We start from the raw sequence: 1,118,355 nt of genomic DNA, 5'->3' as shown, positions 1-1,118,355 counted from the left end.
GAATGATTAATTCCTCCTTGTTTTAAGATCCAATGGGTTTGGATCGGTGTTCACCAGGAAATCGGTGGAGGAGTCTCTCAAGGCTACCCAGGGAGGAAAAGGTTTTGGGGGGGAAGACAAAGTTTCCCAAATAACTCATAAATCATTTGGGTGGTGGCAGCAAAAGCAAATCTAAGCTGGTAGTTAAGCTTAGAGGTTTTCATGCAGGTCCCCACATCTGTACCCTAAAGTTCAGAGTGGGGAAGGAACCTTGACATGGTGGCAGAGCGGTGGGATCATTTTAAACCAAAAGCCAGTACGATTTTTTTTTTCTCTTTTCTAGCTGCTTGGAAAGCAGCTTGAAGGCAGAGGTGTTAAGTTTTTTTAACAAGGGTCTCTGTTAAGAGAAGGTTTCAAGCTGTGAGCAAGCAGCCAGCAAAAGGAATTTACAAGCTGACTTGCTTTTTTTTTTTTTTTCTACCTCTCGGGTATAGCTAGTTAGAAAGTCTCTGTTAACTAAGCAGCCCTGCGCTGAGTGCATCCCAGTTTCAGTGAACTGCAGAGGGGTGTGGCCCAGCACAAGAAAGCAGGAAAATGACTACCTGTGAAGCAGCTAACAAACTAAAACTGGCTAGACTGGAAGCAACAGAGAAAGAAAATGACACATAAGAGACAGATGGAACTAAAACAATTAGAAATCAATGCAGAAAAAGCCAGGGAAGAAACTGCCCACAAGAGAGCTATGGAGCAGAAAGAAAAAGAGATGGAAGAGCGGGAAAGAGAGAGGAAGCATGAACTGGAATTGGTAAGGGGTAGGCAGGATATACCAGCCAACCCTAGCAACCCCTCTCCAGGTACCGCTTCCCATCCCAGAAAATTCCCCACCTACAAGGCAGGCGATGATACCAAGGCCTTCTTAGAAAATTTCGAAAGGGCCTGCCTTGGGTACAGCATCTCTACAGAACAGTACATGGTAGAGCTGAGGCCGCAGCTCAGTGGACCCTTAGCAGAGGTGGTGGCTGAAATGCCTAAGGAACACATAAACAGTTATGAACTTTTTAAAAACAAGGCCAGAATCAGAATGGGCCTAACACCCGAGCATGCCCGTCGGCGGTTCAGAGCCCTAAGGTGGAAACCAGACGTGTCATTTACCCGACATGCCTACCACATTGGGAAAAATTGGGATGCCTGGATATCAGGAGCAAGTGTTAAATCTACAGAAGAGTTGCCCTTCCTAATGCAAATGGAGCAGTTTTTAGAGGGTGTTCCTGAGGAAATAGAAAGGTGCATCCTAGATGGGAAACCCAAAACTGTAACCGAGGCGGGGGAGATTGGAGTCAAAAGGGTGGAGGTGGCAGAAAAGAAAAAAACTAGTAGCAGTTGGAGCGAATATCAGAAGGGGCAACCCGAAACAAAACCCTATCACCGGGGACAACCCAAGGCCCCCCCTACATTCCAAGGGAAACCCCAGATGCCTTCTCACCCCACCACACCAGTCTCCACCAACCAACCTCCCCCTGGTGATACTTTAGCAGGGCGATGTTTTAAATGTAATGAACTGGGACATACAAAGGCCTGCTGCCCCAAACCCCCAACCAATTACAGTTCATTACACCACAATCACACCAAAGATCCCCAGGCCCAGATGCCTCTCAAATACCCTCGGAGAGAAGGAAAACCTTGAGAGTGGGCGAAAAAAAGGTTATCACGTGGAGGGACACTGGGGCACAAGTGTTGACTATCCACCAATCCCTAGTGGACCCCAAACTCATCAACCCAGAGGCTCCAGTGACAATTCAACCCTTCATGTCACATTCTTTAACCTTGCCTACAGCCAAGTTGCCTGTCCTGTACAAGGGCTGGTCAGGAATGTGGACTTTTGCAGTCTGACAATTATCCCATCCCCATGCTACTGGAGGAAGATTTGGCCAACCATGTGAAGCTAGCCAAGAGGGTGGGAATGGTCACCTGCAGCCAGGCTAAGCAAGCTTGCACCCCCATCCCTGTTCCTGAGCCGTCCACCAGGGCCCCGTCTGTGTTACCAGAGACCCAGACAAAGGTGGTGGAACCGGATCCCCTGCCAACAACTGCAACAGCCATAGTGGATCAAATCCCAGAGACCCAGCCAAAGCAAGTCCCAAAACCGGAACTGGCAAAGCAACCAGCACCAGAACCATTGCCAGCACTGAGTCCAGCGCTTGCAACCCCATCTACAATTCCAACGCCAGAGGGCACCAGCGAGCCTGACCTGGCAAAAACAGCAGATAACCCTACCCAAGAGGCTCAGCAAGAGCCTGAAATACCACCTAGTGCACCAGCGGAGAGTGGTTCACAGTCAACGGAAATAACCCCAGCACCTGCATCACTTCCAGAGGGACCACGCCCAAGTCCACAGTCCAAGGAGGAACTGATGTCTCCAGCATCAAGGAAACAGTTCCAGGCCGAGCAGGAAGCAGATGACAGCCTTCAAAAAGCTTGGGTGGCGGCACGGAGCACACCTCTGCCTCTCAGCTCTTCTAACCGATCCTGGTTTGTTGTAGAACAAGGACTTTTATACAAGGAGACTCTTTCTGGTGGACACCAGGAAGACTGGCATCCTCAAAGACAGTTGGTAGTTCCAACTAAGTACCGGGTAAAGCTCTTAAGCTTAGCCCATGATCATCCCAATGGCCATTCTGGGGTGAACAGAACCAAAGACCGGTTAAGGAAGTCCTTCCACTGGGAGGGAATGGGCAAGGACGTTGCTAATTATGTCCGGTCTTGTGAGGTGTGCCAACGAGTGGGAAAGCCCCAAGACCAGGTCAAAGCCCCTCTCCAGCCACTCCCCATAATTGAGGTTCCCTTTCAGCAAGTAGCTGTGGATATTCTGGGTCCTTTTCAAAAAAAGGCACCCAGAGAAAAACAATACATACTAGCTTTCATTAATTTTGCCACCCGATGGCCGGAAGCAGTACCCTTAAGCAACACCAGGGCTAAAAGTGTGTGCCAGGCATTAGCAGACATTTTTGCCAGGGTAGGTTGGCCTCCGACATCCTTACTGATTCGGGAACTAATTTCCTGGCAGGGACCATAAAAAACCTGTGGGAAGCTCATGGGGTGAATCACTTGGTTGCCACCCCTTACCACCATTAAACCAATGGCCTGGTGGAGAGGTTTAATGGAACTTTGGGGGCCATGATACGTAAATTCATAAATGAACACTCCAGTGATTGGGACCTAGTGTTGCAGCAGTTGCTTTTTGCCTACAGGGCTGTACCACATCCCAGTTTAGGGTTTTCACCATTTGAACTTGTGTATGGCCGCGAGGTTAAGGGGCCATTACAGTTGGTAAAGCAGCAATGGGAGGGGATTATGCCTTCTCCAGGAACTAACATTCTAGACTTTGTAAGCAACCTACAAAGCACCCTCCGACACTCTGTAGCCCTTGCTAAAGAAAACCTAAAGGATGCTCAGAAAGAGCAAAAGGCCTGGTATGATAAACATTCCAGAAAATGGTCCTTCAAAGTAGGAGACCAAGTCATGGTCTTAAAGGCGCTCCAGGCCCATAAAATGGAAGTGTTGTGGGAAGAACCATTCATGGTCTAGGAGCACCTAGGAGCTGTTAACTATCTCATAGCATTCCCCCACCTCCAACATAAAGCCTAAGGTATACCATGTTAATTCTCTTAAGCCCTTTTATTCCAAAGAATTAAAGGTTTCCCAGTTTACAGCCCAGGAAACAGATGATGCGAAGTGGCCTGAAGGCGTCTGCTACAAAAAAAAAGTGATGGTGGCGTGAAAGAGGTAAACCTCTCCGCAACCCTTGGACGTCTGCAGCAATAGCAGATCAAGGAGCTGTGCGCTAGCTTTGCGCCAATGTTCTCAGCCACCCCAGGATGGACCAAACGGGCATACCACTCCATTAACACAGGTAATGCTCACCCAATTAAAACCCCACCCTACCAGGAGTCACCTCATGCCCAAACTGCTATAAAATGGAAGATCCAGAACATGCTACAGATGGGTATAATCTGCCCGTCTAAAAGTGCATGGGCCTCTCCAGTGGTTCTAGTTCCCAAACCAAATGGGGAAATATGCTTTTGCGTGGACTACCGTAAGCTAAATGCTGTAACTTGTCCCGACAACTATCCAATGCCACGCACAGATGAGAAATTGGGACATGCCCAATTCATCTCTACCTTAGACTTAACCAAGGGGTACTGGCAAGTACCACTAGATGAACCCGCCAAGGAAAGGTCAGCCTTTGTCACCCAGGCAGGGGTGTATAAATTTAATGTGCTCCCTTTCGGGCTGCGAAATGCACCTGCCACCTTCCAAAGACTTGTAAATGGTCTCCTAGCAGAATTGGAAAAATCTGCAGTTGCCTACCTCAACGATGTGGCCATTTTTTCTGATTCATGGGCAAAACACCAGGGGCACCTGAAAAAAGTCTTCGAGTGCATCAGGCAGGCAGAACTAACTGTTAAGGCTAAAAAGTGTCAAATAGGCCTAAACAAAGTAACTTACCTTGAACACCAGGTGGGGCAAGAAACTATCAACCCCCTACAGGCCAAAGTGGATGCTATCCAAAAGTGGCCTGTCCCAAAGTCAAAAAAACCAGGTCCAATCCTTCTTAGGCTTGGCCAAATATTATAGGCGATTTGTACCACACTACAGCCAAATCGCCGCCCCACTAACAGACCTAACCAAAAAGAAACAGCCAAATGCAGTTCAGTGGACTGATGAGTGTCAAAAGGCCTTTAACCAGCTTAAGGCGACACTCATGTCTAACCCTGTGCTAAGGGCCCCAAACTTTAACAAACCGTTCCTAGTAACCACAGATGCATCCGAACGTGGTGTGGGAGCAGTTTTAATGCAGGAAGGACTGGATCAAAAACTCTATCCTGTCGTGTTTCTCAGCAAAAAACTGTCTGAAAGGAAAAGCCACTGGTTAATCAGCGAAAGGGAGAGCTACGCCATTGTGTACGCGCTGAAAAAGCTACGCGTATACATTTGGGGACGGCATTTCCAACTACAAACCGACCATGCTGCGCTAAAGTGGCTTCATACCGCCAAGGGAAATAACAAAAAACTTCTTCGGTAAAGTTTAGCTCTCCAAAATTTTGATTTTAAAATAGAACACATTTCAAGAGCTTCTAATAAAGTAGCTAATGCACTCTTCCGCAAAAGTTTCCCAAAATCAAGTGGTTAAAAATTGTTCTTGAAATGTAAAACATATTGTTAGTTTTTATATAATCAGTAGCATGTCTAAAGGTGCATGTGTCTTATTAACTCTGTTTTCTCCTAGAGCTCCAGGAAAAAATCACACCCAGTGTGGAACCGGCTGTCCAACACTATCTGTGATTTGGGGGGCGTGTCATAACTATAAAGGGAAGGGTAACAGCCCTCCTGTGTACAATACTATAAAATCCCTCCTGGCCAGAAACACCAAAATCCTTTTACCTGTAAAGGGTTAAGAAGTTCAGGTAACCTGGATGACACCTGACCCAAAAAACCAATAAGGGGACAAGATACTTTCAAATCTTGGTGCGGGGAAGGCTTTTGTTTGTGCTCTTTGTTTTGGGGGTTGTTCGCTCTTGGGACTCAGAGGGACCAGACATCAATCCATGCTCTCCAAATCTTCTGAACAAGTCTCTCATATTTCAAACTTGTAAGTAACAGCCAAGCAAGGCGTGTTAGGTCTATCTTTGTTTTCTTAACTTGTAAATGTACCTTTTGCTAGAGGGTTTACCTCTATTTGCTGTAACTTTGAACCTAAGGCTAGAGGGGGTTCCTCTGGGGTCTTTGAATTTGATTACCCTGTAAAGTTATTTTCTATCCTGATTTTACAGAGATGATTTTTACCTTTCTTTCTTTAATTTAAAAGCCTTCTTTTTGAGAACCTGATTAATTTTTCCTTGTTTTAATATCCAAGGGAATTGGATCTGGACTCACCAGGAATTGGTGGGGGGAAAGAGAAGGGGGGGGAATGATTAATTCCTCCTTGTTTTAAGATCCAAGGGGTTTGGATTGGTGTTCACCAGGAAATCGGTGGAGTCGTCTCTCAAGGCTACCCAGGGAGGAAAAGGGGGAAGACAAAGTTTCCCAAATAACTCACAAATCATTTGGGTGGTGGCAGAAAAGCAAATCTAAACTGGTAGTTAAGCTTAGAGGTTTTCATGCAGGTCCCCACATCTGTACCCTAAAGTTCAGAGTTGGGAAGGAACCTTGACAGTGGGATAAGGCAAGAGCAGGGGCGGCTCTAGGCACCAGCAAAGCAAGCACGTGCTTGGGGCAGCCCATTTGCAGGGGCGGCAGGGATCCAGCATGGCAATTGAGAACCAACAGGGTCCCCTGGGAGCTGTAGTTCATTGGTTAGCTCCCTGCCTATAGAGCCAGCCCTAGAGCAGGGAAAGAACTACATTTCCCAGCATTCCCTTGGCCACTACCAATAGGAAAGAGGGGGAGGGAGTGAGGAAGCTGAGACCTCATGCTGCAGACTGCTGTGAATGGAGAGCTGCACTGTGAGTAGGGATTCCATATTTTAACATTAAAAAAATAGGACACTCCATGGGGAGGGAAGGTAGCCCCACCCTGTCCCCATCCACTCCCTCCGACTGCCCCCCACAGAAACCCCAACCCATCCAACCCCCCTGCTCCCTGTCCCCTGATCATCCCTTCCTGGGACCCCTGCCCCAACTGCCCCCCAAGACCCCACCCCCTATCTAAGCCCCACTGGTCCTTGTACCCAACTTCCTCCTTCCTGAGACCCCCCCCAAACTTCCCCTCTAGGACCCCACCCCCTACCTGTCCCCTGACAAAGCCCTGGGTCTCCCATGCCCATCCAAGTGCTGCCTGTCCCCTAACTGCCTCCCCCAAACCCCTGACCCATCTAACCCCCCTTTTCCCTGCTCCTGACTGCCCCCCCAAACCTCCACCCCATCCAACCCCCCCTGCTCCCTGTCCCTTTACTGCCCCCGCCCCGGAACCCCCTATCCCTTCTCCAACCTCCCAACCCCCTTACCGTGCCACTCAGACCAGGGTGCCTGGCTTCGTGCAGCGCCAGACACGCTGCTGCGTACATGCTGCCGTGCTCCCCTGCGGAGCCACAGGCTCCCCCGCTGCAGCAGAAGGATGGTGCAGGTGGGGGGTGAGCCCAGGGCTGGGGCGGCAGGAGGTGTGTGTGTGTGTGGCAATGGTGGGGGGGTAGGGGGAACCCAGAGCTGGGGCAGCAGGGTGTGTGCGTGGGAGAGCCCAGGGCTGGGGTGGCAGAGGGATGCGGGTGGGGAAGGTGAGAGCCCAGGGCTGGGGCTGCAGGGGGGTGCGGGTCACGGGGTGAGAGCCCAGGGCTAGGGTGGCAGGGGGGTGCGGCGAGGAGCCCAGGGCTGGGACGGGGGGCAGCCAAAATTTTTTTTGCTTGGGGCAGCAAAAAACCTAGAGCCGACCCTGACCCTGATCCAGTTAACTGAGGAAACCTCCCAGATCTTTCTCTGCTCCCTCCTGAGAGGCTCAATCTGGTCCTATGCTTTCCATAGTAAAGTCTTGTGGTGAACATGTTATGGGTTTCAGACTTCAATATATTTTGCTGGGTGTGTGCAGCGATGCAGGGGCAGAAGTCAGGTTGGTGACTGATTCTTAATGATGAATTTCCAGATTTTCACATATTTAGTTGTTCTTAAAATGGCAGCATTCTTTATACATGTGTCGTTGTTTAAGGGAGATCTACAAACAACTCCACCTCACTGATGGCATTTTTTTTGGCCTGGTGCCATTTACGGCTTTAGCATCCAACCAATCTACACTGCTTTCAGTTGCAAAGGTGGGGAACAGCCCCAAAAAGGAGGAGCAGAGTAAAAACTAAAGAAAGAAAGAAATCAGTGCAGGGAGTTTAAAATGCTTCCTCTCTTCAGCAACCAGACAGTCTTCCTTGCTCACATTTTCACAATCCAGCCTTAAACAACATACACTGAGGGCAACAGTCTGAAGAGCTGTGCATAAGTTTGGGACCATAATGAGAGTCCTCTTCCCATGATTTCTGAGCCACTATAGCTGCAGGGGAAAGCCCTCCAGCAGGCTACATCTCCAGCTGGGCAACTAGCCCTTCCCTTACTCTGTGCTCCCTACACTAGCTATCCAAATAACCTGTAATTCCAGTGGTTTTCTGCCGCTTCATTTGGGATTGTTTTTCACTCCCTTTTCTGAGACATAATGAAAAAGACTTTAAACTACTGGTGGTGGTGGGTGGGAGGAATGTCCCAGCAGCCAAGCACCCCAGAGGGCCAAGGAGAAGATCTCTGGGAGTGAAACAGTTCCAACTTTGTGTGTGGGCTTATCGTTTGCCTGGCATGCCAGCAGCTCCCTTCTGCCCTTTTCGTGCATCTCCCTCCACCTCTTTTCCTGGCTCCCCTCCTGCTCAGGGAAGGGAGCTGGCATGGTTGCTTTCCCCTCACTCTGCAGGCGGAGCATATTTCTGACCCAGACGGGGCTACAAGAGGATTTGGGAGCAGGTGGAGCAGTAGCCAGGCATCCCCAAGAGTCTGGTCCCCAACCAGATGGGGGTCTTCACGATCAGGTTCCCCATCAGGGGATCGGAGACGGATGGGACTGGAGCTGAGTCCGAGAGAGCGAGAGGACTGTGAGAGAGAGCAAGAGCCCGAGGAAAAGCTGCAGGAAAAGCAACAGCAGCAAGGACTGGCGATGGTGGAGCAGAGAGGCATAGGGGGCTCCCCAGGGGTGAGTGGGGATAGTCCCCGGGCTGCCAGTTCTGCAGGCAGCATTTCCACACAAAGCACCTGCCCACCACTGAGGGATGGATGCCCCATTAACCAGGGCTGCCATCCTGTGGCTTCAGCATTAGTGTCTGGGATGATTTGGGGCAAGATCTCGACCTCCCCGCAACCCACTTCACTGCTGCCAGAATCCCTCCTGCCCACCCCTGCTAGAGGCCCCTCCCTGCCCAACCTGGGTGGGGGTGGGAGGAGAGGGTACTGAGAACTTGAGCTGTGGTATGGAGGTGGATCAGCTGTCAAGGGCACTGAGGGGGAGGTGGCAGGAGCTCACCCTTCAAGGAGGGGGTTTGGCACTGGAGGTTACTAGAAAGGACAAGACTCCATTCTGGGGGTCAGGAGGTGAATCCATCCCTCAGTGGTGGGCAGGTGCTGTGTGGAAATACTGCTGGTTCCAGGTGCTCTTAATTCTCCCTGATTCCTCGGGGCATTTGAATCGGTGATCATGCAGGGGGTTAGATTAGATGCTCTAAAGGTCTCTTCTGGCCATCAAGTCTACTAGTTTTAGAAGAACTGAGTGTAGCATTGGGAGCAGCCTCTTATGTTTTACTGTCTAGCCGGCTTGCTTCCTAGAATAAACACGCATTGAGTGGGGTGATCCACAGAGAGTAGCTCAAACCTTCAAAGTGTCTGGCCAGCAGCAGGACATTCGCACTTCAGGGGAGGGGTGTGTGTGGCAGTGACATCACAAAGGCCTTTTGCAGGACCTCAGCCTATTGGTCAAAGGTGGTGGGGAGGTGGTGACCTCACAGAAAGATGCTGACATCAGCTAGGCAGGATAGGGGCACAGGGCCAGGGAAACCTCAGAGACCCCTGTGGCTTTGCTTCAGCAAGTCTCCTTCTCGAGGTCTCTCTTTGAGGACTGAGAGAGTATTAGGGTTCACGTACGTGAGTTCGAGGAGGAGCCTCTTTTGAGCTTTCTCCTTTCCTTTTACTGATTTTACTAGAAAACAGACGTCCCTGTTTAGAAGGTAAGAGTCTCCGAGAGGTTTGGAACCTGTTCAGTCTGATCCACCTGGTGCCAGCTGAATTCTAGTCGTGGAAAACACTAGTTTAAGGTGGCAGAATTTTATTCCCCATCTGGGATTTTGTCCCATACAATCACTGGGGACATTAGGGTTTGTCCTTTTCGTTTTACCTTTTCCTCCATCCCTCCTTCCTTTCTCTTCATCTCTTCCTTCTTTTGTCCTTTCTCCTGTTCCCCTCCCACCACCAGGAGGGGTGAGGCGGGCTGGCTCCAACTGGCTGTAGGATGTGCTGCTGCAGGGGCTGTAGGTTAGGAGTGTTCCTCTTGGGGAGGCAGAGCAGAGAATGAGCTTGGCTGGAGTCAAGTTCTTCTTGTCCTGGTTAAGTGGTGACTGGGCTTTTAAGGGGACCATGCTCCAGGTTCATGCCTTCCTGTCATCCTGGAGCAGCTGGGGAAGCAAGTCCTCATGGAGGGCCCTGCCCATATCCCTGTTCTCCAGGCTCCCTGGGGGGCAGAGGAAATTAAGGGTCTAGCTCTAGCTTCTATCCTCTAGCATCTCCTGCAGAGCGGATGAGGGGAAAAAGAGAGTCCTGGCCCACGGGGCACTGGGAGCTGGCAGGAAAATGTTGATGGAGTCCCCTCTCCCTCTCACTTCCATTAGAACTGAGCAGAATTCCCCAGGATGGGTCACCACGTGGCACAGTTGGCTCTGTTGATCAGTGACCCAGCCAAGGACATCAGCCGGCAGGGCAGGGAGGGGGTTTACCGGCTCTACCAGCTGCTGCTGCACCAGAGGGGTAAGGAACCCAGTTGGGAAATGGCACCCGATAGAAGAGTGAGACTGGGACCCCAGCCAATTTCTCTCAGACTGACCCCGGCTGGAGGATGAGTCTCTGTCTGTCTCTTTCTCTGTTCTACACCTCTCCCCTGCAATTCTGTTGGGCCAGGCACGCAGCAAGGACTCTGCCCACTGTGCAGCCACCAATTGGATTGGAAGGACACAAGCACTGCAACCAGAATGACAAATGTGTGTGTGTGTCTCTCTTTCCCAGGGCTGAGCATCCATGAGGCCGAAGATCTGTGGTGCTGGGACTGGCACCAGGACAGCAGGCTCCTGGGCTACAGGAACACAGCCAGGGTCGGGGAGGTAAGGACACTCTGCCAGGGCATGAGACAGCTCAGGGAGTGGGGGTGGCTGGGTCCCCTACAGTGGCTGCCTCCAGGGGCCACTAGATGGAGATGCCGTTCTAGCCCCAGGAGTTGGAGCCTGGCTCTGGGCAATCTGCTAATGCCTCACATCCTGTTGGTTTTAAATCTTCGGAAAGTTCTTCTTGGAAGGGCAGAGAAGACTCTTCCTCCGAATGGCAGTGCTGGCCATCCACAAGCCCCTGCTGGGTGTCCAGCGGCGGCTCTAGGCACCAGCAAAGCAAGCACGTGCTTGGGACAGCCCATTTGCAGGGGCGGCAGGGATCCAGCATGACAATTGAGAACCAACAGGGTCCCCTGGGAGCTGTAGTTCATTGGTTAGCTCCCTGCCTATAGAGCCAGCCCTAGAGCAGGGAAAGAACTACATTTCCCAGCATTCCCTTGGCCACTACCAACAGGAAAGAGGGGGAGGGAGTGAGGAAGCTGAGACCTCGTGCTGTAGCCTGCTGTGAATGGAGAGCTGTGCTGTGAGTAGGGATTCCATATTTTAACATTAAAAAAATAGGACACTCCATGGGGAGGGAAGGTAGCCCCACCCTGTCCCCATCCACTCCCTCCGACTGCCCCCCACAGAAACCCCAACCCATCCAATCCCCCTGCTCCCTGTCCCCTGATCATCCCCTCCTGGGACCCCTGCCCCAACTGCCCCCCAGGACCCCACCCCCTATCTAAGCCCCACTGGTCCTTGTACCCAACTTCCCCCTTCCTCAGACCCCCCCCAACTTCCCCTCTAGGACCCCACCCCCTACCTGTCCCCTGACAAAGCCCTGGGTCTCCCATGCCTATCCAACTGCTGCCTGTCCCCTAACTGCCCCTCCAAACCCCTGATCCATCTAACCCCCCCTTTTCCCTGCCCCTGACTGCCCCCCCCCCAGTTAAAATCTATTCTGTAGTTGGGGTAAATATGAAGATACTATGCTGAATGAATAGTTTTGTATGTGAAAATTTGAGAAAGCTGTTGATATAAGCAAGATTACATCCCCAGGTAAAGATAATATATGTAACATAATGCTTCTCCCTCAAACTACTTTCAGAGAGGTATTTATCTTGAAATTATTTAACACTATATGGGAGAAAGGGTAGAAATATGCAGCAGTAATTCCAATACAAAAAAAACAGGCAAACTATTCCCAAAACTAGGTACCTATAACCCAATTGCCCTTGGTAAAATTATGGAGAGACTGGTGAATGAAAGATTGGTTCCTATTTGGAAAATAATGGCATTAAAGATAAGGTACAGAGTGGTTTTAAGAAAGGAAGAAGCACTATTGATTGCATTGCTAAATTAGAAACTGAAATACAAAAACTTATGAGGCACAAGGGTTTCATGATAGCTGTCTTTCTAGATATTGAAAAGGTATATAACATGCTGTGGAGGAAGGTCATATTGCACAAAGTAAGTGCACTAGAGATGGGAAGAATGTAGGGTAGATGAGAATTTTTGAGTAAAAGGATCATTCAGATCAAAGTTGGGAAAGTTATGTCATATATACAATATTAAAAATGGTACACTACAGGATAGCGTTCATAGAATTGTAGGACTGGAAGGAACCTTGAGAGATAATCTAATCCAGTCCCCTGCAATGATGGCAGGACTAAGTATCTAGAGCAGGGGTTCTCAAACTTCATTGCACCCCAACCCCTTTCTGACAACAAAAATTACTACATGACCCCATTAGGGAAGACCAAAGCTTGAGCCTGCCTGAGCCACACTACCCCAGGTGGTGGGGCCAAAGCCCAAGTCCCACCGTCTCAGGCAGGGGGGCCAAAGCCCAAGCTCCACCACCCTCGGTGGGGGGAGGGGGTCAAAGCTGAAGCTCCAGGGCTTCAGCCCCAGGCATGGGGCCTGTAACCTGAGCCCTGCCACCCAGGGCTGAAGCTTTGGCTTTGGCCCTAGGCAGTGGGGCTCAGGCTTCGGCTTTGGCCCTGGCCCTGGGCCCCAGCAAGACTAAGCTAGCCCTGGCAACCCTGTTCAAATGAGGTCATGACCCACTTTGGGGTCCAAACCCACAGGTTGAGAACCACTGACCTAGACCATCCCTGGCAGGTGTTTGCCTAACCCAAGGATAGGCAACCCATGGCACATGTGCCGAAGGTGGCACGCGAGCTAATTTTCGGTGGCACTCACACTGCCTGGGTCCTGGCCACCGGTCCGGGGGGCTCTGCATTTTAATTTAATTTTAAATTAAGCTTCTTAAACGTTTTAAAAACCTAATGTGCTTTACATACAACAATAGTTTAGTTCTATATTGTAGACCTATAGAAAGAGACCTTCTAAAAACATTAAAATGCATTACTGGCACACAAAACCTTAAATTAGAGTGAATAAATGAAGACTCAGCACTCCACTTCTGAAAGGTTGCCGACCCCTGTCTAACCTACTCTTAAAATTCCCCAATGATGGAGATTCCACAACATCCCTAGGCAATTTATTCCAGTGCTTAACCACTCTGACAGTTAGGAAGTTTTTCTTAATGTCCAACCTAAACCACCTTTGCTGCAATTTAAGTCCATTGCTTCTTGTCCTATCTTCAGAGGTTAAGGAGAATAAATTTTCTCCCTCCTCCTTGTAACTACCTTTTATGTACTTAAACTGTTATCATGTCCCTTCTCAGTCTTCTCTTCTCCAGACTAAACAAACCCAATTTTTTTACAATCTTCCCTGATAGGTCCTGTTTTCTAGACCTTTAATAATTTTTGTTGCTCTGAGCCCCAGGCGCCTCCCATGGGGCTGAAGCCCTGAGCCCTGGCACCTCCCATGGATTTGAAAATATTTACCGGAGCTCTGCTCTGGTGGTCTCCAGCTGAATTTAAGCCCAGATGACTGTTACTTATCACCTTATTATCTTCTAGGTGTTTGCAAATTGATTGCTTAATTATTTGCTCCATTATCTTTCTGGGTACTGAAGTTCAGCCCAACCTTATTTAATATGATAAATGATCTCCCAAAACAAGTGCTGCAGTAGGTATCACTCAATTTGCAGATAATTGTGCGCTGTGGATTAGGAACAGAAATACTGAGGTAGCAGAAAAGAGAATCAACAAAGCATTATGACAGACCTCTGAGGAAATGCATGGGGTTTCAAGGTCTCCCATTGCTAACACCAAAGGATTGATATTTACAAAAAGGAAAGTTACAAAAGAACGTAAACTGTATCTGTATGGAGAACAAATAGATATAATTAAAAGTTCAAATTTTAAGGGGTAATAATTGATACTAAATTATTTTGAAAAGATCATATTAACTAGGTTAAAGATAAATGTACAGGAAGGATTAACCTGCTTAAAAGTCTTGCTGGGACTGGGACTAATTGGGGTGGGAGGAAGGGATAAGAAAACACTGCTGATGCTATATAGAGTCTTAATCAGACCAGTTTTTTGACTATGGCTTTCTGTCAGCATCAAAATCAGAACTTAACAAATTAGATTTAATTCAAGCCCAGGCACTACGAATTGTGTGCTATAAATTTATTACAACATTATATGAGCGCTACAGATAGCTTCTAGTGAAATACCTGTTACAGTATGAATGAAACCACCAGACCTAACTTTCTGGGCCAAAGTTAATGGAATCTGCAATGATGAAAGTACCAAACATTTGAGGATTGTTGGGAATTCAGTAGGTAGAACTCCATATGCCGTTTGAGTTTGTTTCTCCTGCATCCACACTAAGGAAAACTGAATGAAGTCAAAACTTTTAGTCATTGGAGAATTATTTGGACTTGTGACTTGCCATCCATGTGGATTTAGATTTATTTGATAAACTTAAGGGTAAAAAAGAGACAGTAAATATTTAAAATGAAGTGTATCAGTATATAGATAAAAAGTACAGTAGGTTTCCTCAAATATATATACAGAGGGGGTCCAAAAAAGAAAAAAACAAGTAGAGTAGGGGCAGCATATATTCAACAAGGACAAGTGCAGAGTCCTGCACTTAGGATGGAAGAATCCCATTCACTGTTACAGACTAAGGACTGAATGGCTAGGAAGCGGTTCTGCAGAAAAGGACCTAGGGGTTACAGTGGACGAGAAGCTGGATATGAGTCAACAATGTGCCCTTGTTGCCAAGAAGGCTAACGGCATTTTGGGCTGTATAAGTAGGGGCATTGCCAGCAGATCGAGGGACATGATCATTCCCCTCTATTCGACATTGGTGAGGCCTCATCTGGAGTACCGTGTCCAGTTTTGGGCCCCACACTATAAGAAGGATGTGGAAAAATTGGAAAGAGTCCAGCAGAGGGCAACAAAAATGATTAGGGGGCTGGAGCACATGACTTATGAGGAGAGGCTGAGGGAACTGGGATTGTTTAGTCTGCAGAAGAGAAGACTGAGGGGGGATTTGATAGCTGCTTTCAACTACCTGAAAGGGGGTTCCAAAGAGGATGGATATAGACTGTTCTCAGTGGTACCTGATGACAGAACAAGGAGTAATGGTCTCAAGTTGCAGTGGGGGAGGTTTAGGTTGGATATTAGGAAAAACTTTTTCACTAGGAGGGTGGTGAAAACTTTTTCACTAGGTTACCTAGGGAGGTGGTGGAATCTCCTTCCTTAGAGGTCTTTAAGGTCAGGCTTGACAAAGCCCTGGCTGGGATGATTTAGTTGGAAATTGGTCCTGCTTTGAGCAGGGGGTTGGACTAGATGACCTCCTGGGGTCCCTTCCAACCCTGATATTCTATGATTCTATGGTTGTATACCAAAACTTGGAATTAGCTAATCTAAAAGAGTATCTGATAATGTATATGTCTGACAGCTGAGGTAGTAGCAATAATGCTAATACTAAATTGGATCTGGGATGTATGCCCAGCAGCAGCAGTCATTTTTTCTGATTCAATCTCAGGCCTTATGGTGATCTTAAAAATAAGAGGTGTTTTGGTATGTAGAAGTGACTTAATCAATGAAATTATATTTCTATTAACAGAGTTAGTTCAGATGGGGATACATGGAGCATTACCTTGGATCCCATCACATGTTGGGGAAAATAGGGAACAAAATGGTGGACAAAGCAGCTAAAAATGCTGTAAGAAATGGAAGGATTGACACAGAAATACCATTGAGTAAACAGGAATTAATTTAAAAGGAATAGCAAAAGATTTGGATTAATGGAAAAAGAGGAAGGTTTTTTTTGTTTTGTTTTTGACTTGTGCCCTAGAGTTGAGGACTATGACATACTTCAGAGCTTGGATAGAATTAATGAAGTGTTTTTGTTTAGAGTACTAACTGGCCACTGTGGCTTAAACAAATTTTTTTTCAAATAATTAGACACACAGATGGACTATGTGAACTAGGTGGAAGAAACATTTACTCACCTTTTATAGGTATGTAAGAGTTCTGATTTTTAAAAAAGGGAGAAAAGCTTTTTTTTGAGGAATTCAAATGTATGAAGGTAAAAAAGTTACTCCATTTTCCCAATGTTTTTACAATGTATTATTACCAAAAAGGCACTATTACATTACCTAAAAGACACATGACAGACCAAGACAATATAAACCACTAAGTACTGAAGATTTGTAGTTGGTGGTGGCTATAGAATATTCAGTCAAGTCTGCTTTGCTATAAAAAAGAGGAAAAAGAGAGAAAAGAAATGGATGGGGCTGCAGGGAGGAGAGGAAGCTTGCAGTTGTCATCTTAGCATATGCGCAACATGCCTCAGGTGGCACATGACCAGGATTCATCACCGAATTTGGTCCGCTGGTTGGATAACTCTCTGGAGACGAGGAAGCCCCTGGGATCCTCTCCTGAGTAGAGAAGTATGGTTTCAAGCGGAGTGCTCCAGGGGTTGGTCCTGGGGCTGGTTTTGTTCAACATATTTATTAATGATCTGGATGATGGGATGAATTGCACCCTCAGCAAGTTTACTATGACACTAAACTGGGGGAGATGTACTTAGGAAGGAAGAATCTCATGCACCACTACAGGCTGGGGACCGACTGGCTAAGCAGCAGTTTTACAGAAAAGGACCTGGGGATTACAGTAGACGAGAAGCTGGATATGAGTCAGCAGTTGCCAAGAAGGCCAACGGCATATTGGGCTGTATTAGTAGGAGCACTGCCAGCAGATCGAGGGACATGATTATTTGGCACTGGTGAGGCCACACCTGGAGTATTGTGTCCGGTTTTGGTCCCCCCCACTACAGAAGAGATGTGGACAAATTGGAGAGAGTCCAGCGGAGAGCAACGAAAATGATTAGGGGCTGGGGCACAAGACTTACGAGGAGAGGCCAAGGGAATTGGGGTTATTTAGTCTGCAGAAGAGAAGAGTGAGGGGGGATTTGATAGCAGCCTTCAACTACCTGAAGGGGGGTTCCAAAGAGGATGGAGCTTGGCTGTTCTTAGTGGTGGCAGATGACAGAACAAGAAGCAGTGGTCTCAAGTTGCAGTGGGGAGGTCTAGGTTGGATATTAGGAAACACTATTTCACTAGAAGGGTGGTGAAGCACTGGAATGGGTTACCTAGGGAGGTGGTGGAATCTCTGTTCTTAGAGGTTTTTAAGTCCCGGCTTGACAAAGCCCTGGCTGGGATGATTTAGTTGGGATTGGTTCTGCTTTGAGCAGGGGATTGGACTAGATGACCACCTGAGGTCTCTTCCAACCCTAATATTCTATGATTCTATGGTAAGAGGCCAGAGGAGACATGAAACAGCCCCTGGAGTGGAGCAGTCTCTGGTGGGAAGCTCTGACAAAGGAGCAGGATCTGGTCTTCCAGGAAGCGTTCTTTTAAGGAGCAAGGCAGGGAAAATGAAGCAGAAGAGGGGTAAAAAAAAATCAAGCCTGGCAAGGGCAGAAGTTGGCTTAAGTTGGTACTTCATGTTTGGGATTTTGTTGTGGGATTCTAGGGAGAATCCTATGAGTCCAGCTCCTGAGAGAAAGGTGATCTTAGAGGGGCTATGGAAAGGCCCTGCTGACAGGCTCATGTAGCCAGAAGCCCAGGGATGTAGCAGAGGTGGGTCTGATGTAGACAAATATTGTCTCCTAGCTACAGAGACCCTGGACTGGAACCCAGAGAAGTGAGCACGAAGCTTCTCTGATATAAGGGGATAAGGACAGAGCCTAGAGCTGACCTTCTGTGATGATATTTGGATTTTTATTTATTGAACTCTGTTACACCCAAAAGGGATGGACTTAAATTGTGACCTGGATGGAGGGCTGAGTCACAGGAAGAGATGGGTAACCAGAGTGCTGTTGGTAGGGCATGCCAGTTGTGGAGGGAGGTAGTACACCACACCTGGTCACAAAGAGGTGCTCCATCAGTGAGGCTATTCTTCCACATAGCCAATTTTTCCAATATGCTGAACAATGGAACCAGGACATGCACCAGGCTAAGAACTAACATGCAATTACATGTCAAAGTAGTTAACAGCTTGAACTTAATTCTTGCTTCCATGCAGAATATATTGTATCCTGTTCTTCTCAGTGCTCCACTTTAGGATTTTGTTACTTTATTAAATGTACAATATACGTTTTTATAAATAGAAAGAAATGCACTGTAGAAAGTGACCATAGACTAAGATTGACATGACTGAATAATATTGATAATCTGCAATGTGACTATTTATAATTCTCTCATGTTACCAAAAACAATGCATCACCTTGCTCTTTTATAACAACTTTTTATGTATTTGAAGACTGTTATCGTGTAGTCTCTTCTCCTCTCCAAGCGAAACAAATGCGGGGATGGGATCTGCCTGCTTTATATGTGGGTCTGAGAAAGTCAAATCTCCAGGGGTGGAGATTTCCTCTGTTGAGGAATCCTAAAAGTAGGCAAGGGTGAACTGTGTCCTGGCCTTCTCCCTATTGGCCAAGGGTTTCCCACAACTGGGCTTACCTCAGCCGAGGGAATTCCCTCTCAGCTGCGTAAGGAGCTGCCTCCAATCCTGCCCTAAAGGCAAGAGCATCAGTCAACCATTTTAGAGTGACCCAGCAGAAGTAAGGGGAGAGGCCCTTTTCCTGAAGAAAAGCTGCCACGTAGGCAGGACAATACTCCACGGGTGACCCCAGGCTTATGAACCTTCTCCTGGTCTTTGTCCTATTGCACACAATGGTTTCTTTTCTTAAGGACGGAAAGACTTTCAGCTAATGAAAATCTTTGGGCTCAGACGACGTGATCGGATGGGCCCCTTGGGTAGTGGGGAAGGGGGATGCCAGTGTCAGCGGGGACGTGTCGTTGTCCCTCCAGTCCGCACAGAGGGAAGGCCGGGGGGCCGTCGCCTCAGCGAGGCGGGGAAGTTCAGTCGCTCTGCTCTGGGGGCTGCAGATCCGGGACGCTGAGGTGACTGTCCCCGCTTCCCGCCAGTAGAGGGAGGGACGAGAAAGAAGCCGGAGGGAGGAGTCTCCGCCTCCCCCGTGACCACCCGGCTCCTCCTAGCCCAGTGCCGCTGAGTAACCTGGTTTCCCGGCTCGGAGTCGGCCCTCCTCCCTTCCCTGAGAGTCGGTGCAGCCGGGGCTCGGGCTAGCTCCCCAGAGCCGCTGCTGAAGTAGGAACCGCCTGCCCTGCAGAGAGGCGCCGCCGCCGCCTCCTCACACGGAGACATGTATCCAGGAGCAGCTGCTGCCGCCGCCTCCTCCTCTCCCTCCCCTGGACCCGGTGAGTCCCCAGCCACCCGCTACTCCCCGGCTCGAGCTGGGTTTGAACGCGTGGGACCGTTGGTGCGTGAGCCACTCTGGCAGCGCGAGACGCAGCGCGCGTCCCCCGCGAGCCGGGGCTGTGGGGACTGTCTGGGGGAGAGCGCGCGAGGTGCCAACCGCCCAGCACTGGGGGAAGGGGGGGCGCGAAGCCCTCGCGAGCCCCAGAGCGCGCGTCGGCTCCCCACCCCCGGCCGGGCCTTATGGAGTCTCTCGGAATGGCCGCGCGGCCCGGCTGTGTGCTGTAGAAGCGGGCGGGGAAGGAGGGGTCAGGCCGCCGCCGTCCCCTCCTCCTCAGGGAGGGATCGAGCGAGCGTGCGTATCCTGAGGCCTCTTTGTGGGCAGGGGTCCCTTCCTCTCGTTGCCGCGGTGGGGGCTGTCCCCGGAGGTAGGGAAGGCTTCGGGTGTAGGCCGTGCGGGAAGCCTGCGGGTGCGGGGAGGGGCTGCCTGGCTGCAAAGCAGCCGCAGGAACTCGGGGGGCCTGCTCGCCTCTTTCACCCTAGAGCTTCGCACGCAGACACTGGGGTGACAAGACAGTGCCCCGTTGCTGACCCTGCTCAGGACCTCTTACACCAGCCAGAGGGGCCACTGGACTTGCTGGGGGCACAGGGCATGGCAACAGCGGGGCCGTTGTAACCACCGTGGTCGTCATTGCATGGACTAGGAAGTCCTGTTGCTGCCCCCACAATGTACTGGTGTCACCACTCAAGACCCTGCTAATTCCAATACACCCTGCTGCCAGTACTATATGTGCTGGGGTCACTGCCCAGGAGCTTGCCATGGCTGTCCTGTGTCCCATCAGGATCATTGTTGCAGGAGTTGATGTCCCTGCTCCAGAGTGGGAATTCAACTCACTACTTGGAGCTGCACTGCTGCCAATATTAGACATGCTGTGGTCACCACTGAGGGCATAACCGTTAGACATGCTGGCATTGCTATTCAGGTTTTGAAGCTCTGATCGGGTTTATAACATTAGCATGAAGCCCTGCCACTGCTGCTATGGCAGTTGGGTTTGCTGTGCTGGAGTGGTGAAAGTGAGGAGGAATTCACCACTTTTGGTGGGTGTGGTCTACTGTATCATGTGGTGATGAATAATCTTTCAGTGGTGCTGGAACCCATCAAGGAGAAGTGAATGGGGACTAGAGAAGAAATTTATCCAAAACAAGTTCATGTCCCCAAACAAGTTTGTAACCAGCAAGTGAAAGTGTGAGTTTGTGTGCCCGGGTCATAAAAACAAAGAAGAGTAAATATTGATCAGAGCAGGGACTGGAGCCCAGGTGTTCTCCTTCCCAAATGTGTGCCCTAACCACTAGGCTATAGGGTCAGTCTCACTCTTTCTCTGGGCCAGTGAATATTCAGTTACTAATACAAAATGGAACAGCTTCAGCAGGAGAGATTGAAACAGACCCATCCCAGAATAGCTAATAACTTGGTGGTTGGGGTACTCCCTTGGGAAGGGGGAGACCTGAGTTGATGTCCCTGCTCCAGAGTGGGAATTCAAACCTGGGTCTCCCACATCCCAGATGAATACCCGAAGCACTAGGCTACTGAGTATAAGGGAGGCACCTTCACTTCAGTTTTGTGACTAGCTCATAAGCTCCCTTATGAATCTAGTCTAACAAAGCAAAATGTTCTATTGTGACACTTCTGAAACTTTTTTCCTTTTTTTGGACAAACAGTATGGCAAAACTGATACAAATTCACTAAATGTTTTGGTCAACTCAGATCTGCATTTGTGGTAGGGAGGTGGGGGGAAGTTTAACAAAATAAATTGCACCTAGCTCTAAATTTCATCTTCTAGCAGAGAAGGAGGGTGAAGATCTAGGGGGCAGGGCTTTCTCAATCAGTGAGATGAAAAGAAGCTCTCTTTTAGCAAGGGAGTGGGAGCTGTGCTTTTCTTTCTTTTAACCCTTGGAGCTCAGGCCTGCTGTTAGACATACTGGGGAAACTGATTATGCTGCGTGTAGCATCATCATCGAACTCAAGATTCTGCTTTTGCTGTGCACGTGTGTTTGTGCCCTGCTACTACAGACACCAGTGCTATTATTTGCACGCTCCCACTTATGCACACTGGGGCCTCTGCTTGCATCCCACTACTGCTGCCAGGTTCATCTCATTCACCCTCAATAGACATTCAAAGGTCATGGCTCAGAATCTGCCATTGCTGCCAGGACTACTCTATCCACTTCCTATTTGACACACCTCCATCACAGTTCTCTATGCTATCTTGCTATTTTTTTAAATGAATGCATGCTGGGGTTACATTCACCCCATTGAGCTAGTAGTTAGTGTATGGTTTGAGTGCTCACTACACATACAGCTGGATCAGAGTTAAGAGGTGTCCATAGAATTGCCCCTATGTATGTCTGTCACCACTTAAATACTGTGCACTTAAACCTCACTGCTGTCAGAGTTATCAGACATTGCTGCTGCAATATATGCACACAAGTAGCTACCTCTTTATTCAGATTCCATCACCAAACTTGTCTCCATAGTCCACTCAGATCTTGCAATTAGGATCTCTAGTCCCTTTTGCCAATTCAGTCATTCATTTGTCATAGGGTTTGCTGTTAAATCTCCAGTCCCCAGCATTTAAAAAAAAAAATTTGGATCCTGTGTCTTGCTACTTCTTTTATTGGTACTAAATGTGGCAACTTAATTCTAACAGGCTGGTATATGGGGGGGGAGGGGGATTGTGCTTAAAAGGGAGTTTTGGTAGAGAGACAAAATTTGTTTGTACCAATCCTAGCTTTCATCTAAATGTTCTTTGAAAAGGGATTAGAGAAGGGTATCTTGATGAGGGGCTTCTCTTTCTGTCCTCATTCCCAAAGTGTTTGTCTTGGATTCACAACTTGGCTGTGACACTTCATTTGAGGGCATAAAGCCTAGTGCTTTACTACTTAGTTTTCTTGCAAAAACGTTACTCAAAAATGAAAGTTTCTAGAACACAATAGGAAAATCCTGTCTTTAAAAAAAAAAAAGTTGATTGCATGATCTTTAAATTCTGCATTCTAGAAGGTCAGGGCAAGCCAAGAGAATATAGTACTGTTCGTTAAACTAATGAATCTTTATATTTTGAGTAATTTGTAATAAAAGATGTAGCAAATTTAATCTCTAAACTTTTAAATTATAATGTTTAGGGTGCCCTGATACCTCCTAGAATACTTCAAAGAAAATTCTGTTCAGAAACAATTTCTGTAAAGCTTACATTTTATATATAAATTGTTTTGTCTCTTTCATTTTAAGACACTTGCTCTTTTTTAAACCTGATGTTTCTGAAATCTGCTCCAAACAGGATTATTGCTTCACATTTAGAATAAGAAAGAACAGATATATTTGAAAATGCATTCTGAGAGTTTGAGAAACAAGTTTTTCTAAGTTCTCTTTAATGTGTCATTGGTTCTCTAAGTCTATCAACAGAAACAAAGTTATGGCCTTTTATTTGGTAAATAACATCTATAGCAATGCTTGGGAGGGTTGTGTCACTTTAAGATTCTGTTTTCCTCTGTCAACATTGAAATTAACTTTGAGATCTTTCTTGGATGGTTTCTACTCATGTAAATTGCTTTTAAAACTGCTCCCCTGTTAGTGTGATTGGTCAGAAGCTATTCTTGTACTCTAATTCAGAGGGTTTTATTTTAAAAGTTGGCAAACGTAATCTTGACAAGTTTGAAATAATTTTATTGAGAAATTGAGTGAAAATAGCATGCATTGATTTTTTTTTTCTTTTTAGTTTTAGTGTAACAGGACTCTTCCCCACCCCCCAATATGCTTAAAAATCAGGAACTCGTTTCTGTTTTGGTGGAGTTGCCTAGTAGCTTGTTCTTGTTGGGAGACTCCATGTAAATTACAACACCTAATGGCTGACCTGTGCACTAATGGATTCTGTGGCCTCAAACTAATTTTGGGGGGGATTGTATGTAGAAATGTACAAATGTTTTACCTGGTTTTTGGCATTTCAGGCAATTAGGATGTCTGTTTTGCCGTTGTGACAATTTTTATACTTGGGGTTTATTGTATTGATGATTTACTATGGGAGGATGCTAGTTATCTGTTCTGAAAGACCATTAGGGACACTTGCCTGAGTTGGCACTGGACCATGCTATAAGGATCAGTATTGTACTTTAAACTAAGTGGCTTCAACTGTCTTGTCCTTTTATATCAACTGCAAGGCTTTCCTTGGTTTAATTCTACAAAACAAACAAAAACCCAAAACCTATGTTGAGAACTTTAGTATTGCAGGGATAAGTGCACAGATGACAAAATGTGCATTAAACTTAACTCTACTTTGTCAGTTTGTGTGAATACATTATGATTGTTGTTTCTCCAACTTAAATTTCTTCCTACAGTCTTAGTTACATGCATAGCACATTGTAACTGTTTATACTCTAAGCTCACTGCCATCATGGTTAGTACACCTTTGATTTAGATATCTCAAACTTCTGAGGTGTATATTTTGATAATTGTCAGCACTAATAGTATGGCTTATCAACCAGCTGTACATCCTGAAGGGATGAGGTAATTACGGCAGTGAAAATTAAGGTGGCCTATATATGCAAAAACACTGTATTCTTGTAAACTTCAAATGTAGTATGTTACTACTCCATTTTTCATGTAAATGGCATGTAGCTTTTGGCATACAGTTAGTATACACTTAGTATACAGTCAGATTATTGTAATGTATACATAAAGGAAGGAAGAGTTAAGGTTGAACTTTCCTGACTTGTGTATGCTTAATTGTGCAACCTTAATGTTCTTTTAGAACAGCTTTTATGTGGAATTACATAGGACTTTTTGAGCAAGAGGATAGAAAAAAGGGAAAGCAAGAGAAACTTAACTATTCAGGATTTTGAAGCTCTGCTGGCTTGCAAAAATTTGACAATGTGTATAAATTCCATTATACAGAACTAGTTAGTTGAACATCACAGGCAGCTTTGTCCCACTCCACTTAGGAGGACTGCAGAAGGGAACCCTTGCCTCCACAGGTTCTGCTGGTGCATATGAGCACGGCTCCCTCCCAGGCCCTTTAAGTATATACTAGCTCTTCCTAATCCTGTTTCTCCTTACACGTTCTACAGGGACTGAGTTCATATGTGCGTTCAGTACATTTAAATTAGTCATGCACACATGCAGCCCTCCTTATCTGTGCACTTCCTATGCTTGGTGAAAAATTTGTTCAGATGACCTGAACATGTACAGTAAATGATTTTTCAAAAGTTCATGACTAGTCCCCTCCACCCCCCCCCCCAAAAAAAAATTCTAGAGCACTCAAAAATAACTAACAAAGAAAGCTCTCTACATTCCAACTTTCAGCCTCTATCCAGTAGACTGCAGAACCTGAGCACATTCTCCTTTTTTAGTAATAGAAAGCATTTTTTCTTCTCCATTGAAAAATAGCTGAAGATTTTCTGCTTAAATTTTTAAATTAATTTTCTTGGGCTAGAGGCCATACCTAGAAAATGTCAGCTTGAAAAGTGAAAAGTTTTAGAATGTTATAAACCCCTCGGAACAAAAAGGGTTGGAGTTAGAAACCTTCTTGCAGCTTTTACTCTGGATTCATCACAGGAATATTGTAGTTGCTATACTGGTCTCTCTAGTCTGGTATCCTGATTTCAGTAGGGGCCACTAACTGGTGCTTCAAAGGAAGATGTACATTTCCCATAAGTTTCTCTAACCAGGGGCATGTAATGGGTGGCTTATATCCTGAAGCAAGAAGGATAACATTGCCTGTGTTTTTAATCTACCTAGTGTAATTTTGAATGTTCATATAAATGGCTATTATTTTAAACCCGGTAGTCTGTTTCTCTCAATGTCTTATGTTAGTGAGCATCACAGGTTATTCTTTCTGTAAAACACTCTTTTCATTTGATTTTAACATCTGTTGTATTTTTCCTCTTTGATAGCTGTGCAGTCAGTAAAATTATCAGACTGAGCTTCTCTATACCATTCATTATTTTATATACATCTATCTTGTCTCTTAGTTGTCATCTCTCAATATTTCTAATAGTTATCTAGGGATTAGTCATTTTGGACATAACTGAAATACTAGAAATCAATACTAAACCTAACAAGCATGACCTATCCAGTGGCCTTTCTTCACCATAGCCCAAAGAGAATAATTAACCAGAACATCAACAAAACAAAAAACATCTATCAGCCCCAGATATCAGCCTTCTCCCTTCTCCCCATATCCGTGGCAGTGAGAAAAACGCATGCTTTCTAACAGGCTATCTTTCCAGTATTACCTCAGAGGGAAGTAGTTTCATGCCTCTAATTTTTCTATTTTTGCTATATCCCTTTTGAAATGGAGTGATCAAATCTGAGCACAGTAATCAAGGTGAAAGTAAACAATTGATTTAGACAATGTCATTATAATATCAGTAGTGCTGTCCTCCTAATACGGTCCAACATCTTTGCTTTTTTCACTGCTGCTGCATTTTGAGCAGCTGTTTTCATTGAGCTGTCCACAGTGCTGCCTAGGTCTCTTTCCTGAGTCAATATAATTAGTTTAGAATCCATCATTATTTGCATACTTCAGGTTATTCTTTCTAATGTGCATTAGCTTGCACTTGGGTACATCAAATTTAATCTGTCATAGCACTGCTCAGTTATTTTTGAAGTTCCTCACAGTCTTCTGTAGACTTGACTAAACCAGGGCTTGAAATATTTAAAATGACTCTTCCTAGCTAGAGGCAGATATGAAAAATGGACGGGGCTCCTACTAGTGAGGTCCACGGTTAGCAAGTTCCAGGGGAAGAACTCCCATCCCTAGATGATGGGCATGAGAAAGATGGTGGAGTACTTTACTTCTCACAGGTAAAATGAGTATACAAAATGCAGAATAGTACATAATTAGGTCTCAGGTGTTTCACTTTGTTGACAGTAATACTGGCAACAACTTGGTTGCCTTAGTTAAACTTAATCTCTTTATCTTTTGGGGGTAAGTTTAATACATTAGCTCTTCACCTGTGTAGCCTAGTTCAGACCCTCATTATTAAATAGCCTAAAAATTCCATACAGGAGTGAAGCATATGCTCTTCAGGTTCTTACACATGATAACTTATGTACTTATGATAAGGACGTAGCGTATTTTTTTTTTTTTTTTGGTTAACCTCTAACTTTGACCGTTGAAGGCCCTGTGATTTTTTTTTAAGGTACATAATTTGCCATAGAATCCACCCCTTGCTCCAGAATCTAAGCTTTGATTTAAAACAAAACATAGGCTGATCTACACTGAAAAGTTACATCTGGATAGCTGTCTCTCTTAAGGGTGTGAAAAATCCACACCCTAAGCAGAGGTGATGCAGGGTCGTGCGTCCCTACTCCTCGAGATTTCTACGAGCACTGAGCTGCCCTTGCAGGGCTCAGAGTGAACTGACCCTATAGCCCCACAAAGAGCCCATGGCTGCAGTGGCCGGGTGGTGCATGAAACGCTACGGGGACCAGATGCACTCAGTGCTGCTCCCCCTCCAGCTCCCAGCCCTTCACCATAGCTCAGAGGACCGCTTCCGGCCTTGCTGTGCTCTGTCCTTCTCATGTTGCACCCTCCTGTCCCTCCCCAGCATGTTTCCGGCTCGCTTGGCCCTTCTTCCTAGTGCCCAGGCAGGGAGCGCAGGAGGTGGGACGGAGCACTTCTCCTGCCAGGTGAGGGTGGCCGCTCTAGGTTGCTGCCCATGGCAGCTGCCTGTGAGAGCCTGGCTGGGGAGGTGGTGGTGGTGTGGCGGGGAGAGCATGGTAGCCTTGTGCTGGGCACAGGAGTGTGTTTGTGGGGTGGGTGGGTCACAGGAAAAGGCACTGGGAGCAGGTTCCCTGTGCTCAGCCCAAGTTAGAGGCATTGTCTGCATGCCTCCCCCCAGGGAGGTGTCTGCAAGGGCGTGGGAGAAACTTTGTTGCTGTGCATTTCCTGCCGCAGGCATGTGTTCCCCACTCCTGTGGCCCCAGGATCCAGTGGAATCAGCTGCCTTGGCTGAGGGAGGTGGAGCTGAAAGGCGATGCTTGAGCTGGTCCTGTGCCCCCTGAACCTTTAAATTGTGCCCCTTCCCCTCCCCACCCCCCCAACTCTCAACAGTTCTGTGTTACCTCTGCCCCTGAGAGATGAATTCTTCCATCTACCTAGCTCCGTGGTTCTCAAACTTTTGTACTGGTGACCCCTTTCACATAGCAAGCCTCTGTGTGCAACCCCCCCTTATAAATTAAATACACTTTTTTAATATATTTAACACCATTATAAATGCTGGAGGCAAAGCAAGGTTTGGGATGGAGGCTGACAGCTTGCGACCCCCCATGTAATAACCTCGTGACCCCCTGAGGGGTCCCAACCCCAGTTTGAGAACCCCTGATCTAGCTTCTGCCTCTCAGGGAGAAGATGGATTATCCACAGTAAGGGGAGAATCCCTTCTGTCACAGTAGTAAGTGATTACACTGAGGCCATGTCTACACTACAAAATGATGTGGACCTAACTTATGTCGGCATACAGCCAATGCAGTTATTAAATTGCTTGTGCGTGCACATACATGGCTCTTTGTGTTTGTCGGTGCACGTCCTCACCAGGAGTGCTTGTATTGTCAGTGTGGGGCATTGTGGGATGGCTCCTGGAAGTCAGTAACAGTCAACGTAAGCAATGCAGTGCCTACGCTGTCACTGCGTCAACCTAATTACATCAACCATGACTCTGAACCACTCAGGGAGGTGGTGTTACTAAATCAGCGTAGAGAGGCACTTACATTGGTGGGATCCAAATTTAAGTTAAGACACTTCCACAGCTATGTTAACGCAAGGCAGTTTACATCAATCTAACCCTGAAGTGTAGACCAGGCCTGAAGATCTACAGCAGTGCAGCTGCAGCGGTGGTACTGATACATTGTAAGCGTAGACATAGCCATCTTTCTAGTCCTTAAGCTCACCCTTTCAAATATCCAAGTGTTAATCTTGTGGTGGTTTTCTGAGACCAGGTTTACACTTAAAATTTAGGTCAACCCAATTGTGCTGCTCAGAATTGTGGAAAAATTCACATCCCTGAGTGTCATAGTAAGCCAACCTAACCCCTGGTTGGCTTATGGGTTGGCTTATTGACTTGCTTTTGAGACAGAAGTGTGTGATAGTTGCATACAGAGAATAAAACAGATGATAACCCTAACCCTAGCACTAGCTACCACGTCTTGGGGAGGAGGATTAACTACAGTGATGGGAGGGGTTGTCCTGTCGCTGTAGTTAGTGTCTACACTGAAGCACTACAGCAGTACAGCTGCAGTGTTTCTAGTGAAAACATAGCCTGAGTCTGAGGCTATGTCTACATTAGCACTTTTGTCAGTATAACTTATGTTGCTCAGGGGTGTGAAAAAACACACCTGACTGACATAAGTTACACTGACAGAAGCACCAGTGTGGACAGTGATATGTTGGCAGAAGATGCTCCGGCTGTGATAGCTAATGCCGCTCGTTAGAGGCGATGTAATTATATCGATGGGAAAGCTCTCTCCTGTCAGCATAGAGCACCTATACAGGAGGTTTTACAACGGGGCAGATGCACGGATAAAGCTGTGCCTCTGTAACATCTCTAGCCATGTAGACATGGCCTTAAACATCCTGAAACAATAGCTTTGAAAGATCTTAACTACCCCTGTTTATTTCAGTGGGATTGTGACTTGTGAAACCTCATGATGATATGAATGTTAGCATAGGTGTTTTGCTACTGATGTTTTCTGCAGAAGCATTTGCTAATGTGCATATGTTCGGTTAGGCTTGCTGCTGTAAAAAAGGTGTATGGAGTATCTAGGAGCAGAGTAAAATACATTGACTATAATTATTAAATGAATAATCCAATCAGTACAGTATTCCCTTTTTTATTAAAGTCAAAACACAGTTTTATGAATTTACCTGAAGCTGCTGCAGAAATTCCAGTGTCTTGTGTTGAAATGTGTGATAGAAAATAGGGGCTCTCCCACAAAATTTAGGTGCAGACCGTACTGTAGATTATTCAGGGCCTTGAATATAGACACTTCAGGAAGTTATAAAAAAGGCTAGTTCAAGCACTTTTTTTTCTTTTTTTTATTCTCTGTATGCAACTAACACTAATTACACACTTCTTTCTCACAGGCAAGGCTGCCTTACTGATGTATCGCTATAAACTGTACTGGGGAAAATACTTCAACTGCCACACCCCCCTCCCTCCTCCCTCCCCCCCCCCCCCCCCAAGTTAGATGCAGTATTTCAAGGCCAAAACTAAGTGATCTTAAAAGCAAATTCAGTCTAAACACTACAGTATCTAATCATATTGAAATTCCCCATATATCTGTTTATTTAGAGTAAAATGTTCAAAAGTGCCTAAGTGACTTAAGAGTCTGAACACTATGAAGAGTCAATAGGACTTTGGCACTCAAACATTTTAAGTTCCATTTTCATAACTGACACTAGGATCCTAAGTCTCACTGACTTTTTGTATCACTTGGGAGCATTGGACATTTTTATGTATAATCTTCGCTAATAAATTTGTTAGTCTCTAAGGTGCCACAAGTACTCCTGTTCCTTTTACAGAAGCTGTCTGTTTTGCTTAACATAAGCTTCCTTTTAACAGTGTTTCTGTTGTGCAGATACCTAAATTTATAAATGTATCTAAATATCAGGAAACAAAATGTATAATTATGTGTTTAATGTAAACATGTGAAATGTAATAATAGAGTGTAATAACAATATTGTCAGGAGACAAATCTTTCAGCTTCATGAACAGAATGCTGATATATGAATAGTCTTCTTAGCATATGCGCAATATGCCTCAGGTGGCACGTGACCTGGATTCGTCACCAAATTTTGTCTGCTGGTTGGTATATTAGCAATTAAGCTACAATAGTTTTAACAGGTTTGTTTAGTGAATTAGAGGGTCTAATACTTAGAGAAAACTAAAACAGAAAATAAATTCTGTTTATAGGCCAAATTTTTCCTTCACCTATATACAGTATGTGCAACTCCTGTTAACTTTAATAGGAATTACACACATGTATCTGAGGGCAGAATTTGGTCCTGTAATTAAAACCTTATTCATTTTTCTTTGTATTACTGCCTTGATAAATGCTGTTGGGTAACATAATGCTACTTGATAAATATGACTAATAATTTCAGGATAAAACTTTTAAAACTATCATTTTGTTCCAATCTGTTAAGGAAAAAGCAAGCTCTCCTACAGACATGTTCTGAAAACTTTGGGCTTGTCTACGTTGAAAGCTATACTAGTATCGTTAAACTGTGGGAGTTATACCAGAATAATTCCTGTGTACACTTTTTTTATACTGAAATAAGTGTGTCCACATAAGGAGTAATACCAGTATAACTATAATACTTTAAATTCTATCCTACCTTATACTGGTAACACTTCCAGTCTAGACAAGCCCTATAGTACAGAGAAGATAGAAGTGTAATTAGCTTGTAGATGTTGACCAATACTTATTACTTGTGATTGAACGTTGATTTAGTGATAAACTAAGGACTTTTTTGGTGCCAAAAATACAGTATTGTAAATAGAAACATGGTTGGTGTCTGGCTTCAATAACTTTTATCTGCTTGGTATAACAGGAAGTTCTTTGACTAAATTTATGTCAGACATATAATCTCTGCAAACCTAGTGGTGAAATAATTAACAGGAGCCTTCTCCGTATGCTTCTAAAACAAATACAAGGTCATATGCTTTTGTGTGTGTAGTAGGTTCGTGCCGGGGCTCTACCCTCTGGGACGGAGGGGCGCCACACCGACTCACTACAGCACAGACAGTCAAAGCTTAGGCCCCTTTGCACAGGGGCCGAGCGACCCACAGTTCAGGGAGCTCAGGCCCTCAGGCAGGGCTGAGCAAACGCTCAGCTCGCTCAGGCCCTTTGGTGTAGGGGCTGAGCAACAATCAACAGTTTAAAGTAGGCCCAGCCTTGGATCAGGGCAGGGCACAAACAGTCACAGCTCAGGCCCTCTGGTGCAGGGGTTGAGCAACAGTCACAGCTCAGGCCCTCTGGTGCAGGGGCTGAGCAACAATACACTGTGGGGGAGGCCCAGGTTCCTACCTGAGTGTTGGGTGAGGGGGAAGCCTGCCACCCGTGAGCGGGGGTGGCAGAGGGGGACACAGGCCCACCCACTCCACTGTGTCCCAGCCCGGGGCCCTAGCAGCGGTTACTGCCGCTGCTGGTCAGTGGGGTGACCTGACCGAAACACACTGACATCGGCTCACATGTCTCTGCAGCCTGACCGGGGTCGGCTACCCCCGGGCTACTTCCGTGTTCCCCCTTGGGGCCTACCTCGTTGGCGACACCGGGTTCGGGCCAGTCCAACAGCATCGGTTCCTCTGGTGCGGGGCTTGGGGGCAGGTCCAGCAGCTCTCCACCAGGGTAGCTGGCACGGGGCAGGCTGGGCCAGTCCTCCTCGGGGTAGCTGGCACGGGGCAGGCTGGGCCAGTCCTCCTCGGGGTAGCTGGCACGGGGCAGGCTGGGCCAGTCCTCCTCGGGGTAGCTGGCACGGGGCAGGCTGGGCCAGTCCTCCTCGGGGTAGCTGGCATGGGGCAGGCTGGGCCAGTCCTCCTCGGGGTAGCGGGCCCGGGGCAGGCTGGGCTAGTCCTCCTCGGGGTACCTGGCGAGAGGTAGGCTCGACCAGCACGGTGGGGTGGGGTAGCAGGCGGCTCGCGGCCTGCGGCTGTCTCCCAAGCGGGAGCTCGACCCGGGACGTCTGCTCTCTCTGCCGGCCTGGGCTGCACTGAGCTCTGCAGGCGGGCTTTTATACTTCCGGGTCGGGGCCGTGACCTCGGAGGGGCGGGCGCCGGACCGGTGGCTCCGCCCATGTTGGGGTTAGGGGAAGTTCGGCCCTATGCGGCATGGAGGGGCGCCACACCGCCTCACTACAGTGTGCTAGATATGCTATAAAAGGAATAAAACAATGTTTTAGTTTGTAGATCATTTGTCCTGTCCTCCAAATTGTGATGGGTGGAATGGGTTTGGAAAGAAGAATGAAAGTAAAATTATGCTATAGGTACATCCATGCAGTGAGGGTGGATTAGTACAAGTACCTGTCTGATATATTTACAAATTTCAGTGTCACGTAGCTGAAACTACACGTGCATGGTATCTTCCAATGTTGTTTTTAACAGAAATAGTTAGTAGTTCCTGCTGTTGCCAGGTAGAGCCATGTTTAAAATTGATATACTTGAGAAGATGGCTATGAGACCTGTGTAAATTCCTACAGTTATATTGGTGTAGGACACTGTTTTGGCTGCCTGATGTGGACAGGGCCACAGTGTTAAGCTTGTCTCTAAGCCATGTACTTAGACTAGAGCAAGAGTCACAAACTAGAATGCCACATGTGGTCCAGTTGTTATAAACCGTTTTATAAGGATGTGGTGCTTAGTATTGTGAGGTGAGAGCAAGAAGTGCCATTATAGCTGGTAATGTCACAGATAGGATATTAGTAAGGATATATCTATACTTAACCTGGGTGATTAAGATATAGGTCTGAGCACTTGGGTTCGTCTAGCCTGAGTACAAGTGTTCCTGCGGCAAAGCCCTTCCCCATTTATTTGCCTTCACTGTGTCTACCCTCATCAGTGTGTGCCTGTGTGCGTGCTTCTTTGTGCTGAAATGCTCTGGGATTTTTTCCCCAGTCAGTTATGTCAATTGCTGGAGAGCTTGTCTGCCCCTTAGGGGGCGGGAGGGAGAGGGAATTGTGGAAAGGACATTGGAGCACTATGAGCACTTGAGTGATCTTGCCTGCATCCTCACCGCAAATGGGTTGCAGCCTGAGCTAAGGCACAGTTTGAGCTTTAACCTGTGCCTCTAGCCATGCAAGCAAGCATGGGTTCAAATAGAAAACAAATATAAACTTGAAGGAATCTGATTAAGCTAAACTGAAATAAGAGTTCACATAGGGTTCCATGGTTTAACTAAATCAGTTTAAAAAACAATTTAAGTTAAACTGATGCAACTTTATCATGTAGATAAATGAGGCCTTAAGAATGGCCATGCTGGATCAATATTCTCTTTCTAACAGTGACCAGCAGCAGAAGACTCAGGGGAAGGTGTGCACAGGAAACTGTGCTGTAGGTGGATATGGGATAACTTGTCCTTATATCCCTTCAAAAACTTGTTTTGGTGTTAGCAGTTACTATTATAACTCTCTGGGTATTCTTGTTGCCCATATAAATGTTCAGTCTCTGTATGAATCTTGCTAAATTCTTGGCCTCACTAGTATCCTCTGGTATTGAATTCCACGGTCTCATTATGTGTTGTGTGAAAATAATTTTTTTTATCAGTTCTGAATTTGCTGCTTTTAAGTTCTGGTGAATGTTCCCTTGATCTTCTATCATGAGACAGGATATAAAAGCTAATGTATACCACTTATTGTTTTGTATACATTTAAACTCTTGGAGGTTGATGAAACACGAGATTCCAGACAGCTCAGAGGAAGACAGTTGAGCTGTTGGAACAGTCCATCAGTGGTTTGGGAGAATTGTGTAACATTATTCTGATCTCTTCTGATTATAGTGGCTTCGAAGCAACCTCTCTGCTGGCTTTGTTCTCATAGTTTACCATGGTTGATGGGTGGTGGTGACTGAGTGAGAGGCAGAATGGCTAAGATGGTTTGCCTTCAACTTAGACTTAACATGGTCAAAACTGGGCTCTTTTTCCTTCACAAGCTTCTCCCTCACCATCGATGGCACCACCATCTTCTGAAGTGTTAATATGCACAACCTGGGTGTCCCATTTGATTCTGCCCTCTTTCTAGACACTCACATCTAGGCCATATTCAAGTCTTGCCACTTCCTCTGTCATAACACTTCTAAGAGCATAACTTTTTATCTTGGACAACACAATTAAAAGCTAATCCAGACCCTGATCTCCCATTTTGGTTACTGCAACTTCTTCTCTAGCATTGTAAACAACCACTTTGCTTCCCTAGTTTCCATTCAGAACGCTGCAGCAATCATCTTGTAGGCTATTGCTCTCACCACTTCACCCTACTGGAAATCCCTCCACTGACCACATTGAATACAAGCTCCTTGTCCAGTCTTTTTTTTTTTTTTTAAAGGAAATTCATAACCTCTCCACCCTATCCCCAACCCATCTATTCTCTTAACTTATTGCATCAGCCGCCCCTCTCATTCTGCCAGTGGTGCCAGGGCTTGTCACTTCTTTGCTTGCTTCTCCTACAAGCAATGTATGGTTTCTTCCATGCTGCTATTCACCTGTGGGTTGCCTTCCCCATACTAGTCCCTAAAGCCACTACCCTGTCCTTCCCTTTTCCCTATTGTTTCTTATCGCCATCATTGTTTCCTGTCGTAAATTAAATTGCAGAAGATACTGTCCAATTTAGTCTGTGCGTTGTCCAGTCTAAAGGGGACCCAGTCCTGATTGGGGCCTTCAGTTGCTACATGAATATAAAAAAAAAGTAATAGTAAAACTGGTGATGGAATCTCCTCAATGTCTGCATACTGAACTTTTCAAGTGCTGTATCCTGGTGCTATACAGGAAGTGACTTGCACGCCCGGGCTGCAGTGTATTCAGTATGTTGATGAAACCAAGCTCCACATTTGGGTTACAACAGACCTGGATGGTAAAGAGGAACAAGTATTCCAGCGTTTTATGAAATTGGAGTGTGGATGATGGTGAGCTGGCAGAGGCTAAATCCAGATAAGACTGAAGTGATGTCGGGAACACCAACTGGAGGAGCTTGAAAGTGTAGCAAATGGACAACCAATTTAATTCTCAATTACTGAGGGACAATCTCCACTCATTGATATACTTAGCTTTCCACAACTAAATCGCTGTACGACTTTTCATGAGTGGTGTACCAGAGTATTTGGATTTTAATATCTAAACTGTATTGTTAAATCTATTCACCTAAATTTGGGTTATTGCTGATTAAGTACTCTATGTATCATATGACTTTTAAAAACAAACTTTGTATTTGTGGATAATCTAAGCACTATGCCCAGATGTACAGACACTCTTTTCTCAACCTATGTATTTTATAATTTTTTTAACATTAGCTTTAATAAATTTTTTAAATCTGTACCTGTAGTTGAGGGAGCACATCCACCATTTCTGACTCAGATTTACAATCTTGGAGTTTTCTTAGACGTGTGGCTACTTTTTAGAAGATCAGATAGCAGCTGTGACCATATCTGGCCATGTTCTTCTGTGTCTGGCTCGATGAGTGACCAATGTAAATCTTTCATGTATTCATTTTGAGATTAGGTTTCTGTAATATGTTGTATGAGGGACTACATACTGGGACAATTCAGAAAATCAGACTAATGCAGCTGCTTTCTTGCTGAGTAGTATGTCCTGTAAGGAGTTCACACTACCAGTGCTCAGAGTTGCACTGACTTCCATTAAATTTAAGGGTGGACTTCAAGGTGTTGGTCTTAGCCCATAAAGCCCTAAATGATTTGGGACCTGACCACTTGAGTCCTCTTGCTATATTGTCACAATTGAGATTAGTGGAGATGCATGAACTGGAGCTCACTTGATACCAAATAGTATTATTGTAGTGCCTAGCGCTCTGGCTAGGTCCCAGAGAAATTCAGGAGGTAGAGAACAAGAAAATAAATAGTACTGAAAATAGGGGGAAAATTATCATAGAATAATTATCACAATAAAAACAACAAGGAGTCTGGTGGCACCTTAAAGACTAACAGATTTATTTGGGCATAAGCTTTCGTGAGTAAAAACCTCACTTCTTCGGATGCAAGTGAGGTTTTTACTCACGAAAGCTTATGCCCAAATAAATCTGTTAGTCTTTAAGGTGCCACCAGACTCCTTGTTGTTTTTGTAGATACAGACTAACACGGCTACCCCCTGATACTTATCACAATAAAGAATACAGTTGTATCCTGTACTGAAAATATTCTATTATAGAAGTTTCTTTTTTTACTGCCGCTATACAGTGATGTAGAAAACCACATTATCTCTTGAAAACAGCGTTACGCATGAGTGGGTTTCCTGTAAACTAAAGACATGCCCACAACTGCTTTCACTATCTAAATAGATTAAATACAACATATTAAAATTGTAGAGCTTTATTTGAAGTTAGGAAATTCAGAGTTAAAAACTGATTATATTTTAACTATAATTCACCTTGCCCTGGCACAAGGCTTTTTCAATTAGGAAGGCAGGTATTACTTTTGATACATCTCATATAAAGGGATCCTTTTATGGATTTAATCACCACCTAAAGTAATTTTAAGTGTTTGACATTATGTGAGTGAGGAAGACCTAGAAATTCAGCATTCTTTTGGACCCTATTCTTCTATAATGTAGAAAAGGTAATTACAGGGAAAGAATGGAAACTAAGCTTAAAAACTCTGAGAAGCCTGCTCTCCTGGTCTTATTCCACAGGAAGATGCAATGCAGAATCTGTTTGTTTCCTATCAAAATAGGGATAATTTGTTATTTGGGGCAGGGACCCTATCACTGTGTTTGTACAGTGCTTAGCACAGTGGGGTTCTGATCTTGGTTGGCGTTTCTAGGTTAGGAAAGATGTCCTAGTGGATAGGGCACTACACAGGGACTCTCCTATGGAACCTTGATCAAGTCACTTACTCTATTCCAGTGGTTCTCAACCTTTCCAGACAAGTGTACCCCTTTCAGGGGTCTGATTTCTTTTACATACTCCCACGTTACACCTCACTTTAAAAACTACTTGCTTACAAAATCAGACATAAAAATGCAAAAGTGTCACAGCATGCTATTACTGAAAAATAGCTTACTTTCTCATTTTACCATATAATTACAAAATAAATCAATTGGAATATAAATATTGTACTTACATTTCAGTGTATAGTATATAGAACAGTATAAACAATTCATTGTATGAAATTTAGTTTGTACTGACTTTGTTGCCTGTTCTAAAACTAGACAAATATCTAGATAAGTTGATATTCCGTCTGGAAGACCTCTGTGTACCCCCAGGGGTACATGTACCCCTGGTTGAGAACCACTGCTCTATCCTGTCTCAGTTCATCACCCATATGATGAGAATAGACTTTTACTTCAGAGGAGTGTTGAGGGTAAAAACTGTTAATGACTGTAAGGGCTCAGATACTATAGTGATGAGGCCCATACAAGTACTAACTAATGATAAACTCAGAATAGAAATTCAGAGTTGTTGTCAGTGACCCTTGTCACATACAGAGGGCATAGGAAAAACAGAGCTCAACTTGAGTCTTAGACCATTGCCAGGAATGCCTTTCCCTTCTGTACTGAGCTCAAGGTTGGGGGTGTCCTCTTCCTTGCCCCAAGGCTTCCTTAGGAGCGATGATGACATAGACTGTAGTTCTCCCCAGAACCCCTTGCTATTCATCGTGTTCCTGAAGGGGAAGTTGCCATTCTTGTAAACAGCAATGTGTGAATTTCTCATTAGTGATTCACAAGATTAAGAAAAGTTACACCTATATAATCCTTATTATAAACAGTAGTGTTTCAGTGCATAGAACTACACTCTCTAGGTCGGGTTGGCAACCTTTCAGAAGTGGGGTGCCAAGTCTTCATTTATTCACTGTAATTTAAGGTTTTGCGTGCCAGTAATGCATTTTAACATTTTTAGAAGGTCTCTCTCTATAAGTCTGTATTCTATAACTAACCTATTATTGTATGTAAAGTAAATAATAGTGCAGCGATGTGAGCGGGGCTGGCGGCTGGTATCCCAGGCCGTCAGCGGGCTGAGTGGAGCCGGTGGCCAGGACCCCAGCTGGCATGGGGCCGGTTGCTGGAACCTCAGACCGGCTGCGGGCTGAGTGGCGCCAGTGGCCAAGAACCCGGCTTCCAGGGGGCCAGTGCCCGGATCCAGGGCCCGGCAGCTGGTATCCCAGGCCGGCAGCGGGCTGAGCGGGGCCGGCGGCCAGGACCCCAGCTGGCAAGGGGCCGGTGGCCAGAACCCCAGACTGGCAGCGGGCTGAACAGGGCTGGTGGAAAGAACCCCAAACCATCAGTGGGCTAAGCGGCTCAGCCCGCTGCCGGTCTTGGGTTCCGGCCACCGGTCCCTGCCAGCCGGGGTCCTGGCCGCCGGTCCCGCTCAGCTCGCTGACAGCTGAGGGTTCCGTTCATCCAGGCAGGCAGCAGGCTGAGCGGGGCTGGCGGCTGGGACTATGGCTGGCAGCAGAATGCCACTAAAATCGGCCTTTGGCATTTGTGCTGCAGGTTGCCGACCCCTGTTCTAGGTTTTCACATTGTGCTCATTGCCATAGTTGTTGAGCATTTAGTCCTCAGTGCTAAGAATAGAAGCTTTAAAAACTCAAATGCAGAGGTGAAGATTTTTTGGTGGGAATATTTTTATCTTGTTGACATAATGCCAGCATTTCAGTAAACAAAACATAGCCATTAGAGGCCCTGTCCCTCCCACTGATGGGGGGAGGGGAGGTCTTGAGGAGGCAGAAATTGGGATTTTATTTTAGCAAAACTAATATACTTGATTCTTCCATTTTATAGAATGGTGGAGTGGAGTAGCAGATTCTGAACAGAGAAGGAAACAATTGGTCCTTATAGATATAGAAAATTCTGCTTTCATCTTGATGTTTTGTTTTGTTTTTGTTCCCTCAAAATCAAATCTGTCACAGGTGGCTAATTTGCTCGTTGTTTTAGGCGTAGTTTCGGGTGTTTGGGCACTCCTGCACTCAATGTTGCAAGGCTTATGTCTCTTTTTCAGGAGTGACTTAGGCTCCAAAGTCTGCTAAGCATTGCCACATTGAGTGCAACAACACTTAAACCTTTTAAATAACTGTGTCTTAACCCCCCAAAAAGGATTATTTTTAAGGTATAGAAAAAAGTGAATGAACTATCATGGCCAGAGATAACAAACAGGCTAAAGAACATTTTCTTCCCCTTCTCAAACAAAGTAGCAGATGAATAAAGAGTGTATGGGGGATCTAATAAGCACCAACCTTCTTGTTCTGGTGAGGTTTGGAAACATTGATTCAATTTAATCTAACAGTTTAGTAATTTCATAATTAAGGTGGCATTGAGAATTGAATTTAAAACAAGATTATTTTTTTAATTTCACACTTCCATGATTGAATTAATCTCTCTATTTTAACACAATAACCCCTTCTTTAGCCAACAAACTTTTGAAAGTAGGGAAATAAGTTCTTTCCCCTACCGCCTCTTCCTGCACTGCAGAGCCATTCCTTAGCCAATTTACCCCACTTCAGCAGCACTGGCAGGAAGGCAGGGAGATAAGCATGTAAGTGACAAGCCTACCCAGGGTGAATGGACCAGTGTGCTGGGAGTAGTGTGTTCAGGTGGGGGTGTTGAGGCAGAGATCAAACTTTTGGGAGGAAAGGGCATGGGGAAGCACTAGTATTTTGCTGCCTTTTCCCCTTGCCATAGCTCTGAAGTCTGTTCTACACCTAAAACATAGGTCAATCTAGCTACAGGCCCATGAAAATTTTCATGCTTTGTGTAATGTAGTTAAGTTGACCTAACCACCATTGTACGCGCAGCTAGGCTGCCAGAAGATTTCTTTTTTTGATCTAGCTACTGCCTCTCAAAGGGGTTTATTTACAGTGACAGAAGGGTTTTTTCCATTGCTATTGTCAGGGCCAGCTCCAGGCACCAGCTTGGCAAGCTGGTGCTTGGGGCGGCCACTCCGGAGACGGGCGGCAGGTCCAGCTATTCGGCGGCAATTCGGCGGACGGTCCCTCACTCCCGCTAGGAGCGAAGGACCTTCCGCCGAATTGCCAATGCAGATCACAATTGCGGCCTTTTTTTGGCTGCTTGGGGCGGCCAAAACCCTGGAGCCGGCCCTGGCAATTGTAGAGTGTTTATGCCACAACAGCTTAGCTGCAATGCTGTAGATGTGTAACTGTAGCCCTTGTAGTGTAGACATATCTTCTAACAAGCCACAAAAGGTTTGTAGGCTGGGAAAGGCAAAGGATTGCTAATTTGTCTTCTACTACTTTCTCCTGAAACACGGACCTCTGTCTCCTTGACTCTCTGCCTGGCCTCCTCTTCTCCTTACAGCCTGTCATACTTCCTTGCTCCCTACTATGATCCCAGCCCAGTCCTCTTCATCAGTTCCCCTCTGGCCATCCTTATGTCCTCCAGCCACTGCTGCCTGGCCACAATCCATCATGATCTCTATTGCCAATCAAATCCTGCTTTCCATCCCCTGCCTACAAAGCTAATATGCTAATATTTTAAAAGGGCAAGTAAATGACCGGATAACTATAGGCTAGTCAGCCTGCAATCAATCGATCCTGGATAAAATAATGGAACAGCTGATATGGGACTAATTCAATAAAGAATTGAAGGATGGTAATTAATGCCAATCAACATGGGTTTATGAAAATAGCTTTTGTCTAATTTTATCTTTTTTGGTGAGACTACAAGTTTGGTTGATAAAGGTAATAGTGTTGATGGTCTATATTTACAGCTCTGAAAGGTATTTTATTGGGTACTGCATTACATTTTGATTAAGAAACCAGAATGATACAAATGGTACACATTACATGGATTAAAAACTGACAGGTCTAAAAATATTATTGTAAATAGGAGCCATGAAAATGACACCACATAAACTGACAGTGGTAAATAATTAAGAGAACAGGTCACTAATACAGAGCAATCTAGATCACTTGATAAGCTGAGCGCAAGCAAACTATGCATTTTCATACAGCTACATATAAATAAGTTAATCTAGGAATAAAGAATGTAGGCTATACATACAAGGTGTTGGACTCTATTCTGGTGACAAGACTGATTCCCCACTCTGGCACTTTGAGTGCAGAAGGTGGGAGCCCACAAGGATTCTAAAAATTAATACTGGCCACTCCAGGCTTGTATTAAACTCCCAAGGTTACAGCTTTTTTCTGACCTGGGGTGGGTAGATGCTGCCACCACCAAAGTGCAAAAAATCCCTTTTGGAACCCAGGAAGGTGCACTTGGGAATTCCTTCCTGTAGGGTACCCTCAAGCCCTTTCACGTCCCCTTCGGGGAACAGCTGAGAAAGAAAACAAAGGAAACCAGCCGTTGCCACCAGCTAATTAAACAACATATGCACAAACCTCATAGGGACACACAAATCCAATCCTGTTCTTAAAATTTACCTTTTTTTTTTTTTTTTTTTTAAATTAAGAACAAAAAGAGAGAGAATACATCTGAAACTTAGGCTTTTTGCTAGGTTTAAAAAAAAACAATTGCAAGGATTAAGCATCAAGATAGCTTCTTGAGGTCCAGTTTAAAGGTTACAAGCAAAACAAAAGCACCTCGGGTTAGCACGCAGGAATCCACAAGCCATAAAGAAATAAGAGATAAACCTAATCATGTCTTTCTAGACATTTCCTGATCGTCTTACATATCTGGGGTATAAAATGAGTAGTTTCTAGGTATGATCTGATGATGATCATACCTGATCCAAGCATTTACAGCATAGTTCCGGCCCTGTCTTTGCTCCGTCCCCTCTCTCCGGAGAACAACACAGACAGACAAAGGGAAAGTTTTTCCCCCCCCCATTTTAAAAAGTTCTAGCCTTCCCATTGGCTCTTTTGGTCAGGTGCCCACTCCCTTCCTTTTACTTACGGACATTTTAAACCCTTTACAGGTAAAGCAAGTAGAGAACAGCTACTAACCGATTTTGTAACTAACTGGCTGGCTGGGTGTCCATAAAAGGGAGCTTCCCCACCCCTTCATTTATCACATCTGGAAAGCAGATTTTGTAGTCATATTGGATAATCAGTTGAACGCTGTATCCAAAAGGGCTAATGCAGTACTTGGCGTTTATAAGCAGAGGAATCTTGAATAGGAGTAGAGAAGTTATTTTACCTCTGTATTTCACGCTGGCATGATTGCTGCTGGAATACTGTGTCCAGTTCTGATGTCCACTATTCAAGAATGATATTGATAAATTGGAGATGGTTCAGAGAAAAGCCACAAGAATGATTAAAGGATTAGAAAACCTGCCATATAGTATAGAATCGATTGAGTTCAATCTATTTAGTTTAACATAGAGAAGGTTAAGGAGTGACTTGATCTTAACTACACGAGATGCAAATATTTGATAATTGGCTCTTAAGTCTTGCAGAGAAAGGTATTAACGTGGTCGAATGGCTGGAAGTTGAAGATAGACAAATTCAAACAAAATGAGGCATATTTTTTTAACCGTGCAAGTAATTAACCATTGGTACAATTTACCAATGTATGGATTCTCCATCAGTTGCAATTTTTAGATCAAGATTGGAAATTATTTTAAGAGACATGCTGTGATAATTTTGGGGGGGGAGGTCCATCTTGCCCAGTATCCTCTCTTCTGACAGTAGCCAATGCCAGATGCTTCAGTTGGCATGAACAGAGGATACTGGGAAAGTAACTGAAATACAATCCATGAGGAAAGTATTTTCCAAATGGACAATCTACCCTAAATGTTCAATTACGGAGGGACAATTTACACTCATTCCTATATTTGCTTTCTACAACCATCTCTCTGTATAACTTTTCATGAGTGATGTACCTGAGTATTCAGATTCTAATATCTAAACTGTATTGTTAAATTATTCAAGTTAATTTGAGTTATTGCTGATTATGCACTATATATATATTATGACTTTTTAAAACAAACTTTGTATTGTGGATAATCTAAGCACTACACCCAGATGTACAGACACTCTCTTTTCTTAACCTGTGTATTATATACTTTTTTTTAACGTTAGCGTTAATAAAAAATTTAAATGGAGTGATCCATCCTCTGTCGTCCAGTCCCAGCATCTGGAAGTCGGAGGCTTAGGGACACCCAGAGCATGGGTTTGCATCCCTGACTATTTTGGCGAATAATCACTTATAGACCTATCCTCCATGAACTTATCTGATTCTTTTTTTTTTTTTTAAACGATTTATACTTTTGGCCTTCACAGCAGCCCCTGGCAATGAGTTCCACAGGTTGACTGTATTGTGTGAAAAAGTACTTCTTTGTTTGTTTTAAACCTGCTGCCTATTAATTTCATTGGGTGACCCATGGTTCCTGTGTTATGTGAAGGGGTAAATATCACTTCCTTATTCACTTTCTCCCCATATTTCATGATTTTATAGGCCTCCTCTGTTGTATGTACTGGAGCTACAGGAGGGAACAGTTCCCCCAATTAAAATAATCTATTAGTTATTGAAACAACAATTTACAGTTTATTATATGAAAGACTTCTCAGAGGTCCAAAATGGCCAACTAACACAGATTTAAAAAACAGCAGAATGTTCTTTTTCCTGTGCAATGCATTCTGGACTCAAGAGGAAGACTGAAAATTACCCAGAATGTTCTGGGTGTCAGAATGTACCTTGAACTGAACAACAGCTGCCTTCTCCACATTCCTCCAAACTCCATTTTGTTAGGAAGGAGGACGTGCTAATGAAATGTTAGAGAAATTTTTACAAAGTGATAGAAGAGAGCTTAGTTTATCTAACTTCAGTTTATAAAATTGGGTATATACTACCAAACAAAGCCATTGCAATGGGTGAAATACTGGAATCCTGCAAAGTAATGAATTTCTCATATGGAGATGGAAAAATTAATATAGTTCAAAAGCGAGGTAAACTTAAAAGAGTTTATTATCCTCTCTCAATTCTATCCCATGGACGGATGCAAGCATAGGTAAATGTGGAGAGTTGATTGATCTCTCTGGCACCATTAAGGAGAAATTCTAAAATTTAAAATGTAAAAGTTCACTTCAGAAAGAGAAATTCACACGAAAAACAGTGGCAAAGCTGTCTCTTAACTACTTTGAAAACAGGAATATAATAAGTCGTCTTAGATAGTCAAATACTACTTCTATAAAAAGTCAGTCAAATATTTTCCACCAGAAAATGGCATTTAACAAAACTTTTTTCTTTATTAGAAATAGTCTTCATGGGCCTGGGTATTTTAAAACTGTTTTCTAAGAAGTACAGCCTGGTGTTTTGTAGCATTGGTCTTCTGTTAAGGACTGTTAGAGAAAGATAGGAAAAAGACCTGCAACATTTTATCAAAGATAAGGAGAACTCTGCTAAGCAGCAGCTACTAAGACTCGCAGTGTTGTGTAAGACAGACATCAATTTGAACCTGTCTTAATGTATACATCTTTATCTTCTGTTCACGTATGCATGTTCTGTGGGATTGTGGAGTTACCCAGACACTATTTATTTGTATTGTATTAACATTCAAAGGCCCCAATCAAAATTGGTGCTCCTTTAGGCTAGGCACTATACGAAGTAAGTGATGCTCCCTGTCCCAAAAGAGTTTACCATTGGGCTTGAAACAAGATTCAGCAAACAAACCAATAGGAGAGAAGTGCTCGGTAGAAGGAAAAAAGGCACATTAAAAATAATTGTTTTATATAGACTCGCTATGTTCATAACTTGATGGTCTGAATCAGTTAACATTTAAATGATCTCTGTATAAATGTCGGTAATTCCCACTGGCTCCTTGTCTATTGTATGATTTCCTGTAGGCATCACGAAATGAAATGAAGAAAGTTTTGAAGGAGGAAGGTATGGTAGCTTTATAGGAAAGGTGTTCCATGCATGAAGGGCAAGGTGGAAGAATACATAGAGGCTCTTCTGGGAGATGTGAACAAGTGGTGGTTGTGGCTTGCATCACTGATGCAGTGAAGGGGTGAAATTTAAGACGCAAGAGCAGATAACTAGAGAAGACAAATTGTAAGATGCCTTAAAGGTGAGGTTAAGAAGCTTGAACTTGATGTGGTGGAAAATGAGAAGCCAATGGAGAGATTAAACAGATGAGAAAAATGAGCAGGAGGATGACTTTCTATCAGCCCTGTTTTTTTAATTGTCTTGGAGGTGTTGATCTCAAAAATCACTGTCAGATGTCTGGTGGTGTTACTGAGTTGGCCAATGAATCTTTAAAAAGGTCCATCATGGAACCTTTCCTTGTAGTTAATGAAACATTTTGAGAACCAGTCTGTGAGGGGGTGAGGTACTGAGAGGAGAGATGGACATGCAGTCTTACAGACCCTTATGAAGCATTCCAGAGAATGAGAGCTAGAGAACTGCTATGCTAGACTCCTCTGTTTTCTGACAAATAGTTCAGTTTTAATTGGAATGCATTTTCCATATATTACTTCAAGTGATCACTGGTTTCTCACCTGGAGATCATGGGTATGTTGTCCGCATCTGTCACTCAAGCAGGTAGTGACCAATCAAGGGTGTTTGCTCAGGTTTCATCACACCATGGAGCACAATTAATAGGTAAGAGAACTGTTTTTGTTGTGTGGCTCACCACTGCAAAGAAATGGTTGTTTAGCAGTGACCCAACCCAACACAGCAAATGAATTGATAAGGTTCAGACAGGATTGGCAGTTAGGAAGGAGAGTGGGTATGGATGAGGAGAAAACTGATCAATCTGAATAATAAAAGAGGTAGAACAGCTCTCTCCATTCTTCCATTCTTAGGTCTAGACCAGAGGTTCCCAAAGTGGGCGATACCGCCCCCTGGGGGGCGCTGGAACGATCCAGGGGGGCACTAGTAGCCTCGGGTGCAATTGGGGGGCGTTGAATAAAAATAAGGGGGCGGTGGAAGCATAAAGAAAGAATATAAGAAAATTTTGAAAAACCGTTCGTACATGTTTCATCTGTTGTGTAACATAGAGTTAAAGTTGTAGTGATTACTTTATTTTCCAAATAAATTCACAAATTATAACCGATCAGGTGTCAAGTCCGCCAACAGCTCTTAACAAGCAAGTGTTGGCAGGCGAGCGTGTCGCGCATTGTCGGGAAGTCCAGCATGCATCGGCAGGAATATGTGCGTGTAATGACTTGTTTACAATACGATACTATAAATAGGCGACATGTATGAAATCTAATTTAGATTGTTTCTTAATTGTGTAAAAAGCAGTTAACAATAGTGCAATAAGTATTTAAAATTTTTTATTCATATTCAATACCTTCGATCTTTACGGATTACGGATCACATACAAAGCAAATTGTATTATTGTTGTTTCAATAAAACAGCAATTTACACGTGAGTATTTTTATACATTTTCTTACATATCTACCGTACGTTTCTGTGTCTCTAGTGCTTACTAATAATAAAATCGTAGCAGGCTTGTGGCGGTACAGTACTATTTGAAGTGTACAGTCAATATATTTGTCATTTTTTATTACAATAGTAACGAAAACGGGAATGAAATCGTAAAAAAACTGTTAACTGTTAACATTTATTTATATATATCGAATCATCTGTGTTAATTGGTAAATAAGGCGTGTGTTAATAAGGAACAATTATTTAAATAAGGGCAAACTAAATTAAAACTATTAACTGATTTTTAATTGCATATTGATTATTTTAATTAATTATTTCTTGATAAATTTAGTTTGATATTTGACAGTTTAATATCGAATACATATATCTAATGCTGAGCAAAGAACAAAACCCAGTTTATTAGTTTCATTAGTATTTTAGTTTAGTTGTCTTTTGCCATCTTACGCAAAAACCACTGTATACCTGATGTCGTGGGCGATATTCTAATAACACATCTTTCTTTACTATATTGTAGGACGTAGGTAGAAATATAGATACATAAAAGAACACAAATTTGTCACTGCATCTTTCTGTTTGTTCGCTTAAAGAAGGTAGATTTCCAGGGGGGGCGCTGAGTAATTTTTTTTTTCTGAAAAGGGGGGCGCTGAGTAATTTTTTTTCTGAAAAGGGGGCGGTAGGCCAAATAAGTTTGGGAACCTCTGGTCTAGACAAAATAGACCTAAGACTGCACAGAAAGAACTCCCTTAAGCACTTGCCATCCGAAAGCTTATCTTATGCAGTCCTGTCCAGATAGTATGCTCAGGGTGTGACTGGAATGGGCCAATTGACTGCTTTGCACAGTTTATTCATAGATTCATAGATTCTAGGACTGGAAGGGACCTCGAGAGGTCATCAAGTCCAGTCCCCTGACCTCATGGCAGGACCAAATACTGTCTAGACCATCCCTGATAGACATTTATCTAGCCTACTCTTAAATATCTCCAGAGATGGAGATTCCACAACCTCCTTAGGCAATTTATTCCAGTGTTTAGGAAAAAGTTCCTAACTGTCAGGGTGGTTAATGTCCAACCTAAACCTCCCTTGCTGCAGTTTAAGCCCATGGCTTCTTGTTCTATCCTTAGAGACGAGGGTGAACAAGTTTTCTCCCTCCTCCTTATGACACCCTTTTAGATACCTGAAAACTGCTATCATGTCCCCTCTGTCTTCTCTTTTCCAAACTAAATAAACCCAATTCTTTCAGCCTTCCTTCATAGGTCATGTTCTCAAGACCTTTAATCATTCTTGTTGCTCTTCTCTGGACCCTCTCCAATTTCTCCACATCTTTCTTGAAATGCGGTGCCCAGAACTGGACACAATACTCCAGTTGAGGCCTAACCAGCGCAGAGTAGAGTGGAAGAATGACTTCTCGTGTCTTGCTCACAACACACCTGTTAATACATCCCAGAATCACGTTTGCTTTTTTTGCAACAGCATCACACTGTTGACTCATATTTAGCTTGTGGTCCTCTATAACCCCTAGATCCCTTTCTGCCGTACTCCTTCCTAGACAGTCTCTTCCCATTCTGTATTTGTGAAACTGATTTTTCCTTCCTAAGTGGAGCACTTTGCATTTGTCTTTGTTAAACTTCACCCTGTTTACCTCAGACCATTTCTCCAATTTATCCAGATCATTTTGAATTATGACCCTGTCCTCCAAAGCAGTTGCAATCCCTCCCCGTTTGGTATCATCTGCAAACTTAATAAGCGTACTTTCTATGCCAATATCTAAGTCGTTAATGAAGATATTGAACAGAGCTGGTCCCCAAACAGACCCCTGCGGAACCCCACTCGTTATGCTTTTCCAGCAGGATTGGGAACCATTAATAACAACTCTCTGAGTACGGTTATCCAGCTAGTTATGCACCCACCTTATTGTAGCCCCATCTAAATTGTATTTGCCTAGTTTATCGATAAGAATATCATGCGAGACCGTATCAAATGCCTTACTAAAGTCTAGGTATACCACATCCACCGCTTCTCCCTTATCCACAAGACTCGTTATCCTATCAAAGAAAGCTATCCGATTGGTTTGACATGATTTGTTCTTTACAAATCCATGCTGGCTATTCCCTACCACTTTCCAAGTGTATGCAGATGATTTCCTTACTTACTTGCTCCATTATCTTCCCTGGCACAGAAGTTAAACTAACTGGTCTGTAGTTTCCTGGGTTGTTTTTATTTCCCTTTTTTTATAGATAGGCACTAGATTTGCCCTTTTCCAGTCTTCTGGAATTTCTCCCGTCTCCCACGATTTCCCAAAGATAATAGCTAGAGGCTCAGATACCTCCTCTATTATTCTAGGATGCATTTCATCAGGCACTGGTGACTTGCAGGCATCTAATTTTTCTAAGTGATTTTTAACTTTTTTTTTTTTTATCTGCTAAACCTACCCCCTTCCCATTAGCATTCAGTATGTTAGGCATTCCTTCAGACTTCTCGGTGAAGACCGAAACAAAGAAGTCATTAAGCATCTCTGCCATTTCCAAGTTTCCTGTTACTGTTTCTCCCTCTTCACTGAGCAGTGGGCCTACCCTGTCTTTGGTCTTCCTCTTGCTTCTAATGTAGTGATAAAAAGTCTTCTTGTTTCCCTTTATTCCTGTAACTAGTTTGAGCTCATTTTGTGCCTTTGCCTTTCTAATCTTGCCCCTGCATTCCTGTGTTGTTTGCCTATATTCATCCTTTGTAATCTGTCCTAGTGAGACTCCTTTTTATTTTTTAGATCATGCAAGATCTCATGGTTAAGCCAAGGTGGTCTTTTGCCACATTTTCTATCTTTCCTAACCAGCGGAATAGCTTGTTTTTGGGCCTTTAATAGTGTCCCTTTGAAAAACTGCCAACTCTCCTCAGTTGTTTTTCCCCTCAGTCTTGATTCCCATGGGACCTTACCTATCAGCTCTCTCAGCTTACCAAAATCCGCCTTCCTGAAATCCATTGTCTCTATTTTGCTGTTCTCCCTTCTACCCTTCCTTAGAATTGCAAACTCTATGATTTCATGATCACTTTCACCCAAGCTGCCTTCTACTTTCAAATTCTCAACGAGTTCCTCCCTATTTGTTAAAATCAGGTCTAGAACAGCTTCCCCCCAGTAGCTTTTTCAACCTTCTGAAATAAAAAGTTGTCTGCAGTGCAGTCCAAGAATTTGTTGGATAGTCTGTGCCCCGCTGTGTTATTTTCCCAACATATATTTGGATAGTTGAAGTCCCCCATCACCACCAAATCTTGGGCTTTGGATGATTTTGTTAGTTGTTTAAAAAAAGCCTCTTCCACCTGGTTAGGAAGGCCTGTAGTAGACTCCTAGCATGACATCTCCCTTGTTTTTTACCCCTTTTAGCCTAATCCAGAGACTCTCAACACTTCCGTCTCCTATGTCCATCTCCACCTCAGTCCAAGTGTATACATTTTTAATATATAAGGCAACACCTCCTCCCTTTTCCCCAGTCTATCCTTCCTGAGCAAGCTGTACCCATCCACACCAACATTCCAATCATGTGTATTATCCCACCAAGTTTCAGTGATGCCAATGATGTCATAGTTGTATTTATTTATTAGCACTTCCAGTTCTTCCTGCTTATTACCCATTTTTCTCACATTTGTATATAGGCATCTAAGATACTGGTTTGATCTTGCCTCCCAGTTTTGCCCTGACCCTCCTTTCTCTCTGCTTCTTGTTTCCGACCCATCTCCCAGGTCTCCATGTTCCTCACTTACCTGTGGGCTTTGCTCACCTGTCCCCGTCGAACCTAGTTTAAAGCCCTCCTCACTAGATTAGCCAGTCTGTGTCCAAATAGGGTCTTTCCCCTCCTTGAAAGGTGAACGCCATCTCTGCCTAGCAGTCTTTCCTCGAATAGCATCCCATGGTCGAGGAAGCCAAAGGCCTCCTGGCGACACGATCTTCGCAGCCAGGCATTCACCTCCATGATGCATCTGTCTCTGCCCAGGCCCCTACCTTTGACAGGAAGAATCGAAGAGAATACCACCTGCGCTACAAACTCCTTCACCCGTACTCCCAGAGCCCTGTAGTCACTCTTGATCTGCTCAGTGTCACACCTCACAGTATCATTTGTGCCCCCATGGATGAGTAGCATGGGGTAGTAGTCAGAGGGCTGGATAATCCTCGACAATGCCTCCGTAACATTTCGGATACGGGCCCCCGGCAGGCAGCATACCTCCCGAGATGAAATGTCAGGGCGACAGATGGGCGCCTCCGTCCCCCTCAGCAGAGAGTCTTCAACCACCACTACCCTACGTTTCTTATTCGCAGTGGTGGCAGCAGATCTCCCAGCCTTAGAGGTACGAGGCTTCTCCTCCTTTACTGTAGGGGGTGATTCCTTCTCTCCTGTATCAAAAGAAGAGCATAACGGTTACTTATTACCGCGGTGGGAGGGTTCGGAGCAGGGGTGGAGCACTGCCTGCTGCCAGAAGTAACCAGCTGCCAGTGTCCACCCTGAGCCATCTCCTCTTCCACCAGTGGTGTATCAGCAGTCCTGTGTACTGGGACAGTTACCTGAGCTGTCTCCACATGGACACTGTCCAGGAATTGCTCGTGGATTCGGATGCTCCTCAACCTAGCCACCACCTCCTGTAGCTCTCCCACCTGCTGCCTGAGAGATTCCACCAGCAGGCACCTTTCACATTGGATGTTCCCCCCAGCCTGGATATCAGTAAGTGGAAATTGCAAGTTACAGTCTCTGCAAAACCACACCAGGATCTGGGTAGAAGCATCCATGTTCAGGCGCTTTGTCTTGCTACAGGCGCAGGTGGAAGAGACAGAAGCACTGCTGGCACAGGTGTTGCGGGTCTTCCTAACTATCATAAGCCTTCCTTTGTCAAACTCCCTCTCAAACTCCTATCTGCAGCCCCCTGTCCGCTGAAAGGGTTGTTTAAGCAAGAAGTTTTGAATGTAGTTGGTTTATAGGTTTTAAGGGGAATAAAGGGAAAACCGATAGAACCGGCAAGGGACCCTCGCCCCCTTCCCGCTCACCTTCTAAACTCCCTTGCGAAACTCCCTGTTAGCAGCCCCTGGTCGCAAAAGCTCCCTGCGCTAAAGCTCCCTGGTCACTTGTGCGCTTCTTTATAAAGCCTTGGCCTGTATGAATGCCTCACCCACTGATTAAGGCTCAGCCAATTACCAGAGGCTTCTAGCTTTCAGACCTTCCTTTGAAGCTCACAGCTTCCAACTGCCAGCCACAGCACACGGTCCTTCAACCAACCAAACAAACAAACAGACTGACAAACAGAAGCTCAGCACATAGCAAGTAACCCCCAAACACAAACAAACACACACTACAGACAGTCACTTACCCCAAGAGTGCTGTATTGCTCCTCCTTCACCCGGAGAACTCCCTTGCGAAACTCCCTGTTAGCAGCCCCTGTTCGCAAAAGCCAGCCCTCTAAGTTTTGCTCTCTTCTCACTTTAATCCAGAAGGAGGTGATTGCTGTAGTGGAGTGGACAGGGAATTTTGCTAGACGGGAAGGCAGCTGAGGAGGAAGGAAAACTAAAGAGAGGGAGAGAAAAGAGAGAACCTCACTGGCTGAAGGTGCTAAAATAAGATTTTTGTTGGTTATCATCCTGCCTTGATTAGCAAATGAGAGGATGTACCATAAGTCTGATCTGGCAGCAAGTTGGGAGCAAGAAAACATCTATGTTTCAAATATTATAGAAAGGTTAGACAGATAAAGATGCACTTACTGGAATGAAATTGGGCCCCTCTTTGTTACTTTACCTACATCATCATCTTCTAGTCTAGACATGTCCTTAGTTTGGTTTCTCCAAGTTGTCCTATAGCAACACAGGCAACTTGTTTAGTTCACATTTATTATCTCAAATAAGCAAAAATTAAACAGCAGAACTAAATATGAAAAGAACACTGCTAGAGAAATTTTGCAGCAGCTTAAAAGACTTCTTTGTTGAAATGACACTAAAGGTAGCTGAAACACCCAAGATATTGCTGCATGTATATGGAGACATCCGCCCTGCTCATCCATACAAGATGCCTCTGCTCTATTGGCTGAGAAAATTAATACAGTCCAGATATCAAGATCTTTCACTGCATAAAGAAACTTTATTTTGAAGGTTCCTAAAATTGGTTCGTCCCTTGATCGAAAATTTGGACATTAAAATATTAAATAAGGTCACTAAGTAACCCAACCTACTCACCCAGATCTTGTTAACCAAACTCTAAAATTTCCTTTACAAGCTAAGAAAACATCATCTGACTATTAAATACAAGTTTGAGCATGTCTATACTTGGAAATTTACCGGCATAATTATCTTGGTAAAACTGTGACAGTTGAAGGCAACTGCATCTCTTTTCCCCCTCAGGGGAAAGGCACCCTCAGCGACAAGGGCACCCATTCTTAAGTTTCTGGCTCCCTAGCCATCACCTCTCTTATGTGGAGACATGCATCTCTCTCCTTCCTGACTGGTATTCCCAGATGGCACAGTTCCCTGTCTACACTGTGAATTCCCCAGCAAAGTCAGACTGCCTAAACAGGCTGGCTCTGCTGCTTTGCTTTCTCTTTAAAGGCTATCAAGAGGGTAAATGCCACAGCTATAAGTTACGACACAGCTCTTTCTAAGCCAGCACATGTATCATTACTTGTCTTGCGGGATATGTGTGCATTTGGTGCAAGCAGCTCATGGTACTCGGAGACTGAGTTCGGGCTCTTGAGACCAGAGTGAACTGGAGGAAGTAAGGGAGACAGGGAGGTACATAACCGATACTTTCCAGGACATAGAGCGGTCCTATCCTCAGTCTGACAGCCTCTGTGCTGTTGAGGAGGATGGAAGCCTTGAGGAAGGAGAACATCAAGCTGCAGTGGAGGAAAACAGTCCCATAGTTGGACCCTCCTTCCAGATGATGTCATGGTATCCTCTCAAACTGAGGATACCTATCCAGGGGAGGGGACCCCTCTTACTAAGAAGAGACAGGTAATAGTAATGTGAGAGTCAATTATTAGAAATGTAGATGGGTTTGTGATGACCAGGAGAACCACATGGTGAATTGCCTACCGGGTGTGAAGGTTGCAGACCTCTCATGACATCTAGACAGACTTGGGTGCAGTGCTAGGGAGGAGCCAGTAGTCATTGTAAACATAGGTACCAGTGATGTAGGGAAAGGTAGGAGAGACATCCAGGAGGCCAAATCTATGCCGCTAGGTAAGAGATTAAAGCCTCCATGGTAACATTCTGTGAAATGCTCCCAGTTCCACACACAAGGCCAGTTACGCAGGTGGAACTTCAGGGTCTCAATGTGTGGATGAGGTGATGGTGTCGGGAGGAGGGATTTAGTTTTATTAGGAAGTGGGGAACATTTTGCGAAAGGAGGACCCTATTACATGAAAGGATGGGCTCCACCTAAACCAAAACAGGACCAAGGCATGTGCAATTAAAAAGGTCACAGAGGAGTTTTTAAACTAAGCTGGGGGAAAGCCAACAGATTCGGAGGAGCACACGGTTTGGACAGGCACGTCTCTTAGGGAGGATTTATTAACAAGGATACTGTATCAACTTCTATCCTCTCTTTTTTTTCTAGGATATAAAGTACAGGTAGGAACTGAAGAGAAAAAGGCAAACAAAAAACAGTCCCATTCAGTTACATCACATGAAGGCAGACAGATATTGACAAATTTGAAAATGCCTGTATACAAACGCAAGAAGTCTAAATACTAAGATGGGTGAACTTGAGTGCCTGGTATTGAGATAATAGGCATCACAGAAACCTGATAATCAGTGGGACATAGTAATACTACAGTACAAAATATATAGGAATGACAGAGTAGATAGCACTCGTGGGGGAGTGGCTCTATATGTGAAAGAAAGAAGAGACAAATATAGTTAAAACCTTAAATGAATCAAACAGTACCATGGAATCTGTATGAATAGAAATTTCATGCTTAAATAAGAATATAGCAGTAGGAATATACTGCTGACTATATGACTAGGATGGTGATGGTGATTGTGAAATGCTCAGGGAGATTAGAGAGGCTACAAAAAACAGAAAACTCAGTAATAATGGGGATTTCAACTATGCTCATATTGACTGGAAACATGTCACCTCAGGATGGGATGGAGAGAAAAAATTTCCATACAACATTACTGACTGCTTCTTGGAGCAACTAGTCCTGGAACTCAGAAGAGGAGATAACATTGCTGTACAGCCAAAATGCTTCTGAAATAAATGTAGTCAAACGTTACTAATTCTGGGTCACTGAGAACGAAAATGATGCTTAAAATTGTTGATTGGCTCTAGTTTTCAAGATATGCTATTGGGTCAGTATATACAACCCTTGACTTGGGAATGGCGGAGGATAAGTGAGTTATAAAGGGAAGGGATCTCAATTTAAACCAGATATAGGGCCGGCTCCAGGCACTAGCCTGGCAAGCAGGTGCTTGGGGCGGCCGCTCCAGAGAGGGGTGGCATGTCCTGGTATTCGGCGGCAATTCAGCGGACGGTCCCTCACTCCCGCTGCGAGCAAAGGACCTCCCACCGAATTGCCGCCGCAGATCGCGATCGCGGCTTTTTTTTTTTTTTTTGGCTGCTTGGGGCGGCCAAAACACTGGAGCCGGGCCTGACCAGAAATGACTAAAATACATCTTTGACTGGATCTATGACTGGGTTTGGACAGTACTTGCTTTTTAGGCAAAACAATGAATGATGCAATCTGAAGCTGGTATTGCGTCATACATGATATGAATTGCATCATATTATTCCTAGAAGTCATGGATGAAGCAATCATAACGAAGCTTACATCACTCTGCTGAACAAATTGCCCTATATCCGCTCTAGAAATCATACAGTGTCGTGCTCTCTTATTTGTCAGTGTTTGATTTTGCAAAGGGACACATTTCTGTTTAGCCAAAATGAGCAGAGATGCCTTGTACTTGTGTGAACAGTGCAGATAACTTCTGCTGTGTTTGTGGTGAAGTGACTTTTGCATCACAAAAGCGCAGTATAACCACTATGGTTAAGAAAACCTATCACCTTTATTTTGGCTGCAAAATTGGAGATCAGGACAAGAGGTGGGCCCCACACATATACTGCAACACTTGTGCAACAAATCTTCGCCAGTGGTTGAACAGGAAAAGGAAATCTATGCCTTTTGCAGTGCCAATGATTTGGAGAGAGCCAAGAGATCATACCAGCAATTGTTACTTCTGCATGGTGCCTCCAGTTGGGAAAGGTGTGTCAAAGAAGAAAAAGTGGACTGTGCATTATCCAAACATTCCATCAGCTATACGCCCAGTACCCCACGGAGAAGGACTGCTGGTTCCTGATGCACCAGAATCATTCTGACTTGAGTCAGACGAGGAAGAGGATGAAACTTCTGGTCCTGAACCATCAATGTCACCGGACCCACATTTTCTCCCATCCTCCTCCTCTGAACCACACCTTGTAACACAAGGTGAACTGAATGACCTTGTCAGGGATTTGGAACTCCCCAAGAGTAAGGCAGAGCTGTTGGGCTCCAGACTACAACAGTGGAATCTCCTGGCAGGCGATGTTAGGGTTTCCATGTTCCGTGACCATCAGAAGGATCTTGTCCCATTCTTCATGGAAGGTGATCTTGTAGCCTGCAACAACATCGATGGTGTGATGGCAGCCCTCAACATCGTTCACGATCCAGATGAGTGGAGACTGTTCATTGATTCATCGAAGACGAGTCTTAAAGCTGTTTTACTGCATAATGGCAATGTTTTGCCATCAATTCCAGTTGGTCATGCAGTCCATATGAAGGAAACCTATGACAACATGAAACAACTTTTGAGGTGCATAAACTATGACCAACATCAGTGGCAGGTTTGTGGCGATTTGAAGGTTGTTGCTCTCTTGCTTGGTCTGCAGACTGGATACACAAAGTACTGCTGTTTTCTCTGCGAATGGGATAGTCGTGCAAGAGATTCCCGCTACATCAAGAAAGATTGGCCATTCCGACAATCATTGGAGCCTGGGAGGAAAAATGTTCAGCATCCACCACCCTTTGAATCAAGGAAGATTTTGTTACCACCCTTACACATCAAGCTGGGTCTGATGAAGAACTTTGTCAAGGCCATTGACAAAACACAAGCAGCTTTCAAGTACCTCCGTGGAAAATTTCCAAGGTTAAGTGAAGCTAAGATAAAGGAAGGTGTCTTTGTTGGTCCTCAGATTCATGAACTTCTTCGAGATGATGCATTTGACCATGCACTGCGTGGCAAGGAAAAGATGGCATGGAAAGCCTTCCAGTTAGTGGCAATAAATTTTCTTGGAAACAACAAGGTAGACAACAACAGGTTGTTGGTGGAAAACCTCCTCAAGGCATACAAAAACCTTGGTTGCAACATGTCACTAAAGATTTTTTTCCCACCGAACTGCAGAGCAGTGAGCGACGAGCACGGCGAGCGATTTCACCAGGACATTGCAACAATGGAGAAACGCTATCAGGGCAAATGGAGCCCATCAATGCTTGCAGACTATTGCTGGACAGTGACAAGAGATGCTCCATTTAATGAATACAAGAGACAAGCCAAGAAGCGCCGAGTAGACACTGAATAGGACTAAACTATGTACATAATAGTTTTTTGCCTTTTGTTTCATAATAAATTTGATTTATATAACCCTTTTGCTGATTTTTAAAGTGTTACATAAACAGGACAGGTGAAATATTATCATGTAAAGCAACCATAAACACATGAAAAGACCTAGGTTTACAATTTATGATTAAAACTCTACTGTCTACACAATATACAGACATAAAATGTAAAAACTTAAATATCTTAGAAACAGTAGCCAATCAGTTGTTTTAATAGTCATATTTGAATTGAGCACATCAAAATACATAATAAATAGCACATTTTATCTCTGAAGCAGATGACTTCTCAAAAATTGTAGACCAGTGTAATTATTTATTATTGATTTAGTCTTAAATGGCACACAGGATGTGATCCAAGAGGTGAAATAGCTGAACTGCTCGGTAGTAGTGATCATAATGTAATTAAATTTAACATCCTTATTGGGGGTGTGGGGAATGACAAGGACACCCACTGCAGGAGCATTTAACTTAAAAAAGGTTACAGTGAAGAGTGATAAATAGTGGGATCCCTCAAGGATTTGTACTGGGACCAGTGCTGTTCAACATATTCATGAATAATCTGGAAAAAGGGTAAACATTGAGGTGGCAAAGTTTGCAGACAGTACACAATTACCCAAGATAGTCCAAAGCTGCCTGTGAAGTTACAAAGGAATCTTAGAAAACTGAGTGGCTGGGCATCAAAAATGGCACATGAAATTTAGTGTTGATAAAGGCAGAGTAATGCACATTGGAAAACTTAATCCCAACTACTGTATATATACAAAATGATGGGGTCTAAATTAGCTGTTACCACTCAAGAAAGAGGGGTTAGAGTCATGGATGGCTTTCTGAAAACATCTGCTCGATGTGCAGCAGCAGTCAAAAAAGCTAACAATGTTAGGAATCATTAGGAAGGGGCTAGATAATAAGACAGAAAATATAATACCACTATATATGTCCACACCCTGAATACTGTGTGCAGTTCTGGTCATTCCATCTAAAAAAGATGTTAGAATTGGAAAAGGTACAGAGAAGGGCAACAAAATGATTAGGGAGAGGGAACAGCTTCCATATGAGGAGAGATTAAAAAGACTGCAAATATTCAGCTTGGAAAAGAGATGACTAAGACGGGTGTGATAGAGGTCTATAAAATCATGAATGGTGTGGAGAAACTGAATAAGGACGTGTTTTTTGCCTGTTCACATAACACAAGAACCAGGGGTCACCTAATGAAATTAATAGGCAACAGGTTTAAAACAAACAGAATGCAGAGAGTCAGTCTGTGGAACACGTTGCCAGGGTATGTTGTGAAGGCCAAAAGTGTAAGTGGGTTCAAAAACTAATTCGATAAGTTCACAGAGGATAGGTCAATCAATGGCTGGTCAGTCAAGATGGTCAGGGATGCCACTCTAACTCTGGGTGTCCCTTAACCTCTGACTGCCAGAAGCTGGGACTGGATGACAAGGGATGGATCACTTGATAATTGACCTGTTATGTTCATTCTCTCTGGAGCACTAGATACTGGGGTAGAGGGATCGTTGGCCCAGTATGGCCATTCTTATGCTTTTATTTATTCTTAAAGTAAAAGCATTACAGAGAAAACATATTAAAAACAATAAAAGAATCTACACACATGTTTAATAAGATTTCCAGATATCGCTCCCTGACTCCAATAAGGGCTCTGGCCAGTGAAAAGTCCTTCAGACCCCACCTAGGGTTTTTTCTGTTGTCACAAATTCATAATAGCTGTTAGCTCAGAACAAGTATGCCCATGAATCTGAGAGTTCCTTCTTTTTCTCGTTCAAGTCTTGGGGCTTGTCTGCACATAAACTGTTACGGCAGCACAGCTGCATCGCTACAGTGAAGACACTATCTATACTGACAGGTGGGTTTCTCCCATCAGTGTAGGTACTCCACCTCTCCAAGAGGTGGCAGCTAGGTCAACAGGAGGATTCTCCCATCAACCTAGCACTGTCTACACCTGGGGTTAGGCTGGTTTAACTGCATTGCTCAGGAGTGTGGATTTTTCACATTCCTGAGCAACATAGTTATACTGACCTAATTTCCTAGTGTAGATCAGGCCTTTGATCTTTTCTCATCTAACAGATACTAGCAGATAATGGGTTTTTCCCGCAGGGCATAGCTTCAAAAAATGGGTCCAGAAATGGGTAATTTGCATTCCCTTTCTCCCAAGTATTTCCTAGGAAACCTACTCAACTGAGAATTTGATCTTGCTTTCAGAGAGTTCTTTGAAGCTGGTAACAGTTGCCAGGGTTTACATTAGTCCTGCCTCCCCCTTAAAGAAGTTGCATACGATTCCACAATAATACATCAGCATTTACATTTTTAATATATTGAACTAAAATACTTATAATTAACTGAATACTGTTTAACTTAATTCAGTAAGATTTGCCCCAGGTGTTAGAGGAAATTGTCATATCTGTCACAATAACTATTCAGATAAATTTCATTGTGTAGACAAACCCTTAGGCATAACTAGTTTGGAACCTTTCTAATTGAACTAAGGTCATGACTAAATAGAAATGGGAGTAATTTATTGCCAAAAACCACAGTTAATGCAGAGGTATGGTTGACCAGCAGTGCCCTGAATATCGAAGGCACCAGTATTTAAACATCTGGAAATCAGAAAATAAGGAATAAAATAAGGTAAAATAACTCTGTACTTTCTGGGTTTAAAGACACAAATTTAAGGTATGAGATTGTCTCGAAAATGAGTATTCCACACCAGGGACTAAGGTAAACTTCGGAGTGGGGAGAAGGAGAACACCTAATAAGATAATGGATGAGTTCACACCTCTGAAAGCTGTTGTGTCAGGATGTATTAATCTCCATATACATGTGGATTTTAGAGCATTTTGAAAATTTAAAAGAAGCTCGTGTTGTGGGGCACTGTATACTGGGAACCTCTTGGCCAAATGAGTCCACTGTGTTCCACTAACTCTACTCCTGACTCTAATGTTGCGCAACAATATTCTGATGGAGTGGTATTGCCACCACAGTTAAGGTTGCACCAGGATTTCCATTTTAATTGGGGTGGGAAAAGATCTACATAAAGTCTATTTTTTGGGTTAGAGTAGAATTCCTAAATGTTGATTGTAATTTGTGTGCTGTTCAATTTTTCTATGGCAGTTTTTTGTGGAATAATGTAATTTGAAGTTTCCTATGACTTTTTAAATGGGCCATGTAGCTAACACTTTTCTAGTGTCTGTCACTTCCCTTTTTCACAGAAACTACAGCACTTTGACATTGATAGGTGTGAATTTTTTGGTTTCCATAGACTAGATGAACTATTGTAGAAAGGTCAAATTTGTTTTCTATGTTTTTTCATAAGAAATATAATAAATAACTCTTTTTACTGGGGACAGTATACTGGCACCTTATTAATCAAAGTTGGCTTACTTTAGTACTTAAATTAGGGCTCTCTTATGGCTGGGTTTCCTGTCAACTCCAGACTGGATTATTGTAGTGTATTTTGCACAGGATGGCTTGGTTTTAAATTCTTCATTTAAAGCGGTAGTCTAAAAAATGTCTTTAAATCAACAGTTTTCAATCTTTTTTTTCCCCAAAAGAAAAGTCAATTCCCATCTGTTGGTGGTAAAGCTAAACCATTTGTATCTATTTTCATGTAATAAATATAGGTTAGCTGCTTCCCAGGCTAAAACTGCTGTTTGATAAACGTTCCTTATCTCCTTCAATCAATGACCTTTCTTATTTTTTCTTCAGTCTTCATTTTTATGCTACAGTAAAAAGGGAAGCTATTTCTAATTCATTAAACAATAACTTATAAAAATGTAGAGTGACGGATTCTGTTCTCTGTGCCTGGGTAACCTTAATTATGCCCCCTCATATATATTCATTATGAAACTTTGATTACACAACCACATATCTTTTTCACAGGAATCTCTGCTTCATTTCTTCTTATCCTCATCACTGTATATATGGCCTCAAAAGCTGCACCTAAATACATTTAAAAAAAAAAATCCTCTTGGGTTTTTGTATTGTGCTCATCACCGCAGTATCTGGTGTCTCAAACATTAATTTAATTTATCTTCATAACACTCCTGTGAAGTAGGAAAGTACTGTTATTCCCCTCTTACAATTGAGGAGCTGCGAGACAGATTAAGGCCAAAATTTGCTAATGTTGGGTCCTCAGTGACGGAGACACTTGTGGCCTAATTGTTTTTCAGAGGTGCTGAGTAACCTCAATTTACACTAACTCCAGTAGGAGTTGTGTTCTGTGCATCTGAAAATTAGGTCTTTTGAGCCTCAAATCCGACACCCAGAAAATGAGGAGCACACAGTGGCTACCTCCTGAAAATTTTGCTTTAAGGCCCAGATTTTTAAAGGTATTTAGGCATTGCTGCGCTCAGCACTCTGCCTGATTTAGTTGCCTAAATCTCCTTTTAAAGGTTTAGATTTAAGTGACTTGTCCAATGTCACATTAGAAGCCAGGAAATGCCAGAATTATTTTTATATATATGGAGATATACCTATCTCCTAGAACTGGAAGGGACCCCAAAAGGTCATCGAGTCCAGCCCCTGCCTTCACTAGCAGGACCAAGTACTGATTTTTCCCCAGATCCCTAAGTGGCCCCCTCAAGGATTGAACTCAACCCTGCGTTTAGCAGGCCAATGCTCAAACGACTGAGCTATCCCCCTTTGCAACCTGCAAGTGCATGGCTACACTTGCAGATGTAGAGCGCTGTGAGTTAAACCCGCCTTTGGAGAGCACACTAGGGAAAGCGATGCAGTCTGTCCACACTGACAGCTGCTTGCGCACTAGCATGGCCACATTTGCGGCACTTGCAGCGGCATTGGGAACAGTGCATTAACGGCAGCTATCCCAGCATGCAAGTGATGGCAATGTGCTTTTCAAATGGGGGTGGAGTGTGACAGGGAGTGTGTTATGTGTAGGTGGGGGGAGAGAGAGTGGGTTTTTGGGGGGCTGAAAGCATGTCAGCATGCTGTCTTGTAAGTTCAGACAGCAGCAGACACCTCCCCCCCCGCCTCTCTCTCTCACACACAGCATTCCACACTAATCTGTCTCGGAGCACACTTATCTGGCTGTGAGCAGATAAGCAACCGGCTGTCAGAAATGGAGCTTTCAAACGGCATATCCGCATTCCTACAGCGAGTTCAAAACAATTAGAAGAGTGGCCACTTGACTTAAGGGGATTATGGGAAGTTGCCGGAAACTGATCAGAGCACAGTAACGCAACACCTCGTCCACACTGGCACCGTGGCGCTCCAGCGGGGGTGCAGCAAATGTTATTCCACTCGCCAAGGTGGCGTACCAGCAGCGCTGTAGCCATGGAGTCAGAGCACTCTACGTGCCTTGCCAGTGTGGACGAGTAGTGAGCTAGTGCACCTGGGGCTCCTTTATTGCGCTGTAACTCATAGCCAAGCCCTTAGCATACTAATTTTGTGAGGAGCATTGTGGCTAAGTAATGAGCTTTAGGTCCTCCATATTAGACAACTGGATCCTAGTTCCAGCTCTTAAAGAAGTTGTTGTTCAGCTTCCCAGGTGCTGCGTTAACTCACCTATAAAAGGACAGAATGGTAACCTACTTCCTGTGGCCTTGCTCAATAAAAAGGGTTGTGAAGTATACAGAGTAGTTAACATCAGTTAGGGAACAGGTGAGTCAAGGTCTGCTGGCTTCCAGCCCAGGACATAGGTTTTCATCTGTTAAATCAATATTTTTAAAAAAAAAGCAAGGAGTGAAGACTAGGTTCAAAAATGCATTTATAAAATGGTATAGAAGCTTGCGTGTGTTACTCTTCTCACTGCATATACCTAATGTGGATAATTTTTGTGATGATATTTTACTTTGTGCTTTTTTTTTTTTTCTCTTTCAGTACTTGCACCTCCTCCACCATTGCCACCACCAATACAGGGATATGCCTTTAAACCTCCTCCTCGACCAGATTTTGGTACTTCTGGAAGAACAATCAAACTACAGGCCAACTTCTTTGAAATGGACATTCCTAAAATTGATATCTACCATTATGAATTGGATATAAAGCCAGAGAAATGCCCTAGAAGAGTTAACCGGTAATATCATTATGCTTTGCATTCCCCCAGTTTTATTTGTTTTTCCTCCATTTACACTTTTAAAAAAGAGGAACTTTTAGAAGCTAGGGTCCTGTACAAGCTTTCACATAGGGCACTTGGGGACATGGATATCTTTGTTGTTCATCAGATGTGTTAATATCTTCCCATTTGAATACATCCGCTTTGTGATATCCATCAGCAAGCATTATTTCTGTTAATTTGGTTTCTCCAAGTCTTCCTATACCAACCTAGAAATCCCACCTGACTTTTTTGGTGGTTGTAGCTTATTTTGAGTGAAGTTTTCAGCTTTTGATCCAAAATTACTGGTGGCATAGGCAGGCACAACTCCATTAGCTTGAGTGGAGTTACGCCAGTTTACACAAACTGTGAATTTGATCATTGTTGTTTACTGCTTAGTTCATAACTAAGTGGAGTCAGCTAGCAAGCCCCTTAAAAGGGGAGGTGATATTACCAACAACTTGTTTTCCTGTCTTCACCTACTGACAGGGGGAAGTAAACCCATTTGTCTGTGCTGGTATAAGAGGACTTTGGAGAAACTAAATTATAACAGGTAAGAAATTACCCTCCTTCGTCATCTTCTGTATTAATGGAAGATATGCAAATGAATACCGATAGCAAGGCCAAAAAGGTATGGATCAATTTTGCAAATTACTGATGGCCAGGGAAGCAAGAGAAATAGTATTTTTCAGTTCCCCTATTACAAGTAATGTAGTGCAGGCTCTTTATTGTGAAAGTATAACTTACAAATGTAGACTTTTTTTTTTTAACCTAACTGTATTTAACATGCATGGAACACAAATAGTTGTTCTATACTTCATCTTCCTGCTCTGTTGGATTATTTTGAAATGTAATATTTTAAAAACATTTTAAAAATTGGATTTAACTTAAAAACAAACATAATGGGCTAAGATCATCAATGTAGTAATTCCATTGGGCCAATTTCTCTTCTTCCACCAGTGCAACTCTATTAATTTCAATAGAGTTGCATCAATATAAGAGAGTACTTGAAAAAAATCTAAGTGGAGGTTTGTTTAAAAATTATGAAGAGTCTTGTTAACTGATGTAATGGTGACCACTTCAGTGCAGATCAGGGCAAATCATGTTCACAATAGGTAGTTGCTTACCAGTATAAAGTTGAATACATATAATTGTTTGCCCAGATTGGCCTTAACTCGTCTGTAGCCATTATGATATGGTGATGAAGGCCATTGTAAGAACCTGGATAAAGAGACGCCATTTACTGGAAATGATCCTATTTGTGGTTTTCATAATTCCATGCTATATCTGTTTTCCCAATGCAGTGTGGGAAGAGAAAAATTGATTTACAAACCTAGTGCAGTCTGAATTTTTTACTTCAAACTCAAACAGAAAACTTAATTTGCTTACAGTTAATATTGCTCAATCCCAAATCCCATGAACACCATTGCGAAAGATGATTGGAAGATGAAGTTGGAGAAATTCATAAGGCATAAAATTGTAATAGTGAGTGTTATTAACCATCAGAACAATTTACCAAGTAATGTAGTGGATTCTCTATTGAAGTATTTAAATCTAAGAGGATCTGTTTGGAGGAGATGAGAGGAATCAAAGTGGTTATCTTTCTAAAACAATATGTTATAGCTCACTTAGAAGTTACAGGCTTGAAGCTGAAATTATTGAGTGCGGTTTTATTGTCTATGTTATGGAGGTCCGACTTGATGATAAAAATGGTCCCTTCTTGCCTTAAAAAAAAAAATCTGAATTTATGAAATGTCACCAATTAAGGCAATATTCATTCTTCACACTACTTTAAACACGCTCAGACTTCTGTCTTACGGTTTTGTACTGGCACATACCACTCTAGTATGTACCTCCCATGTTAACTAGATTTTCAAGATGAAGTGCCTCATGGATTTCAGATTAAATGCATTTATAGCCGCAGTGATGTCCTTCAGGAGATTTAAACTCAGATGTTGGCATCTGAGAATAGAACAATTCCAATAGACTACAAATTCCACTACAAACTCATTTGCATATCTAACATATAACCAGCTACAATACACATTCCAAATTCCTCTGCATCATATTCTAATACACAACCTATAATTCCAATCACACTTTAATTTGTAGTCTTAATAGTTATATGTACTGGTAAACGCTGTTGTTGTTACACGAAAAAGTACGAGCTCACCTATTCCTGAGGGCATTCTGTGCCAAAAAAATTAAAAATTCTGCGCACAATATTTTAAAATTCTGCAAATTTTATTTGTCAAATAAATGTGGAGGCTCCAGCATGGTATTGGGGAGCACAGGCCACTGACTACACAGAGGTGGGAGATCACTGTGCAGCTTCCCCCGGAACACAGACTCCAGTGGGGATGCTACACCCAACCCTGACACAGTGCAAGGTCCAAGCTTGCCCCAGAAACACCCCAGAGCCATGCTCCTCTGTGCCAAGTGCACCAGGTGTGGGCAGGCAGGTTAAGCAAGGCAGGATCCAAATGTAGAGGAGCTTAGTGTGGGGGGATCCAGGTGTGGATTGAGAAGGTTCTGTGTGGGGCAATCTGGGTGTAGGTGGCTCAGTGGGGGATTCGGGTGTGGGGGGGAATCTGGATCCATAGGGGCTGGGGGGGGGGTCTGGGTGCAGTGGTAATGGGACTCTGCAGGGGAGTCCAGGTGAAAGTGGTTGGGGCTCAGCGGGGGGGGGGGGGGGTCTGAGTGTGGCGGGGAGGCTCAGTGGGAGGGTCTGGGTATGAGGGGGTCTGGATGCACGGGGGTTGGGCAGATGGGAGAGCAGCTCCCTGTACAGTGATCCCTCCCCCTGCAGCTGAGGAGCGATCAGTGCAGGGGTGGGGGAGAGTTCACAGAGCTTCCTACAGCTGGGGGAGAAATCTGGGGGTGGGTCTGATACAGCCCCGGATGCCATGCAGGGGAAGAGGAAGTCCCGTCCTCCCCAGCCCAGCCGGGACTAGCAGCTAAGCCCTGCACAGGGTAGGAGCCACCAGCTGGGTCTTCCTCTGCCCCACAGTGATTTACCTCTCTGCCGGCTGCCCTGGGCACCCAAAACATACTGCCTAGGAGGGTTGCATGACCGCTCTTGTGACTTCTCTTTGCTTCCCCATCAGGAAGTTATTTTTTCTGCGGGGAAGCAAATAAATCTGCGGGGGAAATAAATTCAGCCCATGCACAGTGGCGCAGAATTCCCCCAGGAGTAGAGGTGAGAGTCAAGATTGTTATTTGAGTGTGATGCAGAGGAATTTGGTGTATGCATTGTGCACAGCCCCAAATCATTGGATCATCTATCCCTCTCCTAAATTCCTCCTTTCCCTGTGCTGTCCTGCTGCCTAGCCCATCAGTCCTGTTCTGCAGATGAGAGCCATGGAGAAGAGCAGCTTATATTACGTACGTGTTCTATTTGCATAGAATAAACTGTAGGTAAAACACTGGGGCTATAAACTTTCCAATGAGAAACCAGGATCAAATTTAGTAGTCCCAAAAAACAGAAACCGTTTGTTCTATGAAATTTTCTTTGCATAAAATCTCCTCAGATGATTAAATAAATCTGATCTTTCGTGCTTAGCTGTTGATAACCCTTCATGTAATAGCCAGTATTTTTGTTTCCTTTTGATTACATAAACATATTGGGGTTCTTTTGGTACTCTGTTCAAATTATGTGATAACTTAATTTTCTTTATATTTTCAGAGAAATAGTTGAGCATATGGTCCAGCACTTTAAAACACAGATCTTTGGGGATCGTAAACCAGTATTTGATGGAAGAAAAAACCTATATACAGCTATGCCACTTCCTATTGGGAGGGATAAAGTAAGTTTTAAAAATAAGTTTCTAGCCAGAGGTTGTAATATAATGGCATCTCACATTGTGACTTCAAGCCTTTCAGGTACCAAGTGATTTTATACTTAGAGTAAATCTCTAGACAAAGACCAGTCTTATTAGGGCATTCTGACACAAATTCCAGATAAAATAACTGACACTGTGTCTGTGGTCTGAGTTCATATTATAATACTTGTCCATTTAGAATGCAAGCTCTTCAGGGTAGGGACAATCTTATTATTAATTACTGGTATTATGGTAGTGCTCAGAGGCTCCAACTAATATTAGGGCTTCACTGTGCTAGACACTGTACAAATTCTCAGTGAGAGACCCTGAAGAGGTTGCTTACAGTTTAAATAGACAAGATAGACAAAGGGTGAGAAGGGAAACAGAGGTTTGGAGAGATGAAGTGAGTTGCTCAAGGTCAGACAGCAGATCAGTGGCAGAATTAGGAATAGAACTTGGGGCTTCCTGAGCACCAGTCCAGTGTTCTATACGCTAAACCGTACTGTCTCTAGCTGTCTCTTACAATGTGTTTTGTACAGTACCTAGCTCAACCAGACCTCTAGTCATTACCATAAAATAGGCATTTGTATAATGGTATCAAATAAGTATGCTACAGAAAAGATTGTATTGTGCCCCTATCTTATCGAATAGTTATTACTTAACCATAAACTAATATCTAAGAAAACTCTGAGGATTTAAGATTCTCAGAGACCAATAGACTCTTACATTTTGTAAGTGAAGAATTTGGTATCTGTTTACTTCTTAGAAGATATCTTCTGTGTTCCTACAGAATTTAACTCAAGCAAGAATCTCTAAAGTATTTTCAGCAAATGTAGTTCTAATTTCTAAAGCTGTCTTCAGGGGTTTGGCAAGTCCTATTGAAGCCTATACTGCAAAAGTTAATTTGCAACAGCAGTATTGCCCAACTTGTATATTTTCTAGTGTCCATTCTATGACAAATAGAAATATTTTAAACTATGCATTTAACCAGAAAAACAAATAGAAAATACCACACACATGTCTGGTGGATAAGCTAATGCTGGTGTTGAATCTCTGAGTTCTTTACTTTTTGTTTTACTGTAACCTCAGTATTGAATTAACCTAGATATTTTGCATTGAGCTTAGGTTTTTTTTTTTAGTTTTTTAGTTTTTTTTAAAATGGTCTTAATTACATTTTATATCTCGAGTAAGCTCTTCAGGGCAGGGACTGTCATCATACATGTTTGTGAAAGGGAGCCCTACTCTTGATGCTTTAAATTCTAAAATCCGTCTGTATTAAATGATATGTGGAGGGAATTAAGTGTGGCAACAATTTCTCAGCAGGAAACATATTTATCTTTCATCTAGACTTGCCATTCCTATGGGTTTCCTTCTGTTCAACTGTATAGGAGTTGAGGTCAGACCTGGCATTCTGGGTAGAGATGATATTCCTCTCAAAATGGGGAAAGTCTCAATTGCAGCTGCCAGGGGAAGACGCAACTGGCAGATCCTCAGAATTCTTGCTCTACCTTTCCCCAGAGCACACATTTGCAACAACTGACCTCAAATTCCTGCACTCGAAAACTTTGGTTTTAGTTAAAAACTAAGCATGAAAAATGCCTCAAAAGCTGTGAGAATGAAAATGGGGAGGTATAGCGGAAATAGTTTTGGAACTTTAATTCCAGTGTTTGCTTCAAAGTGAATACTGTAATTAGAATTTGGAAGAAGTATCCAGGTGTGAGGGGTGTACCTGGCCCTTTGTGGCACCCTATTGGAGGCCCAGCAATCCTACTATATCCACCTCTTCCCCCCAGGAAGGAGCAGCAAAGGTGGGTCCTCCAGGCCTACCAAGAAAGGCTGCAAAGAAGCATAAAATCAGAGCCCAGTAGGCTGAGATAAAAGGAGCTGCAGGACCTGAGGTGATCAGTTCCTGGCTGGGACCAGAAGGGTGAGGAAGGGTGTGCTGCTCTGGCCACAGGAGCTTGACTGGCTGCCTTTACTGGAGAGAGAGGACCTGAAATCTCTACCTCCAGTCACTACCTTAGAGTTAGAGACTAGATGGGAAGAGGCCCAAGGAAGACAGCAGCAACTAATTGATGGGATTAAAAGAAGCAGTACTGTACATGGCTGCTGTTTACAGGGTCCCTGGGTTGAAAACTGGAATAGTGGGTGGGCCTGGGTTCCCTCACCAGCCACTGGGGAAGTGACCTAAGCCCTGAGAAGGGTACAAAGCTTGTTTAGAAACCCGAGTGAGGGGTGGGATATAAAGAGCCACGAGACGGGGCTGAAGACCCTGGTGAGGACCAACAGTTCATTGAACTCTTGGCTACACCGGAAGGGGTTCATTCATTTTGACTCTGTGAGTTGGCTGGAGCGAAGAGGCACTGAAGAACTGCCTAACGAGGTTGACAACCTACAGGGGGCACCAGGAGCAGGAAAAGTTCTGTAGTATCACACCCAGCCTCTAAGAGGCACTTACAAGAGGTGAGTGTCCCCCGTTACACTAGGGTTCTACCCAACAGCTAACTTATTTAAAAGTTTTGTTAGATAACATAGAGGGAGTTATTGCTGTAAATCAAACAGCTGGAGTTAGTTAACCTCAGCAACTGATAGTTAAGGCTACAATTTTCTCATGGACATTTTTAGTAAAAGTCACAGACAGGTCACTGGCAATTAACAAAAATTCACGGAAGCCATGACCTGTCTGTGACTTTTACTAAAACTATCCATGACAAAATGGGGAGGGAGGAGAGTCAAGCACCCTGCCCTGCTGTGGCTGGGAGCTGTGGCTCCTGCCCCATGGCTGGGAGGTACCCCTGCCTGTGGCGGCTGGGGAGCTGCGGGGGATCCCTCGCTGACTGGGGAGCTCTGGGAGATTTCCCCCCCAGGCAGCGGAGCTGTGGGGGTTCCTCTGCTGCTTGCAGTGGCTAGTGAGCTACAGGGGAATTCCCCTCTCCCCCTTGCCCCGCCCCTGGTGTCTGGGGAATTTATGGGTATCCCCCACCACCCCTGGGGACTGGGGAGATCTGGGGGTCCCCAGCACTTGCGGACTGGGGAGTTCCGGCAGATTCCCTCGACGACAGCAGCAATTAAGGATTCCCTCCTCGGCTGGGGAGCTGCCAGGGGATTGTTGTCCCGTCGTTGTCCCTCACCCCTCCATCCCCCCCATGGCGGCTAGGGAGCTGCCGGGGGATTCCCCCCGCTGGCAGCTGCAGGGGGATTTCCCTGCCCCCACCAGCCCCCCCTCCACCGCCTCGCAGTCATTAGCAGATACAATTATAACACCTGTGAGTCTATGCAAAAGTTCACTGAGCTTCTGCCTTCAGACCCTCGTGTGGAGCTGCCGGGGGATTCTTTCTGATAGTTTACAAAGGGCTAATGGCAGAATGTTTTAATCTCCTGCAGAGTGTGTGTGTTCTGAGCAAAGTTGTTTTATGTATATAATTGGCTCACAATTAGACAAAAACCTTAAATTAACTCTCCTCTTCTTCCCAACAAAGACCAAGGTGTGGACCAAGACAGAGTTTAGGGACTTTTTTCTTTAATGTTTCTCCTATCTTATGTAAAACTTTGTCTATAATAGAAAAATTGCACGGGGGTAAATAAATTGATTTGATTATTCTGGAAGAAACCTCTAATATAAACACACATAAGCCAGTTTAAATCATGCTTAAACAGATTTAGTTTGAGAAGTTAGCACATTAAGCTAAATTGATCCAAGTTCAGTTGAAACCTGTTGGTGTATATATTAAGTGTTTGCTTCAGGATAATTAAAGTGTGTGTGTGTGTGTGTTCCATACATCAGTACACATGCACGCCAGGCTCCCGAGTCAGGAAATTCTTCAAAGAAGTGTCCGTTGGCCCGCACCAGCTCTCCTTGGGCTCCTGACCAAGAGTATAAGAGGTAGTGTGAGTCAACGTCTCTCTAGTTCCTTCTTACAGCCACGTGACCTGAGTCAGAATCGTGTCCTGCTTTACTCTGTTCTTCTTCGAGTGCTTGTTCATGTCAATTCCAATCAGGTATGTGCACAACAGCCGGAAGATTTTTCCCTTAGCAGTATCCGTAGGGTGGCCCTGGGTGCCCCCTGGAGTCGGACCTTCATGGCGCCCAATACAGGGCCCTGCCCTGACCCCACCTCGGTTCCTTCTTACAGCCTGTGATGGCTAGCTGGAACTCCCTACCGCTCTTGCCTCAACAAGCGCATGCTTTGCAGTATCTCTCTTCATGTACATAGTTGCATTTAGCAATAGAGTAGTTTATAGTTAGTGTAGATAGATAGTTTTCTTATAAGTTTCCTTTGGAGGGGTCTTTACCCCTGACGTCTTTATTCAGCACCGGGTATGCCTCGGTTACCGGGCTTTAAACCGTGCTCGGACTGTGGCAGGTTTATGCCAAGAAGTGACCTGCCTTCGCCGTGCCTTAAGTGGCTTGGAGAGGGGCATCTCAGAGACTGCTGTAAAATCTGTAAGGGTTTTCGCCCCAGGACCCTTAAGGACAGAGAGCAGTGCCTCTGAGTCTTCCTTATGGAAGCAGCACTTGGGGCCCAGTCGGAGCCCACCGCGCCGGACCCGGCCTCAAGCACCGCATCCTTGGTACACAGCACGCTGGCACCATTGACGTGTGAACCGGAGCCAAGGAAGGACTCAGAGACCCTCGGCACTGCCCCGGCTCAGCCCACAGGCAGGCATTGGTGAGGCACCGCTCTCACTCTCTGGTGCCCCGTAAAAAGAAAAAGGTGAACAGAGGGCACTCCCCAGCTAGGTCTAAGGACCATTTAACCAGCAAGCCCCCATTGGGCACTCCATTGGCTGGGATCCCGTTGACTCCTGCCCCAGGAGGGGTCCAATCAAGTCCGGATCCGCGCCACTCACCAGGCTGCCGCCGCGAGGACATACAGCTCCCCTCGACACCGGAGGTGTTCAAGGTGGCAGTGGACCTGTTGGTACTCATGGCGCCACCCTTACCCACACTGATCCCAAGCCTGGTACATTCTGTAGGTAAGCCAGCGATGATGTCTGCCATGAGGCCATCCCCATTGCATTGGCCTGCAGCACCGGGGGTCTCTGCAGGAGAGCTGCTCCAGTCCCCAAGTTGGCACCATTCCCCGGCACCATACTCTGCTCCTCCCTGGTTATCACAATCAGCAACCTCGGAGTCGGAAGTGGAGTCCTCACGCTCTAGTAGGAGGAGAAGATCCCGCTCCCGCTGTGATCAATATCCCTACCCGGCTCCCTGGCAGGGCCAGTGGCAGGCTCCTCAGTGGCCCTTCTGGACACCCTGGGCCTATCATCAAAGCCAGGGTTCCAAATCTGCATCAGTGGCCTCAGTCTCAGGTTCACCGACAGCAGCGCCGGCTGTGGCGCTGACCTCGGCAGTGTTCCCGGCCGCCATCCTATCGCCAGTTGCGGTCCCGGCACTGTTGCTCCTTGCCCCGCGGGACTCCTGTGGGGCTGAGAGCAGTGAACAGACCCCAGTACTGGCCACCTTCTCATCCTCTTCATCATCAGATGAATCAGTGGTGGGTACCTCGACTACTCTGGCCTTAGAGGACAGTAGGGTCCTTCAGCAGTTGCTGAGACGGGTGGCCCAGAACCTGAATATCAAAATGGAGGAGGTGGTGGAGGAAGCCGACCAAATGGTCGATATTCTCTCCCCTCCTGGGCCATCCCATATCGTGCTGCTGCAGATCAAAACAATTAGCGATGCCACCAAGACTCTGCAGTAAACCCCGTCCTTGCTGCCGCCAACCGCCAAAAGATACAAGTGGAGGTACTTTGTTCCCTCGCGTGGGTATGAACACTTGTATGAACACCCCCAGCCAGACTCCCTGGTAGTTGATGCTGCTAATCAGAGTGAGCGACAGAGCTTCCAGGGGCCCTCTCCCAAGAACCATGAGGCCAAGAAATTGGACTTTTGGGGGAGGAAAATATACTCAACTGGGGGGTTGCAGCTCTGTATTGCTAACCATCATGTGGTGGTGAGCAGATACAATTATAACATCTGTGAGGCTATGCAAAAGTTCACTGAGCTTCTGCCTTCGGACTCCACCAGGGCTACCTACCTTGCCAAATGGAAGAGATTTTCAATCTGGATGGCGCAACATCATTCATCCCTGACACTCAGTGCTATACCGCTTATATTGGACTACCTCCTCCATCTCAAACTGCAGGGGCTCTCCAATAAGGGTCATCAATAAGGGTTAACCTGGCGGCCATTTCAGCCTTCCATCCAGGTGCAGAGGGACAATCTGTCTTAGCCACCCTATGGTCAGTCATTTTCTGAAAAGTCTCGACAGGCTATGTCCACAACCTTTTGTTACATCTGATTCAGACAAGACCCTCTGTGAAGAAAATAACTTGAGTACGCTGGATTTAAAACCCTACATATTTTAGGGACGAGTGTGCTTGGATCTTTTTCAAATGGGTCTGGATTCAGTAGTAAAAATTTTGGGCCAAATCTGGTGTAAATCAGTAACTCATTGCACCTGTGTTTACTTATATCAGGTCTGAGTTTGGCTTCTATTCGTCTATCACATCCTCTTTTACAAGGCTTTACCTTTAATAGTAGTCTTTTAAAATAGCTGTTTTTTTACATGTTAGGATTTTTGGGTTCATATTTTTTAATAATATATAGAGTGACTCAAATACGTGACCTAAAGAAATAAAGACTGTAAGGTAGCTACCTAAATTAGGCTGTATCACAGAATAGGCTTTGTGGTTACTGGAATACAAACACTTGAATCACGTATCCTTTTTATTTCAAGGAATCAAAGTTACTGCAATACAAGTAGTCAAGTTTGTAAAAAGATTAAGAACCAATCACAGATGAGGGGCTTTGTAAATTGAAACCTGATAAAAAGAAATGGACATAACAAGTCTTCTGTTGAAAGAATAGTATAAAAAATAATCATGGTCAGATAAGTTATGATTATCACTTTCATTGTTTCTGGTATCCAATAAGTCAAGGTTATAATAAAAGGGTGAAAAAAGTATGGAAATATACAGTTAGAGTCAGCTAGTCAACACTAGGAGTATGCTACACTGCAAATTAAACACCCATAGCTGCCCAGTGTCAGCTGACTCGAGCTTGTGGGACTCAGGCTACAGGGCTGTTTAAGTGTGGTGTAAATGTTTGGGCTTGGACTGGAACCCATGTTCTGAGATCCTTACCACTTGTGGGCTCCAAAAGCCTGGGGTCTAGCCCAGGTCCAAACACATACACAGCAATTAAACAGCCCTGTAGTTGAGCCCTGTGAGTCCGAGTCAGCTGATGTGGGCCAGCTGCAGGTGTTTAATTTGCAGTGTAGACATACCCTAACTCTCTTCCTCTATATGATCTTTTAGCCTTTGTACTTTGCATGTAAGGAGGAGACATTTTGATGGAAGTTTTTTTTTTGGGGGGGGGGAGAACCCTCATAAGAAACTCTCAGCCTATGGCTGTTGGAAACCTAAATCTTTATGTGCATATTTCATCAGTAGAGAATTACCAGTCTGGGCTTGATTCAAACTGGTGACCTAGAGATGAAAGGCTCCATTTCCTATTGTCCACTTCTGAGTAATACAGTTCATTCCACAAGCCAAATTATCTCATGTATAATGCTATTCTGGGAGGAGTGCAGAGGCAGAAGATAGTAGTATAGTTTAAAATTGCCTATGATACATTCCCAACTGATAATGGCTAGGGCGCTGTCCAGTAAGAATTACTGACATTTCTGCTTTATTTTTACTTACAGTTTTTTGACTGAAACAAGCTAATCGTCACAGCTAATATACGCAACTAACTGGTTCTATCACTGTTAACCTTACCCCTCCAATTGCCTGTTAAATCCACTCGATGCCTTTTGTTTACGTTGAAATTGTAAGCTCCTTAAGGCAGAGACCATCTTCTAATGTTTTTTGTTTAGCATCCAGCACAGTGAGAGCTCTGAACTTGATTGGGACTTCTGGGAGCTACTAAAATGGAAACAAAAGCATAATTTCAAGAAGCTGTAATTGTAGTTACAAAGGTTAAGAACCTCTCTTTCATCAGATATGTCTTTGCAATGTATAATAAAAAGTAGAAAAATAAAGAACAATCCTGACTCTTAAATTTAGTTAGGAAAAAAGTGTGTGTGTGTGTGTGTGTGTGTGTGCGCGCACATCCTCACATTCCTTTTTTAAACTTGACCTGAGTGTGGCAGTCTAAACAAGAAGAACAGGAGTACTTGTGGCACCTTAGAGACTAACAAATTTATTAGAGCATAAGTTTTCGGATGCATCCGAAGAAGTGGGCTGTAGTCCACGAAAGCTTATGCTCTAATAAATTTGTTAGTCTCTAAGGTGCCACAAGTACTCCTGTTCTTTTTGCGGATACAGACTAACACGGCTGCTACTCTGAAGTCTAAACAAGAAGTCCCAAATTAATCATATGTGAAAGAAATATCCTTGTCCCCTCTTTCTACATACATATTAATAGCCCTACCACTTAAGTTGGCTTTATTCTTTGCTAATTTACAAATCTTATTAAGAATAATGTTCTGGAAGACAGTTTCTGAATTCTTTTTCACGTCATTTAAAATGGATTACCAGTAACAATATAAGCAGTACGTTGGAAGGGAAAGTTTGAACGGAGAGTTATGAATCCTGAGCCGATGATGACAACAGACCAGGCTCAATTCTGCTTATACAATATCTGACTCCTACAAGTATTACATCAATATGTGTCTTTATATCTGCAATCAGACCATCATGTTCCCAGTGGGACTGTCCATTTGATATAAGAGCACTGCCAAAATGTAATATTGCCTTAAAGGGGTGGGAGGTGGAAAGCACATTCATGGAAATAATAATTGTAGTAAGAATATGTAAACTAATAGATAGTGTTTCTCCACACTTCCCCTCTTACATCTTTTTCTTTTTGTGCTCTCTTCAAAGTGTTAGATTGCTACGCAAAGCAACTCTATGCCCCTTTCATCTCCCCTGCTTTTCGTGTCTTTAAATGGAAAGAATCATCTTGTTTTGTTTTCCTATTGTTGCAGGTGGAGTTGGAGGTCACACTTCCAGGAGAAGGGAAGGACAGAATATTTAAGGTGGCTATAAAATGGATGTCCTGTGTGAGTCTGCAGGCTTTACATGATGCTCTTTCTGGTCGGCTGCCAAGTGTTCCTTTTGAAACTATCCAGGCACTGGATGTAGTGATGAGGCATTTGCCTTCCATGAGGTGAGGGAAACACCTTGAGGGTCTTTTATAAAATTATCTTATTATTTGAATGGTTTAAACGGTTATTCTAATTTTAATGTGTATTTTAAAGAACAGCCATGACAGCAGCAACTCTCTGTTTCTGTTGCAGCAGGTCTCTTCATGTGCAGGGAGCTAACCGTGAAAGTAGCAGTACTGTTGCTTTTGGACTGGCCTTGTGAACTTCTAGTACCCAGTACCTAAGACTACAAGCCTCCTTCCCCTAATTCTGTACAGACTCTTTCCCCTTCTGCACATATCAGGACTGAGGAAATACTCACCCTGCTTTCCTTGCATTTTTACGTGGTGCTTTGGCTTGTGCAAAATTTAAAACTTCCCCGCCCAGCAAGCTTTGAACCCATAGCATTTGCAGTCATAGCAGTGCTATAAAGCCTTTTACCACACCACTGTCTGAATGTTCTTGCCCTATTGCAGGTCCTTGACCTGGAGAAGGCAGGAAAGGGATTGTGGAATGAGGAGAGGTCCAGGTCTGCCAGCACAGTGGCATTGCTGATTTTTTGAGTCTCCCTACATGTGTATGTTGTTGGGTTTTTTATTCATTTATTTATTTTGTATTCCCATAGCACCTAGCAGCCCATTCTATTCATGGACCAGCATCCCATTCTGCTAGGTGCTATACAAACAGAGAAAAAAAAAAAAGAGGGTCCCTTCCCTAAAGAGCTTACAGTCTAAGTATCAGATGAGATGATGGATGCAGACTGATGAGGGAGTACGGTGAAATGATATGGGTCCGTATGATAGGCAATGGTATGAGTGCACCAGCAGCCCAACTGTTGTCAACTGTGGTTTTTTTTATGGGTATCATGGCAAAGGAAATTTTTAAGGAGAATAGGGAAATAGCTTTGTGGATATTGATGAGGTGCTCCACCCCAGCTTGAGGAGCAGTATAAAAGGAAGCACAAAGGTGCTTATTTGAAAATATAACAAGTGTGTGGTAGGAGCTGGCAGGGATGGGGTGGAGTTACTTGGGCAAGTGGATGGGTTAGAGGATGGGAGCAGATGAGAAACTTTTTTTCTTCTTCAAGTAGTGTCCCTGTGGGTGCTGCACTTGAGGTAAGTTTGTGCCTTTGATCGGAGATTTTTGGTAGTTGTGCCTATTTGGCTTGCGCATGTGCCTCGCACATCCACATGCCCCATGCCAAGGCTATATGGGGCTGCATGGGTGAACCACCCTCAGTTACCTTATAGCATTTATTGTTGTTGAAACTGTTGTTCCCTTGGGGTTTTTTTTCTTTTAAAAAAATCATAAAATAAAAAGATTTTTATTCATATCTCTAGTTAGTTTATAGTTTCCCCTTTTAGGAATTATTTTTTCATTATTTTACTTAGGAATGCCAAGCTCCCCGGGATTCAAGAGGTGCCTCTCCTACCATGAGGCTATTCTGATCAATGATAGACATTCCCAGTGCATCCACTGTTTGGGTGTTACTCATATCCCCTGTAAGTGCAAGGTCTGCACTTCCTTCAAGGGTAGATTTGGGGGATGGGAGGGGGAATAGGAATATCAAGTTTAAACTCCTAATGATTATGACCAGCTTTCAATACCCCCTGTACATAGACCTCCCAGTACCACTAGTGCCCTGTCTACATCAAGATCTCAGTCACCAGAGACTACTAGAGATGTAGATGGTACTGCGGCACCAAGTACATCTATGGTACCAAAATCCTCATTGACATCTGCTGCTAAGCAGAAGAAGGTAAGGAGTACATCTTCAAATCTCGGTCACCAATGCACAAGAAGGCTATAGAGATCTCAGGTCCTAAGGAAGTTCCATGTGGGCTCTAAGGGATGCTGGTACCACAAAGGCATAGAGGAATTTGTCTAAGACAGGCTTGGTAGCAAGTTTGGGTACTCATACCCAGAATGGCAGAGATGCTGTTGAGAAGAGTTCTAAGCCTGCTGCAGAACAACACCTGATACCGGTAACATGCAGGTCAACAGTACCAAAATTGCTCAGCGACCTACAGTACTGATGAAATCTGAGCTGACTTGCTTCCATGCCAAGCGCTTGGTACTAACTGCATGGGGACCAAAGCCATCCTCTGCAGGTTCTCACTTGCTACCATCTTTGATACCATTGGTACCACAAGAATTTAGGTACCCTAAGGACATGATAATTTCTTTGGAACTGGAGTCTCCTCTATTAACGAGTGCTGGAGGATTATCAGCATCAAGACTCTGTCACTGACCCCTCTATCACCTTGAGTACGATATCCGCCCTCGTCTACTCTACAAGCTAAACAGCTGTCCCCTCTCTTGGAGTATGGGGAAGAGGACTCCTCAGATTCTCAAATTTCGGTGCAGGATTCCCCTGTCTATTCTAAGAAACACTGCTCTCCCTCCTACACTGATGTATATACAGGAGGATACTCTTCAGATGACACCTATGTGGCAGGATCATAGGTGCATGCCTCCACGTATGCCAGAGGAGGAGAAGCCAGGGTGGATAAAGAGATGATGCCTCTCACTAATATTTCCTCCTCTTCATGTGTCATGCCTCCCACCACTTTATGTGGCAGATAACTTCAATCAGTTTCAGAAACTGATGAAGTGAACTGCTGAAATGCTTCAGATTTCCTTAGAGGAGGTTTAGGAGTCCACCATAAACTCCTAGTTATTTTGCAAACCTCAATATCTATGAGAATTGCCATTTCAGTCAATGAAGCTCTTATGGAGCCCACTAAGACTGGCAGATCTCTACCTGCAAGAGAGAGGATAAAAAGTATTATGTCCCCATCAGGGAATTGGAGTTCTTATTTTCTCTTCCAGCTTTGAATTCTCTGGTAGTGAAAACCATTAATGAACGAAGCAGACAACATAGCTTAAAGTCCATTCTGTACAGTAAGGACAACCGGCAGTTCAATCTTTTTGGTTGCAAATCCCACATTTCAACCACATTTCAGCTCAGAAGAGCAAACGATCAGGTGTTTGTGGCTAAATATGAATATTTAAATTACCACAAATTTAGTTTTATTGAGCACCTGCCAGAGGAACATCATGACCAGTTTAAGGCTATTATTCAAGAGGGTCGGCTCCTGGCAAAGACATCACTACTTTGACACTGCAGATACTGCAGCACAGTCTATATGCACTGCAGTAATCATGAGGAGAGTGTCTTGATTGCAACTGTCAGGTTTCCCAAGAGAGATTGAGTATCATCAAAAGCCTCCCCTTTGATGGCTACAAGCTCTTTGCCAACTTGACAAATACATTGCTCCATACTTTAAAGGATGCAAAAGACATGCTGTGCTCCCTCAGAATTTTTACTCCTGTAAATAAGACGAGAGGCAGCACAAAAAGTATGCCCAGCCCCATATTTAACTTATCATAGATAGACCATCTAAACCTATGGCCAAGAGACCAAGATACTCAAGAAAGAAACCTCCTTCACCTACATCTTCTGAGCCATCCATGTCCTCCAAGCGATAGTTTTTTGATGATTTGGTTGAAGAGTCTCAACCATGCAGTTGACAAGGTTGTGCAGCTGCAACATCTTACTCCCCTGCCTCCTTTTGGAAGTTGCCTCTTCTGTTTTCAGGCTGCATGGGAGAATGACCTCAGACAAATGGGTTTTGGAAGTCTCAAAATCTGGTTACATCAATTATTCTCATAAGAGGTGGCTGCGTTTAGGAGCAGTAGAACCAGTTCCTGTCCAGCACAAGAGAAGTGAATTCTGTTTAAATTATTTCCTGATTCCCAAAAAGAATGGAAGGTGGAGACCAATTTTACATCTCAGATCTCTAAACAGATAAGTAAAACAGCAGAAATTCAGGATGTTGACCCTTGCAGCATTAATTCCCTCATTAAAATTCTAAAGAAACAGAATTAGAAGACTGATTTGTGACTCGACCTACAAGAGGCATATGTTTATGTGGCTATTCACCCTTCACACAACAGGTTTCTTAGTTTTTTAATCAAGAATGTGCATGACCAATGCAGGGTGCTCTCTTTCAGCCCCAAGGGTATTCTCAAAGATTCTGGCAATAGTTGCTGCCCACCTACATCATTTGAGTATAATCGTTTTCCCATACCTGGGTGATTGATTGATCAGGGTCAGATTTTATCAGGAAGTGTTGGTGTCAGCAAAGATGACATCAATTTCACAAGCCCGGGCCTTCAAATCAACTTTGAAAAGTCTGTTTTGACTCCATTCCAGCGTTTGGACTTCATAGGAGCTTCCCTGGATGCAGTGACAGTCAGAGCATACTTCCCTTCCAGCAGATTTCTTGTACTAGCAAATCTCATCTCAAAGAATCAGGGCAGTCCTCAAGTAACAGTAAGAGAATGTCTTCAACTGCTGAGTCCTTGGTTATTGACTCAGGGTGGAGGTTCAACACTCTACTCCAACCTACAGATTCTGAGACTCCAAATATAGTTTTTCAGTGGTTCTTGGGAATAGAGATATCTTATTAGTCAGAGGTGCAACATGTTTTATTAAATAGTAGAAAAGAATCTAACAAGAAATACTTGCCTCCAGAAATGGAAATATTATCATCTTTGATGTAACAGTCATGAGATTTTGTTGACCCACTGTTCTCTTCCTAGGATATTGGATTAACTGTTCAAACTGAACGCATCAGGTCTGTGAATTCCATTAGGGCTCTCTTAGTGGCAATAACAGCTTTTCATACACCGCAGGGCAGGGGTTCATCTTTACTTACCTAACTACACCAAGATTCCTAAGAGGTTTGTCAAATATCTCCCCACCAATCAGAGATCCTGCTTCTAGGTGGGACCTGTACCTAGTCCTTAATTGCCTTATGAAACATCCTTTTGAGCCTCTAGCTACGTGTTTTTTATTGGATTTATCAATGAAGACAGCCTTTTTGGTAGCTATCATTTCTGCTCGAAGGGTCAGAGAATTGGGGGCTTTAATGGCAAAACTCCCACTTTTATAGTATTCACCAGAGAGAAAGTGTTGCTATAGGCCCGTCCAAAAAATTTATCTAAGATGCGCTCAGAATGTCATATTAATCAAACCATTCATCTCCTGGTTTTTTTCCTGAGAACCACAATGGACTAGTCAAGAAGCCATATTCGAAACCCTAGATGTCAGGAGGGTATTAGCCTTTTACCTAGATAGAACCAAACCATTTAGAAAATCTCCCAGACCATTGGTATCTCTTGCGGACAGAAATAAGGGTTCAGTAATTTTGAAACCGAGTTTATCTAAGTGGATCTCCAGTTGTATTAAGATCTGATGTTCAACCCCCTTTGAGTGATCGCACATTCCACACAAGCACTATATACATCTGTAGCCTTACTTAAGGATGTGCTGGCTGCAGATGTCTGTAGAGTGGCACCTTGGTCCTCTGTTCATACTTCTTGTAATCATTATGCCTTGGTGCCGGCAGCAAGATAAGATGCTGCTGTAGGCAATGCAGTTCTCTCTTCTGTATTGGGCTGTGCTCTGAACCTCCTGATTCCTTGGGGGTATTGCTGGGGAATCCCCTGAAGTGGAGCACCCACAAGGGAACTACTTAAAGAAGGAAAAATTACTCCCCTTGTGCAGTAACTGGAGTGCTTCAAGATGTGTGTCTCTGTGGGTGCTCCACTACCCACCCTCCTTCCTCTCTGCTTTGGAGTCTCCCTTGGGGGATCTTGCAGTGGTTCTTCTCTGCAGCCCCATAAAGCCTCGATGCAGGACACATGGATGTGTAGGGCACTTGCGCAGTCTGAATGGGCACCATTACCAAAAATCTCTGATCGAAGGTGCAGGTGCACCTGAAGTGGAGCACCCACAAAGAGACACATCTCAAAGAACCCCAGTTACTGCACAAGATGAATAACTTCTCCATCTGTGACAGGTAGAAGGAGGAGAATTGTGGGAAGTGGAGAGGAGGGGGAAGGTTGTGTTCTCCTGAGGAAAAAATGGGCAAGATCTTGTGTAGCGGGAGAAGTGGAGGCAAAAGGAGGGGACAATTTTGAAGAGTGAGTCAAAGGTAGCTGAGGTTGTGGGTGTGGGATTCATTTAAGTTGGAGTAGTAGAGTTGTTGAGCTAGGAAGATGGCAGAACAGAAGGAGGAGAGAATGAATTTGTATCAGAGGAAGGCAGCCTGGTCACGGGACTTCCATAAGAGGCACTTATTGCAAAGATAGGAGCAGAGGAAGCAGATGTTCGAGGTGAGCCAGAGCTGGAGGTTGGCAGGGCAAACCTTGTGATGGTATGGAGGAGCAAACCAATTAAGAGTGGAGGAGAGTGAAGCATGGAGAGAATTGACAAGAAAGAAAGAAAAAAAAGGAAGAGAAGGCAGGAGGGAAAAGTCTGAGAGCAGATGAGAAGTTCAATGCTGATGGACTGGAAATTACAGAAAGGCTGAGGGCCTGGGGGAAGGGATGGACCGATGGGCAAGGCTGATCAGATGATGGTTGGAGAGAGGGAACTCAACAGCAGAGATTAGAGAAATAGCAGTTCTTGGTGAAGACCAAGTCCAGTGAATGGCTCTTTCGGTGAGTGGAGAGCTGAACCAGACCTGTCGCTGGCAGACCCTAGATGCTTGCTCATGCCGAGATGCCTAGGCCTCACTGAACACTAACAGAAGCAATGCTGGAAACCAGTCTGGCTCACCTCTGCATTAGTATTGCTAAAATAGATATTAGAGCTATAAAGAGGTGTTTAGATTTTATGAAATGCTTGTAGGATGCTGCATGTATTAATCCTATTATAACATCTGCACCTCATGTACTGTTTGCTCTGTAACCACATAAAAGTGTTTGCTCTAGAATGTAGACCCTCCCCCAGTCAGGAGGGAAGCATTGCCAAGTATGAAATACTAGTTTACCCCAAGAGGTGTCCTCTCCTTTCCAATAAAAGAAGGCCGATAGACACCAGACAAGCCATTGTGGAACATCAGTGGACAGACAACTTTGTTGATTGCTCCCTCCATACCCAAGTAGAGGAGATGTGCAGAAAGACTCGTCCCATCAGCTTGAGCTCTGGCAGAAGGGAATAAAAATCCCCAGCAAGAAGAAATTGTTATCCCTATGCTGCATGGACTTCAAGGAGGGGGCAAGACTTCTAAGCATAAGTAAGGGATCCCCAGCTGTGTAGCTTGGGTTAGCCCTAAAGGACCTATAGAACTTGCACATTACAACAGCTATTACTTTTTGAAACCTAAGACTGTAACTCATTTGTGTGCACGTTTACCTGCTTTACCTTGTAAATAACTCCTCATTTCTTTTCTTAGTTAATAAATCTTTAGATAATTTATTATAGGATTGGTTACAAGCGTTGTCTTTGGTGAGAGATCTCAGGTACAATTGACCTGGGGTAAATGACTGGTCCTTTCGGAGTAACCTGAATATTATTGTGATTTTTTTTTTTTTTTTTGGTCTAAGGTACCATCTGTCACAAAGGCAAGTTTGCTTCGGTGGCAAGATAGATCAGAGTACCCCAGGGGACTGTCCGTGACTCCATGTTAAGGCGGTTAAAGTTTGGGGTTTGTGCTGTGGTTTGTAACAGTCTGGTCTGTGGTTGGTACTCGTGTTCATGAGTCACTTCAGACAGCATGACAAGTGAAATGAACGGCTCTTTTGGTGAGTGGAGAATTGAAGAGGTGAAGGCAAGGAAACTAGAGCTAAGGGGTTGGATGGTTCATCAGCCTTGAAAATGAAGTCACTGAGGATGAGTGTGGGATAGTGTGAGGAGAGGAAGAGAGAGAAAGAGTTAAAAGATTAAATCATAGAAGATGACTACTTATGGATGACTATCAGCAGACCGTTTATTTTAGTCAACTTCAGTGGGCCTTTTTCAAATTTTAATTAATCACCTAGGATTTATTTAAATAATATATTTATTTGTGTTGACATTATTTAATGAATAAAATGACAGCTCTAAAGCCAGATTCTGATCTCAGTTACACTGGTGTAAATTCAGACTAAGCTATTTGATTTTCAGAAAGGGAATTGCAAACAGAGAATCAGGAATGAGCTACTGTCTTTAATTTATGTGACAGAAGGAATTCTTTAGGTGCTCAAATACTGAACCCTTCAATACAGGCCTGCAGAAGGGAACTCGAAGGACTTAAATAATCCTGTCAGTGGAAATCGGAATCTTGTACCCAAATTCTATGTGACTTTTTTTTAAAACACCAAAGACTAATTTTTCTGAGCAATGACATTTACTTGAGTTAGTAAAAATATTGGAGTCGAAAATACAGATGCTAATTGGGACACTGATACGTGTGAATATTTTATGGCTGTTACTCAAAACTAGAATAGAAATCAAAACTGGGAAGTAGAGAGTAACATTTATTAGAATGGCTGAACTTTTCAGTTTTAAAGAGCTAAGTAGTCAAATGCAGATTTATTTTTTATCCTATTAATTTCAATATATCTATAATGAATAACAAAATATACATAAACTTCTCATAATATATTAACCACTTGCTGCCTAATCTTAGCTATAGTTGAAACATTTAATTATATATAATATGAATGGTTACAATATAAATCAATTACTTGTATTACACAATTTACAAACACATTTTGCATATAAAAATCCAGCTAGTTAAGGAAAAATTATTATGATAATATAAGCAAAATCCAGAGGAGGGGGGATAGAGACGGAAGGGGAAGGAAGTGAGCTTGATAGAAGGAGGTGGTGGGGTGTGCGTTTAATAGTATCATTCAGAGACTCCCAGAAAAGCATCCCATATCACTGAGAATTTTTCAAGGGTATTTCTGTAATGGAAAACAATTCTTTCCACGGTGGCCAAGCTTGCAATATCTATGCTCCGGTCTTCAATTGTTGGTCGCTTTTTGAATTTCCAATTAGTGCTCTGCTTAGCCAAAATTTTTCAGATTTATTGAGCTTCCTATTAACATCCATTAGGTTTAAAATTACATGTTTAGCTTGTAACACAATTTTATTTGATAAGAAAAAATTAACTGCAGTTCAGTTCTGCCCCCAAACCTACAAGTATAGGAGCCTTCCCACAGCATACGGGTTAAATTAGTACCTGCTGAATCACAGTGCCAGCATTTGTCTGACTTAGTGGCACCTGTTCTGAATAGTCGGAGAGGGGTCCAGTGCATCCTCCATATGATTTTCTGCCTGATTAATCTTAAATTGAGGTCCAAGAAGCAGTTGAGAGCACTGTCTCAAATTTGTTTCCATTGGTTAGCAGAAAATAATTGGCCTAGTTCCTCTTCACATTTCTTTTTTAGGGAATTTATGTTTAGTTCAGATTTGCTGGTCAAGTGTGAATATAGTGTTGCCATAGGTCTTGGTAATCTGGGTATTATTTGGAGAAATGCAAGTAGTTCAGATGGGTCAGCAGAAACGAAGGAATTGTGGCCAAACCGATGGGAGATGGCATGTTTACGTTGGATATATTGCAACTGCTTCTTAATCTCTAGATTGAACCTTTCTTTTAATTTTGTAAAAGGGAGGAAAGTATTGTTTTCAATAAATTGACTGATGGTCAAAATCCTTTTCCTAATCCAGTCTGGCCAAAAGATGGGGTTGCCTGCTATACGGAGTTTTGAGTTATCCCAGATAGAGGCCTTGGTATGCAGAATGGGGTGGTTTTTAAATTTAGTAGACCTATTATGCCAAATATTTCTGGCTGCCACAATAGTAGGTAATTGTTCTGCAGGGAATTGGTAGTAATCCAAGCGCAGTGGAAAGGGGTAAAAGGTAGAGCCCTGCGTGGATACAAAATTTGTATCCGCATCCAATCCAAGATCCGCAAACATAGTCCACGGATATCCGCATCCACAGATGTGGATATCCACCGATTTGCGGGACTCTAGATATAAAATTTGTATCCACATTCGTCCATGATCTGCAAACATGATCTGCAGATATGAAGTCGATATCTGCAGATTTTCAGGGCTTTAGTAAAGGCAACCAATTCTGCTTCCACCTGTAGCCCATCCGGGATTCTAAAGCACGAGTGAATGAGCCACTGTGCTGCTTGGCTAAGAATTATTGCATGATAAAGTTTAAAGTTGGGAGATCTAAAACTACTTGTTTCAATAGGGAGCTGTAATCTTTGTAAGGAGATTCTGGGTTTTTTACCAGAATGCCACAAGAAGGACCCGAACATGTTGTCAATTTTAGTAAAATAAAAGTGGAGATGGCTAGGGAGGGAATTCAGAATAAAAAAGATTCTGGGAAGGGCATTCATTTTAATTGTTTATTTTTCCCCAAAGGGAGAGAGGTAGTGCTTGCCATTTATTTAAATCATTTGCTAACTGCATGATTAATGGGTTTGAGTTAACCTTGACTGTTTTTAATTTCCTTCAGGAACAGGATGCCAAGATATTGGAGGTTTGTCTGTTGCCATCTAAATGTGCCTATAGGAGAGCCACTTCTAACTAAATCCCAGGATATTTTTATTGCTTTTGATTTATCCTAAATTATTTTATAACCAGAGGATTTACCAAAGTTATCTATTGTTTGTAGGATATTTGGAATAGATTGATCCAGATTTTTAATAAATAGGAGGATGACATCTGTGTATACAAAGATTTTTGTCTCCCCAGTCTCTGATTTGATCCCTTGAATACCCTGGTGTTCCCTAATTAGTACTGCAAGTTGTTCTAATGCTAGATTGAACAGGAGGGGGAGGGGGGGGCATCCCTGTCTAATTCCTTGAAACAGATCAAAGGAGGGGTATATTGTGCTGTTAGTTAGGATATGAGAGTTGGGATTGGAATATAACAGCTTCATCCATGAAATAAAGGATTTCTCCACTCAAATTTATCCACAGTACCAAACAAATATTGCTAATTCACTCTGTCAGACTTTCTCTGCATTGAATGAAATGATTCCATGGGAATTTCTAGAATGTTGATGGAATGCCATAACATTAATCAACTGATGTGTTATCTGAACCATGCCTTTTAAAAAAAAAAAAAAAAAAATCCCACCTGATTAGGATGAACCACATCACTGATTACTTTTTCAAGCCTCATAACCAATATTTTTGAAAGTATTTTTATATGAGTATTGATTACAGAGATGGGTCTGTAGCTGTTAGATTTTTGCATATCCTTACCCAGTTCAAGTAGTACAGTAATTAGCGCTTCCCTCATAGTAGGAGGCAAGATACCTATCTTTGTAAATGCATAATAGCTATGGGGACATAATTTCTTTGAAACTTTGATAGAATTCTCAGTAGGCCATCGGGGTTGGGGATCTTCTTCTACTGTCATAAAATGAAGCATCTTGCCTTCCTTTTTAATTTTGAAAATATTAGAGAAGGAAATGAAGTTGTCCTTTGGCTAGGGCTCTTGACCTATTGATTTTAGCCCTCTTTTCTACAATGTCTTGGTATAATCCAGGAAAATCATCAGGCTGTGTTGTTTCTGTGTTAGATTTTTAAATTCAGAGGCTTTTCTAAGAATGAGTTCCTTAATATTGTATTTTTAAAATCTTAAAGTTATGACCAGAGGGTTTGCTGTAAGGGAGTAATGGACTCTCTCAATATCTAAGTTCTGTTCAGGGGGCAGAGGTAAAAGTGCTGTCAGCATGGTGGATAAAATTCAACAGTCCTGGCTTTTTCCAGCCCGTATCTGGGAGACCCACATCTCTCACATTATCAGAGGGGTAGCTGTGTTATCTGGATCTGTAAAAAGCAACAGAGTCTCCTGTGACAACACAGACAACCCGCCAACCGTAAGCATATTCTCACCAGCAACCACACACCGTACCATAACAACTCTAACTCAGGAACCAATCCATTCAACAAGCCTCGATGCCAACTCTGCCCACATATCTACACCAGCAACACCATCACAGGACCTAACCAGATCAGCTACATCGTCACCGGTTCATTCACCTGCACGTCCACCAATGTTATATGTGCCATCATGTGCCATCAATGGCCCTCTGCTATGTACATTGGCCAAACTGGACAGTCACTACGTAAAAGGATAAATGGACACAAGTCAGATATCAGGAATGGCAATATACAAAAACCTGTAGGAGAACACTTCAACCTCCCTGCCATCTTACAGCAAAAAAACTTCAGGACCAGACTCCCAAGAGAAACTGCTGAGCTTCAGTTCATTTGCAAATTTGACACCATTAGATCAGGATTAAACAAAGACTGTGAATGGCTAGCCAACTACAGAAGCAGTTTCTCCTCCCTTGGTGTTCACACCTCAACTGCTAGCAGAGGACCTCACCCTCCCTGATTGAACTAACCTCGTTATCTCCAGACTGATTCTTGCCTGCATATTTATACCTGCCTCTGGAAATTTCCATTACATGTGTCTGACGAAGTGGGTATTCACCCACGAAAGCTTATGCTCCAATACGTCTGTTAGTCTTAAAGGTGCCACAGGACTCTCTGTTGTATCTCTCACATTGTTTCTCCTTTATCTTCTCTCGAGATCATTAACCTTCTCCTGAAGTGCTTTAATAGTTCTTTCCAGTTGGTCTGCAGTTATATTCATAGTAATCAATGTGTCTTCTAGTGAGGCGATTCTGTTCTCAGCTTCCTCTAGTTTAGGTGCCAAGCCTTGTAAATAGCTTGAAATATACTACTCATATTTTTTATCTCAATTATTTTCAGATATTTTTCTCAAGAATGTCTGTTGACTTGCGATGTGTGTTACCCAGTCCGTAATTTTGTCTAGTCTGAGGGGCAGCCTGTCCCTGGTCAGGCCGAAAGAGGGTTGTCTGACAATTTCTGCTTTTCAGGATTTTGTGGAGAGTCTGAAGATGGAGCAGCATCCACAAGGGTATTAAATTGAAAGACAAGAGTTGTAAAATAATATCTGATAAAAATTAGATGGGGACGGAGGGGAGTGGTTAAATTGCTGATTGTTTGGATTTTAGGAGGGAGGGAAAGGAGCTGTAAAGCTATGGAGCTATCATCCCCCTAATGGCTCCTGACAGTCAATCAGATATAGATTTAAAAACCTCCTGAAGATCCTATTTTGATATTGAAATATAACAGCATGAACATACGCAGACAGGAATTTGACGCTGTCCATCTTTTAATGCTAAGAACGCGTGTTCCTCTCCCTCTGCCCTGTCAAAGAAGTGGAAGATGAATGTAATTGTGAACGCTATAATGTACAGATAAATATTAGCAAGGCAAAGGTGTACAGTGATTAAGACAATGTTATTTTACCTGGCATGCATTTTTTTCAAAATAGGATTCGGAATCAGGAATTCCCAAGATATAACCTACGTTCTGGCACTGACTATCCTTATGACTTTGGCCAAGTCATTTAAAATCTCTGCCTCAATTGCCCCAACTGTAAATATGGAAATAATATCTCTGAGAAGTTGAGAATTAATTAAATCTCTGTAAATCATGTGATAATCTGAGTCCAGACACCCTGAATGGAGGACGGGGGTTTGAACCCCAGAGAATAAGCAGTTGTATCAACTGATTGTATACAGTGTTATTGTGCTATCAAAACATGTTGAGTAAGGTCTTTTATGAAAGCTTGAATGTTCTAAACTTAATAATTATGTGATTTCTATACAAGCTATGGTTATGATATTATGTAGTTGTGTGTGTATAGAGAACTGTGCTCATAAACTTCAGCTTCACTTTACAGCATAGGCGCCGACTCCATGGGTGCTTCGGGGCAGCCAAGCTCCCCTCCCCACCTCACCTCCACCTCCGCCCCGAGCGTATTGCGTCCCCACTCCTCCGCCTACCTCCCAGCGCTTGCTGCCGCAAAACAGCTGTTTTGCAGCGTAACAAGATCTGGGAGGGAGGGGGGAGGAGCGGGGATGCGGCGCACTCAGGGGAAGAGGCGGGGCAGGGGCAGGGATTTGGGGAAGGAGTCGGAATAGGGGTGGAGTTGGGGTGAGGACTTTGGGGAAGAGGGTGGCATCAGGGCGGGGCCGGGGGCAGAGGGACAACAGGACAGTGAACAATCAGACAGGTAGAGGCACCTCCCAAGCCAAGTGTTTACACAAAACCAGACTTGGGTTGTACAATGGATAGCTACCTAAGAAAAGAAAAAGATGGGCTGTTAAAGGTAATGGAAGCACATTGGGGAAATTCCCAGTTGTCTCACTTTAAATATCTATGGTGATTGAAGGGGGAAAAGTGAAAGGCATCCAGAAATTGAGCAACAGCCTCTGGGCAGAAACCTGCCAAGGAAATGGTGAATCCCCGCTATAGTTAGGGATAGGCAGGAAAACTGTTCGAAGGCAATAGGTAACTTGTATTAGAAAAGGGATTTTATCTAATATGGAAGAGTAAAGCCTGAGGTTGCATCTTTCTTTATTTAGTGTGTAACATGTATATATTAGCTCTCCCTTACTATTTCATCTTTGTGTCTGGTTTTTCTGTTAAATAAACCTTTTGATTATTTTCACATGAAGCAGGTGTCTGTTGTGCAACCTTTGGGGAGTGTGTGTGTGCCAAAGTGAACTGATAATTGGGTGGGGACAGGTTTTACTCCTGAAGAGGTGATGAACCAGAGGGGAACAATCCAAGTGTCTGGTATTTAAGAACTTGGGGAGGATGGATTTGGGGAGACTTAAGACTGGAAGGGATGTTGGTACCACCCTGCAAGGAGTAAGTAGGCTGGTGAGAACCAGGGTGAGACATTGTGCTTGTGAGTTTGATACTGGTGTCAAGGATCTTAGCCATAACAGCACAGCCTGAAGGCGTTCCACCAGTCAAGGCAAGCAGTGATAGACTCCCTTACTGGTCTGTGTGATCCCCAAAATGTCACAGATACTTTATATGTTAAAAGTGCAAGTATCATTGCCAAATCCTGACATTAAGGGAAAAAACTCACTTTTGTTATTGTCACGACACACAAAATCCCCTCCCTTGAATAATTACATTCATACCCCTTTTCATAGGATAATGGAGAAGATTAACCTGATTTTTGTTAGACTCTGATTTTGTGTTGCACTTAGACACCTTAAAAATATCTCAGATGGACCTCACTCAGACAAAGCTTCCATTGATTTCATTGGAAGCTTTTCTAGAGCAAGGACTTCAACATTTAACCCATTACAACATATGCTGGTGATATTCTTGTTTTTCATATACAGATATTGAAAATAATAACATAAGTAAGTTTGAAATAGATTAATAGTAACTAATATACTTTTCTGTTTATTTGAAAACTGGCTTTAAATTAAAAATACATATTTATTTTAGAAAGGAAACAAACTGATAAATCCATCGTTTCTCTTTTGTGGTGGCCATGCGTTTATACTATAAAAATAATAATTATTTAGAAAATGTTAACTGGGGTTAATTGTTATACTGCAAGATTTAAATACAAATTGTTTAGGTTTTTCCCCTTACTGAATTGTGGCTGCACTGGCATACTGAACTATGTTTAAGTTCTTTTGCTTGTGTTTTCAGGCAGGTCAACAGTTATCAGTATAACATATAAAATGTGAAGAATAGCAAATCTCTTTAAATGATTCATTGAAAGTTAAAAGATACATAGACTTGGTCACCTGACAGTGTAAATAGTTTGTGTATAATATGTGTGTGTGTGTGTGTGTGTATACAAAGTATATTTGTGTGTGTGTGTGTATATGTGTATACATATGTATACGTGTGTGTATATATACACACACACACACTTATAAACGAAGCATTGAAAGGAATGTAAATGATTTTTGTATTTGTTGCAGCTTTATTACTATAGGTTTTTTTCCCATTTTTATTTTAATTATAAGATCTGATTCAGTAGTTAATGGGTTTATTTTCTTGTTTGCAGGTATACTCCTGTTGGCCGGTCTTTTTTTACTGCATCTGAAGGCTGCTCAAACCCTCTGGGTGGTGGTAGAGAAGTTTGGTTTGGGTTCCATCAATCAGTCAGACCTTCACTCTGGAAAATGATGCTTAATATTGATGGTATGTACTGTGCTACTTCTCCATTTGTGTTCTGTTCCGTTCATTTGAAATTATTCAAGTTAATCCCATTTGTTGGACTTCTCAAGAACTTCTTCAGAGCTATAAAGTCTCCAGTAATGTAATTAATTGCACAGGTGTGTTTCTCTTTGTCTGCAGTGTCTGCAACAGCATTTTATAAGGCACAGCCAGTAATTGAGTTTGTATGTGAAGTTTTGGATTTCAAGAGTATTGAAGAGCAACAGAAACCTCTCACAGATTCCCAAAGGGTAAAGTTTACCAAAGAAATAAAAGGTATGAATTACATAACTGGAGCAAAACTTCTTAATTCTTTGTGATGTGAACTTCCAAGTGCCAAGGTAAGTTTGGATGCCAGGAGGAGATTGATTTCGGATAGAAATTGACAATGACCTAGAATACTAAATATATGCTTTTGAACAGAGATTGGATAACAAAAGTGTCTTATTCTAAGCAGAAACATCTTATAACTCGGGCCTTGTCTACATTACACAGTTTTGTTGGCAAAAGGCAGCTTTTGTCAACAAAACAATGGAGGTTTACACACTACAATGCTCCTCCCGCTGACTAAACTCTCCTGCTTTGCTGACCAAATAAAACCACCTCAACGGGAGGCGTAGAGCTTTTTGCGGCACAGTTAGATCAACGAAGTGTCAGTGTGGACACTGCGTTCGTTACGTTGCCGTAACTGGTCTCCAGGAGGTATCCCACAGTGCCCACTGTAACTGCTCTTCTCACTGTTTTGAACTCCACTGCCCTGCATTCAGCTACATAGGCATTCACCTCTCCCCTTTCAAAGCCCCAGAAAGTTTTTTTGAAATTCCTTAGTGTGGAGAGCTACTGCCCAGCTGAGCATGCTGGCTCCTGGCAGCAAAAGCACTCCTGCCTGGACTACAGGAGAGGGGGTAGATCTTTGGTCTGTGGGGAGAGGAGGGTGTGGGAGAATTCGGAGGGAATCACAGAATCAAAACATTAACATGGAATCCTGCTCTTCCTGGCACAAGGAATACTGCGGCAGGCAGGCAAGGCGGGATGCTGCTGGGAGAGGGTGGGGAAGAGTTCTCCCATCGGCTTAATTACTCCAGCCCCTACGAGCGGCGGTAGCTATATCAGCAGGAGAAGCAGACAGCACTGTCCACACCAACGCTTAAATTAGCATAAGTTATGTCCCTCGGGGGGGGTGTAGCTAATTCACACCCCTGAGCAACATAACTTATTTCAACTTAAGCTATAGTGTAGCCATAGCCTAAAATATGTAACAAGACTTTAAGAATTGCAGCAGTCGGGTCTGTACTTCAGTCCTCAACCATCCTGTTTTTCCTCCTGCTGTAGGAGTGTGCATCCAGATTTATTTTTAATATAATTTTAGTGAAGTCAATGAGAGCTTGTCTACAGACAGAGTTGCATGAATTTAGCTAAAATGTGTGGTTTTAAACTGATTTACTTAAACCAGTGCAAAAGGCTTTATGGGCACTCTTCTTTTGGTTTAAACCAGGCTTATTTGGTTTAGCAAAAGTTAATTAGGAACAGATTAAAGCTACATTGAAATGAGTATCAACACAGGGGTTTACACCAGTTCAACTAAACTGATTGGACTAAACCAGTTTAATGCAATGCAAGTTTGTGTGTAAACAGCGCCTCATTGCCTTCAAGCTGGTTTGGCTGGTATAAACAAACCTTTAGGTTCGTCTAAACTAGTAAAAATGGTCTAGTTTAGATAAGGGTTACACAGCCTGTTTTAGCTGATCCCCAGCTGAACCTCATAGTTTTTACTAGTATGGACAAATCCTTTGTGTGTGTTCGGTTTCATTGGAAGTTTATTCCAGAGATGAATTTGGCCCTATGTTCTTAACCCATTTCTAAAAGTATTAAATCAGTTGTTAGGAACACTTGCTCCTATTGGTATTCACAGTCCTCTAAAATTCCCCCAGTTTCTCCCACCTGACTTCCACCCAATCATTTGATCATGTGTTATTTCAAAATTACCCCAGGGAATGTGAGTTGCAACACAAAAGGAACACCGTTCGAAGATCACACATGCTCTTTAGGGCATGTCCACACTACAAAGTTAAGTCGACTTAATGTAAGTCGACATCTAGCCGCCGCAGTCATTAAGTCGGTTGGGCGTGTCCACACCACGCTCATTGTGTTAGTGGAGTACATCTCCATTGTTATCACTGCCTGCTGTGTGCTCCATAATATCTGTGAGGCAAGGGAGAGAAGTTTCCACAGGGGTGCAGCGTGGAAGTAGATAGGTTGGCAGTTAGTTTTGAGCAGCCAGATACCAGGGCAATAAGAAGAGCCCACCAAGGAGCTCTGTGTCTCCGGGAGACTTCAGTAATGAGCTACATTAACGTGCACCGCTTATCTGCATTGTGCCTCCCCGTACCATCCCCTCCATTGCATCAGTTTCCTTGTATCCTCCTGCCCATCAAACCCCCATGATTGGAATAAAGAGCATTTCATTATCAAAACATTGACTTTTATTATACAAACATAAAGAACAGGAAAATAATTTAACCTCTGGCAAATGGTGTGATAAAATTGGGAGAAACTAGGTCATCTTGTCTGTGAAAGCACAGAAGTCTTGCCCATCAGAGGTCTTCAAATGGCTGCCTTTTGTTCTTAGTACCCTCTCCAGTGTTCATAGAATATCAGGGTTGGAAGCAGGACCAATCCTCAAACAGATTTTTGCCCCAAATCCCTAAATGGCCCCCTCAAGGATTGAACTCACAACCAGTATTGAGTGGAAGGGACACTGAACTCCTCCTCCTATCCCCCGCCTCCTAGAGTACTTGGAGGAGGAGGAGGATTGGGAACAGGGTGATGCTTGCAGGCAGTTCTGCAGGGGCTGCAAAGGGAATCTAGCTTCAAGTTGGTTTTTTTTTTTGGTTTTTTGTTTGTTTGGTTGAGCTTCAAAAAACAGATACTTCAACGTGTCTGGTCCATCACAGTCTGCCGTGTCTCATCCTGTGTGGCATGCTCTCCTGCTCTCCATGTCCAGTTTTTCAGACAATGAGATCCTCCAGGCTCTTAACTCCGTGTCAGCTATCCCAGAGGCATTCATTATTTCATTGAACAGGTCATCATGTGTTCTCTTTTTCTGCCTTCTAATCTGCAAAAGCCTCTCCACCAGTGTGGAGGATGTGCTGGAGGCCAAGCTTTCCACTGGAAGGCATGCCAAAGCACAAGTCAACCATTGTGAGTGCATACCCTGGGTCTAGTGCAAGGTTGCTATTTAAAAAACACTCCCCTTATTGCATTCAAATGTTTGGGCTATTATGTTTCTTACCTCTAAATTTCCTGGCTTTCTAATGCTTCTTCTTTAATTCTAGACAAACACAGGTTTGTTCTGGTTTTTTGGTTTTGGATAACCTTCAGGATTCTTACCAAGCAGAACTTTTATGAATCTTTAACCAGTGTTATTTAGTAGTCACTAAGTATTTTAGTAACTGGTTAAGTTGGTTAATAATAGGGTGACCAGATGTCCCATTTTTAAAGGGACAGTCCCATTTTGGGGGACTTTTTCTTATAAGTGCCTATTACCTCCCACCTCCTGTCCCAGTTTTTCACAGTTGCTATCTGGAATCCCTAGTTAATAAATTGATATATATGTGGAAAAATGTTGATTACTTGAGTGAAATTATATGTAATATAGATTGAGGCACATATTAAATAATTTTTGTATGAGAACTAACACTTTTCCAACATCTCCATGAACACTGACAAGCCATTAAAATCCTTGAGGTAGCTGACATTTTACAGCTCCTTTCCTTAGAGAATCTGGTCTTCATGGTGTTTCATTAACAGTTGAACTGAAAATATATTTTGCTCCGTTACAGTCATTTTATTTCTATGTGTGAGAAATTAGAGAAAATGAATGGATGCTAATTCTAGAATTGCAGCACAACAGTCAACCCATTTATAGCAACTGGTTTTGTACATTTTGTTAGCCAAGACACACCCCCAATCTCTACTAGTAAATGCTAGTATCCGTAAGTGGGGGAAACCTGTAAAAAGAAGAGAGGAAATTTAAAAGGACAACTGGCTGCATTACCCACTTTTTTTTTTTTAATTTAAGTTTTGAGAAGGATTTTAACTTTTGTGTTTATTGAGCATGCATAGTACAGTACTTGAATAGTCCAAAAAATAAAGAATTCCTAATTACTTATAAATAACAAGACTGTAATAGCAGAACAAAAGTAATCAAAGATTTAAATGATTGTAAATGGTTTTGAAGAAGTGAAGTAGTAATACATGTTTTCATATTGTTAGGTCTAAAGGTGGAGATAACACACTGTGGGCAAATGAAGAGAAAATACCGAGTGTGCAATGTCACCAGACGGCCAGCAAGTCACCAAACGTAAAATATGTTTGTTTTTTCTTTTGCTCATATAGTATTTTAAATTTGTGGATATCCAGTCCAGGTCTTCTCATGGAAAGCTATCAACCTGCCTTACTGATGTATACCAGCATAGGAAGCTGTCACAGTATAACGATACTTTCAGTTGTCACATGTCTCAAGCACTGAAGAATAAACTATACTAAAAATAGACATCAAACTAATCTCTCCCTTTTCTATTTTTTAATTATATTTTTACTAATAAGATTAACTTTTATGGTATCTCAGTTACCCTCTTCAATCTGGTTCCACCAGCTGTTCACACCTGAATTTTTTCTTTCCCCCCTTTTTGGATTTCCCCACTTGTGCAGGACTAGAAAACCCATTGATGACATTGACCTTTTTAATAATTGGCTAGTAAGAAAGTGATACTCTTTTATGTAGGCTGAACGTTACCTCTGCAACATGTGGGTCCGATTCTCTTTTCATTTACACTGGTATAATTACAGATGATTTACATACGTAAAAGTGAGAATTACACTCTATTGTCTGTAACAGCCAAAAATTTTGCAAGCTGCTATTCTAAACTTTGGTGTTTCTCATGGCACTGATATTTATCAATTTGCTCCTCTTTTATTTTTGGAATTCTTTATTTAAAAGTCTTGTGAGTAACTTCAAAATATGCATATATGTTGCAGCTATGTGGTATTAAAAGAAATGCAAAGAATAAGGCTGCAATTTTTTTTACTATAAAACACCTGAACAATATCAACAGCTACTGGTAGTTAACTCTTCTGCGGTTGAGCTTCTTCCTATTTTTTCAGTGGTAATAAAACGTGATAAAGTAATATATATACACTTTTTTTTTTCATTTTAAAGCAACATGGTCTTAAAGCTTTGTCAGGATTCCACTAATTTATATTAATATCTTAAATTAGTGAAGTAGAATTAAGGTGCATTTGGTACGTTTATATCTCAACACTAAAATGCCTATAATATTTTACTTCTGACAGACCCTCACTTAAACTGTTCTTAGGAGATGTAGTTCAATTTCTTGGTGTTGGGCAGGTTACATGTGAAACGTTTCACAGATGTGAGAGACTTATACCACTGTTGTCTTCTACGTATTTTGTTTAACAGTATATAGGTTTATGAAGAGCTGTTGATTCTGACTGACTTGCCATTAACGCCTCCAGTACTATATCTTATTGTAGATCCGTTATGTCCCATGGCATGGGAATGGAGATATACACCATTACAGTGATTGTCAGTCAGGGCATTCAGATGGGCATTTTCTGGATGTTTGCATTAGATCTTAAGGGATCCAGGCAATAAAAGCAATGCGCTCTGTTTTTGTTCCAAGAAAAGGGGGATGAAGATTGTAGGTGTAGTCCGCTCCCTAAGATATGCTGCTTTTTATTATAGGTCAGCGGTTCTCAAACTGTGGGTCGGGACCCCATTTTAATAGGGTCGCTGGGGCTGGCTTAGATGTGCTGGGGATCAGGGCGACTCAAGTTACAGGCCCCCTGGCTGGGACTGAAGTCCTTGGACTTTGGCTTTGACCCCTTCCCCACCCATGGCGGTGGGGCGCTTGCTTTGGCCTTGGTCCCCCCAAACCTGGGGCAATGGGACTTGAACGGGCTCAGGCTTCAGTCCCCCCTCCTGGGGTCGTGTAGTAATTTTTGTTGTCAGAAGGGAGTCGCAGTGCAATGAAATTTGAGAACCTCTGTTATAGGTGTTTAACTCTCTGTAGACCTCTCTCCTGAAAAGTGAAAATGTAGGAAGGCTCGCTCCACTCCATTACAGAGAATAAAGTATTGTTCTTTCTTTCTCTCTCGCGCGCGCGATACACACATGCTTTCATGGGGTCTTTCATTGTGCTAAAATACATTAAGAGTAAGTTTAGGAAAGTATTGTTAGTAAAATGGTTGGTTTTCACATTTGGTTTCCTATAGATTCCCACTTCAGCAGGAGAGTGGACAAACAGTTGAATGCACTGTAGCTCAATATTTTAAGGACAGGCACAAGTTGGTTCTACGCTATCCTCATCTTCCATGTTTACAAGTTGGACAGGAGCAGAAACATACATACCTTCCTCTTGAGGCAAGTAAATTCATCAAAATACTGTATTCTTGGAAAGAAAAAGAAAAAACCCACAAGCTAAAAGTGTTTAGGTTTTCTCTTACAGCTATCTTACTGCTTAGGGAATCATTGCATGAATAAATATAGAAAAGTATAACATATTTTCTGAATTTTTAACTTAATTTGTGTGGGGTTACCTTAGGTGTGCAACATAGTGGCAGGACAGAGGTGTATAAAGAAGCTGACTGACAATCAAACTTCCACTATGATACGGGCAACTGCCAGATCAGCACCTGACCGTCAAGAAGAGATTAGCAAATTGGTGAGTGCTGTGTTTATCTGTGGAGGGAACAGAGGTATAGCATGGAACAAAGCTTTTCTCCTTGAAGTTAATGAGAACTACTATCTAATGCTTATTACAGGTAATAAAAACAGTTTGTAATAAACTATAAAATACTTTCTCATGTCGTCAGTTAATAAGACACTTAAATATTTATAACATCCTCAATTTTCGAGTCATCTAATTTTAGGTGCCCTGTTTCAGATACCCGGGACCAAATTTTAAGTAGTACTGAGCACCATACCTACAAGTGGAGTTATAATGGGAGCTGTGAATTCTTGGCATCACCAAAATTCAGGTCCCAGGTGACCAAGCTGGGCACTAAAATTAGAAAATACTTTTGAAAATTTGGGTCACTTGTGTAAAAAGGACTTTGTTTTGCCACTAGAAATATTAATTTCTTTTCTCTTTTTAGATGCGAAGTGCAAGTTTTAATACTGATCCTTATGTTCGTGAATTTGGAATAATGGTCAAAGATGAAATGACTGATGTGACTGGAAGAGTCCTACAACCTCCCTCAATCCTGTATGGAGGCAGAGTATGTAAACCAAGATGCTGCAGTATCTGGGATGATTGCTTTGTAGTAGTTGACAACTTCTTTAATATGATTGCTTCAATTCAGCCCTGGTGTAACTCCATTGGGAGCCCCCATAATACTTAGCACTTATATAATTTTTGTCATTGTCAAGTCACTTTACATACATGAACTAATTTAATCCTTTATAACACTCCTGTGAGGTATATGTGGAAATATTATCCCCATGGTACAGATGTGGAAACTGAGGCAGGAAAGTTAAGGCCCAACTTTTTTTAGAAGTGGCCTCTAATTTTGGAAAAAGCAACAGAGGGTCCTGTGGCACCTTTGAGACTAACGGAAGTATTGGGAGCATAAGTTCTTCGTGGGTAAGAACCTCACTTCTTCAGATGCAAGTAATGGAAATCTCCAGAGGCAGGTATAAATCAGTGTGGAGATAACGAGGTTAGTTCAATCAGGGAGGATGAGGTGCTCTGCTAGCAGTTGAGGTGTGAACACCAAGGGAGGAGAAACTGCTTCTGTAGTTGGATAGCCATTCACAGTCTTTGTTTAATCCTGATCTGATGGTGTCAAATTTGCAAATGAACTGGAGCTCAGCAGTTTCTCTTTGGAGTCTGGTCCTGAAGTTTTTTTGCTGTAAGATGGCTACCTTTACATCTGCTATTGTGTGGCCAGGGAGGTTGAAGTGTTCTCCTACAGGTTTTTGTATATTGCCATTCCTGATATCTGACTTGTGTCCATTTATCCTCTTGCGTAGTGACTGTCCAGTTTGGCCAATGTACATAGCAGAGGGGCATTGCTGGCATATGATGGCATATATAACATTGGTGGACGTGCAGGTGAATGAGCCGGTGATGTTGTAGCTGATCTGGTTAGGTCCTGTGATGGTGTTGCTGGTGTAGATATGTGGGCAGAGTTGGCATTGAGGTTTGTTGCATGGGTTGGTTCCTGAGTTAGAGTTGTTATGGTGCGGTGCGTGGTTGCTGGTGAGAATATGCTTAAGGTTGGCAGGTTGTTTGTGGGCGAGGACTGGCCTGCCTCCCAAGGTCTGTGAAAGTGAGGGAACATTGTCCAGGATGGGTTGTAGATCACTGATGATGCGTTGGAGAGGTTTAAGCTGAGGACTGTAGGTGATGGCCAGTGGAGTTCTGTTGGTTTCTCTTCTGGGCCTGTCTTGTAGCAGGAGGCTTCTGGGTACACGTCTGGCTCTGTTGATTTGTTTCTTTATTTCCTTGTGTGGGTATCGTAGTTTTGAGAATGCTTGGTGAAAATCTTGTAGGTGTTGGTCTCTGTCTGAGGGGTTGGAGCAGATGCGATTGTACCTCAGTGCTTGGCTGTAGACGATGGATCGTGTGGTGTGACCGGGGTGGAAGCTGGAGGCATGAAGGTAGGCGTAGCGGTCGGTGGGTTTTCGGTATAGGGTGGTGTTAATGTGGCCATCGCTTATTTGTACGGTGGTAATTTTGGGTTCTTCTGTTCTTGGGTACCTAACTTAGGACACCTAAGGCCTCATTTTCAGATATGCTAAACACCCAAAGCTCTATTTGACTTGAGGAAAACTATCTGGAGTTGTGAATGTTCAACAGCTCTGAAATTTATTATATTGTACTAGCACCAAAAAGGCACCAATCAGTAATCTGTGGCCCTTGATCTCGTTCTTCCAGCCCTGCCCCCTACTACTTCAGCCCCAGCTAGCTGGAGGGGCCCGTGGTGGGGAGAAAGGGGTTGGAGAGCGAGCCCACCCCACACTCACCCAGCAGCAGCAGCTCCTGTCCCCCCATTCCAGGCATTGCAACCTGGCACACTGGATCACAGCACCACTTTGATTTGGCCCAGCAACCCCTCCATCACAATAAAATTTGAGTGAGGTGCACCATGTTGCAACATCACTTGGTTTGGGCATCCTGGGCAAACTTCCCCTTTTGCCTAACTCCTCCCCCATCCCCCAAATGCCGGACAGCCCTGATGGCGGAATTCTTTGAGGGTATGTTTAAGGCAAGGGGTGATATGGGGGGCAGTGACAGGTGACCAAGCTAGATCCTTCCCTCAACCCACTGGTGGGCAGGACCCACAATTTGGGAAAGGCTGATCTAGAGGGTGGTCTGTGATGTCACAAGGGGTAATGAAGGTACTCGGATACCATGCTGGTGGGTGTAGTATAAGAACCTAAATAAAACAGAGTAAAAGCTAGAGTTTGGAGCTTTGAGGGGGTCTGGAGTGGATGTATAGGTTGCTCCTTTGCTCACACTATTCCTGCTACTGCCTCTACATCTACCCTTGTTATTGAAATGTTTGCCCTACAATTTCAGTGGGGGTCATAATTTGAGGACATATCTTGATCTTCCAATTTATCATGGATTTTCATGAAACCTTGCAGTACAATTTTAAATTAAAACAAAACATCATGAAGAATGCATTTTCAGTCAAAGGTAGGAGGGAAAGCTTCACACTTCTAGATATCCATACCAATTAAGATAATTCCCATCCTGAGATTGAGTTCTGTCTTCATCTTCTGTTGCCTATATAACTAGTGATCTTGTAGCGAATTCCTCACAGTAGCGTCTACTAGATAGGGACAAAAAGACTTTTTTCTATATGACAGAGTTCAGAAACCAGGATCCTGTTCTCGGATCTTCCACATATTTTCTCTGTGACCATGTGTGAATCCCTGGACCTTTATGTGCCTTAATTTACTGATCTATAAAATATGGGTAATGATGCTTACCTATCTTACTGGACTGTTGTGAGGCTAAATTAATTCCTGCAAACTGTATTGAACTTCTGGAAAGTAGCTATAGAACCGCAAGCTTTTATGTATGTATTTATTAATTAATGCCATTCATGACTCTTCCCATTTACTACCCATATACATTCTGCTGATTTTTATTGTAACAAATATAGGGATTTGTATTTTTTTTAAAAGCATTGTAACAAGGTTGGGACTCACCCCCGTGGCGCCTCCTACTGGTTACTCCGGAAATTAGCTCAGTCCAGTGGAGCGTCCCCTCTCGGTGGTATCCCGCCCGTTTTCTTGCCCTCGGTTGGCTTCTGAGGCCACGTCGCTCACCAACTCGCGGCGTCCTCTTCAGGACCACTGCCCTCTGGCAGTACCCTTTAGTCCTTCCACACCCCCTTCCGGGGGGGGGTCAGTCAGCAGTCTCTATGTCCAGCCACCGTAGTCAACCACACACCCCAAAGTCTAATCCCTCCTGTCAGGGATCTGGCATGGTCTGTAATGGCCGCTCCCTACGACCAATGGGTGTACTGCAAGGGGGAAGGGGGAGACCCAGGCCCACCCTCTACTCTGGGTCCTGGCCCAGGGACCCTCTGGCGGTAGCCTCGCTGTCCTCCTTCTCTCCCCTCCATCTGCCCGCTTCCCTGGGCCGCTTCCCCTACGGCCCCTTGCACCCGCTAGGCCCTTCCCTTCAGGGCCTGCAGCCTGGCAGGCCTCAGGCTAGAGCTCCTCTTTGTTCCCCGAGCCTGGCCAGCACTGCGCTGTCCACAGTGCTAGTTTCCCTGTTTTGGAGACTGACCTTCCCCTCTCAAAGGCCTGGGACAGACTGACTCTCCTCTCCCTGAGCAGCCTTCTTATAGGACTGAGCCTGGCCCTGATTGGCTGTCTCCAACCCGGGCCCTGATTGGCTCCCAGTAAGCCCTTCCCCCATTGGCTGTGCATCTGCGCAGGCCCACTGTCCTGCCGCAGCCCATAATCTCAGGGAGTGGGGCAGCCGCCCCACTACAAGCATTCAAAAATTGAATAAACTGTATTGTCTCTTCCTAAATTTCACAAATTATCAGATTCATGTACTTGAACATATGTTGTTGTAATGATAGGAAGGATAGTGATCTGCGTAACAACTGAATTAATATTTATGTATTTAATCTACTGACACAGACTTGAGACTATAGAATAGACTAGTACTTAGTGAAGCAGCGGCTTGGGGATTTTTTTGGAAGTATTACCCATTTACCACTTCCTTCTCTTTCTAGAATAAAGCAATTGCTACACCAGTTCAAGGGGTTTGGGATATGAGGAATAAACAGTTTCACACTGGAATTGAGATTAAGGTCTGGGCAATTGCCTGCTTCGCTCCCCAGCGACAGTGCACTGAAGTTCATCTTAAGTAAGTATGGTTTTCTTTCCTAGAAAGATATTTGGTTACTTACTGATTTTGAAAGAAGTGGATTGTGTGGCACTATTGTACATTGTGCTTTTTTTTCAGTAATATTCTAAATGCTGTATTTAAAAAAAAAAATCTTTTCCCTTTGTTATGTCTCTGCTTTAGAAGCTGTAAACTATTGATTGTGTTTTCCCTGTCACAAACATTGAATTCAGTGTTTTGAGAGGTGTACAAGCCAGTACGTGTCTCATTTGTTTTTCTATGTGCTAGTATCATAAAATCCTCAATGTCAAAAGCAATGTGCACCGCACTGGATATGGCAAGGTGCCTGCCATCGATAGGGGTTTCCAAGAAATGGAGATGAGAAAGAAGGCACTTGAAGCAAAGAAAAATGTCTACTGCTGAACACTTTTCATCATTGAAACGTCGAATGTACATGTGTTTCTGTATTATATCTCTATAAGCTGTTTTAACCTGAAAAGTCTACATCTGCATTGGACCTATTTAAAGGGACATTGTCAACTTAAAAATCAAAATTATTCATAAAGCTTTCTACCCACTGTTGTTACAACACCCAAAATTACTGTAGTTGAAAGATTAGGGGAAATTTTTTTTCCAGTTAGTTTACTGAAAAGTTCACTGCAAAGAAGAGCTTGAGTGTCACATCTTGCAAAACAAACTCAGGCACGAGGATTTCCCAAAATATGTCAGAGTGGTTCTGGATCGGTGGTATGTGAGGCTACTACACCTGACGGAGACTGCTGCCAAAATAAAGACTAGGAACAATATAATCCACAAACTATTGGGAACCAGTTGGGGAACAAATACTCGCACCTTGTAGACAGCCACTTCTCCCCTTGTCTTCTCAGCAGCTGAATATTGCATGTCAGCATGGTAGTGTACATATGAAACTTGTCAGTGTGCAATTGAACACTGAGAATTGTCACAGGAGTGCTGAAGTCAACAGCAACAGTCTGGCTCTCTGCCCGCATGCCTATCTTACCACTATCCCCCCAAAGAGAAGCTGCAATAATAGGTGACTGTGACCACACAATAATGAATCCAGACTTGCCCATCTACAAAGATCTCCAATGCATTCCAAGACGCCGCCGTAAGTCCAGGAACCCCTTAAGCTGCTGAAGCTATCAAAACCTCAGGACTGTCATCAAAAGACAAGCGGCGAAGGCTGTGGGTAAACATAAGGGTCAAGAATCAAAACCTGAAAGTGGATCCTACAGACCAACCACCTGGTTTCACTATCCCATGTAAGATGGATCACAGTAAACTGTACCAGAAGCTCATATGGGTGTGGCAGTTATCTCCTACACACTTGGAAAATGGAGGACAGTCCGTATCTGAATGTGAAGAAGCCATACAAACCATGAAACATACAGTGAACTGCAGCCCTCTGAAGATCCTTCTCTGTGAGGTCAGCCTTGATTCGTTCTGCGTCACTGGAAGCTGTACAGTAGATGACAGACTTGAACATTAACCTTTAATGTTACTATTTTAAGTTACCAAATGAAAAACATTAGTTAGTTTGTGCATTTGAGTGCGTTGTATATAGTCCGTTTCCCTTTTTGTATATATGTGTCTTGCACAGCAACAAGGAAGAAAAACTGTTACAAATAACACCTAAGATTACTAGCCCAAAAAATTATTTAAAAAAAAAATTCTCTTTGGTTTTGCTTACTTTGTATTTTTGACAGAACTCTGAAACGGACTGTACACACTTTCTTAGCTGATGGGCAGGTGTAGCCCTCTCATGTGCTGCTCTGTTGGAGGAACTTGCTGGAATGCTCTTTGGCAGGTCCTGTAAGAAGGTGGTTACCAGCAGCGCAGCAGCAGAGCTGCTGCTGTTTTTAACTTTTGAGTCAGGAAGACTTCTCCTTTTGTTTGGGGCCCTCCTCTGAGCTGGGGAGCAGCTATTATCAGAGGTGATCATAAAAAAAAAATTGACTCCCCAACCCCCTGCACAGGGCTGGGGGAGGAGGGGCAGAAGGAAGGGGTTCTTCGCTCCCAGATTTCCTCTGTTGGTTTTCTCTGAAATTCAGATGTTGGCAGTGCGGGGAGAGGGGATAGCATTCCCTCAGTGCTACTGTTTCTGTTGAGGAGGGAGGCTGGCTGGTAGAAGTGTAGCTAGTTTTTTGGGTGTAACAAGCGTTAGGCTGGAGTCTTCAGGGTCTTGAATTTGACTAGTTCCAACTAAATCTGGTTGACAAGTTTCATCAAAGAGTTTCCCTTATCTTAAAGGGAAACTTGTCAACCAGATTAAGTTGGAATTTAGCATTAGTTCTGGAGACTCACTTTTTGGAGGATGATAGTATTAATAAAAATAAGTTGGCATTTATCTATTCTACTACATATGATAACTGAAGTCCACACAAAGCCACTGTGGAGTCAAAGGGTATCTTAATTCCACTTTACAGATGGGGAAATTGAAGCAGAGGGGTTATAACTTGCTAGAAGCCAAAAGTAGGGAGTCAGTTTCAGAACTAGGATTAGATCCAGGCTTTCAGACCTGTGCTTAGACCACTGCACCAGGACTCTTGGATTTAGGTCAGAAAATTAAAAATTGGGGTTCTATAAGTAAACCAACACTGAAATTGACTTTGTTTACCTGTGTAGAATTACTTAATTTAGCTCAGTCCAATAGGAAATGCCCTCCAGACACTGTTGTCACAAAGAAATTAAAAAGAAATAATTTCTGCCATTATGGTGTGATTTATATACATGTACCCCGATACCTGCTGTGTTGTTGTAGTGAATTAGAGTGCTAGTGCATATTGAAGCTTCCAACATTGGGGAGCATTGAAAGAGTTTCTCTCCCTGTTCCTTCTCCCCTTTGTCCCTCCATTAACAGCTAAATGATATTTGGTTCATTTGAAAAAATGTACACATACTGGGTCAGATTCTGTTCTTATGCCAATGCAACCTCATCAAAGTCAACAGCATTATACCAGTATAACTGAGAACAGAATGTTTCTTTCTTTCTTCATAGTAATCTAATGTATCTGCATTCTTTAGGTCCTTCACAGAACAACTGAGGAAGATCTCAAGAGATGCAGGAATGCCAATCCAGGGGCAGCCATGTTTCTGTAAATATGCCCAGGGTGCAGATAGTGTGGAACCTATGTTCAGACATCTAAAGAACACCTATGCTGGGCTACAGCTTGTGGTAGTCATTCTGCCAGGGAAGACTCCAGTTTATGGTAAGTGCATAGTGATCACGTACATGGGAGGTGGAGGGTGTTTGAGTCACCACTATGTATGTTGTATGAAGAATTACATCACCAAAAATTTCTTTCAAAGCAATTAGATAAAATTCCACAAAGAAATAGCAGGGGCCTTACATTTTCTTTCCTTCCTTCAAAGGTGCTGACCCCTTCTCCACTTCTTAATTCTCAACCATCTCTTTTTATTTATTTTTATTTCCCTCTTCTCCTCCTATCCTTTTTCTCCCAGGCTACCAGTGAGGCATACAATATAAGCTAGAAACTTGAGCTCATGGCCACCTCTGAAGGTCAAGTTTTCTCTACTTTTTAAATTTAGTTAAAGATACAAACATTGTAATCTCTGGGTCCACCCGCAATCAGCGGAAAGTCACAAGTAACAAAGAAAATTGACAAAAATCAACTCAAAAATTGCATGCACCTCCATCAAAAAAACTCCACCTACTCCAGCCACCAACCTCTGGCAAAAAGCTGAATGAAAGCATGAGCTTTCTGATAAATTCAGGCTTTGTCATATTGACAAGTGGATTCCAGAGCTGACGCTACCCTTTTTTCCAAGCCCTTCACTCCAGCGCATTAAAATCTAGAGACTTGATGATGATGTCGTCCCAGGTGATATGACTGTTGAGATCGTGCATGGGGAAAGAGGGAGTTCTTAAGATCAACAAGACACAAACCAGTAGAACTTTGTAGGTCAAAACTTAGCACTTTGAATTGCACTCAGAAGCAAAATGGTAACCAGTGCAGGCTACAAACACAGGTATACAAGTATAATATACTTCAAATAAGCAGGTGCATTCTCAGATTTACCTAATCCGCCTACCCATGTGATGTTTCCATCACTTTCAGTGGATCTACCTCTTCTTCTTTTTAGCAAAACTCTACCCTAGCCATCTCTTTTCCTCTTTTCCTCACTTCACTCCTTCTTTTAGGGCAGTCTCATCCACTATTACATGGCTTCAAGTACGGGCTGGTCCACACTAACCCCCCACTTCGAATTATCTTAGTTCGAATTTACCGCAGGTCCACACATGGCAGGCAGGCTCCCCCGTCGACTCCGCGTACTCCTCTCGCGGAGCAGGAGTACCGGCGTCGACGGCGAGCACTTCTGGGATCGATCCCAGAAGATCGATTGCTTACCGCCGGACCCTGAGGTAAGTATTAGACGTACCCTACTTTGTCTATTCTGATGACTCACAAATCTACCAAGCCATTTGTTTCCCTGCATCCAGTCCAACATCTTAGTCACTTAAGTGTAACGTGGCAAAAACTAAGCTCCTTATCTTCCCTTTGTTCGAAGACTGATGAGAAATTAACCCAGGGTGGATTAACATAGAGAATAGGAGAGTGATGCAAAAAGAAATATGGGCTAATAAGCAGGGCCGGCTCTGGCTTTTTGGCTGCCCCAAGCAAAAAAAAAACAAAAAAAACCTGTGGCGAGGCCGGAGCGCGGGTGCTGGGGGCGGGGGGAACGGGCGGGAGAGAGAGAAAAGGGGGCGGCCAGGGCTACAGCGGGGGCGCTGCCATGCGGCCCCTCCCGCTGCGCCGCCGCCTGCCGCGAGGGCTCTGCTCCAGTCGGCGGGGAAGGAAAGAAGAGGACTGCCCTGCAGGGCGCTCTGGTTCTCCGCGCCACCGCCCCCTACAGGGCGGCCGAAGTGGAACAAAAAAAAAGCGGCCGTGCCACCCGAGGATTGGGCAGAATGCTTGAGGCGGCCACTCCGGAGGGTGGCGGCACGTCCAGCTATTTGGCGGTAATTCGGCAGACGGTCCCTCACTCCCGCTCGGAGCGAAGGACCTCCCACCGAATTGCCGCCGCAGATCACGATCGCGGCTTTTTTTTTTTTTTTTTTTTTTTTTTTTTGGGCTGCTTGGGGCGGCCAAAACCCTGGAGCTGGCCTTGGTGCCTGTAGCCGGCCCTGCTAATAAGGAGGAATGGGCAAAACCATCACATTTTTCTTTTTCTTTTTCTTTTTTTTTGGCTTGAGCCTTCCAGAGGAAGCTGCCTATTCCAAATGTGTGTGTCATTGTTTTGGGATAAGAATTTAAACTTGGAATGAAAAAATGTGAGCCTCTTTGTTGGCTGATTGAAGAGGACTCCACTTATCCTCTCCTAGCCCCTGCAGTATAGGAAGTGCTGTTCTATCAATATCCATCCCTTTCCCCAATCACTAGCCTCACTCCTGATCCTCTCTCCCCATCCTCTCATTTCTCACTTCCTGTCCCATCCAATCTTCTTCTGCACCCATGTTCTCCCTACATCCTGCCGCATAGTCTCTTATTCCCCCTCCCCTCTGTCTCATACCTGCATCCCACCACCCAACATTTCCCTGCATGCACAACCCTGATTTTCCTCTCCTGTATTCATCTGCCCAGTATAGTCCCCCTTTCTGTCCCCTGATAGCATAGCCCGAATCCCATCTTCCCTGAGGGCAGCTTGGCTTCACTGCCATTGTGATCAATGGCACTGGTGGCCATCTATGCTAAAGGCAGACTAAGCTTCCTCCCACACAGGCTGTAAGGAAATAGTAAGCGTCTTGATTGATGGCAGTTTCTTGGCCTCATTCCCATTGTTCTCAATGGCAGACATTAGCCATTTTGATAGAGGACAATTCTTTGTGAGCTTCTCTAGGGAAGATTTTATCTATCAGTCTCCACTGAATGATACATTTCAGTTATGCAAAATAATGGCAAAAAACCCAGGCAACAAAGAAAACTGACAAAAGTCAACTCAAAAATTGTATGCAGCACCCCCAAAAAACTCCATCTACTCCAGCCACCAACCTCTGGCAAAAACCTAAAAATGATCCTAAAAATTTCTCTTAAACCAGGGGTCTCAAACTCAGTTTACCTTAGGGCCAGTGCCAGTCCTCAAATCCTCTCAGTGGGCCAATAATGTCACTGAAGATGGTGTTCACACCACCTCCCAGTCCCACTACCCTTTTCCCTCCCTCCCTTGGCCTCATGCCACCTCAGCTGACTCTGCCCGGTGACTAGTGACGCTGCCTCCATGGCCGTCTCTGCCTGGCAACTAATGATGCTGCCCCCATGGCTGACTCCTCCCAGCAACTAATGATGGTATGTCTGTCCCTCTCTCCCAGCCAGTGGGAGCTGCGGGGGGCGGTGCCTGCCACGGACAGCCGGCAACATGGCTGCATGGGTCTCTTCTCCGTGGCTCCGCCAGCAACAGCGGGGATAGGGAACTGCTTGCAGGGAGCGAAGCTGCCCGAGGTGAATGACACGGTGCTGAGTGCAACCTCTGGGAGGGTCCCCGGAGCAGCAGGATGGAGCAACGTTGGGGGGAGGGGCATGTGAATCTCGCCTGCCCTCTCCGCTCCCACCTCCCTTCGGCTGGCAGCCATGAGGGCTGGATGAAAGAACTTTCTTAAAAGTTTCCACGTGCCACAGCGTGGAGGTTCTTGGGCCACAGATGGTCCGCGGGGCAAGACGTTGAGACCCCTGTCTTAAATGATCTTTTGTGCTTGATTTGCTCAAGATTCACCTGTACCAGTTTCTGTGTAAATGCACAACTTTGTTTTAAAGATATGTTGATAATAAAATATCAGAAACTGGATTTCAGCCAGAGCCTAATTTCAAACTCTTCATAGTAAATTATTACACAGAGTCAAACAAAAAGACTGCATAAAAAATTCAAAGGTCTAATAAATGAATGCTCTGAAATTTCACTGGAAAATTGAGTTACCTACATGTGGAACAAAATAGGAATTTATACCCTTAAGTCCACTTCAGAACACAGGCTTAGCCAAGGAGTTGCAACCAGTGCCTCCATAAACTGTTTTAAAATGTATGTAACAGTATTTTTTTTAAAAGGCAGTCGAAATGATAAATCTGCAATTATCATTGTATATTTAGATTCCAATAAAACTCGTATCTTTTCAGTAGAAGGATGGTAGTATAAACCCAGTAACAGTGAGGAGAAAATAAAAGTTTAAACAAATGAACCAATAACATTCTATTAGAAAGTGATTATAGCTAAATGAATGCCATTTTTCTTTATTATTTAAGAATATCTGAATAGTTTTTATTTTCCCTTGTGTCTTGGCAGCGGAAGTAAAGCGTGTTGGTGACACTGTGCTGGGGATGGCTACACAGTGTGTTCAGATGAAAAATGTGCAAAGAACAACACCACAAACTCTGTCCAATCTTTGTTTAAAGATCAACGTCAAATTAGGAGGAGTAAATAACATTTTACTGCCACAAGGAAGGTAAGTTGATTTTGAAGGTTTTTTTTGTTTTATTTCCATACGCTAAGGGAGACATGAATCAGGTTAAAATAGTTTAGACTTTTTTTTAACCTGTTGCTAATATCACCTTAAAACTATTAAAAATGAATTTACTTTTTGTTATTTATGATGCTTCCCTCTGGTTTTATAATCCGTTTCTAGTCAATTTCACTTTCAGATGTTAATGTAATAGCACTCTGCTGCAATATTTGGATACTGCAAAGAAATACTTTTAAAAAAATTTCCATTGGAATCTGTCGGTTTATAAAAAAGAAATATTGCTGCTTTATTTAAAAATTTGAGCTTGCAATACCATTTCAGAGTTTTCACTTGAAATAAACCTTAACAGATCTGTTTACTTATGTATTTAATGACAAATAGAAGTCATCTTGAAAATTAATATTCCCCTATTGACCATGATTATAAAGCCAGAAGGGTTGGAAGGCAAAGGATCTGGATTCTATTTTCTGCTCCCCTACTGACTCTACATGTGATTACATGCATGATTTCACTTAGTCATAGCAGAAGCCATTACCCATACTCCAGTTAGAAGGTTCAGAGGGAAGTCCATTAAGTGTAGATAGGAGTCTTCCATTGTGAGTTAAGTGTTCTTTGATGGGCCATTTAACTTGAATAGTTCCTTCACAGTGTGCTGGCTAAGTGCCATGTGGATGTTACCACAGAAGCAAACATTTGAAATACAGATACACAGTTAATATTCATTACTTCAGATACAAAAATGATACATGCATACAGATAGCATGATCATATTCAGCAAATCATAACCTTTCCATAGACCCCTTACTTGACATACTTTGTACAAGATTTGTTGTAATTATATAACCGTGGTAGCAACAATGATCTACATGGTCATATTTTAAACAGATAACATCACAGAAGGGTCTCCCCATCTCTACTCAGAGAATTTTGACCTGGATCACATCATGTATTCACATGTTATGGTCAGGTGGGTGTTCCACCATGAGCTAACCTGACTGCACATTCCATGAGGTCACAACCTTTAGCAGCTGCATTCCTGGCGCAGATCCCTATTCAGGACATTTGCAGAGCAGCAACTTGGTCATCAGTGCACATGTTTGCTTCCCATTACACCATAATGCACCAAACCAGGGATGATGCCAAATTTGGTCAAGTTGTTTTGTAGTTGGTGTCTCCATGAACTCCACTCCCACCACCTATGCAACTCCTTGGGAGTCACCTACAGTGGAATGCACATGTGCAATCACTCAAAGGGAAAACGGTTACTGACCTTCCTTAACTGTTGTTCTTTGAGATGTGTTGCACATGTCCATTCCACGACCCACTCTCCTACCTCTGTGTCGGCATTGGCCGGAAAGATGGAACTGAGGGGGCGTGGGGTCAGCTGGATGCTTTATACCAGCATTATGAGCAGTCGAGCCACCCCGACAGGTACCGCTGAGGGAAAAGTTTCTGGTGACTCTGCTTGGGGCACGGACACACCTACAGTGGAATGGTCATGCGCAACACATCTTGAAGAACAACAGTTATGGAAAGTTAGCAACCATTCTTTTCCCCCTCTGGGACAGTGTTTTACAATTTACAGACAAGTTGCCAAAGGAGGTGAGACAAGAGTTTCTCACAGAATTGGATGAGGGAAGGTTGGTAGCCAGGGCCTTGGTTCAGGCTGCAGTGGATGCTGCCAGAGTCACGGCATTGTCCATTACAATACATAGATGTTCATGGTTCCAGTCATCAGGGTTTCCTCAAGAGGTCCAACACATCATTCAAGATCTTCCTTTTGAGGGACCAACATATTTTTTCACAGCAGACCAATGACAAGCGTCATAGCCTAAAGACACTAGTTGTTGAGTGTTTACTCTCCTCTCCCAAAGACGAAGCTGTTCTGTCCACTGCAGTACCACTGTTATCCTTCTTTTTACGACTTGACACCAGGACCAATCTAGAAGGGAAGGGAAGAGCTAGAACAGAGTAGGCCAGTTACTCACTGATGGTTGAGGTATTTGTGGGAGAGGAATCCACATTGAAATTTCTTCTTGGCTGCTACTCCAGCCCCGGAGTTGGGAATGGGCTGTAATCTCAGTCGTCCACCTACATCGGGATTTGCAGAAAATGTGGAAATGGCAGTAGCGCTAATGACTTTTTTGTTTCAGTTTTCATCCAAAAGGTTAGTAGCAATTGGACATCTAACATAGTGAATGCCAGTGAAAATGAGGTAGGATCAGAGACTAAAATAGGAAAAGAACAAGTTAAAAATTACTTAGACAAGTTAGATGTCTTCAAGTGACCAGGGCCTGATGGAATACATCCTACAGACCAGCCAGCTTAACTTCTGTACCCGAAAAGATAATGAAGCAAATAATTAAGCCATCAATTTGCAAACAGCTAGAAGATAATAAGATCATAAGTAATGGTCAGCATGGATTTGTCTAGAACAAATATTGTCAAACCAACCTAACAGCTTTCTTTGACAGGGTAACAAGTCTTGTGGATAGGGGGGAGTTTTATATGTGGTATATCTTAACTTTAGTAAGGCTAGATGGAGTTACCATAAGGTGGGTGCATAACTGGTTAGAAAACTATTCCCAGAGAGTAGTTCTCAGTGGTTCACAATCAAGCTGGAAGGGCATATCGAGTGGGGTCCCGCAGGGATCAGATCTGGTTCTGTTCAGTATCTTCGTCAATGATTTAGATAATGGCATAGAGAGTACATTTATAAAGTGTGCAGACAATACCAAGCTGGGAGGGGTTTCAAGTTCTTTGGAGGATAGGATTAAAATTCAAAATGATCTTGACAAACTGGAAAAATGATCTGAAGAAAATAGGATGAAATTTAATAAGGACAAATGCAATGTACTCCGCTTAGGAAGGAACAGTTGGTTGCACACATATAAATGGGAAATGACTGTGACTGTCTAGGAAGGAGTACTGGAGAAAGGGATCTGGTGGTCATAATGGATCACAAGCTAAATATGAGTCAACAGTGTAACACTGTCGCAAAAAAAGCAAACATCGTTCTGGGATGTATTAGCAGGAGTGTTGCTAGCAAGACACGAGAAGTAATTCTTCCACATTACTCCATGCTGATTAGGCCTCAACTAGAGAATTGTGTGCAGTTCTGGGCGCCACATTTCAGGAAAGATGTGAACAAATTGGAGAAAGTCCAGAGAAGAGCAAGAAAAACGATTAAAGGTCCAGAAAACATGATGTACGAGGGAAGATTGAAAAAAATTGTGTTTGTTTAGTCTGGAGAAGAGAAGACTGAGGGGGGCATGATTACAGTTTTCATAAGAATGGCCATACTGGGTCAGACCAAAGATCTTCTAGCCCAATGGCTAATGCCAGGTACCCCAGAGGGAATGAACAGAACAGGTAATCATCAAGTGACCTATCCCCTGTCTCCCATTCCCAGCTTCTGGCAAAAAGAGGCTTGGGACACCATCCATGTCCATCTTGGCTAATAGCCATTGATGGACCTATCCTCCTTCACGTACATAAAAGGTGGTTACAAGGAGCAAGGAGAAAAAATATTTTCCTTAACCTCTGAGGATAGGACAAGAAGCAATGGGGTTAAATTGCAGCAAGGGTGGTTTAAGTTGGACATTAGGAAAAACTTCCTTACTGTCAGGGTAGATAAGCACTGGAATAAATTGCCTAGGGATGTGGTGGAATCTCCATCATTGGAGATTTTTAAGAGGAGGTTAGACAAATACCTGTCAGGGATGTCTAGATAATACTTAGTTCTGCCATGAGTGCAGGGGACTGGAGTAGATGGGCTCTCAACGTCCCTTCCAGTCCTATGATTAAATGACTAGCAGAAAACTGTTTACTGGGTACACTTATCTATTGAAATAAAAGGGATTCTCCTGGTCTCCGCAAAAGCTTTTTCTTCAGTCTAATCTCCAGTACAACATGTGCTGGGCTATTTGTTATACCTGAAGCAGCCATTAGTTCCATCAGCATGCACTTAGCCCCTATGTCTGCTTTCCACCTTTCAATTGGTAATTGCCTACTTTTCTCCAATCCTATGTGTGTCATGTTTTTGAAGGGTTTGTACTGGTTATATCCCAAAGTAGAGAATCCTATTCCCTCTTGGGACTTAAACCTTAGTAAAGTTAATGGGTCCACCCTTTGAAACAATGGCTACATGTTGGTTCATGTTCAGTGAAGGTAGCTTTTTGGTGGCAATTACCTCTTCAAGGAGAGTAGGAGAATTGAGAGCTATGGTATCTGACCTATCATATACAGTCTTCTACAAGGAGAAGGTATAATTACCCCCTCAGCCAAAGTTTCCACCAAAGTGGTTTCTTTCTTCCACATCTATCAAGTGATTTACTTACCAACGTTCTTCCCTGAGGCTATGTCTACACTACCGCGGTAAGTCTACCTACGCTACACAACTCCAGCTACATGAATAAAGTATCTGGAGTTGATGTACCTTAGGTTGAGTTACCGCAATGTGCACACCGCGGGTGGTCGACAGGAGAAACTCTCCCTTTTGACTTACCTTGCTCTTCTCGTCTGAGGTAGAGTACAAGGGTTAACTGGAGAGAGATCTGCTGTCGATTTGGCGGGTATTCACTAGGCCTGCTAAATCGACTGCCAGCGGATCGATCTCAGAGCATCGATCCCAGCTGTAGTGTAGACCTGCCCTAAGCCTCATACTCGTAAAGATGAGGAGAGGTTCCACATACTGGACGCTAGAATGGGTGGGACTAAACCATTTAGGTCTTCCTTCCAACTGTTCGTGGCAGTTGCAGACAGGATGAAAGGTCCACTAGTCTTATCCCAAGGAATCTCGTTATGGATTTCCTCCTGTATATATTTGTGCTACAGTGGCCAATGTAAACTCCACCGATCAGCACATTCAACAGGACCACATGCAGCCTCTGCAGCCTTTCTGGGTTGGGTGCCTATACTGAACATTTGTAGCGCTGCAGCTGGTCTTGAGTACATACTTCTGCTTTTCACTATGCCATCTCCTGAAGTCTAGAGATGATGCCAGATTTGGACATATGGTCCTCGAACCATATTTACCTGCCTCCAGTCCCACCCCTGGATTGAACTGCCTGTGAATCACCAGAAGTGGAAAGAACATATGCACTCATTCGAAGAAAAAACAGTTATTAACCTGTTCTGTAACAGTAGTTCTTTGAGATGTGTGGCACATATCCAGTCCAAAACCCACCCTCCTTCCCCTCTATATCAAAGTCTCTCTGATCAGAAGGAACTTCAGGTTACTGGGGCAGTTACACCCTTTTATGCCATCACGCAGCAGCACAAGGTGGCAGAGAGTGCATGTGACCAGGGCCGGCTCCAGGGTTTTGGCCGCCCCAAGCAGCCAAACAAAAACAAAACAAAAAAGCCGCGATTGGGATCGCGATCTGCAGCATCAATTCGGCGGGAGGTCCTTTGCTCCAAGCAGGAGTGAGGGACCGTCCGCCGAATTGCCACCGAACAGCTGGACGTGCCGCCCCAAGCACCTGCTTGGTAAGCTGGTGCCTGGAGCCGGCCCTGCATGTAACACCCCAAAGGGTACAGCTGATGGAAAAATCTCTGACACTAGTGTAGTGAGCACATGCACACCTGAAGTGCAATGGACATGTGCAAAGTACAACAGTGGATTAGTAACCGTTTTCTCCTCAAAAGTTTGGCTTTACCACTGGCAACATTTTAACTTCACTAAGTGACATGCTCTTTCCTCCCATGCAAACCCACCAACTTGAAACACTGACATCTAGAGAGATGAAGTTCCTACTTTTCATTCCAATAAACTGTTTTCTCATGAAAATAGAACTAAGCAGACAGACAAAAAAACCATTCACACCAAAATATGTCTGGTGTTGGATATTGACATTCTAAACAGGTGGATTTTTTTTTTATGTTGATCATATAATTGTTTTAATTGATTGTCATTTACTGATATTTCTGCCAGGAAAAGAAAAAATTATTCTGAATTATTAGTTTTAAAATGACATTGTCCAAGCATTTCTTCTGAAAGATGGACATGGAGTGTTCTTCGCTTTTGAAATACTGAGAAACTTAATTTTGAAAATTAGCTACGCAGTAACTCACCCCTCTGCTTCCCCCCCCCCCCCAATGAAAAATAAAAACTCCCTTTAAAATAGTGTCTTGTTGGGAGGGGGGAGTTGAAATTTACAATTTCTAGCCTGGTGTCTCAGTGAACTTCCTGGGTCGCTTCTTAGAATGTCAGCTTCCAAACTGACCAGATTTAGCCAAAAACTCACAACACAATTGATGGAGAGGTACTTCAATATAATTTACTTTGAAGCATCCCTGAGAAATATCTAAAGCTCTGGGACTTTGTCTTCTTTTTATAAAACAGACAGAAAATTCAGATTTAAAAAAAAAATTAAAAATTGGTATACTTAAAGTATGCATTGTGGAATTGAGCATGTTTTTTCAGATGCTATACATTGTAAGAAATACAATTTACAACTGTGTTAGTTTCCCCATTAAAGTAGATTGCAAGCTCTTTGTGCCTTCCTCGGTATGTGTGTGTTCCTCACCTAGCGCAATGGGACTCTGATCAGGATCTTTGGTGCTGCTGCAATACAAATACTTAACAATTAGGTGTGAAAGGAGATAGTACTTGTCTATGTCACAGGTGTACTGAGGATTAATTAGTTAATATTGGGAAAGTATTTATAAATGCTAGATATCACTTTCACTTTCTTTTCATTAGGCCTCCGGTATTTCAGCAGCCTGTCATATTCCTGGGTGCAGATGTAACTCATCCACCAGCTGGAGATGGAAAAAAGCCTTCCATTGCTGCAGTAAGTAAACAGTGGTAATCTTTCAGGGGGGGGTTTCTTTTGCTGTTTAAATTTAGTTGAGTTTCAGTTTGTTTTTACAGAGATTGTGAAGGATACTGTTATCCTACACTATGGTATTAAATAGTATTTTACTACATAGTCTAATGAAATTTCTTTTGGAGAGTTGATTTTAGTAATAATTACTCAGATATTTGTGAGGTAAAGCTATTTTATACAATAACTCAAACATTGCACAAAAATGGAGCTTTTCCAGGGTCTGAATGTAATGTCATAAAACATGGGTAGTAACCCCCCATATGTACATAATATAATACATACATTATAAATACACATATTATAATAATATTAAGACACTCTACACAATGTATTTTGGAGACATTGTTGTACTTTTTGTGGTTCATTAGGAGGCTGTGGTGAATTGTCTTATAATGAACACAAACTATGCAGTAATCCCCCAGAAATGCACTGGTAGTCCCGTGCTGAATAAAGTCTATAGAATGTTGGTGTAGTGAGCTCTCGATGATCATTCCAATGCGTTCAGACAAGCTGCTGCATTAAGTGCTATCTGAACCTTGCAAGTGGTTTTCAAAGATAGTTAATACACTGGATTAATCCAGTTTATAAGTGACAAAGATGTGGATAACAGTGAAGTCTGTATCCAAGAGGAATGATTGTTTTTGGCCAGCTAAGTGCAGATGGGGTGGTAGCATTCCTCGCCACAAAGACCACCAGGGACTCTAGGAGCAGGTGGGGATCCAGGGCATCCCTATGTTGTGAACCAGTTGTGAAAACATATTTTTCTAGTTAAAGTCCATGTTAAGATTGTGCTTTAAAAATTCCTTCAGTTTTTCAAAACACAAGTTCATAGATTTGTTTCACAAATAAAATATTAAATCTTCAGTTTTAGCATTATATATAATCATAGGTGGCCCAAAGCTCAATACTGAACACTTTTCCCGTGCACGCAATCATTTTGATTGCATTTTCTCTTGTCTTTATGCTCTGTATAGATTGTAGCATTTTTAGTGAGGTAATGAATCGTTAGTCTTTGTTTTTAACTGTGTTCTTTTTAAAAATAACCTTAAAGAAGATCCCTTGTAGTGGCTTGGTATTAAGCATGGGTCGTATGTTTGTGTGTTTGTTTTTTAAACAGGTTGTAGGTAGCATGGATGCTCACCCTAATCGATACTGTGCCACTGTGCGTGTCCAGCAGCATCGTCAAGAAATCATCCAAGACTTGGCTGCCATGGTCAGGGAGCTGCTTATTCAGTTCTACAAATCAACCAGATTTAAACCAACTCGCATTATTTTCTACAGAGATGGTGTTTCTGAGGGGCAATTTCAACAGGTTAGATTCTTCACACTTTGAGATGTTGCATGACTTTTGATTATACAGTGTGCTAAATTGAAATTATGAAAAGAAGTAACCCTGGTTTCCTCTCTGTAAAGGTCTCAGGCATTGGCCAAGCAGTGTAGGGAAAGTATCATCACAGCTTTCAGGATCTTACTACTTCTCCTTTTACAGAACGATTTTACATTCTTTCACAACAAAAGAAAAATTTTAAATGTCATTCAGTTTTTAAAATTGTGAATGTGTTTGATGTCTGAGACCAAATCAAGGGTTTAACATTGAAGTTTGATTGCGTAGTCTAATAACAGTGATTTTTTAAAAAAAATGTAAGTAAGTTTTCTGATTTTCTCCCATTTTTCTAAATCCTACCTTGATATATTACCTCTTTCCACTTGCCCCCCACAAAATTGGCAAACACCTTTTTGTATTTATTTTTCTTTCTCAGAAGCCTCATGTTTTAATGAAGCATTTTAGTATATTTTTTCAGATATACACAGTTTTTCTGCTTTAATTTTTTTAAAAATATTTACTGAGTATTCTTAAAATAATTTCACACTTTATTGCATTAAAAATTCATAAAATTTGGTAAGCTCCATGCTTCTTGTTCTCAGACTTTACCCCATTCTTTCCCCAGTCTTTGTGGTTATGCCAAGTCCGCTTTCTAATATTCAGCTTTCTGTGAACTTCCATGTCTTTCTCCACAAGCCCTAAATAGCTAATAAGTAGCAGTATAATTATTTTTATAATCTGCTGGATGTTATTAACTTTGTATGCACCTTATTTGTCACATTTTTCTGTCGGTTGTGTTTCTTTCTGACTTAGGTTCTCCACCATGAATTGCTGGCTATCAGAGAAGCATGCATTAAACTAGAAAAGGACTACCAGCCTGGAATTACATTTATTGTTGTGCAGAAAAGGCATCACACCAGGCTCTTCTGTACAGACAAAAATGAACGGGTATGTTCTAAATATTTGTCATTCAAGGGTTAGCATATTGCCTGAATACCACACAAAACTGTATTAAAACTGCCTTCTATTTGAGTATTGGTAATTTTGAAAATATCTATGGATTAATGAGTAAATTATACTTGTGTTTGAAGAAATTTGCTTTTGTCTAACAGTTGGTCTGCTTTGGGATACATATTAGGGGTGAGGAGAGCAGCCGAGTCATTTTTGCCAGTGTATTCCTGACACAAAAAAATTAGACTGCAAGGAGTTTTTTCTTAGATTGGAACACAGTCGAAAGGACTGTCAAATACATTTCATAGACATCTTTTTGTGGCATACTGAAAAATCATTATTGTAACTGTATATATAAATACATTTCAATATTATGGAATTAAAGATGGAAAAGAGGTGTGTTAGCTGTCAGTTCCTTTCCCAATCAGTGCAGAATTGTTCCCTTCAGTTCATTTTTTCTGGTGCTTTTTCCAGCTCAGTTTCAAATGTCCCATTCAATAGATCTTTCCTTAGGAGACTGTCATACAATCCAGTAGATCATTGTCAAGGTTCCCTAATACTCAACCCAGTTTTGTTTAATTTCATTATTCCTAGTTGTTCGGCTCCTCAAAATTCCTAGATTACGTATGTACCTTACCGCTTGTAAAACTTTGGATCATTGTAAAGGGGGAGGTCTGTATTAAGGTCATAATCCTACTCAAGTGAGCAACCATTACACAAATAGTCCTAATTCATTTCAGTGAGATTACCAGTATTAATCAGAATTGTTCCTATCAGAAAGGGTTTTTAAGATCTGGTCCTAATTTACTATTTTGGGCTCAATTCAGCACTCCTTGCTGAGGAAAAACTCCCATTTGATATTGGTGGGAATTGTTTCTGCATAAGGAGCATTGAAAAGGGCTCTTATGTACTAACAGCAGCCTTTTAAAGACAATCTGTTCTGAGCCACCAACATGGAACATAGGTTTTAAGTGTTCAAGAACTTCTCATTACCTTATTCCATTTTCCTCCATTGAGATCCAATGGTGGTTTTATTCTTCAAACATGAATTTTTACAGTGAATAGGCCAGTCCCCTTAGTTACATTTTTCTTTTTCAACTCTTTCTTGAGGCTGTTTTACCAGCATGGAGGGAAGACGAAATAGCTACTTTGTGCTCCAAGCTATCCTTTCTGGACTTGGCAGTAGCATAGCACTATTGGTAATGGCTCGCTATATCTATATATGTAATGAGAACTGTTTTTCTTTAAGCTACAAAGCCAAATCAAGGAAACATAGTTGCATAGGTGGTGGGATTGGAGTTCATGGAGACACCAACTACAAAACAACTTGACCAAATTTGGCATCATCCCTGGTTTGGTGCATTATGGCGTAATGGGAAGCAAACATGTGCACTGATGACCAAGTTGCTGCTCTGCAAATGTCCTGAATAGGGATCTGCGCTAGGAATGCAGCTGCTAAAGGTTGTGACCTCGTGGAATGTGCAGTCAGGTTAGCTCATGGTGGAACACCCACCTGACCATAACATGTGAATACATGATGTGATCCAGGTCAAAATTCTCTGAGTAGAGATGGGGAGACCCTTCTGTGATGTTATCTGTTTAAAATATGACCATGTAGATCACTGTTGCTACCACGGTTATATAATTACAACAAATCTTGTACAAAGTATGTCAAGTAAGGTGTCTATGGAAAGGTTATGATTTGCTGAATATGATGGCAATATCGATTTCGGCGCTACTCCGCTCGTCGGGGAGTAGTACAGAAATCGATTTTAAGAGCCCTTTATTTCGAAATAAATGGCTTCGTTGTGTGGACGGGTGCAGGGTTAATTCAATTTAATGCTGCTAAATTCAGATTAAACTCAGGCCTTACTGTATAAACACCTAGAAAGAGACAGTCCCTCCTCATAGACCTTACAGTCAAAATAATGAAGACGGACAAAGGATGGGAGGAGAAACAGTCACAGGTGAAGTAAGTTGTCCACAATCTCACAGCATGTCAGTGGCAGATCAGGGAATAGAACTCAGGTCTCCCACATTCCAATTCCGTGCCCTATCCATCATACTGCAGTTGCTGGGAACATACTGAGTTGTATATTTTGTTTCTTTGCTTGTGTTGGTCTTTTACTGTCTGTTTCTAGTAGGGCTGTCAAGCAATTAAAAAAATAATCGCGATTAATCGCACTGTTAATAATAGAAAAACATTTATTTAAATATTTTTGGTTGTTTTCTACATTTTCAAATATATTGAGTTCAGTTAAAACGCAGAATACAAAGTGTACAGTTCTCATTTTATATTTATTTTTCATTACAACCTAATACAAGTACTGTACTGCAATCTCTTTATCATGAAAGTTGAACTTACAAATGTAGAATTATGTAAAAAAAATAACTGAATTCAAAAATAAAAGAATGTAAAACTTTAAAACCTACAAGTAACTCAGTCCTACTTCAGCCAATCGCTCAAACAAGTTTAGTTACAATTTGCAGGAGATAATGCTGCCCGCTTTTTGCTTACAATGTCACCTAAAAGTGAGAACAGGCGTTCGCATGGCACTGTTGTAGCGTGCATCGCAAGATATTTACATGCCAGATGCGCTAAAGATTCATATGTCCCTTCATGCTTTAACCACCATTCCAGAAAACATGTGTCCATGGTGATGACAGGTTCTGCTCGATAACGATCCAAAGCAGAGTGGACCGATGCATGTTCATTTTCATCATCTGAGTCAGATGCCACCAGCAGAAGGATGATTTTCTTTTTTGGTGGTTCGGGTTCTGTAGTTTCCGCATCGGAGTGTTGCTCTTTTAAGACATCTAAAAGCATTCTCTGCACCTCGTCCTTCTCAGATTTTGGAAGGCACTTCAGATTCTTAAACCTTGGGTCGAGTGCTTTTTCTATCCTTAGAAATCTCACATTGGTATCTTCTTTGCATTTTGTCAAATCTGCTGTGAAAGTGTTCTTAACACGAACATGTGCTGGGTTGTCATCCGAGACTGCTAAAACATGAAATACATGGCAGAATGTGGGTAAAACAGAACAGGAGACATACAGTTCTCTCCCAAAGAGTTCAGTCACAAATTTAATTAACACATTTTTTTTAACGAGCATCATCAGCATGGAAGTGTGTCCTCTGGAATGGTGGCTGAAGCATGAAGGGGCATACGAATGTTTAGCATATCTGGCACGTAAATACCTTGCAACGCTGGCTACAAAAGTGCCATGTGAATGCCTGTTCTCACTTTCAGGTGACGTAAATAAGAAGCAGTCAGCAGTATCTCCCATAAATGTAAGCAAACTTGTTTGTCTGAGCAATTGGCTGAACAAGAAGTAGGACTGAGTGGAGAAGTAGGCTCTAAAGTTTTACATTGTTTAGTTTTTGAATGCAGTTATGTAACAAAAAAAAACACTTCGACAATAAAAAGATTGCACTACAGTACTTGTATGAGGTGAATTAAAAAATAGTATTTCTTTTATCATTCTACAGTGCAAATATTTGTAATCAAAAATAATAATATAAAGTGAGCACTGTACACTTTGTATTCTGTGTTGTGATAGAAATTAATATATTTGAAAATGTAGAAAAACATCCACAAATATTTAATACATTTCAATTGGTATTCTATTGTTTAACAGTGCGATTAATCACGATTAATTTTAAGTTAATCACGTGAGTTAACCGCAATTAATCAACAGCCCTAGTTTCTAGTTGTGCTGGCATTGGCTATGGTTCTTTTCCCTCTCCTGAGCAACCTGTTATTAATGTGCATGTTTTGGCATGCAAATAGCAGTGATGTTAGAGAGATGGTAGTGGCTCTCACTCAGGCTTCAGAGGAAAACCTTCATTTCAGTTTTTATTAAAAAAAAAAAAAATGGTGTGAGGTCTTTGAAAAAAATTAAACTGCAGCGGTAAGTGTCCATTAATCATGTGTCTACACATCTTTTTAAAGTTTATGTCTACACCAGAGCACTTATAGCGGTGCAGCTGTACTGACGCAGCTGCACCGCTGTAAAATCTCTAGTGTAGCCCCTCTTTGCCGACGGGCAATTCCTCGCCCATCGACATAATTAATCCATTTCTAACGAGCGGCAGTAGCTACATCAACAGGAGAAGCTCTGCTGCCGACAGACCGCTGTCCACACTGGCCTATGTTGGTGTAATTTATATTGCTCAGGGGGGTGTTATGTTTTTTCCCCACACCCATGAGCGACATAAGTTATACCGACATAAGTGGTAATATAGGCGTAGCCAAAGTCCCTACGCTCAAAATATCTTTGCAGCTTACCTTCAAGCTTTGTGTTAGCTTAAAACCTAAATATGGCTATTTTCATCACCTCTTAGTGTTTTTCTTTAAATGGCTTGGAGGCCGAAATAGAGCTTCTAGAGCAAAGTAGTTGTCTGCATGTAATAAAGAAGCCATCTTAGCAGGTAAAGTTCTGTGTCCACTAAACTTCCCTTCCTAGTCCACTGTCATCAGAGAAATGACACCTCTTTTAAGTCTATACATGGCGACATGGAATTTCATTTACACGAACTCAAACCATCACAGCTTTCATGTTAATAATATCTCATATCTTGAAAATATTTTATAAATCTTAACTAACCCTGTCTGCACCCCTGTTAGATACGTATAGAAGTACATGTGTATGTAAGAACTTGTGTGGTCCTTTTTAGAGATGAAGAAATTAGAACAAAATTTCCCCCAGGTCACAGAGGGAGTCAGTATTAGAAATGAGGAGTTCCTGGCTCCTAATCCCATGCTCAGGCCACTGAATCAGTCCTCTCTATGGCTTAATATCAGCCTCTTTTGATGCATTATTGGAACTATATTGCTTTGAAGTCTGTAGTGGGTTCAGATTAATGACTCCCAACATTAATATATATGTGTACTTCTTTACAGATGGCATGTTCCCAGTTGGGAAATTGACAAAAAATTAAGGGTTGTTTGCATATGAATCTGAATATTACACCTTGAGTTTAGGGAAGGGGCCTGCCTCCCAATCTTCCTCTCTTCTTCAGGTGCCATCAAGAGAGGCAACAGTGGAATAATCCCTCTTGGAATGTTAAATGATAACAGGAGGTGATCAGCCAATGGCAGGAAATTTTCTCTAAATTTTACCAATTAGTATTGAAGTTTGACGGCTAGAAGAAAAGAATGAGTAATTCATGTTTTTTACTGGTACATCTGAATTGTGGCAGCCCCACATCAGGATTTCTGGTTGAATAAATTGTCACTTTTTCTAGTCCCTGGTGTTTTGGATTTTGTTTTGTTTTTAAAAAAAGACTTGTATTTTGGGATTCTTGTTTATATCATAGTTTTGATGTTTGTTGCCTTGAATATACTTTTTACTGTCCAATGGAAGGAAAATATTAAGTAAACTGTCATATACCTTATGGTATTTTATGATTTATTTTGTTCACATAGGTTGGAAAAAGTGGAAACATTCCAGCAGGTACTACAGTGGACACAAAAATTACCCATCCATCAGAGTTTGACTTTTACCTTTGTAGTCATGCTGGTATTCAGGTATGCTTTTATTGTATTAATCATGTCCTCTCCCTCTTGTCTATGCTATCTACAATACCGTTTCATTCCTCTGAAGAATGTTAATAAATTAGCACAAAAAATCCCCCAAAACAAACCACACCCACCCCTAAATTCAATGGGGCTAATAAGGCATATATTATATTTCAAAGGTCATGCACTTATTGTGCTCCATCTGTTTTATCATCTGTTTAGATTGTTAATTTTGGGGGGCAGGTACCTTGTTCTCTTATTTGTCTGAAAAGTGTCTCACTTTTACACCTGAACAAATAAATATTTTAAGGGGGAAAAATTTCTCTTGCTTTGAATTCACTTACAAGATGTAGCAGATGGAGTGATTTTTTTTTTTTTATCAGAGCCACAATTCTGTAGATCCTCTTACTTACACACAAATGCTCACAAACTTAGGGGCATGTCTACATTACAAAATTAAGTTTACTCAAGTCAACATCCAGCCACCACAATAATTAAAGTGGTGTTTCATGTCCACACTATACTCTGTCGGTAGTGCACATCCTCACCAGGAGCACCTCCACCAACTTAACTGTGTGAGGCTTGTGGGGCACTGACAGCTGGAACCCTGTTGCGCGGGGTGCAACACCTCTCGCAGAGGTGGAGTTAAGTCGATGTAGTGGGCGATTTACATAGCCAAAATTAATATCTGCCCAAGAATGACTTGTATCATTAGCCTGTTGCCTTTCAAGGTCTCTCCTTTTCTCCTTGCTTGAATAAATAGGCTTATCATGCAATTTACGTGGGATAAAAACAGCCTCGCTTGTCATACAAGAGTCTTAAAAAATCCTGGGCAACTGGAGGTAAGGGGTTGCCAGATTTGTATCTATATTATCTAGCATTCCAAATGCGTCCTATTGTAAGGTGGTTCCCATCCAGTAGTTCTGTATACACACCGGCCTGGTTTGAAATTGAAAAAAGCTTAGCTATGCCATTTGGTTCCCTTTTTTCTTTGATATACCTTAAGAGGCTACCCACACCCTTAAGAAAAATCCAGTCTTTGCATATGCATGGAGCATCCTGCAACGCGTTAAAATGATTACAGCATCCAATTTTATTAATTGTCTTCTCGTGCCACAATGAGAGAACCTGTGCGTCAGGATCAAGGCCAATTCCAGGCTTAAGACAATTTGGGTAGAAAAAGGATTAACAAAAATTAATGATATAATACAGAATGATAGACTGGCTTCCTTTGATTATGTGTGCAACAAATATCAGCTACCATTGTCTCACAGTTCCTTCTTTCAGCAGCTATGCTCAAGGTTTCATGCAAGGATAGGCGACAATTGGTCTTTTTCAACTCTCACCTCTAGAACAACATACTAGAAATATGGAAACAAAAGTCACTTTGTAGGAATTATTTATAGGTGGCTTAATGCTTTGCATTACCCTCTCTATGTCAGTCTCAAAGAAAAATGGGAAAAAGAATTTAGCCTTACTATCACAAGAGAAATCTGGAAGGATATCTGGCTTAATGTGAAAGATCCTTTAAGTTCTTTATCCTTGTGATTTTTCCAATACAAGATATTAAACAGGTACTACTGAACGTTAGTTTAAGGGTAGAGTGGCAACACACAGTGAATGTTGGAGATGCAAACAGCCACATGCCAAACTTTCACACATTCTCTACACCTGTCAAAAAATGCATGTTTTCAGTGTGTGACAGAACAGAGTTCCCACTTGCATATTACCATTATCAGGTGGGAATGCATATGCAAATACATCAGATTTATATTCCATTAAAGTGAATAACACCTAAATGAAACATGTCAGGAGGGATAGTATAGTCCCCTAAGTGTCCTTAATTTATATTTTGAACCTGACCCCCAGAACTTGGACTGTGGGGCATAATCATCACAAATGTGCTTGAGAACCTCTGTCCATCCAGCAGGAGGATGTTGGGTAAGAGAATCAAGTTTGATTGATAGCATGCGGTTTAGTAGAGGTAACATACTTAAAATATAGTGTTTTCATTTGTTTTTCCTACTAGATGTGGAAACTGAGACCTTTTGAAAAGCCTTTTTAATGACTTCTGTGATCTGCCCTTAGGGAACAAGCAGACCTTCTCATTACCATGTCCTCTGGGATGACAATCGTTTCTCTTCAGATGAACTGCAAATTCTTACCTATCAGCTGTGTCATACATATGTACGCTGTACTCGTTCCGTCTCAATCCCCGCACCAGCATACTATGCACACCTGGTTGCCTTCAGAGCCAGGTATCATCTGGTGGATAAAGAACATGATAGGTAAGTTACGGTGTTATGAGGTGCTACAAAATTTAACAGGAAGGAGGTATGCAGCTTTTTTAATCTGGGTTCTGTGGCAGTCTCTCAAAGCAGTTCGTGGGTAAATTTGGTTTCCACTGAATAATAGCATCTGAAGAAGAAGAAGAATGTTTATAATATAACTTTGTGAGATAGAAGGAAGATGATTCTTTGTTCTGTTCTTTTTTTATATATATATATAGTATACCTATATGTATTTTCAAAAATTAAAATATGTTTTAAGGATTGTTAACTTCTGGACTGAAGGAATCTTGTACACCTTTGGTGGTGGATTCTCTTTGACCCTTTGGTGGTGAATTCTCTGGAAGGATGCAGAGGTGGTCCTTCCATTGGTCCTCTTATTCAGTGGCTATGAACAGCAGCACCTTACCTCCATCAGGGAAAGCAAAACTGTACTCCCCTTTTCAAGATCCCAGTCAAATTTGCTCCTTAAATGATCCAATTGTGGTGCTTAGCGGATGAGGCAATGTTCAAAAGAATTACATTATTTTATTTTCAAATAAAGCATTTTAGGAGAGGTAGATTAAATAGGACTTCTCTTTTCTTTTCCCTGTCTTAGTGCTGAAGGAAGCCACACTTCTGGTCAAAGTAATGGCAGAGATCATCAAGCACTTGCTAAAGCAGTTCAAGTTCATCAGGACACGTTACGTACCATGTACTTTGCTTGACATGTTTTAATGTTTAGCGATTCAGTAGAGTTGGATTCACGTGAGACCAGCTGCACTTAGACCAACAGTTGCCCAAGCTACAATGACAGCCAGCAATGAGTGATGCATCTTTATTTTATTAGTTTTTTCCATTTGCAAGAAAGCCTTCCGTCCGGAATTTCAGACTTGATTATGAACTGCAGACCCGTACAAAACCCCACAGTTTTTGGAAATGTGGTTTGCCAAAATCTCTAAGCTGCTTGTCAGAAAACAGACCCATATTTTGTAGTTAAATCAAAAGCTGTGATCTCAGGGCTAAAAACAAAACAAAACTTTTTCATGTAGTTTGCTATTCAATTTATTTGTGTGTTAATAATTTGGAAATACCTTATTCACGTCAAATTTGATGGGCTCAGATGCTGTGAGCTTGCTTTTAAAACAAAGAAAGAAAAGAAAAAGCACTACTTGGTATTTATGAAGCCTTGATCATTCTGGATGCATTTACAAAAGTTTTATTTTCAAAGTGCAAAAAGATAATAATTCTGGTCCTCCACTGTCTTACAGGACCATTCTGTATGTCTAAGAACAAATGTATTTTCTGAAATTTGTTCTTGAATGTCTTTTATTGTGCTGCATTTAAAGATGTTTTTCATAGACTTATGAAATAATTTCAGAAAAAAATGAACTTGTATCTGAACCTTTAATAGGTCCAGTGAGATTGGCAAAAAAAAAAAAAATATGCCATTTAATTTTTTTTTAACTTTTTTTTTTTTAAATCATACTGACGGCTAATCACAGAATTTGTCCTACAGGACTGTGACACTTACTTTCCAAAGTTTCTAAAGAATACGGGTCTGTGGTGATAAATACAGTACAATCCTTCACTGTTATGTTTGAATTTTTGTAAATTTTATATGTTTCACAGTATTAATGTGATAGACTAGATGCTATTATTTATTTTATTTACTAAGGCGTGCTAATCATATTTCTGTTAACATATCAAGAAAGCTTTGGATTTTAGACATTAAAACCTTATCATGGAGACATTATTATTCAAATGCAGGAATATGCAATTGACTTTGATCTGACAGATCAGAGATACATACAGTGTATATTGTATAGCTTGTAATTTCTGGAAAGACTTTTTCAGCATGCACACAACATGGCAGGTTTCACCTGTGCATTCAGAGAGACACACCGTGAGACCAACATTCTCCATCCATTCAAGCACAAAACAATTCTTCTTTATTTATTTGTTGATTATTGGTGAAGCAGCAGTTCAAATTGAGGAGAATGGTTCACTCTTTATAGTTTAGCTAGCCAAATTTAATAGAATCTATGCAGTAAAAATAACTCTTAGGAAACTGTTGAAGTTTACTTGTGGAAGAAAGTGAAACTCTTTGTTATACATAAGGTCAATAGTATGAGTGAGATTTTTGCCATTCTCTTAGAGAAGTATTAATTAAAACTGATAATTATTAGACATATATGCTTCTGTTAGTTTGCACACTGGGTTCATATACATCATAATACATGTATAAACCATTGCACTAATTGTGACACCATAAACCATTTTAGAAGAGGATGGGGAAAAACCCCCGAAAGTTATTTATGCTGACTTGATTTTGTTTAATGTTCTCGTATGCTAAATCAAGTACATATTAAGCATGTAAATTTTTTTTTTAAGTTGCATTCTCTTGCTCTGTTTCATTCAGCTCTCTCTTTCCCTTCCCCTAGCAAACACATTTACCTCTAGCATCAAGGTGGGCAAACAGCCTCATCCAGAATTAGTGTCAGTGCCATATTTTGTATAGACTAGAACTGTTTGCTGTTGAGTAAGCCAGAAAATGCCCAACTTTGCTGCCTAAAAGGTTTAGGTGCATAATTTTGTGTACAAGTTCAGGTCTGCACCTTGTAGCACAGCATGCTGTTGCTCGTGTTGTTTGGCTGAAGCAACAAAGTAAATTCTGTTAATGGATGAGTCAGTCATATGTAGATCGTGCTAGTTTATTATTCCTGTCTTGCTGTTGAAATCAGTGGGCCAGAATCTGTTCTCAGTTATAGTTGTGTAAATACTGTTATTCATGATTACACTGGTAACTGAAAATAGTATTCAGCCCTTTGCAATTACTAAGCAGGTTATAAAAGCCTCCACTAAAACAAATTTAGCTGATTTGCAGTAGCTTTTCTATGATGAGTGTGTTGCACTTTTCTCTGTAGTATTTTGAGCAGTGTAGAAATTCATTGCAAGCTTTAATTTTGGCACATTATCAGACAATTGTATGAGTTGTTCTTTAAGAAGTTAAAATAATTCGTCAGCCATTTTTAAAATTCCATTGGTGGTTCTTGCTATTCCTTATGATTAGGTGCTCAGGATGATATTCATCATCTTATTCTCCTCTTTCCCTGCTGCACAACCTGGAGTAAATTACTTTATATGGGCAACCAGATACAGCAAGGATCCACCTCAATCCCACATCCTGAATTCAAGGGTAGATCAAAGGGCTATGGTGCCTCCTCTTGTGGCTTCTGTTCTAGTCTATGGGCTAGAATACCAGGTGCTTCTCCAATGTGGGAGTTCCAGTCTACTGGCTCTGTGCACAGATCCAGAAGCCCCCACTCCAAAGACCCCTAACATGCAGCCCAGATACCCAAAAGACCTGGGTGCAGAGGATTGCAGTGGGGGCTCTGCAGACACTCCACCAAAGTGTCTCTTGTCTCAGTGTCCTATTAGCATGAATGGGAATTCTGTGCAGTTCCCTCAAATGTAATGAAGGATGCAAACCCCTGAGGAATGATTGTCAGTATGATGGGACTGGGGAGTTTACAGTTTGTAGATACATATATTAGCTAGAGTACTCTAATTTTAAAAATGGCTTTGATTTTTTCCTAATGAAATATACAGTGAATTAGTCATCATATAATTTAATTGATTTAAATATTTTAGGAAAAGTTTTTTAATGGGCAATGCACTTTGAAAAGTAGGCACTCTGTGTGCATAATAACTGCTTTTTATAAAGATTAATATAAACAACATGCATAGACCAAAACAGCTCCAGTCAAATAAACAATACACCTTTATCCTTTTCAGTTTACTCCAGCCTGCAAGGACATCAATATCTCTGGTAAACATGTATAAATTTACCCATAAAATATTCTCTCTAAGAACTAAGGAAAAGTGTTTACAAATTATTGTGTATACAAAGTTTAGGATTGTGACACATGCCCACAGATGCTATTGAATTCATACGTAAGGCTGATAGTTTTAACCATTATGTCACTAGTTCAAATTCAACTCAGGTCAGCAGTAACCAAAAGTACTTACTATCTGCAGTTCGTTGGCCTGTGCAAAAAGATGTCTAACTCCAGTTGCTAGAGAACCATGAAGCAGACTCTCTTCTGTTACAGTGGTTCTGCTCTGAGCTACATTTGCACCAATTGCGGCAATGGTATTTTGTATGTTGGTCTAACAATTGGTACAAATTGGTCATCTTGTTAGCAAAACCAGGTCAGGATTGAACAATGTGGAACAATTGTGCATTCACAATGTACTGTTTTGTGGAAAAACGGGATCCAAGCTCTACAGCTGTCAATCTCAGATCCTTTATTAGCATTATATTTATATAAAATGATTTGTATGAAAAAGGCTGATAACAAGTGATGGACACGTTAGAAATAGGTACGTGAAGCCTTACATTGTGGGGGAGCTGTGTGTGTGTGTGTTGGAAGATGAAGGGATAAACAATTATGAGTTAAGTGTCAGCTATCACTTTGAATTTCCTGCCTTATTTGTACTAAATATTAACACTACTGAAACAGAGAGAGACTACAGAAGCTAATAGAAATGCTGCTATTCAAAGGTGCAAAACAAAACCAGCAAAGATAACATATTCAATGGAAGCCTTCTTTTAAAAAAAAGCTAGATACAAAACTACTATTGTGGTGCCTTTTTAGGTACTTCTGGTGTTTGGGCTGGTGGAAGGTTACACCGACCCACTGGGATTGCTCAGTCACAAAGCCTTCTGGAGCACCTGGGGAACCTGTTGAGTCTCCCTTTAAGAGGTTGTGCTCTGCTAGCAGTTGTTGTTAGGGGATGGGGTTACTGTTACACATTGAGTTAACTGTTTGAGGTAGCCCTATGCAGTCCTTGCACCTTCCCTTCCCCTCCTACTTTGCCTAACCTATGTATAGGTGCATATTTGTCAGTTTGTATTAGTATGCGTAGTTTTGACTTGATTCAGACTAAAATACTTTAATGCCAGTAATTAAATATTTTATTGATTATTGCATAGATCATTGGAATAGTTGGTAATCTATTTTCCAAAACCTTTTCATATTGACTTGCATATTTCTAGACCTGTCACGAGAAAAACCTTCAGGTGGCTTTTGTCAATTGCCCACGTCACAAGGAGGTGTTGTGTGATAATCTGCTCGAGCCTACTTGCAAATTTTACAAGTAATTATGATGAAAGAAATTCCCATTGTATAAATGTGGTGGGGAGGTTTCTTGACCCCATTCACCTCCTTCTTCTCTCAAACGTATCTTTCACAATTATTTAACCCAAAATTTGTCTAACATATGTTTAGTTTTTACATTTGATTAACCTATTGCAGTAAATCTTGTGGCCCTTATATAGATTTAAAGGAGTAGTCCGAGCCAAACAAGGCTTGATTAAAAAATGATTCATTTATTAGTAAATCACTTTTTATTATTAAGATGAAGGGTACAATTTTCAAAAAGGTTTCAATCACTTTTTAAAATGGCACTGAAGCCCATATTTTTAAAGGTATTTAGGCATTGTGACGCTGAGCACAGCAACATCTAAATATCTTTAAACATCTGGGCCCTAGTCAGTTAGGCTGCAAAGTGCCTACATCATTTTTGAAAATGTAACTTAAGCTCTGACAGCACTCAGGCTTTTTTGAAAATTTTATCCAAATTTTGTCTGGTTTGTATGTGCACTCAGGATCAAATTGTAATCACAAGTGCATTGCACTTTGCTGGATAACTCAAATTTTCTTTTGCACTTATGGATTGCAGCAGTAAATTCCTCAAGTTAAATAGTGATGTGCACCACACATTATTGGAGACCCGATTCTTCTTGCAGTAGGCCACTAGCAAACATCTTGTTGACTACAATGAGACTGAGAACAGGAAAAGGTCCTTCATTAGAATCTACCTTTTTTTTCTTGAAAATTTCAGTTAGATGCTGTAGGTTACAGTGCATGTTTAATAGATTGCCTTCTTTCTGATTAAAAATGCTGACGTTTTAAGACTAGAATTGGCCAGTCCTGCAGCTTTTACTCATGCAAACTCACACTAAAGTCCATCAGTTGTGCACAAATTATAAATGCAGGATTGGGACCTTTACTGGGGGATGTAGATGGAAATGTTGGTCTATTTGATGTAATCCAGAGAACACTTCTGGTGGCATAAACAAGCCATAAGACTTTTTTATAATGTAAGAGATTTCTTACACATGAGAAAAGTCATGTAAATAAGTTCTCTCTCCAGGTTTTCACACTCAACGCCAGTTGTAATCAGATTATAAATAGTCTTTTTCATTGTTTTTTCTATTTTGAAAATTTCTCCAAAAGTAACATCTCTTGGTTGTTAGCCCTATTGTGACTTTCTCAGTTTCTAACACAGGACAGTATATTTTTGATTTTTATATTCTATTTAGTAACTTGCTTCTAAATGCATACCTACAATCTTTTCTAAGGAAAATTTCAATTTAAACAGAAAATAATTGCACTGATTTTTTGAAAACTTCCCGTTTACTGTAACAGACTTTTTTGCATCTGCTGTAGCTGGTTGAAAATACTGTAAATAGTATTATGAATAGCATTCATTGTTGTACTTGCATTTTTAGAGATACTGCCCACTTTACAGTATTAAGATATGAGCTGTATATGTTTTTTTAATTTTATTACACCTTCTCATTTTGCATGTGATACATCATAAAAGGGTACAGTTTCTCATTTTCTTTCTGTCATATGGAAAGAGCCAGGTTTTTTGTCTTTATTTACATAACAATTCTTCCCTAACCATCTCCCTTCTACCCATATTTTTCCCCACCACACTGCACAAAATATAAAAACATTTTGAAGTTACCAAAATTCAGATTGTTTGTAAAGCATTTAAATGCCTATCTTTAATATCACTGGTAGGTAATTAATAGCGCTAATATCTGTGCTAATAACCATAGCTCTGTAATGCATTTTTTTCCCTAGCTCCTTCCAGCACTTGATTCTGACATCAGATTCTAAAGAACTAGTCTGTGAGGCAGAGTTACTAGAATCATAGAAATTAGAGATGGAAAAGCATAATGTAGCATCTAGGCTATTCCTCTGCTGGTGAAGAATTGTTCCCTATAGTATTTTTTAGAGCTGTGACTTAAGAACCAGGGCTACCAAGTTGCCTTCTTGGTCACCCACATTAGAAAGCCACCAGTCTAGTGATTTGCATTAATTGATGTTTTGCTTCTTTAATTCTTAGAGGCTGGAGAGACCAAAACTACAGCACTGCTACTGTTGTTTTATACACCGTACGTTGTTAAATCTCTCCTCTCCGCTCTAAGGCTTAATGGCTGTAGTATATAGCACCTTGAAAAATCTCAAAGTGAGTCATTTTTAATCCAAAAGTTTGTGTTTAATGGTGTAAAGTGTAATCCATGATATAACATTTTAAGTTCTTCAGCTGTTTTTCCCCCATGTTTCTTTGTCTGGAGCAGGGGTCGGCAACCTTTCAGAAGTGGTGTGCCGAATCTTCATTTATTCACTCTGATTTAAGGTTTCGCATGCCAGTAATACATTTTTAACGTTTTTAGAAGGTCTCTTTCTATCAGTCTATAATATATAACCAAACTATTGTTGTATGTAAAGTAAATAAGGTTTTTCAAATGTTTAAGAAGCTTCATTTAAAATTAAATTAAAATGCAGAGCCCCCCAGACCGGTGGCCAGGACCCAGGCAGTGTGAGTGCCACTGAAAATCCGCTCGTGCGCCACCTTCAGCACGCGTGCCATAGGTTGCCTACCCCTGCTCTGGAGTGTTAAAAGTAAATGTAATGGCTTGGCCAAATCACTACAGAAGGTGATTTCCTATCATTCTTTAGTTTGCAACCAGGTGCAGTTAAAAGCTACCTCCTATATTCTTCCACAGATTAATATTTGCTTCTGAAATGCAACTATCGTTTGTTGTGAACAGCCAAAATATTCCCAAATGAGCTGAATTGTTTGCTTCTGGCTTGAGAACTTATGTGCCATACTGTGATTCTCAATATCTGCTTGCCACTTATTATTTTTATGTTGGGATGGTGTTAATGGAATGCTGTCTGTCAAAGTTTTGGAAATAGTGAGGCAACTGATTTCACAAGTCTGGCATGTTCATTTTCATTCATGTTTACTTTTGTTAATAGGGATACCACCTTAAAATAGTCAGCTCTTGTAGTAGTTGTGTTTTCACGCTGCTGTTTCCAAGCAAAAATTGTTTTCATGCGTTAGCTCTATACTTTGCTGAAAAATATATCATGTTTTAATTGAAGGTGACATTGAAGGTGCTTGAAACATATTTTGAAGCTGAGACAAAAATTATGTATTAGAATATTTTTTTAAAATACCTTTTAGGTAATTTTGAGATTGTAACCATGAAGATACTATATTCCAAGTGATAAGGATATAAATTTTAAACACAGAAAATGTCTTGAATATGTTTGTATTGTGAATATGTTCTCTCAATAACGTGCAAGGCCTTGGCCACACCTCAGATCTTAAAATAAGTGCACATACACAAAAGGTGCTTTGAATGATCTGAAACTGAACTGTAGAAAACTGTGTTAATACATCATATTTTGTTTACAATGAATCCAGACAAGCTTCCTTATTTTGTATTTAACCACTTTGTTGTCAGAAATTTTATCAACTTATGCACAGTACATTAGCTCAGTATTATAGCAATTTTCTAAATTTAATGTTCTTTAAAAATAATTTGGCTCTTTAAGCTACAGAAGTTGGCAAGTGAGAAGTAATCAATATATTTTTTGCTGTTTCTTCTCACAGAAATGCTTGGGCATGGCACCCATGGACACTAGTGTAAGTTGTGTGTATGATAGGGAGAACTAGACTCATTGGTGTTCCTATAATTAACAAATTTGCTAAAAATTAAAAATAGTCTAGTATATTGACTGACTGCTCATAGATTCACATCCCAAAAAGCAAGCTTACCAAGTAGCAGCTATTCATGGGCAGAATCCTTGAGACTGCTGAGTTTTTACTCTGCCCTTACTCAGGCAAAATGCCAAGTGAGTGTGGAGCATAGGATTTGGCCCCATGTACAATAGCTACTTTTCAGAATACATTTCAGTACATCTGGTGTTATGGATTCTTGTGCAATCTTTATGCCAGACTGGTTCTAGAAGTGCCACTGAGTATTCCAGTGTGTGGATTTATTAAGCGTAACACACCATGAGCCCATCTTATTAACACAATAATAGCATTATTTGTTACCTTTTGGATAATTGGCGGTCGTTCCCAAACCCAGGCCCAAATCATCACCTGGGAATCTGAAAAGAGGGAGCCTTTTACAGACGGATGTGTATGAGAGAGAAAATACAACCTCTACTGCATTATCTGCCCCATTCTCCAAGGACGATAGGTTTAGGGACTGGCTGTAGAGACTGTCTCCAGAGCACTGTTTATCCTGCATTTATTCAAATGAGAGTTAATGTTGCTCCCTTTAGGTTTCCTTTGTGGCTTCTATTAACCAGATACAGGTGCCACCCCAAAAGCAACACAGCTCTTGGGGTAGGTGAGCAATAAATCAGTCTGGAAGCAAAAATCAAACATTCAAACTGCTCCTGCTGACACAGATCCCTGAGTTATCAACCCTATGAATTTCATAAGGCACATCCCACAGGAGGGGAGGCTTGGCAGGCAACTCCACAAGAATGTCAGAATTTTATCCATCTGGCTTCCTCACAGACTGCCAAAGACTAATTCTGATTGGCTTGGGATGGCTGCTATTGCGAAGTCATTGGCATGGGCACTGGCTCAAGTATAGGGATTTGGGGAGAACTGGACTTGGAAGTTTTGTAAAGATACAAGAATCCTACCTGCCCCCCAAAAATGGATCCATAACACAAGACGCAGACTTTTGTTAATATCTGTTCCCAGGATACATCTTAATATCTTCAAAGGAGGGATTACTTTTCAATTGGACCGCTTATTGTATTTATAGATGGACCTTAAAATGAATGGCTACATTTTATTTTATTTTTAAAAACTTATTTAAATGTTTTTTGTTTTGCCTAATTAAATTAGACGTATTAAAGTGGCATTCTTTGTACGCTTACTTTATAAAAGAAAGTATATTTATTTAAAAACACTTTATTTTCCTTACCACAGTTTTCCCCATTCCTTGCATCCACTCTTTGTTGTGCTAGGCTCCAACTTGTTCCTTTCCTTTAAAACCCTGCTGAAACACTTAGGGCCAAGTCATCAGTGTAAGTTGAACACGTGATCAACATGACGATCAGGACATCACATTTGTTTTTGTTTTTTTTTATATATACTTACCTAACATTTTATGTTTTCTGGGAGCTTTGAAGCCTTAACTACTTTAAACATCCCAAAAGCCCAGCCAGGTACACAGAGAAGGATTTGAGGCACAGAGCAAGATTAGGAATTTAGGAGTTCTTGGTTCCCAGGCCCATATCCATTCCATTAGGCTATGCTGCCAGTCAAAAATTGTATGTAATGTTTTCTTGGAATTTGTTTTTCTTCAATTTTGGGAGTTTGACAGAGGAGAAGTTGGTAGGCACAGAGTGAACCAAGTTAAAGTTGAAATATTATACAGTACTTTGGCCTGGCACCCCCACTGTCCCTAAATCTTGCAGCTGTGTGTAAAATTGCCCGTTAATGCTTGTCATGTCTGAATATCATTGGTTTGGGGCTTTTTTTTTTTTTTTTTTTTTTTAAGGCTGCCATGTCTTTGTCCTCCATTCATTGTGGTTTAATAATTTGTGAGTAGGTCTAACTTCAGAGGGCCTGTTCCTACACTTCTTGTGCACCCAAAACTCCCATTTACTTAGTGGGAATTTTGGGGTGTGCAAAAACAGCAGGATGAAGCCCATAGTGCGAGAACATACCATGTAATAAAGATAATTTTAAAACGTGTGTCCAGCTCCCAGGGCCAACTCCAGGCACCAGCGCTGCAAGCAGGTGCTTGGGGCGGCCAACGGAGAGGGGCGGCCCGTCCGGCAATTTGGCAGCGGGTCCCTCAGTCCCTCTCGGAGGGAAGGACCTGCCGCCAAATTGCCACTGAAGAATGATCGCGGCTTTTTTTTTTTTTTTCTCTCCCATCGCTTGGGGCGGCAAACATGCTGGAGCAAGCTCTGCCAGCTCCCATTGAAGTTGATGACAATATTCACATTTACTTCAGGGTCAAGCCCTTAATATTTCGGGGGGGGGGGGGGGGTTAAGCACACACTGGCCCTATTTCTGTGACCTCCATATTTACATTCAAGCAATCATTAGACTATTTAGGACTACTCATGTACATTGAAAGATTGGGCTTTTTTTTTGCCCTTCTGGTACGTAGGGGGTAATTTTATTTTGTTTTTATTTGCAATAAAGTAAAATAACATGTCGCTAACCACTTGACTAACTTAAGTCTTTTGGTAGATCCAACTAACATATATTGTCTTGTCAGGAATGTTTAACCCTAGGAATGTCTCTGTTAAAATCAGATTCAGTTAAATTAGCCCAACTTCTGCATTTCTTTTTATGTGACAGAACTTGGACAACTTCAAATAGTTTGTGTATGTTTGAGCATTTTTGTTTTTTTAGATATTGATTTCATGTTCAAACTAGTTGTTGTAGGGAAGATAGTGTACACTTATGTAGGCAGGAAAATATTTATCTCATTTTAAAAAGGATCTGTAATAAATATTTTTCCTTTACTAAATCAGGGCCTTTATTGTAAAAATGTAAACTAGTTATAATAGAGCACTATAGCTGGCAACTTTCTCCCGTGTTGTGTCCTGAAAAATATTACCAGTCATATTGGACAAATTGCTATCTTATTCTGATGCAAATATACTATTTTTGGGTGGGTGGGGGGGAGGTTGTTAAAAGATTTAGGGACAAATTTTCTGCTGGGGCAAATAGACACAGCTCTATTGACTTCAATGGAGTTTCATCAGTTGTTGACACCAGCAGAATGTTTGGCCTTTAGAATTTACAGTAAGTAGAGTTCACAAACTGAGACCAGTTGCAAATTTCTGTGCAACAAAGTGGTTAACTGATCATGGGGGAGGTGGGATGGGAAAGAGAATGTATTGTTTAAATCCAGATATTTCCTACCTTTGGTACACTTCAGATTTAACTGACACCTACTGAGGGTTTTAACCCTTAATTTTAAACAGTTTTTTTCTTATTTTTGTAAAATAACTGAAAAAGAACCAAAAATTGTTAACTCAAAAGTTTGATTGTACATGCTCCCTTTTTATTTCTTGATTATAAAAAATGACATTTTGAATCAAAATGTTTTTATGACCATTTAAAGTTTACTATTTTTTTAAGAAGTTGAGCAGTTAAGGGCCTCGTTTCAAGCGGTACTAAATGTATATTAACAAGTTTATACCGGTGTATTGCATCTGTGTGAAGAAGTCTTGTGCTTGCAATATATATAAACCATCTGGTGCTGTTTTGTTAAAATTGGCACTTCTTGTAAAAACGTATTTATACACATTAGATGCATTGTATAAGTTCCATTTACTACATTGATGTAAACTTCACTCTACACATTCATATATAAATTGAGGCTTCATGTAGATATTGTTTAGTTTAAATACATTGTATGTATCTTGAATACTTAATTAAATGCTTGCATGATGCTATGTGGTGATGCCACTTTAAGCCTTAACAAGTTGTTAAAGTTGTTGATTGTCAGAGTATGCAAAAACATTAATTTAACAGGATAGTTTGTTCTGTAAAGTTGAGATGGTAAAGAAGAGAAAAGGTTTCTCACCTAAGAAATAAAGGGAAGCTTGTAGTGATTGATATATACCGTGACTGACCTTTCTAGGCACTGGCTGTCACTGTTGCTCTACGGAAACTGGGCTATTGTGCATTTCTATAGCAGTATACAGAAAGCCAGCATCCTAAAATCTTGGCTTTTTTGTTTCTAAGATTTGTATGACCATAGTCTTTTTTCCTAATTTGAAATTTATTTATGTTGGAAAGAGGATTATTATTCAATATTTAAATTTATGTTTATAAACCTGCTCTCAAGTTCTGTGCTTTCTTCAGAGTGTGCCATCATTTTTCACTTCTTATGACTGACATTTAATCCTTACAACATTTTTAATTAGAGGCAAAAAAAGTGTTGGGGACCCAGCTTTCTTTACAATTTGGATCTACCTCATTTAAACAGTTGGGTGCTATTTACTCAAATTGTCGATGAGATTGGCAAAAGTGACCAAACATTAAGTGATGACGGACCTCTTAAGAGGCAGTACTCTGCAAACCAAATCTTTGTGGTTTATTGTTTAGAAACAACAAATATTTGAGTTTTATTCTTTGTGCCTTTTTGTGTTGAGTCCAATGCATAACAATCAAACATCAGACTCCTAACTAAAAATAGAAAATTAAATAATTTTAACAGCAAATTTAAAAAAAAAAAGTGGAAAAGAGTTTTTAGAAAGTGAAAATATATTTTTCAGTGTATCAAATCATAAAATGTACAGTGTCACAGCAGAATTCTTGTAATGTGAACAGAAATAAAAATCCAATAACTTGATGTTTTTCAAAATATATACATCCCAAACTCTTCTATGCATCCATCTCCATCTATATATGTATGTACATACTGTGCACAAGATTGTGTGTGTGTATGTATGTGTGTGTATGTGTGTAAATGTATGTATATGATAGGTATGGGAGCAAAATGTCAAAGTGAATTTTCCGCACATTTTTGTATCTAACAGTTTACAATTATGTACACATTTTTTCTACTACTTAAACCTTTTTTACTTAAGAAAAATCCTTTTTGGAGAAATTTTAAGTTAATATATACTATCATTTTTGAAGTTTGAAGAATTAAACTTTAATACCAATAACCAATACAGAGTGGGAATCTTTACTGTAAATTGTATTTAGTTTTAATATTGGGGGGAAAAAAAGTTCTATGTGCAAGTTGTAAAAGTACCAACATTCCTTAGTGACAGGACTTTAAGACTTTATAACTGTTTCCTAAGGCGTTTTGCTGCAGAGAGACTCAAACAACGGGAAAATGCCTCTGTTAAATGTTTTTTATAAAATTGCTCCGTCAGGTCTATACTTAAGCTATATTTTATAAAGCATAATCATCCTTTAATATGCTGCATATAAATTATCAGCATTGTTGCACTTTCTCAGTAATAATGTATGCCCTGTAATTGGCTCATGATAAAGACTTCAGTTTTTTAACAAAACAGTAGTACTTTGGGCAGAAGGTAAGATTTATATAGGTACCTCAAGGAGGAAAAAAAAAAAAAAAAGCCTGAATATGCTGCATTTTGTTCCTTTAACTTTTTTTCATGTAGTATTTTGTTTGCTTTTATTATTTGTTTTGTATATTTTTACTTGTTTTGCTTTTTGGGACCCCAATAGAGTTTAGAAAGTTGGTCTGTATTCATTTTGTAGGATGTAGTATCCTTTCTTGTTTCTAATGCAGTAGTTGATGTAAGGTTTGCCCTGCATTCTACAATAGAGGGTGTGGGGAAATAGACTTTACATAGTAGATTTCAGGGAAAAGATACTACGTTTCTAAAACAGACAATACATGTTCTTAATCCTTTTTTTATTTTAAATTTTTTTTTTTTTTTTTTTTTGCTCATGCCGCTTTCTTGACTCTTTTCTCAAACATGAATGAGAAGATGGGCAGCTTGTTAAGAGGGGGAAAACCCTGCCCTTTTGGTCTCTAAATTCAGGCCAATGAATAAACAGTATTACCTAATTAATAAGGATGGGCCAAATTGTACTCTGTCACACAAATGCAAATCTCAGAGGGAATTGCACCCATGTGACTCAAAGCAAAATGTAGCCTGACTTGAATTTGTAGGCTGAGTCTGATTATTCAGATTAATGAGTTTTCTAGTTCTTTTTCCAAGTAAATTAAAATATAAAATGTGCACAGATGAGAATTATCTTTGTTGAGAAAAGAAACTTGAAGGAAGCTTCTAACGCTGTGAAATTGAGCATTTATTGTCATGTTTTAAGCTTAGGTGGGTCCTTTCTCAAGTTTGTTTTGTAGCTTGCTAGGTAAAATAGTTTGCACTACTTTTGCAATAAACTCATGAAAAACTAACCGTTATTTTCTGTTTTTGTTTCTTACTGTGTAGATATAAACTAATACTAAAGACTTAGCATAGTGTTTTTCACCTCCATAACAAGCTCAAAATGCTGTAAATCTTGACAAAATATGATGTGAATGATATTTTATAAAGGTATTTTGTATGGTGTCAATTTTGTTTTGCCTCATAGTATGTCAGCAAAAAAAAACCACAAATAAAATTCCTCATCTTTACAATTGTCTGTTCAGAGTCTTATTTAATACAAACACATCTGTTGCACTTTATTAGGCATAATAGGAGGTTCAGGATTTGAGTTTCAGGTTATGAGAGAGAAATAAGACTGGGACTTTTCAGCTTGGAAAAGAGATGAGTAAGGGTGGATATGATAGAGGTCTATAAAATCATGACTGGTGTGGAGAAAGTAAATATGAAAGTGTTATTTACTCCTCATAGCACAAGAACTAGGAGTCACCCAATGAAATTAATAGGCAGCAGGTTTAAAACAAACAAAAGGAAGTATTTCTTCACACAATGCACAGTCAATCTATGGAACTCTTTGCCAGATGATGATATGGCAGTCAAGACTATAACAGTTCAAAAAAGAACTAGATAAATTCATGGAGGATAGGTCCATCAATGACTATTAGCCAGAATGGGCAGGGATGGTGTCCCTAGCCTCTGTTTGCCAGAAGCTGGGAATGGGCGATGGGATGGATCACTTGATGATCACCTGTTTGGTTCATTCCCTCTGAAGCACCTGTCATTGGCCACTGTCAGATGACAGGATACTGGGCTAGCCGGACCGTTGGTCTGACCCAGTATGGCTGTTCTTATGTTCTTATAATTGCCTTCTTACAAAAATATACTTTGTCATTAAATTCAATCAAGGAATCAAAGTGCTTTACAAATACCAATTAATTAAATCATGTTACCTTGTGGGATAGGTTCTATATTATTCTCATTGTCAGAGTTCAGAATAGAACCCAGAATAATTGACTGCCCAGTCCTGTGCTTTTACCATTAGGCCACCTTCTCTCCCTAAAACAATTGATACTCTAACAGTCCAACAAGACACTGAGATAATGAGTTGATTGGCCTCTTATGATGTATCAATTACTATGTTCCTAAACCACAAACCAAGTTTAAATGTGGTGTAATTTGAGGGAGGGGAGAGAGAGAGAATGTGTGCTATGCAATAAAAAAAAAAATCTGTATCTTTCAGCTTCTTAGTTCTATTGCTATTTCACTTGGGGTTCCTGTGCATTTTCCCCCAGCACTGTACCATGGGGTACTGATTTGCACTCTATCTCCAACGTTCAAGATGATAAGTATGCTTTAATTTTTATTTTAGTTTCTTATGAGTTTTTATTTAAATACATTTTTATAAGAAGGAGGAGGCTTACTGGGGTTGCAGTGACCAAGGGTAGCACTCGAGACCCTCTGCTCTGTATGGACTCTTACATTGTGTGTAACTTTGCAAATACAGCATCCTCCAAGTAAAACTGAAGCAAATAATAAAAGATGCAGTGGTAGGTGTTTACCACAGAATGTTGTAGATGGAGTACCATGAAGAACATCTTTAAAGTATAGATGAACCATTATGATCATCTAGTCTGTATAGCACAGACCATAGAACTTCCTCAAAATAATTCCAAAAGCAGATCTTTTAAAAAAACATCGTCTTGATTTTTAAAATTGCCAGTGATGGAGAACCTAACATCCCCTTTGGTAAATTGTTCCAATGATTAATTACCCCCCCCCCCTTTAAAAATGTAAACCATATTTCTAGCCTGAATCTGTCTAGCTCCAACTTCCAGCCATTTAATTGTTATACCTTTCTCTGCTAGACTGAAGAGCCCATTTTCAAATATTTGTTCCCCATGTAGGTACTTACAAACTGTGATCAAGTCATTCCTTAACCTTCTCTTGATTAAGCCAAATAGATCTCCTTATAGATCTCCTAAATAGAGCTCCTTGTAGTGTTGTCCCTCCTGCATTCCATGCTGTACTCACAAGTTAGTAGTTACATGCAAACCAGTAATTCAAAATCCAGTAAAATCTTACTGACCAGAAAGTACAGGTTCAACATAGGATGGCCTCTCTGAACTATGTTTTAATTATTAAATACTTCTTGTTGCATGACTGCCACTGGTACTGTTCGTGCACCTTGTCTATCAGGCAACTGGTGTCCAAGCAGGACACAGGAATTTCTATAGACTACTCCACCTCCTGCGCTTGATGCAGACAGACTTTGTCATGTCAAAGAAGCAACTGGTGCTTCAAGCTGAGATGTCAGCTTTAGTGCATTATAGACTTGTCTTCACGTACAGCATCATAGAAAAGAAGCTGGGGAGGAGAACCAGTCCTAACAAAACTATGCTGGCTGCAGCCCACTCTCCAGTCTACTGTTGTGGACCCTGTACCCATAATCACCAGGTGCCCTCTCCAGGCAATCTTGCAGGAGCAGTTCTGAGCTGTAGGCTATTTCTGTACAGCCATGAGAGCGCTCTCCCATTGATTTCATTACACCAGCTCCTGCAAGCAGCAGTAGCTATGTTGGTAGGAGAACCTCTACTACCGACATAGCGCTGTCCACATCTGCGCTTAGGTCAGTGTAACGTACGTTGCTTGGAGGGGGGGGTTATTCACACCCCTGAGCGACATAACTTTTACCAACATGAGCTGTAGTGTGTACATAGCCCTAATTTCTCCATATCTCCTCCTAGCGGGAGGAAGAAGAAAGCAGTTTTGAGGACTATGTCCAGATGGAAGTAGTCTCCTTAAACTACTGCTCTCAGGGGCAGGAGCCCAGTGCTGATTTGCTAGCTATTCCTTTTCTCCTCCTGGCTCCTGTTCCCACCACAGCCAGGCCTTTAGCTCTTCTTCCCTGACTTTTGGTACTTCTAGTTAGACACATTCAATGGGAGATGTGCTTTGGACATATAAAGCATGATATAATGCTAAATACTCTGAAAAATCAAGTCCTAGACATCTAAAATTGGGAACTCAAAATTTTTTCCTTCATTTACCTTCATCTCTCTGTGCCTCAGTTCCTAATCTGTAAAATAAGGATAATCCCATATCTCATAGGGGTATATTATAATGATAAACGCCATAGAAAAGCCCATGAGATGAATAATGGTCCGAGTTTCAATAGTGTGCAGTAAATAAGGCATAAAAAAAATATAAAATCAAATACTGACTGCTTATTAAATGAGCACTGACCATCTTGTGCACTAAATGAGGCAGGGGTCCTGTTGGAAAAAAGAACTTAAAAGCCAGTGTCAGCTCTAGGTACAGTATGAGAAGTCAGCTGTTCAGGGTAACACCCTCCAAAGGAATGCCAAAATCAGATGCCTGTGCTATAATATTGTGCAATCATTAACTGTTTGTTCCTTCCTCAACACTCCTGACTGTTGGCTTGCCTCCTATCTCTCTTGAGCCCACTGAGCAGGATCTCTTCACCTGCTTCTCCTGCCGCATGATATTTTGCTTTAACCGGGCAGATGGGGACCCTGCCTGAACTTTAGTAAAATCTCAGGACTGGGATTTAACTCACAATTAATGGACACCTAGTTACTTGATTCCAGTGACGGAGAGAATTAGGCCCCCAAGTACCCAGCTCTGAGCATGTAGGGTCACAACAGGAAAGAGGCATACAAAGGAAACTTGGGGAAGTGGGTAGGAGGGTAATCCAGGGAAGGGAGGGAGCAAAATGGAGTAAGAAGAAAAGGAGAGAGACTTTTTTAAAAAGTGAAGAAAAAGGAGGGTGACATGGCGAGAGACCTCCTTTGAAGGATAAAGGAAAGCGAAGTGCAGGCCCGGACATTCTGTGAAGAAGGGAAAGAAATGGGGGGAAACAGCTGGATGAGAAAACTAGAAATACAGAGGCAAAGGAAAAGAAAACTAGAAGGAAATATTTGCAAGGTTAGCTTAATGGGGTGGACAGAGAGGCTTGAAAGGAGTGTACTTTCAACTTAAGAGCCCATGGATTCAGTTGAACACACTATACCAGTCCTGTTGAGTCTAAGACATCTATGCAGCATGTCTGTCCCTCCTCTCTTTCTTCCCGTCTACAGATAGTTCACTCAGGAGCCAAGCTGCCACTGTGTCATCCTCTATAACTGGGTGCTTGTTGCCTCTTGGAGGAGGTCAGAAATCTCTGAAAGGGAGCTAGTGCTGCAAAGAGTGCCATTAACTTTGGCATGGATAGCCACCTGAAAAGCCACACTATTTTTATTAGCTGTGGCTGCTTCCTGGCTTTATCACACCTGAGTCCCATTGTGCTCACACAGCAAATATGTGGCATGTAGTCATACTCTCACTTCCAATGTGTCAGAGGCAAGCAGGTTGTAGACATTTGCGAAGATGTTTTGGGGGGGAGGGGCGGGGGGCAGAAAAAATAGACACTAGCTCTTGTTGTTTTAGTCCTAGGGCTTATTGGCTACTATTCATTATCAGGGTTAGAGAATGAAATTAACTTTAGGCCTATAAGAAATATTCTGCCTGTGTTCATTTAATGGTTGAATGTTCCTAAGTCATTCTGGAGTCAGATTAAGAAAATTTCTGGTAACTGTCATGTTTTATTGTTTGAACACTATAATAGACCCTGAATCTGAAGCTTGATTTAATGCAAAGAGTAAAGCTGACTTGTTCATGCACTGAGTGATGTTGGTTTAAATCTTTTAATAGGAATGAAAATGAAGGTTACTTATTTTTAACTGAGGTTCTTCAGGATGGACTCTGCATGTTCACATTCTGGGGATATGCATTGACTGGTGCTGCTGAACGGTGCAGCCTTCTACTAGTAGTGCCTATTAAAACACTCACATGCCCTTTCCCACCCCCTCCTCAACATTTGAGTATGAGGGTGGGTCTATAAATGGGGGTATAGCAACAGTTGCTGCTCCAGTTTCTTCCAGCACTAATGCAGTGCCAGGAGGCGTTAGGGCTCTGCAGAAAAGGGGAAGGAAGGCAGGGAGTGTGACTATAGAGAGTCCATCTCAAATTACTTTGATTACAAGTAGATAACCTTTGTTTCTTCTTCCAGCATCAGTTTAGCCATCAACATGTATTGAAAAAAATAGATGGCAGGTAAGGAGTCCTAATTAAACAAGGACTGCAGAACCAATCTGGGCATCCGATTTAGCTGTGATAGCTAATGCATTAGTGCTTAGTAAACATATATATTTAGCTCCATGTGGCTGCTTTAAACAGGCTATAGAAGCACATCATGCTAGTGTAACTCTTCTGCCCATCTAAGTTGGCAGCAACAAGGGCCGGGTTCTGTATCTAGGGGTTCTGTTTCAATAACGCAATGCAAAACTGACTCAAGCCTCCACCCAGTGACCTGGGACAATTACATACCATTCCCTGGGCGCCTCTAAGAGGCAATACTTCCCCTCTCGCAAGCACAGAGTCTGAGTGTAGCAGAAAATGTTTAATAACGTGAGGTAAACGACATCAGCATTAAATTGGGAAAAAAAACACCACAAACAGGATTCCTAACACAAACCATGAGCAAAAGACCCACCCCAGCAAATTGGACCGTGTCCTTTCCCTTTGGTTCTTGAATCCAGCAACCCAAAGATCACCCAGAGTCCCCAAAGTCCAACACCCCCAAACTCTCTTGGGTCCAGCAACCCCCAAAAGTCCAACAACCCCCAAAGTCAGTGCAGCCCCAGACTAAAAGGAGGGCACGCAGGGTGTTAAGGGGCACCTTACGTGATCCGAGGCCGGCCGGCTGTCTCTCCGTGGGGTTCCACCACAGCCTTCGCCATGAGCCAGTCCACTTCCTGCCGTCCCACAAACTGCTCTGCTCTATGGGACGCTCCGCTTCGCTCACCGACCTGTGAGCCGCTCCAGCCGTCCCTGCAAATGGCTCCGCTCCACTCACCGACCTGCAAGCCACTCCAGCCATCCCCGCAAACAGTTCCACTTGCTGTTCCTTGGGCCACCCCGACCGTCCCCGCAAGGCTCCGCACCGCTTGCTGCTCCTCCTCCAGCTGTCGCCACAAACTGTACCGTCAGCCGCTTAGCAATATAGCTTCAGGCTCCCCCACTAGTTAACACAGCACTCAGTAACTTTAGCTCTTTTGTGATTTCAGCTCATAGTAAGGGAGCCCCAGAGCTGATGCACCATTGGCCCAAAGTGAAGTCAGCTCAGCAACCTATAACTAGACTTCTAATAGGCTCAAAGTTAACTCTGATATTCAACAGTGGAGAGAAGGTGGTGCAATTGGTGTTTCAGGCCCTCAAAGGGAAAAGGGGGGGGGGGCATTGTATCAACCACAAATATCTATCTCCATCCTCTCTCAATTGACTGGCTTGTGGAACCCATGTCCCTTGTCTAGCGAGTGCTACTTAGGTGATGGTGAGATCCTCTGTCATAAAACAGTTTCATTGTCCTTGATTCACATAATCAGGGTAACAACACTTTATTCCTCCTGCCCCAATAACAGAGAAACTGGGCATCCCACCCCATCCAAAGTAACCACTATCAGTTGCTGTTGTCTCATGCCAGGCGGGTGGGTGTGCCTATGCAAACAAGATCAGCCCCTGGAGTTCTTTTCCACACTCACCATAATTCACCACCAGATGTCAGGGTAGAGCTCATCCTGACGCTGCTTACACTGGTGGAGTGTAAAGGGGGATTGTGAGGCATTTTTATAATGTTCTACTTTATATAGTCTGACCCATCAAGATAATATTTGTGTGGAAATAGGCTTTCCGTTACAATTATCTGCATATGGAACACACAGATTGCATGAAGATCTAAAATCTTTGGTTCTATTTAAAAAGCAAGATAATACTCTTTTAGCATACAGACTATGTAATTTTGACTCTGCCTTATTTGAATGTGGTCTGAGAAAAAACACCGATTGCGTAATGGATTGGGTGACATGGAAATCAGAAATTACTTTTGGTATAACTTTTGAGAGGACAAAGAATTACTTCATCTTACTTAAAAATTATAAAAGGATGGTTAGCCATTAAGACATGATGTTTACTAACCCTCCTGGCTGACACTGCTATAATAAACACAGTTTTAACTAACAGATGAAATAGGGAACAACATGATAAAGGCTTGGAGAATGGAGACCTAAGCTGTGATAACATTAAGTTTTAATTCCATGTGGGAATAGGCTGTCTCACAGGGGGATAAAGATTTAGTAAATCTTTCAGAAATCGCTTAACAATATCATCTGAGACTATAGATTTACTATCTATCAGTATATGAAAATTCACAATTGCAGCTAAACATACCTTGAGTGAATGTGACATACTGGGGCACAATCCAGACTAGTGGGGGGGAGCTGTAACCCTTGCCCTGTAACCGAGGGTGCCTTACAATACCTTGTTGTAGTAGCTCTCCACTAGGACGATCACAAACAGCCTTCCACCATGCACGCCACAATCTGAATGTCTGTGTGTAATCGTAACCTGCCAGCTACACCATGGCTCTCACCAGCCTTGGTTATTCTGCAGGGTGACCCCCTATGTAGCGAGGGATTTTTGCCTTGAATGTTCTGAATAGAGGCTTGCAGAAAAATCTCAGAAGGGGTTTCAAATTTGTAAGATTATATTTATTTTAATTAGGCATAAAAGAATGGTGATAGTATCAGGACACTTCAGTGGGCATAAAACAGTAATTAGTTTTAAAATTGAGGCTTAAATGAGTAAAAATTAATAATAGTTTAAATTTAGAAAATCCAATATGGTGGATCAAAATGGCAGCTATAGGGAGGATCACCTAGACCGGGGTAGGCAACGTATGGCATGTGTGCCGAAGGCGGCACGCAAGCTGATTTTCAGTGGCACTCATGCTACCCGGGTCCTGGTCACCGGTCCGGGCGGCTCTGCATTTTAATTTAATTTTCAATAAAGCTTCTTAACCATTTTAAAAACCTTATTTACTTTACATACAACAATAGTTTAGTATCAGAGGGGTAGCCATGTTAGTCTGGATCTGTCAAAAGCAACAGAGAGTCCTGTGGCACCTTTAAGACTAACAGATGTATTGGAGCATCAGATTTCGTGGGTGAATGCCCACTTCGTCGGATGCATGTAATGGAAATTTCCAGGGTCAGGTATAAATATGCTGGCAAGAATCAGTCTGGAGATAACGAGGTTAGTTCAATCAGGGAGGGTGAGGTCCTCTGCTAGCAGTTGAAGTGTGAACACCAAGGGAGGAGAAACTGCTTCGGTAGTTGGCTAGCCATTCACAGTCTTTGTTTAATCCTGATCTGATGGTGTCAAATTTGCAATTGAACTGAAGCTCAGCAGTTTCTCTTTGGAGTCTGGTCTTGAAGTTTTTTTGCTGTAAGATGGAGGGAGGGATAGCTCAGTGGTTTGAGCATTGGCTTGCTAAACCTAGGGTTGTGAGTTCAATCCTTGAGGGGGCTATTTAGGGATCTAGGGCAAAAATCTGTCTGGGGATTGGTCCTGCTTTGAGCAGGGGGTTACACTAGATGACCTCCTGAGGTCCCTTCCAACCCTGATATTCTATGGCTACCTGAACTCCTAGTGGTTCAAGACCTTCAAGAAGAACAGAAGCTGTAAGACTCCTACCTGGGAAGAAGAGGGTTCCTAGGCAGCTTTGGGTGGAGTCTTGTGAGGTTTTGGGTGGGGGTTGCTGTGGGGTTCCGAAGAGCCGCTGCCTACAAGAGGCAGCAAGACTTAGCAAGCAAGACTAGCTAGGTTTGGGGTGGAGTCTTGTGAGGCTTTGGGAGGGGGTTGCTTTGGGGTTTCCAGAAAGACACTGCCTGCAAGAAGCCTCAAGGAGCAGCAGCAAGAGAACCCTGAGGTTGCCCTGGAGATGGTTGCTGTAGCAACCAAGCCAATGACCTCAGCTGCCCGCCAGAACCAGCTTCGGCGTCGTGTACCGTCTGAGAGGAACAGCACTGAGACAGGGCAGAAGGACCTTGAGGGTTCACGACATACTGAAGAAAAATAGTGTGTGTAATTCTCCATCTATTATTAAGGAATGTATGGGTGTGTCTGTCAATAAAGCTGGATGCCTACGTTTGAATGAGATCTCCCCTACCCATCCTGTGACAAGCCTGATCAGCCCTCACAGGATGTTAATGTAAATATGTCAATCGTTAATATTAGGTGTTAAATGATCAATGATAAGTGTTAGTATTACATGTTAAATATTGCTGTTAGTATTACGTGAATGATTACATCGTTAAGCCTGTGTCTTTATTTGATGTGCCATTTTATTTTAAACTGTAACTCCATTATATCTTATCATACTTGACTTGTTTTCTTCTTGCTTTTCTGTAACTACTTAACTCCTTTAATAAACGATGATTTCTGTTTTCGAAGAAATGCTGCTTGTGTGTGTCAATCCTTGAGTGGAGGGTGGTATCTGTGTCCTTTCAGGGGTCAGCAAGACTAGCTTGCTCTGGGGAGCCCTCTGCAGGTCAGAGACAAGCTCCCTGGGAAAACCCTAGCAATTCCTTTAGGGCGGGCTACACCCTTGTTTATCCTTTGTCAGACAAATTTGTAGGTAATTTAATTGCATCTAAAGTCTTAGGGTAACACCAACACACCCCTAGTTCTGGATCTTCCCCCAGAAATGTATGTCCTGTACTCCCTAGCCGTCTCCTGGACATTACAAATATATTAAATCTGTTATTCCCTTAAGAGAGTAATATGCCAGATTATTCTCAAGACACTTCAGTTTAAACATATTGGATTACATAAAACAGTAAATCAAGTTTATTAAATGCAAAGAGAGAGATTTTAAGTGAATATAAATTATGAGGCATAAAAGTCAGAAAAAGTTACCAGAAAAATAAAGAAAAACGTGCCATTGTATTATTTAGGCTGGTCTACAATACAAACTTCGTTTGATGGAAGCTGCCTTATGTCTACACTACCGGGTCCCTTCCAAACTTGCCTGTAACATTGACTTAATTACTGCACCTCTGTGAGAGGCGTAGCGCTGAATTCAAAGGTGATGAGTCAACAGAGAGGCAGTGTAGACGCAGCATTGTGTACATCGACTGAATTGGCCTCCGGGAAGTGTCCCACAATGCTCCGCTGCAACTGCTCTGGAGATGGTTTTCAACTCCTGCTGCACAGCAGCTAGGTATGCAGGAAACAGCCCCTCCCCTCTTAAAGTCCTGGGAACTTTTGATTCTTCTTTGAGTGATTGCTCCTGTGTATTCCACAGTAGGTGTGAGTGCTCGCCACGTGCACCGGTGCCGGAAGTTTTTCCCTTAGCAGTACCCGTACTGGGAGCACGGCTGCAACCCCTGGAGTGGCGCCTGTATATCACGCTATAAGGGGAGCTACGGGCTCCCCCCACCCTCAGTTCCTTCTTGCCACCAGTGAAGGTAGTCGGAACTTTTGTGCTCCAGCTCCGCTGCAGCCCTTCTTCTCGACCTTAGTGGTACCATTGAACATTGTTTTTCAGTTGTTAGAGCGGGCTCGGGGCATGCCCCAGGCTTCAAGTTGTGCGACTCCTGTCACCGCTCTATGCCCAGGAGCGACCCTCACGCTGACTGTCTTCACTGCCTGGGTGAGACTCACATAAGCGACCGTTGCAAGATCTGTAGGTCGTTCAAGCCAAGAAGCAAGGAGGAGAGAGACTTCAGACTTCGAGCTCTCCTGATGGAGTCGGCACTGACTCCGACGTCGGTACGTAGCGAGGCACCTTGAACCAGTCGGCGCCATTCTCCCTCCAAAATGCAAGGGAAGGGCTCGGCCTCGCAACGACGCCACGATAAGGACAAGGGGGAGGCTGGTCCCGCGCTGGGCAGCCCTCGATCCCCCCCGGGCTCTAAGGCTCTGACTCATGTGGAGCGGAGCAGCCCAGTACCATCGACCCAGACATCCCCACCGGTACGGATACCGTCGACGCCGGAGGCAGTGCAGGCTGCGAAGGACATCATGTCCCTGCCCGTCCCGAGCTTGCAACCAGGTATGGGCCCTAGGTCACAGGGCAAGCCCCCTTTGGGTGCCCACCAGACCTCTCCGAGCAGCCACAGTTCCCGCTCTGAAGACCGACCCCTGCACCGCTTGGCGCGCAGCAGGCACTCTTTGGACAGCTCCCAGCCACCCTCAATCCCGGCCAGGCTAGCAGGGCTGCCGTCGGGACGGGAGCCTCAGAGTCTCTCCACTCCCCCAGCCAGTGAGCGGAGGCACCGAGGGAGGCACCATGAATGCTCACCTGCTAGACGTGGGTACTGGAGCCGCTCTCGACAGGACAGGCGTCGCCGCTCCTGTTCCAGCTCTCGCTCGTCGAGGCGCCACACTGGAGACTCCCCTCGGGGTACCTCTGCGTCATGGCACCGGGCTTTGTGTCGCCGCCACACGTACCGAAGCAGTTCGTCGCGTGGGTACCATTCGTCGTCATCGAGATCCCGGTCCTGAGGGAGACGACGCCACAGACGCCGCTCCTACCATTCCCGCGGCACCGAGCGTTCTTCGGCAACCTTGGCTTCAGCACGCTTCCACCCACCCTCGGCACGTGCCGTCCCGCTGGAGCACATGTTGCCATCCCGTGCTCAGCCGAACCAATGGCAAGGGACTCCGTGGCAAGGACAGTGGTGGGTACCATGGCCATCGGTGCCAGCCCAAGCGGAGGCCTGTTTGGTCGCCGGAGCATCCCGGGCTCCATCGGCCTCCTCCAGCTGCCCAAGAGACAAGTCGGTGGGCCACGAGTAAGCAGACCGCGCCGGGACTCTGACCTCGGTATCGACGCCCCAGCACCGACCGAGGTGCCAGGCTCCATACGGGCCATCTCCCAGTACCGGATGACACCATAGCGGCGCCTCCGCCTTCAGTCACGCAGGAGGACTTCAAGGTGCACCAGAACCTGCTAAATTGGGTGGCTTCCAGCTTACAGCTGCAGGCCGAGGAGATAGAGGGTCCGTCCGATTCCCTCTTTAATGTCCTGTCCCCCTCGACACGGGGTCGCGTGGCCCTACCTCTGCACCAGGGTATTGCCAACATTTCAAACTCCCTGTGGCAAACCCCCGCCTCTTTGGCCCCAATCTCGAAAAAGGCCGAGAGAAAATACTTTGTGCCGGCGAAGGACCATGCATACCTGTATTCTCACCCGGCACCCAACTCGCTCATCGTGGAATCGGTGAACCACAGAGAGCATCAGGGCCAGCCCATGCCCACCCCAAAAAATAAAGACACCAGGAGACTGAACTTCTTTGACAGAAAATTTTATTCGTCGGCTAGCTTCCAGCTTCAAGTAGCCAACCACCAGGCCTTACTGAGCAGGTACGACTTCAACCTGTGGGAGTCCCTGCCTAAATTTGAGCCCCTCCTCTCGGACCAGGACAGGAAGGACTTCAAGGCCCTGGTGGAAGAGGGGTCGGCGACGGCAAAAGCAGCCCTGCAAGCGGCGTCCGATGCGGCGGACACGGCAGCCCGCTCGATGGCTTCCGCAATCACTCTGAGCAGGGCGTCGTGGCTCTTGTTGTCCGGACTGTCGACAGAGGCATGGGATGAAGGATTCCCACACCATCTTGCAGACCTTGGGCATCTATGTTCCCCCGGCTAAGGACAAGGCCAAATCTGTTCTGGCAGCTCAACCTGCGAGGAGCAGATATGAGCCCCCATACAAAAGGCCCAGAGATCAGAACCGTCGGTCTCAGAGGCAGTCCCGCTCTGCCCCTCAGCCCGGTCCCTCTAAGGGCAAGAGGCAAGGGAAGAGGCGGTTTTGACTATCTGCAGGGGGGCACCGGGCCTATTGCCAGGGAGACCCCCCCGATTAATAAAGTTTGTGTTCTGCAACCAATTGTCTGCCTTCCTCAGGGCGTGGTCCTGCATTACTTCAGACCAGTGGGTCCTCAGTACCATCTCCAAGGGCTACGTGTTGCAGTTCACCTCACCCCCGCCAAATCACCCGCCATCCACGATGGCTCCGGGGGACCCGGAACATGTCCGCAACCTACGTCAGGAGGTGGACTGGTTGCTCCACCTAGGGCAAAGGGTTCTACTTCCGATACTTCCTGAACCCAAAGGCAAAAGGGGGTCTCAGGCCTGTTCTGGACCTGCGCGACCTGAACAGGTTTCTAACCCGTTCCAAGTTCTGCATGGTGTCCCTGACCTCTATTATTCCCTCCCTGGACCCAGGGGACTGGTACACAGCCGTGGATCTCCAGGATGCGTACTTCCATGTCCATATTTTCAAGGGGCACAGATGTTTCCTCCGATTCATGGTGGGGGTGCACCACTACCAATTCGCGGTCCTCCCCTTAGGCCTATCCACGGCTCCCAGGGTTTTCACGAAATGTATGTCTGTGGTGGCGGCCTACCTCAGGCGGGAGGGCGTACAAATCTTCCCTTACCTCGACGACTGGCTCCTCAAGGGGAATCCCGCTTAGAAGTAGAGTCCCACGTAGAGCTACTCCTCTCGACATGCTCAGATCTAGGCCTGGTCGTGAACGAGACCAAATCGACATTAGTGCCCGTTCAATGCATAAAGTTAATTGGGGCCCTGCTGGACTCCTCCAGGGCCACAGCCTCTCTCCCCCTGGACAGGTTCGAGACCCTAAGGGACCTCATCGCCTCCGTCACAGCCTTCCCGGTGACCACGGCAAGGGCATTTCTTTGGATTCTGGGACACATGGCGGCGTGCACTTACGTGGTCCGCCATGCCAGGTTCCCTATGAAGCCCCTCCAATTATGGCTGGCCTCTCAGTTCTCCCAAGCTTGGGACGGTCTAGACAAGGTTCTCATGGTCCCATCCCCGATACTCGCTTCCCTCCTATGGTGGTCCTGCCCAAGCAATATGTTGCAAGGGGTTCCCTTCAGGGATGCCAACCCGTCTATAGACCTGATGTCTGATGCTTTGGACCTGGGCTGGGGAGCCCACACTGGGGACCTACAAACCCAGGGAACGTGGTTGGCCCCCGACTTGCCCATTCACATAAACATCAAGGAGCTCAGGGCTGTTCGATTGGCGTTTCTCATGAACCTCCGTGGCAAGGTAGTCAGAGTCCTCACGGACAACTCCGCCGCCATGTATTATATCAACAGGCAAGGTGGGACTCGCTCCCTAGCCCTCTGCCAAGAAGCCCTGAACCTATGGGAGTTCTGTAAAGCCTACGATATCTCCCTGAGGGCGGCTCACCTCCCGGGCGTCCTCAATACGCACGCGGACCGCCTCGGCAGGATCTTCTTCCCCCAGTACGAGTGGTCGCTCCACTCGGCGGTCGCTCACCGGCTCTTCCAAGAGTGGGGAGCTCCCCAGATCGACCTGTTTGCAACCCGTCAGAACCGGTGTTGCCTCCGGTTCTGCTCTAGGAGAGGGGTAGGGGAAGGCGTGATCTCTGACGTGTTCCTCCTGAGATGGTCAGGCCAGCTCCTCTATGCCTTTCCCCCGTTCCTCCTCATTGCCAAGGTCCTTCAAAAGGTGAAAGCGGACAAGGCGAGAGTCATTCTCATAGACCCAGCGTGGGCCCGCCAGCACTGGTACGGGCCCCTCCTACGCCTCTTAGCGCCCCCCCCCCCCCGAGGGTGCTGCCGCTCTGCCCGGACCTCCTCTCCCAATACAGGAGGGGTGTGCCTCCTCCATCCCAATCTGGCCGCGCTTCACCTTATAGCGTGGCTGCTCCATGGCTGAATGAGGAGAATCGGTGTTCGGAGCAGGTAAGGCGAGTCCTCCTGGAGAGCAGGAAGCTGTCCACGCGAAGTGGTCCAGGTTCGCCAGGTGGGCGAGTGTCCCTTTTTGCCACACCTCTCCAGTTTATCCTGGACTACCTCTTATCCCTTAGGGCCCAGGGACTGGCACCTGCCTCAGTCAGGGTACACCTGGCGGCCATATCAGCCTTTCACCCGCCGGTGCAAGGCCACTCGGTCTTCTCCCACTCGATGACCTCCCGTTTCCTGAAGGGACTTGACTGTTCATTCCCGTATGCTAGGCCTCCCCCCCGTGCCGCAATGGGACCTCAACCTGGTCTTGTCCCGGCTCACGGGACCCCCCTTTGAACCCCTGGCCACGTGTTCCTGGTCGCACCTCTCGTGGAAGGTGGCCTTCCTAGTGGCGATCACATCAACCCGATGTGTCTCTGAGCTCAGGGCCTTAACCTCAGAACCCCCTTATACGGTTTTCCATAGGGATAAAGTCCAGCTCCGCCCATACCCGTTGTTCCTCCCGAAGGTGGTCTCCGCCTTTCATGTGGAGCAGAGCATCTTCCTCCCCATGCTCTGTCCTAAGCCCCACTCCCCTAATGAGGAACGCCGCCTCCACACGCTCCATGTGCGTAGGGCTTTTTATCTGGATCGGACTAAGCCATTCCGGAAGTCCTCTCAACTCTTTATTGCCTCAGCCGAGCGGGCTAAGGGGCAACCCATCTCCACCCAGCGGCTTTCCCGCTGGATCACCTCGTGCATATGCACGTGTTATGATTTGGCAGGGATTCCCCCGCCACCGATTGTAAGGGCACACTCAATGAGGGCTCAGGCCTCATCAGCTGCCTATGTCGCCCATATCCCCATCCAGGACATTTTTAAGGTGGCCACGTGGGCCTCAGTTCACACATTTACTTCGCATTACACGAGCATCTCCCAGTCTAGGGATGATGCCGGGTTCGGCAGGGCGGTACTTCGTCCCGAACCACCGTGAACTCCTACCCACCTCCAACAGATATTGCTTGGAATCACCTACTGTGGAATACACAGGAGCAATCACTCGAAGAAGAAAGGACAGTTACCTGTTCCGTAACTGACGTTCTTAGAGATGTGTTGCTTCTGTCTATTCCACACTCCGCCCTCCTTCCCCTCTGTCGGAGTTGTCCGGCAAGAAGGAACCGAGGGAGGGGAGCCTGTAGCTCCCCTTATAGTGCGATATACAGGCGCCACTCCAGGGGTTGCAACGGTGCTCCCCCAGTACGGGTACTGCTAAGGGAAAAACTTCCGGCACCGGTGCATGTGGCGAGCACGCACATCTACTGTGGAATAGACAGGAGCAACACATCTCGAAGAATGCCAGTTACGGAACAGGTAACTGTCCTATTCCCATTTCCTGTTCGATCAGCATGGAGAGTTTGCCAGCCCAGCTGATCATGGTGACTCAATGACCCAAACACGCTCTAGTCTGGAATACACAGGAGGTGGTGGATCTTCTTGGTCTGTGGGAAGAAGAGACTGCGCCAGCACAGCTCTGATCCAGCCAAAGAAATGTAAACATCTATGAAAAGATCATTAGGGCATGGGAGGAAAAGGGCTACTCCAGGGACGCAGCAATGCCATATGAAAAGCAAAGAACTTCGGCAGGCATACCAGAAGCCAAGGGAGGCAAACACTCACGCTGATTCTGCACCACAGACATGCTGCTTCTACAATGAACTGCATGCGATTCTCATTGGTAACCCAACCACTAACACCAAACACAGCATGGATACCTCACAGGAGTCTGAGTCCCGGGCCATCTCAGGCAACAATGAGGACATTGACCTCAGCATCTGCATGCCTAAGGTGACTGCTACCAGCAGCGTTACGAGAAGGGTGTGGTGGGCTTCCAGTGTTCTCTCATGGCTGCAACCCCTGCCCTCCCCCTGCGAGCCGCTTCAGCCAAAGACCACAATTTGGGAGGCTTAATGCTGGTACCTGGACTCAAAGCAATGTCCATTTTGCTAGGGGAGGGGGTATGGTCCACCTGACCACCTGTGCACCTGATGCAGGTTTCTTACAAGTTGCTGCACAGGGCCTGTTGCCCATGCTGCTAGGCCATACTCACCATGGCTGGAACAGCAAACCGATTAGTTGAATAGCTAGGGATTCTGATTATGTTCTGGCTTGCACTTGAGTGTAATAAGGGGCATGTTTTATTAAATAGCAATCTTGCACTAGACCCAGGGTATGCACTCACAATGGTTGACTTGTGCTTTGGCATGCCTTCCAGTGGAAAGCTTGGCCTCCAGCACATCCTCCACATCGGTGGAGAGGCTTTTGCAGATTAGAAGGCAGAAAAAGAGAACACATGATGGCATGTTCAATGAGATAATGAATGCCTCTGTGACAGCTGATACAGAGCTCAGAGCCTGGAGGATTTCATAGGTTGAAAAACTGGACATGGAGATCAGGAGAGCATCCAAGGAGCATGAGTGTGCCATGCAGGAGGAGATGCTGCAGATTATGAAGGACCAGACACTTTGAGGTGTCTGGTTGCGCTTCAAGAAAAACAGCTTGAGCTTAGACTCCCTCTGCAGCCCTTGCACAATGGCCTGCAAACATCAAACTGTTCACAATCCCCCTTCCCCAAACGCTCCAGGAGGTGGGGGTGCATTATCTGTTCCACTCAACACTGGGGGAGGGTGGGAAGAAAAAAAGGCAGGCATTCAAAATCTTTTGATGGGCAAGTTTTCTGTGGTTTCACAAACAAGCTGACCTGCTTTCTCCCCTCCCAGTTTTATCACACCATTTGCCCAAAGTTAAATTATTTCCTGTTCTTTCAGTTGCTTTATGTTTGTGCAATAAAAGTCAATGTTTCAAGAATGAAATACTCTTTATTTATTCCAAGCATGCAGATTGGGGGTGGGGAGGGAGGGAAGGAGCGGCACAGAGAAACTGATGCAATGGAGGGGATGGTATCGGAGGCACAGCGCAGCTAAGCAACACACATTACTGTGGCTCATTACTGAAATGGGTTTTTAAAGACTCCCAGAGATGCAGAACTCCTCACTGGGCTCTTTTTATTGCGCTGGTATCTGTCTGTTCAAAACTAACTGCCAACCTATTCATCTCCACAAATCACCCCTACAGAAACTTCTCTCCCTTTGCCTCACAGATATTATGGAGCACACAGCAGGCAGCGATAACAAAGGGATGTTGCTTTCACTGAGGGATAACCTAATAAGCAAACTGCGCCAGCGACCCTTTAAACATCCAATGGCACATTCCACCACCATTCTGCACTTGCTCAGCCTATTGTTGAACCGATCCTTACTGCTGTCCAGGTGGCTGGTGTATAGCTTCACAAGCCATGGAAGCAAGGAGTAGGCTAGGTCTCACAAGATCACTATTGGCATTTCAACATTATCAATGGTTATTTTGTGACCGGGAAAGAAAGTCCCCGATTGCAACTTTCTGAACAGACCTGTGTTCCTAAAGATGCGTGTGTCATGCACCTTTCCTGACTGTCCCACGTTGATGTCCGTGAAACGCCCCATGTAATCCACCAGCACTTGCAACATCATTGAAAAGTATCCCTCAACGTTTATGTACTTTTTGGCAAGGTGGCCTGGTGCCAAGATAGGGATATGCATGCCATCTATCGCCCCACTGCAGTTAGGGAACCCCATTGTGGCAAAATCATCTACTATATCCTGCACATTGCCCAGAGTCACTACCCTTCTTAGCAGGAATTAATGGCCCTGCACACTTAGCTCACAAATGCTCCCATGGTGGCTTTACCAACTCTGAATTGATTCCCCAAAACAGTAGCAGTCTGGTATTGAAAGTTTCCACAGCACGATCACCACTTGCTTCTCCACTGTCAAAGCATGTCTCATTTTAGTATTGCTGCACTTCAGGGCTGGGGGAAGCTCTGCACAAAGTTTCTGAAAAGTGGCCTTCCACATGTGAAAGTTCCACACCCACTGCTTGTCATCCCATATGATACAGTTCCCGCCAGTCAGTGCGGTTTCCCAGGACCAGAAATGGTGCTACACCGTGTTCAGCTGCTGCACAACTGCCAGGAGCAATTGTTTCATTCTATGGCTTGCAGCAAGGCTGCTTGAATGACATTGCAATGATCCACGGGCAGCCTGTCTTGGCTCTGGAAATACTACAGGATAAGGTATGAGGGGTTTGTAATATTCACAAGCAGCTAGCATTTGAGGGGGGTCCATGTTTCTTGGGCTATGGCATATATACCACTAAGCCAGGCTTTCAAAAAAAGGTGTGAAAAAACATGGGTTTGCCTTTGATATCTGGGAAGGGATGGAGGTCAAAGCTATCTTCCCATTCCCCCTGTGACAATGTTTGGGTCCTATGAGGCATTGCAAGCCCCTCCCCAAAACCCTTAGGGTTAGTTGCCTTGTGGGATAGCTACCCATGGTGCACTGCTGTGTGCATCATGCAAGCACTGCTAGTGAGGATGCACTCTACTGACACAGTGAGTGGGGTGTGGACAGTGGGGACCAACTTAATTACTGGATGTCAACTTAACTATGAAGTGTAGATATGCCCTTAGTGTAATTGTACCATTGATCTGTTACAAAATATATTTTCTTTATCCTAAGACCTAGCGTTAATTACTTTTTGGAGATGGGTAAAGAAAGTTTTCACACCTGCTATAATTAAAATGTAGCAATACATTTCCACTAAAAGGAGAAAAATCACAGATTAAAGTATCACTGTGGGAAGTAGAAAGGGGCACCGGGGGAAGAATGTTGGGGACCCAAATATCTGAACTGAAAACCTGACAGTAAACAGAAAGGTGCTGAATTAAGCAGCATCCATCCACCCATTCTTCTACATGCCCTTTTGGGGTGGTTGTTTTTAAAAAAAAAAAAAAAAAAAAACAGGAAGGAACCACATCTTTGCTTGCACTTTTTCCTTTATTCCTCCAAACTGATGCTAGGCAGGCCTCTAACATTTGGCAAGCATACAAGTGCTGGCTCCTCCTCCATCTCTCCCCTGTTACCCTTTCATCTCTGCAGGTGGGGCTGTCACCAATCAGGATCCTCCATTTGTTGGGGGGGGGGGGAGGGGGTCGGGGTCATGAGTGGCCTAACCACCTAAACTCTTTTTCTGAATGGAGATCTAAATCAACCTGATCTATTACTTGTGCAGTAGCTTGGGTAAACTGAAAAGAGACATCACTTCAAAGATGCTCTCAGAGCAGTTGAGAGAGACTGGACGGCTACTTGCATACATTACAGCTAATGTTCACACACAGATACCGTGACTAACACAGACTCAATTTCCCCTGAACATACTATATTCAGCCCCCAGTGCAAGTTGGGATTAGGGATCTTTCACACTTGCATTTCTAGTGGGTGGCAGATCACCACTCATCCCTTATTTGCTAGCTAGGAGGATCCCCATTTATAAATATATAGTGGGAATGTTTGGCCCAACAACATGTTAACCCTGTACAAAGCAGAAGTTAAGCCTTTATTAAAAAAAAGAACATTAATGCAGAGACCCTTGACAGTTTCCACATTTAAAAAAATATTTATTGTAAAAAAAGAGGTACTTTTAAAAAATACACAGGACATTTTCCATTTTTATAGTAGTAAAAATATGCCAGGTCTCCCACTCAAATGGTAAAAACTGTTCATTTTCTTGCCATAGAGCAATCTATATTTAATAAACTTCAAACAGGTGTTGGTAGGTAGAGTACTACAGACAGTAAACTACAAAAGTAGAATCCTCCCTGGGTGGGTGGGTAGGAAATCTAGATATACATATTTACATCATTAGCTAACACTTCTACTTCTTAACACCAATAAAGCTGCAGAGCGACACTAGGGTTTGCAAAAGGTCTATCCCTGTATCCAGATTCCTTGCAGACTTGGTTATTTAGACTGTACTACAACAGTAGTCATATTACAGTTCCTGTGGGGTTGGTCCACAGGTATCGCTCGAACAGCATGCTAGAAAACAGGTGGAGATTCCCTCTCGGGCTTGGTTCATTGGCTGCCAGAGAGTAAGGACTGTGGATAAAGTATGTGCCACACCCCTACTGGTTAAGCAGAAGTATTAGCTACAAGAGGAGTCCCATCTAGCCAGAGGGAGCCAGGGCCTTTGGAATTGATGCTGCGGGTTGCCTACAAGGCTGTTGCTATTTGGATAATGATTGTCTGAAGAAGTCATTTTAAAATAATTTGAGCTGATTCTGTCTCAAGATCTGTATGTACAGTTCCCCTGGCTTTCCACATCCAAGGGCAGGATTCCTTCCCTCAAGCAGGCTAATATCCAATTGTTTCAAATTTAAAGTAAACAAGACAGTAACTCTCAAACTGATAGGTAAATCCAGCTGCTGGATTCCCAACACTTCCCCTCCCCCCCCCCAAACTCAACAGTGTGGGTTAGCTTGGAAAAAATCAGGGAGCCAATCAATACTTTATACTGCAGGAAGAGACTAGCTATAAAGTTAACTGTTTGACACCCTTAAGATTCAGCATCTTCCTCCTCACTCTCTTCCTCTTGGTCATCATCATCATCATCATCTTCCTCCATCTCTCCATCCCTCTTCTCTCTTTCAAGCATTTTCAGGTATTTGCTAGCTAGGATCTTCTTTGGTAAAATATCTGAAAGGCACAATTCCTTCTTTTATAATCAATTTCAACAGTTACAAAAAAAGATTTAGAATAATTTATTACTGTACCATTAAGATCATAGCAACTAATAGCCTCACAGTCTATGGGATGCAATTTTTTTAGGCTAGGGAATAGTCAGGTTATTCTAATCTAACTGGTATCCTTGGAATAGGAATGTAGCCAATGTGATATTAGAGAGATATTGTCAGATTAAGGTATTAGTGAGCCATATGAGGGAATTTGTTTAAGTGATTCTTATGCTGATTTAATCATTTCTTAAGTCTTACTCACTTATTCTGCTTTGCTTTTCACTTGAACTGATCAAGTATATCTACTCTTACTTACATTCCTTACAAACTACTTCCCTATACTCAATGTAGGCTGCCTGTTCAGGGTAATGATACAGTGATGAGCCCTAGAATAGTAAGGAAATATTGCTAAAAGGTGCCACAAGTGGGGCTGATGCGCTAGTGAAAAAAACAACTTATGAACAAGAAGGTCTCACTTCTTAGACCAAAGAATTTATTTGAAGAGGACAAGCATTATTCTAAATGCCCAATCAATGTAAAGGATTTAAGACAACAGCGATTGTGACATAAACCAATGTCTGAAAGGACACTTGTGAATTTAAAGTTCACGGATATAGAGTTCTGGTGACGTTTCATAAAATCGTTCTTCTCCTTCGCCAAACACTATGAAGATTTAGGGAGTGTTGTCCAGGGCCGGCTCTACCACTTTTCTGCCCCAAGCTAAAAGCCGCCCAGACTGTGCCACCCCACACACGTGCTTCCTCCGCTGGTGCCTGGAGCCGGCCCTGGTGTTGTTTATTGATTAAAGCAAAAGATGGGAGTCTCATACCTCCTTGGTTTTATTCCTAGCTCTTAAACCGACTTTAAAGTCACTTTAATCACGCTGAACCTGAGCTTTCCCATTTATAAAGTAGGGACACTCTCCACCACTCAGGGATACTGTTAAACAGTGTTAAGAAAAAAGTAGCTTGAAGTTATTGGAATGACAAGTATGACAGTTACAATAATTTTGTCCCATGACGGTGTATTTTTGCATCAATGAAAAAAGCAGCCCATTCATTCATGCAGAATGCCTGTCAATTATTTGGACCATGAGTAAGTTAAATGCAAAGGAGGTTAACAGCCAAAAAGAATTTAATAGCTTTGCAATGACAACTGCTGCTACAGTAAGAGCTGCATCTTATTTTCCAGTTGCCCATATTGATTTGCCACAACTGCTATACCTACCAGCAAGGAACTGAAACGTTTCAGATTCCTCTGCTGTATGGGATAGGTCACTGTAGGTTAGGGCTCTCTTCTCTTTCCCACGGCCATGTTTATAGGAGTAAGTGGCTAAATACTGGACAAAGAGCTCCTATAAAAATCAACACAAAGAAATGTCAAATTATTAATTCCTGTGGGTGAAGCTGACTGCAATGCTTCTTCAAGCCCTTATTTAGGGCCCAATCCTGCCATTAACTGCATTCAACCACTGCCCTGCGCCTACACAGAGTCCCACTATTTTCAATCTGGCTCTGTGTGAGCAGAAGAGGTGTACATCTGTGAGTAGCCAACTGCAAAACTGGGGTCTTAGACCAACACTTAATTTGTGCCACTCAATCAAATTCGTCATCACTGCAGCAGGCTTTACTGGGATCAGAAAACAGCAAGAAATTATTTCTGCAGGTATGTGACTAAATATTGCAAAAAAGCTTGCCACTTTCCACTACTTATAATGATAAAAACACTCCTCCCCCATTAAAAGAAACAGAGACACAGCCAGGTTGATTTATACTAAATGTAAGTCCATCACTCATGGAGAGGCCACATCCACTGAATGAAAGCCTTATCTCTACCCACAGAGCTTTATCTTAGGGCATGTCTACCCTATAAACTTAAGTCAACCCATGTTAGGTCAACTTGAACCACCGCAGTAATTACTACAGTGATTCATATTCACACTGCCCTACTGTCAGTGGTGTGCATCCTCACCAGGAGCACTTCCACCGACTTAAGAGGGGCAGTGCAGGAGGCTGAGAGCCAGGGATCTCAGCTCCGCATGTAGCTCCCTGCCAGTTGCCCTCCCCCCTTCAACTCCCCACCTGAACGGGGCAGCCAACCAGACTCTGGGGATAGAGCTTCCTGCTGTGCACAGCTGTGTTCCTAGCAGGAGCCCAGGAAGCCTGGTGCTGCTGCCCACCTGGGAAGCCCGCTTTCTTGTAAATTTCATGGCTCCAGTAGAGCCATGAAATTGACAAGAATGACAGCCAGTAGATGTAAGTAACAGTGTCTACACTACAGGGACATTGTCACCCTAACTACACAGGCATAAGGCCTATGCCTCTCGCAGAGATGGAGTTATGTCAGTGTAGTAGGGCACTTCCTTTGGCGAGAGTGAGGCTGTACTGTATAGACCAGAGGTTCTCAAACTTTTGTACTGGTGACCCCTTTCACACAGCAAACCTCTAACTGGGACCCTCCCCCCCCCTATAAATTAAAACACTTTTTAAAATATATTTAACACTATTATAAATGCTGGAGGTGAAGCAGGGTTTGGGGTGGAGCCTGACACCTCACCCCCCCCCAACGTAATAGCCTTACAACCCCCAAGAGGTCATGACCCACAATTTGAGAACCCCTGGTATAGACTGAAATAATTAGATAGACATAAATTGCCTTACGTTAACCTAATGCTGTAGTGTAGACGAGGCCTTAGTGGGAGTGCAAAGTTTAATGCTGTATTCCATGGCTATAGCCAGGAACTTATATGGTTAACTGGATCATGTGCTGGTCTTACTAGAGCTTTTCAATGATCTAACAATTTCGAGAACTGAAACAATGTCAAAATTCAGACATTAATAGGTGATGCTGGATCCTTGCCGTTCAGTAGCTAAGCAGATAATCCCATTTGTGCAGCTTCTACACATGCTGCTTTCGCTGGCTGTATTCACAGGAGGTGCATAGAGATTTTCAACTAAATCTCCTGTGCCTAGTCAGTTTTTATTTTGCTCAAGGGGGTTGGAAAAGCATCACATGCAGCATCCAAAAGTGCATGTGATCCCCTCTGGGGATGCTTGTGGAAGTCCAGATCAAGACAAAATCTGAGGGTCTCGTGAAGGAGCTGGTGACCTAATCTCAGCACATTAATGATTCCTCACTAACTGGGGGCACAGATAGGCCTCAAGCCTGTATCTACCAGATACTCCATGTTCAATAGAAGCAGGAGAGGGGATGGCAAAGGGCCCTACAGGGGGATTTCTGCCACATGCCAGGCTATAACATACAAAAGTCTAGAGCCGGGACAATTCACCTTTCTCCTCCACTTCTTTGGAGAACTGGTATAAACTATTTCATTTACACCCTGTTGCCCCACCTCCCTTAAGCACCCTCCAGGGGCTGGCAAGCAGACAAGGGCAGATGCTTCCAAAGACTTGTCTACAGCAGGGTCTGCGCCCCTTGCGCGTGCCTCGTGCCCCGGGGGCAGGCGCGGGCAGTGGGGGTGGGGAGGGACCCAGAACAAAGAGCACGAATCTCGCCTGGACTCGGGCTCAGGCCCTGGGCTTCCGGGCAACAGCCCCGGCCCTAGCCTCACTGTAGGGGGAGCCGCTCGGCCCCGGGCCCGCCTGGGCTGCTCCCTGCCAAGCGCCGAGGCGGGGACGGCGGGAGATCCGAGCCTGGTACCGTGGCCTTCGCGGTGAGGAACAGCGCGTCCTGGTTGATGCTGGAGACCTCCGGCGAGCTCTTCATGATCACCCGGATCCGGGAGAGGGGCAGCGACACCAGGCGGTTCTCCCCGCCTCCTCCACAGCCACCGCTCAGCCTCGCTGCCGCCATTTTCCTACCCAGCCAGCCACCGCCGCCACCTCTCGAAGCCCGGGCATAAAACCGTCATTTAAAAGCGCCAGGCCGGGGAGCAGAGCCCTTTGGGGGTTGTAGTTTTCTGCCGCAAGGCTGCTCGTGCACTCCGGGAGTGGGGCAGGCGGAGAACTACAACTCCCATGATGCACCTCTCCTCAGCTGGCTTCACTTCTCCCAGCGGACTGGCGACAGAGGGAGGGCTACGACTCCCGTGATGCATCTGCGCAGCACTATTGCCCGGCGCCGCGGAGAGGCCCCGCCCTGCTCTTCGCTGAGGCGCGGGGCGGCCGGTTACCCAGAGCCGCCGCTTGTCCTGGAGCTCGCGACGCACCGTTGTGTCGCCTCAACGTCGTGCTCCATCGGCCCGGGCGGCCAGGCCACTGCTCACCTCTCCCGTAGCCGCAGAGCGAGCCCGAACCCAATCTCTGCTTAGGCGGGACTCGCCCTGGGCAAGTGGGTGAGCAGGTCGCCCAGAGCAGAGGTGATTTGAGTGACAGACTCAGACCACGGCTGCTGCATACGCTGAATAAACCTGTTGACTCTACGGCAGTAATATGCAGACACGGTGTTTTGAATGCGCGCTAGTGGTAGTTCTAATGACAGAACTGCTTAGAGCAGGACCTTCCTGCTTTCAGAGTGAATTTACAACAGGACGGATTGTGAGGAAGAAAACTCAAGACCTCAGTCTTTCATTATTATAGCGCCCATGTGCATATAATGTTTGTCTAATCTGTCTACCTACCTAGATAATCAGGTGAAATCCTGGTCCCATGCAAATCAGTGTGTGCTAAATGAGAGCCACAATTTAGTATTTGAGCACTTGTACGTGTGCACGTTGTTATAGAGGGTCCTGTGGCACCTTTGAGACTAACAGAAGTATTGGGAGCATAAGCTTTCGTGGGTAAGAACCTCAAAGAAGTGAGGTTCTTACCCACGAAAGCTTATGCTCCCAATACTTCTGTTAGTCTCAAAGGTGCCACAGGACCCTCTGTTGCTTTTTACAGATTCAGACTAACACGGCTACCCCTCTGATACTTGACACGTTGTTATAGACTCACTTGAATTACAGCTCAGAATCACACATTAGCTAAACTAGTGTAACATAGTAATGATGAATACTTTGCATTTCTAAGGCACCTTCATTCTGAAGTTCTCAAAGTATTCTACAAACAGTAGGCTTTAGCACCCATGTGATGTAGGGAAGACATTGGAAGTGAGCCCTTAACTAATCTATCACTGCTCATATCTAGAGTGAAACATGGCATCTTTCAACAGTATATAGTAATGTTAAAATTATATAATACACAGGTTAAGGAAAAAGAACAGGAGTACTTGTGGCACCTTAGAGACTAACAAATTTATTAGAGCAGGGGTCGGCAACGTTTGGCACGCGGCTCGCCAGGGCAAGCACCTTGGCAGGCCGGGCCAGTTTTATTTACCTGCTGACGCGGCAGGTTCGGCCAACCACGGCCCCCACTGGCCGCAGTTCACCGTCCCGGTTCAATGGGGGCAGCGAGAAACCGCAGCCAGCACATTGCTCACCCGAGCCACTTCCTGCCGCCCCCATTGGCCTGGGACGGCGAACCACGGCCAGTGGGGGCCGCGATCGGCCGAACCTGCTGCGTCAGCAGGTAAAGAATACTGGTCCGGCCCGCCAGGGTGCTTACCCTGGCGAGCCGCGTGCCAAACGTTGCCGACCCCTGTATTGGAGCATAAGCTTTCGTGGGCTACAGCCCACTTCTTCGGATGCATATAGAATGGAACATATATTGAGGAGATATATATACACACATACAGAGAGCATGAACAGGTGGGAATTGTCTTACCAACTCTGAGAAGCCAATTAAGTAAGTGAAAAAAAAATTTTGAAGTGATAATCAGGATAGCCCAGTACAGACAGTTTGATAAGAAGTGTGAGAATACTTACAAGGGGAGATAGATTCAATATTTGTAATGGCTCAGCCATTCCCAGTCCTTATTCAATCCTGAGCTGATTGTATCTAGTTTGCATATCAATTCCAGCTCAGCAGTCTCTCGTTGGAGTCTGTTTTTGAAGTTTTTCTGTTGTAAGATAGCCACCTGCAGGTCTGTCATTGAATGACCAGACAGGTTAAAGTGTTCTCCTACTGGTTTTTGAGTATTATGATTCCTGATGTCAGATTTGTGTCCATTAATTCTTTTGCGTAGAGACTATCCGGTTTGGCCAATGTACATGGCAGTGGGGCATTGCTGGCACATGATGGCATATATCACATTGGTAGATGTGCAGGTGAACGAGCCCCTGATGGTATGGCTGATGTGATTAGGTCCTATGATGATGTCACTTGAATAGATATGTGGACAGAGTTGGCATCGGGCTTTGTTACAAGGATAGGTTCCTGGGTCAGTGGTTTTGTTCAGTGATGTGTGGTTGCTGGTGAGTATTTGCTTTAGGTTGGGGGATTGTCTGTAAGCGAGGACAGGTCTGTCTCCCAAGATCTGTGAGAGTGAGGGATCATCTTTCAGGATAGGTTGTAGATCTTTGATGATGCGCTGGAGAGGTTTTAGCTGGGGGCTGAAGGTGACAGCTAGTGGTGTTCTGTTATTTTCTTTGTTGGGCCTGTCTTGTAGGAGATGACTTCTAGATACTCGTCTGGCTCTGTCAATCTGTTTTTTTACTTCAGCAGGTGGGTATTGTAATTTTAAGAATGCTTGATAGAGATCTTGTAGGTGCTTGTCTCTGTCTGAGGGATTGGAGCAAATGTGGTTATATCTTAGAGCTTGGCTGTAGACAATGGATCGTGTTGTGTGTCCTGGATGGAAGCTGGAGGCATGTAGGTAAGTGTAGCGGTCAGTAGGTTTCCGGTATAGGGTGGTATTTATGGGACCATCGCTTATTAGCACAGTAGTGTCCAGGAAATGGACCGCTTGTGTGGATTGATCTAGGCTGAGGTTGATGGTGGGATGGAAATGATTGAAATCCTGGTGGAATTCCTCAAGGGCTTCTTTTCCATGGGTCCAGATGATGAAAATGTCATCAATGTAGCGCAAGTAGAGTAGGGGCGTTAGGGGACGAGAGCTAAGGAAGCGTTGTTCTAAGTCAGCCATAAAAATGTTGGCATACTGTGGGGCCATGCAGGTACCCATAGCAGTGCCGCTGACTTGAAGGTATATATTGTCCCCAAATGTGAAATAGTTGTGGGTGAGGACAAAGGCACAAAGTTCAGCCACCAGGTTAGCTGTGACATTATCGGGGATACTGTTCCTGATAGCTTGTAGTCCATCTTTGTGTGGAATATTGGTGTAGAGGGCTTCTACGTCCATAGTGGCCAGGATGGTGTTTTCTGGAAGATGTAGTTTCCTCAGGAAGTCAGTGGTGTCTCGAAGATAGCTGGGAGTGCTGGTAGCGAAGGGTCTGAGGAGAGAGTCCACATAACCAGACAAGCCTGATGTTAGGGTGCTAATGCCTGAGATGATGGGGCGTCCAGGATTTCCAGGTTTATGGATCTTGGGTAGCAAATAGAATACCCCTGGTCGGGGTTCTAGGCATGTGTCTGTACAGATTTGTTCCTGTGCTTTGTCAGGGAGTTTTTTTAGCAGATGGTGTAGTTTCTTTAGGTAATCCTCAGTGGGATCAGAGGATAATGGCCTGTAGAATGTGGTGTTAGAGAGCTGTCTAGCCATATTCTACAGGCCATTATCCCCTGACAGCTCCATTCAGCGGGACACAGTTGATGAATCTAGGACTGGAATGGAAGACAGACATATCCAATTAAAAATGCAGGGAATTAAATAGTAGAATGTAATTAGCTGAGTTAGAAGTTTACTGGTAAACTAGGGATAAACTCAGCCAAAAGTGTCATTGGGGTATTGAACCCAAATAATTATCTAATCTGAAAGAAGGCATCTGTAGCACTACGCTATAGCCTAACGCCATGCTGGTGCACTGGTTAAGATCTGCCTCACTAGCATCATCTCCAGTAGCATTATATTTGGAGGTCTCCTGTTCAATTAGTGACCATGTGCAAACTAAAGCTCATGGGTTACAAATTTTGTTTAGATTGTAACTTTTTTAGGACAAGGATTTGTTTCTTTACTTGGTATAAAATATTATATTTGGTGTAAAACATCATTCCTCATGGTCCTATATGTTAGTATCTAACCCTGTGTCTCACTATTCTTTGATCTTACCTTGTAATGACCTCTTGCGGTAGTAGTTAGTATTACTATCTCAGTGAAATAATTTATACTGTCAATAAACTTAACTTAGTATGTGAATCACTGGGCCTTCTGGGTAAAATCAGAACTATTCAACTGTCATTAACCCTCCTGCTCAATGGATGGTGTATTAGGCTGGATTTGATTAATACTTCTGTCATGTGGCAGAGGTATTAATTTTTAGCAGCTCTGACCCATGTCTGGTGAGTGGTGACTGAAGCCAAGAAATACGGGTTAGTCTATTAGCAACATTCATGTGTCACACCTTTATTATATGTGATAAGAAGAAAATTTAATCTTTGTGAAAATAGGCAAATGAAACCACCAGAAATCCCCCTGGGTAGAAGTTTGACAGAGAACTGGAGGAAGTGGTTGCAGAACTTTCAGTATTTTCTGGAAGCAATTTGTATGACAGAGAACTCAGGTGAAATCCTGCGCTGGGGATCTACAATGTATTCCAGAAGGAGACTGATGGTGACTGCAAACTGCAGCTAGACAAAATTTCAATAATACATTTTCTGCTCATTAAACGAGCTGTCAGTTGAAACAACTGTTATGTTACAGACCTATATCTTAAAGCTAAATCTTGTGCATTTAAACAGCTACTAGATGGACTAATTAGAGGTTGAATTATTTGTGGTGTAACTGATAACTAGAACAAGTAAGGTTCTTACCAGAAAGTGACTTGACGTTATAAAGAACCATGGATATTTTCAGGGCTAGTGAACACTGTGCTTCCTAAATTGCTGGTTAACAAGCAGTGAAAGAACTGAAGAGCATCTAATTACAGATCTAGGCAAAGCGTAAACAAAGCAGAGACTAAATTTATTTGCAAGGGAATGCAAAGGTGTCATAAAAGCAATAAAACAGCACAAGAGGTACAGTGCCATGGAAGTAATAAAACAGCTATTTTGTAATTGCATTCTCTAAGCACAAACAAGATGCACAAAAGCAAAATCCATTCATGAATGTTCAGTTGAAGAACTACACAAGTTCATGATGAGAAACAGGGTTCTTGTTTCACAGAGTAGATTATAAGGAGCCAAAGTGGCACAGCCCCACTTGTTTATAAAAACAGATACTTTTCAGTAGAGTTTGGAGTAGTGGAACAGGAAGTCCTATGTCTGCTTGAGTTGAATAGCAGTCTACAAATGCAGATAATCAAAAAGGTGTATTCCTTATCTAATGAACAGGAGAGAAAAGCTATTCATTAAGAATTTGATGAGTAGTTAATGAATTGGGATACATAAAGAATGTAAGACATTACTGTGACACACTGTATCCCCATAACACTCTGTATTCCATATTCAGCACTTTTATTTGATTATGTTGTATTTTGTGCAAAGTATGCCTTGAGGTATCATTTGAAAGCTCATAATCTGCTGAACATCGTTATACTGTTATAATGTGTGTACCAACACTGTGTACGGAGTTATAAGATTTACTGTATGATTGTTACTGAAATGTATTGTAATTCTGGGTACACCCACTAGCCAATTTCTCAGAGACAAAGGCACACTGGCTCACCAGCAAAGTGTTGGAGCCATTAGCTGTTTAATCGGACATTCAATGGAAGCGGGGAAGGTATAAACAAAAGAATTTACAATTCATTTGAAGGACTGACTGCAGAGCACATATGCCATGGACCTGCCTAACCCCATGACCAATGTTCCCTCTAATTTTTTACATGCATGTGTGGAATTAATTTTGTTATATGCACCAATATGGAGGTGATGTGTGGTGGGGCTGAGAGGTTCGGAGTGTCGGAGGGGGCTCCAGGCTGGGGCAGAGGGTTGAGGTGCAGGCCCTCCCACTTGAATTCAAGTGGTTTGCATGTGAGATGCTGAGTCGGCATACCTTGGTTTTGTAGAGTGGGATATTTTTCAAAAGCAGTCAGCATTGGCTTAACTCTGCTCCAACTGAAGTTATCCCATTGACTCCAGTGAAGGAGAGGTAAGCAAACACCAAGTGCTTCTAGAAATCCCATCAAGAAATTTTAATCCTTATTTCCTCAAATATAGGTTTATTAACACAAATGGGAGTAGTTTTAATTTTAAAAGAACTTTGCCATATCTCCCACATTGAAGCTGATTATTAAAAATAAATAAATAACCTACACAACAACACTGGTGTTTGCCTTTTAGGTCTTTAAAGATATCTTTATAGAAGTTTATAATATTTGCTGTTATTTTAAACTAGCTAATCCTACTAAATTTTTCTTCTTGCCGGCAGAGGGCATCGAAGATGATCAGGGGGCTGGGGCACATGATTTATGAGGAGAAGCTGAGGGAACTGGGCTTGTTTAGTCTGCAGAAGAGAAGAGTGAGGGGGGATTTGATAACAGCCTTCAACTACCTGAAGGGGGGTTCCAGAGAGGATTGAGCTCAGCTGTTCTCAGTGGTGGCAGATGACAGAATAAGGAGCAATGGTCTCAAGTTGCAGTGGGGGAGGTCTAAGTTGGATATTAGGAAACAATATTTCACTAGGAGGGTGGGGAAGCACTGGAATGGGTTACCTAGGGAGGTGGTGGAATCTCCATCCTTAGAGGTTTTTAAGTCCTGGCTTGTCAAAGCCCTGGCTGGGATGATTTAGTTGGTGTTGGTCCTGTTTTGAGCAGGGAGTTGGACTAGATGACCTGAGGTCTCTTCCAACCCTAATCTATGATTCTATGATTCTTTTTGAAAACACAGCTGTTTGCTATTACCTGCTCTTCCTAATGAGGCTACATTTTTTCAAAGGTTCTCTGTTAACAGCTTGCTTGATTGGGCATTGGTATTTTTCATGTCAGGATGTGCTCAGGGACAGAGCATTGCTGGCGTAAAACCAGCAGAAGGAGCTAAATTACTTTTCAGGGTAGTTTAAACCTGGCAATAGGTTTTTACTATAGCTGGTAACAAATTTTCACACTTCAAAATTTGGAAAGCCTTTTTTCCTTGAAATTTTGACAAGAATAAAATTGTACAGAAATTCTCCGTTTCTTCCCCCACCCCATATTTTTTACTGGCTGATGTTTATATCAGACTTGCGTGCATTTGGTCCGTGATGATATACGGAATTTTGCTTGATTATTTAATAGAAATCTTTAAGACAGAGTGCATTCCCAACCAAATTTAAGGTAGCACAGATTTTTGTGCTCATACTATTTGATGATATTGTTTGTTATAGTTGAAAACTTTGCATCAGAAGCAATCATTTAAATTACACATACTCTCTGTGCTGGTAAAAAATGGCAATAGTAGTTACAATTAAACTGCAGCTAGTATTACAAAACCATATAAATCTTGCTGTGTACACTCTTTTGCACTCCCAGTTCTTTTCTAGTAGATAACAGAGATGATTGCCTTTGTAATTAGTGATCTTAAATAGGTTCTAATCTTTTAACCATTAGTAATCCCAGCACCCTTTCCCAGGAGTATGATAGTCTTAAGAGCCAAGTTTTACCCTGACTTACCTCCTGTGAAACTAGTTCAAGTAAATGTATTGCAGCCTGGAGCTGCTGTGGCAGGGAGAGGCGCCTCTTCCTGCCACAGCAGCGCCAGGGCTGGGGCCATGGGAGAGGTGCCTGTTCCTCCTGCGGCAGTTCCGGGGCCCGACCACCCCCTCCCAGGGCCGGCTCCAGGCACCAACTTGGGGCAGCACCTGCGGCAATTCAGGGGCGGCAAGTCCCTCACTCCTAGGAGCAAAGGACCTGCTGCTGAACTGCCGCCGCCGATCATGGCTTTTTTTTCCCCCCACAATCTCTCTGCTCATAACATCAATAAATACCTGAAGCACTGAACTAAGAGAAGTGGTCCCAGACTGAAAGGAAATCCAGCCTGTGAAATAACTGTGAATTGCCTTCAGCAGCTGGTGAGGTAAGAAAACTGTGTGCTTCAAATCTTACTTAGCTTGGTAAAGTTTAGGAATTAGATTGTGTATTTATCTTTTATTTCTTTTGTAACCAATTTTGATCTTTATGCCTTACCACTTGTAAATCACTTCAACTCTATTTATTTCTAGTTAATAAACTTGTTTTACTGTTTTATTTAAACCAGTGTGTTTGATTGAAGTGTTTGGGAAATCTGTACTCATGTCAACAGGGCTGATGAATATTCATTACTCTTTGTTGGTTTGACAAACTAATTTATGATCTTCTCTAGACCAGTGGGCTACTGAATGGTACAAGACACACATTTCTGGGTGGCAAGGCTGGGACTGAGTGGTAGGCAGATGTTGTTCTGTTCCTATTCATGGATGATTGGGTGTAGCATTCATGTACTCAGGTGGGAGTGACTTTACATGATGGTGGCTGTGAGTAATCAACACCTGCAGAGGTCTGTTGTTCACTACCAAAGCAGTGTAAGAGGCACCCTGGGCTGGAGAGTTAAGGGGACACAGCAGTTCAACAGTCCAGCTTGCATCCTGGGGCATATCACAATTACATTTAAAAGTAGAAGCAGAACTTGACAGGCTGGTAAAATTAGGTGTTACTGAACAAAAAATGACTGATTTAATAGTGTGGTCACCTTATTAAAACCAAATAAGTTAAGGGTGTGTATAGCTCCAAAAGCTTTAAATAAGTCTATAAAATACAAGCAATACCTCATTAGAACAGCAGATGAGGTCAGGATTTAAAAATGCAAGTGTTCTTGGATGGAAGCCAAGGGTTTTGGCAGAAGGTGAAAAACTCTGCACTTTCAAACAGGCTGAATTGATGTAAATTAAAGCAATTTTAAATCACAGCTTTTAATCATGATTTAAATCCGTAAGCAGGAAGCCTTGATTTAAACTGTGTTGCTGCTAACCAAATGCCAGTTCTGCCCAAGGTTGTAGGCATTAGCTAAGAACTGACAAACTCAAAACTGGAAACCAAGGCAGCTCACGTGTTAGTTAGTTTTGTTGAAAATAGGTATTAGTCTTATGAGAGTGTATTTAGTGTTTAGACTCTATGACATGCTTGTATGTTGCTGCATTAATGTCATTTGTAATGTCTGTATTCCATGCTATAAGTAGGGCCCTACCAAATTCACGATCCATTATGGTCAATTTCACCGCCGTAGGATTTGAAAATTGGTAAGGTTAACATTTTCAGATGTTTAAATCTGAAATTTCACTGTGTTATAACTGTGGGGGTCCCAACCCAAAAGAGGATTGTGGGGTGGGAGGACCACGTGAACCCGTTGTAGGGGGGTTATGGAATTGCCCCCATCACTTCTGTGCTGCCTTCAGAGCTGGACTCTGAAGACAACAACCACAGGGCTTCCTGCAGCCGCAGGAGGTTCCTGGAGGTGGAGGTGGGTCTGATCTCCCCCGTGTGCTGGGAGTGCCCCAGCCAGGGGCTCCTAGCTGCTAGTCCTGGCCGGCTTGGGAGGGACAAGACTTGCTCTTCCTCTGCACGGCTGCTCTTGGGTACCTCTCCCAGCTTCAGAAAGCTCTGCGCCCCCCACCACCCACTCACTTCTTGCCCCCATCACTCCGCAGCTGCAGGGGGAGGGGGTCACTATACAGGGTGTGCCCCCCCTTCCAGATGCAATTATTAGCTTGTTTCAATAAAATAAATAAATGTCTTGTGAACTTGAGAGGATTGATTGACACTTTACAGCAGCAAATAAGTAGATACCGGCAACTGAGACAGTTTTGTAGGGTAGTGATTTCAATTGGTAGCCTCAAACTTGTGAACCACAGCCTTCAGTTAACAAAAACAAGTGAAAAAAAGTTCTGGTTCAAATGTCATTAATTGAATGTCAGCATGGAGCATCCAGCAACCGGGTCTTTCTTCATTCCCTGTCTCTGTACTGAAAACACCTGTCCATGTTTAGACACTGCTCTCTCTGCATCCATGGAGTTCAGTGGAATTGTCAGACAGCGCTGAGCTAGCCTTGCAAGATGGGGGATTCTGCCTTCCACTGAGTTCCAAAACTGTAGCACAGGCAAACTACAATCTGCTTCTTTTGCAATATTTTGGTAAGCAGGCATCTCCAGCCTACAATTCTTATCAAAGCCAGGAATTGCATTAAGTGAGGTTAAATCCATCGTCAACAGGTGCATTTGTGCAGTCGAAAATACGCACTGCTTTTAGGAACACTGCTGCAGGTTGTTGCAACTTTTGAGCTGTTTTTGCTACATCGCTTGACTCTTCCCCATAGCAGTAGTATTGTCTGAGCTTCTTTGCCATGCAAGAAAATATCTGCTGAGCATTGTCAGAGTGATTTTTGTTTGACTGTACTTCAGCCCAGAACAGTACATCTATTACTTTGTTGTACGCTTGGTGGATTGTGACATGTTGAGCTTCAAACCAAGTGATTAAGTCCTTGAGTCCTGTGGCATTCTTGGCAACGAACTGAACTTCCTCATTCAGCTGAGCATCGTTTAGAAGGGTTGACAATTCTGTTAAAACCTGCGTTTTCGGTGTCAGTGTCAGCTCTTCTGAGAGTAGTACTTCAGGTGAGCTGCATGGTATTGTACAGCCCAAAACCAGGAATTCCCATGAGTACTGGCTCTGGGGGAAATGCAATTTTTTGTTCCCCAATTTCAGTCATTTTAGTAGTGTTTGGGTGATCAAGTTTTTCCAACGGTATATTAGCACTTGCAAACTCATCCACAAGTTCCATTCTAGTGGAATGACGGGTCTCAGAGCTCCCTGTCATCTTCTTAAAAAGAGAAGAAATTGTTTTTCGCTTTTTTAACTTTTTGTTTACCAAAGGTGCACTAACGGCAGCCCTCTTTCTGCTTTGATGGGTTTCCGAGTCTAAGTGGCGCTGAACCATTGCCCGACGTGTGTGATCGAATGAAACATTGCAGCTTGTACAAAATACTTTGTCACCATCGGCATGTAGAATTTGGCTTCCAAATTCTTTCACACGATCCGCTGCTGTAATAATTTTTGAGGTTTTAAATTTACTTTGGACACTCATTTTACAGTAATTGCACGTGTCTTCTGGTAGGTGGTCAATTGAGATCACTACACTACAAAATCTCCCCAATGTCCTTATCTACCAAATGCCCTGAGTGCGATTTGCTGCTGTAAAGTGGCAATCAAAAAATTCTGTCGAGTGCCTCACCTTTCTTTTTATTTTTAATTTAAATAAGCTAATAATTGCACCTGGAGGGGGAGGGCAGTTCCCTGCACAATGTCCCCTCCACAGGCAGCTGCAAAGGGAGGGGGACAGGAAGCAAGTGTGGAAGAAGGGGTGCGGAGCTATCTGCAGCTGGGAGAGAGATCCAAGAGTAGCCCTGCAGGGAAAGAGCAATTCTTGTCCTGCCCCAGCCCTGCCGGGACTAGGAGCTAGGAGCCCCCTGCTGGGGCACTCCCAGCAGCACAGGGAAGATCGGACACAACCCTTCTCCTAGGAACAAGGGGACATCAGATTATTTCATGATCCGTGTTGTGTTTTTCATGGCCTGAAATTGATAGGGCCCTAGCTATAAAGAAATATGTAAGTTTTGCTTGTTAACTTTGAAACTGTTTGCTCTGAACTTGTGAACCCAGGCACAGGAATTGTTCCCCGGCCGTTGCCCATTAAGGAGGCCTCTGAAGATTAAACAGGCTATTAAGGAGCATCACAATAGAAAGGATTGGTGAATGGCCCTATGTAACAAGGAGGCATGGCCTCCCTCACAAGTGGACATGGAGGAAACACCACAAACCACCTGGTGGGCAGAGCCAGGAGGACCACGCTCCGCACGACAGAAGCAGAGGGGCAGGACAGGAAGAAGTAGTATAAAAGGCCGGCCCAGCACCTCAGTTGGGGAGGAGCTGCCAAGGGAGACAGACGAGTCTTCCCTGCTGCTGGAGCGGGACACCGAGGAGCCTGTGTGAGCTTCTAGAGAGCCCTGCCATTCCCAACACTGAGGAACTGCTACCATTACCCTTGGAGGTATATCCCGGGGAGACTGAGGATGACCCCTGGATGCAGGTACACCCGAGGGGGAAAGTAGGAAGCAGCTCAGGGAAAACAGGCAACGGTCTGGTTGAGAGCTGGTTTGATACAAGGTCAACGTGTTGTGGGTGGATCCCCGCTAACCCAGTGGCTGACTACTGTTAGGGCCCTAGACTGGGACGTGGTGGAGTTGGGCCAGCCCGCATCCCCCTTGCTTCCCCACCCCTGGGGCAGCAGTGCTCCCCCTTCTTAGGCCACTCACCCCTGCCTGAACCCCATAGACTGTGTTTATTGCTCACCCCTGCTGGAGCCCCATAGATTGTGCTTGGTGCTCACCTTTGCTGGAGCCCTATAGGCTGTGTTTGGTGATCACCCCTACCTGAGCCCTATAGACTGGTCTTAGTGCTCACCCCTGCCGGAGCCCCTAGATTGGGCTGGTGCTACAGCTCTGCCTGACTGTAGGCCAAAGCCTTGACTGCTTGCTGCCCGCCCTGCTTAAAGCTTGGGTGAGTAAACTACTACCGCTCTGCCTGATTGCAGGCCAGAGCCCTGAGTGTTTGCTGCCCTGGCCTGCTTGAAGGCCGGGGCCCACTGAGAACCGCCAATTTCCCTCCCTTTTTTTCTTTGCTTGGAGCATACTCTAGCAGACCAAACTGCGAGGAGGCGTTGCCTCTCTCACAGGTGGATGTGGAGAGACAGCCATGCCAGCCTACACGCTGAATCACACCTTGGAAATGCTATGTGCAAGGGAGATTGTCTCATGGATTGGAAGGCCAAAGATTAAACAGGGCTACAAAAGAATTTTTCATCTCTTTGCTGTTTTAACAATATCGTCCGCGAATCTGAAATGGTTTAACTGCTCTCCATTGATGTTGATTCCACCCTTCCAATTCATCTACCTCATTACCATTTCAAGGCAGGCTGTGAAGAGTTTTGGTGAATATTGTGTCAATCGCCGAAAATACTATCAAACTACAGAAAATGCTGCAACAACACAACACAAAAAGCAGCCAAGTCAGACTGAAAATTAACCACTCCAAAATGAAATTTATGCGGTCTGATACCTTGCCAAAAGCCCAAATAACAATCGAGGGAGAACAAATAGAAGAAGTTGAGCAATATGTCTGTTTGGGCCAAGAAATTAACATGCACCATGATCAGGAAGGTGAACTCTCACAAAGAAAGAAAGCAGGTTGGTGCGCATTCAGTTCTATCAAGGATAGCCTCTAAGGAAAAATCAACAAGGCAACACGCGCCAGCCTCTTCAACTCAACAGTACTGCCAGCAATGTCGTATGGCAGCAAAACATGGGCACTGATGAAGACAGAGGAGCAGAAACTGTCTGTCACAGAGAGGGCAATGGAAAGAAAAATTCTGGGAATTTCAATCCGTGACCGAGTCCTCAATGAAGTGATCAGACAGCAGAGTGGAGTGCAGGACGTCGTTGAGAGTAGACATAGTAAAATACGATGGGCTGGGCATATAGCGAGGCTCACTGAGAATCAATGGACTGCAGCTGTTGCTGAGTGGTACCCAGGGGAACTGAAATAACCACTTGGCCAACCACCAAAGAGACAGGAAGATTTTATTGTTAAAAGACAGACACACATGGAGAAGGAAGGCCAGAATATGAGAAGAATGGAAGACATGTTGTGATCGGCGCAATCTATACGAGGGCTGAAAGACCGATTGATCAAGGTGATTCAAGGTGCCGTTTGAACTCTCACAGGGCCAGAGACACTAAACTAAAGCAGAGATTCCTCAACATCAACCTGGGTCTGCCCTGAAATACATTTTGAATGGACAGATTACCACATCTCTGTCACCTTTAGGAACCATAGATGATAAAACATTTGTGTGTATATGTTTGCTTGCTTTAACCTGTTAATAATTCTCATTTATTTTTTCTAGTTAATAAACCTTTAGGCCTTGTCTACACTACAAAGTTAAGTTGACTTAAATTATGTCGACGATCATATGCTGCTGTAATTACATCAGTTGTGCACATCCACAGAACACTCCTTGTGTCAGTGGAGCACGTCCACAGTTGGTGCTCTTGCAACGAGAGAGAGAGCATTCCATCAAGGGTAGCTAGTCCACTGTACAACTTGCCACCCTCTGATGCTGCAAGATCTGGGAACGGATCTCAGTGCACAAGGGGGGCATGTTCACCATTTCATGATGCAGTTCTTTCTGTCCCATCATTCCATGGGCTTCTGACTTCGTTTCATGCCATTTTTTAATAGCCCCTGTAAACTGTTCACCTCACCATCTCTGCCTGGAAGCATGGATCCTGCACTGCTGACCATTCTGGTGATGAGCATTATGAACACAACACAGCTCGTCCGGCAGTATTTAATGAGCTGGGAAACAGAAAGTGAATCTGTGGGGCTTGTCCTGCTGTGTGCAATGGAAAGAAACAATTCAAGATTGCTGCTGGCATTCATGGAGCAGCTGCATATGGTAGACTGTTGATACTGGGCTCGGGAAACAAGCACTGCATGGTGGGATGGGATTGCAGCATGATGCATGTATGGGATGATGAGCAGTGACTGCAGAACTTTTGGAACTGTGTGTGGAACTTGCCCCTGTCCTGTGGTGCAAAGACACCAGAATGAGAGCTGCCGTCACAGTGGAAAAGCGAGTGGCAATCGCTGTGTGGAAGCTGGCAAATCCAGACTGCTCCTGGTCATTCACAAATCAGTTTGGAGTTGGAAAGTCCATCATGGGGGTTGCAGTGATGCAAGTGTGCACAGCCATTAATTGCCTCCTGTTACAAAGGACTGTGACTCTGGGTAATGTACAGGAAATAATTGATGACTTCCTGAAATGGGATTCCCTAACTGCAGCAGAGTGATAGATGGAACACATATTCCAATATTGGCACTAGAGCATCTTGTGACAGAGTACGTCAACTGAAAGGGCTACTTCTCCATGATCTTGGGGATCATGATCATGAATCACTGGGGCCGTTTCACTGACATCAGCGGTGGGTGGTCAGGGAAAGTTCATGATGCATGCATCATTAGGAACACTGGATCGTATAGAAAGCTACATGCTGGGACTTTCTTTCCAGACCAGAAGATTCCAATGGGGGATGTGCAAATACCCATAGTGATCCTGGAAGACCCTGCCTACCCCTTGCTCCCTGTAGCGGGGCAGTAACCCCGCTCCTGCCCTGAAGGGTTTAAATCAGCTCTGAGAGTGGACTGTGTCAGGGAACCAGTAAGAATAGGCTGATTGGGGGAAGTAGCCACAGGTGGGGCCACGCCCTAATCAGGCCTCAGCTGGCTCTATAAAAGGGCTGCTAGGCAGGAGCTACGTCAGTCTCTCTTTAGCTTGCGAGAGGGACGGGCCTGGATGCCTGAGAGCAATAGGGTGCCTGAGTGGAGCAGGGCTGGGGAAAGGCTAGAGGGGCTGGGGAGCTCCAGCTGGGCAACTCCCCAGGCTGCAGATCTTGAGAAGGGCCTCGAGAAGGCACTGGGGCTGCAGAGGTGCAGTCCAGGGGTTAGGCAAGGGCAGTAGGTCCAAACCCATCTTGCCTACGATGAGTGGCATTTACACTGCAGTCTGCCCCAGGGAACGGGGGCTAGTAGATGACTGGCAGTGGCCATAGACTGAGGCGAGGTGAGGGTAGAGGGTTGGGGGTTCCCTGGGGAGGGGAGACCCAGACATCTGTGGGGGTACTGCTTGGGCAGAACCCTCCGGCGAAAGGGCACCGGGGTCCGGGAGGGACATGGGGCTAGTGAAAGGCGAGCCACTGGCCTGCAGAGGGTGCTCCAGAACTGGAAACAGAGCTAATTCCCAGGGTAACCATCAGGAAGCGCCACCGGTGAGTAGTTGCCTCGCTACACTCCCATGGCTCAAGAAGCCTTACACCGGGAACCTAGACAGCAGCAAGGAGCGCTTCAACAACAGGCTCAGCAGGTGCTGAATGACCGTTGAATGTGCCTTTGGCAGATTAAAAGGTCACTGGCGCTACCTTTTTGGCAGGTTAGACCTCAATGAGGAAAATATTCTGATGATCATAGCAGCCTGCTGTGCTCTGCATAACATTTGTGAAACAAAGGGGGAAAAGTTTCCCTGGGGTAGAGCACTGAGGTGGTTCATCTGGCTGCTGATTTTGAACAGCCAGATACTAGGGCAATTAGAGGGACTCAGCAGGGAGCTATTAGAATCAGGGAGACTCTGAAGGAGCATTTTGACAACGAGCACCAGTGATGTGTCTCTATGTGATGCATTAAATGACCCTGTAATGCTTGCTTCCTTCCTGAGCTTTAATTATAGCGAGCAAATGTTCCTACCTGTAGCCACTCTGTTTGAATTTTAGCAGCAATGACACAAATAAAGACTCATTTTGTTTCAATGGGTAGACTTTAATTAAAGGATAAAACACATTTTTTTGCAAACTGGGGACATGGCAATGATGAGCAGTCTCTCAGTTCAGGCTCTCACAGTTGTGTGTAACTTCAGCTTTAATCATGAAGCCAGTTTCTAGGGGTGGATTACAAGGAGTTATGTGACGGAACAGGAACATGTGAGGCATGAGTTGGGAGGGAGCATGGAACAGCGTTCTGTATTGCCTGCAGGGGGAGTCGTGCATGCATGTGCTCAGACTGCAGTGCTATGAGGGACTTGAGCATCTCTGTCTGTCCCTTCAGTAGCTTTATCATCTCACCATCTATCATCCATTCTAGCCCATATTTCCTTTCCAGGCTATCCATCCTGAGCTTTTCATTAATTGTCTCTCTTCACGGTCTGGTTTTGCTATGTTCTGCATCTGTTCACTGCAGCTCTTCTCTAAACATATCCTCCTTACCACAGGTGCCAACTTTCTTTTTTTTCTGGGTGGGTGCCCCACCCCCACTCCACCTCTTCCCACCCCCACTCTGCCCCAAGGCCCCACTATTTTTTTTCCATGGTGCTCCAGCCCCGGAGCACCCATGGAGTTGGCACCTGTGCTCTTTACGCCTCCTGGTTTGCCTCCTTATTTGAAGTAGGTACTCCGCCAGTATGTAGGAGTTGGTCCTCAAAGGTACATCTACAGAAGCAAAAAAACACTGAAGAGAGACAGTATTGAGAGTGCCCTCAAAGCCATGAATCAGAAAAGTCACATACCCTTCTTTCTCACTGTTCCTTTGCTAGCACACAGCTAGGTGAGAATCCCAAATGTAGTGAGTTTGGTGGCGGGGGAGGGAGGGCTTGGAAGGCGGAATGATCAATAAGGGAGAAAGGATCTGGGTGGTTTGTGAAGAGGGTCACTACATGCCCCTAGGGAGAGTATTCTGAATATTGGCACTCTTTTCCACAGGCTGTGGTAATCGAACCCGATATCTCACTCCTGCGGGTAACCCAGGATGCAAAAGTGCATCTCCTACATGCTTGTGGTTTCAGACTGGGTCCGTATGCTGCTTGCCTGTGTGCCATTTTGGTCCCTGCAGAAATAATTGCCAATTGGCACAGCAAAGTTTCCTACAGAGTGGGGGAGAAACAAGGCAGCTCTGCCTAGGAACCTTCGGCAGAGGATTGCAGAGTACCTACACGAAAGTTTCCTAGAGATCTCTATAGAGCAGAGGTTCTCAAACTGGGGGTCGGGACCCCTCAGGGGGTCACGAGGTTATTACATGGGGGATTGCGAGCTGTCAGCCTCCACCCTAAACCCCGCTTTGTCTCCAGCATTTATAATGTTGTTAAATATATTAAAAAGTGTTTTTAATTTATAGGGGGGGGTCACACTCAGAAGCTTGCTATGTGAAAGGGGTCACCAATACAAAAGTTTGAGAAACACTGTTATAGAGAATTCCTGGAACATCCTGGTGTACATTAACAAACTTTTCTGCTGGGCCCCCATTGCAGAGCTGTAGTTAATTTCTATCCCTTACCCTTCATCTACCACATAACAAAGTAAACGAGACCTCAATCTCCTATTACTGTGCAGTATCAAAGCAAAATGCATGCTTCGCAGAGCTTGCCTCTCCTGCAGGGACTGGAGTGCTGGGACTGGCTAGACCCCTTCCAGAGTCAAAAGTAGGCCCTGGCTTGCCACACCACTGGATGACCCTGTTACATATCCTCCTCCAACTCCGCCACTTTGTCCTTGGGGTTGACGCCACTGGCCGCTGCCTCCAGTTCCCCCAAAGTATCCATGTGTCTCTTGGTGGTGGGGTTGCCACCGAGGCTGGCATGCTGCTCCTCGTAGAAGTGGCATCTCTTTGGTGCTGCACCAGAGTGATGGTTGCCCTTCCTTGTCTTCTGGTACACCTGCCTCAGCTCCTTGATTTTAGCAATGTACTGCTGGCGGCATGTCCCTTTCATGTCCCTTCTCCTGTATGCCACAAGCAAGCTGCTCATAGATATCAAACTTCTTATGGCTTGAGCACAGCCTTCTCGCCCCACAGACCCAGAAGATCCAACAGCTCTGGTACACTCCATGCAGGAGCATGTCTGTTGCGGAAAGTCGGCATGGTCAGCTGGGAAGATGCTTTCTGAACAGTCCACACTGAGGAGACAGGAAGAGAAATTTCAAAAATTCCCAGGCCTTTAAATGGGGGAGGGGCACATTCCTGTGTATGTGCAAGGCAGCGGAGTTCAAACTGCTGACCAGGCCCGTTATGATGGGCATTGTGGGACACCTCCTGGAGGCTAATTACGGTAACATGAGCAAGCACAATGTCTACACTGACACTGCGTTGCTCTAACTACGTTTCAGAAAGCTCTATGCCACTCATTGAGGTAGTTTTATTTTGTTGGTGTAGCAGGGGAGTTAAATCAGCAGGAGGAGCATTGTTGTGTGTACACTTTTATCAACAAAACTGTGTAATGTAGACAAGGCCTTAGATAGAGACACAAGGTGGGTGAGGTAATATCTTTTACTGAATCAATTTTGGTTGGAGAGAGGGACAAACTTTCAAGCCACAAAAAGCTCTTCTTGAGGTCTGGGAAAGGTACTTCCAGCCTCACCGCAAAATGCAAGGTGGAACAGATTGTTTAGTAGAAGTAGTTAGCACGTATTGTAAGAGACCATTTGAGGTAGAGTGGCCTGTTAACATCTCTTTAGTCATAGGACAAAAAAGAGAGTTAATGGGTTACAGATTGTTGTTATAAACCATAAATCCAGTGTCTCTGTTCAGTCCATGATTTTTAGGGCACGTCTACTCTTAAAACGCTGCATTGGTGCATCTTATCTCATTGGCATAGTTAATCCATCTCCATGAGAGGTGATAGCCATGTTGATGGGAGAAGCTCTTCTGCCAACATAGCACTGTCTATAGCAGGCGTTAGGTCGGTATAACTACGTTGTTCATGGGTGTGGACTTTTCATATGAGTCTGTAGTGTAGACCTGGCCTTAGTGTCTAGCAGAGTAATGAATTTAAGCTCGCAGGCTCATCTTTTCAAAGTGTTGTGCATGTTTCCTTTGAGGATGAGGACTGATAGGTCAGTGTTCAACACTTTTCCCAAAGCGATCACTCTGTATCTGACCTATCAGTTCTCATCCTCAAAAGAAACCTGCACAAGACTTTCAAAAAATGAGCCGGGGAGCTTAGATTCATAACTCTGCGAGACACTAAAAATCATAGACTGAACAGAGACACTGGATTTATGGTTTATTACAACAATCTGTAACCCACTAACCCCCTCTTTTTGTCCTGTGACTGTAGAATTGTTAACGGCCCCGGGCCACTCTACCTTGAATGATCCATTACAATATATGCTAACTTCTTATGCTACACAATCTGTCCCACCTTGCTTTTTGTTGTGACCTTTCCCAGGCCTGAAGAAGAGTTCTGTATGGCTCAAAAGCTTGTCTCTCTCACCAACAAAAGTTTGTGCAGTCAAAGATATTACCTCACTGCGACGGTATCCCCAGGGTAGAACCTGGGACTGGGGTACTGCTGTGTCCCTTAACTCTCCAGCCTCGACCGTCTCTTACAATGCCTTGCTAGTGACAAGCAGCCAGCCCCTCCAGGTACTGATATCACTCAGCACAACAGCATGTGGAGCCCCACACTCAGCTAGATTGCATCAATGCTCCCAAAGCCACTCACAAATCACACAAAGAAAGGCACCAGCCAATTCCCCCCAGCTCCCAGCCTTGGACCCCAGAGCTATACCATAGTACCCTGGTCAAAAACCTGATCAGTGTAAGTTTATTATCCAGTCTGCCTCTCCCTCAATGAGAAGAGGATATGCAACAGCTTTTGTAAACTGAGCTGAGGTTTCCTAAGCACTTCAGCATACCTGAAAAAAGGGGCAAACAGTGAGGTGGCAAAATTTACAGATGATACAAAACTACTCAAGATAGTTAAGTCCCAGGCAGACTGCAAAGAGCTACAAAAGGATCTCTCAAAACTAGGTGACTGAGCAACAAAATGGCAGATGAAATTCAATGTTGATAAATGCAAAGTAATACACATTGGAAAACATAATCCCAACTATACATATACAATGATGGGGTCTAAATTAGCTGTTACTACTCAAGAAAGAGATCTTGGAGTCATTGTGAATAGTTCTCTGAAAACATCCACTCAATGTGCAGCGGCAGTCAAAAAAGAGAACAGAATGTTGGGAATCATTAAGAAAGCGATCTATAGTAAGACAGAAAATATCATATTGCCTCTATATAAATCCATGGTACACCAACATCTTGAATACTTTGTGAAGATGTGGTCGCCCCACTCAAAAAAAGATATATTGGAATGTTCTCACTTTCAGGTAGAATTGTAAATAATAAGCAGGCAGCATTATGTCCTGTAAATGTAAATGTAAATGTAAACAAACTTATTTGTTTTTGCGATTGGCTGAACAAGAAACAGGACTGAGTGGATTTGTAGGCTCTAAAATTTTACATTGTTTTGTTTTTGAGTGCAGTTATGTAACAAAAAATATTCTACATTTTTAAGTTGCAAATTAGAGCTCTAGGAAAATCCATGGGTCCTTTGAACAGGAACACAGTGATCGGATGGGTAGCTCAGACAATGGGGATACGAGGATTAACAGGAAGTGATCTCTCTGCGTTAATAAAAAAGTGCACAATTTCAGATGAATTTGCTGGAGTTCCTTATGACATCCAGGGAGGAGGAGAAGATATACTGATATATAATAGGAAGAGAAATGTATAAGTTTTTTTTTCCCCTGGAAAAGATCCAGTGGTATGGTTTCATCAGGAGAAACGACCAAAAGAAAGACCTGAACCATACATAGCTAGAAAGAAATTGTACAAACATGCGGGATCATCCCATTGGGATATCAATTGATGTATGATTCCTCACAGTTTAAAAGAGCATTAATGCTGGGCTTTGATCCAATGATCAGAATGGTGATGGTCTCTGATGATCGTGCGCAAACTCCTTTGCACATCATAGGCTAGGTCCACACTACCCGCCTGATTTGGCGGGTAGAGATCGATCTTCTGGAATCAATTTATCGTGTCTCATCTGGACGCGATAAATCGATCCCAGAAGCACTCTCCCGTTGACTGCGGAACTCCTGCTCGCTGAGAGGAGGAAGCGCTGTCAACGGGGGAGCTTGCCTGCACCACGTGGACCCGCAGTAAGTAAACTTAGTTCGATCTAGGAAATGTCGACTTCAGCTACGCTATTCTCGTAGTTGAAAGTTGCGTTTCCTAGATCGATCCCCCGCCCCAGGGTGGACCAAGCCATAGAAGATAAAGTGAAGAGACTATATGAAATACAAAGGGAGACAATGCTACCTCCAGTATCAGAGCTCATTCACCTGCATGTCCACCAATGTTATATATGCCATCATGTGCCAGCAATGCCCCTCTGCTATGTACATTGGCCAAACTGGACAATCACTACGCAAGAGGATAAATGGACACAAGTCAGATATCAGGAATGGCAATATACAAAAACCTGTAGGAGAACACTTCAACCTCCCTGGCCACACAATAGCAGATGTAAAGGTAGCCATCTTACAGCAAAAAAACTTCAGGACCAGACTCCAAAGAGAAACTGCTGAGCTCCAGTTCATTTGCAAATTTGACACCATCAGATCAGGATTAAACAAAGACTGTGAATGGCTATCCAACAACGGAAGCAGTTTCTCCTCCCTTGGTGTTCACACCTCAACTGCTAGCAGAGCATCTCACCCTCCCTGATTGAACTAACCTCATTATCTCCATACTGATTTATACCTGCCTCTGGAAATTTCCATTACTTGCATCTGAAGAAGTGAGGTTCTTACCCACGAAAGCTTCTGCTCCCAATGCTACCTCCAAAGTCATTCCAGAAAGGAAAACCTGAGAAAGTATCAGTAATAACCTTCTCCAATAATTGTCCTAGAGGGCAAGGACATCAGCAGAACCAGCAAAATAAAGGATTGAAGCAAGAAGAAAATAGATATACATTTGTTCCTTATGAACAAAAAAGAGGCGATCGAGGAAGAAACTGGCTCTGGAAAGAATTGCTATAGTATGAACCTAAAGAACAAATTGATGGGCTTCCCACAGACGAAATGCTTTGAAGGTTAGCAATTCATAAAAGAAGTATGCCCATGACTACATTCCACTCTCCAACTCATACACAGGGAGGCTGAGCGCCCCCTATCTCCCCAATATTGGCAAAAGAAGCTCATGCTAATTTAGTGGCACATTTACAAACAGATGACTGGGGGAGACCCACTGTGTATGTGGAGTTTAATAGGGGAGTGTTCGGACAAGATACATTAATAGACACAGGTGCCACATTTTCTTTAGTTAGCACAAATAATAAGAATTTATTTGGACCTCCTGTAATAGTCAGTAAGCTGCAGGGATTTAATGAAGCAAGAAGTAGAATACAATTTAGTACTCCAGTTCATTTTCAATTAGGGAGAAAACAAGGTAAAGAACAGTTTGGTTTGATGAATTTAGATGGTGATGGAATAATTGGTATTGATGTATTAGGTAAGCTTGAGGTGACAGTGGATTTGGTAAATAAGGTATTATGAAAAATACCTTTTAATGAGGCCAGAACAGTAGATCAACCAGTTGTTATTGAGGCAGGATATAAATTATCTGCTCTTAAAGCAGTGGAAGAAATAAAATGGCCTGATTGGCCAACAGATGTTCTGGAAATAGCACAAATGTATAAAGAAGTCTGGACAACCACTAAGGCTGAATGTGGAAAAATAGAAGCAGAAGTTTTGATCACTGCACCAGATCCCCCACTAGGAGCAACCCTCTCTGAAGGCTCTGAATCAGAGTTTGACAGGAGGTTATTACTAATCCTTTGCAGGTCCCCTCTGCACCCGTCTGTCAGAGTTTTCCCAGGAAGAACGCCACCCACACTGCTGTTTGAATGTAAATGTTCCTTTAATTATTACGGGAGAATGTAAACAGAGGAAGGGAAGGGAGGGGAATAACAATAGAGCCTTAACCTAACATACACACACACAGGCAAGCACACGAGGTGGTAATTGGAAACCTTCTACGTTAACTTCTCCACAGATGACGCTGTCCGACGATTGATTCCTAGCTGAGCTGGATCAGATGCTCCGTCCGAGAAGGACTGCTGATGATGGGGTTCAGGTGAATGTCCCTAACACTAGTTTCCCACCCTAACCTCTTTGCGCCATCGTGGCTGCAAGTAAGAACCTTGCTCCAAGTGTCTGCGAGTGTGCTCCCCAACAAAACAACAAACCCCGACAACAACGCACTCACTGGTAGCAGCAGCTGTCACCGGCTGACAGCTAGTCCCTGCTGTTAGGGAGAGAGAGTTCCTGACTGCTAGTGTATTTAAAGTCACAGCACAGCAGGCAGCAACCTTCTCACTCTTCTGAGAAAGAGCCCCCTCTCTAACCAACCGGCTTTCCTATATAGTGCTTTAGTTTGTAGGGGACAGTAGTTAGTTTTAGGCAAGAAGCTTTAGGTAAGTTATAATTAATGATAGTTTATAGTTAAAAATCCCAAATGGTGGACGCACTATTGCACTAACTTTCTATTAGGAATTTCCAAGATGGGGGACATGGACTAAATTGACCAATAGCACATCAGAAACAAAGGTCGAACAAAGTTCAGGAGAATGACTTAAAACACCTGCAGGGAGGGGTGTGACACGCTGTACCTCAGGGGAACACCCTACACCCCCCATGTTCATCTTTATAAAATGATTGTGTGGTATCCAATGCAAAGTTTGTCATGTTGGGTGTCTTCAGAAGGCTCATAATGCACTGAGCATGGTTGTTATAGTGATGTTATAGTAATTGTTACAGTATAGTTATAGTAAGGTTGTTATAGTAAGGTTATAGGTTATAATTTCATGTATATAGTTATGAGGCTGAAAATGTATCCTCGTGGCTTAAAGCAAGCCCATGCAAAAACTCTCCAAGAACAGAGGGGCAGTTCACGCCTTCTCAAGGCATGGATGACAAACCCAGCCCAGTCTCACAGGAACAATGGACACTGGCTTTCGCAGCAACAAAATAATCTGTTAGACCCTCGAGGGAGTCACCCCCTTCCTTTGGACAGTTTGGGACTGCGATGAGGTAATGCTCACCTGACTCCGAAGGGGGGGGGGCAAAGCCATGAGGGAAGAAAGGACATGATAAAAGGGAGAGACATTTTGCCATGCTCTCTCTCTTCCACCTACATTTACAGACACCACCACCACCAAGCGACTGAAACGCTGATCAAAGGGGAGAGCCTGATTGAAAAGCCAGCCTGTGGTGAGAAGCATCTAAGTTTGTAAGGACACTGAAAGTGTTAAGATCAGCTTAGAATACGTTTTGCTTTTATTTAATTTGACCAAATCTGACTTGTGATGCTTTGACTTATAATCACTTAAATCTATCTTAATAGTTAATAAATCTGTTTGTTTATTCTGCTTGAAGCAGTGCATTTGGTCTGCAGTGTGTCAGAGACTCTCCTTGGGAGAACAAGCCTGGTACATATCAATTTCTTTGTTAAATTGATGAACTTATATAAGCTTGCAGCATCCAGTGGGCATAACTGGATACTGCAAGATGGAGGTTCCTAGGGTTGTTTCTGGGACCGGAGATATTGGCTAGTTTCATTCACTTGCAAGTAGCTGGGAGCAGCTTACATGCCAGAGGCTGTGCGTGAACAGCCCAGGAGTGGGGGTTCAGTACAGCAGGGTAAGGCTGGCTCCCAGAGTCAAGGATTGGAGAGGCCTAGCAGATCACTGGTCCAGACAACACCAGAGGGGAATGTCAATTGCAGCACCCTGGATAGGGATACTGACAGCTGGAGGGTGAGGGGAAGTGAGAAACAATTAATCTCTTCCAATTAGCATTTAAAAGGTAATGATAGCATTAGAATGCATTAGTTTGTAGGGGACAGTGGTTAGTTTTAGGCTAGATGCTTTAGGTAAATTATAATTAATGATAGCTTAGTTAAAAATCCAAAATGGTGGACGTACTAACTTTCTATTAGGAATTTCCAAGATGGAGGACACAGACTAAACTGACCATTAGTACATCAGAAACAAAGGTCGAACAAAGTTCAGGAGAATGACTTAAAACACCTGCAGGGAGGGGGCAGAAGGAGGAGCAGCTATGATGTAAGGGCAAAGCTGACTGGCTGAATGAGTTGCCACCCAATCAGGGAACTCTCAGCTTGAAAGGTCAACCAATCAGAGGAGGTCAGAAACCAAATATAAAGAGACAGCTGATAAGCTAGTGTGTGTGTGGTAGGAGAAAGAGAGCGGAGAAGATCAAGAGAAGAACACTGAGGAGATTAGAGATTGGAGAAGACCAAGCAGCAGTCAAGGAAGATCACAGACAGCAACAAGGACCCAGATAATACAGAGGGAATTGGTGAAGGAGTGTAAGTTTGACTTTTGACTATTTTAAAAAGCCTGCTTGGGTGTGTCTGTCAATAAAGCTAGATGCCTGCTTCTGAATGGCCTGCCCCACCCCATCCTGTGAGTGGCTGGCCACTGTTCACAGGATGGTAATTGTTAATTGTTTAATGCAAAAAGAAGAACAGGAGTACTTGTGGCACCTTAGAGACTAACAAATTTATTAGAGCATAAGCTTTCGTGGACTACAGCCCACTTCTTCGGATGCAATTGTTTAATGTTTCTTTAATGCTATGTTGTGGCACTGTTTTATGCATATGCATCCAATACTTGTATGTTACACTGTAATAAATCCAATGTTATTGTATTAAAGGCCTTATGCATATGTATGAAAAGTTCAGTGTGTACCAACTCGCAACATTCTATTTGTCTCATAGTCTGTTTAGTCTCTGAGTCAATTGAATGTATGATTTTTAAAAGTAATCTAATTATGCCTTATTTATAACTGTTTTTCCTTTTCCTCTCTTGCTTTACTGAATATTATACATTGTAATTTTTCCCCTTTTCTACTAAATATACTGTAACTACCTAACTTTCTTTTAATAAATAAGGTATTACTGTGTGTGCTTGTGTGTCTATTCATGATTGGAGGGTTGTATCCATGTTCTTTCAAGGGTTAGCAGGATTAGCCTGCTCTGGGGAGTCCTCTGCGGGTCAAAGACAAACCCTCTGGTGATACTCTGGCAATTCCTTTAGGGCAGATCACCACTTTTCTTCCCCATTTGGATAAGTGGGCCGGTACTGGGATACCTTAAGTCCAAATTTTGGGGTAACACTGGTTGCCGGCCCTGTGCCTGTGGTCCCGGCTGCAAGCCTGCTCCTGGGACCCCAGCTGCTGTCCCAGCTGGTGCCCTGTGCCACAGGTCCCGGCTGCTGCCCTGCGCCACAGGTCCCAGCTTCCAGCCCTGTTCTACGAGTCCCGGCTTCCGCCCCCGCCCCCGTGGTCCAGGCTTCCAGTCCCGCCTCCAGGGTCCCAGCTTCTGGCCCTGCCTCCGCCCCCGAGATCCCAGCTTCCGCCCCCCCGCCCAGGGCTCTGCTGCCACCCTGTGCCCAGCTGCTGGCCCCACACCCGGGATCCTGGCTGCCAGCCCCGCACCCGGGGGTTAATAAAATGTTCCCAGACTATTTAAAACTCAGAGCAATGGAGCTGACGCAATGTAATACATAGAGTACTTGTAAAAACATACAGACACACAAGTGAATTTCTTCCAGACAGAGAATATAGAGGCAGTTTGCTGGATTGCATGTTGCCAAGTTTTGTACATGTGCCAAGCTGGTGCTATTAAGAAGTGTGTTCTGCAAAGTAGATTGTATACAGAACCTTTATACATCAGCATCTTTATTAACATGCGTCTTGGTGACCTTGGCCCTGATCCTGCAAGGTGCTTAGCACCTCCTGCTAGATATTTAGTGTCCTTGGTTCCCATTGAAACCAACGGTCTGACAATGTTCTGCAGGATCAGTCCTATTATCAGCAGTATGATTCATAAGAGTTGTAGTAAACTATATAAAATAAGAGGTTTTCAAGTAAATGCAAATGTGAAATTTGTTTAATAGGCAACTGAATGGCTGTATAACGTTTTCTTTAGGTTATCAAAACTTATTGTAGTTTATAGACCTCTCATGAGCTCATTTTAGCAGAGCATGGGGAACTTGATTACTTTTGTGATCTAAAATACAGTAATATTTTAACCTGTGAATGCAGTTTATGCATTATGGGTAAACACCCCGCCCACACACACACACACATTCTGAATGTATAAGAAATGGATTGAGTTGTGGATCCCAACTAGAACTGGGAAGGGCCGGGTGGTGGCAGCATTACTTCTCATAGACTGCAATTCCAGCCAATGAGATGGATTATTGTATCTTATGTAACCCCTCTGCCAGTCAGAGTTGGCAGCAACAAGGGCCGGGTTCAGTATCTAGGGTTCCTTTTCAATAATACAACGCAAAACTGGCTCAAGCCCACACCCAGTGACCTGGGACAATCACACACCACCCCCTGGGCACCTCTAAGAGATAATACTTCCCCTCTTGCAAGCACAGAGTCTGAGTGGAGCAGAAAACTTTTAATAAAAGGAGAGAAGTAACTTGCGGCATTAATACTGGGGAAACACCGCAAACATGGTTCATAAACATAAACCAGGAGCAAAAGACATGTATCAATGTGCTATGTTGGATAGTTTAAAACAAAGTAAATCAGAGGTAACCTGCTGTTTGTGTGTTGATTACACTTACTTGCTTTTTATTATTTTTTTATTATCCCTAAAGACTAAATCCCTACTATCCCTAAATATTTTTGTAAATCTAGCATTTCTGAATATTAAATACTTTTGTCACAAATCAACTTTAAATTTTCAAGGATATATAAAATATTTTGAATTTGTCCATAATTCCAGCTGCTACCCAGGCCCGAGGGTCTGCTTCTGGCCCTACTGGTCAAGTAATCAAGACCGCCGGCCAGGAAAATAACCCACTTCCTTCCCTGATGAACCAAGGGACGCACCCTACCCATGTACTTATTCACTACACCAATACAGACTTGGATTCTAAATACATTCTATGGATGGAGTACCCGAGCCCACTTATCCACTGACGTTTTAAAAACTCTCGCACCCCAATCTGGGCCTATGCTGGTTATGTACTATGCATGTATCTTGTGAACCTTGTAACCTTTCATAACTTAAGCCTGACCCCAGATGTACAGTACCTTCCTTCTTAACTTGTGTAAATTTGATTTTAAACATTAACTTTAATAAAAAAATTTATATATGTAAGCAGAGTTTGGATGAGCTCTCCCTTGACATCTAGTGGTGGGCTGTGGAAAAAGACTTCAGAAGCTGATCTCGTTTGCATGGACACACCCACCCTGCCTACATGCTCAGCATGATGCGATTGCTTGCCCAAATGATCACTTGTAGCTGTTCATTTTCTACTGCATTCTCCTCATTCTCCTTTTTGATGTAATCTTCACCTAAAAGCATCACTACAGTATAGCACTCTTCTCAGTTTCACAGATTTTTTTTCGGTGCTGGCTACCATCCCGATCTTACAGAGGTAATTCTTTTACCTTTTCTTTAATTAAAATTCTTCTTTCAAGAACCTGATTGTTTTTTCATTGTTTTAAGATCCAAGGGTTTGGGTCTGTGTTCATCTGTACCAATTTGTGAGGATATTATTCTCAAGCCTCCCCAGGAAAGGGGATGTAGGGGCTTGGGGGGATATTTGGGGAAGATAGGGCCCCAAGTGGCCCTCCCTAAATGTTTGTTTAAAATCACTTGGTGGTGGCAGCGTGACTTAATCCAAAGAATAGAGGAGTTTTTAACCTAAGCTGCTAGAAAAAAGCTTAGGGGGTCTTCATGCGGGTTCCCACATCTGTACCCTAAAGTTCAGAGTGGGGAGGGAACCCTGACATGGGTGCAGGGCAGCTGATGTTGGGTGCAGGGCAGCAGACGGGATCCAAGCTACAGGGTGGCAGCTGAGCCCCACATAAGACGTGAGGGTGCTGCAGCACTCCCCGCCTGCACCGCTTGTTCCCCGCCTATGTTGTGAGCTCCTTAACGGTTAAACATTTAACCAATACAATTTTAATAATTTAAATGGTTACTTTTTTTAAACACTATTCACATCCCTAGTACTGAGTGTGTGACATGAAAACTGATCCGTGCCCCCTTACAGTAGGTAGCAACAGAGGGTCCTGTGGCACCTTTAAGACTAACAGAAGTATTGGGAGCATATATATATATGCTTGCATCTGAAGAAGTGAGGTTCTTACCCACGAAAGCTTATGCTCCCAATACTTCTGTTAGTCTTAAAGGTGCCACAGGACCATCTGTTGCTTTTTACAGATTCAGACTAACACGGCTACCCCTCTGATACTTACAGTAGGTGACAGCCTTAGAATGTTAATCCTACTACTTTAGTTCAAAAGGTCGTTTTTCTCACCTTTGCCCTCACAAACTGAAGCACAGTATCAGAGAAATCCAAAGACTGGCCAATGGCATTTTCAAGTGATAAAATAGCAAGTGATGTCAGTCTCTCCTAGGCCATTGTCAATCAAAAATATGTTTTAATGAGCCTGAGCTTCGAAAAGCTGCGTTCACCACTTGTGACTGTGACTGGCAGCATGATCAGAATCCTCAAAGCTATCCACAGGTTAGGAAAAGTGTCCTTCAGCCCTGCATCATGAATTGGAGAACTTGAAGTGGATAGTGCTTCCATGTTGCAAAATGTGACCGCTGTTGTCCAACTTGACAGAAGTCTTTATCATTGATGTCCAAATATCCCCCATGTGTCAGCGTCCAGTGAAGGTCCGTACAATTGTTCAAGAGTGTTTTCCTGTCTGCCAGCAGCTTACTAAGGTCATACAAAACTCCCCAGGTCTTTTCATAGTGATTCATTTGTCCAAACCTTTCTTTAATGGACACTCGAGCAGTGAATTTTCCCTCTTGAATTTTTCTTCCAAGTTTCCCATCACCTCATCTCTGCCCTTGTAACCAAACTGTCTCTTTTTCTAATGAATACAAATTTCACTGAAGACAAATTCAACTCCTAAGTTTTCTGCCATTTCTTTGGCAGCAGTGATGGCATCTTCAAATCCATTGTCTCTGTAGGCCACAATGAAATCAAGGCAGCTTTTCATCAAAGTAGTAGTGGTTGCAATGTCCATCAACTGAGTGATGGCATCTTCAAATCCATTGTCTCTGTAGGCCACAATGAAATCAAGGCAGCTTCTCATCAAAGTAGTAGTGGTTGCAATGTCCATCAACTGAGTTTGTAATGCCTTGCTTACAATGTTTACTTCGAACAGAATATCATGCCAAACCATAATTAAGACCAGAAATTTGAAGTCAGTGATATGGTTTGCCAGGCTTTGCACCCTAGTGTCAAATTTCGGCCTTGGCTTTACTTGACTGCACCAGTTCCATCAGTGATTCATAAACCTCAGTCACTTGGTATGTCACTGGTCTTATACTATTAATATGGCTCTCCCAGTGAGCGTCACTTAGTAGCTTCATGGTCATATTTGTGATATTGTCCATGAGGATCTTCCACCTGATAGCTGATGCTGAAAACAGGATGTATATCCTTTGCAGTACTCCGAAGAGAGATACTGAATCTAAAGAAGATGACGCTGCATCTGACACAACCAGGTTGAAGGAATGGCAGTTACAAGGCACAAAGAGATCTCTTGGATTCAGTGCACGGATTCTTGCCTGGATACCACTGTTTTTTCCCTTCATGTTCACGCCTTTGTCATAGCCTTGGCCATGGCAGTCCTGAAGCTTTATTTTATTCTCATTCAAAACGTTCATAAACAGTTCTGTTAGGCCTTTTCCAGTAGAGTTGTCCACAGACCGAAACAGATAAAGTGTTCCTTTACTTGGATACAGCCATCCTCATTGTCAACAAATCTTACTGTAAATTACATCTTTTCACTGTGACGAATGTCAGGAATGCAGTCCATTATTATGGCATAGTACTTTGCTTTGTCGAGCTGCATCAATATGTTATCAAGCACCTTCCTTGCCATAAGGTAAATCAATTTGTTTTCAATTGTTTTGCTGTAGTAATGGTCCATAGTTTCTTTACGAACTACTCGATGTACGTGCTCATGCATGACATTGTAGTATTTCCCAGGGAGCTCTACCAAACTGAGGAAATTACCATTGTGTTCAGTGAACAACTTATCCGAAAGGCCCTGGAAAGCCAAATTATTGAGATCAGACACTTGAGCACGTTCCTCCAATGCTGGGTTTCTACATTAATAATACGCTAGTTTTCTGCGTCTATGCATTTATTCAGCTTGAGCCTGGACTTGATCTCCATCAATTTGGAGTAGGCCATAAAATGGCCGGATAACTTTTTATGTTACTTCAGAGAATCAGCTAAGTTATACCAGTAATCGTACCCTGAAAGCACAAGTAACAATTTGGCATTCTTGTCAAATATTTTGCAAGAAAAAATGCCCCCATTTGAGGCTCTCAAGTTCACTTACCAAGTGACTTTTTATATCAAGACTTCCATGCTTAGCTCGGCTCAGGTCCGCTCCTCAACACCAGGAAGCGATTAACCATTTGGCTGCCTCTGTTCATGGCTCTCGAGTTCAACTAGCAAGTGACTTTTTATACCAAATCTTCCTGACTTACCTCAGCTCCTTTTGAAGCTGTTCCACTGTGGATAAATAATTAAAAAGAATGATTGGACCCTAGGTCTCCCACCTGTCAGGTGGGTGCCCTAGGCACCAGGCTACAGAGTCATTCCCACACTTTCTCTCTCTGGCCCAATGACTTCCACTGTTGATAAATATTTAAATAGTTATGTACTGCATCATCCGCACTGCTTCCTGAAACTGCTGGGTTTTCTTTGGTCATCTCCCATTCAGCCTAAGCTTGCATACGTTGGCCTGTACCTCTGACACCTACTGGAATTACAGTATAAAGTGATATCTCTTTTCATTAACAGCCTTCCCTTAGTCACACCAGCTATTTTACTGTAAGTATATGTCCCTTAAATACAATTTTCTCATGTGGGGAACAAGGGGTACAGTCAGAGAGAAAGGAAATGTGGTTGAATGGAAAGTGGGCACAGCTAAGAAAGGAGCAAGGGGGTCAGAGTGTAAACAGTAGTTAGGTGTGGGATTTTCAAAAGCTCCATGGGGAGTGCATAATGGAGGCTAAGTCTCCTCAACCCTCGTGCCATCAGGGGAGGGCAGTGGTGGATTTGGGGCCCATGGAAAAATCTCCCCCCCCACCTCAGCCCCGCAGTGGCACCGTCACAGAGCTTTTCCAGTCTCAGGGCCGCTGGTGGTGGGAGGGGGACGAAGGAGCGAGCTGAGCAGGGGACAGGACCTCAGGGGGAAGAGGCAAAGTGAAGAAGGAATGAGGGCAGGGGAAGGGGTGGAATGAGGCTGGGGCTGTATAGGGGAAGGGGCTGTGGGCAAAATGGGGGAGGGATTCTGGGATCAGAGCTCCAGCCAGGGCCGAGAGCTCAGCCCTGCCTCTGTGGCCCCAACCCAGCTCTCAGCCTCCCTCCCCCTGGCTGGGGCCATGGGGGGCTGAGAGCAGGGAGCATGGGTGTGGTCTCGGGCCGGCTGGAAGAGCTGGGGCCAGAGACTAGTTTTCCCCAAGGGGAAGCTTCATCCGTGGCCCATGGTAACTCCCTTGTAAGCTCTTTGAAGCAGGGATTGTCTTTGTTCTGTGTCTGTACAACACCCCGCACAGTGGGTTCCTGGTCTGTTTGCTGGGGCTCAGGACACAAAGTACAACCCGTCAGTCTCAGCTGCTCTCTCCAGCCAAACCACCAGGTAACCCAGCAGCCTCTCTCTCAGCCCCTCAGTGACCCCGCCCACCTCTCTCAGCCCCTCAGTGACCCCGCCCACCTCTCTCAGCCCCTTGGATGGCTCGCACACCGCCCACCCTCCCCGCGCCTTGCCAGTAGCCTCGTTCTCAGGAGCAACGGCACGGGGAAGCCAACGAAAGACTCGGGGCCGGCAGGCGCATGCGCCGTGTTGCCGCTCTCCTAGGCAGGTCGAGGCTCTGGGCTGCCGTTGGCGTCAGTTCCGCTCCTCCCCCATTTCTGTGAGCCGGGCTGGAGGAGGAGGCGGAGTCGGTTCCTGGTGGGGCTGTGAGTGTCCCCGACCCGCGTCGCGTTACCCACCCCTCCCTCCCAGGAAGCAGCCGCCCTCTCCCTTCCCGTCCCGGGCGGGGGGATTTGAATTGGTGCCGGGTCCTGCGGCGGAGGCTGCGCTGTGAGTGTAGACGGGACTGTTAGAGGGGTGTGTGCGCCTGGGAGGTCTTCTGCTGGGGGCCAAGCGGCAGCTGCCCTCCGTTCATATCTGGTCCTGTCCCCCACAACCGGGACCTTGCCCTTTTCCTGCTGCCCCCTTCCTCAGTGCCCTGTCCCCGGGGATCCCCTGGCCCTTTCCCTTTTCCTGCTGCCCCCTTCCTCAGTGCCCTGTCCCCGGGGATCCCCCGGCCCTTGCCCTTTTCCTGCTGCCCCCTTCCTCAGTGCCCTGTCCCCGGGGATCCCCCGGCCCTTGCCCTTTTCCTGCTGCCCCCTTCCTCAGTGCCCTGTCCCCGGGGATCCCCCGGCCCTTGCCCTTTTCCTGCTGCCCCCTTCCTCAGTGTCCTGTCCCCTGGGGTCCCCCCCGGCCCTTGCCCTTTTCCTGCTGCCCCCTTCCTCAGTGCCCTGTCCCCGGGGATCCCCCGGCCCTTGCCCTTTTCCTGCTGCCCCCTTCCTCAGTGCCCTGTCCCCGGGGATCCCCCGGCCCTTGCCCTTTTCCTGCTGCCCCCTTCCTCAGTGCCCTGTCCCCTGGGGTCCCCCCTTGCCCTTTTCCTGCTGCCCCCTTCCTCAGTGCCCTGTCCCCTGGGGTCCCCCCTTGCCCTTTTCCTGCTGCCCCCTTCCTCAGTGCCCTGTCCCCTGGGGTCCCCCCTTGCCCTTTTCCTGCTGCCCCCTTCCTCAGTGCCCTGTCCCCTGGGGTCCCCCCTTTTCCTGCTGCCCCCTTCCTCAGTGCCCTGTCCCCCGGGGTCCCCCCTCTAACCGGGCCCTTGCCCTTTTCCTGCTGCCCCCTTCCTCAGTGCCCTGTCCCCCGGGGTCCCCCCTCTAACCGGGCCCTTGCCCTTTTCCTGCTGCCCCCTTCCTCAGTGCCCGTCCCCTGGGGTCCCCCCCCGGCCCTTGCCCTTTTCCTGCTGCCCCCTTCCTCAGTGCCCTGTCCCCTGGGGTCCCCCCCGGCCCTTGCCCTTTTCCTGCTGCCCCCTTCCTCAGTGCCCTGTCCCTGGGGATCCCCCGGCCCTTGCCCTTTTCCTGCTGCCCCCTTCCTCAGTGCCCTGTCCCCTGGGGATCCCCCGGCCCTTGCCCTTTTCCTGCTGCCCCCTTCCTCAGTGCCCTGTCCCCTGGGGTCCCCCGGCCCTTGCCCTTTTCCTGCTGCCCCCTTCCTCAGTGCCCTGTCCCCGGGGATCCCCCGGCCCTTGCCCTTTTCCTGCTGCCCCCTTCCTCAGTGCTCTGTCCCCTGGGGTGCCCCCTTGCCCTTTTCCTGCTGCCCCCTTCCTCAGTGCCCTGTCCCCGGGGATCCCCCGGCCCTTGCCCTTTTCCTGCTGCCCCCTTCCTCAGTGCCCTGTCCCCCGGGGTCCCCCCTCTAACCGGGCCCTTGCCCTTTTCCTGCTGCCCCCTTCCTCAGTGCCCTGTCCCCCGGGGTCCCCCCTCTAACCGGGCCCTTGCCCTTTTCCTGCTGCCCCCTTCCTCAGTGCCCTGTCCCCCGGGGTCCCCCCTCTAACCGGGCCCTTGCCCTTTTCCTGCTGCCCCCTTCCTCAGTGCCCTGTCCCCTGGGGTCCCCCCCCGGCCCTTGCCCTTTTCCTGCTGCCCCCTTCCTCAGTGCCCTGTCCCCTGGGGTCCCCCCCCGGCCCTTGACCTTTTCCTGCTGCCCCCTTCCTCAGTGCCCTGTCCCTGGGGATCCCCCGGCCCTTGCCCTTTTCCTGCTGCCCCCTTCCTCAGTGCCCTGTCCCCCGGGGATCCCCCAGCCCTTGCCCTTTTCCTGCTGCCCCCTTCCTCAGTGCCCTGTCCCCTGGGGTCCCCCCCGGCCCTTGCCCTCTTCCTGCTGCCCCCTTCCTCAGTGCCCTGTCCCCTGGGGTCCCCCCCGGCCCTTGCCCTTTTCCTGTTGTCCCCTTCCTCAGTGCCCTGTCCCCTGGGGTCCCCCCCGGCCCTTTCCCTTTTCCTGCTGCCCCCTTCCTCAGTGCCCTGTCCTCGGGGATCCCCCGGCCCTTTCCCTTTTCCTGCTGCCCCCTTCCTCAGTGCCCTGTCCCCTGGGGTCCCCCCTCTAACTGGGCCCTTGCCCTCTTCCTGCTGCCCCCTTCCTCAGTGCCCTGTCCCCTGGGGTGCCCCCTGGCCCTTGCCCTTTTCCTGCTGCCCCCTTCCTCAGTGCCCTGTCCCCTGGGGTCCCCCCTCTAACCGGGCCCTTGCCCTTTTCCTGCTGCCCCCTTCCTCAGTGCCCTGTCCCCCGGGGTCCCCCCTCTAACCAGGCCCTTGCCCTTTTCCTGCTGCCCCCTTCCTCAGTGCCCTGTCCCCTGGGGTCCCTCCGGCCTTTGCCCTTTTCCTGCTGCCCCCTTCCTCAGCACCCTGTCCCCTGGGATCCCCCCTCTAACCGGGCCCTTGCCCTTTTCCTGCTTCCCTCTTCATCTGCGCCCTGTCCTCTGGGGTCCCCTGCCTTTTCCTGGTGTGCCCCCCTACCGGGGTCCCTGCCTTTTTCCTGCTGGCCCCCTTTCTTGGCACCCTGCTACCTGCCAACTGGGGCCCCTGCCCTTTTCCTTGTGCCTCCTTGGTGCCCAGTCCCCTGGGTCCCCCCCAAATGCATCATTTGCCCTTTTCCTGCTACCCCCCTTCCTTGGTGTGCTGTCCACTGCTCCCTCATGCCCTTTTCCTGATGCTCTCACTTCCTCGGTGCCCTGTCCCCTTCTTCCCACCAGCTGTGCTCCCTACCCTTTCCCTGGTGCTCCCCCACCCTTAGTGCCCCGTTCCTTGGAGTCCCTCCTAACCAGAACCCCTGTCCTTTCTTGGGTGCCCCTTCTCTCAACTTAAGCAGCCTGCCCTTTCCCTGGTGCCCTCCCCTTTCATGCACTGTACCCCTCTTCCCATTGCCCCTCCTTGTCCTGCCCTCAGTTACTTCCTGTGGGGTTTTCATTGTCCCCCCCACTACCCTCACCATAGTTTCCCTGCCCCCTGGACAGCAGTGGTTCTGGTCCCCTGGGGTTTGTCTGACAGCTGTAGTCCCTCCTGAATCTGAGCCACTGTGGAAAAAGTGAAATTAGCCGGTCTATTTTGTTGCCCAAGCTGGGGGCAAATGTAGGCAGTAAAGAGCATAAAGGGTGAAAACTAAACTACAGATGTAAACATTTCCCAGACTGAATAACTCAAGGAACCCCCCCCCGCCCAGCCTGACAGTTGCTTTAAACTTAGTTTGAGTACTGGTTTGTAGAATAAACAAACAAACCTTCCTTTCCTACACCATTTCCACTCTTGAGCTGCATATTATCTGTTATTAGCTTGCCCTGGCCCTTCTTCTAAAAACTCTCAGGTGGATGACAACTTCTGCATGATTTGAACTGCCTTCACTTATAACTCAACAAGAACAACACTGTCAATGTTAGACAGTCAGGCGAGAGAGAAGTTGAAATGTTTAAGTAAAAAGGAAAAAGTAATAAGCTGTCTTGCCCATGTAATAAAATGTATAAACTATCATAAAGGTCAAATGGCTCCTGCGTCTAAATCACTGCTGTTCTGCACCTTGTGGGACCATTTATCACTGTGCAAAGTAGGTGTAAAATGCTGTCATTCTTATTTGGAAATGTTTTACACCCACTTTGCACAGTGGTAAATGGTTCTACAAGGTGCACCACAGAGAAGGAATGGCAAATCTAAGGTAAGCTGTAGGGCATCAGTGTAGACACTATCTACTCTGACAGGAGACCAATGGCTGTCTGCACCGGGCGTTAGGTCTATATAGCTACATCTCTTGGGTGTGTATTTTTCACACTCCCTCACAAATGTAGCTATACCAGTGTAAATTCCTAGCATAGACCAGGCTTAGTTGTCAAACGAGGAATACTATACCAGGGTCTTTGGTATGGTCTACACTAGGAAATTAGTTTGGTATAACTATGTCACTCAGGGGTATGAAAAACCCACACCCCTGAACGATGAGGTTAAACCAACCTAACCACCAGTGTAGATGGTGCTAGATCCATGGGAAAATTTTCTCGTCAACCTAATTGCTGCCTCTCGGGAAGGTGGATTATCTACACGGATGGTAGAAGCCCTCCTGTCAGCGTAGGTAGTGTCTTCACTGAAGTGCTACAGTGGCACAGGTATAGTGTTTTAAGTGCAGACAAGCCCTTAAAACTCTGCTCTGTATGTGGATATACTGTGATAAGGAACATTATTAGTGCTGTCCGGTGGCAGTTAATATAAGCTGACCTCACATAATGATTTTAATGCATATTTAACAGGGAGCCAGTATAACTTTCTCAGAACAGAATAATTTGCTTGAGTACATAAACTTAACATCAGAAAGTAGTTTTTCAAACTACCTAGCACACATTTGGGCGTTGTATAAAGTAGTAATACAAATATCTTTTTTTCCTCCAGTGTGTATTGTGGTTGCAACCTCAGGTCCTACCTGGATTTGGAATAAGAATTGCCATACTAGGTCAGACTAGTCCATCTAGCCCAGTATCTTGTCTCTAACAGTCAACAGTACCGGAATTTCATGGAGAGTGTACAGAACAAGGCAAATTTGGTGAGGTCCATCCCTATCTTTCCCTCCTGGCTTCTGGCAGTTAGAGGTTTAGGGTTGCTCTGAGCATCTGGTTGTATTCCTGACTACCTTGGCTAATAGCCATTGATAGACCTATCCTCCATGAACTTACCTAATTCCTTTGTGAACCCAGTTAAACTTTTGACATCACAATGTCCCATGGCAATGAGTTCCACAGGTTAATTGTGCATAGTATGAAAAAGTTCTTCCTCTCGTTTAAATTAAATCTGCTACCTATTAATTTAATAGGGTGGCCTCTGGTTTTTGTATGATAGGAAAAGGTAAATGACACTTCTCTGTTCACTTTTTCAACACCATTCATGAGTTTATAGGCCTCTAGATCAGGGGAGGCAATCTATGGCACGTGAGCTGATTTTCAGTCGCACTCACACTGCCCGGGTCCTGGCCACCGGTCCAGGGGGCTCTGCCTTTTAATTTTAAATGAAACTTCTTAAACATTTTAAAAACCTTATTTACTTTACATAAAACAATAGTTTAGTTATATATTATAGACTTATAGAAAGAGACCTTCTAAAAACGTTAAAATATATTACTGGCAGGCGAAACCTTAAATTAGTGAATAAATGAAGACCCAGCACACCATTTGTGAAAGGCTGCCAACCCCTCCTCTAGATCATATATATAATCATTGAAAATAATTGCTGTGGGCTCTACTTCAGGCTCCTACATCATTTGTGAGCACGAGTCCCCCCCCCTCCACTTGCCCCCTCTCCAAGTTTTTAGGGCATGAACTTGTGAGGTGCTTTAGATCATCATCTCCTTTTGTGGGTGCTTAGTTTGTCAAGAGATGCTGAGCACCTTTCAGGATCAAGAATTGAGTTTAGTGGTGACCAAGTTAACTCCCCTTCCCCCCTGAGAAACAAAGAAACAAACCCAGAGTGTTGCAGAAGTAACTAGATTAAAGTTAGAGGGCAGTAATTTTCCACTTTTTCCACCCAAATGAATTTTTACGATAACATAACTGTAGTCTCTAAAGGTACAGCTCTCTAAACAATGTTATTGTTTGTAAGATGTGTTGACTGGAAACTTTGCAATCTATATAAGTTTCAGGATTGCAACTCACTCTGAAGCCTACAGTGTCTCTGAATCAACGTGAAGCGATGGAAATGGCTACAAATATGGTTAAGAGCTCTTTTTGTTTAGAATATCACCAGGTTCAATCATCATTGGGGTTCGTGGTCTGTTACTGTCCAATTTTTAAGTTCAGTCATTTTGAGAACTTGTGCACTGTACAGCTGCATTGAGGCATGCATATATTCCAAGCCAAGTGTCATAGACAATTGTGATATCAGAGCTAACTAAAAAACAGTGAGGAGTCCTTGAGGCACCTTAGAGACTAACAAATTTATTTGGGCATAAGCTTTTGTGGGCTAAAACCCACTTCATCAGATTCGTGGAGTGGAAAATACAGTAGGCAGGTATAAATACACAGCACATGAAAAGATGGGAGTTGCCTTACCAAGTGGGGGTCAGTACTAACGAGCCAATTCAATTAAGGTGGAAGTGGGCTATTTTCAACAGTTGACAAGAAGGGGTGAATACCAAGGGAGGAAAAATCACTTTTGTAGTGCTAATGAGGCCAGTGTAATCAAGGTGGCCCATTTCAAACAGTTGACAAGAAGGTGTGAGTATCAGCAGGGAGAAATTAATTTTTGTAGTCACCCATTCACTCCCAGTCTTTATTCAGGCCTAATTTGATGGTGTCCAATTTGCAAATTAATTCCAGTTCTGCAGGTTCTTGTTGGAGTCTGTTTTTGAAGGTTTTTGTTGTTGAAGAATTCCCACTTTTAAGTCTGTTATTGAGTATCCAGGGAGATTGAAGTGTTCTTCTACTGGTTTTTTAATGTTACAGTTCTTGACGTCTGATTTGTGTCCATTTATTCTTTTGTGTAGAGACTGTCCCATTTGGCCAACGTCCATGGCAGAGGGTCATTGTGGTACATGATGGCATATATCACATTGGTAGATGTGCAGGTGAATGAGCCCCTGATGGTGTGGCTGATGTGATTAGATTGTATGATGTCCCTTGAATAGATATGCAGACAGAGTTGGCAACAGGGTTGGTTACAGGGATTGGTTCCCGGGTTAGTGTTTTTGTTGTGTGGTGTTTAGTTGCTGGTGAGTATTTGCTTCAGGTTGTGAGGCTGTCTGTAAGCGAGAACTGGCCTGTCTCCCAAGGTCTGTGAGAGTGAGGGCTCATCCTTCAGGATAGGTTGTAGATTCTTGATGATGCGCTGGAGAGGTTTTAGTTGGGGGCTGTAGGTGATGGCTAGTGGCGTTCTGTTACTTTCTTTGTTGGGCCTGTCCTGTAGTAAGTGACTTCTGGGTACCCTTCTGGCTCTGTCAATCTGTTTCTTCAGCTAACTCAGTCACTCATCACCTTACTCTACAGCAGTGTTTCCCAAATTTGGGATGCCACTTGTGTAAGGAAAGCCCCTGTCGGGCCGGGCCGGTTTGTTTACCTGCCGGATCTGCAGCTCCGGCCGATCGTGGCTCCCATTGGGAGCTGCTGGAAGCGGCGGCCAGCACATTTCTCGGCCCACGCCACTTCCAGCAGCTCCCATTGGCCTGGAACAGGGAGCTGCAATCGGCCGGACCTGTGGACATGGCAGGTAAACAAACCGGCCCAGCCCGACAGGGGCTTTCCCTACACAAGCGGCGTCCCAAGTTTGGGAAACACTGCTCTACAGCAAACTTGCATGCAATAGCCTCATTGGTTGTCTGAGGGAGACTGCACATATGGTGGATTACTTGGCCTAACTGCTACCCTTGTGTGACAGCATGGGCTTTCAGTAGTTGAATAAAATATCAAAGCTAAAACATAATGTTTGAGTTCTAGAATAGTCTTTGTGATGTACGTGGGTTCTCCTCCACACTGTTACAGTAGTGCACATCTTTTTAATTGTTCTATACATACATGATCACTGCTTCTCTTTTTGCTTGACTTTGGCACTTGTAAGCTTTTTAGGCCAGGCCTGTGTCTTTGTATGTGTTTCAATGGTACTTAGCCCAATGGGGCTCTAATCCTGGTGAGGGCAAGTAATATGAATATTAAATATAAAATCAGTATTTCTCTTTAATTATTGCAATGTTTCAACATGTCTTAAGGATACTGTTACATAAATTTAATATTAACAATGTTACGTAGGATTTGCTTTGTATATAAATTTATGGGGCATTTTAGCCCTCATAACTTCAAAAGGGAAGGTCTTATTTAAACTTTATGAATTCTTGAATGGTTATCTTCCTACTCAGAAGTTGATGAAAACCAATCTTGCCTCTTAATTTCTACATTGCTTTGCTTTCTTTGTGAGCTCTTAAGTCTTGTTTTTTATGTTAATTTTTTTAAAACAGTGCAATGGCTGCACCAGCACGTTACTAAGATTACCCCTTTTGTGTGTTCAGTTTATCTTTGGCAATAGACAGCATAAGATTGCTGCAGAATTAGTAGAAAGAGGAAAGAAAAGCAGAGTATGGTCCCTGCTATAGTGGTAGTTTAATTTGTAGTGATGTGGTGGTAAAACAGCAGTGTCTGGAATCACTTTGAGAGAGTTTGTAACGTACATTTGGGATCTGGAAGTGTTCAGCATTAAAGTTCCTATTGGAGTCAGCCAGCGCTCAGATAACAGAAAATGTGTGTGGCATAAAATAGGGACAGACAGAAATAAAATCATGTCAGATAGCGAGTATTATTAGGGTTAGAGTTTCCATTATTAAACTATTTTGCAGGTTTTAGTATCTTTACCATTTCAAATTATGTTGGAATGAAACTTGTAAAGGAGGTACTCCGTCAGGATACCAACTTTTTTTTATTGCCCTAGGTTAATTTATCTTGCTTTTACCTATGTTGAAATGTCTAATAAACTTTGATTATATCTTGTTGTATAATAAACAGTAAGATTCCCTCTTTGGAAAGAAGGTTGACGCTACTGGATATGATTCTTTTTTAACCCCCAGGAGCCATTTGTAACACATGACAGATCCTTTACCTTTTTTTCCTTTACCTTTGTCCCTTTCTCTACAGTTCTTTCGTTTATTTCCTCAGAAATATAAAACTGGAATGGGGGAAATGCAAAACATGTTTAGGTAGTGCCATTCTTTTGCAGCAGAGACAGCATTTTAGGAAAGTCTGCTTTTTGAAATATTTCTGCATGTATTTTTGTCATTCTTGAAGTTGAGTTAAAAATTTGTTTAATATTGTCCATAGCTGATCTCTACTCCTATCTTCTTGCCAGTCTTTGCTCCGTCAAACAACTAGCATGGTAGCTTATGGAATGGAAAACAGTTTTGAATAATGCATGTAATTGTTGCCAGTGGTAGAACTTGCATAGATAATGCTTACTAATTTAGGCCCAGAGCCTGCAATCATTAATGCAAATGCCTTGTTTTATGTGAGTAATCTCTGTGTAGTCAATGGAACTACTCATATGCTTAATGTCAAGCATGTGCATAAGTGTTTGCAAGATTAGGCTCTAATTAAACATACCAGTAACCCATTAAGGGGTAACAAACCAGGCAAGGGAGGTATAAGAGGGACAAGGATAGCAACAAAGTTAATAAGTTACGCTTTAGCCACATCTTATTTATGGATTTTTATTTCTGAATGGGGGTTTTAGCTCTGCTTTGTGTGACAGAGGGTTTTAGGGTTGAGCCCTCAAGGTGCAGACTCGGTAGGGGAGGGATCTTTTTTTTTTTTTTTAAAGTGCCATACGCTCCTCTGATGCTGTGAAAATAATTAATATTTTTTCTTTTTATTAGACTATAATTGATGCAAAATGAGTGTTCCTGACTACATGCAGTGTGCTGAGGACCATCAAACTCTCCTGGTTGTGGTCCAGCCAGTTGGGATTGTCCCTGAAGAAAGCTTCTTTAGGATCTACAAACGAATTTCAACCGTGAGTCAGATTAATGTCCGTGACTCCCAGCGTGTGCTATATATCCGCTATAGACATCACTACCCTCCAGAAAACAATGAATGGGGAGATTTTCAGACTCATCGGAAAGTTGTGGGGCTCATAATCATAACAGACTGTTCCTCTGCAAAGGATTGGCCCCAAACTTTTGAAAAATTTCACCTTCAGAAGGAAATATATGGTCCTACACTCTATGATTCCCGATTGTTTGTCTTTGGGCTTCAAGGAGAGGTTGCAGAGCAGCCTCGCACAGATGTGGCATTTTATCCTAGTTACGATGAGTGTGAAACTGTGGAGAAGAGAATAGAAGATTTTATTGAATCTCTCTTCATTGTACTGGAATCCAAACGTCTTGACAGGGCCACTGATAAATCTGGTGACAAGATCCCACTTCTGTGTGTCCCTTTTGAAAAAAAGGACTTTGTAGGGCTGGACACTGATAGTAGGTAAGTAGCTTATTTACAACCTAGCAGGGCTTGAAAAATTTACCTGATGCTAGCTCAAGGACTAAGCCTATTAGCCCTGGTAAAGAAATGCCTGTGGCACCAACACCACTTCTACCTCAAGGCCATATCTTCTGTAATGTAAGGGAACTTACTTTATTTACTCGTAGACTATATTTAATTTTATTAATTAATAAATATATTATTTATATCTAATTTTATTAACTTTCTATTAATATTTTTAAATTTAATTTGTAGGGCTTGTCAAATAGCTTATTAAAATATTTTAATAGGTTTGACAGATTCTACCTCTACTTACATTTTTGCTGAATGGAAATTTGACTAGCTATAGAACTGGATGAATATTACAAATTAATTAAATTGATCAATAAACTGTAGTAAAATTAATTGTACATATTTTGCTGTGTAGTATCTGACTAACCCTACTTACAACATCCCTTTCTTTTGTCCTAGATCTTCCTGTCCTTACTGTCTTCCCTCCTTCTTTTTCATTCCTATAATAGAACCATGGTCTATCTTTGTGCATTGTCTTCAGTGTTCGTTTCCTCTCTTTCCCTCCTCTTATCTCTTTTCCTTTCTTACTTTGTGTTCTGTTTCCTATTCTCATATTTTCTTACTATTCCTTTATTTCTTCTTCCACCCCTGCTCAGAAACCTTTCTCTATACTGTACATTTCTAACATCCCAGCAATATTTCCCAGCCATCTTTATCCATGCCTTCCAGACATAGGGTTTGGAAGTTTTACTAGACACCTATTAGCTAGAGCAGGGGTCGGCAACCGCTGGGTGCGGTTCGCTGTCCCAGGCCAATAGGGGCGGCGGGAAGTGGCGCGGGTGAGGGATGTGCTGGCTGCGGCTTCCCGCCGCCCCTATTGGCCTGGGACGGTGAACCGCGGCCAATGGGGACCACGATTGGCTGAACCTGTCGCATCAGCAGGTAAATAAACTGGCCCAGCCCGCCAGGGTGCTTACCTTGGCGAGCCACGTGCCAGAGGTTGCTGACCCCTGAGCTAGAGAAATAAACCAGCTAGCCAGAGACAGGTGTGAAAGATCTTGGGTGTTTCACTGCTCAGGGGCAAAACCCAAATGAGATGCTAACTTCCAGCTGCTGGGGAAGGGGAGAGTGCTGAAACTCTTAACAAGTTACTTTAGCTGTTCAGGGGTTCCCTCGGTTAAATCAACATTGTGCTATTAGGGGTCTGATTAAATTTGTAGCCCACCACTAAATCTACTCTGGTGTACATGCTACAGGTTGCTACCAAGGGGGTGTGTGTGTCTGCTGCTTAGTTACTTTGCATCTCCCTCAGCTTTCTGGCTGGTCCTAGAAGGGTTTGATACTGAATGTGATTTGTCATGGTCAATATAGTCATGTAACTCCATTCTTCATACTGTGTACAGGTAGTAAAATTCTGTAAGGTAGACAAACCCATATAGACCGTGCATTACTCTGCTGAAGACTGTTGGTCTAGGGCAACAGAATTCCTATTTTTGAATAAAATAAAGAAACTTTTTTAGGAGTATTGTCTAAAAGCTTTCAACAGTATTTGTGTCGTTACATAGCTTTAGAATAAAGTGACATTAGCTGAGCCCCTTTATGCTGTGTATAATGTAATGGAATATTTGTTTCCAAAAGTTAAAGGTGTTACGCCAAAATGGTTATTTACTAGAGGTGATTATAGTGCAGTCCCAGGGCCAAATGTGACCCATGAAATTCTAAAATGGTAGGGAACACAAACAGCAATCAGTGCAAATTTTTTTTGTCACAGAAAGGTGTAGATCCAAGCAGATATGCATTGTTGCATTTAAAAGCGAAATAGTTGTTGTTCTTGCCAAGTTGCCAATGGGGCCTTCCACCCCAACCCTGGTATAGTATATGCTTTGGACACATTGGCTTACAGTTTTAGTAGTATTTTAGGTGCTCCTACTGCCATGCTGAACCTGATGTAATATATTAACTCCGCACTTAAAGTCGTCCCGGTTAACATTGTTTCATTATTAGGTTTCTGATATATTAGAGAACATACTCATTTAAAGTTGCACAGTTTTCCATTATAAGGTTGTTTGGTTAGCTCTGCCTGGTGTTCCAGGCAGGGTCTGGGTCTGGGCGTGGGGGGCTTACCCCACTCCACCCGCCTGGCATTCTAGCCGGGAAGCGGGCAAGCCCCCAACCCGGCTCCCAGGCAGGAGCGCTGGGCGGGTGGAATGGGGCAAGACCCCACGCCACATTCCCGCTCCCCAGCTAGAACACTGGGCGCAGTGGGGCAAGCTCCCCCCAACCCTACTCCCTGGCAGGAGTGCTGGGTGGGCGGAGCGGGGCAAGCTGCCGTGTCCCAACCCCACTATGCCCCTACCTCAACCAAGCTTCACAATCATCATTGGTGAGTACAGTATTAAATTGTTTAAAATTATTTAAAACTTACATTGTATATGTATATAATGTCTCTTGTGTGGCGAAAAAAATTCCCTGGAATCTACCCCTCCCCCCCATTTACATTAATTCTTATGGGGAAATTGGATACGCTTGACATTGTTTTGCTTAAAGTAGCATTTTTCAGGAAAATAACTACAATGTTAAGTGAGGAGTTACTGTACATCTATAGCTTTTAAATTGGTTCAAGCATTGGGTATCTTTTAACCACAGTGTTTCTGCACTTAGCATCACCCTGTCGTTAAGAAGAAAGTAAGTATTCCAATCTCTATCATAAATCTTCAATTTAAAAATTACACCAGAAAGACTTGATAAACCATAATTTCCAATTTTTTTTGTTCAGTGTTATTTTGCGCTGGCATTTTTGATTCTGTTGTAAAACATCTGGATTATATTTAAATTGCCCATGAAAGGTGTTTAAAATTTTCTGTTCAGATTAGCATTTTGGGTAATATTTTAGCAAAATAAGAAGATATATTGAATAGTTGGAATCTGAGGTCACTTTCTTATGCCCCTTCCGATTGGAACCTTCCACCCCCCGCCTCGTAAATTCTTGTTTATATTTAAGTAAGATAAAGGCATTTGGTGCCTTTTTATTCTTTCACTCTTTGTGAAAGTGAAAGACTAACAGTCCTGTCTTGATCCAGAAATGATGTAATAAGTATACCCTTTGTGGGCTTCTTTGCAGAGGTCTTCCAAAGCACTTTGAACCTACCCTGCTATAGTGCAGCTCTTGTAGGCTACTTTACAAAAACTCAGGACTATCACCTATGTTTGAACTGGAGTGAGACCATAACATTAATTTACACTTTTGAGTCAGAGTATTTGAAAATAGATCTTCAAAGGTGAAATGCTAGTCCAGTTTCTTCTCACTATTTAGCTGACAATAAAACGTGTCTATAATGTAGCATGTTCGGTTGTATAGTGCCTATAATTCACTGGTCAAATGGAAATCATTGTTTAAAGCCATACATTGCAACTTTATCATTTTTTAAAAACGTATAGGGAAAGATTTTTTTCTTTGCTTGAGGGTATGCACACATTATGGTGGAGATGATGAGTTTAAATGATGAAAGAAAAGTCTAACTTTATTGGGAAGGTGGAACAAACCATAAGACGCTCTTCAGTACTTCCAGCTGCTACAAACTGATGTGGGAGGCAAAGATGGCCCCTTTACAGTGGTTGGGGTTTTTCTTCCCCAAGTTAGAACTCCTTTTCTCCACTCTCATCTCTTTTTATGGAGACAATGAGGCATTCTTGCTTCATATAGTTTATAGCTGCTGCTAAAGCTTGAATATTGCCCTGCCTTTTTGGCAAATAACTGCATTAGAATACCACCACATATTGCACAGAGGGATTTGATCTCAGTGCACCTCTGATCATTTGGTCACAGATTGTTGTTTAATCTGTGGGAAGTATATCTTTTCCCTGCAACTCTTAAACTTGCAATTACAGTTGATAATCCATTACAGAGGCTAACTCATCTGAAAGCTAGAGATATACCCCATACCAAATGAGCCGGGTAAGTATGTCAACATAGAAAATATCTCAACTGAAATTAGTGAGGTACACATCACCAGGATGAAACATGCCAGGGTAATTTTTGGTCATACCATAATGCCTAAGTACGTTCAGCTGAAAACATTTTAAACCTCTCAATTCAATTAATATCCTTTCAGGCTAGTGTACTTCCCGACAAACACTGTGCATTGAGCTTGGACCACACTAACCTGGTGACTAGGATTAGATGGCTAGGATCAGTGCAGTCATGTTTCACCCAGCTAATAAGGGTCACATTATTATCAAGAAGTAATATTTGCTTTTGAGGTGGATGATTGTAACCAAACTGGCTGCCTAAATGCAGTGCTTCTAAACTAGGGTATGAGTCATTTTCATGCTTTGTAGTCCAGAGACACTAGATGCTGTTGAGAGGAAGGTGGAGTTGAGATCTGTCTCTTCTGGCAGCTTATTTGTGTACCTGGTAGATGATACTGTTTCCCAGGCTCTATACTGAGAGTGGTGATATCAAGGGAACATTACAAATAGGCTTGGCAGAATTTGATTTTTTTTTTTTTTAATAATTTCAATGGATAAAATTTGATAAAAATAAGACTAAAAATTATCAATTTAAAATTTTCATAGTTGGGAAGTTGTGGGGGAGTCAAATTATTTGACAGACATTGAGATTCAAAAAATTAGCTTTATAGCTGTTAAAACACAGATTGTTAACATCATGTCAAAATATACAAAGTAAATATCCTTAAGTCATACTCTGATATTTCTCAAGCAGTCTTTTTCTTAGTTTTCCTATTTATAAAGTTAGATGATGATCGATGGAAATATTTTTTTCATCGGTTTGTGTGTATGGTAAAATCAATGTTTAGTGACATTTACTGATTAAAATCTAATCCTTCTAAGTCTAATTACAGTATTTGTGTTGGAGAATTAGCTTAAATGAGAAGTAGGAAGCGGTGGAAAGAAAGACGATCTTGTTGATTACAAGGCGTAGGACTGGGAATCAGACCTTGGTTCAGTTCCTGGCACAGCCTGCCAGCATGTGATCCTGAGCAAATCAGTTAATCCCACTGTACTTCGGTTTCCTCATCTGTAGAATGGGCATAATATTTCCTTAGGTCATAGGGCTGTTGAGGCTTAATTCATTAATGTTTGTAAGGTACTTTAAAGTTTTCATATGAAAAGCACTATAGAAACAATGTATTTTATGTATTATGTTCCTGACTGGTCAATGAAGAGAAGCAGAAATCAAAGCAGGTACATGATCTTAAAGTGGACTGGAATAGCCAAGAGGAGGGGATGAGTAGGAGCATTAAGGCATTGGTCCTGTCAAGACTTGACATGAGTGGGGACTACTCACAATGCATAAAGATAAGCACGTGTAGGACTCAGCAGGGATGGAGCCTAAGGTTAAGATCAACAGAGTCCTGTGGCACCTTTATAGACTAACAGATGTATGGGGGAACATAAGCTTTCGTGGGTGAATACCCACTTCGTCAGACGGTTAAGATGTAGACAGGAAATAGCATTCCCTATGGTTTCAGGCCTGAAACCATATCTCCAAAATGCCTGGACTTCAGGGTCCAAGAATCTGGTAGTGGCAAAAGATGTAGCTACTCTGAACAGGAAAGAGTCAGGTTTCAGAGTAGCAGCCGTGTTAGTCTGTATCCGCAAAAAGAAGAACAGGAGGACTTGTGGCACCTTAGAGACTAACAAATTTAGGAAAGAGTCAGTTGTTAAAAACTTCTGGGATCTGATGCATTTATGATAGAACCACCTGTTGACTAGCCGGAAATTCCCACTGGACAAAGCAGGTGGGATTGTGAATCCTTATGAAGAAACAAAAGGCTTTTCAACCTTAGGATATCAGGGAAGGTGCATACTCAGAGCTACTATGGTGGTGCCTCAGCATGCTACGTTATAGACAAGTTTCATGTTCTCTATCTGGTGTGTTACTGATTGTGTGTAGTACTCTGACTGTTTTCAAGTTTTCATATGAGACCATTTCTGTTGAAGTCACTCCCTCCTTGACCATTTCAGACAGCGCTATTTGATAACTTTTTCTAGGTTTTCCCTGTCTTTAAAAAAAGAATAGCTAGTATTTCTAGTCTATTGGGCCCAGATTATTTTAATGTTTAAGTTATTCACATCAACTCAGATGTTAGTATGGGCACAATTACATTGTTGATTTGGAACTGATAAGACATCTACTTAACATTGTTCTTGGGTGATGAGAGAGCAAGATCCTATATAGATGTATTGCTTTTCTAATGTTAACATCTAGTAGGTGGGATTTGTTCATTGCTCTTTGTCAAACTGTGTGAAATCTGAGTACGCGTATATGTGGCTATTTAATTTTTTTCTGTTCTTGTATATTTCTAATTTTTGTTTTGTTCCTTTCTTTCTTTTTTTTTTTTCCCTCTCATACTGCCCTGTGAGTTTGTTGTTGGGTCTGAAAAGGTAGGCTGTGATAGATTATATTTAAAATGAGTTAGTTTTCATGTGCTGCCTTTCCATTCTGTCCTCATTACATAGTTGAGTGTTGCTTGTATATGTTTGTTTTCCCGTACAACTAAGAATTACCGCTGGACCGTTATTATCATGGGTTCACTTCTTTTAGCATATGGCAATTCTATTTGGTGGCAATGCTGGAATTTTTTTTTTGTAGAACACAAACAATTTGCTGAGATGGCTGCTGACCTCTGGAAGCTGCTTTATTTTGTAAACTCAAAGCCATGAAGCTGCTGCCTGTGTTTGTTTTCAAAATTCAAATGTTTTGTCAGTGATGGAAATTAAATGCTGTAGCTGGATTTTTAAAGGCTCAATAATGTTATGAACAGTGATATTTGTTGTTATGCATGCTAACCAGAATTGGGAATTGATTGAATTTGGTGGGATTTTTTTTGCAGCATTTTGCATGAAAACTTTGCCAATTCATTTTGCATGGTTTTTGAACCTTCAGTTTTGTTTTCTGACACTTTGAAGAATCCGAAACTCCTCCAAACTTTTTGCTAAATGGTTTGTGATGAAATTTACTTCTAGTTTGAAATTTAATGATTTAACACTTTTGCCCATTCTGAATTTTGCACATAATTATGAGGGTTACCATATTTTAAAAAAAAAAAGAGGACACTCCATGGGGCACTGGCCCCGCTTCTTCCCCAAAGTCCCCGCCCTAACTCCGCCCCCTCCCCTGAGCACCCCGCATTCCCTCTCCTCCCTCCCAGCCACGCGAAAAGGGTTGCCTGAGCGCTACTGTCTTCATGGTTTGCTGGGCAGCCTCCAGACCCTGCGCCCCCGGCCGGCACTTCCCCAGCGCAGCTGGAGCCTGGGAGGGGAAGCACCCAGCCGGGGGCGCAGGGTCTGGAGGCTGCCCGGCAAACCGTGAAGCCGGTAGCGCTCGGGCTTCGGGCAGCCCCCATGCCTCCGGACCCTGCGCCCCCGGCCGGGCACTTCCCCTCCCGGGCTCCGGCTGCTGTGCTCCTCCCCTGACTCTTTGGCTCTGTTTAAGAGCCGAGCTGCCTGAGCGCTACCGGCTTCGGGCAGCCCCCATGCCTCCAGACCCTGAGACCCCGGAGCCCGGGAGGGGAAGTGCCCGGCCGGCAGCTCAGGGTCCGGAGGCATGGGGGCTGCTCGAAGCCGGTAGTGCTCGGGCAGCTCGGCTCTTAAACAGAGCCGAAGAGTCAGGGGAGGAGCACAGCAGCCGTGGGAGGGGAAGTGCCCGGCCGGCGGTATTTTTCCCGGACATGTTCGGCTTTTTGGCAATTTCCCCCAGACGGTGGTTTGATTACCAAAAAGCCGGACATGTCTGGGAAAAACTGGACGTATGGTAACCCTATAATTATGGCAGTCACCTTGGGCAATTTTAGCTGGAGACAGTAAAATAGGGGAGGAACAGTGCAATGCATATAAAGTCAAATGCATGGCTGCAATATATATGTACATGAGATCAGGTGAGGATGGAAGTGGCCAGGACTCTGCCTTCTGCTTCTATTCCCAGAAGTGGTACAGAGGTATGTATTGTGTCCTGCGCATGCCAGCTGATGAGGTGCTTGATGTTAAACCAGAAATGTGGACACCCAGAACAGGTAAGCAAGTTTGATGAAGGCATTATGGTGGCTGTTAGTGGTAATTGTTTTAGTGTGGTAGCAGACAAGCAGTCTGTTTTCCACCAGCACTCCACAGTGCTCCCAAAACAATATTGATTCTTACTTCTTAAGAGGATTTTGTTCCTTAAAAACATAGGAGCTACTGCATAAAGATGGAACTATATTTGAAAGCACATTATAAGCCAGCCTCACAGTAGTCAACCACATGTAACTCTAGTGAGTGGGGAACCTTCAAAGATTCAGGTTTTGAATGGTTATGTGAAGCTATGAGGTATCCCATAAAACCATGTAGTCCTGTAAGTGACAACACCCTTTATAGTTTGGGATAGGATTAGTGGGCTGCTACCACTTGCCAGTATTTTTGGGAGATGGGGTGCTTTTTCATCTGGTGTCTTCAGCAGTCACTGTCCATCAAAAATCTTGGATTGCCTTATGGGGAAAAGGAAGAGCAAGCAAGTACAATGGCTCTCTGCTCATGCCACTCCCTCTGAGAGTGTAGAAAATGATTTCTAACCCCTGTCACTGTGTGGGAATTGGCTTAGACCACAGGGAACCAGAACCCTGGTGACTCATGATCAACCAACCAATGCATCCCTCCCTCCCCCCCGCCCCAAAAAGTATAACCTCCTTATTATATTGTAAAATTTTGTACCAATTTCTTCATCTTGGGCCTCATAGCATCAGTAGCTGGGACAAATAATTTATTTAATGACTGTACATTGGAGGAAATCACCAAAAAAATGATTTTTAATTTTTTTGCAATAAATATAGTAGTATGCATTTGATTACAGACCAGCATTTTTTCAGTCTAGTTTTGAATTAATGTTTTTATTGACCCTTTTTGTAGCCGGGTGACTTTAAAAAATAAATCCAGACCAAACCCCCAAACATCTGGTGAATTAAGTTTTATCATCTGTGTGTTGAGGGTGGATCTTGTTTACATGAATGTTCACCTTTTGACTTGGCAGAGACATTTGTATAATATTAAAGCACAAGTTGGAAAAACTGCACGTTATTGTAACCACGATAAAAATTGTTCACTTGAATAACTTGAAGTGGGCTGTAGTCCACGAAAGCTTATGCTCTAATAAATTTGTTAGTCTCTAAGGTGCCACAAGTACTCCTGTTCTTTTTGAATAACTTAGTTCTTCATAAACAACAATGAATTACAGATAATTTTAAAATAGGTGTTTTTATTGGGGATGTCTGTTACTATATATGAACAGCATTTATTGATACCTAGGCTTTGCTGTAGGAAATTGATGTATTTACATGTTGAATATATAAAACCAAATGTCCGCAATATAAATAATTTCCTAACGCAGCTGAGTATATCTTGGGGAGGGAGTGTGAACCAGTTGATAGGGCACTAGACTGGGACTCTGCAGACCTGGTTCTACTCCTACTGCTACCAATGACTGGCTGGGTGACTTTGGGCAACTAACTTCACCTCTCTGCTTCAGTTTCTCAGTCTGTAAATTGGGGGTGGTGATACTTGCCTCCTTTTGTAAAGAACTTCAAGATATATTCATGAAAAGTGATTTTAAGAGCTAAATATCAAGCTGGAAAATATTAGTTATTGTGACCATCTTCTGATCTTTCTGATAGGGTTATAGTACATTTATTTAAAATACTTTTTCATGGTTTTTGGGCAGCATTTATTATTTTAAAGGCAGAACTAATATTGCCATGCACTGAGTGAATCACTTGCTCTTTAATTTCATGTATAATCTTTGAAAGCAAAGAAACAAATGAGCAAAAAAATAATAATATCCAGTGAAGCTAAATTTTATTATTTTTTGCATCAGACTTATAAAACAAGTGAAAATGTGTCTGCTTAAAGTAGTCCAGACAGCAGTAACCAGAATTGACTTACTTTGCTTTTCCGTTTTTCATAAAAACGTATGTCTATGGAACTGTACTATAATGCAACTATCTATTGCAATTAACTGCATTTTTGATTTCTACGTGGTGTCTTTCTAAATTCACACCTTTATTTTTAAACCATTCCTGCTAAAGCATTGATTGCTAGCATTTTGCTTTAAATTGAGAATTTGCATCTTTTGTGAAATGTACCTTTAATATAATTCTCGGTTAAAAGATATTTTGTCTATTCTTCAAATTCACCAAAAGCTTGGATTCTTGGCTGTAACACCAACATTTGAAAAGAAACTATTGTCATATTATTGGTCATGACAACTTGATATATTGGTTAATATGGGAGAGAAGTACTAGGATGAAAATGAATTAAAAAGAAAACTTTCTAATTAAGAGAAACTACAGATCATAATTTGAAAGAAAAAGTAATGCCAAGTGTCCTTAATTCTAAGGACTGTGTTATTGAGGTAGAAATAGGTTGGAGGGTTATTTCCTCTAATGGAAATATAGCTTTTGTAGAAAGGCATGATAGTTTCCCATTTCACTGTTCAATTTATATAGATATTACAAACAAATCTAAAATAGCAATGATTAGATAATCTTACATTTTTAGTCCAAAAATATGGGTACTAGCAAAATTCTTCTAATCTCTCCTCTCCTCTGCTCTGCTCTCAATCCCGATTATAATTTGTTTATATCACAGCAGACAATACTAAATATTAGAATGAGACATATTTCCACAGAATCCAAAAAATTCGGAACCTGTGCTGAAATCTGGTTAAAACTTGACATAGTCTTGCACCTCATAGATGCAGCCTTAGCTTTCACTCAGAATTTTCTTGCTGTTTCCTTTTGTTTCAGCCATCTTTATAAAGTATAACTTTAATGGAAATCTAAAAAGGGTAATGCAAGTGCTGTGGTTTCCTTGACAGCTGTGGGACAAAGTGAGAAAAGTCCTTGGATTCAGACCCACTACTTGTCCCTCTCATCACCCCAATCATGGATCCGATGTGATTGTATCTGAGGGGCATTTCAGATTGATGATTGGAGAGGTCATTTCCAGTATTTTTGGATGGGCAGTAGCAACAGAAGGCATATTTTCTTGTCTCACTGTGTAATGGCCTCTGCTGCTGCTTCTGCAACAGTGATATTAGTTTTGGTTGGTTACCTGTCTGGTTCTCCCATAGACATCTCTGCCACTTTCTTCCATATTACCCTTCTAAGATACCTACTAAAAATGGCAAAATTCTGATGGTTAGGTTAAGGGGCTGTCCTTTATGTGCAATGTATATTTTTAAAAAAGTATATCAATGTACATATTTTGATCCCCTCTCTCCCAACATTCATGTTTTCCTTAGGGCAAAAAAGAAAAAAAAATGTTAGTTCCACTTGTTTATCATTGCCCTAACCACTTAGCTTGCATAGTTTGTCCTACTCCTCCTTCCCATTTGTCACTTGTCACTTTAGATTGCATGCTCATTGGGGCAAGAAGACTGTTTGTATAATGCCTAGGGAAGTGGCACCCTGTACTTGATTAGGGGTTTCTGGGCGCTACTGCACTAGAAAAAATAACTACATTTTAATGTGTTCACTGTTTCAGCTGCTGCACCCAACTACTGTTACAAGGTTTGAGACCTCTATCTACAGAAAGGGTCAGCATTAGAAAAATGTAATGTAAATACATTTTACTTTAATAAAAAAATAGGTCAGTGTATGGGTTTAGATGTTAAGTTCTGTTTTTTAAAACGTTATCATGAATTGAATTTAGTCATAACAAATGCAATTGCTGCTGTTAGAGGCATAAATCTCTGCTAGTCTCATGTTTCCACACAATTTTACTGAGTTTTCCCATTTTTTCGTAAGAAGGTGTACCAGTTCATACAAAGTGCTCTGTAATTTTCCTGAGGTCCCTATTGCACTCTTTCAAATTCTTTAGGGCAGTGGTTCTCAAACTTTGTTTTCACGGACCACTTGAAAATTCCGGCGGGTCTCGGCGGACCACCTAATGATCTTTCCAAATGTTTGTACCGTCAGGTAACTATTGCAAAGTGCTATATAAATTTTTTAAAAATAATTAATGTTTTCTACAAATAAAAGCACACAACTCATATTTTAATATCAGTAGTCTTACCTTTCTAATGTGATGGATGTGCCCCCTCCCCCGTGTCGTGGCAGCCCCTGAACTGGGGCTGGGGTGGGAGGGGAGTCTCCCTGGCAGCCGCAGCCCTGGAGCTGGGAAAAGTTGCCTCTTTCTCTGTGCGTCACAGCCCTGCATGCCCCTAATTCCCTGCAACCCCTCTTCTCACCCCATTGCCACCTCCTACCTATCCCCTGTTCCCACCAAGGCCACCATCTCACCTTACATGTGCATTTTCTCACTGGCCGTGGTTCGCCACTCCAGGCCAATGGGGGCTGCGAGAAGTGGTGCGGACCGAGGGATGTGCTGGCCGCCCTTCCCGCAGCCTCCATTGGCCTGGAGCGGCGAACCACGGCCAGTGAGAGCCACTATCAGCTGAACCTGCGGACGCGGCAGGTAAACAAACCGGCCCAGACCTCTAGGGGCTTTCCCTGAACAAGCGGCGGCCCGACTTTGAGAAGCACTGCCTTAGAGGGAACTATCCACAGAGGACCTGAATGGAGCTCGCGGACCACTGGTAGTCCGTGGAACAGAGTTTGAGAATCTCTGCTTTAGGGTTAGTCCATATATCTACTGTAAATCTTAGCAAACTTAGTTTTCATTTCAGAATCCAATTTTTGTTCCTATTTAATATTTAGATGGTAAGGTTGGATTATTTATTTGAAAGGAAATCAATTTTTATAGTCTCAATTAACTGACCAAGTTGATGGTTATATCATTTAGTTGTTAAATAAAAGAATGGTCTTCAGGGAAGAGAAGGCCAGACCTACAAGTTTGATCGTTTTGGGGAAACATTTATATGGATCATCAAAGATTTCATAGTGCTGTATAAACATTAATCATTTCAACATGCCTATATGGTAGGTAAATGGTATTATCCATATTTAATAGTTGGAGATACTGAGGCAGAGAGGCTGAGTGACTTGCTCAAATTCTCACAGCACATCAGTGGCAGATCTGGGATTATTACTCAGGAGTTCCATTTTTGTACTCAATCTGTGCTGCCTCTCAGTGATCCAGAAAATAGTGAATCTAACTAGAGAATAAGCAACCCTGGATTTACTACTTATTGGTAGGAAGGGACTGAGAATATGATAGGATAGCCTAATTTTGGCAATTAATTGATCTTTGACTATTAGCGGTAAATATGCCCAATGGCCTGTGATGGGATGTTAGTTGGGGTGGGATCTGAGTTACTACAGAGAATTCTATCCTGGGTGTCTGGCTGGTGAGTCTTGCACACATGCACAGGGTTTAGCTGATTGCCATATTTGGGGTCAGGAAGGAATTTTCCTCCAGGGCAGATTGGCAGAGGCCCTTGGGGTTTTTCGCCTTCCTCTGCAGTGTGGGGCAAGGGTCATTTGCTGGAGGATTCTCTGCACCTTGAAGTCTTTAAACCACGATTTGAGGACTTCAGTAGCTCAGACATAGGTTAGGGGTTTGATATAGGAGTGGGTGGGTGAGATTCTGTGGCCCGCATTGTGCGGGAGGTCAGACTAGACTATCATAATGGTCCCTTCTGACCTTAAAGTCTATGATTCTATGAATAGTGGTTATAAGCTGCTTGAATTAAAAATAATAAAGAATAACAGATTTAGATTTTAAGAAAACGTATGCATATTAAGAGAGATAACGGAGGAGGCGGCAATATGGAATGGGAGAATATATTAAATCCACCAGTGTGGAAGAAAATTGGAGCACTATGAAGGATATGACAAAGATTAACGGGTCTGAAAAATGGAAGGAATCAGGAACAGCTGAGTTTTCAAGAAAGGCTGTTCACAGATCAGAAAGTGTAAAATCTCTGCTGGCACTGAAAATGGAGAAGTAGGAGGCATCCAAAAATAGCTGCTCAGCAGGATAGATAAAAATCAATGATTTAAAAACAATTTTTTTTATTTAAATCAAATTTTGTTGATAAAATACTTTTTGAGGAAAAACCCATCTAAAGATACATTATAGGTCAAAGATATTGCATCATGGAATAGGGATTATTAATTCTATAGTATGAGACAATATATTCATGTAATGTTTAAGAAAAGTTTTGTAAAGGAGTTCCAATAGTTCATTGATTAGGGACCCAATCGTATGGGGTTTCAGGTGCTTCTGTATAGATTATGTAGGTTAATCTTTCTATCTACCCAATGGGACTCAGTGCTCAGTCTAGAAGATACCATCAAAGATGCTTAGTTTTGCAGTTCTCAAACTGTGGATTTGTCTCTCCAGAGGTAACATGCTTGTTAACAGCAAAAATGTTTTAAAATAAATAAATATATAGAGGTGAGAAATAACAGACCTCAACTCTATTGTCCCTCTGCAAATTTGTGTACACAGAGTTAATCCTTTACCTCTCTCTAAAAGTGCAAAGTTTCAAAACATTCAATGAATAGAAGATTGTTGGGGGCGGAATAGATCTGGACAAGGAGAAGAAGTCTGGAGATAAATGTGAGAAGGGAGGGACACACAGTAGAAACAAAAGTGAAACTGTTTGAGTAGCATAGAAGTCTTGAGGTCTGTCTTAGGCTTGGTCTACACTACCCCCCTAATTCGAACTAAGGTACGCAACTTCAGCTACGTGAATAACGTAGCTGAAGTCGAAGTACCTTAGTTCGAACTTACCTTGGTCCACACTCGGCAGGCAGGCTCCCCCGTCGACTCCGCGGTACTCCTCTCGCCGAGCTGGAGTACCGCAGTCGACGGCGAGCACTTCCGGGTTCGACTTATCGCGTCCAGACTAGACGCGATAAGTCGAACCCAGAAGTTCGATTTCCAGCCGTCGAACTAGCGGGTAAGTGTAGCCAAGGCCTTAGTGTAGCCTTTGTTGATTTGAGATCTACCATACCATTCTCTCACTAGAAGAGAGAACCTATAATGGCAGCAGGCCATAAGATACCCAGTTTGGGAATAAGAACCATTCAAGAAATATGTTTGCTGATGATGATTTAAAGAAAGTGACACCGGTGAACTGGTGGAAGTCACTTAAGCACTTGGATTCAGAGACTGTTGAAGAGAGAATCTCACTTTTAACATCAGTAGCATCTTCTGCCGATGTAGAAAGAATATTTCCTTCCTTTGGACTAATTCATTCCAAATTGAGAAATCGTTTGGGACCTGAAAAAGCAGGAAAGCTTGTTTTTCTTTTCCAGATTATGAACAAACAGGAAAATGAAGGTGAAGACAACTGAGTTAGCTGCAGTAGCCAATATTTTAAGTTTCTTATGTTGACCTGGCTGACATAGTCGATTTAATTTTTGTTTTTTAAAAATATTTCTTTTAACTATTTTAGTTAAAAACAATTTTAACAAAAACAAACCTGATTTTAAAAAACGTGAATGTTTAATACATTCAAAAATTAATATGCTTGTTTTGTTAAAATATTATGTTTGCTGTTGAAGAAAAAAATCCAGAATACATAATGTTGTTGTTTTAGTTAAATAAAACAATTTAAATGTCTTTCTGGTGATGTTCTCCTCCTAATACAGCATGCAAGAAAATCCTCCAAATATTAATGCTTAACCTGTTGAATTGGAGATAGTTCACCTCTTAATGACTTTATAAATATCTGCTTCAATTACCCTTTGGTAAATGAAATAACCAAACAATAATTCATTTTCTGATATAGCTGTAAAACTAATCTGAAAAGTTTTCAAAATAAATCACTGTTTAAAAATGTATAGTTTGTACCTTCTAAAAATGAAACCTACATCTATCTCTGAGTTGTGAAGAATATGTATTAAGATTATAACAACCAACAAGAATGCACTTTTATGTAGAAATCTATGATTAAATCGAGTCTTCCTGACTAAATCAAATCCACCCTTCTGCTTAGTAAGACATGGTCATGGAAGAAGAGGAAAGACTTAAATAACTTGGAGAAATTTAACCTTGGAGAGAAGATACTAGAAACCCTGAGAAATGTATCTGAATAATATACTCCTATTGGAAGAATCTCTAATGTTACAGCAATAGGATTTGTGTGTACTTACAAAATTAATGTAGATGAGTGACAGTTTTATTCAATCTTTCAAATGAAAAAAAGCTTAATGTCTGGTGGTGCAAATATTTTCAGTCTATAGAATACTTAGGTGTGTGCTTGAAGGCAGAGCAGAATGTGTGAAGATTTGCTGAGGGGCTCGGAGGGTATGTCTACACTGCAACTAGACACCTGTGGCTGGCCCATGCCAACTGACTTGGGCTTGTAGGTCTTGGGCTTTAGGGTGTTTGAAGTGTAGGTTTCCGGGCTTGGGCTGGAGCCCAAGTTCTGGGAAACCTCGCACTTCATAGGGTCCAGCCCAAGCCTGCAAGTCTACACTGCAGTAAAACAGTTCCACAGTCCAAGCCTGAGTCTGCTGACACAGGCCAGCCACAGGTTTTTATTGCAGTGTGGACATACCTTGAGAGGAGAAGTCTCTTCGGAGAAAGTGAATGATTTGTCTCTCGTCTTGAAGCATGAGGAGTCCAGAGGGGGAAGTATATATTTGTTACTTTGCATCTGTTCCATTCACCTACTTCTTTCTGAGAAATTCTGGTTAAGGAAGGCTAGCATCAATACTACATCAAGAATCCATTATCCAGATTAGTTACTTTTCTAATAATTAACTCTATTGAAGCATCTATTTAGTTTAATATTTTCCACAAGCTGCCTTGTTCCTTGTAGTTTCCTTACTTGGGTGGTTGGGGAGAGAGATGGGGACTGAATGCCTTGTGGTGTTCTATAGCTATTTTTCTAGCTGATCTTTTACTTAGTGGTATAGGTGGGCTTTGAAGAGAATCCCATTCAGCTCTTGGCTGAAATTATGGTGGCAATGTTGGTCCCCAAGGCTGAAAGTGAGAGTAAAAGTGGGAAGATGCTTAGGTTTCCAACAGATCCATAGATAATCCAGCCCCTTGCAGGAAAAAAATAAGTTGTGTGCTATTTTAACAGGCTGTTAGTTCTACAGAGCAAATATTTAATCAATAGAACATGAAAAGAATGATCTGCCTATTTCTATTAACATTTTTCTCTATATATTTCATAATTTACAAGTAAAATTATTCTCTCTGAAAGGAAGGCTTTCAGTTTAATCTATGTACAGCAGTGCTGTATATTCAGAATATATGTTGTCTGTATATCTCATCAATATTTCTTGAGGGTGGTTGGTCTTTATTTTTCATTTTGCCAAATACACTGGTTATAGTTGATGTTGGGCTGTTTGCTCAGTGATAAAGGATGGATTGCCATTGTGATGGGTTCGGTCATAGAGATCCCCTTGGGACTGTCACCTGATGTGCTGAGACTACCTCTGAGCCCGTTTTCTCTGCCAGTTTGGGCTTCCAGAACCCTGCCTTTTTGAGCCAGACACGCCAGTCTGCTCCAACACAGACCCAGCATCTGAACCATGCCCCCCAAAGCTGCAGACTTAACTGAAAAGAGCTTAGCAAGTGCTCCTGTATCTAGCACCCAGCTCCCAATGGGATCCAAACTCCAAATAAATCCGTTTTACTCTGTATTTAGCTTCTACAGGGTAAACTCATAAATTATCCACCCTCTATAACACTGATAGAGCGGTATGCATAGCTGTTTGCTCCCCCAGGTATTAATTACTTACTCTGGGTTAATTAATAAAATCACTTTTGCTTATTAAGTATAAAAAGTAGGATATAAGTGGTTCCAAGTAATAACAGACAGAACAAAGTAAGTTACCAAACAAAATAAAACAGAACACGCAAGTCTAAGCCTAATACAGTAATAAACTGAATACAGGAAAATCTCACCCTCAAGATGTCCCAATAAGCTTCTTTCACAGACTAGACTCCTTCCTAGTCTGGGCCCAATCCTTTTCAGACTAACGTTGTGGTTTATGTGGGTCCAGCAGTCACTCACACCCTCTTAGTTATAGTCCTTTGTCCCAGTTTTTTTCAAGCATCTCTTTGGGGTGGAGAGGCCGTCTCTTGAGCCAGCTGAAGACAAAGTGGAGAGGCTTCAAGGGCCTTTTATATTCTCTCTCGTATGGGCAGAAACCCCTTTGTTTTTCTGTGCAAAGTCACTGCAACAAGATGGAGTTTGTAGCCACCTGGGCAAGTCACATGTCCATGAATGATTCAGCTTTTTGCAGGCTGACGCCATTGTTTACATGTTAGTTTGAACATTCCAAGAAAGCTCAGATGTGGATTGGCATCTCCCAAAGTCCATTGTCAGTTAAGTGTTTCTTGATTGGGCACTTACTGAGAATAGTCCTTTCTCAAGAAACTGACCAAATGCTTCACTGAGGCTACTTAAAATCAAATACATTGAGATACAAGTACATAGCCAATATTTGTAACGTCAAATACAAAAATGATAGACTTACAGACAGCATAAAACAGCGAATTATAACCTTTCTATAGACGCCTTACTTGACCTCCTTTGTACAAGATTTGGTGCAACTATAGGACGTTGGTTGCAACAATGATCTACATGGTCACAGTTCATGTCAGTAACGTCACAGCCATGTTTAATGTCTCAGTGATGCTTGTTTTTAATCTTCCCTCTCTATTTACGTAACTCGATGCTTTCTCAGCTCATAGGATGGAGGTATTGTGGGAGTAACTATACACTATCTTTTATATTTCAGACATTATAAGAAACGTTGTCAAGGTCGGATGCGGAAACATGTTGGTGATCTGTGTCTACAAGCTGGGATGTTACAAGATTCCTTGGTACATTATCATATGGCTGTGGAACTTCTGCGGTCTGTAAATGACTTTTTGTGGCTTGGAGGTAGGCTTAATTGATGCTGATAAAACACAAATGATTTAAGATTCTGGTACAAAGCAAATGATGGTAGCTTTTTGTAGCCTTTCTGCTGCAATATAAAAAGGCAGCAATTAAATGCACTTAAAAAGACACTTAAAAAAAGCCAATAAAATGTGACTTGAAAATCAAGCCAAAATAATTAGTATGTGACTAAGAATGCAAGGAAAATACTGTTTGTTATAGAAAGTGAAAATTTAGCATATTTGTAATATAAAATATGTGCTTCTGTAGCATAACTTCATTATGCATGACTTATTTAATAGCTGTTTTTAAAAAGGTTATTTTAGTCCTTAGGTGAATAGGTGTGGGGGAAAAATGTTTCAAATGCTACCTGTATGAGGCATAGTAAAGATTGGATGAAAAAATGTATGCCTCTGTGGCTGCCAAACCCACATATATTTAACTTACATTGACATACCTTCACTCCTTTCACCTCATGCAAAACAGTTTTGGCCCCTAGGCTTCATCTCTTTGCAGGCCTCTTTTTTTTCTTGTGCTGCTGTTGCTTTTCTCCTAGGTGCACAAGTGGTCATTGGACGCTTAGCTGCTGATTCTCGTTCCTCCATAGAATCACAGAAGTGTAGGGACCTCAATCCATCATCTAGACCAGTCCCCTGCTCTCAAGGCAGGACTACGTAATAACAAGACCATTCTTGACAGATGTTTGTGTAACCTGTTCTTAAAAATCTCCAATTACGGAGATTCCACAACCTCCCTAAGCAATTTGTTCCAGTGTTTAACTACCCTAATGGTTAGGAAGATTTTCCTAATATCCAATCTCAACCTCCATTGCTGCAATTTAAGCCCATTGCTTCTTGTCCTGTCCTCAAAAGTTAACGAGAACAATTTTTCACCCTCCACCTCATTGTAACAACCTTTTATGTACTTGAAAACTCTTATCATGTACCCCCTCAGTCTTCTCTTCTCCAGACTAAACAAACCCAATTTTTTTCAATCTTCCCTTATAGGTCATGCTTTCTAGACCTTTACATCATTCATGTAGGGAAATCACTAGCAGCTCTTGTTGCTCTGCTATTTGCTTCTCCTTCCGCTCCTCTTAAGATATGTATACACTTTGAGCTGGAGGTGTAAATTCTGGTGCAAGGAGCCATACACATGCTAGATCTGATCAAGCTGTTGTGCTAAAAATAGTGTAGCTGCAATGGTGCAAGTGGCAAAAGTGGCTAGCCACTTCGAGTATGTAGCCATCCAAGATGCTAGGTATGTACTTGGGGTGGCTGTCTGCTCACACTGCCATACCTACAATCTATTTTTAGTGCACTAGCTTGATTGGAGATAGCATGCGGTATGTATCCTTAAGCTGGAATTTGCACCTCCAGCTGAGCGTAGACATACCCCCACAGGCACATCTTTGAGTTATTTTACTTCATAGGTCTTTTGCAAGAAGGGAGCCATCAGCTTCAGCCACTCTACTTCCTGTCTTTTTTCTTCCACTCTTGAGAAAGGAACAACGGTGCTTAGAACGTTCTGTTCTAGCGTGGGAAGGAGCCAGACAAAATTTTTATTCATGAAGGGTGCAGTGGTATATATGTAGCCATACACATGTTACGCGTGATGTGTACCATGGACAGTGGCAAGGAGGAGCAGGGCTGGCCGCCCCACTGCCCAGACAAGTGTGGCCCCTCCTTTATGACAGAGATTGCTGAAAGCATCATGATGGAGAGCTCCATGGGGCCAAAATCGAGAGAGTTGCATTGTTGCCCCTGTGCACTGAAGTTCAGCACTACCGTGGTCCCGCCATCGTGATGGAGGAGCTGCAGAGCCAAACCTGGCTGGACACACTGAGCAGTGGGGTTGACAGTACTGGTCCTCCTTGCCGCTGCTGTGGGGCCGGCTTCTGTACCAGGGCTCCCCCCTGGGGGCCTGCCTGGCCTTGCTCCATTTCCAGCAGCCCATGTTCCTTCTCAGGGATGGGGAATGAGATTGCAGCTGGGTGGGAAATGCTTGAAGGGGACCGAGTGTGGTGTGAACTCAGTAGGTGAGCGGGGATGGCTTTGCGGGGGTTGACCCCCATGGAAAAAATTTCTGTGGGGGCCCCTGGCAGAGTGAGGTTTTTGAGGCTCTATTTATAGGATTATAAATTATAATACTTCATATCATGTGATGAATTGATTCTCTGTTAATTAAATATATTTCTTTATCTTTAATCTCCAGCTGCTCTTGAAGGTTTATGCTCAGCATCAGTTATCTATCACTACCCTGGTGGCACAGGAGGTAAAGCTGGGGCTCGTAGGGCACAAGGTAGTTCTCTTCCCGCTGAGGCAGGCAACAGACACAGACCAGGTAAGCCTTAAACAGGGCTTCTGTTCTGACTTCCCCCCCAGAGGTTTAGTAATGGGAACCCTTAATCTATAGTCTTCCCTCCCCTCCCCCATGTGTAATAAGAATTTCACACAAAGGTAAAAATGGTATTAAACTGAACTACATTTCTTTTTTGTGAGAAGATTTATTTTTTATGATAAAAATCCTATGGTTTTGTAGTGATATTAAGAAATGTGCTTACCCAGAGATAGAATTTGTTCAAAATTTCTCTGGTTGTGTGTTAAGATTTGGTGAAAATCATTCAGCAGAGAAAAACACAGGCAATTTTCAGAAAATATATAAATGGTGTGAGAGGGATATATGAATTGATAAGGATAAGAAGGGTATGTTCAATATCCAAGGCTTTTGGTGTTCTTTATTCAAGGACTTGTTTGGAAAACCGTATCACTTTGTTTAAAACTTTGCATATATACTCTGCCAATAATGCATGTTTCAAAGTAGCAGCCGAGTTAGTCTGTATCCGCAAAAAGAACAGGAGTACTTGTGGCACCTTAGAGACTAAGGGTAGGTCTACACTACCCGGTAGTTCGGCAGCAAGCAAATCGAACTTCTGGGTTCGACTTATCGCGTCTTGTCTGGACGAGATAAGTCGAACCTAGAAGTGCTCGCCGTACCTTAGTTCGAATTGAGGGGTTAGTGTAGACCTGCCCTAACAAATTTAGGTGCCACAAGTACTCCTGTTCTTTTTGCCAATAATGCATGTTACTTGTATGAATTATAATATTCTAATATTGAATTGTAATTCATATCAATTTTAAACAAAGACCATTTAATAGGTCTTTTATTAAAATAATGTTGGTTGTAAAATTAAACACCAGTCAGGAAACTGACAACTTGCCATTGAAAGGCTTTAGTATGCTTTTTGTAAATACTTTAATTGTATAGCTTTTATGAAATAGGTTACCTTCCTTGGAGAGAGTGCCTACTTGCTATTTAGAGTTAAACAAGGGAATGGGGATTTTTTTTTTAACAGCTGACCATAAATTTTTTTTTAAATTGTGATCAGAACTAATTCCATCTTGTAAAAATAGCTTTACTTAATATACATATCAAAACTGGCAAACATTTATTTTGCATTTTCAAAGGATGAATTACAAATTATATGTATTGACATTTCAACTTTATAGTAAAAGAGCATGTTTCAAAAGATTACACCAGGTATTCATGTAATTTAAGTAAATAAGGTTTTGTTATGGGACCTCAGTGGTTCTCAAACTTTTGTACTAGTGACCCTTTTCACGCAGCAAGCCTCTGTGTGTGACCCCCCCCTTTATAAAGTAAAAACACTTTTTTAACATTTAACACCATTATAAATGCTGGAGGCAAAGCGAGGTTTGTGTGGGAGGCTGACAGCTTGCGACCCCCCCCCGTGTAATAACCTCCCGACCCCCAGTTTGAGAACCCCTGTGTTAAAATGAATCTTACAAGTTGGACAAGATGATATCTCACTCATCAAGCACACAGTTGTAGCTCTCTTCGCTTCTCAGCAAAGATTTAATAGTAGATGTTGCAGTCAGGTCTCGTTATTAAAACTTATTTTTACAAAAGTATATTATCATAATTAAGTGATAGTTGTCAGAATAACTGAACAAAATACATTTTGTGATTTATTACTACTTTCTTTTTGTTTTGTAATTTAATAATTTGCAGCGTCTTCCAGTCACTTCTGCAATTTGTATATTTAATACATTGTTAAATATAAACTTCTTAAATTTCTTGTTAAAAGCTTTTCCATAAGCCACTCTCTGCATCAAGTAAAAAATATTATTCATAGAGACAACTAGTATTTTAATTGTCTGTTCTCTTCACTCCATACCTTTCAGGAACACACATCTTAATCTAGAGCTGTTATTTTACAGTCCACATTATAGCTCCAGTTATTACAACTGTTATTTTGGGGTCTAAATAGTTAGTTTCTAATCTTTGTTGGAACAGCAACTATATCCTGATACCAAACCATCTCTCCAAAAATATATATAAAGGTCTGATTACAACACAAACTTTATACCCATTTTTGTATCTTTCTCCTGTAAGGTTTTCTGATTGTTTTTTCCTCTTTAGTACATACTGTTTGTGCAACTCCCCTCTGTCTGAAGTATCTTACTTTTTCAGTTGCATTTCTGTTTGATTTCTTACATTTTTAAAAGTGACAAGTAAAATAGCATTAGGTATAGAAAATTAATTCCAGTTTTCCTGTAGCTTTTAAATCTCTAGCTTACCTCTCTGGTCTAGAGGCTTAGAATCAGTTTAAGGAAGTACAAGCTATCGGATAAAGAACACAAATAATTTGGGGCTATTGAGCCCTCATTTCACATTTCAATTACCTTCTCCAAGGATAAGAGCAACAAGATGCTGTATCTATTAAAAAAAAAAATCACTTCTCTCAAATTCAAACTCCTTTTACCATATATTTAACATAAATGGTTTGAGTTGTTGGGTAGGCCTTACACAAAACATCCCATATTAGAATCTCATGGAATACCTCTAAATCTGAGAGGTAGGGAGCATTTCTTTCTGCTACCCAACCTTGACTGAAGTCTACCACCAACATGCATTCACAGTTTCTGAAGAGCCATGCTCTGTGATGGTAGAGTCATTAACAAAATCTCAAAAAAAAGGGATGATCTTTTTAAAGCAAGTCAGAAGACATTAAAAAAGTATAAGTCTTAATGGTAGTAATTGTGTGTTAAATACTCTACAAGCACTTGTAAATAAACTGTTATGGAAGCTTGCTAACCAAAAAAAAAAAGTGTGTGTGCGCGCGCACGGACGGACGGACTGAAAATTAAGATCTACTAGGATTTGACTTTAAAATATCAATAAAAATCGAAGAAAAATATTACTTGCTTTTGGTTTGGTCTTAGAACTGATCATAACTGTTTTTTTTTTCAGAATATATTTTTTTAAAAAAGGACATTTAATATAGGTACAGGATATGGTAAATATGTTGTATGACTTCAAGTTAATCAACCATTGTTATAACAGCAATGTCTGTGCTGGATTTTAATAATTTTCCTGTAATTTTGCTCATGACTGATGATAGTTGTAAAATATATATTGCAATAGCTTACTTTATGTTGGCTATATTTTTAAGGCTGAAAAAAATATTTTTTTTCCCTCCTCCTAGGGGCCCAAGAAGTTCTCATTGACCCAGGTACTTTGTCTTTTTGCTTGTTTTCTGACAGTAAGCTTTGTTTGTTTTTGGTTTTATTAGTTGTTTTGCATCTGTGCGGATGATTACAGCTAAATGTTCAAAATTGGTTCAGACTTTGTGCCTCAGTTTTTGGTATCAGTTTGATAAAGCGTGGGCCTGATTTGACTCTTAGTTTTGTGGGTGTTCAGCACTTCTTAAAATCAGGCCCAAGATGTATCAAGTCACTTATCCAAAACTTGATAGGCATTTTTAAAAATTTGAACCTGTGACTTTGTCATGATCATATGGATTTTGGAGAACACGGTCTAAATAACATCAGAATGGCTAGAAAGCTGGCTTAACTGTCTCTTTCCATTTACTTACAAGAACAACTTGATTTCCTCCCCCCCTCCCCCCCCCAGTTACATTTTTAGTAATGCTGTGAGGTAGTGGTCTTAATGCCTTTTTCTAGAGCAGTAATGTTGACTTCACTCTGTTCTAAATACAGTGTCTTCCCAGCATTCTTAGGCCTTGTCTACACTACGAGAGTAGTTCGATTTTACTTGCATCGAATTTTTGTAATCGATATTGCAAAGTCGAACGTGTGTGTCCACACTAAGGACAGTAATTCGACTTTGTGCGTCCACACTAACGGTGAAAGCGTCGACATTCGAAGCAGTGCACTGTGGTCAGCTATCCCACAGTTCCCGCAGTCCCCTCTGCCCATTGGAATTCTGGGTGTAGCCGGCAATGCCTTCTGGGTAACAAAATGTGTCGAGGGTGCTTTTGGGTAACTGTCGTCATCCGTCCATCACTCCCGCCCTCCCTCCCTGAAAGCGCCGGCGGGAAATCATTTCGCGCACTTTTCCAGTCATTGACAGCGCGGACGCCACAGCACTGCGAGCATGGAGCACGCTGCGACCATCGCTGCAGTTGTGGCCGCTCTCAACGCCTCGCAGCTTATCATACAGGTTTCCCTGAGGCAGATGCAGAAAAGTCAGGCGAGGAGGCTACGGCACCGCGGTGATGTCCTGAAGTCTGAGAGTAGCACGGACCTGTCAGAAAGCAGGGGACCCAGCGCCGAGGACATCGCGGTGGCAATGGGTCATGTTGATGCCGTGGAACGGCGATTCTGGGCACGGGAAACAAGCACTGAGTGGTGGGACCGCATAGTGCTGCAGGTCTGGGATGAATCCCAGTTGCTGCGAAACTTTCGCATGCGGAAGGGAACTTTCCTTGAACTTTGTGAGTTGCTGTCCCCTGCCCTGAAGCGCAGTGACACCCGGTTGCGAGCTTCACTGAGTGTACAGAAGCGAGTGGCCATAGCCCTCTGGAAGCTTGCAACGCCAGACAGCTACCGGTCAGTCGCGAACCAGTTTGGGGTGGGCAAATCTACCGTGGGGGTTGTTGTGATGCAAGTAGCCAAGGCAGTCGTTGATGTACTGCTGCCAAAGGTAGTGACCCTGGGAAACGTGGAGGCGATCATAGATGGCTTCGCAGCGATGGCATTTCCAAACTGCGGTGGGGCCATAGATGGAACTCACATCCCTATCCTGGCACCGGACCACCAGGCCACCCAGTGCATTAACCGAAAGGGCTACTTTTCCATGGTGCTGCAAGCACTGGTGGACCACAGGGGACGTTTTACCAACATCTACGTGGGATGGCCGGGCAAGGTTCATGACGCTCGTGTTTTCAGGAACTCTGGTCTGTTTAGACGGCTGCAACAAGGTATTTACTTCCCGGACCACAAAATAACTGTTGGGGATGTGTAGATGCCTATAGTCATCCTCGGGGACCCAGCCTACCCGCTAATGCCCTGGCTCATGAAGCCCTATACTGGCGCCCTGGACACTGAAAAAGAACTCTTCAACTACCGGCTGAGCAAGTGCAGAATGGTGGTGGAGTGTGCTTTTGGCCGTCTCAAGGGGAGATGGAGAAGCTTACTGACTCGCTGTGATCTCAGCGAAACCAATATCCCCATTGTTATAGCAGCTTGCTGTGTGCTCCACAATCTATGTGAGAGCAAGGGGGAGACCTTTATGGCGGGGTGGGAGGTTGAGGAAAATAGCCTGGCTGCTGATTACTCACAGCCAGACAGCCGGGCGATTAGAAGAGACCAGCGGGAAGCGCTGTGCATCCGGGAGGCTTTGAAAGCAAAGTTCCTGAGTGAGCAGGGTAACCTGTGACTTTAAAGTTTGTGTACTGAGAAGCTAAACCTGCCCCCGTTTCTTTACCCAGTTAATGTTGACTATCCTATCCAGTTACATACCCCCTTCACCCCCCTTCCAACACACGTTTCGAAATAAAAATAGTTCAACTTTGTTAAAGCACACCGTTTTCTTTAATACTGTTTTCGCAGGAATTTTTTAAAACTGGGACGCAGACTGTGGTGCGGAGCGGGTGTAGTGTAGTGACGCGAATGCAGCTTCTAAACTCAAGGATTGACAGGCTCCGCTGCGGTGGGATGGTTGTTTCAACGGAGCCTGTCACCCCTCCTGATTGGGACTGTGTGTATGGGGGGGTCTATGTGACTTTGTGGCAGGGGGAGGACGGTTACAGATCCCCTGCTGTGTGGCTCTGTGATCCTGCCTAAGGACCGCCGCTTAAGATCTGTAACTGCCCTCCCCCGCCACAAAGTCACAGAGCAACCCACCCCCCACCACATAACATGAAAACAACCTCCCAGACTAACCAGGGTAACTAGTCACTGCATCACTGCACTGTGTATGTGCCCTGCTGCTGTGCCTGCCCCCGACTATGTACCCTGCCAAAGGTGACTGTCCTGTCCAATTACCAACCCCCTTTCCCATCCTCCTCCAAAAGAACATGATTGAAACAGTAGTTTACAGAAACGTATTTTTTATTATCAACTACACATGGCATTGGGAGGTGAAACTTGGACGGGGGCTTGTGTCAGGCGGGAAGGAAAGAACTTTTCAAATTTTGGGAAATGAGAGCCTTCTGCTACTAGAGCTCTCTGCAGGGGTGGAGTGAGACTTAGCAGGGACTCTGCCGCCTCTCCTTCTTTGCACTTTGGGTGAGGTGGGTATGGGACTTGGTGGCAGGGGAGGGCGGTAAGAGATGGACTGCAGCGGGGCTCTGTCCTCCTGCCTCCGTTCCTGCAGAACATCCACAAGGCGCCGGAGCGTGTCCGTTTGCTCCCTCAGTAGTCCAAGCAGCGTTTGAGTCGCCTGCTGGTCTTCCTGCCGCCACCTCTCCTCCCGATCCATGTTGGCTTGGTGCATTCGGGTCAAGTTCTCCCGCCACTGGGTCTGCTGTGCTGCCTGGGCTTGGGAACAGGCCATAAGCTCAGAGAACATGTCCTCCCGTGTCCTCCTCTTCCTACGCCTAATCCGCGCTAGCCTCTGGGAGTGTGATTCCAGGCTAGGTTGTGAGACAGTCGCAGGTGGGGCTGTGGAAATGGGAAAAAGGGAGTGAATTCCTCAGAAAGAAAAATGTAGTTGTGAACAAAGAACATAGTCTTTCTCTGTGAACAAGACCATGCACAGCACCTATCACATGCACACTCAGCACAAGGTCGAATTTTTGGCCTTCGCATTCAGTGCCTGGGGTCTTGCACAGCACATTTGAGAAGCGGGGCAGCACAACGGAATTTCTGTTGCAGGCAGACATGGTAAGCCGTACACTTGTGGCAGTTTAAAACTTTTAGATTACCACTGCCCTCATTTCACATTTAAAGCTATGTCAGTTCCTGCAGCCAGCAATCCGGCAAGCGGGAACTCTGCCCCTGTCCCACCCCCTCGCGGCTGTCCCCGGGAACGATCCCTTTCGGCTGCCCCTCTCCCGCCTCCACCGCGTGGCTACAAACCAGCGGTTACAGTTCTGTCAAGGAACGGGAAAGCAGTCCCAACACTAACATTCCCCTACCTAATTAAAAGCAGGTCACCATGGGCGACATCACCCTGATGAGGATCTCTGAGAGCGACAGACAGAGAATGTTCCGGGAAAGCCTCCAAAGACCAGGGCCGTATGCCGCCCTGCTATGCAGAGCAATGATTCCCGAGTACGTGATAGTCTCGTGGCGCGGCAACGTCTCGTACTTCGGAGGACCCAATAAGGCCGCTCTCCCCAGGAACCTCATGCAACGGCTTTCAAGTTACCTCCAGGAGAGCTTCATCGAGATATCCCAGGAGGATTACTGCTCTATCCCCGGACATATAGACCGCATTTTACTGTAGCTGCAGTAGCAGGGAATAAACAGTAGAGCGGCTTGTGCAGGACAATCACTGAAAACCGGACATTGCTAGATTTTTTTTCAAAACTTGCACTGCCCATGACTAAACCGTTAAGCGCATAGGGCACACTAATCATAAACAACCCATTCTTTTAATTGTTAATATTCCTGTTTTGTTAAAAATAAATGTTTAGATGTTTACAACACTTACTGGCTGATCCTTCACCAGATTCTGTGTCAGGGGTAACGGCTGGGGACGCTTCGTAGGGGATCTCTGTAAGGGTGATGAAGAGATCCTGGCTGTCGGGGAAATCAGCGTTGTGAGCGCTGCCGACTGCCTCGCCCTCCTCATCTCCTTCCTCATCTTCCCCGTCCCCTAACATGTCCGAGGAACCGGCCGTGGACACTATCCCATCCTCAGAGTCCACGGTCACTGGTGGGGTAGTGGTGGCGGCCGCAGCGAGGATGGAATGCAGTGCCTCGTAGAAACGGGATGTCTGGGGATGGGATCCGGAGCGTCCGTTTGCCTCTTTGGTCTTCTGGTAGCCTTGTCTCAGCTCCTTGATTTTCACGCAGCACTGCGTTGCATCCCGGCTGTATCCTCTCTCTGCCATGTCTTTAGAGATCTTCTCGTAGATCTTTGCATTCCGTCTTTTGGATCGCAGCTCGGAAAGCACGGACTCATCGCCCCACACAGCGATGAGATCCAAGACTTCCCGATCAGTCCATGCTGGGGCCCTCTTTCTATTCAGACTGCACGGCCATCACTGCTGGAGAGCTCTGCATCGTTGCCAGTGCTGCTGTGCTCGCCACGATGTCCAGACAGGAAATGAGATTCAAACTGGCCAGACAGGAAAAGGAATTCCAATTCAAATTTTCCCGGGGCTTTTCCTGTGTGGCTGGTCAGAGCATCCGAGCTCGCACTGCTGTCCAGAGCGTCAACAGAGTGGTGCACTGTGGGATAGCTCCCGGAGCTATTAGCGTCGATTTCCATCCACACCTAGCCTAATTCGACATGGCCATGTCGAATTTGGTGCTACTCCCCTCGTCGGGGAGGAGTACAGAAGTCGAATTAAAGAGACCTCTATGTCGAACTAAATAGCATCGCAGTGTGGACGGGTGCAGGGTTAATTCGATGTAACGGCGCTAACTTCGACATAAACGCCTAGTGTAGACCAGGCCTTAGTCCTGTGGGTTTTTATTTCTGTTTCAATAATTACTTTGCTCAAACTCTGAAGCAGCATTCACTTTACCACCAAAGGCTGTTGATGACAAAAGAGGATTTACAAATTGTAGCTTGTTTATTAGACCAAAATTATGTGATTTGGGATTCATTTATTTAGTCCATTTGCAAGGTGTCTCTTGAGACATCTGAGTATCAGACAATAAAAACCAAATAGAATGCATTAAGATGTAAATACAGTATTCACCTGGACACTATCAAAGCATCTGGCACTATGACAAACCCAAAAGCTGTGATGCAAGCCACCCAACCCATTTCAGTGAGGTCTTATCCCATTTAGCAATATGAATAAAAGAACAAAAAATGAACAGGTATAAGAGTAGGTATGCGGCAAATATGGTTCAGAATAGGCCAGTTGAAGAAATGAGACTTGCAGCATACCCTAAAGGCAGTTTGTTGCATAAGCACTAATGAAAAATACTTATACCTTGGTGCTGTGTAGCACTTTGCAACAAAAGGGTTTACTTGCTTCTTTTAGATCTATTTAATTATAATTTCATAATTTTCCTTGCCTCCAGTTAATGTAACATGAAACACCTTACCAATGTATTTCAGTTTTTCATATGCAAATGAGTTTTTTCTGGGAACAATTGTTTTAAAATGAAGATATCCAAAATAAGCTGAAAAAGGTCTGTTTTATATAGAAATGACAGTAGGAATGTTCTTTTGTTTTAAAACTAGTACAGATTATAAAGGCTGTCTGTTACTTTCTTAAAAAAAAACCCCACATGATACAGTGAAACTGCCAAATGGGTCACCTTAAATTGAAATGACCATTTAAAATAGTTTGTCACTGTTTAAGGTTTTATATTTAAGTGAAGATCACACTTCTCTATTTTCATGACAGCTGTTCATGGCCCAGTTGCTTAGAATTAAATGAAAAATTGTCCATTAGTTTTCATATGCACAGTATTGTATTTGTTCCTATATGTTGTTAGCACTGCTTTGTAGATGTCAAAACATAAGAACATAAGAGAGGCTGTACCGGGTCAGACCAAAGGTCCATCTAGCCCAGTATCCTGTCTACCGACAGTGGCCAATGCCAGGTGCCCCAGAGGGAGTGAACCTAACAGGCAATGATCAAGTGATCGCTCTTCTGCCATCCATCTCCATCCTCTGACAGACAGAGGCTAGGGACACCATTCCTTACCGGTATTCATTTTTTGGTTTAGGGATTCTTCAGTAGCTTTTTTTATTAAATAAGCTTTCTCACAAAGGCAATTGATGTAAGAGTGTAAGATCCCCACTTTCTCCTCCAATTCTGCAGTTGGAGGGGAGCCTGTGCCCATGGATTAAGCTTGGAGGCACCTCTGCTTTTTTCCCTCATGGCTTGTGGAAGCCAGGTTGTTTGCAGTAACTTAAGCTGTAGTACTTCTTATGGAGGATCTTAAATGTCCAATTCAATCTCTTTTACTCTGTTTCGTGAAAGTGTAAATTTGACTGGAATGGAGGAAAGCAGTGTGTGATCTCTTTTGAGAGAAGAACATAAGAATGGCTATACTGGATTAGACCAAAGGTCTATCTAGTCCAGTATCCTGTCTTCTATTGCTAGGTGCTTCAGAGGAAATGAACAGAACAGGAAATCCATCAAGTGATCCATCCCCGTCCCCCTTTCCCAGTTTCTGGCAAACAGAGGCTAGGTACACCATCTCTGCCCATCCTGGCTAATAGCCTTTGATGGACCTGTCCTCCATGAATTATCTCGTTCTTTTTTGAACTCTTAGTCTTGGCCTTCACAACACCCTCTGGCAAAGAGTTCCATAGGTTGACTGTGCATTGTGTGAAGAAATACTTCCTTTTTTTGTTTTAAACCCACTGCCTGTTACATTTGGTGACCCCTAGTTCGTGTGTTATGAGAAGGAGTAAATAACACTTCCTTATTTACTTTCTCCACACCAGTCATAATTTTATAGATCTCTATCATATCCCTCCTTAGTCGTTTCATACGCCTAATCATTTTGCCCTTTTCTGTACTTATCACTTAAACCCTAAAAAGGCAAGTAGAATCTCATTATGTCTTCTTGAAATGAATGACTTTGCCAGATGACTTAGATAACGTGGGTGCATTGTCCGGAACATAAAATATGCTGCGATGGATCAGATCAATTCTTTAAGTCTCGTATCCGGTCACTGCTAGTGATCAATGCTTTATTTATGCTTTAGGGGAAAGCAAAAATTCACTATAATGCATCTAAATAGTTATATGTGGTGTTTAACCTTGAAGAACAAGATTTTATTATTCTTTATATACATATACATATATAAAAATAGAGACAGAGGCAAGATAAAATTAATATTAAAACTCTAGCCCTTTTAAAAATCCATCTACATAATTTTAGATTACTGGAAGAAAATGAGATTTTTCTTACAGTTCTGAGCATTTATTCCTTAATTTTGAAGTAGGACATATAATCCTATCAAGATTGTCTGCTGTGTTTCAGATTTTTTTGAAAGTGAGCTCCTGAATCTCCTTCAATTCATTAACTTGAAGAAATTTCAGAGATCCTAGAGACTGTCAGCCATTCTGTTATAAACACTATTGTATTCTGGCGATATTTTGTGGTGGTTTAGTCTTTATATTCCTACTTCTTTCCTGTTCTGATATCTCTGTTGGCTTTAAGGCTTTATTCTCTTCATAACTTCATTCATAAGCCCTTTTACTAGATGCAGCCACAGATGTTTTTTTTAATTTCAGGTAATTTGGAATCTATATTTCCCTATTTTCTTATCAAGGCAGTCTTTTATTCAGAACATTTTCTCTCGTGGGCTCATCCTTTAACAGCACAAATTAAACCATTGAATGCAAATTGTAGAATCACAGTTCTAACACAAGGAGAGATGAATCTGACTAACAGAAGACTGAGCAGAGCTTTAAAAAAAAGTGTTTTTTGTGCTCCCCATGTGGTTTCTTTTAAATTTTGTGTCAGTTCCGGCTAGCCTGACAGTGACTTGAAATCTACTCACTTTTTTCTCAGTTATTACCATAGAAGTCCAGATAAAAACTGTTTTAGCTTTAACAGCTCTATTTTTAAAATATTGATTTTCCCCAAGTATATAGAATCATAGACATGTAGGAACCTTGATAGGTCATCTACTCCAGTCCCCTGGATTGATGCAGGACTAAGTATTATCTTCTAGACCATCCCTGACAGATGTTTGTCTAACCTGTTCTTAAAAACCTCCAGTGGCAGAGATTCCACAGGTAATTTGTTCTTTGGCTTAACTACCCTACAGTTAAGTTTTTGCTACTATCTAACCTAAATCTTCCTTGGTGCAATTTAAGCTAGGGTGACCAGATCACCCAAGACAAATATCGGGACGCAGGGGGAGGGGGGGGGCGTGGCGGGGGCGGGGCCAAAAAAAAACCCCTTCCTCCGCAAGCGCTGGAGGGAGGCCCGGGAGACTCAGGGGAAGCGCGGGGCCGGGGTGAGGAACAGTCCGGCCTGGTCCCTTGCAGGCAGGACTCAGTTGGGCGGTAGGGAGAGGAGGGGGGCGGCCCGCGGGGCCAGGCGGTGGCTGTTCTCACCCCCGGCCAGCGGGACTTGGGAGCAGCCGCTGCTGCAGCTCCCACTGCCGCGGGGGCAGGAAGCGGCCATGGCGCTCCGCGGCTGCAGCTCTGGCGCCCCCGAACCCCTCGAGCCGGGGCCTGCTGCGGGGACCCAGCAGCGCGCACGCTGCTTGCGCCCAGCCCCTGGCCAGTCGCGTCTGGGCTGCTGCCCAGCTGGTGCTATCCCACGGCGGCCCTGGAGTGGGGGCAGCAGGCCCCAGCCCCCCCGTCCCGCAGGGGAACGAACGGGGCTGGGCTGCCGATGCCTCCGCCCCGGGGCCGCCGCGGGATAGCACCAGCTGGGCAGCAGCCCAGATGCGACTGGCAAGGGGCTGGGCCCAGCGTACGCGCTGCTGGGTCCCCGCAGCAGGCCCCGGCTCGGGGGGTTCGGAGGCACCGCAGCCGCGGAGCGCCATGGCCGCTTCCTCCCCCGCGGCAGTGGGAGCTGCAGCAGCGGCTGCTCCCAAGTCCCGCTGCCCGGGGGGACAACAACAGCCGCCGCCTGGCCCCGCTGGTCGCCCCCCTCCTCTCCCAACCATCCAACTGAGTCCTGCCTGCTCGGGGCCAGGCCGGACTGTTACTCACCCTGGCCCCGCACTTCCCCTGCGTCTCCCGGGCCTCCCTCCAGCGCTTGTGGAGGGAGGGGGAATGGTGAGCCCGGGGAAGAGGCGGGGATTCGGGGAGGGAGCCAATTGGGAGAGGAGGGGGCGGAGTTGGGGCGGGGGGGGGGGGTGCGAGCACTTCCGGGCTCTAGGCTCCGGGGCATTTCCTTGTTTGTCCAGTGTCCCGACCGCATGTCGGTCGGGACGCGGGACAAACAAGGAAATATCGGGACAGTCCCGATAAAATCGGGACGTCTGGTCACCCTAATTTAAGCCCATTACTTTTTGTCCTGTCCTCAGTGATTAAGGATAACCATTTATCACCTTCCTCTTTATAACAGCCTTTTACATACTTGAAGGTTGTTATCATGTCCTGCCTCAGTCTTCTTTTCCAGACTAAACAAACCCAATTTTTTCAATCTTTCCTCCTAGATCATGTTTTCTAGATCTTTAATCATTTTGTTGCTCTCCTCTGGACTTTCTTCAATTTGTCCACATTTTTCCTCAAGTGTGGTGCCCAAAACTGGACACTGTACTCCAGTTGAGACCTTATCAGTGCAGAGTAGAGTGGAAAAATTACTTCTTGTGTCTTGCTTACGACACTCCTGCTAATACATCCCAGAATGATGTTTGCTTTTTTGCAACAGTACTGTATTGTTGAATCATATTTAGTTTGTGATCCACTATAACCCTCAGATCCTTTTCTGCAGTACTCCTTCCTAAGCAGTCATTTCTCATTTTGTATTTGCTTGATTGACAGTTGATTATTCCTTCATAATTTGTAATAGTTTGCATTTGAACTTATTGAATTTCATCCTCTAAAGCGCTTGCAACCTCTCACAGCTTGGTATCATCTGCAAACTTTATAAGTATACTCTGTATACCCTTATCCAAATCATTCATGAAGGTATTGAACAGAAACAGACCAAGGACAGATCCCTGTGGGACCCCATTTGATAATGCGCTTCCAGCTTGATTGTGAGCCATTAATGACTAATCTTTGAGTACGGTTTTCCAGCCATCTGTGCACCCACCTTATAGTAGGTTCGTCTAGGCTATACTTCTCTAGTTTGTTTGAGACCGTCATATGAGACAGTATCAAAAGCTTTACTTAAATTGAGATATGACATCTACTGCTTCCCCCCCCGTCCGCAAGGCTTCTTACCCTGTCAATAAAGGATATTAGATTGGTTGACATAATTTGTTCTTGACAAATCCATGATAACTATTGTTTATTACCTTATTTTCTTGTAAGTGCTTACAGATTGTTTTACTCCATTATCTTTCTGGGTACTGAAGTAAAGATGATTGTTCTATAATTCACTAGGTTGTCCTTATCAGGGGGTAGCCGTGTTAGTCTGTATCTACAAAAACAACAAAGAGTCTGGTGGCACCTTAAAGACTAACAGATATCTGTTAGTCTTTAAGGTGCCACCAGACTCTTTGTTGTTTTTGTAGGTTGTCCTTGTAGTCTAAGAATTCTAACCAGGACAGAGAAGGATCATCTGGCAGTGTAAATATCTAACTGCTAATGTATCTATTCTTTGCTTGTTAAATTTTTAGTATGTATAGTAATTCAGATAATTACTACTATAACTAGTTGCTCTTTTTTCAGGTTTCAGTGGTAGCCGTGTTAGTCTGTATCAGAAAAAAAAAAAAAAAAAAATGGAGTCCTTGTAGCACTTTAGGCTACATCCTCACTACGGGGGGAGGGAGGGTGTCGATTTAAGATACGCAAATTCGACGTATTGGAGCCGACTTACCCCGCTGTGAGGACGGCGGCAAATCGACCTCCGCGGCTCCCCGTCGACGGTGCTTACTCCTACCTCCGCCAGTGGAGTACAAGCGTCGATTCGGGGATCGAATGTCGCGTCCCAATGAGACGCGATATTTCTATCCCTGAGAGATGGATTTCTACCCGCTGATTCAGGTGGGTAGTGTAGACGTAGCCTTAGAGACTAACAAATTTATTTGGGCATAAGCTTTCGTGGGCTAGAACCCACTTCATCGGCTGAATGAAGTAAAAGATACAGGAACAGGTATAAATACATGAAAGGATGTGGGGTGCTTTACCAAGTGTTAAGTCAGTCTAACGAGTTAAATCAATTAACAGCAGGATACCAATGGAGGAGAAATAACTTTTGAAGTGGTCAGAGAGTGGCCCATTACAGACAGTTGACAAGAAGGTGTGAGTAACAGTAGGGAGAAATTAGTATTGGGGAAATTAAGTTTAGGGTATTTTTTTTTTTTTTGCTCTTTCTTATTCTTTCACAAAGAATCCATTTTATTTCAAGATCTCTTGCCTTAAATGAGTGATACCTGATATCACCACTGTCTGATACTAAGATTCAAAAATTTAAGACCTCTACTAGCTGGAGGATTAAACCAGTTAGTCAGAGGTAGATATAAAAGGTTACCATGATGGGCCTCCACCAGTGATGTCCCTGGTGAGAAGCCTAGTCCCACCACCTCTGGTTGTTGGCAAGAAATAGGGTGCTAGGAATTTTATTAATGGTGCCCTTGGATTTTATTCATTGGAAGGGAGGAAGGAGTCTTTTCTTACACTCCAGGGCCTTGTGACTATGCTCCATGTTGTTAGTGCTGCAGAGTGTTGCTGGTGCTGCAGAATTGTTAGTACTGCTATTCTTGAAGCCTCCAGTGTTATCTGCACTGTCAGAGGGCAGCATGATGATTCAGCAGACCTCGATGTTATTCGTAAAGAAAGTCCACAGGCTCGTTTGGTGGTAAAGATGCTTGGGCAAGTTTATTGTCCGCAAAGGACTGTGCTAGTGCCCTGTCCAATTGGTCACAGGGACACTAACAGAAGTTTGCCCATGACAAGGCAAATGTAACAGGATGCTTCCCCTTGGCTGATACAAAGGTGCCCCTCCTGTGGCTTCTCCTTTTATACATTGGTACAAACAAGTTAAGTATTAACTAACAACATCAGGAGTGTATCACCTTTATACCTTGTACCTTCTAGTTAGAACAAAACATCCTCATCCATTATGCTGTCTTCACGTTCTTATGAGGGGTCAGTGTTTTCCTGTACAATCTCTAGGGAATTTGTTTACACAGTTGCTTGAGAACTGTAGGTGTTTCTGTACCATTCTCTCTGGTAAGGAACGTGCTTACTTGGTTAGCCAATACCTCGTGTATTGCCTAGGCCTAGTCTGGTTCATACTCTTAGTTATGTGTAGGGCTCCAGCAAGACTTACACCCTACTACTCCTCCATCTTTTTGAGATTTGCAAAAAATGGGAGGGGAAGAAAAAGGTTTATCTTCTCATCTCTTTCCCAGCATCTATTCTGAGGAGGATCTTCTGTTTGATTAACTTTGGTATCTGTTTTCTGGTAGCTTTCCTCAGTAGTGTTATGAAACTGACGTGGTCCAAGGCTGCCTAGCTTTTGTCTGCGGGTATCTGAAGCGTTTTAGTGAAAATAACCAGTCATCTTCATTTTATTCTGCTACTGTGTGGGAAAGCTTTTAACAGCAAGAGAAATGTTGGAATTGTCTGCCTACAGATTCAGAAAGATGAAACTGTATCACTTAGCTTTCAAATGTGAGTGAAATTTAATCTTCGCAACAGTAAGAATTCTGCTAAAATTGTGAGTTTAGGTCTTCTCTGCTCACTAGGGAAAACTTCTTTCTCTCACCTAATGAGTGGATTTTTCAAACCCTGAACATATATATCAAATAGGTCTCTTATGAAACCTATCCCTTCAATATAATTTTGCACAATATTCTGATATTTTATTGGTTGAATAAGTTGGAGTATAGGCCTGTGAATATTAATATCTTATCAAAACGAATCATACTTGGAATACTTGATGTACAATATTAACTAATTCATCAGTTCTCACATCTTTATCTAAGATTATCCACTGGTTACTAATGGGGGATGCAAAGTAATCATTAGTCCCATCATTATTTGTAATGGATGTTTTTTCTGTCACATCAGACTATTGATTTCCATCTTTGGTCAAGTATGCAGTAATATCCAGTGTGAAACATACATAGATCCAGTATTGACTCTTAATGGTGAAGGAGTTGTTACATGGAGGCCAGTAATTCATAAATGAAACACGCATGGTGTGTAGAATGTGTAGCCATAAAATAATTATTTTTACGTGGGAATGAACTACCATCATTATATTAGATCTTCAGAATTCTGAACAATTTTATTAAAAACTTAACACAATTTGTTTGATGTTCAGGATGGTTTCACATTGAGACTATATACTGGATTTTGTGTGAGGTTCTGTTCCCCATTCTAGCTTGTTAACATTTTCTTCTGGTTTTAGGCTGTTTTATGTAATAGACTTGAAAAATACTCAAATGTTTCATATTGCACCAATAAACATCATTGGAACCAAAATTTAGTCCACTGCTAAATGTTAAGAGCACTTACGCCTGGATTGCTATTGATTATTCAAAGGTTCTATTGTATGTATGATACATCATGCACATTTATATAAAGAAGCTATAATTCTGTTTTCTAAACTGACAATTGTGAAAGCATCCTGTTAAAAAGGACTTTACAGAAATTGTCGTTTCAGCTTTAAGATTTTCAAAATACACCTCTACCCTGATATAATGCGACCAGATATAACATGAATTCGGATATAATGCAGTAAAGCAGTGCTCCAGGGGGCTGGGGGGCTGTGCACTCCGGCGGATCAGAGCAAGTTTGATATAATGCGGTTTCACCTATAACGCAGTAAGATTTTTTTTTTGGCTCCCGAGGGCAGCGTTATATCGAGGTAGAGGTATAGTAAATCTGTATCGCTTCTTATCACTGACTTCTGTATAGATTGACATTTCTAATAAATGGACATTTATAAAACTCTCCAGAGCAATATGTTCCTATCTGATAAATATAGTATCGTATATACTAGTATCATGTTGCATGAAAAAAACAATGTTATAAATACGTGCTAAATGGATTTGTACAATAAAATTCGGTTGTACTTAAAGATATAACTTCTAAAATAAAAACTTTGAAAATTGCTCAATATTTCAGTTGTAATGATGAGTTTCATTATTCAGGTCCATAGTTTACTCTAAATAATAGAGCTTCTTAGCAAGGACAATGGTATTGTTTGTTAGTATTAATTGTATTGTGGGAGCCTCCAAAAGACCCAATCAGGATTTGGGCCCTATTGTGCTAGACTCTAAACCATGGGCTATATGGTCCCGTTCCTTGAAGAGCTTGCAACTTAAAAAGACAAAACACAAATGGACAAGGATAAACATACAAGCAAAGGAATTAAGGTGGTAATGGGCACATGTCTCATTGCTTAAATTTCCCCTTCTTTGACACAATCCCTTTATTTTATTTTTTTATTTTGGGAAAGATTAAGCAAAGGGGAATAACAGGAGTTAGTGATTAAACAGGCCTGGAGGGAGGCCAGAGAGTTGGAGGGCGCTGGTTGCAATATGTACTTGGTTAGGGAGTCCTCAGGATGTGAACTTGCTTCCTGTATCCTTGGTAGTATGACAGGCTCAGATTTGATGGCCTTTAGGACGTGCTGCAAGGCTTACTTGTTTTCCTATGGTTTTCTGAGGTTGGATATATGAAAGAGAGAGGTTCATTGTAAAGGATTTTGGAGTGTTTTGATAGTGATTCTGAATGGTAGAATTTATGAAACTTTTATGTAAAATTGTCCACTAAATTTTTAAAAATATAAAATGTAAAATTAAAACAAATCATACAAATGGAAAAGTTCTCAAAGTTAAATTGTATAATTTTGAATGGGCTATGGTTATTTAATTCTTGAAGTAAAACCCTTTTTTAAAAACAAAGTCTGAACAGTCTGAGGAATTTTCCTCCAGGGTAGATTGGCTGAGGCCCTGGAGGTTTTTCGCCTTCCTCCGCAGCATGGGGCAGGGATCGCTAGCAGGAGGGTTCTCTGCCAGTTGAAGTCACCAAGACACAGGATTTGGGGACTTCATCAGCAGAGTCAAGGGAAGGGTAGGGACGGTTTTGTGGCCTGCAGCATGCAGGGGGTCAGACCAGATGATCATAATGGTCCCTTCTGACCTTAAAGTCTATGAGTCTGAGTCATTGAGGTAGGTATAGGAGACCATAAATTCATATATTGAATGTTCTTTCATAACCAAATAGCTATATCTCCTTTTTGCCTTTTTTATGATTTGAATTATTTTTTTAGTTCATTTTAGTAAGGCATAATATTCTACAGTCATTTGTCACTCAGCCAGGACATGGCTTCTTTATTCATTATGTACACTTCACTGAAACCTATTTTGTATTCTAGCTTATTAGATATGTTTAATTTTAACTAGAAGCTTCCTACTCATTCCTTACTCTGTTCCACTGTAGGTGCCCTCACTTCAAATGGTATAAATGCAGATACTAGTGCTGAAATAGGACGTGCCAAGAACTGCCTTGGCCCTGAAGACATCATAGATAAATATAAAGAGGCCATTTCTTACTACAGCAAGGTAACCTTATGTGCATTATGAGAAATTTCCATACATGCATCAATTCCAGTGTACTGTCAATGTATTTTTAGTTGGTGTTAAAGATCACCTGCCTTATAAAGTACATATAAATATTGGCATATTCGTTTCATTTGTGTAAGGGTACAATAATGTTGTAAGAAACACGAGTAACTTATAACAGTACAGCACACAGAGGGCATATAGAGTCTGCTCTCTGATAGGGGATCTGTCCATTTCAGAATTCTGGTTAAGCCTTCACACTACAAGGGACCAACCTCAAACTATGGTTTTATGTTGAGTTGTACTATGTACTGTACCACTTGTGCCTTTAGACTGTAAAGTCTGTAGATTAATTAGTATATATTTTTGAGGGGTGTATGAACATAAAGTGCTTTTATTAATGCTAGTTATTTTGGGGAAGTTCTCTGTTAATTGGTGGGCACAGTTATACTTTTGAATATTCATGCCTATTTCTATCATTGACATTTTACTGTGTAAGCTGACTAACATACTGTATGTATGCTGTAGCAATCTTTGAGAGGTGTCTTGAGTTTATTGAAGGGTTTGCAACTAATGGTACCTTTCCTGGAATCAAATATTTAGAACATAGTCTCAGGAGCGTGTGAAGGAGGAGGCGGGGGGACCTGAAGAAATAGTAAAGGCAAATATTCCTTTGGCTGATCCTTAAATGGAGACTAAAAGGAACTTTTTAAAGCCATCATCCATACTGGACCCTTTTTCCAGATTTCTGTGTCTAAACTGCATCCTCAGAGCATATGGTGTTAAGGTAGCTGTAAACTTCCGTTTAGACAAAAAAATCTTTGTATTATAAATTCCCTTTTGTATCACAGTTAATGGGTATCCTCATCTGTACAACGGATACATTTCATGGTATTTTAATATTTTGTTCAGTTCTGTCATCCCCTCCTTTAAGCTTCAAAACATTTATTTTGCATTGTTCTAAAACTGAGTTTTAAAAAATATGGGTTTTAATGTCATGTTTGCAATGAAAGAAGAATCTCCAAACGAAGAAAACTGTTATATACAGGTAGTTAAAATTACACTGAGGATGAAGCTGACTTTAGCAGTTCTTTTACGGATGAATAATTGTTCATTAGCATGCATCATAGGTTGCTAATCAAACAATGTAATCATTAGTGTTCAGAGGTAATTGTACGGATTTTGGTGAAGTGAAAAGAATGAAATGTGTGATGATTTGCATGCACAGAAACATTTTTCAAGCTTGACAAAGAGAGGCATCCTTATATATTAAGGCACTTCAGTTATTTTTGTTTCCTCTTTTCAAGTATAAAAATGCTGGTGTAATTGAGTTGGAAGCCTGTGTGAAGGCAGTGAGAGTCCTAGCAATACAGAAAAAAAGCATGGAAGCATCTGAATTTCTTCAGAATGCAGTTTATATCAATCTTCGACAGGTGAGTGTATAAACTGTTGGGTTTTTTTAAACTGAGAATGAAAAAATCATTAAGGGGTGAAAAATCCTTGAATTTAGGAACCTTGTTTTGCTATTCTGTCTTGAAACTAATGCTTTACACCTCTTTAGCACCTTACATCCCACGATCTCAAAGCATGTTAGAAACACTAACAACTCCATCTAAAATATGGAGGCTTGGTGAATGAGATTGAAGACTATTGGTGATACTCTTCAAGTGACGAATAAAGGTGTCTTAGGGATGCCCAGTTGTCAAAGGTCTTATTGGAAAGCTATGGTAGAGAAAATTGGCCACATGATCAGTTGTATCATACCTATTATTCCTCAGTTGTATCTGTTATGTGAGGTATGAACATTATATGTACAATACAGTATATTTTATTTAAAAAAATTCAAACCACTGAAAACCAGACTCAAAGCCCAGCATAAAAATATATCAGATTACACGAATAAGTCTTTCATATGGTGAGGGTCTTACGGTGAGCCTCAACTGGACATTTGTCAGCTCAGACAATGTGATCCTTGAAAGAGAAATTATTCTATGAATATGTCCTGGAACTTGTGGAATGATTTACACTTGGCACTTCCAGCCTGCAGTTATATGTAGAAATCACATCCTTAACAGATCGGTACAATGGCAATGATCACTTCATTCAACTGCCGCTTGCAGAAGGGATGTTCTTCCCTGCAGGACATCTGACTAGGTGAATCTCTCTTACTGTACTAGTGGAGGGAGTAGGTTCAGAGGTCAAAGCACTGAGTCATTTTTGCTTGTCAAATGGGCAGAGACCAATTTGTTGTCTGAATGCTCCACATTCTGAGTCCTCTCAACTACCAAACAAGTGGCTGAATGGAAAAATTTCTTTTGGAGAATGATTCCCAGATTGTATGCTTTGAAGACAAAGGATTGTCTTCCTCTGTGTTTAGAAAAAGATCTAAAAGTATGTGCTGGAGTAATGGTTTCTATTAGTGCAGAGCTCTTTAATCTAGGAAGGAAAGCATAAAAAGATCCAGTGACTGAAAGTTGAAACTAGAAATTCAGACTAAAACAAGGCAATTTTTTAAACAATGAGGATAATTAACCATTAGAACAACTTACCATGGCAAGTGGTGCAATCTCCATCACTTGAAGTCTTTTTAAATAAGGGTGGATGTCTTACTAAAAGATATGCTCTAGTTCAACAAGAAGTTGGGGCATAAATCACTAGGTGAAATTCTTTGGCTTGTGTTATGTAGGAGGTTAGACTAGATAGCAGTTTTTTTCTGGCCTTAAAATCTGTGAAAAATAGATTAAATTAAATTAATAGATACTAGTGTAATTATTACTAAAGATAGATGTGTTAAATTGGATGAGTGGGGCATTGTAGCTGTAGATTTTTGTCTCAAATGACCGTGCTAAGCTCTACTAGCTCTCTTCTGCAGGTATTTGGAGCAATACACCTTGGCTCTGGATGCATTTTCCTTAGGCTTGAATCTTCTGTCATTGTATTGTTCCCCTCACTTTTGCTTTAACACTCTTCAGATTAGAAATGGGAGGCCTCCCATTTGCCTTTATATGTTGCAGTTGGCTAGATGCATTATAATTATTTTGTCTTCCTCTGACATATCAGTTACAATGAACAAGAGACACTGACAGATGCATCTAAATATTGTTTTGAAAATTCATTTATAGCACCTATGTTCTTGTCTAGTAAATACTTAAGTATCACACATGTTATGACTGGAATCTTCCTTTGAGGTTGTGGAAAAATAACTAAGTTGATATGAAAATTGTTATAAGATACTGTCTTAGGGTACATATTAAGCATAATTGTATGATGGGGTATATTACGGGACGAAGACCTCAAAGAACACGTGCCACTGGGTACATGGAGACATAGAGGCTTGGACTTCTGGACAGAAGCTCTACCCAGACTGCTTGTTTGGAACTTTGGGGGGTTTGAATAATTTGAAGCATTGGCACTTGGCTCTTGGGGAGAGGGAGAGATGGTTTGTCGGTTAGCTCCTCTGAGAAGCGCTGCTGGACTCTCTAAACGTAAACTGCCCCAATTAGGTAGTGACAGATGTTTCTCATTGAACTCCTATACTCTTTGCCTTTAGATATTCTCAATCCTGGAGCAAGAGTTACTTAAACACTAGTTTTTTCCTTTGTATATTAGTGACTTTTTTGAGTGAAGTTGTGTTCATACCTTTAAAGTTATCAAACATACTTTTTTATGATCGTTGTCAGTGATTTAAAGTCTTGTATTATGGATTGTTTGCCCAAGCTATATGTTGTGCACCAGCTGTCAGCAGTGATACACTACAAGAACTTGTTATTGCTTGTTACTAGGATATTACAGAACTGAAATATTGTCTAACAGCCTCTGACTTTTCCAAAACAAGACATTTTTTTTCTCTATTTAACTTCAGTGTACTTTACAGTTAAACAAGAGAGAAATAGTGAGCTTAAATTGGATATCATACCGAAGTGCAGCAGCTGTGTAAACTAGAGAAAACTTGTAGGTTTTGATCAAGTTTCTTCTTTCGTAGAATTTGATGCCTATCAAGATTAAGCTTTTCAGTGTCTATTTCCTGAGTCCAGTGGGCTGTACGATTTTGTCCAGAAGCATGAGGATTAATATTTACATTGTTCTTAGAAATTTATAAAATCAAAGAAGGATTAAGCTGGGACGTTTATCCTCCTTTTTTCTTAATTTGTTACCCTATTGAAAAGGGTTTGGAAATTTACAAGATGGTAAATTTGTAAGAAATGTGTATTCTTGACATTAGAGTTCCACATGCATGAACATAATTAGGGCTTCAGCTTTTTTTGGTTTATCAATTTTATTTATTGGAGTTTATTTTTTAGCCATTTTTGAGTTTTATGTAGATATCTAAATATTGGTGGCTTTCTAGGCATTCTCTTTGTCCTGTGAGTAATTTATATAATATACATTATTCATTACAGTAGTATATATTGTAGTGAGTAATCTCTTTGTAATGTTCCTTAGTGTGCTTTAATATAATACTGTTTCAAACAGCACTACTTTAAAGCACACTAGGGAATCTTTAATGCATGCCAGCAGGGTCTAGATCAGGGATCTCAAACTCAATTTACTTTAGGGCCAGTGCCAGTCCTCAAATCCTCCCAGCATGCCAATGATGTCGCTGAAGATGGTGTTCAGAAAAGAAAATGTTTATATTGTATTTTTTATTTTGAATTTTTTAGAAATAATAATGGTCATACGAATTTATACAATTCTTCATCTGCCAGAGAGTTTTTAGTGTTTACCACACACCTGGCAATGCTTCAGTTCTGTCAGTTTGTTGATGTTTGGCCTCAGTGACTGAGCAGTTGAAACCTTCAGGATTGTAGCAAGGTGTGCATCAGATAGTTGTGTTCGGTATTTTGACTTATTTATATTCATTTCGGGGAAAAAAGTGACACTGCCTCCATGGCTGACTCTTCCCGGCAACTATTGTTGCTGACTCTTCCCAGTGTCTAGTGATGGTATCTCTGTCCCTCTCCCCCAGCCAATGGGAGCTGCGCAGAGTGGCGCCTGCAGCAGACATTGCCGGCAGCATGTCTGCATGCCTCTCTCCTCCGTGGGCTGCAGTGGGGAGGTTCTGAGGCTGCAGATGGCCCGTGGGCCAGGACTTTAAGACCCCTGGTCTAGATGGACCAATTAATGTGCAATACATTAGTGTGCTTTAGAAATGACACTCCCGTTATCTTCATTATTGCTCTGTGTAGACAAGCCTTTAGATGCAAGTAACCATTTCTGTTTTTGTGACGTTTATCGGATAAACACTGATTTTCATTTTTTGTAATGGGGTGTGTTGTTGATGTTATCAGTTTAAAACCTAAAATCAGAAGACCTAAATACAATTTAGTGCTAACAATGGCTTAGAGAAGGGTTGAGCTGTTGTTGACTAATGGTCCATATAATTCTAATTTGAATGGCTGCAACTATTGTTTTTACTACCGAGCAGTAGTAATGATAAACGTCAACCTACGGTGCAGCGCGCCCCCATAAACACACAAATCCAGAGACACGCTGTTTTAGTTTGCCAGAAAGTCCCTTTGGACAGCAGTGCTACTGAGGAACAGAATATTGAGCCAACATATAGTTAAATTCAAACCAGTTCTTCATGTGAAAACGCACTAGAACAGTATTGCTGTTGGTTTAAAGCCAATAACTTCTCTGGTTTCCTGATAAGAAGGAAAAGGATGACTATAGATGGGAATTGGCAGAAAAAGAAAAAAGGTCAATATTGTATTAATGGGCTTGGTCAGCTGAAGTTGTGTTGTAGCTGGGATCATTGTAGTTGTACTGTAGTAGTAGTAGTAGGCAGTGTGCATGGCCTGTAGTCCTAATACCATAGGCTGTGATCCTGTCACATCTCATAAACTAAGAGGGTTTGGCAGATCAATACTTACCTTACAGGTCTTACTAAATAAGTATCCCCAGAAGAATTCACCAAAAGATATAGTAGATGGTATGCCTCTGCTCCTGAGTTGGTGGTGAAATGGATGTCTTTTGGGTAATACTAAGGAACATCATCCCACTGGAGGCTTTGTCTTTCAGATGAAACTTAAAACAAACATCCTGTTACTTGTGGGCATTATTCCTGATATGCCAGTTTGATGGCTGCTGTTAACTGTATGGTTTATTCACTTCAGGGCTAAGGCGTTGTTTTACAAGGCTATCTTTTTTTGCATTTTTTTACAAAGCTAGGAGCATCAATCTTGATTTTCTAGCCAAATTCTAATTTGGGCAACTACATTCTTTCTAGCTAAAATTCCCCTTTTATTTCAACCAGATCAGGGTATTTTTCATTGTCATTAACTTCTTAGGGTTCCTTTGAAATGATAAAATGCTACATAAAAATTTCACTTATAAATAGTCTTGAATTCTAAAGTGCAACTTACAATGTCATATTTTAATATGATGATAATACCACCTAGCTCTGATGTAGTGCTTTTCATCCATATGTCCCAAAGCTTTACAAAGGAGATGAATATCATTATCTCCATTTTACAGATGGGGAAACTGAGGCACAGAGGGGCAAATGACTTGCAAAGCCAGGAATAAAACCCCCGTCTCCTGAGTCCCAGTCCAGTGATCTAAACCCTAGGTTATATAAAGTGAAGATAATATAAAAACGGGCTAGAAAATGCAGGTCTTAGTGTAACGGCTTGGTAAAAAATTCAGGACACAGGCATTAGAGCAGATATGGAAACCTGCTAACGGGGCCGGGGCCAGGACCAGAGATTATTTGCTTGTTTGCTTATATTATGCAAGATCATTGGGGTCTATAATGCTGGCTACTTCATTGTCTTTGATATTTTCTATGTATTTTTAAGTTGTTACATTTTTAACATTTTAGCATAGTAAAAAGTACTTTACTCTCTTTTTGCTTCTTTTTTACATTTCAGCTTTCTGAAGAAGAAAAAATCCAGCGTTACAGCATTCTCTCTGAATTGTATGAACGTATTGGATTTCACCGAAAGTCTGCGTTCTTCAAGCGTGTAGCAGCAATGCAGTGTGTGGCACCTAGCATATCAGAGCCCGGTTGGCGGGCCTGCTACAAACTGCTTTTGGAGACACTTCCTGGTTACAGTCTGTCTTTGGATCCGAAGGACTTCAGCAAAGGTAAGTTTCTGTGGCTCAGACTGCTGGTTTCTGCATTAGTGTAACTAAGTTGCATAGAAAACAACTCCCCCACCCACTTCAATCTGATGCCAGCAATTCTAGAAAGAAGCATCTTTGTCTTTGCTAATACTGCTTCTGTTTGTTCAATAAATATGAAATTCTGATCATATCTAGGCATGTCAATAGCCCATCAAACTATACTTAAATCTCTTAAATAAAATGTATTAGAAATGAGGAATTAGCTGAAGAAATCTTGGAGTCACTTGCAATATTATTTGCAAACTCATGGATGACAGGAGAGGTCCTGGAAGACTGGAGAAGGGCTAATGTAATCTCTAAAAAGAGGAAAAAGGAGGAACCAGGGAACTATAGACCAGTCAGCCTGTCCTCGATACCTGGGAAGCTACTAGAGCAATGTATAAAACATTCAGGATGCAGGAGGGATCACTAGCACTCGGCATGGATTTACTGAGAACAAATGCCAAACCAGCTTGAATTCGTTCTTTTAACAAGGTAACTGGTTTGGTGTATGGGTGAATGCAGTGGACATAATAATATACCAGGATTTTAGCAAGACTTTCGATAGTCTCACATGACATTCTCATAAGTAAGTTGGAGAAATGCGGGCTCGGTAGAACTACCATAAGTGGATACATAAACAACCGTAAACAAAGAATAGCTATTAATGGAATGATGTTAGATGGGAAGGAGGTCTCCAGTGGGGTTCCACAGGGGTCTGTTCTGGTTTCTGTTATTTAACACCTTTATTAATGACCTGGATGTAGAAATAGAGAGCATTCTGATCAAATTTGCAGATGAGACAAAGCTAGGGAGGGTTTCAAACACTGTGTAGGATAAAGCTAAAATTCAAAGTGATCTTGTTAAATTGGAGCACTTGACTATGTACAAGAAAATGAAATTCAAAAAAGACAAATGTAAGCTGCTACGCTTTGGGAAGAAAAACCAAATGTACCAAATACAGAATGTGGGAAAACTGGCTTGGCAAATAGCACCGCTGAGAAGGATCTGTGAGCGATGGTGGATCACAACCTCAACATGAGTCAACAATGAGATACTGTTGCAAAAAATAGCAAATGCAGTTTTGGGTTGCATTAACAGAAGCATAGCATGCAAGTCATGGGAGAAGATAGTACTGCTCTACTCGGTGCTGGTTAGGCCTCAGCCGGGGTACTGTGTCCAGTTTTGGTCACTGATGTATAGAAAGGATGTAGAGAAACTGGAAAGGGTCCAGAGGGGAGTGGCAAAGATGATCAAAGGTATGGAATGCAAGCCATATGAGCAAAGGCTCAAGAACTGGGTATGCTTAGTTTGGAAAAGAAGAGATTAAGTGGGACATGATAGCGGTCTTCAAATACTTGAAAGGCTGCCATAAAAAAGATAGAGAAAAATTGTTCTGTCTTGCCACAGAGGGCAGAACAAGAAGCAATGGGTTCAAACTACAGCATAGCAGATTTAGATTAAATCTCGGTTTATTTTACTTCTGAAATGTCCAAAAAACAAGAAGTGAAAACATTTGAAGAATGTATGATCTAAATTTAGATCAGTAACACAAAAAGCGAGGGTCATACTTGTTTTATGAGTGCTTTTAATTACTGTTGTTTCTATCCTGGAAATGAACAATTGTGACTATTTCATGTGATTATTTATTTAAAGAATCATAGAACTGGAAGGGACCTTGAGAGGTCATCTAGTCCAGTCCCCTGCACTCGTGGCAGGACTATCTAGACCATTCCTGACAGGTGTTTGGAGATTTTTAAGAGCAGGTTAGACAATGAGGGAGATTCCATAAGCTCCCTAGGCAATTTATTCCAGTGCTTAACCACCCTGACAGTTAGGAAGTTTTTCCTAATGTCCAATCTAAACCTCCCTTCTGAAATTTAAGCCCCTTGCTTCTTGTCCTATCCTCGGAGGTTAAGAAAAACAATTTTTCTTCCTCTTCCTTGTAACAACTTTTTACATACTTGAAAATTATGTCCCCTCTGTCTTCTTTTCCAGACCAAACAAACCCATTTTTTCCCCATCTTCCCTCATAAGTCATGTTTTCCAGACCTTTAATCATTTTTGTCACTCTTCTCTGGACTCTCTCCAATTTGTCCACATGCTTCTTGAAATGTGGCACCCAGAACTGGACACAACACTCCAGTTGAGGCCTTGTCAGTGCGGAATTGAGCTTAAGAATTACTTCTCGTGTCTTGCTTACAACACTCCTGCTAATACATCCCAGAAGGTAGTTTGCTTTTTTTGCAACAGCATTACACTGTTGATTCATATTTAGCTTGTGGTCCACTATGACCTCCAGATCCCTTTCTTCAGTACTCCTTCCGAGGCAATCATTTCCCATTTTGTATGTGTGCAACTGATTGTTCCTTCCTAAATGAAGTACTTTGCATTTGTCCTTATTGAATTTCATCCTATTTACTTCAGACCATTTCTCCAGTTTGTCCAGATCGTTTTGAATTTTAATCATATCCTCCCAAGCACTTGCAACCCCTCCCAGCTTGGTATAGTTGTTGGGATGGTTGTTTACCTGCAGCATCCGCAGGTTTGGTCGATTGTAGCTCCCACTGGCCGCGGTTCGCCGTTCCAGGCCAATGGGAGCTGCAGGAAGTGGCAGCCAGCACATCCTGTGAACTGCGGCCTGTGGGAGCTGCAATCGGCTAAACCCATGGACGCTGCAGGTAAACAAACCATCCCGGCCCGCAGCGGATTTCCCTGATGGGCTGCGTGCCAAAGGTTGCTGATGCCTGCTTTATGCCATAATCTAAACCATAGATGGAGATATTGAACAGAACCAGACACAGAACTGATCCCTGCGGGACCCCACTCGTTATGCCCTTCCAGCTTGACTGTGAACCACTGATAACTACTCTCTGGGAACGGTTTTCCAACCAGTTTTGCACCTACCTTATAGTAGCTCCATCTAGGTTGCGTTTCCCTAGTTTGTTTAGGAGAAGGTCATGCAAGACCGTATCAAAAGCTTTAGTAAAGTCAAGATATACCACCTCTACCGCTTCCCCCGCAATCCACAAGGCTTGTTACCCTGTCAAAGAAAGCTATCCGATTTGGTTTGACACTATTTGTTTTTGACAAATCCATGCTGACTGTTACTTACCACCTTATTATCCTCTAGGTGTTTGCAAATTGATTGCTTAATTATTTGCTCCATTATCTTTCCAGGTACATAAGTTAAGTTGACTGGTCTGTAATTCTCTAGGTTGTCCTTATTTCCCTTTTTATAGATTGACACTATATTTGCCCCTTTCCGGTCTTATGGAATCTATTCCATCTTCCATGACTTTTCAAAGATAATTGTTAATGGCTCAGATATCTCCTCAGTCCACTCCTTGAGAATGGAATGTGGATTTTTATGATTTAAGAGATTGTTCATGGTTGTAGGGTCACATTTGCACTCTGATCTTGCAATGATGCATACAAATATGCTGCTGCTGATGTGCTGGATGTGACTGCTATTACACCGATTTTCAGTTTCTTCATCTCATATACTGAGTTTATAGCTGCCATAGAAATAAAAACATTGTTTCCAAGCACTGTCATTATTACGCAGCTATAATTTTATAGTTTATCTTAAAAATATTTTTTACCTGTGTAAGTTTTACATTAGCCTGTTCATCATAGATCGTTTGGTTGTTTCAGATAAGTTGTTTTTGAAGAAGTTTTTAAAAATTATTTATTGAATGTTACTTAAGCTGTTTATAAGCTGAATGACAGGACATGATTATTAAATTTGCCTTTATTATACTTCTTGTAAACCTTTTTTGTATAACTTTTTCCCTATAAGGAAAATCCAACCTGCTGATTGGTTGGCTGTGTCTTTTGATAAATGCTTGATAATATGGGGGAATTTTCTTCCTTGTACAGTAACACATTTGTGTGGTACCTACTGTACAATGTAGCAAGAAGAGGGATTTGCTCAAGTGTTCTCTGCATATTCCCACCCATAGGGTGCAACCTTAATAGCAGTGCCCATTGATGTGCAAGTGCGCCTCCTTCTGTCCTCCCCTCCCAGTTTCTAAACATTCTCAGAGGGAGGCTTTAAAAGGGGTGTGGTAATCCAGCTGCCTCAGTTCCTTCTTATGTTCTTTATCAGCTCTTCATGGTAAGAACAGCCCGACTTGGTCAGACCAATGTCCATTTAGCACAGTATCCTATCTTCCGACAGTGGCCAATACCAGTTGATTCAGTGGGAATGAACAGAACAGGCAATCAAGTAATCCATTCCCCTGTTGTCCACTGCCAGCTTCAGGCAAGCAGAGGTTAGGAATGCTCAGAGCATGGTGTTGCATCCCTGCCCATCCTGGCCAATGGCTGTTGATGCACCTATCCTCCATTAACTTATCAAGTTCTTTTTTGAACCCTGTTATAGTTTTGGCCTTCACAACAGCCACTGTCAGAGATCCACAGACTGACTGTGCATTGGGTGAAGTCATAGAATCATAGAATATTAGGATTGGAAGAGACCTCAGGACGTCATCTAGTCGAATCCCCTGCTCAAAGTAGGACGAATACCAACGAAATCATCCCAGCCAGTACTTCCTTTTGTTTGTTTTAAAACTGCACTCCGGGAAATTTCATTGGGTGATCCTTAGTACTTTGTGTTATGTGAAGGAGTAAATAACATTTCCTCATTCACTTTCTCCGTACCAGTCAAGATTTTGTAGACCTCTATCATATCCCCTTGGCCTAGATCCTTCTGTTCAGTGCTTTTTAGCTAGTTGTGGTATAAGCTTTTAGTATAGTTAGTGACTACAGTAATTCTTAGGTAGTGTTAGTCTTTTATAATTATATATGTTATTAGTTAACAAAGTTATAGTTGGATCTGGCTCTTTAATTCTGAGATGACAGATCCAGTGATCAATAAGCCAAGATTTAGGAGGTGTGCCTCCTGTCTATAGGTCTGCCTGGTTTCTGATGAGGATGTTAGTTGCCTTAAGGCATCAAGGTGCTTCGTATGCTCTGTATTTACTCTGAGGACAAGAAAGGAGAGGTAGAACAAACTTCAGGCTCTATTTCAGGAGGCATTTAGCAGCCTCCTCCCACCCCCCCCCGATCTGACCTTTTACAGGGATCCAAGAGTGTGCACAGATTGGCTTTGGCCATGATTACCACTGGGGACAAGAAGCAAGAAAAATCTTTGCAGAAAGTACTAGCTTTGGTTCCAGGCTCTAAAAAGTCTAAGGTTGCAAGGAGGGATTTGAGACTATTAAATCCTAAAATCAGATATTCCTTGGTGGTGATGGCCACTGTAAGTGGAGCCAATCCACGGGTGAGATGTTCTTTGAATCTGTGCACTCCCAGGCCAGCAGAAGAACTGGGGAACAAAAAGGACTATTACAGGAGCCAAAACCAAGAGACATTCTGGGGACTTTTTGAATCTGATATCAAAGATGGTATCCACCCTCATCTTTTCTCAAAGATGTAATTACCTTCAATATCAAAACCCCCTTCAGGGTCATCCTCAACAGAGAAGGGTGACCTTTATACCCTGTAGCAGAGGTAAACAAACCACAGGATTGTCATTTTCTGGACCACACATGTAACCTCATATGTGGCATGAGGTCCCAGAATTGTATGCCAGTTCCTATTTTGCCTTTCCCAACTCCATTTGGAGATGGCCTATACAGTACTGTTTTTACAACTAGTAAGCTATAACCTTGGATTAGTGAGTTTTAGAGATAATATGCAGCAGATGTGCCATACAGTTTTTAAAACCCTTCCTCCTTCCAACCCCTTCTTCCTTTTCTTTTCTGGGATCTGTCTTTTATGAAACCTTGCTGAAATCAGAGGTGGTCTCCCTTATACAAGCAGGTATAAGGAAGTACCAAATGGTTACAGAAGAAAATGGTTTTACTCAAGGTACTATCTAATTCAGAAAAAGGTTGGAGATCTTCAGCCCATATTGGAGTTCAGGAAACTAATTTCATTCATAGGAAAGTTTCAGTTTCACATGTTCTGTCTCTGATGATCCCCTCCCTTTCCACATAGGACTGGTTTGCAGCTCTCAATTTAAAGGACACTTCTATTTCCACATCTCCATCAGACCATTCCACTGTAAATGAGTCTGTCGCTTATACTAGGAGACTGGGACCCAGGGACCCCTTGATGCCACAGCAAGACAGAGCTTGATTCCAGGCTCTTACTGAAGAGGGTAAGCTGGTGCCCAGAACTGCACCTATCAGCAATTGAAGCAATAGACACATCTAACTGGATGTCAGTGGCCATTGTGATGTGGCCATTGTGATGTAGCCATGACTCACAGCACATGCTTTGGGATTGCCAAGGAAAGTCCAAAACACCATGGAGGGCTTGCCCTTTGATGGAGCCCACTGCGTCTGTAAAAAGATGGATGAATCTTTACTTATTTGTAAAGTACTTATTTGGCTCCCTGGGAATATGTACGCTTGCCCCCAAAAGGAAGTATTGCAGTCAGCCTTCCAAATATAGACTGGCAATTCAACAGTTTATCACAAGTGGCCTGCAGATGACTTTCGTAAGAAGAGTACAGAAGTCTCGTTTCCTTGCACCTCCCACATCTACATCAAGAAGATATTTTTTACGGGAGTTTGAGAGCTACAACTATTTAATTATACCACAACTATCTGATCTGCACGTATCCTTTGGGGGTCATTTAGTACTCTGTTCCCACAACAGGAGTGCTGACATAATGGACAAGTGGATATTATCCAATCCAGCTAAGCAAGTGAGTTTCCTTCCTTCTTTCCTACAAAACCCTCATTCCTGTCCCTCTTCAGGGATCATTCTCTCGAGGGGATTCTCAGGCAGGAAGTGGAATCCCTCCTCCAGCGAAGAAAAAGGTTGTTACTCTATATGTGCTTCCCCCAAAAAGAAAGGTGGGTGGAGACCTATCCTCCATCTCTGCAATCTTAACCACTTTATTCGCAAGCTGAAATTTCGCATGGTCATTCTGGCATCAATAATCCCATCCCTGGAAAAATACATTTGGTTTACAGCTGTTGATATGAAGGACACTTACTTTCACTTGGTTATTCACTGCTCCCACAGATACTTTCTCAGATTCATAGTGGATACTTTCTCAGATTCATAGTGGATCCTGACCATTTCCAACACAGGATGCTCCCATTCAGCTTTGTCACTGCCCCTCTGTAATAGCAGCTCATTGCAGATGCAACAGTTTCACCATCTTCCTCATCTCAATGATTGGCTTCTCATTGCCAGGATATGTCAAGGAGCCTACGAGTTGACCTGAATAGTGCTTCAACTACATTCTTTCCTAGAAGTCAATATCCTCACTCTGATGCAAACTGTAAACTTTCTAGGGACCACCCTAGATTCAGTCACAGATAGAGCTTATCTTCCAAGGAACAGGCTTCTGATAGTGAGCTACCTGACAGATCAGGTTATGCCCAACTCCTGAACTCCAGTCAGAACTTGTCTTTTTCCCTCCTGAGGCACATGGCTTCATGCACCTACGTTGCCTTTAGGCATGGTTCAGTGTATTCACCAACCAAACACATCATGAATACCTTCCAGAGTAACGTCTTGTTGCTATAGCAAAATGAGTGCGAGGTTAAGCTGTGTCCTCCGAGGGGATCTCTAAATGGACCTCAGGTTGTATCCTGCTCTGCTACCAGTTGTTGCATCTTTCTTTCCTTCATTGGGTGAGGGCTCATTTTACAAGAGCACAAGCAACTTCAGTGGAAGTACCTTTATTTGACATTTGCCGGGCAAGTACATGAAGTTCCATCCACTTGTTTGCGAGATGGTATGCTTTAGTGCAGAACTCCTCTGCTGACAACCTTTGGGACCGTGATCCTCCAAATGACTCTGCTGTCTTCATCCATGCATCTTCCTTCTACTTGAGTACTGCTCATCATTCACCCGTAGTGGAATACTATAAGGACCAGCACTTGCAGAAGAAGAGGAAGTTACTTACCTTGTGGTAACTGGAGAGTCTTTGAGGTATGTGGTCACTATCTGTATTCCACTATCCATCCTGCTTCCCCTTTACTTTGAATCTTTATTAGATTTGTGGTAGAGAAGGAACTGGAGAGGCAGTTAGTCCACTCTGCCCTTTATGCCCTCAGTTGGAAACACAAGGAGGGCAAAGGCGTGTGCGCGGACCAGCGGACACTACTTGCAAGAATTCTCCAACTCTAGTCACATGAGCAGATGTGCACACTCACAGTGGAATACAGATAGGAACTACACATCTTGAAGAACCTCCAGTTATTACAAGATAAGTAACTTCCTCTTCCACTATATACTAAATTTATCTTTGCAATTGGAAGAGGATATGAAATGAAATTTTAAATTTTTTAAATGTTTTACATGTAGGTTCACTCTAGTACAAACAAAGAAACAAAACCATGCCCCACCATTATCTCTAGCGCTTTTTTAAGTTAAAATCTGGGGTGTTTTTTAATCTTCAGCTTTTATATAAACACCAATATATTGCTTATTTGGGATCTGTAGAAGAACCAAATGTAATTATATTTTTAAGCTACTTTAGGTTTTATTAAAAATGTAACAAGTGATTTCCTGTTTATTTTATAGGAACTCATAAAGGATGGGCTGCAGTGCAAATGCGTTTGCTTCATGAGTTAGTGTATGCTTCAAGAAGAATGGGAAACCCTGCTCTTTCTGTCCGACACTTGTCCTTCCTTCTCCAAACCATGTTGGATTTTCTCTCTGATCAAGGTAGGATTTTTTAAAGGTAAATTACTTTTTTCTGTATGGTAGTGAAGATGTGATGTGATATTTAATGCTTTGAAATGTATTTAAATAAACAAGTTCTAGAGGTGTTATCTTAAAGGGGATTGAGTGAAAACCTCGTCCCAGGTGCACAGAAGAAAGATGAGGTGCAGTGGATGTGGTGTTAATTAGGCCGTAACTTTATATGCTTAACATATCTGGGAATACTCAGCAATAAATTGTACAGTACAGGTCATCATTTCTTCCTTAATTATTTTCACCTACTTGGGATGGCTGCTGTGAGCCCTTCCCACCCTGGTCCCAGTCCATTATTGAGACCCTGCTCCCCTCTCCTTATATTAGGATTCAGGGTGGGCTAAAAAAGGGGTGTGATCATCCCACTGTACAGGTGATAGATCAGTCCCCTTTTCCTAGCTTCCTTATGTGATGCCTTCAGCTAAATCCATTTCCAACTCCTGTTAATCAGGAAACTGTATCCCTTTTTTTAACAATTACCTGTACTAGACACAGGGAGGGATCAGCAATTAGTTTTGCTTTATCCCCTCAACGCCCATTTGAGTTCCTGGATAGTTAATAGTTCCCTTCCTAATGTCAGCTAAAAATATATCTACTCTCTGGTTGAAGAGGTGTATCCCATTGTCCCTGGATAACTCTGGTACCAGGTTTTATTTTATTTTATTTTTTTTATTTTGCATGTAATCCACCAAATTCACCAATCCTCTGAATTTCAGATGTTTCACACATTTTCTGGCCTTGTCAACCCATGGAAGCCTGGCAGCAACCCAGCATTCCCTCTACTACAGCATTTCAGAGTCACTCCCAGGAAAAGGTCCTCCTAGATCTGATTTAAATCTCTCTGTGCCCTTATGTTTAAATAAACCCAATAACAAAATCTAAATAGTTTTCACTCCAGATATACAATAATAATTTCTGGTGGCTGCTTTCTGGCTGCCAGAGTATAAAAAGGGCATCAGCTGGTCCCAGAACATGCACCTTTTGCCACGCCAACTCAGATTCACCTAGTCACTGAGACCCAGCTGTGAATCTCTGGGAAACTGTCTGCTTGGATGTTTTGGCTCAGTGCCGGCAGGCTCAAACATTGACTATGACTAAGGCTACGTTTATGTCACGGAGGTCATGGAATCCATGACTTTCAGAGACCTCTGTGACATGCTCTGCTTCAGCCTCGGGGACTGAGGGACTCTGGAGCAAGCAGCCACTGGGGCCCTGGCAGGGTTCCAGCTATGGGTGACAGTCTCCTGAGGGGGCCTTCCTTATGGTTTCAGTGACAAGCGACAGCCTCGTGGGAGCGTGGAGAGGGGGACGTCTTGGGCAAGTGGCTCGGGGTGTCCCATTTTCTCTTTAAGAAATATGGTCACCCTGCAGTTCCCAGCTGCTGTGAGTGGAGGGGGGCCTCCCTGCAGCTTCCAGCTGTGGCAGGCAGAGGGGGAACCCACAGCTCCCAGCTACCACGGTGGTGGGGGAAACCATGAAGCTGCAGCAGCAAAAGTCACAGACAAGTCACTGCTTCCATGAATTTTTGTTTATTGCCTGTGACTTGTCCATGACTTTTACTAAAAATACCCATGACAAAATCTTAGCCTTAACTGTGACCTGTTATTTTGCTACCCGTAGAGCACCCCGCTGCTCAAGGTGACTTGGGGCTGCCTCACTACTGAGATCCAGCAATGAGCTTCCAAGGGGAACTGGCCACCCTACCTGTTGGCCAGATGCACAATATTTTGCTTGCACAGCCAGCCACCAACTCTTGTGACTGTTCATGTGATCCTGAAGGAAGGGATAAACATGAAGAGTTTAGCACATACCTCTGAATTATCCTCCCCAACAGGGGCTTCCTTGTATGTATTTGGATGCCACCAGCGATAAGAATAACTGTTGGGCTTGTATTCTAAGCTGTTCTGTGGATGTAACAAATGCAATCTTGAGTTCATGGGATGCCATTTCACCAGGGGAATCCAAACAATACATGCTCTTTGACATTGCCTTGAACTGAAGTTTCCTTTCATGAGGTAACTCCCTCCCCTGTGAAGAAAGTGGCACCTACACTAAGTAAGTCTGTACTACTTTGACTGGGCAAATCCCAGCCTCCCCCATGCTTTTGTAGTATTGTGACTCACCTAGATGTCCCTTAGGTCCTGCTTGTGAAGGCAGGGGGCTGGACTTGATGACCTTTCAGGGTCCCTTCCAGTTCTATGAGATATCATGTGCGCTCTCTCTCTATCTATTTTATTTATTTATTTATTTATTTTTAGGTGATTTTTGAGACTCTGAGAGTCAGGGTGTCAGATACGTTAGATCTCTCTTGCAGATCCCTCAATTCCAAAGCCCCATCTAAATCCTTTCTTGCTGAACCCTTATTAGCCTTGCTAGAGAACTAAATTCTTTCACATCCCCAATATATAGAATGTTCAAAGTGCTAGTTGCTTTGCATTAAGACAAAATTGTCAATTAAGAACTAACCTTCCAGAGATCTAGAAGCACCCGAATGGCCTCCGCACTGGCACTAACTCTCAAATTCTGGCAATCCCATATTTTGAGTAACTTGAAGTGGCTGTTATCAACATGGACCGCTGCCTGAATTGCCTCTCTCATGCCTGACTTAATTCTTGCAAGTTGTCACTGCCACTAGAATGGGAAAAATCTCTTGTTGAGTTTGTTCCCATCCCTTTCCTGATCCAGTAAGCACCCCTTGACAACATTCAGCTGGACTCTCATGCCCCCCTTCAAGAAAATACTGTTGTACTGACTAAGGAATTATCCAACCCAATGAAAAACCCCCATCTCTTAATTTTCCATCAGTATATATGGTCTGGTTTTGATTAGGGAGGCAGCTGACTGCCAAGTGTAAAATACCCATTCCAAGGCCACCGCCTGGGGTGTGAAATTGAAGATGTCCACACTTTGTAGTTCATGAAAAGTAATCTTCCTGGATGCCCTGGTCCTCCTAGCAAATGTATGCAATTCTACCAGTTTAACAGTGAATAGAGATACCTGCCTGTATCTAACTAAGGGCTACACTCACAACTCTCTAGTGGAGAAATAGTAGGTAGCCTCCCAGCCCCGCTCACTTGTTGGAAGCACTCATACTAGCTGCCACACTGAATTGCCCCACAATCACACATTCTCTCTGTCTGCTGTAGGAAGAGAGCATAGCCAGCCACCCTGCCCCTACAGGAATCACTCTGCTGATTAGTGATTGATGAGAGACTTCCTTCTGGTTGCCTGGTGTATAAATATAATTCTCCCCCACTCACCGGTGTTCATGGTGACTCAGTGCACCCACTTGGTCTGTCCTCCCTCTCTTTTCTCCCTCATATCCCAAATGCAGTAGGGCCCCTTAAAGGAGCCCCATTCCCTTTATTTTGGGACAGCCAAGTAAAGACCCACCATATTCAATTATGGTGAGCACATTTGAGGGGGAAAAACAAGGACAAGTAATCTTTTCTTCTAAAATAAAATATTTAAAAAAAAAGAAATTAAGGAATACAGGTGAAGAACAATAGTTGATTGCAAACTCTCAGTTTAACTCTTAACATATTAGAAGGATAAAATTGCACAAGCAAAAGATAACTGAAATTAACATAATAAACAAGCTGCTGTACCGTTTCTTAGCTTCTGTTTTGTATTCTACGCTTTTCATGTGTAACATTACAATTAAATATCTTAAAACATTTTCCATATGCAAATAGGATTGACTGCCTTATGCTGCAGTGTTTTCTTTCTCTGTACAAATTATGCATACACACAAACATAAAGGGATTGATTTATGAGGGAGGATTAAAAAGTAATTATATGTGTTGATGAAACCATTACTAAGGATGTTTTTAGCTGTATGCAAGTCTTAATAGAGGGAGGTGTTGTTTGAGATGACATGACTGTAACTGAGTAATAGATGCAGTTCAGAAAACATACTCCTAGACTGAATATATTGGGAACACCTGTTGACAAGCACACTCGAATAGTTTGAATAGCCTTCTAAGGCGATGGGGCAGTGATGCCATCATTAAGTTTGACACATCAATCCTTAAGCAGCTGCACATAATAGAATCACAACTCAACAAGGTTTAACTAAGAACTTATTATACTTGGTGGACGTATTGGAGATTGGATGCACTTATCTGAATTTCCTCCCTTTTTCTGTCTGTATTTCAAATTACGTTTCAGTGGAGTTTGTTTGCCGGGTTGGTCCCAGGATATTAGAGACGCAAGATGGGTGAGGAAGTATCTTTTATTGGATAAAATTTTGTTGATGAAAGAGACAAACTTTCAAGCTACCCAGAGCTGCTCTTTTTAGGCTTGTCTCTTTTTCATCAACAAAAGTTGGTCCAGTAAAAGGTTGGTCTCACCCACCTTGTCTCTGATGGAGTTGGTACATTTGTCATTAAACAGTAATTAGAACATCAGTGAATGCCAGTGTTGTCACCACGTTTGATGTCAGTTGTAGATTTAATCGGATTTAACATTGGTAGGATTTTTTGGAGGGGAAAATAGAATCAAGGCCCAAGAGGAAAACAAAAGATGACAACTACTGTTACTCTCCTCTTGCCAGGTATTTGGTTTTTTGATGGAAAAAATCTTTGATATAAAATTATTTATTACCTTAAGTAACAACACAGGGCCCCATGATGAAAGATGTTTTTTTTTTTTTAAAAAAAAACACACCTGTTTTCAAAGACAAGTTCTTGGCTCCCCATAAATTAAATTGTTTCTTTTTGTTGTTGTTGCTTCTCTGTTGGAGATGTAGGAGAACTAGGGGAATTGAACGAAATAATTACACATCAAGAATTGTTTTAAGAATGACTGACTCTCTTTGGCAGCTGTCCAGCAAAGAGAGCAGCTCCTTTGCTCCAAATGGAGTCACTCTCTTTAGTGGTTCAAAAAAGTCCTATAGAAAGGATAGCAAATAAAGACACTATTTATATACCCAACAGACAAAAATTATTTCTCTTGAACTCTTAGGTAAATCTTAATGATAAATTTATTTAAACAAAGTAAAGAAATATAGCCTAGTCCACTTATACATGCAATTAAAAAAAACAAATAACATCTGTAAATCATTTTTTCATGTCGCCTTTCATCCTTTGACAAGTAACACTGCTTTACAGCCAAAATGCTTCTGAAATAAATGTAGTCAAACTTTACTAATTCTGGGTCACTGAGAACGAAAATGATGCTTAAAATTGTTGATTGGCTCTAGTTTTCAAGATATGCTATTGGGTCAGTATATACGACCCTTGACTTGGGAATGGCAGAAGATAAGTGAGTTATAAAGGGAAGGGATCTCAATTTAAACCAGAAATGACTAAACTACATCTTTGACTGGATCTATGAATAAATCTGACTGGGTTTGGACATTGCTTTTTAGGCAAAACAATGAATGATGCAATCTGAAGCTGGTATTGCATCATACATGATATGAATTGCATCATGTTATTCCTAGAAGTCATGGATGATGCAATCATAATGAAGCTTACATCACTCTGCTGAACAAATTGCCCTATATCAGCTCTAGAAATCATAGTGTCGTGCTCTCTTATTTGTCAGTGTTTGATTTTGCAAAGGGATACATTTCTGTTTAGCCAAAGTGAGCAGAGATGCCTCGTACTTGTGTGAACAGTGCAGATAACTTCTGCTATGTTTGTGGTGAAGTGACTTTTGCATCACAAAAGTGCAGTATAACCACTATGGTTAAGAAAGCCTATCACCTTTATTTTGGCTGCAAAATTGGAGATCAGGACAAGAGATGGGCCCCACACCTATGCTGCAACACTTGTGCAACAAATCTTGGCCAGTGGTTGAACAGGAAAAGGAAATCTGCCTTTTGCAGTGCCAATGATTTGGAGAGAGCCAACAGATGATACCTGCAATTGTTACTTCTGCATGGTGCCTCCAGTTGGGAAAGGTGTGTCAAAGAAGAAAAAGTGGACTGTGCATTATCCAAACATTCCATCAGCTATACGCCCAGTACCCCACGGAGAAGGACTGCCGGTTCCTGATGCACCAGAATCATTCTGACTTGAGTCAGACGAGGAAGAGGATGAAACTTCTGGTCCTGAACCATCAATGTCACAGGACTCACATTTTCTCCCATCCTCCTCCTCTGAACCACACCTCATAACACAAGGTGAACTGAATGACCTTGTCAGGGATTTGGAACTCCCCAAGAGTAAGGCAGAGCTATTGGACTCCAGACTACAGCAGTGGAATCTCCTGGCAGGCGATGTTAGGGTTTCCATGTTCCGTGACCATCAGAAGGATCTTGTCCCATTCTTCTTCATGGAAGGTGATCTTGTAGCCTGCAACAACATAGATGGTGTGATGGCAGCCCTCAACATCGTTCACGATCCAGATGAGTGGAGACTGTTCATTGATTCATCGAAGACGAGTCTTAAAGCTGTTTTACTGCATAATGGCAATGTTTTGCCATCAATTCCAGTTGGTCATGCAGTCCATATGAAGGAAACCTATGACAACATGTAACAACTTTTGAGGTGCATAAACTATGACCAACATCAGTGGCAGCTTTGTGGCGATTTGAAGGTTGTTGCTCTCTTGCTTGGTCTGCAGACTGGATACACAAAGTACTGCTGTTTTCTCTGCGAATGGGATAGTCGTGCAAGAGATTCCCGCTACATCAAGAAAGATTGGCCACTCCGACAGTCATTGGAGCCTGGGAGGAAAAGTGTTCAGCATCCACCACTTGTTGAATCAAGGAAGATTTTGTTACCATCCTTACACATCAAGCTGGGTCTGATGAACTTTGTCAAGGCCATTGACAAAACACAAGCAGCTTTCAAGTACCTCCGTGGAAAATTTCCAAGGTTAAGTGAAGCTAAGATAAAGGAAGGTGTCTTTGTTGGTCCTCAGATTCGTGAACTTCTTCAAGATGATGCATTTGACCATGCACTGCATGGCAAGGAAAAGACGGCATGGAAAGCCTTCCAGTTAGTGGCAATAAATTTTCTCGGAAACAACAAGGCAGACAACTACAGGTTGTTGGTGGAAAACCTTCTCAAGGCATACAAAAGCCTTGGTTGCAACATGTCACTAAAGATACATTTTTTGCACTCTCATCTAGATTTTTTTTCCACCGAACTGCGGAGCAGTGAGCGACGAGGACGGCGAGCGATTTCACCAGGATGTTGCAACAATGGAGAAACGCTATCAGGGCAAATGGAGCCCATCAATGCTTGCAGACTATTGCTGGACAGTGACAAGAGATGCTCCATTTAATGAATACAAGAGACAAGCCAAGAAGCGCCGAGTAGACATTGAATAGGACTAAACTATGTACATAATAGTTTTTTGCCTTTTGTTTTATAATTTTTATATGTATATATATAACCCTTTTACTGATTTTTAAAGTGTTACATAAACAGGTCAGGTGAAATACCATGTAAAGCAACCATAAACACATGAAAAGACCTAGGTTTACAATTTATGATTAAAACTCTACCATCTACACAATATACGTAGACATAAAATGTAAAAACTTAAATATCTTAGAAACAGTAGCCAATCAGTTGTTTTAATTGTCATATTTGAATTCAGCACATCAAAATACATAATAAATAGCACATGTTATCTCTGAAGCAGACGACTTCTCAAAAATTGTAGACCAGTGTAATTGTATATGGACTGAATAGAGCAGTTAACTCCCAGCATGTCTACCAACAGTGATTTCTCTTTGGTTCATTTTGTCTTTATAGCAAATTACTTTATATCTGAAGCACCAAACACAAAGAGGGAAAACATGAACATAAAAAGGGGAGTTGGGAAGCACAAAACCCAGAAAAGTTCATAATAAAAATATTTTTGGGAACATTTTAATATTTTTTAAACAAAAGGGATTGTCTCATCTGTTTATTGCTTCAGTATTTTAGTCCCAGATTTTTAATAGAATTTAGGCATGTAACTTTTGTTGATTTAAATGGGAATTAGGTGGCTAAATACCTTTAAAATTTGGCCCCTAATGTGTTTCAGACATTAATCAATTCATCCTTACAGCATCTCTGTTTTAAAAACAGCGCACAAACTATCATTCCAGTTTTACATATGGGGAACAAAGGCACCAACAGATGGAGTGACTTGTCCAATATCCAACAGGAAGTCTGTGGCAGAGCTATGAACTGAACACAGTCCTGTGCCTTAGCCCCAAGGCCAACTTCCTTTCTAGGGATAGATGTCAAGGGGAAGCAAGTTCCACATCCTGGGACCTGCAACAGCAGATACATGATTGCCAACCTAATTTGCAGTGGTGGGATCTGCACAGGCTTGTTTAATATTTAATGTGTGGTTCTATCAGTTTAAAAAGCATCACTGCTATTCAGCATAAATTTAGCATATATTCATGATCGATTATAGCAAATGAATACTAGTGCAAAGTGATATGTTCTGCAGTAACAGTGTTTAATTTAAACAGAATTAAGAGTTCCTCTGGCATAGCAAGTTACTTCGCTTTTTAAAAATTCTTTCTGTCAAAGAACCAGAAAAATGTTTTCTGTGGTGTTGGTATATACATTTTAATAATGAAGTGGTTGGCGAGGTCTGAGAAGAATGAGATAATCAGGAATACGAATGTGTAGTGCATAGCGTTCTCCTAGGAAAACCTTTTACTGTAGAGATGGATTAAGATGCTGCTATGCATAGCTGATGCACGAAATTAAACTGCAAAATGGCAAGCTCTTGATTCTTTTCATTTATTTGAAACAAAGCTGGTGCCGTTGATTATATTAGAGTACCAGACCAAGGCACTAATATTCAGCTTCTTATAATGCTGTACATTAAAATTATACCACTTATTAGTGCTGTTATTACTTTAGGAGCTTATTATTGTTTCCTTTATGCAATAAGCCTGTTTTCAGAACTTCTAACTGGTGTTTTTTGTCACTCATAACTTTCTAAAAAATTCACTTATTAGGCTGAAATTTTCATGACCTGGTGACTGACTAAAGGTTAATTGTTTTGGAAAGTTTGAACCAAAATGATATAGCTGTTTTTGAGCATATAAGAGCAGGGGAAAGAAACACAGTCTGAGTGGCTAGCTTTGAACTTTTCAGGGAGAGGGATAGCTCAGTGGTTTGAGCATTGGCCTGTTAAACCTAGGGTTGTGAGTTCAATCCTTGAGGGGCCACTTAGGGATCTGGGGCAAAATTAGTACTTGTTCCTGCTAGTGAAGGCAGGGGGCTGGACTCGATGACCTTTCAAGGTCCCTTCCAGTTCTAAGAAATGGGATATCTCCATTTATTTATTTATTTATTTATTTATTTGAATAAGAACTTTCTGCTTGCTAGAATTCTTGAAATTTTTTTCTTACAGTAGACAAAATTGGGGATAGAAATTTGGAGGTTGGTAATGCTCACTGAAAAATGCTTTTGGGTGTTCTGATTAAATTGATTTAGATTTGGAAGAGTTAGGAGACTCTGAAAATACGACTGCACAGTACATTTTTAATAATTGCACTTTTAGAACAATTTTGCAAGGAAGGTAATCTGTGCTGCACATACTCACTTCTTATTTAGCTGTATAGTGAACGTGTACATCTCTTAGAACTTATCTAGACAAGGAATTATTCAGGAACATCTAGTAATGAAGAGCAACCATGTATGAGCACTCACATTCCAGAATAAGAGTGCCTTGTTCCTGTTTCGTTTAACACATTTTCATGGGTTAAGCAAAACAGAAATAATCAGGAACAGCTGTTCCTGAATAACTCCATGTGTAGACAAGTCCTTAATTATGGAGCCATACTATGATTCTGAGGCCCATTGGTGCCAACAGGTAAAGGCGTCACTGTTCTCTACAAGCAGCTCCTGTCTTAGATCTGACAAACTCAGCACACCTAATACACCACTCTCATGGTGTTTATCCAGGAACGGTAGCATGTGAGGTCTCTACTGAAAACTTGTAACTTAGCGCTAGTCATAATAATTGTCAGTTGTGTGATAGGTAGTATTTATGGAATAATGTAACTATATAGAAAAGTATGCCTTATGCTCTTGGACTAAGTTTGTCACCAAGGAATCATATACCTTGGTGATGGCCTATTCAAGTGGGAGTGATGTAATGCAAAGTTAAATTGTCTACCTTAGCCCCACCCCAGAAAAGTCCATGGAAAACGGTCAAAGATAACGTTAAACAATTGAAATCGTTTTGCGGTAAAAAGGAAGATTGTGAGATACATGGGGTCGCCCTGTCTGCGAATAAAGACAAAAGACTGATTCAGTATATTACACAGTGGAAAAAGACACTCTGCATCCATTCACTGAGGAGACATCTTGCTGAGTTGGGGAGTTTCATGAAAGATTGGATCCTGGTTCCTGTCAAGCCATACAGTTCTGCAACAGACTGAACTTTGGGGGGAAAACCTACTTTATTAGAAAAAGTAACTATTAGTGTAGGGCAGGGGTGGGCAAATTATGGCCTGTGGGCCGCATCCGGCCCGCCAGCCGTTTTAAACGGACCCTCGAGCTCCCGCTCCGGAGTGGGTTCTGGGGCTTGCCCTGCTGCTGTGCTCCAGTGGGGGAGCAGGGTCGGGAGCTGCTTCGTGGGGCTCCCGGAAGCAGCGGCATGTCCCCCCCTCCAGCTCCTAGGCACAGGGGCAGCAGGAGGCTCCGATCCGCATGCTGTCCCTGCAGCTCCCATTGGCCAGGAACCGCGGCCAATCGGTGCTGCAGAGGCAGCTCCTGTGACGGGGCAGCGCGCAGCAGAACTGCCTGGCTGTGCCTCCACGTAGGAGCCGGAGGGGGGACATCCTGCTGCTTCCGGGAGCTGCTTGAGGTAAGCGTCACCCGGAGCCTGCACCCCTGAGCCACCCTCCTGCCCCAGCCCTGATCACCCTCCTGCCCTCCGAACCCCTTGGTCCAGTCTGGAACACCCTCCTGCACCCCAAAACCCTCATCCTCAGCCCCAGCCCAGAGCCTGCACCCCCCCAGCTGGAGCCCTCATCCTCAGCCCCACCCCACACCCCCAGCCCGGAGCCCACACCCCAACCCCAATTTCGTGAGCATTCATGGCCCGCCATACAATTTCTATACCCCGATGTGGCCGTCAGGCCAAAAAGTTTGCCCACTCCTGGTGTAGGGCCTAGTTTATGTGGAATTGTTTTGTGTTGTAACTGTTTGTTTCCATCACTCTTATTTCTATTGGAATCTCCTAGTCTTTCTTAAAAACAATTTTTTTTTAAATAAGTGCTGTGTATTATACAGGAGGGGTGATATAAGGTAAAAGTGGTAAACTGGAGTACACTGCTCCTTTGGAAGCAGAGGATCTGGGATTTCTGTGAATAGCCAGTGTGGACATGACAGTAGAACCCTTAAAGGGAAGTCTGGGACTGGGGTGTACCTCTTCTTAAACTGCAAGACAAAGACAGGGCCTGCATAGCCTGGAGGAGCATGTTAGAATGGATGAAAATCTGGTGGTGGTAAGGAGCTAACACCCAGCTGCCACAGGCAAGACACTCCCTTTTGTCGGAGGTGACTGTGTAACATAGTGACTCTCAGTTCTGGGTACCACAAGAACCATGTCACATGCCTTATTTAGGCCTGGTCTACACTACACGGTGAAGTCAACACAGGACAGCTTATGTCCACCTAGCTGTGGACACTTCCCTTAAATTTGGCTCTCTGACATAAGTGCCTCTCTATGCTGAAACAACACCTCCCCAATGGTGTACAGTCAGTTGATAAAATTAGGTGAATGCATTGTCAGTGTAGACACTGCATTGCTCATGTTGACTGGTACCGGTCTTCAGTAGCTGCCCCACACTGCTCCATGTTGACAGTGCAACAGTGACAGAACAAGGAGTAATGGTGACAGAACAAGAAGTAATGGTCTCAAGTTGCAGTGGGGGAGGTGTAGGTTGGATTTTAGGAAAAACTTTTTCACTAGGAGGGTGGTGAAGCACTGGAATGGGTTAACTAGGGAGGTGGAGGAATCTCCTTCCTTTAGAGGTTTTTAAGGTCAGACTTGACAAAGCCCTGGCTTGGATGATTTAGTTGGGGATTGGTCCTGCTTTGAGCAGGGGGTTGGACTAGATGACCTCTTGAGGTCCCTTCCAACCCTGATATTCTGTGAATACAAGCACTTCTGATGAGGATGCGCACTGCTGACTCTGAACTGCTGACACAAGGTAACAAGTGCATGTGCGCACACAAGCGATTTAATAACTGCAGTGGCTGTATGCTGAGTGAGTTAGGTTGAGATTTTGTAGAGCAGACATGGCCTTGTTTTTTTCCTTCAGTAATAAATATGCATAGTTTTGTGAATCGTGTTTAAGCTATTTTTTTTTTTAATTTTCAGTTAAAAAAAGGTTGCTAGCTGTTCTTTAATCAATGCCCCATGGTTAATAGGATGAAAGGATGTTTAAAAGCAACAGGCTAATCTTTGTGAACTGTTTTGTTAGTAGTAAAATATTTAGGGTTTTTAAACAGGATCTTGGTCTAATGTGGTTAGGGTAATGATTGAGGATTTCTTCATACTCCTTCAAATAAATATTTTAAATTGCTCTGTCTTGGATTGTTTTTAATTTACTTAATGTTTTTGATTCCAGGGCTTCAGTCTTGTTGGAGAGACACTTTTTTCCTAGTTACATTTATTTTAACAGATAACCTTGAATTGGCTGGGCTGCATAATGAATTCATATACAACAATATTATAATTCTGCACAGTAGAAATAACTTTGTGGCTCTGACATAAAAAAGTGAAGGGGTTTATTTGTGGGGAAAAATGAGCTAGTTCGGTTTCTCTGTTAATCTCTGTAGAGATTTAAACCTAAAATACTAGGGAGTGAGGATTAAGTGCATGTTCCAGTGTGCTATTTTTGGGTTTATGGTGTTTTAAACTAAGTTGTTCAAGTAATTAATGTGTTAATGCTGTTTGGGGGAAAAATCTGTGAATGAAAACTTCAGGGACTTGGTAAAATTTCATTAATATGCACATTAAATATGGTAAAACTTGTTTTAAAAGAGCAGCACCATGTTTTTGAAAAGTGAACAAGCCATGTTTGCTTTTATAACAGAGTACATATGCATTAGTTTTTTGAAAAATTTAAATGTCAAATTATTTTTTAACATTGAAAAATCTACAGTTTTGTATGTAAGTTAATATTTAAATTTTAAAAGTTGGAGTGCTTGTTAGAGAGCAATCCAAGTATAAAGCTAGTGTGTATTGTAAGTGGAATTTTTCATAATGAGGCACGGGTGACGGATTACTTACACTGAGAGAGCAAAGGGTACTCCCTATAGAGTACAAATAATGTTCAAATTCTCAATGACTTGTCACAGTTTAGGGCAACTGCACCTGTATTTCCCTGCTTCATGGTCCAGAAAGGGTACCCACTCTAGGCACTCTGTTACTCAGTCGTCACTTCTCTTTCCTGATCAGGGATTTTCTAGGCTGCCTGATTCCCTCCCTACGTTGTGAGAACCGCAACAGTCACACTGCGTAGGCAAGCCTGCCATGATTTCTCTCCAGAGGCTATAAACTGGATAATTGTGCAGTTATATGGTACCACCCAGCTTTTCCTAAGCAAGCACATTTATTGTTAATGTGAAAGCGTTACAGATGTAGCCTTTTATTGAAATTGAATTAATAGTTCTGTGTTGGGCTCCTGTTTCTATACAGTTTTAAGACCAACAGGGTAAAGTTGCCCTTAGTGATTTTCTAAAGTTGGGAGGCTGTAGGAACACACAAAGGACAGTAACCACAAACACACTCACATGTAAGGAATCTTGTCCGTAGCATAATTTTTACTAAGCAGATGATTAAGGCTACAATCACAAATATATAAAACCTAAGATCATACTGTATTCCTACTCACGTACCCAAAGATATTATAGTCTGGTGGATGTATCAACAGTTGATCATCAATAAAGGGGTGATTCCTGCTGGGGTCTTCCCGAAAGGTTCTTCCTACCCTATCCATGCCAGGAAATCCTTTTTATCCTGTTATGACCACACTAACACCTTATGCATAGCATGAGGGTTTCAACCTTCTTTTCCTTATCTGTACTTCACAGCCAATAAATTCTGGGGTACTCTGCTATTCATAGGTTATTCTTTGTTTCCTTTATTCTTATAAGCATCTTAGTAACATTTACTTAGACATGTTACCATGGTAACCTGTGGTAAGAACAGAACTTTCCATGATGTTACAATCAGTTGCCTTGTAATCTCTCATTTTTTCTCTCATTACAACTTTCCTTACTGCCACCTATGTGTAAATCTCATGTAAAAGGTATGTAATTATGTTAAATTGTTCTTTAGTGCAAATACTGTCCAGATTCTGACATTTGTTAGAGCTACATTATAAATGCTACCTTCTTAAAAAAAAGTATAATTTAGTTAATTACAACTTTAGATTAAAATTTATTAGACTGCACATTTTCTAATTAGTTTTACAAGTCTGTTTGATCTAAATCAATGATTTTTTTAATGAGATTTAAATCACGATTTGCTGCACCCCATAGCACTTTAATCTTGCTAATCTTCTTAATACCTTAACTTGCATAACATTGGGAATGACTGATGTGCATTGCACTGTGAGTTCCAGACTCAGAATCTATCTCTAGGTGTAATTACTGCATGTATGCCCTGTAATTATAACCTGAGATAGTGGTGCCACAATCACTGTGGAGTGGCATATGTTGAGATTTTAATCGTGTACTGTAACAGGGTGGCTTGCCCTTGGGCTGGTGAGCCTCGGGGTAAGCTAGCCCTTATTACAAGATGAGCCCTATCTGAGAGGAATCTGAGGCAGCAGGAAATTGAAGAGGGGATTTGATAGAGAGAAGTAGCTGGGACTGCTGGAAGCAGGAGGCCTGGCAATAAGGGCTTGTCTTCGCTACTGGGGAGATCGATGCTGCTGCAATTGATGCAGTGGGTGTTTGATTTAGCGGGTCTTCCACTAAATCGACAGAGTGCTCTCCAGTCGACCCTGGTATTCCAGCTCCCTGAGAAGAATGATGACTGGAGAGGGTCTCCCATTGACGCAGCACAGAGAAGATACTGAGGTAAGTCGACGTAAGCCACATTGACTCCAGCTATATTAGTCATGTAGCTGGAGTAGTGTAATTTAGGTTGACTTACCCCGGTGAAGACAAGCCCCGCACTCCAAACCCCTGCTCCAGCCCAGTGAAAGTGAGTGAGTGAGAGAGGGGGGAGGGAGGGAGGATGGAATGAGTGGGGGTGGGGCCTTGGAGAAGGGGCAGGGCGAGGGTGTTCGGTTTTCTGCAATAAGAAAGGTGGCAACCCTAAGTATTTTTTAATTTTGCAGTCATACAGACGTACGTGAGTGAAACACAAAATGTGTATTTTCAGGGTACTAAAATGAAAGCACTTAATTAAAAAGGAGAAAACACTCTTGACAAAAGTTGATCAGCTTATAGTACTGAGCTGTCCTTGCCATTGTCTGCATCAGGAACCAAATGCCAGTTGCCTGATACCGTTAGCATTTGGGAGACACCTTGTCAACCACAATTTAAGTCTTTCCTTATGTGTAACTTTGGAAAACAAGATTGTTCTTTTTGTTTGTCTTGGTTTGCGTTTCAGTACCTCCATTATTCTGAAGCTAGTCATAGCGTACTTTGTTTCTACTGTTGAATAGCTTTTAGGCACAAACCACATTTGACTAAGTGCATGGATAAAGCTTTCACATAGTTTGCATTTTCTAATTGGAAAAAGGCACAAGAAAGATTTGAGACACACCGAGCTTCTTCGTATCACCATGAAGAAGTAAATATTTTTTTAAAAGACCACAAAGAATGTTGGTGACGTGCTAAGTTTTCAGTACTCTCAGAGGAAAGAAGAAAGCAGAAAAATCCTAATGAAGATATGAAGTTGTATGTGATATGTTGCCTGATGAGGATTTGGCCATTGTACTGAACAAACTGAAAATACACCCTTCAGTGGACAGGTTGACTGCCCACACTTATCTGAGTTCCCTTTCTCTTCATCAGGCTCATCCCTGTTTGCTTGATGGGACTGGCTAGGCTGCCGCGGAGTCTCAAAGAGATCCTGATTTGCATCATAGGTGGAGTCCTCTGTTGTCTCCTCGTTAGAATATCAGAGTTGGAAGGGACCTCAGGAGGTCCTCTAGTCCCAACCCCCTGCTCAAAGCAGGACCAATCCCCAACTAAATCCCCAAATCCCTAAATGGCCCCCTCAAGGATTGAACTCACAACCGTGGGTTTAGCAGGCCAATGCTCAAACTACTGAGCTATCCCTCCTTCTCCTTGCTGTTTATGGCAGCATCTCTGTCTCAGGCTCCTCTATTCCGGACAGGAGCGCATCAAGTTCATGGAGCCGAAATGGTTGTTTGGGCAATTGCACACAACAAGAGTGAGCTACTAGTTGTACTGATTTCAGGATAGGTTTATTCAATTTGCAAGGAGGGTCTTATAAACTCTTCAAGACAGAATGGTCTTTGTATAGTGCCTAGCACAGTGGGGTCTTCATACCTGATTGACATCTCCTAGGTGTTACTGCAGCAAAAAGAATATTTTGACAAGTAATTTGGGGATTGATTAGTTCTCCTCACTTTATAAATGGATTTTGGGGAAAAGCATAACAAGGTGAAGATGTATGCAAAACTCTTTTCAAGTGGTATAAATGACTAATTCTAATATTTTTTTAGGTGCTAGACTTCAAAATAATGAAAAACAATTTTGTTTTGCTGTGGACTAATAAACTTAATGAGCAGTTAACTTTCTTTGGAAAACTTAGGAGACAATTTTATGTAGAACTGTTCTCAATATATTTTGTGCAATTCTTATTATAAATTACTTGGGATATGTTAAGGAAATTAATATGTTTATGTAAAATATTATCATTGTGTGTAGTTTTACGCCATATCTGATGTTGGGTTCCTGTTTGCTCGACATCACAAAAAGTTTCTGTGGAATTGAATAGAGGATTATTTAGCTATAGAAGAATCAGGAGGGGCAAATACATGTCAAGTAAAAGTCCTGTTTTATGCACATAATAGAAAATAAATATAGAAACTGTTTCTGCAGTGAATAGAAGATTTTTTTCAGAATTCTGTGTGAAGCTTCTCAGATTACCTTTATACAGAGTTTGAAAACTAAGCAAAGTCTGACACCCTTTCCTTTTCTGCCCTTTCCTCTTTCTATTCATATTCTCAGGTACACTTACGAAAAAAGTTCATTTTCTTATGTGTTAAGTGATTGGCATATTATCTTAAGTGTTCATAGTTCAGCATCTAGGTAATTTGCATTCCTTTTTTTACCTTCCAACCTCTGAATGGATTTATGAGAAGGCAGCCTTTTTTTCTACCATTTTTCTTTTCCCCTTCCTTTTACCTCTGTTTCTCCCTCTTCTTTGAGGTCTCTCCCCCTTCTTTTTTAGAAACAAAATGATGATAATGAAGGATCCAAATTACTAATAGAACATGTGTGGAGTTAAAAAAACAAACAAAAAAACCCAGTACATTATACAACGAAATAGTGGAAAATCATATCCTTTTCCTACCACGTTCACCAATACCTGATTTCAGGCCTCTTTCTATGTGTTTAATGGAAGAGCTGTTACATAGGGAATACGGCTTTATGTACTGTTTCAGTGTTGATGGCATCTGCTGTTACATGAGAAACACAGAATCTTGCATTCAGGTAGTTAATCATGAGCCAAATAGTTGTTTATGAACACACACATTTGTTTTGAAATGGCTGTAACACAAGTGTCAAAATAACTGAACAGGTATGGTGAGCTACCTTTCAAAGTGTTTATGACACATCATTGCTATAATATGCTTTGTATGCAAAATAAGTAATCCAAATTGTATAATTTACGTTTGTTTCAATCAATATTGATTTGATACTTGATATTCAAGTTACTTGCTTTCATGCCTTTTTAATCAAACAAATAACAGAAGCAAAACTTGCCCTCATTGGCGGTTTTCAAATTAGGACCATATGTAATTTTTAAAATAAATTTGCTATAGTTTTAACACACAATACCATTGAAATCAATTACTTTTTTTCTTTGTCTATGTGGATATTGTAATTGACTGATAATCTACAGTGATAGTTGACTCTGAGCATCATTCTGTGAACAAATTAGATAAACTGTTCTTGAGGTCATTAGTCCTGCATATATAGAATTAATAGATAAGTTGTCTGTTTGTTGAATGATTGTTCTGGCTATTTTGAAAAAGGAGAAAACCTACATAGAAAACTACATGTAAATTGAAGTTTGAAAAACTATGAAATATGTACAGCAAAAACGTCTAATTTCTCTAATAAGCAATTAGTCTACTGATCATTTTAATAAGCATTACTACAGGTACAGTTTTTACTTTGTAAACTTTTGCTTAAGTAGGACTTAGTCAGAATGCAGTTGCTGTTGTGTGTTAATGTAACACATATTTTAGCATATGCAGTGAGGCCCACTGTATATGGGCTGTAAAAGAGCAAAGGAAATTAAATAAAAATGATGGCATTACAGTACAGTCATGCATCTGACATAAATACCAAAGCAAGTAAAATATAAGTTAAGGCAACTTCATTGTTAACTCAACCTGTTTTGTCTTGATGTTGCAACTCAGTTGAGATCTTATTCTCTTTTAGAAAAGAAAGATGTAACACAAAGCTTAGAAAACTATACATCAAAATGTCCTGGCACGATGGAGTTCATCACACTTCCAGAAGGTTTGAGGTTGCCCCCCGTGCCATTCACCAAGCTGCCTATTGTAAGGTAAGACTATATAAAATGGTGCATTGCAAATGTCTGTATTTAACATTTAAAACTCGTCTTGTAGTATTGAAAATTAGACTAGATAGTCATCAGATCTTATCAACTTGCATAATTTGTTGTCCAGAATGACACTGAAACGCGTTAAATTTGGATTTCTGAGATAAAAATACAGAAGCATAAACTCTGTTCCTTTAGAATGGTTGGGCCAAATGAGACTCTTTGAGTGATGCAGAATTTTCCCTTGTCTTTACATTATATCAGAATTTTCTGAAAATCAAAGTTAAAAATAATCATTGACCAAGAAAAGAGTTGCACATTTTAAGATGGGATTTTCAAAGGTTTAAGGGAGTTAGACACCTAACTCCTATTGACTTGCAGTAGGTTGCCTAACTCTGTTAATCCCCTTCAGACCTCTTAGCCCACATTATTTATATATGTGGTGCATTATTCAAAGTCCTTTCATTAAGTAATTTGCCATCTAATTTAGATATGGAGGTTCTGGAGTGGGAGAAAATGTCATAGGAGAGCAATAATGGAAAAGAAGGCAAAGGAAGATATTTGTTTTTCCAACAAGGACCTTTAGCAGGGAAGGCAAATGCCCACCAAAAAATAAAGTAGATACCACTGTGAACAATGCTCAAAGTAGACTCCAGTTCAACGTGGAGTGTCTGTGAATTTCAATATGCAGGACTTTTGGTACCAAGAAAAGAGAGTAGTAATATTAGTAGAGTGAAAATTAATGAGATACAGAATAAAAACACACAGACTTCGTAGTCTAGATAGTTGGTTTATGTAACCATTTCATTACTGTTATCATCATCTTTTGATCCTATTGTTTAACTTACTAACTGAAGATAAGATTCAACAAATAAGTTTTCTAGGACAAGGGACCATGTTTAACTGTGTTTGTAAAGCATCTAGTACAGGGGTCCCCATTCTGGTTGTGGCCTTCTAGGTCTACCATAATGTAAATATCTAAAGTTTTCCAGTGTAATGTGAAAAATAATTACTTAATTTGAATAAACTATGTTTGTCAGCATAAATTTGATAGCCTGGTATTCTAGAATGTAACTATTTCTTGTCTTCTGAAATTCTTATTTAAGATGGCTTCAGAAATCCCTGTTTATGAAACACATTTTTATGAAACCATAATCCTTTAATTAACTAAGCTTCAAGTATACCACTTTTAAGAATGTAAATTAAAGTAGGAAAAAATTTGCAAAAACCTTTCTAATACTTGAAATAAGTGACTGATTAATTTAGTTAATGAGCCCCAAGGGGAACTTACTCATTTAGGTAAACACATACAGTTATTTTGAGCAAGGGTTGTTGGTGTAAGAAAAAACACGGCAAGGCTTTTTCCTCATTAAATTGCTTCTGCAAATCTCCATTCTTGGAAGTGCATACTGTGGCTCACAAGTAATGGAAACACTGAATTATAAACCATTATGATAGACCCAAACTTAGACAGGAGATCTGAATGTTCCAAACATCAGTAAATTAACACTTTCATTTAGCTGTCCCCAGTTCTTCACTTCTTGCCTGTCAAAATGGTCTCCTCAGTTATCTTGTTTGTTCAGAAATTGTAGTTGTGGAGTAAGGAATTCAGGATAGCATTTAGGTTTTTTACTGTTGAGTAGCATTTGGTTAGCGTTCGAACAAAATTGCCAATCTTGAGGAACATCCAGTTTTTTTTAAAGTGCACCTTGCCAATAGCAAGATGTTGCTTATTGACCAACATGTACAATGCTTGAAGTGCCTGTGGTGACAGGCTCTCACTTCAGAGTTGCTTGCTTTGTGTTATATTTATTACCTGGACTAGGAGGGAATGTGAAACTTACCCACATACGGGAAACTTTAGTTACTTGACCCCTTCTTAAAGAAGCACCATTGAATTTACTTCTGAAATGTCAAATCCTAAATTGAAGGCCCAGATCTTTGCTTTTAGCTTATCCTTTAAAGACATTGTCAAAGTTGGTGAGTCTTTTTTGGTGTACTAAGAGTCCATTGTTCCTCTCCTTTCTATACTGGGGATTGAGTCAAAGCATTTAAGCCCAGGGGATATGGAAAACAATGATCTAAGCAGGGAAAGACTCCAGAAAAGAGGACAAGGTCTTTCTCCCCTCAGTAGCTACTCCTACAGAGTGGTGGTTCTTCAAGTGATTGCATATGTCCATTCTACGGTAGGGATAATGTGTGCCTTGTGTACAACAGTCAGAAATGTTTCCCTCAGTAGTACACTTTCAAGGCATTGTGACCACTTTGCTGCCTTGTGCCACTTTATGCAAGTATAAAGGGTAGAACCGCCCCCCAGTCCCTCTCAGCTCCTTCCGACTGCCAGTGTCAGTTGTTGGAGCTGCTATCCTGAGTAAGTCTTAACCTCTTTAGTGTATGTAGTGCCCATTGTGTTGATTTTCAGTCTAGTTTAGTGTATTTGTACATAGTTTAGATGATATAAGAGTAAGTTGAGATTAGTACTTTGTAGTGTGGAGTCACCGGTTCCCATTTGGGTACCAAACAGGTACTGGATCCTGAGCCATTTTCTTGGCTTCAAGTCCTGTCACTCATGTAACAAGTCTATGCCAGTAAGTGGCCCACACCCCAGCTGCCTTAAGTGTCTGTGAGAGGCGCATTTGAGTGACAAAAGTCTCATTTGTAAGGGTGTTCAAAGAAGGACAGGACAGCCAAATCCAAGTATCTGCTTATGGAGTCTGTACTTTGCCTGCCATTGGCACCTTCCTTCTCATAGCGGGTACCGAGCATGTTCTGAATCTATTAGGACTGCTCCCCTGATCCGACTGGGTCAGGAAGCAGATTCTCATCACTGGTGCTGAGGAAGAGACAACGTAAGTCTTCAAAATCTGTGGTGAAAGCACTGAGTAAAGGCCAGGACATTGAGGTGCACTTGAAGAGGCATTCCCAGGTGCAGCCCTTAAGCCAGGAGGGGTTGCTGACTCCGGAGTGCAGGAACAGGTCTGTTCAGACTGATCCGTGAAGTGCTGACGCAGCTTTCAGTACTGCAAAACCAAAAGCCTTTTCTGGTGCCATCTACAGCTGAGGTTTTTGAGGCAGCTTTAGTGTTACTGAACCTGTTGATACTGGCTTCCTCAGCTATTCAGGACTCTCTCCCAGTTCTGGGATTGGGTGTAAACACTTTTGTGGTTCTGGCTCCAGCCATAGTGCACCATTTGGAACCAGCAGCTGCTGCAGGTACTGTACCTCTCAAGAGGATTCCATCTAGAGGGAAGCCATTGATGATCTCGCTGATCTCTCCAGACTTGTAGGCGGTCTGCTGGAAACTGATGGGGGTCAGCTCCCCCTTGGTCTGAGGAAGCTGACTGTCATGGCTGGGTTGTGGGAGTCCAGAGCCAGAGTCCATGGTCACAAGACAAGAGTCAGCTGCGTCAGGATTCAAGGGGGTCAGAAGCAGCAGATAAACTGGAGATCAGAACCATGAATCAGAATCTAGAGTCAGGCCAGGTCAGGATACCAGGAGGTCAGATTCATGAGACAAATGGGAAATCAGAACTACGACTCAGATGTCAGGAATTCAAGCTGGGAAGTGGGAGCGGGAGCAGGAAGCACAAGGCATACCATCCAGAACAGGGTGGATCCCAGTTGTTCAGATAGCTTTCTGTTACTGCTTCTGGCTTAAGTAAGGCCAGCAGGCCAATCAGCTGCTCTGGTATGCTGCCAATAGGACTACAGGGGCGGAGTCTCAAATTGGGGATGGGCTTCATGGGTCCCAGGTATGCAAGCATCATCAGGGCTGGAGTGTGGCTGCTCCTATAAAACCTGCAGACACACATTCAAGACTGTGGGTCATGATACTGACTCCTCATCAGACTCCAACGTCGGCTCTTATGCCTCTTGGCACAGGTATGTTCAGTAGTCCCAACGGGATGCCTGCCAACCCTGGTACTGGTCACAGCCTCAGCATTCCATCTTATCAGTGGCCCTTTTGGATCCCTTGAGGCTTCCCTCCACAGTCTAGGGCATCTCCACTCCATTCTCACTCTATACATTAGCATCTACAACAGGTCACCATCTGCCACTCTTGGTGCTGGGACTGTGCACAGGGAATTGCATGCTCTGGTTTCTCTTGTGGAGGAGCCAGTGGAGTCTCCACCTCAGCAACCCTTAACCTCCTCTTCTTCATTGCCCGATGAGGTGGTGCTAACCGTGTCTGCTTTCCCCCCTTTTGATGATTAAAGTTTATCAGGACTTATAGAGGAGCGTGGCTGCAGCTCTGGATACCCAGCCAGAAGAAGACAGGAAAAGTCGCATAGGCTGGTGAATGTTTTAGCCTCAGTGGGATCTTCCAGGGCAGTGATCCCCAAACTTTTTATCTGGTGCCCGTCTTTACCCCGTCTGCACCCCCACCCTTGGAGCCAGGGCTGGGAGTGGGGCCACCACTCCGGAAGGGGGAGGGGAGATGCAGACAAAGGTAAGGGGACTGGCTGGGGCCACAGCTGGGGATGAGAGTGGGGCTGGGAGCGGAGCTCCAACCAGGGGCCAGTGTCAGCAGCCGGGGCACAGGGCAGGCGGCCAGGGCCCTGGGCACCCCACAGTTGAGGGACTTCTGTTCTAGGGTAGCTCTTCCTATTAATGAGGCTATCCTGGAGCCAGTCAAGGCTTTATGGCAGGCCCCGTCTTCCCTGCTTCCCACTACAAAAAGGGTGGAGACATTCAAACATTTTTATAACAATGCTCCTCTGGGCTCCATTGTAGTCTCTGCTGCTAATCAAAAAGAGAGACCGGGACACCAGGGATCTACACCAAAAGGGGAAAAAAGCAAAGCAACAACCTGTTCTGAAGGCAGCTTTATATCACAGGAAGTTTACAGTTTCGTATCCTGAAATTTAAGGACAATCTTCTTGACGAGGCAAAGCAGGAGTTTGCTGCTGTGGCAGAGGAGGGCAAGTTAGTTGGAAGAACAGTCTTGCAGGCTGGTCTAGATATGGCAGACTCTGTGGTTCGAGCTATGGCTTCCTCCATCACTGTGTATTCCTGTTGGTTGCAGTAGGCAGGTCTCCCCCCAGAGATGCAACAAAGCATTCAAGACCTCCTATTTGAAGGCCCCTCGCTCTTTTCTGAAAAGGCTGATAAGAGGCTACATATTCTGAAAGATTCAAGGTGACCCGTAATTCTCGGGATTTACATACCAGTGACCAAGAGAGAGTCATCCTGCTCACAGCACTCTGAACAGGTTCTGCCTTTTGTGCCTGGTACATAAGACCTGTCCAGGAAGAGGGATGCATGTTACAAGAGGCATTGTTATCCTCCTTCCTCGTCTGCTGCTCCCAGTTCATCTAGGCAAACTGGGTCCTCCTAAACAATCATTTTCACCTGTTGGTCAAGAGCAGTCAACTACTCCCCAAAGGTCCTAGTTTCTTCACCCCAGTATTTGCCAGCCACCGGTCTCGCTTCCTGCATCACCACAGATCAGTGGGTGCTATGCAACTATCCACCCCCCTTCTCTGTCCCTCTTCAGTGACTTCTCTCATGTCTATTCTCATGAGAACATGCTATTACAGGAGGTCCACTCTCTCTCCTTCTCATGGGGGTTATAGAGGAAGTTGCCCTGTTGCTCAGAGGGAAGGGATTTTATTCCCAGTACTTCCTAATCCTGCAAGCAAATGGGCATAGGAGGGGGGTTATAGGCCTTTTTTAGATCTAAGACAACTGAACAAGTTCCTAAAGAAAATAAAATTCTGGATGGTCACTCTGGCTTCTGTTATCCCTTACCTAGATCTTGGGGGACTGGCATACTGCTCTTGATTTAAAAGATGCTTATTTCACATGGCAATTCACCAGCACTACCAAAAATTCCTCAGGTTCATGGTGAATTGATCCCACTACCAATTCACTGTGCTGCCCTTTGACCTGTCAGGAGTTCCTCACATGTTCATGACATGCATGGCTGTGGTGGTGGTATTCCTATGAAAGTCCAGAGTCCGCATATTCCCTTACCTAGATGACTGGCTAGTAAGAGGCTGGTCCAGGTCTTAGGTACTCTGTAGCACTATACCAGGGGTGGCCAACCTGAGCCTGAGAAGGAGCCAGAATTTATCAATGTACATTGCCAAAGAGCCACAGTAATACATCAGCAGCCCCATATCAGCTCGCCCCCTCCCTGCGCCTCCTGCCGGTCGGCAGCCCTGCCAATCAGTGCCTCCCTCTTCCTCCCCGCACCTCCCAATCAGCTGTTTCGTGGTGTGCAGGAGCCTCGGGAGGTGCGGGGGGGAGGGAGAGGAGCGAGGGCACGGCAGGCTCAGGGGGAGGGGGTGGGAAGGGGTGGAGTGGGGGCAGGGTCTGTGGCAGAGCCAGGGGTTGAGCAGTGAGCACGCCCCGGTACATTGGAAAGTTGGCGCCTGTAACTCCAGCCAGAAGTCGGTGCCTATACAAGGAGCTGCATATTAACTTCTGAAGAGCCACATGTGGCTCTGGAGCCACATGTTGGCAACCCCTGCACTATCCACCGTCAATAGGGCTCCTAATCAATATGGATAAATCTACCCTGACTCCTGTGCAGAGAATAGAATTTATTGGCTGTTCTGGACTCTAGAGGCCAGGGCTGAGATTCTAAACAATGTGGGGCATTGCTCTAGATCAGTGATTCTCAAACTTTAGCAGCCTGAGTCCCCACATTTTGATTTAAAAATTTTCACGGACCACTAAACCCCCCTGCTCAGCCCTTGCCCCACCCCCCTCCCCGAGGCCATGCCCCTGCCCTGCCTACTATCTGAAGCCCTGCTCCCTGCTCACTCCACCCCCTCTCCCTGTTGCTCACTCTCCCCCACCCTCACTCACTCTTACCAGGCTGGGGCAGGAGGTTGGGGTGCAGGAGGGGATGCGGGCTCTAGGCTGGGCAGGCGGTTGGGGTGCGGGTTCCTGCCAGGTGGCGCTTAACTCAGGCAGCTCCCGAAAGCGACTGGCACATACCTCTGGCAGCGGATCGTAGGTTGGGAGGCCAGGGGGTCTCCTTGTGCGCTGCTCCTTTCCGCAGGCACCGCCCCCACAGCTCCCATTGGCTGCAGTTCCCAGCCAATGGGAGCTGCAGAGTCGGGGTGGGGGGCAGCATGTGGAGACCCTCTGCCCCCTCAGGAGCTGCAGGGATGTGCTGGCCGCTTCCAGGGGTGGCACAGAGCTGGGGCAGGTAGGAAGTCTGCCTTAGCTCTGCTGCACCACCGGACTGTTAAGATGCAGGAGGTGCTAGGAGGGAGGAAGAGGAGTTGAGTTGAAGGGTGGGATGGGGAGGAATTGATCAGCGGGATAGGTGGACCCTAGTTTGAGAAACACTGCTTTAGATATAAAATCACATCCTGTCACTACAGTTTGAATCTGCCTTTTACTTCTAGGGCACATGGCAGCATGCACTTCAGGAAGGTACAGTGCTGGCTAGCTTTGTTGTATTCACTGGCCTGTCATATGGACATTGTGGTTCAAGTACATACTCAGATCTTGTGCTACTTTAAATTTTGGCTAGAACCTTCAACTCTTTGCATTGGAATTCCCTTTGCTCTGCCACAACAGACACTCACTGTAGTCACAGATGCATCGGATGGAGGTTGGGAAGCTCACTTAGGTCCCTTTCAGACACAAGGTCTTTGGTCTACCGAAGGAATGTGTTTGCCTTCTAATTACACAAAGACTGCCAAGAAAAGTAATTACGCATTCATTGTAGTATATGGAATATTTGGGGACTCTTCAGGTTTCAGTTTATTCTTTAGGTAAATTAATTTTCTTCTGTTTTCTTGCATTTGGTTCTGATGGCAGTGGTGGTCCTCATTAGAATGGTAACACTTAACATCATCCATTGATGTCTCAGTGCAGTTATTTCTTCTTCTTCCAGGAAACTTCTAATGTAGTGGATTGTTTTTTTATATGGCAGAGATAATATGTGTATAATTTCTCCTACAGTTTTATTACAGTAACACATCAGCTTGAAGGTTCTAGGTAATTTTCTACAACAGATTTTCTTTTCTGAGATGCATGCTATACAATCTTTTTATTAGAGTATTTTTGTGTCTCTATTGTGCAGAATTTACAATGTTTTGTCTCTGTACTTAAACTATTTCCATCCCCTGGCTAATAATTACTTACTCTTTTGAGATTGTGGATAATTGTGTAACATTATAATTCAAGTCATTCATTTACTGCACTGTAAAGGATGCAAAATTACTTTAATATCCCTAAAACATAACTACTTTTCTCTTTTTCCCAACAAAAAGCAATTTGTAGGTAATTTGTGTTTTTCTGGCCTTTTGCCATTTACAATTATGTGAGACAAATTTCTTCTTCCTCAGTGTATCTGTGCTAGAGTTATTTGTCTGATGAATAACTTCATAAAATATTATGAAAATTTAATCACATGGTAATACACACTGTCTCCTTAGTATATTGTGGCATTATCAAAGAATTTTTCAGCATGATCGTTTGCACTGGGAACTGAAGTTCTTGGGGGAAAAAAAACATGTTATCTTAAAGCAAGCTGTGCATTTGTGAGGTTCCTGGATTTGTGAGGTTCTTACATTTGGGATTTTAGTTTGCCTTTCAAAAGTCTTATACAACTGAAATTTCATGAGCTGGGCACTATTATAATACTATTGCGTTTGCCGATTATTCAATCCTTCAGGTGTCTTTCCATAAGTAAGTAAACTTTTTTAAACCAATCATTTATTGTATTATTTATATCTCCCTAGGGGGTTAAAAACTTAACTATCTTATGATAGTGTCTCTCTTATTTTTGAAAGCTTTAGCTTTAGTCAGCTAGGACAGTAGTACAATATTCGCTTCTTACTCCTGAAGACCTATTTTGGATATACAGGGAATTTTATTAAATCATTGTCTCTAGTGGCTGTTTTACATAAAGCACAAATCCTGTATGTTTAAACACGAGGGTCCCGAGACTGGAGTATTGTTGCAGTTTAGGGCTGAAGTGCAGGGTCTTTAAACATATACAGTCTTGACTGTGACTTCATTGGCTCACCGTTCCTAACTTGAGTAAGGTTTATTTTCACCAGGTAAATTCACATGTGATTAACTTTAAAAAATTGCAGTTAAAAAGCTACAATAAAATCTATAAGTAGTGCCTTCACATGTCATTAATTATCATCCCTCGAAGTAAATCTGATTTAAGTAAATATTCACCAACTGTATTTTGACATTTTTCAATTATTTAATCTCTATTCTATCATTAGAGTCTGGTGTGTTCCTTCTGTAAGAACATTTTCCCCTCGCCCCCATACCTAATGTTTAATTGGTTTAATATGGTGGCCATTTCTTACCTTATTTATCGTCCTGCTTTTTTACCATATTCTGACAATTCCCAGTCCACTTTCTCTACTTCCAGAAGCAAATCTGTCTCTTAAACTAATGTAGATTCTGCTTTAGTCTCCTTCCTTGGAAACTTATTTTTATTACATTTTGTATGAAGCAGTGTTGTGTTAATTTAGAAGGAATAAAGGGGCCCAAAGAGTCATGACTCTGAAACTGTCCAACATTAAACAAGATTCAGGGTTTGGTATACAGAAACCTCAGCCTGCTTAGCACCATGGCAACCACATCAATGCAAATCCTTAAAGTGTTTTATTAAAGATACAAAAAAAAAAAGAAAAACAGTTAAGTATTAAATAAAGTTTTCTTTTTAAAATTTCAAATGCTTTAACTATATCCCTTGTTCCCTTTTCCATTAGCTGGAGAATGTGTTTAGAAGGAAAAAACCCTTGTTTGACATTCTTTTAGATAATACTAAAGATGCTAATAACTTTGGGGAAGAGAGAAGAAGTTAGTTGAGAGAGGCTGGAGCTGTTGTCATTGAAGTCTGATCCTGTTTTCTAAGACAAAATAAGACGCACACAAAAAGGGAAGAGAAGAATCACAAAGAAAGAAAATGCAGCTTCTGTTTCTGGTGTTGACTTCCACTTGCAACCTCACTTCTGGAAAAACACTGGTTCAGCACATGGCCTTATCAGCTACTTATACTTGTACCAGCATCAGGCTGTTTAAAAAGGGCATTGCTTTTAGTTGCCTGTCTGTTCACAGGCTTACAGCAGTGTTGCAAAATGTACAGTCTTGCAACCAAGCCAGACACTTATTTGCCAGAAGAAAAAAGGAGAGGGATAGGAAAGGGAAGACATAAGATGGGAAAAGAAAAGAACGCACAAAGGGAAGAGGTGGTGAGGAATGGGATGTCCATCTCTCATCCTAGGTGGTATTTGAGATTTAGCCTGAACCAGTGAAGGTGGTGGTGATATCTGGATCCATGTCTCTGGCCTGGTCTGGTAGGATGAAGATGGTCCATGTGTTCCAGAGGATGGTGAGAGATGGCAGGCATGATGATAATGCTCGCTACAGCAGTTGTTGGCAGACAGATACTGCTTCTGCCAATTTTTCCCAGAAATATTTTCTTTTTAAGAACCCCAAAAGAGTGTGTTGGGAGAAATAGTCTGTCGTCTCATTATTTTGTCCACCAATAGGCCTAGTTTCTGACACATCAATTTTGATCCACTGATTTGATTCCATGCTTTTCATGTTTGCCAAGGATGATCTTAATGCAGTCCTTAAGTTATATCAGGAGGCCTTTTTGTTTGAACTAATTCAATCTTTCTGTCTTGCTTTTTAGAGACAAGGCGGGTGAGTTAATTTTTTTTATTGGACTCTCTTCTATTGGTGAAAGACAAGCTTTCAAGTTAGTTTTTCTTCAGGTCTGGAAAAGGTATTCACTGGGTTGGTCAACCCTGGGAACTTACCTGAGCATAACTATGTCTCTTGGGGAGTGAAAAATCCACACCCCCTGAGAGACATAGCTATGCTGATCTGACCCCAGGTGTAGACAATGCTAGGTTGACAGAGGGAGTCTTCTGTTGACCTAACAACCTCTTCTCAGGGAGGTGGATTACCTACGCCAATGGGAGAACCTCGGTTTCTACGCTGAAGCACTACAGTGGTGCATGAATAGACATACCCAGAAAGTCACAACTAAATACAAGATGGAACAGATTGTTTAGCGTAAGTGGTTACACATATTCTAAGAGACCATTCAAATCCATAAATCCAGTGTCTTTCAATACCGTAATTTTTAGTGTCTAGAAAAGTTGAATTTAAGCTCCGAAGCTTGTCTTTTGAAGGTGTGGTGCAGGTTTCCTTTGAGGATGAGGACTGAGACGTCAGATAATGAACACTGTTTGTCCATTGGTGATTTTTTTATTCTTTTTTTCCTGTGAGACTTAATCTGAGAGTGTAGTGATTAGTCTGGTTTCACCCACATAGTTATTTGGGCATTTAGTGCACTGGATGACGTATACCACATGTTGTAATAGGCATGTGTATGATCCGTGGGTCTTGAAAGGCGTTGTGGGGGGTATTGATCATCTTTTCCCATCAACATTTGTTGTTATAGATTATTGTGACAGTTTATGAACTTTCACTCACCTTTTACTGTTAAGCACATAATCAGGGTAAATTTGTAGTCCCCAGTTGTCACAGCAGCAGTTCTATCCAAGTTCTAGCTGGGCCCAAAAACTCTGTGCTAACTGCAGCAAAGCTGCTCGCTGTCCAGTGCTTATTGCTGAAAATTTTAGAGTCTCCCTTCAAAGGCTTGGCTTGTGGGGCTTAGCGAATCCATCATCAATGCTTAGCTACCTAAATTTCATACATGTAAAATCACTGGGCTTACTAATCTTTGTCCGGGTCATTTTCTTAAGGAAATGTGATCCTCTACATCTTTTTTTTTGGTACCTTTTTCTCATTATATTTTTCTGATTTTACATTTGTTTGCAGTTTTCCTCTGAAATGATATTTGGTTTTCCTTCAGACCCTTGGTTTACTTTATATTTCTTTTTTCCCCCATTACAGACACCATGTTCATTATCAGAGGGGTAGCCGTGTTAGTCTGGATCTGTAAAAAGCAACAAAGAGTCCTGTGGCACCTTAAAGACTAACAGATGTATTGGAGCATAAGCTTTCGTGGGTGACGCATGCATCTGACGAAGTGGGTATTCCCCCACGAAAGCTTATGCTCCAATACATCTGTTAGTCTTTAAGGTGCCACAGGACTCTTTGTTGCTTTTTACATGTTCATTATAAAAATGTAAGGAGTAATCAGTATTTGCCAACAATTCCTTTAAAGTAAAAATAACCAGTTTAAAAATGCTGTTTAAATTTTTATTTAACAGATCTGTGAAACTCTTGAATCTCCCCATCAGTCTTCGGCCACAGAAAATGAAAAGTTTGTTGGGTCAGAACATGTCAGCCAAAAGTCCCTTCATATACTCTCCAATTATTGCACACAATCGTGGAGAAGAGCGAAGTAAGAAAATAGGTGAGCATATGATCCAAGCTTTCTTGTAACTGTTGCTTTGAAATCTTCCTGCCTTGACTCCATATACAGATCAGGAATTTAAGGAATTACTCAAAAAAGCATAATACTTTGGGATAAAGTTTTCCATGGGGAAGAAATGTTAACTGATTTCAACTTATTTTCTTATCCTTAGGTGATTTTTCAAGCAAATCAATAAGCACTCAACCCAATAATCTTGTTAGGGGAAATGAATTAAATAAAAAAGCTGTTTTAGATCTTGAATTATGTCACAAATACTCTTTTATATGTAGTGTAGTTATAGCCGTGTCGGTCCCAGGATATTAGAGAGACAAGTGGGTGAGGTAATATCTTTTATTGGACCAACTTCTGTTGGTGAGAGACAAACTTTTGAGCTTCAGGTCTCTCTTCTACATATTTGGAGTTGTACGTAGTGGTCAGAGGCCTATAGGTGGTGAGACCTCAGGGGATGTGTGACATTACCCAGGATACAATCTGGACTTATGGACATGTGTCCCCTCAGTTCTCCAACCTGGGGTGCCTTTTACACTGCTTTGCTGTGAGAGCAACCACCCCTTGTCTGCTCACACACAGCCTGCAGCATGTAAATCACTCCCAGCTATATAGTATGAGTGCTATAGCCAGCCACTCTTGAATTACACTGCAGGGCAACATCAGCAAACTCCCAATCCCAGACTTTCTCCCAGAAATGTGTGCAACTTGTACTGCCCAGCATCCTTCTGAACAATGCAAACTCACATAAAGTCTGTCATCTCATTAATAGAAAATGATATGCTCAACTCCTGTTTCCCAAATGCTTCAGTCCAAATATATTGGTTTCGCTAAAATAATGAAACAGATTTACTAACTACAGAAAGATAGATTTTGAGTGATTACAAGTAATGAGGCATAAAAGTCAGAATTGGTTACAAAGAAAAAAAAGGTAAAACCCAGCTAATACCTAATTTAACAAGCTAAGTGAATTCAAAGTAAAGGTCTCTCTCACCACAAGTTCAAACAGTTTTACTGGCTGAGTCCTTCAGTCAGGATCTTCCCCCCAGTCCAATGCTGTTTCCTTTCTTGTTCAAGTGTTGATGATGTTGGTAGAGAGAAAGGGAGAGATGATTTGAGGCATTTACTCCCTGCTTTTACAGCCATTTCTCTTGCACAAGAATCATCTCCAGCTGATGTTCGGGAGACATTCAGTCTGTGTGAACAAGAACCTTAAGCTGTTTGTTTGTCAAAATATATGCTTTTTTTGCCCACTCTCTCTCACCTGCTGAAGAGTGGCCACTTAATCAGATGATGGTCCATTTGATCTCGTTGCCTGAAGTGTTGGCTAGCCTTTTGTCTCTGGGAAGCTGGTTTATGACTGATCTCCAGAACATGTTGGTACATGTCCCAGAAATATCCCATGGTAGAGTCCCATAATTTTACATACAAGGTTGTCACACATTTTACCAGGAGAATAATGAGCAAATCATGAGTTTTAAAATGAAACTGCACAAGGCATACCTTGTACAAGATTTACCATAATCCTCTAAAAGGGGTGAACATAAATGTACAGATTGTCATAGGACAGTGTTTTGTTGCTTGCATTTGCTTAGGGAGTAGATGTAGCTGTTTTGCTTCCTTTTTTTTCATGTTGTGGAGTTTCCTTTTCAGATGGCAAAATTCGACATGTTCCATTGTTGTATATAGTGTTGTTGAAGCTCTGTTGGTCCCAGATATTAGAGAGACAAAGTGGGTGGGTAATACCTTTTATTGGACCACCTTCTGTTGGTGAGAGACAAGTTTTCGCGCTTACACAGAGTGGTTCTTCATTTTAGCTGTGTAAGCTTGAAAGCGAGACCCTCTCACCAACAGAAATTGGTCCAAAAAAAATTACCTCATCCACTTTGTGTCTCTAATATCCTGGGACCAACGTGGCTACAACACTGCATACACCTATGTTTAAAAGCATGTCTTTTTGTAAAGAATCAGTTAAGACTGAGAGCTCAGAGTACACATGCTGAATGGCTGCCGGATTTTCGGGCTCCCACCATTCCTACTACCTGTGAAGCTGCAATGGTGGATAACTTTTGCATCACAATCATAGTGTGGAGACAGCCTCTAATGACCTGAAAGAAGTCCTCCACGGAAGTTCAGAATGGATAGTCCTAATTTTTCTAGGGTAAAAAAGAAACATGATAAATTAACTAGAATGACAAACTTTTTACTTATTAATTAACTCAAAGTATGTATTAATACTTGGGGGGAGCAAACAACTGTGCATATCTCTGTGTTATAGAGGGTGAACAATTTGTGTTTATCCTGTATAAGCTTTATACGGGGTAAAACGGATTTATTTGGGTTTAGACCTCATTGGGAGTTGGGCATCTGAGTGTTAAAGACAGGAACACTTCTGTTAGCTGCTTTCAGGTAAACCTGCAGCTTTGGGGCAAGTAATTCAGACCCTGGCTCTTTGTTGGAGCAGATGGGAGAGAGTGTCTGGCGCAGCAAGACAGGGTGCTGGAGTCCTGAGCTGGCAAGGAAAACTGGGGTAGAAGTAGTCTGGGCACATCAGGTGGCAGCTCCCAAGAGGGTTTCTGTGATCCAACCTGTCACAATTAGCAATGGATTGAAAATGTTGTGATTGGCTGTATTACTTTTCTAACAGAGTCTCGGTAGTTAAAGTCCCCCATGAGTACAAAGTCTTGTGCAGGACTGTCCCTAGGGGTGTGCGGGTCCTGAGACATTAGAAACTCGGCACCTATATGCTGGGGGGTGCTCCCCCTCTGGCTCTGCCTAGGCTCTGTTCCCACTGCACCCCTTTCCCCAGGGCCCCACCCTGTCCCACCTCTTTCTGCCCCCGCCCAGTTCTGCCCCCTTGCCCAAGTGTGCTGCGCCCTTGCTCCTCCCCCTTTCCTCCCAGCGCCTCCTGATGCTGTGCAACAGCTGATACGCATCCGGTGGTATGCACTGAGAGGGAGGAGGATGCACTTATTGTCAGGGCCCACCAGCAGGGAGGCAGCACTGGGGGGAGCAGGAGGTTCTAGTAGGGGGGCGTGACATTCCCCTCTGTTGTCTGGACCAGTGATCTGCTAGGCCACTTCAATCCTTGACTCTGGGAGTCAGCCTTACCCTGCTCTGCTGTGAGAACCCCCACTCCCGGGCTGTTCACGCACAGCCTCTGGCATGTAAGCTGCTCCCAGCTACTTGCAAGCAAATGACACTAACCAATATCTCTGGTCCCAGAAACAATCCTAGGAAGCTCTGTCTTGCAGTGTCCAGTTATTCTCACTGGACGCTGCAAGCTTATATGAGTTTGTCAATTTTTACAAAGAAATTGATGATGTGTACCAGGCTGTTCTCCCAAGGGGAGTTTGACACACTGCAAACCAAATGCACTGCTTCAGGTAGAATAAACAAACAGATTTATTAACTATAAAGGTAGATTTAAGTGATTATAAGTCAAAGCATAACAAGTCAGATTTGGTCAAATGAAATAAAAGCAAAATGCATTCTAAGCTGATCTTAACACTTTCAATGTCCTTACAAACTTAAGTATCAGAGGGGTAGCCGTGTTAGTCTGAATCTGTAAAAAGCAACAGAGGGTCCTGTGGCACCTTTGAGACTAACAGAAGTATTGGGAGCATAAGCTTTCGTGGGTAAGAACCTCACTTCTTCAGATGCAAGAATGCATCTGAAGAAGTGAGGTTCTTACCCATGAAAGCTTATGCTCCCAATACTTCTGTTAGTCTCAAAGGTGCCACAGGACCCTCTGTTGCTTCTTACAAACTTAGATGCTTCTCACCACAGGCTGGCTCTTCAGCCAGGCTCTCTCCTTTGATCAGCGGTTCAGTTGCTTGGTGGTGGTGATGGTGTCTGTAGATGTAGGTGGAAGAGAGAGAGCATGGATAATTTATGTCTCTCACTTTTATCATGTCCTTTCTTTCCTCTTGGCTTTGTCCCCCCGCCCCTGAGAGTCAGGTGAGCATTACCTCATCACAGTCCTAAACTGCCCAAAGGAAGGGGGTGACTCCCTCAAGGGTCTAACAGATTCTTTGGTGCTGCGTAAGCCAGTGTCCATTGTTCCTGTGAGGCTGGGCTGGGTTTGTCTCATCCATGCACTGATGAGGTGTGAATTGGCTCTCTGTTCTTGGAGAGTTTCTGCATGGGCTTGCTTTAAGCCATGAGGATACATTTTCAGCCTCGTTACTATATACATGAAATTATAACCTCTAATCTCACTATAACATGACTTTAACAATTACCATAACCTCACTATAACAACTATGCTCAGTGCATTATGAGCCTTCTGAAGATACCCAACATGACAAATTTTACATTGGATACCACACAATCATTTTATAAAGACGAACATGGGGGTGTAGGGTGTTCCCCCGAGGTACAGCGTGTCACGGGGGCTTCTCCCTGCCCCCCGCCCACCTGCTGCTTGTCTCCCCATTCACCTCCTCACCCCGCCTTCTGCTTGCCTCCCCATTCACCTTCTCTCGCCTCCCACCTCACCTTCCTACCTTCCTCCAAAAGCATGGAGCCTGGGCCTGTTGTCCCGATTTGCCGTACCCAAGGGATGGCTCTGGTCTTGTGTTTTGCATTTTTGCTGTTGTTCTAGAAATGCTGCCTCCTCCTCTTCCTGATTTGGTGGTCTATAGTAAACTCATAACATAACATCACCCATATTTTTTGCCCCTTTTATCTTTACCAGAGACTCAACTGGTCTGCCTCTCACCTCCTTCTAGACAATGTGCATTTTTCAGTTAGATTTTCATTGATAAAAATCTTCACTTTTTGAGGAGTTTTGCCAAACTTGTTTAATATAACTGCTATTCTCATTCCTTAACAAATCCATCAGAGAACCTGTGTGAGCTCAACATTATTCTCTGAGGATAATGGAGAGTATTCTTGGAGTCAGTAGTAAAATAGTTTTTTTTTTTTTTTTTTTTTTTTTTTTGTTATATTTAAGGATCCAGTGTACTCAAGAGACATTTAAGACCGCACACATTGGTTTCTCTAGTCATTCTGTGATCCAGTCTAAGGGGATATTCAGGCTGGTTGTGACCTTTGAAAGCTCAAACCTTCTTCAGTATACGCATTGTAAAGTATACCTATTTTTCAAATTACTTCTACATTATTGGTCTTAATTCTTTTTAGTTCAGTGCATACGAGGAACAAAGCCAGGTTTTCTAATTAAGTTGGGGAGGGGATGGGTCATTGGTGGTAATTTTTCAATTGAGAAATATGCTTGAAAAGGCACCATACATACATTTAAAGAGTGTTTGGAGGATGACCGCCCCGTCCTGTCTTTTGGGTTCTGCCACTGCTTCTTGATCATGTCTTAAATATCCTGCATGATATTCAAGGTACTTCTTTCAAGCAATGACAAAAGCCAGTACTTTGAAGAAATATATTTAATTTACTTTTCTATAGGTAGAAAAAAATAATCAATTTATTCTCACTGGATAGTTCTTGTGATATTCTAAACAACTGGTAGCTTCTTGAAGTTGTTACAAGGTAATGAACCAGGATTATTTGTATTACTTTGCAGATGAGTCTTAGTGTATAATTGAATAAATCATCATTACAGCGAAGGAAGTCAAGTATTAGTGAAAACCCAAAGGGAAATGGAGCCCTTGAGAAGAGTATTAAGAAACTGCTTACAGCTCTTTAGCTCTCATAAGCTGATAAGCTTTTTTGGAATTGATTATATTTTAAATATTACATTGGATTATTATAGTCCTATTAAATAGCTTTAGTATCATGGTTGTTACGAGAACTAAAACCAGAGATTTTTGTGACCCAGTTAAAATGATTAGTGTTATAAAATACTGACTTAGCATCTACAGAAGTAAGAATGTACAATATATCCCCAGAAGGAATCAGCTAATAACATTTCATAATTTTATTTAATTAGTATAACATTAGTAGCGTCTGTTAGTAAGTGGCAGGGGCTAGATGAATCCCAAAACTTCGCCCTGCAAAGCTAGTATTTTTGAGAATATGTGGCTCCAGCTACTCCTCCTCCTTCCAACAGTGCAATATGGGCTAAATCCCTCCCCAAAGTTTTGTCATGTGGAGTGGCCTTTTAAAAAGGCTCCAGGAAGGATGATTTTGTCAGCTGGGCCTGCCAGGATCACCAAGAGGTAGGAAATGGAGGTAGCCAAGACCCCTCTGCTCCTAATCTTCCATGGAGCCAGGAATTTGGTGTCACATAGCTTCACCACCCCATCTACTTCCAGCAGCACCAGCAGGTTTCCCTTTACTGTCTCAGGAATCCTAAGGATGTCTGCAATTTTGAACCTCAGTGCACTGTTTGTGGAGCTGGACAATTGCCTCTTTCATGGGGGACGAGTGAGAAAATGGGAAAATGAATAGAGGGTTAGGTATGGGCAGGCCCTGGCAGTACCATTACAGTCCTGGACAACATGACCTTAGAGCATATACACCATAATTGTTCATTGACGTTTCTGTCCTATTGAAGCTCACACTGGCAAGGACCCACCCCTGCACTGGGCAGCAACAAAGAGAGTGCTAGAAACCCTTGTGTTGGCTAGGCATACAGCAGGAATGGGCTTTTTCTTTTTTCAGGGAAGGAGTTTATTGTTTGAGAGAGCAATAAGGACAGTTTATACTTTTCTATGTTAAAAAAAAATGATGATGCTGCATAGGGAAGTATTTGGGTATATGTTCTATATAGAGGGGAGAAATATAAAAATAATTGGAAGTGAGCCACGGATTTGTTTTTTCAGGGAAGGTTGGAAAGGAGGTGAATGTTAAGGCAGCACAGGAGTTTGTTTGATAAGGTATTTTAAAAACTTTCAAACTTTCAAAGTTGATTCAGAACCATTAAACTATACACATGTTTGACCTAATGTTTTCAAATTAAGGGATGTGGAGCACTTCACAAGTACTTTATGGCAAGTTGACTAGTCATACGATGTTGACTTTCCTCCTTTCTAGTTGCAAAATTTCATTTATACAATTAAAATATATGAAATCCTTTTCTAATATCTATGTATATAATTTATGTAGTTGCAGTCCTGAGTAGAAATGGTCTTTGCAATTGTGAATGAATGAAGATATGGTCTATGAAAGAATTGTAATGTCTACGCTATGAAAATATTTGAAAATGCTAGCTTCTATCACCTCACTTCTTTGTTAATGTTAGTTATCCTCTCTCACCCATTTCTTCTTATTTTTTTTACTTGTTTAGCCTTGTCTTAAATTAGACGGTAAGCAATTTGGGACATGGACTAGCTCTACTGATGTTTGTACAGCATCAAGCCCAGTGAAGCTATAATCTAGTTGGGATCTCTAGGTCCTGCCATAATACAAATAATAAATAGTGGTACTAAACAGAAAAATTGAAATTTCTTTGAGTTAATAATAGATTTGTACAATCATTACCTTTTCCTTTCTGGATCCCAAGTCCACAGCTGTTTCTAATATACTTTGCTAATAATAAGGCCAAATGGATGACTGATCTGCATAGGATAGCTTACAATAGGTTTCTTGTTTTCAGTAGTTACTTACAGAATTGAAGTCCATCATTTGAGTGTCTTTGCTTTGAGAGAGTCTTGGAATGATCAAGTATTGACATCTCAGCATGTTGTTGTGCCGGTAACTCACCCTTCCAGATTTCGTGAGGGTTGTAGTGTATTTGATTTATAAATAGCATAAAAATTACTGTTTGGCTGTAAGGAATTCATTTTTAGTCTATGCTCTGTGTATGAGTAACGACCTCTTGATGTAATTGGAAAGTGTCTACTTCATTTTGGGCACTAACAAAAAAAAAAATCACAAATTATGGTGTATAAATAATATTCTTCATTCAATCAGCAGTTTGTCTGATAGTTTTCATTTGCAGGTTTCATGCTTTTTAAGAGGTTATATTCTCACAGTGCATGTCCTTAATTCCTACTAGCATTAATTGGAGTTAAACATTTGCATTGAAAACCTCTCCCTTAAGTCTTCTGTAATACTACTAAGAAAATGTAATCAGACAGTAAATGGTTGTGAATGTGTAATTAAAGTACAGCCAATTTCAGCATGTGAATTAGTTTCATATTAAACAACAAGTCTTGATTTATGCAGTGAACTTACTAATATTGTCCTGGCAAGGGGGTGCTAAAAAGTATGTTAAAATATGGAGAAAGCCAGAGCATTGAAATATTTTAAAAGTTGCAACCAGAATCACTGTATTCCAACTACTACTATAGTGAGACCTTTGTGATGAGCATCTACCAATTAGTAGTAATGGTATTCCTCCACCTTTTCCCTTAATCCTCATGCTTGTTTATACTTCTAAAATTGAATGAATTTAGTTTGTAATGTTGGTATGTCTCCACTTATGTCTCTGTACTTGGTATGGTATACTTAGCTCTGAGTCTTCCTTGCCACCCTCAAGAAAGAGCTCCCAAGTTACCTGCTCTTTCCTGAAGAGAATTAAAAGGGAGTGCATGAGGTCCTCAACTAATGGTTAATCTGGTCTCCTGTTAGTGATTGATTTATCAGTGTCACTGGTCCTATTATTATTATTATTATTTTTTTTTTTTAATAAAAGAAGCTGCCAAATCATATTCAGCTCATGTACATGAAAACTTGTGTTCCTATTACTGCTACTCTTTCCTCATTCTTTCCCTATGTTGTGTTCACTCCTTACCATCCTGTTGCATTCTGGTACTTGATTCCTTGAGGTGCTGAGCACTCTGGCCCAGATCCAGAAAGGCACTTACCCATGTAAGTAGTCACCACAGAAGTCAGTGGGACTTCTCAAGAGTTTAAAGTTAAGCATGTGCTTAAGTGCTTTTCTGGATTGTTGCCAGAGTACTTAGTACCTCATAGGATTAAGCTCTTTGGGGCAAGAGCTGCCATTTATTTTGTTTGTACATTCCCCAGCTCATTAAGGTAACCAATTCACCTCTAGACTTTGCACTTCCAGTCTCCTAACACAGTGGTTCTCAACCAGGGGTAAATGTACTTCCGGGGGTACGTCAACTCATGTCGATATTTGCCTAGTTTTACAACAAGCTACATAAAAAGCACTAGCAAAGGCAATACAAAATAAAATTTCATATAGACAATGACATGTTTATGCTGCTCTATGTACTATACAGTGAAAGGTAAGTACAATATTTATATTCCAATTGATTTATTTTAGAATTATATTGTAAAAATGAGAAAATAAGCAATTTTTCAGTAATAGTGTGCTATGACACTTCTGTATTTTTGTGTCTAATTTTGTAAGCAAATAGTTTTTAAGTGAGGTGAAATGTGGGGGTGCGCAAGACAAATCAGACTCTTGAAAGGGGTACAATAGTCTGGAAAAGTGCATACTTCAGCAGGAAATTGGGTTGTGGAAGTTATCTGGAAATTTGCATTTGACTGTACGGATAGCTCTGAGTACTATCTCCGTAGCAATATGTCAGCAGCAGTTAGCACTGCTGTTATGGTAAAACAGTGGTAGTCACTTTTGGTTTTAAATGTGTCATTTATTTTTTACAGACTTCCAGTGGGTCCAAGGAGATGTATGTGAAGTTCAGCTGATGGTGTACAATCCTATGCCTTTTGAACTCAGAGTAGAAAACATGGTATGCATCTTTCCAAATTGTTCTTTTATCATTTTGTGACAATATTTTTTTTCAATTCTGCACCGTTCAATTTTCCAGTATTGTTTTTTATGTAAAGCAAACAGTTAAAACTGTATTAAACCGATAGAGAATTTCTCTGTCATATAACATCTTCTCACCTTCTGTACTAGACAACTGATACTAGAAATAAGGTGTACATTTTAAACAGTGAGTAATTAACCATTGGAACGATTTACCAAGAGTCGTGGTGGATTCTCCTTCACTGACCATTTTTAAATCAAGATTGGATTTCTTTTAAAAGATATGCTCTAGGAATTATTTTGGGGAAGTTCTTTGGCTTGTGCTTTACAGGAGGTTGAACTAGATGATCACAATGGTTTTAGAATCTATGAATTATTATGACAGTGAAATGAAATTCTTTGCCATTCAGAGTGCATGGATGCTTTACAATTACCGATGTACAATAACCTGGACTGAATAAACCAGACCCTGAACTCATAGGCTAAGCATAATCTTAGCCCAGGGAATGATTGTCAGAATTATCAGGGCACATCCTCAGCTTGCTATGCTGCTGTGTACTCTACCTCTTCTCATCTCTGTCCTGGTTTCAAACTGGCCTAAGAATTCCCCATCCACATGACCACAATGAACAAGGCTTCCTCAACTTTTGACACCCTCCCTAGCTTGATAAGAGATTAACCCCCGCCACACACATCTAAGGTACAAAGAGTGGAAGAAACGCAGGGGAAGAAGCCACAGATGGTGAAGAGGAGGAGGGACTATAGTAACTCCTCACTTAAAGTCCTAGTTATGTTGTTGAAAAATGCAACCTTAAGCAAATCCAGTTTCCCCATAAGAATTAATGTAAATAGGGGCTTTAGGTTTGAGGGAAATTTTTTCGCCAGACAAAAGACATTATTTATATAATATACACACAGTGTAAGTTTTAAATAATTGTAAACAGTTTAATACTGTACTCAACAATGATTGATTGTGAAGCTTGGTTGAGGCAGGGGCATAGCGGGGTCGGGGTGCAGGGGCTTTCCCCTCTTTGTCTGCTGGGCGTTTCAGTGGGGGAGTGGGGTCGGGATGTGGGGGCTTGCCCCATTCTGCCTGCCCGGTGCTTTAGCCGGGGAGCGGGGTCGGGGCGCAGGGGCTTGCCCTGTTTTGCCCGCTTGCCTGGTGCTCCCCGGCAGGAACACTGGACTGGGGGAACCAAACAGCATTATAAGGGAACGTTGCAGGACTTTAAAGGAGTATGTTCTCTAATAGATCAGCGACTTAATAACTGCGATGATGTTAAATGAGGAGTTACCGTATTTAAAAATTTCATCCGAGGATCTCAAGGACTCCACTTGACAAACCGATATTATCTAGATTGTGAGCAATTTGGAGTACACAATGTCCTTTTGTTGTTGTGTTCAGTGCCTAGCCCAATGATACGTGATTGAGGCCCCAGGCACTACTGCAATACATATTAATAATAATAATATTATAAACCACAGTACATATAATCGATTAACAAAGGCTAATTTTGAAATAAATTAAGGTTGGGTAAGTGTCCCATCCCCTATCAGAAACTCTTACAAGCAAGAAAATGCAAAGTTCTGGGATATTCATTTCTTTCATTTTCCAAATTACAAAAAGAAAAAAATTAGGTTGAAAAATAATGTTGACATTGAAGTAACCCTGCTTTGCCCTTTCTTGTTACATCTTTTCTGTATATTTTCATTAATTGTTTTTCTTGTTTGTTTTTACCTATCCAAAAGCCTAAAGTCAGCTTTGTAGACTTGCATAAGTTTTGTCTTTATCTTGTCTCCATGTATTTGGATTGCTCATGTGCCATTCACGCAGAAGGAGAGTTATTGTCTATGCATGATATGAAAAGTAATTGCTGTGCTTGTTCAGAAGCTAATGATTTTTATAGCTTTCGCCCACATAATACCAAAAGGCAGATTTATCCGTGGTGTTCTGATTTATTTTGTTGTTACATATTCACCTCCACCAAACTTTTTAACCTGAGAAACATCAAGTTATTAAATGCTGAGGAGCTGTGATTTTTAATATAAACTTCAACTGCTAGCTCCAGTCTCCCACAGGACTTATATTACTAGTTGTATCATTGTAAAGCTGTATTTCTTTTCTTAACTTTTTGTTTTTTTCTGATCATTACAGTCATCTAGTATTTCACTGTGTCCACTGAAGTGGCTAGTAAGATGATGATATACGCAACCATATGACATGGCATAGCATAATTATTAAAACATCTTTCCAGCCACTAGAGGTCACATTTTTTTAATATAATAAAAGTCATACTGATAGCTGGCCATGCTAGCTGCTTTAACAGGATTCTATCTACACACACAAACATAAAAGGGAAGATGAGTCCAAATTACGTTGACTCAATTTTTTTATTTAATTCTATTTCATAAAATGATTGTATATCTTTAGGAACCCTTTCAACTAAAAACCTGGTTTACAGTCTATATAATTAATGTGCAACTTGTTCATGACATGACAAAATCTTTGGATCTGATTACTTGTTAATAGAACTGTTTAATCAGGGTAAACATACTTGCACAGATAGTTGTGAACTATGAATGTACGTTTACTTGTATAGATGCTTCTAATCAGTACTTACGTACTATGCACACACTAATTGTAGTAATGTTTGCTACTGTAGATACAGTTATTAGTGTCTGTAGCCTTTTATTTTATTTAAAGTAAATTTTGTAATATGGTATTATACTACTGTGGGTTCAGCTCTGGTGGCTACAATTTCAAACTTAACAGAGTGAAAGCCACCTTCATTGCTTACTTTAGATTTAGAGTCTTTAGGAACACATAAAGGTCAAGGATAGTGACCACACATGTTCACAAGTACAAGGTCTATCTGTTTTACAAGTTTTATTAAAGTTACAATCAGTTATGATTATCCAAGCATAAAGAAATTCTGTACAGACCTATGCACAAGTTACAAATATAGTTATACTCACATCCTTAACAATAGTGTTAGGGTTAGATGGGTCTCTCTTGGATTGATCATAAATAGAGGGATGGTTTTTCCTGGAGTTTAGGGAGCTCAATTTTCCCACTCTGGGCACCTTCTTTTATAATGTAGTTCTGATTATACCTCATTAGCATTTCTGCACATAATCCACTTTGCGGTTAGGGCATGTGTTAGAAAAATGTGATTACCCAGGTATCTTGTAAGCAAAAAATTACGTTTCCTATTAATTTTTCACAATATCACTCATTGGTACATCTTTCCCCATAATCTTAGGGCATTGGGTTATTCTTTGGTCGCTTACTTGCATCAGCATTTCTTATCTCCAAGGCCTAAAATAGCTAAGCTAAAACCTTACAGGCCTCAGCCTGTAGGCCTTGCATTTCAGCCCTACTTACTTAGGATAATTATGCATTAGATAGCTTTCTAACTATGATCAATTTTATAGTTCTATAATCCTACAATTTAACTCTATTTAACATACGATTATATTTGACATATGTTAATCATAACCACAAAATAAATGAGCAACAAACTAAAATCATTGGCTACACATCATAAAAAATCATTATTTGTTGAAATCCTTTTGGGTTTCATTTTTATTGTCATCCCTGAGGAAAGCAGACATTCAAATCACAGAAGTTCATGACTTCAGTTATTTTTAATTCCGTAGTCAGTGTTCTAAAAATATATATAGTGCTTTATTGAGGGATACTGTTGTGAATTTCTGTAGTCTTATCAGTACAAAATAAATTTTGATTCAGTTGCTCAAATGTGCTCTGGTATTGTACATGCATTTTTGTGATCCAAAAGTTTGCATATTATGACAAGAATCAAATATACATTTCTTTGTCTTGCTATTTGATAAACTAAAAGTTTATGGTTTAATATAAATTTTATGCTTTTCGGTTTATTAATATATGTATTTGGGTGGTAATCTACAGTTCACCTGACTCCTTCCCATCCATCTTAGTCTGATTTGACACCTGATTCTCCTTCTCATAACAATCATTCTCTCACCTTCATCCTGGCCAACTGCTGTATTGATGTGCTGTCTAGTGCTTAGCCTCCCTCCTTGTTTGACCTTAAACTCTGAATCAACACTTCCACTTATTAAAAGGGCCACTCATTCAACCTTGTTTTCACTAAATGCTACTCATTCTCTGACGTTTCATTTGCCTTTCCCTTTTTCTCACAATCACTTTATCTCTTCAGTATTACCCACCTGTTCCCCTTCCGTTAGCCTTCAATCCCATCAGTGTGCATGATTTCTCTTCTCCTTTCCCACCCACTCCTGTGCTGTCGTCACATATTCTTTTAAATCCTTCTGTTCCTCATTTCCTAACAGCCTAGAACTTGGGATCCTGCTGGGCTTTGTCTTTCACCTGGTCTTCTTGCTCCTACATCCTTTCCCTTATCCCTGCCACCTTTAATCTGATAATACATAAATGTGCCTCCACTCCTGACCTGATTCCACCCATCCAATCTTGCATCTTTGTCTGTTTCTCTAACATATCCTCAAGGATGTGTTTGCTTTCAGCTTAATATGTCTGAAAGCCTAGAAGCTAGACAAATTCAGAATAGAAATAAGGCATGGGTTTTTAACAGGGAGGGTAATTAAACACTGGGACTACATACCTAGGAATATAGTGGAGTCTCAATCACTTAAGACTGCATATATTTGTAAAAGAGAGAGCTTCTGTTTGAGCTATGGCATATGGGCTTGATACAGAAATTAACGGGTAAGGTTCTATGGCTTGTGTTATTCAGGAGGTCCGACCTGGTGGTCATAATGGTTCTTCTCGGTTAAGAAATCTATGAATCTATGAAATTTGAACTGCTTAGAAATCCCAAGACCTCTTTGCTTCCCACCTTCTCTGTTCCTGCTGATAGCAATGCTATCTTCTGTCACTCAGCCACACAATTTGGGTTCCTCTTCTCTTTCCCCACACTTCCAGGTCATGTCTAAATCTTGTTCTGGAACACCTCTAAGATCTGGCCTTTTCCTTGTCTCCACATAGTGTAAATTTTAATTCTGTGAGAGGTTTTTAAACGTTGTGTCAGCAGGAAGGTGAATTGCAATGCTTGTCACTAGAATGCAGAGGTGGATTAGGTCAAACAAGTTTGCATTGTGAGCCAGAAGGCAGGGGAAATCATAGGCTTGATAGGAGAAGGTGCTGTCCGAACACTTATCGGATACCTAGGGCCTGTCATAGAAAGACAAGTACTTAGAAAAGATAGCATGGACAAACAAACAGAAACCGAAACAGGAACAAACTAAAAAAAGCAAACCAGCCTTCATGATATCCACTCAGATTATGTTGAGGAGTAAAACATTTTTTCATTAACCTGGGTATTGGGGCCAACTTTAGGAATGAGTGCTGTAAAAAAACACAGCACAAGATTTTCCAAGGGGAAAAACATCTCCCAACTACCACCTCCCTTCCCCCCACATCCGTGTTTTCAAGTAAATGGTATTGACACTGATTCAGACTTCTTTGTCAATATTAATCTAAAGATTTCTAAGCACTAGAGGGCAATGTCGGACAAATATTGTTGAGTTCTACTAATGGCAAGTAGCAAAATATCAGACTTGACATTTATACATGCTAGATATGTCGTATTGTGATGCTTATCTGTGTTGATTTAGATTTAAAGTTAAGCATCTTGGCTTCAGCCTTAGCTTTGGAACTCTTATGCACAGTAAGGTTTATTTTAGTTGCTCTTTCACTGAGAAATCTTTTACTCTTTTCCTATTGTCTTTGTACTTAAACACTACAAAGTTTTACCAGATAATGGCACATAATGATGGCAGTGCCTGATGTATGACGATACACTTGAAGCTGCTTATCTCTTACACTGTGACAGTCTCTTCCTAATGCTTATTTTGCTTCTCCCTTTGGAACGAATGGTAATTCTGTAGAAAGGTTCTTAGATTCAGACAGTATTTAAGAATTAAGAGTCTTAGAATGAGGCTGCACTGCCACTGCATTATAAGAGAAATATGTTGCAATGATTGCTAGTTTGATTTTTATCAACACACTGTAATTTTGGATACCATGTGACAAATTGAGATGGAGACAATGGTGGGTGACGTAATATCTTTTATTGGACTGACTTCTGTTGGTGAAAGAGAGAAGCTTTAGAGCTTGCACAGAGCTCTTTAGGTCATTTTGAGATCAGCTTTCTTTTAAAAAAAAAAAAAACCAAAAAAAAAACACCAAAAAACTAACCTCTTTCCTGTACTGCTCTATAGTTAAACAGTCTGTTATTCCTCTTACGTGAAATAATTTAGTATTCCCATTTAATTTTAGCAATTTTTCACCTATCACATTTTATTTAAGTGGTTATTAGGGCTGTCAAGCGATTAAAAAAAATTAATCATGTTGTTAAACAATAATAGAATGCCATGTATTTAAATATTTTAGGATGTTTTCTACATTTTCAAATATATTGATTTTCATTTACAACAAAGTGTACAGAGCTCACTTTATATTTTTGATGATAAAGATTTGCACTGTAAAAAAGAGTATTTTCCAATTCACCTAATACCGGTACTGTAGTGCAATCTCTTTATCATGAAAGTTGAACTTACAAATATAGAATTATGTCCAAAAAAATACTACACTCAAAAATAAAACAATGTAAAACTTTAGAGCCTACAAGTCCAATCAGTCCTACTTCTTGTTCAGCCATCGCTCAGACAAGTTTGTTTACATTTGCAGAAGATAATGCTGCCTGCTTCTTGTTTACAATGTCACCTGAAAGTGAGAACTGGCATTTGTGTGGCACTGTTGTAGCCAGCGTCGCAAGATATTTACATGCTAGATGTGCTAAAGATTCATATTTCCCTTGATGCTTCAATGACCATTCCAGAGGACATGCGTCCATGCTGCTGATGGGTTCTGCTCGATAACGATCCAAAGCGGTGCGGACCGACGCATGTTCATTTTCATCATCTGAGTCAGATGCCACCAGCAGAAGGTTGATTTTCTTTTTTGGTGGTTCAGGTTCTGTAATTTCCACATCAGAGTGTTGCTCTTCTAATACTTCTGAAAGCATGCTCCACACTTCATCCCTCTCAAATTTTGAAAGGCACTTCAGTGTCTTAAATCTTGGGTCAAGTGTTGTAGCTATCTTTAGAAATTTCACATTGGTATCTTCTTTGCATTTTGTCAAATTTGCAGTGAAAGTGTTTGTCAAGGCTGCTTCCCCACTCTGAACTTTAAGGTACAAATGTGGGGGCCTGCATGAAACTTCTAAGCTTAACTACCGGCTTAGATCTGGTCCACTGCCACCACTCCCAAAGTGCTAATTCCCTTCCCTGGATAGCCTTGAGAGACTCTTCACCAATTCCCTGGTGAATACAAATCCAAACCCCTTGGATCTTAAAACAAGGAGAAATTAACCATCCCCCCTCCTTTCTCCCACCAACTCCTGGTGGATCAAGATCCAACCCTCTTGGATCTAAAAACAAGGAAAAATCAATCCGGTATTAAGAAAAAGGCTTTTAATTAAAGAAAAGAAAGGTAAAAGAAAACCCTCTGGGAGAGATTAGCATACCAGCTACTCTCACGGACAACAGATTCCAAACACAGAGGATGTTCCCCTGGGCAAACGCTTAGTTACACCCAAAAAAAAAAAAATACCCAAAATACCCAATTTGACTATTCCTCTAATTGCACAAGACAGGTTACAAAGAAAAAAACATAAACCTATTTATTTCCTTCACTAATACTCCCTACTTAATAAGAGGCTGAATTCTGGAAAATCTTGCCCACTCCGGTCCAAAGTGAAACTCAGCAGACAAAGGGAACTTTTCTCCTTCCCTTTGAACCATCTTGTCCTCCCATTGGTTCCTCTGGTCAGGTGTCAGCTAGGCTAGGTGAACTTCTTAACCCTTTACAGGTAAAATAGGCATTAACCCTTAACTGTCTGTTTATGACAGTGTTTTTTAAAACGAACAACATGTGCTGGGTCGTCGTCAGAGACTGCTATAACATGAAATATATGGCAGAATGTGGCTAAAACAGGGTAGGGGGCATACAATTCTCCCCCCAAGGAGTTCAGTCACAAATTAAATTAACGCATTATTTTTTTAACATGCATCAGCAGCATGGAAGTATGTCCTCTGGAATGATGGCCAAAGCATGAAGAGGCATATGAAGCTTTAGCGCATCTGGCACGTAAATATCTTGCACCGTCAGCTACAACAGTGCCATGCGAGCACCTATTCTCACTTTCACGTGACATTGTAATTAAGAAATGGGCAGCATTATCTCCCGTATATGTAAACAAACTTGTTTGTATTAGTGATTGGATGAACAAGAAGTAGGACTGAGTGGACTTGTAGACGCTAAAGTTTTTACAGTGTTTTGTTTTTGAGTGCAGTTATATAACAAAAACCCCCTACATTTGTAAATTGCACTTTCATGATAGAGATTGCACTATACAATGCTTGTATGAGGTTAATTGAAAAATACTAAATCTTTTGTTTATCATTTTTACAGTGCAAATATTTGTAATAAAAACAAAGTGAGTACTGTACACTTTGTATTCTGTTGTAATTGAAATCAATATATTTGAAAATGTAGAAAAACATCCAAAAATATTTAATACATTTCAATTCATATTCTGTTTAACAGTGTGATTAATCGTGATTAATTTTTTTGAGTTAATCATGTGAGTTAACTGTGATTTATCGACAGCCCTAGTAGTTATATCTTAGGGGTCATAATGAGTTCATTTTAAACTTTGCTTTGCTTTGCTTTTTGTTGTTTTACAAAGGTGGTTAAACTGGGAGTAGGATTCAAAACCCTTTGTAAACATAGGGACTGTGAAACTTTCAGGAATATAAAATGAGATGCACACATGCAGAGTTATCCATCACAATTTGTCCTTATAGTTAGCATTTAGAGACTGTAAGGATGACCATGGTATAGATGCCTTAAAGAGGCTGAAAATAAGTTAGCTTTTTGTTTTTAGGAGAATCTTCTGCAACACACCAACTGTATTTGGTCTTTTTTGAGGATCCACCATTATATACATACAGAGCATGTATATGTGGGCGCACACACATATATTACATACACATTACTATTATTTAAATCATAGAATATTAGGGTTGGAAGAGACTTAAGGAGGTCATTTAGTCCAATCCCCTGCTCAAAGCAGGACCAACACCAACTAAATCATTCCAGCCAGGGCTTTGTCAAGTCTCGCCTTAAAAACCTCTAAGGACAGAGATTCCACCACCTCCCTAGGTAACCCATTCCAGTGCTTCACCACCCTTCTAGTGGAATAGTGTTTCCTAATATCGAAGATAAACCTCCCCCACTGCAACTTGAAACCATTGCTCCTTGTTCTGTCATCTACCACCACTGAGAACAGCCTAGTTCTATCCTCTTTGCAACCCCCCTTCAGGTAGTTGAAGGCCACTATCAAATCCCCCCTCACTCTTCTCTTCTGCAGACTAAATAACCCCAGTTCCCTCAGCCTCTCCTTGTGAGTCATGTGCCCCAGCCCCCTAATCATTTTCGTTGCCCTCCACTGGATTCCACATCCCTTCTATAGTGGGGGGACCAAAACTGGACACAGTACTCCAGATGAGGCCTCACCAGTACCAAATAGAGGGGAATAATCAAGTCCCTCGGTCTGCTGGCAATGCTGCTGCTAATGCAGCCCAATATGCCATTGGCCTTCTTGGCAACAAGGGCACACTGCTGATTCGTATCCAGCTTCTCGTCTACTGTAATCCCCAGGTCCTTTTCTGCAGAACTGCTGCTTAGCCAGTCAGTCCCCAGACTGTAGTGGTGCATGGGATTCTTCCTTCCTAAGTGCAGGACTCTGCACTTGTCCTTGTTGAACCTCATATTTATTTTGGCCCAATCCTCCAATTTTTCTAGGTCACTCTGGACCCTATTCCTACCCTCCAGTGTATCTACCTCTCCCCCCAGCTTAGTGTCATCAGTGAACTTGCTTAACTCCAGCCCCTTGCTCCTTCACCTTGTTAGCCCTCCAGTCCTCTGTTCCTTCCTCCCCACCCTAGTCTGAACTGTTGATAGTCTAGAGCAGGAGTCGGCAACCTTTCAGAAGTGGTGTGCCGAGACTTCATTTATTCACTCTAATTTAAGGTTTCGCGTGCCAGTAATGCATTTTAACGTTTTTAGAAGGTCTCTTTCTATAAGTCGATAATATAGAACTAAACTATTGTATGTATAGTAAATAAGGTTTTTAAAATATTTGATGCTTCATTTAAAATTATTTTAAAATGCAGAGCCCCCCCAGACTGGTGGCCAGGACCCTGGCAGCGTGAGCGCCACTGAAAATCAGCTCGCGTGCTGCCTTCGGCACGCGTGCCATAGGTTGCTTACCCCTGGTCTAGAGAGCTCAGAAGGCAAACTCAGATGCCAATTTGGCAGTGCATAAAGTTGTAGAACCCTAATGCCAGATGGCTAACATGGTGATCAGAACTAGAAAAATTGTCATTCTTAGAGGTAGATGCAGCCATGTATTCTACTTAAGTATGTGTGTTCCCAGTGCCCTGGACCAGGAGAATTTTGCCTAGCAGTACCAGTAGAAGGGCGACGGTCAAGCCTCCTGGCCATAGCCCCTCCCCTGGCTGTATGAAGTGGCCCTGCCTTGACCCCCGTTCTTCTGACCGTTCCTTCTTATTGACTGTGGCTGTAGTCAGAGCTCTGTGTGGTTTTCACGTCAGAATCCTTCTATTTTTAGTGATTTTTCTAGGTGAATATAGTTAATTAGTACCCTTAATATAGTGTTAGTTAGATTTAATGTTAGGTAGCTGTGGTTTAACTATTTCCCAAGGTTTAAACCTTTCTGTCTTGGGGGGGGGGGGGGGAATTGATCCACAACCATCCCCACATGTGGTGCTTGCTATGCCTAGGTGAAGTCCACATCAAGGAGTTGTTTGATTTGCAGATGGTTCACCAAACGGACTCAGGTGGCAAGGATCCTTGTCTGAAGCAGCACTTGCTTGACCAGGTCATCTGGCCTGCTTTGGCACCGAGGCCCTTATTAGATCGGAGGTCACCCTCGGGTTCTGAGAGTGCTGCCATATCACATGCGGGAACTGATGCATCTCTGAAGAGATGGAGGAGTCGTTCCCCCATCAAGTGTGCAGAGGGAAAAGGTTGTATAAGATAGACCAAGGACACTCCAGGTCGCGTTGGGTCTCATCTTCCTCTTCCAGAAGGAGCGGTGGATCAGCATGGGGTGAATGCCGGTGTGCAGGTTGGAGCAGGTCCTGTCATCTGCTCCCTGGTACTGTGCAAGGAGGTCAGAGACCTTGTACCATTGATTCCAGTTCCGTCTCTGTTGCTTCCAGTACTGACAAGGGTGATGCCAGCACCGGCTGTTTGTGCACCAGTGGAGTATCAGGTGGCAATGGACCTTTCTGTCCTGACCTTGCTCTTGATCCAGGACTTTGCAGGAGCTGCATATTTTATAGCTCCATTGGCTGGGTGGACTGCTGAATCTGCAAGTCTGTCAGCACTGTATCCCAATGTTTCCGTTTTATAATCAGTGGAAATGGTGCTGTGCTCGGCGCAACAGACCTCCCCGGCACCAGGACTGTCTTTGTCACCCCTGTGACCGGTGCCACTCACGTTACCATGGTGGCACTTGCTACCCTCCAATTCGGCACTGTCCGTTGCCTAGGTAGCACTGCTGACCTCCGGGTCGACACCACTTCCAGCACTGGAAACGATGGTGACTAAGTGACACTGGCACGGTTTCCACTGTTGGTGCCAGCTCCCTCGTCATTCTGGGTTACAGATGAGTCAGACCAGTTGCTCGCAGCCTCAGGATTGGCTCTGTATTGATATCTAAAGCTTGGGACTCTTTGTTGTCCAGGTCAGGATTTTCCTTCTCTTGCTCTCCATCTCCAAACCTGCATCAGGGGCTGTTCCTGGAGCACTATGGGTACCAGGATTGGTGCTCCTCTCACAATTGGGACAGGTCTCAGCCCAGTGCCTACTGGCCGCCAATGCCCTATCCGTACCAGTGGCCTGCATGGAATCTGTGGACTGTTCAGTTGCGGAGGCCCCATTCATTGCTTCAATTGAAGGCAAGATCACTGACCAGAACTGTGGCAGTGGTCGTCGATCCGCCACAGACCAAGGCACCGGTGAGCCTTCCCCAGCGGAGCCTCCAGTATTGTCCTGTCGAGGCCCATCAGTCCTGGAGCAGGATCTGGCTCTGGCCCAGGCCCAGTTAACTGCTTCATCTTCATCCCTGGATAATTCTGCAGAGCCTAGCTCTTCCTCACTTTTGATACAAGAGGATTTCAAGGTATACCAGAACTTTTTCCAGCATGTGGCCGCTTCCTTAGGTATTCAAGCGGAGTTCCTGTAAGAGATCCCACAAGTTAGTGGGTATCTTGCAGCTGTCTGCCCCTGGGAGAGTCACCTTTCCTATTAATGATGCGCTCTTTGAGCCTGCTAAGGTCCTCTGGAGCACACCAGCTTCGATAACCACCAGCAGCAAAGCACATGGAGAAGTGCTATTTTGTTCTGGTGCAGGGATTTGAAGGTATGTAGTCCCATCTTCCCCTAGATTCCCTGGTCGTAACTGTGGTGAACGATAGAGCCCGGCTGGGCATGTTTAAGTCCACTCCCAAGAATAAGGACTCTAAACAAATGGATCTGATGGGCAGGAAGATTTACACCTCTTCTTTGCAGATGCGGTTTGCTAACTGGCAGGCATTGCTGTCGAAGTATGACTTTGTGAGCTGGACAGCTATGTCTAAGTTTGCAGACCAGGTGTCCAAAGCCTCGAGAGAGGAATTTTAGGGATTTGTCACCGAAGGCTGCTTGGTGGCTAAGCCTTTGTTGCAGTCCATGCTGGACTTCATGGATACTTTGGCCAGAGTGATGGCCTTGGTGGTGACCATGAGAAGGGCTTCCTGGCTCCAGAATTCAGGCATTGCTCCCAATGTGCAGCAGGCCAAAGAGGATTTTCCCTTTGATGGCCAAGTGCTGTTTTTGGACAAGGTGGACGAGACTCTGCACTCCTTCAAGGATTCTAGGGCTACCCTATAGTCCTTTTGGGTGTACACACTGGCTGTGCAGAGGCGCCACTATGGTGGCCTTCGTCGTCGTCATCGTCATCATCTGTAGCACATGTTTGGTCAGCCTTTCCTTCCCCTGAGACAGCGGGACTGCACACTGCATCCCACACTCCGCTCCCTGCATCTCATGATGTGACTACTTTGTGGTTAAATGAGGAGGAAGAGTGGTGTTTGGCAACTGTTCAACAGATCCTACTCAACAGTAGAAAGCTCTATCAGAATGGCCTATGCAGCGAAATGGAAGCAGTCTTAGGTCTGGTTATTGGCCTGCAGAATGCAATTGATGCTGGCTTCCATCCAGGACATCTTGGAGTTACCTGCTGCACCTTCAGTCATTCAGACTGGCACTTAGCTCATTGAAAATGGATCTGGCAGCGATATCAGCTTTTCATCACTCCCATTCAGGGAAGATCAGTCTTCTCCAATACCATGGTAGCAAGATTCTTTAAAGGGCTTCTTCTCTCCATCTTCAGTCTGAGAACTCGTTCTTCTGTGGGACCGTAATGCGCTACTAGAGGCTTTAATGGGGTCTCTGTTCAAGCCCCTGGCATCTTGTCCTTTTCCAATTTTGTCTGAAGACTGCATTTCAGCTAGCAATAACATCTGCAAGGAGAGTCAGAGACTTGCAGGCTCTGACAGTAGAGCCTCCTTACATACATTTCTCCAAAGACAGTGACTTTATGACCACACTCCCAGTTTTTGTCTTAAGTGCTTTTTCAGTTTCATTTGAATCAGGTAGTATATTTACCTGTATCCCTTCCTAAGCCACATTCATCTCTGGAAGAACAGTGTCTCCATCCATTAGATGTCAGACAATGTCTAGCCTCGTATCTTTCATGCTGTATCTTTCATGCTTTGCCTTGCTTGTTAGTCCTATGCAGATCATATGAGGGGTGGTCAAGTGGTCTCTTCAGAGATGACCTCTAAATAGATAACATCCTGTATCATGAGTGCATATGAAATAGCTTTGGCTCAGTGGTTGCGAACTCATTCTACGAGAGCGCAAGCAATGTCAACAGCAGTTCTCTTCTCAATATTGGACATTCGCCAGGCTATGTGGTCATTTATACATACATTTACAAACCATTATGACATTATCACATCATTCAGGGCGGATGCAAGCTTTGTTAGGGTGGTCCTGCAGTCCTTGTCTAGTAGACTCAGAGTCCTGCCTCATGTGGTGGGTACTGCCTGTGAATCACCTAAGTGGAACACATGGCTGCATCTCTTCAAAGAAGGAACAGTTGTTTACTGTTCTTTGAGGTGTGAAGCACATACATATTCCATGATCCATCCTCTGTCCCCTCTGCATTGGAGTGTAGTCTCTGGGTTTTCAGTGCAAAGGAACTGAGGGAGGCCAGGGTGATGCTGCCTCATATAGCCTGGGGAAGGGGGCTATAACCACGAGGCATGAGCACTGCCCCCTGTGGATACTGGTAGGCAAAATTCTCTGTGCACCTAGGTGAAATACATGTCTGCATCACCTCTCGAAGAAGCACAGTTACAGTAAATAAGTTTTTTTCATTTACCGGATATACTTAAAACTTGAAAAGACTTCTACATAAGGGAAAACTTGAAAGAAAAGCAATGCTTATGTAAAAGGCAGTTTGTTTGTATTGCCTTTGCTGATTTTTGTAGAGTTTTTGGTTAAAAAAATTCTCTCATAATCCATCTTCTCTTTCTAGCTGAGACTGTAATGAAGTTGTAATTCTCTCTTTTATAAGATCAGTTTTTTCTCATGGGAATTGTGAAGTGTCACATTCATAATTATGGTTTCCCTGCAGGGTCATGTAGTAGAAGCAGATGGTTTCTGAAGGGGACTAACTTTGTTCTATACACACTATCCACTCCATGCATCTGATGAAGTGGGTTTCAGCCCACAAAAGCTTATGCCCAAATAAATTTGTTAGTCTCTAAGGTGCCACAAGGACTCCTCGTTGCTTTTACTATCTGTAAAGTGAGTTAAAATAGCAAAAAGTGGTTGTTCTAAAGGAAATTTGAGTTTTAATTTCCCTAAAGCATTTGGAATTGCTTAAGGAAATATTAAGGACTGCTTTATTCTCTTTGGAACAAAATGATCTATTTGTTTGGATTTTATGTACTGCATTTCTTACCCAGGGAGGACCATTTCCTGTGAATTCCCCTTCCCAAGAACTTCCAACTATATATACTATTATAATTGAACAATACTGTGAAATTAAATAAGTAAGGGTATTAATGAAAATATCACCAGTGGACATTTGGAAAAATAAAATGTTTCGAAGCTCAGTGGAAAACAAATCTTAAAACAAACATTTTTGGAAGGATTATAAAGTCCCATATTTAAGGATTGAGGTTTTTGTAACCAATATTGTGAGTAAATTTACTTAATCTGAATGATGTGCTGACAATATTCAGCTAAGTAGTAAAGAGGAGTGGATGCTCCCTCAGGCACGATCATTCTAGAACATGTCTGTGGCAAAAATATAGAAGAGTGGATGTAATAAGAATTTTTTTCAATGGCTGCCCTTGGAGCTGCTGTGGAAGGATGTTAGAAGACTGACTGGTAGGAAGGAACTGCCTTTTCCTAGCTTTGGAAGCCTTGCAGGAGGAAGATTGGAGAATCTTGACCTGTGTCAGATCACTGGGACTAATTTACACAAGATGACAACCAAGACATCTGCTAGACTGGATAAAATTGAGGGATGGGGAAGATAAATTGACTTCATTTCAAAGTGTATAGCAGTTAAAGAACAGATGACGGTGGTCCAAATTAGGTTGAACCAAGTTTTATGTTGTGCCTGAGGAGATTTTGGGCAGATAGAATAATTGGGCTGTGGAAAGTAAGGTTTGAAAAATAAGGCTCCTAAAATCAATGCCAGAACTAGAGCTGTATGGAGAGCTTTCCACCACCCAAACCCCAGAGAACACATGGAGATCTGTCAGAGCTTTGACCAGATAGCAATCAATAAGATTATCAGAGAAGTTTCCACAGAATACCTGTGGAATTGCAAAGCACCAGATGCTGAAGTGCAAAACAGAGCTGCTGTGGTTGAGTGCTGCAACATCACAAGACATGGAGCCACAGAGATCCATTTAGCAGCTGAGACACATTCTGCTATTCTGGAGTTAGCTTCTGGGGCTAAGTCTATATTGTATCTGGGAATGAGCCTGGGTCCATAGATTTGTGGTAGTGGGGCTTGTGGTAGGGTGCTAAAAACAGCTGTTTAGATATTGTGGCTCAGGCTGGAGAACATGCTCGAGCACAACCCCTACCTAGCTTGAGAACCCTAGCTCCAGCCTGAGTTGCATGTCTACACTGCTATTTTTAGTGGGCTACTGTGAGCTGCATCACCACAAGCCTGTGGACCAGGACTGGGTTATTTGCTCTCAGATGCAGTGTAGATATACCCTGGAGGAACTGAACCACCCAATACCCAAAGGAGCTTTGAAAGTGTCTGGTAAGTGGAGAGTGAGAACAGCAAGCTATGTGAAAAGTTAATCTTTTCTTAACTGAGAAAATTCGCCTGGTACTGAAGACCCAAAGGCTTAGTATCAGCTCAGTGGAGTTTATTCAGGTTTTCAGATAAGTCTGAATAATTTTTAAAATGTTTCAAAATTAGGGACTGTTACTAGACTGGGGTAGTGCATGTCACATTTCAGCTACAGTGATTTTTTACAGGAGAATTACAAAATCCTTTAAAAGCAAAACATAGAAGTAATAAATGCTGAGAGATCTTTAACTTGCTACAGCATTAGCAGATTCCATAATACCAGAAGTTGCACTGAGTAAAAATTATTAGTTTCGGTTTTATTTTACCAGACTACGCTATTTTAACAATTTGACTATATTTGCCCCTTTCAATTTAAATTACACTTTAGGTCATGACAGACTTTTCCATTATTTGTCATTATGCAGATTTTATTTTTTTTATGTGGTCCTTATGTGGTCTTCATGCATAAAAGTGATTTATATTTGGAAATTTACTACAATAGATAATCATTGCAAGCATGTTGTGACTATTATAAACAATGTATTCTAACTAGGCATAATTAACCTATGCTACTACAGTTTAATATTCATCAGAATTTCCATGGAAACTTGTTGCATATTGATTCAATCTAAGATGAAATTTTAATTGAACTTAATTATAGTATTTTTTTTGTCCTAACTCTCCCATGTGCTCCCCCACAACATAAGAACTGGGTCAGACCAAAGGTCCATCTAGCCCAGTATCCTGTCTACCAACAGTGGCTAATGCCAGGTGCCCCAGAGGGAGTGAACCTTAACAGGTAATGATCAAGTGATCTCTCTCCTGCCATCCAACTCCACCCTCTGACAGAGTCTAGGGACACCATTCCTAGGGACTCCCTGGCAAAGTTTTTAATGTTTTAAGTAGTCTGTTACATTTATGCTTATATGGATTTGATTTATATATTTTGTAGGCATTCAGCTTTTAGAATATATCTAAACATTGTTTTTCAGTTTTCATATTTTTTATATATATGTGTAACTGGCTATTTTTTTGTGTTTTATAGTTATGTTACTATCGTTAGACTATAGTTATATATTTTATATAACTAAAACAAAACAAAAACTCGGTTACTAATATAGGAAAGAGTGGCTCTCAGTTGAGATTCATTACAAATTCAGAAATAGTACAGTATACTCCCATTTACCTGAAACTCTATTATTTGAACATTCACATTAGCTGCAGAGGGCATGTATCTCATGCTGGAAGACAAGAAAGGGATTTGGATAATTCAGAGATTCAGATAAAAAAAGCAGAGACCCCTGGCCAGGACTGTGAGGCGTGAGAGGATGACAAGCCCCCTGCTGTGGGGGAGGCCTCCTGTTGCTGAATGGCTCCTTTGGCAGCGCAGGGAGTCCTCTGCAGCCCTGCCATCATGGGAATGAGTGAACAGGGCCATGGCAGTGGTGCTACAGAGGGCTCCCTGTGCTGGCAGGGATGGGTTTCAGCACCCCTGCGCCAGCGGAGAGAACCCTCTGCAGCTCCGGTCATGGGAGCAAGTGAGTGGGGCAGAGCAGAGACGCAGACCAAGACTTGGAGGAGGAGCCCTGGCAACAGGGGAGGCCATCCCACTGATGAATGGCTCCTTCCCTCTCCATTATCCGAACTCCCAGTTATGTGAAAATAATCAGTTGTATATTGTATTAATTTTTTTAATTGAATGTGAAATATATTTGACAGCAAATGAGTACACAGTTATCTACAAGTACAACTGATGTAGTTTTAACTTTGGCAGGACCGTTGCACATTTAGAAATGTTATCTTAAACTTGCCCCGTCTGAGGTCATGTCTACGCTACAAACTGTGCTCAATGGAAGTTAATTTGATGTACAGCTGCCCAAATTTGTATATTGGTCAAAGGCATGTGTGCTTGGCTGCTTTTGTTGTTGCTGCATCCACTCACCAGGAATGCTTGCGTTGCTGCAAAGTGTGGTGCACCACGAGTAGGTGTCTGTGTGCCACACATCACTGTCCAGCTCAGTGCCTTTTGGGAAACTTTTTTGCAATGTGTCATGGGACAAAAATGATTCTCACAGGGATCTCTGGGAGGTAGGGTCAAGTCCCCAGCTTGGAACTTTCTCAGAATGCCATGTATATAACATAATTTTTGTGCCTTTTTTTAAATCTCTCAAACCCATATGACACTTCTTGGTGTCTGGCATCTCTGACAAGGCTACTTTTCTGTAGTTGTGCAAGCATTGGGGGCTCATCGGGGACACTTCACCAATGTCAATGTGGGCTGGTCAGAGCAGCTTATGTATGTAAACACAATGCTCTGCATAGCCCCTTCATCCCCACCGAACTCAACAGGGGAATGAAAAGCAGATGCCAACTTCACTTCTGTTTGTTGTACCTGTACCTTTTCTCGTATGAGTAAACAATGACGAATTGTTACTTTTGTCTCGTGAACTTGGGAATGGACTGGGTGCAATCTTTAAATTTAAATATTGTAAGGAAAAATGCATGTACACACTTACCTGAGTTCACTTCCCCTTTATCAGGCTTATCTGCGTTCACCTGGTGGGACTGACTAGACTCTGGCAGAGTCTCAAATGGGTCCTGGCTTGCGGTATGGCTGGAGTCCCCTGACATGTCGTCTTGCTCCTCCTTCTCACTTTCACAGTGGGGGTCTCTGCCTCGGTCTGTGCCAAGTATGGCATGCTGTTCATTGTAAAAGTGGTAGGTCTGCAGGGCAGCACCAGATCTGTGGTGGGCCTTGTGGTTCCCTGGTGAATTTCACTTTCATACAGCACTCCTGCTGATCCCTGTCGTACCCTTTATCCTGCATCCCCTGCACAATATTCTTGTAGTTGTCCATGTTTCTATGACTGGTCTGTAGCTGTGCTTGGACAGCGTCGTCTTTGCACAGGCCCTGGAGATCCAGTACTACTTGTCTACTGCAGGTAGGAGCGCATCTAGTAGATGGAGCCAGTGTGGTTGGTTGGACAGTTGCACACAGCTAGAGTATGCTGCTAGGTGTGCTTGCCAAGGTGTGCAATTACGAAAGGGGCATTTCAAAAACATGTGAGGTAGTAGTATAAAATTCTGACCAGAGCGGTCACTGTCTCAGGGAATGGGGCATTGTGGGACAGCTGCTAGAGGACTGTTAGGATCCCCATAGGTCATGTGGTCTCTACACTCGAACTGTGTTGACCTCAGTAGGTTGACTATGACTCTACACTGTTCTGGGAGGTGGTTTTATTGTGTCACTATAATGGTGCGCTTGTGTCAGCTGGAGACAAATTTTCGTGTAAACACATGCTCACACAGGTTCATCCTAACTTTATAGTGTAGCCCAGACCCCAAGTTAGTAATGACAGTTTATCTACTGTGATATCAAGCATTCTCCAGGGGCTTTATCTGGCAGGAAGACATGAATGATTATATATTACAATTGATAACATGGGCATCCTCTAGTTAATTAAGAAACTCCTTCCTTTCAGCTTCAGTGCATCAGAGGTAGTCTCAATATTTATTTTTCTGTAAAACAAGATAATTTCTTGCAAGGTGTAAAACTTCAGTCTGGGAGTGAGAGACCCAAGGACCCCTTGATGCCAGCTGGCAGAAAGCATAGGGGGTGCATAAGGTTATATAGGGATCCCCTCAATTTGCAAACTGCATAATAGTTCACCAAAGGGTGACGTGAAGTTTCTGCCCAAAGCCAGTGCTCTACATGTTATAATCATTATGAAATATATGTATGCATAATATTTAAGGAGTTATGTATCTATATGTATGTATGTATCTATATGAAAAATTATGCTCTTAAGGTCTTGGAGTTAAGGCAGGTCACAGGAGGTGACATACCTCGAAAATGTTTTATAGGCAGATAACTGTCACCTCTCTCCCTGGGTGTCCATTTGTGTCTTGCATGCCTCATGCTACATGCCTATTCGCATATTAAGCCAGCTGCGAATTGAGAGATCGAATGCTGTATTTATCTTTAGAAAGCTCACATTGGTATCTTCTTTGCGTTTTGTGAAATCTGTGGTGAAAGTGTTCTTAAAATGAACAATATGTGCTGGGTCGTCGTCAGAGACTGCTATAATATGAAATATATGGCAGAATGTGGGTAAAACAGAGCAGGGGGCATACAATTTCCCCCCCCAGGAGTTCAGTCATGAATTTAATTAACGCATTATGTTTTTAATGAGCAACATCAGCATGGAAACATGTACTCTGGAATGGTGGCCGAAGCATGAAGGGGCATATGAATGTTTAGCATATCTGGCATGTAAATACCTTGCAGTGCTGGCTACAAAAGTGCCATGCAAATGTCTGTTCTCACTTTCTGGTGACATTGTAAATAAGAGGAGGGCAGCATTATCTCCTGTAAATGTAAATAAACTTGTTTGTCTTAGCAATTGGCTGAACAAGAAGTAGGACTGAGTGGACTTGTAGCCTCTGAAGTTTTACATTGTTTTGTTTTTGAGTGCAGTTATGTAACAAAAAAAAATCTACATTTGTAAGTTGCACTTTCAGGACAAAAAGATTGCACTACAGTACTTGTATGAGATGAATTGAAAACTACTATTTCTTCTGTTTATCATTTTTACAGTGCAAATATTTGTAATCGAAATATACACTTTGATTTCAGTTACAGCACAGAATACAAGATGTATATGAAAATGTAGAAACATTCAAAATATTTCAATTGATAGTCTCTTGTTTAACAGTGCGATTAAAACTGTGATCAATTGTGATTAATTTTTGAGTTAATCGCGTGAGTTAACTGAGATTAATCGACAGACCTAATAAATTTTACTCTAACAAAATCCTGAGCATGACACGGACAAAAAGAGTATTTTGCATACTTGCAAAAAGAGTATTTGCATTCCTGTACAAGACTTTTCCTTCTGATCAGCCTTTTGTAACCAGTGTCTTAACTGGCTGGTAATAGTCACAGAAAGTCGCAGGTCACATCTTATGCACCTGTGCTCATCCATAGATAACATGCTAATCAGTACCCTGTCCAGAGAAACAGACCCACTCATAACTGGACAGCTGCTGGAAAGGATTCATAGCCACAAGTTCTTCAAAAACGTTGAGCCCGACAATCTAGCCAGCTTTCTATCCACCTTACAGTCCATTCATCCAGCCCATACTTCTTTAACTTGGCGGCAAGAATACTGTGCTGTGGACAGCTCCCAGGCAAACTCCTGCTGTTAGCCTCTGCTGTTCGCCGCTCAGCTGGTTTGCTGCTGACTGCCCTTATATACCAGTCAGGCCCACTCAAGGCCCACCTGGAACAAAGCACTCCCAATTCACACTTTTCAAACAAACAAGCAAGCAATCAAGCACACGGTCAAACTGACCAACTGTCCCAGCAGCAGGCACTCAGATACTCACCAATACACGTTCATATCTTGAAGAGATTCTAGATGAAATACTTAGCTCATTGATTACTAAAAAGTATTACAATTATTTGCAATTTTAAAATGTCTTCAGCAATCCCAGGAATTTGTTATAGTAATTTTTAAAGATTAAAATAATGTAGTACTTTTAATATATGCTGAAGAAATTTGACTTTTTTTCCAAGGGTCTCCTGACAACTGGAGTAGAATTTGAATCTCTCCCTGCAGCTCTTTCTCTACCTGCTGAATCTGGCCTCTACCCAGTGACCCTTGTTGGTGTTCCTCAGAATACTGGGCAGATCACTATCAATGGTAAGGATTATATCTTTTACAGTTTTCATCAGGAAAATAGGCACAAGTATCTTATGGCATTGTGGACTTTTTGATGTAGTAGTTAAATTAATATTTATTTTATATTTCCACAAAGTCAGTATTTAAAAAGAACTTACAAAATAATCCTTCATCAAGAAGGTAGTTCTACATAGAATGAGACAATAACCCATGATTTTCAGAAATACATCACTTTTGTTTAGATGTGTGTGTTCATTGCTGTTACTAAATTAAAATGCTAAATCTGAGGGGAAGGGGGAAAGCTACGTAACTGAATAGTCTACTGCAAACTAAGTCAAATTGCTATTGAAAAAAATACTTTTAAAATGCTTCATGAGTATGCACAACAAGGTGAATCTTGCAGTTGACATTAATGGACGAGACAAGTTGGGTGAGGTAACAGGTTTTTATTGGACCACCTTCTGTTGATGAGAGAGACAAGCTTTTGAGCCACACAGTACTCTTCTTCTGGTCTGTGAAAGATACTCCAAGACCCTAAGGGTACATCTACACTACAGGGGGGAGTCGATTTAAGATACGCAAATTCAGCTACGTGAATAGCGTAGCTGAATTAGACGTATCACAGCCGACTTACCCCGTTGTGAGGACGGCGGCAAAATCGACTTCTGCGGCTTTTTGTCGGCGGTGCTTACTACCACATCCGCTGGTGGAGTTAGAGCGCCGATTCGGGGATCGATTGTCGCGTCCTGATGGGACGCGATAAATCGATCCCCGAGAGGTCGATTTCTACCCGCCGATTCAGGCGGGTAGTATAGACCAGACCTAAGAAGAGCTCTGTGTGTCTCGAAAGCTTGTCTTTCTCATCAACAGAAAACTGTCCAATAAAAAGTGTTACCTCACCCACCTTGTCTCTCTAATCTTCTTGAACCGACATGGCTACAACTGCACTGCATATTGTTAATGAAACACATTCATGTAAAATAACAAAAGATTTCGCAAGTTGCTTATATATGAAAGATTTAGGTAGCAATGTACAGAGTCTATTGTAATGCAGAGTTCATTTAATTAACTGAAATAGGGCTGTGTCAATAGTGATAAATGGGAATCAAATTAAAAAAGTAATACATGTCCCTAAGTTAGGTGGGATAAAGACTGACATACCAATGCTGAGTTCTAGAAAAAAGATGTTTCATGCAAAGTGAGAGATGTTTGACAAGAATGAACCAATACCAATACAGATTGTTCAGGACATTTAGAAATTCCTAGACAGAAATCTTTAGATTTTATACTGTCATGGAAGAACAACCATACTAGTAAATAACAGAATTAAAGAAAAAGTACTTACTCCGAAGAGGCTTTATCTTTTCACTTTGATTCCCTTTTCTATATACAGTATAATTTGTTATCCAAATTCACTTTATCTGAAAATCCTGGTTATCTGAATCCACAGGATGACCCTCATTAGCCTCATTAGTTAATAGCACTTCCATTTTTCCGAATGCTCAATTATCAGAAACTTTTGGATGTCTCCCAGACCACTGGGCAGTACTTTTCTCTCCCTTTTTTTTTTCTTTCTGTTTATTATTTTCTTGTTCTCATCATTTTTTCTTTGCAAGATACTTCATCACTAAAAGGAGAAAACTGAACTGTTCAAAAGTGTTTCTGCCAAACTGTGGGATAAACCACTTAGTTATTTTATTACCAGAATATAGAAAATTAATTGCGGTTATGCGACCTACAGCTGTTGTTGGTCCTCTTTTATATACAGTATTCACACCAGAATATTTAATGAGGTGGTGGTAATCCCATGTGCCAAGATAAATTAACATACTTTTTGTCTATGACTGTTTATTTTTAGGGAACATTGCCAAACCTATTCTGCAAAATTTCTTGTAGTTTTGTTTTCTTATCCTGCAACTGTCTGTCTTGGCAAAAATTATTTTCCAGTAAAGGAAAACAGTAGTGAATTGTCCTTACGTTCTCATTTATCATTCATACATTTTTCCGACACCTTTTTGTTTAACACTAGAGTTTTCTTGCAAGTTTAGGTTGTATAGATTGTATAGATTGATTCCTCACCAAATAGTATTGAGGTAACTGCTGATAAAATTAAAGAAACAAGTTTCATTTCAGCAATTGCAGATCTTCAATAAAGCATAATTAAATATCAGTTAAGGGCATAAACATGAGGGGTTATTTTTTACGCTTTTTTCATTGGGAGAGTTAAAGGATTTTTTTCTTTTACTGTTGGATACTGTTGAGAACTGATCCTGCATTTCTTGTACACCCAAAACACCTACAGGTATTAACCCTGATTGTGCACCCAAAACGTTAGTTATGTGACAATGGTGTTAAAAATGCTGGTCTGTCTACACCCTGTACTCCTAGCATTGCTAGAATATAAGGTCCCTGAATATCAGTTCATGACTATATTTTTTTAAAAATGTGTGAAAATCATGGACTCTTACTTTCATAAGACAAAAGTACAGGGGTACATGCATAACATTTGTCTATACAATGTGATACATTATACTTATATAGAGTCTTTCTTAGAAGGATTTGAAAATGCTTTTCAAAGTTTCTCTATTACCACCCGTGTAAGATATTTTAATAGGAGAGGTTGTGATTTGCAAGTGAATTTCCTTACAGAATCTGGTCACTAGCAGGGTGTACAAAAATCAATGATTAAATACATAAAAATTTAAATTAAAACATTTTTAAGTTTTAAAAGCAAACCTATTTAAAATTTAAATTTGAAATTATGATAACCTAATTTGAGGCTTAATTCTATTAAAATCTATTAAAATCATTTAAAGCAAATTAAAAATATGCTCTATATGTTTGCTGCTGAAATTTAAAAGAGAGTCAAATGACTGAACTGATAGAGGTCACTGGATAAGGACCTGGAACCAGAGTTGTTTGAAGTACTTTTGATGGCAATAGCCTCTTCTGCAGGCGTAGAGAGACTGTTCTTCATTTCAGTTTGTTCAACTAGTTCAGTTCAATGACTAGTTACTTCAAAGTTAAGAAACCAATTGAGAGTTGAGAAAGCAGGGAAGTTAGTTTTCCTCTTTCAATCTATAAATAAAACCTAGATGTGAGAAGATGAGATATACTAGTTCTAAAATCTTGAAGGACATGGTGTGACCAGAAAGAATCTGTTCAATTTACTAACTTTGAAAAAATCAGTTAGTTTTAAATGCAAAACGTGTTTTGATATACACTTTTATCTTATGTACCTAGCACATTTTCAGGTAGATTTATTTAAAAAAATTAAAATGCTGTTTTTGTGCATTTTTAATAGAATTCTAATTTTCATTCAAATAGAGCTTGACATGAGTCACATCTAAAAAAATCAATCATTTAGTAAATAAGGAATGAATCATTCACCATTTTCTAACGTTAAAAAAAAAAGGGGGGGGGGGAGGGTCATTAGTCCAGTCCCCTGCATTCATGGCAGGACTAAGTATTATCTAGACCATTCCTGACAGGTGTTTGTCTAACCTCCTCTTAAATCTCCAATGATGGAGATTCCACAACCTCCCTAGGGAATTTATTCTAGTGCTTAACCACCCGGACAATTAGGAAAATTTTCCTAAATGTATGTTAATTTAAATACTTGCGTGAATAATATATTTAGATACAGTACATTCTCCTGGTTATACTAAAACTTGGCACTTTTTTAGCTAATGGTTGTATTTAGCGGTAACGTTTTAATGATAACCAACCAATAAGAATCAACCCTTGTTTAGGAAAATAATTAAAGCACAAATACAAAACAAGATTGAAATTAGTGATTTTAAATAAAGGTTTCCTGCTGGTTGATTTCAATCATCATTAAAATTGGTCATTTACATCACTTTGATTTAAATCAATCCACCCTGGTCACTAAACTTTTGTAGTTAATCCCATCATGAAACAAATAGTTTCAGGACAAATTGGCTCTTTTCTACCTTGAAATAGGTTATCATACTTCAGTCTTTGGAGTCTTCAGTGATTGTATTCTGGATAACCTGCCAGGATTAAAGACGAATGGCTGTGCAGTAGAAGTCATTCCAGCTTTGCCAAGGCTGCAGATCAGTACCTCTCTACCAAGGTAAGAAATTGAATTAGGTACAGATTTCATTTTTGATAAACTAGAAAATGTTGTATTGGTTATAATGCTGTTTCTGGCTATACAAATTTGCTTTTTATAATGTGGGTATGTAATCACTGTATTTACAATACAATATAGTCTAATTTAGTGAAGTAAGACATATACATTAAAATCAAAGTGGCTTGAAATTGGGGTTGTGCCCTTATTTGCTCTTTGTGTAATATAAAACTGAAAAAATAAATTCTGAAAATTTTTCTTTTTTTTTTAAACCCTAGAAATATTAGGAATGTCAAGTTTGGTCTTCCTTGATTTTATTGGTTGACATAATGTGGCCTCAGAGAGTATATACTGAGAGATCTCATACTTGAATTGAAGAGGAGTAATGTTGAGTCTTTAACAAGTTTCTACTAAGTTTTCATTAGGCACTGGTATTAAATAGGTAACAATACAACATTTTGAGTTTGAACTTAAGAACATAAGAACAGCCGTACCAGGTCAGACCAAAGGTCCATCTAGCCCAGTATCCTGTCTACCGACAGTGGCCAATGCCAGGTGCCCCAGAGGGAGTGGGCCAACAGGCAATGATCAAGTGATCTCTCTCCTGCCATCCATCTCCATCCTCTGACAAACAGAGGCTAGGGACACCATTCCTTACCCATCCTGGCTAATAGCCATTAATGGACTTTAACCACCATGAATTTATCCGGTTCTCTTTTAAATGCTGTTATAGTCCTAGCCTTCACAACCTCCTCAGGTAAGGAGTTCCACAAGTTGACTGTATGCTGTGTGAAGAAGAACTTCCTTGCATTTGTTTTAAACCTGCTGCCTATTAATTTCATTTGGTGACCCCTAGTTCTTGTTTTATGGGAATAAGTAAATAACTTTTCCTTATCCACTTTCTCCACATCACTCATGATTTTCATAGAATCATAGAATCATAGAATATCAGGGTTGGAAGGGACCTCAGAAGGTCATCTAGTCCAACCCCCTGCTCAAAGCAGGCCCAATCCCCAGACAGATTTTTACCCCAGTTCCCTAAATGGCCCCCTCAAGGATTGAACTCACAACCCTGGGTTTAGCAGGCCAATGCTCAAACCACTGAGCTATCCCTCTATTATATCCCCCCTTAGTCTCCTCTTTTCCAAGCTGAAGAGTCCTAGCCTTTTTAATCTCTCCTCATATGGGACCCGTTCCAAACCCCTAATCATTTTAGTTGCCCTTTTCTGAACCTTTTCTAGTGCCAGTATATCTTTTTTGAGATGAGGAGACCACATCTGTATGCAGTATTCGAGATGTGGGCGTACCATTGATTTATATAAGGGCAATAATATATTTTCAGTCTTATTCTCTGTCCCCTTTTTAATGATCCCTAACATCCTGTTTGCTTTTTTGATCGCCTCTGCACACTGCGCGGACATCTTCAGAGAACTATCCACGATGACTCCAAGATCTTTTTCCTGCCCCTGCCCTGGTGCAAGTCACCTTCTTGTTCTCCCCAGATAAGATTGTTGCGGGTCTGTCATAACTTTAAAGGGAAGGGTAACAGCCCTCCTGTGTACCATACTATAAAATCCCTCCTGGCCAGAGACTCCAAAATCCTTTTACCTGTAAAGGGTTAAGAAGCTCAGGTAACCTGGCTGACACCTGACCCAAAGGACCAATAAGGGGACAAGATACTTTCAAATCTTGGTGGGGGAAAGGCTTTTGTTTGTGCTCTTTTTGGGGGTTGTTCGCTCTTGGGACTGAGAGGGACCAGAGATCAATCCAGGCTCTCCAAATCTTTCTGAACTAGTCTCTCATATTTCAAACTTGTAAGTAAACAGCCAGGCAAGGCATGTTAGTTTTTATCTTTGTTTTCTCAACTTGTAAATGTACCTTTTTGCTAGAATGTTTATCTCTGTTTGCTGTAACTTTGAACCTAAGGCTAGAGGGATTCCTCTGGGCTCTTTAAGTTTGATTACCCTGTAAAGTTAGTTTCCATCCTGATTTTACAGAGATGATTTTTAGCTTTTCCTTTAATTAAAAGCCTTCTTTTTAAGAACCTGATTGATTTTTCCTTGTTTTTAGATCCAAGGGGGTTGGATCTTGATCCACCAGGAGTTGGTGGGAGAAAGGTGGGGGGATGGTTAATTTCTCCTTGTTTTAAGATCCAAGGGGTTTGGATTTGTATTCACCAGGGAATTGGTGAAGAGTCTCTCAAGGCTACCCAGGGAAGGGAATTAGCACTTTGGGAGTGGTGGCAGTGGACCAGATCTAAGCTGGTAGTTAAGCTTAGAAGTTTCATGCAGGCCCCCACATCTGTACCCTAAAGTTCAGAGTGGGGAAGCAGCCTTGACAGGGTCCCAGCAGCCTACTTCCCCAGGATGATTTCAGGGCCCATCAGGACCTTCTAAAGTGGGTCACTTCAAACCTGGGCTTGAAGCTCAAAGAGACATCACCCAGCCTTCCTGTTATCCTGGCTGCAGCAGCTCTATCCAAAGTAGCCCTGCCCATCAATGAGGTGGTGATGGGACCTGTCAAGGCCCTATGGCAGATTCCTTCTTCTCTGGCCCCCACGTCAAAGAGGGCAGAGAAAAAGTATTATGTGCCAGCAAACGGGATTGACTATTTGTACTCGCACTCTCCCCGGACCCTCTGGGTGTCTGGCTAACAAAAGGGACAGGCAGAGAGAGTAGAGTGCTACCCCGAAACAGAAGGACTCTGAGAAACTGGACCTTTTCAGAAGAAAGTATTCTATAGGTAGCCTCCAGCTGCGTATCGCCAATCAGCAGGCTCTGCTAGGGACATATAATTTTAATCTATGGGACTCCCTGACAAAGTTCAGACTCCCTGATTCAAGAGGCAATGCAGGAGTTTCTGGTCCTCCTAGAAGAGGGTAAGAATATGGCTAAGACCTCTCTCCACGTGGCTTTGGATGCTGCCGACTTTGTGGCCTGGACAGTGGCCTCTATGGTCACCATGAGGTGCTGTTCCTGGCTCCAGTCCTCTGGCTTTCCCCAAGAGGTCCAACAATCAATCCAGGATCTCCCATTTGAAGGTTCCTCTTTTTTCTCGGAGCAGATGGGCATGAGACTTCACGGACTGAAGGACTCAAGGGCCACACTATGATCCCTAGACCTGTATGCGCCGTCTGCCTCTAGAAAACACTTCAGACCCCAGCAGCCTCCTTGGTTCTTGGGACCTCCAAGTCAGGAGCCCTACAAAAGAAAACACTGAGGTTATAAATGGCATAAACTATTCCTGTCTACCTCAGCCCAAGCAGGTCTTCTGAAGGTGTGCCCAAGAGCACTATACCAGTCGCCATTTCAGATCTGCCCCCCCTTTCATTTTTGGATTGTCTGTTGCTATTCAGCCTGGCTTGGGCATCTATAACATCTGGCCAATGGGTCCTGAGCATAGTGACAGTTGGATATACCCTTCAGTTTTTATCCATTCCTTCTTCCCACCTCGCATCCCTCTTCAGGGAACCTTCTCATGAGGAGCTCCTTGCCCAGAAGGAGCAATCCCTCCTTCGTATGGGAGCTTTGGAGGAAGTTGCTCAGTACTTGAGCGGGAAAGCGTTTTACTCCCGATATTTCCTAATCCCAAAGGCAAAAGGCGGGCTCTGGCCCATCCTGCACCTGTGCTGCCTCATCAGATGTCTCAAGAAACTGAGATTTAGCATGATCTCCCTGGCCTCCATCTTTCCCTCCCTGGGCCCAGGTGGCTGGTATGCTGCCCTTGACTTAGAGTGGTTCTCAACCTTTCCAGACTACTGTACCCCTTTTAGGAGTCTGATTTGTCTTGTGTAACCCCACATTTCACTTAACTTTAAAAACTACTTGCTTACAAAATCAGATCTAAAAATACAAGTGTCACAGCATACTATTACTGAAAATTTGCTTACTTTTTCATTTTTACCATATAATTCTAAAATAAATCAATTGGAATATAAATATTGTACTTACATTTTGGTGTACAGTATATAGAGCAGTATAAAGAAGTCATTTGTCGATATGAAATTTTCATTTGTACTGATTTTGCTAGTGCTTTTTACGTAGCCTGTTGTAAAATTAGGCAAATACCATCATAAGTTGATGCACCCCCCTGGAAGACCTCTGCGTACCCCCAGGGGTACAGTTACCCATGGTTGAGAAACACTGACTTAAAGGACGCATAATTTCACACCTCTATCTTTCATGGTCACAGAAGATTTCTCAGGTTTGTAGTGGGTCATTGCCACTACCAATTCACTGCTCTCCCCTTTGGTCTATCTGCAGCCCTGAGGGTTTATATGAAGTGTATGGTGGTTGTAGCAGCCTTCCTCGGGTGGTGGGGTGTTCAGGTTTACCCGTACCTCAACAACTGACCAAAGGTCAGTTGCAGGCTCAAGTGCAAGAGAGCTTCAGCACAGTCCGAACCACCTTCAGGGTGCTGATAAACAAGCAGAAGTCAATGCTTGTTTTGGTTTAGAAAATAGAATTTATTGGGGCTGTGCTCTACTTGACCCAAGACCTGGGCCTTCCTGCCGGAGGCCTGATTCCAGACCATGGCAAACCTGATTTCCAAGGTCATGGCCCACCCAGTCATGACAGCTTGAGTGTGCTTCAAGCTACTGGGTCACATGGCGGCTTTCACTTACATGATTCAATATGAGTCTCTAAGGTGCCACAAGTACTCCGGTTCTTCTTTTTGCATGATTCAATATGTAAGACTGCGCCTCAGGCCCCGTCACGTGTGGCTAGAGTCAGTTTAGTCCCCGAGCAGACATCACTTGGACTCAATACTTACCATTCCTCCCCCCATCTTCACTTCTCTGGCTGGTGGAAGGAGCCAAAGTCAGTAATGATGGGGGTGTCCTTTGTGTCCCCATAGCCATCAGTGTCTTTAGTCTCGGATATGTCCGACTTAGGGTGGGGAGCCCACCTCAACAGCCTTTGGACTCAAGACCTCTGGTCTCAAGAAGAACTCTTCCTGCACCTAAATGTCAGGGAGCTCAGGGCGGTGTGCCTGGCTTGCCAAGTGTTCCTTCCCCAAGTCTCAGGAAAGGTAGTTCAAGTCCTGACAGATAATACAGTGGCCATGTTTTATATCAACAAGCAAGGAGGGCACTGATCCTTTGCCTTGTATCAGGAGGTGGTTGCTCTATGGGACTTTTGTGCAAGACACTTCATTCATCTCGAGGCGTCTGACCTCCCAGGAGCCCGGAACATGTTGGCAGATCACCTCAGCAGGTCCTTCTCTCAGCATGAATGGTCCCTTCACCCAGAGGTCGTCAGTGTTACCTTTCAGAGGTGGGGGCCTCCCAAGGGGGACCTGTTCGTTACCAGGCAGAATAGGAAATACCATCAGTTCTGTTTGCTGCATGGGCACTGCATGGGCTCCCTCTCTGATGCCTTCCCGCTTTCGTGGGCAGATCACCTTCTGTATGCCTTTCCACCAATCCCCTTGGTTCACAAGTTCTCCTAAAAATCAAATTGGAGAAGGCAAGGTTTATTCTGATAGCACTGGTATGGCCATGCTAGCATTGGTTTGGTATGTTTCTGGATGTCTCAGTGGCAGCTCCACTCTTGCTCCCACTCTGCCCCGACTTGATTTCATAAGACGATGGCTGACTACTACACCCAAACCTTGCCTCCCTGCACCTACCTGCATGTCTGAATCCTGAAGAACAAGTCTGTTCTGAACAGGTTCAACTGGTCACGCTAGGTAGTAGAAAGCCTTCCACCAGTGCTACCTACTTGGCCAAATGGAAACCTTTAACTTGTTGGGCCGCTGAACAAGATATCTCTCCTAGAATTTCTCTTCAGTCTATCCTGGACTATTTTCTCCACCTAAAGCAGCAAGGTCTGGCACTCTCATCTATTAAGGTTCATTGGGTAGCCATCTCAGCCTCCAGTGAATGGCAGATCAGTGTTCTGTCATGAGATGGTCTGGTTTCTCAAGGTTTTGGAAAGACTCTATCCTCAGGTTCACAAACTGACCCCCCCCCCCATGTGATTTAAACCTGGTCTTGTCAAGGCTTATGGGGCCCCTCTTTGAGCCTTTAGCATCATGCTCCTTACTACTTCTCTCCTAGAAGGTTGCCTTCCAGGTGGCAATCACCTCCGCCAGAAGGGTCTCTGAGATCAGGGCCATTAAATAAGAGCCACCTTACATGGAGTTCTTCGAGGACAGGTTCCAACTGTGCCCCCATCCTGCCTTCTTGCCAAAGTTTGTGGAATTGTGACACCACAACCAGGTCATTTTTCTACCTGTCTTATTGCCAAAACCTCACAAAAGCTCTGAGGAATGACGGCTTCATACGTTGGATGTTAGGTGGGCTCTCATCTTTTATATTGAGAAGACTAATCCACAGATCCATTCAACTCTTGTAGCAGTAGTGGAAAGGATGAGAAGGCTACCTGTGTCAACCCAAAGACTTTCATCCTGGAGTTGAGGGCTCTAGGGTGGAGCTGGGGATGAGGGGTTCAGGGTGCAGGAGGGGCCTCTGGGGAAAGGGTCCCTGTCTCCCTCTGCACAGAGTTCCGGGGGAAGGGTCCCTCTCTCCTGGCCAGCAGCAGCGAGCTCCGGAGCTGGGAGAGAGGCCCGCAGCAGCCCTGCAAGCCAACTTGCTCCCCTCCCCAGTTCTTGCCCACCACCTACCTCTCTCCTGTCCAGGTCCCTGCTGTGCGGCCCTTTAGAGCTGCTGTGCAGCAACGATTGTTATAATTTGAATCAGCAAGGTGACCCAGTGCCTGACATTCCGTGACCCAGTACTTTGAAGAACACTGTTCTAGGGAGCATTCACCCTGGTATCTATCCCGAGTCTTTCTCCGTTGAAATATTTTTAAAACTTTATTTTTGTGTTCCACGCCAGTCTTAGTTGACATTCAGTAACAAAAGTACTAGATAAACCTCATTAGAAAAATTAGATAACATCCAACCTTTAAAACTCAGTTATTTAGATTGCTAGCTTGCTTTTCCCCACCCTTGTACAGTTCAGTTTTGTTATATAAGCGGCAATTTGTTTAACAAACTCCCACAGCTAGAAGTGAATGCTTTTATACCCTTTCAAAACTGTGATTATGAGCTTATTAGTTTTTGCTCCTAATAGTTCCTGAATATAGTAGCCACTGAAAATTAAGCTGGAATTGAAGAGCTGGAAAAGGAGTATAAGATGAAGCTAGCTGCAATTATTGGATATTTTTTTTTTTTGAGGGTCAATATTTTGTGAACCATCAAGGACAGGTTGACTGGATTCCCGGATTTCTGTTACGTTTTCTATTGTGGTTAGGTTCTTAAGATGTGATTAATGTTTAACATAGTATTTAATTTGCATATCTATCTTTGTTTATAGGTCTGCTCACACATTGCAGCCTTCCTCAGGGGATGAAATTTCCACCAGTGTATCTGTCCAGCTTTACAATGGAGAAACGCAGCAACTTGTCATTAAATTAGAAAATATTGGAACAGAACCTCTGGAGAAACTAGAGGTCACAGCAAAAACAGTCAACTCAAAAGGTACGTATGCTGGTGTATGATTAGAAAAATCCCTCACTTCAAGAGAAGCATGTACGAAGTGGTTGTGACAGACTGTCTTAGTGGAGTGATGTTTCAGAATTCAAGTAGCCCTCTCCCCTAATAAAGATTCAGGGGATTCATTTAGTTGGACATCAGTGTCCTCTTTGGGAATCAGATCCAGTAAACCTAAATATGTTCTTTATTTTCAAAAAGCATGTGGAAGTAGATTTGAAGTTAATGTCACTTTGACAGCTTTTATTTTAAATCAGTGAATCTTAACTTTAAAGTAGACAGAAGCAGAAACCTCATCTCTAAAATAATAATTTCTTATTATAATATATAATAGGAGCCAGTGATTGACTAGCAATAGATACTACATTGACTATGAAGAAATCAGATAAATGAGATGGTATTTTGTAGAGAAACAGAATATGCATAAGCAAGGTGGTTTATTAAAAAATCTTGTTTTAACCCTAAAATTTCCTTACTTGAAAGAATTACGAGAAGGGAAAAAATGCCCAGCTGCCATCCAGTCATAGTTTCTGCAACAGGAAAAAATGTGGAAAAGAATAATTGATAGTTTATTTTGTTCATTCCCATATTCTATCTTGTGAATTAAAAGGATAGTTGAAAATGAAGAAAGAATAGGATGCAGGCATAAATTTTCCTGTCTCCATGTATTTTTTTCTAAGATTCTGTGCTCTAACACATCTGTGAGGGCATCATTATGAAGATTATATTAACAGAATAAATATAGAATCAGATGAAAGTAAGTTAGTGTTTTCTTACTATGGAAATAACATACACAACTATAGTTTTTGTTCTTTAATTGCATAGTGAGAAAATAAAATTTGATACCTGATGATTTTTCTTTACTGAGTGTCCAAGATTGCCATTCCGCCATTGGGATTGTCTCTTCTCTGCAGCTTCAGAAAACAGGACCTGCTGATCATCTGTGAGGGGCTCTCTGCCTATACTGAGAGTCTCCAGGGAAATTGCATAGATTGCATTACAAAGCTGAAAAATAGCTCGAGTCATTACTATCATTGGTACCATAAAAATATGCACAGGCCCCAATCTGAGATTGAGATGCCACATTGTTATGCAATGTATACACACATAATAAAAAAATTAACTCTACCCAAAGAACTTACAATCTTGGTAGTGCAGGAGTTGTGATAGGCACATAATAGTAGCTTAATACTATCCCTGTGTCTTATCAATTTGTGTAACATAACAGATTAATGTCTTTGAATTTGGAAACGTGAGCTTAGAGACTAAGGCAAGAAAAATCATCAGATGTCAATTTTATTTTCTTACATGTCCAGGCTTGCCATTCCTACAGTAGAATATTTATAGCGTACTAAGCATAAGCCTTTAAACCATAAGGAAGAGCTTCTGATACTCATTATTTCCACAGTGTGTAATATTCCAAGAACTTAATGGGGTGCCACAGTGTACAGTATTCCCTGCCAGAGGAGGCATCTATTTGGGCTTGGACATCTAAATAATGGTGACAGACTTAGCCTTGTCTACACTACAGAGTTAAGTTGACTTAAGTTATGTTGACAAGTCACTTTAATAACATTGGTTGTGCATGTCCGCTCAGTGCTCCTTGTGTCAGCGGAGCACGTTCATAGTTGTTGCTCTTGCATTGACAGAGATCCATTGCATTGTGGGTAGCTATCCCACTGTGCAACTCGCCACCCTTTGTCACCAGGAGCTCTGGGAACGGATCGCGGTGCATCATGGGGACGTGTGTGCCATCCCGTGATGCAATTTTTTCCATCCCATCATTCCATTGGCTTCCTACTTTCTGTGCCATTTTTCAACTGCTCTTGTAAAGTGTGCACCTGCCATGTCTGCCTGACAGCATGGATCCTGAGTTGCTGACCAGTCTGGTGATGTGCGTTAGGAACACAATGTGACTGGTCCTGCAGTATATCATAAGTTGTGAAACAGAGTGAATCAATGATTCCTGCCCTGCTGTCTGCCATGGAAACAAATAATTCAGGATTGCTGCTGGGATCTCATGGAGCAGCTTGCCACGATGGACCGTCGGTACTGGGTTAGGGAAACAAGAACTGAGTGGTGGGATTGCATTGTGATGCATGTATGGGATTACGAGTAGTGGCTGCAAAACGTTCGTATGCGCAAATCCACCTTCATGGAACTGTGTGTGGAGCTTGTCCCAGCACTGCACCTCAAGGACATCAGAATCAGAGCAGCACTCAGTGGAAAAGCGACTGGCTATCACTGTTGGAAGCTGGCAACTCCAGACTGCTACAGTCAGTCGCAAATCAATTTGGGGTTGGAAGGTCCTTCATGGTGGTTGCAGTGATGCAAATGTGCAGGGCCATTAATTGCCTCCTGCTATGAAGGACTGATGCTCTCAGTAAGGTACAGGAAATAATTGAGGCAGTGGGATTCCCTAACTGTGGTGAGGTGATAGATGGAACGCATATCCCAATTTTAGCCCCTGACCATCTTGTAATGGAGTACATCAACCAAAAGGCCTACTTCTCCATGGTCTTGCAGGCGCTGGAGGATTACTGGTGCTGTTTTCCTGACATCAATGCAGGGTGTTCAGGGAAGGTGCATGATGCAGGCGTCTTTCGGAAGACTGGACTGTATAGAAAGCTGCATGCTGGGACTTTCTTTCCAGACCAGAAGATTCCCATCGGGGATGTGAAAATTCCCATAGTGATCCTGGGAGACCCCACCTACCCCTTGCTCCTGTGGCTCATGAAGCCTTACGCCGGGACCTAGACAGCAGCAAGGTGCGCTTCAACAGCAGACTCAGCAAGTGTCAAATGACTGTTGAATGTGCCTTTGGTTGATTAAAAGGTCGCTGGCACTGTCTTTTTGGCAGGTTAGACCTCAGTGAGGAAAATATTCCGATGGTCATAGCAGCCTGCTGTACTCTACATAATATTTCCGAAGTGAAGGGGGGGAAAGTTTTCCCAGGGGTGGACCACTGAGGCTGATGGGCTGGCTGCTGATTTTGGGCAGCCAGATACAAGGGCAATTAGAGGGACACAGTGGGAGGCTATTAGAATCAGGGAGGCTTTGAAGGAGCATTTTGACAATGATTCCCAGTAATGTGTCTTTGTGATGCATTTGGCCAGGCAATGATTTTTTTGCCACCTTGAATTACCCTTGTAGTGCTTGTTTCCTGAGCTTTAATTGTAGTGAGCAAATATACCTACCTATAGCCAATGTGTTTCAAAGGCCTGGTCTACACTACAGTATTAGGTTGACATAAGATGCCTTGTGTTGAGCTAGCTGTGGAAGTATTGTCACTTAAATTTGGCTCCCAATGACATAAGTGCCTCTCTATGCCAATTTAGTAAGAACACCTCCTCAAGTGGCATAGAGTCATGGTCAATGTAATTAGGCAGGTGCAGTGTCAGTGTAGACACTGCATTGCTTATGTCAACCGTTACTGGCTTTCAGGAGCCATCCCACAATGCCTCTCACTGACAATACAGTTGATACAAGCGCTTGTGGTGAGGACACGCACCACCAGCATAAGGAGCCAAGCTCGCGCAAACACAAGCGATTTAATAACTGCGATGGCTGTATGCTAGCATAAGTTAGGTTGAAATAATTTTGTAGTGTAAACATTGCCTCAGGATAGTTAAGTATTGGAATACATTACCAAGGGTGGTTGTCGAATCTTCATCAATGGATGTTTTTCATAACAGATTAAAGACCCGTCAGAGATGGTCTAGGTATAAATGATTGTCTGAATGTGGGCACTTGGACTAGATCTCTTGAGATCCCTTCCAGCATTGCATTTCTCTGATTTCTGTCTTGTAACAGGCAATTTTAAAATTGCAATAACATCCTCCAGTGAAATCCATAGCTTAGGGTGCATCACAGCAGCACACCCTTGTTTTCTGGTTAGGTCCTCCCTGATGTTCAGCACTGAGATTAACTTCTTTTTTAAATCTTTTAATAGAGGAAAATCCATACATAATATCAAATGTCACTTAAAAGCTTGAGAATGGCTATGCTGCTGGCGTGCTTAGACCAATGCCTATCATGCTGACCAATATTATTGTCCTGTTCCCTTGTAGTCCCATCTGTCTGTCTCCCCTTGTTCTCGTTTTATACTTAGTCCCTACCCCAAAGACCTTACAATCTATCTTTTTGTTTTGTGTTTGTACAGTGCCTAGCACCTTGGAGCTTCTACCTCTTCTCTTGGCCTGTGCCAGGGGAAGTAGAAGGTATTCAAAAGTGAGCTGAGTCTTAGGGCTGGGTCTAAGGCAGGTCCACCCTGGGTTACTGATTATATGTCGAGAGCCCTGTAATCCTGCACTGGTCCCAGTTAAATACCTGATATGTGAAAACAAAAACAAGGAGGAGTCCGGTGGCACCTTATAGACTAACAAATTTATTTGGGCATAAGCTTTTGTGGGTAAAGAAGTGGGTTTTTTGCCTACGAAAGCTTATGCCTAAATAAATCTGTTAGTCTGTAAGGTGCCACCGGACTCCTCGTTGTTTTGTGGATACAGACTAACACGGCTACCCCTCTGTTATTTGATATGTGACAGTGGGAGGAGGGTATATATTGTGCCCTGCTACTTAAGTCCATCCCATGTGGTGTTTATTCACCTGCATATCCTGTCAGCACTTCTGTGGGCACATCTACACTTAAAATGCGTCATAAACGCTGCTGTAGTGTTTAATGATGACTCTCTAACTCAGTGGGCGAGATTTCTCCTATTGTCTTAGCTACTGCCTCCCAGGGAAGTGGATTAACTATGTTGGTGGGAGAAGCACTCAGTGGCAGCTCCACTAGTGCTTCCACCCAATCTGGACTTGATTTCACAAGACCACAATCAGTTGCTTCACCTGAACTGAACCTCCCTGCACTTGACAGCATAGTTGCTGCATGACTGAACTCTGAAGAGCAGGCCTGCTCAGAACAGGCTCGGCAAGTCTTGCTAGGTAGGAGAGAGCCTTCCACCAGGAAAGCCTTCGCTAGTTAGGCCTCTGAGCGGAATCTTTCTCCATCCTGGTCTTCTCTGTATTCTATATTGGATGATCTGCTCCACCTCTTTTAAGGTTCACTTGGCAGCCATCTTTGCCATCCAGTGGAGGGCAAATCAGTATTCTCCCATGAGACGATGGTCATATTTTTCAAGAGTCTGGAAAGAGTCTACGCTCAGGTTCATGACCCAGTTCCCCCATGGGACTTAAACCTTCTCCTGTCAATGCTCACAAGGCCTCCCGTTGAGCCGTTAGCATCTTGTTCCATTCTGCTTGTGTCTTGGAAGTTCGCCTTGCTAGTGGCGATCACCTCGGCCAGAAGGGTCTCCAAGGATCAAAACCCTGACATCAGAACTCCCTTATACGGTGTTCTTCAAGGACAAGGTCCAGCTGCGCCCCCATCTGGCCTTCCTACCAAAGGTGGTGTCGCAATTCCACAACAACCAGGACATTTTTCTTCCGGTCTTTTCCGAAACCTCACAAGACTGCCAAGGAGCAGCTGCTCCATACATTACATGTTAGGCGAGCCCTAGATTTCTCTATTGAGAGGACTAAGCCCTTCCGCAAGTCTATGCAACTCTTTGTAGCAATAGTGGAAAGAATGAGAGGGCTACCAGTATCATCCCAAAGAATCTTGTCCTGAATAACTGCCTGTATCCTGCCTTGTTACGAGTAGGCGAAGGTTCTGCCTCCAGCCATTGTGACCACATATTCCATAAGAGCTCATAGCTCATCAGCAGCATTCCTTGCACAAGTACCAATCCAGGAAATCTGCAGAGCTGCAACATGGTCGTCGGTTCATACCTTACTGTCCCACTATGCTATCACCCAATAGGCCCATGGCGAAGCCAGCTTTGGAAGAGTGGTATTGCAGTCAGCACGTCCATAAAGTCCAAGCCCACCTCCAAAGGTACTGCTTGTGAGTCACCTAGCATGGAATGGACATGAGCAAGCCCCACTGTGTTCTTGCCTCCCCTACAGTATGATTTTGGGAAACTGCATCTGCTAAGAGCTGGACTAACAGTTAAGAGGAGTTTATTGGAGATTTCCCCCAGCAAACACCAGTCCTCTTGTGTCTTAATGTCTTTTTTTAAGAAAGGAAAAATCTATTGTAAGAAGACCAACCAGAATGCTCACTAGATGAGGTATTAAAAGCACATCTACTTAAGATATTTTTAGAAGCAATGAGATTTGGAGCATTATAGTAAATCTTATATCCAGATTTATTATGGATTAATGGGGTAGATTTCAAACAGGTAGATCAGCACATTTTACAGAATATTCCCCACCCCCTTCGGAAGAAAAAAGGCTTGATCTCCTCTTTCTCTTATTTACTACTTCCTTTTGATTTTTAGAAAGGAAAAATTAACTTAAGGTAGTTGTGAGTACCCTTCAGTCCAGAGACTATTGAAACAGATCAGGTTTTGTATATATGCAGGCTATGTGCTTTCTGAAGTTCCCATACCAGAAGGACTTAGACTTTCTATTGGGTGGCTTGGTAAGCAGTGTTTTGAGCATCAACCTGTTCAGTGTGCCAACTGTGGAGAACTGCAGTTAGATCCTTTGTCATACCTTTCCAAAACATTTTCTCAATGTGAGTCCAGATCAGACTGGATCCTTCAGTCCCTTTTCAATTAACAGCACTGATTAGCCCTCCCCCTTAATGTTGTCACTGCTAGCTAGTCTCTCTCAGTGGTGATTTGTGGACACAATGTCATAAAGGAGAAAAAGGTTACTTACCAAAATAAGTCCTGATTACTAAATATTTTGGCTCTGTAGATAGATAAATACCAGTCCTCGCTTCCACTTTGGAGACTTAAGGGGGGATGCACCCGGAGATAGCGTAATGGAGGGACAATTAGGGATTGGAGACTTTTTATGCCCTTGGTTCTAGAATACTGGGACAGGCAGACATGTACATGCTCCCTGAATGTCAGCTTTGAAATGGGTTGTAGCACAGTTTACCAGTGTATAGGTCTTAGCACAGCTCTTCAGAGACAATGTATATGGAGCACAGATGTTAAATTGTTAAATTAATTTTTTGCATTTTTTAGTGCAACATTGTTTGACTTAATTTATTTGCACAATATCAGAAAAATCTAGCTAGGAAGTTATTATTCGGGACGGAATGGTTGTGGCAAGAGTTTTACTATATACGCTCTTTAGTCTTTAAGGGTATTTCTACACAGCATTATTTAGTGAAGCTGCACAGCTGGATTGACAAACTTGGAGGTAGCTGAGCTCCCATTAATTTTGTAAAAATAGCTGTATAGGCAGTGCTATGAAGTTGAATCTCAGGCTTGAGCTTGGGCTTTGAAGCCCATTCCCCTTCCTAGATTTTCAGATGGAAATCATTTTTAACCAAAGATCTTGCATGAAGCTATTGATTCTCTAACCTTGTAAGGTATGTAGCATTTCTCAGACTGATTCTTAATGCTAGTTTTTAATTTTTGCATTAATTTTAAATGTAACTTGTAAATTTAAATTCTTGTTCATAGATGAGCATAATTCTGATTCTTGACAACTTTTAGAATAAACTTAAGATAAGGAAGGTAAATGCAATATAAACTGTAATTACTGAATCATGGAAGGGTTGCACCTGCCAATTTTTCCTTGTAAACCTGGATTTGCAGAGTTAAATATTGTCCATTTGAAATCGTGAGGCTTTTTTTTAAACTTAAACATAAGCTTAGAAACTGTCTCTGGAGCTGTTGTAGTTGGTTCCGCTTTTTTTGTGGTTTGTTTTTGTGTTGGATGGCTGTCTTCAGGTGGCTGAACCCATGAATCATCACAGATCCAGTAATCACCCAAAACACACACAGAAATCTGTGATCTACAGCCAGGCACTCTGATACCACAGAATATGTGCCGAGGAGAAAGTCCAGGATATACACCTTTAAAAAACTTAAAATAGCCTTCACCAAATAATGACACTCCACCAGTGAAATAGGTCACAGCTTGTAACAGGCCACCTAAATATCCTGAGAGAACTTGCTTCAATACAGAAATAAAACCCTTTAATAAACACATTGCTACTGGTCACCTACCACCCCCATACTAGAATCCATATGGATCTGACCCCTCAGTCCTCATCCTCAAAGGAAACCTGCATAACACCTTCAAAAAACAAGCCTGGGAGCCTAATTTAATAACTTTTCTAGATACTAATACTCATGGACTGAATACAGATACTGGATTTATGGGTTATTACAAAAATCTATAACCCACTTAACACCCCACCTCGTCTTTTTCCCCCCTTTCTCCCTATGACTGGAGAGGTGATAACGGGACACTTCACCTTGAATAGTTCCTTGACATATGTATTAACTACTTATGCTTAACAATCTGTTCCACCTTGTATTTATCTGTGACACTCTTGAGTACATTTCCCAGACCTGAAGAAGAGCTCTGTGTAAGCTTGAAAGCTTGTTTCTCTCGTCAACAGAAGTTGGTCCAATATTACCTCACCCACCTTGCTTGTCTAATATGAAAAGCAGTCCTACATTGTAGCCATTATCAAGTAAACACATTTAGGGGTGAAAAATTAAAACAGTCATTCTTATTATATTCTCATCCCTAGATGTAATACATTTCACATTGGAATTAGATTTCTGCAGACAAACCATCTGCTTCTAAAACACACACAAGATAATTCCTGTCAATTATATTCTATAGTAGCTATGAGATGTCAGCCTTAATAAATTGACAGTGAAATACAAGAAGATGCAAATTAATTTTCAGCTGAGAACAAGTATAAAACAGAATATTGTCAGTGTAGCTGTTCCACTCTTTCAGAACAGCTATATAATAATAAAAATAATAATAAATGAGGAGTAAGGACAGTATGTGGATTTGTACTGACAGTCTATTCAGAGCTACAATTGCTAGGTAAGTAGCCTTTCTTATTCAAGAGGTGGTCCCTATATGTATTGCAAACTCTGGTGCGCCTGCATGCAATTTTTTTGAAGCTGACCTGCATGTGCGACCTGCGTGTGCTGACCTGCGTGTGTGAGGTGTTTTGCCTCGTGTCTCAGGCGAGGTTATATTGGGTTGTGTGGATCAATGCCTCTTCAGTTCCCTCTTACCGCTGCATGTCCAGAGTCGGAATCCCTGTTCCTTCATGATCATAGTTCGACTGCAAGAGTATTTTCATCCATTTGTATATAGTTCTTCTTTGTTGTTTTTCTTCAGTTAGCTGTAAATAGTTGTTAGTATAGTGTACTTAATTAATCTTGATTGGACAAGAGACAGTGTTTCCGCACCCTCGTGGAAGAGGGCTGCCTGGTTGCCGATGGGTACATACTCCCATTGCCTCACCATGTGTGTGGTCATGCGCCGCAACTCTTGGCTACAATCCAACGGCTTCCCATGGGAGGTCAAGACCACTATACAGGACCTCCCCTTCGACAAGGAGATGCGCTTGTCCGCCAAGGCAGATGAGTCCCTTCACTCCCTGAAGGACTTGAGGGAGACACTCTGTTTCCTTGGGATCTACATCCCATCACAAACAGCAGCGACATCCCTTCCATCCCTGGCAGTATGCACGCTATTCACCCTACTATCACTGGCAACAAGAATTCTCGCAGAAGCGACACCACCCACAGTGCCCCCAGGCTGCGTCCCCTGCCACAAACATCTCCTGCATCCTGACCCACCAATATCCCAAGGCTCACTTTTGACTCACAAGTCAAGTGCTCTGAACCATCCCTGTCACCACCTCTGGTCTCCCCCTCCCCCCCCCCCCCAAAGTCATCTTTCCGGGTTGTCTTGCCCTCTTTGCCCACAATTGTGGCAAGATTGCCATGGATGGTTGGGTGCACCACAGATACTCTATTGAATTCCTTGTCTCCCACACACGGAGCCCCCCTCAGACGCTTGCCGGGGGTCCTTTCCATCACTGCCTCTTATAAGAAGTGGCCACCCTTGTAGTGATGGGCATCATGGAGCAGGTATTCAGGTCCTTCTTGGGCAGAAGATTTTACTCCCCATACTTTCTCATCCTGAAAAAGTGCAGAGGGTGCCACCCTATAGTCGTCTCTGCCTCCTCAACACTTTTTTCAGAAAATCCAAGTTCCATATGGTGATGCTGGCATCTATTATTCCCTCCCTTCGCTAGGGAGCCTGGTTTGCAGTTTCGACATGAAAGATGTATACTTTCACATCAACATTCACCTGGGCTACTGAAAATTGCTCTGCTTCTGTGTGGGCCATTCATTCATATGAGTCTGAAACTTTGGCTGTTGTCCCTAAAGAACAATAGAAAACCAGGATTGTGATATCGTCACAAATGAACTCATAAGAGGAGGAGATAACTTTGATCAAACAAAAGTACTAGGAGGGAATTTTCCCTTGTAATACCTCACTCCTTTTCTCCTTCCAATCCATGGTACTGTGCTGATGTGGGAAGTGGTAAGACAGGAGGGTGGACATATCTACAAAAGAGAGGAATGAGTTGTAGCTTATCAGGCAGAAATGAATGGGGAGGAATTATTTTATTTTTCAGTTTATTGATCACAGTTGTATCGGGGTGAATGTCCAAATTTTTAAGAACAACACAAAATTAATTACTTTGAAAGGGAGATATTTAATCGTAGAATTAATCTATTAAAGCTCCTGCCCTCCTCCACATACAAAAACTTGAGAGCCGGGCTTTACCCAGTACTCTGAAGGTCACCAGACGGTCCTTTTCTGTCTGGTGTGCTGTAAAGCAAAGACCCATAATTTTCTCTGGTCCCTGTACTGTGCAAAGCAGTATTAAATGTACGATGAACCGCCCCCTTGTGAGGAATCATTTACAGCAGTGGTCTCCAACCTTTTTTTTACGTCCAAGATCACTTTTTGAATCTAAGGGCAACCCAGGATCTACCCCACCCCTTCTCCAAGGCCCCGCTCACTCTATCCCCCCTCTCTCCATCACTCGCTCTCCCCCACCCTCACTCACTTTCACCGGGTATGGGTTTGGGAGGGAGTAGGGGCTCTGGGCTGAGCCTGGGGCAGGGTGTTGGGGTGCAGGAGAGGGGGAGGGGTGCAAGCTCCAGGAGGAAGTTTGGGTGCAGGAGTGGGCTCTGGGCTCGGGCAGAGTATTGGGGTGCAGGAGGGAGGTACAGGGTGCTGGCTCTGGGAGGGGGATCAGGGCTGGGGCAGGGGTTGGGGTGCAGGAGGGGTATGGGGTGCTAGCTCTAGGAGGGGGCTTAGGGCTGGGGGTTGAAGTGCAGGAGGGGGTTTGAGATGTTGGCTCTGGGAGGGGGCTCAGGGTGGGCTTTTGGTGCAAGAGGGGGTTGGGATGTAGCCTCCCACCAGGCAGCACTTACCTCCAACGGCTTCCGGTTGACAGCAGGCACAGCGAGGCCAAGGCAGGCTTCCTGCCTACTCTGGCCCCACACCGCTCCTGGGGGTGACACGTGTCTCCACGCGCTGCCCCTCTCTGCAAGCACCACCCCCACAGCTCTCCTGGCCAATGGGAGCTGCGGGGGATGATGCTTGCAGGCAGGAGGCCACGAGGCCTCGCTGGCCGCATCCGGGAGCGGCGTGGGACCGGGGTAGGCAGGGAGCCTGCTTTAGCGGCAGCCACGCTACACTGCCAGAGATCGCGATTGACTGGGAAATCCTCTGGGATTGACCAGTCAAGTGCAATCGACCAGTTGGTGACCACTGATTTTCAGTGTACAGTAGCTATAGTATGTGCTATTATGAATAAGTAACTTTTTCCTTGAGATGCTCCCAGTCAGACTATGACTGTTTGTTTTATGTAGTTATATGCTTTTTTGTGGTGCTCATCGCTGTAGTTTCTGAACATCTTGTAAACATTAATGTATATATGGATGGGGAACTGAGGCACTGAAAGATTAACGGTATGTCTACATGAAGACTTAGTGCACAGCAGGCTAGTGTACTATACATCACACCCTGGCTTGCCGTGCACTAAGTTTCCATGTATCAGAGGGGTAGCCGTGTTGATCTGGATCTGTAAAAAGCGACAGAGTCCTATGGCACCTTATAGACTAACAGACGTATTGGAGCATAAGCTGTCGTGGGTGAATACCCATTTTGTCAGACAAAAGCTTATACTCCAATACGTAAGTTTCCATGTGGACCCTGCTACCAAACAATAGTGCAGTTTAACGTATTGCTTGCTATTTGAAATGGCAGTGTCAAAAATGCACCATAAACTTTGTGCATTGTAGCCAGGTCCACATGGAGGTTTACTGCGTGGCTGGCTAGTGTCTATATATTTTCTACTGCTATACATTCACACCCGGGCTTGCTGCACACTGTTTCAGTATAGATAAGCCCTAAATAGTTTGGCCAAGGTCACACGAGGAGTCAGTGGCAGAATTAGGAGTTGAGCTGAGATCAGCATTGCAGTTCAGTAGAGAGAAAGTTAATCACTAGACGTCACCATCTGCATATTACTGTAGCATTTTTAATACTTAACATTTTCTTCAGCAATTATTAATGTATAAATGTTTTCTTTTTTATTATATTTAGCTAGTTATAGAATATCACTAATTGTTTTTATAACAGGTACTTAATATCATAGAATATCAGGGTAGGAAGGGACCTCAGGAGGTCATCTAGTCCAACCCCCTGCTCAAAGCAGGACCAGTCCCCAACTAAATCATCCCAGCCACGGCTTTGTCAAGCCTGACCTTAAAAACCTCTAAGGAAGGAGATTCCGCTACCTCCCTAGGTAACCCATTCCAGTGCTTCATCACCCTCCTAGTGAAAAAGTTTTTCCTAATATCCAACCTAAACCTCCCCCACTGAAACTTGAGACCATTACTCCTTGTTCTGTCATCTGCTACCACTGAGAACAGTCTAGATCCATCCTCTTTGGAACCCACTTTCAGGTAGTTGAAAGCAGCTATCAAATCCCCCCCCCATTCTTCTCTTTAGCCTTTTTCCAGTCATCTGGGACGTTTTCAAAGATAATGGCCAATGGCTCTGCAATCACATCCGCCAACTCCTTTAGCACCCTCGGATGCAGGGCATCCGGCCTCATGGTCTTGTCCTCATCCAGCTTTTCTAAATAGTCCTGAACCACTTCTTTCTCCACAGGGGGCTGGTCACCTCGTCCCCATACTGTGCTGCCCAGTGCAGTTGTCTGGGAGCTGACCTTGTTCGTGAAGATAGAGGCAAAAAAAGCATGAGGATATTAGCTTTTTCCACATCCTCTGTCACTAGGTTGCCTCCCCCATTCAGTAAGGGGCCCACACTTTCCTTGACCTTGATATCCTTTGGTGTAGTATTGAAACTTTTTATTAAGGCAAAGTTACAATAAAACGTTGCTTATTTCTTATGCAGGATCAGGTTAATATTCAAAGAACCTGGTTTGCTGGATAAGAAGCTCTCCTCCTTATAGTACACTAAAAAGGGTGGCCAAATTTCTAAATACCAATCCTCTTTTTGGTGCTTCTATTGTGTATGTACTTGGTATAACATCTTTTCTATTACAAAGACAGTCCATGTTTTACTAGCCCACAATTCCATAAGAGAAGTCACATTTTTCCGCTACAAAGGAAATAAATTCTTTCTGTTTAAAATGTACATCCTTTACTGGAGCATTAAGTGAGCAGGTTGGGGATTTCTGGGAAGCTGGTATTTTGTTATAAGATGAATCTGTTTAATTATTTCCTCCCCAAACTGTCTAATTCCTGGACACAACTGCCATATGTGTATGTTCTTTCCCCACAACCCCTCAAACAAGGTGCCTCCCCAGGAGCAAAACTGTGGTGGATCTTCACTGGAGTCAAAGGCCATCTATACAGTAATGGATAAAAATTTTCTTTGATTTACATAAATTGAAGATGTACATTGTCTTTCCCGTATGGAAACCCATTAATCCAGATCAATTTCTTTATGTCAGGACTTGTACACACTAGCGCTTACTTCGGTATAACTTAAGTCGCTCAGGGATGTGAAAAAGTAACCCCCCTGAGGGTACATCTACACTACAGGGGGGAGTCGATTTAAGATACGCAAATCCAGCTACGTGAATAGCGTAGCTGAATTCGACGTATCGCAGCCGACTTACCCCGCTGTGAGGACGGCGGCAAAATCGACTTCTGCGGCTTTCTGTCGACGGCGCTTACTCCCACCTCCGCTGGTGGAGTAAGAGCGTCGATTCGGGGATCGATTGTCGCGTCCCCGAGAGGTCGATTTCTACCCGCCGATTCAGGCGGATAGTGTAGACCTAGCCTGAGTGATGTAAGTTACACCAACCTAAGTGCTGGTGTGGACAGCGCTATGTAGGTGGGAGAAGCTCTCCTGCTGACATAGCTACCGCTACTTGGGGCGGTGGAGTAATTATGCCGACTGAAGAGCTCTCTTCCATCTGCAGAGAGCATCTGCACTACAGCAGCCATGTTTTTTAATGTGATGTCAAGGATACCAATAGGGATGAACTGAAATAAAAATCATCACTGTAGTATTTTGGCGCACTTCAGAGCTCACTTAGCATAGCACATAATTGGCATAATATGTCATATTTAGTTCCTTTGCTGTGTAGTTTGCCAACTGAATTGTACTTTGTTTATTTTAGAAATCCATTTACTTGGTATTGTTTATTGCTAATTATCCAAACTTGAACATAATTGCTAGTAAGATTGTAAAATAAATTCATATAAATTATCTCAATACCACATTTATAGTAAACATAATGAAATATATTCAGTTTTTCGTATCATTTTCTGTGTCAGTTCCTCTCTTTCATAAGCATTAAACTAACAGTGCTTAGAGCTGTGCATGGTGTTTGACAGTGCTATGCACAATCCCCCACAAATATCTTCCAGTGTAAATTAATCCTGACTTGTAGTGTCCCTAATATTCTAGGCCTGAAGTACTCTAAATTGGCGATTCTCAACCAGGGGTCCGGGACCCCCTGGGGGGCAGGCTGCGAGCAGGTTTCAGGAGGTCTACCAAAATAAACCAGAGAGCAGGGCCAGTGTTAGACTCACTGTGGTCCGGGGCAGAAACCTGAATCCTGAGCCACTGCACCCTGGGCTGAATCCAGCACTGAGCAGCTTAGCTTCGCACAGCCCTCTGCAGTGTGGGGCTCTGGGCAATTACTCTCCTTGCTACCCACTAGCCCTGGCTTTTAATCTATTGAAAAACAGTTGTTGTGGCATGGGTGAGCTGGGAATTTTTATAGTATGGTTGGGGAGGGGGCGGGGGAGAGTGCGCAGAAGGAAAAAGTTTGAGAACTCCTGCTAAATATTGGTCAGCTACAGCAAGTGGCATGAACCTCTTTCTCTTTATTTTAATTTCTAGTTATGGGGCAGAACCTCCAGTGAAAACAAACAAACAAAAAAACAACCCACCATCCAACCAAAACCCAACAAAATGCCCCCTCCCCTCACTCCCAAACTGCAGACACTTTGGAATAGTGACTGATTTAGCTTTGGGATTGGTTTTGTCATACTTTTGTGATAAGATGAAGTGATGCGTGTGTCCTAGTTCCTTGTTGGGGCGACTATGTGATTCAGTACTGTATGAAGATTACTTTAGTTCACTTTTAGGCTGCACTTCAGAGAGAGAAAAGCACATTTCGTGCTTCTTGTAATTTGATGTCAATCATCCAATTATTTTTATTGCTGTTCTTTTCAATAAGGTTTATATTTTGGTTTCCTGGGTAAACATGTTTTTCTTCCACACAGTGTCATCAGCCCTGCTCAGTCCTGTCAACATTAATTTAATTTTTCATTCTTTCATACCAAATATTTTCACACATTTAAACAGAAAATGAAAAGAAATAAACTATACATGGTATATAACATATAAGGTACTAGTTTGTTTTAAATTTAAAACTTACTGCTCTTATTGTGCATATGCTTATATATAATATATACATTTTTAATATAGAAAAGCTGTATGGTGAGTTCCTGAGTTGGAAGCTAGAAGACACTCTCTCACAGTTTCCCCTAAAACCTGGGAAGATTGCAACATTTAATGTAAACATTAAAGTGAAGCTGGACTTCTCCTGTCAAGAAAACCTTTTGCAAGACCTCAGTGATGGTAAGTTACAAATAGGCTTGGCATAATGTGATTTTTTATTTTTTATAAATTTGATAGTTTATTTTAAGCATTACTTTAGATTATCTATTTTAAATTTTCACAGTTGTGGAAAATTATAGCAGGGATCAGACATTATGGGGGTCAGACAATAATTATTTAATGATAGTAGACCTTGAGATTCAAGAAGTTACAATTTTATAACTGTTAGAACACAAACCGTCTACATTGCCTGTCAAAATATACAAAGTAAATATCATTGAATCAAGCTCTAAGTTATGAAGCAGTATTTTTCTTTTTTTGCATATATGTAAATTTAATGTATTATAGATAGACATATTTTTTTTTATTGGTATGTGTGTGTACAGTGAAATTGACCTTTCCTGTCCTATACTGATGAAAATCTAATTCTTCCAAGCCTAGTTACAAACTCCCCTTCTGCTTGGAGTAAAGTGTTTTATTTTGGCAAACATTTCTGCGTGACCTCCATATGATGATCTTTGTTTCAAAACCAGAGGGTGGAACTGATATCTGTTTTCAAATTTGCATCATGCAGCCTTTCGGGATACATCTTCAACATGATATGTGAGATTTAATATGTAGCCTCTGTGGCTACTGACAAGCGTAGCATGGCCAAAACTCTTTTCATCATGCTCAAGATTTACCCTTGCGTCATAAAATCATAGAAATGTAGGACTGGAAGGGACCTCCATAGGTTACCTCGTCCAGTCCTCTGTTTGACCTGGTCTGTGAGCAACACCAGAAGGGAAGGTCTAAATTGGAAAGGGATCTTGCCTGTCCCCGACCCACTAGGTGGGACACAGAGACTGTGGGGATTGTTCTCCGTTTCCCCCATGCTGGCCAGTGATGAGGTTAGCTGAGTGGACGGCAGGTTTGAGCCAATAGCAAAAGTGGCCAAACTGAGGGCTGCTGTGAATCTCTGAGGCAAGCAAGTCCGCCTATAAGCGCAGGACCCACCAAGGCAGAGGAGGAACTTTGTCACAGTAGTGTAAAGCTCTGAGATCTACTGACGGAAGGCTGTAAGTAAGAGCTTGGTAGTATTATTTATCAAGTCAAATTATGATGGTTTCTATTACATTTTTTGTAACTTGCCACAGGACCTATCAGGGAGTTGGTTATATCAACAGAGCACAAGGCCAAGCACTTATGATTCTATTTCACAAGGGAACTTTAGGTAATCTTTCAAAACACTAACTTTAAAATTCCCCTAATTTTTCTTTTACAAAACTTCCCAGAAAAATCTATTTTGGGATGAGAATGCAGCATACAAAACTTTTGGTACTGGCATCCAACAGAGGCAGGATAATGGATTTGGATGGATTATTATCTGAACTATATGGCACTATTATACTCACCTGTACAAGTGAAACCTTAGCACAGCATTTTTACCTTGATAATTTGGTGAAACAATAGTGCTTGTTAGGAGATTAAGGATTAATTGAAGCCCTGGAGTAAGCAGTCTCAACTCCTTCTCTTCTGTTATGAAAGAGGGTGGTGATAGACTCAATATCTCTATAGAAATTTGATCTCTTTGGATGATAGGCACTATATACATTCAGAGTATTATTATTAGCTTAACTACTGGTTTAACATGAACTAGGTAGAGCAAACTTCCAGATGCTACTATAATTTTAGTGTAGCTTTTAAAACTAATAGTGACAAGTAGTTAACATTTTTCACGAGGATGTGAGACACTGGAGTAGGAAAAGTAATGCATTATAGAGAGTTGGAAAAGTTAGTTGGCTTTTATTAGTTCAGTAGCTACAATAAATTCATTCTTTCTTCCTTCTAAATTAAGATTCATATTAATAATCCAAGGATTTCTATCTTTTAAACAAAAGTCAAGTCCTTAGCAGTGTCTTCAACTGTTTTTTCATTTACTGCTGAAGCTGCTTCTGTTCACACTGTTTGTAATAGGGAGAACACAAAAAGGAGAAATTATAGACTATGCTTATGTTGCAATAATCCATTAATAAATGTAATTTATTACAAGATGTTTTTTATTAAAACATCAGTCCACATTGCTGTTGCAATTCCTTTTTTGTGTGTGTTGGTGATGAACCTCCTGCTAGAGAAGATCTTTAGATAATGCTTTTATGGATTGTAGGATTTTTCTTCAGAGGAAGGACTGCAGTGATTACTTGTTAGACAACTCAATATTTACTAAATATATACTGGAATGAATTTTTCTAAACAGTTTTTAACAGTACCTCCGAAAACTATTGAATTGTTGCTCATTGTAGTTACCTAAATCTCTCACCATGAGCTCCAGTGTGGACATGCACAGAATAGATCAGATAATTCAGCTCCCATTTGCATGCGTTCAAAATAGATCTTTTCAAGAAATAGATCTTGTCAAACAAACCTGATTTCAATTTTTTTGATGGAATTACTGTTTTGGTTGATAAAGGTACCTGTACAGATAATTAAAAAGTAGCATTAAATAATATTATTAAAGTGTTTGTTAAATGGATTAAGAACTGGCTACTTGATAGGTCTCAAAAATAGTTGTCAATAGGGAGTCATTATTGAATAGAGGTGTTGTTAGGAGGTTTTGTAGGGCTCAATACCATGCCCAGTGCTATTGAACGTTTTCATTAGCGATCTGGCGATAAATATAAAATCACTGCTAATAACATTTGTGGATGATACAATGGTAAATAATTATGAGGACAGGGCAGTAGTGATCTAGATCACTTGGTAAACTGGGTCCATTCAAATAAAATGTTTTAATACAGCCAAATGCAGAGTTGTGCATCTAGATTCAAGGAATAGGTCAGACCTATAGAATGGAAGAATATATTCTGGAAGCAGTGACTCTGAAAAGGATTTAGGGGTCATAGTGGACAAGCAAATTAACATGAGCTCGTAGTGTGAAGCTGTAGCCAAAAAAGCTAACACGATCTGTGACTGTATAAACAGGGGAGTAGTGAGTAGCAGTAGTGAGGGATTTATTCTAGCATGGACAACATTGCAATTGAAAAATCTTGACTCTGTCATAGAAGTGGTGTCCAAAAGTTTTTGTTCCCTCCCAATGAGGACTGCCATAAAGTTCCTGGAAAGCACTTAGGAAGAAACTCCTTCAGTTCTCAGGAGATACATTTCTCTTGCTTCCTTTTTGACATGGACATCAAGGGTATGTCCACGTGGGGATAAAAGCCATGCAGCATGGCCTCCACCCTCGCAGGATCCCAGAGCTTGTGCTGCAACCTGAGCCTGAATGTCTACATAGCAGTTTTTTAGCCCCAGAGCTCTAGTCAACTGACCTGGGCCAATCAGTGTTTTTTTTTATCCCCAAGAGATATTTGTCTGAAAACTGATGCGTTCTGTCCTATAGTGCCATCTGGTGGACTCTTGCTTCATCCTGCTTATTTCCCATACTACTTGTGTTGGTACGGTATACAGGTATCAAAGAGATTCTGTAGAATGTCCTGTAGTTTTTTTTCTTGCTTCTTTAATGCAGTTGTGGTTTCTAGTCCCATCTCCAGAATTAAGTCCCTTCCCATTGTCTTCATTACTGTAGCCTAGATGTAGCGTTATATTGAGGTAGAGGTGTACCACATGTTGTGCAAATTATTTTTTGTTTGAGAGATGTCTAACTTTTTGTGTGTGCATATTGTGTATTATTCATAACACTAACATTGGGTGAAGTGATCCTGCTTAATTTTGAACATATGGGGTTTTTGAAAATGTGACCATAATTCTAATGCTATGTTTGTGTTCCTGTAAGGAGAGACCAAAGTAAGGAGCAGAGAGTGGGCAAATAAAATATACTAAATAAGATTGTAATGATCAAATAAATATATTATCCAATCTTGCTAGTCCCAAAAATCATGAGTCAGCCCCCTCCCCAAAATCATGAGATTGGCTTAAAGTAATAAGAATAGGAGTACTTGTGGCACCTTCGAGACTAACAAATTTATTAGAGCATAAGCTTTCGTGGGCTACAGCCCACTTCTTCGGCTGCATATAGAATGGAACATATATTGAGGAGATATATATACACACATACAGAGAGCATGAACACGTGGGAGTTGTCTTACCAACTCTGAGAGGCCAATTAAGTAAGAGGGGAAAAAAAACTTTTGAAATGATAATCAAGATAGCCCAGTACAGACAGGTTGATAAGTGTGAGAATACTTACAAGGGGAGATAGATTCAATGTTTGTAATGGCTGAGCCATTCCCAATCCTTATTCAATTCTAAGAATACATCTTAAACTGGCAGCAGATGGTGCAGCATGACTGGTGAATTCAATCTGCCCACTTCTTCGGATGCATATGTGTGACAGTTGTTTGTGTTTCTCCCTGATGCACAGCCACCTTTGTTGATTTTAATTCCCTGTACCTGTAAGCCATGTCGTCACTCGCCCCTCCCTCTCTCCCTCCCTCCATCAGACAATAGTTTCGCGCCTTTTTTCAGCCCAGACGCCATAGCACTGGGATCATGGAGCCCGCTCAGATCACCGCGGCAATTATGAGCACTATGAACACCATGCGCATTGTCCTGGAGTATATGCAGAGCCAGAACATGCCAAAGCAAAACCAGGCGAGGAGACGATTGCAGCGATTGCAGAGCGGCAATGAGAGTGTTGAGGAAATTGACATGGACATAGACCTCTCACAAAGTACGGGCCCCAGCAATGTGCAAATCATGGTGTTACTGGGGGAGGTTCGTGGCATGGAACGCAGATTCTGGGCCCCGGAAACAAGCACAGACTGGTGGGACCGCATCGTGTTGCAGGTGTGGGACGATTCCCAGTGGCTGCGAAACTTTCGCATGTGTAAGGGCACTTTCATGGAACTTTGTGACTTGCTTTCCCCTGCCCTGAAGCGCCAGAATACCAGGATGAGAGCAGCCCTCACAGTTGAGAAGCGAGTGGCGATAGCCCTGTGGAAGCTTGCAACTCCAGACAGCTACCGGTCAGTCGGGAATCAATTTGGAGTGGGCAAATCTACTGTGGGGGCTGCTGTGATCCAAGTAGCCAACACAATCAAAGATCTGCTGATATCAAGGGTAGTGACTCTGGGAAACGTGCAGGTCATAGTGGATGGCTTTGCTGCAATGGGATTCCCAAACTGTGGTGGGGCCATAGACGGAACCCATATCCCTATCTTGTCACCGGAGCACCAAGCCACTGAGTACATAAACCGCAAGGGGTACTTTTCAATGGTGCTGCAAGCCCTGGTGGATCACCAGGGACATTTCACTAACATCAACGTGGGATGGTCGGGAAAGGTACATGATGCTCGCGTCTTCAGGCACTCTGCTCTGTTTCAAAAGCTGGAGGAAGGGACTTTCTTCCCGGACCAGAAAATAACCATTGGGGATGTTGAAATGCCTATCGTTATCCTTGGGGACCCAGCCTACCCCTTAATGCCATGGCGCATGAAGCCGTACAGAGGCAGCCTGGACAGGAGTCAGGACCTGTTCAACTATAGGCTGAGCAAGTGCCGAATGGTGGTGGAATGTGCATTTGGACGTTTAAAAGCGCGCTGGCGCAGTTTATTGACTCGGATAGACCTCAGCGAAGCCAATATTCCAATTGTTATTGCTGCTTGCTGTGCTCCACAATATCTGTGAGAGTAAGGGGGAGACATTTATGGCGGGGTGGGAGGTTGAGGCAAATCGTCTGGCCGCTGATTACGCGCAGCCAGACACCAGGGCGGTTAGAAGAGTACAGCAGGGCACGGTGCACATCAGAGAAGCTTTGAAAACGAGTTTTGTGACTGGCCAGGCTACGGTGTGAAACTTCTGTTTGTTTCTCCTTGATGAACCCGCTCTCCCCCTGGTTCACTCTACTTCCCTGTAAGCTAACCACCCTCTCCTCCCCCCTTCGAGCACTGCTTGCAGAGGCAATAAAGTCATTGTTACTTCACATTCATGCATTCTTTATTAATTCATCACACAACTAGGGGGATAACTGCCAAGGTAGCCCGGGAGGGGTGGGGGAGGAGGGAAGCACCAGGTGGGGTGGGGGAGGAGGGAAGGACAAGGACACACTGCAGTTTAAAACTTTAACTCTTATTGAAGGCCAGCCTTCTGATGCTTGGGCAATCATCTGGGGTGGAGTGGCTGGGTGGCCGGAGGACCCCCCACTGTGTTCTTGGGCATCTGGGTGAGGAGGCTATGGAACTTGGGGAGGAGGGCTGTTGGTTACACAGGGGCTGTAGCGGTGGTCTCTGCTCCTGCTGCCTTTCCTGCAGCTCAACCATACGCTGGAGCATTTCAGTTTGATGCTCCAGCAGCCGGAGTATCAACTCTTGCCTTCTGTCAGCAAGCTGATGCCACCTATCCTCTTCAGCCCGCCACTTGCTCTCTTCAGCCCGCCACCTCTCCTCTCGTTCTTGTTTTTTTGCACTCTGACGTTGACTGCCTTCACACATTCTGCTGTGCTCTGTCAGTGTGGGAGGACATCTGGAGCTCCGAGAACAGATCATCCCGAGTCTGCCGTTTTCTCCTTCTAATCTTCACTAGCCTCTGTGAAGGAGAAACATTAGCAGCTGGTAGAGGAGAAGGGAGAGGTGGTTAAAAAAGTCACATTTTAGAGAACAATGGGTACACTCTTTCACGTTAAATTTTGCTGTTCACATTACACAGCACATGTGCTTTCATTACAAGGTCGCATTTTTCCTCGTATATTGAGAGCCTGCCAGTTTGGCGTGAGAGATCACTCACGCAGTGCCAGGCAACAGAATTCGGCTTGCAGGCAGCCATGGTAAGCCAGTCTTTTGGCTTTTTTAACCTTCATAACATGTGGGAATGGTTTCAAACAGCAGCGCCCTCATTTCCCATACCAAGGACCCGTTGGGTTGGCCATTTAAAATGGGTTTGCAATGTAAAAGGAGGGGCTGCGGTTTCCGGGTTAACATGCAGCACAAACCCAACTACCCCCCCCCCCCCCCAATTCTCTGAGATGATCACTTCACCCCTAACAGCGGGGAACATTTCTGTTCAGCCGAGCAGGAACGGGCACCTCTGAATGTCCCCTTAATAAAATCACCCCATTTCAACCAGGTGACCGTGAATGATATCACTCTCCTGAGGATAACAAAGAGAGAAAAGGAATGGATGTTGTCTGCATGCCAGCAAACACTGGGACTATACGCTGCCATGCTTTGTTATGCAAAGATTCCAGACTACTACAAAGTTCTGTTGACATATCTTTTGATTACTGTACATACATATATACTAATATACACTGGCTACTAGTAAAATATAAAGTTGAGAATGTGACTCTGAAAATGTGTACTTCTCATTCAATTTTGAGATGACTATTACAATACACAACTTAGGTTTCCATTTTGCATTTGCATTACTTTATAAATGATCATATGTTGAAATTCCCATTCTGTTCATGCATCCCACTATCAGTAATCTGTAGAAAACATCAAGCCATTATTTCATGCTCCCTATTAAAATAGACATGAAAAGGGATTCCTCAGGCATATTATTAGAAGTTATTCTACAGGAGTTAACCAGTTGATTGTCTTTTTTCGTTATAATGGCTAGGGAAGAAATCCCATCTTTTGCATCTCTCATTTAATGTAATAAGCACCAGCCTAACCTTAAATTTGGGGGACACATTTTAAACCTTCTTTTGTGCCTGTTCATGTTCTCCTTTCTTGTGGATTTCATTGAGTTCTAATGTACTAATTTAGCTAAATAGAGAATATCATCCAAAGCCCACTGAAGTCAATGGCAGGCCTTTCTATTGCTTTAGTCAGTATTGGATCAGGATCAAAATCGTGACTGCATCTTTTCTTTAAACTCTTTCTGCAATAGAGAGAGAGAGGCTATGCTTCTTTCCCTGATTTTTTCCTTCTTCTTCGAGTGATTGTTCACATCCATTACACATTAGGTGTGCGCGCACCGATGCCAGGGCGCTCCGCACTGAGGCAGACCGTGCCGCCGAAGTGGAGGGCTGTAACGCCATCTCCATGAGCAGCTGCTTGAGGCGAAAGTCTCTTTCTTTCTTAGTTCTGGGCTTAAAGGCCTTGCAGATCTTGCAGCGCTCTTTCTGGTGAGCTTCCCCCAGGCAGCGGAGACACGAGTCGTGGGGGTCGCTCAATGGCATGGGCTTACGGCACGTGGCACAAGCCTTGAAGCCTTGGGCGTGCGGCATGCCCCGCCGCCCAGGGCCGGTGCCGGGGTTGACCAAGCAACCACAGCAGGAACTTTAAGTACCTAATGAGTTGTTAACTACTAAGCTTAACACTAACTACTAAATAACTGATAACTGTTGCAGATAACACTAATGACTATGCTAAGGGACACTCTCAGACGAGAGACAGAGTTGTTCCAATGCCGCCACGGACGGTAAGAAGGAACTGAAGGGGTCGGGTCGGCAGGGATATATATACCTTAGAGCGGGGCGCCGCTCTGGCGGGAGGGAGGGGGCCCTGCCGGCCCGACGGGAGCCGCTAAGGGGAAAAGTTTCCGACGTCCGTGCACGCGGCGCGCGCACACCTAATGTGTAATGGACGTGAACAACATATCTCCAAGAACAACAGTTACAGAAGGTAAGTAACCGTTCTTTTCCATTTGATAATGTATTAGGGGTATTTTAGTTCTAGGCAATCTGGAATATTACTTAGAACTTGAAAACAAAACAAAATAAAAAATTCTGATCCTTTTCTTTTTCTAGATGGAATAAGTATTAGTGGACTTCCACTTTCCAGTCCTTTTCGACAGATTGTCAAACCACGAGTAGACAGCAAACCTATCAATCCAACTGAAAGCGGCAAAGTTGGGGACTTCAGTCATGTAAAGGTAAGGTAGCGGTACTGAAGTAGGTGAATGGCTCAGCCTTCAGTGCACTGCATTCTATTTTGTGTTGTAGTAAAGATATGGAAGAGGAGTTTTGACAGGCAGATATTTTCTTTACATAGCTGTTGTTCAGATGTATTATTTGAACTATAGTCTTAGATTTTGTGTTCTATATTTTAAAAATTCTACAATGAAACTGAATTTTGAGGCTATCTGCACAGAAGTTCTTTAAGGGACACTATCAAGTAGGGAAAACACATGAAGTTGTTTATTTCCCCCCCCCCCCCCCCCCAATTAGCCTTTTTTAATTGAGACCTGTAATACAGAGTGGATGTAAAGAGCTTGTATTAGTTGGTTCATTTTGATAAAATGTACTTGTCAGGAGAGTGCAGTTGCTTCAGAAACAGGGTCTTGTTTTACAGACAGCTATGAAGGTGTGAAGCCTGCTATTGATGATATGTAAATAATAAGATGGAATAATCAGGAGACAGCTTAGTGAACGTCAGTTTTAAAAGTAGGAAACAGTAGTGGTATGAGTCAGTGCTTAAGTGGGTAGAAGCTACACTATTTGTGCTTACTGTAAGGGGTTCTGCCCTGGAGTAAGCAACTGTAATGGGTAAAGATAGTCTATATGCTGTGGAAGCCTTAAACTACTGGACTGGTGCCTTCAGGCAGTGAAATAATAGTTGACCAGTATTCTTACTCATCAGGTTTTGCAGAAGATATTGCTTCCAATTTAAAAAAAAAATGTAATTGAGATGTCAAAAGTAGGACAATTTCTATATTGTATCCTTTATTCTTTATATTAGTTCTTCTGCATTTCAAAGTAAATTCAGGATGTCACTCCCACAAGTTTTCTGTTTTTCTGGCTCTGTGGGTGTCGTCATATGTATTTTCCATGGCGTAAAATTACACGGATAAAGTTAAATTAAAATGTGAAACCTGATAGATTTCTTACCGTCATGAGTCTCACTTAGGTATTGGTTTTAGCTTTGTAGATTTACTCAGTTTGAATGAAATAGCGTTATTTTTTAAGTTTAAATTTGCATTTGAAAAGTTAAAAATCACATTAAAGTTAATTGTTAAATGGTCTTTCTTCTCAGTCTTTTGGTGAAGATTGAATGTAATGTTAGTTCAGTGTCTGGTGCATCTTCTATCTGGGATCTACATCCTGCACTAGACCATAACATCAGAAACTAGCACAGTTAATTATTTTATATACTTGAAAATATTTTGCTGAGCAGGCCTAATAATTTATTATTACAAATCTCAGACTCTACATTTCTCTCTCAAAACCTTACTTTGTATCTGAATTTACTCTCTTCCTATGGCAGAGCTATTTACAATTCTGTTCAATCAATAATCAGATGAAGATGTTTGAAAAGATGATTCTTTTGGACTATTAATTATCACTAATGCACTTAGATTTATTTCTGCATGTTAATAGAGAAATAGTAATTACTGGAGTTAAGTAGTGTTAGTGACAATGTGAGGGATTATAAAATATTCTTACAGTCTTTCAATTTATTTTATGAGATTGCAAGTCAGATTTTGAGCAGTAAGTGATTTTCCAAATGCTCATCCCTGCAAATTACCAGCATGATTGTGCAAACATTCTGGAGTTAAACCAGTCAGATGTTCAGCAATCATGTGTAATTAACATAGAGCTGTATGGGAACCTAGAAAGTCCATGAGAAGCAAAATTTCCCACAGACAGGAAATGTTTGAAAAATTGCATTTTGGAAGTCTTGAAGCGGAAATTTCTTAACATTTCTGCTAGCTTCCCAGCTGCTTACTTTCCCTCTGAGCCAGGTAGCCCAGGGAATTGGCCAGTAGGGAAGTCCTGGCTCCTCAGAAGCCCATCAGGTGAGCAGCTGAGGACCTGAGTATTGCTGGGGGCTGTGGCACATTGGACTACAGGCTCCCCAGCAGCCTGGGAAGACGGGTATGTGGGCAGGCAGCATAGCAGAAAACCAGGCAGGTTTCCTTAAAAAGATTTGTTGAAAATGACATGTTCCCATGGAATATTTCAGTGCCAACAAATTGGCATAATATATTGAGATTTCGGACTTAACATGCATTTTAGAGATTTTTGTACAGTAGACTTTGTCCTCAACACACTCTAGTTTTTAGCATGTACAGTTGTTGGAAAAAAGATATTAAGATTAAAACAGGAAAAGGTTGTCAGTATTAAAAGTATCTAACAGGACAAAGCTCTTTGCAGTGAACCTGCAAGAGTTAATTAAAAAAGTTCAACCCAGTCAGACTTCTTATTTACAGGGGGCATTTCTGGATAAACAAATAAACTTTACAGTCTGTGTTAAGATCTGTTAACATAGGCCATTGTCGACTATGGATGAGAGAAATCCATAGCCCAGGTACTCTTCCTTCTCCTAGGTAAAGGAAATGGATAGTCTTTTATAGTACTCAGGACCCAAAATATCTAGATCTTTGTAAATTAAAATCAACCCTCTGATTAGCTCCCCAAAAACAAATGAATAGCCTTTGCAGTCTGCAGAATGTAGGTGTATTGTCAGTGGCAAGGACCACTGAGGGCAGATACTCATCTGGGTTTTGCCAACTGGCCGCAACTTGATTAATTCTATAACAATGATAATTTCTCAAGGTAATGTATTCCGGTATCAGTGTTTTTTAAAAAAATAAAAAAATAAAAGGGGTGGGTGGGGAAAGGAAGGCTCTTATTAGTTGCCTTCCCTTTTTTGGATGCTCAAACCATAGTGTCACAGACCCAGAGCTTAGCCTACTTAAAACTAAGGCCCTATCAGAGCCTGATTTATTCCCAAGACTTGTAACATAGTCCATCTGCCTTACTTGCTATTATCAACTGTCACGTGCTCCAGCTAGCCAACCCGTGGAAAAATCCATGGCTGGCAGGGCTAAGGGACAATAAGGAGTGTAAGTATATTGGGAACAAAAGAAATCCTAGCAATGGTATAGGTCCATTACTAGTCGGAGAGGGTAAAATTGTTGTTGATGCAAAAAAGGCAGAAGTGTTAGTTAAATGTTTCTGTTCTGTATTTGGAAAGAAGCAGGATGATGTGCATCTATCACATGTGGGTGATGAAGTACTTTCCAGTCCATTAGTAACCGAGGAGGATTTTCAACATCATTTACTAAGGATGAATATTTTTGAAATCAGCAGGCCCTGATAACTTGCACCCGAGAGTCCCATGGATTGAGGAGATCTCTGGCCCTCTTATTTTAATTTTTAATAATGTTTGGAATACTTGGGAAAGTCAAAAAGACTGGAAGTATATTAATATTCTACAGATATTTTAAAAGAGCAAGTAGGATCATCCAGGTAAGTATAGGTTGGTTACACAGACATCAATTGCAGACAAAATAATGTAAAAGCTGATATAGGATTCAACTAATAAATAAGAAAATGATAGGAATAGAATTAATGCTCATCAGAATGGTTTTATGGAAAATAGGTTTTGTAAAACAATCCTGACTTCATTCTGTGAGAATACAAAATTACAAGATAACTGTGTAGATGCAATATACAGTTTTTAACTTTTGTAAGGCATTTGAGTTATTTACTGTATGATATTGTAATAAAAAAATTAGCACCGTGCAATATCAATAGATCACACATAAAGTGGATTAAGAACTATCTGACAGCTCTCAAACTATTTAACAATGGGAAATAATTGAATGGGGGGGAAGGGGGAGGGCTGGTGGGATTCCTCAAGGATTGTGCTCAGCCTGATGCTTTTCAATGTTTTTCACCAGTGATCTGAAAGTAAATATAAAATCACTTTGATAAAATATGCAGATTAGACAAAGATTGGTGGAGTGGCAAATAATGATGAGAAAAGGTCAGTCAGACCAGAGCAGTGTGGATCACTTGGTAACCTGGTTGTAATGCCTGATGGCGGAGGCGGGTTAGGCAGCAGTCCAGAGCACTAATGAAGTGTGTGCAAATGGTCGGGGAGTAGGCAGGTCGATCTGTATTGCAGCCTGTCCGGGACAGCGTTCAGCATTCTTGCAGGGGTCAGTGGCCAGAACATTCAATCCAATGGGCTGGATCAGTGGGTTGGGAAAGTGACGTCAGGCAAGGCAGCAAGATGTAGGATCAGATGAGGTAGCAGGGCAGCTAGGTAAGATCAGCAAGTTTGGATTGTCTAGGCAGCAACCAGGAGACAATGGTGCGTTGCTCAGACAGCTTCCTCTTCCTATTGGGGTCTTCATATAGTCCAGATGCCCACTGAGAGTGCTGCCTGTCCATCCAATCAGAGGCCTGGAAGTGGCTACTGTACGCGTTGAGCACTAAGGCTGTTTGTCGGGGCAGTTGTTCAGTGTATTGCCATGACATAGCTGCTGAGGATGCCTCCTTAAATACCTGTCGGGCCTAGGTTCAATACAGGTTCAATTACAACACAGAGTACAACGTGCACAGTGCTTACTTTATATTATTATTTTTTATTACAAATATTTCCCCTGTAAAAAGAAATAAACAAAAGAGAGAATATTTCTCAATTCATCTCATACAAGTACTGTAGTGCAATCTCTTTATTGTGAAAGTTCTACTTACAAATGTAGATTTTTTTTTTGTAACCTCACTCAAACAAAAAAAGTAAAACTCTAGAGCCTACAAGTCCACTCACTCCTACTTCTTGTTCAGCCGATCTCTAAGACAAACACGTTTGTTTTCATTTATGGGAGATAATGCTGCCCGCTTCTTATTTACAGTGTCATCTGAAAGTGAGAAGAGGCAGGCTCTGCTTGATAATGATACAAAGTAGTGTCAACCGATGCACCTTCATTTTCATCATCTGAGTCAGATGCCACCAACAGAAGGTCGATTTTCTTTTTTGATGGTTCGGGTTCTGTAGTTTCCGCATGGGAGTTCTGCCTTTTTAAGACTTCCGACAGCATGTTCCACACCTTGTTCCCCATATATTTTGAAGGTACTTCAGATTCTCAAACCTTGGGTCGAGTGCTGTAGCTATTGTTAGAAATCTCATATTGGTACCTTCTTTGCGTTTTGTCAAATTTGCAGTGAACATGTTCTTAAATTGAACAACATATGCTGGGTTGTCATCCGAGACTGCGATAACACGAAATATATGACACAATGCAGGTAAAACCATAGAGCAGGAGACATACAATTCTCCCCCCAGAAGTTCAGTTACAAATTTAATTAACACATTTTTTTAATGAGCATCATCAGCATGGAAGCATGTCCTCTGGAATAGTGGTTGAAGCATGAATGGGGCATACAAATGTTTAGCATATCTGGCACATAAATACCTTGTAACGCCAGGTACAATAGTGCCATGTGAATGCCTGTTCTCACTTTCAGGTGACATTGTAAGTAAGAAGCGGGCAGCATTATCTTTCATAAATGTAAACAATCTTGTTTGTCTTAGCGATTGTCTGAAGAAGTAGGACTGAGTGGACTTGTAGGCTCTAAAATTTTACATTTTATTTTTGTAAAAATCGACATTTGTAAGTTGCACTTTCACGATACAAATTACATTACAGTATTTGTATGAGGTAAAAGAAACAGTATTTATCAATTAATCTTTTTTACAGTGCAAATATTTGTAATAAAAATATTAAGTGAGCACTGTATACTTTATATTCTGTTGTAATTGAAATCGATATATCTTAAAATGTAGATAGTTCTCTGAAGACATCTACACAATGTGCAGCGGCAGTCAAAAAAGCAAACAGCATGGCGATCGGGGGAGGTCCCGGATGACTGGGAAAAGGCTATTGTAGTGCCCATTTTTTTAAAAAAAAAGGGAGGAGGATCCGGGGAACTACAGGCCAGTCAGCCTCACCTCAGTCCCTGGAAAAATCATGGAGTAGGTCCTCAAGGAATCAATTATGAAACACTTAGAGGAGAGGAAAGTGATCAGGAACAGTCAGCATGGATTCACCAAGGGGAAGTCATGCCTGACTAACCTAATTGCCTTCTATGATGAGATAACTGGCTCTGTGGATGAGGGGAAAGCAGTGGATGTGTTACTCCTTGACTTTAGCAAAGCTTTTGATACGGTCTCCCACAGTATTCTTGCCGCCAATTTAAGGAAGTATGGGCTGGATGAATGGACTGTAAGGTGGATAGAAAGCTGGCTAGATCGTCGGGCTCAACGGGTAGTGATCAATGGCTCCATGTCTAGTTGGCAGCCAGTTTCAAGCGGAGTGCCCCAAGAGTCGGTCCTGGGGCCGGTTTTCTTTAATATCTTTATTAATGATCTGGAGGATGGTGTGGACTGCACTCTCAGCAAGTTTGCAGGTGACAGTAAACTGGGAGGCATGTTAGATACAGTGGAGGCTAGGGATCGGATACAGAGGGACCTAGACAAATTAGAGGATTGGGCCAAAAAAAACCTGATGAGGTTCAACAAGGACAAGTGCAGAGTCCTATGCACTGCTACAAACTAGGGACCGAATGGCTAGGTAGCAGTTCTGCAGAAAAGGACCTAGGGGTCACAGTGGACGAGAAGCTGGATGAGAGTCAACAGTGTGCCCTTGTTGCCAAGAAGGCTAACGGCATTTTGGGCTGTATAAGTAGGGGCATTGCCAGCAGATCGAGGAACGTGATCGTTCCCCTTTATTCGACATTGGTGAGGCCTCATCTGGAGTACTGTGTCCAGTTTTGGGCCCCACACTACAAGAAGGATGTGGAAAAATTGGAAAGAGTCCAGCGGAGGGCAACAAAAATGATTATGGGTCTGGAGCAAATGACTTATGAGGAGAGGCTGAGGGAACTGGGATTGTTTAGTCTCCAGAAGAGAAGAAGGAGGGGGGATTTGATAGCTGCTTTCAACTACCTGAAGGGGAGTTCCAAAGAGGATGGAGCTTGGCTCTTCAGTGGTGGCAGATGACAGAACAAAGAGCAATGGTCTCAAGTTGCAGTGGGGGAGGTCTAGGTTGGATATTAGGAAACACTATTTCACTAGGAGGGTGGTGAAGCACTGGAATGCGTTACCTAGGGAGGTGGTGGAATCTCCTTCCTTGGAGATTTTTAAGGCCCGGCTTGACAAATCCCTGGCTGGGATGATTTAGTTGGGGATTGGTCCTGCTTTGAGCAGGGGGTTGGACTAGATGACCTCCTGAGGTCCCTTCCAACCCTGATATTCTATGATTCTATGATGTTAGGAATCATTAAAAAAGGGATAGAGAATAAGACAGAGAATATCTTATTGCCCTTATATATATCCATGGTACGCCCAGGTCTTGAATACTGCGTACAGATGTGGTCGCCTCATCTCAAAAAAGATATACTGGCATTAGAAAAAGTTCAGGAAAGGGCAACTAAATTGATTAGGGGTTTGGAATGGGTCCCATATGAGGAGAGATTAAAGAGGCTAGGACTTTTCAGCTTGGAAAAGAGGAAACTAAGGGGGGGTATGATAGAGGGATATAAAATCATGAATGGTGTGGAAAAAATGAATAAGGAAAAGTTACTTACTTGTTCCCATAATATAAGAACTAGGGGCCACCAAATGAAATTAATGGGCAGCAGGTTTAAAACAAATGCAAGGAAGTTCTTCTTCACACAGCGCACAGTCAACCTGTGGAACTCCTTGCCTGAAAAGGTTGTGAAGGCTAGGACTATAACAGGGTTTAAAAGAGAACTAGATAAATTCATGGAGGTTAAGTCCATTAATGGCTATTAGCCAGGATGGGTAAGGAATGGTGTCCTTAGCCTCTGTTTGTCAGAGCAAGAAATCCTTAACTTATTGCTCTCACAATGGTCCTGTTCTGGACTCCGGAGTGGAGTAGCCGTCTTACTCCCATGGTCAGAATTGTTAATGTTTTTCTTTCCTCCTATTCCCCTTATATCTGAAGTTCTCTGGAAAATGCAGGGCAACAGACCATCATTTTGGGTTAACGATGGCCCTGTAATTGACCACCTGCAGGTACATTTATAATTTTTCCCCACACGATTCTCTCAGAATTGGGGCAAAACCAGCCATCCCAACATGATTCCCCTCTGGCTCACAGCCTGGTTTTTAGTTGGGCAACATACTTAGAGCAAACTTGCTCACAAGAAGTGCAATCCATCTTGATTAATAGTGGTAACCTTCTTCTTCGAGTGCTTGCTCATATCCATTCCATTAGGTGTGTGCGCGCCGCGTGCACGATCGTCGGAAGATTTTCTACCCTAGCAACACCGGCGGGTCGGCTGTGGAGCCCCCTAGAGTGGCGCCTTCATGGCGCTGAATATATACCCCAGCCGACCCGGCGCCCCCTCAGTTCCTTCTTACCGCCCCGACGGTCGTTGGAACTGTGGAGCGCTGCTTAGCTGTTCTCCACTCTCCCTAGCTTAGTTAGTTATTCGCAGTTATAGTTATAGTTATAGTTCTAGTGTTTATAGTTCAATAGTTAAATAGTTTTTAAAAGTTGTTCTAGTTGTTATAGTAGTTCAGGGGATTAAGGGGGTCGTCTCTCCCTTTCTCCCCCGGCCGCGGGGCCGGGCTCATGCCCAACGCTCCCGGCTTCAAGCAGTGCGCCTCCTGCGCTAAGCCTATGCCCACGAGCGACCCGCACGACTCCTGTCTGAAGTGCCTGGGAGAGTCCCCATCAAACAGATAAGTGCAAGATCTGTAAGGCCTTCAGACCAAGGACCAAGAAGGAGCGGGACTTTCGGCTCCGGCAACTCCTGATGGAGGCGGCAACTTAGTCCGGACGCTCCATCTACAAGCCAGGCCCCGGCACCTAGCGCCTCGGTGCGCAGTGCCCCGGCGCACCGGCTACGACGACCACGCGAGTGGCGTCGGACAAGCCTCCCCGGCACCGGACCTCGTCGGCACCGCAAGCACAGCAAGTGCCTCGGCGCCGGTCATTATCCCCAGGGCATAAAAAAGCCCATAAGACGGGGACCTCCGTGCCGAAGACGCCGGCTCCCCCAGTGCCGGGGGTAGAGCCGCGTCCGCCGGTGGAGCACCGGAAACAGGTGCCTCCAGCACCGTCGACTCCGGCGCCGAGGCCGTTGAGTCCGGTGCAGATAGCATCTCCACCGAGGCCGGCGGTGATACAGTGCCTCCCGTCGACTCCAGAGACCTTCGCGGCGGCGAGAGACTTAATAGCTCTCACGGAGCCGGCACCGCCCCAACCACCGGCACCGACGGCACCGTTGACTCGCCCGGTCCAGTCGAGGGGGAAACCTGCCTTGATGCGCCCTCCATCGCCAGGGCTGGAACCTCGGCACCGATCCAGGTCCCGAAGCAGGTCCCCACGACGCTCGCAGTCCCGGCGCCGAATATCACCTCGGCACCGGTCGTACTCGCGGCCAAGATCTTCTTCGCGGCACCGCTCTACGTCTCGGCACCGCTATGATCGTCGGCACCGATCAACGTCGAGACGTAGTTCTCGGCACCGCTACGGTCGACGCTCGACGTCGAGAGGCCGCTCCCAGCACCGGGCATACTCCAGGTCCTCGTCGAGGTCCAGGTCCGACTCCCGGCACCGACGAGGTCATCGGCACCGGTCGCGGTCCCGGCACCGATCGCCGGCACCGCGTAGAGATAGATCATCTCCGGACCGGCACCGTGCGGCACCGCAGCCCACGGGAATCGTCTCGACGCTCTCGGCACCGCCGTGGCCATCGAGATCGGTGTCTCGCTCCTCGGAGGACCTCTCGAGATCGGCATACCCCCCTCAGGGGCAAGCCGAGGAACAGGACTTGGGCCATTGGCAGGACACGGCAGAGGACCATTCTCATGGCCCATCTCACTGGTCGTTTTGGACCCCGTGGGCGTACCATCAGGCGCAAGGGGCTCCAATTGCTTCGACCTCTCGCTCCGGTCACTCCGTCAGAAGGGCCCCGGAGTCCACCATTTCTCGGCCTCCGCCAGGGGGCATGGAGGCTTCTGTGTCCGCACCACCTGACGCCCTGGACCCAGGCGCAGGTGATGCTCCGGCCCAGGAACAGGGAGACCAGGACCAGCCCTTGGATCCTGTTCCACCGGAGGCATCTTCCTCTTCTTCTCCGGATGAGGCAGTGGCGGGCACATCGTGCACAGGTCCACCTCCAATAGATCTTCGGGCTCACCAGGATCTTCTGCGAAGGATGGCCCGTAATATGGACCTGCAGGCGGAGGAGATAGTGGAGGTGCACGACCCGATCGTGAATATCCTCGGAGCGGATGCCCCATCGAGGGTGGCGTTACCCCTGATCCGCACGATACAGGCCAATGCTTCTACGATATGGCAGACTCCTGCCTCTATCCCACCCACAGCGAGAGGGGTGGAAAGGAAATACTTTGTCCCGTCTAAAGACTACGGGTACTTGTATACCCACCCCCAGCCGTGTTCACTGGTGGTGGCATCAGTGAACGCAAGGGAGCGCCACGGTCAGCAGGCCGCAGCGCCCAAATCAAAGGAGGCTAAGCGTCTCGATTTATTCGTCCGTAAAGTTTACTCAGCCGGAGGGCTGCAACTTAGAGCGGCTAGCCAGCAGGCGCTCTTGAGCCGCTATAGCTTTAACTCCTGGAACTCTATGGGGAAGTTCAAGGAGTTGGTTCCCCAAGAGTCCAGGGAGGAGTTTGGAGCCCTGGTAGAGGAGGGTAAGAAGGTGGCTCGGACCTCCTTACAGGCCTCCTTAGACATAGCGGACTCTGCTGCGAGAACCCTGGCCTCAGGTATCGCTATGCGGAGGATCTCCTGGCTCCAGGTCTCGGGTCTACCTCAGGAACTGCAGCAAACCCTGCAGGATCTACCCTTCGAAGGTCAAGGGTTGTTTTCAGAAAAGACGGACTCTCGCCTGCAGAGCCTCAAGGACTCCAGGACGATCATGCGTTCCTTGGGGATGCATGTTGTGGGCCCTCAGCGCAGGCCATTTAGACCGCAGCCTCAGCGCTTCTACCCCCCCCCCCCCGCCTCGTCAGAGACAGGACTCGACCCGGAGGCGAGGACGAGGTGGTAGAAGAAGGTGGACCGGCCCTCAACCTGGTCAGAACCAGGGGCCACCTAGACCACCTTCAGGCCCCAGGCAGAACTTTTGAAGGTGCGGTCGAGGACGGCGCCCCAGTCATCCCCCAGGATCCAGCCCCATCCTTTCGGGATCGCCTTTCCCATTTCCACCATGCCTGGTCCCTTATAACCTCGGACCGTTGGGACCTTCGCACGGTGGACAGGGGATATGCTATCCAGTTTTCTTCAATTCCCCCCTCCTCCCCCCCTTCCCCGTCCCTCTTCAGGGACCCTTCTCACGAGCAACTTCTTATACAGGAGGTTTCCACGCTCCTTGCTATGGGGGCCATAGAGGAGGTTCCAGTGGAGTTAAGGGGCAGGGGATTCTATTCCCGTTACTTCCTCATTCCCAAGTCCAAAGGAGGTCTGCGACCTATCTTGGACTTGCGCGGACTCAACAAATTCGTAGTAAAGTTGAAGTTCCGCATGGTCTCTCTGGGGGCCATTATTCCTTCCCTCGATCCTGGAGACTGGTTCGCCGCCCTCGACATGAAAGACGCATACTTTCACATTGCAATTTACCCGCCTCACAGACGCTTCCTGCGATTCGTGGTAAGCAAGGTGCACTACCAATTTGCAGTCCTTCCCTTCGGCCTATCCTCGGCCCCAAGGGTGTTCACGAAATGTATGGCTGTCGTGGCAGCGTACCTTCGTCGGCAAGGGATACAGGTGTTCCCGTACCTAGACGACTGGCTGGTACGCGGTCGCACCAAAGAACAAGTTCGAGATCACGTCCACATAATAGTGCACACATTCAACAAGTTGGGTATCCTACTCAACAAGGACAAATCCACTCTAGAACCTACCCAGGGAATAGAATTCATAGGCGCGGTTCTAGACTCCAGACGTGCACAAGCCATCCTGCCAGACAATCGCTTTTGCACCATCACGAGCCTCATTCAAGGACTCAAGGCCTTCCCAACTACCACGGTGAGGTCGTGCCTTACCCTGCTGGGTCACATGGCTTCCTGCACGTACGTAACCAGGCATGCCAGACTTCGGCTTCGCCCACTCCAGACCTGGGTGTCATCGATATACCGCCCACATCGGGACAGCCTGAACATGGTGGTCACGGTCCCGAACTCGGTCCTGACCTCCCTCACATGGTGGCTAGATCACAAGGTGGTTTGCGAGGGGATGCCGTTTCACGCCCCACAACCCTCTCTGCACCTGGTCACAGACGCTTCATCCCTGGGTTGGGGCGCCCATCTCAACGAACACCATACCCAGGGCCTGTGGACTGCACCCCAGATAGCCCTGCACATCAATGTTCGGGAACTGATGGCGGTGCGCCTGGCGTGCCAGGCATTTCTCAATCTCCTACGTGGCCGCTGTGTGTTAGTTCTCATCGACAACACCACTGCCATGTTTTACATCAACAAGCAAGGAGGAGCACGTTCGTCAATTCTATGCCAAGAGGCCATTCGCCTGTGGGACTTCTGCATCGCCCACTCAATCCATCTCACGGCATCGTTCCTCCCTGGAGTCCAGAACACTCTGGCGGACCGACTCAGCAGGTCCTTTCAAACACACGAGTGGTCTATCCGTCCGGACATCATACATTCCGTTTTCCAGAAGTGGGGGTTTCCCCAGATAGACCTGTTTGCATCTCGAGACAACAGGAAGTGCCACGTGTTCTGCTCCCTGCAAGGTCGAGCTCCGGGCTCCCTCTCGGATGCGTTTCTCCTTCCCTGGAAAGACCACCTGTTTTATGCCTTCCCTCCGTTTCCTCTGGTCCACAAGGTACTGCTCAAATTGTGCAGAGACCAGGCACAGGTGATTCTGATCGCCCCAGCGTGGCCGAGACAACATTGGTACACCACGCTGTTGGAGCTCTCGGTTCAGACACCGATCCCGCTTCCATTATGCCCGGATCTCATCTCTCAGGACCACGGCCGGCTGCGTCACCCCGACCTGCAATCACTCCACCTCACGGCGTGGCTGCTCCATGGTTCACCCAGGCAGAGCAGCAGTGCTCGCACTCTGTCCAACAGATTCTGCTGAGCAGTAGGAAGCCCTCAACACGGACCACATACTTGGCCAAGTGGAAGCGGTTCTCCTGTTGGTGCGAACAACGAGCCACGTCCCCGTTACAGGCGCCTATTCCTCTCATATTGGAATATCTCCTCTCCCTAAAACAGCAAGGGTTGGCGATATCTTCAATTAGAGTTCACCTGGCCGCTATATCGGCCTTTCATCCAGGGGAACTCGCGTCTTCGGTATTCTCTAACCCGATGGTCGTTAGATTCCTCAAGGGCTTAGACCGGATGTACCCACAACAACGTCAGCCCGTTCCGACGTGGGACCTCAACCTGGTTCTCTCCAAGCTCACAGGTCCTCCATTCGAGCCACTGGCCACCTGTTCACTTCTGTACCTATCCTGGAAGACAGCCTTCCTCGTAGCCATCACCTCAGCAAGGCGCGTTTCTGAACTCAGGGCGCTTACATCCCGAGCCCCCTTACACAGTTTTTCATAAGGATAAAGTGCAGCTCCGCCCACATCCTGCCTTTCTCCCTAAGGTGGTTTCTCCATTTCATATCAACCAGGATATATTTCTCCCGGTATTTCATCCTAAACCACATGCTACTCGCCAGGATCAACGTTTGCATTCTCTGGACGTACGCAGGGCCCTGGCCTTCTATATTGACCGCACAAGGCACTTTAGAAAGACTACGCAACTCTTCGTTGCAGTGGCCGACCGAATGAAAGGTTCACCGCTCTCCTCACAACGCCTATCCTCATGGATTACGTCTTGCATCCGGACTTGCTATGACCTGGCAGGTGCCTCAGCACCACACCTCACAGCTCACTCCACGAGGGCCCTAGCTTCCTCGACGGCTTTCCTGGCGCAAGTTCCGATCCAGGACATTTGTAGAGCTGCGGTTTGGTCATCAGTCCACACATTTACAGCTCACTATGCACTAGTGCAGCAGTCCAGGGACGATGCTGCTTTCGGATCAGCGGTTTTGCACACAGCAATGTCTCACTCCGACCCCACCACCTAAGTTGGGCTTGGGAGTCACCTAATGGAATGGATATGAGCAAGCACTCGAAGAAGAAAAGACGGTTACTCACCGTTGTAACTGTTGTTCTTCGAGATGTGTTGCTCATATCCATTCCAAACCCGCCCCCCGTCCCCACTGTCGGAGTAGCCGGCAAGAAGGAACTGAGGGGGCGCCGGGTCGGCTGGGGTATATATTCAGCGCCATGAAGGCGCCACTCTAGGGGGCTCCACAGCCGACCCGCCGGTGTTGCTAGGGTAGAAAATCTTCCGACGATCGTGCACGCGGCGCGCACACACCTAATGGAATGGATATGAGCAACACATCTCGAACAACAGTTACAACGGTGAGTAACCGTCTTTTCTACATGTAAGTATTACACTGCTGTGTGGAAGAGTTTTGCCAGAAAGATCACCTTTTTCTGGAAGAGGCAGAACTTCCCTGTATCTGTAACTACATCCTGTCCCTAAAGACACTCAAACTTTCAGTCTGCTTCCTACTATAGAAAGCTACTCAGTTTTCACTCACCTCCTGACAGTCCAACTCTTCAAAGATACTATTAAAACTTTCCCTCTGGTATCTTGACCTATGCCTCCCTGGGTTCTGATTTTAGTACTAGCAGCACTTACGTAGCTTCCCTTTGAGCCCTTGTCTTCATGCCCCTTCCTATACTTATAAATGAAGGCGGCCCTTTTTTACAGAGATTACTTCAGCTAGGAGGGTAGGTGAGCTTGGTGCCATTGTGGGAGATACATGTATACCATCTTTCACTGAGATAAGGTGTCCTTCAGAGTACATCATCTTTGTTTATAAGGTCCAATCAGACTTCCCTCTGAATCAAACGATTCATCTGCCCTTGTTTTACCTGAAGCCCCACAATGCTAGGAATGACCAGAGATGATATCTGGATGTTCAAAGGGTCCTAACTTTTTACTTTGATCGGACCAACGCTATTTAGTAAATCTCCTAAACTTGCCAGAAGAATGAACGGTGAAACCATCTCAGAGATTCTCAAGATGTATCTTTGGCTGCATCCTCTTCTGCTACTCGCTCTCAAACTCCTCCTCCATATGGTATTAAAGCTTACTCAATGAGAGCACAGTCTGCCTCATTTGCATCACTGTCAAACATCCTTTGGTTCAGTAGTACGGCAGATTGCGTTCCGAGTTACTTCCTTGGACCATTCTCCGAAATAAGGACTGCTTGGAAATTACCAACAGTTAGTACCCATGGGGACCAGCACTCAGAGAAGAAGGGAAGATTACTTATCCTTATAGTTAATGGAGTTCTTCAAGATGTGAGGTCCCTATGGATATTCACTACCAACCTTCCTCCTTCTCCTCTTTGGATCCTTGTGATTTATGGTAACGTAGGAACTGAAGGGATAGGTGGTCTTCATTGTTACTTTATGCCCTGGGTTTGCAGCACAAGGGGACATAGACCGAAGGACTCTCCTACTGAAGAATTTCCCATCTTGGGCATACGGAGCTTATGCACATCCACAGTGAACACCCAAACGGACCACACATCTCTAAAAGTTTCGGTTTCTATGCGGTAAGTAACCTTCCTTAGACATCTAAGAAAAAGGAATGCAGGTTGTACCTACAAAATGAGAGACGGTATTGTAGAAAGCAGTGGCTCTGAAAAGGATTTAAGGATTATAGTGGACAAGCATCTGAAAATGAGCTTCCTGTGTAAAGCTGTGGCAAAAAAGGCCAATGTGATCCTTGGATATACAAATAGTAGAGTAAGAGTATGTAGATTTTTACTTCTGTGTACGGCATTGGTGAGACCAATACTGGACCATGATGTCCAGTTCTGGAGTCCTCATTTTAAAAAGGAAGTTAAAAATTGGAGAGGGGCTCTAAAATGATTCATAGGTTGGAGAAAATGCCTGATATCGAGAGAGAGAGAGTTCAGTCAGTTTAGTTTATTTAGGGAAAAAAAAGACACATAGGGGACTTGGTTACAATGTATGAGTATTTCCATGCAAAACAAATACAGGGTGCTAAAGGGTTCTTTAATCTATTGGAGAAAGGCATAACAAGAACCAATGGGTGGAAGCTGAAGTCAGAGAAAATCTGATTATTAAAAATGTGTGCATAATTTCTAGTCAGGGCGATGAATCCTTTAACAAACTACCAAGGGAAGTGGCGAATGCTTCATCTCTCATTGTTTTCAGATCAAGACTTGATGTCTTTAATATGCTTTATCTAAACACAAATCACACTTTAGTCAAATGCAAATTATTGAGCTCAATATCAGAGTAAGTAGATGGAATTTAATGGCCTGTGATGTATGGGAAGTCAGATTAGGTAATCTAATGGTCCCTTCTGGCCTTAAACTGTATGAATCTATTAAATCTAAGAGCCTATTGTAGGGACTGAATCTACCCAATGAGAAACCCTCCTATTAGAGGATATGCCATACTGGCTTGCTGTTGCTTCAGGATACCCAAGGAGGAGTGAATTTCCCTCCAGGTATTGCCCCATAGCCCACGCTGTGTGGGAAGGCCAGCGTGCTATTTGGACCAATTTGAGGTATATTTTAAGGCTAACCATGCAGTATTCAAGCTAATAATAATGGTTTGATAACAACTAATGCAAGAAGGAAGTGGAAATTTCTAAGTTTGCAAACAATTAGGAACAACCTGTCAAAATAATAAATATATTTTGAGTACTCCATGAAAATGTTGTATGCATCTCTAATTATGGTTTAGAAATATTTGTGCCTGTCAGAAATGCTGATAATTCATAGAAATGTAGTTATTTGTTAGAGCTGTATAATGTAGATAAACAAGCCTTCAAAATAAGGTGAGTTTCTGCAAATGAAAATTAATATACAGCAGTATTTCAAAAACTGCATACTTCCATTACCAGCTTTGAAATGTACTAATTTGGACATTTCTGAATATGGGTGCTTAAAAACACAAACTGCTTCAAGCCTAAAAATTATAAATGAAAGAGAAAGTACTGGAACAGTAAATATTACCAATATTTTACATGCAATTCCCTGCAGTCTACAATAATGTTTTTCTACAAATGTCTGTTCCAATATACCAGTCACTGACTTCTTGAAGTGACTGGGTTTTTAATAATATCATAAATTTAGTATTATAGAAAAATGCTTAATGACATCATTATAAAATTTGGTGAACCCTGAAGCTGAAAAGAAAATTATAATGAAATTACTATGTTCAAACTTACTATTTCTGTTACTCACTGTTCAGTAATTATAACAACTCAAAGTTTTAGTCGTCATAAACTATTGAAAATCTTTACCTGGGGTTTAATGCAATATCCACAGAGAGAAGCTGGAACAAGACATGGCAGTGTGCCTCAAAAGGCCAGTTTGTGTGTTGAAACCTATTCTGTTTTAACTGGGGGAGGTGTGTATTGAATGTCCTATTCCATGGTCCGGAGTATCTGGTGTAGTCTAGTTTCTTACACTGGTGTACTACTCATTGTAGTATATAGAAATTTGTTAGTATCCCTTTAAATAGGTTGTGAACCCTCTAATTCAGTGGCTTTCAATCTTTCCAGACTACTGTATCCCTTTCAGGAATCTTATTTGTCTTATGTACCCCCAAGTTTAATGTCACGTAAAAACTATTTACTTGCAAAATCAGCCATAAATATACAAAAGTGTCACCGCACACTATTACTGGAAAAATGCTTACTTTCTCATTTTTACCATAAAATCATAGAATATCAGAGTTGGAAGGGACCTCAAGAGGTCATCTAGTCCAACCCCCTGCTCAAAGCAGGACCAATTCCCAGCTAAATCATCCTAGCCAGGGCTTTGTCAAGCCGGGCCTTAAAAACCTCCAAGGAAGGAGACTCCACCACCTCCCTAGGTAACGCATTCCAGTGTTTCACCACCCTCCTAGTGAAATAGTTTTTCCTGATATCCAACCTGGACCTCCCCCACTGCAACTTGAGACCATTGCTCCTTGTTCTGTCATCTGCCACCACTGAGAACAGCCGAGCTCCATCCTCTTTGGAACCCCCCTTCAGGTAGTTGAAGGCTGCTATCAAATCCCCCCTCATTCTTCTCTTCTGGAGACTAAACAATCCCAGTTCCCTCAGCCTCTCCTCATAAGTCATGTGCTCCAGACCCCTAATCATTTTTGTTGCCCTCCGCTGGACTCTTTCCAATTTTTCCACATCCTTCTTGTAGTGTGGGGCCCAAAACTGGACACAGTATTCCAGATGAGGCCTCACCAATGTCGAATAAAGGGGAACGATCACGTTCCTCGATCTGCTGGCAATGCCCCTACTTATACAGCCCAAAATGCCATTAGCCTTCTTGGCAACAAGAGCACACTGTTGACTCATATCCAGCTTCTCGTCCACTGTGACCCCTAGGTCCTTTTCTGCAGAACTGCTACCTAGCCATTCGGTCCCTAGTCTGTAGCAGTGCATGGGATTCTTCCGTCCTAAGTGCAGGACTCTGCACTTGTCCTTGTTGAACCTCATCAGGTTTTTTTCGGCCCAATCCTCTAATTTGTCTATATAATTATAAAATCAAGTGGAATATATTGTTGTTACATTTCAGTGTATAGTATATAGGGCAGTATAGACAAGTCACTGTCTGAATGAAATGTTAGTTTGTATTGGCTTTGCTAGTGCTTTTTATGTAGCTTGTTGTAAAACTATGCGAAAAACTACATGAGTTGATGTATCTGCTGGAAGACCTCTGTGTACCCTGGGGTACACATACTCCTGGTTGAGAACCACTGCTCTAGTGGCACTCACTGTCTTCTATGTTTTAGAACCCACAAAAACCCTGTCAGAGTTGCAGGGTATAAATGGGCCTTGCATATATGTAGCTGGGTCTTGCATGTTATATTGATTTAGTAAACACAATTACTTGGGCCCCAGTGTGAATGTGGTTTTCTCATGTTTTGTATATTGTGTAAAGAGCAAAAGACATAACACATGGGATTTGTAAGAGAATCCTTAAGACGCGTGACTAGAAAGGGTTAAGTGTCCTGCAGGCTGAATGACCCGAAGCCAACCTTTTAAAGTCATGTTAGAAAGGTATGTGAATGGTTATTAGGGCCATTCATGGTAGATAGGCTAGAATAGTGTTTCTCAAACTGAGGTTGCCGCTTGTGTAGGGAAAGCCCCTGGTGGTTCAGGCCGGTTTGTTTACCTGCCCCATCTGCAGGTCGGGCCAATCGTGGCTCCCTCTGGCCGCGGTTCGCCACTGCAGGCCAATGGGAGCTGCTGGAAGCAGCGGCCAGTACATCCCTTGGCCCGCGCCGCTTCCAGCAGCCCCCATTGGCCCGGAGCAGTGAACTACGGCCAGTGGGAGCCGCGATCGGCCGGCCCTGCAGACGGGGGCAGGTAAACAAACTGGCCCGGCCCGCCAGGGGCTTTCCCTACACAAGCAGCAACCCCAGTTTGAGAAACACTGGGCTAGAACTTTGCAAGGCAAACCTATATTGTTAGAAGTGATACTAATTGTGTGCATCTTAGATGCTAGCAGTGTAAACACTGTTCCTGTCTGTCACTATAATTATTAATTCAGAGATCAAAAGGGAATGTTAGCATTTAGATGAATCTTGGGTGAAATAATGTCGTTGTCTATATGTCTCCTTAAAGTTTGTGATAGACTGTGTCATAAATATAAAGGGAAGGGTAACCACCTTTCTGTATACAGTATTATAAAATCCCTCCTGGCCAGAGGCACAAAATCCTTTTACCTGTAAAGGGTTAAGAAGCTATGGTAACCTAGCTGGCACCTGACCAAAAGGACCAATAAGGGGACAAGATGCTTTCAAATCTGGGGAGGGGGAAAAGGCTTTGTTTTGTCTGTTCTGTGTGCTTGCCGGAGTCAGGTCAAGAAAGCAAGCAATTAACTCCATTAGTATTAGTAAGTACACCTCTACCCCGACATAATGCGACCCGATATAACATGAAGTCGGATATAACACGGTAAAGCAGTGCTCAGGGAGGGGCGGGGCTGCGCACTCTGGCGGATCAAAGCAAGTTCGATATAACGCGGTAAGATTTTTTGGCTCCCAAGGACAGCGTTCTATTGGGATAGAGGGGTATTAGCGAAGGAATGCGTTAGCTTCCTTTTATTTTGGCTTGTGATTTCCTTTGTCTAAGAGGGAGGTTGATACCTGGTTTTGTAATTTTAAGGTTTTGCCTAGAGGGGAGATCCTTTGTGTTTTTGAGTCTTTTGTTATTCTGTAAAGTACTTACCATCCTGATTTTACAGAGGTAACTTTTACCTTTTTTTTAATTAAAATTCTTCTTTTAAGAACCTGATTGATTTTTCATTGTTTTAAGACCCAAGGGTTTGGGTCTGTGTTCCCCTGTACCAGTTGGTGAGGATATTATTCTCAAGCCTGCCCAGGAAAAGGGGTGTAGGGACTTGGGGGGGATATTTGGGGAAGGTAGGGCTCCAAGTGGCCCTCCCTAAATGTTTGTTTAAATCACTTGGTGGTGGCAACGTTACCTAATCCAAAGTACAAGGAAGGATTTGGGCCTTGAGGAGTTTTTAACCTAGGCTGGTAGAAATAAGCTTAAGGGGTCTTCATGCGGGTCCCCACGTCTGTACCCTAAAGTTCAGAGTGGGGAGGGAACCCTGACAGACTGCTTAATGGATAAATTGCCCTGTGTTAATTTGTGTAACTAATTACTGGTGGTGCTTAGAAACAGAAGGTTACATCAAAAGCCTATTGTTTACCCAGGTCTGTATGGTCATGTGGATGCTAGAAAACTGTATAGAAGACCCTTGGGTCCCAATCCTTTTGATCTCAGATCTGCGTGAGATTTCATGCAGGGGAAGCCTAAGCCACAGGGACTGAGATCCCAGTTCTGCTTGGACCGCCCTGAAATATAAACATTGGATTATAACCTTTGGACTATTTCTAAAATAATTCTTTGCAACTACAAAGCTCACCATCTCTGCTGTGAATCTGAATCTCAAGATTGACTCATGTCTTTATGTATATTGATCTTTTAACCATACTCTATTTTCTTTTTTAATAAATTTTAGTTTAGTTAATAAGAATTGGCTGTAAGCATGTATTTGGGTAAAATCTGGAATATTCATTAACCTGGGAGGGTAATGTGTCCAATTGTTTGGGATTGGTAGAAATTTTTCTTTTTTATATGATGAAATAAGATTTTCAGTAATCTTCATCATTCTTGATTTGGGTATTTGGGTGGAGGCCTGAGGCTGAGTTACTTTAAGGGAACTGTGTTGGCTTCTGGGCAACCAGCGAAGTAATAAAGAAGCTGTTTTGTGCTGGCTTGGTAAATCTAAGTATTGGAATATCCACCAGCTTTGGGGATTGTCTGCCGCATTCTTTGCAGTTCACATTAATTGAATGACCTCAGCTGGGTCCCCTGGGTCTCCGGTCACATCTTGGCTAGAATGTTAGGAAAGTGTCATTGTTACCTCTCCATAAATGTTTCTAGATCTGATTAATTCTCAGTTTCTTTTAATAATCCATTTTGTAAAACACTTTTCCTTCCTTTGGCAGGGCTCATGTGTTAAGGTACTACAGTAATTATATTCTTTTTGAGTCCTTGATATTGACTGTTTATGCCAGACATAAGTGAGAAAGGTGACTTCTTTATGTAGCAATAATTGAAGGTTAATGTGATGTATTGTTCCTTTAAATGGTTAGGTATTCTGTGCTCACTCTGGCACAGCCTCACTTTTGTGTTAGTTTCAGTTTTGCTACCAGAACATTAAAGCTACCACTATAGCAGACAGCTATGTTTCTATCAGCGCCCCCAGTCGCTATCCTCTCCTCTGCTGGGTCCAAATATAACATGTTGGTGATACAGATCTTCTGTCCCACAAATGTCTAGTGCTCCCATTTCCTAAACAAGAAGAAAAATTAAGCAAATAGAAGGGAAAAAGTTCACCTATAGGCACAAGGTGACAGACTGCTGTTTTTGCTGCAAGGGACAGCATGAGTCAGCTAGCAAGAATGGGAAGGTAGGCAAATAAAGATAGAACCAAGAAGAAGGGTTCTGTAGTTACTGCCAGAGGTATTCAAACGGAGCAGTGAGGGGAATGCACACAGCCATCTTGACTGACCGCGTGCAAGCAGGTAGAGAGAGAAACAGTTTTATCTTGCACTGAGCGTTCACAAATAAAGCCGAAGGAGTGAGTCTGCAGCATAAGCATACGGTCGCCAGAGGGAGATTAAGCACAGATAGTGCACAGTAAATATAAATAAATTAAATACATTGCAGATGCAAGCTGCAAGACCAGGGAAATAAAAATTTCATGTGTCAGAGAAGAGATGTCTGTGAGGGTTTGACGTTCAATAAGAGAGAAGTGAAATGGCAATTTTTGGAGCACTATTGGTGAGTTGGACAAAAATCATGAATTATATGTGGTGTGCCGTGAATGTTTTGAGCAATTTGTAGCTTGCAACAATATTCCAGGCGGATGGACAGTTTCAACCTTACTGACAGTGATGCGTCAAAAGGCACATGGACTGCTGTGTGACCTATTGTCCCCACCTGTGCCTGAAACTGCCACGTATGCTGCAGTTACTGCAGCAACACAGGGATATTTTTCTCCTACCCCATCGATGATAGCAGAACAATATTGGTTCCATCAGGGAAGTAGAGAGTTGGTAGAAGAGTTCATTCCTGCCCTAAGGAAGTTGTCAGATATTAATATTGGACAAATATTAAGTGATGCTCTGTGTGACCAGTGTGTCTCTGGATTATGCAATGACCAGATCCGGAAGACATTACTTACTGTATCAGCATTTGCATTCAAGAAGGCTGTTGAAGTAGCTATTGCCATGGAAACTGCAGTGAAAGATTCTCTGGAATTTAGTGTGAGCTGAGAAATGCACCTCCTGAATCAGTGAGACAGAGGACCATTGGAATGTAAGGAATTTCCGTGAGGCCATTGTGCACAAACTACAGTTGCTGAGTCAGGGTGCTGGGAATGCCAAGTCATTTGCAAAATTTGCTAGAAAAAAGGACACATCGCTGTGACCTATCGAACAGTTCAGTCTTCAGCAACACACAATAGCTGTCCCATCAAAGAAGACACCTATGAAGATTGAACCTAAGAGAGGATGGAATTTGGGAATTTATAATGAAGACAAGATCTCTAGTGATCATGACCAAGATCTAGCACTGTATATGTTAGCAGAGGCTGGAATAAGAGATTGCATCTGGGTTACACCTTTGATCGAAGGAGTTCCTACAAGAATGGAGCTTGGTACTGGAGCTGCCATTTCATTGATTTCTGCATCTACCTATCACCAGACTTTGTCAAAGTTCATCAAAACCATGGAAGTTTCTTCCAGATGATGTATACTGAAGAAAAGTTAGTCCCAAAAGGTATACTCCAGGTAAAAAATAGATGGACAGTCAGTTGTTCTACCCTTTTATATGATTGAAGGTTTGTATCCACCATTATTTGGCAGAACTGGGCTTGATAAACTCACTCTGAATTGGACTGAGATCAAGGAGATCATGGAAACACCTCGAAATCTTTAAGAAATACTGGACGGACACTGCAAAGTTTTTGAAAACAAACTTGGACAGATGAGTAATGTGTCAGTTAATCTCACTTTTGAGTCTGATAGCCAACAAAAATATTGCAAGCCCAGAATTGTGCCTTATATTCTGAAGCCTCTGATGGTGGCTGGTTTGGACTGTTTAGTGAACATTGGAGTCTTATCCCCAGCTTTACACAGTGAATGGGGTACACCCATTGTACCAATGCCCAAGACGGATGGCTCAGTCTGAATTTGTAGACCTTTAATTCAGTTTTATATGCAGACCAGTATCCACTATCTCATATTGAAGATTTGTTTGCTATACTTAATGGAGGACAGTTTTTTCAGTACATTGGATTTGGTCAATGCATACTTACAAATGGAGATTGATCGGGCATCTTACAAGTGTCTCTCAATCAACACACAGGTTTATTTTATTATAACAGATTGCCTTTTGGTATCACATTGGCACTTGCCCTGTTCCAGAAAGCCGTGAATGAGATCCTGAAGGGACTGAACAGAGTTCAATGCTATATGGAGTACATCCTTGTTACAAGAAAGGTTTAAGAGGATCTTCTTTGGAATATGGGTGCTGTCTTGCAACGTTAGGAAGACCATTAACTTGGGGGTACATCGAGAGAGATGAATTTTTCAAACCTTCAGTTGAATACCTTGGATCTGTAATTCATACCTGGGGCATATGGAAATCACCAATGAAAGAGAAGGCAGTTTTTGAAGCGCCAGCACCAGAGAACTTGTCACAGTTACATACATTCTTAGGACTGCTTGACTACTAAGGTCATTGCCAACTTTACATGAACTCTTACAAGCAAAGAAAAAATGGAACTGGACTAAAGAACGTGAGTGTGCATTTAAGCAATGGTGGCCGGGGATTGACAAAGACATTGAGGGGACAGTGGAGTGCTGTACTACATGTCAGCAAATTCAGCAAGAACCTGCCCAGTTCATCTATACCATTGGTCATGGCCTCAGACTCCTTGGACACGTATTCACGTGGACGTTACCAGATCTTTAGAAGATTATATGATTTTGGTCATAGTCAATGTCCATTTGAAATGGCCAGACATTTTCAGAATTTCTACTACAGCTATCAAGACCATTAGACATCTTTATACCTTGTTTAGCCGATTTGATGTACCATTACAGTTGGTGAGTGATAATGAACCTTTAACTTTTTTCAGAAGAATTTCAGAAATTCTTGGCTTCACCTAATGTTCAGTGTGCATGTTTTGCCCCATACCATTATGGTACAAATGGACTCATGCACTGCTTTGTACAAACACTTAAGCATGCCTTAAATGCTAACAAGTCAATTCTTGAGTCATCAGTAGGAATTGGACTATTTCTTGCTTGTGTACAGGAAGACTCCACATACTACTAACCAGGAGTCTCCTGCAGCTCTTTTCTTTAAGTGATCTTTGTGTATCTGTTGGGCCTGCTGCATCCTGATGTTGCCAAAACCCAAGCTATGCAAATCGACCAACAATGTGAGACTCCTCATCAAGTAGGAGACTTAATATGGACTTTTAACTATGGTTGTGGAGTGAAATGGATACTTGGACAACTGGTGGAATGCATGGGACCTTTTTTGTGGTGTAGCTATCGGATGGTACTTTATGGAAATGGCATATTGGACCAGTTGCAGCCTTGACAAATACCGGAATCTGGAGATGTTGCATTAGGACTTATCTTCCTCCTATCGAACCTCCCTCTGTTACAGCTCCTAATTTCAACAGCTTGTTGGGAGATATTTTGGTACCTGATCCAGTTGATTCTGTACGAGATCCAATTGATTCCTCACCCCTGACTGTTCTTGTTGTTCAGTACACTGCTGCACTACCATTACCACATTATCCCAGACAAGTGCAAAAACTTATCAATTGTTTAGTTTATCAGGTGCTGTTCTAGGGAAGAATAATCCCTTGCAATTTAGCAGTCTGCTGAAGTCCACCCATGACTTTTATATAGTGTTTTTAGTTAGCCATTTAAATAACAATGTAGATCTATTTGGTAAGTGTTTTTAAGGAGGAATGTGATGTCCTGTCCTTTTAAATAGTTAGGCATTCTGTGCTCATTCAGGCATAGCCTCACTGTTTTGTTTTGCTGCCAGAAAAACAAAGCTACATCCATAGACCACAGCTGTGTTTCTATCAGCCCCCTGTGTGTCTGTCTATAGCCTTCTCTGCTGGGTCCAAATATAAGTCTGTTTGTTCATTTTTTGATGACGTTATATTTATTTCCCTCCAGTGTTTTCAAAATTAGGCTCAAATACATTTTTGATTTTCCCCTCCCCCCTTAAGTTTTTCATTCTAGATAAAATCCTGACAACTTTTTAACAGGTTTGTTTGGTTAATGTGCTTTTTATTTACAATATTTGGTGTAATGGTAATTAAATGAGCTAGCTCTATTATCCTTTTAAAAATGGAGACTGGCTTTTTCAGTTTTCTTCGGATCCTTTGAAAATCCCAATGATGACATTTAATATTTATATGGCATTTTTCATGGCAGATCTCAAAGGGCTACTTTACTAAAATTTATTTATGTAGGGGCCCTTCACCAACTGAAAGATTCAGGCTGCTGTGCAACAGTATAAACAAAGTACTATAAGTGCTTTTGAAAAATCTCACTCTATTTAAATAATGTAATAAAATAATCTTGTAAAATAAAAATGTAAAAAATGAGCGAGGTCCATTTTCAAAAAGATGTGTAGAGAAGATGGTGGATACAGAGCCAACATCGTTATTTCTAAAAGGAACAGCATGAAATTTGGTTTTACAAAGCACAAAAAAACAGGAATTCATACAGAAAACAAACTACTGGCTGAATGGACAGACTTGAAATCCATTGTAATTCTTCATTAGATTTTCAAACTGTACTAAAATTCAGAAATTAATTCAGCATTTCTTAGCATAACGAAACACAGGTGGTGTCTATTTATTATGGAATAACTATAGAACTGCTTTAGGAGTGATTCAAATAGTGCTATGTGTTCTTCCCATTTAGGACCAGATTCTCCCACTCTTATAGTACATTTAGTGGTATGGCGGTGTGTATAGTATACGTCCAGCTAGAACGGGTATAAATAGCAGTGTAGACAGTGAGGCACAGCTTAGTAGAGTAGAGTGCCCTACACACCTGAACTCTAAGGCCTTTGCTACACTGGCGCTGTACAGCGCTGCAACTTGCTGCGCTCAGGGGTGTGAAAACGCCCCCCCCACCCGAGCGCAGCGAGTGCAGCGCTGTAAAGCGCCAGTGTAATCAGCGCCTGCAGCGCTGCACGCTACTCCCCTCGGAGAGGTGGAGTACATACAGCGCTGCGAGAGAGAGCTCTCTCGCAGCGCTGGCGGCGCAACTACACAGTGAGGACATTAGGACTATGAAAAAAGCAACAGAGGGTCCTGTGGCACCTTTGAGACTAACAGAAGTATTGGGAGCATAAGCTTTCGTGGGTAGAACCTCACTTCTTCAGATGCAAGTAATGGAAATCTCCAGAGGCAGGTATAAATCAGTATGGAGATAACGAGGTTAGTTCAATCAGGGAGGGTGAGGTGCTCTGCTAGCAGTTGAGGTGTGAACACCAAGGGAGTACAGAAGCAGTAGTACAGAAGCAGTTTCTCCTCCCTTGGTGTTCACACCTCAACTGCTAGCAGAGCACTTCACCCTCCCTGATTGAACTAACCTCATTATCTCCATACTGATTTATACCTGCCTCTGGAGATTTCCATTACTTGCATCTGAAGAAGTGAGGTTCTTACCCACGAAAGCTTATGCTCCCAATACTTCTGTTGGTCTCAAAGGTGCTACAGGACCCTCTGTTGCTTTTTTCATAGTCCTAATGTCCTCACTCAGTGGTTACAGGTACACTAACACATGTATGCCCGTTGCAATGGACTAGCTCAGTTAATGGCGAGACTTTCCATTATCCCCCTAGGACAGCCAAAGTCACTCACTCTGAGATATCTTTTTATATATCAATACAAACAAGTTATGTACTGCCCCTCTGACGTAGTTAGTTGACACTCTCTGATGTAGCCAGTTACCACCCATCACTTCGTACATTTTTATCCATCACATTATCATCTTGACCTTATCTTTAGGAGCAGTCAGCATGTTCCTGTTATCTTTAGGGAATATATTGGTATGGAGGTGTTCTGGTACCACCCTTCTGGAATGTGTTTGTGTGAGTGCTGTGTGCCTAGCACCTCTTAGGAATGTGTGTTTTTTGCAATATCAGCCCTGTTCGTACCAGATTCTGTGAGCAGGGCCTGCCTCTAGGCCACAGCCTGATTTTGCTTTATATTAGCAAAGTTTTGACCACTACTTTAGCTCAGGGCCCCATACCAGACCTCTGATACAAGGTTTTGTGTTTCAGGTCCTCTTCCTACTACAGCTACTTACTGTAAGAATGAAATAATTGGGCCCTTAATGTGTACCTCATATCAGATAGTTGTAGAGAAGCTGGAAATGTAAAGAAAAATAGTTAAAAAAATGTGGCATTTTACAGCACTAATCTGTTCATTTCAGCAACCTGAAAAGTAAAATCCTGAAGCAGGAGTGAGGTGAAATTTCAGTGATTTAATTTTCTTTAATGCTATAGGTTTTTTCTCTTCTGTTTCAAGATCCATTTGGTGCCTAATATGATACAAAGGTGATCTTACATTTTAACCCAGCCTATGCCAGTTATTAAATTAATAGTCTGGAGTTGCTTTATTTAAGCCCTCGAGGTTCATAACTGCATCTTCAGTATTGATCAGGCTTTCAGTTTTTAATCCTGTTGAATCGGTTGTAGCATAGTTCTATGCTGCAGTAGTTCTTTAGACATGTTTGATGTTTTGCCGTCTTTGAACTTCATTCCTTTCTTGTGCCTCATTCTCTTCTCAAACAGTTAAGAACATAAGAGAGGCCGTACCAGGTCAGACCAAAGGTTCATCTAGCCCAGTATCCTGTCTACCGACAGTGGCCAATGCCAGGTGCCCCAGAGGGAGTGAACCTAACAGGCAATGATCAAGTGATCTCTCTCCTGTCATTCCATCTCCACCCTCTGACAGGCAGAGGCTAGGGACACCATTCCTTACCCATCCTGGCTAATAGCCATTAATGGACTTAACCACCATGAATTTATCCAGTTCTTTTTTAAACTCTTATAGTCCTAGCCTTTAGAACCTCCTCAGGTAAGGAGTTCCACAAGTTGACGGTGCGCTGCGTGAAGAAGAACTTGCTTTTATTTGTTTTAAACCTGCTGCCTATTAATTTCATTTGATGACCCCTAGTTTTTGTATTATGGGAATAAGTAAATAACTTTTCCTCCTCCACATCACTCATGATTTTATATACCTCTATCATATACCCCCTTAGTCTTCTCTTTTCCAAGCTAAAAAGTCCTAGCCTCTTTAATCTCTCCTCATATGGGACCCGTTCCAAACCCTTAATCATTTTAGTTGCTCTTTTCTGAACCTTTTCTAGTGACAGTATATCTTTTTTGAGATGAGACCACATCTGAATGCAGTATTCGAGATGAGGGCGTACCATCGATTTATATAAGGGCAATAATATATTCTCAGTCTTATTCTCTATCCCCTTTTTAATGATTCCTATGTTACAATTCGAGACAGCTGCTAATTGACAATTTTAGGGAAATTGGTGGGGTTTTTTGTCTTCTTTTTTTTTCTTCTAAGAATGCCTTAGCAGAATTTCTCCTTGTACTAATGGCACATTTGGTAAACAAGGTATTGAAGCAAAGCAGATCCTCCGTAAAAGCAGTAAATAAAGATGGCCTGAATTAAAAAATTATTCATGTTGTGAAGAAATAAGCAAATTAACAAAGGATTGTTTAGGGCAATATGAGCTCTCCTATGAAAGAGTCGTCAGCTAGGGAGGTGGTTGAGGTGTGATCTCTGAATGACCATGCCTGGAAGCATTACCTCTTTGAAAGAGGTAATGCTTCAACTGGTACTTCAGCAGACAAAAAAATGGGAAGTAGCTCTTGTTATACCTTTTAAAATGTGTTGTTAAGCTTCCCTTCCAGTGTTTAGCTGGGCTGGTGGTGATATCCTCACCTACTCAGGCATACTACTTCTGGCATACCAGCTAGTTACCCATCTTCTTGACTAGTGTCTGAGGCCAATTATGGCTTCCACCTGCTTGAATGTATGAGCTGGTGGGAGTGCATCTTTTGTAGTGCATCCTGGCATGGTCAGCTGTAATTTGGCCCTTGCTAGTCAAAACATGTAGCTGTCCAAAACAAAAAATAGTTATTTAGAAAGTGCTTTTGAAATATATTTCAATCTGCGTTAATTTTGCTGCTGAGACACCGAGAACAGAAAATAATTTATAGTCTCACAAAAAGAGTTCATTTGGTCACTGTCTTAGGATTCCATAGATTCTCTCAGTGTAATCAGGTGATAAGACTTAATATATGCAAATAGACAAGCAAGGATATTTTCAGATTTAGCCTCCAGAAAAGCCATATATAAGACAGTGCTTTCTCAGGATGACAGCTTTGAGTTATATGAACTTGCTCATTCTTTATCCTTTTTCTTTACTATGCATATCCTTTATTATGCAGTTCTATATTTGTGAATAAACAATTCACCAGGAGCTTGTATCATTACTTTTCCAATCATTTTCTTGGCAGAATATTCTTAATTTCTCAGTTAAAGAGACAGGTCATAGTTATGCATAAAGGTGTGCTGTGCCCGCTGGGCAATTTGTCAGAGTAGTTAAAGTGCATCTTAACAGATCAGTAGGATCTTCAGATAGCCTGTCTTTTGTTTATTTAGCCGAAAGTGGCATTCTGACTCTTACCCAAGAGTATGAAAGACAAATGAAGTTTAGTAATATATCACTGTAGGGACTTCAGAAGAGTAGGTCAAGTGCTGTGGTTCTCAGTTGAAGAAATTTGAAACCTAGAATGTGACAACTGTAATTGATGCTAAACCGTTTCTGAAAGGGCACGCTGGAATCTCCTTTTACCTAGTTTATTTCATCTCGGGAAATCATTGGATAATCATCACAGCAGGCTCCACATTTGCTGTTTATGAGGCAGAAGAGGTTTTAAATGTCATTCTTTTCTTTGCCATTTTTAGTAAAACAAGATGAATTAAAATTCTGATTTGATATATTGATTGGGAGAACTTTGGTTTTCTTTAAGATTATTTCCCACTGCTGTTGATATAAGAGGTTGTAAAAATAGTGTCTTTGTTAGAAGTTTGAGATATGCTGTAACTTAGCCATCAACATTAACTGAAACTTTAACTCAAGTACCTGTAATTGTGAATGGTGAAGGTTGAATCTTCAGCAGGAGACTGAGTTTGGCTAAACAACTCAAATTTCCAAGAAATGCAAAACTAGGTCTTCTGCTTTCAGGCTTCTGAAAGAACACAGAGAGACAGACAAAATACATATGATGTAAAAATAGTTAACTTTTACTAACCTCAAAATGCTTTGTTTCCACTTTAAGACAACTATTCATGTCAGTTTTTAATCTGAAATGTCATTCTAGATTGCATAGACAGCATTAGTACCCTGGATAGAATCCTATAAGCATAATAATTTCCGATGAAGGTGTCCACAACTGAAAAATGTTTACCAGAAAGGAAACTTAAGTATTATAATAATTTTGCACTGTATGTAGTACTTTCCAGCTGGTGAGCTCAAGCTCTTTTGAAAAGAAAATAAGAATTTTTCAGATGGAGAGACTGAGGCACAAAGGTTTTCACTTGTCTGAGATCACATAATGAGACTAGGGTTTCCAGGTGTCTGGTTTACAACTGGAATGCCTGGCTGAAAAGGGACCCTGGCGGAGGTGGTCATCCCTGCTGACTGAGCCATTAAAAGTCTGGTTGGCGTGTGGCTGGCAGGCTCCCTACCTAGCTCCGCGTGGCTCCTCGGAAGAAGCAACAAGTCCCTCGGCTCCTAGGTGGATGGCCGGCCATGGGGGCTTCGTGTACTGGCCCTGCCCCACGTGCTGGCTCCACATCTTCCATTCGCTGGGAATCGCAGCCAATGGGGGCTGTGGGGGCAGTGCCTGCGGGCGGAGGCAGAGCGCAGAGCTGCCTGGGTGCTCCTCTGCCTGTGAGAAGAGGTACATGTCACCACTTACGGGGAGCTGCCTGAGGTGAGTGTTGGCCAGAGCCTGCACCCCAGAACCCCTCCTGCACCCTAACTCCCTGCCCCAGTCTTGAGCCCCCTCCTACACTCAAACTCCCTTCCAGAGCTCGCAACTCTGACCCCCTCCTGCACCCCAGCCCTGAGCCCCCTCCTGCACCCAAACTCGCTCCTGGACCCTGCACCCCGAAAACCCTCCTGTGCTCCAACCCCCTGCCCCAGCTTGGAACTCTCTCCCACACTCCAAATCCCTCAGCCCCTGCCTGGAGCCCTCACCCTTGTACCCCAATCCCTTGCCCCAGCCTGGATCTCCCTCCAACACCCTGAACCCCCTAATTTCTGGCCACACACTGGAGTCTGCACTCCCAGCCCAGAGCTCATACCCCCTCCTACACCCTACCCCCTTGCCTCAGCCCAGAGCCCCCTCCCACATGCTGAACCTGTTGGCCCCAGCCCAGAGTCCCCTCCTGCACCCAAATCCCTCATCCCCAACCCTACCCCAGAGACCGTACATCTAGCCGACGCCCACACCCCAATCCCCTGCCTGAGCCCGGTGGAAATGAGAGAGTGAGTGAGAAAGTGGAAGAGAGCGAGCGACAGAGGGAGGGGGATGCAGTGAGCGGTGGTGGAGCCTTGGAGAAGGGGTGAGGCGGGGCCGGGGCCTCTGACCAGGAGGTGGGGCAAGGGTGTTCGGTTTTGTGCAATTAGAAAGTTGGCAACCCTAAATGAGACCAATGGGAGTGATGAGTGCAAAACAAATATGGGACTGAAAAACTTTAACCGTTTTTCACTAAGCATCTCCCAGGGGAAGGTGGTGTTTTGGGTTAACCACCATAGTTGTTTCATTTTAAATAAGCATAACATTTTTTCTGAAGAGAACAATCCATCTGGTTGAATATATCTACCCTTTAGGGTTATCTTAATTCACCTTCCCATTTTAAGTTAGATTTACTATCCCTCCCCTCTATGGGGGGACTGTGTTCAGGAATAATTTTGATATCAAATTTTGCATATGTGGTGTGATGCCAGCAGAGTAGATTCCCTCCCCCCGCTCCCCCCAAATTTGATATGGTTGGGACAAACTGTTTTTGAGGGATGAGACTATAAGTGTGTGACAGGATGAAGCTTCCAGGGAAGGGTTAAGGGCTTCCTGCCTGCCTATCACAGGACTCAGCAAGGGATTGAAGGAAGAAAGGAACTCACTTGATGAGTTTTTGTGTTTGAGCAATTGTGCTCTGAGGCAAGAGCCTGAAGCAGGCAAAAAAAGCCCCCGCAAAACAATCCCCGCCCCTGCCCCCCCCCCCCCCCCAATAAAAAGGCCTTATGAAAAGAAGGCACTCCACTGAACACACTTTCCCCCCTGGGGAGAGGATGAGAGAACAAACAAATGACATGTGTAGTCACATTTCTTAATGTATCCTTGGAAGGCCGTTAGATACTCCAATGATGAGTGCACTATAAAAACCTATATAGAATAGAGTAGGTGTGGCACTTGTTTTTTCCTGGGCTGATGAAATAGCCCATCAGTTTAAAGATGGTGGAGAACATGGGCAGGTGCCACAGCTTCAAGATAAAAATGGATCCAAATGTCGTACTGAAATAGCTGGGGTAGCAGTAGCATTTTCTATTCCAAGTACTAGCTTTAATGGTTGAGACTCCCAGGTTTGTGCAACACCCTGGTTATCCCTGTAGGATTTTTTTTTCTAAGATGGGGCTGGAGGGATGACCCTGAAGACTTTCTGGAGACATTTGAATGGGTGGCAGTTGTTCCCCAATGTCCTCGAGAAGTGTGGCCATTAAAGTAGCACCCTATATATAGGGGAGGCCCAGCTGCATGTTGTGCTATGAATGGGACATTGATAAAGGACTGTGGGGTGCAGAAAAAAGCCATCTTGGACTGGTTCAAGCTCAGTAACTAAGGATATTATTACTGATTTAGATGGCAACAATTTGCTGTAGACTCTTGTCCTTCAGCAATGGTTCAATAGCTACAGGATTTCTGCTTTCCCTGGTTAAAGCTGGAGGTGGTAGGATTGGAGCCATTTTGTGATATCCTACCAGCCTGGGCCCAAGGGGTTGGTCTGCCCACCACCAGGCAAACCAGGCAGAGAACTTCCTGGAGGCAGAATTGGACTATTGAGAGACCTTTGAAACAGACCCCCTGCTTGTGAGTGTGGCCTGCGGTGTCTGGAACTATGAGAGGGTAGCCCAGGGAAGGGTTCTACAGGGCTGCAAGGCCTGCTTATGGTCCACAGGGAGGTTGAGGTCAGAGATGGACCTCAGTATCATGTGTGGAGCTAGAGTCAAGGGACCTGCAGTGAAGGGTTCCTAGCTATGGAAGTGGGGCTCCATGCTACTGTAGGGAAGTCCCCTACTTTATTTATTCCGTGGGCAGGAAGGCCTTGGGTAATATTCTTGATTTTAGTCAAAGCCCAGAGGGATGATACAATGTTCAGTCAGCTGTACAGACAATTGGCTAGGGTGAATGGGATTCTGGTTCACCTACGCAGGAGTCTCAGTACCCTCCCTTTGAGCTTGAAGGAGGGACATCCTGGTAAGAGTTGTCTGGTTTACTCAGGAGCATGCTAAATCTTTCTACTTGTTCACAAACCGTATAGGAGAAAGGTATTGAACCTAGTCCATGATGTGCCATGGTCAAACCATTTAGTGATAGAGAAGACCGAGGGGAGGGTTCTGGCTGGGTTCTTTTGACCAGGAGTCTAGCAAGAGATAAAGGAGAGAGAGAGAACTTGGGCAGGCTGCTCAATATTCCCCAAAACAATCCTATAACAAAAATGTTGACACTTAGGGTCTATCCGCCAGTGGGATAGGATTCTTAAGCTGCTGCCCTCAGCTGAGAGTAAACTGTTAGTGAAGTGACAATGTTCCTTTCAAGTCTTACTTTCTGTAGGAATTGTGAATTATGACATCTGCTTAACAGAGAAGTGACAAAGGTTGCAGATATAACCTGTGAATCTACTGAAACCAGAGAAAGATAGGGAGGCATTGTTTGTCCACTTGGAGACACAAGAGATGGATTTAGAGCCATAGTTATCAGTCCCAGAGCTTGACTCAGAGGTGCCTCTGAGAGAGAACCTCTCCAGTGCACAAAAAGAGCAAGCCTTGGAACTGATCAAGGACTTAAGATATCTTCACTGTCATCCTGGGATGACTTACTCAGTGGAACACTGTATCCACCTTAAACTCAGGAACTCTATTCAGAAGGGCTGTTTCCAAATCCCTATGTGGATGGACAAGGTGAACAGGGAATTGGTGAGTATGCTGCAGTTAGGGGGAAGAGAGGAGTCCCAGAGCAAGTGGAGCACCCTGGTTGTGTTGGTCCCACAGCTGGATAAAAGTACCTGCATCTGTCTTGCCTTCAGGAAGGTGAATGCGTTGTCAAAGTTGGATACCTATCTTAAGGGTGAACTTGGTAAACTGTATACAAGACTTTGTATAGATATTCTATTGGCACATGTTGGGATTTGAACATACACCTCTGAGGCATGGTTTAGAAAGTATACCTAAGAATTGTATGTTTACTTTGATTTGTTGCAATATTTTTTCTGTACAGTTTTGGTATTGTTTACATAGAATGAGAAAATAAACTGTAAATTCTAGTGCTGTCAAAGATCCTAATTTTCCAGTACATTATAAGACGCACATTAAATCCAACACAGTATGGCAGGTGATTTTATCTCTTCATTCCCTATTAACTCCATAAGTACTCATAAAGTATATCTCTGATTACAGCCTTGCAACCATAGGGTTACTCTAAGCAGGCAGCCAGTAATTTAAAAATGCACATCTTTTTGCTAAAGTTAAAGGTATGCATGTGTGCTTTTCTAATAACAGAATAAGAGTTTCTAATTTGTTGGGTGGAATGCAATGTGAAGTCAAGTACATGGTGACATAACCTTTTGTGTATTGCTAATATTTTTTAGCATGAGGGCTGATTATAAACAGAGTCCAACCAAAATACTTTTATGTTCAAGGTTAGTCATTTGAAAAGCAAAGTTCCAATATCCAGCAATGCTTTCCTCAAGGGATTCTGTGAAACCTAAGTAAATACCAGAGGTTTTTCCTGGTGTTCTCACAAAAGCAGCTACAGTACAAAGTATCTTTAAAACATGGATGTCTTTGCAACAAAAGCATAATGGTTAGCCTGCTGCAGGATGTTCACTTGAACTCAGAGTCTAAGGGTATGTCTATACTTACCTCCGGGTTCGGCGGTAAGCAATCGATCTTCTGGGATCGATTGATCGCGTCTTGTCTAGATGCGATAAATCAATCCTGGAAGTGCTCGCCGTCGACACCGGTACTCCTGCTCCGCGAGAGGAGTACGCGGAGTCGACAGGGGAGCCTGCCTGCCGCGTGTGGACCCGCGGTAAGTACCTTGTAGTTCGAACTAAGATACTTCGACTTCAGCTACGTTATTCACGTAGCTGAAGTTGCATATCTTAGTTCGAACTGGGGGGTTAGTGTGGACCAGCCCTAAGCAACAAATCCCAGACCAACTTTCCATGCACTGGCAAGAGGAAATATACTACAAGTCTGACATGACTTTTCCCGTGTAACTCTTCACCATCATTCCTTTTGCTCTGGTCTTGTTTCATAGGCAATAGCGTGCTGGCTGGAGGTTAAGCAGGATGAGGGATCTAAACAACTATTCATACAGGAACCGAATAAATTAATATCTTTATATTCTCTTTAATGCAATGACCCCTCCCCCCCCCCAAAAGCTACCTGTGTTATGCTGGAAGGTGTTAATGGCAGCTATCAATCTCAGATCTGGTTAAAGTTGATGGATACATTAAGCACCCTTCATTCAGGCTAAATGGAGGAGCAATTAAATGTCCTTTTGTGTAGTGATAGCTATAACAATAGATGCCACTGCCCAAGGCATTAGCCACCGTGGCATGCCCTGAGCAGAAGCTAAGCCATGTGGGCCACAGAGTTTCCCTGGTGACTTGCATAGGCAGAGGCTGAGGTATTGCGCGGTTGCAGCTGTGTGTGTCTCTGAGAGCTAGAAAGCAACCAGGGAGCCAGTAGACAACAAGAGAAGTGGTTGTGAGTATGGCCCCAAGAAGGAGCAGAGACAGAGCTCCTTCGGGCACAGTACCTGCTGGAGAAGCAGGCTAGGAAACTCTGAGCAAGTAAACTACCTCCTGCTATTTGATCCTTACTGTGTTCAGGAAAATAGGACTTTGAGACAGCTCACAAAGGTGCCTTGCCACCCAGTAGAATCCACAGGCAGATGGTTTAGGTGCCTAGGCTATCTATACAAAGCATGGAGGGAGTTGGGTTCCAAAGAATGGGGACTATAACAATCACCATGCTGTACAGGGAGCCACCTAAGCTTACCAGTAAGAAGTGCTGAGAAGACGGGTGTGGGTCCAAACTCTGCTCTTCCAGGAGACTTAGGTGTCTTAGTCCGGGCCAGAGAGAGGAGCCTATCTCTGCTACGGATTCTCAGCAATGGCCAGTCTCCTTGAGTTAGGCACCTAATCTGTTTTTAATAATATTGCTGTCCTGACCATACTGGCCTTACTGGTGACTCTTGTCATGTGTCTCAGGGCAGATCTTCTGTCACCTGTCCAGGAAGAGGGAATCTTGCTCTCTGGCCGCAATTAACCTCCAACACCAGAGCCTTGATTTCAGCCACAATGAGATGGGTGTAGTGGAAGATCAGCATCAACCCCCATCTCCACCAAAGATGTTGTTTTCATCACCTGATGAGTCAGTGACACCAGCCCCTACACCAACAGTTGAAGGCTTAAGTCTTTTGGGATCTCCTGTCCCACATTGCAGAGACCCAATTAATCAAAACAGTCATGCAAATGAGGTGCCACAGGTTGTTTGATATTCTCAGCATGACAGCTCAAGCCAGGTTTTCCAGCCCATCAATGAGGGCACAGTGGAGCCAGCTAAGGGACTTTGGCAAACTCTGGCCATTCTTCCTACCACCTCTGAACAGGTGGGGAAAAGATACCAGCTGCACCCAAAGGGGTTTGGTTATTTTTGTGCCCGCTCAAACCCAGGATACGTGCACAGTCCATGTGAAGTTGATGGCCATGGCCATCACGATGAGACAAATCTCTTTGCTTAGCGTCCAAGATACCCAAAGGGTACTAGCCACCATTGAAGATCTGCCCTTTATGGAATGGAACTCTTTATCAAACAACCAATGAGGCTCTCCATTCCTTGAAAAATTAAAGGGATGTGTTAAGATGTGTCTTTATGGGTTTACGCTCTGGCTCCCTACTGGAAATCTGGTAATTATCAGTTCCAGAACAGAAAAAGGACACTGTTGTACTCTCAAGACTGACCACCTAACTACCTGCCTAGGAAAAGATATTGGTACCCTAGACATGTTGGACCCTCCTCTGTTGCTCACCCTGCACCATCACTGAGGCAACAGATTTGGCAGGGGTGTTGATCTGATCTAAAGCCTGTCACTACCTTCAGGAGCTGTCTTGCCCTTTTCTTATACGTTTGGTCCACTGTTACATCCCACAAATAGGTGTTAGGGTAATCATGGGCAACTGTGTCTATTTGTTTCCACACTAAACCCCTCTTTTCACATGCCCCGTCAGGGACTCTCCTTACAAGAGCCTGTTACAAAAAGAAGTGGACTTTTTGCTTCATCTAGGAGCCGTAGAAGAGGGAGTACAGAGGAAGGGGAGTCTGCTCTCAATGTTTTCTTATCCCATAGAAGAAAGGAGGGAGGGGTCTTCATCCTATCCTAGATCTGAGGAGTCTGAACAAATACGTGTCTCCTCAGATTCAGGATGGTAATGTTGCTTCCATCATTCTGTCTCTGCAGACTCAGGACTGGTTCGTTGTTCTTGAATTTCAGGATGCATTCTTCCACATCACCATCCACCCAGCCCACAGGAAGTACTGTCATTTTAATTTTCAAGGAATATATGGGCCCAAAGAGTCAAAGGTGTTAATATGACCCTGAAACTGTCCAATATTAAATAGTGTTAAACAGAGTTTGGGATTTGACATAGAGACCTCAGTCTGCTTAGTACCATGGCAAATATATCATGAAAAGTCTTTTACAACCTTTATTTTTCTATATCTTTATTAAAGTAACTTAACTTTGAAATGCAAAATATTAAATAAGGCTTCTTTTTAACAACATCCCTTGTTCCCCTTTTCTTTATGTGGAGAGTCTTCAGAAGGAAAAAAATGTTTGGTAATCTCTTAGATGATAATTATCCTTTTTGAGGGGGGAAAAAAAGTTACTTGAGATGGGCTGGAGCTGTTATTGCTGTTAAATTCTGATCCCTTTTCCTGAAAGACAAAATAAAATATATATATGTGCACAAGAGAAGAAAGAAGAAAATAGCAAATATAGAAAATGCAGCTTCTGTCTCTGGTGTTGACTCTGTTGCATCCTCGCTGCTGGAAAAACACAGGCACAGCATATGGTCTTATCAGCCACTGCAAGACCTGGCAACCTTGTACCAATGTTAGGATGTTTAGGGCATAGGTTTTAAGTGCCTTTTTCTGGGCACAACTATGATGTAAAGTAATACAGTCTTGGACGACTAAGCTGGACTCTTATCAGATGGAAGGCAAAGTAGAGAGAGAGAAGAAATAAGGTAGGGAAGCAAAAAGATACACGGGGAGAGAGAGACACAAAGTTTTACCTCCTAGGTAGTGGTTGGGATTTAGCTGGAGCCTGGTGGAGGTTGCAGTGTTATCTGGCTCATTCTCTAGACCAGTTTGGGAAGGCTGAGAAAGGTCTGGAGTCCCAGGAGAAGATGGGGGTGGCAGCCATGATGGTGAACCTCACTTCTATAGCCATTTTTTTTTGTCTTTTTCTTTAAGGACCCCAAAACGGAGTGTTGGGTAGAGTAGACCATCCTCTCATTTTGTCCACCAAGAGTCCTAATTTCTGACACACCAGTTTTAGTTCACAGATTTGCAGTTTCACACTGTTCTTGTTTGCCAAGCATGATCCTAACACAGGCCTTGAATTGTATCAGTAGGTCTTTTTGTTTGGAGTAATTTAGTTTTTGTCATACTTTGTCGTACTTTTTCCATTATCATTGATTGTTATTGATTATTGTGACATTTTATGAACTTTTGCTCACTTTTTACAATTGAGCTTGCAATTAAGGTAAATTAGGAGGCCAAATAATCACATCAGTACTTGAGGTTTGCACTGGGGCCAAATAGCTATTATTAGAAGGCACGAAGAATTTTCACAAAATGTCTACTAGTGGTTGTGGTACATCTGATAAAATCCATTTCTGCTTTTACCTGGACAACTGGCTGATCAAGACAGATCCCAGCAGATGGTGACAGGCCTGGATTGTGCTTGTTCCCTGTTTGCCCGGCTGGACCTACTAGTGAACTATGAAAAATGGGTCTTACCTAATCCCAGATAAGGTTCATAGGATCACCTCTGGGTCAGAGAGATACATGCCTGACGAAGAGTTCTTGTTACAATCACTGCTACTCAAGACAAGATCAAACCCAATTACAACAATAGACTTACCTTGGTGTGTTTGCCAAGCAGCATCATGTAAGGCTTTACTTCTTCTGAGGCCCCCAACAGCTCTGGTTCGGGTCCATCCAATCCCCTGTGAAACATCAGGTGGACAGGAAGGTCTTTGCCATACCATGTCACATCTTCACAGATTTGGCAGGGTAGCTAGCTCCCAAAAGTGCATGGAGAGGGTACTGTTCTTAACTCCCTCCCTGACAAAGACTTTAATCACCGATGTGTCAAGGATAGGCCGGGGAGATCACCTACAAAGGAGGCACTGGATTTCACAGAAGCATGCTGGAACTCAGAGACATCAGGGTAGCCTGGATAGGAGTTCTTACTTGTCATCTGAAATTCCATACTGTAGATCCTGATGGACAACATCTTTGTGATGCACTACATTAATGAACAAGGAGGCTCCTGCTCATTGCCCCTCTTCCTGAAGGCCATCAGACTAGACATGCTGCCACCATAACCATGATGGCTCTTCACTGCCTGGGAGTCAGCAATATTTGGACAAACTTCCTGAGCAGACAATCTGTGATCTATCATGAGTGGTCCCTGCAAAGATCCAAAGAGCTGATATTTCCTTACTTGAGGGGAAGAGGTGTTCCTGTGATAGATCTGTTTGCCACTAAGGACAATATCAAAATTTTTGTTCCAGAGAAGGCCTGAGCCTGGGCTATTTGCCTGGTGCCTTTCTTTTGCAATGGAATCCAGGCTTCCATTAGACCATTCCACTTATTCTTCTGAACTTCAAGAGTGATTTTCAAAATCAAAAGGGACAAAGCCAAGATCATTTTCATAGCTCCATACTGGCAGAGGCAGTTTTGGCTGGCAGGCCTGCTAAACGTGGCCATTGGTCTAGCTCACAGACTTCCCAGACCAGATCTCACAGGAGTACGGATAGATAGTCCATCCAGACTTGAAGTCCCTGCACTTGACAGCCTGGATGTGTTGGGTGTTTGAGTACCATGTTCTCTTTCGACAAATCCAGGACAACCTGATGCAGAGCAGGAAGACGTACTAGGTTCTCTGTGTCAATGACCCAACAAGGCCTGGACCTTATGCGGCTTTCAGTACTGCTGATTCTTGATTACTTGCTGCAGTTGGGACATTTTGGACTTTCATTCACTTCCATTAATGTCCACCACACAACAAACTAATCTTATCAACTGTACAGGCATGCTCCATCTCCTTTTCCCACCAACAATATCTCTGTATTTACCACGGTATTATATGAACATATCATCTTGCTTTTTTCCAAATACAGAAGAGTTTTACTGTCCTTGTATAGTGTCGGACCTATATCTTTATTAGGATTTCATTTATTCCTGGTACTTTTAAAGAATGTTTTTACTGTGCTTAATCCTACTGTCCAGAGATTTTTGCTGATACCTTTCACTTCCTTTTCCTAGCTGTTGATTTGTACTCATTGCTATCAATTTATCCATTTTTCCATTTATTCTATATGGTTTATTTTTAATCCTCTCTTAACCAACATGGCTTTTTAACTGATAGAAACCATTTCTTCTGACTGTCCTCCCCTGTAACTGCTATTCCACGTCTTGTGTGTACTGGTTATATTTAAATAGCTTCCTCATATTTAGCACTTTACATCAACAAGTGCTGTCTATGCCAGTGTTACTAAAAGAGAGACAAAAACAGTGAGATTTTAAAACACCAAAAAGATTTTTTTAGCAATTTGTTCAAATTTGTTATCTGAAATGAGATTCCTGTTTTGATGATGCACTTATCCGCTGTACACCACTGTGTGAAGGAACTTGTGTATGTAGTCTTATTGTGGAGCCATTTTCTTGCATAATGGGCTGTACATTTACTGAAATGAACAGAGCACAAGGGGAAGGAGGAGATATAAAATGGAAAACATTGTAGAGGGAGCTGAAAGTGGGTTTTTTTTTTCCAGTGCTGTTCTTTTGTATGGTGAGAAAATAATGAAGATTGATATGAGGAGAACATCAAATTTTGTTTGATAAATTGATTTCAAACTAATTTTCTGATCTTGTAAATTACAATGAAACTATTTTCTGACATTAATTTTCAATCGGACTAAGAATCTTGTGATTCAATGGCAGAAGAGAGTAGAAAAATACTGCACAATAAGTTAATCTTTTCCACTCAGGTTACATATGTTTAGAATCTTTTCATATTCCTTGAAGTTAGAGATCTGCAGCTTGATAATTAATTGAACATGAATATTAGTATGCTAGCTAATCTGAATATGCTTTAACTATCCATAGCTGTTAAATCATAGATAACACATTCTCTGCAACTGTATTTTTGAAATTGAAGTACATATAGAGAGCAGGTAGTTTTCAAGCTGGGACTCTTAAAGCATACTTATTGATTTAGTTTAAATAGGGTTGAGCAAGAGGAAAAGATTATTGACATGAAAAGCTATTAATGTATTTCTTTGTAAAGTCAATCTTCAGGGCTAGTAAACCATTCAGGTAGTTGCTTTTCATGCCAGTGGCTAGTTTTTATATATCTTTCCATTTATTAAATTTATCTATGAAGTCCTAGGCAACTGTAGCAAAATGAAAAGTAAACAGAATAAATATCCTTGAAATAAAGACTTTACCTCCCAGAGCCTAATAAACAACATATCAATAATACAAATATCCCCATTAGAAATAATAATGCTCCACAACTAGTCATCCAAAACTCCTCAAGTGACTGCAGCATGTATAGTGATTTTGACACTACTGTTCTCATTTGCTGTATCATGTCTATAAGAATGTAAAAAAACAGGAGTACTTGTGGCACCTTAGCGACTAACAAATTTGAGAATAAGCTTTCGTGGGCTATAGCCCACTTCATCAGATGCATAGAATGGAACATATAGAGAACCTTGTGGCAGACCCCGGCTTTGTTGCCTCCTATGGCTAAGCACAATGAAAGATGCCATTTTGTGACGTCCAGGAGCTATGAGCACTTGTATACCCATCCTCCACCAGATTCCTTAGTTGTGGATGCTGCTAACCAACGCGAGCGCCAGGGCTACCAAGGCCCCTCCCCAAAGAATCCGGAGGCGAAACGACTCCACCTTTTTGGTAGAAAGGTCTACTCCACTGGTGGCTTGCAGCTCCACATTTCTAATCAGCAGGCCATTGTCAGCAGGTACTGCTACAATACATGCAGGGCAATGGCAAAGTTCGCAGAGCTGCTGCCGCAGGACTCCCATGCTGAATTCTTGGCCCTGGTGGAGGAGGGCAATCTCGTTTCCCGAGCTTTGCTGTAGGCCACTCTGGATGGGGCTGATGTGGCCACTTAAGTTATGTCTACCGGGATTGCCATGGGAAGGGGTTCCTGGCTCCAGGTATCAGGTCTGCCGTACGAGGTCCAGCAGACCATTCAGGATTTTCCCTTTGAGAGTCAGACTCTATTTTCTGAAAAGACAGATAAAAGGCTACATAGCCTAAAAGACTCAAGAACCACCCTCAAATCGCTGGGCCTCCACACCCCCGTCATGCAGTGGAGGCCTTTTAGGCCGCAACTTCCTCTGTGGTTCTACCAACCGCAGAACTGGCAGGATGGCTCACGGAGGAGAAACAGGATTGGCAGGAAGAGGCCACACTTGTCCTTAGGCCAGGGCTCTGGCCTGTCCAAATCTTCATCCGGCCAGAAGCAGGCCTTTTGAAGGTGCGAACAAGGATGGTGCACCAGAACTTGGACTGGATCCAACCCGCCTTACCTTCTCATCCCGACTATCCCTTGTCTACCCTTTGTAGGCCCGTATCACATCGGACTGCTGGGTGCTCCACACGGTAGAGAGGGGATACTCCCTCCAATTCTCTGCCCTTCCACCCCCATTCCCTGTCCCTCTTCAGGGACCCTTCTCACAAGTAACTCCTCATATAAGAGGTGCACTCGCTCTTATTGCTAGGAGCAGTGGAAGAGATTCCTCAGGAGCTGAAGGGCAAAGGTTTCTATTCCTGGTATTTTCCTAATACCAAAAGCCAAAGGCAGGCTCAGGCTCATTCTAGACCTGCGAGAACTCGACAAGTTCATGAGGAACCTGAAGTTGCGCGTGGTCTCTTTGGCCTCCATCATCCCTTACTTTGATCCAGGGGACTGGTTTGCTGCCCTTGACTTGAAGGACATGTACTTTCATATAGCAATGACACCATCCCACAGAAGGTACCTCAAGTTTGTTGTGAGCAACAAACACTACCAGTTCACAGTCCTCCTGTTTGGCCTGTTAGCGACACCTTGTGTGTTAACCAAGTGCATGGCAGTCATGGCTTCATTCCTACGCAGATGCCAGGTACAGGGGTTCCAGTACCTCGACGAGCAGGCACAAGTCGACTTCATAAGAATGATGTTTGATGAACTGGGCCTTATCCTGAATGTAAGGAAATCGACTGTCCCCTGTTCAGCGGATAGAGTTCATAGGAGCGGTGTTGAACTCGACACACACCAGGGCATACCTCCCAGAAGCGAGGTTTCAGGCCTTGGGGGACATCATTTGAAGTCTCAGGCAGTTTCCCACCACCACTGCAAAGCATTGCCTGAAACTTCTAGGACACATGGCCTCTTGTACCTATGTGGTGCAACACGCCAGGCTCAGACACCGGCCTCCCCAATCGTAGCTAGCCTCGGTGTATCAGCCGGCTCTGGACGCTTTGGACAGGGTCGTGACTCTGCCTTGCCCAGTCCTTGACTCCCTCCAGTGGTGGCTCGACCTGCAGGTAGTGTGTGCAGGCGTTTCCTCCACCTGTCCTCAGCCGTCTCTCTCGCTAGTGACAGAAGCGTCAGCCTTGGGCTGGGGAGTACATCTGGGAGACCTCAGGACACAAGGCCTCTGGTCTCAGGTGGAACTCGCTTTCCACATCAATGTCGGAGAGCTGAGAGCAGTGCATCTGGCATGCCAGACTTTGAGCCCACTTGACAGGGAGGTGTGTATCAGTCATAACTAGGGTGACCAGATGTCCCGATATTTGGGGCCTTTTTTTATATGGGCTCCTATTACCCCCATCCTGATTTTTCACACTTGCTATCTGGTCACCTTAGTCATAACAGACAACACCACAGCGATGTTCTATATCAACAAACAGAGGGGTGCACGCTCCTCTCCCTGGTGCCAAGAAGCCCTCATGCTGTGGGACTTTTGTGTAGCTCATTTGATACACCTGCAAGCATCGTACCTCCCAGAAGTACAGAATGGGTTGGCGGATCGTCTCAGCAGGTCTTTTCACAGCCACGAGTGGTCCCTACGCCTGGACATCACAAACTCTGACAGCGGTGGGGCTTTCCCCAGATAGACCTGTATGTCATGCGATGCAACAGGAAGTGCCAACAGTTTTGCTCCTTCCTGAATCACAGCCTGGACTCCATTGCAGATGCGTTCCTCCTCCCATGTGGAGGCTGTCTTCTCTACGCATTCCTGCCCATCCCTCTTGTTCACAAGGTGCTCCTCAAGATACGGAGGGAAGAGGCTTCAGGGATATTGATAGCTTCAGCCTGGCCCTGCCAACGCTGGTACACATCTCTTCTGGAAATGTCCGTGGAAGCCCTAGTTACCTTGCCGCCACTCTCGGACTTAATAACTCAGGATCATTGCCATCTCCAGCACCCGAACCTCGAGTCATTGCACCTCATGGCGTGGGAGTTCCATGGCTGAACCCCACAGAGCTCTTCTGCTTGGACCTGGTTAGACAAGTCCTCCTTGGCAGTAGGAAACACTCCACCAGGGCTATCTATCTTGCCAAGAGGAAGAGATTGATGCTGCGCCAACCAGATTCAGACTCATCCCCGATGCTCACCTTTATACCACTCATACTGGACTACCTTCTCCATCTCAAGCAGCAGGGACGGTTTGTGTCATCAATAAGGGTTCACTTGGCTGCCATTTCTGCCTTCCATCCAGGCTTAGAGGACCAGTCAGTGCTTGCCAACCTATGGTCAGCCGTTTCCTGAAAGGTCTCAACAGGCTATATCTGCACGTCTGGCAACCGACCCTGACCTGAGACCTCAATCTGGTTCTTTTCAAATTGATGGGTCCGTCCTTTGAACTGCTGGCGACATGTTCCCTGCTCTACCTGTCATACAAGGTGGCATTTCTGGTAGCGATAACCTCAGCCAGGAGGGTGTCTGAGCTCAAGGCCCTAACATCAGAGCCCCCTTACACCATGTTCTATAAGGACAAGGTTCAGCTCAGGCCACATCCAGCTTTTCTCCTGAAGGTTGTCTCCCAGTTTCACATCAACCAGGACATGTTCCACCCAGTGTTCTATCCTAAGCCACACTTGAGTGGCAGAGAGCAGAGGCTTCTTTGGATATCCACAGAGTGCTAGCCTTTTACGTTGAAAGAACGAATCTATTTAGGAAGTCCAGTCAACTGTGGCTGTGGCAGACGGGATGAAAGGTCTTCCAGTCTCCTCCCAACGAATTTCCTCATTAATCACGCCCTGCGTCTGTGAATGCTATAACCTGGCAGAGGTGCCAGCCCCTCCACTCACAGCGCACTCCACTAGGGCGCAAGCTTCTTCAGCAATGTTCCTGGCGCAAGTCCCAACCCAGGAAATATGCAGAGCGGCAACATGGTCTCCATACATACTTTCACTGCGTATTATGCGATTACCCAGCAGACCAAAGAAGATGTGGCCTTCAGTAGAGCAGTGCTCCAGTCAATGGACAGCTCCGACCCCGCCTGCTGAATTTAGGCTTGGGAGTCATCTGGTTGGAATTGACATGAACAAGTACTCGAAAAAGAAAAAAGGTTATTCACCTTCTTGTAACTATTCTTTGAGATGTTGTTCATGTCCGTTCTAATACCCACTGACCTACCCCTCTGTTGGAGTAGCTGGCAGGAGGGAGCTGAGGGGGTAGAAGGTCGGTAGGGCCCCTATATCTGGGGCCAATGTAGAACTTTTAAGCTAAATTTGAAATTAATTAGACAAGTGACTCTTGAACTAGGACCTCTTAAAATATAACAGGTGATCCTTGTTTCACAATAATAAAAACTTTCCCCTCTTTATACCAAAAAAGAGGTAGAGAGAGAGAAGCAATTTCACTAGACTCCCGAAGCTGAGATCTTTTAACCTTAATTTTGAACAGCAATTTCATATATCAAAAGTTAGTATTGCCATTAGTAACAATGCCAGAGAATATCAGGTCTGGTGAACTTAGTGAAACATGTCTAGCCCTTGTCCCTGCACAACTTGATTGCAGGGGGGCCTTATCATTGGGAGGAATTTTTTTTCCCATCTAAAGTCTCACAAGAGGGCTCTTCTGCAGATCTTAGGAAAGAGAGGAAAGGCAGTCTCCTTTCCCTGCAGATGTCCTAAGGTCCACAGAAAGGAATCATGCTCCTTCAGATTTTGAGATCTGCATCAGTATGTTTGGGAAGTGCAACTTTAACTCCATATTTTTTTTTGGAGTTTTTGCCTCTTAACTCATAGACTTTAAGGTCAGAAGGGACCATTCTGATCTTCTAGTCTGACCTTTTGCACAACCCATGCCACAGAATCTCACCCTCCCATTCCTGTAACAAACCCCTGACCTATGTCTGAGCTTTTGAAGTTCTCAACTTGTGGTTTAAAATCTTCAAGGTGCAGAGAATCCTCCAGCAAGGGACCCTGCTGCAGAGGAAGGCTAAAACCCCCAGGGCCTCTGCCAATCTGCCCTGGAGGAAAATTCTTTCCTGACCCCAAATATGGCGACCAGCTAAACTCTGAGCATGTGGGCAATAATCACCAGCCAGACACCCAGGAAAGAATTCTCTGTAGTAACTCAGATCCCACCCCATCTAGTGTCCCATCACAGGCCATTGGGCATATTTACCGCTAATAGTCAAAAATAAATTAATTGCCAAAATTAGGCATACCATCCCCTCCATAAACTTATCAAGCTTAGTCTTGAAGCCAGATATGTCTTTTGCCCCCACTGCTCCCCTTGGAAGGCTGTTCCAGAACTTCACTCCTCTGATGAAATTAAACAAAGGTTTCTAACCAAGTCTAAACTTCCTGATGGCCAGTTTATATCCATTTGTTCTTGTGTCCACATTGGTACTGAGCTTAAATAATTCCTCTCCCTCCCTGGTATTTATCCCTCTAACATATTTATAGAGAGCAATCCTATCTTCCCTCAGCCTTCTTTTGGTTAGGCTAAACAGGCCAAGCTCTTTGAGTCTGCTTTCATAAGAAGGGTTTTCCATTCTTTGGATCATCCTAGTAGCCCTTTTCTGTACCTGTTCCAGTTTGAATTCATCCTTCTTAAACATGGGAGACCAGAACTGCACACAGTATTCCAGATGAGGTCTCACCAGTGCCTTGCATCATAACGGTACTAACACCTCATTATCTCTACTGGAAATACCTCGCCTGATGCATCCCAAGACTGCATTAGCTTTTTTCACAGCCATATCAGATTGGCGGCTCATAGCCATCCTGTGATCAACCAATATGCCGAGGTCGTCGTCCTCTGCTACTTCCAAATGATGCGTCTCCAGTTTATAACAAAAAATATTGTTATTAATCCCTAAATGCATGACCTGGCACTTTTCACTATTAAATTTCATCCAATTACTATTACTTCAGTTTACAAGGTCATCCAGATCTTCCTGTAGGATATCCCAGTCCCTCTCTGTATATTGTCAATACCTTCTAGCTTTGTGTCATCCGCAGACTTTATTAGCACATTCCCACTTTTTGTGCCAAGGTCAGTAATAAAAAGATTAAATAAGATTGGTCCCAAAACCGATCCCTGAGGAACTCCACTAGTAACCGCCCTCCAGCCTGACAGTTCACCTTTCAGTATGACCCATTGTAGTCTTCCCCTTTAACCAGTTCCTTATCCACCTTTCAATTTTCATATTGATCTCCATCTTTTCCAATTTAGCTAATAATTCCCTATGTGGAACCGTATCAAATGCCTTACTGAAATCGAGGTAAATTAGATCCACTGCATTTCCTTTGTCTAAAAAATCTGTTACCTTCTCAAAGAAGGAGATCAGGTTGGTTTGGCACAATCTACCTTTTGTAAAACCATGTTGTATTTTGTCCCAATTACCATTGACCTCAATGTCCTTAACTACTTTCTCCTTCAAAATTTTTTCCAAGGCCTTGCATACTGCAGATGTCAAACTAACAGGCCTGTAGTTACCTGGATTACTTTTTTCCCTTTCTTAAAAATAGGAACTATGTTAGCAATTCTCCAGTCATATGGTACAGCTCCTGAGTTTAGATTCATTAAAAATTCTTGCTGATGGACTTGCAATTTCATGTGCCAGTTCCTTTAATATTCTTGGATGTAGATTATCTGGGCCCCCTGATTTAGTCCCATTAAGCTGTTTGAGTTGGGCTTCTACCTCGGATGTAGTAATATCCACCTCCATATCCTCATTCCCATTTGTCATCCTACCATTATCCCTAAGCTCCTCATCAGCCTCATTAAAGACTGAAGCAAAGTATTTGTTAGATATTGGGCCATGCCTAAATTATCCTTAACCTCCACTCCATCCTCAGTGTTTAACGGTCCCACTTCTTCGTTCTTTTTCTTCTTATTTATATGTCTTTAAAGATAACATATTCTCAAATTGCTGATGTCTGACATCTTAAATTCACCTTAGTGAAGTGTTTTGTGTAGGATTATTTTCATCGGAGCCTCTCCATGTGGTGTTAATCTTGGTTGAACTGATCAAATGGTTCTTAACCTTTTCTTTGGTTAACCTGGTTCTTTGGTTAACCTGGTTCTTTGGTTCAATGTGAGCTGCGGAGTTGGTGCTTGGGGCAGGGGCAGCACGCAGTGACCCCCTGCCTCCTTCCCTCCCCCAGGGGCTGCAGGGATGTGCCAGGAGCAGTGCAGAGTCAGGGTAGGCAGCCTCCTGCCTTAGCCCCACTGCACCGCTTGACTTTTAGCACCAAGAATCTCCTGGTTTGGCTTAAGTAGCTTCCGGGAGATAGAGGGAGGGGGAGGAGTTGATCAGCAGGGTCTGCGGACCCCCTGGAGTACCATTATGGAAGAAGATATTCTTTGGGTGGTCTCTTCAAACCCATCAGAGATCTGTCAAGTGTTTCTCGAGTCTTCATGCATTGCTCGATCAAGTCATCAAAATGACATTTTATTTTTTTAGTTGAGTTAAAACACGCAACATTCTTTAAATGCAAACCATAATTTGTCTCATGGTTCTTGTTTCAATATAAGGATAGTAAATTCATTTTAACTGATTATGACTTTAGTGATTATTAGGGTCTCTGGATCAAATTTTGCTTTCCAGAGCTATTTTCATTGGTGCTCTTGTTTGCTCCTTGCTCGTACTGATTGGAAGGGCTTTTGAACACTACCTTGTTGGGGGCAAGTGATTGACAGTAAAGGTAGATGAAATTGGCAATTTAGAACTTCCATAGTTATAAAACGCCTAATAAATTTACCCTCCTAGGAATTGGATTGTGCTTGTCCACACCCTGGGTTTGGGAAGCTCTCCATTTCATAATCGTTCAGCAGAATATTGATTTTTGCCACTTTGAAGACGGTAGAAGTGTTGGTTAGTGAGACGTTGCTGAGGAGCTACCTGATGAATCCCAAAAACAATCTTCTGCATGCTTGAGAACTATGAAGCTTCCTGCAAATGTACTATTACAAATGAGATTGAAATGCATAGCAAAGTTTCTCTCTTGGCTTTCATAGTAGCAAGGCCAGTTTAAGAACTTCATGCTATTGTATGGTTTATTTTTATCCTCCAGGATTACTAATGTTTCTGGATTTCTGAGCAAAGAACTATTTTCCCATACAAAACTGATTTAGATTCTCATGTTCGCCTTTATGAAACTCAAAGCTTGAATGGCTGCTCAATATTGTGGAATTTGACAGATTGTACCCTATTTATTAGGATAAGTTATTAAGAAAAGTTATGAGGAATTAAGAAAGACAGATGTATTTGTTTTCTTTGTGCACCTGACACGTTTTTGCAATTACTATTTACACTGCGAAGCATGCATGCATGACACTTGACATAATTTGAATGCATGCATGGCACTTATCATTAATTTGTATAGACTACTTGTATTCTATTTTTCTAAATATATTTCCTTACTGACTTTGTTCTTCATTTTTCTTGTTAGATGTAGTTCAGGTAGCTCCGCCATTTTAGAATAAGTGTAGTCTTCTTTCTATTCTTTGCATTTTTATTTTCGTGGAATTGTCGGGTTGAACTGTAATTAGGCTGCTGCCTTTCACTGACATTTTTGGTGGTATCTGTTTTCCATACTCTCCATTTTCATTGTGCTAGGTTTTTTAACTTGATTTCTTTCCTTGAAATCTGATGCTATAGTATTGCTGTGACCTGTATACCCCTCAGTTAGCTAGACTGCAGATTACATGGCTTTTCTAACAGCCACCATGTCATACTCACTTTTACTCTGCTTTGCCCTTTATTTTACATACATAATTGACACAGCCCCTCAAATAATGTTTGTAAAGCTATCCGCCTTCTTCAAAAGGCCCCAGAAAAGCACACTTTATTCCAGAAAGCTTTCTAGCTTAAATGACTATGCACTATTCATTGCTTGTGCCTTTCATTGCTTGTTCTGTATTTTATTCTTCTCTACCCTACCCACTCTTCATTAGAATGTAAGCTCAACATAGTAGGGGCCAGTTTTTTTGTTTTTATTCTTCTACATTGTCATGTACTTTAGACTGACTATATAAATAATTATGCTTCTTTCATTCACATCGTGCTTCACACAACAGTAATTCCATTGATCAGCTCTTTTTTATTTCCACATATTTTACCCTTGTGGCTGTATGCCTTCCTGGCATACCTGCTTATGGCAAGGTATGATGTAGAATGGCTCTGCCTCTGTTTCCCTCCTTGTTTTCAGCTGATCCACCCAGCCTCCAACACTTTCCAGACTGAGGTGCGTTAGCCCTCCAGGTAGGTCATGTAAATATTCCAAGCCTTTTGAAGTACCCAAAGTCCAAAATAAATACTAAGAAACATAAATTCTTCTGCCCTTCCTGGGTTTAATCATTGGCAGACTCCTTGCCCCACAGATGGTTCTGTCCCACCTGGGCTTGAGCAAGCCTAACTTAATCATTGGTAGCCCAGCAAAGCAGTCATCATGCCAGGTCTACATTCCCTTGACGGTGAGGAAAAGCACTCTGATAGGCAACAATCTTATCCTGAGTTATGATTTATAATCTCGTCAAAAACATTTATTTGTCAGAAGTTTTGTAGGACAAGTATATATATGTAGTGTATTTGGTTGTGGAGCTTGTGTGCATGTCTGTGCAAGGGTTGGGGGTTTCTTCACCTGTAGTAGGTATCTTCAATGGAAGTAGATTTTGAGAAAGGGAAGAGATTTTCTCCTACTCTATACATTGCACACTACATTTGATGGTGTTTCATAAATAATAATGCATTTACTACAGTGTCTTCCTTCTAAGGATCTTCAAATACATAACTATAATTAATAATATGGCAGGATGATCATTAATAAAGATATTATAGAAGTGTGGACTATTGTAGAGATTTTGACTAAAAGTGGGATAATTTACAACCTAATTCTACTTCCAGATAAACAGAAAAGATGAGTGATATGTAAAGGAAGTCAATAGGATTAGGGAATTACACTTCTTTTTCATCACGGAATGCTGCCCGCACTCAGTGCAATGTTTAGCTAAATATATTTCAGTGCACAGAGAAACAGTTTCTAAAGAAATTAACCTAAAAATTGGGCATTTGAGATTTATTTCTCTTTAGTCACCCTTGCTGTAAACAGTTTATTCTTTCTATGACTAGTTGAACAGTATCATGAATTCACTTTTATAGGCAAGACTGAGACACTTCATAACATTAATTTTAGAGTGTTACAGATCATGAAAAGGGACTGCATCTTTAGTTTTGTTTTTTATATGAGAAGAGGTATGTATATTCCACAATGAGTATTGGATGCACTAAAAAGTTGCTGCTTTGTTCAGCACACTGCAAATAGAGTTGAGATCTAGTTGCTGCTGTCAGAAGTTTTGTGCTGTCTGGAAGCCGAGTTCCACTGTGTCTCACTGCCCCAGTTTCCCTCTGCTTTGAAAAAGTCACATCATAAGACTTTGCTGTTGATGTGTTGATGGTTTTGTCAAGAAAAATCACTAAGGCAAAGTTACTTGTTCACAGAAAAACTTGGAAAAGACAAGGCAAAAATGTTTTGTTTAGTGTCTGTACAATCTGAAACTATGGAAAATCCATGCTCTATTTATGAGAGCAGGTCAGTATTTTTAGGAGATGGCATGTACTTTCGTAAATGCTTGTAAAAATCTGTATTAAAATAAAAGCAGTATTCAGTGGTTGCAAGTTATTCTTTATGACTGTATTTGCTAATCAGAAAGATGTATCTAAGGCCTGGTCTACACTGGAGGGGGATCGACCTAAGATACGTCGACTTCAGCTATGCTATTCTCATAGCTGAAGTCGACGTATCTTAGGTCGACTTACCTCACGTCCTCATGGCGCGGGGTTGACTGCCGCCACTCCCCCGTTGACTCCGCTTCCGCCTCTCGCTGTGGTGGAGTACAGGAGTCAATGACAGAGTGATCGGGGATCCATTTATCGTGTCTACACTAGACGCGATAAATTGTTCCCCGAGAGATCCGGTGGGTAGTGTAGACGTACCCTAAGACTTGGGCTTATGGTAGTACCAATGATGTTACAAGCATATATGGCCCAGCCTGTATTTATCCTCACAACATCCCCATGAGTTCAGGAAGTACTATTATCACTATTTTATAGACGGGGAATCGAGACACACAATGACTTGCTCATTGTCATCATGCAGGAAGTCTGTGGCAGACCCAGGAATTAAACATGGGTCTTGCAGTTCCCAGGCTAGTGTCCTCAGATGACATGGACTCAAGTGCCAGTAACATGCAGATGACACACAGCTCTCCTTATCTTTCACCACATATAACCACACTACTTCACCAAGATGGCCCAGTGATTGGATGAGATCAGCTCATGGATGAAGAACGGTTGGTTGAAGCTGAACTTGAACAAGACAGAGATTATGTTGGTGGGCAGAAGAAAGCATTTGAAAGAGTTTGCAGCCATGATGCAGTCTGCTCTGAATGCAGGCACACACCAACAATCAGTCAGTTGCATGCATAGCTTAGGAATACTCTTGGATTCCTTGCTGACACTAAGTTCAATCATTTGTGTAATGCTTTCTGCTATCTCTGGTTGGCTAGGAGTTTCCATCCCTTCCTAGCAAATGATGACCTGGCCCCAATTATACAAGCTTTCATCACCTGTCAGATGGATTATAGCAATGTCATACAGGAATACTTGATCATGAAATCTTCAGCACTTAGATAACTTCAGCTAGTACAGAATGCAACAGTGTGTCTCCTCAGCAACGTCGGCTACCATGAGCACATCATACCTGACCTCCGCTCTCTATGCTGGCTTCTCTTAGAATACTAAATCAACTTCTAAGTCTTGATCCTTACCTTCAAGATGCTCAATGACCTGGACCCAGGATATCTATAATATTGCCTAAAGCTCTCGGATGAAGAATGTGATTGATACCTCCGCTCCTCTGGCACAATGGAACTTTCTACAATGAGAGTAAAATTTGTGCAGGAGACGGGCTTTTTTGTGGTCCAGTCTGAGACTGTGGAATGAATTCCCGCTGGAACTAAGTCTTAGTGTTACAAACCTTACCATCTTTCGCTCCAAGTGCAAGACACGTTTCTTTGATGTGCCTTCTCTAACATAAACATATAGCAATATATATATTTTAAAAATAAAACAACCCTACCAAAACAAAGCACTCCATTGCCCACACTTTTCTTCCTTGAGAGGATGAGACCCCAAACAATGTGACAGATGTTAGTCATGTCGCTTAAGGCACTACTGGAAGACAGATACCGCAGTGATGAGTGAGTTATAAGAACTTATTGAGACTAAAATAGAATAACCATTGGCACATCCTTTCACTTTAAACTGAAGACAAAAAAATGTTGGGTGAGAAGGAAGGGAAGAAACACCAGTAGTTTGAAGATCTTTCTATCTCAGGTTGTCTGCCTGTCTGAATTTTGTTCAAAACCTTCTAGGGATACCTTATTCAAAACGTTAATAGAGATGATTAAAAAAGAAATATTGTTTGTGATCATTATTTATACTGCTAAGTCAAGTAATACTGAGGAGACTCAGTAGGAGGCTACATTAATTTTTTAATGTATGAACAAAACAAGTTTTGTGATCAGCAGTTTTTGTAAACAGGATTACCCTTCAGTTTAGTAACATTCCCAGGGTTTTTAATGAAATAATGTTGGTAGCTGCAGCACAATTAAAAAAGCAAAGTGTAACATCATTGCTGTCTTTGCACAGCAGACTTTAAAACCTAAGCCCAAGGAAAGAACAAAAGATACATTATTTCAATTACTTCCTCCTCTAGATCATGATGTAATTTCAACAACAGAAACTGATTCCATCCTAAGGTACTTTATTTGGAATCTGTAATAACTATTAAAAGGGAAAAATATTCTTGAAAATATTGACTGAGAACAGATTGCAATAGTAAAAGAAAACAAGAAAATATCACAAAAACGATGAGACTTGCGATCACATTATGCCTAAAACTTATATTTTGCTCTATTTGCCTTATGAGGGAAAAATCATTGGTGCAGAGTGGACATTGGTCCATAAGTTTGTTGAAAGAAGCCCTCAAAATTCATCCCAAAATTGAACCTGGATTTTCTCACCTGAATCTTAATTTGGCTCTTACCGGTACTATATTATTATTCACGACTGAGATTTCACCACCAGGGATTTCTCTGTTTAAAGATATTTCTGGCAATAAATGAAATGAGGGAGATAATAGCTGTTTCAACTATGTCATTCTTAAATATTTTTTCAGAAAACAAATTAGAACTTTATCCTTTCCCAAAGTGTCATTTTCATCATAGCTAGGAAATCTTTCTTAAATGTACTGGGGAAGGGAACTCGGTTGAAGAACTGCATTTTCCATCTGATCTTATAGAACAATGCAATGGTGCTCTTAGACTCTGGAAATAGATGGAACCTCACCAATAAATTTCCTGTTTTCCTATTTTAAGTGGCATCTAGGACAAAGAAATACTGATTGTTGTGTGTATACTTCCCTGATACAAAATACAAAACCTTTGCTTAATAATCAATTGTTGTGGTGTGGCAGTATTATTACTCTGATCAGCAATGGACAAGGTTTGGCTTCAGACCCCAAAAATGAGAGAATTCTGAGTGTTGGTTGAAAGCATTCTGACGTGACTAAGAAAACACCATGTAGGGTGTGTGTAATGTATATTTTTGACTGCAAGATACAGAAAACTGTTATCAGGTACATTTTTCTGATAATATTAAAAATTAGCTGATGCTGGTACAGGACATGGCTATGCAACTTTCATTTTCTTTACTTGTTTGCTTACAAAAACTTATATAAAAATGAAACTAAGCATGACTAATTTAGACAGTACAATGTGCATGCTGTTTATCATGTAAATATTTCTCTCTTGTAAAATGGTTTTTGATTCTGCCCTTGCTTCATATGCTTTACATTTTAGGGAGTGCACTATGTTTCATAGCAGCCTTTTCAAGTTTTTATTGTGTTACAGGGGAGAAAGGAGGTCAGAAAATGTCACGTGGTCAGTCTCGTGTGTGTGTCACAGATGTTCATTTTCAGCTACATGGAAGAAAAAATTGGAATTCACTCTGTATATGTGACAGTGTTTCTGAGGACAAGTATTCAGATGCAGTATTGTCAAGCTATTTTTAGCCAACTGCTGTCCCTACAGTGCTGTTTAAAGATTCAATTCAGACTGCTAATAGGTATATTTATAACCATTCTGTCAACTGCCACAGCATGAATGCTGTTACAGATGATAATTCTATTCTTGGAAGCAGTACCATGGTTACCGTTACCCTGGTCGCTCAAGTAGAAGCTATACATCTGTATACGCTTGGTAAAAATTTAATACGCTAACACATTTTTACACTGTGAGAAAGATTATGGTGGACACACAAAGCAAGGTATGATACTAACAGAAATAATAAATACAGAAGATTACATTTATATCAGAATTGGCTGGTATATTTTTGTTGGTTAAGCAAATACCTTTTTTCTTTTTTTGTTTGTGCACTGTGGGCACAGGTGAAGCTTGGAGTCTGTGAGTGAGAGAGAAACTGTAATAAAATGTAATTTTTCCTGCATTTATTTCTTGAATTTAATTTAAAACCGTATAAGTTCTTAAGTGCCTTATTTTAACTGCTTCATATCAAATGGCCCATATGTATTCACTTGGGTACAGGCTAGAAGATTATAATTATTACTGCTATTATATATTTGTACATAGCACCATAGGAGTTTAAGAAGCATTACGGAGAGAATGAAGGCACTATGTCCTCCCCAAAGAGTTCATAATCTTATTGTACTGAAGAGATTCATATATCAACATAGCCAGACATGCTGGGCTAATTTAAATTATGCTAGATTTAGGAGCTTGGAGTCAGAGAAGCCTTTGTAATTTAAACCCATCAGCAATGTGAATAACTGGATCCTAATCTTTGAGGAATGGACTGTAAGATGTAAATATCATATACTGTACAATATGATCATATAAAGCTGTTGCATGAGCTTTTTTTCCCTGTAAAAAGCACCCTAAGACAATAACCCTTATCTTACTGATCAATGCTCAAGATTTTTGACAGCTTTCCTGCCGCATCTAGAAATGAATCCTAGTCCTTGAGAACAATAAACCTTTGGCATACTGTCGGGTTATATCAGTTTTACTTTCTTCCTGGTATAGATTTGGAAAAAATAGCTTCTCTGGGTGATGAATTCTAATTCAACTGCTAATTCCAATTGTACCTTGCCTTTACATTCAGTAGACAAAGTAAAAAAACTGTTTTGGCTTTTTCACATAGCTACTCTGATCACATTGAATGTGTCAGTGTTCCTCTGCAGATTATATATCAACTATGGATCACAGCCTTCTGAAAAATAAAGCTAATGTTGTAATAAAAATATTTTATTAATAAAAAGTGAGAAGATGGATATTTGAGTCTTCTGCAAAAGACTACATTTAGTATTTGATATTGATTTGTTAAGCTGTACGATTCTGAAACACAAGGGAGAATCAACAGAACAAGTGAGAACACAAGGAAAAGTTCCCAAGTAACCCAGCACCTCAGAGTGTTTTCATTATAAGTTTGTTAGCTAAAAAAAACTTAGGTAGTTTTCATTTATTCTGTGTAGTTAGTGAGAAGAAAGTGATAAAATCTCTTCTTATTTTAAGGTTTTCAGTATTTTTTTTAATCATCTACTCATAACAGTTCATAGCTTGGATGAATGCACAAAATAGGATATTGTGCTGACTCAGTGGTTAGCAATAGCATTGTGCTTTGGGTGGATCATAGATCTGTATTCTACCAAAAAATGGAGATTGAGTGTGAACAGTTGTAGATCTAGATTTTCAGAGGCTGACCTCCATTTTTACATCCAAAGTTCCACAACTGATCCCAAAATTATTTGCTCCAGAAAAGTAGAGTCCCAATTAAAGCTGGACTCAAAATTTGTCCCATGATAACCAGAATTTGTGTATATGTTTTAGCATTTGTAAGGTGCTAAATGCTATGGAGATGAGCATGATGTAAAAATCTAGATTAGATAAATCATATAATGCACAGGGGAAGGAGTATTCCATTTCTGGACTTATCTTTAGTTGGGGGAAGAAGCAGCAGCAGAGACATCATGTTAGTAATATAAATAGAGTGGAATTTCACAGCCGTGGGAAGAGAAGCAGTTAATTGGGGGGAGGAGAGGAGTGTCATATGATGCGCACCTTAAAACATATCACATCTTTGAGATATAATACCACTAGTGTTACAGTAAGTTGATTGTGTCAAAGACCACCACCCATCCTCCAAAAGCTGACAGGTATAGGTACATACAATACCAAATTGACATACTAGGTCACTGTACCTGGAATGTTTCTCACAACTGGTTGTTTTTGTTTGAGAGGAGCTTTTTCAAAGATGAGATGCAGGTGGATGACACGTTATCTTAAATTATGTTCCTGGGGCAGAAAGAAAAAGGGTATGAAATCAGGAAAGATGCTGTCAAAAGACAGACTTGAATTGATTGGAGGGAATAGGAGATTTAAGGTAAGATGGTGGAACTGTAGACAGGTGCTGAGTTGTGAAATACCTTCAAAATGAAAAAATTAAATTGGACTTTTATACAGAGAAGGAGAGAGACTGAGTGGTATAGAAGGGAGGCTGGAGAGTGGGAGATAACTAGATTGCAATCTTGTAGAGAATTGTGAAGAAAAGTTGAATTCTGCTGAGATTGTACAGAAGGAGGTGGCAAGAATTGATGTGCAGGCTTCCATCCAGTGAGTAGAAGAGAAAGTCGCATCAAAGATAAGGCTGTAAACTTGGGAAACTGGAAATATGATGGTTTTGGAGACAATGATAAATGAAGTGGTAAGTGGGGCAAGAGAGTTCAGAAGATAGTTTGATTTTTGGACTTTTTTTTGTTGGAGGTAATGACATTCCGGAGGTGATTTTGGAGAAACAGGCAGAGAAAAAAATTTAAGTCTGGTAAAACAAGATATATTTCCAATCAAAAATATAGGTTTATCAGTTTTTTTTCTATAGGTCCTCCATCTTCAAAAATAATCAAACCTCTTCCAGGACATTGCATTAAAATGTTTGTTAGGGCATAGATAATTTTCTGAAGAATAATTTTGGCGTAGTCTCTTCAAACCCTAATTATTAGATTCTACTAAATCATATTCTAGAGGCTAAATTATACCATATCTGTAATCTCAGCAAAAGAGAGTATTTAAAGATAACTCTGCTACCCAGAGAAACTAATATTAAACTGCTAGAACAATTGCATATACAAACTGGGAATCTGGACAACTACTACTTGTACAGTGTAATAAATCAAAGCATGCTTCAGGACTTTCAGTGTTCTGTTGCAATGTCCACGTTGGACATTACTGCGGGGCTAGTTAGTGCACTGTAGATTCACACCATAACTTGCTATGCAGGAATGTCTCATGTAGACAAGCCCTCAGTCTTTTTTACTATTTCCAGAATGAGAGTGATGGTTAGGTTCATGCTCACAAAAGCTTCTGCCAATTATCTCCCTACTCTGAACTTTACTATTATGGGGAAGAAAGAAGAGGTAAGGCAGAAGCAGCCTCAGTAGTTGTTGTGGAATTCTCAGATAGCCTCGATCCCTTTCAATTTACTTTTTGGCAAGGACATAATACAGAACCTATCCTGGTTTTATTGGTCGATGATCTTGTGTTGATAATGGACAAATGTCAAGTGAGAAGAGTGCCTTCAGTATCATTGGCCATAAATTATTAACACATCTTCACATCCTCATAGTGGTAGATGGAGTTATGTTTGAGTGGCTTCATTCTTTTCTAGCTCAGAAGGCTCAGAGAGTGGTTTGGGGCAGTTCTTCTCCACCATGAGTGGTTTTGGGAATTTTTCAGGAGTCTCTCCTACCAGCCTTGCTTTTATAGGAGTCTGCAAGGGGAGATTGACAGATTGGGTTCCAGTTCTATCAATACGTTGCTGATATTTGGTTTTACATCTTTTTTTCATGGAACCCAGATGGTATAGTGGTTAGGCTGCTTGGTGTCTGGCTGAGAGCTAATTGGTTGAAGTTCATCGGGGATGGAACAGGTGATCCTAGTTGAGGAAAACCACAAGAAAAGATAGAGGATTTATCTGTTTCTTTTAGGGTGTATGACTACCTCTTGTTAATAAGGTAAAACAATCTGGGGTTCAGATTGGATACTCTGCTTTTTTAGGATGTCCAGTTAATGGTGTCCAAGGGCACTTGTTTCCATAAGTTATTTAGAGTCATAAGGACTACAATGCTTTTGATCCTGTGTATTTTAATGACCACCATTCCTTTGGTGCTCCAGCCACATGATTGAGATCAGCTGGGATTCTCAAGCTGACAGTCCCTAGACTTGTGCATTGAGGGGCAGGAATTCACTTCCCACTTGGCATGTCAGTCTGATTCTTTCAAACTTCAGGATATGTTGTGAGGCCTATAATTTCCCCCTATATATAGATTTATCTTGAGGGGATGTAAAGGGTTGGGCCATCCTGAGCACCCTTTTTGGTCATATGTGGCATTGTGGGTGAGTTCCCCCCCCCCCCCAACCTTTCCTAACTCTGTATCAATTAATTTTTATGCACAGATCAGGGCAATGAAAAGCCAGACCAAACTAGTCAGAAGTGGTGTTTCCTCTTCAGTGAAGCCCCAGGAAAGGAGCAGATGTAATAAGAAATCAAAGCCCCTTACCTGAGGACCCAGGATGAGTGCTCCCAAAATAAAAGTCCAAAACAGTCTTTATGCATGGTCAGGATAACCTTCCAGAGCTGGAAGAAGTCCCTTTCTTCTGATCAATTGTTCTCCATGCCCGCTGAAGGTAGGACAAGAAGTAATTGGTTTAATCTGCAGCAAGGGAGATTCAGGTTAGATATTAAGAAAAACTTTCTTTTTATAAGGATAGTTAAGCATTGGAAAAGGCTTCCAAAGGAGGTTATGGAATCCCCATCATTGGAGGTTTTTAAGAACATGTTGGACAAACACCTGTCAGGGATGGTCTAGTTCACTTGGTCCTGGCTCAGTGCAGGGAACTGGACTTCATGACTTCTTGAGGTCCCTTCCAGCCAGACATTTCTATAGTTTGACTCCTATCTCCAATCAATTCATGATGCCAGCCTCCATCACCCACTTGTCAAATTTTCAAACAAGCACCTTCATGATTTTTCCCGTGCTGCCCCTCATGCCCCGAAGCTGCATAGGTCAGAGGAAAAGTGCAGGCTACATGCCCTGGACATCAGAAGGGCTCTGGCCTTCTACATTGACAGGATCAAGCTGTTCCATAAGTCAATGCAATTATTTGTTGCTGTGGCCAACAGAATGAAAGGTCACCTGTATCCACAAAGAATTTCTTCTTGGATCATTGCCTGCGTTCACTTTTGCTACGACCAAGCGAAGTTGCCACCCCTGGCAATTGTCATACCCGCTCTACCAGGGTGCAGGCCTCTTTGGCATCCTATCTGGCCCATGTGCCTATCCAGGGCATCTGTAGAGTGGCCACCTGGTCATCTGTCCACACTTTTATGTCCCACTATGCATTGACCCAGCAGGCCCAGGACGATGCTGGCTTCAGTAGGGCAGTACTGCAAGCCTCTAAGCTGTGAACTCTGAGCCCACCTCCCTGGATACGGCTTTTGAGTCACCTAAAATGGAATTGACCTGAGCAAACACTTGAAGAAGAAAAAACGCTTACCTACCTTTTCATAACTGTTGTTTGAGATGTGTTGCTCATGTCCATTCCATTTCCTGTCCTTCTACCCCTCTGTCAAAGTTGCCAGCAAGAAGGAACTGAGAGGGCTCAGGCCTGGTGACGCCCGATATACTGCCACATAGGAGTGCCACTCCAAGGGGTGCCACAGCTGGCCCTATGGATACCACTAAGGCAGAAATCTCCATCAACTGTGCTCGTGGGCGAGCGCGCACATACAAAATGGAATGGACATGAGGAACATATCTCAAAAAACAATTTTGAAACTCGTGGCAATCAGGGAGGTCCTGGACTATTGGAAAAAGGCAAATACAGTGCCCATCTTTAAACAAGGGAAGAAGGAGAATCAGGGGAATTACAGACTGCTCAGCCTCTCCACAATCTCCAGAAGAAAAATGGAGCAGGCATATGACATATGAGGAGAGGCTGAGGGAACTGGGGTTATTTAATCTGCAGAAGAGACGAGTGAGGGGGGATTTGATAGCAGCGTTCAACTACCTGAAGGGGGGTTCCAAAGAGGATGGAGCTAGGCTGTTCTCAGTGGTGGCAGATGACAGAACAAGAAGCAATGGTCTCAAGTTGCAGTGGGGGCGGTCTAGGTTGGATATTAGGAAACACTATTTCACTAGGAGGGTGGTGAAGCACTGGAATGGGTTGTCTAGGGAGGTGGTGGAATCTCCATCCTTAGAGGTTTTTAAGGCCTGGCTTGACAAAGCCTTGGCTGGGATGATTTAGTTGGTGTTGGTCCCACTTTGAGCAGGGGGTTGGACTAGATGACCTCCTGAGATCTCTTCCGACCCTAATATTCTATGTTTCTAAGTATCTTTTGTGATTTGTGGGTGTGGAACTGGAACTGAAGACCAGGCATAGTATCCACTTTCACCAGCTTTGCTTTTGGATGGTGTTCATTTTTTAATATTACCTTCCTATTTAGAAAGCACTTTTTAACCTCTCTTGGAAAAACAAAACAAAACATGGGCATCTGAACTATTTTTGCAAAATCCAAAGGTTATGAAAAATATTTTAAAAGCATCACCAAATCCAAAATTAAGTTTGGTTATTATGAAAAACAAAGGGTACACAATACATAAAATAAATTATGCAGAGCCTTAGTCACTTACAAAGGACTCAATTCTGAATAGTTGAGACATATATATTTTTTGCTGCGAGTTGTTTAGAGCTATATTATAATGAAGTCTACTAGGAATGATGCAAGATGATTTTGAAGGATAATTTGAAAATACATCAGAACCTACATTGGATAAAATGTAGTTTCTTGCAGTAATGAAAAGAGATGAAATAAAAAAAAATCTTTTTTTGTTTGTTTTTGTTTTTAAATCCACTGCTCAGGGATATTGCCTACTGGGTTGTAATTTGCTGTAGGATTTAGTGGCATTGTCATCTAAGAGTACTTATTCTTTCTCAATGTGTGGATGCAAGTTGATATTACGCGTCCTTAGGCACAAGGTGAGTCAGATATTTGGTTTTGTCTTTCTGTAGGAAATGTCAATAATTTAAAGATTTACGAGATACGTTAGAGAATATATTCAACAGGTACCAAAAGAGGTATGTAATGAAGATGTTCATATATTCTGAGAAGTTGGATAAAGCAAATGCATCTGGTTGTTTCCAGAATATGAAATAAATACAATTTCTAGGGAAAGTAAATAATAATCTAGTTGATATTTTGAATCTCAAATTAATGTTTTGTATATAACTTATGACCCATGAGGAGAGGTACTTGTAACTTCAGTGTTAAGGAAATGAGAAATTGTATATATTTGGTCAGTTATTTTGCATAATATTTTTAATTTTGCTTTGTTGATCATTTCAAATCTTTAGCAAAGGTAGCTGACTCGTGTTTATAATGCATTAGTATTCCCCTCTCTCTCTCTTTTAGAGTTCAGATAACATTAATTTGAGATCCCCAATCAAGTGGAGTATAGTTGTTTCCTCAAGTTACAAAAATATAGACCCTGATATTGGTTCACTTTATATACCAGTGCTGCAGTGAGAAGCAGAACCTAGTTGTTATTTTACATAATACCATGCAATTTGCCTCCGGTGACCTAACCCACTAAGCCAGGTTTGAACATTTAATATAGCACAAATAGCAATTTCAGTTTTCAGCAACCCAGGTACCAGAAAGTAAATAACTGAAAGTGTCAGCAGGCAGCTCATAGACAAATAAAAGCTCCAAACCATTGCTAGTTTTTGACAGCAGGTATAACTCCAATAGATACTGTTTTCAAGTGTCTGTACTTTGAGTCCCACCTTTTCTGCACAGCTTTAGTTTTGACTCTTGATGTAGATACAGATCTGTGGCAGATGTGGCAATCTCTTATAATTCTCCAGAAATTCCCTGAGAGATTCTCGAATATCAGAAATTACCTACAAAGAATGTTTTTCCTGGCACATTAATAGACTGAAACAGGACCACAGTGAGCTAGTGGAAATTACTTCTTCCTTGACCTTGTTCACACACTTGCACTTCCTATTAGTCTGTCATTGCACTCAAAATGTTGGTTTGCATAATACTCTGTTAGCAGTTGTGATGATAGTAGTGCAGTGATTAAATAAGAGCTTGATGAGGGAGAAAAGGTTTTTATTTTAAATGTCATAGTGGTCAGTGACTGAGAAATGGATTGAATACATTTTAATTCGTTTGTGATTAACAAGATAGTCAAGAGAAGGGGGCGGAGTGCTTCAGTGTAAAAAAAACCTAGTGGAATGCATCATTGGGCTGAGATTTTAAAACACAACCCAGAAATTCTCATAACAGCTTTTAGTCTACTCCTTTCTATGAATGCTGTAGCACAGGATGAAAAAAAAAATCCTATTTTTTCATCTATTCAAACAATTTTTCAAACTTGACCAAAACAATCTTTTTTTTTAGACTAAGTCCCAGGTAGGATATTTTCTGGGTGAAGGGAATAATTTTGCCAAAATTATAATTGTTTCAGAATAGAGGGTTTATACTTTTATAGATTCATAGATTCTAGGACTGGAAGGACCTCGAGAGGTCATCGAGTTCAGTCCCCTCCCCTCATGGCAGGACCAAATACTGTCTAGACCGTCCTGGATAGACATTTATCTAACCTACTCTTAAATATCTCCAGAGATGGAGATTCCACAACCTCCCTGAAACCCTTTTATCTACAGTAGTAAAACGTTGATAATCCAATTCTGTAATTACAGTTCACAGCATGTTTCTTTCACTGTTTTCATGCTGTGAAGGGAAAATTAATTGATGTTCATATTATATACTACCTCAGGTAGGGTTGCCAGGCATCTGGTTTTCGACTGGGCCATTAAAAGTCCGGTCAGTGGCGCAGCGGGACTAAGGCAGACTCCCTCCCTGCCCTGGCTCCACCCGGCTCCCGGAAGTGGCTTGCATGTCCCTGTGGCCTCTAGGTGCAGGAGTGGCAAGAGAGGCTCTGCGTGCTGCCCTGCCCTGAGTGCTGGCAGTGCAGCTCCCATTGGCTGGGAACAGCTGCCAATGGGAGCCGTGGGAGCAACACCTGCAGGTGAGGGCAGCATGTGGAGCCCCCTGGCCACCCCTGTGTCTAGGGGCTGCAGGGACATACCAACTGCTTCCGGGAGCCACCTGCGGTAAGCGCTGCCGGAGCCCGCACCCCAACCCCCTGCCCCAAACCTGAGCCCCTTCCCGCATCCAAACTCCCTCCCAGAGCCTGCACCCCCTCCCGGAGTCCAAACCCCTCGGTCCTAGCCCAGAGCCCCCTCTCCTGCACCACAAAACCCTGGTCCCACAGCAGAGCCCGCACCCCCAGCTGAAGCCCTCATCCCTTCCTGCACTCCAATCCCCTGCCCCCAGTCAGAAAGTTGGCAACCCTAACCTCAGAAATCCTACATGCCTTCCTTTTGGCTTTGAGTTTTCGTACATCCAACAATTGATAAAGATTTTAGTACTGGCACATTTAGGCTTTCAGTGTCTTTGGTTATCACTCACAATTGTTATTGAAGAACTGTGCTAAAACAACAAACATCATAGTGACATTATGGTCCATAATTCTTTTTTATTGTAGTGGCTAATGTAATGAGATCCTCAGCTAGTGGTTTCCCCAAAGATCTAGAATATGTGAGCTTTACCATTCTACCATTTTAAATACAGTTTCTCACTAGACTTTCCCAGATCTCTAACTTACTTTCTTACTCAAACAAACCATTTTGAAACTGTATTTTTATTTTAAAAAGTGTCCCAATTCTTCCTTTTTTTTTTTTTACACATCAAGCTCAAATAATCATTGTGTTCTTAAAATCATATGGGAATCAACGTTTCAAATTTTGTTACAACAGTGACAAATGTAAAAATCAGAATATTAATAATTTAAATAAATATGTATGTAGATGTCAATGTTAGCTTTCAATGCATACTTATGTATTTTAATGTTGATTAGAGAGATCTCAGTAATTAAGTATGAAACCAGTTTCCATTATAAAGTCACATTTCAGCTCACTTGAAAGTCTGAATTGAAAAAGTATGAATTTTTACCAGAATGCCAAGAGAATGTTTTTGTGAAGTTTTATGAAAATGTGTCACATTGTTTTGAGTTACAGGTAATTTACAATGACTTTGTATTGAAATTTTGACTTATGTTTATCTCGCTCAAGCTCAAAAACTTCTTGATATAGCATCAGACTGTCCATTTAGTTAAATTGCCTTGTAAATGTGGGTACTGGCTCTACTGGAACAGAACAGTTTACTGTTTAGTGAAGGTATTAACAGTTTTTATTGTGGATGATTTTTGGCCCAGTCATGCTCCCACTCATCTCACAATTGGAGTATTTTACTATTTATTTCAGTGGTAGTAGGATTGGGCACTACATTACTATGTGAGCATGCTGCAGTTTAACAGGAAGGGAAGTTCCTTTCAACAGTGATCTTCCTTTAGCATAAGTGGTAAGGCCTGTTGCATTGGAGCAAGAAGATAAAGTTTACAGTTCTCCCTCTGCATGTGTTCTATATTATTCTTTATTTGCATTGTGGTAGCATCTAGGTGCTACAATCAGTGTCCCACTGTGCTAGGGGATGTAAGCGTACAATAAATAGTTCCCGAGAGTCTAAATATATAAAGAGAGATAACAGATGGAAAAAACAAACAAATGGTGGAGGAGGGGATGATACACTGGGCCAGAATAAAATATGAAATAATAAACAACACGTTCAGGATACCAGCTGCCTAGTCATTGTTGAGAGTTTTGTCATTGAGACTTGTTAGCTTACCTATATTTAAGTTTGCAGTCTTGGCCTTTTGTAAGGTCAAGTTTGATTTCCTCCCCCACCCTCAAAATTTGCACTCCTTACTGCAAATGAAATACAAATACTTGTGATTTCAAATGTTCAGGCTGTGGATTACTGTTCCTGAGTCAGTATTATTGCAAGATGATTTTCATCATAATTGTGTCTGAGTGCCCTCTTCCCTTCCTACAAAGGTTAATCGCTCTGCATCTGACAGGCACATTCCTGTTCTCGGTGCAACTGACACCCAGAATGTCAAAAAGTCTGAAAATATCGTAAAATTCTTAGCTAATAATAAGGATATGTCTACACTTGGAGCTAGGGATATAAGTCTCAGTTTGAGGAGACAACCCATGTTATCTCTCATTAAGCTAGTGCACTCAAAATAGAGTGAAGTTGTTTCTATGAGTGGCTGGAGAGGCTAGCCACAATGAGTATATGCCAGCTAAGAGAATATAGGTTTCTGGACGGCACCATCTCAAGGAAGCTAGACCCTCCTGCTGCTTGCATCGCTGTGGCAACATTCTATTTTTAACGTACTAGCTTGATGAAAATTAGCGTCATAGTGTCTCAAGATGGGAATCACTCCCTCAGCTTGAAGCGTAGACATCTACTGAAAGATATCTGGCTCCCACGGAGTGGAAAGTGAGCGTACTATTCTAGATGTATCAGTTCAGATGAAGTTTTTAACAATAGAATCTTGTAATGACTATTCTTTTTTTGTTTTTGTTTTGTTCTGTTAAAAGAAAAACACATTGAAAAGGTTCTTATTGAGAGAAAATTAGCTTTTAAAGATTGGGTTTGTTTAGACTAGAGAAGAGAATACGCGGGGGAGACATAAGTTTTCAAGTACATAAAAGGTTGTTACAAAGAGGAGGGAGAAAAATTGCTAACTTCTGAGGATAGGACAAGAAGCAATGGGCTTAAACTGCAGTGAGGGAGGTTTAGGCTGGACATTAAGAAAAGCTTCCTAACTATTAGGGTAGTTAATCACTGAAACAAATTGCCTAGGCAAGTTGTAGAATCTCCTTATTGGAGATTTTTAAGATAAGGTTAGACAAACACTTGTTGGGGTGGTCTAGATAATACTTAGTCCTGCCATGAGTGCAGGGAACTGGACTTGATGACATGTCTAGGTCCCTTCCAGTCCTATGATTCTATGATTCCTCTTCTGTAATTTGAATTTGTTTCATCTAGTAAGAAAATACCCCATGCTCATTAAAGTAGTATTTAAATTTTTAGTTTAGTTGTAAACAACGCTATTCAATATTCAACCTTTATTCCTCCTTCCCCTACATAAAGTGTATGTTAGGAAATGATAGGAGATGGTTTTATAGTGATACGAATCTTACTGACCCAGAATTCATAGATGTTTATTTCTGAATTTCTGGAAATAGGCACAGATTATAATCGATTGTCCCTAATTTGACCCAGTCATAAGCAATACATTTTAAAAAAAAGTACAGATTAGAGGTAGGAAATGATTCTGCTGTTCACCTCTTCTGTATCTGCTTCAATGGAAATAAAATACACTGGAATATTAATTAATAACACAGAGGGAGATTGTGTGTGTGTGTGTAGGACCATACAGATAGATAGATATGAATAAAAGTAAAAATGTTAATCTTTCACTATCGCAAATTCCAAAGAAATCCAAATGGAGCACTAGTTTCATTGTTGTTTTGGGGAGGGAGGGAAATTGGCTTACTGATGGAGAGACAGCTCTGTAAAATAAGTAATTTAATTCCTGAAAAGAGAAGACTGAATAGTTTGTGAAATCTAAGTAAGTCATACTCCTGGTAGTGGTTGTTCAATTTGCCTCAGCAAATATTTTATTAAACTCACTTTTGATAGTGTGTGCTGGGTGATTTACTCAGATGTCAACATTCTTTCATAATCACTATCAAAGCTATAAATATTTTTGAAGGTATTATCTGTTTTTTCTATAAACTTATCTATTCTGAACAAAGTAAAGCCTGTATATTCCTATGTTGTAGCGTTATTTATGAAACTTTAGTATGTTTCCAAAATTTTTGCTGTAAATCAATGAGTTTGAAAAGTTCTGTTTTTTCCTAGTACATAGATTGGGGATGAAAATTGGGCACTAAATACCTCAATCCTCTTTACACAACAGCATATTAGATTATTATAAATGTATTAGAGGAAAGCCTTGTACCCTGTGATGGTTGTGTTTTTGGGACGTTTTGTGGAAGGGAGTAAAGACATTGCTGAATTATAAATAATTCCTTCCATCCTGCTCACTTAACAAAAAAAGATTCAGGCAGTTAACTCAGGTTAACTCTGCAGTGAAGACATCCCTGAGAGGTCTGAGCTGCCTTAATTCCACATCAGTGTAGTTGTTCACTCTTAAATCCAATTAAAGTGATTTAGATGTCAACATTAACTATTTCACTGCTCATTATTTTAATAAAAATAACAAGTTAATGTGCGTATCTTTTAGTCCCCAGTGGGCTACCCCGGTCTTATTAAATTCCCATAGCTCCAACTTCCCTGTGACATTTGTGTTTTCAATACAAAATTCTGCAGAATATTGAAAATTTTAGGGGTGATGTGAAATCATTGTTTTAATGTCAAAGTAGAATTTCTCGGGTGACATGGAAACCAGGGGCCTTACTGCAGAATTCCGTTTGATGCACAGCATACAGGGCCTTGAGTTTTGGTCTTATGGTGTCCAGAGGGCTGTGTGTGTAAATGTTTGAGCGCTGTGCATATGTGACAGTTTTTGAATGCAAACATATATTTCTGGCCCCATTTTTCCATTATCCTCTTCTCCATTGACTTCACCTTATTTGACCACCCGTGGAGTTGTGTGATGTGGTTAATGAAGGAAGAAGCAGTCTGTTAATCTTCTGAATGTATCATTTGCCTACTTAGCAAAAGGTGAGAACGTTGACACAGTTACTGGCGCAGAATGTTATGAGCCTGTCAAGAGAATCACCTTCTTAGGTTTTATTAAATCAGGTTTTTCTTAAGAACCTCCATGGTCTATCTCCAAAGATACCCATGGTTTTTCTACTAAAAAACAAAACCCCAAACTCTCTTGTTCAAGGGAAAGCTCATAGGCCATTGTCATAGCCAAGTACCTAGAGAGATCATTTTTAGGTTTTGATGTGGTTGTCAAAGGGAACTCTGTGTTTAGTGGGTATTGGTACCAAAGTGATCTGAATGCTGTCTCGTGATGCAAGACAAGGATCAAATATATGAGATTCTTTTCCAGAAGGATCTACATTTCTCTTTATGTAGATATGGAACAAGGCCACATCTTAGCTTATAGTTCCTCTGTGTGTTGTGAGTCAGCTTTCCCACTACTGCGGTATCCTTCAGCTGCTTGAGCCATAGTTCACCTTAAGGAAACTTCCAACAGAGAGCAGTCATTGATAACTATGTGCATCATTTGTGTTGCTAGATTCCTGTTCATCTTAAGGATTTTCTTTTTCCATTTCTGTCTCTTGTCTCCTTTTCATCTTACAGTTTGTGAGGCCATTGATGTACAGTAGAACCTCAGTTATGAACACTTTGGGAATGGAGGTTGTTCATACCTCTAAAATGTTTGTAACTCTGAACAAAACGTTATGATGGGTCTTTCAAAAGTTTACAACTGAACATTGACTTACATGGCTTTGAAATTTTACTATGCAGAAGAAAAATGCTGCTTTTAATGAAATGAAACAAGCACAGAAAGTTTCCTTACCTTGTAAAATCTTTTTTAAACTTTCCCTTTATTTTTTTAGTAGTTTACATTTAACACAGTACTGTACTGTATTTGCATTTTTTTTTGTCTGCCTGAGTGCGTACTTCCGGTTCCAAATGAGATATATGGTTGACCAGTCAGTTCATAATTCTGATGTAATTCTGAGGTTCTACTGTATGTCCAAATTGTAGCTGAAGGCAAAAAAAGGAAAGTGTGTGCAAAAAGCCTCCTTATTTCTCTATTTCACAAACAGCCTTGTGAAGTTAGTTGCCTTTGTATTCCAGCCCCCTTTAATTGTTGACTTGATAGAGATACAAGCTTGAATTATTCTAGCCTTGTTAGGATTGCAGCTAATCAACAGAATTTTAGCAGCATAGTAATGTTGGAAGGGCTTTGCTCTAATTATAATTTCATTTGCTGTACTATCATCCAACACGGAGAAGGTCGATGCAATGTTAATTTAGCGTGTTAGGCTCTTGAAAAGAAATTCACAAATACAATCCAATAACTCACTTACGTTCAACTATTAATAACCAGTCCTTGTGTTTAAAGGCCCAGGAAGGTAAATGAAGGTTTTCTTTGCTTCAGATTTAAATATACAATAAACCTGGTCAAAATATAGCTATTTTTCCCTTCCTGTACTGTACTATACCAAAATAATCTTTAGTTAAAAGTTTAAATAAAAATCACAAGTTAGAGTTTCTGACCAATAGCCAATATTTTGGGACAGATTCTATATCTTTGTAAATATCAAAGCATTTTAATAAACATAAACCACATATTTTTGATCTATCCAAACAGATATTTTCAGCATGCTATGGGCATTGTGTTTGATAGTGAACAAGTAATTAGGGTTGTGCAAACTGTTCACATCAAAATTTGAAGCCAGGTGAATATTGCGTGATTTCAAGCTTTGATGAGTATTCTGGCAGATTAGCACCACTACTCCAGCCTCAGACCACAGGCTATTATGCAAATTTTTTTTTAAAAAAGTTTTGAATTAGATTTGCTTTAAGGTTTCAGGTTTGCATAGACATGAAATTCATGGCAAACTCCGGAGTATGTGGAATCTCAAACACCCAACCAACTGATTGATCATAGTTTGTTGAAAAAGTAGGTAAATCTAAACTGGTGGTTTTTCTACCTCTCTATATACAATAGAAGGGAAAAACAGAACTGCTATACAAGACATTCAGGAATGATTTATTAGTTACTCACTTTGGTTGCTGAGTCTGTTGAGAACCCCATTGAAGTCACAGTGCAGGATCAAGGCTTAAGGATTGTGATCTCTGAAACGGTGCCACATGGAAGTCTTATGGTCATTAATAGGAATTTATGTATATGAGCAAGGGTGCACACACATCTTGCCTTGTGTTCTCACATAATTAACAACTGGATAACAGAAGAGAGGAAAGATGTGTACTGATATTACTGGTATATATGTTTTTGGTGTTAATCAGTGATACTATTAACTGCAAAATGATCTGGTACTGTGGGGATGGAAAATTCATTAAATTATTCAGGAAGTAGCTATGCATGTGAAAGTAAGAAATTTCTTGGTATAGTTATGTTGCCCCAGCATTACCAGAGATAGTGAATATTGAGTCTTTTTGCCTCTCTTCCCCCTCTCCACCCATTGGACCTAAAAAAGAGATACTTTCTTAATAGAAGAATTGCCTGTTCTGTGGGTTTTCTTTTAGCAGTAATGTATAGAAATTTTGTGGAGAGAATAGCTCTTTAAACCATGTTGTACAATATGTCCATATCATTTTCAAGAATGTCAATGTGTAGTGGCAGTCAAAAAAGCTAACAGTGTTAGGAACCATTAGGAAAGGGGTAGCTAATGAAACACAAAATATCGTAATGCCATTATATAATTCCATGGTATGCCCACACCTTGAATTCTGCGTGCAGTTCTGGTCTCCCCATCTCAAAAAAGGTATATTAGAATTGGAAAAGGTACAGTAAATGGCAACAAAAATTATTAGGGGGATGGAACAGCTTCCATATGAGGAGAGATTAAAAAGACGGGGAGTGTTCAGATTGGAAAAGTGACAACTAAGGGGGATATGATAGAAGTGTATGAAATCATGAATAGTGTGAAGAAAGTGAACAAGGACGTGGTATTTACCCCTTCACATAACACAAGAACCAGGAGTCACCCAATAAAATTAATAGGCAGCAGGTTTAAAACAAACAAAAGGAAGTACTACTTCATACAATGCATAGTCTACCTATGGAACTTGTTGCCAGCGGATGTTGTGAAAGCCAAAAGTATAACTGGGTTCAATATAGAATTAGATAAGCTCATTAAGATAGGACTATCAATGGCTATTAGCGAAGATGGTCAGAGATGCAACCCCATTCTCTGGGTGTGCTAAGCCTCTATGTGCCAGAAGCTGGGAGTGGTCGGCAGAGTATGGATCACTTGATAATTGCCCTGTTCTGTTAATTCCCTTTGAAGCATCTGGCATTGGCCACTGTTAGGATACTGGGCTAGACGGACCATTGATCTTGCCCCAGTGTGGCCGTTTTTATGTTCTTAGTATAGAAAAATACATTCTAAAATATATTATTCATTCATTTTCACTTATTTTGTAACTTGATCTTATAAGGCTGGGCTACAGATCAGAACTGTTTGAAGCTGACTTCTAAGATTTCTTAACTTTTTTTTACCACAGTTTTTTCTGTCATCTTTAATCACATACATTTTGCTAGTTCAAGCCAGTCTTTTAACTATTAATTATTTCACGTATTTTTAAAGAGTTTTCATTCAAAGGATCACCTTGATTCTGTACTGCTACTGTGTCGAAGAATGCCTTTATTATTAATGTGTTAGCACTGTATGAACATCAGCAGTGGAATTTCAATATATTTTCCATTACCTGTTTAAAGCAGTGCAGTATGTGGTTTAGAGTTAAGTCTCAGGACCGGATTCTCTGGTATAATATTTTTGTGTGGTGTACAAGAACATCAAACACAGTATTCATTGGTATTATTAGGAAGTGTATAGCTGAATCCTTGTACCTGTTTATCTTGGTCCCTCTGCTGCTCTGTGTGAAGTTTCACTGCAAGTGGAATGGATGCCCACTGAAATAAATTGAAATAATCTAGTATGTTCCATGTTGGTTGACACTTTCTCATTGCCCTCCAGATTACAGAAATCCTGTGTGTGAATATTCTTCGAAGGTGCCTGAAATTGAAATGGGTTGAAACAGTACTATTTAATCGTCGCTAGTATTTTGAGACAAAAGAGTGCCTGAAGTAAGGTGTCAAATATAAGTTTAAGTAAATCAAATGCATATAAATGTACAATAAATTGTTTCATAAGGATGCTTGTTGTTAAAGTATGTTTTAAATGTAATATCCAACTCACATAAATAGCCTTACATTAAGTTATTAAATACATTAAAATGATAAATGTTCATATGACTATTTAGACATTGGGTTCTAATGGGTACATAATGTTTATTTTTGTTTAAAAAAAAAACCTGCTTCAGTGAATATTTCTGAGAGAATTGCTCTAGTTTATTGGGTAAAATGGAATACAATGGATGATTTATAACATTTCACAAAAGCTTTGTTTTCACAAGAACATCAAATTAAAAAAGCCATGTTTAAACAATGGTAATGCTACACAATGCAAAGGCCAGGAAATTCAAACATATAATTTAATGGGCAAAGTCATGTTGAAGTTTCAATCTTTGAATGAATTTTAATTTCTTGAGTCCTACTTGTCTGCTAGAATCTTAATGTTAATCAAATTTTAAAATATATTAATATATGTAACCAGTGTCTTGAGAACACTTACTCAGTGTACTGCTCTAATCTCTAAGCTTTTTAAATCAACACTTAGTCAAATTAAAATTTCACTTGACAGTCCAATCCTCTGTTACAGCTTGGACTGCCGACTAACTGAATTGTTTATAAAAAAGGAAAAAATAGTCATTCCCTCTATTTTCCGGTCTAACAGAAAACATTTTGCATTTAAGTTGAGGTTAGTTTAGTATTAAAAGTTTGACATAATTATCGAGCAACTTTTAAAAGAAAGACTCTCCCTCCAAAAAAAAAAAAGGGATAAAAATGAACAGGTAAGGGAAGGTAGATAAATATTCAGCTAGATTTACAAATCTTAACTAAGAGTACAAATAAAAAAAATCACATTGATCATTCTAGAAACAGTCTTAACTCTGCTCCTTGTTTATCTGAAAAGGGTACATTTTTATATCCCAGTAATTAAAAATTTTGATTCGGGATCGATGTTTTGGTTAACTTTTAATATCCAGGAACTTTATCTAATTCAGACTGAATAGCATAATGTATTGAAAAATTACAAAGACAAAAAACTATTTTGAAATAGATTTTTCTGTAGAGGAAATAAAGTTAAGGCTCGTATTGAACTTGCTCATAGTGATTTTTGTGATAATTGGGCCTACAAATTAGGGTGACCAGATCGCAAGAGTGAAATATCAGGACACATTGGGCGGGGGGGGGGGGGGAGGAGACTATGATGACAGACAAAGGTGCACACAGCCATGAGGGGGGGCCCTAGCAAGCTGCGAGAGGGGTTGTACGGCCCTGCTGCAGCCCGCACCACAAGACACAGGGCAAGGACTCATGGCCCCAGCTCCAGCCCCCAGTAGAAGCCATGGGGCCAGGGGCACAGGGCTCCGGCTCCAGCCCCCGCCTGAAGCTGCAGGACAGGGGCGCAGGATCCTGGTTGCAAAGTCAGATCCAGTTGCAGGGCAGGGGAGTGACGGGTCCCGGTTCTAGCCGCAGTCACAGAGGGGAGGCCCCCAGTTCTGCCTTCAGCCCCAGCTTCAGCCACTGACAGCTGAAGCAAACTACATCACAAAGGTCTGGAATCAGAGAGTCTAAATTATAGACTTAATCATAATACATATTTAAACAAACAGATTTATTTGAACACTAAACAAAGAACAGGGGTAAAGGGCCGGGTTTTTTATTCAGTCAATACATCAACTTCCCAATTTGCATCTCTCTCAGATATGCCAGAAATCTAGTACTTTTTGGCTGACTTTGCCATAGCCATAACTTGCTTCTGGGCAATCACAAAGCTGTAGAAGTCCTTGCAACTCATCTGGAAATTCATTTTGACAAGGGTTTCACTTCGCACCAAGTCTATGCTGCTTCGATTCCGGACATCAGTCCATGCACCTTTCATGATTGAAAATGCACGCTCAGAGTATGCATTGCTTACGGGTATACTGAGCACGTATGACACCAGCTTTGCCATGTTCGGGAATTCAGTGCTACTGTCCTTGTTTCTCAGCAGTTGAGACCAGAGTTCCCCAACTGAATAGTTTCCAGGCTCCAACTTGGAGTTGATGTCTTTGATGATACAGTACTCATCATAGAGCTGATCAAGATCCACTGTTTTCTGAAGGTTTACAGCTGTCACGGCTGCAGACAGATCCTTGAATTCGAATACCCTATTAACTTTGATGTTCAAGCACTGGGTATTGAACAAGTAGCCAGCTGTTGAAAAATCAAACCATTTCTCCAAATATAGGATCGACACATTGTAAAAGTTCAGGAAGTCTTTCTGGAGACATGCAGCAGTGACAGGCAGCATCTCAGTTAATGCACTTTCAACTTTGGAGCCAAAGAATTTGTCATTTTCCCGTTGCTGAAGTTTAATTCTCAGAGAATTCATTATGGCATACAGTTCACATGCTGTCATACTCTCATTTTCCAAACAGAGCACAGTATCATTGAAGATTTTCAGGACATTCTGGAGGAAAAACAGATGAACCTCAACTTTGCTAGGCCCCTCACCTTGTTCACCATTTTCCCTGTCCGAGAACAGCATCCATAGAAATTTTGGGCACTTCTCACTGCCCAGAGAAACAAAGTAGCACTTCACAGCCTGCCACGTATTTACAAGCCTGTTTACAGCTGGGAAAAGACTCAACCAGCGTGTCGGAACATGGCGCAGTAAAGTGGCATACTCCATATCCACAAAGTCAAACATATCCTTCAGGGCTGCTACTCTCTTAGCAGAACTGCTGAAATGATTGAACATCTTAATCACCAGAGTCTCAATGTCAACGTGTAGGGTATTGCTACCATGTTTCACGGCATTGTGCACAATATGGGCAGGGCAGTTTGCTGGCAAGATATTTTCATTTTGTTTTTTTAAATTCTGGTACACTGATTGTCGCTTTCCATAATTCACATTTGCATTATCAGCACAGTAGGAAGACACTTTGTTTAGGTCTAGTTTGTGTGTTGCAAGTTTTTCAAGTAACGTGTTGCTTATTGCCTCTGCGGTCTCTTCGCTTTGCTCATAGAAGTCTAACAGTTTATCTTGGACCCCATGTTCAGGTGTCCAGTATCTCAGTGATAAGGGGAAAGTTTTCACATTGCCCTTGTTAGATGCGTCTGTGGCAACTGAGAAATAGGGACCATCTGGCTTGCGGAGGTCTTTTAAAAATTCGGTTGAGAGCGGTGACAGCACATTTTTGAGCAATGCCTCCGCTTTAGTCCGGCCACAGCTGATATGCTTTGCAATCGTTGAATCTGGATAGAAGATAGGTGCCAGTTTAAGTTCACAGTCACACGAGCGATAGGAGTGTTGATGGACTACTGTGTGGTAAACTTGAGTTAGCTCAACAGTGATAACCTTGTTATTGAAGGATTCATTTGGCTTGCTGAAAAAATGTGAGACCATGGTATTGCTCTTGTGAGTCTGGGTGTTTTGTCCATGATTTTTTGATTCAGCATGATGCTTAACATCAGACTCACCGCCATGGCAAATGGTAAATTCCTTCCTGCATGTTTTACAAAAGGCTTTTGAATCACACACCTAGGATTTCCGAATCCAGGTGTAAGTGGCTTCCCATTCTGTCCTGTATCTGCACTGTCTCTTTTGTTTTTTGGTAGTTGGCTCCTCTCTTGCCGTTGCCATTTCAGGTGGGGTTTTCGGCTGAAGACCGTTAGCTAGATAGCTAGCCACTGAAAAGAACTGCGCAGTCTCTGTGCTTCTTACGTGTTCTTACATGCCCACTGTAGTTTGTCCTACGGTATGCACTGTGGTTCAGAACTGTACACTACCGTAAATTTGCGTTACACCGGAAAACAACCTGAAAAACCAAAAATGCTAGTAGATAACCAATCACAATCAGGTTTAATGGGACATTCCCAATCAATTAATTTTCTATTTCACTACCAAATGTAAAATTTTACCTGAATATCGGGACAATGGCATCCCGAATGTACATCAAGCAGATGCCTGCTTCAATATACAGTATTATATTTTGTTGCACCTGTTGTGACAAAGTGGGAATGTTCTTAATGTTTTCTCTGAATACTGTGTGGGTGCCTCAGTTTCCCATGCAAGGTGCCAATGGAAGGTGTTGGGGACAAAGAGATCAGATGGCCTCCTTGTCCGGAAGAGACACAAAGGCCAGAGGAGGGAGTGTCAGTTTGGAGCTGGCTGGGGAAATGGGGAGAGGCCCAGAACTTGGGTCTGGGCTTTCCACCCCCCCACAAAGATGGACCTGACTGAGGGGTCCTGTTTTCTGTACCTACAAGCTCTGTTTTAGACCGTGTTCCTGTCGTCTAATAAACCTTCTGTTTTACTGGCTGGCTGAGAGTCACGTCTGACTGCAGAGTTGGAGTGCAGGGACCTCTGGCTGCCCCAGGACCTGCCTGGGCGGACCCGCTGCGGGAAGCGCATGGTGTGGAAGGGGATGCTGAATGCTCCGAGGTCAGACCCAGGAAGGTGTAAGCTTCTTGCCCTGGAGACAGTATGCTCAGAGAGAGGAGGCTCCCCCAGAGTCCTGATTGGCTTTGAAGGAGTGGTTCCAAAGCATCCCAGCATCCCCTTCCACACCATGCGCTTCCTGGAAGTCCGCACAGGCATTGACACTCCCTGCTCTGGCCTTTGTCTCTTTTCCAGGCATTAGGAGGCCACCTGATCTCTTTGTTCTCCAACAACTTCAGTTGGCATCTTGCAGGAGAGCGGCCCAGGCCATCGGTTGCCCGGAGGCAGGGTTTTGGCCATTCTCTGTGCAGCTGGCATCACACTGGCCCTCTAGGGCTTTACAACAATCATACCCCCTTATCCCAACATCTGGATCCTTAAGAACTGCATAGGGGAAACTGAGGCACCCACACAGTATTCAGAGAAAACATTAAGAACATTCCCACTTCGTAACACCTGTATATAACTAGTTATATACTTTAAAGGGTGTAAAATAATCAAGTATTGTGCTAAACACAATGATACTCCAAACGGTCCACCAACTTTAAGTTGCATGTTTTTCCCCTCAGATAAGGGCTCTGGGGTGGGCTGGGGTGTGGCCACCCCCCAAATCCTGCCGCCCTAGGCGACCGCCTAGTGGAAGCGCCGGCCCTGCATGTGTGGCCTCCCCTGCTCCTGCCCCTCACCATAGCCTCACTGGGGATGGGGCTGCCCCTTGCCCAGTGTGGGGCAGGAGTGGGGACTGCAGGGTGGTGGCTGTGGTGCAGGGGGGGTGTCACAAAATTCACCCAAGCCCCAGCTGCTCAGGACTAGGAAGCCCCCCTCCCCCATCTCCCCTCGGGTGGGTGGGTGGGTGCTGGGGTGGAGGGGGCTGCCATCACATGTGGCTTCCTTCCTCCCCTGCTGCAGCCTGTTGCCCCTCACTGGGGGTGGGGGGTGGGGATGCCCCTTGCCCAACGTTGAGCAGGAGTGGGGGCTGAGGGGGGGTGGGTGGATCACAGGGTCAAACACTCACCAAAGCCCCAGCAGCTGCTCAGGTGAGTGAGATCCACTCCAGATGTCCGTCTCCTGGCAAGAAGTCCCCTTGGCGTCTCCTCCAGGTGGTTGCCGGGGGAGGGGAGGGGGGCTGCCAAACACATGTGTGCCTCCTCCCCCATCCCCCCTTCCCTCTCCCCCTCCTGCTGCTCTTGTGCGATAGCCCTTAGGCAGAAGCAGCCGCAGCCAACAGCAAAGCAGAAGCAAGCAAGGGAGAGGCACTGGGCTCTTTTCTTTCAGGCAGGGAAGCTCTGGGGTGGGGGAAGGGACTTGGGGGGTGGCCTACAGGGGCCAGGGCCCGCTCCAGGCAGGGCCAAGGGAGAAACCCAGCTCCAAATATTGGTGGAGCACAGCCCCCAGCCTTGAATATTCCTGGTGCTCGGGCACCACGAGCCCATATAACCTGCCGCCCCTGCCCCCAAGCGGGGCAGATTGGCAAGAGCAAGAGAGGTAAGGGCTGGGCTCACCCCATTTCCTAAAGCCTTGCAGCCCCCAGCTGGGAGGTAGCGGGGGTGTCCCCTAGCCCACCCCGCTCCCTTCTCCGCAGCTGTTCAGAATCGGAGTCACTTCGCCCACACCCTCCCTGGGAGTCCCCCCTTTGGCCTCCAGGTTTCACACCTGCTTGGCCATTCCCCCACTGGGTAGCCATGCAAAATTTAGGGGAAACTGAGGCACACATGATTCATTGAAAACTTGAGAACATTTGTCACAACTTGAGCCTCCCTCCCCCCAACCCTGCTGGACAGTCGCCCTCGTTAGCTTATTTCTTTCCTCCCCTATTTTTTATTTTATTTTCACCCCCCCTCCCAATCACTCAATGTCCCCACCCCCCACTGGCACCTTCCTCCACAAGGGAGGAGCTGCTTCCCAGTGGGCTGGGGGGTGTAGGTACTACTATGCTTAGCCCCCTCTGAAAGAACGTGGCTCCCTGCCCCCATGCTCACCAGGCCAGCGGCCCCCTGCATCAGCAGAGCAGAACAGCGACTCTACAAAAGCCCCCACAGCACCCCACACTCTTGCTGCCTCCCGGCAGACCCCCCCCCCCGCACACATACAGCCAACTAGCCACAGCAAAAGCAGCCGGAGTAAGTTGATTGCTTACCACGAGGCTGGAGCAGCAGCATGCAGCAAGCAAACATCCAGCAGGCAGAGGCAGGTCCCGCTCTGGCTCCTAGCCTGGAGTAGGGTGACCAGACGTCCCGATTTTGTCGGGACTGTCCCGATATTTGCTCGTTTGTCCCGCGTCCCGACCAATGTTTGGTCGGGACGCGGGACAAACAAGCAATTTTTGCCCTCCGCTCTGGCTCGCGCCCCCTCCCTCGCCCCAACTCCGCCCCCTCCTTCCCCCATTGGATAGCTCCCCAAATCCTCGGCCTGGCCCCACCCCCTCAACTGCCCCATTGGATCCCTCCCCAAATCCCCGCCCCCTACCGAAGCACGCCGCATTCCTCCTCCCTCCCAGGCAAGCGCTGGAGGGAGGAGGCCCGGGGACAGCGGGATGAGTCCGGCCTGGCCCAATCGCAGGCAGGAGGGTGGGGGGTACCTGCAGGGGGGCAGCCCCGGGTCCAGCCTGGGGAACCGGCTCCCTACGCGCCCATGGGTGGGGGGGCAGCAGCTGTCCGCGTGGGGACTCTGGTTCCTCGGGGCTTCACCTCCGCCACGTGCGCTCCGGCCCCGGAGGGGTGTAGTTGGCGCTGGGTGCCAGGCAGATGCCTCTGCCTGACACGCGGCGAGGGAGAGGCGGAGTAGCAGCTGGAAGGGCCGGTCGGGCTGCACTCCCGGGCCCGCGGGGAGCTGAAGCCTGCCAGGGAAGGGGCTGCCACACGCTGGCGCGCCCGCGGCCAGCCCAGGACGGTCTCCGCGCAGGGACTTGGCGGGGGTGCTCCCCCTGTCCGTGCCCATCTCCGCGGCATCGGGCTCCGGGCAGGGGTTGTTGCATCCCGGGACCCGGGGGCCGCTGTTTACCGGCACCAGCCTAGGCGCTTTCCGCTTGTTCGTGCTTTTTTTTTTTTTTTTTCTCCCTACCGGCTTTTTTATTTTTTGGCTCCGCCCCCTTCCCCCCCCGCCCCCCCCCGCGCGTCCCGATATTTCGCCTCTCTGATCTGGTCACCCTAGCCTGGAGGGTCGCGTGGCTGGGGGTCGGGTCAAGTCGAGGCAAGGCAAGCGCGGGAACTCAGTCTCTCTGTGTCTACAAGCCACGCCCCCCCAGCATGCAGCCCCAGCCGTGCTGTGGAAAATTCCTCCCTGCTGCCTCACTCTGTATGCCTGGGGCTGCTGCTGGATTGTTTAGGTTCCTGCCGGCCGGCAGGAGGACACCAGCTGAGAGCTCAGCTGTGCAGCGCTGCCCCGGGGCCGGGGAAGAACACGTGGGTGGCGCCGGCTTGCTGCGGGCCCCGGATATCGGGACAAACTGCCGTCCCGACCAAGGTAAGGTCGGGACGCGGGACAAGTCCCCTAAAATCGGGACTGTCCCGTCAAAATCGGGACGTCTGGTCACCCTACTACAAATTTACCCTAATTGTGAGTTCAACTGTAAAAATCAACTAAGTTCTTAAGACATCACAATAACCTATGACAAATTTTCATGGGAGAAGTTATGAAAGGGAGACAGACTGAATGAGTCCCAGCAAAAAGACCTACTGATATAACTCAGGGACCATGTTAAGATTATGCCTGATAAACAAGAAAACTGGGGAAGCAGAAATCAGTGAACCAAAACTGGTGTGTAGGAATTTAGGCCTAACTGGTGGACAAAATAATGAGGATGTGCAATTCCACCCACCATTCCCTTTCTGGGTCCTTAAAAAAAGAGAATTCGGGGAGAAAAAATGGCTACTGGAGTGAGCTGCATCATCATGGCTGGGACCCCGAGCCTTTGTCATTCTGATCCTGAGAGATTTCCTGACCAGACTGGGACAGAGAGAGGGACCCAGATGACATCATAACCTCTACTGGCTCGAGCTGAATCCTAAACACCACCTGGGGTGAAACAGGATTACATTTTAGCAACAAAAGCTCAAGCCCATCTCACCTAACTTCTTTTTCCCCCCCAAAATGACACCTTTTACAATACAATATGTGTGTGTCAGACAAGGGGCTTTTTCCTTCTGAAAACACTTCAGCTGAAGGGAACAAGGGATGTTGTTAAAATGAAGCTTTATTTAAAACTTTGTATTTCAAATACTTTCACTGTTTTTCCTTTTCTTTCTTTTTAATTAAAGGTTAAAAGAATTTTTAATGTTGTTTGTCATGGGACTAAGCAGGCGGAGGTCTCTGTATACCAGGCGCCAAACATTGTTTAACGCTGTTTAATATCAAACAGTGACTGGGTTATGTTAACATCTTTGGGCCCCTATATTTCATCTAAATTATTACTCCATGACTTCTTTGAGAGTTGAATTAAATTGTGGTGAAGGCAAATGGAAGTCACAGTGTCAATGCGTGGGAGCATTACTGGAGTTCCATGGGCTTCCTGACTGTTACCTCCCATTGGTACAGGCTGCTCCAGGTTTTAAGGATGTATGTATGTTCCTCACTGTAAACTGTGAAATGCTGCATTGTGAGTTAAATGACAGACACTTAGCCTATTGCATCCCCTCTGATTCTTCAGTCCTTGACGAAGGAGGTTTCTAGGGTGTGGTTTCCTGCAACTGGTTGCTGATGCTGATAACCAACTTTACTTCCTCTATGGGGACTCTATACATCAATGAAGGATTGCTGTGGGGATGGAGCAGTCTCTGCAGATGGGTTTTAGTCTGACTACATTAAATAGCTGGTAATCCTTCTGAGATTGATAAAATGAGCTCCCTTTAGATTACTGTATGGAGATCTCTTGAATGACATCTTAAAACCGAAGTCTGTTTTGTTCTACATGGATATTAAAAAGGTAGAGATTTGCTTTGGTTTCTTTGGGGAAAAAATCACCCTCCCACACATGTTGTACATTTATTTATGACCTTGTCGTCTTCCTGGCTGGTACCCTTTATCCCAGAGGGAACTGTTTCGGTGTATTGTGAGTGAGGTGCCTTGGAATCCTTCTGAGTGAAAGGTGGTATATAAATATAAAATATTGTATTATATTTTAGTCTTCCTTCCTTCCTGACATCTATGTATTTATAAAGTTGCATTATCACTTTCTTCAAGTGTTTAGCTACTCCAGTTTACAGAAACAGTATATAAAATATTCAAATCCCTCTTTCCATATTTTCATAGATTATAAAGCTGTAATGGACCACTGTGATTATCTAGTGCAGGGATCGGCAACCTTTGGCACGCAGCTTGCCAAGGTAAGCCCCCTGGCGGGCCGGGCCGGTTTGTTTACCAGCCGTGTCCGCAGGTTCGCCCGACCGCGGCTCCCACTGGCCGGGGCTTGCCGTCCCATGCCAATGGGCACTGCGGGAAGCGGCACAGGCCGAGGGATATGCTGGCCGCCGCTTTCTGCCGCCCCCATTGGCCTGGAGCAGCGAACCGCGGCCAGTGGGAGCTGCGATCGGCCCAGTCTGCCAGGGTGCTTACCTTGGCAGGCCCCGTGCCAAAGGTTGCTGATCCCTGATCTAGTCTGATCTCCTGTATAAGACAGGCCATATGACTTCCCCAAATCAGTTCCTGAATGCACACTACTCGATTACTTCTTCAGCTGCAGGATAAATAGGTGTCTTTTTGCGTTCCCTTTATATTTACTGAAGTCATTGTTTGTCCCCAGAGTCAAGATGACCCCATGGTTTATTCCCTGATGTGTTGACTTCACACCTCATGTTGACTTTGTATGCAAACGAGGCTGCCATGGTGTTAGCTTACAAAGCTTAATTTACATACGAACCAAGCCTTTATTGAAGACCTCACATGATATTTTTTATGGATGAAGGCTATGAAAGCAGTGTGTAAGGCTGTCAGGTCTGTTAGGGGTTGCTGTTACAGAACTGTGTACTTTTTTCCAGTTAGCATTGACAGGTTCTTAGGCTCACATGTGGCCTACGTTTTTTGTTTCTAGATGTATGACTTTGCATTTGACTGTATTAAAATACACATTATATGCTAGTATTCAGCTTACCAAGCTATCCTGATTGCTCTGTATCAGTGACTTGTCCTCTTCATTATTTACCATTCCTCCAATTTTTGTGTCATCTGCAAACTTTATCGGTGGTGATTTTGTTTTCTTCTAGGTCATTGATAAAAATGTTAAACAGCATAGAGCTAAGAACCAATGCCTATCGGACCCCACTAGAAAAACACCTCATTCTAGTTTGTTAATCAAAGTACCAGGCAGCACCAAATCTAATGCTTTTCTGAAGACTAAATATATTACATCAACACTGACCAGATATGTAATCTCATAAAAAAAAAAAGACAGACCAGCTCTGTTTCCTAAACCCATGTTGATAGGCATTAATTACCCCCATTAATTTTTCAAGTCCTGCATCGGTTGTTCCATTTTTTTTGCCCATAATTGATGCCGGGTTGACAGGCCTCTAATTAACCCAATTGTGCCATATACCCTTTTTTTAAAAATATTGGCACAACATTAACTTTCTTCCAGGCCTCTGGAATTTCCACAGTGTTCCATGAATTACTGAAAATCAACAGCAAGAGTTCAGTGAGCTCCTCAACCAGCTCTTTTAAAACTCTTGGATGCAAAAGTTATCTGAACCTGCTGATTTTAAAATGTTTATCTTTAATAGCTGCTTAGTTCCTTAGTCACTGTTTGAAATAGAAAATATTTTGTCATCATCATCGTCATATGACTACATTATCTGGCTTTTTCCCAAATATGAAACAGAAATATTTATTGAACACTTCTGCCTTTTCTTCATTATTATAGACAATAGCACTATTTCTTTCTTAAATTAGAATCTTAATAGTCAGCTCTTGGCTAGACTGTCTCTTCAAAAATAGAAAGAAAAACAAGAAGCAACAGCCAACAGCAGAATATATAAAAAAAAAAAATCCAGGTTCTGCATTTAAAATAAAGAATTGTCTGAAGTGAATTAAAAGGGAAGTAGTTTTTTTCCCCCACACTAGGCTATACTGTAAATCAGAATTGTTTGAAATTTAAACCCTTTAAAAATAGAGTATATTTGCCTCTTTTGCTTCTACCCACAGTTCTATAATTCTAGTGAGAACATGAATATAAAATTTTGTTTAGTAACATAATTTTAGTAGAGCAGCTGGTACAGAGGTAAGAGGCATACATTCATAGCAGAAACAATTTAGAAGGAAAAAGGTGATGTTCTCTATTCTTTAATGAGTGCTTCAAAATGTTCTTTGTAATACTCAAAGCCCCCTCTTGTCTCCCCATAGCTCTAAGTATTCTTCTGCATTCAGTCAAAGCCAGAGAGGGCCTTAATGCCAAGAGAACTCAGTTCTGATGGATGTTAGTGTGAGAGAATCTTTGGTACCAGGTACAGTGAAACCCCATTTATCTGATCCTCCATTCTTTGGCTCTCCGTATTAACCGAACCACGAGAGCACACTGGTCCAGAAGTGGATGATCTCTTCTTTGGCCGCTAGATGGTGCTGAACCCTTGCACTTTCCCATTATCCGGATTATCCGAATTTTTGATGATCTGATCTGGCCTCAGTCCCAATTATTTGGATAAACAGGGTTCTGCTGTATTTGATTCCCTTGCAATTATCTTTCTTGCCACCAGGCACCCTTTCTGATCTGTTTTGTTCAATTTCTTACACTGTAGAATCCAAGCAGCTGCCACAAGTGCATCAAGCATCATGAGTAGCATTTGTCATATCTGTTTGTCTTTCCTGTGGGGAAAAGTTATATACAATTTCAATTTCCTATGCTATGTATATTTATTATTAAAGGCCAGATAAATATAGTGCATGTGTTTAATTTCTACCATTTATATTTCCACCCATTTGTTTTCAGAAAAGTGTGAGAACACACTTTTGCTTTTTGGGAGTGGTTGTTTTTGTGTTTTTTGTAAATAAATCCGTTGGCAAGAAGTCAATAATTAATCCAATATTGTTCTGCATATTGTTTTATTTTACTAATGTCTAAATCTGTTTGGCTCATTAAGATAGGAAAATCTGGCAGAAGTCCATGCCATAAAGACTCAGTTCAGTGAAGGTGACTTTTGGCATTTTGATATAATCTTTATTCCACTGGGTGAGGGTGGTTTCTTTATTCATTATACCTCCCATGCCTTTATATATGTAAACTAACCAATAGACAAAACTTTACTTTCTTCAAAGAGCTTATATTTTGGTCATTACTTTACTTTTTCTGCAAATCTGCCATTAGAATATTTTTGGAAGTCTGAGTATTGAATTCAGAAATCAAATTTTTAGGGTGAAGTTAGCGTTTGAAATGCAGCTAATTTACTTTCCTATGTATATTATTTGTTTGTGATAGAAAACCATGTTGCCATATTACATAAAATATGTAATATTTGTGGCAAATATAAATAAGTATGTATGATGGGTTTAAATGGTGCATAGGGCCTTTTTGTGAGTCTTCTGTGCTGTGGTGAATTAACTAGACCAAATAGAATATTAGCATACTTTTTTAAAATGGACATAGTAATAAAACATTTAAAATACTTATTGTAATAAGCATCTTAGTACAGGGCAGTCAGTTTTACTATCATGTTGCTGACTTTTTAAATATAATTTGTCAGAAATATCAAGTAAAAGGACCAAGAAATATATTTGAATTGTTTTCATTGTACTGCTATTTTTCTTCTTTTTTCGTACGGTTTTTGTGATCACACAAAAAAGTGAATGAATTCATTTCGCAACTCAGGAATCATAATGGTAATTTCAGTTTCTTGTCAGAAAGGATTTAATAATTTACATTTGTTTGCTGTGCAATAGAATTTCATGAGTTGGCTTTGACAGCCCAAAACAGGGGCAGAATCAATTGTTTTCTTTTTAAAACAGATCTAAAAAACCAAAATCATAAGGAAACGGAATCAAGTTACAAGTAGGCATAAAAGAAGGATGTGTTACACACACACACACAGCTTGATTGTCCTCCCTGCTATTGGTACAGATAGTTGTGCTGTCCTGAGCCAACAGGGTCTGTTACTCCCAAGAGGGAGTTGCTATCTTCCACTGTTTTAAGCACTGCTGTGGTAAAGGAGCTTTCAGTAGTTATCAGTGCTCCCTGGAAACCCCAATGAAAGCTGCCTGGGGAATGCACTGTATTAATGCATATCACGGCCACTCAGGCCATTGAAATCCAATTTTTGATCTCTTTTTGATGGCTGCAGGCCTAGAACCATTGTTGGTCATTGTGGCTGCTATAATGGGGTATACCATCCCCCACTGAGCCAGCAAGGGTTAATGAGCTGCTGTGGGCCCACTCATCCCTGTCCTGCTATACCTGCACTTGCTGTCAGGTAATGAAGGGGCAGTTAAAAGAGAAGGAGGACAGCTCAGTTGCTGGTTGTCCAGGGAGGAGAACAGACTTCCTATCCTTTTCTCTTTAAGAAAAAGGACTAGCCCAGGAATTCTGCAGCGACTGCAGCCTGCCAGAACCCTGCTGGAGGAAGGTAGGCCTGGCCCAGGACTACTGAGACTGTTTTGAGACTATTTTTGTTTGCTTGATTATACAGGACCATTGGCCCAGAGTGGTCTGCCTGAGAAAGGCCTACCAAGTCTGTTGAGGTAACCCCTGCTCAGGAGAGAGATGGTGAACTCTCTCAATAAACTATGTGGACTTTGAACCCTCCTTCAGCCTGCCCTGTACTTAATATGGGACCTGAACAGGACATGGTCACAGGCACCTTAAACTTCAACATTCCTCGTTTAGGTAAACTTTCTGCCCTTATTGAACCTACATCTTGGATTATGATGGCAGAAAATAAAAGCAGAGGTTACCCAAAGCTGAATCTACCCTTAAACTGTTTCATTATTATATATTCTTGCTAATCTCACAGCTTTTTCATCAAGAATTCAAGATATTTGAAAATTTGTAATCTTATGTAAGAAATGTAAACTGTCATTTTGGGGTGCTTCCTACATATTATATGGGAAACTAAAGAAGAGGTATAACCAATTGCTGTTGTCTCTTTCAACGTTAGGAAAGCCTTTGATAGGGTGGAATGGGGATTTTAAAAAATATATATTTTAGAGAAATTTGGTTTGTGGCATAAACCTAAGTCTATGCCACATTATCCAGGCTGTTCCAATCCCACAGCAATTATACAGATTGTCATTTTAGATTGCCAGCCTTTCCTGTTTTGGGGGGTTCAGTAGGATTTAAGCAACGAAGAGACTTTGTGCTGGTCCTCCACACAGAAGCAAATCTTACCTATCAGTGAATAAGGATCAGTTTTTGGATTGTTTACCCGAGATTCTATTTGATATAGTCCTCTGACATTTAGTATTGTGGCAACTAAGCACACAGTATTTAGTTACTGCATGAGAAATTATAGTGAAGGTGCAGGTACCACTACAAACAATTTAATGTAAAGTTATTTAAAACTTTTTAGTACATAATATTAGAGATTGGCAAATACTTGCATATGAATTAAATCTTCACCATATCCATTTGGAAGGGGGATAGAGTTGCTTTGGAAGGGATTCTATATTTTTGAAGATTAAAATCAGTAAATAAAATGAAGTCATGGGAGGCAAATTAGGTTCCAAATGCAATAAGGGGAGACTGTGTATTAAATTGGATTGTAATATTGCCTACTAGTAATGGAAAAGGATTTTGGAAAGATCCTTGAAAACTTCTAGCTCTGTACATAGTTGATATACAATGAAAATTCCATGAAGTGTTAAGATGCATCAAGCGTAGAATATAATATAAAAAATGAAAATACTTTCTGCACTAAAAACAAGATAGTCCATTTAGAATACTACATTAGGTTATGGTTACCTTTTCATAGTAAGCATAATCCTAGTCTAGTATTTAAAAGGTTGTGAGGACACTCATCTGGCAGAAGGGAGAACTGAGTTTAAGTCCCTGCTCCAATGATTATTTAAGTATTTATAAAAAGTGGAACAGCTTCAACATGCGAGATTAAGAACAATTTATTCCAGAACAGCCTGTAGCTTCTTGGTAGTATGCTCACCTGCAAGGGAGGAGACCTGAGCTGAAGTTCCTGTTACAGAGTGCGGATTCAAACTTGGGTCTCCCATGTCCCAGGGAAGTACCATAAACACCAGACTTAAGGGGATAAACAACATACAGTTTTCAGACTTTTCTATTTTGCTGACAATTATGAACATCTTCAGAACCAAACCAAATATTTTCCCTGATGTTTCAGTTTGCTAGCCAAACTCTTTCCATGCTCTTCTTTTCTATACTTCTTTTACCCTCTTTTCCCAGATCTTGTGGGAAAGTTCTAAAAATGTTTGTGGGATAGCTCCTTTGGATCATTAATTTTTGTATTTCCCCAAATTGCTCCTTATCATTTTCCGTCATCAATGTGATGTGTAATGCTCCCATTCTTAAAAAGAGTTTAGAGGTGGAATAGTGAATCTAACTTCTTGATTTGGAAAGTCTAAGGACAAAGCAGATGATGATGCATTTATCATGGTTCACCACCCATATTGAAGAAGCATTTGATGTTATTTCTGACAGGCTATTTGCATTTAAATTGTCAGCTGTTGTCCAAGATGATTTATGGGTTGGGATAGGAAAACAAATAAACTGAAAAGGACAGAAAATTTAGGGCTGTACTGCAGGTCAGGGATGGGGAGCCAATCTGGAGTAGATATTGGAAGATACATCACTAACAACTTGCATCCATATATTAATTAGACAGCTATGAAATACGTATGTTTTTCTTTAATATATAGATTTAACATATGGAATGAGTAATAATGAAGATCCTAAAAGATTAAATCTTTATCCATAACCACAAAAATACTGTTAGGTAATGTTAAGATAAATAAATAAATAACAATAAATAAAAAGTTTAAGTTCGTAAAACAATCTTGACTCGCAAATATTTTATGAAAAGTAACTTCTGAATTCCTTTAAAAAATCTCCACAGTCACATGATACATTAAATAGTGTTGTGGACTTTTTAATTTCTTAATTGAGTTAAAAGAAAGAGATTGAGAGAAGTTTCCTGTGACCACAGTTGCTTTTAAATAATGACAGGTCTTGAGATTCATGCATCAATGATTTGCTTATATTTCTCAGAATTAAGGCCTTTTCCCCAGGAACTTAAACACATTCAGGTCATTATCATGCAGCACTGTTAACATGTTTTATTAACATTTCACTTTGAACAAAAGAAGAGTTTGATAGTGTAAACACTTACTTGACTTTTTGAAACAATATCTGTCGCACTGAGTTCTCCTCCCAAAAGAAGTGCTTCTTTCTTATAAATACAGAATAAACTTCTATTTGATATACAATAGGTCTTGAACAAACATTTTGTTAAAGTTAAGAAGTTTGATGAAATGTAAAACTGGGATATTTCAGGTATGAATACTGAAAAACTTACTTTCTTACAAAAATCAGTAATCTTTAATGCTGAATTTTTAAAAATATCACATTGAAAATCAATCAACATCCTATTCAGATTTCATTCTATTTTGTGATCTTCCTGTTTTCCTGTATGTGGTGCTGTTAACTTACAATAGACTAAAGTTAGCTTTTTGTTATAAATAATTTTTCTATACAGTAAAATATGACACCCAACTGTGTTAATACTGAATGAAATAGTCCAGTGAAATCTTTCTGTGTGTGCATATGTTTTTAAAAAGAAAATGCTTGATTCTCCTGAGGGAATCGGGGCTTCTGTAAATATACTGCGCTCTACAGTTTTCACACATCTCATGAATGTTTTTGACTAATAAGAGTTTGATTCCACTGAGATTAAAAAAAGGGGGAGAGAGGGTGAGGATGGGATCTTTTTTAAAAGAGAAAATATTTAGGAATTCGGTATTAATGAACAGAGCCAGATTGAGCTTCATGGCAATTGGTCTCCTCCACATGGTGAAGACTTTGACATTTAAAAAACAAAAAATCCTGAATTAAACTTAATAGCTATGAAAAAATACAACACGTTTATGCAAGAAGGAGGTGATAAAAATGCTTCTAAATAATCCCAGTGCAAAATGGTTGTTCTATCAGATCTATATTTTACTAGAAAAGAAAGACTTTAACACACTCATTTATTCTTACATCAAGAGACACAACGTATCAAGTCTTCTATCTGTAAGTAGATGTATTAGTGCCGACTCCTGTGTCAATGTGGATTGAAGGAGCTATGCTAAACTCACATAATTGCAGGATCAGAGCTTGGGTTATGACAAAATAATATATCTTTTTTTCTCTTAGGCACACTGTTCTTTTTGCGTCCTCCTTTAAATTTTTAAAAATGAATTGATATGTTAATTTATGCCTGTGTCTTATGCTTGTGTCTTATGTGATCGTGGCTACTCTGATTGTGGGTGAAATGGAAAGACTTATGGAGAGAATAACTTTTACTCATGGAGTCTTTTTTTATAGTAGAAAGCATGCACCAGTGTAACTAAAATTGATCCGATTGCCATAGGCACTGACTCTGAAAGTGCACCAGGGCTCAAGCACCTGCTTGGCCTTTTCCCACCCACGCATTGCTCTGAGGCCCCGCCCATCCTTAGCCTCCTCCCCTCCCAAGGCCTTGCCCGCCGCTCGCATGGGGAAGGGGGGAGGAGTGGAGTGGAGCACTGTGCTAGTTGCAATAGTGTAAACCACTTTTATCGATACACTTTTACTCGCTGAAATCATGCTTAAACCAATTTAACATAATGGTGGATCTATGACTCGCTGCATGACCTGTAATCATCTGTAAACGTGGAGCTAATTATTCCAAGCCTTTATAAGGAGACAGAGGACATTCTCGGTAGCAAGAGATCTACTTGCCACGTCTCCAAATTATTGAACTATGAAGTCCTGGGATCTTAGACTTGTCAGATCGTGTGTGTGTGTGTGTGTTTTCTCTCTCTCTCTAAGCTGTGAGCTGCAGTGGAGCAGCAATGTTCATGAATGTCTTATTTGAAAATGTTAACCAAATTTAAAGCATGTAAAGTGTATATGGTGTACCACAGTGATGGTTGCATTGTAAATGTATGTAAGTCGTAATGATTGTACAAAGGACTTGCACTTTTGGACTAAATCTTACCCAGTGTGGAAGCAGAGAAAGAACTGACAGGAAGTTGTGAATTAATATATTCACTGGTCACTCAAGTTACTAGTGAGCAGGTATTCATACTAGTAAATACATTTAGTCTTGCTGAAATGGGGGCTTGTTCACATTCTCAACTGAAAGGCCAAGGAATAAATCAACATACAGATTCATAGATTGTGATCAGCTAGTCTGACGACCTGTGTAACACAGGCCACAGAACTTCCCCAAAAGAATTCCTAGAGCAGATCTTTTAGAAAAACATGCAGTCTTGATTTAAAAGTTGCCCTAGAGCAATCCACCACAATCCTTGGTAAATTGTTTAAATGGTTAATTACCCTCATTGTTAACAACTTGCACCTGAATTTGTCTAGCTTCAACTTCTAGCTGTTGGATCATTTCATACCTTTTTCTCCTTTTACTCCTGGATGGAGCAAATTATAGCCACAACATAAACTTGTTAACAATGAGGGGGGTGGCATTTTAAATACATATGAATGTATGATCATTTATTTACTCATCAGTTGTGTTCTTTTTAATTTCAACACCCACATGAAAACTGTCAGTGCAGTGTAATACATTTCAAGAACATTTATTGTTCTGTTTTGTTTTGTTTCGTATTTTTTTAAGTGAAAACAACCATATGAAGTTGGACTCTCATGCTTTATTTGATGGTTTTGCATCAGAACCATTATCTGTAATTGAGATATGGTGACAATAATCAACACTTTCCAGTGAATAATAAGAGAAGCATATATATCAGGGTGGATTTGATTTAAATCAAATTGATTTAAATCACTAGTTAGGAAGACTCGATTTAATCATGGATTTCTACATAAAAGTGCATTCTTGTTCATTGTTATAACCTTAATACATATTCTTCACAACTCAGAGATAGATGTAGGATTCATTTTTAGAAGGTACACACTATACATTTTTAAAGTGATTTATTTTGAAAACTTTTCAGATTAGTTTTATAGCTATATCAGAAAATGAATGATTGGTTATTTCATTTACCAAAGGCAATTGAAGCAGATATTTATGAAGTCATTGGGAGGTGAACTATCACCAATTCAACAGGTTAATCATTAATATTTGGAGGATTTTCTTGCCATGCAGAATTAGGAGGAGAACGTCACCAGACAGACATTTAAGTTGTTTTATTTAACTAAAACCACAATGTTATGTAGTCTGGATTTTTTTCTTCAACAGCAAACATATATTTTAACAAAACAAGCATATGAATTTTTGAATTTAGTTAAACATTCAAGTTTTTTAAAATCAGGTTTGTTTTTGTTAAAATTGTTTTTTAACTAAAATAGTTAAATGATTTAAAAAACAAAACAAAACCAAAATTAAATCAACCATGTCAGCCAGATCAACATGAGAAACTTAAAATATTAGCTTCTGCAGCTAACTCAGTCGTCTTCACCTTCATTTTCCTATTTGTTCATAATCTGGAAAAGAAAAACAAGCTTTCCTGCTTTTTCAGGTCCAAAACGATTTCTCAGTTTGGAATGAATTAGTCCAAAGGAAGAAAATATTCTTTCTACGCAGGCAGAAGAAGCTACTGCTGTTAAAAGTGAGATTAACATTTCACCAGTCTCTGAATCCAAGTACTTAAGTGACTTCCACCAGTTCACTGGTGTGACTTTCTTTAAAACATCAGCAAACATATATTTCTTGAATGGTTCACCCTTAGCTCTGAAGTTTATTATAGTTGGCATTATGGAGGGATGATTGCTGGATGTCCATGTCATAGCCAATTCCTCTTCTTCAGCAGTTAAGGTTTGACCCTGGTACTGAGTATTAAGAATATTTGCAAGAAAATGTGCTGGAGATAATGCTTGTCCCATTGCTTTTTTTTTTAAATGCTGCTAATTTAACTGTCATTGCATATTTCTCTTTTTAAGATCTCACTCAGTTCCTTCCAAATTTCAACAGCATCAGCAATAAAACAGCTATTTCCCTGCATTTTGTTCAAGGCTACAGAAATACGCGTCAGGGTACTCAGCATGTGTTCAACATTTCTCTTAAGCCCAATGTTGAGAACTTTGGCTGTGACAGTGCCATCTATTTTTTTTTCATAATTTTGTTCACAAACTGTCGTCAGATTAGGCCAGTTCTTGATATAGTGCTCAAAACAGTCACTACTGAGTTCCATTGCACGTCTTGTGGGAGAGTTAGCTTGGTGCAAAGTGGTTGTTACGGAGGTATTTTGTAATTTCAACATTAGCCTTTATTTCTGGAACACTGAAGTCTTTGGCTCAGAGGTGCATCAAATGAGCAGTGCAACCATATGTTATTAGCTTGGGACTCTCTTCTAAATTTCTTCTCATCTTGGATACATTTGCAGCATAGTCTGTGACCAAGCTGCATACTAGACATTTAAAATTTTTTTCAGTTTGTTATAGCTTTTACTGCTACTTCTTGTAAGTATTCTGCTGTGTGTGCATTTCCTGATATATCAATTGTTTCTGTAAGATAGATATTCCCTTCTTCTGTTGTCACACAAGCACATACAATAGGATCATTGTGGACGTTGCTCCACCCATCAAGACTCAGGTTAACAATTTCACCCTCAAGACCTTTTGCACACTGCTCAGTTTCTCTTTCATACACTTTATCCAGCAATTTGCCTGCAACATCTGCTGTGTTGGGTGGACTGTATCCCGGTCTTAATGACTGAACCATGTTAATGAAGTATGGGTTTTCAGTCATACGGAAAGGAGAGTTTGTTGCATAAACAAACTGGGCAATTTTTTCAACAATTACCTCTTTTTGTAATCTGCTGGTTCTTATCACAAACTTATCTGTGGTTGTTCCTGGATGATGATGATTTTTTTCTCTTTTTGCTACAAGTGATATACTGTGGCTATGTGACAAATATGATGTGAATTTTTAAAAATATTTAAATATTATTGTTTATAAATAATATTTGTATTTAATAACCTTAAATTTGTCTACTACTATTTTCTTCTTGATATTTGCATTCTGGCTGCATCTAAAGACCCCAATTTGTGACGAGTGCTGTAGAAACTCATAAGATGAATGCCCTGAACACCTTGGCACTCTACGTACGAAAGACAAACATATGTTAATAGACAAGATAGAAGTAAAACATGAGGTTTTACTTGCATTGTTTGTATGACCAAGTATGACTGCCTCCTACCCTGCCTTATTCCTTAGAATTTTTTGTTTTTATCACTCTTGTTATATTTTATTATTACCAATTTTTGTTTTCTTTTAAAGCTTGTTCCTTGCATTTCTATTTTAGGGATTATTTCAATTCTTACTCAGCCCCTAACCTCCTTTCTCCAACTCACCATCCCAACATGGCACTTTCTCAGTTAAATACAGTGACCATTCAGATGATGCTATGTTGTTTTGATTTTTTTCCCCTTATTTGAAGATGTCCTCCCTTTGCCCTCCTGCTTCTGCTTCTGCTGTGTTGCTTCCATTTCTCCTCCCAGAACCATAGGCACCTTATTGACCATCCTTTTGGGAGGAAACTGGTGGTCATCTGCCTGAGTCTTCAGGGGACTGAAGATGGAGGGACGGACAGTTGGAATGTATGCTTTTTGAGGCAGGGACTGTCTTTTTTTTGTTTATATCACATCTGGCATAGTGGGATCCTAGTCTATTACTAGGGCTACTAGGCACTATGCCAATACAATAGATAAGAGGAGAAGAGGCATTTCTGTATTAATATTATCTACCTACTATGGAGCTACGGTAGAGAGAGATTGAAAATCAGCCAATAACATGGAATCTTTAAATGTTCCCAAAGACCTGGGGATTCTGTAGGAAAATGAGATCCTTCTTATTCTAATTGTTAGACCAATACCCAGAATGCAGTAGTGTATAGGTGTTTGTGCATGAAATTTCTTCCTGGTTTGAATTTTTTAGCAAATGTGTAATTGAAAAGAGACAGGAAACACAAAAGTGAATTATCCAATATAGCAACAAAGATTAACTAATCAACCTTGGATTGATACGTAATTCAGGCAGTTAATATTCACTGACTTAATTTATCAGACAAAGTTGGACTGTCATGCCAAATGAAGTTTCATAATGAATGAGGATAGAACAAGTGTCCTGAATACTGCTGTTTGTGGTAAACTAATTAGACTTTGCTCACGCTAGAAAATGACTGAATTAATTAGTCTGTTTTGACTCCAGATATGTAGAAAGCAGGTGATCTTTTATCTGAAGCAGCTCTATAGTTTGGACATGCTGTTTACATTTTGGATTATATGAAAAAATGTGTATAATGGAAGTATCCATTTGAATGCCTGGTGAAAGTTCAGACTACATCCAGTACAATTGCACAGGTAAAAACAACTTTAACATTATCACTGAATATTTCACTAAGACATCCATACACCTGTATTTCCCATCACCTTTTCCCCCACACTTTAAATTGTTTACAGTGACCTGGTTTCTTTTTTACAATGAGAGGACATTTCTTCTTATAGTTAGAGAATGGGACGGGGAATGTTGACAATTGGGGTCTTTTTCCAGCCTCTGCATCTGATTCAGGACTTGTCTACGCAACACGGTTAAGTCAACTTAAGTTATGTTGACATACAGCCACTGCTGTAATTAAATCACTGTTGCATGTCCATACTATGTTCCTTGTGTTGATGGAGCGCATCCACAGTAGCAGCTCTTGCATCGACCCAGAGAGCAGTGCATGGTGGGTAGCTATTCCACTGTGCAACTGACCGCAGGGTGTTTTGGGAAGGGTTTGCAATGCCTCACTGGGGCAAGGGGGGGCAAGGGGCAGGTTTAGCATCACATGATGCAGGTTTCTCAATCCCATCATTCCATGGGAATGCTACTAGGTTTCCAGCTGCTTTTCAGCTGAGCTAGTAACCTGCGAGCCAGCCATCTGTCAGAAAGCATGGATCCAGCACTATGCTTCAATATCGTGCTGTGCATTATGAACGCAAGGTTATAAGAGGAGCTCAACAGGGGGCTAGTTGGCTGACGGACGCCTTGAAGAAGCATTTTAACAATGAGCCACAGTAATGTGTGTTGCTGTACTGTGCTGAGCCTGGCATTGTTTGCTTGCACCGTGCTATAAACCTTGTAATGATTGCTGTATGCGCCGACTATAACAACGCAGATGCACCTATTGCTATTGTCTGTGAATGTTAGCAGCAGCCACCAGGTGATGGAGATTAATAAAGATAAATTCAGTTTCCATACATAGATTTTTATTCCACACCTATGGAAACATACCTATGCAATGCTGAGTAAACATCATACATATAAGGGAAAGTATCTTTAATGGGGAAGGAAGGGTGTATGTGTCCCTATCCTTGAGTTTAATCTCCGAGGGGTGGAATGTCTTGGGTACTGCTGTGGCCCCATAAGATATGGGATGGGGAGTCGGGAATGTAGGGAGGCCCTGGAATACTGTTTCTCTTCTAATTAAGCTTTCCATGATTGAATTCAGCCAGAATTAAAATAAACCTCAAACATAGGAATTTGTTTCAGATAGAGATTATTTACATTTCTATCTAATGATTTGTTGTAGTATGTTTTAACTCGCATGCAGCACATTGCAGTATGACCCGTATAGAGAACTCCCTTGTGATTCTATCCCCTGGCTCCTCACAGTGATTTTTCTTTATATGAGGATTTATGCACCTGTGAAACGAGGAAAGGATTTGATCCTCTTTGCTTGTGATTTCTCTGCCGCTACTAGCTCTTATGAATTCTGTTATAAATACGTTCAGTAGTACTACTCCAATACAGAATTCAGGCAACAGATTCAAAAGAGCGTATCGGAGCAAACATAACTACAGGTGCTGTGGAAGGACAGATTATTGAAATTGGAGGCACTGGTCCAGTTGTTTTCTAAAATCTGATTGCTTTTGAGACACCCCTTTCCTTCCTTTGACAGAGGTGAGAGTCCAAAGGATACCATTGTGCCTCTGTGATCATTGTGGAGGTGTAGACCCAAGTCCTATTGTCCAGATAACAAAAGTTTATTCCAAATCTGAATATGTGCAATGTAATGGAAATACATTCTGTCCACATGACACTGACTCACTTTTAATAACGCTATACAAAGCTATGTAACGCTGAAATTTACTTTAACGTACCATGTTTACTAAAGTAAAGATGTCTTGAAAACTCGGTTTTGTTTTAACACAAAAATCTTCCTCAAGAGAAGTAAATCTCTTTTCTTTAATGAATAATCTACAGTAGGCATACCAAAATTGTACCAATTTCTTATCGTCCAACAGTAATTTAACCCTGCACAGTCTACATCTATATGAAAAAGTGAATGCCAGTGGTATCTGTTTTTACTTGTCCAGGGAAGACTTTAATTCTGTTTCTTTTCATTCATTCTTAAATCCATGCCCTCTTTTCCTACAGCCCGATGCTTGGCACCCTGGCTGCTCCCCCCACTCATATTCCACCACTCTGACCCCAGACCCCTCCTTATAGAAGCAGCATGTCTGTGGCTCTGCACCAGAGCGACTATCTGCCTCCCTTGCATTCTGGTATGCCTGACACAGCTCTTTGATTTGTACAAGCCCTTCTCCTCCATGTCTCAAGCGATCTGGCCATAGATGTCAAAGTTCCTGTAGCTGGAGCAGAGCTGTGACTGCACAGCCTGCTCTCCCCACAGACCCAGGAGATCCACCACCTCACCTATACTCCAGGGTGGAGCGCGTTTGCTGCATGGAGCAGGCATGCTCAGCTGGGCAGTTGCTATGTGAGCTCTCCAAACTGAGCAAACAGGAAGAGTAAGTTCAAAACTTCCCTGGGCTTCAAAAGGGGAGTGGCGTTTACCTGTGTACCTGGCTGCAGGCAGAGGAGTTTAAAACTGTGACCAGAGTGGTCGTGGTGGACCTTGTGGTACACCTCCTGGAGGCCATGTAAGTCAGTGTAAGCAACGCAGTGTCACTGACCCTGCGTCGACCTAACTACGTCCGATGTCTCTTGTGGAGGTGGAGTAATTAAGTCTGCGTAACAGGCAAGTTATGTCGGAGGGAGGGACACTGTAGTGCAGAAGCTGACATTATTAGGTCAACGTAAGCTGCATTGATCTAACTCTGTAGTATAGACCAGGCTTTGGGCTTGGGTTTGTCACTTCAATCTCTTTTTTGCCTGTTTCCACATCTGTAAAATAGGGATGATGATAGTTATCCATGAAGCTTAATTAAAGAATGCTTGTAAAGTGCTTTGAGATCCTTGGATGGAAGGTGCTGTACAAGTACATAGTAGTAATAAAACCACAATATTTACAGAGTTTCTCACAAGATAGTGTTGTACTGAAAGAGGCTAACAAGGGATCTCTGTGAGTATCCCCCAAAAGGTGAAAATTTAGAAGCAAAAAGGAAGTGCATTTTAAATATTAAGTTAAAGCAGGAGGAGGGTTTTCATAAGAGTCTATGATTTGTCATTCCTTTTGTCAACTAGCCAGATATCCTACTTCCAGCAGAAATCATAACTTGATGATTCCCAAGGGGGCAGCCTCACAGTCAATAATGATTCTGCTATCTATCTTAAAACAAAAACCATGCAGCCAGGGAAAGGGAGAGTGTTCTTAACAGATGAAGTAGGAGAAGATAAGAGGAAAGCCCCAAGCAACTGACACATGCAGAATTCTGAGCATTAATGGGAGTATAGGGTTGTACAGCAATCACTTTAAGATTTGCATGGTAGGACAAAACATACTTTTCCGTTATCTTACTCATAACACTGTATCACATTGACAACACAAAGCTATTTTCCTATTCAAATTCAAACTGGTATTTGAGGCTTTGTCTACATGGGATTTTCGTTGGTAAAACTTCTGTCGTTCAAGGGTGTGAAAAGAACACCCCATGAACGACAAAAGTTTTACCGATGAAAAGTGTTGGTGTGAACAGTGGTTTGTCGTCGGGGGAGAGTTCTCCCGCCAACAAAAAAACTTCCACCCCAACGAGTGGCTACACTGCACACCCTTTAGTGGCAGGCTGTAGCGGCACAGCTATGTCGCTGAAAGGTGCTTAATGTAGACATAGCCTTAGTATCCTGCAAACTTGTATGACAGGGCACATGACTGGCCTATCAAAATTAGGAGTCACCTTTGACAAAATTCAGGGTGACTGGTAGTCCTGTAGGTAAGAAATACTAAGTTGGCTCATGTAAAATATAAAATGTATGCATTCCACAGAGGTTGAGATACCAACCTTGTCTTTATTAAAACTTCTGACCCCCTCTCCCTTGTCCTTTCTCTCTCCCCTCCCTTGCTCTTATAAGAATTCAGAAGTTCAAATACAAATTACAGAATGAAATCCTGTCTGTCTGGACATCCTAAGTTTTTATATAGGCTTATTTGAGCACTTTCTCTTATCTCATCACCATAGGTGTAATGAGCATGGTATAGTGTGGGAGAGTTGGAGAGAGTTTAATGGATGGGTAGTGGTTGTTGAAGTTGTAGTGAAAATCTTGGAGGGAGTTTAAGCTATCTATCCAGAGGATGAAAATATCATTGATGTATCTCAGGTATATAATTGGTTTTGTGGTGCATTTGTCCAGAAACGTTTCCTTGAGGTGACCCATGAAAAGGTTGGAATACTGGGGAGCCATCCCTCTGTCCATGGCCGATCCCACGGTTTGGACAAAGTATTTGTTGTTGAATGTAAAATTGTTATGAGTGAGGATGAAATGGATGAGTTTGGCAATGTGTTTGGGGTGGTTATCTGAGGGATAGCCATTGTCTTGTAAGATTTAGTCTTGCAGCAGTGCTGCTATGTTGGTGTATACAGAAGTGACATCCATGGTGGCAAGGATGGTGGTCTGAGGGAGGTTGTTAATCTTGTGGAGTTTGTGGAGGAAGTTGGTTGTATCCTGGAGGAAGTTGGCCCTTTGTGTGCTGAGTGGTTTGAGGATGGTTTCTGAGTCCTGATATTTTTTCAGTAAGAGTGCTGTGGTCAGATCTGATGGCTCTGTCTGGGTTGCTTTGTTTGTGTATCTTGGGAAGCATGTAGAAGGTCCCTGCATGGCTTGTGGGGGATGATTCATAGAAGCATAGAATATCAGGGTTGGAAGGGACCTTAGGAGGTCATCTAGTCCAACCCCCTGCTCAAAGCAGGACCAATTCCCAACTAAATCATTCCAGCCAGGGCTTTGTCAAGCCTGACCTTAAAAACCTCTAAGGAAGGAGATTCCACCACCTCTCTATGTAACCCATTCCAGTGCTTCACCACCCTCCTAGTGAAAAAGTTTTTCCTAATATCCAACCTAAACCTCCCCCACTGCAACTTGAGACCATTACTCTTTGTTCTGTCATCTGGTACCACTGAGAACAGTCTAGCTCCATCTTCTTTGGAACCCCCTTTCAGGTAGTTGAAAGCAGCTATCTCTTATACCTCTTCTCTTCTGCAGACTAAACAATCCCAGTTCCCTCAGTCTCTCCTCATAAGTCATGTGCTCCAGCCCCCTAATCATTTTTGTTGCCCTCCGCTGGACTCTTTCCAATTTTTTCCACATCCTTTTTGTAGTGTGGGGCCCAAAACTGGACACAGTTTTCCAGATGAGGCCTCACCAATGTCGAATAGAAGGGAATGATCACGTCCCTCGATCTGCTGGCAATGCCCCTACTTATACAGCCCAAATTGGCAGCAAGGGCACACTGTTGACTCATATCCAGTTTCTCGTCCACTATAACCCCTAGGTCCTTTTCTGCGGAACTGCTTCCTAGCCATTTGGTCCCTAGTCTGTAACAGTGAATGGGATTCTTCTGTCCTAAGTGCAGGACTCTGCACTTGTCCTTGTTGAACCTCATCAGGTTTCTTTTGGCCCAATCCTCTAAGTTGTCTAGGTCCCTCTGTATCCTATCCCTACCTTCCAGTGTATCTACCACTCCTCCCAGTTTAGTGTCATCTGCAAACTTGCTGAGAGTGCAGTCCACGCCATCCTCCAGATTGTTAATGAAGATATTGAACAAAACCGGCCCCAGGACCGACCCTTGGGGCACTCCGCTTGAAACTGGCTGCCAACTAGACATGGAGCTATTGATCACTACCCGTTGAGCCCGACGGTCTAGCCAGCTTTCTATCCACCTTATAGTCTATTCATCCAGCCCATACTTCTTTAACTTGCCGGCAAGAATACTGCGTTTGTAGAATATCTCTTGGAGTTGTTTGGAAAAAGATTTGATTATATCCTTAAATTCCTGGGTAAATTGAAGTGTGTGGAGTTGTCAAAGACAGGATGCCGTACATTTGCTTTGTAATCCAGTATTGACATTTAGAATATGTATGTATGTATCACGTACTCAGTTACAATTGCAAGCAACGCTGAAATACTCTTCAATAATTTTTAAACAAAAACTACTGCCTATCCTAACTACTAGAATATCTTGCATATACAGACTCACAAGCTCTTCTTGTTCACTTTATATATGTGCCCCAAGAACAAATGTATGATTTATAAAATCTGCATGACCATTTATGGTTCTGAGCATATGTTAAACACATTTACTTTGTCAGAAACACTCGCATTTGTTTTCCTCTGATCCTGTGAGACAACTTAATTATTGTTTGGCCTGAAACGTATAGCTCGTCTATATAAATACAATGAAAACTGCATTGTGTGTGCCTGCTGTCTCTATTTCATCAGCAGTGGAGCATCTAGTATTGCTTGCCTCATGAATACTTGGCTGGATGACACCACAAGCCTTATGCTAGCCCACCTTATTCTCTTCAGGCTACTTGGCCCATCGCAGACCCAGATATGTAGCCAGATCTATAGGTTGATTTTATTTTTATATATATATATATATATATATATATATATTATAAAATCAATTATATTACTTAAAAATCCCCAGTTATCACTTTGAGGGTTCAAAACTCACACTATAGGAACTTGTCTATATTTACAAATAGTTTATTAATACATTTAGCAAAGTTACAAACACCCCAACTCAGTAAAGTAGGTAGAGATCTACAGACTGTACCTGCATATCCATATACTCACACCATCCCTTGTAGCTGAAATGGGAAGGGGGGGTGTCTCTCCCTGATGTAGCTGGGAAGGAGGCGGGGGGGAGGGAGGGTCTCTCCCTGATGTAGCTGGGGCTGGTAAGGAGGAGGGGGGGTGTCTCTCCCCCGCCGTAGCTGCGGTTGGAAAGCAGGGGGGTCTCCCCCGCCATGGTAGCCACCGGGCTTGGAAGGCTTGCTACAGCTCCACTTACAGGGAACTGTTGGCGGACCACCTGCATGGTGCTCATGGATCACTAGTGGTCCACAGACCATAGTTTGAGAACCTCTGCATTAGGGTAAATAATCAATTGCAGACTACCAGATGCAACTTGTAGGTCCTCAGAAATATGCTTGATCCTCCTGCCACTGTCATGTGTTTGTCCCAGGCCAATTTTGTTTAATATTTGCCACCATTTAATATTACTAAATTAGTAATATTTTTGTAAATGGTGATACAAGTTAGTGTAAAATACATAAGAATAATGTTCATTTTGAGTAGCTAATACTTCCTGGGATGTAATGATATATGAAATGTTTCTTATCAATTTCATAATTCTTTCTAGGGTTAATATATATTTAACACTGTTTACATTGCATGTTCTTTGCACTGAACAGATGTTAGGTTTTCTTATGGTGGAATGTATATAAATAAATATGTAGCTCAGAGCAGTCCATTCCTTATAAAATCTTCTTCTTAGAACAGAAGGACATTGATTTTTCTAAAAGCATACAATTTGGTGGAACTTACTGCTTTATAAATATGTATGTAGTACAGTTGTAGCTGTGTCAGTCCCAGGATATTAGCGAGACAATGTGGGTGAGGTAATATCTTTTATTGGACAATTATTTAAATGTTTTTATTGCCTTAGATTTTTGAAAGATTCGTCTTTGTTTCACTTGGAGTATCTTAGTTTCAACATAGAAGACCACTTGATCAGGACTTCTTCATTTAAAAAAAAAGGCAGTTCCAATATAATAATTATGATAATGGTTACAGAGAAAGATGAGTAGATGGATGGGAATATCAGGGCAAATTCTAAGTGGGTAACTCTGTGGGAATGTCCAAGTATATCTATTGAATACTTAAATTATAAAATAAGTGCTCTGGAGAAGGCAACTCCAGATTTTTATGTCTTCAAATCTTCTTTACTTTTCTCATACAAAGAAGAATTTTTGTTGAAAAGGCATTTCTCTATGCATTGTCCTGCAGATCGGAGGATCTCATATGCATTCTTAAACAGTGTGAAAACCAACCCAAATTCACGCATCAATAGTAAGGCAAGTAGTAGTATCATATAATATACAGCACAGATGTAGGCCTGTTTGAAATAGCTTTTCTCATAAGACTGCTGAGAGTGCAGTCCACACCATCTTCCAGATCATTAATAAAGATATTAAACAAAACCGGCCCCAAGACCGACCCTTGGGGTACTCCGCTTGAAACCGGCTCCCAACTAGACATGGAGCCATTGATCACTACCCGTTGAGCCCAATGATCGAGCCACCTTTCTATCCACCTTACAGTCCATCCAGCCCATACTACTTTAACTTGCTGGCAAGAATACTGTGGGAGACCATATCAAAAGCTTAGCTAAAGTCAAGGAATAACGCATCCATTGCTTTCCCCTCATCCACAGTTATCTCATCATAGAAGGCAATTAGGTTAGTCAGGCACTACTTCCCCTTGGTGAATCCATGCTGACTGTTCCTGATCACTTTCCTCTCCTCTAAGTGTTTCATAATTGATTCCTTGAGGACCTGCTCCATGATTTTTCCAGGGACTGAGGTGAGGCTGACTGGCCTGTAGTTCCCCGGATCCTCCTCCTTCCCTTTTTTAAAGATGGGCACTACATTAGCTTTTTTCCAGTCATCCGGGACCTCCCCCGATCGCCATGAGTTTTCAAAAATAATGGCCAATGGCTCTGCAATCTCATCCGCCAGAAGTTAGAAAGTTGTTGCTTGGGGATTTGTGTGTGACCAGCTAAATGGACGATTACTTGGCTAGTTTAAATTTCTGAAGTTATGACTCATTTTTTGGGAGGCAGAGTATTTATGGAATTCTGAGAGTGAGCTGACTTAGTGTGTTCTTAAATAAGCATTTGTAATGCTTTTAAATTGATGTTTTCCATTTAAATTGGAAAGCAAGTAGCATGCAAAACAGAGTAATCACTGTCATATGCAGCATATATGTAGGCCTGGTGGAAGTACATTTTGTACATAAAATGTAAAGATCTAATAATTTAAAGCTTCTAAATCTTGAAGTGCAAAAATAATCTAATTGTAATCAGTTTATCTATCATTGGTGGTCTGTGGAGTCTCAGCTGGTTACAAGCTCGTGGGTTTTTCATTCCAGTTGTAAATCTTCATTAAAAGATAACTAAAAACATTCAATTAATCTTCCATTTCTATATAAACAGTTTCTATCTAACCTTAATTTTACTTTTCTGTGTAAACAGTTGCTGTAGCTGCTGCAGAGGTGTTAATTGTAAATTGATGGTGAGATGATCTGCTCTACTACAAACAAAAGAAAACAATCTCCATACTATTGAAAATACCTACTTTAGGTAGAGATGATGTGGGTTTAGCATTCCTTCAGTTTTTAATTTGTATTGCAGTCTTACCTGAGATTGATTTGAACTTCAGAAAAGAACTTGAGGATCATGTATAATGGGAAAAATAGTGAAGTGGCAGATTGCCTCAGCAAATTGTTCGGAATTGTTGACCTTGAGTAATTTAAAATACAATTAATTGTAATGCCACGTGAGTTTTGTGTATCCCTTTTGCTTATTAAACGAGTTTGGTTATGTTGACACAGTGATACTGTGGTGGTTGGCTGGTGATGATGATGTGATTATGCTGCTGTGTATTATATGCATTTTAAGAGTAGAATTTATTTAGTTACCTTCCTCATCATTAGTCATCTTGAGCCTATCAAGGACCGATAGCTAACTCCAACTTGAAACCTTGTTGTGGGGGGAACACCAAAAAAACTGAACGATTCTACTGTCTCATAGCAGTATTTTAGGTATATTTTTCTAGCATTCCGTGCCTGGTCTTTGGAGGTCACTGACTACAGAAGATATAAAGAGTAACACATCTGGCTGTTCTCCTCTGAACAGAAAGATTTGATTACTTAGGTAAGCAGGTGTGCTCATTAGCTAGCAAGGGAAATAGAATTGTTAATTACTAGAGAATTTTGGCCTGATATAATTATCTCATGATGGGAGCAGTTGTCCTTTCTGGATCACTCGCCAGCAGAACTACAGAGGCAACCAAGTAGATATTAACTGAAGGACAGGGAGTTTCTAGGTATGCTTTAAAAGCATTCTATGATGAGGTACATGTATCATCTAAGGTAGTGACTCTTTTCTGCCTTGTGACTGTAATTATTCTGCTGGCCTAGTGACACATTGAGGAACTTCTTTTCCATCTATGTAGATACTTATATGGGCTCCATCACTGATGTATCAGAGTGTCTCAAAAACATTAGTGATGTTATCCTCACAAATTGAGGTAAGGGAATATTATTGTCCCTATTTTACACACACAGATGTAAGGCAGAGAATGAGTGACAGACTTACCCCACATCACACACGAAGTCTGTAGCAGAGCAGAACTCAGATTTCCCAGTCAAGTATCTTAACCATCAGTCTGTCCTTCCAAGAGGTCTTACTTTTTTTGTGTGTGGCAAAGCATTTGACACCCTCTAAGCTTAAAGCACCTCTGCAAACCTTTTCTTTATTTACTTGCCTGAGGCAAGTACAATATAATTCATTATTTTTTAAAATGATCTCTACATACACCTATTTATGGAATATCTGCCTCTAGCAGTGCTGAGCTTCAGGAACCTTCTGGAAGGCAGTGCCTGTTGTGGCTAACATAAGGTTCTTTTGTGATACTGAGTGCTCAAAGCCAAGTTTCTAAAAGCTCCATAAGATCCCAGGTGTCTCAGTACTTTTCTTTCTACTACTAGTTTCATTGTGTAGGGTCTTCTGTGAGGCAGGCCCCTGGATACTGGAGATGAGTCTCAGCTGGGACCTCAGTTGCATAAGTTGTCCTAATTGGCCTCTGTGCTTTCATGGCTGCCAGTGGAAAAGCTCTTACAATGACAGGTTTCAGAGTAGCAGCCGTGTTAGTCTGTATCCGCAAAAAGAACAGGAGTACTTTTGGTACCTTAGAGACTAACAAATTTATTAGAGCATGCATCCGAAGAAGTGGGCAGTAGCCCACGAAAGCTTGTGCTCTAATAAATTTGTTAGTCTCTAAGGTGCCACAAGTACTCCTTTTCTTAGAATGACAGATGCTTCAGCATCCAGAGCTATAGTTCTCCCTTGGGCTCTCTGTGGAGCTTTTTACCATGTTTGTTGTTGCTACTCATCTTTTCTTGCCTCCCAGGACAGCAAAAGTGTGGTCTCCATTACCACCCTGTCCACCTCCAAATATAATACAAATTGATCCTTTGTTAGGCAGTATTCCTTTAAACTAATCTTACTAGATTTGTTTAGTCTGCAGAAGAGAAGAATGAGGGGGGATTTGATAACTGCTTTCAGCTACCTGAAATGGGGTTCCAAAGAGGATGGATCTAGACTGTTCTCAGTGGTAGCAGATGACAGAACAAGGAGTAATGGTTTCAAGTTGCAGTGGGGGAGGTTTAGGTTGGATATTAGGAAAAACTTTTTCACTAGGAGGGTGGTGAAGCACTGGAATGCGTTACCTAGGGAGGTGGTGGAATCTCCTTCCTTAGAAGTTTTTACGGTCAGGCTTGACAAAGCCCTGGCTGGGATGATTTAGTTGAGGATTGGTTCTGCTTTGAGCAGGGGGTTGGATTAGATGACCTCCTGAGGTCCCTTCCAACCTTGATATTCTATGATTCTCTCTCTCATTCTGAGGAAGAAGAAAGGGATATGAGACTTGACAATAAGCTTCTTCTCAGTACTCATCAAGAGGAGATTTTTCTGCCTTATCCTCTTCTGAGGATGTGGTCAAGTCTCTGAAAATGGATTCTTCAACTGGATACTTCCTCAATTCAATATCCTAACATTTAAGGGAAAAAGGAAACTCACCCTCCTCATTAATGATGGGCTATTGGATCCAGCTCAGGAGCTCTGGTTAACTCTTCAGATACTATGGTGATTAGGGGTGGGGAGCACAAAACTGCATCATTTTACTTTGGGCACTTGTATCTATGGTATATCCTGGAATCTTAAGAACACAGCTGGTCTTTATGGAGGAGCCAAGCTGCTGTTTATAAAAAAAAAAAAATAATAATTTCTAATTTGGTGTTATCTGTTGAACTGAGAGATCATGTTCAGAAATCAGTGGCAAATAGACATAATCCAAACCAAATCTCCTCATGTGGTAGAATGGTCTGATGTCCATTGTGCAAATTGTTGACAACTGGCTCTTTATATACCTTTCTTCCCCACGAGAAAACATTTTCTGATAGATTTAATCTACTTTAAGAATTATATTTTTCTACTTTAGTCCCAATAGCTTTTGCACAGTTTGTAGCTTATTCTCAGCCTGCAAGAGTAGTTGGTGCATTTTGGGATTGGCTACAGAGACAATACTGGATCTCATTGTGACAAGCCCTATTTAGTTGGTTGATTTATAGGAAAAAGAGAACAGTGAAGGGAGGAAATAAATTTTAGTGTCATCGTTGCCTCAATTTGGATCTACAATTATCTCTTTGTGCTGACTGAGAGAGGCTAAGTGTAAGTTTTTGATAACAAAAATATTCAGGGAAATCATGAGTTACACTTTGCCTGTTGACAGAAGTAGTTGCATTAGAATAGTTTAAAGCACTGTTGTTCTGTGACTCTATTATGATCGTATATCTGGCTACAGGGGTTCTCAAACTGCATTGCACCATGACCCCTTCTGACAACAAAAATTACTTCACGACCCCTGGAGGAGGCATTGAAGCCCGAAGCCCACCTGAGCCCCACTGCCGTGTGTTCGGGGGGTGCCAAATCCTGAGTCCCACTGCTCTGGGCGGGAGCCCAAAGCTGAAGCTCAAGGACTTCAGCCCCAGGGGGGAGGGTCTGCAACCTGATCCCCACCATTCAGGGCTGAAGTCCTCAGTCTTTGGCTTCAGCCCTGGGCAGTGGGACTTGGGCTTCAGTCCCGGGCTCCAGCAAGTCTAAGCCAGCCCTGGCGACCCTATTCAAAGTGGGACCCACAGTTTGAGAACAGCTGGGCTACACTATAATATAAGATTGATTTCTGGGGCACAGAATCCCTGAAAACCATTGATTTAGGTATTTCATTAGCCTTTTTCAGTTTTTCACATCACACTAGATGGATGTATTTTTTCTTAGGTACAGACCGTAAAAGGCTATATGCCAGATTGATCCCAGATGTAATTCCATCTTTATCCCTGGTTAAATCAGTGGAGTCACACGAGGAGTGAATTTGAATGTAGCTCAGTATGTTTTGGTAATGCTTTGAGTCGTCTTCTGTGTGATTCCAGAGTTGCATTCTCAATCCAAGTAACAGCTCAAGGATCTGAAATGTTGAGCATTCTATTTTAGTATGTTAACTGCTATGCTGAAGGACTAAAAATATATTTACTGTGGCTAGATTGCTAGAGCAATTATAGTTCAAGTTGTCTAAGCATTTCCATTCTAACATCCTTCTTTCAGTAGTTCATATTTTTTGAAAGTTTCACTAATTGGGCTGATTGCTGCCTGAGGGTTAATATGTCTGGAAAATTCGAGCTAGAAAAGCTGAGCTGTGTTTGAATACAAGCAGACTTGGTGTAGAATCATCTCATGGTAGATAGTCGAAATTTGGCAGGGGAACAGCCTCAGTTAGTTTTAGTCAACATTAGTTTTGATTTGCCAAATGTATACCGGTATATTGTTAATGACACTGTGATTGATTTATTTTTTTAGTACTTTACTTTCATCAGTGTTCAGAAGTGCTGTGCATGAGCACAGAATGAAGCTGGGTTCTTCAGGAGCCCATTCCTTATTTAGTGTGTGCATTTTAGGTGCAAAGGAACTGTAGATTCCAGATCTCTTGCTACAATTTCTGCACATCTTGTATTATAAAAACGGCATCTACTAAAGTGCAAAGTAGAGAATACACCCTTCAGTGGCTCTCAGAAGATGTGTGAGATAGGGTATTGCAGTCCTGTCTAGGCATTTTAATGTTTTTTTCCTCTTGAAACAAAGAAACCAAAATACGTCTGAAATGCAATTTAAAAACAAATATTAAAAGGATATTAAAGATACATGGTTAAATTCTCGAGTCAGAAATAACAAGGCTGAGACTGCACATGTAAGTTTAACTTTATCTTCTAGCATATACATATTACAGTACAGTTTTTATTATGTGATCATACATTGCTCCCTAAATAATACGATGTTGTATGTTTTCTGTGATCTTTTTTGATGCATCATCCTCACCACCTGAACTGTGACATTTTCTGACTTTCGGGTCTGTGCAACCATAACATTATTTTAACATAGTTTTTATGGGTTAATATAAATAAATAGTTGTTCGCTTCCAGTTTTTATTACTTTTTTGCAAGTGGTTTTGAAATGCCTAAGATATTGTCTAATAATTTTGTAAATACAGCAGAAGTCAACTGCTGTGAAGTTTAGAAAGAACAGAGGCATTAGTGACTTTTTAAAGACTTTCCAGTTGAACCTCAGATTCCCTGCCTTTTCTTAAACTAAATTATGATGTTCGTCCAAAGGAGCGGGGAAGATCATCTCTCATTTCTCTACTGATAGGGGAGCCCTCTCAGGCCCAGGTGGCTTAAGTGTAGCAACATGTAAATCTGGGATTGACTTTGAAGATCAGCTAGCCTAAGTAGCCCTCTACTTGGTTTATGTGGAGTCCAGGTCCCCGGTTTTATCTGGCTGAGCCAAGCTCATGATACCATCTATGTGGTGCAAAGGTCCCCAAGCTTATCCAAATATAATTCCAGCGCTACTGAAGTGGCAGTCAGGCCCCTGGACCTCTCCATTTAGGCCTAATTTGCCACCAAGGTTCCCAATCCCTCCAGTTCAGCCTAATTTAGTACTAGTAATCTCAGCACTCTCAGCACACAACAGAGGTTCCTGGATCCTTCAGAATCCTACTAATCTGACCTCATCTGTATCAGATGTCAGGGCATTCATGTATTTATGTAGGCTTTGATCCACAGACAGGGTCCTTAACAGTGTACTAGGTGACACCTCTATATACTCTACATATGTGACCTCCATATGATTGATTACCCAGATACAACCCCTTTGCCACTACTTACAGCTGAGCCACTCAAGATGTAAAAGGAGATGGTAACACATGCTCATCTGGTGATTCCTTTCTCATCTCCCTTACCATTTACAGTAATATTTCTGGGTGGTGGACTGGGATGCTTACCTTTTTCTTCAGTCTTTTCAAGATTTGTGAACTCTGTAGGAGATGCAAGCTTCACATCAGTGTTGTGGAATTGAGAGCTCTTTGTCCATCTTGTACGTCAGTCTTCTTTTGTTCGAGACCAAAGACTCTCACCTGCTGGGTAACAGGGAAAAAACCTATGTCTGGGCAGATTATTTGAACAGAATTTTCATACAATAGCACAAATGTCTTAAGTCTCAGTCAAGCATTATGTTTTATCCAAGGGGGAATAAGTCCTGACTAAGTCTTTCTCACCAAGAGGAGAAGCCACTGTATCCAGTTCTGCTTCAGGGTCAAACAAGACCCCATGTTATTGGTAGATTGCCCTTTTCTTGTGTAGAGACCACTTGAAGAAGAAAGAGGCAGGTTACTTACCATTACTGTTGTTGTTTAAGAGTGTCACCTCTGCATATTCACACTTCTGTCCCAACTTCCACACTTTCACCATCTTGGGTCAAGGATTCTGGAATTAGGGACAGGACTGAAGGGCAAATGGGCCCACTCCCACTTTTATACCTTTATGATCTTCCATGATCGGGGGTGGAGGGCCCCACCAGACACTGCTCTCAAGAAGATTCTGCTGCTCAATGTCAGGAGGTACCAGTCCCACAAGGGGGAATATGTAGAGGTGGTACTCTTGCAGAACAGTAGTTACTGGTAAGTAACTTCTCTTTTTAGTGCCTCCTATGAATCTCAGTCCAGTATGAGATTCTGTGATGGCTGAGGTCTATAACAAGTGCTTCCATGGTTTCAGGGATAAGCCTTGAGGCACTTATGAAACTGGGTTTGTTGTCTTGGCATTGTGCTGCATTACTGTCATGCCAACAGACTGTACATAATTTGTTTTCAATTATTTAAACAGGCTACTACAAATACACTGCCAGAAAAATTACTTTGCTTTCTTTTCTGTGACTATTTTTTCGAGAACAGTTCAACTGGTGGAGAAATAATTCTATGGGTATAGTGTTAGTACCCTCTTTTTCTCCTCCTCACCGTTATGTTTTGGAGACACCAACTTGTGTTCAATAATTTAGGAATATATAGCTCCAATAGCTAATTAGTAAGTAAACTCTTATATTGAAATGAACTCTGTCCCATAAGAAACTGCCGTGTATTCTATTTGCATTTGTCAACCTGTATATTTGTCTATAACAGTGACCCTTGATTCACCCCATTAGTTAATGTGCGAGCAGTACAGCATGACAGCTATGCCTTTTAAACTGAATATTATTCTGCTTGCATTTCCACACTCATTATAAACAAGGTTATTTTTAGCCAGTTCAGATTAAAAATATGCCTTCTAAGCTTGGGTTGGATTCCTTGCTGAGTGGACTGATTTTTTTTTGGGGGGGGGGGGGGGGGGAAGGGAAGCACTGCATTATTCAATTCCCCAGCTGTATCTGCAGAAGCTATATTTATCTTCAGCTGCTTGTCACCGCCATTGTATTATTTTACAAAGGGATGCTGCAATTTCATTGCTCAGTGGCTTGGCGAGACATAAATATAGATGGATGAGCTAGATACATGTTTGGTGTACTCCGCACGTTTCTACTGAAATTCAAAATGCACACAGTGCACGGACTTGAGAAAGTCTAGGATAGAACTTGAACGTTGTACAGAGATATTTCTGAATTTGTTTCATAGACCATTTGGATCCACACTGTAGTTGCCTTATAATTTCACCTAATTCACAGAGGCACCAAGTCTCATAAAAGGTCAAGTTGCTTTAAATAGACTTAACTGTGAGAGCCATTTTTAGCAGTGAAAACTGAAAATTCAGTTGTGATTTGGTTTCTGCTTTTCACATGTTGAAGTTGTTTTGTTGGTTCCAAATTAAATAAATTATTACTGAGCTGGGCAATTATTATTATTATTATTATTTATTATTTATTATTAGTGATATATTGCAGGTTCCCTAAAATATGCATTCTGTAACTAACATGCAGTTAACTGTGCTGTAGAAATGAATTGCTGCTATGTTTATTTCCTCATCAGTGGGTTGTTTTTTCTTTCTTCCCATATACACTATAAAATGTATAAATGGAAATTATAAAAAAGGATTGCCTGCATATTTACAGAATGTATGCATTAGGGAACCTGCAATATATCACTGTAATAATATCTAGCTTTTTATATACTGTTTTCATTAGTAAATCTCAAAGCACTTTACAAAGGAAGTATCACCCCCATTTTATAGATACTAATGCTTAGACTAATTTGATGACAAAGTAGCATGTAGAGAAAGGAGAATCCCCTGCTACTTAAGACCCACAACTACTCTGTTACTTGCTCAAAAGTGAGCACTATGGACTATCTCTCAGTACCAATTTATCAGAAGGGAGCTTGAGGAACCTGTAGTCAGGTGGTCAGAGCCCCTTCTTAGTAGGAGACTCTTATCTAGTCAAGGGGTTCTTGCAACAAATTTTTTGGTGGCCTCAGAGTACGGCCACCAACTCTTGCTGGTGGCCGCACTGACACTTTTTCCTAAAATTATTTATTTTTCGTAAAGTTAATAAGGTAATATGCACATATATACATCCAATATTGTAATTTATTTATGTAAGGTTTTGAGGTTCTTTTGCAGACGCAATAATAAAAATAATATACAGTTATCTCTATTCTTTACTGGACCTGTGTGCAGATGTGGTCGCCCCCTGGACTGGACTTGGAAAAGGTTCAGAAAAGGGCAACAAAAATGATTAGGGGTATGGAACAGCTGCAATATGAGGAGAGATCAATAAGACTGGGACTTTTCAGCTTGGAAAAGAGACGAGTAAGGGGGGGATATGATAGAGGTCCATAAAATCATGACTGGTGTGGAGAAAGTAAATAAAGAAGTGTTATTTGCTCCTCCTCATAACACAAGAACTAGGGGCCATCAAATGAAATTAATAGGCAGAAGGTTTAAAACAAACAAAGGAAATTTTTTTTTCATACAACGCACAGTCAACCTATGGAACTCCTTGCCCAGAGGATGTTGTGAAGGCCAAGACTATAATGGTTCAAAAAAGAAGTAGATAAATTCATGGAGGATAGGTCTGTCAATGTCGTTTAGCCAGGATGGGCAGGGATGGTCTCCCTAGCCTCTGTTTGCCAGAAGCTGGGAATGGGTGACGGGATGGATCACTTGATTACCTGTTCTGTTCATTCTCTCTGGGGCACCTGCCATTGGCCCCTGTTGGAAGACAGGATACTGGGCTAGATGGACCTTTGGTCTGACCTGGTATGGCCATTTTTATGTTCTTATGACCTAACAGAATAGAAGCATAAATAAGGTGCTTTGAACGTTCTTGTCTTTTTTATGATTGTTTCTTTTGCTTGTAAAAAGTGGTGGTCTGTACAACAATTCTGAAATAAATTTAAAAATGCTTTGACATAGTAGAAGTCCAAATAATAATGAAAATCATATCTCCAAATTGTTCCAATTTTTTTATTTCAGAGAGACCAAAAAAAAAATCAATCCAAGCCAATAGTAATAACAAACATAATCCTATTATTTTGTATGTTAGAAACAGTGTGATGATAAAAGTTCTGGGGTTTAGCACATCCATTGTGTGGATCAGATTACTTGCAAAATCTAAGCAGCTGTTTGAAAGGAAAGTCTGCAGGATCTTGGGTCTCCTGTGAAATTAGAAGAGAAGCTTCGAGGTTGGCATCAGTGAGGTGGTTTCGGTACTTGTTTTTCAGGAAGTGAAGTGCACTGAATGCCCTCTCACACAGCACAGTAGTAGAAAACAGGGACAAGAAAAGCAAAGCAACTTTAGTTAGGGTCTTGTAGGTGTCTTCAAACAGGTATACATTACTGCAGAACTCCCGCATTGTAACAACAGGCTGACAGAAGTATGTTTTCATTCTTGAATCATTGCACATTTTCAGCATGAGGAACTTGAGATTCCTTGCATCCAGAGAATTAAAGGAAGCTAATCTGTCTTGCATGGCAGTTAGTTTGTTTGCAGCTAATAAAGCTGAACCAGAATTGTTGAATGGGTCAGTCACAAAGATGTACTGATGGAAAAAGTTTTCCTCACTGAAACAATTTTCAAGATCCTCCGAGAGGATACTCAGGTATTAGGTTACAGCTGAGCCAACTTTTTGCTGCACTTTCTCATCCTGACAGCTGAGAAACTGATTGCTCCTCTTGCAAATGCTGGACTATGTCAGTGATTGCCATTCTAAATGTATTAATGATTTCAATGCTATCGAATAGTGTTAGCTGAGGTTTCTGAAGCTCCAGGTTCAAGGAAGAAAGCTTTGGTAAAAACTCTTTCAAAAAGAGAAGGCAACCATGTGTTTCTGGATCTTATAGTTTTTGGGACAGTTCCGGTGAAACTTTATTCAGAACCTCAACAAGCTCTTCCCAGAGCTCAAACAGCCTCTGTACACTGTCATTAAAACTAAACCAGCAGATTGGGTTGTAATTCAGCAGCACCTTGGGTGTATCTCAGCCCATTTCACACAGAGTTGCAAATCTCCCTTTGACACTGCTGGTGTTGACAGCACTGATGCATTTTTTCCCACTATGGATTCAACCTCATTCATACTTTTCATTGAAGCTTTGCTGGCAAGTACTTCTTGGTGGGCAAAACAGTGAAACAAAAAAACATTTCTGAGGGCACCTTTCTTGGAAGCAGTTCAGCACCCCTACTCGTGCACTTTGGATAGCTGCTGCCCCAACCGCTGTCAAACCGCAGAGACTGTTAAAGCTAACACAGCACTCCTGCATTCTCACCTGAACACATTCAAAAATGAGTTTGTTTGCCAGTAGGCCTGTCTCGGAGGGCTTGTCTACACCACACAGCTTTTAGTGACAAGGCTGTGTCGATACAGCCTTGTCGCTAAAAGTCAGCGTGTGTAAACGCTCTTTGTTGGTACTTTGTCAGCACAAAATACTTCCAGCCCCGCAAGAAGCATTAGCTTTGTCGGCAGGACACTGCCACTTGTGTCAGCAAAACTTTTGCGGGGGGGAGACAAAAAGTTTTATCGACAACTTCGCAGTGCAGACATACAGGTGTTTTTTCTGAATATGTTCCAAAAAGTGAACATATACGATTATCTTGGGATTCCTCATGACATCAAGGGTGTCATCCAAGCACAGACTGTAGAAAGGGCTTGCTGCGACTTTTTCAGCTATTTCATTTTGTAGAAAATTCACCAGATCTCTTGTCATCCTCTGTAATGTGTCATTGCTAAGTGGTATCTCTCTGAAAAGCTTACTTTCTGGTTCTATAGCCAGAACAATCTTTTTCAGGAGTTCTCCATTGCTGAATAGTTTCCTTGCTTGCCCCAAATGTAGTGCAACTTTAAAAGTAGCCACTCGAATCTGAATCCGCTTTAGTCAAAAAATCTCTTGTGGTAATTCTGTTTAAGTACCCCTGCATTAGTGCTATAGTGGTAAGTGGTAGTAGTACAAGGGTAAGTATTCTCACACTTCTTATCAAACTGTCTGTACTGGGCTAGCTTGATTATCACTTCAAAAAAAAATTTTTTTCCTCTTAATTGGCCTCTCAGAGTTGGTAAGACAACTCCCAGCTGTTCATGCTCTCTGTATGTGTGTGTATATGTATCTCCTCAATATATGTTCCACTCTATATGTATCCGAAGAAGTGGGCAGTAGCCCACGAAAGCTTATGCTAAATTTGTTAGCCTCTAAGGTGCCACAAGTACTCCTGTTCTTTTTGCGGATACAGACTAACACAGCTGCTACTCTGAAACCCGTCTTTAATACTTTTGCCGTCTTCCACAAACAATCTCAGCCTACTCAAACACCGCACAGTGATCTTGTCAGCGATGAGGTTCACCAATAGCTGCTTATGGAGCTACAGTAGTGTGAAATGTAAAAACACAGTGTGAATATGTGTTGTGATTTGAAAGGAAACCACATCTGCGTAATTCAGCTCTGCCTGCACTGTAGAAATATTTAGAAGGGAATGAGTCTACATTGTAATTTATGGGGTTTACAAGGCAACTTTAAAACTTTACATCTCACCGATTGTTGGGGTGCTCTGGTCTGGTGCATAGGAGTGTTTTGACTTTTATATTTTGGGGAGCAGGGTGGTGTGGATTTAACCAGGACTGAACAGGGCCTTATGGGTGGGCGATGTGGACAACCGCCCATGGTGTCATGGTGGGGGGAGCACCAGGGACAAGAGGCAAAGAGTGGGGCAGGCCTGGGGTGCGAGGCTCCAGAAGAGAGTTGGGACAATGGAGGAGGAGGCAGCAGGGCCCATGAGTGATGGGGTGGTGGGTGAGGAGCCCGGGAGGAAGCAGGAACTAGTGGTGATGGAGGCAGTGCTTAATTTGTAATGAAAGAGGTGTCAGGGCTCAAGCTAGGTGGCTGCTGGCAGGCGCCCAGCTCTGAAGGCAGGGTGGCATTGGGGTGCTAACTGTGAGTGGAAAGTGACATTTGTATCTTTTTAAATATCACTTTCAACAGCAAGTCCTGGCAAATTGAGACCTGGATGGAGGGGTGGGGAATGAGGCACTGTAGGGGCACCACCGCCACATGGTTGGAGCTGATGGTCAGAGCCCTGGATCAGCACCTGCAGGAGTCCACGGGCAGTGCCCGCTGCCACGCAGCTGGGGGCCCGGAACCTGCCTGGGGCATAGCAAAAGCGTCTTTGAAGAGATGCTTTTCCCCCGGGGCGGCTTTGGTCTGGGGAGGAGAGGCGCAGCTGCGGCTGGACCGGGTCTCCTCTGGGCAGGTGGGTGAGGGGGGCTGGGGCTTTGGCAGGCCCGGAGCTCCTCTGGCTGAGGAGGGGGTGTGCTCCGGGCTTCAGCCAGCCCAGGGCTCCTCCAGGCAGGTGTGTGTGTGGGGTGGGGTGGGGGGGAGGGTCTCGGGGCTTCGGCCAGCCTGGGGCTCCTCTGGCCGAGGGGGTGGGGCGCTCAGGACTTCTCCAGGTGGGGGGCTTGTGGCTCAAGCTGCATGGGTGTTGGGGGTTTTGGGGCTCTGCTGGGAGGGAGGGCTCCAGGGATGGAGTCAGGAGCTAGACTCCCCTAAGGGGGGCTCCACGCACCATCCATGCACCTGCCGCTGGCCTCCTCACCCCCACGTCCTGCTGGCTTACTGCATTGCGCCACTCACCTCCCTGCCACAGACACCCCCCTCAGGGCTGCTGGCTCACCGCTCACCTCCTCACCGTCCCCCTTGCAGCCAGAGCCCCACCCCTCACCTGCCTCTTCACCCTGCTGCTGGCTCGCCAATCGCCTCCTTGCTCACCTACCAGGCCCTGCCCCTGCCCACCACTCACCTCACTGCTCGCCTCCTCACCCCCCAGCCGCCCGCTGTTCGCCTCCTCACCTTGCTCCTTCAGCGTTGTTTGTCCCACCTGTGCCTCCAGAGAGGCACCGCACGCAGGAGCGACAGGGAGGAAGGGGAAGGGTTGAAGCTTTCCCTCCAACCATTGCCCAGGAATCTGCCCTGGTGGCCACGGTGGCTGCATTTGAGAAATGGTGGTCTAAGTATACATGCCTCAGCGCATGGGGGAGGGAAAGATGATCTGTTGAGGTCCCTTACAGCTCTACATTTCTCTGATTGTGTTCATGTCTTAACCTTTCTGAGTCCATATTTTGAGAGACCATTGTCCCTGCAGTTACATGCAAAGGGAAAAAATACATCTTTGATATAAATGCTGAAGATCAAAGACTTCTAGTGATTCACTTCCCATTGCAATTAACTAGCATGCCATGTGTGTTTGTTCTTTATATACAGCTTCTTTGAAGCAGGCTGGTAATTGGATGGGATAACATTCCTTAGAATTGTAGGAAAGTACACAAGAGAAATGTATATAAGGGCCTCTGAATTAGCTATCGGATAATTTTGTTTGTCTAATATGATATTGAAGTTTTTCTAATTGTTTAGATTGAACCATAAATGCCTAATGATGATAACAACAAAATGATAACTTTGCAGTTCTATAGAGACTTTTACTGGAGGATCTCAAAGCATTTTGAAACACTGACTAATACTTGCATCACGTCTGTGAGGCAGATACAGAACGTATTATAAGAACGGCCATACTGGGTAAGACCAAAGGTCTATCTAGCCTAGTGTCCTGTCTTCCGAGAGTGGCCAATGCCAGGTGCCCTAGAGGGAATGAACAGAACAAGTAATCATCAAGTGATCCATCCCCTGTTGCCCATTTCCCAACTTCTAGCAAACAGGGGCTAGGGACCCCATCCCTGCCCTTCCTGGCTAATAGCCACTGATAGACCTATCCTCCATGAATTTATCTAGTTCTTACATTTATCTAGTTATTATCCCCATTTTACAGAGGTGGAGCTGAAGTACAAAAATGTTAAGTGACTTGTTCAGGAACATAAAGCAATTTAGTGGCAGAGCCATGAATAGACCCCTGAACTCTTGACTTCCAGATCTCTGTTGTAACCTATGTACAATGTGTAGTCCCATGGTTATATGTTGCTATTGAAAATAGCGTAGTTGAATAAACTAAAAAAGTCACTTTTTGTAACTACTGGTATAGTTTCATTAACAAAATACCCTCATGAGGTCAGAATTCCTTTAAAGTACTGTTTACGCAGGCCACACACTTCTTAAATGAACCTATCAAGGCAGCTACCCAGTTTAGCATAGAAAAATTCGTGGCTGGCCTGTGTCAGCCGACTAAGCTTATGAGGCTTAGGCTATGCAGGGATGTTTCATTGCCGTATAGACTTCAAGGCTTGGAAGTCTACTCAACAATGAAACAGCACTACGGCCTGAGCCCCATGAGCTGGAATTGGCTGGCATGAGCCAGCTGTGTTTTTTGCTGCATAGACATACCCTCTGACAGAAATGGAGGGGTGAGGAAAAACACAAGAGAACACCAAGTAATTAATACTGTGGAGAATCATTCTGTATTGTCCCTTGAGGGAGGGACTAGATAAATGAATAGATCTTTTCTACCTCTTAATCTCCTGAGCTGAGAGAAAGAGCCAAGCAGAGCAAAGGAACCTTGGTAGGGATATCAGAGACTTGGGGGAGAAAGAGAGAGCAGAGAGAACATTAAACAGGAATGGAATGGTATTCTAGTCTGTATAAAGCTATCAAAGACAGGGAGCAAAAAACAAACAAAAAAAATGTGGAAATGATGGAAGAACAGGAACTATAGTGAAAAACAGAAAGGTAAAAAGCTTGACAGTAGTGAAATATATTATCTTTTTCTGGAAAGTGTCCCATAGCTCTGTTAATGAGGAGGTGCAAGAGGTTGTGGTGGTGGTAATGGTGGATTTGGGTAAAATTGATGCTTATGCTGGGCATGAAACTTGGTTACAGGTAGGCATATTTGAAGATTACATGCTACCACAGTATGTAATTTTTAAATTTCAAGTCCTGATCCCATGACAGATTACACTCATTAGTGACATTGTTTTCCATAATCATTTTAAGAACTTGTATTTTGAAAAGAAAGTTCAAACTTTTTTTTTTTAAACTTAAATATTTCAGTGCTCCTTTCCATGCTTCCCCAGCAGAGCAAATGTGATGGCTGCCATTAGTGCCATAGTCAACATTTAGTAAAAGGTTGCCACTTACCTGACAGTTACAGTACTCTTGAGGTACCATGCTTGTTGCCTGTTTTTAGTTGAATATTGAAGTTGAATAGCGTGTATGAGTTTTCTTTACAATACGTGAGTTGCTAGTCTGATTATGGAAAAAATTCTGGCTAATAAATATGATTTGCCAAGATTAAAGCTCTAGTTATACAAATGAAAGAGCAAAATCTTGTCTGTGTTTTCATTAAGTCGTGGAGGTTCTGAGCATACACTGAGGGGAGCTTCTGCCCATCATAAAATGAATCTCATTTCTATAGATATGATATATATTATGCTTGAGTATATTTTTGGTACAGTGAATTTATTTTTTTTCTACATGGCCATATTAAGGGTAGTGGACATTGCACAGCTAGATCCTATACATGTCAATGCAATTTTAGCTCGGTGCAGGTAACCATTACTGTAAAACAGTCTAAAATATCTTGAGCATTAATGTAATTGTATGGAACACAGCGTTCTGTTTTTACATTGGTAAATTAATACAAGAAAAAAATATTTGCACAGGTATTTTGTTCCTATGCCATTTTCTCATTGTATTTTCTTTTACAAGTGACCAATGCTGATGTGCAGCCTCTTCAAGAATTCTGGGTGTGGGGGTCTTAGAATACCTTCGTTTCTGTGCCAGGATATGGGCTGGCAGTATTCTTTTCATCCTCTGGTGCTGAAAGAGCAGGTTCTTCTGTCCTCACCAGTTGGGCTGGCACTCCCCACTGCAGTCCAGGGTTGGAGTCCCACTGCTGACTCTTCTGTGTAGGGCCTGGCTCCTCTTCCTTTACTGAACTCCAGGGGTTGAGGACTCAATTTATGGTCTTCCTCCTGCCATTGCCTTTTTATTTTATGACATTACCTCCAGTTTGTCCTGATTATTTCATCCTAGTTGTTAGAGATTAACCCTGGCCTGAAGGTTTGAATCCAGATTCAAATTTTCCCCAAATGTGTAAATATTTGGCGCTAGCATTTTGATTTGGTCTGTTATAGAGCTGGAGGAAGGAGGCAGCTTTAAAGTTTAGATCCAAATTTCTCCAAAGTTATGGAGTGTTTGTGTGGAGGTCTGTGTGGGTATAAGGTGAGAAGGCTGTTTAAGTCTGTTTGCTACACAAGCTTGGGGATTCTTGTAAGTGAATGTCACTGTGAAACTGAATAAATTGTCATCAAGTATGAGGTTTAATACTATAAGTAATAGTAAAAAATTTACAACCACTACTAGAGTGAAGTAGAGGTCTGTTTAGTTCTGGCTTGATGGTGGTACTTCATAGGGTATGTCTACACTATGGGATTAATCCGAATTTACAGAATTTGAATTTTGGAAACAGATTGTATAAAGTCGAATGTATGCGGCCACACTAAGCACATTAATTCGGCGGTGTGCGTCCATGTACCGGGGCTAGCGTCGATTTCCGGAGCGTTGCACTGTGGGTAGTTATCCCATAGCTATCCCATAGTTCCCGCAGTCTCCGCCACCCTTTGGAATTCTGGGTTGAGATCCCAGTGCCTGATGGGGCAAAAAACATTGTCGCAGGTGGTTCTGGGTACAGCCTCACCCCTCCCTCCATGAAAGCAACGGCAGACAACCGTTTCGCGCCTTTTTTCCTGGGTGAACACTGCAGACTCCATACCATGGCAAGCATGGAGCCCGCTCAGCTCAAGACAGCAGTCATGATCATTGTAAACACCTCGCGCGTTCTCGTGCAGTTTATGCTGAGCCAGGACCAGAAAAACGAGGAGAGGAGGAGGCGGCGACAGCAGCGCAGCGACAAGAGTGATGAGGACATGGACATGGACACAGAATTCTCTCAAACTGCGGGCCCTGGTGCTTTGGAGATCATGTTGTTAATGGGGCAGGTTCTATCCGTGGAACGACGATTCTGGGCCCGGGAAACAAGCACAGACTGATGGGACCACATAGTGTTGCAGGTGTGGGACGATTCCCAGTGGCTGAGAAACTTTTGTATACGTAAGGGCACTTTCATGGAACTTTGTGACTTGCTTTCACCTGCCCTGAAGTGCCAGAATACCAAGATGAGAGCAGCCCCCATAGTTGAGAAGCGAGTGGCGATAGCCTTGTGGAAGCTTGCAACGCCAGACAGCTACCGGTCAGTCGGGAATCAATTTGGAGTGGGCAAATCTACTGTGGGGGCTGCTGTGATGCAAGTAGCCAAAGCAATCACTAAGCGGCTGCTACAAAAGGTAGTGACTCTTGGAAATGTGCAGGTCATAGTGGATGGCTTTGCTGCAATGGGATTCCCTAATTGTGGTGGGGCGATGGAACCCATATCCCTATCTTGGCACCGGAGCACCAGGGTACCCAGTACATAAACTGCAAGGGGTACTTTTCAGTGGTGCTGCAAGCACTTGTGAATCACAAGGGACGTTTCACCAACATCGTGGGCTGGCCGGGAAGGGTTCATGACGCTCGCGTCTTCAGGAACACTAATTTGTTTAAACGGCTGCAGCAAGGGACTTACTTTCCGGACCAGAAAATTAACCGTTGGGGATGTTGAAATGCCAATAGTTATTCTTGGGGACCCAGCCTACCCCTTAATGCCATGGCTCATGAAGCCATACACAGGCAGCCTGGACAGGAGTCAGGAGCCGTTCAACTATAGGCTGAGCAAGTGCAGAATGGTGGTAGAATGTGCATTTGGCCATTTAAAAGGTCGCTGGCGATAGTTACTGACTTGGTCAGACCTCAGCCAAACCAATATCCCTATTGTTATTGCTGCTTGCTGTGTGCTCCACAATCTCTGTGAAAGTAAGGGGGAGACCTTTATGGCGGGGTGGGAGGCTGAGGCAAATCGCCTGGCTGCTGATTACGCGCAGCCAGACACCAGGGCGATTAGAAGAGCAGACCAGGAAGCGCTGCGCATCAGAGAAGCTTTGAAAACCAGATTCATGACTGGCCAGGCTACAGTGTGAAATATCTGTTTGTTTCTCCTTCATGAAAACCGCCCCCTTTATTGACTCATTCTCTGTAAGGAGCCCACCCTCCCCCAGCTTGCTTTCAAAGGAAATAGTCACTATTGTTTAAAAAGCATTTATTCTTTATTAATTAATTGATTATAAAAAGAGGGAGAGAACCCGGGTGGGGCTTGGGAGGAGGATCGGTGGGAAGGAAAAGGCTACTAAAAAAAGGTTTAAAAAAATGACAGCCTTTTGCTTGGGCTGTCCACTGGGGTGGAGCCTCCCCCTCCCCCCCCCGTGTTCTTACACGTCTGGGTGAGGAGGCTATGGAACATGGGGAGGGGGGAGGGGGGTTATACAGGGGCTGTAGCGGCACTTTGTTATCCTGCTGCCATTCCTGAAACTCCACCAGATGCCGGAGCATGTCTGTTTGCTCACGCAGCAGCCTCAGCGTTGCATCCTGCCTCCTCTGATCTTCCTGCCGCCACCTCTCATCTCGAGCGTCCCTCCTGTCCTCACGTTGGTCCCTCCTGTCCTCACGTTCACAGGCTTCTTTCCTATACTTTGAAACCATGTCCTTCCACTCATTCAGATGAGCTCTTTCACTGCGGGTGGATTCCATGATTTCCACGAACATCTCGTCTCGTGTCTTCTTTTTCCGACACCTTATCTGAGAGAGCCTTCGGGACAGAGGAGGGAGGCTTGAAAAATTTGCAGCTGCTGGAGGGAGGGAAAAAAGGAGAGAATTTTTTAAAAAGATACATTTTGCAGAACAATGCTTATACTCTTTTTACGGTGACCAACACTATTCACATTACATAGCACATGTGATTTCTGTGCACGGTCGCATTTTGCCTCTTAATATTTAGTGCCTGTGGCTTTGCTGCTAGAGATCACAGACGCAGGTCTGGGCAAAAGAATTGGGCTTGCATGCGTCCATGGTAAGCCATTGTCTTTTGGCTTCTGCACCCTCCTTTCCCACATACCAAGCAAAGCCCGTTGAGTGCTGCGGTTTTCCTGTTAACATTCAGCAGCAGAAAACAAACTACCCCCGCCGCCAATCCAATTCTCTGGATGATCGCTTTATCCCTCCCCCCACCGTGTGGCTGGTATCAGGGAAAATCCCTGCTATCAGTCAGGCTGAGAAAAAGATCCTGGCTGTTGGGGAGAACGGAGTGCTGTGTGCTCTCCGCAAGCTCATCCTCTTCCCCCTCCTCCTCCTCTTCCCTGTCCGCAGAATCCTCAGGTGTGGCTGATGAGATTACCCCCGCCTCGGAATCCACGGTCAGAGGTGGGGTAGCGGTGGCGGGCCCCCCTTAGAACTTCATGCAGCTCGGCGTAGAAGCGGTATATCCGCGGCTCTGACCCAGAGCGACCGTTTGCCTCCTTTGTTTTCTGATAGTCTTGTCTGAGCTCCTTGACTTTCACGCGGCACTGCTCTGAGTCCCTATTGTGGCCTCTCTCCATCATGCCCTTGGAGATTTTTTCAAAAGTTTTGGCATTTCGTCTTTTCAAACGAAGTTCTGCTAGCACTGAATCCTCTCCCCATATAGTGATCAGATCCAGTACCTCCTGTATGGTCCATGCTGGTGCTCTTTTTCGATTATGGGCGTGCATGGTTACCTGTGCTGATGAGCTCTCTGTGGTCACCTGTGCTCTCCTGTGCTGGGCAAACAGGAAATAAAATTCAAATGTTCGCGGGGCTTTTCCTGTCTACCTGGCCAGTGCATCCAAGTTCAGATTGCTGTCCAGAGCGGTCACAATGGTGCACTGTGGGATAGCTCCCGGAGGTCAATAGCATCGAATTGCGGCCACACTAACCCTAATTCGAAATGACAATATCGATTTTGGCGCTACTCCGCTTGACAGGGAGGAGTATAGAAATTGATTTTAAGAGCCCTTTATTTTGAAATTAATGTCTTCCTTGTGTGGACGGGTGCAGGGTTAATTTGATTTAACGCTGCTAACTTCGAATTAAACTCACAGTGTAGACCAGGCCATAGTGTCTTTACGTGCTTATGTTCCTGCTTGTGTACTTTCTTTTTTCTCTTCCTCTTCCTCTATCAATATTACCACTAGTAGGTTTCCCCATACACTTACTTGTAGCATGCATTTGAGCTCCAAGATACTTACTTATTTAGTCCCATTTTGTTTTATAGCAGGTGTTATTTTTGGCAATGCATACATCTTGAGAGAGAGAACGCATATCAGGCAATTTCAAGATTTTGCTCATAAACTGCCAAAGTTGCCTTGTGCTACTGGGTGCCATTTTTCCTTTTGGTTACTGTTGACTGTAGAGATTTTACATATAAATAATTAAAATACCAATATTTTCTTTCTTCACGAGTATAACCTAGCGAAGTAAATGTACACATGCACACACAGAGTATTAATATTATTCGTCACTCTCTCTGCTGTTCTTTCCTGATCATTACACTCTAGTTTTGGGTTAGTCCTGCTACAAAATTAATCCATCTGCCCAACCTTCAAACCTAGAGGATCCACAGGATGCCAATCCCTTTGCAGGCCAAACCCCAGGCAGGTGTCTTTCCTCCCCAATGCCTGGCGGCAAGTACCAATGGAGCTATGTTACAAGGGACTCCTGGGCTGCAGCTGCCCCAGGAACATCCTTAAAATGTATCCCCATTGTGTAAGGCTCTCAGTGAGAGAGCTAATTCAGTCCCAGGATGGGGAAAATCTGCTTGGCACAGAAGTGGATGTTGTGCATTTCCCAGTCCTCACACAAAGTCATTCTTTGCCATTTCTTCTCACAGATATCTCAACTCTATAGAGAGCTCTGTAGGGTCCTGACAAGGGGAAAATAACACAATGGAGGTGTCTGGTGCTTCTTTCTCAGGAGGGTCTCCTTGTTGCAGGTTGTATGTAGGGACAGATCAAATGTTACTAATGGTAATGGTAATAGCAGGGCCCTGGGAATAGGGATTGCTGAATTCTCTTCCTGAGTATGCCATTAACTTGTGGTGAGTTCTTGGAAAAGTCTCTGCACTAATATCTGCCTCGGGCCAGAGGCGACAGGAGGAGCAGTGCCGCACATGATTGCTGCTTGGGCTCAAAGCCCAGGAGCTATGTTAAAGAATTAAGTTCCACTGTCTGTGGATTTAAAAGCACTTATGTATTTCAGAAGGATGTTAAAGGTTTGCTTATTCTTTGTAAAGTAATGGCTTATTAAATGCAAAGTAACCTCAGATGGGAATGTTCTGTATAAATACAAAATATATGGTCATTCAATATTGATTAGCTTTTCAATTGGAAATGTTGTGTCTCTTAATGGAAACCTTGGTTTGTTTTAATAGGTTATTTCCTTTGATTGCTCTGCTTCAAGCCAGCCTCATATTTGACAGTGCATTAGTATCTTTTATTTAGTAGAGCTTTAATTACACATTGCAGATTTTATAAGGATGGAAAAATACATTTAATTAAGACCAGAATCTGTTGGTCTTCATGTTGTTTAATATGTTTGTCTTTGCCATTTTCCATAAGCAACAGTTAAAGTGCTACTTAGTGCAGGTATACAGCATTCTTCATTACTAAGTGGGAGTCAGTGGAAATTTTATTAATTGTTTGCCTTAACAGTGTATCATTCTAAATACAGTTGAGCTGATTATTGAATATCACTAAATATCACTCTCCATGTTACATGGTTTTATACAGAACACATTTGATGGTGCTGAGCAATTAAAGATGTTCTGAATTACTAAAGAAAAGCTTCAGACTTTCAAATTTTAATTTTTCTTATCACTGACTCTAATTATATTATTAGAAGGTGTTTAGTAGCAAGTGATATTTCCTTATAAACCCAAGTTCCGTAAGTTCTCTGCTTACAGAAATATTTGAAGTTTGGTCGCAGTCAGAGACTGTTACCTTAAATTTTTCTTAATAAATGGCTAAAAATAGTTGCTCAAACTTTATAAGTACATAGAGATGAACTTTGAAACTAAACATTTTCAGGTAGACCAGTCCTTTCTGAGAATTACTGTAGACTTTTTGCTAGTTTGCTTGAAAATGTTTTTAAGCATTTAAAAACTGTATTGGGTTTAGTGGGGGCTCTATTTTGTTTAAAGTAGACCTAATTAACTAGAATACAAAAATTGTTGAACCACAAGACACATGCTTAGCTTCCCAACACAATGACACTGCCTTTTATCTCTCCTCTTTTCCACACTCCTTTATATGTTCTCTTGCATTGTCAGATGTTAAGGGTAGGGTCCTGATCTAATCCTTCTGCAGTGACACTAGCAGACTATAGGATCTATATAAAAAATAATAATATTCCGTAAATTAATGTGGATACACCTCCTTAGCTGGTGTACATTCCCTGCTTACTCCTGAATATAGCATATAAAACAAGACAGACCCTTTGTTACTGTATGTAATTACTTAATTACAAGAGATTGAAATGCTAGTAAAAAAATATGAAAAGACATGCTCTTGAACATTCTATCCATCTGTTTTCCTTGTCTAACATAATTGTGTTAAGGAGTGTTAGAAATAAGGCTAAATCAGGGTAAGCACTTTTGGTAATTCCACCTGTTATTAACTAGAAGTCTTTATTGCCAAATATTAAAAGTAATTTGATAAATTCTATGGCTTGAATGACAGTTTGTTCTTTTGATAATTATACTTTGATTTCTCTGCAACATATTATAACCTGAGATATGTAATGACAAGGATTTCCAAAAACAGGCAGAGAGAAAATAATTGTGTTAAAGAATTAAGTTCCACTGCCTGTGGAAGCTGTCTTGGTGAACAAAACTTTTCAAGAGAATTACTGTGCTGAATATGATTTTCTTTAGTGTTCTGTGGTTTATCACTAAAACATTTCTGCCCAATGTAATGAAGTCTTGATATTTAGAGTGTCCATTGATTTTTTGCAAATGGCCATCTTACCACTTGTGCAAGTGGTCAGATGGCAATTTCACATTAGGGCATTGGTTTGCTTTATTTATTTTTTGGGTTGGTTAGTTAGGAGGAAAGGCCATGGAGGGAGCACTCAATAGTGATTGAATTTCACTGATTGACTGATATTTTCAGAGTAAATTCACCCACCCAGCTGTGTGGATCCTTGGTGTAAACTGTAGGAGAACCAGACATTTATCTTATTGCAGATTTCTAACTGGTTCTGTTTGATTCCATGGAAAATGAACAGCTGCTAGGATTATTTAAGACCTGAAATCTAAATGTTCATGCTCAGAGTATGGGTCTCCTATATTTTAGATAAGCTGATATTTTTTGGTCTTCATTGAGATATGAACCACCTCTACCATCTCTGGTTTTACATGCTCATTGTTTAATTTGGGATTAATCTGGAAATCATCTAAAATCCAATGCTTGATATTAAGGGCTTTGTACAATTGCCAAGGAAAGAAATTCAATTTAATAAATACCTTCTGAACTGCAACTCTTCCAGTAAATATGTGTTTTTTGGGGACGTGACAGAATGCAAATGTGCAGGTATGCTAGAAGTATAGAAAATTTTATTCTATGGCACCCCAAGAGGATCCCCATTCTTTGTATTGTCCTCTCTCTTTAATGAATCACTTATATTCTTCTTTGAGTAGTGTCTCTATGGGTGCTTCACCGTAGGTGTGTCTGTGTCCCTGCGCTGCTGATTGGAAAACTTTGGTAGCAGTCTGTTCAGCCTGCAGATGTGCTGCTCCTTGTCTGCCATGAGGGTAGCCCAGGTGTGCAGGCAACCCTCCTCAGTTCCTTCTCAACCACCCCGGCTAGAGACAGAGCTAGAGCTGTCCATTCATGGAACATTAACTCTTAGAATTGCTAATTTTAGCTTCTTTTGAAGTCTTTTTCCTTTCTTTACTTCGTTTACATTTTATTTTGTCTATCGCCTAAAAAAAATGTAGGAAAAGAAGAAAAGAAAAGGACTTTGTCTTCCATTGACCCCCTGTGGCTTCAAAAAGTGCCTCAGTTGCTAGGAATCTATCCCAGTGACTGATGGACACTTGCAGTGCATTCGCTGCTTGGCAGAGAAACACAGTCCATAGAAGTGTGGCTTGTGTCAACAACTGAAGCTCAGGTCCAGGAAGGACAGAGAACTGAGCCTCAAACTCATAGTCATGGAGTCAGCCCTTCAGCCACTGGAGTCCTGGCGGGAGCTCTCACCGCAATCCTCCACTTCAAAGTGAGGTGAGCTCAGAGAAACGCCTGCGAGCCACTCATGTAAGGCCTCTAAGAAAAGGTCATTGAGTTGCCATAGTGAGCCCCAGTTGAGCTGGAAACTATCACTGGTTTGGTCAGTATCACCGACAGTCTCCACCGGTACCAACGCCCTCTGTACAGCCAGATTTCTGGTGCACAACGGATCTTTTGGTCACTGATGCACTGGACTCTCCTCTGCTCAGTACCAGAACCCTGGTACCGAGTTCCCCCAGAGCCTGTGTCTCACCAGTGATTGCCTGCCACATATTGCTCTTTTCAGAAAGTGAGCAAGAGGACATCTCTTCCCAACTCTCATCACACCCGCCATAGGGAGCCCAGTTTCAGTATGGACACTGGCATGCTACCCCTCTGAGTAACAGCCTCCCCAGTTCGGACAATCACAGTACCTTCCCATCACAATGTCCATACAGGGACCCCGGCAGGCCCAAAGGCAACAGGCCTCCATCACCTCTGGTGTGGCCTACCAGCAGCTGAGGAAGTACCCTCCTTTGGCTGCTGCCTCAAGGGCCTCTCAACTCCCCACACAGGCAAGGGAAGAACCAGAGCCAAAGTTGAGGACGAAGTCACTCCTCCAGTCCACCTCTCGTCATTGTCGCCATGGCAGATGACTTTAAACTATTCCAGGACTTGGCACAGAGGGTGGCAGCGCCACTCCATATACCTTTACAAGAGGTTTGTGAGTCGCACTACAAGCTAGTGGACATGCTACATTCCTCCACCTCCTCCAGTGTGGCCCTCCCTATTAATGAGGTTCTACTGGACCCCACCCAGGCGATATGGCATACCCCTGCGTCTGTTCCACCAACTTGTAACGGGAGACAAGAAATATTATGTGCCAGCAAAGGATATGGAATTCTGGTTCTCACACCCAACTGCCAATTTGATCCTTGTGGATGTAGTTCACTATAAAGGCCACCAACACCACTTTAAGTCCACTCCTTATGACTGGGACTGGAAGTGCCTGGACCTGTTTGGCAGGAAGGCCTATTTCTCGACCACCGTCCAATTCAGAGTGGTGCCAAATATAATTATTAGAACTATGTGAAGCTTAGTTCTTTGATTGAACAGCTTCCCAATTCTCACAAGGAACAATTTAAAGCCTTGGTTAACAAGGGCAAGATGATGGCAAAAACATCTCTCCAGTCTGCACTTGATGCAGCTGACATGGTGGCATGTTCTGTTTTGACTGCCATTGTGATGAGACAGGCCTCATGGCTTCATCTCTCTGACTTCCTCAAGGAGGTCTAAACGATGGTGGAGGACCTCCCCTTTGAGTGCATGAAATTACTTGATGAAAAGACTGACACATCACAACACACTAAAAAGGTTCAAGGGCTATTCGTCTATCCCTCAGGATCTATCCATTTCGGTACAAAAAAATTCACAGCCCTCAGCCCCCATTCAAGCCTCGCTCACAATATCCATCTCAATATTCAGAGAGATCGTATAAACCCCAGAGGAAGAAGCCCAGGTTCTCCAGATGAAAGACATCAGGATCTCAGCAAACTTCCTGTCAGCCCTCTACCTTGAAGAGACAGTTTTGATGGGTTGGCCGAAGTGCCCATAGAACACTCTCCTCATTTCACGCTGGAAAATCCCACCCATCCCTTCAGAAATCCTCTCTCCCTGTTCTTCAGCACCTGGGAATGGATAACCTCCAACAAATGAGTGCTTGAGATCATCCGAGATGACTACTCCATCCATTTCTCCTCCCTCATCCCTCCCAAACACCTTCCATGTCCCTCTTCAGGGCCCCTTCTCATGAGAGCCTGCTACGTCAGGAGATAAACCACGACCTCAGTGTAGGAGCCATAGAGCCAGTACCCACACATCTCATCAGCAGAGGCTTCTACTCTCGTTACTTCCTGATACAAAGAAAAAGGGGGTTGGAGATTCATACTAGACTTCAGAGCACTAAACAAGTTTATTGAAGCTCAGAAGTTCAAGATGAACATGTTATCAATGATCAATCCAGAGTTGGAAAAAGGAGACTGATTCTTGGCCCTTGACCTCCAAGATGCATATTTTCACATCGTGATTGTACTGAGCCACAGATGTTATCTCAGGTTCATGCTAGATCAAGCCCACTACCAATACAGAGTACTTCATTTTGGCCTCTCATCGGCTCCCAGAGTATTCTCCAATGTCCTCACAGTAGTGGCAGCCCACTTACAATCTCAAGGCATTATGATTTATGGACAACTGCCTTCTCAGGGCACCGGTACAGAGGCTAGAATTGATTGGAGCCGACTCCATTCAGGCAAAGGTGCTCCTCCCTCATCACAGATTTCTCAGTCTCTTCTTGCTGATAGAGACACTACAATCCAGCCCCAAATTTCAGCCAAACGTTACCTCCAGCTCCAGGGCAATATGGCCATGGGCGCATCGGTGGTTGCTCAAGCCAAACTATGGACGAGATGCCTTCAAAGCATGGTGTGGTTTGGTTTAGAGGTCGAACAGAGAGAATATAAACAAACTACTATTGATGTGCACCAGGGTCAAGCAATCCTGGGACTGATGGAAAGACTCAGTAAACATCTGTACGGGAATTCAGTTTATTCAGTCTTCCCCATTTCTATTCCTGACCACCCATGCATCCCTCATAGGATGGGGTACACATCTCAATGCTGGCACAATACAAGGCAAATGGTCTTCAGCAGAGACATACCTCCACATCAACCTGCTCAAACTCAGAGCTGTCAGAAATGCTTAGCAAAGACACACATGTAAGGGTCATGGATAGGCAATATGGCCTGGATGTATTACGTAAGCCATCAGGGAGGCTCCAGATCTCATTCCCTGTATGTAGAAGCACTAAAACTATAGAACTGTTGCATCTCCAAGAATACCTTAATATCAGCGGCCTACTTACAAGTAATACACAACACGATGGTGAACAGTCTTAGCCTCAAATTTCAACACGACCACAAATGGGAGATAGATTTGGTAGTACTCCACAACATATTCCGACAACAGGGGACACCGATAATAGACCTATTTGTTAATTACTAGAACAAGAAATGTCCTTAGTACTGCTCCAGAGCAGGGATAGGATGATACTCCATGGGAGAGGCTTTCCTCCTTCCATGGGACAAAGTCCTTCTTTAAGCCTTTCCCCTATTGCCTCTATTACCAAAGGTCCTGTTGAAAGTTGAAAGAGCAAACGTCATACTGATTGCTCCCACCTGGCCCAGACAGGCCCTAACCTATCACAGCTGGCACTATGACCACCTATGACTATTCCAATCACTCCTTACCTTCTATCACAGAACGAGAGAGACACTCTCCATCCCAACCTATGGATTCTGCAGCTCAGAGCCTGGCTCGTTCATAGTTCCAGCACAGAGAGACATCTTACTCTGAGGAGGTCCAGGAGGTTTATTGCACAGTAGGAAAGGAGCTACTTGCCAGACCTTTCTACAGGAATGGAAGAGATTCCAGATCTGGTGGGATCCCTAATACATCCACCTTACCTGTGATTCTAGACTACCTATTGACTCTCAAAAAGTTGTGACTCTCTATCAGTTTGCTGAAGGTTCATCTAGCAGCAATTAGAACCTTCCATCAGCAGGTAGGATACTCAATCTTCTTCCATCCAACTACAAAGAGGTTTCTCAAAGGCATAGTGAAACCTCTTCCTACAACCCAGACCTCCCACTCTTCAATGGGATCTCAGCCTAGTATTAAGAGTTCTGACTAGGTCACCATTTGAACCCAGGGCTACGTGTTCATAACTCATCTTTCCATGAAGATGGCATTCCTCATCGCCATCACCTCTGCAAGAAGGGTTGGGGAAATAGCGGCTTTGATGGTGCATCCCCCTTTCACTATGTTCTTCCTTGACAAAGTCACGCTTAGACCACATTCAAAGTTCACTCCCAAGGTGACTTCCACATTCTACATAAATCAGCTTATTCAGTTTCCAGCCTTTTATCCCAAACCTCATCAGGATAATAGGGAAGTTATCCTCCATACACTTGACGTGAGGAGTGCCTGAGCCTTCTGTTTGGACAGGACAAGTCTTCAGAAAATCCCTGAGTCTCTTTCTCTCCATTGCAAATTAGTCAAAAGGTACATCGATTTCAGCTCAGAGACTAAGTGGGTCCTAGGCTCTATTAAACTCAGTTACCAATTGCATAATGTAAAACCCCCATCTTCAGTACAGACGCATTCTACAAGGTCAGTCTCCTCATCTGTCACCTTCTCCAAGAGTATCCCTTTCTTAGAAATGTGCAGAGCAGCTACCTGGGCATCTGTACACACCTTTGCAGAACACTATGCCGTCCTGGGGGATTTGGCTGCAAATGCCAAATTGAGTCCCACAGTACTATCATCCATATCAGACTTGACTCCAAAGTCCCAAACTCCAGTGGTGGACACTGCTTGGGAGTCATCTACAATGGAGCACCCGTAGGGACGCCACTCAAAGAAGAAAAAGAAGTTATCTTGTGCAGTAACGATGGTTCTTCAAGATGTTTATTCCTATGGGTTCTCCATGGCTCACTCCCTCGCTACTTCGGAGTTCTAATAGTTGACTGGAGTAGAGAAGGAACTGAGGAGGGATTGCCCGCATCTGCTGGCTAGCGTCATGGCAGGTGAGGAGCAGTGCGTGCGTGGGCTGGATGGACTGTTTCCAAAGTTCTCCGATTAGCAGTACAGAGATGCAGACACATCCATAGTAGAGCACCCATAGAGAAAGACATCTTGAAGAATCATTGTTACTGCACAAGGTGAGTTAACTTCTTGTCTTACCTAATCTTCCCTGTAGTACATGTGAGGCACTTGTATTTTTAATGTGGTTGCCACAGGACAGTGATACAAATGTATGAGATTTTAAAATGTCATCCTAAAACATTTCTCTCCTCTTTCCCTTTGGTGAAAAAACACAGAATAATTCCTACCCCCAGGTAAAAAGAACAGGAGTACTTGTGGCACCTTAGAGACTACCAAATTTATTTGAGCATAAGCTTTTGTGGGCTACAGCCCACTTCATCAGATGCATAGAATGGCACATATAGAATGAAGATATATATACATACAGAGAACATGAAAAGGTGGAAGTTGCCAAACCAACTCGAAGAGGCTAATTAATTAAGATGAGCTATTATCAGCAGGAGGAAAAAAAACTTTTGTAGTGATAATCAATACGGCCCATTTCAGACAGTTGACAAAGTGTGAGAATACTTAACATGGGGAAATAGATTCAATTTGTGTAATGACCCAGCCACTCCCAGTCTCTATTCAAGCCCAAGTTAATGGTATCTAGTTTGCAAATTAATTCCAGTTCATCAGTTTCTCGTTGGAGTTTGTTTTTGAATGTTATGATTCCTGATGTTTTGTGTCCATTTATTCTTTTGCCTAGAGACTGTCCGGTTTGGCCAATGTACATGGAAGAGGGGCATTGCTGGCACATGATGGCATATATCACATTGGTAGATGTGCAAGTGAAAAAGTCCCTGATGGCGTGGCTGATGTGATTAGGTCCTATGATGGTGTCACTTGAATAGATATGTGGACAGAGCTGGCATTGGGCTTTGTTGCAAGGATAGGTTCCTGGGTTAGTGTTTTTGTTGTGTGGTGTGTGGTTGCTGATGAATATTTGCTTCAGGTTGGGGGGGCTGTCTGTAAGCGAGGACTGGTTTGTCTCCCAAGATCTGTGAGAGTAAGGGATTGTCTTTCAGGATAGGTTGTAGATCTTTGATGCGCTGGAGAGGTTTTAGTTGGGGGCTGAAGGTGACGGCTAGTGGCGTTCTGTTATTTTCTTCGTTGGGCCTGTCCTGTAGTGGTTGACTTCTGGGTACTCTTCTGGCTCTGTCAATCTGTTTTTTCATTTCAGCAGATGGGTATTGTAGTTTTAAGAATGCTTGATAGAGATCTTGTAGGTGCTTGTCTCCGTCTAAGGGATTGGAGCAAATGCGGTTGTATCTTAGAGCTTGGCTCACAATGGATCGTGTGGTGTGTCCTGGATGGAAGCTGGAGGCATGTAGGTAAGTGTAGCGGTCAGTAGGTTTCCGGTATAGGGTGGTGTTTATGTGAGCATCGCTTATTAGCACAGTAGTGTCCAGGAAATGGACCACTTGTGTGGATTGGTCCATGCTGAAGTTGATGGAAATTGTTGAAATCATGGTGGAATTCCTCAAGGGCTTCTTTTCCATGGGTCCAGAAGATGAAGATGTCAATCAATGTAGCACAAGTAGAGTAGGGGCATTAGTGGAGGAGAGCTGAGGAAGCGTTGTTATAAGTCAGCCATAAAAATGTTGCCATACTGTGGAGCCATGCGGGTACCTATAGCAGTGCCGCTGACTTGAAGGTATATATTGTCCCCAAATGTGAAATAGTTGTGGGTGAGGACAATTTCTCACTTAAATCTGAGTGTGCATGTTGCATCTTATAAAGCTCACAGGACTAAGTTCAGAACGTGTTCTGACACTAACTTCTTCTGTGACTTGAGAAAATTGCATATGTGCTGCCCTATTTCAAATTCTGATGTCCGGTACATCAATGTAAATTCTGAGTAACTTCACTGAAATTTCGTCATCTGTACACGGGGAATACTATAACTTATCTCACCACTCAGAGGGGTATTGTGAAGCTTAGTTAATGTTTGCAAAGTTCTTCATGGATTAAAAGAACTATACAAATACTGCTTACTATCATTACTTTGAAGAGCTTCAGGAATCTGAATTTATTTTAGATCAGTACATTTCAAATAATTAAAATTAAAATTGTGACCTAAGGTGCAGAATCTGGATAAGTAGCTTTTTGATCTGCCTTGAAAAAATGAATAGAAGCTATACATATATGTTACAAGGTATTTCTTCTTGATAACTCATTTCTGTGAATTCACAGAAAACTAAATTAAAAGATTCTAAGTTGATTTACACATAATCTGGTGGTAGCTGGTGTACATGTCCCATTGAAAAAGAAGCTCCTACACTATTGAACTGGTATAGCAAGAACAGTCCCATGCAAGATAATGGAGTGGTTCATATGGGACTTGAGTAATATCTAATTAAAGGAAGGTAATATAATTAATGCCAGTCAGCCTGGGTTTATGGAAAGTCTGTCACCCTACCATGATATCTTGACTGATAAAGGCAATAAGGTTGATCTAATATAATTAGACTTCTGTTAGGTGTTTGACTTAGTATTACACAACATTTTGATTAAAAAATATTGAATGCTATAAAATTAATGTGGTGTTGTAGTCATGTCTGTTCCAGTATATTAGAGAGACAAGATTGGTGGTGAGGTAATATCTTTTATTGATCAGCTTCCGTTGCTGTTCTCTCTCGCCAACAGAAGTTGGTCCAATACAAAATATTACCTCATCCGCCTGTGTCTCTAATAAAATTAACATGGCATGCATTAAATGGATTAAAGGCTGGCTAACTGATCGGTCTCAAAATGTAATTATAAATGAGGAAGCATCATTGAACAATGGGTGTGTTTCCAGTGGAGTTCTACAGGGATCAGTTCTTGTCCATATGCTATTTAACATTTTTATTAATGACTTGGAAGAAAACATCTGATAAAGTTTGCAGATGACCTACAAATTGGGGGAGTGATAAATAATGAAGAAGACAGGTCAATGATAGAGTGATCTGGATTGCTTAGTAAACTGTGTGCAAGTAAACAATATATGTTTTAATATGGCTAAATGTAAATGTATCCATGTAGGAATAAAGAATGTAGGCCATAGTTACAGGATGGGGGACTCTATCATTGGAAGCAGTGACTCTGTTAAAGACTTTGGGGTCATTGTGGATAGTCAGCTGAACATGCCCTTACCCATGTGTCTCTGTGGCCAAAAGGCTAATTGGATGAATAAACAGGGAATCTCAAGAAGGAGTAAAGAGGTTAGTTTACTTCTGTATTTGTCACTAGTGCGACTGCTGTTGGATTACTATGTCCAGTTCTGGTGTCGACAATTCAAGGAGGACTTTGATAAATTAGAGATGGTTCACAGAAGAGCCACAAGAATTATTAAAGGATTGGAAAACATGCCTTAGAGTGATAGACTGAGCCATTGAGTCTATTTAGCTTCACAAAGAGAAGGTTAAGGGGTGACTTGATTACAGTATTTAAGTACCTACATGAGGAATAAATATTTAATAGTGGGCTCTACAACTCAAGTTCATTTCCTTCCCACTTGTGTATCATCATCGGTAGTAAAGATTCTGCAGGCAAAATTATCATCTCAGTGACACCTGTGCAACCTCGTTTCTTACTGTAGGCTTGGAATGATTTAATTTATAGACACTTGGTAAGTGATTCTATTGATCTCAAGATGAATAGAATCTGCACCTCAGTTTCGTTTAGTTGTTGTTTCTGCAGGGCTAACAGTTGTAAATAGCTGACAGTGCTTATTATCCTCTTGCAGTAGGAAGACCATAGTTAACTTTGCATTGGAATTTTCTGTTTTACAGGGTCTGTCTGTCTCATATTTTAAATCTGAAACATGCTATAGGGAACTTGTACCAAATTTCAGCCACTAATTAATGTGCATGTGGAATAAACTCGTATGAGTTTGAGTGTTTCTGTGGTGTTGGTTTTAAAGGAAATTTGGGGAAACTGGAACAGTGGAAAAGTCTGATGTCTTTTCCACACAGCACTGCAGATTTAAAAGCTCCTGCTGCTTCCTGAGCAGTAACATTGTGACATCAGAAATAATCAGCCATTCGTCTCTCATGCCCTCCATTTTGTTTGCATACTTGGGAGAGCACTGATTGCTTACTTGGTAGTCATTGCAATGCCTTTGAAAACTGGTTTACCACAGACTATCATAACATTTAATGAAGGTTCACAGGAAGAATTGTAATGAGTTTTAAGGAGCTCCTGCTGTGCTCCTTGGGGTTTGTGCTGTGTAAGTTACACTGGTTCTTTTCAAAGGGTAATTGTTACTTTCCTCAAAAAGGGTTACATGACAATAAGATATAAAATTAAAGCTCCTTGTATTATATATTTTTATATACTTACAAATCTATGGCTTTCTGAATATTTACCTTTTTCAAAAAGCAGGAAATTATAGATTGGAGTCTCTACTCAGTTTTCTATTACACAATTTAAAAAAGTAATTTAAAAGTTGCAAGAAAAACAAAAACATGTTTTGTTTGAATACAGTTTAGTTAAATTATTTCCAATATGTTGATCAACATGGCACTGAGTGGTGAAACATGGATCTGCACAGAGATAACAGTAGCAATTAAATATACAGTGAAGACAACAATTGTGTAATGCTTTATTTAAATAGCATATGTATGAAAAGATTTTTTGATTAAAAACTAAGGTAATTCACACACAAAATTTAATGTTAAGGTTGTTCTCATGAATAAACAAAATAATACAAAATTAGGCAATACAAAGTCTTCAGTTACATGATTGCATATTATTTTTTACACAGGATGCCTTGTTTATTCCATGCACAGGATGGATCTGTTCTGGGGATTAATAGGGATGTATAGGGAAGGAGTCTGTTGTCTGTCTCCTGCCTCATTTGTTGCAGAAGTTGGAAGTTTTGTAGTGAATGAGGTAGTGGACTGCGGGAAGAGAAAGGCTAGGGAAGTTGAATGTCACTCACCTGGAGACCTGGATTCTATCTTTGCCTCTTCCATAGAGTTCTTATGTGAAACTGGGCAAGTTACACCAAACTTTTCAGTCAGTATCATAATGCATATGCACAAGGGGCTGAGGTAAGGGTGCATGGGCAATGTTCATGCTGGAATTTCCTAATTTGAGAGTGAGGCTGGTGATGACAACCTTCTCATGGTTTCTCCTGTTACATGCTAAGGCACAATCAGAGTCATCAAATCATCATTCAAATATTGCTCCGCAAGATCCCAGAGGAAACAACAATGGAAATAGTTACATTTTCATAGCCACTTTAAGAGAACTGTAGGCCCCGCTCTACCAATTTGCCAGTTCAACGCTGAACTTGAGAATGCGTCAAGTATCAGAGGGGTAGCCGTGTTAGTCTGAATCTGTAAAAAGCAACAGAGGGTCCTGTGGCACCTTTAAGACTAACAGAAGTATTGGCAGCATAAGCTTTCGTGGGTAAGAACCTCACTTCTTCAGATGCTACTTCTGTTAGTCTTAAAGGTGCCACAGGACCCTCTGTTGTTTTTGAGAATGCGTGACTCTCTAACTTTTTAATCCTTAACATATTTCCTAACTTTTTATGGTTTCGTTTATTGATGAGAGCAGCCTTACTTAATGTTAAATTAAGTTTTTGTTTTGTGAATTTTTACCATGAAACTGAATAGATTTTACTTGAATGCACCCAACAAGCAGTTCAGCTTTGAAGGAGCCATTTTTACACTGTTGCTATTCAGAGTTGAATTGCACTTTTAATTTTTGACTTTGAGGGCTCTTTTGGTTCATATGATGAATAAAAAGTACATTTTAAAAATTTACTCCTATTTTTCATTCTCAGTAAAGAGAGCCTTCTAAAGAGCTCAGGTTTTCCCTGTTGTAGGTATTTGAATATACTGAGGGGTTTTCATATATAAGTGCTTGCAATGTCCCTCTGATTATAGAGGACAATGAAAACCCTATCCCATCAACTTTATATGACAGAATGCCATGAATATTACAGCAATAAAATAATGCCTAGAGATCCATGCTTTTCATTGCAGAATTCCTAATTAAATGTTGAGGTTCTGTTTCAAGTTACGACTTAGTCTTAAGCAGTGTCAGCTTTCTGGACTTGATGATTCCAGCTCTGTTTGTTAATTAAGCCACCTGGAAAAGCAGAATGAAATTGTTTGTTTATAGTGGGTCTGCATTGTTTATTTTTGTACTTGCTATTGATCAACTCCTGACCTTACATACGTTTAGCTTCATTAACTTTCAATGAGAAATTATTTTAAAAGCAATAGAAGTAACTGCACAGAGTGCCCAGTGACTACTTCTGTTGATATTGTAAATTCTGGTTTAGGGCTATATTAGGAAGCAAGGTTAAGCTGCACTGTTCTGGATGAATTGTGAATGGGTTAATGTGGTACCCAGACACATACTTATTGCAGAACAGTGAATTACTAGCGAACATAAATCCTCAGTTTTCGTTCCCTCAATATGACCTGAAAATAGAACAGTGTCAGATTACTTCACAACATGAAGTTCCTTCATAACTAGGACATTTTGAATTACTTCTGGTCTCTGATTGTTCCTGAGTGGTTTCTGAGTAAGCAATAGCACCAAATATTTGCAGATCTTGTAAAATGCTTTGTGGAGCTTGAAGTGAAAGCCTCTGAAAAGTGATGGCATCTAGTTCATGTGATATTGCTTTTTTGTTCTTCTTTGTTTTGGTCGTTGAAGTTATACCATATGCCAGTGCTTCTAAACCTTTTTTGGCAACAGCTGGTTTTCCACTCTAAGACCTCTGTTGCAACAGCCAGTGTAACTTGGATTTGGATCCACAAAAGCTCCATTGTGAGTTGGAGAGCACACAGTGGAATGGGAAATGGTGTGATGGGAACCAGCAGAGGCTGCTCATTAAGAAAAAAGTGGGGAGTCTAGAGTAGCGCTCATAAAATTCTGAATTAGCACCAATAAAAGCAATATATTAGTGGTTGGGAACTGCTACCATAGATACACCCACCATTGTCTGTAATGTACGCACGACAACTTTGCTTCAAAAGCTACCATAATTTTTTTGACATGTTACAAATCAATTTTCATGTGTCTGTAATAACTTCTATTAAGACTGGTTTAGAAATTTCACCACTGATGCACATTTTCCATGACCTAATTTGATGATTGAGCAGTTATGATGCACAGAAATGAGCTGTAGTTAATAACTTATTTACCATTATTTTTCCAGACACTGGAAGCCATTTTGAATTTCAAATACTCTGGGGGACCAGGACATGCTGATGGCTATTACAGGAACCTCTCTCTGGGCCTTCATGTGGAAGTGGAGCCATCTGTCTTCTTTACGCACGTCAGTACCCTTCCTGCAACAAGGTAAGTCTTCCAGTCATCCTTGCAACCCAAGATATCCACAACAACATGTAGACAAAAGCTGCTGAATGGAATTAATAAGCTGTATGGAGAGAGGTGTGGAACTGCTGGATATTTTATAAGATACCAATTGTAACTTACCTTTTACTTAGAAAACTTGACTTTGTGGTTAAACAGTCCATGTGCATTGGAAAATTTCTGTAGTTCCTATATTTTCACCTTGCTATAGCTTGAAAATAAAACATTTTCTTTTATAATGGGTATCTTCTTCCATGTATCTTGACTGAAATTGTGAAGGTTTTAGTGTTGTCTGCTGTTTTAGACTGTGTTCTGCATGCTACTGGATACCAATGAAAAGTAAGTTTTGCTCATTCTTTCCTGAGTGGATTTTTACCTGTTTCTCATAGGTGATAAAATAAAGTTTTCTATTTATAGTGACTTTCATCCCAAGGATAGTATATAGAATATAGTCAAAGGTCAAAATTTTCAAACTTTGGGTGCCTAAAGTTAATCAACAATACTTAACGGAAAGTTCTTCTAGTAATTATATTTGCTGCTATTATAATTACCTGATAAATACTAAAACCTCAGTTCTGTATAGTCCGTTTCATTATCTTCTTTTTATTTGAGGTATTTCTTGAGCTATTTTATGAAAATTAATTCTGCACGTTAAAGTAGTTCTTCTAGTGATTGCTGCATGATGGTATAAAAGGCAGCACCGCCTCAGACCACGCTCAGTTCTTCCTTACCACCCACGATCGATAGAGTGCATTGCCTTACTTCTGCAAGTTTATTTTTAGAGGGAAATTATCTTCCTTTCTGTACATAGGTAAGTTCGTGGCCTTTGCTAGTGTTAAGATTAGTGTAGCTCTTCTTTGTTGTTTTTCTTGGAACAGAGGTTCCCTCTTATTCACAGTGCCAGAGTATGCCTCAGTCTCTGGGTTTTAAGCCTTTTGCTGGCTTGCAAGAAATCTGTGCTGGTGAGTGACTTGTATTCCATCTGCCTTAAATGCCTTGGTGAGGGTCACACTCTAGACCACTGCCAGATTTGCAAGGACTTTAAATCCCCGACAAAAAAGGACAGAGAGGTGAGACTGCGTCACCTCCTTGTGCAGGCCGCTTTGTGTCCACTTTCTGACCCTTCCCACTCAGGGCGGGCACCAAGTATTTCAACATCGGTGAGGAGCAGTCCTGCAGACATTGCTTCTGAAACGCAGCACCAATCCCCTTCTCCGGTGCTGAGAAAGAAGCACAAAAGTTCAGACCAGAACAGTAAACAGTAAGCAATCTGAAGGACAAGGTAGAGTGTCCTATGGAAAGAGAGATTCCCCAGCAGTGACCTATTTTCATCAAGGGTCTTCAGCTCCGGCACCGGTGCCTATGCTATTGATGTTGCAGTGCCAACTCTTTGGGTGCAACAAGAAAAGCACCGGGAAAATCTCTTGATATCACTGGTGCCAGAAGCCTATGCAGAAGCACAGGACCTACTCTGCCTCTTGATACTGGATTCTCTGATTGTCCAGGAGACAAGTTGGCAGGTACCAGTGGAAGTTAGGCCGTGGCTACACACAATCTCAGAGCCCAGATCCGTACTTGGTACTGTGGAGGCTAGATCTATGAAGCATGCAGTCCAGAAGTAAATCTAACATGCTGTCCCACGTTCTGGTATATCTGGAGATACGTTCCTGGATCCTGGCATCACCTGGCACATCACATTGTGGTCAAGCTATTCAAGGTCCTCCTCAGAGTCTGAGGTACACCTAGTGTACACTGAGTGACCTAGACAAATTGGAGGATTGGGCCAAAAGAAATCTGAGATTCAACAAGGACAAGTGCAGAGTCCTGCACTTAGGACAGAAGAATCCCATGCAGCGCTGCAGGCAAGGGACTGACTGGCTAAGCAGCAATTCTGCAGAAAAGGACCTGGGGATTACAGTGGATGAGAAGCTGGATATGAGTCAGCAGTGTGCCCTTGTTGCCAAGAAGGCTAACAGTATATTGGGCTGCATTAGTAGAAGCATTGCTAGCAGATCCAGGGAAGTGATTATTTCCCTTTATTCGGCATTGGTGAGGCCACATTTGGAGTATTGCGTCCAGTTTTGGGCCCCACACTACAGAAAGCATGTGGACAAATTGGAGAGAGTCCAGTGGAGGGCAACAAAAATGATGAGGGGACTGGGGCACATGACTTATGAAGAGAAGCTGAGGGAACTGGGGTTATTTAGTCTGCAGAAGAAACGGGTGAGAGGGGATTTGGTAGCGGTCTTCAGCTATCTGAAGGGGGGTTCCAAAGAGGATGGAGCTGGTCTGTTCTTGGTGGCAGATGACAGAACAAAAAGTAATGGTCTCAAGTTGCAGTGGGGAGGTCTAGGTTGGATATTAGGAAACACTATTTCACTAGGAGGGTGGTGAAGCATTGGAATGGGTTACCTAGGGAGGTGGTGAAATCTCTGTCCACTTAGAGGTTTTTAAGACCTGGCTTGACAAAGCCCTGGCTGGGATGATTTAGTTGGTGTTGGTCCTGCTTTGAGCAGGGAATTGGACTAGATGACCTCCTGAGGTCTCTTCCAACCATAATCTTCTATGATTCTACACACTTATGCCCCTTGTTCCTGATGATACTCCCCTTCACCTTAATTGTGGGCATTCTATTCTTGATACCCACTGGAGTTCCAGAGACATGAATCCATGGAGCAGAGATTGCTGAGGTTCTATGCCATACCCATGGTCTTTCTGGAACCTGTGGGACATGCCTCCCACTTCCAGATCCTCCCTGGTTCTTAAAATTTACAGATCTAGCAGATGACAGGCTAGCTCACACGAGTAGATCTAGGAGGCTATTGTCAGTACTGAGGTTGGTTCTGAGCCAAGACCCTGAAGACCAGACTCGGGGTTCGGAACCTTAACCCATCTCACTACAGGAGGATCAACCTCAGCCTCCTCTGCATTATTCCTATTCATCATCTGCAGAGACTCTTGTTTCCTGGGATTTCTCACCTGTTCAGGATGACTACAGGGCTTATCAAGAGCTTTAAAAGAGAGTATCTACTTCTCTTGCTATTCCTGTTGAAGTAGTTCAAGAGAGTTCTCACAGGCTGGTGGACGTTCTGGGTTCAGCAGGACCTTCTAGAGTGGCTCTACCTATCAATGAGGCCATCCTAGAATCTACAAAATCTTTGTGGAAAACCATGCTGTCTGCCTCTGACAGCTAAGAAAACTGAGAAAAATACCATGCCTGCTATTTTCAAGCACATCATTCACCAGGTTTCCCAGTTGTCTCTGCAGTGAATGAAAGTGTGTATCAGGGATGATTTCCTTCTACCAAAGGACAAAGACACAAAGAAATCAGGCCTTGTCAGTGGAAAGCTTTGTACCACATCTTGTCTATGGTTTTGTATCTCTAACCAATAAACCTTATTGGCCAGATACAACTTCTCCCTCTGAGCCAATACCCTGAAGATCTCCGACAAGTTGACAGAGGATGCCAGACAGGAATTCTAGACCAGATTAGATGAGGGCAAGCTGATGGCTTGGACCTCTCTACAAGCATCCTTAGATGGGGGGAGATTCAGGAAGTACAGGTAAATGTTCATGACTTCAGTCCTTGGGTCCCCCGTAAAAGATCTATCAGATGATCCAGGATCTCCCTATCTTACAGAAGATGGATGAGATGGTCCACACTGAAATAATTGGGAATTTATATGCCTTTTTCTGAAAGAAAGCAGTTCCACCTTCAGTCTCTAAAGAAGTGCCAGGTTTTCCGACAATAGCATAATCAATCTAGAAAACGAGGGAAAAAACATCTTCTGTGAGTTCTTCAAGACAGTTGGGATATCGCAACCAGTCTCTTTGACTGCCTTGTCAGGGACAGTGTACCAGATTGCAATGTACTGGTTTTTCTCTCCCCTAATTTTTCCAACACACTTTCTGTGTGGTTGGTCCCCCTAATTACTGTGGAACAGGGATACACCTTGCAGTTTATTTCCAGTCCCCCCCCTCAACTTCTCTCCTTGTCTCTCATCAAGGACCACTCTCATGAGGATGCCCTCCTCTGAGAAGTGTGCTCTCTTCTCTTCTCCATTTGGGACCTGTAGAAGGGGTTCCCCTTCTCCATTGAGGGAATAGTTTCTATTACATTACTTCTCAATTCCAAAGGAAAAAGGAAGTGTCAGACCTATCCTAGGCTTGCAAAATTTGCATAAATAAATAACAAAAAGAAAGTTTTACATTGTCATTCTGGTCTCCATCATCCCCTCCCTGGACCTCAGTGACTGATACGCTGCTGTTGACTTTAAGGATATGTATTTCCATGTATATCCATCAAAACCACAGGAGATTCCTAAGTTTTCTGGTCAACAACACTCAGTTTATGGTCCCACCCTTTGGCCTGTTTGCTGCCTCATGAGTCTTTACAAAATGAATGGTGATGCTGCCTGCATTCCTAGGGAAAGGGAGGCATGCAATTATTTCTTTAACTCGATGACTGGATTTTACAAGGTCTATCCAAGCTCCAGGTAGATGTCAGTCTATCCACGATCCAATCGCTCTTCAGTGTTCTGAGTCTATTACTCCTGGGGGGATTCTGTGCTAAAAAAAATTAAAAATTCTGCACCAAAGAATTAAAAATGCTGCAAATTTTGTCAAAATACACAATATAATCACTCCAGTTTCAATTATTTTGGTAATTTATTTCAAAATACCTGTCAGCAAGTATGTCAACAATACACACAACAACAAAAAAGATTCCTCCAGGAGTAGAGTTTAAAAAAAACCCTATGAAAACCCAGTTCCAGTTGGGGGGTTCTGGATGGGGCTGCATGATCCCACGGAGCCCAGAGACCAGCCGTGGGCACCCTTACACCCCAGGTATCTGCACACCCTTCCCCCGAGAGCCCAGCCGTGGGACATCTCCCGGCTTAGAAACCTGCACCCCCAGAGCCTTTAGTCCTCCCCAGCTTCTTTACTGTCCCACTGGGGGATGTTGTATTTTTTTTTTTTTAAATGGAGATATCCTATCTCCTATAACTGGAAGGGACCTTGAAAGGTCATAGAGTCCAGCCCCTTGCCTTCACTAGCAGGACCAATACTGATTTTTGCCCCAGATCCCTAAGTGGCCCCCTCAAGTATTGAACTCACAATCCTGGGTTTAGCAGGCCAATGCCCTTCCTTACCCTTTGCCAGAGCTGGGTCTCCGGGGCCATCTCCCATCCCCAGGAGAATGAGCATCAAACCAGGCAGCTAGAGCGTGTAGCCTCTATTTCCGCTGGACTGGGCACTCCACTCACTGCGAGCTGGGCTCTACAGGGTACTGGGGCCCCTAGAGGTGGCCAGAAGCTCTGCAGCCCCAATTCTGCAGGAGAAACAAGGAATTCTGCGCAAATTCTGTATTGTGGAGTGGGGCAGAATTCCCCCAGGAGTATAAACTATATATACAGCATTTCCAGCACTGTGTGAGTTCCTATTTTTTGTCAATATATAGCATAAACTGGTAACTCTAAATGTCCACTGAATTTTCTGTAAACTTTACAAAAGAGAAGCAGATTCCTTTCTTCTCTTTCTTTAGGTGTTATATTTATAGTCTGAAAAGGGGCTTTGATGGGAAATGCTATAAAAATTTTTCTTTAAGTTGTTCTTGGACCCATTGATGCTAAAGAATCTTTAAAGTAGGGCTGTCAAGTGATTATTCGCGCTGCTAAACAATAATAGAATACCATTTATTTAAATACTTTTGGATGTTTTCTACATTTTGAAATATATTGATTTCAATTACAACACAGAATACAAAGTGTACACTGCTCACTTTATTTATTTTTGGTTACAAATATTTGCACTGTAAAAAAACAAGAGTATTTTTTCTATTCACCACATAAGTGATAATTAGAGCTGTCAATCGCAGTTAACTCACGTGATTAAGTCAAAAAAATTAATCATGATTAATCGCACTATTAAAGAATAGAATACCAATTGAAATTTAATACATATTTTTGGATGTTTTTCTACATTTTCAAATGTATTGATTTAAATTACAACATAGAATACAAAGTGTACAATGCTCTCTATATTTTTGAATACAAATATTTGTACCGTAAAAATGATAAACAAAAGAAATAGTATTTTTCAATTTTACCTCATGCAAGTACTGTAGTGCAATCTCTTTATCATGAAAGTGCAACTGACAAATGTCGTTTTTTTGTTACATAACTGCACTCAAAAACAAAACGATGTAAAACTTTAGAGCCTACAAGTCCAATCAGTCCTACTTCTTGTTCAGCCATCGCTCAGACAGACAAGTTTCTTTACGTTTGCAGAAGATAATGCTACCCACTTCTTATTTACAGTGTCACCTGAAAGTGAGAACAGGGGTTCGCATGGCACAGTTGTAGCTGGCGTCACAAGATATTTACATGCCAGATGCGCTAAACATTCATATGTCTCTTCATGCTTCAGCCATCGTTCCAGAGGACATGCTTCCATGCTGATGATGCTCGTTTAAAAAAAAAAAAAAAGCCGTAATTGAATTTGTGACTGAACTCCTTGGAGGAGATTTCTGTCTCCCGCTGTGTTTTACCTGCATTCTGTCATATATTTCATGTTATAGCAGTCTTGGATGATGTCCCAGCACATGTTGTTCGTTTTAAGAACACTTTCACTGCAAATTTGACAAAATGCAAAGAAGATACCAATGGAAACTTCAAATCCTAGCTACAGCACTCGACCCAAGATTTAAGAATCTGAAGTGCCTTCCAAAATCTAAGAGGGATGAGGTGTGGAGCATGCTTTCAGAAGTCTTACAAGAGCAGCACACTGATGCGGAAACTATAGAACCAAAACCACCAAAAAAGAAAATCAGCCTTCTGCTGGTGACATCCGACTCAGATGATGAAAATGAGCATGCTTCGGTCCACGCTGCTTTGGATCATTATTGATCAGAACCCGTCATCAGCATGGACGCATGTCCTCTGGGGAATGGTGGTTGAAGCATGAAGGGACATATGAATCTTTAGCACATCTGGCATGTAAATATCTTGCAACGGTAGCTGTAGCAGTGACATGCAAACGCCTGTTCTCCCTTTCAGGTGACATTGTAAACAAGAAGCAGGCAGCATTATCTTCTGCAAATGTAAACAAGCTTGTTTGTCTGAGTGATGGCTGAACAAGAAGTAGGACTGATTGGACTTGGAGGCACTAACATTTTACATTGTTTTATTTTAGAATGCAAGGGTTTTTTGTACGTAATTCTACATTTGTAAGTTGCACTTTCACGATAAAAATATTGCACTACAGTACTTGTATGAGGTGACTTGAAAAATACTATTTCTTTTGTTTATCATTTTTACAGTGCAATCATCAAAAAATATTTAAATAAATGGTATTCTATTATTGTTTAACAGAGCGATTAATCGCAATTAATTTTTTTAATCGCTTGACAGCCCTGGTGATGATGCAATCTCTTTATCATAAAAGTTGAACTTACAAATGTAGAATTATGTATGAAATTTAACTGCATTCAAAAATAAAACAGTGTAAAACTTTAGAGCCTACAAATCCACTGAGTCCTACTTCTTGTTCAGCCAAACACTCAGACAAACAAGTTTGTTTACATTTGCAGAATATAATGCTGCTCTCTTCTTGTTTACGATCACAACTTAATTTACATAAGCACCTTTGGTGAGGGACCTTGTCAAAGGCTTTCTGGAAATCTAAGTACGCTATGTCCACTGGATTCCCCTTGTCCACATGTTTGTTGACCCCTTCAAAGAACTCCAATAGATTAGTAAGACATGATTTCCCTTTACAAAAACCATGCTGACTTTTGCCCAACAATTTATGTCCTTCTATGTGTCTGACAATTTTATTCTTTACTATTGTTTCAACTAATTTGCCTGGTACTGACGGTAGACTTACCGGTCTGTAATTGCCGGGATCTCCTCTAGAGCCCTTTTTAAATATTGGCGTTACATTAGCTATCTTCCAGTCGTTGGGTACAGAAGCTGATTTAAAGGACAGGTAACAAACCATAGTTAATAGTTCCGCAATTTCACATTTGAGTTCTTTCAGAACTCTTGGGTGAATGTCATCTGGTCCCGGGGACTTGTTACTGTTAAGTTTATCAATTAATTCCAAAACCTCCTCTAGTGACACTTCAATCTGTGACAATTCCTCAGATTTGCCACCTACAAAGGACGGCTCAGGTTTGGGAATCTCCCTAACATCCTCAGCCGTGAGGACTGAAGCAAAGAATTCATTTAGTTTCTCCGCAATGACTTTATCGTCTTTAAGTGCTCCTTTCGTATCTCGATCATCCCGGGGCCCCACTGGTTGTTTAGCAGGCTTCCTGCTTCTGATATACTTAAAACACATTTTGTTATTACCTTTTGAGTTTTTGGCTAGTTGTTCTTCAAATTCCTTTTTGGCTTTTCTTATTCATTTTTACAGTTAATTTGGCAGTGTTTACGCTCCTTTCTATTTACCTCACCAGGATTTGACTTCCACTTTTTAAAAGATGCCTTTTTATCTCTCACTGCTTCTTTTAAATGGGTGTTAAGCCACAGTGGCTCTTTTTTAGATCTTTTACTGTGTTTTTTAACTTGGGCCTCTATTATGGTGTCTTTGAAAAGTGTCCATGCAGCTTGCAGGGATTTCACTCTAGTCACTGTACCTTTTAATTTCTGTTTAACTAACCTCCTCATTTTTGCATAGTTCCCCTTTCTGAAATTAAATGCCACAGTGTTGGGCCTTTGGGGTGTTCTTCCTACCACAGGAATGTTAAATGTTGTTATATTATGGTCACTATTTCCAAGCGGTGCTGTTATAGTTACCTCTTGGACGAGATCTTGCGCTCCACTCAGGACTAAATTGAGAATTGCCTCTCCCCTTGTGGGTTCCGGTACCAGCTGCTCCAAGAAGCAGTCATTTAAAGTATCGAGAAATTTTGTGTCTGCATTTCGTCCTGAGGTGACATGTACCCAGTCAATATGGGGATAATTGAAATCCCCCACTATTATTGAGTTCTTTATTTTGATAGCCTCTCTAATCTCCCTTAGCATTTCATTGTCACTGTCACTTCCTGGTCAGGTGATCGATAATAGATCCTTACTGTTATATTCTTATTAGAGCATCGAATTATTATCCACAGAGATTCTATGGAACATGTGGATTTATTTAAGATTTTTTCTTCATTTGATTCTACTTTTTCTTTCACATATAGCTGTTCTGTCCTTCCGATATATTTTATACCCCGGAATGATTGTGTCCCATTGATTGATTGTCCTCGCGCCACCAGGTTTCTGTGATGCCTATTATATCAATAGCCTCCTTTAACACGAGGCACTCTAGTTCACCCATCTTATTATTTAGACTTTTAGCATTTGTGTACAAGCACTTTAAAAACTTGTCACTGTTTATTTGTCTTCCCTTTTCTGATGTGTCAGATTCTTTTTTATGTGAATGGTTTTTGTGTGATCTGGCCCAAACTTTATCCTCTTCCATCCTCTCATCCTGACTAAAACCTAGAGAATCTCTATCAATACACTCTTCTCTAAGAGAAGTCTCTGTCCGATCCACGTGCTCCTCTGCAGCAATCGGCTTTCCCCCACCTCTTAGTTTAAAAACTGCTCTGCAACCTTTTTAATGTTAAGTGCCAGCAGTCTGGATCCACTTTAGTTTAGGTGGAGCCCATCCTTCCTGTATAGGCTCCCCCTATCCCAAAAGATAAGAGGGAAGATTCTTTCATGGACCGAGAACTGGTTAAAAGACAGGGAACAAAGGGTAGGAATAAATGGAAAATTTTCGGAATGGAGAGGGGTAACTAGTGTTCCCCAAGGGTCAGTCCTAGGACCAATCCTATTCAACTTATTCATAAATGATCTGGAGAAAGGGGTAAACAGTGAGGTGGCAAAGTTTGCAGATGATACTAAACTGCTCAAGATAGTTAAGAACAAAGCAGACTGTGAAGAACTTCAAAAATATCTCACAAAACTAAGTGCTTGGGCAACAAAATGGCAAATTAAATTTAATGGGGCTAAATGTAAAGTAATGCACATTGGGGAAAAAATAACCCCACTATACATACAATATGATGGGGGCTAATTTAGCTACAATGAATCAGGAAAGAGATCTTGGAGTCATCGTGGATAGTTCTCTGAAGACGTCCACGCAATGTGCAGCAGCAGTCAAAAAAGCAAACAGGATGTTAGGAATCATTCAAAAAGCGATAGAGAATAAGATGGAGAATATCTTATTGCCCTTATATAAATCCATGGTATACCCACATCTTGAATACTGCTTACAGATGTGGTCTCCTCATCTCAAAAAAGATATACTGGCATTAGAAAAGGTTCAGAGAAGGGCAACTAAAATGATTAGGGGTTTGGAACAGGTTCCATATGAGGAGAGATTAAAGAGGCTAGGACTTTTCAGCTTGGAAAAGAGGAGACTAAGTGGGGATATGCTAGAGGTATATAAAATCATGAGAAAGTGAATAAGGAAAAGTTATTTACTTATTCCCATAATATAAGAACAAGGGGCCACCAAATGAAATTAATTGGCAGCAGGTTTAAAACAAACAAAAGGAAGTTCTTCACACAGCGCACAACCAAACTGTGGAACTCCTTGCCTGAGGAGGTTGTGAAGCTAGGATAACAACAGCGTTTAAAAGAGAACTAGATAAATTCATGGAGGTTAAGTCCATTAATGGCTATTAGCCAGGATGGGTAAGGAATGGTGTCCCTAGCTTCTGTTTGTCAGAGGGTGGAGATAGATGGCTGGAGAGAGATCACTTGATTATTACCTGTCAGGTTCACTCCCTCTGGGGCACCTGGCATTGGCCACGGTCAGTAGACAGGATACTGGGCTTGATGGACCTTTGGTCTGACCCAGTATGGCTATTCTTATGTTCTTACAATGTCACCTGAAAGTGAGAATACGTATTTGCATGGCACTATTGTAGCCCGCGTCGCAAGATACTTACATGCCAGATGCGCTAAAGATTCATATGTCCCTTTATGCTTCAACCATCATTCCAAAGGACATGCATCCATGCTGATGACAGGTTCTGCTCAATAACCATTCAAAGCAGTATGGACCGATGCATATTCACTTTCATTATCTGAATCACCAGCAGAAGGTTGATTTTCTTTTTTGGTGGTTCGGATTCTGTAGTTTCCGCATCAGAGTTTTGCTCTTTTAAGACTTCTGAAAGCATTCTCCACATGTCGTTCCTCTCAGATTTTGGAAGGCACTTCAGATTTTTAAACCTTGGGTCAAGTGCTGTAACTATCTTTAGAAATCTCACATTGGTATCTTTTGTGTTTTGTCAAATCTGCAGTGAAAGTGTTCTTAAAACGAACAACATGTGCTGGGTCATCATCCGAGACCGCTATGATATGAAATACATGGCAGTATGCGGATAAAACAGCAGGAGACGCATCTTTCCCCCCCCAAGGAGTTCAGTCAGATATTCAATTAACATGTTATTTTTTTTAATGAGTGTCATCAGCATGGAAGCATGTCCTCTGGAATGGTGGCCTTAGCATGAAGGGGCATACAGATGTTTAGCATATCTGGCACGTAAATACCTTGTAATACCAGCTACAAAAGTGCCATGTGAACCCCTGTTCTCATTTTCTGGTGACATTGTAAATAAGCAGGTAGCATTGTCTCCCATAAATGTAAACAAACTTGTTTGTCTTAGCGATTGGCTGAACAAGAAGTAGGACTAAGGGGACTTGTATACTCTAAAATTTTACATTGTTTTGTTTTTGAGTGTAGTTATGTAGGAAAAAAAATCTACATTTGTCAATTGCACTTTCATGATAAAGCGATTGCACTACGGTATTTTTATGAGGTGAATAGAAAAATACTATTTCTTTTGTTCATATTACTATTTTTATTACAAATATTTGCACTGTAAAAATGATAGTGATCACTATACACTTCGTATTCTGTGTTGTAAATTAAATCAATATATTTGAAAATGTAGAAAAATATCCAAAACTATTTAATACATTTCAATTGGTATTCTGTTGCTTAACAGTGCGATTAAAACTGCGATTAATTTTTAATGGTGATTTTTTAAATTAATCGTGCGAGATAACTGTGATTAATCAACAGCGTTACTTTAAAGATATCTTTTTCCTTGCAGTTACCTAGTTCTAGAACAGTCATTTAAAATTAACAGTTAATACAAGCTAAAAGATAATTGCCTGTAATTGTAATCTCCTATGATTAAAAATCTAATCTTTGTTTTTATCAGTCATACAACATTCCTCTATACATTTGATAATATTAACTTACTTGAGAGATGTAATAACTTCATTAATAGTTTCTAAACGTCAATAAAGATTGCAGGTTTAAAGTTTATAATTTACCTTTAGAAGTTCCTTATTTGTGACACTTTTCTGGAATACATCCCTCTTATCCTATGAGATGCAAACATGTTGAGGAGTGAAATAAACCACAGATTTAACTTTTTCTGATTAAGGTTTAATTTTGTACAGACATGTCTTATACATGTACATAGTCAAATCATGCAATTTTAGTGCTAGGCAGATTTACTGAATACTGTGTTTAAAATTGATGTTTTGCACAATGGGGATAATTTTATTCTTTTTTTCAGTTGCGCTAAGTTCATACATGGTGCTAACTGAAAAATATGGTAAATATAATCGAATTGGATGGGTATGTACTTCAGGGATTGTGTAAATGCTTGTAATCCAGTTGTGCGGGTGTTTACTTTGGGGACTCTGTAAATGCTCAGCAAAACATCTACACTGTTTTACAAAAATTCCACGGAACCTAGAAAAAGCTAGGAACCCAGCCAACTACAAGTCATCTGCTCTAAATGCTAGGTACCATAACCACTTTCCCAACTCTCATTACGGTCTAAAGTTAGTTCTTTATTTTCTGATCTCTAGGTGATTATTGTGTTTAACAATGTAGTATTGAGAAACTCACAAATTTATTATTTTTTGTATTAGGTAATGACCATTTTCCTTATCCTAAAATAAGACTTTCCTATTCCTTAATTGTCATTCTGTTGCCAGTGATTTACTGCAGATAGCAAATATTTTACCCTAAAAAAATAAAAAAGGGGGGAGGGATAGCTCAGTGGTTTGAACATTGGCCTGCTAAACCCGGGGTTGTGAGTTCAATCCTTGAGGGGGCCACTTAGGGATCTGGGGCAAAATCAGTATTTGGTCCTGCTAGTGAAGGCAGGGGGGTGGACTCAATGACCTTTTGGGGTCCCTTCCAGTTCTATGAGATAGGTATATCTCCATTAAAAACAAACAAACAAAACAACTTTTATTATAGTGCTGACTTGATTTGTAGTTAAGGCTTCCATGGAGTCCAATTATGTTCTAATGTATACTTTCTCTGCATAGTAACAGGTGCTGGATAGTTCCAATTCAGCAAAGCACTTCAGCATATGCTTTACTATATTCATTAGCTTTAGTCCATCTGTGTTCAATGTACACATCAGCGTGTAAAGTCAATGGAAGCTAAGCGTGTACTCAAGTGATTGCTGAATGGGGATGGACTTCAGCACATGCTGAAGTAACTAAGCTGATGCATAAGTGCTTTGCTGAAAAAGGGCCAAAAATAATATATAATATTTAAATCTTTCTTTGTATGCAGCTTTTTTCCTTCAGCCACTGCCGAAAGGTTCTTATTGTCCCTTTATTTTTTACATACGTGAGTTGACTGCATGTTCATAAATGCACTTTATTATTTTCATGTGCTCATCATGTCTCTGTATTTATTCTATGCTAATGGTTTTGGTGATCAACAAAGCTGTTTATCTCTTGTGCTTCGTAATATTGATTTCCCAGCACCAAGCCCCGTCTTTCATCATACTATATTACATTTTAAAGTGAAAAATAGTAGAAATTTATCATTTTCAAAACACCTGTGAATAAATGTTTCTCATTAAGTAAAACACACTTTTTCTTGATTTATTGATCTTTTTTCTGCTGAATCCAAATACTTAGATGCTGTGAATTACAAGTCAAAGTTTGCACTTACGCTTTCTCTCCTTATTTAACTTTTTAAATTAATTTGCTTTGAATTTGTATCAGATTTTGTTGCTTAAGTTTTATATGAGATGTTAAACTGCTTTTATTTAGTTTTTAAGAGACAGGCTATGCTTTTATAGCTTCAGATTTTCAGTTGGCAATTCATAACATAAAATATTATTGGTCTAGTTTCCCTTGGTTCCAAAAATATGGCATTGAAGTGTTCCTGAAGAATTTGAATGCAGCTGGGAAATGCATCTTCTTATTAAAGCTAGCAATGTGACCTATACAGTGAAACCCCATAGTATTTTTTTTAATTTACTAAGAGATGATGTTCCCCACTTACTTATCAGTTACCTTTAGTAGTTGTTGAGAGAGTTGTTGATACAAAATTGCTCAAGATTGACAAGTCCCAGGCAGATTACGAAGAGCTACAAAAGGATTTCTCAAAACTGCATGACTGATCAATAAAGTGGCAGATGAAATTCAGTGTTGATAAATGCAAAGTAATGCACATTGGAAAACATGCAAACTATACATATCGAACGATGGGATCTGAATTGGCTGTTACCACTCGACAAAGAGATTTTGGAGGCATTGTGGATAGTTCTCTGAATGTGCAGCGGCAGTCCAAAAAGCGAACAGAATGTTGAGAACCATTAAGAAAGGGATCGATAATAAGACATAAAATATAATATTTCCTCTATATAAATCCATGGTATGCCCACATCTTGAATACTGCATGCAGATGTGATCACCCCATCTCAAAAAAGATATATTGTAATTGGAAAAAGTTCAGAAAAAGGGCAAGAAAAATTATTAGGGGTATGCAATGGCTGCCATATGAGGAGAGATGAATAAGACTGGGATTTTTCATCTTGGAAAAAAGGCGACTAAGGAGGGATATGATAAAGGTCTATAAAATCATGACTGGTGTGGAGAAAGTAAATAAGGAAGTGTTATTTACTCCTCAGAACACATGAACTAGAGGTCACTAAAAGAAATTAATAGGCAGCAGGTTTAAAACAAACAAAAGGAAGTATTTTTTCACACAATGCACAATCAACCTGTGGAACTCCTTGCCAGAGGATATTGTGAAGGCCAAGACTATAACAGTGTTCAAAAAAGAACTAGATAAATTCATGGAGGATAGGTCCATCAATGGCTATTAGCCAGGATGGACAGGGATGGTGTCCCTAGCCTCTGCTTGCCAGAAGCTGGGAATGGGCGATGGGATGGATCACTTGATGATTACCTCTTCTGTTCTTTCCCTCTGGGGCACCTGGCATTGGCCACTGTCAGAAGACAGGATACTGGGCTAGATGGACCTTTGGTCTGACCCAGTATGGCCATTCTTATGCTCTTATGAGAGAACAATGATACCCAAGTGATCAATTGGAAAAATACCATACAGACTTTTTTTCCTCAGTTCCCTTGTGTTTCAAATAGACTTAAATTTGGGAAATGATCTTTCCTGTATGATGTCTTAGATACCAAGGTGATTGGTGCCTTAGGAGTACTTAAGATAGTGATGCAAGGTGGGTGAGAGATCTTTAATTGGACCAACTTCTCTCTCACCAACAGTTACCTCACCCACCTTGTCTCTCTAGTATCCTGGGACCGACAGGGCTACAACAACACTGCGTAAGAGAGTGATAACATTTCCACCAGATTTAATTTGAGGGTTCAAATAGCCAACTAAAATGTGAGCTTACTATCTACTCTTACTCTTTCATATGTATGTGCTAACACATCCTGTACGTTACATTGAAAATGCTAATTAAAATGCACCAATTTACATCTACTATTCTGCTTTCACGAGCTTGAGTCATATTTAATCTTAGAAATGTAGTGTTGGAAGGTATCTTAAGAAGGCATCTAATCCAGCCCCTCCTGCCTGGAGGCAGGACTAAGTATATCTAGACCATCCAAGACAGGTGTTTGTCTAACCCAGGGTTTCTCAAACTTTGTCATAGTGAGCCTCCTTAAGTTAAGAAAAAAATTGTGCCTCCTGTAGTTTAATAGGACAACACAAAGAACTGAAAATCCCATATTTTCCAAGAATGAGTAATAAAGTAAAAGGGTTTTGATCAGTGTAGTTATAAGAGTGTGAATGTCAAAAGTACTAATTTTATTTCATAAAGCACCTTTCATGTTATCTCGCAGTTCTGCTCATCAAGAGTACAGATTGCAGTAGCTAAAATAAAACTGGTGATAGTGACTGTAAAAGTGACACAGAGGGCTAAAATGAATGGCATCAGCCCATAAAAAAGCAAGAGACGAGTACATTAGTGTGAGAGTAACTGGACCAACTAACTGAAACAGGGAACAGTCCCTATTATGGAATTGATTGACTTACAGCAAGAGCGTCCAACACAGGAACACATAGGCAACATGCCTGAAGCCCAAAGGCCTTGGGAAACAGAGCACTCAGCAGCAGCTCTTAACTTTTGCCTGTCTCTCTCTTGTACTGGCAGGAAGGACTAGTCCCCCCTGACAGGTGCTCCATTGAATGGCACAACAGTGGTGTCTCGCAGTGCACCCAGCCCTGCTGTACCACATGCTGTTCTAACTGCATCCCTACATTGCATCCCTGATGGGATGATCACTCTGATGTGCTATCAGAGTAGCAGCCGTGTTAGTCTGTATCCGCAGAAAGAATCAGAGTACTTGTGGCACCTTAGAGACTAACCAATTTATTTGAGCATAAGCTTTTGTGGGCTACAGCCCACTTCATCAGATGCATGCAGTGGAAAATACAGTAGGAAGAGATATATATACACACACACACACACACACACAGAGATCATGAAACAATGGGTGTTACCATACACACTATATTCCCCCCCCCCCCTACACACACACAGTTCCTCACATCTTCTTGTCAATTGCTGGAAATGGGTATTTTCATTACCACTACAAACAGTTCTTTTTCTCTCCTGCTGATAATAGCTCACCTTAACTGATCACTCTCCTTATAGTGTGTATGGTAACACCCATTGTTTCATGTTCTCTGCGAGAGGTGCAGGAGGACCGCAGTGAAGACACCGTGGTGAGTAGATCTAAGTACATTGACTTCAGCTACGTTATTCACTTAAATCGTAACTTAAATCGATTCCCCTCTTCTCCCCCCCCCCCCCAAGTGTAGACCAGACCTACATTCAGTTTAAAGACAGAACTTTTCTGCTTCATAGGTACAGGGGATTAAATTTATAGATAACCAAAGTGTTTTTTATATTGTGTAATATACAAAATTGTAAAAGGTTAATACTTACCAAAAGGGGCCTTTTGTGGCCGCCGCCCAGCTGGTACCCTCCTTTCCTCCCTGCCCGGAGGGTTAGGACAAGGTGCCAATCCAGCTGTTCCTGCAGTGTGGCCTGGAGATAGGTGTAGTGGACAAAATGAAAAGTCTACAATTGTGTAAGTGAAACATCAAAGGATAATAATTGGAAATCCAGTCTACTAACTAGTTAGGCGTACCACTGTGTGGTATCTTATATTGGCTAATGATAAACTTTTACCAAATTTATACTTTTGCGTCCTATTAAAATGTTGCTGAACCAATCTGAATATGTTAAACAACCTTGATAGATACTGAGTTTGCTGGATGGTACTTCTGGTCTTTGTAAAGTGTGACAATTCAAAATTCAAATTGTTTTCTGCTCCATTGTATTTATAAAAAGAAGAACAGGAGTACTTGTGGCACCTTAGAGACTAACAAATTTATTAGAGCATAAGCTTTCGTGGACTACAGCCCACTTCTTCGGATGCATACAGAATGGAACATATATTGAGGAGATATATATACACACATACAGAGAGCATAACCAGGTGGGAGTTGTCTTACCAACTCTGAGAGGCCAATTAATTAAGAGGAAAAAAAACTTTTGAAGTGATAATCAAGCTAGCCCAGTACAGACAGTTTGATAAGAAGTGTGAGCATACTTACAAGGGGAGATAGATTCAATGTTTGTAATGGCTCAGCCATTCCCAGTCCTTATTCAAACCAAAGTTGATTGTGTCTAGTTTGCATATCAATTCCAGCTCAGCAGTCTCTCGTTGGAGTCTGTTTTTGAAGTTTTTCTGTTGTAATATAGCCACCCGCAGGTCTGTCACTGAATGACCAGACAGGTTAAAGTGTTCTCCCACTGGTTTTTGAGTATTTTGATGTCAGATTTGTGTCCATTAATTCTTTTGCATAGAGACTGTCCGGTTTGGCCAATGTACATGGCAGAGGGGCATTGCTGGCACATGATGGCATATATCACATTGGTAGATGTGCAGGTGAACGAGGCCCTGATGGTATGGCTGATGTGATTAGGTCCTATGATGATGTCACTTGAATAGATATGTGGACAGAGTTGGCATCGGGGTTTGTTACAAGGATAGGTTCCTGGGTTAGTGGTTTTGTTCAGTGATGTGTGGTTGCTGGTGAGTATTTGCTTTAGGTTGGGGGGTTGTCTGTAAGCGAGGACAGGTCTGTCTCCCAAGATCTGTGAGAGTAAAGGATCATCTTTCAGGATAGGTTGTAGATCTCTGATGATGCGCTGGAGAGGTTTTAGTTGGGGGCTGAAGGTGACAGCTAGTGGTGTTCTGTTATTTTCTTTGTTGGGCCTGTCTTGTAGGAGGTGACTTCTGGGTACTCGTCTGGCTCTGTCAATCTGTTTTTTCACTTCAGCAGGTGGGTATTGTAGTTTTAAGAATGCTTGATAGAGATCTTGTAGGTGCTTGTCTCTATCCGAGGGATTGGAGCAAATGCGGTTATATCTTAGAGCTTGGCTGTTGACAATGGATCGTGTGGTGTGTCCTGGATGGAAGCTGGAGGCATGTAGGTAAGTGTAGCGGTCAGTAGGTTTCCGGTATAGGGTGGTATTTATATGACCATCGCTTATTAGCACAGTAGTGTCCAGGAAATGGACCGCTTGTGTGGATTGATCTAGGCTGAGGTTGATGGTGGGATGGAAATTATTGAAATCATGGTGAAATTCCTCAAGGGCTTCTTTTCCATGGGTCCAGATGATGATGATGTCATCAATGTAGCACAAGTAGAGTAGGGGCGTTAGGGGACGAGAGCTAAGGAAGCGTTGTTCTAAGTCAGCCATAAAAATGTTGGCATATTGTGGGGCCACTACACACTACAGTGTGCTCTTGTTGCCAGGAAGGCTAACGGCATTTTGGGCTGTATAAGTAGGGGCATTGCCAGCAGATCGAGGAACGTGATCATTCCCCTTTATTCGACATTGGTGAGGCCTCATCTGGAATATTGTGTCCAGTTTTGGGCCCCACACTACAAGAAGGATGTGGAAAAATTGGAAAGAGTCCAGCGGAGGGCAACAAAAATGATTAGGAGTCTGGAGCACATGACTTATGAGGAGAGGCTGAGGGAACTGGGATTGTTTAGTCTCCAGAAGAGAAGAATGAGGGGGAATTTGATAGCAGCCTTCAACTACCTGAAGGGGGGTTCCAAAGAGGATGGAGCTCGGCTGTTCTCAGTGGTGGCAGATGACAGAACAAGGAGCAATGGTCTCAAGTTGCAGTGGGGGAGGTCCAGGTTGGATATCAGGAAAAACTATTTCACTAGGAGGGTGGTGAAACACTGGAATGCATTACCTAGGGAGGTGGTGGAGTCTCCTTCCTTGGAGGTTTTTAAGGCCCGGCTTGACAAAGCCCTGGCTGGGATGATTTAGCTGGGAATTGTTCCTGCTTTGAGCAGGGGGTTGGACTAGATGACCTCTTGAGGTCCCTTCCAACTCTGATATTCTATGATTCTATGCAGTTAGAATGAGAAATAACCACCTAGTGAATTCGACACTGTGAAGACTTAAAAATGTGACGAGCTAACTAGTTTTATATATAGGGCCCTACCAAATTCACGGTGCATTTTGGTCAATTTCATGGTCATAGGATTTTAAAACAGTAAATTTCATGATTTCAGCTATTTAAATCTGAAATTTCACGGTGTTGTAATTGTAGGGATCCTGACCCAAAAAGGAGTTGTGGAGTTAAGCTTGTTAAGTGAGGTATTAGTTGCCTTTCACCTTTTATTTCCTTGTAACCAATTCTGACTTATACGCCTCATTACTTGTCACTTAAAATCTTTGTCGTTAATAAATTTGATGTTTATTCTAAACCAGTTTGTTTGGATTGAAGTGTTTGGGAAACTCCATTTGGGGTAACAAGATTTATGCATATAATTTTCTATTAATGAAATGATGGACTTTGTATGAGCTTGTATTGTGCAGGAGGCTTCTGGGTAGTACAAGACAGATATTTCTGCGGGAATGTCTGGGATTGGGAGTTTGCTGATATTGCCCTGCAGTGTAATTCAATAGTGGCTGGCTATAGAACTCATACAGTATAGCTGGGAGTGATTTACATGCTGGTGGCTGTGTGTGAGTAGACCAGGAGTGGTTGTTCTCACAGCGAAACAGTGTAAACGGCACCCCACGTTGGGGAACTGAGGGGACCACAGCTGTCCATCAGTCCAGATTGACCCTTGGTAAAGTCAAAGCTCCATCCATTCCCCTTCGTCCTTAGGATTCTGAACAGTTAGATAATATTTTTTCTCTCATTAGTCATAGTAGACATAACAAGAATCTTAGGGCTGGTCTACATTTAAAAAGCTGCACCAGTGCAGCTATGCCACCACAGCATTTTAGTGAAGATGCCACTATGCCAGTGTGGGGAGAGCTGCTTCTGTCAGTGTAGTTAATCTACCTCCACGAGAGGTGGTAGCTATGGTGACGGGAGAAGCTCTCTGTCAACACAGCGCTGGCTACGTTGGAGGTTTGGTCGATATAACTACATTGCTCAGGGGTGTGGATTTTCCACATGCCTGAGCAATGTAGTTATACCTATATAAGGTTGTAGTGTAGACCTAGGGTACGTCTTCACTACCTGCCATATCGGCGGGTAGCAATCGATTTATCTGGGATCGATATATCGTGTCTCGTTAAGACGCGATATATCGATCCCCGAATGTGCTCACCGTCGACTCCGGAACTCCACCAGAGCGAGCAGCGGTAGCGCAGTCGACGGGGGAGCCGCGGCCGTCGATCCCGCGCCGTGTGGACCCCAGGTAATTCGATCCAAGATACTCAACTTCAGCTACGCAAATAGCATAGATCTCCCCCCCCCCCCCAGTGTAGACCAGCCCTTAGTGTTTTCATTACTTCCCTTCTACCTTTCTCAAACAGTTAAGGTTTTCATTTACAGATTGAAATTGCAGCCTAATGTTTCTATTATGAGGAAATTTCATATTATGTTCATGTAAATACTTCAAAGGGACAGTTTTAAAAATGAAAATAACTAAAGCTTCTAAAAACAGTGCAGTTCTGGACCCCTAATTACAAGACACAGAGACAACTTGCAGGGGGTTCAGAGAGAAGAGCAACAAAAATAGTTTGCAGCCTGCAGGGACTGATTTTTTTCAGCGAAGATCGAAAGTTAAATTTGGAAGCTCCATTTCTTAAGACTTCTAAAAACTCAACTGAACAAAATTCTAGTAAATGTACAATAATGGACAATGCTGCAGGGGATGTTCTAGATAAATGGTTCCCAGTTTGGTCTCTGAATCAGTTGTTCATGAAGTGCTTGCTAGTGGTTTGTAGAAAATTGGGTGGGTTTATAACTTTCCTCCTTGTTTCCAGCTGATTCTGCTGTCTTCCTTCATTTTCTCTGAAACAACACTGATCTTAATAGTTTGGGTCTTAAAAGGACTTTGTCAACAAAGTCGTGTATATTAAAACGGACTTAAATGAGCATGCAAAGAATTGACAAAAAATCCATTGTTTAATGGCAGCAATCTGCTAATAAAGGTGGTTCTGGATTGTACTTGGTACTTTTGAGGATACTTAGAAGTGATCCCACTAGATAGGTGACATAGACATGTGCAGATCATAAGTATAATTAAATTCTGCTCTTGTTCAACTATGCATGCTCTTTTTAAATTTCAACAAGGTTTAATCAGAGTTAGTTTTAGAGGAAAAATTAAGATACTATAATTGGAATAGATGAGGGTAAATATAATTTGAGTCCATAATATATGTAATTCAAATACTCTATCATGTGTTACTAAAGCTACAGTATTAATTTATTTTTCGTTTCCAAACAGCACCCGACAATGCCATCTACTCCTTGATGTCTTCAATTCAACTGAACATGAGCTGACTGTTAGTGCTAAAAACAACGAAGATCTAGTTCTGCATGCGGGGGAATGTCAGCGGTAAGTGCTTTTGGCATTAAAAAGATACTGCTATAGCTTTATTCTCTCAACTTTTGTGAGCTATTCATTTTTTTAAAATCGTACAGTTTCAGAGACTGTGGTCTATTTTTGTTTCGCTGAAGATACATCTTTGAGTGCTAAGAATGTCTCGCTGTAATTTATTTTGTCTGCAGTTTTCTTCCAGTAAAATTAATTGCAGAGCACAAGGTGATTGTTACTTGTGGAGCGAAAGAATGGGTTCAGCATTGTACAAATGACATGGACTGTTGGATGACTGGCTATGTTTTCCTAAAACTTCTATAATATAATGGTTCTTGATGCACTTTAAACAGAGCGTATTTTGATGTTGAAACCTCAGCTTTTATTGGTTGAAATAGATTGAATTCACTGATATATAATCTTTGCACAGAATAGACCTTTCTTCATTCAGTTCACTTCTACCATAACAACCATTCTGTGAAAAGAAGAAATAGACAAAAGAAAATGGAAACAGAGAAAAAGAAAACAGGCGCAATTACAGTAGGTTAGTTCTGTAGTCTGTTCCCTTCATTCATCTCCTTGGGCACTTATCTAGGCAGGAGCTCTTAGAGGTATTCCCATCCCCTTTCCTAACCTGTCCACTTCACAGTTGTTAGACTGTTTGTTCACATGGACAGGTACCATCCTTCTTTAATATCTGGAAAGTGCATGGAACATAGTGGACACAGTCCTAAACAATTAATAAATAGTGTTGAGACCATTACCCTATCAATCAAATCCTTCCTAAGACCCCATTTCTTCTGTGGTGCTTATAAGAAGTGAATTTATTTTATCATTGGGGGAAAATCAGTGTTGTAATGCCAAAATATTAACAAGAGGCTTCCTCAAAAAGTTTATGCCTTACATACAAATAAACATTATATTATCTGGGTAAAATCTCCAGCCCACCACACACTGTCCCTCTATCAAAATAGCCATCAATTTACATATTCCTTCCCCCCTTCCTCCTCCCAGGTTGTGGGGAGAGGTGAGTTGTTGTGGGTTGGAGGAATGAGTCTACACAGAGTACTTCAGGAATTTAGGCAGAAAAAGGTTTCCTGGGTTGATGGTAGGGGAATTTGGCTCCTTTGCTCTCTCTGAAAGGTGTTTCATTGCCATCTTCTCCATACTCTGAAACAAAAATTGAAGATGAGATGCTGATTGATAACTGACAAGTGTCGACATCAAGTGATGGTTTCTTCAGTTAAGATATCAAGTATCAAGAGGTAGCCGTGTTAGTCTGTATCTACAAAAACAACAAGGAGTCTGGTGGCACCCTAAAGACTAACAGATTTATTTGGGCATAAGCTTTCGTGGGTAAAAACCTCACTTCTTCAGATGCATAGAGGGAAAGTTACAGATGCAGGCGTTATATACTGACACTGCTCTCCATGTGTCAGTATATAATACCTGCATCTGTAACTTTCACTCTATGCATCTGAAGAAGTGAGGTTTTTACCCACGAAAGTTTATGCCCAAATAAATCTGTTAGTCTTTAAGGTGCCACCAGACTCCTTGTTGTTTCAGTTGAGATATGCATTTACTTCCTTAAGAGCTCTCAGTATTCTGCCCTTCTTAAAGGTGGTATTGACAGTCTGCCTCCAAATGACCCAGAACTTCCCTTTAAGCTTTCATCAGCCAAGAAGGCCTTATGTCCAAACAGGGTGTGGAATAGAATTTTCTGATCACATTCAGAACCACAACCACCACAGTTCTAAACCCAGATGAATTTTGGCTTTCAACTTCTCAATATCCTGCTTTACTGTCATTGATGTGGGCAATTTAGTCTTAATACAAGTAATTTTCTCTGCAAAATAACCAGAAATTTGCTCTCAGTGAGAAGGAAAACTTCATTAAACAGTTTCTCTACCATATGGAATGATGGTTCTTCTCAAGAGGCACACAACTATACCTCATGACCTTAGGAAATGTTTGTCCCAATAAGTCATCTTTGGCCCAGGATTTCTGCCATTAGCTCTTTAGCTGTCCTACACCTTGCCTCATCTCTCACAAATCATCATTAAACCAAGGTTACTTGTGAGGATGAAACCATGAAAGGGGAAACACTCCAGTACCGTTGATCATCAGAATAAGTTCCTCACTCCTCCAGGAGAATAAACTATATTTTCAAGCCATTGGAGCCAATGATTTTCCATGAGAGGAGTACTTTATCCAGCCCTCTGATTCTAACCCAAACACTAGATCCAAAGCTGAGTCTGCAGCTACCTGGGACAGTCCTAGAACCCTCATGTTGGCCACAAAATCCTGAACTGAATATGAAGATTCATGATCTTATGCCAGTGTTGAAATTACTGGGCACTGTCAGCCTTAGTGACTCCAGAGCCGCCACATTCAGGAAATTCATTGTCTCAGATTGAAGCTGCACTTTTGCCATTTGTTTATTATAGAATTCACCTCTTCCATGATCCCTGGATTAAAGAAGACAATAATATGCAGTCTTGTGTTCCTTATGTTTAATTAAAAAGATAAAAAAAGAAAAATTTTAACAATCACCAAGATGTGCGATGCCTAACCATAGTAAATGTGTGATTGTGCTGCTGTGTCCCTTGCCCTTCCGTGTCACATCCTTTCCATAGTGTTTCTGAACCTCAGCCATATTTTAAAAAAACCTGTAAGCTCTTTGGAGTAAGGAGTATATCTTTTGTGAAGAGCCAGCACAGATTTGGGTGGTATAAAATAATAAATGGGAGTAATAGAATCATAGGACTGGAAGGGACCTTGAGAGGTCATTTAGTTCAATCCCCTGCACTCATGGAAGGACTAAGTATTATCCAGACCATCCCTGACAGGTGTTTGTCTAACCTTTTCTTAGAAATCTCTGGAGATGGAGATTCCACAACCTCCCTAGGCAATTTATTCCAGTTTTTCCTAATGTCCAACCTAAACCTCCCTTGCTGCAATTTAAGGTCATTGCTTCTTGTCCTGTCCTCAGAGATTAAGAAGAAGAATTTTTTCCCCTTCTCCTTCTAACAGTCTCTTATGTACTTGAAAACTGTAATCATGTCCCCACTGTCTTCTCTTCTCCAGACTAAACAAACTAACCAATTTTTTCAATCTTTCCTCATAGACCTTTAATCCTTTGTTGCTCTTCTCTGGACTTTCTCCAATTTGTTCACATCTATCCTGAAATGTGCCCAGAACGGGTCACAATAATCCAGTTGAGGTCTAACCAGTGCAGAGTAGAGTGGAAGAATTACTTCTCATGTCTTGCTTACAAAACTCCTAATACATCCTAGACTGATGTCTTCCTCTTCTCTCTCCCCCCCCCCCTTTTTTTTTCTCCCCCCCCCTCCCCCCAACAGTGTTACTCTGACTCCTATTTGGCTTGTGATCCACTATGACCTCCAGATCCCTTTCTGCAGTACTCCTTCCTAGGCAGTCATTTCCCTTTTTGTATGTGTGCAACTGATTGTTCCTTCCTAAGTGGAGTACTTTGCATTTATCCTTGTTGAATTTCATCCTATTTACTTTGGACCATTTCTGAATGACCCTTTATTGGGTCGATAAGTTTGAATAAGTGGCTCCTTTTATTTTTATTCAGGTTTAATAACTTTAATTTAAATAGTCTGAAATGCCAATATCATAACAGATGTAAACATTTCCAAGTACTTTACTCCTCCAGTAGGGTTATTTATCAAAGAAGAACTTCACAGCTTGTTTCACATTTACATTTTCATATTATGTGCTCCTATCACAATAATGTGATTTTAGTTTCAGCATAAAATATTTGAATGTTGTAATCTGGGTTATAAATTGCATTTACTATGTATGTTTTGTATTAATTTATCTTCTGTTTCACAGTTATAATAAGTACTTTTAATGTAAGCATTACTGCATAGCTCCTACTTTGCCTCCATAGTTCTACAGTTAGTATAATTGAACATCGAGTTGCATTTAAGAAGGCCCTGAGAAGATTACCAACCCCCTTCAGTGAGAAGGCTGATTTTACTACCTAGAGGCCAATATGAAAAATGCAGAAATTAGCCTTTTTCAATCTTCCTTGCTGTTCAGGGACAGGGTGCACTGGTCTTCCCAACAGAGCCTTGCCACTGGATTCTCACTTGCCCCTTTTTTCCTATCTTCTGGACTACTCCTTGTTAATAAATGATTAGGTGTTTGACATGTTCACCTCCAGTCAGTTTTTAATTCCTTGTTCTTTCTCCATCCCCAGTATCTCCATTATTTCCTTTGTCACCCATCATTAATATTTCCCTCATTTCTCTTCTTTTTTATCCCTACCCATTCCCCTCACTCCTCAGGGCTTGTCTATATAGAGACATATTGCATGGCCAGCTAGGGTATAAATCTACAGTGTACTAGCCTGACACACTGACTGGTCATGTGGACCCGGGTATAATGCACTAAAAGTTCTGTGGTGCACTGTGACATACAACTGTTTGAAATAGGCTGTGGAAAGCATAAGCACTACTGTATCATTCCACTCAACATAGTAAAGCTTTATTTATCTGGTGTTTTAAGAAAAATGTGCGAGTTCCCTCCCTTCCCAACCACCCCTGTAATACATTAAAACAGTGATGGCAACAATTGTCTTATCCTGCAAAATAATGCAATCACGGGGGCTCTTTTTAGCAAAAAAAACTTCAGGACCAGACTCCAAAGAGAAACTGCTGAGCTCCAGTTCATTTGCAAATTTGACACCATCAGATCAGGATTAAACAAAGACTGTGAATGGCTATCCAACTACAGAAGCAGTTTCTCCTCCCTTGGTGTTCACACCTCAACTGCTAGCAGAGCACCTCACCCTCCCTGATTGAACTAACCTCGTTATCTTCACACTGATTTATACCTGCCTCTGGAGATTTCCATAACTTGCATCTGAAGAAGTGAGGTTCTTATGCACGAAAGCTTATGCTCCCAATGCTTCTGTTAGCCTCAAAGGTGCCACAGGACCCTCTGTTGCTTTTTAATAGCTGAGTTTCTTCCGGCTCTAATATATACATTGGAAGTTACTGTTTATGTCATTAGTGGCTTGTGTGAGGGAGTTGTAATTGATGCTGGTGACCTTCTGGGTAGATTGAGTGATGTGTATAGTAGCCTCAGTTAATTAAAACGTGTTTGTTGTACTAGAATAATGTGTGTGTATTTTGCTAACCTACAGTTGAATACACAGCTCATGATAATGAGAGATATGAGCTTTATTATATATGGTTTTGGGCAAATTTGTCTTAAATCACTTTTCTATGTTACCGGAGCCCCCCATTTGCAAATTTTTTTGAGAAAATCACTTGTACATTAGATTCTAACTTTAGCATTTAAAGTGCGTGACTGTATCTGCAGGAAAATTCCACACTTGGCTATAACATTAGTAGTATCATTTTGTAGTCTTTCTGCCTCCCCTAATGCTGTTTAGCTGTTGCATTAGTTTTGTTTAATGTAGGAGAAGCTGCTGCTCAACTCTACAGGAGACTATTGAGGGACTCTTTTGTAAGAGTGTTGAAATGTGATGAATGTAATCGGTAGTAACAACTTATTTGTCATAGTGTTTTGGTGGTTATTACAAAATTAAAATAGCAGAATGTATCAGACAGAGCTCTTGAAAGGAGCTGTATTATGCATGTTAACAAAAATAATGTATTGCCAGCAGCAGTGATTTTAATTTATTGAAAAACTTAGTTATGGTAATTATTGTGTTTCTTACTTGATTATCAAGCCATTAAAATTAAATTTCATGACAACCCTCGTTTACGCGTAAATCACTTCGTAATTTATGATAATAGATGTTATCTCATTACATGCCTCAAGATATCTAGTTTTGTACAGCATATCATGCATTGCCTTTGAATTTACATTCTGTGCACAGCATGTCTGGCATTGAAGAATCTCAAACAACATAATCAGTGGAAAGATATTTATCATGGTGATGATCTCAGTAGCTCAACCCTGTCATCTGTCTTTGTGGTGCACCATAACTGAGTTATGAAAGTCTTTCATGCATATGAGATAAACAAAGATTCTACAGTCAATAGCTGCAGATGTCATAATACTTGCAGACGCTAAGAATGGTTTAGTTGATTAAATGACTGGCAATAAGGAGATCCATACACTGTTGCTGACCAAGCAACATCTTCCTATGAAAGAATGTCTTTCCAAGTGTAAAGAATATGAAAATCTGAATCTACTTAAACTGTTAGAGATTTCACCTTTATATGAATTGTCTGTTCCTCTCCTAAAGAAGTTGTCATCATACAAAGAGCAACTCTTACTTTCAGAATACAAGGGGTGAAAGCTGAGATGAAGATGTTATAAATTTTATTCTGTGTTATAGGGTGGCCCCATCTGAAATGCCCTCCAGCAAGACAGGAATGCCTGCCTCAATTTCCCTCCTCCTTCAGCCCATGAAAGGAACATAGTCTCCCATTGTCTAATATAAAGCCCAGCTCTGGGCTGGGAGAGAAGATTGGGAACCAGATGAGGAGCGGACGGGAGGTGGAGTGAGTGCGGAGGCAGGTCTGACATGTGGCTGGTGCAGGGACTCAATGTGTAGAGAGATTAGGATACGTGGCTAGGTCAGGAGTGGTGACTGATACTGGATGAGGAACCTGGGGAGTGAGTCTGGAACTATCAGCCAGTGTGCCGGGGAGAACTACATATGGCTGTGAGGGAGGTGAGAGATGGATCAGACCAGGGACTGAGAGGGGCAGTTGGGATTGGGTGGGCAATGAGACTGGGACTGGAAGTTGGGGGAGATGTGGAGCAGAGAGATGACTGGGACTCTGGGGAATCAGATCGGGAGACACGGGTCAGCTGGGCAAGGAGACTGGGACTAGGATGTGAAACCCGAAGTGTGGGGACTGGGACTGTGTAGGCAGAGAAAATGGAATTAGGTCGAGGAGCCAGGGATGGGTAAGAGATAGGACAGGGATATGAACAGCTTGGAGGGGATGGGGCAGAATGGTCAGACTATGGAGGAATAAGCAAAAGTGACCACTAGAAACACTTCCCCCCAGGGCCTGGAATGGAACCCGTGATCTCTGAATCTCTCAGTTCTTCTGCTCTCAGCTAATATCTGTGAAACCGAATGGCAAAGTGTATCTCATTTCCCCCTACCTCATCCCAAGTGCTAGTCCATATTGTAACTGAGGCTTGACTGTCAAGATGTTACTTAGTTGGCACTATAATGTAGCATAGGCATATTTCCTGTATTTACTCGCTCCAGACACAGAATAAAGATACCAAGGTATCAATCGTAGCCTTTAAACAAACAAACAAACAAACAGGCTGTGTGTATCAGGGTCAGATTCTGAGAGAGAGAGAGAGGAAGTTTGATGGGGAAAGGGGATAGATCAGTCAAGGCAGAGAAGCTGAACTGGGAGAGAAGGCTTCATGTTTCAGCACACAAGCAATGCACTACAATAGATGAATACCGGGCAATTCCAAGAGACCAGACCCCAGCCCAAAGAACGCTCTGCAGAGCAGAGGAAACTGAGGCACAGGAATGCATAGATGTTTGTTTTTGTATAGAACTTTGTATTTGTATTTCTTGTCCTATTAAAGAAAGAGAGCAATAATACTGTAGAACCCCGTGCAAAGTGTCTGTATGTGTTTTGTGCTACACCTTATCATATGCCCTTTGTGTGGAGTACTGGGAGAGTGGGTGCATTTAGGCTATGGGGAGAGTCTGAGGAGTCCGTACCGGTTCCAAGGTGCTAGGCATTGGGCTGCATAATCTAAACTCTCAGGAAAGGGTGATAGAGAGAGGATTTGCACCACAAGTGTGTGCTTAGGGACCCAGGCCAGGAGGGTGTTCAACATATTCATATATGATCTGGAAAAACTGGGAGAACAGTGAGGAGGCAAAGTTGTTTACAGATTGTACAAAATTACTATAGTTAGGTCCAAAGCGGACTGCGAAGAGTTACAAAGGGGTCTCTCCAAACCGGATGACTGGGCAAGGAAAAGGCAGATGAAATTCAATGTTGATAAGTGCATTGGAATACATAATCGCAACTATACATACAAAATGATGAGGTCTAAATTAGCCGCTGTTGTTTGTGCTACAGAGTGTTGTTCAGGCTGATACGTTAATACTGCTAGTGCTGCTGTTTCTGGAGTTCCAGTGTTAGCTGCCCTTGCAGAGAGTGCAGGTTGCGATTCAGCAGATCTCGATTTTGTTCATAAAGGAAGACCGTGGTCTCGGTTCAGTGGCAAAAGTCCTGGGTCAGGTTTATTGTCGACAAAGCCTGGTCCTAGTGCCCCCTAGGAGCTACAGGTACACTAACACATGTATGCCCATGCAATCGGCATACCAGGATGCTGTCCCCTACACTAGCACAAGATGTCGCTTCTATGTCTTCTGCTTTTATATATTGATATAAGCAAGTTACATATTACATTCCGTATGCTTTTCTTCATTATCCTATACCTTGTACCTGCAAGTTCAAACAAAACATCCTCATCTCTTATCCTGTCATTCCTTCCTTATCTTGCAAGGGGGTCTGTGTCCCTGTTCCATCTCCTAGGAATGTGTTTATGCAGCTACTTGAGAACTCTGGGTGTTCCTGTACCATCCTATCAGGTCAGGAATGAGGTTACTTAGTGTTAGCTAATAACTAATGTGTTGCTATTCTGCCAACGCCTGGCCTACTCTTGTTCACAGCCTTTGGTGCATACTGTTAATTATGCCTAGGAGCTCCAGGAAGGCCTATACCAGTTACCATTCAAGAAAGAGATCTTGAGGTCATTGTGTATAGTTCTCTGAAAACATTCGCTCAGTGTGCAGCAGTAGTCAAAAAACCTAACAATGTTAGGAACCATTGGGAAAGGGATATATAATAATAAAGAAAATATAATACTGCCACTATATAAAGCCATGGTATGCCCACACTTTGAATAATGCATGCAGTTCTGGTTACCCCCATCTTAAAAAAGATATATTAGAATTGGAAAAAGTACAAAGAATGGCAACAAAAATTATAAAGACTGTGGAACAGATTCCATATGAGGAGAGATGAAAAGTCTGAGAGTGGTCTTAGAAAAGAGACTACTAATGATACAGTTATATAAAACAATGAATGGTCTGGAGAAAGTGAACAAGAAACTGTTATTTACCCATTCACATAACATATGAACCAGGGTTCATCCAATGAAATTAATAGGCAGTAGGTTTTAAGCAGTCATAAGGAAGGTCATCTTGACACAATGCACAGTCAACTTGTGGAGCTCATTGTCAGGGGGCGCTGTGAAGGCTGAAAGTATAACTGGATTCAAACAAGAATTAGATAAGTTCATGGAGGATTGGTCCATCACTGGCTATTAGCCAAGAAAGTCAAGGATGCAACACGATGCTCTGGGGTGTCCCTAAATCTCTGACTGCTAGAAGCTAGGACTGAAGAACGGGATGGATCATTCAATAAAGAGCCCTGTTCTGTTCATTCCCTCTGAAGCATCTGGCACTGGACCCTGTCAGAGGACAGGGAACTGGACTAAATGGACCATTGGTTTGACCCAGTATGGTCATTTTTATGTTCTTATGAGGCATTGACGGGACTTTGTTTTAAGCCCGGAGGCTTAAAACACCTAGGATCCAGCAACTTTTAAAAAAATCTTTCAAAACAACCTTAGAAATTCATTTTCACTATTTATTCTGAACAATAATGCCACACTGTAGTGAGAGCAAAGAAACAGATGGCCATTCACATACAATTTTCATATATATCTTACAAAGACATTTGATTTTTCATTTTTAGTTAAAGGTATAAAAGTCTAAAGTTCCCTTTCACCATAAAGGGCATAAAACAAAAGTAAGTTCTCCATCTTTGCTAGGAGCACTTGTAGTATTACTTTGCCACATCTTTGATTAGAGCTCTTATGTCATTTCTTTTCAGGGGCGTTGATCATATGTATTGCAGTGTCTGTTCCAATGTGCTTCTAGTTTCATTCAGGAAAGAAGGTAGCACAGTGACTTGAAATTGCAGAGCTGGCCGTAGCAATTTTGGGTGGGCATGTGAAACATTTTTGTCCTCCCTGTGCCCAAAATGGTAACTATATCTTGTCCTCCTCCTGTGCACATAGACAGCCTAAGATTTTTGGGAGGAGTTGAAAAGATGATCATTTGGGTACACCAAAAGTTAACTGACCCTTAAAGAACAAGAGTGTATATGGGAGAGGCTCTTTTGGGGATTATTGAGGTAAACTTCTTAAAAGTATATGGCTAGCAAGAACGTCCAAAGTTACAATTGCAAGAATAAAAAAAAAAGAAAAAGGAAAAATTATTTTAGAAGACACATAAAACTTTATGCTTCAGGGTGTAAGCAATCCTCTAATTTAGTGTTTCCAATCTTTTTGATACCAGGGATCGGCCTGCTTCCTTTCTAAACTGTGTTGGGGAGATCTCGGGGACTGACACCAATCCACAGACTGGTCGTTGAGAAATACTGCTCTAATTAATGGGTTTGAGGAAAGACTTTCACTAGGGGCAGTTTTTCTTATAGATGTCTGCTGCAGGGTTTCTTTTGCCTTCTTCAGAAGGACCTGTTGCTGGCCACTGTCAGGAGTAAGATGGTGGGCTAGGTGTTATGATAAATTCCTCTGTTCTCCTTATCCTTCCCAAACAGATTCTAAGGTCGGAAGACATCACTGTGATCATCTAATCCAACGCGTGTAACACAGTGCATAGGACTTTCCTGAACTAATTTTTGTTTGAATTAGAACATATCTTTTAGAAAACATCTGTTCTTGATGTAAAAATTGCCAGTCATGGAGAATCCACCATAATGCTTGGTAAGTTGGGTCAATGGTTGATTAGACTCATTATAAAAACGTACACCTTATTTCCTGTCTGAATTTGTCTGGCTTTAACTTCCAGCCATTGGATCTTGTTCTACCTTTGTCTGATAGACTGAAGATCCCATTATCAAATATTTGTTCCCCATGAAAATGCTTATACACTATGATTAAATTATTCTTTAACCTTCTGTTTGTTATGCTAAATAGATCGAGCTCTTTGAGTCTGTGACTATATAGCATGTTTTCTAATCCTTTAGTCATTCTTGTGGCTCTTCTCTGAACCCTCTCCAGTTTATCAACATCCTTTCTGAATAGTGGACACCAGAAATGGACAGAGTATTCCAGTAGCAATCGCACCAGTACCAAATTCAGAGGTAATATACCCTCTCTACTTCTACTCAATATTCCCCTGTTTATGCATCCAAGATTGTATTAGCCCTTTTGGCCACAGCTTCACTTTGGCAGCTTATGTTCAGTTGATTGTCCCCCATGAGCCTCAAATCTTTTTCAAAGTCACTGCGTCCTTTTAAGTAATATCTTGTCAGTATGGCCTATAATTCTTTGTTCCTAGATGTATAGGTTTACATTTGGGCTTATTAAAATGCATATTGTTTGCTTACGCCCAATTTACCAAGCAACCAAGATTGCTCTGTATCATTGACCTGTCCTTGTAATTATTTACTACTCCCCCAATCCTTGTCATTGCAAATTTTATCAGTAATGATTTTGTTTTCTTTCAGTTCATTAATAAAAACGTTAAATAGTGTAGGGCCAAGAACTGATTGGCATTAATTCTATTACCCTCTATTAATTCTTTATTAGACTCCTGCATCAGCTGTTCTATTACTTTCCCCATGATTGATGTCAGGCTGACTGGCCTCTAATTAACCAGGTCATCATATTTACCCTTTTTAAATATTGGCACAAGATTAACTTTCTTCCAGTCCTCTGGAACTTCCCCAGTGTTCCAGGATTTATTGAAAATCATCAGTAAGGATCCAGTGAATTATTTGGTCAGCTCATTTAAAACTCTCAAATGCAAGTTATCTGGAATGGCTGATTTAAAAATGTCTAACTTCAGAAGTTATTTGTTAACATCCACCCAAGGTACTGTTGGCATGGAAAAGTCTCATCATCAAATGATATGACTACATCATGGTTTACCCCAAATATAGAACAGTAATATTTTCTGAATATGTCTGCTTGTTCTTCATTATTATTGACTATTCTACTATTTCCATCCAGTAATGGACCAATACCATTATTAGGATCACTTTGTTCCTGATATAACTTAAAATAATCCTTATTATCCGTAAGTCTGCTGGCTGTAGAGTTCTCCCTTTGTCCTTTTGTTTCCCTTTTTTCTGCAGTTCCTAGGTTCTGATTTATATTCATTACTATCCCCTTTCTTCCAGTTGTTATAATATATATATATAAATTATAGCTACCTTTACATCTTGTTTAAACCAGGTTCGCCTTTTAAGTAGTGTGGCCTTCTTTCTCAGTTATGGGATTGGTTTTTTTGGCATCTAATTAATTGTTCCTAAACCATTCCCAAGCATCATTCACATTTTTCCAATAATTTTTCTCCCAAATGATATGACTCATAATTGTTTTCAGTTTTGTGAAATTGGCCCTTTTAAAGCACCAAATGTGTATATAAAACTTGTTTGGGCTTTAATCTGTTTGCACAAAAAGAATGTAATTTTCATACTTGTACCTAAGCCACTACTAATTTTTTTAGTTTTATGATCGGTTCCTGATTATCTGTCAAGACAAGGTCTAATATAGGATTTCTCTGTGTTTGATTCAAAACTTTGAGTTAGGAAATTATCTATAATATTTTGAAATTCCAAGGATATTTTAGTACTAGCTAGCAGCATGAGACTACCGGCATATGTTACTCAGATTGAAGTCCCCCATGATCACATAGCTTTTTTTCCTATATATTATAGATAGCTGCTTAAGGAGCCAGTAATCCTGTTCCCTAGTATGATTTGATGGTTTGTAACAGTCACCAACCGTACCCCATCTTGTGCTTTTCTGTTAGGACATTTGTCTGTTCTCCGTCAAAACTGGAACTCAGATATTTTTCCTTCAACCCCAGGTTAGTTTATATTGGTTTTGTAAATGATTAGAAACATATTTTTGTCTTCAATAAAATCTGAGATTCATCATCACATTTATAGTTGCCCTAAATCATAGAGTACACAATGGCTGCAGGCTGTTCAGGGCTTAAAGATCAATATAACAGAGTATTTGCATTTTGACATTATCAGAACCCATAGTTAGTGGTGATAAAGAGCTTTCTATGAAAAAGGCCTATACAGTCCCTTCTTCCCTCTCAGAACACTTGGGAAAGATGGTTTACTACTTTTTATTGAGTGCTGTCAATTATTTTGATGCTGGACAAACCTGGAGGAAAACAGGTCCTTGTCCCAAGAAGCTAACAGTCTAAATTGACAAATAAAATAAAGTACAAACAAAAACGATACACTGGGCAAAGTTCCAGTCCTTTTAGATGTTTGCTGTTTTATTTCTTTTTCTCTGTTGGACGTTAGGTGAGGGGGGGAAAAAAAAAGGAAGGAGAGAGGTAAATGAAGCAATTTTTTTCTGTAGTTGGGTCGTACCACAACTGTGTCATTCCTTGAAAAAAGCCATTGTTGAAACTAAAATGTAGACTCTTTAAATTCCCATATATATATATATATGTGCTAGAGTAAGGCATTCTGTGTTCAGAGTCATGAAATTCTGGCATTGGTAAATTATAAACATAGAGGAGGAAGTCAAGATCTCACATTACCAGCTCTCCCCTGAGGATGTTCTGCTTATTAAGAGCTTGATATTATTGAGGAAGACAAAGATTCATGATTGTTTAAAAAAATGTAGGAAAGGGGAGGATAGACAAGGATAGGTACTAAGAATCTGCTACTGTATTGCAGCTGTGGATCTTTGTTAGTAGAAATAAAAGTGTCTTACAATCTCTCCTCCTTTGCATGAATTACTCCACCTCTCTGCCAGGCTCATCCCGTCTTCCCAAAGCCAGACACTTTCCGTTCCCTTCTCCACATCCATCAACATAATTTAACTTGGTTTAGCTCCCCGCCTATCTGTAGCATTCTCCTATGTTCTCTAAGAATCCCTATCCTCCCCTCCCCCTCTCTGAACTGTGACACCCACTCCAGCCTACTCTTCTATCAATGGCAGTTTCAGCATAGTGCTCCTGACTCCCAGCCTCCCATCTAAGATAAGTATTGAGCCGCCTTCCGTAAAAGCTCCCATGCTGTTCTGTCTCCATATTCCTCTGCAGAGGTACACTGCCTCTTCTTTTGCCTTCCTCCCCACTCTCTTCTGCAATCCCAATTACTGCTTAGGTGGCAGTTAGGCAAGCTTCAAACACACAATCTCCTTTCCTAGCTATATTTTTAGTAGGTGCAAACCTGGGCTCAAGGACCCTTTTGCTCTTAATGACCAGATATTAAAAAAAATACACACTTTTTTTAGCACTGTGCCAACTGGTTCTAAAACAAAATATTTTCCTATGGAGTCTAATTTTTCATGTATGTCATCTAATTAAATCTGAGAACCTTCAATACTGTGGGATTGATTGCTCAGGGGATGAGTAACTGGATATAGAACTTTTCACTTCCAGGTTATAAGTTCAAATTGTGAAATGATTTTGGTGGCATCAGTCCAATTGCCAGTTGACAAATGTCTTTATTTAACCCCCCCCCCCCCACACACACACACACACACAACTGGGCACTGTTGTTGACACTGTCAGCAAGACATCAAAAGCTGAATAGGCGTAGGTGTCATTCCAGATCAGGATTGAATGTGGGGAAGCTTGCATTGCTGCTTACTGTGTTGTAATTGTTCTATGGATAAACAGATGACTTCAGCCTGCTATCTGTACTTAGAGATGCTCACACTATGTAGCTGGTGTGGAAGCACTGTAGCTATTTAATGGAAAGAAAGATGATTGTCTTGAGTTGATGCCATTTATGCCGGGTTTAATGCCCAGAGGGTTTATTAAGGCTGACACTTCCACAGCACACCCATTTCACTCCATTCTTAATACTGATCTCTTGTAAAAAGATCATGATGTTATATTGTAGATTTCCTGCAACTACAGACAAAACTATCCAAATCATATTATTTTACAGAGTGATTAAAAAAGTAATTTAAATAGCTTTAGTATTAATAGCTATATGACTTTCTTCCAAGGAGGACAGTCATTTAAGATCACTGCTTCAGCACTTTGAATCCATTCTTTAATATTGAAATGCATTTTCCTCTCTCTCCATTAGTTGAGCAGGATAATAGCTATTATGGTACTGTATAGTTCAGGTCTTTTGATCTGAAGGATAATAGTGAAAGATACTGTATACACACCAGTACTGTAGAAAGCCTGCTTTATTACAGAATTCCCATTGTCTTATTCTTTAGAAATATGTTTGAAATGTTGTCTTCATTCTCTTATTACTGTCTCCTGATGTCACTATAGTAACACTATGGTTCTACTCATACAGCTGAAGCCGTCTTTAGTATACTGTAACGATTTGCGTCCTAAATTCAACAAAAATAAATACAGTAGTCTGTGTGCTAACCTAATTGGAGTGAACTTTTTGTTTAAACTAGAGAAGTGTAATAGCAAATTGCAGAAAACCCACCACCACATCGTAGGGCAAAATAAATTAAGGGCCTGACTCAGCAGGAGCATGAATGGGGAAGAACAACTTCTTCATCCTTGCATGATGCAGAAGTCAGATTTATTTTGTTGTTGTTGTTACTGATCTTGATTCATTAACTTTGAATGTTTCTGAGCCATTTGCTATGAGTATCAGGGACACTCAGTTCAGTTACCTGTGGTGGCTTCTGCTCCAATCTCTCCCTAGTACCGCCTTCCTTGCCACTAGTTGTGGGACAATGTATTGGGGGGCATGGTAGGGACTCTTGCAGTGTTAAAGGGAGTTCCTAGCCCTTCCTCTCTGCATCTGCTCTGTCAATAGCCCTCTCACACAAACCACTGCTTTAATGGTGTGGAATCCCCAGCATAGGTGAATAGGCTTTGGGGCACTGTTGTCAAGTTTGATCAATAACTACTTCTTCTGACATCCCTCCACCACAATCAGAGGTTTTTCCAATGCTAGGCACATGATAGGGCCCAGTCTGTAGCCCTGGTGAGATCTTCCATAGTGCCTTCCTGGTGCTGCAGGCTGACAGATGTTCAAAGATTTGTGTTTCACCATAGTCGTGTGTCTGGGTTGTTGGAATAGACCCATTTCCGCATACAGACTTTTGACTAGCCAACTCCTGTTCAGAGGCGACTTAAAGATCTCAAGGTCGATCAATCCTTTTCCGCACTGTGGGAAGGCCTTTGGCAATGTCAATGTGCATTTTCATGTCCTTGTTGAATATTTCAAGCTGTGGGCACCACATTTCCAATTGTATAGCTGTCGGTGATATTCTTTAGCAGTTCCATTGCAGCTAGGAAGCATTTCTGCGATAGCAGGCTGCTAACTGCTGTGGTGTAGCTACATGGTGAATGGCTGGTATCTTTGACATGTCTTAATCATTCCAGTCTGCTTATGACTGCTCTCCTAATATCGGGTGGAGTGATTCCAGCAAGCACATAAAGGTTGTTTCTTTTTTGGTTTTACGCATCCTGTGATATAGCAGCATTGATAATTGAAATCACAGAACATGATACTTACCAACCAATACAGTTTTCCTATCTTTTTTCACTGGTAAATGCAATAAAAATGGAGTCTAGACTGAGTTCAGGTTTTTACAGATCTGTGGACACTGCTACAAATGAAGTACACCGCTACCCCGACATAACACATCGTGATATAACACGAATTCGGATATAATGCGCACTCCGGTGGATCAAAGCAAGTTCGATATAACGCGGTTTCACCTATAACGTGGTAAGATTTTTTGGCTCCCGAGGACAGCGTTTTATCGAGGTAGAGGTGTACATTGGAATGGTTCAGTCCTTCGGTTCTCAGGATTACTGTTACTTTAAGTCTGAGTAACTGAAGCAGCATGTGATGCTGGTCCCCATGTGAGCTCCCGTCTTGTCCGTCGAGCAGGACAAGCAGTATTTCCTCAAGCACTGAGAGAAAGCAAGAGGATGTGAAATGCAGGGAGGAATCAATCTCTCATTTCTTGAACCATAGTATTCTGATTTTAGCCTAGTGCCCTATGTGTCTTTAAGATCTCAAGGCCATTATTATTGTATATTTAAAATCAATCCCTTTCTCACAACGTGCCATAAGTTGAAGAAGGCCCTGAACTCTATAATAACTGAGCGCTAAGATTACCTTGTTAGCCTCATTAAAGCTTCCCTCATGAATTCCTAGTAAATCCTTTCTGGACATGTGTAAGAAAGCACAGCAGTTAATGAAACACTCCCAAGTGATGGACATTTTTATGAGACTCTTTCACTGACAAAATAGTTTCTGGAGGTGGAGGAAAGGTTCTAGCAGGTATTGTGAAAATGAAGTATTTAATCAATGATTGTTCGAAAAAGAAGGTGACTTGCAGTAATGAATTCTGCAGGTAAATTATGTGCTGTATAAAAAGTTTCTTTTTCTCTTTAAATGTGATACCTGTCAATTCTATTGTGCTCTAAGGACAGTAACTCCTTGCTTAATGCTGTAGTTATGTTCTTGAAAAATGCTACTGTAAGTGAAACGATGTTAAGTGAATCCAATTTCCCCATAAGAATTAATGTAAATGGGGAGGCTTAGGTTCCAGGGAAATTTTTTTCCCCAGACAAAAGACTATATATAAGGCCCGTCTTGACAAAGCCCTGGCTGGGATGATTTAGTTGGTGTTGGTCCTGCTTTGAGCAGGGGATCGGACTAGATGACCTCCTGAGGTCTCTTCCAACCCTAATATTCTATGATACACACACACACACACACACACAGTCTAACACATGTACACAATATATGTTTTAAACAAACAATTTAATACTGTACACAGCAATGATGATTGTGAAGCTTGGTTGAGGTGGTGGAGTCAGAGGGTGGAAGAGGGTGGGATATTTCCCAGGGAATGCCTTACTGCTAAATGATGAACTAGCACTCGGTTGAGCCCTCAAGGGTTAACATGTTGTTAATGTAGCCTCACACTCTACAAGGCAGCAAGAATGGAGGGAGGAGACACAGCATGGCAGAGAGAGACAGAGAGACACACACACTCTGTGTGTGTGAGAGTGTACCTGGGAGAGAGATGCGCATTTCTCCTTTAAGTATCCTGACCCCACAGCAAGTTGAGACAGCAGCTGCTGCCAGCAAGCTCTCTCTGTCCTGAGCACTGTCCTGTTCCCCCGCCCCGCTCTGGTGAGATGGGGTGCAGGAGCAGGGGGAGGGAGACACCCTGACATTAGCACATCTTCCCTCCCCCTCCCCCCGCCACCTGCACAGCAAGCAGGAGGCTCCTGGGAGCAGCACCAAGACAGAGGGCAGGAGCAGCAAAGGGCAGTTGGGGGTGGGACAGCTGAACTGCCGGGCAATTGATAGCCTGAGCTGATGGGGGGGCTGCCGGTCCACCCTGGTTCCAAGCCCCCACCAGCTAGCTCCATGGGCTGCTCTTTTTCCAATCAGTGGACAAAGCCGGCGGCTGCCGAACAATGTTATAAGGGAGCATTGCAGTACTTTAAATGACCATGTTCTCTAATTGATCAGCAACGTAACAATGAAACAACGTTAACTGGGACGACCTTAATTGAGGAGTTACTGTATTGTACTATGAAAGAAGATATTTAAGGCACCTGATCAACTATCTCTATACCATACATTATTCTTTATATTTGCATCATGTCCTCTCTTATTTTTCTGCTGTCTATACCAAACTGTCCCAATATGTATATCTTTCTCCAAAGGAAGAGTTTCCTGTGGTCTCTATCAGCTGGGATCACTGAGGACCCCTTGTTTTTCTCCTATATCTCTTTTGAGATGGAATGCGCCATTTATGAGACAATAATATTGACTTTATAATGACATCATAATATTTTCATTATTATTTTCTGTTCCACTTTTTATGCATTTTAACATTTTTGTTTGCCTTTTTGACTGTCACTTCACATGGAACAGATGTTTTCTTTGAATGTTCCATAATTACACCCAGGTCATTTTCCTGAGTGGTTACAGTTAATTTAGAACCTAACAATGTGCATCCAGTTGATCTAGCCCTGGGCTGCAAGTCAAAATATAATGGCTTGTAAAATATGTTGCTGCTGGTATAAAATGGGAGACAGAATTTGACACTTAAACTCTTTTTTTTGTTTGTTTGTTTATAAGGAAAAACATAGAGAAAAGGGATATCTGTTTAATAAAGGTACTTTTATGTACTCTTTCTAAGTGATTGTAATTACAATTTAGCAATTATCAATTGTCGTTAAAATTGAAAGCATAAATCTGGACATCACCAACACAGATGTGTATTGTACTAGTGGTATATTGTCTCAGGGCGCTTGATGTGTTTCATTTTAGGGTACTTACAGGTTCATTGCTCCTTGGAGCTCACTTTCTTCAGACTGCACAGAAAAGAGACAAGTTAAGTAATCTCAGTCCCTTGCTGATGGAATCTCTGTAATTTATTCTTCTTCTTTGTGGCATTCAAGACGTTAGATTTACTAAAATTCTCTTCATTGGGTCCTGCAGAACCATTTGCTCTTTTGGTATTACAAAGTCTGGAATTGATTATGTTGAAGAAGAGAGCCATAACCGATTGAGAGGATATATGGAAAAATTCAAAGGGCATTATTGTTAGTGCTTTTAAGTAAGTTTTAATGAAAAGTAAAGAGGAGAGACTCAGGAAAAAAGAATTTCAAAAACAAAAATAAAGTGAAGAAATCATGGCAGACTCTCTCACCCCTGGAGCTGATTTCTCTAGCTCAGGTTCCATAAACAAACAAATTAGAACTAATGAGATATGCCAGCTTTTTGTCATATTAGACTGTAAATTTTTGAAGCAGGGACTCTTTCTAAATGTACCTTTATTAAGTAGATATCCCTTTTCTGTATGTTTTTCCTTCTAAACAAAATACCTCTGATATGCTTTTGAGTTTTTCCATAATGCAAACAATAATATAATAAAGTAATAAATGGCAAGGCAATGTGAGAGAAAAGAGTGAAACCTTGGTTCCACTGAAGTAAATGTGAGTTTTGCCATTGACTTTAAATCCAAATCATCTTTCACTGAAAGATTTTTCTTAGTAAAGTCTATTTTTATGGCAAATATCAATGTTCTCTCCCCACTGTTTCTGCTACAAGGCTCTTCAAAAAAAGAAAGGCCATAAGAATATTTTTTGAAAGTTTTTGTGAAATTGCATTTTTTAAAATTCTTTTCTTACTTGAAAACAGTCAAACTACTTGTGCTTTAAAAAAGAAAAGTCATAATCTTTGTGTAAAGAAAATGTTAGCCCCAAATGTGAATTATTCAGAAAACTTGACTGCCTGAAAACAGGTGTTCAGAATGGAAACACTCATGTGACCATAAAACTAAAATAAAATGGAAACATTCATGCTATAGCTACAATAAAAGTTATAAATAACAAAATATGCTAATTTCAGATTAAATGAGTAGACTATTATACTACTATATAATATGCTGTATAATTTGTACACGACTGTTTTAATACTTCTATATAACCTTTTTTTATAAAAGGTCGAGCAAGATAGCATTTGAAAATCTACCTCCGTACATAAGCCTTAACAGGTTTACATGACTTCATTTCATCATGCCTGTGTCCATTGTTAACAATATTCAGAAGACTTGGTACATTGTTTTATGTGCAGATGGACAGGAGAGGTGCTACTGGCTCCAAAGGAATTTTCTGTTGGTCTCATTTTCACTGATTCTGACCTCTGTGAGAAGTTGTCTTCTATTTTGTCAACATTCCTATACAAATAGAAAGATTCTTTCTTTTTTTATTATATGTAACTGTCATAGAGTGCATCACTCACCATTGGTCCGGCGCCACCTCCTCGTCACTCTGAGGATTACCTTGAGGCCAACGCCACCGTTCATGGTCTGCACACTGTCACTCCTTCTCCGCAGTCCATCTGCAGTTCCTCTTGCAGTGTCAGGAACCACAGTGGTCCTCTTCGTGGCTCAACCCTCCAGCTGGGTCACTGTCTGTGTTTCCCCCTTCCAGGGGAGTTTAGCTCCTAGTCCAGCCACTTCCACAGTGGTGACTGCAGTCCGTAGTCCTGCCGCTTCCCCTTTGGCGAATGGAGGGGGACCTGGACCTGCCCACTACTCCAGGTTCCGGCCCAGGGACCCTGTGGATCGCAACCTCCTGCTGCACCTCAGATTCCTCTCCCTGCTGCTTTGTCTCTGTGGCCTACTTCCCCATGGCCCTAGCACCTTCTTCGTCCTTCCTCAGGGCCTGCAACTACCCAGTCCCAGCAGCCAGCCAGGCGGTCCTCTTGAGCCCCTGGGTCCTGCCAGAAGTAGCTCTGTCCAAGGTGTCTCTAGGTCTCTCAGACTGCTAGAAGACAGTCCTCCCTCCTTGAGCTCCAGCTTGCTCTGTCCTGAGGCTCTTTTAATACGGGCCTGCTGGGCCCTGATTGGCCACTCCTCACAGCTCCCCTCCTATTGGCTGCTTTTTTTGTGCAGCCTCTCTAGGACTCTATTAACCCCTAACCTGCTAGTGTGAGGTGGACGCCCCATCACAGTAACTTTATCAAACATGCAATCAAGCTAAAAAGCTATTTAAGCTGGCATTAAGTAATAGGGAAAAAACAACACAATTAAAAGTTAAAGCTGAAACTATGGGCTCATTCTCTTTCTTCAGCTTGCTTACTTTTAGCATAAAGAATATAATTTTATTGTGTGATTTAAATTCTCTCATTGAATATGAAGTGTTCTAGCATTCTTTATTTTTGAGTTTATATGAATAGAACTGTTAGACAAATAGGTCTTTGTCTAATTGCTGAAATTGTTCTCTCTAATTCTTCTACCTTGATTTGCCAGGTAAGGATCTTGCTTAAATTATATTCTAAAATCCAGATTACTTTTGTGTTACGCATTAATGCCCCATTACCGTTTTTAAATAGTACCTATTTTTGTTAAGCAAAAAGTTAATGTCTTATTCACGTTCCACTATTTACTCAGATGCTTTCATTAAGTGCAAGAACTTTGAATTAGAGTTTACTAAGATGAAAAACTCTTCAGGTTTGGGCCTGTATTTTTTTTATATGTTGTACAGCACTTTGCACAATAGGGCCCTGATCCATGATTTGGAGAGATTAAGCAGTGCCACCATACAGATAATAATAGTAAAGAAGTAGGAAACAAGGAAAATAGCACAAATATTAGAATGTAAAGCTTCTTTCAATTATGAGAAAATATTTGTTTATTATTATTCAGGACCAAAATCTGTTCTTTGTTACACCAGAATAATTCTGTTGTTTCTGAGGGCTTGTCTTCACTACGTAGCTAAATCAGTGCTGCTGCAATAGATGCAGTGGCATAGATTTAGCAGGTCTAGCGAAGACACGCTCAATCAATGGGCAAGCACTCTCCCGTCGATTTCTGTACTCCACCTCAATGAGAGGCTGAAGCAATGACAGTGGGAGAGCATCTCCCATCAACATAGCGTAGTGTGATCTAAGCTACATCGACTTGAGTTATGCTACTAACGTAGCTCAAATTACGTAGCTTAGATTGACTGGCAGCAGTAGTGTAGACCTGGCCTGACTTACACAAGTGGAGTATAAAATTTCATTTATGGCTTTTAGTGTGACAGTGTGCCTTTTAGATAACTAAACTCATTTCCTATAAGCTCTTTGAACCTAAATCTCCATAGGTGAAAGGCTAGTGATCTGAGATGTTGGTATTCTAGAGATGAAACAACTCCACAAACACCTTCTGATTCCAGAATTTCAGTAATTGCAAAATAACTGTTTGCGGACATACTCCCTCTGTCTGATTTGCACCTAAGGTTGTGTGAGCTTTCTGAAACTGAAAAGGATTTTGTACAGACTCTGAACTGACAGCTGAGTGAAAGAAAACTCGTTTTGGAAAAAAGCTATTGGGTCATTGCTCCCTTGAGGGAAACCTGTAATTCTTAAATTACTGCAGCAGGTACAGTTTGCCAGGTCATCTGTTTTCTTCCTGAATGACTTATTCTTTCTCCTGCATAACACTGTTTTTTTTGTTTTGTTTTCATTTAGCTACAAATTGAAATATATGTCAACACTGCAGAATAAGTGTCAGAACATTATTAATTCAATTGGTATTCACTGTAAGAGAATCATCCCCTTGGTGTTAATATGTCTATTCTTCTCAGTGTAAAATACTAATGCGTGTATATCCATAATATCTCCAGCAGAAGGCTGCATCTAATTTTCTAGAAATGGAAAAGTTTGGAACAGTCCACAAGAATTATACAATCTCAGCAAATGATATACCATCTTGGGCTTGAGCTTTGATGAAGCCAAGACATTGCTACTGGGACCCCTACTTACTGCAGGTCGTATTTCCACATTAAAGATGAGGACAACAGCAGGCCACATTGTCGAATTCCATGGGCTTAATTTGGCCCATGAATGGTACTTTGCATAGTCTGCACAAACTCAGTTTGATAAAGCACCATGTATGTGATTCCAGGGGCAAGGAATTAATCATGCTGAATTTACAAATCAAGTAATTATGTAAGAAGTTATATCCTAATCCTATATCCCATTCGAATTCTAGCACCTGGTAATAGCGGTGAGTCAAACGTGCCAACAATGTGCAGAAGAACATAGCCACCCAGTTACAAGGAATCATATGCACAACCCTGTAGCAGAAGCTGCCAATTGTTTTGACTATGAACTATGTTCTCTGTTAAACTGACTTTGATTTTAGAAAAGGAAGATGTCTGTATTTCATAACTCGGCGGTTCTCACTTGAGGGTCTGCGACCGGAACCCAGAGACCCCGAGCCCTGGCACCCCCAGTCACGGGGCTGAAACCCCAAACCCTGGCGCCCCACCACTGCTAAAATACTGAGCCCGTGTCCCTCGCCACAGGGCTGAAACCCTGAGCCCTGGCGCCGCCCTACCCCACCAATGCAGTGCCAGAGCGGGGCAGTCCCAAGGCAGCTCCACCCCCCCCTTGTCTCCTCTCCCTGCCCCCAAGGCCCACCCTCTGGGCAGGTCGGAGGTGGGAAGTCGGAGTGGGGCAGTGTGGACACCTGCTGCTTTGACACAGCATTCCCCCTTCTGCTGCTGGCGTCGGAAGTTGCAGCTGCTCCTTAGCTCATGCAGCCGATAAGAGCCGCCCAGGCAGGGCGACTCTGCTCTGTGGCCGGCAGAGCCCTTGGGGAGCAGTAACCACAGGGGAGCCCTCCTGGCACACAGCCCCTAGCTATCCCGTCCCTGCACCCTGAGCTACCCCCCACCCGCACTTAGCCCCTAGCTACCGCGTCCTGAGCTATCCCTCTGCTCTCACACAGCTCCTACCTACCCCCCGCGCCTGCACACAGCCCCTAGCTACCCCCTCCCTGTACCCTGAGCACTTCTCAAACTTTTTGAGCTGAACCCCCACCACACACAACCCAGACAGGCTGGGTGGCCTGCTGAGGCGAGTTAGGGGATGGAGGTGGCGCTGCCTTCCTGGATCCTGCTGTGCAGAGCTGGCCCAAGCACCGCTGGCCCCTGGTCCCCAAAATAGAAATCAAACTATGCCTATGCCTGACGCCCCAGCCCTGAGTCCACCCCTCCACCCCCCACCCCCTCCCCAGGTCCTGGAGTTTTTATAGCATGTTGATGGGGGCCTCAGAAAGTAAAAGGTTGACAACCCCTGTCATAACTGATCTTTAAACACAAACAAAACTACTCTGTGTGGGTTGACTAGGGTGATCAAATGCAGTCTACTGATATTACTTATAATCATTTATATAAGGCCATATGTGCATGTGACTGTTTGCAAACAATTTCTGCAGTCTGGCCTATAGCCACCAACCTCCTCATCTATATTTTTAAGTAAGATTACCACTCACTGTGTGCAACTTTTTATCTTAACCTGAGCAAAAGGCAATTTGGATCAAGATGAAGCCGTACATGCTGAGAGAGAGAGAGTTTTTGTGGACTGTATCTTTGTAGTAATGATGAGGGCAGAAACAATGTACTTGAGTTAGTGCAAAGCAGGCACATCCCTGGGCTCGTGGCAAGTTGCCAAGGCAGCTCTCAGCTGGGCGCAGTGTGAGACTACTAAGGTATACTCGCAGTCAATTGCTTATGCTTTGCATTTAGGGGCAGCACAACGAGGAGAAGGTACAGTAATACACATCTTCTCATTTTTCAGGGGAGCTATGAAATATCACACCGTGAATTCTTTAGAGTCTTGACATAGGCTCTGTCATTCCACAGGTGCGATACTGAATTCGTGCAATTTTGTCATTAGAGAAAAGTGCTCTTGGTGGCAGTGATGGTCCAGATTTGTCTTTTGTAACTGCAAGAATGAAAAAGAAAAACGAGAGGTGCATCATTTTTACAATTTTTGATTCACACGGAAGGTTGGCTTATGTATATTTTGAAAAATATTACAAGGTGGTGGTAAAAATATTGCATATTAGTAATTTATGTTCTGTGGAAATGCTGAAACGCTTGTATAATAAGAGAAGGGAGTTCATTATTAAAAACTCATAAAAAATAATCATCTTAGTTTCATAATACCATTTCTCAAAATGAAAATCCTTATTAATTTTTACCTTTTTGTTCTGGTACTATACATGTCTGAATACATTCCTGAAACACTGCCTCTCTTACCTACTTCGCTGTTCTTGTGTTTTTGAGCTAAATCCTATTTTGCAGAAAGTACGTAAAGTGTGGTGATGTGCGGTAGGTCTGATCTGTATACACTTTAAATAAAGCTTAGTTTAAGCTTTTAGCAATGGAACTACAAAGTGCTGAGGAAAGAAGGTGGTGAGATAACACAGAATAAAAACATCATGCATTTTAAAGATACTTGTATAGCAGCTTATTTTCCAGCTGCTACTTGAAATAGAAGGGCAGGGGACGAAAACGCTGTTTCTTTAAATAGACCGTCAGGTTACCACAGCATCTGGCTTCTTCTGTGGCAGATACTGCATTTCTCATTAATGGTACCTTGCAAGTGTCTGCTGTTGCCATAGTAACTATCTCTGAGCCTTACACCTAAAATTTATCCTGACAAAGGTTATTGTGGCAACTGCTACTAATTGGGATTTTGTTCATCTTGCTATTTTTTAACCCCCTTTTTAAAGTTGCACATGTTATATGGATGTATTGGCAGAATGGTTGTAGATGAGAAAACGCTTTCCAGGGTAGAACTAATTGTTTGGAAACTAAGATCTACATTTTGTTCTATGGTTGGCCAGAATAATATAAGTTGTAAATTGTATGAGCTAAAATTCCTGTGCTATCCTTTTTGTAATACTTAAGAGTTTTTTTTATATACTAAAAAGACATTGTCCCTGTCCTGAGAAGCTAAAAGGCGTGACATAATGAGAAGTGTGAGGAACAAAACAACAGGAAGGGCTGGGAAAGGAAGGACAGATGCAACATCACTAAGATTGTGGTTACTCAGTGAAGGCTAGTGCACAGCATGTTAGAGCAAAACAGTCTTTTAAAAATAAATACCTTGATGACTTCATCAACTAGTTCCTTCTAGGTGTCATGGAAAAAGTGATTTTCAGTAGGGATTGGAGGGACCATTCTTGAATAGTTCTAAGGGGTATTGAGTGCCCTCAAATCTCATTGATGATAATGAGAGCTGAGGGCATTCACCTTTCAGGATCGGGCCCTAGATAAGTGGGAATTGGTAGCTTTTTATACCAGCTCAGGAAGCACATTACATGGGTAGGGGGCAGCATGAAAGTAAAGCTTTTAAGTGAAGTGAAAAGTAGAGAGGGGCTAAATTTATCATCTTTGTCACGGTGGAAGGACTTCATGGTGAAGTGATATATCTTGACTTTAGCAAAGCTTTTGATATGGTCTCCCACAGTATTCTTGCCAGCAAGTTAAAAAAATATGGATTGGATGAATGGACTGTAAGGTGGATAGAAAACTGGCTAGATTGTTGGGCTCAACGGGTAGTAATCAATGGCTCAATGTCTAGTTGGCAACCGGTATCAAATGGAGTGCCCCAGGGGTCGGTTCTGGGGCCGGTTTTGTTCAACATCTTTATTAATGATCTGGATGATGGGATGGATTGCACCCTCAGCAAGTTCACAGATGACACTAAGCTGGGGGGAGAGGTAGATACGCTGGAGGGTAAGGATAGGATCCAGAGTGACCTAGAAAAATTGGAGGATTGGGCCAAAAGAAATCTGATGAGGTTCAACAAGGACAAGTGCAGAGTCCTGCACTTAGGAAGGAAGAATCCCATGCAGCACTACAGGCTGGGGACCACCTGGCTAAGCAGCAGTTCTGCAGAAAACGACCTGGGGACTACAGTGGACGAGAAGCTCGATGAGAGTCAGCAGTGTGCCCTTGTTGCCAAGCAGGCTAACAGCATATTGGGCTGCATTAGTAGGAGCATTGCCAGCAGATCGAGGGAAGTGATTATTCCCCTCTATTCGGCACTGGTGAGGCCACATCTGGAGTATTGCATCCAGTTTTGAGCCCCCCACTACAGAAGGGATGTGGACAAAGTGGAGTCCAGCGGAAGGCAACGAAAATGATTAGGGGGCTGGGGCACATGACTTCTGAGGAGAGGCTGAGGGAACTGTTTAGTCTGCAGAAGAGACGGGTGAGGGGGGATTTGATAGAAGCCTTGAACTACCTGAGGGGAGGTTCCAAAGAGGATGGAGCTCAGCTGTTCTCAGTGGTGGCAGATGACAGAACAAGAATGGTCTCAAGTTGCAGTGGGTCTAGGTTGGATATTAGGAAACACTATTTCACTAGGAGGGTGGTGAAGCACTGGAATGGGTTACCTAGGGAGGTGGTGAATCTCCTTCCTTAGAGGTTTTTAAGGCTCGGCTTGACAAAGCCTTGCCTGGGATGATTTAGTTTGTGTTGATCCTGCTTTGAGCAGGGGGTTGGACTGGATGACCTCCTGAGGTCTCTTCCAACTCTAGTCTTCTGTGATTCTAAGTGTAGTTATACTATCCAACATTAAATATACCTAGAAGTTTGGTAAAACGAGACTTAATCTGAAGGAAGGTAACCTCATAAACAAGAGAGCCAAAATAAGAGCAATACAAGCTATACCAATAGGGGGAACAGAGGGAAGTGACTTAAATCTTCAATCAATAGAAAGGGCATAGATAGTGCTCAACATTTATTTTACTCTAAATCAATTTATGCAGTTGTTGCGTATCTGAGTTAATGACTCAAGATTGTCAAAATAGACTTAATTGGAATTATTTAATCTAAGATTATCAATCAGAGATTAGTACAACACTATACAGAATACAGAAAGTAATAGCTACATTACCACCCTTTGTTGTCAGATTAAGAACTGGATATGTGACTCTCTTGCATCTGGAAGGGATGCGCCGTTTTCATCCCCCAACTAAATTCCCATACTAGTAGCATTATATAGGGTTTTAGACAAAGGAAACCTCATTGCCAAGAACATTCTCCCAGAAACATATTTTGTGACGTCGTTTCTCTACATGCTCAGTTTACGTAATTTATATTTGAAGGCATGATTATTTACAGCTGGGAGACTAACAATTCTTCAAGATAGTATCTCTCAGTGAGTCCTCCTTAGCCCATAATCATTCTCTCTGTTGATCCCCTAACAGGAAAATCTGTTATAATAGTCATCCCTTATTAGTTTCCTAAGTAGCCCCAGTCCCATCCAGATGCAGCAAAGGCCCTTCTGGAACCCATTGGGAGTTCCTCAGATTTGAGGGCCACTTCTCCTTAATGCTGGATAATAGGGAGATTATTATTCCACCCGACCAAACAGAAACTTTAATATTTCTGCATAACATCTCCTCATAGTCTCCTGCGGATGCTGGTGTCTTAGAGTTGTCTTCTCCAGTCACCAACAACTACAAGGCAAGAGCTTCTGAAGAGGGATGAAAAATCAAGGCAAACTTGATTTATTTGGGAGAAAGATTTATTCTTCTTTCAGTTTACAATTTAGAGCTGTTATATGCAATGTTGTTGTAGTTGAGTTGGTCCCAGAAACAAGGTGGGTGAAGTAATATCTTATATTGGACCAACTTCAGTTGGTGAGACAGAGAAGCTCTCTGTAAGCTTGAAAGCTTATCTCTCACCAACAGAAGTTAATCCAATAAAAGATATTACCTCACCCGCCTTGTTGCTCTAATTTAGAATTGTGACTCACCAGGCGCTGCTTGCCAGCTATGACTATTCAAACTGGGATGTAGTGTCTCAATTTCAGGACAAATTACCAGATGATGTGAAAGAGGAATTTAAAGCCTTTATAAATGAGAATTAGTTGCTTGCTTGCTCCTCCCTACAGGATGGCAAAAGCCATTGTGCCTTGTGCTTCATGACTGGAAGCATCACGCATACCAGCTGAAGTGCACTGCACAACAGAGACTTGCCCTTTTAAGTCCCAAAATTATTTTTAGGCAAAACAGATGAGGCTCGGCACTCTAAAATATTCCAGGTGATCCTGAAATTGTTGGGTATTTTATATCTCTGCTATTAAAAGGAAACAGTTTCAGCCTCAGGTCCAACAGAAGTATCTGTACTACCCAGTGGGATAGCCCATCAGCTCAAAAAAGTATCACAGGTATCAAAAGAAGAGACCCAAACCTCCATCTACTTCACTTCTCCTACCTCAAGATTATTTTCAGCTTCCAAGCAGTCTTTTTGATTACTTGGTGCAGTGCAGCAAACCATTCCTAGAGATCTCCCTTTGGCAGCATGTTGTCCCACTTCCTACATGCGGGTACCCACATTACATCAGACCGGTGGGGTCTGAGGACAGTGGAAGTGGGATATACTCTGCAATTCTTCAAGTGCTTGCACATGTCCACCCCACTGTAAGTATGTGTGTGCGCCTCATGCACAGTTGTTAGAGAACTTTTTCTCTGTGATATCCATCGGGGCAGCGCAAGCGCCTTCTGTCATCACATGCCACTGTATGCTGGTATAAGAGTTGAGTGTGAAGCCACCTCTGACCTCCCTCAGTTCTTGCTTACTGCATGTGACGGTTGTCAGAGCAATCTCAGACTTGTCCTATGTGCTTCCCTCGCTTCTTTATATATATATAAATATAATTGTTAGGAATTAGTTAGTGATGTTCGTTTGTTTTAGCTTGTTTTAATGATAGATTTCAGTCTTAGGTCTTTTTGGACCAGTTTTTCATCTTTCAGTACTGGGATTGGTACTGGAACAATGCCATGCCCACCAGGTTTTCAGTCCTGCTGGACTTGCGCTAAGCCTATGCCAGTCAGTGACCCCACACCTGGCCTGCTTGAAATGTTGGGGAGAATTCCCCCATAAGTTACAAATGTCACAGTTGTAAGGGATTTAAGCTCCACTCAAAGAAAGAGTGGTGAGGCTCAAATGTTCACTCGCGGAGCACCCCAAGTATATTGATGTCAGTACGGAGCCCATCAGAGATGTCTGCAGCTCCTTGGTCCCATTCTAAGAAAAGGGTTAGCGGCATTAGTCTGTGTCCCATCCAAGACAGAGGGCATAACCTTCATCAGAGAGTTGGGGACCATGGGTCATGCAATAGTCAAAGCACTGGCCTCCTTCTAAGGGGCTATAGCCCCCTCGGGTGTGGATCTCAGGCCCATATTAGTCGCTGTTATAGACACCATGAGGTGTACCACTTCCCACTTAGACCTCCCTACAGTCATCGAGATTGCTCTGGGGGCATTGGCACCAAGAGCATCATTCTCTGGTACCTGGTACTGAGCAGCCAAAAGTCACTTGGGTGACTTCCCCACCACAAGTTATGGAACAGGCACCACCTCTGTATACTGTGGCATACTCTTCCTTGTTGCCAAACAAGACTGTTGACATTCAGGCAGAGGAGATGCGTGAAAGCTCTCGTGAATTGGTTAATAGTCTGGTATCGATGGCCCCTCTTAGGTGGTTCTGCTGATTAATGAAGCCATTACAGAGACAGTTACGGGCAGTGGCAGACATCATTCTCCTTCCCCTCCACAGCAAAGTGAGCTGAAATGAGGTACTACATACCCTCTGAGGGTTCTGAAAATATTTACTCTAACCCTCCCCCAGGTTTCTTGGTGGTCGTAGCTGCTAGTGAATGGGAGATACAAAGACACCAAGTATTGACGCTGAATGGCAAAGATTTGAGGAGGCTGGACTTGTTTGGAAACAAATTTTATTTTACAGGGAATCTGCAACTCAGGATTCCAAACCAACAGGCATGCCGGAGCTTCTAGGACTTCATTCTCTGGGAGAACGTTATAAAATTTAAAGTAGGGCTGTCAAGTGATTTCAAAAATCATGATTAATCGCGTGATTAAAAAAATCACGATTAATCGCGCTGTTAAAACAATAAAAACACCATTTATTTAAATATTTTTGGATGTTTTCTACATTTTCAAATATATTGATTTCAGTTACAACACAGAATACAAAGTGTACAGTGCTCACTTTATATTTATTTTGATTACAAATATTTGCACTGTAAAAAACAAAAGAAATAGTATTTTTCAATTCACCTAATACGAGTACTATAGTGCAATCTCTTTATCATGAAAGTTGAACTTACAAATGTAGACTTATGTACAAAAAACCTGCACTCAAAGAAAAAACAATGTAAAACTTTAGAGCCTACAAGTCCAATCAGTCCTACTTCTTTTCAGCCAGTCTCTCAGACAAACAAGTTTGTTTACATTTGCAGAATATAATGCAGCCTGCTTCTTGTTTACAATGTCACCTGAAAGTGAGAACAGGCATTTGAATGGCACAATTGTAGCCAGTGTTGCAAGATATTTACATGCCAGATGCGCTAAAAGATTCATATCTCCCTTGATAATCAACCATCATTCCAGAGTACATGCATCCATGCTGATGATGGGTTCTGCTCGATAACTATCCAAAGCAGTGCAGACCGACGCACGTTCATTTTCATCATCTGAGTCAGATGCCACCAGCAGAAGGTTGATTTTTTTTTTTGGTGGTTTGGGTTCTGTAGTTGCCGCATCAGAGTGTTGCTCTTTTAAGACTTCTGAAAGCATGTTCCACACCTGGTTCCTCTCAGATTTTGGAAGGCACTTCAGATTCTTAAATCTTGGGTCAATTGCTGTAGCTATCTTTAGAAAACTTACATTGGTACCTTCTTTGCATTTTGTCAGATTTGCAGTGAAGGTGTTCTTAAAACGAACAACATGTGCTGGGTAATCATCCGAGTCTGCTATAACTTGAAATATATGGCAGAATGCGGGTAAAACAGAGCAGCAGACATACCGTTCTCCCCCAAGGAGTTCAGTCACAAATTTAATTAATGCATTACTTTTTTAATGAGCAGGACCCCACGGGGGCAAGGTCAGAGCTCTGCCATAGCATGGATGCATGTCCTCTGGAATGGTGGTTGAAGCATGAAGGGACATATGAATCTTTAGCACATCTGGCATGTAAATATCTTGTGATGCCAGCTACAACAGTGCCATGCGAATGCCTGTTCTCACTTTCAGGTAACATTCTAATTAAGAAGTGGGCAGCATTATGTCCTGTAAATGTAAACAAACTTGTTTGTCTGAGCGATTGGCTGAAAAAGAAGTAGGACTGAGTGGACTTGTAGGCTCTACAGTTTTACATTTTGTTTTTGAGTGCAGTTATGTAACAAAAGAGACTACATTTGTAAGCTGCACTTTCATGATAAAGAGATTGCACCACAGTATTTGTATGAGGTAACTTGAAAAATACTATTTTTTATCAATTTCACAGTGCAAATATTTGTAATAAAAAATAAAGTGAGCACTATAAACTTTGTATTCAGTGTTGTAACTGAAATGAATATATTTGAAAATGTAGAAGAATATCTAAAACTATTTAATACATTTTAATTGGTATTCTATTGTTTAACAGTGAAATTAATCGTGATTAATTTTTTTGAGTTAATCCCGTTAGTTAACTGCAATTAATCAACACCCCTAATTTAAAGACAAGTTACCAGAGGACTGTAGGCAGGAATTTGCCATAACAGTGAATGAGGGCAAGCTAGTTGCCAGAACTGCTCTCCAGGACAAATCAGATGGCTCACACACGATGGCTTGAACCAGGGCATCAGCTATTTCTATGAGAAGCTGTTCATGGTTGCAATCACCTGGGTTTCCACAGAAGTCCAGCAAACCACCCAGGACCTCCCTTTTGAAGGTCCCTCTTTGTTTTCGGATATGATGGACAAATGGGGTCCATAGCCTAAAAGATTCTACTGTGACATTAAAACCTCTTGGAATCTGTACTCCAGCAGCAGAGGAAACAATTCTGTCCTCATCTGCCATACAGACATCAGGGTTTTGCTCCCCAGCCTCAAGATCTGCTGAGGAGAAAGGGCAGTGGTGATAGGACCCAACATCCTCCACCCTCCTCTTCAGTATTAGTGGGCTCATCCAATCCAGCCGTCTTGTCCAGGCATTCTGATGCACTGATCGAGGGGAATGGATCAGTTCCTATAGTTCCATCTCTTTCCCACCTTTTGATTACAAATCTCTTATTCCACTTCCTAAGTGGTTGGGCCCGAGTTGCATCAGATCGGTGGGTCTTAAGCACAGTGGAATTGGGATGTGCCTTCCAGTTCATTTTTTCTACTCCTTCCCACTCCCCTTTCCTGTCCTTCCTCAGAAGAAGCAACTGGACCTTGTAGTGAAGGATGATCTCAAGGTCCAGTTGCTTCTTCTGGCAGGGGCCATTGAGGATGTCCCATTAGGACTCTGGAGGAAGGCTTCTGTTCCCACTAATTACTTATCCTCAAAGCAAGAGGAGGTATGACTAGCCTATTCAGCTTTCCTCCCGCATAAAGTAGGAAGGAACTTGTTAATTGTAACAGACAACTCTGCAACTGTGTTTTATGTAAACAGACAGGGAGGAACGTGATCGACCCAGCTATCCCACAAGGCAATTTGCCTCTGAGACTTTTTTGTGTAACAATTCAATTAATTTCCTGGCTGATTACCTTCCAGGGAAGCACAGCACATTGGCAGATCAACTGAGCAGGACCTTCTCTGAACACAATGAGTGATCTTCATGCCCAGAAATCGCCAGATTGATCTTTCAGCTCTGGGGGACTATCTAAGTGGATCTGTTTGCAATAAAGTCCAACAGAAAATGCCATTGGTTTTGTTCCCAGAGAGGTCCCAGCCCAGTCTTATTTACATATGCTTTTCTGCTACCCTGAAGGACCCACTCCTCTTTGCCTTCCCTCTGATTTCCCTGTTCATAGTTAAACAGACCATGCGCCTGTCATCCTATCACTGATGTCATACTCGCTGCTACTAACTTTATCAGTCAAGCCTCGACTGTTTCTCCCACTGGATCCAGATGTGTTTTCTCAGGACCACAGGTGCCTGCTGCATCCCAATCTGCAATCCTAGGCCCGATGGCATGAGTGTGTCATGGTTAATGCCTTTGGAGAGATCTTGTTCTAAGGATGTTCAGAAAGTGCTTCTGTAACTGTGCCTTCTGGGGTCACAACTGAGAGTGCCAAATTCAGGACAAACTGCTGCAAAATAGGGCAGACACACCCTAAGGCTGGTGGCTAGTTCTCCATAGGATAGACCAAACCAGCAATAAAGTAAATTTCTGTTTCACGATACTGGCTAACAAGAAGTCATAAAAGCAGTTCTTCAAGTGATTCCACAGTACGTGTGCGTGCTCGCCACGTGCACTGGTGCCGGAAGATTTTCCCTTAGCAATACCCGTAGTGGAGGAGCACCACTGCAACCCCTGGAGTGGCACCTCCTTATCGCGCTATAAGGGGAGCCACGGACTCCCCCCACTCTCAGTTCCTTCTTGCCACCAGTGAAGGTAGTCGGAACTTTGTGCTCCAGCTCTGCTGTAGCACTTCTAGCCTTAGTAATACAACTCTTCTTCATAGTTTGCTTCTCTAGTTAGTTGCATGGCTCGGGGCATGCCCTGTGCCCCAGGCTTCAAGTCGTGCGACTCCTGTCGCAGTTCTATGCCCAGGAGCGACCCACACTCTGTCTCTTCGCTGTCTGGGTGAGACTCACGTAAGTGAGCGTTGTAAAATCTGCAGATCATTCAAACCTCGAACGAAGCGTGAAAGAGATATCCGACTCTGGGCCCTGCTAATGGAGTCGGCATTGGCCCCGGCACCGGCACGCCGACCCAACTCGGCACCGGGCACTGCGTCGTCGGTGCGGAACTAGGCTCCATCCAGCAGTCGGCACCGCTCCCCTGCCAGGAAGCAAGGGAAGACTCAGCGGCGCTGAGAGAAGGGCGGGGTGAGGCCGGACCTGAGTTGGGCAGCCCACAATCCCCCTCGGGACCCAGACCTCGGACTCGTGCTGAGCGGAATAGTCTGGTCCTGTCTGCGCGTGCCTCTCCTGCGGTGAGAATACCGTCGACGCCGGAGGCAGCACAGGCAGCGCGTGACATCCTCGCTCTTCCGGTGCTGGGTGTGCCGCATGAGATGGGCCCCCGATCCCGAGTGAAGCCGCCGCTGGGAGCTCATCAACCCTCCCCGGTCCAGCATAGCCCCCGCTCCCGGAGCCCGTGCCAGAGTTCCACCCAGTTGGCCGATTCGGCTGAGTGTGAGTCTCGAGGATCCTCCACTACCCAGAGGGGTCGCGGGCACCGAGACAAGAGGCGTTGACGCTCCTCTTCCCACTGAAGCTATAAGAGCAGGTCTTGACGCCATTGGCTCCGACGCTCAGACTCGAGTGTTCGCTCCGACAGATGTCATGCTCGGAGCGCCCCTCGACAGTCACTGAGGCGCTGTAGCCATGGTCGCCGGGGGGAATCTAGAAGCAGTACCTCCGACGGATACAGGTCTTCGTCGTCGAGGTCTAAATCTCGAGGTCGGCACTGCCACCGCCGTGAACGCTCGTATGGCACCGTGCGTTCCTCAGCGGCTTCGGCATCCAGCCGCCCATCCCTGGGCCGAGCCGCCCCTCATGATCAAGCAGCTCCACTAGGTCCCCAAGTGGGTCAGTGGCAAGGGGCACCTTGGCAAGGGCAGTGGTGTCAGTGGGCACCGTGGTCCCAATTACCTGCACCGGCGAGACTCCGTTCGGTGGTCAGCGCATCACAGGTACACTCGACGTCCCCGCCTCGGCACCGGGAAAAGTCAACCGGCACCGAAACAGCAGCACCGCACCTGGTCTCGGTTTTGGGGGCTGAACCACCGGTACCACCCGACGCTCTGGGGGCCTAACCGGTCCCCTCACCGGCACCGGAGGAATCCATAGCGGCGCCACCACTCGCCCTACAGGAAGATTTTAAGGCTCACCAAGAGCTCGTTAGGCGGGTGGCCTTGAATCTCCAGCTCCAGGCTGAGGAGATGGAGGAGCCGTTGGACACCCTGTTCAACGTGTTGTCCTCCTTGGCACCGGGCCGTGTGGCCCTACCTCTCCACCAGAGGTTGGCCAACATATCGACGTCGCTTTGGCAAACCCCGGCTTCCTTGGCACCTATTTCTAAAAAGGCAGAGAGAAAGTATTTTGTGCTAGCAAAGGGGCACGAATACTTGTACTCTGACCTGGCACCCAACTCTCTGGTGGTGGAGTCTGTAAACCACCGAGAGAGGCATGGTCAACCCGCGCCCCAAGGATAAAGATGCCAGGAGACTGGATACCTTCGGCAGGAAGGTTTATTTATCGGCGAGCTTTCAGCTCAGGGTGGCAAATCACCAGGCCCTCCTGAACCGGTATGATTTTAACTTGGGGGGGGGGGACCCTGCCAAAGTTCGAACCTATTCTCCAGGAAAAGGACAAGAAGGAGTTCAGAGCTTTGGTCAACGAAGGAGCGGTGGTGGCGAAAGCGGCTCTTCAAGCGGCTTCGGATGCGGCAGATACAGCGGCCCGTTCAATGGCCTCTGCCGTTTCCATGCGCAGGGCGTTGTGGCTCTCGCTGTTGGAGCTGTCCGCGGAGTCCCAGTCCCTCATGCAGGACCTGCCCTTCGATGGGAAGGCCCTGTTTGCGGATCAAACAGACATCCGTCTGCATGGGATGAAAGACTCCCGCATCACCCTGCAAACTCTGGGCCTATACGTTCCGCCAGTGAAGGACAAACCTAGGCCGCAGACCTCCACTCCTCCCGCTAGGGGCAGATATGAACCCTCTCCTAAGCGACTGAGAGAGCAGACACAGGTCTCAGTGTCAGTCCCGCTCGGTCACGCGACCAGTTCGCTTCACCCCCACACACACCATGCCCTGCCCCGGGAGCACCTCAGGAATCCGGAACATGCCCCTCTCCTAAACCAAGAGATGGCGCGCCTCCTCGACCTGTGCACGGTGGAGAGGGTACCGGTAGAATTTCAGGGCAAGGGATTTTACTCCCGGTATTTCCTGATCCGAAAGGTGGGCTCTGGCCCATCCTGGGTCTGCGGAACCTCAACAGGTTTATGGTCCATTACAAGTTCCGCATGGTATCCCTGACCTCTATCATCTCCTCCTTGGACCCGGGGGATTGGTTTGCGTCCCTGGACCTCCAGGATGCGTATTTCCACATCCATATTTTCGAGGGTCACAGGCGCTTCCTCCGCTTCCTGGTAGGGCGGGACCATTACCAGTTTGCGGTCCTCTCTTTTGGCCTTTCCACGGTCCCCAGGATCTTTACCAAATGTATGGCAGTGGTGGCAGCCCACCTCCGGAGGAACGGGCTGCAAATTTTTTCTTACCTGGACGATTGGCTCCTCAAGGGCAGCTCTCGCTCCCAGGTGCAGGCCCAGATGCAATTCCTGGTGTCCCCATGCGCAGGTCTGGGTCTAGTGGTGAACGAGGCCAAGTCCAGGTTGGTACCGGTTCAGTGCATTCATTTCATAGGGGCTCTGCTAGACTCAGTAGAGGCCACAGCCTCTCTTCCCCGAGACAGATTTGAGACACTCAAAGGTCTCATAGCCTCGGTCACGACCTTCCCCGTGATGATGGCAAGGGTGTGCCTTCAAATCTTAGGTCACATGGCAGCATGCACGTCCATGGTGTGACATGCCAGACTCAGAATGAGACCCTCCAACTCTGGTTGACCTCCCAGTATTCCCAGTCCAGGGACAGCCTGGACAAGATGGTCACGATGCCACCCAATGTGGTGGCTGCTCTGCAATGGTGGTCCCTCCTGAGCAATATGCTAAACGGGATCCCCTTCTGAGAAATCCCTCCCTCACTAGACCTGGTGTCGGATGCCTCGGACCTGGGCAGGGGAGCCATATAGGGGACATTCAAACCCAAGGCAGATGGTCGACCTTGGAATTGTCTCTGCACATAAACGTCAGGGAGCTCAGGGCAGTACGCCTGGCGTGCATAGCATTCAGTTTGCACCTTCGCGGGAAGGCAGTCCGAGTCCTCGTGGACAACACGGCCGCGATGTATTACATCAACAGGCAGAGGGGCACGTGCTCTTCGGCCCTGTATCGGGAAGCCTGGACCTATGGGAGTTTTGCATAGCCCACAATATCTCCCTACGGGCCTTCCTCCTACCCGGCGCATGCAATGTGCGAGCCGATCACTGCAGCAGGATGTTTTCCCACCAATACGAGTGGTCACTCCACTGGGAAGTCGCCCAACAGCTCTTCCAAGAGTGGGGAGCTCCCCGGGTCAACCTCTTCGCTACTGCCCAGAACAGGTGCTGCCACCTGTTCTGCTCCAGGGCAGGGGCAGGAAGGGGGGCGATCTCGGACGCATTCCTCCTCTGGTGGTCAGACCAACTGTTCTATGCCTTTCTACCCATCCCACTGATAGGCAGGGTCCTGCAAAAAATAAAGGCAGACCGGTCGTGGGTTATCCTCATAGCCTTGGATTGGGCTCGCCAGCATTGGTACAGGACCCTTCTGCAACTGTTAGCAGCCCTCCCGCGGAGGCTGCTGCTCTGCCCGGATCTCCTCTTCCAGTAGAAGGGATGCCTTCTCCATCCCAACCTGGCCGTGCTTCACTTGAGAGCATGGTTGCTCCATGGTTAAATGAGGAGGAGAGAAGGTGTTCGGAGGATGTCAGATGAATTCTGCTGGAGAGCAGAAAGCTGTCTACACGACAGACCTACCTTGCCAAATGGTTTAGGTTTTCTAGGTGGGCGGGGGAGTGGGGCGCCTCCCCGTCATCCGCATCCCTCTTATTCTAGACTACCTCCTGTCCCTTAGGACCCAAGGTCTAGCTCCGGCCTCCGTAAGGGTACATTTAGCGGCCATTTCAGCCTTTCACCCTCTGGTGCAGGGTCACTTGGTTTTTTCCCATGAGATGACCTCCTGCTTTTTAAAAGGACTAGACCGTACATTTCTGTACGCCAGGGCCCCAGTCCCACAATGGGATCTGACCCTAGTGCTATCCCGCCTCACGGGTCCTCCCTTTGAGCCTTTAGCCACGTGCTCCTGGTCCCACCTGTCATAGAAAGTGGCATTCTTGGTGGCTATCGCCTCAGCCCATTGGGTCTCGGAGCTTAGGGCCTTGACCTTGGAACCCCTGTATACGGTCTTCCATAGGGATAAAGGCCAGCTTTGCCCACACCCTGCGTTTCTCCCCAAGGGGGTCTCTACCTTCCATATGGATCAGGACATTTTCCTACCGGTACTCTGTCCTAAGCCCCATTCCTCCAATGAGGAACACCGCCTATACATGCTAGACGTACGTAGGGCGCTGGCCTTTTACCTGGACTAAACCAGGCCGTTCAGGAAATCCTCGCAACTGTTCGTTGCATTGGCCGAACGTATGAGAGGGCAACCAGTCTCTACCCAGCACCTTTCCCACTGGATCACCTTGTGCATACGCATGTGTTACGACTTGGCAGTGGTTCCCCCGATACCTATCATAAAGGCGCATTCTACGAGAGCGCAATCCTCGTCTGCCGCTTATGTAGCCCACGTCCCTATCCAGGACATATGTAGGGCTGCCACGTGGTCCTCTGTCCATACCTTTTCCTCGCACTATGCTTGTGTCTCCCGAGCATGGGATGACGCCGGGGTTGGTAGGGCAGTACTCCGTCCGCTAACCTTTAAACTCGTACCCACCTCCATCAGATATAGCTTGGAGTCACCTACTGTGGAATACACAGGAGCAATCACTCGAAGAAGAAAGGACAGTTATCTGTTCCGTAATTGGCGTTCTTCGAGATGTGTTGCTCCTGTCTATTCCACACGCCGCCCTCCTTCCCCTCTGTTGGAGTTATCTGGCAAAAAGGAACTGAGGTGGGGGGAGTCCAAGGCTCCCCTTATAGCACGATATAGAGGCGCCACTCCAGGGGTTGCAGCGGTGCTCCCCCACTACGGGTACTGCTAAGGGAAAAACTTTTGGCACCGGTGCACATGGCGAGCACGCACATCTACTGTGGAATAGACAGGAGCAACACATCTCAAAGAACGCCAGTTACGGAACAGGTAACTGTCTTTTTCTTTCGGTATTCTGGTCCTTGTATTACAACCCCCCCCCCACCCTCCCACAAGCACTGAATTTAAAGATGAGTGGTTCTTTACAACCAGTCTCATCAGATAAAAGATTCTTGTGATCCCAAAGGACCAACCACACACGTAGGTCAATATATAACTCAAGTCTTACCCAAAAATCACGCTGATTCCAATCCTTTAGTATCTAAAATTGGAAGGTTTATTCATAAATAAGAAAGAAAGAAAGGTGAGAGTTAAAATTGATTAAAGGAATCAAATAATACAATAAATGCAAAGTTCTTGGTTCAGGCTTGTTGCAGTGATGGAATAAACTGCTGGTTTAAGTTAAGTCTCTGGTTGCTTCCAAATCAGTGGAAGGACCTCAGTCCATTCGCTAAAATGCTCCCATTAGTATAAAGAAGAACAGGAGGACTTGTGGCACCTTAGAGACTAACAAATTTATTAGAGCATAAGCTTTCGTGGACTACAGCCCACTTCTTCTTCATCCGAAGAAGTGGGCTGTAGTCCACGAAAGCTTATGCTCTAATAAATTTGTTAGTCTCTAAGGTGCCACAAGTCCTCCTGTTCTTCTTTTTGCGGATACAGACTAACATGGCTGCTACTCTGAAACCCATTAGTATAATCCATAGTCCAGAGGTTTGGGTAGGAAAGAGGCTGGAACAGGAAAGAGGCAAAATTGAGGCGTTTTCAGGGCCTTTTATATCTTCTGCCATGTGGAGGGAATCCCATTGTTCGTATCTTGGAAAAGTACAGTAACAAGATGGGGTTTGGAGTCACATGGACAAGTCACATTTCCATGCATTTCGCCTAGTCATTGCAGGAAATCATTACCTATGCCCCAAACAGCAGGTTTGCAGGACAGTCCATTCAATGTAGATAGGCATGTCTCATGGTCCATTGTCAGTTAAGTGTTTCTTGATGAGCCACTTAATTTGAATAGTCCCACCAAGATGTGCAGGCTAACCGCCTTGTGGGCATTACCCCAGGAGCAAACATTTGAAATACAAGTATAGAGCCAATACTTAGAACTTCAAATACAAAAATGATACATGCATACAGATAGCATAATCATAACCAGCAAATCATAACCTTTTCATAGACACCTCCCTTGACAACCTTTGTACAAGATTTGTTGCAAATATATATCAGTGGTTGCAACAATGATCTATATGGTCATATTTTAATCAGATAACGTCACAGCTTGTGAGGGATGGTCTAGATAATACTTCAGTCCCCTACACTCAAGGCAGGACTGACTAGAAGACCTCTCAATGTCCTTTCCAATCCTGCGATTCTATGAAAACCCTTATCTAGGGGCACTTATCTGGCTAAATTGAAGGACCTATCCTCCATGAATTTATCTAGTTCTTTTTTGAACCCTGTTATAGTCTTGGCCTTCACAACATTCTCTGGCAAACAGTTCCACAGGTTGAGTGTGCATTGCGTGAAGAAATACTTCCTATTGTTTGTTTTAAATCTGCTGCCTATTAATTTTCATTTGGTGACTCCTGGTTCTTGTGTTATGAGAAGGAGTAAATAACATTGCCTTATTTACTTTCTCCACACCTGTCATGATTTTATATACCTTTATCATATCCCCCCTTAGTCGTCTCTTTTCCAGGCTGAATAGTCCCAGTCTTATTCATCTCTCCTTATGCTGAAGCTGTTCCATATCCCTACTCATTTTTGTTGCCCTTTTCTGAACCTTTTCCAATTCCAATTGGCTATATACAATATAACCCCTCTTGCTAGAGTATTGGCACATTCTACTAGAGCTCAGGCAACTTGGGCATCTAGCCACACCTTTAATTGTCATTATGCCATTTCCCATCAGTCCAGGGATGGTGCCAATTTCAGACAGGTTGTCCTACAATCATTGTTAAGGTAGACTCTGACCCTACTTCCATGTTTGTCTGGCTGAGAGTCACGTTCAATGGAAGGGACGTGTCACATTCTGTCATAGTTGCAGGTCTGTATCAAATTGTGAACTCTGTTTTATATTGGCCCCCATTTTGCGTACTAACTGCCATTTTGTATTCTCTGTTGAAAAGCCAGCCTAACCTTGAGAAGGCCAGTCCATTCCAGACATGGACCTGCCAGGGAGGGGCATGGGACAACCCAGATAGGACTATACATGCGGGAGCCATCAACTTTGAATGAATGAAAAGGCACTCAGTACTCATGCAGCTAACTAAATACAATGCCTACTCACCTGAGAAATCTGACTCATGACTGAGTCAACATAACAGGATTGTGAAAACTTGGAGGTGTTCAGCTGATGATAAACTCTCTGGTGTGTTCATTCCAAGTAATAGATTAATAGATTGACAGGGAATATGTCTCCTCTACACTAAGATAAAAATTGTACACTAACAGGTAGTTTAGACCCAATTCTTTTTGTTCTTTATAAAAAGATGCATTTTATTATTTGTTTTTAAATTAAATTAAAACAGTTTCATTTGGAGTTGAATATTTCATCAGAAGAGTTTACAAACAATGTTTCAGTTCTAGTAGAGGAGAACTAGAGAATGAAACTAATTAAATACTTCCTATAAACAAAGTGAACCTGCAGATACAATGGGGTTTTTTTGCGAACTGAATGAAATGCACGAGGAAACAGAATAATAGTAAAAAGTACATTGAACAATTATTTGTTTTAATAATCTATTGCTTTTAACAACATAGCTAAGGGAATTTTCTTTAAATATGTGACCATATCCTTTGAAAAAAGGGTTAGATCAACATAAAAGTGATGAAACATTCAGTATGTGTAAAGCTAGTGAGCAGTCTGAGTCATGCAAATAACTTGGCACCATTTTCTAAAAGTCATGGAGTTCTCTCTGAGATGTGACGTACGTCTCATTTTCAATGGAATGTTATGTTCAGAAGTTGTCTTAAATATCTGACCTACATGTGTCCTTCAGAAAACTTTTCATACTTCCAGGGATAATCAGAACTGGGAAAACCCATTTTTATTTGAAACCACTAGTTGTTTAGAAGAATCAGAGATAATAAGCTTGCTCTTGTACAGCCCAGCATGTTCTATATTAGAGTTTAGGTATATTTTGGACATGTTTCTTTGTCTCCCATTGTAAAAAGTGACTTCCATTTCTACATGCTTATCAGCTTAACACTTATTATTTTAAAAGTTTGTATTTTTGCATACTAGGCTCAGAACATCAGTAAATTTGGTGTACAATTGCAAGAGTATGCAGTTTGTGGAGAAATGGAAAGACTTTGGTCAGATTGTGGGGCAAAGAGACTCATTAATGATAGTAGCATAGCTAGCCACTCAAATTCTCTTAGCTTTCAAAAGAAACCTTGAGAACAGAAAATTCATGGTGAGTTTTACTGTATCTCTACATAAATCTGTCAGGAATTAATCAGCCAGTGAGGCCTCACTAATCATCACTAGTCTCACTTATTTCTAACTTCTCATGTCAAGTGTCAAATTTAAATTTGACCAGTGGTGGAATTGAGTTTGATTCCCACTACTTTAACACAAATACAGGAAGGCAGTGCTTGGCTAGAGGTTAATCAGAAGCAGATATATACTATTTTGTGTGTTTGCTGTAAGCCTAACTCTTTGAAACATCTCCAAATAATGTTGCAACTTCCCCCCGTGTAATAAAAAATATAATATTGTTTCAGATTGCTTTAAGAAATTTTGTCCAGGGCTGTACACATTACACAAGACATATTTATGGTTTGTAGCATATGAACCAATCCCGACACTAGCTCTTGCATCTACCTGTATTGAGCCTGAGGGCTTGTATAGAAACTGCATAAAAATCAAATGGCTTTCTTCACCCTGATCATTAAATATTCTTCCCATTTTTGTAGACCAGATTTGTAGCCCTTACTGATTAGAGAACTGTGCCATGACTATTGGTTCTCTAACCTGAAGGGCCTTGAATGTTAAGACAAGAAACTTAAATGCGATTTGGTGGAAGAGAGGGAGCTAGTGGAAGGAATCAGGATCATTGGTTCTTGTGATCCTTGATGGAAAGAGGGTCCTTAAGATTTTCCCAAGCATGTGTGAAGTACCCATAAAATGAGAAGGGTGTCCTATTACATTCTAGCAATTTATTGCAAGAGTAAGATGGAATATTTAGTTAAATATTTCATTTAGTCATATGCATATATATGCTATTTTATATTCTTATGCCATATATCTTCAACCAGACAAAACCAGTTGCCTTAAAGACAGAGAGACTTCTAAAGACACTTTACCTTTTTATAAAGGTAGATGATGAACTTGTTGGATTGTGGTTACCTCTCTGTAGACTAAATTGCAAATATCTTTTAAAGAAACCATCATTAAGTATAATAACATGATTAAAAAATACTGCTAATGCTAACTTTTCTAAATGTATAATGTATATATTTAGTATTCAGTACATTAACTTTCTTCCCAGTGGTAATGAACTCAGTTATTTTATCTGCATCACTTTGCCTTGCTACAACATGCTGAATATTTGCCTTATCAATTCCATTGATGAGAAGCACTTCAGTTTAATTTTCAAATGGTAATTAGTATGCTACCTTTCCATCCAAGGTACAAAATTACTCTTAATATTGGACTGTTGTGAATTCAGTCCGTGCTTTACTTGTCAGCAGCGATAGTTACTACCTTCTTCCTTTCCCCTCCCGACTGCATCTAATTATCGGCTCAGCTAGTGTTCAGTTTGAACTTCTTTTCCACTCCATTTCACTAGACATATACCGGCTGTTTGTACCCTCCTTCACTGTAGTCTGCCATTTGTACAACATTATCAGCATGTTGTGCTCCACAGCTTAGGTATTGTGAAACCCTGATAAGAGTACATCTGTTCAGATTGTGTAATGGATTGGATAATAGAAATTAAGAAATAGAAAAGACCTGTTTAGTTCATTTTGTCCATTGCCTGTGAGCCAGTGCAAGATTGTTCCCTATGCCGTTGCTTTGTCTGGTTTATTTTTTAATGGGTTGTTTTGATATTCCTTTTTACTGTGATACAGCTGTATGTGCCCACACTTAAAACATAAGAAAAGTATACTGTGCATTGAGTAATGTATATATTAAATTAGTAGTGCAGTATGATATATATACTGAATTATTCCAGAATTTTTTTCCCCCACTGTGTTCCTTTTCAGTCTCTCCTATGTAGGCTGCAAACATCATAACATTCTAGTTTTCCTTCGGTTCAAAATTCAGCAAAAAAAAGTTTGCTCTTCTCTTAGAAGTTAAAGTTAAGGCTCTTAATTAAATGTCGTGTGACTTTAATAGGAGCTCCAGATGCTCAGCATCTTTGAAAATAAGAGCACTTCTCTTTAGGAGTCTAACTATAGAGTTAGAATTTAACTTTAGCTAGTTTGACTATGTTGGCCTGTGTCTATATGATTGCGTTTATGCTTGGTTTCTGTGACTTTTGCTGTATCACAAAGCAGGCATTGGATTCTTCAGTTTCACAATTCAGAGAGACACTGTTAGTATCTGAGCTCTAGTTAAAATGATAGTTTTACAAAATTTGGCCTCAATGCTGCAAAGATCCTGTTTAACTTTATGCACTGTGAATGATCCATTGAATTCAATAGGGATACAGTGCTTAAATGTAAGCATGTGCGTAAGCCTGCATAGTCAGGATCTTGAATTGTAGTTAGTTATAGTCAGGTCTAACAGTCTCCTGGGCTTTTAAGTAAATCCTCTATTTAATTGACTATAACCAGTGCCGTGTAACAACATCTTGGGAAAGGACTTTCACTATGTTCATAGACTGATCTCACTCTTGTTTCCACTTCCCTTGTGGTCAAAGAGTCGGGTTCTTTAGCTCTGAAGGTGCACAACAGTGTTTCCAAAGTCAATAATTCCAATGATCTTAAAGAAAATAAAACATTTGTGCAGGGAATACTACCAAAGTAAAATGAAAGTTGTTAATAAAATCATAACCAGGCTGAGAGTGTGATAAGCATAGCATGTAAGAAAGTACTTAATTACATAATATTTTTTAAGCGATATGGTCACCTTACCATAGCATGAAGTCCTGTGCCTGACATCAGTAAGCTGTTTCTCTTTAAGGGCCAACTCCTGTGAGAAGTGCCTCATTCAAGGCATTGAGAGTCTTCAATTCTCATCTCCTGAATACCAGCATTTTTCTCCAGTTCTCCAGTGGCCCAATCCTGGAAGGTGCTTAGTGGCTAATGGGACAGTTTTGATCATCCTCGGCACCTCCCGGGATTTGACTCCAGGATCAGTGTCTTAGTTAGTCCCTGTGTACCTTGACTCCTTTATGGACTATGCACATTTCTCCCTGGTGTATTGTGTGCAGATGTAAACCATATCAGCAGTACATGCTTCACTGTGTTATTGGTAATACACAACCACAATTGTATGTCTGAAGTTGGAACCTGTTTAATTTCATCATCCTTTCTGTGTGTCATGTCACTTTCCTAATCAGCATTTGGGATATATTGGAATATCATAAGTTATTTGCTCAGTTCAAAAAGTTATTTTGATCCTCTGTTAGTGGTTGGGAAATCCATTAATAAGACATTAATTCTAGCTGTTGTTAATACAGTTGTAATTTTCAAAAGGCAACCACCTTTCTGGGTGATGTCTGATCACCGAAAGCAAAGGTTAATGGAATATTAATTTGCTTCTCACTCTAGGAGGCATCTTTGTTTCACTTACTGAACTGTCAAAGATCAGAATATTTCTCTGACATTTTATAGCTAATACAGTTCATATAAGACATCCAACGAGAGCCGGCCTCGGTACTAGGAATAAAAATATTTTATGGTTTTAGGTTTGTTTTTCCCCATTCCAATTAAAACAGTTTTGTGTTGAGTTTTAAAAATGTATCTGCAATGTTTACAATCCAAATATTGCAGAAATCTGTTACTGCATGAAAATTGAATAGGAACACACTCTCTCTCTCAAACAAATATGGGAACTGCTATTTTTCAAATATTAAATTGTATCTTAAAGATCTTTGAGGCAGGACCATGTCTATTCACAATACAGATGTAATAGAGCCTGTGAGTGGGGTCTCTGAGTGCTATTGTAAAATAAATAATAAAAATGAATAAAATGAAAAAATAACAGTATAAATGATGAACATAAATTTGATGCTAAAATCACTTCTAATAATGTAAGATGGCATTAGTATTAAAATTAACACTTTAATTTAAAAAAAACATATAAATACTGATAGAACTTCTTTAAGAGATCACTCTTCCTGATTTGGAAGTTGACGACTATATTTCAGATATTTCAAAGAGATAAATAGACACTATTTGACTGATCAATGTTTATATCAATTTTTAAAATGCATTTTCAAATATTTAATCATTGTAACACTAGAAAATTAGCATCACTTTCCTCACACTGTGGCTCACTTGGAATTGGTATGCTGTAATACTGTGGGCAAATTATATTTGAAATCTTTAATTCAGTAAAAGCTGGATCTGAGGGTTAATCAGAAGGCTTGATAATTGTGAAGTACTGATTGCTCTCAATATGCGGGTGGGAATGAGGTTGAAGCTGGAGTTGGGGCTTGGACTGGGGGTGTTCTTGTCTTTGTATTTGAATGAAACTGTTACTTATATGATGTTTATTGCATTTTAAATATTTACTTCTTATTCACATATTGCCTGTGCCTGTTCCCATGTGTGGGAGATCCATCCCCAGTGTCTGTGAGTTCTGGCATTCTCAAGAAAGTAGTGCTCATTGAATCCATGAGTGGGCCCTGTCACAGCACTGAATGTTTGGAACCAAGATTAGAAAATTACCATGCAGTTGGAGTCGTCTGTTTCTTTTCAAGGTTATCTGCAGACTTAGGTACCTCTGCTCTGTTAAGTTGCTAGGAGATTCAGGGTACAGTTTCCATGCCTGCTCCTTCAACAGTGTTTGTTTTCCCTTTACACCATCTTTAGCTAGCATTCCTGATGGCTTTTTTTTGACCCTGAGGAACAGGAGTTAATGGGTGACTGGGACCAGCCTTTTCCTAAAGGTCAGGAATGTATCGGGGCATCCTTAGTATCTCTTGGTGACAACATCTCCACCTTATTTATATCACCACAATCTTCTAGAGCCGTTAGGACCCATTACAGAGTCACTGGAGTTTGAGACCATTATAGTCCAGAGATATTGCCTCTTTTATGTCTTAACATCTTTGTTGTTATGGAGGCTAAGGAAAATGTAAAATTACTTTTCTGATTAATAGAAGGTTACTGGACATAGCCCAGAATAGTCTAGCTAATATCTGCACCAATTCCTGTGGTCTTTCAGGACCTGGGGAAATTGAGATGCAGAAATGCAGTCATTTGCTCTTGGTCACACAACCAGGGCCGGCTCCAGGCACCAGCCTGGCAAGCAGGTGCTTGGGGCGGCCGCTCCGGAGAGGGGCGGCATGTCCAGCTATTCGGCGGCAATTCAGCTTTTTTTGGCTGCTTGGGGCGGCCAAAACCCTGGAGCTGGCCCTGCACACAACCCATCAGAAGCATAGAAATCTGGTCTTTTGATTCCCAGTCCAGTGCCCTATCTACTGGACCACACTGTCTAGTTTGTTTTTGTGTGTGTTCCACCTTCATGTTGTAACTGAGGTATTCTTGACAGCTGATAGACAAATTCTGATACCTGCTCATTAAAGGCGTCTGAGGAAAGAAGTCTAGTAAAAATAATTCTTGAGGAAGGTCACAATAGTAATTTCCTTTATCATCTTGTTGATCACCCTCCGGTGACTATGTAGACTATGACCAATGTAAATGTTTTGAAAGCCCCTCTTTTCTTATAATTCTTCATGAAAGTTGGAGAGTTAATGTGACCAGGGCCGGCTCCAGGGTTTTGGCTGCCCCAAGCAGCCAAACCCCCCCCCCCAAAAAAAAAGCCGTGGCCGCGATCGCAATCGCGATCTGCGGCGGCAATTCGGCGGGAGGTCCTTCACTCCAAGCCGGAGTGAGGGACCGTCCGCTGAATTGCCGCCGAATACCTGGACCTGCCGCCCCTCTCCCAAGCGGCTGCCCCAAGCACCTGCTTGAGAAGCTGGTGCCTGGAGCCGGCCCTGAATGTGACATAGTCAATGTGGTATTATGTCTAATCTGTAAGCTGTTAATGATTTTCCTTGCATAACATCTAAGCCAGAGGTCCCCAGAGTGTGGGGTGTGTCCCCTAGGGGAGCGTGAAGTACCATTCGGGGGGTGGTGCAGCTGGGGCTTGGGCCAATCCCCATGGGGGGAGCAGAGAGGGAGCACCATCCAGCTCTGCTCCTGGCCCCGGCTGCCGACCCTGCATCTAAGGCCCCAGCTGCCAGCCTTGGCCCCTGGCCGGGGCTCTGCTCCGCTCCCAGTCCTGTCCCCAGCTGTGGCCTCAGCCTCGGCCCCCTTGCCCCGTCCACATCTCCTTCCCCACAGAGCCACAGCCCCGCTCCCGGCCCCGGCTCTGGATGGGGAGGAGGGCGTGGACAGAGATAAGGAGGGGTGACCCTAAAATGTTTGGGGACCACTGATCTAAGCAATAAACTATCATGTATCTCTTATGGGGAAATATGGACTTGCAGATCACTTTGCCAGTAATGCATACATTTTTACTACGTTTAAAGTAAACTAGACTCAATTATTCTGCAAAAATTGGAAAGTATACCACTGAGGGAAGTATAGAGAGAATAATAATGTTTCAATCTCTCTTGGGGGTCTATATCAGTGTGTTTTATTAGATTATTTGGTTAAGCAGTGCTGCAAAAATTGAAAAAAGGAATATTTGATCCTACGAAATCCTTAATATTTTGGTTTTCTGAAATGATTATCTTATGGATCAGTGGTTCTCAAACTTTTTGTACTGGTGACCCCTTTCGAATACCAAGCCTCTGAGTGTGGACCCACCCCTTAGAAATTAAAAACACATTTTTTATATTTAACACAATGTTAAAAACTAAATTTAAACCCTATTGCTTAAAATGAATTTACCTTTTCTCACTGCTTTTAAATTAAGACTAAAACACATTTTTATCGAATTAAATAGAAGTGGAAAAGTTATTTTTAAGTAGAATTTTATTTTAATACTTGACAGCAATTAATGACCCAAAGCAGCCAAAAATCAGTGAGATGGATGATGCTGTTTATTTGACACACAAAGTTTTATTCTTGGTGTTGTTTTAGAAAGGGCGCATCTGATGTTGTCCATCACATCACATCAGTTTCGAGATGTTGCCTTTATTGTGAGAAGGCTGGAGAATCCACTCTTGCTTTTGTAGGTAGTGGGAAATGGCAGAAAGACTCTCAGGGCCATTTCAGGCACCAGTGGGTATTTACTTGCAACTGAGCACCAGAATGGGGTTGGAGGCAGCTGTGTGAAGTTTGCCTTCACTTCATCATCATTGATCATGTCGACAAAATGTTCCTGTGTGTGAATATCGTCAGTAGGTAACTGCTCAGCTGTCACACTGAAAGGGTTCTTCACCAGGGAATGAAGTGCTTCTGGTAGTGCTGAGAAGTAGTAGGAGAATGCTTCATGAAGGGCTCTCAAATGTTCACTAATTGCTGACTTGAGAGCACTATCAATGTTAACTTCCTCCTGTGACGTTGTGCAGTCTATGGTTTTATAAAAACATGATAAGTGAATATATTGTAACTGGGATAGTTTTAGAAAAATATGGTAAAAAGTGAATATAACGTAACTGGGATATGCTTCATGCAAAAGGTCTTTTGTAAGGTATCATTACAAAACTTATAATCTACTGAGTGTGATCATCCAATTTGTATAAATGTACCACTCTTGTATCTAAAACTAGAAATATAAAATATAACTCTGAGGGCCTATTGTAATTATGTAAAGTGTGGGCCATTAATGATGGTTTGGAATCTTGATGACTCCCATTGTCTGCAGATGGCTGTGTTTACCTGTGAGTCTTCCTGTATATGTGTGTGCTGGCAAATGAGTAATGAAGTCTTGCAGTGACATGTGATCATGTCACCTGACCTGGAATCCATCTTTAACCTGGTGCTTTTCCAGTGAGGGGGGGTGGAAACGCGGAGGGACAAAGGGTTCCCGCCTTATGCAAAAGATATATATAAAGGGGTGGAAGAGAACAAAGTTGGGAGAGGAGCCATCATGAAGAATCCCCTAGCTAGCACCTGAGCTGGAACAAGAGCTGTACCAGGGGAAAGAATTGTGCCCAGGCCTGGAAGGTGTCCAGTCTGAGAAAAACTTACTGAAGCATCTCTGAGGGTGAGATTATCTGTATTTAGCTTGATTAGACATAGATTTGCGCATTTTATTTTATTTTGCTTGGTGACTTACTTTGTTCTGTCTGTTACTACTTGGAACCACTTAAATCCTATTTTCTGTATTTAATAAAATCCCTTTTTATTTAGTAATTTACTCAGAGTATGTATTAATACCTGGGGGAGCAAACAGCTGTGCATATCTCTCTATCAGTGTTATAGAGGGCGAACAATTTGAGTTTGCCCTGCATAAGCTTTATGCAGGGTAAAAGGGATTTATTTGGGTTTAGACCCCATTGGGAGTTGAGCATCTGAGTGCTAAAGACAAGCACACTTCTGTGAGCTGTTTTCAGGTAAACTTGCAGCTTTGGGGCAAGTGATTCAGACCCTGGGTGTGTGTTGGAGCAGACGGGAGTGTCTGGCCCAGCAAGACAGGGTGCTGGAGTCCTGAGCTGGCAGGGAAAATAGGAACAGGGGTAGTCTTTGCACATCGGGTGGCAGCTCCCAAGGGGGTTTCTGTGATCCAACCTGTCACACCTCCTCCTTGCTGAATGAGGAAAGTGTCGGAAACATGCCGTATCTATCTGTGTCCAGCTTCCTGCACCACAGATCCAACTTCATCTGAAAGGCTTTGATGTTATTAGTCAGGTCTATTAATGTTAAACGTTTTCCATGAAGTGACCGATTGAGATCATTAAGGCTACCAAAGATCTCAACTAGGTATGCCAAGCAGAGAAGCCATTTCTTGTCACTGAACATTTTGTTCAGCTCTTGTTTCTGTTTTTGCAGGAAAAACTCTAACATCTCTTCTCGAAGTATAAAAACGTGCTTTAATGCGCATCCCCTAGAAAGCCATTGGACTTGAGTGTGCAAAAGCAGAACTTCATATGCACCACCCATTTCACTGCAGAACTCTTGAAAGAGACGACTATTCAGAGCATGAGCTTTAATGTAGTTCGCTGCTCGTATAACAACATCCACCACAGCATTAAGGCACATTGGCAATGTCTTTGCAGCTAGGACTTGACGATGGATTCCACGAGTGACAATCACATTAGGTGAGACACACTTTACCTGCTGAAAGCCAGACCGTGCACCCATCATTGCTGGAGCACCATCGGTAGAGATACCACAAAGATTTTTCCACTCAGTGCCATTGCTTTTGAAAAAGGCATTCACCTTATTGAAAATGGCCTGTGCTGTTGTGGTGGTTTTAAATTGTTCACAGAATAAGAACTCATCCTTAACATCCCTGGCATTAACATACCGTACAAATGCTATCAGTTGTGCACAGTGAGTAACATCAGTAGTTTCTTCAAGTTGCATGCTGAACATACTGAAAGGAGAATGTTTAATTTTGTGCACAACTTGTTTTTTGATATCTTTAGACATCTCACATATTCTGCGTTTCACAGTATCGTTAGACATGGAAAGCATATTCCGTTTTTTGGCAGTATCATTGCCAACCATAAGTGCCACAATATCTTAGCATGCTGGCAGAATAAACTCCTCACCTACTGTATGTGGCATTTTGGTATGGGCAATTCGTAGTGACACAACATAAAAGGCCTCCACAGCTGAGGATGTTTGCTGTCGGAAACTTCCATCAGCATCAACCGTGGCCGCCTTTGTTGCTTCTTCTCTGTGTTTGAAAAAATCCATGTTTTGATTTTTATGCTCAGGATGTTTAGTTTCAAGATGTTGCTGCAGTTTGCATGGTTTCATTGATTCAGCAGACAAAACTTCACAGCAAATGACGCATTGCGGTTTTTCAATACGAGGTGATGATACTGGAAAAACCAAGTTTAATGTAAGACTCGAGATACTTTCGTTTTGTAGCGGTTTTAGCAGTACAGGTGGCCACTATTTTCAGGAGAAAGTTTGCACTTGTGTGTCTGACTGTTAATTAATAAAGTACTTGTTCAGCTGCGAATCAAGCCCCTAGTGTTTTCTCAGTACCAGGGCCAGCCATAGGAAAAATGGCGCCCTGGGCAAACTTCTATTTGGTGCCCTTTCTTTGGAGGTGGAGCAGCGCTGGAGGTGGAGTGGAGTTATGGATGGAGCTGGGCTGGAGGAGCTTGGGGTTTTGAGGTTCGCACATGGTGGTGATGGTGGCTCATAACCAAGCGCCTGGCCGGGCTCACAGCGGGTGGCGGGCCTTGGAGCTGACAACCCTGTGTGTGGCAGGGCTGGGGGTTAACAACCTTGTGCCTGTCAGAGCTCCTGGCTGATAACCCTCAGCATGGCTGGGCTCCGCCTGGCAACCCCAGTACAGCGTCCTGGATGCCCCTGTTCAGGGCTCACAGCCCCTCTCCTGGTTGGGGTCGGGGATCACAACACTGTGCCTGGCCGGAGTCGGGCTCGCAGCCCTGCGCCTGGCCAGAGCTCGCAGCCCCGCGCCTGGCCAGGGTTGGGGTTGGGGCTCGCAGCCCCGTGTGGATGTCGGAGTCGGGGCTCACAGCCCTGTGCCTGGCTGGAGCTCGCAGCCCCGCTCCTGGCCAGGGATGGGGTCAGGGCTCGCGGTTGCAACCCAGCACAGGGGTTGAGACTTGTGGCTCGCAGCCCCGCTCCTGGCCAGGGTTGGGGTCGGGGCTCGCAGCCCCATAGCTCCACACAGGGGTCAGGGCTCGCAGCCCCGCACCGGGGTTGGGGCTCACAACCTGGCAGCTCCACATAGAGGTTGGGGCTTGCAGCCCCAGACAGTGGTCGGGGCTTACTGCCACGCATCGCTGTCGGGGCTCGAAGCCCGGCACAGGGGTCGCAGCTCGCAGCCCCACATGGTGGTCGGGGCTCACGACCCCCCCACATAACTGGGTCACAACCCCCAGTTTAAGAACGAGTGTTATAGATAGATCATTTCCTTAACAGAGGAGATGAAGCCAGGAGCTGTGGAAGTAGTTCAAAATTCATAAATTGTAGTAGTGGTTTTGTGCCATAGCTGTCTTGAGATACTGTCTTGGGATGTATATGTGTTCTTTAAAACATATTTCTTGTAAGTCAGATGTTTGAATGTATACATTTCAGAGTGTGGGGGAGAAGATAGTATTTTTGGAATGTGTTCATTATGAGCGTAAACTTGCTCTTCTAATCAATCACTATCACAAACGGACAAGAAGGATGTGTGTGTATATGTGTGTGATAGATAATGTATGATTCTGTAGTTTCATTTTTACCTTATTCTGCACTTTACTCCAATATAAAACAAGATGTTACCTTTTATTATATGTGAAATAATGTTTGAAAAACCTGTTGGACATAGCAGTTTGAGAAAGGAAAAGATGCATTTGTGTTGGGGTAATTGCCCCACTTATATGGGGGGTAGATACACTGGGGAACGGGTAAAAGGCAAATACCATCCGAGAATGTATCAAATGAACTATTTCCAGTACAGAAAGGGAAGTGTTAATACTATTGTGAAAGACTTCACTGGAATGATCATATCTATAATACTGTGTACTGTTTTGGTCATCCATGTTCAAGAAAGATTAATTCAAACAGAAACAGGTGCAGAGATTGGCTACTAGGATGATCAGGAGAATGGAGAACCTATCTTACAAGAGGTGACTAAAAGAGGCTGGCTTGTTTAGTCTAGCAAAACGAAGGCTGAGAGAGGTTATGGATTCTGGGTATAAATCACCTGGTAAATCTTTAGCTTAAAAAGCTCTTCTCCCTCCCTGGGAAAATATTGGCACAAGAATGAATAGGTATAAACTGGCCATGAATAAATTTAAATAGGATATTAGAAGAAGATTTCTAATCATCAGAACAGGTTCTGGAACAGCGTTTGAATAAGTGTACTGGGGGCAAACAACCTAACTATTTTTAAGATGGAGCTTGGTATTGTTATAAACTACATTAATGGCAAGGGTGCCTTGATAGTAGGGGACTGAGCTCGGTGACCTAGGAGGTCCTTTCTAGTCCTATGTTTAAACCTCTTCCTAATCAGGAATGAAAAAGTGGGTTTTCTATTAAACAAAGATTTTCACACACAGTTTCTTTTTTCATTTAAAATTTCAGATTTTTCATTGGAAAATATGAAAATCAAAATGTTTTTGTAACCAAACACATTTTAAAAAAACTAAATAAGGTTGAAAAGTCAAAATGTTCTGCCCCAAAAAATCCATTTTCTGACAAGCTGTTGCAGATCACTCACCCCAAATAATTATTGGTGGCATATTTGGCATTGAAGTAGATTCTCAGTAGATTCTCTCAAGACTTACCCATCCTGCAAAAGTGCATGAATATGTGGAAAGCCTACAGATTAGTCTTTTATGTCTTGCAGATTGCATCTGGGCTGTGGGCTGCTGGTTGTATCTGTTTTAGTTCCTGGTTTTACTAACAACAAGATGTTGTAGTAGTGTAGTGTAAAAGCAAAAAAACACTTTTGAAGTTATAAATACCAAACGATATCCATTTCAATTTCTCACTTACTTCAAGAATTGTCACAATACAATAATTAAGAGGACAGCTTTGCTGAATCCTCTAGAAACAACAAACTATCAGTATGTAGGAGAGCTCATTGTTTGAAATTCACCCTCCCCCCCCCCCCTCAAGTCTGGTTTGGTTGTTGAAAATGGAACTATTCATATTCAAATATAGGCTATAATAGTTTTTTCACTAATACGATAATGAAGTCTAAATATTCAACTAAAAATCCCGAAGGTTATTCTTACAGAACAGTGCATATTATGTCAGTACTATTACTTGTTCTGTTTTCAAATTTAAAAAGAAAAAAATGTAGAATTGTACTTTTTTACATATATTTCATTGTCATCTTTTTGATGGTTTTTCTTGCTTGGATTATTCTTAAGAATACTGTTTGCTAGATTTCCTGTCACACCAGATATCAATCTACTAAAATCAAAATTATTGTCAATCTGGAAAACATATAGATCCCACTACTAAAGAAAAAACAATTGTATAAACTAAGAGAAAATCTTAATATTATTTCTTGTATTATTTCAGAAACAACATTAAAAGAACATTAGGGTTTCCACAGAAAACGAGGGTCATAACAAACACAGTCAAGATTCCTCTGACAAGTGGAACTAGAATCTTAAATCATGTTTGCATCATGCCAGAGGTGTGAAGAGGACCCAAAACTGCCATGAGGCATAAACTGAAGATTGTTCTTTGAATAGTGTCCCTGTGGATGCTCCATTGTAGATGTGTCTGCGTCCATTCCTCCCGCACATGTGCTGCTCTTTGCTTGCCAGGAGGCTAGCCAGCCTGCATGGGCATTCCTTCCTAAGTTCCTTCTCAACCACCCTGGCTAGAGATGGAGCTAAGAGCTGTCCATTCACAGATCATTAACTCCCTTTAGTTTTGATAATTTTAGCTTCCTTTGAAGCCTTTTTCCTTTTGTTACTTTGTTTTTTGTTGGCCGTGCCAGAAAAAGAAGAAAGGGTTTGCATCCTGCCAGCCCCGGCGGCGGCGGGAGAAACGACAGGAGGGGGATCCCCCTGGACAAGGCTATGCCTGGCTCTCCAGGCTTCAAAAAGTGCCTTAGTTGCAAGGAATCTCTCCCAATGACAGACAGACATTCACAGTTCCTTTGCTGCCTTGGAGAGAAGCACAATTGGCAGCAGCAGGTCCAGGAAGGACAGAATTAAGGCTCAAACTCTTGCTCATTGAGTCATCCTTTCAGCCCCTGGAGTCCCAGTGAGAACTCTTTCTGCAGCCTTCTACTTCGAAGGCAGGTGATCCTAAGAAGACAAGCCACTCCCTCAAGACCAGTAAGAAAAGCTCTGAGTCCCCGTAGAGCAGGGGTAGGCAACCTATGGCACGCATGCCAAAGGCGGCACGTGAGCTGATTTTCAGTGGCACTCACACTGCCCGGGTCCTGGCCACTGGTCCGGGGGGCTATGCATTTTAATTTAATTTTAAGTGAAGCTTCTTAAACATTTTAAAAACCTTATTTACTTTACATACAACAATAGTTTAGTTATATATTATAGACTTATAGAAAGAGACCTTCTAAAAATGTTAAAATGTATTGCTGGCACGCAGAACCTTAAATTAGAGTGAATAAATGAAGACTCGGCACACCACTTCTGAAAGGTTGCTGACCCCTGCCGTAGAGAGTCCTGATTAAGCTGGTAATGATCTCGAGCTCCATCGGTACTGACTGCAACGAAGCTGCCTAAAGCTGGTACCCAGGGCATGTCCGTTATTGAGCCAACAGAGCAAGTCAGTCTGCCCAAAGACCTGATGGGCACAGGCAAAGAAGTCCTGGTACTGTGGGGGCATGAAAGACATGGAAGATCCACTCCAGGGAAGGCTACTTCGGCACGGACCTCTGCACTGGCACTGACCCCAGTGCACGTGGCACTAACGGACCGTACAACCAAGTCCACATCTTTGACTCCATCAGTACAAGCCTCTTGGCACCGACAACCGCCACCGGTACCAACGCCATCTGCACCACTGGATTTTCAGTGCGTGACAGATCTCTCGGTGTCTGACACACCGGACTTGCCCCTATTGAATACCGGGGCCCCAGTACTGAGTTATGTCAGAACATTGGACTCAATTACATTTCCCTGCCATTCATTGCCTGTCTCATCATCGGAGTCAGAAAGTGAGCGAGAGGACTTGGGTTCCCACCACTATTCTTACCTGTCATATGGGACCCAATTTTACCATGGGCACCAGACATATTGTCTATCTGACCCTCAACCTCCATGGTTTGGTCAGCCGGGGTACTAATCACTAGCTTCTACCCTTAATGACCATACTGGGACCCTTGGCAGGCCCAGAGGCAACAAGCCTCCAAGGCCCCTAATGTGACCCTCCTTCAGCTGTGGCTTTAAAGGCTTCAGAACTCCCTGAGCAACCGGGGGAGGAAGTTGAGGCAGAGGAGGAAGACACTCCTCACGTTCATTTCTTGTTGTCCTCACCAGATGAGGTGGTGACGCCCCGTCCGCTATCCATGGCTGTTGACTTTAAATTATTCCAGGACCTAGCTCAGAGGGTGGCAGAAGCCCTGCAAATACAGTTGCAATAAGTGGCTGAGCTTCACCACAAATTGGTGGACATTGTGTACACTTCCACCTCTGCTAGAGAGGCCATCCTGGTTAATGAGGCACTCCTAGACACTGCCAAAGTCATATGGCAGACCCCTGTGTCCATCCCGCCAACATGCAAGCAGACAGACAAAAAGTATTATATGCCAGCGAATGGCACGGAATTGCTATTTTCCCATCCGTCTCCCAATTCCACCATTGTGGATGCGGTTAATTTTAGGGGCTGCCAGCGCCAGCTTAAATCCATCCTGTATGACCAAGTCTAGAAATGTATGACATGGGAAATGTCTAGATTTGTTTGGCAGGAAGGTGTTTTCATCAGCCACCCTCCAATTCTGGGTAGCAAATTACCAGGCCTTGCTGGCAAAATACGATCACCAGAATTATAAAAAACTGGGTTCCTTTAGTGAACAGCTTCCAGACTCTCATAAAGACCAATTTAAGGGCATAATCAATGAGGGCCAGCTAGTGGCTAAAATGTCCGTCCAGTCCACATTAGATGTGGCCGACATGGCAGCATGCTCAATTTCCACGGTCATTGTTATGAGTCGCGTGTTGTGGCTGCATTTGTCTGGCTTCCCTAAAGAGGTCCAAACCACGGTGGGATGACCTCCCTTTTTGAGGTGAAGTTATTCGCAGAAAAGATAGACGCGTCTCTTCACACGTTGAAGAATTAGCGGGCAACTCTCTGATCCTTAGGGATATACATGCTGGCCTACAAGAGAAAATACAGGTCTCAGCCACTGTTTAAGCCCCGATCATCACAATACCTGTCTCACTGTGCGTCTCAAAGAATTTACAAGGAGCAGAGGAAGAAACCGAGGTTCTTCAGGTGGAAGCAGTTGGGACCCCAACTGACTTATACTAGCCTTCCACCTTGAAGCGGCAGTTTTGATAGGCTGGTCGACGCACCTGTAGAACACTCTCCTTGCCACCTTATGGTGGAAAACCTTGCCCATCCTTTCGGAGACTGCTTTTCCCCGTTCCACAGCACCTGGCAACAGATAACCTCCGACAAGTGGGTGCTGGAGATCATCCAGAATGGACATGCCAGTCATTTTTCCTCTCTTCCCCTGCCCCATCCCTCTTCAGTGACCCTTCCGATGAGAGTCTACTACCTCAAATGGTGAACCATCTTGTCAGCATAGGAGCTATAGAAAGTGTGCCCATACATCTCAGAGGCAAATGATTCTACACTCGCTACTTTCTGATACCAAAGAAAAAGGGAGGTTGGAGACCCATACTGGATCTCAGAGAGTTCAACAGATACATCAAAGCTCGGAAATTCAGGATGGTCACCCTATCAATGATCATTCCAACATTAGAGGAAGGAGCTTGGTTCTCGGCCCTTGACCTTCAAGACACATACTTCCATATTTCCATCATACCGAGTCACGGGTGTTACCTCAGATTCCCGCTGGACCAGGACCACTACCAGTACAGAGTGCTCTCTTTCAGCCTCTCATTGGCCCCTAGGGTATTCTCCAAGGTCCTCTCAGTAGTAGCACCCACTAACACACTCAAGGCATCATGATTTATCCTTACCTGGATGATTGCCTTCTCAGGGCACGGTCCTTTGCAGAGGCCTGAGTCACTCAGGCCACATGGGACCTGTTTCTGAATCTGGGCCTACAGATCAAAGAACAGAAATCAACCTTAACACTGGTCCAGAGGCTAGAATTCATAGGAGACAACCTCAACTCCATTCAGGTGAAGGCACTCTTCCCACATCACGGATTTCTCAGTTTCTCCTCATTGATAGTACATTCCAGCCCACAAATTTCAGCCAGACACTGCCTCCAGCTTCTGGGGATCATGGCTGTGAGCACATTGGTTATTGCTCATGCTAGAATTATGCATGAGAAGCCTCCAAGCATGGTTCAGTTCAGTGTACAGGCCTAACAGAGACAGCATGAACAAATTTATATACAAACTTATAATTTATATGCCCACCAGGGTCAAAGAATTCTTGGACTGATGGAAGGACCAGGTAAATGTCTGTATGGGAATCACATTTGCTCAGTCTTCTCCATCTCTGCTCCTGACCACTGATGCATCAATTGTCGCATAATATGGGGCAAGTGGTCTCCAGAAAGTGACATGCCTCCACATCAACCTGCTAGAGCTCAGAGCAGTCAGAAACATGTTTGCTCACTTCCTCCCATTGATCAAAGACAGTAACACAAAGGTCATCCAAACACGCCAAACCCATGAAAAAAACACAGAAATTGGTTTCTGTTTGGCTTTATTGGCTTGTAGGTTGCTTGTTAGCTAGGTTTTGGCTTGTTGCTTGTTATAGCTTGTTGCTTCTTTTTATTTATCGGCTCCCGGCAAGCGGCGAGCAGGTGCAAGTAGGAGAGAGAGAGTCGGGGTGCACAGAGAGCCTACCACAGTCCCAGACTGTATGCCGGGGGTGGGGGGGGGTCTAGTCACAGAGTGTTGGGGTTCTTAGGGATTGGCTTGTTTTGGCCTTGTTTAGAAATGGGATTAGCTTGATTTTTGGCTTATTGTAAAAGTTGGGGTGTTTATTTACTACGTGAAAGTTGGCAACTGTGGTCATGACAGACAAGATGGCCTGCATGTATTACATAAACTGTCAGGGAGGTGCCAAGTCTCATTCCCTGTGTGTGGAGGCACTAAAACCTATGGAACTGGTGCATCTCCCACAATTTTCTAATATCAGCTGCCTACCTACTGGGAATACAGAACATGATGGCCGACAGTCTCAGCCACAAATTTCCACACGACCACGAATGTGAGATACTCGATGATACTACACGACACATTCCAATAATGAGGGACACCAATAATACACCTGTTTGAGGAATGAGAAATGTCCACAGTACTGCTCCAGGATGGGGATCGGACAACACTCCGAGGGAGATGCTCTCCTCCTTCCTTGGGATAAGGGCCTTCTTTATGCCTTTCCCCCCATTCCCTCTATTACCGAAGGTCCTGTTGAAAATAAGAGAGAAACCAAACATCATACTGATTCCTCCCCGCTCACCCAGGCACATGTGGTACCCTTTCCTGTCACCGCTGGCAATATGTCCACCGATGACTCTCCTGATCATTGTTCCAGCACAGAGACATTTTGCTCTGAGGAGGTACAGGAGGTGCTATTAGAGTAGAAAGGAACTACTCATCGTATCTACCTTCATAAATAAGAGTTTCCAGATCTGGTGCCAGCCCAATGGTATCACCCCTACTTCAGCTACCCTACCAGTTGTTCTAGACCACCTGTTTATTAAAGAAATCAGGACTTTATTAGTTCACTGAAGGTTCATCTGGTAGTAGTTGCAACCTTCCACCAGTAAGTAAAAAGATACTCAATCTTCTCCCAACTGACCTACGAAGTGGTTTCTCAAGGGCATAGCAAACCTTTTCCCACAACCCAGGCTCCCCACTTCCGAATGGAATCTCAACCTAGTGGTAAAAGGACTAACTAGACCCCCATTTGAACCCATGCCACTTGTTTACTAACTCACCTTTCCAGGAAGACAGTGTTCCTCATTGCCATCACTTCTGCCAGAAGGATAGGGGAGATAGAAGCTTTGGCATCCCCCTTTCATGTGTTCTTCCCTGACAACGTCACACTTAGACCACATCCAAAGTTTACTTCCAAGATGACTTCTGCATTTCACATGAACCAGCTTCCAGCCTTTTATCCGAAACTTCATGGGGATAACAGTGAAACCATCCTCCATATGGTTTCACTGTTATCCTCCATAACATGCGTCTGACGAAGTGGGTATTCACCCACGAAAGCTTATGTTCCAATACGTCTGTTAGTCTTTAAGGTGCCACAGGACTCTTTGTTGCTTTTTACACATCCTCCATATGCTCGTCATGAGAAGAGTCTTGGCCTCCTATTTGGATAGGACAAGGTCTTCAAGGAAATGTCCAAGATTTTCCCCTCCGTTGCAGATAGGTCAAAAGGTACAGTGATCTCAGCTCAGAGACTCTCCAAATGGGTCTCCGTCTGTTTTAAATTCTGTTATCAATTGTATAATACAGCATCCCCGTCTTCGGAATGCACACATTCTATGAGGTCGGTCTCCTCATCCATCACCTTCTCCAAGGGTATCCCTATATAAGAAATCTGCAGAGCAGTTACCTGGACATCTGGGCATACCTTTTCAGAGCACTATGCCATCCTGGGGGATTTGGCTGCAGATGCCAAATTCAGTGCCACAATGCGATCGGCCATATTGGATTTGACTCCAAAGTCCCAGGCCAAGTGGTTGGTACTGCTTGGGAATCACCTACAATGGAGCACCCATAGGGACACTAGTTGAAGAAGTAGTTACTCACCTTGTGCAGTAACAATGGTTCTTCGAATGTGTCCCCCTATGGGTGCTCCATGACCCACCCTCCTCCTCTCTACTTCAGAGTTCTAGTAGCTTACTCCGTGCTAGAGAAGGAACTGAGGAGGGAATGCTCGTGCATGCTCGCTAGCCTCATGGGAGGCGAGGAGCAGTGCATGCGCAGGTGGGACAGACTGCTACCAAAGTTCTTCAATCAACAGTGCAGGGGCGCAGACACACCTACAATGGAGCACTTCTCAAAGAACCATAGTTACTGCACATGGTGAGTAACTTCCTCCTCCTCCTCCAGCTTAATGGAATTCTGAGCTAGCATAGAGCTGCCATAGTGGCAAGGGGGAAATGTTGGAGTTAGGGCTGGAGTGCAATATAATTTTGGCTAGTAGAGTGACTTACTGAGGGCCATTATCCTTTGGTGAAAGTTAGTGCAGCCTCAGTTGCTCTAACTTGTGTCAGGTTGGTTTGACTCCATGGCAGCTACCAGGTTCTGAGGGGCAGAAAGATAGTAAAAAGCTGTCTATGCTGCTCCTTAATCTTAAACTCACCAAGCTGGCACACCTGGGGATCCAGCCCATGTAGTGTACACATCTGGAATGTAAGAGGTGTTCGTTTTTGTTCTATCTGAACCTAATCTTTTTTGGCTTCCTTGAGATCGAGAAATGTTGAGGTTGATAGTAGAAACCTTGAGTTACAATGTGAATATCATTAAAATGCTAAAAAGAAAAGAAAAAAAAAACCTAGTGTGTACTTTCTTATGCCAGGGGCTGATAAGCCTTTCACAAAGCAGGATTGTTTGGCTGTAAGAAGCATGCTGCCTCCTTTATTTAATGTCAGAATGAAGCGTTGATGGGAAAACACTTACAAACTTCATGTGTAAAGACCAGATAATTACAAATGGCAAGGGACTCTCTAGTGAGACATCACAAGTTACACATGCCTTTGTCACCTTCAGGTAGCTTAATGCACTCTACTTATCGCTGCTCTTCTTGGTGATGAATACTTCTGCCCTTGATGAGGACAAGGTGATCATGTTAGACATTTACTCTTACATTTTGCTTGCTTTGGACACAATTCATGGTGTTGGTGATGATCTTTAAACCCTTAAATAGTCTTGAATCTAGGATTTGAGATACCCCAATCTCACCTCATAGCTTCCACAATTGAAGGCCCCTATCATTGAGCTTTGTTTGTCAGAGCCCGAGTCTAATCTTCCAAATGTGATGCAAGAGGCATTTACTTTATTTACTATTTGATTATATTTATTTTATCTTGTTTTGTTCATGATCATTTTCTGAGTTTTTCTTCTAGCTACCATGGCAGTAGGTGCTATAGAAATTAGCAAGGCAAATAAGACTGCCATGTTGTTACAATAGTACTTAGAAATCCCAGTGAGGATCAGTACCTCTTCATTTTGCTACGCCATATGCAAACACAAATTAATTGAGTGGTTCCTAGCCCAGTGATCTTAACATCGAATTAAAAAAATGCAAAAAGTGGATGTAGAAAACCATCAGAAGGAATAACTGAGGCTGAATGAGGGAAAGAGTTATAAAGACATATTTACTTAAACCATCTATATGCATTGTTAGATAATTTTGAGAATATCAGGTATAAATAAACATCAGTTCCTGCTGGACATCTAGCTATTATCAGATTAACATAGGCACTATGATAGGAGTGAATCTTATGAATCTGAAGGAGGAAAGTTTAGAGGGTTTACAGACTAGTTTGAGAAGGATATTCTATGAATAAGGTGCAGCTTGGAAAAGAAAGTTGTTTTATGACGAAATAGACAATGGGAATAGAAGCTGGCACTGTTGACAGAGATGGGGTGCTGGCGTTAACGTGTGATACAAGATTATATAGACTGAGAGTTGGCTACATTGTGAAGGGCCTTAAAAGTACTGACAAGAAACTTGTATTTGATGTGGTGGTGATGTGACCCAGTCAAAATAATAGCTCAGGAAGATGAACACTGATTTGAATGTCCCTGAGGAAAATGATATGGGTATTAGAACACAACCTGGATGTCTGGGTCTAGAAGGATGATCCAGTTAAAGATTACAGACAGATTGAGTCTGAGCAATATGAACAATGGTGGTGATGTGAACCATGGCAGAGAGAAGAGGGCATGGGAAGATATTGGAAGACAAGGAGCCCAGTTTTGACCCAGTTAAGTTTAAGATGGCAGCAAGACATCCAGGAGGAGATATGAGAATGACAAACTGAGATATGGGAAACAGGTCAGGAATAGAGAAATAGCTGAAACCTTGGTAGCAGATGAGATCACCGAGAGAGGATGTGATAGAATAAAAGAAGTGGTCCCAGGAAAGGTTCTTCTGGAACTGCCATGGCAAGTGGGAGAAAATAGGGAGGACCCAATGAATGTAACACTGAAGAAATGACCAGAGTTGTAGGATAAGAAGCTGCAGACTGCAGTGTCACGAAGGACAAGATTTCAAGGAGAAGGAATGAGACAGCATCCAATGGCTAGGGCAGTGGACTCTAATTAGGTGACATTTGTTCTGTTTCTGGTCCTCCCACTGAACTGCTCTGAGATCTTGCATAAGTCAATTTCCTTCTGTGTCCCTCTATTTCCCTTCCACTCTTTGTATGTCTTGTCTATTTAGTTGTAAGCTCTTCAGGTCAGGAACAGAGCACCTATCGTAAGGGTGACCCGATCTCAATTGGGATCCCTTGGCACTACTGTAATACAAATAATAAGTAGCAAAAAATATTGATCAGCAATGTCAAAAATTGCTGAAGAGGATGCAGATGGAGTAGATTTGTTCATGAAGGGGTTGTTGGAGACCTTGGTGAGACAGTGTAGTAGAAGGGGAGAAAACCAGACTGGTGAACGTGAGGAATGGAGCTGTAGCTTGAGTCAGCAATGGTATATGACACATTTAAAGAATTTAGAGATGAAGAGAGAAGAGGGGAATGAAAATTAATAGTGTTCTGTTTTTATAATGGGGAGAAAATAATATGCTTTTATTTAAACAGACTAACATGATGAAGTTGAGAATGTATGGCGAAAAGTAAGGGAAAGAATTGAGAGTGAGGACAAGGGAAGGCCATTGAAGGAGAGGAGGTGTTGCTAGTACAGTTGGAAGTGTTAGAGGAGGAAAATTGGTGATAGAGAAGGGAGTGAGCGATGAGAAGAGGACCAAAATTACTTTTAGAGATCATAACAATTTGATAAATAAGCAGGAGCTTCTAGAAAGTCAAGAAAAGATGGTGCTTGTCATGAGCTTGGGGATTTCTCCTGGTTAAGGTTCCTCCACTGAGTTGGTTGAATATGCATGTCAAAGCAAAATTGCTTCATACTGAACGTTGTGTTAGTATACCAGTAAGAAAAAAATATTGGAAAGTCCCAGGGAGAGAACCATGCTTATAACGTCTCCAACCCCCTTCCTCTTGACAGTTTTTTTTTTTTTCTCCCATCCATTGTGAAAACTAAAGAATAGTCCATCCTGCTGCCCGGTCTCCCAGTATCTCTGATTTCTGTTGTTTGCCTACTTAGATTGTAAATTGCTCAGTGTAAAGGCTGTGCCATTTTTTAGGTTTAGTACATTACCAATAAAAGTCTGCACATAAATAATATAAACCATCTTTCTTGTCTAACAAATAAAGGTTGGATTTGCATGCTCTGCGAGAGGAGAGTTTGAAAGTTAAAATATTTTGATTTCACCACCATCCCCCGTTTTGAGTCACACCTTTTAGGGCAAAGGGGGAGATTTGCTCCCACTTAAAGCATTGAGTGAGAAGAACGTGATGGTTTTTATTATGCTTTCAACAAATTTGCATGTTAGTCATCAGAATAAAAACTTAGTCTTGTGGGATGAGGAATCAGCGTCATGTTGGTTAGTGAAGATCAAAAGAGAGAATCGTTAAGGAATTAGTAATGACTCAGAATGCACCTGATTATTATGGAGATTTGTGTTTCTATCCTCTCCTTGCATGCTACTGAAATTAAACTGTAACAGCTAGTCAGAAGTAAAGTGCATAGAATATGACTTGACAGAAATATTCAAATTATCTGAATTATATTTTACATTTGGGTTATTTGGCCTCTGCTTAACATCATTCATAGATTTTAATTGTTTTCTGAATTTTTCAGAATGGCAATGTGGACTTTGGAAAGGGGTGTTTGTGTTCATTGTTTTTTGTAATTTCTTCTTGTTCTTTCTTACTTCTCTAGCTTCTTACCTGGATAAAACAGTTATGCCTGTAAGGAGTTTATAACCGTGAATGGGATGGCATTTAAAAATAAAAGTATTTGTATTAGGCCTATGTGTAAATGTTTCTGTCTTCCCTAACCTAACTTGAATCTTTATGCTCGCTTGAGATATTCTTTTGTGCCTCTTCCCTCTAAAAGTCCTCCTTCAGGCCCACGTATAGTTTACTCCAACACATTGTGAAGTCCCATACATCTGCTCCTTAGTTAGTGAGAGGGAGTTAATGGTAACATCAGATAGTATGGGTGTGAACGAGTGGTTTAGCCATCTGAATAAACAGGAAGTATTGAATTTTGGAGATCTTGTGTAAGAAGCAATAGGGCTTTGATACTTCTTGGGTGCAAAGGAGTAATCGGAGTGGTCAGATGACACCAACTTTTCAAGCTTTCATAACTGGGGAAAAGGAGGTGTTAGGAATGGAGAAAAGGAGGCACAGGGAGAAAAACATGCATCTGTTAATAATTGTGGGAAACAAAGTTTTGAGTTGAGATGGATTAGTCAGAGGAGGACGAATTTATTTGGAACAAGAAGTTTAGTAGTGTGTTTTAGAAAACTATGAATAGAAATTCTTTAAAACTTTAAACTGTTTAAAATATTTAATGTATTGTGTAGACCTGAAATTTGTGATTATTTTTTGAAACAAGATCTTTTAAAATATTATTTCCTGCATTTACAAAATAAGACTGGAGTTAAAAGGGTAACATCAACTGAAAAATCACAATTCTGCCTCAGTTTATTTTCTTTGTTTCAGATATAACCTAAAATGAATAAAACTGCAAGAGATTAGAGAAAAAAATATATATTAGTATTTTTGGTTTGGTTACTTTGTGCATTTGCCAGCACTTTATATGGTTATCCTTTTCACGGTTACTCTGGTACAGTCACTCATTTCCCGTTGTTTATTGAGGTGTTCTTTCAGAGCAACAAGGGAGAGGGAGACATTTTAAAATTAGGAAAATGTGATTGTAAAACTACAAACATTGGCAGGGAGAATCTGAGACAAATGTCCTATATGAACCCGAGCTGCGATAGGTAAAAAAAAATGTTCAGTTTGTTACCCAGGGTCTTCTGCACCCAAAGCTTTTGGTAACTTTACTCTGTGCAAGGCAGTGTCAGGAAATAAATCAATGGGGACACAGCGTGTCTGTCTGATAGATGGTTAGCACAAGCAGTACAACATAATAGTGCTTTCACTTAAATCTTCTTCTTTTAGTCTCAAGCACGTACAAATGCAGTAGGCTATAGAGCACCCTAAATCAATAGTTACCACAAAGGTCTAGAGTGGTCTTGAGTGGGTCAACAACAGATTTCTAGTGGTTGGCCTCCCATCTGCTGCTGGGGATCTTGAGATGTATCCACAAAAAATCCACCCAGCTTAGATCTTTTCCCCTTTTTAAGCTTGTAAATGTCGCATAGCTTGTCAGTCACCAATAACCACTGAGCAAACAGTTTGTTAAGCAAGAAGTTTCAAGCCATCATTTATACAGATGTGTTTTTGCAGAATCTGCAGTCTCATGGGCCCAGACAAACACACACCAGAAATCAAATATAGACAGACTTCCTGTCTTTCAAAACCACATACTTCAGCAGTTTAAAAGAAAGCCCAACAGGATGGCACAGGGTCATGCTCAATTCTTGTGGTTACTCCCCCTCCCATCCTGGTCTGTCTAGTTATGCTAAGGCTGCTACAAAGGCCTGGCAGCTGCTTTTGACAATAAGCATAATAATCGATGTTCCAGTTACTGGCAGTGGCCTAAGTACTTTTCTGGGCTGTTAAAATCTCCCCTTACAAGTTTACCTTTTAAAGTAAAACCTAACTTTTGTTAGATGACATTGATTTTCCCATCCAATGTAACCCTGTCTTTGTAAAATCTAGATAAAGAATTTTTAAATCAGCTGTTATATTAATGTCTGATTTTGTAACATACTTATGTAAAAATCACAAATCTAGAAGGAGGCATTCTCTCTCTCCCTCTCTGTAGTTTGAAAGTTTATTTTTTAAAAAGATTTCTTTGTAAATAAGTATTTGCTAGGGGAAAGGTTTATGGAAAAGTTGGGTCTTACATTTCATTCTGTACATGGGTAGGCTTAGGTTTAGGTTGAACTCCCGATCAGGCCCAGTATTACTTAAATTATTATATAGTTGGGAATCCTGATGTGCACAGTTGCAACACTCACAATATAGGAACTCTCTTATATTTACAAATATAGTTTATTAATATATTTAGCACAGTCACAAACACCCCAAGTTAGTAAGATAGCTAGAGATACTACAGAATGTACATCTACACACACATGTACTCTCACCATTCCTTGTAGAACAACCTGAAATGTTAGCCATCATCTTCCTTGTCACCATCACCTTCCCCATCATCACCAGTGGCCATCATTCTCGCACTTCCCAAGGACTACATCTCTCTTTCCCCCGCCCTTAGGCTGGGATGCCACTATTATATGTTATGCTGACGCTGTTATGTTCTATCCATATTCAGTAGGGGATGTTTCCCTTCTCCTTATTTGTATTTCCTCACCTCACTAATGTTGGAGTGTCTTTTCCTATTGGTTAGTATATCAGTGATCTCATCTTCTTATATATGTCAATTCATTACCATGGCCCTTTTGTGTTAGGTATCACATTTGTTATTTCTGTCCTAACTGGTTCTTTCGGTTCTTTCTAAGTTGTGGTGTACCTGTTAAGTTTAAAAGGGTATGAACTTAGGAAAGCCCCTTTGCCAACCTGCTTTGACGCATCCTCTATGTTAACATGGACGTTATGCTTTAGCTCCATTTATCTAGGTGAAAGGTCCCAGACATATGTGTGCTAACTTTGCCTTAGCTCACCATACAGAACGTGGCCTGCGGGTCCCTTGTGTTACAGCCCAAATATATCCTAATATAAACCTATTATAATAAAACAAATAATCAAACCCATAAGAAACTTAAAAGATATATATATATATAAGCAAGCAGGCTAGCCTTAAATGTATCTCATGTACCTGTTATGTACGTCAGCTTGTTGCCAGGACCCTTCTGTGGTTGAATTATTTACCTGTGATCAGAACTTCCCCTTAAACTTTATTTTCAGCTCCCCAAATACTTGTTTTTTTTTTCCATTGGGCCATTTATCTGTTCAAAGATCATAGGTCTCAAACCTTATGCTAGCTTGCTGAATCATTGAATCTATCTCCCCTTGTAAGTATTCTCACACTTCTTATCAAACTGTCTGTACTGGGCTAGCTTGATTATCACTTCAAAAGTTTTTTTTCCCCCTCTCTTACTTAATTGGCCTCTCAGAGTTGGTAAGACAACTCCCACCTGTTCATGCTCTCTGTATGTGTGTATATATATCTCCTCAATATATGTTCCACTCTATATGCATCTGAAGAAGTGGGCTGTAGCCCACAAAAGCTTATGCTCTAATAAATTTGTTAGTCTCTAAAGTGCCACAAGTACTCTTGTTCTTTTTGCGGATACAGACTAACACGGCTGCTACTCTGAAACCTTGCTGAAGCTAATGTCTTACAGGGTACAGGCCTGTAGCTTTCTTGCCTTACTGCTGAATATAACGCAAAGCAGAATATAATGCAAAGCAGTAAATATAACGAAGGCAAGCTAGTAGCAGTGAATATAATAAAATAAACTAGCCATGTAGGCTACAACGCACACTATTCTTAATCACCCTCCCCCAGGGAATTGCATATAATCCTTGACCCACTATGATACATACATTTAATGCAGTAAGGTCTCCCAAAGATATTGCAGGAAATTGCCATATCTGTGACACCATACAACCAGCAACCACGCACCACACCATAACAACTCTAACTCAGGAACCAACCCATGCAACAAACCTTGAGGCCAACTCTGCCCACATATCTACACCAGCAACACCATCACAGGACCTAACCAGATCAGCTACAACATCACCGGCTCATTCACCTGCACGTCCACCAATGTTATATATGCCATCATATGCCAGCAATGCCCCTCTGCTATGTACATTGGCCAAACTGGACAGTCACTACGCAAGAGGATAAATGGATACAAGTCAGATATCAGGAATGGCAATATACAAAAACCTGTAGGAGAACACTTCAACCTCCCAGGCCACACAATAGCAGATGTATAGCTATTTTACAGCAAAAAAACTTCAGGACCAGACTCCAAAGAAAAACTGCTGAGCTGCAGTTCATTTGCAAATTTGACACCATCAAATCAGGATTAAACGAAGACTGTGAATGGCTATCCAACTACAGAAGCAGTTTCTCTTCCCTTGGTGTTCACACCTCAACTGCTAGCAGAGCACCTCACCCTCCCTGATTGAACTAACCTCGTTATCTCCATACTGATTTATACCTGCCTCTGGAGATTTCCATTACTTGCATCTGAAGAAGTGAGGTTCTTACCCACAAAAGCTTATGCTCCCAATACTTCTGTTAGTCTTAAAGGTGCCACAGGACCCTCTGTTACTTGTGACACCATAGTTACTGTAAAGTAACAGTTCTTTCTGCAGAATCTATGTATGTCACACAGGCCACATAAATACATCTAATGTGGTGGATTCAACCTATGGGCTGAATGTTTGACACGTTTGTCTTGAGACATTGCTTTAAATTGGTACAATTAATGACACTTGCCTGAGAGAGTTTTATCATTGTCTCGAGTGCTGTTTTTTGTAATAGCGCTACATAAAATTGTGCTGTGCAAAATTCTTTACTTACCAAAATAAATAAATAAACCCCCAAGAAGGAAAACAGAATCAACAAAGTTTAGGTAATATTGTATTGAAGTATTGGAATGATTAAGTGTTGAAGATTTTTCTATAGTTAAATTCTTTGAAAATTAATGGATAGATAATTTGTTTGACTTTCCACTGTGAAGGTAGAAATAGTGAACAGCAGACTTGTAGTTGCAGGTTGCTAGGTACTTTCCCCTTTCATTGTGTTAATACATTTTCAAGCACACAATAACAATACTGATTTATACAAGTGATTGCAAAAATCCAAGTACTTGAACAAAGAAGAAAGGATAAAATGTAACTTGATGAAAATGACTTGATTAAAAAAGCTCTCTTCAACTCCAGAAGATAAAATCTGTTTGATTATATAGTAGTTTTAAACATTTTGTTCCTGGCATATCAAACCCATAGCTGAAAATTTAATTATTCTTGGGTTTGCTTTATTTTTCTTTTTGTTATTAATGGAGTTTTTAAATGTAATATATTAGAATAAATAGACAGAATGACCATTCAGGTAAATTGTGGTACAAAAATAGATGTCTTCAGCTGTTGAAAATCGAGTGCATTTTGCTTGTGTCTGCCTCCCTTCCTTCTGATGGTACCATTGTTTTGTATACCTGCATTGTGGTCATCAGCAATGAGTTTCTGTTGTCATTGATTAGTATTGAGCATTCAGTGATTGTCAGGTAATAACTCCGTCATTCCCATGAGTGTTTTATGATCCCACTTCGCTAAGTATTATTTATGAATCTGAGTTAGAGTTTTCAAGGATGAGAAAATCTGAGGTTAGTCTCCTCAGCTTCCACTTGTGTGAACTGCTGCTTCTTGTGCTTTTCTTGTTCCAAGTAGTCTCTGGTGCCTGTATATCTGATTTTTGGTAACACAGGATGTATGGAATCCATGGCAGCTCATTTCATATACCCTTTTCAATCAGATCATAGTGACATCATAGATTTACATTTAAAGATGTTACAAATAAGTTTATATTTTTTAGAACAGATTGCACTTGTTTTTGCAATCAAGTCCCTTTTGAATGTTGCCTTAACTTTATTTGCAATAGGCAGGAATTATCATTATTATGAAATTCCAGCTAAAATCTTGTTCCTTTCTCTTAGTTAGCTTGCTGAAGCAAGTCTCTGCAACTTTCTTGATTGCAGTCTGCAGTCCTTGACATTTGAAAGATTTCCATTGTGAAGAGATTTTGAATCACCTAGTATCACAAACTTCATGCAAGGCTGCTTCAAGGATATTCCCAATAGAGATGTAAATATCGGTTTAAAAAGTTAACCGGTTAAACGATTAAAATGATATCATTTAACCGGTTAACTATTAACCGATGTTGCTCCGGCGGTGGGCTGGCTCGGCTGGGGCTGCTCCTGCCAGGTCTGGGGGGCCACTCCGGCTCAGCAGGGGCCAGGGTCCTGCCAGCATGGCACGCCTGGGGTCGTGGTCGCTCCGGCCTGGTGTGGCCGGGGCCCAGCCGGACTGGCATGGCCAGCCGTGGGGGTTAGTTTAAGGTCCGGTTAACAGTAAGCCTAATGCTTACCGGTTAACCTTTTACATCCCTAATTCCCAACAGTACCCGGTATTTATAGTATATTACTTATATTTCAATTTAGAATAGCATCGTCTTTCCAAGGTAACAACATAGTGCTCGTTCCAGTGTTTTTGTTAGAAAGCCTGAAAGACATTGTCTTCATCAGAGTGCAGAAAAATCTTCACTGTTATTTGAGCTCTAGTTATACCAGCATTAACGGCCACTGTCTACGGCTTGCTGAACATTTTGCTTTCTTCTCAGGAACAGTATTACCACTCTTATCTTCTCTTTTGTTCTGATTCCTATTCACCTCTTCAGTGATGCTTGATGAGCTCTTTACCAATAAAGAAAGTAAATAGAAGCATACATCTCTTGAAAGTAGTGTTTTTGAATTTGGGTAAATGGTACACCAATACAGATTTCTTGTTTTTTTGTCCCCAGTACTAGAAGTTTTTTCTACAGAACACAGGTATCTGCTACATACCAGTAAATTATGCTAAACATTTCTCAAATATATTTAATCTTTGCACTGTTACATTTGTATTTGCATCTTCATCACTGTGTAGTACTGCTGATCTTTAGTAACAATAATTTGACTTAAAAATAATTTCTGCATCTAATTCTTGCCCAAATTTCCTCTTCCCCACACAGTTGTGCAGTGTTCTGCCTGGCTGGATATGTACCTCCACTCCAAAGGGAGGTTGTATTTCATAATACATTTTGTGAAGAATTTTAAGATCCTTTGGGATGAAATGCTGTATATAAATGTAATAATGGCATTATCAGTTTCCTTCCTTTCTGCATTGTACAGAATGGAAAGAAGAATGTATTTACCTTAATCATAACTTCTTTTGGATACCTGCTAGAAATAGGAAAGTCGATCTGTCATTTTCTAGAAATTTTTTACAGATATTTTGTTCTGCTTGAAAAATGCCTTTTTGGTAACTTGAACCATTTTGAAAGACTTTATTTTATCACATGCTGCCAACCATCAGGTGTTCAAATCATGAAACAAATCAGGCACAGAAAACCCATGTAAACCACTGTGCTGAACAACGTGTTGAAAACTACCGATATTCTTATTTCTATATCTCAGAAGATGGGGATGTGGGAGAATAATAATATGAAATGTCTATTGTGTTCTTGGCACCTGGCATATGTTGGTAGGATCTCAAACACAGGGTACGTCTATACTTACCTCCGGGTCCGGCGGTAAGCAATCGATCTTCTGGGATCGATCCCGGAAGTGCTCGCCGTCGACGCCGGTACTCCTGCTCGGCAAGAGGAGTACGCGGAGTCGACGGGGGAGCCTGCCTGCCGTGTGTGGACCCGCGGTAAGTTCGAACTAAGATAGTTCGACTTCAGCTACGTGAATAACGTAGCTGAAGTTGCGCATTTTAGTTCGAAGTGGGGGGTTAGTGTGGACCAGCCCACAGTGATTAAGAGCCTAATTCTGTTACCGTTGAAATCAATTGTAAAACTCCTACTGACTTTAGTGGGAATAAGATTGGACCCTAAAAAGGTACTTTCATTAAGGAAAGAAACACAAACATTTTGCAAGGAGTTATTTACTTAATCACCACGGTGAAGAAACACTGAAGTTTTCAGCACTAAAATTTGTATTTAATTTTACTGTCTATCGGCCAGGAAATTAACCTATTACAGGTTTGTCATAGCTTTCTTCAGAAAAACACTTAGATCCATTTTTGTGTTGATTGAGTCTGTGATAGATATACCATAAATTCACAGCCCAAAAGACATTCCAGGTGAAGCAGTTTACAGTCTTTGTGCTGTAATTATCAACTTAGTACGAAAAAGGACAGCATTCAGCAAATATCATCATTCAGAGACATTTCATATCTTTCTTAATGTGGTATCCATATGTACAGCACTGAAAACAGACCTTATCAGATAAATACAAATGAACTCTATATGGCTTGAAATATTTGGAGTCTTTTTTGTCTAAATACAAAATGTATCTTTAGTAAACAAAGTTTAATTTCAGGTAATAAATGCAGACAAAAACTATATGTTCAGGACCTGAACTACCTCTCAAACTATTCAGATATTTCAGCATGAACACAACTCAGCATAAATTAATGCCTAGCATACTTGTAGGAGTCAGCTATGAACTACTGACAATACTTTTACCTGTACCACCACCTCTGTAGAGAGCTGCAGAGTTCTTTCCTGTGTGGAGTTTGTTTCTTCTGTTTTATTGGCATCTAGTCTACAATTTTAAAATCATCTCTAGGCCTTTTGTGGGCATATAGGGGTGTGGTGATTTTTGGCCCTTTGAAGTTTGAGAAGCCAAGTGGCATATATATTAAAGAGGCACTGGGCATGGCTTTCTAGTTAAGGCTGACTTCTCTTTTGCAATTAAAACTGGGATTAAAAAGAGATGAAGTTGTAAATCCAGCTTTGCTGATCAGTGTGCTCTGGTTTAATTTTATCAGTGAATCTGCTACTAAAGGTAAAAATCAAATGAATAAAGACTGATACTACATATATTCAAATAATTAGAAATATGGCACAGTAGTATTCTCTTTGGATGTCTTGTTTAGTATTCATGTAGGACATTTTAAATAATTTTTAAAACCTGGGATATTCCAAGATATAAAACCATGATACAAGGGAGTTAATGTTGAAAGTGTATGTACCAGTAATTTAAACTCAGTAAAAAAACAAAACAACCCCTCACCCCCAACATTTCAGGGATGTTGTAATGATTCCAAAAGCAAGCATTACAAACTCAAGAAATTCATAGTTAAGGTGACACTTAAAAAAATACATCTAAACACGTTAAAGAATGGAAATGCATACTTAAGACATTCAAACAAATTTAACTCTATCTTGTAGTGATACCATAAAATCACCATATCACAAGTAAAGCGTTTTTGGTTTGTAGTTCCAGATTGGATTAAACTAATTTTTAAAGATGTTATGAGTTTTTTGTTTTCCCCTGCTCATGGAATCATATTTTTGTCTTGGAATTTTTCATGTAAGATGGAAATCATTACTTGCTTATTCTATGCCAGAGAATCTTATTCTAGCTCATGTTAAGATATTAAAGTGTATTTCTACTGTGAAAAGTGACACTGTAAAAAATGGTACCTTTATAAGGGGCAGATCTCTTCACTCTGTGTACTCAGTGTCTAAGACACTTATTTTGCTATTAAAATAAGTAAGTTTTCTCCTTTTTCACTCCTATTAATATTGCAGTGCAACGGGGTCAGCACCCACCTCTTGCAAGCGCCCCCCCCCCTCTGGTTGGGTGCGTCTGCGTTATTTCACTACTGGTGATCCTTTTTGGTGGTTTTCAGGCGTTTTTTTCAGTGACTCAGCCCTCCGGCCGAGTCGCACACTGTCTGCATGTTAAGCAGAACAGACCCCTCTGGGGTATACAGTCCATCAGGGCCTATCTCAGTACCTCTCTGGTGGTGTCTCTCTTGCCCTCCCTGGGTCTTGGTCTTTAAGTAGTCCAGCCCTGTTATGAGACTGTATCTCCAGGGCTTCCTCCCTGGAGACACTATCTTTCTGCAGCTCTCCCCAGGTTCAGTCCCTGTAGCCAGCCAGGAGCTCCCTCAATGCACCCCCGGTCCCTGCAAACACTGAGCTGTCTGTGGCCCTGCTGCTCTTCCAGGCAGCCAGGCCTTCAGTCCTTTTGTCTCCAGCTCCAAGCTGCAGTTAATTGCTGCTCTGTTCTGCAGCTCCTTTTATATGGCCCTCCTGGCCCTGATTGGCTGCTTCCCGTGCAGCCAGTCTAGCCTGCTTAGAGAACCTCTTCACTGCTCCTTTCCTGGGAAGGGTGTGGCAGAACCCTGAGGCCTCCAGAAGGGGACTTTGGCCTAGTCCACCACATCACATGCAAAGACAATAAAACATAAAGAGAAAAATAGAGACACAGCTGAATTCCAGTCCAGCTCATGCACCGTCAATAAAAATGTTAACAAAATTCCATTTATATGGCAAATTCTGCCCTTGCTTACACAGTGAAGTTGGACAGGAGTAACAGGGCTGGATTTGGCCTGCAAAATGCTCTTTATTTCTGATGATGGTGAATGAGTCAGAAAGATTGATTTTCGGATCCAAGGCTGAATTTGCTGGTTTGAAGATTAGAAAAAATAAAGTATTTCATTTCATAAACTGAGCAAATTTGATTTGGAGTCACTGACACAATAAACAGAACCACAAGATAACTTTTCAGTTTACAATTGCATTTCGAGTCTGAGGATTTCACATAAAACAGGCTATTGCTACAAGTAATGAGGACTGGTGAAGAAATTTTAAAATTAGGGAAAGGTTTAGCTCTAATTCTGATATACAGGATTTATTTTAAAAAAAATCATTGCCAGAAGAAATAAAGTGGAGACTGTGTTGGTCTTTTTAGCTAAATATTCAGGACATTTATGTCCATAGTACAACAAGTTGTGAAATCTTTTCACTTTTTGGCTGGTAAATACAAAGCTGCATCTCATAAATCGGTCACACAGCAGAGTAATAAAATTTTGTAAATAGTCTGACAAAAAGTCATGAAGTGATCAGATTTGTCATTCTCAGAAAAGGAATTGAATAATAATTAAATATTTCTCACTGGGGGTGGGGACGGGATGAAAAGGAATGAAGCATCACCTGCTATTCTAATGGTGTTTCATAATTATTACCTTCTTGACTTTTTTCTTTACTGAGAAAATATATATAAATAGCTCATTAGATTGTGTTGTTTGCTTGCTTGTTTGGTATGCAGTACTAATATAAATGTATTCCCTTCAGAAATTTGAGCAGTTCTCGTTGTTTTAAATGAGAGAAAGCAAATAAATCCCATTACATGGACCCATCCCTTAGAATCACAGTATTGTCACATTTCCCTTTCTCTTTCCTCCCCTGAATCAGGTTATAAGCCATAATGTGTCTTTAAAATGTAGTTTATTCTCTTCTGGATCTACAAAGACTAAAATTCTGTCTGGCATATTACAAACAAAAATGTTAAAATAACAGTATTACAGTTGAAAAGTGAAGCACTCAAAAACTAGAAAATGCTAGAATTAAGGTTGCCTTTTCATCCAATATCCGTTTCTCCTCTCATACTGTTTCTGGCCTCTTTACCCAGACAGTCCCAGTTGTCCCCTCACACCTTGGCTCCTTGGCTCCCCCACACCTTCCCTGGACATCACTGTTTCCCAGTCCCAGTCTCCTTGCCCAGCCTTTTCCAGTCCTCCCCTCTCCACACAGCTCACAGTCCCAGTTTCCTTTTCCCTCCCATGAGTCTTCAGTTCCAGTTCTCCCCTCCAGGCTTCTTGTCCCTAACTGCTTTCTCCCCTCCCCCGCCCCCACTAGTTCCTGCTCTTGTGTAGCCTCTGCATTTGAATCAGGCAGCTTTCTTTTCTCCATGCCGCCTGGGCCCAGCAGGAGGGAGGGGCAACGAGAGCCAGGCTCCTTGCTCTTAGTTCCCGTACCTGGCTCTGGAATGGTGTACTGCAACCCAGAGTGGAAGAGGGAATGTCCTGCATAGCCAAGGACTGGAGCATGCTCAGAATGGGTGGAATCTTCAGAGATTTTAGCTGAAGTCAGGCAAGTCTCTACTGAACATGTGTGAACTGGAATTTTTCAAAGGCTTATTATTTTTCCAAAAGTGGGTGGATTTTCACAGTGACAGCAGAAGTTACATTCCTGACGCAATGGCTACCTGCTGCTAATTTTCAAGTCCTTGCTCCAAAGCATTGAGACACTAAAACTTCTCAAAGAAAAGGCCACCAGAATTTAACCTATTTTTTCTACCCTTGTTCTTGGAAACAGGTGAACTATTTTTGCTGAAATAAAAATAATTAAATGAATAAATTCAGCCTGAAGAAGATACCCTGCATGTTAAATTTCAGCACACATGGTTAAGGTTTGACAAAATTATAAGCAAATGAAAATGGGTCATATAATAGGAAGTGTCAGGTTAATAAGAGGTGGTGTTATCGCTATCTATAATAAGGACTTGCTGAGAGGGGGAGAGAGATTATTCCCCTGTTTTCATGGGAATGTAAACCGTTATTAACAAACGTTACAATTATTAAAAGTGCCTAAGTTCCACTTTCAAAACTGACTTAGTCAGTTTGGAGCCTAAGTTCCACTGACTTTTGTTGAGATGTAATCTTGTAAGTGCTTAAGTCACCCCCTGTCCCTCCAATTGCACAGCAGCAGTATAGTGCCCATGGGTGTCAAGCATACGTGATGTACTAGGCATCTGGCACACTCCAAGGTCTTCACTAATAGCTCACTTTAATTCAGTCCGCTGGTGAATTCTTGTGCCACACCAGCTATCTGTTGTTGCTTGCATTTACAAAGGACATTAAAAATATCAGCACCTCCCTATAGTTCTTTTTTGTGGTGATTTTATATTGTTAAAGAACATTTTTTCTGAAAAGAGGCCAATTATCTTTAATTTTGAGGAAGAGCTTCTTGTCTTTCATCTGATGTTATCTGAAAGTCCAGGCAGATCTGACTCCTGTATTTTCAAAGACACAGTGACATTAGACAGTTGGTTGTGTCTGCAGTACTTGTCCTGCATACATACTCATCAAAACAAGCCCTGTTTTTTGTCTTTTAAATCACCTCTTTCAATTTTCAGTACTGCCTTCAACTACCTAATGCTAATTCTTTCCCCTGTCCATCTGGTAGTCAAGAACTGGCATATGTGAATAATTTAAAAATGATTAAACTACTATACTTTGTTGTAAAACTTAGAAATCAATGTTTCTTTTTGTGATATTTCTAAGCAATCATTTCTGATTTTTCAGAGATGACTTTGATCACATGACTTATTCCATCTGTTCTGCATTTCCATGCTGTTCAGTTCATTAAGAATGCATCAAACTCTTTTCCTTGGACCTTTCTCATTGTAGTTTGGTCAATGTGTTTATATACACAATAAAATGTGCATAAAATGTCTAAGGTATTTCTGACTAGAATCAATGAAGTAATAATGATTTAAACAGTGGTTTTTCAACATATTTCTTGCTACTTGGGAAATATATGCCAATGGTTGGAATTACCAGTATGAACAAGACTGGTAATAACTAACTGTTGTTCATCACATAATGGAAGGTATATGTTAAAATCAAATGTGATGGGTAAAACCTACCAAACACTATACAGTCTATGCAGTTTAAACAGATGAAATAGGAACAAAGGATGTGAAATAAAGGGATGCAACATAAATGGAAGAATATTTGAGTGGTTCAATATGGAAAACTGAGTAAGTTGTTGGGAGATACTTAGAAGATAAGAATGTCCATAATGGGCCAGACCAATGGTCTTTCTAGCCCAATATCTTGTCTTCTGACAGTGGCCAATGCCAGGTGCTTCAGAGGGAATGAACAGAACAGGCAATGATCGAGTGATCCATCCCCTGTCATCCACTCCCAGCTCCTGGCAATCAGAGGCTAGGGCCACCCAGAGCATGGGTTTGCATTCTTGAACATCTTGACTAATAGTCATTGATGGACCACCTCCATGAACTTACCTAATTCTTTTTAGAACCCCATTATAGTTTTGGCCTTCACAATATCCATTGGCAAGGAGTTCCACAGGTTGACTATACGCTGTGTGAAGAAGTACTTCCTTGGGTTTGTTTAAAACCTGCTGCCTATTAATTTCATCAGGTCACCTTTGGTACTTGGTACTTGTGTGAAGGGGTAAATACCACTTTCTTCTTCACTTTCTCCACACCATTCATGATTTTATAGACCTCTGTCGTATCCCCCTTAGTTGTCTCTTTTCTAAGCTGAACAGTCCCAGTCTTTTCAATCTCTCCTCATATGGAAGCTGTTCCCTACCTCTAATAATTTTTGTTACACTTCTCTGCACCTTTTCCAATTCTAATATATCTTTTTTGAGACGAGGTGACCAGAACTGCATGCAGTATTCATGGTGTGGGCATACTGTGGCTTTATAGAGTGGTGGTATGATATTTTATTTTTTTATCGATCCCTTTCCTAATGGTTCCTAACATTCTGTTAGCTTTTTTTCACTGCTTCAGGGAACTATCCACAATTACTCCAAAATCTTTGAGTGGTAACAGCTAATTGAGATCTCATCATCTTGTATGCATATTTGGGATAGTTTTCCAGTGTGCATTACTTGCACTTATTAATGTTGAATTTCATCTGCCATTTTGTCGCCTAGTCACCCAGTTTTGTGAGATCCCTTTGTATCTCTTCACAGTCAGCTTTGAATTTAAGTATCTTGAGTAATTTTGTACCATGTGTAAATTTTGCCACCTCACTATTCAGACCCTTTTCTAGATCTTAGGTGTTGAACAGCACAGGTCCCAGTATAGGTCCTCGGGGGACCCCTATATTTACCTTTCTCCATTGTGAAAATTGTGGCCACTTATTCCTACCCCTTGTTTTCCTATCCTTTAAGCAATTACTGGTCCATAAAAATACAAAAAACAAACCAAACCCTTCCTTTCTATCCCATGACGTCAAGGAAGAGAATGCAATTGTTTGATGTACGTAAGGAGGAAGGTCCAGGTCTTGCACATGGGAAGAGACGAGTGGTTAGCAAGGTGGTTATTGTTAAATTAAGCTTCAGGACGTACTACAGAAATTAAGTATGTCAGGCTCCAACAAGCAAATTATGACTATTCCCAATTGTGTGTGTGTGTGTGGGGGGGAAATTAGGAAACGACTTATTTATTGATGTAAACACACCCCTATTTCTGCTGTTAGTTTTGAATTTATAGTCCTGATCCTGCAAACACTTTACCTAAGTGATTGCCATTGAGGACACTAACATGCATAGCTTTTTTTTATAAAGGTCTGGCTATATCAGTCATGGTTTCATATCAACATAATTCTAATCAGCACATTTTCCTTTCATGAACTGAGAGCTGCTGTTTAGCCAGTGTCATGACATCTGGTAATAATATATATTCAATTCATCCTTTTGGTTTGCAATGAGAGAAAGTATACTTTTTGGTTGCACTGAAAACGTCAGTTCCCTGATTTTGGAACACACATAAACTGTCGTGCCTATGACAATTCGTTTTGGCCTTTTTCACAATGACTCTAATTCCGTCTTCTCAAAAAATTTCACTTAATTACATGCATAACACAACTTTCTGCCTTTTATTTAATTGGTCTCGCCTACATTGTTTCTGCCTAGTAGATGATGATTTAGCAATTTCCAATTTGTGTATCCCCCAAGGAAACTAAATCATGTTAAATGGGAATAAAAGCCTCTCCACTACTTTCTCCTTGATTTACTGCTTGGTGCTCTCTTTCTTTATGCATTATTCTGGAAAGATAAGAATATAAATTAGACTGAAAAGAAAACAAATGACAGAAGACCGTGAGGTGAAAGATTGGGAAATGGTGAGAGAACAGTAAGCAGTGGAAAGGGAAATCATTTGTTGATAAGTCTTTGAGAAAGAAAGCAGGCCATATATGTTTTTGTTTTTGTACGTTTTTGATTGTTACATTATTTAGAGTGGGAATTTTGTATTTTATGGTCATGTTTGAAATGGTAATAAATCAGAGCAGGAGTAGGAAGTGCCAAAATTAAGAAGTGGTAAGTATCAGATAAACAGAGTCAAAGAAACTGGATGAGACATGACTTTATTATTTATGATGCTTTTGGAACATTTTGTATTTGACATATAATACCATTTCATGGCTGAGATACTTTTCAGTTGTAGGCACCAGCCTCTGGAGTGCAAGGAAAGAATGCTTTGGTTTTAATACTGCTTATTTTTTGTAATACTCAAGAAATTACGTGAGTAATACTAAAATGTTTGCAGTTGCAGTATTCCTGTTTGCTTAGTATCTAATACATAATTCCAACTATATATCTGTAGACCTACAATATTACCTAATAAGTTAGATGATTTGGGCCAGAGTATATGAACTTTTTATAGAGTTGTTACCTCCAAGTCCTTACACATTTAATTTATTATTTTTAATGTCTCATTCTTTGCATTGTAGATGTAAAACAAACATCCAACAAATCAGGTACATCTTCGATCCTGTGGATATTTGATACCAATATGTAGCACTCACATCACACTTGTGTAGTTTCAAAGCTCTTAACAGATATTGACTGAGCAAACTTCACAATGCTTTTGTGAGAGACATAAGTGTTGTTGGCACTGATTTGGTGCCCCTCATCATTTTATATGGGTGCCTTATAGGGCTTTAAGGTAGGCACCGTTAGCCCCATTTTGCAAATAGAAATAGTAGCAGAGAGGTTGTGAATTGTTTAAACTTTAATGGCACAGAGAAAGACAGACTCACAAGACAGATTCAGTCTCTGGAGTTCTGCTCACACTACAGTCCTCTCTCTTAGAAATGTTGTATAGTCTCGTATTGCATGAGATTAAATGACACACAGATTAAAACCTTATGGTTCCTCCATGAAAGAACTGAGTTTGGCACTCACGAAGATAATTCACTTCATTTTCAATACTACTCTTACAAGCAAAAGTAGGGTACATATGGTAAAATAGCTCTAGTAGGACAAGGAAAAAATACTGGTGCAATTATTAATTTTGAGTGGGAGTGGACTCAGCAATATAATATTCCTAAATATTGATATAAATCATATTTGTAAATACATCAAGCCCTTAGAGCCCCAAGAATATTTTCTCATTACTCTGTGTGGCATCAAACATAGACCATACATATGTGCTTTCACTGCATACATGATGAGATGGGGAAAGAGATGGAAAGTCTCCCAAAATTAAGTTTCAAATGCACATTTTTCAATTTAAATACTAAAGCCTGTAACTGCAGTTCTGTAACATGTTGCACCTGCTGCACAGCTTCTGAATTTTCTCCTTTAATGATTTTCATTTATCCTGAGACAATTTTGCCCATTTTCCCAAGAGAATTTTCTGCAAGTAGAAATTCCCTTCTCCTACACCCATCAGCCTCAGAGGTGAGTAGGTGGGTGTATCTTTGTCTGGACCAACAGGGGAGAGAAAACCCTCGGCCCCTTTAGAGAATATACCTGGCCCCCTTTTAGGCGCCTTGTGGGCTAAGAGGAGGGCCGATGTGGCTTATTCTGATTTGCTAGATGAAAGGGTACAAGGGTATAAGCCCTTCCCCCCCAGTTCTGAGGTGTCATTCTGCCTTGGGAAGGAAAGCTGACTCCACTCCCACTTTGGGATTAGAGTAGGATCCATGTTTTAGGCCTTCCTCTGGTCATCATGCTATTCATAGAATATTAGGGTTGGAAGGGACCTCGGGAGGTCATCTAATCCAACCCCCTGCTCAAAGCAGGACCAATCCCCAGACAGATTTTTACCCCAGTTCCCTAAATGGCCCCCTCAAGGATTGAACTCTCAACCCTGGGTTTAGCAGGCCAATGCTCAAACCACTGAGCTATCCCTCCCTTCTCCCCCCTTTTCATCTTTCTGGGGCTGGAAAGGAATCGTTCCCTAAATGCCACTTTGGCCTGGGCAGTGAGGGTTATCTCAACTTCCTTTCAGCAGCCCAAGGACCCAGTTGGGAGGGTGAGTTGTAAAATTCATTTTGTTGAAACTTGGCAGGTACCCAGCTGTGTAGGAGTCTGGTTCCATGATAAAGAGCAATTGGAAGTGGATAAGGATAAGCATTTCCAAAAGAAACATCTCCTAGGGGTTGGGGTTCCTAATGCCTGGTACAGTGAGGAGACACTCCTTCTTTCCCACCCCATTGACTTTTGGACAAGGGGAGGTTGTTGGTGTCTCAGCAATTGTACTGGGACCAGGTTAATAGGGAAGACTGATGGTAGCTCTCCATCAGGTGGAATGGATTACAAAGGAGGGATAAATTGTGGCCTAGTTAAACCGTATTTCTGGTGTCTTGTCCTGTGCTGTGAGGGAGAATGATTTTCTCTTTTCGAAACCACCTTATTTGGGTCACAATAACTGTTGAGCTTTTGAGGCTCAGAGTATAAGCATTTCACAGTTTACTGTGACATTGCATCCGTGTGTTCACCAAAGTTCACTGCTGGAAGAAAGGGGAGATCTTCACAGCACACTCATGACATATGGGCATTGGAAGGAATATGACAAGAAAGTAATTCATACGCTTAGCTTGAATCCTAGAAAGTGTGTGAGGTGTAGGGATTTGCACATGGGAAAATAACAGAAACAAATTAGCTATTGTGTTGTTGAAAGAGGTAATTTTAAACTGTTGGACACCAAGTAATTTTGTTTTCAAAATTATTAAAACTATTTAGTTTAGAGAAACAAGAAATGCTAGGCCAGTTCTTACTAGTTATTTCTCTTACTGTGAATTCAGGGGTGTGACTTTCACTATTTTAGTTGCAGGGGTTCTTTTACATACCTTAGGGGATCTCATGATCAAAACCAAACAAAATATCACATTTATTTAACCATGACTATGTTATTACTAAGAAAGGAAAAGAAAAAAATAAACAAAACAACATAAATGACCAAACATAAATGATAAACTCGAACAGCTTAATGGGACTAAATCAGGGGGCCCAGATAATCTGCATCCAAGAATATTAAAGGAACTGGCACATGAAATTGCAAGCCCATTAGCAAGAATTTTTAATGAATCTGTAAACTCAGGGGCTGTATCGTATGACTGGAGAATTGCTAATATAGTAATCTGGGCAACTACAGGCCTGTTAGTTTGACATCTGTAGTATGCAAGGTCTTGGAAAATGTTTTGAAAGAGAAAGTAGTTAAGGACATTGAGGTCAATGGTAATTGGGACAAAATACAACATGGTTTTACAAAAGGTAAATTGTGCCAAACCAACCTGATCTCCTTCTTTGAGAAGGTAAGAGATTTTTTAGAGAAAGGAAACACAGTAGATCTAATTTACCTCGATTTCAGTAAGGCATTTGATACGGTTCCACATAGGGAATTATTAGCTAAATTGGAAAAGATGGGGATCAATATGAAAACTGAAAGGTGGATAAGGAACTGGTTAAAGGGGAGACTAGAACGGGTTGTACTGAAAGGTGAACTGTCAGGCTGCAGGGAGGTTACTAGTGGAGTTCCTCAGAGATCGGTTTTGGGACCAATCTTATTTAATCTTTTTATTACTGACCTTGGCACAAAAAGTGGGAATGTGCTAATAAAGTTTGCGGATGACACGAAGCTGGGAGGTATTGCCAATAGGGAGAAGGACTGGGATATCATACAGGAAGATCGGGATGATCTTGTAAACTGAAGTAATAGTAATAGGATGAAATTTAATAGTGAAAAGTGCAAGGTCATGCATTTAGTGATTAATAACAAGAATTATTGTTATAAGCTGGGGAGGCATCAGTTGGAAGTAACAGGAGGAGAAGGACCTCAGAGTATTGGTTGATCACAGGATGACTATGAGCCGCCAATGTGATATGGCCGTGAAAAAAGCTAATGCGGTCTTGGGATGCATCAGGTGAGGTATTTCCAGTAGAGATAAGGAGGTGGTATAATGGGATAGCCTAATTTTGGCAATTAATTGGTCTTTGACTATTAGTGGTAAATGTGCCCAATGGCTTGTGATGGGATGTTAGATGGGGTGGGATCTGAGTTACTACAGAGAATTCTTTCCTGGGTGTCTGGCTGGTTGTGTCTTGCCCACATGCTCAGGATTTAGCTGATCGCCATATTTGGGGTCGGGAAGGAATTTTCCTCCAGGGCAGAATGGCAGAGGCCCTGGGGGGTTTTCGCCTTCCTCTGCAGTGTGGGGCATGGGTCATTTACTGGAAGATTCTCTGCATCTTGAAGTCTTTAAACCATGATTTGAGGACTTCAATGGCTCAGACACAGGTTTGATACAGGAATGGTTTGGTGAGATTCTGTGGTCTGCATTGTGCAGGAAGTCAGACTAGATGATCATAATGGTCCTTTCTGACCTTAAAGTCTATGATTCTATGTCCATTGCAGTGTCTTTTGTACGCCTCCCTATGGAGAGCTTTTAACAGAGATTACACCTTTGAGAATTAACCACATCTGAGACATTTGTTGTTTGGTAAATTAAGTTCTCTGAAAACCTCCACTCAATGTGCAGCGGAGTCAAAAAAGCGAACAGAATGTTGGGAATCATTAAGAAAGGGATAGATAATAAGACAGAAAATTTCATATTGCTTCTCTATAAATCCAAGGTACTCCCACATCTTGAATACTGTGTGTAGATATGGTCGCCCCATCTCAAAAAAGATATATTGGAAGTGGAAAAGGTTCAGAAAAGGACAACAAAAATGATTGGGGTATGGAGCATCTGCCATATGAGGGGAGATTAATAAGACTGGGACTTTTCAGATTGGTAATAAGATGACCAAGGGGGGATCTGATAGAGGTGTATAAAACTGAGTGGTGTGGAGAAAGTAGATAATGAAATGTTATTTACTCCTTCTCATAACACAAGAAATATGGGGGTCACCAAATGCAATTAATAGACAGCAGGGAACAAACAAAAAGAAGTATTTTTTCACACAATGTACAGTCAACCTGTGGAACTCCTTGTCAGAGGATGTTGTGAAGGCCAAGACTATTACAAGGTTCAAAATAGAACTAGATAAGTTCATGGAGGATAGGTCCATCAATGGCTATTAGGCAGGATGGTCAGGGACGGTGTCCCTAGCCTGTTTGCCAGAAGCTGGGAATGGTTGAATTTCAAATTTAGAGGCATAATAAAGTCTGAGGCTGATGGGTCTTCAGTTTCCGTTGCTCTTTTCCTTGAGAGAACCAGTATGTGGGAAAGGGTATTGGATCACTTAAAATATTCAATGATGCAAAATTTTAAGTGGGAAGTTAAAGCAGTTCTCTGTTGGCTCCAAAAGAAATAGAAAGTCTTTCTTATGCAGCTGAGGCTGACAGGTCAAACAATTAGTAGCATCCCTTGGGAGCAGCCTTAACCTTTAATATAGGACAAGATCAGAAATGTGGATATTTGTAGGCTAATACAGCAACAGCCTCAATCAGCAATGGTTTGGTTTTGTTGGCTTTCTTGCTAAGGGCGTATTATTTGGATGGAAGACCAATGAAATACAAAGCATGTTTACCAAGTTATGTTGTTATATGGCCAGTGATCACGATTGCCAAAACCTTTGTTGTATGATAAAATCACCGATGATCTAGCTAGAAATCAATGTACGTGGTACTCAATTTGCAAATAGTCCATGTCCGGTAGGGATTTGCCATGATGATGATAACTTTTAATACCTACTAGGGGTGTCAATTAATCACAGTTAACTCACACAATTAACTAAAAAAATTTAATCTCCATTTAAAAAAATAATCACAACTACTCACACTGTTTAACAATAGAATACCAATTGAAATTTCTTAAATATTTTTGGATGTTTTTCTACATTTTCAAATATATTGATTTCAGTTACATCACAGAATACGAAGTGTACAGTGCCCACTTTATATTATTTTTATTACAGATATTTGCACTTTAAAATAATAAAAGAAATAGTATTTTTCAATTCACTTCATACAAGTACTGTCATGCAGTCTCTCTATCATGAAAGTGCAACATACAAATGTATTTTTTTTGTTACGTAACTGTACTCAAAGACAAAATAATGTAAAACTTTAGAGCATACAAGTCCACTCAGTCCTACTTCTTGTTCGGCCAATCGCTAAGAGAAACAAGTTTGTTTACATTTACAGGAGGTAATGCTGCCCGCTTCTTACTTACAGTGTCATGTGAAAGTGAGAACAGGCTTTCACATGACACTGTTGAAGCTGACGTCACAAGATATTTATGTGCAAGATGCACTAAAGATTCATATGCCTCTTCATGCTTCAGCCATCATTCCAGAGGACATGCTTCCATGCGGATGACGCTCGTTAAAAAAATAATGCCTTAATTAAATTGTAACTCAACTCCTTGGGGGAGAATTGTATGTCTGCTGCTCTGTTTTACCCTCATTCTGCCATATATTTCATGTTATAGCTCTTGGATGATGACCCAGCACATGTTCATATTAAGAACACTTTCACTACAAATTTGACTAAATATAAAGAAGATACCAATGTGAAATTTCTAAAGATAGCTACAGCATTCGACCCAAGATTTAAGAATCTGAAGTGCCTTCCAAAATTTGAGAGGGGTGAGGTGTGGAGCATACTTTCAGAAGTCTTAAAAGAGCAACACTCTGATGTGGAAACTACAGAATCCTAACCATCAAAAAAGAAAATCAACCTTCTGCAGGTGGCATCTGATTCAGATTATGAAAATGAACATGCGTCGGTCCGCACTGCTTTGGATCGTTATCGAGCAGAACCCATCATCAGCATGGACGCATGTCCTCTGGAATGGTGGTTGAAGCATCAAGGGACGTAATCTTCTGTGCATCTGGCATGTAAATATCTTGCGGCACCAGTTACAACAGTGCTATGCAAACGCCTGTTCTCACTTTCAGGTGACATTGTAGACAAGAAGCAGGCAACATTATCTTCTGCAAATGTAAACAAACCTGTTTGAGCGATTGGCTGAACAAGAAGTAGGACTGATTGGACTTGTAGGCTCTAAAGATTGACATGGTAGAAAATGCAGAAAACATCCAATAATATTTAAATAAATGGTATTCTATTATTGTTTAACAGCGCGATTAATTTTTTTAATCACTTGCCAGCCCTAATAGCTACATGTAAATATTGTTTTTTTGCATAGTTAATGTTGGTTTTAAGTATAGGAATTTTAGTTAGAGTAGTTGCATTGTTCAGGTAACTTTCAAGTATATATTTTTCTTGTTACCTAGTACTGATCTTCAGTCTTCATGGCTGACCAGAAGTCACACAGTTTCAAATATTCTCTTTCATGTGACATGACCACACAGAATATTTATTTTCTTTAGGTGATGGGACATATTTCGAACACATGCTCAATTTATTTGTTTTCACAGCAAACTAAATAATCTAGATGGGGTAGGTTAAAACTATTTTTATTAGATAAATCAATGAGACTAGCCTCAAATACTGGTGTACTGCAGATTAAGCTATCTCAGAAAAGTCCTTCTCTAGTTCTGGTGCCTATAAGTTGGTCCCTTCCATCCCTGTGTGGTAAAGGCTCAGGTGCAGAAATCATTGGATGGGGATAAGTTCCATCATCATTTCCATGAAGAACGTAAAGGGAGGTCACCTCCTCAGGCATTCCCCAAAAAGAGGAAAATTAAATCTCTTCAGAGACTGGATGAAAAAGGTATTCAAGGTATAAATGTAAGATCTCTGACACCATTAAACAGACTTTATCATTACTGACAGCCTTGGTACTCTACAACACGGCACTGGTCTGGATGGCTTCAATATTGACTCGGCTAGCACTGACTTTTACAGCACTGAAAAACTTAATAATCCTTAGACTTTCCTGAGTCCCCATGACTAGAACAGACACAGAGAATTCCATTATTAGTACCAAGCAGTTCTTTACTCAGGGACACGGGTACTGTCCTTCCTGGAACAACTTTAAAATCTGCTCTCTCTGTCTGGGAAGAATATTCTTTCTCATCCTCTTTAGTGGATAGTAGTGGGGTTCTCCATCTTACTTTCCAGCATATTTTTCTACAGGTCCATATATTAGGACCCTGCCTTATTATAGTAGCGATAGAGAACACAGAGGGACTCATCCATCCTGGTGTCCACCACCTTGGCCTAATGCACATTTTTCATATAGAGAACACTCATGGCCATATTGGGCTTTTCAATATCTGAGAAGTCTGGTGTAGTCTACAGTCTACCAGGACATAGAACAGTAACCTCGTACCTTTCCAGCACAGCAGCAACTTCACTCAGCTGAGAAAGAGCAAACTCATCACACTGATCTTTCTACATCAGCATTATCAAAGCTGTAACTCCAGCAGCAGCAGCACCTCCTGATGATTATAAAGCATTTTAAGAGCTTCTAAAAAGACTGGTTGAAATGCTGAAAATTCCAGTAGAGTTGGTGAGCAAAAAATATTACAAATTATTGGAAATCTTACACACCTTATTGCCATAGTGGCAATGCCAGTTAACGAAGGCCTTCTAGAGCTGACTCAACTGCTAAGGGAACTTCTATTGCAATCCCTGTGACATAAAATTAGACAAAATATAACCAGTCCAGGCCTTGGGATTTGAGTGTTTTTGTGTATAGCCAACACCCTTTTCTCTTGTCATTGTGGTGGTGTTTCCAAGAATGTATTAATTAACACAGTTATAAGTATACTCTGAAAGGAAAGGACCAAAGAAATTAGACTTACTGGGTAGAAAAAATATTGTTCTGCAAGTTTACAAATGAGAATCTTGACTTATCAAACTTTCTTTTCAAAAGATAACTACCAATGTTGGCATAGAGTTGCCAAATTTTTTGATAGGGTCCCACAAGCATTGAATAAGGAGCTGCAGTTGTTAATAAATGAAGGACAACTAATCCCAAGAACAGTTCTTTGAGCCACTATAGATTTATCAGACACCATGGCATGTTCAGTGGTGACTGTCATACCAATGAGATGTTTATCATGGCTTCAATCATCTGGTATTTCATGAGAGATACAAAATACTGTAGAGGACTTACTCTTTGAAGGAACCAAACCTTTTGGTTCAAAAACAGATGACAGCTTACACACCCTAAAAGATTTTTGTTAAACTTTAAGATCATTGGTTGTCTGTTCCGTGCAGCTAAAGAGAAGACAATACTAACAACCTCAAGCAAGGCAACATTCTCAGCCTTTTGCATACTCATACCAAAGGCCTACAGAATATCTATGAAAGAAGCAACATTTTCATAAGAGACGTCCACCTGCTTCTTCTGCGTCCACTTCTTCATGATTGTTTCTGACCAACAAAAAACAAATTTTGATGGTGCTGTTGAGAGCCTCTGAGAACCAATCTTTATGGATCTTTTTGCTTTGCTGACTCCTTTTGGAAACAGACTTTCTTATTTTGGGGCAACCTGGAACAAACTTTCAGCAGACCAATTGGTCCCCAGTATTATCTGAACTGGGTATTTTGTTCAGTTCTAGATTATCCCTGTCCCTTGTCCCCAGAGACCTCTCTCATGAGAGGATGCTACAACAAAAATTCGATCCATATTGCTTCTTGGAGCCATGGATTAGGTTCCTCTGCAATACATGGGAAAGGATTTTTATTCTAATTTCCATGGTCTACAGGACTGATGTATACATACCCACCAATTCCCTAAATACCAAGAATTTTAAGAAAGATGAAACTGGGCTGCGGAGATAATTGCTTCAGCTTGGGCTTGACTATTTTGGTTTCCAGACCTCTTAAAACTGTCAATTTGACCCCTAATATTTGAATCTCTAATTCTGCATCTGATTTCTCAAGATGAAGTGGGGATCCTTCCTCCAGGCTATCTGTCATCCCAGAATTTTACAGTGACTGTATGGATATGGAAAGGACTTGCTCTAGGGTCATCCAAAATATTTTGTTAGAAAAGATTCAGTGAGATCTGCTTATAATGCTAAATAGAAGAGATTTTTGGTCTGGGCTGAAGATCATATCTCACCATTTTGAGCAGACATTCATTTTATTTCAGATTACCTACTCTCCCTGCAGTCAACAGCTTTCTCAGTTCTGTGATGGTTCACCTGACAGCTATGTCTGTTTTCCATCCACATATTGAGAATTATACTGAATGTTCAGACCCTACAGTGAGTAGGTGTTCAATGGGTTTAACACAAGTGTTCCTTCCAATTAAACTGTCTGTGCTGTGAGCTAGGGATGTGATTTCCCCAGCTCACAAACACGTGTTTGCACTAACTCAGGATAGCACAAAGATAAATAGTCTAGCTATGGTAGCACAGATAGCAGCAATGGAGTCATGGATTACCTGTGCCGAGTACAAACCTGCCTGAAATGGCAGGTAGGTACTCGGCATGGATAACCCATGCTTCCAATGCTGCTACCCATGTTGCTGTGGCTACATTGCTATTTATACCAATGCTAGCTCAACGAGAGCTAGCACAAGTATGCGTTCACGAGCATGGAGATCACACTCCTGTATAGTGTAGATATATCCTTAGAGAACCTCATCCCTCGTGGTATTTGTATGTAGTATTAGTGAGTCACATGGTTCCGTCCTGTGAACCATTAGCAACAGGTTCACGTCAACATCCTTCCATGAGAACCTCATTTCTAGTGGCCATTGCATTAGTGCAGAGAATGGGAGAACATCAACCCTTAACAGCAGGCCCACCAGACACTGATTTTCATAGAGATAAAATCTCTTAGGACTCAACCTAGTTTATTCCAAAAGTTCTATCAGATTTTCATAATAATCAGACTGTTAATTTACCTATTTTCATTTAAAAATCTCATGCTCGTAGCATGTAAAAGAAATCACATCCCTTAGATGTATTAAGATCCTTTTCCTTTAATTAACATAGAGCTAAACTATTTAGAATCTCATCTAGTCTACTTATAGGTTAAAATACTGAGAGGGTAAATGGGAAGACTATTTCTTCCTAAAGAATAGCTAAATTGATATCTGATTGTATCAGACATCTGGTTGCTAAACAAGATCTTCCTGTTCAGATCAAGGCTGACACTACTAGAGCTCATGCTGCTTGGGCAACTTCTTTTAGAAATGTTCTAATTCCTGAAATACATATAGCAGCCATTTGGCGCTCAATTCATACTTTTACAGAGCATTATGCCATAGGAGAGGCTGCCAAAGCAAATGCTAGCTTTGGCAAAGTAGTTATTTAATCATTATTTTCTTGGGACTCCAATATCCCACCTCCATTGAGGTCACTGCTTGGGATTCATTGGGAGTGTAATACACATAGATAATTACCTGAAGAAGAAAAAGAGGTTACTTACCTTGCAATATCTGATGTTCTTCAAGATGTGTTGTGTATATGTATTCCACAACCTGCCTTCCTAGCATACCATATTGAACTCTATACTCATTGGATGTTTATTTAATGAAGGAGCTGATATTCATTTGGCCCCACTCCACCCTTTTATGCCCTCAGGAGGAAGGGGCACAAGGACAGGTAGGCTACAAGTGTGGACCAGTGGGCACTGCTGATCAAAACATTCCGATCTCTGGCACTGGGGGCACACTCATGCCAGGAGTGCAATACATATAGACAACATAACTGCTGTATGACAAGTAACCTTTTTGTTTTGTACAGATATCCTGCGTCATGTGACAGCACAATTCAGAAGCATAAAAAGATAAGTTAAAAAATTGGAAATTATTTGGTGCAGTTTCTGAAAATGTTCATCAAATGGCTAGCATTGCAATAAGAGAGTTTGAGGTCCTACATATAGAGAATGGGTAAGATAATTGTCTAGATTCTAGCAAAATAAATCCTGATCTGTCAATAATCCAAATACGGCTTTGGCATTGTAGAGATCAGATATTCATCTATATATGTATGCATCTTCACCTAATATAATGCTAACGCTTTTCCAAATTTCCTAATTAAGTGAATGAGCTTAGATTATTAGCTTCTCATTCCCCACACTGGAGAATGTTTGTCTGTGGAGTAGTGGTGTCCTAATACGTAAATTAAATAGCAAAATCTGTATTTCCATAAATAGCTAACACTTTTCCAGTGTGGCTTTTGTTATGAAAGCATAAGCCATTAAAATGGTCAAGTAAAAAAGGTAGAGGTTGGAGTGAATTTGTTATCCCTCCTCATTTGCTATTTAGGACTTCTGTGTCTGGGTTGAGGAACCTTTAGACACAACAATCGCAGTATCCATAATTTAATCTGCTTCAAGTTGAGCATTTAAATAGCTAACACACTCTTAATGTGGCAGCATTTTTAGAAATTACATTATATACAGTGGAACTTTCTTAGCTTGAATTTTTATTACACTGCTCTACAGCCAAAATGCTTCTGAAATAAATGTAGTCAAACTTTACTAATTCTGGGTCACTGAGAACGAAAACGATGCTTAAAATTGTTGATTGGCTCTAGTTTTCAAGATATGCTATTGGGTCAGTATATACGACTTGGGAATGGCGGAGGATGAGTGGGTTATAAAGGGAAGGGATCTCAATTTAAACCAGAAATGACTAAAATACATCTTTGTCTGGATCTATGAATAAATCTATGACTGGGTTTGGACAGTACTTGCTTTTTAGGCAAAACAATGAATGATGCAATCTGAAGCTGGTATTGCGTCATACATGATATGAATTGCATCATGTTATTCCTAGAAGTCATGGATGATGCAATCATAACGAAGCTTACATCACTCTGCTGAACAAATTGCCCTATATCAGCTCTAGAAATCATACAGTGTCATGCTCTCTTATTTGTCAGTGTTTGATTTTGCAAAGGGACACATTTCTGTTTAGCCAAAGTGAGCAGAGATGTCTCGTACTTGTGTGAACAGTGCAGATAACTTCTGCTATGTTTGTGGTGAAGTGACTTTTGCATCACAAAAGTGCAGTATAACCACTATGGTTAAGAAAGCCTATCACCTTTATTTTGGCTGGAAAATTGGAGATCAGGACAAGAGGTGGGCCCCACACATATGCTGCAACACTTGTGCAACGAATCTTCGCCAGTGGTTGAACAGGAAAAGGAAATCTATGCCTTTTGCAGTGCCAATGATTTGGAGAGATCCAACAGATCATACAAGCAATTGTTACTTCTGCATGGTGCCTCCAGTTGGGAAAGGTGTGTCAAAGAAGAAAAAGTGGACTGTGCATTATCCAAACATTCCATCAGCTTTACGCCCAGTACTCCACGGAGAAGGACTGCCGGTTCCTGATGCACCAGAATCATTCTCACTTGAGTCAGACGAGGAAGAGGATGAAAGGTCTGGTCCTGAACCATCAATGTCACAGGACCCACATTATCTCCCATCCTCCTCCTCTGAACCACACCTCATAACACAAGGTGAACTGAATGACCTTGTCAGGGATTTGGAACTCCCCAAGAGTAAGGCAGAGCTGTTGGGCTCCAGACTACAGCAGTGGAATCTCCTGGCAGGTGATGTTAGGGTTTCCATGTTCCATGACCGTCAAAAGGATCTTGTCCCATTCTTCTTCATGGAAGGTGATCTTGTAGCCTGCAACAACATCGATGGTGTGATGGCAGCCCTCAACATCGTTCACGATCCAGATGAGTGGAGACTGTTCATTGATTCATCGAAGACGAGTCTTAAAGCTGTTTTACTGCATAATGGCAATGTTTTGCCATCAATTCCAGTTGGTCATGCAGTCCATATGAAGGAAACCTATGACAACATGAAACAACTTTTGAGGTGCATAAACTATGACCAACATCAGTGGCAGCTTTGTGGCGATTTGAAGGTTGTTGCTTTCTTGCTTGGTCTGCAGACTGGATACACAAAGTACTGCTGTTTTCTCTGCGAATGGGATAGTTGTGCAAGAGATTCCCACTACATCAAGAAAGATTGGCCACTCAGACAGTCATTGGCACCTGGGAGTAAAAGTGTTCAGCATCCACCACTTGTTGAATCAAGGAAGATTTTGTTACCACCCTTACACATCAAGCTGGGTCCGATGAAGAACTTTGTCAAGGCCATGACAAAACACAAGCAGCTTTCAAGTACCTCCATGGAAAATTTCCAAGGTTAAGTGAAGCTAAGATAAAGGAAGGTGTCTTTGTTGGTCCTCAGATTCGTGAATTTCTTTGAGATGATGCATTTGACCATGCACTGCGTGGCAAGGAAAAGACAGCATGGAAAGCCTTTCAGTTAGTGGCAATACATTTTCTCGGAAACAACAAGGGAGACATCTTCAGGTTGTTGGTGGAAAACCTCCTCAAGGCATACAAAAGCCTTGGTTGCAACATGTCACTAAAGATACGTTTAGATTTTTTTCCACCGAACTGCGGAGCAGTGAGCGACGAGCACGGCGAGCGATTTCACCAGGACATTGCAACAATGGAGAAATGCTATCAGGGCAAATGGAGCCCATCAATGCTTGCAGACTATTGCTGGACAGTGACAAGAGATGCTCCATTTAATGAATACAAGAGACAAGCCAAGAAGCGCCGAGTAGACACTGAATAGGACTAAACTCTGTACATAATAGTTCTTTGCCTTTTGTTTCATAATAAATTTTATTTATATAACCCTTTTGCTGATTTGTAAAGTGTTGCATAAACAGGACAGGTGAAATATTATCATGTAAAGCAACCATAAACACATGAAAAGACCTAGGTTTACAATTTATGATTAAAACTCTATCATCTACACAATATACATAGACACAAAATGTAAAAACGTAAATATCTTAGAAACAGTAGCCAATCAATTGTTTTAATTGTCATATTTGAATTCAGCACATCAGAATACATAATAAATAGCACATTTTATCTCTGAAGCAGACTACTTCTCAAAAATTGTAGACCAGTGTTATCTGAAATTATTTGGATCAGATATGTAGATGCCATTGAATTTGAGACTTCAGCATTATGGGCTAACTTATCTTTCATGTCAATTATTTTAAATAAAATACTTAAGCTATAAGTGCAGTTTGTGAATTTAATTGACCTTTCAAAGATGAATGGAAAAATTATCTTTCCCTCTGCATAGTTCAGATGTTAATGCAGTCCTTTTTTCTTCATGAAATCGGTTGTGGGCTAGGAGGGAGATCATTCCTTTGGGCTGGCTGAGTTATTTAGTTTTACCATTGCACTTTCATATAAAATATGAAGTATGGATTTTTTTAATAATTAAAATAGAAATCAACATGATGTACATAAATTTAGAATACTAGTCTTAGTAAATATCAATGATTAAATATAAGGTTGGCCAATTTCTGGGAGCCATTTAATATATCTTTTATAATGATGTTTGAACATAAATTTGTCATTTATGTTGATTTTATAAGCTGTTGAACTTGTGTTAAATTCTATTTGTATTTGCCACATTTTATTATATAAAGAGTTTTATATAAAATGTAAAATTAATTAGAGGGTATTTGGATGTCATCTTCTCTGTAAGGCATTTTTTTAATTGCCTTTGTTTTCAGCCATTGCAAAATTTCTGTGCCAGTTAGAAGGGTAGTTTCTTCTTCGAGTGATTGTTCACGTCCATTACACATTAGGTGTACACGCGCTGCGTGTACGGAAGTCGGAAACTTTTCCCCTTAGTGGCTCCCGTCGGGTCGGCAGTCGGCAGGGCCCCCCCCCCCCCCGCCAGAGCGGCGCCCCGCTCTAGGGCGTATATATATCCCTGCAGACCCGACCCCTTCAGTTCCTTCTTACCGTCCGTGGCGGCGTTGGAACAACTCTGTCTCTCATCTGAGAGTGTCCCTTAGCATAATCATTAGTGTTATCTGCAACAGTTATCAGTTCTTTAGTTGTTAGCGTTAAGCTTAGTAGTTAACAGTTTTTTAGAAGTACTTGAAGTTCTTGTTGTAGGTGTTTGGTCAGCCCCGGCACGGGCCCTGGGCGGCGGGGCATGCCGCACGCCCAAGGCTTCAAGGGTTGTGCCACGTGCCGTAAGCCTATGCCGTTGAGCGACCCCCACGACTTGTGTCTCCATTGCCTGGGGGAAACTCACCAGAAAGAGCGCTGCAAGATCTGTAAGGCCTTTAAACCCAGGACTAAGAAAGAGAGAGACTTTCGCCTCAAGCAGCTGCTCATGGAGACGGCGTTACAGCCCTCCACTTCGACGGCACCGTCTGCCTCAGTGCGGAGCGCCCTGGCATCGGTTCAGGACCTGGCTCCGGCGGGTCACCCGAAGCCCACGGCACCGGCCCAACGGGGGCATTTATGGCACCGGTCGTCTTCGCCGGCCAAATCGAAGGGCCAACCCAAGGCCCGAGGACACTCCCCGCATAAGAGGGCAGCGCCAGCGAAGACCTCGAGTGTGCCTAAGTCCGTTACGGCCCCGGCTCAGGTCCCGGTGGCAGTGGCTCCGGCGCCGAAAGGCCCGTCGAGCCCCGGGATAGGCGCGTCGAGTGAGGAAGAAGGGCTGGAGGAGCTCTTGGAACAGCCCTCCACTCCGAACACATTTGAGGCAGCAAAAGACCTCATTGAATTGTCCGTTGAGGGCCCTCCATAAACTAAGGACGCTCCGCCGAGACTGCCATCCAGAGGCAAGCCAGCGATGGTGCGCCCATCACGGTCGCCATCTCGGCACCGTTCACGGCACCGGTCCCGGTCGAGTTCCACCTCGGTGGACTCCCGGTTGCCCTCCGCGCAGAAAGTGCCACAGCCGTCGGGCCTCAATAAGCGGTCGGCACCGACTCAGCAGCCATACTCGAGTCGGCACCGGGACGCATCGGTTACATGTTCCCCGAGACCGACCACCCGTAGTCGTTCCCGGTCCCGTGGTCACTGGTACCGATCGAGGTCCAGGTCGGCGAGACGCTACTCCAGGTCCTGGTCGCGGAGACGCTACTCTCCAAACCCGGACCGGCACCGTTCCACGGCACCGCCGTGGCCCTCAAGATCACCATCCGTGATGTCGGAGACTGACTCGGGCCGGTACGGCAGGTATGCCCACAGGACACAGGCCAGTAGAGACTACGAAGCCTCTGGTCATCCTCAATGGGGCCAGCCAGGCCAATGGCCATTCTGGACACCCTGGGCCTACCACCAGCAAGGCCCCCCATCTAGGGCCTCGAGATCTGGGCCATCAGGGTACCGGTACCGCCCGCCCTCTCATAAGGAGGCAACGATCTCTAGACCGCAGGAGTGGGAAGGAGTGGACTCGGCACTGAGCACGGTACCGTCTCAGTCCCACGCCATGGGACAGGCCGTAGAGGAACAACCAATCGATGACGGGTTGCAGGAAGGCGAGGATGGGCAAAAGGCCCCGACCTCTTCCTCCTCACCGGACGAGGCCGTGGCGGGCACAACAGTGTCTGGCCCTCCTCCGATTGATCATCGGGCGCACCAGGACCTGCTCCGCCGGGCAGCCCTCAATCTGGACTTACAGGCAGAGGAGACCGTAGAGCAGGAGGACCCCATGGTCAACATCCTGAGCCCGGAAGGCCCCTCCAGAATCGCTCTCCTGATTATATGGACAGTCCAGTCTAACTATAAGATGGTATGGCAAACACCGGCCTCCAGTGCACCAACTGCAAGGGGCGTGGAGAGGAAATACTTCGCCCCATCTAGAGGGTTTGACTTCCTCTTTTTGCGGTCAACGAATGAGAGTGTCATGGCCAGCAAGCCCCTGCGCCCAAGGCCAAGGAGGCGAAACGCTTGGACTTATTCGGGAGGAAGGTCTACTCGTCTGGGGGCCTCCAGCTGAGGATCGCTAATCAGCAGGCGATTCTAAATAGGCACATCTTTCATTCTTGGGCATCAGTCTCCAAGTTCAAAGAATCCCTACCTCCGGACGCACATCCAGAGTTCACGGCCCTAGTGGACAAAGGGATGGCGGTGACCAAAACGTCGTTGCAGGCCTCCCTTGACTCAGCTGACGCAGCAGCTAGGACAATCGCGTCAGGGGTAGTGATGAGGCGCTCGGCATGGTTACAGGCTTCAGACCTTCCGCCAGAGGTGCAAACCACCCTGCAGGACCTTCCGTTTGAAGGGTTGGGCTTGTTTTCAGACCAAAACGGACGCCAGGTTACATAGCCTCAAGGACTCTCGAGCGACCCTAAAGTGGTTAGGAATGTATACTCCGGTGACACAGCGGAAGCCCTTTAAGCCTCACCCACCACAGATGCAGTACCACCCTTGCCCTCGGCACGAACCGTACCGCCGTCGTGGCAGGGATAACAGGCGGAGACGTAACAATACGCCTAACCAAGGCCAAGGTCATGGCCAGGGCAAGCAGCAGCCAGGAAATAAACCAGGCTTTTGAAGTTACGCTCGAGGACAGCGTACCACATCCCATTCCGGATCCACCTCTAGGTTTCAAGGTCCGCCTCTCCCATTTCTACCGTGCATGGTCACGCATAACATCGGACCGCTGGGTCCTGCACACAGTGAAGGCGGGCTATACCCTCCAGTTTTCCTCGCCCCTTCCCTTCCATCCCCCTTCCCCGTCCCTCTTCAGGGACCACTCTCACTAGCAACTTCTCATGAAGGAGGTGCAGACCCTCCTCACAGTGGGAGCAGTGGAAGAGGTCCCACCAGACCTAAGGGGAAAAGGATTCTACTCCAGTTATTTCCTGATTCCCAAGGCAAAAGGGGGCCTCCGTCCCATTTTGGACCTGCGCGGACTAAACAAGTTTCTGGTCAGAACGTGTTTCCGTATGGTCTCCCTTGGAACTATTATCCCATCCCTGGATCCGGGGGATTGGTACGCTGCCCTCGATATGAAAGATGCGTATTTTCACATCGCCATCAACCCGGCCCACCGGCGGTTCCTGCGCTTCACCGTCAACCAGCGCCATTTTCAATTTACGGTCCTGCCCTTCGGCCTAGCATCGGCACCGCGAGTGTTCACGAAATGCATGTCCGTGGTAGCAGCCTTCCTTCAGAAGAGAAGGATGCGCGTGTACCCGTATTTGGACGACTGGCTCCTCGCGGGCAGGTCGGAGGCCGAGGTCCGCTCCCACGTGACGCTGGCCTTCAGATGTTTGGCAGGCTTGGCCTACTGGTCAACGTGCCCAAGTCCACGTTAACTCCCACGCAGAGACTGGACTTCATAGGTGCAGTCCTGGACTCGCTAACGGCGCGGGCAAGTCTCCCAGAGTCGCGGTTCTTGGCAATTCAAGGGGTCGTAAGCTCCGTCCAGAAATTTCCCACGACGACGGCAAGGTGCTGCATGCAGCTCCTGGGACACATGGCAACCTGCACACACGTAGTCAGACATGCCCGCCTAAGGCTCAGACCTTTGCAGTTGTGGTTTGCCCAAACGTACCGCCCCAACAGAGACCCCTTGGATCTGGTGGTGACGATCCTGGCTCGAGTGTTGAGCTCCCTCTGCTGGTGGCTCGATCAACAGCAGGTTTGCGAAGGGATCCCCTTCGCTGCCCCACAACCCACTCTGACGTTAGTAACAGATGCATCGGACCTGGGTTGGGGGGTGCACCTGGGGGAACTGCGGACCCAGGGGTTGTGGTCCAGGGAAGACAGGTTGCTTCACATCAATCTGAAGGAGCTGAGGGTGGTTCGCCTCGCCTGTCAGACCTTCCACGCCACCATAGAAGGTCACAGCGTGGCAGTTCTGACGGACAACACTACCGCCATGTTCTATATAAACAAGCAGGGTGGGTCCCGGTCCTCTCCCCTCTGTCGTGAGGCACTCCGTCTATGGGACTTCTGTATAGCCCATTCGGTCCATCTAATCGCAACGTATCTCCCAGGGATCCAAAACAGGTTAGCGGACCGCCTCAGCCGATCCTACCACATGCATGAATGGGTTTTGAGGCAGGACGTCCTGCATTCAATCTTCCGGAGGTGGGGGTTTCCCCGGGTGGACCTTTTCGCCACCAAGGACAACAAGCAATGCCCTCAGTTCTGCTCCTTCCACAACCTCAGCCCAGGGTCGTTGGCAGACGCCTTCGCGATTTCATGGGGAGGGAGCCTGAGGTATGCCTTCCCTCCATTCCCGCTCATCTACAAGGTCCTCCTCAAGACCCGCAGGGACAAGGCGACAATCATCCTCATCGCCTTGGCGTGGCCACGACAGCATTGGTTCACGACCCTGCTGGAATTGTCCATAGCTGACCCGATTACCCTTCCCCTCCATCACGACCTAGTCACACAGGACAGGGGTCGCCTGCTCCACCCGAACCTATCGTCGCTACATCTCACGGCGTGGTATCTCTCTGGCTGAACGACGCGGAACACAGGTGCTCTCACCAGGTACAGCAAATTCTCCTTGGTAGTAGGAAGCCCTCCACAAGAGCGACCTACCTGGCCAAATGGAAGAGGTTCTCCCATTGGTGCGAGCCTCAACACATACAGCCTCTGCAGGCCTCAGTTCCATCGATCCTGGACTACTTACTGCACCTCAAGCATCAAGGGCTCGCCCCCGCCTCGATTAAAGTGCATTTGGCTGCCATATCGGCGTTCCATCCGGGGGAGTTGGGAGTGTCAGTGTTCTCCAACCCCACAGTAGCCCAATTCCTCAAGGGGCTGGAGAGGGTGTTTCACTACTCGCGCCCACCGGTCCCTGCGTGGAGTCTGAACCTAGTCCTATCTAAGCTCATGGGGCCCCCCTTTGAACCCTTAGCCGCTTGCTGTCTCATGCACCTCTCGTGGAAGGTGGCGTTTCTCGTGGCCATCACATCGGCCAGGTGAGTATCTGAATTGAGGGCCCTCACTTCGGAACCCCCTTATACAGTTTTCCATAAGGATAAGGTGCAACTAAGGCCGCACCCTAAATTCCTTCCAAAAGTGGTCTCGCAGTTTCACGTGGGGCAGGACATTTGTCTATCGGTGTTCTTCCCTAAGCCCCATGCGGACCCTAGCCACCGCAGCCTGCATACCCTCGATGTTCGAAGGGCATTGGCGTTTAATCTGGAGCGGACCATGTCGTTCCGCAAAACACCTCAGCTGTTTATTGCCGTTGCGGAACGTATGCGAGGCCTGCCTGTGTCGACACAACGCTTGTCAGCATGGATTGTGTGTTGTATACGCACATGTTATGAGCTCGCTAACGTACCAGCCCCAGAGATCCGGGCTCACTCGACTAGGGCCCAAGCGTCCTCGGCGGCTTTCTTGGCGCAGGTTCCGATCCAGGAAATCTGTAAAGCGGCCACCTGGTCGTCCGCGCATACGTTCACAGCCCACTACGCGATCCACCATCAGGCCAGAGAGGACGCAGTGCTTGGCAGGGCTGTGCTACAATCAGTTGTACCTTGACTCCTACCCACCTCCAATGGTAAGCTTGTGAGTCACCTAATGTGTAATGGACGTGAACAATCACTTGAAGAAGAAAAAACGGTTACTTACATTCCGTAACTGTTGTTCTTCGAGATGTGTTGTTCACGTCCATTACACTTCCCATCCTCCTTCCCCTCTGTCGGAGTCTCCGGCAAGAAGGAACCAAAGGGGTCGGGTCTGTAGGGATATATATACCCTAGAGCGGGGCGCCGCTCTGGCGGGGGGGGCGGGGCCCTGCCGACCCGACGGGAGCCGCTAAGGGAAAAAGTTTCCGATGTCCGTGCATGCGGCGCACGTACACCTAATGTGTAATGGACGTGAACAACACATCTCGAAGAACAACAGTTACAGAAGGTAAGTAACCGTTTTTTCTATTTTCACAATTTTTATGGAAAATGACAGATATCATAGGAATGTATACTGCACACTGGGTCTTACATACTAATATTTTCATTTTACTTCAAATATTTCTTTTTTCAGTAAAAATCTGCCTGTACTGTGCTTTTGGTTCTTGTGGTAGACAGTAATATATCAATAAAGTGGCAATGCATGTATATAGGAAAGTGAAATGTCATGTGTCTTTAACAATGCTGTATCATCACTTTTGTGAGAGTTGGTTTACTGATGTTTAACTACTCTCTACAGTTTTGGAAGGTTTGTTATATTTTCCTTAAGTAACCCTGACAAGTGCCATGGCACAGCACCATGCAGATATATCCGTGTTGCACATGAGATGACTTTCATTTCCTATTCATTAATTTCATTTATATTTGACTAATTTGCATGCCTGTAATACTGCAGTACTTTATCATCTGAGCAACTGTCACAATAATGTGGACTTATTTCATGACTAAAACCAGTAGCTTCAACACATGAATGTTTCATTATTCATGAAAACTATTGTCAACTCATTCTTCTCTCCCTCACCAGCAAGGTTATCCTTAGAGAACTAAAAAGGGGAAAAAAATTGGTTTCCCATGTGCAGTGTTGGCGATGGATATTGTTTTACATAATGCAGTAGTTTTATGCAAATATCTCTTGAGTTATTAAAACCCTCTCCTCTCAAAAAGCTGAATTGCTATATTCAAGGTAAAGTAGGTTAAAATGAAATTCTAGTTCCTTTTTTCAAAGCAAGTATACGTTTTTTAAAATCCTGGGATTTGGGGGTCTTGTTGACTTCAGATTTCAGTTTTCCCCTGAACTGTGGTTACTGTTAAGACCGTGATTTCCTATATAGCATAACTAGGTTTGGAAGGATTAAATTTTTATTGTTAAATGTTGGTAAACCTCAATATCGCCATACACACACAAACCAATGAAAAAATATTTCTATCGATGAAAGTTGAAATTTAAAGATTGGCAAAGTAAGCAAAATGCTGCTTGTGAACTTAAGAGTTTGACTTAAGGATATTTACTTTGTATATTTTGAAATATAATGTTAATATTTGTTTTAACTGTTATAAAACTTTGCCTAAGAATAACCTTGCAATCCGGGCCTTTGATGCAAAAGCTTTTGACAAAAGATGAGTAACTGCTGTACACCCATTTTTTTCTCTTCTTGTTTGTACTTAGGTACTAGTACACCTTACAAAATTATAACAGATTTTGAAAACAAAGAGGGACAGCAGTGCAGTGACTCTGACAGCAGATAGAAATTATAAACTAAGTAAGGATTCTGAATCTAGAATTAGAGAAGAACCTAGATACGGTAGCATGTGTCCTAGGCTTGGTCTACACTACCCCCCTAATTCGAACTAAGGTACGCAACTTCAGCTACGTGAATAACGTAGCTGAAGTCGAAGTACCTTAGTTCGAACTTACCTTGGTCCACACTCGGCAGGCAGGCTCCCCCGTCGACTCCGCGGTACTCCTCTCGCCGAGCTGGAGTACCGCAGTCGACGGCGAGCACTTCCGGGTTCGACTTATCGCGTCCAGACTAGACGCGATAAGTCGAACCCAGAAGTTCGATTTCCAGCCGTCGAACTAGCGGGTAAGTGTAGCCAAGGCCCTAGTTTCATTGTATGCGGTGTTATAGCCGTGTCGGTCCCAGGATATTAGAGAGACAAGGTGGGTGAGGTAATAACTTTTATTGGACCAACTTCTGTTGTTGAGAGAGACAAGCTTTCGAGCTTACATAGCTCTTCTTCAAGTCTGGGAAATGTACTCCTGATGTCACATCTAAATACAAGATGGAACAAATTGGTTAGCATAACTAGTTGACACACGTTTCAAGGGACCATTGTAGGTGAAGTGACTTGTTAGCACCCCTCCAGTCAGAGCAGAGAAAGGAATGAATGGAGAGGAAAAGCAGCTGGGGGTGGGGAAGGTTGTTAGTGGGTTGTAGATTGTTGTAATAAACCATACATCCAGTGTCTCTGTTCAATCCATGTTTTTTAGTGTCTAGCAAAGTTATGATTTTAAGCTTTTGCTAGACACTAAAATCATGGACTGAATAGAGGCAATGGATGTATGGCTTATTCCAACAATCTATAATCCACTAACAACTCCCTCTCCAGCTTCTTTCCTTTCTTCCCCCGCATCCCTTCTTCCCCCTCCAACCCTGATGAGTGGGGGGTTGTTAATGGGACACTTCACCTTGAATGGTCCCTTGAAATATGCATTAACTACTTATGCTAAATAATCTGTTCCATGTTGTATTTAGCTGTGACATCCTGAGTGTGTTTCCCAGACCTGAAGAAGAGCTCTGTGTAAGCTCAAAAGTTTTTCTCTCACCAGAAGTTGGTCAAGTAAAATAAACGATCTCACCTACCTTGTCTCTCTGTTTCATTGTTTATTTCACAGTGCAAGGATCAAGTTGAAACTAAGTGCAATGCATTCCCCTCCTATGTCTCCTGCTTTTTATTTGGAGGCTATCAATTAGTGCATTTTTACAAAATCACTTCAAAACTAGAACATCTTTAAGTTCTTAAAATAATAAGCATAACACAATGCACACTTTTTATCTATAAAATTCAAAACACATTTGTTAAGGCAATGCTACACAGAAGGTGACATACAGCATTTAAAAATCGATAGGTCAAGGCATGTTGCAGTGGAAGTACAGCCTCTGTGTGTGTATCTATAGATTTTCTTCATGATGTATGGTAGATGTGGTGTTCGAGGCATTTCCTTTTTATATATTTGATTTTTAGTAGATTAAAGCCTTCCATTTCAGTAAACATTGAGAGTAAATGGTAAAGGAGTTTTAATGATACAATACCAGGAAAGTGACAGAACTTGATATGAATTTTTTTAGTAATAGGAGCACTGAAAGGTTATGTAATGTAAGAATATTTGAAAGATTCTTTCCTTTGTCATGGCTTTCTAACATTCTGATTCTTTCCACTTCCTGCACCCCCAGGTACATTCAGTATAGTACTGTACCTGTTCTATTGTTCTGCAGATTACACTATATGATGCTTTACCTCATCCTCACGGTTTATAACATTTATTCTCAGGATGCTACTATATTGTGCTACCTGTCTCCTTCAATGTGATATCATTGTCAGTGCAGTATATATCATACACCTAAGCATAGGTGCAAGGATTGGTTAAAATTGATTTAAACAGGACTGCGAGCTTTCACCATAAAAATCAAGGAGGAGGATTAGCAGTCTGGGGTCACTACTTACTCAACCAGGTAGAGAAAGGGACGATCTTCCTCTGCTTTTATTAGACATGGGAGATCAGTGCTCTTTCCCACTCGCTCTCTTTAACTATTATATACAAGTTCTACAGTCTTACAAGAGATGAATACCTGATACTGACAAGAAAGACAATGAAATAATAGGATACTCAAATAAAAAGTGGAAGACTAATGAATGGAGCTCAGGGAGGGTCTCATAAATTTGATGTGATTTGTCAGTTTAACATTACCATTTTATATTTTGTGGAAGGCGCAGCAGATGAATTCCCTGAGGGCCATCACATATTGAGCAAATGTTATCATTAACAGCAATTTATCATTGATAATCATTTCATTGCAAAGCACATGCCCACAAATAACTCAAATCTTTCCTTGTCTCTTTATCATAAATATTTTGGGTACCTTGACATTAAATTAAATGATAATACCTTAATGTTTTGTCATTTAGACTATAATTGAGTTGGTTTGCCCCCCAAAAAGTTTTTGTGTGTGTCTATTGAGCTTCTCTGAATCATGTCTGGAAGTTTAGTACAGCCGTCCTCAACAGGATTAGGCCAAATTACACTCTTTAGCATGAATATATTTCCACAACATATGCATTTTACATGTTCATGAGCTGAGTGATAGTTTTGTATATGTCTAATCTTGAAGTCATCAAAGCATTTGAAGAATGTTTTTGGCTCTCTTTACTGTCTTAATGCAGGAGGATATTTGTGTTTATTTCCTCCAAATTGATTTGATTACCTCAGCTTTTAGGCAAGTTATTTCTGCCTCCCAGTTGAAGGGGAAGGAATTTTCTTAGCAATTGAATTTGATTAAAGGTGTGATAAAGCTAAATAAAACATTGATTTACTATAGAAATTTCTCAGTTTTTAAAAAAGTTTTGATGGTCGTTTTGGCTGTGGAGTGTTACAAGTGCTGCAAAGTTGTTAATGCTGCTAGTGCTGCTATTCTTGGGGCTCCATTGTTAGCTGCACTAGTGCAGAGTAAAGCTGGCTAATTCAGCAGACCTCAGTGGTGTTCTAAAAAGAGACCACAGGCTTGGTTCAGTGATGAAGGTGCTTGGACAGGTGTATTGTTTACACCAGCGCTAGTGCCCCATAGGAGCTACAGATACACTAATACTTGTATGCCTGCAACAAGGTACCAGTTCAATCAGCATAGCAGTATGCTGTCCCCTAGACCAGTACAAAGATGCCTCTCTTATGCCTTCTACTTTTATACATTGATACAAACAAGTTAGGTATTACACTCCAGATGTTGTTAATTAACACCTTATACCTGCTAGTTCAAACAAAATATGCTCATCTATTATCCTGTTTATCCCATCCTTATTCTATGAGGGGTTGATGTGTTCCAGCACCATCTCTTCAGAATTTGTTTGCATAGCTACTTGAGAACTCTGGGTGTTCTTGTACCATCCTCTCAGGTCAGGAATGTTGACTAATAGTTGGTTGACTCATACCTAGTGTATTGTTGTTCTGCCAAGGCCAGGTCTACTCTGGTTCATAGATTTTCATTCATACTGTCCGTTATGCCTAGGGCTCCAGCAAGACCTGCAGTGGTGACACTCCTATTCAGTGGTAGCCTGCAGGATCAATAACTGTGCCATCATTGGCTCCCTGCCCCACCTATACTCTTTGACTATGGAGGAGAATCATGGAGCATTAACAATTTCTCTGTAAATTAGCCTTCATTTAGTTTCTAGCTTGATGCTGTTTTCTGGGTCCCTCTTTTCACCTCAAACTTTTATGACTGTAAGATACTCCCTGTACTTTGGGATGCCCCAAAGCTTTGTCCTACATTTACCAACGGCTAGAAATAAGACTGAATTTGCTGAAATAAATCTTGATTATAGAAAACATTTTCTATTTTGTAGGATTTTTCAATTAAAAAATTAAGCAAACATCAGAAATTCAATAAACCTCCCTCTCCAACAAAAATCTGTAAGTTGTTTACTTCAGTTACTTCCATTATTCTACATTTGCTTGTCTTAATACATCCATGAAAAATATTTCCACATTTGAAATTTGCTGAGGTACAGAACAGAAACTAATGTAGTTCCCTCCAACCTTAGGAAATATACTTGACGCTCCTGCTCTTGGGCGAGTTGTATTGCCACAGGAATTATACTAAAAGCTGGTCTCTTTCATTCTGTCTTGCCTAGGAGCAAAGTCATCAGCAGTCATTCATTTTTTGTTGTCCAAAGTAGTGTATTTTAATTCTTTACTAATTAATTTTTCCATAGCAGTCCATTTCAGAAAGGGCTTCTTATTCATGATACTTTGACAGGAAACACATTCTGTTGGATCCAGGAAAACCCATTTCACGCTACATTCAGAAAGGTGTAAATTCTTGTTTTTTATATAATCGTTGTTGATAGTTTAATATCTGTTTGTTTAGCACACACTATACCATAATATTTTAATTTGTTTTCGTGCCTCACCATATGCTTGATAAAGTAATTATTTTACTAATTATTTGTTTGTATTACTATTACCATAAGATGTTGCAAATACTGTCTAGTAGTGCCTGAGATGCACTGAGGGATGCTGAAGCTATAGACTTCATGAGTTTTGCTTATAAATGTTTTAATGTACAAAATCTACACGGCTGCGTGGAAATTGGGTTCTTTTGCAGTTATCTCATGTGCATGAGTAAATGTAGGTTTTGCATTTACAAAATTTGTAGGTTTATGTTAGGAAGTTTGTGTGTGTGTGTTAAGCTACTTTTGGCATAGTTATATTAAACAGCATGTCCACACTCTGGAGTCTTTTATTCATGTTGTAAAGTGACTTGTTGGGGAGCTGGGCTCTTCGTTTGTACATCTATATGCAGGGGCATGTCAGTGTTTAGTGGTAATTTCATCATTTTTTAAGAACCTTTTTTCTATTGGGGCCACTGACCCACAGAAAAAATCAGTTGTGGGCCACGCACAGTCCCGTGCGGGGTAGGGGGGGCGGAGGCTCAGGGCTTCCCCATGGCTCTGGAATGGGGCCAGAAGTGAGGGGTTCAAGGTGCAGGAGGGTGCTCCGGGCTGGGGCAAGCAGTTGGGGTGCGGACTCCGGCTGGGAATGCGGGCTCTGGGTTGGGATGCAGGAGGAGGCTCTGGGCTGGGGTCAAGAGGTTTGGAATGCGGGAGCAAGCTCAGGCCCTAGGACAGGGGATTGAGGTGCGGGAGGAGGTTTGGGGTGTGGGCTCTGGGAGGGAGTTTTGGTGCAGGAGAGGGCTCAGGGCTGGAGCATGGGGGTTTGGGTGTGGGTGGGGATGCAGGGAGAGAGCTAGGATGCGGGAGGGAGTTCTGACCTGGGGCAGGTGTTTGGTGTGCAGGTGGGGATGTGGGGTCTGGGAGGGAGTTAAGATGCAGGAGGGGGATCAGGGCTGGGGTAGAGGGTTGGGATGCAGGAGAGGGTGCAGGGTACAGGCTATGGGAGGAGGCTCAGGGTTTGGGTGTGGAAGGGGGTTCCGAACTGGGGCGGGGGGTGGGCTCTGGGAGGGAGTAGGGTACAGGAGGGGGTTCTGACCTAGGGCAGTGGGTTCTGGGTGCAGGCTCCGGCCGGGCGGCACTTACCTCAGGCGGTTCCCAATCGGTGGCACAGCGGGGCTAAGGAAGGCTCCCTGCCTGCCGCTCTGCACCGGTCCAAGAAGTGGCCACCATGTCCGGCCCCTAGGCAGAGGGGCTAGGGGTCTCTGCGCACTGTGTGCTGCCCGCGCCCACAGGTACCACCCCGTAGCTCCCATTGGCCATGTTTCCCGGCCAATGGGAGCTGCAGAGCCGGCGCTGGGGGCAGGGGCAGCGCATGGAGCTTCCCTGATTGCCCCTGCTCCTAGAGGCTGCAGGGACATGCTGGTTGCTTCCAGGAGCTGCACAGAGCCTATTGGACTTTTAACGGCCTGGCAACCCTAGCTTCCTCCCGCAGTGGGGCGAGCCAGCACTTGTGACTCCAGCCCCAAAGGACTTTCCATGGGCCAGATGAAGTGAAGCAGCGGGCTGTAGGTTCCCCTCCCCTGTTTTAAGTTATGAGTTTCATAAGTATAATTTTTGAAGGAAACAAAAGTTAAAATTAATTTCAGGGACACATTTTGATATTCCTACAATTTTTTTTTTCTTTTTTTTGGTTTTCTTTTACATTTACTTTGATGCTGTATGGGGTTGAGTTGCTAAAATGTAATTTATAGTGTTTTCTTACTAGCATACTCATATTTTAAGCAGGGTGGATTTATTTAAATCAAAGTGATGTAAATCACCGATTTTAATCATAATTTAAATAAGCAACAAGAAACCTTGATTTAAATAATTATTTTTAACTTCTTTTTTTGCATTTGCACATTTTAGTTATTCTCCTAAAGAAAGATTGATTCTCATGGTTGATAACCATTAAAGCATGTTGATTTGCTACTAAATATAGCCTTTACATTAAATTTGGTGCTTCCTTTTGCTAACCAGGAGGATACACTATAGCTATACATTTATTTAAGCAGTTATATAGCTTAAATTTCATTTATTCACATGCTTAATTTTTTCATTGTTAGTATGCTAGAAAATGAAGAACCCCACATTTCTTATTTACTAAAAAAAAATTTTTTTTACTGGTGATATGTTCAACTCTATTTGGATGGAAATTCAGCAAAAAGGCACAAAACAGCATTTTAAATTTTTTATTAAATAATACTACCTTAATATGTTTAATACCTACAAGAAAACATTTATCACAACATATGTTTCATTTAAAGCTAACTGATTTATTAAACAAGCAAGTATTATCTGTAGTTAGTGAATTGAACTGATTTTGTGGTTGCCATGTCTTTCAAGATTTTAGAATTAGTAGATCTCATCCTCTCTCACTTTTGATTCAGAGACTGAAAGAGGAAAACAAGCTTTCCTAGCTTTTCAACTCCCAGTTGGTTTCTTAACTTTGAATTAAGTCATTGAACTGAACTAAAATAAGTTGAAAAACTGAAATGAAGAAAGTATTATCTCTGCTGAACCAAGTTTTAGGGATGTAACCATTTGTCCAAATGTTATTGCATCCTATGTATCTTCATCGCTTTGGAAAAGTAAGTCCTGCTGGTAGGTTTTCTAGTGGCAGGTTTGTTGAGTTTTGAGGAGCCCCAGTGAAATGAACAGGTTTCAGGGATGAAGGGATCCCCAGTGTTTTCTCAATTTACCAATATGGATCTTTGATCATAACTTGCTTTCAATGTTCTGTACCATGAATCATAGTATTAATGCATCATTGTGATCCAGATTACTCTTACTGAAGCAATATATAATACCTTTTTCTTTGGTTTGGTAAAGGTCTGTGAAATGATCTGCGGGAGACATTCCCACAAAATTGTTGTATTAACAATTCTTTTCTTTTCTTTCTTTTTTTCCCCACGTCAGTATGGCTATCCAGGTTGACAAGTTTAATTTCGAGAGTTTCCCAGATTCCCCTGGTGAAAGGATACAGTTTGCAAACCCAAAGCAACTGGAAGAAGAGAGACAGCAGGCAAAAGGTCTGGAGATCAACAGCAAGTTAGATGTTTGCTGGAAAATTATATCCTTTAATAAATGCTTGATATATATATAGCAGCCTTATGACACATTTTATTTTATAATATATATCACCATTTAATAAGGTTACTGAAAGGGAAAACAATTAGAACTTAACATAATTATAGACTTCTTAATTAATTGCACTATATTTTATTTAGATTTTTCACGATGTTCAGGTCTTAATATAATGGTTGTCTTAATCTGAGTCATATGGGTATGCTGCAAATCCTGTCTATTTCCCCAATTTTGGGGGAATGCAGAAGAGCAGTGAAGGTTGGTGTTATATAAAATGATATTAGTTCTCTCCAAAAGCAAAGTCTGCAAAGTGGTAATGAAATCATGATTTAGCCTTAAAATGCCGAGAATATTTTTTAAAGTTATGCTTAGAACAATAGAAATGTAGGGCTGGAAAGGACCTTGAGAAGTCCTCAAATCCAGCCCCATGCACTCAGGCAGGACCAAGTACATCTAGACCATCCCTGATAGGTATTCATCCAACTTGCTTTTAAGATCCTCTAATGATGGGGATTGCTCCCTTGGAAGTTTTTTCCAGAACTTAATTACTGGTATAGTTCAAAATTTTTTCCTAAAATCTAACCTAAATCTCCCTACAGCAGATTAGGCCCATTACTTCTTGTCCTACCTTCAGTCGACATGGAGAACAATTATTCACTGTTCTCTTTATAACAAACCTTAACATATTTGAAGACTGATTTCAAGTACTCCCCCCCAGTCTTCTTTTCTCAAGATTAAACTTGCCCAGTTTTTCTAACCTTTCCTCATTAGTCAGGTTTTCCAAACCTTTTCTCATTTTTGTGGCTCTCCTCTGGACTATCTCCCAATTTTTCCACATCTTTCCAAAAACGTGGCGCCTAGAACTGGACACTACTCCAGCTGAGGCCTCACCAGTGCTGTATAGAGTGGAAGAATTCCCTCCCATACAACACTCTTATTAATACGCACCAGAATAGTAACCTTTTCACATCTACCTTACATTGTTAACTCTTATTCAATTTGTCTTCCACTTCAGAGCCTTTTCAGCAATATTACCACCTAACCAGTTTTTCCCATTTTGCAGTTGTGCATTTGATTTTTCCTTCCTAAGTGAAGTATTTTGCACTTGACTTTAATGCATATCTCTACCTCCCCAATCCTTTTTGGAGTGGTCTGTTTCATTATAGACTTATTTTGTGATGGTGCTTTGGCCTCTTAAGGTTCCCTAATAATATGATGATTATAATAATACATTGCACATATATAGTGCCTTTCATCCAGAGGTTTCAGATGCTTTGTCATCACTAATTATTGAAAATGCACAGAAATGTTGTGACATGGGTTTGTAATATTATATATCTCTAATGATGATGTGTAAACTGAACCACAATAAATTGAAAATGACTTGCCATAAGAAGTCAGAGACATAACCAGAAACAGATACCAAGAGTCTTTATGCAAAGTTCCATGTCTTGCTCATTAGACATTTCAAAAACAATCCTTGCTATGAAAGATTTCTGTTTAGCCAAATCTCCCATATCATATTGCTAGTAGATTCAACCTTCTGACAGTTATTAAAATATTTAAACACTTCCTGATAACATGGATGAGAGTCTTGCATGGAATCGGGTGACATGCTGTAATAATCCTAGTGCCCTCAGACTTTTTCTCCCTTTTATTGAGCAGCAATATTAATATACATAAAAAGAAGAACAGGAGTACTTGTGGCACCTTAGAGACTAACAAATTTATTAGACTAATAAATTTGTTAGTCTCTAAGGTGCCACAAGTACTCCTGTTCTTCTTTTTGCGGATACAGACTAACACGGCTGTTACTCTGAAACCTGTCATTAATATACATATTGCATTTTACACACTCCTACTCCAGGAAGGGTTGCCCTTCCTATGAGTGAAGACTTACCAGATCTAGCAAAGACTCTCTGGCAGACCCTCTCTTATATACCTTGTAAGGCTAAGAAAGTTGACTGATATCAAGTCCCTCATCAAGACTTTGGTGATTTCTTTAATCACCCAGTTCCTGATTCTATGCTGATCACAGCCACTAATAAATGGTCTCATCAATCCCAATCTAAAGCCACTCTGAAAGATAAGGAATTTAATAGCTTAGATTTATATGATTTGTAAGACTTTTTACACTTCCACATGTGAAATAAGGGTTGCTAGTTATCAGGCTCTTTTATCTAAAAACAATTTTATTATTTCTCTATCATTTCTAAGTTTGCTGATAAGTTGCCAGAGCAGTATAGGGGCCAGTTTCTATCTTTGATTTCTGAGGGTCAATTTACAGCTTGTATATGTCTTCAGGCAGACATAGATGCTGCTGACACTGCCTCACCGTTGCAGTCTTTGTGAACCATTCGTCCTGGCTGCAAGTTTCTGGCATTCCAAAGAAGCTGCAGAGTACAATAGAAGATTGATCTTTTGAGGCGTCTAAGTTGTTTTCTGCCAAAACAGTCGATGCTGTGTGCGCACTGAAAGATTCTCTCATGCAACACTTCACTCACTAGGAATTTACACTCCAGCTATGAAAACTGTTTAGCCCATAATCTTATTCCACACCCTCTTTCTATCAGAGCCCTCAGTATGCTCCTAAGAGAAGGTTAACACTCCTCCATGTCACCAGCCGTCTGGCTGTGACAGGCCCTTCTCACCAGACAACTGCATCCTCGAAGCATTTGTTTTGACTTCTCAGTCGATGGCGGCGCTTTGATTATATCTCCTTCCTTTGGATCATGCGTTTCCCTGTTTTACTATGCTTTGGAAAACATCACATTGGCCAAGTGGGTACTCAGCACAGTAAAAGAGGGATATGTTATCCAAGGCACCTCCTTCCCATTCCCCATCCCTTTTCAGGGATCCTTCTCATGAGAATTATGCTGTCTTCTAGAATGAGAAGCTACAGAAGAAAATCCTTACCAGCATAGAGGAAAAGGCTTCTATTCCCAGTACTTACTGGTCCCAAAGAAATCTGGTGGCCTCTGCCCCATTCTAGATCTACAAAAGCTGAACTATTTTATCAAGAAAATCAAGTTCAGAATGGTTATCCTCTCTTCTGTTATCCCTTCCTGGAGATTAGTATGCTGACCTCGATTTACAAGACTCATGCTTACATGTAGCAATGAATCTTTGCCTCATGATCGATCTTCAGTTTATGGTGGGCACCAACCAGTACCAGTACATGGTGCTTCTGTTCAGTTTATCAGTCCCAAGGATCTGGGCATTCAAATTTTTCCTTACCTGGACAATAGTCTAGTTCATGCACCATCAAGCGACCAGGTCCAACACATCATCCTAGTCATCAGACTTTTTCTCCCATCTAGGCCTGAAATTATATTTGGACAAGTCATCATTATAACTGATTCAGCACATAAATTTCACTAGGAGCAGACCTCAATACCAGGACAGCCATCCATAGCTTATCTTCCAAAGGAGAGGTATAAGTCTGTAGCCTTCATTTCTGAAAGCCACAAGTCCAACACAATGACAACCATGCATGCCTGCTTCAGCTCCTGGACCATGTGTATGTAACTCTGCATGCCAGATTTCACCTTCACTACCTGCAGGCTTGTTCCACTCAGTATACAGTAGAACCTCAGAGTTACAAATACCTCCAGAATGGAGGCTGTTCATAACTCTGGAATGTTCGTCATGCTGAACAAAACAATATGGTTTTTCTTTCAAAAGTTTACAACTGAACATTGACTTAATATAGCTTTGAAATTTTACCATGCAGAAGAAGAATGCGAAGTAAGGCTTGGTGGGGTGGAGACTTGGGTGCTGGCAGCTTGGTGGGAGTGTTCCAGGTGCGGAGCTATGAGGGTTGGTAGGGGGGCGGGGATCTGTGTGTGTGTGTGTTGGGGGGCTGCAGATACATAGGGGTTGGGTGGACGGAGGGGCAGCTCCCTGTACAGTGACCCCCTCCCTGTGTGACTGAGGAGTGACTAGAGAGTCCATCCTGGACCTAAGAAACCTTTCTTAACAAAACTTTTGTCAAATCTGGTAAATTACCACAAAAAGGTTTCAGTTCAAAAATTGTTGTCAAAAAATTTCCAACAAGCGCTTCTACTAGTCCTTCACACATCACCAGTGGTGAACCCCCGCCATTTGGGAAACACTACTGTAAAGCTTGCCTTTTCCCCTACGCCCCATGGCATTCCTTAGATGTAGTTCAACCCAATAAAAATGTATTTGTGCTGGACTCAGGATTTTTCTAAATCAGACTCCCTGTTTTGCACTGTTCAAGATGTCCCTCCCTCCCCCCCCCCAAAAAAAAAAGGATTGGAAGGGAGAGGCTTTCTGTTCAGTCAAAGCAAAATAGTTGTGCATCTGCATTAAATAAATCAGTTTATTACAGGGACATCCTGGACTTTTGTGTGTGGGGAGCTCATTTATTTCATCACTTCATAGCCCAAAAGAGTCTGTTGCTGTTGACATGATCTGTCAGGCTGTACCTGTTGGTCAGTCCACAATATTATGTGTCTTTTTGGAACGGATATCAGAGAACTCTGCCTTTTGGGTGTGGTGTCCATGGAGCTGAGGGGCAAGATAAGAGAACTAGCGGGGAGGCTATCTCAGAAAATGTATCTGAGGTATTACTAGATACAGCCCAGTTTCCGTGCTGGTGGGCTCTATACAGAAGGAGATTTTTTCATCTTACCTTACCTAACTCCTCTGTGGACTAAATTCAGATTAATTTCCTGAGGTATTCCATTAACCATACTTTATGTACTTGGATGTGTGTATGAGAGAGATTTGTACATTAGGGAACAATATATGAACAATTTTTCTTGAAGTAATCAAACCTACTCTACAGCTAAAGGGAAAAAAATACCTGGAGCTTCTATGCAATGTTCAGTTTCCTAGAAATGAATGTTGTATTTTTCTATGAGCATATGCAATAAAGGACAGGTAATAAAAGGAGTCATTATAGCTAGACATTACACAGGATCCATCATAATGGGCATTAATGGCACAGGTAAAGCTCTTAATTAATGTTGCCTTATGTCAAACATTTTTACATTTAAAAAATGTAGTTTTGAGTGTATTGCATATGCCATAATTAAAAAGATGAATTTAGTTCTTCATATAATTTTTTTAAACAAGCCACCATCTGGGTTGTTTAGAGATTATATTTCTTGAATAACAATATTGTAGTGATAATTGGTTAATATTTTGTGATGTTGTGACACGCCATAAAACCAAAAGGTTACATTTTGTCATTAGAGATGTGTGCAAATCACATTGGCTTCAGTAAAAAGTCAGTGAGAGTTGCAAACATCGGAGGGCAGAATTTGTCCTACAGGAGAGAAAGTATTAAATTACCTAATCCACCATGGTCCACGTGCTAGTTGACCCCCTCAAATAATTCTAGTAGACTGTTGAGGCATGATTTCCCTTTACGAGAACCATGTTTTACTCTTCCCCAACACATAGAGTTCATCTATGTATCTGCTAATTCTGTTATTTACTATACTTTCAACCAATTTGCCTGGTACTCCAGTTAGGCTTACCAGTCTGTAATTGCCAGAATCACCTCTGGAGCCTTTTTGAAATATTGGCATCACATTAGACATTTTCCAGTTATCTCGTATAGAAGCTGATTTAAATGATAGGTTACATACCACAATTAGTAGTACTGCAATTTCACTTTTGAGTTCCTTCAGAACTCCTGGGTGAATGCCATGTGGTCCTGGTGACTTCTTGTTGTTTAATTTATCAGTTTATTCCAAAAACCTCCTTTAATGACACCTCAATCTGGGACAGTTCCTCAGATTTGTCACCTAAAAAGAATGGCTCACGTTTGGGAATCTCAAACACGTCCTTAGCCATGAAGACCAATGCAAAGAATTAATTTAGTTTCTCCGCAATGGCCTTATCATCCTTGAGTGCTTCTTTAGCATCTCAATCATCTAGTGGCCCCACTGGTTGTTTAGCAGGCTTCCTGTTTCGGGTGTACTTAAAAAAAAAATTGCTTCTTGAGTCTTTGGCTAGCTGTTCTTCAAATTCACTTTTGGCACCGTACCTTTTAATTTCTGTTTAATTAACTTCCTCATTTTTGTGTAGTTCCCCTTTCTGAAATTAAATGTTATCGTGGTGGACTGCTTTGGTGTTTCCACCCCCACAGGAATATTAAATTTGATTAAGTTATGATTACAATAACTCCTCACTTAACGTTGTAGTTATGTTCCTGAAAAATGTGACTTTAAGTGAAATGATGTTAAGCAAATCCAATTTCTCCAGTAGAATTAATGTAAATTGGGGCGGGGGGGGGGGGGGGGTGCGTTCCAAGGAAATTTTTTTTTGCCAGACAAAAGGGATTATATACATTTTAAACAAGCAATTTAATACAGGTATAAGTTTTTTAAACAATTTTAAAGAAACAATTTAATACTACAGTCATCATTGCTGAGTATGAAGCAATGGGAACATCATTGCTGGGTAGGAAGCAATGGGAGGTGCCCCAGCCTTACCCCACACAGGCACAGCCCACTGGCACTGCAGACAATGAGGCAGGCAAGGAGGCTGAAGGTGCCATAGGCTAGAAGAAGCACATTGCGCAGCAGCAGCGGCAGCTTCCCCTACTGTGCAAGCACCAGGGGCGGGGGGATCAACCCTCGGCCTGCCTACTCCACCCTTTCCCCCAAACCCCCACCCTTAGCCTGCCTCTTCTCCCCCTTTACTCCGCACGCCGCATCCTCGCTCCTCTCCCCTGCTTCCTGCCTGTGGCAATCAGCTGGTTTGCGGCGTTCAGGAGGCAGGGGAGGGAGGGGGAGCCTGTGCACCAAGTCCTAGCTCCTCCCCCTGCCTCCTGAACGCCGCAAACCAGCCGATTGCCATGGGCAGGAGAAGCAGGGGAAGGCGCTGATCCGCAGGGTCCTCCGGCGGGCGGGAGGCACTGGGGGGGGGGGGGCATAGGGGAGCTGATGGGAGGCTGCCAGCTGTGGACAAAGCCGGCAGCCAAACGACGTTATAGCGGAGCGTTGCACAACTTTAAATGAGCATGTTCTGTAATGGAGCAGGGACGTAAGATCGAAACAACGTTAAGTGGGGAGTTACTGTACTATTACCAAGTGATTCATGTATATTCACCTCTTGGAGCAGATTCTGTGCTCCATTTAGAATTAAATCAAGAATTGCCTCTCCTCTTGTGGTTTCCAGGACTAGCTTCCCGAAGAAGCAGTCATTGAAGGTGTCAAGAAACTTTGTCTGCATCCCATCCTGAGATGACATATACCCAGTCAAGATGGGGATAGTTGAAATTCCCCATTATTATTGAGTGTTTCATTTTTATAGCCTCTCTAATCTCCCTGAGCATTTCACAGTCACTATCACCCATCTGGTCAGGTGGTTGGTTGTATATCCCTACTTATTATTCAAGCATGGGATTACTATCCATGGAGATTCTATGGTACAGTTTGATTCATTTAAAATTTTTACTTAATTTGACTCTGTTTTCTTTCATGTATAGTGCCACTCCTCCACTGGCATAACCTGTTCTGTCCTCCTGATATATTTTGTACCCCGGTATTCCTGTGTCCCATTGATTATCTTCATTCCACCAAGTTTCTGTGATGACTATTATATCAATATCCTCATTTAATATGAGGCATGCAAGTTCACCAATCTTAGTATTTAGACTTCTACCATTTGTATATAAACACTTCAAAAATGTCACTTTTCAGCTGTCTGCCATTATGTGATGTAATTGAATAGGTCTCTTTTTCATTCAACTGTTTCTCATCAGACCCTACCCGTATTTTATCATCTTTCAGCCTCTCCTCCTTACCTAGGATATAGAGAATCTCCATTAATAGATCCTCCCTTAAGGGATGTCTGTCTGAACCACATGCTCCTCTGCACCTGTCGACTTCCCCCCAGCCCTTAGTTTAAAAACTGCTCTACGACCTTTTTAATTTTACATGCCAGCAACCTGGTTCCATTTTGGTTTAAGTAGAGCCCATCCTTTCTATAAAGGCTCCTCTTTTCCCAAAAGGTTTCCCAGTTTCTAATAAATCTAACCCCCTCCTCTATAGGCCCCAGTGCACATTGCTTTCCAGAATATTCCAGGGTCTGAGTGAGCCTTGTTCCCTTAAGTGAGAATGTATAGAACCTCATCTTGAACGGTTCTAGTCACAGATAAGTAACCTTTATTTTTGAATAACTTTACGCCATTCTAAGTGGTTTTTATGGGACACAGAATGATTCTGGGGATTGGTAATAGGATATATTGGCACTCATACTAAATTGTTTTTTTTTTCTTTTAGAAATACCTTAGTTTTTCATTTCCACTATTACCAGTCAGTTCAGATCTGTCACAGATAAATAGTCACAATACATAAAGTGGTACTTTCTGATAATGGTCTGGTTTTCTATAAAAATATTGTCAATTTCAGACTAATTATCAGCCACAAACCTACCACCACAATAGACACATTTATTTACAACCTCAAACTACAGATATATGTTAAATTACAGTGACAGAGGCTGGTTTTTGATTTTTTTTTCCTGCATGGTTATTTACAGAAATACCAATTTAAATAGGTACATCTTGCATCAATTTTCTACAGTTCCTAGCTTCTGTTTTGTATTCATTACTAATCAACTTGCCCTTTTTTCCATTTGTTACATTTTAAATTTTTTATAACTGCTTTCACTTTTATAATATCTTTCCCCTCAGTCTAGACCCATAGCAGCGCCCAGGAGGTGAAGATTGTTCCTTGGAGATTTGTTCTCTAAGCTGTCCTGTTTTTTCTTCCAGTTTGTCTAGTCTAAGCTTTCAGGAGGCAGTTTCTTCTTTAATTTCACTGGTTTTATTGGCAGTTCTTTGTAACTCATTTTCCAAGTGAGCCATTTGGGATTTTACATCACATACATCTGTAGAGAGGCCACAAATATCTTTGGAGGTTGAATACGCTCCGTCTGTGAGGAATTCTTTCAATGCCACAATATCCTGGGCTATGTTCTGCTGTGCCCTTGTGGTCCCCCCCTTCAGCTGCTTAGGTGATTCCCACTTAGGTCTTTTGTTGCCTCTCATTGTTTCATTGGAATCCACATTCAACAGTTTGAAGTTCATCCAGAGGACTAATTTAAATGTTTATGACAGAAACTTAATTGCCAATTTTTTAGGACAGTAATTATTAGAGATGAATTAATATGTGGGGCACGAGGAGATGCAGGACTAGGCAGCCATCTTCCACATGGGTACCATGTGACACTCTGATGATGACATTTTTAAAGTTTTATTTTTTGGGTTAAGGTTTTTAAAAGTTTTGCTGATAAGTATGTCAATTACACATCCTTTCACTTCTATGGGACATTTAAAACAAGACTAGGCAAAGTAATAGAAAATGTTTTAAGTTATAATCTAGCATTGATAGGGCAATGGTTTTGACAGCCTAATATCTCTAATTTCTATGATTCATTCCACCCTTATGTGAATCTTGATCAGTTTTAGAAATAGTTTACATTTGCATGCAGATCGTTCATCTCTTGGGGTAGCTTTGTGATTTTTAGAATGCTAAATAAATATTTATGTATAATCATGTTGTACTTTGTAATAAATCTCCTTTACTGCCCCATTTTTTTCTCAAAAAAACAAGTGAGGTTTCATTGGTCCATCTGGTTGATTGAGATCAGCAAATTGAGTTCATCTTGTTTTTCAAAACCTAAACAAGTGCCTTAAGCAAGATCAAAACAGCACCATAATCAGCATTCCAAAAGTTCAAAATGCAAATGAGAAAACAGATTTATGGTAAATAGTGTTCATTAATCATTTAAAACAGTTTTTCATTAGTATAATTTCTATTTATGAAAATTCGCTAATTTATTTATGCTGAAGTAGGACTGGGATGCATTCATCCACCTGTATTTATTCATACAGAAACTGACAAGTTTGACATAAAAAACATCTTCAGCATGCCTGAGGTGAAACACTGCACAGCAGATAGAAAACAATTAAGGGATTTAAAACGGAAAACAATTTGATAAATCTATACCAAATTCTTTTTAGCATCACATTTCAAACAATACATTCAGTAGGTTGTGCTTTAGTTATATGGTGTCTTCGGAACAACGAGAATACATTGATAAGTTTGGTTAGACTCTAAGAGACAAATTTTTTCCTTAGGCAATATAATTTGTTCATTCAACTGTTTTCGAGATTTTCAACATAAAAAATTATGCAATATTCGCCTCCTGTCTCTTGAGAGAGACAAAATAAAGTTCCACTCTGAAAAGTTACTTTTTAAAAATGGCATCCTAGGGTGTAGTATTCATTGCCTCTGTGGCTCTAGATCAGTTTTTTTTGAGTGTACAAGTAAAAAGCTAATCTTTTAAATTGCCACACCTGCAGACTCAAATTGGAATCTAAAAGTAAAGCTTTGTTCATTCTAGCTGATGCATGCATTACACACAATAAAGATTTTGCATTTGGAACTTATTTTTAATTTTTCTGTTGAAGATGGGCAGGCCAGAAGAGGGTTCTGCTTACTCTCATCTTTGTGTGTGGTCTGCAATGCTAACAAGCTAAATACTAGTAGAAAAAATACTTTGGTGGAGAAAGTCAGCACATAGGAGACTGAACACATACAGGGAACAGGCGTGTTGCGTAAAATTACATCATTGTTGCATGGACACATTTTCAGAGTAATAATGAGTATCCCTTGTACAGTCATTTGAATGTGTACATGTCAAAACAGTTAACAAAGATGAATAAATATTAGTTTTTCCTCTTTCTAGATAGGGAAATATAGACATGCAGAGATTTAAATTACTTGTCGTAGGTCATACAGTGAGCCTGAGGTTGTAATCCAATCCTTCCTGCAATTTAATTTATTTAGAGATTTTACTCCTAAATAAGTAAACTTCTCACTCATCCACATGTTTAAATTAAATCTTACGTGAAGCCCTGTGACAGGGAATACTGCCCTTCTGGTCTTTAGTGCCAGTCACTTGCTGTAGGATCATCCAGGTAAGGTCAAACCCCACAAACCAGTTCTCCTAGCAGGTCTACAGAGTAGGAAATCAGAGCAGCAGGGTATCTATTACTGGAGAATTGCGAGCTCACTTAAGGTGTAGTGCAATGTAGGGCTCAGTATAAAAAGGAGGAATTGCTTTCTGGAGTTCCTCTTCTCCAGTTCTATCCAAGACTCTTCAATATGGCTTCTGACTCTTGCACTCAGCAGAAACAGCTCTTGCCAAATATCTACCGACCTCTTTTTAGCGAAATCTAAGAACCAGTACTCCATCTTCATCCACCTTGATTTGTCACCCGCCTTTGTCACAGATGACCATGCTCCTCCTCTTGAAATGGTGTCTTTCCTTTCCTTCTGTGAGACTGTTCTTTCTTGGTTCTCCTGCTACTTTTCTAATCACTGCTTCAGTGTGTCTTTTGGAGGATCCTCTTTATATCCTCTCCGATTTCCTGGGGGGATTAAACAAGGCTCTGTCATTGGTCCTCTTCTCCTACACCCTATCTGTGGGTAATCACCTCTGCAAAAACAGATTCAATTACCAATTCGATGCTAAAATTCAGTTTTAACTTTCTACTCTGGTTCTGTCTCCATCTGTCCAAACTAAAATCTTGGCCTGTGTCTCTGACATCTTCTTGTGGATGTCTAGCTGTCAGCTCAAGCTCAGCATAGCTAAAACAGACCTCTTAATCTTCTCCGCCCAAGCCTTCCCTGCTACCTTCTTTCTTGATCACTGTGGACAACACCAATATTTTACCTGTCACTCAGACCCATAACCTAAGTGTCATCTTTGACTCGGACCACTCTAGGTCTTCACATCCAGGCTACGTCTATGTCTTGCAGATGCTTTCTGCATTACGTTTCTAAGGTACAGCCTTTACTATCCATCTACACAGCTAAAACTCATGTCCAGGCTCTCATCAGCTAATGTCTTGATTACTGTATCATTCTTTATTGTGGCCAGTAAATGCAATCTTGCCCCACTTATATTCATTCAGAATACTGCTGCAAAGATAATTTTGCAAGCACCTTGATTTGACCACATCATGCCTCTTTCCATCCCTTCACTGACTCCGTGTTCTCTATTGTATCAAATGTGAACTACTTGTCTTTACTTCCAAGGCCCTTCATGACCTGTCCCCATCCTTCCTAGGATGACCAGACAGCAAATGTGAAAAATCGGGATGGGGGGTAATAGGAGCCTATATAAGAAAAAGACCCCAAAATCGGGACTGGCTCTATAAAATCAGGACATCTGGTCACCCTATCATCTCTCGTTTTATACTGAAAGATGATCTGCTGCCTCTGATCAGTCCACTTGTTAAATTTTCAGGCAAGCACTGTTGTGTGTTCTCACATTCTTCCCTCACAGCTGTGACAAGCTCCTTGTAAACATCTGCAGTACTCACTCATTATCCTTCTTCAAAACTCTCCTTAAAACTGTCCTTTGCTGTGAGGCCTACAAAAACATTGACAGCATTTAGGCTACTAGTGTGCGGTGACCACTGCCTATCTTGCTGATCATATTGACTCATTTTTCTCCTTTATTATACTATACATGTACAGAGAACTAGAGGAAAACAGTATCTTTTAGTCAATTACCAAATTAATTATCACTTAACGAATGAGCAATTCCATATATTTTAAACATTTCATAAATGGACAAGATATGAATATGATTAAAAAAGCCCATATGTTCAGGTCAAATGTTCTCTTTACACAAATAGGATATAAACACTAGGTATAAAGTCTAGTAGTCAGTGTGGGACTGTGAAAACCATGGATAGGATTACATATGCTAATACTACATAATATAAATATTTCCAGTGTGAAATGTTTAAAGGAAACCTCCCATGTTTTTCAAGTGATGGTCCTTATGTGTATTCCACATGTTAGTGCACATGCCTGCCAGATGCCCAAGTCTGGAAGTTCTTCAAAGCAGTGTCTGTTGGCCCACCCATGCACAGTAGCTCTCCTCATGTTCCTAACCAAGGGTATAAGGGGCAGTACAGGTTGACATCGGTCCATTTCCTTCTTACCATCGCATGGGCTGAGTCAGAATTGTCCTCCTTCACTTAGTTGCTTAACCTATATAGAAAACATTTGTAAATAGTTATATTCTTAGACAAGTACTTAGTGGTTAAAAAGTTTATAGTATAGTATAGATTATTTCTTTCTCCCTAGTTGTGGAACGCCTCCCCCGGCTCCACCCTTCCTGAGAGTAGAGGGCACTCTCATGAGCACAAGGACAGATCCTTGTTGAGGACTGTCCAAAAGAAATGTTCTTCCTTCCTGAGTCTGTCCAGATTGGGTGAGTTGTCATGAACTATTGTTGGAACCTAAGAAGCCAGCTCCTACGAAGACTCCTGGATCTGAAGGCAAGATATGTAAAAAAAGATCGGCTGGTTCTGTCAATCAGTTCTGTACCAAAGCTTAAGGTTAGATGCTTGCTGGTTCTGTCTACAAGTGCTGGTCTGGACCCGTCATTGAAACTACCTTGTCCATCTAAAAACCATCCAGTTGCTACAGATGCACTGGATCCATCATACTTAACTGCAGGAACTCCTTGGACACCAGGGCCAGACTTGTATAACACCGGAGGATATATTCCTGAATTATCAACAGTCTCCACTTCTTTCTGGACTTCCCCTCGTAAGTGTGTCCTTACTTCGGAGGATGGACTTACATCACTGTCCTGGAGCCATCTCACCTCCAACCATCCAGTAGGAGTGCCCTGGTACTGACAGCACAACCACTACCAATGGAGCAGTTCTTGGACTTGGATGAATCAGAGCAGATGGCTGCGCCAGTATTCCTTGAGAAGCTGTTGACCGCTGACAGACAATCAAGGGCTTTTGCTCGCCATTATGCCAGATACGAACCCCCCAGGGACCGAAGGTACTGATTTCCTGGGCCTCCTGCAACTGTTTTGATCCCTTTTTCTGGCCTTATTGGCATCTGAGGGATCTTTATAGGTGGTGTGCGGGCTCCTCTGAGGAGTTGTACTGATCCTCTCCCTCTTGCCAGCCTGTTCGGTCAATCTACGGAGAGGAAGAGGGGGAACTGGATCCACAGGTTCAAACGGGTGCCTCTTCATCATCCCTTCCTTCTGATTATATGTTTACTCCATATTCAGATAATGTTGGACAATATCACCGCTGTGGTCTACATAAACAAACAGGGAGGAGCGAGATCTCATGCCCTCTGCCAGGAAGCCATCAGACTTTGGAAGAGGGATAGCTCAGTGGTTTGAGCATTGGCCTGCTAAACCCAGGGTTGTGAGTTCAATCCTTGAGGGGGCCACTTAGGGATCTGGGGCAAAATCAGTACTTGGTCCTGCTAGTGAAGGTAGGGGGCTGGACTCGATGACCTTTCAAGGTCTCTTCCAGCTCTAGGAGATGGGATATATGCAGTGTACCTTCCTGGTGTTCATAGCTCCACGAGATACAAATTAAGCAGATGCTTCTCGGTAGACCATGAGTGGGAGATTTACAACGCAGTCCCAAGTGAGATACACAGTGGGATACTCCGCTATAGGACCTCTTTGCGCCCCAAACAAACAGAAAGCTCCTTCTATATTGCTCCAGATGAGCCATGGGTTGTGACTCCCAAGGCAATGGTCTGCTGATGTCTTAGACAAATGGCTTCAGAGGTACCTTTTCTCTCATTCCCCTACTTCCTCAGGTTGTATGGAAGATACATCGCAACAAAGCCAACATCCTTCTCCGCACTCCCCACCGGCCTAGACAGTTCTGGTTCACGGATCTTCTAAGCGTGTCTGCCCACCCACCAATCAGGATTCACCTGGTTTCAGATCTCGTAACCCAAGTCAGGGGGAAGACCAAGCATCGCAATCCGAACTCACTCCATTTCACTGCCTAGTTTTTGGATGGGCATTGAAAACAAAATGCTTGTGTTCAGTCCCCATTCAGGTGATCCTTAACCAGAGTAGAAAAGAATCTACTAGAATCTGATATCAAGTCAAACAGAGATGTTTTTCAGACTAAGCACAAATGCACCAACATTCTCCAGATACTGTAAGCATTTTGGTTGTTCTAGACTGTCTCCTATCTCTAAAGACTTCAAGTATCTCTATTAGTTTGCTATGAGTACACCTAGCAGTGATTAGTGCCCTCCTCTTTCCGGTGGAAGGATGCTCTGTCTTTACTCACTCAGCTACAGTATGATTCATTAAAGATCTGATCAGGAACTTCCCATCAGTGCTTAAACCTACCTCTCAATGAGACCTTAACATTGTCCTGTCCAAGCTCACTAGTCCACCTTTCAAACACATGGTGACTTCTACCATGGCCTACGTATCCATGAAGGTAGTGTTCTGAGTAGCTATCACCTCAGCTAGGAGGGTCAGCGTGCTTGGCGCCATCATGGAGGACCCACCTTATACATTGTTTCACAAAGAAATGGTTTCTCCTCAACTACACCCCAAGAGACTTCCCTCTCTGTGTCCGATGTTCTACCTGCAAAGAGCCAAGCCCATTAAGAAATTATTGAGACGTTCTAACACCATAGCAGAGAGGTTCCATGGACAAGCCATATTCTCAGAGAGGATTTACAACTGGGTCTCAGATGCATCTTAGAGTGCTACAAGTTAGAAAACATTCCTTCTCCTGGGCATGTCATAGCTCACTCCATGTGAAAATAAGCTGCCTCCATCGCATCCCTATCAGATGTTCCACAACAGGATATTTGCAGAGCAGCCACTTGGAATTCAATCCACACATTTTTGATGCACTATTGCCCTAGTTCATGCCCTGGTTCACGGATGCAGCAGTGAGGTCAGCAAGTATCGCAAGTATGTTTGCTACCAGCTTCCTCGCACCTCTTCCAGTCTGAACACTGCTTGCCCATCATCCGTGTGTGGAATACACATAGGGACCTCACCAGAAGTAGTAGTGGAGGTTACTTACACTAACTGAAGGTTCTTTGATATGTTTGGTGCCTGTCTGTATTCCACTACTTGCCCTCCATCCCTCTGCTTCGGATCCTGTTGGATTTATAGTAAGAAGAGGAACTAGAAAGGCATTGACCTGCAATGCCTATTATACCCTCTGTCAGGTGCAAAAGGAGATGTACATTCACATGTGTGGAATTCAAATAGCGACCATATATCTCGAAGAACATCCAGTTACAGTAAGTAACCTCCACTTTTTTTAAAAATACATATCTGCAACATAAAACCAATAAATCACATTAAAGTTCCTGGGGCTAACCCTTTCATTATAGAACAAAAGGAAATTGTTTCCCCTTCAGTGGGTGAGAAAAGCCATAGAATCTGAATGCATCTTTCAAGTACATTTCAGTGTATATTGATTTTTTTCTAATGTTAGCAGTGTTTGTTATAAATGATCAAATATGTTGTTCTTTCCATTGTGGTAGCATCCAGAGGCACCAGGCAGTAATAAAGTTCCATTTTGTAAGGTGGTGTGCAGACACATAGGATAAGAGACCCAACCCCCAAATAATTGCTAATGTAAAGAAATCATAAATTGTACTTCTTATTCCTACAGTTACTGTGCTAAAATAAATAATTGGTCCTCACTCCATGAAACTAAACGTTAAAATTTTACTTATTTTGTTTGTAAGCTCTTTGGGGCAGGGTCTTGTTATATGTTTGTATAGTGCCTAACACAGTGGATCTGGGGCCCCGAGTGCTATTGCAATACAAATACGTGATAGTAACTGAAACACAATCTCATGGTTCTATCCTCCAGACTAACACCTACTACCCCTTGTCTTTTCTAATATTTGTGCTAGCCCAATAATTAAACTGTGACTTTTATTTAATGTATTTAAGAATTAATGTGTAATTTTAAACTGAAAAAATATATGTAAAAATGGTGAGACAAGGTGGGTGAGGTAATACCTGTTATTGGACCAACTTTTATTGATGAGGAAGACAATCTTTCAAGCTTACATAAAGCTCTGCTTCAGGTCTGGGAATCATACTCAGAGTGTCACAACACACAAAGAGCCAGCTTTCTTCAGGACACAACCAACCTTCTTCGCAAACTCTGCAGTGATGTCCAGATGGCAGGGATGGGAGGGATGGTGGTGTTTGGAGTTAGTTTGTGGAGGAGGTCCTGGAGGAAGCTGGTCCTTTGTGTGCTTTGACACTCTAAGTACATTTCTCAGATCTGAAGGAGAACTCTGTGTAAGCTCAAAAGCTTGTCTCTGTCATCAACAGAAGCTGTTCCAATAAAAGATATTACCTCACCCACCTTGTCTCTCTAATATCCTGGGACTGACACTAAGATGGTGTCATCTTAGTCCACAAATCCACTCCCTGTGTGTATTTAGGAATTGTATCAGTGAGCTGCATTGACTGAGTTTTTCTGCTGGTTACTGCTGGGAGTTCTACAGAAGCAGCAGAGATATAAGACAGTGATTGGGATTTTATTCCTTCTTATATATCATCAATAAAAAGTTTACTGAGTGCCAGCAGGGCTGCACAGGTGTTACAGAGGAAGGACAACAAAGTCACACAGATGTAACTGAGGACATAATTTGACCCCTAGAAACTTAATAGTTGGTGACACTAGATTCTTTCCTTCATATGTATCTTGACTGTCCTATTCTAGCTTGACTGTAGCTCTGGCGATTATAAACATTTGTTACTTGTTAATTGCACACATTTGATGTGAAAATCATTACGAGACAATAAGCATGGCAGCTTACAATGCCACTGTTACACAGTTGTTTTTTAGTGTAGGATGGCACATTAAATGAAGACAACTTGTAACAAAATGGTAGTTGTAGCAATATTTATTTGCATTATTCTTTGTGAGTCCTGGCTGTTGATGACTTTCAGGGTTTCCAAGTGTTATCTCAAGGATAGCTGAAGCCTTGAACATCAAGACAAGGGTGATTCAAGGTAACACGCCCAAGCTGTTGGATATCCTCAGCTCCTTTGTGCTCACAAAAATGTATGCCCTCCGAATTAATATGTGTATATTGAACCCAGCAAAGGGACTGTGACACTCCCTGGCCTTGCTTCTCCTGAGTTCAAAGCTAGTAGAAAAGTGCTACCAAAGCCTAATAAGGACTTTGAACATTTTTACATTCACCCAACCCTAAGACTGCTTGTGGTTTCTGCAGTCCAAGAAAAGGCCAGGCCCACCAAGGGGAATCCAAAAAAAGAAGGACCCCAAGAAACAAGACCTCTTTGGCCAAGATGCTTGCTTGTCAGCTTCTCTCCAATTTCACATCGCAAACCTGTTTGCTAAGTACAGTCTCTGAGTTTGAGAAAGAGTGACCTTCCTATCAAAGCTTCTGTGGGAATGCAGGAAGAAACTGAGAGATACAATCAAAGAGGGGCAGTTGGTAACCAAAACAGTGCTATAAGTTGCAGTGGATGAGTCTGAAGTGGCTGCTTAATCCATGGCCACAGCTGCTACAAGGCACCAAGCCTCCTGCTTACAGGCATTTGGGATTCTAAAAGAAGTCAAGGCAACAATAGAGAATCTACCCTTCAAGGGCATGGACTTCAATAGCTGGAAGGATGAAGTGCTTCATTTCCTGAACAATTTGAGGGAGACACTCAGATTCTTGGTATTAACGTTTCAGTGCCTTACCAGTACCAGCTCCCTTAATGAGGGAGAGCACACTCTCATTTCTGTGGTTGCCAACTGCAATGCCCTCTCAGAAAGTGACCCTTGTACTCTCGAAGACACTCATCATCTTCCTTCTCCATAAAACATCAGGCTCCATGCCAGAGGCAGCAGGTTTGATGGAGGAAGAAGGGGGTGTCAAGAACACCACCACGCTGGAGCTGATCTTCAGAAATCACCTTCACTCCTTTCCATCGAGGATGGTTGGCGATTATAGCCAAAAAATGAGTGCTGAGTATTGTCACCCATGTCTACTCTATCCAATTCTTTTCGTGTCCCCCTTCCCTGTCTCTGTTCTGAGACCCTTCTCAGGAGATCCTATGACAAAAAGAAATCACCTCTATGAGTCTAGGAGCTGTGGAAGAGCTTCTGCAGGAATAAAGGAGAAGAGGCTTCTATTCCCTGTATTTCCTCATTCCAAAGAATAAAGCAGGGAGAGGGTTCATCCTAATCTGGATCTCAGGATAATGAATGGTCTCAGGTTCAGTATGATAATGCTTGCCTTCATCATTTATCCTTTCAGGCTTAAGGACTGGTTTGTCTCTCTGAGATTACAGGATGCATACTTCTGTATTGCCATTCACCCCTCCTACAGGTAGAGCCATTCAACTGCATCAAGAACCTTTACAAAATGCCTTGCTGTAGTGGTGGCATGCCTAAGGAAAATGGGCATTCACAACTGTCTGTATCTAGATAACTGGGCAATCAGAGGCAGATCATATCAGGAAAGTCTTGACAAGCCTCATCAGTGTACTCTCTCTGTTCACCCATCTGGTCCTCCTAGTGAACTATGAGAAATTGTCACTCATTCCATCACAGATGCCAGTAACCTACAGTGAGATCCTCACTGACAGATACTTGAAGAGGAAAGTATGGTTACTTACCCTACAGTAACTGTGATGTTTAAGACGGTGTTGTCGGTGTGAATCTGACAGTCTGCCCTCTGTCCCTGTTTTTCAAGTCCTCAGCTACGACAGGGTTCAAATTGCAAGGAAACTGAGAAAGGGACAATGTCACTTTGCCCTTTTTATGTCCTCACTTTGGAGTATGCACTGCCCCCAACGGATACAGCTATTCAAAAGATTGAGCTTGTGCCTATGAGACACGTGCGTGGCTACAATGAGATTCACACTGATTACATCTTGTAGAACCACAATTATTGTAGGGTAAGACAAGTAATCATTTTTTCTGTGCCCCTGCAGAAGCTGTTTTTGGACATGCAATTTATTTGATACATCTTTACTTGAACACTGTTTAATAAGCTGCGAAATGCAAGAGGATTTATATCTGCAACCTTACTTCTCCAGAGTGCTTTGAATTCAAAGGTAGCCATTGCTTTTGTTTTTGTAAACTAATTTGTGACACTGTAGTTGCTTCAACCTATATACAGTGAAAATGAAATGATGTGAACACAAGGGTTTTTTTAGTTCAATTTACTGTTCTATTAGCACTTAAAAAATATGTATTTTTCAAGCCCCTACAGCCTGATTTCCCTATACAAGGAACTTGCTGTGCAATTTCGATTTCCTGGATTATGAGCTCTCTTAAGTGAGCCCCTTTTGTAATAATGCTATAATTAAAGGAAGATGTATAATGTGGCACACCTAAACACAGCATGAACCCAGTGCTTGTAAGTAAATTCATTGATTTTATTTAATAGTGATTCGTGGTTTACATTTTGTATTCAAAGAAAATAATCCTACGTTTCCCTTTTATTTCAAAGGCAAAGGTAAGTAGAATTGTTTGATAGGAGGAACTCCCATTTCCCCCCCCCTTTTTTTTTAAACCGTTACATTACAGTTTATTTCGATTTACAACAGAGGTTTTACTTTTCTGCTTGTCCCATATTTTATACATTTGATCTGTACTCCTTCATATTTTGTCTTTCTTGAGTGTACTGGGGTATGAAGAGAAGGCATAGGAAGTTACTACTCCTTCCCCACCTAGCACTTGATTGGGAACAAGATGGTGTGAGAACCTAGTGCTTCCTTCAACACTGTAAGGAGTAGGTAGGCGATATGTCCAGAGCCATTCCACAGTGCAAAGAGGGTGTGATCAGATTGCTTTGGTGTGAGGCCAGACCTTGCCACCAGGCACACAGACTGTCAGATGTGTGGGCCTTGCATGTGATGATTAAAGGTCCAGATTACATTTTTTCCTAGCCACTTAGGTCTGACTTTCACTTTCACGCATGCTTCACCATGACAAGTTCAGAATCTGGCACTTAATGTTTCCACTCTGAAGATATAAACTACTATAATTAATTGTCCATTATCTAACATCACAGATTCATAAGTAGATATGAAGTTTTGAATCTTTAATAAATCCTTAAGGTACAGTTTTGGTTTTCAGTAATCATAAATGTTTGTGCTACAGGCTCCCTTTCTCTCTGGATCAAAGTTTTCCTTAACTCTCATTTACCCTTCTTTGAAGCGTGAAGGGGAAGCCAGTGTAGAAGGAGTTCTTAATCAACTGGTCCTAGAGCATCTACAGTTGGCTCCTCTCCAATGGGGTGAGTAATGTCAAAAAGCATTCATGATTATTTAGGATGAGTATTGATTTCTAATCTTCCGTAATATGTATTTTACAGAGACTTATTAGGTAAAATCATCAAGTAGTGTTTTGATAAGATGTACCATGTACAACATTGTTTGCATTTTCATTTATTGATTGAAAATCTATGATGCAGAAGAGGTTAGTAGGAAAGGTGGTTTTTTTCCATGAATGCTTTGCTCAGCTGGAGAAAATCTTATAATTTAGATAGCTATTATCTTTAAACTGTATTAATGTTAAATATGGTGAGAATAGTTTTATGATTCAGCTGATCAGGAATTTGTTCTTGCAAACAAAGGTCCTAATGTTTTGTACAGGATGCAACTGGTCTTTACTTTTTCCTTACATATTACAGTATGTCGTGTAAAATAAGTTCTGTGTTTATCACTGATCTGTGATAAACTTCTTTTTAAGTATATTTATTACTCTGTTCTAGAGATTTGCATTACATTAACTTTTACTGGAAGGGTGATAGTTTGGCTAGCACATTTTCTCATAATTATGTCTTACCTGTGTGAGCAGAATCAATTTCACATGTAACAGTTATGTAAATTTGACTCCTGTGTAAGAGTGGCAACAGTGTTCATTTTCAGAGCCTGTGGTGGTGATTTTTACAGCAATTTAGAACGGATTTATAGGCATATGTCCCACTGATTTTCATTGGGGTTTGTGCTTCTAACTTCCATAGGAATATGTGAAAATCTCCCCCTTACCTTATTTAATCCATTTTATTTCAAATGAAAGATCTTTTGGTTCTTCTCTCATTCTCTCTTGTTTTCCCAGTTTGGGTTTTCCTTCAACTTGCAAATTCCATAATTCCCTTTAATATAGCAAGAGTTTTGATTCATAAGAACTAAGTAGTCTTTTGCATCCCTTTTTAACCTGGTATCTCTGTAGGTCAGGATCAGATGTTTGGTGGAGGCACATGACTTGTTCTGATTCATAATACAATTCTTTTCTGCACAATAATCTTTGACTTCTCATATGGAACCTAATGGAAGGATGACAGAGTTCGTCTTCGTTGTGATATTTCCTGTCTTATAGTCAAGTGTGTTGAAATATCTCCTGGCCTACAGTGTGATATTCTTCCTTATTAAAACAAAGGATTCTAAGGGTTCTATGGCTCCAAAGGAGTATACAATATTGTGGAAAAATGGCATGAATGTTATTAAATTGCTGAGACAGTAAGATCAAAGGTAAGAAAATGCAAAGTTATGGAGCCAAGTTATGCCAGCAAAGTATATGGTCTTTCCCTAAATCATACTTTATCTTCTTGTTCATGTCTAATATTTTCCATTTCTGCATATATTGTTAACTGTAATGACTCAATTTTTATGTACAGTGTCAAAAAGTTATGTTAATGTTGGAACTGTGAATTATTTCCCTAACTTTGTTTGTGTAAAATTGTTACCAGAATGTTACATTAATAATGTACGGTATTTAATTCTCCTTTTTGCAAAAAACAAAGAAGAAGAAAGATTCCACTTTCTTTTATTTAAATTTCTGTTTAAATATACAATCATTAAATCATGCATTGAGTTGAGGTTCCACATGCTTGGGGGCCAAGTATTCCAAAGTGAAATAATTGCAATGGATGCCACTGGGAACCTTCAGAAACAGGCCCACAGCAATGGGTGCCACTTCTGACACAATTGGAAGTGATCTGCACAAGTTATGGATGAGGGCAGGTCTCCACTATGGGGAGATCGATGCTGCTGCAATCGATGCAGCAGGGATCAATTTAGCAGGTCTAGTGAGGATCCACTAAATATTCAGCAGAGCGCTCTCTGGTCAACCCCGGTGCTCCAACTCTCCAAGAAGAGTAAAGGAAGTCGACCGGAGAGCGTTCCCCATTGACAAAGCGCAGTGAAGACACCAGGGTAAATTGCCCTAAGCTACTTTGGTAACTTAGGTCAACTTACCCCGGTAATGAAGACAAGCCCTGAGAGACAGTGTTATTGGAGGATCTGGGGAAGAAGGGTGTGTGTGTGGTTGTGTATGTATATATAAAATAAGACATCCTCTTGCCATTCATAGCTTAAATTGATAGGGAAAAGCACATAATGCATGACTAGTGCTCTGTATTGACTCGTTGATAACATGGGTGCCCCTGGAATTCCTTCATGTTAAACATGAAGCTTGAAATTCAAACTGATTTTAACATCAGTGCAAAAATCTGTTGAAGTTGTGAAAAACATCATTTGTACATGCTCTGGTAACTCTTAAATGGCAGGATAGATTTTCTTCAAACTTCCTAAACAAATTAACTTCTAGCTGAGAATAATCATGAAAATCGTGTGAGAGAGGACTTTGGCTTCTTAATTGTAAGTATAATCCCCTCATACACATGTAATAACTAACCGCAGCCCTTAATGTCACTCTAAGCTTTGATTCTAAATAACCACACATGTAGATTTAATTTATTTAAAATGAACACACAAGGTTTACACCGTTCAATTCCTTTTCATATGGGACAAATGGGGGTAGCCAGATATTGAACATTGATGATCAGAATTTAATTGCTACCGAACTCAATTAGCTATAATGGAATGGTTAATCTATCCCAATTCCTGATGCAACTAATGTGAATTGTGAATGTTTTTTTAGAAGGCAGAGTAATAGTATTTGTTATTTAATGTCTTATTATGTGTCAACTGTATGGTATGGATCAGTTTATGAAGTGAAAGCAGCCAGTGATAGAATTTCTAAGGCTGAAGTACCAGTAAGGAGGTGAAAGTAACATTTAAAAGCAGGTTTAACATTTTTAATGGGCATTTCTGATAAAAGAGAAATGTGACACAAACTAATATAATAGTTTTAAGTCTATATGAAAAGGGCATTAGTATTATTTCTTATAATAGCAAGTCAGACTTTTAAAAGCTGTGTACTTCAGATCACTGCTGGACATTATTAGAATTTTGGTTTCAAATGAACTACAGTCTTCTGGAAAGTAGGAATGCAAAATGTAGACCCAATTAAGCAGTTGTTAGCATTATTTTGCTTGTGTGTTTGTTTGACAGCATTTCGTTTTGGGATAACATTTTTTTCATGAGGCTATCGATTAGTGTCAGCAGTTTGAGAAGTTTTCTTTCTCTTAAGCATTGGACTTTGAATAATCAGGAACTGGTTTTGCTTTGAATTTTGTTATTTTGATGCTGTTATGTAAGAATTGCTTACATTTTATGCTGAGGCTACTTGTATAGTATGATACCTCACTTATTTGTACAATGCTTGTGTGTATTGACTGAAGCTTTTGTGACAATGATTTATAACTAATGCTGTATGGCAGTAAATTATATTTTACTGTCACTCAGGCTCTATGCTATTTTTAGGAAAAGCTAACTGCTATAGTGAAGATTTACTGTAATTCATCTGTTTTCATTAAAATTTCCATGAGTACTTGACAATGCAGGTGACCTTTATAGCTTTATAAAAGCTGTTTTTCTAACCTCAGTATTCCTTTTAAATGACTATTTGTCATATATTAATGTATGTTATACTTGTACATTACAAAACTGTCTTGCTTTGGAAAGGTAATTTGGCAGAATACAATCAATAGTCTGTTAGATTAAATAAAATATAAAGAATCATATAATTCATTGTTAATGGTACTAAAATGTTTAGCTGGGTGGTTAGGAGTCAGGTCTGTTTTCAGTGGCAGTAAGGAGAGGGAAGAAAAGAGACCCCATTCAGTAGACTCCTTTGTAGTGGCTGTGGTGTGAAATCCTAATATTATTAAGTGATTTGGGAAGAAATGCAAAATGGAAAGAGAGAAGCTGATCAGTGTAAAAATATTTAAAATTGGAAAGCTCATAAAGAAGGAAGATATATCAAAGGTTAATGTGAGAGTTTTTAATGTGTTATTAAAAATTGATTTTAAGATTTAGACCATCTCTTTAGAATGGAGTTGTCTATTATTAAGTGTAATAAATCACGTGTAATTGAAAAAGGTAATCTTGCTTAACACTAGCAAGTTCAACACTTTCTAAAATTTATGGCATATTTTCTTTATACTACTGGGCATCAAACCAAATGTGGGAATAGTCTTTTTTTAAAGTGCATATATGTTACCATAATCAAATCAAAGGAACATAATCTTACAAATGCCTAATAAGCAAAAAGAGATTATGCTGAGGAGAATATTGATGGAAGTTTTATGGCTGGATTTCTCAGAGACCAATTGTAATTGCTTGAATTGCAACATTTTTCTTTTCTGATGTCTCTATATATTTCATGCTGTTAAATTATACAAGAGAACAAAATTCTCTGGAGACCAAACCTTTATCAGTCTGTTAGTACTGTTCTGCATTTTATAGTTAAATTATCATAGTTACAAATGTAATGAGCTAACTGTAGATGCTTAACAATTAATTCATGATACTGTTCCAATATTTTAATACAAACACCATAAGTTAAAATAATCTTTTTATGTATATCTCTGTTCCAAATAATATTTTTTATAATAAAGGCAAGTTACAGAGCTAGGACTTGCATTCTCCCTATTTTAAACTGGGAGAAAGGAACTCCAGTGTTCTAATATCAGCTCTACCTCTGACTCCTTTTGCGTGAATTGTTTAAGCCATTGATTCTCAATCATTTTATATAGAATATACAGCATTGAAGTCTCCAGCTCACAATTAAGAAAAGTGGTGCTAAATAGCTGTATTCTTGATTGCCAGTTTATAAGTACAGAATACGAAAACCTTTTACAGAGAAATCAAAATAAACCAGCTGTTCACTTGCCTCATGCAGGTTTATTATATTTAGAGAAGACTGAAAACTGAAGGCTAAATTTAAATTGCTCATAATGGGTAAATCGCATAGATATCAGAGGTGGATTTAACAGCTTCTCGAACAGCTTAATGAGTATATCAGCCATTTTAGGGCAGCTATCCTCTGGGTTGTATCCTCAGAATACCTTGGACAATATTTTGCAATATGTTGTTGCATTTTAAATGAGACAACTGCCATTGCAGGGGCCTTGAGCACTGGTGTCCCTCAGCACCTCCTATTATCTGCCTGTAACATAAAATAATCTAGTCTCATGTGGGATGTAATACTTGGGTCTCATTTTGGTTGTTGGGTTTAGTGTGCAGGTTCTAGGTGGTGGTGTTGGCCTGTGATATATAGGAGGTCAGATTAGATGATTTAAGAGGTCCCTTCTGGCATTAAACTCTGACTATTATAATCACAATGATATATTAACAACAGTGAATAAATAAAATTGCCGAACAGAAGCCATCTCTTAAATACACAAAGATCCTTCCTCTCATGGATCTGAAAAACAATTAATGAAACCATTAATTTTATTTTCTAGCTTCTAGTTAGTCCTCTAATTGTAATCTTTCAGCAATACATTTGATTAATTCTGATGGAGTACAGCTGTGTCAATTCCCAATACCCTTAATATGGCGGGAAATATTTTAAAATGCCGCTTAGTATGTAGAAAAAAAGGAAGTGTGACCCCCAAGCTCTCTTAATGCATAATGGTGTGTTTTGGAAGCCATAGTGCAGACACCATGATGGTTTCCACTAGTGGTCAGATTCCTGAGATCTGCATCTCTCCAGATACAATTTCTAACTGTCCTGCTTTGGCTGGGACCATCCTGGGATTCTAACCCTTGTCCTGTATATTTGCACTCCCAGAAAATGTCTTGAGCATCTAGTAGAGCAGATTTTTTTGTTTTGTGTTTGTTTTTTATTGTCTTGCTGTGACTAGGGGTTGCTGAAAAGAGGCAGAGAGTTGAACTGAGGCTATCTCAGCTTGCCTTTCCTCTGTCTATAGACCCCGGACACCATTTTGCTAGGTGCTAAACCAACAATCCAAATCCTGGCAGTCCCTGCCCCAGGGTGTAAATATTTTGATGAAACCAGTGGGTTTGTGTATGAGATGGAAGAGTATAAAGATCAGCAAAAAGGGAGTTGAGATCTTAAACTGGAAAGGAGCACTTTAATTCATTTGGATTGAACAGCAGAAGTTATTCATTTATTTTAGTTGAACATCCTTTTTTAAAAAGGCTAGAATCATAGAATATCAGGGTTGGAAGGGACCTCAAGAGGTCATCTAGTCCAACCCCCTCCTTAAAGCAGGACCAAGAAAAATCTTTACTTTGAAGGATGCACATAAGAAGTTAAAAATTTGGCGTCTACACTTCAAAATAAAAACACAAAGCATGAATGTTGGATTCTGTTTCTTCTTAAGTCCAAGAATTTTCTTTGATTAAGTCTATTTTAGAATTACAACAGCATGGGTGACATGGTCAGTAGAAAAGGAAATCTAGAGTGTCATTTTTGAGAGAGATTCAAGAACAAGTCATCTATACTGAAAACAATCAATGTCTGATGGAAAGGCTAAGAGGCTGCAATTGGGAAACAACCTTGATTGTGTATGAATTCTGTTGCATATCCTGAGCTTGCTACCCTGCCTCCCCCACCCCGTTGTTTGGCAACAGCAAACAAGCAAGAAGCAGTATGTTTTAGCTCCTGAGACATATCAAGAGACTAGGATAGTGTACTGAAAAAGAAACTAACTTGACAAAACTAGGACGTTTGTCACATTAAAAATGTTTCTCAGGTGTCAACAAATGCCTCTGTATGACATACTTTGGACCAGCTGATGTAATTCTTATTGAAGTTTTACTTCCTAATGTTTTTGTGATGATGAGCAAGTGATGAATTTGAATTTCAACTAATATTTGTTCCATATAATTCAATTAAATAACTCAACTTTTTAAAATAAATGTCATGTAAAATCTTAAGTAAACTAACATTAGTAAATTCTAAGCCTATTTAATAAAATATTGCTTAGAACAAGGTAGGTAATTCACATGAGATAAATGAGCGGCATTGTGGGAGAGGAAAGAAAAGTAAACAATTAAATGACTAAAGCAGAAATACTAAACATTTTGTATGAATTGTTAAGAGTTCATACTATAAAGTTGCTGAACTGAATATACTAGTTTTATAGAATAAATGTGGTGATAGGAATAACCAGGAAAATGGATTGGAGTTTAAAATATTATATCAACATATACTTTATTGAGAGGATCTGAATTGGAATCCTCCCTGTGCTTTCAGGTGTCGCTTAGTTCATTCACAAGGGTCTGCTCTTCCTGTCTGTCGTGTGGTTTGCTGGAATAGCTGCCTTCTTGTGTTTCTTGTAACTTAACATTTTTATAAGGATAGGCTCTGTTGACTTATCTTTCAACCCCCAATCTAGAGGGCCCGGGTTGCTTTTCCCTTTGACCTGTTCAACTTGGGTGGCTCTACCAGGAGTTAAAACTCCTGCTGGCATGACTCTCAAGATCATTGGAATATGCAAGCCTTCCCACCATGTCAAGGTGCAACCAGTATGGAAACAAGTATCAGGGGGTAGCCGTGCTAGTCTGTATCTACAAAAACAACAAGGAGTCTGGTGGCACCTTAAAGACTAACAGATGGAAAGTTTATAGAGCAGATGAGCAAAATAAAAGTTGGTTTTTGTGGGGTAGTTTGTGATGGATAATACTGAGTAGGTAGAGAAAAGTGATATGAATGTTTTGGCTGACATAGCAGAGGCTGTGTGGATAGAAATTAAGAAAAATAAAACTAGGTATATGATTCCTGGAAGATACTTAGCTCATGGGCAGCTTGGAAAAGTATATCAGGAAATGTATTTATAGATATGAGAGTCCAATAAGAAACTTTGATTACAGGGGATTCTAATTACTTAGCAATTAGATGGAATATACTAATAGCTATGCAAAAACTGAGAAGTGAACAATATTCATAACTGTACTGCAGGAATGCTTTGAATAGCCTATACAGACATGATATTTTGAGCCAATTTTAGGCATTGAACCAAAGTGGGGATGCACTGTTCTGGACTGAAATTGGCGAGCTTTTCCTCTCACACCCCCATTTCGAAGTGTTGTTTTTCTCTAGGGTTTTTTTGAACTAACTTGCGCTTTGGGAGTGATCTTACATCCGTTGAAGTCAAGAGAAATCTTTCCCTTAACTTCAGTAGGCTTTTCATTATGCAGTTGCTGCAGTACTACAAATGATTCCTTGTTCAGGTTGAACTGTCTCTTGCATGTATATCCTTCCAAAATTACAAATGTATGGAAACAAGGGGGTAAATAAGGGTGCAGTGGCCAGTTTTTTCTAGTTATTTGGTAGATAGAACTACTTTGACACCTTCCTGTTTAGTTTTCTGGCTGTGTTCCACTTCATAATTATTTCCAGTTCAAATTGTAATGTTCCTAATTGGGGAGATTGGGCAACCCAGCCAAATGCAGTTTGAAAGTTTTAGACTTTTATCAGTTTATATTGAGATTGTTTCCTTTCTTTTACACAGGCCAAACTTTTCTAATAGGTATCACAAATAATCCAGTTTACTCTGTCAAATGCTTTTCCGGCAGCTAATGACAGAAGAGTAAATAATGGCTCTCACTAATTTTCTAGTTCATTAATTTGGGTAGTAATCCCTGAAAACGATAACTTTTGAGTAATATTTTTAGGATCTAATTCAGTTTTTTGCAACTGAGGACAAAGCATTTTGGAGTTTTTTGGACTGGTTATTGTGACAGGGAAGATAGTGACACGGAACCAAAATTTAGCTATGACACAGCAGTCATACCACCTGTTTGAATGTGATGGGAATTGGGCCTGCCAAATTGGACATGGTCCATGATCACTACAAATTCTTTGGAAATCAGACAATTCTTGACAAAGATTCTTAGGGACAGTTGGTTCAATTTTAATCCTTAGGCATCCGCTTTCCACAGAATTCTGCTGCCTTGACAAAAATAACAGAAACATGGAACTGATTTAAAAACACGAAATCCATCTGGATCTGTCTTTTGATAACTAAATTAATGGTAGCCCAACATCGGAAGCCTGAAATACTATCAACAATAAGAAAATGGAGCATAACAGAAGCAGCCTTTGTACGAGAAATTCAGCGTACACATTCATAACATCAAATATACATATAAGAATATTTGCTAGCCATTATATGGGAACCCTGACAGCTAATTATGTATTTTTCTGTTTTCTGTTAGTGTTTTCTGTCTTTTCTTCTAGTTGTTGTTTCCTTTCCCTGTTTCTTTCTTTCTCTCTGCCTTTTTAAATTCTTTGATAAAACTGGAATGTAGCAAAATATTTTTCTGTAAGTTTTGTTTTATTATTGTCTCCTATTGAGACTGTGTGCCTTGTTTTTCTGTTTATTGAACTATCATTACAACTGTTTTTGGGGAATAGGAACATTAAAGCAGTTTAAACTTTTGATTTTATTTTACAAGGGAACGAACCAAACAAAAAAGCTTGAGCTGAGATTTTGTATTTTCACCCACATCAAATATTTACTGCTGGGTTGTAAACTCTGAATTGTTTTTATCAGCTCTCTTATATTTCAGATTGTCAGGTTGGCCATAACATATATGTGTACCTATAGAAACATCCTATGATATTACAGGAAGAGGAAGATAATTTTTGTAGCATCTTCAGATAATAAGAGGAGCAGAGTGACGCGAGTGCATGTCGGGCAGGGCTGCCCCCATTGGCCCAGTGGGGGAGGGTTGTACAGCCTGTCACACCACCAGCGGGACTCTCTGTTGGATTAGGCTATTTCGATTAAGGGGACTCAGGGCTCCTGACAGGGCACGGTAAACATTTCATCTATGCCTCTCGAGCCTCCTGGTTTGGGCAAACAATCAAAAATGGGCTTTGACCCTCTGCAGTGTAAAGTCAACAAACAGCCAGCAGCCTCTGGGGCGAACAGAGCCAATGCTCAGTCTCTACTCTCCTAACGCTGGTTAGGGTAAACAATAGCAGTTAGGGGGCTCTGACCCTCTGGGCAGGGCAAAGCAAGCGGTCAGTCTGTAGCCCCTGGGCAGGGGAAAAGCAAAGCAAACAGTCTGTGGCCCCTGAGCCACTTAGCTGAGGCAGGCAACCACAGTTAGGGGGCTCTAACTCTTTAGGCAGGGTGGAACAAACAATCCGTCTATGACCCCTGAGCAGGGCAGAGCAAACAAACAGCCTATGGCTGTAGGCCCCAGTAACCACATCTAGTGGCAAGTGTAGGTTGTGGGGGGCAGGGGAACCTGGGCCCCTCCTACTCCACTGAGTTCCAACCCAGGGCCCTATGAAGCCGGGAAATTCTCAAGCATCGGCTTCTGATACATTCCCTGGGTCACTACTGCAAGGCTCATCTTGGGCATCTTCCCGGCTGGCAGTGTTTAGCATTCCAGTCAGTCTCTGGGATCGGCTCGTTGTCAGCAGCATAGTCTGGGTCCATGGTTCCCACCGCTTGGAGAGTTGCAGGAGCTTGTAGCACATATCCTTCCTTCTTGCCAGCCAGCCCTGATTGAGCTGGGCTGCTTCCTTTTATCTGTCCCTTCCACCTGGAGCATGCGCAGCATGGGCGATGCAGCGTGGTCTCCTGGGCCCACGGTGATTGGCCAGGCACCATTGGCCCAGTACAGGATTGGTACACCCTGTCACACAGAGCAAATGTATTTTGTAATATGGCTTTGAAAAGTAGAAGTGTTATCAGCAGACATTGTATTAGACTCTTTGTAAAGTTCACATGAAGGTGAGTATTACAGCATCACGATCAAGTCCAAACTTATGAGATGTAATAAAGAAAGAAAATTATTGAAAATAATTACAGTTATACAGTGAAAGTAAGAAAGCTTTCCAAATTAGGGTGATGCGTTTTTAAAAATTTTATTTTAAGCTCTGTAAAACATTATGATGATTACTTTCTTAGTTACTCAGATCAAGTCACTGCATCATTATTTACTTTTGAAAACTCCATAATTTGGAATGATGCAGCAAAAATTAGTTCAATGAAGAAACAATGCCGTAAAATGTTGTTTTGCACAGCATCTTTCATGCATATTCAGAAGCTGCAGGTAAGGGCTGCTGTGTACCAAGAACTACCTCAGGCAGCTGACTGGCATTCCTGAGTCTAGATTTGAATTCAGTCTTACTTCTAGCTGTAATATGCAAATGTTGTGGGTTTTAGATGTGTTTAATGTACCTATTACAAATATTTAAAACCTGTTTGCCATCATGTCACAGTTGCAGGGCTGTCCCCTTCTAGGTCTCTCTGAGTTCACCCCTGAGGTGTCAAGCCATATGCTTTTACCTCTTCTGGGGTGGAATTCTGCAATTCTCCCTGTTAGACTAGTCCATTGGCTACAGCACCTTGTGTATAAAATGTGTTTACCCAGTAAGTCTGACTGGGTTTGGCACTTGCAGTTCTTCCTTTCAGGGGACCCTGACCAGTGGTGTTACAGTGACTGGACAGCTTTCAAACCAAAGTATTGTTTAATTTTAACAGTAGAAACAAAGCACTTAGAGAAAAAGGATTTTAAAACAATAGTCTACATATGTGTCTACCTTATTTAAAGCCCTGCCATTCTGTGATGATAGCCTAGGCAGACATAGCATCTTCAGATATCCTGGTGGGTGCCTGTGTTAGTCTGTTTTCCCCAAACAGTCCTAAACAACTACGCCTTCTCTTTAGAGAGAGTCCTTTTTAAAAACTGTTATAGTGCTTTTGACCTCTGGTTCCCATGTCTTCTCCGGTCCTGGCATTGTCTTGTACCAACTTTCATGTGTTTCCCGAGGTGAAGGCTGGCTTATCTCGGACCATTCTTGTCCATTCCTGCCTGTTTTTTCTTTTTATAGCCTGCTATTAAACTAAGCAACGTATTCATACAGTAAACATCCGAATAACCAGGTCAGCATACAGTATTCATAAACTATTACCGAGCAGCTCCACATCTGTCACGCTCTCATTAAAGAATAGTGTTGGAATCCTGCCAGTGGGTATTCTCTTGGACAGTTCTGGTTAAATGGGGTTTTGGGGTAGTATGGATGGGGCTTAACTGTGTTAAACTACATTTGGAAACTGTTTTGATTTATGTTTAGTGTGGATGGAGTTTTAGTTGCAGAGATCTATTCTGTACTTTACCCCTGGAAACATATCTTGGTATGTAGCTCATGACAGGTGCCACATGCAGCAGGTTGTAACAACATTTTTTGAAGGAGATTTGTGATACATAATTATTGATGTTTACAGGCCATTGAAATGCAGAGAGAGGAGAGAAGCACATGTGTTGCAGCAGTATAGGCAACATTGAATTTGAAAGTTGTCATGCCTGTAATGTGGAAAAAATAGAAACTTAATAAAACATTAAAAAAGAGACAACTTAGATTTTGCTTAAAATTACAGAGATCAGTGAACATTAAAATAATGAGAGCTGGAATTTTGTACTGACTCTGCCTAATAGAAGTTAATTTTTCCAGCTGCTCATTCTAAATATACAGTGTTTATCCTGGTGGATACATTTTCAGCTACTAATGTACATACTAATCTCACTGTAGAAACTTGAGAGTAAAGGTACACTGTAAAAAATCTTTAACTCTGTGGTAATATTTACAAAATCTCAGCTTTTAGTCACTGATAGTATTACTGCCACAGCTGCTCCATCCGTGGGCAGTCTGGATGATCATGGATAACATTACATCCCAAGAGTGAGAAAAGTGCCTGCAGATACAAAAAAATGGATTAGCTTCTTGTGAAAGCTTGGCAATAAAAAGCCATGCTCGGTAATTTTTTAGGAAAGATGTTTGTGTGTAGGGATATTTGTACTTTTGTTTTTTTGACATATGCATGTTTTTCTTCCTACAGCTATGTGAATTAGTGTCTATTTTCTAGTGCCGCTCTTAAGTGTCACCTGTGTGGCATTAACTCCTTTGACAGTACTAGTTCTTCCTCTGCTATGACAGATCTTTGCCAATTACATACTTATTCCTGAAAATGGAATGTAGTAAATGGTGCCCACAAACCTATGTTTTGTCATTCATACTGTGACGTTCCCCTCTGGTGTTATCTGGACACGTGATCTGCTAGGTCACTCCAATCTTCGACTCTAGGAGCCAGCCTTACATTGCCCTGCTGTGAGAATCCCACTCCTGGGCTGTTCACGCACAGCCTCTGGCATGTAAGCTGCTTTGATTTTGCAACCAAATGACACTAGCCAATATCTCCGGTCCCAGACACAACCCTAGGAACCTCTGTCTTGCTGTGACCAGTTATGCCCGCTGGACGCTGCAAGCTGATATGAGTTTGTCAATTTAACAGAGATTAATATGCACCAGGCTTGTTATCCCAAGGGGAGTCTCTTACACGCTTCAAACCCAACACACTGCTTCAGGTAGAATAAACAAACAAATTTATTAACTACAAAGATAGATTTGAAGTGATTATAAGTCAAAGCATAACAAGTCAGATTTGCTCAAATGAAATAAAAGCAAAAGGCATTCTAAGCTGATCTTAACACTTTCAGGGCCCTTGCAAATTTAGTTGCTTCTCACCACAGGCTGGCTGGTTACCCTTCAGCCAGGCTCTCCCCTTTGATCAGCTCTTCAGTAGCTTGGTGGTGATTTCTATAGCTGGAGGTGGAAGAGAGAGGAAGAGCATGGCAAACATTTCTCTCTTTTATCGTGTCCTTTCTTCCCTCTTGGCTCCCCGCCCCCTTTCAGAGTCAGGTGAGCATTGCCGCATCGTAGTCCCAAACTGACCAAAGGAAGGGGGGTAACTCACTTGAGAGTCCAACCGATCCTTTGTTGCTGCCTAAGCCAGTGTCTGTTGTTCCTGTGAGGCTGGGGCTGAGTTTGTCCCATACGTGCCCTGATGAGGTGTGAACTGCCCTTCTGTTCCTGGAGACTTTTGCCTGGGCTTGTTTTAAGACATGAGGACACATTTTCAACCTCATAACTATATACATGAAATTACAACCTATAACATTACTATAACAACAATACTCAGTGCATCATGAGCCTTCCGAAGACACCCAACATGACAAACTTTGCATTGGATATACCACACAATCATATTATAAGGATGAACATGGGGCCTGCAGCCTGAGCCCCGCTGTTCTTGGCTTGGGCCCTGGGTAGTGGGGCTCAGCCTTCAGCCCCAGACCATAGCAAGTCTAAGCCAGCCCTGACGACCCTATTCAAAGGGGGTCCCGACCCACAGTTTGAGAACCGCTGGTATAAGCTAAGTAAAAGAAATTTAAAAGTAAGAGAGAAAAATGTAGAGGAGATTTCAAACTGGGTGAAAACAAGGGCAGTAAGCAGCTATCCATTGCTGTAACAACCTGAACATCATTGTTAGCTAAACTGGCAATCTGACCTCTGCTGTCTTTTGAGAGTTACTTAGCAACTATAATATCTTACAGCTCGCTATGTCAATCAGTAGATTTGTGAACATCTGTTGTTAGTGACTGTATTGTCAGCAATTTTCTCATTTATTAATGAATTATGAGCTATTTCTGTTTAGCAGGTAAGTGCATTTGGAAAGAATTAAGAAAACGTTAATCATATTATGGGGCCTTTATAAATGATGATGTGTAGTGGATATAGATTGATTTAAATTTAAATTAATTTCATAAGATGACATATGCACCTTCACTTACAATGTGTGATTGTGCCTGGAATAGTTCGCAAAATGACTCAGTAATTTTGCTTGGAAACCAAGGGGTTATACTTTATTTAGAAATGTAAATTAATACTGCCAAGTGGATCTTTCCTTGGGAAAATAAAATGTATACCTTTCAAATTTGTCTTTAATGTAGTTGATTGAGGTCTGTATTGTTTCATGAGTTACTTCAGGATGTTAAAGAATTAACCTAACCTTGTGAGACATTACCATGGTTGTCATTAAAATTTGTCGCAGTTGTTCCTTTTGCTACTGCAGTGTGAACACTATTCCTTGCATTCAGTGTTTTGGGGAACTAACACTGATTTGTGGTGTTTTGTACAATTCAAGATCCACTTTGGATTAGAGAATGAATGGGAAGGCCATCTCTGGGACCCGGCATGAAGGGTCAAAATTGCAGGACACTTAGGCCCAGTACAGAGGCTTAAAACTTCAGTAACATTAATTACTTGTAAACAGTAACTATAAAGAGCTGAATGGTAACCACTGTTCATTCTTGTTTCTCAAGATTTTCCTTTTCCACTCAGAGACTGAATAAATCAGTCTAAATTATAGAATTTCAGAGATGGAAAAGGCTAGAGAAAACAGGTCTGTGTAACTGATTACTTGAGCAGTTTCTAACGCAGTGATTTCAAATCCTTGGTCCTAGTTCCATAGATAAGTGCTCTTAACCACTGGTATTCAAGGTTTTCTGAAGGAGAATTTAGGGTTTAATGAGTGGTAAACTGTTGGATTCTTCTGCCGCTTCGACAGATGAGTGTGCAGCTAATGTAGACTTGAGTTCTGGGTTTATTTGTTTTTATGGCTTTTTATATGGGAAGCGAGTCCAATCCCAGATTTGCAAATGTGGCTGTATGTTTCCCAAGTTTAGTCATTGTTGGGGAGAGGGGTTGAGGCCTTGGCCTTATGACATGCTCTCTTCTCCTGCAGAGACTTCATATGCCACTACTCAAAATTGGACACAGCCTCATGACACAGATCTCTTTATCTGGGTCTGTCCAGCGCAATGAGTTCCCAGGTTTTAATGTCTATCTTGAAGTTGGCCTTCAAGGTGTTTTTATATCTAAGGATAAGTTGACCCATAGAGGGGGTTCTAATGCTCAGTTGGCTGTGAAACACTGCTTTCAGTATACGTGAAAGCTCCATGCAGATCATATGGCCGATCCAGCAAAGTTGAGTCCTGATGAGCATGGTCTCAATGCCAGGGAGTTGGCACCTCTGATTAGGTCTTTGGTATTGGGGATCCTGTCCTGCCACTTGATGTTGCAGAGGGATCTTAGGCAACGAAGGTGGAAGTTCTCCACCTGTTTGATGGGACGTTGGTAGAATGTCCATGTCTTGCAGCTGTGGAGGAATAATGTGAGTGTAACAGCATGACCGATTTTTATCTTGGTTCTGAGCAGACTCCATGCCCCCAACAGAGCCTGTGGATGAGCCTGCCCCATGCCAAGCTGACTTTGCCAGGCACTGAATGATTTCATCATCCAACATGTCGTTGCTGGAAAGCATGCTGCACAGGTGGTAGAATTTCCTGACCGAGCTGAGGGATGTATTGTCAGTTGTGATGATAGGATCATGCTGCTTGTGATGCTGGTGGTCATAGAATATCAAGGTTTGAAGGGACCTCAGGAGGTCATCTAGTCCAACCTCTTGCTCAAAGCAGGACCTAACTAAATCATCCCAGCCAGGACTTTGTCAAGCCTGACTTTAAAAACCTCTAAGGAAGGAGATTCCACCACCTCCATAGATAGCCCATTCCAGTGTTTCACCAGCCTCCTAGTGAAAAAGTTTTTCCTAATATCCAACCTAAACCTCCCCCACTGCAACCTGAGACCATTAGTCCTTGTTCTGTCGTCTGCTACCACTGAGAACAGTCTAGATCCATCCTCTTTGGAACCTCCTTTCAGGTAGTTGAAAGCAGCTATCAAATCCCCCCTCATACTTCTCTTCTGCAGACTAAATAATCCCAGTTCCCTCACCCTCTCCTCATAAATCACGTGCTCCAGCCCCCTAATCAGTTTTGTTGCCCTCCGCTGGACTCTTTCCAATTTTTGCACATCCTTCTTGTAGAACTCTTGGGTGAATGCCATCTGGTGCCGGAGACTTGTTACTGTAAAGTTTATCAATTAATTCCAAACCTCCTCTAGTGACACTTCAATCTGTGACAATTCCTCAGATTTGTCACCTACAAAGGACGGCTCAGGTTTGGGAATCTCCTTAACATCCTCAGCTGTGAAGACTGAAGCAAAGAATTCATTTAGTTTTTCTGCAATGACTTTATCGTCTTTAAGTGCTCCTTTTGTATCTCGATCGTCCAGGGGCTCCACTGGTTGTTTAGCAGGCTTCCTGCTTCTGATGTATTTAAAAAACATTTTGTTATTACCTTTTGAGTTTTTGGCTAGCCGTTCTTCAAACTCCTCTTTGGCTTTTCTTATTACATTTTTACACGTAATTTGGCAGGGTTCATGCTCCTTCCTATTTACCTCACTAGGATTTGACTTCCACTTTTTAAAAGACGCCTTTTTAATCTCTCTCTCCTACTTTTACATGGTTGTTAAGCCACGGTGGCTCTTTTTTAGTTCTTTTACTGTGTGTCTTAATTTGGAGTATACATTTAAGTTGGGCCTCTATTATGGTGTCTTTGAAAAGTGTCCATGCAGCTTGCAGGGATTTCACTCTAGTCACTGTACCTTTTAATTTCTGTTTAACTAACCTCCTCATTTTTGCATAGTTCCCCTTTCTGAAATTAAATGCCACAGTGTTGGGTGATGTTCTTCCCACCACAGGAATGTTAAATGTTATTACATTATGGTCACTATTTCCAAGCAGTCCTGTTATAGTTACCTCTTGGACCAGATCCTGTGCTCCACTCAGGACTAAATTGAGAATTGCCTCTCCCCTTGTGGGTTCCTGTACCAGCTGCTCCAAGAAGCAGTCATTTAAAGTATCGAGAAATTTTGTGTCTGCATTTCGTCCTGAGGTGACATGTACCCAATCAATATGGGGATAATTGAAATCCTCCACTATTATTGAGTTCTTTATTTTGATAGCCTCGCTAATCTCCCTTAGCATTTCATCGTCACTATCACTGTCGTGGTCAGGTAGTCGATAATAGATCTCTACTGTTATATTCTTATTAGAGCATGGATTTACGGTCCATAGAGATTCTATGGAAAATGTGGATTCATTTCAGATTTTTACTTCATTTGATTCTACATTGTGATCTAGTGGATAGGGTTCCAAACTCTGATTCCAGCTACCGTGGCTCGTTTTACTGCTTAGATGACTGGCCCTGTGACTATTCTCTACTGAGTCATCTGGTCCAGGCCTACAATCCTGTCAAGGGCTCCAGCAGGCCACTGTCCTCCTGTAGTCATGACACTTAAAGGGGCAGGCAGTCCAGTTATAAAGCACTTTGAAATTCAGATTTAAGTGTGTGTACCTATGACTTCAGTTGGTGTCCAAGGATCACATGGAACTTTTCACCAATACTAATTTTAGTAACAATGTTTAAGATAAAGTAACCAGAAGCTCAGGACATCTTTAAAGGCATTGACAAGCCTCGTTCCAGCTGAAACATTCGTTAGACCCTTCTTCATGAGACCTGTTCAATCTCTTATATTGCTTAAACCAGAAAATGCCCCCACATCTATACAAGTATAAATTTTAAGCTAGCAGCAATGGAATGGAGCCAACTCACTAACTCCATTGTGCTTGCCTGAAAGTGTGTTAGTTAATGGTGCCAAAATGAATTTTGCCTCAATCAATATTCAGCTGTCACGTTAGTAAACTGCTTCTTCCAGCACAGAGCATCTTTAACCTACAAGGAGTGTATTAATACAGTTACACTGGTAAATACAATATAATTTAATAATAATATATCACCAAAACATTAAGGAGGAAACTTCTTTTCACCATAACTTTTGTTAGGTGCCCCTAAGCCAAACCTATAAGTGTAAGAGAATATTAGTTGTCTCAGCTGTGTAATAGATTGATCAGGTATCGTGGAGAGAGTCTAAGAAATATTTCAGATGGAACAAGGCTTGTCAACATATTTAAAGATGGCCTGAGTTTTTGGTTTAAATTATCTTTAAAAACCCTTTTAGCGAATATAGTTTTCATTAACTTGATATTGAAGTCATCTATCCAAAGAACAGGCACAGTACGGTTGTTAACACTGCTGAAATCCACTCTGTGTCCCAACAATGTGCTTAAGACGTATTCTTTAGAAAATACTTCAATGGGTTTGAAGGAAGACCTCATGCCCATTCAATCCTTAGGCTTTCTGGATTCCAGTTATAGTTAGATATCCACATCACAGAAGCTATATCTACTAAGAACTGGACTGATCACAATAACTCAATTACCAATTATCAAACAGTCAGACCTAACAAGATTTTTTACTAAGAACCTAGCCTTGGTTGGATTCTGATAGGTGAAAAGCTTTGTTTGTCGAACCAGGTATGTATGTGGTCCTCAGCAAGGTAGGACCTGAGTATCTATTTTCTGAGTCTTGCGACATTCCTAAATTGGAAATTTATAAATATATAGCCAGGAAACTCACCAAATGTACAAGTCAGTTAGTTTGTTTTGTTTCATAAAAAACAATCAATATTTCTTTCACAAAGATAGTAAAACTGTTACACAATTGTGATGTCAAAAAGACACAACACCCAGAGTCCATTATACAGTTATAATGTCTTTCATGCAACCCCCTTTTCCCAGTCTCTCTCTCTCTCTCTCTCTCTCTGGAGGGTGAACTCTTGGATATCACCCAGGAGGAGCATGTTCATTTTCTGTGTTTTACCCTTCAGTTGCTATCTTTGTGGAAGGTTGTAATGCAGACTGAACAATTCCTTGGAGACATTAGTACACATAAGCTTTGGGCAGACAATAGGCATTACTCTAGAGTGAAAAATAGAGTAGAACTATGCAGGGCAAAGAAAGAAAATGAGACAATTCAAAAATATGATTCAGTTTACCTGTGAGAGATTGTTTCAGCATTTTAGCTGCCACCGTATACTGTTTTGGTACAGGATGTTCATTCAGAAAGCTATACATAATTCAGACAAATACAAGGTCTAGATTAGTATATGTTGCAGTTTTGTGATGCACATCTGATGTGAAAGGCAGCTTGTAATTAGAGATTGGTAATTGATGAATTGGAGACTGATCTTTAAAACACACTGCAACAAACATTAATTTACACAAAAATCTTCTTCTTTGAAATGCTTGTAGAAAATAAATAGAGCAAACTAATGTGTAATCATTGAGTGAAATGACTTCACCTTTGCAGACTTCCCTGTGCTGCTGTAAGAATTTTGTTTTACAATACTGTAGTGTCTTCCGTTGAAATATGAAAGATTAGTTTAGGAATAAAATGTTTTGTTTTTTGTTTTTACCTTCAACATTTTTACCATTCTTAGTCCTCCTTTCTCTTTTTAAATATTTTATTGTACTTCATTAGCACCTTGATAGGAACGCAGTGGCATCATAAAATGGAGCAAATGGCAGCCATCCTCACCATTGCTATGGAGGAGCTCCCTAGGCCCAGCATGCAATGTTTCATGCTGATCAAAGCAATCTAGTACTTTGTCATAAACATTACAGCTAAGGATAGCATAACATCCTTCCTTTACCTGTAAGGGGTTAAAAAGCTCAAATAACCTGGTTGGCACCTGACCAAAAGGACCAATAAGGAAAGAAGATACTTTCAAATCTGGGGCAGGGGAGAGGTTTTGTTTGTGTTGTGAGAGAGACCAAGCAGGTAACCCAGCTCCTACTGAAATGATACCTCTAAGATTACAGAAATTGTAAGTAATAGCAAGGAAATGCATTAGATTATCTTTTGGTTTAGCGTGTGAATTTTCCCTATGCTAAGAGGGAAGTTTATTTCTGTTCTTGTAACTTTGAAGTTGAGCCTAGAGGGGAATCCTCTGTGTTTTACAGAGGTGCTTCTTTTACTTTTTTCTTTATAATAAAGTTCTTCTTTTAAGAACCTGATTGGTTTTTAGTGTCCTAAAAACCCAAGGGTCTGGTCTCTGCTCACTTTGTTAACCTATTGATTAGTATATTATTGTCAAGCCTCCCTAGGAAAGGGGGTGAAGAGGCTTGGGGTGATATTTTGGGGAATTAGGAACTCCAAGTGGTCCTTTTCCTGAATCTTTGTCTAAATCACTTGGTGGTAGGGTGACCAGACAGCAAGTGTGAACAATTGGGACATGGGGTGGGGGCTAATAGGCTTCTACATAAGAAAAAGGCTCAAATATCGGGGCTGTCCCTATAAAATTGGGACATCTGGTCACCCTACTTGGTGGTGGCAGCAATACCGTCGAAGAACAAGGAAAGGATTTGGGCCTTGGGGAAGTTTTTAACCTACACTGGTAGAAATAAGCTTAGGGGGCCTTTCATGCGGGTCCCCACATCTGTACCCCAGAGTTCAGAGTGGGGAGGGAACCCTGACATGCTTAGATCAAGCTGGAGCATGCTAGGGCCTTTTGTGAATGTGGGCCATGCCTCAACATTAAAGATGTGATGAAAGCTGAATTACAGAACTCTGAGGACTTAATTTGGTCCAGGAGCTGCATTTTAGCCACCTTTGTTGTGTATCTATATGATATTCCAGGATTATCTCCTCTCTGTATGTCACTCTGATGCCTACAATGTCTGTAGAGTCAGCATGAAGCAATGAAACAAGCAAGTGAAGAGTTGTTTTTTTCAGACTATCACCAGGTTCATCAGAGTTAACTCAACCAGTCATCAATCTTATTATACAGCTAATTTGCATGTGACAGTTTCATTGGTTGTATGAAGGAAATTGCACAGATGGTGGTTTACTTGGCCCAGTTACACAGTTCTTCAAAACCATTCACACAACACAAAAGGCATACATAATAAGCCCAAACAATAGCTTCTCACCATAGCACAAACCCCTCAATTCATCACCTGCACAAATCAACACAAAATCCCCCAGCACAAACCTTGAGACACAAACCAGCACAGCCATCCACACAACAACACAGTCAGCACACACAGTAACACCAAGCACACACAGCCCCTCACCACATCATATACCTCTCATTCTCCATATGCACAGATCATCAATGGTCTACCATTTGGCTTATCACCACTCTATCATCTTTCCCTTTCGATTTTGTCATACTGAAGTTTGTTCTTCTAATTGTAATCCCACTTCCATTCATTGGGAGATAAATATTTCTAAGCTGCACACATTCCTGAACTCTCAAGTTATTTTCTCTCACCAAATTGTCAAGCTAGCCTGGTGACTTCACATATATAGAGCACACTAATTTCAATACCTGGCTCTTTGGAGTATGCTTGGAAATCACTGGTTAGAGTTGTTAGGTTTCAGCACTACCAGTGTGAGGCCTGACTAATTAGCCTACCTATGAGAAGAAACTCTGAAATCAGGTATCTGAGTAGCAAAGTCCACGTAGTTTAAAACACAGTTTGATTGGGTTAGTGTTCTTGCAGAAGAGGTAATATAAAATCTAGAAAAGGGATTGTATACAAGAAAGGTCTCTCTAGACTTCTTGTATTGTATAGCAGTACAAAAGAGGCAGGAGTTCTTCGAGTGATGGTCTCCAGCTGTATTGCATTGGAGGTGCACATGAACCTGAGACTGGAAAAGTTTTCATTGGCAGTGTCCATTGGTCCGTAGCTGTGACCTCTACCTCCTTGTGCTCTGAACCAAGGTGTGAACTGACTGCCTCTTCAGCTCCTTTCTACCACGCTTAGCTTGAGATAGAACCACACCAGTGTCCTCAGCTTTGTTAGCATTCCTGCTTTGAATTAAAGTTTCTTCTATAAAGTATTTTTATATTTTTCTAGATTGTTAGCTAATTTGAGTGATTATTTAGATAGACTGTGTTAATAAGGGGCTTGACTCCCCCACCTGAAACCCCACCATTTGGGGTATTTATTATACCTAAGAACCCCAGCTTCAAGTCCTGCGTGGCCTGCCCTCAGGTCGTCTTGGTTAGTGATTGCCATTGCGCTTGTTTGTATTTCCTTGGGGATGGTGATGTCCCACATCCCCTCCAATTGCAATGTCTGTTGTTCCTTTCACATCTAAACCCAGATATCTTGAGAGTTCTGGCTCAGAAAACTCTTGATCAAATGATCAATGAGACTGTGGTCCGACTCTAGGTTGTCTGACCCTCCGTACGTTGGCTGGAGATAACAAGAACTGTCCCTCCATATATGTTACTCCTGGGCTCCAGATCATCAGAGGGCAGAGTTAAGGACCCTAGCAGGCGGAGCAGACAGGAGGAGCGCAAGTACTCTCACAAAAAGTGAGAGAAATCCCCTCCCAGGTCCTCATCCAAGAAGAGGACTTCTTCCCCTACACCCTCCATGTCTGGGGAGACTCCATGCCCCAGTATTGGTGTGTCAGGAGCTCACAGGGAACGCAGGTCTGAGTTGTCAGTACTGAGAGCCAAGAGTGCTCCAAAACTACTGATGGGTGTGACTGGCCCCAGCGCCATCAAAGAAAAGGAGAGATTGCCCCCTACACTGACAGTACTGTACTGTGTCACTGCCCAACCAAAATCAGCAGCATTGACTGTGCCAGGAGGCAGAAGCCCCTCATGCTCTCCATCCCTCATGACTGGCAATACTGTCCTCAACAGCCTGGCTGTGTATTCTGACCCGGTGTTGATGATACCTTGGAAATGGTGATCATTAGAGAGGTACCCACACCTTTGATGCACCATTCGTTGCTACCGCTGACCACCTGAGGTGTCACAAGACACCCAATACCAGCAGTCCACTTGTGAAATCTGAGGATTTGTACTCTTGTAGCACACTTGAGACTGAGAGAGCGGCTCCACAGATCATATTGAGATGTGATACTAGCCCCTGTAGAAGTTGCAGAGTCTTTAGGGCACCCTTTCACTCCTACAGGACACACTACCCACCTTGAGACCAATGGCAGGACCACTTCCTTACCCATATGATCCCTCCCACTGTCCCTGCTGGGGCTCCTGGGATCCATATCTGAGACCTCCTGAGTTCAGAGGATCAGAGAGGCAGTTCAGATGTAGGTTGTCTCATAAGGAAGAACCACATTTCATTCAGGGGCATTATGAGGAGGAAGAACAGCCTGAACGATTGGACCTACTTGCCCTTGAGGCACTTTTGGCCTCATCTTCTGATGAGGCAGTTGCATGTGCCTCACCATTGCCACCTGATGATGATAAACATTTCCAGGAGCTCCCAAGGAGAATTGTGCATGCGCTCCAGATTCCCCTGGAAGAAGTTCAGGAAAACATTCTCAAGCTGCTGGATATTCTCCAGAGTGCAGGCTCTAGCAAGGTTGCACTTCCAATCAAGGAGACCATAATAAGAACCAGCCAAGATGGTCTGACAAACCCAGCCACTTTTCTCCCCACTCTGAAAAGAACAGAGAAGAAATACTCTGTACCCTCTAAAGGGAAGAATACTTGTTTTTGCGCCTCCCTCCCCACCCATTGCAAGGTCCCTAGTGGTTCAGGCCATCACTGAGCATTATTATCTGCACCAACCTGGGTCTGGTCCCTCCCACAAGGACCAAAATTAGACCTCTTTGGAAGAAAGAGTTTCACCCTAGCTAGCCTACTATTCCACATTTCCACATTTCCACATTTCCACATTGAGAATTATCAGGCCTTGATGTCTAAATGTGATTTCATTAATTATAATAAAATTTCTGAGTCCACTAACAAATTACCCCTACAGTTTAGATTACAATGCCAGGCCATCATCAGTGAGAGTAAGCTTAATAGCAAGATTGCCTCTCCAAGTTTCAGTAGATGCAGCAGATAGAGCTTCTCACTCCATGGTGACATCTGCTGTCATGAGACAAGCTCCAGGGCTCCAAACATCTGGGTTTCCCAGTGAAGCTTATGCTATTGTGGAGGATCTTTCTTTCAAGGGCAACAGCCTATTCAGTGACAAAAAGTCACTGCATACCGTTAAGGACTCCATGCAACCCTTTGCTTCCTGGGTATATACACCCCGGCACCTCAGAGAAAATACTCCAAACCACTTCCAGACAAACAACATCCTGCTCTTCAGCAATTTACCACCAAAGATCCTGTGAGGCTCCCAGGAAATACCAGGGAGTGCACCATAGCAGGCAGAACTTCCCTCTGTCAGTCACGCCCCACCCCCATTTTCCCACCAAATAATACTTTTGACAGGACCCTCAAGAGCTGCAAACCAGCCTCCTTATCATGTAGCATCCATAATCCATTTGGTGGCCATCTGCTCTGTTTCTCCCAGGCGTGACATCATATCATGGTGAATAGAGGGACCTAGAGATTGTTACTACCAGTTATGTTATAGAATTTCTGTCCATCCATACCACAAAATCCCCTTCCCTTCCCTCTTCAGGGACCCCTTTCATGAGAGGACACTCAGACAGGAGGTAGACTCCTTGCTCCAGCTAGGAGTGACAGAGCCAGTGTCTCCTCAGCACAAGGATGCGGGGAGCGGGTGTTGTTCAAGTTATTTTCTCATTCCCCAAAAGAAGGAAGATTGGAGACCAATTCTGGATCTCAGATAACTGAATATCTTCATCTGCCGTTCAAGATTCAAAATGACCACCCTCTGCCTTTATAATCTCCTCTCTGAACAAAGGTGGCTGGTTTGCAGGTCTCAATTTGAAGGATGCCTATTTCCACATATCAGAGGGGTAGCCGTGTTAGTCTGGATCTGTAAAAAGCAACAGAGGGTCCTGTGGCACCTTTAAGACTAACAGATGTATTGGAGCATAAGCTTTCAGGGATGAGCGTCTGATGAAGTGGGCATTCACCCACGAAAGCTTATGCTTCAATACATCTGTTAGTCTTAAAGGTGCCACAGGACCCTCTGTTGCTATTTCCACATAGACATTCACCCAGCACACAGGAGGTTCCTGCATTTTACAGCGGGCCCAGACCATTATCAATGCAGACAGCTGCTTTTCAATCTCTTGATGACCCCAAGGATTTTCATGAAGGTGCTATCCAGGGTGGCAGCATATCTGAATACCCTGGGCACTCAGGTAGGTATTTCCCTATCTCAACAACCAGTTGCTCATGAGTTGATCATACTGGGAGGTTCAGGTAACAATCCTGCCAGAACCTTTCATCTGCTACTGAAACCTAGGCCAATCTGGGACTTCAGCCTTGGATCTTGAGTGCTCATGAATTCTCCATTAAAACCTTTAGCCTTCTTCTCCCTTCATTTGTCTCTGAGGGCGGCCTTTCTGACTGCTATTTCTTCTACCACAAGAGCGGGTGAGCTTGGGTCCCTCATGGCAGACCCCTCCCTATACAGTCTTCCATAAGGAGAAGGTTTATGTGACAGTACCCCCCATGTTCATCCCAAAGGTTCCCTCTGAATACCACATGAATCAGGTCATACATCTACCTGTTTTCTGCCCAAAGTATCATGCCATCAGAGAAGATAAGAAGCTCCATTGTCTGGATGTCCATCAAACCTTCGCTTTCTACCGGCTAAGGGCAAAACCCTTCCGGAAATCTGCAAGACTCTGTTTCCTTTGCTGAACAGATAAGATGGGAAGCAGTCTTCTCATAGAATCTTTACAAATAGATTTCAGGTTGCATCCTGTTTTGCTATGAGTTGACAGCGACATGTCCCCCACAAGGTGTGAGAGTCCCCTTGACTAGAGCTCAGGCTTCTCAATAGCTTATATTCAGGGTGTCACTATTCTGGAGATCTGTAGAGCAGCTGCATGTGGCTTTGTGCACACCTTAGCTAGCCACTGCGCCCTGGTTCAAGCTTCTTCAGCAGATGCATCCTTTGGCACAGCAGTCCTGCAATCTCTTGTTTGGCAAAGTTCTTCCTCCTCAATGAACAGAGCTTGTGACTCACCTTGACTGGAGTACATATAGGGACCACCACTCAAAGAAGAAATTCTGGTTATTTACCTTACAATAACTGGGGTTCTTTGACATGTGTGGTCACTATGTGTATTCCACTACCAACAGACAGACACTGCTTAAGAAAAATATTCCAGTTTCAGGCGAATGGAGCACATGTCGACTGGGACCACACATCTTGAAGAACTCCAGTTACTGTAAGGTAAGTAACCAGAATTTCTCAGTACCACATCCAGATATAAACTTTAGTTAGCTTGGTGGGCACAGATTGAGATCTCAGTACTCCTCCTTAGCACTCTAATTCCCATACTTAATAAGTCTATGATTTCTAGCACCACCAAACTGGTTCTCTCTAAGACTTTGCTTGGAAATGAGTTCTGACATTTATTAGGAAGTTTAAAGATTATTTTAATGAATGATGATCATAGATTGTTTAGTTTTTATCATTATATATTTTGGGTATTGAGTGTTTTGAATATAACATTTATTTGTAAACAGTGACTCACAGGGGAGACTCATGAATTACAGTGTTTTGGAAATCAGCAGATAAGTTAACAGATACTGTCAAAAAGCAAAAATACAGCATTAGAAAATGTCCTTTGCTTGTTTCTTTTAAAAAGTGTAAATAAGAAATGTAAAGGGATTACTTCCTCCCACAGGAAACCTTTCCTGATTGTTCCAGTCTCCATCCCTCTCCCCCCCCCCCCCCCCCCACAAACCAAGAAGATTCCCAAAATGTATCACATAGCCAGGGTCATCCTCACATAGACTATGCCTTCAGAAGCAGCCTGCAGTGGAGTAGTGCTTCTAGGTACTCAATCTAGAGGCAGTTGCCTCCTGGACCCACCTAAATGGGAATCTTGATGATGGAGGATTCAGACATTACAATTTGAGATTAATTCCTTTTTCTAGCGAATCTTCACTGGTATCAGTTGTAATATCAAAGAGACTGTTTTTAAAAACACTGTGAAGAGAGGCAACAATCTTCCTTTTTTTGTTTTGTTTATACACTAAATCATACAGTTTTGACAGAAAAATTAAATCTGGTACATTCAAAATCAGATTCTGAGCTACAGAGATGCAGGTTTTGGTGTCAGTTGCTCCTGCTGTATATTGTACTCACTAATCCTTTTAATGAAGAGCTTTTAGCATGGAACAGATTCTATTTATAGTAAAACCATTAGAGCATAAAGCTCCTCATTGCCATTCTGCTGCATGTAGCTCTAATGTTTGTCAGTGGAAAAGAGGTATTTTTAGCTGCAGCGTTCAAAAGGGAGGCTCAAAGGTCAAGAATTCTGATGGGGATATGTTCTGCTACATCAGTGCTATCACACATCTGTTGTTTACTCTCATCAGCTCTTCAGTAGTAAGAACATTTCTTTATTGTGACACTAAAGGTAAAGCATCAAAAGGATCCCAAGCATGAAACAAATGATCAGGAAAAAGATGGTATAGCCAATTGTGTTAAATGTTCTACTTCACCTTGAGTGTGTGATTTTATTTTCCCAAAGACTTCATTCAGTAATGTATTAGTCAAAAAGATTCTGCTCAAATAAGTTTATATTTTATTCTACTCTCCAAAGGAATAGCTGTCAGCTGAAATAGCAAAGATTTTTAAATATGTATTGTTCTGCTTGACATCTAAGCTATTAATTTTCTTAACAATGAATTTGCAACAGTATGGAAGAAATAACATCAATGTATAGTTCGATTAGAATTGTGGTTTATTATTATTTACAATTTGCCATGCAGAATAGCTCATAGTCACCAATCACGATCAGAGATCCATGGGCTGGACATGCTACACAAACAAAGAAAGACCATGTCATCCCCAAATTACATGCAGGCCAAACAGAGACAGTACATTCATAGTTTGTAAGGCCAGAAGAGACCACTATGATCACTTAGTGTGACTTCCTGCATAACACAGGCCATAGAACTTCCCCTAACAGGTGAGTGTTGAGGACACGAGGTGGGAGAAGGAAGGGAAGAGGAAGACGAGGGTGATAATACTAGGAATACGTGGTTGCATATATTACCTAACTGTGTAGCTTGGAGGCTTTGTAGTTTCTTCTGGTTTTGTTTTTATGTACGATCTGGGGGAAATTTATTAATAATCGCTGCACTGAAAAGGGGTGGGAATCCATAAAAAAGACTGAGGGTAGAAAAAAGGTTTTAGAAAGATGTCCTGTAAAAATGACAAGAAAATCTTGTAACATCAGCCTGGGATTTCATGCAATTTTAAGGGACATAAGGGTTGCCAGCTCACTCTGTTGTTAAGAACAGAAAGCCCTGATGTAGCACTTTATAAGTACAAAGCACTTTACATTGTTAGACAAATCATGCACGGTAAGCTCTAGATCTATAGGTACACTCCCTTTTCAATTCATAGTGATGTGAATTTAATTATAATTGCCTTTTAAGAATTCTCTCTCATACCTACCCTGCTATATATTGTTCTTTGCTCTGTTATATGGATGTCATTATCACGTAACTTGTAAAATAGGATACTTTGTGTCAGCAAATTGTTATATTCTTTTATAATAACCTAAGTCTTTTTCTATACTCAAGACAACCTTTAATACCATCTTCCTCCACTCCGTCAATAATTAATTTATGGAAGTCCATATAGTAGTGGTAGTTGTTGTTCTGCTGTTATTATTGTGGTGTTACGTTTATTACAATAGTGTCAGGTAGCAACTGTGAGTGGGGCCCCATTGTCCTAAACACTGCACAAATATAGAGTAATGGACAGTCCCTGCCACAAAGAGCTTACAATCTAAATAGACAAGACAAAGGGTAGGGGAAAGGGATATAACAAAGAAGCAGAGTGAACAGAGTGGTGGGTTGCAAAACAATATTTTGGTGTTACGAGTATTTTCTTTTTTTAATTTTTTGGGTTGGGTATAGTTAAATTGGGATTAGCTACATGGAAAGACAAAGCCAAGGAGAGGGGACTTTGAAAGGAGCAGGGAGAAGAGGGAAGAAAAGAAGGAAGGTGGGGAATAGATGGCAGGTGGAGAGAGGCTGAGCTGAAGAGACTGTGCAGGTGGGGTTGGAGTAAACAGCCAATCAGCACATGGGAGATAATTTTCAGAGCAAGAATTGTGGAAAGCAGTCTTATGACATCACCAGTGTTTACCAGTTCGCACTAATACACTTCCCAAAACTGCTTCTGTGCTGGGTCCTGCTGGCTTCGGGGTATTTTTGGCCTCTGGATCAGGCTCCTTCCAAGAATGTCTTTTTTTTTAATCCAGCTCTTACACAGTCATGGGTCTGAGAGGTATTTGCAAGGAAGGATTGTCCTAGCTGGGTCCCATCTTTCTCCCTCTTACTCACAAATACTGGAGTACTTATTCAAGCGGTTTCTGAAGTAGTCATCTGCACATAGGGTTACATAGCCCCTCCCAAAAAGACACAGTAGTAATGACATTAATAATAGTGCTTGTATAGAACTGAGGAATTCCTCCTTCATGTGCGCTCAGATCATTTTATCATGCTCTTATCATTAATATATTTTAAAGAAAGAAAAGCTTTGTAGATTTTAAAATGTTTCTTACGGATGTGGGAAAAATTGGGACAGCCTTAGGTTTCTTGGAAAAGAAATACCACCACCACCCCACCCCCCCCGATTCTTAGTCTATAGAAGGAGTCAACATAGGTGCAGAAGGTAAAAGCTTAACCAAGGTCATTCACTGCCACACAGTGACTGTGACTCAGCATCTGTAAAACAAAACGTTCTTTTGCTGTAGCTTTTGGGGGTTGGAATTAGAATCAGGGTGTTTGTGGAGGAGGGTCCCTCTCTGAGGGGAAGGAGTTGTACTATGACCCAAGCTAGTAAAATAATGTTTAAAATCAGTTGTTGCTATTCTGTGTTCGAATGCAAGTACTTTTGATAACCCAACTGCTCAAGTATTCAGATATTCCAAATATACGCTCTCTCCTCCTTTTGTTGTATTAATGGCACCGTTTGTCTTGATGCTGGTTATGTGAATTTCTGTGCAGTTTTACTGTCTCTGTAAGTTTAAAGTTAGCAAAACAGAAAGCATTTAATCCTTATTTGGGTTTGGAACTGGTTTAATTACTGTAATGATGGTATTTTTGTTTAACTTGCAACCATTTGACAACTCATTTTTGTAATCAGTTTCCATGCAGGGAGCTGTTAGTGTACTGTTGTAATTTGCCATATTGGGTGAATTTTAAGCATAATTGTAAGAAATGCTCCTCTGAAATTTTCTTTTACTGACTGTGTAATTGGTGGTGAGAAGTAAAAGACAGCTCTGCTTCCAAGAATCGTGGTTTAACTCTCAAGGTGACTGAAGCATTGATATACATTTGAAGCGTTAGTGAGATCCAGGCTCTTGTGACTGTGATCCACCTTATGTTAAATTCTTCAAAGATAAGGTAAAAGCAGGTACATAGAGCTTTTGCTTTTTGTTCAGAAATGATACATCTTAGCTCTCCATCATATATGTTCTTCCTTGAATGATAATCTCAATGGCTGCTCCACTTCAGGTATGCATGCATTTTTGATTGGTTGAAAGCAAACTAGATCATGCCACAAACATTGGTGGGGCATTGCCTAAAATTTCTAGACCATATGGCCTCATCTATGTTCATGACATCTCATGCAAAAATACATCTCCACTGTTTTCATGGCTCTGTGCAGTTTACACCCCCAACAAACATCTATTAGTTATGGCAGTCTCAATTCCAAAGAGAGTTCTACAATCACTCACATGGGGGAAGGACTCCCCTCTCTCCCCCCCTCACAATTTGAATGGGGATGCAGTTTACCTCACCTATTTTGTCAAAAATGATAGTGTCCTGTGCATCACTCATCCCATGGGGAACATATTTTAGCTTCCAGAAAAGACGACCTTTCATAAGTGTATTTTTGGTGAAGAAGAAAGCACTGGCCTGTAATTTGTTCTCTGAAGATATAGATTGCAGATTTTGTAAAATGTTACACATCCTGGCTATAGATTTTGCCCTCAAATGCACGTCTGACTTTCATTCAGAGATTCAAGGCCAAGGGAGACCATTATGATCATCTAGTGTAACATTCTGCATAAAATCGGCCAGAGAATGTCTTCGTGATTCTTTCATTCAGCCCAATAACTTGTAGCTGTAGTCAAATATATCCTTTAGAAAGAGACTCATTCTTGATTTAAAGATTGCAAGTGATGGAGAACCCACCACATCCCTTTGGTAAATTGTTCCAACGATTAATTACCCTCCCTGTTAAAAATGGATGTCTTATTTCCAGTTTGAATGTGTCTATCTTTAACTTCCATCCACCATATGCACATATCCTAGGGCAGCATTTCTCCCTGAAGCCAACTAAATTTGCAAAGCAAAGGTCGTAATTTTTTCCCAACCCTTATGTAAAGTTTGCTGGTGAATGATTTAGGGTATGAGGGTGGTCATCCTAGCACCAGTTATAGAATCAAATGAGAATTTCTTACTTCTGGGTCATATACTGAACACCAAGCAGCAAGGTAAACAACAAAGGGTAAAGATGTCATGTTTAATGTAGAAATTTTGATTTTTCCTGATCTGCTAGGTGATTATGTGAGTACAGTATGTTTTATAATGTTTAAATGTAGGCCACTATCTTCAAACTTGAGTGCCCAGATAAGTAGCCTTATTTTCAAAGGTATTCAGTAACCACAGCTTCCAGTGGTTTCAGTTAAAGCTATGGATGTCTCAGCATCTATGAAAATAAGACCATTTATTTAGGCATCTGATTCTGAACATGCTGGCCTAATGTTAACAGCCATCATTAAAAGAATGCTATAACTTTTTGTAAGTTTTATTTTAAAACATTTGACTACATAAAGATAATGATCGTGTTACACCAGGATTTCTTCCCATACTTTAATTTTTGAACTCAATGCATTCTCTTTCCTGAAAGCCCCATACCTTTCATGGAAAAATAACTATTTAAAGCTGATTTTTTTCCTATAAAGTACGTATCTCATCATTCAGACTAATAATAATACACCCATCCTCTACTCGCTTAGTTGGGAGTGGAACTTACCATCCAGTTTCAAATCAAATCAAAATTTGAATTCTATGTCAGAATTAGATAGAAATATTAAGGTATCCTTTAAATACGGTAGTCAGATCTATGACATTCACAACATAATGAAACTTGATCAAGTTCATCAGGACATTATATAATGTATATTTATACTGAACTTGAGGTTTTGTGGATCTCTTATGATGCAGGGATTTTAAGTGACCATCTGTCAGATATAATTGGCATAGGCAAAGGCTAATTTTTTTTGTTCACGTTTTCAATGGATAATACTAAAATTACTGTATTGCTCGTATTATAGCGGGAGCCTAAATGACTACTTTAGATAAGGTTGTATAAGAGATTACATTCCAAACTCCTGTTTTCAGTAGCTCAGAACTCTGAAAGCGGAAATTATTCAGGCTTATTTTTTTCTGAAAGATGACATTTTTTTTAGGTTAAGAAAAAAATCTAACTGCTTTAGTATGAGAAATGTAAAATTGTATACCTTTTAACTTATTTATCTCTACAATCAAAAATGCTGAGGGAAGTATTTTTGTCTGGTCTGTGCCCGGTTACTGGCGAGCCGCACCTTTAGCCTCTCTGCCCTTGTCCAAGGTCCGGAGACCAGAAGGGGCTGCGAAGCTTCTGCCTATCAGGGTCAGATGCATGTCGGCTGCGAGAGGGTGACCGTCGGCAGGATGTCCCCTGCAACGGGGAGCGTTGCCGAAGCGATGGAGACTGTGGTGGTCCAAATGTAGATTTACCCTGTGACCGGAACCCTGCAGGGGCCGGAGTGGGTGGCACCAGGAGGGACATAATTTCTTGCGCCACTTGCAGGGCCTCCGGTGTGGGCGGCACCCAGAGCTGACAAGGACCTGCATAGCTATCTGGGATAGCGGGCGGGGAAAGGGCTGGGCTACACTGCTCGACCTGAGCTGGGGCCCGAGGTCCTGAAGGGAGTGAGGAGGTGCCTGAGACAGGGCCTTGGTCCACCCCAGACTTGTCCTTTTCCTTGCGGGACGCTGGAGACCCTCCTTGGCCTGTCTTCCTGGGCTTCTTGGCTGGGGCCACTGAAAGGGACCAGTGCTGTGCAGACTGTATTGGCGGGACACTGTGCACCGAGGTCACGGTGCTCGGAGCCGAATCAGAGCGCTGCTCTGGCATCGGGGTAAGGGCAGACTCCATAAGGAGTGCTTTCAAGCGAACGTCACGCTCCTTCTTCATCCTGGGCCTGAAGGACTTGCAGATGCTGCACTTATCACTGTGACCTTCACCCAAGCACCGTAAACAACTGTTATGTGGCTCGCTAACGGGCATGGGCCTTTTACAGCAATCACAGGGCTTAAAGCCTGGGGACTGGGGCATGCCCCATCCCGAGGCAAAGTCCCGTTCGGGGCCTACTAAGTCTCTATTATACAGGAACATTAAGCTGCTTCTTTGTCAAAATGTAGATTTTTCCCGTACTCTCGCTCCTGCTGAAGAGTTGACACTTAATAAGGTATTCTAGGGTTACCATACGTCCGGATTTTCCCGGACATGTCCGGCTTTTTGGGCCTCAAATCCCCGTCCGGGGGGAAATTCCAAAAAGCCGAACATGTCCGGGAAAATAGGGACATGCGGGGCCGGGGGTGCAGGGCCGGAGGCCGGGGGTGCGGGGCCGGGGGTGCTGGGCCGGCGGTGCTGGGCCGGGCCGGGGGTGCTCGGCCGGGGGCTGGCCCGGGGCCGGCACCCCAGGGCCCGAACCGAGCCAGGCTGGAGACGCTGGGGCCGGGGCCGGCCGCCGGAGGGAGCCGCTCGGTTGGGGGGGAAGGAGGGTGGGTAGACTTGGCCGCGCCTCCTTCCCCCCCCCCCCCCCCGCTTACCTGCTGCCTGCTTCAGGCTTCCCGCGAATCAAATGTTCGCAGGAAGCAGGGGAGGGGGCGGAGTTGGGGCGTGGGCGGGGCCTGGGGCGGGGCCGGGGCCCTGTGGGGTGTCCTCTTTTTGGACACTCAAAATATGGTAACCCTAGGTAATGGTCTGTGTGATCTCGTTGACACCTGTCTGAGGCATTGGCTAACCTTTTGTCTCCAGGGAACTGGTTTGTGACTGCCCTCCAGAACATGCTGGGACATGCCCCAGTAATGTAATATTACACAGTAGAATCTTATAACTTTATATACAATATTGCCACACAGATTTTATCAGGATAATAATGATCAGCAAATCATGAGTTTTCAAATAACACGTCACAAGGCATACTTTGTACAAAATTTATGATAATTCTAGGAAGGGGTGAACATAGGATTACAGACTGTCACAACATGTGCTTACACATGGAAAATATAGAGGGGGAATTTTCTGTCTTGCTGACAAGATTCAGTGGTTGCAAGCTGAAGTTAGATAAATTCAACCTTGCAATACGATGCAATTTCCTAGCAGTGAGGGTAGTTAGTTACATTCTGAAACGGTTTACCAGGGGTGGTGGACTCACCATTCCTTGGAGTCTTTAAAAGCAGATTAGATATTTTTCTAAAAGACTTGTTTTAATCCAGTTTTGGTCTGGCTGGTTATTAGGGAACACCCAGTTGAAGAGGGACACTAGCAGGATCCGTACCTGGCTCTGTGTGGCTCCCAGAAGCGCCGACATATCCCTCGGCTCCTAGGCGGAGGGACGGCCACGGGGGCTCCATGTGCTGTCCCTGCCCCACCCCAAGTTTTGGCTCTGCAGTTCCCATTGCTCGGGAACCGCCCAAGGTGAACGTCGCCCAGATCCCCCTCCCTGAAACTCCTCCCGCACCCCCAACCCTTTGCCCCAGCCCTGAGCCCCCTCCCACACCCAAACTCCATCCCGGAGCCTGCACTCCCTCCCGTGCTCCAACCCCCTTCCCCGAGCTCCCTCCCAGATCCCATGCCCTTGCACCAGCGCTGAGCCTTCTCCTGTACCCAAACTCCCTCCCTGAGCCCACACCCTGAACCACCTCCTGCCCCAGCTTGTAATCCACCCCTCCCCCCGCACTCCAAACCCCTCGGCCCCAGCCTGGAGCCCCCTCCTGCACCCTAAACTCCTCATCCCTGGCCCCACCCCAGAGCCTGAACCCCTCATTTCTGTCCCCAGCCCAGAGATTGAACCCCCTCCCATACTACAAACCCCCTGTCTCAGCCTAAAGCCCCCTCCCACGCTCCGAACCCCTCAGCCCGACCCCCCCAGACCGGAGTCCCCTCCTGCATCCCAAACCTCTCAGCCATGGCTTCACTCCAGAGCCTGCACCCGCAGCCAACACCCTCAACCCCTGCCCCAGCCCTGTAAAAATGAGCGAGTGAGGGTGGGATAGAGTGAGCGACAGAGGGAGGGGGATGGAGTGAACAGGAGAGGAGCCTCGGAGAAGGGGTGGGGCAAGGGTGTTCAGTTTTGTGCAGTTAGAAAGTTGGCAACCCTACTGGTTATGGTGGTCACTCTTGGTCTTGGAATCTGTGAATCTAAGTCCCCATGTTCATCCTCTTTCTTCATGGGCCATGAAGAGTACAGGATTCCCTACGTTCCCCGCAACATGCTCATAACAATTGTAAGCCAAATGTGTGGCAGTTATTCGCTGCTAATTGAGAAATATTTTCAGAACAAGGGATGAAAACAGACCAAGGTGTTGTTGAAGTGCGTGTGGTGTGGTTTTGCAGCCTTCTGTAGCCTGCACAGTTATTACACTATTAGATTATTTATTGGGGTGGAAACATGCATTTGTCACATATAAAAGGTTCTTTTCCTAGGCGACTACTTGGAGTTAATTAAGGAGATGTAATTAGGTGAAATGCACACAGAAACCTTATTTAACCTAGACAACTACAATTGAAATCATAGGAATCAATATACATAAATAAAAGAATAAGGGAAGTATAGTACAGTGGTCTCCTGCATTGTTCATACTTACAATCATGCATTGTGCATACTTACAATTTATGGAGACCACTGGAAATGAAGATAGAAGGAAGAGAAAGTGGAGCTCGTCAGCAAGGAGGTCCTGATTCAGTTTACAATGTCTTTGATCCTTTACCCTGGTTATAATAAGGTCAGTTCCTACCCCATCCATATTTGGCCTCTGGGGGTACAAAATTAAGCATCAATGTTCAAGATTTACATCACTTATTTCTTAATAATTGCTATACTTAAATGTGGTCTAACTGCTTAGATCACTGCATAGCAACCTGATTGTCAAAGCCCCCCCAAACTCCCTTCTTGCAGGATTCTGTGGTATACTGTACTCTTTGTGGTCACTTACTTGCCATCTTAAAAGGAGAATGCAGAAATTATGATTTAAGGGTTATCTCTTCAGGCCTACACTATTTCAGCTAAGTTCCAGCTTTTAGCATAAATGCTCCATCAAGGCCTTAACTTAATATAATAGGCCCTTAGCTATATACCAAGCTTAATAATCTATTTATATCCACCTATTTGCCCACCATGCATGTTCCAAACTAATAAGCAATACACACCTGCCGATCTTACACAATGTCATTTTACCTCTAGCAAGCATAAAATCACCCATGAGACAGAGTCCTAGGGCATACAATCAGGTCGGGGTCAACATTTCTGTTACAAAATGTAATTAGCTCCTGCCTATTGATCACGCTGCTATGCACAGCAAAGACTGAGGATTTTGGAGAGAGTTACCAAATCTTGGCATGATTGGAGTTTCAATTCAAAAGAGACACTGAAAACTATAACAATGGTAGAATGTTCTCAGAAAAAAGGCTAACATCCAAACCTTTCCAGCAGTTTAACTTACGATAAAGTCATGGGACAGTGTCATTGGTACTTCATAATACTCTGTGTTTGTATGGTCTTCTAGTGGATAGGCACCTTAAATTTTTATTCACTCTCTCCCTTCCCCATCTTCCTTACCCCCATCACGCAACACCCCAAAACAAGTAAGATTGCCTTCACCTGTTCTTTCTGCAAAGTTAAAAAACTGAGAGACAGTTAAAGGAACAGCAGCACTAAATGTCATTTGTTAGTTGATAAAATATTCCCGTGTGATTTTACACTTGAAGTCCACTATATTTCATGGTTTTGCTATCAGTGAAGGAGTTTTATATCTACTGTAGTGACATCTCATAATATCACAGCTCTAAAATATGGCTTTGCCCTGGCAGACATCATCCTTATATTGAGCAATAGCCGCCACTGATGAAAATACGGCTTTTTGCTAGCAAACAGTGCAGTTTTGGCCATAAATATAAATATACATAGTGTATAAAAATTACTTTTAATTTTAAAACACTAATATGGAAATAATTTTTAAAATATGTTTGATTATGGTTATAATATTTTTAAACAATCTGTCATCCCTTTATTGATCCAGTTTACCACCTCCTTAAATAGACCGTCACATATTGACTGACCCAAAAATGGACAAACCCACCCACCACCCTGATAGCTGTTTACCATCATTCTTCTAAAAAAAAGGCTGCAGTAGTGTTCAATCCCAGGGCCTGCTTCTGTTGTTTTTATTCACCGCAATTAGTAGGAGTTTTTTGTGTGGTGCACTTTCTGGGTGAAGCCTCTTGGATGGTCATGTGGGTGAACCTCTCACAAGAAATAATACCTGTCTCTTATATAGCACTTTTCATCAGTAGATCTTAAAGCACTTTACAAAGAAAGAGATATTTTATTATCCCCATTCTATAGATGGAGAGCTGAGGCACAGGAACGCAAAGTGACTTGTCCAAGATCACTCAGCAGGCTAGTGGCAGTGCTGAGTATAGAACCCAGAACTCCTGAATCCTGGTCCAGTGCTCTATCCACTAGGACATATTGCCTCCCAAATTTCTGTCAAATATAGATTATCTGTGACTTTGTCATCACTATGGTGGTTTGTTGCCTTCTCTGCCCTTGAAATTACATGGAAGTTTTAAGACATAGCACCATACTGCCAAGCAGTGCAAGCCATGATTAATGCACAATATATCTGGGCTCCATATGCTGCACTGGTGTCCTATTTGTGATTGGGTGCAATTCAAGGTTTCTAAAAAACGTATAGAATCCTACATAGTCTTGGGAGACCAAATTTCTCCCTATGCTCCATTTCAACGATTGGAATTAACTGCAGTATATGATGACAGCACCTCATATTTGAATGTTGGGTACTAGAGGCAAAGGATTCTTAGCAGGGGATTCTTGGCACTGGATATCACTTTTTCTCTCCACCAGACTTTTTGGGGCTAAGTGTAAACTCCATCTTTTTTCTCAAGTTACTTGCTTTATGGTAGGTTGGTCTTCATAGAAGTCTCTTTAAGACTGGGTAGAGGATTGTCTTTCATTCCTACCTGCTGATATATAATTTTTATTGTATATATGCCCTCAGAGACTTCTGCAGGAGATTCATCTTTATGTATAAATAATCAGGCATAGGCACGCATTTTTCGTATTTTTCCCTTTCATTCATTTTTCCTATCAGTCTGTCTCAAGGTACATTTACAATAAGTAAGAGTAGAAAATGGACATAAGCTACCTAGTGTTACCTAAGAGAAACATAAAAACTCCTCCAAATAAACCCCAAATTACTTCTCAAAATCCACTCAGAAAATGCCTTGATAAACAGATGGGGCTTGCAGTGTGATCTGATGATTAATGTGACATAAGTAGCTTCTGTGCCTGGGGAATGATGTCTAGGGTTGAGGGTCCAAGACTGGGAACAGCTCTGTCCACATCTCCAAGACACAGAAGTCTAGGAAGTGTAAACTTAAGAGTCTCTGCTGATCTCAGCTGTTGATTAAACTCAAAGAAAGAGACCATCATAAAATGAACAAGGAACCAAGACATAAAAGGATTATGGATTAAAAATATCACCATGAATTTCACCCAGAAACAAAGAGAAATTGATGTAGTCTCTGGAGCACAGTGTCGTATTCTTCACGCTAGAAGCATCACTATATAAGTAGGTAATCATATTCTCCACTAATTCAACTTTGCAACTGATGTTTGAGGGTCATCCATACTAGAGTACACAGCAGAAGTCTAATCTGGAGGTGATAATGTCACAGATAACCGTGTCAAAGTATGTTAGAGAAAAATGATCTCTGTCATCTAGCCAAGCCTAGTTCAGGAAACAAATAACTTTCATTCTATTACTGCTGCTATCTGGACATCCAAAATAAACCAGCAATCCAGGAGCATTCTCTGCAAATGTCAGTAACAGAAAGTGGGCAGTTCTCCTTAACTGAAAGGGCAGAGATTGCCTTCACTGTTTCCTCTGGTTATTTCCCAACCAATCTTTTTCATTCAGTTTGTGCTGATGTGTCATTGCATCATCCCTTTACTCTGCTTGTTTGTTCTGTCCTTGTGAGGTGATAAATAACTATAATTGACAAGATTACAGCTCTATCGGAGTTGAGGAATATTGGACGGGCCTGTCCTTTCTGGCTCCCGAATGCAGGATTCAAGAAAGATAGAATGATAGTATGGTAAGCATGCAGGATGATTCTTTGTGACTCTGTGATGATAGTTTTTTCTCTCTGACCAATACCTGGGATTATGAGACTGTTGAAGTCTTCATTTTGGAAGGGTAGTGAGTTTGGGGTTTGGGATTTTTTTTTGTCAGAAATAGCTTATGCTATTATCTATTATATCAGGTGTTATTACTTTAAACCTGTCAGTGCCCTTTAAAGACTCGTGGATACGGGTTGATATTGTACAATTTTGTTAATGTTTTTTCGTAAGTCTGCCCTATATCCTGTCTCACTGGTATGAGAACATAATTGCCTTCATTATATTATTCACTTACCCCCAAATTATTAACTCTACTTTGCATTTATGGTTCCATTCATCTGAGAATCTCAAAGTGTTTTTTAGAATCATCAAACTAAGATTGTGAGTAAGCATTATATTCATGTAACATATGGGTAAACTGAGTAACAGAGGATAATTATCTTGCCCGAGATCACAGAGTGACTTAGTGACAGAGCCAGTAACTAATTCAAGTGTTCTGAATCCCAACACAGTCCTGTGGTCTAACCAATCAACAACTCATGTTGGACGTTAGTTCAAAATGCAGTAAAATCAATTAATGAATCAAATTATCTGTTAATGAGCTTAGACAATTTTAGTTAGGATTGGTCACAACTACCTCCTTATTTTTCAGGGTTTGCTAGTTGGTGTATTTTGGGCCAACAGCTTGGCAAAAATATAAATCATTTTGGAATCCAAATAGAAAATGAGAGACTAGCATTTTGATCTTGGCAAAGTTTTGGTTTGCTAAGCAAAATAAATGTTTTGCAGCTCTCAATTATTTCCAACATCTATTAGTCTAATATTCAAATTAAAAATTCTTGACCCTTTCAGCTTCTTATGTTGAATCATTCCCAATCTGCAGGTGCACAGTACAAGGTAACATAAGAAACATCAGAATGGCCCTACTGGGTCAGACCAAAGGTCCATCTAGCCCAGTATCCTATCTTCCAACAGTGGCCAGTGCCAGGTGCCCCAGAGGGAATGAACAGAACAGATAATCAAATGCTCCATCCCCTGTTGCTCATTCCCAGCTTCTGGCAAACAGAGGCTTGGGACACCATTCCTGCCCATCCTGGCTAATAACCATTGATGGACCTATCCTCCTTGAATTTATCTAGTTCTTTTTTGAACCCTGTTATGGTCTTGGCCTTCACAACATCCTCCAGCAAGGAGTTCCACAGGTTGAGTGTGCATTGTGTGAAGAAATACTTCCTTTTGTTTGTTTTAAACCTGCTGCCTATTAATTTCATTTGGTGACCCCTAGTTCTTGTGTTATGAGAAGTAGTAAACAACACTTCCTTATCTACTTTCTCTACACCGGTCATGATTTTATAGACCTCAATCATATCTCCCCTTAGCTGTCTCTTTTCCAAGCTGAAAAGTCCCAGCCTTATTTATCGCTCCTCATACAGAAGCAGTTCCATACCCCTAATCATTTTTGTTGCCCTTTTCTGAACCTTTTCCAATTCCAATATATATTTTTTGAGATGGGGCGACCACATCTGCGCACAGTTAACAAGGATTTTATTTTTCTCCAAAGTTGTGTTTATATATGTATGTAAAGGAAGTAGAATCATTACCAAGGGGATGAACAAATAATGACTTAATAATCAAAAATCTAATTGAGAAAGAAGCATTAATTATTTATAGGCGGTGATTTATCATAAAACTAATTTTGTTAGAGTTCCAGCTGAAATGAAGGCAGCTGTTTCTGTAATGTCCCACAGGGTTGGGAATACATAACTGGGGTCAAATTTGACATCTAAATTAGGAAAAAAATTTGGTGGGTAGTGACAGTATAGCCATTAATTGATTATAAAGTATGGTTTGGAAGGGAAGTGACAGCTAAATTTTCATTACATTTACTGCTTCTCATTTTCTCAAATATCGACGTGCCATAAAACAATTAAACAAGCATTAGTGCTGCATATTTTAGAAGGATTGAGACAGGTTTAAAGAAAAAAAAAAAAGAAAAAACTAGTCATATGTTCCCAAAATTTTCTGTTCCTTTAATATGTTGAAATTGTGACATCACTTAAAAGTAGGATTTTTCTTTTTCGAAGCATTTTATCAACACTAATCCTCACAATATTACCATATGTTAGGTAAATATCATCATCATCATTTTTAAGACGGCAAAACTGAGATGAAGAGAAGAAGAATCTCGTGACTAAAGTTCAAAGGTTAGGTCTCAGAACCTCTGGATTCTTTTTCTAGCCCTGATACAAATTTATTATGATACCTTGGAAAAGTTGCTCAGTCTCTGTGCCTTACTTTTCTTGTCTGAAAAATGGGGCTAATACTTACCTACGCCTTAGGAGTGTCATGAGGCTTCATTGATGAAAGTTTCCAAAGCACTCTGAGATCTTTAGGAAGGAATAAAGTGCAAGATGATGAAATATATAATCATTTATTACTTGCCTTGCCTACAGTCAAACAGTGAGTTAGTGACAGAGTTTAGATTTAATTGCAAGCATTCCTGTTTTGTCTCCTGCTCAACTCACTAGACCACGCTTTCTCTCAAAGACCTTAAATACATTTCAGTTTTCACACTGATGCATTCCACCACTACTACAGCCTTGCTGGTGTTTTAACCACCACGTTGTCTAACTTGCACGTAATCTTGCATTGCAGTCACAGATGGAGCTACACCAGTAGTATTGCAATGGTGTGAAATTTCAAGAAAATGCCGGAGTAAACACTGTCCAAGTGCACTAGGTGTATAATTCACTGAGATTATTTGGATGTCAAGTGATGTGAAGGGTCAATGGTGGTGTTTAAAAAAAAAAAGAAAAAGAAAAAGAAAAAAAAACAAATTAGGGAAGTTAAGCAGCTCTTCTAGAATATAAAGTCTGTATCTGCTAGTCTCAGTTAAATTCTCAAGGAGACGGACTGAAATCAAAGACCCTGATTATTAGGTAATTGGGTGGTTATTTTCTTTTGACTCCATATACTCTCTTTAAAAAGAACGAATGCTTACACTATGATCCTTGGATGATCATTGCAGTTTCAGCACTTTTTGTCATTCTAGTTAAAGTATGTGTTGTCATCTTTTGAAATGGAGACCAAGCAGCAAGGAATTGCAAATCATGTTGCTGAGGTACTTAAAGGGTACGTCCAGACTACCCGCTGTATCGGTGGGTAGCGATCCATTTATCGGGGATTGATATATCGTATCTCGTCGAGACGCGATATATCGATCCCCGAACGCGCTCCCCAGAGCAAGCGGCGGTAGCGGAGTCAACCGGGGAGCCGCGGCTGTCAATCCCACGCCATGAGGACGGGAGGTAAGTTGGAATAAGATACGTTGACTTCAGCTGTGGTATTCCCATAGCTGAAGTTGCGTATCTTACATCGACAGCCCCCCACCCCCAGTGTAGATCAGGCCAAAAAAAGTATCCACACATGTATTTGTTTACTTTTTTAAACATTATTAGTGGCCCTTTTATTTCTCTGAAAGTTATTCAAGATGTTGGTACAGGGATTTTTTTGTTTCCTAATTTCTCTTTAATCTTGGGACATGCACTATAGTTAGAGAATTGTAAACAAGAATAATTGATTTAAGGAAGTGATCAAAGAGCAGTTGTGGCCCACAGAGTTATACTGAGAAGCCTGTTTCCTAAATTTTGAATTTTTTCCCCAGCATGCAATGCACCATCTTGAGCTGAGTGACCTGAATCAAGACGGAACATTGCACACTGAAATTTCGGCTTCATGGGCCACATCTTTATTCTAGATGAAGATGGCTACTGTTGGCATGGCCCTCAGACTCGTTGCAGATGTGATCCTTGTTGAACTAAATATGTACTACTCTTTGCTCCCCTGCCTGTTTACATATCTTTGTTTTGCTAATGAAACCAGCTTAATGAAACTGGCTTCTTCATATTTCTGTTGCTAACAAACACGAGTTTTATTATAGCGTGCTACTTGGTGTCTCTGGTGAAATGTTAGAAAACTGAGTGTCATACATTTAAGTAAGCTGCATTGCCTTCCATTACATTCTTCTGTTCAGCAAAGAATCTCACTCCGGGGGTGAGGGGGGGACGACACATCTAGGACTGCTAAATGGTCACTACTATAGAATGTTCTATATACTGTTACTGCTTTTTATTTTTTTTGCCTTTAGAACTGTTAGTCATCTCTCATCTAATAAGAAAATCTTCTAGTGTTTTTTAATGCATGTATTCCCCATGGTTATCCAAGGAATGTGTCCTACCAAAAATATCTTTCTTAGAGATTTTAATCTTTTTTCTCTCATTTTTCTCTAGAGAGAAGAGTCTTTTCTGCAAAGTTATTAGGTAATTTTAGTAAAATAAAGCTTTGGTAACAAATAGCTTGCCATTAAAGAACACTAAAACTGCTCAGCTTCTGTCTGGGGTGGTGGCAGAAGTCTCATTATAATGAGAAGATGCACAGGTAGTTTTAGTTGGGATAGTGAGGTGCAGTCTGCTTTATGGTTATCAATAGAATATCTGTGAAGTCAGTAAGAGCTATCTGTTCAGAACTTGCTTGAGATGGCTTTATGTACTGAAGCCTGAAGTAAAACTGACTGATGAATGCATCTTTGCTCACTTTGATAGCAGAACCTGTGATAATGGTATCTTGTTTCAAAAGTATGTGTGTTCTTTCAAGATCTCAATGTATGTAAGGAATAAAAAAAGCCACCATTCCTAATAATGGTTCAGTTTTAGCAATGTTAGAAGCACTAATGTAGACTCGTGTAGCATGCTGACTGCTCACACGATTTTCAGTCAGTAAGCCTTCAAGTCAACTTATGTTCATCCATCTAGCTCAGCGGTGGGCAACCTATGCCCTGCGGGACGCATGCAGCCCATCAGGGTAAACTGCTGGCGGGCCACCAGACAGTTTGTTTACATTTTCACAGCTGCCTGCAGCTCCCAGTGGCCACGGTTCACCTTTCCCGGCAATACTTTTGCAAGGTAGCTGACAACCACTGAAGTTGAAGGGAAATCCGCTTGTTTGATTTTTATATTCTCATGATCCTGTATTTTCCACTCCGTGCATCTGATGAAGTGGGTTCTAGACCACGAAAGCTTATGCCCAAATAACTTTGTTAGCCTCTAAGGTGCCACAAGGACTCCTCGTTGTTATTACTGTTTTGCTTATTTTCTTTTCTGCTCCTGATTACCAGTGGGGAGACAAGGTGGGTGAGGTAATGTATCTTCTATTGGACCAACTTCTGTTGGTGAGAGAGACATGCGTTCTCTTACACAGAGCTCTTCTTCAGGTCATTGTCTCTCTCTTGTCTTCCTACCTTGTCTCTCTAATATCCTGGAACCAATAGGGCTACAACAACTGCTGCCAATGGATGCACCTTAAATCTAGAGGATTTTTTCCTCAGTATTAATTGAGTCCCTACATTATTCTGTAGGGGGGGAAGAGACTGTTGCAGTCTTTTCAGTGCAGGCACTGCAGGCTGTTACATTCTGCTGTTAAGTGTTTGTGTTGCATAATGTTTACAGACCCCCCCCAAAATGTTAACAAAATGAGCTTACATAAACACCCTCTATGCTGCAAAGACCATTAAATATGAATGGTTTCCAGTAAACTCCTGCTTCTTGGATTATGTGACGCAGGGCTTGTCTTCACTACCCGCCCAGATTGGCGGGTGGAAATCGATCTCTTGGGGATTGATTTATCGCATCTCGTCAGGACGCGATAATCGATCCCCGAATCGACGCGCGTACTCCATCAGCCCAGGTAGGAGTAAGCGCCATCGATGGGGGAGCCGTGGCGGTCGATTTGTTGCCGTCCTCACAGCAGGGTGAGTCGGATCAGATACGTTGAATTCAGCTACGCTATTCCCGTAGCTGAATTTGCGTATCTGAAATCGATCCCCCCCGTAGTGTAGACGTAGCCTTAGTTCGTCTGAAGTATCCTTCCTGCCTGTTCGTGACCTTCTTGCTAAACTTTATACTGCATTCCCTGGTGATTTTCCAATTTAAAAGTACAAAGGGGCCACAATCACTTTATTTCTGTGGTTTGTGTTATTAAAACTTTCTCTCAAAGCCCTGAGCCAAGAGAAACTGAACTGACCTGGCATCAGTGGCTTTCCTCAGACAAAAAGATCAAACAAATAGAATCACTCCCAACATTAGAAAGATTTACAAGAGTTCTAGTGTTCTACTGCAATTCATTATTAAAGATTCCCCCCTCCCTTTATTTTACTTGGGGTGGCAATAATATCAGCATTTTTATTAATGTTCCTTTAGGTGTTGTTGTGTCTTTCATTTCATTTTCCAAGTTACCTGAGGGGAAAAGATTGCTGTGCTTCTTAGTGACAGAAACTGTTGGGAAACAAGCCAGTGTTATGTCTATTTTAAGAATCTCAAAGTATGGTGAGTAAAGCTTTAGAAATGAGAAATATTGAATGGTAGAAAGGGAAGTCTTGTTGCGGGTCTTATATGGTGTTTAAAATAAAGGAAAGCAAGGTGAATTAGATGTTCCCAAGCATAATATCTACAATGCATACATAGAGAATAAAAAAGATACAAATTATGGTTGTACAGTTATAATTATATATAATCGCATCAGGAGGACATCTGATCTTATAAAGCATGGGATCAAAACTAGGATGGTTTATGTAATCTCAAGAACCCCAGGATAGTACCATCGCTAAAAAATTAAACAAAACAACAACAAAAACCTTTGCATTCCATTAAACATGGAAAGCAAGCTCTCAAAATTGTTGGGAAATTCTAAAAGTTAAGGTTGAATCTTCAATTTTATCTCTACTCTTCCGTGCATATAAAAAAGCATCTGTTCAAGTCAATATATATAATTTAATATATAATACAGTCTGGCTTAAAGAACCTTACATACAGTACTCATGCTGTGTGCTGCTGCTTCACAAAGTTATGATGACCAGCAAAGGCACTGGAACTAGCTGTATGCAGACTCAGGAAGAGGGATGCTATTTGTTTGCAAAGTTTTCTTTGCAACCCGAAGAATCAGAAACCACATGATTGCTTGAATTTTTTGAAAGCTTAAAAGCTGCAGAAACTCATAATGTATATAGGTCTCTTCACTCACAAAGTGTAGGAAAGCAAAGGGCTCTTTTAAGCCTTATCCATGATCACAGGAAGATTATTCTCAGGGAGAAGCATAGAGATTTTATTTCAGCTGCCAGGAAATAGTTAAAAATCACCAGTTTTCATTCATAGGCTAAGTTTTATGAGTTTTAAGTGGCGTACCAGTTAGTTACATATTTTTTTCTAAGCTAGAACATTTCAACTTCATGTCTGCAAAATGAGCAGTTCAGAACAAATCTATCTACTGCATTACACAGCACATCCAATCTGGATCGTCTGAAAAAGAGCTCTGTGTAAGCTCGAAAGCTTGTCTCTCTCACCAACAGAAGTTGGTCCAATAAAAGATATTGCGTCACCCACCTTGTCTGTCTAATATCCTGGGACCAATAAGGCTGCAACAACACTCCATATAAATTTATTTGAAAGAGAAAAAGTTAACTTATTGATATAGTACTGATTCCATCCTATGGGTATTGTTTGGAATGGTGAGAAAACTTGTACTCTTCTTACAACTTGCAATGGTACAGATGTAATTCTATTTACAAAAACAAATATGTATTTTATCACTTTCAGATCCCCCTCCCACTGAAATGTCTCCTTAATAATTTCACAATCTTCTATTTTTTTGTAATTTCCTTATACTTAGTCTTGGAGAAAACAAGGGTGATGTTAAAATCTGCTTAGAAAAATATAAAATTGGGAGAGAAGTTTGCACAAACCCTTCACAGTTACCAAAATTACTTTAAAATAAACATATTTACATTCCCCCGCACTGTTCATTTTCCTAAAGAATTTGTTTAACCTATAAAATTATAGACATCGCAGTTTGAATTATAGACTTGGTAAGGATATATTGACAGGTTAGCACTTTGAATATGCAAGGATTTTAATTAGTTTTGTATTTCATAACTTTAAATTAGATAGTCCAGATAAATATTATTGAGCCAGATTTTAGAATAGTATGCATTATTCAGATTAATTTAGACTTTCCACCATTTTTTACTTAATGAGCTTATATTGAGAAGGCTATTAATAGAACAGATCAATACTGTTAATTTTTCCAGGATGGAGGCAGGCATAGAAGAATAAGAAAGTTTAGCAAGGTAATTTGAAAGGCACTCATTCAACTTTAAATCTAATCAGTTAATTAAAAAAAAAAAACGAGTTAAGGTAAATTAGGTACTACATGTGGCCCAAATCCCCAGCTAATTGTTGTGGTTTTACGGTCATACTCACCTATTTTTAGAAATGTTTTTCTCTTCCCTGTTGCTGTGTGAAACACCATACGCAAACAATAGGAAACACTAAGACCTCATCCTGATAGAGGATTCACACACCTGCTTCCCGGCTGAAACTGGCAGTCCACCTTCATGACTTACTAAATTGCTGTTGGTTACCCATTGTTAGTACATCAGGCACATACAGTGGACATTAGTGGGAGACAAAATGCAGGCATTATAGATCAGAGATGCATATTTCATGACAGAAAGGTTTCTAGTGAATGGTCCCTGCACTGTATTATTATGATGACTTAGGCCCTGTTCCTGCAAACACCTAAGCATGTGAGTATCTTCATGCATGGGAGTATTCCCATTGAAGTCCACAGACTGCTATTCACATGCATAAGTTTATTCTTACACATGCTTAACTTTTTACACAGTTGGGGCCTTAACAAGGTTTGTGTGCTTTGCTCTGCACACAAGCTTGACAGCCAGAGACTCCTTAGTTCTAATTCTGGCTCCGCCATCCACTCCCTTTGAGCAAGTCACTAAATTCCTTTATATCTGTTTGTGTCTCAAAGGCCCTGATCCTGCAGATATTTATGCATATGCTTGACTAAGTAGTCCCATTGACTTGGAATTACACATGGTAGTAAAGTTAAGCACATGAATAAAAGTGTAGGACTGGGGCTTGATATGGAAATAATGATACTGACACATTTCATCAAGGTGAAATTAAAGTCTGTGTGGCATTTTGAAGATATAAAGTGTTTTGTATGTATTATTATGTTTTCAGTAAGAAGTCCTGTTTTTGAGAGAGGTCAAGAGGTTTAGAAAGATCAGTTCTTTCTCCAGTCTTGCTCAAATTTGCATGCAACATTTGAGAGAACTGGTAAGGCATTATGGACTCAAATGCCAACAGTATGCAGAACTCATACAGCTCTATGTATCTTTCACAATGTATGACAACAGCATTCTCATTAAACTGGCCCAGTACTTAGATGAGATATCCTCATGGATTAAGAACATCTGGTTGAAACTGAACCCAAGCAAATTGAAAGTTATGCTGGTGGGCATGGAAAGCACTTTGAAGAGTGCAGTCTCATTTGGCTGAAATTGTACAACCACAGCTGCTCAGTTCAATCTGCAAATTAGGATAGTGTTCCTGAATTGCTTTTTGACTTGACACTAAGCTCTAATATAGCAGCATCTCCAAGTAACTCATTCTATCATCTATGGCAGGCTAAGAGATTGCATCCTATCTAGCAGATGATGAGCTGGTCTCTGTTCTACACACTTACAGCTGCACTACAGCAATGCTACCTGAGTGTGAAGCCATCAGCCCTTGGGAAATTCCACCTAGCACAGAATGGCAGCCTGTCTCTTCAGCTACCACAAGAACATTAGATCTGTCCTCTCTTTTCTGCCCCGGTTTACCATGGAATATCAACTCAAGTTAAGTCTCTGTCCTAAGCTTCAAGGTTCTTAATGGTTCGGGCCCAGAATGCCTAAAAGATTGTCTGAAGCTGTGGGCACAATGGATCCACTACAAGGGTAAAGCTCACTTGTACAGGACACAGAACTTTCTCTGGGACTGGACCAAGAATTTGGAACAAACTCCCAAAGGAATTAAGAGCCATTAGAAAATTTACACTCTCTTGTTCCAAGTATAAATACACTTCTATGTTCTTGCTTTTGCTAATATAATCACATAGCACAGTGTACATATAATACGTTTTCAGTCAAAGAATTTATGTGAAGATGGAGTTAAGGTTAAGATACTGTATCAGTAATTGAAGGGTAAGAAATTTTGCAGAGATGTTGTAATTATCCCAAAACCAAGCATTACAAATCCAGGAAATTGAGAGTTAAGGTTATACTTAAAATAAATCCACACATATTAAAAAAAGAAACATAGTTAAGGCACCCAAACAACTGTAACTCTGCCCTATAGTGATGTAATTCCATAACCATACCATTACGATTATGGCACTTTGGTGTTTCTGGTCCCAGACTAGATTAAATTTGTAAAGACACTCAATTTTTTCATACTTTATCCCTTTGTGTCATCACTACAATCCAGATTGAGGTTGTTCTTCCCTATAATACCTTTACTAAATAAACAGCTTTCCCCTTTGGTTCTGTGAGAAAGCTCTTAGGCAAGATCACTGTTCCCCAAAGTCCTGTGTCGACTTTGGAGGTGATGGTGGTAAGTGTTTGTTAAAACTAATTCATCCAGCTTTTATGAAGCAGCTTGCCCACAGTCACTCAAAAGTCAATAGAGCAATAGAATACTGTCTTCTACCTCACAGTTCTATGGTTTACTACAAGCCTATCCTTCCTCCCATTTTATTGGAGAAAATGCTTGAGGATGCTGATAGTTGGAAAATTGGTCCGTATGACATCACCATCATTTTCCTTAACTCAGATTGTTAATTTTTGATAGTGCATTTTCTTTTTCTGCTAGCTTGGGTGATGAGTGGAGGAGCACATCGCCTGAATGAGTAGTGGGTTGTTATGGAAACTAGAAAAAATACACTGAGCAATTAATTCCTCTTTCTCAGAAACGTGCCTTTGGGTGCTGTTATCCTGATTAATGTTTTGGAGGTATGATGACGTGCATTTTTCTTCTTTTTAGCGGTCAATCGCTGCATTCAAATTCTAGTAGTTTGAAGACTAAATCTAAATCAGGACTGTGACATACCATGTTGCTTTAAACTGTTTATTTTAGTGCCCCTGAATATACCAACATCCCTTTTTGATATACGAAAAGATAAGACATATTTTTCTGTAGAATACCTGCCAGCATAATTAATGTCCACTGTTCCCATATTGAAAGGTAGATTTTGTTGCAAGTTGAGAGGTGGAAATGTATATATTTAACCTAAAACTTAGACTGGAAATAAGGGATAAATTGTAATGGTTAGAGTAACCAACCATTGGAATAATTTACCAGCGATCATGGTGGATTCGCCATCACTGACTTTTTAAATCAAGATTGGATTTTTTAAAAAATATTCTCCAGAAATTATTTTGGGGAGTTTTCTGGCTTGTGTTCTACGGGAGGTCAGACTAGATGATCCCAATGGTCCCTTCTGGCTTTGGAATCTAGGAATCTATTACATAAGGAGTTACTGGAAAACTTTTTTCCTCATATTGATATGTACAATTGATTTAGATAGGAATTTGTCTATTATAGTAGGATGGAGGAATTAATATGGTTAGTATACTCTACAGGGTATAAAGAATGCCTGAATTGATCTTAGTTTCTTTACTCCCTAAATGGCTAAAATGGGAATGCAGTACAATTGCTATGAAAAGACTGAAGTCAAAATGTTCATATCTTGGCACCTAAAATCTGGGTTCTGAATCCATATTTAGGCACCTACCATGACTCCTGTTAAAGACATGGACTTCTGTGGGACTCAGAATCTTATAGGACATCAACACTACACTTCTGAGATTCTTATGGCAACAATCTCTGACCTTTGCCACATTTTTCTTTTCTTTTTTATCCAATTTTTTGTAAAGAGAAAATGGCTATATTAACAAATTATCACCACTCTGGCTTGACTGCACCACGGTGGACAACACTTAAAGTTTTGAGATGGAGGGAAGAGGTTGTTGTCAAGGGGGATCCAGTGTGAAAACTAATCTGACTGTAAGTCTGAATTCCATTGTGTGAAGTCTTTTTCTCAGATTACAACTATTGGTTACTGAGAACTAGCCTACTTTACTTTATTTCACCAGTAGTAATTGCTTCACATTTTGTGGTGCAGTTTTCTTGTGCAGACTTCTTGTTTGTTTGTTTTACAAAGATAAGTTTATCCCTAGCAAGAAATTATACTCACACGGACAGAGCTGTCTCTAATGAATAGGATGAAAAATAGTAATAAAATTAGATTTATTTAGTCTATTAGTGTTTGATTTTCTGGGTTGGTTGGTTGTGGGAGTTTGTGTTTTGTTTTCATTTTATTTTGTAGTTGGCACATGCAGTTTCAGACAGGATGACATTTTAAAACAGAAAATACTAATGTTAGACAAATAGCCAGTATTCCAGATATGACTGTAGGGGCAGAGTTGTTTGCAAATATCTCCAAGTTCCATTCAGAACCTAAAAAATTACCAACAGAGTTGTGGAAAAACTGTGATTCCTGCTTATTAGGGAAATATTTTAATAGTGTTTTTAAGAGCGTTTTATTTTTATAAGCTGTCGAGAAAAATCTAATCATAACATAAATGAAGCCTGTTCCTGTAGTGAAACCAATTGTCACTATTAACTTTTTAAGGCTGTACCTACAATGCTCAGATAGACCCAGAGTCACCAAAATCTAAAAATAAATAGTAAGATTGTGGGTTCTTCTCAGGACAGAGAGAAGAGATTTAATTTAATTTAATTAATGGAGATATCCCATCTCCTAGAACTTCAAGGGACCTTGAAAGGTCATCGAGTCCAACCCCCTGCTTTCACTAGCAGGACCAAGTACTGATTTTGCCCCAGATCCCCAAGTGGCCCCCTCAAGGATTGAACTCAGAACCCTGGGTTTAGCAGGCTAATGCTCAAACCACTGAGCTATCCCTCCCCCCGAATCATTCAGGTACTGTCACAGAGAACATTGAAATGAATTACATGTATAAAGATGTCAAAATAACAATGAATAACAATGAATTAACCAGTAGTAGAGTAAAGAAATGAAGGAAAAACAGTCAGTTCTTTTACGACTAAAGATTTTGTACATGATTGAAATTAACATATTATGAGAAGATATCCAGTACTTTATTTTATAAATCCATGTTTTCAAATGCACCTATACATCTATATCTGCATTTTACAATATAAAAAGTAATTGTGGTGTCACGTACATTCAGATGGCTGAAGAAACATTACCTTTTGACTTTTGTGCCTTTCGATGCTCAACAATAAAATTTCATTGTTTTTTTGTTACATATTATTTAAATTCATAATAATGGACTAGAGTGACACTGTAGTTGTTTATTAGATGAATTCCTGGTTATTTTTAGTACTAGTAATTTCAAGTTCAATCAGGTTATGATGCTGAATGTCAGACACCTGGGTGAAATCCTGACCCCATTGAAGTCAATGGGAGTTTTGCCATTATTTGTAAGTTATGAAATGTTTCCAGGCTCTTTCAGAGTTATTTTTGTAATGTGTTAAATTTATGGTGTGTAACTATACAAAGTATTTAATCTATTTCCATCACAATAAAATTTGCTGATCTAAATTGAAACAAATATGGCACTTTGGCATCTGGCATTAATTTGGGATCATAGCTAATTACTGACATGTAATTAAAGGGGCTTTTAAATCATCATTTCACAAATGTTGTTTTTGTATCTTCTGCTATTTCTTTAAATCTCTGAGACCTGGTCTCCACATAAAATTTAGATCAACATAGCTGCATCACTCTGGGATGTGAAAAATTCATGCCCCGAGAACCATACTATGCCAATCACCCCTTGGTGTAGATGTGGCTAGGTTGACAGCACAATGCCTCCATCAATCTAACTATTGCCACTTGGGGAAGTGGATTACCTACAGTGATGGAAAACCCCTTCCATCAATGCAGGAAGCATCTACACTCTGGAGCTGCAGTGGCATAGCTGCAACACCATAGCTGTGTTGCTGTAGCACCTGTAGTTTAGACAAGCCTTTATAGGGCCTCATATTTTGGTTTTGGGGTCATTATTTTTTAAACTTGAATGTGACGTATTTATTAATTTGGGAGGTGATCCATTAAAGAGTGAATTTCTTGAAAAGTTTGATGCATTTTGCCATGTGTTCAGGCAGTCATGTTCCCTTGCTGTTTGGAGGTAATCATGTTACATCATGCAAAATAATACATTAAAAAAACTGTAAAGACAGATGCATTTTCAGGTCTGGCAATTGATTGTCATTTCTATTGTCAGTTTCTAGTATGTAGAAATAGAGAAAATGAATAGGAAATGTTATATTGCTGGAAACTACTATGCTCATTTTTAAATTAATATTTTACATAGTTGGCATATGTGTAACTTGAATGATAGCTTGACAATATTGACAAATAGGGCAATCGTGTTCCTTAGTTTCTGTTCAAGTGTGAAGATCAACAGCCCTTGAAGTATAGCTATGGTGTGAACACTCTACATTATTTTTAGTCTTATCGTGTGCTGAGTAATAGAAGCCTGGTTTGAGAGCCAGCTGTTTGGTTTAATTCAGCAGACTATTTATTGTAAATGAACATACGCCTCCTCCCATTATCTCACCTCTTATTGGTGAGATCATTGATCTCTGTAAAGGTAAACTTTGCTTTGCTATAAACCTGTGTTTTACGTTGTACGTTACTAATTGTGATAGTGCAAAGCCAACAAACAGATTTGGACTTCCTCAGGCAGGCTGTGAAAAAAATGATATGGGAATTTAAAAAAAAAATCCAAACTAATTAAAGAAGATTTACCTATTTTCACTGGCCTCAGATTTAAAATGTCATAATTGTCAAAAAAGGGACCATATCACAAGTTCATTTTTATAGGTATTATGAATTGTCGGTGCATACAGTAATGAAATAATTATGTTCAGTTCTTTGGCAGGTTCTATTTATGTAAACATAACTTTACAAAAGAGTATTTGTATGCCATATAGGTATATCTGGCTTGATTTTATTGTACCTTTTGAATTACTGAAGAAAATCCAAAATCCTTTTTTAATCCTTAGACTAGAAATTTCCAAAATATTTGTGAGCCATGTCTTAAATTTCTGCATTGAAGAGGTTTGCTTCTGTATTACTGGATTTATGCACTGAAATTGTGACATCCCATGAGAGGCTCTTAGCTTTCAATCATGTCCTGAAACAACATCTTCCTTAGGAAAACAAATTTATTGATATTGTTGTAAGAGCGTCTTACTTGAAGGGAGGAAAAATACTCTTTACCATTGGAAAATGGGATATGAAATGAATTGAAAGGGTTATCATTAAATACACTGTGCTTCGGAGCTGCACTACTACAAAATTAAAGGTATAGAAAAAACTCACTTTGTTTTTCAGTGTTGATTTTGATTAGGCTTATAAAAAATAGAAGTACATTATTGTCTTTTTGGCCAAGTGACAGAGCTACCTTTAAATACTCTTGTATGTACCTGAGAAAATACTCTGGGTGAAATTCTGGTTGCGTTGAATTCATAGGCAAAGCTCCCATTGACTTCAGTGTGGCCAGGATTTCACCCTCAGCTTCAGGACTGTTACTGCATGAAACATACATGGGGAGCTCCATAGCTCCATCAACAAAGTGCCCAGAATATATTAATGGTTTGGAGCTATTGTAGTAAGCCTGAGCTAGATTTTAATCATAGGCATAGCAGAGGTTCCATGTGGTCTTGGAGGGAGAGGGCTTTATTGCCAGTATTTCCTAATCCCAAAAGCGAAGTGGGGAAGGGGAGTTCAGACTAATTTTTAGACCTGTCTCATCTCAGCAAATTCTTTAAAAGGATAAAGTTTAGCTCACCCTAGCTTCTATCATCCTTCCCTGGATCCTATGGACTGGTACGCCGTCCTCGACTTAAAAGATGCCTACTTCCCTGTAGCAATCAATCAAGCTCACAGGAAGTACAGTAACTCCTCACTTAAAGTCGTCCCGGTTAATGTTGTTACGTTGCTGATCAGTTAGGGAACATGCTCGTTTAAAGTTGTGCAGTGCTCCCTTATAACGTTGTTTGGCAGCCGCCTGCTTTGTCCACTGCTTGCAGAAAGAGCAGCCCGTTGGAGCTAGCTGGTGGGGGCTCGGAACCAGGGTGGACTGGCAGCCCCCCATCAGCTCCCTGCTCCCCTAAGTTCCCTGTGTGGCAGCCACCCAGCAGGATATCAATTGCCAGGCAGTTCAGCTGTCCCTCTCCCCACTGCCGTGTGTTGCTCCTGCCCTCTGCTTGGAGCTGCTCCCAGGGCCTCCTGCTTGCTGTGCAGGGGTCGGGGAAGAGGGGAGTGATGATGTCAGGGTGACCCCTCCGCCCCCTGCTCCTGCTCTCCGTTCCTTTACCCCATCTCCGCAGAGCGGGGCGGGGAGAGGGACACGATAGGGCTCCGGACGGAGGAAGCTTGCTGGCAGCAGCTGCTGTCTCAACTTGCTGATCTACTTAAAAAGGCAGTGTACTTAGATTGGGTCTGCATACTTAAAGGGGCAATGTGCGTCTCTCTCACACACACGGTGTGTGTCTCCGTCTTTCTCTGCCATGCTGTCTCCCCTCCCTCCATTCATGCTGCCTTGTAGACGGTGTGAGGCTACATTTAACAACAACACGTTAACCCTTGGGGGCTTAGCCGAGTGCTAGCTCATCATTTAGCAGTAAGGCATTCCCTGGGAAATGTCCCACCCTCTTCCACCCTCTGACTTCGCCACCTCAACCAAGCTTCACAATCAGCATTGCTGTGTACAGTATTAAATTGTTTGTTTAAAACTTATACTCTGTGTGTGTTAGTCTTTTGTCTGTGAAAAAAATTTCCCTGGAACCTAACCCCACCTATTTACATTAATTCTTATGGGGAAATTGGATTTGCTTAACACTGTTTTGCTTAAAGTAGAATTTTCTGGAACATAACTACAACGTTAAGCGAGGAGTTGCTGTACCTCCAATTTCTGGGAAGTCTAAATCATCACCAATTTACTGTTCTACCTTTCAGCTAGTAAGCAGCTCCCAGGGTCTTTACAAAGGTCATAGCAGTAGTAGTTGTATTCCTCCGAAGATCAGGAGTGCAGATTTACCCCTGCCTAGGTGATAGGCTTGTCAAAGGCCGGTCCAAACTGCAAGTGCAGTACAGTGTTGCCCTGATCCAGTCAACGCTCTGGGGCAGAAGTTAGAGTTTATAGGGGCTGTACTGCACTTATCTCAAGCCCCGGGGCCTTTCTTCTGCACTCCAGGTTCTAATCAATCATTTGTTATAGATTTGAAGGCTGTCCTGCTCACAGCAGCACAAAACTCTATAAGGCTTCTGGGTCGCATGGGTCTTGCACCTGTGTGATTCAGTACACCAGACTGTGCTCAGAACTGTGCTGGCATTAGCCAACTTGCCAAGCCACCATCAGTTCGACTTGGTAATAAGAATGTCCTCCCGTGTCCTCACCTCCTTAGATTGGTGCACAAATCCATTTGTAGGTGTAGGCATTCCATTTGCCTTCCCACAACCAACTCTCATGCTAGTGACAGATACTTCTGCTATGGCATGGGGAACTCAGTATGGTTTTCTACAGATGCAGGGTCTATGATAATCAGAGGACTTAGCTTTGCACTTAAATGTTAGAGAACTGAAAGCTGTCAGACCGGTGTGCCAAGTACTTCTATCGCAGATCAAGAGAAGCACCCTATTAGTCTTCAGAGACAACATGGTGGCAATGTTTTAACTCAACAAGCGGGGGCAGACCGCTCTTTTCCACTGTGTCAAGAAGCACCTTTACTCTGGGAGCTCTGTATTGCCAGCTGGATACCTCTAGAAGCATCTTACCAGATGGGCATACAGAACAACCTAGGAGAACACCTGAATAAATTGTTTAAAAGTCACCATGAGTGATTTCTTCATCCAGATGAAGCTTGATACATCTTCCAGCAGTGGGGGTTTGCCCCAGTGGACTTATTTGCGACAAAATCCAACAGAAAGTGTCAGTAGTTCTGCTCCCTGCTGGGTCACAGCCCAGGTTCCATTACAAATGCCTTTTTTTTTTTTTTTTTTAATACACTGACGTGGTCAGGCAGACTTCTCTACACTTTTCCACTAATCCTGCTAAATATTGCTAAGTATAAGTCAGGGCCAGGCCAGAGTCATAGTTATAGCCCCAGCACGGAATGGTCAGCACTGGTTCCCCACACTCCCGATGTCAGTGAAAGCTCCAATTTCACTTCCACCTGACTCAGACCTAATCTCCAAGATCACGGTTGCCTACTCCACCCAAGCCTACAAATCTCTTCACTTAACTGCATGGAGCCTCCATAGCCAGACACTGGTGAGCAAGCTTGCTTGAAAGACTTTCAGTAAGTCCTGCTAAAGAGGGGTATGTCTTCTACAAGAGCTACTTACCTCGCTAAATGGAGGCATTTCTCCATCTGGTCTTGCCAGTATGTCAGTTCTTCAGTTCAACATATTCTGGACTACTTATCATACCTGAAACACCAAAGTATGGTGATTAGTTCCATCAAAGTACATCTGGCTTGTATTTCAGTGTTCCATCTTGAGGTAGATAAATCACTCTATTTTCTCCAATGATACGGCCATAAGGTTCTTAAAGGGCTTAGTCAAGTTATACCCTCAAGTGCAAGATCTTGTTCCCCCATGGGATCTAAACTTAGTATTGTCAAGACTTATTGGTCCCCCATTTGAATTATTGGCTATCTGCTTTCTGCTGCATCTATCAATAAAGATAGCATTTTTGGTGTCTATTATCTCAGCCAGAAGTGTAATGGAGCTGCAGGTCTTAGTGTCAGGACCGCCATATATGATCTTCTTTAAGCACAAGGTTTATCTGCGTCATCATCCAAACTTTGTCCCAAAGGTGGTTTCCTCTTTCCACATTAACCTAGACAATTTTTTGGTCTGTTTTCTAACCAAAGCTGCATCTGACCAGGGAGGAAGAGCATTTGCATATCTTGGATGGCAGAAGAGCCTTGACATTTTATCTGGACAGAACCAGACATTTTCATAAATCCTCCCACTTGTTCTTAGCAGTGGTTGGCAGAATAAGAGGTCAACCAGTCTCTACTCAGATAATTTCTTCCTGGATCGCATCTTGCATATGTATGTGCTATGACGTGGCTAATGTCACTCCACCTGAAGGAGTCACAGCTCATTTGACAAGGTCACAATCAGCCTCAGCAGCCTTTTTGACACAAGTTCCAATTGCAGGCATTCGTAGAGCAGCAACCTGGCCCTTGTGTTTGCTTCCCACTATGCTGTGGCTCAAGACTCCAGAGATGATGTTAGAGTTGGACGAATTGTTCTCCAATCTTTATTGAAATAGATTCCAATCCTGCCTCCTGTCCTAGAGCTTGTGAGTATCCAAGAGTGGAATGCATATGTGCAATCACTTGAAGAATAAAAAATGGCTCCAAACCTGTTCCGTAACTGTTGTTGTTCCAGATATTTTGCTCATGTTCATTCCACAACCTGCTGTCCTACCCCTCTCATCATTGTTACAGCAAGAAGGAACGGAGGGGGCTGTGGGTGGCTCTGCACTTTATATCTGCATGCAGTGGCACATGGCAGCCCGGGGAGCTCGAGCTGCCCAATGAGTACAGCTGAGGGGAAAAGTTTCTGTCAGCTGTGTGCTGGGTACACCAACACCAACAGTGGAATTGACATGTGCAACACATCTTGTACAACAATCGTTATGGAACAGATTAGTAACCATTTTTTCCCATACTTAGTTCTGAAATTTCCCCTAGGATGGTATATAAAAATATACTTGTGCCATTTTATTTTATAAATTTAAAATTATACTGCTTTGAACTTGTATCAGTACTAGTGATAGCAGAGCAGTCGTCCTTAGAGAGAGAAGAAAGGTATGAGTACTAAACTGGGTTCTAACCGTGGCTTTGGCATTCTCTTTCCATGGCTTTGAACATGTCAAACTCTGTGCATAAAATTCCCCGTCTGTTAAATGGATAGAGTACTACTTATCTTACGAGGAGTTCTAAGAACATAATTAAAAACGTTAACCAATTCCTATCCAAAGTATTTATTTCCTCAAAGTAAAATAATTATTAATGGACTATACTCATCCCAATGAGCATTCCTAAGTATAGAAAGGACTCATCCAATATTTTGTCTTAGATATGTAGTCATATAGTGAGTAGTCATTTGCTCTTAAAAGTTAAAAAAACAAACTTTCAACATTTCATTGTTGATGACAGATTTTTGTACAGGGCTAATAAAGCTAACTTGCACTGAATTATATTTATACCCTAATTCCATTTACTCAATTGTTTCATCCCACCAACTTGCCTAAAATCTAATCCTGGTAGGAGCAAGGATAGATGGATTAAAAGTTGAATGATGTTGCCATGAGGCTCCAGTGCTGGTTAAAGATATCTAGAGACACAGAACAGGAGGGTCTTGTCTACATTAATTCAGTCCTCCAGAAGCTACATGTCTGTTCCTTCACTTCAGAGATTTGCAAGCAGATAAGATGGTAGGGTATGGCTGAGAGTGCCCCTGGCTTCAAAGTAAAATCAAGGTCACTTAAAAAATACCCATGATTATAAAAATAGTACTTGTGAAATAAATTCTATCCATCTCAGTTACTAGAAAATGTGAGAGGGAAAATGGCATATGACTTGGGACTACTAGCAAAGGTGAAGATAAAAAGATGACTCTACATGTTCACGGCAAAAGTTTACATAATACTGAAAAAGAATGTTACTACTTAGTTAATTTTATTCTTCCTGCCTTGAGTCAAATGATTCAGAAAGAGATGAGGTAATACTTTCATTATAAAGCAATATGTCTCTTAGCACTTGTCCTAAAAAGCAAAATATCCAATAAAGGCTTAGAGGAGTTTTATTGCAGAGCCAGAGCTCCTAACATGCAGGCCTGTTGCAAATTGATTGTGCCACTTGGGTGCAGAATGTGATAACTTAAAAAAAAAAATACTGTTTGTTCACTGGTTTCAACATGAAATCTCTCAGGGCCAACAAGAAGAGAGAAACTCTTATTTCATCTTGTTCTTTTAATTGTACACTTGTACACTTATGGCAGGATTTTAATAAAAATTAAGAACGCTATCTCCAGATCTCTAACAAGGTTAGCAGATACTTTGTTCAAAGACCAATATGGTTTTATTCAAGAAAAGGATACAGTTCAGCAAATTTTCCAACCCAAGTGGCAGTTTTAATATGTTGGATAACAAAATCAGAAAGGAATTTGTTGATTGAGGCATCCAATAAGAGATGATGCCTTGCTTCCAGAACTCTCAACATCTTTATAAATGCTCTATTATTTGGTTTGATGTGTGAGGTTTGTAGTTATTAGACAGGAACGCCTTTAACACTAATTAAACTATTTTTAATATTTGTTAACAGCATGAAATCTTGTCTACATAAGGCTGTTAACACTTGTTAACTAACACCTTCCAAATTCTGGTCTAGACAAGGCCAAAGTTAACTATGATTGCCCATGATTTATGTTGTAAAAAGTTTAATATCCTGTAATACACCCATAAACTCTCACCCACAAATGCTCCCTCAGTGATCTACAGACTGTTGAACCAGTTATCTTGCAACTTGAAGCTGTCATTCATTGATCATATTCACTACCACAGTAGTGACTTGAGACAAATCAGTGAAGAAGCACAATCATAATTGTTTATACGGAATCAAACTTAATGAGTAATTTCAGATGTTGCTTTGACAAGTGTGTGAGACAATCAGGGAGCTCCCTTTGGAAAGTAGTAAATGGGAAATTAAAGGATGCTGAGCCTTTGGAGAGCACTGGTCAGTTGTGAAAGCTGTATTTGAAGTTGGGAATGCAAACTATCATAGGTTGTTTTAGTGGGGAACTTTGTTTTATGTTTAGTGCATATGATTAATGATACTAATCCAGTGAAGTATGTTGGACAAAATGCAAATGATGGATTTTAAAGATTGGCTAAAAGGCCACTATCTGCATAAGGTTTCTCCCACAGGCAAGCCAAGATATGGGCACCCCTGCAGTATTGAACACAAAAATGCGTGCTGGTTTTGTGGACTTAAATGTAATGCACAGTTGTAGAAATTTCTTTATAATCTACTCCAAAAATCCAAAGATTGCTCTAATTTAATAAAATAGCATAGTTACATATATTCATCTTTGATTTTTCATAAGTTATGGCAATATGAGGCTACAAGAATTGGATTTTGTCCTGATGAAATGCAGAACAAATGCTATTATGCAAATTACAGCTTTAAAAAGTTTAAAGCTGAAGGAAATAGTTAAGATTACAGAAAAATGCTTTGCTGATAAACACTCAAAAAGAACTAAATTTGTAGACAAGATATGCCACCGATAATGAACAGAAGGCACCCAGACAGTGTTAATTTTAGCACATCAGGACATAGTTGGCAGGAAGTCAACAATGGAGACGTTTCAAATCACATATCTTGTCTACAGTTTGTCTACCAATGGAAAAAAGAAAGTCCCCAAATAGATTTACAATAGGGTTTATCATAATATTGATGTTGCATAAGAAATTCACTTTTTAAAATTCTATGAGGGTGCATGTTTATTTTTTCCATTCTTTGGTCTTAAAGATTTTTCATTTTTTAAACATGTTTTAATTAAATAGCTAATGAAAAATAAAAAATAAAGAACAAAAATGAACGTGGACCATAGGTCAGATTTTAGACAGGGTTTCAGAGGGTAACATTAGCTAATTCTGATGACCTATATTGAGCTGCTGAAACACATTTTTCTGTCAAAATATGTATATCGTTTGTGTGTGTGAAGTTGAGATTTTGCTATATGGTTGGGATCCTTCAGAATAAGAAGGGTAATGATGAATATGAGGCTTACAGGGTGCTATTTAGAGGTAGGGTGTCACATTTAGGTTGTATAATTACAATACATTTATTGAAAAAAGTTTAAACTTCATCAGAATGTGTAGAGTTTTACCAGTGCTGTAACAATTGTGTTTAAAATCAGCTACATTGAGACTGCCAATCCCCTTTCATGTATGACCTAACACAGATTAGAACCTAGACTTTCAGAAGTAAAAGACTGTATTAACTTCTTATGACAGTTTCCTAGAAGATACTTTTTATCACTATAGATAACTATTTTTTTCCAATGGTGTACAGGAATTATTTAGGCGCTTAGACATTAACTTTGAATTCCTCTCTCACTCTTCACAAGAAGGAAAATAAGCAAGCCCAAGTTAGATGGGTAGGGATTTCTGCCTTCATTCAGCAAGCATTATTCCCAAATTCTAAGGCTTGTCTACACTACCAAGTTTTGTTGACAAAACTTATGTCGACAACCAAAAGTCGACAAAACAAAAATCGCCAAAGGGTGTTCACACTTGCTCCCTCTGTTGAGAGATCATGTCCACATTGGGGACACCATCATAGACAGTGTGAGTAATGCACCGTGGGTCTGTATCCCACAGTGCAGTGTTGTGTGAAGGAAGAGCTGATCGCTGGGCGAGTTCTCCCACAGCCCCCTCAGCTGCCGAGAGCAGCATCATGAGCAGCTCTGTGAGCTCTCCATGCTGAGGAATGGCAAAGCAGCACAGCACTCTGTCCTCCTCTCCCTGCAGCAGCAGTCTGCCTGGGCAGAACAGTGATTTGCTCTTCGTTCCTCAAATGGAGCAGCACACAGATACTTCCCGGAGCTTTGAAAGGGGAGGGGCGCAGGGCAGCAGAGATCAAAACACTGAGCAGAGCGATCAGGGCAGGCATTGTGGGATATTGGCGGAAGCCAGTTCTGTCAACAGAACAATCAGCAGTGTCTGCACTGCCTCTTTATCGACAATAAAGGGAGTGGAAAAGACAAAAGTCTCTCGTAGGGGTGGAAGTCTTTTGTCGCCAAAACTGGGTGGTTTTTGCGACAAAAGACCCATTGTAGTGTGTACGCTCTTGCTGTTTTGTCGCCAAAAGGCAGTTTTTGGTGACAAAACTTGGTAGTGTAGACAAGGCCTAAGTTAACTGGATGTTCTCCATGTTTTTCCCCAGCCCAATCACTTAGCAGCCATTGAATTGTTATAAAATCACTTTGTGTCAGTTGTTTATTCACTAGAACTAATTTCTATATCACAGGAATAAGTACTAAAGTATCCAAAGCTTTTGGATATGGATAAGATTTTTTACAGTCTTATATTGACCATCTATTTTAAACAGATTGAATATGGTTAAATTTCATTGAGCCTTCTTCCTTTCTTCACAAAATATATCTAAAATATCTCATGTAAAATGTGATGATTAATCAGAAGATCTTTTAAATAAACTCCACATGAGATATGCAATCAATATCTTACATCATACTGAAGAAATACTAACACGGAGTTTTAAAGTTCCGGATTCTTCTCTGGACTAAATTTTTGCTAATATAGGGAAGAGGTGTCGCTTTCCTAACCCCTGGAATTAAGTGTGTGTGTGTCTGTGTGTGTATCCAGTGAAAGTCATGTTGCTATGCTATTGCTACTAGGGATTATGTGAACATATATCATAGTTTTTTAGCTAGATAGAACCAATTTAAGTATGTTTGAGATTTCAGCTAACTCTCTTCTCACTAGTTTTATTTGTCAAAAACTTTTCCAATAGGAAGGAGATTGTGTTTTCCTGTTCAAGTATAAAGTACTGTATTTTTTGTAGAAAAATCCAGTCAATCCCACTTTCCAAAGTTGCAAGGAAGCTGATAATTTGAAAGGACTATTTTTTAGCAAAAAATGAACATGTATTTAAATTTACTAGGTTACCAGCAGCACTCAGAAGTAGTACATTTCTTGAGGACAATTTGTACTACATTTCTAGTGAGTCCTTTTAACTCTCTTCTTCCCTCTCTCTCTCAAAACACCAGTCTGGACTGATGGGTAGTATTCTGATCATCTGGAAATTACAGATATCAGAAACAATATCATGTAAAGAAATTTCGCTTTAGCTGTGCCTGCTGCCCATTAGGCAAGTTTCTTGCAGTATCAAGAGCTCGCAGTGAAGTGACCAGCTAGCAGTACCTGGACCAGCTCTAGTTCGTTTAATATTAGCTATGCAACTGGATAAAAGGAAGAAAAAAGAAAAAGGCCAAGATATGTCTTCCTTTAGTTGAACTCTGAAACTTATATTAGAAGAGAGCGGTTTTCGTTGGGAGACTTTAACTTACATGATTGGGTTCGCTCTCCATTACACTGAAATTAACCATCGTCTCCTCCCTTCTGCCTGACATCTAGATCTCCACAACATGCAAAAAACAGACAGGCATTCAATCAAATCCTTCCTGTTTTCACCTCTACGGAGCCCATGTTCAGTGCCCTGATGCAACTATTGAAAAAACAAAAATGGGAGGCAATGCTCAGTCCTTCTGACCAGTAATCTATGTGGCTGAACCTTCAGAGGATCAGCATAGAAAGAAATAACCATGAAATCTGAATTCTGGCCATGAAGTGGGAGAACAAATCATAATACTTTTCTTGTGAACTCTCACTTCGAGAAAGAGGAAGCTTCCAGCACCACAGCTGCCTTGGAGGCAGAGGAACCTGACTCTTCTAGAAGGGTCAGTATAGAAGACCTAACTGTTCTACATAAAATTATCAAATTCTTTATCTTGGTTCTCAATCTTTCTCATTTGCAAATTCAAAAACCCCAAAATTGAGGTGCGGACCCTTTTGGAAATATATTGTCTGTACATATAGTTGAATTCTGTTCAGTCAGTTTTCAGTCTGTCTTTTGTGGACCCCTTTGACATAGTCCGTGGACTCCCAGGGGTCTGCGGACTACAGATTGAGAACCACTGATCTATATCAGTTGACTTAGAAAGTTCCACAAGAGAAATTACAATTTGTGTGAGAGAAAAGCCAGTCAAAACACTTTCTCATTCACCCAGCACTTGAAGTACTGAGTTGATCAACATTTTGCTACCTTAGTGAAGAAAGAAATGTGTGAATCATTCTCCAAAGGTTGATCCTTTTGTCTCATTTCACTCTCCACCTGGACATCACTGTTGTTAGAAATGATTGCACCTCCAAAAGATGCTTAGATAAAAAAACAAAGTAATGCTTAATTGCGAAGGAAGGAATTCATTTGATGTTTCTGCTATTCAGTTCCTAGTTTCTCTTTAATACTGTTATTTAACATTTTTTTTTAGAATGGATGGGAGAACTTCACTTTCTTCTTCGAGTGCTTGCTCATATCGATTCCAATTAGGTGTGCGCGCACCGCGTGCACAATCGTCGGAGAATTTTCTACCCTAGCAACACCCGGTGGGTCGGCTGTGGAGCCCCCTGGAGTGGTGCTTCATGGCGCTGGATATATACCCCAGCCGACCCAGCGCCCCCTCGGTTCCTTCTTACCGCCCCTGACGGTCGTTGGAACTGTGGAGCGCGGCATAGCTGTTCTCCACTCTCCCTAGCTTATCCTGTTATTTTGTAGATAGTTGTAGTTATAGTTGTTGTATAGTGTTAGAAAGTTGTTCATTTACTTTTTAATAGTGTAGATAGTTAGCGGGGGTCAAGGGGGTTGTTCTCCCCCCTTTTCCCCCCGGCGCATAGCCGGGCTCATGCCCAAGGCTCCTGGATTTAAGCCGTGCACGTCCTGCGCTAAGCCTATGCCCACAAGTGATCCGCACGGCTCGTGTCTGAAGTGTCTAGGAGAGTCCCATCAGACAGATAAGTGTAAAATCTGTAAGGCCTTCAGACCGAGAACCAAAAAGGAGCGGGACTTTCGGCTTAGGCAACTCCTCATGGAGGCGGCACTTAGCCCCGACCCGCCATCGGCGCGTCCGGCCCCGACACCGAGCGCCTCGGTGCGCAGCGCCCCTGTGGCACCAACCCGTACTGCACCGCAGGCAAAGTTGGACAAGGCTTCACGGCACCGGCCTCCTTCGGCACCGCACCCGCCACAAGGGCCTCGGCGCCGATTCTTGTCTCCGGGACATAAGAAATCCCGCAAGGCGCAGGAGACTGCGGTCCTGAAGACTCCGGCTCCCCCGGTGCCAGGGGTAGAGCCGCGTCCACCTTTGGACCACCAAAAGCAGGTGCCGGCTACACCGTCGACTCCGGCTCCACGGCCTTTGAGTCCGGTGCGGACTGGATCACCACCTCAGTCGGTGGTGGAGCCTTGTCTTCCGTCGACCCCAGAGACCTTTGCGACGGCGAGAGACCTTATTGCTCTCACGGAACCGGCACCGCTCCAACCACTGGCACCGTTAGCTCCTCGCGCGGTGCAATCCAGGGGCAAGCCTGCCCTGGTGCGCCCGCCATCTCAGGGTGTGGACTCACGGCACCGCTCCAGGTCGTGAAGCAGGTCCCGACGCCGCTCGCAGTCCCGGCGCCGACTATCACCTCGGCACTGGTCGTACTCGCGGCCAAGATCCTCGTCGCGGCACCGCTCTACGTCTCGGCACCGTTACGATCATCGGTACCGATCGAACTCCAGGCGTAGTTCCCGGCACCGGTACGAGCGACGCTCGGCTTTGAGGGGCCGCTCCCGGCACCGTGTCTACTCGCGGTCGTCTTCATCCAGGTCCAGATCAGGATCTCGGCACCGACGTGGTCATCGGCACCGATCCCAATCCCGGTACCGCTCGCCGGCACCGCACAGGGACCGATCATCTCCGGACCGGCACCGAGCGGCACCGTATCATCCGGAACAGATTTCGGCGCAATCAGCACCGCCTTGGCCCTCGAGATCGGAGTCTCGCTCCTCCGATGGGGCCTCGAGATCGGCATACTCCCCTCAGGGGCAGGCTGCTGAGGCTGACTTGGGCCACTGGCAGGAGGTAGCGGAGGATCCTGCACGGGGACCTACGCACTGGTCGTTCTGGACCCCGTGGGCGTATCACCAGGCGCAGGGGGCTCCACCATCAGCCTCTCGTTCGGCACGCTCTGAGCACAGGGCTCCGGAGGCCACCATCTCTCGCCCTCCCCCAGGGGGCATGGAGGTTCCCGTGCCTGAACCACCTGAGACCCTGGACCCAGGGTCAGGCGATGCTCCGCTTCAGGGACCCTTGGAGCAGGACCCGCCGTTAGACCCCTTGCCTCCTGAGGCATCCTCCTCATCTTCCCCAGATGAGGCGGTGGCGGGCACAACAGCCACAGGTCTGCGCCCGATAGATCTTCGGGCACACCAGGACCTATTATGTAGGGTGAAACGTAATATGGACCTCCAGGCAGAGGAGATAGTGGAGGTACAGGACCCGATTGTGAACATCCTCTCCGCGGATGCCCCATCCAGGGTGGCATTGTCTTTGATTCGCACGATTCAGGCTAATGCCACTGCGATATGGCAAACTCCTGCCTCTATTCCACCCACAGCCAGAGGGGTGGAAAGAAAGTACTTCATCCCCTCCAAGGACTATGAGTGCTTATATACCCATCCCCAACCGTGCTCACTAGTGGTGTCATCGGTGAACGCAAGGGAGCGCCACGGTCAGCAGGCTGCAGCGCCCAAATCGAAGGACGCTAAGCGCTTCGATTTGTTTGGGCGTAAGGTATATTCAGCCGGAGGGCTGCAACTTAGAGCGGCTAACCAGCAGGCGCTCTTGAGCCGCTATAACTTTAATTCCTAGAACTCTATGGGGAAGTTCAAGGAGTTGGTCCCCCAAGACTCCAGGGAGGAGTTCGGGGCCTTAGTGGAGGAGGGTAAGAAGGTGGCACGGACCTCCTTACAGGCCTCCTTGGATATAGCGGACTCGGCTGCGAGGACGCTGGCCTCAGGTATCGCCATGCGGCGAGTCTCATGGCTCCAGGTCTCGGGTTTGCCTCCGGAACTGCAGCACACCCTGCAGGATTTACCTTTTGAGGGACACGGGTTGTTCTCGGACAAGACGGACTCGCGGCTGCAGAGCCTCAAGGATTCGAGGACAATCATGCGCTCCCTGGGGATGCATGTTCCAGGACCCCAGCGCAGACCCTTTAGGCCCCAGCCTCAAAGGTTCTACCCCCCCCCCCGCCTCATCAGAGACAGGACTCCGCCAGAAGGCGGGGAAGAGGTGGTAGGAGAAGGTTGACCGGCCCTCAACCCGGTCAGAACCAGGGGCCGCCTAGGCCACCTTCAGGCCCTAGGCAGAACTTTTGAAGGTGCGGTCGAGGATGGCGCCCCAGTCACCACCCAGGATCCAGCTCCCTCCTTTCGGGATTGCCTCTCCCACTTCCACCGTGCTTAGTCCCTTATAATCTTGGACCGTTGGGTCCTTCGCACGGTGGAGAGGGGATACGCTCTCCAGTTTTCTTCGTTCCCTCCCCGTCCCTCTTCAGGGACCCTTCTCACGAGCAACTTCTTACACAGGAGGTTTTTACGCTCCTATCTATGGGGGCCATAGAGGAGGTTCCACCGGAATTAAGGGTCAGGGGGTTTTATTCCTGCTACTTCCTGATCCCCAAGTCCAAAGGGGGTCTGCGACCCATCTTAGACTTACGCAGACTCAACAAATTCATAGTAAATTGAAGTTCCGCATGGTATCATTGGGGACCATTATCCCTTCCCTGGATCCTGGAGACTGGTTCGCTGCCCTCGACATGAAAGACGCATATTTTCATATAGCAATCTACCCGCCTCACAGGCGTTTCCTGCGATTTGTGTTAAACAAGGTGCACTACCAATTTGCAGTCCTTCCCTTCGGCTTGTCCTCGGCCCCAAGAGTGTTCACAAAATGTATGGCTGTCGTGGCAGCATACCTTCGTCGACAAGGGATACAGGTGTTCCCGTATTTAGACGACTGGCTGGTACGCGGCCGCACCAGGGAGCAAGTTCAAGCTCACGTCCACATAATAGTACACACATTCCACGAGTTGGGCATTCTACTCAACAAAGAGAAATCCACTCTAGAACCAACCCAGAGGATAGAATTTATTGGGGCAGTCCTAGACTCCAGATGTGCACGAGCTATTCTACCAGACAATCGCTTTCATACCATCACAAGCCTCATTCGAGGGCTCAGTGCCTTCCCGGTTTCCACAATGAGGGCGTGCCTCGCCCTGTTGGGTCACATGGCCTCTTGCACGTACCTAACCAGGCATGCCAGACTTCGGCTTCGCCCACTTCAGGCCTGGGTATTATCGGTATACCATCCTTATCGGGACAACCTGAACATGGTGGTCACAGTTCCGAGCTCGGTCTTGACCTCCCTCACCTGGTGGCTGGATCACAGTGTGGTTTGCGAGGGAATGCCGTTTCAAGCCCCACAACCCTCTCTGCACCTGGTCACAGACGCTTCATCTCTAGGTTGGGGTGCCCATCTCGGGGAACACCATACCCAGGGCCTGTGGACCGCACCCCAACTAGCCCTGCACATCAATGTTCGAGAGCTGATGGCGGTGCGCCTGGCTTGCCAGGCATTTCTCAATCTCCTACATGGCCGTTGTGTGTTAGTTTTCACCGACAACACCACGGCCATGTTTTACATCAACAAGCAAGAAGGAGCACGTTCGTCGCTTCTATGCCAAGAGGCCATTCGCCTGTGGGACTTCTGCATCGCCCACTCGATACATCTCACGGCATCGTTTCTTCCTGGAGTCCAGAACACGCTAGCGGACCACCTCAGCAGGTCCTTCCAGACGCACAAGTGGTCAATTCGCCCAGACATCATCTATTCCGTTTTCCAGAGGTGGGGATTTCCCCAGGTCGACCTGTTTGCATCTCGAGCCAACAGGAAGTGCCACGCGTTCTGCTCCCTACAAGGGCGAGCTCTGGGCTCTCTGTCGGACGTGAACCAGGATATATTTCTCCCGGTCTTCCATCCTAAGCCACACGCTACTCGCCAAGACCAGCGTTTGCATTCTTTGCACGTACGCAGGGCCCTGGCTTTCTATATTGACCGCACAAAGCCGTTTAGAAAGAGGACACAACTCTTCGTTGCAGTGGCCGACCGGATGAAAGGCTTACCTGTCTCCTCACAATGCCTGTCCTCTTGGATCACGTCCTGCATTCATGCTTGCTACGACCTGGCCGGTGTCCCGACGCCGCGCCTCACCGCTCACTCCACGAGGGCCCAGGCCTCCTCGACTGCCTTCCTGGCTCAAGTCCCAATCCAGGACATTTGTAGAGCTGCAGTTTGGTCGTCAGTCCACACATTTGCAGCTCACTATGTGCTGGTGCAGCAATCCAGAGACGATGCTGCATTCGGGTCAGCGGTTTTGCACACAGCAATGTCTCACTCCGACCCCACCACCTAGGTAAGGCTTGGGAGTCACCTAATTGGAATTGATATGAGCAAGCACTCGAAGAAGAAGAAAAGACGGTTACTCACCGTTGTAACTGTTGTTCTTCGAGATGTGTTGCTCATATCCATTCCAAACCCGCCCCCCTTCCCCACTGTCGGAGTAGCCGGCAAGAAGGAACTGAGGGGGCGCTGGGTCGGCTGGGGTATATATCCAGCGCCATGAAGGCGCCACTCCAGGGGGCTCCACAGCCGACCCACCGGGTGTTGCTAGGGTAGAAAATTCTCCGACGATCGTGCATGCGGCGCGCGCACACCTAATTGGAATGGATATGAGCAACACATCTCGAAGAACAACAGTTACAACGGTGAGTAACAGTATTTTATTTTTACCAGGGTTTTATTTTTAAAGGGTTCAAGAAATCCTAGATATTGCAAAATGGGAGATGGCTGCTTGTTTCCTATACTTCTCTGCTTCTCATTCTCATAGGACTGGTTAACACCACGCAGATAGGTTGACAAAAGGCAGCTTACGTTAACTTAATTATGTCAGTGTATACACTACAGCCTTGACTCACCGATGTAAGTGCCCTACTACACCGACATTATAACTCCACCTCCACGAAAGGTGTAGGGCTTATGTCTGTGTAGTTAGGGTGACGCAGTGTCTGGGTAGACAGTTCATTACTTACATCTGCTGTTGGCTGTCTTGTCTTTCTTGAAATAAAAAAGCTGGGCACTAGAGCCTGGTTTTCCCCAGCTCTCCACTCCCAGCTGGGCTGCTGCCCAGATGCTCCCCACTCAGGGAGCCGAGAAGCCAGGGCAGCTGTCCCCTCCCCCACACTTCCAGCTGGGAGTGGGGAGCCGAGAGCCCCGGGGCGGGGGAAGGAGGGACAGCCACATGGTGCTGAGAGCCCTGGCTCTCAGCCCCTCCATCCCACCCCACTGCCCCTCTCCAGTCGGTGGAAGTGCTCCTGGTGAGGACACACACCACCAAAGGAAGAAGAGTAGTGTGGACATATAGGTTGATTTAGGGCTGTAGTGTAGACATGCCCTTAGACTTTCTTTTCAAAAGCATGACTATGCCTATAGTGAAAAGGTCTCTATGGCTCTGCTTCTCCAGGTGACAGAGAAGCTGATTAAGATGTGAATTTCTCTTTGGGGAGCATCTAGATTCCACCATGATAGGTATTTATTGTTGAGAATAGGAGGACTTTATCTTCTTCATCTAGGAAACATAAACTTATTTCCTTTTTCCAGGTATACCATAACTCATGTTTCTCATTCACTAGGTGTGGGAAGACTCATTGTATTAGGGACATATTTAGAGATTTGATCTGGAGTCGATGATAGACAATAAACATGACTCACATGGTGTCATTTTTTACAAAGTCATTTTTAAGACTTTTGAAAGACTTGGTCTACACTTAAAAGTTATGTCAGCATAGTAGCTGCATTGGTCAGGGGTGTGAAAAAACTGTCACCCTGACCAATACAGCTATGCCAACAAACCCCCCTTTCTATATACAGTTATGTCAACTGAGGAATGAGTCTGTAAACATAGCTGATATCATTCGGGGAGATGGTATTCCTGTGCTGACAGAAAAACATTTTCTATTGGTGTAGACTGCATCTGCGCTAGGGACCTGTGCCAGCATATGTTCAGTAGTGTAGACATAGCCTTATTCAGCAACCATGAAGAACTAACTCCCAGATCCACAAAGGTACTTAGACATGTAAACCCCTTAAGTGCTAAAGTCCCAGTTTGAGGCACTGCTCCAATCCACAAAACCCCTGCTCAGCTGCCACCTAATCCTGTGGGTACCTAACTGTGCTCAGTGCCTAAGTATCTGCTCAAAAGTTCCATAGGTGCCTAACTTTCTGCCTCTGGGCATTTGCCCTGCTGCCTCACTTTAGGCACCTGGAGGCCTATCTCACGCTTAAGCCCCAGTGCGATCCACAAACCAGAAGATAGACATAGGAAAATGTGTTTCATGTGTTGTGTCCAATCTGGCAGGCATGCTCAAAGGCAGCCTACGGGATTGGGTCCCATTCAAAATCTGTCTGGAGGAGTTGGCACTACCGCCCTCTTTATAACTTTTAGCCCAGTGGTTAGAACACTCACTTGGGATGTGGGAAACCCAACCATGGGGGTAAAAGTTTTAAGGTTGGCTCCTCCTCCTCCTCTGTTTGCTGTGGAGCAAGGCAGGCATCTTAATTCATTCTCTCAAGAAATGACTTAGGTACCTAATCTGCCTGACTCCAAGAGAGGAGATCATAGTTGTGTACTGGTAGCAGAGATAGGCACCTGCCTGCAGCCTGGACTTAGGCACCAATATCTGAGAGAGGTTTAGGCCACACTTTTCTCTTTGGTGTCTCTCACTGGCTAGCTTAGATATCTGCCTGCTGGCTTTTGTGGATCCCATTTTTATAGACTCATAGATTCCAAGGGCAGAAGGGACCATTGTGATAATCTAGTGTGACCTCCAGTATAACACAGGACCTAGAACCTCCAACATTAATTTCCTAGAGTATATCTTTTAGAGAGAAAAAAACGTTCACTCTTCATTTAAAAATTGTCAGTGATGGAGAATTTACCACGATCATTGGTAAATTGTTCCAGTGGTTAGTTCCCCTCACTGTTAAAAAGTTATGCCTTATTTCTAATCTAGGTTTGTCTAGCTTCAAATTTCAGACATTGCTTTATGTTATACTTTTCTCTGCTGGATTGATGAGCACATTATTAAATATTTGTTTCCTACGTTGGTACTTATACATTATAATCAAGTCATCCCTCAATTTCTCTTTGTCAAGCTGAATAGATTGAGCTCCATGAATATGTCCTGATAAGGCGTATCTCAGGTGCCTATCTCTCCCTTTGCATTGTCTAGGGAGTCCCAGGGTATGTCTACATTGCAATTGGACACCCATGGCTGGCCCGTGCCAATTGACTCAGGCTTGCAAGCAGGGCCGGCTCCAGGCACCAGCCCACCAAGCTTGTGCTTGGGGTGGCACCTGGAGGGAGGCGGCGCGGCGTGGTGCTCCGGCTCCGGTCGCCGGGGAGAGCGGAGCCGCAGTGGGCTCGCCGCCCTCCCCCGGCGCTCCAGCCACCGGGGAGAGTGGAGCTCCGGCCGGGCTCTCCGCCCTCCTCCCAGTGCTCTGGCCGGCGGGGAGAGCGGAGCCCCGGCCAGGCTCTCCGCCCTCCTCCCAGGGCTCCGGCTGCCAGCGGAGCCGCGGTGGGCTCGCCGCCCTCCCCCAGGCGCTCCGGCCGGTCGGGGAGAGCGGCCCGCGGCCGGGCTCGGCGCCCTCCCCTGCCACGCTCCGGAGGGGTGTGGGGAGCGGCGGGAGGCTTTTTTGCCTGGGGTGGCAAAAAAGCCAGAGCCGGCCCTGCTTGCAAGGCTTAGGCTGTGGGCCAGTTTAATTGCAATGTAGACATTCAGGGTCAGTCTGCAGACTGAGTTCTGGGACACTCCCACCTTGAAGGATTCTAGAGCCCGGGCTCCAGCCCAAACCCAGAATTTAGCCTGATCCCCTTAGTCAGCTGGCATGAGCCAGCCACAGATTTTTAATTGCAATGTAGATATACCCTCTGGGTACAAGAGGGGCTAAAAATAGCAGTGTAGATGTTCCTGCTCAGGCTGGAACCCAGACTCTGAAACTGGGCAAAGGGGGTGGGTCTTTGAGCCCAGAGTCCAGCCTGAGCAGGAAAGTCTACACAATATAAGCCTGAATCAATTGACCCGGGCTCTGAGACTTGCTGCCACAGTTGTAGGGATTTTTTTTTCTTTTTTTTCAATGTAGACATACCATTGGTGTCTACTTAGGCTTTGTGGCTTGCAGTGTTGTTCCAGTGATTTTCTAGGTGCCTATAAATTAGACTTTGCAATGCTGAGGATGGTAACGCCTAAGTCCTTTTGTGGATCCCGACCTAAGTGAACGCAGGGATAATCATAAGTCAATCAAGAATAAGAACAGTGTTCAAAGTTTATGATAGCAAACATTATTTAACACCTACATTTCTGTGAGGGGCTGCAGACTACATTGGGTGTGCCTTTTATCCATTGTTTAGAGTCCCTGAAATGCATTGGATGGAATTTGTTCTGTGGTATATCTACCAATGAAGCCATACGGGCTATTTATCAAAGTGATGGCTATGTGGATTCTAATATACTGAGAGTTGAAAAAGCGATCAGAAGTGAAAGTGCCATCATATGTTCACAGTCTGGAAAATTTCTATTCTGGTGCTTGTTTAGATCAAGTCTTTATTGTTGGATGACTGATGTATTTTTAGTTTTATCTTCATTGTGGTCATGAAAGACCAACATGTAGATTTTTGTGTCTGGGCTAGTACATTTTCATGACAATTTTGCAAGGCTGCTATAGTGTACTTTATGTGAACATCCGTGCTTACCACATACTTGATATAAACTGTGGTTGTATGTACAAGCATATAAATTTGTCATGCTATATCCACTCATGCTGGTAAGTGAATTAAATTAGATGTTTTAATTTTAAATTTGAGACTATAAAGGCTTGCCTAGCCTGTTAAAGACAGAAACTTACAAATTTGCTAATGGATTGTGGAAAGCAAATGGCACTTGAATTCATTTCATTTCATTTTGACAACTGTTATTGATGTGAAGTGTAATTAAAACAACCTGTCGCTTGTAAAACTGTCAGTTATTTGTTATGTCATGTTCAGCCTTTAATTTACAAGGACAAAATAATTGACCTTGGCGTTCTTACAACACTGACTTGGAATTAGTGACTGCAATTTTATTTTATTTAAACTTCTTTTAAAAAAAAAAATAGAATGCTGGTTGGTTTCCAGTCGGTAAATAGTCTTTTAGAGATTTGTGTAACCATCAGAGCCTAATGATTGTGTAAAATGGAGTGAAAAATACTGCAAACATAAGTAAAGACAAATTTAATAGCAAATGAAGCAGAAAATGTATAGTAATTTCAGATTTGCAGTGTTCAAGCTTCTAAAGTCCCTTGCTAGAATTGTGCTACAATTGAGCCCCAAGATAAGAACTATAAAGTAGCATGATTTTCAGTAGTAGCAGTATTAGAATGTAATTGCTTCATGCAGTAAGATTTGATAACTCCTAAGGTTAAACAACTTGATTCATAGCAGCTGCAGAATAAAAGTTTAGGTCCCTTGAATAGTGCCATTGCATAATCGTTCATACTATGTACTCAGTGCGGTATTGAGAAGGACGTGCCCAAGGCACCATAGTGAGTTACCATTTCTTTTCACTAATGGGATCAAATTCTTGTTGATTTAACAAGACTTAATGCCCATTAGTTGCATATCCCCAACCAGTTTTTGGTGGGAAGATGGCATTAAATCTGAGATTGAGGTGGGAGGAAAGGGTGTGTGGAAGGGGTACAGGAGAGGTACACATCCTGCTGAAGGTAACTTTTTATATATATTTGCACCTGTTTGGAATTATGGCCCACTCTGCTTCTTTTACTCAGGTAATACTGAATTCCTCTCTGCTCCCGTGCATAATCTTGTCTTTGGTGTGATCTTTTGCTATCGTATTAGTCAAATGCAACAGCATTCTTTCTCAGTGAGTCCATCTCATTCCAATTCTGAAAGTATGGAAAAGGCTCAGATACCCATCAATGAAAAGAAAAGGCTGGAAGAGAGGTGTCTTCACATCAGCATGTTTGACAATTAATGTGAAAAAATGGTACCTAAAGATCAGTTAACTAGGATATATAACTCCTGTATTGCTTGATTCTTACAAATGCACACCTGATACCTATATAAATGAATCTGAAGAAACTGACTCCCACACCTACATGCAGATACGCACATGTATTCATGTGTACACATCTAGCATGCACTACCACATATACTTCCACATTATTTATTATTACAATTGTTGTTTAGTGCCTAGAGACCCCAACTAAGATCAGGGCTCCAGGATGCTAGGTGCTGGACATGCACATAAAAAGAGAGAGTCTGCAACAACGAGTTTATAATGTAGCTAGACAAAGGTGGGGAGAAATGTCTGATCTGTCGGCTCTTCTGCAGTTACTAGTCAACAACTTTCACTTTTTAAGAAATAAATTTCTTTTAGAGTTCCCTTCCCTTTTAAAAACTTGTTATGGCCGTGCTGACTGGAGCCATCAGGATCTCTTTTTGACCGGGTGTTCCAGTCCAAAATCAGACATCTTATCACCCTACTTCTTAGCACAGCTTACCTCCATGCCGGCTAAGCTGTGCTGGCCAGCGTGTTGGGGGTGGAAGTAGAACCAAAACTCTGCACAGTTAGTCCCCACCTCTGCCGGCCCACTTCCCTCCCACCTGCACAGGAAGGGAGATAGCCAGCAGCTGCTCTCCCTACTATGCAGAGTCTGGTGGTTTCCTGTTACACTTCTCAGTTCCCTGCATAGGTGTGAAATCAGGCTCCTCCTTGAACCCAAAGTGTTTGTATAATGCCTAGCACAGGGTGTTTGGGCACTACTGTAACGTAAGTAATGGCGGTTATACAGAGTACAATCTGTAATGATCTTGGGGTTCATTAAATAACAAACCAGTGAATGAAAAAGGAATAAAACTTCAATAAAACAAACTGGAGAGCATCTCTGGAGAACTGCTGCTCACGCAGTGTTCCCAACACCTGCCTCCAGGGCACATGTCCAAATTCCTAAATTCATCATACTGTCTCTTATGAGGGAGCGTCTCTAAATTATCAACTTCTACAAACATATCTTTACACATTGTACTAGTTAAACCAGCTAACTTTCAAAGAAAACCTGGGTGCCTATGAAATCTCTTTGCTGACGCTACCAACCTTAAAATCATTATTGCGTGTAGTTTCCGTCTCCACAGACACACGTGTTCAGTGAAAATAAAGGTGAAAAACTACTTAAAAGGCTTACCCTTCAGTTCTCTTAATTAAACAGTAAATAGTGTTCTTAATCAAGGAAAGAGGTGCTGAGATCTCCCCAAAGCTTTTCTTACTATAAAAAGATCCTTCTATTTTCATTTCACTTATCTTTAAAAATGAACCACCTATCTTATTTATTCTTCTCCAGCTGAAATTTACTGATCTAGTTTTAAGTCTGAGCTGTTCAAAATTAGCAGCTGTGCTGTGGCAGCCTTAAGGGTGCAATATTTTAATTTTGTAAAAGGGAAACCTCAAGGTCCCTACATTACTTATAGAACTACTCAGCCAGAAAAAGCTCTTAGTGTCAATACCTCTTATTTTTAATATTTAATTAATCCACATGTAAGAGCAGATTACTTTTGACAATGGGTACGGTAGATGAAACATGCTTTCATTTTTTCCAGCAAACTAACCTCATTCAGACCCGCAAGTTGAAATAATGCTCTAGGTTTGTGTGTCTTCCTTCACCTTTTAAATTAGGGATGTACAAGTAAAGTATTATACTAGTGAAGCATCCAGAGAGAATTAGCAAATTTTGTGTGTGTGTCATATTTATCTATTATTTGCTGCTTTCCAGTAACTAACCTATTAACTATCCATCACAATTCCAATCTTTGGAGGACTGACTGTTTCAGAGTTCTGGCAATGAGACTAGATGGAGCCTTTCATATTTTGTTTACCCATTCATATCCGGAGCGGTAGTGCTAGAAGTCTATCATTTGAAAAAAGAACGAGGAGTACTTGTGGCACCTTAGAGACTAACAGATTTATTTGAGCATAAGCTTTCGTGGGCTAAAACCCACTTCATCTGATGCATGCAGTGGAAAATACAGTAGGAAGATATATATACACAGAAGACATGAAAAAATGGGTGTTGCCATACTAACTATAACGAGAGTAATCAATTAAGGTGGGCTATTATCAGCAGGAGAAAAAAAACTTTTGTAGTGATAACCAGGATGGCCCATTTCCAATAGTTGACAAGAAGATGTGAGTAACAGTAGGAGGAAAAAATTACCATGGAGAAATAGGTTTTACTTTGTGTAATGACCCATCCACTCCCAGTCTTTATTTAAGCCTAATTTAATGGTGTCCAGTTTGCAAATTAATTCCAATTCTGCAGTTTCTCGTTGGAGTCTGTTTTTGAAGGGGTTTTTTGTTGTTGGAGTATTGCGACTTTGAGGTCTGTAATTGAGTGACCAGGGAGGTTGAAGTGTTCTCTGACTGGTTTTTGAATGTTATAATTCTTGACGTCTGATTTGTGTCCATTTATTCTTTTGCGTAGAGACTGTCCGGTTTGGCCAATATACATGGCAGAGGGGCATTGCTGGCACATGATGGCATATATCACATTGGTAGATGTGCAGGTGAATGAGCCTCTGATAGTGTGGCTGATGTGATTAGGTCCTATGATGGTGTCCCCTAAATAGATATGTGGACAGAGTTGGCAACGGGCTTTGTTGCAAAGATAGGTTCCTGGGTTAGTGTTTTTGTTGATGGTGAGTATTTGCTTCAGGTTGCGGGGCTGTCTGTAAGTGAGGACTGGCCTGTCTCCCAAGACCTGTGAGAGTGAGGGATCGTCCTTCAGGATCCTCGATGATGCGCTGGAGAAGTTTTAGTTGGGGGCTGAAGGTGAAGGCTAGTGGCGTTCTGTTACTTTCTTTGTTGGGCCTGTCCTGTAGTAGGTGACTTCTGGGTACTCTTCTGGCTCTGTCAATGTGTTTCTTCACTTCAGCGGGTGGGTATTGTAGTTGTAAGAAAGACATCTTGTAAGTGTTTTTTTTTCTCCTGCTGATAATAGCCCACCTTAATTGATTACTCTCGTTATAGTTAGTATGGCAACACCCATTTTTTCATGTCCTCTGTGTGTGTATATATATCTTCCTACTGTATTTTCCACTGCATGCATCCGATGAAGTAGGTTTTAGCCCACGAAAGCTTATGCTCAAATAAATTTGTTAGTCTCTAAGGTGCCACAAGTACTCCTCATTCTTTGTCCTGATAGACTAACATGGCTACCACTCTGAAACCTGTTATCATTTCATAGTTGTTTGGTGGCCAATATTAAATTAATTGGTGGTCACAATTCCTGGTCCACAGGAGCATATCTCACCACAGATGCAATACAACCGCATTTGGTGGTAATTTACATCTACATTGTCAGCTTCAACAGATGTAAATGACTGAATGGGCATTGAGAATGAACTATATTCTCTTACCCTTACAAAAGAAAGGATGAGGCACAATTCTGGAGTGACTGCTCTTTGTGCTTTACGTGTTCGGTATATAAGCAGAGAGCCAAGGTCTGTTGGCCTGTTATTTTGCCATTCTTCACAAGCATGAAATTCACACCATTTTAAAAAATAAAACTATTCCAGTTCACTCCCTTTTGAATGTTGGGCATTTAATTTTTAACTGCCTTTTTAAAATTGATGTAACATCTACCATCATATGATAGTGTGATATTTCCTGGTACCAGGGATGAAATCCTGTCCCCACTGAAGTCAGTAGAAATTTTGCTATTCACTGCAGGAGGGCCAGAATTTCACCCTAGATATCAGAAATTAACAGGCAGAATATAACTTTTATTTTATGGCAGTAAATGATGTTTCTGAAATTCAGGGAATGGAATATCTTTGGTAATCTCTGTGCTATATTGCCATTTTATATTATTAATATGTTAAGTGAATAGATACACTACACCTAGTGTATGAAAAATATAGTCTTTATTCGTATAAAGTTTACATTTCTATAAGCTCTGTTGACAGTACCATATTTCCCTTTTTTTAAAAACTCTACTGCATGAGGGGGAAAAACAAACAAACTACCACGACTTTAGGCCATTTTTCTCCAGATTACATGTGAAGTACAAATACAGAATCTGAGGCTACTCGGATGCCAACATTTTGATTGTTTTGAAAACTAGACTTTCTTTTTAAAGAAAATGTCTTTCGTTAATAAAACAAGATTTGGCAGGTGTCACCCAGAGAAGCAAATTTTGAGTCTGAGGATTAGAAAGTTTGTGTTTTGCATTTAAAGGTTTTGAGAAAGTAAATGGTGTTGACATCTAAGTCAAACATATTTTTGTATATTATAAATTTAAATAAATCAAACACAACTTCTTTCAACACCTAGGTTTTCTGAGAGGTCTTCTAGCCAAGAGTTGATTCAGCCTTACCCTGGCTCATTTTATGCGATGTGATGAAACTGTAGCTGGTTTGACTGACTTTCTCTTTTCTGAAATCCAGCAGACAGTAACAATCTATTCGGAGAAGAAGCTTTTAGAGATGTCAGTGGAGTGGAGTAGGGAGAGATTCATTCTTTTTTATTGTTTTTAAAGATTGCACTTTGATGACGTGTACTGTTTCCACTGGATCAAATTGCTTATGAATAGATACAGTGCATCAGAAAGAAAAAGAGAGAAATGTTATAACTCAGGTAGTCTCTATGTAAGGCAAGAGGCTAATTGGTATTATTCAGAAGGTCTCAGTGATAAAGCGCACTGCTCAGTTATGTTTCGTATCATTTCCTTACACTTCCTTTCTTCTATTGATTCAGGAACCATAGCCAGTGAAACAAGCAAGGAACTGTTCCCATGAAATAATTGATCAAAACCTCAGCAAACTTCCCTAGAATGAAGCATAATTGTTCAAAGGACTTTCAATAGTAATCGGCATTTTATATTTTGAATGTTTTATTTAGGGTTGTTTGTCTTGTGAGACCTTAAATATTAAAATGAAACAGATTTTCTGTGTGATGGTATGCAGGTATCATCATAATGCAAATACTTCTGTTTTTGCAATGAATGTCAAAGAAGAATTATCCTGTTTTGCACTTTGAGTCTAAATACAGCACCACTAGATCAAGAAGAACTATATGGTGTGGTATGGAATTTTTGCCAGAGAGCCTTGAAATAAAATTTAGTAGTCACTTGCCACCTATATATATATATATACACACACACACACACACACACAAATACTCCCACCACACTAATTGTGGTTTATAAAAATATAAACGGTTATAACCGAAAAGGAAATAAAATAGAACAGGCAATTGTGATATATAGTTTAGAAAGAAAGAAAGAGAAAGAAAGAAAGAAAAGAGGTAGAATGAAGTTATAAATGCTTACAAATAAATATAGTATTCATTGATAATTTGTGCACTGAATTGTAGTTAGTAGTGAAGACAATCAGACAAGGGAGAATAGACCAAATTGAAATTTTTCAGCCAGAAAATTTTAGGCAAAAATGGAGATTTGGCAACACCAAAATGTTTTATGAACTTTCAGAGGTTTCTCTGAATTGTTTGTCAAAAGAGAAACAGACTAAATTATTGGAATAAGTCTAAACCATCAATTCTGGCCTGAAACACTATGAATCTCCACATTCTCCTTAATATTGTTCCAAAAATAGAAGCCAATATTGCAACGGCATTTACAGTAATGCATTGTCAGAAACAGCAGTAAACTTTATCTGCTGCACTTGAGAAATTGCTTAAGCACTCATTAAATCTATTTGTAAGGTCAGATTTTTAGGAATTTTCCCATCTTAAACACGTGGCTGCTTTGTTATAATGGGTCACCCTTAGCAAGGGTTTGCAATTGAGAAAAGCTTTCTACAAATGAATTAATTGTGAGGAATTCCTAGCAAATTGCTTTGACAGTGTATTAGGTATCTATGTAAGTTTGATTAATAGCCATAATATTTTTTCCACATTTTCTCTCTCGAAAAGTAAAGGGCAAAATAAAAAGAGCTTGTCTCATCCACCACATGGGTTGGTGCAGTGGGAGTGGGTTCATGATGCCACCTCTTCCTCACTTTTTTTAGTCTATTACCTGAAGCTCTGTGATAAGGCATGTTTAAGGCACACTCGGCTGTGGGAATGCTCCTTGTGTCCTCCCTTTACCACACATCAGCACAAATGTCATGAATAATCTGACTCAAGTGTTTCTTTGTATTAATCTACACAAGAAAAATATATTGTGACATGACAAATCTCTGTACAGTACTTGTTAGAAGGATGGACTACGTAGTCTAAGATTATAGAATCATGGAAATGTTGGGCAGGAAGAGACCTCAACAGATCATCTAGTCTATCCTCCCTCACTGATGCTGGGTTAAGTATACTTAGACCTACATGCTTATTGGGGGCCACCAGATTATGTCATTATAGATAGTTTTACAGTTTAATTTTAATTTACTAACAGAGAGGGGGAGAGACTACCCTTCCTTTATCTGTTGTCCTTAAATGATTCTCCTGCTGTCTTTCTTTCCCAATGGCCATTTCATTATGTAATTATCAAAAATTGCATTGCAGAATGGCATCTAAAATAGTGTAAGCTTTTTAAAAGGCTATTAAAATAAACTCTCTGAAACTCTGGGGTGAACAATATAAAATCATGTACCCTGTCCTTCAGGTTGGCAGCTTGATTCATAACAAAATATACAGTTGTAAGAAGGGGGAAAGTGTACAATTTGAAAATCTATCTCACCATGTCTTTTTCTTACCCAAAATTCCGTGAATTATTATTTTTTTTAATTTAAAACCTGTCACCATCATTGTCATAAACAGATAGTTAAGGGTTAATGCCTCTCTTACCTGTAAAGGGTTAAGAAGTTCACCTAGCCTAGCTGACACCTGACCAGAGGAACCAATAGGAAGACAAGATGGTTCAAACGGAAGGAGGGAAGTTCCCTTTGTTGAGTTTTCACTTTGGACCGGAGTGGGAAAGCTCCAGAATTCAGCCTCTTATTAAGTAGTGAGTATTAGTGAAGGAAATAAATAGGCTTATGTTTATTTCTTTGTAACCTGTCTTGTGCAATTAGAGTAATAGTCAAATTGGGTATTTGGATATTTTTCGTGTAAGTTTTTGCCAGGGGAACATCCTCTGTGTTTGGAATCTGTTGTCTGTGAGAGTAGCTGGTATGCTAATCTCTCCCAGAGGGTTTTCTTTTACCTTTCTTTTCTTTAATTAAAAGCCTTTTTTTTATACCTGATTGATTTTTCTTTGTTTTTAGATCCAAGGGGGTTGGATCTGGATCCACCAGGAGTTGGTGGGAGAAAGGAGTGGGGATGGTTAATTTCTCCTTGTTTTAAGATCCAAGGGGTTTGGATCTGTGTTCACCAGGGAATTGGTGAAGAGTCTCTCAAGGCTACCCAGGGAAGGGAATTAGTGCTTGGGAGTGGTGGCAGCCAGACCAGATCTAAACTGTTAATTGAGCTTAGAGCTTCTCATGCAGGTCCCCCACATCTGTACCCTAAAGTTCAGAATGGGGAAGGAACCTTGACAATCATTCATAGCAAACATATTGGTATAGGATGTTTTTCAACTGTATGTGATTTTATGGCTATGACATACATTTATTATATTACTGTGGAACTGGAACTTTTGACCTCTGTGACTCTCACCAATTTGGAATTTTATTGGAGTTGTGTTGTGATAAATTGGGACTTAAAAAGCTTCCCCCTTTCGGGGAGATGGAGTATTGAAGTCAACGGGAGAGCGCTCTCCCATCAACTCATCGTGTCTTCACCAGACCCGATAAATCGATGCCCACTGCATCAATTGCAGCAGCACCGATCTAGCCTGTAGCGAAGACAAGCCCTAAATCAACTAAATAATGGCAAATTTGAGGGGCAGTTATTAAAAGGGGGGCGCAATCACCATCTTGACTACTTTATCTCTGTGTTGTACACCTTCCCCTACTCTTACTTTGTCTGCCTTTTTCATAACTGTTAGAAATTAGTCTGATGTAATCTTTTCAAAGAGTTAGGGTTTATGACTAAAAAAGGGATAATTTGCAGCCGCAAGGGACTTTGGTAAGATTGGCAATTATCTAATAAATGCTTGAATGGCTAATAGTATTCCAGGCAAACTACTACTGAACTTTTTAAAGATCTATATGCCGATATTCTAACAGTTATGTTTCAAAACTATAGACCTTTGGGCTGACTATCCAGTAATTAAAATGTTGTTAAAGGAGAAAACTGGAGAGATAAAGTGACAACCCATTTTTAACTGATGTTTCAAGTAGTCAGTGTTATTAAATGTGTTTCATAGTCTGGTTATTTTCCTGGAAACTACATTTCCTAGAATTATTGTCATGTTAATGCAAAATCTCAAGTTTTATACATCAGTAATTAAAGTAAATGATTTTGATTGCTGTAAATTGAGGTTGATTCTAGTAGGTTTGAGTTGGTAAGTTCAGAGATTGATCAGCAGTGCTTCTTTATAGTTATGAAAAAACAATCAGATTGTTCGTTTGGTAAAAATTACTTTGGTGTAAAATGCTGTAGATATTAAATTGGAAAAGAAGACTGTTTATCCAGCCTTTGCTATTATATCACCACCTTAAGATTGTATGGAAAAATGATTCCCTTAACACAGAAACATTTTGTTAGCATCAGAAAACTTGAATGGAAGATAGTGTCATGAACTATAGCTTTAGCCTTTAAACATACAATTGGGGAGAAAAAAAGTCTCTTTAAAATTCCACAAGAGAAGGAAAATATATAGTCATGTCTGTAAGATCTGAACCTTAATAAATTTGAAGGATTTCAGAGCACCTTGATATTACTTGGAATGAGTGCTTGAACTAGAAGGAACTTCCTAATAACAATTCAGTAAGTAAAAATCACAGATACCTTTAGGAAAAATAAAAGGAGGGAGGTACCACAGGTGGACATTCTGTAATCCAGTTGCCACATTTCATCACAATTGCTTGATACACTACCCTCACCAACGTCATAGCTGTTGGACTTTCCCACAAAACCCTCTTTATATCTGGCCCAACCATTAGATGCTTAGTTCAACTAATAAGTTAGCAGTACTCATGGCATCTGCCTGACCTCTTGTCTATATTGCCCTAAAGTCATTCCTATCTAAGAACTTTTCATGATCTGTGTGACATGAATATGGAGGTCTGACTCTGTTCACTGTTGACTCCACATCTCAAAAATCGCCACCACAAGATCCAGTCTCAGCAGAGAGAGCAAGGATTTGAAAGGACGTGGAGCTGACCTCTCTTTGTTTTTAGAGGTAGTTCTTTCTGGTCAGGATCAAGGACAATTGTCAAGGGAGCATGAGTGAAGCTTGCATTGCCACTGTTCTGTAGATTAATTGAAGACAATAATCTCAAGGTCAGTCAATGGCAGTTTGCTTTTATGACCAATAAATTCATACTTTCAAAATTTCTGAAAAACTTTTTTTTTAATGACTTGTCACTGTAAATATTAGCATATTAAAACTATCAAAGCTGAATCTTTTGACAAGTAAATAACATTGAAAATAGACTAGTGCCTATTGATCATCTGATGTTCCCTATATTTAGACATACAAGTGTAATTTCCTCTGGGCAGTTTGGTACATGGTTGCTCTTCAACCATCAGTATGAAAGAAGGTTGACATATTTCAATTTGAAGATGCCGCTTTCAAAACTGAAAATGTATCACTGTTAATATATTTTATGTCACTTGCTATATTTTTTGTTGAAAATTGTAAATGTTAGTAACGGTTTAGTAGTATTCCAGCAATGGGCTACTATTTAACATTAACATTAACTATTTCAATGTAAGTTTGGTATGCAATTACAGCATCACATTTACATTGCATTATTTAATTTTTCCAGTTTGAAAGATTTTACCAGTTGGAGAGGGATTCATTCATATAATTAAAACTGGGAATGCTGGCAGACTTGGTAATATCTCTCAAACAAATACAACTTTGAACTGTCTTTTCACGGTACTTTATTTAAAAAAATAATTTAAGTAAATCACCACATCATATCTGAGAGATTTCTTTTCTTTTCCAATGTCATTTTAAAAATGGAATTCCAAAATGTGAAATAAGAGTAAGCATCTAATAAAGACACAGAAGTGAGAAAGTACAGAACTGAAACAGTGGGATGCTGGAGTTTGTTCTGGCATACTGCTGCAAACTATAGCTAAGCATGTTGCTATGTTCCGGGACATATATATAGCTACACAGAGCTAAATTCCAGTGAATCATACTGCAGTTGTAAAGTTTAGCTCAGTGTGTTAGCCTGAGATTCAGCCTTCTTCTGAATGTCCTGCTTTTGGTCTCAGGGGGTTTAAGTGGAACCTTCAGTAGTTCTGTTTATTAGCACTGGAGGTTTAATTTATGTCTCCTCAAAAATAATTTTAAAAAGCCCTATTGATTAAATGTGGGACAAAACTTCACGGTTTGTAATTATATAATAGATAAATGTCCATGTTTATTTTTGAGATTAATGGATTCCACAGTATTCGAACATAGATTGTTCTTCAGTGTGCTGGTGCGTATTGTGGAGTGAGGAGGCCACTATTGCAGCTGAAGTCAAAGGGATTTTTCTCTAACATAAAAAGGTGTGGAGTAGACTTTTATTTCAACGAAACTCTCTATAAATGACTCCTGCATGATGTTATACTTGGATATGTGAATAAATCTGATGAAATCACTAATGTGATGTGGTTCTATGAATTGACAAGTGCCATCTACTTTTTTTTTTCTTAAGGAGGATGTATTGTTCAAGGTTGATTGTTAACTTTTCTATAAACTGAGTTTACAGACACTTACATAGACACTACTCTCATTGTAACATTTCTCTAATGGTAATTCTTCATTTCTTTGTGTAAATCTACCTCATTACTTGTCATATCATCTCAGGTTATGATCTTGTCAGATCTAATAATCTGATCAGTGTTAGACCTGGTCAGCACTTGGATTGGTGACTACCAAAGAAAGCATAGTTATTTTCCAGCGCCACTATCTGCATGAGGATAGAGAGATTATTCTGTATTGAAAGTCCTGACCACTTGGTTTTGGGGGGCTTTCAAAAGGGACTCCATATTAGAGCGTGGGGAGAAAGTCATATTAGTGCACCCTCTTAAGAGACAGAGCTCTGTCAAGAGGGCTTCAGTGAGGAGCCCACAAATGTTAAGGCCAACTTCAACACCGAGTTGGAAGAGAGCAAATTACCTTACATTCTCACTATATATCTGGCTTGTTAGACACATGTTAAAAGGAAGAAATAAATGTCTTAGCGAAACATAGAGTGAAATTATAAATGACACCTTTCTGGCAAGGTGATGATTGTCACTTTGTAATTGAAGATTGAGATATTTATGGCTTATAAATCCATTCATTGCTCTATAGATTCCAATTTGTGAATTATTTGTTATGCTACAGGCCAGGCAGATCAGATGCTGTGAATGTGACTGATTGAAGTTGTAGCTGACACTTTGTTTCATGGTCACACGAGAAGTTACTGTCCAGCAATTTCATGCTATCATTTACTGTTAGTCACCAGTTAGTTCAGTTGTCAGCTCTGATTTTCCAGGACCGTATGCAATATTACAAATCTATAAGTGGTTTTTTTGTGAATGATTTTGAAATATTTCCTTTGTATTGGCTTTATTACACAGCTATATAATTGTAACTCTTTGCAATTAGCATATGTGATATGCTCATGCATAGGCAATAGTGGCAGTGACAGGCTGGAGGGAGTTCTCCTGAGCTACTTGTTAAAATTGCATCGTAACTTTCAAGGTAGTTTGGGGTGATTTCCATGGTTCTGGTGGAGTCCACCATCTCTCTGGATCCTGAAAAGTCATCATCTCAGTGGGTGACTTTGACTCATGGGAATCATAAAAATTCTTCTGAAAAGTAACTTTTACCTTTAGAATGACTCAGATTGCACTAAGTATCAAGTATTCAAAAAAAATGTGAGGAAGATAATACTAGGTCTTCACCCCACCACATTTCAAATCACACAAGATGAACACTGTGCTGTACTGTCCAGTCCATATGTAACACCAACAGAGCCCGGTCGTTGGTGGGCAGGATCGAACCAGGGATCTCTGGAGCTTAGTGCATGAGTCTCTACTGCATGAGCTAAAAGCCTATTGGCTGTTCACTAAGGCTGTAGAGCAGACTCATTTTATCTCTCTCTTTAAGTGGTCTTGGTGCCACTAGATGGGACAGAACACCACACCCAGGAGGGGTGTAAAACACACCAATGTTTTACAGCAACAAATTATAAATATTTGCAGTGTGCGGCACATTTGCCAGTCTGTGGCTTCTTGGTTACATAAGAATATTTTTGGTATAAAAGAACCAGTAGATTAGATAGCCCCTCCTCTCTGCAAGTGCCTGCACACACACACATCACAGCTAAAGGAAAATGGGATTTTTTGAGACTTCTTTCTTCAAAACATTAGCATCACATTGCTGACTGTGGATGTTGTAATACAAGAGTCAGCATTTTGGATAAAAACAGTTGTAAATTTTGACCTAAACTCATGCTGTACATAGCTACAAATGTCATTGTATCACAAATCACTTGGACTAACTCACTAAAAATTATGCCTCAATGATTCTACACTTAAACTCAATATTTTAGTGCATGTGCTGAACCAGACTGGATTGCACTTGTGAATTTTCTCGTAAAGATTCTCAAGTCCTGTTACTGAATTTTGTCTTTACTATAGAGTTGTGAGTGTATGGTTTATTTTCATGTGAGGCATGAAGGGATTCTAACAGCTTTTTGGTACAGTATATACCTGTTTAATTCCATGATTGTGACTTTTGTGCCCTTGGTCGTTCCTAAGGCTCCACAACTGGAGATTTGGATTAAAAAATTAAGTGAATTTTGTGTTTTGGAATAATTTGCAAGCTGCAAAAGAGGAAATTCCTTGTGAATTTTATCAGGGTAAATATGCACTGTTACCAGACATAGCTGTTAGTGTCTGAGCTTGCAAGAAGCTGCTAAATTTGCCAAGAAGCATTACCAATTAAAGTAGTTAATTAACAAGAAGCTATGTTAAAATTACTTTGGGGTTGAGAGAGAGGAGAAAGAGAATTGTAATTAGAAAAAGAAATCACAGCTGCTATTTAGAAAGCTGTTAAGAAAGTTTGCAGGTCTAACTACCGGAAGGAACACTGCATTGCGGATCTGCTTCTTTCTTTCATTCATTCGTTCTTGTCTCAGTTTTCTAGGAAAGATCTACTGAAGTCTTATGTGTCACAATTTCCAAACAATATTGGTTACCCTAGTCTAATTTTTTTCTATGTCCATATTACATAGATGGTTCATCGTCATCCTGTGATTGACTAATACACCCAGGACTTTCTTCTCCTCTTTCGTTTTAAAAAAATGTTGTTACGCGTTGGAGTAAACCAGGAATGTATGTGTGGATGTGTTGTTGTGATATCTGATCAGAAATTCTGAATTAACTGTATCTGATAAAAACTGGCATAGCTATCCAGAATTATAAGTACCTGGTTTCCAAGCAGGTTCTCTAAGTCCGTAGGGGCTGCCATGTTTTAACTTGATTTCAAAATGGCAGCTTGCTTCTCATGTCACAGACTTCTGTGAAACAGCAAGGATGCCCTAAATATCCAGTTTACTTGTTGGGGGCTTCTTTCAAAATGGCATAAACTGGGTAACAGCTTCAGGTTTAAGACCAAAATGCCCAATTTAGCAGTCTGTCTCTGAACACAAACTACCAGTACATCCCTGAGTTGGTTTATGTTTATCATGCAGTTCGTTTCTCCAGGAGGGGACACCTGGCCTACAGTACCACTTTGCAATAGTGCTCTGAATTGAATCCTCTCAATTCTTTTTTTTTTTTTTTTTTTTTGTATTATTTGCTTTCAGTGTCTTTGTAATTTTCCTCCTTAAAACCCTGAAAATAAAATGTCTTTGCTTATTCTCACTGTGGCAGTCAAGGTCTGCTGGTGTGGTCTTGCTGCTGTTTTCTGTAGACTATGCTGTACTGTCAGGAGAGTTTGCCTTTGGAACTTGTGGCGCTCTGCTAGAACTTAAGCTTCATGAGTTTCAGGGTACAATGTAAGATGCATTTATTTCACTTAACTTTTGATTGATTGTGTTGCTGCTCGCTGCTGGTACTGTATTGAAGCTGTGTTTTTATTATTGTAAGCCCCTAGATGCTCTGGTGCTAGGCAATCCAGAAACATATTAAATAAATGATATTGATTTGCTCCTTTTCCCACTTGGCAAACATTTTATTTTGCTATATTTCCAATGCTATCTGAGGCGCCATTTACTGCCTTTATTTTCCTCCTTACTTATGCCTTGGCATCATACAGTGGAGGGGGGCATATCAGTGTCTAAATGGAACTACCTAGATAGGAGATGTTCACAAGAATATGTATTGGGGCCTCTTATTTGTTGGTTAACTGCCACTAAATGGCATCAGAGGGAACTTGCATTGTATTGTGATGTGTTCATCAATAATACTTTTTTGTACAATAATTTTTCTCAGAAAAACAAGTATTGGATTTTGTTTTCATCCCGGTAAATGTAACTTATCAGGTAAGTATCTTATCCTATTCTGACCCCCGAGGAATCAACTGGATGAACTTGGTAGGTCTCTCTTCAGTTTCTGTGATAGGAACCATAAGTATTTAGACATTCTCCACTTGATTTAAAGAGTTATATAATTTGGGCCCTAACTGGTTAACAGTGGCCCTTTCAGATTTTTTTTAATTTGATAAATGCAAGTATGTTTCTTTTCTCCTTCAGTAGGGGAAGGAGAAAAGAAACATATTATTTTCAGAAGAGGGACAATTCTTCCTTTATCTTAATAAAGACCCCCTACTGGCCCTTGAATTGGTTCTAGAAACTTACTTGCAGTTTTATCATGAGTTAGAAACCTGTTTGGGAATTTTCTCCCATAGTAGCACAGAGCAGAAGGCTATGCCAAAGAAAGTGAGATACTATGGCAGCTGCAGGTTTTCGGGAATACAGCAGAGGTATAAATATGGTTTCCAAGAAGTTTATAGTAGTTGCTTTGAGAACAGAATGCTTTTTTTTAAATATAGTAAGTGTGTCAATCTGTTTCGAGTGAGACTTTCTCCCCCAGTGACCCACTTTTTCCGGTGAAATAATAAAAGGCTAATATTTAGATCAAAACAGTGCTTCCTTGTTAATACATCAGTTTACTTTTATAACTTGTGAATAGTTGTGTGGTGGGTTCCCTCCTCCCCCGCCCGTACAGGTTTATTATAGTTCCAGAAGATTTATATTTTTGTCACTGAGTCTGCACTGTTTCTTTAATAAGGGACAACTTAGCTTAAATCTTGCATAAGTTAAAACACAGTTTTCTTGGGAATTTTTTTGTGGGTCTCAGGTCATGCTTATGTAGGGCCTTCGCTGGTTGACATTTTTTCACAGAAAAGTTTTTCAGCTAACATGAAATTTTTTATTTCAAACCCATGGGGAAATGCCTACTTTGCAGTTTCTTACCTTTTTTCACTTAAAAACATGGGGGAAGAGGGGGAAAAAAAAGTGAGAGAAAGTTACACTTGACATTTAAATGACTTTTTCTCATTTTTAAACTTTCTCTCTTCAAATGACGAGAGAAGGACACTCACAGTAACATTTTGAATTTTTTTTCCAATGCAGAAAAATTTCAATCTTTTCACTGAAAAAAATTTGCCAAAAAAAATCCAAAACCCAACCTTTTTTATTTTTTGTTTGCACCTTTTTGTCATCTCCTCACCAAAAAAAAAAAAAGGCCACTTTTGACAAGCTCTAGTCTTAGCTTTTTCCTCTCATGTAGGAAACCCTAGGTCTGGGAGTGCTTTGAAGCTCCTGGAGGGAAAATGGGTGCCGCACATTGCTCACCAAAAACTCTCTTTCTGCTAACAGCAATATTCTTTGAAGGAGTTTCATCTAGTCCCATTCACTTTGAAGGATGGGGGTTGATATATGCAGTTTCTAGATATGGGCTGAAGAGCTCAATAGGGTCCTAACAGTATGGAAAGTCAAGAATACTACATGGAAAACTGGCTTTTCCAATGGCAAGTCTACATGGGAAGTGAGTAAAGCTAAAGTGAACTAAGGCCACTGTGGCTTAGTAAATTCACCTTGAGCATTTAAGTATTTTAATAGGCACTTAGGGTATGTATCTGTAAAAAAATGTTTTGTACTGAGTATAATATTCAGGTCATCTGGACTGTAAAGCACCAATTGTCACAAAAATAATGTTTGCAACATTGTGTCAGTGAAAATCACTTTATACTCTTCTTGATGTAATAATATACATCTCATCCTCTTATACTAATGGTAAACAGAAGTCCTACTCACATCCATTAAATAGTTTATTTAAAAATGTAATGACAGTAACTTATGAGCGTTAACCTCTGGAGATAATGTTTGGGTAATTTATTTTATATTTATTCATATAACATAATATATGTTCATGATAATTTTCAGACAAATATAAGCAACGGTCCATGATCTAAATTAGACATAACACAGAAAGGGAGGAGAATATGGCAATAAATACAAAGTGATGGAGAGGGGACTAGACAGATGAGGGTTAACAACAGTGAAAGGCCATAACAAAGTCACACCTCTGAAGGCCCTTTTAATGCTGCTACTCCCATGTGTTACCTCAGCATCTTCACTAGATCAGCACCTGGTAACTCAATAAATCCCACTGGGTGCCCAATACTTAATTTAACAGTTTGCCTGGTTACATAATAGTCTTCTCAACCGATTGATTTCTGACCTGATTCTTTCATTTCTGATTCAACTGATTTACTTAATAGCTTTATTAACTACAATTGCCAGTAATTTGTCTTACTAATCATTTTTCTTTTAATACATTGCATCATTTTTGCTACCCATATGCTTTTAAACTGCCCATTTATATGGATTATCTGCAATAAATATGTTGTGGCTCATTTGATTCTCTGCATAATTAATTAATTGCTGCTCATTTGATTCCCTTAATAACTCATTTGCTGTCACACAATTAGCAAACTCTTTGATTCCATATTAATTATTTACTGTCTTTTGAATATCTGAATTAATTGACTGTTTAAATTTGCTGTCTTGCTAATTTGACACCAAATTAATTATGCTTTGATTAATCAACTGCTTACTCATCACTTACCTGTAAAACGTCCATGCCTACCATTCTAGCTGTATTGATAGTTACTTTGTTTAGTTATATTACAGGGAGTGGGACAGAATCAGGAAGGAGGGAAACAAGGTGGAGGTCAGCAATGGAAAACTAACAAAAAAAGGGTTTTAGAAGGGATTTGAAAAAGTGTGAGTTTACCTGGTAGGGCCAGGAAGGAGGCACAGGTGAACTAGCACTATAAATGTACTAGATCTTTGCTGAAATTGAAAGAGTTAATGAAGCATCATGGGAAGCCTTTGATTCATTTTTGCCTACTTTGTGGTTCTTTAGACTATTTTGCCCTCATTCTTTATTACCAAGGATTTTTCTGTGAAAAGAAGTTCTCTTACTCATTGTCAGCAAATCCAAATCCAAAAAAAAAAAAAAAAAACCAATATCATGTCCTGTTGTTTTAAGAGCAGAGGGGATTTTGGTCCTTTAAATTACACTTTACACAAGGATGTATGGTATCACTTAATTTATCTTAATATCTGCCATATACTAGTTTAATCCTTGGTGTTACGAGTTTTGTTCTATTCTGAATTCTTCCATGCTATACTTAGAGTAGGGTCAGTGTGTCCTATTGTTAAAAAATTACCATTGTTGCTGCTTAATACGTTAGTAAAGGTAAACTTTCTCCAGTGCTGACACTCATTGTCCTTAGTATTCTTTGATCGCCAGCTAGTTGATTTTTTCCCCCCTGGCTCTTATCTCTGTCTATTGGGCAGTCAGTTTCTTTCTTGGAGGAAGCATGGGGAGGCAGAACCCTTTCCATTTAATTACTGCCTTTGACTCCAGCTTCTTATCTTTCTAAAGATACCTCCTCCTGCCTACCTAGTCTGTGCATTATGTTCTACATTGTGTTCTGTCCTCATAGCTGCAGAAATTTTGAGAAAAATAGTGTGTGCATTATTACATATTACAAATGCATTTCTGAACAAAAATCTTTATTAGACTGTAGAAGTACTAAGCAGTTGCTTAAGTACTTTGATGAATTTAGGCCTTAGTAACGTTCTCCTGAGAGATTTGCTGTTGCAAAAATAGATCTTTCAAGCAGAAATATGGCCTTCTAAATTGAAAAGCAGGTTTTAAAAAAACTTTAACAGTTTTTTAGTAGAGTAGAATTTTGTATTTTTATTATCAAGAAAAATGTATATCAAACTACAAGGATCTTCTGTAGCTATCAAAGAAGGTGAGAGGTTTAGGTCAAAGCATGCCCCTCAAGCACTTGTCCTGGTTTACTTCTGTTTAACACCAATTTTATGCCAATGTAAATCCATAGATTTCAGTAAAGTTACACCAGCATAAAGCTGGAGTAACACAGTGATGTCGTCTTTAGTCTAATTTATTAAATAGAGAAGAATCACATACAAATGCAGGATTATCTCTTTGTTGAAGAGCCTGTCATGATTAAATCACATGATTTTTCCATTGGTTGAAGTATTAGAGGGAGGAGAGGAGAGTCAGCTAAAATACAGCAATGGCTTCCTTTCATCTGCACTGCGAGTAATGCTCACTGTAGCCACTCATTTCCATATATGCTGCTATTGGATAGAGGAGGAAATAGGATGATAAGAAAAGTATACAAGGTGTGAAAGAAATTTAGCTGTCTGTTTGCATCATCGAACATATTATTTGTATACCATTGAATCAGTGGTTGCAGTTGGCACAACTCGGGGGAGGCAGATTACCTTACTAGAAACCATTGACTTCTCATCCTTTTATATTGTACCTAAATATTAGCAATTGGTTTGTTTTTGTTATTGTTTAAAAATGGTTATATAATGCTATTGCATACTTGTCAACTTTTAAAAACTATAAATAGGGACACAGCTTTTAATCTTGAAATATATCAGACTAGGCGAGAGCATGGTGGAGTTTTTTAACAGCAGTGTGGAAAAATGACTAACTTGTAAATAGAGCGATTAGACATCTGATGCTGTTTTCCTCTATCAATTTAGAAAGGATTGGTGTTGTATGTGAAAGTAAAGTTTTTGAAGAAGTTTAGTATTAGACAACTTAATGTTCTAAATACCAAATAAGAATGTTTCTCAACAATAAAAGAATATATAGGAAGTGTTGAAATAAGATCTACCTTAGCAGCAAAGCACTACCCATGGCTCACTTTCAAAATGTAGTAATCCTCAGAAATATATGATTAGGCTTGGAAGGATTAGATTTGTATCAATAAATGTTGGTAAACATCCATTTCACTGTGTACACACAATCTAAATTTACAGATAGGCAAAGTAAGAAAAATGTTGCCTGAGGACTTATTAGAGTTTGATTTAAGGATATTTACTTTGTGTATTTTGACATGTGATGTTGACAATTTGTGTTTTAACCGTTATAAAGCTTTAACTTTTGGAATTTCAAGGTTTACTGTCATTAAACAATTATTGTATGGCTCCCTCTCTCCCCCATAGTCTGACACACCCTCCCAATAATTTCCCACAAATGTGACAATTTAAATAGATAAAAATAGAAAAAGTTTCTTAAAACGAACATCAGTATTGTCCATCAAAATTATAGAAAAATAAAAATCAAATTCTGTCAAACCTAAGTATGATATTCTTATGTGACAACAAGGAGTCTGGTGGCACCTTAAAGACTAACAGATTTATTTGGGCATAAGCTTTCGTGAGTTAAAACCTCACTGCATCCGAAGAAGTGAGGTTTTAACTCACGAAAGCTTATGCCCAAATAAATCTGTTAGTCTTTAAGGTGCCACCAGACTCCTTGTTGTTTTTGTAGATACAGACTAACACGGCTACCCCCTGATTCTTATGTGAGTACACTTAAAAAGGTTTATGTAGAGTTTAGACATCTTACAAAATTAGTTTGAAAGGCTAGAGAGTGTTTGAGTGGAATACTTGTTATATACTAATTAGAAATCAGTTGAAGAGTTTGTATCTACAGCTCTATATTCTTTAACTTTCATAAAGATCTACTGACCATCAACTTTTATAGTACCTCCATTAACATAAACCTCTACCCCGGTATAACGCGACCCGATATACCACGAATTCGGATATAACGCGGTAAAGCATCGCTCCAGGGGGGTGGGGCTGCATGCTCCGGCAGATCAAAGCAAGTTCAATATAATGCAGTAAGATTTTTTGGCTCCCGAGGACAGCGTTATATCAGGGTAGAGGTGTATTAGTACTATTATATTGAATGCCCCAAAACTTTGTAATCACAGAGTTAAAGTTGCAGTGATACCATGGAGCCTTCGAGAACATGGAGAGTGGCTAAACTTAAACCTCTAAAAACCAGGAAACGAAGAGCTAAAGTAGCACAAATTTAAACATCTGAAAACCAGGAAATACAAAACCAAGGTACATGTCATCCCACAAAGCAACCTTAACACTGTCTTCTTTGAGCGATGCCCCAACACAATAACACACAGACTAGCACTCTGCTCTCTCCAATGCTTCAGAACACCTTGGGAATAGAGCACAGGAGTACTGTAGGATAAAGGCTAGTACTTTTTCTTGCTAAGACAAAACTCTGATTTAGGTCAGGTGTAGCAAACAGGAGCTACCTATATTTGGCCTATACTGAGCCTACTTCACACAGACTTGTAAAATGTCAAAATGTAACCACCCCTTCAACCTTGTCCTCAGGATTCCTTCTGTGATATAGCCTTCATTTACCCCTCAGTAGTCCCTAGAGACCATTGTAATGTGTGCCACCAGACTGCAAGCAAACCTCAACTGACACAGCCTACAAAATTCAGTGCTGAAGTGAGGCATACTTGATTCCTCAAAGTATGCCTGCATCTCACAGCTCTGTCAACTTGCTCCAACTAAATCTCTGAATCACAACACAAACAATGGCACAGTCTCTTAGTCCTTCCTGATATCTGCTTATTATAGATTTTAGGGACAGAAGAGACCATTAGATCATCTAGGCAGACCTCCTGTATAACATAGGCCAGAGAATTTCACCCAGTTACTGCTCTATTGAGCCTAACACCTTGTGTTTGATTAAAGCATCTTTCGGAAAGGCCTCTGGCCTTGAATTGAAGACCTTAAGAGATGGAGAATTCACCACTTCCCTTGGCAGTTTATTAACCTTTGCACCACCCTTACTGACCCATTTCCAGTAGCTATTGCCAGTTCCCAGGTGGCAGAGCTAAGGTTGCATTGTAGGGGGTGAGGTGCATCTTGACTTTGTTGGGGGGTAGTTTTTTGTTTTGGGGTTTTTTTTGGTTTTCTGAGTTGTAAGTTTAACACTTCCACATTCTGAAAGGGCATGATGAGGGCTTAAATTCAGCCGGAGCTGTCTGGAGCAGAACTCTGGTAAATATTTTCAAACCACTGGGAGGAGGGGGACTGCGAGCCAGTTTCAGGGGGTTCACAGGGCCCTGTGGCTGAAGCCCGGAGCTCTGAAACCCGAGCCCTGGCATGCCTCATGGGGCTGAAGCCCTGAGGCTCCTCCCCCGAGGGGCTAAAGTCCCCAAACTCCACTGCAGCTGAAGCCAGGGGCCCCGAATGGGGGGAGTGGCCCTCCAGGAAATAATCTATGAAAATTTAAGCCCCGGCCATAATGCACAACTGGGCAAATTTAACTCTGCATTAACACACATTTTTAGCATTGAATTTCCTTGTTTGTTTAAAAAAAAAAATCTTAGCACCCTGATGTAACTCAGACTAGTTTTCCTGTTCTGCTCTGGCTCCTTCACAGTAATTACCCCAGTCACACAATGCACTGTCTGCCTGTTGGCAACTTCACTGCTCCTGCATCATCTCCTCATCTCCTGTCTGTCTTTCCACCACAACTTGGTTTTCCTCCTTCAGCCATCCTCCCCCACAGAGAGGCAGGCAACCTGTGGAACTCCTTGCCTGAGGAGGTTGTGAAGGCTAGTACTATAACAGGGTTTAAAAGAGAACTAGAAAAACTCATGGAGGTTAAGTCCATTAATGGCTATTAGCAAGGATGGTAAGGAATGGTGTCCCTAGCCTCTGTTTGTCAGAGGATGGAGATGAATGGCAGGAGAGAGATCACTTGATTATTACCTGTTAGGTTCACTCCCTCTGGGACACCTGGCATTGGTCACTGTCGGTAGACCGGATACTGGGCTGGATGGACCTTTGGTCTGACCCAATATGCCCGTTCTTAGGCATCAGCAAGGGACCTGAAGGTTGAAGAGCTGGAGAGGGGAACTGTGCAGAGACTAGCATGGACTCAGTGGCAACATTTTTTGAAAAACGGGACAGATATTGGATGGGGAGGCATGAAAGTAACGATTGTCCAGTGGTTAGGGCTGGGTACTTGGGAGACCTGGGTTCAATTACCTGCTCTGCTTCAGATTTCCTGTGTGACCTCAAGTAAGTCTTTTAGTCTGTCTGCGTCTCATTTTCCAAACTGTAAAAAGGGGCTAATAATAATACCTCACTGGGGTGTTTTGAGGATAAATATATTTGATTGTGAGACACTCAGATATTATGGTGATGAGGGCCAGATAAGTACCTACCATTTACTGAATGATAGACGTGGAGGCTTGAGGGGGGGATGAAACTGAAGCTCTCCGGCATCCCCCACTGCACATATCTGATGCCCTCCTTTCCATCCCCCTCTTCCTACACTGTTCCAACACGCCCGTGCTCCAATCTCCCCACCACGCCCCTTTTGCTCAGACTTACCATTGTTCCAACGTCTCCAACATTTCCTCCGTTATTCCCATTGCTCCAAGCTCCCACGACTTCTCCCAGCCCCGCCACCAAACATCCCTGCTGCTTTCAGTCTCCCCCCACCACAAACACTAGCTCTACCCTCCTCCTTGCTACTTCATGCCTCATAAAGTTGGAGAGACTATGGGGAAGTGGGAAAGTGATGGGGCTGGGAGGAGTTGGATATAACAGCTTGAGGCAGGAAGGGGCAAGAGAGTGGAGGTGCAGACACCTTACCCTAAACCTGGGCCTAGTTTTGGAGAAAGGGGGATCTACAGATTCATCTGCAGTATAGGGTGCTCAGAGAGGTGTGAAGTGGTCCATTCATTTTAGGGAGGTGTTCTTAGTTGAAAGAAAACACTCATAGAGATAAATGTTGCCTGTAACAATAGTTGTGAAATGTGTGAACTGCTCCATTTATCTCAGTAGGTTTTCTCATCCCCCACCCAGCTAGCATCAGTGCTTGTGAGTCTGCGCTATGCACCAAGCATGCCCATTTCTCAGCTCCTGACACTGCTTGGTGTGTGCACCAGGCATGCCTGTTCTCTGTTTCACACCTAGAGGAAAGCAGGACCCTTCCTTTCCATGGGAAGGAAGGGAGGCAAAGAGAAGGGGTTCAGTCCACCCTAGAGGGGCAGGGGCCCCACAGATGCCAGTTCACATGGGGAGACAGAGAGAGGGACTCAGACATCTCTGCCCTGAGGGGCAGGAACCCGAAGACTCAACTGTCATTCTCACATAGCTGCACTGAGTATGTGTAATTTATTATATTTCAGAAAATAGAGCCCCTTTTAAAGCAGATGGACTGCTCAGGGCAAATTTCCTAAAAGTATGAACCCCTCATGATATAGCAACACATCCACCAATCATTCTCAGCTCTCTGCCAAACACACAGCTTGAACTCTTAGTGCATGGGTATTGCTCAGGTTCAATGGATGCATGTCCCCTTGAGCTACCCTGTTGCTGTGACCCTCTTGTTTGTCTGGAAACCCTCTTGTTTCAATAGAGCCACTCCTGCTGCACATGTGCATTTCATTCTCTTTGACTCCAGATACCGATGCCCTGAGATCCTAACTTAACTCTGAATAACTGCTTCAATATAACCCCCATGAAGGGGCAATGGGTATAAATCCCAAGTGACTGAGATCAGTTTGGGAAGGATCAGAGCCATAGTTTGAGGCCCAAATGTGGACAACAAAGAATTAATTGAATTTGTTAAAAGCTGTCCTTTTTGGGGAGCTGTATCTCAGGAATGTCTTGCTGAAGTGACCCCAAATATGGATCACTAACTCTACCCTACAGCTTCATAAGGTACAGCAGATTTCAAGACAATCTGAGTAATCCTGTGGATTTTAGAACACTTAGATTAGTTGACCTTTAAACAGAAAGCAATTTTAATTTGTAGCAGAGTTGGTACTCACCTATAAAGATGGGGAATAGAGTTCTGGGTTCTATTCCTGACTCTCCAACTCGGTAAAAATGTGACTTTGGACAAGTCAAGAGCTTCACTTTTAGAATTGCTGACTACCTGCATCTCTATTTGAAGTCAATGGGATCTGCAGAAGCTGAGGACATCTGAAAATCAAGCCTTTAATTTATCTGTACCTCATTCTAGTCACCTGTGTAACATGCTCAGTTTAGGGGGTCAATTTTGTGCTGGACTTACTCATGTGAGTAATTGCATTTACATTAATTGTAGGATTACTCATGTGAGAAAGGCAAATAGCATTTGACCCAGTAATGATGATACTGAATCACAGGGATGTTGGGAAGATGGATTAAAAGTGCAAATGATTCAGGTCATTGAATGAAAAGTGTTATAGAACTGAAAGGACTACTATATGGTTTTGGGTGGATGTCTGGGTCTGTTACCCCCTTAAATACTCTGATGGGTGACCCATTTCTCTCGATAAGGGCTAAATGCAGCTGTTGCTAGAACCTGTCGGTACCAATCCTGGATAGGCTGGAGAAGGTCATTTCAGAGCTGATATCTCTCAGCAGCTGAGGGCTCTCTTCAGACTGTTTCTAGCCTCTGCCTACCTGGGGATCAAGCTGAGAATGTGAACTGAGATCTCCAGGCAGGGCAGTCTCATTGTGTTATAGATTTTTTTTAAAATGGTGCTTTCTAGCCATAAATGCATTGGAAATTGCATGTCACAACCTTATATTTTTTAACAAATACAGTGAATATAAAATAATGTCTCAAAGGTCCAGTCAGCATAAATTATTGGAAATTTAAAAGGACATACCATGAACACAATATCTTCAGTTTGTATTCTTTTGCTTCTCATTTCCCACAGCTTCCAGATCCTTCTTATGCTGCAAAGATCACACACACACCTACCTCAGTTTTAATGTATCTTTGCAATTTTTAAACATGTGGAAAAAGAACTGGAAAATGTCATGTTACAACTGCTGGTGAATCACATTTTTTCAAATATTTTTTATGTTAATCATAATATTAGGGTACACCACTGTTGTTCCTTAAAGTATCAGGTGCAGTTACATTTACTTTCATGATCCTATAGAGAAAATACTTGAAAGCAATTCTTCTCATTTAGGTAATTGTTCTCTTCCACTAGTATTTTTCAATAGAACAGTATAATTGACAAAAAAAGTCAGCTCTTGACACAAAAATTGGTGGAGTGTTAAATGAAGAAGAACGGTCACTGCTACAAAGCAATCTGGATCACTTTGTAAACTGGGCACAAGCAAACAATATGCATTTTAATATGGCTAAATATAAATGTATACATCTAGGAACAAGGAATGTAGGCCATATTTACAGGAAGAGGAACTTGATCCTGGAAAGCAGTGACTCTGAGAAAGATTTGGGAATCACTGTGAATAATCAGCTAAACATGAGCTCCGAATCTGAAGCTATGGCTAACAAAGCTAATGTGATCCTGGAAAGCATGAACAGGGGAATCTCGAGGAGTAGAGATTTGGTGATGGTGCAACTACGGCTGGAATACTGTGTCTAGTTTTGATGTTCACAATTTAAGAAGGACGTTGATAAACTGGAGAGGGTTCAGTGAGGAGCGGTGAGAATAACTGAAGGATTAGAAAACATGCCTTATAGTGTTATACTCAAGGAGCTCAATCTATGTAGTTTACCAAAGAGAAGGCTAAAGAGGACTTGATTACAGTCTTTAAATATCTACATGGGCAACAAATATTCAGTAACGGGCTCTTCAATCTAGCAGAGAAAGGTATAATGTGCTCCAATTGCTGGAAGTTGAAGCTAGACAAATTCAAACTGAAAATAAGGCATACATTTTTAACAGTGAGAGTTATTTACCGAGGTTCATGGTGAATTCTCCATCACTGACAATTTTTAAATCTAGCCAGGATGGGCAGGAATGGTGCCCCTAGCCTCTGTTTGCTAGAAACTGGGAATGAGCGACAGGGGATGGATCACTTGATGATTACCTGTTCTGTTCATTCCCTTTGGGGCACCTGGCACTGGCCACTGTTGGAAGACAGGATACTGGGCTAGATGGACTTTTGGTCTGACCCAGTAGGGCCATTCTTATGTTCTAAGAGTGGTTGTTTTTGTAAGGGAATTATTTTATTTTATTTTATTTTACTTTAGAAAATTTCTATGGCCTGTGTTATACAGGAGCTCTGACTATCTGATCACAATGGTCCTGTCTGTCCTTGGAATCTTTTAAATGCTAAATAACGTACCTGAAAGGTGTTCCTTTTGACATTGCCAGTTTAGGGAATCAAATTTTGATTTTTCAAGGCTTCCACTTTTCTCAAGAAGAAACATCCTCAGGTTTATTTTTCAGTTCCAGATGTTTGGTTTGAGAATGTTGCAATAATTTCAGAGGTTGGGTTGCGTAGGGTGGTGGTGGAATTTCCTTCCTTAGAGGTTTTTAAGGTCAGGCTTGACAAAGCCCTGACTGGGATGATTTAGTTGGGGTTTGGTCCTGCTTTGAGCAGGGGGTTGGACTAGATGACCTCCTGAGGTCCCTTCCAACCCTGATATTCTATGATCCGAGCAGCCAACATGTAAGAACATACTATGCTGTAATTTTGAACCAACCAGTGTTACACCTATATGTCATATATTTATCATCTCATTTCTTCTTTCTGAGTTGCCATTTAACCACTTGCTACTTTGTTTCACAAAATAATCCATCCCTTGGCAAGAACCGAACTCCAGCAAAGACTGAATGATGTGTACTGCAGTCATCGGAGACACGGCAATACCCTCATCTTAGCTGTATTCTCTGACAACTGGCTGGTGTTCCAGTTCAGTAACAGATTTTGCAACAGCCTGCATGCATGAATTTTTGCATCATGTATATAACAAATACTTAATGTAACTTGTACTGTTTTGAATAATGTAATTACTAACTACACTCACAGTGTTGTAAGATTAGTACTGTTACAAAAGCAGAGACTCTAGCAGTCTGCTGCACATTCTCACATCCTGCACTGTTTGACAATTTCATGATTTTCAGGTTACAAATATAATGGCTTCAATGGGACACACCTTACAGGGTTCGTGTTATGTATCCATTTGGTATCATTTTAAGTTTATTGAATAATTTTTTCTCCCAGAATTTTACATATTTTTTGCACAGCTCACTTCTCAGTTTGGGGAACCCTGAGATTGTGGTATGTCCATAATTATGCCTGACTTTAACTTTTCCTGTTCAATTTGATAGAATGCTGTAGTGCACGAGAACTCAGTAGTGGTGTACCAAAATATACAGGACAGTGCTCCTCCTGGTTGTCCAGCTGTCAACTTACATTAAACATAGTCAAAACAGAGCTCTTAATATCCTCCCTGCCAATCTTTTTCCCCTCCTTCTTTTCACAGTCACACTGGACATCACCACCATTACACGTTCCGTGGACATCATCTTCGACTCTCTACAACTCCTCACATGCAGCCTGTACCTACATTTTGCTGGTTCTTCCTGCATAATAGCTCTAAAATCTAAAACCCACACAGCTAAAACTGGAGGCCTTACTCAGCTTGGATCCAGGCCTTCATCAACTTGCATCTCAACTACTGCAGCATCCTGGCCCTACTCTTATCCATTTAAACACTGTTGCAAATATTATTTTCCAAGGTCATTGCTTTGACCATGTCGCTTCTCTTTCTACGTTCCCTCTACTGGGTCCCCCCTTTTCCATGACATCAAATAGAAATTACTTGTCTTCACTTTCAAGCCTTTCACGGCCTATCTCCACCTATTTGTCAACTTGCTTATATTATCATGATATCAGCTCCCACTTCTGCTCTGCCAGTGGTGAGAGCCTTCATTGTCCACTTCAAAAAAAATTTCAAACAAGCACTTTTGTGCTTTCTCCCATGCTCTCCTGTATACTTTGGGGAGCTCCATATAAACTGCTAAAAAGTCACCTCATGATCCTCATTCATATCCCTCTCCATGATGTCTAAGAAAAACTTGGCAACACTTAGGCAGCTGTTGTGCTGAGACTACTGTCTATCATGTTAACTGGTATGGTCTAATTATTTGCTCATCCTTCCCTTGTCAGTCCTTACCCACTTGTTTTTTCTTGTCTTATACTGGATTGTAAGTTTTTTGGGGTAGGTCTTTCTGTTATGTATTTGCATATAGAACAGTGTTTAGCACAGTGGGGCTTTGGTCCATGACTAAGACTCCTACGCATACTGCAATACAGATAATACATAATAAGAATATGTCTGATTTAAACTAAACTGTACAGTGTGATATTATCAGTTTATTGGAGTGTAGGGACCAATCCTCTACTGGTGTCCAAGGGATGGTCTTTTCTGTTTGACTTCTCTAATTTTATGACTCAAGATTATTATAATAATTGAGGTTTACTGTCTTTAATATTGAAGGTGATGGCGGTGAGTTTTTTCTCAGTTACTTAAAAAAATGGCTTTGTATCAATTGACTTCCCAGTTACTTAGTTCCCAAGTTAGCTTCCGAGATCTCATGTATCATGATGTATGGCACAACAACTCTATCCCACACAGTTGAATTTTTCTGTGATTTGTTATGGTACCTTATAAAGTGATAGGAAATAACTCAAAATTGATGCTTGTTATTACAGTACAGCTGTCGCTTTAATCTGACACATTTTGCTAGGAATTTTTGTGGTGTTCTTTATTATCTAAATCCTCCCAAGGAAGCCCTTCCATTTTGACTTCTTCCGAGGCAATTTGCTATTCAGACTCTGAACTGTCCAGTCAACATCTGATTTATAAATTATTTGACCTTAGTTACAACAGCATCCAGTAGCTTCCTTTCCTGTTTAAATTGGTATCACATTTTAGTAACATCTGCTTTGGCAATGTGTAGTGGCAAATAATTGTAGTTCCCTTGACTACTCTACTACTACTTAATGACTTATATTTATCACCTTGTAATGATGCAGAATAAGAATGGGTCTTTTCCTTATTTTGCAAAATTAATTTACTATGTAAGAAGTTGTAATTATACCATATAGATTTGCACATTTTAAATATCACCTGAGGTAGGCCAAGAGCTTCAGTTTCTGGTGAAGAATGGGTTGGGGAATGTACAATAGAAAGTTTTTGTTTTTACCCCCTGTTTAGTGAGTGCATTTGGAGTTAACGGGAGGATTATTTCAGACTATCTAAGGATAAGCAAAAAAGAGGAAATAAGGTGAAGCCAATTAATTTTTAAGGTTGATATTTTTGGAACTCTGCAGCTCCTAGGATTTTGGTGCTTTTCAAAAGGCTTTCGGCTGTAAAGCTCTTTCAAATGATAGTTTAGGGCTTACTGAAAATGAAAAACCAATCCTCTGGGGGTTTGCATGTGATTTCTGAGTGACAATCACAGATTAGAAAGGTCACTTAAATGTGGATCATGTAATGGTCATAATAATTTTGTGAATTTATATATTCAGCAGTTATACACAGAATAGATGTCATTTAATTACAGTGAGCTAATTAGCAATATATTTAGGAGGTTTTAACAATGAGAAAAGAATGTTGGAAAGGGTTGAACAGGAGAGCACAGAATGTGTCTGGTTAACTTGGGGTTTACTTTCCAGAAATTGGTAACCAACAATCCCTGCAGGGACTGACAAAAAGGATACTTTCTACCTTTGATAAGGTTCTTACAACTGGTGTAGCCTATCATTGATTCTTAACGGGACTTGAACAGCCTGTTGTAAAGGTTACAACTGTTAACTTCAGGGAAGGAATTGAACTTAAAATAGATACATATGTGAAAGTATTATATGTATAATGGTATGTGAAGCTACTGCATTTGATTAATTACATTCTTTTACTAAACCAGAGAACAGAACTGATTTACTGTTGCTGTGGAAATTTAAAGGATAAGTTCTCAGTAAAGTTTCTGTTTTACTCCTTAAATTAATGTGAGGTTAATGCCTAAGATTTTATAAGTGTTCATTCAGATCTTTAATTCTAAAGAATAACTAATGGTTTTAAAAAGAGCTCAATCTGGGGATTCTTCCTTTGTACAGTAAATTAAATCCATATTGCTCTCCATTTCTCCTCTTACTGATTTGAAGCTTTGCTCCAGAACAGAGCCAGCTTTTCTGGTTACAAAAGCTTATAGCCACAGAGAAAATGTAAAAGGAGAATATCCGCTTTCATGTAAGGAGAGAGAGAGGAAAAAAACGCCTAGCTCTTCTACTTGCAAAGAACCTTCAAATTATAATCTGTGCAAACCAATCCGTTGGTCTGAAAGCTTATCACTTGATTTTCCTAAAGATCAGTGGGTTAGTCACAGTCCGCTCACAGCACCTAGATCCAGAGTTTGGGGTCCAGAAAATGTGTGTCCATACATCCTTCTCCCCCCCCCCCCCTTTTAAAGACTCTTCACAGTTGTAGGAGGCAGTGCCATGCGAGCTTCCTTGTACAGCATTCCAAGCTCCAACCAGCTAGCTGCCTGCAATTTAACCAGCTTCTCTGCTGAGCAGTCAGTGTGACCTTTGACCAAAAGAAGGGGCAGCTCAGTAGCCGGAGGGGCAGCATGATGCAGTCGACTGAGATCAGATAATCCCAGCTGTGACCGTACATTCCTCAGTAATCCTTGACAAGCTATGGAGGCTAAACATTTCAAATCTGGTGCCCAAAATTAGGCACCAAACTCAAAATGTGTAGATTTAGGTGCTTAAATTTGTATGCCTATATTTGGGAAAGTTGGCCTTAACCTTTCTGTTTTCATATATGAAAAATGGAGGAAATAACATTTACCTGCGTTACAGAGGGGTTTTGACAATTAAGTAGTTTGTAAATTGCTAGATAAATCCCCAAATGAACCAGAATACACACAGATTCCAGAATCCAACTATATTTGACTTCTGAAAATGTTGGCAACTATCCACAGGCTCCAAGACAGGCAGCAGGGCTCCAGTTCTTCTATAGCAAAGGTTGCAGGGGTGGGGGGGAGGAGGGAGGGTTTACAGGTAGGATGTAAAGATCTTAAAACACTCATTTTCCATAAATGATTATTGGTAAAATGGTAGCATCCACAGCATGCTAGTCACTGGCCAAACATAATGAGAAAAAGCCCCTAGCCCAAAGAGTTCACCATCTAAGATGACAAGCATCAAATGATCTTGATGAAGGGCGGGAAGAAGGAAAAAATATACAACATTGTTTTTTTTTTTTAAGATAAATATCAGCTTTCCCTGACTTACCTAATCTCTTGTAGGGATCACAGTAGAAATGGGTGTCAAGGAGAAATTTCAATGGGAGAAATTGACAAGCACAGGTTCGAGCCTGCCAGTGTTGGTGTAAGGCAGAAAGTTCCTCTAATCTAGAGCAAGTGGTAACAGCCCTCTAGCGTAATCTGCCAGTTGACAGTGGCTGGACTATAGCAGCACTCCAGCACACCCTTCACCTGGGCCCAAGGGAATTGGGTCTAGAACAGGGGTCGGCAACCTTTCCGAAGTGATGTGCCGAGTCTTCATTTATTCACTCTAAGTTAAGGTTTCCCGTGCCAGTAATACATTTTAGCATTTTTAGAAGGTCTCTTTCTATAAGTCTATAATATATAACTAAACTAAGTAAATAAGGTTTTTGAAATGTTTAAGAAGCTTCATTTAAAATTAAATTAAAATGCAGAGCCCCCTGAACCGGTGGCCAGGACCCAGGCAGTGTGAGTGCCACTGAAAATCAGCTCATGTGCTGCCTTCGGCATGCGTGCCATAGGTTGCCTACCCCTGGTCTAGAAGCTGGTTACAGTGAGTGTGCCATATGGGGAATCTCCCTCACCAGCCAGAGCTCTGCTATGCCTATCCTCCACTGGCTAAAGATCCCTTATGAGCCATATGCAAGAGTGAATTTATAAAGTGTTATAGTATTATTTGTAAAATATAGCTAAAACTTCAACGTTGCAACAAAAGAAGCAAACAGAAACCATGACATTGTTTTGAAAATGTTCACTAACTAATTACAAGAAGCTAGATGGTGGTATATTGACCTGGTTTTAATAGTCATTACTATTACATTTTAAATGTTACAGAACAGTAAATTGATTGATCACATTATTTTTATACATTGATCAGTTTAACATTTCTTTAACATTTGGAAGAAACTGATCTTTTGACCTCCATACTCTTTGGAACTTGCATGTTTAGTAAATTAATATCTGCTTTTCCAAAGCAATAAACTATCTTGTTTGTACTCCAGATCGCTTGCTTTTTCTGGAGAGCCATTTTTATAATGGAATTATTACTTTTAATTTATATAGGTGCTTTGCAAACAGGTATGAAAACAGTGTCGCTTCCCTGAAGTGATTACAGATCCATGGCTTCAGGTGCTCAGACATCACAGTGATGTGCATGATCTAAGAACCAGAAGAGAATTCAGAGCCACCCTCTTGCCTGGATAGCAACATAGTAATATATTACCTTTTTTGTTAGCAGCCAGTTACTGTACTCAGCTCTGATAGCTACCTTACTTTTTGGTGCAGTGTATGACAAAAATGTCTTTCCATTAGTGCTAGATTTTAAATTGTATCATCATTGCATGCTGAGAGTTGGCACAGCTTGTAGATTTCAAGTACCTGTTGGGTTGGAAACCAAAAAGCACTTTGCTTACAATGAGATCTTAAGTATTTCAGCTGGGTTTTATCAGCACTGAAATATCTTCTCTCTGGTTTGGCGCCGGAGAGAGAGCTTTCTCTCTAACACATTAGACACACATACACTCCCTCTTTTTCTCTCTCCCTTCCCCGCTTTGAACAAAGGAGAGCTACTCCTGGTTGTGTTCTCTCATTCACTGTACTGAAGCAGTACTTCATTCCCATTGATTAAGTAGAGAATAATTCAATGGTGATCCCCTGTTAAACATTCTGTACTACAAGAGCCTGAATATGCTGCTGACATGAGGAAACTCTGATGTTTTTCTGTTGGAAATTACCCAAACTCTCTTTCCTCTCGGGGAGCTCTGATTATTCAAACAGCTTTTAGAAAAAAATAAAATGTTGAGGGAATAATTTAACAACCCTTGCAACTTGGCTGATATATCTCATGCACCCGATTTAGCAAAAATGAAATGTAAAGATTAAAATCCTACATTTTAAATACTATTTAGCTCTTGTATAATATTTCCAAGCGATTTACAGATTTTGACTAATTGAAACTCGCAATATCCCTGTGAAGTCGGTGGGTATTTCCACATTTTACAGATGGATAGAATGAGGCACGTTTGCCCAAGGCCAAAGAATGAATTACTGTGGGTACCTAGATTAGAATTTATGCACTACTGCCTCTCATTCCTGAGTTCAGGTCACACTTCCATACAGAAAATAGAGAAAAAATTGCTACGCTGATTTATCATATGATACTCCAGGTAAGTCTGAGAGACCGGTATCCCCAACTAAACCCACTACCCTCCAAAACTATATGGTAAGAGGAAGACAGGTGCAGAGGAGAGTTTAGTATAATTCTCCACTGTAGGGAGTACCGTCACCCCCAGAAAGCCATTCTTGAAATCTCATCAACATTAGACAATCATTTAATCAGCAGTACCACTAGTCTGGGTTGTACTTTCAGAAATGGGAAACAGGATAACAGCTTCTGGGGCATATGGCAACCAGCATGGTGATGGTTCTGCATGCCAGACTTCACATACAATGCCTACAGCTGTGGTTCAGCTTGGTTTACAGACTGAAGAGGGGCGATCTGGACAAACCCATCAGTGCCCACCAGGATCAAGAACTCACTGGACTGGTGGAAAAACCCAGCCAATGCATGCAAAGGGATCCCCTTTTTTCAGGCACCACCGATGCATACCTCATAGGATGGGGCATGCATTTAAATGGTCTCACAAAGCAAAGCAAATGGTCAGCTGCAGAGATATCCCTGCATATCAATCTTCTCGAGATGAGAGCAGTCAGTAATGCCTGTGCCCATTTCCTCTCACCAATAACAGGATCACACGTAATGATCCTAACGGACAATATAGCCTGCATGTATTATATCAACCATCAGGTAGGAACCAGATTGCCATCTCTGTGCACAGAGGCAATGTAACTATGGATCTGGTGCATCTCTGACAACATCACCTTGTCTGCGACTTACCTCCTGGACACGCAAAATGCAATAGCAGACAAGATCAGTCGCACATTCCCACATGACCACGAGTGGGAGATGCACCTGTCAGTACTTCACGACTTGTTCATACACTGGGGAACACCATCCACAGACCTGTTCACCGCTTACCAGAACAAGAACTGTCGAAGATACTGTTCCAGGGCGAGGATCAGACAGCTTTCTCTGGACGATGCTCTCCTCGTCCCATGGGACACAGACCTTCTTTACGCCTTCCCTCCATTTCTCCTTCTGCTGAAGGTCTTGCTAAAGATAAAGAGGGATGGAGCTCACGTAATTCTGATTGCTCCCACATGGCTGAGACAGACCTGGTACCCTTACCTGATGCAGCTTGTGATGTGCCCACTGATCTATCTCCCTTCTGGCCACTCCAAACCTCCTCACTCAGGACAAGTGGCATACCATACATCCCAACCTGGGGGTTGTCGTCCTCAAAGCATGGCTCCTATGTGGTTCCAGCACTTAAAGAACTCACGCTCAAAAGAAGTACAAGAGGTTCTTCTGCGCAGTAGAAAGTCTTCCACATGGCACACTTACCTGCAGAAATGGTCCAGATTTCAGATTTGGTGCACGTCCCATCAAAGCTCTCCAGTGTCAGCAACTCTGCAACATATTCTGGGATACACCCTGACCCTTAAAAAATAAGGTTAGCCCTGAGCTCTCTCAGGGTTCACCTAGCAGCTATTACAGCATTTCACCAACCCGTAGACAGATCCTCAGCACTATTGCACCCGACCACTAAAAGGTTCCTTAAGGGAATAACAAATCTCTTCCTTCAAGCTTGACTTCCTACTTCCTTGTGGGACCTAAGCCTAGTGATGAAAGGGCTGACTAGGCCCCCCTTCAAATCTATGGCCACCTGTTCACTAGCATACCTATAGATGAAAACAGTTTTTCAGATTGCAGTTACCTTGGCTAGAAGAATTGGGGAAATAGCAGCTCTGATGGCGCATTCCCCATGCACACTGTTCTTCCCTGTTAAGGTTACACTTACACCACATCCAAGATTGGTCCTTAAACTGACCACCTCATTTCACGTGAATCAGTCTATTCACCTTCCCATCTTCTACCCCACTCCTCACGAGACAATAGGGAGGCCATTCTGCATAACCTAGACGTTAAGAGAGCCCTTGCATTCTACCTCTATAGGAAAAAGGCCTTCAAGAAGTCCCTTCCTCTCTATGGCAGAAAGATCTATGGACTCAGTGATATCAACGAAAGACTCTCCAGGTGGGTCTCAAAATGCATCAGACAGTGTTACGAAATTCTTAACATGAGCTCTCTGAACTCAATCTGTACACATTCTATGAGGTCAATCTCTTCATCTGTCACCTTCTTTAAGAATGTCCCCATCTCAGATACCTGCAGAGTGGCGACGTGGGCGTCAGTCCACACCTTCACAGAACATTATGCAATCATTGGGGACTCTGTCTCTGGCTTTGGCTCCACAGTACTTTCATTTCTGACTAAGCAGACTCTAAAGTCCCAGCTCTACAAGGGGGTACTGCTCAGGAGTCACCTACAGTGGAGCACCCATAGGGACACTTTTCGAAGAATAAGTTACCCCCCCCCCTTGTGCAGTAATAATGGTTCTTCGAGATGTGTCCCCCTATGGGTGCTCCACTACCTGCCCTCCTCCCCTCTACTTTGGAGTTCTTGCTGTGAGTAGAGAAGGAACTGAGGACGGTTAGCCCGCGCGTGCTGGCTAACCTCATGGTACGGCATGAAGAGAGACAATGCATGTGTGGGCCCAACAGACATTGCTACCGAAGTTCTCCCATCAACAGCACAGGGACACAGACATAACTACAGTGGAGCACCCATAGGGACACTACAGTGGAGCACCCATAGGAACACACATCTCGAAGAACCATTGTTACTGCACAAGGTGAGTAACTTCTTCTTATGATGTACATGCAAAACTCCTTCCTTTGGCAGAGACTAGATGTGTGGAAGGAATATGACATGCTTTTTTCTTTTCCAAACTCTGGAATACTCTCAGAATTCCCCCAGTACTTGCTGTGTCTACTTACAGAGCAATAAAAGGCCAAGAAGCAGCTTGCAGGACATACCAATAAATATTCTTCTCTTTGCTTCTGTGGAAACAGAATGTTCTTTTAACATTAGCACTATTCATAATCCAAAATGTAGGTCCCTTAGGATTTGCTTTTTGTTGTTTGTGTATATAATTTATATTTCCATCATTGTGTATATAAAGAATTCTCCTAGAAGTTATTGGTATGGTGTGTTGCTTAGCATATAGATACCAGCTATATATTTGAGCTAAGGGGATAAATATACTAGTGTTGCATTTACTGATAATGATAGCAATTATCTATCAAAGATCAAACAGTCCAAGCAGAAAACACCTAGAAAATATAGTTTTCTACTGTATTTCTAAGATTATTTACATTGACTATGCAATAGACAGACGCTTATCCCTAAATGTGCTTGTTGGCTGTAGATTTCTGCTACATTTTAACTATTGAAGAGCCAATTTAAATTAATAAGTAGAGCAGAAGACTGCTGACTCTTAAACTCTGTTCCAAGTTGTAGTCTGGATTTGCTGTATAATCTTGTACCAAACCACTTAACTAATCTTTCTTTTAGTACCCGATCTATAAAAGTGGGCTACTACCTACCTCTCATAAGTGTTATGAGGTTTACTTCATGAATGCTTGTAAAGTGCTTTGGGATCCTCTGATTAAGGGGGACCTGATATGTACAGGTAATAGTAGTAATAATTGTCTAGGAAATCTTTTTAAAGACACAGTAAGAAAAAGTGGAACCAACATGTTAATGCATAATGAATTATATTCTTATATTCTTGAACAAATCATGAAATTGTTGAGAGAGGAGGGGTCTTTGACCATCTGTAAATCAGGATTAAATAGAACGCTAATAGATAAAAAAAAGTTCTCTTAGCTCTATATAGAATATCTTTTTGCACAAGACATTACAGTTCACCTTTTTTGGGTTAGATTATGTCTTTTGCAAAATAGTAATTGTAGTTACTTTGAGTTTCAGATAGAGAGAAAAATGACTCTGTGAGCACAATTTCCATGGCAGAATGTGCAAGCAATTTCGCAGAGATTTAAAATTGTACAATTTACTTCTCAAAGTAGTGTTACACCATTCAGCATAGGGTCTGTTCAGTCCAGTGGCATATTGCTCTTTTTTAATACCTCAAAAGCGCTAACACATGAGAAAAGTGTTATATTTTGTACTAAAATGATATAATTCCAGGGAGCCTGTGAAGGAGTGTACTACCTTTTTAAGGGCCAGCCTGGAGCTCTCAAACAGAACAGCCTGGGTGCAATTAAGGAGACTCCTTGTTCTGCCGTGTTAGTCTGTTTGAACAGGAAGAGGAAGCTGAGCAAGGGGGGAGGAGAAGACTAGAAGCTGAACAGTCTTCAAGTGGGAGTGGTCTCTCTCCAGCTCTGGAAGTTTAGCTTCACAAGACTTTATCTTTGGGAGCTCTGAACCAAAAGGTTCTGAGGCAAGCGACTGAACTGTTATTCCAAGTGCTTTTTCCCTGGGCTTTATTAAAAGGAGGCATACTTATTTTGATTAATTTGTTTTAGTTTCTCATTACCTTCGTCTGTACAAGAGGATTTATTGATGCTGAGTTGGAGGAAGGGGGGAAACAAAGATGGGTCTCATCTGCAGAGCCACACCTTGCCACAAGGAGCATCTAGGGTGTCCCACCACTTTATAGGCCTTAACAGATGGAAATTTTATTTTACAAATTATGTTTGAATTAAATGGAAGAGTATATTAATTTAATTACTACTTTTTCTTTTGACAGAGACAATAAAGTGTCCATACATAGGATCTGAGCTTGCTGACAATTATTTAAAAATTACAAATACAGATTTCAATCAAATTACCTCTTCTGCCAAGCAGCAGCTCCATATGAAAATAGGAACACTCCAAGACACTGTCTAATACTTCAGGCTCCCCTAACTCTCTTCAAAGACCAGGCAAAATGAATTGGGGCTTCTTTTAATGGGGTAGTTAGTTCTGAGTTTTACTATAAAAGAGATTAACCAAAATCATTTAACAATAAGATGTTTTATTTTCTTGTTTTAAAATGCATGAGAAAAATAAGGCCCTGAAAGGTTAAGTGAATTGTATAAGGTCACAAAGCAAGTTAATGACAGATCCAAGAACAGAACCTAGGACTATGGTTTTCACAAATCTGATTACATGCTAGACAGGGAGTACTTATCTCTGGCTATTTTATTGCATTGCATCTTTGACCTGAATCCAAACATAGTCAAGAAAAATCAATATCTTCTTTAGGCTGTTGGAGATGGCTTTGGGAGTGGAGGAGGGTAGCTTGAGTTATTTAATGAAGTTGATTGCATGAGGTAAGCAGTGTCATAGAGTTTACACCCACACACAAGAGAATCTAGTGATTTAAGGAGCTATGTATTGTCTCATTCATTGATTTTGTGTTGGATCCACAGCTTCTTGAACTTTTGTGTTGCCAGATTAGTCTATCTGAAGCATTTGCACTCTCCCATGTATTTCATACTCAACCCCCTAAACTCATTGTAGCCAGTAGGACAGTATGGAAAAGCAATAACAATTATTCTGGCAGAAAAGTGGAACCTTCTTGCCAAATTGGAGCGGACACTGGCATTGCCATGATGAAAATGCCAATAACGAATGTTATGTCAGTTTGATTACAAAGACCCAGTCCGTTTTCTAACTAGGGGTATTAAACTTGTTACTGTACATGCAGTTTCTCCATAAAATAATGGGTATGTCCCAGCCTGCTGTTCAATGTAGCAAACACTCCCTCTCAAACACTCAAATGATCCAGCTAAGGCATGAAAGGCTAAATAAGAGAATCTGTAAGGTTGTGCTTGACAGCAATAAAAGAAAACTTTACAATGTGTTTTGGCTCATGAATTTAAACACCAGTGGAATTATGAAAGCTTACAGTGTTACCAGGATGATGATTGCCAGTTGCAAATTACAGTGCTTTTTAGATCTGCTTACTGTGCACTTTGAAGTGTCTTTGCAAACAGAGATTAACTTGACAGTCTATCTTAATATTGTTAAACTACTACATGTATTATAATAAATGAATACCTAACCTTGTTTTATAAAAGAGAATCAAATTTGTTAAAGCTCATAATTTACCAAAGTTAAAGTTATAGTAAAACTGGAGCTTGGTTCTAGTGCACATACGCAGTTTCATTTCTTTATGCTCCACTGAGCCAATTAATTTTCTCCACAAACCAAAATTTGGGACAAGTTAAAATTTCAATTAGCAGAACCCCAGGGTATTCACATCTCTGCAGCCTGAGATATTTGGAGTGGGGAGGAGCAGGAAGCTCTTTGGGTTACACCACATTTAAGAATGTCTAGGCTGTCCAAAATACATCCTGAAGCTAATGATGTCTGAAATTAGGGAAATCCATGGGCTGCATCAAAGACTGGGGATAGGATACACAATGAACGGGTGCTGGTGCAAGGAGGGTACACACATTGTAGTATGCTTTAGAGGAGGGAAGGTGCCATGTGGTAGCATACGTTCCGGTGAAGCAACATCCCTACCTGTGACAGACAAGGGAAGCTGACAGTTTCCTCATCTGAACAGTTTTCTTGAAGAGGATCCCCTGTATGTATGGAAGTATGCACTAAATTCTTGTGCCTCCATCTTCTGCTCAGAGGTGGGGAGATGAGGATCTTCAGCGAAGTAGCTGGCTGTATTCAGGGCAACTGACAGGTTAGGGTATATTTATGGGCCCTTTGCACTTCCAGAGTGAGGATTACTCTGTTCTGGAGAAATCCTCAGTTCCTTGCTGAAGTTACCTTTCTGGAGTGTTTGCACAACTAGTATGATACCGTGAGGCTGTGGCATGCGTATCTTGACCATCGTATCTTCCTCTATCAAGGCACAAGTCTTTGTAATTCACCTTTAAAAACCCTAGTTCAGTGCAGTACTCCTAAACTGGGAGGAGGAGACTGAGTATAACATTCAAACACTGGTCTAGCATCTGGCATGTAGCTTCTTTTTAATACTTTAACTCCTTTGATGCTTCATTCTTAAAAATGAAAATCCTATAAAATAAATAAAATAAGAATTAGGATGCTCTAAATTAACTATATAGATATATATCTATATCTATCTATCTATCTATCTATCTATCGATAGATAGATAGATATATAAATGATTCAGTTTGATAGTTCTAATAAGCAAGAGAAGTATATGGCACAAAAGCCTTTGCTGTAAACACTTTGTCTTCTGTTGAATACCTGTTTTAAATAGAAGCATCGCCACTGTTAATTATTCAGCTTTTTGTAGTTCAACAGGATGGTAATTTCTTCTCTACCTTGAAAAAAAATAGTGGTTGGTGTTTTTACAGGGTAGAACAAGGCAATTAATTGCCTCTCTACCCTCTAGTGTTCTCTAATCAGTTTATTGTCCCTTTCTCCAGCTGGGATCCTCTTAGCACTGGTAGGCTGAGATTTTGAAGCTGGATTCATTGTTTGTATATCTCCAAAGGGCCTCCATCACCAAGTCATTAACTGAGAGCTACAAACTAGAATTGATCTGTTGTAGACTGAGCATAATTTTCACACTTGGGCTGACTTGAATGCTGTTGTCCGACAGGCTTCTGAAAATGTCAAGTGCCAGAAGGGAGGCATCAATGAAATTGAAACTATTCCTCCCCCAGGAGTAACTGAATTTTAAAGTCCTCAGGCATCGTAAATAAAAAAAGAAAAATTGGTAATGAGAAGGGGAATTAATAGGCTAGTCTTTCACATGATTTATATAGCTTTCATAAGTAGTTGCATTATTGTTTAAAAGTGATGCTCTACAACAGTTTCACATTAGGAAGATAAGATTAAAAATTTGAAGGGGCAACTCTGGAAATGAGGAGCTGAAAGAACTGAGGGGTTTTAAATAAATAAAAGCTGCTATTGGAGAAAATGTATGTCAGAATTACAATAGTGTGGCTTCCATAAAGCATTCAGGGGACTTGAATGTTTGCCTTGATATAGATGTCACATTTCAATTTATTAGACAATTCCTTTTTTCATTGTTGTCATTATGGAAAATAGTAGAATTAAATGATGCCAGGAAACCTGATACAAACCTGAAGCAAAGTTGCTTTTACACAGATTTGATATCTTAGTCAAATGCATGTGTATAAAATCATGTCATCACAACCCTTCCCCTGAAATGTATTTCACTTGGTCAGGACAAACTTCAGTCTAAAATAAGAGTGCTTATTGTATAAAGGGGGAAGATTAGCAGGCAGGGATACATGTCCTTTTTAATAAAGAATATCATTTGTAATAAAGAGGCGAATTCTCTCTATTTTCGTAAACTTGTTTATTTTGAGCTGATAATATTTTTATAGTGAAATACATTTTACAGTATTGCTCGTTTTACTGAAACTATGACTGTGTCACCCTGTCCAACAATTTGTACCAGGAGGGGTTTGAATAGCAGCAAGCATCAAAGTGCTGCGCTATAACTCCTTCACATGGATGCTGTAGACACAAACTAAAAAGTTCCTAGTTTACATTAACAGTCCTCTTCAAACAGGACTACGTTTATGCAACATAGTCTAGGACTCAAGATTTAGTATCAGCAGTTGATGCACACATTCTCAGCTTCAACTATTGGGCACAAGTTTAGAACTGGAACACAGATGTATATATTTGCTTATTTATAGCTGCTCGACATTGCAGATGGATTTGGGGGCAACAGGCAGCTGATTGCTACTTAAAAAAAAAGGGCAATTATAAAAGTTCCAAGTTCATATGTCATTGCAGTTTCTATTAAAAATGTCTGTAAAATGCAGATGTTTATTTTGGAAAGGATAGGTATTGACAGTTATCCACAACCCTGAGCCAGACACTTAGTTGGTGTTAATTGGTGCTGCTTTATTGATTTTAACAGAGCTATACCAGTTTGCACCAGCTGAGGCTCGGGCCCCCTAATGTGAAATGAACCTTGTGATAACTTAGAAGTCAAATGTGTAGAATTTTATAGGTTTTTAAATCATCATGCTTAACTGCAGATAACATGTTCATATTTTTATATTGACATACAGGAAAAGAATCCATGAAAATATGGGGTTAATGTTGCTATAGATAAAATCATAGGACTGGAAGGGACCTTGAGGGGTCATCTATTCAAGTCCCTTCACTCATGGCAGGACAAAATACTATCTAGACCATCTCTGACAGGTGTTTGTCTAACTTGCTCTTAAAAATCTCCAGTGGTGGAGATTCCACAACGTCCCTAGGCAATTTATTCCAGTGCTTAACCACCCTGACAATTAGGAAGTTTTTCCAAACTAAACCACTGTTGCTGCAATTTAAGGTCATTACATCTTGTCCTATTCTCACAGGTTAAGAAGAACAGTTTTTCTCCCTCCTCCTTGTAACAACCTTTTATATACTTGAAAATTATTATGTCTTCCCTCAGTCTTCTCTTCTCCAGACTAAACAAACCCATTTTTTTCAATCTTCCCTAATAGGTCATGTTTTCTAGACCTTTCATAATTTTTGTTGCTCTTCTCTGGACTTTCTCCAATTTGTCCACATCTTTCCTGAAACTTGGCACCCAGAACTGGACACAATACTCTAGTTGAGGCCTAATCAGCATGGAGTAGAGTGGAAGAATTACTTCTCATATCTTGCTTACAACACTCCTATGAATACATCCCAGAATGTTTGCTTTTTTTTGTGACAGTGTCTCAGTGTTGACTCCTATTTAGCTTATAATACACTGTGACCCCCCAAATCCCTTTCTACTGTACTCCTTCCTAAGCAGTCATTTCCAATTTTGTAGGTGTACAACTGATTGTTCCTTCCTAAGTGGAATACTTTGCATTTGTCCGAATTGAAATTCAACCTATTTACTGCAGACCATGTCTCCAGTTGGTCCAGATCATTTTGAATTTTAATCCTATCCTTCAAAGCACTTGTAAAGATGAGGTTGAGTTACAAATTAGTTTTTAAAAATGGGTTACCTAATATTTTCATTAGGTGGTCTTGTTGCTGTTTACTGTAGGGATTCTTTACTCACAATCCCCATCTTCTCATAGTGTTGTTGAATTACCCACCTTCCACTTTTTTCTTGGAAGCAACTGAGGAATATTCTTAGCAAAGAAATTGATTGTTACATTCTTGTGTTAGAGGATTTTAGTGTTGCATTTTTTGAAAATGTTACTGCTCCTGAAACTTTGATGCGAAACTGCCAAAGCTATGCAGTCATTTGTCTGTTTTTTGCTCAGTTTGCACCTTTTTTGACTACACAGAAATAACTACAGTATTGTTAAAAAGAAGCTCATAATCATAAAAAGGAGCGCCGCAAGAATGAAAAGGACCGTGTTTGGAAAAAGCATATACTTTGGTGTTAGAAACCAAGCTCATAGGCTGAATTATTTCTTTTCCTTTGCTTGTTTCTAGCTATTTACTTAGAATATTCAATACAAAAGAAAACACTGTGTTGACTCTACCAGATATTTTCAGAAAGAGAGGAGTATTTTTTTGTATACTCCTTTTATTTTTGCCCACTTAAAAAAAATAAGGGATAAACTCTTCTACCCGTTCTTTAGTTTAATTTATCTATGTATTTCAAATATATATTACAATGTAATGGCCACTGCTACATAGTGGTAATTACAGCTTACAGTCTATGAAGGTGTGATGAGGTGTCTGGCCTTTGTGGCTCCCAACAGGAGGCCCCACAGCCCTAATATATCCCACCCCATTAAGTAGTGAAGTGACAGAAAAGGAGCAGTGAAGATGGGTCCTCCTGGCCTGCCTAGAGAGGCCTCACAGAAGCAGCCAATCAGAGAATAACGGGCTGAAGTAAAAGGAGCTGCAGGGCCTTACTTAGGTCAGTTCGTGACTGGAATCAGAGGAGAAAAAAAAGTGTGTTCTTCTCTGGTCAAAGGAGCCGAATAAGTAGCCAGAGTTTATGGCAGGCTGAACTTACAATGAGGTTGCAGAGGCAGAAGGACCTGAGGACATTGGCCCTGAGCTAGGGAACTGGACATAAAAAAGGCCTGGTAGGAATAGGCTCAAGGAACTTGCAGCGAAAGTTTGAAGTAAGTAGTACATGGCTGCTGTGTATTGGGTCCTTGTTTGGAACCTAGAGTAGTGGGTGGGCCTGAGTTCCCCTACTGGACAGAGGTATATTGGCATAAACTCCAAGAAAGGGACAGGCCTTATTTGGGATCCTGAAGAAAAGGCCAAATTTAAGGGGCCCAGATATGAAGACCCTAGTGAGGGCAAATAGACTGCTTAGTTATTGAACTCCTTAATACCCCAGCAAGGATTCGTTTGGACTTTGTGAGTAGAGGGCCAGCCACTGATGACCCTTCAAAGTCAGCCAGCAGCCTGCAGGGAGTGCCAGGGGTGAGAAAAGTCATGCAGTAGAGCACCCAGCCACTAGGAGGCACTCAAGAGGTGAGTGCCTTTCATGATGAGACTCACCCCTGCGGCACCTCCTGCTGGCATCCCTGGGAATTTGCCCTTTTTCCAGCCTTGGAGCACCCTCTGCAGGCCGATGTCTCGCTGTCGCTGGGTCCCTGTGTCCCTGCCGGACCCCGGTGCCCTGTTATCTGGGGTGCTGCCTCCTGGCAGTAATCCCTCACTCTCAGGGTGTCCCCTCCTCGGGGACCCCAACCCCCTAATCCCACCTTGCCTCATCCGGTGACTACTGCCAGTCAGCAATGAGCCCCTGCTCCCTGGGGCAGACTGCAGAATAAGAGCCAGTCATCACAGGCAAGGGGGTAGGACCTGCTGTCTTCATCTACCACCCAGTACCTCAGGGGTGGCTCTAGGACCAGGCCCTGCAGCCTGGGGAGTTGCCAGCCTGGAGCTCCCCTGCGCCTCTGGCTTTTCCCCAGCCCTGCTTCACGCCCAGTACCCTTTCTATAGACAGCCAAGCCCTGCTCCCTCCAAGACTGGAGAGAGAGACTGTCTAGCTCCAAGCTAACAGCCCTTTTATAAGGATCTGCTGTGCTCTGTTTGGGGCATGGCCCCAGCTGTGCCTGCTTTCCTAATCATCCTGGGCTTTTCCCTACAGCCCCAGGCCTCTCCCAGGGCTGGCCTTAACCCTGTCAGGGCCAGAGCGGGTAACCACCCTGCTACAGTGCCCCATTACAGAAGGGTATAGATAGTATAGGTAATATATCAAAAATAGGAAGGAAGGGTTAACAGGCATGATGTTGTTAACCCATTGTATAGAAGGTTCTGTGTTATACTTGCACATGTGGTGGAAGATTGAACATTAAGGGCCTGATCACTGCATTCAGTAGCAAGACTCCTTTTGACTTCAGATCTACTATAGACTAAAGGGTTGATCTAAAGCCCATGGAGTGCATGTCCTAGTTTAGGGCTGTTAGTATATTTGTCACCCATGTATGTAGTTGGATGATAGACAACACTCTTTGGAATGAGTGTCTTCCTCAGGGTAGTCTGAATAAGTGAATCATATTGGATACAATTGGTTGTACTATCCTCATAAGTAGTAAGCTATCTTAAAAAGCTTACGAAAATTAAATAGCTCAAGTTTCCAGCTGTCAAACATAGATTTCACATTAGATATTCCCAAATTTAGGATATGTTTTTATACTACCAGTCATAACATTGGTTCTTTTCTGGGGAGCCTGTGCATATTCGCACTCATAATTTGAGGTGCCTGTACCAGAGTGATCAGGAACCTTCTGGAAAGCCTATTGTGGTTCACATGACTGCTGTTTCATCATACCACACATTCAGGGCCAGAGGTTATATAAGAGGGATGAGAGCCCTAGCCACGTCATTTTCTTTCTTCCAGCCAAAAGTTGCAGTGTCTAACACTGCGGTTTATTAGCTTTAAGCACACACAGATATAAGCAATAGGTTTAGAATGTCCCACATATTTACCTATATTCTGAGACATTATCGAGTAATCAACGACGGGTCCGCGCTGGCCAAATGCCTTCCTGTCAGGAGGTATTCTGAAATCTATTTAGGTGAAAGTTGTTGTAAAATGTAAAAATGTGATCATTAATCCCTATGTCAATAGCTTTAGAAACTGGTGAAAGAGAGTCCTCCTCTGATTGCATCTACACCCTTAGGATCCAAGAAGCCAGACTGAATATTTCCATTGGAAAGAAGCCAAGCAAGACTGTTCAGTAGCTTCTTGCAGCTCTCTGGACCGGGAGGGCAGGCTGGGTGGACAAAGAGGCATTAAACAAAGCTATGAAAATCAGGAAAACCTGATTTAAAAAAAACAGAATCTGTTCAGAATGAAGAAGGATGTAGATAAAATGAGATTATGTAATGTTAAGCTCCTGCCAAATGATGCTTCCTTAAAATGAACTTCATGAATTTATTCCCTGCATTGAATTAGCTTCAGCAGGACAGAGCTCTGATTGCTGACTTGGATTAGACTGGATCACCAGCTCTCTTTTATATATTGATAAAAATAAGCCCTGTAGCCTTACCTGCAAAGGAAGATTTTAAAGGGGGAAACAAAACTAAAGGTGTAGTAAGTATATTATGTTTCCTAAAAGAGTATAGCTACAATGTAGGAAAAGCTGTAAAACAAAATATCCTGTTACAGTTAAAAATAGGGGCTAATGAAATGGGCATAAACAGCTGTTCATGTTATTGTGGCACTCAGAGCCCTAACATATTGTGATTAGATAAGGGGAGTAGTGATCATACAAATAACAGTGAAATGTTCTCTCTCAGCCCATTACTCCCAAAGCATGGGTATCACCTATTCTGTAAATCGCTACACCCATCTGGGTGTTTCCCCCCAAGAGTGCTTTAGAAAGAACCTCATTATAAGCTTGGAAGATTATGTCGTGAGGTCCTACGGGCTCATAAAATAACTGACTTTTTTAACAGCACAAATTGTTAGTAGTTCATTCTTGTTTAAACTTATGTCACCCAAACATCCATTCTTTACCAGCTGATCAATGCTGTCTAATTGACTTTTATGAGATGCTTCTTAAATGCTTTGATTCCAGATCCATCAATTGTAAGGAAATTGTCACTAATATTTGGGTTTTCTGCCTCCATCCTATTTTATTCCTGATTGCAGCACTTAAATTAGCAATAGTAAATTTCTTTTCAGCTGCGCTTCTTGTACACTATCAAATGGTCTGCAGTGCCACTGAGGTACCCAGAGTTCATGAACCTGTTTATTTTCTGCCTGTCTGTTTGGAACACTGTTCAGAACACTATTCATACACCCCAGGGGACTTTGACTTATGCTCCTGTTGCTAGTGAGAGCAGTAAAGCCAAACCCATATAGGCAAACTCAGAAGACCGACCACGTAGTATTGAGACTGCATGAAGATTGACTGTTCTGTTACTCACAGAAAAGGTTGTTCCAAGTCAGAACAGGGAACTCTGGCATGCTGGTATGCGAATGCTTTCGCTGCTACTTCTCATACTGTACTGTGCTACGGATGAAAGCCCTCAGTCTCAATTCAGCACCTGTCACCAGCCTGACAATCACCTTAAAAATTAACAGGGAAGGAAAAAGAAAGGAAGCAAAGACTTCAGAGGTGCACTAGAAGAATTCCAAAGTGAGCAGGAACCACAGAACAAACAAGTGATGACCTCGGGATACAGATTAGATCTCTAAGTGAAGAGAAATGACGATCAGAACGCATTCTGTTTGGAGAGAGGAAGCACTCTGTCCCAGATGCAGTGAAAATGGAGGAAAAAGGTATGAGTATGTAACAGTAGCTGGGATGTTTGCTATTTTTCCAAGTATTGCCTCACTCACAAGGAGAAACTACAAACATTTAAAGCCAAGAGGATGATCTTTCATTTAAAAGTATCACTGTTTTCACAGAAGTCTATTAAAAATCCCATGTACCATTTGAAATGGGATGGGACAGCACTGTACTTTGAATAGGTTGTGTAAAACCTTGCTAACAAAAAACTGAAGTACTCGATCAGATCCTGAGAGCACTTATATAAAGTAACCTGTGCCACTCAATAATAATAATAATTAATAATAATAAAGCAAAAGCCACCCACCAAACGTGCTAAGAAGATGATACATTGTCAGAGAATACATTCTCCAAAATATTTTTTGTATGGATCAGCATTTCATTGATGAGTGCAAATTTGACAAATAAATAAAATTGTCTCTGCAGCAAGGATGCAAATCTCCACAAATGATCTTCCATACATAATGTGCCCCTCACTAAGTCGGAGAATGTTAAAACTGAATGTGTTAGCCAGGGGTGGCTCCAGGCACCAGTGCAGCAAGCACGTGCCTTGGGTGGCGGGTACACCGAAGGCGCAGGACCGGCTGATAACCGGCAGAAACACCGCTGAAAGCGGGCGTGCCGCCGAAGGCCGCCTGACTGCTGTGCTTGGGGCGGCAAAAAACATAGAGCCACCCCTGGTGTTTGCAATTCTGTGAAACGGACTTCTGTCAGTCAAATTAAAGATATAATTATCTTTAAAAGAACACAAAGACTGCATCATATGCATTATGAAAACACACAAGGAAAGTGAAACCCCTGTCAGGGACAGAAATGACTGTTACACTAAAATGGAGAAACTTTTATCCTTTGATTCCTACAACAAAATTCTGAAAACTCCGTATCTGTGTCCAAAATTTTATTTTCAAAGGCTAACAGATAAAGAAGCATTGGCTGTACTGAATTTCTAGCTAATGGTAACCTTAATCCATACAATCAATACTGGGAATATTCTACTTATACAGTAGAAACTTCTTAATTGGGACAATCCAGTGAAGAACCTGATTAGTCCCTTACATACATCATAAAAGTGTATTTTTTCATTCTAGTTGTAGCACTTCACTAGAGAAAAGGTGCCATACTTAATTTCAGGACTAAGGTGTCTAAGCAGCTATCTCAGCAAGAGAAGAGTCCATTGTTTACTAGTCTGAAATGACTTGAAGCTAAATAAAACACTGTACTAAGTAAAATAGTGTATTACATTGGCACTAATTGCATTTATCCTTATTTTTGGATCTAATTTTTCTTTGACAATAATTACTTATTTAATACCTGGTAAAACACAACTTAGTTACTTGGCACTAGGCAAATGCAGTACTTTTTGGCAAAAAAAATTTGCTAATTGTGTTCATTTTAATCACCAAACTTATGCTAAATTATTCTTTGGAAGATGCAGCTCAATAAACCAGCCGTCCTGATTGTGTCTTACTTAAGTGGAGTTTAACTGTGTCAGTAGTTCAGCTTTATTATATAATGAAGAATACCAGTGAAATTCTGACTGACTGACTCATTCTCTACTGAATCGTGTAATATTTGCAGATTTTATACAAAGAATACATTTAATGGCAGTACTTCAGTACTTTACTTTCAGCCTCTCATTAGATCAGTTTCACAACCCCAGTGTTAAATAAACAAACACTGGACAAGAGAACTATCTGTCTCATTGGTAAAAAAATTTTGCACTCCCTAGTGATAGGAGTAAGGTTATGCCTGCTCACAGTGCCTTATCCCCATGCCCCAGTTCATCCATTCAAGATGAGGCATAATTGAGCTCTAAGTGTGACATAAATACAAACAGTATTCAGGAAATGCAAAATTGAGTGGCAGCTTAGAAACTTTAATGCTGAATTCCTCATGGATGTGCTGTTAGTTTTTGCTGTTATTTAACATTTATATTACAATAGTGCATAGAGACTGATCAGGTCAGAGCCCCATTGTGCTAGGTGCTGTACAGTCATAGTAAATGACAGTCCCTGCCCCAAAGAGCTTTACAGTGTGAAAGATATCTCATTACAGGTAGATGAGACAAACAAGTCTGTTGGGCAGTGGGACACCGAATAACAAAATTGAAGGTTGTGCACAATTTTTAACCAAAATATTCCATGTTTAGATGTATTTACTTTTTGCTAACAGTTGCACTTTAAGTCTCAAAAGTGAGCTGGACAGTCTATAACTGAATTCCTGTTCTTCACAGAGAGAGGGCAATAAGATGCTATATGCTTGTGATGTACATTAATTTCTTGGCTCGCATAATGGAGCATGCTGTTTTCAGTGCATGTCACTCTAGGCATAGGAAATTGTGCCAGTCAGAAGTGATAACTTGCATTCTGTTCTGCCCAGGTGGAATCTTGAAGACTTGGCTCCACCAAGCCAGAATTTAGCCAGGAGATCCTCATGCATATAAAACTTGAAAGATCAGGTGATACCAAGTTATGAGGAAAGCTGTGGAGCACACTTACTTAGAAAGAGAGAGGCCTATTGATCAGACTTTGTGATGGGTTGGATCACAGAAACCCCCTTGGGAGCTGCCACCTGATGTGCAAAAGACTACCTCTGCTCCTGTTTTCCCTGCCAGCTCAGGACTCCAGCACCCTGTCTTGTTGAGCCAGACACTCCCGTCTGCCCCAACACAGACCCAGGGTCTGAATCACTTGCCCCAAAGCTGCAAGTTTACCTGAAAACAGCTCACAGAAGCGTGCTTGTCTTTAGCACTCAGATGCTCAACTCCCAATAGGGTCTAAACCCAGATAAATCCGTTTTACCCTGCATAAAGCTTATGCAGGGCAAACTCATAAATTGTTCACCCTCTATAACACTGATAGAGAGATATGCACAGTTGTTTGCTCCTCCAGGTATTAATACATACTCTGAGTAAATTACTAAATAAAAAGTGGTTTTATTAAATACAGACAGTAGGATTTAAGTGGTTCCAAGTAGTAACAGACAGAACAAAGTAAGTCACCAAGCAAAATAAAATGCGCAAATCTATGTCTAATCAAACTGAATACAGATAATCTCACCCTCAGAGATGCTTCAGTAAGTTTTTTCTCAGACTGGACACCTTCCAGGCCTGGGCACAATTCTTTCCCCGGTACAGCTCTTGTTGCAGCTGAGGTGATAGCTAGGGGATTCTTCATGATGGCTCCTCTCTCCCCTTTATATATCTTTTGCATAAGGTGAGAACCCTTTGTCCCTCTGGGTTTCCCCCCCCCCTCACTGAAAAAGCACCAGGTTAAAGATGGATTCCAGTTCAGGTGACATGATCACATGTCACTGCAAGACTTTATTACTCACTTGCCAACACACACATATGCAGGAAGATTCACAGGTAAACACAGCCATCTGCAGACAATGGGAGTCATCAAGATTCCAAACCATCATTTAATGGCCCACACTTTACATAATTACAATAGGCCCTCAGAGTTATCTTTTATATTTCTAGTTTTAGATACAAGAGTGGTACATTTATACAAATCGGATGATCACACTCAGTAGATTATAAGCTTTGTAATGATACCTTACAAGAGACCTTTTGCTTGAAGCATATCCCAGTTACGTTATAATCACTTTTTACCATATTTTTCTAAAACTATCCCAGTTACAATATTAAATGATGGTTTGGAATCTTGATGACTCCCATTGTCTGCAGATGGCTGTGTTTACCTGTGAATCTTCCTGCATATGTGTGTGTTGGCAAGTGAGTAATAAAGTCTTGCAGTGACATGTGATCATGTCACCTTATTATCATGTTTTTATAAAACCATATAGACTGCACAACGTCACATACTTAATTCATTCTTTATTCCTAATTGCGTAATAGTTCTCATCTATTGATATGTGTGGTGTTGTGCCTTGTCCTTGTAGCTCTTTTTACTTACATTCTTAATATTTTAATCTTTTCATTGTCATGCCTCTGGCACATTCTGGAGCTGCATCATTTAGCATGGTCCGTTTTTTTCCCTGTCCCCCCAATGACATGACAGAAATAGAAATATGTACATGGTGTAATATATGTCCTCAGGCTTTGCAGATGGCATTTGGATGGACATATGCTGTGTGTCTTAAGCTGTTCAACATCATGCTTTAGAAAACACTTAGCTCCTCCCTCAAAATTATGCATTTCTGGCAGTTTTCAAGGTCTTGTGAAAGACCTTATTTTTATCATCAGCAGCAGGAGTGTGAACTTCACAGTAAATTTCTTTGGAATCTAACTTGCAGCATCCGCTGCGATAAAAAAGATGTTCCATCCCATGTCTCTAGACTGTATGGACTTCAGTCTAGTCAATTATTTTTCTTTACACACACAAAATAATTTTCTCTTAGCAGCAGAAAATCACAGATATATTTTGTATTGTTTGATTAATTAGAGGTGGGACTGTAAATTGGACCTCTTGGGTTCTGTTTTTTGCTTTGTCACTGATTTGAAGTATGATCTTGAGCAAATCATTTAGATTAAACTACACTGGGGTTATTGTAGCGAAGGGTATTGCTCACTGTGAGTAAGAGTAGCAGAATCTCATCCTTAACCTTTTAGTATCTCAGTTTACCCAACCACAAAACACACACAATAGTATCTCTCTGGGTCCCTTGAGATCTTTAGATGAAAAGCACCATATAACTGCAAAGTATTACTATTACATGAAACAGAATATATATCATTGTCAGTTACAAGTAACTACTGAAGCTGTTCAAAATAATTGCAGAGTACATTCACTGTAAAATGTAATACTTGTCGCATACAGACATATGCTCTTGAAGAGATGCTTGGTAACTTCCTTAAGTTGGCTACAGAAAATTGTAAGCTGCCATTTAAAGAAATATTTGACAAATTTTGGTGTATTTCTCTGTTATAGTCTTCGTATGTGGTTACATATATTTAATGGGGAAAAAAGCAACTTCAGAGTTTTATTTATTTTCTTTCATTACCCAACTTACTTCCAACTCAGCACCACTGGAAGATGACAATTTTAGTCTCTAAAGGTCATTCAGACCAAGGTCATTCAGAAAGCATGTTTTGGACTTCATTGGGGGTGGTTTGGCCCATTCTACTACTTTTACTTTCCAATCACATCGTTGATGCGAGAAATTGGGAATCCAGATTTTTTTTTTCCTCTGTGCATCCTCTGCACTTCTAACCCCAAAGTTAAAATAGTTTTATGGATCCTTTGGCTTCCATAGCACAGATTCCAGAGAAACAACACCTAGAAGTGAAACAAGTTTACCCATTCTATGGATATATTTTTAAAACCAGTCTGAGTGTTATTTCTCCAATTCTAGAGACCAGTGTACATTATAGGTAATGCAATTTCCAGCCAGCAGGTGGAGACAGGAAATACAGGAGACGTGATATCCCCTATAAAGGAATATTAAGGAGATCCACCTGAACACACTGGTTCTTCAATCTCTTTGACTTTGTTAGCCAGCAGTTTTGAAATCAATTTTAAACACCCCTGTGCTGCACACGTCAAAGACTAATATTTTCAGACCTGCTAAAATATTCTAGTTGGGTGACTGGAGCTGGATAGAGTGCAAACAGCCTTAAAAAAGAGTACAGCATTATGTCAGCAGCATTCAGTTGGAAGAGCGGCAGTAGAACACTGTCAGCTGAGGAGGAGATAAAAGGGCAACAGAGTGATGAAAACAAAAGAAAAAACGATTTAAGAAGGGGAAAAATGACTGTCTTCTGGGTCAAAAAGAGCAATTTCTTCCAAACCCTATTTCATTCACAATAGCAGAGATTGGATAGAGAATTCTAGGTAGTGTTTCAGGAGAGGGGTGTAGGTGCACTTGGTAAGGTTAGTTGATCTTTAGAAGAGACAGCAGCAAGCTAGGGAGGGAAACAGGAGATGGTTTGTGAAGATTCTGTACCATCAGAGGCACTACAAGCTGCTGGAGTCGTAGCTAACATGGGGAGGGCTCTAGAATTCAGTAGATAAGTGAGTATTAAAGATGGGTGAAATTTTTTGGACAAATAAGTTCATTCTCTGACAAATGATGTTTCAGTTGACCTGAAACTAGTCACGAATTTGACAAAATTCTAGAATTTGCAAAACAGTTTTGGACAAATTTTTTTGTACACTTAGATGCTGAAGAGGAGCAGGCGGGAAGAGGGGGTGGTGGCGGCAGCAAGCCTTTAGCCCAATAGCTAATTGAATGATTATTCACTGTCACTGTGAAAGTCAGTGAAGTGTCACTATGAATGACAATGAATAGTCATTGGACTAGGGAAGAGGGTGAGAATGACTCTATAGTCTGATTGTTACAGTGCTTGGGTGTGGAAGACTCATGTTCAAGTCCCTGCTCCAATGATTAATTAAATATTTATGAAAATCTGAAACAGGAGAGATTGAGAAACACCTGCTCAGTGTGCCTAGGGTGATCTTTTGCAGTGTAGGTAACTCAGTTCAAATCCTCTCTCTACATCAGGCAGAGGGGGGAATTGATCCTGGGTCTCCCAAAAGTGCCCTAACCACTGGGCTAAAGATTATAAAATAGGCTGCCTCCTCCACTGCTCGACCCAAAATGGATTTTTTGATTCGCTGAAATTTTTCACAGTTTTTGGCTTCAATTTGAGCGGAACCAGTTATTGGTGTTCCTATTATTTGGAACTTCCAGCATACCAAGGTATCAGTTATTTTCCCAGCTGCAGTGTGCAGTAGTAGTAGTTACTATCAGAGGAGCATGCAATATGCGAATTAGTGGGGATGGAGAACCCACTGTTCAATTATTTTCACCCAAAGGTGTGAATTTGAAGAGGGTGAATGTGAGTAGCTGTTGGTACTTAGCGGCAACAACATGAGTAGCTGCTGTTGTGTAGCCAAGCACTGATGATACAACGTTATATGTAGAAAGGCCGGGGCAAGTGTTTGTGTGTGATGGGGGAGAAGTCGGCTGAGCAATGAAGCGAACATACTGAGTAAATGTAATCAGTGTTCACATCTCTACTTGGACTTCACCTAGGCATCTGAAAATGTTCTGGCTGCTTCTTGCTTAGATAATAGCAATCCCTGAACCTGATCTATTTCTCTCTCATTCCCCTACTCTTGTCACAGTATTGGTGTTCAGCGCAGTTGTATTAAGACACATATTTTCACCATTTCTAGAAGCAGAGTGAGGAATGATATTATCCCAGATTGTACATTTTTATTTCACATGCAGGGAGAAATTCAAATTTCTTTTGCCTACAAAGTATGTCAAATGATTTTCCCTCCCCAAATGGGAAGGCAACAGTCCAATTACGTTCAAATGTATCCATCTACAACATCAGGGAGTGAGATGTGAACATAGAAATAATTCAGTTAAACTATTCTGATTAGTACCAGATGGATTTTCATAAAATATGTCCTGAGCATTAAATGTGAACAAAAATGCATAAAATAAGTGTCCTTTTTTTTTTTAAAGTATGTTTGCTTTCAACCCTGTTGGAGTGAGGTGGAGAGGCCCCAGGACATCTTCATCAAGTTCTAGAGGAAGCTATTTTACATAAAGAGGTGTAATGCATATCTGAGAGAACTGACCCCTAAACCTTTATATCAAATTTATGCAGCCAAATCTCTTCAAAAATATCCAGAAATGTTTGGATTATGAGTTATGAGGGAAAATATACAGAAGATTCCACGAATACGTTGAGCAACAACAAGTGTTTTCTTTTGTTGAATACAAGTGTTAGAAATTTCCCATCAGCAGTATGATTTTGAAATGTCATCAAGACACATGTTTATGCAGAATTGTGAGTGCTTAACTCATGCACACAGCTACTACAGGTTTCAGAGTGGTAGCCGTGTTAGTCTGTATCAGCAAAAACAACGAGGAGTACTTGTGGCACCTTAGAGATTAACAAATTTATTTGGGCATAAGCCTTTGTGGGCTAAAACCCACTTCATCAGATGCATGGAGTGGAAAATACAGTAGGGAGGTATAAATACACAGCATATGAAAAGATGGGAGTTGCCTTACCAAGTGGGGTGTCAGTGCTAACGAGCTAATTCAATTAAGGTGGAAGTGGGCTATTCTCAACAGTTGACAAGAAGGGGTGGAAATTTATATTTATTTATTTTATCAATCACTTTTGTAGTGCTAATGAGGCCAATGTAATCAAGGTGGCCCATTTCAAACTGTTGACACGAAGGTGTGAGTATCAGCAGGGGGAAATTAGTTTTTGTAGTGACCCACCCACTCCCAGTCTTTATTCAGGCCTAATTTGATGGTGTCCAGTTTGCAACATCAGGGAGTGAGACTTTTTTGTCATGGGTTTTGCAGCTGTAACGATAATTTGGTGTCTTTGGAATTGGGTTTTAAATCTAAACCCAGTCTCTGGAGCCTCAGCATTGAATCTTAGCAGGATTGACTCAGGCCTTCAGCCTTTTGAAGATGAGAAATGTAATTCCAATGAAGTTCATTCTTTCTCTCTCATTCATCCATGCTCTTTATAATGAGCTCTTAAAAACAGAAAATCTGTGTGATTTCAGTGGCCAGTGATGCTTTTGTAAGAACTGGTTTTGCTCTTGGTGCCCTTGAAAATTTTTCCTCCTCTATTTGCACTAAACTTCTACCCGGTGATGTCTGGCTGCATTTCAGTGATGGTGTCTGTATACAATTTGAGAAATACATTGAGATATTTTTGTGTGAAAGGAGTTCTGTGAAGTAAGTAAAAATTATTAGAATAAAGGAGAGCACATCTAAACTGTACTTACTGTGTGCCCATAATTCTGTCATGGGTTTAGAGATTAATCTATCTCAGGTCATAAGTATTTCACCTCCAGGACATGTCTGAGCTACTTATGAGGAATCCAGTCTCATCTGGATTACAGTAGCACCTGGGATTTCAACCACACACCAGTCTCTTGAATTGGAACTTGGAAAATAATATGCTCGTGTTGGAGGAAAAACATTTACATGAGCTGACAACTTAGTGATTTATTTAACAAACTGTTTCCAAAATTAACAATTCTTTTTTAATTTTAATATTTAGGGTAACTGAGGTGTCTGTTACAGTATGAAATGAGCTGCATAAACTAATACAGTTGGGGAAATTCGTAAAAGTACAAGTATTTCTGCTAGGAAGACCAGACAAAAAAATACATCAACTAAAGTAAGAGGGAAATTGTCTTGATAATATGATTGCGGGAGAAAAAACTCATGTTTAATCTCTTCAAGTTGCATTTAAATTGGTATCTATTTATAGGTTCTGGTATTATAACTCTAGAGCATTTCCCCTGGGGTGATATGTGACACTTTGACTTCCTGCAAGAAAGTCACAGTGTCTCTCTTACCGCAAAGCACACTGACGTTTTCTGTATTTGTTATGACTGTATTTCCCCATGTAGAAGCCACACAGTATTTTAACTCATGTAGAGGCACCATATATTACAGGCCTAATGCTTTAATCCAGTTTTGTAAGACATCTCTCATTTTGATTTCTTTTCTAGATGAGATTAATAAGTCTCAGCTTGAACCTACAGCAGAAGTGAATAAATCCATTAGTTGCTATAGGTAATCAGTTGAAGTCAGTTAGTTTAATGTGATAATGCCATCAAGTTTACATTCACTTTTACCTGCAATATCCCTTTTGGATCTGTGTGAGTCTCATCTAGGAAAGAGAGCAAATATATTTTTTTGTCTTTTATATAAGAATTTTACATTATTGCATATTTAGTGAGGATGAAAGCTGCAGGTCCAACATCTCTGAAGATTGAAGTCCTCTACTGATGACACAGTATACCATGGGTTATGGCAGTAGAAACTTCTCCAACACTGGCCTCCCACTATATCTCAAATCCAACTTAAGGAGGATCAGTTCTAGGAGTGAGAGAATAGTTTATTCTGCATACCTATTCTGCCTTTGACCGCTGCTCAGTATTATTGTATAGTTACCATTTTTGTTACTTGCATTGAGAATCACCGCACCGCACCTTTATGCGGGCGGGTATTTGGCTGGCTGGCCGAATGAAGGGAACAGTGCTTTATGGCTGGGGGTGGAGAGATGAAAATTGCTGCAAAAGCGGGGGTCAGTGTGGTTGCTGACTCGTCCCCTGGGAATGTAGGGTTTAAAAGGGGCAGCTTTGTGCCTGAAGCCTCCCTTTTACATGGAGCAGGCTGAGGCAGCACCCACCCTCCTTCCCCTTTAGGTGGTAAAATACCAGGTTTGGTCTAGACCGACTGTGGGCATTACGCTAGCCGCCCCTTTTTTAGGGAGGCTGGGAAGGAATTTTACCCATACCACCAGATTGGCTTAGGTGCAGTTGGGGGGGTTTTCACCTTCCCCACAGCGGGTTCAGGAAGGGCTCTGTTCATGCATAGCATGAAGGGTGGTAGGCTATATGTCACAATTCATTATTTAAGTGTAGGGCGGATGTCCAGTGCAGGTACTCCATAGGAAAGGTACACAGTGACCAGATACATGTATTGGAAAGGACTTAAAAAGAGGTGTTCGTTAAAGGAATAAACGGGGCGGGGGTGGGGTGGTTGGGGACTCCTATGATTCGTACAGCAGGGAGCCCAACCGCCACATTCTTATCGCCCACCTTACCCCTCCTACGAGGGGGTGGATAGTAAGGTCCCGGCAATGGTTTTGCTGAAGGGACCTGGATGGAAAAAGAGGGGGAGCTGGTAAACGCGCCCCCCCCCCGGGTAATTACGGAATAAACATGGGGTTACCTGCACTGTACACTTTTATCTGCCGGGTAGTCCCAGACATCTAATAATAAAGTTGTGGCCCGATTAAACCCATGTCAAATGTCTCCTGTCCTTTTTTCGGTATGGCCAGACAATTCTTCACTTGTTTTCATTGCACATCTTCAAAGTTTTAGTTACTCTGTAGATTGTCAAAGATCCTGCATGATCTCAGAAGCACTCGCTGTTGCACTTGTTCTTTGTCGACATGCTCAAATGAGCAGAACTTAACATTTTGTTCAAGGTGCAGCCCCATCAATGTCTCAGCACAAAATGCAGCCCAGGCAGGACTCCAAAAATATTAAGATTAAGGTTGTTCGAGTGTCTCATTATAGGTCACTTTGACTGCTGTAATGTCCTCCTCCCTGGTCTCCCAGACACACATTTGCCCCTTTCTTCTTTGATTGCTTGTCTGTTTCTTCCACATCTGGGGTGTATACGTTCCATATGCTGGAAATCAGAATGCTTTAGCTAGTAGTGTCCATTGGTTGCACCCGCTACCTTCATTGCCTCAAGCCCCTCCTCCCTTGAGGGGCAGAGCGACCAACTAACTCTCAGTTCCTTTCACCCTTCTCGGCTGTGAGACGGAGTCAGTTGGCAGGGTCCTATCTTGTCCACTTACATATTAGTTTATCTGTAAATAGTTGAGTTAATGGTAGGTATTAGGTAATTAGAGGATTGGGCCAAAAAAAACTGATGAGGTTCAACAAGGACAAGTGCAGAGTCCTGCACTTAGGACGGAAGAATCCCATGCACTGCTACAGACTAGGGACCGAATGGCTAGGTAGCAGTTCTGCAGAAAAGGACCTAGGGGTCACAGTGGACGAGAAGCTGGATATGAGTCAACAGTGTGCTCTTGTTGCCAAGAAGGCTAACGGCATTTTGGGCTGTATAAGTAGGGGCATTGCCAGCAGATCGAGGAACGTGATCGTTCCCCTTTATTCGACATTGGTGAGGCCTCATCTGGAATACTGTGTCCAGTTTTGGGCCCCACACTACAAGAAGGATGTGGAAAAATTGGAAAGAGACCAGCGGAGGGCAACAAAAATGATTAGGGGTCTGGAGCACATGACTTATGAGGAGAGGCTGAGGGAACTGGGATTGTTTAGTCTCCAGAAGAGAAGAATGAGGGGGGATTTGATAGCAGCCTTCAACTTCCTGAAGTGGGGTTCCAAAGAGGATGGAGCTCGGCTGTTCTCAGTGGTGGCAGATGACAGAACAAGGAGCAATGGTCTCAAGTTGCAGTGGGGGAGGTCTAGGTTGGATATTAAGAAACACTATTTCACTAGGAGGGTGGTGAAGCACTGGAATGCGTTACCTAGGGAGGTGGTGGAGTCTCCTTCCTTGGAGGTTTTTAAGGCCCGACTTGACAAAGCCCTGGCTGGGATGATTTAGTTGGGAATTGGTCCTGCTTTGAGCCGGGGGGTTGACTAGATGACCTCCTGAGGTCCCTTCCAACCCTGATATTCTATGATTCTAGGTAGGATATACTGTGTTGATTTGATAGACTTTTAGCTTAATAATGTTTTTTTGTTTTGTTTTGTTTTGTTTTTTCCCAGTAGGGAAACTTCCTCATGGCCATTCAAAAGTCTTCAGGTTTTACATTTGTTTGTCACGTGAGGCTGCTAGGCCCGTTAATGACACTCACTCTAATTGTCTTTACTGCCTGGATGAAGGACATATTTAGGGAAATATGTAAGGAATATAAGATCCTTGCCAAAAGGGCTGCTCGATCCAGAGGAAAGAGACTAAAACCTTTTCTGCTAGAGAAATCAACAAGGCCTGCTTTAGACCCCTGAAGGGGGGCAGGATCCTCCCAGTCTGGGACAGCTGTCAATTAAAAGTGCCACTACTGTAGCCTCAAGAATCCCTGTTACCTCAGTCTCTTCTTCTCAGGCAGATGGCAGTAAACAGTTCCCAGAAGGAACATAGGGATTGGTCCCCTGCTAAAACAGTTCTAAAAAGAAAGGAGGAGAGGTACTTCCTTTTTTGCTCTTCAGAGATCTGCTCCTAAAATTACCTTAGATCCCTCCAGCTCTCACAAAGAGAAAGCACCGAAGTTCTCCGGGGGCAGTGGTCTCCTTGGTTCTGCATCCTTCAGTTTTGGGGCCCACTCACTCAGGACTGTATGATCAGGAGATGAGCTTGCAGATGCCTCCTGCATCGGCAGCTTTGGTGCCAGTGTTTCAGAAGCCGTTGCCTTTGGTGCCAGCTATATTTAGGTCTCAGGTCTCTGAACCAGGTTTCTCTTCAGCATAACAGCAAGAAGTGCTGATGTACAGAGCATCATTGCTCTGACTCTGATTGCCCTCCCTGAGTCTCTGTTGCTGTCCACTGCAGGACCATTGGGATATTGCTTAGGACTCCTGTAGAATCAGCCACTTCACAGGGTGATGAAGCAGTGCTGTCTTCATCTTCCGATAGTGCAGATACCTCACCTTCATAATTCCCCAAAGCTGTGATCCATATATATGTTAGGGTGGCAGAGTAGGGTTAAAGGCAAACTAAAGCTGGTTAAGCCAGTTTCCCCTACCAGGTATCCAATCCTCTGGCTACACTTTTTTATCCCTGTGGCCAAAGCTCTTGGCCTTATTGGTCCCATGGCCCTATCCACTCTCCACCCTTCAGCATTTTGTTCCAGAGACAATCACCTTCACCTCCAGACCTGTCTGTACTTCAGCATCAGCAACTACACCAGCAGGTCAGGGCCCCTGCTTCCTCCCTGCCCCTGTCTCTCACTGAGGATGTTCCACAGCATCAGGCTGTTGATATTATCCCAACACGTATATTCCTTTCATTGTCAAATGAAGCTGTTGTGCCACCTCAGACTTCACCTCCTGATGATTACAAAGTGAGTTATTCTGGCAAATTTCAGAGATAATGGAAATCTCGATTCAGACTGTCCAAGACACGGGACATTAATTGTTGGACATTTTACAAACATTCCTACCTGACAGACTCCCTGTGCCTATAAATGAGGGCATTTTTGAACTGATGCAGTTACTATGGTGGACACCAGCATCACTACAACTTCTAAAAAGGTATTAGATCCCTCTCTTGGGTTTGAATGTTTCTACTCCCATTCTGTTCCAGGGTCTCTGGTCATTACTCTTCTCAAGAAAAGCCAAGCAACAACCCTTTGTAAGTACCCATAAGGACAAAGAACCAAAGAGGTTTGATCTTCTGTCCAGGAAAAATTATTTGCCTGCAAACTTACAATTTCATGTAGCAAATTACCAAGCTCCTCTTTCTCATTTTGATTATTCCAGTTAGAATAAGGCTGAGAAGTTTCTGAAAAACAATCTCCTACTTCTGTAACAGCTAATACAAAACCATTTCCATTGTCCAAGTAGTCAGTTTGATACTTACTTTGAGAGCTGCCAACCAACCTTAGAGTATCTTTACCATTTCCTAACACAGTTTTAGGGATCATATGCATTATTTCCAGAAAACTAGAAGGATATCGCCATCGACTGAGGGGTGCTGGAAAGAATTCAAAACGGTTATTCTTTCCAATTCAGGGATGTCCCTACAAATCCACACTGGCCTTCCCCTTCCATCTTCAGGGACCCCACCCACAAGAATCTATTTAGGATTAAATCACTTCTGGCTATAGGGACTGCAGAAGAGGTCCCCTTTCAATACTGGGGGAAGGGGTTCTATTTCCAATAAATCAGGAGGCTAGTGTCCAATATTAGACCTGAGAAATGTAAATTGTTCTGTACATCAGTTAAGTTTTAGATGGTAACTCTCTCTTCCATATTCCCCTCTCAATTGGTTTGCAGCTCTTGATCAACAAGACGCATATTAACATGCATCGAGCACAGGGGTTGGCAACCTTTGGCACGCGGCTCACCAGGGTAAGCACCCCGGCGGGCCGGGCTGGTTTGTTTACCTGCCGCATCTGCAGGTTCGTCTGATCGCGGTTCCCACTGGCCGCGGTTTGCCGCTCCAGGCCAATGGGGGCTGCAGGAAGCGGCGCGGGCTGAGGGATGTGCAGGCCGCCACTTCCCACCGCCCCCATTGGCCTGGAGCAGCAAACTGCGGCCAATGGGAGCCACGAACGGCCGAACCTGTGGACGCGGCAGGTAAACAAACCGGCCCGGCCTGCCGGGGTGCTTACCCTGGCGAGCCGCGTGCCAAAGGTTGCCAATCCCTGATCTAGCACATCGGAAATTACCTGTGTTTTGTAACATGCAACATGCATTATCGATACAGGTTGCTGCCTTTCAGCTTGTGAACGGCCCCACGGACGTTACAAAGTGTCTGGCGGTAATTGCAGTGCATTTAAAGTGAAGGAGCATCTTAGTTTACTGGTTAGTTCAGGGTTCCACCCCCCTCACCCAACAAGTATCAGACAGTGTTCAGTACATCATACGCTTGTTCACTAGCTTGGGACTCTGAATAAACAAGGACAAGTCTCACTTAACTCCAACTCAAAGAATAGAATATATTGGAGCCCTCACAGATTCCACAGTGTTGAAGGCATTTCTGCCTCATGCCAAGTTCAGCAACATGTCGGAACTGATCAGTCAGCTACAGATCAATCCTCCGACAACCATGAGAACATTTGCCTCGTTAGCCATATGGCCTCATGCACTCTAACTCCATTTGCAAGGATGCATCTATGTTTCCTTGAGGGATGGCTAAAAAACCTTTACCAGCCCAGTGTTCACAGTATGGACATGATACTGCAAATCCCTCAGTTAGTCTTGGATTCCCTCTGTTGGTGGAAGGATCAGTAGCAAGCTTACAAGGGTATTCTTTTCTCGCCATCTCTTCCTCTGAAGTAGATTGTCAGAGATGCCCCAGTGTTGGGGTGGGGAGCTTAACTTGGAGATCTCATGATTCAAGGACAATCGTCTCATCACAAAACCCAGCTTCATATCAGAGTTCTGATGCTCAGGGCGATATAGCTTGCATGCAGCTCCTTTCTCTCTGACATTGCAGGTCAACACGTTAAAATTCAGGCAGGGCTGCTATATATGATTTTCCAAAGACAAGGTTATTCTCAGACCACACCTTAAATTCCTTCATAAGGTACTGTCTGATTTTCATTTAAATCAGTCTGTGCATTCTGTTTTTCCGGAAACCATACTCAACCAAGGGTGAAGCTGTACTGCACATGTTAGATATCCTATAGTCCTTATCCTTTTATTTGGATAGGACAAAATCATTTAGTCATCCCCATGGCTGTTTTTCTCTTGCTGAAAGATTGAAGGGTCAGGCAATTTCAACTCAGAGAATTTATAGATGGGTGTCAGGTTGTATAAAGTTATGTTATGAAATGGCCAATTTACAGCTCTGTGGAAACATTAGGGTGCATTCAACCAGGGCACAGGCAGCCTCCGCAGTCCTGTTTAGGGGTGTTCCTATAGTTGATATTTATAGGGCTGTTACCGGGAATAATGTACGTACCTTCATGGGCAGATGCTGAATTTAGCAGGACTGTATTAAAATCCCTATTTCATTAGACTTATCATAGAATCATAGAAATGTAGGGTTGGAAGGGACCTCGAGAAGTCATCAAGTGCAGCCACCTGCACTGTGGCAGAACCAAGTAAACCTAAATCATCCCTGACAGGTATTTGTCCAACTTGTTTTTAAAAGCTTCCAATGATGGGGACTCCCCGACCTCCCTTGGAAGCCTTCCAAAGCTTAACTACCCTTACAGTTAGAAAGATTTTCTTAATATCTAACCTAAATCACCCTTGCTGCAGATTAAGCCCATTACTTCTTGTCCTACCTTGCGTGGACGTGGAAAACATTTGATCACAGTTCTTTTTATAGCAGCCCTTAACACAGGGTCTCAAACTCCCGGCCCGCGGGCCATCTGTGGCCTGCGAGCCTCCCCCGTGTAGCCCGCAGGGCTCCAGCAGTTTTGGGGCCGGGTCTCTCCCTTGCACCACCTGCCACCCCCGGGCGCTCCCCACCCCCAGGGGTCCTGGCAGCGCAGTGGAGCTGAGTGGCGTCCGCCTGCTCGCTCCAGGGGCTGCCATCCCCTCCCTGCAGCCTCTGTGCACTGCCCCCGCCCCACCTTGGAGCCCCAGGTAAGCACTGCACCCCCTGACCCCCTCCCAGAGCCTCCACCCCCTCCCCCTTCCCACACACCCCCTCCTGCCCCCAAACTCCCTCCCACAGCCTGCACCCCTTCCCACACGCCCCCACACTCCCTCCCAGAGCCTGCACTCCCTCCCCCTTCCCACACACCCCCTCCCACCCCCAAACTCCTTCCCAGAGCCTGCACCCTGTCCCCACACCCCCTCCTACCCCCAAACTCCCTCCCACAGCCAGCACCCCCTTCCCACATACCCCCACAATCCCTCCCAGAGCCTGCATCACCCGCCCCACACACCCCCAGCCCCCAAACTCCCTCCCAGAGCCTGCACCCCATCCCCCAAACTCCACCCCAGAGCCTGCACCCCAGACCCCCTCCCCCACCCAAACTCCCTCCCAGAGCCCAACCTCTCACCCCTTCTGCACCCAAACTACCTCCCAGAGCCTGCACCCCAATCCCCTACCCCAGATCTCCTCCCCCACCCAAACTCCCTCCCAGAGCCTTAGGCAGATGGGGGGCGGAGTATTGGGGGGGTGGAGTTTTGGGGGGCGGGTTCTGGGCGGCATGAGTGACATTGGCCCACTGGGAGGATTTGAGGACTGGCACTGGCCCTAAGGTAAATTGAGTTTGAGACCCCTGCCTTAACATATTGGAAGACTGTTATCGTTCTCCCCTGCATAGTCTTCTTTTCTTAAGACTAAACGTCCAGTTTTTTTAACCTATTTTTGAAACTTTTTATCATTTTAGTTGTTCTCCTCTGGATTCTTTCCAATTTGTTGACATCTTTCCTAAATTGTGGTACTCAGAATGGGACTAGTAATCCAATTGAGGCCTCACTACTGCCAAGTAGAGCAGAACAATTGTCTTACATACAACACTTCTGTTAATACATCCCAGAATCATATTAGCCCTTTTTGCAGTTACATCACATTGTTGACTCGTATTCGGTTTGTGGTCTACTATAATCCCCAGCTCCTTTTCAGCCGTGTGACCACCCAGCCAGTTATTCTGCATGTTGTAGTTGTACATTTGATTTTTCCTTCCTAAGTGAAGTACTTTGCACTTGTCTTTATTGAATTCCATCTTGTTGAATTCAGACCAATTCTCCAATTTGTCAGGATCATTTTGAATTTAAACCTGTCCTCCAAAGTGCTTGCAGCCCCTACTCACTTGGTGTCATCTGCACATTTTATTAGCATATTCTCCACTCCATTATTCAAGTCATTAATTAAAATATTGACCCCTGAGGGGACCCACTACACATGCCCTCCCAATTTGACAGGAAATCATTGATAACTACTCTTTTCAACCAGTTGTGCACTCATCTTATAGTAATTTCATATAGCCCATATTTCTCTAATTTGCTTATGAGAATGTCATGTGGAACTGTGACAAAAGCTTTACTAAAATCAAGGTATTTTGCATCTACTTCTTGCCCTTCCTCTCCCCCCCCCTCCTCCAATCCACTAGATCAGTAACCCTATTAAAGCAGGAAATTAAGTTGGTTTGGCATGGTTTGTTCTTGACAAATCCACCTAACCCTATTATCCTCCATGTTCTTGCAAATTGATTGATTAATAATTTGCACTAATATCTTTCCAGGTATTAAAGTTAGGCTGACTGCTCTATAATTCCCTCGGGCTTTCTAGACTTGCAGTACCCCTCTGTCTTTATGGTATACTGCTTGAGAGTCAGCAGATATGGAGCACACACACAGTCGAAGAAGAAAGGAAGTTACTTATCTGTTCAGTAACTGGAGTTCTTCAAGAGGTGTTGTCTGTGTTCCATGACCCACTCTCCTTTCCCCGTTACTGCTGAGTCTCTAATAGTTGGACTGTGTAGTGTTGAAGGAACTGAGGGTCAGTTGGTCACTCTATCCCCTTTTTAATTCCCTAAAGGGGAATTGCTTGAGGCTATGCAAAGAGCAGGTCCAACCAGTGCACGCTGCTGGCTAATGCATTCCGATCTCCAGTGCTTGGAGCGTTTGTGCACCAGATGTGGAATGCATGGAGACAACACATCTCAAAGAATTCCAGTTACTGAGCAGGTAATTAACTTCCTTTTCCAGTAACAAACAAAATACAGCCACTAAATTGTTCTTCCTCATCCACTGACTTGAACGCATCACTCCCTTTCTAGTATGTCCTCTGGGCCCCAATCCATTGTCACCTCATATTTCTCAGTTAGTTGTGTCTACCTTCAGAGTTCTACTTAGCTCTGCCCTCCCTTCTTTATCCTCCTTTGTCAAGCTTTGCATCACCTTTACTCTGACTGCTCTGCTAACATCATCGGCTTCTTGCACAACTGCACTCTTTCCTTCTTCTACATAGCCTATTGGGCATGGTTGCATCTTCTTTTCACTCATCCTGTCCACATGTAAGTCCCTCTTAAAGACTGAATTGACTCATATATGGTTGTTCCCCTTTCCCAAAACAATCTATCTTTTAGATTATCTCCATGGAGTTTCTCCACCTTGTGGGTGCCACCATAGGCAAATATTAAATAATAATTTTATTTTCCATATCTGCTAATTCCAGCAGCTGGACAGAGTCCACAGTTTCACACTTCAAACTGTTTCCAGTTAAGCACTAACCTAGTTTATAGAATATTAAGCCCCCAAAGTGTGTAACACAGGTGTCTCCTCATTGAAAGTAATAGCCCCAATTTCTGCTTAAGTTGGTATCCTGAAGACAGAAAGGTCAGTTTCTGAGAAGTGACAGCGACCGGGAGCAGGAAAGATCCTTTCTTCATAAAGACACATTGTTTTAATCTAAAAACTTTCAAGCCTCATCATCTTCATTCATCTTCATGTATTATTCAGCTGGAATAGATGCACTTTGGGCTTGCCATATCTCTTTTTTTCCCCCTTCTGCATCAAAGGCTCTAGTCAAATGAGAAATGTTTATAAATAGAATGAGAGTGATATAGTGGCCAGAGTGGGACTTTGCAATATTCCTGAGACTTTGTTCAGTTGTTGCTTTGGATTTTGGCTCAGGAAAAGTAATCTTAACAAGAACCTTCAAACTCTTTCCCACCTCTGTCTGTCTCAGTAAATAAGTTATTGCTTCAGAGTTCTCATGTGCTCAACTGTCTTGCTTTTCAGGGACTTAATGGAATGTATCCTTCATTTTCATTCAGTAGACACATTGCTTTTCCAGCTTATATAGGTTACACAAGTAAACAAAATCCGTGTGACTGCTCAAAACAGAGATTGTTGAAGAGGCAGTGCTATACAAGGGTCGCCTAGTAATAGGTTTTTTTTTTGCAAAAAATAGAAAGAAAAAGAAATGCACCTTCTATCCGCTATTATTCATCAGATCACCCTAGTATCGGGTAAAGAATTTGATCATTATTTGGAATGGAAAGACTGGTTTTATTTTTTAGGAAACTAACAAGCATGGTAAATTGTAACAGTAGGATATCAGATTAGGAAGCACTGACTTCTATGAGGAGATAGAGGAAACAGTAGCTAAATACATCTGGAATATTAGCAATTCTGAACTCTGCTAATTATAAAGCTGTGCTAAACATTTAGGTCTTTAAGTGGGATTTAAACATGGACACAGCCTGAGAATTCCTTGTGTACAGAAGCATAGCATATTGTTCCATGAACTGGAACAATGGAGGGGGCCAAAGTATCTATCATGCACTAGAATGAGAACCATCTATGTAGAACTTCAAGGGAATACAGCTTAGTAAAAAAAAAAAAAAAAAATACTCAAAACCTATAAAAGTCCCTGCCAAAGAGCTTACATTCGAAAGATGTTTGTGCACATGATAAATTAGGATGTGATATATAACTGAGCTGGAGAGTTGTTATATGAAACCTAGATGCTCAGGCCGGCGTGATGAATGCCACATTCATGTTAGAATTCAGGTTCTGCTCTAATGGTTTACCTGTAATTTTGCTAAGATAGCAGTTATTTTCCCTTTATTCCTTCCTTCCATCAGTACTTGATGGAGACCTCAAAAGAACACGTATGTGCTGCAAGCATATGTGTTGGTGATTTGTTAGACGGCACTTTTGCCTCTATAAAGGAAGAGCCAATGCCCCAGCACAGTGCTAGGGTGCTTGTGGAGTGTGTTATCTGACTACTTGTTATTGGAAAACTCTGACTTATTTTGAGAGCGGCTCAATGTTGTGCCCTTTCCAGCTACAACTTGAGCAACTACTTTCTGTCTATTTAAATGTACTCTGCAGTTTCAGTTGGCTGTCTTCACTTCCTGACCTTAAACATTACATGGTGTGGGTATGCTCTGTTGATAGTTATTGTCTTTTGTCTAAGGTTGGGGGAAGTGATATCTATTTACATATATTAGTTTATTGTATATGTACGTAGGTATGTAAATGTGCCTAATTTGAAAATTTTGCCCATAATGCCTTTTGTAAATCTGAACAAATGTAGACTCTAAAAAGATAGCATGTTACCACAAAGAAAGTGCAAGTGTCCAAGCAGCTAACCTTTGGTTATTCAGTTCATTTGATTTTGCTTTCAATCCATTATCCCAAGTCTTTCTCACTAAGGCTACATCTACACTACAGGGGGGAGTCGATTTAAGATACGCAAATTCAGCTACGTGAATAGCGTAGCTGAATTCGACGTATCGCAGCCGACTTACCCCGCTGTGAGGACGGCGGCAAAATTGACCTCTGCGGCTTCCCATCGACGGCGCTTACTCCCACCTCCGCTGGTGGAGTAAGAGCGTCGATTCGGGGATCGATTGTCGCGTCCCAACGGGACGCGATAAATGGATCCCCGGGAGGTCGATTTCTACCCGCCGATTCAGGCGGGTAGTGTAGACCCAGCCTTAATGTTGTTACACACTGTGTAAGTGCTAGCTAGCTACCTTTTAAGAAAGTCTTCCTCATCATCAGTTTATGACCTGGGTTATGGCAGTCACCCACTAATCCTATGCATATTTTTTTTTTAGTATTTTCATCTTAGTATCCTGTTCCTAGGTTCACTGGAAGGCATGTTCTGTGTCAGGTAAACTTTCTTTGACTAATTATTAAACACATTTATGTACAACTTCACTGACACAAGAACTGTCTATATGAAAAATCATCACTCTTAGCTGCATCATGTTAGATCAAAAATCTCTAGCTTGATCAAGAGGAAGTAAAATTTGAAAGTTAAGTTTCACAGACTGTTCTATAGCCCTTTTATAGCAGTGCATTTCTGCTCAGCCTCTCTTTCTAGAGAATGCTGCTGTCTGTTTCTCTTCATATGCTCACCCATGTGGGTGACCACACCTTGTTGGCCTCCTCATAGGTTATATATGCAGTTTCCTTGACAACCAGCCATTTCCCTTCTCCTGCACTGAGAGAACTATTCTTACTGCAGTAGCTAACAAACTGAAATGTCCCTTCCCAAGGCATTCTGTATATTGTGTAATCATTTTAGTTGTCTGTGCAGCTAGTTTTGCTAGACTATGAGCAGGGTGTAGCACTTTGTGATAGAACTTTGCAATACAAGGAGAGTGCATAAGCCTGAGCTGACTTGTTCCACAAAAGATAAGGATTACAATTTCAAATTTAACCTCTGGACAATCTGCAACCAATGAGCAGAGAATGGTGAAGGTGTAATACTTTCAAACATTCTTTTGTCCCTATGCAGCAGTATTCTTCTCTCTGTATGTGTATATATATCTCCTCAATATATGTTCCATTCTATGCATCCGAAGAAGTGGGCTGTAGCCCACGAAAGCTTATGCTCAAACAAATTTGTTAGTCTCTAAGGTGCCACAAGTACTGCTGTTCTTAAAGCCAAGCCGAAAGAGTAACAGGGCAACTCAGCTAATGGAGCATTCCAGTTATCAAGTTTTGAAGTGATAAAAGCATAAATAAAATGGTCTTAATTTTGCATATTGAGATCAACCGTATTTTTAGCGATTTTTAGAGGACTTGAACCCCAGAACCTGAACAGCCTTACAAATGTAAACTGTAAAGAAAAGGTTGATATAAAAAGCAAACATCTCAATTAACCTCTGAAGGTTAGTCAGTTTCATGACCACCAGGATAATACAATGTACTCTCTTTGTAAATTGCCTTTAAGATGGAAAAGGAACTATATGGACCAGATTCTGAGATGTTTTGAGAAGACCCAATTCCTGTTGAAGTCATTGGGCAGAGTTTAATATTTTTGGGGGTTCTGGGTAGGCAGATTTTAAGCTTTCGCCAACCTAATTTTAAAATGGGAGGTGTGGGGTTGAAGAGAAGTGTGTTCCACTGCTTTTCCCTAACCATCATCTAGGTTGGGGTTCATGGCCTTAGTAGTGGAATTGCTGCATTCCCATACTTTAAAAAGTTTAGTTTTCTTTTATGTTAAGTTTTACTCTGAATGTCCTTACTTTCTAATTTGTTGTTATTATCATAGGTGCTGGCACTAGGGATGTGGGGGGTACTGCTGCACCCCCTGGCTTGAAGTGGTTTACATCATATACAGGGTTTACAGTTTAACTGAGTGGCTCTCAGCATCGCAACTATAAAAATGGTTCCAGCACCCCGATTGTTGTTACAGTGCTTTTAATGGTGTTTCACCCTTAAGTTACCGAAATGTGCTCTCAGATTTGACTTTGTCTTAATTTTTTAATTTAATTTTAATATTTTGTCTGCAAATTTGTAACATTGCAGTGCAGCAGTAGCTGCACCATAGTTCAGGTTGTGTTACAAAGTTCAGTTTTAACAAGCGTTTTAAACCTTTATTTTGTAAACATCTTATTGAAATGGCAAAAACGAAAACAAAATATAAACTGAGAGCACCATTTGAATTTCTCATGGTGATTTGATGAAAAATGAATTGATCCAGATAGAGTAATGAGTCTTAAAATTCCCCCTGTTGGCAGTTTTTCACTTTTTTGCAACAAATCTGAAACATTCTCAGACCTGTCCCTAGTCCACATTGTTGTTCCTCCAGCACCCAATTCCTAGAATATCAGTTACCCTTTGGTAGTGTTTATCTACAGAGTGTTCGGAAAATATGTGCACCAAGCTAAACCCATGGAATTGTAATTTGATTGAAAAATCTGGCTGAGCACAAACGCCACCACTCACTTGCAGGGGCAAAAAGCCAGAGAGAGAGAGAGAGAGAGTCCTTCATCAGAAACACAGGAGACCTATGGCAAAGATCCGTGAGCTAGGAAAGAGGAGACCACCAGCGTTCAAATCTCACCTCTTCAAAATGCTGTTTAAATTTCCTTATAATTTGTCTACCCTTGTTGCTGACTAACACAATGAACACCGACCTAGAAGACAATTAGAGGAAATTGGCTGAACACTCTCCAACCTATCTCCCCACTCCTTTTTAAATAAGTTAGCAGAGAGAGTTTATGTAAAGTCACTGCCTGCCCAGAACCCAGATCTCTAACATGGCAAACACCCATCTTATCCACTTGTCACTTTCAAGTGACTAAACAGTGCTCTCTGTAGTATTAAGGCAAAATAACTTCCGAGTTGTGTGGAATGTATGAGAGTCTCTGCTGCTCTGTTGGTATAACTGATATAAAAGAACGTGAGGTCACTGTTAAGGTTTTGCATTAGAGCAAGTTTGGTGGAGTTGAGGTATGTTCTATTTTTGGGATGGGCTGCAGATGGAAGTGAAAGCTGGGAAGTGCTGGAAAGTGTTGTTGACATCATTGCAGGCAATGTGAACGTGGAAAGGAATGCTGAAGTCTTTCCCTTTAACGACTTATTTCCATTCCTTTAAGGTTTTGGGTAGGTGTGTGCGATTGGGGGATGTTGCCACAATGTTAATCGTTTGCTGATATTTTGTAGATGCAGAGCATTGAGTTGCTGTCACAGCTGAATGTCAGCTGGTGGTCATTTTGGTTTTGATTTTGTATCCTTCATGCAGTCCTTTTAAAGTGGGTCCAGTTGGGTTTTCACTTTGTTTTGTGTGTAAGACTGACTGCTACATTATATTCCATTATTTGACCTTAGAAATAAACAGTGTTAGAGTGCAAGGGTATTTCTACATTGCAGTTGGGAGGTATAATTGCAACACATGTAGACAGAGCCATGCTAGCTTTGATGGAGCTAGTTCACTAGAAATAGAAGTGAAGCCATGGCAACAAGATGGCAGCACAGGCTAGTCAGCCAAGTAGATACCCAGATTCCTGGGCAGCTTTGTACTTGGGTGGCTAGCCCATGCCGCCCCCTGTGCTGCTGCGGCTTCACTGCTATTTTTAGCGAGCTCGGTCAAAGCTAGCTCAAGTATGCCTCCTCATGCTGTAGTCATACCTCCCAGTTGGCGAGTAGACATACCCCAAAAGGAAAATCACGGTGTGCACTCTTTGATCCTATGAACAAAATAGAAAAATAAAAAATTATGCCCCACAATAAAAGCCTTGATCCTGTAAGGTCCTGAATATTCTGGCCCCAACCCAGCAAAGCAATTAAGTCCGGCTTTAACTATACACATGTGAGTAGTCCCACTGAAGCCAATGGGCCTATTTATGTCTTTAAGTGTTGTGTTGGATTGGGGCCAGACTTCTCTGGACCTTGCAGGATTGAGCTCAAGCTCCTCGGACATACTTATCCACATGAATATATGCCCAATCACTTAGCATCTACATAGGAATTTTCTTTTTCAAAGTACTTTGCAAATATTAACTAGTAAAGTCTCATTACCCCACCCTTCTTATTTTAAAGATGGGGAAAGGAAGGCAAAGAGAGATGGTTGCTTATTTAGAGTTGCACAGCGAGTGAGAACTGGGATTGAACCTAAGGAGTTACTGGCTCACTGTGTCCCATGCTTCAGACCATACCTCACTCCTTTCTGAACATTTAATAAATACCCACCCTTATGCACTTCCTTTTTAAAGCCACACTTCCACTAATTTATGCACCCTACCCTATGTGTTATTGTTGGAGAGCCTATAAAAGAGAGAGTTCAGTGTTTTCAGACTTCTGAAGAAAGAGATTTTTTTTCCTGTAACATTTTGATATGTTGTATAATGTCTCTTGCTTGGTTGTAGATTCACAATAAACCATATTTAGTTTGAGGTTGATTGAACACCTCAGATTTATTTCAGCAACTAATCAGTCTCAGTAGCCCTTTGATGCTTATTCACTACAAAGCATTAGAGATTATCTTCTTAAAATGGGGAGCTGAACACAGAAATCCCGTAACTAGGTTTGTCACTTTTGTAGTAGTTATGCCACTTTGGAAATGCAGGGACCATCGCTGTTTCTGATGTTTTTACAGGCTAGAAGCATATCCTCATGCACTTACCCAATAAGTAAGTGGCCTTGAGAACAATCAAAGGGATTTGATGTGTGCAAAAGCTCTTAAATTGATTCTGTTTTATTTCATATATAACTCTTCCGATTATTCTTCATTAGGTAAGAACTATCTTTGTGATCCAAATTCAGTCTCGCAGGCCTGTTTTTTATTTCATTTTCTTTTAAAACAATGAATTTAAAATTAGAAATGTAGAGTGAGCAGATAAGAAATTAAGCTTTTGGAAAATTCTTTTTAGCACCAGTTTATTACATAAGTTTTATTACATCATACAGGATAATATTTTTTTGCATCTGGTTTAGGGTATCAGTACCACATTTTGAACTCTTTGGAGATTTTTGACATTTTACCAGTGACAAAAAAATGACTTTGTCATTTTTCCAACTCACTGCCACGCCTCAGAAACCATTCTGCTTCAAAAGCCAACTCCAGAAATCAACACTATTATTGCATAACCATCTAAATTAGTGATACAATAACAGCTCAACCTCACATAAGCACAGAAAGCTCTAACTGTTTATGTATGATGCTGTGAGACATACAAGAATATAGACATATTGAGTTCTTGTCTATCTTGATGTTGAAGGCACATAGACTTCTTGTCCTTGGGTGACTCTAGATATCCATGTTGACAATCACTCTAATAAATTGGCTCTTATTTTCATGGGTTTAGTAGTAGCCTTGTTTTTGGAACATGTACTATTCTCTGGGTATATTGTTTTTGTGGTGGGATTATGGCTGCTATATATTGCTTAGTAGGAAGTGTTTTGGATGTTTTGGATGTGCTAGTGTTTGGTGATTTAAATTAAGTAAATGCACCTAGAGGTCTTTTTAAATTAGCACATCTTTATAGATACAAATATAAAGAACATCAGCTAGCAGGTCTATAGATTTGTTGTTTCTATTCCCCCCCTTGTTAGTACTGGTATAGGAGACACAAAGCACAAATAAAGCTATTATATTTTTGGATTCATAACCTACTATAATTACTTTTTATTTTATGGTGAAATAAAGCAGTTTTTCAAAACTACCATCCCTTGAATCCAAGGTGATTGATTCTAAACACATAGCTGGGCACTGGAGAATTCTGTGTGCTGTGTACAAACATATTGCAGCAGGTAAGAAGATATAGATAGTTTTTGCTTCTAATATTCCTTGTTTTTCAGACAGCTGGAGGAGAACACTGTACTGCTCAAGGGCAGCTCTATGTATCTAGTCTGTGTAAAGATTTGTATGCAGAATAATCTGATTCCATATTTGGATGCTATGTCATTGCAACTAGGGAACTGTATAACTTTACTGAGCAATGATTCATTCCTTTTATCTGATATTTGGAAGAGGGTTGTTTGTTCTTTTAGTGTGTAAATTTACAGCTTTTACTAGGAAGGGGAGACAGCTTGTTCAGTCAGGAAGTTCCTCTTGAAAGATTTTTGGTAACTGGTGGAATCAAACCCACAGGCTGATCATGTGTGCTGCCAAAAACCAAACAACCTCAACTTATTGCATTGTTGGATGAGTGATATAGCAGCCTATAGCAGTTACTGGTGGAATTAAAATTTTCTGGTTACTAAATTTGTTATTTTGAAGCTATGAACTGGATACATCAAGTAATTCGTTGGAATGTTTGCTTTGGTATTGTTTCTTATTTTATCTACTTTCTTCTTCAATCACAAAAAAACCGAGTCGCTGTTTTTCTGAGAGCTTTACTAAAGAATATATTCATTTATTAGTGGTATTGTGTTAATTTTGAAGGTGTATTAAACAGACTATATCCTTTTTTATTTTCAAAGCACTTTACAAACGCTAGTTAATCCCCACATATCCCACCAAGGGAGGTATGGGGTCTGGTTTGTTTTTGTTTTTTTCCTTTTTTATGTCCAGCAGTCCAACGATGGTCCTATGTGCAGGTTGAGTCCTTACTCCACCCTCAGCAGAGTACACAGACCCTGAGTTTCCTTTCATTGGTAACTCAGAAACAGTAACACCATGGTTCCTTTTGAAACCGACAGGTACTTCCAGCCCTTTTATATACTGGATGGATAGATAGATACACCTGCTAGCATGACCTAGCAGTAATTACTCTGGCTTCTGTAAAGCAGGTTTAGGGTGACACAGCAAAAGAGCTCTGCATTTCTATACAGAATCTTAAAATCTGCTACCCTGTCGTATATATTTCCTTCCAGAGCCAGGCACAGAGGTGCGCTTAATTTGTTTCTTCCATCTTGAAAGAAATATTTCTTGTATATAAAATGGGGGGAAATCTTTGGAATCAGAAAAATCTCTGACAATGGAAGAAACTTTTGACTTGTGATTACTGCATCATGCTGACGAGTGGTATAAATATCTAGATAGGTACTGCCTCTGCAGGAATTGTGCCTCCTACTTCATTCTACAGAATTCTTGGTTCCTTTTCTGCATAGGTCTTAATGTTCTTTGAAAAAACGTTGGTGCTTTTTACCTGCTGTGTATATCTCACACAATGTCACACAAACAAAAGTAGGAGAAAGAAATCTTTTTTTTTTATTTACCTGTTAATTTCTTTTGTTATTTTGAATATCTGACAATGTATCTGTCACAGCCTTTGTAGAGCTCACCCTGCTGGATACTCACCAGGCTGCTGTGTTTAGGCTTCATGTGCCGGGCCTGTGAGCGTTAAACTTGCTGAATGTTGCATAGACTCCAGGTCTGTCTCTTTCCTTGGCCTCTGGCACACTTCCTTCCCTTCATGGAAATGAGACCTCACAGCCCAGCTGCTTCAGGCCCCCAGGGCCAGTGCTGGCCGCCCCCTGCCCCTAACTCTCTAGTAGCTTAAGCACACCCTTTCCGTGAATTCAACCACATGGATACTTTTGCTTTACAGTTTGCTTCTTTAGGGGCATGTGATAGCAGAAACAAACAAACTCGGGCTTTGAAAAGGATTCCTAAACTCTACTTCAGCTAGCACAAGAAATATACAGATCTAGAAAAAAACAATTAAACACCTGTACACCATTCCCTGTGCCTCAATTTCCTCAACACTACTGAATGGACTTTGGGCATAGGTCAGAGTCCTTTAGAATTGTTGGACACTCAAAACAGGAAAAAAGAATTAAACAGTTAAGCAAGCTAAATATTTTTATCTCTATTTTACAACTGGGGAAAGTGAGACAGAGATAAAGTGATGCTTCTCTCTAAAACCACTTATATTTTATAATATTTGATATAAAAACTTAAGCTGTAGAAATGTCTTAACAGATCTAGAGAGTCTTGTGGCTTTTTTATTGTATTCAATCATCACCCCCTTTTCCATTCTGTTTTCTTATCACTTCTGTGACAGTTGCTGTTATCGCTGTTTTTGCAAGTCATTCTTTCAGGAGGTAGCATATGCTGCATGTGATTTAGAGTAGCACCTAACATTGGGTGTTATGGAGTGATGTGACTGGAACAACCACACACATTTAACACATCCTCTCTGATCTCTACTTAGGTTATGGAAATCCAAGAATATCCCTCAGGACAAATCTCCATATTGCTGCAATGCTACCAGACCAGATTTACAGTATCTTCTTCTGTTTTCAAAGTTATTTAGGTTGATAAGATCTGGAATCAAAGGGATGGTAAATCTTACATTTGGATAGTCCTCATGATTAAGGAGGGTTGTCCAGTTCACCTCTTCATTTAGAAATGAAACAGAGCATATTGTAGCTATTTCATTCCTTCTCTGACAAATGTCCATGGTGCAAAAAACAATAGAATGAGACAGTTTCTAAATCAGGCTTGTCTTCTGTCCGTGAGGCAGCACACTCAGTAAATTATCTGGACATATGTTTGGCCAGTAAGTTTCACAGGCAGCTCATAGCTAAACTTTTACTCTAAAAACTCATTCTCCACTACGGTCCCACACCTGTGAGCTTTGTTGTCACAGTGGAAATTTGCCCCTCCCCTGCCATGATATAACTGAAATCTGGTATGCTGCCAATTTTAACTACAGTACAACCTCAGAGTTATGAACATCAGCGTTAGGAACCGACCAGTCAACCACACACCTTTTGGAACCGGAAATACACAATCAGGTAGCAACAGAGACACACACACACCCTAAAAAAAAGGGAAAATACAGTATAGTACAGTGTTAAACATAAACTACTAACAAATAAAGGGAGAGCAGCATTTTTTTCTGCATAGTAAAGTTTCAAAGCTGTATTAAGTCGATGTTCAGTGGTAAACTTTTGAAAGGACAACCATAACGTTTTGTTCAGAATTACAAACATTTCAGAGTTATGAATAACCTCCCTTTGCAAAATGTTCGTAACTCAGAGGTTCTATTTCATCTCATTTACCTCTCAAGTTACATGTAGATGTTGAACCATGGTTTTGACTCACTACATTTATAAGCATGATAGTTAATAAGCTAGTTTTATTTTTTGTAATTAAATGGTTGCAAATTGTTAGATGGGATTGTTGGGTCTATGTGGGGAAGATGGGATGAATGGATCTTTTTGGCTTGAACAGCTTGCACATAGTTTCTCTAGTAACTTCGAGCAATAGCCAATGTCAGGTTGTGGTCCGTCGGTCACAGATTATGCTGCACATATTAAAATGCAATTTATGATTCTTCTTTGAGATAGGTCCCTGTCAGTGCTCCATTCCAGGTGATGGTGCATCCCTGTGCATTTGCTCTGAGAGTTTTGCAGCAGTGCCTGCCTCGCGTGGCGTTGGCGCTTCATGTAGCACGCGTGCAACCCAGACTCCTCAGTTCCTTTTCAACCGTCCCTGGCCTGAGACGGAGCTCAGCAGTCCCATTGAAAACCTTCATTTCTACTAGATTAATGAGAGAGGATCATTTACATACATTAAGTTTCAGTTATTAGAGTTATGTTCCCTACCAGAAAAAAAAGTTTATTTCTTCATCCCTTAGTACAATTAGTATTAGGTTAGAAAAATGCCTGGTTCACCGGGATTTAAAAGATGCACAACATGCAGAGAGGCGATGCCTGTGTCAGATGGACACGCTCAATGTGTTTGTTGCCTAGGAGAAGCTCACATTCCTCATAAATGTGCCCATTGTAACAAACTGAAAGCTAAGGTACCCAGAGATAGAGGCCTGAGACTGAAACTCATCTTGATGGAGAAGTCATTAAGACCAGCTTCCATCCCAGGGCAGGAACCCCCTTCCCTGCATAGGTCACTGGTCTCTTCACCGCCAAAGACCAAAAAAATCCTCAAAAAAGCAAGCCATCCTCTTCGCCTCATAGAGAGCAGACCAACACAAAACAGTCGCAGACCAAATCACTCTCATCGGTGCTGGCCACACCATGGCTCAGCACCTATGACGCAGATTATGCAGCACATATTAAAATGCAATTTATGATTGCCTTCATGTCTAATAGAAAACCACAGCCTGTGAAGACTAGAGGTCCCAACACAAAAGTGCTATATCTTGATCTGAGCACTCATGTGGATGTTGCATACTGGGACCTCTGAGCTGCACCTTCAAACTAGAGAGAAGAGCAGTTTCAAGATGGCTCCATTTCAAGCAGATTCTAGGTAGCCCTTGAGTTCCTGACAAGTTTCCAACGCAGCCGTGGTTCGACTAAGTTTGGGTGCCCTTGATGCACGCATCAGAGGATACCGCTTGTTTTCCATGGTTTTTTGTAGCAAATTTTCTGGATTTATCTTTTTGCTTGAGACACAAATGCTAAAATCCATTTGTTGTCAATTGCCTAAAAGCAAGTAAAAATTATTTTAGGAGGAAAGAAATCAAGCAAGGAAGCATAGCTAGTCATTATTTAAATGACTGTGTTTCATGGCAATTTTCTCTTGAAATAACCTTCTGGTTTCTGAAATTGTGGAACATTATTTATTTCAATAGGCAAAAATCTTTCTCGCTCAAACCTCCTCATACTACATGCATTATTATAGCAGTGATGAAAAGCCAACCCCAGATAACTGACTAATAATATCAATAGGGACTACATGTCAGTGAGGTGACAACCACTATAATGCTTCAGAAAATGCAGATCATTATCCAAGCAACTTAGCAACATCTTTGGGGTTTGAACTGAAGAACATAGTAGTAGTCTTTCGCTGCATAGATCAAGGGTCATGCAGCATGTCCTAGTAGTAGCACTTGGCGTGAGACAGTGTAAGGAAGTGGAAAGGGCGCAAGACTTTGAAAAAATACACACAGATTCTCTCCTCAATACTGCATGAATGCGTGTGTTGGCTCTGGTTCTTCCTTGAGAAATGAGACTATAGTTAAGGCACTGTTGTAGGGTCTGCCCCAAGCCAAAACCATGGCATGCACTACCTTGTGAGGGTGCCATGTTGTTCCAGAGGATAAGCTCAGAAGTCATGTTGTTGAACATTCAGTATTTATTTCTTGTCATCTGCCTCAAAGAAACATACTTAAGAAGAATTTTTTAAGTAAAAAGAAATTGCCTTTAATCATTTCAGAATGTCCAATTTTGTGCAGTAGTGTTTCTTTTAAATGTATGGTCTGCTGCGTTCCAGGCAAATGCCCTCGCTCAGTTATCTATTTGCTACAAACCTGCAGTAAATGGAATCATTCCTAATAATTTTCCCCTTAGGGTATCTTCACAGGTCTTCTCATACGGTAATATTAAAAGTTTCTTTAAAACCTGGATTTAATTTGAGACCCATTCAGACCACAGACGTTTTGTAGAAATGCTACTATACTTTGGCTCCAGGTCTTGTCAAATTGCTAGTGGTGTCAGAATTCATTGCCATCTGAGCGCTGTTCGGAGGCTTATGCAAAATGTGTTTGTTCTGGTCCTACAAGATAGGTGTCATTATCATAAAGCCATCCCCACAACTGGCCCTTTATCAGTCTCTGTCAGTCGCTATCTCCTAAGTTTTAATAGTGTATTAATTGCTGTGGTATTTAACACTGAGTCAGATTTTCAGAAGAACTCCGCTCCTCTATAGACAAAAATGTTAGAGGACTTTTGATTCTAATAGTCTTCTACTCTCAGCTGAAGATGATTTATTCCAGTAGATTTGTTTGCTTTGCACATCTCTCAGATGTTTTGTTTTAGAGGTGAATTTTCTCTATTTGAGTTTGGCTTGTCAGTTTACAAGAAGTTGTCATTTTATTATTGGTAAAACCTTTCCTTCTTTAAGCTCAATATCCATGTGATATGTAAAAAGGGCACCACAAAGCCCTGACCAGCACTTTCTGTAGAACAATAAAAGGCTCCAGGCTAGGGCTTGATGTTTGAAATATACCTAATCTGACTTATGGCTGTAGAACTTGCACTTATAGTACCTGCATTAGTCGGAAACTGTCCTTTGGGGTATGTCTATACAGCAGTTAAACACCCGAGGCTGGTCTGGGTCAGCTGACTTGGGTTCACAGGGCTCGGGCTGCAAGGCTGTAAATGTTTGAACTGAGGCTGGAGCTGGGGCTCAGGGACCCTCCCTTCTCATGGGGTCCCAGAACTCAGGCTCCAGCTCGAGCCCGAACATCTAAACCACAGTTGTACAGCCCTGCCATCCAAGCACCACAAGCCCAAGTCAGCTGACCCAGGCTAGCCAAGGGAGCTTAGTTGCTGTGTGGACATATGTTTGGAGTTCAGTGGGGCATGACTGGGTAAAAGATGACAGATTTAAATACATTGTGTCTCCAGCATTTGGCAGAAGCTGTATTGCTGTTTATAACTAATTTTTTTGAAACCACCTTTATTTAAGTAGCATAAGCATTATGGGGAATGAAGAGCTATAGGCCGCTAGCATTAGGCTAGCAGTTATTTATTACGATGCTTAGACTGTCCATGCCTAACAGCCCATATTCAGGTCATGGCCTCCTCATAAGAGGCGCTGTATAGAGACATAGTAAGGGACAGTCTTTCTCCTGAAGAGTTTACACACTAAGTAGACATGGCAGACAAAAGTTTGGAAAAAGTATTATCCGCATTTGGAGATGAGGGCCTAGGGCACAGAGAAATTATGTCCCTGATCCTGCGATTCTCTGTTCACATGCACTCTTCCCGGGGAGGGATAGCTCAGTGGTTTGAGCATTGGCCTGCTAAACACAGGGTTGTGAGCTCAATCCTTGAGGGGGCGACTTAGGGATGTGGGGCAAAAATCAGTACTTGGTCCTGCTAGTGAAGGCAGGGGGCTGAACTCAATGATCTTTCCGAGTCCCTTCCAGTTCTATGAGATAGGTACATCTCCATATATTATATTACTCTGCTTCTTTTTTGCACAGTGCTTTACAGGATTAGACATAAGCAACTTGCCTAAATTCTCACAAGAAATTTGTGGCCAAGATGGAAATTGAACCTTCATCTTCTGTCCAGTGCAGTGCCTTAACCGTAAGACCTTCCTCTCAATTAGAAATCGTTTTTTGTTTACAATTTATTATGACCATGAAAATATGTGCAAAATGATCTCCCATTTAAGTTCCATCCTTTTTTAAGTTGCCTGAACACAATCTGAAATCAGGAGGAAATATAGTTCAGTGGTTAAGGGAGCGGGCTGGAAAATGGCACTCCCTAAGTTATGTTCCTGGTGCTTTCATTGTCTCTCTTATTATGAGCAAATCATTTAACATCAGTGCCCTCTGTAAAATAAATACACTAGTACTGAACCACTTCATAAGGGATGTTTCATAGAGTTTAAGGCCAGATGGGACCATCAGACATTTGGTCTGACCATCCAGATACATCTATATGAAGCCAAAAGACTTCAGTTAGACCAAAATATTTCAGTCCTCAAACACACAGGTAAAGAACAGGAGAGACCAAGGTGCCACCAATGCCTGACTCCCCTGCAGTGGCTGGGAATTTATTAGGTGGGATATGCCCAGATGTTCCAGCAGGCAAACAGGCCTTGGTAGAGGAAAATTGAAAAAAAATCCAACTTCCCTACCAATCTGACCTGGGTGGAAATTCTTTCCTGACCCCAGTTCTGGTGATCAGTATGACTCTGAGCATGTGAGCAAGACACACCAGCTAGGCATCTAAAAAGGATTCTCTGTACCACCTCAGAGCTCCAGTCCACCCTCTCCAGTGTCCCATCTTCCCATCTCCAGCTGTCACCAATCTCTAATGCTTCAGAGGAAAGGAAGCCCCATCTGTGCTCCAAAAATATATTTAACCATTATTGCAGGGGATGGGGGTGGGGAGAGAAGAAATATTCCTTCCTAACCCTTGCAAGGGATCACTGAAGCATGAGACTTGTTTGTAGTCATTATCTTAATAAAGAGCTGCAAATGTTATGACTATGTTGGGGACAATGATGGCAATCTTGTGACAGGTTTCCCCCGGGGTGCCACTTGAAACTGGGGTACCCCTGAGCCCGCCTGTTCCACCAGCCTGGGCTCCCTTACACTGTCCTGTTGAGCCAGGCCCTCAAGCCTCCTCCAGCACACACACAGGTAGGGACACACCCAACTGCAGAAAGACACAGACACTAAAATCAGCACTGTATTGGGGTAGGCTTCACCTAGAGCATTGCCTAGCATTCCCATGCACACCCCTCTGTAAATCCAAAATTGTATCGTCAGGTGCTGCACTGTTCAGCATAAACTTATTGAAATTCGCCTCCTCCCTCAATGTGGAGTAAGATATGGACAGCTTCTCTCCTCCTTCCCCCACCCCATCACTATGAATTCCACAAACAGGTTTTAGAGAAAACAAAAACAAGTTTATTAACTACAAAAGATAGATTTTAAGTGATTATAAGGGTTAGCAAACAGATCAAAACAGATTACCCCTCAAATAAAACAAGTGCAATATAAGCTTAAGAAACTGGTAACAAGGAGTAATTTTCCCCCCTAAATGTTGTTTTAGGCAGATTGGAGAGATTCTTGAGGGCAAGCTACTCTTGCTTGCAGCTTAAAACTCCAGGTATTCCTTTCACAGGCAAGACACCTTTTCCAGTGTGGGCTCAGTCCTTTTTCCTTGTTTCGTAGATGTTCACAGCAATCATCCTGAGTGGGGATGCAGTGAAGAGCGAACACTGAATATGTCTCTCGCCTGCCTTAAATAGGTTTTACATATGGTGGCAATCTTTTGTTTTCCAGTGTGGCTCCCCCTCCCCTCAGTGGAAAAATACTGGTATTCTATCATGGAATCCAGTACTAGGTGTATGTGATCACATGACCCTGCAGTGTCAAAGCATCTATGAGTCAGAGACATTTTGTAGCATCCCAGGAAAACTTCTCATGAAGGTGGGAGATTACCGTCTTCAAAGACCTATTGTTCTCCCTAATGGTCCATTGACTTGTTCCCAGCTAGCCAGCCAGATTGATTGCATTCTGTCTGGTGGGTGTTCCCCAGGTGCAAACACTTGTAGTACAGCTGTATAGTCAATATTCCTAACTTTAGATACAAAATGATACATGCATACAAACAGGATAAACATATTCCGTTAATCATAACCTTTTCAATGATATCTCACATGCCTTTCCTTGCATAGAACATATCATAGTTATGCTATAATATTATAACAATATTTCTATGAAGAATATGGGGTGTAGTGTCACAGGCGCATGGACAGGGGGACCAACAGATTCACATATACCAAGGCCAGAAAGGATCAGCGCTACCACCTAGGCCAACCCCCCAACCCTCCCCTTACTCCACACGTAGGCTGTAGAATTTCTTCCTGAAGCTGAATGAGAACATATCTTTAAAAAGATATATAATCTTGTTCTAAAGACTCCAAGCAATGATGAGTCCACCGTCTCCCCTGGTAATCTGTTCCAATGTTTAATTATCCTCATAGATAGGAAAGTGCATCTTGTATCAAGATTGAATTTGTCTAATTCCATCTTCCAGGTTTGGATCTTGTTGTGCCTTGTCAGCATGATTGAAAAACTCCCCGCTATTAGATATATTTTCCATGTGTAAGTACTTTATACAGTGATCATGACAACTCTCAACCTTCTCTTCAGGAAACTGAATAAATTAAGATCCTTAACCTCATGTCATAAGGCTTGTTTTCCAGGCCCTGGATGATTTTTGTGGCTCTTTTTTGAACTTTTTCCATTATTTCCACATCTTTCATGAAGTGTGGACAAACACCAGAACTGGACATAGTATTCCAATATTGGGGTTAAACCAATGTTGTACATAGAATCATAGAAGATTAGGGTTGGAAGAGACCTCAGGAGGTCATCTAGTCCAGCTGCCAACAAAATCATCCCAGCCAGGGCTGTGTCAAGCCGGGCCTTAAAAACCTCTAAGGATGGAGATTCTACCACCTCCCTAGGTAACCCATTCCAGTGCTTCACCATCCTCCTAGTAAAATAGTTTTTCCTAAGATCCAACCTAGACCTCCCCCACTGCAACTTGAGACCATTGCTCCTTGTTCTGTCATCAGAGGCAATATCACTTCTCTGCTTCTACATAATATTCCTCTTTGTATACATCCAAGAATCATATTAGCTTTTTTCCCATAGCACTGCATTGAGAGCTAATATTGAGGCAGTTATCTCTGATGACTCTGAAATCTGTCTCCAAGTCACTGCTTTCTAAGGGAGAGTCTCCCATACTTTAATAGGCAGCAGGTTTAAAACAAACAAAAGGAAGACTTTTTTCCCCCCACACAATGCATTGTCAACCTGTGGAACTCCTTGTCAGAGGATGTTGTGAAGGCCAAGACTATAACAGAGTTCAAAAAAGAACTAGATAAGTTCATGGAGGATCGTCCATCAATGGCCGTTAGCCAGGATGGGCAGGGATGGTATCCCTAGCCTCTGTTTGCCAGAAGCTGGGAATGGGTGACGGGATGGATCACTTGATGATTTCCTGTTCTGTTCATTCCCTCTGGGGCACCTGGCATTGGAGGACAGGATACTGGGCTAGATGGACCTTTGGTCTGACCCAGTATGGTCGTCCTTATGTTCTCTCAAATAACCTGCATTTGGTTATATGAAAACACATTTTGTTAGATTGTGACCATTTAACAAAGTGATTCAGATCTCTCTCCAACAGTAACTGGTCCTCCTCAGTCTTTACTACCTAACCAATCTTTGTGTTATCTGTAAAATTTACTAGCAAAGATTTTATATCATCACCTAGATATGTCTTTCGAAACAACCGGTCCGTGGACTGGTGTCAGTCCCTGAGAAGTCAGGAAGCCGGTGCCTGGTATCAAAAAGATGGAGAAACGCTAATCTAGATATTTGATAGATCTAAAAAAATAGAGTTGGACCAATAACTGATCTCTGAGTGAGCCAGTTTTTAATTACTCAACGTGTGCCCTGATAATTCCATACAATGCAGTTGTTTTAATCAAAAAGTCATGTGGTACTAAGTCAACCTTCCAAGTATACTATAGCAATACAACAGAGGGTCCTGTGGCACCTTTGAGACTAACAGAAGTATAGGGAGCATAAGCTTTCGTGGGTAAGAACCTCACTTCTTCAGATGCAAGTAACTTACTTGCCACAGGACCTTCTGTTGCTTTTCACAGATTCAGACTAACACGGCTACCCCTCTGATACTTATAGCAATACAGGTACCTTTATCAACCAGACCTGTAATTCTGTCAGAAAAAGCAACAGGTTTGTCTGACAAAACCTACCTTCCATGAAACCATGCTGACTGTCAATAATTATAGTTTTAGTCTCTAATTCTTTGTTGGCAGAATCCCGAATTAAGTGCGCCATCAGTCTCTAGTTACCTGAGTCATCCCATTCACTCTTTCGAAATATTGGAACTACATTGGCAGTCCTCCTTTCCTCTGGAGTTTCCCCAGATTCCCAAGATTTGTCCAAAAATAACATTAGTGGTCCAGAGAGCTCCTCAGCTCATTCATTTAAGATTCTTGGGTCTAGGCTTGTTTATTTGCTCTGAGGTTTAGTAAATATTTCTGTTCATCACTGTCAGATCTTGGGATAAAAGGTGTTTTATGTAAGTACAATATATAATTAACTGCAGTTTTAATAATTGTGTATTATTTAACTTTTACATGAATAATATGCTGAAATATTTAAATAAATACACTGAAAGGTGAGAAAGAAATTGTAAGCTCTTTGGGTTAGTGAACATCTTTGCATTATGGGTGTGCAGTGCCTAAAACCCTGGGACCCTCCTCATTAACTGGGGCCTCTAGATGCTACCACAATACAAAAAAAAAATAATCATCATAATGATAAATTCCATTGGCTTCAGAGTTCAGCCTTATTAAACCAACGTTTCATGGCTCTGTCCAACAAAACAAACTTGTTATCTGCAGGCAAATATGCTGCATTTTGTGCCTAGAGAGAGAAAATAAATCCATGAATTAGGGATGAGATTCAATTTTACATCATCATTTTTTGTCCTGATAAGGTTGTATTATTAGCATTTTACACAGATGCATCAGACAACACCTGGTGTTCCATCTTAACGAAGTGAGTCTTTAATGTTCCACAGCAGCGTGCTGTTCAGCCAGGCAATGAAAAAAATTAGTCCATTATTGGGGAAACATTATACAGACAAAATACATTTCCTCCATACAGGGGGAAAATAGCCAGCATGCGTGATGAAGACTTTCTTAATAAGATTTCTGTTTTCAAATAGTCCACTTCAGCCCTGTTAATAAAATAAATGTTAGTCGCCTGGACTAAGATCACAGTTATATTTTTATGTGTTTGACAGTGATGCAATTGTATTTTCTTTTCCAAACTTCCCCATAACTTGGCCAAATATGGCTTGGATTTAAGAGGACTTTTTTAAAGTAGCATTTCAGTGATCAGTTGGTATAATCTGAATTGTATGAGGTCTCATAGAAAACCATAACACATTTATTTATCAATTATCCTGTCACTTAAGAATATCTGTTTACTGCAGAGGACACATGCACAGGGACCCTTTTAAGGTACCATTTAAAAATGAATTTAAAGAGCATTTTGGTTTAATTTTCTGGGTCAGTTTGTTTAAATACACATTTGTTCAAGGGAGACTTTAGGCAGTAGGGTATATTTGAGCATCAGTGCAGTAGAATACAGCAATTTTGCTAATAATTGATAGAAAACTGATAATGTGGGCAGCATATTATTTATTTTTATTAGGAATGGTTGATTTTTGGCTTGTGTCTTAGTTTGGGATTGATTGCAGCGTAGCTCTTCATTTTCTTCCTGGCTCCACTATAGAACGTTGTATTACTCTCCTTCCATACCTCCTTGCTCCCCTGCCCGCCTCCGTTCTTAGCCTTCTCCCTGTGAGATCAGCTCCAATCTCTGCCCTATGTGACAGTTAGCCATTATGACAGGCTGGCCTATTTTTGGAAATCTGTCCCCACTCTTTACCCACTAGAAAAGAAAGACAAGTTGTCTTTAAAAATTAATCCAGGAGGGAAAAACTGCATGGAGAGAGAGAGAGCGAGCCAGCAGGCACTTGCCACTCGTTTGCCTGGCCTGCAATATTCCTAATTATTTGTTCATCTTGTGTCACTAGATCAGGGAGGTTTGCACTTTGCATGATAGTGTCATTGATTACGTATTCTAAAGATCTCCAAAAGGGCCTCTCTGTTTAGCACAGAAAGAAAATCAGACTAAAATGCAACATGGAGCTGCATGGATGCCATCCAGTCATGTCTTATTTTTCACACATTCTGATCTTCTTTAGAAAAAACAGAACTACTACTGCTTGTCTCCAAGGAACAAAAACAGACGTTCAGAACTTGGCAGTCAGGACGGAAAGAATCTTTTCCCCATTTATTTAGCACTTGCCATAGACTACAGGCCCTACAAGTACTACAGTAAATTTGATAAATCATAGTCAGTACAGGAGTAACACTGATATTGCTGTTCTCTGAACAGAAATAAATGTTGTGTCCTTAGCAACAACATATTTTATTTGTATATGGTCTCCTCATGACCAGCCCACTTAGGATGCACTTTACAGACAAGGGCCAAATAAGGTAATTGTAGTTTTGGGGTTTTTTTCATGGTGCTTAATTTAAAAAGTTGATGGAAAAATTAGTACAACAGAATAATGCTCTTGGAAGATGATATGGACCATAGCAGGAATGAGAAGATTTTGTATGTCAAATCAGAACTAGAGGTCCTTTGAATTCTGGTCCACGTTATCTGAACCACTGAAGATCAAGAGGGTTTGGATAAATAGTTCAACTTCTGGTTCATCTCTAGCATCAGCTCTGTTTTCTTTTCTCGCTAGTCACCCTTTTTTATTCCAATAACAGTATCTTGTCCATCTATCAAATCTACCTACTTAATCTTTGCCATTACTTTTTATTTTATTTCTGTATGCGTAACCTGAACAGCTCTCTACCTACCTACACATTGATATAGCCCCCAACAGTATCTAAGCACCTTTCGCTGGAAATCAGTGCTGACTCATCTTCAGACTGCTGTTTTTCCCTTCAGATTTTCCTTTATTATATTAGAATCCAAGATGTATAAAATAATGATAAAAGAGAAATGTTCATAAACAGTACAAAAAGAGTAAAACCTACTCAGGCTAGTATAGATTGGCTCCATGCTCTAGTGAAGTTCTGGGAAAGTTGTGTCCTGTTAGCCTAGTGAGTCTTGGGACATCACATTTAGCACGTATCGGCTAACAATGACAAGGATGGATGTCAAAAGACCTGCAAAATGCAGTAAATCTGTAGGTAAAAATGTGATGTTACTTCTTTTAAATCAGACTTTTGGGGTATTCAGCTCATACTGGTAAAATTGCTTGAGTATATTATTTTATCTTTGCTTGTCACCTTTAATGATAGTAATAATACTGTACACACATTTCTTGTCATTTGTATCTGCTGCAGCTGGAAATTTTATAGCAAGTTTAATTGCAAACCAGGCACAGTTTGTTAACTTTACTCCTGGGGGAATTTTGCACAACTGTGCTTGCGCAAAATTCATGTCCCCTGCAGATTTCTTTGCTTCCCCAAAATAAAAATGACTTTCTGATAGGGAAGCAAAGGGAAGCTGCAAGAACAGTCACACACCACTCCCTACCTGTGCAGGCACATCATTTCAGGCCCCCCGAACAGCCTGCGGAGAGGTAAATCACTGCAGAGCTGGGGACATCCTACCCAGAGTTGGGATCAACTGCTAGTCCTAGCTGGGCTGGAGTCAGGAGGGGACGGGACTTCCTCTTCCCCTGCAAGGAGTGGCTGGAGCTGTGTCACACCCACCCCCAGAAACCTCTCCCAGTTGCAGGAAGCTCAGCCTCCTCCTCTGCTTCCTGCCCCCATCACTCCTCAGTTACTTGGGGAGGGGTCACTGTATGGGGAGATGCTCCCCCATCTGCCCAACCGCTGAGCATCCAGACCCTCCCATTCCCAGATATCCCCTCCAAGCCTCACCCCGTACACCCAGAACCCCCCTAGTCCTCCATACCCAAACACCACCCCACTGAACCTCAAATCCTGCATCTGGAGGCCCCTGCACTCAGACTCCCTGCCTCCAGGCCCCCACCCCTGTTCTCCCGGCACTCAAACCCCCACACTGCTGAGTCTCACTCCCCTGCACCACCCTGAGCCCCCCACATCACTGACCCTCCCCTCCCGCAACTAGCTGCACCCAGGCCCTCGCACAGGGCTGGGCAACCGGGGCCCACGCCCAGGGCACCATAGCCAGGGGGTGCCACAAGGGGTTTGGGCTTCCCCTAGTTGGTTGTGGCCGGACTCCTCTCTTCTCTGGCCCCTCCCCTGTGCTGGGCCGGCGGGCTTCTCCCTGACCCCCTGGTCCCTCCCTCCCTCACTCTTCAGCTGGCCAGCTGAGGGCTATGGCTCTGCCCCAGCCCCGGGGAGTCCAGAGTGGTGCGGCTGGGGCCGGTCACTGGCGGCACGTCCCTCCATAACTGCGGCACTGCACCGCTCGGTCTCTGGTGGGGGTCGGCCAGGCTGGGGCCAGGAGGAGCAAAACTTCAAAGTGAGTGAGGGAGCTGGGGAGGGAGGGGGCACTTAAAGTGACAGTGCGCTCACCGTCTCTCAAACTTCCCTAACACACACACACACACACACACATATATATATACTCTACCTTTCAGAGTCCCCCAATACAGATAGAGTCTCTCACACACACACACACACACACACACACACTCTCACACACACACTGTCTCTCTCTCACACACAGACTGGCTCTCACACCCACATACACTCTGCCTCTCACAGTCCCCCAACACAGATTGTCACACACACACACACAGCCTCACACTCCTCAACATACAAACTGTCTCTCACACAATCCCACGCAAACACACACACACAGTCTCACACTCCTCAACATACACACTGTCTCTCACACAATCCCACACACACACACTGGCTTTCTCTCTCAGAGAGAGAGAGAGAGAGACAGATTTGTATTATTATTGTTAAAAGCAACAGAGTCCTGTGGCACCTTTAAGACTAACAGATGTATTGGAGCATATTGTTGTTATTACTGCTTGTTACTTCCTGTCAAAATGCTCGTGGTAAGCTAGAAGTGGCTAGGAGCTGCAGGGGGGCCGTGGGCTCTGGCAAGATGCAGCCCCCATGCGACAGTGCGAAGCCTGCTTTGAGCTGCAAGCCAAGCGCCAGGCACCACAAGCCACCGCAGCATCACAGAAGTAAGTGTGGCGATACACCATATACCATGCCACCCTTGTTTCTGCTGACAGTGGCCTAGGAATTTACTAGTTGTAGCAGTTACTCATTGTGACGTTATCTGATTAAAACATGACCATGTAGGTCATTGTTACAACCACTGTTATATATTTCAAACAAATCTTGTACAAAATGTGGCATGTAAGATGTCTATGAAAAGTTTATAGTTTGCTGAATATATTTATGCTATTTGTATGCATGTATCATTTTTGTATTTGAAGTTATGAGTATTGGCTCTGTACCTGGATTTCAAATGTTTGCTCTTGGCGTAATGGCCACAAGGTAGTTAGCCAGCACATCTTGAAGGGACTAGTCAAAGTAAGTGGCTCATCAAGGGACACTTAACTCACAATGGACCATGGGAGACGCCCATCTACATTGAATGGACTTTCCTGTGGACATTCCATATGAAGTATAGGTAATGGCCTGGAGGTGATGGGTGTGGGAGCCGTGGGAGCCCGTAGGAGCCAGGGGTGATGGTGGGAGAAGGGGAAGGGAGTGCCAAAATACAAGTTCGCACCATTTTCACTAAGGCTAGCCCTGCCCTCACCCCACAAGCCCCACTCCCCCAGCACCCAGACCCCTCTGCTGATACCCCCACACCCAGACTTCTCTGCTGAGCCCCAACCACCTTCACCTGGAAGCCCCTGCAGAGTCCTATTGCCCCTGCACCTGGAACACCCCCACCCACAACAAGCCTCAGTGCATCCAGATCCCCCCCACTGAGATGCCTGCACCCAGGTTGTCCCAGACAGAATCCTCTCACCTGTATCCCCCCACACTGAGCCCCTCCACACTTAGATCCTGCTTGGTTGAGCCTGCCTGCCCCACACCTGGTGCGTCTGGCGCAGAGGGGCAGGGCCCCAGGGTGTTTCTGGAGCAGGCCAGGCCTTGTGCTGTGTCAAGGTCGGGTAAAGCCTCACCACTGAGTCTGTGTCTTGGGGGAGGGGAGGCTGCAGGGTGATCTCTCACCTTCGTGCAGCCAGTGGCCTGTGCTCCTCACTGCCATGCTGGAGCTTCTGCATTTATTTATTGACAAATAAAACTTGCAGAAATTTGCAGAATTTTTAATTTTTTGGCACAGAATTTTTAATTTTTTGGCACAGAATGCCCTAAGGAGTATTAATTTGCAGCTGCAGTATGGATTTTGTTCACCACTCCAATCCCTCCATTCTCTCCCCCCCCACCCCCGAAAAAAAGTATGTTTGAACACCTTCAAGGTTAAGACCTTCTAGGTAAGGATTGTCAAAGTAGTTGCATTTTTTACATAACAATTTTAACCGTATTGTACTGAAGTCACACTTCTCTCTGAACTATGCTTCCATCATCTGTAGGACGTACCACATATGTTTACATGCACAGAACTGCAGATGCATAACTTACATATGAAAATGTCTAATGTTATGTACACACACAGTGGATATATGCCCACTCACATGGTCATTTGACTGGATGCATGTGTGTGCAGATACCTGATGTGCACATCATGTATACATGTGCATAAACTAGGTAAGTACAGTCATAGGTGTTCAAAGGAAATTTGAACACATCTCTTTGAAACTCTTACAAAATGACAGGAATGCTTATTTTAAAGTTTTTGTCTTTGAAAACCGAACAAGAAATGCTCTTCATTGTAAATTAAAATGCTAAATATAGTTTCATTCAGCAGAAAACTACTAGTACCACAAATTAGAGCTCTCAGAGAATCCAAGAATTGATTGGATGTAGATAGCAAGCCCCGCACTCCGTCTACAGATGGTCCCTGGAAATTTTAGGACTGGGTTACGTTAGTGGAATAGCAATTGCCTTCCTTTTTGAGTATAACCCCTTTCCTCTTCACTGGCCCAGTATGAGGTTGTTCCACATAGGGGAAGTCTGCCTTGTGACTTTTTACACAACTCAGAGAAACTGATTTCTAGGCTCCTCTGTGTGTGCTGCATTGCATGTCAGTGTGTATTCACCTCAGACCAGACCCACTCAGACAAACCAGAAACAAGGCTTTCTTCTGTAAAGAAACATAGAACAGGATTACAGTCCATCAGCCTCCTCTCTGCTTGCCTGCCTCATGCTCCCAGCTTCAGACATGGCTGAAACTTCCTGCTGGGAGGGCAGAGGGTACATCCTTGTAGGAACCAGGAAGTTCTCTCAATCTGCTACAGTTGTAGTCCACAACTTGTAGTTCCGACAGCTGCTGCAGCACACTGGACCTTGAGATACATGTGGATAAAGGCATTCCTTCTGCATTTATTTGCGCTGGGAGTTAAAATGTCTGCCTGGGCTCATGCCCTTCATGCTCTCATATGCAAATAAGTAGGCATAGTTTGGCCCTTAAGCTCAAGACATGTTTTACGTGTCAGCCACCACTAATACTTGTATTTGTTAAAACTTTCATGTGTGCTGATGAATGTGTCAACTAGCCAGGAGACCAGTGGATAGTGATTTCTGGACTCTTATGTTCCTTATGCTGAGTAGTAGTAGTTAATCAGAATTGGTACATGATACAGCAGTAGATCATCTACGGTTGCCAGGCACCCAGTTTTCGACTGGAACGCCCGGTCAAAAAGGGACCTTGGCAGCTCTGGTTGGCACTGCTGACCGGGCCATTAAAAGCCCAGTCAGCGGTGCAGCACGGGCCCAGGGCTAAGGCAGGCTCCCTGCCTGCCCTAGCTCCATGCGTCTCTCGGAAGCAGCCGCCAGGTCTCTGAAGCACCTGGGTGGCCAGGGAGGCTCTACGCACTGCCCCCGGCCTGAGGGCCAGTTCTGCAGCTCCCATTGGCCAGGAACCGCGACCAATGGGAGCTGTGGGGGCGGTGCTTGCGGGTGCAAGAGCAGTGCACGGTGCCTCCCTGGCCGCACCTATTAACCCCCCACCCGCGTCCAGATTTTTCACACTTTCTATCTGGTCACCCCATCTTAAAAGATGTTGTACCTCAACCAAAAGTTATGAGCGTAATGCAGGAATTACTGGGTGAAATTCTCTGGGCTGTTTTATGCAGGAGGTCCAACTAGATCATTTATCGATTCATTGCTTTTAAGGCTAGAAGGGACCATTAGATCATCTGGTCTGACGTGCATAACACAGACCAATTACTCATATAGTGAGCCCAATAACTTGTTTGACTAAAGCAGATCTTCCAGAAAGGCATCCAGTTTTGATTTAAAGACTTCAGGAAAGTTTTCCCTTGGTAGTTTGTTCCCATGGTTAAATTACAAATTTTTAATAGTCAGGATGATGTTTTCTGATTTGAATTTGTTTAGCTTTAACTTCCTTATGCATTTCATACCTAGTATTTTCTCCCTATGAAAGTACTTCATACTTCAATCAAGACACCTCCAAATCTTCTTTTTGATAAATGTAAACAGATTGAGCTGTTCATAATTGTCCCACTCTGGCCTCAAAAATCTGAGCATCTATGAATCTTTAAAGGAGCGAAAAGGCAGCATGGTCCTTCAATTTCTTGCTGCTTTTGCTGAGATTTCCAACTTGCCAGTTAATGCAGACTATGCGGCTCTTTTTTCTGACGTGCTCACCCATCCACTTGGAATTGAACCAACTACAAATCCCTCTCACACAGATGACTGAAAAGTCATGAGATGGTTATCACTTTCAATCACTAACTAGTGACTTGTGCTGCATTTGAACCAGAAAACTAAACAGAGAGCCTCTATGACAGAATACTAATCCCCAGGGCCCACCCAGTCTCTCCTGTTTTTATACTAAAATAGATACAACAAAATCTGACAATTTAAAATCTCTACATTTTCCTGTTATCATTACTTGCCTACCTTCCTGTAGGTTTCTTGTATGTACATTTTATCATTACATGTTAACAAAACTGCACTATTATTGTGAACTTCTTTAATCTATTCTCTAGGTATAAGATACTGCAACTGTTTGAAAATATGTATGTATCTACAGTTAGGCATCTAATTTCATATTTAGGTACATGAAGTGACCTTGAAGTTAATAGGAGCTTCAGGTGCTCAGCACCTCTGAAATTTAAGACACTTACAGAATTTAGGTGCCTAAATATGGATTTAGGTGCCTAACTTTAGACACCCAAGTTTGAAAATATTACCCTTAGCTTATTAAAAGCCTTCCTCTGTTAGAAATACAGGATTTATACTTTACTACTCTTACGTTGTTTTCAGTTTCCTACTGAAGATTACTTAAACTGTGTGTTTCTGTCTCTCCCCGATTCCCTTGCTCATCTAGCAGTGCCATCCTTTACATCCCTTCACAAAATCTCACTACACTTGATGCAAGAGTCTTTAACACTTTGCTTCATTGACCCTCCAGCATACCTGAAAACATAGCTGAAAACATTCCTTTCTCTTTTATACACAGCATAACTTTCAATTCTCCCTTTGCAATAATTTCTCTCTTTAACTTTCTTATTTAACTTTGTTTTGTATATGTCATTTGGGGATAGCATACTTATGAAAGACAATAAAGTATTGCATTTAATTATACTTTCCATGATTGATTTGATTTTATAGAACCTCTGTATTGATAGATATGTTCCCTAGAACTACACATGGTGTGGAAAAGCAAAGGTAGACTATACTTGCAAAAGGGTCCCTTTTCAATCAATGCAGTACAATGCATAGCTCTTGTTTCGGTGACCAGAAATGGTGTTTCTGTTTTTGTGCTGAAAATTCACCACGTACCCTTTTATTTTGCCCTCCTTTTATTCACTGTATTTTTCGGTGGAAATAGTGCAGTGCTTTTAATATTTTTTATGAATTCTACTGTTTAAGACTGACCTTCCAAAGGTTAGTTGCGTAAATGATCACAATTCTGTGAATCATATGGTTCACAAAATTCTAAAGTGTGCAAGTTAAAATGCTTCCATATGGCTTCCTAAGCATTAGTACTTGTTAATCAGTGGAGGACAGGGGGCTAACTAGAATTTTTTTGCATATGGAGTTTCATCTGTTCTACTGCTGCCCCCATATATGTGACTGGCATTCATATGCCTTACTTTGGCACTTACTAGATTGCAAAACTGCTTCTTTATTGATTCATAGTCATTATACTTACTTCCCTTTGTTTACCGACTTACGAGCTGGTTAATGTTCAGAAGCTATTTTAATATTGTTACAATGCAGGATAAATCAATAATGGAAAGAGAACATAAACATTAAGGTTAGTAGACTACAGCTGTGTGTCTCTACTGCTTTCCAGAATCTACCATATGCAACAGAGTACTATAATATTACTCAGCTACCTCTTGTGTTTCAGTGAGTAAGCCTAATATTTTATTGACATTTTCATGCTAATACACATCCTTTTACTAAATAGTTTATTTTATTCAAATATAGGCCCCAATCCTGCACTAAAAGCTCTACAGGTGGATTTCTGCCCTGATGTGAAACCCCATTGACGTTAGGGGTTTTTGCACAGATAGGACTAGGTTATAGGACTGTGCACAAAAGGCAAACTGGGTCTGAAAGTGCAAAAAAAATATATTTAAAAGTAGATTTCACCTTAATTTTTATTGTATTTTATTTTTTGCTATTGTAGGTGAAAACTGCTTTTCTTTTAATGATGATCCTGGCAAAATTATGTAAAGCATCAATCTGAAGAAAATATTTTTAAACATTTCTCTAATTTCTTGAGAGGCTACATCTCGCCTTGCCCATATTCCCGCACGACCTACCTTGCATGTTTTGTAGCTGTACATCTCCTTATGTGGGATGTATGTTTTCATTAGCTATGTGGGAACAGAGTTGTACCAACAAGATGTGTACTAACCTTTCAATTTCCATGTTTTTAAGTTGAATCCCTTGTTATGAGTCTGCTAAGTGCTTAGGAAGCTTTTGGATGCTGAAGATGATATAGCAGGGCTGGTTCAAGCAATACTACCAAGCCTACCACTGCTAGTGTAATGCTTGCTGATTGTCTTCCAATGTGCTGTGGAGTTCCTGCTACTTGTACTCTCAGATTATAACTGTAGCCCTCAGAGAAAAAACAGAATGTCTTCCAAATTGTCACAGTTCTGGTGAGGCATTCTCACAATTTTCCTTTCTTCTTCTAGTTAAAAATAGGCCCCCATTTTCTTTCTTCCTTTACCCTTTATCCTTTCTTCAACTACTTTGGTTAGAATCAGCATGCTTTGTGACTTTAGGTTATGTGCCATAGGCTATTCCAGATCTCAGTAGCAATAGGAAGTTTTAGTGACTGGTAGACATTCAGCTTTAATGACAATGCAGATATTTATGTCCTAAGGAAGAGTGATTTGACTAAGTATTTCTGGGAATAAAATTAATCTAATTGTGAAAATTGAAGTACTTCATAAGAGCAATAACATTAAATGACACCTGAATAATTTCAGCTAAAGTGCAGTTCTACTCTGAAAAGTGACTTTGAGCCAGTTTTATAATCTTACTCAGCACATCTGCTTTTCATGTTGTTATGACTCCTGAGTTACAAAAATGTTTTTACAGCTTTTGACTTCTGACAATCCTGAAGAGCCAATTTAGCTAAGAGGGAGGGAGCTAGAAGATATTCCTTTTTGTTATCACAAATGAGTTTTTTACACTTATGCAAAAAACCATTGATTTAAATATAGTTGCATGGGGTCATTAAGAGCATACTTTTCTCTTCTGTTCCATTCATTTTCTTATACCATGCCCATTTTACTAGCATGTCAAGCAATATGACTAACTTTGTTCTTGCCACCTTTTCCCCAGAGGGAAAATTATGTGTGGGTTTTCTTTTTCTTTTTTGTTTAAACTAAATATTTATGAATGCTGTGATGTGTATTTTTTTACTAGCAAAGGCAAGGTTGCAGAAGTTCACCTTATGTTCAGAAGGGAAAGTGGTAGTTTGTGTAGTTCTTAGATCCAGCTGGCCTTTGTTTCACAATCTTGGACCAATCACTGAGAAAGCTGTCTCTCCTGCATGAATGATCTTTACCCTTGCGCTAGATAGTTCCATTGTGCCACAGTTGTTGATCATAGAATCTCAGGGTTGGAAGGGACCTCAAGAGGTCATCTAGTCCGACCCCCTGCTCAAAGCAGGACCAATAGTCTTCATCCCAGAGCTTTAGGTGATATTTTATGTATCCTTGGCCAAGACCATTAAGCACATTGGGATTTCATAGGTGTAAATGAGGGTATAATTTGGCCGGCAGGATCTTTATTACCAGAGATGTGCAAGAAAGAAAATAAGAGCTTGACTTTCAGAGCCCATGTTGAGCATGTAGGACTGACAGTTGGCAGAGAGTGGGAGGTTGTGACTTGAAAATCAAGTGTGTCATATATGGAATGATTGATAGATAATTTACCATGAAATCCCACAATACCATTTTATAGGGTCATTTTTCAGAGAAGAAACACACTTTACATTTTCACTTTGCAGTCTCCTCTGTCCTTCATGTCATGTGCTTTTATTGGAAATGCAAATAAAACAAAACCTTTTCAGCTAATGTAGGGCCCCAGTGCTGCAAACACCTTCATATGAACTTAACTTTAAGCACATGAGCGGTCCCATTGATGTGTGTAAGTTTGCAAGATAAGAGCCTTATACAATGCACATTTTAAGACTGCTGGCACTAAGTCAAGGAGGATGGGGGAGAAGAAAGTATATGTAAGTTATCATGAGCTCTATTTGTTTGTATGTATTTACCATAAGGAACTATTACTGTACTTTGTAATGTAATGTATGCTTGTGCTGCTGGCCGCATAGGTAAGTGAATAAAATAAATTATCTACAACACAATAAATTATTCTGTTAATGCAGAAGAACACAGCATAAGGATAGTATTATAGGTACCTTGGCTATAAAATATAATACAGAGTAACATAAATAATCTTTACTAATAACAGCATAATATCGGTACTGCTTTGAAAATGACAAACTTATATGTTCAGTAAATTGGTTTAATTAAAATTCAAGATTAATTATGAAGATGAGTAACTCTTTTCTTCACTAACTTGTAGGAGCAAAAGAAACTAAATTATCAGAAAGGACCTAGTATTGTGTAGCAGAAGCGTGGCAGGTTCTCCCTTAGAAAAACAGGGATCATCCATGTTAAATTTTGCCCCTTCCCACCTTACTGAAATGAGCTTCAAAGGAAATTGGCTGTGTGAAGCTGCTGGTTTTGGAAAAAAATGATTTTAGAATAATTGTAAGTGCAGTTGTCAAAGAAGAAAACTGTTGCTCCAGAAGTATCAGAGAAGATTAACGGGGCAATATAAAATCCTACAGCCTTATTTCAGATTGCAGTGCATTTTCTAAGTATAATTTAGATGCACAATGTTTACATGTGATTGGTTTCCCTGGCTTAAGTTCAGAATATTGATGTCATCTTCACATAAAAAAATTTAAGAAAGTAAATGAGACTCATATTCTGATTTCCCCCCCAAATTCTGAAAAAAGAGGCAACGCCAGCATATGCACTGCAGTGTCTTATATTTATAGGTCAATTTAGCAGCTTTTGCTGTTGAAGTTTGTCACTGCTCCTGAGTTATATGATTATTTGTACAGTGCCCCTGTAGCAGTCAGCACTGATAAGTTTAAAAATAAAAAATGTTTAGCTCCGAGCTAAACTAATGCTAATGTTGAACAAGGCTGGCAACAGCTTAAGCCAGCTACACAACGTCATTTCAACATTGTCGTTTTTTTGACCTTTTGTTACTTTTTGTATCAGGGGAAAATGTGAAATGTTATTTACATACAAGCAAATGTTATTTACATACAATCAGGGTTTGTTGAATATTATTCCAATGAGTAGATTTCAGGTCTTTGCTTTATAAGCAGAAGACAAGATACCTTATTCTGAATGTTTCCTAAAGTCCCAACTTTTGGAAGAGTCATCTGTTCTGAATACTTCCTGCCTTACCTGTACTTCAACTTAGGTCTTGAATATATTAGAACTCACAGCTTGCATAACTACATAGCTATAGTTTCACCACTGCATCCCCTTGATGTTAAATGCCATGCACTAATACATTGTGGGGCTAAACTGATGCTGGGTTGGTTTTTGCTTTTAAAGCACACTGTCATTTGAAAAAGAAAACACAACATTTTGTGGTTCTTTTTTGTAGCCCTTATAGGATTTTAATTAAGTAGCATGTTTTGTTTACATTGTTTTACTGTTTTTACTGTATATACTGCATGTTTTATAGGAATGCACAATTTTATTATTTAACTATTACTTTTTATGTATTCTACCATTATCTTATTCATATTAATTGAATTATTATTATTATTTATTATTTTGCAGCTGTTTTAGCTTTTGCTTTATTACTGAAAAGGGGATTTAGGGTCTTTTTCTGTTATTTTGGTTATGGGCAGCCTTTTAGTGCCTATTTTTATTTACCACTTTGTGTTTTAATATTTATAACATAATTTAAAAAAAAATTAAACTTTGTAAGTTTGTAAGATGCACGAAGGGTTAACTAACAAAGTTAAGACTGTCAGGAGACATTGGCTGCTGCCCAAAGAGTGTGTTTTAGCTCTGCAATCTTGAATGAAAGATTTGGATGGATTTTTTTAGTGGATTTGTTTTTAATGGCCAATTTATTTTACACATCAGTTTATTTATTTATTTTTTTAAATAGGTGATTTAAAAAAAATTGCAGTCCTTTCCTATGTTGTAAGCAGTTTATTACAAGAGACCAAATCAATATTTTAAACGGGCTTGGCTTAGCTTTACTAGCTGAGCTTTTGAATGTTTTCTTTCCTAAAACGGTTTTATACTCTTGAAGTTTTCTTTTTGTAAATTGTAAATTAGGAGTAGATGAAACATTTAAATTGCTTACATTTTTAAACTGCATTTTATTTTTATATTTAATCTTTAAATACTTTTTTTTTATAGATGAGATAACTTTTTTGGGCTGGGCTCTAATAATTGCTGTAATTCTCCCCCAGCCATAAAGCACTGTTCCCTTCATTCAGCCAGCCAGCCAAATACCCTCCCTCTTAAAGGTGCGGTGCAGTCATTCTGATGCACCGTTTTAGCTGTTGTTTCATTTATTTTTTTCCTTCAATTTAGCACTACAATTTATTACGGGTTTGCTTGGTTTTTTTGTGCCCAGGTGACATCCCTACTAATACATTTGGAACCAGTAAAGCCTTACAGAAATCTCTATTTTCTTGAATGATTTTAAGTACATTGTCCATAGTCAAACAATTTAAATCAGATTGTCTTTGTACTTGCAGTAGCCAGCACAATTGATTATTTAGAGACATTCATTGCCCATTTCCTTCACAATGGCCATAAAGGCTTCTCAGGAGAAAAAAAAAGCACAGTGGTAGTAATTGTCAGCACCTGACTACTTCTTTGCATAATTTGTTTGATTACGAAGGATTTAACCAGGCATGACTGCACACTGCTATAACTGGGTTTTATTATTAAACCAAGCATTCTGCTTTCCTTTTAACACTTTCAGATTTAACACTTGCACTACTGCTGACTATGTAGTCCCCTCTGAGCTCTGCAGTCTTGCAAAGGCTCCTTTTAACGGCACATGCTTTAAAAAATATTCCTTATTTCAGTGTTTCATTGTTTAAGACACTTCCTAAGACTTTATTAGCTACTATATTCTGGGACCATAACTCTTCTATCTTATTTCTTAGAATAACCCATTCTCAGCTGACTTTTCCTTGGTGGCTTTAAGCATATCTTTTATGAGGTTTTTTGCACTTCTTTCTTAACTTAGTACACTTTGCCTGCAAAGCTGTACTCACTAAATACAGTCCTTGAAGGACAGCTGCTTTTTACTTTGGTGTTATGCAAATAGGTAACATATGGTTTTCTCCCTGACCTTTCAGGATTTTTTTTTTATTTACTTTGTTTCTTTCTACAATTTAGATTTGCTCTCTATGCTTTTTGCATTCATTCCTCAAGGTGGCACATTTTGTTTGTAAAGTTTTAGTCACCCGAAATAATCTTTGTGAAACTTTTACCTTGATTTGGGCTTTTTTTTTGTGTTAGTGGGGGGGGGGGGAACCTAGATACTATTATTTTCGTGGCTGCCAATGGTTCGTCGTCTTTATTTTTTAAAACATTTCAGTGACATTTAACAGATTTCTCCTGTATTTTGCCAAGGATTCTTCTTTTCTGTTTTTTAAATCTAACGCCACTCTCTGGAGTTCCTTTTTCACCCAGTCCCAGTCCTCCCCTAATACGTCTCTGTGGAGTTCATAGATTTAACCCATGTCTCTAGCATGGTAGTAATTGCCTTATATTTAACCCTTCCAGTGCCAATGCTAAACTGCTGGGTTGCAGTCCTTGACCATAAAGCTACATGATGAACTATATGTTACTTGCTCCAGACAAATGGAATCCAAGTCATGGCACCACTATGTTGGGTTTCCCCCAAGACCTCTTCCACTCGGTCCCAAAGAACTCAGTTTGACTCCAGTCTCATCACTCAGGTTCCTTTATTTGGCATACAGCAAAGCTACACTGAGTTGCTCAGACACAAGCGTAAAGCATGGTTATAGGGCATTATACAGAACCCCCCTTCCTTTATGTACATTTACACATCACATTGCATCATATGTTTTAGGATTGGCTTGGTTATTTGCAGGAACCAATCCATGTACAGCTTGCTCTTTCCATCACAGCTTCTTGGATTGTCATCCTGTTAGGCACTGGCAGGCCATATAAGTAAGTGGATGGAAGAACACCAAGGAACAACGAGGTCCAACAGAAAATGATGCTGATGATTCCATAATCATCTAGAACAGGGATTGGCAATCTTTGGCGTGCGGCCCGCCAGGGTAAGACCCCTGGCAGGCCGGGCCGGTTTGTTTACTGGCCGCGTCCGCAGGTTCGGCCGATCGCAGCTCCTACTGGCCACAGTTTGCCACTCCAGGCCAATGGGGGCTGCAAGAAGCGGTGGCCAGCACATCCCTCTGCCCGCGCTGCTTCCCGCAGCCCCCATGGGCCTGGAACAGTGAACCGCAGCCAGTGGGAGCTGCGATCGGCCAAACCTGCGGATGCGGCAGGTAAACAAACCGGCCCGGCCCACCAGGGAGCTTACCCTGGCAGGCCACATGCCAAAGATTGCCAATCCCTGATCTAGAATGGTGTTGAGGTGTATTTAGAAGCTGTGCTGTTTTTTAGATGAGACACGAAACAGACATTGTGGCATAAAGGATTTTCTGGAACTTTTCAGATGAGTGGAGGGTGATGTCTTGGCCAGGTTCCGCTTCTCATTCCTTGTACTGAAGTTCTCGGTGTATTTTCAACTGGATATAAATACTCCTCACTTCTGTGCCCTAAACCCTGTTGTGCTGTTGCTGTTTACATTAGTACAGCTGCTAATGTATGTTGCAGCCCAGATATTTAAAACATGATTATTATTATTTGGATAACTTTTGCACATATTTAGTACTATTTAATGCTCATAAGTTAGGTTCAAATTCAGTTAAAATATTTGGGTTTGTGCAGATATTAGTGCCTTGGAAAATGGATCAGACTTTTTATTGAATTCATCCTATTTCCATTGCTTTTAGCTGGGAAGATTTTTTTCCCCAGCCTTTAAAATATAACTGCCTTGCTCTCTGCTCCAGTTAATGTAAGAGTTACCAGAAAACTTCTGATTATAAATTCATCTAGCTCCTGACGTATCCCTCACACAAAAGCTAACACAATTGCAGAGTGATCATGCTAGATGTGACTGTTGTGCAGGGGGAGGACAGGCTGGAGGTCTGCAGTAGACTTTCTTGTTGCATGGGTTGATAAATCCTGGGTTCGTTGGGCTGTAGAAGGTGTTTGTCATGGAGCCTCCCTGTTGGCCGTTCATAGAGCAGCTTTGAGAATAATCCGAATGTCAAGCTTTGTGTGGCTTGCCAATGACTTGGAAGGGGGAATAATGGTGAAGAAGTGAAAATTTTAAACCACCTTTCATTGGCTTAATAAACTTAATAAACAAGATTTATGTTTAGGTCTCCTGGATACGCTAGCTAAATCTGGAGCCTCTAGCAGCATTTTGACTTCCATAGGACCTGGATAAGCAGCCTGACTGTGACAACTAGTATCCAGGCCATAGAGCATAATTAAGTTCTCACCGAAAAAATTGTCACTATTAGCTGACTCATTTTATGCCTAGAGGTAACCCTTAAAATTATGCATGTTTGCACTGGGTAAATGGTGCCTATCAAAATACTTCTGTCACAGGGATGTGCTTTTTTTTATGAGAACAAGATTACTGTTTGAAAGCATTAGCAGAGAGCCTTGTTTTGCCATAGGCAGTGCAATAAACTTTCACATCTTAACTGTTGCAGCAGAGGTACAGAGATAGGGTGAAATAGATTGCTTTTCAACACACAGCATCAAGGCTTGGAGTCAAATTCACATAGGTTGGAAAAACTTGCCTGGTGTAACATGTTTGTTATGCAGTCATGTCTCTTGTCATGTCCAAATGTATTTGTGACTCATGTAAAATATGTCCTTTAATATTAAGCAGCAAGTAAAAGATTTTGCTAGTATTTTCCATTGTCTTCTGTCATATGGTAAACTTCCAAAAATGCAGAAGCAAAAAAAAAAAACCCTCCATGCTTTTCACATTTATGAGACGTGATATGGTTTGTTCCAGCTGGCTTGCTGTTCTGGGAGACTGATCATTCCCAATGATGTCTAGCATGGGTAGTGCTGCCAGAGGGTGTGATTGGAAGAAGTCATGATTTGGGTTAGGACTATGATTAACATGCAAGTTCACTGACTTTACTCCAAGTCATACTGAATCAGTGCCACAGCATGAAACTTGGGGTCTCAGTGTTGCCCTCTTTCAGATGAAATGCAAAACCCAAGTCCTGATCACTTTTTGTCATCAAAGATTCCATTATATTTTTCATGAATAGGGGTGTTAGCCCCTGTGTCTTGGTAAAACTCCAGTTTGCCTACTTGTAAAGGATCTAACTTCTGGTTTAGACCTCCCCAGTGTGGCTGGTTAGCAGTGCTATGTAAGCAGCATTGTTCAGCAACTGTGGGTAGGGGGCTTGTCCCATTGTTCCAGGGTCACCAGCTCTGCACTGCATTCAGAAAAGTATTTACAAGATTTAGATGGAGCTATTTGGCCAGAAGAAAGGTCACTAGGACTTGGAACCCCTCAGTTTCGAGGAGAGAGAGGTGGGGAAGGACAGAGGAATCTTAAATAAGAGGACCTCCACCCCCAGCAATTTACAAATGTAACTACTTCTAGGGGGGGGGGGGGGGGGAAGGCAGCAGCATATCCTTTTTCTAAAGTAGAGAATTCTAGGCATAATAAGGAAGCTGAAGCAGGTGACATGATTAAAATAAGAGTGTCAAATTCCTTGTTGGCATTATAAATGCTCATTTTTATGGGTTGTCTTACTCACCTGCAGACATTATTAATACTTATATAATACCTAGGAACCTCAGAAATGTTTGGGTGCTCTGTTGTGCTAGAAACAAATAAAAGTACATCGGTCCCTGCCCTGGAAGCTGTCTAGGAAGCTGGTTAATATGAAAGGTGGAGGAGGAGGAGACAGATATTCCTGGGGTTTTCCAAGAATGATGGGAGTCGCCCTTTGCCCATAGCTGCTGAACATGCTTCTTCTGTAGCACTAGCCAGGCACTTTGAAGAGGTCTAAACTGGTTAATTACCTGAACTTCCATATACAATTGTAATACATGTCTATTTTGTAATTAAATAAATATCAATTTTCTCCAACTGTCCTTCTGCCTAGTTATTTAAATGCATTTTATTTATATGCTGGTCTTTTTTTGTGGTTAACTAATGGGATTGGTTAGTTTATAATGATTCTCTTGTGTTCAATTAATATGGATGGTCCTAACCTGCAATTCTCTGAAATACCCCTTTTTTTGTGACAAGCGCAAGCCAGAAAGATTAGGGTGGGTAAAATAGGTGTACTATTGACACATTTAAACCTGGAACAGTAGCAGTCAACCGTTTAATTATTAATATAGGCATGCTTCCAACATTCACAAAAATTGAGGACTAAATTGAAAACATTTATCTATAAAAGGGCAGTACCTTATTATGGAATCACAGAAATTAGAGAAAGAAAAGGTCTGTTAATTCATGAATGCCATCTCCCTTGTCCAAGACAGCATTGTTCATTACATTGTAATCTTTAGTGTTTTATGAGGTCTACTTTTAAGTAATTTGAGATGGGTCTAATCCATAGCCTAGTAGATATACCCTAACAGTAGCTTGGAGTGGTTACCAATTTTCTAAGAAATTAAGGGCCTGATTTTTTAAATGTCTGAACCCACAGTTTACACCCACAAACACTTCAGTAATACAAACGTGGGGGTGATGGGACGTCTTATAAACTAACCAAATCTGCTAATCAAGGAGATACCTACATGGTTTTATCTGGGCCCACAGTTGTGAAATTGAAGGCAACAAGTGGGGTCAATTTGAGGACTTTGTAGTGTTTTGGGGCTTTATTAATTTTGCAAGATTTTAGTATGGAGGTGAATATTTAAACCAATATTTTTAAAAAGTCATTGAACATGCTTAAGAATTTTGAATTAAAATTCTTAGAGTCAGTGGCGTATTACCCACTGGGGCAACGGGGCCTCTTCCCAGGAGCCCTTGAGAGGTCTTCTACTCCAATTGGGAGACCCCAGAAAAATGAGCACCCTCGCACCCTGCTCTGCCTGCCTGGTGCTCCAGCTGTGGAGCGGGGTCAGGGTGTTGGGACTTGCTATAAGAAGATAAGAATGGCTATACTGGGTCAGACCAAAGGACAATCTAGCCTAGTATCCTGTCTTCTGACAGTGGCCAACACCAGGTGACCCAGAGGGAATGAACAGAACAGGTTATCATCAAGTGATCTATCCCTTGTTGTCCATTCCCAGCTTCTGGCAATCAGAGACTAGGGACACCATCCCTGCCCATCCTGGCTTGCCCCACTTCGCTTGCCCGGTGCTCCTGCTGGGGAACGGGGTTGAGGCATGGGGGCTTGCCCGCCTGGCTGCAGCGACGGGCAGGCAGGCAGAGCGGGGCAAGCCCCCATGCCCCAACCCTGCTCCCAGGTAGAAATGCAGTGGGGAGGGGCCCCTACTTGCTCTGGCCAAGAGGCCTCACCAAACCCTAATCCACCCCTGCTTATAGTTTGAAGTTTCTGCTATTTAAAGTAAGAATAATTGTCTGCATTGTTTTCATTTGCTTATATACTAAGAAACAATACACATTTCACATCTATTTTGCACAATGAAACAGGAATTCAAGTTCATTTATAAAAATAAAATACTATCTGATGATTCGCTTCCCTTTATTCTTGGTATTTGACGATGCTAGAAGGATATTGCTGTGAAGATGAAGCAGCTTAGTTATTGAAGAATTTAATCTTTGTGGACTTCAATACACTTGAGCTCTGCATCAAAGTGATTTCATTTTTAAATCTTCGTCACAATTTGTCCACTTTCTTTATTATCATTGTCCTTGGTGGAGATTAGCTATCCCACAAGGAAACATAAGCTAGGAAGTTTGAAAAATTATCCTGGCAATGAATTTCACAGGGGAGAAAAATGCCAAGACAACAAAAAACCTTGATTCTCAGAGCAGTGTTTTTAAGATTGACTACGTAGAACCATAGGACTGGAAGGGACCTTGAGAGATCTTCTACTCCAATCCCCTGCATTCAAGGCAGGACTAAGTATTATTCTAGACCATCCCTGAAAGGTAACTGTCTTACCTGCTCTTAAAAACCTCCAATGATGGAGCTCCACAATCTCCCTAGGCAATTTATTCCAGTGCTTAATTACCCTGACAATTAGGAATTTTTTTCTAATGTTCGATCTAAACCTCCCTTGCTGCAATTTAAGCCCATTGCTTCTTGTCCTATCCTCAGAGGTTAAGGAGAACAATTTTTCTCTCTCCCCCTTGTAACAACCTTTTATGTACTTGAAAACTGTTATCATGTCCCCCCTCCATCTGATCTTCTCCAAACTAAACAAACTCAGTTTTTTCAATCTTCCCTCATAGGTCATGTTTTCTAGACCTTTAATCGTTTTTGTCGCTCTTCTCTGGACTCTCTCCAATTTGTCCACATCCTTCCTGAAATGTGGCATCCAGAACTGGACCCAGTACTCCAGTTGAGGCCGTATCGGCACGGAGTAGAGAGGTAGAATTACTTCTCGTGCCTTGCTTACAACACTCCTGCTAATACATCCCAGAATGAGGTTTGCTTTTTTTGCAACAGTGTTACACTGTTGACACATATTTAGCTTGTGGTCCACTATGACCCCGAGATCACTTTCTACTGTACTCCTTCCTAGGCAGTCATTTTCCATTGAGCAAATATTCACCAGCAACCACACAACAAAAACACTAACCCAGGAACCTATCCTTGCAACAAAGCCCGTTGCCAACTTCGTCCACATATCTATTTAGGGGACACCATCAGAGGACCTAATCACATCAGCCACACTATCAGAGGCTCGTTCATCTGCACATCTACCAATGTGATATATGCCATCATGTGCCAGCAATGCCCCTCTGCCAAGTACATTGGCCAAACTGAACAGTCTCTACGCAAAAGAATAAATGGACACAAAACTGACATCAGGAATCATAACATTCAAAAACCAGTAGGAGAACACTTCAACCTCTCTGGTCTCTCAGTAACAGACTTAAAGGTGGCAATTTTGCAACAGAAAAGCTTCAAAAACAGACTCCAACGAGAAACTGCTGAACTGGAATTAATTTGCAAACTAGATACCATTAACTTGGGCTTGAATAGAGACTGGGAGTGGCTGGGTCATTACACAAATTGAATTTATTTCCCCATGTTAAGTAGCCTCACATCTTCTTGTCAACTGTCTGAAATGGCCTGATTTGTTTGTAGTGATAAACATCCTGATTATCACTACAAAAGTTTTTTTTCTCCTGCTGATAATAGCTCACCTTAATTAATTACACATATTACAGTTGGTGTGGCAACACCCATTTTTTCATGTTCTCTGTGTGTATATATATCTTCCTACTGTATTTTCCACTGCGTGCATCCAATGAAGTGGGTTTTAGCCCATGAAAGCTTATGCTCAAATAAATTTGTTAGTCTCTAAAATGCCACAAGTACTCCTCGTTCTTTTTGCTGATACAGACTAACACGACTACCACTCTGAAATGCATTTCCCATTTTGTATGTGTGCAACTGATTGTTCCTTCCTAAGTGGAGTACTTTGCATTTGTCCTTATTGAATTTCAACCTATTTACTGCAGACCATTTCTCCAGTTTGTCCAGATCATTTTGAATTTTAATCCTATCCTCTGGCTGTTAACCGAAAGGATGGTGGTTTGAGCCCACCCAGGGACAGTGGTAACCCTGTGCTGAGGGGTGGGGGGAGGGGAGGATAGCTCAGTGGTTTGAGCATTGGCCTGCTAAACCCAGGGTTGTAAATTCAATCCTTGAGGAGGCCATTTAGGGATCTGGGGCAAAAATCTGTCTGGGGATTGGTCGTGCTTTGAGCAGGGGGTTGGACTAGATGACCTCCTGAGGTCCATTCCAACCCTGATATTCTAAGATTCTATGAAAGCACTTGCAACCTCTCCCAGCTGGGTATCGTCCGCAAACTTTATAAGCGTACTCTCTATGCCATTATCTAAATCATTGATGAAGATATTGAACAGAGAACCAGACCCAGAACTGATTCCTGTGGGACTCCACTTGATATGCCCTTCTAGCTTGACTGTGAACCACTGATAACTACTCTCTGGGAACAATTTTCCAACCAGTTATGCACCCACCTTATATTAGCTTCATCTAGGTTGTATTTCTCTAGTTCTCTAGAAGGTCACACAAGACATTATCAAAAGCCTTACTAATATCAAGATATACCACATCTACCACTTCCCTCCTATCCACAAGGCTTGTTATCCTGTAAAAGAAAGCTATTAGGTTGGTTTGACACGATTTATTTTTGGCAAATCTATGCTGAGTGTTACTTATCATCTTATTATCTTCTAGGTGTTTGCAAATTGCTTAATCATTTGCTCCATTATCTTTCTGGGTACTGAAGTTAAGCTAACTGGTCTGTAATTCCTTGGGTTGTCCTTATTCCCCTTTATATAGATTGTCGCTATATTTGCCCTTTTCCAGTCCTCTGGAATCTCTCCCATCTTCCTTGGCTTTTTGAAGATAATTGCTAAAGGCTCAGATATCCCCTTAGTGAGTTCCTTGAGTATTCTGGGATGTATTTCATCAGGCCCTGGTGACTTGAAGACTTGTAACTTGTCTAAGTGATTTTAACTTGTTTTTTTCTATAGTGTCTCACACTTCTTTTCTTATATAACACACCTCACTGATATAAGTTAATATTTGTCAGCATTGTGGAAGAAATGCCTCAGTAGAAATAATTTGACTGGGGAAAGGGGATGGTGCACTAGCACTGAGGAATCATTCTGTCATAAGGGACATTATACAAGAAAGTAGAAAAACAGGAATGGGTGAATGAACTAAAGGCAGAAAAGCTGTTTGATTTAAGGGGGAGAATGAGGCCATCATAAGAAGCAAGATACATGATGTGTAGGCTAAGATGGAGCTGTGCAGGGCCCTGAATTTGAGCTTAAGAAGTTTAAATGTTGGGCAAAGGAGAGCTAGTGGAGGGATTCCACAAGGGGAGTGATATGTCCAGAAAACAATGGGCAAAGAAGATAATTTTAGCAGCTGCAGATTGGATGGACTGGAGAGCAGCAAGGTGGGAATCAGATGCCAGACAGGAGGTTGTTTCAGTAATCAAATCAGGAGATGAACTGGGCATGGATGGATGTTTTAGCTATTTGGACCGAAAGGGAAGTCTCGTCTTTTTGGAAGAAGGAAGTAGTAAGACATAGGGCTAGATTTTTAAAGGTATTTAAGTGCATAGTGAGATTTGCAAAAGCACAATGGTCTTGACCACAGAAGAGGAGAAATGAGGATGCAGAAGGGAAAATATGTAGCTCAGTTTGGTCCATGATTAGCTTGATCCGGCAGCGTGCCTTCCTGGCGATGGCTAGAGAATTAGATGTGCAGGAGTGGATTGATGGAGACAGATCAGGCATCTAGAGGTAGATTTGTGACTCAGCGTAGTAATGACAGTCATATGTGTGTGAATGAATGAGGTAATCCGAGGATAAGGTGTAGAGGAGAGAGGATTAAGGATACAGCTGTATGGGACTTACAGAAAGGAGGAGGAGAGGAAGAACCAAAAGAGATGCTGAAAGAACAATTGAGGAGGAGGAGAAACCTTCCTAAAACTTTTAATGAAAAGGTTACCCAAAAGAGAAGTCATCTTGCAGCAAAGAGAATCTTTTAGTTGCATCTAATATTCTCTCCTCCATCTGATTTTGCTTTTGCAATAAAGCAACTCTATGTTGTTTTTTGAGCTGGAGCAAAATGACATATGGTGGTGGTTAATAATTTAATGTATTACAGTGCGTCGTGTAAAATAATCAGCCCTGGTAGTACTGTACATACTGCTCAGTTGCCTCTGAGAATGAAGATCTATGCAATTTTTTTAAATGTAACTGTGCTATTCTTGCTTAGACTGCTATGAACATACATAAGTGAAATTAGTGATGTTAAATTATGGAACTGAATGTGGAAGAGCCAGTTTATACAATAGACTACGTAAGCTGACTCTCGCTCTTCCTTCTGTTTTTCTTTTTAGCTCATTTTGCCCTATGACACTCATTTTAAAAGATTATGTTGCTGATTACTGTTGATCGTACCTTTGTTGGCTTGATCACTAATAGGCCAGAAGTTGTATGAACAAGCAAATTTGGATCTAAACTCATTTTTATTCAATTCTACTTTTCCTACATGAAAACAGAGGTGGAAATGTTACATTTTACTGTATAGAATCCCTGTCTTTTATTATTATTTCACAATTTTTCATTACCTTGTATCTGAGAATATGTAGGTGCTTTACAAATATAAATAAGTTAATTATAATAATTATTTTGGTTATGTATTACACTAATGCTCACAACTCCCGAACAGGCCTTTTCTCTTAGGGCAGGTCTTCACTACGGGGGGAGGGGTCGATTTAAGATACGCAAATTCAGCTCCTCCGCTGGTAGAGTAAGAGCGTCGATTCGGGGATTGGGACGCGATAAATCGATCCCCGAGAGGTCGATTTCTACCCGCCGATTCAGGTGGGTAGTGTAGACCTAGCCTTAGATGCTGTGCAAACCAATAGTAAAATTTCCCTCATCTGCAGATCTTACCATTTAGTTTAAGCAGAAACTCAACAACTGGTTATAGAACAATTGGAAGGAGAGGTTAAAAACTATATGTGTGAATGGTTGCCTAGACTGACCATGTGCAGAATCACAATTTGGTGGTTGTTTTTTTTGTGGGGGGGGGGGGTTAATTGAACTTCATAGCACTCCTGTGAGTTCGGTGATTAGTCTTTTATCTATTTTGCAGATGGAATCCATTGACACAGAGAGTTTAGGTGATGTGCCCAAGGTCACATGTTGAGTAGTGGCAGAGCTGAGAAAAAATTCAGAACAGACCTCTACCCTGAAGTTCTGATCAGTTTTATCTACCTCTCCAATGGCCAGTGGCTGTCCCAGCCCTCCTGGCTGCAGAGCTTTTCAGAGGGAAATTCCAAACTTTATATAAAATTTCTGACTAACAATTTGGCTGTAATGTGTCTAATCTAAGTCCAAGCTGTGTCCTAGGGCTGCATTTGCTTTCTGGGAAGATTGTTCTCAGCACTGCTTCCCCTCTGAGGTGCTTGCGGCAGCTGGCGTCTCTGCTGAGGCTTCAGGGAGAGAGCTTATACTATGAAAAGCAAAGGGAAAGGTTTCTATCTCCTATTTCAACCCCTCATTGTGTGTCTCATCTCGGCTCACCTCTCTTAGGAAAGAAAAGAGGTAGGCAGGACTGAACTAGCCAGCTTCAGAAGCAAGCAACTCTCCCTCCACTCGAGCCCTCCATCTACCTGAAAGGTGTGATGCCAGATGGGCAGTGCATCAAATGGAAGATTATACTTAAGTCCCTTGAACGCATACCAGGAGTCCCACTTAGCTGCCTCTCTCCATCCCCCCTTCCACTCCCCCAGTGTGGATGGAGGGCACTGGACACATGATAGACATTGCTGTGCCTGAGAGTGCCCATCACCCTGCTGTATCCTCTACAACAGGCCTCCCAAGTGATCCTACTGATATTCCAGGTTACAGCTTCCACAAGAAACTCAGAACCATCTGGCCCATGAGGATCCAATATAGTAGAAAAGGATAGAGCTTCTGAGAAGTCCCCTCCAGAACCTTCCCTGAGAGACCTAGATAGGCCTCTGTTGGAGAGGGAAGACAATTAGCTAGGCCTCTTTGAGGGCAGAGAGCCATTTTAAATATTTTTGGAACAATCTCTTAGCCTAATTTTTCTCATCCCTCTGAAGCAGGATCATAATCAAACACAAATTAATGGACTCTCTGCAGCAGGACTGGATAAAATTCTATGGCCTATGTCATACAGGAGGTCAGACTAGATGATCTAATGGTTCCTTATGGCCTTCAAAGCTATGAATTTATGAGTCATAGGAAGAAACTCCCAAAGGAGACATAAAGATCGGTACTCCCACTTCACCTCATGTTAAGTCAAGACGATGGGCTGATGATTGACCTCTTTGCATCTGGAAACAGCAGTAAAGGACCTGGAGGCCTTCTCCATATGTCAGAACCTGGGATTTGATGTGATGTATGCGCTCTTGCAAAGAGGGGCAATGTTTCTGCTATATGCCATCCCACCTTTTGTACTACGCCATGGGACCATACAAAAGACAGGAAGGAGAAAGCACCAGTGATGCTATTTCTCTGTCTGTCTGAAATGGCTATGACACTCAGGACTGATTAACCTGCCATTGGATCTTTTGATGAGTTTACCACATAGAGGAAATTTGCTATATAATTTAGAGAACGCTAATTGCTTTTCAGTTAAACACGTTCAGTGGATGTCAATAGACTGAGTTAAAGTTTTTACAGTGGAATCTGTTGTTGGAATCCCAGAACAGTGAGAGAAACTACATACTCTTTGTATGGGCAGATGATGAGATACTTGCAATTATATTACAGTACTACTGTATGTTCCACTCCATGCATCTGATGAAGTGGGTTTTAGCCCATGAAAGCTTATGCCCAAATAAATTTGTTAGTCTCTAAAGTGCCACAGGGACTCCTCTTTGTTTTTGCTGATACAGACTAACACGGCTACTACTCTGAAACCTGACTACTACTGTTGGTTGTAGTGTCTTCATATCAAAGATGAAATTCGGATTTGGTGAGTAGGAAGAATGGAACATGCGCTATTTTACTGGAGTTACTTTTATGCTGAAAACTGTGGCATGTTGGGTTTGAAGGATGCTTACATGTTTATTGAATCAGACCCAATCCAGGCAGGCTGGCAATCTTTTTCTCACTGTTGCACACAGCCTATCTTGAAATCTGACAAGACAGCTACTGTAGCCTGATGAGAGAACATTATATCATTGATTTGTTTGCAGAAGATGTGAAAGAAAGTGAAAAAGGGCTGCCAGGTTCTTGATGTTAGTTTAAGCTTCATTCAAGGCTTTTATGTTACTCCAGACCTAAACTGGAGTGACTTTCTCTAAAATGCTCAATTTTAAATTGTAACATAGAAATTTGATGGTGCTGTGAGAGAAGGAAGGAATCACAATTATAGGTAAGGCATCACAATGTACGTCACTGCTGACAGCACAATAAGTCTTATTCCAAGAGTCAACTGTATTTCTAAAAATTAAATATCATATTTCATTAAAAAACACTTTGCCTTCAGACCCTTTGTGATGACTGCTTTTTAATGTTACAGTTCTGCGTTTCTCAATATAGTGAAGACACTCAACTGTTTTTATCAGAGGGGTAGCCGTGTTAGTCTGAATCTGTAAAAAGCAACAGAGGGTCCTGTGGCACCTTTGAGACTAACAGAAATATTGGGAGCATAAGCTTTCGTGGGTAAGAACCTCACTTCTTCAGATGCAAGACTTCAGACTTGTTTTAGTTTACTTGTAAGGCTAGATTTTTTTTTTAAATCTTTCCTCTTATTCAAAATGGCTTCTGTGACTCAATTGATCATGTGTCGAGTCATGAAAAATGGCACACAACAAATCTGGTCATGCAACATTATAGACACAAGTAGCAGCTAAAAAAGATTCTCCATTCAGGCACTCAGAAAGCTGCGAGTTCATATGTGAGTGGCAGGAGCCTACTGGTGAAAGCATTTCTTGTGGGCTAAAAAGGAGAGAGAAGACATACGTGAGCCCAGGGAGGAATTTTATTTTTTAAATAGCCCTTGTTAATTTTTAAGTTCTCTCTGTTATTGGGTTTTGGTAACTATGGAAATGGACAGCAGAATTTCAGTTCCCTTCCACAGAATTCAGTATGCCTTATGTGAAATTCTACTGGCTTTGACTATAGGGAGAAATCTTGCATTAACTGAATGGGGAGATGTAGTGGATGATTTATTAATTTTTTCCCATCTCTAATTTCTAGTCTTTTTTCCAGAGTTTGCATGGGTCTCTGTTTTACTGTGCATAGAATTGCTGTCTTTATGTCATTGAAAGGATCTGGCACACCTTGGAATCTTTATCAGTTACTGAGAAGCTGTTTACTATGAGTGATGGCATTCTTCCAGCAACCTAAAATAGCACTGTTTTCCCCCGTTCTTTCCTGTGTATCCTGGTGAGGACCTAGTAGGCCCATCATTTTATATATATATATTAATACATTGATATTTAACATTACAAATCTATTGACATCTCAAGAAAAGCTTTTAAGATCTTCTCTATTCCCAATGTTTATTTCCTATTTGTAGTCATAAAGTTCTGTTTGTGGCATCTAATACTTTTCACAGCAAACAGATTTCTGACTTTGACAAAGAGGAATAACTGCAGGAATAAAGAGATCCCTAAAATCTAATATCTGGTTTTCATTCCTGTCTGGCTAGTAAAAACTAGGTTTGGAGAGTAATTTAGAAAATGTGCACCGTAGAACGTGTCAGAGTTTTAAATCAGGTGTCATCTTGTCTTTAGTTGCTTACAAGTTAATTAAGCAACAAAATATGACAGGCAGTACATTTCCGTGCTATCATTGCACTCCTCAGGTGATGACATGATGTCAAAATTCATTAAAAACTTTTTATAAGTGCAGTATCAACACCATATGGAATATTTCTGTTGTGGCACATGGATCTAAGCTAATCCAACTCCTGTTAACAACACTGTGTACACAGAACAGCATGCAATTCCAAGACTGTAGATTTCTGTGGAAGGAATCAGGTCATAGCACTCAATTAACCTATTAATTAATTATTACCCAGTTAATTTATTTTTACTGGCAATTAGTTATTAGAGTGACAATTGGCAAGTCCTATTTATGTCTACAGTTCTAAAGCTATTTTACAAATATATGTTGCTTTTGATATTTTAACAAATAATTATGATATAAAGTACAGGCCTTTTAAACTTCCAATTATACAGTTATCATCTAAGGGAAACAGAATATTTCTACACCAGGAAATCATCAAATAATCCTTCATATATTGTCTGTATAGAGGTGTAAGTGTTAGAGATTATAAATTACTGCAATTTGAGAACAAGCTATAAAAAAGACTCTGAAAAGAGTCTGAAGAAGGGGATACTACACAGTTAGCTTTTCCAATTGGTGTAAAGAGGTGTCCTCTTTAATTGAACTTCATTCTTCATTCATCTTTGATGTATAATAAAAAGCTACTTCAAAGCTAATTTCGTAAGTGGTAACAATTAGGGCAATTTGCCATTCACTTTTTAACAGATCCCTATAATTTCAGTTATGTTTGCTTTTGTTTTTATGTTCTATGTGTTGAATCCAGTTTATGAATGAACCCCATCATTCTAACCAGAGCAGAACAATGATTAAAGATGAGTCTGAGCCAAAATGCTACTCTAAATTTCACAACGCCAGAATGAATCAAACCGGAACAACGGATACACGCACACCTGAATTTAAGGATTCAAAATCCAGATCAGAATCCCAGCCAATTGTGATGAGTGTTGTTATAAAAGCATCCAAATGGATAGACTTTTCCAAAACGAGGAGTGAGATAAATTTAAGATGGGAACTTTGATCCAATCCTGGCTTCAGATCCTGGATTAGGTGGGTTAGATCCATCTCTAATTTTGACACAACAATAACTGGATTGTTTTCTTTCCTAATACCTCCAAATATTTATTTTGCATACTCCAAGACAATCACGTACTAGCCCTACAAAATAGAAATGTATGCTGTCATAAATATAAAGGGAAGGGTAACAACCTTTATGTATACGGTAACATAAAATCCCTCCTGGCCAGAAGTATAAAATCACTTACCTATAAGGGGTTAATCAGTTCAGTTAACCTAGTTGGCACCTGACCAGAAGGACCAATGGGGAAGGAAGATGCTTTCAAGTGGGGGTGGGGGGAAGGTTTTGTTTGTGCTCACTTTGTTTGTTCCCTCTCGGGACAGAGAGAGAAACCAAGCAGGTAAACCAACTCCTAAAAGGATACCTGAAATGATACATCTAAAATTACAGAAATTCTATGTAAAGGCAAGGAAATGCGTTAGATTATCTTTTGTTTTAGCTTGTGAATTTTCCCTATGCTAAGAGGTAGTTTTATTCATGTTTTTTGTAACTGTAAAGTTGAGTCCAGAGGGGAGTCCTCTGTGTTCTAAATCTTTTATTACCCTGTAAAGTTACCTTCCATCCTGATTTTGCAGGTGTGATTCTTTTACATTTTTCTTTATTATAAAGTTCTTCTTTTAAGAACCCAATTGATTTTTAGTGTCTTAAAAACCCAAGGGTTTGGTCTGTGCTCACTTTGTTAACCTATTAGTTAGTATATTATTCTCAAGCCTCCCCTGGAAAGGGGGTGAAGGTGTTTGGGGGGATATTTGGGGTAAATAAGACCAAGTAGTCTCTTCACTGAATCTTTGTCTAAATCATTTGGTGGTGGCGGCAATACCATCCAAGGACAAGGAAAGGATTTGTGCCTTGGGGAAGTTTTTAACCTAAGCTGGTACTTATAAGTTTAGGGGGTCTTTCATGCGGGTCCCCACATCTGTACCCCAGAGTTCAGAGTAGGGGGGGAACCCTGACACATGCTGATATCAGTTGGGTTGTTGATTATTTTCAGTGTATTCCTGTTGGCACCCAGGGTTATGAACAGTTACTTGTAACACTGACAATTAGTGTTAATTGATTTAAATAATGTCCATTAAACAGTCAAACTGAGTAAGAATCATATTAGAGAGACAAGATAGGTGAGGTAATATCTTTTATTGGACCAACTTCTGTTGGTGAGAGAGACAATCTTTCTAGCTACCCAGAGCTCCTCTTCAGATCTGGGAAAGGGACTAAGAGTATCATAGATAAATACAAGATTGTCACAGTGACACATCATTACATGCCTCAGAATTTAAGATGCTATGCTAAAGTTTGCTATTATTACAGGACAAGCTTAATGCCTAAGGTTGGATTTTTCAAAGGTGCCTAAGAAAGTTAGTGCCCAGTTTCAATGAGAGTTGGGTTCCTTTAGTCCCCTTTGGAAATTCCAGCCTAATTTTTTTTTCTCATTCTGTGTGCACTTTAATTCAAGGCCCTGTTTACTTCTGTGCATAGCTGTACTGAGCTAAGAGAAGAAGGCAGGATGACCTTTAAATTTTCCTAAGGTATTCATGCCTGGTCAGAACCAGTAGAACATTGATAAACCATTGAGATTTTTCAAAATCTACTGTGAATGCACAAAGTCCTTTTAAAAGCCTCTTTAACTTTCACAGATTACAGCCACTTTTTGACCAAACCACCAAAAATCAGATCTGTGGTATAAGGCCTATGCCTCTATCAGATTTCAGCTTTCTGCCTCAAACTCCTGATGTGTTACACCTATACAAAACATCTCACTTTTTTATAATAATAATGGTTGTTCCCGTATCCTGTCTTGTGAAACTAAGTAGAATAGTGGGTTTTAAATAACCAGCATAGAATAATGCTGGAGTTTCTTTGCTACATTATACACCTCTACCCCGATATAATGCTGTCCTCGGGAGCCAAAAAATCTTACCGCGTTATAGGTGAAACCGCGTTATATCGAACTTGCTTTGATCCACCAGAGTGCACAGCCTCGCCGCCCCCTCCTCCCCCCAACCCCCACAGAGCTCTGCTTTACCGCATTATATCCGAATTCATGTTATATCGGGTCGCGTTATATCGGGGTAGAGGTGTATATTAGATGGCTAGGCTGCAGCAGTCAGATTGCGGTTTTTGGTAGAATATTTTGTATTTGACATGACATTACTTCTAAATTATTAACCATACCAAAGAAACAGAAATCAAGGGCAAGTGATATATTTAACGTAATACATTATTAAATGCGCCTTTATGATGTAAAAGGAAGGCCTCTAAATTTTGTCTGTCTCTCTGTAATAAATATGGAGAGATGGACATATACATAAAATATATTGGATAATGGGAGAAATTATGTGGAATATCAATATCATAATAGGCTGAAACTTGTAGCTTTCCCAGCCTAGAGACAATTTAAGACTGTCTACTTTTAAAACATCACTCCCACTCAATTCAGTGCTGAAGAAACGGCACCTCGGTTTTAACCCTTTACTATCCAACCTGTGTAGGTTCTTATATGCCCACTTCATAGTATCTAAGTATGTTTTGAGATGTCACTATCCCATCCCAATTCTACTGCCTTCCAGCAAAACCTAGGAAGTCAAGAGCTAATATTTCAAATAGGGCTGTCAAGTGACTAAAAAAATTAATTGTGATTAATCGCGCTGTTAAACAACAATAGAATACCATTTATTTTAAATATTTTTGGATGTTTACTACATTTCCAAATATATTAATTTCAATAACAAAATACAAAGTGTACAGTGCTCACTGCAGATTTATTTTTATTACAAATATTTGCGCTGTAAAAAACAAATAAACAAAAAAATTCAATTCGCCTCATACAAGTACTGTAGTGCAATCTCTTTATCATGAAAGTTGAACTTACAAATGGAGAATTATGTACAAAAAAACTGCATTAAAAATAAAACAATGTAAAACTTTATAGCCTCCATCACTAGGGTGAAAAAGATTATTCCATTGTCTTACACTCTTTTCCCACTTTGAAAATACCTTAAAGTTAGTGAAAATATCAGTGATGAAATAAAAGCGGTCTCTATGGGGCAACTTCACCACTCTTTGCCTATGATCAAAAAGACATTTACTAACATTTAGTACATAGTACTACCTGAAGAACTTAGCTATGCCATATTCTAATTATTTCCTATCCTTAGTCTGTCACATAACACTGTCAAATACTCAACTCAAATACCTAATCTTATTAAATATTGATTTTTTTAAGGTGACAACTGTAATATCACCTTAAAATGCCATTGCTGGAACTAGAGGAGCTTGGTTTACTATGAGTGCATGTTGGAACTTGGAGTTCGAGCATAACCACAATGACAGGGCATGACAAATAGTGGGTAACTGCAGCAAGGGGAAAATAACTTCTTTGCAGAGATTTATATTAAAGGACTGGGATTTAGCCCATTTTTATCTATCTTGCTTTGTTTAACAGTTCTTACAGTTCTTTAAACCCTAATTAATTCTGGAAGTTGTTATCCTTTTATGAAGGGTTCCTGTGTAGAGTGCATTCTAGTTAACCTGAAGTCCAGGAGGAGTGATTAGCAGAATAGCGGGAACCAATGGTGTCCCAGGGTCAAGCAGATTACTAGGTATATTGGCATTTTTTTTAAAAAAAGCTCTCTGTATTCTTGGGTTTGTTCTTCTAAGTGTTAGAACATATTGAACAGAGTGTATTTTATTGGATTTCCTCAGCACAGGTGATAATTAAATGAATGATTACTAAAATAGGATGGTTATATGACATCCAATTATTTAACAATGTAAACTGTCAAGATCTTTTATTCAAAGACTCTAAAAGCTGGATTTTGAATCCAACCCAATACAGTTCTTTGGAATCAAATTTCGCATCAGCTCAGACTCTGTCAGTTGTTATTGTATGGGTTATCTGTAAAACACTGTTTGTTGCATCAGTGGCATTTATAATTTGAAATATAGGATTTGTTTATTTATAGTTGTATAATTTCTCTCTTTAGGTCACTGAAGTACTCCAAATTCAGGTACATAACCCTTGTGGTCAGTAGATCTGCACCCCCTTATATGGTGAAAGCCACTTATGGTGCACTTGTACAGTAATTATGGAAGCACTCTAATAATTCCATAGTTAAGGTTCTGATGAGATTCCTAAACAAAAGTCTTAGTTAATAAATAGTTAAGGTTGAAAGTGAGTCCACCTTACATAATAGTTAACGGATTCAGTCAATTTCCATTACCATACAATCATCCTTCATCACTTACTATCATCATACCTGATGAACACCACCCACATAGCCTTAAACCTGCTTCATATAATTTGCAAACATCAAAACATCTAGGTCCATATCCTCAATTGGCATAAATCAGATTAGCTCAATTGACTCCAATAGACCTTTGCTGTTACAGACCATTTTATGATCTGGATTTAGATATTTTGATCTTGGCCCCTAAGTACTAGAATAATATGAAGAATTAGGTCCCTTGTATTGGAAATTGGATTTTATTATCTACCAGTAATTTGTTATTTTGATATTTCTCTACTTTGGGAGGCAGTGTGGTTCTGTGGATAGTGTTAGACTAGGAGTCAAGAAATCTTTCTTTCCAGTGTTGCCATTGACCTGCTATGCAAACTATGATTGCATTTCTTCATCTGTAAAAGGGGGATAATAATTATTCCCCTTCTTTATGGAATGCTTTGAGAGACACAATGAAAAATGCTATATAAGCACTATTAAGTTAAATCAGGGCTACCAAATGGCAAACCACTTATTTGACACAAACCTTTTCTTTTAAATACTTTGTCATATCGAATCCTTAGTATGCATAACTCTTGTGTGAATTAGGTAGATGTATAAGAGCATTTTCCCTAAAGATTCTGGGTTATAGTGGTTAGACCAGGCTTTAGGGCAGGCAAGATTCCTTTCTCTGCCCTTCACTTACAATGTGATCTCCGGCCAGTTACTTAACTGATCAGTTGCTCACTTTCCCTTATCTTTCAAATAGAGATAGTGATACTTACCTATTTTACCTTACAGGTGTATTGTTACTTACATTAATGAATATTTGTAATTAGTCATGGTACTACCTGCCTGTATAAATCTCCCATCACCATAGTGTCTGGATGTTTTTCAGATGGTTTAGATTAAGGGCAAACAATATTTTCCCTAAAGTAATAAGCATATATTCTGGGCTCTCCACCCCTTGGGACAGAACTCTAGCATGTCCAAGGAGGGGAGGGGAGATGCTGTGAAATTATGGACCCCTGGCTACTTGAAGCTCTACAGTGCATAACCAGAAGTGAAATGGCAAGCAATGCAGAGTACATAGTAAAGGTAATATGCCCTTACCAGATTGCCTTGCTCTCAAGGTGTTTGATTATTATAATATATGGTATATTGTATGAATTATTAAGTTTACTATTATAATGGAAGGGTCATGTAGCCTGTATGCTGGATGAAATTGATATCATGAGGCTGGGTGCTTCAGAGAGCAAAATATACTTCTTATCCTCACTAACACCTGGAAAAACAAATGGACCAAATACATTTTTGTGTCATTAATGTGTGTGTGTTCAAAATATTTTTGTTTTGCAGGCTTTTCTGCTTCAACAACATAGTTATTGTTTTGTTTCCGCTTGATTTTAATCATCTATAAAAGTTATCACTGGTTCTTGTTTACAAATGAAAAAGAAGTGTCATTTCTCAGAGCATTGATCTTATTTTGTTCACATTTTAAAAAGACACTCTATCTCTGAAAGGGATTATTATTATTTATCTTTTTCGCAGTGCGTGGCTTGAAAAATAAGTGCAAACTCCTTCTGCGAAAATACTTTTTAAAGTTCATAGTGTAAGGGGATCTAAAGCTTGCAAAGGTTCACATTTGGGCCTTATTCTGACATCTTTACTCAGGCAAAACTAAATAGGAGTTTTGCCTGAGGAAGAATTAATTAATTCACACTGGAACCCATAAGAGATGTACAAGGTGATTTTCAGCAGACAGAGGAATCCTGACTCCCTATAGCCTGCTCTAACTACTTCCAAGCATTTCCTACTGGCTCACCCAGAGGGAGGGGCTCCCTTCTTGTCTGGCCTTGTAAATTTGATGTATGTGGATCCATGAGGATCCCGATTTGTGCCTGGGCAGTGGGGAGAAGGACCCTCCTGCCCTAGAAGGGAGCTCACTAGCTTCTTTCTGTTGGTTGGGAGGTGGAAGGAAGAAGGGGAGCAAACAATGGTGCTGAGGGATGGTTTAGACACTTAACAGGGATGTTGAGTCAGTGTTGTTCAGAATGAAAGGACATGGTCATTGGAGTGGGGAAGGATTTGGCAGATGGCTCATCACCTCATATCTTATAGACAGTTATCGGAGAGCTTTGGAAAGTTATAGCACTATTTTTCTGTCCCTCTGCTGTGTCAGGTTTCCTTATGGAACAGGACTCACAGAACAGATAGAAGGATCCCATGATATTTTTACAGAAAAGGAAGGTCTTGCACCTTCCTCTGAAATATTTGGTGCAGCCACCGTCAGAGATGGTACACTGGACTAGGTGTACCTTAGATCTCATCCAATATGACATAGTAATTTTCCTAAAATCATCATACAATTTCTTACACAAGGTCACTTGTACACATGTGTAGCTGCTGCCTATCTAATTCAAAGATGTCCTTGTCCTTATGTTTGTTTAATGTTTTTTTAGAATATGTATATACTCAAGCCAAGGCGTGATCATATCTCAGGTAGACATACCCTTGCTAGAATTGCTAAAAATACCAGGGTAGGTATGGCAGCATGGGCTAGAAATGCGAGTATGCACTTAAGGTCCCTGGCATGCTTCTAATGTCTGTCCCAAACCCCTTGCCACAGCATCTACACTGCTAATTTTAGCAATGAGTGGGGAAAACTAGCACAGGTATGTCTACCCGAGCTGCAGTCATACCTCGGATTGCAGTGTAGACATATTCTTAGGGGCTATACTGCACTTATGCCCGAGACAATTTTATTTTGAAAGACACAAACAGTTTAGTGAATGTTCAAAAAATAGGGTTTGAAACTATGAAACCTATGTGCTATTCTTTCCTCTAATTTAGCAAAAAACAAAATGGCTGAACAAATCTAAAATCTTTATATGCAAAGTTTTAGGCTGGTACAATTTTTGCAAGAGTTTTTTATAAACCTCTGAAATGAAAAATGGTTGAAAATGGACATTTTGACAGGTCTTTAATGATAGTGTTAGGTGTCAGGATTATAATTTATATTAAATACATAATATAGAGAGACAAATATTGTTACTATTTCATCTTTAAATTCAAGCCTATCCATACTCAGTTTCCCTGAAATAAGAAACTTAGGAAAAAAAAGTCAGTAGTTCTGAGCATTGCCTAAGAATCTGGAAAATTCAGTACAGTTGAAGTAAAAAATGGTAGTTAAAATTCAGCATTTGTGAGAGTTTTTTCGGGAGTCTGGGTCATTAAACAGTCTGATTCTTCTTTAAGTGTTTGTGACATCTGAAAAACCTTCTTTAACTTGATACTTAAAGCCTGTAGGTGACTTTGAACTAAGTTAACATTGTGTTCATGGGTTTTTTCTTAAATACAGTTTCTTAATTTACAGGATTAATTTAGTCTGTAATTATCATTGGACTAAAATCATCTGCTAGATTATTTAGAGAGATTATTCTGTTGTCGTCAGAATGATGATCTAATTTATCACTGCATTCTGTACAGTAACATCTATAAACCTAATGAGGGCCTATAAGAAGAGCTTTCTCAGATCAGACTTCTTGTGTCTTTCAAACAGTTGAGGTATCTGCACCATAATGAACATAAAATCTCATGCTGCCTTCACATGCATGCCCCTGCACTATACAATAGAGGGGTTTGTGACAATGCATTTGCTGGTATTTTAAAGAATCCTTATTGAGGTTGCAGGAACAAACCATCCCGATGTGTAGAAAGAATAGTAAATATGGCAGGCGACCAGCTTGGCTAAACAGTGAAATCCTTGCTGATCTTAAACGCAAAAAAGAAGCTTACAAGAAGTGGAAGATTGGACAAATGACCAGGGAGGAGTATAAAAATATTGCTCAGGCGTGCAGGAGTGAAATCAGGAAGGCCAAATCACACTTGGAGTTGCAGTTAGCAAGAGATGTTAAGAGTAACAAGAAGGGTTTCTTCAGGTATGTTAGCAACAAGAAGAAAATCAAGGAAAGTGTGGGCCCCTTACTGAATGAGGGAGGCAACCTAGTGACCGAGGATGTGGAAAAAGCTAATGTACTCAATGATTTTTTTGCCTCTGTCTTCACGAACAAGGTCAGCTCCCAGACTGCTGCACTGGGCAGTACAGCATGGGGAGAAGGTGACCAACCCTCTGTGGAGAAAGAAGTGTTTCGGGACTATTTAGAAAAACTGGACGTGCACAAGTCCATGGGGCCGGATGCGCTGCATCCGAGGGTGCTAAAGGAGTTGGGGGGTGAGATTGCAGAGCCATTAGCCATTATTTTTGAAAACTCATGGCGATCGGGGGAGGTCCCAGATGACTGGAAAAAGGCTAATGTAGTGCCCATCTTTAAAAAAGGGAAGGAGGAGGATCCGGGGAACTACAGGCCAGTCAGCCTCACCTCAGTCCCTGGAAAAATCATGGAGCAGGTCCTCAAGGAATCAATTATGAAACATTTAGAGGAGAGGAAAGTGATCAGGAACAGTCAGCATGGATTCACGAAGGGGAAGTCGTGCTTGACTAACCTAATTGCCTTCTATGATGAGATAACTGGCTCTGTGGATGAGGGGAAAGCAGTGGATGTGTTACTCCTTGACTTTAGCAAAGCTTTTGATACGGTCTCCCACAGTATTCTTGCCGCCAAGTTAAAGAAGTATGGGCTGGATGAATGGACTGTAAGGTGGATAGAAAGCTGGCTAGATCGTCGGGCTCAACGGGTAGTGATCAATGGCTCCATGTCTAGTTGGCAGCCGGTTTCAAGCGGAGTGCCCCAAGGGTCGGTCCTGGGGCCGGTTTTGTTTAATATCTTTATTAATGATCTGGAGGATGGTGTGGACTGCACTCTCAGCAAGTTTGCAGATGACACTAAACTAGGAGGCGTGGTAGATACACTAGAGGGTAAGGATCGGATACAGAGGGACCTAGACAAATTAGAAGATTGGGCCGAAAAAAACCTGATGAGGTTCAACAAGGACAAGTGCAGAGTCCTGCACTTAGGACGGAAGAATCCCATGCACTGCTACAGACTAGGGACCGAATGGCTAGGTAGCAGTTCTGCAGAAAAGGACCTAGGGGTCACAGTGGACGAGAAGCTGGATATGAGTCAACAGTGTGCTCTTGTTGCCAAGAAGGCTAACAGCATTTTGGGCTGTATAAGTAGGGGCATTGCCAGCAGATCGAGGGACGTGATCGTTCCCCTTTATTCGACATTGGTGAGGCCTCATCTGGAATACTGTGTCCAGTTTTGGGCCCCACACTACAAGAAGGATGTGGAAAAATTGGAAAGAGTCCAGCGGAGGGCAACAAAAATGATTAGGGGTCTGGAGCACATGACTTATGAGGAGAGGCTGAGGGAACTGGGATTGTTTAGTCTCCAGAAGAGAAGAATGAGGGGGGATTTGATAGCAGCCTTCAACTACCTGAAGGGGGGTTCCAAAGAGGATGGAGCTCGGCTGTTCTCAGTGGTGGCAGACGACAGAACAAGGAGCAATGGTCTCAAGTTGCAGTGGGGGAGGTCCAGGTTGGATATCAGGAAAATCTATTTCACTAGGAGGGTGGTGAAACACTGGAATGCGTTACCTAGGGAGGTGGTGGAGTCTCCTTCCTTGGAGGTTTTTAAGGCCCGGCTTGACAAAGCCCTGGCTGGGATGATTTAGTTGGGAATTGGTCCTGCTTTGAGCAGGGGGTTGGACTAGATGACCTCTTGAGGTCCCTTCCAACTCTGATATTCTATGATTCTATGATTCTATGGTGCACCAGGGAGTAGCTTGTCATGATATTTTTGCAGTCAATTTCCCTTAATAATGCAGTTCAACACAATGGAACCGAAACAACAATCGATGGAGTTGTGAGTGTCTTTGATACTGCACTGAGTGGGTATCACTGAAGTGATAGAGCCACATTAGGCAGTTATACAAAAAGCATTAATGCTGCTGTTTGGCGGCAAAATACATGCACAAAACTTTAAAGTTTCATACTGTTGAATTTACAAAGGCAAAAATTCTTTTACATCTCCCTCTTTCTGTTGTACCCTGGTGTAGAAGAGGGACCTTGAAATAAAATCATTTCAAAGGACACAGACATCTTAGTTAGTAGTTGATGAGGCAGCATGTGGTATTTTGGCAACTCCATCTGCTTTGAAAACACAAATTGGGAAGCATACACACAAAATGGCTACCTTAAGGTATAGGACTGGATTGCACTCTGTCTAGTAAATGCACTCCAGCTTTAATTGGGTTCACTTTCAGTCTAATCACTGAACATCTAATTAGTTGGTATCAAAGTCACACAAATAGAACCTCCTATGATGTCTTTTAAAAATTTCTGTGAACTAGAGAGAGTTCTGATCAGTATGGTCTGGCTCCATGCTGTCAGTAGGGCAATTACTAGCATAGGGTTTGTTTAGATTTGCTTTTTCTCATTTTAAGAAGCTTCTTTTTCTTTTCACTAAAGAGAGTCCTTCTCCTCTAGATTCTGACCTCTATTTCCTTATTCTAAAAGAGAAGAAATGGAGATATCCTATCTCCTAGAACTGGAAGGGACCTTGAAAGGTCATTGAGTCCAGCCCCCTGCCTTCACTAGCAGGACCAAGTACTGATTTTGCCCCAGATCCCTAGGTGGCCCCCTCAAGGATTGAACTCTCAACCCTGGGTTTAGCAGGCCAATGCTCAAACCACTGAGCTATCCCTCCCCCCCATGATCTTCTTGATTTAATATTTCCCTTTGATTAGGAATATACAAAGCATCCTCAGGGTAATAATAAAACCACCTAGTTCCTATATAGTGTTTTTCGCCTGTAGATCTAAAAGCACCACTTAAAGGAGGCAAGAAACATTAACCCCATTTTATAGATAGGGAAGCTGAGGACTATATCGGTGAAGTGGTAGCAGAGCCAGGAATAGAATCCATGTCTCCTAAGGTAAGTCCAGTGCTCTGTCCACTAGCAACGCTGCCTCACTGTAATTAAATTAGTTGAGTTAGTGGGTGAATCAGGGTATTCACCTGTACAGTCTCTGATACAGTAACTCCTCACTTAAAGTCGTCCCGGTTAACGTTGTTTCGTTGTTACATTGCTGATCAATTAGGGAACATGCTCGTTTAAAGTTGCACAATGCTCCCTTATAGTGTTGTTTGGCAGCCACCTGCTTTGTCCCCTGCTTGCAGAAAGAGCAGCCCATTGGAGCTAGTTGGTGGGGGCTTGGAACCAGCATGGACTGGCAGCCCCCCTATCGGCTCCCCGGTTCCCTAAGTTCCCTGTGCGGCAGCCGCCCAGCAGGCTATCAATTGCCAGGCAGTGCAGCTGTCCCTTTCCCCGCTACCGTGTGCTGCTCCTGCCCTCTGCTTTGGGGCTGTTCCCAGGAGCTCCTGATTGCTGTGCAAGTGGGGGCAGGGAGGAAGAGGGGTGCTAATGTCAGGGTGTCCCTCTCCCCAACCCTCTCCTTTACCCCATCTTGCCATCTCCACAGAATAGGGGGGGACATGACAGAGCTCAGGACAGAGGGAGCTTTCCGCTGTCTCAACTTGCTGATCCGGGGGAGGGATAGCTCAGTGGTTTGAGCATTGGCCTGCTAAACCCAGGGTTGTGAGTTCAGTCCTTGAGGGGGCCACTTAGGGATCTGGGGCAAAATCAGTACTTGGTCCTGCTAGTGAAGGCAGGGGGCTGGACTCGATGACCTTTCAAGGTCCCTTCCAGTTCTAGGAGATAGGATATCTCCATAAATTTAAATTTATCTACTTAAAAAGGCAGTGTACTTAGAATGGGGTCAGCGTACTTAAAGGGGCAATGCACGTCTCTCTCACACACACACAGGGTGTGTGTCTCTTTCTCTCTCTGCCATGCTGTCTTCCCTCCCTCCATTCGTGCTGCCTTGTAGAGTGTGAGGCTACATTAACAATATGTTAACCCTTGAGGGCTCAGCCTAGTGCAAGTTCATCCTTTAGCAGTAAGGCATTCCCTGGGAAATATCCCACACTCTGACTCCACCACCTCAACCAAGCTTCACAGTCATCATTGCTGTGTACAGTATTAAATTGTTTGTTTAAAACTTATACTGTGTATATATATATATAGAGAGAGAGAGAGAGAGACTCTTGTGTCTGGTGAAAAAAAATTCCCTGGAACCTAACCCCCCCGATTTACTTTAATTCTTATGGGGAAATTGGATTCACTTAACATCGTTTCACTTAAAGTAGCATTTTGCAGGAACATAACTACAATGTTAAGTGAGGAGTTACTGTATTTTATCATCTTTGGTGCATCTTTGGTCACATAACATAATTTTGTGTCACGGTAACTCAGAGGACATCAGTTCCAAACATCATCTAATATTGGGTGTGGGAAGGGGAAATGGGATATTTTTATTATATTGGCTTTCATCCTATGTGCTTTTTCTTGTAATTGGAAACCACATCTTAGAAAAATATCATATTGCACTGAACTCTAGAGTGGATGGAACCTAGGAAATAAAATACCTAAAATGTTCAATCCTAGTTTTTGCATGAAGGGAAAACACTAACTCCATTGCGTTCTTGGTATCATGAGTGGCAGATGCAGACACAAAGCAATCAGATCTTGCCAGGAATGGCACTCATCCTAAGATACAAAGAACACGGACATGTACACAGAGCAGTACCACAGGTATCCATTGGGTTTGACTTGGCTCTCTTCTCTACTATTGATTCTCGCAACAATGGATATTGAGGTACAGTAAAACCTCAAATTTAGGAACACCAACCTTACCAGTGACCAGTTATATGAACCATTTTTTCCTCTGCAGCATTTCGGCAGAAGCTTTTTTCTGCACAAAAAAATAAAAAGATGTGGGGCTCATTAATTATGCATGCGCAGTAGCACAGAATTCCCCCAGGAGTAAAACTCATACAGGAAGTCAGTGGCAGAGCCAAGACTAGACCAGTTCTCAACTCTCAGTCCAGTGTCTTATGCCCTGGACCTTGCTGCCTCTTATGTTCTGGATGCACTCTGACATTTTTAATCATTGGTGGCAGCAGTTTCAGCTCTTTCTTAAGGTGACTTTCAGTTGAACACAGTAGCATTGAGACTTTTTTTTTTTTTTTAATAGAATCTCAGGGTTGGAAGGGACCTCGGGAGATCATCTAGTCCAACCCCCTGCTCAAAGCAGGACCAATCCCCAGACAGAGTTTTGACCCAGATCCCTAAATGGCCCCTTCAAGGATTGAACTTACAACCCTGGGTTTAGCAGGCCAATGCTCAAACCACTGAGCTATCCCTCCCCTCCCAAGCAAGACTTTTTTTAAAGCTGATATTCTACATGTACTTAAAGGCAATCATCTGTAACAAGTTGGTGTCTGGTAAATTCCATGATCATTTATGATTGGCTGTTGCTCAAAATTATTAACATTTGACTGCATTTACTCATGTGAAACGATATAATCATGCACCAGAATGATTGTTTCCTTCGAGCTTTGGCACCTCAGGCTTCACACTGCTATTTAGTCATGGGTGTCATTTAAGAAATTACTGAAGTACTGTTTCTAAAATGGTTTTGGAATGTTAATTAGTGTCCATTAGTTCTGAACTGAGGCCATCAAATTAATTTTACTTGTATCCTTTGTAGATATGAATCTTAGCTTTCTGAATTGAAAGAGCTATTGCATTATGTGTAACCCATTGTGTCTCCATGACTTCTCTATAATACATTTATAATAATTATCTGTTCAGCAGAAGCTTTTCTTCTTATTCAGGTTGAGACCCCTGAAATACTGGCTTGGAGGCAAAGGGATCTGCCTTGTCTGTTTTTTTTCTTTCTGGCTTGTGATGAAGTTCCAACTCTGAAGTTCCAAACTGAAATAACAACTATTTACATCCAGAATTACAGCTTCTTTATTTTATACATGGAACTTTTACAGGACCTTCTGAAGGTACAGTTATTTTTAAACTGCATGAAGAGGACATATTTTAGCTTTAATTTTTTTTACCATACTTAGTTTGTGTGGAGTCCCTTCATGCAACTGTATATAAGATACTTTACAAAGTTCAGTATTTCACAGAGTGAGAGACAATATTTCCTTGAAATGTTTGAAAGAAAGTAGGCCTTTTGAAAATGCTGGTGCTGTCTGCTTCATTCTAACCCTATATACTGTCAATGATAGGTAGGTATCATGATCACTGTCTAATAAGAGGTATACTGATAGAATTACGTATATCCAGTGTTTGAAACCGTGATGATCATGAAACATTACCTAAGAAGAGCATGAATCACTCTAGACAAAAGCACTTCCCTTAATTTCAAAATGCAACCCATTATGTAAGTGATGCTGATTTCAAGTTTCAGCCATTACTGCAGCTTTCATGGAACGTGGACATTTGGAAAACAGGGCTTTTGTGAGGCAATAGGCTTTGCCGGTAAACTGCTAGGAAACTGGGAATCAGAACTCCTTCGATTCAATTCCCTAACTTGCCATTGGCTCTGAGTAGCCTTGGGCAATTCACATGGGCCTATTTATCAAGAAAAGATCTCATTTTGTATCTGTCAGCCCTCGTGCACACATTTTTCAAACCTTCTCTCCTGCATGTATAATTGATAAGAATGTCGCACCTGTGCATGTAAACCCCATTTGTGTCTGCATATTCTGTCACCTGCTCATGAGTAATAGACCCAATGTATGCAGATAATGTGCATGCAAATATTTGCATGCACAAGTTAGATACACACACGAAAGCCCCATTTAAAACCCTTTGGAAATCTTCCCCTTGTCCATTAAAGTGTCTGTTTCTCTCCAGTTTTCCCATTTGCAAAATAGGGGTATATAGTAATTGCCTCAAGTACACAGTGCTTCTTGCAGCCTATTTAATTAATGAGTGTAAAATGCTTTGAGAATTTCTGATTAAAGATGCTATAGATTTTCAAACCATTACTTGTTGTAGGGGAAATTTTCCTCAGATAAACAGCTCTGGGATGATATAATTGTCATGAAAATCAATAAGGTGTCTGCATGGTTCCTCTTTAACATTTTTAACTCATTTGTCCAGGAAAGAATTATCTTAGTTACGGTTTTTTGTTTTTGTTTTTTTACTACCAAGCTGTACATCCGAAGCTCAGCCTCAAGGAAGCTAATAAAGAAATACAGCAAGAAAATGTGTTCCCATGCTTAGTGTCTGGAAATATAGATACAATAATTAGGATTTCTCTCTGAGGGAAGAAAGATCAAGTGTTGGATTGGGACATATAAAAGGAAAAGATCTTAATTTATGATATTTTAAGTTATGGAAAAATAAGTTTCTTGTAAACAAAACCTTTGTTTTTCAGATTCTCTACAGAGGATCAAAGTTAGTCAGTAGGTAGAGCATGAGATTGTGAGTCTGTCACTTACTTCTTTTGTGGCCTTTAGAAAATAATGCAGTCCTGTTCCTTCGTTTCCTAGGGTGCAAAACAGGAATAATAGTTGCCCACTTTAGAAAGTGTGTTGTGATCTACCAAAGCTATGTAAGTATTGAATCAGCTTTCAGATGTGTTTGCCAATACCTGTACCTAGTTATCCAGCTTGCTTGCATCTGATATTAGAGGAACATTAAAACAATTATATTTAGCATTTTTCATCTCTTAAGTGATAAAAAAAATCCAACAGCAGTGATACAACTGTGGGGCCAAATTCTGCTCAGAGATGCATCATTGTTATGAACCCATAATGTGCTTAGCACCGTACAGTAACTCCTTGTTTAACATTGTAGTTATGTTCCTAAAGAATGCTACTTTAAGCGAAACAATGTTAAGCGAATCCAATTTCCCCATAAGAATTAATGTAAATAGAGGGGGTTAGGTTCCAGGGAAATTTTTTTCACCAGACAAAAAACTCTATTATATATATGTATTTATATATTTATATATATACACCTTTAAGTACTCTGACCGCACTCTAAGTACATTGCCTTGTTAAGTAGATCAGCAAGTTGAGACAGCAGCTGCTGCCAGCAGGCTCCCTCTGTCCTGAGCCCTGTCATGTTGCCACCCCCCCATGAAGATGGAGTAAGTGGGGTGGTGCAGGGGGGAGGGGGACACCCTGACATTAGCCCTGCCTCCTCATCTCCCCTGCACAGTAAGCAGGAGGCTCCTGGGAGCAGTTCCAAGGCAGAGGGCAGGAGCAGCACATGTCAGTGGGGGGAGGGACAGCTGAACTGCCGCACAGGAAACTTAGGGGAGGGGGGAGCTGATAGGGGGGCTGCTGGTCCACCCTGGTTCCAAGCCCCCACCAGCTAGCTCCAATGGGCTGCTCTTCCTGCAAGCAGTGGACAAAGCAGGCGGTTGCCAAACGACGTTATAAGGGAGCATTGCCCAATTTTAAACAAGCATGTTCCCTAATGGATCAGCAACGAAACAACGTTAACCGAGACGACTTTAAGTGAAGCGTTACTGTACAAACAGGGCCATCTCTAACTTTTTTGCCACCCCAAGCAAAAAAAAAAAGTGCCGCCCTGCCATAACACCCCCCCGAGCGCCGCACCACCCCGATGAAACACCCCCCCCGAGCGCCGCCACGCTGAAACACCCCCCCCGAGCGCTGCGCCGCTGAAACACTGCCCCCGAGCGCCACCCCGCCCCGCCGAAACACTGCCCCCGAGCGCCGCCCCGCCCCGCCGAAACACCGCCCCCGAGCGCCGCCCCGCCCCGCCGAAACACCACCCCCGAGTGCCGCGCCGCCGAAACACCCCCCGAGCGCCGCACCATGCCGCCGAAACAAAAACAACCCACCCACCCCCGAGCCCCCAGCCAAAACAAAAACAACAAAAAAACACCCCGAGTGCCCCCCACCACCCAAAGATTGGCCACCCCTTACAAGGTGTCCCCCCAGGCACGTGCTTGGTCGGCTGGTGCCTGGAGCCGGCCCTGTGTACACAACACATCTTAATTGTTGCCCAAAAAAGTTTACAAAGCAAATGACAAAATAAAGTCAGTGATATGTACAGCTCTGATTTTATTTGTGGTCCCTTTTCCACAACTTTTGAAGTTAGTTGATGAATACATTTAGCAGCTTTACAATGTTTTATATCTTGTTCAAGCATGAACTTCCCAAAAGTGTATGGATTTTCATTTATTTACCTCCTCCCCCAACTGATTATTCATCTAAACTTGATACTGAAGTTATGTGGTAATAAATAACCCAGTGTTCATTTATTCCTTTCCAACATCTATTGTAAATTAACATAATGAATCTTTGCAAAAGATTGAGGGTTTTTTTTTTTTTTAAATTCTAAACAAAACTCTATTACAAATGTATTTATTTGACTCTGGTGTCAATGTTGTTAAGGGGAGAACTAATAGGTGAATAGGTTTCTTTAGTTCCCTATTATTATTTATTATTTGTATTATTGTAGTGCCTCAGAGCCCTACTCATGGTCCGGGGCTCCACTATGATAGGCTCTGCACAAGTTCAGAGTAAAAAGACAGACTGCCCCAAAGAGCTTATAATTTAAGTAAAAGACAAGAGACAACAGATGGATACAGACAGATGGGGGAGTACAAGGAAACATGACAGGCTGTGGTCTTAGCGCAACAACAGCAAGACCATTGTCAAGTTTTTTGTAAGCTTCAAGGCAAAGAAGGGTTTTAACAAGGATTGTCAAGGAGGATATAAGAGGAAAAATTAGCTATTCCGCAGCGTTATATTTTGGAAAAGGTATATTTAGTATAAGAATGCATAAATCATTAGTATTGTGGGTAGTGATCACAAAGTGCACTCAGTAAGTTTCTGAATAGTATAGCTGCAATGAATTATTTTAAAATTTTGTAAGGGAGTTTGTAATTTTTTTTAAATGCATAAACTTGCATATTATCTCTAACCATGTCACAGAATAGGAAATATCTAAGCAATCTGCAGAGTACTATATTCTCTACTTAGAAATTATGATCTCCATCTGAAGAAATATACAGTATTGCAAGAGACTTCCAAAAAGAAATAAAGGACTGCCAGTTCCACAAACAAAGACCTAAAAATCAAACCTACTAATATTTTCCAAACAGTATGTTCGTATGCCTATTAATAGGGTAAAAGAGGTCACTAGAAGCATCTAAGTGAAATGATCAATTCATAATGAAGTTTTGCAGTTAGGTCGAATAGTTCTGTGTCCATTCTGCCTCCAGAGATTTGTGTTTTGACTTTCTGCTGATAATCCTTGAAATGACCAATGCCTCCCAAGCAAAAAAGAAGTGGTGAACATGTTTCAAAGCCGTCTAAACCTTTTGAAGTTTCTGGTGAATATATTGCTAAGCCTCTGGGTCCTATTGAATGGAGAATGTTTGATTGGTTAAAAGTTCTATGTGTCTGCCCACCCCACTCCTAACTCCATGAGCTCTTTATATGGTACTGGGAAGTAGTAGAAAATGACTGGATAATCAATATATATGAAAAAAGCAACAAAGAGTCCTGTGGCACATTAAAGACTAACAGATGTATTGGAGCATAAGCTTTCGGGGGTGAATACCCACTTCGTCAGATGCATGTAATGGAAATGCGTCTGACGAAGTGGGTATTCACCCCCGAAAGCTTATGCTCCAATACATCTGTTAGTCTTTAAGGTGCCACAGGACTCTTAGTCTGGATCTGTAAAAAGCAACAAACACGGCAACCCCTCTGATACTTGAATATATATGAAAGAACTGGCTACTTTCTCATATTATACACAATACAGCAGCTCTAGGATCATTTTAAATATTGCAGCTACCAAAAAGAAAGGAGGATTGTATAGGAATACCTTAGAGAGAAGGAGCAATTTAGATACCTAGCATAGCTACTTAAAATGATAATTTGAATCACAAGAACCACTTGAAATAGATTGTATCCAGTTACCTCCCCATCTTATACGTAAGCAGAAAATGAGGTAGTGTCTATTAATCCACTTGTTAAAACTACACGAACTCTTGGAAATCATTGTTTTCTATTTCTGGACTTTAAACTGTTAAATTAGAGTACTTGACAATGAAGGAGAATACAATCTAATGTAATCAGATTTTTGTTCACTCGGCCTGCTGGCTTATCCATGTTCTCAACTTTTTGTGTCATGGACTCATGTTGGCTGCCTCAGGCATAATACAAAAGCTCAAATGTGGTGATCATTCTCTGAGCTGGCCGTAACTACTGCATCAATTGTTCCTTTTCTGAGAAATAATTAAATGTAGCCAGTTTTCTTTGTCTACAAGGACTCAGCAGAGATGTGCCTATGGTACCTTCTCCTTTATTACTATTGACTAGAAAACTCTTACTATTTCACCCTCTCTGCCACCCATTTCACTTGAGAGGCAGCTGCCAATGTGCATAATTATGTGGCATAGATCAACATTTTATAAAAGGAGCATGTGGCAGCCGCTTGGATCAAGTCTCCTTAGAGTGGACCTCCATAGTTAAGATGAGAGCAGGTGCAGTATGGACGATTCCATGCAGTATGGACAATTCCATGCAAATTATTTGGAGCCTTTGGCCTCCTGCCACTATACAAACAAGTAATCAAAAGATAGCCCCTGCTTCAAAGAACTGTTGTCTGATTTTAGAAGTTTAATATTTTTAATTTTGATAGTACAGGTTATAGGCTCGCCAGTTAATCTAATCAGACAATAAGGTTCTTGTCCCAGAATCAGGCTACACAGAGTTTGCAAGGATCCTCTGGGGTATGACAACACGCTCACACTGAGACAAATATAGCCTTAAAGACTTTTATTGAAATAAATGGAATAGTACTCAAATAGTAATCAAAGGGTAAAATAATCAGAGTTACAAATGCAATACTATTATTCTGAAGATACATATGATAGTATATAATATAAAGCTTTTGATTAATATACTCACACCCTTTCGTGATAACCTGATGGTAAGAGACAAAGGACCAATCTCGCCTCTGGCACGCCAAGAGAGTTCAGGTCCAGGTTCTTCAATTCTTGAGTGGCAGGTGCAGAGCTTAGGAGAAGCTAAAGAGTTATTGACACTAACTTAGAGTTTTGCTTAACTGACTGACTTAAAACTTACCATTAAAAACGAATAGACTAATAAGCAAAGAAGCCTTGCAACTTTAAGCTCAAAGCTTAGAAACCCTGAAGCTTAGAAACGTAGAAGCTTCCTTGGCATGGTGGGTCACCCCTCTTATCGAGCTTGAGTACGTGAGCCCTCCTTCTATGCCCAAACTTTGTTTACTCAACCACAAAATGTCAGGGTACACTTACTCCATAGGCTGGTGTGTTTGTAAGTATTGATGACCTATACATACAAATTAATGACATTAGCTCATTCTAACATTTGTTATTTCTGTCCTACCCCGTTATTTTGGTTCTTTCCTTGTGGTTTACCTGTTAAGTTTACAGAGTGCTATGAACTTAGGAAGCCCTCTATCACCAACCTGCTTCAACGCATCCTTTATCTATCTATGTTAAAGGTTGCAGCAATACATGGCCCTTATGCTTTAGCTAATCACTACCTATCTAGGTGAAAGGTCCTGAACATATGTATGCTAATTTTGCTCTCTGGGTGAAAGGTACCAGACATATGTATGCTAACTTTGCCTTAGCTCAACATACAAGATGTGGCCTGTAGACCCCTTGCATTACTGCCAAAATAATATAAACCTATAAATCTATTATAATAAAACAAATAATCAAACTCATAAGAAATCCATATAAAAAGATATATAGGCAAGCAAGCAAGCTAGCCCGCCCTAAAGACTACAGAACATACAATCTGCATTACTGACAAGACATAGCAGGTGGATGAAACAAATGTGTAGATAATGGGGAACTCCTCCTTGTATTCATTTTAGACTTTAATACTAATAAATAATAGTTGTTGCCACTTATATAGCACTTTACCTGTTCAGTGCACTTCCTGACATAAACTAACCCTCAGAACACCCTTTTGAGTGCAAATTGATTACTGCTGTCTCCATTCTATGGATTGAAAAGTTAGCCTAACTGTCTTGCCTAAAATCACATGTGAGTCAATGGCAGAGCTTGGACTCAGAACTACCTAACTCCCAACCCCATATTTACTGCACTAGACCGGCTGCATTGGGCAAAGTTCCACGAAGAACCTACTAAACCTCGCTCTTAAAGCAAAAAAGAAAACAAAACACCAAAGAAACTGTGTCCTGTCTAGGGTTATCATATTGCTATGATTCGTGATAATCCAAGTTTCTTTTATCTCGTCTTTTCAAATATTACAGATGACCAAATATTTTCACTGACTATACAACTTTTATCTTCTAAGTGGGTGTCTGCTGCAGTCTATTAGAGATGTTCAAAGAATTGAGAGATGGAAGCTTACTAAGAATATATAGCAATATCCTGCTACCTTTGCCGCTGAATACAAGACACAGAGGAAAACAAAAATAACAAATTGTAGACGATTGGGTTTTTTCATTGCTGCTTTGGCAAAAGAGGAAAAATAGCATCATCACCAGTGACTTTTCCAAGCCCCTTTCTTCTTTTAGTTGCAAAATAATGCAAAAATTTGCAATGTAGTTATTGTTCAATACTTTAAAAGATCTGAGAGTTTTGAATATCTAAGTTCAATTATAGAAATGCCTTTTTTGAAATGACAGGGTACCTAATACAAACATTTCCAAGCTTATAAGAATGCTTTTCAGCTCTGTGCTAGATGGGTAAATCCAAATTACTGCAGTGCAAGGCCAGATCTATGCTACAAAGTTTTGTTGGCATAGCAATGTCAGTCAGGGATGTAAAAAAACCCACATCCCCTAGCTGACATAGCTATATCGTCAAAACCCCCAGTGCAGGCATAACTATGCCAATGGAAAAATAGTTCTGATGACATAGCTAATGTTGTTGGGGAGGTGGTGTTGCTGTATTGACAGAAAAAAACTCCTTCTGTCTCTATACACTTCATCTACGCTAGAGGTTTTTGCTGGTATAGCTGTACCAGCAAAATATGTGTAGAGTAGATGAGGCCCAAATAATAGGCATTGACCTCAAGTAAAGAATTTTTGGTGTTAAACAAGATATACATTACCTCAGCTTTCATAATTTTCATCTTCTTTCTTAGCCTGCATTTGTAACTTATTTTTTATTTAAACTTCTCACTTATGGATTTCATAATTATTATTTAAGTGAGATAGGGAAAACATTAATTTGGTTTTAATTCATTTTCTAATTGCAGTTTTCTCCAAAGGATAGAATTACATTTCTCACTATACTTACAGAGAGTACCTTAGTTTAACATAAATATTAGTCTACTTAAAGTTATATATAAATTTTAATCACAGGAAAATCCTCTCTAATTTAGCAGACATTTCAACTCCGTCCATAGGGAAATAGTCACAAGCAGCAGAAATGAGGGCCACGCTCTTTATTTCTTGTGCATGGCATTGAATAATTTATTCTTTAAAGTATTTATAAATTGTCCTGTAAAATAGAGCAGCTAGTTTTCAAAAAAATCTTGGCATCAAAGTTATCTCATCTTGGAGATAACTAGGAAGGATACTTGTTCAGTATCTAAGCTAATGTTTAGCCCAATGATACTCAGACCTCAGTGGTTTAGAAGCCAAATTAGCAATCAGCATTACTCAGAAGAGCCACAGTCGTGTGAATTCATTGTTTCATTTACTATAGTACTGTATATTCATATTAAATCAGGATGACTGGGAAGTATTTAGTTTATTTATGTGTGTGTATGTTTGTGTGTGTGTGTGTGTATATATATATATATATATATTATTCTCACAGGAAAATGACTGACCAAGTATTATTATTTTATCAACTACAGTTGGTTCATAACATAGTAAAAGCATCCTGATTGGTTAATAACTTGGTTAATAATTAAATTACTGTGTTTTAATATCATGTGCTGCAAAGAGCCAGAGGAGATGCATTAAAAGAGCCACTTGTAGCTCTGAAGCCTCAATCTGAGTATCACTGGTTTAACCTGACAAAGGCTATCTACTGCCACACATGTGACAGAAAAAGATTAAACAGTTGAGCGCTATGGTAACTGGTTATAATGTAGGAGTCTTCAGAGCAGACATGTAATAACCATAATCATCCATTTTTTTCAGTTGTCCAGATCTACTTTTGTTTGTCACACTGAAAATGTAGTTTTGAATTAAAAGATAAACGTTGATAGAATTAGGCCAAAGATTTAAAGTAGACTGTAGAACACGATAACCAGGTCTCCCTTGTAAAAGAGCTGCTATTCTCTGTGGACTAACCTTGTTAAATAAAGTATTGATTGGTTGTTAATGCGGATCTATATTGCTGCTTTGTTACAAAGGCCCTGCAGGTCTAATGTTTCTGCCTAACTTCTTCTCTCTGGGAAAGATGTTCCCATTTTTACTGGTTTCTCTCCAGGAAAGACGGTGGACCTGAATAGAAATGCCCATATTAGTAGTAAAGAGCAAACAAAATTAAACAAATCTTAATAGAGCAGAACTTGTTTTGCTTCTAACTTTGTCAGATGAATTAAATGACCGGGATGATAAAGTCCATTGCCTGAAGAGAACTGTTTTGAACTTGCAGGATCCTGGGGTTTTATGACTGTTAATGTCTTGGTTTAGGATTTAGGAGAAATGAGCTATTTACATACTGCATGATTTCAGAGAGCCAATAGGAATTTAAATTTTGTCATTCTTTTATTAGTAGTCTTGCTAATGTATTCTTAATAAGATCAAAAGCTAATTTAAATAACTCTTTGTTCTATGACTAGTCAGTCATCGTTACAGTTTAATCTTGCCATCTGGGTTTTTTGCTCCTGGTCAAAGGGGATCATGTTGAATGAAGGGGTACATCCATTTCTCTTTAATCCGGTAACAAGATACTAACTGGTTGATCCTCATAGGCATACCTCAGGGATGCTATTTTCCTGAACCATGGTTTCAGAAAATTGCACTGGAATTTTAGTGGCCTCTTAGCACAAAACTTGTTGAGAACAGATGTATGTCAATTTAGTAATCTGGCCAATTTTCATGATTTTAGAAGTATATAGACGCTCCCCGGGTTACGCAAACCCAGACTTACGGAAAAAGTTCCGTAAGCTCTTTTTTGTGTGTGCGTGTAATCGTCAGGTATACGTCCCCGATTTATGCAAAAGATGGGGAGAATCTGTATTGTGATTGAAGACATATTCACTAGAATAGCTTTAAAAAGAAGCATTTTACAACACACCTTGCACATTTCATAAACCTGTATTAAAGAGCGATTCACTTAGCAGCCATGGATAGAGTAAGGAAACAATCTGAGGTGGACAAAGGTCCACATAATGGGGAATTTATGTCAGCAAACAGTGCCAATGTTATGTGTTTTTAGAGATGGAGCAAGAGTTGCCCAGGAAGATGCTGGTTTCTTTAGTTTCCATCACCACTATCAGGTTCTTAACTGGTTTCAGCCCTTTCATCTTCTTCGTTTATGAAAAAGAAAAATATAATTCAGCACTCTGGCCCCAAAGCAGTGCCATGATCAAGAGTACCTCATGTGTGAGTACATAGTTTTCCTAGGATGGGCTTTACCAAGGAACATCAAAATCATACCAGTAAGTTGCTGTAAATAAGCTTGCCGGAACTGCAGGCATGTCATTTTAATGAATTTAATGCACCACTGTTTAGGATCACAGAAATGCACTGTATTGAATTTGTTCCTGGGAATTTCAGTTAAGAGAGTGAGCCATTTATCAAGATGCCAATCAAATGCATTATACTATTCAATGTAAAGTATCAGGGGGCAGCCATGTTAGTCTGTATCCACAATAACAACAAGTGGCACCTTAAAGACGAACAGATTTATTTGGGCATAAGCTTTCGTGGGTAAAAAACCACTGTGGTGTTATTTTACCCAGGAAAGCTTATGCCCAAATAAATCTGTTAGTCTTTAAAGTGCCACCAGACTCCTCTTTGATTTTGTTCAATGTAAAGTGCAGGGAAAACTCCTGTGCAGCTTCTTAAAATGTCGAATGACAATTGATTACTGTCACTCTGGAAGGATGAACTTGTTTTTAAAGTAGTGAATGTTATCATCTGCTTCCCAGCATTCATACTTGTGCTTTATTTGAGCAGGATACTGCCTTGAAATAATCAGCAGCACTTAGTTTGACAGCTGATTATCTGATTAAGTACAACCGCATAAGTAAGGATACAGTATTTCAGACACTCAGTTGAAGGCCAGGTTGTGCAACATGTGTAATTCTACTCCTTGAGAAGTCCCATTGAATTCAAAGGGCTATTAATTTAAGTGTGTGTGTGTGTGTGTTATATAATGATCATGATAAGCATGTTAGACTAAGTGTCTTAACCATTCAATTGCTCAGAGAAGGACATAATACAAGTCTATGAGGGAACCAGGCAGCTTTTGCCAATGGGTGTAATTTGTAAGCACACGAGTAAAGTTATACAAGTGCTTAAGTAGTTGCATAACTGGGACCTTACAAAATAAAGGCACTTGATGTGAGGCAAGAGGGCAGAGAGGAGGAACATGTAGGGTTTGCCCTAAAAGACAGGGTTAGTAGTGAAGCAAAATGAGCAGTAGTTTAAACTAAACTGTGTGCTTTGTTAATTTAATCACTCGTTCCAGGACGCCAGCCAAAATACTCCTGTAGTCTTTTCAATTAATCTCTGCCTTCTGAGAACTTCACAAAAACTGTGCCTGCCTTAAGAAATGTCTTGTTGTTTGCAGGCAGGATTAATAGGAGGGTTCGTATGGCAGTTGATTAAAAAATTAAAAGCTAAAATTTTCAGATGGCAAAATTATTGAATTCTGCATGCTTGCTCAGGGTATCAATACCCTCTTTGATTTTCACAGTATGGATTCAATTTATATGTGCTGAAGGAAGGAGGAATCTGCATTCTTGAAGGCAACAAGATGATTTTTAAGTTGTTTATATAGAGTATTTTATTGGCAGATAAAGAATATGGTATGGAAATTTAATAGATTTGTCGGTTAAAAATCATTTTGATATAATATAAAGAGTGAGGATATATCCTTCCTCAAACAGATGTTTTTATATAAACATAAGATCAAAAAAATTTGGAACAGTACCACAAATCAAAGATAAATAATAAAAGCTCATTATAGTGATGATGTGTTAAAAAGCAGAGTTCAAGCCTGTTAAATAAATTAATCAGTTAATTATATAATGTAGCACCAGGAACATCACAGGCAATTTATAGACAGAAAAATGTTATGAAGAAAATATCTACTTTGTTTTTATTGGAGGTTTTAACCAATATAACTTAGTGCAAGAGCTATATCTGGAGTATCTGCTGTCAGTTTGAAGTAGGAAGGAACTGAGAAACTTCACAGGGTTTTGAATATTTGACACAAATCAAAAGTAACTAACAATATAAATTAATTTAGAACATGAGCCATCATTTCAATTGCTCTTGTTAGGGAAATATGGTATCAAATGTCCATTTACTGTAAATAGATTTCATTATTTCTATCTTATGAACAATGTTGATGATTTTCAGTAGAATCATAGAAACCAGTGGCCCGATCCTGCAAGCATTTATGCGAAAGAGTAGTCTCATTAAGTTAATTAGGACTGTTCACAAGCATAAATTTATTCATATGCATAAATGTTTCCAGGATTGGGGCCTAGAGATGGAAAATGGTCTTCTAGTTCATCTCCTGTTCCAATACACAATTGTTCACTGTAGTACATGGTTTAGTAGTTTGATCCATTTTTAAATGATGAAGTGATGGGGCTTCCACCGTTATCTTTTGGGAGGCTATTCTATGGTCTTCTGAACATCCTGAACAAAGACTTCCCTCCTTGGTGCTTTCTTTTTTCAAATGCCATATTCCCACTTAGTCATTATTTGGCCAAGTTACACTTATTCCAATATCTTTAATTATAAATTAGACCCTCCAGCTTTTCAATAATTTATGTTGCTGTGCTCTGAAATCCTTTCAGCTCTTTCTAGTACTAAGATGTGTACAACTGAACACAGTATTTGATGTGTGGGCTCCTTTTTGCCACATAGGAGGGAACTGACACATCCCTGGACTGTGTTGTGATGCCTCTGTGTATACAGCCTAAAACAGATTTGACATGTTAGCTACTGTACCCCACTGCAAATTCCTATCTAATTTGCTGACCATTATTACCCTGGGGACTCTCAATATTGATACTTTCAGGGTTTTTCTTCCCACTGAATAACTGTGTAGTGTATTATTTCTCTCCCCCAGATGTTGTTAGTTTCTGCTATTCCAGATTGAATCCCCATTTATTCCTACCCATATTTTTAACAACTCTCTGTTTGCACTGTTGTTCAAAAAACTACCCAGTTGAGCACCATCTGTGAATGCAATTAATGTTGAGTCAAGTTCTAATACCAATACCTGTGACACCAATAGCTACCACTGCACAACTCATTGTCACCTATACCTTCCATTGGTTTGTGGTCCTTCCACCGATTTTCAATCTGTATCAGAATTTACATTAAAACCAGTTTCAATTAATTTTTCATTTCAAATCTAATGAGACACTGTAGTAAGTGCTTTCCTAAAGTTCAAGTGCAATCTATTAGATCTACTATATGCCCTAATTTTTGTAACTTGAGCAAAAAAATTTCTGCATAAAATGAAATGTCTGGGACAGAAAACTAATATTTTAGAAGCAAAGTATGACTGAAATTGCTCACACATTCACATACACTTGTATGAAATGTTAATTTGTAAGTTGACTGCTAATTTTAAAAACCACTAACTTTCAGAAGTTCCTTATGATGACTGTTGTATTTGCATTCTGCAATACAGAAGGCACTTCACAGCTAGAGAAAATAGATACCTCTATTATCCATGAACAACAATAGAAAGTATCCATAAAATTGTTTATGTAGCCATCCCATTTTTAAGATTGAGGGGCTTACTTTTAATTTTTGTTTCCTGATTTTTGGAGTCTATTAGTTTATTGTAGTGTTATGCAAAGTACAGTATCCCCTCCATAAATAAAAACATTCCATGATTATATTGTCTGTTAGCCCAAAACTCAGAAGTAATATTTAGGCAATAAACTTGCATAAACTGCAGCTCTACTTTCTCTTCTAACTCAAACAGGCCTGTCTTGGTCTTTGATGGTGGACTCTCCCTTGGTTTTATGTGGCTGGTGACATTTGTTTTGGTGGGGCTATTAAAATAGGAACATAAGCATTGCTATATTGGGTCAGCGCTATGATCCATTTAGTCCTGCCTCCAGCAGTGGTCAGTACCACATGTTTCAGAGTAAGATGCAAATACCCCTGTAATAGCTGCAGAAATGTCTGCAGTTTCTTTCTGACCCCTTCAGAGGCTGATTTATGCCCCTAAGAACAAAAAGATATGTCCCTTCCAAACCTGTTTTATCCTTCCTAATATAACTCTAGATGGTCTCATTTTTCTTAGAAATGTTCAGTCCTTCTCTGAATTTTACTTAACTCTTGACCTTAATATTTCCCTGTGGCAGTTCGTTCCACTGACTACTTGGGCATTATGTTAAAAAAGAAACAAAGTGTTCCCTTTGATCAATTTAAATTTGCTGCCTTTCAGTTTCATTGCATCTAAAATATTAGATGGCAGACAGTCAAATCAATTTCAAATCCTTACATGCCTTATGTGTTTAAAGATTTTGTTTGGAATTTGTAGATTACAGTGCAGTAGAACCTCAGAGTTACAAAACACCTTGGGAATGGAGTTTGTTTGTAACTGAAAAGTTTGTAACTTTGAACAAAACATTATGGTTGTTCTTTCAAAAGTTTACAACTGAACATGGACTTAATACAGCTTTGAAACTAAATGATGCAGAAGAAAAATGCTGCTTTCCCTTTATTTTTTTAGTAGTTTATGTTTAACACAGTACTGTGCTGTATTTAATTAATAGGCAGCAGGTTTAAAACAAACAAAAAGATGCGTTTCTTCACACAATGCACAGTCAACCTCTGGAACTCTTTGCCAGAGAATATTAGAAAGGCCAAGAATATAAAAGGGTTAAAAAAAAAAACCCTAGATAATTCATGGAGGATAGGTCCATCAATGGCTATTAGCCAGGATGAGCAGGGATGACATCCCTAGCCTCTGTTTTCCAGAAGCTGGGAATGGGTGACAGAGGCTGGATCACTTGGTGATTACCCCTTCTGTTCGTTCACTTTGAAGCACCTGGCATTGGCCACTGTCGGAAGACAGGATACTGGGCTAGATGGACCTTTGGTCTGACCCAGTTTTTACGTTGTTTGGTTGGTTGGTTTTTTTGTCTCTGCTGCTGCCTGACTGCATTCTTCCAGTTCCAAATGAGGTATGTAGTTGACAGATCAGTTCGTAACTCTTGTGTTCGTAACTATGGGTTCTACTGTACATTAGAAAACACAGACATCTTGAAAACTACTGGTACCTAGAAACCACACTGGTTCAATGAGCTTCATCTGCTCTGTGCCCCAAGACAATTTACGGTACATCTAGACTGTGATAAGACCCACGGCATGAGTGCAGCTCACCCAAGTCAGCTGGCTCGGGCTGTGGGACTATAAAAGCGCAGTGTAGACAGTCAGGCTGAGGCTGGAGAGTTCCTGCATGAGCCTGAATGTCTACACTACAATTTTTAGCCCTACAGCCCGCACTCCTTAGGAAGTAGACAAAGGAAAAACCTGTGAGTAGGAGAAAAACAGCTAGAAGGAGGGAGAGGAAGATTGGTAGGGACAGCTGTACTATTTTATCAGGGGTAGTAAAGTTTTAATGTCTCCCATGAATTAACAGACTGGTGTAACTTTCAAATGTCTTAGACCTTCAAGGTCCCAAGTGAACTTAAAGAAGGAAAGGGAAGGCAAAAGCCAGTGGAGAAGAGAACAAAGGAAAAAGAAGAAAGTGGGGTACAAGGACTACTCCTGTGCTTCCCCCTCTCTTCTTGTGATTCCTTTTCCGAGTCACGAACCCTCCACTTTACACTGTAGGATCAGCGCCACGTACAGGCTTTTGAGATTTGCTTAGTTTTCTGCTGCTTAAACCTTTGGGGACAGCTAGAGACCACAATGCCAACATAACAGAGGCAGCCACATTTCACTGATGCGTCAAGCAATTCCTATATGCCTAGCTTGGAACCCTTGAGGAGGAAAGGTGTGAAGTGCTTTTTTATTTGAATATTGTGCCTTGCCTTTTAGACCATCGTGGTTATACAACCTTGTCACTGGCAAGGGCAAAAGTTAAAAGATAAAACATTTCTTTTTGTAGCTTTATTCATTTAGCAGGCAGAAATTTATACTATGAATGCAGTGTTTGTTTGGCAGTAACTATAACTTCAGTCCACGCCTCCTATTTTAGTTATCTTTCTAAATGTACTGGAGAAATACTGCAGCATATGCTGTGTGGTCTATGTGTTAATGTTTCAGTCATTAAGCTTGTTAATGAATAAAGCTCTGTCCTCTGTCAGCAGCAGTTAAGGATGTGAAAGGAAATATGTGCACCTTCCCTGAGAATATTGTGGACATTGCATGCACGCACAGAATCACGCAAGTTTGTTTCATACTCTTTGGGGAGGTGCATTAGGTAGTAGTCAGACTGGGTTATCCATGAACACATCTCTTGTTGTCATGAGGCTAACATGCAAAAATATGAAATAAGTTGCTAGCCCTCGTGCCATCCCATTTCTTAGAGACACTATAAATTTAAAATAGAAGCACAAATTTAAACAAAACTGTTAACATGTTAGATTATTAAAATTACCATTAGTTGTTAATAATTATACGTGATTGAGACTGTACAATAAAGTCCTTACCCAGAGGAGAGTGCAGTCTAAACGTTGAAGTTGAAAACATTAAATGATTTTTTTAACATAAGATGATTTTCGCTATTTATATTCTGTTTAATTTTTGCATTTTTCTCAGTTTTGGACAACAGAAAAACACTGTTTTTATTCAATTTATTTGCCTGTTTTTATTCAATTTTTAGGCAATTGCATTTTAGGTTCTTTTGTTTGGGCTGCTGCATCGAATCTTTATAAGATAGAAATAGAAATAGCTACTCAGTCATCCAGTATATGTCCTTCTCAGTGCAGGATTGTTCTCTGTGGCTATATCTACACTGCATTGTAAACCCATGCTCAGACTCAGGTTTGAGATCAAACCCACCTACCATGCACTCACACATCTTTCTGACATGGATCAGCAAGCACTCGTACCTGGGTTCTAGGACCTACCTATGGGAGATGGGGGTCCAAGTCTGAGTCCGATTATGACTCAGGTCCAAACCCTGTCATTTTGCAGTGTGGATGCAACTCAAGTCACAGACCCAATTCAGAAGGTCTGTGTAGGCTGGTCACCCTAGTCACTACCTGGGGATAGACGGACAGCCATGAACAGAATAGATTTTTGTCCCTTTCTTCAGGGATTAGTTTGTCTTCCCAAACAAAGCAAGAAAAGTATATAAAAAGCAACACCAATAACAGTCTGGTTAGGGTTTTGGACTGGGGCCTCTGGCCTCCAGTAGCTACCAGGTAGGGCCCTTTCTGACCCTAAGGTTCTCTAACAAGCTCTGTTTGCCTGCCTGCCTGCAGCCTCCTGCTCTGTTTAACAGAGTATCCTCTCTCTTGGCTTCCCCCTTCTTTATGGCTACACTCTCCTTTATATTTGAGCTGAGCGTGTGGGCCAATCATGAGCTGCTGATGAGCTGTGTCAGCTGATTCCCAGCACCTGTCTGCTGGGCGTCTTTCTGGGGTAGGGATGACTTCTCCCCGTCCCTACCTGCCCCCCACCTCGAGGCTATTAAAAGGTCAGATCGCATAGTGCAGTTGTATGCATTAGCACAACTGAGAGACCTGGGTCCTGAAATTGTAAACCCAAGTTTACAATACAGTGTGGATGCTCAAGCACGGGCTTGGAAATATTAAATCCACAAGTTCAGGTCCTACAGATCTGGGTTTGCAATGCAGTGTGTACACATACTCAATACTACTTTTTCTAGTGTTTATTTCCAGTATATTTGGAAGTCCTTAGCAATCAAAATGTTATCACTTCCATAAGTTGATTCCACAAGCTAAAATATATCATCGATGGGAAGCATTTCCTGGGACCAGAAACAGCATTCTAAACTTTCCCTTTTTTACATCTCTCTTTCTCCAAGTTATATGTCCTAATAATTCCCACAACCTTGGCAACATTTAAAGGATAAAAATAGGCATTGTGAAGGAAGAAAATACATACCCACCTTTTAAGTAGTTTGAGACATGTTTGACTAGAAAATAGTTTTGGAGGCTGAAGTGGAAAATGATAAATATTTTTCTTTGAAAATAGAAAATGTTCCTCTCAAATCTGCACATTTTCCGTAGGAGGATCTTTGCTTAATAACTGTTCCCATTTTTTTTAATGGACACATTTACATGGCTCTTAAGTTTAGTATAAACTTATTTGTAAAAAAGCTAACCGTTGGAATAAATTTGACTTGATATGTTCCATATCAAGGAAGGGGGGAGGGATAGCTCAGTGGTTTGAGCATTGGCCTGCTAAACCCAGGCTTGTGAGTTCAATTCTTGAGGGGGCCACTTAGGGATCTGAGGCAAAATTAGTACTTGGTCCTGCTAGTGAAGGCAGGGGGCTGGACTCAATGACCTTTCAGGGTCCCTTCCAGTTCTAGAAGATAGGATATCTCCATTTAAAAATTAAATATATATATATCATTACAGGGAATGTTTCTTTTGGTCCTTTCATGAGAGAATTAAAACTACATTAGACAAAAAATTGTGTATTCGTGGTTCTTCCAAGCCAAGTACTAAAGTGTTCTGCCGGTTCTGTGTCTAGAGATGAATTGTGCTATAAACTATGTTACAAAGACATGCTATAAACCATTTTTTTCAGCCATCAGCATAGCTCTCCTTAGATGCACTCTCGGGGATGAAGCATGAAACCAAGAAGCTAACATAGGACCACAGAGCACTGTTTTACTGAGTACTTTATACCACAATTCATCTGTGTCTGTGCTGGCTAGAGACACAGCATTAGCATTTTGTAGCCAAGAATCATGTTTTAAAAAACGATCACCTTACCATTTGAATTCTAGTATGGACAGGGCCCTAACAAAAGAGATTCTGGGTATCTTAAGACATGACCCTGGTTTGTAGGCTGGGCAAGAGTCATTTGAATTAATTGAATTTTCACTTTCTCTTATTACTTGTATCCAATTATGTGTCCTTCAGTGTCTGATGTAATCCCTTTTTTTCTTCTTCGAGTGATGGTTCCTATCTATATTCCACTCGAGGTGTACATGTGTTCCGTGCGCTTGGAAGATTTTTCATTAACTGTGCCTGTTGGTCAGCCCCTGAGCCCTTCACTTATCTTCAGTGTATATGAACCCTCTCTTCCCCTCCCCCATCCATGCTCTCATGAAAATAAGGCCTTTATGGTAAATTACAGAACTATGTTAAAATGATCTTTGGCTATCCCTTGATGCAAGGATGATGTCGGCCAAGGGGGTTCATTGGTGGGTTTTTAGGTGGCTGAGGAGCCCAATTTCTGTCCTTCCGTTTTTCCCACAGAAGTGACAGGTGTAATCTTGGAGGAGACATAGTTGCTGTCTGGAGTGTTGTGCCCCTTCTTTCCTCCTTTTTCACTTCTCTGTCTCATGAGCATGTCTGTTCTCCTCCAAGCAAGGTGTATGGTGTGGTGCCACTGTGTTCTGTTACCCGCCAAGTCCTCCCAGTTTATTGGGTTGATGCCTCCCGTTTTAAGGTGTATTTTCAGTACGTCTTTGAAATGCTTTCAGTGCCCTCCGTGAGCCCTTCTTCCCTGACTTAACTGAGAGAAGAGTACTTGCTTTGGGAGGCGACTGTCAGGCATACGTACACGGTGGCCAGCCCAGCGGAGTTGGTGTTACATGACGTGCATTTATAACAGGAGTGGGAACAATCTCTATAGTTAAGGATGCATAAGTATTTCTATTCTAAGTGCTTGACTGAAAACTGTATCACTTTCTGAGACTTTCCTGTGAGTTTGAAATTTTTCAGTCCTGTTTTCTGCCTGAAGATTAAATTTTTTGAAAAGTTTGACTCAAAATTGTTCAGCTGCTTTTGGAATATGAGAAGAGTTGGGGGGAAAGATGTTTTCCTTGTTATAAAAACCAGTTGTTGCAACACAGTGTTGGTGAACATTTGTTGAGATAGGCATCCCTCCTAAATTTCAGATGAATTAGTTCTGTAGTGATCTGCCTCATCCCTTGACTTACACCTAAAGAAGGCTATAGTCAATATATGTATGGTGCTGTGTTAGCTTTGTATTTTCATGCTTTATCCCCTGGAGTGCGCTTAAAGCGAGCTATGGCTGAAAAAAAAGTACAGTTCTCACGTGCTGGCAAAATTATTAAATTACAACAAAGATAAGTAAGGTTATTGGGCCAAAATCAATAGAAATCAATGGATCTCTGCCAGTTTACACCAGCAAAGTATTTGGCCCATCAAACAAAAAATGTAAAGACCTGGTCCTAAACTGCACTCATATGGACATACTTCCATTGCCTGCAGTGGGGTTCCATCTGCAGGATAGCAGCCTTATGGTAAGCTTTACAAAAGTATTTAAGTAATTTAGAAGCCCAAGTCTCATTGTCAAACCTGTGTTAAGCCTGGGGTCTACACTAAGAAATCAGGTCAATATAACTACGTCACTCAGGGGTGTGAAAAATCAACCCCCCTGAGCGACTCCGTTAAACTGACCTAATCCCAGTGTAGACAGCGCTAGGTCAATAAGAGAATTCTCCTGTCAACCTGGCTACTGCCTCTCAGGGAGGTGAGTACCTATTCCAATGGGAAGGATAGTGTCATCTTTGCTACAGCAGTGCATCTGTGCTGCTCTAGTGGTTTATGTGTAGACATATCCTTAGGATCCTATGCCTCAGTAATTTTCAAAGAGATGTAGGCTCTTAAGGGCCTTCTCTGCAAGGCCATTGCAGAGAAACTAAATTAATTCTTTGTGTCGGTCTTCATGGCTGAGGATATGAGGGAGATTCCCAAACCTGAGCCATTTTTAGGTGACAGATCTGAGGAACTGTCCCAGATTGAGGCATCATTAGAGGAGGTTTTGGAACAAATTGATAAATTAAACAGCAATAAGTCACCAGGACCAGATGGTATTCACCCAAGAGTTCTGAGGGAACTCAAATGTGAAATTGCAGAACTACTAATTGTAGTCTGTAACCTATCATTTAAATCAGCTTCTGTACCAGATGACTGGAGGATAGCGAATGTGATGCCAATTTTTAAAAAGGGCTCCAGAGGTGATCCAGGCAATTACAGGCTGGGAAGCGTGACTTCAGTACCGGGCAAACTGGTTGAAACTATAATAAAGAACAATATTGTCAGACATATAGATGAACATAATTTGTTGAGGAAGAGTCAACATGGTTTTAATAAAGGGAAATCATGCCTCATCAATCTACTAGAATGCTTTGAGGGGGTCAACAAGTATGTGGACCAAACGGATCCAGTGGATATAGCATACTTAGATTTTCAGAAAGCCTTTGACAAGGTCCCTCACCAAAGGCTCTTATGCAAAGTAAGCTGCCACGGGATAAGAGGGAAGGTGCTCTCATGGATTGGTGACTGGTTAAAAGATAGGAAACAAAGGGTAGGTATAAATGGCCAGTTTTCAGAATGGAGAGAGGTAAATACTGGTGTCCCCAGGGGTCTGTTCTGGGACCAGTCCTATTTAACATATTCATAAATTATCTGGAAAAGGGGGTAAACAGTGCAGTTGCAAAATTTGCAGATGATCCAAAATTACTAAAGATAGTTAAGACCCAGGCAGACTGCGAAGAGCTACAAAAGGATCTCTCAAAACTGGGTGACTGGGGTCTAAATTAGCTGTTACCACTCAAGTAGGAGATCTTGGAGTCGTGCATAGATCTCTGAAAACATCCACTCAATGTGCAGTGGCAGTCAAAAAAGTGAACATAATGCTGGGAATAATTAAGAAAGGGATAGATAATAGGACAGAAAATATCATGTTGCCTCTATATAAATCCATGGTATGCCCACATCTTGAATACTGTGTGTAGATGTGGTCGCCCCATCTCAAAAAAGATATATTGGAAAAGGTTCAGAAAAGGGCAACAAAAATGATTAGGGGTATGGAACGGCTTCCATATGAGGAGAGATGAATAAGACTGTGACTTTTCAGCTTTGAAAAGAGCTGGCTAAGGGGAAATATGATTGAGGTCTATAAAATCATGACAGGTGTAGAGAAAGTAGATAAGGAAGAACAGGAGTACTTGTGGCACCTTAGAGACTAACAAATTTATTAGAGCATAAGCTTTCGTGGACTACAGCCCACTTCTTTGGATGCATACAGAGTGGAATAAATATTGAGGAGATATATATATACACACATACAGAGAGCATAAACAGGTGGGAGTTGTCTTACCAACTCTGAGAGGCCAATTAAGTAAGAGAAAAAAACTTTTGAAGTGATAATCAAGATAGCCCAGTACAGACAGTTTGATAAGAAGTGTGAGAATACTTACAAGGGGAGATAGATTCAATGTTTGTAATGGCTCAGCCATTCCCAGTCCTTATTCAATCCCGAGTTATTGTGTCTAGTTTGCATATCAATTCCAGCTCAGCAGTCTCTTGTTGGAGTCTTTGAAGTTTTTCTGTTGTAATATAGCCACCCGCAGGTCTGTCATTGAATGACCAGACAGGTTAAAGTGTTCTCCCACTGGTTTTTGAGTATTATGATTCCTGATGGTCATGGAGGATAGGTCCATCAATGTTTATTAGCCAGGATGGGCAGGAATGGTGTCCCTAGCCTCTGTTTGCCAGACGCTGGGAATGAGTGACAGGGGATAGATCACTTGATGATTACTTGTTCTGTTCATTCCCTCTGGGGCACCTGGCACTGGCCACTGTTGGAAGACCGGATACTGGGTTAGATGGACCTTTGGTCTGACTCAGTAGGGCCATTCTTATGTTCTTATGTAAGGGCATGATTTTCAAAGGTTTTTAGCTATCTAAAGATGCAAAGTAGGTGCTTCATTTAATTTTCAAAAGTGTCTAAGCAGATTAGGTACCTAAATCCAATTGTTCGAAGTTAGGTGCCTAACTTGCTTAGGCACTTTTGAAAAACCAACTAGGCATCTAAATACCTTTGAAAATCAGACCCTAAGTAACTTTTGAAAATGTATCATAGGCTCCTTAGTCATGTAGGCACTTTTGAAAACTTTATCCTCAGTCATTTAAGACAGACAGGGTCATTATGATAATGGAATCAGTGAAAGTATACAAGAATGGAAACCATAACTAGATCCTGCATACATATACCTAAACCAGCAGAAAAATGTGTGATGTATTGTATTTGAGAAATTGTAATCCATATGCACAAGGGGGCAGAGTGAAGATTGTGACTGCAAACATTGTCAATTCCTGACTTTTGAATGCTTAACGTGAAAACTGAACACATTCTGAAGATAGCTTTCTAATGGAATTTATGATCTTCCATGACAATATCTTAGGTTTATATATAGCAGCTTTCATCCAGATGGAATTCAAAGTGCTTTACAAATTATTTGTTTAAACTACTTATATATAGTAGAAATCTTTTCACCCACCACTTTTGGTGTGAAGCATGTAAGATGTTAAAAAGAAATGACACAGAACAGTCTTGAATAGAGCATGAAAATGAGTAGAATATCCAGTTGAAACTGCATGGAGAATTTATGGAGGCAGAATACAATTATCTGAACAGTAGCAGCAAATGGGAGTTTTGGAGGATGTAACTGTGCTTAGAGATAAAGGGACTTGGTGAGCTGTGTGTTCAGTCTGTTGGTTGTTGGTTTTTATTCCTGGGGCTCATATGGCTACAGTGTGAACAGACCATATGTATCTAAGGGTAGGTCTACACTTACCCGGTAGTTCGGCGGCGAGCGATCGAACTTCTGGGTTCGACTTATCGCGTCTTGTCTGGACGCGATAAGTCGAACCCGGAAGTGCTCGCCGTCGACTGCGGTACTCCAGCTAGACGAGAGGAGTACCGCGGAGTCGACGGGGGAGCCTGCCTGCCGCGTGTGGACTGAGGTAAGTTCGAACTAAGGTACTTCGAACTTCAGCTACGTTATTCACGTAGCTGAAGTTGCGTACCTTAGTTCGAATTGGGGGTTAGTGTAGACCTGGCCAATGTGTAAACTAACAGTAAGGGGTACTAGTGGGGATCTGTTACAGAACATTGAATCAAACTAAAGAAAAGGATGGGTTACTCTTTGAGAACCTGTCTGTAATGTATAAAGAAAAATTGTGTTGTTATGGAAAACTTCAATGTAGAAGGCTCTGTTTTAGACCTCATTATGATTTTGGTGGTCCCTTCTGGCCTTAAACTCGATGACTCTGTAATAGATAAAAATGAATTAATAACTGGACAGGAAGTTGGTGGTTGCCTAGGACATGATTACATTCAATATGGGGAAACAGAGAGCTGTCCCAACCAGTAAAACACAAACACACACACACACACACACAGTGCCTCAAAAGGATTAATGGCTCAATGGTAGGAAAATTATAAGCAAAATTGACTGCGGGGAAAAATATAAACAGAAAATGTGAATAAAAATTGCAAGTTCTTTAAGACGAGTTTGTTAGATGTCCGAAAAGCCATGATTCCACAATCAGGAAAGAGGACAACTTTCGCTAAAAGCACATCTAGGTTCAGTGGGGAAGAGAAGGCAGCAATTAGAAATAAAGAAGCTGTATATAACAAATAGGGAAAAGGGGAAATATATAGCAATCAATATTGATAATAATGATGCAAACAAGGCATAAGAATTCAATAATCACTGGTTCCCAAACTTGTTCCGCTGCTTGTGCAGGGAAAGCCCCTGGCGGGCCGGGCCGGTTTGTTTACCTGGCGCGTCTGCAGGTTCGGCTGATCGCGGCTCCCACTGGTCACGGTTCGCTGCTCCAGGCCAATGGGAGCTGCTGGAAGTGGCGGCCAGTACGTCCCTCGGCCCGCGCTGCTTCCCACAGCTCCCATTGGCCTGGAGCAGCGAACCGTGGCCAGTGGGAGCCACGATCAGCCGAACCTGCAGATGCGGCAGGTAAACAAACCAGCCCGGCTCGCCAGGGGCTTTCCCTGCACAAGTGGCGGAACAAGTTTGGCAACCACTGCAATAAATGTTTTTGATCTGTATCACATGAGGAAGAGAAGAACCTTCAAGTCAGTCAGTAACCAAGGAGGATGTTAAACAATATCTACTAGAGATGAATGTTTTTAAATCAGCAGGTCTTGGATAACTGCACCCAAGAAGAGTCCTAAAACAGCCAGCTGAGGAGATCGCTGGCCTGATGACGTTCAATTTTAATAAATCTTGGAATTTCGGTAGAATTCCAGAAGAGTGCTAATGGTGTTGTGCCAATCTTCAGAAAGGCCAGTGGGATAACCCGTGTAACTCTAAGCTTGTTAGCCTGACATCAGTCCCCGGCAAAGGTTACAAATAAGTTTATATTAAACTTAAGAGCCATGTAAATGTGTCCATTTAAAAAAAACAAAAACAAATGGGAACAGTTATTAAGCAAAGATCCTCCTACAGAAAATGTGCAGATTTGAGAGGAGCATGTATATTTTTGATGCTTTAGCCAGATAAACGTTATACTTTAGTCCCATCTGGCCTTAAACTCTGATGTATGAATAAAAATTTGACCCAGATAGTGGTGTGAACTCCCCTGTTGTGCCATAGAGTGTGATGGACTCTTTAATGGTCACAAGGAGTTAGGATACAATGTTGATATGAAATTCACTTGAAAATAGGGATCTTTGTGGCATTCATTGGTTTGCAGCCAACTGATGTCCTATGAATGGAAGCTGAGAAATCTGGCTCTTTTTTGTAAAGGAAGTTTCCACAAAATTGAGTTGAGGCTGAGCCGCTTTATGATTATGTTTTATAGTTTGCCAATGATGTCTTTTGTCAGAAGAGCTTAAGATGTTACCAGAGTATTCTGCTCAATGTATTGCTTTGCATGGAGTGGGGATCGTGGGGAACTATAAGAAAAGATTATGCACATTAATGTGGGTGATGAGTGCCAGGAAGACAACAAAAGTTCATTTGGAAATCTGCCTGGTGGATATAAAAGGGAGAAAATCATTTTCAATACTTCAGTTAAGCAGAATGTTTGCAAAAGTAAATGCAGGGTAAGACTCTGTTTTACACTTCAGAAGAAGCTAGTTGCCTAATAAATCCCACAGTCGTGGGATCCATGAGATCCATGAGCAACTGCATTTGTGGTGAAAATTATAAATAATTACCAAGATTTTTTTTATTAAATAAACCTCTCTTGTGTAGAGAGCCTGAGTCTGGGTTGTTGAAGGTTCTTTATGTTCAAAATTAAGGATGTCCAGAGACCTTTTGAGAATTAGATCCATTTGCTACAGTGGTAGTTATGCAATGCTCTCAAATATCAAATAGAACATGTGTCGTAATGGTACCATGCTCAGATATTTAGGAAAAGTACTTTTTTTAGTCCAGCAAACATGGCTTTGTGCAGATTTGTTACCATTCAGGAAATGGGTATAAGCTATCCAGCTTACAACTTTTTTAGACTGAATGACTGGGCCAAATTCAGATTTGGTATAAACAGGTACAACTCCACTGAACTCAGTGGAATTACACCAAAGTTGAATTTGGCCCTTGATGTGTGAGCTCTGGAATAAACAGTGTTTGGGATGCTACGGTGTGCACAGAGTAATTTCTCTACTGCATATAAGCAACAGAAGAATGATGGAAAACTTTCCATATTTATACCCTCATGAGAGAGCGTGTGTGAGTGTGAGAGTGAGAGAGAATATGCGGGGAGCAAGGTAAATAGTATAAAAATGTAATTATACCATATTCAAATATTTATGCCTAGTTACTTCCAGGGAAACCCTTTTTACTTGTTTCTAATCTACTGTACAGTTTAACATGATCCATAAAAACCACCCCTAACACCTCACTAAACAGATCCAGCTGATAGTTTGATCTTAAATTTCCTCTTCGGTGTTCATCTAACTCAAGCCAGGTCTACACTAGAAACTTTTCCCACTGTAATAATATTGGTTAGGGTGTTGCTTTTTATGACACTTTTATACCAGCAAAAATTTTTGTGTAGACTCAATTATACTGACAAAAAGCTTTTGTTTTTGCAAAAAAAAGAAAAAAAAAAAGCACATTGTGTCTACAGTGGGGAGGGGTTTGCTGGTATAGCTACACTGGTGGACCTTTTTAGTATAGACTAGACGAGGGGTGAAAGTAAAATACAACTCTTACCAGTATGGGGTCCACTCTGCCTCCCCTCCCCCGTCCAGGAGGGGGCGGGGCCTCTGGTGGAAGGGGCGGGGCCAGGGTGAACGTAACTTACATTTCTTACTGGTACAGTCCAAACGCAAACAACCCACCTCTCCTACATACTTCATACCTCCCATTGCATGACTTCGATATAGAAAATAAAGCTACTACTACTACTACCGTACTGTCTGTAATAAAACTTTAATATTGGAATAAGCCTGAAAAAGTGAAAACTCACTGTCACATTTTTCTCCTTGTCCTCCTTCCTCCTCCTCCAGCCAGGCTGCTGACACGGCTAGGCTCTGCGTTCCCCCGACCCCTCGCACTCAGCAGGGGCTGCAACGGCTCCCCTCTAGTTTGGAGCAGGGGGACTGGCTAAAGGAGAAGCCTCCCCAAGACGCCTGCTGCCTGCATAAGAACAGTTTCAATTTAGCTGTTCACTCCAAGGGATTAGGGGCCATTTATGACGTCCTTGTTAATTTCACTCACAGTTGTTGGCGGGGTGGGAGGTGAGACCAAGGCAGGGGCAGAATACAATAGGCATTTGGCTGCACAGCTTAAATCCAGAGCTAATAAAAGCCAGTGGAAAGGGAAAACTCACTGTCACATTGGTTTCTCTTCCTCCTCCTCCAGCCAGGCTGCCCCTCCCCCTAACCTGGCACTCAGCAGGGGCTGCAGCAGCTCCCCTCTAGCCTGCAGCAGGGAGCAGGGGGACTGGCTGAGGGAGAAGCCTGCCCAAGACGCCTGCTGCCTGCATAGGAACAATTTAAACTCAGCTGTTCACTCCTTGGTTCAACAAGGGGGGATTAGGGGCCATTTCTGGCATTCTTTTTAATTTCACTCACAGTTGTTGGGGCTGGAGGAGGAAGAGAAACCGATGTGACAGTGACTTTTCCCCTTCCACTGGCTTTTATTCGCTCCGGATTTAAGCTGTGCTGCCAAATGCCTATTGTATTCTGCCCCTGCCTTGGTCTCAACCCTCCCCCTCCCCTCCCAAACAACTGTGAGTGAAATTAACAAGGCTGCCAGAAATGGCCCTTAATCCGCGGTCTGAACTGCGGAGTGAACAGCTAAATTTAAACTGTTCCTTTGCAGGCAGCAGGCATCCTGGGGAGGTTTCTCCCTCAGCCAGTCCCCCTGCTCCAAGCTAGAGGGGAGCCGGTGCAGCCCCTGCTGAGTGCGAGGGGTTGGGGGAACGTGTTGGCAGCCTGGCTGGAGGAGGAGGGAGGAGAGAAACCGATGTGACAGTGAGTTTTCCCTTTCCAAGCTTTTATTAGCTTTGAGTTTAAACTGTTTTTTATGCAGCCAAAAGAGGTGAAAGTAAGCCAGTACTGAATTCTCCACTTATTTGCCGGTACGCTTCTGCAACTTTTTTTACCGGTACTCCGTACCGGCTTACTTTCACCTCCGGACTAGACCTAAGTATCTAATATTGGTCTTGCCATTCAGACAGGTAAAGAAAACTCTGATTTGTTTTTCCCCTTCTCTGGAAGTGTGTATTGTGTCATAATGTCCATTGCCACTGACCTATTTATGCTGTATAGTCAAGTGCACTTAAAAGCAGCAAATACATTGCTTAGTGACTATTGAATATCAAATGATGGCACCGTGAATTTGGTAGCCCACAGCAGATTCTGTGAGAGTATAATATGTAGACAGCTACTTGTCATCCGTGTCACAGAAAGAAATACTTCAGACTCTTCTGGCATGTCTCTGTGCTCTCGGACTTGTTGTGGTAACTGGCCCTGAAGTGCTTATGAGCCAGAGTTTCAGAGCCATAAAATAACAGTGGATCTTACAGTATTAAAAAATCATGTTACTCTGGCATGAATACTCGCATAGCTTGGGGAATTAATCTGTACAATGACATTTCCACACAATCTCTTTCCAATGCATGAAAGGACACTGTCAGGAGAAAACTTTTTCCACGTGGCCAAGACTTGCAATTTATGCTGCTTTCTTGGTCAACCCTATGCCTTGTTTGATCAAGGCCCTTCTAATCGTGTTGCATTCTCTGCATAATTGTACGTAATAGGCTTTGTGATGTGAACTACTGAGTTAAGACTATTCAGCCTATGTCACCTGTGTATAGTACAACCTCCAGGGGACCACAGAAAAGAAAGTGACTTGGTTCAAGACTATATTTAATTGAATGTCATAACAATTGAAGCAATGATATGAAGGGAAGCAGAAATGGAAAAGACGCGCAGCTCAAGTTAGTACAGCAGCTTGGAATTCTACCAGTTAACCGGTAGAGAGCTTGTTTGGTTTCCATCATTGACAGGGATCACTGAAATTGACAAAATGCTTAGAAGTAACAAAATTCTTCTTGATTTGAATTTAGTTGTTTTACCGGGTAGATATTTCTCCACAAAGAAAAGTAAAAGCCTGTTTGCCTGGCTGGTATCCCATGCTGTTGCCATTGCAAAGAAACTCCTGATATGACAACATTACTGAACCTTGCAAAAATATAAGTAAATGACTTACTGTTTTATTCGTTCTACATCGTCTCTAACACATGAAGTTGTCAAGGAGGGGCGTATTTTGTTTGTTTGGTATGGTAGGGAAGGAAATTGTTTGCCAAATACACATTACCTGAATTTATTGCATCTCAACATTTTGGATCCTTTGCATTTAGATCTCATAAAAGAAATGCAACCTTGTTCAAATTCATTGGTGCAGTAATGGTAAATACAGGTTTGCATTACACTCAGAAGCAGGGAAAAACTGCTCAGCTTAAAAAAAGAATTGGCAGTGTTACAAGAATGACCGTAAGTGAGAGTTTTCAACTTTATTTAGAGCAGACTCCAGTATAGTCTAACAAATAAAAACTACTGGTCTAAAAAGACACAAACACATAGCCTGAGGGACCATATGTTAATTAAACCTACCAAGTGGACCAAAGTGAAGTCTGTGATTCTCAAAAGCAGCATCTACTCTACCCTCAGCTTGTATGCAAAAATCCTCTCTACCACTAATAGGACAGTGCCATGAAGAGTATATTTATTGCAATCTTTGTACTACATTGTTTGCATCATGTATACAAAGGATATTTGGAGCTCCTGGATGAAGTGTAACAATTAGGGGCAAATCAGTGCCTTCAGATTTCTTGTACTAAATTAATTAAACAGCTACTAAAATAAATAGAAATAGCAGACACATAATTCCATTGCTGCAAAATTCAGTATATTTATACTCCAATAAGTACATAAAAACAAAAAATGCCACCTGTCCCACTCTAAATGTCCAGCTGAACTATCAAAAATAAGTGGTTCATTCATACATATATTTTAAATGGGCGGCCAAGGGGTCTGGTTAAGATTTGTAAAAAGAAAAATTTCCCTGTAGTCCAATTAGATAGAACAAAAACCATTGCAAATAGATGGCTTAAATTGGAAGCAGGTGTTCATAAAAAGAGAGTACCCCAATCCAGCCACTGTACACCATGTAAAAGTGGCGGAGCAGCATCTCTGAAAGCCTCAGATCTGTCCAGAGAAAGTTCCGTAGTGCAGGAACTGAGTAAGACAGCCATAAAGCTGTCCTCTAGTCACCCCCTTGCAAATCCTTTAATAGGGGTGGTGCTGGGAGTGGTAAGAGGGGCGTGTCAGGGACATGGTTGTGTGACACTGCTGATCGGGTGGGCAGCACTGTGTCCCATGGACAGATGGGGATAGATTGCTGTATCTTATACACAGGACTGGCTCTACCATTCTGGCTGCCCCAAGCGCAAAAAAAAAAAAAGCCGCCCGGACTGTGCCGCCCCAAGAATGGACGGAATGCTGACCCTTAGCATGTGCCGCCCCAGGCACGTGCTTCCTCCGCTGGTGCTTATACAGATCCCCAGAGCTGTCTATGTAATCCCAGCAGCTGCAGAGCAGTCCAGACTCAGGAGGACTCTTGTCCCTCTAAGAGGCACAATACAAAATCTCCCCCAAGGTGTGGAGAGGGAATGGAAGGCATGTGTAGGGAACAGAGATCGATGAAATAATGACACATTTAATCTGTGCTTGTCCTCCTTATGTTCTATCTAATCAGATGCATATGCTCACTCTATACCATGTGGAAAGACAAATCCAATCTCAGGTTGCCATGTCTCTTTCTCTCTCAGGTGAAAAAGTCACATACTGGAGTTGGCATTATGTCTGACAGGGAGAGGACTTTGTAGTAGATAATGAATTTGAAATAAGCATGTAGCAGGAGTTCTGCCTCTCTCTGTTCCCTCTCTCCCCTCCTCATCCCAATGGATATAAAATAATGATCACCCAGATTGCCTCCTCCCAGGGGAAAAATCCCTGGTAGGGATGAAAATGTCACAAGGTGTTCTCGTGCAGGGCATGCTCCCACAGAAACACCAGGAAAGTTGACTAGTAATCCAAGGATTCTGAGGATTCATGATGACATTCAGCTATCTAGGGGAGAAGTCCTGTTTATGGGGGGTGCCTTCTATTCTCGCAGGGGATGAAATTCAGTGAGAGTTGAGTGACCAGCACCTCTCAAGATTCAGACCCAAAGATTACATACTCATCCCTACATAATCGAAGATGGGGGTTAGAATAGCTTCTTATCCTATTAACTAAAAACTGTGTTTATCTCTCTTGTATTATGCAGAATGTTCCTTAGTGGTGCAGAATGTTGGGTAGTGCTGTTATAAAGTTCTTCTTTCAAATAAGTGCTTTAAAAGCCCCTTTTCTGTCTGTGTTTAGTTTGGCATGAATCCAGCATGCTTGTGACAGTGTATATTGGGCTGCTGTTTTACATATAGCACGAATGATGCACTGAGAAGTTGTTTCTAGTGTCTCTGGGGATCCAGGCGTTGTGAACTGCTCTGTGCTGTGTTTTTGCTAGCTAGAGAAACCATCAGACAAGTGGACAGGCATCAATTCCTTCTCTAGGCGTTACTGGTGGTCCAAAAGAAATCACTAATAAAATGCAAGCTAAAACCTATTATTGATGATCTTTTGTATTTCATTAATTAAATTACTAGGTTCCGTAAACATTTGTGTGCTGACAGTTTCCTGCATTACTCTTGAAGGTAGTTACATTAACATTAATGGACCTCATTCATACAAACTCAACAAGGAGTCCGGTGGCACGTTAAAGACTAACAGATTTATTTGGGCATAAGCTTTCGTGGGTAAAAAACCCACTTCTTCAGTGGCCACCAGACTCCTTGTTGTTTTTGTGGATACAGACTAACACGGCTACCCCCTGATACTTGACACAATTCAGACAAACTGTTTCTCCAAAACAATTTCTGGAATTAAATATTCCTATTAGGGTTAAAATAAATGTAACAGGAGAAGGCAGACAAATTAAGAGCTAGAGACAAGGGAGAAGACATGTTTTCATATCTTAGTGATGGAAAAAACCCATGAGGTCTCATAATCCATCTCCCTGTCAGTGCAGATGTGATGGCCACCATCTCAGCCAAGACATCCAGATTTGAATCAGACTCCAGAATTGAGACCACGAGTCTCTGTAGCTTGAGTTATGGAGCTGGGGGCTATAACAGACTCTCATCCTCTGTGCATCAAGCATAGTAAAGGGACACATAGCACACTATGACCAGTAGTAAAAGGACCAGGTTGTTCCATACAATATATTTGAAAGTGTTGAAATACCCCCAAAAGATGGGGCTTCTACCATTTTCCATGGTAGAATATTCCACAGTCTTCTAGATCTTTATCAAGTAGATTTTCAACCTGATATACAATATAAATATTTTTGAGATTTTTATCAAAAATTTTAAATATTAACTGGGGGCTGAATGGTGTGAAAAGATTCAGGACGGTAGTTCCAGAGAGCAGAGGTGGAGAGCCTTATCCCAGCACTGCAGGGCTTTGCAAAGGGACAGATAGGACAAATGCCTCTGAGAAGTGGGGGAAAGAATCGGATAAAGGCCAAGTCCCTGACAAATTATTTTGTTGTTGTTAATTTGTATTCCCTAAAACCAGTCAGTTTGCACCCAGGCTGAGATTTTCTGTGGCAAGCTGCCGCCAGGATTGCATTTTCAAGACCTAGTCACTCTAAATTCCTGAGAATTTGAAGCACTGATTCATGAATGGCCTGGATTTATTGCTCTACTTAAATTGGGTTTTGCTTACAACTATCCTTTAAACACTCTTGTTAAGAAACAGATCGGGCACAAGGTAGGCGATCAATAAAACATGGCAAATATTTGGATAAACTAGAGCATATTAACTGAATTATTGTATGGAGATGACGGACTAGATGCAGCAGACTGGAAAAATTTAGAGAATTTTAAATTGGCTAAATTGAAACAAAGAAACGCACTGAATAATTTTTTTAAATCTCCTTTGTCAACTACAGAAACTCTTATTACTGTATATTGATCCGTTGCTATATGTTCGCTTGCTAAGTGGCAGAAAGACCTCCTTATGAGAAGCTATGAAAGTACTTAAACCATTTCCTCAGTTTGCAAGGCTTAACTGTTGATTCTTATCATTGATTGTACTCGAAGGTGATTCAGTATTGTTCACATACATGAAGGCATGAGGTCTCTTCATTTTGCACAAGGACCTGTTTCTCAGCTAGCTAGTGATTGAATAAGTGGCCCTAGCCTTAAAACTAAGAAAGCAACACGTGTGACTGAACAATAACACACAATTTAGAGGTAAACTGGTGGCTTCTATAATGTGGTGCTCAGGACTCAGTTTATAGATAATTGTGTTTGTTTTTAATGTCATTTTGGTATTTTACAAAGAGGAAAAGTTTCCAGTGTATCAGGCTGCATCAGTACAGACAAATATAGAATCATCTCTTTGGTTAGATCAAATATATTAGTTTCAGTTTAATATCTTATAATGCCTGCTGTGACCTAAAAGATTAAGGCGAATGAAGTTCTTTTGTCTATGAGACTGAATTGCTATGTGGCCTTGGGCAACTCCTTTAATCTTTATTAAGGAAACAAATCTCATTTGGCCATCTGTCACATGGGGATGATAATTATAACCTACCCTCCAGGAGTATTGTGAGTACTTGAACATATAAAATGCTATAGAAGTGCTGCCTTTTTTTAACTGTTTCTATTACTACTGTTGTTATTATGGAATTGTTCTGTGTGCTTTCAGGGGCTGACGTAGATAATTTAATAGGACTTTGCCATCTCTAAATCCTGTGATTCTAGAACAGCCTGAAGTGCAAAGGCTTATGTCGCAACTGTAATAGTACTAATGATTTGTACTTGTATGGTATGATATCTTTTAGCAGGGGAGCTTAAGAAAACAGGAAACAATTTTTAAAGATAGATGTAAAGCAACTTTTATCTCATCAGCATTAGCCTGCGCTTGCAAACACTTAAGGATGTGAGTAACTTTATGCTTGTGAATATTCCTGTTAAAGTCCGTGGGATTACTTGTGTAGAAGATCTGTGTTTGTTAGGGTACATCTACACTACAGGGGGGAGTCGATTTAAGATATGCAAATTCAGCTACGTGAATAGCGGAGCTGAATTCGACGTATCGCAGCCGACTTACCCCGTTGTGAGGACGGCGGCAAAATCGACTTCTGCGGCTTTTTGTCGGCGGCGCTTACTACCACCTCCGCTGGTGGAGTTAGAGCGCCGATTCGGGGAGGTCAATTTCTACCCGCCGATTCAGGCGGGTAGTATAGACCTAGCCTCAGATCAGGGCCCTAGAACAGGGGTAGGCAACCTATGGCACGCGTGCCAAAGGCGGCACACGAGCTGATTTTCAGTGGCATTCACACTGCCCCGGTCCTGGCCACCGGTCCGGGGGGCTCTGCATTTTAATTTAATTTTAAATGAAGCTTCTTAAACATTTTTAAAACCTTATTTACTTTACATACAACAACAGTTTAGTTATATATTACAGACTTATAGAAAGAGACCTTTTAAAAACGTTAAAATGTATTACTGGCACGCGAAACCTTAAATTAGAGTGAATAAATGAAGCCTCGGCACAACACTTCAGAAAGGTTGCTGACCCCTGCCTTAGAATATATTGTGTGTCCTTTGGGGAGACTTGGATGATTCAATCTAATCCGTCGTTTATAGGGGTTTCTATAGTGGTAATCACCAAAATATCTCTGTGCTTCACAGGTAAATTAGACTTAAACAGTAAGGCCCCTAATGCAGTTAGTGGAGTCTTCTGCACGTCCTGTTCCTTATATAGGTACTTGGGTTAAATATATGTAATCACATAAAAATATATTTTAAATAACATTCTAGATAAGGGAAAGCTTTCTAACCGCTCCTCCTTTTCCTTCTCCTCCCTAGATCCCTCCTTCCCATCTTTTCATATATGTATGTCTTCTCCTATTTTACTGCTGTAACACCCCTCCCCCCCATCCCATTGTGTTATGTCTATGTCCTGCTTTGAGCAGGGGGTTGGACTAGATGACCTCCTGAGGTCTCTTCCAACCCTAATCTTCTATGATTCTATGTTGTTTTGTTTGGTTTTGTACCATCTGGTTTTGCAGCTTTGTGTTGTAAAATTGCATAATTGCATGACTGTTGGAGATCCTATGAAGTATACAGTATTCAGAAACATATACGAGCTATAAATCATTTATCTTGTTGCATTTTTTTATTCTTTGTTTTTATATAAAAATAAAAAATAAAAATGTTACACTATACCCTTAAGATGGTCAGACTCTGGATTACTCTGGTCTCCTCGGAGAGTTCATTCCACAGCTGAACCTCCTTGACCAAAAACATATTATCTCCTGCTCTGACGTGCTTCGTTCTGGGCTTTGTGAATTGCATTGTCCCTAAAGACCATGGCAGTCTTATTACTTGTCAGAGATTGTGAACCGTAGAATGTGATTATATCTGTACTAATGTGAATGGTTAAAATAGGATAATCGGTTTAAATGTAGCATAAATAATGTGTAGACTGAGTTGAAAATATAATGCCATATAAACACAAGTGCTTCTGACCTTGTGCTTCCCATAATACTCATTGTGTCTCTACAATATGACACCATTACCACACATCCTGTTGTTTGTCTACATATTTATATTGAGATGGGAGTTAAGCACCTACCTGCCATTTGTGCTTTTGAAAATCTCTTCCCTTGTGCTTGTCACTGTGGTATCTGAGCATCAGCATGCAGTTGCCATTCATGTACATCATGACTCTTGTAATGTAGCACAGGCAGCCTAGGTGTATGACTGAGCCATTCATCTGCTAAATCCTGTCGTAGTACCTTTTATAATGATTTGAACTGTAAGAAAAGTAAGTGACCTCTCCTAAAAAAGTACACTAAAACAAACAGGCCTTGATTTGACAGATGTAGCCTGCTTTCTTTTTTCAGAATGTGCAGGTGAAATGTTGCTCTGGTGTGGATGCTGAGGCAATAGACAAAAAGCATTATGATGAATCAAGATATCCTACTGTTCCATTTTATTATGTGCAAGCCTTGGTAAGCAGATGAGGAGACCTATAGTATTGTGTTGTGCTGTTACCTATAGTCTGTTTCCATATTGCAGATGGTAAATAATAGACAGGCTGGTTTTGATCTTACTGTAGATTAGATAATCTAATTCTGTGATGTGTTATTGGTAGGACCTCCTTCATATATTCCTACATCCAAGGAACAGGAAGAGCCACGTTTTTGGATCCCATTCCAAGAAAGCATATTGCTTAAACTGTTGTTCATTCTGCCCTAGCTTACCATTTGTGATGATGAGTTAAAATGGGCTTCTTCAGGGTGTTAAAATGAAAGCTTTTCAGATAATTACCTGGAGTCTAAGTAGTGAGATGATAATCATGTCAGAAGCATAGAATCATAGAATATTAGGGTTGGAAGAGACCTCAGGTGGTCATCTAGTCCAACCCCAACTAAATCATCCTAGCCAGGGCTTTGTCAAGCCAGGCCTTAAAAACCTCTAAGGATGGAGATTCCTCCACCTCCCTAGGTAATCCATTCCAGTGCTTCCCCACCCTCCTAGTGAAATAGTGTTTCCTAATATCCAATTTAGATCTCCCCCACTGCTATTTGAGACCATTGCTTCTTGTTCTGTCATCTGCCACCACTGAGAACAGCCTAGCTCCATCCTCTTAGGAACCCCCCTTCAGGTAGTTGAAGGCTGCTATCAAATCCCCCTCGCTCTTCTCTTCTGCAGATTAAATAACCCCAGTTCCCTCAGCCTCTCCTCGTAAGTCATGTGTCCCAGCCCCCTAATCATTTTCGTTGCCTTCCGCTGGACTCTCTCCAATTTGACCACGTCCTTCTGTAGTGGGGGGACCAAAACTGGACGCAGTACTCCAGGTGTGGCCTCACCAGTGCCGAATAGAGGGGAATGATCACTTCCCTCGATCTGCTGGCAGTGCTCCTACTAATACAGCCCAATATTCCATTGACCTTCTTGGCAACAAGGGCACACTGCTGACTCATATCCAGCTTCTCGTCCACTGTAATCCCCAGGTCCTTTTCTGCAGAACTGCTGCTTAGCCAGTCGGTCCCTAGCCTGTAGAGGTGCATGGGATTCTTCCTTCCTAAGTGCAGGACTCTGCACTTATCCTTAAGCATTATTAGCCAGGCTACACTGTCGTCATTATTTTATTTTACTTTATTAGCTTCCATTAATTTCTTATGCCATTAAGGAAATAGAGGCATGTTTAACCTTCTGATCCCTTGTTAGAAGAAATCTAGAACTTCCACAGAATAAGCTATGCCAAAGGCAATTGCTTGACTTTGCTGTCATTTAAAAAAAAATCTACTGTGATTATACAAGCTCCTCCTTATTTTTAAATTTACTCTTGATTAGCTCTACTTCAGTTATGTTTTTTGCTATCCATGGCTGACTCCCCAAGATGCTAATTATTACTGTAGAACACAGATACCGCTGAGCTAATGCATTCTGAAAACATTGGGTAAAGGAAAAGGATGTCAGGCATGCACAGTTAGAAACTGAACCACTGAAAATGGTTGGTAATTTCAGCTATTTTTGTAGCTGGATAATCTATTATTCTTCCCTTTTTTGAAGACAAACACCCCTTCTTGAGTTGCTTACATTTGTGAAAATTGGATCTCAAAAACAAGTGGGTTTTTTTCATTTGTTTGCATTACATTTGACATGTTGCATTGCATCATCTAGTCTTAGGAGGTGAAAGTGTGGTGGGATGTAATGAAATGGAGGACTAATGTTTTATATAACATAACAGGGGTGGCCAAACTTACTGATCCTCCAAGCCACATATGATAATCTTCAGAAGTTTGAGAGCAGGGCACACCTGCTGGGGTTCGGGGCTTCAGCCCTGTGGGAGGCATCTGCCAGGGCTCGGGGCTTCAGTTCTGCTCCTGCTGAAGCCCCAAGCCTTGGCAGGCACCTCCCGCAGGGCTGAAGCCCTGAGACCCCCTTCCCTGCTGGGTAGAAGCCCCTACCCCACCACCCCGCCACAGGGAAGAAGCTCCGAGCTCCCCCTCCAATCTGGTACATTGAGAATGGGGGCGGGAGGGCATGAGGGGCACTTTAACTGTAAAAGAGCCACGGTTTGGCCACCCCTGTAATATAATATATTTATCATCACGTTTTGGAAGTACTGACTCTGGTAATATCCTGATCTCATTGAAGTCAGTAGCAAAACTTCCATCGACTTAACTAGAGCCAGGATTTCATCCTTTAGTGTATTGTCACGTTACCTCATTGTCAGCACTTAAATAAAAAGAATGAAAATACAGAATGGGCAGTGATTAGAAACAAAATGAACTGGACAGTAGTTACAGAAAATCAAAGATATTAGCCATTCCTCCTTGCTTGGGAATCTGGGTGAGAAGGGGAAAAACTCCCTGTTGCAGCTGTGATCTCACACATGGGAAAACAAGGCTGAGAGTCTATTCAGATTTTGCCATTAAATTGCTTTTTCACCTTGGGCAAGTCACTTAATCACTCAGTATCTGAATTTCTCATCAGTACAAAATGTGGCTAGATTTACCCATCTTTGCAAAGCACCGAGATCAGTGGATAAAAGGAAGCATTTAAGTACAAATCTCAATGTTGATCCTAAACCTGTTATAAAACAAACAGAAATCTTCTACAGAAGTTGCCTACATTGTCCTGGATTTGTTCAGTGGTGTTTGCAGAATTTAGCCATCAGGGTGGCAAGGGTTTGCCTTTGGGAACATCAGGTGTTGTCTCAATAACTGCTGCCAACTGCAGGAATTTCATTTGTGGCACTGAAGAGGCTATGCTGTGCCACATTTTATCAATGAATTGCTCTAGTGAAGGTGCTCATAATGCTGCAAACAGGTGGTGCAGATTCTGACTGTTTCCTCTGGAGTGATGCCACAGAAATGTGATGGCGTAGCTGGAATGGCATTTTTGGACACTCGCTTGATTTTTAGAGAATTATTTCAGTGAAGAATATTACTTCTGAAACAGGGGAAAACTTCTTCAAACTGAAGAGCTGGAGCTATGAGCCATATTTTCCTGCTACATTTGGCCTGTAGGTTTATGAGTTTTGATTGGGAATGTAAAATCATGTTAGCACAGCTTAAGATACTTCTCATATCGCATTTTGTTTAGTGGTTAGAGTAGAGTGCTGGGAATCAATACTCATGGGTTCTGTTCCCTAATGCCACTATCTTACTGTGTGACTGTGGGCAACTCACTTCACTTTTCTCTCTCGGTTACCCTCATCAGCAAAATGGAAAAAACTCACCTGTGTAAAGTACTTTGAAATCTTTTCAGTAGTAGCAGGGTATAATAACAACATTGGTAGTAGTAATTTGCAGTTGGGACTAGAGGACCCTGTGACGTTCCCCTCTGGTGTTGTCTGGACTACTGATCTGCTAGGTCACTCCAATCCTTGACTCTGGGAGCCAGCCTTAGCCTGCTCTGCTGTGAGAACCCCCACTCCCGGGCTGTTCACGCACAGCCTCTGGCATATAAGCTGCTCCCAGCTACCTGCAAGCAAATGATACTAGCCAATATCTCCGGTCCCAGAAACAATCCTAGGAACCTCCGTCTTGCATTGTCCAGTTATGCCCACTGGACGCTGCAAGCTTATATAAGTTCATCAATTTAACAATGAAATTGATATGTACCAGGCTTGTTCTCCCAATGGGAGTTTCTGACACACTGCAAACCAAATGCACTGCTTCAGGTAGAATAAACAAACAGATTTATTAACTATAAAGGTAGATTTAAGTGATTATAAGTCAAAGCATCACAAGTCAGATTTGGTCAAATGAAATAAAAGCAAAACACATTCTAAGCTGATCTTAACACTTTCAATGTCCTTACAAACTTAGATGCTTCTCACCACAGGCTGGCTCTTCAGCCAGGCTCTCCCCTTTGATCAGCGGTTCAGTCGCTCGGTGGTGGTGGTGTCTGTTGATGGTGTATGTGGGAGAGAGAGAGAGCATGGCAAAATGTCTCTCCCTTTTATCATGTCCTTTCTTTCCTCTTGGCTTTGCCCCCCTCTTCCCCTTCAGTCCGGTGAGCATTACTTCATCACAGTCCCAAACTAATCAAACGAAGGGAGTGACTCCCTCGAGGGTTTAACAGATTCTTTTGTTGCTGCCTAAGCCAGTGTCCATTGTTCCTGTGAGGCTGGGCTGGGTTTGTCCTATCCATTCCCTGACAAGGTGTGAACTGCCTCTCTGTTCTTGGAGAGTTTTTGCATGGGCTTGCTTTAAGTCATGAGGATACATTTTCAGCCTCATAACAATATACATGAAATTATAACCTATAACATTACTGTAACAATTACTAGAACATCCCTATAACAACCATGCTCATTGCATTATGAGCCTTCTGAAGACACCCAACATGACAAACTTTGCATTGGATACCACACAATCATATTATAAAGATGAACATGGGGGTGTAGGGTGTTCCCCTGAGGTACAGAGCATCACAGATCCTTATTCCAATTAGTAGAGCAAAATGCAAAGCCTTTTTAAATATTGCAATTTAATCTTGCAAATGGTCGATCCATACTATGTATCCTATTGGGCTGGCAGCAGCGTCTTGTGACATTTTTGCTTTTGTGTAACCAAAGCCAAGCTGAGCTGATTAAAAAGGCTCAATTATACTGAGCAGATCCTTCTGGTTTTTTTTATGGGAAATTGTTACATGGGCCTTTGCAGATGTTCTGCTCCCAGCCTATCACATCAGAAGTCAATGAGAACTGCAATTATAATAGCACCTTGTGGAGTTTCCAGGAATTGAAAACAAACCAAAACATTAAAACAGTAACTATTTGTCTAGACTGCTATTTCAACACCACAGAGAACCTGAAGACATGGAGAGGTCTGCATTCTTAAAAACGTAGACAATGATAGATTCCGTGTTGGGGAGGAAATTGGTACTTCATATTATCAAATCCTTTTCCTGTGATGTACCCTTTCTTTAAAAACAACTTGATTTTGCTATTGTTGTAAAATGACAACTTTAAAACACCGCAACAAACTGTGCTAGTTCCTGTGTAGTGAATTACTTCCCATCAACTTGTATTGTGAACATGTCTGAAAAAATTAACACGGTGCCTCTTAAGTTCTTTTGCTTTTCCAAAACAGAATAACCTTCACAGTCACCATTTCCCAAAGGACAGAAATTTCATCATCCCCAGGGCACATGGGGTTCAGTCCTAAAGCACACACTCAGGTTTTACTTTACTCATTCATATCAATAGGAATTTGCCTGAATAAGGAGAATGTAAAAGCTCAGCATTTCAGGATTTGGTCCATGATCTTGGAGATCAGTTGATTTCACTGACTGTTTCGAATGGGAGCACATGTTTTAGTTCTCAGTTCTTTTGGTTTATCATGATTAATGATGCATTTTAGTTCTCCTATGAATAATATCCTGGCTTAATTAAAAGGTATTTAACAAAAGATTTAAATCAATGCAAGTGTAAGAAGAACCTAAGGCATTAAAAAGTTTGGGTTCCTATCTAAAAACGGTCAGAGCTTTGATAGAGAGCCATTTAAATAGCAGAAGTACACGAAATAGTCCTTTATAAAGGTTTTCCGAGCTATAAGTAAAAATGCATGAGACCACATGGGGAACGTTTAGAGAGACTGACAGAAAGGGGGATCCTTGTGACTCCAGCATTAGCTCCTTAGTAACCTGCTCCCATTGAGGTCAATGACAAACCTCCCATTGACTTCATTAGTGCAGGATTAAACCTGTAATTTGCTGAAAATGATTTTTCTGTGAACTCTATCCTTAAAGGAAATAAGTTCATTTTAAAATAAATGAACAAGAGAAAATACAATAATCTGTCTTGCTCTGTCAGTCGCATATATATCTTTTTTTCAATTTTACATTTTAACATAATTCAATAACTTCCCCAAATATGTAAGTAAATATTTTATGTGAGGTTAGTGACGTTTTTCAGGTATGAAATGTACCATGCTTTTTGGATACAGCCACTCTACTACTCACATCGTTAGCCAGAAGACGCCCTCTGGGAGCTTGTTCCTTGGTTATTAAGTATAGTAAGGCAGTGTAATGTTGCATTTTATTTAAACTGAAACAGCCATTCTTTATTCCCTGGGTCCTCAAGCATGATGAAACACATCAATTTTAGATGATGTCAAAGGGAAATCAAAATGCCCTCTGATGTCTTAGATTTGTATAGCCATTGATTTGAGAGATAAGGTGTCTTGATCAGTTTCTATTTACTTAGATGTCCAGATATATATGGAAAAGTTTAGCTTAGATATACCCTTATTGCTGTAAAACTGTTAGGATGAGGGATCCAAAAAGCAGTAGAATGCTATAGTCACCATATATCCATATTACATCCAAAATCATATGATAAAAAAGTTAAGGTTGCAAAATCAAGCACTCAAAAGATAGGAAATGCCAGAATTAAGGTTGCTTGTCCAACCTGAGTTCATCCCCCTGGAAGTCTAGATTTAGATCCAAACATTTTAGGTGTCCCCCTTCTATGTAATGGGCTGAACTAAAAGCTCACATCCAACACCTGTGAAAACTTGGAGTTGGACCCAGTGTCCCATTTTGGGTCCATACCTGGCAATAATTCTTAACACTTTAAATCCTCAAAGTCGTTTACGGTCATTGATCGATGTAGTCCTCTCTCAGGAAGGTCAACAAAAACCCACATCCTATATATGCTGTAATTGTAATGAACATTATGATGAGCTATACATGTCATGACAGTATTGAGTTATAATGGACTATGTTACTGGCCTAGGGGATAGAGAGGAAGGAGTAGACATGATATATGTTCATTTAGGTAAGGTTTTTGATACAACCCTACATGATAGTTTCATAATCAAACTAGGGAAATGTGGTATAGATGAAATTACTATAAAGTGGGTTTACTAATGGTTAAAAGACGATACCACAAGAGTAGTTGGTGGTGGTTTGCTGTCAAACTACGAGGGCCTATCTAGTGGTGTTCTGCAGGGGTCAGTCCTGGGTCCAGTACTACTCAGTATTTTCCTTAATGACTTGAATAATGGAATGGAGAGAATGCTTACAAAATTTGCAGATGACACCAAGCTGAGAGAGGTTACAAGCATTTTGGACCACAGGAATAGAATTTAAAAGGACCTTGATAAATTAGAGAATTGGTCTGAAATGAACAAGATGAAATTCAAGACAAGAGGAAATCACTTTACTTAGAAAAAAAATCAAATGTATAAGCTCAAAATGGGAAGAACTGGCTAGTGGTGGTACTGCTGAAAAGGATCTGGAGATTAAAGTGGATCACAAATTGAATATGAATAATAGAATCATAGAAATATAGGGCTGGTCAACAGAATTCAGCCCAGGACTTGTGGAGCAAGGTAGAGTTGTTAGACCCTATCTGCCAGTACCTCATCCCCTTCTGGAAAGGACATAGTGCTGTATATTCACATGACTACTAAGGTAGAAGGATTTCTTGAGACTTGAATTTTGCAAGCAGAAGAATTTTGTTTTTCATGCAGTGGGGAAAGTTGGCCCATTTATTCATGGCTGTGAAAGCACTTTCTAGGGCACTCATTTTTTGTCACTTCCAATGCTAATTACGCTAGAACAACTCGCTACCCTTCTGCCTCCACTTGAAAAACAAAAAGAAAAAAAAGAAGAAAAATTAGAAAAACCATTATAACATGGACCTAGTGCTGCAGTCATCATCTGTGCAAAAATCCCTGCTGACTTTAATGGCTGGAGGAATTTGTTTTCAGTGGAAATCAATGAAGTGCTTAGCCATTTTGTCTGCTGTGTGTAAATAACTTGATTTTCATGGAAAAGAAAATGATGGCTTGATACTCACTTTAACTGGGCTACAGGACGCTCCCTGAAAGAGTTAACTGCAAGTTCTGTAATTGTAAAATATGATTAAGTGAAAAGGGCCAATCTTGCTTTATTGACCCAAATTTCTACCTCTGAATACACTTATTTACAGTAGGTTAAAAACTACAATGCCTGTAGCTTAGCACAGACAGTATTAAAGACACTTCATCTCCAGTGCTTAGTATAAATACTAATTGTATGAACTGGGTATTAGAATTGAATTCATTATCAGCGTACACAGGTATTTTTCTTTAACTTGGAAATAAGATTTTTCATCCTTAAAGTGGATTCCAGGCTAAAATGTTTCATTACATTGCTAATCAGTTTAAGGTTAGATGTTATTGCAAAATGCAGAATCCAGAACTAGAGGCCTTAGAAGAGGGAAGCATTGTTTGCCAGTCATCATAAAGTTACATTAGCAAGCATTTTTCTATATGACCTTTTCATGTTGCAAGTCAGAGGCAAAATCTTGAGATTAGGCAATCAGTCAGTATTTGTATGTGAATCTAAATTGTTTCTTGTTGTGTATGGGGAACATCTGCTCATAAACAGAGAACGTGATTTGTTGATATTTGTCTTGGCATTTAGATACCATGGTGAGCGGTACCTTAGAAATGCCACAATAGGTAGAAATAATCCATAATACAGATGTGCAAGTCCGGGCAGGTTTGGTTGTGCCTATAGCGTATGGGATATGGAATATTTTTTGCAAGATTTTCCTCACTCTTTTTTGGATCTTAAATTAAAATATAATCTTCCTTCTCCCTCCCCCTCCCATCCCCCCCCCAAAATATTTATTGAATTGTACATAAGCCTGAAGGGATATAAATATTATTAAAAATGCAATAGAAACATTACCAAAAATTTAAATCCATACCCAAAACTAGCAATGCTGCAGAAACAGGTGACCAAGCCTCCAAAGCTTCCAGAGTTCAGAGATGAAATCCTGACCTCACCAAAAGTCAATGGGAATTTTGCCATCAACTTCAATGGGGCCAGAATTTCATCCCAGGTGTCTATTTTAGCCAGTAGAGGTCCCAAAAGGCAGGCCCTGAACCTTCTGTCCTCAATACCCCATCTTTTCATCAGGCCCTGTGACCCATTATTTTTTCTACATAGGACTACCTCCTCCTTTCCTCCCCTTTTCTTCTGTGGAGGATTGCGGGGAGGGGGGGCAAAGGCAGAGTTTGCATCCCTCCATTGTTCTTGGGGAGCATCTGGTAAATCCACATCCCCTTCTATAGATTTTAAAGTTGGGCAGCAAGCCTGCTCATTTCTGTAGTATTTGATAGAATGATTTTGCCCCCTCTGTGTCTGGCAGGGATATCTTCACTCCTCTTTCTCCTGGGAAGAAGAGTGGATATTTCTCTTGTTTACCCTATCCATACTCCAGCTCTCTCCTCCATGAGCCTTAGTTGCCTGGCTCAAGTAAGAGAAATTGATTTTCTTCCAGATATGGCAAGATGTAGTTTTTAGACTGAGATTCTTACTCGTCAAACTGCTTTTGGAACTGTTCGACCCAAGTTTTGATATGTTCCATAGCTTTTATTTTGTTCATTGCATTGTAATTGTAGGGTTTCCTCTTATGATCCCTCCTTTCACATATTTTCTTCAGACTAATCTTCTGAATACTTTTCTTTGCTGCTTTGTAGATTTGGAGGGTGTCTTTCCTAACATAATGGGCTGGGTTTGGGTTTAGTCAAAGTGTTTGGTGATAGTTTTTAGAAAATGTAAGAAAACGGCTACTTGATTAAAAGATTTTTCTTTTAATTGTTTACTACAAGGTTGTTTTGCTTCATTGATTTTTGGTGTCTGTTTTCATGTTCTTAGAGTAGGGGCATGTAAATTGTATCTAGTTTCTAGTTTAGTATATTAGCACTTAAATTGTAAATAGCATTGTCACCTCCCGTGTAAATGGAGCACCTTGACAAGTAACTACTATAAATTAGGAACCGAAGCTTGTTCATCACAAAATCTCTTTCATGAGGACCCTGAATATTCAAATCAAATGCTGCAAGCCCCTTGTTAGTAAGAAGCATGCCCATTATAGTAAATTAAAAGTATAACGTACAAGAGAAGAAATCTCTCTCATTTTAAATTCATAAGTCAAGCAACACAGACTTCATGGTTTTTCAACATGACATTCAGTTGCACAATGTCATGGGCTGGGCTGTGTCCAGAGAAAATGGCCAGATATCACACACACAAATGAATATTCACAGATGGAGCAGTCCACCAAGAACGTACCATTATCTTTCCTAAAAGACAGAATAATGATGGTGATGTCAGTCGCTGCAGTGAACTTTTCGTACATGCCAGTAACTCACCAGAGCTGACAAGAAATGTTCAACAGGGTATGAATTACCCTGAGTGCAATATCACCAACGTCTGATTGGTGTAAAATAAGAGGGTCCTGAGCCAAGGAAACAAGAAAAATGTTAACAGAATTTGCTGGACAGGATAAAGTGGCCTTTACTTGGGCATGGTAGGTACCTCTCTACTTGGGCTGTGTGTTTTCTAGTAATAATAAATAATAATAATAATTAATGGAGATATCCCATCTCCTAGAACTGGAAAGGACCTTGAAGGTCATCAAGTCCAGCCCCCTGCCTTCACTAGCAGGACCAAGTACTGATTTTGCCCCAGATCCCCAAGTGGCCCCCTCAAGGATTGAACTCACAAGCCTGGGTTTAGCAGGCCAATGCTCAAACCACTGAGCTATCCCTCCCCCCATTGTGGAAGATCAACAAAAGGGAACTCCAGCCTCGCATTCTCTCTTCCTTTCTTTATATAAGTAAAGAAATGTTTTGGTTTTAGATACCAGAATTATGGCACTGTATTATGACAATACAGGAATTTATTTATTAAGTGCTGGTAATGTGCTTGGCACTATACAAATACAACACATGGCCTCTACAGCAAGGACATATTATCTTACAACAATGTAGAAGTTTGGGGTCTTTTCTCTCTTCCTCCCCATCTCATTGTGCTCCAATCAATGCATCAAAATCCTTATCCAGTTTGTGGGTGAGACTGGGGCCTGGGAGAAGACCTTCTGGCTGAGGCTCAATCTGGCTGAAATTTGAACCAATGCTGAAGGTTAAGGAAAGCAATTGGAAGATGTGGCAAGGATTTTATCTTCCCCTTTCATTGGTGGTGTGTAGCTAACATTTGTTACTCTGCTTTGCAGTTTGTTTCTTAGATTCCCAGCTGCTGTTGGATGATCATGCAGCAGCAGTGGCCGAGATTATTTTTATCCACACCTGATAAGGTTGAAGCGACTGTGTTTGGATGCACTAGCAGTTCTGTTCCTTTAGCACCTTGAGATTAGGCTACTGCCATGCAGTCCTAATGAGGCTACAACCTAGATCCGTCCAGCAACTGAAACTGTTTCAGTCTGTTGCAGCCCACTTGTAAAGTGGTATATCTTGTACTGAACACATTATACCAGCTATCTATGATCTGCACTGGCTGCCTGTTGGATTCCAGACGGAGTTTATGGTATTCTTTTTGACCTATAAAGTACCAAAATGGCTGTGAACCATTCCCACAGATGCATGCAGCCTAGGAGCTCAGTTTAGATTTCTTTGCCACACAAAGATTGGTACTGTTTAAGTCCACATGTCTGTCAGGAAGAGCATCAAGAAAGAGGTCTCCAATGTAGTTACAGCCTACATATGCCACTGTTAAGGGTTTTAAAAAGTAGCAGTGCTAACTGGATCATAAGAGTAAATTAGTATCTGAAATAATGTAAAATGACAGTTGTAAAATTACAGAGGCGATTAAATATGAACACCTTGAAATTTAATATATGTAGATGTATAGATTAGCACAATAAACGCTTCTTTAAATCAATTAGAGATTTGTCTCTGACTTTGGCTAGCTGAATGTTCAGACAGGTAGACCATTAGAAAATTAGGCAAACAAGCATTTCTCATACCGTCTTCAGGGAATATATCATTTCAGAATATATGTATGTATACAAAAACAAATTTAAGCAACTGTCCCTAATGACTGATATGGACGCTGCTGCTATCTTTCAGAAAGTGATTCAGGCAAATTACTGGTTTTGATGTTTTGGCATTTTAGAAAACTTAATCTGAGTGTCTAATTTTTGTTCTCTCAGCTGAGGCACAGTAATACCAAATATTGTCAGGTTATGTTTGCTTATGGTTTGCAGTAAGTGTCAGGTGTCTATGTTGCACATCTTGGGTTGAGTTAAAGGCCTCTGGTCATAGTTAGTTCATGACAGTGTGGAAGACACTATGAATTGTAATAATAGATATATGGCTGAAATTGCAAGTGTTCAAGTCTGGTTGCATTTCTGTTGTGTTGTCTAGATCAGACTGGTGTACTGTGGAAATTAGGCTTCTGCTTCCTAAGACCGGTTCTCAGGTGCAGCTGGTGTCTCAGCTTACATCTCAAGTACTTGCTTCTTCAGTCATCGTACATCTTCAGGGATCATAATGAACAAACTTTGGTCCCAATTCAGGAAAGCCTTTGAGCGCATGCTTGAGTCTATCTCTGTTCAGGCCAGCACTTAAAATGTGCTGAATTTAAGTATGTGCTTAAGCCCCATGGATTTCAGTGGGACTTAACTAAGTGCTTGAAATTAAGCATATGTTTTTGCTGTCCTGAATAGGAATGTTTTGTTGCAGCTAGCTGTCTTACATACTTATATGAACCCAACCAACCATAGTATCTGGGCATCTCAAAATAATTGTCTCACAACACCGTTGTAAGGTAGGGAAGTACTTGTGACCCTGGGAGCCCATTGATGCCAACTGGCAGAGGGTCCCACCATTCTGCACCAGGTCTGACACACACATTGTCCTAACACTCTGTTGTCATAATATATATCTCATGCAAGGTATCATTTGTAAACTGGTTACACTCTGGTCCCAGAAATCATTGTGTGATGTATGTATGGGTTGTGCGCTAAGTGTTAAGAGTGTGCTGGAAATATGTTCTTAAACTGTGTTTAGGAGGCAGTACATAAGTCCCATCCTGTCCTTGGCAAAGGAATGTGTATTTAATTGTCTGACTGACTTAGTCATGGGCAAAGGACAATGGAAGTACATTTACATATAAGGTAAACAAGCCATCAAGCTAACAAGTGAGGGAGAAGACAGTTTAACGATCACACCAGGGGACAGAATCTGCATCCCAGGAAACCTTCCTGGTTCTTGAAACAGGGAAATGAGACTTTGGGCCATACAAGAGCAGCAAAGAAACATTTGAATTGTCCTTCACTTAGGGGACAAGAGGATACAGCATCCTTTGAGCTTATGAAAGATGAATCCTCTTGGCCTGAAAACCAAGAGTTGCTGGAGACTTAATGTAAATATTAAAGTTGTTTAGACAAAGATTGTGACTTGTTGAAATTACATGTTAGTCACTAGAAAGCATGGTTTTGTTTTGTTTTGTTTGCAATCATACCTGTTTCTTTTATTCTTGCTTAGTATCACTTATATCTTTCCTTTTGTTGATAAACTTATTCTTGTTTTATTACAAAACCATCTCAGTGCTGTATATTAAACTGGAAGGTGAGCCCTCAGCTAGCCAGGCTGGCATGTGTTCTACCTCTTTGGAGGCAGTGAACTTAATAACTTGTGTGTGTCCAGTGAGAGGGACTGGACACTGCAGAGAGATGTGTCTCGGGAACTCAGGATTTGGGGTTCATTGATTGTTACCTGTAAGGCAAGGTCTGGACTGACAGAGTCCTGAACGATGGCAAGGCATACAAGTTAGTGTGTCGGGGAGCTGACACATAGCACAGCACCAGCAAAGCTCTCACTTGCCGTGGCGGGTAATGCAGGGGCTCACAGTACCTGAGTGAGGTGTCACAGTACTGTTATCCCCATTTTATAGATGAGGAACTGAGGCACTGAGACACAAGTCACTTACCCCAGGACACACAGAAAGGCTGTGGCAGAGCAGGGAATTGAACCCAGATCTCCTGAGTCACAGGCTGGCACCCTAGCCACCTTTCTTCCAGAATTTGGGCCTTCATCTGGGAGCATTTATAAATCTTCTTTGTCTCTGCTAATGTATTCACGGGTGAGATTAGGATACCTTTCTGTAGGCTATTATAATACAGAATACCTTTCTGTAGGCTATTATAATAACACAATGATTTCTAGTCTCTCTTAGGTATAAAGCTATAGAAAAGCCTCTTAAGGCTCCCTGCTTAACAAGATTTACAGTGTTCTCTATTAATCACAGATGTAGTTTGTTTCTGAGCTCACAGTATCTTAACTTTTCAGTAAGACTTCCTAAGTGAATGCCTAATTGTTACTATTTCCAGCTGTCTGTTGTAACATATTTTCTCCTCTCTCTTAATTGGTACCAATCTCAGGGCATTATTGACACTTCTCACTGCCTCTTCCAGTTCCACTCTGTCTGTTTGCTCTTTTCTGAGTGAATAAGTTTTCCTGACTTTTCCTGTACCCATTTCAGTGGTTTATATCTTTTCCTACTGAATGCATTCTCCTGCTTGTGTTGCGTTAGCAGGAGTTATTCTAGGCCTTTGTCACAGACGGTCAGATAAGATGGTTTCTTCATCTTATCTTATGCATCCGAAGAAGTGGGCTGTAGTCCACGAAAGCTTATGCTCTAATAAATTTGTTAGTCTCTAAGGTGCTACAAGTACTCCTGTTCTTCTTTTTGCGGATACAGACTAACACGGCTGCTACTCTGAAACTCATCTTATTCGGTTAGCTTATTTGGACCAAAACATTTAGAAGTCAACCAGGGGCAAATACTCTTACTTCCCAGATTTCTCCTTAGACTTTTCAGTGCCTTTTCTGAAGATAAGGATTGAACATTATATTTTCCTGTTAAGGTTTAAAGGCAAAATTTAATTATCAGAATCTTAAGCCCCTTGAAAGCAGGGGAGATGTTGATAGGAAAAATGACAGCAATCTAAGCGAGAGAAGGTGGGTGAAATAATATCTTTTATTGGACCAACTTCTGTTGTTGAGAGAGACGAGCTATGCTCTCTCCAGGACCTGAGGTGTGTCTCAGAAGCTTGTCTCTCTCACCAACAAAAGTTGGTCCAATAAAAGATATTACCTTATCTCTCTAATATCCTGGGATTGACATGGCTACAACCAGGGCCGGCTCCAGGCACCAGCGCAGCAAGCAGGTGCTTGGAGCGGCCAACGGAGAGGGGCGGCACGTGTGAGTCTTCGGCGGCAATTCGGCGGCGGGTCCCTCAGTCCCTCTCGGAGGGAAGGACCTACTGCCAAATTGCCGCTGAAGAATGAAGCAGCGGTGGCCCAAAGTGCCGCCGATCGCGGCTTTTTTTTTTTTTTCCCCTCCACTTCAGGCAGCAAAAACACTGGAGCCATCCCTGGCTACAACTAGACTGTATAAAGCAATCTAAGCCTAATTTAGATGATATAATACATGATATCATACCTCACTTCACTGATATTTACTTTTTTTTAAAGTAATATGTATCTATGATAAGATCTTAGCCACCAGTAACAATTCACACTTAATGTACTCTAATTTCATTAATTATATTGTTGTCATACTCTCTGGCATAAAGTCTGGTGCATTTTTACTGCAATATCACATCTTTCTAAATCCCATTTTTTTAACAAACACTCTGGATCGGACTCTGAAAATAATTGTCATAAGTTACCCAAGATTTACAGCAGTGTGGGAGGAGAATCAGGCACTCTAACGCTTCAGATGCCTGGTTAATAGATTCCAAGACTAGAAGGGACCATTGTAATCATCTAGTCTGACCTCCAGTATAACACAGGGAATAGAATTTCCCCAAAAGAATTCCTAGAGCAAATGTTTTAGAAAAACATCCAATCTTGACCTAAAAATTGCCCGTGGTGGAGAATTCACAGCCCTTGTTAGATTGTTCCAGTGGTTAATTAGTTTCACTTTCAAAATTTTACACTTATTTCTAGCCTGAATTTGTCTAACTTTGTATTCCAGCCACTGGATCATGTTATACCTTTCACTGCTAGACTGAAGAGCACATTATTAAATATTTGTTCCCCATGCAGATACTTACAGTCTCTAATCAAGTCACCTTGCCTTCTCTTTATTAAGCTAAATAGATTGAGCTCTTTGACCCTATCATGATAAGGCATTATTTTCTAATCCTTTAATCGTTCTTGTGGGTCTTCTCTGACCCCTCTCCAATTTATCAACATCCTTCTTGAATTGTGGACATCAGAACTAGACGCAGTATTCCATTAGGGTTCACACCAGTGCCACGTACAGAGGTAAAATAACCTTTCTACTCCTACTTGAGATTCGCCTGTTTATGCATCCCAGGATCATATTAGCCCTTTTGGCCACAGCATCATTGTGGGAGCTCAAGTTCAGTTCATCATCCACTACCATGCCCAAATCTTTTTTCAGAGTCATAGAATCGTAGACTATCAGGGTTGGAAGGGACCTCAGGAGGTCATCTAGTCCAACCCCCTGCTCAAAGCAGGACCAATCCCCAATTATATCATCCCAGCCAGGGCTTTGTCAAGCCTGAGTCACTGCTTCCCAAGACAGAGTAGCCCATCCTGAAGCTGGGAATCGGCGACAGGGGATGGATCACTTGATGATTACCTGTTCTGTTCATTCCCTCTGAAGCATCTGGCATTGGCCACTGTCAGAAGACAGGATACTGGGCTAGATGGACCTTTGATCTGACCCAGTATGGCTGTTGTTAATCCTGTAAGTATGGCCTACATTCTTTGGATGGGGCTAGAAACAGCATGTAGTGGATCTTAAAGTCACTGAAATTTTTTTAGGGGCACAAAAAGCTATAAAAACACTTTATTTGCATAACCTCATCAACCAAATTGAAAATACAAAAATCATGAGAATACTTTTAGCTGTGTTGATCCTAGAAAAATACAGATCTAACCTGAAAAGACTCAACCGAGAAAGGACACAGGCAAAGATGATGGACCTTTCACAAGACCATTAGGGAGGCTCCAATATATCAGTAATCACAAAAATTTCCATCTATGGCTCCTCAAGCAATATTTTTTCAGTGCAACTTTAATTATTTTTCTTTCTTTTGAGTTCCAACCACCGTCACCTGGATCCCCCTGCAGAGTCCCATTACCATTGCATCCAGAACCCCCCAACAAGCCCCTGTGCATCCAATCCCTCCCGCACCCAGATCCCCCACTGAGCCACCCACACCCAGATTGCCCCACACAGAATCCTCTCAACTGACACCTGGATCTCCCCACACATTAAGCCCCTCCACACTTAGATCCTGCTGGGCTGAGCCTCGCTGCCCACATCTGGTGCACCTGGCACAGCGGGGCAGGGTTCTGGGGTGTTTCTGGGGCAAGCCCAGTCCTTGCACTATGTCAGGGTGGGGTGCAGCCTCACCACTGAGTCTGTGTCCCGGGGGGAGCTGCAGAGTGATCTCCCACCTCTGTTCAGCCAGTGGCCTGTGCTCCCCAATGCCATGCTGGAGTCTCCACATTTATTTGACAAATAAAATTTGCAGAATTTTGCAGAATTTTAAAATATTGTGCGCAGAATTTTTAATTTTTTGGCACAGAATGCCCTTGGGAGTAGTATCTGGCAAGACTTAAGGGAAATTACAGTGTGTCTCTTGTTTGAGTTCATGGATAACACAGAAAAAAATTAATATCTGAATTTCAATCTCAATGTTGGGAATTCTCGAACACAGTAAGACACACAAACCCTGTTTCTTCTGGGAGTGTTTCAGAAGGGGAACCCATTTCATATTCAGTGTAAAATCAAAATATAAACTTATTCCAGGCATTTACAAATATCTGCACTGATGTCAGGCACCTGAGCAGTGCTGCTTCGTCTATAGGTAGGAAACTGCTGTCATTAAACTAAAGTTCCATCTCCTCTCACTAGTGACTTGCCATCAAAATTATCTTTGGTGGCACTATAATCTTATGAATAGAAGAGAGGGATGCTGTACCTCCTGAAATGTTATTTCGTGAGCTGAAGAATCTGTCAAGCGTTCTCCTTTCCTGTATTTACAGGTAGTAATTGCTAATGATGAAATACAAAGATCAATTTTGTAAGGTTATCTGGCCTACCTCCCTGCTACAGCAGGGCTGTTGACATAAATTCTTTAGGGCTGTATAGTGGGGTATGCCTACATTTTTGTTTTCTAAATTTAATTTCCTTTAAACAAAAACAAAACTTTTTTTTAGTAATTTTAATATCAGGCATTTTAAGGCTTATATTCTCTGTTAGAGTTGATTGCACTGGTCTACAATTTTTGAGAACTCATCTACTTCAGAGATAAAATGTGCTATTTATTATGTATTTTGATGTGCTGAATTCAAATATGCCAATTAAAATAACTGATTGGGTACTGTTTCTAAGATATTTAAGTTTTTACATTTTATGTCTATGTATATTGTGTAGATAGTAGAGTTTTAATCATAAATTGTAAACCTAGGTCTTTTCATGTGTTTATGGTTGCTTTACATGATAATATTTCACCTGTCCTGTTTATGTAACACTTTAAAAATCAGCAAAAGGGTTATATAAATAAAATTTATTATGAAACAAAAGGCAAAGAACTATTATGTACATAGTTTAGTCCTATTCAGTGTCTACTCGGCGCTTCTTGGCTTGTCTCTTGTATTCATTAAATGAAGCATCTCTTGTCACTGTCCAGCAATAGTCTGCAAGCATTGATGGGCTCCATTTGCCCTGATAGCGTTTCTCCATTGTTGCAATGTCCTGGTGAAATCGCTCACCGTGCTCGTCGCTCACTGCTCCGCAGTTTGGTGGGAAAAAAATCTAGATGAGAGTGCAAAAAATTTATCTTTAGTGACATGTTGCAACCAAGGCTTTTGTATGCCTTGAGGAGGTTTTCCACCAACAGCCTGTAGTTGTCTGCCTTGTTGTTTCCGAGAAAATTTATTGCCACTAACTGGAAGGCTTTCCATGCTGTCTTTTCCTTGCCACTCAGTGCATGGTCAAATGCATCATCTCGAAGAAGTTCACGAATCTGAGGCCCAACAAAGACCCTTCCTTTATCTTAGCTTCACTTAACCTTGGAAATTTTCCACGGAGGTACTTGAAAGCTGCTTGTGTTTTTTAAATGGCCTTGACAAAGTTCTTCATCAGACCCAGCTTGATGTGTAAGGGTGGTAACAAAATCTTCCTTGATTCAACAAGTGGTGGATGCTGAACACTTTTCCTCCCAGGCTCCAATGACTGTCGGAGTGGCCGGTCTTTCTTGATGTAGCGGGAATCTCTTGCACGACTATCCCATTCGCAGAGAAAACAGCAGTACTTTGTGTATCCAGTCTGCAGACCAAGCAAGAGAGCAACAACCTTCAAATCGCCACAAAGCTGCCACTGATGTTGGTCATAGTTTATGCACCTCAAAAGTTGTTTCATGTTGTCATAGGTTTCCATCATATGGACTGCATGACCAACTGGAATTGATGGCAAAACATTGCCATTATGCAGTAAAACAGCTTTAAGACTAATCTTCAATGAATCAATGAATAGTCTCCACTCATCTGGATCGTGAACGATGTTGAGGGCTGCCATCACGCCATCGATGTTGTTGCAGGCTACAAGATCACCTTCCATGAAGAAGAATGGGACAAGATCCTTTTGACGGTCACAGAACATGGAAACCCTAACATCACCTGCCAGGAGATTCCACTGCTGTTGTCTGGAGCCCAACAGCTCTGCCTTACTCTTGGGGAGTTCCAAATTCCTGACAAGGTCATTCAGTTCACCTTGTGTTATGAGGTGTGGTTCAGAGGAGGAGGATGGGAGAAAATGTGAGTACTGTGACATTGATGGTTCAGGACCAGAAGTTTCATCCTCTTCCTCGTCTGACTCAAGTGAGAATGATTCTGGTGCATCAGGAACCGGCAGTCCTTCTCCGTGGGGTACTGGACATATAGCTGATGGAATGTTTGGATAACGCACAGTCCACTTCTTCTTTGACACACCTTTACCAACTGGGAAAGGTGCAGAAGTAACAATTGCTGGTATGATCTGTTGGCTCTCTCCAAATCATTGGCACTGCAAAAGGCATAGATTTCCTTTTCCTGTTCAACCATTGGCGAAGATTTGTTGCACAAGTGTTGCAGCATATGTGTGGGGCCCACCTCTTGTCCTGATCTCCAATTTTGCAGCCAAAATAAAGGTGATAGGTTTTCTTAACCATAGTGTCAAGTATCAGAGGGGTAGCCGTGTTAGTCTGAATCTGTAAAACACAACAGAGGGTCCTGTGGCACCTTTGAGACTAACAGAAGTACTGGGAGCATAAGCTTTCGTGGGTAAGAACCTCACTTCTTCAGATGCAAGAGTGCATCTGAAGAAGTGAGGTTCTTACCCACGAAAGCTTATGCTCCCAGTACTTCTGTTAGTCTCAAAGGTGCCACAGGACCCTCTGTTGCGTTTAACCATAGTGGTTATACTGCACTTTTGTGATGCAAAAGTCACTTCACCACAAACATAGCAGAAGTTATCTGCACTGTTCACACAAGTACGAGGCATCTCTGCTCACTTTGGCTAAACAGAAATGTGTCCCTTTGCAAAATCAAACACTGACAAATAAGAGAGCATGACACTGTATGATTTCCTAGAGCTGATATAGGACAATTTGTTCAGCAGAGTGATGTAAGCTTCGTTATGATTGCATCATCCATGACTTCTAGGAATAACATGATGCAATTCATATCATGTATGACGCAATACCAGCTTCAGATTGCATCATTCATTGTTTTGCCTAAAAAGCAAGTACTGTCCAAACCCAGTTATAGATTTATTCATAGATCCAGTCAAAGATGTATTTTAGTCATTTCTGGTTTAAATTGAGATCCCTTCCCTTTATAACTCACTTATCCTCCGCCATTCCCAAGTCAAGGGTCGTATATACTGACCCAATAGCATATCTTGAAAACTAGAGCCAATCAACAATTTTAAGCATCATTTTCGTTCTCAGTGACCCAGAATTAGTAAAGTTTGACTGCATTTATTTCAGAAGCATTTTGGCTGTAGAGCAGTGTTGTTTTCCACTTTTGTCCCTAAAATGACCTGGGATTATCAAAATGCTTTTTATTTCTGAAAGAAATTCACCCCGTTTTTCAGCATAAATTCATTGTACTCACACACATCTCCCTGCACCAGCCATCCGCTCTTACTGTGCACTGTGGTTCTCATCTCAGCCTGCCCTCTCTTGCTTTCTTTAACTCCCATTTGTTTTTCTGTACTGCCTGCTTTCTTCTTCGCTGCAGAGTATTTTATATTCTTTTTCTATTTATTTTGGATAAATCTAGATGAGCTGTTTGCTTTTCCATTCTCTCGCTTTATTATATTACTGAACAGCCAGTGTCCCCAGTTTATCAGCTTTTGGCCCTGCTGTACAAACACTGCTGAATTGAAATAGCCTTTTGGGGAAACTCGTCTGCCAAATGAGTAAATACATGAATGAATCAGTTTTATAAAAGCCCTGTTGTCTGAAAAGATGAAAAAAGCTCTTATTTCCTGCTAACATCTGATCAGATCTACCCCCTTATTACACATTAGATGTGAGGAAAATATGTATTTGGCGCCTCTTTATAAAGCAATATAGTTTAGCTGGGAAATGGTCTCTTCTGTTCTGTAGGTATCTCTATTTCTCTTTTTAAAGGGCTCTTTTGACCCAGTTTAATTTTCTGTACTTGGACCAGTATCACTAACCTCAGCACTGCTCCAAAAATACCTTTTTTAATCTATTCTATATCCATGACATCTCAAAAATCTGTTCCTTCTATTATTATTTTATGGTTAAAATGTTTGTCCATGCCTTCTGTATCTATCAGAAATACCTATATGGGCCTCATTACCATAGTATTTCAGCGCCTCATAGTTATGAATGTATTTATCCTCACAACACCCATGTGAGGTGGGGAAGTACTATGTATCCCTATTTTATAGGTGGATAACTGAGGCACAGAGAAACTAAGAGCAAGGTTATCTGGCCTACCTCCCTGCCACTGCATTCCACTCCATTGCGGGACCAAGCATCGTAAAGTCAAAACCAATTGTTGTAAGTCGAATCAGGGTGTCAATTCAGAAATGTCATAAGTGCCGTTCGTCGTAAGTCAAACATTGTAAAGTCTAGGACTACCTGTATTCACATTGATTTCTCTCAAGTCCCTGTCTAGCACCCTGGACCTTCTTTTCCTTGTGGTCATTACCAACCTTCATCATTCCAGTCATAGAATTATAGAAATATAGGGCTGGTAGGGACCTCAGGAAGTCATCAAGTCAAGCCCCTGTGTGTGGCAGGACCAAGTTAACCTAGACCATCCCTCACAGATATTTGTCCAACCTGTTTTTAAAAACCTGCAATGATGGGGATTGGAAGCCTTTTACAGAGCTTAACTATTCTTGTAGTTGGAAAGTTTTTTTCAAATATCTAACCTAAATCTCCCCTGCTGCAGATTAAACCCATTACTATCTTCAGTGGACATGGAGAACAATTGATCATAGTCCTCTGTATAACAGCCCTCAACGTATTTGAAGACTATTATCAGGTTCTCTCCCTCCCCCCACCCCCACCAGTCTTCTTTTCAGAAGACTAAACATGCTCAGTTTTTTAACCTTTTGATAATTTTTGTTGCTGCTCTCTGGACTCTCTTCAGTTTTTCCATATCTTTCCTAAAGTGTGGTACCCAGAATTGGGGACACAACTCCAGCTGAGGCCTTACCAGTTTCGAATACAGCGGGACAATTACCTCCTGTCTCTAATATACAACACTCCAGTTAATACATGCCAGAGCACTAATAGGCTTTATCACAACTGCATCACATTGTTGACTCCTGTTCAATTTGTGATCCACTATAATGCCCCAGAATCTTTTCAGCAGTACTACCACCTAGCCAGTTATTCCCCATTTTGTGCATTTGATTTTTCCTTTCTAAGTAAGTACTTTGCACTAGTCTTTACTGAATTTTATCTTGTTGAATTTATACCAATTTTCCAATTTGTCAATACCAGCTGAAGTACTGTGTCCAATTCTGGGCACCACCGTTTAGGAAGGATGTGGACAAATTTGAAAGAGTCCAGAGGAGAGCAAAAAATGATGAGGTTTAGAAAACCTGCGGTGTGAGGAAAGATTTGAAAAACATGGGAATGTTTAGTCTTGAGAAAAGAAGACGGAGAGGTGACCTGATAAGTCTTCCAATATGTTAAGGATTGTTATAAAAAGGACACTGATCAATTGTTCTGCATGTCCACCAGCAGTAGGACAAGAAGTAATGGGCTTAAACTGCCGCAAGGGAGATTTAGGTTAGATACTAAGAAAAACTTTATAACCATAAGGGTAGTTAAGCTATACAATAGTCTTCCAAGGGAGGTTGTGGAGCCCCCATCATTGCAAGCTTTTAAAATCAAGTTGGGCAGACATTTGTCTAGGTTTACTTGGTCTTGCCACAGCACATGGGACTGGATTTGATGACTTTTCAAGGTCCCTTCCAGCCCTACGTTTCTATGATTCTATAATTTTGAATTCTATCATAAGAATGTAAGAATGGCCATACTGGGTCTGACCAGTAGTCCATCTAGCCCAGTATCCTGTCTTCTGTCAGTGGCCAAAGCCAGATGCTTCAGAGGAAATAAACAGAACAGGGCATTTATCAAGTGATCCAGCCGCTGTCGTCCAGACCCAGTTTCCGGCAGTCCGAGGTTTAGGGACACCCAGATCATGGGGGTTACATCCCTGACCATCTTGGCTAATAGCCACTGATGGACCTATCTTCCATTAATTTATTTAATTCTTTTTGAACCCAGTTATACTTTTGGTCTTCACAATGAGTTCCACAGGTTGACTGCATTGTGTGAAGAAGTACTTTCTTATGTTTGTTTTAAACCTGCTGCCTATTAATTTCATTGGGTGACCCCTGCTTCTTGTGTTAGGTGAAGGGATAAATACCATTTGGTTCCAGAAGAGCTTTGTCAGATTCAAAACCTCTCTGTGGAATGTTTAATTTCAATGAATTGGTAAATTTCAGTGAAAAACTGTCTCATCTCAGTTTCTCCAACAAGCTAACTGAATGATCCTTGCTGGTGGGAATATGCAGAGATAGCAGGTGGCCTAATCTAATGTAGAGAAGTCTGAATTTTGTGCTTCCCACAGCCTTTCATGTCCCCTGCATTGTGTTTAAGTCCATCATCTCTCTGAAATGAAAGAGGCAGCAAACCTATTCTCAAATCATTTTTCTGCATAATGTTTTATTTTTCTCCTGGGACTTTCTTTTTAAGGCTGAATATTTTTTCCAGGCAGCTTCACAGTATCAGTAGCTGTTACTAAGCAGTAATATACATTGTCACCTAATTAGTTATATATTGTAACTTTAAGGCACTTAAACAGGATTAGCCAAATAGCATCAGCCTATTTATTAATGTGTGTAATGAGCTGCTTATGGATCTTTCAAAGTAGTGTTTAAATTTGTTATACTTAATAGGCTTTACCCTCCATATTCATGTTTTTCTTTTAGAGACGTTGATCAGGATCCATTTATAACTGCAACTGATTGATGCATCATTTTTGTGTCTATTTTTTCTTCCTATGTGTAAAATTGTTGTTTATCCATATACGCTACCAAGCTACATTTTAATGGTTAGAACAGTTAGCATGATTTTATACAGATTTTGACTTCTGTAGTGAATATCCTAATTATACTCTTTGTTGAATAAAACGGAAAGCAAATCTTGTCTCTACTTGACTGTGTCAAACACTCGCACAAAGGCACCCTCTCAAATGAGTTAGTCTGTTCTTGTAAACCAAGAACATTGCACAAAAAGGTATTTTTTAAATGATGCTAATGATAGCTTAAAAGAAACCCACCCACAATGTACTCTACTGCCCTAAAGGTATTCTTACAGTGAATATTCAGGGTAATTCACATCTATATTCTGTTACAACAAAAAAGCCTGATTAAATTGAAACCTGCAGGGAATAAAGTTGTTACTGCTTAGCCTTGGTTTTGTAAAAATTCTCAGTCTAATCTGAATGCACCTTTCTGGGAGAGAAGGTAAGGGACATTAGAAAGTTTACAAGTAATAGTAGAGAGTATTGGCTCAAATAAGTATATGCAGGCACCAGAGCAAGGGAATTGAGAGAAGCACAGTGTAGGGTCTACCTAATACATTAGCCTGTTGTTGAAGCAGTGACATAAAAATCATAAAAGGGTTCCAATAGATGGGAACCCCATATGATGGGTGGAAGAGACTAGAATTGGGAGTCTTCCCCAGCCTAGTGTGGAGAAGAGAAGCAACTCTTGAGACAGGAGCAACAGCTGGTTGTTTGAAATAGCAGTAGAACAAAGCGCACTATGGAACTTCTAATATGCAATATCTGGGTCCACATGGCCGGTTAGTGTGCAGCAAGCTAGTGTTGTGCATTCGAAGCCCAACGGTTTGCTGGATATTCGTGTTAAAATCATAGCTTGACTTTCAGCTATGCGGAGAGTAACACAGCCTGTCATTTCCACACAGTCAGTTTCATAATAGTAATTACTACTACTACTACTACTACTACTACTGTTATCGAAGCTTGTATGCAAGGATCTCAAAGCATTTTTCAACATTAATTAACCTGTGAGGTAGGTCAGTATTACATTTTCATCAGTTTTACAGGTGAGAAACTAAAACAGAGAGAGATTGGAGATCAGACTAGATTATCCTAATGGCCCTCTTTAGTCATATAATTTATTAATTAAATCACAGAGAAGAGGCCTATGTGAATCAATCAAGTTTCCCCTAAAGTCTAACCATAAGCACACACTGTGCCATCCATAGTTCCTTTGTCAGTTTCAACAAATCTTTGGTCTACTGTAATTAAAAAGGAAGGTAGAATGATCCAGTGGGAGGTCATGGGACTGGATGGCAGATCTGCCTTCCCCATTCTAGCACTGACTTGCTACATAACCTTGGGAAGGTGATTTAGTTTCTCAGCACCTTATCTGTAAAATGTATAGAATGATACTTTCCTACTTACCATTGTAGAATGATCTGAGATTTTTGAATAAAAAGCACTATATCATTAGCAAGTATTATTTATTTTAATAATAAAATTACTTAATTTGAATTCATATTTTGGTAGGGCCCTGTCCAGTATAAATAAGGATTTCCACCTCTGTTTTGCATTATCATTTTATTGTATTTGTTGATCTAATCAAGTGATCTAGTTATATATTAAACAAAAATGGTGTTCTATCAAAGTGCATCCAGTGTTGTTATAACATCAGACATTCTTACTCTATCAAATTATATTTATAGGCATTTCTGGAGGTAAATATAGTTTCTCCTAAATATTAAATGAAAAGAAAGAGAGAAAAATACAGATATCTAATTCTTTTTGCGTGTGCATAAGACTTGTAAATGACACAACAAGGTAAAAACAGATGCTCTGAGGATCACACTCATTGTTAACTATTCATAATGTAAATTTAGTAATGTCGTCTGGAGAGGATCATACTAAAAACTGCTTTAAAGTTTCTCGTTGTCAACCAGTGCAGCTAAATATAATATTTTTTATCTGAAAATATAGACTCAGACATACCGTGACTCCCCCTCCCAGTCCCCTTCTCCTTTTAAAGGGGGGCGAGGGTGTTGGTTTTTGTACAAGTGTTTGAATTTGTGTTAATCTGGGCCAACTGTGTAGGCTTTTAAAACAGGCACTATCCAACCCTCTACCTCCCACACACACACTCAGAGAAACTGTTCATTCTTCATAGGGATATGCCAAGGGCCTCCCCACTTCTTAAATTATACCGAAGTATTATTAAAATCTCTTAGAGTAACACAGGCAGCTGAGAATTTGGTTACTCATGTTCCTAAATTCAGCTATTTATTATTTGGAAGCATGGGGGCCTACCACCATTAGCTTTGATTTATTAAATATATTGTATATAAAGTAATTGATGATTCATGCAATCCTGTTTAGAATAGGCTTCAGTATTTTCTAAATAGCTACTACAGGCCTTGGAGCTGACTGTGGTGTTTAATTTTGTAAAACCCTCTAGGATACAAGAGGAAGAATAATTACATTACAAGTGAGAAATGCTGGGTAATTTTTTTTTTAACAAAAACTGCATCCATTATAAATTTAGCCCCTAAATGGTAGCATTACTAAGTGCTGGGAAGGAAAACAAACAGGAGGAAACCTAATAATTCATAACCTCAGGAGTCTACACCTCCAGTTTTGTCATGGCCTGCTCTGCCAGTTCTCATACAGGTTTTAGAGGGGATAGAGTTTTTTCTTTCAAAGGAAAAGATGTTCAGATAGTGTATGTATGTGGTGAGGTGGGGGTGTCTGGCAGTGGGAAACATAACAGCTTTAAAATGCAGCGTTCTGGTCCTACTAATTGGACAGTCTGAACTAATGAATTTCCCTCTGCTGTGACTTTCTCCAGTTTGTCACCTGTCTCAGCCCCAGGCAGACATCTTCAGCTTCTCACAGAGCAGTCGAGAAGCGGGTTGGGCAGCAAACGCCACAGGTGTGGCTTTGTGGTCCCACAGTAGAGATGTCCTGCTCACTCCCTCTTGAGAATAACTGGAACAGGCCCAGACTCTGTCTCCCTCCCCTTCCAGAGCAGGCGATGGGGCTTCTAGCAGCAAGGCCCATGGCAGCAAACGCAGACTAAGAGGTTTTGGATTTATGTGACAAGTCCTTCCGCCTCTGTCCATTTCTTCACCTGGAAACCAACATGAAGAGCTGTGCTCCCACTTCACCTCCCTCACAGGGCATGCAGCACATCCTCTAAGATGTCCCAAATAAGCTCTCTGTAGGTCTTGTTCTTCTCAGTGGTCCTTCTTCCCTTCCAGGGTTCGTGACGCTTCAAAGACCCTACCCAACATCTTGGGCTCCGTATGTGTCTCAGGCAGCTTTTCCAGTCCAGCTCCTCCTGTTCCCACAGTACAAATCAATACAAATCACTGCTCAGAAGATCCTCCCTTCTGGGACTGAGGGTTTTGATATTCAAACTGGCTGCATGTATAAGCCTCTACTTCAGTCCACTCTGCGCATTTATTCTTCTGTGTGATCAATGGTTCCATCCTCTGAAAGTATCCTACCTGTCTATCCCCAGGAAGCCAGGAGTTGTTATCATGGAGAGATGATGTCCTTCGACATTACACTGGTCACCCGCCGTGGGTCTCTATCACTGCAGATGTCAATGTGAAGGAATGGAGTAATCACTGAACAATCTCCCAGCCTAGTTGGTAGACTGTAGGGTATGAAAATGGCCTACAAGAAATTAGCCATCTTAGGCATGTATTGCTTTTATTCCATCAAAACAAAACAAAAAACAAACAAAAAAAACCCACCAGCTCCACCCTTCTGTGCACTAGCCCTTGCTGAATTACTACATTAGCTAACTGTTATTACCTAACCTCCTTTCCCAGCTTACTGTCCTGTTACCCATCATTAGATCATATTTTATGTTAGCGCCTCATTGGAGCAAGGATTATGTCCTTTTGTCTCTTCTGGGAGGTCCTACGAAGTAGTTGTATTGATAAATATATATTTATATGGACATCTCTGCACTAGCAACTACGTGGAATCACCATCTTATTCCATATACGTTAGTCAACAGCTGGCAGAATTTGCCTTTTGGATTGCTTTTTGAATTTTAAAAGGAGATCTAGTCCTAAAGGTGCTGGAGACCTGAGCTGGTCCCAACTTCATGCAAAATGGAAAATGCCATGTTCTTAAGTCTCAGATGACTAAGAGCTCTTTTCAGCTGATTTATTGGTCTGTTGAGGCTGTGAGATAAAGAGCACAGGGGTTCCTATAGTTGGAAACTCCATCTGAAGAATGGAAGAGACCTCGATGTGGAGTCTTGCCCTGCGAAGTGGAGGAAAAACAGCTATTGAGACAGAGGAGAAGCAGCCAGGGAACCCTAGTAAAGAGCAGGGCCTTGAAACAATTATTCAGAGACGCCCCAAAGATATGATAGAACCTGCCTAGAAACTGAGTGGCATCCACTCAGTGGCATGCACTGGGCAGTACAGCATGGGGAGAAGGTGACCAACCCTCTGTGGAGAAAGAAGTGGTTCGGGACTATTTAGAAAAACTGGACATGCACAAGTCCATGGGGCCGGATGCGCTGCATCCGAGGGTGCTAAAGGAGTTGGCGGGTGAGATTGCAGAGCCATTAGCCATTATTTTTGAAAACTCATGGCGATCGGGGGAGGTCCCAGATGACTGGAAAAAGGCTAATGTAGTGCCCATCTTTAAAAAAGGGAAGAAGGAGGATCCGGGGAACTACAGGCCAGTCAGCCTCACCTCAGTCCCTGGAAAAATCATGGAGCAGGTCCTCAAGGAATCAATTATGAAACATTTAGAGGAGAGGAAAGTGATCAGGAACAGTCACCATGGATTCATGAAGGGGAAGTCGTGCCTGACTAACCTAATTGCCTTCTATGATGAGATAACTGGCTCTGTGGATGAGGGGAAAGCAGTGGATGTGTTATTCCTTGACTTTAGCAAAGCTTTTGATACGGTCTCCCACAGTATTCTTGCCGCCAAGTTAAAGAAGTATGGGCTGGATGAATGGACTGTAAGGTGGATAGAAAGCTGGCTAGATCGTCGGGCTCAACGGGTAGTGATCAATGGCTCCATGTCTAGTTGGCAGCCGGTTTCAAGCGGAGTGCCCCAAGGGTTGGTCCTGGGGCCGGTTTTGTTTAATATCTTTATTAATGATCTGGAGGATGGTGTGGACTGCACTCTCAGCAAGTTTGCAGATGACACTAAACTAGGAGGCATGGTAGATACACTAGAGGGTAGGTATCGGATACAGAGGGACCTAGACAAATTAGAAGATTGGGCCGAAAAAAACCTGATGAGGTTCAACAAGGACAAGTGCAGAGTCCTGCACTTAGGACGGAAGAATCCCATGCACTGCTACAGACTAGGGACCGAATGGCTAGGTAGCAGTTCTGCAGAAAAGGACCTAGGGGTCACAGTGGACGAGAAGCTGGATATGAGTCAACAGTGTGCTCTTGTTGCCAAGAAGGCTAACAGCATTTTGGGCTGTATAAGTAGGGGCATTGCCAGCAGATCGAGGGACGTGATCGTTCCCCTTTATTCGACATTGGTGAGGCCTCATCTGGAATACTGTGTCCAGTTTTGGGCCCCACACTACAAGAAGGATGTGGAAAAATTGGAAAGAGTCCAGCGGAGGGCAACAAAAATGATTAGGGGTCTAGAGCACATGACTTATGAGGAGAGGCTGAGGGAACTGGGATTGTTTAGTCTCCAGAAGAGAAGAATGAGGGGGGATTTGATAGCAGCCTTCAACTACCTGAAGGGGGGTTCCAAAGAGGATGGAGCTCGGCGATTCTCAGTGGTGGCAGACGACAGAACAAGGAGCAATGGTCTCAAGTTGCAGTGGGGGAGGTCCAGGTTGGATATCAGGAAAAACTATTTCACTAGGAGGGTGGTGAAACACTGGAATGCGTTACCTAGGGAGGTGGTGGAGTCTCCTTCCTTGGAGGTTTTTAAGGCCCGGCTTGACAAAGCCCTGGCTGGGATGATTTAGCTGGGAATTGGTCCTGCTTTGAGCAGGGGGTTGGACTAGATGACCTCTTGAGGTCCCTTCCAACTCTGATATTCTATGATTCTATGATTCAGTCGCCTGGGAGAACAGAACAGTCAGAGGTTCCAGATATCTGCAGCGAGCACTTGGGAGAGATGGGCCAAATCTGTTGGATATTAGTGGTGATGATGATAAAATGTAAAGATCACAGCTTGACTTTCAGATCTGTGTTGAGTATGAGCATTGAACTGGCATTTCAACGCAGTCAGTTTTATAACAGTAATCATTATAATACTTACATAGAACCTCGCATCCAAGGACCTCAAAGCACTTTACGGGCTTAATTATTAACCTGTGAGGTAGTTCAGTGTTCAGTTTCCCAGATGGGAAACTAAGGCTGCGTCTACACAGAGAAATTGACACTCTGTGTGGACACTGTTCGAGAATAAAAATCACTCTATTCCAGAATAATTACTGTGCTTCGTGGGCGAAGTAATTATTCTGGAATTAAGTGCCTTTTATTCAGGAATAGTGTCCTCATGGGAAGCTATTACAGTATACCTGTATATAGTCAATTTCTTCATGTAGACAAGGCCTAAATCACAGAGAGGTTGGAGGTCAGATTAGATGATCATAATGGTCCCTTCTGGCCTTAAAATGTATGAATTAAGTCACAGAGAAGAGGCCATGTGAGTTGACAGTTTCCCCTCAAGCAACAGCTATTTTGGGCTGATTCTTAATAATAAAAAAAAAAACACTTAAGGGGAAAAACATCTTCGGAGGGCACTTATGCTGAAAGGGCAGCCTCAGGCACCATATCACAACGAATGAGCATTAAAATGTGCACATTCTTCAAATGAAAGTCATCGGACAAACTGCTGCCTCTGCTTCCATCAGCCATGAAAGGCCAATTCTCCTTCATTAAAATCAGCCATTGCCTGGGATCAGGGCTGCATTTTTTTTTTTGCATTCCTGTCATCAATAGTCAGGCTTGTACTTTAGTTTTACAAATGTATAGTAATTCTTCCTTTCACATACAGCAAAAGTGATTAGCATCACCATGTTTAAATATTCAGCATTATAACCATCTGACAGATGGAGAACAGAGAAAGTGATCTTTTTCTAACCTGTCCACATTTACTACCACAGTGCTTTGTCTTCAATTCTTCATTTTGCTAAAGACCCTCTTCAAGACATAGTAGCTGCTAGTATATTTTTAGAAAACAGCCAGATTGCCCAGTCAGTAAAAGCTATAAAAAGAAGCCGTGGATGAGAGACAAACTTGTCAGCATTGTCAAAGGTCACTCGTTTCACCTTTGCAGCTTTGCATAAGCCAAAAATGTCTAAAAGGAATATGTACATGTTACATATCATGTGGCTAATACAACTAGGCTATACTATTCCTTCTGCCCTACCATAGAGGGAGTGCCTCCCCCAGAAATAACCTAGAAAGATGACTCCTATTCCTCAGATTCCCCAAAACACTCCTGATTTCTCATATCTGATGAAGCCAGTACTCTGTAAAATAATCTCCTCCCCAAAAAGATATCCTTCCCCCGATCCTCTCTTGCTCCCACTCAACTGCCATTGAGGTCTTTCCTTGCAATGACTGGTTTTCTGCTCCGCTCCCTCTCATGGTCTCTCTCAAGTACGAATGTACCCGTTTGCGGTAGGGCTAGCCCCACTCTCATTGAACTGACTCCAGTCTGACCTTGTGCCCTGCTAGGAGCCTGTCATTCCTCAGACACACTTCTGTTTTCTTATGCTGGAAGAGATGGGCCTGTCTCAGAGGCAGATTACCATTTTGTGGGGCCCTAGGCCAGAGCAAGTGGGGGCTCCTCCCCACACCTTCCGCCTGCAGTTTCCTCCCCCCCCCCAATCCCTGGCGCTCCTACCTGGGAGCAGGGTCAGGGCATGGGGACTTTCCCTGCTCCTTGGCAGAAGCTCCGGGCAGGCGGAGCGGGTGCACATTTTTCTGGAGGCCCCAAATTAGCTGTGGCCCCATGAGCATGGGCTCCATTGGTCCAGTGGCTACTCTACCACTGGCCTGTCTTCACTATCCATTTCATTATCTAAGCCACTTTTAGAATTGAAAATAATGGGGTTTGATATGATTATCATGGTGACTATTCTATTCTATTTTTAATATATGTTTTAACTGCATTTTAGTACAGAGGAAAGGTATTGTACTCACAGGCCAGGAAAGTTAAGTCTTCTATGCATGCACAGTATGGGCAGGGGAGATGCAAGCTTCCCATCATTGCTCTGCCAGTGTGCTTCCTTTCCGACCCAAGGTATCACCTCTAGTGAGAGAATAGTTTAACTTCCAAGCAACATTCCCAGCATCAGTAATGTTATTAATTATTGCTCCTTTCTGATATTTTTCTGTTTGGAAGGACATTGGTTTTACTGTAATAAAGAGTGGAAGAACATCCACAGAGTGAGCAGGGGTGAGAAAGGAGTAAAAAACTGGTAGTAATCAGCAGTGCTCTGCACATAGAACATAATTTGTTGATGAAAGCACTATATTAGGGATAATTATGAGCTGTCCTGCAATGCTTAATGTGAGTAATTCTTACTTAGGAGGGCACTTACACATTGTAGTAGCCTCTGTACCCACACGTAAGAAAAAAGATTTCCCTGTCCCACAGCGCTTAAAATCGAATATAAGATGAAAGATAACACCTGGATACAACATACAGAAGGTGGTGGTGATAAGGTAACAGTGAGACAGTTATGATAATGTAATGCACTCTTTACTACTGTTTATCAGCTGCATAACATTGATATTTGGGTGCCAAATGACTTCTGTGGGACTATTCCCATGAACAAGGTTAACGCTCATGAGTTAAAGTTTGCAGAATTGTGTTGCTTTAGTTCAGGGAAAGTTGTAAATTGGAACTGAAATACAAATTAATTTTAGATAGAGAATATAACTGTCCATTAGATGGCAGATGGTGGTATTATGCAGTGTTAGAAGAATCTCTTACATGTCTGTGAGCAATGTAATGGGATGTTGAGAAAGCAAAACTTGTTAAGGTTAGAGGGGACAAAATGTTATGACCTAGTTGCCTATCCAGGAAGAAAGCAGTCTGCCTGAAACACAGCACATCAGTAGAGACTTAAAGCCATCTTCCTTACAAATCTATAATCCTGGATCTACAAGTTCCTCCACATCGGCAAACCCTGCACCCATACACAGCCCCATTGATTTCAGTGGAACTCTGTGCATGTAGGGATTCACAGCAGCTACGATGCACGGTACTTTCTTTTTCTTCCTTTTCGCTTTTTAAATACTGTATTGTAGTGTGCTGTAACGGAAGATGAGAGTTACAGTGGAAGGTTACTAGAGATGCTTATGGACATCTTTTCAATTCCTCTCCAGTTTGTTTTCTTTCAATTAATGCAATAAAATTGAGGCTGAAGGTCAGGAACAATAGGTACACAGAAGAATTCTTCTTTATTTAGGGATGCCCAAATTGGTTCCAATCAACTGGCAGGTTTCCTATTTGTGGTTAAGGAATCACCTCTTTTAGGAAACAGTAGGTCATTAATGTGGTTGGTAACAACTTTTTTTTTAAGATTCAGATTTCTCCTCTAGGGCAAGCCTCATAAATTGCTGAGGAGTATTTGTGTAGAAGGCGTACATGTTTGATGGGAAGGAAAACAAGGCTAAATTGGACATTCTGATTATTAAGAACAAATTTGTAAGATTTATTTTATAACAATCTTGCAATGAACAGAAACAAGCTCTAACTGGACAAAAATCACTTGAGACTGAAAACAAATTCAGTAGCTCAAGCGCAGAACTGATTTTTTTTATTAATATTGTTATACATTATTGAAAGATTATCCTGTGTGGGGAATGTTTTGTTTTCAGTAGGAATCTATGGTGTCTTTTGGATACCTAATCTCATAAATCACTCTTCTGGCTTTCTACTTCTTTTTTTCTTCCCTGCCACCAGCAATAATTTTCATTAACTGAGGCTTGTTTATATGAATTCCTGTGAGTGCTCCCCATTCTCTAAATTGCATTTTACTGTGTTTTTCTCTGCCTTAAAATGAAGACAAAATAAACTTTCTAAATAGAACTTTAAAAAATGAACTGCTGAATTGTCCAGTCTAAACATAGTGTACCATATTCATCTTTTCAGAGGCAGTGCTTGTTGCCTTTTGACTCATTTCTGTTTGTACTCCAGCAGCAGCTATGCAGTGCGCCCCTTCTTTGACTGTTTGTGGTCCATTTTCAGTGGTGAGATAACCATGAAATTCTAAGAGTACGGATACCATGTGAAACAATGGATTACAAATCAGGTCTCTTGAGTTTCATTCTTGGTTCTGCCACTTACTGCCTGTGTGACCTTCGGCAAGTAACTTAACTCTCTCCATCTCGTTTTATCCATCTTTAAAATGTGCTTAACAATGGCGAATGTACTTCAATATAAATGTAGTTCTTTGAACTTTTGAACTGGTCATTTTGTTGGTTTTTAAAGGAATAGTTTTATCATTATTCCCTGACAGAAACAATGTTTGTTTATTTATTTATTATTGTGTTAACATTTTTAAAGTGAATGTAAAAGTGCAGGGTTGGTAGCTCTGGAACTTGAAAACCTCTATTATGCACAGAACAGGTATGGTAGGATTATTCCGAATTCCCTTACTTTGTAAAATCTTATCAATTCAGGGTACTGTATATTTAAAGCTTGGGGTCAACATCTGCTCTCATTTACATTTTTTCCCGCTCTCATTGACATTGCACGGAGTGGCACTCACGTAACTCAGAGCAGAATTTAACCAGTAGGTTTTGCGGAAGCTCAGAAAAAGAATTTGCCTAAATGCCCATTTGAATGATAAGCGCTGTCCTTCCAAAGTCTGTTTAGTTTCAATCAGGTCATTGCTTACCTAATGCAGGGTAAATATCTCTTCGTACTAGCAACATGGCTTCAAAACGGCCAGGAACCTTCCTGGTGTTTGAACAGCACATTAATGGCTTAAATACAATATGTGTCTTGAGCTTCAGGTTTAAAACAATGTTGGCATGTTATTTTTTGTTAAGAAAACATAAATTTCCTTACGTGTCAAGTCACACTTTTAATACCCTTAGATTTGTAACCTGAGTCTATAATTTTGACAGTCACTTACAAAATCAGAGAGGTACTGACAGCTATAGCTTAGAGATTTTAGATAACATCTGTCCTATAAAAAAGGGTATAGTTTCAGTGACAGCTTCAGAATAAGGAAATAATTCCAGTGAAAAAGCAGCATTTAGCACCTTTTCAGTTGTGATCTCATTTTTATCAGTGTGTGCTAGGATAGTCACAAAACAACCTATTGACAGCACAATGATTTTTGGTCATGGAAAAGTTCCATAGATCAGGAGGGGCATTTTTCCCTCTACTTGTTACTAGGACATACTTGCAGAAGTGGTCCTAAGGAATAAACAGATTGAAAGATGGCATGACAATAGGAACTATTGGAGTGTCATTTCCGCTACTCTTTTGACTATTTCCGAGTAGTAATTAAAGCGGTCAGATGTGCAAACAAGTCCTGCAAATCCACTCTTTACTGAGAGGCATATATTTCATGAAGAGACTTAGATGTTCACAAAAAAAAGCCATCTTGAAGCTCAAATAGTCCCACCAGTGTTCCAGAAAACAGAAACTTTTTTAATGTGGAAGCCAGCTTAGCCATGAAGCAGAGGTAATTAAGCACTTGTGGTAAAATATAGTAGTCTCTGTGGCGATGTTTACAGTGCAAGTGAAGGAGTGATTGCGGACAGGTAAGCCTACCCATCTTATCTTTAATATAGCTAGCATGAGTAACAGCAGGGTAGACATGGTGGCACAGACTTTTGACCACACTATCCTCCTGGCGGGTTTGTACAGTAGCTCCTCACTTAACATTGTAGTTATGTTCCTGAAAAATGTGACTTTAAGTGAAACGATGTTAAGCGAATCCAATTTCCCCATAAGAATGAATGTAAACGTGGGTGGGGGGGGAGTTAGGTTCCCGGGAATTTTTTTTTGCAGTACAGTACTATAGTTGGGAGGTGCCCCTACCTTACCCCACACAGGCACAGCCCAGTGGCACTGCAGACAATGAGGCAGGCAAGGAGGCTGAAGGTGCCATAGCTAGGAGAAGCACGTTGCACAACAGCAGCGGCAGCTTCCCCTACTCTGCGAGCACCAGGGGTGGGGGGCTCAACCCTCGGCCCGCCCTTACCATGCCTGCCCCTAAGCCCCCACCCTTAACCCGCCTCTTCTTTCCCCCTCCCCCTTTTACTCCGCATGTCGCGTCCTTGCTCCTCCCCCCCTCTCTTCCCTGTCTCCTGCCCATGGCAATCAGCTGGCTTGCAGCGTTCAGGGGGCAGGAGGGAGGGGAGAGGAGCGAGGGCTCCTCCTTCCCCTGCCTCCTTCCCGTGGCAATCACCTGACTTGCGGCATTCAGGAGGCAGGGGATGGAGGGGGAGCCTGCACGCCGAGTCCTCACTCTGCGCCCCCCCCCCCCCAATACTGCAAGCCAGCTGATTGCCACGGGCAGGAGGCAGGGGAGGTGGGGGAAGGCGCTGATCCGCGGGGTCTGCTGGTGGGCGGGAGGCGCTGTGCGGGGGTGTAGGGGAGCTGATAGGGGGGCTGCCAGCTGTGGACAAAGCAGGCAGCCAAACGACGTTACAGCGAAGCATTGCACAACTTTAAATGGAGCATGTTCTGAGAGGAGGTTAAGTGGGGAGTTACTGTACTCAGGCAGCAAGCCTGTGCTGAAGCTCATGCCACCATGTCTGCCCTACTGTTGTTACTTGTGCTAGCTAGATTAAAGCTCATATGCTACAATCAAGCCTCATTTTTTATCATTTTGACAGATAATATAATTTTTTTTCTGTTTTAAATGTTCACACTTGCAGGAAATTGTGGGGAGGGGTTCAGACAATGGGGAAGCCGAATATAATTATTTAATGACCGTTGATCTTGAGATTCAAAAGTTAAGCTTTGTTACTGTTAAGACACAAATTAGAGAGACATGGGGGGTGAGGTAATAACTACTGTTGGTGAGAGTGACAAGCTTTTGAGCCACACACAGCTCTTCTGTGGCTCAAAAGCTTGTCTCTCCCACGAGCAGAAGTTGGTCCAATAAAAGATAGTACCTCTCCCACCTTCTCTCTCTAATATCCTGGGACTGACACGGCTACAACTACACTGCAAGTCACAAATTGTCAACTTCATATATCAAAATATACAAAGTAAATAGCCTTAAATCAAACTCTAATAAGTTTTCAAGCGGAATTTTTCTTACTTTGCCTATCTGTACATTTTAATTACTATTGATGGAAATATTTTTACGTCCGTTTATACGAGGAAATGGATGTTTATTGACATTTACCGATAAAAATCTAACCTTCCAAGCCTATCAAATGAAACTTACTCTGTGCAGAGATATTTGCACAAGGCTCTGTTTAGCATTTCAAATCACTTTACATCAAAAGTCCTTTATGAGTAAAAGAGAGGCAATGTGCACATCTGAAAAATCTGGAAGAGCACTTCCTACTTGTGGCTAAAAGATACTAAATGGTTTTACTTCACAGGGTTTGTGCAGATAATCACTTGGCTTTAGTTAATGTGTGTTTGTGCTTCCCGGAGTTTTGCTTTCAGTTTGCGTCCGAGTTGTGCTTAACCCCAAATCTCAAAATGAAGCTGAGTCAAAACAGCTGAGTTTCTCCTGATTCCACATTCAAACCATGCAACGCTGCTGATGTCACAGAATCTTAAAATAACAAAAAGTCAGCTGAGTGTGCTTCAGACCGATTCAGTTTATTCAGCTGGTCTGAGAACCTTTCAGCAATTTGACCTGAGCTAAGAGTTTGTAATGAACCCTTAGAAAAGGCACATTTCATGTGATTTTGTTGACAATTCTTTTTATATCTCTAGTTATCAGGTTGTACAAATTATTCGTTGCAAATAACTTATCTGATGAATGTTAAGGTTTTTTCAATAAATTATTCTCAAATACATCTGTTATTACTCACCCAACTCAATATATGGCTAATATTAATTCAACTATTTAGTTGGCTATTTTTTTCTGTAAAAACGAGGAGTCCTTGTGGCACCTTAGAGACTAACACATTTATTTGGGCATAAGCTTTTGTGGGCTAAAACCCACTTCATCGGATAAATTAGTGGCAGATAAATTATCTTTTTTTTTTTTCTTCATTATTTGACCAGCTCCTTTTGGGAGCTACAGTAGCTCTACCAGTCTCTCTTGTCTGTTTTTAAGGAAACCCATCCTTTAACTATTGGTACTTTTCACAGTCCCAACAAGATGCTTCGGAGCTAAGGCTAGAAGTGCCAGTGTCCAAATAAATGGAAACATGAAGTAGAGTCTAAAAATTTGTTTGAAAGTTGTACTCATTGAAGGATCAAAAATGGATTCCATGTAGAGTCAAGCACAGGAGTTTATTACGCACAGCGCTGGTGGAGTGTCACTTTGCTTATCAGGTTCAGAGACAGTGCAGAACAATTAATTACAGTAGATTATATAGGATGCTCATTGGGCGGAGAAAAGCAACAGGGATGGGTTTCCCAAGCCCCTGGATAGGTTCTAGCAGCAAGACAAGATAAACACAATAAGCCAATGGTCTAAAAGATTACATAATGGCTCCGCCCATGGCTCAAATTAACATATTGCTGACACACAGGTAATTACCCCCAAACTATGTCTATTAAAGTATATAGGTTAAATCCTAATTAAATCCCAAATCCCCTAACCAGGGGAATGTGGTAGCAGCTCTCCCGGTTGACCAACATTCAGGTACATTCCTGGAGATTTAAAGCAAAAAAGCAGTAATTAGTACTTAACAATAACAATTGTTTATACGTTTACCCTTGAATGTCTGTGGGCTAGGATTGACATACATCTGTGAGGGGAGGGGTGTCATAACTCATGTCAATCATATTAGGCCTCTCCCCAAACTCTGTCTGGGATCTGAGGGGTATTGTACTACTATCTCCTCCCTGCATTAGGGAGTAACTATGAGGCCTTTCTCAGCGCTTCATGTGCCTATAACTCGCAATAAGGACGCCCAATTACATTCGGAGTTATGCTGACTCCGCTCACTGACTTGAAACACACAAGGTTATCTGTTTACCCCAGCTTTCTCTTAGCTATGTATTGTTCTTTGTTAGCTAGTCCTCATCCGGGCCTATATGAAATGTTCTTAGCAGAAATTGTAGTTAAGATTTTACATCCACAGCAAATGGATTTTGGCCCTTCACTCATATAATGCACTTTAAGAAACAGGCTGCTTTTCATTAAAAATTTCCTTGCGAATCCAACCCTATTCATAGCAAATTGTTCAGTGAATGTCTAAGAGCATGACCAAGAGAAAGAGAGAAATTTTTAATAAAAGTGGTGCATCAGCTGAGCCCTCTCCTAGACTGCTTGAAGAGGACTATGGTTGCATAGTGCCTGTCAGAAACTGTGTCACCAGGCTGAAAATAGTCTTTTTAAGGTTTAATGCCTTTAGGGTGCCATTCATGCCAGTGCAGAGAAACCACTCTGACAGGGAAACAGAGGTAGGAGAGCATAGAGTCCTCTACACAAAAGGCTCTTGCCTGTTGAGCATTGCTGGGCGTAGGGGTGGAATCATGGCTCATTCCCCATGAGAAAAAAATACTTCCAAGCTTCCTGTTTCTAAGTATCCATTTCATCAGTGCAAATGTGGTAAACCCATCCCCACCCCTTGGATGGTTTGTGGGGAAATTATTTTTTTAATTCGTTAAAAAAAAAAACACTTAACTTGATAGCTTCCCTTTCTACAGTATATGAGCAGAAGCAACTATATATGGCACTTTGCTAGGACCCAGCAGATCAGAAATGAGTATGAGGTGCCAATAGGGTATTCAAAGTCTCTTCTGTTTAAAGGCACAAAAGTCAACTACTTGTTTGACTCAAGTCGTTTTTGATCAAAACACCATTTAAATGTTAGAGCCCAAGCCAGACATTTTTCTTTTAAAATTCCCTTTAAAAACGTAAAGGTTTTTCTGTTCCCCTGTTGATGTTTATAAGTCTTTTCAGAAAATGGCTGACTGCACAAGGGAAACAGTGAAACTAACTATATGCAGTGATGTCAAATGTGAAAAGTATAGAGAGCTTTTTCCTCTTTCAGAGACCGTAATTTGACAATAGTCGATACAAAATTTTCAGACAAATGTGATTTTCAAGTTGGTGGCATCGCTCTAAAGGTGAGAAATTGAGAATGCCTGTGTTAAGTGGGAAATTAAGTGAAGGTGCTCAGTGCAGGAAGAGTGAGAAAGAGAACAATAGTGTATCCCTGAAAAAATGATTTTACCATATTGTGGGTGTCTAAGATCAGACCGTTTGTTACAGATACATTTGAAAACATCCACACTGATAATCCAGTTTTAGTATCTGATGATGGAGTCTCTCATATTGGATTCTGGAATCCTAATTAAATGTAAAATTTCCTTTTAAGGACTTTAAAGTATTGGTCATTAGTTCTTTTAAAATAATATTTAATATAGACTCATAGACTCATAGACTTTAAGGTCAGAAGGGACCATTATGATCATCTGGTCTGACCCCCTGCATGCTGCAGGCCACAGAACCCTTCCCTGGATTCTGCCATTGAAGTCCCCAAACCTGTGTTTTAGTGACTTCAATCGGCAGACCCCTCCTGCTAGTGATCCATGCCCCATGCTGCGGAGGAAGGCGAAAAACCTCCAGAGGCTCAGCCAATTTACCCTGGAGGAAAATTCCTTCCCGACCCCAAATATGGCGATCAGTTAGACCCCGAGCATGTAGGCAAGAGTCTCTAGTCTGACCCCTGTTGCCATTATACTATTTACGTATATATATAATTGTGTATTCCCCCTTGACAAAAATGTACAATACTCAACGTTCTCCCTAGTTAGATTTTCTTTTACTGTGTAAGAACTGATTTCCTGAAGCATTGTTGGAAAGTGCTCTATAAATATGCTTGGCCTTTGGAAATGAAAGTAAGAGATCCTTTTCTGAAGTTTATATATCCTCAAAGTATCTACTGAAGCAGAAGTGCCTCCGTTTTGGAGTGTTTTGCTCATTGAGCGTTTCCCTGCCCCCCCATTTCACAAGATATTAAATAAACCTCCTCCAGGGCAGCCAGCAAAATGTAACAGCTGAAAGGCCACCCAAAGAGCAAGCAGATTGCCTTTGGAGAATTAATTCTACAGGAAATCCAGAGAAGAAATTTTGCTTCCTAAAATTTCATCTCAGTTATAAAAGGATTTTTTTCTTTCTTTCTTTCTTTCTTTTTTTTTTTTTTTTTTTTACACAGAGCCTTGTCAAGTTTTTCCATGCAGTGCTAACTATTACTCTTATTTTCAGGATTCATTTCTTAATATTATAGATACATTGTAGGGGCCAGGAACACTTCAGATTAAAATTATGCCTAATGCATCTGATTTTGGGAAATGCTTCAAAGGCACAAGAAATTGCAAGCCCAATAGCAAGGATTTTTAATGAATCTGTAAACTCGGGGTCATACCCTATGACTGGAGAATTGCTAATATAGTTCCTATTTTTAATAAAGGGGGAAAGTGTGATCTGGGGAACTACAGGCCTATTAGTTTGATCTCAATTGTATGCAAGGTCTTTGAACAAATTTTGAAAGAGAAAATAGTTAAGGACATAGAGGTTAATGATAATTGGGATTAAAAACAACATGGTTTTACAAAAGATAGTTTGTGCCAGATCAACCTGATCTCCTTCTTAGGGAAGATAACTGATTTTTTAGGCAAAGGAAATGCAGTAGATCTAGTCTACCTGGATTTCAGTAAGGCATTTGATACAGTTCTACATGGGAAGTTGTTAGTTAAATTGGAGAAGATGGAGATTAATATGAGAGTTGAGAAGTGAATAAGGAACAGGTTAAAGGGGAGACTATAACAGGTCACATTGAAAGGTGAACTGTCAGGCTGGAGGGAGGTAACTAGTGTAGTTCCTCAGAGATTGCCCTTGGGACCAATCATATTTAATATTTTTATTACTGACCTTGGCACAAAAAGTTGAGTGTGCACTAATAAAACGTGTGGGTGACACAAAGTTGGGAGGTATTGCCAATATGGAGTCGGACTGGAATATCATACAAGAAGATCTGGATGATCTTGTAAACAGGAATAATAGAAATGGGATGAAATGTAATGTGCAAAGTCATGCATTTAGGAACTAACAACAAGAATTTTTGCTATAAGTTGGGAATGTATCAGTTGGAAGTGACAGAGGAGAAGAAAGAACTGGGTGTATTGGTTGATCACATGATGACTATGGGCCACCAACGTGATACACAAAAAGAACAGGATTACTTGTGGCACCAAGGCTAACACAGTCCTAGCATGCATCAGGCGAGGTATTTCTAGTACAGATCGGGAGTGTTAGTACCATTATACAAGACACTGCTGAGACCTCATCTGGAATACTGTGTGCAATTCTGGTCCCCCATGTTTAAGAAACCTGAATTCAAACTGGAACAGGTGCAGAGAAGGGCTGCTAGGATGATCTGAGGAATGGAAAACCTGCCTTATGAGAGGAGACTCAAAGAGTTTGGCTTGTTTAGTCTAACCAAAAGAAGGCTGGGGGGAGATATGAGAGCTCTCTATAAATACATCAGAGGGATAAATACCAGGGAGGGAGAGGAGTTATTTAAGTTATGTGCCAATGTGGACACAAGAACAAATGGCTATAAACTGGCCATCAATAAGGTTAGGCTTGAAATTAGGTGAAGAGTTCTAACCATCAGAGGAGTAAAGTTCTGGAACAGCCTTCCAAAGGGAGCAGTGGGGGCAAAAAATCTAACTGGCTTCATGACAGCTTGATAAGTTAGTGGAGGGGATGTTATGATGAGACTGCCTACAATGGCATTTAGCCGATCTGCGACTGCAACGGCCAGTGATGGAACACTAGATGGGGAGGGCTCTGAGTTACTATAGAGAATTCTTTCTGAGGTGTCTGGCCGGTGGGTCTTGCCCGCATGTTCAGGGTCTAACTGATAGCCATATTTGGGGTTGGAAAGCTTGGCAGAGACCTGGGGGGGGGGGAGGGGCCTTCGTCTGCAGCATGGGGCACTGGTCACTTGCAGATTTAAACTAGTGTAAATGGTGAATTCTCTGTAACTTAAAGTCTTTAAACCAGTGGTGGGCAACCTGCAGCCTGTGGGTCACACGCAGCCTGTCAGGGTAATCCGCTGGTGGGCTGCGAGACAGTTTGTTTACGTTGGCCACCCGCAGCTCCCTGTGGCCGCGGTTCACTGTTCCCGGCCAATGGGAGCTGTGGGAAGCGGCAGCCAGCACATCCTCATGGCCCGCGCTGCTTCCCACAGCTCTCATTGTCTGGGAATGGCGAGCTGCGGGCGGCCGTGCCTGCGGACGGTCAGTGTAAACAAACAGTCTCATGGCCCACCAGCAGATTACCCTGATGGGCCACAGGTTGCCCACCACTACTTTAAACCATTATTTGAGGGCTTTGGTAACTCAGCCAGAGGTTAGGGAACTGTTACAGGAGTGGGTGGGTAAGGTTCTGTGGCCTGCAATGTGCAGGTGGTCAGACTAGACAATCATCATGATCTCTTCTAACCTTGAAGTCTGAGTCTATTTTAGCTCTTGGAAAAATTAATAGGCTTCTGTTTTTTAAAATGTCATTACTTTTTATAGCTTTGATGTAAACTGTCCTGTCTGATCATGTTAGTAAGTGGATGCATCCTCCTAACTCTGAAATTGAGGTCTGTCAACAAGAACCTACATGTGTAACTGAAGCCAGTTGACATTTCTAAGATTAATGATGACTGGCTTACTTCTGCAAATCCTGTCCCTGTATTAACTAACAGTCATTCCTTATGGGTTTGTAATCATAGAATCATAGATTATAGGACTGGAAGGGACCTCGAGAGGTCATCGAGTCCAGTCCCCTGCCCGCATGGCAGGACCAAATACTGTCTAGACCATCCCTGATAGACATTTATCTAACCTACTCTTAAATATCTCCAGAGACGGAGATTCCACAACCTCCCTAGGCAATTTATTCCAGTGTTTAACCACCCTGACAGTTAGGAACTTTTTCCTAATGTCCAACCTAGACCTCCCTTGCTGCAGTTTAAACCCATTGTTTCTGGTTCTATCCTTAGAGGCGAAGGTGAACAAGTTCTCTCCCTCCTCCTCATGACACCCTTTTAGATACCTGTAAACTGCTATCATGTCCCCTCTCAGTCTTCTCTTTTCCAAACTAAACAAACCCAGTTCTTTCAGCCTTCCTTCATAGGTCATGTTCTCAAGACCTTTAATCATTCTTGTTGCTCTTCTTTGGACCCTTTCCAATTTCTCCACATCTTTTTTAAAATGCGGCGCCCAGAACTGGACACAATACTCCAGCTGAGGCCTAACCAGAGCAGAGTAGAGCGGAAGAATGACTTCTCGTGTCTTGCTCACAACACACCTGTTAATGCATCCCAGAATCATGTTTGCTTTTTTTGCAACAGCATCACACTGTTGACTCATATTTAGCTTGTGGTCCACTATAACCCCTAGATCCCTTTCTGCCGTACTCCTTCCTAGACAGTCTTTTCCCATTCTGTATGTGTGAAATTGATTTTTCCTTCCTAAGGAATCGCTCAGTTTAGAAGAAAACCATCACATTTCTTGGATATTAATATATTGAAGAAAGAACAGATGAGCAAGAACGGTCAAAGTATTGCTGTGTTTACCTCTGTACCTGTTTTTTAATTTATTTAACTGTCCAGGACAACTTAAGGGAAATGTTGTTGTTGTTTTGTTTTAGTGCCAGTTGTGTAGGACGGCATGGCTCTGTCTTTAGTCTCAAAGTTTTAAAAGTCATTGGATACACTATTGTTCTCTTCCTTGTTCTCTTTCTTCCTGAGTTCATAGTTCATGTTGATATTTCATAACCCTATCAAGAAGATGCATTATTGGAGGTGTCATCCTGCAGAAGAGACTATGAAGCATTTCTTATACTAAGTGGTAGTTTAAGTTCCCATGGCATCTTTTTAAAAGTGCAGGAGATAAACTCCAGGGATTTGGCTAATTCAGTGTCTAACAAAGTGGGTGTAGCAGATTTGTCTACGTGTCACAATTAGTAAAGCTTGGAGTACGCACTATATAAAACGAGAATCTTTTCTCGTCTTTTCATTTCATGTATATACTTTAATTTTTCTGCTAATTTCTACTAGCTGCATAGAAATAACCATTCTGGGTGTGCGATTGAAAAGTGGGGTTTTATATATGTTTGCAGTCTGCCTCTGTTTAGGTAGCCTTTTAATAGGGATCCCTACAGGGAAGGCCATATCTACGTATGATACTTTGTAATTGGTCAAGAATGGATATGGGCTTCAGCTGCAAAGTTTGGATCCAGACTTGAGCCTCTTTAGGTCTGCAATTTTGTTTTGTCCCATCTGTAATCAAATTGAGAGACCTTCTTTGATCCTGGTGTGGAAGTCAGGATATCACATCGGAAAATGAAAGCAGGCGGTAGGGGGGAATATTGTGAAGAAATGGACAGCTGTTAATTCAATCACCTACTATTAATTTTCTGCTTCTGTGATGAATAATAATACAAGGTTAAAAAAATGTTTTAATTTTTCCTTCTGAATTTATATTTGTCAGTATTTGAAGTTGTTTTATTTTTAAGTCCTGTTTCTAAAACATTGTATTACAAGTTAATTTGCATTGCTGAAGTAATGCACACTTTCCAAGATTTACCTGAACAATATTTCAAAAAGTAGAAGAAATAGCTCTGGTATATGAGAAAAAATCTGTGGTGTGCTGAAGTCCAACAGGGCTGTGGTTTGGAACCAGACTATTTCAGTATTTGAGTATATCCAAATCAACAATATTCTTACCACCCACAGGCCCTGATCTATATCTGTTGGACACTATAAAACTTAGGGTACCTCTATACTTACCCGCTGGTTCGGCGGCAAGCAATCGATCTTCTGAGATCGATTTATCGCATCTTGTCTAGACGCGATAAATCGATCCCAGAAGTGCTCGCCGTCAACACCGGTAATCCTGCTCCACGAGAGGAGTAGGCGGAGTCGACGGGGGAGCCTGCCTGCCGCATGTGGACCCGCGGTAAGTACCTTTAAGTTTGAACTAAGATACTTCGACTTCAGCTACGTTATTCACGTAGCTGAAGTTGTGTATCTTAGTTCGAACTGGGGGCTTGGTGTGGACCAGCCCTTAAATGTGGATATGGTTGCTGCTCCAAATTGCTCACAATGTAAGAAAAGTATTGGGTTTTTTCCCACAATATCTCTTATTTTTTGTCATCATATAAAGGATTATTGGAAATGTTGGGTCTCAGATTGCCTGGATGCTGGGGTTGTATACAGGATTTAGTAGTTTTATTTAAAATATTTGTGTTTATAGTTTTGCATGGATCCGTGTAGCCTCAAAGAACTATGTATGGGGCCAAAATAACATGAGGGCTGTTCTTTTCATGGTATATCAATAACTACGTGGTCAGGAGGTCAGCTCTCATTTTATTTTGCCCACCTGAAGTAACTTCCTGAAGCATTCAAAAAGATTTGGAGAAGTATGGACAGAAATATATAAATAACTGCCCTTTTCTGAACAGCTGAGGCAGTCATAGATCCATATTTTCTAGTAACTTAGCAGTGACAATTTCCATATTGTTTTTGGTGTAACCAGTGTGGATTTTAAAGGAATTCATATATTGTATCGCTTGATCTCATTTAAGAAAGACACCGTTCTGACTTATCTAACTTAAATGTTTTTAAAACTCTGTAGAGGTCATTATGATACTAATCTGTTTAGTTAAGGAGACACAGGACTGAACATTTTAGACACTCACAGAAAGCTTAATATTCCCCTCTGATCCTAGATGCTTTTATATACTTTCACAGTATGTCTTTTCTCTTTGTGGTCTAGTTCTGATGTCAAAGTAGACCTTTTCCCTTTGATAGTCAAAGAACTGTCAACTCAGCAAAAGTATTTATCCTGTAAAGACTGGATTTCTGAAATTTAAAGTACAATGTAATAAGTGATGGTTTTTTTTAAAGCCTGAGATACTAGCAGAGGGATTGTTTGCACAACTCTACCTTGTGCTGAATTTGCAATCTGTAGTACCATAAATAAAACTACTATACACTTTTTCATTTGTGCAACATTTGGGATCAGGAATGGTTTATTTTCTTCTTTCTAATAAAACCTTCTCCCACTTATAACTCTTAGAATCTGTCACCTTTTTCTGGAAAATAAAAGAACTGGATTGGCTGGCGGGGGCAGGTATTTGAAAACTAGGAATGCCTCTCCGATGGTAATTGGGTATTAAAACACTGATACTGTAGGATGAGCTTATACTGTGTAACAGGATATGCAGCTGGGGTGCTAGTTTTCAACATGATATAAGTGATAGTTAGTAGAGCAGATCCACAATTACTATTATGAAGAGCAATAAACCTATAATTTTCTGTGCACTGTGTTGAAAATGCACCCCTGTATATTTTCTTATTTCAGCTTTCCAAAGAGAGAGCCCAGAACAGACCCCTGACAGAAAATAGGAGAGTGCCTTTCAGAGAACTATTTTCTGTACAAATTCAAAGGTTTTACATATTCAAGTTTGAAACTCCAGTTTTAGAGCAGATGTTAAACCAATTCCTTTACTTTTGCCCCCAGGTATAGAAATTATCTTATTCTGAATGACACCGGAGTAAGTGTATAGTATTACTTGTGGGCTTTTCTATGGCACTCATCATTACAGTATCCGAACACCTCGCATACTTTAATAAATTAGTCATCTGTGAGGTAGGGAAGTATTTTTATGCCTATTGTACAGATGAGGAGCTGAGGCATAGAATCTTAAGTTTTAAAAGTTCCAAACATTGAGATTTATATTTCTTCCCATGTAAAAGTATTCCACAGGCTAATACAGCATCAAGAAGATTTTCCTAATGACCTAAATGTTCTCTTTCTTAATATCACGCAATTATCCATAATATTATTCCCACCTTCTCTCCTTCATTGATACTTGCACCCTTCAAACACTTGCAAATGGTATCACACACCTCCCATGATCGTTGCACAGTCAGTCTTTTCACATATGTCAGTTTCATTTATTTCTGTGTCACTATTTGAATGCCACACTGAACTCAGGCCCAGGAAGCTATGCAGAAATCTTCTTTTGATGTGTATTCTGTGACACTGTACTTCAGCACCTTATGCCTCAGTATACCTCCTCCAGCCCTTCTGTGGGCTGTCTTTGCTACAAAACGTTGTTCTTTTCATCATGAATGCCATTTGCCATAATCAGTTATCAAGCATGAATATTACTTATTAAATACATAATTTCCTTTGGAAATGCATCCCAAACAACTGTGTTTGCCAGGTGTTTACTTCATTTGGTCACAATGATGCTTTGATAATCTGTGAAGCTCTTTGTAATGTTTTATATGTTTTTTGCTTCATAATGGAGCAGATTACGGCTATGTCTTATACAACCATTCAGGAGAGCAAGGCCCATCTCCCACCCCCTGAAGGGCCCCACAGGACCAACAAGATCTTGGGTCAAAGAGTGGGGCTTGGGAGAGCAGGGGGGCTGATTGCCCAAGAGGTGGGGAGTGAGCAAAGTCATAGCTCTGCCCCTTACCTTTCATCCATGCCAGTAGAGTTACCTGGTTACAAGATGGGGGCAGTATGCTGTATCTATTAATGGGCTAATGCAGTGTACTCATTGTTCTAGTTTGCAGATCAGAGCAGCTTAACCTTAGAAGGACCCTTCCTTTCTGCAGCTACTCGGGGCTGGGACTTTAGTGCGCAATCCAGCTCTGAGATTTTGTCCCTTCACAAAGCTTTTCACGGCTTTCCTGAAACCATATGAATGTCTTTAAAATTAAGCGATAGGTACATGTATTCCTTTAAAGTCTTTCGTGATCTGAGTGAATCCACTAGTAATTCTATAGCAGTCATCCATTAATAATGGCGGTTTAGCAATAATTCTGCAAAATCGTCTCAGCATCATTCAAACTCCTAGGAAGGAGCCTTGCCTTCCTCACTGTCTGATTCCAGTTGGGAAACATTCAGTGTGGCAGATGGGATTCTATTTCAGACACTATTCCTGAAGGGATTCCGTCCATCAGTAAAACAGAGATCTGCTCAGCACAGGTGGGATATCAGGGAGCCCTTTATGGTTCCCTAATCCTCAGGACTGTTCAAGCAAGATTTAGAGTGGTCAGGGGGCTGTTCTCACTTATTCCTCTGGCATATAGGGTATTTGGGAAGCCCTGTGCCAATGAAGGACAGAAAGTCACAGCAGAACCCTGCCACATTTACTCATTCCCCTAATAATCCTCTATACAGTGGGGAGGGCGTGGCTGGTACACCCACCAAAGCCTGTTTTACACCAGGGGAACATCTCCCTCACCTGGGGAATTCCCTACTGTTCATTTCTCAGCAGATTCTGGCCCCCTTGCTCCACCTGAGCTGAGACGACCTCTCAAAAAACAGAACAAACACCAACAACAGAGAGGTGATATCTGGTCTCCAATGAGCAATAGTGTTTCCTTCTTTTCCATAGAACGTGATGGTGTGACCAGCTAGCTTCAAGTCCAACTTGTGCCCTTGCATCCCTGTTTGACTCTTAACCAAGTGGCCTACCTCCTCCTATAACAGCCCAACCAAAGCCAAGACCACGAATACAAATCTGGATACGTAAGACACTGGTGAAATGCCCAAACTCTGTAGCATTCTGCTTTGGATATGGTCATATGATTTCTTTTTATGCATGAAATATTAGAAGAGTAATAACCAATACAGCCAATATTTTACCTTCAAAAGGGGATGTTCAAGTACTAGGAAACCATTAAAGAGTCCTGTGACACCTTATAGACTAACAGACGTATTGGAGCATGAGCTTTCGTGGGTGAATACCCACTTCTTCGGATGCGTGTAGTGGAAATTGTATCCGAAGAAGTGGGTATTCACCCACGAAAGCTCATGCTCCAATACATCTTAGTCTATAAGGTGCCACAGGACTCTTTGCTGCTTTTACAGATCCAGACTAACACAGCTACCCCTTTGATAGGAAACCATCGTCAACCTTGTTTATGGTTTTGTATCTGAACTTCATTTTTCCTAGCATTTTATGAAAACGTGCTATAAAAATATTGCATATACAGTTCATGAAAGGATCTCATCTGTATTTTTGATATTTAAATTGATAGTGAATTGCACTCTGATGTGATTGGCCATTTTGTCATATATTTCAGTTAAATATTGTAGGATAAAAGCTACTAAAATGAAAAAGTAGCGTTACAAATAATGTCGATAAAATGTAATACCGGAAATCATGGTGAAAGTCAGCTATTTTGTTCCCTGGCAATATATGACGATTAGAGATTTACAACTGCTAACACATGGCTTGATCCTGCAAAATGCTAAGCACCTTCTGCTCTCTACTCCTTGGGAGCTGAGGGCACTCAGCATCACAGGAGATTGAGATAAAGTGAATCTCAGCACACAGGGAGGTTAGTATTTTTGGGTATCAAAAAAAGGGCTGTTTCTATATGTGATTATGGTCAGAAATTATACTCTTTAGAATTGCCTGTTATTGCAGCTCTCTGCTCCCTGTTATTATTCATAGTTAGATCAGTTTAATAAATTGACAGATACAAATTTTCATTACTGTCAGCACTGCAGAACCAATGTAGCTGCAAAAGATCAAGCTGTGTTCCTATTGTGTTTCACGTATCAACAAAATTGCCATCTAAGTTTTGATTCTGGGCTCTTTGTTACGGGTGATGGTTGGCGAGGCTGTGCCACAAATGGTGAAATGGTCACAGTGTGATTTTTCTGGCACCAAGCAGACATTTCAGGTTTGGCAGTAAGAAAAATCTTGTTTTGTTTGTAAACTGAGCAAATTGGACATGAGACTCATTGGGAGAATAAATATGAAACCCCGTAATGTGATTTACACAGTCTCCTCAGCTAACCCCTCTTGGAGACCATGAGACCTTATACTAAGGGCCACTTTCAATATGCAGCTCTCTTCCCTCTCCATATTAAGCATCATCTTTAAAATATTCCCAAAGGTTTTATTGTTTCTATTTCCTCTTTAGCTAAAGGCCACCTCTCTAGGCAACTGAGGTTTGCTGGTTGGTTTTACAGTACTGTAGATTGAGGCTTATTGCTAGAGGGAGTGCGAGGGTTTTCTTCATTTAAAAAAAAAAAATCAGGGGAGGTGGAAGCCAGCGATATGATCCTGCCTGAAAAAACAGTCAACACAGAGAAAAATCAGTGTGCCATTGTTGCACAATTCAGGCCCTGCATTGAATTTAACTAGTTGAATGATTTTTAAGGCTAAATGTGCATGTGCAGCTGGCATTGAGCTCACCAGTAGCTGGGCACCAGCATCCAAGGGAAATATTTGGCCCTTCATATTTAATGCAAAATGAAGTGCAAAATAATGCAGCTGAAGGGAATGTTCTACATATGACTACAGAAATATATAAAGCTAGTTTTAACATAATTCAGTTAATCATCAATACAGATGAGACAGCTGCTGTCCCTTTCGTCCGTTATCCATGCCTCTTTTTCTTTCTTTCTTTCTTTCTTTCTTTCTTTCTTTCTTTCTTTCTTTCTTAATAAACCCTGCACATTATTTTAAGATACAATTTGTATGAAAGAAATTATGCAAAATAAAGTTGTGTACTGTATGTAGTCAGTAACCTTTGTTGGGGAATTTTTATCCTTATTTCCACATGAATAGCATACTATAAAAGAGCTGATTAAAATGAGGTAACATGGCAGGAGAATGAGAATATTGGCAGTTAGTGAATGGATACATTATCTGTCCTATTTTAAAGGACTTTACTATAACCTTGCCTGTAATCCTGCAGAGTAGTGCTCAGTAAGTAATGTGTCCTCTACCACTCCCTTAAATCTACTTCCAACAATTGACTTGCAGATTATCAATGCAAGTAAAATTCTTTCTGTTCTCTCTGGATCAGAGGCTGGCAGTAAAGGCTGCGTTCCTAGTTAGAAACTAACTCTAAAAAAAATCCAGAGCTCATATCTCACTAACAGAACCCAAGATGTACTTTGTAATGTAATTTTTTAATCCTAAAATTCTGCAGGAGAGCTCAAGGAAAAGATTAAAAGAATGCAGCAGGTGACATTGAGATTTTATTTTATTTTTTCCTACAAGAGGTTTTGTCTTGATTTGGCTAAGGTGTTTAATTATTTAAGCAAATATCTGCTGCAGTGTGTGAACCTATTAATTTAGAAAGTGACATGATTTATTTTATTTATTTTAGATTTGGAATTCACAGATTAGGTGGTTGCATGGGTTTGATGCTCACATTGGATTTCTCATGCACTACCTTCAGAATGGAAGAGAATGGAAGAGAATGGAATGGAAGAGATTTTGAACTGTTTTGCAAAACAGTTCAAAATCTCTACATGTAAAGATAAAGTAAAGCATTTAGAGTCTCTTTGCATGAGCCACAGCCCAACTCTTGCATCAGGACATGAACTAAAATAACTGAATCATTTAAGGCTTCCCACCCATCCTTCTGCAATTCACAGATATATACATTTTAAGACCTAAAGAGATGATTGTGATAAACTAGTCCAGTGGTTTTCAGCCTATGGTCCATACCTCCATTCAAAATTTATTGTGAGTGTATCTTTTAGAAATACATTCAACCTTGATTTAAGGACTTCAAGTGATGTAGAATTTATCACATCCCTCGGTAATCTGTTTCTAATGTTAATTGCCATCACTACTAAAAGATTGCACCTTATTGTTAGTTTTAATTTTTTTAGCCTCAGGCCTCAGCTTCTAGCCATTGCATGTCATTATCCCTTTCTCTGCTAGAATAAAGAGCCCTCTAGTATCTCTTATCTTCTCCCTGTGTAGATATATATCACTCTTGAACAAGTTGCTCCTAAACTTTCTTTGCTATCCAGGCCCCAACTTGCCCTGTCCATCAGGACAACAACCAGCAGAGAAAAGAGTAGTAGCTCTTTAAAAGCTCAGTGGTATTGGGCTTTGAGAAAGTTGCTGCCCTGCCCCATTAGGGTGAATGCTCCATAAAGGTTGGAGCATAACTATTTGCCAAACGGGAAGTTAAAGGTTTTAACTGATATTTGTAGTCCCAGTATAAATACACTTAGGTGATGTTCATCCTATTCTTTACTTGATCAATGCCCATTGTTTTATGAGGTATTCTTCTGCTCTGAGTGGCAGAGGGCCCAGGTGAGAATTGTTGTAGCCATTCCCATTGGAATGAAAGACTCAGAAGGGTCAAGGGTTGATGTTTTTACCTGTAGAGACTGAAGAAGTTTGGAGTTAGGAGAGCGGATTTTATGTGGCAATTTGGGTGGGAGCCTATATTGCTTATATAGCCCTTGTAATTTGCTTTGGAAGTCCTCATTCAGATGCTGAAGCTGCATTACTTTAATGAACATTTCAGGGTATGCAAGGGGGGAAAATAACACTGCCCTGTTCTGTGGTGTGGAGACTCCATGGAGGGCTTCATAGAATCATAGAATTTAAGGGTTGGAAAGGACTTCAGGAGGTCATCTAGTCCAACCCCATGCTCAAAGCAGGACCAATCCCCAACTAAATCATACCAGCCAGGGCTTTGTCAAGCCTGACCTTAAAAACCTCTAAGGAAGGAGATTCTACCACCTCCATAGGTAACCCATTCCAGTGCTTCACCACCCTCCTAGTGAAAAAGTTTTTCCTAATATCCAACCTAAACCGCCCCCACTGCAACTTGAGACCATTACTCCTTGTTCTGTCATCTACTGCCACTGACAACAATCTAGATCCATCCTCTTTGGAACCCCCTTTCAAGTAATTGAAAGCAGCTATCAAACCTCCTCTCATTCTTCTCTTCTGCAGACTAAATAATCCCAGTTCCCTCAGCCTCTCCTCATAAATCATGTGCTCCAGCCCCCTAGTCATTTTTGTTGCCCTCTGCTGGACTCTTTCCAATTTTTCCACATCCTTCTTGTAGTGTGGGGCCCAAAACTGGACACACTACTCCAGATGAGGCCTCACCAATGCCAAATAAAGGGAAATGATCACGTCCCTCGATCTGCTGGCAATGCCCCTTCTTATACAGCCCAAAATGCCGTTAGCCTTCTTGGCAACAAGGGCACACTGTTGACTTACATCCAGCTTCTCGTCCACTGAAACTCCTAGGTCCTTTTCTGCAGAACTACTGCCTAGCCACTTGTTCCCTAGTCTGTAGCAACATGGGATTCTTCCGTCCTAAGTGCAGGACTCTGCACTTGTCCTTATTGAACCTCATCAGATTTCTCTTGGCCCAATCCTTCAATTTGTCTAGGTTCCTCTGTATCCTATCCCTACCCTCCAGCGTTTCTACCACTTCTCCCAGTTAAGTGTCATCTGCAAACTTGCTGAGGGTGCAATCCACGCCATCTTCCAGATCATTAATGAAGATATTGAACAAAACCAGCTCCAGGACCTACCCTTGGGGCACTCCGCTTGATACCGCCTACCAATTAGACATGGAGCCATTGATCACTACCCGTTGAGCCCGATGATTTAGCCATCTTTCTATCCACCTTATAGTCCATTCATCCAGCCCATACTTCTTTAACTTGCTGACAAGAATACTGTGGGAGACCGTATCAAAAGCTTTGCTAAAGTCAAGGAATAACACGTCCACTGCTTTCCCCTCATCCACAGAACCAGTTATCTCATCATAGAAGGCAATTAGGTTAGTCAGGCATGACTTGCCCTTGGTGAATCCATGCTGACTGTTCCTGATCACTTTCCTCTCCTCAAAGTGCTTCAAAATTGATTCCTTGAGGACCTGCTCCATGATTTTTCCAGGGACTGAGGTGCAGCTGACTGGCCCTGTAGTTCCCTGGATCCTCCTCCTTCTCTTTTTTAAAGATGGGCACTGCATTAGTCTTTTTCCAATCATCCGGTATCTTCCCCGGCTTGGTTGCTGGGTTGGGCCTTAGGCTATGGAGAGATAAGGCAGGAATAGATTTTCTGAGGTACAAGCCTGATTCAAGATGCTTGTGTCTCATTCCACTGACTTCATCTGCTTTCTCGCAATAGGACAGGTTGTTTGGGTCTTTCTTTTGGGTGATGCTAACTAATGCATTAATTAATTAATTAGTAAAGTAATCATCTGTGACAGATATGGCAATTTCCTGCAATATCCTAGGAAGACCTTATTATATTAATTTTTATGTATTAAGGTGGGCCAGGATTGGGCCAGTGTTTTGAAGCTATCCCCTGCTTTACAGATTCATAGATTCTAAGGCCGCAAAAGGCTACTGTGATCATTTAGTCTGACCTCATGTATAACATAGCCATAGAACTTCCCCAAAATAATTACTAGAGCATATCAAAAACATTCAATCTTAATTTAAAAATGGTCAGTGGTGGATAGGACACTATCAAATTCATGGCTGTGAAAAATGCATCATGGACCATGAAATCTGGCCTTTTGTGTACTTTTACCCTATACTATACAGATTTCATGGGGGAGACCAGCATTTCTCAAACTGGGGGTCCCGACCCAAAAGGGGGTTGTGGGGGATTGCAAAGTTATTGTAGGGGGATTGTGGTATTGCCACTCTTACTTCTGTGCTGCCTTCAGAGTTGGGTGGCTGGAGAGCGGCGGCTGCTGGCCAAGGGCCCAGCTCTGAAGGCAGTACCCTGCCAGCAACAGTGCGGAAGTAAGGGCGTCAATACCATACCACTCACCCTTACTTCTGCACTGCTGCCTTCCGAGCTGGGTGGCTGGAGAGTGGTGGATGCTGGCCAAGGGCCCAGCTCAGAAGGCAGCAGGACAGAAGTAAGGGTGGCAATACCATACCATGCCATCCTTACTTCTGCGCTGCTGCTGGCGGCAGCACTGCATTCAGAGCTGGGCTCCTGGCCAGCAGCTGTCACTTTCCAGCTGCCCAATTCTGAAGGCAGTGCAGTGCAGAACTATCGGTAGCAGTACCGCAACCCCCCTACAATAACGTTGTGACTGACTCCCCATAATCCCCTTTTAGATTAGAACCCCCTACAGTTACAATACCGTGAAATTTCAGATTTAAATGTCTGAAATTATTAAATTTACTATTTTAAAAATCTTATGACTGTGAAATTGACCAAAATGGACCGTGAATTTGGTAGGGCCCTACTAATGGAGAATCCACCATCACCTTTGGTAAATTGGTCCAATGGTTAATTACTGTGTCAAAAATTTATTCCTTATTTCCCATCTGAATTTGTCTCATTTCAACTTTCAGCCATTGGATCATGTTATGTCTTTCTCTTCTAGAGTTAAAAGCCAATTATTAAATATTTGTTCCCCATGTAGATACTTATAGACTGTAATCAAGTTACCCCTTAATGTTCCTTTTGTTACAGAATCTTCTGCCTTCTGTTTTCCTTCACTCTTGGAACAGGAAGGATATCGTACAAGATTCCTTGGACATTGTTCTTCTTCAGCATGCTTCCCAGTTCCTTGAAGTCATCCAATATCTGTGAGATATCCAGCAATGCAGTGTCATTAGTGCCAATATGAAGTATCATCAGTGGGTCCTTTCCCATCAACATGAAATGTCTATCCAATCTCAGAATGACATCTCATGTCTTGTCGCTAGGAAGGCAGCACACTCTCCTGAAAGCTGCTGTCCTTTGCAGAATTTTCTCTCAATTCTTCTGAGTATTGAATTTCCAATAAGGATTGTCTCTCTTCTTTGGACCGTTGGAAAATTCTTTGTGGGCATGCAGGTTGGGCCAAGCTGCCATCCACATGTGTATCCCATACATCTCTCCATTCCCTTTGACTTACTGGATCTTGAGAGGTATCTTCCAAAATTTTCACGTTGTGGACCTGGTATTGATTTGAAACTTCTAGCTGTGTGGAACTCTTCCTGGCCCTCTTCTCTCTGGTGGCCACAGACTACCCAAATGCCACCGTGACCTCCTGCATTTGGTGGTTACAAACTGCCAGGCCTTCTCTCTGATTTCCTTTCTCTCCATTTCCTTGGTGGCCAGCTCCATTCTTCCTTGAAGTTGAGCTACTGGCACTTCCTGAACCTGACTGTTTAGGAACTCCTCATTTTCTGTGATTCTGGTTCTGGATATAAGATGGATATAAACTATGTGGAAAAACCAGTTGTGGGTCTTGAAGGACTAAAACCCACTGGAGCCCTAGGTTAGAGTTGGGGGGTGACCTCTAATGAGCTTCTTTGCATGCATGTGTGATGTTGTGTCGGGGCATCCTGAACCACAAGTCACTGTGTTACCACTCTGTCTCAGCAAATGACAGCTTTGCTGGAGCTTAAGCTGTTTTGTCAGCTCCCTGCCACACTAGTCTGTCTGCCTCACCAGCAATCTCCTGGAGACTCTGCCAGTCTTGACTTTGCTTAGCAAGTAACATTCAGTGAACTCCAGCTCCCAACCCCCCCGGAAGAGTATCTCTCTATAGTGTCCAACCCCTATCACTAGACACTCACAGAAATTACAAAATTCACTGTCTCCAAAGGCACAGTATACACACCAGTCTATTAGCACAACTGAGGACATGCTCTTTACCTTAATAGGCAGCACTGAGATAGTTTATAGTAAAACTAAGCATGGTTAGTAATAAAGAACAGAGAGTTAAGTGATACTAAGAAGAGAAAATAGAAAAAGAAAATGGTTGCCAATGAAACAAAATAAAACACACTTTCTAAAACTTAACAGATTACAATCTTGGTCTCAGGCAAGTTCTCACCTACAGTCAGTTCTGAGTGCCCTCAACCCACATGGCTGGGGAGATTCACCTTTCACAGATTACAAGAGCTCTGGCCCCCTTTGTCCCTTAAGTGATGGATACCAGAGGAATCCCCTTTCTTCCTTTGGTAGTCCAGAAAACTTTTAAACGTGTTCTTTCTAAAGTAAGCCCAGACAGAGTTCCTCTTCCCTGCTGTTTGTTCTTTGGGGTGCAGGCTCCAAACCCCTTCTTTACCCGGTGAATTTTTTTTCATTTGGCTTGAGCACTTTGTTTACCTTAGATGCAATTGTACTTTCGGTGTCCTTTGGTTGTAATCAATCCATGCTATTTTCTCATCTGCCTGTTAGCTTAGTGTATGCAGATAGGTAAACCCACATTCCTTTGTCTGGGGCAAGCTTGTTTGTCAACTGCCTCCAAAACTTATTTTAAAAACATGAATGTATCATCACACAGTGATATTTATGAGCAGCATGTCACCAGTGTTCACAAAATACCTTACAAGACATGTTTGGATAAATATTCTGACAACAGTTTGCTGGGTGTAATGAGTATGTCAGAGCTTCTGGGATTTACTGTTATATAACAATGTTCCCTTTGCCAATTGGCATATAAAGGGGCTCTGAAGGTCACAATGTGTAGGAACTTTAATTGTTTTTTATGTTTTCTCTCTGTAATGCTTTTACCTTAAGAATAAATGTGCTTGCTTTGGAGGAGCTGTCTGGTAACTTATAACAGCAGTCAATCACTAGTGATAGCCCCCGGAGAGAAAGCACAACAAAGACCATCAGCCTTTTTAGGCATTCTGATTTGTGGGGGACATCACAGTGTAAGACAAGGAACTGTGCAGCCTTAAAATCCCTTGTCAGGAGGGAGTGAGATGAGTCTCCATCCAAGAGAGGTGACAGAAGTCTAAAGTGGGTGCCCTTGGTGGACCATAGATGGAGAATACAGGTGCAGTTACCCTGAAACTGTGACACCATCATTCCTGAGTTAATTAAGGGCAAGGTTCCAGTTTTGCTATTATAACTGAATCCTGGTTGGACAGTAATACATGTTTTGCACTGTTATCTAATGGCATTTGTTTCCATGTGCAGGGAAGAGGGGCAGGGGGTCAAGGACGTTTCTTGGGCAAGTTGTTTGTATCTGGCCTTCGATGCAACCAGTCTTTCCATCCGTGATCCTTTCTCACTGTATCTGAGCAGTACTGTAATGTGGCATTATGAGTTTTGTGTGCAGGTTGCTTTCAGAATACAGTAATTTTATTATGTGTTGCTTTTCCAGTTTTCTGTTATTTTCTGATGTATTCAAATGCTACTAAGATATTTTCCAGACAAGATGGCAATTAGATCTGATCAACTGTTATGTCTTGATAATGAAAGCAAAATTGAAATATTGTGAAACACCTTAAAAAAGAGTGGGGGACTTTGACAGTTTTTATTTGATTTGAGTTTGTCTAGTCTATTATTTAACAAACCATATCTTTATTGCTTAAAGAAATCATTGCAATATTTCACAAGGAGCTCATTTTTCTTCAATTTCTGTTCACTTGTACAGTGCACCTTGGATAGCTTTGTGCTCTGCTTCTCATGCTAATTCCTTTTACTGCAGCTGCTAGAGAATCTTAATGAAACTTGGCATTTCAAGCTTCTTTGCTCTCTACATTATAAAATGCATTCGTAAAACCTGGCTGATCATACAAACATAGGATTTGTGGTTCCAGAACAGACCAATGGTCAGTCTAGTCACTCAGCCCCTAAACCTGCAAACCTCTACTCTCACGAGTAATCCATACTCATGATTCACCCATTTAAGTCAATGGGCACAATGTGTACATCAGTAAGGCTTTGCAGGATCAGGTTCCTAGTTTGGTATTCTGTTCTAACAGTGGCTGATAGTGGTTGCTTTACAGAGAAGTGGGCAAATGCAATTGTGCAATAATCAACCACATCATGCCAGTAGCAGAACAGTATGCAGTTATGATAAAATATGTTGCCATTTTCCATGTCACAGATGGTAATCAGTTTACCCTCTGGATCACAAGGCATCATTTTTAACCTAGCTAGTGTCAATGTGAACCCGACTTTTACTCATATAAAAATCAAATCCTACTTGAAATTTGCAAAAACTATTTTTTTCAGTGATGCGGCAGTGAGTTCCCCAGCTTAATTGTAGTTGGAATAGAAAAGTGCTTTCTTTCATCTCTATCAACAATTTGTCTTTTAGTTTTACTGAATGGCCTCACAGAAAACATGAGAGCCCACCTATCTTGTGATTAGTTTTACTGAATGGCCTCACAGAAAACATGAGAGCCCACCTATCTTGTGATTCTCTGTCTCTCTCTCTCTCCTTCCCCTCCCCCACCACCCCATTCATTGGTCAATAATGTCTTTCTTTGCTTCTGATCCCCTTCAGATGCATTCAAGCCACACAAGGTTCCTATGGCCAATTCTATGCTTGCAATTGTTTTAGCTAGGGCAAATGGAAATAGAGATTTTGTATTCTGTCCACCTAAAAAAAATCCCTGGTGATACAGGGATGGGGGAATTGGTCTGGAAATATACAGTTATAAATAAACCATATAGTAAAAGCCATCCTATATTTTTGCTGTACAAATAAAATAATAATAAATGAAGATATCCTATCTCCTAGAACTGGAAGGGGCCTTGAAAGGTCATCAAGTCCAGCCCCCTGCCTTCACTAGTAGGACCAAGTACTGATTTTTGCCCCAGATCCCTAAGTGGTCCCCTCAAGGATTGAACTCGCAACCCTGGGTTTAGCAGACCAATGCTGAAACCACTGAGCTATCCCTCCCCGCAAACACTGCACGTGCCTCATGTTATGTGTGAGGGATGGATAATAGAGGAATGGAGGTGTTTTCTATTTTGTGTAGGTCCAAGGACTCCAGTCTTCAATTATCTCCAAAGAGGCATTGTTGCTGTCATAAAACTCAATAAACTTTTCTTTAAACACCTGTAGTGTATGATGAAACACATTCTTGAACAGAAAGTGGAAATCATTAAATATATACCATATACTGTGAAATTTGAGAGCGCGTTGTCCTCTATCCTGTTAAGTGAACCTGGCTGACTTTAAGATTTCTACCAGTTCAATCAATACTCAAACAGCATCACATGTTTCTGTGATATACTTGTTTGTCTGAGATGTAAACTAGTCTGTAGCTGAATAGGGTATTTTACCATCTTTTGCACCAAGTATAGAACCCAATTTTCTGTTGCACTAGTTAGCCCGTATTTATCCTAAGCCGTCAAATCCCAGGCCTGGACATATAAACGGGTAAAAAAGACCCAAAATAATCCCTTTTTAATACTGTGGCCTGAGTGATCCAAAGAATATATTTTTACTGCTGAATAATATTTGCTACTGCAGTCAGCAAGCATACGGACATATATTTACCATTGCTTTGTGTGGTATGGCTGGCTAGCACAATGGTTGCCTTGCCTGCTGTCATAAAACTATTTCCATATGCTAGCTACCCATTTTAGAACCAACTTCTGCCATTTGTTCTCGCATGTCAGAAGGCAGAATTTAGGCCCTGATTTAGCAAATCTCTTAAGCACATGTTTAATTTTTAAGGACATAAAGACATGCTTGAAGTTGAGTATGTGCGTAAGTGTTGGGGTATATCAGTGCCTTACTCCTTAGGAGCCAGTTGTCCAGCTACACCAGAAGGACAGGAGACACTGGATGTGGGTTTAATTAGGCTGAAACTTTATTAACAACTGTCTGGGAGTACCCGGAAGATAAAAGTGTACAGTGCAGGTAACTCCATGATTCTTTCAATATCTACCTGGGGAGTTTCTGTCAGTCCCCTTCCCCCCCCTCCCCGTTTTCCATCCTGGTCCCCAGCCACCCCGGCCGCTTGGACCATACCAGCTCCCTGCCCCAAATGAGGGTTAAGGTGGGCTGTAAAGGAAGGAGGGGAGTTTGGCGCCCTGTGTGCCAATCATAGGAGCCCTGAATACCCCTTTCCCCCATTTCCACTCCTTTGATGAACACCTCTTTTAAATCCTTTCCCAAACCATTTATCTGATCACTGTATCCCTTCCCTATGGAGTACCTGCATTGAACATCCGCCCCATGCTTACATAATGAATTGTGACATCATAGCTACCGCCCCTTCCGTGCTCGCCCCTAACTAAGCTCATCACCCCCATCCCCGCTGTGGAGAAGGCGAACCCGCCCCTCCACTCTGCTTTGGCCAATCTGTTGGTGAGGTAGAAATTCCTTCCTAGCCCTAAGAGAAAGGAATGGGTAGCACGATGCCCGCCACAGATGCTGACCTGGTATTTCATCACTTTCAAGGGTGAGAGGGTGGGTGCTGCTCTGCTTGGTCCAGGTGAAAGAGGGCTTCTCCCCACTCAGCTTGTACTTCTATAATCTCCCCTCTGTTCCAGTCACCCTGGGTATGAGTCAGCATCCTCACGCTGACCCACACTGTGTTTGCAGCACATCTGTGCCTCTCTGCCCTTAAAGAGGTAGCCCCGTCCCCCGGCAAGCCAGACAACAGGCTCCCTTGCTTAAGGTGCGCTGTGGTCATTCTGCCTTCACATCCCTTGCAATCCGCTTGAGTTTACTGGCTGTGCACGGAGTGTAAGTGAGGACAGAATTAGGCCCTTCCTGTCAAAGGTACTCCAGATGTTTTTGCAACACTGTTACGAAGATACCGGACTTGCCTAAATGTGGACCAAAGCTTTTTTCTATAGTGGGTGGGTGAGACAGTCTGTATGCTAATACTGTTTCAAGAAGATAAATGCCTTTCCTCATCTCATTTGTCTGTGAATGTAGATCCTGACACTATGTATGGTATTGCAAAACAAAACAGAATTCTGTAGTGTTTCTGATGGATGTCAAAATGCTCTGCTACTAAAAAGTATTCTTTTCATGTGATTTTTAAAGATCTAAATTGTCACTGTGGTAATCACTCCATGAGATTCAGAAGTCCTGAATTACAGTTGTTTTAATGGTTAGTAATACTTGATCTGGGGGGATTCCTTTTTTTAAGATAAGAAAAGTAGAATCTTTTCTCCAAGAATTTAGTAGACACATTTTACATATATTTGTATGCGAAAGGTGTAATGTCTATGAAGCGTTATCTTTGGTTATTATTTTATTTGTACAGTGTTCACAACTGTATTTCCCAATCAAAGCTAACCACTGCCATGTTCAGAGGACTTTTGCAATTATTGCCACTTACAGAGCAAATAGGAATGAGGACTCTGAGCTGTTGCTGTAGTGGCCAGTGGTGCAGTAGGCATAACTGCAACATGAAATATGAGCTATCAATTCTCTGCCCACTTCAAAGAAATGAAAAATATCCTTCCTATCTGAAAGCTAGCCAGTGCACTCAGACCACAGACTTCCTTAATAGTGTCCCTCTGCAGTTCGTGCCTCCATACTCAGCCCATTGTATATTTTACGTGTGCATTAATTTTAAAACATAGGAGGAACAAACTAATAATAAAATAATTTTCATTTGTACCCCATCTTCCATTGAAGGAATTCAAAGCACTTTACAATATGAATGAATGAAACTGCAAAACGTGGAGTAGCATAAATAGCTGTTTTACAGATGAAGAAGCTGATTCGCAGAAAGATTAAACAGCAGATTCTGGTATTCTTACTCACGCTGAGCAGCACATTAATCCATGTCTAGTCCCATTGTGAATAAAGGAACTAAGTGATTTGCCCAAGGTACCACAGAAAGTCTGCATGGCAGAAATGGGGTTCTGGACTCCAAATTCTGTGTCTTAACCACAAAACCATTCTTCTTTCCCAGAACAAAGTATTTGTTGAAACTAAAACAAAACTAAACAAAAAAAATTCAGAATGTAGCCATGAGCATTTAAAATAACATCTATTTAGTCACGTTTGGACACTTTTCTTCATTTTGTTTTCATAGCAAGTTTGACATCTGTGTTGCTAGCAAATTTTCAACATCATATAATGTAGGTATGAAGCAGAATTGTCACTACCAGGAATTAATTTGTGGGAGAACCTTGACATATGTTTTTCCTTTTTTGGAGGATTTCTGTGTGGAGGGAGAACTGGGCCCCAAATATTCACATCAAACAACTTTTGTTTAGTATTTGGTTGTGAAATAATAAAAAGGCAAATCTCTAGCCTAGTTCTTAAATGTGTAGAAATATTTCCACGTTCCTAGTAGTTGCTGCTATCACTTAGCAGATTTCTGAGCTCTGTTCTGAACCAATCTATTTGCTCTCCCTTTAGAGCAATGCCTGGCTGATCCTTATCAACTGAGAGAAATTGTGAGACGTGACCTACTCACTTAACTTAAAGCAAATCATACTCTACACAGGCCTCAGGTCATTTTTAGAAACCTGGCTTCTATATTAGGTTCGTGGAATTCTATATTTGCTTCATCTGGAGTATGACAAAATCCTTTCATTAATTTTAAAGACAAACCTCTTTGGAATAAAATTTGGTTTAATAATGGAAGTGCATTAAAATTTATATGATCAATGGAAATTTATGTCTCTCAGGGAACTTAAATTTAAATGCCATCTATGTGAAACAGACTATCTGGAGGTAATAAATTCATGATGCGGTTTGAGTCCTATTAATGTATCGAATGCCATTGTGCTTAGAATGTTTGTTACATTTGAAGTAGCAGACTCTCAAGGTGAGTTAGAACATTAACAATGTGTTTATTAAGGGAGATTAATTGATTTTCCTGACTAGAAGAAGAAAATCTCCATGCTGGAGATAACTAATTCAGACTGATATCAGAGAATTTCTACCCATCCAAAATTCCATTAAGAATATTATGTCGTCATACAATAAACTAATTAAAAACAAATTTAGAAGCATTCCAGCCTCAAAAATATTGCCATTGGCTGTATCAGTGATCCTGAGGATAGGACATAGTTCCCTAAAACCTGCTTTTGGGGTTTTGTAAGAGTCTTTTATTGAAAGAGTTTGATGTCGAAGGATTTGTTGCGGGTGTCACAATATAATTTTTTTGTGAAACAACCTTTTTTTCCCCTCATTTTGTTTCTTTCTCTGCTACGCTCTTATTAAGCAGAGGAGTAAGTTCATCCTCATATGGGGCAATCACATGGAAAACTTGAACATAATTCCAAATTTTAATAGTCTTGCTTGGCTTGAAGTAAAGAAAAATGTAAAGCAGGCTTCTCTCAATGCTAAATTAAGAACCATATAATTTAAAATGAGGGATAAGTGAATTGGTCTGCATGAAAGAACAGCTTCAACCTTCATCAAAATCTCTACCCAAACCTTTGTCGACATTTGAAAAACTCTGGATAACTTTTTCTCCTTGATAATGTTCATTACTAGGCATTTGCACAATGACAGATTTTGGCCAGAAATGGAAATGCAGGTGATGAAATACCATAGAATACACTGTTGTCTTTGTATTTCTGTCCCAGCTGGAAGCGGAAAATACAGTGAATATCAATAAAGAGCCTATTTTCTGGTTCAGTCCACTTTGCAGCCCGTTCCTACCTCAACCAACTATCTGATCTTTAAGCAACTTTTGTGGGGGAAATAACTTCTGAATGATTTTAAGTAGCATTGAGGCAATGCGGAAAGGAGACAATCTGCAACTGTTTGTATGCTTATCTGCAAAATATAAAAAGAGAGATGTAATCAACTGTAGTGGTCTAAACATAGGACAGAAAATCAAGAAATGCTGAGTACTATTTCCAGCTCTGGCAATGACTCCTATCTTTGGCCCTTGGAAATTCATTTTCTGCCTTAGTTTCTCCATGTGTAAAAATGGCTGTAATAATCTTTTCCTATCTCACAGAGGTGTTTTAACATTTTTAATTAATTTGTGTTAACAAAGTGCTTTGGAAATGGAAAATGTTATTTAAATGCAAATTATTATTATTATTATTATTGGAGGCTTGCAGAGAAAGTCCTTTTATGAATTGGTAACTGGTTAAAAGATAGGAAACAAAGGGTAGGAATAAATGGTCAGTTTTCAGAATGGAGAGACGTAAATAGTGGTGTCCCTCTGGGGTCTGTTCATAAATGATCTGGAAAAGGGGGTAAACATTTGTGGATGATACAAAACTACTCAAGATAGTTAAGTCCCAGGCAGACTGCGAAGAGCTACAAAAGGATCTCTCAAAACTGGGTCACCGGGCAACAAAATTGCAGATGAAATTCAGTGTTGATAAATGCAAAGTAATGCACATTGGAAAACATAATCCCAACTATACATATAAAATGATGTAAATTATTTAAATTAGCTGTTACCACTCAAAAAAGAGATCTTGGAGTCTTTGTGGATAGTTCTCTGGAAACATCCACTCAATATGCAGTGGCAGTCAAAAAAGCAAACAGAATATTGGGAATCATTAAGAAAGGGATAGATGATAAGATAGAAAATATTATATTGCCTCTATATAATTCCATAGTACGCCCACATCTTGAATATTGCATGCAGATGTGGTTTCCCCATCTCAAAAAAGATGTATCGAATTGGAAAAGGTTCAGAAAAGGGCAACAAAAATGATTAAGGGTATGGAACGGCTACCATGTGAGGAGAGATTAACAAGACTGGAACTTCTCAGCTTGGAAAAGAGATGACTAAGGGAGGATATGATAGAGGTTTATAAAATCATGACTGGTGTGGACAAAGTAAATAAGGAAGTGTTATTTACTCCTTCTCATAACACAAGAAATATGGGGGTCACCAAATGAAATTAATAGGCAGCAGATTTAAAAACAAACAAAAGGATGTATTTTTTCACACAATGCACAGTCAATCTATGGAACTCCTTGCCAGAGGATGTTGTGAAGTCCAAGATTATAACAGGGTTCAAAAAAAAACTAAATAAGTTCATGGAGGATAGGTCTATCAATGTCTTTTAGCCAGGATGGACAGGTATGCTGTCCCTAGCCTATGTTTGCCAGAAGCTGGGAACGGGTGATGGGATGGATCACTTGATGTTTACCTGCTCTTTTCATTCCCTCTGGGGCACCTGACATTGGCCACTGTCGGAAGACAGGATACCTGGCTAGATGGACCTTTGGTCTGACCCAGTATGGCCATTCTTATGTTCTTAAACTCCCTGACTTCTGAGAGAAGTTGGATTCAAATCAGATTTACTGTGTCTCATGCTCAGTTTTATTTGCTTGTAGTTTGCCTCTTATATTTTATATTTGCCGTAAAGTCCATTGAATTTTTGTGATCCATTTAATTTAACCTCTAAATGCATAATTTATTGGAGACTGATAACCACCAAATTAAACTTTATCCAGCAATGATTTTCTGAAATAATATAAAAGAAATAAAAATAATTCATACATATGGAAAAATCATCAAGCCTGCTTTTTAATCTGAGACTAATTCAGGCTAAATGTAAATAGAATTTGAATAATTGTCCTTCATCTTTTCACTGTATTCATCAAGATACAGTCTGAAAAAGCATAAATCATTCCTGTTTCCTCTTAATGATACAACATTGGCATGTACATGTAAATTAGCCAAGATGTCTCATTTAAATTGGGTTGTGCAACACATTAATTTTAAACTGCATAAAAGGAAACTCAACTGCAGTTATATGACCCATGCAGTCTAGAGGACCTTGGTGGTTAAGGGATTGTATTAAATACAGGGCCAGCGCCAGGCACCAGCCCAGCAAGCAGGTGCTTGGGGCAGCCAAGGGAAAGAGGCGGCACGTCGGGCTCTTCGGCGGCGGGTCCCTCTCGGAGGGAAAGACCTGCCACCAAATTGCTGCCGAAGAAGAAAGCGGCGCCGTGGAGCTGCCGCCGATCGCGGCTTTTGTTTTGTTTTGGTTTTTTTCGACGCTTGGGGCGGCAAAAACCCTGGAGCCGGCCCTGATTAAATAGCCTCACAACCATGGCATCTTTGTTAAATTGTTCTCTCTCTAAATATAGCACGCACTTGTAAGTGTATATTTGAATTTTATGTACAGGTTTTCTCTGTCTTCTAATGTACAGACCAGATTAAACAGCTGTAAAATTCTGTAACAGACAATAGAGATTAGTAACAGCAGTACTATGTATATGGTAAAATATTGCAAAAACCTTATTTGACCAGCTGAAACAAATTAATAAAGGAGATTTGTATTTTTATACACAAGTCCCTCTCAATGATAAATTCATACGTTGTCTGGCTATACTGAAAGGAGGACAGTAGACGCTTGATATGGTTTTAATCAGGCTGCAACTTTTTTATTAAATGTCTGGGACTACCCAGCAGATGAAAGTGTACAGTGCGGGTAACCTCATGTTCATTCAATAATTCCCTGGGGGATTCCCCCAGTTCCCCCTCTTTTTTCCATCCAGGTCCTTCAGCCTATCCATTGCTGGAACCTTATCATCCATCCCTCTTGTAGGAGGGTTAAGATGGGCTATAAGAAAGGGAAGGGGGGCTGGATCTCTGCTGTACCATTCATAGGTGCCCAGCACCCTCCCCGCATCCAGTTCCTTTAGCCAACACCTCCTTTTTAAGTCCTTTTCCAAGCCATTTATCTGGTCACTGTATACCTTCCCTATGGAGTACTTGCACTGGACATTCGCCCCACACTTACATAATGAGTTGTGACATAGCCTAACCCCTTCATGCCGAACATCAACAAAGCCCTCCCCGAGCCTCCTGTTGGGAAGGTGGGGGGAAAAAACCCACTCCACCTATGCCAATCTGGTGGTGAAGGAAAAATTCCTTCCCATCCCCCACTGAAAAAGAGTGGCTAGTGCAAGGCCCACAGCAGGTCTTGACCAAGCCAGGCATTTCACCATCTAAAGAGGAGGGAGGGTGGGTGCAGCCCTAGCCTGTTCCATGTAAAAGGGGCCTCACTGCCTGAGGCTGCTCCTTTTAAACCCTGCTGCCTTCTGGTTCCCAGGGGATGAGTCAATCACCACGTGGACCCCTCCTCCCCTTTTGCAGCAGTTTCTGACCTCTCTTCCCCACCCCTTCTGCAGTAAAGCACTGTTCTCGTCATTCGGCCAGCCGGACAAAATCCGCCCCGCTTGAAGCTATGGTGCAGTCATTTGTCATCAGTGTGCTTGGTTATGGTAATGTGCTCTTTGCAGTATCAGCAATTAAAAAAAAAAAAAAAAACCTCTCATGAATTTGGTCCTGATGAAATGTGCCAGATTGACAGCCCTGGAGACTAAAGTGCTCTCTACACAAAATTGCTACTGCAAGCAATAGTGATGCAAGCTTTCCCAAACCATCCTTCCAAAGATGTTCCAGCACTGACTGGAAGGAATGCCTCTAGGGGTGAGAGGAGACTGCCCATTCAGTCTTTGGCCTCAAGAGTACCAGTTGTGCTTCTGAATTTGTAACATTGATACTTGTCCATTAAGAACAGGACTGAGATTTGAGGTGAAAAATACTCTGGGTTGGGAGTATCTTGGTGCACCTAGTTATTGTTGTGCATACTACATGACAGACCCAGGTACGTTGAGTTTCCAGGTCTAAAGAAGAAATCACTCACTGTCAAAAACCTTCATTTTTATTTTTGCAGTAGTTTTTTTTATTTAATTAACCTTTTTTCCTTCAGTCCCTTGGCGAAATACTGTATGAAAGAGTTGGAAATACATTTGAAGTTGTTATATACTTTATAAACATGCATGATAAGTAGACTAAATTTGAAAAGCTTACTGCTTTGCATTGTTAAAAATCTTTTCAAACTCTAATTTTTCCTACAATGTTAACTGTGCTACCAACTTGTCAATGTGTTTTTACCATCTCTCTTTCCGCCTCCACCCAGTGTCCTCCTATCAGTCTATCCCTTGTTGAGAGGGCAGTATATTCTCAGAGTTACTCAGGCAAACATGGGCGAATACAAGATGGATCTTCATGGCCTGGTTCCCTTCTGTTACATCACCAATGCCATAGAAGTCAATGAAGTTATACCTGTGTAATATTGGTGTGATATCAAAATAAGGCCCTGTGTATAAAATCCATCCTACCTCATTAATCCAGTAAAACCATTCCCATAGATCAGTGTTTTTCAATCTGGGGTCTGCTGACTACGTCTAAGGGATCCGTGAAATGTTGTCGTTACCACAGAACAGTGGTTTCAGCCTGTGGTCTGCGGACTGCTGGGAGTCCACAGGCAATGTTTAAGATTTCCAAAAGTTTCCGCATCTCCATTTGAAATTTTTCAGGGGTCCACAAATGAAAAAGCCATAGATAGATACTTGGGGTGAAATCCTGGCCCCGCTGAAGTCAGTGCAAAACTCCCATTGAGTTCAGTGCGGCCAAGATTTCACTATTGGGGCATTAGCTTTTGGAAACCATATCTGCACAACATCGTGCCAATAAAGTAAAGATAGCCCTAAGCTGCTTATCCTCAGAACCGTTTACAAACTTTCTGCAGATTTGGGCATATTATGATCTGAGGTTTTGGTTCAGGCCCATTTCTAAAATAGTTATTTTAAATTAAATTGAGAAGAGAGCCACCAAAGAACTGAGTGGGCAGCACCGTCCTTGGCCAGGAGTCCTTCCAACATGCCAAAGCACAAGTGTGAGAAGCAGCTTGTCAACAAACTGGCACTACTGGAAGCCGGGGAAAAAGCTTCTGTAGGCTTTGAGATTAATTTTTTTAGCATGATTTATTTCTCTCTTACTTCTGCTTCTGGTGTTGACAAAGGTAAATGTGAATTTATAATGGAGTGATAGCTGAGAAAACAGCTGACTGAGAGTTTAGGGAAACAAGGATTATTTTTTCTTTGGGGTAAATACATCGTGTTGTTATTAAACCATCTGATTCCACTAGCCCCTTTGCCTTACAAGAGGTTTATAGCAGCTGATCATCCTTATTCATTTTTTATGCTGTTTACTACTTAGGGAAAATAACAGCATGTTGTTGTTGTTTGTGTCAGTAAGCCATAAATTAGATGTCAGATAAACCAGTTACAGTAGTATTTCCATATGTTGATATTTATCTCCACTATCTATGTGAAATCCAGTGGATTATAGAAACCCCACTTACATTTGTGAACACCTACATATTTCTCAACTGTTTTTCACACCTGCATTAGCTGAAAATGGATTTGGCATTAAAAATGTGCTTTCAAAATACTGATAACAATAACTTGCAAGAGAGCTATAAAAAGACATCCCAATGAATTACTTTACTGCTGTGCTTGTAGGAGTTACTGACTGTCTGTCTATCTTATAGGGGTCTCATCATACAGTGACTATCTAACTATAAGTTATTTTTAATGGTATTTATTTCATGAAGCACTTATAATGGGAAAGAAGTGCATGGATTCGATAAGAAAAGTGGTTGAAGTGTGTGGGGATGGGACGTTTCCAATTTGCAATGCCCACCTCTTCCTGTTCTTCCCATCAATCTTGGTACCCGTTAAACTGCGAATACTCAGACGTCACACTGGCGGAATCTTGTAAGTGTGATGTCTCTCTCAAAAGGTCTATACATATTGTTTTGGGTTATTTGCCTGGAAGACGACTCCATATGGAATGGGTGAATTGGGGAGACAATTGCACTTAAATAACAGGTTTGAAGATACCTATTAAGATGATTCTCCAAAGAGAATGTAAATCTTTGTGATGTTAGACAATTCCTCTTTTGGCAAACCCACTTGACTCCTACTGAGAAATACTTGGAGAGGCAAGGTGGTAGAGGAAAGGATATTTCAGATTTCTCTCATATATGTGAGGTCTGTTATGAATAAAGTAGAAAAGGCATTTATCGGTAAGACCCTGCTTGAATGATACCACAGATACTATATATATCCACACTAGCCATTTCCATATGATGTATTATCTTCATAATGTCCCTTTAATTAAATTTTTTTAAAAAATATTTCCATTTAGTAGTGGTACTGGCAAGCCAGAGAGGTTCATGCTTGGTAAAAAAACTGGATTGCCACCTGACACTTTCACTGCGGCAATATTTTCTTTGAGAAAACTAACACTGCTAACTCTTAGCTAGCACAGAGAGTACTCAGGCAGTTTCTAAACCTTTGCACATCCAACACAGAAAAGTCTTATCCTGGACTATCTTCTTATAAAGTGTTTGAATTCAGAAGTTAATAAGAGGCAGAGGTATTGTTAGCGGAAGGAAGTAAATAAAATACATACTGGAAAGAGAATATAAGATTAAAGATAATAGTTCTGCTGTAGGGCCTCCCTCAGGCTATGGGAAAAAATAGAACAAGGTTAGCAATATTCTTTTCTTTTTCTCATCGCCTACAGAAGCCTTCCTGTGCAAAATATTTTTAATCTCATTTTCTGTTTCTAGAGTGTACTTTACAAAGTCAATTTTATGTGTTGTACCATAAACACTGCAGCATTTTCAGGAGAGATTTTGTGCCTGACAAAATTAAATGCATCGTTCTGGGTACTGTAGTGCTAAATGTGAGAGGGAAAGAGAGAGAGTCAAAAATCTACTATGTTCTTATGCTTTAGATAAGGGACCTTGCTCCACTCCCAAGGACTGAATGACCATGAGGAGGATTGGGAGCATTGTCTAAAGATTATCACAGCAGACTGGGAATCAGGATTCCTGGGTTCTATTTCCCACTGTGCTGCTGACTCATTTTGTGATCTTTTGTGAGTCACTCTGTGTGACAGTTGATCCAGCAGTAAAAATGGGTATAAATATGTATCTGCCTCGTAGAGGTGTTCTAAGGCTTAATTAATGTTTTTAAAGCATTCTGAGATCCTTGGTTAGGTTTCTGGTGTGCTGAGGTGACTAACTATCATGCTGACCAATATTGCCTCATTTCCCCATCTGTATCCATCTGCTAACTCTTATATTTAGATTGTCAACTCTTTGGGGGCAGGGACTGTCTTTTTGTTCTGTGTTTGTAGGGCCCCTAGCACAATGGGGTCCTGCTCCAGGGCTAGGGCTCCTAGGTACTACAATAATACAAATAAATCATTATAATCATCTATGGATAAAAAGTGCTATATGAGTACAAATTGTTATTAATAAAAGCGTTAACACTTTACCATGAGCATGTCTACATGCGCATCAAATTTGCATGTGGACCTACAACTCTTAGGATCAATTCTCTTTCTTCTGTTTTCCTTAGGTTCTTATACTTTGCCCATTACTGTAGTATCTGAGCACACTTCCAAGAAGTGACATCACTAGAGTCTGACATTTGTTTCTGTCTTCCACTCACTGGTGCAAAAAATTTTATGTTAAAATTTACTTTTTTTCCCCCTTCAAAATGATCCTTGTATGGTGCTGTGTGCCTCAATGTTTGCACATGACTCCAGGAGTGTGGGTATGTAGAATCACCATGACCCTGATCCTGCCCCCATTGAAATCTATGACAAAATTCTCACTGATTTAGATGGCGCAGGATTGGATAGATAGAGAATGGAATATAGAATGGAAGCCTTATTTAATCTGACTGCCTGTTTGTGTAGCGTTGTTTGAATAACCGAAGAAATTACATTTATGAGGTCTGAGCCTGCAAACGCTCGTGTGAGTAGTTTTTATTTATATGGGACCACTTGTGTGAGTAAAGATTATTCCTGTGAGTAAAGGTTTTCAGGATTAGACCCTAAAATTCTTGCAAGTCTTGGGACTGTACATCAAATTCACATATCAGGCCCCACTATTACATCTGCTTTGGCTACCCTGAAGACTAGTAAGCAAGAAATAGACAAATGAATTAATAGTAAACTCATCTAAAAGACAGGTTAGAGATGTGCTAAAAATAGGACTTAGGCAAATGGAGAATGTGGTTTAAATAAGAGATTTGCCCATCATGTTGAAAGGCATTTGACTTACACAGTCTTTTACACTGTGAGGCTTCTCTGTTCTGCTAACCGATATTTTCTGAATTGCTTCAAAGAAAATACAGTCCAATAATTTTGTATAGTATCTTCCATACAAGCTGTATTCCAAAATTATTTCCAGGATTAAATAATATAATATCAGAGATAAATAAGAATAGAGGGAGGAAGAAAATACTATCTGAATACAAGGAAAAAAGGATGTGTTTTTCTTTCAAATTTGAATTATTATTTGAAAGAAAGCATAGAGTCAAATATAGTAAAAATCTTAAATGAAACAAACTTTATCAAAGAATCTATATGGATGGAAATTCCATGCATAATGAGCATAGAAGCCAAATCCTAGAAAGGAGCATAAATTGTGCAAGTGTAAAAGTATAATTAGGCAGGCCAAAAAAGAATTTGAAGAGCAACTAGAAAAAGACATAAACACTAACAGCAACATTTTTTTAAGTACATCAGAAGCAGGAAGCCTGCCAAGCAGCGGGTGGGCCACCGGACAATCAAGGTGCTAAAGGAGCACTCAAGGAAGACAAAGCCATTGTGGGGAAGCTAAATTAATTATTTGTATCGATCATCGCTGTAGAGGATGATGAGGGAGATTCCCACACCTAAGCCATTTTTTTTTTTTGGTGACAAATCTAAGGAACGGTCCCAAATTGCGGTGTCAATAGAGGAGGTTAAGAACATAAGAATGCCCATACTTGGTCAGACCAAAGGTCCATCTAGCCCAGTATCCTGTCTTCCAACAGTGGCCAAGCCAGGTGCTTCAGAGAGAATGAACAGAATAGGTAACCATCAAGTGATCCATCCCCTGTCGCCCATTCCAAGCTTCTGGCAAACAGAGGCTAGGGACACCATTGCTGCCGATCCTGGCTAATAGCCACTGATGGACCTATCCTCTGTGAATTTATCTAGTTCTTTTTTGAACCCTGTTAGTGTCTGGGCTTTCATAATATCCTCTGGCAAAGAATTCCACAGATTGACTGTGTGTTGTGTGAAGAAATACTTCCTTTTGTTTCTTTTAAACCTATTGCCTATTAATTTCATTTGGTGACCCCTAGTTCATGTGTTACGAGAAGGAGTAAATAACACTTCCCTATTTACTTTCTCCACACCAGTCACAATTTTGTTTTGAAACAAATAGATGAATTAAACAATAATAAGTTACCAGGGTCAGATGGTATTCACTTGAATTCTGAAGGAACTCAAATATGAAAATGCAGAACTACTCACTGTGGTATGTAACCTATTGTTTAAATCAGCCTCAGTACCAGATGAGTGGAGGATAGCTAATATGATGCTTTTTTTTAATGAAGGCTCCGGGGACAGTCCTGGCAATTACAGGCTAGTAAGTCTAACTTCAGTACAACACAGATTGGTTGAAACTATAATAAAGAACAGAATTATCAGACACATAGATGAACACGGTATGTTGGGGAAGAGTCAGCACAACTTTTGTAAAGGGAAGTCATGTCTCGCCAATCTATTAGAATTCTTTGAGGGAGTCAATCAGCACAGGGGCAAGGGTAATCTAGTTGATATAGTCTACTTGGACTGTTAGAAAGCCTTTGACAAGACCCCACACAAAAGGTTCTTAAGCAAAGTAAGAAGTCCTGGGTTAAGAGTCATCTCAGGGATCAGTAACTGCTTAACAAATAGGAATCAGAGGGTAGGAATAAATGGTCAGTTTTCATAATGGGGAGAGGTAAATAGTGCAGTCCCCCACAGCTCTATATTGGGACCAGTACTGTTCCACATAGTCATAAATGATCTGGAAAAAGGGGTAATCAGTGAGCTGGCAAAGTTTATAGACTATATAAAATTACTCAAGATACTTAAGTCCAAAGCAGATTGTGAAGAGTTACAAAGGGATCTCACAAAAGTGGATGACTGGGCAGCAAAATGACAGATGAAGTTCAGTGTTGATAAATACAAAGTAATGAATAGTGGAAAACATAATCCCAACTATGCATACAAAAAGATGGGGTCTAAATTAGCTGTTATCACTCAAGAAAGAGATCTTGGAGTCATCGTGGATAGTTCTCTGAAAACATCCATTCAATGTGCAGCAGCAGGCAGTAAAGCTAAATATGTTAAGAACCATTAGGAAAGGGATAGATAATAAGGCAGAAAATATCATAATGCCTCTTTATAAATCCATGGTACACTCACATCTTGAATGCTGTGTGCAGTTCTGGTCACCCCATATAAAAAAATTGTTAGAATTGAAGGTATAGAGAAGGGCAACAAAAATGATAAGGGGTATGGAACTGCTTCCATATGAGGAGAGATTAAAAAGACGGGGACTCTTCATCTTAGAAAAGAGACAACTAAGGTGGGAAATGATAGTGGTCTATAAAATCATGAATGGTGTGGAGAAAGTGAATAGGAAACTGTTATTTACCCCCTTCACATAAAACAAGAAGGTTTTCCCTTGTGAAATTTATTGGCAGTAGATTTAAAACAAATGTAAGAAAGTACTTCTTCACACAGTACCCTTATGAAACGTGTTGCCAGGGAATATTTTGAAGGCCAAAACATGACTGGGTTCAAACAAGAATTAGATAAGTTCGTCAATGGCTATTCGCCAAGATGGTCAGGGACACAACCCCATGTTCTGGGTGTATCTAGCCTCTGACTGCCAGAAGTTGGGAGTGGACGACGGGATGGATCACTCAATAATTGCCCTGTTCTGTTCGTTCCCTCTGAAGCACCTGGCATTGGCCACTGTCAGAAGACAGGATACTGGGCTAGATGGACCATTATTCTGAACCAGTATGGCTGTTCTTATATTTATTATTTGTATTTCTATAGCACCTAGGAGCCAGATATGGACCAGGACCCCAATATGGTAGGTGTTCTAAAACACAGAACAAAAAACTGTGCTGCCCCAAAGAGTTTACAGTGTACATGGAAAAGACAGACACAGCGTGGGGGAAGAGTTAGAGTGAACGATGTGATGGCAGCAAATGGCATCTTAGTTCCACAATTTTTCTCTTTTCCCCCCCCTTCCTTTTTGAGGGTATACAAAGGGAGGGGATAAGCTAAATGGAAGGAAAAGAGAATGGAGAGTCAAGAATCAAGTCCTGATGGGGCTGGGGAAACCAGCAATGTGTGGATCTTAGTGCCCCCAGAACTGGAGGGGTCTCCTGTGCACAGTTCTGGGTCAATAGGGTGCTGGGGATGGGGAGATCACATACAGAAAGGCTATTTGATGGCTGAAGTTGGGAAAGAGGCTTTTACACCAACAATGGTGAGAATTTGTGAAGACCCAGAGAGTTGGCCAGAATTAGGCAAGCAGAAAAAGTAGCAAGAGGAGTTGAGAGCGATTAATTCCTTAGGGGGGTGAAAGCACTCTATGTATGATTTAAAAATGGAAGACAATTTAGAACTGTCTGCCGAAATGAATGGGGAGCCAGTGGGGTTGATGTCTTTGTTTTTTAATTTAAAATAAAAGTTAAAAGAATGTTGAAAGGTTCAGATTGTTTGAAGTTAAAACTCATAAAAACGATCAAAGGGGAAAATAGAAGGGCAGAGGTATTTTCTCCAATGCACCTGAAAATTTGGGATATATCAGAAAAACTGCACAGCATGACAAACTCTAATGATTCAGCAGTCATAAAGCTGAAGAAATGTGATGGATAGGGCTGTTCTGAAACCTAGGTGCTGTAATCATAGTTATACAAAACAGCCCCTAGCAAAAATATGATTCCAACTAGAATTATATTAAGCTTCTAAGGTGATACTGTCAAACACATTTAACAGGAGTAATATATTAGCTTTTGTTCTTTATCTTTTTATAGTGTTGCTAATTACCATGATTATATTGTATTGTTATTCCTTTTTCTAGAGGTACTTTGGTATTAACTCTCTGTCCCTTTGTAAAATTCTAGCACTAATAATAATAAACAGACTTTAGTAGTCCTGATATGAAGGCATAATATTATTTTATGCTGTTAGATTTTTTTCCCCTTGATCTGATTTGCTGTGCTTGAAGTTGTATACAATAATGCTTATTACCTTTGATGAGGAAGAGAGAAAAACTCTTGGAAAGGAGAAAGATGAGAGAGAGGCAAATGATGGAAGAAAAATGGCTGCTTCAGGTCAAGAGTGACACAAAATATGAGAACTCTATGGAAGGAGTCCCCTCTGTACAGGTCTGTTTTTTACTTGCCTCTAACAGGGACAGCATTAGGTCTGATGCCTGATCCAAAGCCCATTGAAGTCAATGGGAGTATTTCCAATGTCTTCAATGGGTTTTAGATAAAGCCTATGGTAAGTCTATGGCCAGCTAGGTTCCTGCTTCCAAGAGTGCATCAACAGGGTACTGGGACTACTGTGGTCACCTGCCAACAGACCGGACCTGACCTGACCATTCTGCCTGGAAATTAAAGATATCTATTGCATTCAGTTGAGCAGAAAAGAGAGTCCCCTTTTGTGGGAGGAAGGGATTTGGGTGGGTTACTGAGCTGGGTTGGGAGGATGGAAACAGGGAGACATGGAGATCACCACATCTCATCTTCACCTAAGTGTTTCAGTGCATGTAGGATTGGTCGTGGGGCCAAAGCTAGTACTGTTGCTCTCTAATCCACCCATGTTTCAGCTACACACAAAAAGCCTGCTTGATTCTGTTGTACAGTAGTGTAATTCCATTGACCTGAAAGGGCTACTCTTGATATACCCCACTGTAAATGAAAGGAGACTTTGTGCTCTTCTAGGACAATGCAGTTTGCAAAACTCTGAACAGGGCACATGAGAGCTGGGGATAAAGTGTTCACGGTCGAGGGGATCTGGCTATGGAACAAACAAACAAAGGATATCAAGTGAAGCCATAAACGGCATAAATTAAGATGTATATACACCAATGCGAGAAGCCTAGGTAACAAAATGGAGGAATTGGAGCTCCTGGTCCGAGAAATGAAACCAGATATCGTAGGAATAACTGAAACATGGTGGAATGGTAGTCATGACTGGAGTACAGGAATGGAAGGGTATGTGCTGTTTAGGAAAGACCGGATCAAAGGTAAAGGTGGGGGAGTAGCATTGTATGTCAATAATGAAGTAAACTGTAAAGAAATAATAAGTGATGGAATGGATAAGACGGAGTCTGTCTGGGCGATACTCACATTGGGTAAAAGAACTACTAGAGCCTCCCCTGGGATAGTGCTTGGGTTGTGCTATAGACCGCCTGGATATGGACAGAGAACTCTTTAGCGTTTTTAGGGAAGTAAATACTAATAGGAACTGTGTAATCATGGGAGACTTAAACTTTCCGGATATAGAATGGGGAACAAATGCTAGCAACAATAATAGGGCTCAGATTTTCCTAGACATGATAGCTGATGAATTCCTTCATCAAGTAGTTGCTGAACCAACGAGTGGGGATGCCATTTTAGATTTGGTTTTGGTGAGTAGTGAGGACCTCGCTGAGGAAATGGTTGTAGGGGACAACCTTGGCTCGAGTGATCATGAGCTAATTCGGTTTAAACTAAATGGAAAGATTAACAGAATTAAATCAGAGACTAAGGTTTACGATTTCAAAAGGGCTAACTTTAATAAATTAAGGGGACTAGTTAGGGAAGTGGATTGGACTTACATATTTAGGGATCTAAAAGTGGAAGGCACCTGGGATTATTTCAAGTTGAAGTTGCAGGAGCTGTCGGAGGCCTGTATCCCGAGAAAGGGAAAACGGTTCGTAGGCAGGAGATTTAGACCGAGCTGGATGAGCAAGCATCTCAGAGGGGTCATTAAGAAAAAACATAAAGCATACAGGGAGTGGAAGATGGGAGGGATCAGCAAAGAAACCTACCTTATTGAGGTCAGAGCAGGTAGAGATGGAGTGAGAAAAGCCAAAAGCCGTGTAGAGTTGGACTTTGCAAGGGGAATTAAAACCAATAGTAAGAGCTTTTATAGCCATATAAATAGGAAGAAAACAAAGAAAGAAGAAGTGGGACCGCTTAAGACTGTAGATGGAGTGGAGATTAAGGATAATCTAGGCATGGCACAATATCTAAATGAATATTTTGCATCGGTATTTAATGAGGTTAATGAAGGGCTGAGGAATAGTGGAAGCGAGACGGATGGGAATAAAGGAGTGGGGGTTGACATTACCATATCCGAGGTAGAAGCCAAACTCGAACAGCTTAACGGGACTAAATCGGGCGGACAGATGATCTTCATCCGAGAATATTAAAGGAACTGGCGTGAGAAATTGCAAGCCCGTTAGCGATAATTTTTAATGAATCTGTAAACTCGGGGGTGGTACCGTTTGACTGGAGAATAGCTAATGTGGTTCCTATTTTCAAGAAGGGGAAAAAAAGTGACCCGGGTAACTACAGGCCTGTTAGTTTAACATCTGTAATATGCAAGGTCTTGGAAAAATTTTTGAAGGAGAAAGTAGTTAAGGACCTTGAGGTCAATGCCAATTGGGACAAATTACAGCACGGTTTTATGAAAGGTAGATCATGCCAAACCAACCTGATCTCCTTCTTTGAGAAAGTAACCGATTTTTTAGATAAAGGAAATGCGGTGGATCTAATATACCTCGATTTCAGCAAAGCGTTTGATACGGTACCGCATGAGGAATTATTGGTTAAATTGGAAAAGATGGGGATCGATATGAAAATCCAGAGGTGGATAAAGAACTGGTTAAAGGGGAGACTGCAGCAGGTTGTACTGAAAGGTGAACTGTCAGGTTGGAGGGAGGTTACCAGTGGAGTTCCTCAAGGTTCGGTTTTGGGTCCGATTTTATTTAATCTATTCATTACTGACCTCGGAACCAAATGTAGGAGTGGGCTGATAAAGTTTGCGGATGACACAAAGTTGGGAGGTATTGCCAATTCGGAGAAGGATCGGGATATCCTGCAGGGAGATTTGGATGACCTTGTAAACTGGAGTAATAGTAAGTGTAATAGTAATAGGATGAAATTTAATAGTGAGAAGTGTAAGGTTATGCATTTAGGGATGACTAACAAGAATTTTAGTTATAAGCTGAGGACGCATCAGTTGGAAGTAACGGAAGAGGAGAAGGACCTTGGAGTCCTGGTTGATCGCAGGATGACTATGAGTCGACAATGTGACGTGGCCGTGAAAAAAGCTAATGCGGTCTTGGGATGCATTAGGCGAGGTATTTCTAATAGGCATAAGGAGGTGCTGGTTCCGTTCTACAAGGAGTACTGTGTGCAGTTCTGGTCTCCCATGTTTTAAAAAGGATGAAATCAAATTGGAACGGGTACAAAGAAGGGCCACTAGGATGATCCGAGGAATGGAAAATCTGTCATATGAAAGGAGACTCGAGGAGCTCGGTTTGTTTACCTTAACCAAAAGAAGGCTGAGGGGGGATATGATTGCTCTCTTTAAATATATCAGAGGGATAAATACCAGGGAGGGAGAGGAATTATTTCAGCTCAGTACTAATGTGGACACGAGAACAAATGGATATAAACTGGCCGTCGGGAAGTTTAGGCTTGAAATTAGATGAAGGTTTCTAACCATCAGAGGGGTGAAGTTTTGGAACAGCCTTCCGAGGGAAACAGTGGGGGCAAAAGACCTCTCTGGCTTTAAGATTAAGCTTGATAAGTTTATGGAGGGGATGGTTTGATGGGATAAAGTGATTTTAGTCAATAGGTCAATAACGTGCCATCGCTGGTAATTAGTAACAATGGTCAATGATGGGATATTAAAAGTACTCACATTAACAAAGCAACATGGAGAAGTGGGGACTGATGCACTAGATTTCTAATCGTGTGTTGAGGACATATGGAGGAGTCGGTAGAAATGGAATGCATTCATTTAGAGCAGTCTAAATCTTTGTAAGCTGTTAAAGGAAAACATCCACCTTGAATTGGTTAACTATTGGCAATAAAAGAAACCACAACCTTGACCCCCAAATTACAGGGAGCAAATAATATATGCAAGTTTATGCTTTGCTGAAGCTTTGTTGAAACTGTAGGTATACTAAATTTATACTTAAGAATGTCTGGTGGATAAATAACAGACACTCAAGCCATCTATTCTTTTTAGCTGCAATTAGTGGTACACTACAATCTGTTTTCTTAAAGAATTGGATGACTTCCAAAAGAGAATTAGGCCTTAGGCTATCAGTACAATTGGTAGAGATGAAGTGTTGTTGTGCCTTTGCAATATGGAGCAGGGAACATCAATTAGGAAAGGGAATAAAACTGTAGAAATTGTATGGCAGCTTTCTGAATCTCAGCTAAGTATGACAGAAGGAAAGCAATTCACAGAATCACCATCGCCAGAGAATCATAGGCCCTTTTATTACAGTAATATTTGGTGGAATTCTGAACTCCTCATTGCTTGACTTCAGCAGGAAAGGAATATAAAATGCATGACTTATTCATGCCTTTCTATTACCAGTCTATATTAAATATTTTGTATTTGTTAAATGCCCTAACTCCAGTAGCTGCTAGGTTGTATATGATTAAACAAAAATTAAAACAAGCTAGGCACAGTGCCTAGAGACATCAAACTTTCAAACAAATGGCAGAAGAAAATGTTTTTTGAAACATTGATCTGGTTATAAAGGATAAGCCAAATGGTCAAAGATAACTTGTACCAACATGAGAAGAAAGCCTCAGGGAGAGAGTTTGATAGATGGGGTCTCTGGATCAAGAAACTCCTGCCTCTGAATGACTCCATCCAGATGGTATTTTAGGATGTTGGAGAACTCAGCCAAACAATTGGCCAGGAGCAGGATAGTAGGATGCCTCAGAGCTGAATTATTATACATGTTTTTATAGACTGTCAGCAAAATCTTGAAATGAATTTTTGGTTGGTTTATCAGCAGCCAATGTAGATCACTGAGCACGCACGTTATCTATCCTTTGCCCCTATGCCAAGGAAGCAATGCTTGAGTGCCATGTTCCATAGTGGTTGGAACCTCAGGTTCAATTTCAAGGTCAACTTGATGTTTACATTATATAATTCTGTTTAGTGTGATTAAGACGTAGTCAATTTACCACGTAGCTACAGCATCCTTTGCCAAACAGCATTACTTCTCTCCCCCCCGCCCCATCAGTACCCACTCCCACGATCCCAGCTGCTTATTTATAACCTTTGGCTCCCTCCTAAAACCATCCCCAACTCTTACCCTTTGCTCATTCCCTGGGTAATACCTTGCCGACCTTAAAAAAAAAGATTGACACGATCTCCTTTCTGTCCTCCACTCCTTATCCAACATTGTCTCCTCACCTCTGTCACTAACTCTGAGGTATATCGCTTGCTTTCTACCTCTAACCCCAGCCCCTGCCTGCTAGATCTTATCCCTTACCAGGCATTAAATTCTCCACTTTCACCACTTCGTTTGTCCTCCTCAGTGTCTCCAACATCCCAGTTAAGTATCCTAACAACTGGGCTGAAAGTTATGAGGGAGATCCTCCTCCTTTTCCCCCTTTCCCCTGCTGTTTTGTGAGAAGTTGCCTGAGGGCCCCAGTCCAGCAGGCGTTGTCGGAGGGCACCTGCCAGGTTGAGCCCCTCACATGACTTAGGTAGTTGAACACCTATTTTCCCCTAGTTTGTGATTCATTCTAGATCTTAGACAGGAGAGAAACGGCCAGCTCCTTAGACTGAGGCCGCAGGGCGTGTGCTCAAAGGCAGAAACTTAAATACCACGGGAACTTCTTACTGCAAAAACTTAGGCACCAAGTGAGTTAATCACCTAAAGGGTTCAGTAGAAGTTTTGTGCATTGCAGGGTCCCAAAATAGGAACTTAAATGCCTAAACCAGGGACTTCGATGCCTAACTCCTTTTGTGCATCCATTGAGATCTACCAATGAAAAGAGCTGTATAAGAGCTAGGTATTATTGTTGTTATTATTATTATTATTAGCCTTAGTGGCAGATGTAGAGTTCACATCATAGTTTGAGAGACAGATACCTGCATCCAAGGAGAGAATTCAGCCTTATGTCTCTAACGTTCATCAACTGATTGATATCCAGATAGACTTGTGACATTGCTGTCTGCCTTTCTGGTACACTTTGCCCAGTCTAAATTGCAATGCTCTGCTTTGCAGATTGTGCAAATGGACAAGGAAGATATTTTGTTCTCTTCCCTTCCACTCTTCTTTCTCCAAGTACAATTTTCAAATAAAAAGAATATTAATCTGGAAGATAGAACTATTACAGCTCACCTGATCAGACCCCAAAGAGAGTGAGGGGTATCGAGACACATGGTATTTCCATCCCTTTTGAGGCTTTTGGACATTGCAAGGAGCCTTACAATTAGCTTCACAGACAGTGGCTCTAGTAGGGGTACACTGTTTGCAAATAAATAAAAATAAAAAACAGAAAAAAGTCCTTTTCCCCCCTTTTTATTTCTCCAAGGTATATTTGTATTACGTTGAAGGCAGGTGTAATTTAATTACTTCCGAGACAATTTAGCTTTGAGCTGTTTATATCTATAACTGCACTGGATATCACAGACTCAGTCCCTCTGAAAATACTGTAATGAGATTGTCATCACAGCTCTTATCTGTGGGTTGAGTCTTTTAAGACATTTATTTAGGGTAGCCCTGCTGCAGAGACAACTAGTTTAGCATGAAAATCCATTTTCTTTTCTGAATCACTATTTACATTCTGATACAGCGGTATACAAAGATGTTCTACATGCATGTGTGTAAAACTGTCTCTTATTGTAAATGTATTCAAGAAGCATTTGATACAAGATCAAGGAATAATTCTCATTATAACCTGACAATTCAGTATTTGTCCACTATTTGGCAGATTTTTGAGGAGATGCATGGATTGTGTAACTAATGCACTTCACAGCAAATTTACCTGCAGGTAGGTAGGTAGCTTTTGTAACTCAACTAAATAAAATAAAATAAAAGTAATAGAAACTGACAAAAAAGTAAATAACTAAAAACTGGAGACTCTTGAGAGGAATTGTAATGAAAGAAGATTTCAAATACATTTGCTGGAGTGGGCTGGATGACTCAATGGATTGATATCAGCATGTGGAGCCTTTCACCTTTACATCATCTGTTAATATCCAGCTCAGACATGTGTGACTGAAAATAATTATCATCTGACTACTGGCTGGTGATTTCTGTTCAGATCTTAGTGGACAGGAATCCATGTCACAACTGTTGTTTACTGTGTTAGCCATCTCAGCAGACAGGCCAAGGAGTGAATGCACATGGGGTCTAAACCATTAAGAGTTTAAATAAGCTTCAAATTGAAATTGATGTCCGTGTTGCTAGAGGTCTCACCTGATAGTAGTTTACATTTTAACAAACAAGGCGCATCACTTGTCAGGATACAAACAATAAATGATTCATAGATTAGAATGCCCAAAACATTCCATCACTGAGAAATGTGTACAATTGTGGTTGCACTGGAAGTTGTTTCCATTTTTCTAAATAGGCCCATCAAAATGGAGGAATAGTATGCAGTATGTTCCAGGACATAGGTAATGATTCCAAAACAAATGACTGCAGTTTCACAGTGGGAAGTTAGTTCTTTGACTAGATTGCATTTCTATTATACTTTTACCCTGATACTGTGTCTATATTATACATTAAGTAAAGATATAATTTTCAGGATAAAAGAGATTTCAAATCACATCTGCAAAGAAATTAGATTTGACAATCTCCAAGGTATCTTAATCTCTCCCAAAAATGAAACTTTCAGCTTTAATGTACAGTTCTAATAACTGAAACCATCTGGTAGATCATCAGTGGTGGAATATGGAACAGCTTGGAAGAGATCTAAAAAAAGGCCAGAAGATATTGTAATCTGGTCACACTCTAATTCAGCTGTTATTTGTCAGTTATGTCATAAATCTGTCTCAATGCAGAGTAGAAGCTGGTCAGAGGAATCTCTCTCTCTCTCCTTATGTTGATTCACCACCTTAAGATATTAGATATGGTAGCTGTAAAGTGTTTGGACATGCATGTGTCTATCATCAAATATTTAAGTGTCATATATTTTTATCATTCTTTATCTGCCGCCGTGGGGTTTGATGGACCCCACAAACTCACTGTTAGAGATCTCCTAAATCACATTATTTAGTCACACTTCTGTGGGCAAAAATTAAAAATGTGCTGTCAGGTTGAAATCCTGGAATTGGAATCAGTATTTGCCTGAAAAATATATCAGTGTATCTCGTATGTGAAACTAATATACTCATATAAGTAATGGCTGTATACCACTATGATGGTATACATTAGAAACCCTCATAGTTGAATATGGAGATTCCTACTGAGTTTTGGTTATTAAACCACATGATTATTCACCAGGACAAAATAGGTCAAATAGAGAGGCGTGCATTAGTGCCCTGGTCATAAATCTGAGAATCAAGAACTCCCGAGTTCTAGTACTTGCTCTGTTGCAGACTGCTTCTAGGGCTTTTGGCAAAGTCACTTAAAGCATCTCTTCCTTGGTGTTCCCATATATGAAATGGGGATAAATACTTACCTCACAGAGTTATTGTTCAATTAATTAAAGTGAAGTGATGTGAAGATGTGTCTACATTCTCCCACACCTCAACTGTATAGTGTTTTTGTAAGTTCTCTCAGTCTGTTTTATTTTGAATTATGACAAACACCATATTTACTGTATATTAACAGTAAATGTACAGTAAATCACAAACAATAAAACTATGTTAAAAGATCATTAAGGTGGAAAAGACAAGCACTCAAAAGTTAGGGAATGCCATAAATAAGGTTACCCAGGCAATCTTGATTTGGCTCCCTGTAACGGGGCGCAGCTGGTCCCCCCCTCAGTTCTGCCCCTGCTGTACCCACAAACCAGCCAGAGACCGCTGGTTGGTGCAATTACCCATGCTCTTTATTTACAGTATAATTTCTCACCGCCTTCCAGCTACAAACAGCTTCTGTAACACAGCCTGAGGGACTGCTAACTCCTGCAGTCAGCAGAGAAGAGCTCCCTCTAACTCCCTGGCTTCTCCCTTTTCTCTCTCTCCGTGGCTTCCTTCCTGCCAGCCTTTATGTAGCCCCGGCTAAAGAGGCCAGCAGCTGTTCCCAGTTTGCCACTCAGGCCTGGGCTTACTCAGCCAGCTCCAATTCCCCTTTCTTGAATGGAGCTGGTGTGACAGAGGCCTGGCTCAGAGTTCCTTCGCCAGCACCCTGTCACACTCCCATATGCAGTCTCCCTTTTTATGTCCTGGCCGCCCACACTGCCAGCAAACGGTCACGGCGGCTCTACTGGGAGCATCTCGGGGTTCCTCCTTCTTCCTCTCTGGGCCTTTCCCAGGGAGGGGTTCCCTCGGTTTCTTCCCCCACTCTGTCTTTATAGGATCGGCCCTCCCTTCAGGGGACGTCTGCCTCCATGTATTTCTCAGTCAGCTTGGCTGCTGCATCAACTGTACTTGGCTGATCGAGACTCAGATATTCTTGGGGAGGCCCTGTAGCAATTGTTCTAGGACTCGGCCGTCCATTATTTCCCCCACTGTTTGCGTCTCAGGCCTCAGCCAGCGGGTGGCCCAGTCCATCAGCCTCTGGATGAATGCCTGGGACCGCATAGCCCTCATGCAAAACAGTATTAAAAGCTTTACTAAAGTCAAGATATACCATGTCTACCTCTTCCCCCCTCATCCACAAGGCTTGTTACCCTTTCAAAGAAAGCTATCAGTTTGGTTTGACACGATTTGTTGTTGACAAATCCATGTTGACTGTTACTTACCTTATTATCTTCTAGATGTTTGCAAATTGATTGCTTAATTATTTGCTCCATTATCTTTCCGGGTACTAAAGTTAAGCTGACTGGTCTGTAATTCCCTGGGTTGTCCTTATTTCCCTTTTTATAGATTGGCACTATATTGCCCTTTTCCACTCTTCTGGAATCTCTCCCATCTTCCATGACTTTTCAAAGATAACACTGGTCTACAATTTTTGAGAAGTCGTCTGCTTCAGAGATAAAATGTGCTATTTATTATGTATTTTGATGTGCTGAATTCAAATATGACAATTAAAACAACTGGCTACTGTTTCTAAGATATTTAAGTTTTTACATTTTATGTCTATGTATATTGTGTAGATAGAGTTTTAATCATAAATTTTAAACCTAGGTCTTTTCATGTGTTTATGGTTGCTTTACATGATAATATTTCACCTGTCCTGTTTATGTAACACTTTAAAAATCAGCAAAAGGGTTATATAAATAAAATTTATTATGAAACAAAAGGCAAAAAGCTATTATGTACATAGTTTAGTCCTATTCAGTGTCTACTCGGCGCTTCTTGGCTTGTCTCTTGAATTCATTAAATGGAGCATCTCTTGTCACTGTCCAGCAATAGTCTGCAAGCATTGATGGGCTCCATTTGCCCTGATAGCGTTTCTCCATTGTTGCAATGTCCTGGTGAAATCGCTCGCCGTGCTCGTCGCTCACTGCTCCGCAGTTTGGTGGAAAAAAATCTAGATGAGAGTGCAAAAAATTTATCTTTAGTGACATGTTGCAACCAAGGCTTTTGTATGCCTTGAGGAGGTTTTCCACCAACAACCTGTAGTTGTCTGCCTTGTTGTTTCCGAGAAAATTTATTGCCACTAACTGGAAGGCTTTCCATGCCATCTTTTCCTTGCCACGCAGTGCATGGTCAAATGCATCATCTCGAAGAAGTTCACGAATCTGAGGACCAACAAAGACACCTTCCTTTATCTTAGCTTCACTTAACCTTGGAAATTTTCCACGGAGGTACTTGAAAGCTGCTTGTGTTTTGTCATGGCCTTGACAAAGTTCTTCCTCAGATCCAGCTTGATGTGTAAGGGTGGTAACAAAATCTTCCTTGATTCAACAAGTGGTGGATGCTGAACACTTTTCCTCCCAGGCTCCAATGACTGTCGGAGTGGCCGGTCTTTCTTGATGTAGTGGGAATCTCTTGCACGACTATCCCATTCGCAGGGAAAACAGCAGTACTTTGTGTATCCAGTCTGCGGACCAAGCAAGAGAGCAACAACCTTCAAATCGCCACAAAGCTGCCACTGATGTTGGTCATAGTTTATGCACCTCAAAAGTTGTTTCATGTTGTCATAGGTTTCCTTCATATGGACTGCATGACCAACTGGAATTGATGGCAAAACATTGCCATTATGCAGTAAAACAGCTTTAAGACTCGTCTTCGATGAATCAATGAATAATCTCCACTCATCTGGATCGTGAACGATGTTGAGGACTGCCATCACACCATCGATGTTGTTGCAGGCTACAAGATCACCTTCCATGAAGAAGAATGGGACAAGATCCTTTCGACGGTCACGGAACATGGAAACCCTAACATCACCTGCCAGGAGATTCCACTGCTGTTGTCTGGAGCCCAACAGCTCTGCCTTACTCTTGGGTAGTTCCAAATCCCTGACAAGGTCATTCAGTTCACCTTGTGTTATGAGGTGTGGTTCAGAGGAGGAGGATGGGAGAAAATGTGAGTCCTGTGACATTGATGGTTCAGGACCAGAAGTTTCATCCTCTTCCTCTTCCTCGTCTGACTCAAGTGAGAATGATTCTGGTGCATCAGGAACCGGCAGTCCTTCTCCGTGGGGTACTGGGCGTATAGCTGATGGAATGTTTGGATAATGCACAGTCCACTTTTTCTTCTTTGACACACCTTTCCCAACTGGAGGCACCATGCAGAAGTAACAATTGCTTGTATGATCTGTTGGCTCTCTCCAAATCATTGGCACTGCAAAAGGCATAGATTTCCTTTTCCTGTTCAACCACTGGCAAAGATTTGTTGCACATGTGTTGCAGCATATGTGTGGGGCCCACCTCTTGTCCTGATCTCCAATTTTGCAGCCAAAATAAAGGTGATAGGCTTTCTTAACCATAGTGGTTATACTGCGCTTTTGTGATGCAAAAGGCACTTCACCACAAACATAGCAGAAGTTATCTGCATTCTTCACACAAGTATGAGGCATCTCTGCTCACTTTAGCTAAACAATAATGTGTCCCTTTGCAAAATCAAACACTGACAAATAAGAGAGCACGACACTGTATGATTTCTAGAGCTGATATAGGGCAATTTGTTCAGCAGAGTGATGTAAGTTTCGTTATCATTGCATCATCCATGACTTCTAGGAATAACATGATGCAATTCATATCATGTATGATGCAATACCAGCTTCAGATTGCATCATTCATTGTTTTGCCTAAAAAGCAATGTCCAAACCCAGTCATAGATTTATTCATAGATCCAGTCAAAGATGTAGTTTAGTCATTTCTGATTTAAATTGAGATCCTTTCCCTTTATAACTCACTTATCCTCTGCCATTCCCAAGTCAAGGGTCGTATATACTGACCCAATAGCATATCTTGAAAACTAGAGCCAATCAACAATTTTAAGCATCATTTTCATTCTCAGTGACCCAGAATTAGTAAAGTTTGACTACAGTTATTTCAGAAGCATTTTGGCTGTAGAGCAGTGTAATCGGTAATGGTTCAGATATCTCCTCAGTCAGCTCCTTGAGTACTCTAGGATGCATTTCATCAGGCCCTGGTGACTTGAAAACATCTAACTTGTCTAAGTAATTTTTAACTTATTCTTTTCCTATTTTAACAACTTCTGATCCTACCTCATTTTCACTGGTATTCACTATGTTAGACGCCCAATCACCACCAACCTTTTTGGTGAAAACCGAAACAAATAAGTCATAAAGCACCTCTGCCATTTCAACATGTTTTGTTGTTATTTCCCCCCCCCCCTCATTGAATAAGGGGCCTACCCTATCCTTGGTCTTTCTCTTGCTTCTAATGTATTTGTAGAATGTTTCTTGTTATCCTTTACCCTAGCTAGTTTGATCTTGTTTTGTGCCTTGGCCTTTCTAATGTTGTCTCTACATACTTGTGTTTGTTTATATATATCCTTTGTAATTTGACCTAGTTTCCACTTTTTGTAGGACTCTTTTTTGAGAATGATAGGTTACAGAACTGACTTTTAGAATACTTAATTTTTCTATGTAATTTACTGTCTATTTTAAAAATGAGTTAAAATATTCTTTATGTTGGTATGCAATTCAAATAATTAATTTGCACTGCAGAAAAAAAGAGATTTAATTTTGTTCTGCCCAAATCTTGCGACATATAAATCTGTGTGGGAAAAATAATTATAATCACATATTCACACCTCTTTGCAAAATCAATGTAATTAAAAGTACTTTATACTCCTGTAATACTTAAGGATCTTAAAGCATTTTACAAAGATTAATTAAAGACTCATACCATCCTTGTTACATAAACAAATACTGTACTGATCATATTCATTGTTTTATAAAGTGTTTTCTATATTTAGGTCAATACAGAATTGAGCATTAATAATTATACAGCTTAGTAAACGGAGGCAAAAAAGTTACATGATTTTACTAAAGTCACACAACAAGTCTTCGGTCAGTCTGCGAAACAGTGAGTAGTGATTCCCTGTTCTCTCCAGGGCCAGCTCTAGGCACCAGCAAAACAAGCTGGTGCTTGGGGCCAGGGCCGGCTCTAAGATTTTTGCCGCCCAAAGCAAAAACAATTTTGGCCGCTCCCCTGCCCCCGGTTCTTTAATTACCCCACCCCCGGCCCCGCCTCAACTCCGCCCCTTCCCCAAATCCCCAGCCCTGCCTCCTCCCCCCAGGCTCTCAAGCCTAGGAGGGAGGGAGGGGGAGAAGCGACACCCGCGCCGCGGCCACTCGGAGTCTCCCCCCCCTCCCAGGTTTGAGAGCCTGGGAGGGAGGAATGGAGGGGGAGACTCCGAGTGGCCGCGGCGCGGGTGCCGCTTCTCCCCCTCCCTCCCAGGCTCTCAAGCCTGGAACGGAGGGGGAGCAGCGGCGCGAGAAACGACCGCTCGGGATCTCCCCCTCCCTCCCAGGTTTGAGAGCCTGGGAGGGAGGGGGAGACTCCGAGTGGCTGCGGCGCGGGCGCCGCTTCTCCCCCTCCCTCCCAGGCTCCCAAGCCATGCCGCCCCTAAAAATGTGCCGCCCCAAGTAGGGCCGGCTCTAGGCACCAGCAAAACAAGCTGGTGCTTGGGGCGGCACATTTTTAGGGGCGGCATGGCCGGCGCCAGAATGCCGCCCCTAAAAATGTGCCCCGGCCGCCCTAGCTACCTCCGCTGCTGCTGCCACGGCACGCGAATCAGCTGTTTCGCGTGCCGCAGCGGTGGCTCGGGGTCTCCCCCTCCCTCCCAGGCTCTCAAACCTGGGAGGGAGGGGGAGATCCCGAGCGGCCGTTTCGCGCGCCGCTGCTCCCCCTCCCTCCCAGGCTTGGGAGAAGCAGCACCAGCGCCGTGGCCACTCGGAGTCTCCCCCTCCATTCCTCCCTCCCTCCCTCCCAGGCTCTCAAACCTGGGAGTGGGGGGAGACTCCGAGTGGCTGCGGCGCGGGCGTCGCTTCTCCCCCTCCCTCCCTCCCTCCCTCCCTCCCTCCTAGGCTTGAGAGCCTGGGGCGAGGAGGCAGGGCTGGGGATTTGGGGAAGGGGCGGAGTTGAGGCGGGGCCGGGGGTGGGGTAATTAAAGAACCGGGAGGGGGGCGGCCAAAATTGTTTTTGCTTTGGGCGGCAAAAATCTTAGAGCCGGCCCTGGTTTTCTCTACTCTATCCACAAGACCACACTCCTTTGGGAACTTGAAAATATTGTCAGTGCTTTAAATTATGTTGAAAAAAGTAATTCATAAATGTAGGATTGCTAATGAATTATCATGTAGTATCACTTGATTCCAGATATGTGACAGTAGGTCAGCCACAAAGCATAGCATTGCAGCTAGGGTCTTTGCCTATAGTAGATTATAATAGACATTTGTTTGCAAGCATAACTTGTGCTTTATTATGATGGGTCTAGGACTCATTTATTACAGGTTGGCTAAACTGATTCTTTAAATCATTAATTCTTTAGAGCAGTTTGCTGCTACTTCCTCTTCTTCCAATCTTGTTCCACAATTGTACCTTTTTCTCCTGTAATCATACACTTCCCTTGCCTGTGTCAAAGGCTGTTTTATTAGCTCCTGGCCGAGTTCTGTTTCCTATCATTTTCTGTTGCTCCTCCATCTAAAGGAAGACTGGTCACGTCATAATTACTTTCTGCAGTAATTGCCATAGAGATGTTGACTGATTCCTAATTAGATCAAGCAGTGTTTACCGTGAAGTTTCAGAGAGGCTGTCCACAGATGCTCGTCTCCTTCAGATCTCTGTAATTATGAATTGTACAGCTTGTAGTTCGTGCAACTAAAGTTTTGCACATCAATTCTTTAAACACATCGCAAGAAGGATAGAAGTTGTGGTGTTTAATGAGAAATGGCAGAGTCCCTAGGGCAATTAAAGTGAGTTTTCTTTTAAAGTTGAGGAAGGTGAGGAAAGCTTAAAATTCTATTCTATTCTGGTCAGGTTCTTATGCCACATCCTATACTAGGTATCTGAGCTGAAAGACCTAAATATCTATATAGCTTGGCTAAGCAACAGCAAAACCTAGGGGTATAAATCTGTACATATTTGAAAGCTTTAATCAGTGGTTGGCAAAATGACTCCAGGATTATAGAACTGTTTCTCAAATCCAGAACAATTTTGGTTCCAATATATTTTTCAAAAATCTCTGAATGGGGCCTTGAGAAGTGTTTGTGGGGGAGTGGAAGATAAGGGATAATTAGGACATAATTTTTTTCATTTTGGGGAGCTATATTTATAAACCGTATACCAGCCTATTGTACTTCTGCTGTACATACATCTTTCCTTCAGTGTTATTCTGTTAATAAAAAGAGACATATGGTGGTCAACATTAAACAGTCAGCATGTGGCCATCCTGGGGGGTACAAATACAGTGAATAAGAAAATGGGGCGTGCTGCTGGAGTGCAGCTCCCCCTCTTCTGCCAAAAATAGGAAGAGACTCTCCTCTCTTCCATGCCTGGTACTGATAAAAGTAAAGGGAGAGCACTCCCTCCTTCTTGACTGGTATGTTAAGAGATCCCCCATCTGTCTCAATTTACCTCAACCGCTTTGTGAGTGGGGATACTTTCCCTGGCCTGGCCTGGGAGCTGTATCCAGTGGGTCTGTGATACAGCCTGCCCTCTGAGTGCTGCTGTGCATTTTAAGCACCACTGAAATGTAGCTGCCTCTGGGAGGAATGAGGCAGATATTTAATAGTGTTACGCACTATGTTACACAGCAGATTGGGACAGGAAGTGAAGAATATCTTATCCACTTGAAAGTTTAGGTAGATGGTCCCTTGCAGTCCATCAAACTGGAATTTGGTTAGAAAGCTATAACCCTATGAAAAGTACAGTGGGCTCTTTCATGACTGCAAGTGGTCAGCATCTCAGTTTTGCATCTCATCTGAAATTGTCACCTCCAGCAGTCTGTGACCCCTCCCTTCACCCCCCCCCCCCCACCATATTTGGGCATTCATTAAGTACTTACTCAAAGGGGAAAGTGACATCTACAGTATCACCAGTGCTACTCCTTGCAGCATCTGGGTTTTTCTCAGAGGTCTCCTATTCAAATACTGACCAGGCCCAGCACTGTTTGGTTTGTGATTTCTGATGAGATTGTAACCCAAAGTGGTATTGCTCCAGAGCTAACCAATACTTTCTTTCCTAGAAGAAAGGTATGAAAAAAATCACAGCTATGAATTATAGTTTATAATGGAACTACAAAATTAACTGTGGCATTTATAGCCAATCATTGGTAGGTAATAACCACTAGCTGGAAAAGGGATCAGGCAGGAAAAGAAGGAAGAATTAGTTGTACAGTATTGTGTATTTTTAAATAATAATAATAATTATACCAGATAAAACTTTTCTGCTGAGATAATATACAGCAAAGACTGGTTTTGTAACTCTGGAAGGGACTTTAAATACCCAGGTTGTAGTCGTCTTTAAATCCCTGAGCTGATGAGCTGTTCAGTGGAAGTGTCTGCTTCTGTGGTCTAAACAGGATTGTGATATTCCTAATCCACAGATAATTACAACATGAATTATTATTTTTAATGAGGTACTCAGCTAAGATGGTGAAGAGGTTAATTGTTCGTCTGTCTGTATGTCATGCAACATAACACTTATCACAGACAGAAATCATTCTACATGATATGTAGGATGGATTTTTTTTGTATACTAAGGGTAGGTCTACACTTACCTCCGGGTCTCGCGGTAAGCAATCGATCTTCTGGGATCTTGTCTAGACGTGATAAATCGATCCCGGATCGATCCCGGAAGTGCTCGCCGTCGATGCCGGTACTCCAGCTCGGTGAGAGGAGTACACGGCATCGACGGGGGAGCCTGCCTGCCGCGTCTGGACCCGCGGTAAGTTCGAACTAAGGTACTTCAAATTCAGCTACGTTATTAACGTAGCTGAATTTGCGTACCTTAGTTCGAAGTGGGGGGTTAGTGTGGACCAGGCCTAACAGAGAACTTTTTTTCTGTCTCAGGACAGGATTTATATAAGAATATTAAACAATTCAGAACTTAGCTCAATATCATCACCCAGCAGAAGACCAGATAAAGATTTTCAGCATCCTAAGAAAAATACTTTTAAAGGAGACTATCAGCTTGATTATTCCTCTTGCATAGATGTGTTGCCAGTCCTCAGAGTTCTCCCCAGTGAGATTCTTCTGAGATTCTGTATTATCACCTGGATACATGGAGACTCTCATAAACACCTTGTGGTCAAGACAAAAATCTCTCCTAGTGCCTAGTCTGTTGTACACATTTCAACTGTTTGTATCAAGGGCTAAGAGTACCTCTCCAGGAAGTGCTTCTACAGTGAATGGTAATAACTTATGCTGCTCTTTTAGGATGTCCCCAAGTGCTGGGATGTTGTGCAGCTTGATAATTGAAGTAATTCACACAAATCTATGAAACCTATACCAGTTCACCTCAGATTCATCCAAGAGCTGGTTAAAAATGGTTCACTCCTCATCAGGATTCATGACATCAGAATTAGTACATTCATCTTACAAAAACTGGTGGATGTTTGAACCAGTACCCTAGAAAAAGAGGCAGTAAAAATCATTTGGAATTTTGGCATGTATTTCTAGCAATACCCTTGAGGACAAATGAACCTGAAGCACTTATATGCCTTTTTCAGACGTTCCGCACTCCACGGTGTCTCTCTATTGCTGAAAATAAAAGAAACTTCCTATAACGATAAGATCTGAAAAAACCTTTTTGCCACATATATGTCAGATCTTTTTCCATTGTGTTCCTCAACTAATGATTGTCATAATTAAGATAGCAGCCATTGCAATCTTCTGTAAAAGAACAGAAGAATATTATTCTAGTGCCTGGCCTCTTCTGGCATACTTTTGTTTAATTAAATCAAGGGGTGGAAAAATTTAAGACATAACAGAAGGATGCTTTCTTCAAGGTATATGTATTTTCATTCAGAGTTGGGAATGCTCCCCAAGTACAGTAGTTGTATTTTCTACATTTTGAGTGGTTGGGAGGAAAGCTATGTTTCCTAGCCATCACTCCTGGGAAAAGAGGAGGATAAGCTACAAACCTTTGTTCTAAGAACAAACCAACATGAAGATTTGAACCTCGTCTTTCTTCCACAGATAATTAAATAATTTTCCAAGTGCATTTTGGTAGACTTTTAAAGCATCCTAAATCACTTAACAGCATCAGAGAGTATCATAAATCTGGTATGAGAAGGTTAGTATTTAAATAAAAAAGTAAGTTAGAAAGGCTAGAAACTTTATATTTATTTTTCAGCAGTCAGCAAGGACTCAACTCAATTTCTCTTACTTTCTGTCGTGCAAGAGAGGTTGCTACAAAGTCAAGAAAGACCTATTTTCTCCTAGATTAACCTTTTATTTGTACTGAATCCAGAATTAAGGAAATTCTATTCCAAAGACATTTCTCCCTGAATTATGATTTTTTATTTCAGTCTACTCAAACCTAGGGGAGCTCACTCCTATACTCAGCTATCTGATATATAAATGTCTGGTATTTCTGAAGCAGTTCCTTGGTACTTATGCTGAATATTTAAGAATCATTACACTTTACAGATCCCTGCTTTTTGTTTTACCCAGAAGTCACAGAGAAGGAAAATGTAGATATGTTGGGGAAGAGTCAACACAGCTTTTGTAAAGGGAAATCATGCCCTCACCAATCAATTAAAATTCTTTGAGGGAGTCAATAAGCATGGGGGCAAGGGTGATCCAGTCAATATAGTCTACTTTCAGAAAGCCTTTAACAAGATCCCTCACCAAAGGCTGTTAGCTTTTTTGACTGCTGCTGCATGTTAACAGAATGCTGGGAATCGTTAGGAAACGGATAGATAACAAGAGAGAAAATATCATATTGCCTCTATATAAATACTTGGTACACCCACACCTTGAATACTGTGTGCAGATCTGGTCACCCCATCTGAAAAAAGATGTATTGGAATTGGAAAAGGTACAGAGGAGGGCAACAAAAATGATGAGGGCTATGGAACAGCTTCTGTATGAGGAGAGATTAATAAAACTGGTACTTTTCAGCTTGGATAGGTCCATAAATGGCTATTAGCCAGGATGGGCAGGGATGCAACACCATACCTCTGTTTGCCAGAAGCTGGGAATGGGTGACAGGGGATGGATCACTTGATGATTGTCTGTTCTAATCATTCCCTCTGAAGCACCTGGCATTGATGGCTGTTGGAAGACAGGATATTGGGCTAGATGGACCATTGGTTTGACCCAGTATGACCATTCTTATGTTATGTTCTTATATTAAGCAAACTAATCAATCCTGGGATAAGAGGGAAGGTCCTGTCATAGATCAGTATATGGCTAAAAGATAGGAAACAAAGGGTGGGAATAAATGGTGAGTTTTCAAAATGGAGAAAGGAAAATAGCAGGGTCCCCCAAGGATCTGTACTGGAACTTGTGGTGTTCAACATATTCATAAATGATCTGTTAAAGGTGGTGAACAATGAGGAGGCAAAATTTGTAGATGATGCTAAATTATTCAAGTTAGTTAAGTCCAAAGCTGACTGTGAAGAGAGTACAAAGGGATCTCACAAAACTGGGTGACTGGGCAACAAAATGGCAGATGAAATAATGCACACTGGAAAACATAATCCCAACTATACATACGAAATGATGGGGTTTAAATTAACTGTTACCACTCAAGAAAGACATCTTGGAGTCATTGTGGATAGTTCCCTGAAAAATCCACTCAATGTGCAGCAGCAGTCAAAAAAACTGACAATGTTAGGAACCATTAGGAAAGGGATAGATAATAAGACAGAAAATATCATAAGCCTCTTTATAAATCCGTAGTACCCCCTCCTCTTGAATATTGGTTGCCGTTCTGGTTGCCTCATTTCAAAAAAGATAATATGAGAATTGGACAAGGTACAGAGAAGGGCAACAACAATTATTAAGTATCTGGAATAGCTTCCATACAAGGAGAGATTAAAAAGACCAGGAGTGTTTATCTTAGAAAAGAAACAATTAAGGAGGCATATGATAGAGGTCTATACGTTCATGAATGGTGTGGAGAAAGTGAATAGGGAAGTGTTGTTTACCCCTTCACACAAGACAAGAATGTTTTCATTTTTCATCTGATGAAATTAATAGGCAGCAGGTTTAAAACAGACATAAGGAAGTACTCCTTCGCACAGCACAGCCAACTTCCCACAGAGCTCATTGCCGTGCGATGTTGTGAAGGCCAAAAGTATAACTGGGTTCAAAAAAGAATTAGATAAGTTCATGGAGGGTAGGTCCATCAATGGTTATTCGCCAAGATGGGCAGGGATGCAACCCCATGCTCTGGGTGTCCCTAAATCTCCAACAGCCAGAAGCTGGAACTGGATGACAGAGGATAGATCACTCGAAATTTCACTGGACTGTTCATTCCCTCTGAAGCATCTGGCACTGGCCACTGTCAGATGCAGGATGCTAGGCCAGATGGACAATTGGTCTGAACCTGTATGGCCATCCTTATGGATTGACATTTTTTTCAACATTTTATTTAAAAATTTGCATTACAAGGAAAAAAAGACTAGTGCCTCAAGAAAAAGGTAAGCATACCAGAGCAGAATCTTTATGCATAAAACAATTCTATGTTCTCGTTCAATTTTCACCTAGCATCTTCCCTTTGAACTCAGTTCAACAGATTGATTAAGGTAGAGCCAAATAAACTGCTTTGGAAGTGGGAAAATTCAGAAAACAGAAATAATTGCTCTGATTTTCTAGATAATAAAAGGTTTCCAACGGTCTCTAGTACTAACCCCCTTGCACCACAAAACCTACCCATTTACACAAGCCCTTCCTGCAAAAATGGCTACTGCAGAATGTGGCAAAATTTTCTCCAGCAAAGTCAAAGGGGACAAAGTCTTGGTAAGCAATGGCAGATTCACTGAAGAAATGAATAGTACAACACTTTCAGTAAAAAAAAAAGTGCTTTTTTTTCTTTGTGCACATTGATAACACTGTTTTAGAAATGCATAGTTAGGCAGATACTTCCATAGCACTTTTCATCCAAGTGTCTCAAAGTGTTTACAAACATCAATTAATTTAAGCATCACATGGAAGTGAGGTGGTATTAGTCCCAATTTAAAGAAGAGAAGACTGAGGCATGGAGGGAGTAAGCAGTTTGTCCAAGATCACATGGAAAGTTTATTGTATCTTGGTCATGAGAAGAACCCAGATCTCCCAGTCATCTGCCTTAACTACTAATCCATCCTTCCTCTAATGGTTCTATGCTGAATCATTCACGTACGCCACACTTCAAAATATTCTGGAAGTAGGAGCTTTGAGTGCCCAGTGGCAGCCCTATAGGCTAAGATAAAAAGCAATGTTGCCATCTCTTTCAGAATTTTGAAATATACGTATCAGACTATAAAATCCCATAAAATAACTGAGAGTTCCAAGTCAAAGATTTTGAAGGCCTTATTGCTGTTTCATTTGGACCATCTGTCTCCTGCTTCCCTAGAATGGTGTTTGTTGTAAGAATAACTCCTGTCATAGGCATGGCTGTTATTAGAAATCGAGATTCATTAGTTTTGTGTCTGGCAGTTACACTGCTGGTAAACAAAAATATTAAATATTCTTCCAGCTCCCAAATCCCATGTGTTTTTTGGGAAAGTGCAGCTCAAATGAGGTTGGATTGCAGCAGTAGTGCAATTGTACCTGACTGCAGACAAACAAAACCACATTACCCTTTCCACTCAGAATGTGGAACCTTACATGATTCTGGCCAAAATTAGGGACTACTTGACAGTACTTGAGAGAAGCCCTGTTCAGCATCCTCAAACTGGAGCTAGGTTACCATAATACACAACCTGTTTGAGGGAGAGAAAGGAAAATGACTTAGGCTGATGAGTAATAAAAATTCACACACATATAGGCACAAATATGTTAATCTTGTGTAGAATACAAATTGTACAAAAGCCAGGAAATGCAAAATTAAGGAAGGCGTATAAGCTTATTCTTGGCTTTTTGGCTTAGATCATGTGTAGCACATCAGTTTACTGTGAAACATCCTGTATTGGGGGACAGACTCAGTGATCTAATAGGTCTTTTTCATTTCTAGCTGCTATAATCCTATTTATCTCAGAATGATCTGGCTTTCGTTGGTTTGTGTGACAATTTTAATTTTAACTAAGTGTATTTTTCTAATGCCTCCTTATGCCAGAGGGAAGTGAAGCTACATATATTAAAAGGATGTAAACACCAACCAAGGAGAGGGATTATTTTGAGGATAGAACTACGGGCTATAACTAAGAGTGGTGGGAAATAATGTAGAAAAGAACATTTAAACTGAATATCAAGAAAGCTTTGACAATAAGATATATTAGATGGTGGAATTGTTTCCTAAAGGAAGTAGTGAAAGCCTCATCATTTGAGACATTTAAAACAGGACCGGATAAGACATTAGAAATATTACTATATATGAAGCAACCTTGCATTTGTAGCTCCATATAGCAGTTCTAGCTTGTAACTGTATGATCTATCTAGATGTTATCCATCTCTTCTCCCCTCTCTACCCAGATCCATCAGTGGAACTGAGAAAAGCATACAGAATAGAAAAGAAATTATAGTAAAATTAGGATTATCTAACACTTAAGAATCAAGGTTCTGAATTTCTCCTTTCTCCACATGCTGGAAAGGAGGACCAAAGCCACTCTCTGGCTGGCACTCAAGGAACTGGTGAAAACTAAAAATGTTCTTATTTACAGTAATACTATTTTTCAGAAGGAAAAGGTAAAGATTCTGCATTCATTCGGAGTTCTACCTTTAGTTTTGTTATATAATGGCTAACGTGTCAATACATTATAATTAAAAATGTGATGCAATGGAACTTTGATACTTAACTTGAGAGACAGGTCCTTAATTTGTAACTTAGTGCTCATTAGCAGCCTTTATTAGTATGGTTATTATGATTAATATGCATTACGGTGGCACTCAGAGACAACAGTCAGGATTTGGAGCCCATGGTGCTAGACGCTGTACAAACAAAGTAAAAGATAGTCCATGCCCCAAAGAACTTACAGTCTAGTTAAGACAAGGTGCAACAAGGTGGGCATAACAAACAATGGGTACAAATTGGGGAGGGAAAACCAGTAGGGACATGTGTCTATATATTGGCCAAATAAAATAAAGAGCAGAAATATCTAATGGTCATCTTACTAGCCATTATCTTTTAGTGGCTTCCCATAGGCATCAAGGCAGGCATGGGTGATGAGGAGGTATATGAAGGCAAACAAGTTTCTTTATGCACTTGTTTGGAAAGAATGGAAGAAAATGTAGAGATTTTTATGGAAGAAGCAGACAAAATGGTGATAGAGGCTGGTATTGCTGGAAGGACAGGGTGTGACAAGATAAGACACAAGGGCAAACAAGCGTGGACAGGCAGAGTTTTGAATGGCCTTAAAGGTAAAGATCAGATCTTTGTAGTTGATGCAGTGGAGAATAGAAGCCAGTGGAAGGATTCAAAGCAATAGTGACATGGTCAGAAGGATGGGCTAGGAAATGATTTTAGCAAAAGCATTTTGAATGGATCGGAGGGAAGCAAGGTGCAAATTATTTTACAAAACCAAACTTTTTGAGAATTCAGCTAAGCTCTATTGGTCTTTTCCTCAGCACATGTTCACTGGCTACTGACTTCACTGGCCACTGGTGTCCATATGTTAAGTATGTAATATCTGCTTTAAATAGGAAACTAGTTCTGCAGCATTAATTTCAGTGCTGCCAACTAAATGGAACTGTGATAGCATTGTTCTGTAGATAATGGAGTCAGACAATCCAGTCAGACAAATAAACACATTTTTAGCCTTTGGAGAGAAGAGGAATTCTGAAATTTTTATTTTGCAATCTGAGAGAGAGATCTCTTTCAGAGCTATTAGGACTCAATTCTCTTATCTACTATTACCTTGTTTGCAACAATTCTCTTTCTCCTAGGGGGCTTAGTGACTTGAAAAGCAACCATCGTTATAATACCAACTCTGCTCATTATTGCAAGCAGCCTGCAGCCAAACTTTAGCTATTTGATTAATTAACAGCCGTGTTGCTCTCCCTTGGAAATCTCAGTAGAAAGGCCATCTATGTCATTGCCCAGCAGAAACTGTTCAACAGTCAGAGCCAGAAATGGCAGGTGGTTGTCCAGAGCTGTAAATAAAGTCTGTATCGTGTTCTTCCTTTTTTCCCCAGGATTTGTGGAGGAGGAGAAGGAAACAACATTTGGTTAGGTTTGAGGGCTGTGCGCATTCTAAAGCCAGGCCCAGAAATCAGTAATAAAGGGCTCTGTTTATAAACGATGTCAGAGAAGATTACTATCCCCGCCCCCCAAAAGTACATACTCTTGTGGAAGATTTAATTATTTATGATTCTATTGATAAATGTTGAGTGCTATGGAATGTGTGATGTTGCCAAGTGTAGTAACATTACCAGGCAAATGCAGTTTGCTCAAAGTAAGGTTTTGTTTAAATATTTCAGTGCAAAGCATGAATCCGAGTCTTGCAGTGATCTCAGATGTGTTTTCCAAAGTGATTCTGTCACACTGGTATTCAAATATTTTGTTTTATTGTTGGATTTATTGTGATTCCATGGGTGCTAAATGCTCTAGAAAATTTGCAGTATGAAATATTCTTGCATTGACAGGGGAAGGGCTAGATAAACTATAGGCTTTTTCTTGTCTGTAACTTTTGTGGCTCTATGGCAATCAGAAATAGTCCAAAATATATTAAGCAATAATATTTTTATGTATAGAAAAGCTGTTACTGGCCTGGGATCGAATTTTCTACATGCTGGTTGCAGGCAGGTGTAATAACTATCGTGAGTTATATCAGGGAGCTAATACCAAATAAAAATACAGACCTTTCAAATGGCCAGTGAACACAAAAAACTCATACAGCTCCCCACCTCACATACATCAGTCTTGTCTTTTGATGATAAATTCCTATTGGTTACAATGCCAGATGTGTTGTACTAGGGTTACCATTCGTCCGGATTCCCCCGGACATGTCCGGCTTTTTGAGCTAAAAATAGCGTCCGGGGGGAATTTGTAAATGTCCAGACTTCCCCCCCCCCACCCATGCAGAGCGCGCGCGGCTAACAGGGCAGCTGGCCGGATGGTGCCACTTGCATGGGGCTCCAACAGCCAGAGAGAGCCCCTCCTCCACTTCCCCCTCCTCTCCCCTGCAGCAGAGATCACTCCTTCCCTCCCTCCCTCCCTCCCTCCCTCCCTCCCTGCATTCGCAGATCGCCTCCGGCAGTGTGGAGCTCCTCCCCCACTGCTGCCCAGCATGCCGGGACGAACGGCTCAGGTCGTTCCTGAGCAAGTTCACAGAGACGTTAGGCGAAGGCCAACAACAAGGGGGCCGGGGGGTCGGAGAAGGGACAGGGAGATTTTGGAAGGGGCAGTCAAGAGACGGGTCGGGAGTTCGGGGGGGGGCTTTTTGGGGGGGTGGAGAAGGTTTTGGGCAGTCAGGGTACAGGTAGGGGGTAGGGTCCTGGGGGGCAGTTAGGGTGGGGGGGTCTTAGGAGGGGGCAGTTAGGGGACAAGGAACAGGGAGGCTTAGGTAGGGGGTGGGGTTCTGGAGGGCAGTTAGGAGCAGGGGTCCCAGGAGGGGGCAGTCAGGGGACAAGGAGCGGGGGGGGGTTGGGAGTTCTGGGGGCGGGGCTGTCAGGGGGCAGGGGTGGGGAGAGGGATCGGAGCAGTCGGGACAGGGAGCAGAGGGGTTTAGATGGGTCGGGAGTTCTGGGGGGGGGCTGTCAGGGGGTGGGGAGTGGTTGGATGGGGTGTGGGAGTCCCAGGGGTCTGTCCGGGGGTGGGGGTGTGGATAAGGGTTGGGGCAATCAGGGTACAGGTAGGGGGTAGTGTCCTGGGGGCCAGTTAGGATGGGGGGAGGGTCTCAGGATGGGGCAGTCAGGGGACAAGAGGCAGGGAGGCTTAGGTAGGGGGTGGAGTCCTGGGGGGCAGTTAGGGGCAGGGGTCCCAGGAGGGGGCAGTCAGGGGACAAGGAACGGGGGGAGGGTTGGGAGTTCTGAGGGGGGCGGGAAGTGGGAAGGGCAGGGGCGGGGCTAGGGCGGGGCTCCTCCCGTCCTCTTTTTTGCTTGCTGAAATATGATAACCCTAGTTGTACATTTCATCTGAAAGACGTTCTACCCTTATGCTTTGGCGGACTGTAAGCAGGACTGACCTCTGATGTAAGGATCCCTTATCAAAATTTCCCTCCATGAATTCCTGGCCAGGTTTCCTTCAGTTTTACTCTGCGGACAGATACCTTGAGTTTCCAGTTAATTAATATGGGTCCGTTGGCATAGTACAGGGTGAGGGGAAAGTGCACTGGATAACCTGTTAAGATTTGTTCTAACTTATGTGAACAACTGAATTTTTAAATCTCATGTTAGTGGGACATATTTTTTTAATGCATTGATGTGGTTTGGGATATTAAGGAGGGCAGTCTATGAGAGAGTAGTTTTGAAACTCTGGAGGAGGGGGAAAGAATGTCATCTTAAGTACTGACACATCTCCAACTGGGCTATACTGTCAGTAGCTCCTTGTTATGGGAGAATATTCAGTTCCACTGTTAACATTCCCCTTTCAGGAAGCTCACTTTCCACATTATTGTCGGTAATAGGTGTCTGAGGCAATATACTGTAGCAGATACTGACTTCTCTTCCTGGACAAATCCTTAAATTAAGTAGCAATAGGTCAAACTTGCCTGACTTTTCAAGTAATTAACAATTATATTGGTTTTTACTGTACGTTTTAGAGAGAAGCCTCCAGGCCACCAGAGGAAGAGATCATATTCTTATAAATCAATGCTAAAAGAGAAGTGTCAGAGGACGTGGACCTTTGCTCTTACAAAGCAGTTTTCCACCAAGCAACCAGGCAGCAGAATTTAAAATTAGAGTCTAACTAGAAATGACAATTGGCAAAGGTGGTTTTTTTTATGGCTACAGGTTGGCAAGACTGTTATCTGGAACTGACCGTTCTGGTCGCTCCACTGCTTTTATTATAGGTTTTCAGTTTTTGTTTTTATTGTTTTGTTGCTTGTAGGTGCCACCAGGAAAAGTGAAAATAGCATTTACTTCAGCACAAGGTTTCACCTTTTCCATTTGAGGGTGAGATTCAGTTGAGGCCTGGGTCAACCAAGAACGGGAGCTGTAACCTCCCTTCTGCCAGGAGGCAGGCTGCACAAAGCTAACACTGCTTAAAAAGTGCATGTCACTGAACAGGAATGGAAGCGGCAACTGTTCTGCCTATCCCCTCAATGGCCAGCAGGGCCCCTATGCAGCACCTGTTTGGAATTAAAGCTGTCCTCTCATTGGGGTGAATCACAAATGGTGTATAAGAAGTGTTCTGATGCAGGGTGAGAGGAGCATAATTTATAAAATTATGTGGAAGAGTGTCATCATTTTGGGCCAGGAATTGTGGTTTCTTTTCTGTTTGTACACTACCTAGCACATTGTGGCTGCTACCAGTAGCAAATGAATAAGTATAATATGTGCAGAGGAGAGAGTGAAGAAGTGGTAATGCAGTGAAAGGTGAGATCGAGAAGGGAAAAAGAGAGAGCAGAAAAGAATGAGAAGTGCTTTTATATCTCTAATTATTTATTTTTATCATTTTTCTTAAAATTTGAATTTGCATTTTGTGGAACTTGATTTGGAGCATGAATTTTCCCCAGATTTTCAGACCCCATTGTATGGTTTCGCTATAACTGCTATTTCTTGTAAAACACTTTCAAAATCAGGTTTGTGATGAAGATTAACAAAACACTTTCACCTGTGATTTTCAGTTTTTTTAAGATTCAGAATATTCCATGAACCATCTTGGAGCTTGACTTTCATGAAATCTGGTCATAATTTCAGCCCTTATATCACAAACTAAATTTTTGGCCATGTTACTGAATGAGAGTCTAGAATTCTAGAAACAAAGTGTTGTATTTAATAACTTGCACTTATATAGCATTTTTCTATCCTAGTTTCTCACCGCAAGAAAAAGTTAATTTAATCTCTCTCTTGCACATGCTGTGCACACACACCATAGGATTGGGTATTAATGTTCTCTTTTTACAGAGGGATAAACCAAGACAGAGAAAATTGATTTGCCTAAGATCACAGAAGAATTATATCTAAGAATAGAACCTAGGTCTCCTGACTCCCTGTCTTGTGCCTTAACCTCTGCTTTTATCCCCAAATGAGGTATGTGAAGTGAAGCAGGAAGACAGAAGAATGGAAAGCTAGTGACATAAAACTGACTCTGAATCCAGTTGACAGTGTCACATCTGTGAAGAGAATGACAAAGAATCTTCTCCACTACACAGTTGGCAAAATCTTGACTAGCAGAAGTGTTCTGAATAGTGAACAGGCTAATAACTGGCTTATCGCTGCCATCTGTGATAGAGGGTGACCCAGTTGCGCGCAAATAGAGGTTTGAAAACACTAAGGGAAATCTGGCCCATTAAATGCAGAATTGACCTTGTGCCTCTTGCCTGGTGAAAACAAGTGGGAGAGCCCCTTATCCCACTCTTCATCAAGGGGCATCAGTTCCTTGCCCAGATGGGAATCTACTGGCCACCTTGTTGGTCATGATATTTCAGCTGATTCTTAAAGAAGCATCACTCAGTGCCAATGATTGTGACAACTTGCCTTCCTTTGTCCATCATTCACTTCTTGAGCCAGGTTATTGAGAAGGTCATGATCAATATACTAGACCCTTCCCAATGAGGTTTTAGTGTAAATTATGGCATAGAAGTGCCACTAGTAGTTCATCTTGTTATGGCTATGGAGGGAAACATCTATGCTTATATTTCACATTCTGCCAATGACCTTTGACACCGCTAATCATAAGGTGGTGCTGACTCACCTACAAGACCTACCAGGAGTGGATGTAGCCATATTAAATTGGTTCTAGTCATTCCTCTTTCCTCACCAGAGGCACTTGCCCTTAACATCCAGGTGGAGCATAGTGACAGATCTCATAGACTTTAAGGCCAAAAGAGATCATCGTTATCATCTAGTCTGACCCCCTGCACATTGCAGACCACAGAACCTCACCCCCCACTCCTGTAGTAGGCCCATAACCTTTGGCTGAGTTACTGAAGTTCTCAAATCTTGATTTAAAGACCTCAACTAACATAGAACCCACCATTTACTCTAATTCAAACCAGCAATTGACCCGTGGCCCACACTGCAGAGGAAGGCAAAAACAAAACAATAACAGGGTGTTTGCTAACCTGACATGGGGGGGAAATTCCTTCCTGATTGCAAATATGGTGATTAGTTAGACCCTGAGCATTTTGGCAAGACCCACCAGCCAGGCACTTGTGAAAGAATTCTCTGAAGTAACTCAGAGCCTTCCGCATCTAGTTTCTCATCTCTGGCCATTGGAGATATTTGCTAATAGCAGTTGCAGATTGGCCATTTGCCATTGTAGGCAACCTCATCATACCATCCATTTCATAAATTTATCAGTCTCAGTCTTGAAACGTGTTAGGATTTTTGCCCCCACTCCTCCCCTTGGAAAGCTGTTCCAGGACTTCACTCCTCTGATAGTTAGTAGCCTTTGTCTTATTTCAAGCCTAAACTTATTGATGGCCGGTGTATATCTATTTGTTCTTGTGCCAACACTGACCCTTAACTTAAATAACTTGTCCCTCTCCCTGAAGTTTATCCCTTGGATGTATTTATAGAGAGCAATCATATCTCCCCTCAGCCTTCGTTTTGTTAGGCTAAATAAGCCAAGCTCCTTAAGTCTTCTCTCGTAAGATAGTTTCTCCATTCCTCTGATCACCCTACTAGCCTTTCTCTGCTCCTGTTTCAGTTTGAATTCATCTTTCCTAAACACTAGGGTTACCATATTTCCACAAGCAAAAAAGAGGACACTGGGGGGGAGGAGCCCTGCTCTAGCCCCGCCCCTGCCCCACCCCCATCCACTCCCTCCCACTTCCCACCCCCTGATTGCCCCCCTCAGAACCCCCAACCCCCCCTGCTCCTTGTCCCCTGACTGCTCCCTCCTGGGACCCCTGCCACTAACTGACCCCTAGGACCCCACCGCTTATCTAAGCCGCCCTGCTTCTTGTCCCCTGACTGCCCCCTCCTGAGAACGCCCTACGACCCTATCTGTCCCCTGACTGCCCCGACCCTTATCCACACCCCCACCCCATATTCACACCCCCGCCCCCAGACAGACCCCCGGGGACTCCCATGCCCTATCCAACTGCTCCCCGACAGGACCCCCAGAACTCCTGACCCATCCAACCCCCTCTGCTACCTGACTGCCTCGACCCCTCTCCACACCCCTGCCCCCTGACAGCTCTCCCAGAACCCCAGACCCATCTAACCCCCCCTGCTCCCTGTCCCTGACTGTCCCAACCCCTCTCCACACCCCTGCCCCCCTGACAGCCCCCCCCGACCCATCTAACCCCCCCGCTCCCTGTCCCTGACTGTCCCAACCCCTCTCCACACCCTTGCCCCCCTGACAGCCCCTCCAAACTCCCGACCCATCCAACCCCCTCTCCCTGTCCCCTGACCAGGGCCGGCTTTAAAGAGCCCAGGAATCGGGCTGCGCTCCGGCCGGGGTTGCGGGGCTTGGGGCTGGGCCGGAGGTGCTCGGCTGGCGCCACTGGGGCCCGAGCCGGGCCGGCGCTGCTGGGGCCCGAGCCGGGCCAGGTCCGGGCTGGGGGTGCTGGGCCGGAGCCGCTGGGGCAGCCGGGCGCCGCTCGGCCCGGGCCGGAGGGAGCCACTCGGCCAAGGCCGCGCCTCCCCGGAGCTCTCCTCCTCGCGCCCCCCCCCCCCGCCCCAGCTTACCTGCTGCTGCCTCCCGCTTGCCCCTGCTTCTTTTCAGACTTCCCGTGAAGATCTGATTCGCGGGAATCAGGGGAGGGGGAGGAGCAGGGGGCGGAGCGTTCAGGGGAGGGGAGGAGGGGGAAGACAGCTGCGGGCTGGACAGCATGGTAAGGCTGCAGGGGATGGGGGGAGCCAGGAAGGGGCTTTGGGTGCCCAGCAGCGCTTGGCCGCCGCTTTGCTATCTATAAATAGCTGACCGGGGGGAAATCCCGGACATCTTTAGATTTTTAAAAATCCCCCCCGGACGGCTAGTTATAGACCGAAAAGCCGGACATGTCCGGGGAAATCCGGACATATGGTAGCCCTACTAAACACGGGCAATGAGAATTGCAAACAATAGTCCAGATGCGGTGTCACCCATGCCTTTGTATAATGGTACTAACACTTCACTACCTCTACTAGAAATAGTTCATCTGATTGCCTAGATTGCATTAGCCCTTTACACAGCCGCATCACATTGGCGACTCATAGTCATTTTGTAATTGATCAATATACCCAGGTCTTTCTCCCCCTTCTGTTGCTTTCTCCTCTGGTAAGTCCACAGTTTATAGCAAAACATTTTGTTGTGCAAAAATTTGTTGCACTTTGCACTATAAAATTTAATTGCATTTCTATTACTCCAGTTTTCAAGGCCATCCAAATCTTTTTATATGATATTCCAGTCCTCCTCCATATTGACATTAACTCCCAACTTTGTGTCATCTGCAAATTTTATTAGCACACTCCTACTTTTTGTGCCAAGGTCATTAATGAAAATGTTAAAAAAGAATGGTCCCAAGACTAATTCTTGAGGAACTCCATTAGTAACCTCCCTCCAGCCAGCCAGTTCACCTTTCAGCATGAACCTTTGAAGTCTCCCTTTAACCAGTTTCTTACTCATCTTTTGATTCTCATATTAATCCCCCTCTTTTCCAATTTAACTAATAAGTTCCCACGTGGGACTGTATCAAATCTTTTACTGAAATCCAGATAGATTAGAGCTACTGCATTTGCTTTGTCTAGAAAATCAGTTATCTTCTTGAAGAAAGTGATCAGACAGATCTGGCACGATCTACCTTTTGTAACACTATGTTGTATTTTATCCCAATTACCACTTACCTCTATATCCTTAACTACTCTCTCTTTCAAAATGTGTTCTAAGCATACAATGGAGGTCAAACAAAAGGGCCTTTCTTAAAGGTCACTTTTTCCCCCTTAAAATATAGGTCCTATATTTGCAGTGCTGTTGGACCTTTACTGATGCTAGACATATACATATATACTAGAAGTGGCAATAAACATCCTTTTCCCTCTTTATTTAGCAAAGAGGATTATGCCTATTCTTCTCATGGTTCGCTGGAATAGCAGTTGCAACCCTGAATACTGGCTCCACTGGTTCTGCATAACTCATATCAACAGCCCTTTTCCGGTATAACCATCTGCATAGACTGTTTTGATGCCAGGACAAAGACCATTCTTGAGGAACATTAGGGTTATAGCATGTGGACTTCAGTGTAGATCCTATGCAAGGCCTGAGTGTTTTAGGTGACTTTATTCTGGCCCTATCTGATAGAGTGAAGTTCTTGTCTATGGTATGACTTAGAAATTGTTTTTTTCTTGCTGCCATCTGGACATTTGAAATCCGTTCCAAAACTTTGGGTTTTTTAGCTAAAACTCCCATACAGTCTGCATTTACTGTACTCCGTAAGCTGAGTCAGAGGCCCTGTTTTGCTATGTAGACTGCAATATCTGTTTAGCAACTTTATGTAGGCTTGAAAAATATTTCACTTTTATTGTGATTTGTTACATTCTGAAAACCTATCTCTTCTGAGCTGTTTGCCATATTATTATGCTCTTCTGTGATCTTGAAAATCATGTCTGCAATTCATGTACTTTCCTTTGCCACTAACCATGACAAAGCCAGTGATGGAAATGGGTTAGAGAAAACTTATTTTGCTATATGGAGCTTTAGAAAAGGCATTGGCCTCATTTCATTCTGGGTCAGTCAGCACAGTAAAGTGTGAATATAGATTACCAGTAGCATTCTCACAGAGTCTCTATCATCCCACAATTGACTGCATGCTTAGTTCTTTTAATTCATTCTCTTGTTTGTACCGCAAGTGGGCGAAGGGCAGGCTTTTCCACAAATTAATCTTGGAAAAGACAAACCACACAATAGAATGGTTAACTCTGAGGCGCCCTGCACTCTGTGAAATCAGAAATGCTCTTGGGAACTTTTTCCAATATGTTACTGTTCATTTTACATACTTTCTAACCAGGTCACAGACTTGTCTTCGCTGTCTGATTTCAACAGTAGTTATGTCAGAACATAGCCTGAACTTGTATTAGAGGCCATTAGGTAGCAGAACAAAACACCATTAAACTGAAAACATTTTTCAGTTTAGGAAGGACCAGACCACCAACAAAATGACTTTTTACAATGTGAAACTGCATGTTGAACTCTGTTTTTAGTTTAGGTCCCAAATTTGCAGTCGTGGAGATGAAAATCCTCTCATCCCAAGGGCAGGTCCCACTTGAATGGCAGCAGTGCAAATTTTTCAACACTGCCTACCAATGTGCCTGCTCAGGAAGAACCATTTCTGGTGCTGAGAGGTTAACTAAGGGCATATCTATACTTCCACGCCGTTTGGGCTGTGGGGGTATAAACTGCTCCGGGCAGATCCAGTGGGCATGAACTTAAAGGTCCCTAGTTTACACGAATGTGGTTCTGTTTGAAGAGGACTACATCAATGCAAACTACAGGTCATGCCCATTGCATCCGCACAGGGGAGTTACAGCTCTGCACTGCGGTACATGCTGCAGCTCACACCCCTGTAGTCTGAACTTTGGGGCAATGTAGACATGCCCTTAGTCTCCATAGCATTCGATTCTTGTTCTCTTTGCTAAGATTACACAGAAATGTACTAATTCTGGTGGAAGAAAGGGAGCGTTTGAAGCTTGGCGAGTCAGGCATGCCCCACCAGGAGAAGACAAGCCTCTCAGAGTGAAAAGAGAGGGAAAAACAATCCTCTCACCTAAAACTAACTATACTAAACACTAACCTACAACTATAAACTACCTAACTGCAATGAAAACAGAAGGCTGAGGACACTCTAAACAGACTCACTAGGGTTCTATCTCAGGCTACAGTGGTAGAGAAGGAACCATGGGTGCTTTGCCCATGCACCCCTATATAACCTCAATGTCTGCCACAAGGAGGCATAGGGCTCATGAGCGGGCCAGACGGACACTGCTAGCTTGAAATCTCTGATCAAGGGCTCAAGCGGTGCATGCGCACCTGAAGTGGAGCACCTATAGGGACACTACTCGAGTAAGGATTTATGTTCCTTATTAAAACTCATTTCTCTTGGGCTATCCTCCAGTCACAGTTCTGAAGTCTGTTAAGTGCCTCATTGCAGAACCTCATATGGTATAAATCAGTGATGTTCAATTGACTTTTACAGAGCTGCACCAGTTTACACCCGCAGAGAATTTGGAGAATTAGGTGTAGAGAGAGTGCATGTTTTTCAGATGAAGTAAAAATAAGTGTGTATGCCCCGTTTAATCAGTAATAGTGTGGAGGTTATTTGACAAAGTGGCACGCTAGTCCAGAAAGATGCCATGAGTTGATCATTAAATCTTTCCAGAGTTTGGTTTCTGAAGCACTTTAATCATAGAATCATAGAATATCAGGGTTGGAAGGGACCTCAGGAGGTCATCTAGTCCAACCCCCTGCTCAAGTTTTCTGTAACTTTCTGCATTTTAGAACCTCTCTTCTCCATTTCTTACGAGCTTGGTTTACACATATATTTGACAGAAGTGAACAATTTAAATTTCTGAAAGACTACCTTTTATATCAGACCTAAGACAACATTTCTAATCTTTTTGTTGCTGACTAATGCATTTTGTGTATTTCATCTGCTGTGGGATTGGCAAGGGTTAATAGTCTCTGTGTTCTCTGATTATGCATCTCTCTCTCTCTCTAGCAGGTACAACAGACACAATATTGTGTTTCTGCAGATAAGCTGATATCCTTGTCCTGTCCGCCCACCAAATACTGCACAAATAATTCTTAGAAAAGAGACCTAATGAACCACCACACAACACTGATTTGCACATAATTGTATCTGCCATTTAAAAGCCAATGATAAAAGGACAGAATTTTATACTTGTTCTTCCCTCATTTTTTTCCACTGGTTTCTCTGGAAGAAACCCAGTTTTAAATTTTAGCTAGGAATGATTTTCCACCCAGCTGGCCAATTAAAAATAGAGAAGTATGTTGGAATGATTTCCAACACTAGGTGGGTGAAGCTGAAGGCATGTATAGCAGCCTCTGAGTTCAGAGAGGATTTAATTCTCTACTCTCCGTAGCTAGGCTGAATTTTTTTATCCTGATGTATTTAATTTGTCAACTTATTGAAACCCAAAGTTTTCATTCTTTCTATATTTCACCAAGCTCATATCTGAGCCCTTGGAAGAAAGGCTTTAACTCTCTTATCAAAGAGTTCTCTTTCTTTTAATAGCATTACGTGTATTCCAATTTATTTTTTGTTAAGGCTGGGTTTCTTTTTAACCTTTCCTCCTCCTCTGTGTGTGTCTTATAAATCCCCAGCTTTGACGTTTAGTTCTGCATTGGGCTTGATACTGTAAGGAGCTGCTGGTAACAAAAGCTAGCAGATCGAAATGACCCATTATGAACCAGCATGGAGATTTGAAAAGCTTACAATTAAGAATGAATGGGGTTTTTTTTTGCAGCCAGCATGGGAGTGGAACACATTGCCCTACAATCTAATAAGCATAGATCTCCTTCAGGAGTCAGGTTTACATCTCACTCTCACTGGGTATTTTAAGCATTTGTGTCTCTATATACAGTACAGCTAATGTGTGGTCTGAGATTGAGAAACTCCTGATTGCTATTGGTTGTGGACTTCCTCTGTGCCTTGGTACTTTAATCTTGTGGTGTCTCACTTTCCCCATCTAGAAAATGGGGATAATTCCCACCTTTTTGCCTCACAAGATTGCCTTGAGATCTGCTTAATTAATGTTTACACACACAGTGTTCTTTAAGGAGACATTATTATTATTATTATTTATACCTACATTGCAGAGGCTCCTCGAGGCCTCGAAGATGTCAGGGCTCTATCATGCTAGGCACTGGAAATGACAGTACCTGCCCCAAAGAGCTTACAAATCTAAAAGATGATTCATAACAGGTGGCTGGGGAGGAGGAGAATGGAAAACAGGGTAACAAAAATAATAGGATATTTTAACCTAGATTAGCTGTGTGCACAGTTCATAGCTAATGAGTAGCTGTGATCACAAATCGCCACTGGTGTAGTTGATAAGAGATGACAGATTTCTGTATGCATTACAGCAGAAATGAATTTAAAATAGGGAGCTGAGGAAGAATAAGGTGGCTATTTACTGGCTTTGACTGGGAGCTTTCCCCACACATAAGGAACAGAATAGGAGAAAGCATGTATGTGGATATGGGAGAAGTGGACAAACCAGCAATCAAAGCTGCCATTGTTGATGGAGTGAAGGTGACGTTCAACCTCCACAGTAAGATAATTGGGCTGGTAAATAGAGTGGGGTTAAACCATGGAGAGGCTTGAATAGTAGAAACATAAATGTATGTGTGTGGTAGAAGAGGGGGAGCCAGAGAAGGGTCTTCAACAGAGGAGGGACATAATCAGAGTTATAGACTCGGAAGATGAACTTTGCTGCAGTATTTTGAATGGACTGGAAAGATAGAAGTTTGTAGATGTCAAGACCAGAGAGGGAAAGTTCAGTAGCTCAGAAGTTCAGAAAGACCAGAGAGGGAAAATTCAGTAGCTGAGTTTGGGAATATCAAGTTCCAGTTGTTGGCTTGACATCAGCAAGATGATGTTAGAAAGACAGGCCAAAACGTTAGTTTGGATAGAAGGAGAAAGGTCTGAAATAGCAAGCTAGATTTGTCATAGAGATTTTCGGTTACCAGTGGGTTCAGTTGTTCTTCACTGGCTTTTACCAGCCATGAGGAATACGTATCCATTTCACAAATGATGACCCCAACCTTTCTCAGGGATTCTAATGCTTCATTATGTCTAATGGGACCAAACTCAGTCAAGTGGCTGGGCAGTTTCTTGCTTTATTTGATTGGATTTAGAATTTTCTGTTCTAACAAGTTTTTATCTTTTATTCAGTTGTTACTGTACTGCAACGTAAGGTTAAAGCTGTTCTCCGCAGTCACTGCATGGCTATGGTGTTTGGTTAAATAATACAGGTTGACTAGCTGGCTTACTCTTCAGAAGAAGTAGTGTGCCAGCCATTCTGGTAGAGATAAGGGTTCTTTTAGCTGTGTGACTGTGGTGTAGTCCTGCAAGAAATCCTGGTGCTGTTGGTAAGTGGATTTGAATTGGGTTTGGAGGAAGGTCAGGTTTTAAAAGCAAGGGATGATACAGTTTGGTCAGATCCAAGGAATAGTAATGCCACAGAAATTATGGTCTGATAATTTTCCAGACATTTTTGCCTGGATTTACTATGTGATGTTTTGGTGCAATAGCAATAACAAAAAACAAAAACATGAAAGAATTTAACTGAACCCACTAAGTGAGACTCGAACAATTTAGAATTAGTAGATGGAACATTTTATGTCTAAGCCTCTCTGTGAAATGCAAGGAAATTTCATTAAGAATGCCTAGAAATTTGTTTAAAATACACACAGTAAATACCATAAATGGCCTCTCTCTTCTTGAGTAGTTCTAGGTTATAGACCTTAGCCATGTGTAATCTGGTAACCACATGCCCCACCTTACCTTTTTTAAAGTGCTGAGATAGGACAATTTGTCTCTGAATAAAACCCTTTAATATCTCTAATTAATTCCAGCTCATTGAGTTTCAATCATGGCTGGGCTAAACTAGCCCCATGAGGCTTGGTGTCTTAGTGCTCATATTTACACAGTCACTGAGATGCAGTAAATCATCTACCTGCCTGTTAATAGGGAGTTATGTATTACCTTTAACAGGGCTCTGGAAAAAGGCTGCTGTGTTAGCGTAAAATTTTCTCGCAATCTTGACATCTGATCTAGTATTTCCTGGCTCCCTTATAACATACACAGAAAATGCATCTTCAGAACATCTATTGACCACTTCGTTAACATATTCACTGTCACTATATTGCTTTCTTAAAATAATCTTACCATGTGTTTCTGTATGTCTATGCACAGATATCTCTGTTTTCCATCTTTCTCTGTGTATTCTTGAAGTCCTTCCCATTTTAGACAATTCAAGATTACATAGGAACTTTCCCATCCCAAAGGATCCCAAAATAAAAAATAAACTAAATGAAAAATAGTGACTTGTGGCATACAGTGCAACAACTAAGTAAAGAGCACATAGAATCATAGAATATTAGGGTTGGAAGGGACCTCAGGAGGTCATCTAATCCAGCCCCCTGCTCAAAGCAGGACCAATCCCCAACTAAATCTGCAATAGTACACTGCAGTTGAGATCAGGTAATGAAGATTACTGTATCCACTTGAAATTACTGTATCTAGGGAGAATTTAGGTAGGTAATGTAATGTTTAGAATGTAATGACCAGAGGTGGAATTTAGACCTGCACACTGGGAGTAACGTCCTTTCTTTTTGCACACACAAAAAGCTCAGCTGTACGTCTCATCTGTAAGACAACCCCTCCTGCTGTATAGTATCCCCTATGTTGCTGATGTTGAGTACTGACTCAGAGGAAATGTATCACTTTCTGCATCACTATCACTGTTTCCTGAAGCACTTAAGGGTTTCTTGTAGGTCTCCAATCAAAATACTATCCTGACCAATTCTTCTTAGAGATCAGACAGGCTTCCAGCACAGCTTTGTATGGCTGCAGACCATTTTGTTCTGCATTTAGTCACAAAAGTCATCCCACCCTCACTTATCACAGGAGAATTTTATGGTTCTCCAACCTCTCTAGAGTCAGTCAGTGTCGCACCTCACCGCCATCGTTGTGGAGATACACAAAGGGTGAAAGCCTTGTACAGTAAAAGCTGTGTTATCTGGCACTTTACCGAGTGGAAAGCTCTAGAAACTGGCATTTCTGATAGCTCCCAGTACAAATCTTCAATCTAATAACCGGGACCGATGCCGAAGCTATTTGGGACTAGGGATGTAAAAGGTTAAATGGTTAACCGGCGCTGACTGTGCCATGCCAGCGGGACCCTGGCCCCAGCCGCAGCGGGCAAGCCGGCGGGACCCTGGCCCCTGCCACACCGGAGCAGCCCCCTGGTCCCGGCTGGAGCAGTTCCAGCCCCAGCCGCACCGGGCCAGCGGGATCCCAGCCCTGCCGCCCCTCTCCAGCCTGCCACCAGAGCGACATCAGTTAACCAGTTAAACGAGATAATTTTAATCATTTAACCAGTTAACTTTTTAAACCGATATTTACATCCCTATTTGGGACCCGGGTATTTCCAAGAGCAGTCGGACTATGCTCAAGTTAGCTGAGAAGAGCCGAATGCTGTTCTCTCTGTTTGTATCCACCATCGTGATCAGTCGGTTTATTACTCAGTGTATTTTCCCGTGTTTATCGTAAAATATCAACACCACCCTACCATTATGACATCCAAAATACCAGCAGAAAGCAAAGGAGAGAAGCGTAATAGAGTTGTGTTGACATTAAAACAGAAAATAGATTTATGTGCATGTCTTGAAAAGGGCGAGAATAGAAATGTTTATTCATTTTATTGTATTCTAATTCTTTGAAAATTGGTAATCCATTGGAAAGTATAACTCTTAGTTGACCGGAATTTTTGACTGACTGGCACCCCCAACATGCCAGATAACAAAGCTTTTACTGTATATGATTACACAGCCTTTGGAGAGAAATCATAGTGTTTTCTTTTGAATAAACTACAGCTTAAGTCATATTTTAAGCCATATTCTACCGCATTATGGGCTTATTCCTAGAATATTTCTTGTACAAAAGAAATCTTTTATGCTAGTACTATACAGAATAATATTATACAGTGCAATCCAATGTATCACAGTCTGAGTTTACTTTGTCTAGTACTTAACACCTGGTTGTGTTTTTTGCAAAGCAGTGCAAGGAATCAATGAAAAGTACCTCTGCCATAAGCAAGTTATAGGAATAACGTTTTCAAAGGTCTTAAAGCATATGTGAATCATAAGATAAGAAATTTTCAAAATATGGTCATAGTATCTGTTAGCTTGACCTGTGTAGCAGTTGATCAGAAGGATCTTTCTGCAAACCTGCTTGCGATGAGCAAATAAAAGTGGTTGGCCTACATTCAGATATTAGGATTATTTAAACAAACTGGGACTGTGCCAAAGAAACTAGTCAAAAGAAGTTTAGACTCAATTAGAAAAAAAAAGTCCATGGGTGCTTTAAAATTAAAGTGATCTGCTTTTGAGCCTTTAGATTAGGACTTGACACAAGCAATAAAACTCTGAACTGGTTTTCACTTTGATAGCAAATACCTTTCTCATCTAGATGAAATATCTGGCAAACCATCAAATGACAAGTCATCCTGGCTGCCAGAGGAGAAGTGAGTATGATCAGCTTGCCAGAAATTTCATCTAGATGAGAAAGGTACATTACAGAATGCATAAACACCACCACCACCAAACCCTACCACCAAACACCTAAAGATTAAACAGAAGGAATAAACTAGTTTCCGAAAATAAATCTGTGGTTCATATGTGGTCAGATTTATCTAAATGTTCAGTTAGAAGTTGGAGCCAACTAACACCCAAAGCACAGTTTTTGTTAGTGCTTTTCTTTCCAGCTAGCATAACCCTGGCATTTAGCTTTAATTGAAGAAGATTGTACTCCATCCAAATGTTTATAATAGTCAGAGATCGAACAGCACTGAAACTGAACGCTGATCAAGTGTCTGTTGAGGGTAAACTTGGGAATTAAATTGAACATTAGCATTATAGTGATGAGGGGGAAGAAAGCTTACTCAGTCCAAGTGAACAAGTTTGAAAAATAAAGCAATCCTTTTGAAACAGAGCCCTCAGGGGACATAAAGGCTGCCTTCATCCATTGTCAGCATAGAGGAAAGAACAGATACAAACTGAGAATGTTTCTGGGATAATTGTAATCAGACCAGTCAAGATCTATCTTCAGCAGACCAGTCACTGTGGATGACTGATGAAATAGAAAAAAACTGACAAGTATCAAAGATTACTCACTGCTTACTTTGCTGCAACAATGTTTTAAATGGTGTATCTCTTTTTAATTACTTATGGAAGAAATAAAATGACTAATTCAATTTTAAAATGTTTTGTGTATGGGAAAGATTGCCAGAAATCAGGCAGCTAGGAAGGATTATGAAATGGGTTGGCTGTTTCAGTAGTTCATCTTAGCGTTTTATCATTTATTTACTATACCTAATCCCCTGTTCTCCGCATTGTATGTTTGCAGAAGTGTGACTGTTATGTCACTTGAAGGACTCTGGCTCAATTGTTGGTATTTCCAGAAAGTTAGATTGACTTTGTCTATGCTTTAGAATCATTCCATCTCAAAAGACCTGATCTAAAGATGTACTGAGCACCTTTGTAGTTGCTCTGACTTCAGTGGGAGCTGAGAACGTTCAGCATTTTACAGCATAAGGCTTTAGAATGGTCAATTCTAAGGATAAAATCCTAGCACAATTTTAAACTATTACTATATAAATAGCTATGCATGTTTATGCATGGTATAGTTGTTCGCTCCAATGGAGTAATGTTATGGATGAATTTAGCTCAATATTTTTTCTGTATTAAAGTGAATGAACCGAAGGATGTTGCTCCAAGTTAAAATGGTTGGGCTTGGTATGAGAAACTGATCTCAAACACAAACAGTAGAATTTATGCAAATACATGTGATGCTTTCATGTTATTAAATAACCATTTGGCCTGTGCTTGAGGAGCATGACCAGGAACATAGAAGCAATAAGTTTTTATTAATATCTTTTGTTTGGATTTATCCAGCTATGAAAAGACTGCAGGCCTCATAATGGACAAACAAACATAACCAACCCTATTGCTCAATGTGTAAATAATCTGCACCATCGTTTGGAAAATGAAGGGGAAATGCTCTGCACAAGAAAGACTAAGGGAGGACTAGAGAGACAGAAACAATGCTTGGGTTTGGTTGTTGAATAAGGTACTTACCGGAGTTCAAAAGAGCTTGGTATGTGGAAAGAATGCTGCACAGAACCTGAACACTCCTCTGTCAAAACTGCTTACTCAAAATGAAATAAGAGGCTGCCAGAAACTGTTTCTGACTTGACGCATAAAAGGAGGGACAAGGTACTTGCTTAATCTAAAACTGCCAGACAAAAGAATCCGCTTGAATCAAATACTGGGTTTATTTGTGGTAGGGTGATTTCTCTCCATCCTGAGACTTCTCCATTTTGTTTTGTTTTTTAAATATATATAACCAGGGTCAAACTGAATTGTTCGGTGTATTTGCAAATGGTAACTTTTGCTGATTTTTGCTCTGTGTGCTCCGGAGCTTTCCCTATAAAAATCTGAACGAATGTTACCCCTCAGGAAAAGAGAAGGTTGAAGCAGTTCCAAACAGCACTTCTGGCCCTGAGATTGCTCTGCTAGCAAAACTGGAAGCCAAACTGGCATGGCTACGGCTTTTAATCATCACTTTATACTGTGTGTACACAAAATAACTGAATCATTCTGTGACACCGTTTCACTGCAGTAATTCCTGCTTGGGCTCTCTTTCTTTAGCTTTTCTCCACCCAAGTATCTGATGCATCTTATCTAGAGATTTCAGTGTTATTGCTGTTCCTCTTCAAACTGGCTGTGTCTACACTACGGACCCTTACACCACAGAGCGGTACCACTGCAGCTGCGCCGCTGTAAGATCTCCTGTGTAGCTGCTCTCCCACCGGCATAATTAAACCACCCCTATGAGTGGCAGTAAATATGTCGGTAGAAGAGCATACACCAGCGCTTTTGTCTGTTAAAAGATAGTGTAGACAAAGCCTTAGTGTTCCACTCTCATATATACAGATTAGCAAAACTAACCTCCTTCGCACAGTTATAACAACATTTTAAAAAAGCCTATCTAAAGAACCCCCTGCAACGATCACACTGCAGCTGGTTTCCGTCTGCGTTTGTGGGCTTGAAGATCAGTTTGTATCTGTCAAGTGAGTGAGTTTATTTACTCCTCTAGCCATCTGCTGCTTTAAATTTTGTTAACCTTCTCATTTGAATAAATTAAGCTCTGTCTAAGATTTATTAAAAATCCCAGACCAGATTCTCAGCTGGTGTAAACTGTTTTAAAAAAAAAAAAGAGAGAGAGAGAGAGAGAATTGAAGCCAGTGCAGCTACACCAATGGATGTTATGGTCCCTGGTCTTTAATGGCAAATATCTGATTGAAAACTCTTTCCCTCAATATGAGGAATAGTACAAATCACCCACACAATACAGTATGTATCTCAAAATCAATATAAACTTTGGAAGATGAGTGTAAACATTGCCAGAATATGTATTTTCATTGAGGATAAACATTCAGACTCCCATTGGTATGCTGTTTTCCAAGCCAAACTTTCACAATGGTGCATAGGGAATTCTGTGCACAAATCCAATTAACCATGACAGTATCTGTACATAGAACTTTCAGCGCACAAGTTTAGAATTATAGCTCTGAGTTGCCAAAGCTCACACAGAAACTGTATTGGAATTGGGCAAATAACAAGGGTATGTAAAGTATTCTGCTTATTTTGTATTAATATATTTAGATATTGATTTTGAGACAAGTTAATAGTAATTGGTATTTATTTACAAGTCAAGTTTTCATCAGATGATTCTACCGATACAGTATCTTTCATCTGAGAATCTTAAAGCACTTTAGAAACATTAGTTTGCCTTTGTAAAGCACGTTAAAACAATGGAAGAAAGATGTTATATGAATTGTGAAATATTTTTTTACTATTATTCATAGTTAAATCTCCCAGCTTCCCTGTGGTATATATTAATCTAGTGTGTAAGGTAGGTAACAAAAGGATGAACTCGCACAGAGGTTAAATGCCTTGCCTAAATCAGGGAATCAGTAGGCGGGCCAGGGCTCCTAATTCTATCTATTCACCTAATTTCTTATATTGTGCTAATTCAATACCTTCCATCCTGGGTTCTAACCACTAGACAATGTTTCCTCTCTCAGTACATATGTCTTCACTAGCATATGTAATAATAATAAATATATTGCACTTATATAGAGCAATCCACCAACCATCAGTTTGGTGATGCAGGACAGACAATATGCCCTCTAGGGCTTTCTCTTCTTTAATTTCTAGCATTGCAATGTATTGCGGTAAAGCATGTGAAGGTATTTTCTGCACCAGGCATGTGCAAGTAAATGAAATATAAGGGGTACATGAAAAGTAAAGGAGAGAAAAGAAAAAGGACTCATTCCATTGCTTTATTTTGATATCTAGGAATAAAGCATTAAACTCTCCTCCAGTAACAGACATCCAAACCTTCATGTTTCTTCCCTGACAGCTTGACTTTTCCCTGCACCTATTATATTTTGTATCAATGCTTACATTAGACTCTTGTCTTCTAATTTTCTGAAACACTGATTATCTTTTATCTGAATTCTAGCAAGATTTAGATACTTCCACTATTTGCTGTTTCATATGACTCAGAGCAAGCATATATTGAAGCCAGTAATGATTCACTTGCAAAGCAGTGGTGTGAGCAATCGCAGCTTTTATATGCCATCTGTGTTAGTAAGCTGAATCCACAGAAAATGGACCCTATACACATGGCTTTTCCTCTGTCCATGGATTAAAGTATGTAAGTGGATCCATATGGTACAGTAGGTGCTTTCTGTGTCAGGAAGGGGGTGAAACTGCATGTCAAATCAAGAGGCTTTCTCTGCTGAAACATAGCTGTTTCTAAACACTGCTTATTGTAGTATTCTACAGCACAGATGCACGTGTTTTGTCATTTGGCATGTTATTGAGATAGTTGGCTTTATAACTACAAATGTACAGCCTACTGCTGTGAGGACAGGAAATAATTAGTCCATCTACTGACAGACAGGCAGACACACAAAACTCCTCTCTCTTTGTGTCTCTTTCTAAATCAATGTTTAGTGAACTGATTTTCAGGAATACCAAAGAAAATTGATTTGTTGGAGGTGGGTATAATTTCCTCACCTTCTTGTGGATTTAATATTTTCATTTAAAGATGTTGTGAAGCAACAGTCTAAACTGTTATTACATGATGGGGACAGTGAGCAAAAGTTTCATCCATAATTCCTGCATCCGTGCGTGGAGTTGAAAACCTAATGGCAAATAGATGAGTAGCTTTAAAATAAAGACTCATGCACTTAGCTCCTTGAATATTTCTGAAGATTCATGTGAGCCAGAGGCAGTCTTTGGGGCCAGTAAAGCACACGGCTGCAAGACCCCAATGTACGAGGCAACCAAAGTAAAGGGTAATTTTTAAAAAATGAAAGCACTTTCTCCATGAGAGAACCATGAAAAGAAATAGAGCACTTGGGCTGAGAGAAAGAAGCAGTTGGTCTCCGCTTCTGCAGCAGTAGGCTGGAGAACGTTAAGTTTACATACATACAGACACACATTTTTGTGTGAGAAATCAGTCAGTTAAGTTTGGAACATGTCCCCAACGACCATCTTGCTAGCCTACCCTGAAGTCCTTAGACAGTCCTATAGAACTGGGGTTATCAAACTGGAGGGGGAGTGTGGAATATATTCTGCAGGTGTGTGAGAAACTTTAGGGGGAAAAAACTTTCTGTGCACATTCAGAGCTGGGCGTCCGGAGAGCAGCAGCTACAGGCCAGGGACCCAGCTCTGAAGACAGCACCGCTGCCAACTGCAGCATAGAAGTAAACGTGGCATGGAATGGCTCTGCCTTCAGAGCTGGGCAGCCGAAGAGTGGCGGCTGCTGGCCGGGTGCCAAGCTCTAAAGGCAGCACCGCTGCCAGCAGCAGCAGAGAAGGAAGAGTGATAATGCCATACCATGCCACCATTACTTCTGTGCTGCTGTTGGTGGTGTAACCTACTACAGACACAAAATAGGGGGGCGTGTGATCAAATAAGTTTGAGAATAACTACTGTAGAAAGTAGTGTGACCATGCTGTGCAGAAGACCGTCACGTTTGGGTGCGGTGGTACAAAAATAGTTTTGCAAGTCCTCCTCAAAATGCTATGGTTGACTGTGAAGTGTGTTCCTTCTAATCATGTAAACTGTACATCCTATTGGAAATGGAAATGTTTTGCTTAAATAGGCCTCATTTTCAACCGTACCACTGGAATGTTTCTAAAAAGTGACATATATAACACCAGCAGCTTGGTCTCCTTGTGTCAGCGTCATGTCTGCTCCGACTGTTGTACCTCTCGTGTAGTGTACCTGCTTCTTGCTGCTGTGACATGGCAGCTGTGGTCAAAGGGAAGTTTAGAGATCACTTCCTTTGACTGATCAGCCTGTCATTTGCTGAATGGATCTGTCAAAAAATGTTAATTTCTGAACTTGTTTCTTCGTTCTTGCTAGCTGTTTTCTTCATTGGTGCTTCAAGGTTTGTTCAGTTTGCCAGGTTCAATGGGCATCATAGAAGGATAGATCATATTCTGCTTCACAATGCAAAAATCAAAAACTCGCTGTTGTGAGAAATATGCTCTCTCCAAGCTGAGCATGTCTGGAGAATAAGAACTAATATCTGTAAGAAATGAAGGCACATTCTGATTAATACAACTCAAACCTTCTTTGAAGAAGTGTAACACTGTGAATCCCACAATGGCTGTAATAGGGGAGGAGGTTGGAATAATGGAACTGAACAACCCCATGAATGTGAGATATCCTGAGTACATGTATCCACTCTGAATGGTCTCTCTCACATGTGCTCAAAGCTTTTCCCTGTCTCTGAACAAGAGGCTGTTGTGAAATAGAAATGCTCTAGTATCTACAGTACATCAGAGATAAATTTAGTCTGTGAAGTACACTGATATTGCACAACTGGAAACCCTTTCAGAGTGGGGAATTATGCTAGCAATTTCACATTGTATAGGCAATGAATCATTTCACTGCTGTACAAGCAAATGGGCAGTGGTACTGGGCACACTCACTTGGATTGCAGTTAGTCCAGGAGCAGGGCCGGCTCCAGCATTTCTGCTGCCCCTCCCCCCCCAAAAAAGCTGTGATCGCGATCGGCGGCGGCAATTGGGGAAAAAAAAAAAAAGCCGTGATCGGCGGTGGCAGTTCAGCGGCAGGTCCTTTGCTCCTAGAGGGAGTGAGGGACCTGCTGCCCCCGAATTGCCATAGGTGCTGCCCCTCTCCCTGGGCCGCCCCAAGCACCTGCTTGTTAAGCTGGTGCCCTGGAGCCGGCCCTGCCCAACAGTAACCAGTTTAGAGGCATTATATTTACTGCTATCTCCATGAGAAAAAAAGAAATAAATGAAAACTGTAAAGTAAAAATAAGAATCTCAGAATGAAATAAAGTGCAATAAGTAGACAAGCTTTTATTGCCACTGTAACATTTTGAAATCCCATTTTTTCTTATTGCTGGATATTAGTGTATGTGATATATATATATATATATATTACATTGCAAACCCCAACACAGACTGTCCTGCTTTAAAAGGTCACCTTATTAACAGGGAGATTTATTTCTGGCTATGACACATGGACATGTGGGCATCCAGAAAAGGATCTATTGCCAGTTACAGTTTGTATTTGAGAATTGTGTATAGCTCCCCTGCCCACTCCCCCAGCTGACTACCTGGTTCTTTCTGCTCAATACTTATGCATAAAGAACAGGTGGAATGCAGCTTACATATGGTCAGGTCTTTACTTAGGTCAGATTATGGTTTTTACTTAGGCCAGATTATGATTTGCACTGCATGAGGGTGCAAGGAGCTGCCTCCTCCTCCACCTCTGCATAGGGCTGGCCTCTCCAAGCTCAAGGATGGCTCCAAATAGCACCACTGGCTGTGCTAACATCCCCAGAGGAGGCAGGGTGAATATAAGTCTGTAGCTTTAGCACACCAGCCAGTAGAATGGGGTTGGCAGTTATTCACACTGAAAGTATCTGTTGTTCTTTGTGTATGGAAAAATGTAACAAACTTTTTTCTCTCTTATAAAGGCGGACAATTAGCCGCTGACAGGTAATAGGCCTCAATGTTCAATTGGTCAATGAAAGTAATGTGTGGGTTTCTTACTGGATGATTCCTTCGTTGTCATTGAGGACTCCGTGGCATTTTTTGCAAGACACGGGGTGTAAACCCTAGTATCCTAGCTAAATTTTAATTTCCATAATTCCATTATACCTGCTAAAATGCCTTCTGAGGTTTCATTGCAGCTACACAGTATATGTCTTTACTCCATAGCCTAAACCGCTGTGAATTGTTGCTGTGCATCTTTCAGGATTCTCATGGAGACCAATTTTAGTGCTGTTCCTACAGCAAAAGTCCTAAATAATGTGAAATTCATTTCTTGTATTGCAGATGTCTTGGTGGATGGAAAGGTCTGTGACTGTGACGTTGTAGTAGACTGCAAAGTCGGGGACCCCATCGCATTGGAGGTGAAGCTGACCAACTGGAGCAAACACAGTGTGGGCCCATTTGCTCTAACGGTGATCCCATACCAGGATTACCAAAATGGAGTGCACAACTACGAGCTCCATGATGCCATCACCTTTGTTGGATCCAACACCTTTTATATTGATTCAGTGAGTCTTTCTTTTTCATAGTCCACTCATCTGCATGACAGATCGATATGCCAAAACAGATGCCAACATATGCAGCTTAATATTAGTGAATTCTATTGTAGGTGAGGGACTGACAGCCCTGGAAACTGAACTCTTTTATTTATTCATACCAGAGGTACAGCATAGGCAGCTGTCATGCAAACTTCTCCATACTGGCCTAACAAACTTTCTTAACCATGACCTAAAGGGCTCCACTCCAAAGAAGAATTCAGCTTTGTGCCTATTGAAACCTTGATCTTTCACTGATATTGCCAACAAGGGCTAAGAGGTTTCAAAAGTAACTCGTGATTTTGGGAACTTTAGTATTTGGCTGCACACTTTAAAGAGGCCTGATTTTCCAAAAGTACTGATGTTGACCAGTGGTCCCAACTGGTGCCAATAGAGGGTGTTGGGTTCTGTGATGTAGAAAATCATTTCCATGTAATGGTTTAGGATCACTAATTCCTTTGACACAGGCCACTCGGATGTCAATAGCTTTTGGTCACTACCAAGCTGGCAAAATTTGAGTTAGTACCATTGATAAAAGATTTAATACAATACTGCCAATCCCCTGAGTCATTCAACCCCACCAGCGTTTAGAGTGTAAAGAACTTTTTCTGCAAGGTAATGGAAATATCCTCCTGGCTGAACAAAGAAACGGCAAACAATTTTTAGTCAGGCTATGAGGAAATGCCACAGACTGAAATAGAGAAAATGAGATAAACATTAAAGACCAATAAGATGAGCATGTTCATTCAGTTGTCACTTAACATACATTTCTAAAGGCTGATCTCATCATTTTGATTTTTCAATTTTTAAAAAAATCATAGACTCATAGACTTTAAGGTCAGAAGGGACCATTATGATCATCTGGTCTGACCCCCTGCATGCTGCAGGCCATAAAACCATCCCTACACCTTCCCTGGACTCTGCTGTTGAAGTCCCCAATCCTGTTTTTAGTGACTGCAATCGGCAGAGACCCTCCTGCTAGAGATCCCTGCCCCATGCTGCGGAGGAAGGCGAAAAACCTCCAGAGGCTCAGCCAATCTGCCCTGGAGGAAAATTCCTTCCCGACCCCAAATGTGGCGATCAGTAAGACCCCGAGCATATAGGCAAGAGTCTCCAGCCCGACCCCGTTAGCCATTATACTATTTACCCACCATTGCTTGGCTTTCCTTGACTACTATGTTTTACCATTAAACCATTCCCTCCATAAACTTATCTAACTTTATCTTAAAACCAGACAGGTCCGTCGCCCCCACCGTTTCCCTCGGTAGGCCGTTCCAATATTTCACCCCTCTGACGGTCAGAAACCTTCGTCTAATTTCAAGTCTGAACTTCCCCACGGCCAGTTTGTATCCATTCGTTCTGGTATCCACGTTAGTACTAAGCTGGAATAATTCTTCTCCCTCCCTTGTATTAATCCCTCTAATATATTTAAAGATAGCAATCATATCCCCTCTCAGCCTTCGCTTTGTCAGACTAAACAACCCAAGCTCCTCTAGTCTCCTTTCGTACGACAGCTTTTCCATTCCTCTGATCATCCTAGTGGCCCTTCTCTGCACCCGTTCCAGTTTGAGTTCATCTTTTTTAAACATGGGAGACCAGAACTGCACACAGTACTCTGTGTTAAAACCATGCAAAAAATGTTGAGTGTCCCTACTAAGAAGAGTTAAGCTTTCTCTCAAGTCTAGAGATTTCAAGTCAGAGAGATTTTTGTTCCTGAGGCAAAACACTGAAGATTATTTAAAGATACAAAAAATCAAAGAGGAGTGAAAAACAGAGGAAAAATACTGAAAGAAGTTGTAAGGAATATTCTGATTCTGGTAGCATATTAAATAAACATGAAGAGAGAGTGAGTGTATGGTCAGGTCTTTACTTAGGTCAGGTCTTAAGTTATCCAGTAAAATATGACTGTCAAAACTGAATATGTAAGTGAATCTGAGCTGAAGAGAAATTAAAGGTTAACCACTGGAGACTCAATGTTCATGTTTTTTCAACTATACAATATATGCAGAAAATAGATTTTTTTAAAGCTAGCGAGTACAGAATTTATCATCAGCCTGAATTTTACTGGATCCTAATGGTATTGTTTGCTGAATAATTTCAGCTTAAATGTGTCAACAGAAATCATCAAGAGAGGGATTTCTTGACCTGGGGCTATCATTCTGACAATGTTGATTTAGAATCAGAATTCCAGTGCTTAAGTACCCAATTGTGGAAGAGCCTTGCCCATGAGGTTAGCAAGGGAGAAGGCAGAAGGCAGTGAAATATATTCTGCTTTATGATTGGGTCTCCCCTGAGGAGAGAAGCCAAGAGGTTATTTCTCTTGTGAATACCTGGGTGCAATTTCAGCATTCCCCTTGCTGTTGAGACCAATCAAGCACTTCTATTGTAAACACAATCCCTTATTAAGGTAATGGGGGGGGGGGGTTGTTGTTGTTTTTTGTTAATTTGTCCAAATTCTGACTCAAAAAAGGCCAAGGGAAAAAATGTGAACTTCTGAGACAAAAAGTATTCTATTCTGTGGTATTGGTATCAGGGCTTTTCCTACAGTAAATCCCAAAGATAACATATTGTCATACTTCCTTAGGGCTCTGAATACTGATCACAGAAGGAAATTTTTTCAAACAGTATATCTGATGTTATCAGTCTCTCTCATATCCTTCCATATTGACTCATTAATCAGTGGCAAAAAGTAAATTTCAGAAATCGATATCCTCGTTTTTGTATTTTGGGTATTGATACTGTGGGGAGAAATGAGTGCTACCCAGAATTATGATCAAGGTCCAAGCCAGACCTCAAAAAAACCTTAGGTCAGAGATTGAAAGAGTTCAGTGAATCTGTATTCTCTTTTTATAAACAGACTGATACATCAGACCAGATTCTCAACTGGTGTAAATCAGCCAGTTTTTACCAGCAGAGTGTGGCCCATCATTACATTGGCACAGAAATGGGTTGGTCATCAATGTTTACCTTTCTGGACCGAACTGCTATCCTCCACTTTAGCTTCTTACCAAGACTCCTAGAAGTTCACTCCCAGAAAATCTTTTTAGTTTTCAGACTAGGCTTGAATTTGTTTCTGGACGTATCTGGAGCAGAGTGGGGTTAGATAGACAGACAGACAGACACACACACACGAACACACACACATTTCAGTGCACACTTTGTTATGCAGCACACAAAAAGTGTTTGAACTATTACTTTAAAAGACAAAAATCATGATTTTTCATTTCACTCCATAAAGAATGGAGAATGGTCAGTTTCCCTTGGAGTTGAAAGTCCATGTTCACTTTCTCACTCTCTATAATGAAGTTGTGTTTGGGTCCTTCAGTTTCAAACAATGCAGGGATCTGTCTGTATTAAAAAAAACAACCTGTTTTATTGGTTTTTTTAATCTTTAAAATATAGGAATTTTAAGTTATGCAAAATGTTTGTTTTTGACATTTAACTTTTAGTCTGTGTTAAAACTACTTGACACTGTCCATTTAAAACATGAAAGAAAGATGAGTTTATTAGTAATCAACAAGATTGTGATACATATTACCAGATATAGGAATTTGAGATGTGAGATAACAGTGCAGAGCCTAATTGATTACAATACTTTTGCATTGATTGAGATTTCTCTTGGCTGTATCTTGGCCACCTTAAACCTAACCACTTTAGTAATACTCCTTCGGCTCTTACTAATGATTTATCTGATTAGTTGCTCAGACCAAGCTGATATTTGTCAAATTAAAAGCAAAAAAAAATCTAACTGCCCTGGAAATTTCTGTAACTATCAGCAATTCATGTTTCCTTGTGTTCTCTGTGATTACCAATATTGTTTTCAGTGTGTGTGTGTTTGAATGTGTTTTTACTAGATGGCTTAGGACAGAGGTAGTCAATAAGCAGACTGAGGGCAAATCCAGACCACCAGACACTTTTGACCGGACTCTAGAATCCTTTTATTTATTTATTATTAATTTCTCTGGACCCTGGACCTTGACTATACTTTGACCAAGAATTTGGACCTTGACAAAAAATAATGGACTACCCCTGGGCTAGGGGGTTGGTAATGGGAAAAAAACATTTCATTGTGGTTGACAGTTATTTTGAATCAGCGCAGGAATAACGATCAGCAACTCTTTGACAGCTCCTCAGTGTCCCATGTGAAACAAGTGAGGAGCATCAGTGTAGTTTAAGTAAAACTGTAAAATCTTTGGGGCAGAGCCCATCTTCCATATATCTGCACAGTGTGTACCACAATGGAAGCTGAGTTCCTGATTGGGACCTCTAAATGCCACAGCAGTATAAATAAATACTATTAATAAGTTCAAAGCCATCAAATATCTACTTTACAAAAGCTACCAGCACAAATGTTGCCTTTAATAGCAAGAGGCCAACCGCTGACTAGGACAGGAAACTGTATTTCCACTCTGACCCCTAGATGACAGCAGGCAGCAAGGGCAAGTTGGCACGGTAGCTTACCTGTGTTATCTCAAATGTGTGGTTAAACAGAGGGTTGTGTTCTCACCTGCTGTCTATATTGCACCTTTCACAAACACTAAGTTCACTTTAAAAGAAAAATAATAATAATGAAAAATATTTTTCTTTTTTACTTGAGCATTTGTTCAGGTCTCTATTTCCCGGGTATTGTATTGGGAGTGATGAGGATCACCGTGCTTAGTGTTGTAGCCTTTCTGTAACGCTGCCTCTGCAGAGCCCTCCCTAAATCATATACCCTGTCACATGACTCCTATAGAATGGCTTTGCATAGGCCTGATCCTGCAAGATGCTGATAAACTTCCACCCCCAATTAATTTCAGCATGTCTTGGCGGCACTCAGCATCCTGCAGGATCAGTTCGCTGCAGAACAACATTCATTGGCAAAAAGCAACAGAGGGTCCTGTGGGACCTTTAAGACTAACAGAAGTATTGGGAGCAATACTTCTGTTAGTCTTAAAGGTGCCACAGGACCCTCTGTTGCTTTTTACAGATTCAGACTAACACGGCTACACCTCTGATACTTGATTCATTGGCAAGTAACATTTCTTTCTGGACCTCCCCATTCAGTTTCCTTCAACTTTTTGAAACAGCGGTGAAATTTGTGGAGACGTTTCAGTGACGTCTGCTCAGCCTTTATGGCTCCAACTGAGCAAAGCATGTGACAATATCAGCCCAGTTCAGCAAAGCACGTAGTTAATTTTAGGTATGTAAGAGGCCCCGCTTGCAGTCACTGTCACTATTCATGAGCTTAAATTTAAGCCTGTGCTTATATGCTTTGCTGAATAGGGATAGGATTATTCACATAATTAAAGTGAAGTGCATATTTAAGTGCTTTGTTGAGTTTGTGTGTGTGTATATATAATTTGAATTGCTGTGTGATGAAAGGCTCTATATAAACGTGAAATAATACTTCAATATACTATACTTAATTGGGATGTGCTAATTTAGGATGGCTGTCTTACTGGGATGTCTCCCACTAAATTCATTTAGCCCAATGATGGTGAAGTGTGTTGCGTATTTGGACAGAATTACCATAAATGCTACTTTATGGGGATGAATTTAGCTATTGCCAAGTGGTTAAATGGTGTTTAGCAAGGTGTTTAGTAGGTGTGAAATTCTAAGAACCAGTCTTTTAATACACAAGTTGCTAAATAAGGATTAAGAGTTAGATGTTCCTGGGTGTTCTGGAAACCTCTGATGGCTTCTGCCAAAGACAGCTACATTCTGGTAGAGTCAAGAGAATCTGTGTTCTAGTCAGAGCTCTGCCAGAGACATGCTGCAGGGCTTGGGGAAAACTCATTTAACTTCATTCTCATTACATCAGTGTTACCATCAATAAAAAGGGGATAGCAACATTTACTTTCTTGGGGTGGAGGTGAAGGGGGTTTGTGAGGTTTAGTTCATGGATATTTCTAGAGCACGTTGGGGTCCTTAGATGGAAGAAGTTATAGAATGGCAAAGTATTACTATTATTTATTATTTACCAAATTTGTTTTATTCAGCTAACTTCCACCCTTTCTCTTTCAGGTGAAACCAACCAAAAATTCTGTGTGTTTTGGCGCCCTGCTCTTTCTCTATACAGGTGATTTTTACTTGAACATCAAGTTTCATGAAGACAACTCCAGCAGGGAGCTTCCTCTTTCTTGGTTCTGCCTGCCCAGTGTTCACATTCGTGCTACGGAGCCTGTGATCCAAACTAAACTGTAAATGTACCATATGATATTGGATTAGCCACAGTGCACAGAAACACTTGACATGTCCTCTGCTTGACCCCACTTTGTTTCTTTCCAACCCCAGACCACAGGCCTTTCTTTAGAGGCACAGCTGAACACTTTTAGAATTGGCTGAAGTCATTTGGGCAGCTGCCTTTGCTTATTTGGAAAGGAGTGATGGAATATAATGTACTGGATCTCCCCCCACCCTCTTCCAAAAAGCCTGTGGTAGCCACTAAGGGAAAAATTCTTCTCTTCCTGATAGCCAGCCATGCCTCCCCATTGATATCAGTGGATTTGCAGGTGTGTATGTGAAAGCTGAATTTAGCCATGAGCTTGAAGGTCTTAGCTCCAATCTGAATGATACCTAAGGATATATTGTCAGCACTTGAACAAGAGTTGTGTTTCTCCACTAAATTCCCACCACCACCACACTGAATACACCATTTGGGACCTATTTTCTCAGTCAGTTTCTTCCTATGCTTGTTTCTAAACCCTTTGTTTGCTGGGTATATTGGTGTCTTTCTAACTCAGAATAAATGTAAGCCATGCAATAGCAGACCAGTTTTTTTTCTTTCCCACCAGATTCTAAGGAACGCAGCAGCAGTAATGCCTTTTAATTTGTTACTTATTGCAGGAAATAACGGTAACTGTATCTCCAGTTCTTCTTGATAGAATAGGCATGATCCCAAAAAGAGCTCTCCGCCCCTCCTTGGTCACAGTGCAGTTACTTCCCTTTGTGCATCAGTAAACAAGAAAAGAAGGAAAGCAAGACAGATAGAAATGTTTCTATTTTTGCCAGAAAGGAGAGAAGCCAAGTATTTGCCTGCCTGTGGGTAGCCTATGATGTCAGAGTGCCACAGGCCTGTTTCAATGGCAGTTGGGAGCCATTTCAAGCATTTGCAGGCCCCTTAAAATGCCACCAAGATGAATCTGCTGATAGTTTTTAAAGCTTTTCACAAGAAATTGTTTCCAAACGTCTACTAATCAGGATTAGACAGGCCAGGCCAGGCCAGACTATGGTATTTTCTTCTTTTCTTTGTCGAATGAATAAAATAAAATGTTACGGAATATCTGCTGCAAGATACTTCACTGTGGCTGTAGCTGCCAAATGTACTGTAAATTTGCTTTACTGTGTTGTCTTTTACATAGAAGCTTTGAATAAAGAGGCCAAGGCTTTCCCTAGGTGAAGCACTGATGGTGTCTGATCTGTACGTGAATTTTTCTTTGCTGTGTGAGTCATATTTGTATCTAAACATGCAAATAACCAAATACATATTTTATTCAGATATGATGGCTTTACAGCCCACTCCTACTGGCAAAATTCTCATTGTCTTCAATAGAAACACAATCCTGTCCAGGCTCAATTGAATGATGAATCCTGCAGTTTTTGAATGGCAATAATGCAAAAATATTCCCACTTGAACAGTAGTTTCTAAGCATGAGGGAGCTTTTGCTTCAGGCTATAGTATCTACATTTCCGGTACATTCAAGCAGCAGTGATTCCGTTTGCTCCAAAATTTTGTTTGTCACAACACAGTGAACGTTTGCTTTTGAGTTGGAGGAAACATCTATCTAGCGCTTTAGGATTTCAGAGGAAAAGGTCTCTACAGTTCAAATGACTGTCTAAAAAGCCTGTTTGGAACGACAAATTCTTCTGTCAGCTGCAAAGGGGTGCAATGTCCTGTGACAGCAGTAATAGTTCCACAGCTTTGTACTGCTCTTCTTAGGGCAGGAAAGCCTGACAGGGAAGAGCCTCTGAGTGACTCGAGCTTGGCACCTTCTTTACGTTGGCAGAGCTCCAACGAACAGAGCTGTGCGGTGGGGCCAAACTTGCTGCATACCATCGCCTGCCTATGTGGGTGTTAAGGGAAGAAGTGAGGTGAGTGGGAATTCAGTTTCTCCAGAAAGGCTTTTCTTTTCTTGCATGCGCCCATACTGCATAATGTGATCCAATAATATTACAGTTCCACCACACTCTAAATTGAGATTAATTCAGTAATCCCCAAAAGATATTCTTCGTGGTACAGTTGCTGCTAGGAATAAAGCTAAGGCTTTACGAGGACCACATTTATCTGGGTGTGAGACAAAAATATTGATGGATACCCTAGCTCTGAGACTGTTAATGGAAGATTTTCTCTCTCTCTCTCTCTCTCTCTCTCTCTCTCTCTCTCTTCGAGTAGAGGATGTTGTACTGTGAAACCTGTACTGATGTGCAATCCTCTGGTATAATGACCAGGGAAATAGCACCATTTTACCATTAAAGGGCTAATCCAAAGCCCATCCAAGTAATTGGAAACACTCCTGTCGAATTCGATGGGCTTTGACTCAAGCTCTAACAGCTGTCATTGTAATAAAAAAAAGCTGCATGTTTCTCAACCTTGGCTTCCAAAATGGTGTTTTAATTCTGCAGTATGTGCTCACTAACATAAGCTTTTATATATATATATATATGATAATACTCTGCCACATGTTAACTTTGGCACTTCTAATATCTTTCCCAGCTTTCTTACACGTTTACCTATCAGGGTAAGAAAGCTGAAATGTCACACTGTGGTGTAGTCTTAATGCTGAGGCTTACCTGTGACGAGCGTTAAGTGGTGATGTCGTTTTGTGGGAATATATTCAGAACGAGCTCATTTTTTGTGTTTAAAATAGAAAATTACAACTGTCAGAATTGGGGTCCAGTGGTTTGAATAAAGGACTATGCTTATCTGATCTCCTGTCCTTTTCTAGAAATGCAAGCTGATTTTACTTCTCCTTGAAGCATCCAGCTATTAATTCAAACATAATGAGCCAAATTGTGCTTTGTTATACAACTGTAAATCTGATAGGACCGCACTTAGTAATTTAAACCTCAGCTCCTGAGAGCAGAAATTGGCCCAATACACTGGAGAAACTTAAGACGTGTAAATTCAACTATGCAAATACATATCTAGCTTCTGTTATTTATACATCTGCCTCTCTCTGCTGCATGTAAGTCTTGGTAGTGTCCCTGTATGACTTTACTGGTAGTAATAATGTATCACGTGGTGCCACAAGCACCACCATGTCCCTACAGAGTGTCTGGGTCTGGAATTAATATAATTAATCTTTGTCTTCTAAGGTAAATTTAGTGCTAATCAAAGGTGCCAGATTCACAGTGCTGTTCCTGTTTGTCTCTCCATAAAGCAGGTACCGCATGAATGTTAGCAGTGCAAGCTTCCTAACGCTGCCTTGCCAATGCACCTTAACCCTAAATTGGAGGGAAGGCCTTTAGAGGTGAGAGGTTACTTCCATCTCCATGCCCATTCCATCCTCAGCCTGTCAACTGGGACTGCTGAGCTGGGTGTTGAATAGTAGGGCCGGCCTGATGGCAATTCTTGTGGTGGGACGGATACCTCTTCATTAGACAATATACTGAAACCATCAGCTCATTTCAGATATCTGACAGCTGCCTGGCAGCCTGTCAATAACTTTGTTACTATGGTCCTGGTTCAAGGTACTTAAGGACGTGCCTAACTTTAACCATGTGAGTAGTCCCATTGTCTTCAATGGGAACACTCGCTTATTTAAAGTTAGGCACCTTGTTGAACCAGCACCTAAATGTGTGGTCTGTACTTGAAATAGTGATCGTGGGGATAAAAGAGCACATGTCCCATTCCTGAGCTCACGGGCTCCAAGTAAGTGAGAGGCAAACTCGCAGCCACACCAGGGCTGCTCGCTCTGCTGCTGTGGTGAGTCAGTCTTTTGATGACTGGGTCCGGTGGCTTGCGCCCGCCCACCCCCGGAACCTTAATCGGTGCTGCAGTGAGTCGGCACTGAATAGAGCCTGCCGTGTGTTAGCCCTCTGGCATGCAGCAACAACCTACCCCCGAGCAGAGCCTGGGTCAGATGACCCCAGGCTCAGGGATGTCCACAACCCCAGCAGAGCTGCAGATCAGTCTGAGCAACAGCACTACCCTACCAGGAAACCTCCTGGTGCCCCCAGAAAGAATCCAGCGACTCCCAGCCTGCTTCTGCTCCTTGCCCAAGTCCTGTCCCAGTATCATCCTTGCCTTGCACTAGCCTCGCTCCAGCCTCATCACCGACCCGCTCTAGCCTTGCCTCTGCCTCCTGATCCTCCCCCTGCCCAAACTCTCAGGCTGACTATCCGGATTCAACCTTCGGCCTGTATCTGAACTCCAGCTTCAGTATCAACTTGGCTTGTCTGTGGACTCTGACCACCTGGCTGTGGACTCTGACCACAGTTCTGATTCTGGTTTGGCTATGGATTCTGAGCTCCATTTTGACACCAACCTGTCCCCAGACCTCGATTCCAGGACCACCCTTGGCTCAGGCCCAACCCGACAACCAGCTGTGATGCACACTTCAACCACTAGGCCTGATTATCTGAGGCAGTACCTGACACCGTTTGTGATGGTGCCACTAGCATGAGTCTTATCAAAGTGCTGGCCTTGCCATTTTTTATATTCTCGGGATTAATTTATTCATTCTTCAGGTGAAGATGTTTTATACCCCTTTCATGTACGCACATCAACCATAGTCATGAAGGTTTATGGGTATAAAGCACATTAATAAAGTTGGGAATGTCCATGACCAATACAGGTTTGAATGAGGATTCGAGTGGAAGAGGAAAATTGAGACAGAGGCAGATTGTAATTCAAAACAGGTGGCCGTTTATTAATGGAGGATGAATCACAACATGGGCTGGGGAGGAGCACCTCTACCAACTAACAATACAAATTCATTTGAAATAGGAACAAGTAACCAACCAAAAATATCACCAGAGCAGTAATATAAAACAGTCTATGTGCACTTAACAACAAGGAATCAGATAATCTACAACCAACTATTTACTGACAAACCAGAACAAACATACAAAACTGAGTAAACTGTAACAATTCGTCCTCTATACACTACACATGAGATTTGGTACCAAGTAATAAAGAAAAAAGACCTAACAAACAGAATATCTACAAAAATTAATATGTACATACCACACTCCAGGCGTAGCTGACCAACAGTACAGACACCAGGGACATGATGAGATGTAACCCGAGATGACACGACACGAGCCGGCTAAATCTGGAGGAGATCCTGGCTGAAAGGGTGATCAGGCCTTCCAGCTAACACGCGGACACTCCTGCTGATTTAGGCAAGGGACATAATTTTATTCGAAGACCCTTGCTCGTGCTAGCATCTGATTGGTTCCCCGCTCCTACACCAACCAGGCTCCGAGCTGGTGCCCCCTACGTAAACAGATACTGCACCCGGCACGCTAAGCTTATGCACACGGCACACCGGAACTGTAGCACACGGTACCAATGTGACCCACAATTGACCAGGCGGAAGATTCGAGAATGGTCACACGGCCCCAGTGCGTTGCACACGATACCAAGGCACTGCACACGGCACCAAGGTGCTGCACACAACACCGATGTGACCTTCTGACCGACAATTGGCCATCCAGATGCCATGACAGAGCATAGGGCTGCGACAGGGAAATCAACGTATACCAAAAGGCTATGACCACAATTACATTACCTCCATGCTAGGCGGGATGCTGCCCCTACCTTGCCTAGCTGGGATTCCTCTTCTTGCAGTCGTGCTGCTTCCAGGGCAGGCCTGAGAGCAGCTGAGTTGGTACTCATCTTTTGTCAGCTCTGCATGGTCCCATTCCCTGCAATACCCCAATCCCCAGAGCTGAAATGAAGGACACAAAACAAAAACATAACATTGTACAGACGCTTCCCAGGTTATGCAAACCCGACTTACGGAAAAAGTAAGGTCTGTAAGCTTCTGCTTCTTTTTTTTTTTTTTGCATAATTGTCCCCGACTTACGCAAAATTTGACTCACGCAGGGCGTTCTGGAATGTCTGTATTAAAGTGGCTTACATTTTATAAACTAGTTATCCCTGGAAACAAGACAAAGCATTAGTAAATGATAGCTGTTATAAGCATGTTATAAACATAAGTAGTGTGCGCTACAGATGGTTATACACACATGAATAGAGGGTGTTATTGATTACAAGTAACTCTAGAGACCAACAGGTCAATAACAATATACAACACTTGATTTACCAATCATTTAAACAGCTATTAAGCATTTATTAATCATTTATGAATGGACCCTAAATATGAAGTGTGACCTTAAAAGTGTGAAACGTAGGACTTCATAAAATTTTTGTTTTTCCCCCCAAAAAACATAAAAAGACAAAAATTCCTTGTTAAATAGCAGCTGCATCATACCCCTCTGTCCCGATATACTTACTGTACTGGGGACTGCCACAGCACCATCTCCCAGATGCTAGAGATGTGAAGAAAGAAATGCTGAAAGACACTTTACTTATAGGTTACATGGGAATTGTACATGCCCCTGTGCCTCCAAACAACACCTCCTAGCTCACTGTGATGTTTCAGCATCCACTCATTGCTCCCTGTGACAGACCCAGACCGGTGAGGTACAGGAGTCTGGTAGAGGGCAAATATACTGGTCACTGGATGAGTAGTTTTCTGTTCCCTGACTGACCAGAGCAGGGGCTGCTCTAGAGTAATCAGGAACCTGCTACAACCAGTTAAGGCAGGCAGGCTAATTAGGACACCTGGAGTCAATTAAGAAGAAGCTGCTAGAATCAATTAAGGCAGGCTAATCAGGGCACCTGGGTTTTAAAAAGGAGCTCACTTCAGTTTGTGGTGCGAGTGTGAGGAGCTGGGAGCAAGAGGCGCAAGGAGCTGAGAGTGTGCTGCTGGAGGTCTGAGGAGCACAAGCGTTATCAGACACCAGGAGGAAGGTCCTGTGGTCAGAATAAGGAAGGTGTTTGGAGTAGGCCATGGGGAAGTAGCCCAGGGAGTTGTAGTTGTCATGCAGCTGTTACAGGAGGCACTATAGACAGCTGCAGTCCACAGGGCCCTGGCCTGGAACCTGGAGTAGAGGGCGGGCCCGGGTTCCCCCCAAACCTCCCAATTGACCTGGACTGTGGGTTCTCCCAGAGGGGAAGGTCTCTGGGCTGTTCCCCATCCCACATGGTGAATCTCTGAGGCAAGAAAATCCGCCAATAAGCGCAGGACCCACCAAGATAGAGGAGGAACTTTGTCACATCCCCCAGGATTGCTACATCCCACTGCAATAGGAGGGGAAGGGGCAGATGAAGGAATGTGAATGGGCTGCATGGAGGGATCCAGACGGATAACAGCTCACCGGACTCTGCCTTACATGACTTGCCGCTGGATCCTGGAGGGAAACATCAGAAAGAAGGCTAGTGCAGCTAAAAGCCAAGAACAGAACAACAGCAAAATTAAACTTATGCAAGATATTGAGTCAATGAATGAAGATAATAACATCCAGCCTGGCAGCCTGCATGAGCATAGACTTCCAATGGTGGTGAGCCCCATCCTACTAGACCCTGGGTTTCCTAGGGCATGGGTGAACAGGTAGCGGGTGTAGGGAGCTGCTGATTCCGGCCATGGCATCTGCAGTGTCAGTGTGAGAACATAGCAGTCACACCTGTGCCCATCATAATGCACACACAGCTCCCCATGCAGAGCACAGCCATTCAAGGCAGGCAATGGAGCATACCAAAGAGAGCACGGAGGCGTTATTGTAACAGGTGATGGAAGTAAATGCTGTATAGCTACGATTACCCTCCCCTTTTCTGTACCTCAGCTTAACTCCTTGCTGAAGCATTCGCCAGAATTCTAGCTGGTCAGGACTTTTGGAGAGAAGTACACAGAGTCTTTGTGTAGTCACTTACTCCTGCCCAAACTGCACGTACAAAGGTACCAGATCAGAATAATAATGTAACCCACACACCATATAAGGCCGCATGTTATGCTTGGGGGGTTGAGTGAAACCTCACTGAAGCTGCTGGATGTGACAGGATACCTGTAAAAAGGTATTTGGCTCCTTTATGGAATATATAGCTGAAAAACTAGGTACCACCACCTAAAACACAGGACACATGCAAGCCTGGTCAGCAAGGTGTGCTATGTTTCTTTGGGGGCTAAATGCAGGCATTGGGTAGTGTTTGACAGAGGGAAGCAGCAGAAACAAACAAAGAAGCCCTAGTGACACACTTATAGCATGATTGTTTGATACTGTCTTGAGTGACCTTCTCATAAACAAACTAGGGAAATACAACTTAGATGGAGCTACTATAAGGTGGGTGCATAACGGGTTGGAAAATCATTCCCAGAGGACAGTTATCAGTGGTTCACAATCAAGCTAGAAGGGCATAATGAGTGCGATCCTGCAGGGATCAGTTCTGGGTCCGGTTCTGTTCAATATCTTCATCAATGATTTAGATAATGGCATAAAGAGTACACTTATAATGTTTGCAGATGATACCAAGTTGGGAGGGGTTGCAAGTGCTTTGGAGGTTAGGATTCAAATTCAAAATGATCTGGACAACTGGAGAAAGCGTCCAAAGTAAATAGGATGAAATTCGACAAGGATAAATGCAAAGTACTCCACTTAGGAAGAAACAATCAGTTGCATGCATAGAAAATGGGAAATGACTGCCTAGGAAGGAGTACTGCAGAAAGGGATCTAGGAGTCTTAATGGATCACAAGCTAAATATGAGTGAACAGTGTAACGCTGTTGCAAAAAAAGCAAACATTCTGGGATGCATTAGCAGGAGTGTTGTAAGCAAGACATGAGAAGTAATTCTTCAGCTCTACTCCATGCTGATTAGGCCTCAACTGGAGTATTGTGTCCAGTTCTGGGCACCACATTCCAGGAAAGATGTGGACAAATTGGAGAAAATCCAGAGAAGAGCAACAAAAATGATTAAAGGTCTAGACAACATGACTTATGAGGGAATATTGAAAAAACTGGATTGGTCTAGTCTGGAGAAGAGACGACTGGGAAGGGGCATGATAACAGTTTTCAAGTACATAAAACGTTGTTACAAAGGAGAGGGAGAAAAATTGTTCTCCGTAACCTCTGAGGGTAGGACAAGAAGCAATGAGTTTAAATTTCAGCAAGGGAGGTTTAAGTTGGACACGAGGAAAAACTTCTTATCTGTCAGAGCAGTTAAGCACTGGAATAAATCACCTCAGGAGGTTGTGGAATCCCCATCTTTGGAGATTTTTAAGAGAAGGTTAGACAAACACCTGTCAGGGATGGTCTAGATAATACTAGATAGTCCTGCCAAGAGCACAGGGGACTGGCCTAGATGATCTCTCAAGGTCCCTGACAGTCCTATGATTCTATGAAAATGAGAAAAGCTGAGAGAGAGCTTTTGCACAGAGTGCTATCTGGAAAGAGGCTTGGAACTCTGAGCAAACAAGCTTGTCCTGTTGTTTGATGCATGCTATGTGAAACAGGATTTTTGTGTATATTCTTTCGTTAATAAGATTGTATCAAAGAAATACCTAGTTCAGTCAGCAATTTCTCATCCTAATGGAAACAACCCACTAGACTGCAAGTATTGGGTAATTGCTCGGGTCAAAAGGGATAACAAGTATTTGATTTAATTCCAAAGATGACGAGCGAGGCAGTGGGGAGGTGGCAAGGGTTTTTGTTGAATGCATCTGTGGCTCTGCAACTGTGCAGAGAGTAGAGCAGGCCAACTCAATTCAAAGGCTCCAGACTTATCCAGAAAAAGGGTGTGGTAATTACTAGCTGTGCTTCAAAGCTTCAGTTAAGGACAAACAGTCTTGTCTCCAACTCACATCCACTGCCTGAGAACTGAGCCAATCAGATCTTGGGAAAGCGGGGAGGTTATAAATAAAAAAGTCAAAGACAGCTTTCTGTACGCAGTGGCTGATCAACATAGAACCAAGAACTGTGTGCACTCTTAGGATTGGTTCTTAATATCTGTACCACTTTGGATACATACTATAGATTTCCTATTTTACCAGAAAATGAGGAGACCGGCCAACCATTAATCAAAGGACTAGAATGCTGTTCGGAATCCCAGATTTATTTTGCTAACAAGTGTTTGGAAAAGGGCTAAGTGATGCTGTAGCTCTGAAGAAAAAAAATTACACATGCCACATTTTATAGCCACAATATAGAGACAGAGAAATCATCTCTGATAGACAAGCACAGGGAAAAGAGAGAGTTTGTGTGTGTGCGTAAGGGGACACAGTGGTAGATTTACCACTAGTTCATTTTAGTTTAAATGTTTTTCAAATACTGTTTAAATGGTCTCTGTGTTAAATTTAAATGTTTGTTTACCAAAAGGTGTGGGGGGGCCTGTCTTTGAAGCTGCCTGGCAATTGTTACTAACACTTACCTAATATAAGTAGCCAGGTGTGGAATGACCTTGCTGGAACCCAAAGACTTAATGCAGTGATTATACAGAGGCCACATTATGGGGAAACGCAACCCTCCTGGTAGCAGCTGATGTGGAAAGTCTGGGCAAAAGAGGTGTGTTTGGTCTATCAGTGCTTTGTGCGAATGAGCTGCGAGCTGAGCCAGCACTGAAAAAATAAATATGTTATTGCATTGCCCACTGTTCTATTCCCTCTCACTTGCTCGCTCGCTCACTCGCTCTTTTCCAGTGCCTCTCCCTGCGCTGTAGATAACACTGCATTGTTTTGGCAGCTGGTATCTAGTGATGTATCTGTGTGCATATCTAGTACATTAATGGAAATATGTCACCCATCACCATTATTGTTTTTTAACTTGCCTCTGCTTATTGAACTATTGACATCAGCTGGCTGCTTTGATGGCAACAAGAAGTGCAGCAGTTTACAGAGCTATCAGGTGCAGACCAAACAGATGTCAGTGTTCAAACTGAAAAACTAGATTAGCCTGGTCCCGTGCTGCGGCTGTTTGTTAGATCTGTATGCTCCACGGAGAATTTACGGCACAAACCTCCTTTCCCTTCTTCCGATTTTAGTTTAATGGAATAAAATTTTATCCTACATCAGATATTTTGTAATCTCTTTTTCAGTGTAAGCTTCTTTACTTTATGTGGGTTATTTTTTTACAGTTAGCCTGTGGTATTTTGTCCTATCCCCTCTAATCCTCTTCCTCAGAGTTCATAAGGGTAAGGGAAAAGTACCGGAGATGGGGACTAAATCCCAGTGCACGAGCACTGCTTTCTAGTGCATTTGCACACTCGCTCAAAGTAGCTTTGAGCCGACTCGCTCCCCCACCTTCAGCATTTCATACAATCAGCGGAGATGAATGCAGGCTACCTCTGATCTCAACAAGACCTCTAGAGCTGTCGCAGCCATTTTGAATGAGTTCACAAATGCAGTGGTCATCTCTCCTTCCAGTCCCTGATTTCCCAATACTCCGACCAGTTTCAAACAACAATAAAGAGACCATGTGCTGGTGGCTTTGGTGTATGTAGTGAGCAGGAAAATCTATAACCTTGTTACCTGTGCAAAGACAAGATCATGTTAAGACATTCCAGGGCTGTATGTAAATTATCAACTACAAAGTGCTGCAGATGCTCGGAATTGCTAAATGCCATGTCTCTGGGCTCTACATTGACCGCCCTTTCAGTACTACAGAGCAAAGTCTTTCCTCCTTGAAAAGCTGGAGAGACATTTAGTCGTTACCAAAAAAGTTTGCTTGAGCGCCACAAAATTAGTATGGTAAACTGGCATTTTGTTGGGGTGTTTGCATGTATCGTGCCAGCCACACTGTCACACGTTGCAACATTACAGCGCGAACTACTCTCTCTCCAACTCAGATCAGTGCATCAGGATCATTTTGTGGTTTTCTGAGACTCTTTTACCAATGTTTCTCTTTTCTTCCCTGCCTTGTAGTTCTTGGGAGGGAGGATCTCAGGGGCTCCTTTTCCTGGGGGAGTAGGGGTGGATCCTAGCAGTTCTCATCTTAAAGTCTCTTGCTCAGCTGTCCCAGTATGACACTGTGCCCAAAAGAGCTAACATGATCGTGGGATGCATACACAAGGGAATCTTGAGTACAAGTAGAGAGGTTATTTTACCTCTGTACTGGGCTCTTCTATGACTATTGCTGGAATACTGTGTCAAGTTCTGGTGCCCACAATTCAAGAAGGATGTTGATAAGGATGTTGAAGAGGAGGGGTTCAGAGACAAGCCACGAGACTGATTAAAGGTTTAGAAAACCTGCCTTATAGTGATATGCTAAATAGATTGAGCTTTTTGAGTCTAACAAAGAGAAGGTCAAGGGATGACTTGATCACAGCCTATAAGCACCTACATGAGGAACAAATATTTGATGATGGACTCTTCAGTCTAGGAGAGAGAGGTACAACCTGAGCCAACAGCTGGAAGTCGCAGCTAGACAAATTCAGGCCGGAAACAAGGCATACATTTTTAACCATGAGCGTAATTCACCATTGGAATAAGTTACCAAGGTTTGTGGTAGATTCTCCATCTCTGAACATTTTTCAGTCAAGATTAGATCTTTTTCTAAAAGATCTGCTTTGAGAATTATTTTGGGGCCGTTCTATGGCCTGTGATATACAGGTGGTCAGACTAGATGATCGTGATGGGCCTTTCTGGCCTTAGACTCTATGAATGACTTACAGTGTGCGCCAGGAACCATTCCCATAGCCAGCAGGGAATACTAGAGCTACAGAGATCTGATGCCACAGCAATGGAGAATTGATCATGGAAATCAGTCAAGGCACTAAGAAATCTCCTGAGTCGCTAACTTAGGGCCCTCCAATTCTACACTTGGGCCTCAAGTGGGCATATCACCCCTATAACAAAGTGCCAATTTAACATTCCAGGCCCAATCCTCACTTGAGCTAAGCTTGGCACAGCTGAAGACAGGAGGAGGGAAAATGGCTTTAAACCACCTTTCTCCTCCCCTGACAAAGCCAGACCAGGACAAAGACAGCCCTTACCTGTCCCTCCCCCCGCCATGAAACTTAGAACAGCCTTTAGGCTGCTCTGAATTATGTTGGGTGCTGTGGTTCCATACGGACTGTTGTGGCAGTTAAGAATCAGGTGAAGTATGATATGCCCTGCCCCCAAAATGCCCTCTGCATAGAAATTGTGGGGAGGGGCATGAGTAGATGGTGTAAAGTCAGTTACGCTTTCTCTAGGATTCCCCTCTGTCTGGAGGATCATTTGCTGCTATTTCGCCTTAGCAGTGCAAAGCAGCTAGGCTAGGTGCCAAGGATCTGGCCCCCTAACTTAGGTTGTTTCCAGAGTACTGAGCAGTGAACTAATATACAGGATACACAGACCAAACCAGAAAACCCATATACAAGAAGTTCAGCAGAAGTGCTAAGGAAAGAATGGTTGATTCAATCAAAGTGAAGTGGTTGCTTTATGAAAATGCATATTTCATGGGCTACCTGAGACTGATGATGCATCGGCTATGTCTTGAACGGTCTCCACATTGCGAGTAAGCTCACCATAATATATGCTAGAGATTGAAGTCGCTGCAGCATTCTTTGCTGCTCCACACACACTTCCCTTTTTATCTTGCTTGATGTAGGTAGTTCAGGGTGTGTGCAAGGCAGCACATTCACTGCTGAAAACTGCATTGTGGTTCTTTTTAACAAAAGAAAGTGCTTCTCTCATTTTAGGTAAACCCTGCATTTGCATTAAAAATACCCAGAGGTTATGGAGACGTGAAAACACTTTATCCTAGGAAAATGTTGAGCAATGTTCTTATAAGCCCTCACTTGTCTTCCTCGAAAAAGACGCCAGTGTGATACAATAACACCATTAGCCTTTCCAAAATACCAGGGGCAGTAACTCGCATACCTGCAGATGCTGCTCAGGGGTACAATAACAACAAGAACACACAATTTGAATGGATTTGGAGACAATAAGAGAGAGGCTTAATGAGGTTGTTCAATGTGCAAGGGCTCCTAGAATAGTTATCACAGATCCATTTTCATTAATGTGTGTTAATTTAAAAGCTCAGCGTTCACATCAATCCTGCTTGAAAAACATCCCAACAACGTGCAGGGTCATTGCTTGCCATAAGGTTCACATGTTGCAGAAAACAGAGATGACCCTCACTCCTACCATCTGGCAGCAGGAAAAGAGGAGACATAATTGTGTTGAAACACAGGCCAGCAGGGTTAGGTGACTAGCGCTAGGAGCCTAGGTTGACAGAATTCAAATCTTTCTTCATAAGCATGTGCGATCTGTGGCCCACTTGGTATGTGAGTTTCTTATGTACCACCTACCCTCTGACTCGTTAGAACAGCTATTCTCTGTAGATACAGCCACTTGAGGGCAACATTCCATCCAACAGAGGGCGGCACATAATATAGACCTCCCTACTTCAGGGATATTCCCTCACAGCCTCATTCAGTGAGCTCAGCTGGTCTTTCTGCACATGATATGAGACCCCAGCGTAAGGTATACAGTGAGAGGTTAGCAACAGAGAGTCCTGTGGCACCTTTAAGACTAACATGTATTGGAGCATAAGCTTTCATGGGTGAATCCCCACTTCGTCGGATGCATGTGGGAGGTTGTCTTCTCTAGAGGTTAGAGCACTGGCTGGGGGACCGAGACCTGGATTCTAAGCCTAATGTCATTGATACTCTTTGTCTGTCATGTCTATTTAGGTTAGAAGCTCTTAGATTGGGCCTCCCTTTCACTAGGTCTTTGTATTGCACCTAGCACAATGTGGGACAAATCTTGGTCGGAGCCTCTAAACTTTAATACAATCCGAAGAATAATGCAGACAAAAATCAATATGCTGGACACATGCCTCTGTATTCTTTGAGATATAACTAATATATTATAGGCTTTTCCTAATATCATTCATAGACAAAGCAATAAACAATGTGCACGCATAAAAAAGGCTGAATGCACAAACACAGGAGGGCACTGACAAAACCTAAATTATATCAGACGCCAATGTAACGCTCCTAAAATTAATAAACTATTCAACCAGCCCAATATATTAGCTGTGCAAATCAATAAACATGTCATAGAAATCAGAGCTTTCAGCTGGAAGCTGGGCACTTATGAAACAACAGTGGCTACTCGTTATGGAGGCGGGGGAAACAATACTAAAAAAAAAACAAAAAAACCAGCCGAGGCTGTGATCAGTTTGCACTGGAAGTAAATTAAACCAGATAGTAAAGAAGAGAAGATTTAACCATCAACAAAGAATTTGTTGCATTTACAAATAGCCTGCAAAGCTCTGCACCTAGGTGCTGTGTGAACAATTCGGCTTTATGAAAGTCTTCATACATATTTAGGCACGTCAAAGGACAAATACCAAGAAGGGTGTAAGAAACTACAATGCAATGATGGATTGTTCCCTATATATCTAACCAGAAAAGTCTTTATTTGAAGAACTAGAGCGGGAGGGGGGAAACAGAGGGGAAAAGAATTTCCATTTAGGAAAGGTTTATTAAAGGAAAATAATCCCTCAATTAGATGCTCCACACTTTCCTGTCGGTGCTTCAGACAGGCACAGTTCTCTGTGCAGGATTCAGCAGGGGCTCTGTAGTAACTATATGTTCATTAGGAACAACGGGAGCTTTGAAAACAAATGGTGTTAGCGGCAGCACTGTATGTTGTTGCCCCCGCCAATAACTTCTGTAAATCACCCTGTTGCTGTTGTATAGGTGCCAGATCTAGGGAACACTAACCGCACATAACAAACCAGCCAGCTTCAGAGCATCAAGGGGGAAGCATAAAACTAACTCGCATCATTGCTAAGGGGCCCTTTGTGTGGCGTCCTGTTGTGACAATTGGCGCTACAAAGTTACCGCAATCTTGAGCCCACCTGTAAATAGTATGTAAATGTTCATGAAAAGGTCATCATAACCTATAATAGCAAGTGTTGATGGGGCAAGGTACAAAAGGGAGACAAAAGAACTGAATTAGGCTAAACAGAAAGGCCAAGTTGATATGATTCAAGGCCTATGTTGAAATTATGCTTGTTAAAAACAGGAGCTGTGGAGCCGGAAGTTGATGAGCCAAAATTGGTATGTCGGATCTTAGGTCTAATTGGTGGGCACAATAATGTGGCGATGGGCTATGCCACACATCAGCTGTCTTTTGGGGGGGGGCCTTAAAGAGAGAAACGAAAGAACAGACAGAGGCTACTGGCGCAAACCGGACCAGCCTGGCTGCCTCCCCATGCTTTCCTGGGACAACGGACATTCATCATGCTGATTCTGAGGGATGCCCAGGCCAGAGAGAGAGCCAGATGGCATGGCCACCCCTACCAGCTCTAGCTGAATCCCAAGCACTGCCTGGGATCACCGTTGCTACCAGCATTGATACCATCTAAGAGACTGTCAAACAAGAGGGCGGTTTTCCTTCTAAAAACCGGCTACAGCTCAAGAGAACAAGGGCTGTTGTGAAAAACGAAAGCTTATTTAACACTTGACGTTGCCAATGATTTCCTCCTTTTCTGTATCTTTAAAGGGATTTTTAATGGCGTGTTTGCCGTGCTGCTAAGCAGGCTGAGGTCACTGTATACTTTGTTTAACACTGTTGAATGTTGGACAGTGACTGGGCTATGTTAGCCCATATATTCCAGCTAAAATAATGCAACTGTCAAAAAGGGGTACTTCTGGCCTCCCATTCTGGTTGCTTGGTGTATGGAGACACAGGCTGCAGTGTTGTCAGTAGCCTGATGACACTCTGCTCTGAATTTGTATCTCATCTGGCCCACCCCGTGCTGCTGAGCAGCTCACCGCGCATCAGAGTGAGCCTGCCTTGTGGATGAGCGCGAGCCAACTGACGCTCAGTTATGGTGATGCGGAGAGGTTGGGGGAGCAACAGGAAGACTGGACAATGCTTAGAAGCAGAGCCCAAATCCAGACCTCAGCTCCGAACTGTGGCTCCACATCTGGACTCCAGGGGGAAAGGAAAGTGCAAAAAGTAATATTTCTATTACCCCCCCCCACCCGCCCAGAGGTGCTCTGTAGAAATGTCGGAAGGCAGGTTGCCTACCCCAAAGTGCTTATGAAATAAATAAGGCCTAACCCAACAAGTGAAGAGAAACAGATAATGGCGTGGGTGGGTGGAGTGAAGACTAAAGGTTACTGTGGTAAATCTAGCTATGGCACTGTTACGCATTTGTTTTACATTTACTGTACCTTTAAATCCAGCTCTACAGTCCTAGGCAGCCATTTTACATGAGAGGGGGAGTGCAATGTGTGCTGTCTCGTGGAAACTTTACTTTTGCTCTTTCTTATTTTGTTAGCCTGTTAATCCAAAGGCCATCTGGCCTGAAGAAACCTGTTTGCTCTCTGTGTGTGGAAAAGCAACACGCACACATCATGTGACTTCAACTGTAAATTACTGGAGTTTCTTCTTACTCTTATGAAATAGAGTAAAGTCATGACCCAAAACAAGACAGTTTACAAGAGACTTAGTGCAGGGTTTGGCCATTAATGTAGTACACTACGCTAAGGGTAGGTCTGAACCTCACTTTCTCTCCTCTTTTCTGCACGCCCTCCATCCCCTTTGTCTGATTTGGGAAGCATACAATCAGAACAGGAGTAAAGGGCAGTGGAATGGGAAGAAAAATAAGTGAATGCTCTACAGCTTTCTAGATGGTTCGTTCTAGAAAAGGCAAAGGTTTTTAGCTCTGGTCATCTCAGGTTTCCTTATATAAAAAGGCAATTAAATGGTGCTTTGAGAGCTGCAGGTGGAAGGACAAGAGCTCTGGAAGTGGTAAGTATCATGATTTTCTTTTGGATGGTGTGATGGGTTGTTTTCCCCACACTTGCCTGGAAAGGTTTAATGAAGTCTAAAAAGGGGGCTAATTAACCCCTTCAGGCCACAGAGAGAATCAGGTGGCTAAATAATACCTGTACTGAGGGAGGGAGCCCATCTGGGAAGGAACAAGCTGGGCTGGATTTATAAAGGCAGGACATTGGCAGCAGAAAGAAGGGCTGTTGGGAAAGGCTGAAGTTGTTTCCTGGGAGGAGTGTTTGAAGGCTACAGAGACGTGCAGCCTGCAGTTTCTCCCTGGGAAGAGGCAATGGTGAAGCTGGCAGACCCAGAGAAGAAAGGGAGAGCCGGGTTGTTAGGAAAGCACTCAGGGAAATGCAGCAGGGTCTGGGATGGACCAAACCTGGACTGCTGGCTGGAACCCGAAGTAGAGGGCAGGCCTGGGTTCCCCAACCAGCCACTGGGGAAGTGACAGCGGCGGGGCCGTGACTAGGAAGACTGCCCGAGCCTGTTTCTGGAACCGAGATTTTCCAACCCCGGAAGGGGAAACCATTTGGTGACCTGCCTGGAGGGCCAAGTCACAAAGAGGCGGCAGCCATTCGTGAAGCGAGAATGGGGCCTCAGACCCAGACAGAGAGGTGGAAGATGGCAGGCCACTGCAGGAAGGGGCATTGACCTTGTGAGCTATTCCCCAGAATGACCAGGAGGAGGCGCCATCTGACCGGTGAGTGGAGCACCCCGCCACAGATGGGTTCACCTTTCTTTCCTATATGGCTGTCGCACATTCCGGTAATCTCAGTGCCCTGGGTCTGCCTCCATGATGTAAATAACTGATGAAAGTGAAATCTCAGCAGGTCTCTGTGGGATGGAAAATCTATGATGCGAGGTGCCCCTCCTAATGAGGAAGAGCAGAGAGCTATGGTTCCTGGAAATGCAATAAACATCATTCATTGAAAAGAAATGAACCAATGATTAGTCTCTACAGCGCATTGATTTACAGAGCATATCCCAATAAGTGTAAAAGCATTGGTAGTAAATAGCCTGGTAGACAAAGCAATTACTCCATGCTAAAGACCCCTCTGGAGAAAGGACTTAGCAGAAAAAGAGAGATCACAAGCTCAGGGGGGCTTCTGGGGCCACATGATATTAAACAAAACAAAGCAAAAAACTGACACTTGCAAAGAATGCACATTACCCCTAAAGTGGAGCAGATGGAGTTTGCCCTTAGGTGCATTGACCCCCTGGGGAAGATAGTATTTAGGGCTATCTCCTTCCCAGTACCCATATTTCTTCCTTTTCCTTCCCTCCTTCTGTCTTACCAGCCTAACAACTCTCCAAGTCTCCTACTTCTGTCATTTGATCCTCTAAAAAAGTTGGCCTCATTTCCACTAAGGAAGGGGACACTAATTCCTAGCCATGCTCCGGCATCATCTGTGTGAACTAAAACAGTGCTGCAAAGGAAGCACCATTGTGCAAAGGGCCCTGGAGCCAATCTGAGAAAAACCATGACTGAGCAGAAGTAGGGGCACCTGCAGAGCAGAGGCCAGGGGGGCATGAGCTCTGGACTTAGTCCGTGTCTCTTGTGTTTGTATGGTGCCTGCTGTAATGGGGCCCTGACCCTGAAGGAAGCCTGTGGATGCCACTGTAATAGAAACATGGAATAACAGAAGCCACTATCTCTTGACTTGTAATCCTAGTTTTGCCTGTGTGGCCTTCGGTAAATTGTTTGACCTCTCTGGGCCTCAGTTTCCTCATCTGCAAAATGGGGATGCAAAGGGCTCTGTTGGTTTCTGTTTACAGCATATGCCAGTTCTAGGCCCTGAGCTCATGTACTACTCAACCCTAGAACCCTGCATTGCAGCATAAGCCACTTCACCATGCCCCTCCCAGGCCTGGGGACATAGTTAGCTATGGATGTTGCAGGACGGGCAGGGAGTGCCAGTTCCCCAGCCAGCTGTGAGAACCCAGGGCTAGGGGACTTCAGGATTGCTTTAGCCCTGTGTTCTCAGTGAGGGAAGGAGGAAAGTTCAGCTGCTGCAGGCTGTCTCTCAATAAATGGAGCTGCTCCAATTGGCTGCCCTTCCCTAGAAGGCAGTGGAGTGCAGCCAATCAAACAGGGATACTCTAGTAGCACTGCAGAAGGGTCTGAAAACTGGTAGAACTGGCAAATCTGCAGAAATACTTGGGAGCGGGGGCAGTCTTTGAATTACAGGCCAATGTGCCATGCAGCAGCTGGGTAACTCTAAGATATACAGATGAGCATTTCATCAGAGCAAGGTGTTTTCATCATTTTGGTCGATCATTTTATAAATAATTTCTGAGCCTTGTCATGCCTGCGTTTCCCCACTGGTAAACTGAGGATAATACAGGACATGCCTACCTCGTTAGGGTGATTAATGTTTGTACATCAGTTTGGAAGCATAAAGCGCTACATAAAAGTGCTACATGTTGTGTGTGACTGACTCTAGTCCTAATGCTGTCCTGGCTACGTCCCCTGAGCTGCGGCACCCAATATAACTGTCTATTTAGCCTATATCCTCAGCTGCCTCTGCATTCTCTCACTGCACCTTGGAAACCAAAGTTCTATTCTTGCCAACTAATCACTTTCAGACGAACGGGGGAGTGCATGGCAGCTTGGAGTTTTGCAATCTAAGAAAAGAAATGAGGACCTATTTTTAAAGTTTATTTTTTTCCCCCATGTGCTGCGACAAATCGGAGTTTGGAAGAACATTTGTACAGCAGTCGCAATCTGCAAGGCGCAGTTCTCAAAAGTGTATTGGAGCCTAGTAAATGATGGTAAGCGGAATACAAGGATATGCAAAAGAGCGGGGCTGGGATTTGCAGCTGAACATGGAAATACCAGTAAATATTGGGCAATTGCAGAACATATTGGTCAGCAAATAGTCTGCAAAAAGCCACTGCCCACCCCCACACCTATTTTTAAACTCGTTGATTTGACAGCCCACGATGGAGCATGGTTAATGGGATGTTTTTCAGGAAATATGACTGCAAAAAACAACCCAAAAAGCAAGCTCTCTCCTCCTTGATATATTTTACAGTTAAGGAAACCAATAAGTGAAGTAATGGCAATGATATACCTATAACATGATTTGAAGAGTGCGTTTTTATCATTAGAGTCTGGGGGAATGGCCTTAGTGCTATAAAATCCTTTAGGCCTTTGGTTAGAGTAATAACTTTTAAATGTTATTAGTAGCTCTGTCAATTCTATTGCAAAGTTAACAAATTAGATGTTAGAAAAAGTCCCATTTGATCCTATTCAGGGCTGTTGTGTTCAGGAGGAAATATAGCACCTTCTAGTTCAGATCAAAAAGAGACCTTGGGCCTCTGCGCCCAAGCAGGGCCATGCTGAGTGACTAATGTTGATTGTGAGCTATTTATCCTTTAAATTGTGTTCATGAACTGATTATGTTGTTTAACACATCTTTGGTGATGTGATTGTGAACCCGCAAGGGCTTGAATAGAAACAGATTCAAAAGAAAACCTGCCTCAGAGGAGCTGAAAGGCAAATGTAGCCTCTAGATAAGGTTGTTCTTGGTGCTCTGGTATTACCAAACAATAGCTCCTGATTAAAATGCCATTTTTGCAGTGCTCAGGGCAGCTGTGCATTCACATCTATCTTAAAAGAAGTGGGTTAAGCTGACTGAGATATACAAGGGAATACTGACTTTGTCTGCAGATCTTTGTGTAGCTAAAAGAAATGACACCGCACTTCAGGTTTACAAAAAAAATTGAAAGATAGAGCATGGAGAAAACAGCAGTTACTAACCTGTTCTGTAACTGTTGTTTGTCGAGATGTATTGCACATCCCTTCCACTTTTGGTGTCAGTGTGCCCAGCACATGGCTGTTGGAAACTTTTCCGCTCAGCTGTACCCGTTGGGTGGCTCGAATGCCCCCTCTTGCCATATGCTACTGTGTGCAGGTATAAAGGGTAGAGATGACCCCCCCACCCCAGTTCTTCTTGCTGGAACATCTTGCTGGGTGGGTTGTGGAATTGGCATATGCAACACATCTTGAAGAACAACAGTTATGGAACAGATTAGTAACTGTTTTCTCTTCTTTGACTCTCAAACCATAAGAACAGGAGATGGGATTGGAGTCTATTTCCAAAGAAGATTGGAGAACAACTCGTCTAAACTAGCATTGTCCCTGGAGTCTTCAGTCACAGCATAATGGAGGGCAAATGTGTGGACCGAGGATCAGGTTACACTACAAACGTCTGCAATTGGAACTTGAGCCAGAAAGTCTGCCAAGGCCAACTGTGACCTCGTGAAATGAGCTGTGACTCTGTCAGGCGGAGTGACATTAGCCAAATCGTAGCACATGCATGTGCAGGATGTGATCCAGGAAGAAATTCTCTGGATGGAGACTGATTGGCTTATTCTGTCCACCACTGGTATGAACAGCTGGGAGGATTTATGAAAGTGTCTGGTTCTGTTCTAGTAAAACGGTCTGGCACTCCTGACATCCAAGGTATGCAAACGCTGTTCCTCCCTCCCCATATGCGGTTTTGAATAAAAAATGGTCAAATAAATTGGCTGGTTGATGTGGAAAGAAGAAACCACCTTTGGGATGAATTTTGGATGAAGACGCAGGTAAGCCTTGTTCTTCAAAAAGATCATATACGGAGACCCCAACATTAATGCCCACAGCAACCCTACACTTCTGACCAAGGTAATGGCTACCAAAAATTCCACCTTCATTGATGGATGCAGCAGACAGCAGGTAGCCAACTGCCCAAACAAAGAACCCATTAGACTTGACAAAATTAAGTTTAGACCCCATGGTAGAACTAGGTCTTGCACCTGACTAAGTCTCTAAAAAAACGTATGGACCTGTCACTCTGTTATGGGACCTGGGCTGTGACCACATAGGGAGCAGAGCTGCTGACTCTTTCTGTTGGTCTTTGTCACAAATAGGTCCACTGGGGAAACCCTCACTGCTGGAAGATCTATTTGCTCACATTTGGGTGAAGAGACCACTGGTGGTGACTCGTAAACAATTGCTCAGGTGATCTGCTAGATCATTCTGTATGCCTGGCCAGTAAGATGCTTCTAGATCTATCCAGTTGGTCATACAGAGCTCCCAGAATAGAGTCACTTCTTGACAGAGTGAAGAAGAGTGGGCTTCCCTCCTCTGTGTTGTCTGTGATGACTAACAGGCTGCTTCCCCTGATCTGCTATAGAAATACTTGGCATGTCAGTCTGATAGCTTTCAGTTCTCTGACATCGATGTGCAAAGTTAAGGACCATAGACCCTGTGTCTGTACAGAACCCAGATGGGCTCCCAATCCCAGGGCAGAAGCATCTGTCACTAGCATGAGTGTCAATTGCAGGCAAGCAAATGGAACAGCTGCACATACACTGGATGGGTTTGTCCACCCATCTAGGGGAGTGAAGACCTAGGAGAGCAGTCTTATCACCGAGTCTAACTGATGGTGCTTGGTGAGTAGACTGATGCCAGCTAGCCCTACAGAGTTCTGAGGTGCAGTCTGGCATATTGAACCATGTAGGTGAAAGAGGCCATGTGACCCAGAAGCCTCAAACAATTTTGTGCTGCTGTGAGAAGGTGAGCCTTCAAACTTGTAACAATTGGTCAGATTACCTGGAACTTGGAGTTGGGAAGAAAAGCCCTGGCTTGAGATGAGTCCAATACAGCCCCTATAAACTCTATCCTCTGGATAGGAGAGAAGAGAGATTTGATTAACAGTCCCAGAGCATTTAACATTGGCTGGATCAGGGCAACGCTGTTCTGCACTTACCGTTTGGACTTACCTTTGACAAGCCAGTCACCAAGGTAGGGGCAAATCTGTACTCCTGAGGAATGCAGCTACTACTGCCATGATCTTTGTAAAGACCCTGGGAGCTGCTGACAGGTCAAAAGGTAGTTGAGTGAACTGGTCAAGATTTTGATTTACCAGAAATCAGAGGTACTTCCTGTGAGACTGATTGATTGCCACTTGGAAGTAGACAACTTTTAAGTCGAGGGAAACATAGTAATCCCCAGCATCCAGGGAAGGGATAATAGAAGCTAGGGTGACCATGCAAAACTTTCTTTTTTAAGAATTTGCTGAGATGATGCTGGTCTAAAATTGGTCTGAACCCCCAGTCGCATTTGGGATTAGGAAACACTGGGAATAAAACCCCTTCCCTCTGCGACCACATGGAACCTCCTTTATGGCTCCCAAGAGAAGGAGCGATAGTATTGTAGAAATAAAGAGTTTCTTGTGCGAGTGGTCTCTGAAGAGGCACAGGGAGGGGTAGAAGCAAACTGGGGAGCATATCCCACTTCCAATGTGCCCAAGACCCACTGATCTGAAGTAATTCAGGACCGAGCACTGTGGGAGTGGAATAGACGGTTTACTAGTGAGGGAGTTCAGTTCTGGAGAGATGAAGATTGGGATGGCATCAAAATGCCTTCGTTGCATTTCCCAGGTGCCTTGAAGGGCCTGGAGCAGGAGCCAAAGCAGCAGGGTGGAGAGGCCTATGCCTATAACCCCTAGACCTGTTTTTTGGCAGGTCCTGCCGAGAAGGAGATGTGGAATATCAGTGGATCTCCTGTGGCCGATCGTGCTTCCTAAGCACTGCAGGTGGGTATAAAGGTCTCTAGCGCCACCTTGAAGTCCACAGGTGAAGTCCATGGAGCTTGCTGTCCATCTGGTTCAAAACTAGAGAAGGACCATTGAATGGCAAGTCCTGGATAGTACTCTGGACTTACTGGGGAAGATCAGAAATCTGCAGCCAGGATGATCTACACATGGCCACTGAGGAGGCACATGATTCTAGCTGCTGAGTCAGGTATGTCCAGTCCCACTTGCCATGAAGTTCTCATGACTAATCTGCTCTCATTGCCCAGGGAAGAGAACTCCTGCCTAGCATTCCCTGCGAACAGCTCTCTGAACTTTTCCATAGGGTCCCACAAATTAAAATTGTATCATCCTATTAGTAATATGCAGCTGCAAACCCCCTGTCGAATAAATATTTCTGCCAAATAAGTCTAGCTTCTTAAAGTCTTTTGCTTTGGGGGTGGAAGCCTGGTGCCCTGTCACTCTCTCTCATTAGCCAATATGATGACTATTGAGCCTGGAGGTGGGTGGATATAAAGGTACTCAAAACCTTGGGAGAGTACATAGTGCTTTCTTTCTGCCCTTTTACAGGTGGGAGGCAAAGAGGATGGAGTCTGCCATAAAGTCTTTATCGGATCTCGTACTGCCTCATTAATTGGCAGAGATATGCTGGAGAGACCCACCAATGAAAAAATGTCCACTAGGCAATGTGAGGACTACCTGCCCTCTTCCACCTGTACACCTAAGTCTGCAGTCACTCTCTTTAACAACTCCCGATAAACTTTAAAATCATCAGGAGTGGGTGGATTTGACCTGGATGAAACAGCCTCATCTGGAGTTGGATGCAGAGGAAGCCAAGATGGGAGGGGGTAGAATCTCTTCTCCCAGCTTTTGCTGTGGCTCTGATGCTCGGTACCAGGCCTGGCACTGGACTCTGGGCACGGAGCTGCTCGGTGCATAGATTCTGCCTTCTAGACGAGGATACTAAGTATGCACGGTGCGGGGAAGATCTGAAAGCTGGGGAAAACCTCAAGGGTTCCAAAACACCCACTGGTACGGGGCAGGGCATTCCCACATTGCCAGGGCAGGTCCCATTGAAGGGTCATGGTGGTAGGTCAGGGGAGAGATTCTTTGAGCAGACTGGTAGGCCTTGCTTCAGTGGTGTTAGATGTAAGATCCTACCTGTGACTCCAGCGATGAAGATTTGCCTTCCTCTGACCATGGAGGGGCTGATCCATCACTGCCAAGAGCCTGGCAATGGGTGGAGCGATGCCATCATAGATGGTACCGAGGTCCTGCTGGTCAGGGAAGCAGGGAAATTCAGTACTGGAGGTTGAATCGCTGGCGTGTTTGTTTTATTTGCTCAGTAATCTGCTTTACTCCGTTTGCTGTCCCTTATAATCACTTAAAATCTACCTTTTGTAGTTAATATACTTGTCTTTTGTTTATTCTCAAACCAGCTTGTGTAATTTATACCTGGGGGGAGGGGAGCAAAAAGCTGTGCATATCTTCCTCCACATTGAGGGAAGGGGCGGTTTTCATGAGCTGTACAGATCTCTGTGCAGCACAAGACAAGACAATTCTGGGTTTACATTCCAGAGGGGGTGTGCACTTGAGTGCTGGGCAATCCCCAAGCTGAGTCGTCCCATACCGAGCCGATCTCAGTGTCTGGGTCATTTTGCAGCTGGGTGGGCCCTACCTCTGTGTGTGCTGGAGGAGGCTTGAAGGCCTGGCACAGCAGGACAGGGAGACGGAGCCCAGGCTGGTGGAACAGGTGGGCTCAATGGGACCCCAGAACCCTGGAAAAGGGGGGGGGGGAGAGCAACCAGTCACACACTCCTCCTCCAAATTTGTGCCTAAGTTTCAGGTGCTCTCTACTCCACTCCTCCTCATCCCTCTTACCAAGTTTTAAAAGCTCTGCATTTCTTCCTCAGTGCGGGTGAGGGAGAACAGTGCCAGGATTCTGCTAAAGCTGGAGGTGCGCCTCCCACTGACGTTTAGTTAAAAACTAACTCTTCTAACTATACTGAAGACTAGACTAACTATATATAGACAACCTACATTTACAAAGGCTGAGAGAGAACACTGTGCTGGTATCGAGCAGAGGCCAACGATCCTCGCAGGTGGTAAGAAGGAATTGAGGGGGAGCGGGGAGGGTGGGTGGCTCTGCCCTTTATACATGTGCGCAGTGATTCATGGCTGCAGGGTGAGTCTGAGCCATCCAGTGGGTACTGCTGAGGGAAAAGTTTCCCAGAGGTGCGCACTGACACCAAGAGTGGAGTACACAGGTGAAATCACTTGAAGAATAGCAGGTAATTTGGTGTGATGCCTAAAATTTAAAAGGGAAAGGTGGGTTTTTTCCCCCCACCTCGGCTACCCTCTTTGAATAATTACCAGCCACTTCTGGTCTTTGAATCCCATAGCATTAGAAGAACAAGAGCTCACTGACAGCAATACTACTACTACTTAGCAAAATAATAATAATAATACTTACCACTTACATAGCTCTCTTCATCAGTGTGTCACAAAGCACATTGCAAAGGCACGCAAGCATGATTATCCTCCGTCTCTAGGTGGGGAGACTGAAGCATAGATAAGCTATGTGACATGCCTATGCTCACACTGGGAATCCATGGCACAACCAGTAATATAGCTCAGAACTCCTGGCCTCTGATCCAGGGCTTTATCCATTGCTTTCCCATGCTAACATGTTTTGTTGATCGGCTGGTGTCTGCAGGGGCGGCTCTATGTTTTTTGCCGCCCCAAGCACGGCAGTCAGGCGGCCTTCGGCGGCATGCCTGTGGGTGGTCCGCGGATTCGGCGGCGTTTCTGCGGGTGATCTGCCGGTCCCGTGGATTCAGTGTACCCGCCGCCGAAACTGCGGGACCGGCAGACCTCCCGCAGGCATGCTGGCGAAGGCTGCCTGACTGCCACCCTCACAGCAACCGGCAGGCCGCCCCCCGCGGCTTGCCGCCCCAGGCACGCGCTTGCTGCGCTGGTGCCTGGAGCCGCCCCTGGGTGTCTGGAATCAGGGCCTGCAGCAGAGTTGATCTCTGGGCAACCAAAGAAGCACAGCTGGCCTGAAGTAGGCTGCCTGACTGGCTACACTGCCTGAGTGGTTGGAAGCCCAGCAGCAGTTCAGTTTTTGCTCCAAGCAATCACCCAAGGTTGTGATAGCTCCTGTGTCTGCTTGTTCCCAGCCCTGCTCTTGCCTTGACCCCAGCCTTACCCCTGTCCTGCTCTCAACAGCTATCCCTCCGTACGAGGATGATGTCTGCCAGGCGAAAAGTCATCGATGAGACTTAAGGTGGCTGAGGAGTTCAATCCGTGCTCACTCCAAGTAACCCAGCCCTTACCCTCAGCTCTGATTCCTGACTTTGGATCTGACCTTTGGCCTCTGACTCCGGCTCTGACCATTGGATCTGATTCCTGACCTGGACGCTGACCCTTAGCTCTGGCACCTGCCCGCTGGGCTCTGATTCCTGACTACCACTACTGCTGTAGGCATGACCACCCATACCCCGGTCACTGACAGCAGGGAAAGTCATCAGAGAAAACTAGTTAGGCTTTTTCGCAAGCCAAGACCTGGGAGAGTTGATAAAGCAAGAAACTTTCTCCTCAGAATAACTTCCATTTGCTTGAAGGGCTGAGATTAGGTGATAACAGAATAGTTGCCATCTCTAGCAGGTGTTACATGTATGTGTCTAGAGACTGGATCTTGGACCAGTCAGGAGATGGTTTTGAATCAACTGTTGAAATGGCACAGGCTGTATTTCTGAAAATCTGCTGGAGTTAAGCTGACAATTACATGAAACAGAAATGGAGGTAATTTTTGTGTGCGAATGCGAGAATGGAATCTCATCCTCAATACCTCAGAGAGGGCAAATGAGATTTAGGTGGTAATAAGTGTCTGTTGGATTTCTGCTTGGTTACTAATGGGTTGAGTTTAACTGTCAGAAAAGAACTGGAACCCAGGAAGTGATGCCTGGAAGTCAAAGGACTGCTTCATCCTTAAGGTGCAAGTCCCTCTCAGATGTAACAACTCATTAGGAGGAAAGAAATAAAAGACTGGGCAAAGCAATTAGCAGCTGTTCTCTCTCTCAGCTGATTTTCTTTAGAATCAGTGGATCTGTCAAAGATGCATTGAAGCTAGTAGGCTGCTAGCATTAAGGTAGCCCACTAACAGAAAGGGGTGTGTGTTGCTCCATTTGCTTTGCCTGGTCTAAGATTAGATAAACTGAGCTCCATTCACATAGTCTGCACTGAGCCTGATGGCCAGAGAAAGGCAGTGGGTAGTTTATCAGTTCTTGCAAATGCTGACTGCTCCAACTCTGGCTGACCCAGGAGATTAAGGAAGCATGAAAATTAACCCTCAGCTGTGACCAGGTATCCACAATTCTAATAAAAGTTTGTTTTGCAGTTAACTTTTGACACTCCATTATTTTGCATTTTCTTGGCTCTTCGTTTGTGCCGAGGAGCAGGAGTGTCAAAATGCTCCGAGAAATGCTCTCCTAGTGGTATTTCCTCTTTCACTCCCTAGTCACTTGTCATTGAATTTATCACTGAGCAAATATCTCACCATCTCCTTGCTCAGCTGGCTCTCTTCAGCCTTCTGGACACATTCCTTTACAAGCCCTTTCCCCTCCTGTTCCCTGTGGAACCCCCAACTCCATCTGTTTTGTCTCATATAAACCTAGGAGTCCCGACTGGGTGCTCTCTCCACAGCCTCTTTCTCTCACAAGGCAGCCTCTCTTTTGCACACATTCCACATCCTACTTATCACCCAGAGGTCACCTTGTCCGCCTGCTTGGTTTCCACAACACTGCCTTCTCCTAGTGCTCTCCCAACTTCTCTGGCTATTCCTTTTGGCATCTCCTTTGATAGTCTGTCCTCCTCTCCTCTCCCATTTTTCATGGGTGCCCCATAGGGCTGGCTGCATCCTTTTCTCACTCTGTGCCCACTCAGTGACCTCATCTTCTCACGTGGAGTCAGCTATGGTCTCTAGCTTGACAGTTCACAAATCTAACCCTCCCCTCTTGACCTGTCCCCCTCAGTTCATTGTTGGAATTCTGGACCCATTTCCCTGATATTAAATCCTAGATGCAGACATCAACTTCAAATTGACAAGTCAGAAACAGAATTTCTTTATCTCCGCCTGCCACCCCATTTGCACCTCCACTCCCTGTCAGGGTTGAATACACCACCATCCTCTACTTCACTCAGGCTTCTTCAACTCCTCCCACTCCCTTATCCTTACAACTAGGCCAATCCAATTTTTGTTCCATCTTCATACAGAACATTTCTAAGGACAGATCTTTTGTCTCTGCTCACACTACTAACTTTTCATTCAGGCCAACATTATCTCTTATCTTGATTATTGTAACCTCCCCACCTCTGGCTTCCATGACACTATCTCCTCCCATCCACATAAAGCACAGGACACCTTCCTTGTGCATCACATCACCATATCTTTGAATCCTTCCATTGGTTCCCCTTCCTCTTATCAAGTTCAAGAACCTTCCCAAGCTTAGCCACCCTTGTCCTTGTCTCTTACCCCTCCACTCCATTAATTCCAGACTGGGCATCTCATTTGTCTACCGTTATCTCTGTGCTTTCTTTATACTATCCTCTACGTCTGCAAAGTTCTTTGTGAGCTCATCTCCAGACCACTATCCTTTCTGTAATTAAGGTCTTTCTGAATACTCTTTTGTTCTGGTGTCTACAAAAATTAGTTATGTTCTACTTGTTTATGTTCTTTAATGTGTTTATCTCCACCAAATAGCCAGGTAATCATATTGATGTTGCCCTTTTCTGCCCCTCCCAGCAGTCTCTTTGCCCTCTTGAATTGTCTGAAATTAGTTTGCAAGGTCCTTTAGGCCAAGATCATGTCTTTGTATTTGCGTTGTGAGGGGCTTGGCACACTTTTGGATGTCATTAAAATAATAAACAATAATTAGGATTACTTCTGGCCTAACCAGAAGCATGATGTACTGGCAATATAATGAGTTATCAGCCCCATATCCAAATTAGAAATGTTTTGAGAAGTTTCAGTCAAATATCCAAGACCATATCTTCAGCTAGTGTAAATTGGTACAGTTCCGCTAGAGTCAATAGTAATTCACAGATTCACACCAGCTGAGGATCTGGACCTCCCCCCCCCCCCCAATTATTTTATCTGAGGTTCAATCAGGGCTAAATTTTGTTTGTACTAAACGTTTCAATATTCCATATCCAAGACCTTGTTGTTGTTGTTTTTTTTAAAAGTAACATTACATTGAAAAAGAGCTAAATGATGGCACAATAATAAACCATAAAACTCTTCAGTAACACTGTTTTGCAGCAGGAAATAACCTAGCATATAATCTGCTACAGTAGGAGATTCCAACCAACTACTGAGTTTCAGACTTGATCAAGGGATTTTTAGATCATCGTATACCCTCAGCATGGGATGGTTGGGTTGCACTGCTGACAATGTGCAGATACTAAACTGACTCCAATTCAATGGAAATATGACAGACATATTTCAGCACTCAGTTCTTTGAGATCACCATGCAGCACAGAGTGTTGAAGAGACATGTGTATATCAGCTACTGTCAGGGATTTAGATGTCTGCTGGGATCAGTGAAATAAATCCAGAGCCATAATTGAGAATCACGTAATGACCTAATGGTACAGCCATCAAAATATCAACAGATTCCAGATTATGTTAATTGTGTGAGGGCTAAGAAACCAGAGAGTATCATTTTGTTCTTCTTCACAGGGAGACGAGCATCTCTGACAGTCTTGATCTTTCCTTTTACTTTTCTTCTTTGTTTTTTTTCCAAAACTATTTCCTCCACAATCTTAAGTGGCTGCGGAATGGAGCTGAAGAGAGAAGGCAGATGTAATTCTCAACAAACCCTTTCAAATAAAGAATCACTATCAACAGAGGCCTCTGCCAGGTTACAAGGCATCTCAGAGTCTTACTTATGATATTGCATGGGATAATAGAGTGGGTGTCAGTAGGGGCAGCTCCTACGTCATTACTCCTTCATAATGCTCAACCACTTCAAACAACCAGACATCTGAGATGGCAACAATGGTGTTTTAGGGCCATATTCTGACTCAGATTGTGCTGTGTGATGAAAGGTTCATCAGAGATTTTTCTGTGAAACACCGTCACACACACAGAGTTAAAAACAGCAAAGATTTACACAGGCTAGAAGAACATCTGGTTAGATTCCCAACCGCATCTAAGGGATCATGGGTGTCAGAAAGCTCCCCTTTGCACTCCCTCAGTCCTGGGGCTGCTTCGTGGACAGTTGGTCCCTGAATATAATTTAGAGCAGCCTGGCGTAAGCTCTAACTTTCTCTAGCTGCCAAAGGTCCCAAGTGACTGATACAGCAACTGCTGATAAGCTGGGGAGCCTTGTAGGACCCATTATGCTGTCCCCATGCCACTAGGTGATCTTCTTACACTTATCCTCCCGTGACCTGCTACCCCACCTTTAATGTCATTTTACAGCAGAGGTGCAGAGCAAAGTGGCCACAACATAGACTCTGGGCCACAATCTTCAGAGGGCTGTTCTTGTGCAGAGGTGGAAGAAGCCTTTTTTCTTCCCCCTTATATATTTTGATGCTGTTGTAGAATCAGCTGAGGACAAGACCTTGTGAATATGAGATGTGTTTCCTGGAAATGCAGGATGAGGGAAACCATTTAAACTGCTCAGTGGCAGACCTGTGCTGTGCTCACAAAGAAAGAACTATGATCGTTCAACTGTGCAGGGCAGGTTGGGTCAGACAATAGGATAACGTCACCAAAACTTTCTAGGAAGTTCAAGTGATGCAGAGTTAAATGTTTAATATTTGTGTTCTGTGAGACTTCACTTTGGTAGCCCAACTTGTTACTAAACACTCAGTTAGATAAAGAAATCAAGGCTTTTGTTCATTTATTCAAAGGGAACATTACTGTCTGATACCTTCAGGGAGAACATTACCCTGTCTCCTTGCTGCAAGAAGGATATGCCAATGTTGCTGAATGACAGCCTGGTATTTGGCTGGGTGAGAAATGCAAAGCCTGTGGTCCCTACCCCCAGAGGTGTCGCTAGGCACCCAGAGGTCTAGTTTGGGCACTTGGGGCCTACTGTAATCAATAGAAAGACTCCCATTGATTTCAGTGGGCTCTAGCTCAATCCCAGGAGAGAAAATGACCTGAAAGCAATGTCCCAGAAGCTTATCCTTTGTGTGTTATCCCTTCCCTTTAATGTCTCATCATGATTCCTCCACACAAAGAACCTGGATGGTTCAAGAAAGTGAAAATGGGCCTTTCACTTCTAAGGCATGAATTCAAAGCCAGCCCAGGTCAGTAGTCTTAAAAATCCATGACCATTTCCTGGCTTTTCATTGGTCTTGGTGAAATGAGTTGCTGGTCTCAGGGTAATCCTTTGTTCTCAGGTGTCCACACCATAAAGCCACCATCACAACCACTACCCTCATTGGTACACTCATGGATTCAAAAGAGGTGAAAAATGTGATTGGGCCTGGATACAATTACCCTCTTAGCCTATAGGTGGCCCTGTTAGAACAAGGTTGAAGAACATGGGCAGAGTTGAGTGGAGATGTTTATGTACTGCCTTGCTATACTGGCTCTGTGAATTGATAGTGGACTTTGATCTCTAGGGTTGTCAGTCTGGCTGCTTATAAAAGGTCTGAGATTTTCATTGCCTCATTAGATTTCATGCTGTAAGCAATAAACTCTGTAGCCTGCCGCAGAGGCTGTACTAATTTGAAAGCTATTTTTTCGGCGGTGTTATGCAGATACTATTCTGATTTAAACTGGACCTACAGCTGTACAGATTGTCTTGATTAAAGGCAAACTTTTAATGGTGCTAGCTGCCTCCTTGATTTATCCCTCTTCCAAGCACTCCAAACCATTAGGTGCTGCCATGTTTTTATGTCATTCTTGAAAGCAGAGTTAAGTTAATAATCCATAATGAATCATTAACAGATTTTGCTGCATTTTCTTTCTGCTTAGAGGCAATGAAGTTCTAGAATGTGTTCGTGGTTCACAACTGTCCTCATATTTCCCCCTTGTAGACCTGACTAAAAGTCTATTGAAGTCACTAGAAAGATTCCTATTGACTTCATTGGGTTTTGGATTAGGCCTTAATTTCGTAAATATTTTCAAAGGCACTAATGGGAGGTAGGTGCTCAGCTACCATTAACTTCCTTTTTTGTCCATTCTCTCTCTCTCCCTACTTTTTCTATTTCTTCTCTCATTTTCTGTCTCCTTTCTACGTATTTTTGCCATCTTGCTGTCCATATTTTTATTCCTATTTCCACCTCCAATAACTTCCTTCCAGTTCCCACCTCTCTTTTTCTGCCTCTCTGGGAAGCCCTTAGTAATCAGCCTCTCTCAATTTTTTCTCCCTCTTCATTGTCTCTTCAGTCCTCTCTCTCTGTCACTCACTCCATTTTCTCTGTGCCACTCTTCCAGATCCCTTCCACTTCTCTAGGTGAGTACATGTTCTCAGTGGTGTTTTAACACGTGTCAGCTCACGATTGCAAATTCTAGAGAAGATGCTACACAATTGTTCCAGAACCAAAAATGTCTGTTTCTAGTTGTGTCTAATGAGGCTGAATGCTAGGGGTAAAAACGACTAGCAACTAATGTTTGTGTCCTGTCCATGCTAAAATTTGCAATCATGGTAATTAGAGGAACGAAAAACTCAAGAGTAGACATAAGCAATGGGCTTAAATTGAAGTAAGGGCCTTTTAGGTTGTACATTAGGAAAAACTTCCTAACTGTCATGGTGGTTAAGCACTGGAATAAATTGCCTAGGGAGGTTGTGGAGTCTCCATCATTGGAGATATAAGAGCAGGTTAGACAAACACCTGTCAGGGATGGTCTAGATAATACTTAGTCCTGCCATGAGTGCAGGGGACTGGACTAGATGATCTCTAGATGTCCCTTCCAGTTCTATGATTCTATTATTATTATTATTTATTTATATTGCAATAACACGTAGAGACCCTACCCAAGATCAGAGCCCCGTTGTGCTAGGGCCTGTACATACACATAGAGAGACTGTCCCTGCCCTGAAGAGCTCACAATCTAAATAGACAAACAAAGTGAGGGAGGAGAAAGAGAAGCACAGAGAGATGAAATGACTTTCTCAAGATCACCCAGTGGGTTGGTAGCAGAACCAGGAATCTCTCCCCTGCCTTACCTCTCTTCCATTTCTCCCCCTCACCCCAACTCCATTCTCCTGGTTTCTTTCTCTCCTCACAAACCCAGTCTATAGTGGGCAACTGATTAAAAGTCCTTCCAAGAACAATTCTCCTAATAGCACACCAGGGTGAAGTCCCCTGAACATTTGACCCTAATGATAGAAATTATGAAGACAATTAAATGTAGAGAAAAACCATGTCAGTCTGTGTCTCTTGAAAAAATGGAAGGAGAGGCTGCATCTGCCTCTTTGCTTGTCTGGGAATTTCAGGGTTAAATGTGCTTCTACTCAATGCAGGATCTGATGAAAAGCCACATTTCTGTGTGACGTAAATCTGGGCTTTCAAAATAATATTAGAGTCAAAATGTGACTAAGCACATCTAAGGGCTGTCATGCTTGACACTGAAGACAGCTGGTCATGTCCTTTAAGTCCTTTTTAATAAGATTACTGTATTGCTCATTAGACAGAGATCCAGGAAATGCCTTACATTATAATACTTTTACAAAGGTAACTAGCTGCTCAGGGATGTCCTTATCCATCCTACACCAAGGCTCTTGACGATCTCTGCTCCACACAGGAGCAAATAGAAATTATTCAGGGATGGCGTGGGCAGTGTATTTGGGAGTGTGATTCAGGGTGTAGGTTCATTCCCACAGTTGCATGACTTACAGGCAGTCCCCAGTTCAGCAAAGCATTTAAGCACATGCTTAAGCCCATCTCTATTCAGTAAAGAATTATGCCCATGATCAATTTTAGGCATGTGGTTAAGTGAAGCGTGTGCTTAAACACTTTGCTGCGCATGGATGACCTGGGGCCTTACTCCAAGGTATTGCAACCACTGCAGACTGGCCGCTAGTGAGTTTTCAGTGGGATCCACTGTGTTGTGTGATGCGTTCACTCTCATCTACCAGTGAGTATAGTAACTGAGTGCCGATGCGAATGGTGGCTCTGAATACTGTTGTTGCTGATATATGCATGTTGTCAATGAACTGGAATTCATGGTGGCCACAGTGGGCTACAAAACTTACCACTGGAAAAACTAATACTGATTTCCATAAATCCCAGGTGTGTGTATATATATATCCATGATGGTGTACCCAGATTAATGTAATAATATTTTGCACGTATATGTGATGGTAGCCATCTTGGTTGACATCCTTGGGGACCTACAGAGCTAAAAGCAGGAATCAAGACAGCTTGAGCTAAAAATCTGGCTGTTGTATGTGGGACTGTAATAGACTCCTATCCTCTGTGGATTGGGCACAAAGGGGAACATGTCACGTGTAGCAGTGGGTTACATACACACTGTAGCCCTTCGTAGGGTCACAAAGCGCATTTCAAACATAGAGCAGGCCCTATTCTGACTTTAAGGCACATCCCCAAGTCTTCCACAGGTAGCTCTGGCAGGTATTGTGCTCCAAGTAAGCACAATATGTTCTGGAACACAAGGGAAGTGTGGCAGTGGCTCCACCATTAGCCAGGGTGCGCTGTGTGGACTTGATGTCCAGGACATTTTAATCCCCAGAACACATTCCTAATACACCCCGAGGGTCAGATTATGGTGGTTAAGCCATGGTGTATGTTCTTGGGGCTGGAGGTGCAAAGGAGCCGCACAGGCTGAGTCTGAAATGGCAGTGGTGCTACCCTTTGAAAGGGTGCAGTGTGGGCTCTTCTCTGTTACCAAGCCAATGGCGTGTGCCCATGCATGGGGAGCAGGGTCATGGTCCCCACCTCGCCCCGGTTCCTTGGAGGAGGCTCAAAGTGTTAGCATGAGAAAGGCCCTCCCTTTCTCTCCCAGCTCCCACCGAGTGGTGTAAGGATAGGGGGCACAGTGTTTGGTGTGCCTTTTCATGCAAAGTTGGGCGCTCTCTTAGACCTAAATGCTTAAAAAGATCTTTCTTTCAGACATGGCCTCGGTTACAGTCACTTGTTCAGAAGTCTCATTCCCAGTCTAGTAGCAGAGGCATAGCAGTATGAAAATAGAACTTGACGCAGGAGATGAGAACCTGAACTGAAATTCATTCCAAAGAGATAAGCAACTCGGAACATGTGCAAACAACTTGTCTTGAGCCGCTCGGAAGATCAGGTGAAAGACAATAAAAACAATTAAGGGAACCTTCATTTATTCTTCCTGGACAGAGCCACCCAGAAGAGATGCTGTGTCAGGTATTCATATGCCCAATGTTCTACTTGTATTTTCTTTGGGAACCGTTCAAATATGTACCAACTGCCTGACTGCTTTAGAAAGCAATGACTACGTGTTGGGTGAAGGCCAGCATGGCTCAGGCATTTAGCAGCAAGGTTTCATTCCACCATCTGGGCCCCAGATACTGTGACTTGTTCCATGGACACAGGCTCAGTTTGGGGACTAGGTTACCAGCTCCAAACTGCTGCGGGTCAATAGTGACTGAAAATGATGATCAGCAGCAAACTGTTCACTGGCCCATATTTAACTTGGTGGTGGCTTCAGTCTCTGTAAGAAAGAGTCCGTGTTACCAAAATAAAGAATATATCACAATTGGCGCTATCCAGACAGTAGCTCAGCAGAGAAGCCGAGGACTGAATGGGTTCTGGAGATTGAGCTCCCTTCCTCCAGGCCTGAGAGAGACCCTGTAAACAAGGGCAGAGGGAGTTTGGTGCAGTGTGTGCTGCCCCTGCTTATGCGTCTTCCAGTTCTGTGGTTTGGTTTCAGGATTATCTACCCAGCATCTTCCACCAACACCAAAAAAACACTCCACATTTTACAAGAGGTAATCTTTTTAAAAGGATTAAGCTACTCTGGGGCAAAAACTAATTAATTCAGATACATTTTCAACATGGAGAATGTCATCTCTGTCCATCTCTGATTTCTGGGATTCTCTGAAATTGAGAAGGGAGCTCAATCCTTCCCCCCCTTTGCTCAATCAGAACCCGGAGAGATGCTTTCCTGAGGGTTAGGAATGTTTGGATACTTTCCCCGCCCCTCATTGTCTTTCATTTTTCCCTTCATCTGTTCACTTCTGTGTCCTGGCCAAAGCCAGGAAAGGAAATTCCAGTAAACAAATTAAAAAACCCAGTGCTGGCATATTTCCATCTATACCAGAGGCAGTACTGGAAATCTTGTGAGAGATCATCTTCTCAAGGGCCAAGTGGTCCAGCTAGACTTAGCAATTGCTGGGTGCTTTGCTCATTTGCTATTTACTCATCTCTGTTAATTCGAGTTTCAAAAAGGCAACTGCTTTTGAGCTATCCACTGACAAGATGGTAACTCAGGGCCATTTCACACCATCATTTTGCTTAAAAATCATTGGCATGATATGGCCTTGTTGATTTATGATGATATATTCTCCAGTATAAAACCTGCAGTTAAGTTCTAGGGTTGCAACAGAAGTTACTGGCTTTTTAACTATATATATATATTTTTTGTAGCTGCATTGGGATGCCTTGGTAGCTGGGATTTAAACTTTAATACCTTATAAAATCTGCTCTTTTCCTTCTGGTCATTCCAACAGGTTCCTTCTAATTACTACATGTATGTCGGCCTTGCAAACGGGCTAGAACATCTCACGGGCATTAGAGCGTAAGAGGCAACACTTTTTACAGTAACAAGCTAAAGCACTTGCTCTTGTTGCATTTAACTAGAAGCCAGCCTCCCCCTCCTGTGGCAGAAAATCAATGCCACAATAGCAATTCCTTTTTGGCGAGAGACTGATAGCATTGGCCAGAACCCAGAATAATGCAAACTGGATGTGTAATGTGCTGCCAATGTACCTTACTCCTCCTGACCTTCAGCATCTCTGGCATTCCTACCCTGGGTCTTTCTTTGAGAAGAGATTGATAATTATGCTCAGTTGTGGGATGGCACTCTGCTCCACAGCCACTGTAAAGATTAGCGAAAAGACATCAAAGGCTCCACCGTGATCTAAGCTGGATTTGAATATAGGTATATGGACTTGAAAAGGTTGTTGTATGGCCTCACTGTACCACCTAAATCCCCCATACTCTGGCTCATTCTCAAGAAGAAAAACAAAAAATGTCATAAGGACATAAGAACGGTCATACTGGGTCAGACCAAGGGTCCGTCTAGCCCATATCCTGTCTTCTGACAGTGGCCAATGCCTGGTGTCCCACAGGGAATGAACAGAACAGGTCATCATCAAGTGATCCATCCCCTGTCGCATATTCCCAGCTTCTGGCAAACAGAGGCTAGGGACGCTATCCCTGCCCAACCTAGCTAATTGATAGACCTAGGGCTTGATTCTGCTTTCACCCCTACGTAAATAAGGGATGATGCCAATGAAGTTACACCAGTGTGAAACTGGTATAAGGAACAGCAGAATCAGGCTCCATAGTCATTTCATGTATCCAGACCTACATTGTCCTGAGTTTGCTAACAACATATATTAGACACAGAGGATCTTGGACTTACTTATCACTGCTTGTTGTGATCATTTTGCTTTGCAGATCAACCCAAAGCTAGTTCCCACTGATGCTGGCACGTTTGTCCTCTTGCTTATGCTGCTCATTGGGGTCCAGTTCTATGGATCTGGATGAGATCTTTTGGATGTACTTGAAAGCAGCCAGAGTTCTCACTCCTTTCTGAGTACCCTTGCCTGCAGGTACAGTAAATGACATCATCGCTTATGGAGTGCAGCTAAAGCCAATAATATCCTGATTAGCCTAGTGAGGCGTTAAAATAGCCAGAGAAACTCATGTTGTCCTTGTGAGATGGAAGTTTTGCTTCCTGCCAAAGAGAGTGGTTTGGGTCAATAGTCTAAGAATGGCTCTGGGAGCGAGGAACTGCTGCTTTCTAATCCTGACTTGGGCACCATGTGACGGTGGACAAATATCTTAAATTCCCTGCCTCGTTTTCCCTATCTGTGAAATGGGGTTAATGATGTTTACTAACCTACCTTATAGCAGTGGTTTTCAAACTGGGGTATGCGTATCCATAGGGGATACGTGAGCTCTTGTTGGGGGGGGGGTACGTGAGAAAAATCCTGTAATGGCAAACAACGCATTATATTTAGTAAGACTCAGCAATCTAATCATAGATATAGCATGTCCCTATCTCAGATGGGGGTACGCAGTACGCTGCATTATTTGGAAAGGGGTACGCAGCCTATAAAGTTTGAAAACCTTTCTGCTAACATGTAAAGTGCCTCTGTATAAAAATGCTAATTGTGATTCCATTTTATGACATCTGATGCTTGCTTCACGATTTGGTGCCTCTCCATGTATTGCTCCTTTGGACGTAATGATCCAACAGAAGAGCTGCCCAAACCCATTCTTGTATCAAAATTCCGCTGCAAAAGGCTTCTTTTGAAGGAATAAAGCCTGAGAGAATTCTTATACGACGATGTATCTCTGAACTCTGTTATGCTTTAACAGTGCCAGTTCCGTAGTCGGCAGTGCTGCCTCCTGCTACATGTAATTTCTTATACTGACACCGTATTAGGATATGTACAAGGTACAGGACCTTTAGTAGCACATGGTGTCGTGGATCTATTTTTTAGTGGATGAAACAGCCCAGTCCAGCTGTAAATAGGATTCCGGGTGAAGAGCGGGTTTTGTTAATGCATAAAGATCCACTATGATCATCTAGTCTGAGTTCTGCATAACACAGGCCATAGAATTTCACCCGGGGATGCCTTGCATCAATATATGTTTTATTTCATTTTTCTGCAAAGATTCAGCAACGTTAGAACCACAGGTGATAAACGAAAGAAAAGCAGGAGTTAAATTAAACTGCAAAGTGACAGGGCCCCAGCTGCACTGCCACTAATGCGCCTTTTTAGAGTCCATGCCTAGAGGCTTTGTGTGCGATGATAAATATATTTGTTTTGGTCGTTAGAGGTGCCCTTAAATTATTAAAACACAGAATAGAAAAATGGCTTTTCATTTTCTAGCCCCATTAACTTGTTTCACTGGCCGTGAAAGAACAAACAAACAAACAAACACAAAAAGTTCAGGACTCAAAAATCAAGGCTTGAAACCGCCTGAATGCTGGTGCTGTAACTTGCAGCTGGTCAGTGCCTCCACCTTTTCTATTGGATGATGCCCAGTTAGTAAAGTAGTTTATTTATTAAGAACCACATTGTTGATTGCAAGAGTCTTGTATATAACGGAAGAGAAAAATAGGTGCATTTTCAATAGTCTCCTTTATTGATTTTGTGTTTGTGGGTGTTTAAGAAAAAATTACAATTGCAATAGCTGTGATTTGACTGGAAAGAAAAATGAACAGAGGAAAGAGATTCCTTTTTTTAAAAATTGACAATGGGCCTTTGGCATGGACTTGGTGGTTGTGGTCTTATAATTTAGGGCCAGCTTTTCAAATTGGAGATCCACGGGAGCTGTTGATGCTTGGCACCTCTGAAAAACAGGTCACTTGTTTTGATGCTGAAAAGCTAGACTTTGTCATAGAATATCAGGGTTGGGAGGGACCTCAGTAGGTTATCTAGTCCAACCCCCTGCTCAAAGCAGGGCCAATCCCTGACAGATTTTTGCCCCAGATCCCTAAATGGCTCCCTCAAGGATTGAACTCACAACCCTGGGTTTAGCAGGCCAATGCTCAAACCACTGAACTATCCTTCCCCCCGCCTCCCAGTTAAAAAGCACACTTAAGGCAGCAAGTTCAAGCACCCAACACAGCCCATAGTCGAAGGTGGAGTGTTGCTGCGTTGTCCCAGGAGCATTCCAAGTCAGGAATTATAGCTAAGGGAAGCAGCCACAAGTGTGTGTGTGTTGCGTGTGTGCGTTTACCTGTCATTTTTAGTTTTTAAGAACACGTTTCCTTCCCCCTCCTCCAATCCCTCCCCCACAATCTCCTGTTAGACACCCTGAGCAGTGGCGGTGAGCAGAGGCTAGTGGGATGAACCAGCTGCTGCGCCTTTTCGTCTTGCTCAGGAGGGGACAATGCCATGGCATTTGGGAGGAATGGGTGACAGAGGCGGTGGGGGGGGTTGGGTTACCCTGGGCAGAGCGCTGTGATTACAGGCAGTTCTGAGACTCATCGTGTGCCACAGCCTGAGCAGTGGTGTGCGAGTGGGGAGCGGTCGGTCAGGGAGCTCCAGGACGCTTACCACCCTCTTCCCTCCAAAATACACCAATTTCATTCTACCCCCTGCCCCCCACCTCAACCTCTCACATTTATAAGGCCACGGGGAGGGGGCAGCACAGGATGTTCTCCCCTCCTCCCAGCAGGGAGCCAGAGCAGGGTCTACAGGTGCAGCTGCCCCTGTTGTGTTTACAACAATGGAAGATATGGGCAGCGGCACAGAGAAGCAGTCCTGGCCCATCACCACAGAGGTGGGATTGGGAACTCTGCCTGCTCCCTCGATGCATGGAGCAGCTCTGATTGGCCACCCTTCTCAGGAGTTAGGAGAATGGCGAAAGGCGGCCAATCAGGCAGGGAGTTTCCTGCAGACCGGTACAAGAGTCTGAAAAATTCTTGGGGGGGTGTGGGAGCGAGAGACTTGGTCAGCAACAGCCCTAGTTTCCAGTCGCGTGCCCTTTACTCTCCCCAGGGTACTGTCTTCCATTCCCTCAGTCGCCTCCTGCCTGCATTTGTAGTGCGGAAGGTCCCAGATTCTAGCGTTGCTATGACCATAGTGTCTGTCTGCATGTGCTCACAACTACAGCCTAGAGTGAGACTGGAAACAGCAACCTCTGGCGGTGGCAGGTGGGAACCGCTTTCCAAGGTCATCAGCTCAGACTGCTAAGAAGTGTCCTGGGGGTTGCTGCTGAGAACTGCTCATCCAGAAATTTCTGGACTGTCGAGCTGCTGAGTTGAAATCATTGCAACACCTCAGTGACAATCCCTGGTGTTCATGGAGAGCATGCTTGCTGCTACAACCCTTAACAGGATAGTGTACTCTCCCCCTGCAGGCTCTTCCAGCTTTGTGGCTAGTGTGTGCAGGGTAAGAGGGAGGGAAGAGAGGGCCTTGTTCCCACTTTCTTTCCAGTACTCCCCATCCCTGTTGGGCTGGCTAGCACCAGGGGGAGTGTCGGGAAGAAGGTTCTGCACTTGTGCCTGTCTGTCGAATGGGAATACAAGGTGAAGTGAGGCTCCTTATACCTCCTGCCCTTGTGATCCTATACTCAACCTGGCCCTGACTAAATATGGAAGAAGGAACTTATGCCCACTAATGGGCTTCCTCCAAAGTGTGTGGCTCAATACTACTGCTACTTGCTAGTACCAGGCATCACATTTCAAGAAGACTAAACAGATTTCACCAGTAGCTTACAATAATGTAGTCATTATAATGCTGCTTCTTCTTACCACTGATTACCCTGGCTTTGTGGAATTTATGCTGAGCATGAAGTCCCACAAGGAACGAGCAGGGTCTGTGCTTCCTTGCGGATCCCTCCATGTTGTAGGTGAACTTCACCAGCAGCACCATAGACTTAGAAGCACAAGAAGGAGTCGAGACTGAAATGGATGGCAGCAAATAATGAAAGATTCCCACTTACTGATCACCCCAAGTGAAGGACGTGTCTCCAGCATCTACTGTTCTCTACTGAAGGTGTTGCTTGCCCTCAGCCTTCACAGGTATTCATGATGGTTATTTACTTGCTATTTAAACAGTACACAATTAGCTTAGGTACTTTAGAGAGAAAGAATAAATGGATATGACATCTAGGCCCTACCCCGGAAGGCCTTGCAACCTAATTTGAATGTGATGCAGTAAGTGAGAGTAGCAAATAGAGGGGATCATAGAACCATAGTGTTACAAGGGACCACAAGGGTCATCTAGTTTAACCCCCTGCCAAGATGCAGGATTTGTTGTGTCTAAGGAAGGGCAAGGGCTACAGTGGTAAGATCCTGTGGTGACACTGTTTCAGCATGTACGCATCTTGGTGATTCTTTTCCATCCGTAATTTTAAAAAAATTATATATATGAAAATATCTGTAGAGACCAAATCATGTGTTGGTAAAGCTCTCTTGAGCAATAGGGGGTAGGGTTGAGTAACATCCTGTGCACTACAGGATCTCTGCTGCGAAAAAATGGTCTATCTGGGAAGATGTCTACAGTATGCTCTCCTAGGCCATTATGACAGATGGAGAGAGGTGAAGGTCTCTTTCTGTACAACACTCGGAAGATTGCAGGGGAAGTGATGGAAGCCCCGACACTGAAAACTACACCAGAAAAGGCACTAGAAAATATAATATACTGATCAATCCTGAGTTGCAGGTGATTGGGTTTAGGTGGCCTAATAGGCCTTTTCCATTTCTAACCTCTACAAGTGTAAGTCTGGTTCCCTTCCTAAGTCTCCTTTAAAATGTTTTGAAGAAAAATTACAGATTAACTAAGGTATATTCTTTCCTTTTCTGGAATCTAGGTGTAACCCCTGTGGCTCTAGAGCATTGGTTTCCAACCTCTTTGGGCTCAGGACCCGTTACTAAACTTTGAGAGATGCCCCTAGAGCCAATATCCCTCTGCCCCCTGTCATGATCCATCAGGAGAGAGTAGATGCACGGAGCTAGGATTTCAGATGCTCTAGACAGATGTGAACAGCTGGAGAACCCCGCTCCCCCAACAACTGGGGGGAGAGGTGGTGAGCCAGGACACCCTCCAAATAACATACAGTTCCCAGGCATGGTTCATGGGGGGCAGAGGGTAGGAGGCATTGATGGTGGGATTTGGAGGCAAAGTAGGGATATCAGGATGCCTGGGGTTTAGTGAGGAGGGAGTTTGGGGGGCAAAGGCATGTGGGGGTGCAGTGAGGAACTGGGGAAGGATATGGGGCAGAAAGGTTTGTGGAAGGGGCAGCAAGCAGATAACTCCCCAAAAACACACATCCTCCTCACACAGCAGATGGTGAACATATTTGGGGTCCTGGGGGTAAAGTGGGGAGGCTGAGGGAAGGAGTTGGGGGACAAAAAGGGCCAAGGGTGCAGTGAGGGAAGATCTGGGGTGGCTGGGTCCCAGGATGGGTGGTCTGGCAGAGGGGGAGTTGCCTGGCAGTGTAGGAGGTGTACACTGGGGGGGCCTATTCTGGGGAGAGTAGACAGCAAGACAGGGGGTATGGAAGATGAGATTTCATCTGTCTGCAGGATGGGGAGTATATTGGATGGCTGCTACTTACTGGAGAACATGCCCAGCCTGCCCCAAAACTCTTGGACACATTCTGGTGACCCATTTTTGAGTCATGACCTGCAGGGGTTAGGAAACTCTGCTCTGGAGGGTAGGGAGCTCACTACCATGTGTTGATGAAAAGGGGAAAGAACAGACAGAGCCTCCATAGGGGAAGGAGCTCTCTGCTACCATCTATTGGTGAGCAGGGGAGAGAGCTGCTACAGAAAGAGTTCATTCGCATAAGCTTTCTACCAGAATTCCTCCAAGTGACACCTTGGGGAGTCATCAGAACTATACAGAAACTCAGAATTGGTGGAGTAGTGGGGCTGAAGTGAGAACAGAGGGGGTGGGGTCTAGTTTGCAGCTACCAGGGATGCACTCCTTGCCAGTACTCTGCTCAAGGGTCCTAAATGCCACTGATTCTCCTTCCACTGGAGACTTTGTGAAGAGGCGACACAGAGATGAGGGGCAGAGGCAACTTTGCAGGGAGCTGGTTCTTTGTTGAAGCTGCAGATGGCAGTAACGGAGCTGAGTGAACGCTGGTGAGGGTTCCCCTACACAGCACCAATAAAGCTGAAATCACTTGGGTGGATGGTGGAGCCTCAGTATCAGACCAGGCAGCATTTCCCCTAGTGGCCGTAGACAGACCTGCACGAGAGCACTCCAGACTCTGGGAATGCTACTCACTGATACCAAACTGTGAGTGGGGTGGGATGGGAGGCTATAGAAGAGAAGGGTGGGGGGAAGTGATATCTCAAAGGGATATTTGCTGATCAGACATTCACATGGGTGTGTGTGGGGATGAAGTAAAGGACTACTGCTGAAGTTACTGTGCGGCTGACAGTTTTACTTATTATTCCAATAGCTGTATTGTGGATTTATTGGTGCTGTGTTTGTCCTAAGATAATGCTGTGTTCCTTTATCACCTATTAGAGTTTTCCTTGTGTTATACAAAGGCTCCGTGCTTGCGAGTGGCGAAGTATTGCCAGGTAAGGTTATTCCCAAGTTACTGAGTGGGGTCTCAAGCTGATGGTGTTTGTTAATTTTAAGAGGAACCTGTAGAGATTTGAACCCAGGCCTTGTTGCTGCTGACAACATGTGGCAGAAGGACTTTTCTATAAATAAAAAAGGACTTGTGGAATAGGTTACTGAACTGATCAGCAGGGCTTCTGGGACTGTATATTGTGGAACAAAAAGCCGCCACAGAGTGGAGAAGGAGGACCCAGCTCACAAGAAGAGTCACTCACATCAACATAAGCGTAAGGTTAGTTTTCAACCAGTTCCTAGTGGGTCCAGTTCGAAGGATAAACATTCCTTTCGTCCGTGGAACTAAGACAGTCAGCTCATAAATTCACATTTGCGCTGGCAACTTCAATATGTGCCAGAGATGACGGTAGCGGAAAGTGACGCTAAGGCATCATATGAAGGTGTGTAAAACATACAGAAATGGTGTTTATTTTTCATGTCTAAACTGGCAAGGCATTTCAAGACAAGTATAATGCCTTGGTGTGTTTAAGTGTTTTATTATTTATAGACATGACTTGGATGGTATTGAAATCAAGATTTCCAGGTGACAGTACATTGGGAGGAAAGGTAAATAATGAAGAACAATGCAGTTAGACACAAAAGGTCTTAGATCATTTAAGTAATTGGGCAAAAAAGATGACAAAATCAGTTCAGTGCAGATAAATGTAGAATAATGAGTCTTGAAGCAAAGAAGGAATATGCTAACTAGGAAAATGCTGCAGCATACTGACTAGCAAAGAGATCTGGGGAGTTAGTGGAGAGAAATCTCCCAGATGCTCAGGGTATAACTGCTCCTGAATGAATGGAATTGCAGAGGAATAAAAAAAGGGTCAAGAATTTGAATTTTTCATAGATATTAAGCCCTCTTAGGTTATCAAATCCATCCCCTTGCATCACTTGTAACAGAATTCTTTCTGTAAAGAGCCCTATTATGTTGAATTATTAGAATTGTCAAGGTGGTTTATAAGACAGATCTAGCTAAACTGTGAACATTTTTGTGAAGCACTACAAAAAGCAGGAAAAGTTGAGCTAGATTCTGACCTCACTGACACAGATGTCAATCAAGTGACCTGTGTAACTAAGACCAGAATCTCTCCCATAAGAAAAAGAGTCCTGGAAATTGGAATTAAAACTCAGGCCTTGTCTACAAATATACTGGTATTTTAGCCACAGGTGCAGATAACTGGAAGAAACCCCTAATGTAGAAGTGATTTGTGCCAGTGCAGCTCAGTTTTCAAACTGGAGTAAGCTGCACTGATCCAAACCACACAATACTGGTGCAAATTGTGTCTACACTAGGAATTTGCATCAGTGCAGCTACAGTGGCTAAAATCCCAGTGTAGATAAGGTTTACAGTGCCTCATGGGTCCCATTGACTTCAGTGTGTCTACACATGGAGAGAAATTGAGCAGGAATTGACCTTTGGAGTAAGTTCCCAAAAGTGGGCTCAGAGCAAAACTCTCAAAGTAATTAAGTCAATGCGTGATTGTCCTGCTAACTCAGCCTTGCTGAAGTTTACCTCTGGCTAAACAGCATCAAGGAAAAGGGTGAATTCTATTCCCTAATAGCCCATTTATGTCAATGAGGTGTAAATTCTACCACCTCATTCACCTCAATCAGTTCTTACTTCAAAGCCTAGCTGGGGACCATTTAACATGCAAACACTGCTAAGCACAGGCAATTTAAGAAACAAACATTCAACTGGAGTTTGAGCTGTTATTTGAAAAATTGTCTTTTTCTTCTTCTTTTTCTTCCCCTTCTTTTTTCCATCAGGTTGAGAAGTATTTTTCAGGGGGCAAAGATAAGATGGGGTGAGACTGAGGAATGAAGGGTTTTATGGCAGTAGGCTGAGGTGAGTACAAGGGTCGTGTAGTGGATAGGGCAGTAACTAGGGACTTTGAGAGCGAGCGGGGTTCAGTTCTCTGTTCTACTAAAAACATTTTTTAACCTGGGGCGAGTCGCTTGTGTTTTTGTTACCCATCTGTAAAATGGGGATAATAGCACTTCTCTACATCACAGGGGTATTGAGATTATAAATATAGTAAAACTGTGAGGTGTTCAGATGGGAGCCATATATAGGGTTGCCACCTTTCTAATTCTTTCTAATTGCTGGTAACTGGATCCCTGAGGTCCCGCCCCTTCTCTGCCTCTTCCACCCCCATCTCTCATTTCTCTCCACCCCCATGCCCCATTGCTTGCTGGATCATCTCCACCTCCCTCCTCCCACCCCACCTGCGCTTCCTATGCTCTGGGCTGGGACGGGAGCTGCTGCAGCCTGACAAGGAGCATGCCTACAGGTAGGAGGCAGCTCCAGCTAATAACCTGGTGCCTCCCCCCACCCTGGGTAACCAGACTTTGGGTGTCTGGTCAGTACATCTGACCGGATACTGCCAGGCTCCCTTTTCGACTGGACTTTCTGATCGAAAACCGGGCACCTGGCAACCCGAAATGACACCCGGACACAGAAGTCAAAAACTGGACTGTCCAGGTAAAACTCAGACGGGTTGGAACCGTAGCGATATAGGTTCCTGAGATAGATGTCGTACGGCTTCATTTGCAGACATTCTAACGTTTGGGCTCTTTAGGAGGTGGTACAGTTTTGTAAAGTGTGTAATTTTGTGGTGTTTGCTGGACTCAGCTGGCACACTTACAAGTTTTCCTCTTCGGTGCATGAGCACCTGTTTAGTCTTGTTGATTGCCCTTATTTCACTTTTAAGCTGGGATCTCTCATCTAATCAAGCCGCTAACAAGCCTCTGTGGCTGTTCTTTTCCTTCTGATACTTTGATTGGATTTCCCTTGAAGATTTTGATTTCACCGTGGGGTTTCAAAATATAAATTAAATGTTTCCCTCAGTCTTTGATATAACGTAGATACCAAATATTCAGTTCCTTTGATATATCATAGATCCTAGTATTCAGTTAATGATTATCAAATATTCAATTACTTCATAACCCGTTTAGTATTTAAAAAACTCAGACACTTTCTTGATACCTTGTGGTTATAAATATTTTGGCTAAGTCTACACTAGAGAGCGTACAGTGGCACAGCTTACAGAGGTCTCCCATTGACGTAATTAAACCACCCCCAATGAGCGGCGGTAGCTATGTTGGTGGGAGATCCTCTCCTGCCGACATAGCGCTGTTCACACTACCACTTATGCCGGTGAGACGTATGTCACTCAGGGGTGTGTTTTTTAATGCCCCTGAGCGACATAAGTTTTGCCAACGTACCGTGGTAATATAGACGTGGCCTTAGCAAGAGAACTTCCTCTCAAGTTCTGACATTGTTAGCCCACAGGGCTCTGTTGGGAATTTTTAAAATAACCTTAGCTCTCTGTCGTTTCAAACCTATATAAGGCTACAAAATAAAATGATACTCTGCTTAGTACTAATAATATTAAACAGTTCCTTAAACTCGCCAGCTGTATTGTATTGTAGAGGTCTATAACAGGAGAGGGTGCGTGAGGTTCTGTGGCCTGCAATGTGCAGGAGGTCAGACTAGATCAGAGCTGGGCAAACTACGGCCCACGGGTCACATCTGGCCTGCGGGACCCTCCTGCCTGGCCCCTGAGCTCCTGACCCAGGAGGCTACCCCGCAGCCCCTCCCCTGCAGCCTCAGCTTGCTCCGCCACCGGCGCAATGCTCTGGGCGGTGGGGCTGCGAGCTCCTGGGGCAGTGCAGCTGCAGAGCCCGGCCTGACCCAGTGCTACGAGCTGTGTGGTGGCATGGCTGGCTCCCGCCGGGCAGTGCAGCTGCCTGTCCTGGAGCTCTGGGTGGCGCAGCTGTAGTGCCGCCAGCCACCGGTGCTTCAGGCAGCGTGGTAAGGGGGCAGGGAGCAGTGGGGGTTGGATAGAGGGCAGGGGAGTTCGGGGGAGTGGGCAGGGGGCAGGAGTGTGGATAGGCGTCGGGGCGGTCAGAGAGCGGGGAACAGGGGGGTTGAATTGGGGGCAGGGGTCCCGGAGGGGCAGTCAGGAATGAGAGGAGGGGTTGGATGGGCTGGCGGGGGGCAGCGGTTCCTGGGGCAGTCAGGGGACAGAGAGAAGGGGTGGTTGGATGGGGCAGGGGTCCTGGGGGCGTCAGGAATGAGAGGAGGGGTTGGATGGGGTGGTGGGGGCAGTCAGAGGTGGGGGGTCTAGGGGCAGTTAGAGGACAGGGAGTGGGGGGGGTGGATGGGGCAGGGGTCCTGGGGGGGCTGTTAGAGAACAGGGGAGGTTGGATGGGGCAGGAGTCCCAGAGGGAGGGCGCGGATAAGGGGTGGGGGCCGGGCCACGACCCCCTCCCCTAACCAGCCCTCCATACAATTTCCGAAACCCAATGTGGCCCTCAGGCCAAAAAGTTTGCCCGCCTCTGGACTAAATGATCATGATGGTTCCTTCTGACCTTAAAGTCTTTGAATCTATGTTGGCATCCTTTCATCTGTGAGAGACGGTGGGAATTGCAGCCTATGATGTAGATGGTTTGCAATGTTTCATGTGATTGAATAGTCCAATCCGAGATTTGTAAGATCTTTGGCAGTTATTGCAAATGTCTGTATCTTGGTTGGGAGCTGCTTGCTTCCTATAGGCGCTTTTCTCTTCAAGCTGTAGGAGCCAGCTCCTGTCATGGATTTTGATACCCTGATGGAGGCAATGGTGCCACTTGTTACAATCACTTGTCAAGACTTCCCTTTGGTCAGGATCAATTCCAAATTCCTTCATATCTCGCTTGCATGTGTCTCTATAGTGAAGTTTGGGACATCCTGTTGTTCTTGTTCCCTCTGATAGCTCCCCGTATAGCATGTCCTTGGGTATATGTCCGTGTTCCAACCTACTCAGATGGCTCAGCCAGCGCAGTTGTCTTTGCTTGAGCAGGGCTGTCACACTTGGTAAATTTGCCCTTTCAAGAACCTCAGCATTGGTGACTTTATCTTGCCATTTCGTGTTGAGTATGCAGCGTAAACAGTGTAGGTGGAAACTGTTTAACCTTTTCTCCTGATAAGCATAAGTTGTCCATATTTCCTCACCATAGATGAGAGTGCCAAGGATGCAGGCCTGGTACACTAGCATTTTGGCCTTGATGGTGAGCTTTGAGTTGTTCCAGGCTCTTTTAACTAGTCTGCTAAAGGTGGTGGCAGCCTTTCCAATGCAAACATTTAGTTCTTCATCCAGTGAGAGGTTGGTGGTCACTGTAGAACCTAAATAGCTGAATGTTTGGACTACTTCTAGCTGGTTTGCATTTAAGGTAATTGAAGGATCCTGTGGAACCACCTGTCCTAACAGAACAGTTTTCTTGATGCTGGTGGTGAGAGCAAATGTCTGACAGGCACTTGAAAGGCGGTCCATGAGTTCTTGTAGTAGATCTTCATTGTGTGCTATGAGGGCAGCATCATCAGCAAACAGAAGTTCCCTGATTAGCACCAACTGAGGTGCAGCAAGTAAGCAGATGCTGTGCAAATCATCACCGGAGCAAGCTTTATGAAGAGATACAGATGGCCTCAGACACCGGAATATTTTCTCACGTGATATTTTCTCTGCTACAACTCCAAGAAAAGTGCAGAGATCAAAACCGACCATTGTACATTGCCTTTGTGGACCTAACCAAAGCATTTGGCACAGTCAGCAGAGCAGGTCTATTTGCAATACTAGAAAAGAGAGGATTCCCACCAACCCTGTTAAGTCTTATACGTTCATTCCACAACAACATGAACGCAACTATCCAGTTTGACGGGTCCACTTCAGACAGCTTTGAGATGAAAAATGGAGGGAAGCAAGGATGCATTCTTGCCCCTATACTCTTTGGAGTCGTCTTCTTGGTACTCAGGAACTGTGCGTTTAAAGACATGAAAGATGGAGTGTATCTCCACAGAAGTTCAAATGGGAAACTCTTCAACCTGTCCCAACTTAAGTCAAAGACCAAGTAAAAAAGGTGTTGAATCTATGAGTAATGTTTAATAAAATAATAACTTCACCTCTCTTTTGAGAGGAGAAATCTCTTGTTTTAGCCAACCACATAAAGAAGAAGCTTTCTGGTAGGCCAATGGTTTGGAATCTAATTTCTCAACCTGAAAACTGATCTTTATGTGAAGCATAAGTAGCACCCTCATAGCTCATTATCAAGCTTTAAAGCCAAGATCTTCACCACTGCAGTGCAGACCATCTCTGTTTGAACTCATGGCGTAGCCCCATTGGCTGGTAACATTAGTAAGCTATAATTCTCTATGTGAACTAGCCATTAATGGGGGAAACAACACATTTTAACAAGAAGATGACTCTGGAAATGGATTTCTTGTATAGCAAACAGAAGCTAAGCCTGTTAATCACCAATACATAACATTATTCATAAAATCCATAATTAATGGGTGGTGTTTTCACATCCAGGACTATATCCTGCCAGTTCAGGGCTTGGACTAATATAATTTTGAGGGGGAATTTCCACATCTGTAGGGTGAGGAGGAATAATTTCTGTGGCAGGTTGATTTAAAAAGAAAAAGATGCCTAAGAGTTCTGAGTGGTATGCAATGTTGGAATGAGTCTCTGATAGATGGAATCAGGAGCAGAGGAAAGTTGAGGAAGACAAAGATGTGTGAGGCATTCTCTTATGTGGCACTACTTCATGAATTACATGGGAGTTTTGTCATTGACTTCAACGGGAGCAGAATTGGGCTTTTCTGTTCCAGCAGCAGGACAGCGCTACTGGCTGGAGCCCCTGATTGAGGGGCTCTAACTGAGAGATCATGAGGTTTCAGTGATTACCATGGGAACCAGAAATGATCCCATAAGGATAGAGAAATTATAAGAGGTTTTAATTGAGAGATGATGAGGTTTAAAATGGTTACTATGGAAACCAGAAGTGGCATCCAAAAAAGAGTGTGTGTGCTCATCTGCCATTCTGATTGGCAGATAATTGTTTAAATGTTTCAGTGATGAGGTGTTTGTGGCAGAAACATCACATATGCCATCTGACACATTCTGTGATGCTGTATTAATTATTATTTATTAAAGCACTCAGAATGTGCCTTAGAGTCGTAGGGACAGCAACGGTCTAGTCTAACCTTCTGCCAAGATGCAGGAACTTAGACACAAAATTCAGTGGATGACCCAGAGCATAGTTTTGTCATGGGACCTGATGCTGAAAGGTGCTGAGTGCCTCCTGGGATGTGCAGAGCACGCTCATCAGCCACTGACACGCATGTTTTGCTTGGTAGGATTGGCAAGCAGGAGTTAAGGAAATGGCCTTTTGTATTAGGGTCAGGTGGGATTTCCGGCATAAAGGACAGCATGGAAAAATTCCTAAAAGGAATGGTGGGAGAGGATTCAAAAATACCTACATGGGGACAGGGGTGAAAGTAACATAAAAGACTTACCGCCTGGGGCTCCGGAGGCAATTTAAAGGGCCTGGGGCTTCGGCTGGTGCCGCAGTAGCAGTGACGGTGGCCAGGAACCCCGGGCCCTTTTAAATCGCCGGGCCCCGTGGCAGCTGCTCCTTTTACTGCCCCCACCCAAGTCGGCGGCCCTGGGGGTGTGGGGAGGGGGAAAGGGACAGTGATATTAAAGCGCTGCTCGGGCAATGCTTTAACGTTGGCTGTGTACAGGCCGGTACCAGTGGCCACTTCTTACCGATACACTGTACTGGCCCACTTTCACCTCTGCATGGGGAACAACTGTTTGATAATGGGCTCTTCAGTACAACACAGTCTAATGGCTGGAAGTTGAAGCTAGACAGATTCAGGCTGGAAATAAGGTGTAAGTGAGTGTAATTAGCCCGTCCACTGTAGGGAGTAAAATGAGCTTCTCTCTAATGGCTCCAGGTCCTTTTACATCAGTGATATTAACAGCAGCATATGTGGATTTAATAAGTGTGGCGTATTCCTTCCTCCGGATCATGGGTATACCTTAAGTGAGGGTGAGCTATTTTAGTGTAACATTGCTGATGTGGGAGTGTTGGAACGCTTGTAAAACACAATTTACCAAGGGTTTTCCATTACTGGCAATTTTTAAATCAAGGTTGGATGTTTTCCTGAAAGATCTTGTCTAGAAATTATTTTGGGGAAGTTTTATACCAGGGATTGGTAACGTTTGGCACGTGGCCCACCAGGGTAAGCCCCCTGGCAGGCCGGGCCAGTTTGTTTGTTTGCCACGTCCGCAGGTTCGGCCGATTGCGGCTCCCACTGGCCGCAGTTCGCTGCTCCAGGCCAATGGGGGCTGTGGGAAGCAGCGTGGGATGAGGGATGCACTGGCCGCCGCTTCCCGATACGCTGCACTGGCCCGCCAGGGGGCTTACCCGGCGGGCCACGTGCCAAACGTTGCCGATCCCTGTTTTATACTATACAGGATGTCAGACTGGGTGTTCCCAGTGACCTCTTCTGGCCCTGGAATCTATGAATTTATAAAAGGGCTTGGTGGAGCAAAAGAAGCCAGGGAAAAGGGGGATATAGATCTCTTGTGGTTATGGCTCTAGATTGAGACTTGGGAATTCGGTTCCCAGGTCTGCTACAGACTTCCTGCATGCCCTTGGGCAAGTTATTTAGTCTCTCTGTATGCCCATTCCCCAGGTGCAAAATGGGGATAATGATACTCCTTTCTCCCACTTTTTGCCTTTAAAATTAAGACATTAATAATAAAGATTTTTGGGGTAGGGACCATCTCTTACTAGGTGTCCTGTAGTACATACTATGTACAGTACTTAGCACCTGGGCTGCTGGTGATAGGGGGGTAGTTTGCCCTGGGGCCCCCATTTGAGAAGGCCCCCATACCCAGTGGCTTTGCATCCTGGTGCACAGGGTCACAGCACCACTCAGGTTTGACCCGCCGACCTTCTGTCATGATGGAGGGGAGGGTGAGCGGGCCAAAACTGAGTGGGTCACCGTAATCTGAGTTGCAGCACCGCTCAGGTTTGGTCTAATCGCCCCTCAGTCAGGATGGAGGAGAGGCCAGGTCACATTTGAGGGAGTGGCATTGCTGATCTGGTGCACTAGCTTGCCGTGCCATTCAGGTTTGGCCCAGCTGCCCCTCTGTCATGTTGGAGATGTGGCAGGGCCAAACGTGAGCAGCACTGCGACACTGTGGCCAGGTCACAATGCCTGGAGTGGGGAGCCAGGCCCAGCCCTGTGGGACAGGAACCGCTGCTGTGCGGTGAGTGCAAGGCAGGTTTCCTCTCCAACCCTTCCCCCAGCTCTCCTACAGGGCCTTGCCTCAGCGGTAACTTTTTGGAAGGATAGGAAGTCTCCGTTTCTGATTTTGCCCCAGGCCCTCCCAAATCTCTTTGTGGCCCTGCCTAGCACAATGGGGCTCTGGTCTTGACTGGGGCTTGAGTTGCCACTGTAATACCAATAACAGCAATATGGTAGGAAGAAGCATGAGAATAGAAGTGGAGTTGTGCAGGTCCCCGACTGAGAAAGAGAACTTTGAATGTGGAAGGGACGAGGAAGCCAATGGAGAGATTCAGAGAGGAAATTGATGATGCCATGCTGGATGATGATGTGGTTCAACAGGACGAGGTAAGCGTGGTGTATTGTTCCACAACACCGCATGTTTCTAAAGGCATTGAATATTCTAATTCTGACTACGATTAACCCTGAAACCCCCAAAGCACATACCATGTGTCAGAAAACTGTGGCATTGTGAAAACATGATCCAAGATTTTCCACAATGTTTAATGACTTTGAATGCCTCAGTTTTTGGGGCCCAACTTGAGACACCTTTTAGAGGTCTCATTTGCAGATGGTAGGCACCTGTGAGTAAACTCATCCCTGCTCAACAGTGCACTTAAGCATGTGCCTATTTTGAAGCACCTGGGTAATCTGAATTGAAGGCAATGCACAACTTTTAAGTTTTGGTTGCATTGGGTCCTTACTGGAGAATTATTATAGAACTACATTTTCTCATTGGACCTTGCTGAGATCAAAGTAGTGGCCCCCTATATTTCCCAGGCTACAATTTCAGATTTTTTTTAAACAAGATTAATATAACAATTTGTTAGAGAGGGAGGTTTTTATGACTTGAAGGTTTTCATGTTGTCATGGCCTTCACACAGCTAGTTAGAGCTCTGATACTGCATGTGGAAAAAAGAGGCCCTGTCCACACACAGCTTGCACTGGTTTAGGGTATGTCTTCACTATGCGCTGGATCAGCGGATAGCGATCGATCCAGCAGGGATCGATTTATCGCGTCTAGTCTAAACGCGATAAATCGACCCCTGAGCGCTCTCCCATCGACTCCTGTACTACAGCGCCAAGAGAGGTGCAAGCAGAGTCGATGGGGGAGCGGCAGCAGTTGACTCACTGCAGTGAGGACACCACGGTAAGTCGATCTAAGTACATTGACTTCAGCTACGTTACTCACGTAACTTAGATCGATTCCCCCCTGTGTAGACCAAGGCTTAGTTAAACCCTCTTATTTGGGTTTAAGAGTGGTTTAGTTCAGTTAAATAAGCCTCTTCCTAACTGATTTAAGATAAACAGAAATCAACGTTTTTTAAACCCAAATAGGAGTGTCTCCATAGCCTTTTGCACCCAGTTTCACTAAATGGGTGTAAAAATCACACCTTAAATTAAATCAGTATGGCTCTGTTTTGTAAGCATGCCCTAAGATTACATAATAATTAAGTCAAAGTGCATGTTTCTGAAGGTTGCACTTAGCGGTTTGCTCATTGAACTCAATGAGTTCATTGGGTGATTAGCAAGCCTGGTTAATATGCTGGACTTCTTTTCTCCTAGCAGCATGAATAGATCAGGTAAGGTAACAGTGATGGAATGGAGCAGTCAGTCACAGCTGGGTGAATAATTTGTAATGAATAATTTATCTGAAGAACGACACCTCTTTTTCTGTTCTAATTGTGAATAGATTGTGATTTTTTTTCTCAAATTTGTCATTTGAAGTTAGGAGCTGCACATTTTTTCTTGATGTATCTGGTGCTCATTTGTGAAAAGTTCCCTTCATGCATTTGATTGGTTTAACTGGACTCTTAAGTTACATAGCTCTTTTCTAGTCCATGTTTGTTTACAAGAACTCTAGTTTCTGCTGAGAGAATACAAATTCAAAACCTGCTTTGTGTAATATTCAATTAAATGTTGGTGCTTTAACAACCCTTGGTTAGTGTGTATTACCTATACCTGATCTACAGAGTATATACCCCCTAGTAGAGAGCCTGGCTCCAACTCAAGTGTAGAGCTTCATGCTTTCAGATTTAGCAGTCCCCACGTCAATCCCAGGTGTCCGCTACAATGGCGGCTATTGCACTTTGGCCAATATTCCTGTCAATACACATGTTTTGCTAGTATGTTAGTGAAAAGTGAATGCAAAAGGAACCCCAGCCCAGCTGAAATGAATTCTTTAAAAAGTGCAGACAAATTCACAGAAATTTGTAGTATTTTTGCAGCTCTACTCAGAATGTAAAAACTTGAAAACATCTGGGATTCTGAGAATTTACCTTGGGAGTATCAGAACACAATGTACTATAGACTTGGGTAAATGCAAAATACTGGAAGGAAAAGTTGATTGTATAATCTTCTGCAAAAAAAGTGAGGCATTTATTTATAGTATAACTAATTAGGATATAATTCTTGCTTATGATGATAGAATCCATTAGTCAAGAAGCACAGATGTCATTATGGTGAGTCAAAGAAAAACAAAAATATAAATTAAAAGAAATAAACAGGAGAGGAATTTAACAACAATGATATTCTACAATTATATAATGCTTCTTATCTGTAAATATAGCAAAGCTCATCCTCTCTCACCTCCCTGCCCCCAAATACACACAGAGATAGACAGTCTGTGTATATATCAGTTTGTAGCTATCCACATGTAGGACTCGCTACATCTGTCACAAATACAGCCACATTTAATATCACACAGACATTCTGCACAACAGTTTAGGACAGGAAGTGAAGAATATTGTATCCAATTGAAACTGTAGTGCGTACTGTCTTGTGAGAAGCAAATCCCCACACACCCAATGGAATTGTTCCAATACTCTTGTTTGCAGAACTGTCAGAGTCTGCTTCATACTCAGCATCAGTTTGCCCACCACAATGACTGGGACAAATTCAGCCTTGGTGTGATGGGGTATACAAACCCCATACTGACTGTAGACAGAGGCAGGAGGAGAGCCTCTCCTGTTTACAAGCAGGCAGCTTGATTCCCGCCCCCTGCATGCAGCTGCCAGAGCTGCCAATCATGGAGCTGCAATCAATAGAGGAAACAAGGCTGCTATAAATGAGGGAGTGCAGAGAAGGAAAGGGCAGCTGAAAGGCTTGGGTTAGCAAAGGGGCAATAGCCCTACACCATGCTATCTCCAAGAAAACAGCCAGGAGACTGAACCAGACTGCAGGCCCTAAAATTGAAGGGTTGCTAGACTTAATTGGAGGTGAGGTCCAGGAAATGCCCTGACTGAGACCAAACACAGTGTGGGGTGGTAGGTGACAACTAGGGTTGTGCAGTTGGCGGTTTTTGTTTTCCTGTATTGAAGCAGGTTCTCTTGGAAAGGGCCACCCAAATACTCCATGATGCAATCTACTTTTCTGGTGGAGTGTCCTTATTTAGTAAAAGCAGTTTTAAGTATGTTTAGGTGTGTATCCTGGACTTTCTATTCAGAGCAAATTCTGTGATATCTGAGTGCTTGACTGTAGACAATGGATATATCTATATCTATATCTATGGCATGGCTGCTGGATCTGTGGAGGTAAATGTGGTGATTGGCGGGTTTCTTGTGTATTGTCATTTGTAGGATTCCATTGTTTAAGCTAATTGTGGGTCCAGGAAGTTGATGCTTGTGTGGGAGTTTTCCAGAGAGAGTAGGATGATGGGTGGTGATTGTTGAATCTGTGGTGGAAATCTGTGAGGTAATTTAAGTCTTCTGTCCAGAGAATGAAAAGATAGTTGATGTATTTCAGGTATATCATTAGTTTTATGGTGCATTTTTTCCAGAAATTCTTCCTTGGTGGCCTGTGAAGAGGTTGGCATGTGGGCGAGCCATCCTAGTATCCATATGTGTTCCAATGGGTTGTTCAAAGTGTTTGTTGTTAAACGTGAAGGTGTTGTGGGTGAGGATGAACTGGTAGAGTTTGGTGATGGTTTGGGGTGGATTTCCAAGCGTTGTGCATTGTCTTGGGGCTTGTCTATACTTACGCGCTGGTTCGGCGGCAGGCAGTCGAACTTCTGGGTTCCATTTATCGCGTCCAGACAAGACGCGATAAATCGAACCCAGAAGTGCTCGCTGTCAACTCCGGTAATCCTGCTCGGCGAGAGGAGTACACGGAGTCGACGGGGGAGCCTGCCTGCCGCGTCTGGACCACGGTAAGTTCGAACTAAGGTACGTCGACTTCAGCTATGTTATTCACGTAGCTGAAGTTGCGTACCTTAGTTCGAATGGGGGGTTAGTGTAGACCAGGCCTTGTGTGTATTTCAGGCAGGTAGTGATGCTGTCAAGGTGAGAGATGTTAGTGTATTGGGAAGTGACATCCATAATGGCAAGGATGGTGTTCTGGGGGAGGTTGTTAATGTTGTAGACTTTCTGGAGAAAGTTGGTAGTGTCTTAAAAGAAGCTGGCCCTGTGTGTGGTGAGTGGTTTAAGGATGGTTTCTATGAGATCTGATATTTGTTCAGTCAGAGTGCTGTGGCCGGATATGATGGGTCTGCCTGGGTTCCCTTTTTGTGTATCTTGGGAAACATGTAGCTACATAGGAGATGAGATTGTAGAGATTTTCTTGGAGTTGTTTGGGGAAAGATTTGAGGATATCTTTAAATTCTTGTGTGAATTGTGGTGTGGGGTTTTCTTTGAGTTCTTTATAGTAATTGGTGTCAGAGATTTGTCTGTTGGCCTTGTTGACATAGTCATCATGATTAAGGACTATGATCTCCCCCACTCCCCTTTGTCTGCAGGTTTAATCGTTATTTGGTGGTTGATTTCAAGGACTGTATAACTATACTCTAGGTGGTAGAGAGATTGTGGTGGTTGTAATATTTATTGAGGATTTCACTGTTGTTTTTTCCCCCCTCTGAAGCAATCAATGTAATGATCCAGTGTGTGGGTTCATCTGCTGAGGGGTGTACAGTCAGATGACCTCTTTTTCTTGGGTTTGTCTACATTGCACTTAAAAACCCATGACTGGCCCATGCCAGCTGACTCAGGTTTGTGGGGCTCAGGCTAATGGGCTGTTTAATTGTGGTGTAGATGTCTGGGCTCAGGCTGGAGTCAGAGCTCTAGGACTCTGTGAGGTGGGAGGGTCACAGAGTGTGGACTGCAGCCTGAGCCCGACCATTTATACTGCAATTTAAAAAAACCCTTAGCCTGATCCCCAAAAGCTTGAGTCAGCTGGCATGGGCCAGCCACGTCTGTTTAATTGCAATGTACCCCTTATGACTGTCGGTGTGAATTTGGTGTCTGTCATCTTTGTTGTGAAGCATTCCTCGAGGTGGAATCAGCATAAGTATTCTTCTAGTTCTCCACTTGTTGGTATGGTATCAGGTTTTGTGGCGGAGCAGATATGCAGTCCCTTCGAGACTACTGATACTTCAGTTCCAGTTAGGGGTAATCTTGATAAGTTGGTGACCCTGGGTGTTGTGTAGTGTTCATGTGGTGGGCTATGGTGTCTTAGTTTCTCCCGGAGGTGATGTTCCCTGTTGGTTGTGACGTCTTTTGTAGCTGGTTCCATTTTTTGTTGTTGGATGGATATCCTCAAGGTTTTTTAAATAGTTTCCTTCATGATCTCTAGGTAAGTTGCCTGATTATTTTTTTTCTTTTTTCTTTCTTTTTCTTCCAGCGTGAGAGAGTATGTGGTGATTTCTTGTTTCAGGTGGTCTCTTCTGGAGAATGTAAGGTTCAGGAGATGGTTTCTCAGTTCTTCAGAGATCTTCTGAAGAGATCCTCAGCATATTTGGAGTTATATATAGTGGCCAGAAGGTTATAGATGGTAAGTCTTCTGGGAATGATGTCTTGTTTCTTGCATTTGCTCAGGAAGTAGATGTCACTGCTTAGTCTGTCTTCTTTCTTTATGTTGTGACATTTCCATTTTAAGCAGCAAAATTTCATATCTTCCATAGTTGTTTGCTGTGTTGTTGTATGAACTATAGTGAGTTACCTAATTTCTGTGAGTGAAATCCTGGCCCCATTTAAATCAATGGAAGTTTTTCCATTGGCATCACATCTGAAAACTGGGTATAACAATATTCATTTGCCTCAGAGGGATGTTAATAATTAATTCATGTTTGTAAAGTATTTGGATGGATATGGTGCCAATATGAGACTTGCTAAGTTCCTGGATTTGTGAGGCCCTGCTCTATGTACAGTGTGTAAAACTGGAATTTTCAAAACCAGTTTTGTAAATGATTTGTCATCTCACTAAGGTTAAAAGTCACCCTCCTCCCATATAAAGCCTGAGTAGTTGCTGCACTCCATGCAACTAAAGTGTGCAGAGGGTTGGGAATTAAATCCACTCACAAACCTAGGCTGGGGCCTGGAGCAATAGCTCCTATACAGGTGGAAGTCTGTAGGTTGTTGGAGTGTACACAGATCCTCTGTGCCAGGCATATCAGGCATTTGGGCCAGTGCATCATGCAGTCCTCTACCCTACCATATCCCCAACAACTATCTTCCTTACCAACATATTTGGGAAATGGGTGGGTTTTCCCTTTGCCACACACAGGGCTGCAAAGGCCTTCATAAAAACTGGGTAGGTGATAGGTCTCAAAATATAATTGTAAATGGGGAATCATCATTGAGTGGGTGTGTTTCCAGTAGAGACCTGTGGGGGTCAGTTCTTGGCCCCACACTATTTAACATTTTTAAATCAATGACCTGGAAGAAAGCATAAAATCATCACTGATCAAGTTTGCAGATGGCCCAACAGATGGGGGAGTGGTGAATAAGGAAGGGGACAATACACTGATCCAGAAGTATCTGGATCGCTTGGTAAACTGGGCACAAGCAAACAATATGCATTTTAATATAGCTAACTGGAACCAAGAATGTAGGCCACACATACAGCATGGGGAACTCTATCCTGGGAAGCAGTGACTCTGAAAAAGATTCGGATTTCATAGTGGATAATCAGCCGACCATGAGCTCCCAGTGTGATGCTGTGGCTAAAGGAGCTAATGCTATCCTGGGATGCATAAACAAGGGAATCTTGAATAGGAGTAGAAAGGTTATTTTACCTCTATATTTGGCAGTAGTGCAATTGCGGCTGGAATACCGTGTCCAGTTGTGATGCCCTCAATTCAAGAAGGATGTTGATAAATTGGAGAGGGTTCAAAGAAGATCCACAAGAATGATTAAAGGATTAGAAAACATGCCTTATAATGATAGACTCAATCTATTTGTCTTAACAAAGAGAAGATTAAAGGGTGACTTGATTACAGTCGGTACATATCTACATGGGGAACAAATATTTAATAATGGGCTCTTTGATCTTGCAGAGAAAGGTGTAACACGATCCAATGGCTGGAAGTTGCAAATTCAGACTGGAAATAAGGCAGAAATTTGTAACAATCAGAGAAATTAACTATTTGAATAACTTACCAAAGGTTGTGGTGCATTTTCCATCACTGACAATTTTAAAATCAAGATTGGATGTTTTTTTCTAAAAGATCTGCTCTAGGAATCCTTTTGGGAAAGTTCTGTGGCCTGTGTTATACAGCAGGTCAGACTAAAGGGTCACAATGGTCCTTCCTGGCCTTGGAATTTATGAAATCTACAAAACAGTGTCATCTCTGCTGCAGGGAAATATTTTCAGCCTCACTGCAAGCCTTGGGTTGTATGGCCAGTATGGGTCCCCTGTGAATATTGCCCTACATCCAAGACTTTGAATGGTATGAAGAGTCTCTTTCAGTGGAAGCTGCTGTTCCACAAATGCTGCTCACCGGGAACTCCAGACTGCTGTTGGTGGGTGGGACAGAGAGGATTCAGCTAGTGTGGGAAAACAGGGTTGGGGAAAGTTTCTTCATAAAGTAAGCTCCATTTTTGTTAAGCGTTAATTTAATAAGGGTTACTTAAAAACAAAAGCATTCCCTTACATTAAAAGTTCCTTCTTTCTTACTAATCAAGTAGTAACCAATTCCCTGAGATCTATTCTAAATAATCCGATAGTCTAGGTGATTGCTTTGATTTTATATTAAATAAATGCTGTGTTGTAGTCTCTATGTATTTAGATGCAGTGAACAGAATAGGCCAGATCTTAAGTTAGTGTAAATCACCTTGTTCCTTTGAAGTCAATGCTTCTACCCCAGTTTACATCAGCTGAAGATCTGGCCCAGTATGGCTTTGATATTACTGTACAATGCAATTTTCCTTTGAAGGCCCAGTTGTGCAGTCCTTCCCATGGAACACTCTCATGGATCATTATAAGAGTTTTGCCTACATAGGAGCTGCAGAGAGGAAGGACTACCCAGTGGTTATAGCACCTGGGGGCACAGGAGACCTGGCTTCAGTTCCCTGCTCTGCTACGGACTTCACATGTGACCTTGGACAAGTCACTTAGTGTCTGTTCCTCCGTTCCCCATCTGTAAGTGGGGATAATAGCACTTCCCTACCTCTCAGGGGTGTTGGGAGGAGAAATCCACCAATGATTGTGAGGCACCACAGTAACCGAGTATGGTGGCCATATAAATTCCTTCGATGGGACCAGCCTCATAAAGGGATGAACTCTGTTGCGTTTTATGGTGAGGAGAACCATGTTTTTGGTCCTGTTTTCAAGTTGTTTTTTTGCTCCATGTGAGAAAGCAAGGGACAGTGAAATATCCTAGTTACAATTCCATGGGGGGAGTCCTCTCAAAATAAATAACTGGAAATAGCTGGTTTGGGATCAGCCGTCATGTTCTCTGGAAAGCCAGTGAAAGGTTTTGAAAAATAAAAGTGTTGTTTTGAGGCTCTTTTTCTCTCACTTTCTCTCCCCGCCTTCCCTTCCCCCTCCTTTGAAACATCATGACAAGCTTAGCACAGAGCAGTGCTCTTCTGCAGAATTAGATTCACCTTCCCATTTCTCTTCCCCTTCGGCTGGGTTATGAGTCTGGCTTGGAGGTCATGTCTCACTCAAACAACAGAAGTCATGCTAGGAACAGTGTAGAGACACCGTGATAATAAAATCATTGGGCTGAATCCTGAGGCTCTCGCTTAATCCATTCTCAGTCCTTACGCAAACTCCCAATGAAGCCAGTTATTTAGACCAAGGGCAAACTTACGATTTGCTAGGCCCACAAAAAGAGCAGGTTTCCAAGCAGCTGGCATGGCATGGTGGATCAGGCTACAAGTCCCTCATTTGGCTGATGGAGAAATGGAGGCACAGAGAGGGGAAGTGATTTCCACAAGGTCATACAGCCACCTAGTGGCAGACCCAGGGATAGAAACCAGGCCTGACACCCTGTGCAGTGCCTTATAGAGTCACTTATATTAGCCTGAGTTTTAGTGGCTATCGTGCAAGAAGTGAGTTTTAGTGGGGGCTTGGGGAGTGGCTTGGGAAACCCAGTATTCCATGAATAAGGGGAGGCATGAAAGAAAACATTGGATCAGGAGAAGAGAACAAAAGAATGGAGCACTGAGGCTGGAATAACTGGTGGAGTGGTGGGGGTAAGGAGTATGGCAGGGGGATGTGACAAGAGACTAGGCTGATATTTAGCCTCAATTATTGTTAGTATTTCATCCTTCTATATTACTTTATTAATAGCCCACTTATAAGTTGGAAGAATTCAAGATTTCAATGTAGTCAGCGCAAAGATATTTGTACTATATGTTTAGAACAGAGGAGATGCAGAGATGCCAAATGGATTTAGCTACTGTTTTATCTTGTAAACCTGACATTTACTCTAGAAGGGAATGTGCAGCAGAAAATGGAGCACTGTTTATTTCATGACATTTATATGGAAAACACTCAATCATATTCTTTACTTTTTCATACAGTAGCTAAAAGAATGAGATGGCTTGATAGGTTCATAAGACAAGTTACTATCAGTTTCTTACATGGAGCTCAACTTTCTGCCTATTTCTTTAACAGAGCTTTTTCAATCTGTCCTAAAATTATTATCCTTGCCAAGACATGATCTTTTGATGGGGGGAAAGAGGTAGGACCACCACTGCCTGACTCAGCAGACCAATACATTATGTTTACCATCTTCCCCTTAGACATTTGCTCCATAACCCTTGTGGCTTTGTAGCTAATGCACTCCACAAGAGTTAGCAGAAGTGTACAGATTTCAGAACTATGGCCAGCTCCAGCTATCTCCAGCTAGTCAGTGAGTTTTTCTGCAAAATCACTACTAAGGGACAGGTTTTGCTCTCAGGGCTAGGGTGTCCCTAGCTTTAAAGTGGCGGTGTGGAAGAATACAGGGAGTAAGGATCTCCCTTTGTGTAGCTGCTAATGCCACCAGGGTTCCTCAGCGCACAGGAACGGCCCAGGAAGCTCCACTTATAGAGCAGGTAGGAAAGGAGAAGTTAGGTGGAGCCATGGCTCCATTTCCTCCCATTCTACCAGTTTGACACCCAGGTGCAGGGGAATTATGCTTCGCTCTATAAAGGGATTTTCCCCACCCCATGCAAGATGGAAGCCCTAGGAGGAATTGTGCTTCAAAAGTGTGTCTCTGGGACACAGTGCTTGCTGAGACATGCTCCGAGAGCATAGTCCCACCCTCCATTTAGGGCTGTGCCTAAGGCACAATCTAGACCACAATTCAGATTAGCTAACTTCACTGGACTGGCCACTGCTGAATCCAGAGCAGAATTCAACTCTAAGGGTCCTATCTGGCACTTTTTATTCAGCCAAACTTCCATTGGCTGCTCTGGGGATTTGCCTAGCTGAGGAGTGCTGAATAGAGCCCTTTGGATATGTCTGCACTGCAATTAAAACCCCACAGTTGGCCCATACCAACTGACTCAGGCTTGCAGCTTGGGCTAAGGGGCTGTTTAATTATGGAGTAGATATTTGAGCTTGGGCTGCGGCCAAAGCTCTGGGACCCTCCCACCCTGCAGGGTCCTAGAGTCTCTAACTGAGCCCAAATGTCTACACTGCAATTAAACAGCCCCTTATCCCAAGCCCGTGAGCCCGAGTCATCTGGCATGGGCCAGTCGTGGGTTTTTAATTGCAGTGTAGACATACCCTAGGTCTGTGACTGATAGTGCAGGCACATGTCCTACCATGGCTCTATAGAGGCCGTCCTATCATGATCACATTAAGCTGCTGTTCTTGAAGCTTAATAGGGAGGTGGAGCCCAGAACATCTCAACTGCGGTTTAATGTCTAAGACATTTTGTCGTATGGGCTTGCACTAAACAATAGCCAGGCCGAGGCACTGCTCGATATTGGTTAGAACAAAGGGAACAGAGTTCATGAATCTGCCACTAACTCATTTGTTGACCTTTGGCAAGTCACATAACTCTGCTCTGTTCCTCAGTATACCCATCTGCAAAATGGGCATAGTAATCCATACCTCATGGGGACATTGAGGCTTAATTAATGTTTTAAAAGAGCTATCAGATCCTGGCATGAAAGGCGCTATGTAAATAAAAATCATTCTAATTTATCACTTTAGTGCAAACTCCTTGCTCCGATTTTCTTCTTGCATCACTTTTACACCAGTGTAACTCCATTGAATTCAGTGGAGTTAGTCCTGATTTGCACTGAAATGAGAATCAGGCCCCTTTTCTCCAGCTGAGCAGCCAGCACGCTAAAAACACAGAGAGAAATTCTCAATACTACAGACACCTACACCCCCCTCCAAATGTAACCTATTTGAAAGCCTTATTTTTGTCTCCAATAATGAGAGAACGTGCTCCTCATGTTTACTCAGCACCAAGCCTTTTTTAGCTGCCTGTGTGTTTACAAGCTATCTTGAGCATTTGCAGATTGACTATTCTGATCCAAAGGGAGTCTTAGAATTGTAGAAGTCACGTAGAAGTCTATTTTATTTTCCATTTGTTCTGGAGTCAGCAATATGAGGTGGTGGAATGTTCCATCCAGTGCTTGACTTTAGCCTTGGTTTGTCCCTCTTGGTTTCTCAGCAAAACTTTTATTAGGGTACATGACCCATTTGCTCTTAGAGAGTAAAACAATAATCTTCCGTTCAAGGAAACAGTGTAGCCTTTTGTGAATTCCCAGGCTGAGATTTATTTTAGAACGTGGCTCTAGGAGACATCTGCACAGCTAAATGTAATTGAATTTGTTTAGATGTAGGGCTCTGCTATGTTCTTACTTCCATTATAACACAATAATAATAACAATAATACTTAGCACTTAGTGCTTTTTACATTTTCTAAGTGCTCTGCAAACATTAACTAATTAATCCTCCCAACACCCTTGTGAGGTGAGAGAGCTCTGATATTTATAGCATTTGAATAAAGATGAGGTGCTATGCTGGTCTCCCATGCAGTTGATAGCAAGCTGATCCAGTAGGGTTGGCTTGGTGGTGCTACATTAGGGGAGGGTCCATCCTGATTAAGTGACCATACTAATTACAACAGTGCTGCTTTTTAAAAAAAAAAAAGGTTTAAAAGTGAATGATTAAAAAGACAATAATTTAATTCTCTCCTAAACTCAAGTCATGATATTTCCTCCTATGTTCTCTGAATCACCATTGGCAATTCTGCTATCCTTCCCTTGCTCAAACTCAGGATTGTCTTCAAGTCTTGTCCACCTCTTCTTTCTATCCAGTTTGCTAGCCCTCTTTGTAAGTGGTTACGTGCATATGTGTTTAGTATACGTGCACAAGTGTTTGTCGCACAGGGTCATAGACTGTAAGCTCTTTAGGGTAGAAGCCTTGTTTTTCTATAAGTTTGTGCAGCACAATACAAATGACTGATAATGATAAAAATGGAGTCTTGGCTACACACGTGCAGATTGAGTGGAATGCATTAAATACATCCTCCTAGGAAGGGAGCAAGGATGGCCCATCAGTGCCTGGGGTTCTAGTTTAGGACTTGTGCACCCAAGTTTCATTCCCTGCTCCCCCAGACTTCTTGTGTGCCTTGGGTAAGTGCTTCTCTGTAAAATGAGGTTTATAGTACTGGGTGTTGTGAGGACAAGTTCTGTAAAGATTGTGAGCTGCTCTCATACTACAATGATTGGGGCCATGTATGTACCTCAGATAGGGAACTGGAGGCACTCTGAGAAACATTTTTCCTAAGAGGGGAGAAAAAATATCTGAAGGGCTAAAGAAGTGGCCCAACATTTTTAATTAAAAAGGGTGCCTCCAAATATTTATTGTTTGGGGACAAAAGATGGCACCTTCTGCTCTGCTGAGCGATGTAGAAAAGGCAATGCATATATCAGTTTTCTCCAATATTGTTTTCAGTGTCCCACATGGTGGCTCTTGAAGAGACCTTTGGCTTGACTATTGAACTTCCTGCCACATATAAGCTCTGCAGAATAAAAATTACACATGAATATAAACATAGAACAGAGGAGACTAGGTTGCACCAGATGCTCAAATTCCTGCTACCTAAGTTGATGTCACATGAATATGTTCACAGTAAAAAGAAAGCTGAGTGGAAAAATTAGAAATGGAGGCTGATCCTGCACCCCTTTCTCCCATGAGTCAATGAAAGTTTCCCTTATCTTAAATCTCTTTTAGGGTGACTGCCACATTAGTATCTAGGCAAGAGGGTAAGTATTAGAGCAGCAGTCTCAATTCTGCCCTCAGCTGTACGGGTGTGACTTTGGTAAGGAAAAACACTGAAGAATGGGCAACCTGACCCTGCACACCTAACTTAAGTGAAGCTCCCCTCTCGTCCAGTGGAGCATCCAAAAGGAAAAAGAGGAAACAAAACATCCTTGGCAAGGTCAGTGTGGTCTAGTACACGGAGCACTAGACTGGGACTCAGGAGACCTGGATCCTATTACTTGCTCAGCCACTGATCTCCTGGATGACCACAGGCAAGTCATTTAATCTCTCTGTACCTCAGTTTTTCCATAGGAATGATGATACTAACTTCCTTTGTAAAGTACTTGAGATCTACTAGATGAACTAGGATTTACTGTTGTTAGGGTCCTCTCCTCAATCATTACCTTGAGCTCCTGCAGTATGAACACAGAAATGTTCATATATTAAACAGGGGTAGAATTCCCCTTGCAGGTAAGTAATCAATAAACTTTTCCCTGAGTTCGTCAAAGCACAAGTATGATGAAAACAGATGCCAAGAACAGAGATTGTGATCCCAATGGTAGAAGTGTGGGCCCTTGTCCCATAGTTAAATTGTAAGCTCTCTGAAGCAGGGACTGCCCTATGTCTCTATAGTGAGTAGCACAATGGGGTGCTGGTGCATGAGTAGGGCTCCTAGACATTCCAGTAATACAAATTAATAATAATCAGTAAAAATCAGGCCCTGATAGTTTTTATGTGAAAATAATTTCACAATAAAGGCCTTATCCAAAGCCCACTGAATCAGTGGAAAGCCTCCCATCGAATTAGGTTTGGATCAGGCCTCATTTAATTTAATTCATTTAAAATCGCAAAGCTCTTCTCCGTGCTCTAGCTCCATGGTGAAGGACAGTCTTCATTCACAGTCAGCTCATTCCCAGAACCATTTTGAAAATTACAGGAAAGAACTTTTATTAGGGAACTCTGCAGAGCCGTCCTCAGTCACTGTCATCTGGGTGCTTCTCTCAAGCATAGCAATTCTCACTTTTCAAGTGTGGGAATCATTCTGAATTTGTAAACCTTGATCAGAAACTCGCCTCACATAAACTGGGTGGCAATAACCACTCCTTCCGTCTGATCACCTTCTGTGAAAATAAGCAACTGTCACCACTCAAAATAATGCCTAGAGTAATTTTCTATCACCCATGTTTTGCTGAAATGCCTCTCCTCCTGTCTCAGTATCTTGGCTTCTTCAGGACATGGTTGTGGGGCTGTGGAGGACAAAAGATCTATGATAAACGGTCCTGGCTTATTTAAATTGGATATAAGTCATATAGTGCATAAAAGGCCCCAGAAGAATCAGAGCTCTATTGTGCTAGCTGGTGTACAAACACAGAGAAACAAACAATCCCTATCCTGTTTCCCCCTCCCACCTCTTTCCTCCCCCCATGTGCCCCCCCTAGATTGTCCTTAGGACATTAGCCCTGAGTGAGGGGCAACATGTAGCTACACTGCCTCAGGAACACCCCAGGGAAGGAACTGTATCTCTGAGGCCATGTCCAGACTGAGATCGCTGGGTGTCCCAGCAGCTTGGGGTCCCAGAACTGTGACACTGCAGTGCAGGCTAGGGCTGTGAGTAATTCCCAGGTTTGTCCAGCCTGTGCCGAGGCTTTTGCTGCCACAGCTTTGCCGTTTTGGGATGCGAGCAAGCTAGATTAGAGCTGTTTGTGGCCGTGTCTAAGAGCCTCTAACATTATGGCGATGAAGCCATATAAGTACCTAGGGAGATGGATAGAGAAATTGTTCCTGCTTCCACAGCCCCACTGCAACATTAGCAGCTTTGAATGCACTTAGATATTTTCCCAGAAAACAATACACCAGTTCCTTAGCCTGGTGTCTCCTAGGCAAAAAGCAGGCATTAGCCTGCCTAATTGTACACACTGTACTGTACCACAGAGCTCTCTCTCCCTACCCCCACCCCCATCAGTTCCAGGCTGTTCACAGGACACGTTTCAGCCCAGCACTAAACATCACTTTCCAGCTAAAGGTTAATTACTCAGGGGGACATTTTCATCCAAGCTGCTGCCCGCAGGTTGCAATCCCTGCCTGAGCTCTATTTTTAGCCCCGCTCCTTCCTTGCTATTGATCCTAGTCACCCTCTGTTAATTAGATACACACAACACATACAGCATTTGCAACTCATTTTTCAATTCAGTTCAGCACCTCCCTCCCCTGAGATGTAATTTAGAGCCCTCCTTGATTCATGCTATTGATCTTCCCAGCAACTTTGCTGTAGGATTCTCTGTGTTGCAAGCTATTTATAGATCCCCCCCCTTCCCCAGGAGAATCAGAAATGGGCAACCTTAATCAGACTGCTCAGTTTCAAACAAGCCGGGGGGCAAGCAACTCTTTCTTCAGTCTCTGTCGCTAGACGCTATAGCTCACGTCTGTCATCTGTGAGTCCTTACTGACATATATGTCATTGTTATGGATTTGGACGTGGGTAAGCTATTTAGCTGCTGTGACAAAGATATTACCTTAATGAAATATTACTCTGCTCTGTAAACTAATCCCACAGCATATTCAGTTACAAGAATAATTGGCCAAGGTTGTCAAAAGTGACTCTGTGATTTTTGGTGTCTCACTTTTTGAGACATCTTAAAAGGGCCTGATTTTCAGAGGATGGGTGCTGAACACATTTTTCAAATTTGAGCATCCAAAATCACTAGTCACTTTTGAAAATCTTGGCCATCATCCATTGAGCCTCGTAAGGTCCTAGTTGCTGTGGAAGCACTGAGGAAGACAAAGTCTTGGAAACATAGGCTGGGACTCTGAACCGAGCCTGCAGGAGTTTGGTGCCCAGCTCTCATTGGATTTCAATGAGACTTAGGCACCTAATTCTCTTACACTCTTTTGAAAATCCCAACCTTGCATCTGAAGGCCCAAATTCCAAAGTCTCCATTGAAATCAAGGGGAGTTTGACTTGAGTGAACACCTCAGGCTCTGGCCCTAAATCAGACCTACTAAAATACACCTGCCCCAGCCATGTAAAAATAGCAGGAGGAGGCCCTCTCAGGATTTTCAGAATGCCCCAAGCTTTTGGAAATCTCCTACTGAATTGCCTGTATCCAGAAACCTGGAACACTGTGAAGCCTCATTCCTGAATATCTGTGATGAGCATCATCACCTTGCCTTTAGTTAAATGAAAATCAATATTAAAAACATATAGCTCACTGCCCTGGTAGAGCTCCCTCTCTGTATCCCCTGCCCAACTCTGTCGTTGTGTATGGAACCTCGTCAGCCTTGCATAACTAGGGTGGTTGTTGTTATTGTTAGTTCGGATTAGGGTAGCACCTAGAGGATCCGATCCGGATCAAAGCTCCATTGTACTAGGGGCCGTGCAAACACAGTGTGTGAGAGAGTCCCCGTTCCTATCCTCTAAGGCGGGGGTTGTCCTAAATAAATTAGGCACTCGACTCCTAGTGATCAACTCAGCCCTTGCGCTTCTTTGAAAATCCCAACCTCAATCCGGGAGAGCGGCAGCAATGAAGTAGTGTTGTATGGGGCAGAAAGAGTTTGGTTTCCCTAGGGGCATACAGGGAGGCTGCAGCAAGGCCAAGAACTGCCTGAATCCCAGCCCATCCTGCTTTCTTCACAAGCCCACCCTGCCTCTCTGGCTAGCAGCTGGCACTGAGTGATGGCCCCAGAACCAACCTGCAACCTCCCCGCTCCTCCCAGCGCCTGGCAGAGCCCCCTTGGCCGTGGGCAGCCAAGCCCAGTCATGATTCATAATTGCTCTAATCGCCGCGCCCCTCATTGCTCCGGGGTCTATAATGGGCTTTGCTTTATTTAACCATAAACAGCTGTCTCCTCTGAGTCACCCTATTTACCGAAGGCGCTTATTTCACCCAGCGCGCCGCGTAATATTGCCAAAGCGCCTTGCGGCTCCGAGAGGGGCAGGGTCTGATGGGTGGGTGCCTGCCCGGCTCTGGGATTCCGCCGGCTGCCCTCTGCAATTACCGCGCAGGGAAAAAAACACTCCTGGTGGGTAATTTCTGCTTTGTTCCGCGCCCGGCTCCCCTGCTGCAGCGAGTAGCCCCGCGTTACACAGTGGCCCCCGAGGACTAGGTGGTGACACACCTGAGAAAAGTGGGGAGCCCAGCCGAGCCCATCCGGCGACAGCTAGCCAAGAAAAGCGGGGCTGCAGGCAGGGGAGGGGAAATGCGGTCTCAACACCTGCCATGCCCGCTTAGCAACACCTGCGGGGAGCAGAGAACTTCGCGGAGCGCGTTTTAAACTGGTTTCACTCCTGGCCCCAGCGCAGGGCAAAGATCTAAAGCGTCGTCTCCAGCCCGGGTCCCAGGATCCCTCCTCACACACAGCCCCTGGCTCAGCGGAGTCTGGAAGGGAAGCAAGACCTGGTCTCTTCCCCCCCCCCCCTTCCCGCTGCTTCTGCCCCCCCACCCCCCGGCTGATGGACAGGCTGAAAGAGCGAAGGGAGCTCGCCTGGAAAACCTGCACCACGTGGTGCCTGGCTCCCAGCAAAACCCTGCTAGGCTGAGTATAGTAGGAGCCGGCTGGGAGTGGCCACAGCGGGGGAGGGGACCGAGCCGGCGGGAGCGAGTCGCCTGCGATGGTGCAAGGCAGGAGACCTGCGGGGAGAGAGACCAGGGGAGCATCAGATCAGTGCAGCCTCTTGCAGGCAGGGTGGGCGCAGAGCGGGAGCATAAAAAGTGCCTCGGGCAGGAGCGGGTTAATAGGAAAAAACCCACCCCATCCCCAGCAGCTCGCAAAAGCCACTGCAGGTTGGTTTGCCTGGGGACTATTCACCCTGCCTGCTGGGAGGACGGGAGCGAGAGAGATGGCTTGGAGCAGCGGCTTGATTTCCCCCGAGATGCTGTCGAGTCCTTGGGAGGGGGCGGAGAATTGCTCTTTCTAAAAGGCATTGGTCCAAGCAACCCAACAGCCCCAAACAGGGCAGGAGCAATAGAAAGTGTCAGTTTGGGGGTCTGGCTGGGGGGTGTGTGTGAGAGAGAGAGGAGGGCGGGGGGCGCGACCCTCCTGGCTCCTGTTGTATTTTCGGGGGATGGTTTCGGTGTCTTTTCCTGCCCGCCGCGACGCTTCACCTCCATGGGCCAGCCAGGTTGATGGGCTCGTGTCTGCTCCGAGCTAGAGCGAGATCCAGCCAGGTGGGCTGCTG

The 1,118,355-nt window shown here is 42.1% G+C and overlaps 4 protein-coding genes and 2 long non-coding RNA genes across 20 annotated transcripts; 3 read left to right on the top strand and 3 right to left on the bottom strand.

Moving 5' to 3' along the window:
• The first annotated feature begins 19,266 nt into the window (after positions 1 to 19,266).
• AGO2 (argonaute RISC catalytic component 2) lies at positions 19,267 to 143,120 on the top strand. 8 transcript variants are annotated; one of them, XM_065586279.1, is made up of 20 exons: positions 19,267 to 19,496; positions 62,978 to 63,173; positions 63,681 to 63,744; positions 66,877 to 66,997; positions 76,009 to 76,190; positions 91,903 to 92,039; positions 92,196 to 92,330; positions 96,330 to 96,417; positions 98,352 to 98,499; positions 98,681 to 98,800; positions 99,234 to 99,356; positions 103,344 to 103,477; positions 106,502 to 106,686; positions 110,771 to 110,930; positions 117,655 to 117,745; positions 118,899 to 119,093; positions 119,919 to 120,053; positions 125,484 to 125,585; positions 127,665 to 127,864; positions 128,463 to 143,120. In XM_065586279.1, the coding sequence occupies exons 4-20, from the start codon at positions 66,893 to 66,895 to the stop codon at positions 128,569 to 128,571; spliced, it is 2,349 nt and encodes a 782-aa protein (XP_065442351.1). In that variant the 5' UTR covers positions 19,267 to 19,496; positions 62,978 to 63,173; positions 63,681 to 63,744; positions 66,877 to 66,892; the 3' UTR covers positions 128,572 to 143,120. The 8 variants fall into 8 exon arrangements, with proteins under 8 accessions (XP_065442351.1, XP_005291101.1, XP_008163363.1 ...); XM_005291044.5 differs by lacking the exon at positions 63,681 to 63,744 and having other exon boundaries at positions 19,268 to 19,496; XM_008165141.4 differs by lacking the exon at positions 63,681 to 63,744 and having other exon boundaries at positions 19,268 to 19,496; positions 76,006 to 76,190.
• A 19,891-nt stretch (positions 143,121 to 163,011) lies between these two features.
• On the bottom strand, positions 163,012 to 168,447 carry CHRAC1 (chromatin accessibility complex subunit 1). The gene is made up of 3 exons (XM_005291043.4): positions 167,816 to 168,447; positions 165,383 to 165,509; positions 163,012 to 164,117 (listed from the first exon to the last, which is right to left on the bottom strand). The coding sequence occupies exons 1-3, from the start codon at positions 167,966 to 167,968 to the stop codon at positions 163,978 to 163,980; spliced, it is 420 nt and encodes a 139-aa protein (XP_005291100.2). The 5' UTR covers positions 167,969 to 168,447; the 3' UTR covers positions 163,012 to 163,977.
• A 25,241-nt stretch (positions 168,448 to 193,688) lies between these two features.
• On the top strand, positions 193,689 to 1,046,394 carry TRAPPC9 (trafficking protein particle complex subunit 9). Of its 8 annotated transcripts, none has more exons than XM_065586245.1 (23): positions 193,689 to 193,832; positions 210,956 to 211,556; positions 230,234 to 230,379; positions 232,591 to 232,719; positions 235,886 to 235,912; positions 251,825 to 251,946; positions 253,254 to 253,379; positions 258,819 to 259,035; positions 267,610 to 267,753; positions 286,374 to 286,500; positions 298,680 to 298,825; positions 308,330 to 308,415; positions 330,564 to 330,690; positions 334,633 to 334,765; positions 342,084 to 342,247; positions 358,106 to 358,258; positions 366,924 to 367,048; positions 510,162 to 510,304; positions 532,427 to 532,537; positions 645,570 to 645,723; positions 666,757 to 666,847; positions 1,038,755 to 1,038,978; positions 1,045,012 to 1,046,394. In XM_065586245.1, the coding sequence occupies exons 2-23, from the start codon at positions 210,973 to 210,975 to the stop codon at positions 1,045,189 to 1,045,191; spliced, it is 3,459 nt and encodes a 1,152-aa protein (XP_065442317.1). In that variant the 5' UTR covers positions 193,689 to 193,832; positions 210,956 to 210,972; the 3' UTR covers positions 1,045,192 to 1,046,394. The 8 variants fall into 8 exon arrangements, with proteins under 8 accessions (XP_065442317.1, XP_005291099.2, XP_065442320.1 ...); XM_005291042.5 differs by lacking the exon at positions 193,689 to 193,832 and adding an exon at positions 201,295 to 201,495; XM_005291041.5 differs by lacking the exon at positions 193,689 to 193,832 and adding an exon at positions 201,427 to 201,619.
• On the bottom strand, positions 443,353 to 447,466 carry LOC135981835 (uncharacterized). The gene is made up of 2 exons (XM_065586249.1): positions 447,194 to 447,466; positions 443,353 to 445,555 (listed from the first exon to the last, which is right to left on the bottom strand). The coding sequence occupies exon 2, from the start codon at positions 445,141 to 445,143 to the stop codon at positions 443,470 to 443,472; it is 1,674 nt and encodes a 557-aa protein (XP_065442321.1). The 5' UTR covers positions 445,144 to 445,555; positions 447,194 to 447,466; the 3' UTR covers positions 443,353 to 443,469.
• LOC135981834 (uncharacterized) lies at positions 692,259 to 709,133 on the top strand. Its single transcript, XR_010599027.1, has 2 exons — positions 692,259 to 700,796; positions 701,307 to 709,133. It is a non-coding gene; the product is annotated as an uncharacterized LOC135981834 (long non-coding RNA).
• Positions 897,738 to 903,343, bottom strand: LOC135981836 (uncharacterized). Its single transcript, XR_010599028.1, has 2 exons — positions 903,008 to 903,343; positions 897,738 to 898,365 (listed from the first exon to the last, which is right to left on the bottom strand). It is a non-coding gene; the product is annotated as an uncharacterized LOC135981836 (long non-coding RNA).
• Positions 1,046,395 to 1,118,355: the final 71,961 nt, after the last annotated feature.

The sequence above is a fragment of the Chrysemys picta genome, chromosome 2, assembly GCF_011386835.1.
Source record: "Chrysemys picta bellii isolate R12L10 chromosome 2, ASM1138683v2, whole genome shotgun sequence".
In the NCBI taxonomy this organism is placed as follows: Eukaryota; Metazoa; Chordata; order Testudines; family Emydidae; genus Chrysemys; species Chrysemys picta.
Note: the sequence above shows the minus strand (reverse complement) of the source record. Positions and strands in the feature narration are given on the sequence as shown.

Excerpts from the sequence above, each read along its gene's own strand:
- CHRAC1 (XM_005291043.4), bottom strand. The coding sequence starts at position 167,968 with ATGGCGGCAGCGAGGCTGAGCGGTGGCTGTGGAGGAGGCGGGGAGAAC. Across the intron at positions 165,510-167,815 it reads TCCTCACCGCGAAGGCCACG|GAGCTCTTTGTCCAGTATTT; the intron begins GTACCAGGCTCG and ends TGATTTTTATAG. Across the intron at positions 164,118-165,382 it reads AACGTTTCAGTTCCTTGCTG|ATATTTTACCAAAGAAGATC; the intron begins GTAGGTATAGCA and ends TGTGCCTTTCAG.
- LOC135981835 (XM_065586249.1), bottom strand. The coding sequence starts at position 445,143 with ATGGTCTCACATTTTTTCAGCAAGCCAAATGAATCCTTCAATAACAAG.
- TRAPPC9 (XM_065586245.1), top strand. The coding sequence starts at position 210,973 with ATGAGTGTTCCTGACTACATGCAGTGTGCTGAGGACCATCAAACTCTC. Across the intron at positions 267,754-286,373 it reads GGATTTTCTCTCTGATCAAG|AAAAGAAAGATGTAACACAA; the intron begins GTAGGATTTTTT and ends ATTCTCTTTTAG. Across the intron at positions 308,416-330,563 it reads AACTCAGAGTAGAAAACATG|GGTCTCCTGACAACTGGAGT; the intron begins GTATGCATCTTT and ends TTTTTTTCCAAG.
- AGO2 (XM_008165141.4), top strand. The coding sequence starts at position 19,442 with ATGTATCCAGGAGCAGCTGCTGCCGCCGCCTCCTCCTCTCCCTCCCCT. Across the intron at positions 92,040-92,195 it reads AATGATGCTTAATATTGATG|TGTCTGCAACAGCATTTTAT; the intron begins GTATGTACTGTG and ends CTTTGTCTGCAG. Across the intron at positions 120,054-125,483 it reads GTACAGACAAAAATGAACGG|GTTGGAAAAAGTGGAAACAT; the intron begins GTATGTTCTAAA and ends TTGTTCACATAG.